General features: G+C 44.9%; 34 protein-coding genes, 9 long non-coding RNA genes and 4 pseudogenes across 96 annotated transcripts; 9 read left to right on the plus strand and 38 right to left on the minus strand.

The window, feature by feature from the left end:
* Nucleotides 1-2683: 2683 nt before the first annotated feature.
* Nucleotides 2684-20190, minus strand: MNT (MAX network transcriptional repressor). 3 transcript variants are annotated; one of them, XR_014821580.1, is made up of 7 exons: nt 19749-20190; nt 13480-14059; nt 12836-12877; nt 12579-12690; nt 6393-6585; nt 4480-6254; nt 2684-3811 (listed from the first exon to the last, which is right to left on the minus strand). XR_014821580.1 is itself a non-coding variant. In XM_021067616.2 (6 exons), the coding sequence occupies exons 1-6, from the start codon at nt 19819-19821 to the stop codon at nt 5497-5499; spliced, it is 1758 nt and encodes a 585-aa protein (XP_020923275.1). In that variant the 5' UTR covers nt 19822-20190; the 3' UTR covers nt 2684-5496. The 3 variants fall into 3 exon arrangements, 2 of the variants coding, with proteins under 2 accessions (XP_020923275.1, XP_084841667.1); XM_021067616.2 differs by having other exon boundaries at nt 2684-6254; XM_084985541.1 differs by lacking the exons at nt 12579-12690; nt 12836-12877; nt 13480-14059; nt 19749-20190 and adding an exon at nt 11143-11286 and having other exon boundaries at nt 2684-6254.
* A 7122-nt stretch (nt 20191-27312) lies between these two features.
* LOC146398316 (uncharacterized) lies at nt 27313-36371 on the plus strand. The gene is made up of 2 exons (XR_014821658.1): nt 27313-32386; nt 32673-36371. It is a non-coding gene; the product is annotated as an uncharacterized LOC146398316 (long non-coding RNA).
* Nucleotides 27761-100705, minus strand: METTL16 (methyltransferase 16, RNA N6-adenosine). Of its 13 annotated transcripts, none has more exons than XR_014821578.1 (13): nt 100567-100705; nt 94672-94799; nt 76900-77099; nt 73033-73173; nt 70442-70557; nt 65896-66038; nt 49448-49517; nt 47819-47908; nt 37186-37359; nt 36553-37065; nt 35364-35605; nt 33866-35276; nt 32687-33265 (listed from the first exon to the last, which is right to left on the minus strand). XR_014821578.1 is itself a non-coding variant. In XM_084985538.1 (11 exons), the coding sequence occupies exons 2-11, from the start codon at nt 94797-94799 to the stop codon at nt 28861-28863; spliced, it is 1827 nt and encodes a 608-aa protein (XP_084841664.1). In that variant the 5' UTR covers nt 100567-100705; the 3' UTR covers nt 27761-28860. The 13 variants fall into 13 exon arrangements, 5 of the variants coding, with proteins under 5 accessions (XP_084841664.1, XP_020923281.1, XP_084841666.1 ...); XR_014821573.1 differs by adding an exon at nt 35727-36081 and having other exon boundaries at nt 33866-35605; XR_014821576.1 differs by having other exon boundaries at nt 33866-35605.
* Nucleotides 100706-100790: 85 nt separating this feature from the next.
* On the plus strand, nt 100791-269297 carry PAFAH1B1 (platelet activating factor acetylhydrolase 1b regulatory subunit 1). 9 transcript variants are annotated; one of them, XM_005657017.3, is made up of 14 exons: nt 100791-100835; nt 109804-109860; nt 148261-148359; nt 162276-162344; nt 220662-220881; nt 244208-244292; nt 244810-244884; nt 245791-245997; nt 254691-254859; nt 257996-258098; nt 258814-259042; nt 261574-261675; nt 264324-264480; nt 265380-269297. In XM_005657017.3, the coding sequence occupies exons 5-14, from the start codon at nt 220850-220852 to the stop codon at nt 265451-265453; spliced, it is 1233 nt and encodes a 410-aa protein (XP_005657074.1). In that variant the 5' UTR covers nt 100791-100835; nt 109804-109860; nt 148261-148359; nt 162276-162344; nt 220662-220849; the 3' UTR covers nt 265454-269297.
* A 4280-nt stretch (nt 269298-273577) lies between these two features.
* On the minus strand, nt 273578-296807 carry CLUH (clustered mitochondria homolog). 6 transcript variants are annotated; one of them, XM_021067626.2, is made up of 26 exons: nt 296605-296807; nt 288611-288813; nt 286963-287134; nt 285700-285843; nt 285375-285499; nt 285121-285275; nt 284916-285041; nt 284504-284651; nt 284254-284346; nt 282168-282862; nt 280796-281019; nt 280584-280685; nt 280401-280501; nt 279455-279607; nt 279303-279365; nt 278976-279220; nt 278697-278781; nt 278427-278580; nt 278205-278344; nt 276973-277053; nt 276766-276891; nt 276562-276683; nt 276203-276296; nt 275957-276091; nt 275790-275863; nt 273578-275083 (listed from the first exon to the last, which is right to left on the minus strand). In XM_021067626.2, the coding sequence occupies exons 1-26, from the start codon at nt 296702-296704 to the stop codon at nt 274897-274899; spliced, it is 4047 nt and encodes a 1348-aa protein (XP_020923285.1). In that variant the 5' UTR covers nt 296705-296807; the 3' UTR covers nt 273578-274896. The 6 variants fall into 6 exon arrangements, with proteins under 6 accessions (XP_020923285.1, XP_020923284.1, XP_084841469.1 ...); XM_021067625.2 differs by having other exon boundaries at nt 280584-280688; XM_084985343.1 differs by lacking the exon at nt 296605-296807 and adding an exon at nt 295796-295856.
* A 2254-nt stretch (nt 296808-299061) lies between these two features.
* LOC100513176 (large ribosomal subunit protein eL21 pseudogene) lies at nt 299062-299791 on the minus strand (annotated as a pseudogene).
* Nucleotides 299792-307032: 7241 nt separating this feature from the next.
* On the minus strand, nt 307033-331950 carry CCDC92B (coiled-coil domain containing 92B). 2 transcript variants are annotated; one of them, XM_084985714.1, is made up of 5 exons: nt 331770-331950; nt 328243-328362; nt 320064-320216; nt 315736-315783; nt 307033-310189 (listed from the first exon to the last, which is right to left on the minus strand). In XM_084985714.1, the coding sequence occupies exons 3-5, from the start codon at nt 320191-320193 to the stop codon at nt 309597-309599; spliced, it is 771 nt and encodes a 256-aa protein (XP_084841840.1). In that variant the 5' UTR covers nt 320194-320216; nt 328243-328362; nt 331770-331950; the 3' UTR covers nt 307033-309596. The 2 variants fall into 2 exon arrangements, with proteins under 2 accessions (XP_084841840.1, XP_013845459.2); XM_013990005.3 differs by lacking the exon at nt 328243-328362.
* Nucleotides 331951-337449: 5499 nt separating this feature from the next.
* Nucleotides 337450-337909, plus strand: LOC106507972 (cytochrome c pseudogene; annotated as a pseudogene).
* A 2074-nt stretch (nt 337910-339983) lies between these two features.
* RAP1GAP2 (RAP1 GTPase activating protein 2) lies at nt 339984-552768 on the plus strand. Of its 20 annotated transcripts, none has more exons than XM_021067635.2 (26): nt 339984-340358; nt 350870-350986; nt 374765-374800; nt 451913-451997; nt 492554-492589; nt 497356-497400; nt 498142-498174; nt 498574-498786; nt 500243-500346; nt 506358-506436; nt 507211-507264; nt 510187-510270; nt 516898-516998; nt 519807-519936; nt 522114-522269; nt 527951-528022; nt 528777-528863; nt 530162-530296; nt 537691-537828; nt 540056-540174; nt 543006-543119; nt 543361-543478; nt 543957-544083; nt 547182-547258; nt 547633-547671; nt 548550-552768. In XM_021067635.2, exons 1-25 carry the CDS (start codon nt 340309-340311, stop codon nt 547639-547641), a joined length of 2319 nt encoding a protein of 772 aa, XP_020923294.1. In that variant the 5' UTR covers nt 339984-340308; the 3' UTR covers nt 547642-547671; nt 548550-552768. The 20 variants fall into 20 exon arrangements, 14 of the variants coding, with proteins under 14 accessions (XP_020923294.1, XP_084841610.1, XP_020923311.1 ...); XR_014821518.1 differs by having other exon boundaries at nt 340031-340358; nt 543962-544083; XM_084985484.1 differs by lacking the exon at nt 339984-340358 and adding an exon at nt 342887-343039.
* Nucleotides 353675-362823, minus strand: LOC146398317 (uncharacterized). The gene is made up of 3 exons (XR_014821673.1): nt 361370-362823; nt 357689-359735; nt 353675-357396 (listed from the first exon to the last, which is right to left on the minus strand). It is a non-coding gene; the product is annotated as an uncharacterized LOC146398317 (long non-coding RNA).
* A 5750-nt stretch (nt 552769-558518) lies between the features above and the next one.
* LOC110256085 (uncharacterized) lies at nt 558519-612344 on the plus strand. Its single transcript, XR_014821667.1, has 2 exons — nt 558519-558756; nt 609541-612344. It is a non-coding gene; the product is annotated as an uncharacterized LOC110256085 (long non-coding RNA).
* Nucleotides 571565-579312, minus strand: LOC100624795 (olfactory receptor 1D2). Of its 2 annotated transcripts, XM_084985681.1 has the most exons (3): nt 574549-579312; nt 574097-574497; nt 572553-573864 (listed from the first exon to the last, which is right to left on the minus strand). In XM_084985681.1, exon 1 carries the CDS (start codon nt 575777-575779, stop codon nt 574838-574840), a length of 942 nt encoding a protein of 313 aa, XP_084841807.1. In that variant the 5' UTR covers nt 575780-579312; the 3' UTR covers nt 572553-573864; nt 574097-574497; nt 574549-574837. The 2 variants fall into 2 exon arrangements, with proteins under 2 accessions (XP_084841806.1, XP_084841807.1); XM_084985680.1 differs by having other exon boundaries at nt 571565-574497.
* LOC146398318 (olfactory receptor 1D5-like) lies at nt 587498-595754 on the minus strand. Its single transcript, XM_084983023.1, has one exon. It carries the CDS (start codon nt 593241-593243, stop codon nt 592272-592274), a length of 972 nt encoding a protein of 323 aa, XP_084839149.1. The 5' UTR covers nt 593244-595754; the 3' UTR covers nt 587498-592271.
* Nucleotides 601782-602830, minus strand: LOC110256079 (olfactory receptor 1G1-like). Its single transcript, XM_084983024.1, is given in 2 exon segments — nt 601782-602032; nt 602035-602830. Coding segments are annotated over 2 exon segments (939 nt in total). The 5' UTR covers nt 602723-602830.
* Nucleotides 612345-616931: 4587 nt separating the features above from the next.
* On the minus strand, nt 616932-620784 carry LOC110256082 (olfactory receptor 1A1). The gene has a single exon (XM_084985692.1). The coding sequence runs from the start codon at nt 618929-618931 to the stop codon at nt 617996-617998; it is 936 nt and encodes a 311-aa protein (XP_084841818.1). The 5' UTR covers nt 618932-620784; the 3' UTR covers nt 616932-617995.
* A 4063-nt stretch (nt 620785-624847) lies between these two features.
* On the minus strand, nt 624848-670932 carry LOC100516694 (olfactory receptor 1A1-like). Its single transcript, XM_084985682.1, has 5 exons — nt 670682-670932; nt 664434-665048; nt 662966-663253; nt 627648-627813; nt 624848-626255 (listed from the first exon to the last, which is right to left on the minus strand). Exon 5 carries the CDS (start codon nt 626248-626250, stop codon nt 625312-625314), a length of 939 nt encoding a protein of 312 aa, XP_084841808.1. The 5' UTR covers nt 626251-626255; nt 627648-627813; nt 662966-663253; nt 664434-665048; nt 670682-670932; the 3' UTR covers nt 624848-625311.
* On the minus strand, nt 637246-640528 carry LOC146398319 (olfactory receptor 1A1-like). Its single transcript, XM_084985699.1, has one exon. It carries the CDS (start codon nt 639604-639606, stop codon nt 638641-638643), a length of 966 nt encoding a protein of 321 aa, XP_084841825.1. The 5' UTR covers nt 639607-640528; the 3' UTR covers nt 637246-638640.
* LOC146398320 (olfactory receptor 1A1-like) lies at nt 655295-659789 on the minus strand. Its single transcript, XM_084985700.1, has one exon. It carries the CDS (start codon nt 657352-657354, stop codon nt 656287-656289), a length of 1068 nt encoding a protein of 355 aa, XP_084841826.1. The 5' UTR covers nt 657355-659789; the 3' UTR covers nt 655295-656286.
* On the plus strand, nt 662174-667577 carry LOC146398321 (uncharacterized). Its single transcript, XR_014821690.1, has 2 exons — nt 662174-665355; nt 665645-667577. It is a non-coding gene; the product is annotated as an uncharacterized LOC146398321 (long non-coding RNA).
* A 9340-nt stretch (nt 670933-680272) lies between the features above and the next one.
* LOC146398322 (olfactory receptor 1A1-like) lies at nt 680273-682747 on the minus strand. The gene has a single exon (XM_084985686.1). It carries the CDS (start codon nt 682227-682229, stop codon nt 681291-681293), a length of 939 nt encoding a protein of 312 aa, XP_084841812.1. The 5' UTR covers nt 682230-682747; the 3' UTR covers nt 680273-681290.
* Nucleotides 682748-691809: 9062 nt separating this feature from the next.
* Nucleotides 691810-698941, minus strand: LOC100737988 (olfactory receptor 1A1-like). Of its 2 annotated transcripts, none has more exons than XM_084985695.1 (2): nt 696666-696767; nt 691810-696516 (listed from the first exon to the last, which is right to left on the minus strand). In XM_084985695.1, exon 2 carries the CDS (start codon nt 695590-695592, stop codon nt 694627-694629), a length of 966 nt encoding a protein of 321 aa, XP_084841821.1. In that variant the 5' UTR covers nt 695593-696516; nt 696666-696767; the 3' UTR covers nt 691810-694626. The 2 variants fall into 2 exon arrangements, with proteins under 2 accessions (XP_084841821.1, XP_084841822.1); XM_084985696.1 differs by having other exon boundaries at nt 693463-695878; nt 696654-698941.
* A 13298-nt stretch (nt 698942-712239) lies between these two features.
* On the minus strand, nt 712240-713164 carry LOC146398323 (olfactory receptor 1A1-like; annotated as a pseudogene).
* Nucleotides 713165-734392: 21228 nt separating this feature from the next.
* LOC146398324 (olfactory receptor 1A1-like) lies at nt 734393-740026 on the minus strand. Its single transcript, XM_084983138.1, has one exon. The coding sequence runs from the start codon at nt 736966-736968 to the stop codon at nt 736030-736032; it is 939 nt and encodes a 312-aa protein (XP_084839264.1). The 5' UTR covers nt 736969-740026; the 3' UTR covers nt 734393-736029.
* Nucleotides 740027-752499: 12473 nt separating this feature from the next.
* Nucleotides 752500-797766, plus strand: LOC146398325 (uncharacterized). Of its 3 annotated transcripts, none has more exons than XR_014821680.1 (3): nt 752500-752610; nt 785567-785699; nt 796371-797766. It is a non-coding gene; the product is annotated as an uncharacterized LOC146398325 (long non-coding RNA). The 3 variants fall into 3 exon arrangements; XR_014821681.1 differs by lacking the exon at nt 752500-752610 and adding an exon at nt 774646-774973; XR_014821682.1 differs by lacking the exon at nt 785567-785699.
* On the minus strand, nt 752655-762539 carry LOC146398326 (olfactory receptor 1D2-like; annotated as a pseudogene).
* On the minus strand, nt 778067-782284 carry LOC146398327 (olfactory receptor 1D2-like). The gene has a single exon (XM_084983025.1). It carries the CDS (start codon nt 780063-780065, stop codon nt 779094-779096), a length of 972 nt encoding a protein of 323 aa, XP_084839151.1. The 5' UTR covers nt 780066-782284; the 3' UTR covers nt 778067-779093.
* Nucleotides 787705-791506, minus strand: LOC100516336 (olfactory receptor 1G1-like). The gene has a single exon (XM_021067655.2). The coding sequence runs from the start codon at nt 789534-789536 to the stop codon at nt 788595-788597; it is 942 nt and encodes a 313-aa protein (XP_020923314.2). The 5' UTR covers nt 789537-791506; the 3' UTR covers nt 787705-788594.
* Nucleotides 797767-801871: 4105 nt separating the features above from the next.
* On the minus strand, nt 801872-808845 carry LOC100516511 (olfactory receptor 1A1). The gene is made up of 2 exons (XM_084985691.1): nt 803160-808845; nt 801872-802582 (listed from the first exon to the last, which is right to left on the minus strand). Exon 1 carries the CDS (start codon nt 805424-805426, stop codon nt 804491-804493), a length of 936 nt encoding a protein of 311 aa, XP_084841817.1. The 5' UTR covers nt 805427-808845; the 3' UTR covers nt 801872-802582; nt 803160-804490.
* Nucleotides 808846-810140: 1295 nt separating this feature from the next.
* LOC110256081 (olfactory receptor 1A1-like) lies at nt 810141-817589 on the minus strand. 2 transcript variants are annotated; one of them, XR_014821599.1, is made up of 2 exons: nt 815335-817589; nt 810141-810582 (listed from the first exon to the last, which is right to left on the minus strand). XR_014821599.1 is itself a non-coding variant. In XM_084985684.1 (2 exons), the coding sequence occupies exon 2, from the start codon at nt 812799-812801 to the stop codon at nt 811863-811865; it is 939 nt and encodes a 312-aa protein (XP_084841810.1). In that variant the 5' UTR covers nt 812802-814150; nt 815335-816310; the 3' UTR covers nt 810798-811862. The 2 variants fall into 2 exon arrangements, 1 of the variants encoding a protein (XP_084841810.1); XM_084985684.1 differs by lacking the exon at nt 810141-810582 and adding an exon at nt 810798-814150 and having other exon boundaries at nt 815335-816310.
* Nucleotides 817590-822310: 4721 nt separating this feature from the next.
* LOC146398328 (olfactory receptor 1A1-like) lies at nt 822311-827701 on the minus strand. Its single transcript, XM_084985630.1, has 2 exons — nt 827612-827701; nt 822311-826757 (listed from the first exon to the last, which is right to left on the minus strand). The coding sequence occupies exon 2, from the start codon at nt 825840-825842 to the stop codon at nt 824592-824594; it is 1251 nt and encodes a 416-aa protein (XP_084841756.1). The 5' UTR covers nt 825843-826757; nt 827612-827701; the 3' UTR covers nt 822311-824591.
* LOC146398329 (uncharacterized) lies at nt 824996-827701 on the plus strand. Its single transcript, XR_014821702.1, has 2 exons — nt 824996-826944; nt 827277-827701. It is a non-coding gene; the product is annotated as an uncharacterized LOC146398329 (long non-coding RNA).
* Nucleotides 827702-837231: 9530 nt separating this feature from the next.
* Nucleotides 837232-841495, minus strand: LOC146398330 (olfactory receptor 1A1-like). Its single transcript, XM_084985653.1, has one exon. It carries the CDS (start codon nt 841493-841495, stop codon nt 840359-840361), a length of 1137 nt encoding a protein of 378 aa, XP_084841779.1. The 3' UTR covers nt 837232-840358.
* Nucleotides 841496-861076: 19581 nt separating this feature from the next.
* Nucleotides 861077-866903, minus strand: LOC100627793 (olfactory receptor 1A1-like). The gene has a single exon (XM_084985687.1). It carries the CDS (start codon nt 863858-863860, stop codon nt 862922-862924), a length of 939 nt encoding a protein of 312 aa, XP_084841813.1. The 5' UTR covers nt 863861-866903; the 3' UTR covers nt 861077-862921.
* A 1896-nt stretch (nt 866904-868799) lies between these two features.
* LOC146398331 (uncharacterized) lies at nt 868800-873789 on the plus strand. Its single transcript, XR_014821703.1, has 2 exons — nt 868800-869204; nt 871092-873789. It is a non-coding gene; the product is annotated as an uncharacterized LOC146398331 (long non-coding RNA).
* Nucleotides 873790-875019: 1230 nt separating this feature from the next.
* Nucleotides 875020-878061, minus strand: LOC100513947 (olfactory receptor 1A1-like). The gene has a single exon (XM_084985701.1). It carries the CDS (start codon nt 877267-877269, stop codon nt 876304-876306), a length of 966 nt encoding a protein of 321 aa, XP_084841827.1. The 5' UTR covers nt 877270-878061; the 3' UTR covers nt 875020-876303.
* Nucleotides 878062-891021: 12960 nt separating this feature from the next.
* Nucleotides 891022-896881, minus strand: LOC146398332 (olfactory receptor 1A1-like). Its single transcript, XM_084983139.1, has one exon. It carries the CDS (start codon nt 894857-894859, stop codon nt 893930-893932), a length of 930 nt encoding a protein of 309 aa, XP_084839265.1. The 5' UTR covers nt 894860-896881; the 3' UTR covers nt 891022-893929.
* Nucleotides 896882-915596: 18715 nt separating this feature from the next.
* On the minus strand, nt 915597-916535 carry LOC100738057 (olfactory receptor 1A1-like). Its single transcript, XM_084983140.1, has one exon. The coding sequence runs from the start codon at nt 916533-916535 to the stop codon at nt 915597-915599; it is 939 nt and encodes a 312-aa protein (XP_084839266.1).
* A 9674-nt stretch (nt 916536-926209) lies between these two features.
* Nucleotides 926210-930765, minus strand: LOC146398333 (olfactory receptor 1A1-like). The gene has a single exon (XM_084983141.1). It carries the CDS (start codon nt 929971-929973, stop codon nt 929008-929010), a length of 966 nt encoding a protein of 321 aa, XP_084839267.1. The 5' UTR covers nt 929974-930765; the 3' UTR covers nt 926210-929007.
* A 12333-nt stretch (nt 930766-943098) lies between these two features.
* Nucleotides 943099-950503, minus strand: LOC146398334 (olfactory receptor 1A1-like). The gene has a single exon (XM_084985694.1). The coding sequence runs from the start codon at nt 947566-947568 to the stop codon at nt 946639-946641; it is 930 nt and encodes a 309-aa protein (XP_084841820.1). The 5' UTR covers nt 947569-950503; the 3' UTR covers nt 943099-946638.
* Nucleotides 950504-950784: 281 nt separating this feature from the next.
* Nucleotides 950785-957996, minus strand: LOC110256087 (uncharacterized). The gene is made up of 2 exons (XR_014821685.1): nt 957757-957996; nt 950785-954209 (listed from the first exon to the last, which is right to left on the minus strand). It is a non-coding gene; the product is annotated as an uncharacterized LOC110256087 (long non-coding RNA).
* An 8376-nt stretch (nt 957997-966372) lies between these two features.
* LOC146398335 (olfactory receptor 1A1-like) lies at nt 966373-973552 on the minus strand. The gene has a single exon (XM_084985690.1). It carries the CDS (start codon nt 969249-969251, stop codon nt 968313-968315), a length of 939 nt encoding a protein of 312 aa, XP_084841816.1. The 5' UTR covers nt 969252-973552; the 3' UTR covers nt 966373-968312.
* Nucleotides 973553-979833: 6281 nt separating this feature from the next.
* LOC146398336 (olfactory receptor 1A1-like) lies at nt 979834-985420 on the minus strand. The gene is made up of 2 exons (XM_084985697.1): nt 985199-985420; nt 979834-984639 (listed from the first exon to the last, which is right to left on the minus strand). Exon 2 carries the CDS (start codon nt 982201-982203, stop codon nt 981238-981240), a length of 966 nt encoding a protein of 321 aa, XP_084841823.1. The 5' UTR covers nt 982204-984639; nt 985199-985420; the 3' UTR covers nt 979834-981237.
* Nucleotides 985421-998662: 13242 nt separating this feature from the next.
* LOC146398337 (olfactory receptor 1A1-like) lies at nt 998663-999592 on the minus strand. Its single transcript, XM_084983026.1, has one exon. It carries the CDS (start codon nt 999590-999592, stop codon nt 998663-998665), a length of 930 nt encoding a protein of 309 aa, XP_084839152.1.
* Nucleotides 999593-1004249: 4657 nt separating this feature from the next.
* Nucleotides 1004250-1011435, minus strand: LOC110256083 (uncharacterized). Its single transcript, XR_014820364.1, has 3 exons — nt 1011196-1011435; nt 1008412-1008554; nt 1004250-1007652 (listed from the first exon to the last, which is right to left on the minus strand). It is a non-coding gene; the product is annotated as an uncharacterized LOC110256083 (long non-coding RNA).
* Nucleotides 1011436-1019372: 7937 nt separating this feature from the next.
* On the minus strand, nt 1019373-1026170 carry LOC146398338 (olfactory receptor 1A1-like). Of its 2 annotated transcripts, none has more exons than XR_014821598.1 (2): nt 1020354-1025291; nt 1019373-1019517 (listed from the first exon to the last, which is right to left on the minus strand). XR_014821598.1 is itself a non-coding variant. In XM_084985683.1 (2 exons), exon 2 carries the CDS (start codon nt 1022730-1022732, stop codon nt 1021794-1021796), a length of 939 nt encoding a protein of 312 aa, XP_084841809.1. In that variant the 5' UTR covers nt 1022733-1024506; nt 1025565-1026170; the 3' UTR covers nt 1019552-1021793. The 2 variants fall into 2 exon arrangements, 1 of the variants encoding a protein (XP_084841809.1); XM_084985683.1 differs by lacking the exon at nt 1019373-1019517 and adding an exon at nt 1025565-1026170 and having other exon boundaries at nt 1019552-1024506.
* A 7420-nt stretch (nt 1026171-1033590) lies between these two features.
* On the minus strand, nt 1033591-1038710 carry LOC146398339 (olfactory receptor 1A1-like). The gene has a single exon (XM_084983027.1). The coding sequence runs from the start codon at nt 1035682-1035684 to the stop codon at nt 1034719-1034721; it is 966 nt and encodes a 321-aa protein (XP_084839153.1). The 5' UTR covers nt 1035685-1038710; the 3' UTR covers nt 1033591-1034718.
* Nucleotides 1038711-1052693: 13983 nt separating this feature from the next.
* Nucleotides 1052694-1053623, minus strand: LOC146398340 (olfactory receptor 1A1-like). The gene has a single exon (XM_084983028.1). The coding sequence runs from the start codon at nt 1053621-1053623 to the stop codon at nt 1052694-1052696; it is 930 nt and encodes a 309-aa protein (XP_084839154.1).
* Nucleotides 1053624-1067196: the final 13573 nt, after the last annotated feature.

Raw genomic sequence — 1067196 nt, forward strand, 5'->3', positions numbered from 1 at the left:
AAAAGACAAACCCCAAAACAATATAGAGTTTCAGTCTCCTTTAAAAAAAACAAAAAATTAAAAACTGAGTTGCCATATTACCCAGCACTCCCACTCCTGGGCTTTTTTTTTTTTTTTGTCTTTTTCTAAGGCCGCACCTGCAGCCTATGGAGGTTCCCAGGCTAGGGGTCTAATCAGAGCTGTAGCTGCTGGCCGATGCCAGAGCCACAGCAATGAGGGATCCAAGCCACATCTGTGACCCATACCACAGCTCATGGCAACACCAGATCCTTAACCCACTGAGAGAGGCCAGGGGTTGAACCCACAACCTCATGGTTCCTAGCTGGATTCATTAACCACTGAACCACGACAGGAACTCCCCACTCCTGGGCTCTTATTCAAAAAGCTACATGCACCCCAATGTTCCTAGCAATTCATAGCACTATTTACAATAGCTAAGACATGGAAACAAACTAAATGACAGATGAATGAAGAAGACATGGTACACATATACAATGGAATACTGTGCAGTTATAAACATATTTACAAAACAGAAACAGATTCACAGACACAGAAAACAAACTCATGGCTACCAATGGGGAAGAGTGAGGGAGGGATAAATTAGATAAATCCTGTATCTGGGATTAGCAGATACAAACTTCTATATATAAAATAGATAAACAATAAGGTCTTACTGTATAGCATAGAGAACTTACATTCAATATCCTGTAACCATAATGGAAAATAATATGAGAAAGTATATATATCTGAATCACCTGCCGTACATCAGAAAATAACACATTGTAAATAAACTCTACTTAAGCTTTTAAAAAAGGGAGTTCCCATCGTGGCGCAGCAGAAACAAATCCGACTAGGAACCATGAGATTGTGGGTTTGATCCCTGGCCTCGATCAGTGGGTTAAGGATCCGGAGTTGCTGTGAGCTGTGGTGTAGGTCACAGACGCAACTCGGATCTGGCATTGCTGTGGCTGTGGTGTAGGCCGGCAGCTGCAGCTCCGATTTGACCCCTAGCCTGGGAACCTCCATATGCTACGGGTGCAGCCCTAAAAAGACAAATAAATAAAGAAAAAATTAATAAAAAAAAATTCTCTCTGCTGTGACTCTTCCTGAAAGTTCACCAAAGGCCCCTGGTTAAACTAGCCTGGAAGTGGCTGGTTGTGCACACGTTCCCACCCCTTCTCTGCTCCACCCAGAAGTGCTGGCACTTCCAGGACCTTGGCTGGGCTTCTAGGGCCAAAAGGAATCCCACAGCCAAAATGCTGGGTCTGCCAAGGGCTGTATGTGGATGGTAGCAGGAAGAACCAGTAGGATGCTATAAGCACCATCTCAGGGAACCCCCCAACCCACGAAGTAAACCTTCCTCTTTTAAAAAAAGAGCAGGAATATTCCTCAGGTGTTTTGTTTTCTATGACCCAGACCACAGGCCCCTCTTGCAGGTTCTAGCGGAGTCAGGGGTAGGACTATCTTTTGCGTGCAGGGAGGGGAGTTTCTGTCCACCCTTAAGATGTGGTGGTAGCCCTTAGGCAATACCAAGTCACCACTGCCAGGGGCGTTCTTCCTCTGAATCCAGGACTGCACACACTGAGGCAATGTTAACCCTAACCGCCTTCTCCAAATTGGAAGGAAACGCTTGCTTCCTGGAGCCACCAGCAGAGGGAGCCAGAAGCTCACAGATGAAAGGAGCTGGCACCACTGCGGGTCCTGGGGAGGAGCACTGAGCAAGGTCTTCCGAGGAACCTGGAGGCATTGAAGGCCAAGACTCCCTTCTCTGGGGATGACAAACCCCACCCCACCCCCAGGAAGAGAAGCGGAGTCAGTTTCCCTGGCTACAGCTGGGAGTGGGGCTGGTGTCTGGGAGTTAGAGAAGCATCCAGGCTGGTCTAGAGCTCAGCCCAGCTAACTGCCAGACCTCACTCCCTCACCTCCCCACCTATCCGCCTGCTAAGTGGCTGGTTTCCCCTAAACTGGGGAGAAAAGAGGTCACTATAGGGACAAAGGCCTTCCAGGCCCAGTTTACTAGACCAGAGTTCTTTGACCCCTGACCCCTAACTTCTTCCTCTTCTTGTTCCTTCCCCCGAAAGGACAGCCTTATGGACTCCTCAGACAACCTAACTACAACCCCAGAAAGGTCTCCCCTCTCAGGGAACTCCTGGCCCTTCTGTACACAGATCTTGCAGCTTTCCCACTGGAACTTTCTGGAGTTCAGGATGCTCAACTCCAGGGCAAGGTGGCATGTGCCTGGGGACAGCTCTGCACCAGCTGAGATGGGACGGCAGCTCCACAGGGTCCCAGGCTGGCCCTGTGACCTTAACAAGTCACTCACCCACCTTGAACCTGTTTTCTTATCTGCTAGGTCTTGGTCTATTTACTTCACCAAGCTGTTAAAAGACGAAACAAGATAGCGTTTATAAAAATCGTTTGAGGAAGTATAAAGTATTGCGTAAGTGTGAGGAAACCCAGAACCGCAGTTCTCAGAGCTCAGAGGGCTGAGCCTTGGGATCAGAATGGGAAGATCCCTCCTCTTTTCTCTAAAAGCAGCCATCCTGAAAGCTGCCTGAAGACCGTGCCCCCAACTCCCCAACAGGGAGAGGATACCGCTGCTTCTTGCTGGAGGGTCTTTCCCTAAAAGTCTCTCCTCCTCTTGCAACAAAATGACCCAGATGCTGCAGATGGCAGCTCCATCTCGGGTTTCAGTGCAGGTTTATTTCAATTTTATATTTTATTCCAGGCAAGTGCTTATTACATGGAGAGTATTCATGTCTCAATACCTAAAGTCTTGGAGCATGAACAGCCACTAGAATACAGTTCAATAGTAAAAATACAATATGTACAAAATTAGGGTTTTTGTAGTTTTGTTTTTTTTTTTTCCCACACAGCAGATGTATCCAAACACATAAAAATCTCTACAGTCTGGGGTCACTACGATTTATATTTCAGGAAACGGAGACACAGTGACCGAGTCCTCACTGTAAACAAGGGCCACCTCTTTGGGGGAGCGGGGGTGGGACCCTGGGATGGGGGGAGAAGCAGCTGTTCCTGGAGAGAGCAGGGGGTATGGTGACCCCCTAATTCCCCTTCAGGAATCCCCTGCCCTTCTTTGGCCCCCCAAGGAACCAACCTCCCCCTCTCCCCGAGGTAAAGACTCCCAGCCAGTGAGCCACTCTGAACATCCAAAAGTAAAACACGCATGAGAGGTAAGATGTGTGTGTGTGTGTGTGTCTGTGTGTGCGCACACGCACGTCCCCCAGGCTGGAAGGGCTAGGGAGGGGAGGGGCAGGCGGTCCCACAGGGCGAGGACAGATGTGGTCCTGACAGCTCTCAGAGGGGAGATGCCCAAGGAAGGGCTGGGCGGGCTGCCCTCTCGGGCACACAGCATCACAGCGTTCACAAATGACAACAAAAACAACAGCAACAACACCCTTTGTCACCAATCTGGACATAGTCATTCGGCACTAGATTCTGAGGTCCCCACTGCTGCAGTGGGGGCGGGGAGGGGCAGGGGCAGCGGGCGGATGAGGTATCTGTGCAGGCCCGAGGGGTGACTGGCTAACAGGACAGTTTCAACTCTGGAACGGACTCAGGTCGCAAGGTGAGCAGAGCCGAGAGGAGGGTGGGCTTGCCAGTGCTTCTTTGTTCCGGGGGCCAAGCCTGCCCTGTCTCCCTCTGCTCTTTCCAACATAACATAACCACACTGGCAAGAGGGAAACCAGCCTGCCCCACGACGGGGCGGTAGTGGCGGTGGCTGCAGCGCAGGAAGGTGGCAAGCTTGTGAGGTGAGAACTGCACCGCGGGGGGCGTACAGGACCCCCTCCTAGAAACCATGAAGGTGTCCATTGGCCTTCCCTTTCCCCACATGGGGAAACAAGAGAACAGTCCCCAGGACCAAGCAGGAACTGAAAGGGAGTTCGTAGGCGGCTCCTCTATTCAAGACCTTCGCCAGCTGCCTCCGTGTCCCACAGGACCCCTCCCGCCCCCAGCCCCCAGCCAGTCCATGCAAACTTCACAGGTAGGAACACTGGCCTCCCTCTCCACACACACTCTGAAAGGCTGTCGGTGAGTGTGTGCCCAGGTGGGGAGCCGAGTGTGCACGTGTGTGATTGAGTCTGACTGACACAAGGCCACTTGTAATAAATACCCACATAAAAAGAGAAGCCAAAGCCGTGTGCCGAGGCAGAAGCAGGAAAAGCAGCATCCCCTACACACAGGGCCCCTCGCTCCTCCCCACTCCAAGCTCAGCCCTGCCCCGGGCCCAGCTAAGGACCTTCTTCACAGGAAGGCGGTGGCACGGAGCAGCCTCCACCAGGGAGAGCACACTCAGCACAGCACAGTCCACTGGACAAAGGAGGGAGGGTGTTTGGGGAAAAGGTGCTGGAGTCGGACAAGCCGGGGCAGAAGCAGCAGTTCCTCCAGGTCTGGCCCTGCTCCCTCCCCACAGGCCCCCAGGGCCAAGCCCCCCACTGATTTTACCATCCTGATTACCTCAACAGGGGGGGGCTTCAGGTTCCTGGAACCCAGACCAGACGCGGGTCGCCTCCCAGCAGCAGGAGGCATCCAGGTGTACTCAGCCCTCCAGGGAGCGCACAGCACTGAGCAGAGGCCAGGCCTCCTCTCTACCTTCTGGAAGCCAAGAAGCAAGTCCAGGGATGGGGACAGGGTCCGGAGCACCCTCCTCTCAGTCCAGACTCCCCCGCTGGAGGTCGTGGGGGGTGGGGGGGCACGGGGAGACAGCCAGGCCCCTCCTCCTTCCCCACCCCGCCCTCCTGAAATCAGGAGCCCAGCAGCAAGGGCGGGCTGGGGGGAACAGGAAGCTTGGCAAGGGCTTACTGTTGACACAGAATCCTCTTAACTAGTTTGTCGTAATGAGTCACGGTGACGGCACCTAGGATGGAGAACCCCAGGCTGGGGCACCCACACAAGCCATATCCTAGGATTTGTCACCTGTTCTCAGAGCAGGGGCCCTCTTAGTCCCTGGCTTTCCAGCCAAGTTGCTTCAGTTCTGCTTCCCCCCATTTCCCTCCAGAAGCCTGGGAAAAGAAGGCTGAGGCTCGGGAGGGGAGGGCCCAGGCCCTCAGCCACCTCACCAGACAGAGCAATAGCAGCAGCAGCAGCACAGGAAGGCGGCAAGGCAGGGGAAGCGGGAGAACACGACGTCCACATCGCACCGGGTTCAGGGGACGGGTGGGAGGCAGGAACGCACTGGAGCTGGCACCAGGCCAGACAGGCGGCACGTTCACCAGAGCGGCTCTCATCACTCTGTCAAGTCCTAGTGCAGCGGGGTCACCCCTGCCCTGTGCCCAGCTCCCCCCCGCCCCGGGTGGGGGGGGCCCTCCCTCCCTTGGCTCAGAGTCTCTGCACCCCCTTCCCCTAGGAGGCCTGGGGGTGGCTATGGGTGGGGCGGGCCTGGGCCTGGCTGGAATGTGTGGAGCTGGTGGGTGGGAGAGTGGGGAGCTGGTCTCCCTCCCTGCCCCCACTGGGGGCCTCTAAGTGGCCTCATCCTCAAGCCAGCTTGAGCGTGCTGACCGGGAAGGAGGGCATGGTGACCATGGTCACAGGGTTGAGCACGGTCTGTCCCACCAGCTGGGGGTGGTGCACCACCTGAGCCCCCACGGCTGGCTTAGCCATGACAGTGGCCGGGGGCCCCAGCCCGGCCGTGCCATTCACTTGCTGGTGTGAGAGGGTGTGGGCGATGTGGCTCACCGCCACAGGCTGGCTCACCGCCACGGGCTGCGGGTACAAGGGGAGCTGGGAGCCAAGGTGGGCCACGTGGTTCAGGGTGGCAGGGTGCACGGTGATGTGGCCAATGGGGGGTGTGGCGGGTGCCAGCTGCACAGCGGGGCTGGGGGCCGAGGGGGCAATGTGGGCGATGTGCTTGCCACCCGGCCCCTGCAGAACATGGTTCACAGTCTGGATGACTGAGGCGTGGGTGGTGGCGGTATGGGCGATGACCGTGGAGCCTCCCCCAGCCGCGGCCACCAGATGGGCTGGAGCGGGCACCAGCGTCTGGGCTGGGGCAGCTGGTGGGGGAGGAGGGGCCGGCAGAGGTGTCTTCTGCTGTGGCGGCGGCTGCTGCCCAGGGAGGTGGGCAGGAGACAGGGCCACAGGCTGGGAGTGGGGGTGTGAGTGGGAAGGCAGAGGCGTGGGGGCCGTGCTGGGCGGTGGCTTCGGCAGCTCCGGGTGGGGGCGATGGCTCAGCTTAGGCGGGCCCAGGCCGGCCTGGTCCTCCTCCATATCCTCGTCTATGTTGTCCTCACCCTCTGTGGGGGGACAGGGCAACAGGGACAGGTCAGAAAGGCTCGGGAGCGGGACCCTGGAGAAGCAGAGGCCCCGAGGGGTCTGGGACTACTACAGGGCTGGACGAGGGCAACGTGGAGCGGGGGGCGGGCAGGGCTCACCGGAAGCGGTGGAGGTGGAGGCCTGGTCGTCCTCGGGCTGGCCCGTCTGCCGGAGCACGCGGTCGATCTCCAGCACGTCCATCCACTGGCTCAGCTCATGCTTGAGCTCCGCCAGCCGCTGCTGCATGGCTATCTTCTCCCGGGCCAGCCGCTCCATCTCATGCTCGTATTCCTTCTCCTTCCTCTTCAGGGACTGGAGAACAGGGCAAGGAACAGCAAGACACCCTGAGCAGCTGGGACCCCCAAGATCTCCCTCAGCCACCCTCACCTCCAGATCACTGGCCCCCAGGGGCGCGTAGGCAACGAGGAAGGGCCCAGGAGGACAGGGGCTGTTGGAGACCACACCCGCCTCCCAGTCCACGGCTCTGCCCTGGGAAGCCCAGCATCCGAGGGCTGCAGACGCCCAGGCGGGTGCAGATCCAGGTCAGTCCCCACCCCCACCCCTGCTTCAACTCTGTCCTGAGGGGCTTCGCTGCCTCTTGCTGCCCCCACCCCTCCTTCCTGGCCGCATCTCTCTCCCTTCTGCAGAGAAGGGCAGAAAGGGTAACAGACGTCTCAAGTGGTGCTTGAGCCTCCACCACCACTGACACCATCCTGTCACTCACTGATGCCACAGCCACACACCTTGAAACCCAGTCCCCAAAGATTCCCAAATAAACCTGCCTTCCTCTCCCCATCATCATTCGCGAGAGTCAACTTCGGTGCCCTTGGAGGATGCCCGCGACCCCCATCTCATCTCCTCGACCTTCTCCGGAACAGCTGCGGGCTGTGCGCCTCATCGCGACCGCCTCGGCGCCTCCCCACACGGCTGTTCCCCGCTGCCCTCCCGACTCCCCAGGCTGCCGAGCTCCCCGCAGCCCTAGGACAGGCCCCTCCTTCCACACCTGGACCCGAGCTGCCCCTGCCAATGAGAAACAGCTCTTTGGGGAGACAGCATCACTGCCTCGGCCTGAGCACCCTTGGAGAGGCCCCAGCCTTTACCACAGGTTCCAGGTGGCTCCTCGTCCATGATGCTGAGGCCGCCCACTGCACGAAGAATGCCAGGGGGAGCTCCCCCGTCCACGGTGCCATCCCCCCTCCATTCCTCCAGGGTCACAGGCAACCTGGTGCCTCTCGGGTTGACCCTCCCACAGGTGCTGGATGCCCTGCTGCTCAGACTGTGGCAACACTCCTGTCAGAAGGGTCTTCAGTTTCCCTTCACACAATGCTTACAGGCAACTCTGAAGGATCAGCCCTTGTCCTGCTTCTCAGCTCCATTCCTCTCTCCGTCCTCTGTGACTCCCTGGCACTTTATTACCAACTCATCTCAAACCTCACAGGCTTCCCTGTTGCCGGCTTCTCCTTGGCCTGGGCATGTCATGACCTCTGGTTCCACCAGACAACATGGACCATCCTGCTCGCTGCCCCCTGAGTCTTGTTATCTGACCTGCTCGGGAGCGTCTAGCTCCCCAGGCTTGCCCGCTGGCTCAGAGTCACATCGTCCCTGCCTCCACCGTCTCCCCGGTCCAGCGCCATCCCACGGCCTCCCAGGACGTCCTCCAGCCCTTCCTGGCACCGGCACCACACCCCTGAGTATTTAATGAGACTTGTCAGGTAGTACTTCATCAGAAACTAGTTCATATGAGCCCTCAATTATTTCATGTTTTGTTTTGTTCTCCTTCCTTCCTTTGGCTTTCCTTCCCTCCATCCCTCTGTCTTTTTGGGGACACACCCGTGGCATATGGAAGTTCCCAGGCTAGGGGTTGAATCAAAGCTGCCGCTGCCGGCCTTCACCACAGCCACAGCCACGTGGGATCCAACCCAAGTCTGCAACCAACGCCATTAGCGCACAGCAACACCGAATCCTTAACCCACTGAGTGAGGCCAGGGAATCAAACCCAAATCCTCATGGATTCTACTGGGGTTTGTTACCACTGAGCCACAGTGGGAACTCCTCATGTTTTATTTTCCCATCTCAACACATCCTGTTCCTGTCCCAACCTCTGAGTGACGGCAAGGGCTGTTCAATGGTTAGCTTACGTCCCTCAATCCCACGTGCGACATCTTAGCCCCAGTGGAAGGGTCTGTGAGGAGCTGAGGGTGTTAGTTCCCCCCCCACCCTGTCTGTCCCCTTCGTCGCAGGAGAATCACAGTCACTCATTAGACTTGAGTTTTCCCTGATTCCATTTCCTTCAGGAAGTTTTACGACAGTTTTTCCTGGCTGTTCACCTGCCCTCCTGGGCACAGCAGTGTCTTCAACTCCACACACCAACTAGGCCCAACGTCCCCATGCTCCCTCCTGCGGCCCCAAACTCCATGCATTCCTGACCTCACCAGTCAGAGATGCCTCAAACCATGAAAGCCTGTGGCATGTAACCCAGACATAGCCATGGTCTATACCGACTTGAAACTCAATAGCTTTGTCCCCCTCCCCCTTTTTCTGTCTTCTTAGGGCTGAATCTACAGCATATGGAGGTTCCCAGGCTAGGGGTCAAACCCGAGCTGTAGCTACTGACCTATACCACAGCCACAGCAATGCCAGATCTTTAACCCTCTGAGCGAGTCCAAGGATCGAACCCACGTCCTCGTGGATACTAGTCAGGTTCGTTAACCGCTGAGCCACGATGGGAACTCCAGCTTTACCCTTTTCACACTTGTTGCTAGCCCCAGGCCACACACAGCCCCCTCTAACATCATGGCTTTGCCATTAACCTGCCTCTCCCCGTATTTCTGCCAGAAAGATCCCCATTTGCAAGGGCACGCATACAGCCTCATGCACGTGCACACACGCACACACGCACACACACACATCTAGTTTCTCACTTGGCTCTAGCTTAAAAGGCCAGTGCTAGACATGCCATCAGATGGGGACCCATCAATGATGGGGCCTGGGGAGTTGCCGTTGCGGCTCACTGGTAACAAACCTGGTATCCATGAGGATGCCGGTTCAATCTTTGGCCTTGGATCTCAGGTTGCCATGAGCTGTGGTGTAGCTGGCAGCTGCAGCTCCAATTACAATTAGACCCCTAGCCCGGGAACTTCCATATGCTGCAGGTGTGGCCCTAAAAAGCATTTAAAAAAAAAAAAAAAAAAAAAGACAGGGCCTGGGGTGAGTTAGCCCTCACTCAAACTTGGATGCTGGGGGCTGGAAGCACCTGTCCTAAACTCTACCTGCTAACAGAGAGGGTAAGACTTCTCGCTCAGGGAGAGAGAGTGTCAGGGGACCAAACCCCCACTTCTGATCTAGCCCAGTTCTCGGCAGCCCTAGAACCCCCTGGAAAGTTTTTCCAGGATCTAACTTTTGTCCTCATTGCTTCAATTGAAACCTATTTCCTTTCTAAGACTACCTGGATGCATGGTTTGGTATGTGCCTACTCTTCTTCCTGTTTCTGTCCATTTCACTGAGCCTTTCTTCAAATCCTTTACCAGCTCCAAGCCACTCTGGGTCTGGCTGCAGGCTACAGCCTTCCCACAGCTTCCCACTTCAACACACAACCAAAGCCCTCAGTCTCCAAACCCTACATAGAGGCCTCGCCAATATTCCCTTCCAATTCCCACCTAGTGCCTGCTGCCCCCATCCCTGCACAGCAGCCATCCTGACCATCTTTAACCTCAAAAAGTGCATCCTGGTTCTTCTCTTGTGGTGCAGCAGGTTAAGGAGCCAGAGTTGTCACTGTAATGGGTTGAGGTGCTGCTAGGATGTGGGTTTGATCCCTGGCCCAGGAACCTCCACATGCTCAAAAAAAGCATCCCAGAGTTCCCATTGTGGCTAAGCAGGTTAAGGACCAAACGTTGTTCTGTGAGGATGTGGGTTTGATCCCTGGCCACGTTCAGTGGGTTAAGGATCCCACATTGCTACAAGCTGTGGTGGAGGCTCAGATCCGGTGTTGCCATGGCTACGGCATAGGCCACAGCTGCAGCAATTTTACCCCTGGCTCAGGAACTTCTATATGCTACAGGTGTGGCTGTAAAAAGAAAAAACGGGGGAGGGGGAAAAAAAAAAGCATCCTGCTCCCTTCTCCTGGAGAAATTCTGGCCTGTGCTGGGTTCTCTGCCCCCCCACCCCCACCCCGCACTTGTCTCAGTCACCCTGGCCTTCAGGTCCCAGCTCAAATGCCCCTTCCTCAGCAGCAACTTCCCTAACTCCCCAGAACCCTCTTACCCCTGTTCCTATCACATCTTTATGGCAGAGTCCTGTTTGTTTTACAATCTGTTGTAAGACCAAACCTAAAGACAGAAATCTATACTTTTTCCTTTGCTCCCTGCTTCATCCTCCCAACCAACTGTCCAAATGTATCTGAATGAATAAGTAAATGAGTGAGACTGAGGATTTATAGCAAGCCATAAGTTTCCCAGCATTTCTGCTTCCACTGCCAGCCCCAGAATCTCTCATGGACATTCTGGGTCCACCTCGTTTCCCACTTGGCCCAGGCCTATATCCCGAGTGCGCTGTTTCTGAATCTCTATTTCTGATTCACTTTCAAATCCACACATCTGGCAAGCAATGCTTCCTGCCTTAGGTATAGGAAGAACTGCGCCACTCCATCCTTCCTACTTCTCAATAGTGCCTATTAAGTTGATATTTAGAGAACCAATCCTCCTCAAATCCTCATGACGAAGATACTATTACTTTTTCCCACTTAGCATCACCGTAGTACCTTTGAAGAACCTAATATATTCCTCTGATATTCACAGAAAATGTCACAGCATTTAGACAAGGATTTGCTTCGAGGCCACATGACTTCTTATGACTGAAGAACCAGCAACTTACTTCTTATGACTGAAGAACCAGCAACTTACACCCAAGCCTAACTTCTGCAAAAACATACCAGAAAAAAGCCTCCCAAGACCCTCTGAAACCGTAGACCAAGCCCTTCTCTCGGGCGCCAGCGAAGCCCCGCCCCCCACGGAGCACGCGCGCACCCACGCGGACCCGGCTTTGCTGCGTCACTCCCTGCCGGCCGCACCCGCTTTCCGCGCGCGGAGTCCCGCCCCCTGCCCCGCTCCGCCAATCTGCACCGCTCAGCCCCGCCCCTCCCGTGCCGGGAAGCGGCCAGGAGGCGCGCCAGCCCCGCCCCATCGTCCGGAGGGCGGGCGGAAGGGCGCGTGTTCGCGGGAGGCGGAGAGGGAGCCGCTGGCGGGGAGCCGTCGCGAGACAGCGCCTCTGCGCGCCCACACGTCAGGCTCTGGTTACCTCAGGGCTCTGACCCCGCAGTCGAGGCCGGGGGAGGGGTAGCCCATCCGGCCGGTGACGCCGCCCAACCCCCAGGCTTCTCAAGACAGCGCCATCTCTAACACCCGGAGTGCGCCCCCGCCCCGCGCAGCCCCAAGTCCCGCCCACTACCCAACGGCTCCGATGCAGCTCGGTCTCCGCGGCAGCCGAGCGTGGCTGCTCGCCCCACCCCCACAGTCTCCTTCCCGGCACGCGGAACCCTCAGTCGGTTTCCAGGGAAACCAGAACTCGGGCCGTCATAGCAACGGTCTTATCTGGCGGGCGCTCCCCCCGCCCCATACTGCAGAGAGGAGCCAGTGCCCAAAGGCAGGGTACACACGGCTAGGAGGACCCCTTGAAAAGGGGAGGAAAACGTAATTTTGTAGGTTCGGTGACCCCAGGATCGCTGAGGTCCAGGTTTAGCCTGAGGCCCAGGTTTAGCCCCCCAAATCAGGTGGTGGCGCCTTCGTGCGCTCCCTGGAAGGATCCTGATCCTTCTGGGCTAAGTTGGGGGGGGCGGGGTCCAGGGCGCCGCCGGGTGGAAGCAGCCACGCCCAGCCCCCCTCCCCCCACTCCCCCGAGTGACAGACTCTCAGGCCGAATTCAGTTCCTGCCCAGGCGCTGCGGGCGGGGTGGAGGCGCCAGCCGCCCCACGCCCTTCCCACCCGCGCCGGCACTAATGTGCGGCAGGCGGTTAGGCGGGGCCGGGGACTCGGCTGACACTGAGCCGCGGGGGCTGTGCTGATGGCGGGGCTCCGCGGGGCCGCCCGGCGCGGGAGGGGAGCCGAGCGCAGCCACCGCGCTCCCCCGCCCCTCCCGGGCGGGGAGCCCCGCTGACGTCAGCCGGGCCATGTGCTCGGCGCCCGCGTGGAGGCGGGCGGGGGAGCCAGCGAGGGAGCGAGGGCGGGGCCGCGGCGCAGCGGGCGGGGCGGGGAGGAAGCCGGCGCGGCGGCGGGCGCCCGCCCTGCTCTGGCCCTTGCTTCCCTCCCCCATACCTGGATGTACCGCAGGGCAGTCCGCAAAACGCTCAGATTCGACGTCTTCTTGTCGTCCACGTTGGGGATGTTGCGTTTCAGGGTCTCAAAGCATTCTTTCAGATGGGCCCTCCTGGGGAGAGGGAGTAGCGCAGGTCAGCCAGCGCCAGGGGGCCCGGGGCAGGAGGGAAGGCCCAAGGAGAGCTTGGGAACCAAGGATGGAACTGTCCCGGTAACTGGCGGGACGGGCCCAGAGTCACAAGTGCAGGCACACACACCTGTTCTTCTCCAATTTGTTGTGGACTTCTCTGGTTCCGATCCTGAAACCCAGACAGACAGAAGGCTCAGGGAGGAGGGTCCAGTTAGGTGGCCTTCCCTCCCGCTACTCCTCACCCCCCAAATGCCACATTTTTTGTTCCCAACAGTCTCTAGAAAAGCAGAAATGGGAGTTTTTCCACCCCGTGTCCTGATGTGCACTCCTCCTCTTCGAGGGCATCTGTAGGCTCATAATTAACAAACCCTTTACCTCTTCCCTCTATCCCACCCATCCACCGGGAATTTGGAGAAATAGCCAGTGGACCCCAGCCCTCACCCAAGAGGCCCATAATCCAATACCCAATCCAAGGGCCTGGAAATGCCATTAGCTCCACCCCTGCAGGAGTGGGGGCAGTGGTGGTCAAAGAACACAGAAGCCTGAGAACACAGGGCCATGGGCGTTCCTCACTCCCCAAGGTGGATTGCAGCCACAGCACAGTGAGAACACATCCAGGTATAGGAGGGCGCTTCTGGGCTTCTGGGTTGAGGAGGTAGGGCATGCGTGGCTTTCACAGGCTAGCTCCAGTGGGTATTTTCTCATGTACACACAGCCCAGGGGGTGAGCAGTTCTGTCCCACCATCCCCCACTCTGCCACACCTCACTCACCCCCCAGGCCTCTTCTTCTGTTCGCTGGATTTGACTTCTTCAGCTGGTGCCAGCTTCAGGGTCCCCAGAGTGGGTTGGGGTGGCTGCTGGGGGGCCAGCTGCGGCTGGACTCCGGGGTGTGGTGCTATGGTCAGGATGGGTGTGGGGAGGGGCTGCAAAGGCTTGGGGCTGCCAGTGGGCGGAACGGTGGTCTTGGAGTCCTGCAGTAGGGGAGCAGGAGTGGGCACCTGTGGCCTGGTGGGAAGGGGGGCAGACTCCTTAATGCTGAGTCCGGGGTTGCTAACCAGGGCTGGCTGGCGAGGCGCCAAAGGCAGAGGCTGGGCTGTGGGGGGGAGTGGTGGGGGTGGGGGCAGAGGCTGAGGGGAGTTGGTCACTACTGGAATAGGAATGACAGTCAGTGGGGTGGGAGTGGCCAGTGGTGGTGGAGGTGCTGGAGGGGGTGCTGGGGGCGACAGAGGCAGGGGTGGTGCCTCGATGCGGGTTTCCTCCACAGGCAGGGCATGAGCCAGCCTAGCCAGGCTGCTGGCCTTCTTCTGCTCCTGCTCCAGCTCCCGCTCCAAGCGAAGCCGCTCCTGTTCCTCTACGCAGAGAAAACAAGGGGTGTCTCAGCAGGGGCCCAGCCTCACCTATCCTCCAATTGTAACCCATCCTCTGACCCTGTCCCAGGTAGCGCCCAGTGACACCGCAAATACACATCCACACCCAGCCAGGCACTGGGCTGAGCACTGGGGACACAGCAGTGCTCAAATAAAACAGTCTCTTGGTCCTCACTGCTGGGAGCTCACAGCCTGGGCGGGGTGGGTGGGGGGTAATAAATAACAAGGGATGACACTCGAGGCTCGGGAGGAGAGGGGCTGTGGAAAGCAGAGCCGAAGCTGTCAGCGAGGGTGCTGGAGACGGGGTGGCCTGCAGGTTGAAGGGTTAAGCAGGTGATGCGCAGCAAGGCCGAGGGGAGGGAGTGATGGATGAAGCAGGTAGAGGTCAGTCCACAAATGACCTCAGAGGCTACCACGGGAGTATAAAAGGGACGAACAAACCCTAGTTTCTGGGGAAGTACCTTCTGGAAGGGAGGCAGTATCTTCATCTCACAGATGAGATAAATTAGCTCAAAGAGGCAAAATGATTGCTGGGGAGGGGGTCACACTGCGAGTCACAGTCAGGTCTCCTGATACCTGGTGGATGCCCTGTACCTGCTGTGCCAGTACGAGCTCACTGGGTGTCTATATTCATGTACACACATCCCCCACACACCCTTGGATCTTACAAGAGCCCCATGTCGCAGGCGGGGCAGGGACATCTTCAGCTCACACATGAGCAAGCTAGGCCCAGGACGTGGGACTCCCAGGCTAGGTCCCAAGCCTGTCTCCTCAGGGTCCATACCCAAAACGCACCTGGTCCTTCTCTGCTATTTATTGTGTAGAATTCATTCCCCACCACCACCAGCAGCAGCAAAAAATAGAAAGGTAAGAGGCAGGCGGAAAGGAAAGCCAGGATTTTTAACGGGGTTTGAACAGGGCACCAAGCTCCGGCAACCTTGTGTGGCTCCGTTCAGCATCTCTGCTCAAAGCTCCACCAGAAGATGAGGGCTGCTCAGCGGTGAGCTGAGAACAGGGCAAGGGGAGAGGCCGCTCCAGATGGATCCAGAGGCCCCTCTCATCCCCACCCTGCCCGTCTTCTCCCAGGCCCCACCATTCTGGTTCCCTGGCTACAGGCCAGGCCGGGGTCCTGGGGAGCGGCTGCAGCCCCCAAGCCAGGGAGCAGGCTGGTCAACCAGCCCTCCTTCCTGCCAGGGATCCACCACACAGCTGACTGACAGAGCTGACAGCACGGGGCTGACACGCCCCACATGCACGACCCTCAAGGGGTGAGCCTGGGGGGCAAGGCTGGCTAAGGGCCCCCTAGGGAGGAGGGCACCAACTTTCCAAGGGTCTTTGGGCTCAGGGGCCCCCAACACCTTGAGGCCTTGGGGCCCTTTGGCCAATCAACAACTTCAGTGTGAGCCAGGCCTGCTCAGAGGCCCTCCCTCCCGCAGAGAGGAGGCAAAGGAGGAAGCGGGCGGGCGGGGGGTGCGTTCCGAGAGGGGAAGCACTCAGTGGTTTCCCAGCAGCCAGCCTTCGTTCAGAGGCTGGAGTCAGCACGGCCTCCTCCGTGTCTCCCCTGGCCCTTGGGAAGGGAAGCTGCCAGGCCGGTGCAGGCCTGCTTCTATGAGCTGGCGGCAGCCCTGGCTTACGTTCCAGTTCCAGAGAAAACCAGCTCTCCAAGCTCCTGCTTCTCACAGACCACAGTGGGAAAGAAGCCTGCTGCGTGCCAGTCAAGGAGCCCTCTCAGGCCCAGCCTGGGCCACTCTGCTCCCCAACCCCATCCCCAAGACAAGGTCCTGGAGCTCAGGGCCCAACACAGCACCGCTTCCATTCCTTTGAGCCACCTGAACTTTCATGAGTCTTGGGGCAAGTGTGCCATTCTACCGTAAGCAGGGGGACAGACAGGGCCCCAAGTCCCAAGGCCAGGTGCCCTGGGCCAGAAGGAAGCCAAACCTCATTGAAAGGCAACTCCACGCTCACCCAGGAGATGGCAACCTTCTTCCCACCTACCCTCTCTCTTCCAGAACCAGGCAGGTGTGCCTCACTGGTGCCAGGAAGGACCCAGGTGAATGGCCGAGCTAGGTCACACCTGGATCAGCATGAAAACGCTTAACTGGTTGTAAAGAGTAGAAGGCGCCGCAGGCCAGATCCAGCCCACCAGAGCCTCCCGCCTCCTCGTGACCTGCTCTGACTCATTCTCCACCCAGCACTGGCCCTTTCCCTGTACACTGACAGGGGAGAGGGACACAGGGCGGAAGGAGCAAACTGGTTTTCAGCAACATGGGTTTAGGCTCTTTATTTATTAATTTTTGTCTTTTTAAGACCGGCAGCAACATGGGTTTAGACTCTTTATTTTTGTATTTGTAGGGCTGCACTGGCGGCATAGGAGGTTCCCAGGCTAGGGGTTACATCGGAGCTGTAGCTGCGGGCCTACACCACTCTATAGCCACAGCAACACAGAACCTGAGCCACATCTTGGACCTACACCACAGCTCACAGAAACACCAGATCCTTAACCCACTGAGCAAAGCCTGGGATCGAATCCGCGTCCTCATGGATACTAGTCAGGTTCCTTACCCCTGAGCCACAATGGGAACCCCCAGACTCTTTAAAATAATGCTCTGCTGCACCTTTCCACCACCTTCCATGGGCTCTGTCCGGAGTGTGCCCCCAGTTAATTCAGCAGACCCTTCTGGGTGATCCAGGGGCCAAGACTCCATCCCACAATGGAGAGTATGGACACTGAGCTTCCCCCCAAGCCACTGTGGCCCAGGGGCTCAGCAGGCACAGAGCTGGGGTCAGAGGAGTCTATACCAGGTGGCTCCCAACGTTCAGGAGAGTTCTCCCCTTCTACATGCTAACAGGGATCTTGGTGCACGAGGCAGACCCAAGGTGTGATTAGCTCAGGTAGAAGGGGGTCACATTCGAGCCACCTCCGTGCCTGCTAGAGGTGACCAGGCCCTCCCGCTGGCCACCAGGATGGCCTTGCCCTTTCCTCTCCCCTCTTGCACATACAGCGCACATGCACACACATCCACGGGCTCATCATGTGAGCACCTGGCTGGTCTAGGTCAGGAAACTGTTGCTTGAGGCTTGAGGACGGGAGGATCCCTGTTCAGGGCTGTGCATGGGGTACACACTCCCAGAAAGCAGTGCTGGTCCACAGGCTCACCAGCACCCCTTTCTCTCCCATTCTTCCCACCCAAGTTATAGGACAGAACCTCAAGGAGGAGAAAAAAAATGAATTCCGGAGATTAAGCTGCTGCAGCCAGGTCTACTATCTGTAGCATGACTTTCTGGAAAAAATCTGGCTTTCCAGCATCCATCCATCCATCCCCTCAGACCTCCTGCCCCACCACCAAGAAGCCTCAACTTAGGGAATTCCCTTGTGGCACATTAAGTATCAAGCAGCACTGTCACTCAGATCAGCTCCCTGCCCTCTGTTCTCAACACAGGGATGAGGGGGGAGCAGGGCTCTAACCCGTCTTGGGAGAGAGCCATTCTCAGGTTCAAGTGTTGCACACGTCATCCCTGGGGTTCCTACTGTCAGTCTGGACAGACTTATCCGGGAAAGGGTGGTAGACTTGACAGTGAGGGCCGCCTTCCCTCCCCTCGCAGGGCCAACTAGCCTGAGGCTAAAGTGAAGGTGAAAGTGAGTTTCCCTTGGGGCAACAGTAGGCTCAGTACTGCTGCCTCTAGCACAGGGGGCAGTTCCCAGTGGGGACACAATAGGCACTTCTGAATTGCATTGTGTTGATGGTGGCAGCAGATGACTCAGTCTCTCCAAATCTGTGCAGGCTCCTCCCCGTGCCACTGCTCCTGCAAGCAGAATGTTCTCACCACCTGCACTGTCCACCAACTGACCCTGCTCTGGACCCCAAAGACAAGGGGGAAGGAGGGGCGCATGAGCTGATGCCCCGGCCCATCAGTTCGAAAACCTAAGCATTCTCGCTCTCACGTATCTCGAGTGACTCCTGACCTTGAAAGGCTGGTCTACCCGACCAGGCCCTCAGACCCGTCCCTCCCCCGCCCCTGGTTCGCGGCCACTCCCCCGCCCGCCGCGACGGCGGTACACACTGCAGGCGCGCGCCTGCGCGCACACAACACACACTACTACCTCCTGCATGACTCATCATTGAAGCAACAATAGGCAGAGAGAAAGGAAAGGAGGGCGACGCACTCTCTCCACCACAACCAACCCGGCCGAAGGGCGGGGGTAAGGGTTGGAGGAAACAACAGCCCCCGGATACTGCACACACACCCGGATCCAGGGTTGCGGCCCTCGCAGCAGTCCGGAAAACCGAGGTCTTTCCTCAGTCCCTACTTCTGTAGCACCTGGGGACCACCAACAGAGCGCGTGGGGAGAGGGGGCATCTGAAATCTCCAGCTCGGCCCTGTCGAGAGAGCGCCAAAGTTTGCCGGTTCTCAGCCTGGCTTATTCCACACTGGTCAGCGGTGCTGACCGGGTCCTGATAAGAATGTCTGGAGGGGTCAGTGGGAGTATGTAAGCTCTATATATCCCAACGCTTGGCTATTCTGAGGATTTCCCTCGCCCCAGGACCAAAAATTGGAGGTTGGGGTGAGAACCTACAGGTGAGCTCAGCTCCTCCCTCGTAGGGCAGACTCTCCCGGGGAGATGCCCGGGGGCCAGAGCCCGGGCCCAACCCGGCGGAAGGCCCCTAGCCAGCCCCGCCCAGGCTCCGCCCCCGGCCGAGCGCGAGGCAGCAGGGAGGGGCAGGGCCGCGCAGTCCCCAGCGGGAGTGTCCCCGGTGCACGTGGTCGGGGGCGGGCCCTGTCCACGTCACCACCCGGTGTAACCAACGGGCTTAGAACGCAGGCACACGCAACATTCCAGCCGAGAGCGGGTTTAGAAGGCGCAGACACGCCACATTCCACACCGGCTAAAGTGGGGCGCAGCAAGGGGGGCCCCGGGTCTGCCCCCGGCGACCTTCGGGCCGTTTCACCGATGCACTAATCAGCCCGGCTCTCACCCAAACCCCTGACGCGCGACCCAGCCCAGTTGTGGGAGGCGGGGTCAGGCGGGGCTGGCCAGGATCATAAGACACGCGATGTCATTTTCATTCTGCAAAGGCCGCCTCCGCCCCAAGCGGCGAGTAAGATCTGCCAGGAGCGCCCCCCGCACCCACCCCACAAGACTAGGGAAGCCGGGGAGCTGCTTCGCGTAGAGTAATTCCACCCCCCACTCCGTTACACACACGCCCACTCGTGTGCACTAGACACTCACCCGTGTAAACGTCCGTTCATCCGCTCTCATCGAGGCTCGCATCACACATCCCCTGTGCACACACGCACACGCCCGCGGGTCTGCCACCCCCACGCAACACCATTCTTCACCCCACCCCCCGGCTCGCACATCCTCAGCCCTACCGAGGGCGCTGCTGGCCCACGCGAAAGGAGCCCCTCACGAAAGGTGCACAAGTGGTGGTAGGCAGCTGGGGTGGCGCCCACAGGAGCCGGGTCCCCCGCTGCATGTTAACGAATTCATTAATTAATTTCACTGCCCACAACACTCTTCCTCCGGTGCCGGTTCTTCCGCGGAGCCTTGCAATGCCCGGCTTCGCGAGCCGCCTGGGAGAGGGTTCCGCCCGCGGTTTCGGGTGGGCTCGGGTACCAGGGTCGCTCGCCTCCCCTTCCCCGCTGCCCTAGGGGCCCAGCCCGGCCGCTCACCACGTGCTCTCTGTTGTTGCTGCGCTTGCCATTCCAGGAAGCGGGCCGCCTCCAGTAGCGTCTCTATGCTCATCGCGCCGAGAGCTGCCGGGGGCGCGCCGGGGCCGAGACTGCGGCCCGCGAGTCGAGCACAGGTCAGGCTGGCGGGCAGGCAGGAGGGAGGGATCACCTCCGGGGGGCGACAGGGCTGGGCGGCGCAGCGCACTCCGCAGGGAAGAACGGGGAAGCACAGGGAGAAAAACCAATGTCTCCCCAAATATTTGCAAAATGTAATTTGCAAATTTAAATATATTGATGCAAAAAAAATAAGGCGGCACTGCCTCACTCCTTCCCCTCCCACTCTTCCTCCCTTCCAATGCCTCCCGCCCCGCGGCCCCCAGGAGTCCCGCCGACAAGAAAAGGCTTTGCAACAAGATGGCGAGGAGGCACCGACACACACAACAAGGGAAGGAGCCGCGCTGCCCCCGGCCGCCGCCCCCGCTACTACACCGGGGCCGCAGCCAAAGCCCGGACCGGAGCCCCCGCCCGCAGGGCCGCGGCTTCTCACGAAGGGAGGGGCGTGGTCCCGGGCAGGCTGGCCCCGCCCACTCAAGACGGCGAGCGCACACGTGGCCTGGGTGGGGTGGGAGAAGCTCCAGCCGGGTTCGCGCCCTGCATTTCCGCTTTCCCGCCTCCCCCCGCCCCGATTGCAAGCCACAAGTTTAGCAAGGGCTGCATGTTTGTGTCATTCACAACTAAAATTATCCTGCTGGAGGGAAGGAAGGGTGGAAAACTCAAGACTCGAGTTAGTTCAAATAAGGATATTCCAGGTCAAGGAAACCTTAGGCTGGTAGAGACTGGCCCGAACCCTGGGTCCACACGTGACCTAATTCCCGCAACCACCAGGCTGTCGCAATTCCCCCGGGATCCGCCCCTGGGCGGAGCTGACGGCAGGAGGCTGCCAGAGAACTGGCAGAGGGAGCGGAGTGGCGATCCTGTTCCGCGTTTTGTCTCCGTTCCTCCCCCCGCAGTGCGTTCGCATCCTATTAGGCGACGTCACCGGGCCGCGGGCCAATGGGCGGGCAGGACAACACGGCATGGAGCAGCTCCACATGGACACCCCGCGCCGCCAGCCTTCTGTTTAAAGGGCCAGTGTCTAGCAGGGTCACATTCGCGGGTGCGGATGGGGACGCTGTGTGAAGGGTGGGACTCCGAAAGGGAAATTGTGCAGTTGTGACCTGATCTACTCTTTACTTTTCACTATCCTCCCTCCAAAACAAAGTGTCTCCCTTTCCTTCCTATAAACTCTTGCCTTTGTCCACGCGCCTCTGAGGCGGGCGGAAACTCCAAATGTGCCACCCCAGAAGTCGCCCTTTGCTCTGGGGCCGGACCGAGGGCAAATTAGGCTAGGTGTCCAAAGCCCAGACCGAGGGGGCGTGGCGCAAATCGGGAACAACAACGTGGAGGGCGGAAGCTCGGCCCTCCCAGTGGCTGGGCAACCAAGGCGGGAGCGGGGGCGGGGCCACCCGCCCGGCCACTATCGCTCTCGCGGGCGGGGTAAGACCCCTGGCCTGGCGCTTCCTCTGGCGGCTTCTTGCGGTAGAGTTTGGAGGCGTTTGGGGTACAAACAGAATTTGGTCCGTTTACCCAAATTCTTAAACTTTGCAGATAAGGAAACTGAAGACCAGAAAGGATTTTTCTGCGGTCACTCAATATTCCAGTTGCTCCTTTCCCCATTGGAGCATTTATACCTGACCCCATGGATGATGACTCTTTTGAAGGCAGTTCTGGGGCAAGGCCCACAACTAGAAAAAAAAGTCATGGAGGAGTATCAAACTGCTCACACGGAAAGGGGGGGATCTGACCACTTAACGTATTGTGATGGCGGGGGCACCAAAAATCTTCACCTGAAACCCTGCCGCGCTGTTTCTTTGGTGGAGGCAACACAAACCCCATTGGTACAGTTGGCAGTGACAGGCACAGGCTGAAGGCATAGTTGGAGCACCTTGGAGCAGGTCCAGCTCTGCTGTCCCAATGCCCACAGGCCTCAGGCACCTGGGTCTTGGCCCCCAGATTCCTTTCTTTGCTAATCAGTTCTAATAAAGTAGGACAGTGGCAGTTGGGCTCAGGATCTTGTGGCCTAGATGTTACAATCATATGAAGCCAGAAAGCAAACCTTTGTGAGGTTGGCTGAGTGGCAGATCATCCTGTCAATCCATCCCATGCCATCCCCACTGTGCCCTTAGAGGCTTACTTTCCTTTTGAGGCGGACTAGCTAGAGGAGAGCTAGACACATGGAAAGCTGATGTAAATGATGCTTGCTGGCTTTGTGCCTTTCCTTAGAGGGCATAATGCATCCCAGGGAAAGAAAATCTGCAGATTCTGGAAATCAAGAACCAAGTGAATGGGAGGAAGAGGGTTGTTTGCCAGTACCAGGCTACAGAGGGCTCTTATCTTTGCACACTTAATGCCCCAACATCTGCAGTAGAACACGGAGAGGCCATTACCCACAAATGACTGGGTGACATAGGCTTTGTTTATGATGAAGCTGGAAAGCAACAGGGGACCAGAGCATAAGAGCGAAGTTTTTCTCTTTTCTGCAGGATGAATGCTCTTTTCCTCAGATGGCTAAATCTGTTGCTGGTCCTGCCACTGCTTCCTTTAAGGTGTCTGCCACCTGTTACCAGTGTGGTTAGGCCTGGCCCACTACATAACCAAAGAAAATGGAAAGTTAAAAGGCACCTTAAAAAATATATATGTATTTATGGGGTTCCCGTCGTGGAGCAGTGGAAACGAATCCGCCTAGAAACCATGAGGTTGAGGGTTTAATCCGTGGCCTTGCTCAGTGGGTTAAGGATCTGGCATCGCCATGAGCTGTGGTGTAGGTCGAAGATGCAGCTCGGATCCTGCATTGCTGTGGCTGTGGCGTAGGCCGGCAGCTATAGCTCTGATTAGACTCCTAGCCTGGGAACCTCCATATGCTGGAGGTGCAGCCCTAAAAAGCAAAAATTTTTTTGTTTTAAAAATATTTTTTAAATATATGGCAATAAACAGTCTAATACATATATAACAGTAACATCAAATAATGTTGTTGATCAAGTTCTTTTTTTCTTTTTGTCTTTTCTAGGGCCGCTCCTGCGGCACATGGAGATTCCCAGGCTAGGGGTCAAATCGGGGCTGCAGCTGCTGGCCTATGCCAGACCCACAGCAACGCGGAATCCGAGCCGCGTCTGTCACCTACACCACAGCTCACGGCAACGCCGGATCCTTAACCCACTGAGCAAGGACAGGGATCGAACCCGCAACCTCATGGTTCCTAGTCGGATTCGTTAACCACTGCGCCATGACAGGAACTCCCAAGTTCTAATTTAATTAGGGGTCAGCCCTCTACGAGTCTGTCCATTGGCCCAGGATGCTCAGAGGGAGCTACCTCCAGCCATATCCTTCTGCATTCCTAAAGTGGTCATGGCACTTATATAGCCCTCAAGTCTCTTCTAGAGGGTGAAGTCCAAGTTTTCTGATTTGTCTGGGACCAGCTCTGTCGCACCACAGAGGCACCCCTCTGAAAAGTAGTGTTCTGAAGACAGCTTTTCCGTAAGGGTGGGGAAGCAGGAGATAAAAGTGGGGTGAACACAGACTCCACATGCCAATCTCTCCCTTGTCCCCAATAGCCCATCTGCTCCAGAGCTTAGTGGAGATGCTCGCTATTTAAAACAAACTGCCTTCCTGGCTTCACATGATCATCTGTTTATTTGGGTCATGTGGGGACAGCAGCCAGGGGATGTTAGGCAAAAGCAACGGTTTGAAAGGAGGCTTTTCCTGTAGGCTGTTGTTGCCTACAGGAGCCTGAAAGTGGCCAAAGAGCTCCTCATCAATCAAGGTTACTCCTGTTGGGGAATGGACAGTGGGGGCGGGAGAAACCTGTAAGGTGGCAAGGGGGGAGGATAAAGGAGAGGAACGAGTAGGAGGGCTGTTTCACAATGTAGCTAGCTTACTGTTCTAAAGTGGTGGGACTCAGGCAGAACCTGCAGTTGTTGTATTCATTCAAGGAGTCTTTTTTTTTTTTTTTTTGTCTTTTTGCTATTTCTTTGGGCCGCTCCCTCGGCATATGGAGGTTCCCAGGCTAGGGGTCGAATCGGAGCTGTAGCCACTGGCCTACGCCAGAGCCACAGCAACGCGGGATCCGAGCCATGTCTGCAACCTATACCACAGCTCACGGCAACGCCGGATCCTTAACCCACTGAGCAAGGGCAGGGACCGAACCCGCAAACTCATGGTTCCTAGTCGGATTTGTTAACCACTGCGCCACGACGGGAACTCCCAGGGAGTCTTTTTGATGTTTCAGCCTAAAGTCAGCATGTTTGAGGAAGAGTCCAAAGCCCAGCCATTTCCAAACAGTTATTCCTGATGTTTCTTTATGGCTTCTAGTGACTAGTACCTCTGGGGTAGGAAGAAAACTGGCCCATCTGTCAGTGTGTGTGTAATTCTCATGAGAGGATTTCTATTTCCATTCTCCCTCTTCAACTCTCTAGCACCCCAGTGTCCAGTTCAACCCCCTCAATTTTTTAATAGGCTGAGCTCGTAGCATTCCCTAATGAGACTCTTTCCCAGTCACTTCACCAAAGCTCTACATATTATACACAACTCTAAGAGCTATATGAGGATCAATTCCCTGATCCCACAAAGCAGAAGTGGGGTGTGAAAGGGGTGTGAAGCCAAAGTACAGGTATACTAGATCCCAGATGCCCTAACCCTTTAGGCCTGACTTCTCAAGTTTTTCAAGTAGTTGTAAGGAGCTTTTCACCTATTCTAGCCAAAACGAGACCAAAGGGAGAAAGTCAGCTGTGAGATGAAAAGACAAGCACATTCAGGGACACACTATACAACATTCATTTCACAAATATTTATTGTGTCCTAACCTGTGCCAGGCACTGGGCTAGCTAGCCTTGCAGCCAAAGCCAGGGGGCTTGTGGTAAGCCAGCGTGAGGTAAAAGGTCACAGAACTGAACTCAGCTCCACAGCACCATCTGGAAAAGGCTAAGCGTCGCGCTCTCCCCCTACGCAGGAGGAAGCATAACATTGCAGGACCACACGAAGGCCCATAAGGGAACTCACTTTAGAAAGTCAGGGTCCCAGATAATTGTATTTTTCTCATAAGGGAATTAAATGGATTTCAGGCTGGGTTAGCAAACTGAACCTAATTCCTGACAAGCCCGTGTGAATGATGAGCAGGACTCCGAATTACATTGCTAGAGGCGTACAGGGCATGCCTTCAATCATCAGTAAAGGGGGGTTCCTGGAGCCAGAAGTTTTCACTGAAGTCTTTACCCACCTTCCTCTACTCCTGGTGAGCTGTCAAAGGGCCTCTCCAGAACCTAAGAAACAGATACAGTTGAGTTCAGCCTTCCATTCACCTCCTTTTTCCTCCTCATTGCCTGATACAATGTCACAGCTGGAAGAGTTACAATCACCTGGACCAGTCTCCCAAGAGGCATTTTATCCAACATCATAAAGCTGGGAGACAGGCTTCTCCTTTGTGTGGGATAGTCCAGACTGGAGAAGAGGGCCCAGAGTCCTTGAAAACCTCATAGAAATGGCTGATGATGAGGAACTGGCTGAAGACAGAAATAATCATTAACTTTGCTTAGTGGTGCCCAATAAACAAGCTCAGTAGACGAGTGAGAAGGCAAGGGAACAAGAATCAAACTTAGGATCCAGGGACTCAGATGACCTCAGAGGACACTGTACTGCCTCAGGCCACTCTAAGGAATGAACAGCTTCTAACTGGGCCTGGGTAGACGGCCATTCCTCACTGGCACTCATGTCTGGCCTGAAAAGGTGACTGGGGGAAAGGGGGCAGATTTTTATCCAGGCAACCGCCCTGGGTGTGGACACTGAGTAATAAGGAAAGAAATGCAGTTCAGAAGCAAAAAGGGAGGAGCCACACACTCTGAGCTTTTCTGAGAAACCAAAGCGGCTAGCAAACTATGCAGCTAAAAAGATGACTGGGGAAGGAGAAAGCTGATCAAAGTGGAAGCTCAAGGAAAAGGATGAGGACTTCGGGTTACGCCTTTGAAGGAAAAAAAGAGGCGGCTTTATGAGAGTAAGTTAATTCAGGTCATGGGAGTGAGACTGAGCAAAGTTATTAGTACAGAGAGGTGGAGCCTAACAATGTGAGTCAAAAGCCAGCTGGATAGGTGGGGGTGGGGGAAGTCCATGACAGGGTAGGCCCCTCCCACGGCAGAGGGGCTGGACCAAGGTCTAGAGTCACAGCCAATTCCAGTTCACACCTAAAAGCAAGACTGCAGATCACATCTTTAAAACCCAAGAGATCAGCTACCTGTGTCAGTCAATGATGCCTTCTCAGAAGAGTAGGTGAGGCCCAGAGCAACGGCCTCTTACTGGCTGTACTGCCTCGATCCGGGGCTCAGCTCCATGCTTGCAACCAGATTTCACACCAAGGGACTGGGGCCTGGCAGGAGAATCTATACTGGGCAGTGCTGGGGACCCTCTTAGGACTCTCCAGGAGCCACATTCCAGCCAGTGCCTCTTCTCCCACTTCTAGGCTGGGGGCTGCGATAGTACGCACCCCTGTCCCCCAGCCCCCAGCTCGCCTGATGCTCTATTGCTGTCACAGACACTGCAGATGGCACTGCTAGGGCTCACCAGTCCTCTCTCTAGAGTTACTCCATGATAACTCCGAAACATTCACTAAACACAGTTAGGCCCTTAAGACTTACACTATACACCAACATAAATTCAAGTGTTAAATGTAAAAATGAATGCCAAAAACAGCCAAACATTCTTCTGCTCCAAGGGTGGTGAAAGAGTTTCCACACATAAAGGCAAACAAAGAAAACATATAGGAACAGTTTGACAGACTTGATTACATAAACCCTCTAAAAGCTCCTTGACTGTAAAAACAAAACAAAATCACCATAAACAAAAGGAAAAAGTAAATAACAAAATGGAGGGAAATATTGGCAAGATGTGCCCTTGTGATTTCAATAGCAAAAACAACACTTGGAGAGAAAAATGAACATTGACTGAATTTAATTTAAAATTCATAAAATATATGAATATTTATAACATAAACATATGTATGAAAATGACTGACCTCGCCAGTTTTGTAATAAAATCAAAAGAATGAAAATATTCCTGCTGCTCAGTCAGTAAGGATTTTTAAAACTACCCTTCCAGTGCTATCGAGGGTGTGGTAAAAACAGGCACTTGTGGGAATGTAAAGCAGCACAACTTTTTCACAAGCAAATTGGCCAATATATACAAAAAAGCCTTTAAAAGAGTTACTATCTTGGAGTTCCCGTTGTGGCTCAGTGGGTTAAGAATCTGAGTAGTGTCCATGAGGATGTGGTTCGATCCCTGGACTTGATCAGGTTAAGGATCTGGTGTTGCCGTGGCTGTGACGAAGACCCAAGGCTGCAGCTCTGATTCAACCTTTAGCCTGGGAACCTCCATATGCCACAGGTGAGGCCCGAAAAAGGAAAAAAAAAAAAAAGTCATTATCTCTTCTGCTTCAGTTATATATATACACATGTATATATGTATATATTTTTTTATATATATATTTTTTTTATTTTTATTTTTTCCCCTGTTTTGGCTATCTCACGGCATATGTTTTGGCTGGCCCATGGCATAGCCTTCCTGGGCCAAGGATCAGATCCTAGCCACAGTTGTAACCTATGCTGCAGCTGTGGCAACGCTGGATCCTTATCTACTGTGCCAGGCCGGGGACTGAACTTGTGTTCCTGCGCTCCAGAGATGCTGCTGATCCCGTTGCACCACAGTGGGAACTCCTGCTTCAGTAAATCTTATACAAATTTTTACCCTAAAGCAGTAAGAACACACATAAAGATGTCTGTACGAAGATATTGCTAAAGCATTATTTACAAAAGGAAAAATCAGAAAACCTACATTTCCAACGAGGAACAATCGTTTTTGTGAAATGATACTCACCATGCAGCATGTGAAAAAGAAAGGGCTGTTAATAAACCAAAATACTGACAGTGGTTGTCTTTGGGCAGTGTAATTACTGGTAATTTTTATTTTCACAAGCTTTCTGACACACAGATTAATTTTATAGCCAGAAAAAGGTTATCACAACATATTGCTAAATGAAAATGATTATCAAACAGAAACACAGAACACGATCCCGCATTTGTTGTTTAAAAATATACGTGCATATAAAAATACTAAGATATATAACAAAATATAAAATAACTCCATTTGAGTAGTGGAATTGTAAAGTTTTATTCATTATTTTCTAAATTCATTATAATAAAAACATCACTTTTGTAAAATAAAATTATGTTAAGGGGGGGAAAGTGCTGTGCTTTGTTAGGCAGGGCCGCCTATCTCCTGACGGCAACTAACGTGACCTGTTACTGTAGGTCTACTTCTCATCCTAGTCTTTCTTCCTGTTTCTTCACCTCTTGCTCCCAAACCCATCTAAATCTGCACTTTCTGCTGCTTAGCTCTGAACTGCCCCAGAAACGGTTCAGGCCACCGTCATGGTCCAGGTGAGAGACATGGAATGGCACAAGGCGGCGGTACTACAGATGGAGAGGCTGGGCCGGACTGGGGGGATCTTTCTAAGATGGAAGACTTTAGAACCTGGTGGTGAAGGAGAGGGAGAAGCAGAGATTTCTCATCTCAAGAGCTGGGTGGGTGGTGGCCAAGACTATAGGAGAGAAGCAAGTACAGACAAGTTGAGTGTGACACAGCTGCAGTCCTGGGGGGCGGCGGGGGGGGGGTGTCCGATGGGTGGTTAGGTACATGGATTTTGAAAGTTCAGGGAAGGTCTAGATTGGGGCATGCTGAGTGTAGGAGTGAGCAGTACGGAAGTCCCGGAGTGGAGCAGGGCAGCCGTGAGTGGGAGAAAAGGGCAAACAAGGTCTGTGGATAGAATCTTTGGGATTCGCCCTTTAAGAAGTGAGGGGGCCTCTTAAAAAAGAAGGGTAGGCAGCAACCAGGCTTCAGTAGCTGAAATAAACAAGTTAGGAAAGTGGAGACAGCAAATATTTAGACAGTTCTAACACTTGGTGGTAGAAGAGGTCACAAACTGATGGTCTACCAGGTTTCTATAAAATACTGAATTCCTTGTCAGGATTTACAATTAAATAAATTTCTCAAGGTTCCCATTGTGGTGCAGTGGAAACGAATCCAACCAGCATCCATGAGCTGTGGTGTAGGTCACAGATGCGGCTTGGATCCCACGTTGATGTGGTTGTGGAATAGCCGGCAGCCATAGCTCCGATTTGATCCCTAGCCTGGGAACTTCCACATGCTATGGGTGCAGGCCTAGAAAGCAAACAACAACAAAAAACCCCAAAAAACTCATACATCTGGATTTCTGGCTTCCCTCAAAAAATCAGAAGACTCAGGGAGTTCCCTGGTGGTCCAGTGGTTAGGATTTGGCCCCTTTACCACTAAGGCCTGGGTTTAATCCCTGGTCTGGGAACTGAAATCCCACAACGAGTGGCTGCATGCTGAGGCCAAAAAAACCCCCAGAAGACCTATCAACACTGGGCAGCTATTTCTCCATGGCAATAACAAGCAGGAATTGAATAAAAAGCTGCCTCCTTTTAGTTGGAGCATGAGTTCTAGCCCTTCTTGCTCTCGGTGTAGAAGATGAGGAAATATTTCCCTTTGTGAATGAAAACCCTCCTTAGTGCTCATCTATTGTTCACTGAGATACAGGCCAGAGTTTGGTCCATAAGCCCCCATATTTGGACCTGAAGGCAGGAATCCTGGGACAAACATATCTGAATTAGGGATCCTGACAGGACTGGGAATCCTCTTATCCAGGAAGAGATGTCAAGCTTCTAGAATTACAAATTGACGGGAGCAGGCCCTGCCTCACCCACTGTCCCAGGCTCAAGAGTACACTCTGGGCAGCCTTCTCTTTTAGAGCAGCAGCAGCAAAAGTGTTCCCTGAGAGTGGGCTGGCCACTGGACCCAGTCAAGCCTCCCCAGCTGGGAATTTCCTGGTTCTAGCTCTTAGACCCTGGGCCACACGCCCTGAATGGGTCCACCAGATGGCAGGCAGCCTTTCCTTTCCTACAGATGTACCCAGTCCATTCCCCAACCTGAGGAAAATGATTTGCTATTCTTCTGACTCTTGTTACCTTATCCAGCAAGCTCAGAAAGTACATCAGTTTCACATTCTCTAAGTGAAATATCTGGTGCTGCTTATTAAAAAAAAAAAAAAAAAAAAAAAAAAACGAAAAAAAACACCCGTCTTCCATTATTATACAATTATGTATCATCAGAGGTATTATCTAATTATGTTATTTTACATTGATTCTGATCCAACACGTGCTTGCACTAGACATTTTATTTTGTGGTTTCACTATCTACTTAATTATCTGTATGACTGCCAAATACAAAATTCTATAAAGATTTGGTAGCATAAGTTGAGAACTAATTATAAGCAATTTCACTTATTAAATCTTGTTCATTGATCATAGGCTAGAAAATAGTATTACCTTCAAGTGCTCAACTGTGAAGTTGGGTAGAAGGTACTTTTTCTCTCTTCCCTGTGTCATATAATTGAAAGCTCCTTCCCTAGAGAGGGGTCAAATGAGCCCAGGAGTGCATTTCTACTCTAAGGAGCACTTGTTATAAATCTTGAGATCTGGTATGAGATCCCAATTCTGATCTGAGTTCAATTCTCCCCTCTGAGACTTAGCTCTGTGAACAACCTTAGGGAAAGTCACTTAAGCTCTCTGAGCTTCCGCTTCTTCAAGCAACCACACAGGGACCCCACCCCTCTCTGCAGGATTACTAAGTGAGACAGTTTATGAAGAGGACAGCCAAGCAATATTGGTGTCCCTCCAGTATATGGCAGCTTGGATCTTGCCCTTGGTCAGAGAGCGGCAGTCTACATCTGCAGCTACGCACTTGAAATCTTGGCCTTTTCACTTGAGTTGCTTGGTAGACTTTCGGACCAAAAATTGAAAACTCTAGGGAAACTAAGAGGAGATGAGCAAGTTGAAAAGCCTACTCTTTATTGACGGACTTTTCGAGGTGCTTTAGTGTTTCTCTCACTTAACTGCTGTGACCATGCTGGGAAGCAAGAATTCTTCATCTTTTGTAATGAGAAAGCCAAGTCTTAATGAGACTGACTTACCCTGGAAGTGGAAGTGGAATGTAGACCCAGGCCTGATGGACTGTCAAGTCTGTGCTCGTCTGTGTTTGCCATTCGCGTAGGGTGACTGGAAAAGCATCTGGGAGTTATACATCCCCTGTCCTCTTGTGAGCATCACATACAAGCCAATTCTGCCAAGTGCACCTGCACTCTCTGGGCCGCTCCTCCTAATCTCGGTTCTCTGGCTCATAATAAGCACCATGGAGTTCCCATCGTGGCTCATCAGTTAACAAACCTGACTAGTATCCGAGAGGATGTGGGTTCGATCCCTGGCCTCACTCATTGCGTTAAAGATCCACCGTTGCTGTGAGCTGTGGTGTAGGTCGCAGACATGACTTGGATCCTGTGTTGCTGTGGCTGTGGTGTAGGCTGCAAGTTACAGCTCTGATTGGACCCCTAGCCTGGGAACCTCCATATGCCTCGAGTGCGACCCTAAAAAGACAGAAAGACAGGAAGAGAAAGAAAGAAAGAAAGACAGAAAGAAAAACAGAAAGACAAAAAGACGACAGAAAGAAAGACAGACAGAAAGACAGAAAGAAAGAAAGAAAGAAAGAAAGAAAGAAAGAAAGAAAGAAAGAAAGAAAAAGAAAAAAAAGCCCCGTGATCCTCCACTTCCCTGAAGAGAGCCTGGAGTCCCTGGCGTTTCTGCTTTTGGGCTGAGAGAGCCAGAGAGGCTACACCTCAAAGGGCATTCGGAGGTGCAAGGCCTTTACTCAGTCACAACAGAGTCCCCTGGAGTAAAAGCAAAGCCTCCAAAAGGCAGTATTAGCTGTTCCAAAAGGGAGCATTAGCTGTTCCAACCAGCAATTAAAAAAAATAAACCGCTGTTTTAGTCATTTGGGTGAGTCACAGCAGAGGATCTGAGTGTCTTTACAGAGCAGAGCAGGAACTCTCTGGTCTGGTGTGTGAGGCCCTCCACGCATGGGGTGAACCCCGTGCAGAGCTTTCTAATACTGTGCTGGCAGGAGCAACAAGAGCCTGGTACTTGAGAGCTTTAGAAGGTTCAGGACCATCAGCGCCCTGCTCCAGGAGGCGGAGGCCAATTCATTCTCACTAGCAAGCCTCTTCTGGGTTTTACTGGGGTTAGTGCCCATTCAGCAAACTGATTCTCCAGAGCGGCAACTTCTCCAAAAAAGATCTGGTCACATTCCTTTCCTAGGGGCTCCTTCTGCTGGGCGTTGAGATCATCCTTCTCCCAGAGGGCGCCTTAATTTTCCTTCTTTTTCCTAATGTTCAGATCTGTTAGATGGCTATCTAGAACATCCGATCCTGAGCCACAAAAGTAAGGGCAGGTGCAGCTTCTCCTTGAGACGCCAGGGTTAGTGACAGACATGTTCCACAGAGAAAACCCCTTGTGCGAAGGAGACCCAGCCAACTTACATAAAATACCCCACACAGAACCAACTCTGCCAACCTTTTATGTAAACAACACATCACCTGCATGCTGCTCAGCTGGCTAGATACAAAACAAGAATTAAAAGACAAAAGAGGAGTTCCCGTCGTGGCGCAGTGGTTAATGAATCCGACTAGGAACCATGAGGTTGCGGGTTCGGTCCCTGCCCTTGCTCAGTGGGTTAACGATCCGGCGTTGCCGTGAGCTGTGGTGTAGGTTGCAGACTCGGCTCGGATCTCGCGTTGCTGTGGCTCTGGCGTAGGCCGGTGGCTACAGCTCTGATTGGACCCCTAGCCTGGGAACCTCCATATGCCGCGGGAGCGGCCCAAAGAAATAGCAACAACAACAACAAAAAAAAAAAGACAAAAAAAAAAAAAGACAAAAGAACACTGAAAGCAGTTTCTTTCTTAGGATTTTCTATATTACTCTTCCAGCAGCATAAGGTTTCTGAAAAGTTACTATTTAAAAATCACAAAACATACACCTCCAGCACCCTCATTAACTGGAGACCCATAAAAAGTTGATCCGAAGGGCTGACCCAACCTGGATATAATTCTGACGTGGTAGGACAGATAGAAAGAAAAGAAAAAGCATTATTTGGGATCATAAAGAAACATAAAAAGGTTGAAAAACTGCCCAGACGACAGTGTGGTGGGATTTTCCTTCTTTCTTTTATCTTTCAGTTTTTTACATGGAAATGGACTTGCTTACATAAAAATATTTATCTGAGTAGCAACTGGGTTTTTGAAGAAAATACCAAGGATGAAATTTTATCCATGCCCATAGAGAAGAGAAAGGACCAAAGACGCCCCCGTGTGGCTAAAGAGGAAAATATCTCTGTTTAAGTAAAAATGAGGGGCTACTCCGATAATATGAGGCCTCTAATTTTCCACGGGGCTTTGCATCTTTTTCCACATCATGCTGTTATTACTTGTCAGAGCTCAGAAGCTGGTGTGCTCACATGGTAAGCTTTGACATCTATCAAGAGAAGAGAGATTTCATGTTTTTAAACATATATACTAAAGCTTTAAGTAATCCACATGCACCCTTAAGATTAGCTGAAACTCCACCAAGCCCTGCTAGGGCAAGCAGCCACACTCTGGTGTGTGAATAGCTGGGCAAAGACGTGGGGTGAAGGTACCAAACTGCTGGAAGCAAAGCAGGTTCCCAAGAACAAAAGCAGCTTTAGTCCCCTTTTTAGAAAACAAGTTCAGCTTCTGTTCCCACTTTATAATCTTCTGATTATCAAGAAACCAGAAGCCAATGCCAGGGACCAGAACAGAAGTTAAGGTATTATCACAAAGACTGGATTCCATTCCAATCCATCAACATCAACTTGACCTCCAGACACTTAAGGCAGGTGTCACTCAACATTATGATACATGGGTCAATAACCTAGTTCTTTTCTTTAAAAAATTATTTCCCCCCATATCAGAGGTGTAGACCACCACATATCACACGATCATAAAGTATATGCATAACCGAAAGAACTTTTAGATGTCTTTTGAAAATGTTTCAATGTTCTCTCATTAGACAGAAATAAAGGGAAATGACAACAAATGCAAAAAAGGCACTCACAGCTCTAGCAGCAGAAGCTTCTGTTGTCACACACTTCTTCAATTCTAAGAGCATTAACTTATTAACACCTATAAAACGTCCTCCACGACACCAAGACTTTAACCTGGGGCAGTGAACACATGTAGACACAAGACGCATCTTTAGTGCCTCCAGGTCCACAGAGGATTCTCTGGGAATAAGTGCTAGACTTACACAAGGCTAATACTGTGCCTGAAACACCTTTTGAACAGTCAAGGAGTGTAAACACATACCCCTGTAACAACAAGACATCAAATGAGAAAAAGCACAATGTAAAAATGAATACACAGAGCATGAAAATAATCAAAGCTGAACCCATACACTCACACACCCCATCTATATAGAGATTAAAGACTAGAAGGAAACACTGAAATACCAATAGAGGTTATGCTTCAGAAGGCTGAGATTGGGGGTGATGTTGAAGCTGTTCTTTCATCTTTCTAAATCTTTAACGAGCATGCACTATCCTCTTATAATTAAACAAATGAGCAAACAATAAATACTTAGTGACCACTTATTGAGTAAACAGTTGTCACCTAACGCAATTATCCTGGGTCCAGCATCTAATTTCAATGTCAGGAGGGCTAAGTGGAGCAGGAGAGTGCGGGTGGCACAGGAGATGACGGGGCCACAGGAATCCAAGGCCTTGCACTGAATCTGAGCTCTGTGGGATCCTGGGTGTTGGTTTCCTTATTCTATCAAAGGAAGAGGATGGACTAGCACAGTGGTTCCTAATCTTCAGTGGGCAACTAACCCTTCTCTCTCAGCTGGGGACCCTTCTCTCCAGAAAACAAACAAACAAACAAACATGTCCGCAGAGCTTTTGGAAATAATCCAGGAGGCTATGGATTCTCCGGGGCCCATGGACCATGTTAAGAACACTGATTGACCAATATGGTCCCTTCTGCAGCTCTGTCTCTGCAGCTCTGCCTCTGCTGCCACAGGAAAGTGTAATATCGTTCTATTTTCATTTCATGTATCTTTGCTGAGGGACTGGTCTAGCTGCTGCCGAAGTATGCCGAGGTCATCAGTTTTCTGCCCCGACCAACAGCCACCTTTCAAAAGCGTGGCTGAACTACTGGGCACAGTCTTCTTTTGAAGATAGCAAAAAGCTCTGGCACGTTACTCAAAAATTCCAGGCTAACTAGAACCGTAGACTGCTGGTATAAAATCAAACCATGCAAGTCAAGCACAGCAGAAGGTAACTGGGACACCAAGAGAATGGAAAAAGATTCCTTTTCCAGAAGCCTTCCTCGATCAGCCCTGACACTGCAATTAGAAACATGTTTTATGAACACAGTTACCTCGGCCTCAGAATTCTCCAATGGTAATAGGTAAACACAGAGGGGATTAGGCAGAACCCCAAAACTGCCTTTGATCAGCCACACCTTACCTGCCAACAGACAAGACTTTCTTAAGTAACTTACAGCATAGACCTATCACACTCCATTTCTACTTGTGTCTATCATCAATCACTCACCTATTCAAAGCCAAGAAAATACCTTCTTCCCCCAGCCCCAGGTTTCAAACAGGACTGACAGTTTTCAAATTGGAATGCTCTTACGTTAGTTCCACTTCAAATGATGAAACAAATTAAGAAAAATCACACGCCAGTGAAACTGCCACAAAACAGTACTTTAAACAGGTTGGAGGTAGGGGGTATGGCTTCATTCTGCTGTATCTCAGTCACATCTGGCAGTTCCGCCAACCTAATTATGTTTTCTGAAATAAGCAACAGCAAAAGACAGGAGTCAGGAATGTGCCGATATTTTAGGCACTACCCTGACGGGCCCTTCTTCCTGGCATTACTGAGCTTTCTCTCCCTCACTCTCCTACCACCTACCATTAGGCCAGTTCCTTTCTCAGGACTGACACAGGGGTCATCAAAGTCTTCTGTCTTGAAGGTGACTTTAGAAGAGGTTGCAGGGCTATCTGCCCAGGACCGTCTCCATCAGGGGATGGCTGAGAAAGCCACCCCTCCTCAAGAAGCAACCATGGTGACAGAGAGGGCGCAATGGTCTACACAGCTGACTTGGCTCAGACTTCAAAAATAATCCTGTTGGCCTCAGAAAACCAGTCTAAAGCTAAGGTGATCAGCTTTAGTCAAGTTTAAATCTCTTATGAGTTTACTGATGGCTTTCTGTTGATGCTGGAAGCCACAATTCTTCCTTAGAACACCATATTAAAATGCCCTGTAACTTAAAACAAACAAACAAAAAAGCAGGGGATGTTTAAATATGGATTAATTTGTTTCTTTGTTTTTAATTATTATTATTGGGGGGAGGGCAGTGCCCAAGGCATATGGAAGTTCCCAGGCCAGGGATCAAACCCACACCACAGAAGCAACTCAAGCTGCTGCAGTGACAACGCCGGATCCTTAACGCACTGCACCACAAGAAAATTCTAATTTGTTCCTGTTTTTAAAGATAATTCCACATAACACTTCCAGTGGGCCAATGGTGGAATTCCTCTTGTCCCTCCCCCCCCCCCCACCCAAGGCCACACTCCAAAGCAAGCAGCTTTTATAGAACTTTCCAAACTGTTTAAGAAGTTTAGAGTTAACTACCAACTAGCCTGAAAATTTGGTTACGTATATAGGTACAAAGCTGGTTCATCAAATCCCTGTTCTGGCCCTCAACCCAATGCATTTCAACTAAGGCATCATCTACCTCTTTCTTAATGTTTATCAAACACTTGAACAGGTAACGTCCAGCCACTCCTTGGAGATGGTTCCCTTTTTCAGACACCGGGTTGCTGAACTGCTCAGAAGCCTCTTGGTCCGGGGCTCCATTGCTGGAGACTTTACAACTCTCCAAAACCTCCACTTCTCCCTTTTCCTCACTCCTTTCGTCCTCCACGGGTTCTGGGTTTTCCTCCTGGGAAAGCAAGTCCTGGTTTGGGCCATGGCCCTCCACAGTGGGAGACTCGCCTTCCTGCAGAGCAGGCTCACACAGGGCACTCTCCTGGGGGCCCTGGACCAAATCTTGGTCACTGCCGGGCTCTTTAGGGGGGGACTTTTTCTCTTCCAAGGCTTGGATGACGTTCTTGGGAGCTCGGGGAACTTCTCTCAACTGTCTTATTCGGTCTCTTTTCTTCCTCCTTAAATGAATCCAGGAGTTTTCTATGGCTGTCAGGAAAAGGCTAACTTCCTCCTTTCCACAGGGAACTCGTTTATGCTGGACCTATTTGAAGGAAAAACAGAATTTTATAGGAAATCACCTTTCTCCACTGAAAACTCCTTTAAGAAAAGAAAAAAAGAGATTATCATAAGCACTCCTTCAGTGTGCTTTTTAATCAGGTACCTTCAGATCGGTGAGAATTTTTTCAATCCATGTTGTCACAACTACTATGCCTTCTGTTGTCTCCGAGCCCAGAGATGATGCTTTGAGGGATAATTCTTTCATCACAGACTCTAATACTACAAATGTAATGGGCTTCCTTGGCTTCTCCAATTTTCTGCGTTTACTTGGTGGTGACTGAAAGAAAAAAAAAGGCATGGGAGAAGAGGGGAAGGTTATACAAATAATTAAATCTCATGTATTATAACGAATTCAGCCAGGGAAATTTCCATGACCTCTGCTACCAATCGCAGAGCACTAAAAACACAAAGGACTTTGCACGTTTATTTTTAATACTTAAAAACAACCCTGCAAAATGGGTTTATCATCTCATCTTACAGAAGGGAAAACGAAGATACAGAGAGGCAATTTAGCCAAGGTCACACAGGAGTATGTGCCAAGTCAGGATTGAATCCAAAACCCAGGTTCCTTCTGCCCCACCAGGCTGCCTGTGTTCTGGATATCAGTACGTAACTTCCCCAGTTACTAAATGTCCTTAATCCCTATTGAGCTCCAAACAGGCCTGTGCAATTATTTCTCTCATGGCAACTCAAGGACCCAAAGGGCACTGTGTTTTTTTCTATAAAGAACTGCATGGCTTAAAATTACCAACTTGTAGCCTGAGTTTATACTTGCCAAGACTTGAAAGAAAGCAGCCAGTGAGCCATAGCTTGTGAGGTCACATGCTGGGAATGACCAGAACCATCAGGATTGCACAGAAGGAAGAAGACTGCTGAATCCTAGCCAGCATTAGGGCCAAGCCAGTCTCTAGTCAAGTACTGCCTCTCAGTGGGGAGAGTGGACACCAGTACCAATGAGAACAGTGGATTTAAAGCTGGTTCCGTAACTCAAGATTGTCTTTCAATTTCAAGCTTGGAAGGTAAGTTACACTCTACCCACTAGAGGGACTCAAGTTCCATTTTAAAAACTAAATGACACTCATCTAGAGTTTATTTCTTTAAAGTAAAAACTTGCTAATTTTTTATGACTCTTAGCTAAGACCAAATATACCACAGACACTTTAAGAGACAGACTTGTAGACAAATTTTATCAAAAGTTAAAAAAAAAAAAAGTTAAGGTCAGAGTCAAAAATTAAGGTCTAATTCTAAGGTCAGAGTAAAAATGAACAGGATTATAAGGAGAAATGTTCAAAAAGAGAAAACATCCAGTCAGCTTTGATGATCTCTTCCTGAAAAAGACATCTCAGAGCTCCCACTCTGGCACAATGGATTGGCAGCATCTCTGGAGTGCTGGGATGCAGGTTCAATCCCCAGCCCAGCACAGTGGGTTAAGGATCCAGTGTTGCCATAGCTACAGGGTAGGTTGTAACTGCAGTTTGGATCTCATCCCCGGCCCAGGAACTTCATACTCCATGGGGCGGCCAAAAAAGAAAGGAAAAAAAAAACCTCTGAGGAGTTCCCGTCATGGCTCAGCGGTTAACAAACCCAACCAGTATCTATGAGGACTGGGGTTCTATCTCTGGCCTCGCTCAGTGGGTTTAGGATCCAGTGTTGCCGTGAGCTGTGGTGTAGGTCGCTGACGTGGCTTGGATCTGGCGAGGCTGTGGCTGTGGTGTAGGCCAGCAGCTATAGCTCTGATTCGACCTCTAGCCTGGGAGCCTCCATATGCCGCGAGTGTGGCCTTAAAAAAAAAAAAAAAAAAAAAAAAAAAAGTTTGATAATTGTGCTGCTGCAACTCTAATACTACCTGGAAACAGTGACAGAGAACATGCAGAAAACACACAGAAAGGTCCAATTACTGGGTGAGGCTTTATAGGAACTAACTGGGAACCCCCTACCCCAACACATACATAGCAAAATAGCCAGTTAATTCTATGCTAGAAAACTTTTAGGGAGTTCCCATCATGGCTCAGTGGAAACAAATCTGACTAGTATCCATGAGTATGCAGGTTTGATCCCTGGCCTCGCTCAGTGGGTTAAGGATCTGGCATTGCCGTGAGCTGTGGTGTAGGTCACAGATGAAGCTCGGATCTGGCATTGCCGTGGCTGTGGTGCAGGCTGGCAGCTACAGCTTAGATTTGACCCTTAGCCTGGGAACTTCCATATGTCGCAGGTGCAGCCCTAAAAAGACAAAAAGACAAAAAGGGAAACTTTTAGATGGTATTTCTTAGAAACAATTTATATTTTCTCTTTATACCAGATATTAACTAATTAAAAATGGAAATTAAAGAAGAGAAAACAGGAGTTCCCATCATGGTACAGTGGTTAACGAATCCGATCAGGAACCATGAGGTTGCGGGTTCGATCCCTGGCCTTGCTCAGTGGGTTAAGGATCTGGCGTTGCCGTGAGCCTCGGTGTAGGTTGCAGACGCGGCTCGGTGGCTACAGCTCTGATCAGACCCCTAGCTGGGAATCTCCATATGCCACAGGAGTGGCCCTAGAAAAGGCAAAAAGACAAAAAAAAAAAAAAAAAAAAAGAATAGAAAACAAGCTTAGAAGAAAAGGACTGAAAACAAAGGGTGTGTATCTGAGTAAGAAACCTACTCCCAAGAAATGGATAGTGGACGCTAAGCCTGAGTCTGAAAACCTGTTCAATTAATGTTTCAGACAAGATGAGACAAAATTACATTGACATTAAGACAGCAGTATAGTTATTAATCACCCAGCATAAGAGACACGATTTCTTCCGTTACTGAGAGCCTAACACTTTGCACTAAGAAGCTTAAGATATGATTATTAAGTTGGGGCCGGGTTGAGGGGAGATGGTGGTGTGTGGGAGGATGGGGGACAAGAATCAGACTCCCCTTTCCACTGCTGACATTCAAGGCTGTTACCATGGAAAGGTCAGCATCACTGGGCCATTCCTGACAGCACCCCAAAAGTCATCTAAAATAAGGCTAAAAGCATAGAGCCTCATCTCTCTTCTGACAGAGGTGGTCATCACTTGTGCTCACAAATTCCAATCAGCAAAGTGAATACATTGCTGTGTTTCTCATTTCTTGCAATATTCTTCTCTATCCCTGAAAAAGCTTAGAACTGGATTTCCCTTGTGGTGCAGCAGGTGAAGGGTCTGGCGTTGTTACTCAGTGTCTCAGGACACTACTATGGTGTGGGTTCATCTCTGGCCCACTTGCCATGGGTGTAGCCAAAAAACAGAACAAAAAAACCACCCAAAAAACCACAGAAACCATTAAAGAAAGAAAGAAAGAAACAGAGAGAGAAAGAAAGAAAGAAAGAAAGAAAGAAAGAAAGAAAGAGCGAGCCTAGAATCAATGACCAACCCAATACTCACATAAATACCTCTAAATACTATTTCCCACTAAAATAAACCAGAGGTCCTTGGAAAAATAGCTGAGAAATACTGAAAGTGTAAACCCATGAGTTGATAATACTCTAAAAACAAAACTTAAACCACTGTCTTTGGTCACTTGTAGGAGATGTTCATTTTTTTTTTTTTTTAATGGCTGCATCCATGGCATATGGAAGTTCCCGCGCCAGGGACTGAATCTGAGCTGCAGCTGCAAGCTACACTGGATCTTTAACCCACTGTGCCAGATGGGGGATCAAATCTGCGCCTCTGCAACAACTGAGCCACTGCAGTCAGGTTGTTAACCCACTGTGCCACAGCGGGAACTCCACTCGTTATTCTTAAAAATGAAAAGTAAAGCAAAATAACCAAGCATCTTTCTACATTTACCCCACGTACTGTACCTCAACATGACCAAATAATTGATAAGGGGTAGTTTCTCTTATAGGTACCTCAGCTATAAATGAAGAAGGAAGAACAGAATTAGAATGTCAATATTCTGCAGCTGGAAATGAATTAATGGATCCAGACAATGCTCATCAGTGACTGCTCACACTGCAAGAAGACAACAGCAAACGTGTGCCTCCTGATGGAAATCCCAAGCGTACCAACACCACTCAGAAAGTAGCCTTGTCCCACCACCCCCGAATCAAGCTGATTACGCCTCTAGCGCTAAGTGCCAGCTTACAAGAAAGACAGGGTCCAAGGAACATGTTAATACCACGGAGATGCACTCAGACAAATCCAGATGTTAAAAACTCTGATAAACATCCCAGTTTCTTCAACAAATAAATTGTGAGGGAGGGTGTGAGCGAAGGGGGATAAAGGGGCGGTGGGGCCATCAGAGTAAAAGCAATTTAAAGGACATAACAATCAACCGCACTGCAGAAAACTTAGTAAGAGTCTATTCCGACAAACTTTAAAATATTTGAGACAGTAGGAGAAATTTGGTCAACGACCCAGCCAACATGAAGGAATTATTAATTACTGTGGTCATGTTTTCTTTTTCAAAAAAGAATCCGCACCTTTTACAGACTGATATGAACATGGTTATGGATGAAATAACGCACTGTCTGAGATCTGCTTCAGAATCATGCAGCGGGAGAGAGAATGTGGAGTAAAGATGAAACAAGAATGGGCACGAGATGTCAACAGCTGGAGTGGGTGACGGATAGGTAAATAGTAGGTATCTTCTTAGCTGTCAATTGACTCAATACTAAAATTATTTAACTTCGAAAGATAAAAACAAACATATATGTTATGGAATAGAACACAAAATTCAAGTGGATTAAAAAAAAAAAAAAAAAGAGGAAGATTTCACAGGTACAGGTGCTTCCTGGAAACTTCTTTATTGTCACCTTAATGACCAGGGATTTCTCAGAAAATGTTCCCTGTTTCCACAGCTTGCAGAAGTGGAAAAGTCTGAGAATCACTGTTCCACATTATTTATTCCTTCATTTTTATTTAGTTAATACTTATTATTTGAGTACAGACATTATACTAGGTTGATGCCCAATGAAAGATACAAGAACGGGAGTGAAAACACAGTAACACAGCAGCAGGAGCCTAATATCAACTTAGGAAGAGTGAGGGCAAGCTTCACAGGCGGCAACATCCGGACTGTGCCCGACAGAAGAGGAGTCTGATGGTCAGAGAGGAATCTTCTGGAGAGGGATCAGAGAGCAGTAACTCAACATTACAGGGGCATCAAATACAGGGGTGTGTGAAAAGAAATTTTGGGAAATGATAATATAATAAATAGATTTTACTGAGCACTTACTACACACCAAGCACTATGTTAAGTACACTTAATCCTCAAACCGTATGTGGCAGGTGCTATTCTATTATTACCTCCGTTGTTTTTTCTTTTTCTTTTTTTTGCTCTTTATGGCTACACATGCAGCATATGGAAGTTTCCAGACTAGGGGTCAAATCCGAGCTGCACCTACAGGCCTACACCACAGCCACAGCAACACAGGATCTGAGCCGTGTCTGGGACCTACATCACAGTTCAGGGCAGTGCCAGATCCTTTAACCCCTTGAGCGGGGCCAGGGATTGAACCTGCATCCTCATGGATACTAGTCAGGTTCATTACCACTGAGCTACAACGAGAACCCCACCCCCATTTTTATTTTAAAAAATTCTTTTATTTAATAAAAAAATTTTTTGGCCACGCCCACATCTCACAAAGTTCCCAGGCCAAGGACTGAATCTGAGCCACAGCAGTGACAATGCTGAACCCCTAACTGCTAGGCCACCAGGGACCTCCTCCCCCAATTTAGACATAAGGAAACTGAAGCTTAGAGAAGTTAAGTAACATGCTCAACATAAAGCTAGACAGGGCCGGCTCACAATAGGTGTATTCTATATATCATCCAACAGTTTTGGTGAGATTCACCATGCTACAGTTAAGCAAAATACCAGTATTAGCTATGTCACAAGGAAGTTCATGCACAATAGCTCCGGTTGGACCCCTAGCCTGGGAACATCCATGTGCCACGGGTGTGGTCCTAAAAAACAAACAAACACTGGGCACCAACTCTGAATCAGACACGGACCATTACTCCTCCATGAAGGCCTCTCAGACTAATCCATCCTTAATCATTTCCTTTTCTTTCCTTTTTTTTAACTTTATGGCTGAACCCGCAGCATATGGAAGTTCCTGGGCCAGGGACTGAATCTGAGCCATAGCTGCGACTGCACTGCATCTGCAACAACTCTGGATCCTTAACTCACTGCAATGGGCTGGGGATTGAACCTGAGCCTCCGCAGGAACCCAAGCCACTGGAGTTAGATACTTAACCCACTGTGCCAAGGTGGAAACTCCAACTATTTCCTTTTCTGAATTTCCTAACCCCCCACCATCTGGTCCCTTTCAGTACTTACTCATATAAAATTTTGTATTAATACCTCACATGTTTCTCTCTCTCATAAAATTAATCATCATAAATGAAAGAAAATGGTAACTTATTTATTTATTTCTTTTTTGGGTCACACCTATGGCATATAGAAGTTCCCAGGCCAGGGACTGAATCCAAGCTGCAGCTGTGACCTATGACACAGTTGTGGCAATGCTGGAACCTTAACCCATGTACTGCAGTGGGAACTCCCAATATCTTATTTCTTTGGTATCACTACAATGAACATCACACTTAATAAGAAGAGTAACTATGAGTGAATTGACTGACAAGCAATTAATTTCCAAAATTTACAAATAACTTCTGCAGCTCCATACCGAAAAAACAAAACAACCCCAACAAAAAATGGGCAGAAGACCTAAACAGACAGTTCTCCAAAGAAGACATACAGATGGCCAAAAAACACATGAAAAGATGTTCATCACTCATTATTAGAGAAATGCAAATCAAAACCACTCTGAGGTACCACCTTACACCAGCCAGAATAGCCATCATCCAAAAGTCTACAAACAATAGGTGCTGGAGAGGGTGTGGAGAAAAAGGAACACTAGTACACTGTTGGTGGGATTGTAGATTGGTGCAACCACTGTGGAAAACAGTATGGAGATTCCTCAGAAAACTAAACATAGAACTACCATTTGATCCAGCAATCCCACTCCTGGGCACCTACCCAGAGAAAACCATGACTCGCAGACACAGGTACTCCGATGTTCAGTGCAGCACTATTTACAATAGCAAGACATGGAAACAACCTAAATGTCCATGACAGAGGAGTGGATCAAGAAGATGTGGTAATATATACACAATGGAATATTACTCAGCCATTAAAAAGAATGAAATACCAGCATTCTTAGCAACATGGATGGACCTAGAAACTATTATGCTAAGTGAAGTCAGCCATACAATGAGACACCAACATCAAATGCTTTCACTGACATGTGGAATCTGAAAAAAGGACAGACTGAACTTCTTTGCAGAACAGATGCTGACTCATAGACACTGAAAAACTTATGGTCTCTGGAGGAGACAGTTTGGGGGGTGGGGGGGATATGCTTGGGCTGTGGGATGGAAATCCTGTGAAATCAGATTGTTATGATCATTATACAACTGCAGATGTGATAAATTCATTTGAGTAATAATAATAATAATAATAATAAAAGAGTTAACTATGAGTAGGGTTCTTCATTAGTTTTGCCCAACAGTTCAGCTTCCTAATCATCACATCTTTTTTAGAGTATAATATATAATCTAGTATGGAATTGGTTTTCTTTCTTTCTTTTTTTTCCCCTGTTTTTTAGGGCCTAACCTGCAGCTTATGGAAGTTCCCAGGCTAGGGGTTGAATCGGATCTACAGCTGCCACAGCCACAGCAACACAGGATCCAAGCCTTGCCTGTGACTCCACCACAGCTCATGGCAATGCCAGATCCCTGACCCACTGAGCAAGGCCAGGGATTGAATCTGCATCCTCATGGATACTAGTCGGATTTGTTTCCACTAAACCACAACCAGAACTCCATTACTGGTTTTCTAACCATGTCTTAACAGTAGAATCCTTTCAACAAATAAAACCAATATATAATGTTGATAAAAGTAGATCAGCTCTGGTTAAAATTAGAGCAAGCCCTGAAGTAGCAGCCTGACACCTGCCCCCAACTGTCATCCCCTGCGCACCTACATGGAACCCCTCTTCCATCTAGAACTACTTTGAGAACCTGTGGAACAGTAAGTAGCAAACTGTCAGAAGACCCCCCCTCCCACCTCTGACACTAACAAGGCTACCTTATTAAACTGAACCCTTCCCTCCATCTGTTCTCCAAAACACCATCTGGTTATTAGTTCCTAGACAGGAAAGACCCAGGCTTAAAGGAAATGTCTTAAAACACAGGGGGGTCATTTTTAAAAATCAGAGTTCCTAGGCAATGCTCAGACCAAGAGTGTACAATTTACTAGAGCCACATTATTTTCCCTTTTTCTTTTAACAAGTGTCACACTTCTGAAAAGCGAAGCTAAAATAATGCCTCAAGCAATTAGAGGAGAAGCTGGGACAAAGAGGTATTCTAAGTGGCTTGTTAAAATTCTGTAAAGACCATTCCTTACAATATGCTTCCTTATATTTGTCATCAGTCAGAAATGACGGCACAAAATTCTATCAACACAAGACTCGCCTTTTTGTTGTTAAAACAAATCCAGACAAGAGCAATGGGCTTAGTGTGGGCACTTGAATCAGCAGTGAATTAGAATTTTTCAGCCTTCAGCACCAAAAGAAACAAGTCAGTAGGCCTGAGATAAGTGAAAACAGAAGTTGCCATAGTAACGTGCACATTTACCCTAAAAAGGTGGGGGTGAGGGTGGGGGGTGGGGTGGGGAAGTAGGTCAATATTTCTGCTTAACTAGCTCTAGTCCTTGGCTTCCTCTCCTCCTCTAAAGTGGCAACCTCCTCCCTCTCCACTGAGGAGGAAAATGAGGTGACCATTTCATAAGGCACGGAGTGGAGAGAGGTCCAGGGAGAGGGAAGGAGAACCAAGAGGACACCCACTGAAAACCTCCCAAGTGCCCTGGGACTACCTACCCTGGGGAAAGCAGTTGCTGATCTAGGGCACCAGTGCTAAGAAACTATTGCTGGGTTACCACAAATCAGGAACTGCCATTTTCCCTGTGCAGTTTAAGAGCACCTAATGGGACACTTGGGAATGCATTATTAACAGCTCTGGGTTGGGGGCAGTGGTGGGGAAGGATGAGTACTCTGGCGTGGGAGAAACCCAAGGCCCCTAGCAAGAGACATTCTTTGACGGCTGAAACTGTCAACAGGGGGCTCGAGGATGGCCTCAAAGACAGGAAGGGAGGAAGGAAGGCTTAGAAGATCCCTTTCAAAGCAAGCTGATTTTGCCACCACAAAAACATAGTGCTCTTTGATGCTCTGGTGCGAAACAGCTACTGATCCAAGAGGGTAAGGGCGACGCCGGTCCCTGAGATGGCCTGCAGAGTGCCGGAGCTCCTCATCGGCTCTTCCACCTGAGGCCCGACAAGTGGGGGAAGCAGGTTAAAGGGAAAGCACTTGAAAACAGGTGCAGTTCCAACTTCCCGCAGCTGTGTGTCTGCACAGGAAGAAGCGAGGGCATTAGTAGCAATTTTAACCATTTGCTGGGAAAGCCCTGGTATTCTGGAAGATGACAGGATAATCCCTAAGGGAGGTCAAAAAGGCAGAACCATCTTTCCAACCAGTGAATATTTCCAACACTAGCCTCTACACATCCTACTGCATGGCACAGAGGGGAGACTAGGCATCCATCAGACAGGCCAAAATTGACTGGGAAACTTTTTCGATCCAGTTGTAGAGGACAAGAAGGAAAGGCTCAGTTTCAAATTTGAACTCATGTACTCAGAAACATCTGCAAACCGCCACCTTGTTCTTCTGCACACGTCTCTAGTACTCTGCCCTGTGACTGAAGGGCAAGGGGCTCAGAGACACGGCACCATTTAAGAGAGAGTCTTGAGACCAAGAGTGGCCAAGACCTTGGAAGAGGAGAACAAGCCTATGGCATGGACACAGAATCAGAGATGGCAAGGACCAGTTACTAGGCCTCCGTGAACACAGTGAGCAACATGTGTATAAATGTAAGGTGGACAGCTCCAGGCAACACTAACTCAATCATTCTTCCAAGGGAAATGTGAAAACAGACATGCTATTCTATTACCGCCTCTTAACACAGTCCAGGAAAACTATTCAGTCTAACCAGTTCAGAAACATTTTTCCTTTGAAGCACGGAGGACAAAGATAAATTTATGGAACAAATCATTTTGTAAACTGTTCTATCACAGAGGAATGTTCAAGCTTGAGCATATGCGAAGTAGACAAAATAGAATAACAAACTATTACCCAACTTCAAAACTGATCAATATTCCAGCACTAATCTTAAAGCCAAGATAGAACCCTTCACTGGAATGATTCCTAAGTTTTACACATCAAAAGCCCGCAACCCCCAATGGCAATTTCTTGATCCACCAGGAAACGCAGGAGACAGCTTCTACTCTAGGAAAACAGCAGTGATAAAAGAGAATAAACAGACTTCAATTCCTGAGGAATGCCCAACAGAATGATCACATTCACAGTGATTCTACAGGTTTATACAGTACCTGAATTTTTAATTCCTAAAAGACGCATGTCCAATTCATTTCTTCTGCTGAGTAAGAGTCACTGAGGTGCACAAACCCACAGAGAAAGAAAGCCTCTGTGGTCATCACAGTCCGCCTTCCAGGACTGTGTCTTGTTTATAACCACTTTCCATTCTGACATAAGCATTTGGGGCAAACTTCAGGGAAGCAGAACAGCACAGATTCAGTTCACTTATGACCGACTAAAACCCACCATATGCTCGAATTCAGAGAAGCAGAAGGAAGGTCTCTACTTACTGGTACTGTTACATCATCATAAAAACTCCAAGCCAAAGCCCACCTCATTGTCCGACCTTGACAGAATTCAGTGTAGGTAACTTTAGGAACCTGAAACCAACAAACACAGCATCTCATCATTCTATTAATTCTACTAATACGGTTCTGGCTGCTACCTCACGTTAAATGATATGTTGGTTATTTTCTTTATCAGTTAACAAACACTACCATCCAAAAATAGTTATGCACAGCTGCCTAATCATCAATGAATAAATTACTTCTCAACAAAGTTGTGGTTTTTTTTTCCTTCCAGAAAACAGAATTTATCACTCTGGCTTGAGAATCCAATATATTAAAGACCCAAAACACAACCTTTCAGAGAACCACTGGTAAAATGATTCAAATGCTCTTTTGTTTTCTTTTTTTTAGGAAAGAGAGTCTCCAAAGCCTGACTAGACTCAGCTATGTAGTCTCCCCTCTGCCTACCAGATTTTAGGAAATAGAATTGCTTTGTAGTTGTTACCATTTTTTTTTTTTTTTGGTTACAACCCTGGCATGTGGAAGTTCCTGGGCCAAGGATGGAACCTGTGCCACAGCTGCAGCAACCCTGGATCCTTAACATGCTGCACCAATGGGAACTTCCTAGAGCTGTTACAATTTTTATTATTATTTTTGTCTTTTGTCCTTTTAGGGCCATACCCGCACCATACGGAGGTTCCCAAGCTAGGGGTTGAATTGGAGCTGTAGCTGCTGGCCTACACCACAGCCATAGCAACACTGGATCCTTAACCCACTGAGCAAGGCCAGGGATCGAACCCGTGTCCTCATGGATACTAGTCAGGTTCATTAACCACTGAGCCATTATGGGAACTCCTAGCTGTTATAATTAACAAAGAAAAGGTATTGTGAGAAAAACAGGACGAATAGAATGTCAGAGAGAAACCCAAAGTCAGAAACTTAGGTCCACCACTGATCCACCTGACCCCTTTCTCTGAAAAGTCATGCTGTTCCTGCTTACTGGTGCCAAAATACCATGAACTGGGAGGGGTGTCAGGTAAATACATATTTGTCACCTGCTTTTCAAAACAAAAGCAAGGGGCTGAACTTACAGGGACTGTACCGTACTGGGAAGCACACTGGACTGAGGGTTATTCTGGTTCCAGCTGTTCTTTGACTACGAGACATGCAACCTGGAACAAGCTCCTAACTCCAGTTTCAGCAGTTATAATGGAATCAGATGTGGAGGCAGGGGTAGGTGGACCCCAGGTTTTATTTCTGGTTTCTCTCTGACATTGTATTTATCCTGTTTTCCCTATCTTTTCTTTCTTTCTTTTTTTTTTTTCTTGGCTTTGCCTGTGGCATGCAGAAGTTCTCAGGCCAGGGACTGAACCCATGCTACAGCAGTGACAAGGCCAAATCCTTCATGAGGCCACCAGGGAACTCCCACCATCTTCTCTAAATTGGTCAAAGAAGGCCTTTTAAAATAATTTATAAAAAGTCTCCCTTTAGTTCTCAAATTACAAAATTTAAAAAATAAACAAGCCAAAATAAAACAAACAGAAATTTAGTGTTTCTAGATATAAAGAAAAAGTCTATACTCCAAGTACCATCGAAAGTGAATACATCGAAGTAGTAACGGCAAAGCATTACCCCTTGTATGCGAAGTTCTTCCTTCAGAGGAGCCAAGCTGCATTTCTTTCCCAGCATACAGCTATACCATCTAGGAGGGAAAAAACAGACAAGTCAAAATGGTTACATTTTAAAACTGAGCATTACTCAAATGAACAAGATGAGCAGAATAGCAAACAAATATTGAGTTAAGTTACAATAACAAGAATTGTACATGATGCATTGAGACAAAGAACAAATCTAGAAAAGGAAAACAAGCCCCAAAGCTAAAACTTAACAAAAAACCACTTGGTCTCTCCAATGATTTTATGACTCTATGTATGTGGAAAGAGAAAGAGAGAGAGGTCTCACTGTGACGCTCTGGGACAGAAATTAGTTAAAAAATAACAATAAAAACATGCGTGTATTCCCCCTACACCATATAAGAGAAACTGTAAAATCTAGCAGGGACCTCTATTTTGAAGATGCCCTCACCTGCAAAAATTTAAGAATATATACTGCATTAAAGTTTCAACAAAACATGAAGTCAATTTCCTCCAGTGCAAATACAAATCCAGAAGCGGAACTGTGAAGACGGAGTGAAATGGTTAAAAGGTAAAAGGATAGAATTTACTTCTGATTATTCTAAAAAGTTTGTAAAGTATAAACTTCTAATTTGTACAGGACTTCTGCTTCAGCTTATGAAGGATTAAAGAGTATGGGAACTGCTCTTCTACCACAAACCACCAGAAAACTGGACACAATATAAAGAACAATTTTTCAGATACTGGACAGCTGCAATGAAGATCTATGATTTGAGAGAGAAAAACAAGGTGAGCTCTACAACTGCCAGAAGGAAATTTCCAAGCTGCAATCCAGGGAAAGGAACTCAAACAGAGCTCCCAAACCTTGCTGAACAGCTGAGACAGAGACTGGAGTTCAGACAAGCTGAGGCAGTAAGGATTTGAAGGGCAAAATACAAGAGAGGAAGAAGCTGCATAGGGAAAGAATTCTGGGCATCTGTAGAGGAATTCCTTGGAATATATTTCAGACAATGATCTGCATGTGTGGGGTGGAACACTGTGAGAGTAGGGAAAGAACTCTCAGAAAGCAGTAAGTAAGCTTAACAATTCCTGGATTCCAGACAGCCGGGGTGAGTTTGTGGCTCTACTAGCGAAAGCAGAAAGCCTTTGTAAATAAAAGGAGCATCCAACAGAGCCTTGGAAAGACACTGCTTTGTAAATGTGGCTGGAGGCTGTCTTACATCTACCCTAATAAAAGCTTAAAAGACATGAAAGGATCAAACTGATCACAAGTAATTTAAATAAGCATCAAAACAAAGTCCAACACTCTTTAAAGGAATACATTGAAATACAGCACCCACAAACATAAGACATGCAAATGTCCAGCATCCAGCCAAAAATTATTAGACATTAAAAATGACTTACAACTAGGATAAAAATTTAATCATTAGAAATAGACCAAGAGGAGTTCCCGTCGTGGCTCAGTGGTAAAGAATCTGCCTACTATCCATGAGGACACAGGTTCGATCCCTGGCCTTGCTCAGTGGGTTAAGGATCCAGCATTGCAGTGAGCTGTGGGTCACTCTGTAGGTCACAGAGAGGCTCGGATCCCTCATTGCTATTGCTGTGGTGTAGGCCAGTAGCTACAGCTCCGAGGAGATCGTAGCCTGGGAACTTCCACATGCTGTGGGTGTGGCCCTTAAAAAAAATAAATAGGAGTTCCTGTCGTGGCGCAGTGGTTAACGAATCCGACTAGGAACCATGAGGTTGCGGGTTCGGTCCCTGCCCTTGCTCAGTGGGTTAACGATCCGGCGTTGCCGTGAGCTGTGGTGTAGGTTGCAGACGCGGCTCGGATCCCGCATTGCTGTGGCTCTGGCGTAGGCCGGTGGCTACAGCTCCGATTCAACCCCTAGCCTGGGAACCTCCATATGCCACGGGAGCAGCCCAAGAAATAGCAACAACAACAACAAAAAGACAAAAGACAAAAAAAAATAAATAAATAAATAAACAAGTTAATAAAGAAACAGACCAAGAAATGAGAGAGATGATGGAATTAGCAGATGAGGACAATATGCTCCATAAGAAAACATGAACATAATGAGGAGCAAGAGGGAAGACATAAAAACTAACCAAATGGAACTTCTAGACATGAAAATTACAGTATCTAAAGTTAAAAAATTCACTGGATGGGATTAACAGCAATTAGATTCTGCAAAAGAAAAAATGTGTGAACTTGGGAGTTCTCATCATGGCTCAGCAGAAAGGTATCTAATTAGTATCCACGAGGACACAGGTTCGATCCCTGGCCTCACTCAGTGGGTTAAGATCTGGCATTGCCATTGCTGTGGCTATGGTGTAGGCTAGCAGCTGCAGCTTCAATTCGACCCCTAGTATGGGAACCTCCATATGCCGCACAAGACAAAAAAAAAAAGAAAAAAGAAAAAAGAAAAAAATGTGTGAACTTGAAGACACAGCCAAAGAAACTATCTGAAAGACAGCACACAGGGGAAAAGAAAAAGACCAGAAAACAAAACAAAAAATCCACAGCACCGGTGACCCATAGGACAGTATCAAGCAGTGCACACAACTGGAGTTTCAGAAAAGGGGCAAAAGGGGGACAAAAAAAATACTTGGAAAAAGAGGTTAAGAAAAAAAAGTTCAAAACTGATAAAAACTATAAACAGGAAGTTCAATGAATTCCACAAAGAAGAAACATAAAGAAAACCATGAAGTTCCTGCTGTGGTACACTGGGTCATGAATCCGATGATGGCAGCAGCTCAGGTCACTGCAGAGGAAGAATGTGATCCCAAGCCCAGTGCAGTGAGTTAAAACTTCTGGAGTTGTTGCACCTGCAGCTGTGGCTTGGGCTCAATCCTTGGCCCAGGAGTTTCCATATGCTGCGGATGCGGCCATTAAAAAAAAAAAGATAAAGTAACTTTCAAATAAATAAAAACTAAAACGTATCAGCACCAGTACTACAAGGAATGCTAAAGAAAGTTCAGGCAGAACTCCAGCCAAAAAACAGCAGAAAAAAAAAAATCCTCAAAGAGGTCAGAAAAAGATATACATTACCTATAAATAAGAATTACATCCAACTTGTCTTAGGAAACTATGCAAGCAAGAAGAGAGTGGAGTGAAATATTTATTTCAGACAGAGCTGACTTCAGACCAAGGAACGTGATCAGGAGTAAAGAGGGCGTTACACAATGTTTAAAGGGGACAGTCCTCCCAGGATACATACTAATCCTTAATGTGTTTGTACCTAACGAGAGAACATCAAACTACACGAGGCAAAAACTGATAGAGCTGCAAGGAAAAATGAATGGATCCTCTATTAGGGTTGGAAACTTCAACAACTCTCTATTAGAATGGACAGACCCAGCCAGCAGAAAATCAGTAAAGACATAGCTGAACTCATTAACACCATCAATCAACTAGATATAATTGACATCTATAAACTATTCATCAAACAAGAGCAGAATACACATTCCTCTTAAGCTCACAAGGAATATTCATGAAGACAGACCATATTCTGGGCCATAAAACATAGCTTAACAAATTTTAAGGAATAAAAATCATATAATATCTGCTCTTGGACGAATTAAACTTAAAATCAATAACAAAGATTTTTGGAAAATCCTCAAATATTTCAAAATTAAACAATACATTTCTCTTTCTCTCTGTCTGTCTTTTTTTAGGGCCACACCCTCAGCATATGGAAGCCAACCCCAAAGGCAGGATCCATGAAAGAATTGCTAATCTGGACTTCATTAAGCTCTGTGAAAGATATGGTCACAGAATGAAATGATAAATCATAGACTGGGCGAAAATATAGCACATATATCTGACAAAGGATTATTACCTGAAATATTCAAAGAACTCTTATAACTCAACAATATGAAACCAGACAACTTCTTTTTTTTTTTTTTTTTTTTTTTTTTTTGGTCTTTTTGTCTTCTCTAGGGCTGCTCCTGTGGCAAATGGAGTTCCCAGGCTAGGGGTTCAGTCAGAGCTGTAGTCACCGGCCTACGCCAGAGCTACAGCAACGCGGGATCCGAGCCGCATCTGTGACCTACACCACCTACACCACAGCTCACAGCAACTCCAGATCGTTGACCCACTGAGCAACGCCAGGGATCGAACCCGCAACCTCAAGGTTCCTAGTCGGATTCGTTAACCACTGCACCAAGACAGGAACTCCTGACAACTTCTTGATTTAAAAATGCACTAAAGATCTTTAATAAGATATCCACAAATAAGACATAAAGATGGCAAACAGGCATGTGAAAAGATGCTCCAAATTTTATGTAGTCAAGGAAATGCAAATTAAAATGAGATACCATTACACACTTCTCAGAATAGCAAAGTCCAGAACACTCACAATACCAAATGTTGGTGAGGATGTTGAGTAATAGAAACTTAAAAACAGTCTAGCCGCTTTGGAAGAATCTGGCAGTTTTCCAAACACAACCATCCCATATGATCCAGCAATTGTGCTCCTTAGTATCTACCTAAAGGAGCTGAAAACTTTATGTCACACAAAAATATTCACTCATGTCTACAGCAGCTTTATTCATAACTGCCAAAACGTGGAACCAACCAAATGCCCTTCAGGAGGTGAATGGATAGATACACTGGTACATTCGGACAAGGTAATATTACTCAGCACTAAAAAGAAATGAGCTGTTAGACCATGAAAAGACATGGAGGAAACTTTAAATATATATTACTAAATGAAAGAAGCCAATCCGAAAATGCTACATGGCGTATGTTTCCAACTATATAGCATTCTGGAAAAGACAAAACTATAGAGATGGCAAAAAGACCAGTGATTGGTGGGGAAGGGGTGGACAGGTAGAACACAGAGGATGTTTAAAGGAATGGAAATATTACAAATGGTATTACAATGGTGGATACATGTAAATATACATGTATCCAAAGTCACAGAAAATACATTAGGATGAATTCCAATGTAGATGATGGACTCTGGGTGATAATGAAATTTTTGTTTGTTTGTGCTTTTAAAATTACTACTATTGAAGGTGATTTACAATGTTCTGTCAATGTACAGCAAGTTGACCCAGTTATACTATATACATACACATTCATTTTCTCACATTATCTTCCATCATGTTCCATCACAAGTGACTAGTTTCCTGTGCTATACAGCAGAACGATAATGAAGTGCTGATGTAGGCTCATCTTTTTTTCACTTTTGATGGCCCCACCCGTGGCATATGGAAGTTCCCTGGTTAAGGGTCAAATTGGAGCTGTAGCCGTCGGCCTACACCACAGCCGCAGCAATGCCATATCTAAGCTACACCTGCAACCTACACCACAGCTCATGGCAATGCAGTGAGGCACTGAGCAAGGTTAGGGATCAAACCTGAATTCTCATGGATACTAGTCAGCTTCCTTACTGCTGAGCCGCAAAGGGAACTCCTGGGCTCATTGATTTTAACAAATGTCCCACTACAGTGAGGAGTAATGATAACAGGGGAGGTTACACTTGTGTATGTGGGAAATCTCTGTAACTTCCCTTCAAATTTTGCTGTGAATCTTAAACTACTCTAAGAAATAAAGTCTATCACGAGAGAGAGAGATACAGGAATGACCAACAAGCATATGCAAAGATGCTCCACATCACTGGTCATCAGGGAAATGTGACTTAAAACCAGAACGAGGGGTTCCCTCAAGGCTCAGTGGTTAAGGATCTAGCGGTGTCTCTGCAAAATTTCGCATGAGATTTATCACTACATAACCATTAGCATTCATGGCATAGAATGGATAATTTTTAAAGGAATGACACTGGCATCAGCTGGAACTCTCACACATTGTGGTAAGAATGCAGTATAGTTCAGCCACTTGAAAACAGCCTGGCAACTTGACTCAGGAATCCTACTCTCAGGTATTTACTCAAGATAGAGGAAAACCAAGGAGTTCCTGTTGTGGCTCAGTGGAAATAAATCTGACTAGGATCCATGAAGACGTGAGTTCAATCCCTGGCCTCGCTCAGTGGGTTAGGGATCTGGTGTTGCCGTGAGCTGTGGTACAGACTGTAAATGCGGCTCGGATTTGGCGTTGCTGTGGTGTAGGCCAGTGGCTACAGCTCCGATTTGATCCCTAGCCTGGGAGCCTCCATGTGCCACGGGTGCAGCCTTAAAACGACAAAAAAAAAAAAAAAAAAAAAAAAAAGAGGAAAACTGGAATCCAAACAAATGTATGCAAAGGTTCATAGAGTGCTACCCATACTAGTCGAAGCCTGGAAATGATCCAGATCTGCATGAATGAGTGAATGGATTAATAAATTGTGCTGTATTCACATAATGGCATACTACTTAGTAATAAAAAGGGAGAGGCCGCTGATATAATGCATGGATAAGCTATATAAAAGAAGCCTGTTTTGAGTGGAAGTCAGGGCCTTTAGTGGGGTTTCCTCAGGGCAGGCAAGGCAGGGCTGGGGAGCAGTTTGGGATCTGCTACTGTGTGAATAGCCTCAGTGGGCTATGGGCTGTGGGTTATGGAGTGGTCTCCAGTTGCCGGGCATCCAGCCCTGGGATGCTTGAGGGAGAGGAAGATGGCCTCCTGGGCTGAAAGGGCAAACAGAGGGGGAAGGATTCTGGGCTGGTGAGTCTGCATAGCCAAGGCTGCTGGAGCCGGGTCCTTTGCCATCTCTAAGAATCAGGGAGCCCAGGGAAGGGCAGGCTTCCTCCCAGCCAGAGAGGATTTCTTAACTGTCAAAACATCGTAATATACAGAAAACTAAATATATTTACAATACAAAGAAAAACTACATTCTGTGTGATTCCATTTATTTGAAAATCTAGACAGGCAAAACTATTGCTATAGAAAAAATGAGTGGTCACTAAAGGCTGGGATATGAACAGACTGCAAAGGGCCACTAGGGATCCTTTTATCATGACGAAAATGTTTTAAATCCTGAGTTCTAGGAGTTCCTGTCATGGAGCAGCGGAAATGAATCCGACTAGGAACCATGAAGTTTCGGGTTCAATCCTTGGCCTTGCTCAGTGGGTTAAGGATCTGGCATTGCCGTGAGCTGTGGTGTAGGTCACAGACGCAGCTTGGATCCTGTGTTGCTGTGGCTGTGGTGTAGGCCGGCGGCGACAGCTCCGATTAGAGCCCTAACCTGGAAACCTCCATTTGCCACAGGTGTGGCCCTAAAAAGACAAAAAGATGAGAAAAAATTCTTGGAGTTCCTACTGTGGCACAGTGGGTTAATAATCTTGCCACAGGGGATTAAGTCACTGCAGAGGTGCAGGTCTGATCTCTGGCCCAGAGCAGAGGGTTACAAAGGATCTGGTGTTGCTGCAACTGTGGCTAAGATCCAATCTGGGAACTTCCATATGCCACGGGTGCAGGCATTAAAAAAAATTCTCTATCTTGATTGTGGTAGTGGTGGTAACATACAAATTTGTCAAAGCACATCACATTGTACACTTAAATTGGAGAATGTACTATATGCAAGTTATACCTCAATAAAACTGATTTAAATATACAAATTTCTAAATACGTTGTATCTCAATCTTCAAATATATATAAAGAATAGTTCACAATAATGTTTTTTGCATATTTCATAGCTTAATTACACTAGCAATACATATTCTGTGTCTTTTTTTAAACCAAGTATCAAAATTACTCATATGTCATTTGAAATTCATCTAACTGCACATTATCTTTAAAGAGAATTTTCAGATTAGGGGTATATGCATTCAACATTTGTTTATATGCAAAACATTTACTACGTCTTTTTTTTTTTTTTTGTCTTTTTTAGGGCCGCAGACACAGCATATGGAGGGTCCCAGGCTAGGGGTCTAACCGGAGCTAGAGACGCCGGCCTACGCCACAGCCACTGCAACACCAGATCCAAGTCACATTTTCGACCTACACCACAGCTCACGGCAATATCGGATCTTTAACCCACGGAGCAAGGCCAGGGATTGAACCTGCGACTTCATGGCTCCTAGTCGGATTTGCTTCCGCTGCGCCACGACGGGAACTCTGCAAAATATTTATTATGAAGGTGAATTTTATTTTATTTTTATTTTAAATGATATTTATTTATTTATTTTGGCTACATCCAGGGCATGTGGAAATTCCTGGGCCAGGGATTGAGCCCATGCTAGAGCAGCAACCCAAGCCGCTGCATTGACAACACCAGATCCTTGATTCACTGTGCCGTAAAAGAACTCCTGAATGTGAGTTTTATTTTTTATTTTTTGAAAGAGGATAATAGGAGTTCCTGTTGTGGCTCAGCGGTAACGAACAACTAGCGTCCATGAGGAGGTGGGTTCGATCCCTGGCCTTGCTCAGTGGGTTAAGAATCCGTCATTACTGTGGCTGTCTGTAGTGTAGGCCAACAGCTGCAGCGCTGGTTTGACTCCTGGCCTGGGAACTTCTATGTGCCTCAGGTGAGGCCCTAAAAAAGACCAAAAAAAAAAAAAGAAAGAGGATAATAATTTTTTATGGTCTAAGAAGGTAGTTGATGTGATAGAGAATGCATTCTTCTCTTTTTTTTTCTTTTTGATTTTTTCATTATTCAAAAAAAGGCTTCATTTAAAAAAATACTTATAGATGAAATAAATTCACTTGAGTAATAAAAAAATACTTAAAGTTGTGTTAATTTCAGGTGTATATCTGAAGGTGAACTTTAAAGTGACTAAAACTAAGTGACTCTAAGACGCTCTGAAATCACACACTAAGTTAAATCTGTAAAAAAACTGCCATTTTTATAAGCTGGAAACTATTGAAGACCACCAATTTCATACGGTTCAACCTAGTATTAACATTAATATTAAATGGAAATCCCATTAATTGTAAATGCATGACAAATACTATTACACTGCTTTAGAAGTAGTGTGCATTAATCAGTATTTTCTTTGTTTTTAATGTTTTGGGGTTCAATAACAGGCGACAATCTCTATTTTTGTTTATCAATACTTTTTCCACTTTAAAAACACAAATAATTGTTCTACCCAAACATTTTACTTTAAACAAAGCTGGGTAAATTTACTTAGAGCAAAATCTATTTCATTTGGTAGCCTTACAAAGTTTGGAAGAAAAATAATAAGCTCCCTTTAAGAAGGCAGTGTGTAAATGGAGAAGTCATTAAAAGCCTTTGGTATGTTAGGAAGAAGATGAAGGAAGAAAAGAAATTAAGAGCAATTAGGGCTCACACAGTAACAGCATAAAATAGGTTAATTAACATCTTTCCTTTAAAATTAGCATTCCTGAACAGATTAGATTAGAGTCACCAGAAGCCAAGAAAAGATCCAGAACAGAGACAAAAGAATGATGCTATAAATTTCCTCAGGAGATGAAGGGAAGTAAATATTTAGAAAACCAAGGCTTGTAACAATTACATATGTCATTGGTACTTAAAATAGCCACAGCAGAGTTCATATTTCTTTTAACCTTTACTGTAAGTTGAATACTGTATCATGAATCTTTTAAAAATTTAATCTTATCAATACACCTACTATTTTCTGCAAGTTACATTTCTTAGCGAAAAAACAGAAGTAATTGGGTGTATTAAAAATTCTGTTTGTTTCACTTAAAAAAAAAAAAAAAATGCCTACCCATTAGATCCTGGCTACTCTCCACAGACATCTTGTGACAACTAATCAAAATGCAAGTAGGAAAAAAAAAAATGAAAAGGAAGATCTAGTTACCCAAGAGACTTTGAGCCCATTATACTATTTTAATGATGAAAGTAGCACTCCACTCATTACAGCACTTAGTAGTAATTCCTTAGAGACAGCAGGTTTCAAGAAAAATTATTTTTAAATTATTTCAAATGCACAGGAATTGCGAGATTAGTACAAACGATTCCAGTGTACTCTTCAACCAGAGGCACTGCACTTCCCCCATCTGCTTGCTCTGTGTGTGTTTTTTTCCTACATCATCTGAGAGTTAGCTACAGACATCATCATGCCCCTTTACCCTTAAATATTGTGGCATGTACATTTTAAAAACAAGGACATTCTCTTATAAATGAGGACATTCTCAATGATCAAGCTGAGAAAATTTAGCACTCATACCACACTGTTATCTGGGATACAGTCCATACTCAAATTCCACCAATTATCCCAATAATGTCCTTCACGTCAATTTTCTCCCCTGGTGCAAGATCCAATCTAGGATCATGTATCTCATTTACGTGTCAAGTCTCTTTAGTCTCTTTCAATCTGGAACAGTTTTATGGTCTTTTTTTACTTTCATGACCTTAATATTTCTGAAGAACCGTCTTAACAAAATCCCTCAAGTTACGCTGAAATTTCCTCACAAATTCAGGTTAAACATTTGGGGCATGAAGAGCACGCAAGTGCTATCTGTCCTTCTCGGTGACTCACATCAGGAGAGGATTACCTGGTCAAGGTGGTATCCTCCAGTCTCTCCACTATAAAGTTACCAAAGTTCTCTTTGTAATTGGGAACATATTTTGAAACTATGAAAATATTCTGTTCCTCTTCAAAATTTCCATTGCTGATTCCTCCATCAATCATTACTATAACAACTGCAAAATGGTGATATTTCTAAATTTATTATTCTTTCTACATGTATTAGTTGGCATTCTAGTTTAACAAATGGCTTTTCCTCTATCCCTCTTATATATTTCATTCGCTTATTTTATCCAATGGGTTATAATCCATTACTGTCATTATTCATTCTAAACTTATATTGTTCTATATTTGGCTTGGGCTGGCTCCTATGTTCTTTTAACATTTAATACCATAAAAGGTATTATCTCAATCTTACAGACAAGGAAAACGAAGAGGCTTACGCTTTTATAAAGGCAAGTCAAAATTTGTAGTAGAACTGGACAATTTTTTAGCTGGAGAATTAACTAAAAGCTCAGTTATGAAACTTACAGTTGTTGCTTGCAACTAGCACTTACAGCAGCCCATAACTATGTCACCATCTAAGCTTAAAAAAAAAAACCAAATAGCAGAGTTCCCATTGTGGCTCAACTGGTAATGAACCCAACTAGAATCCACGATGAGGCAGATTCAATCTCTGGCCTTGATCAGTGGTTAAGGATCTGGCGTTGCTGTGGGCTGTGGTGTAGGCAGCAGCTGCAGCTCTGATTCAACCCCTCACCTGGGAACTTCCACATGACGTAGGTGTGGCCATAAAAAAGAAAAAAAAAAAAAAAAAAAATTATAAAAAGGCCCAGACTGTCAAAATTTATCACCCATCACCAGATATGTGGGTTTTACCCAGACCCAAGAATTTTCCAAGATCTAGCAGGGGGTATTGAATGGAAAGAAAAAGCAAAAAGGGGAGTTCCCGTCGTGGCGCAGTGGTTAACAAATCCAACTAGGAACCATGAGGTTGCGGGTTTGATCCCTGCCCTTGCTCAGTGGGTTAACAATCTGGCGTTGCCGTGAGCTATGGTGTAGGTTGCAGATGCAGCTCGGATCCCGAGTTGCTGTGGCTCTAGAGTAGGCCTGCGGCTACAGCTCCGATTAGACCCCTAGCCTGGGAACCTCCACATGCCGAGGGAACAGCCCCAGAAATGGCAAAAAAAAAAAAAAAAAAAAAAAAAAGGCAAAAAGAAGGAGTGAAACCAGTATTCAATTGGAACTTTGTAACTCTGGTTCCCGGAAAAATCATAAAATCATTGCCATAAAGAGCATCAGCTGTAGACCTAATAACGAATGACAAGAGTAGAATCCAGACCATGAGGAGTTTTATAAAGTCTGCTAATTTATTTAGAAGGTTAGATGAGTGAGTCTCTAAAAGAGAAAATGCTATTAAATAATAAGCTCAAACCTGACCCCCTTGCTGTACAGTGGGGAAAAATAAATAAATAAATAAATAAATAAATAAATAATAAGCTCAAGTCACAGGCTCAAAAAGTAAAAGGTAAAGATGACAAGCACTTGCAAATCTTCACCAACGACAGAAAGTCTAATAATATCATATGTCGATTAATCTTCAACAATAAAGAAAAGAAAAGGCTGTGAACTTAGAAGTCGAACTGCAGGCTGGGCTACAGAGGCTGCATGGGATGGTGGAAAGCGCGTAAGACCAGAATTAGGAGATCCGGGTCCCAAATTTCTAACCTGTACAACTACGAGGTTGGATAACTTTCTCTCCCAAGGGCCTTCTGGCTGCAAAATTCCTTCAGATACAAAACCACAGTTGCTGCTGAGTGTGACTTAGGCGAGGCACGAATCATAAGGAGGTGAGGCATCTAGAGTGCCATCACTGAGGTCAGGCCAACGACTTTAACTTATTTCACTCCATAATGTTACAAATTTGACTTCATTTCTGCACTTCAGGAACAAGAAGAGGGATAAGGAGCAGGTAAGTAGGGTTTAAATACTTATTTTTAATCCCTTATTTTCCAGAGCTCCAAAATGCGCCATTTCCATAGTATCCTAAAATTTGAGAGTGACATAGTGGGGTAAACATTATGCAACTATAAAAATATGCAGGAGGACATGAACTGTTAATATATACAAATGAAAGTTACCTGAGTACGAGGTAAAACTGTAAACAGTATTTGCGTGCAATACTCTCTCAAAAAACACTGCTCTATTTGCTTTTCAGTGAGAATCGCTTCATTCTTCCTCTCTTCCTTGTATCTTCCCTCGCAACCTGCCTGAGTTCTAACAGAGCAGACAAGACGGCTGAACTCTTTCCTTAAATGAACTGTACAGGGCAACTTTTCCCATATGTGACGCCAACATCGAAATGGCTGACTCACCAGAGACAGGATGGGCTCCAGCAACTGACCCTTCCTGGCAAACATTCACCTCTTACTCAATTTGAGGGCTGCCACGGAGCCAGGTACAGGGGACCTGGAACATCCTGACCAATTTCTCTCTCTTAGAAGAGTATTCCTTTAAAGTATAGCTCAAATGGAACTTTGGAAATAACAGAAATTGACTGATTAAAAGCCTCCTAAAAAACAACCTTCCCCATTTTCCTGGATGATTCCAGTTCCTTCAAAAGCTGACCAATAATGAAATGGCCACATGGCCTTGGTTACCTCTTGCATGAGTTTCAGTGCTCTGTTACTTTCAGTTTATTTTACTTACTGAGACTCTTCTCAATGCTCAGTATAACTTAAGTCTCTTTTTTTCTTTATACTCTAATGTATCTTTGAAGAAATCAATTTAAGGTAAGAATTTATTAACATTTGGCTTAAATATTATGTAAATTTTGAGGAGTGGACGATCCAATAATCTAGCTGCTTTCCATAAATATTTAAATAAACTAACATTGAACAAATTAGGATATTTGATTTTAGAATTGGCCTTTTAATTCTTTTTTTGCTTTTTATCTTTTTAAGGCTGTACCCACGGCATATGGAGGTTCCGGGGCTAGGGGTCGAATCAGAGCTGTAGCCGCTGGCCTACCCCACAGCCACAGCAACGCCAGATCCAAGTCGCATCTGTGACCTACACCACAGCTCACGGCAACGTTGGATCCTTAACCCACTGAGCAAGACCAGGGATCAAACCGGCAACCTCAGGGCTCCTAGTGGGATTCGTTTCCACTGCACTATAATGGGAACTTGGGCCTTTTAATAAAATAAGTAACTTTAAACTCCTATAAATTCAAGATAAAATTTTCCCTACTTAGCAACTCTAGTTCTGGGTATTCATCCAAAAGAATGGAAAGAAGTGTCTTTAGAAATATTTGTACATCCCTCAGAGTTCCTGTCATGGCACCGTGGAAACAAATCCGACTAGTAACCATGAGGTTGGGGGTCTGATCCCTGGCCTCATGCAGTGGGTTAAGGATCTGGCATTGCTGTGGTGTAGGCCAGTAGCCGTAGCTCCAATTAGACCTCTAGCCTAGGAACCTCCATATACCGTGGGTACGGCCCTAAAAAGCAAAAAAAAAAAAAAAAAAAAAAGAAAAAGAAGAAGTATTTGTGCATCCTGTTCATAGCAACATCAACCATGACTGCCAAAAGGTGGAAGTAACCCAGTGTCCATCAGCAGAAGAATGGATAAATACAACATACTATATAAATACAACAGAATGTTAATATTATTCAGCCCTAAAAAGAAAGAAAACCCTAAAACATGCAATAATATGAATGAATATTGAGGACATGATGTTAAGTGAACAAGTCAGTCACAAAGGACAAATACGATTCTGTTTGTGTAAGGTAATTAGAACAGTAAATTCGGAGACAGAAAGTAGAATGGTGGTTGCTGGGGTTATGGGAAGAGAGGGAGTTCGGAGTGGTTGTTTAACGGGAATATAGTTTTAGTTTTACAGGAAGAAAGAGTTCTGGAGATCAGCTGCACAACAACATGAATGTACTTATTAATACTAATGAATTGCACACTTTTTCAATTTGTTTTGGCTGTGCCCACAGCATGCAGAAGTTTCTGGGCCTGGGATAGAACCCGCACCACAGCAGTGACAACACCAAATCCTTAACTGCTAGGCCACCAAGGAATTCTGAACCATCCACTTTATTTTATTTTATTTTATTTTTTTTTGTCTTTTTGCCATTTCTTGGGCTGCTCCAGCGACATATGGAGGTTCCCAGGCTACGGGTTGAATTGGAGCTGTAGCCACTGGCCTACACCAGAGCCACAGCAACGCGGGATCCAAGCCGAGTCTGCGACCTACACCACAGCTCACGGCAATGCCAGATCGTTAACCCACTGAGCAAGGGCAGGGATTGAACCCGCAACCTCATGGTTCCTAGTCGGATTCATTAACCACTGCGCCACGACGGGAACTCCTGAACCATACACTTTAAATTAAGATGGGGAATTCCCAGGTGGCTCAGCAGGTTAAGGATCCAGAGCTGTCACTGCTATGGTGAGGGTTCGATCCCAGGCCCGGGAACTTCCACATGCATGGGCACCATACCAACCCCGACAAATGGTTAAGACAGTAAATTTTATGTTACGTGTATTTTACCACAATTTTTAAAAAATCCTCTCTATGCTACAAACCTAACTCCTAGGTTGAAAGCCCTTTTAGTTTTGAACTCACAGTATCCATCATTTCTACATCACTTGGGAGGGTGAGAAGTCAAATGAGACAAATAGCTCTGAGTACTCGTGCTGCTTAATGAAAGGTGTGTTGTCTGAAATAATTAGCCTTTAAAAAGGAATAGCCTTAACTCTCCTCTGGAATTGGTCAGTGATCTCAGTTTCCCTTAATTAAGTTCTTGACAGCTCAGCGTCCTCACATCTGTCATTGTTTGGGAGACTGACTCCAAGAACATAAATTGCTTCAAGGACTAGGCAGCAAATTTATTCTGGTTCATGGGACAGATCTGAACCCATCTGTTTCCTAATCAAAAGCCATATTTGAATAGTTTTGTTCCATCATATTACCACACAAATGGGAGCAATACAATCATATGGTATTTTCCTCCTTTCTATCCATGTAGCACAGATGATTACAGGAAACACAAATCAATTAAAGGGATGAGACCTGAATAGACATGTTTCCAAGGAAGATATACAGATGGCCAACAAGCAGATGAAAAAATGCTCAACACCACTGATTATTAGAGAAATGCAAATCAAAACTACCACAAGATACCACATCACACCAGGCAGAATGGCCATCATTAAGAAGTCCACAAATAACAAATGCTGGAGGGGGTGTGGAGAAAAGGGAACCCTCCTGCACTGTTGGTGGGAATGTAAGCTGCCACAGCCACTATGGAGAACAGTATGGAGGTACCTTAGAAGTCTATACATAGAACTGCCATATGACCCAGCAATCCCACTCTTGGGCAGATATCCGGACAAAACTCTACTTAAAAGAGACACGTGCACCCGCATGTTCATTGCAGCTCTATTCACAATAGCCAAGACATGGAAACAACCCAAATGTCCATCGACAGATGATTGGAAGATGTGATATATATACACAATGGAATACCACTCAGCCATAAAAAAGAACAAAATAATGCCATTTGCAGCAACATGGATGGAATTAGAGACTCATACTAAATGAAGTAAGTCAGAAAGAGAAAGACAAATTCCATATGATACCACTTATATCTGGAATCTAATATACAGCACAAAGGACCCTTTCCACAGAAAAGAAAATCATGGACTTGGAGAATAGATTTGCGGTTGCCAAGGGGGAGGGAGAGGGTGTGGGGTGGATTGGGAGCTTGGGGTTAATGGATGCAAACTACTGCCTTTGGAATGGACTGGCAATGAGATCCTGCTGTGTAGCACTGGGAACTATGTCTAGTCACTTATGATGGAGCATGATAAATGTATTGGGGAAATAACAATTAAAAAATAATAATAAATGAATAAAAAATTAAAGGCATGAGAGCATCCTCATAAACAGGGTCTTTGCAGACTGTAGGATCTACGACATTTTTGGTTTTTATCTCTTTATTCTTCAGACCACTGTGATTTCATTTTCTGTAAGTGACATGCTTTCTTTCTGAATTACAGGGGGAAAATACTCTCATGTTGTAATAACCAACTTACCTTAATCTTTTTTTAAGTTGTAAACTGTCGTGGATGATCCTTTTAACAAACTCCAATTCACCTCCTTCTGCCATGATCTCGGTGATACCTCCTGTATTTACAGAACTAGGTGGGGGTCGTCGCGGATTTCGAGAGTTTACTCCCTGAACAACAACAACAAAAAACCCTGGTGAAAAATCTTTACACCTTATGACCAGGTTTTTCACTGTAATCTAGCTCTAAGTAAAAACGCTTAGACCTAATTTCAGTTCCCAAGTATTAGGCTAGGTTTAGGATTTAAAAATCATAGAACCACTGCATTTGAAACAATTTTATTCATGCAAATATTCCTTCCCTGAGTCTTTACCTTCCATCATTGTGATTAAACATTAATATTTTACTTTTTTATGTAGCTAATTCTGTCGCTTCTTGTTTTTCAAAATGGCTGTACTTATGGCATATGGAAGTTCTTGGGCCCGGGACTGAATCTGAGCCACAGCTGTGACCTACACCACAGCTGCGACAGTATGAGATCCTTTAACTCACTACACCAGGCTGGGCTCAAACCTTCACCTCTGCAGCAATCCAAGCCGCTATAGCCAGATTTTTAACCCAATACGCCACGACAGGAACTCCTGTCACTTCTTTATGTTTTGTCTTGATAGCACACACAGTAAATATTCCACAGAAAGATTAGATAAATATTTACTATCTTTTCTTCTAGTACTTCATGGTTTCACTTTTATTTATTTATTTTTGGGCCACACTTGCAGCATGCAGAAGTTCTTAGGCAAGGGACTGAACCATGCCACAGCAGTGACCCAAGCTGCTGCAGTGACGGACGGCGTAGCTGGATCCTTAACCTGCTGATCCACAAGAGAACTCCTATGGTTTCACTTTTAAAATTTAAGTATTTAATCCACTCTTATCTCACACTATAGTTTAAAAAAAAAGAAAAACTTAAATAGATCAAATATTTAAATACAAAAAGTTGAGAGTTCCTGTTGTGGCTCAGTGGTTAACGAACCCAACTAATATCCATGAGGATGTGGGTTTGATCCCTGGCATCACTCAGTGGGTTAAGGATCTGGCATTGCCGTGAGCTGTGATGCTGGTCACAGATGAGGCTCAGATCCTGCGTTGCTGTGGCTGTGGTGTAGGCTGGCAGCTGCAGCTCTGATTCAAGCCCTAGCCTGGGAACCTCCATATGCCATGGGTGCGGCCCTAAAAAAAGACAAAAGACAAAATAAATAAATAAATAAATAAAACAAGCTAGGGAGTTGGTGATGTGGCTCAATGGGTTAAGGACCCAACACTGTCTCTGTGAGGATGCAGGTTCGATCCCTGGCCTTGCTCAGCGGGTTAAGGATCCCACTTGCATTGCTGAAACTGTGGCATAGGTCAAAAATGTGGCTCGGATTCAGTGTTGCCATGGCTGTGGCTTAGGACTCACCTGTGGCTCTGATTCGAACCCTAGCCTGGGAACTTCCGTATGCTGCAGGTATAGTCATAAAAGAAAAAAAACTATGTATGTGTGTGTGGGTGTATGTATATATATGAAGCTGAAACTAAAACTCTTAGAAGAAAACATAGGAATAAGTCTTCATTACCTTGCATTAGGCAATGGCTTCTTAGATATGACACCAAAAGTATAAGCAACAAAATAAAAAACATTCTGGCAGTTCCTTAACAATTAAACAGAGAGTTACCATATGACCCAGTAATTCCACTCCTAGGTATATACCTAAGAGAAATGAAAACACTTCCACACAAACATAATGCTCACAGCAGCATTGTTCATAATAACCAAAGAGTGAATAAAACCCAAATGTCCATCAACTAATGAAGGGATCAGTAAAATGTGGTATTTCCATAGAATGGAATATTATTTGTCAATGAAATGAAATGAAGTACTGGGAGTTCCTGATGTGGCTCAGTTGGTAACAAACCTGGTATACATGAGGATGTGGGTTCAATCCCTGCCCTCACTCAGTGGGTTAAGGATCAGGCATCCGTGAGCTACCGCATAGGTCACAGACGCGGCTTGGATCTGGCGTTGCCGTGGCTGTGGTGTAGGCTGGCAGCTATAGCTCCGATTAGATCCCTAGCCCAGGAACTTCCATTATGCTGCAGGTGCAGCCCTAAAAACCAAAAAACAAATAAGCAAACAAACAAAAAACAAAAAAAGCACTGTACATGCTACAATATGGATGAAGCATGAAAACATATCATGCTCAGTGAAAGAAGTCAGCTGCAAAAGACCAGATACTATATGACTCCATTTTCATGAAATGTCCAAAACAGGCAAATCCACAGAAACAGAAAGTAGACTCACTGTTGCCTAACACTTAGGGGGCTGTAGGGAAACCAAGAGTAACTGCTAAGCCATGTGGGGTTTTTTTTGGGGGGGGGAGTGGGTGATGAATATGCTCTAAAATTGATTGTGGTGATGGCTGCACAACTCTGTGACCATACTAAAACTGATTAGATTCTACCCATTAGGTGGGTGAATTAATATGTAAATTGTATCTCAATAAAGCTTCTATAAAAAGATAGTTAGGGGCGGGATAAATTAGGAGGTTGGAATTAACATATATGACACTACTACATATAAAATAGATAAGTAACAAGGACCTACTGTATAGCACAGGGAAATACACTCAACATTCTGTAATAACCTTTATGGGAAAAGAATCTGAAAAAGAATGGGTATATGTATAACTGATTCACTTTACTGTACACCTGAGACTAACACATTTTAAGTCAACTATCCTCCAATAAAGTTTTTTAAAAAAGATATTTAGTTCTGGGGTTAGCTATAGTCTTATTTCTTCATCTGGATGCTGGTTCTATGGGAACATTCACTTTGGAAAATCCAGTTTACATTCATGGCATATGTACTTCTAATGTATCTTTCTCTCTCTCAACATATACATATATATGTTGTATCTCAATATTGTTTTAAAAAATATACTATAGGAAGTGGCTATTCTAGTTCTTATACTTTATCTGCATCAGAGACTAAAATTTAGATTTCTTAAATCCTGCTTCACTTCATATTCCAATCTAGAAAGGTTTAGTATTGCTAACAAATTTCCGTCCACTTTCCACCTACCAAAAATTTAATCTACCTGGAAATTTTTTTTTGAGTGGGTACACCCTCGGCACATGGAAGTTACTGGGTCAGGGAATGGAACCCGTGCCACAGGTTGCAACCTGTGCCACAGCTATGACAAAGCCAGCTCCTTGACCTGCTGCACTACATGGGAACTTTTTGTAATATATTTTGTTTTTAAGTATGTAAATAAATAGTACTTTAGGGTGTCTGAGTGATACTAAAAACACCTTAATCTCTCAAAGTTTAAAATATACACAATTCATTTCCTTCTGATTAATATTACTCACTTTCTATTAATTTTTCTCTGGATAAAGAAAAACTTAGGTTTAAATCAATAATTTTGTTTTGTCTTTTAGGGCCGCACCCGTGGCATATGGAGGTTGCAGGCTAGGCGTCCTATTGGAGCTGTGGCCGCTGGCCTACACCCGAGGCACAGCAATGTGGAATCTCAGCCGTGTCTGCGTCCTACACCACAGCTCACGGCAACGCCAGATCCTTAACCCACTGAGAGAGGCCAGGGAATGAACCTGCATCCTCATGGATGCTAGTTGGGTTCGTTAACCACTAAGCCTCGACAGGAACCCCTTTTAAAAAAATTATTATTGTTATTTTGATTTTTAATAGCTTAGTTGTTTTTAGCCAATATATCTTTTTCCATGAGTAAATATATTTTTCATTTTAAGTTAGAAAGACAAAACCAGACATCTTTTTCCTATCAAATGATAGGTGGCAATAAAAGCAGTGACCTCCTCCTTAAGCCCAGAAGCCCAATGCAACTGTAACCTAAGTTGGTAGACTCAGAAGAAATTCAAATGTTCAATGGTTTGGGGAACTCTCTCCTTACCCTGCCCCTCTGCCACAAGTAAACCAGCCTGAGAACAAAAACAACCCAGGACCAAATCAGAGCCAAAGGGAACCTGAAAAACAGAGCCTCGGCCTTAATGTTATGATGAACTCCTTGGTCAAACTGTTCCTGAAGTCCATGCTATTGCTAGATTCCTCAGATACATAAACCAATAAAATTTCTTTGTTGTTACGTCAATCTGAATTGGGTTTTCAGGTGTTTGATACCAGAAGCATCCTAACTGATTGAGCTTCCAAAATAAAAGTTGTTCTTGGGAGTTCCCGTAGTGGCGCAGAGGAAACAAATCTGACTAGGAATCATGAGGTTGCGGGTTCAATCCCTGGCCTCGATCAGTGGGTTGAGGATCCGGCCTTGCCATGAGCTGTGGTGTAGGTCGCAGATGCGGCTCAGATCTGGCATTGCTGTGGCTGTGGTGTAGGCCAGCAGCTGTAGCTCCGGTTCGACCCCTAGCCTGGGAACTTCCATATGCCGTGGGTGCGGCCCTAAAAAGACAAAAGACAAAAAAAAAAAAAGTTGTTCTTATCCTTGCAAACAAAGGAAACTTAGATAAACATTCAACTACTTTAAAGCAGAAGATACTTTACCTTGGCTTCCAACTGATTGGCAAAAAAGGGAGGGTTGCACATGCAGAAGTCATAGATTATCTCAGATTCTTCTTTAAGTGCATCCATCAGGAGTGTCTTCTGTGGTACCTTTACCACTAGGAGAAAAGAAGTAGAGACTGTTAACTACTGTTAATACTGAAGTAGTTTTCAAATGTGTTCACAAATTCTTTGACACTAGTCCCTTTAAGAGGTGAAGTTTGGGAGTTCCCTATGGCTCAGTGGTTAACAAACCCTACTAGTATCCATGAGGACTCGGGTTTGATCCCTGGCCTCGATCCGTGGGTTAAGGATGTGGCTTTGCCATGAGGTAGTGTAGATCACAGACATGGCTTGGATCCCGAGTTGCTATGGCTGTGGCATAGGCCGATGGCTGCAGCTCCAACTCAACACCTAGCCTAGGAAACTCCATGTGCTGTGGGTGTCGCCCTAAAGAGCCACAAAAAAAGAGGTGAAGTTTGATTTTCCTATCCTTGAATAAGGCTTCACTCAGTGACTCGCTTTTATTAAAGAGAATATGATGGAAGTGACATAATATCACTCCTGAGGTGAGGTCATAAAAAAGCAACATGGCATTCTCCTTGCCCCGTCTCTTGAATTATGTGTTCTGGGAGAAGCCAGGTGATATGCTCTAAGAACGCCCAAGAAGCCCTGAGGAGAGGTCCACAGGGGAATGAACTAAAGCTTCCTGCCAGTAGCCATGGTAAGTGAGCCATCTTGGAAGCAAATCTCTATCCCCAATCTTTCAGACTGCAACCTCATGAAAGACTCTGGACCAAAACCACCCAGCTAGGCCATGGCATATTTTAACCCACAGGAACTACGAGATAATAAATGTTTATTGTTTAAAGCTCAGAGTTCCCGTTGTGGCTCAGTGGTTAACGAATCTGACTAGGAACATGACGTCACACGTTCGATCCCTGGCCTCGCTCAGTGGGTTAAGGATCCGGTGTTGCCGTGAGCTGTGGTGTAGGTAGCAGACGTGGCTCAGATCAAGCATTGCTGTGGTTCTGGTGTAGGCTGGCGGCTACAGCTCTGATTAGACCCCTAGCCTGGGAACCTTCGTATGCCAAGGGTGCAGCCCTAGAAAAGACAAAAAGACCAAACAAAACAAAACAAAACAAAACAAAACAAAAAAAACACCTGCCCGATTTTGGAGTAATTTGTAATACGGGAATGGATAACTAAAAAACCCTTTAATAATGAATTAGTACCTCCCCTTACAATGATATGTTTAACTTAGTAAGAAAAGGCTAAGGTCTCTTTAACGTCAAAAAAGCCCTTTATATATACAATAAGCACAAAAATAAAAAGTAACTAAGCACTAAGGAGATTTGACTATTTGTAGCACAGTTCCATATAGCACTGAAATAAAAGATAATATACTTTAGTCAGTAGCAGGATTTCCTTCTTTTTAAAATCTTGGTGACTAGGTTACTTTACGTCCAGTTGGTTCTCATTATTAGTGGTAGTTGTGTTCTATAAAGTCACCACCACAATGAATTAGTGACTACTGAACCACTGGCTAACAGAAATACAGGGTTAGGTTAACTTTGAGCCTCTGGTCACATTTTCAGCAACTGAGCAATATATATCCTTATGTTACATATTTCTTTTTAAAGAACCTTATCTAATATACATCACTGATGCATCAACATTGAACTCATGGCCAAAAGTATTACAATGTGTCTGAATGGAACTTACCTGACACATTATTTTCTCTGTAAGGCACATTACAGCCTTCCAGTACTTAGGAACACTCAAAAGCACTCAAGCACTATGGTTAGGGCCATTGTAAACAGCAAAATTACCAAGAAAAAGTAAGAAACTTTAAAGAAAAAAAAAAGTGGTACTAAATAGACTAGGAAAAGGACACATGTTTACAGCATGAGAGCTGAAACAAGAGAGCAGGACATTGCTTGTTCACTTTCAGCCAGAAACACGCATGCTGGGTGACTCAAATTTTTTGCCACTTTGTACATGTCTGTGAATGACAACGAAAGTACCACCAGTATAGATTTGGGGGCTAAAAATAGCCCCAAGTAGGCAAACTTTATCAAGTAGGTAAATCCATAAACACAGAATCCACAAATTATAAGGAGTGACTGTGTCTACTGCTGTTTTTTTTTTTTTTTTTTTTTTTTTTTAGTTAATTCTGATAACAAAGCCGCAACCCAATTACAATGTACCAGATTTTTAAAAATTATCAAAGTGTGTATGTTAAAGCAAAAGATAATGAGATGTGTTAAAATAGAAACACGGTGAGTTCTTGTGTGGTGCAGCAGAAACGAATCTGACTAGGAACCATGGGGTTTCGGGTTTGATCCCTGGCCTTGCTCAGTGGGTTAAGGATCTGGCATTGCTATGAGCTGTGGTGTAGGTCGCAGATGCGGTTCGGATCACGCGTTGCTGTGGCTCTGGGATAGGCCAGCAGCTGTAGCTCTGATTAGACCCCTAGCCTGGGAATCCCCATATGTCGCATGTACGGCCCTAAAAAGCAAACAAACAAATAAGAAAAGATACACAGGTTAATAAACAAAGCTTGAAAGAGATATTTATTCTGCAGAGCTAACCTTTTATAAGATCAGATAAGTTATTCTGTTCCACATTCTTCTTTGCATAGTTGAAGCACATGTCATCTACTTCTGTTGCAAGGAAATACCAGCCGTTTAAGGTTGTTCCGAGTAAAGGATAGATGCAGGATGCCCCAGTACCTAGTAAAATAAGAATTCAAAACATACTGCACACACTTGAGGGTGAGGTGAGAACAATAAGCAAAACCACCATTCCTCTCTTCTTAGAATTCTTACGGCCTTAACAGCTTAAATTGTAAGCTGGTACTGATCATACACAGAATGTGGCTACCAGCTTCCATAGTCATTTCATGCATCTTAGTCTTACTTCATAATTAGATTCGAATTTCCTAGAATAGAAACTTTGCTGTCCTCTTTGTATGCTGTATGTAAAAGTATGCATAACTGGCTAGCGATTAAGGAATACGTGACTAACTGAAAATTATCAAAGCAATTTAATTTACTTTACAAAAAGTCTTCATTTTATATCTCACAAAATTTGATTTTCTTGAAAGATATCAGTGTCATCTGTTAAAACAGCACAGTAATATCTTAAAATAGATCAATGTATAGATCTCATCCTACAAAGGCAGAAAAAAATACATACAGTATAAAATTGTTATGCTTTTAAGCCACTCAATTCCCCACATATTTATCTGCTGTTACTTGAAGGAAACAAGAAGTAAAAACAAAAAAACAAAACAAGACAAAAAAACAAAAAATAAAACCTCCTAAAAAACTAAAGAAAGAGTTTATTTTTTAGATGTGGATACATCTGATCCAGATTCAAAACATCAATTACTGGCTTGCCCTACCAGTTTCAAGGCAGATATTCAGAGGCAGATCCTCCAGGCAAAAATCTACGGCAATTAGGGTTTGGTCCTAAACTTCCATAGAGAAGCTCTAACCACAGACTGGACTATATGCTACCCACAGACAGAACTGCATTTACAACCACTGGCTGATCTTCACCAGCATGATCCTAAAGAGCATATGTGAAGAACAGCCAGTGTTTTTCTCCGAGGCCCCAAAGGAGTCAGCCCATTCCAGCCATTCCAGGCCTGCTTTCCACTGACCACATTTTGCTGCCAGTCTAGCCCGCTAAGGATTTGGCAGGAAGAGCTAGAGGCCAGTGACACTCCCAACCCAGAAGAAAGCCAGGCTCATCTCCCTGTTTCCTCATTAAGCATTCTGAACAGGCAAGTAAAAGACATGACAACAACTGACGGCCAGAACATTTAAGCTCTTTGACAGTCACAGTGATTGTGACACTTCCTATCATGTTTACCTAATAGCATCCTGGCCCTGACAGTCCTGGGCATCATCGCCTTGGGGATGTGGGAGGTGGAGAGGGAATTATTTAGGCCCTGCTGGCCATTCTGGCAAGCCAGTCATTCAGAATAAACAAATTAAGGACATTTAAGCAGCACCTTCAGTTCTGTAGGGGAAAAAAATATATACCAGATCCCAGGCCCTCGATTCTCACACAACTGTCTCTCTCTTCTTCATACCTCAATTTCATTTAAAAAAGAAAAAAAAAAAAAAAAAAAGAATACTTTCCTTCAGCTGTCTGAAGATCAGGTGCCACCAGGGTAACACACACAGGTAAAAGACTTGTCCTCCACCAAAAATCAAGTTTCTCAATTCTTAAGATCAAAAGACCTGCATTCTAACATTCGAATCCCCTCAGAAAGCTGAGTGACATTTTTAAGTGGGTAATAATCCTTATAATGATAAATAAAAATGGAAAGTGTATAATCATAGAATTAGAGCAAACTGATGGTGTCTGGGGGAAGAATTTATATAAAACCCTAATTAGAGTGAATTGTGATTTTAGCAACATTGCCCCTTGTGAAGAGCTAAAATCCATTAACCTCCTATATCCCCAAGCGCTATTTTAGAAGGTTTGGGGCATAATTAAAATAAATTAGTACCAAATAGGTTCTTTTATTTTTTTTGGTCTTTTTGCCATTTTCTTGGGCAGATCCCAAGACATATGGAGGTTCCCAGGCTAGGGGTCGAATCAGAGCTGTAGCCATCAGCCTACACCAGAGCCACAGCAATGCAGGATCCAAGTCACGTCTGCAACCTACACCACAGCTCATGGCAACGCTGGATCCTTAACCCACTGAGCAAGGCCAGGGATCGAACCCAAAACCTCCTGGTTCCTACTCGGATTTGTTAACCAATGAGCCATGACGGGAACTACCCAAATAGGTTCTTAAGCTTTTTTATAACCCATCGGCCAATCTGCTATCAACATAAAAGAAGAGAAACTTGTATTAAACTCCATCATTACATAGTGCTTAGTTCACACAGGGTGCCAGAATTTTGAATGTTGAAAGACTGATGATTCCATCCATCAACAAGAATGACGATTCTTCCATCAACCTTCAACAAATTGGAGTTCTTGCTGTGGTGCAGCAGAAATGAATCCAACTAGTAACCATGAGGTTGCAGGTTCGATCCCTGGCCTTGCTGTGAGCTGTGGTGTAGCGTCTGCGGCTCAGATCTCGAGTTGCTGTGGCTGTGGTGTAGGCCGGCAGCTGTAGCTCCAATTAGACCCCCAGCCTGGAAACCTCCATATGCCATGGGTGCGGCCCTAAAAAGCAAAAAATATAAAAATAAATAAATAAAAAGGTTAAAGACTGAGCTTTAGGGATTCTTAATATTTAATGGCCAGATGCAGGAAAGTAAGCCTCAAAAGGAGAGAAGAATCACTAGAAACGAAAAAAGAAAAGCAGAAGAGTTTGGTGTCAGGGAAGCCAATGGAGGAGAGTGCATAAAGGAGAAAGGAGAGGTCAGTAGAGGCTGCTGAGGTCAGGTAGGATGAGGATTGAAAATGCAAAATGTCAAAGTTGAACATCTACTACTTAGAAACTGGGCTTCTTATTAACTATGCTATATTTAGAAATAGAGTCCATAGAGTTGTTAATTCAATTCTTCATTCTTTCTATAAAGGACTAAAATTAAAATATTTTAAACCCTATCAAATGAAAACACTGGCTATAAAAAAACATACAATGTGTTTACAATTGCAAAACATTCGCTGGTGTCATTTGCTTCTATTTATCTACCTCTCTCCCAAATGAACCAAACTGGACAGTTTTCTCCACCGTAAAAGTTTACACTGAAGACATCTTTAACTTGGAGTTCCCGTCGTGGCTCAGTGGTTAGCGAATCCGACTAGGAACCATGAGGTTGCAGGTTCGACCCCTGGCCTCGCTCAGTGGGTTAAGGATCTGGCGTTGCTGTGCGCCGTGGTGTAGGTCGCAGACGTGACTCGGATCTGGTGTTGCTGCGGCTCTGGCATAGGACGGTAGCCACAGATCCAATTGGACCTCTAGCCTGGGAACCTCCATATGCCTCGGGTACGGCTCTAGAAAAGACAAAATAAGACGTCTTTAACTCGAGGCCTTTTTTCTTTCCTTTAATTTTGCATTAAATACTCTCTATGAATAATCGTCTAAGAGATTCCTAAAAATACTCAGGCCCACATGATCTTTTATTAAATGGCCATCACCACAAAATCTCAATAAGGAGACTACTATACTAACATTAAATAATTCAGAGCAAAAATAATGCCCAAGAGACACATACGTCAACATGGTAATCTGGAAAGCTAAGAAAAGAAGAGCCTCACTTTCCTTCTGGACTTTTTTCCCCCCTTGCCCCCTATTTGGTGCTGATGATCCCTTCTCAAGAGAAACGGATAACAGAAAAAGCCCAGGTATACCAAATGACAATAATATCTGTAGCCAGCTTCGTTCGTAAAACAAATACCCAGAAGTTTTCAAAGACTATGCAAAGACCTTGCAAAATTTATGAAACTTATGTTTAGCCAAAAAAGAACTTAAAACCACATACCTATGTCAATTCCTCTTCGGAGAGTACTTTTGTCAGAGTCGTGATGACCAATCAGATCTTCTACCCAATGAATATAGTTGAGTCTCAAGGGAACTGTGGGAATTAGTCTCTCCAATGGAATATCAATGGAAAGTCCAAAATCTTCCCTTAGGAGAGTACAAGTCAGAGCTCTGACTGCTTCAGGGTCTTTAAAATTCAGACTGAGAAGTGGAGAAAAAGAGGTAAAACTGATTAGTAAGAACAGCTATGCTGTACAAGTTCTATAGCAGCCATGTAGCACCAAAATCCATCTGAATTTCCTAGGAGAGCACATATAAACAGTTATGTAGAGCATTCAGCACTGTGGCACATACACACGGTTTTAACAGTCACAGTGTATCACAGGCAGTAAAAATTTCCAACCTAAAATATTACATTTTCATACATGGAGCACAGAGGACAAAAGAGCTCCATTCCAATTCCTGCCTCATTGTCTCCTTAGTCAGGTGATTTTAGACAAGTTATTTAGCCTCTATGACAGACACTGTTTCCTCAGCTGTAAAATGGGGCTAATAATACCTATGTATAAAGCTGCTGTGACATAAAGTGTGAAAAGTGATAGCATAATTCCTACTACATATTAACTTGTACAACTGCTGGTTATTTTTACTGTTATCAATTAACATGATTTGACGGCAGCACTCTTTGAAAATCATACTTAGAGTGAAAAGAAAGCAGTTATAAATGTTTAATAATGAAAACAGGGTAAGAGGCTTAAATGTAACAAATATCAGATATGAAATTGTAAATGTGACTATTTTTAGCAGGTTTCCGAAGTAATAATTTATATACTATAAATTCACCTCTAAGTACATGATCCAGTGGTTTTTGGTATATTCACAGAGTTGTGCAATCACCACTATAATCTGATTGCAGAATACTTCCATTACCCCAAAAGAGAAGCCCCATGTCCATCTGTAAGACATTCCTCATTCCCACCCTCAGCTCTAGGCAACCACCGATGTATTTCTGTCTCTACAGATTTGCCTTTTATGAACATTTCATACATATGAATCATATTATATGTGGTCTTTGTGTCTGCATTCTTTTTTTTTTTTTTTTTGTCTTTTTAGGGCCGCACGTGCCACATATGGAGGTTCCCAGGCTAGGGGTCAAATAGGAACTATAGCCAGCAGCCACAGCCACAACCTACACCATCACTCACAGCAATGCTGGATCCTTTAACCCACTGAGGAAGGCCAGGGATTGAACCCACATCCTCATGGATACTAGCTGGGTTCATTACTGCTGAGCCACAATGGGAACTCCTGTGTCTGGATTCTTTCACTTAGCACAATGTTTGTGAGGTCCATCCCTGGTATAACACGCATCAGTACTTCACGCTTTTTTATGGCCAAATTATACACCACTGTAATGATAGCCACACTGTGGTTTATTTACTGCATGAATAACCACATTTGTGGTTTGTTTACCCCTTTACCACTTGATGGACATTTGGACTGTTTCTACTTTTGTCTACTGTGAACAATTCCGCTATAAATATTCACATACCAGTCTTCACATGCAATGTGTTTTCATTTCTCTTGAGTAAATAATGTAGGAATGTATGAAATATTTATGTTTAACTTTTAAGGAACTTGTGTCAATATAACTATTTTGATGTTAAAATGCTGCTAAACTGAATATCTTAAAAAGAAAATTAACAGACCTTATATTTTATAAATGGGGCAACAACAAGGGAGAGCAAAATGCCAACCACATGAGACTAAACTACAAAAGGTAAGAAGAGCTTGAAACTGTCTGCTCAGAATTCTGCCCTAAAGTTATCTGTTGAGAGCTGACTCTCCTAAAGCAACTTCTGATCTGACCTATCTTCCTCTCTGTTCCCTTCTTGGTCAACAAATGACCAATCATTTTGAAAAATTCAATGCCCAGATGCCCCAGTACCAAGATGGAAGAGCATGCTATTCGTTTCATTACCAAGGAAACTTCAGGGAGGTACCATGGACCTAAGCTCGTCCATTACCCGTAGCAAAAATGTTCTAGTACGGGAGTTCAGACCTGGACTATCTAATCTTGGCTCTGCAAGCAACTAGCCATGGACTTACAAGTCACTTTCTTTTTATTTTTTCATTTACTTTTGGGAGGTAAAGGGGAAAAAGATAGCTTTACTGCTTTGCCAGGCAAAGAGGACCACAGCAGGCTAATGCCTTAAAGACTGTCCCCCCAAAGTCACGTTAATTCTTAGGTCTCAGTTTCTTCATCTGTAAAATCAAGGGATTAGATACAATAATTTAAGGGTCCTTCCAGGTCAACTTTCACAGCTCTAAGAATACTAAGAACTGGTAAAATGGCAGACACTTAACTATTGGTAGAGCAAATAACAGAGACACGGGGAGTTCCCGTCATGGCACAGCAGAAACGAATCTGACTAGGAACCATGAGGTTGCGGGTTTGATCCCTGGCCTGACTCAGTGGGTTAGTGATCCCGCATTGCAGTGAGCTGTGGTATAGGTCAAAGAAGTGGCTTGGATCTAGCGTTGCTGTGGCTGTGGCGTAGGCTGGCGGCTCCAGCTCCAATTAGACCCATAGCCTGGGAACCTCCATATGTTGCGGGTGTGGCCCTAAAAAGCAAAAAAAAAAAAAAACAAAAACAAAAAACAACAACTAGAGACATGGAACAATCCATGGAAACAGTTAATGAAGGCAGAAAGAATAACCAGGAGTTCCCGTCGTGGCGCAGTGGTTAACGAATCCGACTAGGAACCATGAGGTTGCGGGTTCGGTCCCTGTCCTTGCTCAGTGGGTTAACGATCTGGCGTTGCCGTGAGCTGTGGTGTAGGTTGCAGACGTGGCTCGGATCCCGCGTTGCTGTGGCTCTGGTGTAGGCCAGCGACTACAGCTCCGATTCAACCCCTAGCCTGGGAACCTCCATATGCCGCGGGAGCGGCCCAAGAAATAACAACAACAACAACAAAAAAGACAAAAAAAAAAAAAAAAAAAAAAAAAAGAAAGAATAACCAAATAGTAAACATTTTCATTATCTTCCAGTCTGATCCCATAACAAATTCTTATTCTTCTGCTACCTGATATCGACCATACTTATATAAATTTTGAACACTATAAAATATTGAACACATATTAAGGAATACATAATTGATGGTTGTTAGATGATATGACCCACTTAAAAAAAAACTGCTTAGAAAATACAACATTAATAGTAAAAAAAATTGTGAAAAGAGTGATGATGGGTGGGATTAGATTTCAGGAATATAGATTTGGTTTTTGTCCATTCAAAAATTGCACTCTATACTTGAATACAACTTTTTCTCGGGACTTCTGAGAATGCCTCCAGGCACTAATTTATAGGGAAAAAAATGGAAGAGATTAAGAATGAAACTTTGATATAATCTACAGCAAACAGGACATCTATAGTGGAATCTCAAAAGATACAATAAAAGCCTGGAAGCAATGACTCCACTGTAATGAGCATACTCAGATCTTGGTTTCCAAATGCCACTCTTCACCAAAAAGGAATTGGAGTTTCTTGGATATATGACTGTTCCAGGTCTAGAGTAGGAAAAGTACAAGATGAGCCTGGAACTTTCTGTTGTGTCAGAAAATATAACAACCTCCAAGAAATGTAAGAAAAAGTCAAAAGGATACTGACCACCTTGAACAGGCTTCCACTGGCCAAATCTGGGACAATCTGAATGAAAAATGCTAGCAAAGGATCACAGTCTAAGGAATAAAAGATGACATGAGTCTATACTTACATAAATGGATAAATAAATGAGATGGAAAGAACAGCTCTTACAGAACAACAATTAACAAATGCAGAAGTGGAGTTCCTGTTGCGGCTCAGTGGTTAACAAACCAGGTAATATCCATGAGGATGCAGATTTGATCCCTGGCCTTGCTCAGTGGGTTAAGGATCTGATGTTGCTGTGAGCTGTGGTTTAGTTCAAAGAATTGGCTCAGATCCCAAGTTGCTGTGGTTCTGGCGTAGGCCAGCAGCTACAGCTCAGACTGGACCCCTAGCCTAGGAACCTCCATATGCCACGGGTTCAGACCTAGAAAAGGCAAAAAGACAAAAAAAAAAAAAATGTGGCTAGAATCCTTGGCCTTGCTCAGTAGGTTAAGGACCTGCCATTGCACCGAGCTGTGGTGTAGGCTGCAGATGTGGCTCGGATCTGGCATTGCTGAGGCTGTGGCACAGGCTGGTGGCTGAGGCTCTGATTTGACCCCTAGACTGGGAACTTCCATATGCTGTGAGTGCAGTCCTAAAAAGAAAAATAAATAAATAAAGAGTGAAGTTTACAGTATGTGAACTGTATCTCAATAAACAAATAAAATGAAAATGAATAAGATGTTAAAAAAAGATGAAACATTTTTGTTCCTGAATAAAAGAACCAAAGGAGTAGAACAGAGAAATATTTAAAGACAAGATTCAAGATAATTTTCCAAAATCAAAAGACTCACTGTGTCCCTAGAAAAGCCAATATAGAATTAGCGATACCAATACATAGCCTAGAAAAGTTATTAGACTTCAAAGATTAAAAGAAAAAAATCCAGAGTTCCCATCGTGGCGCAGTGGTTTACGAATCTGACTAGAAACCATGAGGTTGCAGGTTCGATCCCTGCCCTTGCTCAGTGGGTTAAGGATCTGGCGTTGCTGTGAGCTGTGGTGTAGGTGGCAGACGCGGCTTGGATCCTGCATTGCTGTGGCTCTAGGACAGGCTGGCAGCTACAGCTCCGATTCGACCCCTAGCCTGGAAACCTCCATATGCCGCAGAAGCAGCCCAAAGAAATGGCAAAAAGACAAAAAAAAAAAAAGAAAGAAAGAAAAAAATCCTTTAGACAGCTAGGTAAAAAAATTAAATCACGTGTTGGGGGGAGGTAAGGCAGCAGACTTCCACACGGCACTATTTAATAGCAGAAGATAAAAGAACACTCACTATAAGGCCCTTAGGGGAAAAAAGTGTTACTTAACCATTTTACACTGAGCCAAATTATACTTCCAGTATAATGACAATAGTTTTGTTTTGTTTTGTTTTGGCCGCACTTGCAGCATGTAGAAGTTCTGGGGCCAGGGACCAAACCCACGCTACAGCAGCTACTTGAGCTACAGCAGTGACAACGCCAGGGACCAAACCCACACTACAGCAGCTACTTGAGCTACAGCAGTGACAACGCTAGAGCCTTAACACACTGAGCCACCAGGAAACTCCTAGGTAACCATTTTGAGCATACAAGAATTCAAGGAACACAACTCCTATGATTCCTTATGAAAAAATTCCTGAGAAAAAATTCAACCAATCAACAGATAAATGAAGAAACTGGCAAAAGGACTAGCATGAGCACTGAAGCTATTTTTAACCAGAGAACAAAATTAAAACACCTGTGTATTGTGGCTATATAATACAACGTAAGTTTGTAAACCATGACAATGTAGACATAACTAAAATTAAGGAGGGAAAACAGGAAAGGAAGAGGTACTTAAGTATATAATTTCCACAGCTTTTATACATGGAATCAAAAGATTTCATCTAAAGCTGACACAAATATACATTTAGGAAGGTATACACTAGAAAAAGTAAGAGAAATAATCAAATAAAAATCAAGTGGTAAAGGAAAGGGAAGTGAAAACCAGATCGCACAGTGTAAAGAAAAAAAAGAATCAAAACAAAGTACAACGTAAAGTTTCTGTTGTGGTGCAGTGGAAATGAATCTGACTAGTATCCATGAGGATGCAGGTTCGATCCGTGGCCTCGATCAGCGGGTTAAGGGATCCAGTGTGGCTATGGCACAGGCCAGCAGCTGGAGCTCCAATTTGACTCCTAGCCTGGGAACCTCCATATGCCATGGTGTGGCCCAAAAAGACCAAAAAAAAATTTCTGAGAAGCAGGAAAAGCATTAAATGAAATGAAGAAGCTAATGCACTGCAACAGTCAAAAACACAAAATGCTAGAACAAAGTCAAGAGGACAGAACTTCAAAAGTGACTGATTTTACTTTGAGGTAGGGATGTGTGATCTTTTAAAGACAAGTTTCTATAAAACAGTGAAAGAGGAAGTTTATTACATAAATATATGCTGGCAACAAAAGTCTCATTAAAATACATTAAGCCTATTTAAAGGGATAGTAAATCTATTCCTAGACTTCGGAGGTAGATATATATGTTAATTATCATTTGTGGGGGCTGATAAAGGAGAGTTAATAAATAGTCAAGCAACCATGAACACAGTGCTGCTTCACTAAATAGCATAGCAATTGCCTCAATCGATTTTCACATTTTAAAAAAAAAGGCTAGCACTGTCTTTGTACTTCTTCCTCAATTAAACGCAGTACAAACTCAGTTTCAACAAGATAAACAATACAGCAATAAAAAGGCATTAAAAATATAAAAACTTTATTTTTAATTCTAACAAGAATACTGTACTCCTCTGAAATCAGTCAAGGGTTTGAAAAAGATGGGCCAACTCCACCTCCTTCAATGACAGCAATGACAGTCAATTTTTACACATGGAAAGGAGTTCACATCTGAGTACCACACTAAAGCATTCAAATAAGTTCACATTCTTTATTCCATAATGGTAGCCCAATCTATTACTAAGCTTCCCTGCTAGACACTCAAAACAAATATAACCCACTCTGACACTTATGTTCAAAGCCCTAACCTGAAATGTAAAATATCAAAGGAACTTACTAATAACCTAGATACCTTATAAAATAAACAACGAACAGTACTACCTAAGAGCAGTATCTACTGACAGAACTGTTAGCCAAACATTTCTGAATGTTATTTTGCAGACATTTTGAATAAAATTGTGAACATTAGGAACTGCATACTCAAATATTTACAAGGTGCTACTCAAAATGCCAGTCCCTGACAAGATATGGTGCCAGAATGTACATCAAGGAGTTCCCGTCGTGGCTTAGTGGTTAACGAATCCAACTAGGAACCATGAGGCTGTGGGTTCAATCCCTGGCCTCACTCAGTGGGTTAAGGATCCGGCATTGCCATGAGCTGTGGTGTAGGTTGCAGACTCAGCTCAGATCCTGCAGTGCTGTGGCTGTGGTGTTAGCTCTGATTTGACCCCTAGCCTGGGAACCTCCATATGCCAAGGGTGCGGCCCTAAAAAAAAAAAAAAAAAGTGTTTCACCCTTAAGAGTGCCCTTGTGGCGTAGCAGGTTAACAATTTGTCGTTGTCACTGCAGCAGCTTGGGTCAATGCTATTAGAGTGAGGTTTCAGTCTCTGGTCTGGGAACTTCCACATGCTGCAGGCAGGGCAAAAAAAAAAAAAAAAAGCTTGACTCTCTTTGAGCACTACTTTGCTCAAGTGAGTTATATAGACTAGGTTAGAATTTTTAAGAGGTGATTGTTGGCATTCATTCCTTTATTCAATCAACAGATTTAACATGTCAGCTATGTACCAGGCATTGTGCAAAATGCTAGAGATATTGCAGTAGGCAAATACGGACATAATCTCTCCCTTCATGAAGCTGATAGTCTGGTAGAAGGTAAGTGTTCATTCAAGAATCATTCAAACACATGTAAAATTTTCACTGTGATGAATGCTATAAAAGACAGGTACAAGGTGCTAGGAAACTTATACAATAAGTGGAACTGCCTCAGGCAGGTCACAGAAGGATTCCCTGAGGACTGAAAGAAGAATAAAAGTTAACTAAGGAAAGAACTGAGTGAAGGGAAATACGGCATTCTAGGGTCCTAGATAAAGAGAAGAGCTAGTACAGAGACCCTGACACTGGAGAGAACTTACTGGGCATTCCAGGTAATGAGACAGCCACTGTTTCCAAAATGCAGAAGGCAAGGTAAGCATGCACTGTTTAAAATGAGGCTGGAGGGGAGTTCCCGTCGTGGCTCAGTGGTTAAGGAATCCAACTAGGAACCATGAGGTTGCGGGTTCAATCCCTGGCCTTGCTCAGTGGGTTAAGGATTGCGGTAAACTGTGGTGTAGGTCACAGACGTGGCTTGGATCCCGTGTGGCTGTGGCTGTGGTGTAGGCTGGCAGCTGCAGCTTCATTTCAACCCCTAGCCTGGGAACTTCCATATGCCACAGGTGTGGCCCTAAACAAAAAGGAAAAAAAAAAGCAAAAAAAAGCAGCAGCAGCAGCTAGTTGACAGATTAAATATTTAAGGAAAAGAATACTGAACCGTGTATGGTTCTTGAGATGGGGGAGGTATGGGATCCAAAGTACAGATAGTGTATTTAATCGCACGAGAATATAACAACAACGACAATAATAGGTTGTCAGACAGAACCAAAAGCCGAATCTATGGTATTTTGTTGTATTTTCCACCAACTCATGCCTACCCACGACTGAGTTTAAGACTTTTTTTTTTTAACTTTAACACCCCCATGGTCAAATAAGCCATGAGATACTAATATCATATAAAAATAAAGATCCTGTAACAGTTTTAAATGAGCATTACTATTAACCCTTTATTAGCCAAAGAACCCAAAATCTTACTGGCAAAGTAAGAAACTACCTTCATCAATCAAGTTGATCTCTTAATTGCAAACTCCTATGCTGGCTAAAGAGCAAAGGACAAAGAACAAAAATTTAGTCATCTAAACATTTCTTTAAGTATTCCAATTTTTCTAGCAAAGCCCAGTAACGTACCTTAAATTTGGTGAAACTTACAAAAAACAACCCACAAATATGAGTAAAAGTATATACGTACATTATAATCACATTCTTATAAAAGTAAAACAAAAACAATTTTTCTTATACACGAACATGCATAAAAATCAATCTGGAAGGGTCAGAACCACCTCTGGATGTGGAAATGGGTGGGTGGATGAGTAGAGGGTGGAGACTTTCCTTCTCATATTTTTGTATTATCTGAATACATTTTACATATCACTTTCCTAACACAAGTAAGTATTTTGTAACTACGTGAAAAATGCCATGTGTCAAGTAGGAGCAAAAAAAAGTCCTTGGTACCCGTATCGAAACTACACCCACAAATATTACTATATATGGATAAGGACAGGGCTTAGAAAGGAACACAAAGTAATGTGATCTCTGGGGTGGAAGAACGGTGACCTTTTTTCTTTTATGTATGCAACATTACTACTGTAAATGTAGGTAAGAAGGATATATTTCTATAATTTTCCCATTAAGGCCTCTATAAACATAACAAAAAAATTCCTCTCTCAAGGAAAACAGAGCTCTGGTTCCAGATTACTTGTTTTCCATGAAAAGGGGCCAATTCTTTTGGAGACCAAACCAGGATTATTTCCCACGGTGACGGCAATCACCGAAAGATACTACTGTATCTTGAGCATTAATTACATAGCTTCATGAACAGTCAAGAGAATCAGCATTATAATTAATGTTTTCTTAGTGCCTTCAAATGGAGTTGCAGTTTATGTAAATAATTCTCATTACTTAAAAAAAATTTTAAGTGTATTTACTTTGATGGAACAGAGCATACAATTTATTAATAAGGAACTATATCCTAATCACCCAAAATCATAAGACATCAAGCAGAAGCTAGTCTAATTGAAGAAAATAAACTGAAAAAAATCAATGAAGACTTGATTCTTAAGACTTTGTTAGCAAAACAAGTGTTTATTTTCTTCTAAGAAAATACAGACACTAATCTGAGGGTTGGAAACCTTTTTGTAGGACAAGAGTGAAGTCATCCGACTTCACTAGTTAAATATCTAGGTCACTTTAGTATCTTGGGACATTCAAAATTCCTGAACACAGGCAAGATCTTTCTTCATTCCCATTTCTGAGAGCACAGGGAGGCTCAGGGACTAAAATTAGCTCTCACATGGAAATGAGCAATTTATTCCATCAGTCTTTGTTGTTTGTTTAACACATCCAGCTTGATAAAACAGAATAGTCTATTGTCCACAGGCTCATGTCTGGTTTCCCCTGGATGACTCTTGCTCTGCTACTGATGAATACAGTATTACCATGATAGATGGTGTTTGGAAAGATACATTCCAAAATAAAGTAACAATCATTCTAACACTGTAGAAGCTGAACCTTATGTAACAAAGGCTGAAGCCTTCCAACTTACTCCAAAATTGGTTTCTATTTATCAGAGCTTTACTGAGGTGCTAAAAATGGTAGAGTCATAAACTATGAAACAGACCTTCAACTCTGGGTCCTGGTTTAAAAACAAATCAGCTAGGTGTCATCCTCTATTCAAACTCAACCGACAGGCTCAAGTAAATTGCAGGATGTTCCTAGGGGGCTTGTTACTGTGAAAAGGCACAACTAAAATCTAATTGAAATGGTCAGATATAATTAGAATAAAGCAGTGATGCATATAGGGAAGAAAAAAAGATACCACACTAGCAATCCTTGGCATCTTACCAAGTATACCAGTCTTAATAACAAGAATACCTACTCTTTACTAAGTGTCTACAACATGTCAGTCACTTTGCATGCATTATTCCTAACCTTTACGACGATCATCCAAAGTGTGTCCTTCTTAAAATTTTTTATTTTATTAGAGTACAGTTAATTTACAGTGCTGTGTCAACTTCCGCAGCACAGCAATGACCCAGTCATGTATACATACATATATTCTTTTTCTCATACTATCTTCCATCATGTTCTATCTCAAGAGATTGGGTATAGTTCCCTGTGCTGTACAGTAGGACCTCACTGCTTACCCATTCTAAATGTAATAGTTTGCAACCACCAACCCCAAACTCCCTGTCCATCCCACTTCCTCCCCTCCCCCCACCTTTGCAACCACAGGACTGTTCTCTAAGTCTGTGAGTCTGCTTCTGTTTTGTAGCTAGCATGTTCTTTTATCCCTCCTTTTTAGACAGGGAAATTCAGTCTCAATGAAGCTAAAAAAGGAATTCTCTTGTAGTGCAGCAAGTTAAGGATCTGACATCACTGCAGCAGCTTGGGTCACTGCAGTGTCACTGGTTTGATCCCTGGTCCAGGAGACTTTCCTTTGCCTCGGACAAAAAATAAAAACAGAAATAAAATAGAAAGCCACTATAAAGTATGTTCTATTGATGAATACAATCATCAACAACTCTCATCTAAGTAAGCAAGAAGGGGAATAATGTGTAGGAGCAGGCAGGTCTTTTTCACTTAAAAAAAAGTATATTTCTTCTCTTCTACCTCTATCATGGATCCCTTCTAACACAGTGTATCACCAATTATGGATAGCTTATATTTCTCCCATCTTTAAAGAAATAAGATGATTCTCCTCAAGCTTCCCTCACCTTTCCATTCCTTCACAAATTTTTTCTTTGCAAAAAATTTTAAAATTACCTTGCCTGTCACAAAACAACCACTATGAACAACTAGTTCATAACTTTCATCCTTTTTCTTTTCTTTTTATGGCCACACCTGTGGCATATGGAAGTTCCCAGGCTAGGGGTCAAATCAGAGCTGTGACAGATCTGAGCAACATCGGTGACCTATGCCACAGCTTGTGGCAATGCCAGATTCTTAACCCACTGAGTGAGGCCAGGGATTGAACCCACATCCTCATGGAGACTATAATGGGTCCTTAACCCAATGAGTCACAATGAAAATTCCAGTCCTTTTCTAAGCACAGCATATCAGCACAGATATTTTGGTTTCAGTTTAAACCAAAATGATCATGTTACATCTGCAACATCCATTCTATAGGCAAGGTGGTATTGCACAGCATGGAACTAAACTTCAAGAACCTACATTTTGGAAGTTCTTGCTGTGGCATAGGAGGTTAAGAATCTGGCATTACTCTGTGGTGGCACAGGTTCAATCTCCAGCCAGGCAGAGTGGGTTAAGGATCAGGTGTTGCCACATTTGTGGTGTAGGTCCCAGCTGTGGCTCAAATTCAATCCCTTGTCTGGGAATTTCCATATGCTATGGGTGTGGCTGAAAAAGAAAAAAGAAAAAAAGAACTTACACTTTGGACATTTAAATTACTTTCAATTTTCCTTATTAAAAATAGCCTTGGGGAGTTCCCGTCGTGGCGCAGTGGTTAATGAATCCGACTAGGAACCATGAGGTTGCGGGTTCGGTCCCTGCCCCTGCTAACGATGGGGTGGGCTAACGATCCGGTGTTGCCGTGAGCTGTGGTGTAGGTTGCAGACGCGGCTCGGATCCCGCGTTGCTGTGGCTCTGGCGTAGGCCGGTGGCTACAGCTCCGATTCAACCCCTAGCCTAGGAATCTCCATATGCCGCGGGAGCGGCCCAAGAAATAACAACAACAACAACAATAACAACAACAACAAAAGACAAAAAAAAAAAAAAAAAAAAAGCCTTGGGATAAACATCCTCAAACACACATTAAGTACGCTTTTTAGCACATTCAAAGCTATAATTCTACCAGTATTTTATCACTATGCCCACTTGACTACGTTTGTGCCATTGATGATTATTGTATGTTTTACATTTGCTCATTTGGTCCATTTATCTGTCTTTTGTAAATTGCCTGTTTTTATCCTTAACCTTACCTATTGAGGTATTTTTCCTTTCTCTTATTGTCTTCTAAAGAGTTCTTTATATTAGGGGAGATAATTCTTTGCTATATGCTGTAAATATATTTGCTGTGTTGTGATTTTTCACTTTTACTATTTCCTGATATGTAAAAGTTTTACTTTCTTATGTAGTTGGATCCATCCATCTTTTTTTTTTTTTTTTTTATGAATTCTACCCTTGGAGTATACCTAGAAAGACCATTTCTACACCCAAAGTTACAGAGTTCAACTATACTTTTCTCTATTACTTAAAATATATATATATATTGAAATCATTAAAAATCACCAGGAATTTATTTTGCATAACATATAGGAAAGGGAATGAAATGCACCTTCCCCACAGCTGTTCAAATTGCATTTATTAAAAATCACTATTGAACAACAACAAAAAAACCACTACTGTTTGCTTCCCCCCTTAACCTGAAATGCCTTTATTTCTACATGACAGTCTTTACATGGTAGGGTGGTATTTTACTTAGGAGTCAGCTTCCCAGGTAAGCATATAAAGTGATAATACAGTATTGTCAAAATAATACGGCACAATCTCTTTGATCATGCATAACCCTGTGAGAATCACATTATGAGAAACACAGGAGACAAGACTAATTAAGAAAGGAACAGTCACTCTGCCCACTCTATACTCCCTCTGGGTAGAATGCAGGCTGGAATCACCCTATTCAACTTGCACATACTGTTTAGACTTGAATGCCACTTTGCCAGACAACTAATGGCCCATTCTTGTGGCAATACTACATCAATTTTTAAAAATTATTTTATTTTATTTTATTTGCTTTTTAGGGCCGCACTAGCGACCTACGGAGGTTCCCAGGCTAAGGGTTGAATTGGAGCTGTAACTGCTGGCCTACAACACAGCCACAGCAACGTGAGATCCAAGCTGCATCTTCAACCTACACCACAGCTCACCGAAATGCCAGATTCTTTTTTTTTTTTTTGTCTTTTTGCTATTTCTTGGGCCGCTCCCTCGGCATATGGAGGTTCCCAGGCTAGGGGTCCAATCGAAGCTATAGCCACCGGCCTACGCCAGAGCCAAGCAACGCAGGATCCGAGCCGCGTCTGCAACCTACACCACAGCTCACGGCAATGCCGGATCGTTAACCCACTGAGCAAGGGCAGGGACCGAACCCGCAACCTCATGGTTCCTAGTCGGATTCGTTAACCACTGCGCCATGACGGGAACTCCCGAAACGCCAGATTCTTAACCCACTGAGCAAGGCCAGGGATCGAACCCGCAACCTCATGGCTCCTAGTCAGAGTCATTAACCACTGCACCATGAAGGGAACTCCAACGAAGAGCATTTTTATGTAATTGTATTCCAAGCATTCATGGATCCTCTGAAGTCCCTAAGGCCATTGTTCTGTTTATTTCTGTCTACTTGGTTGGAAACAAAGAACAATGTCCCTGAATTATAGCAAACACTTTTTAAAAGATATTTCTTAAGTTTTTCAAAATTCTGTCTTTTTAAAAAATCTTCATTGAAACATTTATCAATATAAACTAGTCTTTTTCTAACTTGAGGCGCTTTTTTTGCCTTCTATTTTACTTTTTTTTTTTGTCTTTTTGTATTTTTAGGGCTGCACCCACGGCATATGGAGGTTCCCAGGCCAGAGGTCTAATCGGAGCTGTAGCTACCGATCTACATCACAGCCACAGCAACGCCAGATCTGAGCCACGTCTGTGACCTACACCAGAGCTCACGGCAACGGTGGATCTTTAACCCGCTGAGAGAGGCCAGGAATTAAACCCGCAACCTCATGGTTTCCACTGGGCCACAATGGGAACTCCTATTTTTCTTCTTTTTAATTAGAGGGAACTGTTATTTGTCTAGTATATTTTTGCCCATCCTTTTCTCTCTCTCTTTTTTTTTTTTTGATCATTTTTGGCACCCTGCGGCATATGGAGCTTCTGGGCCAGGGATCAGATGGGAGCCACGGTCGAGACCTAAGCCACAGCTTAAGCAACGCCAGATCCCTAACCCACTGTGCCAGGCCAGGGATCAAACCTGTGCTCCCAAAGCTCCCAAGATACCGCTGGTCCCACTGTGCCACTGCGGGAGCTCTCCTTTATTTTTGTATTTATCTGCAGTTTTGTTTTAGGATGCCATCTATAAATGGCATTAGTTAGATTTTATAGAAGAATTATTGTCATGCAGTCAACAAATACTTATTGAATGTCTACTTCTTGTCAGATACCCTTAAGCCATTAAGGTATGTTGTGATAATGGATTTCTTTGGTCTACTATGAGTGATTTTTTTAAAAATATAAATCTTAAGCCATCTTAAAAATCCTAACCGTCTTAAAAATCTTCCTCTGGTTCCTCAAAGTCTGGACAATCAAGTCCATCCTAATTTGCATGCTATGAAAGGCTCTTTGTGACCTGTTCTTTGATTTCCTTTTAGTCTCATCTCCTAGTATTCCCTAAACTGTTATCCTAGATCCATTTCAGCCCCATCTACATGCAGATCTGCAGACTCACCAGGCCTTTCACAAAGTTCTGTTCTCTATACTTGGAACTCCTTCCCCCCCCTTTTATTCGTCATTCAGTATTCAGTTCAAAGACCCAAGGCCCTCACCTAACACTGCCTCCAAATCACCACTGTGTCCTTCTTTCCAGACTTCCTTTTTTATTTTTTCTGGGGGGGGGGGCGGGGTTGGGAGTACACCTGCAACATGCATATGTTCCTGGGCCAGAGATCAAACCTATGCCACAGCACTGACAACACTGGATCCTCAATCCACTGAGCCACCAGGGAACTCCTGAGACTTCCAATATTACCTCCCCAAAACCAGCTCATTCCTCCTTATTCCTTACTTCAGTAAATGGCAGCAACACCTACTCTCTGGCTAAGTTATTATTCCAAGTATCACTATGTGACTCATACTTCACTTCTACCATGTCCTGCAAATTCATCCAGGGATCACTACCCCTCCTGCCTCTATCTAGTCCGGCCACCAATATGCCTAATCTGGATTAGTCAAACCATTTCCTACTTACTCATCTATATTTCCAGCCTTAATTCCTCCTGCAATTCATCTTCTACAATGCTCCTAGAATCCGTCTAAACACTACTCTGTATTTGTTACTCCTCTGCTTTAAAATTTCTGGGGACAAGAATGGGTAACTCTGCAGACACGAGAACTCTCCAAACACGTCCTTAAGATAGATTCCAAACTCCTTTCAGGGCCTTACAAAGTACTGCAAGCATCATCCTCCCCAGCCTCATCTCCTGTCACCTGTCCACCATATCCCAGGCACGCTCAACTTCTCCAGTTGGGCTCTTTGCACACACTACTCCCTCTGTCAGTAACACTCTTCTTTTTACTTGGTTGACTCAGACTTACTCTTCAGAACACAATTAAGACATGATTTCTGCTTCAAATCATTCTCTAAATCCCAAAGGTGGGGTCAGGGCTCCCTCCTGTGTGATTCTACTGTATACTCCACAGGTTCTACCACACTGAAAGACCACCTGCTCGTTCAGTTGTCCACTTGTGGGGACCAGTGTGTTAACTCTGAATATGGCAATGACTAAGTCTTTCTTGTTTATTATGGCGTTCCTAGAACTTAGCACAAAATGGTTAGTCAACATATATTTGTTAAGTAATTAAGTCCAAAAATAAATATAAAGAGGAAACAATAGTCAAACAGTACTTGCTCTAAAGCTACCAGGATAAATAAGCATCCACATACATAAGTATGAAATAAAGATTTAAGAACAATGGTAGGGATGATCTAAACAAAGAGAAATACCAATTCAGTATCTCTGGGGTCATCGCCAAAGTAAGGTGACAAAGATGAATCTTTAGAGTATGCAAAGAAAATCAGAACTCTTACTTAAATATGTGTGTGTGTGTGTGTGTGTGTGTGTGTGTGTGTGTGTGTGTGTGTGTGTGTGTATAGAGAGAGAGAGAGAGAAGGAGGGAGAGAGAAAGACACAGAGTTCTCTTGAGGCTTCGTGGGTTAAGGATCGGTGTTGTCACTGCAGTGGCTCAGGTCTCTGCTGTGGCACAGGTTTGATCCCTGGTGGTCACGGAATGCAAAAGTGCCCACACCAGGGATCGAACCCGTGCCACAGCAGTGACATGTGTCAGATCCTTAACCTGCTGAGCAGCAGGGAACTCCTAAATATCCTTTTAATTTCTAGTTTGAAGTATGTTTTCTAATGTGCTTAATATAATAACATGGTAATACAAGCATTTATATGTGGAGCTGTGCTCAACTTTTTACTGAGTGGAATAAACAATAAAGCTTGGAAATCACACTTCTAGGGCATTTGATCTCTTTGGGAATCTGGTGAAAACCAAGGATTATCTTTCAGAGGAAAAAAAAAAAAGATTGTAAATAAATAAACAAATCTTAAGTTTTATATGATTTCTAAAGGTCTCTTGGCCCCCAGGTTAAGCCCCTAGGGCCTCCATTTCTACAAGAAGTCTGCAGGAAGAAGGATAAGGTCAGCAAAATGCCTCAATCCTATGGCCCTATTATTACTGATCTTTCCACTTCTCCGCAAATCCTGTTCTCTCCTCCCCACAGGTGACTCACCACATTTTCTCCAGGCTTAAAACTTATAATTCCCCCTGGAACTTGCACAGAGTTTAGGAATGCAGTCAAAGATTTCCTTCTCAAGGGTAAAACACAAATATCAGTTATTCTCATACCATTATCATAATCTTTGCCACTACCTGAAGCACTCAAACTATTTCATACCATTCTTTTCTTTTCTCATGGGGGGTCGGAGGGCACACCCATGGCATGTGGAAGTTTCCAGGCCAGGGATCAAATGGGAGCTGGAGCTGTGACCTACGCCACAGCTGCAGCAACACCAGATCCTTAACCCACTGCTCTGGGCTGGGGATCAAACCTGCACCTCTACAGAGACAAGGTGGATCATTAACCCACTGAGCCACAGCACTAACTCCTAAAATAAAGACTTTAGACTCCCACTAGTCACCAAGTTTTAGAGCACAATCCTAAGGTTTCTGCAGTTACTCTGAGATCTCTATTGGGTAAGCAATAATTTGGACATTAAGAGGGTCTTTCTTTCTTTCACTCAGAAGGAAACAAAAGCATTTGGTCCAATCTCATTCTATAGATTAAAAAGCCAAAACCCAGGGAGATTTAAGTTATTTACCCAAGGTCAGATGAGAAGTTTAAGGAAATGTCTAGAATTAGTATTAAGGTCTATATCAATCCAGGACAACTCTAACTACACTGTGTCCATTCAGATTACACTAGAACAATACTGTATCAACAACTTCATCTGTTACCTACCTCACTCTTCCATTCAGATTTATCTGAACATGCTGCTTAAAATCTGGATATTTGGATGCCAGATATGCAAAGTCAGGAGGTTTGTCCTTGTATCTATTTCTTGCATGCATTGATTTACTCAGAGCCATCTTTAAAAAGAAAAAAAAGGGGGGGGGGACATTGGCATATTTAGTTAAAAAAAAAATCAACAGTTAAAACTATGGTTGCCAAAACAAGTTATAGCCAATACATTTTTGCCAACCAAGTGATAAAGAAGTTATATTTTTTAAGTGTACAAAACAAATAAGCACATGAAAAGATGCTCAAAATCATTAGTCATTAGGAAAACGCAAATCAAACGCACAATATCACTTCACTTCGTACCTATTAGACTACTATTAAAAAAGAAAAAGAAAAAAGAAAATAGCAAGTGTTGGTGAGGATGTGAAGAAACTGGAGTGCTCAGGCATTGCACGTAGGAATGAAGATGGTATAACTGCTGTGGAAAAGTTTAGTGGTTCTTTAAAAAGTTAAACATTACCATGTAATCCTGCAATTCCACTCCTAGGTACGGATTCAAAAGAACTGAAAGCAGAGATTCAAACAGATACTTGCAATGTTCACAGCAGCATTACTCAACATCAAAAGGCAGAGCAAACCTAAGTGTCCATAAGCAGATAAATAAACAAAATGTGGGATAAACATACAACGGATTATTATTCAGTCCTAAAAAGGAATGAAATTCTGACACATGCTACAACACGTATGAACCTTAAAAACATTTTGCTAAGAGAAATAAGCCACACACAAAAGGAAAAATACTTTATTATTCCAATTATATGAGGTGCCAACAATAGGCAAATTCATACAGAGAGTAAAACAGAGGTTATCAGGGTTTGAGAGAAGGGTGGAATGATGAACTATTATTTTTTTTTTATTTAATTTTTATTTTTAGGGCTGCACCTGTGGCATATGTAAGTTCCCAGGCTAGGGGTCAAACTGGAGCTGCAGCTGCAACTACCCACAGCCACAACAACGCAGGATCTGAACTTCATCTGAGACCTACACTGCAGCTGGCGGCAATACCGAATCCTTAAGGTATTGAGCAATCCCTGAGCAAGGCCAGGGATCAAACTCACATCCTCATGGATACTAATTCATTTTTAACCAGCTGAGCCACAACAGGAACTCCCGTAATGAACTATTTCTAATTACATGTTTTCTGTTTAGGATGATGAAAAACTTCTAGAAATGGACGGGAGTGATGACTACACAACACTGTGAATATTCTGAAAGCCACTGAATGGTACACTTGAAAGTGGTTAAAATGGTAAATTTTATGTCACGTGTATTTTAACAGAACTTTTTACTTATTTTTACTTTTTAAAAAGTGTGTATTTGATTTAAAATGTCATATTAGCTTTAGGTTTACAGCAAAATGAATCAGTATATATATGTGCATCTATTCTTTTTTTCCCATATAGACTATTACAGAACACTGAGTAGACCTGCCTGTGCTATGCAGTAGATCCCTGTTAGTTACCTTTCTTTTATATAGAAGTGTGCATCTGGCAACCCCACCCTCCCATTTTAACTCTCCCTGCCTCAATTTCCCCTTTGGCAACCCTAAATTTGACCTCAAAATGTTTGAGTCTATTTCTGTCCTACAAACAAGTTCTTTTGTATCATTTTTTAATTAGATTCCACATGTAAGTGATATCATATGATATTTGTCTTTCTCTGCCTGTCTTACTATTAAATAATTCCTAGGTCCATCCATGTTGGTGCAAATGGCACTATTTCCTTCTTTTTGTGGCTGAATAATATTCCATTCTATATATGCACCACATCCCTTTTATCCAATCCTCTGTTGATGGACATTTTAGTTGTTTCCATGGCTTGGCTATTGTAAATAGTACTGCAATGAACACAGGGGTATGTGCATATTTTCAAGTTATGCTTTTCTCTGGATATATGCCCAGAGTGGGATTGCTGGGCCAATTGGTAGTTCTACATTTAGTTTTCTGAGGAACCTCCATACTGTTCTCCGTAGTGGTTATACCAATTTACATTCCCACCAACAGTGGGAATTGTGTAGAAAGGCACAATTCTTTAATATGTATACAACATATGATGAATCTTTTTTTTAAAACCAAGGAAGAATTGGAAATTATTCCTTTAAAGGCATCAAAGTGGCAGAAGGCAGTATAATCTACAGCCCAGAATATTACAGTCAGAGGTTAGTTTTTACAGTGGTTTTGCATGGATTAACTACTTGCTAGTGTACCATAAAGTCACTCAAGTTTCAAAATACCATCTTTTACTTCAACTTCTTTTATAAATTTCAGCCTTATCATTTCTAGGCAGCTAAAACCAAATGAAAAGAAACACAGTAATTGTTTTCTTCAAGCATACACAGAAGAGGAGTTCCCGTCGTGGCGCAGTGGTTAACGAATCTGACTAGGAACCATGAGGTTGCGGGTTCGGTCCCTGGCCTTGCTTGGTGGGTTAAGGATCCGGCGTTGCCATGAGCTGTGGTGTAGGTCGTAGACACAGCTTGGATCTGGCATTGCTGTGGCTCTGGCGTAGGCCAGTGGCTACAGCTCCGATTAGACCCCTAGCCTGGGAACCTCCATATGCCGTGGGAACGGCCCAAAGAAATAGCAAAAAGACAAAAAAAAAAAAAAAAAAAAAAAAACCACAGAAGAAAAAAGTTAAAGCATTTACAGCAAAAATAAAAACCAGAAGAAAAGCCACTGCAGGGGATGAATAAATCTCTAAGCAGCTGGTAATTAAAAAAATACCTTAGTGTTATCTCTGGGATGGCAGGTAATTTTTCTTTTCTTCTTTATATCATTCTGCATTTTCCACTTTTTTCATAATGCACATTCATCTAAATGGTACCATGTAAGTCAAAATCCTAAGAGTCACCTGATAGTTCTCTATCTCGCTTATATTCCAAGAAATCAATAGCCATGCAGATTTTATTTGCTAGACACCTCTCAAATCCATCTATTTTTCCCTATGTCCACCAAGAGCAGCCCAGTACAAGTTGCCCAAGACTGCTACAACAGTCTCTTAATTGGTCTCCCTGAATCCACAGGTATTCTCTCCATTCCTTTTTCCAACTTGCTGAGGTCATTTCTTTTCTTCTTTCTTTCTTTCTCTCCATCCTTCCTTCTCTCTCTTTTTCTTTCTTTGCTTTTTAGGGCCACATTCTGGGTATATGGAAGTTCAAATCAGAGCTGCAGCTGCCAACCTAAACCACAGCCACAGTAACACCAGATCCAAGCCATGTCTGTGACCTACACCACAGCTCACGGCAATGACAGGTCGTTAACCCACTAAGCAGGGCCAGGGATTGAACCCTCATCCTCATGGATAACAGTCAGGTTCATTACCACTGAGCCACAAAGGGAACTCCTCAGGGGTCATTTCTAAACACAGAACTGTGTCCTCCTCCCATGCTCACTTGCTCAAAACTTTACTCATAAGAGAGGAAAAATATATATATATATATTTCTTCAGCATACATTTAAGACTCAGCCTGGTGTGGCCTTACCTGTTTAAGTCACACCCCTTGCCTTCTTTCCCCTCCTCTCTGGCAATAGGGTCTGTACACAGGAAAGGTCTTTATTCCTTTTGCCTATATTGTTCTTTCCTCCCCCTCTTCACTTGATGCAATTTCTACTCATCTTTACTACTTCACTTCAAGCATCTCTTCAGGAAGGTCTTTCCTTCCCTTATCTCTCCACTTCAGCCATATCCTCTATTATCAAGTCTCTAAGCGGTAAGCATCTTTCCTTTGCAGGCCTTGTTAGAGATGTTACTTTACATAGTAATAGATCTGCTAACACTCTATTTCAGTTCTATTTCATTCTGTTTCAGAAGGTTTTTGACAGTGTTCTACAGTGGAAATTTAACAATCATTTTCAAAAAAGAAATGTCTTCATTGTCATCATCCCAGATGTTCCAAAGCATGCCCACATGTCCAAAATTAAATAATTTCTACCCACCCCAAACTTGTCCTCTTCTAATCCTTATTTTGCTGAATGACATCACTATCTTCCTAGTGACACACAAGCATTTACAGCAAAAATAAAAACCATTCCAAACACACCATGTCCTGAATATTCTCTACCTTCCAACTACCTACCTCCCCATTCCAAACACACCATGTCCTGAATATTCTCAACCTTCCAACTATTTCTTGACCCTATTCATTTGTCACCCTTCACAACTCCATGTCTCTAGACCAGGGATAATCATCATCTTTTTCTTGGATGACTATAAGTGCCTCTAACTGATGTCTCTGTAACCATTCTTGCCCCAGTAATTCACTTCATCTAGGCAACAACCCCCGCCCCCCCAACCCCAATCCAATGCAAATCTGAACATCCCTTGGTAAATCCCTTCAGGCTGATAAATTCCAAAATAATTAACAAGGCACAGAGAATCTATTCCTCCGACCTCATTCATTGCCACTTTCTCCTCTCTGTTCACTGTCCCACATACATACACTCTGAACACGTGGCCAAATTACAGTTAGGAGAGATTCATTTCCTTTATTACTCAACCCTTCTGGTCAGAAGAGAAACAGAATAAGTCAATAAAGTTACTTCTTTGCTAACTAGCTCCCAATACAGGCAATGGGTTTTAGCTAAATCTATCCCATTCCTCAGAGTTTAGGTGAGTGTCGGCTCTTACCTGGCATCAGCACGGTCATTCCCCACTTCTAACTTAATCTACTCTTCCTGGTTCATTCTGCTGTAGCCACAGTGGCCTCCTTGTTTCTCTATCAAGTCTGGCACACTCCCACCTCAGGGCTTTTGCATTTGCTGTTTGGTCTGCATGGACTGCTTTCTCCAGAAATACAATCATACAAGGTACCCTCACTTTGTCTTTGATCAAATGTCACCTTTTCACTGACACCTTTCCTGAGTACCTCCATTTAAATGAGCAACAAGTGAACTCATTCTTTGTCTCAGTAGCTTCAGTCTTCTATATACAGAACTTACCCATTTGACATTCCTTACGTTTTACTTATTTTATCTGCCCTGCCAGTAAACTTCATGAGGGAAAATATTTTGTTTATCTTATTCACTGCAATGTCCCTAAAGTAGGGCCTGGAGAGCAGGCACACAATAAGTGCTGACTGGAAGCACGAAGAACTCTTTACACCGTTCAGGTCACTGAAACCACTGAAACAGCACTCTCATTTTTGATAAGCAGTCCCCATCTTGAGTTTCCAAAAGACTCAGCCCTAGGGCTGAGCTTTTTCTTTTGGGTTACCCGTGTCAGTCCGGAAAGTCAAACTTAGTAGAACTTCATTGAAGCTAGCGCTTCGACTTTCTTTCATCTTTCCCATCTCCAAAGTTGTTTCCTTGGTTTCTCCTAACCCTTAACAATCCTCTTCAACTACCACTTGTTTTACTACATAACCCTGTAAAAGAATCTAAATTCCGCTTTCAAAACTTGGAAGACCTTATGCAAAGATCCCTACCACATGAATCCTAATCTCCTTTTTCTCTCGTCTCCTTTCCCTCATAAATCCGACTTTTCCCATTAGTTCCGCCCCTGTCAGTTCTCCAACTCTTCCACTCCTTCCACGCCTTCATTTTACCCAGACTGCCTTCCCGCCTCAGTTTCGAATCTCTCTAAACCTCCTCAGACGAAGGGGGTCTTTTCTACTTGAAAGCTAGTCGCCATTCTATTTGCCAACTCCTCCCATCCACCCCACCACACACCTACCCCACCACACACACCCACGTGTGCACGCACACACACAAACCATCCCGTCTCTCCCTGGACCCCCGAAACAGGACCTCATAGGCCCAGAATCCGAGAATGAGAAACGTGGGTGATCCACAGGCTAAATGAATTCGCAACCCGCGCGAGGCACATTAAGTCACTCACCTCTGATGTCAAAGCTCCTGCCAGACGACTAGTTTGGTGTGGGCCTCTACAAACCCAGACTCTTAAGCCACGCGCAGCACGAAGATCCTAGAAACGCAGATGTTACGCTCCCAGCGCGCCGCCATCTTGGGCCTCCATCCAGCTTCATGATTGGATGAGCCATTCTCGCGCGACCTGTAGCAGATGCTGAAGAAAGAAGAAACTGTCGCGAGAGTTGGTGGCTCAGTATATCAGAAGAAGGGGGCGTGGCATCGAGCGGAGTCCTTCGGGTAAGGACACCTGAGCTTAAATATCTAGGGACCTTGTTTTCTAAAAAAGATTTAAAAAATATATGAGCCTTCTAGGCCCCACGCCAGACTTACTAAATCACTTCTCTGGGGTTGGGCAGGGAATGTAAGGATGGCTGCGCGGGGGTGAGAGGGTGCTTTTGGTCTAGACGGGGGCAATTACCGTTTGTTCTGCAACAGGTCTCTCTCCTTGGGCGATGTCTTGTTCAATCATCACAGATAAACCTGTGAGATAGGATAATCTTATTTACAGAGGAAGAACCGGGGAGCAGAAAAATGAAGTTATTTGTTCAAGATCCTATATTCAGATGACATCAAATCCACGATCTTTGTATTCCTCGCCTACCTCTTGAGCTGGAAGCTCTGTTAAATGCTTTTGTTTTTCTTTTCAACGCGTTTATACTAGTTTTTACGTTCTGCTAAGTAGAGTGAGCATTACCTCCCCAATTTACAATTGAGATAAAAAGGTAAATGACTTTCACAAGGCATACAGCTAGTAACAAAACAAGGGCTAAAGTCTGAATCTCTGAACCCCTACCTACTACTTCTTTCCAATAAAAAGCTTGCCTAGATCCTAGTAATTAATGTGAAAGCATCAGGCAAACATTGCCATACAATTGAGAGGTTAGGGCTAGAAAATTCAGCTTTAGGAAGAACTGAGTGTGCCCATTGTCACCCGAAGAGAAGTGAGGAAGGGTTTTAATTGTCTGTTCTGTAGCAACCTCCCCCCCACTCCCAAATGTGTAGGTTAAAACAACCACCATATTATTTGCTCACTGTGAAGTCTGGGCTGTAATTAGCTTGGCCATTTTTCTTCTGGCCTTGCCGTAGGTGGTAGCATCAGAGATGGGCTGGTTTGGTGGGAATGAATGGGCCTCTCTTCCTGTAGTCTCAAATTCTCTCTTTCCATGTGACCTTTCTACATAATCTCTCCAGCAGAGTAACCAGATTTCTTACATGTTGGCTCAGGACTCCCCAAAAGGCAAACTTGGAAGCTGCTAGAACTTCTTCTTTTTTTTTTTTTTTTTTGTCTTTTTGCCATTTCTTGGGCCGCTCCCACGGCAGATGGAGGTTCCCAGGCTAGGGGTCGAATCGGAGCTGTAGCTGCCAGCCTACACCACAGCCACAACAACTCGGGATCTGAGCCGCGTCTGCGACCTACTCCACAGCTCACGGCAACACCGGATCGTTAACCCACTGAGCAAGGTCAGGGATTGAACCTGCAACCTCATGGTTCCTAGTCGGATTCGTTAACCACTGCGCCACGACGGGAACTCCTTTTTTTTTTTTTTTGCTAGAACTTCTTAAGGCTTTGCCTCAGGGCTGTTGCTTTCATCCTATTCTGTTAGTTAAAGCAAGTCAAAGGGCCAGCCTAGATTCATGAGTAAGGAACTATGCCAGGGTACCTTCCAGAAAGCATGGTTCACTAGAGCAGCAATGTAACAGATGTTAGAGAAAGTTTTATGTTGTATTTTATTTTTGCTTTTTAGGACCATACTCATAGCATATGGAGGTTCCCAGGGTCCAATCCGAGCTACAGCTGCCAGCCTACGCCAACACCACAGCAACTTGGGATCCGAGCCACATCTGCGACCTATACCACAGCTCGTGGCTGGATCCTTAACCCTCTGAGTGAGGCCAAGGATTGAACCCGCAACCTCATGGTTCATAGTTGGATTCGTTTCTGCTGCACCACGATGGGAACTCCAGAGTTTTATGCTTTAATTAGTAATGACTTTTTATAGTATTTAGGGCTTCCTTCTGGAGAGATGAAAAAGACCAAACGGGCTTGGAGTTATGGCTAGTAGGGTTGAAAGTGGATTGTATGTAAGTTGCTCGTAAATTTCTCTATTAGGTCAAAACTGAGCTCCCAACTCCTCTGGGTCAAACAGAAAGACTGTAGTTCTGTAGCCAGGGAATTTAGGCTTTAATCCTGCTGCTACTACTTACTAACCCTTTGATTATGGGCAGTTTACTTAAACTATTCAAGCCTTGGTTTGCTCAATATTGCAAAATAGGATAGAAATCTCATAGAATTGTTGTGAGAAGTAAATTGCATAATGGATATAAAACACTTGGCATAGTTGCTGGCACATAGCAAGTTATTATTATTATTATTATTCCTCATGACTTCTCTGGTCAGTTTCCATTTTTAGAAAATTATTTCAAAAAATAAAATTACTGCATTATAGAAAATTTGTAAGAAATTGAAATAATATAAGAAAGTATGAAAAAAAAAGCAAAAATTATCTAAACTCTCACCCCTGGGAGTTCCCGTCGTGGCGCAGTGGTTAACGAATCCGACTAGGAACCATGAGGTTGCGGGTTCGGTCCCTGCCCTTGCTCAGTGGGTTAACGATCCGGCGTTGCCGTGAGCTGTGGTGTAGGTTGCAGACGCGGCTCGGATCCCGCGTTGCTGTGGCTCTGGCGTAGGCCAGTGGCTACAGCTCCGATTCGACCCCTAGCCTGGGAACCTCCATATGCTGCGGGAGCGGCCCAAAGAAATACCAAAAAAAAAAAGACAAAAAAAAAAAAAAAAAAACTCTCACCCCTCTAGAGTCAATCATCATCAAGTTTTGGTAACCTTATTTCTAGACATCTATATATTCATGAGGATATATAACTAAATAATTTTTATAGTAATCGTATTTTATATACTATATTATATATAGATATATGATATATAATCTTGGAGGTTCTCCTACTTCAGTTAATATAGTTGTGTACTATCCTTTGTAATGAGTGCATAGTATTCCATTGCATAGATGTGCCACAAATTTTTAAAACTAATTTCTCCCTGCATGGACATATGTTGGCCTCCTCCTAAAACTGTGGTATAATGATAAATACATTGGCTTAAAAATTTTTTTTAGGTAAAATGAAAATTGTCTAGAGACTTTACAAACTAGACTATTAACAAGTTCCCATTGTGGTTCAGCAGTAACAAACCCTACTAGTATCCATGAGAATTCGGGTTTGATCCCTGGCCTTGCTCAGTTGGTTAAGGATCCAGTGTCGCCATGAGCTGTGATGTAGGTTGCAGACACAGCTCAGATCTCACGTTGCTGTGGCTGTGGCGTAGGCTGGCAGCTGCAGCTCCAATTCAACCCCTAACCTGGGAACTTCCATGTACCACAAGTGCAGCCCCAAAAAGCAAAAATGAAAAAAACAAACAAACAAACAAACTAGAGTATTACGGTATTCAATATCTTCCTCTTAGGACTTTTCTCTCTGATGTACCATCAGATCCTCAAGGGTTCAATCTGGTAGGAAAAGTCTGTCCAGCTTCCACACTCAGCAGGGACAGTATAGGTGTCCAGTTATTCAGTTACAACCTTTGTTTCTTGCTGCTTCTTTGTAAATGAAAATCAATACTGCACATTCAGCAGGTAATGCTAATTCTGAAATGTTGCGTAGCTAGTACCAGAGCTGCTTTCAGCATCAGTCACCTATTGTGTTGATTTCAACTCTTAAGGGCTTGGACTCCCACTTTACTAAAGTTAATTATTTCAAAGACCATGTTGCTCTTCCCTGCCCCGCCAGCCAGTCAACATCCACAGGCCTCTCTAACTTCATGTCTCAGGAATTGCATATCAGTTCCTTCTAGTCCAGAAGATCCTGGCCTCTTTATGTAAATTTATCCGGCTCCTGCTTAAGGACCAATATATCAGAGATCTAATGGGTACCTCAATTAAGTCACAGAAGCTACACTCTAATTGTAGCATGATGACTGTTTCTCCGCCTACATTTATATACCTGAGAGCTACCAGTGATGTTTACACGTCAGACACCATATTTTTCATTATTATAAATAATGCTGAATTCTTTCATGAACGCGAAGAGTAAATTTCAAAATTTAAAAGCTGATGGAAGAACTGGATCTGAACGTACATCTGATTACTTTTCCTCCTGTTCCAAGACCCGCAAAACAGAAGACATTAATTTAAAAAATAAAAAAATAGGAGTTCCCACTGTGTCACGGGAGTTTACAGTCTAGCTTGTCTGTGTGGCAGTGTGGGTTTGATTCCCAGCCTGGTGCAGTGGGTTAAGGATGTGGTGTTGCCGCAGCTGTTGCATAGGTTGCAAAAGCAGCTCAGCTTCAAGCCCTGGCCCAGGAACTTCCATGTGCCACAGATGTGTCTGACAAAGCAATATAAATAAATAAATAAAAATAAATTTTTAAAAAATTCCAAATAGGACAGAAAACCCAGAAATAGTGCCATTGACAGTCTAGAAAAGTTGAATATATTCTGAAAAAATAGAAAATAAATAGGAATAACAACTAAAATGCCAAAAGGTTTTCACATGGAAATGCAGATGATTTTGAAATTTCTCTGAAACACAAAATGTGCAAGAATAGCTAGTAATAATGTTTTCTCCTTGGAAGAAAGTTAAAATACACTATATGTAAAATAAATCCATTTCAAATGATATAATAATTATTAAAAACGTAAAATCAGCTATAGAACGGTTAGAAGAATACAGGAGAATGCTTTTGTAAGCTTAGGGACGGCCTTAGAAAGACAAAACTCAAAACCGTAAGGGAAATGATTGCTAAATTTGATTGTAAAAATTTTAAAACTTCAATATAATAAAAGATGCTAGCAGTTCTCGCTGTGGCGCAACGGGATTGGCAGTGTCTTGCACTGCGTTGCAGTTTCTATCTCTGACCCGGAACAATGGGTTAAGGATCCGGTGTTGCTTTAGCTGCAGCTTAGGTCGTGACTGCGGCTCAGATCTGATCCCTGCCCTGGGAACTCCATATGCCAGGGAGTGGCCAAAAAAAAAAAAAAAAGAAAGAAAGGTTCAATAATACACAACAAACAGGGAGAAACTATTTGCAATGAATATAGGAAAGTATTAAAATCCAGGGTATATTCTCAAACAGTGACAAATCATTAAGAAAGTAATCCATTGTTAAAATGAGCAATGGAGGAGTTCCCCAGTGGCTCAGTGGGTTCAGGATCCAGCATTAGGTACTGCTGTAGCTCTGGTTACTGCTAAGACATGGGTTCTGTCCATGGCCTGAGAACTCCTGCATGCCACGGCATAGTAAAAAAAAAAAAAAAAAAAAAAAAGCAGTAAATATGAAGGAAATTCATGCATGAACATATAATGATCAATGAACATATATGAAAAAATGCTCAAATGCATTCAAAAACACCCAAAGGTACAGTAAAATAATATATCATTTTAATACATCAGATTAATAAAAATATTAATAATATCCAATAATGGCAAAGGTTAGTGTGTTGGTTAGCTTTTGCTGTACAGCAAACCACCCCTAAAACTTAGTGGTTTTAAACAACAGGCATTAATTATTACAGTTCTATGCATCAGCTGGACAGTTATTCTGGTCTGGACTGGTTGAGCTGATGTCTGCAGTTTGCTGGAGGTTATGCTGAGACCTGGATGGTCTAGCATGACCTGACTCATGCGCCTGGCAGTTGGCAGACTGGTTGTTTTTGGGTAAGGGTCAACAAAGAACTGCAGGTGGGTCAAATCTGGTCCCACCTACTTATTTATATATTGTTTTTTGGCTGCTTTAGAAATACAACAGCAGGAGTTCCCGTCGTGGCGCAGTGGTTAACGAATCCGACTAGGAACCATGAGGTTGAGGGTTCGGTCCCTGCCCTTGCTCAGTGGGTTAACGATCCGGCGTTGCCGTGAGCTGTGGTGTAGGTTGCAGACACGGCTCGGATCCTGCGTTGCTGTGGCTCTGGCGTAGGCCGGTGGCTACAGCTCCGATTGGACCCCTAGCCTGGGAACCTCCATATGCCGTGGGAGCGGCCCAAGAAATAGCAAAAAGACAAAAAAACAAAACAAAAAAAAAAAAACAACAGCAGCGTTGATTATCTGCAAGAGAGACCACAAATCTGAAAATGCATACTAGGAGTTCTCTGGTGGCTCAGCAAGTTAAGGCTCTGGTGTTGTCACTGCTTTGGCTCTGCTTACTGCTCTGGCCATGTGTTCCATCCATAACCTAGGGACTTGCAGCCAATAATAATAATATATGGACCTTTACAGAGAAAGTTTGCCAACCCTGGATCTAGGGAACCTAATTTGGAGTATTTATCTCTACTTCACATTGTTTTTCACCCTCCAGTAGGATAGACTGGGTTTATTCACATGGCAGCAACATTAAAAGAGTCTGAAAAAGTAAGCTACAATAGCTCTTAAGGCCTAGGGCAAATGCGAGGAGTGGGGAAATAGACTTCACCTCTGGGTGAGAGGAACAGCAAAACAAATTGCCTTTTTGCAAGGTTGTTTGGCAGTGTATATTAAAATCCCAAATGTACAATCTTAGAATATTTGTGAGGAGTTCCCTTGTGGCTCAGTGAGTTAAGGATCTGGCATTGTCACTGCCGAAGCTCAAATCACTGCTGTGTCCCTGATCCAGGAACTTCCACATGCCACACATGCAGCCAACAACAAACAACAAAACAGAAGAAGAAAGAGAGAAAGGAGGGAAGGGCGGAAAGAAGGAAGGGACAAAGGAAGGAAGGAAGGAAAAGAATGTGAAAGGAAGACGCTGATAATAGTGATTGCTTCTGGAGTGAAGAACTGATGCTTGGGAAATAGGAGTAGGAAGGAGGCTTGTTTTCAATATGATTGATTTTGTAACTTTTGAATCTTGTACCAAGGGTATATTGAAATATAAATAAATGTGTACATATGCTTCTAACCAGCAATTCCATTTTTAAGTTATGTTCCAGAGAAATACATATTTACAGTGAGGTCGAGAGCTGTATAAAGATGTTCATTGTTACATTGTTTATAAAATAGAAAAAAATTGGGAGTTCCCATCGTGGCGCAGTGGTTAACGAATCCGACTAGGAACCATGAGGTTGCGAGTTCGATCCCTGCCCTTGCTCAGTGGGTTAACAATCCAGCGTTGCCGTGAGCTGTGGTGTAGGTTGCAGACGTGGCTCGGATCCCACGTTGCTGTGACTCTGGCATAGGCTGGTGGCTACAGCTCTGATTCGGCCCCTAGCCTGGGAACCTCCATATGCCGCAGGAGCGGCCCAAGAAATGGCAAAAAGACAAAAAAAAAAGAAAAAGAAAAAAATTGGAACAATGTAAATGCCACTCAGTAGACAAATGAATAGTTTTATGGTACAAGTGAATTAAGAAATGCTATGTAGCTGTTAAAAATAAATAAATCTCAGAGGTCCCGCCATGGCACTGTGGGCTAAGAACCTGACTGCAGCAGCTCAGGTTGCTGCAGAGGTGTGGGTTCAATCGCCAGCCTGAGAACTTCCAAATGCTGTGGGTGTGGACATTAAATAAAAAATCTACTGACATGGAAAATATCCAAGATACAGAATAAGGTAAAAGGAAGTTGAGAAGAAGTAGTTTTGGTTTGAATCCCTATGTAAAGTAAAAATAAAACACATATTTCAATATATAAACATATAAATGGAACCATAGGAAGAGATCTGAAGGGAAAACCCTAAACTGATAATAGTGCTTTCCCTGGGGAAACTGAATTGGAATATTAGAGGTGGGGCATGAGTTTTTAATTTTTTTTGCATTAAGTGTTTTACAATGATAATGAATTTGTACATATTTGTATAATTTTAAAACAGATTTTAATAAAGATAAAATGGGGAGTTCCTTTTGTGGCTAGCTGTAACAAACCCAACTAGTATCCATGAGTATGCGGGTTCGATCCCTGGCCTTGCTCAGTGGGTTAAGGATCCGGCATTGCCGTAAGCTGTAGTGTAGTTCACAGACACAGCTCAGATCCTATGTTGCTGTGGCTGTGGTGTAGGCTGGAAGCTGCAGCTCCAATTCAACCCGTAGCCTAGGAACTTGCATATGCCGTAAGCGCAGCCCTAAAAAAAATAAAATGGAAAGAAGACAAAGTCACGTTTGTCGAAAAATCACCTTCTGAAAACTCATGCAAGAAAAGACAGTTTGGAGGAGAAGTAAAGTTGGTTAATATGATATAAAAGAGATTTAGAAGTTATATCTGGAAGCTCCACCTCTGTTTAGCAGGTGTTCCAGAAGGTAAGAACAGAAAAAATAAAAGAGTAATAGAAGAAAATGTCTTAAAGCTGAGAAAAATACAAGCCTTCAAATTGAAAGAGTTTACTGTGTACCCAAATGAATGAATTTTAAAAGGTCACACCACAGAGTTCCTGCTGTGGCACAGTAGGTTAAGAATCCAACTGCAGCAGCTCCAGCTGCAAATATAGCTTCTTTGATTATGTTTAAGCATAAGTATTTTATTTTGATGCTATTGTAAATGGAGTTGTTTTCTAAATTTCTTTTTTTGGATTATTCATTGGTTTTGTTTGTTTGTTTTAAGGATTGTTCATTGTTAGTAAGCTTTGTTGTTTTTCTTTTTAGGGCCACACCCACGGCATATGGAGGTTCCCAAGTTAGGGATGGAATCGGAGCTGTAGATGCCAGCCTACACTAGAGCCACAGCAATGCCGGATCTGAACCGCATCTTCAACCTACACCACAGCTCACAGCAACGCCAGATCCTTAACCCACTGAGTGAGGTCAGGGATTGAACCAGTGTCCTCATGGATGCTAGTTAGATTCGTTTCCACTGAGCCGTGATGCGAACTCCATTAGTGTGTATTTTTGCAACTGATTTTTGGAATTCCCATTGTGGCTCCCATTATGGTTCAATCCCTGGCCTCGTTCAGAGGGTTAAGGATCCATTATTGCTGCAAGCTCCGGCAAGGTCGAAGATGCGGCTCAGATCCTGTGTTGCTGTGGCTGTGGTGTAGGCCGGTAGCTGCAGCTCTGATTGGACCCCTACCTTGAGAACTTCCATAAGCCGCAGGTGTGCCCCTAAAAAAAGAAATACAACTGATTTTTAAAATTTAATTATTTTTATATTGGAGTATAGTTGATTTACAATGTTGTGTTAGTTTCAGGTGTACAGCAAAGTAAACCCATTATACATATGCATATATCCATTGTTTTTCAGATTCTTTTCCCATATGGGTTATTACAGAATATTGAGGACAGTTCCCTGTTCTATACAGTAAGTCCTTGTTGATTATCTATTTTATATAGAGTAGTGTGTATATGTTAATCCCCAGCTCCTAATTTATCCCCCCCCAACACATTTCCCATTTTGGTAACCATAAGTTTGTTTTCAAAGTCTGTGAGTCTGTTTATGTTTTGTAAATAAGTTCACTTGTATCTTTTTTTTTTAGATTCCACATATAAGTAATATCATATGGTATTTGTCTTCCTCTAACTCACTTCACTCAGTATTATAATCTCTGTAATCTCATTTGTTGCTGCAAATGGCATTATTTCGTTATTTTTTATGGCTAAGTAGTATTCCATTGTATATATGCACCATATCTTCTTTATCCATTCCTCTGTTGATGGACATTTAGATTGCTTCCATGTCTTGACTATTGTAAACTGTGCTGCAATGAAAAATGCAACTGATTTTTGTGGGATAATTTTGAACTCTGTAACTTTGCTAAATTTTTTAGTTCTAACAGTTTTTTAGTTTTCATTTTTATATTTGGCTGCACCCAAGGCATGAGGAAGTTCCTAGGCCAGGAATCAAATCTATGCCACAGCAGTGACCCTAGCCATGGCAGTCACAACACTAGATCCTTAACCCAATGAACCCCACAGGAACTCCAGTTTTTCTTGCCTAATTATTCTGGCCAGGACTTCCAGTACTAAGAAGTGGCAAAAGCAGAGTTCCCGTCGTGGCTCAGTGGTTAACGAACCACCATTTAGGAACCATGACGTTGCGGGTTCGATCCCTGGCTTTGCTCAGTGGGTCGGGAATCCGCGTTGCTGTGAGCTGTGGTGTAGGTTGCAGACGCAGCTAGGATCCCCAGTTGCTGTGGCTCTGGTGTAGGCTGGTGGCTACAGCTCTGTTTAGACCCCTAGCCTGGGAACCTCCATATGCCACAGGAGTGGCCCTAGAAAAGGCAAAAAGACAAACAAAAAAAAAAAAAAAAAGGAAAGTAAAAAGAAAAAGAAGTGGCAAAAGCAAGGATCTTTGTCTTGTTACTAATCTTAAAGGAAAAGCTTTTGGTCTTTTACTATTGAAGATGATATTAGCTATGGGTTTTTCATGCATAGCCTTTATTATGTTGAGGTATTTGCTTCTATTCCTAGAATGTTGAGTGTTTTTATCCATAAAATGTGCTATGTCTTGTCAAATACTTTTTCTGTATCAATTGAAATGATCGTGTGTTTTTTTCCCTTCATTCTGTTAATGTGAAGTATTGATCGATTTTTGTATGTTAAATCATCTGTGCACCCAAGAGTGGATCCACTTGGTCATGGTGTATAATCCTTTCAATATGCTGCTGACGGGGTTCCCGTCGTGGCGCAGTGGTTAACGAATCTGACTAGGAACCATGAGGTTGTGGGTTCGGTCCCTGCCCTTGCTCAGTGGGTTAACGATCCGGCGTTGCCGTGAGCTGTGGTGCAGGTCACAGACGCGGCTCAGATCCCGAGTTGCTGTGGCTCTGGCGTAGGCTGGCGGCTACAGCTCCAATTCGACCCCTAGCCTGGGAACCTCCACATGCCTTGGGAGCGGCCCAAAGAAATAGCAAAAAGACAAAAAAAAAAAAAAGCTGCTGAATTTAGTTTGTTAGGTTTTTTTTTTTTTTTTTTTTTTTTTGGTCATGCCTGTGGAAGTTCCCAGGCCAGGGACTGAACCTCAGCCACAGCTGGAACCAGAGCCACAGCAGTGACAATGCTGGATCCTTAACCAGGAGCCACCAGGGAACTCCATTTTGCTAGTATTTTGTTGGAGAATTTTAAATCAATGTTCATAAGAGAGCTATAATTTCTTTTACTGTAATGTCTTTGGTTTTGGTATTAGGGTAATACTGACCTCATAGAATGAATTTGAAAATAGTCCCTCCCTATTTGGAAGAGTTTGAAATTATAATGTATTTTTTTTTTGGCGGCACACACAGCATGTGGAAGTTCCCAGGCCAGGAACTGAACCTGCACCACAGCAGGAACCCAAGTCGCTGTAGGGACAACCCTGGATCATTAACCCGCTGCATCACAAGGGAACTCCCAGTTTTTTGGAAGAGTTTGAAGAGGATTGGTATTAATTCTTCTTTAGATATTCATGATTGCTATTATTATTAATCTATCTGGAATCTAGTGCGGTATGGATCTTTTGCAAATGGCTAGCTGGATGTTTGAATACCATAAAAAATTTTGTGTGTGGTTAAAAACATTTAGCATAAAATTTACCATCTTAACGATTTTAAGTGTGCAGCTGAGTAACGTTAACATTGAGTATTGTTGTGAAACAGACCTCTGTAACTTTTCTTTTTTTTTTTTTTTGTCTTTTTAGCTATTTCTTGGGCCGCTCCCACGGCATATGGAGGTTCCCAGGCTAGGGGTCAAATCGGAGCTGCAGCCACCGGCCCACGACAGAGCCACAGCAACTCGGGATCCGAGCCGTGTCTGCAACCTACACCACAGCTCACGGCAACACCGGATCGTTAACCCACTGAGCAAGGGCAGGGATCGAACCTGCAACCTCATGGTTCCTAGTCAGATTCGTTAACCACTGCGCCACGACAGGAACTCCAACTTTTCAACCTGTAAAACAAAAACCCTATATCCGTTAAGCAACAATTCTCCTTTTCCCCTCCTCTAGGCTGGTAACCACCCATCTACTTTTTGTTTCTATGAATTTGACTATTTAAAATAGCTTATGTAGGAGTTCCCTCTGTGGTACAGTGGGTTAAGGATCTGGTTTTGCCACAGCTATGGCTTAGGACATAGCTGCTACTCATATTTAATCCTTGGCCTAGGAGAAAATAGCTTTTATAATTGGAGTCATACCCCATATCTTTTTGTGACTCAAATTCATTTACAATATGTCATTTGAATACAGTTTTGTTACTTTATTATTATTATTATTATTATTTGGCCATACCCACAGCATGTGGAAATTCCTGGGCCGGGATTGAACCCACACTGTGGTTCAGGTCACAACTGCACTTTCAACCTGCACCACAGCTGCAGCAACACCAGATCCTTAACCTGCTGCACCTCAAGGGAACTTCGCATTTGATATACAGTTTTTAACTCATTGATTTTAATTGTCCTCTTGGACAATTTGTAGTTCCCACATATGTTTGGGCTAATTTCTAGACTTGTCTCATTGATCTGTCTGCCTATTTCTACGCATGTACACATTTGTCTTCATTATTGTAGCTTTCTGTTGCCTGCTGTTCTCACATGTTTATGCTTCCAAATAAACTCCAGAAGTATTTTATTAAGTGTTCTACAAAAATCCTTTTGGGATTTTTTTTATTGTTACTGCATTAAATAAATAGATCAATTTTGAGAGGATTGGCATCACTACAAGATTGACTCTTCCGTTTACATTTAATAAGACTTCACTCTAGCACACAAGAAATTCACAAGAGTCCCGCTTTTCTTTTCCTCCCATCTTTACCCACCCTCCCACTGAACGGACTAGGACCCGGTCCCTGAACACACTATACATTCTTCTGTCCCTCTTCTTTGCTCAGGCTGGTGTTTCTTCCTGAAATGTCCTTCTCTCCTTCCCACAATTTCTGCTGGTCCATATCCTACATGTATTTTATATCCCATCGCAAAATGCCTCTTTACCCTGATTCCTCCAGCCAGATGTGACTTCTCCCTCCTTTTAAACTCCATAGCACTTGGTTTGCCACTTTATTAAGTACTTGCCTCAATTTGTCCGGTTATAGCTCTTTCTGTGCTTTTCTTATTGGTCCATAATTAACAATTTTGTGTTAGAGCCACAGGTCTCAACTAGGAGTGCACATCAGAATCCAGGGAAAGTTTTTTTTTTTTTTTTTTGCTTTTTAGTGCTGCACTCACATATGGAAGTTCCTAGGCTAGGGGTTGAATCAGAGCAAGGGCTGCTGCCCTATACCACAACCACAGTAACACAGGATCTGAGCTGTGTCTTCGACCTACACCACAGCTCACGGCAACGCCAGATCCTTAACCCACTGAGCCAGGCCAGGGATTGAATCCGCATCCTCATGGATACTAGTTGGATTCATTTCCGCTGTGCCACAATGGGAAATCCCAGGGAAAGCTTTTTTTTAAATCCACATGTTTTGGTCTCACTCTAGGAAATTCTGACCTCAGGTAGGACTCTGACATGGGTATATTGCATGCGTATTCTTTTTTTTTTTTTCTTTTGCCATACCCACAGTATGGGGATGTTCCCTGTGCCAGTGACAATGCTGGATCCTTAACCCACTGTACCATAAGGGAACTTCCTTACATAGGTATTCCTAAAAATCTCCACAGGTATCCTGTGAGCCTATGGTTGAGAATCACTGTTTTCAGGTAAACCTCATAAACTCCTAAATATCTTATATGTATGTATATACTGCCAATGTCTTGAGTGTGGGCTTCCTGAGTAGAAAACCTATCTATGTCTCGGGAGTTCCTGTCATGGCGCAGTGGTTAACGAATCCGACTAGGAACCATGAGGTTGTGGTTTCAATCCCTGGCCTTGCTCAGTGGGTTAACGATCTGGCGTTCCCCTGAGCTATGGTGTAGGTTGCCGATGCGGCTGGGATCCCACATTGCTCTATGGCTCTGGCGTAGGCCGGTGGCTACAGCTCCGATTCAACCCCTAGCCTGGGAACCTCCATATGCCACAGGAGCGGCCCTAGAAAAGGCAAAAAGACAAAAAGACAAAAAAAAAAAAAAAAAAAAAAAGAAAAAGAAAACCTATGTCTCATTCATTGGCCTGCTCTTTTCTCCAAGTACACCTGCATTGAATCAAACTTGGACTAGTATCAAATGACAACATTGCTTTCCATATTTCAATACCTTTACCAACACTCTACCTGCTAATGACCATAATCATCAGCCCAGGACCCTCGCTTTGCACCCTACAGCCCTGAATACTGCAGTGGGCAAAAGGAAAAGCAGGAGAAATGCCTCTGTAGCTACAAGCCTAGTGCAGGAGCTGCAGGAAGGCTGGCCTCAGAAAGCAGGCGTGCCTGGGCTCTACATAACATCCAGCTGGGTTACTCCTCTGAACCTCAGTTTCCTCACCTGTAAAATGAGAACAAGAGCATTAGCCGCATCTCCTTCCCAAGGACAGGGTGAGGCTGGGAAGAGGGAAGAGCAATGAGTGTCCTCTGACATTGTGCACCCAGACGCATGTGTAAGGGACTGTGATGGCTGACTGTTAGTACTTCCGAGTCAGGGCTGCCCCACAGCATCCCACCTCTGCTTCTAGAATCCCAGGGGTGCGCTCTGGGTCCCAAGAAAGGCAGTTCAATCATACAATCATTCATTGTGTATTCAGCCACCATCCACTGAGAGGCTACCATGTGCCAGGCACTGGAACTATGGAGATAAAAACCCAGCCCTACTCTCAGGACCAGAGGTCTCTGCTGGAGCCCAGGGGTGGGACCCAGTTGGGATCCTGTGTCCACTGTTTAAGACGAAATAAAAGCAGCTTTGAAAACAATCTCAGACTAGTGGAGGAGATAAGTGAGTAACCCGAGCCCTGTGAACAGGGAGGGTTAGCGTGGAGCCCAGAGTATGGGCTATAAAGGAAGGGGGCACAGCACTGTCAAGGGCGATTTCTTGAGAGGCGGGTGGGAGGCCAGGCGGATTCCGACGGCCCTTGGGTTCGCGAGACCCCCTATCCCACTTCCGCGTTCCTTCAGGTCCCCGCTTCCTCTGACCCCCCAGATTCCGGCACATTTCGCTCGCGCCCCCCACCCCCACTCCGTGCCCTCACATCTCCCGATTCTCGGCTCCTGGTCCTTTCGGTCCCCGCGTCCCCAGGGCCCTTCAGCACGGGCCTTCCCCGCTAGTTCTCCCGGGCCTCCGCCCGCCCCCGCCGCAGGGCGGGTGCCAAGGCGGCTGAGGCCGCAGGAGCAGGCAGAGCGGTCGGCGCGGTCCTCGGACCGCTGCCCCCGCGTCTCCGCCCCGCGCCTGCCTCCTCCCTGCGGCTGGGGGGAGGGGCGGCCTGCCACCCGAGTTCCCAGGATCTGCAGGGCATCGGCGCAGGGAGGTGTAGGCTGGATGGGAAGGGTTACCAGCTCACACGCGCAAGGGTTTTAGAACCTGCCACCGAGTGGGCGTTCCGTAAAGATGAGCTAATATTGCTTTTCCCTGAAATCCTCTTCTGCCTTCTCAGCTTCGTTAGGTTAATTCATCCCCTCACTCGGGGAGCTGGAGGGGCATTCCCAAACGTCCTGGTTCAGGGGGTTGTCCAATATTAATATTAAACAGCTGATCTAAGTTTTATTATGGGCCAGGTCCTGTCCCTGGCGCTTCAGAGACGTTCTCTCTCTTCTAATCTTCACCACCGCCAGGTAAGATAGGGACTGTTATTGCCCCCATCAGTGATGAGGAAACAAAGATTAAGAATTCTGCGGAAGGTCTTGCACACCTATGTCCTGCTGGGCCTGCCCTCACAAGTGTCCTGGATTGATCTCCAGTTTCTAGAATCTGTGGCTTCCGCTTTTTTTTTTTTTTTTTAAATTAAAGTGTAGTTGATTTACCATATTGGCTTAGTTTCAGGTGTATAGCAAAGTGATTTGATTTCATTTTATTCAGATTATTTTCCATTATAGGTTATTACAAGATAGTGAATATAGTTCCCTGTGTTATACAATACATCCTTGTTACTAATCTGTTTTTATATAGTGTGTATCTGTTAATCTCATTGTGCTAATTTATCCCTAATTTATCCTTCCTTCCTCCCTTTCCTCTTTGGTAACCACCAGTTTGCTTTCAAAGTCTGTGAGTCTGTTTCTGTTTTGAAAAGAGATTCATTTATCTAAAAAGATTCATACTTTTTAGATTCCACATGTAATATTTGTCTTTCTCCGTCTGACTTAATTCACTTAGTGTGATATTCTCTAGGTCCATCCATGATGCTGCAAATGGCAGTTTTCGTGGCTGAGTCATATTTCACATCTTCTTTATCCATTCATTTATTGATGGACATCTAGGTTGCTTCTGGGTCTTGGTTACTGAAAGTAGTGCTGCTGTGAATATTGGGGTACATGCTTCTCTTCAAATTAGCGTTTTTTTACAAAGAGGCCGACAACTTTATTTTTTATATTTATTTACTTATTTATTTTTTGTCTTTTTGTCTTTATAGGGCCGCACCTGCGGCTTATGGAGGTTCCCAGGCTAGGAGTCTAATCGGCGCTGTTGGTGCCGGCCTACACCACAGCCACAGCAACATCAGATCCGAGCCGCATCTGTGACCTACACCACAGCTCACGGCAATGCTGGATCCTTAACCCAGTGAGCAAGGCCAGGGATTGAACCCGCAACCTCATGGTTCCCAGTTGGATTCATTTCCGCTACGCCACAAAGGGAAATTCTCAAATTAGCGTTTTTATCTTTTCCGGATATTTGCATGGCTTCCTCTTTAATGTTGCACATCCTCAATTTGCTAAAATACATCCTTCAGGAGTATTCAAAGATTGAGTGTGCATAGGAAATTAAATAATGGAGCGCTTGTGTGGAGTTCATCTCCGTTGTACCATCACACATGCTAGGCTGTTTAGGACAGATATACAGATCATTTTTCCTTATTATTTTACAAGCAAAATTTCATGGTCTCTAATATCCAGTACCTCTGGTAGGAGCCCAAATGTCACTCTGTTTCTTGATGCTTTATCTTTGACTTGTTTTTTCCTTTTATCTTTTACTTTTCTTTCTTTCTTTTTTTTTTTTCTTTTTTTTGTCTTTTGTCCTTTTAATGCCACACCAGTGGCATATGGAGGTTATATGGAGGTTCCCAGGCTAGGTGTCGAATCCGAGCTGTAGTTGCCGGCCTACGCCACAGCCACAGCAACGCCAGATCCTTAACCCACTGAGCAAGGCCAAGAATCAAATCCACAACCTCATGGTTCCTAGTTGGATTTGTTTTCTGTGTGCCATGATGGGAACTCCTTTGCCGTTTATGTCTTTTGAAGTTCTTAGGATTATCTCTTTGTTCTTGGTGTTCTGAATTATGGTGCCAAATATCTTCATCATTGCTTTTGTTTGTCGTGCTAGCCCTTTGGTGATCTCTTTCAATCTGGAAGACTTAAGGCCCTTCAGATCTGGGAAAATTTTCCTGCGGTATTTCCTTCGATAATTTTTTTTTTTTTTTTTGGTCTTTTTGCTATTTCTTTGGGCCGCTTCCGTGGCATATGGAGGTTCCCAGGCTAGGGGTCTAATCGGAGCTGTAGCCGCTGGCCTACGCCACAGCCATAGCTACAGCCACACGAGAACCGAGCCGCGTCTGCAACCTACACCACAGCTCACAGGCAACGCCGGATCGTTAACCCACTGAACCCACTGAACAAGGGCAGGGACCGAACCTGCAACCTCATGGTTCCTAGTCGGATTCGTTAACCACTGCGCCACGACGGGAACTCCCCTTCGATAATTTAAAGACATTTTGTAATCAAGGCTGGTAGAATAATCTAAACCAGCTCCTTTATAAGTATTCAGCAAACACTTCCGGCTGTTTCTGTGTTTTGTGTTTTATTGCTTTTTCTGATCCTAAAGATAATGCTCACTTATATGGAAAGTAAAACTGGACACTGTATTTAACACACTTTTTAAAGATTCCCTGAAAGTGTGGGAGTTCCTTCATGGCTCAGTGGTAACAAACCCAACTAGTATCCATAAGAACACAGGTCTGATCCCTGGCCTCACTCAGTAGGTTAAGGATCTGGTGTTGCTGTGAGCTGAGCTGTGGTGTAGGTCACAGATGTGGCCTGGATCTGGCATTGATGTGGCTGTGGCGTAGGCTGGGGGCTGCAGCTCGGATTCAATTTCTAGCCTGGGAGCTTCCATGTGCTGCAGGTGCAGCCCTGAAAAGAACAACAACAACAACAAAAAATCCATGAAAGTAGAGATGCAACAGTGAAGACATAAATTCACTTTTAATGGTTGTATATCATTCCATTGGAAAGATACACCATAATGGATTTGACCAGGCCTCTACCAGCAGGCGGCCATTTTTAGTTTCTCTTTATGATAAACGATGGTGGGGTGTACATCTGGTACACACAGATGCTGCAAGTTAAGTGGTCTTATCCCTTCTACTGTTACAGTGGAAGTAGGGATTCATCTCATTCTTTCTGGAGGAGCTGTTGGCAGAGTGTCTTGCCTGGAGATGACCTTGGCTTGACCTCCCTGATGGCAGTGCTTAGAGCAGCAGCTCTCAAACTTCAAGGTGCATGTGGATCACCTGGGGAACTTGTTAAACAACAGGTTCCTGAGCTGCACACCAGAGAGTCTGGTTCCCTATGAGGATGCATCTGAGAATCTGCATCTTTAACAAGCGCCTCAGCTGATTTTGTTGTAAAGAGCTGTTGGACCACACTTAGAGAAATGCTGACTTAGAGAGTGGAGGAGGAAGTGGAGGGAAGTAAATAGTGCTTACCTGAGAAACAGGAGAGGTTGTGAGGGACAGATAGGGAAGGAAGTTAATTAGGCATCTTCAGTCACTGCAGGGGACCAAGCTATAGTGTACTTTGGGTTAGGACAGAACTAACAAATCTACTTGCTAGCCTTCATTTTCCAAAAAGATCCAATGATTCTGATGGTCACATACACAGACCTCAAGACCCTTAGTCTGGAGTTCCCATCGTGGCGCAGCAGAAACGAATCCAACTAGGAACCATGAGGTTGTGGGTTCGATCCCTGGCCTCGTTCAGTGGGTTAAGGATCTGGCATTGCCGTGAGCTGTGGTGTAGATCACAGATGTGGCTCGAATTCTGTATTGCTGTGGCTCTGGCATAGGCCGGTGGCTACGGCTCCGATTATACCCCTAGCCTGGGAGTCACCATATGCCGAGGGAGCGGCCCTAGAAAAGGCAAAACAACAATAACAAAAAGACCCTTAGTCTATCCCTAAACTGGAATTTCCTCCCTTGTGCTCAATGTTATTCAGTTAGGGATACAGGGATACGCAGAAACATCTTAGCACATTCAACGGGGCATTAAAAAGACCGGAGGCCTGGGCTGGAAAATGTAGGAACTTCTCCTGGGTCACCAGCAGAGATAACTGAGATTAGGGATGCTATTGGAAAGTGAGAGAACACCCACAAGTCTTGATGAGGATGTAGCACAGCAAGAGCTCTAATGAGTAGAATGTAAATTGGTCCAACCACTTGGAAAAACAATTTGACCCAATAATTCCACTCCAGGGTATATACTCCAGAGAAAGTCATATACTGGGGCTCTAGGAAACATCCAAGATGTTCTTAGCAGCATTTTCAAAACAAAAAAACTGGAAAGAATCCAAATACTCTTGGATTAAAAAAATGGATAAATTAATTGTGGTATATTCACCCAATGGAACACCATGCATACTACAAATGAATGAACTGTGCACACATCAGCATGAGTGAATCTTAGAAACATAGTGAAAAAAGTAATCATAGAAAAAAATACGTTTGTTTTTTTTTTGTTTTTTTTTTTTCATTTTGCCTTTTCTAGGGCCGCTCCTGCGGCATATGGAGGTTCCCAGGCTAGGGGTCCAATCGGAGCTGTAGCTGCTGGCCTACGCCAGAGCTGCAGCAACACGGATCCGAGCTGTGTCTTCGACCTACACCACAGCTCACGGCAACGCCAGATCCTTAACCCACTGAGCAAGGCCAGGGATCGAACCCGCAACCCCATGGTTCCAAGTTGGATTTGTTAACCACTGCACCACTATGGGAACTCCTTGAAATTCTTTTAAATTGAAAAACAAGCAAAACTAAACAGTTCATTTTTGGGGGATTTATGTGTGGGAAAATATAAAGAAAAGCAAAAGATTGTGGGACAAATTCAGAATAGTGTTCACCTCTGGGTAAGGTGGAAAACACATTGGTAGCATTTGAGTGGTTTTTTTTTTTTTTTTTGGTCTTTTTAGGGCCACACCCACAGCATATGGAGGTTCCCAGGCTAGGGGTCAAATCAGAGCTGTAGCCCTTGGCCTACACCACAACCACAGCAATGCAGGATCTGAGCTGCATCTGCAGCCTATACCACAGCTCAAAGCAACTCAGGATCCTTAACCCACTGAGCAAGGCCAGGGATCTAACGTGTGTCCTCATGGATGCTGGTCAGATTCGTTTCCGATGAGCCAGGAAGGAACTCAGGTAGTATTCAAGTTCTTAAATTAGGTGGTGAGTTCACAGATATTTGTCTTATTATTATGCACATGACTACATTTACATATTCTTTGGGCTCTATCAAATATTTCAAAATTTAAAAAATTAAGAGAAAAGAAAGATGAAATCCCCTAGCCACTCCTGGGTTGTCTCGAGGCTATTTAATCCTGGATACCCCATCTTTCCTCTAGCAGGTACTGTAGACCAGGAAGTAAGATGTCAGGCCTGGAGTTCCCGTTGTGCCGCAGTGGTTAACGAATCTGACTAGGAACCATGAGGTTGCGGGTTCGGTCCCTGCCCTTGCTCAGTGGGTTAATGAGCCGTGAGCTGTGGTGTAGGTTGCAGACGCGGCTCGGATCCCGCGTTGCTGTGGCTCTGGTGTAGGCCGGTGGCTACAGCTCCGATTCGACCCCTAGCCTGGGAACCTCCATATGCCGCGGGAGTGGCCCAAGAAATAGCAAAAAGACCAAAAAAAAAAAAAAAAAAAAAGTCAGGCCTAAAAGACCAAGGGAAGCTTGTAAAAATCTACCTCCATCTCACCATTCAGAGATTGGGGCAAGCCCCTGTTCTGCCCCTTCCCCGTTTGTTTCTCATAGCCTGTACCTGTCATTAAGTAATGGCTTCTTTTAACCCAGCCAAACTGATCACATATTTAACTAATGGCATTTTCCTCTGCTGACAGCAGGACGACATGTGGGACATTGCTTTCTGAATAAGCAAACCATCCTAGCACCTACTTTTTTTTTTTTTGTTAATCCTAATGCATCCCTAGCACCCACTCTATTCTGTCTGCCAGGGTCTCCAGGGTTCCTTTCACCAGCTTGGTGAGGAGCTTCTTATGCTCCCTTCCTCATGCTCTGTGAGCTCAGCAGCAGGCCTGGAGCTCTCCTGAGCCTTCACTATCCACCATATTTCCTAATTCAAAGACCACCCGACCTTTGGAAGAGAGCAGAGCTCCTGAGGTGAGCTTTTGCATTGACCGATGCAGTTGAATGGGTTAGGATTCAAAATAGGTGAGTTTCTCCTACCTGACTGTATAGCTTAGGGTAGGCCCCTTGTCTTCACTGATCCTATTGGCCTGCCTGTGATACAAAGTATTTCTTTTGGGATGTTGATAATGTGTAAGGACCATTAAAAGATGGAAAGGTTGTTAAAGTTCATCTAGTTTCACTCACACGTCTTTTTTTTTTTGTCTTTTGTCCTTTTAGGGCCGCACCCACGGCATATGGTGGTTCCCAGACTAGGGGTCCAATCCGAGCTACAGCTGCCGGCCTGCACCACAGCCACAGCCATGCCGGGTCTGAGCCTCAGCTGTGACTTACACCACAGCTCAGGGCAATGCCGGATCCTTAACCCACTGAGTGAGGCCAGAGATCGAACCCTCAACCTCATGGTTCCTAGTCAGATTCATTTCCTCTGCGCCATGATGGGAACTCCTCACTTGTCTTAAAGATAGAAAAACTAAGGTAAGGATAGCAGGGGATCAAGGGGGAAAGAGACTTGGATGGACCAAATATTGAGCAGATAGGGGGCTGGAACCCAGTCCCCTGTCTCTCTACCACCTTGTGTCCCTGATGTTTGCTGAGGCACAGGGATGTGGGAGGAGGAACCTTCAGCCACTCAGCCCTGCCCTAGCTCCTTCCAAGGCCAAGAGAGTCAACCTTAAAAGTTGTGGCTTTTCAAACTGCTGACACTATCTGGGAGTGGGAAGAGCCTGCCTCACCTGTCAGCTGGTCCATTGCACAATCTGGCAAGCTGGGGCCTGAGACTCTTCTTCCCACACTAGGCTCAGCTGTAGAAAGGAAGGTCAGGATGGAGGGAATAATAAAGATGTTGGATACTACCCCCACCTTGCCTACATCCTGTGCTTTGGGTGCACTGGAGGTAGGAGAGGCCCAAGGAGAGGAGACAGGGACGGGAAAGCAAGATTCCACAGCAGCTAAAGGGGGCAGGGCTAGTCCTCCTCCTCACCCCTAAAGGGAGCTTCTATTCTGGCGGAGGGAACTTGTGGACAAGGTAGAAAGGAAGAGGAACAAGCTCCCTTTTATTATTTTATTTGATTTTATTTTATTATTTTTTTTTCCTGCTGCACCCTCAGCACATGGAAGGGATGGAATCTGAGCCGTAGCTGTGACCTAGACCACAGCTGTGGCAACACCAGATCTTTTAACCCACTGTACTGGGCCCAGGATCAAACCCGTGCCACCACAGAGACAACACTGGATCTGTCTCACCTCCTCCCCTTTTTCCTTTCCAAGGGAAAATTCTCAACGTATGCACCACAGTTTTTGGTTTGGTCTTGCTTTCGGTGCATAAGTTGAGAATTTTCCCTTGAAATGGAAAAAGGGGAGGAGGTGAGACAGAGAGCAGGGTTAGTCTGAGGCTGCCAGGGTAGACTCTAATAGGGGCAGCGGAGACTGGACGCAGTGCGAAGATGTCTGGGGTCCCAGTTCAGTCCCCTGACCTGTGAGGCAGCAAATAGAGAGACCAGGACATGCACAGGCTCTCCCAGCTCTGGCACCGTGCAGGCTGCCGTACTTCAGCCCCTGTCTGAATCATAACCACTCTTCAGGGATTACATCAGAGACCCCTGAGCAATCCAATTAGAGGTGGTTCTTTCTTTCTTTTAAAAATTATTCGGAGTTCCCAGCGTGGTGTAGTGGTTAATGAGCCTGATTAGGAACCATGAGGTTGCAGGTTCGATCCCTGGCCTTGCTCAGTGGGTTAAGGATCTGGCGTTGCCATGAGCTATGGTGTGGGTTGCAGACGCAACTCAGATCCCACGTTGCTGTGGCTGTGGTGTAGGCCGGTGGCTACAGCTTCAGTTGGAGGTTCTCTAGCCTGGAAACCTCCATATGCTGCGGGAACGGCCCTAGTAAAAGCAAAAAGACCAAAAAATAAATAAATAAATAATAAAAATTATTCAACTGTTACATATGAGACCACATGACTATAACTCTAAGGGGAGTTCTTTATTCTTTTAACGTTACAATATACACAGCAAGTACAGGCCAGATCTTACAATCTGAACATAAGTATTTAACCTTTTCCATGCCATTTGTGTTTACAATGCTCAGAAGTCATGTAATTGAAGCCATGCCTTATCAGTCACTAGCAAAATCCTTTATAGCTGCCACAAGCTTCAACTCCCAAACTCAGTTGTACAAGAAATAGATCTTGGTTTTTTTTGCAGGGGGCGGGGTAGGGGCTCCCATTCCCTTGGGTTATGTTTGGGGAAGGCTTTTGCTGGGGGTCCCATTAGGCCTTCTGGCATGGGTCCCCACAGGTCAGAGTGGCTCTGTCAACTGTTTCCATTCCAACCTCACCGCATGGGACTCTACCCCTGGATGCAGTAAGCAGCCGTGCCCTCCCTGAGGATCCAGCCCTTGTGCTCTCAGTCTTACACCCCTCCCTGCTCTTTCCTTCTTTCCTTCCACCAGCCTGAGGGAATACTGATGAATGATTATTAAAAATATTTTTAAAACAGTCTTATGATAGAGCAATGTATTTTTTAAAGCATATTAAATACTAAAATCTAGTGATGGATTTAATAACTTCATACTTTTGAGGTAGTGATATATGTAAACAATATTTCAATGTATAGTAGTAGTCATAATAGGATACAAAAATAGTCAATTTCTGCTCATGATAAAGGCACAGGTACTGTTGGTTTGTTTTTTTGTTTTGGGTTTTTTTTTTTTTTGGCTTTTTAAGGCCACACTTGTGGCATATAGAGGTTCCCAGGCTAGGTGTCTAATTGGAGCTACAGCTGCCGGCCTAGCGACAGCCACAGCCCTGCCAGTGTCTGTGAACTATACCACAGCTCACGGCAATACCAGATCCTTAACCCACTGAGCAAGGCCAGGGATCGAACCTGCAACCTCCTGGTTCCTACTTGGATTGGTTTCTGCTGCGCCACAACAGGAACTCCAGCACAGGTACTGTTAATACAACAGCAGTTCATTGCCTACACTCAAAATTGAAGGAAATGCTATTTTTCAGATACAAGTTAGTAAAAATAAAAACTTTTTTTTTTTTTTTCGCATCCAAGCTCAAGGATCCCAGGTAATAAGAAACCCTGATCAGAAGAAATTCGTCTCTTCTCAAAGCTTATTTCTTCAGTAGGAGCCACAAGCTCTCCCTGAGACTGGTAGCCCAAGGTCTGTTATCTGCTTGAGTAAAGGGGGAGAGAGTCCATGCACAGGTTAATATCTCAATAAAAATTTTTCTGTCTTACTTTCTTTGGGGTTTATTCACTCCTGGTTTACACTCAGTCCTAACATGCCTGATAGTCTCTTTTCTTAACTCACAGAAAAATAGAAGGAGCACGTTTGAAAAAGGGAAATGCAGCTGCTAAGAGAACACATTTTATAATAACTGAGGTGACTGCAAACAGCCTGAAATGTAGGGAGATTTTTTTCTTTTGTCTTTTTAGGGCTGCACCCAAGGCATATGGAGGTTCCCAGGGTAAGGGTCAAACCGGAGCTTTAGCTGCCAGCTTACACCACAGCCACAGCAATGGGAGATCTGAGCCGAGTCTGCGACCTACACCATAGCTCAAGGCAATGTCAGATCCTTAGCCCATTGAGTGAGGCCAGGGATCGAACCTGCATCCTCATGGAGGCTAGTCAGATTCGTTTCTGCTGAGCCACGATGGGAACTTAAACATTTTTTCCTTTTTTTAAAGGCAGGCAAGGAGTTCCTGTCGTGGCGCAGTGGGAATGAATCTGACTGGGAACCATGAGATTGTTGGTTCCATCCCTGGCCTTGCTCAGTGGGTTAAAGGATCCGGTGTTGCCATGAGCTGTGGTGTAAGTTGCAGATGCGGCTCGGATCTGGCGTTGCTGTGGTTCTGGCATAGGTTGGCAGCTGTAGCTTCGACTAGACTCCTAGCATGGGAACCTGCATATGCCGCAGGTGCGGCCCTAAAAAGAAAAAAAAAGAAGGCAAGCAAGGAGTTCCCACTGTGGCTCAGCAGGTTAGCAATCCAGTGTAGTCTCCTTGGAATGTTGGTTTAATCCCTGGCCTTGCTCAGTGGTTAAGGATCCAGCAGTTGCCCATAAACTGCTGCATAGGCCAACCACTGCAGCTCCGATTTGACCTCTAGCCCTGGAACTTACATGTGCCACAGAAGCAGCCATAAAAAGAAACAAAAGGTGAATGAGAATTCAAAAATCACAGCTTAGAAAGATTTAATTGGAAAAAAAAGATTTAGTTGGTATAGAAGCAAATAACTATATGGATTTTAATTTCCTTGATTGCTTCTCTGAGGTTACATATCTCCTATTCATCACTATGAATTTAATTCTTACATAGGTTTTTTTTTTTTTTCCTCTCAGATGCACTTGAGGCATATGAAAGTTCCTGGGCTACAATTTGAATCAGAGCTGCAGCTGCAGGTCTACACCATAACCATAGCAAAGGCCAGATCTAAGCCACATCTGCAACCTACACTGCAGTTGGCAAGGCCAGATCCTTAACCCACTGAGCAAGGCCAGGGATAGAACCTGCATCTTCACAGATACTAGTTGGATTCTTTTTTTTTTTTTTTTGTCTTTTGACTTTTTAGGGCCACATCCAAGGCACATGGAGGTTCCCAGGCTAGGGGTGGAATCAGAGGTGTAGCTGCTGGCCACAGCCACAGCCACAGCAATGCAGGATCCAAGCCACATTTGCGACCTGCACCACAGCTCACAGCAATGCCAGATCTTTAACCCACTGAGCGAGGTCAGGGATTAAACCTGTGTCCTCATGGATGCTAGTCGGGTTCGTTAACCACGAAGCCACGACAGGAACTCCCCTAGTTGGATTCTTAACTCACTGAGCCACAATGGGAACTCCTATACTTATCTTAATTTCTTCTTTCATTGTCTTTGGGTTTAATGTGTCTCTTTGACCTATAAATTATACAGAAATATATCAAAAATATTCCAAGTATACAGAGATTTTCTAGTTAACCTTTCTGTTGTTCATTTTTAGTTTAATTGCATGGTGGTAGGTGAAAATACTCTGTGATTTAAATACTTTAAAATTTGTTAAGACTCACAAATATTGTCACTATACTCAATTTTGGTAAATGTTGTTTCTGCTTAATATATGCTAACGTGTATTTGGCAATTGTTGAATGTTCTATGTATGTTAAGTTAATCAAGTTTATTGGTTGTTGAAATCTTTTATATATTTACTACTTTGGTTTGCTCGTTCTTTGTTTGATTTTGCTTTTTTAGGGCCGCACCCTGCGGCATATGGAGGTTCCCAGGCTAGGGGTCTAATCTGAGCTGCAGCTGCCGGCCTACACCACAGCCACAGCAACTCTCGGGATTCAAGCGGCATCTGTGACCTACACCACAGCCCACGGCAATGCCAGATCCTTAACCCACTGAGCGAGGCCAGGGATCGAACCCACAGCCTCATGGCTCCTAGTTGGATTCATTTCCTCTGTGCCACCACGGAACTCCAGTTTGCTTGTTCTTTAGTTACTAAGAGAGAGGTATTAAGACCTTCTGTTATGAATGTCAATTTGGCTACTTTCAATTTTATTATTATTTGCTTGCTCAATTTTGAGACTGTGTTACTGAAAACAGAGAAATTTAGAATTGTTACTTTATCCAGATTGTTGAATATTTTATTATTATAAAATGTCCTTATTTATCTCTAGTGATACTTTTTGTTTTAAAGTCTACTTTGTATGATATTAAGATAGCTACACCAGGTTTTTTGTTGTCATTGTTAGCATATGCGTGGTGAAGCCCTCTTCCTTTTTATAGGAAAATCAGTGCATCCTCACTAAAACTTTTCTGGTTTTGGTTTGATTATTGTTTATTGTTTTATTTCATTCTAATGAAAGTGAGATCCTATATCCTTGAGGATTTTTTTTTTCTTTTCTTTCTTTTTTTTGGGGGGTGGGGGAGCCATGCCTGCAGCATGCATAAGTTCCATGGCCAGGGACTGAATCCATGACACAGCAGTGACTTGAACCACTGGAGTGGCAACACAGGATCCTTAACCGGCTGAGCCACCTGGGAATTCCTCTCCTTGTGGTTTTGATTTTCATTTCTCTAATGATTATGATGTTGAGCATATTTTCATGAGCTTGTTAGTCGTTTGTGTACTTTATTTGGAAAGAGGTCTATTCGAATCCTTTGCCCATTTTTTAAACTGGATTGTGTGGGGTTCTTTTTTTTAAATTTATTTTTTCTTCAAATGGTTTTAATTTTTTCCATTACAGTTGGTTCACAGTGTTCTGTCAGTTTTCTACTGTACTTGTGTGGGGTTCTTTTTGTTGTTGAGCGCAAGGTGTATCTTTTTGGATTACTTTACATCCATCCTCTCTGCATCCTTAAGGTGTGCCTAGTTTAAGAAGCATGTGCTTTCTTTTTTTTAATTATTATTTTATTTGATTTCTTTTTGGCTTTTTTTTTTTTTAGGGTAGCATCCACGGCACATGGAGGTTCCCAGGCTAGGGGTCAAATCAGAGCTACAGCTGCTGGCCTGCGCCACAGCCACAGCAACATAGGATCCGAGCCGCATCTGTGACCTACACCACAGTTTACTGCAACTGCAACGAGGGATTCTTAATCCGCTGAGCGAGGCCGGGGATCAAACCCGAAACCTCACGGTTCCTAGTCAGATTGTTTCAGCTGTACCACAACGAGAACTCCCGCATATGCTTTCTTTTTAATCCAGTTTGAAAATCTTTTTCTTTTAATTGAAGTATTTAGTCTAATTGTAATTACTGATTGTTATCTATTGCTTCACAGCAAATTAACGCAACACTTAACAGCTTCAAGAACAATAAACACTCATTGTCTCACACAGTTTCTATAGGTCAGAAATGTGAGAGGAGCTGAGCTGGATGGTCCTGTTAAAAGGAGGTCTCAGGGGTATTTCATGACATTGAAAGTTCAAAGAATATAATGCGAGAAGCTGATCCGAACTTAGAAAGGGGTGTCGCAATTGGCCAAGTCATAGAAAAAGTGCTTGTTCTATATCATAAAATATGTGGGAAGGCAAGCACTGATAACTCTTAGGAGGAAATAAAACATTTTACTTTTCAATGTTTCTAATGTTTTAAATAAATGAATGTTAGACTTTTCTTTTTCACTTTCCTAAACACTTGTAAGGGACAGAAGAGAGTTTTTAATGTTTTGACCAAACTATTTAAAGGTCACAGAACAATCATCCTTTTTCTCATTGATTTTTCTTTTCCCTCACTGATCGTTAAGATTGCTATGCGTGGTTTCAGCTTGCACAGTCATTTTTATGGTCCTGCATTACCATGCAAAGCAAAGACTGCCTGTATTTATTTATTGTAGGGATTTGGCCTTACATAATCGTGGGAGCTGGTTAAGCAGTTTCTGGAAGGCTTTTGTCTTCATGTCTGATGCTGGAGCTTGAAGTCCACAGGGCAGGCAGTGGGGAAGGGAAAATGGCTCTCAAGTGGAGGAGGGCAGGAATAAGGAACCTGCAAACACGAGCTGATGCCCACAAGGACCACTGAAGCCCACGTTGGCTCTTGTTGCCACAAATGTTGATGGCGTGGGCGTTCTGCAGAAGCCAGGGCTCTCTGTACAGACCTCAACAGCCACACCTGCCTTAGGAGTTAGAGAGGCTGAAGGAAGATTCAGGGGAAGGTGAAGCAGATACGTGCATGGCTGCTGCCTCATGCCAGTGCGGTGAGGCAGCAGGTAACCTGCAACATGGCTAACCTCAAGTGGCCGCTGCTCCACCTGCGCCCTCCAAACCTCCCACAAGAGTCTCCTTGTGGCCCATGCTGACTGCAAACTATGTAAGGGGAATTCTGAGACATGTAATTCAGTCCAGCCAAGCTGATCAATCAAGATACAGCACATTAACTCTAGACCTTAATGGTTATGGACACAGGCCTGAAAATTAGACTTTCCAGATTGGAATCACAGCTCCTTTCTTTCAAGCTGTATGTCCAAGAGTTAAGTTACTTAGTCTTTCTATGCCTAGTTTCCTTGTCGATAAAATGAAGATACAGGAATTCGCTTGAGGTGCAGTGGGTTAGGTATCTGGCATTGTCTCTGTAGCAGCTTGGGTTGCTGCTAAGGCGTGGGTTCAATCCCTGGCCCGGGAATTTCCACATGCAGCGGGTGTGACAAAAAAAGTAAATAAAATAAAATAAAACAAAGATATAGTAGTAACGCTTAAAAACTTTGCGTGAGTAGTTCCCATTGTGGATCAGTGTTAATGACCAGAGTAGTATCCATGAGGACTCAAGTTCGATCCCTGGCCTCGATCAGTGGGTTAAGGATCCAGTGTTACTGTGAGCTGTGGTGTAGGTTGAAGAGGTGGCTTGGATCCCACGTTGCTGTGGCTGTGGCTGGCAGCAGCTCCGATTCGACAACCCCTAGCCTGGGAACTCCCATATGTGGGAACAGACCTAAAAGACAAAAAAATAAAAATAAAAAAAAAATAATAAAAATTGTGTGAGGTTTAAATGAGATAATATAGAGAAGCTCTTGTTTTTTTCTTTTTTCTTTTTTCTTTTTTTGTCTTTTTGTCCTTTTTAGGGCCACACCGCGGCATTTGGAGGTTCCCAGGCTAGGGGTCGAATCGGAGCTGTAGCCGCCGGCCTACACCAGAGCCACAGCAACGCCAGATCCAAGCCAAGTCTGCAACCTACGCCACAGCTCACAGCAGCACTGGATCCTTAACCCACTGAGTGAGGCCAGGGATGGAACCCGAAACCTCATAGTTCCTAGTCGGATTCATTTCCTCTGCGCCACAATGGAACTCCTAAATATTATTGATTAGATTTGTCCTACTGGAAATAGCAGTTATTACTTGGTGTGTGATCTTGGGCAAATCATTTCATTTTTTGGATGTTCAGGTTTTTTTTTTTTTTTTTCATTAGTAAAGTGGGGATAACTTCCTTGGCCTCTTTTAGAGGCTTCTATTGACGATCAAATGAAATAACCCATCTTAAGGTCTTACTCAAATGTGGACAGGGAGTTCCCATCATGGCTCAGTGGTTAGCGAGCCTGACTAGTATCCATGAGAATGCAGGTTCGATCCCTGGCCTCTCTCATTGGGTTAAGGATCTGGTGTTGCCATGAGCTGTGGTGTGAGTTGCAGACACAGCTCAGATCCGGCATTGCTGTGGCTGTGGTGTAGGCCAGCACCTGCAGCTCCAATTTGACTCCTAGTCTGGGAACCTCCATATGCTGTGAGTGCAGCCCTAAAAAAGACCAAAAAAAAAAGTAAAACTTTAAAGAAGAAAATGGTTGTCAAACTTTAGCAGGCATCAGAATCCCCTGGAGGGCTTGTTTGCATATACCTTCCTGGGCCCCACTCCCAGAAATGTGATTCAGTAGGTCTGGAGTAGGGCCAGAGAAGTTGCATTTCTAATAATCAGTGCTGAGACTGTTGATCTGAGGATCGCAATTTGAGAACCACTGACATAAAATTTAAACTATACGAGTTTCCCTGTATTTCTCATGAACACAGACTCCCATTCATCATGACCCGTCATTTCTTGGCTCCTTCTGGCCATGACATCACCCAGCATTTACTTCCCAGGCAAGAAGGAGACGACGCATGACCAACTCAGTCACTCAGTAGAACAGTTAAACAGGGCCTGAAAAATCCTTTTTATCTTCCTCCTCCTTTTCCCTCTTTAAAGCTCTAGCCCACGGAGCAAGCCAGGCTTAAGATAATACACACACATATGTATTTAAATATATGAATTTTATTATAAAGAAAAAGGGGCTGGAGTTTGTGTTGTGGCTCAGCGGGTGAAAAACCCGACATGGTGTCCATACTCAGTGGGTTAAGGACTGAGCATTGCTGCAAGCTGCAGTGTAGGTTGCAGATGTGGCTTGGATCTGGGTGTTGCTGTAGCTGCTGTGGTATGGGCTGGCAGCTGCAGCTCCTCTTGGACCCCTATATGCCAGGGAACTTCCATATGCCACAGGTGAGGACTTAAAAAGAAAAAAGACAAAAAGAAAGGGGTTGAGGGAGGAGAATTAAGAAAAAGTAGAAAGAAGAAAAAAATGACCCACAGCTTTCCAATCCAAAGACCACTGCTTAATGTTTTATGTATGTGCCTTTACTTCTCAAATTTGATTTCAACTCTGTGATGAGGTTTCTCTTTCAAACAACTGTTTTAATCAAAAGGGACATACATTTTTCTATGTCCTGCTTTTTCCCTTAATATTATATCATAAACATTTTTACATTATTGCATGGTATTTGTCAACATTAAATATGCTTGCATAACACTGCAACTCTTCCCCTTTTCCTGGATACTCCATGTTTTGCAGCTTTTCACTCTTGTAAAAGAAGCTTCAACTCTCCTCGTCGCATGACCTCAAATGCAGAAAAATATGACTTCTCTTATTTCCTGTAACTGAATTAAATTTCTTTCTTAAACCCTTGTCTCTAGAGCAAAAAACCATACCCAATAATCATAATCACTTCTAGGTGAACTCAGTCACAATCAGAATCTTTCTACTCTTTCTAGCTCTTCATCTCTCTGTTGCTGCGGGAGTGATGCAAATGTCACCAAGTAGCAAATGGAGAAACGACAACCTCTCTTCTCCTTTTTTTTTTTTCTTTTGATATGGCTGCATTTTCACCACATGGACGTTCCCGGTCCAGGGACTGAATCTGAGCCACAGTTGTGACCTATGTCACCACTGCAGCAATGCCAGATCCTTAACCCACTGCCCGGGGTTGGGGACTGAACCCACACTGCCTCAGAGACAATGCTGATCATTGTCCTACTGTGCCAGGGACTCCCAAGACAACCTCTTCTTGATCTTCATCGGCTTTGTTCCATGGTGGCCTCCTATTCCAGTATAGCAGGTGAGCCTTCCCTGCCTGGCTCACAGAAAGGGAGCAGTGGTGATGGCGTGTCAGTGGGAGTTGGGACAGCCCCCCCACATCCTGACAATCTGCTGCTGTGTAGCCACATCATGTCTTTCCGTGTGGCTCCTCCTAACCCAGCCAGGAGCACCCCCCTCCCTCCTCACCCGCACCCCCGCCGCCCCATCTCTCATCAGGAGTAGGGTGTAGGAGCTGGGAGAATCTATTCTGGTCTCAAGCCTGGACATGCAAAGCTGTCATTTCTACTCCTTAGTATCTGCACCATAGTGGTGGGAGATTTGCCTATAAGGCTTGTTTGTTGCCTGCCTCGGCCTTGCCTAGGAATCAATAAATGGGGTTGAACTTTAGGTGGGGCCAGGAGCACAGTTCTGCTGTTTTGTTTCTTTTTCAAACTCTCCACCTATCTTCTCTGTCTAATAAAGTTAAATTTTCTCTGGTGTGGAGGTGGGGAAGGTTGTTTTTGACTATAGTTTTGACATGTCTCTTCCTACATCTTTCAGTCTTACATTTAAGTTAAAAAGCTGACATTTTGTTGACTCACTCTTTCTTTCTTTTTCTTTCTTTCTTTTCTTTTCTTTCTTTCCTTCTTTCTCTCCCTCTCTCTTTCTTTGTCTTTTTAGGGCTGCACCAGCAACCTATGGAGATTCCCAGGCTAGGGGTCGAATCAGAGCTGTAGCCACTGGCCTATGCCACAGCCACAGCAATGCCAGATCTGAGCGATGTCTGTGACCTACACCACAGCTCACACCAATGCCAGATCCTTAACCCACTGAGCAAGGGATTGAACCTGCATCCTCATGGACACTAGTCAGATTCATTTCCTCTGAGCCACAACAGGAACTCCCTGACTCTTCTTTCCATGTGGCCTCAAGTCTTACAACTCCAGAGGGATGGTGGTCTTGGCCTAAAAGGGATTTCGAGAAAGGGAAAGAACACACCAGTTATCATCTCAAATTATCTTGCCTCATTGTAATGCTGCAAAAATACTTGGGCACATGTCACTGGGGACCTTTGGCGGACAGGGTGGGGCAGGTGTGTATGAGCCAAGGCCTGATGTCATCAAGGAAGACGAGAGGAGGTTTTGGGGCTGAGGGTAGAGTGGTATAAACAGGTGGAACAATGGTGGCACCGTCCAAGCCACAGGAGTAATGGTCTGCCCTTCCTCCCTCAGTGAGCAAAGATGGGAGGCATTCCCATTGTGGCTCCGCAGGTTAAGAACCCGACATTGTCTCTATAAGTATTTGGGTCTGATCCCTGGCTTCGCTCAGTGGGTTAAGAATCCATTGTTGCGGAGTTCCTGTCGTGGCTCAGAGGTTAACAAATCTGACTAGGAACCATGAGGTTGCGGGTTCGATCCCTGGTCTTGCTCGGTGGGTTAAGGATCCGGCGTTGCTGTGAGCTGTGGTGTAGGTCGAAGACTCAGCTCGGATCCTGTGTTGCTGTGGCTGTGGTGTAGGCCGGTGGCTACAGCTCCTATTGGACCCCTAGCCTGGGAACCTCCATATGCTGCGGGAGCGGCCCAAGAAATGGCAAAAAGACAAAACAAAACAAAACAAAAATCCATTGTTGCCACAAGCTGTGGAATTTGGTTGCACATGTGGCTTAGATCCTGCATTGTTGTGGCTGTGGCGTGAGCCAGCAGCTGCAGCTCCAATTTGACCCCTAGCCTTCCATATGCCCAGGGGTCAGCCATAAAAAGAAAAAAAAGAAAAAAAAAATGGGGAAAAGTCTTTAACATATTTAATTTTACCCTTTCCAGTCCACAGGGACAGGGACGATGCTCCAAAGCGACTGGTTTACTCAGACGGTCCCTGCTCCTACCCGGATCTGTCATTCACATATCTATCTATCTACCTAAACCCTTTACGTGTATGTGATTTAGATCTTTTCTTTTACTGCAGATGGAGGTTCCCAGGTTAGGGCTCGAATCAAAGTTACAGCTGCCAGGCTACCCCACAGCAACACCAGATCTGCACCACGTCTGCCGCCTACACCACAGCTCCTGGCAACGCCAGATCCCTAACCCACTGAGCGAGGCCAGGGATCGAACCTGAAACCTCATGGTTCCTAGTGGGATTTGTTTCTGCTGCGCCACAACAGGAACTCCTAGATATTTTCTCTAAACATTTTTCCCAGAAGTGGAATTACTGGGTCAAAGGATAAAACTTGTGTAATTCTGATGTTAAAGTAGCCATGGTCTTAATACGATAAAGTGCCAACGCTGTTAACTCAAAGGTGATCAAGTATCAGGACCCTGGGGGTAGAGAATAAATTGGCATGCTCTTTCGCAGGGGAATTTGACAACATGTCAATACGTACAGCACACGTCGACCTAGCGCCTCCACTTTGGGGCATTTATCTGAAGGAAATAATTGGACAGATATGCAAGGATGTATGTGCCAGGAGGTTCAGAGAAGCATGTGTTTAATAGTCGAAAAGAGACATGATTTAAATATCTAATGATAAAAGGTTGTTAAAAAATAGCACATCTGTATGATCAAACATCATGTAGTCATTAAAAATGATGACAAGAATCAGTATTGACTGAGAAGAAAAAATATGCATGATACAGTGCTTAGTGAAAAAATTCAGATGAGAAAAAAGCTTATACATAGTATTGGCCCTTAAAAAATTTTTTCTTTTTTTGGTCTTTTTGTCTTTTGAGGGCCGCACCTGCAGATTATGGAGGTTCCTGGGCTAGGGGTCTAGTTGGAGTTGTAGCCGCCAGCCTACACCACAACAGGACACTCCAGCCCTTTAAAAATTATACTGTGGGAGTTCCTGTTGTGACTCAGTGGTTAATGAATCCGACTACGAACCATGAGGTTGTGGGTTCCATCCCTGGCCTCGCTCAGTGGGTTAAGGATCCGGCGTTGCCATGAGCTGTGGTGTAGGTAGCAGATGCGGCTCGGATCTGATGTGGTTGTGGCTGTGGTGTAGGCCAGCAGCTACAGCTCCAATTAGACCCCTAGCTTGGGAACCTCCGTATGCCATGCTGGCACGGCCCTAAAAAGGACAAAAAGACAAAAAAAAAAAAAAATTACATTGTGTACATACATGTAAAATAAAAGACCAAAAGGAAATACACCAGCATATTAGTAGTGGTAATCACTAGGTGGTAGAATCATCCTCTTTTTCGGGTTATTTGGTTATTCTTTTCCATATTTTTTACTTTAAATTTCATTGCTTTTAAAATTAAGAGAGGAAGTTCCCTAATGGTCGGGACTCGGTATTTTTACTGCTGTGGCCCAGGTTCTGTCCCTAGTCTGAGAACTGAGATTCCGCATGGAGCTGCATGCCAAGGCTAAATAAATCAATCAATAAATGAATGAATAAATAAAAGAACCCTGGGGAAACAAACAATGGTAGGTAGCATATGTAATGAGGCTTCTTGAAATGTTATTTTATACATTTTAATCTGTTATTTACATAAAGATCTACCTGCACTGTAATAGACCTCTTGCACTTCATATTTCTTTTCACTTCACTCAGCTCAAACCCTGCTCTTCCTCTGCAGCTAAGTCCAGAATTCCCCACCCTTGTTCTTTCTCCCTCATTGCCTCTCCTTCCTCCCACAAGCGCCCATTCTCTTCTCACCAGGCTTCCTTCCTCCATGTTTTTTGTTCTGCGATTCCTTGCTCAGGTGGCTCAGCTTGGAAAATCACCAAGGACAGTTGCCCTTTACTGACCTTCACTGCAGCCAGCCTCAGAGGTCACAAGTCCCCTCTGGTGTGGGGCCTGACATAGACGAGGGTGCCAGCCAAAGTGGCACTTCTGGGACACCTAATGGATCAACCAAAGTTCACTGCCAAGTAGTCATGTGGGCTGGGCCATTAATGGGCCCTGATAAGCGGCTGGGGAAGTCTAGTCTTCAACCCTTGGACTCTAGCCATGGGAGGACTCAGCAGAACTCAAGGTCCTGCTCGTTTAGCTGGCTTTGGAACTCAGATGTGCCTGATCTGATCTTAAATCTGGACATTAGAAGTCCAGGCAGGGACAAACCACAGGGAAGACTCCCTTGAATGCAGGAGGCCATCAAACCTCTCAGGTGCAGCCCCTTCCCTCGCTGAGAGATTCACTCTCCCTTCTGATTTATTCCCAGTGAAACATTAGGGATAAATGCTGATTGATACCTTCTTGGTGACTTTGGATGGTGGTCTCATATAGGACCTCAGAACTGGAAAGGCCATTAGAAATCATTTGCTCCAAGCCTCTCCCTCTATAGAACAGAGAAGCTCAGTGACTTGCCAAGTGATAGCAATTTTATGATGCAGCAAATAGAAAAGTCCAGGTCTCCTGACTCCTAACTCAGAGCTCTTGCTTTACTGTATTACTGTTTGTCATCTTCACAAATGGGGTATTTCCAAAGCAAACTTTCATGCCTTTTGTTACCTTACACTCAAATCGACACTGACTCAATATGTGACTATAAGCCATCAAAACTAGAAAAATAAATGGGAATTCCCATCGTGGCTCAGTGGAAAATGAATCTGACTAGCATCCACGAGGACGCAGGTTCAATCCCTGGTCTCACTCAGTGGGTTAAGGATCTGGCGTTGCCAGGAGTTGTGGTGTGGGTCCCAGACTCAGCTTGAATCTGGTGTTGCTGTGGCTGTGGCGTAGGTCGATAGCTGAAGCTCTGATTCAACCCCTAGCCTGGGAACCTCCATATGCCGAGGTTGCTCCCTAAAAAGACAAAACGAACAAACAAAAAACTAGAAAATAAATGAATCCAACCTGTTCATTTAAAAATGAGAATCAGAGGCCCAAAGAGATGACCTAGGGTCCCTTAAGTGTGCAGGTTTGCAGCCAGTCCTTCATTCACAGCTGTTTCCATGTTACACTGCCTAGGCTCTCAGGCAGACATGGAAAGCAGGTTTGAATTCCTAGGTACCGTAGTCACCAGAACTTCTTAAACAGATAACTCTCCTCTCCCTCTTTCCTCCTTCTTTTAGTTTTGTGTTCTTGTGTTTAATTCCTGGAATTAATCCTCTTAATTTGTTGGTAGATATTGGTGCTGAAGAATGCAGATCCCAACTCAGGAAGAATGAAGTAAGAGGAAGTAAGGGAGTTCTCTTTGTGGCCCAGTGTTTTAGGAACCCGACTAGTAACCATGAGGATGCAGGTTCGATCCATGGCCTAGCTCGGTGGGTTAAGGATCCAGCATTGCTCCAAGCTGCAGTGTGGGTTACAGATGCAGCTCTGATCTATGTTGCCGTGGCTGTGGTATAGGCTGGCACCTGCAGCTCTGATTCGACCCCTAGCCCAGAAACTTCCATATGCTGCAGGTTTGGCCCTTAAAAGAAAAAAGAAAGAAAAGAAAAGAAAGGGGGGGGGGAGTGAGAGGTAGAGCTAGAGTGTGTGTGTGTGTGTGTGTGTGTGTGTGTGTGTTGGGGGAAGGTTGGGCTGAGTCTAAAGGTATTATGTGGATAACATTTTCCAAATATTATTGAGATTGTGATCTAATGCTTTATTTAACTAAAGGGCAGAATATTTGCAATCAGGCTAGTCTTCCTTGTAGATACTTTGAAATTCTGAAAGATACCTGGGAATGATTTGCTCATTGATGTCACTCAGGCCAGACAATGGCTAAATTGTAGAGCAGAAAGTGACAATGAGTCCGTATTCTGCCCCCAGCTGCTAGGCTATTTAATATCTCAACAGTACAAGATAAATCGCTGTTCTTTCTCTTTCCGAAGTCTCCAGGGATATGATATCACATCCCTTTACATATTTTCTGAGGGATTACTTGCTGAGCAAGAGCTGAAGGACACTAGTCCCCCAGGGCTAGTCATGCAATCAGCCTCACCCAACCACATGGATTGCAAGTGGGAGAGGTGGTTCTCCAAAGGAAAATCGGGGACTATTATTAGAAGGGGTGGTGGGGGAGCTCCCTGGGGGTCTAGTGGTTAGGATTCATGTTTTTGGTCGCTTATCTGGGAACTGAGATCCCACATCAAGCTGGTGCACCCTGTGGCAAGAAAGAAAAAAAGAAGGGGACATGGTAGCAGGGAGGGCAAAAATAGGTAGCTCTGTTTATAGCAGAGACGACAATGATTTCCTAGAGGTGGCTTACTAGAATCTCTGTGCTGGATGCAGTTAATGGGCCCTCCGCATTTACTCCAGTGGTCCTTCCTCTACTGCAGAGGCTGAAAAGATAAAGCTATACTTACCTTTTAGGTTGCACCCAACTAGGATTCTGGGTACACAGTAGGTCCTGTCACTTACATGCATTTCTGTAAGATTTGAAAAATGGAACTGGGAGTTGCCACAAGCTGCGGTGTAGGTTGCAGATGCAGCTTGGATCCTGCATTGCTGTGTCTTTGGCATAGGCCAGTGGCTGCAGCTTTGATTCGACCCCTAGCCCGGGAACTTCCATATGCCTCGAGTGTGGCCCTAAAAAGGAAAAAAAAATAGAAGAAGAAAAAGAAAATGGAAGTGAGGTGTAGGTCATGCCATATTCTTATTGCTTTGGGCTGTTTGCTTCTGGCAAACAAAGCCATGAGATACCAAGGTCCAATCTTTAGGTTCAAGGATGTTGAGAGGAAATTGTGGAGGCAACAATGGCAAAATCCCACATTCCAGTGTCCAGGTGGCAACAGCCTGGTGATCCCAGCTTTCTGGTACCTGGATTGTAGCTGGAGAAGTACGTCCTAGAATTGACCCTTCTTGAGGGTGACAGGGGAATGGCTTCCCTTGAGCCTGCTCCTTCCACCCATCCAGATATTTGGTTATCGCTAATTTTTGTACTGAATCCACTCTGATTTAAACACTGTAAGTGATTGTGTTTCCTCACCTGATCTCTGATAGACCTGTGTGGCTTGAAGAATCACCTGTATTATTTGATTCTGATAATGACCTCTTCCCCTCTTGAGAATTACCGATGTAAAAGAATACTGACGTGGAGTTCCCACTGTGGCTTAGCAGAAACGAATATGCTAGTATCCACGAGGACACAGGTTCGATCCCTGGCCTTGCTCAGTGGGTTAAGAATCTGGCATTGCCATGAGGTTGCAGACTCGGTGCGGATCTGGCATGACTGTAGCATAGGGCAGTGGCTAGCTGCGATTTAAAGCCTAACCTGGGAACCTTCATATGCCACAGGTATGGCCCTTAAAAGACAAAAAAAAAAAAAAAAAAAAAGAATAATGACATGGTTCATGATACAGTAAGAGATAAAAGGAAACTGCAGAGTTGTCATACTGTAGTCTGAGTCTGTGCTCTCTCTCTCTCTCTTTCATGTGCCTGAGTCTATAATCCAGATGTCTGCCTTGAGAGATTGCCACTACTTCCAGCCTTAGAGAGTCATGCATTCCCCATTATTCAAATACAATGACTCTAGCCTCTATACCCTCTCTATGCCACCATCCTCTGGTGACCACCCTCAAAAAAGCTCCTAGGATTTTTCAAGGGGCTCATCATTCTTCTGGGCACTTGCAAAATTCTGTCTTCATTCTGTTTTCTCTACCATCTGTATTCCTGGCCAGATCATCTCATTCCTTCATTTTACCAAAAATACTGTGTCACTGTCCTCAAACTCTGTATGCAGCAGATTTTTACCGAAGATGTGAGGCTCAGAATCACCACACTCTGCATTCTGGGCTACAGTTCCAAATCGAACATTACATATCAGTGTCCCAGATAGCGCCTTGCATTCTCCCTCCTTAAGACATTTCTTGATGCCCATGCATTTGCCACCTCCTCCAGGACCGCTCACTAGCCTACCCTGTGTCTTTATAAGAGGAGGATGCCTGCTCTGAGTGGGGCTGATGCAAAACATGCCCCCAAAGCACACGTGAGCACTAGAGATTTACGCTCCATCCTAACTGGGCAACTGCTACTCCATTCCAGCCATTTGTAGCATTGCAGGAATTCAAGCCAGGGTTGCCAGGCATTCAAAAAAAAAAAAAAAAAAAAAAAAAAAGGCCAAAACCCTAGATTTTTACTTAGAAATCCTCAACTTCATTTGTTAGTAACTAACAAGCAAATCGAAGTATTTATTAGGTATTTACTGCATGTCAGGTACTTTCCTAAGTACCTTACTGGTATTAATTATTTGGTCTTTATAACAACTGCTTGGGTACTTACTATTATTATCTTCACTTTACAGAGGAGGAAACTGAAGCACAGCCATTAAGTTGTCCAAAGTCATACAGATAATAGGTGGCAGAGCAGGATTTGAACTCAAGCATCTGGCTCTAGACTACCCTCTTAATCATCACATATGCCAGGAACATGTATTACAAGTTTTTGATCTTTGTTAGAAACTGGTGCAATCCAGCAGTTTTCTGTGATGATGGAAATGTACTATTCTGTGCTGTCCAATAGGGTAGCCACTAGCCATATGTGTCTGCTGAGTACTTGAAATGTGGCCAGTGCAAATGAGGCATTGAATTTTTAATTTTATTAAATTTAAACAGCCTTGGGTGACTAGGGCCTACCGTATTGGACGATGTGGCTCTAAATTCTTTTCCTCTCTCAGATTGTCAGTTTTTTCAATGCCTTAATTATTTTTTTTCTTTCCAGCCGCACCCACAGCAAGTGGAAGTTCCCTGGGCCAGGGATTAAACCTGTGCAACATCAGCGACCCAAGCTGCTGAAGTGGCAATGCTGGATCCTTAACCCACTGTGCCACAAGAGAACTCCTCAGTGACTCAATTTTTTAAGTGTTAATTTTTCGACCTCTTAATCCCTACCACTTCCTCCTGGCAGAGCATTAAGTTGCTCTCTTTATTTTTTTTTTTTAAAACAGTTTCTCCCTTTCTTTTTTTTAACCATGCTCTGGTAGGGCCAGGAAAAGTGGCATGTTTGATATTCATAGATTCATGGGGTCTAACAAGCTGTTTTCCTCCGTGGAAGAATTATCACTCAGATGAGAATCATGCTACTCTCCCAGGGGTAGAAATGCAACAGTTGTGGGTTTTGTTTTTTTAGATAACACTTTCCCCTCCTTGATGTATATTGATAAATATAAAAAAGATTGGAAACATATATACCAAGATGTTAATGGTTATGGCTGGGTAGAAGAAGAATGTATTGTCATTTTCTTTCTTGTGCATTTAAAAAATGTTACTACGGCATTTTCTTTGTGGCGTAGCAGGTTAAGAACTCAATGAGTATCCATGAAGATGCAGGTTCGATCCCTGGCCTCCTTGCTCAGTGGGTGAAGGTTCTGGCATTGCTGCAAGCTTCGGCGTAGGCTGCAGCTCTAATTTGACCCCTAGCTTGGGAACTTCCATGTGCTGCAGGTGAGGCCCTAAAAAGAAACAGAAAAAGTTTCTACAATGAACAAGTAGGCCTTTTGAAGTCATTTAAAAATAGTTATAAAACTATTCTCTTTGGAATTCCCAGGAGATCAGCAAAGGAAAGCTTCAGGAAGGGAGCCTCAGAGAGGCTCAGAGAGCAACCAGTCTAGGTGGGAAGAGGGGCTGCAAGAAGTGGGAGGTCGGGGAGTGAAATTTAAAGTAATAATGATCAAGACATGAGGTACAGCTTTAACCAAGATTGGGTCTTTATTTTATTTTTTATTTTTTTATTTTTCGGCTGTGCCCACAGCATGCAAAATTCCAGGGCCGTAACAGTGACAATGACAGGTCCTTAACCCACTGAGCCACCGGGGAACTCCCCAAGACTGGGTTAAAAGACATTGAGAAGGGCATGGGAAAGGTGAAGTGAGAATTAAATCCTCCACATCCATAATAGGAAGCCCATGGGTGATAATCAGCAAATGAAATTTCCAGAAATACCGGTACAAACTTGTTATTAGATATAGGGGGGTAAATACTAGAAGAAACAGCTTAAAATTAGTTAAAAGTTGTTGAATCTGAGGAGCTATGAGTGTGGGAGTGGAGAGCTGCTGTTTTTCCATTAGGCCTTTTTCTTCTCTTTGACTTTTTGGATTTTTAGCTCTGTACCTATATGATTTTATCCAAGACAAAAATGTTAATGGCATTAAAAAAAATTCCCTTCAATGCCCAGAAAGCAGGTGTGACACTCCCTTGGCTTTCTCTCCTCCCAGTGATGTCAAGTGGATCCCTTTTCCTGCTCTCATCCTGGTTGGGCCACATTTTTGTCAGGCATGGTGACCAGGATGGGACACCTCGCCCATGCGGGCCGAATGACTAAGAGGGCGGGGAGGGCTCCCCCTCCGCCCCCATCCCTGCAGCTCTTCCTCGTCTTCATCTTGCCTCATCTTCCTCAGGCAGCCCCATGGCAAAGGCATTTTCCACAAAAAATAGAATGACCGAGGCAGCAGCGGGGCAGTCACCCTCAGGAGGAGCCCTAAGGCCAGAGGACAGCGCCAGGAGAGTAGGGAGGGAAAGAGCCCAGGGTGTGTTTCAGTCAATTAATTGCTTTGACCCTGCCTGTCCCACTGGGGCCCAGTGGTGAGCCAGCTGCAGCCGGAGGTAGAAGAGCTTCAGGAAGACAGACAGGACCTCGTGTTCCCTCCAGCTGTCTGCCGAAGAACCCAGGAACCAGGACCTGGCTCTTCTCCCCACCCCACTGGATGCAGACCATCTAAGGAAGACAGGACCGGCTGCCTGGGCAAAGTTATCCTCCCCTTCTTACTTCTCTACTTTCTTGCCTCTAGAAGCCCAGCAGCTCAGGAGTTCTCCTGGGAAACATTGCTGTGTGTGTGTGTGTGACAGAGAGAGAGACAGGGAGAGGGAGAGGGAGAGAATATTCATAACATAAAGTTTACCATTTTAATGTTTTTTTTTTTCTTTTTTATAGCCACGCTTGCAGCATATGGAAGTTCCCAGGCTAGGGATCAAATCGGAGCTGCAGCTGTTGGCTTACGGCACAGCCACGGCAACTTGGGATCATCCGAGCTGCATCTGTGACCTATGCTGCACCTTGCAGTAATGCTGGGTCCTTAACACACTGAGCAAGGCCAGGGATTGAACCTGCTTCCTCATGGATACTAGTCTGGTTCTTAACCTGCTATGCCACAACGGGAGCTCCCATTTTAATCATTTTTAAGTGTGCAGTTCCATGGCATAAAGTACATCCATAGCTTCGTGCCACTCTCATCACTGTCCAGCTTCAGAACTTCTTCATCTTCCCCAATTGAAACTGTCCCCATTAAGCATGAACTCCCTTCTCTACTCCCCCTGCCCCTGGCAACCATCATTCTACTTTCTGACTCTATGACTATGACTATTCTAGGAAGCTTATATTAGTGGAATCATACAATATTTGTCCTTTTATGACTGGCTTCTTTCATTTAGCATAATGTCCTCGATGTTTATCCATTTTGTAGCATATTACAGAATTTCCTTCCTTTTTAAGGTTGAATAATATTCCAATGTGCATATATACCACATTCAGTTTATCTGTCAACAAACCTTTGTGTTGCTTCTACCTTTTGGCTGTTGTGAATAGTGCTGCTATGAACACAGGTGTACAAATTTCTCTTCCAGTTCCACTTTCACTTTTTTTGAGCATATATCCAGGAGTGGAATTGCTGGATCATATGGTAATTCCATGTTTAATTTCTTGAGGAATTGCCATACCATTTTCCATAGCAGGTACCTCATGTTACACTCCTACCAGTGATAACTCAAGGGTCCAAATTTTTCCTCACCCATCCAACATGTGTTATTTCTGATTTTCTTTCTTTTGTTTATGAATAGCCATCCAGTGGATGGGAACTCTGATTTTTTGCCCCCTCTCCGCTCCTAGTCTTTCTCCATATGGCAGTGGTTTAGTTATAATGAAAGACTGTGTTGAATGAGGCTGAACTAGCCAGAGATGCTGAGGCTGCACTGGGGGATGCTGAGCTAGCCTGCAACCGGTAGGAAGGACGAGGGGAGATGGGATTTACTACTTGCAGCTTAGTCCTGAAACAGTCTTAAGGGGTAGTTAATGGCACTGACATCAGATCCAGAGCCTCGTTCAAGTCGTCCCTCTGCTTCTTCCCAGCCGTGTGACCTTGAGCAAACCATTAGCCTCTCTAAGTCACAGCTTCCCCCTCTAAACAAACAGAATTAACACAGAAACCTCCCTTCCAGGACAATTTTGAGGATTAGGTGACAATGTCCAGTATACACTCAATAAATGTTATCTATATTTTTATTATCTCTTGCCAAGAAGTATAATAGCTTTTAAGTCCATCCAGATGGCACCAAGGTCCCTGCTATGATCCGAAGGTTTGTGTCCCTTCAAAGTTCATATGTTAAATTCTAACCCCCAATGTGATGGTATTAGGAGTGGGGCCTTTGGGACATGACTGGGTCATGAGGGTGAATCTCTCATGAATGAAACTAGTGCTCTGATAAGAATACACTCCAGAGGTAGAGTTCCCTGGCGGCTCAGTGGGTTGGGGATCTGGCATTGTCACTGTTATGGCTCTAGTTACTGCTGCGGCATGGGTTTGACCCCTAGCCCAAGAACAGGTGCAGCCAAAACCAAACAAACAAAAAGACTCCAGAGAGATACCTCACCCCTTCCCACCATGTGAGGTATTTGGTGGCATGGGGGAGGGAGTCTGCTTCTTTTTTTTGGTCAAGGGCTTACCTTTTTCCCCTTTCCTCCTTTCCACTTGAGGGAATGTGGACGAAATGGCTGGAGCCCCAGCTACTGTTTTGGGCTATGAGATAACCTTGAGAATGAAAGCCACATGTAGTGGAACAACAAAATAAAAGAAGCCTGTGTCTTAGGCACCATAGAGCCCAGAATGTCAGAACATAAGAGAGAAATAAGCTTTGATTTTAAGTCACTGTTATTTGGAGATTTTCTGTGATTTACAGCTATAACAGGAAGATATATAGTTCCATAAGCATATGTAACATAGAATCTGACCCATACTGGGGACCTTCTTTGAGAAAGAGATGCTTGGACTGAATCAGCCAGGAAGAAAGTAGAATGGGAAATGTTTTCAAGCAGAGGGAAAAATCTCATGCAAAGGGTCCTGAAGTGGAGAGGAACTTGATACATTGAAAGAAAGAGAAGGGAGGTCAGGGTGGCTGGGATAGAAAAAGCAAGGAGGGAAGTGGCACAAATTGAGATCAGAAAGATGACCACATAGAACCTCATAAAGCCTATTAAGGCTTTTGGTCTTTATCCCCAGATTAATAGGGAGCCATTGAAGGGGTTTCAGTGAGGGGTTATAGGATTAAATTTGCTCTCCCATGGCTGGTATTTCATCTGCCTGGAACATAGTTTCCACCCCCCAACCCCAGAATATCCTTGAGGCTGGGACCAAACTTGTGGATAGATTTTGTTGTTGTTGCTGTTTTTACTATTTTATTCTTGTGGATAAATTTTGGTGCTTTTTCTTTTTCTTTTCTTTTTTTAAAACTATTTTACTGTTGTGGTAAAATGTATAACATAAAGTTGACCATTTTAGGAGTTCCTGTCATGGCTCAGTGGAAACGAATCTGACTAGCATCCATGAGGACTCAGATTCTATCCCTGGCCTTGCTCAGTGGGTTAAGCATCTGGGGTTGCTGTGAGCTGCAGTGTAGGTCACAGACAAGGCTCAGATCAGATCTGACCTTGCTGTGGCTGTGGTGTAGGCTGGCAGCTACAGCTCAGATTCTGCCCCTAGCCTGGGAACCTTCATATGCCACAGGTGTGGCCATCCCCCCCAAAAAAAAACAGCCATTTTAACTATTTTTAAGTGTATAATTTGGTAGCTTTAACTACTTTCAGAATGTTTTGCAACAATTACCAGTATGTAATTCCTTTTTTTTTTTTTTTTTTTTTTTGTGGATGAACTTTTGCTCTTAGTAATCATTTAACAACCAAGTGTTGGATTGCACTGCATCATTGCAGCCGTCATTGTGTGTAAATTCCTAGAAAGTGAGCTGTGTGTTGTGAGGAGGAGTTGACCATATCTGAGACAGCTGGGGGCCAGCTTGAGGAATGTCACACCCGGGCCAGCAGGTCCACCAGTCTGTCAGCTGTCACCAGACAGGCCCATAGAAGAAGAATTTATCCCCTGAACTGGGTAGAGACCAGAGTTAACTGATGTTTGATCTCTCCCAGGATCTTAGGAAAACATTCTGCCTTAGTTGATCTCCAGAGAGTGTCAGAAACACAGAGAACCAATTGTGACTGTGTTTATCAACCTGGAGCAAACAGTTCTCTCTCTATAAACAGTAGTGTGTCCAGGACACATGAAGCCCCAGGACAAACAAATGACATGTTCCTGGAGCATTTACCTGACTTATGAGAAATAATTTGCATGCTTTTATTTTACTTTTTTTCCCCTTTCTTTCTTTCTTGCCACATCTATGGCATATGGCTAGGGGTTGAATCAGAGCTGCAGCTTCTGGCCTGTGCCAACAGTCATAGCAACACAGGATCCAAGCTTCATCTGTGGCCTACGCACACAGCTTGTGGCAACGCTGGATCCTTAACCCACTGAGCGAGGCCAGGGATCGAACCCTCATCCTCGTGGATACTAGTCAGGTTCTTAACTCCCTGAGCGACAACGGGAACTCCATGCTTTTATTTTTAGACAAATGTTCATGTATCATGAGACAGAAAATAACTTATAATGAAGTTTAAGGATAAAATGGGAAGCTTTGAAGAAATCATACTTGCTGCTTTGGGCCTTACTCTCCAGCTTCAGATAATATTTGTCCCTTTCCCCTGCTGACAGTTGTATTTTGTATAGCACAGTGTTTATGAACAGACTCTCAAGCCGAACAGCCCAGAGTCAGACTCTCCTCTGACACTCGTTTAGCTCTGCATCTTGGGAAAAGTATATAACCTGGCTGAGTCTCTGTTTCCTCATCTATAAAACAGGAAGAATGATTGTACCTAACTCACAGTTATTTATATGTTTAATACTCATGCAATGGTTATACATAATGAGGATTCACTTTGAGTGTTATTGTTGCTATTAGTAGTAGTATCACTTGGAAATGATTCAGACCTTCGGCTTTTTGCAAGCTTTTAAACTGAGAGTGCAGTACTCTCTGCTGATTGTAAAATATTCAAACATTATAGAAGCAAATATAGGAAATCACGAAATACCCTGTTCCCCCTAAATTCCAGTGACTAGACCAGACGTAAACACAGATAACTATTAGACATATATTCCTCCTTCTGAGCATTTTAAAAAAATTCAACAATTATTTATTTATTTATTTGTCTTTTTGCCTTTTCTAGGGCCGCACCCACTGCATATGGAGGTTCCCAGGCTAGGGGTCGAATCAGAGCTATAGCTACCGGCCTAGGCCAGAGCCACCGCAACGCAGGATCTGAGCCACATCTGCGACCTACACCACAGCTCATGGCAACGCTGGATCCTTAACCCACTGAGCAAGGCCAGGGATCGAACCCACAACCTCATGGTTCCTAGGTGGATTCGTTAGCCACTGCGCCACGATGGGAACTCCAACAATCTTTTATTAAGCACCAAACATGTACTTTATACCATTGTTACCTTTTCAACCCCATTCTTCTTTTGTGCTTTAGGGCATCATGGCTGTGATGCTGATCGTGCCTTTGTCCAGGAACATGGGACAGGTGGAATCGCTGAGAATGAAAGGCAAAGACTGTTCCAGACCCAAAGCTGTAAGTAGCAGGTACCCTGCCCATAACCTTGGTCTAGGAAAGTCATCCCAACAAAGAATCTTTTATAGAGCATGTAGTCCGATGAGACTATAAGAGATGGGGGAGCCCCAAGAGCAATGGCCTTAGCGTGTTTCTTTGGTTCTGCCTGACTTCAGGCTTCCATCTTGATTTCATCATTGCATTTTCATGTGTGAAAGGAAGATGGTTGAAGGTTGATTGAAGCTACTAGTTCTTTAACTTCATTCCCCTCTTTCATCCCCTCCTCCTCCACTCATTGAGAAGGCAAAGTAGAGACGGTCTCAAGACTCTTCTCACCAGTCACTTCCTCCCAGCAGCCTTCCTATGTCTTTCACCCGGTGGGAATCATGGGGCCTCCCACGTACCTGCATAGTATCCTCTAAACTTTGTTGGGACTCCAACTGCACTGGATTGTGATGTCGATTTAATTGTCTACGTGCTTCACTATGTCATTCTTCCGAGGACAGAAGACAGTCCTATTTTCTCTTTATACATAGGTCCCAGCACAGAGCACATGATATTGACTAAATTAAAACACTGAATACCAGAAACAAACGACCAACCAAAACCCCATATCGAATAAGTGACAGGAGTGATCATATGTTTACAAAGATGGCTGTGATAATTTTTCCCACATTTATAACTGTGTCCCTTTGCAAAGTGATTTTGTAGCTCCCATCAAGGAGTGGGAGTTATTCCTTCACTCCTTGAATCTGGTCTTCGTCGATGAGACATTAGCAAATATGACGCAAGCAGAGACTTGAAAAGTGCTTGTGCGAAAGGGCTTACCCACTTTTGGCTGTGGTTGTCACCCTGAGACCAAGATTTGAACAAGCCTGAGCTAGCTGAATGAAGAGGCCATATGCAAGAGAGCTGAGGATGCCCACCAGCAGCCTGCCTCTGTCCTATTGGCCAAGTGCCAGATATGTGAGTGAGTCCATCAGAGACCTTTCAGTCCTAGTAAGACCTCAGTTGACTACAGATAGATGATTGACTCCAGGCAAGGCCAACCAAAGAACCATCCAGATGACACAATCCCAAGTTCCTGACCCACAGAATTATGAACAAACCAGTAAGTTTAGGAGTTCCCGTTATGGCTCAGTGGTTAATGAATCCAACCAAGATCTATGAGGATGTGGGTTCGATCCCTGTCCTCGCTCAGTGGGTTAAGGATCTGATGTTGCCACGAGCGCCATGTAGGTTGCAGAGGTGGCTCGGATCCCTTGTTGCTGTGGCTGTGGTGTAGGCCAGCAGTTACAGCTCCAGTTTGACCCCTAGCCTGGGGGGTTCCATATGCCTCAGGTGCGGACCTAAAAAGCAAAAAACAAAAAACAAAAAAAAAAAGCCAGTGAGTTTAGAGGTGGTTAATACTGCAGCCAGAGATGTTTGACATAGAAGCTACTTTATGAGTGACAGTCTCTTCATGCAATTTGTCTTCCTACTTAACTTTTAGCAACTATCTCTTGTTTTTGCCTGTCCAGACTGTATTCGCTTTCTTCTTATAGCAGTAATTAGATATTTTCAGTAGGAACAATTCTTAGAAATGAAAGTGCAGAGTTCCCATCATGGCTCAGCAGAAACCAACCTGACTAGTATCCATGAGGACACATGTTCCATCCCTGGCCTTGCTCAGTGGGTTAACGATCTGGTGTTGCCGTGAGCTGCAACATAGGTCGAAGACGAGGCTTGGATCTGGCATTGCTGTGTCTATGGCACAGCCAGTGGCTGCTGCTCCAATTTGACCCTTCGCCTGGGAACCTCCATATGCCGCGAGTACGGCCCTAAAAAGACAAAAACAAAACAAAACAAAAAAAGAAACGAAAATGCTGTATCAAAGAGCAGTCTACAGTATGATTTTCTTTCCAGCTAACATTCTTCCCTCTCCTGGGTCAATCATATAGTTTGAATTGGCTTTAACTTTATATATTAACTTTTACATAATATCTAAACAGAAAATATTGCAAAGTAAGGCTAAATGAATTTCCTAAAATGGAGAGAGAGCGCGGGAGGGGGAGAGGGCAGAGGAAAGAGAAAAAAATTGCTTGTTTAGAGAGTCCAACAACTAAATAATAGGAATTTCAGGAAATAAGAGAAGAGAGAAAAATAATTGAGAGGAAAGTATTAAAGCATTAGATAAGTTCCCAGAACTAAAAGATGAGTTTTCAGAGTTTTCTGGTGGCTCAGTAGGTTAAGGATCTAGCATTGTCACTGCTGTGGTGCAGGTTCGTCCCCTGACCTGGGAAATCATGTATGCCATAGGCACGGCCAAAAAATTAAATTAAGTTAAAAATAAATAGATAAAATGTGAGACAATTTTTTTTTAATTAAAATAAGTAAAGGTTGAGTTTTCAAATGGTAAGGACCTACCAATTGCCTGGTACTATTACTGGGGACAAACCCACACCCAAGCTAATCTTTATTAAATTTTAGAATGCTGAGGACAATGGAAATCTTAAAAGAAATAAAACAGGTAACACAAAAAAAGTCGATAATCAGAATGACCCTGAATTTATCACCATAAATATTGGCAGCTAGATGACAATAGATAAATGCCTTCAAAATTCTGAGGAAAAATTGATTTCTGGGAGTTCCATTGTGGCACAGTGGAAACGAATCTGACTAGGAACCATGAGGTTGTGGGTTCAATCCCTGGCCTCGCTCAGTGGGTTAAGGATCTGGCGTTGCTGTGCGCTGTGGTGTAGTTTGCAGATGCGGCTCTGATCTGGCGATGCTGTGGCTGTGGCGTATGCTGGCGGCTACAGCTCCTATTAGACCTCTAGCCTGGGAACCTCCATATGCCACGGGTGCAGCCCTGAAAATACAAAAAGGCAAAAAAAAAAATTGATTTCCAACCTAAATGTCTAGTCAAATCATAATTCAGATGTAAAAGGATAATAAATACATATTTGGATATGCATGTTTTCCAAAAATGTATCTCCCATGCAAGTCAATTTCTCAGCAAGCTCCAGGAAGATCGTCTGGACCACAGCAAGGATACCGTGGGCCATGTAACAGGGGCTCCAGCATGAAGTAGAGATCAAGGGTGACAAGTGAGGAAGGCCAGTTTTTCAGTGGATCTTAGGAGTGACTAATCTATTTTGGAGCAGGAGGATGGAAAGCTTCAGAGGCAACATCACCAAGACAGCTGTGTTTGACTCTGCTGAGAAGCAGTTTTAGAGTTATGCTGCAGATTCTGAGCATGTGATAGGTACATAGAAAACCAGCCAAGAGGACAAAGCAAGGTTGTTTTAATGTCAGGGAAAACAGAATTGTTAAACATTTAAACATGACATATTCCCGTATGACTCAGCTGTGAATGATATTACGTGGTTATAACAAATTAAGCACTGAGTATCAATTTTTAAAAATTGTAATGAAACTATATTGGGAGGGTGAGGAAAGATGTGTTTATAAGTCTACATCTGCTGTAACATAGAACAAAATCCTATTTCTATAGTAAGAAGTCAACTGATAATATCTAAAATAGGAACATTTTATTTTATTTTTATTATTTATTTATTTATTTATTTATTTTCTAGGGCCGAGCCTACAGCATATGGAGGTTCCCAGGCTAGGGGTCAAATCGGAGCTGTAGCTGCCAGCCTACACCAGAGCCACAGCAATGCAGGATCCGAGCCGTGTCTGTGAACCACACCACAGCTCACGGCAACATCGAATCCTTAACCCACTGAGCAAGGGCAGGGATCGAACCCACAACCTCATGGTTCCTAGTCGGCTTCATTAACCACTGCACCTCGACAGGAACTCCCCAAAATAGGAACATTTTAAAACGACAGAGTGAATATCCTGTTTAAAGATATGGAGAGAAATACCAGAAGGGAAGGAGTTCCCTGGTGGTTCAGAGAGTTAAGGATCTGGTGTCACTGCTGTGGCTCAGGTCACTGCTGTGGTGTGGGTTCAGTCCTCGGCCTGGGAGCTTCCACATGCTGGAGGGTGGGGCCAAAAAAATGCCAGAAGAAAAGAGCTAAAAAGATGCAAGTGATGGCTTATGGGGAGTGGGGTGTGGGTTCAGTCCCTGTGGCCCAGAAACTTCCACATGCCACTTGCAGGGCCAAAATACACTTTATGCACTTATATTTACTTTGAAAAGCCAAATCTCGGCGTTCCCTTTGTGGCTCAGTGGTTAATGAACCCGACTAGGATCCATGAGGATGTGGGTGCAGTCCCTGGCCTTGCTCAGTGGGTGGGTGATTCAGTGATTCAGTGTTTCCGTGAGCTGTGGTGTAGGTTGTAGACACGGCTTGGATCCCATGTGTTTCTGTGGCTGTGGCATAGGCCAGTGGCTGTAGCTCCGATTTGACCCCTAGCCTCGGAATTTCCATATGCTGCTGGTTTGGCCTGAAAAAGCAAAAAAAAAAAAAAAAGCCAACTTTCCCCAAATCTATAAGTTAAATGTAATTCTAGCCGAAATAACATCAGAATTTGGGGGGAAGAAATCGGACAAACTTACTGTCTTTGGAATAACTGAATTTATTTTGGAAACAGATCAACAAGAGGGGATTAGCTCAATCAGATTTTATGCTATAACATAATGCCATAGTCACAAAACCAGAATGGTGATGCTGTGGGAATAGATATATAAACCAGAGGAACAGAATAGACTTCAGAAATAGACTCATACTGGGAGTTCCCATTATGGCTCAGTAGTAATGAACCCGACTAGTATTCACAAGGATGTGAGTTTGATCCCTGGCCTCGCTCAAGGGGTTAAGGATTTGGCGTTGCTGCAAGCTGCAGTGTAGGTCTCAGACATGGCTCAGATCTGACGTTGCTGGGCTGTGGCATAGGCCAACAGCTTGCAGCTTCAATTCGAACTCTAGCCTGAGAACGTCCGTATGCCATGGGTACAGCCCTTAAAAAAAAAAAAGAAAGAAGTAGACTCATACAGAAAGAGTGTATAGATATATATCTGGGTCATTTTGCTGTACAGCAGAAATTGACAGAACGGTGTAAATCAACCATAATAAAAAATTCTTTTAATAATTTCTTTTAATAAATGGTGCACTAATAAGTTAAAAAAATACATCTTTGGGAATTTGCTATAAGATGAAGATGACACCACAAGTCAACATGGAAAGAACAAATTATTCAGGAGATGATGTCAGGGAAATAGTCTCATTTTTTGGAGAAAAAGTATGATTCCTATCACCTACTATACACTAATCTGCACTGTAGGGGGATTAAATACTTATACTTGAAAGAAGAAAGACCATGGGTGAAAAAATTAGGAAATAAACTAGAAAAATGGCAAAGGTCGTCAACAGGTAATTCACAGAAGGGAAAGTGCAAATGACTCACAAGCATAAGAAGAGATGTTCAAACTCACCGGTAGTCAATGAAATGCAAATTGAAGCAATGAGATATCATTTTCTACCTATCAGAGGGACAAAATGCAAGTTAGAAAACAGCAAGTGATTATGAGAATCAGAGAAATGATGATCCTTTTGTCATTATGGGAATGCAAACCGGTTGTTCTGAAAACAACAAGAACATCTGCAAACTGTTCCGGAAAGTAATCTGGCAGGACTGAGGACATCAAGGATGCAAAGACTGAACAACCAGCAATCCCCACCTGAGTACTCCTGAGCATTTTCCAGCCTGTAAGGATCCACGTCCAAGGATGTTCTCTGCAGCTCCATTGTGAAATGAGGCGTTGGGGACATCCGTGGTGCCATCACTTGTGGAATATTTGGGTGCATCCTTGTGTAATGCTTCTCAGAAGAAGGACCCATGAGCTCAATGTACATGCAGTAGCATGTGCTGGGTACAGAAACAAAAGAAACAGAAGAAGATCCTTACACCAGTACAATTACATAAATTTAAGATCTAGGCACAAGAGCAGCAGCATGTACTTTGTAAGAACACATACCTATCCAAGGGCATATTTCAAACATAACAGGGGGTGTTTCTGTGGGAGGGGAGGGACAATGTGTACAAAGGATAAGGGAGGGGTTAAAATAAGCAAAGGGCTCGACAGGGACCATATTCGATCTAAACTGAGGAGTTTGGAGTTCCCGTTGTGGCTCAGTGGGTTCAGAACATGACTGTTTTCCATGATGATACAGCGTCAATCCCTGGTCTCACTCAGTGGGTTATGGATCTGGCATTGCCACAAGCTGTGGCATAGTTTGCAGATACAGCCTGGATCCGGCATTGCTATGGCTGTGGCATAGGCTGGCAGCTGCAGTCCCTAGCCCAGGAACTTCCGTAAGCTACAGAAGTGCCCCCCTCCCCCCCCCAAAAAAAAAGAAAGAAAGAAAAAATAAATAAACTGAGGAATCTGATGAACTCAACTCAGCACGCAAGGTATCCCCAGCCCCCAACATTTTCAGCAAAAATCTCAGTGGAAAGTCTTGGGGACTTTACAACATAATTCTGAAGTTTTTCTTGGAGAATAAATACATAAGAAAAGATAAGAAAACTTTGAAAAAGAAGAGCATCTAGGGATGACTTGGCCTCCCAGGTAATAGAATGTATAAATAATGCAGCAGTCATTAGAACAGTATGTAACTGGCATAGGAATAGACGGAAGAATCAATAGAACAGAAAAGAATGGGGAGTTCCTGTCGTGGCGCAGTGGTTAATGAAGCCGACTAGGAACCATGAGGTTGTGGGTTCGATCCCTGCCCTTGCTCAGTGGGTTAACGATCCGGCGTTGCCATGAGCTGTGGTGTAGGTTGCAGACGCGGCTGGGATCCCACGTTGCTGTTGCTCTGGCGTAGGCAGGTGGCTACAGCTCCGATTCGACCCCTAGCCTGGGAACCTCCATATGCCGCAGGAGCGGCCCAAGAAATAGCATAAAGACAAATAAATAAATAAATAAATAAATAAATAAATAAATGAAAAGAATGGGCAAAAGAGACCCAGGAACTTAGCAAACACTACTAGATGGTAAGAGTGGCATTTCAATCAGTGAGAGAAATGCTGGATTTTACAAATGACTAATGATTTTTGGAGGAAGTGAGATAATATACACAGCAACAATTAAGACCTCTGAAAGTAGATACACAGGGTTTGAATGCCAGTTTTGCCACTGATGAGCTGTGTAATTGCAGGCAAGATACTCAACCTCCCTAAGCCTCATTTCTCCTGTATTTAAAAATAAGGTAATAAAAGTGACTACCTCATATGACTATGAGGATTAAAAGAGATAATGGGTGCTAAAAAATAAAAACATGGTGCCTATCACACAAAACGTGCCTCATAAATGCTAGCTACTATTATTTCTACCCTATACCACACACCAAGTAATGCACAAACTGAAACCATAAACATTCCAGGAAGAAAATAAATGAACATTATTATAATCTTGGGGAGCCAAAGGACTTTCTAAATATGACCGTAAGGGTGGAACGCTTGAAGGAAAGGATAACAATTCTGACTACAAAACAAAACAAACAAACAGAAAAACTTCTTCCTGCCAAATCCCACCACAAAGTTAAAATACAAATGGCAAACTGGGGGAAACAGTTGCAAGCTATGTTAATAGACAAGTGGTTAATAGTCTTACTAACCAGCAAGGGAAAGATGGGTACTGCAATAGAAAAACACACTAAGAACATTAAAAATAAACAAGCAAAGAGAGATTACCAACACATAAATAGAAATGTTCGGTCTTCCTAATAAAAATGCAGATTAAAGTAGAATCTTGTTTGTCACATATCAAATTAGCATGATAAATTCTTATGATAATACTTACTTTTACTAACCAGGAAATATGAGGGACCAAAGCTGATTGGTCAAGGGGTGGACATTTTATCTCAAGGGAGCCAATCCACCAAGAGGGCAGCTATTTGTAGTTTATGCGGCCCAGTTGAAAAAGATGAGCTTGACCTAACACAGTCCTCTCCAAGGAAATAAACAAACAGAAGGAAGTTGTTAATCTCAGGGAGCCAATTGAATGGAAATGCCACGGAGCATCGAGAAGAAGGCAGCATGTCTGGGTGTGTGCAAGCCAGATGCGGGAAGAAATAAGACTGGGAGAAAGACATTTCTGAGGGAGCTGGAAGCTGAGCAGATGTGTCTCTAGCAGTAGATAAACCATCAGAGAAGGGTCACTGGTACCAAAATGATTGGCTCTTGCCCTTCCTTGAAGCTCCTGGCTCGTTTTTGCTTTTCTCCAATCTATTTTTATACTAAACTTTCACTTCTCTCCAGCGATTTCTTTTTCTTACAACCAAAGCAGCTCTGACTGGAACACAACACCAGTGAGACAGAGGCAAGATGGTTGCTTTCATACAAGTGGAGGCCAATGCAGACATCTTAAAGAGCAGAGCCAGTAAATCCATGTGTTGCTCTTGATCCTCAGGATAAAAATCACAGAAGTGGATGGACAATAACGTTTTTTAAATTAAGATGTAATTGAGGAGTTCCCGTCGTGGCGCAGTGGTTAACGAATCCGACTAGGAACCATGAGGTTGCGGGTTCGGTCCCTGCCCTTGCTCAGTGGGTTAACGATCCGGCGTTGCCATGAGCTGTGGTGTAGGTTGCAGACGCGGCTCAGATCCTGCGTTGCTGTGGCTCTGGCGTAGGCTGGTGGCTACAGCTCCGATTCAACCCCTAGCCTGGGAACCTCCATATGCCTCGGGAGTGGCCCAAGAAATAGCAACAACAACAACAGCAACAACAAAAAGACAAAAAAAAAAAAAAAAAGATATAATTGACACATGAGATTGTGTAAATTTAGGAAGTACAGTGTATTGATCGCATACATTTATTCTGCAATACGATTGCCATTGTTAGCTAACACCTCTATTGCATCACATAAGTATCGTTTCTTCTAGTGAGAGGAATAAAGATCTAGTCGCTCAGCAAGTTGAATGTCTATTTTTATTTATTTATTTATTCTTTTTTTTTTGCTTTTTAGGGCTGCACTCGAGGTATATGGAGGTTCCCAGGCTAGGGGTCGAATCGGAGCTACAGCTTCCAGCTTACACCACAGCCACAGCAAGGTGGGATCCAAGCCGAGTGTCTGTGACCTACACCACAGCTCACAGCAACACTAGATCTTTAACCCACTGAGCGAGGCCAGGGATTGAACCTGAAACCTCATGGTTCCCAGCTGGATTTGTTAACCACTGCGCCACTACAGGAACTCTGTAATTCCATTTTATATATATTTAAATCTTGGTTATTGTGAATAATGCTGCAGTAAACATGAGAGTCTATATATCTCTTCAATAACCTGTTTTCCTTTCCTTTGGATGTAAAGTACTAGTTTTAATTTTTTGAAACATAACACCTTATTGAGTTTTCACTCTGAGCACTAAATGCTTTGCTTCTATCATTTTATCCCTACAACAACCTGAGTAAAGCACCTGTTCAAATTTTTTTTACCATTTAAAAATTGGGTTGTTTTCATGCTATTGAGTGTGAGAGTTCTCTCTCTCTCTCTCTCTCTCTTTTTTTAAGCCATGCCCATGGCATGAAGAAGTTCCCAGGACAGGAATCAAACCAGCACCACAGCAGTGGCAATGCCAGATCCTTTAACCTGCTAGGCCACCATGGAACTCCAAGTGTGTGAGTTCTTTATATATTCTGGATACAAATCTTTTATCAGATGATTTGCAAATCTTTTCTTCCGGTTTGTGTCTTATCATTTCATTTTCTTAATAGTGTCTTGGAGTTCCCTTCATGGCTCAGTGGTTAATGAATCTGACTGGGAACCATGAGGTTGAGGGTTCGATCTCTGGCCTCCCTCAGTGGGTTAAGGATCTGGCGTTGCCATGAGCCGTGGTGTAGGTGGCAGACGCAGCTTGGATCTGGGGTTGCTGTGGCCCTGGTGTAGGCCGGCAGCAACAGCTCTGATTAGATCCCTAGCCTGGGAACCTCCATATGCCGTGGGTGTGGCCCTAAAAAGGACAAAAAGACCAAAAAAAGACAAAAACAAAACAAAACAGTGTCTCTTTAAGAGCAGAAGTTTTCCTTTTGATGAGTCTACTTTTTCAATTTTTTTCTTTCATGGTTCATGCTTTTTGTATTTATATCTATGAAGTTTTTACCTAATCTTAAATCACAAATATTTTCTCCTCCATTTTATCCCAGAAGGTTAGTAGTTTTAGGTTTACATTTGGATCTGTAATTCAAGTCCGTTTTTATATATAGTTCAAGCTACAGATCAAGGTTCTTTTTTTTGCATATTGATGTCCAGTTTTTCTTGCACCATTTGTTGAAACCACCTTGTTTTTAACTGCCATATTATGTTGTATATAATGGCTCTTTTCCTCATTTGTACCAAAGTCTGGTGAGGCCTGGGGTTACACATGACGCTATTATACTACTATTTTTTATAGTTAAAAGTTCATGTAACTCACTTGACCCACAATTGACCCCAAGAGGTAGGAATAAAAATCTTACTACTCCTATTTTACCGATGAAGAGATCCAGGGAAGCTAAGCATTTGGCCAAGATGACAAAGCTTTCCATGCTATTTTCAATACTTTATTGACCTTCAGTAAACACTAGCTGCCTTTTCCAAGATCCGAGTTATTCCCATAAATCTTTCCAGTACTTGGGAGCACTGGAAGCAAACGTCAATATTCACTGCTTAATTTTTAGTTTACTGGTCCTTGAAAACTAGAAAGGCTAAGAGATTTGGTACAACTGGGATCCAAGAGGATAGTCATTTGATCATGCAAACTTCACTGTATAAAAATGTAATTAGAAATATTTTTTAACTTTTTTTTTTTGTCTGTCTTCATGGCATGCAGAAGGTCCTGGGCCAGGGATCAAACCTGAGCCACAACAGTGACAACTGCTCAGTGTTAAGGCTGAATCCTTAACTAGGCCACCAGGGAACTCTAGAAATATTTTAAAAGGAATATTCTTGAGCTTCAACAAGAAAAGAAAAAAGAAAAAAACCCGTTCCTAAATAATTCAATATCACATAAATAAACGGATTTGGTTTATGTTTTCAGTCATTTCTCCAGCCCACTAGTTATTCACTTTTTCCTGGAAGCATACCCACGGCACCACGTCATGGGAGTGGGCCCTTAGGAGCCACTTGCTACCATGTGACTCTGCCTCCCTGGCCGTGGCTGTCTGCACCAGAGGGGGACAAGCCACCCTTATTGATGGTTAGATTATTTCTTTGGGAAATTTAGGATTGAACTGAAACATTCTGCAGTTGGCTGGAATTTTAACCTGTGAACTGGGAGCTATCTGGCAGCTATATTCTGCATGTCAAGTGGATCAGAGGAGAAAGAAAAGCAGATATACAGAGAGGAAAGGAATGAAGAAGGGAGGGAGAGGTGGGGGCTCAAGACTGCTTTATTCTTCCTGATTCTAGACCCTTTCAGTGGCCTCACTGCCTACCCGTCCTTTGGTGCTGTGAAAGTACCTCTATCATAAAAATTGCCCCTTTTTTCTTAAGCTAGCTCAAATACAACCAAAGAATCCTAAGTAGTACACTAGAGGTAAGCTGAGTTATCACCGAGTAGAAAGACATGACCTTGAATTGGTTTCTGGGGATTTAAAGAGAGTTGTTTGGGGAGTTCTCATCGTGGTGCAGCGGAAACAAATCCGACTAGGAACTATGAGGTTGAGGGTTTGATCCCTGGCCTCCCTCAGTGGGTTAAGGATCTGGCGTTGCCGTGAGCTGTGGTGTAGGTCACAGACTGGGCTTGGATCTGGCATTGCTGTGGCTGTGGCTGTGGCCGGCAGCAACAGCTCCAGTTGACCCCCTAACCTGGGAATCTCCATATGCCGTGGGCATGGCCCTAAGACAAAAGACAAAAAAGACCAAAAAAAAAAAAAAAAAAAAGAGTTGTTTGGGCAATGGGTGCTATGACCTAAAGACAAAAATTTTCTCCCTTTAATCCTTTTTTTTTTTTGTCTTTTTGCCATTTCTTGGGCCGCTCCTGCGGCACATGGCGGTTCACAGGCTAGGGGTTGAATCCGGGCTGTAGCCGCCGGCCTGTGCCAGAGCCACAGCAACTTGGGATCTGAGCCGGTCTGCGACCTACACCACAGCTCACGGCAACACCAGATCATTAACCCACTGAGCGAGGCCAGGGATCAAACCTGCACCCTCATGGTTCCTAGTCAGATTCGTTAACCTCTGCGCCACGACGGGAACTCCTCCCTTTTATTCTTTATAAAATAAATTGCATGCAAAGGATTAGGCCAGCTGAGCGAACAATCAGCTTGCACAAGAGGAGAGTATTAGCTAGGCTAAACTAGTATTACCTAGATTAAACTAGATTACCTAGATTAAACTATCATTTCTTTCTAGCTGGGAAGGAACAGGGAGGAAGAGCGAGGAAAGGAACTGGGGTAGAAGGGAAGGCAGTGGAGGAAGGAAAGAAAAGTCTGACGTGGTGTGGTGCCCAGAGCATTTTTGTACATTCACATTTGGAAACACCTCCACCTCTGGATGAAAAAAATGCCAGTTAACTGCCAAGTATTATTGTGTAAATTAGACACTCTCCTTGAAATTAGCCTTTTGATACATTTCCAGCCATTTCTCTGAAGCAGCCCCTGTGAAATTCTGACCCTTTACAAGCAGAATTAAATACTGGGGCCTGGAATTCTCTTTGCCCAGAGTCTCACTTTCTTTGCCATGTTCCTGCTTTTGCCATTAGCTGTGATGTACAGAATGAATGATGCACAGAGGCAGGTGAGACAATGGGGCTGATTCATGGTCTGGGAAAACAGGGAATTGTCACAGAGCAAACACTGGTCCTCCTTTTTACTGGGGACATTGCAGTGTTGAGCTGAAAGCAACTTGTTTGGATTCTTTCAACCACTGGATAAGCTTCTAAATGACAGGAGCCATGTGGGGTCCTCAGGGTCCCAAGGGGTGCTTAAAACAACGCTGAGACATGCTGGCAGAGCTTGTGTTCTTTGTAAACAAAAAGAGGTTATTCAAACAGCTGGTAATTTCATTAAGAAGCCTCATTTTCAGGTCCCAGAACAGGCATTTCTTTTTATGTCAGGATTATCTCTGAGCTTTATATTTGCATCCACTCCTCGTAGCTTAGCTGGGATCTCAGGTGCTAAGCTTACATTTGGATGGGTATTTTGGCTTGGGTTTCAAAGCAAATTTACCTTTACAGCAGATCAAATTTGACCAAGATCAATGTGATGAATAATACAGAACTATATATGCCTATATATATATATATATATATATACACATACACACATTTTTATTTGTATCATATTGTATATGTTTTGTCATCTTTTTCATTGAGCACTAAAACTTGAAATATTGTCAATACATTTTAATCTACAATATCACTTCTTCTTCTTTTTTTTTTTTTTTGTGTGTGTGTGTGTTTTTTTTAGGGTGCACCTTTGGCCTATGAAAGTTCCCAGGATAGGGATCAAATCAGAGCTGCAGCTGCTGGCCTATTCCACAGCCACAGCAATATCATATCGAAGCTGCGTTTGGACCTACACTACAGCTCTTGGCAACACTAGATCCTTAACCCACTGAGCAGGGCCAGATCGAACCTGAGTCCTCATGGATACTAGTCAGGTTCGTTAGCCCTGAGCCGCGATGGGAACTCCCTACAACATCGCTTCTAATGGATGTGTTGTGTGTGATTGTATGAATGAGTGATCCTCTGTTTGACTTCTCCCTTGTTGTTGGACATTTAGATTGTTTTCAGTTTTTCATAGCTATAAACCATGCATCAGTAAAAAATATTGTAGCTAAATCTTTGTACATTTCTTCACTTCCCTAGGGAAAGAAATCCCAGATTTTGATTGCTGCGTCAGAAGAGATGCGTATTTTTTATATTTTTTACTCATGCTGAGAAATTACCCTCCGGAGTACAATTTATACTTCCTCCAAGGCTGAAGTGCTTTCCTTCAGACACAACCAGCTCTCTAGGCTAAACTTTATTTAGTTAATTTTCTTGTTTTTTTCCCAGGTATGTGATCATATAATCTACAAATAATGACTTTTGGAGGGGATCTCATTTACCAGATGGGCGAACGTGGTAAGAATTATAATTATTTCCTTGTTTGTGAGAATACGAATAAATGGATGTTCTCTAACTCTCTGACTATAAATTATTTTAAAGGATAATTTGAGAGTATCTGTGAAAAAGTTTAAACTGTATATTCTTTGACCCAGCAATTTCAATTCTAAAAGACGATCCTTCACAAGTGAAGAAATATTTATGCATAGAGCTCTTCATTAAAGCATTTTTAATAGCAAAAAAGGTTAAAACAACTTAAAATTCCTCAGTAGGGAACAGTTAAATAAATTATTGTACATTTACATTCTGAAATACTGTGAAGCCATTAAAGAGAAGGTAAATCTGTAGCACCAAGCTAGAAATTGGTCCATGCTATTTTGTTGAGTTTAAAAAATATTTAGCTAATATATTATATATATGTGCTCGTATATTATGATCTCAGTTTTATTTTTCAAAATCCAACTGTGTACCTCAGATACGAAGAAAAGAGTCTATTGAAGGTGATTACCTCTGAGTAAGGGAATTGATAGAACAGTGAGAAATGTTTACTTTTTACCTTATATGTTGTTTCAATATTTTAATGAGCATTTATTCTTCTAAAAAAGAGGAAAAAATTTTTTTTGTCTTTTTAGGGCTATACCGATGGCACATGGAGGTTCCCAGGCTAGGGGTCTAATAGGAGCCATAGCAATGTCAGATCCCAGCCGCGTCTGTGACCTACACCACAGCTCACAGCAACGCCGGATCGTTAACCCACTGAGCAAGGGCAGGGACCGAACCCGCAACCTCATGGTTCCTAGTCAGATTCGTCAACCACTGTGCCACGACGGGAACTCCCTCGATTTTTATTAAAGGCTTTTTTTGTCATTCACTAGGATGATCATATAGTTTTTTTCCTTAGTTCAATTGCTGTGATAAATTATATTAATACATTTTCAAATGTCAAACAACCCTAACATCCCTAGAATAAATCATTCCTGGTCATGGTGTTATTATTTTAATACCCCTTTTAGATTTATAGATATATGATAATATTTTTATTGTGGTAAAAACATATAACAAAATTTGGGGGTGAACCATTTTTAAGTGTATAGTTCATAAGCGTTAAGCATATTCACATTGTTGTGAATGGATCTCCAGTTGACAGTGGCACAGCAGCAACCTGAGCCACTGCAGTGACATCACTGGGTACTTAATCCGTGGCCACAAGGGAACTCCTCAGTGCTATTTTTTACAAACTTACTTGCTACGGTGGTTATACAAACATCATTGATGGCTTTCCTTACTCTCACTTGCAGTTCTTTCAATTGCAGCTCGAATGAAAACGAATTTAAGGAAAAGTGGGTGGGGGTAAGGATTTAGTGGCTCACACTTCTAAACCTTAAAAAGGGAAAAGGTGGAGGTGGCCTCGGCATGACTGGACCCAGGGCGTAGGGCTCATCAAGTTCTTCCTTCTTCTCATTTCTTGTCTCCACCATTTTTCCTGTGTGAGTCTCGTTTTCTAATATTGGCGTTTGTCATGGACTGGAGCCACAGGCAGCTCTGGCCTCAGCAAAGAGAGCACAAGAATACCTTCTCCTTATAGCAAAATTCAGATAACGTAGATGCTCAAAAGTTAATAGTGTAAATGTCCTTTCCACAGCAGCTCAATTGCACAAATCCAGGGGGTACCATTTCACCATTGTATGGAAAAGACTATGCACTCCCCCGAGAAAACGTGTGTATTTGTATACCAAAGAGACCATTTTTGTCTGCACAAATAGTCCTCCAATTTTACCATCCTTATCAGATATGGTCTCCAGGGTTGTCGACCAAAGAATGACCATGTGTGTGACCTCAAGCGAGGCCAGTCAAAATCTTTCTCCCTGCAATTTGGATATTGGTTTGGAAAATGAAAACACCTCTTGGAGTGTGTTCATTCTAAGAGCAGTAATGTGAGGAGCCTACCGTTGGTTGATTCTCAACAGCTCCCTAGGGCTGCGTGATTTCTCTTCTTTCTGAGACCTGATTCTTCACATTTTCCTTAAGTCTCGGGGTGGGGGGGGTGGATCCCTAATTACTCAATAAACTCTTGCTGTTGTTTTCTTAAATTAGCCAATTCGTTTGCATTGCTTGCCAGCAAAGAACATTGACACACAAAACTATATGTATATATACAATATATTTTTTGGTTTTGTTTTGCCATAAACGGGATTATGCTATATGTATTGTTCTTCAACTTTATTTTTTTTTTCACTTAATTGAATGTCTTGGAGGTTTCTTCATGTCAAAATGTTTATTTATTTATTTATTTTTTGTTTTTTAGGGCCGCGTCCTCGGCTTATGGAGGTTCCCAGGCTAGGGGTCCAATCGGAGTTATAGCTGCCGGCCTACACCACAGCCACAACAACGCCAGATCCAAGCCTCATCTGCAACCTACACCACAGCTCACACCAGTGCCGGATCCTTAACCCACTCAACAAGGCCAGGGATCGAACCCACAACTTCATGGTTCCTAGTCAGATTCATTTCCACTATACCACCTGCGGAACTCCCTCAAAATATTTATTGATCTACCTCATTATTCTAGATCTTTTTCTTGGGGGGGGGTGTAAACTGGAGTCACTCTACACATATGGTTTTTACCTGCATTTTATTTATTTATTTATTTATCTTTTTGTCTATTAGGGCTGTACCCACGCATATGGAGGTTTCCAGGCTAGGGGTCCAATCAGAACTGTAGCCACTGGACTATGCCACAGCCACAGCCACAGCAACCTGGGATCCAAGCAGTGTCTTCGACCTCCACCCACAGCTTACAGCCATGCCGGATCCTTATCCCACTGAGCAAGGCCAGGGATGGAACCTGCGTCTTCATGGATGCTAGTCAGGCTTGCAAACTGCTGAGCAACAATGGGAACTCCCTGTTACCTGTGTTTTAAGTTTGAAAAACTATCTAAATCTTATTTCTATGCCCATATATGGACATATATTATGAGTTTTAATGGCTGACTACTATTCTATTGGCTGAATATAAATTAATCTATTTACCACTTCCTTAATGGTAGCTATTTGGGTTGTTTATAGTTTTTTTTTGATATTATATATTAAAAAAAGCAGAGTTCCTGTTGTGGTGCAGGGGAAATGAACCCGACTAGGAATCATGAGGTTTTGGGTTCGATCCCTGGCCTCACTCAGTGGGTTAAGGATCCAGCGTTGCCGTGAGCTGTGGTGTGGGTTGCAGATGCGGCTCAGATCTGGCGTTGCTGTGGCTCTGGCCCAGGCTGGCAGCTGCAGCTCCAATTAGACCCCTAGCCTGGGAACCTCCGCATGCACGGGTGTGGCCCTAAAAAGACGAAAAAAGACACACACAAAAAAGCGACAACAAACATCCATGAACACATTTGTCCTATTTTTCTGTAGGGTAAATGTTCAGAAATAGCCCTGCTCATTTACGTTTGTATACATTAAAATTTTAAGTGATTAATTTTTAATAAGTATATATGGCAAAAAGTTCAAACAAAAAAAATTTAGAATACCAAGAAGTTTATACTAGGAATGCAGCATTGGTTTAACATTAAAAAACAAATCAATGCAATTCACCTCACTAACAAAATAAGGGAGAAAATGTAGGCTTATCTAAATAGATGTTTTAAAAATCATTGATAGCATTTAAAACTATGTATTTATGATTTTGAAAAATCTCAGCAAATCAGAAATGGAAGGGAACTTTTCCAATCTGCTACAGAGCAGCTAAAACAAACCTCAGCTGACATTGTACTTAATGGTGAACCATTTTCCTCTAATAGTGGAAACAAGGCATAATGATTAGATAGAAGTAAAACTGTTATTATTTGCAGATGACATAATTGTGCATGTAGAAAACACTATGGAATCTACCCAAAGAAGCTCTATTAGAACTAATAAATGAATTAGCGAGAACAAAAAATGCAAGGTCATTATACACAAATCCATTGCATTTCTGTATACTTGCATTAAGCAATTGCAAAACAAAAATAGTATTTATAATAGCATCAAAACACATCATATGGAGGAAGAAATCTAATGAAATATGTAATTTCTTCTAACGGAAAACTACTGAGAGAAGTTAAAGAAGATGTACATAAATAGATATACACCATTTTTTATAGATTAGAAGCTAAAATTAAGATGTCAGTTCTTCTGGGGTTCCTGTCATGGCTCAGTGGTTAACGAATCCGACTAGGAACAATGAGGTTTTGAGTTCGATCCCTGGCCTTGCTCAGTGGGTTAACGATCCAGCGTTGCCGTGAGTTGTGGTATAGGTTGCAGACGTGGCTCGGATCCCACGTTGCTGTGGCTCTGGCATAGGCCAGTGGCTACAGCTCTGATTCAACCCCTAGCCTGGGAACCTCCATATGCTGCAGGAGTGGCCCAAGAAATTAAAAAAAAAAAAAAAAAAAAAGCACAAAAAACAAAAAACAAAACAAAACAAAAAGATGTCAGTTCTTCTAAGTTTTATGTATACATTTAATGCACTCCTAATCAAAATCCCAGCTAAGATTTATTTATTTATTTTGCTTTTTAGGGCTGCACCCATGGCATGTGGAATTTCCCAAGCTGCGGGCAGAATCGCAGCTACAGCTGCTGGCCTATGCCACAGCAACAGTAACAAGGGATACGAGCCCCATCTGTCACCTACACTATAGCTCACAGCAACACCAGATCCCCTACCCACTGAGCGAGGCCAGGGCTCAAACCTGCATCCTCATGGATACTAGTCAGATTTGTTTCTGTTGTACAACAATAGGAACTCCCAAGCTTTATTTATTTATTTATTTATTTATTTTTATTTATTTATTTTTTTTTTGTCTTTTCTAGGGCCGCTCCTGCAGCATATGGAGATTCCCAGGCTAGGGGTCTAATCGGAGTTGTAGCCACTGGCCTATACCACAGTCACAACAAAGAGGGATCCAAGCCGTGTCTGCAACCTACACCACAGCTCACAGCAATGCCAGATCCTTAACCCACTGAGCGAGGCTAGGGATCGAACCTGAAACCTCATGGTTCCTAATCGGATTCGTTAACCACTGCACCATAACAGGAACTCCCGAAAATCTTGATGAAGAAGAAAAGAAGTATTATTTGCAAAGAAAAAAAAATGACTCAATGAAAAGATAAAAACCTAAAACACTGGAGTTCCCATCATGGCTCAGCAGAAATGATCTGACTAGCATCCATGAGGACACAGGTTCTATTCGTGGCCTTGCTCAGTAGGTTAAGGATCCTGCATTGGTGTGAGTTGTGGTGTGAATCACAAACACAGCTTGGATCTTGTGTTGCTGTGGTTGTGACATAGGCTGGCAGCTCCAATTCAACTCCTAGCCAAGGAACCTCCATATGCCACGGGTATGGCCCTAAAAAGACCAAATAAAGAAAAGAAACCCTAAAACAACAATGATCACACAAGAAACTGAGATCCTTGTCAAAGAGCTACTCAGAAGAGTACTATGTACATGTGGCTTCCTGAAAAAAAAGTCTTTGTTTTTTTTGGCCATGCTTGTGGCATGTGGAACTTCCTAGGCCAGGGATTAAGCCCACATCAGAGCAGTGACCCAAGCCACTGCGGTGACAATGCTAGATCCTTAATCCAATGTGCCACGAAAGAACTCCAAAAAATTTTCTCTAACCTTTAAGGAATTGTTCATTCCTGTGCTACATTTAAAATTTTTCGGGAGTTTCAACTCTGGCTGCAGGTAGTTAAGAATCTGACTGCAGTAGCTCAGGTCACTGTGGGAGTGCAGGTTCAATCCCCAACCCAGTGCAATGGGTTAAGGATCCAGCATTGCTGCAGCTGTGGCTCTGATTCAGTCCCTGGCCCAGGAACTTCCGTGGGCTGTGGATGTGGCCATAAAAAAATAATAATAATAATAAAATTTCCAAAATAAGTGTTTCAAGTATAAATATGTATTAATTGGGTTGTCTATTGTTGGTTTGTAGAATTTATTAATATATATATGGATATTCATATATTAAAGTACAACCATATAACAGTTGTACTTTAAATGAACAGACCTTTTTTTATCTGTAGTGGTTGTGAGCTTAGGCACTATGGTTTGCCATTTCTCCAAATGTTTAGAAGAAGGCAATCTGAGAGAATGCACTGGACACACAGAAAGAGGCACTGACAAGAAGCTGAAGAGTGAATTCTGGAAAAATAAATTCACATTTATGGTTCTAGTGCTTCACTCCTACCTTTTCTGTCGTTGGTTGTGCGAGCCAATACGTTCCTTTTTTTCTCTTAGCTATTTTGTTTTTTGTTTTTGTCCTTTCTAGGGCCAAACCTGTGGCATATGGAAGTTCCCAGGCTAGGGGTCTAATCAGAGCTGTAGCTGTCAGCCTACACCACAGCTCACGGCAGCGCCAGATCCCCAACCCACTGAGTGAGGCCAGGGATCAAACCCGAAACCTCATGGTTCCTAGTCAGATTCGTTTCTACTGCACCACAGTGGGAATTCCTGCCTTAGCTATTTTGATTTGTATTTGTCTGCAACCAGAAGAGTTCTAATACAACAGTTATTTAAAATGATGCTACCTGGCCCCAGCTAACTCTTGACTACAGCCTTCAAGAGACCCCAAGCCAGAAATGCCCATCAACTTGCTTTTAAATTCCTGATTCTCAGAAACTATGAGAAAACAAGGTGGTTTTTTTTGTTTGTTTGTTTGTTTTTGTTTTTTTAAAATAACGTTGAGTCCTCCTGTGGCACAGAGATTTGGCATTGTCCTACTGTGGCTCAGGTTGCTGCTTTGGCAAGGGTTCAATCCCCGGCCCCGGGAACTTCTGCATGCTGCAACTGTAACTAAAAAAGTACAATAAAAGGTGTACAGGAAAATAGATACCAAGACAGAAAAAGTAGTTGCCTCTGTATGGGAGGATGTATTTTCATGTTGCTTATTCTTTTTTGTTGTTGTTAGTTTACTTGTTTGTTTCCTGATTATTTTGTAGTGAATGAAAGAGGATCTTTTTAAAGAAAAGAATGGTAATACTCAGTGTTTTAAAGGGGAGTGAAACCACTGACATTGCCTTTCTAAAAAGTGACTTACATGTGCATTAAGAGCCTTAATGAAATACATATCCTTTGACCTAGTAATCCTAATCTTCAGATTAGAATAAGATATTTCCTGTTTTAAGGAAGTAATTAGTCCAAGGCAACACATGTTTATATTCAAGATTTTTCATCATTCTATATTTTAATGAAATATTAGAAATATCCTTGGTGTTCCCATCGTGGCTAAAGAATCTGGTTAAAGAATCTGACTAGGAACCATGAGGTTGCAGGTTTGATCCCTGGCCTCGCTCAGTGGGTTAAGGATCCGGCATTGCTGTGAGCTGTGGTGTAGGTCGCAGACGAGGCTCGGATCCTGTGTTGCTGTGGCTCTGGTGTAAGCCAGTGGCTACAGCTCCGATTCGATCCCTAGCCTGGGAACTTCATATGCCGCAGGAGCGGCCCTAGAAAAGACAAAGACAAAAAAAAAAAAAGAAATAGCCTTAATGAATAATAAAGGAATAACTATAATTCCAATTCAGAGCGTTTGGGACTACAGTGACTTTGGAGTACTGCTGGCATTAGTGCCCAGGGACCAGGGTTGTAACACATCCTTCATAAAAAAAGGATATGTCCCAACTTCCATTTCTGGAAAAATGGAGTTTATGTACTTTTTCCTATCTTTCCTCCTAAGTGCAACAAAAAATCCTGAACATTGTGGGAGTTTCCATTGTGACTCAGCAGTAATGAACCTGACTAGTATCTATATGGTCACGAGTTCAATCCCTGGCCCTGCTCAGTCGATCGGGCATTGCAGTGAGCTTTGGTGTAGGTTGCAGATGAGTCTCGGATCTGGAACTGCTGTGGCTGTGGTGTAGGCTGGCAGCTGCAGCTCCAATTCGGCCCCTAGCCTGGAAACTTCCATATGCCATGGGTATGGCCCCCCATCCAAAAAAAAAAAAAAAAAAAAATCAGTTGCATTCTATTTACTAAGAAAATAACAATCAAAAATGGAAATTAAGAAAACAATTCCATTTACAATAGCATCAAAAAGAATAAAATACTTAGGAATAAAGAAGTTAAACAAGACTTAACTAACTGAATGGAGAGATAGCCACTGTTTATGGATTGGAAGATTTAACATTGTCAAGATGACAGGAGTTCCCATCGTGGCGCAGTGGTTAACGAATCCGACTAGGAACCATGAGGTTGTGGGTTCGGTCCCTGCCCTTGCTCAGTGGGTTAAGGGTCCGGCATTGCCATGAGCTGTGGTGTAGGTTGCAGACGAGGCTCAGATCTGGTGTTGCTGTGGCTGTGGTATAGGCCAGCAGCTGTAGCTCTGATTAGACCCCCTAGCCTACGTACCTCCATATGTTGTGGGTATGGCCCTAAAAACCAAAAAATTAAAAAAAATTTTTTTGAATTACAGTGCATATATAATCACTCAAAGAAACAAACAAACAAAAACTCCATGAAATACTTAGATGTAAATCTAACAAAATATATACAGAACATAGGTACTGAAACTACAAACATCTTATGCAAAAAAGACTTAAAGAGGAGAGTCATAATGGTGTTCATGAACTAGAAGATTCAATTTAGTAATGCTGTCTCTTCTTTTCAACTGATTAATGCAATTACTATTAAATCCCACCAAGTTTTCTGTAGGTATACATAAAAGTTTCCTACAATTTATATGGAAAGGCAGAGGAACTAAAAGAGCTAAAACAATTTTGAGAAAGTAGAATAAAATAGGGGCAGTCATTCTTTTCAATGCTATGGGTTTTATTTCAAGGCTGTGGTCACAGATGTGGCTTGGTGTTGCTGTGGCTGTGGCATAGGTCTACAGCTGCAGCTCTGATTTGACCCCTAGCCTGGGAACTTCCATATGCTGCAGGTGCAGCTGCAAAAGAAAAAAAAAAAAAGGATTGGACTGTATACTATTTGATTCCATTTATATAACCTTCTTAAATTGAAAATTAAGGAAAGTAGCTGCTGCTAAAAAAGGCAACATGGAGGATCCTCCTGTTGATGAAAATGTTTTGTGTCTTGATTGTATCAATGTCAATTTCCTAGCTGTGATATTGTACTACAGTTTTGCAAGATGTTATCCAATGGGGTAGGGGTTAGTGGTGTGCGGGGATCTCTCTATTATTTCTCTTAACCATATGTTGATCTACAATTATCTCAAAATAAAAAGTTTAATTAAAAGTTAAAAATAATAAGGGATTGTTTGGTCCAAAATGCCTTTGAGAAACACTAAAATAATGGGTTACTTAGCAACTATTACAAGATTGTGCTTTCGAAGACTATTTAATGACATGGGAAAATGTTGATTTTTAACCTCCAGTTAAAAACTATTAAGATTTAGGAGCTCTCAGAGTTCCCGTTGTGGCTCAGTGGAAAGGAACGTGACTAGTATCCATGAGGATGCAGGTTCAATCCCTGGGCTTGCTCAGTGAGTCAAGAATCCAGCGTTACTGTGAACTGTGGTGTAGGTTGCTGACATATCTTGGATTCTGTGTGGCTGTGGCTGTGGCTGTGGCTGTGACTGCGACTGTGGTGTAGGCCAGCGTCTATAGCTCTGATTTGACCCCTAGCCTGGGGACTTACACATGCAACAGGTGTGCCACCCCCAAAAAAGAGAGAAGAGAGAAAAAACTGTTAAGGTTCAGAACTGCATGTAAACTAAGATCCTGATTTTGTGAAAAATATTGACTTGTATATCTACAAACAAAAATTGAAGGGTACATATGATTTTTTTCATTGGGTTTATATCTGAATTATAGGGTTACTTGTGCTTTTTCATTTTCATGTTTTCTGAAATTTCCAAAATTTTTGCTGTGGCATAAGTCATAAGTAAATGAAATCTTGAAATAAAGGAAATAAACATGTACCTAGTGAGACAGAAAAGGCAGTCTCACAAATAAACGGGGGGGGGGTGGTGATGGTTTGGGAAGCAGCCTTTTGTCCTATACTATGTCCTGTCAGAGTATTTCCACTAACCTGTTTGCATTCCTAGAAGATGCATAAGTGCTTAAAACAAACCCAATTTTACAAAGAAAAAGTTTTGGAACAAAATTTTTTTTTTTTTTTTTGTCTTTTGTTGTTGTTGTTGTTGTTGTTGCTATTTCTTGGGCCGCTCCCGCGGCATACGGAGGTTCCCAGGCTAGGGGTTGAATCGGAGCTGTAGCCACCGGCCTACACCAGAGCCACAGCAACGCGGGATCAGAGCCGCGTCTGCAACCTACACCACAGCTCACGGCAACGCCGGATCGTTAACCCACTGAGCAAGGGCAGGGACCGAACCCGCAACCTCATGGTTCCTAGTCGGATTCGTTAACCACTGCGCCACGACGGGAACTCCTGGAACAAAATTTTACATACTTTCGTTTATTTATTTGGCTACACCAGGTGGCATGCAGAAGTTCCCGGGGCCAGAGATAGAACCTATGCCACAGCAGCAACTGGAGCAATAGCAGCAATAATGTCAGATCCTTAACCCACCAGGAAATTCCTACACACCTTTAAATAATACATGTATCAAAAGTGATTATAAGGAAAAGAATATTATTTCGTTTACCTAAGTACTGTACATTGTAGCCCAGGAGAGAATAGAAAATGCTTCCTACACAGCCATAATCTACTCACCCTTAAAAAGGATAGAGTTAGTAATCTAAATTTTTTTTAAATGAAGAAACTGATCTGGTGTGAGTCCCGAATGCTGTCAAAGATGCACAGTGAGATGACAGACATTTCCTGCTGTTGATGTGGAATGGCAGAGGGGGTGTAAGTTTGTGCCTGAAAACTCCCATTTCAAACAGGGAAGTTCTGTTTTTGCTTGTTGCTTTGTTTATATGCATATGGGCATTCTGTACAATATTTTGCTTGGAAAAATATGCTTTGGAGAAAAAGAAAGTATAAAAACCATGATTTAGGGTATGTCTTGACATAACTTAGCATTAGTGGTTTTTTCTGGACCATCATTTGGAGACCTGGAATCCAGTCCTTTCTCTGCACAGTCAATAGGGGAAGAAGGGACAGTAAAAATAGCAACTGAGAGGGGAAAAGAGGACACTATTGACCAGAGTTCTCTTTGAAAGATGAAGGTTAGTATGAGCAGCCCCATAGCAAACAGGATGGACCAACAATCAAGATGTTCAAAACTAGGAGTTCCCATCATGGCTCAGTGGTAATGAACCCGACTAGTATCCACGAGGCCTCACTCAGTGGGTTAAGGATCCAGCGTTGCTGTGGCTGTGTTGTAGGTGCACAGCTACAACTTCTGATTAAACCCCTATCCTGGGAACTTCCGTGTGCCCCCAGTGCAGCGCTAAAAAGACAAAAAAAAAAAAAAAAAAGGACCTTCAAAACCAGAGTTCTCTTGTGGTATAGTTGTTATGGATCCGATGTTGTCACTTCAGCAGCTTTACTGCCATGGCACTGGTTCCATCCCTGAACTTGGGAACTTCCACGTGCCACAGGCACTGCTTAAAAAAAATCCAAAACCTTCTGGTCCAGTTGATCTTTCTAGTCTTACAGCCTGCACATTTCCCCCTCTTCCTTCTCCAATCCTTCACCTATCTACCTCCTATCCCTCTCGCACATAAACATATACTCCTTTTCAGCTACACTGGAATCACTTCTTGTTTCCAGAACTTGCCTTCCACATTTGTAACTCCATTCCTTTGCTTAAACCACTCTTTCCACTTGGATCACCTTTCCTCCAGACCTCTACTGTCCAGTGTGATAGCCACCAGCTACATGGGCTACTAAGCACTCGAAATGTGATTAGTGTGGATTAAGATATGTGATAAGTGTAAAATACACACTGGATTTCAAAGAGTGTAAAGAAAAGGTAAAAATTAATTTCACCACTTTTAACTCTAAAATGTGGCTATCACGAAATTAAAAAAAATATATATGTAGGACATGTTACCTCAGCTTTTGTGAATCTTAGTATTTTAGTCAGAATTATACCAACTTCAGTAAATTTTTAGGACAAATGTGTTTATTAGAACAAACTCTTATTTAGTCAAATTAATTATTTGATCAGTTCTCTATTTTGCAAGATTAAAGCACTTCCAATTTTTCTATTCTCATTTTTGTATTAATGAAATTATTTTCATGGGGGAAAAGTTCTTTCCTCTAGTAATTTTACAAAGGACATTTGATTTACTTATCAGCATTTTCCTTTTAGTCTCTTTTTTGTTTCTACTGTGAGCATCCTTTTGTGGCCCCAGTTCTCACCACATGCAACTTTCCTAGTTGGAATTCGCAGGTAAAAATTTTACTCTGTGAAGTTCTAGCCATTGCTACTTAAATGCTATGCAAATCATTTCTACTAGTAATATTCATTTTAATTGGATAAATGACCAATTGTTTAAATTTTAAAATTTATCCAAGAGAAAATTGTGGGGCAATCACACATAATTCAGTATAGTTCTTTTGTCTAAGATTGCTTAACTTAAGATTGGTTGTCTGATTTCTCCATAACTTCTGATCACTCCATGTCTTTGGTGAGGCAAAAATCAATGGGTAGGGTCAAAATATCCTAAGGAATTATTGATATTCTTTTAGACATAGTAATGCTATTGTGATTATATTTTCAAAAATAGGTTTTTTTTTCTTTTAGAGACATATATTAAACTACTAGTGAGTAAAATAATGTGATATTTCGAATGAATGTGCTTCAATATATGAAGGGGCAAATGAGTGAGCGTATAAATGAAACAAGATAAGGGAGTTTCCATCGTGGTTCAGCAGAAACTAATCTGACTAGTATCCATGAGGATGCAGGTTTGATCCCTGGCCTCACTCAGTGGGTTAAGGATCTGGCTTTGCTGAGAGCTATGATATAGGTCGAAGACGTGACTTGGATCTGGTGTTGCTGTGGCTGTGGTGTAGGCTGGTAGCTGTAGCTCTGATTCAACCCCTAGCCTGGGAACCTCCATATGCTGTGGGTGCACCCCAGACAAAAGACCAAAAGGCAGCCTCAAAATGTGCTTTTTTTGGTTCTTACCTTTATTGACAGCTACTAAAATGAAGTCCAAACTCCCCACTATGTTCTCAAGGCCCTGCACTCTGATTCCTTACTGTCTCTCTGATTGTCTCTCCTGCTACTTTCCTCTCTGGGCTATTCAGGGAATAAAGTGTGAATGGTGTTCCCTGGACCAGTGCAGTTTTCAAGAAGCCCCCTTCCTAACCATCATTTCGTTCTCATTTGACTGGACTTTCTTTAGTTTCCTGGGACACAGCCATCATTTTCCTGATGCAGGGCCTTTGCACTTGTTCTTTACTCTAGAGTCCTTTGGCTACTCAAGTCTCAGCTCAAAAATCATTCATTCCTCAGTATGTCTTACCACCCTCACTCATGTGGTCCTACCTATTTTTCACCATTTCAATACTGCCTATTGCCTTTATGGCCTTGTCACCTTTTTTCTGTGTCTTTTACTGGAACATAAACTCTATGACCTCAAGGATTCTTTTTGTTTTGTTCATTGTGTAATGTTCAACACCCAGTACAGGGTCTGGTACATGGAAGGTACTCAGATATTTGTTGAACGAGTGAATGAATGAAAATTCTAGCCATTTTTAAAAGACTGATTTAAATCACTTCCTTCACAAAACCTTGACTCCTCTAGGTAAGAATTAATCTTTTACTCTACTAGGTGTACACACAGCCATAAAGAGGGTTGTTTTACTTTTTGCCTGGTCTATTGCAGTGACATCTAGAATGAATTTGATGGATTTTTTTTGGTATTGTTATTTATGTCAGCACTTTAAAGTTTTCAGATGACAAATGCTGCTTCTAAATATTTCTTCTTTCCAGGCTGAGAGTTTCACCTCCATTAAAAGTTTTTCATTTGTTTTTATGGCCTCCCTATGTTCATGACACATGAGGGTGTCATGATGCTGAGATGAAGAATGACTGGTTTAGTTGACCTTATCCTCACTGATAGGTCCATGTTTTGGGGAAATTCAGGTACACAAATTATTTAGCTAAAATCTCCTAGAGTGAGTCTTTTGTCACTTAGGTCATGGTTTTCTTTCAAAAGGGACATTGGTACACATAACCTATGCCTAAAAGCTAACTCCTCACCATTTCCTAACTGTTTTATATCAAGTATGCACCTACAGCAATGTATGTTTGCCTATAAATAGAGGACAGTTTCATTCTCAAAATATTTGTGTTCATTATAAACAGATTTTTGCTCTGGAGCTATTTTTAGAAGACATTTTGTCCTCTCCCCAATAGTAATATTTGCAGTGTTTCTTCTAGTCAGCTTATTTGCAGAATTGTTTAAACTAACACTAATTTTACTGCAGCAACTAAAACAAATGCTTCCATTTTTAAAATGTTCGCTGAAAAAATGAAGGTTTGCAATTCAAACGAATGAGGAGATTGTTAGATTGCAGTAAGTAAAATAGAAGTTTATACTTAATTTTTTTTATAAATATCATCCAAAATATTCATTATCGAATGTTTCCTGGATGGACATAGTCAGTTTTGTATAAGTCCTTATGAATTATGATTGATAGTACAGATGTCCCACTTCTCCATTCTCAAAGAGACAAGACTTTATGAAGACAGATATATCATTTTAGCAACTGAAAAGAAAGTGCACAGAACCAGAACACATGGCCCCATATCAAGGCACATAACACAACTCCCTGGATTATAACTTTTAAAAGACTTCAAACTTTTAAAGAAAAGTTATAATCCAGGGAGAAAATTTTTACACATTCTTCCCAAGGGAGTCTATTGTTTTTTGAAGGACTCTTATTGAGATACAGCCTGATCTCAAATTTAATTTATAATTAAATAATACAGATTTTAAAGTATTCTGAACACCTGCATGTATGAGCTCAAGGTTTATGCAGGTTAGAGTTACCTATTTGTATTAAATTGGTGTTTATCAATATGATTCTGATTTCTGGACAACTTTGTAGACTTTTAGAACATTCATTTAAGAAATAAAGAACTAGAGTTCCCATTGTGGCACAGCGGAAATGAATCCAAGAACCATGAGGTTGCAAGTTCGATCCCTGGCCTCCCTCAGTGGATTAAGGATCCTGTGTTGCCGTGAGCTGTGGTGGATGTCGCAGACGTGGCTCAGATCCCACATTGCTGTGGCCATGGTGTAAGCTGGCAGGTATAGCTCTGATTAGACCCCTAGCCTGGGGACCTCCATATGCCGTTAGTGGGACCCTAAAAAAAAAAAAAAGCAGAAAGACAAAAAAAAATGAAGAAATAAAGAACTGATATACTCAGATGATTAAATGTTAATAGTACGATGTGAGGCAATAATACTTTCACAGATAAAAACAAACCAAAAGTGGATTCTTAGAACAAGGGATATTAATTTATTTCCAAGTTTATTGACTGTTACTGGACATGGCACAGACCAAACTTCAGTGCATTTTTTGGTCCTTATCCAGCCAGAGAATCCCCAAACTGTAAACCTGCAAAAGACATTCCAGAGATCATTTGATTTACTTTCCTGCTTTCAAGAAGGCGAGAACCCAAACCCTCCAGGCAGTTCATTCATATTCTTCTTGAACAACTCCAGGATTAGAGACTTAACAACCTTTCTTGATAAAAGAAAACTTGTTTTAGCATCAAGCAACAGTAGTGGTTAAATGAATTGGGTGACTCTCCACTAAGGACATATATTGTACACACGCAGCATAGCCTCGCTAATTCTCACAAAAACCTTACAAGTTATTTATTAGGTCTATTTTATAGAGAAACTGAGGCCAGAAAGAGGCATTTAGCCAAGGTCACATTTCCTCTAAGAGGCTGATTCGGGATACACATACCCAAGTTATCTCTCTCATTAACCAAGTTCATCTCAAATGCAGTGTATGCGTTTACCTACATAAAGGAAAGCAATAAAATCAATAAACACAAGCCTAAACCTGTGTTTCAGGTAAGTTTCCTTGGACAGCACAGATTAATGACAAGATAATCACACTAGATAACTCTTAACTGAAAGAATATTCCATATTGAATGATTCAGAACCTCAAATCTGCTTCTTTTAAACGGAATGTCTCTATATGGAATACACTGACTATAAATCCCCAAGACTTGTCATCAGTATTTCAACCCGTAAATTAGCAAACACACACACACACACACACACGCCTTGTAGGAATAAAGTTCCAGGTCTTTCTTTGGGCATCAGTTTTGAGACTTCCAGAGTCGCAGAACTGTGTGCCTGCGTATGTGACTCAGGAAAACAATAGCTGAATCACATCTAAAAGCGAATCTTCCCAATTAAAAATCTATAATAAAAATGAAGGCAACAAGGCATTCCATCAGCCTTTTAACCTCAACAGCTCTTCTCCCCAAGCCAACTCAACCTACTCTCCTCTGCTTCCCGGCCCCCACGGAAGACCGGAGGTAGAAGGGGCGACAGCCTGGCCGGGGCTTCGCTTTCTGAAGCCTATCCGGGCCCGGAATCCAAGGGCGCCAGCTGGTCTCTGCTGTTGGCCGGGGGAAGTGGGGAGAGCGCAGTTCGCGGGCAGGAGCAGGGCGGGGAGGTGAAGAGAGCCGGAGTTCGTGAGGGGCCAGAACAGTCAAACAACGGTCTAGGAAAAGGGGACCGAGAACCTTTTCCCTGGTTAAAGAGGCGTGTGCAGCGCGAGAAGAAGCACCTAGTGCGCAAACTCTTCCGCCGATCCCCTCGGTACTTCCAAGCCACACCGGCAGCCCTCCCGCTAAGCGGAAGGCAGCGAGGCTCAGGGCCCGGCCCAGACTGGCGCATGCGCCGCAGCCCCTCCTCCGCTCCCGGCCCCCTCCCCTCCCTCTTCCCCGCGGGTCTGGGGCGGCGGCGGCGGCGGCAGCGGCAGCGGCGGCGCGGTGACGTCAGGGCGTTGGGGCAGCTCCTGTGACAGACGGAGCTGGAGCGGCGGGGCGGCGGCGGAGTCCGGCGGCAGAGATAGCGAGTGAGCGAGCGAACGAGCAGCGACTCCGGGGTCTAGGGAGCGAGAAGGAGAAGGAGGGGAGCGCTCGGGCGCGAGCGAGAGAAACCGCGAGCGCCGGGCTTGGGCTCGAGCCCCGGAACGGCTGAGGAGCCCGCCCGCTCCCCTCCCCTCCCCCTCCCCGGGACCGGGCCCAGCGCGCCATCCTCCCCCTCCCTCCTTCCCTCCCTCCCTCCTTCCTCCCTTCCCTCTCCCTCTCCCCCTCCCCCGCCGGTGGATGGGAGTGAAGGACGGAAGAGGCCCTGCGGAGGCGGCGGTGCAGCGCTCCGGTAAGGCAGCGAGAGTCTGCGCCCTTCCCTCTGTTTTTCCCACCGCGCTCGGGCAGCTGCGGGCCGAGCCCGGCGGCCTGACGATGTGGCTGCGCCGGTCCCCTCCCTCCCATTCTCCCCTCCCCCTGCCGCCGCCTCCTCCTTCTTCTTCTCTCCTCGCTCTCAAAATGGCGGCCGCGACGGCCGTTGAGTGAGAGACTCGGGAGGAGGGGGGACAGGCCCGGGAGGGCGCTGCCCTCGCTCCCCTCCTCCCTGGCCCGGGTTCCGGGGGTGCCAGGGCCTCCGCGGCTCCACCCGTGGCCCTCCGGGAAAGGGATCGCCCTCCTCCCTCGGTGACTTAGCAAGAAAAGTATTCTTGGGTAGAAAGGGCGTGGAGAGCAGGTCGCTCTATGATCTTGGGGAAAGGATTCGGCCCTTCTCTCCACCGGCGCGGAAGGCGAGCTCCGCAGTCCCCACCCCACCCGCGGTTGGCGCTAAGGAACCGGGCTCCGCTCGGAGCCGCCTCGGCACCCACAGGCCTTGAGGCGTTCTGTCCCCCACCTGTCCTTAGGATGGGGTTGACCCGAGAATGATGGCCCAGCCCATCCCTGGCCCCCCTGTGCGGTGGTCGAGCCTCCGCACCCATTAAGGAGGAGCGGCCCGACCCACCGAACCATCTGCAGCATCCACCCACCAAATCCGGCAGGATTTTCTGTTCTGCCACCGGCTCCTTAAACGGGAGTTGCCTTTTGACGTTGTAACCCTGAGCTTCGAGGCCCTCAGCCATTCTCCTTCATCTAATCTAATCTCTCCACTCATATAGGAAGCGCAGTGCCTTCCTTAGCCTCGCAGGTGAGAATATGCCTTTGAGGAGGTACCAGGGCAAATTTTAACTCTACCACTCTAAACAGAAGAGTGGAGAGGAAGAGGAGGTTTTTCAGTATCTGAGATAAGGGAGAGCAAGGTGCCTTGGTTTTATGTTATTCTGCTTTTCTTTGGTGACTTAGCAAGAAACTCCTTGGGAGGAGAGCAGGAGATTTTTCTTTTGGGCTTGAGGTTTGGGTCCAATTTATATCAATCCTTTGGTTACAAAATTGTGCTTTGGAAGCGAAGAACCAGATTTGTGATTCTCAATGGGCGATGTCATGCCAAGGTTTTCCCCCACCCCCCCACTTTGCTAAAGAGGCAATCGGAAGAGAATAAAGATATTACTGTTATTCTGACCTCTACTTTAACACACAATCTTTGAGGTTCGTAACGTTTTAAAGGCTAAACAAAAAAAATTGTGCTATTTTTGGTAATTCTATTTTTGTTGGGAGGTGGGTTGTTTTGTGTGAATTTCATTTTGAGGCTAGGGCGGAGGAGACAGTGCTTGGGCCTTCCATACCGGTAATGTCATCCCTCCGCTTCAGCCACAGTAGTATTTGCTTGAAAAATTTTTTTTCTCTCTTCTTTTTTGCTGCAGCAGGGCTTGATTGCTGCAGCTCCAGTCTTTTAATCAGGAAAATTTCCTGGTTGGGTATGTCGGTAGTGATATAATATTGGATATATTAAAAGCTTTTACTTAAAATTTTTTGATTGGGTTTAAGGCATTAGCTAGCTTAATCTCTCATGGGTATCTTTCAGGACACAGTTTTGCAAAATAATTGGCAGTTGCAAATTGCAGTTTTTATTAAAGCAGAAGAGTAATCTGTATTTAGGGTGATTTTTTTCTTTCATGTTCTATTATAAATGATCATTGTTTGGATTGTTCACAAGAAGAGGATCTCCTAAACAAATTTGTAGCTGTTGTTTTTATAAATCAGAAACTGGAACCCAGTTTTTCACAAATTATTTCTGTGTATATTGATTTTGATGGAACTAGCCCAATTTCAGTGCCTCTCCCCCACCTCCTTTTTTTTTTAAAATGGGCTAATATTTGTAGATGCTGTGAACAGCCATTGAGCCAGGGAGACTGGGTGGAGTAAGAGAGCTGAAGCTGTGAAATGCTAGATTGCCCTTTGATAGCATTTTTCTCTTGCTTATGTTTTGTAAGGTTATTTGATGCTAATTGGTGCTACAACAAAGGCATTTCTCTGTGGTAAATCTTAGAAATGTCATGTTTTTAGTTTCCACCTTTTTTGCAAGGTGGGTATTGAAAGATTGGGGTAAAAAGCAAATGTCCCTGCTCTGAAGCAGATACTTATTGTCTTTATATAGAGATGTATATATACATACACACCCTTCTTAATATTTTTTATTGTTTTAGTCAAATAATTGTAAATTAATGAATGCCAGAAATATTTGGCAAGAAACAGGAGTAGAAATATTCCAGAAACCTGATAATATTACGGATGTTTTCTTTTAATGTTAGTTTGCATTAAAACATTAAATTTGTGATTTTTAAATAATGAACATCAAAATGAGCAAGAAAGGATAAAATAATTTGTGTTAAATGCTCTTTATATAGACCCGTTCTCTTGTGTTGTCCCTTGGAAGAGACCTTTTACTAAGATACTACCATAAGAGAGAGTAGATCATTTTAAGCTCTTGTATCAGGCATTCTCAGGAGAATGTCAGATTCATGTAGTAAATATGATTTTGATGAGCCTTATAACTTTGTCAGAGTATGATATATTTTTAATTTTTTGTTATTTTTAATATGATTAGAAAGTAGAAGAGTTCATAAGGTGAGGAATGAGGTTAGTATGATAATTCACTGTCATGTGTCTGACATATCCCCATCCCATATAGTATTTGTAGCTATAAAAATTCACTAAGGGCTGTGATTTTTCAGTAATAATTAGTTGATTAGGAGTTTAAAAATAATTTGACTGAAGAGAGCTTTTAGTTCCAGTGTTTATCTGTGTGTGTTTCTGATATTTGCAGCAGAATCTTTTGCTTAATTTGGAGATTGATTTTTAAAATTCTTCATAATCCTATACTTAGGAAACTTAATGAGATTGAGGTAGATTAATTTTTTTTTAGTAGAATTACTTGGTGTCTTTTTTCCAGGTACGTTATTGCTCATATTTCAGTGTCCAAGAAAATAAGAGGACCTTAGTTTTTGTTTACCTCTGATACATATTATTCACAATTTTTGTCATCTTAATAGGTAAGCCGTAGAAACTATGGCAGTTGTCAGCATTGGCATGGAGATACCTTTAAAAAAACAAACCCAAAGCAAAATCTTAGGGCAATCAGTTAATTTTCCAATTCTTCCCATTGAGTTCTAAAACAGTGAGTCATTCACTCTTTTGCCAAAAGGACTTGAGGCTCAGTTGATTTTAAACCATGCCTGTCAAGTATGCTGTGGTCCTAAAAAAGAGTTTTTACTTGCCTATAAGTTTCTGTTGTGAAAATATTTCATTGGCAGGTTATATGTTTCCATGCACTTTGGAAAGGGAGAAGTAGTTAAGTTTAAATTCTTTGCCACTTTACAATACAACTTTGTTTTTTGTTTGTTTTACTTAAAAAGTTGCTCTATTTAAAATAATGGTGGAGTTCCCGTTGTGGCGCAGCAGAAACAAATCTGACTAGGAACCATAGGGTTGTGGGTTAGATCCCTGGCCTCGCTCAGTGGATTAAGGATCAGGCGTTGCTGTGAGCTGTGGTGTAGGTCGAAGACGTGGCTCGGATCTGGGGTTGCTGTGACTCTGGCATAGGCCGGTGGCAACAGCTCCGATTTGACCCCTAGTCTGGGAACCTCCATGTGCCGAGGGTGTGGCCCTATAGACAAAAGACAAAAAAAAATAATAATAAAATAAAACAAAACTAATGGTATATGACTTCTGAAAAGAAAAAGCAAATCTCTTTTAAAGCTTTAGATTTATCTAATTGCTGAAGGCCAAATGTTCCAGAAATCTGTATCTCAAGGTAAGATACAGAGAAATCTGTGTTTTGTGAAGAAAGATGTTGTATTATGTCTAATAGTAAGTAGCAGTGAAGCCTTTTTGAATTGTTTTAGCTTTGTTGCTGGTTTGATAGGATGTTTTGCCTAGTCATTTAAGTAGAACTTTATACCTTGCCATGGCAAATTATAAATGTTAATTGATATTTGTGAAATGCTTTATAGTCGTTGGATGTAGGTGTCATAAAGGCTTATAATTTTGATATATTCTTTAAAAGTTGGTGGCTTTTAGTTGAAACTTACCTAGTTGGGATTGATCTGTGCATTTGTCAAGGACACTTCTGGAAAAGTATCCTCTGAAGTTATTGTCATTTAACATTGTTGTAAATATCCCCTAGAACTTTGTAAAAATATAGAATGTGTATTTCATTTGTTTTGCCAAGCTTTTTTATATAGAATGGTATTTTTATGGATGAGAGAAATAAAATTCAGAGAATTTCTTTTTCCAAGGTCACATGTTAGATTAGTAGCTAGAATGAGGTAAATGTTGTAGTCACTGAACCACTTGGTTATTACCTTGCATGATGGAGTAAACATTCCATTTTCTTTGGACAAAATGGACTCTTTTTCATAAGTATTCTTACGTTAATTTCTTTTCTAAGGTGGTGAAAACTGGTGGCATTTATTGCCTGCATCATTTATTTATTAACATGTGCTGTTAACTATTTTGCTTGCGTAAGTCGTTTGAGTAGGGACTTCCAGAAAATGTCTAATACTGCTTTATAGTGGTATTAATAAGTAAATAAGTACCTGCTGCATGTATACAAGTAGTATTAATAAGTAAATATTAGTGTTTAACATTTAAATAAGTACAGAAAAGAAGTATTAATTAGTAAATACATACTTGCATTTGATGGGATTATGTGAAAAGAAATATTCTATTTTATGGTTCTTTGTAATGGCTATGGTTCTTTGTAATGACTGCTTGGGAATTAAGGTGAAGGAGAGAAAAATGTTCTTACTTTACAAGAAATTTTATGTTCTGGAATAGGATCACACTTCTAACATAGTTGTATCAGGGCCACAAAACTCTATAATCTATAAGTGAAATGCATTTGCATTTTGATTATCTGCTCCTTGAGCTCTTATGTGATGACAGGAATTATTGACAGTTAACTGAGGCTGTTAAGAAACTTTCCGAGAGACTGTCAGTGAAATTAAGAATTTGAGGAGTTCCCGTCGTGGCGCAGTGGTTAATGAATCTGACTGGGAACCATCAGGTTGCAGGTTCGATCCCTGGCCTCGCTCAGTGGATTAAGGATCCGGCGTTGCCGTGAGCTGTGGTGTAGGTCCAAGACGTGGCTTGGATCTGGGGTTGCTGTGGCTCTGGCATAGGCCGGTGGCAACAGCTCCGATTCGACCCCTAGCCTGGGAACCTCCATATGCCACGGGAGCAGCCCTAGAAAAGACACACACACACACACACACACACACACAAAAATCTGGGACATTTTTAGGGAGTTTAATTTTTGAAAGTTTATGTTATTAAGGATTTGCACATTGCTGAGCCACTTTTAATCTATGGCAGAGATAAAAGGGTATGTTTTATGATAATATTTTGTATGCATAAGGCATATATTTTATCTGTGTTTATCTTTTGTTCCATATATTTTTTTCCACACCTATGGCATGTGGAAGTTCTCTGGCCAGGGATTGAACCTGCACCACACAGTAACCTGAGCTACTGCAGTGACAACACTGGATACCTAACCTGCTGCGCTAGAAGGGAACGCCCATGTTTGTTTATATTTTATCAAAAATATGCTGACTGCAAAAGAAGGGAAGGTGAGGGTAGAGTTATTATTATTTTTTCTTTTTCCATTTTGGCCACCCTGAGGCATATGGAGTTTCTGGGCCAGGGATCAGATCCAGTCTGTAGTTGTGACCTAAGCTGCTGCAAAGCCGGGTCCTTAACACACTGTGCTGTGCTGGGATTGAACCTGCATCCCAGCACTCCCAGAATGCTGCTGATCCTGTTGCCTGGGAACTCCAATTGTATGGATTATTTGAGGGTTTTGTTAACATATTTCTTGTTCTTTCTTTCTTTCTTTTTTTGCTTTTTAGGGCCATACCCACGGCATATGGAAGTTCACAGGCTAGGGGTCAAATCAGAGCTACAGCTGCCAGTCTGCACCACAGCCACAGCAACATGGAATCTAAGCCACGTCTGCGATTTATACCACAGCTCACAGCAATGCTGGATCCTTAACCCACTGAGCAAGGCCAGGGATCGAACCCATGTCCTCATAATACTAGTTGGGTTTGTTATCACTGAGTCACAATGGGAACGCCTGATTAACTTATTTTTTAAGGATGAGGAAAAAGTGTATACATTTACCATAATCAGAGAGGATTCAATGAAGCTGTTGACTAAAACCAAAAATGAATAATTCAGATTCTAATCCTAACTCCACAATTTATCAACTGTGAGCCTCGAGCAGTAGCTTTGGTTTCTGTATCTATGGATAGATAATATTGACAGTATCTAACTTACAGGGTGGTTGCTATTATTGAGTATGATTGAATGATGAAAGGTCTGTAAACCCTTCAGTAGGTGTTTTTTTATTATTAGACATTTTTAAAGGAAGAATTAACAGGATTTAATCATACAAATAAGCAATTAATATATTAATATAGCTCTTCTAGTTTTAAGTGTATTTCTTAAGAATTAGTATTGGGGAGTCTTTCCTCTTTGATATCCATTAAATGTATCTGAACCTAGTGATGTCTTCAAAGTCTTCTGGTAGGCAAGAAGTGCTATGTAAATCAATGCCGAATGGAAAATTTTAGCTTTTCAATATAAAATTATATTACTAATAAGCACTTTATTTAAGCTGCAAAGCACATTTATTTTTCGTTTTTTGGCCACCCCAAGGCATATGGAGTTCCTAGGTCAGGGATCAGATCCGAGCTGCAGTTGTGACCTACGCCACAGCTGTGGCAACGCCATATCCTTTAACCCACTTTGCCGGGGATCATGGCTCACAATGGAACCTGCGTCCTGGTGCTGCAGAGAACCAGCAGTGCCACAGTAGGAAAATCTTTATTTTAACAAACAGAAAGGTTTTGTTTGTATTTTTCAATATTAATTTAAATGACCCCACATTTTGCTGCTTTTCCTTTTAAATTTTTTATTTTGGACTAATTTTAGATTTGTAGGTGAGTTGGAAAGATTGTGCAGAGAATTCTTGTATATCTACACCCTGCACCCATTTCCCCCTATTGTTAACGTCTTACGTTTCCTTAGTACATTTGTCAGTCTTGGTATTTACTATTAGCTAAATTCCAGGCTTTTTTTTGGATTTCACTGGTTTTCCCATTAATGGCCTCTTTCTGTTCCAGATTTAATCCCGGGTGCCACATCGTATTTGGTTGTCATGTCTCCCCAGTCTCCTCTGGTCTGTGATAGTTTCTCCGTCTTTCCTCATTATTCATAACCTTGACTGTCTTGAGTTCTGGTTATGTATCCTATAAAGTGTCCCCCAAAATGGGTTTGTCTGATTTTTTTTCATGATTATAGATGGATTATCAGTTTTTAGAAAAAATACCACAGAGATGAAATGCATTTCTCATCACATCATAGAATGTTGGAGGCAACATAATACCCACAAAACATCGTTGGTGATGCTAACCTTCTTCACTTGGTTGCTGTAGTGTTTGCCTTGTATTGAGTCAAGTTCCCATGTCCTGGGATGAGGAGGTGTCTGTTTATGTATGTTATCTGCAATTCTATAAGGCAGATTAGCCTCCTTTCTCTTATTTATTAAAATAGTTTACCTATTATTAATTTTAATAACCCCCGTTTTCCCCTACTTTTAAAAAAATAAGATATTTTAAGAATAATATGGACAATAAATATCAGAGAAAGCCTTTGAAGAAGATACATTTAAGTGAATTATATGTCTCTCCAGAAGTACTCTGAAGTTCAGTGTTGGGATTTTAGGAAAGAGCACCATGTTTTGGATCTTCTGGTCTGAGAAACGAAGCAAATAGGAAATCTTATTCATTGGTGCTGTGTTCTTATTTGAATCCTCCTTGTTCTTCCCGTTCCCTCAAAAAAACTTGTAAACACTGCAGCAGAAAACAAAATGTTTTTGACCGATTGGGACTCTTAATTTAAAAAGAGAACGGGTAAGGGAGTTCCTGTTGTGGCTCAGTGGGTTAGGGACCTGGTGTTGTCTCTGTAAGGAAGCACGTTCAGTTCCTGGTCTTGCTCAGTGGGTTAAGGATCTGGCATTGTTTCAAGCTGCAGCGTAGGTTGCAGATGAAGCTTGGATAGCTTGGATGCGGTGAGGCTGTGGCTGTGGCATAGGCCTCAGCTGCAGCTCCAGTTAAATCGGTTCTGAGAACTTTAGTATGGCTGTATAAACCAATCAATCAATTTAAAAAAAAGAAAAACCAACTTGTAGATCAGTGTCCTAAAAGATATTTATTTATTTATTTATTTATTTTTGTCTTTTTTGCTATTTCTTTGGGCCGCTCCCGCGGCATATGGAGGTTCCCCGGCTAGGGGTTGAATCGGAGCTGTAGCCACCGGCCTATGCCAGAGCCAGAGCCACAGCAACGCGGGATCCGAGCCACGTCTGCAACCTACACCATAGCTCACAGCAACGCCAGATCGTTAACCCACTGAGCAAGGGCAGGGACCGAACCCACAACCTCATGGTTCCTAGTCGGATTCGTTAACCACTGCGCCACGACAGGAACTCCAAAGATATTTATTTAATTAAGAAGAATTTATAATTTGAGAGCAAGATAATTCTTGAATTTCAGTTATTACATTCTTGGAGTTTTTATATCTTGCCCTTCCGTTTTATCCCTTGTGCAGAGAATCTCGTTGAGGGGGGGGGGCCTCTTACTTTTTTTTTTTTTTTTTTTTTTGCTATTTCTTGGGCCGCTCCCGCGGCATATGGAGGTTCCCAGGCTAGGGGTCAAATCGGAGCTGTAGCCACTGGCCTACGCCAGAGCCACAGCAACACGGGATCCGAGCCGTGTCTGCAACCTACACCACAGCTCACGGCAACGCCGGATCGTTAACCCACTGAGCAAGGGCAGGGACCGAACCTGCAACCTCATGGTTCCTAGTCGGATTCCTTAACCACTGCGCCACGACGGGAACTCCCTTTTTTTTGTTTTTTTAATGGCCATACCTGCAGAGTATGAAATTCTCTGGCCAGGGATTGAATCCAAGTTGCCAGATCCTTTAACTTACTATAACAGGCCTGGGATCAAATCCATACCTCTGCAGCAACCCAAGCAGTTGCAGGCTACAGTCTCCAGTTGGATTCTTAATCCACTGAGACATAGTGGGAACTCGTGGATTTCTACTTTTTAAAAAAAATTATTCAACATCATTACATAATTTTGTTTCTCTTTTAAAGTCTCATCAATTTTTCTGTCCAGCAAACATGTAGTTATAGTCCAAGCACTGAGGATACAAATATGATTGTCAGCCCTTGCCAAAGGGCTGACTTTTAAAGTTTATAAACACATATTTAACATGCAAAGGTAGCATAACAGTGCTGTAATCAGAATATGTACTTGGTGAGATGAGGGCCCAAAGTTTTCAAGGAGGTTTTCACAAAGATGTTATTAAACATTTTTGAAGAAATCCTGTCACATTGTTTGGGGAGTAATTTGTACCTAGTCTTATAAATACCTTGGATGGTGAGAGGAGTTCCATGTAGTTCAGTTTGGCTGGAGTGGTAGGCGAGTACAAAGGAGCAAGTATATTACCCTGATCTGCACCTGCTGTAAAGGAGGTGGCACATGGACCATCTTCATTTCCAGGCTCCATGTTAGAATTATGTCATTAAAAACTCCATGGTGCGGAGCACCCGGCGTATCTATATTTTTCCTTTATTCTCCCCTCCTTCCTCCCTCCCTCCCTCCTTCCCTCCCTTCCTTCCGCTTAAAGCTTACTTACTGAATTTTCAATGAAATATTTATAAATGGACAAATATTCTAATTAACCAAGAGTCATTTTACAAAGGGAAAATAATAACAAAACTTCTAACCCACACTTTTCTCTGTTCAGTGCTTAAAAAGGAAATCACATAGGAGTTCCTGTTGTAGCTCAGTGGTAACAAACCTGACTATAGTATCCATGAGGATGCGGGTTCGATCCCTGGCCTTGCTTAGTGGGTTAGGTCCTGGCGTTGCTGTGAGCTGTGGTGTAGGTTGCAGATGCAGCTCAGATCCCACATTGCTGTGGCTGTGGCATAGGCTGGCGGATGGAGCTCCGATTCAGCCCCTAGCCTTGGAACTTGCATATGTCACAGTGCAGCCCTAAAAAGAAAAAAAGAAGAAAAAAAAAATACAGAGCCCATTTTTATTTGGGGGGAAATAGAATAGATTTGCAGTTATAACTGATTTAATCTAATGACAGAGTGAGCCGTGGCTTTTTTCTTTAATCAAAATATTATTATTGTTTGGGGCTTACTGGTAGGTACCACATTCAAAAGTACTTAGTTTCTGTCTTTAAGACATGCTGTGTCAGGAACCAGAGGGTTTTAGAGATAGAAATTAAATTGGGAAAAGATTTTATAGCATTTCACCATAATATCCTTGGTTACCTATGATCAGTTCACATTCAACAAAATATACCCCATGTAATTACAGTGCGTAATAATGTGGAATGAACTAGACTATAGAGAAAAAAATATTAACTATGGGGGAAAAGTTCTGTTTTGCTTCGTTTTGATCCCAGTAAAAGTTGCCCTCACATTAGAAAAGCTCTGAGCACACTGTAAATAAAAGTAGAAGAGAGAAAATATTGCAGCTCTCTCAATTGGAAAGACTGCATCTCTTTTCCTGGCATGACCTCTACAGGCACTAGGTAATTGGGGCATTTCTGGTTTTTTGGCTCCTAAGGTCTCAGCACTGCTGCCTGCATTTTCGGTAAGCTTCCTTGTGGATTGTTTTTGAGAACTACTGTTGTTGCCCTTGAGGTGCCAGGGGATGATTTTAAGTTATTAGATTTCCCTTTTGAAAAGGTAACTGCCAGGGGCAGGTAGGAGGGATGAACTAGGAGTTTGGGGTTAGTAGATGCAGACTATTAGGTACGGAAGGGATGAACAACAAGGTCGTACTGTATAGTACCGAGAACTATATATGTTCAGTATCCTGAGATAAGCCATAATGGAAAAGAATATTAAGAAAAGAATGTACCTGAGTTCCTGTTGTGGCTCAATGAGTTAAGAACCCGACACATATCTGAGGATTTGGATTTGATCCCCGGCCTTGCTCAGTGGGTTAAGGATCTGGCCATGAGCTGTGGTGTAGGTCGAAGATGCGGCTCAGATGTGGTGTTGCTGAGGTGTAGGCTGGCAGCTGCAGCTCGGATTTGACCCTTAACCTGGGAACTTCCATATTCCAGCAGGTGCTGCCCTAAAAAGAAATAAATTTTTTAAAAGAATGTATCAATTTTTTTAAAATACAGAGAGTTTAAAGAGAAAAAAAGGCAACTGTTTGCATTGTGGAAGATGTAACTGTTGAGTGGATGGAAGCAGACCTGTAGAGACTATTTAAAGTGGCTGTGCAGGGTGAAGGAATTGATTTTAGAGAGATTGAGTATGTGTAATTAGTAACCAATTTGATAAGTGAGAGAAACAAGCAATGTGGAAAGTGAGGAATTGAGGTGTTTTTTGTTTTTGTTTTAGTTTGGCTAGCTAATGTTGGGTGTGGGGGTTAGGAAGAAACAAGAAAGAGTTGAGCCAGAACCAAGGTTGGGGAAAGCTTTTTTGGTTATTGTTGTCTGTGTATATTTTAACAGGATAAAATTTAGGTGTGTCAGAGACTTGAGTTCTAAAATTTTGGGTGTTTTCATGTTTTCTATGTCTACCAGTATAATTAATAATAGAAAATTTTGTTTATTATTGCTTACTCACTTTATGTGGCATTAAAAATTCATTCTTTCATCAGAATGTATTCAGTGCATTCTGGTTATAAGAATTGTGCTGAGGTAGTAGAAAGTACTCCAGACAGGAAACAGTAGTAATACAATCATAAAGGTCACATAGTGGGGAGAGGAAAGGCATGCATTACAAGGTGCTCAGTGTTACTGAGTTTGAGCAAAGTGGGGCTTGATTAGAAATACGACTTGAAATTAGTCAAAGACCTTATAAACTGTGTTAAAGCATATGAACTTTAGGAAACAGGGAGGTAGCATAGTGTAGTGATTAAGGGCCTTGTTTGGAGCCCAGTTGCCCGTTTTCAATTCTGTCTTTTTCTTTTTTCTTTTTGTCTTTTAGGGCCAAACCTGTAGCATATGGAGGTTCCCAGCCTAGGGGTCTAATTGGAGCTGTAGCTGCTGGCCTACACCAGAGCCACCGCAACACGGGATCCGAGCCGTGTCTGTTACCTACACCACAGCTCACTGCAATGCCGGATCCTTAACCCACTGAGCGAGGCCAGGGATTGAATCTGCACCCTCATGGTTCCTTGTCGGATTCGTTAACCACTGAGCCACAATGGAACTCCCATTTGTATCCTTTTTTTAAAAAATTCACATGTAGATGATATATGACGTTTGTCTTTCACTGTCTAACTTGACTTAGTATGATAGTTCCTAGGTCCATCCATGTTGCTGCAAATGGCATTATTTCATTCTTTTTTATGGCTGAGTAATATTCATACTCTTTATCCATTACTTTGTTGTTGGATGTTTTGGTTGCTTCCATGTCTTGGCTTTTGTAAGCATTGCTTCAGTGAACATTTGAGTGGATGTATCTTTTTGAATTATGGTTTTTTCTGGGTAGATGCCCAGGAGTGGGATTGCTGGATTGTATGGTAGTTCTGTTTTCAGCTTTGGTTTGTTTGCTTGCTTGCTTTTTAGGACCATACCTGTGGCATATGGAGGTTTCCAGGCTAAGGGTTGAATCAGCTGCCAGCCTGTGCCACAGCTCACTGCAGTGCCAGATCCTTACTACTGAGCAAGGCTAGGTATCGAACCCACATCCTCATGGGTACTATTTGGGTTTATTACCACTGGGCGACAATGGGAACTCCCTATTTTAAGATTTTTGAGGAACCTTGATACTGTTTTCCATAGTGCTTGCACCAATGTACATTCCCACCAATGGTGTAAGAAGGTTCCACACCCTTTCCAGCATTTATTATTTGTAGACTAACTTTTTGATAATGGCCGTTCTGGCTAGTGTGAGGTGGTATCTCATTGTAGTTTTGATTTGCATTTCTCTAATAATTAGTGATGCTGAGTATCTTTGTATGTGTCTTTTGGCACATACAAAGTACACACACAGTATGTCTTCTTTGGAGAAATGTCTGTTTAGATCTAGTGCCCATTTTTTGATTGGGTTTTTTGTTTTTTGGTTTTGAGCTGCAGGAGGTGTTTGAATATTTTGGAGATTAATCCCTTGTCAGTTGCTTCATTTGCAAATATTTTCTCCCATTCTGTGGTCTTTTTTTGTTTATGGTTTCCTTTGCTATGTAAAAACTTTTAATTAGACCCCACTTGTTTATTTTTTGCTTTTATTGTCTTTAGGAGGTGGATCTGAGAAGATAGTACTGTGGTTTATGTGAGAGTGTTCAGCTTATATTTTCATCTAAGAGTTTTAAAACTATTCAGTCTGACATTTAGGCCTTTAATCCATTTTGAGTTTACTTTTGTTTATGGTGTTAGAGAATGTTCTAATTTCATTACTTTGCATATAGCAGTCCAGTTTTCCCAGCAACAGTTATTGAAGAGATTGTCTTTTCTCCATTGTATATTCTTGCCTCCTTTGTCATAATTGACCATGAATGCTTGGGTTTATTTCTGGGCTTTCTATTCTGTTCCATTGATCAGATTGTATTTTAAATATATAATTCTGGGGCTGAGTAGAAGACACATGTTAACTGGCCAAGATTAGATTTAGGAAGACCTGCTGAAATTAGTCCAGATGAGAGATGGTGGTGTGAACTGTAATGGCAGTGTTAAGGGTAGACAGAATAATTCAACAAATACAGAGGCCGTAAACGTGGCAGAGATCCAGGTAATCAATTGAATATAGAGGAAGAAAGAGGAGTTCTCTGGTGACATAGTGGTTAAAGAGCCAGCACTGGGAGTTCCTGTCGTGGCTCAGTGGTTAAGGAACCTGACTGGCATCCATGGGGACACACGTTTGAGGATCCGGCATTGCTCTAAGCTGTGGTGTGGGTTGCAGGCATGGCTCAGATCCTGTGTTGCCCTGGCTCTGGTGTAGGCCAGTGGCTATAGCCTCCATTGGACTCCTAGCCTGAGAACCTCCACATGCCATGGGTACGGCCCTAGAAAGACAAAAAGACAAAAAAAAAAACAGCCAGCATTGTCACTGCTGTGGCTCGAGTTTGATCCTTGATCCTAAAACTTCGGCAAGACATGGGCATGGCCAAAAAAAGAGTCAAGGTTGACTCCCATGTAAGATTATTTCGGTTTTTTTTTTTTTTTTTTTTTTTTTTTTTTTCTGCACTTCTGGCATATGGTATGGAAGTTCCTGGGCCAGGGATCAAATCCACGCTGCACTGCGATGACTATGGCAATGCTGGATCCTTAACCCACTGTGCCAGGGTGAGGATCAAACCTATGCTGCCACAGAGATGACACCATATCCATAACCCATGGCGCCACAGCAGGAACTCTTATTTCTAACATTTTAGAAGCAATACTCTATTTTAAAAAGTACTTTGGACCTTAAATACCCTCTATGGTAGTGATATGTGAGGCTTTGTGGGTATATTATGTTGCTTCCATAAAAATGAGAATAAATGGCCTGAGGTAGTTTTTAATTTCTTTAAATTTATAGGCCTTTGCTGTTTTTCTCAGTAGATAGAAGTTTCTCTTTAAGATAACAAAATTATGTGAAAACTCTTAATTTAGCCCAAGTCCAAAGAGCCAGAAGGTTAAATAATGATTTTATTATGTTGTTTTTATTTATAACTTCGTTAAGATTTGCAGTTATGGAGTTCCCGTCGTGGCGCAGTGGTTAACGAATCCGACTAGGAACCATGAGGTTGCGGGTTCGATCCCTGCCCTTGCTCAGTGGGTTAACGATCTGGCATTGCCGTGAGCTGTGGTGTAGGTTGCAGACGCGGCTCGGATCCCAAGTTGTTGTGGCTCTGGTGTAGGCCGGTGGCTACAGCTCCGATTCAACCCCTAGCCTGGGAACCTCCATATGCCTCGGGAGCGGCCCAAGAAATAGCAACAATAACAACAACAACAAAAAAGACAAAAAAAAAAAAAAAAAAAAGATTTGCAGTTATAAAACTGTTAGCACTATAGAAATGCTGTAAAAATTTGAAGTGACTGCTGAATCATTAAAGAGGTGAAAATTTGTTAATTTGTTATTTCTATTATATCTAATTTTTTCATTGTTTATTCACATATGATAAAATTTGATGGTAGCAGAACACTTCATCACTTATTCATTCCTTGGATAATCTTAGCTCCCTTCTGTATTTCTATTATTTTTTAATTTTTATTTTTTGGCTGCATCTGTGGCATGTGGGCATTCTGGGGCCAGGGATTGAACCCACTCCACAGCAGTGACCCCAGCCACAGCAGTGACAACACCAGATTCTTAATAACCTGCTGAGCCAGAAGGAACTACAAATCTTTGTTGTTCGTGGACAGTTTGGAAGATACAGTTTCATGAGCATCATGATCAGATGTGTATTTAGATAGTTTTATGTTGGCAGTGAGGAATATGGATTGGAGTTTGAAAGTCACTTAGTAGGGTTTTTCAGGAAAGAATGACTAGTGCTTGAAGTAAGACAGCAGCAGTGAAGGTTGTTGACACGAGAGAGGTTTAGGATTGTGAATGAGTAGTGTATGATGAGGAAAGGGGTGCATTAGAAGACTTCTCAGATTTGTGGTTTGGGCGCTGGGTAGGATTGATAAAGTGATGTCATTAGCCGTCAACAGTAGAGAATAAGAGAAGGAATTATGTAGGATATTACATAAAGTGCCAGATTAATTTTCCTGAACCACAATTCTCAAGTCACTTTCATGCCAAAAACCCATTGCAGCTTTTTACCATATTTAGTCATCTTTGTATGTGAAAATGCAAAGGGCACATTGTCGGGAACGTGGTATTGAATAGATGTTAGTTTAATCCTAAATGGGCACTTAAAGACTTTTCTTTTGTGTCCTGGCTTACCTTTTTATTCTTTTCCTTATTGCCTGCCATGCATCCATTGATTCAGCCTTTCTGTTCCTTATAGTATTTTTACTCTTTACCACTCCCTCCCTTCTCTTCTCTTGTATCCTCTGACCTATATATACTTCAAATCTGCATTCAAGGTTCTCCTTTTCCAGGCAGCCTTCCTTAATTTTTTTTACCTGAAAGAAATTTTCTTTTTCTCCGAATTCATGATTTTACAATAGATACTTTTTCTCTTGTTAGTGTTTATATACAGTTTTATCTGATGTATCAAATGAGTTAATGTATTTATCAGTTCCCTGCACATAGTAAATATGCAGTAAATGTTGGTGGTTGTTAGTATGGTGATGTGAAGATGATGAAGATGAGTTGATATAATAGTAATAGGGCAGTCTGCCTCTATGTTCTGCCTTCTTGTGATGGCAAAACTGATTTGTTCTGTCTTGGACATTAAGAAAGCTGTGTCTCTTTTACATTGCTAATGTATGTAAAAGTGCAAAATCGTCATCCTCAAAGTGAAATTCTCTTGTACATCTTCATTCTAGAACTCGTTTTTTTTTGTCTTTTGTTTGTTTGTTTGTTTTTTGATTTTTAGAGCCATACCTGTGGCATATGGAAGTTCCAGGCCAGGGGTCTAATGGGAGCTGCAGCTGCCGGCCTACGCCACAGCCATAGCAACACCAGATCCAAGCCGTGTCTGCAACATACACCACAGCTCACGGTGATGCCAGATCCTTAACCCACAGAGTGAGGCCAGGATTGAACTCTCATCCTCATGGATACTAGCTCCTTATCCACTGAGCCACACAGAAACTCCCTAGAACTCTATTGAGGGAAGTAAAATGGTAGACAAACCCTTAACCAATTATCTCATTAAGCTTCACCATGGTTGTTTGAGGTAGGTGATAGTACGGGCTCCATTTATACATGGGCAGATAGTTTTAATGGGTTTGAAAATTTGCCCAGAGTTTCTTAGTTTGTAGGAGGGAGGCTAAGTTACTAGTTGAACCTCCACTATTTGACTTCAAAATTATTCACAGTAGGGCCTCAAAAATGTAAGATTTATTCCTTCAGTGCTTTCATTTGCATAGTCACCTTGCTCTATCAGAAGGCCTTATCAAAAAACCTATACTCAGAAGAGTGCTTTTTGTTTTTTCTTTTAAATTTTATTTTATATATTTACAAACTCTTTTACGTAGTTTATTTACTTTTATTATGGAATTTGTCAAACATGCAGGAGAAGTACCTGCAATAGTATAAAATGTCCACATAGCTACTACCTTAACTGACAGATACCATTTTTTCATATTTGCTCTAGAGTTTCATTTTTAAGAAATAAAGCATTTGATATCCTTTTTCCAATCCTATACCCTCTTCCCAGTGGTAAATTTCCTACTAAAGTTTGTATATATTTTTTTGTTATGTTTTTATACTTTTCGTATCTGTATCTGTGTCCATAAAAATGTTAGAGTTCTCTAATGGCCTAGCAGTTAAGGATCTGGCTTTGTTTTTGCTATGGTTTGGTTTGCTGCTGTGCTGCAGGTTTGATACCTGGCCTGGGAACTTCTGCATACCATGGCTGCAGCAAAAAAGCCCCACAAAACAACAAAATGTATTATAAATAATGCTTAGAATTTACATTAATATTATACTATATGCTACCCTACAACTTGCTTTTTTTCACCTAAGGAAATGTTTTCTAGATGTACTGATACATGTAGATCTAGTTTATTATGTTATATAATTTCTTATGTATGATTATACTATAATTTCTTCATACCTGCACTATAGAAATAGGGCTTTAGATTGCTTCCAGATTTTCGCTATTACAGAAAATACTGCAGTGAACAAGAGGAAGGGATCACAAATATTCTTTAGTAATTTTTATGCTTTGAATTGAATAAGTAGAATGAATAATATTGTTGACATTGATTTTAGACCATAAATTACTAAATTTTGTTCCTAATTTTGTTCCCCTTTCCTCAGTCTACTCAGCTGTTCAAAAACCTGTGTTTGGAGTTCTCGTCGTGGCTCAGTGGTTAATGAATCCGACTAGGAACCAGGAGGTTGCGGGTTCGGTCCCTGCCCTTGCTCAGTGGGTTAACGATCCGGCGTTGCCATGAGCTGTGGTGTAGGTTGCACACGTGGCTTGAATCCCACATTGCTGTGGCTCTGGCATAGGCCGGGTGGCTACAGCTCTGATTCAACCCCTAGCCTGGGAACCTCCATATGCCCTGGGAGCAGCCCTAGAAAAGGCAAAAAGACAGGGAAAAAAAAAACAAACCAAACCTGTGTTTAATTGTATTGAGTTTGTATTGTATTGGGTTGCACACTTGGTGGTCTGTATGACAAAGTAAGTGTAAATGTGTTTCTCTTGGCCTTGTATAGTTAAGAAAATTTTTTTAGTATTTTAAAATGAAGTATTTTTCATAAAGTCTCTATTTTTGAATTATCCTGAAAAATTAGATGCTCTGGCAACAATGGGGCCCACATTTTCCCATGGCAACAGTTGGCCCAAGCTGAGTCACAGCTGCCCTCCTTTAGATGGCCATCAGCTCTCCAGTGAAACAAGTTCCTACCCCTCAGTTACTGTTTATTATTGCTTTGCACTGTTTATAGTGGAAAAATATTTTCTATTGATGTTTCTATAAGAAATGGGAAATTATAGCTAGACAAGTGCAATATTCAAGAAAAGTAGAACAGCATATTTCTCTGGAAATGAAGAATAGTATAATATTAATATGCAAACAAAGTGAGTCTTAGATGAAAAGCTCACAATTTTGCCTACTTCGTTCACTTGTATTACATGCATTCTCTGTAGACACGAGTTTGTGATCTCTACCTTTTGTGCAAATAGCTGTGAGGGCTGCTGCATGGTACAGTTAGTTGAAGATCAAAAAGATATGAAGGTGGCTTGTAAATTAATGAAGTTCTGTGCTAATGCAAGATATTTACCTGTTCTTTTAGTTGTTAAATACATCCTTGTTCCAGAAAGGTTTTAAGCAGAGGGTTGAAAAACTGGTTTAATCTTTACAACTCTCCTACTTTTCAGCACTATATGTATTAACTACCTTGTTCAGAGGCTACAAATGCATGGTCTGGGATTTGGATCAAAAAATGTGTTTTGTCTGCTCAATATTTTTTTTAATTGGACTTATTTAAAAGAAGAAACAAAAAACAACAGTTCTACCACTGTTACCTTATTTCTAGTTGATTCTCATTTTTACCTGCCTAGTCTCTGTAAGTTTTCAATGTATAACATATTTAAGACAATTCATATAGATGCATATGCTACAAAATAACCACAGACTAAAAGCAAAGAGAAAGAAGGAACAAAAACAAAGGTTAAGGATAAAACAGAATCAGAATCTAGGCCAAAAAAGGTCTATCACAGTGGTCTTGCTGAAGGCAGAGAGAACAAATTTGACTCTGAGCTTTCTATGAGGTGACAGCTTATTTTCACCATAAACTTAAGATAAAATAAACCAGTTCAGAAAGGTAACTAACTCTTGGCACTATCAGACTGTAATTTCTCATAGGGGTCCTCATAAAGAGGGTTATGTGTAATTATCATTTTTCTCATCAACTCTAAGGTAGATGGATGTCTAGTATTTAACAACACTCAATGTGGGTGTTCCATACGTCAGATATAGACCGTTTATATGTAGGATTTAAGTATTTTTGTCAAAACCTAGTTTTATCCAAATAAAATTTGTGGGAGTGCTTATAGGTTAAGATTCTTCTTGGAAAACAATTTTGAATCTGCTACATTCCTGTCGTCTTGTTGGAAGGTTGACAGAGCAGTATTCTTCCAGAGTATCCAAAACTGGTTAAGTTACTAAGAAATAGATATAAAGAAAAAGGGGGCCAGTACACTATCCTGTTTTATGCTGCTGGAAATTAATTGCTTCAGCAGACCAGTCCCATGAAAATGGACTCTTGGTGGTTTTCAGCATAGATTAAATATAAGGAGGTATTGTTTTTATTTATGTCTGTAGTAGGTATGGTCTCTCCCCTTAAGAAACATACTAAAATGGCTCTGCCTGTTCTGTCTTTTCACAAGTGCTCAACTCCCCCAGCAAGACTTTTTTTTCTTCAGCCGTACTAGAACTATATACAGTTTTTTATCTTGTACCTTCACTGCTGTACCTGTTGTATTCAGAGTTGAAACCACTATTTTCTTACTGATGACTGCCCTTTATATTTCTCAGTTTGCCATGTGTAGCCTCAGCTTTTCAACAATACTGTATTTTCCAACTTTTAAAAAGTAATTTTTCATTTGGATATGTTGTTGCCATGTTATAGTCAGCAAATTATTTTCCCCTCCTCTAAAACCTGCCTCAAAAAACACCGGTCATTTCCATCTTTAGTCTTTCAGTTTATAAAGCTGACTCGGCCAGTCCTAACCTCATGTCATATATTTTATCACCTCCTTTTGTGTCCCCACCCTCCTACCTTGTTCTAACTGGACTGTGCATTCTCTTAGGGGTGGATTCCATTTTATTCACCTTTTTTTATCATAAAACCTCATATCAGAGAGTCTAGCAGAATAGTCAGTGAATGGATAAAAAGATTTGTATTTATAGCTCACATCTTCAACTATATTTTAAGTTTTTATTGGGACTATGTCAATATTGTTTTTACTTCACATGTAGCTTTCCATAGATGAGACATATAATTTATATGAACCACAGATAATGTGTTGTTTGGTTTGAATACTGGGTACCTGATAGAATAAATAAATTAGGAGTTCCTGTTGTGGCTTAGCAGGTTAAGGACCTGAGGTTGCCTCTGTGAGGATGCAGGTTCAGTCCTTGGCCTCGCTCAGTGGTTAAGGATCCAGGATTGCAGCAAGCTGCAGCATAGGTTGCAGGTGCTGCTTGGGATGTGTTGTTACTGCAGCTGTGGCATTAGGCCTGCAGCTGCAGCTCTGATTTGACCCCTGGCCCAGGAACTTACGTATGTTGCATGTATGGCTGTAAGAAGAAAATAAATAAACAGAATAATTGACACTGAGAATATAGTTATTTCTCAGTTATTTCCTTCAGTGGAGATAGACACTGGTGCAAATAGTAGTAAACTAGAAGTCAGTTCAGTTGAGAGACAGAGACAAAGCAGGTTTTCCAATTTGTTTGTCACAACATCTGCACAGTTGTTCTTGATTGCAAACAGGGCATCTACCTTTAGGACCAAGATCATATCCTTGAGAAAGCCATCTTTAAGACAAGAGCAAATAGTAGATGGGGTAAAATAACAAGAGTGATAATAATAATACACTTTTGCATAATTGCAGTTTGACTCTCACTGCTTCCATTCTAGTCTAGGCTTCTGTTATCTTTTACTTCTAGCCTTCTCTTGCTCTAATATCTCCCATAGTTTATCTCCAGGACAATTACCACGAAACACCAATTACAGAACATTACTCCCTTGCTTAAAAATTCCAGTGATTTCTAAATTGTCATCATTCCTTTGGGCTATCTGCATTAGTATTCACCATACCTTGTACTTAAAAAAAAACAAAAAGCAAAAAACAAACCACACGCACACAAAGAATAGTATGTCTTCTATTACTGTTTTAGGCTTGGAAGTATTAGTAAACTTTTTTATTCTGATTTTTAAGGCAGTGGATATGTTTTGACTTAGTTTTGATTTTTAAAAAAACAGAGGTTGTAGGTTCGATCTCTGGCCTTGCTCAGTGGGTTAAGGATCTGGTGTTGCCAGGAGCTGTGGTATAGGTCGAAGATGCGGCTTGGATCCTGCGTTGCTGTGGCTCTGGCATAGGCCAGCAGCTACAGCTCCGATTAGACCCCTAGCCTGGGGATCTCTATGTACTGCGGGTGCAGCCCTAGAAAAGACAACAGACAAAATAAAAAAACAGATATACAAGCTGTTGTATCTATATTTGTGAGGTTGTCGCTTGAAAATGTAGCTTTTGTAAGCAGAAACTAGAAGGCTGATAAGCATGTTAAAAGATCTTTAATTTTTAAAGTTATAATAAGAGTTGAGTCAGCCAGTTGATTTTCTATAGGATTTTTAAATTGATATACTTTCTCTGATGTATATTAATTAGTGTTAAATCTTTTTTAAAAATTACATCGAAACCAGCTCCAAACACCTGGCCTTTGAATGTATTTTATTGCCCATATTTCAAGAATTTGATTTTTTAGAATTGAAAAAAAAGGATGAAGGAGTTCCCATTGTGGTGTAGTGGAAATGAATCTGACTAGTATCCCTGGGATGCAGGTTCGATCCCTGGCCTTGCTCAGTGGGTCGGGGATCTGGTGTTGCTGTGAGCTGTGATATAGGTTGCAGATGAGGCTCGGATTCCATGTTGCTGTGGCTGTGGCATAGGCCACCAGCTGTAGCTCTGATCCGACCCCTAGCCTGGAAACTTCCATATGCCGTGGACGCAGCCCTAAAAAGCAAAAGAGGATGAAAATAAAGATTGGTATAGTATGAAGGACACGGTAAATTTTTATCTCAGTTTTTTTGTTTGTTTGTTTTTGGCTATGGCCATGGTATGTGAAAGTTCCCAGGACAGGGGTTGAACCCATGCCACAGCTGTAACCAGAGCCACAGCAGTGAAAATACTGGATCCTTAACCTGCTGAGCCACGAGGGAACTCCTCTCAATTTTACTGATTCCTATAGCAATCATTTAGAAATGCTCAATTTCTACTGTGTTAATTACCATGATATTTGGCAGAGATCTAACAGATATGTCAAGGTTGCAGCTTTGGAGGAGTGTTGTTGAGACAGCATCAAGGCAGGTAATTATGATGTAGGGTGAGAAGTATTAAATATATATGTACAAAGAACTCTGAAATCACAGAGAGGAGGGAGTTACTCTGCTTAAAAACTGTAAATAAGGAGTTCCCGTCGTGGCGCAGTGGTTAACGAATCCGACTAGGAACCATGAGGTTGTGGGTTCGGTCCCTGCCCTTGCTCAGTGGGTTAACGATCCGGCGTTGCTGTGAGCTGTGGTGTAGGTTGCAGACGCGGCTCGGATCCCGCGTTGCTGTGGCTCTGGTGTAGGCCGGTGGCTACAGCTCCGATTGGACCCCTAGCCTGGGAACCTCCATATGCCGCAGGAGCGGCCCAAGAAATAGCAAAAAGACAAAAAAAAAAAAAAAACTGTAAATAAATCCCTCAAGTTCTACTATTTATGTTAGCTGCTGAGAGCTTTGCCAGTGGTGTCTAAATACCATTGATAAGCATTAGGTCGAACCTGTGTAATTGCCATTATTGGCAGTTTTATATGGTTTAACCCTAATAGTCTTTTTTTTTTTTTTGTCTTTTTGCTATTTCCTGAGCCGCTCCCTCGGCTTTTGGAGGTTCCCAGGCTAGGGGTTGAATCAGAGCTGCAGCCACCGGCCTACGCCAGAGCCACAGCAACACTGGATCTGAGCTGTGTCTGCAGCCTACACCACAGCTCACGGCAACGCCGGATCCTTAACCCACTGAACAAGGGTAGGGACCGAGCCCGCAACCTCATGGTTCCTAGTCGGATTTGTTAACCACTGCACCACGACAGGAATTCCAACCCTAATAGTCTTTTAGTATGGCAAGTTAAACAAGGAAATAAAACATGGTTAATATCTTTCGCCAATACTGTTTGACAGTTATTAGATAATTCATATTTTATTAAAATAAAGCCCTGAGGGAGTTCCCTGGCGGCTCAGTGGGTTAAGGATCAGTGTGGTCACTACTGTGGCAAGGGTTTGATCTCTGGCCCTCAAACTTCCACATGCCCAGGATGTGACCCAAAAATTAAAAATAAAAAAAATAAAGCTTTGAATATTGAAGAAATGTGTCATTTTTGGAAAACATTTTTAAAAGCTCACTTGGTTTTTCTTTTTAAAAAGATAATACATGGAGTTCCTCCTGTGGAGCAATGGAATTGGAAGAGTCTCGGGAGCCCTGGGACTCCTGCAGGTTTGATCTGCAGCCTGGCACAGTGGGTTAAGGATCCATCATTGCTGCAGCTGTGGCTTGGGTTACAACTAAGGCTCAGATCTGATCCCTGGCCTAGAATGTCCATATGCCACAAGGCAGCCAAAAAAGAAAAAAGAAAAGATATTATGTGTGCGGTCATAAGTTATTTTATAATTGCTTATAATCAGGGAAATATAGGGTTGCCGAGGGGGAGGAAATGGGATGGACTGGGAATCTGGGGTTATTAGATGCAAACTATTGCTTTTGGAATGGATAAGCAATGAGATCCTGCTGTATAGCACTGGGAACTATATCTAGTCATGATGGAGGATAATGTGAGAAAAAAAATGTGTTATGTATGTGTGACTGGGTCACTGCTGCACAGTAGAAAATTGACATAACAGTGTAAACCAAATCCAATGAAAAAAATAAAAATCATTTTAAAAATTCAAGGAAATACAGTTTTGCTTCTTTCAAAGCTTGATTCCATACACATTTGTTGGGTGCCACATACTATGCCTGGCACTAGAGAGGCGAAGAAATTCAGTTCAGTGTTTGCCCCAAGGAGGTCAGTCTGGTGCTAGAGACAGCATGTATGTAGTTACAAAGAATATGGGAGGCAGCATAGGGGTAGAATCAGTGATTGTTCAAATTTATCTTAGGAGTTCCCGTCATGGCGCTGTAGAGATGAACCTGAGTAGGAACCATGAGGTTGCAGGTTCTATCCCTGGCCTCACTCAGTGGGATGAGGATCTGGCGTTGTTGTGAGCTGTGGTGTAGGTCACAGACATGGTTCAGATACCCCGTTCCTGTGGCTGTGGCATAGGCCAGCAACTGTAACTCCAATTCGACCTCTAGCCTGGGAACCTCCATATGCTTCAGGTGTGGCCCTAAAAAGCAAAAAAAAAAAAAAAAAAAAAAAAAAAAAAATTAACAGTGGAAACTTCACTAAAAAACTTTTACAGAAACCCAATATATACACAGATTTAAAAAAAGAGAATCCTGTCTACTTGGCTTCCTCTCTGTCCTCATTACTGTTGTTTGAAACCATTGGTTTGAAAGTCAGAGACAAATCTGGTTTGACTCCTGGCCCTGCCACTGTCTAGCTGTTTGACCTTGAATACATGTCACTAATGTTTTGGGGGTTTTTTGGCCTTGCCTGTGGCATGTGGAAGTTCCCAGGCCAGGGATCGAACCCACCACAGCAGCGACCCAAGCTGCTGCTGTGACACCATCAGATCCTTAACCCATTGCACCACGAGAGAACTCCCGTGCACTAATCTTAACGAATGTTTCCTCATCTGTTAAATAAGTATATTCATTTTTTAGCTGAGTGTTTGAGAAGTAAGCATTACAGGAAAAGAGCCTAGCATATAAAGTCATTCAGGAATATATGTATATGACACAGTGAGATTAAAGAAGAATGTACCTACCAACTGCCAGTGAGAATAGGCTAGCCAGAGGTGATGATGGGCTGCCTTCAGGCTGGATCTTGAAGGGGAGTGGAAAATTGTGAGGCATGGTGAGGGGCATGTACCCAGAATAAATACCTTTCTGCCTTATTACAACTCACTTGAGTTTTGTATAGCTTTTCCCTTATTCTTTGACTCACACTTTAGTGTTAGGCTGAGCTAATAAGCCATGGTGAGAGTCACTGACTTTCCTTGGCTAATTAAATTGACTGTGTAACTAAAGGAAAAAGTCCTCTAAACCTGGACTTGGAAGCTTTGTCTTGGTTATAATGTAATGATGCATTTATAGACAGGTCTTTCCTAACTGCAGTTGCATTAGTGTATTGAAGGTTAGGATCTCATGTCCTCCTCTGAAGTCTTAGTAGATCTTTGTAAATATTTAATTCAGTAGGCAGGTAAGGGTTTTGGGTTTTTTTGTTTTTGGCCTGAGATTCGGGTTAATGGGACTACTGCTGTGGATAAATTGCAGGTGGATATATTTACTTTGGATTTCTGAGAACGAGAACTAGAGAATTAGTTGTGAGAAAAGCTGATGAAACATAATTGGATACTTTTCCTACCTCAACACTGAATGATTTTTTCCTTTTTATAACAGATTTTAGGTAAAATATTTCAGTGTGGTAGGCTAACAAATGAAGGGGTGTTAAACAAAATAGAAGAGATGTAGAAATATCTTAGTTTCTTTCTATATCTCCTCCTGTGTGTCTCTGGGTGCATGTGTGTGTGTGTAAAATCAAATAGCACATAACTGTGTACCAGGCACTGTTCTAAGTACTTCACATGTATCAACTCATTTAATCTGCCTGACAACACTGTGGAAGAGATAATACTGTTATTAAAAGTAGCTGGGAGTTCCCTGGTGATCTAGGGGATTAAGGATCCAGCATTATCAGTACTGTGTTTCAGGTCACTGCTGTAGCATGGGTTTCATTCCTGGCCCAGGAATTTAAGCTTGCCGCATAAGTTAAGTAGCCTGTATCATCAGATAACTTCGTTTGTCTAGATGAGTGTGCTTGCAAACTATGGCTAACAAGTCAAGTCCTGCTTCATACTTGTTTTTGTGTAGCCTTTGAGCTAAGAATGATTTTTACAGGTGTTATTGGTTGGAAAGAAGCAAAATAACATTTTGTAAAAATTTTTATCCAATTTATTTTGTAAAATTTCTAAATTTAATTTTATAAATTAATAATTTATTTTAAAATTACATGAAATGCAAATCCCAGTTTCCATAAAGTTTTATTGGAATAGAGACGTATCTATTCCACACGTAATGTTTATTGTTGCTTTCTTGCTTCAGAAACCATAAGGTCAGCAAAACTTAAAATATTTACTGTCTGCCCCTTTATAAAAGTTTGCTGACCCCTGTTCTAGATACAAAGAAGAGGAGATATAATCAAGACAAAAAGCAACAAAGTAATATAGTTACAAAAGAATGTGTCTATTAGAACATACCAGGAAGAGTAGGACTAGATAGATGCATAATGAACAAGCCAGTGGTGTTTTCTTCTTGAAATATTTTTTAAAAATCTTCACTAACAGCTTAACTACAATGCATAGTGCTTAATTATTTCAGAATATTGGGTTTACCTCTTTTTCCTGTTGGTTTAAAATATCTCTTCAAGATATATCTGAAGGTCTTTATAAATATAGTATTCCTTTGAATTTGGTGACATTCGTTGCAGTTACCATTAAAAATCTGAGTACCTTGGCTTCCAGATTTGCTTTTTTTACCCTTGAAACCCAGATGACATTTTCTGACACTGATGATTTCTCAATTTCCGTTTGTAATTTTGCATTTGGTCCTTTGAACTAGATGTGGTTTGTAGTGTTGAGGGAATGGTTCTCTACTAAGTATGTGAATCAAAATCATCTGGGGAAATTTTTAAAATTTCAATGCCTCAGAATTTCTGAGATAAGGCCTAGCTATATATATATATATATATATATATATACATATGTATATGTGTATATATACATATATATATATACATATGTATATGTGTATATATACATATATATATATATATTTTTTTTTCTTTTTGGTCTTTTGCCACTTCTAGGGCTGCTCCTGCAGCATATGGAGGTTCCCAGGCTAGGGGTCGAATTGGAGCTGTAGCTGCCAGCCTACGCCAGAGCCACAGCAACTCGGGATCCGAGCCGTGTCTGCAACCTACACCACAGCTCACAGCAACGCCGGATCCTTAACCCACTGAGCAAGGCCAGGGATCGAACCCTCAACCTCATGGTTCCTAGTCGAATTCGTTAACCACTGAGCCACGACGAGAACTCCATGGCCTAGCTATATTTTTAGGAAGTTCCTCAGGTAGTTCTAATGTACACACCTAGTTAAAATCCATAGTTACTTTTTTCAACTATTTTGGTAAATCCAATTTGAAAAATATGCATATGTGGCATTTATTGTTTTGTGTCCCAGAGGTGTTTTTTCCACCCTAAAGAATCATTGTCAAACTTTATGTAAACACAGAAGTTATCAGCATCAGTTTGGTGAATTTTTCTATTTTTTTCTTTTTTGGCCGCCCTGCAGCATATGGAGTTCCTAGGCCAGGGATCAGATCTAGCCACAGTTGTGACCTATGCCACAGCCGTGGCAACACCAGATCCTTAACCCACTGTGCCAGGCCAGTGATGGAACTTGCACCCCAGTGCTCCAAAGACAGTGTTGATCCCATTGCACTACAGCAGGAACTCCTCATTTTTTCTCTTGATGTCGCTCACATCTAATCAAGTTGAAATTTACACTAGGGAACAAGTAGTATAATTTGGTATTCTTCATTTTAATGAGATAATTATTTGCCATCATAGAATCCCAGTGAATCTGGAAATAATAAATTTAATAACGTAGAACACAGTTCATAGGTAACTCAATATTTTTAGGAGGAATAGCTTACATTCCAGAATCATTTTGTTTTGTCATTGTCTCTGTCAGGTTGTTTTAGAGACATACCAATAAATGGTAGATCTTTTCCTTTTGTTTTCATTTAAGTATATTTTGACACCAGAGTGAATTTAAGAGAAAAAAGTGACCTGCAAACCAGCATGTTTCTTTTTTCACATTCTACTTCACCATTCATAGGCATACACAGTTGTATCACACAGAAAATGGGTTTGAGGTAATAAGCAGGAGAAAGTGATACACAATAAAATCCAAGCAAGTCAGAATTCAGTTTCTTTGGAACCGTCAGGAATTCAGAATGGCCTCATGCCTTAAGTCAAGGAAGAGAAGGATTTTAATCAACAAAGAAGCAATCTTTGCACACCCGTCAACAGGTGAATACTGCTGGGATGAAGTTATATATAGCGTGTGTTTGATGGATGTGCTGTGAAAATGAGGCATCCTGATTAATGCCCATGAAGGGAAAGCCAAGAAGCTTTGAGGAAGACAGGCCAAGAAAAAAGAAACAAGGAAAGGAAAAAGAACAGCTGCAAGATCAGCAGTAATGAGATGGTGCTTGTAAGTTGCAATTGCAGTGAATATCAAAAACTTTTTTTTTAACTCTTTAGTAATGAGAGTGATGCAGAAACAGAAGCTAGGAGAGTTCTCAGTTATCTGTTTTGCACCTCAGTAGCCCTATTTCATGACATCTGTCTGAATTGTTTTAAGTGGGACCCAGTTTTTCACATTTGATAACCCTTGAAGGCATTGACTTGTCTGGAGGGTATCCAGGGAGTTAAAGTGGTATGAAGGATGAATAGTACTCATTTCCACTAAGAGTTTAGCAACAGGATAAGACTATAATAATAAAAGTGTTTATATTATTATAACAGAACCTGAGACTTGGGGGCATATTTAAAAGAAAAAAGTGACCCATAAATCAATCAGTTTCTGGAGGAAGGGGGAGAGGAAGAGAAAGGAGCATGAGAAAATTTAAGGAATTGGCTCATGTGATTTTTGAAGGTTGACAAGTCCAACATTCACAGGATAGGCTGGCTGGCTGGTGACCCAGGGAAGGGTTGATGTTGCAGCTCCAAGTCCAGAGGCAGTCTGCTGGCCTTAGACATCTCAGGAGGAGGTGTAAGTCCTTTCTCTTAAGGCCTTCAACAGATTGGATGAGGTCCACCCACATTATGGAGGGAAATCTGATTTTCTTAAATGTTAATCTCATCCCCAGAATACTATTTCTGCTTTCTTCACATTCATAATCTAAAGCTATAGAGCATCTATTTACAATACTTGCCTTTAATATTAAAAAGTTATGAGGAGTTCCCGTCGTGGTGCAGTGGTTAACGAATCCGACTAGGAACCATGAGGTTGCGGGTTCGATCCCTGCCCTTGCTCAGTGGGTTAACGATCCAGCGTTGCCGTGAGCTGTGGTGTAGGTTGCAGACGCGGCTCGGATCCCGTGTTGCTGTGGCTCTGGCGTAGGCTGGTGGCTACAGTTCCGATTCAACCCCTGGCGTGGGAATCTCCATATGCCGCGGGAGCGGCCCAAGAAATAGCAACAACAACAAACAACAACAAAAAAAAACGACAAAAGACAAAAAAAAAAAAAAAAGTTATGAGACTTAAGATTGGTAGGAGTAATTCCCAGTGGGAAAGTTGGTATCTTAATCATCAGCCCAAGGTTAATTGAAAAATGCAAAATATTAATGTAAATTTTGGATGAGTGACTTAAATCTTGCAAAATGAGTTATGGTAGTTAGCTATAACTAATAGAGTGAGGAAATGGTGTAGCTGTTGGAAGAATTTTACTATTTTAAAAATGGACTTTGCTTGAGCTTAGTCCATCCCTCAGTGATGAACCAACCTGGTTTTTTTTGCTCTTGTTTTTGTTATTGCTTGCCAGCAGCAGGTCCCAGTGAATCATGGGCCTCCAAGCTGAAGCAGAATAAAAGCCAGTAGAGTGAAGCCTAGGTATTTGATTAAAAAAGTTTTAGTGATCTAGCATTTTCAGATTGGGGGCAGGGTGGGAAAAATCCAACTTTTTCATATTAATTTTCACACAGAACTCAAGATACTGCAAGAACAATTCCTGTTTTAGTTAGTTTATTTTTACTCAGAAAAGAATCTCAGAACTCTGGAAGCTCAACTCTGTAGGTGTGCAAGTGAGGAAATCACAAAGATTGGTTTAAGGAAATGAAGTTACTCTTGGGGAGCACTTTGTTGTCCTGTGTAATCTTATAGAATTAAACTATAAATTAAAAATTTTTAATTTGGGTTTTTTTTTCCAAAATATTCAGTGCATTGATTTTATAGGTAAGTGTACCCTTTTTTTTTCCCCCTCATTATTGGACTTCATTGTGGTATAGCACTAATGGTATAGTTTTTTTTAAAATTATTTTTTTTATTACTCAAATGAATTTATCACATCTGCAGTTGTATAATGATCATAAGAATCCAATTTCATAGGCTTTCCATCCCATAACCCAAGCACATTCCCCCCACCCCCCCAAATTGTCTCCTCTGGAGACCATAAGTTTTTCAATGTCTGTGAGTCAGCATCTGTTCTACCAAGAAGTTCATTGTGTCCTTTTTTCAGATTCCACATGTCAGTGAAAGCATTTGATGTTGGTGTCTCATTGTATGGCTGACTTCACTTAGCGTGATAGTTTCTAGGTCCATCCATGTTGCTAAAAATGCTGGTATTTCGTTCTTTTTAATGGCTGAGTAATATTCCATTGTGTACATGTACCACATCTTCTTGATCCACTCCTCTGTCATGGACATTTAGGTTGTTTCCATGTCTTGGCTATTGCAAATAGTGCTGCACTGAACATTGGAGTACCTGTGTCTGCGAGTCGTGGTTTTCTCTGGGTACATGCCCATGAGTGGGATTGCTGGATCAAATGGTAGTTCTATGTTTAGTTTTCTGAGGAATCTCCATACTGTTTTCCATAGTGGTTGCACCAATCTACAATCCCACCAACAGTGTACTAGTGTTACTTTTTCTCCACACCCTCTCCAGCACTTACTGTTTGTAGACTTTGATGATGGCCATTCTGGCTGGTGTAAGGTGGTACCTCAGAGTGGTTTTGATTTGCATTTCTCTAATAATGAGTGATGAACATCTTTTCATGTGTTTTTTGGCCATCTGTATGTCTTCTTTGGAGAACTGTTTAGATCTTCTGCCCATTTTTTGTTGGGGTTGTTTTGGTTTTTTTTGGTATGGAGCTGCAGAAGTTATTTATAAATTTTGGAGATTAATCCCTTGTCGATGCATTTGCAAAGATTTTCTCCCATTCTGTGTGTTGTCTTTTCGTTTTGTTTAGGGTTTCTTTTGCTGTGCAGAAACTTTTAAGTTTGATTAGGTCCCATTTGTTTATTTTTGTTTTTATTGTCAATACTCTTAAGAGGTGGATCTGAGAAGATGTTGCTGTCGTTTATGTCAGAGAGTGTTTGGCCTATGTTTTCCTCTAAGAGTTTTATAGTATCTGGTCTTATATCTAGGTCTTTAATCCATTTGGAGTTTATTTCTGTGTATGGTGTTAGGGAATGTTCTAATTTATAGTTTTAAACATTGTTTTTACCTAGAATAGTAATCAGAGTTAAATGTTGAGAACTTAGAGAAACCTCTAACTTCATGTCTGATGCCATGATAAGGAGCATCACATCTGAGGAAATTGATGGAGAATTTGCAGGGACACCCAAAAAAATACCACTGTTTAAATGGATGAGAGATGGTCCTCCTTTTTATTAATTCTATACAGTGAGGACTGTGCAAGTCAAAACACATGTGTGTGTTCTTTTGGGATAGTTATACAGAAATCAGAATGATTTGGATGGTGCAATTAGGGATGGTGAGGGAAAGAGAAGACAGCACAAGTGAAAAACATTTCTTATCCAGCAGGCGGGACCATGTTTGGGGAGTTGACTACTTTAGTTTTTATTTCTCAAGAAGCACATAGTTTATTGGGAAACAAAAGATTTTATTTAACTCTTGAAAAACTTGTCTGAAAAGATCTGTTTGCCAGTAGCTTCTGCCTTGCCTCATTACTATATCTGGAAAATATTTGGATTATGGTTATGAGCTATATAATATGTGCTATTCAAAGAAGGTAGATAACCTGCTGAACTTCTTTAAATAAAGCATCATTGGAGTTCCCACTGTGGCACAGCAGGTTAAAGGTCTGGCTTTGTCTCTGCAGCAGCTCAGGTCACTTGTGAGGTGAGGGTTCAAACCCTGGCCCAGGAACTTCCTTTCTTAAACTTTTACTTCTACATCTAAAAATTGATAAATGATGATTTCCACTTTTTCTTTGGCTTTTTAGGGCCGCACCCTTGGCATATGGGGGTTCCCAGGCTAGGGGTTGAATTGGAGCTGTAGCTGCAGGCCTATGCCACAGCCACAGAAATATGGGATCCAAGCCGTGTCTATGACCTACACCACAGCTCACGGCAACACTGGATCCTTAACCCACTGAGTGAGGCCAGAGATTGAACCCGAAACCTAATGTTCCTAGTCAGATTCATTTCCATTGCACCACAAAAGGAACTCTCGATTTCCACTTTTTTATCAGTACACTCCTCTACTGTTGCCATAATTGGTTGTTTATGTTTTCCTTCACACATACCCTTTATTTCCTGTATTGTTTTCCCCTATTTCATAAACTCCGGTTAGCAAGGAACAGCGTACAAAATAGATTATTTAATGAAATAAAATTTTATAAAGGTTATTTTGGTAAGTGAAACCTATGTTAACACATTGACACTTAAAATGAGAGGAACTTAAATTGATAATTCATTGACCATTCTGACTTATAAGATTATTTTTTTAATGCTCTCTTAATTCCTTTCTGCTTTCTTTTTTACTTTTCACCTTTTTCTGTGGTGAGGTAAACATTGTTATCTAGGAGGGCTGCATTGGTGGAGCAGATGAGTGAATATAATATTAGAATATGGGAGTTCCCATCGTGGCTTAGTGCTTAACAAATCCAATTAGGAACCATGAGGTTTCGGGTTCGATCCCTGGCCTCACTCAGTGGGTTAAGGATCCAGCTTTGCCGTGAGCTGTGGTGTATGTAAGTCGCAGAGGTGGCTCGGATCCCACGTTGCTGTGGCTCTAGCATAGGCCGGCAGCTACAGCTCCAATTAGACCCCTAGCCTGGGAACCTCCATATGCCGTGGGTGTGGTCATAGGAAAAAAAAAAATTAGAATATGGAGGAGTTCCTGTCATGGCTCAGTGGTTAACGAACCCAACTAGTTTCCATGAGGATGTGGGTCTGATCTCTGACCTCGCTCAATGGGTTAAGGATCTGGCGTTGCTGTGAGTTGAGGTGTAGGTCATAGATGCGGCTGGGATCTGGTGCTGCTGTGGCGTAGGCCAACCGCTACAGCTCCAATTTGATCCCTAGCCGGGAAACCTCCATATGCCTCAGTGCGGCCCTAAAAAGATACACACACACACACACACAGTAGAATATGGAATCCCTAAGAATTGTGCATTTCAAAAAGCATACTGAAGAAGCCTCTTTCTAGTGCTTAGGCGAACCAGACCTGATCTCTAAGAACGTCTGGATATTAACATACAAATGAATAAACCACACTCCTTTTTTAAATTTGTTTGTATTACATACGTATAGCTTAGATTATTGAAGTACTGCCAAAATACATTTCAAAAATAAGTCTTTTCATTTATTATGTTGACTTTGGAAGGATTTGGGAACCCCCTTAACATATATATATAATATTTTGTTTATCTTCATAAAAGATGGGGAGAGATCTTGGCTTTCATCACATTCTCAAAGGAATCCAATGACCCCTCACCAGAAGATATAGAATTCTTCCACCAGGTGATATGAAAATATTGCCTGGTTTATTCGTACTGTTTATTATAAATATAGACTGCTTTTTGCTAAATAGCTCTAGGCTCTTTCTTTTGCTCCATTTGAGAAACGTTTATTTTTGTTATCAGATATTTTGCAACTACATGTTAAAATGTTAAGCTAAAAGGTAACTAGAAAGGTAAATCTGAGAAATACTTTGTATCATCTGTGTGTGTGTGTGTGTGTGTGTGTGTGTGTGTGTGTGTGTGTGTGTGTGTGTAGTAGGAAAGTTTAAGGGTAGGAAGTTAATAGAGGATGAAATAATCTGGGTTACAGGGGAACCTTAGATATTTTCTTCACAGAAAAGCTGCATGAATTACTCAGGCTTATAGAGTTGACAGGTTTGAACCACATCTTTCTTAACGCACATCTAGGGCTCATCACACCTGTTGTTTCTTTCTACTATTTCTCATCAGTATTTAGCGGTTGTAATAAAAAACATTATTAACCTATGGCAGTAAATAATAATAATAGTTACAAATTGAGAAGTCTTAAAATTAATCATCCCACTCTATGACTACAACTTTTTGAATGTTCTCCCAGGAGAAAGACCTGCTCTTTTGATCCCTCTATTTGCCTTTCCTGTGTTCACTTTTGACATAGTGTAATTTAGGCTCTTTTAGCCATTGTTTCAACTCTCATTATGTATTCATCACACATACCCTGAAAACCTCAACCCAACCTAGATCTCTAAATGTGTGACTTTTCTGTGTCTGCAGCCAGACCATATATACTTGCTAAAGAAAAACTTATCTTTTTTGATTGCTATGACCAAAAATTCATGGTCTCCACTCTTAAAAATGTCCTTCCTATACATCCTGTTCTGTTTCTTTGTCTTTGTTCTTCATAGCAGCTATTTCAAACCTCTTAATGCCTTCTTCCTTACTACCCCCACCCAGCAAATGACCTCACTTCCTATTTTCTTGAAATATAAAAAGTATTTGCGGGAGTTCCCTTCGTAGCTCAGTGGAAATGAATCCAACTAGGAACCATGAGGTTGCAGGTTCAATCCCTGGTCTCACTCAGTGGGTTAAGGATCCAGCATTGCCCTGAGCTGTGGTGTAGGTCACAGACAAGGCTCAGATCTGGCATTGCTGTGGCTCTGGTATGGGCTGGCAGCTGTACCTCTGATTAGACCACTAGCCTGGGAACCTCCGTATGCTGTGGGTGCGACCCTAAAAAGACCAAAAAAAATTTTTTTTGCATCTTTTTCTCCTTTCTTATATCTGGATCTCTCATTCCTTTTTTGTCCTCCTTCTATTCAGTATTGCCCTATTCTGATTTTTAAAAAGGACATTTTATTATGGAAAATATCAGGCTTATAAACAAAAGTAGAGACTAGTACCCATTCATATACCCATTATCCAGCTTCAACATTTTTCAACTCAGAGCTAATATTGTTTCACATATCTCACTCCATGCAGTTTACATATTTTTTGAAGCAAATCCCAGACATACTATTCCACTGATAAATTTTTCATTGTATATTTTAAAAAAGACTTTAAAAAAATAGCCACAGTACTGTATTACCCCTTGAAAATATTAATATCATCAGATATTAAATGTTCATATTTCCTTAAAAGTTGATTAGTTTGTTTTACAAATCATTGTTTATTTTTACAATTTAAGAAAATTTAGATCTGGAGTTTCCGCTGTGACCCAGTGGGTTAAGAATCCCACTGCAGCAGTTTGGTGCAGGTTTGATCCCTAGTCTGGCACAATGGGTCAAAGGAGCTGGCGTTATTGAAGCTGTAACTTTGATTCAAGCCCTGACCCAGGAGCTTTCATATGCAACAAGTGCAGCCCCCCCCCCCTCCAAAAGAAAGCAAAATTAGATCTAAGTAAGGTCAATAAATTCCAGTTGGTTCTTATTATCACTTATCTCTTTTAAGCTTTAGATTTCCCTTTCCAGCTCTTTTTATTTTCTTGGAATTTATTTGAAGAAACTGGGTCATTTATTTAATTTGGTTTTTCTTTCTCTTTTTAGGACCATACCACTGCATGTGGACCTTCCCAGGCTGGTGGTCAAATCAGAGCTTCAGTGGGCAGCCTGTGCCACAGCCACAGCAACTTGGGATCCTAGCTGCATCTGTGAGCTACACCACAGCTCATGGCAACACAGGATCCTTAAGCCACTGAGTGGGGCCAGGGATCGAACCTGCATCTTCATGGGCACTATGGAGTTTGTTACTGCTGAGCCGCAATGGAAATTCCAGGGTCATTTATTTTATAGAGCTTTTCACAGTCTGGATTTTGCTGATTATATCCCTTTGGTGTCTTTAACATACTCTTCTGTGCTCTATACTTTTTGCAAATTGATGATCAGAGCAAGATACTTGATCAGATTCAGATTTGATTTTGTGGCAAGAATACTTTATGGGTGGTGTGGTGTTTTTCTGTCAAGAAATAGATGAGTCTGGTTTTTTTCTTTGTTTGCCTTTGGTTAATTAAGGGGCAAAAATGGTGATGTTAAAATTCTTCATTCCTTTCTTCATTTCTCTTGTGTCTTTTTTTCCCCTCCCCCATTAGCATTTAACCATCTTAGTTGAGAAAAACAACAACCCAGAAAAATTGCTTTACAACTTTTCCACCTATTTCTTCCTCCTGTCCTTCTTTCCTTCCTTCCTCCCTTCCTCTTATCCCCACCCCCCTTGCAGCATATGGAGGTTCCCAGGCTACGGGTCAAATCAGAGCTGCAGCTGCTGGCCTGCACCGTGGCCACGACAATGCCAGATCCTTAACCCACTGAGAGAGGCCAGGGATCGAACGTGCATCCTCATGGATACTAGGCTAGTTCTTAACCCACTGAGCCACAATGGGAACTCCATATTTCAAAGATATTTATTTATGGTACCATCTTTACTTCATCTTTTTTTTTTTTTTTAAATACACTCACACAATGCAGTATTAGCCAAAAAGAATGAAATAATGCCATTTGCAGCAACATGGATGGATCTGGGGGATTGTTAGACTAAGTGAAGTAAGAGAGAAAGACAAATACTATATGATATCACTGTATATGGAATTTAAAATAGAGACCAGGCGTTCCCTTGTGGTGCATCAGGTTAAGGATCTAGTGTTATCACTGTAGCAGCTCGAGTTGCTGCTGTGGTGCACGTTCAGTCCCTGGCCCAGGTACTCCCTCATGGCATGTGGCCTAAATAAATAAATAAATAAATAAAATGCAACACAAATCTACATATCTACAAAACAAAAACAGACTCACAGATATAGGAACAGACTTGTTGCTATGGGGAGGGAATGATTGGGAGCAGAGGCAAACTGTTATGTATAGGATGAATAAACAAGATCCTACTGTATAGCATAGGGAACTGTATTCAATATCCTGTGATAAACCATAATGGAAAAGAATATGGGAGTTTCCATGTGGCTTAGTGGGTTAAGAACCTAACAGTGTCTCTGAGGATGCAGGTTTGATCCCTAGCCTTACCCAGTGGGTTAATGATCTGGCATTGCTGCAAGCTATGGCTCGGATCCTAAGTTGGTGTGTCATAGGCCAGTTTAACCCCTAGCCCTGGAAACTTCCATATGCCACGCATTTGCCACAGGTGCGGCCCTAAAAAGAAAAGGGAAAAAAAGGAATATGTATGTATAACTGAGTTGCTTTATTATACAGCAGAAATTAATACAACATCGTAAATCAACTATGCTTCAATAAAGATTTTTTGAAAATTAATATATCTCTGGCTGTATTTACTAGCATTGCTCAATGGAGATGGCTCTCCATTGAAACCAGCAGCTGCCATTGGGAACATGTGACTGCCCACCTTTTGACTTAGGGCTCATATTTTTATTTTAATTATTATTTTTTTTTGTCTTTCTACTTTTCTAGGGCCGCATCCGTGGCATGTGGAGGTTCCCAGGTCAGGGATCTAAATCAGAGCTGTTGCCACTGGCCTATGCCAGAACCACAGCAACGTCAGATCCTTAACCCACTGAGAGAGGCCAGGGATTGAACCCACAACCTCATGGTTCCTAGTCGGATTTGCTAACCACTGAGCCACGACGGGAACTCCTAGGGCTCATACTTAAAACTAGTGTTTGCCCTCTTATTTTTCTTTCTTGATTAGCTTTTTCACTCTGTCCCCATGCCAGGCACTATTCCAGGCATGGCATGAAGAGGGTACTGGAAATGGTCTTTGACAGAGTAGTGGTTGCTGGAGGGGAAGGAGTAGGGTAGCAAAATGGGTAAAGGGGATTGACTATATGGTGATGGATGGAACCTAAACTTTTGGTGGTGAGCCCACTGTAGGGTAAACAGAAGTAGTAATACACATGAAACTGAAATAATGTTATAAACCAGTGTTACCTCAATAAAATAAGTCTAAAGTTTGAAAAAAGGGTACAAACTTGCAGTGATTAATTAAGAAGTCCTAGAAATCTAAGGCACAGTATAGTGAATATAGATAACAGTATTGTGTTATAATCACCAAGCTTGCTAAACAAAAGATTAGAAGTTAATTGTTCCACTTTTTAAAAAATTGTGTGACCTGATAGCTGTCACTACAAAGGCAATCAATCATAATATATAAATGTATCAAATATAATCAATCATAATATATAAATGTATCAAATATACCTTAAATTTATACAATGTTATATGTCAGATAAATTTCAATTTTAAAGGCTGATGCCTCATCCATTAGGCCACCAGGACTAATGATTATATTCCAGTTTAAAAGAAAAAGAAAGGGTCTTTGTTTGCTCTGTCCGTGATCTCTCTCTTGATAGGCGGTCCTACCTGCCCTTCATTAGAAGTTAATTTCATTCGGGGAGTTCCCATTGCTGTTCAATGGGTTACGAACCCAACTAGTATGTGGATTCTATACCTGGCCTTGCTCAGTGGATTAAGGATCCAGCTTTGCTGTGCGCTGTGATGTAGGTTGCAGACACAGCTTGGATCCCACGTTGCTGTCGCTGTGGTATAGGCCAGCACTTGAAGCTCTCAATTTGACCCCTAGCCTGGGAACTTCCATATGCTTCAGGTGCAGCCCTAAAAAGACAAAAAAATAAATAAAATTTAATTTCATTTGGAAGATGATTTTCAATTTCTTTGAAGGATCCTTTTCTTTTTTGCTTTTTTGCTTTTTAGGGACGCACCTGTGGCATATGGAGGTTACCAGGCCAGGGGTCGAATTGGAGCTGTAGCTGCTGGCCTACATCACAACTACAGCTCATAGCAACGCCAGATCCTTAACCCACTAAGCAAGGCTAGTGGATCCAACCTGCATCCTCATGGATGCTAGTCAGATTTGTTTGTTAACTGCTGAGCCATGGCGGGAACTCTGAAGGATCCTCGTCAGTTGAATTTTGTATACACAAATAATTTTGTATTTCAGTATTTTGCATTTTAAGGAAGACATCTCAGATACACAGTTGACCAGAACAGTGCTGGGCTAAGGGGCATCAAACATCTGCCTAAAATTTTACAGTTGGCTGGATTCTTGATATTCACAATTTCACGTTGTATAGTCCCATATTGACTGAAAGAAATTCGCACAAAAATGGACCGATGCAGTTCAAACTCATTTTGTTCAAGGACAAACGGTATTCCCAATTATGGTGGAAATTCTTTCTAGCTGTTTCTGTGCAATGTGATGAGACAAAATATACTTAAACTTCAGTAAAATAGGAGATTTGAAGAATAATTCTTTAAGAAACGGTTCTTGATTTTTCTTACTCTTATCTACATTTCCTCTCGTGAGTTGATCACAGTACTTTTTAGATATTGTATAGAAACTGGTTTTATAGTGTTACAGATATAAAGAAAGAGCTCTAAAATATTAAGTAATATTGTCCAAAAATCTAGGTTAGAGGATTGAATTACTGTGAGCACAGAAAGTATGTACTCCATTCAGTTTTTAATTTTTTTAAAACACATCCTTCTTAAGGACACAAAATAAATTGAACCAATGCTAAATTATTTATTGATTAAATATATTGGTTAAAGGGGCATGGGATTGCTAAATAGTTTGTTGACATAAATAATGTCAGCTATTTTAAGATTTACTGGTGACTGATAACTCAGTCTTAAAGGTTACTTTGGTTATGGTTGGAACCTTTGGCTGGTGGGCAATTTTGGGAAATACCTATTTTTTCAGATAATACTTCTTTTTGTAAATTAGAATATTTGGTATTTCATCAAGGGAAAATTCTCCAGAACCTATGTGGTAATATTTGAAATTTAAAATTGAGGGAGTTCTCATTGTGGCCCAGTGGGTACATACCTCACTAGTATCCATGAAGATGTGGGTTCGATCCCTGGCCTCGCTCAGTGGTTTAAGGATCCTGCATTGCTGTGAGCTGTGGTGTAGGTCACAGAAGTGGCTCAGATCCTCTGTGGCTGTGGCGTAAACCTGCAGCTGCAGCTCCAATTTGACCCCTACCCTCGGAACTTCCATATGCTGCAGGGATGGCCCTAAAAAGCAAAAAAAAAAAGTCAACAACAAAATTTTAAATTGATAAAAGTAGATATAGCAGGTGACATGGTTTTGAGTGGGTAAATTTTTAAGTAGTACTATCTTGGCTCAGTAAACTATTAAAGATAATTTAAGACACAAAAATGACTATATTTTGACATCAGTTTTTCACAGTATGTTAAAATATCTGATATTCATATTGGCATCACAATAAACCTCATCTCTTTTTTTTTTTTTTCGTCCACACCTGCAGCATGCAGAAGTTCAAAGGGCTAAGTATCAAACCTGTGCCACAACAGTGACAATGCTGGATTTCCAACCTGCTGAGCCACCAGGGAACTCCTAAACCTCATCTTTGAAAGTATATACTGCATATAATAATTTAGAAATAACTTAAATTCTGAGTGAAAAATAACCTTTCTCTCTCTTTCTCCTTAGGTGGAATGAACCTTACTTGTTGAATATCTCCTGGTTACTAGTTGGATTCACTTGTGAAAGAATCATTTTCCCCTGCGTTGAAGCCACTTAGTGGCATATTTAAGTATAAGTCCAGGCATCGCAAAGATTTTGATTTCCCAAAGGAGGGACATACCACTATATCGAATAAGCTTGACGTTACAGCCAAAATGGTGCTGTCCCAGAGACAACGAGATGAACTGTAAGTTTCTCTGTTTTTATGTTTTTTTTTTTTTTTTTTTTTTGTAAATCCTCTTATAAAAGGACCAAGTAGTAAATAAAAATATGGCTTTGGGAGATGTATTATTGTCATTATTATTATCTTTATTTTTGCTTTTAAGGGCCACACTTGTGGCATATGGAAGTTCCTAGTCTAGGAGTTGAATTGGAGCTGCAGCTTCAGGCTTATGCCACAGCTACAGCAATGCAGGATCTGAGCCACATCTGTGAGCTACACCACAGCTCACAGCAATACCAGATCCTTAATCTACTAAGCAGGGCCGGGAATCGAACCCTTGTCCTCTGGGATACTAGTTGGATTCCTAACTGCTGAACCGTAATGGGAACTCTGAGAGATGTATTCTAAATTAAAATTATTGCTATGAAAATTTAGATACTGGTTTGAGCTGTTTGGTCTGATTTTAAAACTGTCTTATTTTGACATAGTATTATTTGTCCTTGTTAATGTTATCGTGTATATGTTTAAAGCAGAACAAACAAGTCAGTTGAGGTAATTTTTTTTCCAGACCATCTGAGAATGAGTTGCATGCATGAAGGGTCTTTTCTCAAAGATAACTTCATTGTCCAGTTCCTAAGAATAACTGTGTTCTTACAGTTAGCAGTTTCAGTAAAATTTAACATTGTCACAATGCTTTTATTTAATCTACTTCAGTTTTGTTAATCAGCCCAATATTGTCCTTTATAGCATTTTTTTCTCTCTCTGATATACCATCCAGTCTGAGATCAGATACTATATTTAGTTGTCATGTCTCTTTAGTCTCACTTAACCTGAAACATTCCTCAACCTTTCTTTGTCTTTTATGATTCTGTTTTTGAATAGTCTTTAAAAAAATTGGGGGGTGGGGAGAGTTCCCACTGTGGCACAATGGGTTAAGAATCTGATTGGAGTGGTTCAGATGGCTGCAGAGGTAAGGGTTTGATCCCTGGCCTAGAGCAGTGGGTTAAAGGATACAGTGTTGCCACAACCGAGGCTCAGATTCAGTCCCTGGCCCAGGAACTTTCATGTGTTGCAGGTGGGCACGGCCATAAAAATTTTTTAATTATTTTTTAATTTTTTGGCTGTACTCATGGCATGTGGAAGGTTAAAAATGCACTACAGCAGCAACCTGAGCCATACCAGTGACAGTGTGGGGTCCTTAACCTGCTGAGCCACCAGGGAACTCAAAATTTTTTTAATTGAATGAAAGATTCTTTAAATTCTGTGGCTCTTTACAGTTTTCAAAACTTTCACACACATGATATCATATAATTCCATAATAACCCCTTTTCCCCCTCTACCCAAATGTTGACTCTCTTTACTGGTAACCAGCTGCTAGTTTGTTTTCTGTATCTGTGAGTGTGCTTTTTTTGTTTTATCTAATAGTTTGTTTTATTTCTTAGATTCCACATATAGGTGATATCAGACAGTATTGGTCTTTTCTATGTCTGACTTATTTCACTTAGCATAATGCCCTCTAAGTCCATCCATGTTCACATGCCAAATTTTCAGGTTTTTTTTTTTTTTTTTTTTAATTAATGGCTGAGTAGTATTAATTAGTATTTTGTTTCTTTTGGATATATATCCAGGAGTGGAATTGCTGGGTCATATGGTAACTTTGTTTTTAGTTTTTTTTGAGAAACTCCATACCGTTTTCCATTGTGACTCACCAGTTTACATTCCCACCAACCAGTGTAGGAGGGTTCCCTTTTCTCCACATCCTCAACAACATTTGTTACATGAGTCTTTTTTTTTTTTTGGTCGTGTCTTTTTAGGGCCACACCCTTGGCATATGGAAGTTCCCAGGCTATGGGTCAAATTGGAGCTGTAGCTGCCAGCCTACATCACATCCACAGTAATGGTGGGTCCAAGCCATGTCTGTGACCTACACTGTAGCTCAACACTGCATCCCCAACCCACTGAATGAAGCTAGGGATCACACCTGCATCCTCATGGATACCAGTAGGGTTCATTATTGCTGAGCCACAACAGGAACTCCTTTTTTTTTTTTTTTTTTTTGAAATATGAATGTTTCTCATTTTGTGTTTGTTTCCTCATGTTTATATCCAGTTTACGCATTCTTGGCCAGAATACTACATAAATCATTTTCTAGTCTTTTCAGGGGATATCATATCTAGAGACACATACTGTCCATCTGCCCCTCAATGATGATAGTTTTGATCCCTCAAGTTAAATGCCTCATGTCTCCACTATATAGTTACTGTTATTTCCTTTTCAACAAGTAAGTGATGAGGCACCTTAAGATCATTCCAACATTCTTCTTTCCCATCAGTATTTCTCCCCTACATTTTATTCCATTGATGGTTCTTGCCTAAAGAATTTTTTTTTTTTTTTTTTTAATCTTTCCTAGGGCTGCTTTCGCGGCATATGGAGGTTCCCAGGTGAGGGGTTGAAATGGAGCTATAGCCCCCAGCCTACACCAGAGCCACAGCAACTCGGGATCCGAGCAGCGTCTGCAACCTACACCACAGCTCATGGCAACACCGGATCCTTAACCCACTGAGCAAGGCCAGGGATCGAACCCACAACCTCATGGTTCCTAGTCGGATTTGTTAACCACTGAGCCATGATGGGAACTCCCGCCTAAAGAATTCTTTACTACAGTGGTTGCAAAGTGATGATTTTCTAACACCACTAGTCATTCTGTATTTATTAGTCAGCACTTAGCATTTTGCTGTAATCAGTAGACCTTTTTCTCCTTTATACATACTTGTCTTTTTATTTTGATACGAATTCACAGGTTCTTATATTTTCAGTCGTTTATCATTCATTACTTTTCTTACTGTTTTGGTATTTGAATCATCCCAGGTTGTTCCATAGGAGCCTCTTCAGTTGGCTCTTATATATACCCTTATTCTCTAGGATAACAAAATAGCCCATGCTTATTGTTTACCTATCCTGCTTTAATCCTAGAATCAGCTGTTGCACCAAAGCCATTGTTCCGCTAGTATATTCATTGCTACTGAGATGTCTTTGATTCTTGGCCCTTTAAGTAAACAGAACTAGGAAGTACATGTGTGTATAAACACATGCACAGACACCTGGCTCACATACTAAGTTTTCTCAATCTTGGCATAATTGTCATTTGGGGCCAAATAATTCTTTGCTATGGGGGCTGTCCTGTACACTCTTGATTGTTTAGCAACATCCCTAGTTTCTACCTACTTGATGCCACATCCAAAAATGTCTCCAGACTCTCCTCTGTGGGGGCTGTGATACTTCCAAAGTAGTTTCAGAGTTATTATGCTCATACCACTGGTTCAGAATTTGTAAGCAGTTCTCCCCCCATCTACCCTGTCTATCTACTACTGGAGACTGGGAGTATATCATCAAATACTGTGTTTGTAAATTATATGGATTTGTTTTGTTTTTTTCTCTCCCTCTTCATGTAGTCATATCATTCATTTGAAATACAGTTGGGTTCATCTCCTAGTTTTTAGGGTTTCTGTGTTTTGCATTCCACCCTCTTACCATCTTTCTGATTTTATTTAATATTTTAACTATGTAGAACATCATCTATACAAAAATACATACTCTTAAGTGTTATCTTCCTCTGAATCCTTTCTACTCAGTTACCCCTCCTTAACCCTCTACATAAGAACCAACCTCGAGTTCCCAGTGTGTGTTCGATCCCTGGCCTCGCTCAGTGGGTTAAGGATCCTGTGTTGCCATGAGCTGTGGTGTAGGTTGCAGACACGGCTTGGATCCTGAGTTGCTGTGGCTCTGGTGTAGGCTGGCGGCTACAGCTCCAGTTAGACCCCTAGCCTGGGAACCTCCATATGCCGCAGGTACGGCCGTAGGAAAGACAAAAACAAAAAGATGGGATATATATATGTGTGTGTATGTTTCCTTGTTTCTCCTTTCTTAGATAAAAGGTAGTATGTTGCGTGATTGTTATGTTTTGCACTTTGCTTTTTTTCACTTAATAGCATCTCCTGGGATTTCCCTTGTGGCTCAAGGGGTTAAGGATCTGGCATTTTCATTCAAGTGGCCTGGGTCACTCTGTGGCATGGGTTCAGTCCCTGACCTGGGAACTTCCACATGCTTCAAGTGTAGCCCGAAACAAACCAGTATCTCCTGAAACTCACTCCATGTCCATTCATAGAGATGCTCTTTTTTTTTTTTTTTTTTTTAATAACAGCTGAGTATATTCCACTGTGTATACACCATAGTTTAGTCAATAACACCCCTATTTGAATATCTAAGTAGTTTTCACTGTTTTGTAATTACAGATAATGTTGTGATGAGTAACTCTGCATATCTACTTTTATGTTATTGAAGGCATATCTGACTTAAGTCATTCTTCTTTCTAAGTCACTTCAGATCCTTTTCTTCTGGATGCCTTGTGTGAGGTGACTGCAAATCATGCTTATTACCTTCATAATCAGGATAAATATTTAAACATAATGGCTAAGAATAGAGCTTATAATAATAAAGCTGGAGTTCCCATCGTGGCGCAGTGGTTAACGAATCCGACTAGGAACCATGAGGTTGCGGGTTCGGTCCCTGCCCTTGCTCAGTGGGTTAACGATCCGGCATTGCCGTGAGCTGTGGTGTAGGTTGCAGACGCGGCTCGGATCCCGCGTTGCTGTGGCTCTGGCGTAGGCCGGTGGCTACAGCTCCGATTCGACCCCTAGCCTGGGAACCTCCATATGCCGCGGGAGCGGCCCAAGAAATAGCAAAAAAAGACAAAAAAAAAAAAAAAAAAAAAAAGCAAAAAGACAAAAATAATAATAATAAAGCTTTTTTGGGGGGGTAAAAATCAACTGAAGAGCGGAGAACCTAATTTCAGGTAGCTAAGTTTTTATGGAAGTTGAGATAAGAATTGACTTAAAGTGCTCATCATCAAGCAAAGAAAATATAAATATAAATTTGGGAGATGGATTTAGTTTTTAGTAAGGAAATAAAATGAAAGGTTTTCCTTTTTCTCCTGTTTTTGAAAATATGAACATATATTTACTGTGATATAAAATCACAAATGTTTATGTACCTTTTACAAGTAAGATAAATTTGGGTACCTCAATTCGCCTTTGTAGCATTTTGGCATTTCTAAAGGTTGGATAACAATTAGCCAGTAAAATTCTTTAAGATATTTTTGGAATAGAAATGAAATGAATTTTGACAAACTTGAAAATGATAATTTGTGGTTAAACTCACTGAATGTGTATTGCCTACCTTCTGTGGTCTTACTGTTTTTAATATTTTTTGTCACCTGTTCTGTGAATTTAGAAATAGTATCTGTTTTTAGTTCATTTAATACTACTTATACCTCTATTTCTTTATCAAATTTTATGCATTGATTTCTCCCCATGAAAGATAAAGGAAGGGAATTTCATTGTGGCTCAGTGGTTACAAACCTGATTAGTATTCATGAGGATGCAGGTTCAACCCCTGGCCTTGCTCAGTGAGTTAAGGATCTCACGTTGCCGTGAGCTATGATGTAGGTCATGGACATGGCTCAGATCTTGAATTTCTCTGGCTGTGGTGTAGGCTGGAAGCTGTAGCTCTGATTCAGCCCCTAGCCTGGAAACTTCCATATGCCACAGGTGTAGTCCTAAAAACAAAAAAACAAAAATAAAAGATGAAGTCTGTATTTTTAGGTTGTCCTGTATACATACTGTATTTGATTTGATGTTCACCCCTAATTCTTTTGTGCCACAACTTTCCCATTCTTGTATTTTTTAAACAGCTTTATTATTATTATTATTATTATTATTATCATTTGCTTTTTAGGGCTGCACCTGCCGCATATGAAAGTTCCCAAGCTAGGGGTTGAATTGAAGCTGAAACTGCCAGCGTATGCCACAGCCACAGCAACGCGGGATCCTTAAGCCACTGAGCGGGGCCAGGAATCAAACCTACATCCTCATGGATACTGGTTGGGTTCGTTACTGCTAAGCCACAGTGGTAACTCCTAAACAGCTTTATTGAAGTATGGTTGATAAACAAATAACTGTAGATATTTAATGTGTACAATTTGATGAGTTTGGGCCATTCTTATATTCTTGTTTTGATAAGAATAGTTTATCTTATCTACTCTCTGGGTAGATTTTGTCAATCTTGTACTTTTTTCAAAATGGGCTCATATATGGACCTCTGTGAGTTTTTGCATGCTAGAGAATAATTTTTTCTTGCTCCCAAAATGAATGAGAAGTAAAAGGTGAACAATTTTTAGATTATGCCTTTTCCCCCCTCAGTTATAAATATTAAGGAAAAATATTGCCATGTTTTAGACTGAAAAGAAAATTTCAAATTCCAAAAATGCAGAAATCACATAAACCTCATTAGCTGACAATAATGCAATAAATGTACAAATTAATTGCAAAAGGAGAGAAAAGAGAAATCTATCCATATGAACATTTAAAAGTATACTTCAAAGTAACTGGAATAAAGAGCTGAATGAAATTTAGGAAGTAAAGAAATTATTACTAGTGAGAGTACTCACAACAAAAACCTGGGATGTAGCCTACTACATAATGGCATATAAAAAATCAGATAGTCTTTAATGAATCTTTTTTTTTTTTTTTTTAAGGGCTGCACCCGTGGCATACAGAGGTTCCTAGACTAGGGGTCCAGTTAGAGCTACAGCTTCTGGCCTATGCCACAGCAACGTAGGATCTGAGCTGCATCTGCAACCTACACCACAGCCACAGCAACACAGGATCCTTAACCCACTGAGTGAGGCCAAGGATCGAACCCACAACCTCATGGTTCCTAGTCGGGTTCGTTTCCATTGCATCACAACAGGAACTCCCTAATGAATCTTTTTTAAAAAATAAAGACTAGAAATGAACATTCAAGAAAAAGAATAACAAATAAGCCTAAAGAAAGCAGAAGGAAGGAATTAATAATAAATAAAAACAGAAATTAATGAAATAGAAAATATAACCTGGTAACCTGTTTGGTAAAATTAAAAACTTGCTTTAAAAATAGACAAAACTGGGAGTTCCTGCTCTGGCACAATGGGATCTGTGGCATCTCTGTAGCCCCAGGATAGGGTTCAATCCCTGCCCTAGTACAGTGGGTTAAAGTTGCCATGTAGATTGCAACTGTAGCTAGGATCTGATCCCTGGCCTAGGAAAGTGCATGTGCCATGGGGTAGCCAATGGTGGGGGGGTAGACAAAACTAAAAGAGAAAAGATACAGATGAACAATATAGTAATGAAATAGGCAACATAAAATGAAGATTTTCAAAATTATGAGTGTTCTGTCCTATTAAATTTGAAAATCTGAATCAGCTGAGTGATTTTCTAGATGAATACATGTATGATAAAATTTGTTCAAAAGAAGTAGAAAATTTGAATTGATCATAAACTGTAGAGAAAATGGTAAATGGAGTTCAAGTGCAGATGATTTTATCTATCTATCTATCTATCTATCTATCTATCTATCTATCTCCTTTTTAGGGCCACATTCACAGCATATGGATGTTCCCAGTCTAGGGGTCCAGCCGGAGCTACAGCTGCCAGCCTACGCCAAAGCCACAGCAACGCAGGATCCAAGCCACATCTGAGCTATACACCACAGCTCACAGCAGTGCCAGATCCTTAACCCACCGAGCAATACCAGGGATAGAACCCGCAACCTCGTGGTTCCTAGTCAGATTTGTTTCCGCTGCACCACAGTGGCAACTCCTCTCTCTCTCTCTCTTTTTTTTTTTTTTTTAATTAAAACGAATTTTATTAGAGTATGGTTGATTTATAGTGTTGTGCCAATTTCTGCTGTAACGCAAAGTGATTCAGTCACACACATATGTACATTTCTTTTTTTAAAAATATTATCTTCCATAATGGTCTATCCCAAGCGACTAGATATAGTTCCTTGTACTATACAGTAGGACCTCATTGCTTATCGATTCTAAATGTAATAGTTTGTATCTACTAACCACAAACTCCCAGTCCAGTCCAGTCCCTCCCTTCTCTCCAAGTTCAGGTGATTTTCAAGCCTAGATTTTTTTATCAAGTTTTTGAGGACCAGTAACTTCCCAGATTATGTTGTTGCTTCCAGAACATAGAAAAAGGTGGAAAACTTAGGAGCTTATTTTTTTATTTAAAAATTTTTTTTGGCCACTCCCGTGGCATGCAGGAGTTCTCAGGCCAGGGATCAATTCCATGCCACAGCAGCAACCCAAGCCACCACAGTGATGCCAGATCCTTAACCCACTGCACCACAGGAGAACTCCCAGGAGCTCGTTTTATGAGGATAGAATAACCCTGATAGCAACACTAGGCAGAAGGAAAATAATGAAGAAAGAAATTCATTACACACTAATTTTTATATGAACTCAGACATAAAACACTAAATAATACAATAACCGAACCTTGTAGCATATGAAAGAAGTTAATCATGGGCAAGTATCCCAAGAACACAAAAGTTTTTCCAACATTTAGAAACCTGGGAGTTCCCGTCATGGCGCAGTGGTTAATGAATCCGACTAGGAACCATGAGGTTGCGGGTTCGGTCCCTGCCCTTGCTCAGTGGGTTAGCGATCCGGCATTGCCGTGAGCTGTGGTGTAGGTTGCAGACGTGGCTCGGATCCCGAGTTGCTGTGGCTCTGGCGTAGACCGGTGGCTGCAGCTCCGATTCGACCCCTAGCCTGGGAACCTCCATATGCTGCGGGAGCGGCCCAAAGAAATAGCAAAAAAAGACAAAAAAAAAAAAAAAAGAAAAGAAAAGAAACCTATTAGGGAGTTCCCGTCATGGCTCAGTGGTAACGAACCTGTGTAGTATCCATGAGGACGAGGGTTCAATACCTGGCCTTGCTCAGTGGGTCGGAGATCTGGTGTTGCTGTGAGCTGTGGTGTAGGTTGCAGATACAGCTTGGATCTGGCGATTCTATGGCTGTGGTGTAGGCCTAGCCTGGGAACGTCCATATGCTGTGGCTGTGGCCCTTAAAATCCAAAAAAAAAAAAAAAAAAGAAAGAAAGAAACCTGTTAATGTAATGATTATATTAATAAATAGAAAAAAAAATCATCAATTCAGAAAACACAGGAATAGTACTTTTTTTTAGCTGCACCTGTGTGGCATGTGGAATTTCCTTGAGCCAGGGATCAAACCTGCGCTTCTGCAGTGACAGTGCCAGATCCTTAGCCCACTGTGTCACAAGGGAACTCCCAGAAATAGTATTTTTAATGTTTCTTCCTGATTGTTAAAAATTTCTTAAGTTCCAGTTGTGGCACAGTGGTTAACGAATCCAACTAGGAACCATGAGGTTGCGGGTTCGATCCCTGGCCTTCCTCAGTGGGTTAAGGATCCGGTGTTGCCGTGAGCTGTGGTGTGGGTCGTAGACACAGCTTGGATCTCACGTTGCCATGGCTCTGGTGTAGGCCGGCAGCTACAGCTCCAATTCGACCCCTAACCTCCACATGCTGCAGAGTGGCCCCAGAAAAGGCAAAAAAAAAAAAAAAAAAAAAAAAAAAAAAGACCAAAAAAAAATTTCTTAGAAAATAAGGTATAGGGTATTTTCTAAATCTGATTAAGGCTCTTTGCCAGAAATTTATGGCAAACATTAGAAAGATCAAATGCAGTTCTGTTAAAGTCTAGAACAATTCTGAGTTTTAGAAAGTTCCTGTCTTCCTGCTACTATTTAAACTTGGATTTGCGATTCTAATGAACGTAATAGGACAACAAAAAGAATTAGATATAACTATTGGAAAGGAAGAGACCAAATGTATTTGTAGTGATAGCATCTAAACAGTAAACCCAACAGAATTAACAGTAGATTGATTGGGTTTAATGTGGTAGCCAGAAACAAGATGGCCTTCAAAAAAATTTGTTTTTGCTGTTGGGTAATGTAAAAAAGATTGCTTTGCACTATTTCTAGTGAAAAAAATGTGAATAATGGGAAGGTGTCAGAACTTCCAAATTATTAATGAAATTAAATAGAATCCCAATAAAAATCCGAACAATTTTTCATGACCGGCTGGTTCTCAAATTCATCTGGAAGAGGAAAGTGGTTAAGAAAAAATTGTAAAGGATTAGTGAGAAAGTGACTAATTGTATCAAATATTCAAATGTTACTATAAAGGTAGTAAGTAAAATATTTGTGGATTGGGAAGTAAGTTAGGGGGACAGAGTTTAGAGACAGGCCCATTTGTCAATGGAAATTCAGCATATGATAAAGATGGCATTTCAGGGAGTTCCCGTCGTGGCGCAGTGGTTAAGGAATCCGACTAGGAACCATGAGGTTTCGGGTTCGGTCCCTGGCCTTGCTCAGTGGGTTAAGGATCCGGCGTTGCTGTGAGCTGTGGTGTAGGTTGCAGACGCGGCTCGGATCCCGAGTTGCTGTGGCTCTGGCGTAGGCTGGCGGCTACAGCTCCGATTCGACCCCTAGCCTGGGAACCTCCATATGCCGCGGGAGCGGCCCAAGAAATAGCAAAAAGCCAAAAAATAAAAATAAAAAATAAATAAATAAAAGAAAAAGATGGCATTTCACATCAGTAGAGAAAAGATGTACTGTTCAGCAAATAGTGTTTGTGCAGCAGATTGTACTAAATAAGATAACCTTGAATCCAGAAGGAGTAAAAGCCCAAAAGTTAATAAATACAAAATTACGGTGTACAAATGGTAGGAGAAAACATAGCCTTTTGGTAGGAAATGACTTCCTAAAGATACCAAATGTAGAAAACAAAAGAAAAAGTGGAAAATTTGACTATCAAATTATAAAGTTTTTCTAAGAAGGACCTAAAATAAAAGTTAAAATACTTGCTGGGGAAAATATTTGCAACACATGTAACAGAGGAATGACATCTAGAATATAGAAAGAAATCCTAAAAATTAATAAAAATGGTTACAGCTAGTAGGAAAATGAGAAAAAGACAATACTGAGGCCATTCACAAAAAAAAAATTTTAATTGGCCAGTAAACTTAGTATCCATAAACAAAACAGAATACAGCGTGGAGTTCCCGTCGTGGCCCAGTGGTTAACGACTCCGACTAGGAACCATGAGGTTGTGGGTTCAGTCCCTGCCCTTGCTCAGTGGGTTAACTATCCGGCGTTGCCATGAGCTGTGGTGTAGGTTGCAGGCGCGGCTCAGATCCCGCGTTGCTGTGGCTCTGGAGTAGGCTGGCGGCTACAGCTCCGATTAGACCCCTAGCCTGGGAACCTCCATATGCTGAGGGAGTGGCCCAAAGAAACAGCAAAAAGACAAAAAAAAAAAAAATACAGTGTTTTCTTTAAAACTGTTGTCCAAAATGAAAATAATGACAGCCTTGACTCTCAAGGGTGTATGGAAATGGGTTCTTTCAGACACCTGTGACAGGCATATACATTGTTATCATTTCTTTAAAGGTCAGTTTGACAGTGTCTTTCAAAATATGTGTGTTCTTTGATATGACAGTTTTCTTTATAAAGAGTCCCCCCCCCCTTTTTTTAGCACATGTGCAAGTATTTCTGTAGGAATAGCTATGTAAAATTATGAATGTTTTGCCTTGTTTTTAGTGGTAAGAAGCTGATAATCTAAAATTAACCATCATTAGGAATATGTTAACTGCGTTATATCTATTCTATGGGGTGCTGTATAGCATTTTAAAAATGTGGTATATTTCTGTGTATCAATAGGTAAAGAACTCTCAGATGCATTGTTAAGTCAAATAGTCTGGTAGCTAAATAAGATGGTATGATACATTTATGTTAAACACCCACACACAGCTATGCATTTTGTTCATGCCTATATCTGTAAAGGCCTGAAAGGATATACACTATGCTGTTAACAGTGGTTGCCTCTGAAGAGAATGAAATTGGATAAAGAAGATTTGTGACAGGATTGTTTCAGTATTTTATAAGGCACATAGGTATTTTTGTCTGTGTAGTCAAAGTAAAATATTAATGGATTTTCTTTTGAACTGAGAAACTTTAGTTCCCTGGTGACCTAGTGGTTGAGAACTCAGCATTGTCATTGCTGTGGCTTGGGTTCAGTTCCTGGCTTGGGAACTTCATACACTGTAGGCACGGCCAAAAAGAAAGAAAGAATATTAATATTCTCTGGTATTATAGTTGCAGTGGAGCCTATTTCTCCTTGCTTTTCTGCCTAGGTAACCATAGTATTTTGTTCACTTGTCTTCCTATTCACCAAGCTAGATTTTGTTTGCTTTTTTTGGGGGGGTTTTGTTTTGTTTTGTTTTGTTTTTGGCTGCCCCCTTGGCATGTGGAAATTCCCAGGCCAGGGATGGAGCACCCTCAGCAGTTTCAACCTGCACCACAGTTGCAGCAACACTAAATCCTTAATCTGCTGCGCCACAAGGGAACTTCCTAGATATTCTTTATTTTAAGGATATTTTCTCTTATTATATTTGGTTATATTCTATTATGTCTTTTTGGATTCTTTTAATTTTGGTCTATTTTTAGTTTTATATTACCTTGGATATTTTTGAAGATAGCATTCATCTATAATTTTCTGTTGCTTCTAGGAGTTATTCTTCCTCTGTAAAGCATGCTTTCCTCTATTACTTGCTTTGCTACTTTTCCTTTTCTTTTAAGATAGCATTCATCTATAATTTTCTGTTGCTTCTAGGAGTTATTCTTCCTCTGTAAAGCATGCTTTCCTCTATTACTTGCTTTGCTACTTTTCCTTTTCTTTTAAAAAATTTGCATGGGTCCTATGTGGCATTTTACCTTCTTTCTTTGAGGACAGTTTTGTTTGTAGGGAAGAGTGATTGGGCTAGAATAGCTTGAAATGGAGTGTGCTGTCATCGAACACCTTTCTACCATATTATTACAGTCCTTTACCCTTGGGGCATATTTTACCTCTTAGCTTCTCAGGTCCTCCTCAGATGAGCTAACCTTCTTCAAATTATCTCAGTCCTTTTTTGGATAATTTCTTGTTTGTCTGTTAGCTAATTCTGGCTGGCACATGTAAAACTAATTCTCTTCACCCTTCTCCTAAATCCTGCTTTGCCTGTAGACAGCTTTACTGCCCTAAAAATCCCCTGTGCTTCACCTTTTGCCCATCCCTCCCTCTTTCCAAATCCCTGGTAACCACTGATCTTTTTGCACCCTGTACTTTTGCCATTTTCAGAAAGTTGTAATCACGTGGTATGTAGCCTCTTCAGAATAATTTCTTTCACTTAACAGCAAGCATTTAAGGTTCCTTCTTTCTTTTCACTTCCATAATATATTTTTAAGTTGTATTTTGCTTTAAAAAAAACTAATCTCTTTACTTTGAGGTGTTCAGGTTTCTCATGTACATGTATTTGAACATTGTATATATTTAGTATCCATTAGAAAGTGGTTCTCTCCTGATTTTTTTTTTTTTAAGTACAGATCTGTACTTCCCTGCACACTTGAAATTATACATGGAAATACACTATAGCTATGGCAGCATATATTCATAGAGTGGCATTAGATGCCATATAAGGCTCTGGCACATATACACATGTCATGGAGTGAACAATTGTAAAGACAGGTGTGAGCACAGTACCTTGCATCTTGGCAATATGCTGTTACAAATAGTTCTGTAGCTTAGTTTTGGGCACTTGAGGATCATTTAGAATCTATGTTAAGGAATGAGAGCAGTGTTTAGATTTTGTTAGTAATTCAGCTTTCAAACAGGTATTTCCCACTCTGTTTTAAATCCTCTGGCTCAGTTTAATTGAAGAATATTCTGAGATTGTAGCTTGAGCTGTTGAAATTCAGTTACTATTTGCATTACTTGACTGACCAGGGCTTAATTTCCAAAATATACAAACAGCTCATACAGCTCAACAGCAAAAACCCGAACAACCCAATTGAAAATTGGGCAGAAGACCTAATAGTTCTCCAGAGAAGAAATACAAATGGCCAGTAAGCACAGAAAAAAAGTATTCAGTATTCAGAGAAAAAGTCTTCAAGTAAGTACAACATTGTAAGTCAGTTATACTTTATATAAAAAAAAAAAAGTACAAATAACAAATGCTGGAGAAAAGGGAACTGTCCTACACTGTTGGGACTGTAAATTGGGTCAGCTACTGTGAAAAACAATATGAGAGTTTCTGTCATGGCTCAGCGCTAATGAACCTGACTAGTATCCATGAGGCTGTGGGTTTGATCCCTGGCCTCGCTCAGTGAGTTAAGGATCCAGTGTTGCCGCAAGCTGTGGTGTAGGTTGCAGACATAGCTTAGATCCCACATTGCTGTGGTATAGGCCAGCACCTATAGGTCTGATTCGACCCCTAGCCTGGGAACCTCCATATGCTGTGGGTGTGCCCCCCCCAAAATAAACAATCTGTAGGTTCGTCAGAAAACTAAGGATAGAGTTACCAGTGTGATCCAGCAATCCCACTCCTGGGTATATATCCAAACAAAACTATAATTCAAAAATATACATGTATCCCTGTGTTCATAGCAGCACTATTCACAGTAGCCAAGACATGGAAACAGCCTATCCATCAAAAGATGAATGAATGAAGAGGATGTACGTATATGCAATGGACTACTATTCAGCCATGAATTTAAAAAGTGAAATATGGTGTTCCCTTTATGGCACAGCGCAAATGAATTCGACTAGGAACCGTGAGGTTGCAGTTCCATCTCTGGTCTCACTCAGTGAGTTAAGGATCTGGAGTTGCCATGACCTGTGGTGTAGGTTGCAGGCGTGGTTCAGATCCTGTGTTGCTGTTGCTGTGGTGTAGGCCAGCAGCTGCAGCTCCAATTGGACCCCTAGCCTGGGAACCTCCATATGCCAAGGGGGTGGCCTTTAAAGGCAATAAAGGAAGGAAGAATACCATTTGCAGCGACATGGATGGAACTAGAAATTACCATACTAGGTGAAGTAAGTCAGAAAGAGAAAGACAAATACCATGTGGTGTCACTTATGTGTGGAATCTAAAATATGACACAAATGAACCTGTCTGCAAAACAGAAACAGACTTGTAGACTAGGAGAGCAGACTTGTGGCTGCCACGGGGGAAGGGCTTGGGAGAAGGATGGAGTGGGAGGTTGGGGTTAGCAGGTGTAAGCTAGTATACATGGAGGGGATAAATAACAAGGTCCTACTGTAGAGCACAGAGAACTGTATTCAGGGTCCTATGGTAAATCATAAGGAAAAGAGTATTTTTAAATGTATATGTTTCTGTATAATAAATCACTTTGCTATACAGCAGAAATTAACACAGTATCAACTATTCTTCAGTAAAATTTGGAAACAAAATACATGAATTGGATGTTGGAACCGAAATGAGGCCATAATTCTCTTTCAAATTTTTATTTTAAAAGGCTATATATTTTCATTGACTAGGGAAGTAAGTATATATTTAAACATAAATTTCTTTCCTTTTTTTTTTTTTTGTCTTTTGAGGGCCACACCCGCAGCATATGGAGGTTCCCAGGCTAGGGGTCTAATCGGAGCTGTAGCTATCGGTCTACACCACAGCCACAGCAATGTGGGATCCGAGCCACGTCTTCGACCTACACCAGAGCTCATGGCAATGGCAGATCCTTAACCCACTGAGCAAGGCCAGGGATCGAACCCTCAACCTCATGGTTCCTAGTCGGATTTATTAACCACTGCACCACGACAGGAACTCCAAGAGTTCTTCATTTTTATTCTTTAGAGCTTGGCTTACTATATGATACTCTTCCTTTATTTAGTTGTTATCCCATCTAATTTTCCTATATGCTTCTGATATATAAATTTTTTTTAAATTTCACTTACAGGAGTTCTGCTGTGGAGCAGTGGGTTAATGATCTAGTTTGTCTCTCTGGAGGCACAGTGGGATCTGGCAGCTGTGGCATAGGTCACAGATGCGGCTCAGATTCGATCCCTGGCCCAGGAACTTCCATGTGCTGCAGGGATGGCTGAAAAAGAAAAGAAAAAAAGTCACTTAGATTAAATTGCTTTTTCTGCCTTGCATGTTTTTCATAATCTGTTTCTGTCCTGTCTTTCAGCTATCTCTCATATCTTAATCTCATTTCCAATATTTATATCTGTTATTTAGATGGATCACTTTTGGAGCAATTTTATTTTATTTTATTTTTTTGTTTTTTTGGGGTTTTTTTGTTTTTTGTTTTTTGTTTTGAGATTTTTGTTGTTGTTGTTGTTGTTGTTGTTGCTATTTCTTGGGCTGCTCCCGCGGCATATGGAGGTTCCCAGGCTAGGGGTCGAATCGCAGCTGTAGCCACCGGCCTACGCCAGAGCCACAGCAACTCGGGATCCGAGCCGCGTCTGCAACCTACACCACAGCTCACGGCAACGCCGGATCGTTAACCCACTGAGCAAGGGCAGGGACCGAACCCGCAACCTCATGGTTCCTAGTCGGATTCGTTAACCACTGCGCCACGATGGGAACTACTTTTGGAGCAATTTTAAATAGTGATTATAAGGTTCCTTGTCCTTGACTTTAATGCATGTATTTCTAGTGTTTTACCATTAACTATAATATTTATTGATTGAAGGTTTGAAGTGCTTTTTTTTTTAAGTTAATGAAGACCTATCCATTGTTAAGGAGTGTTTTAAAGTCAAGAATGTTGAAGGATTTGATTGGGTATCCATTGAGATCTTCATCAAGTATCATTCTCATCCCCTTTCTCTCCCTCATTCCCCTGCCTATAATTTTCTTTTTCCTTTAATCCCTAGAACATCTTCATAAAAAAGATTCTTCCATTCAATCTCATTTCTCTTTTTTGAATTAGTTTTTACACCCTTTGGTAACTGGTTTTGCTACTCATCCCTTCCCCCATTCCTCTTCTTTTCTTTCCTCCCTTGTTTTATAGTGAAAATTCGCTTTACCTTTAGAAATGTAAATGTTTCAAACTTTTCAAGACATAGTAGTTATATTGGCTATCCTCTTTTTGTTCAGCCTGACTTTTCTGTATGGGTCTAAGTATGCAAAGTAATTTTTTACAGGAATATATTCTAAAGGGGTCTCACAGTTAAGTAAATACCTACAATTGCTATAGACATATTAAAGTTGGAGGAGAATGTAGAAAATGGGATTTTTTTTTACACTTTTAAAAAGTGTAATTGGGAGTTCCCGTCGTGGCGCAGTGGTTAACAAATCTGACTAGGAACCATGAGGTTGCGGGTTCGATCTCTGGCCTTGCTCAGTGGGTTAAGGATCCGGCATTGCCATGAGCTATGGTGTAGGTCGCAGATGTGGCTTGGATCCTGCTTTGTTGTGGCTGTGGCGTAGGCCGGTGGCTACAGCTCCGATTCCACCCTAAGCCTGGGAACCTCCATATGCTGTGGGTGCGGCCCTAGAAAAGTCAAAAAGACCAAAAAAAAAAAAGTATAATTGATGTACAATGGTGTGCTGTTTTCTGCTCTTCATAGAAAATGTTTTTATTTGTTAATTTTTATTCTTTTTTTTTTTTTTTTTTTTTTTTTTTTTTGCATCCATGGCAGAAGAGTGTGAGGGGTGTGTTTGGGTTGATAGTGTTGGGGTATTATGTATGACTGATACAGCTACAAAAATTATCCTGGAGTATATAAGAACAATGAAGAGAGTGTAGGAAGTCAACTAAAATACTTAAAATATAATCTTTGCATTTTAATAAACTTGGTATAGTTTAGAGAAACAAACAACCTCATTTACCTTACAGTTTTTCTTTTTGGCTAAGCCTGCAGCATGGGTATCAGGGTCAGGGATCAAACCTATGCCACAGCAGTGGCAATGTGGGGATCCTTAACTTGCTCTTCCACCAGGAAATTCCTCAGTTTGTTCTTTTGATTTTAACCATTTTCTGATTCTGCATGGGGTTACTGGTTTTGGCGTTACTGTTACACTTCTGTGTGTGAATGTATGAATTTTTCTTTTTTAATCTCCTAAAGTTTAGTAGATTTAACTTATATGTATGAAGTTTCTTTGAGAGATTATTATAAACTTTGCTTTGATGTCCACTTGTTTCTAACAAGATAAGTCTTCCATCCTTAGTAAAACTGATGAAATCAACTCTAGGTCAAGAATTGAAATTATTAGCAAACTCTAAATGCACCCTTTAGACTGTTAGAACTACAAGATTCTTCAGTCTGTTTACTCTTACTTTAAGCAATGGTGGTACATCTTTCCTGAGTTTGGTTCCACATTCGCTGGATCATATAGTTGACTTAGCTATTGAGTGGTGAGGGTAACGGGTGGTGGTACCAAAATTGTCTGGCCATGGGGACCTGGCTTATGTTTCTTGACTCTGTCAACACCACTGACCTGACATTGTGGTTAGATGTGTGACTAAGAAATCTAACTGGGAGTTCCCATCATGGCGCAGTGGTTAGCGAATCTGACTAGGAACAATGAGGTCTCAGTTTGATCCCTGGCCTCGATCAGTGGGTTAAGGATCCGGCGTTGCTGTGAGCTGTGGTGTAGGTCGCAGACTCGGCTTGGATCCTGCATTGCTGTGGCTGTGGCGTAGGCTGGCGGCTACAGCTCCGATTCGACCCTTAGCCTGGGAACCTCCATATGCCTCGAGTGCAGCCCTAAAAGGACAAAAAGGCAAAAAAAAAAAAAATATACACACACACGACTAAATTGTATCTGGTTGACTAGACTCTTCTGGGACTGGGTTGTGGACTTTGTACATTATCAGTGTAATGTACTATCCCTGATGGTCTCAAGACTCATTTACTTAAACTTCAGTTTTAATGTATTTGCTATATTTTTGTATGTCTGTTTTTTAAACTCATATGGAATACTGTTTATGGTGCTCATTTGAAGCCTTACTATGGAGTGGAATACTGAAGCTATTTTAAGTTCCAGAACTGCACTTGCTAAAGTCAGCAGTGACCTCTTAGTAGCCACATTGCTTGGACACTTTTTAGACTTACTCTACTTGACCTCTCAACTCCCTTCTCCACTGGCTTGGTGACATCTCTCTGAAATCTCTTAGTAGGCTCCTTCACTACATAATGACTGCTGGGTTTTTGTTTTGTTTTTGTTGTTGTTGTTTTGTTTTTTTGTCTGTAATGGCTTCTTAAACACTGATATTTGTCAAGGTTCCATTATTTACATTCTAAGTGTCCTTTTTCCTTCCCATTATATACCATCTTGCAGAGCATCTTTCACCACTTAACAGATTGCTACTACCTGTTTATGAATTTTCCCAAATCTTTCCTTACATCAGATCTGTCTCTTGAGCTTCTGGTTATATTCAGTTACCTCCTAATATATCATATATCTTTACTCAAATACCTTAAGCTCCTTCAAGTCAAAAGGTTTAAGACTGAACTAATTATATTCCTACCCCTTTTTTTCTTCCTCCTCTTCTCCTGTTTTCTTTCCTAAGTAAATGTTACTGTCATCTACTAGAAACTTGTGAATCAAATATTTTCTCCCATCTCCCACATCAAGTCAGTTACTAAAACAAAAGCCTAGTGATTAAAAGTGTGAGTCATTCTTGGTGTTTAGAATTTGTGTAGGGCTTCTTTTTAAAGCAGTATAAATCCACTTTTTAAACATTTATGAAGAAATACAATATATGGAAATACATGAAAATGTAACAACTCTAGTTGAAGGGAGGTGTAGCCTTCCATTTATTTAGCCAGTTTCTTCCCCACCTACTCAGTAAATGTTGATTGGAATCATTATCCTAAATTATTTCACTAGTTTTGTGACCTTGGATAAATCAGTCTGTCATTATATAATAATAATAATAAGAGGTAATATACTTTCTACCTTATTTATTCATTCATTTATTTATTTTTATGCACCCTTGGAATATGGAAGTTCCTGGGTCAGAGATTCACTGTGAGCCACAACTGCAACCTGCACTGCAGTTGCAGCAATGCCAGATCCTTTAATCCACTGCCTTGGGCCGGGGATCAGACTTGAGCCTCTACAGGGATATAAGCTGCTGCAGTTGGAGTCTTAACCCACTGTGGCACAGCAGGAACTCCTCTACCTAGTTTAACAGAATGGTTTTAGGATCAAAAAACAACACTGAATGTTGTTTTTTAAATTGGATTTAACAATTTGTAAAAAGTATAAATATAATATGCAACTATGCTTTTTATGTACAGGTGGAATTACCTGTATTTAATTAATTGGCTTTGCCACACAGCCTCTTTTTAAAATACAAATGTTGGGTTAAGCCACACAGAATTTGGAAATCTGGCAGAAGTTTTAAAAAATTAACATCTAGGAGTTCCTGTCGTGGCTCAGCGGTTAACGAATCCGACTAAGAACCATGAGGTTGCGGGTTAGATCCCTGGCCTTGCTCAGTGGGTTAAGGATCTGGTGTTGCTGTGAGCTGTGGTATAGATTGCACATGCGGCTCAGATCCCGAGTTGCTGTTGCTGTGGCTGTGGTATAGGCCGGCGGCTACAGCTCTGATTAGACCCCTAGCCTGGGAACTTCCATATGCTGCGGGAGCAGCCCAAGAAATCGCAAAAAGCCAAAAAAAAAAAAAAAAAAAAAAAAAAAGTTAACATCTAGTACACTTTCATAAAAGCTATATAAGCAAAATCAAAGAGCATCTACTGTTTAAGTCAGTTGTTTGAAAAGAAAACGTGGTAAAGGGATAGGAGTTCCCGTCGTGGTGCAGTGGTTAACGAATCCGACTAGGAACCATGAGGTTGCGGGTTCGGTCCCTGCCCTTGCTCAGTGGGTTAACGATCCGGCGTTGCCGTGAGCTGTGGTGTAGGTTGCAGACGCGGCTCGGATCTTGCGTTGCTGTGGCTCTGGCGTAGGCCGGTGGCTACAGCTCCGATTCGACCCCTAGCCTGGGAACCTCCATATGCCGCGGGAGCGGCCCAAGAAATAGCAACAACAACAAAAAAAGACAAAAGACCAAAAAAAAAAAAAAAAAACGTGGTAAAGGGATAGTATTCAGAACTAATGGTAGGAGTATAAGTTGTTTACAACTCCGGGGAGTAGTTTGACAGTAGCTATCAAAATGTGCTAGAAAAAAAATTTTTTTTTCTCGTCTTAGTCTGTTCTTAGACTGCCAAAACAAAATCCCTAAACTGGGTGGCTTATAAACAACAAAGATTTATGTCTCACAGTTTTAGAGGCTAGGAAATCTAAGATTGAGGCACTGGCAGATCAGTGTCTGGTTGGGGTTTGCTTCTTGGTTCATAGTCTTTTTTTATAAGGGCATTAACCCTTTTTGTGATCTCCTCCCAGACTTCACTTCTAAATACCATCACTATAGGGATTAGGTTTCAACATAAGAATTTGGAGGGGATACAAACATTAAAGTCTATAGCACCTTTTGACTTAAAATGTGAAGATATTTGAAAAGCTTTATGACTATTTATTTGCAAAATTATTTTAAATAGTGAAAAATCAGAAACTGTAAGTCTACCAATGGATGAATGCTTAAATAAAATTTGGTACATTGATATAATGGAATACTGTTTGAATATTAACAACTGTGATGTCATAAATGAATATTTATCGACAAGGAAAGATTTTTGCAGTGATTAGATGAAATAAGCAGATTGTTGCTTGATTAAAAGCATACATGGTGATGTGAATATATGGGCAGAGAACATGGTATGAGTAGACATAGTTTAGGCATTAGGGCTTGACCCTGGGGTAGGATTAGGGCTATGTAGGGACATGAAATATTTACAAATACTATATATGATTTTTTACCATTGACATTTTTCCTTTTATTTGCTTGAAGGAAATAAAGCTAAGATAAATAGATGCCTTTTAGTATCTTTGTTTCCCTTACTACTTGAGGTATCCTAACCAAAGGGTTATTTATTTTTGTTGAAGGTTTGTAATACAGGCTTTGGCAAAATAGTATTTGACGGAATATTTTGAGACAGCCATTGCCTTTGTATTTTGTATTATTTCAGAAGACCCAAGTAGAAGTACTTTGGAAATTAAAAAGATCTCAGAAAAGGACAGAAAGTATAGGCAGCACACAGACACAGACTCAAAATAATAGTAAGAATTTACCTTTCCTCAGTCCCTATGTTCTCAACTGTCATGTACGGACCTTGTCTTCCACTGGTTATTGTACTTTAATCTTCGATATGCTAATAATTGCCTAAAACATAAAATGTTTGGTCTCATTTTCTTTTGCCATTGTTTGTTTTGTTTTGTTTTGATTTTTGGCCATGCCTGCAGCATGCGTAAGTTCCCAGGCCAGGACGTGAGCCCATACCATAGCTGCAACCAGAGCCACAGCAGCGACAATGCCCGATCCTTAACCCACTGAGCCAAAAGGGAACTCCAGCTTGTTTTGTTTTCAAATGCCATTGAATTAAAACTTAATCCCACCCTCCAACACTGCATTAGGTAGGCAGTAGCAAGACATTTATACAAGGATAGTCATAATGTTGTAATAGTAATTGTAAAAGCATGTGTCTCTAATGGAATACATTTTTTTAAATGAAGCAGATTTCTATACATCTGATAAAGAATGCTTGCTAAGATTAAGTGAATTTATGCGATGTATATAAAATATTGTATGTAGTCTGTTATAAAAAAGTATTGATTATCTCTGGAAGATTATGCAGGGATATATACTCTTAGGTAGATTATCTCTGAAAGAATATACAAAACATTGGTAAAGTGGTTTCCTCAGATGAAATATTGGGGATCAGTGGTAGAAACCCCACTTTATTGTGTGCTTATATTTTTTTTAAGTCTGTGTATATGTTAACTTTGAAATTATTTAATTTAAAATGTTTTGAAAGCAATACTAAGAAAACAACTATTTCTATCACAGTGGAACTTAAGGCTTAAAAAAATTGAGAGACATTAGAATAGGTTGCCTTAGGATACAGGTAGCTGATATTCTCTTTGGAAGATTATAAAGAGAGCATGAATTTCATCTACTAATTTAGCTTCTCTAACCTTTGAGTTCTTATTTTAAATGAATGTCTCATTTTTGATAGTATACTAGGTTTAAAGCTTATGTCACTCTTTTTTTTCATCCACTCTCCTGGATTAAGTTGTCTCTAATATTAAAATATTTATTAATTACAATTTTATTTGAACAATTCTCCCTGCAAAACTAAATTTCCTTTGCTAGTCTTTTAGTGTCTGTTAGAATAAAAGTAGTAAGGGAAGGCTAAATATAAACTATAAACATGAACAAAATTCATCATTACTGTCACAGAGTGATAACTAATTAATAAGCCATATCTATAGAGTACCCACAGTTTGTAAAGTAAGGAACACATTAGAACCATAACTAAAAGCTCAAGAGTAATGTTATAATTTTGTGGATATACTATGACAGGGCTGAATGTTTTAGAGGCTGGGGGGGCATTGGTTCCTTTTCTTGTGAAATACTTGTATGATTTGGAAGGTAATAATTCTTAAAAGAATGTCTTAACATTTATGAGATTTAAAATAAAATATTTTCTGTTCAAAATAGAAATGAGAGTTTATTAAGAGTCATTTGAATTTGTTTTCTTCCAGAAATCGAGCTATAGCAGATTATCTTCGTTCAAATGGCTATGAAGAAGCATATTCAGTTTTTAAAAAGGAAGCTGAATTAGATATGGTATGTTTAAATTTTTTTTTTTGTCTTTTGTCTTTTTAGGGCCGTGCCCATGGCATATGGAGGTTTACAGGCTAGGGGTTGAATCGGAGCTACAGTTGCCAACCTGTACCACAGCCACAGCAATGCCAGATCTGAGCCGAGTCTGTGACCTATACCACATCTCATGGCAAGGCCGGATCCTTAACCCACTGAGCAAGGCCAGGGATCGAACCCACATTCTCATTGATACTAGTCAGGTTTATTAACCACTGAGTCCGACGGGAACTCCATTGTTTAACTTTTTAATAATTATTTCATGGTGTACTTAATAAGTGTATTTTACTCAATTATCAGTAGTTAATAGTCACCTCAGTTACTCAAAAATCTTGTCATTTGTAACTGTGGTTTATTTGGCACTAAACTCGGTATACAGTCAGATATTTTTAGTAATGTTTGGGCTTGTAGATGAATGGTCAGTATGGCTTGAACTGTTGTACTTGAACCATGTTTTTTTAAAGGTTCTCATTTTTTTCTCTAGAATGAAGAATTAGATAAGAAATATGCTGGTCTTTTGGAAAAAAAATGGACATCTGTTATTAGATTACAAAAGAAGGTAACTAAGTCTTTTTTCTTTTAAGTTAGTTGTATTCAGAGTATTATACAAACTTTGAAAGTATCAATAGAACATATTATTATTCTGTATTAATTAATATATTTAACCTTGAAAAGGCAAATAAAAATACATTTCTCTACATTAAAAAAATTTTTTTTTTTGATCTATTCAGATCATTGTTGATATATGCAAACTAACTTATGCATCCCAGGCTGGGTTGAACCTAACACAACCTCGACTTTAAGGATTTGATACTTAAGAGCCCATTTATACAGTTAAATTGGAAGAACATATGGAGTTGATATGATCCTGGGAAAAGAGCACTAAAATGTGCACTTAGATAAGACATTTTCATCTCTGAGCTTTTGTTTTTATTTATAAAGTGAAGGCAATAAGTAGTATTCTGGTCCTAAAATGTATACTTTGGGTAGGCAGAGTTAGAATAAATGACATTATACTGGGAGTTAATCTATTAAAAGCTCTCAGAAAAGTACCTAACATAGATGCTTATTAATATTAGCTTTTTTATTGTGAACATTGTGATTAGTATGTATAATGTAAACTGCGGTTTGGAAAGAATTTATTGAGAGTGGCAGACTTAGATGGAATCAAGATAGGTTCCCTACTTGTCCTTAATTCATATCCTGGTACCTTCCAAGTTTTTCTTTTGAGTTAAGTGGTCAAAACTCAATTCTATTAAGGCTTTCTCAGTTTTTAGTTTTGTCACACTACTAAAATTTTGGTGATATATAATACAGATCTCTTTCAATTAAATCTGACAAATGTTTTTTAAATTACTAAAATTTTATTCTGCATATATGGATGCAAAATAAAGGCAGTTTTTAAAACACCGAATATGCTATTTTTCAGAATCTATCTGTACGTAACTATGTGTTCTTTCTCAAGGTTATGGAATTAGAATCAAAACTAAATGAAGCGAAAGAAGAATTTACGTCGGGTGGACCTCTTGGTCAAAAACGAGACCCAAAAGAATGGATTCCCCGTCCACCAGAAAAATATGCATTGAGTGGTCATAGGAGTCCAGTTACTCGAGTCATTTTCCATCCTGTGTTCAGTGTTATGGTCTCTGCTTCAGAGGATGCTACAATTAAGGTAGTTTTTTTTTTAAAAAAAATTGGAAGACATACAATAGGATGATTGTTAGAAGCAAATTTAATGTTAATTGAGTGAAAGAAATCAAAAGATCCTGAAATGAGGACCTAAGCAGAGGGACAGGAGGGCCTTTTTGAAACTGTGATTGGTTCTTAACCTTAAAAGACAGAATTAGAATAAAATTTCATTGTAGCTCCTTAGAGACAAACTGCCAAACTAATTTACTGATGAATTTGAGAACAGTGAGTATCACTAATTAAGCATTGGACAATAAACAATAGGTCACCTAGTGCTTGAGTAATTTTTGTTCTTGGAGAATAAAAATATAAGTGTGTGTCTTACTTATAAGCAGAGATGTTAGATGAAAATACAGGATTATAAAACTAGTAATTCAAGGGATGAATATAATTCTGCAAAAGAATTCAATAGAGAAATTTAAATTGTACTTTCCAAACTTAAGTAGTTCTCCTCAGGGGTGTGGGAATGTAGAAGCTTTTCACTTTATAAGCTATGTATTTCTCTGATTTTTATATTTTTCACGATAAGCATATACATGTTTTTTTCTTTTTACAGCTGCACCTGTGGCATATGGAAGTTCCTGAGCCAGGGGTTGAATTGGAGCTGCATCTGGGGCTTACGTCACAGCTTAACGGCAATGCAGGATCCTTAACCCACTGAGCAAGGCCAGGGATCAAACCCATGTCCTCACAGAGACAACGTCCTTCATCCACTGAGCCACAATGGGAACTCCCATTTTAATATTTTTTAATCATAAAAAAGTTGTTTTTGTAATTCCCTTTGGTCCAGACATAATACATTGACAGTTGTATAAACCACCTACAGAAAGGTAAGTAAAATACAGTTTTAAAAATTTAGGTTTCTCTATTCTGAAGCTTATTTCAGATTAATTTCTAGATTTTAAGTTTTCATTTGTAGAGGTATAACTAAGAAAATGTTTGTGGGAATTCCCATTGTGGCTCAGCAGTTTAAGAATTCAGCTAGTATCCATGAGGATGCAGGTTAGATCCCTGGCCTCACTCAGTGGGTTAAGGATCTAGCATTGCCTCAAGCTACAGCATAGGTGGCAGATGGGGCTCGGGTCTAGCCTGGCTAGCTCCATTTCAACCCCTAGGCTGGGAACTTCCATATGCCACAAGTGCAGCCCTAAAAAGCAATAAAAAAAGAAAAGGAAAAAGAATTACAAATGAAAGTTTTAAAAGTTTTATCTATAATCATACAGCATATCTCAACAACTACTGAAAGTTCTCCCTTCCATTTAGTCTTTATGTAACGTTCACATATGGTTGTTTCATTAATGAAAACATTTCTATTTAGTTTTGTTTCCCTTTTTGATTAAACTTATTTTAGAAATATCTTTATTTCTAATGAATCACCATTATGTATGGAGACTTTATAGAGCACAAACTGTGTATCCAAGTTCTGACCCTACCACTTAATGATTTGATAATGAACAAATTAACTTTTTGTGCTTCTCTTTCTTCATCTGTAAAATAAAGATAATTAATATTTTGTCACAGGGCTTTAGGGAGGATTTAAATGAATTAATACATGAAAAGTGCTTTAAAGGGTGCTGGCCAAATACTGTAGGAGTACTCAGTATCAGCAGTGTCTCACCACCATTAACAAATCTTCCTTTGGATTTTTATTTCCAGTCATCTACTATCATAATTAGTGTTATTCTGTTCATTTGTGGGTTTTTTTGTTTGGTTCTTTTTTGTCTTTTTTTTTTAGGGCTGCACCCACGCATATATGGAGGTTTCCAAGCTAGGGGTCCAATCAGAGCTACGCCAGAGCCACAGCAACACAGGACCTGACTCACATCTGTGACCTACACCACAGCTCACAGCAACACTGGATCCTTAACCCGCTGAGCAAGGTTCCTAGTCAGATTCGTTAACCACTTAGCCGCGACAGGAACTCCATTCTGTTCATTTTGTATACAAGTCTTTTTCTTTCTTACTCTGTGGGATAAAAAGAAACCTGTTTCCATTCCAATTATTTCCTTTTTTTTTTTTTTTTTTTTTGCCTTTTCTAGGGCTGCTTCCTGCGGCATATGGAGGTTCCCAGGCTAGGGGTCTAATCAGAGCTGTAGCCGCGGGCCTAACGCCACAGCCACAGCAATGTGGGATCCAAGCCACCTCTGCAACCTACACTACTATGCTCATGGCAACGCCGGATCCTTAACCCACTGAGCAAGGCCAGGGATCGAACCTGCAACCTCATGGTTCCTAGTCAGATTCGTTAACCACTGTGCCACGACGGGAACTCCCATTCCAATTATTTTCTTTCTTTAATTGTGGTAAAGCTGGGTGATTTCTAAATGGTGATTGTGATAGAACTATTTTCCAAAAATTTCAGAGGAGCACACAAAGACAGAGTCTTTTGTAGTTTTGTGACTATCTTGGGTACTTGATGTGTTTAGGGTTCAAATTTCGCATTTGTTGGAAGGGGCATTAAAAATATCTATGTCAGGAGTTCCCGTCACGGCACATTAGTTAACGAATCCGACTAGGAACCATGAGATTGAGGGTTCGGTCCCTGCCCTTGCTCAGTGAGTTAACGATCGGGCGTTGCCATGAGCTGTGGTGTAGGTTGCAGACTAGACTCGGCTTGGATCTCGCGTTGCTCTGGCTCTGGCGTAGGCCAGTGGCTACATCTCCGATTCGACCCCTAGCCTGGGAACCTCCATATGTGGCGGCAGCGGCCCAAAAAAATAGCAAAAAAAGACAAAAAAAAAAATCTATGTCAGATTATTTTGCTTAAAACAAAGTAATATATACATAATGTATATAAGAATACAGTGTTTGGTGGATAGATGGAAAGGCCTCAAGCTAGCTAATGTTACAGTTATTGATTACAAAATTAAAATTTTATTATATTGAATAATTTATCTTGTGCATCTCAAATATAATGGGTTCCTTTTAGAGCCATTCATTTATATCATGAATATTTGAACTATAATTTAGGAAAAATGATAAAGGATGGATATTTGAAATAGTTCATGAGAGTATTTTTTTTTTCCTTTTCTCTTTTTGGCCACCCCACAGCATATACAGTTCCCAGGCCAGGAATCAGATCCTAGCTGCAGCTGCCACAACACCAGATCCTTTAACCCACTGTGCCAGGCTGGGGATTGAACGTGCGTCCTGGCACTGCAGAGACATTCCTGATCCCATTGCGCCATGATTACAATGATGTGTCATTTAAAATTTAAAAACAGGAGTTCCCGTCAGGGCTCAGCACAAATGAATCTGACTAATATCCATGAGGACACAGGTTTGATCCCTGGCCTTTCTCAGTGGGTTAAGGATCTGGCATTGCCATGAGCTGTGGTGTAGGTTGCAGACATGGCTTGGATCTGGCGTTGCTGTGGCTGTGGCCAGCAGCTACGGCTCTGATTCGACCCCTAGTCTGAGAACCTCCATATGCTGTGGGTGTGGCCCTAAAAAGACAAAATAAAATAAAATTTAAAAACATGATTTCTGATTGTCATTTATAACTAGTTCTTAAATGTTAAGAAAAATGAATAGCAAACAAAACTGAAAAATACATTCAACTGATAAAGCAGATGAAGGATTGCCAACTTAAATATAAAGAGTTCAAACAAATATGGAAAACAGTAACATCTTAATAGAAAAATGGACTCTATGACATGAACAGACAATTCATATAAGAAGAAAAACTGGCTAAGCAACAATAGCAGAGCTTTGGCCTCACTAATAATAAAAGAAATGCAAATTAAAATCACAATGTATGTCAGATACGCCAAGATATTTTACTTTTTAAATGAGAATTCTCAGTGGTGATAAGAATTTGAAGAAGTAGAGGAGTTCCCGTTGTGGCGCAGTGGTTAACGAATCCGACTAGGAACCATGAGGTTGCGGGTTGGGTCCCTGCCCTTGCTCAGTGGGTTAGCGATCCGGCGTTGCCGTGAGCTGTGGTGTAGGTTGCAGACGCGGCTCGGATCCCGTGTTGCTGTGGCTCTGGCGTAGGCCAGTGGCTACAGCTCCGATTGGACCCCTAGCCTGGGAACCTCCATATGCCGCGGGAGCGGCCCAAGAGATAGCAACAACAACAACAACAACAATAACAACAACAACAAAAAAAGACAAAAAAAAAAAGAATTTGATGAAGTAGGTGTTTTCATTACATTTGATATAATCTTAGGGGAGAACAGTTTAGCAGAATACATGAAGGGCTAAAAAAGTTTATATATTTTTTACTCTAAATGCTTTTTCACTGTTACTGTCTGACCTAAGTGTTGCAAAATGAAGACATATTTTTCAGTATTCAAAGGTTTTCACCATAATGTTTTCTATAATAAAAAATTTTTCCTGTTGTTAGAAAACAATAGAAATTCCTTTAAAAAGAATGTTTGCTAGGAGTTCCCGTCATGGCTTAGCAGAAGTGAATTTGACTAGCATTTATGAGGATGCAGGTTTGATCCCTAGCCTTGCTCAGTGGATTAAGGATCTGGCATTTCCGTGAGCTGTGGTGTAGATCGCAGATGCAGTTCGGATCTGGCATCGCTGTGGCTGTGGTGTAGGCCAGCGGCTACAGCTCTGATTCGACCGCTAGCCTGGGAATCTCCATATGCTGAGGGTGCGGCCCTAGAAAACAAAAAAAAGAATGTTTGCTAATAAGTTTTTAGTGGCATGGAAAAATCCTTATGCTAAGCAGAGGAACTGGGATAATGAAGTATACACAGTCATTACACTTTCACGGCACAGTCAGTTTATGATCTGGCTCATCTCTGGCGTTGTCGATTCAATTCGTGGCCCTGTGCAGTGGGTTCAGGATCTGGCGTGTTCACAGCTGTGAGGTAGGTCACAGATGTGGCCTGGACTCAATCCCTGGCCCAGGAACCTACATTGCTTTGGGTGCAGCTGAAAAAGGGAAAAAAATAATAAAAAATTTTAAAGGAGTGTGCAAAATGGAAAAACCATGTCATTGGTTAAGACAATGGATATTTTTCTTGCCTTTAAGTATGTTATAGAGTTTTTATCATGAGCACTTAACTGCTCTTATAGTCATACAAAACATAAATGTCAAGTAAAAAAAATTCTTGACATGCTCTGCTTACCATCTATGAAGAGACAGTTCATATTCTGGGTATATTTATTTTAGAGAAAATGCTTTAGTGTTATTTAATGAATGCATGGAAAGAAAGTTAACTGAAATGGAAGTGAATGTCAGGACCATATCATTTATTTTCAGTATATAAAGTATCTGAACTCCTGGTGTCAAAATTAAGCAATTAGATGTCAAAATGATATTACAAAAAAAAGAAAACTATAGACCAGTACCATACCATTCATGAATGCAAATGCAAAAAACTCTGAACAGGCTAGGAAGGGAGCTTCCTTAACCTGATAAAAGGTAAAGGTATCTGGAAAACCTGCAGTGGACATAATACTTAATGGTGGAAAATTATGCTTCCTCCCGAGATAAGGCACCAGAGTCAGGGTAACCAGTCTCAACCACTTAAATTCACTTTTGTACTACCGTGCCTAGCCAGTACAGTAAAGAAGAAATAAAAGGCATTCAGATTGGAAAGGAAGAAATGGAACTGTCTTATTTACAGACAACATGATCTTCTGTGTAGAAAATGCCAGATCTATTTTATTTATTTTTTATTACTCAAGAATTCATTACATTTATAGTTGTACAATGATCATCACAATCCAGCTTTATAATATTTTCATCCCACACCCCAGTGTATCCACCCCACCTCCCACCAAATCTATTTTTAAAAAGGTGCTAGAACCATGACTGAATTTAAGTCATAGGATACAAGGCCAATATATAAAAAATTGTTGGAGTTCCTGTGGTGGCTCAGGGGAAAAGAATCTTACTAGCATCCATGAGGACACAGGTTTGATTCCTGGCCTTGCTCAGTGGGTTAAGGATCTGGCATTGCCAGGGGCCTGTACTGTAGGTCACAGACGTGGCTTGGATCCCTCATTGCTCTTGCTGTGGTGTAGACCAGCAGCTACAGCTCCGATTCAGCCCCTAGCCTGGGAACCTCCATATGCCTCAGGTGAGGCCCTTAAAAAAACAAAAACAAAACAAAAAGGACAGAGGAAAAGAACTTGAAACATCAGAGGTCTATGAAAGAAGAAACCCATACCTAACAATTAGAGTGGCAACAAGAGAAGACACAACATTAACACTCAAAAATCAGTTATTTCTATACATTAGTAAAAAACAATCTGGAATTCCCGTCGTGGCGCAGCAGAAACAATCTGACTAGGAACCATGGGGTTGTGGGTTCAATCCCTGGCCTTGCTTAGTGGGTTAAGGATCCAGTTTTGCCGTGAGCTGTAACGTAGGTTGTAGATGTGGCTTGGATTCCGAGTTGCTGTGGCTGTGGTGTAACCGGCAACTGTAACACTGTTTCAACTTTTTTCAACCCACAGCACATGGAGATTCCTAGCCTGGGAATCTCCATGTGCTGTGAGTGTGGTCCTAAAAAAAAAAAAGGACAAAAAAAAAGAACAACATGAAAAAAAAATCGGGAAAATAATTCCATTCCTAATAGCATCAAAAAGAATAACAGGAGTTCCCGTCGTGGCACAGTGGTTAACAAATCCGACTAGGAACCATGAGGTTGCGGGTTCGGTCCCTGCCCTTGCTCAGTGGGTTAAGGATCCGGTGTTGCCGTGAGCTGTGGTGTAGGTTGCAGACGCGGCTCGGATCCAGCGTTGCTATGGCTCTGGCGTAGGCTGGCGGCTACAGCTCCAATTAGACCCCTAGCCTGGGAACCTCCATATGCCGAGGGAGTGGCCCAAAGAAATAGTAAAAAGCCAAAAAAAAAAAAAAAAAAAGAATAACACAACTGGAGTTCCAGTTGTGGCTCAGCAGAAATGAATCCAACTACTATCCAAACCTTGTCTGCAACCTGTGCCACAGCTCATAGCAATGTGGAATCCTTAAGCCACTGAGCAAGGCCAGGGATCGAACCCGTGTCCTCATGGATACTAGTCAAGTTTGTTACCATTGAGCCACAATAGGAACTCCCCAGTTTGTTTTCCTTATGTGTTTTATGTAGTTGTAATCATATGTAATGTTCTTTCATATGTAATGTTACTGTATATGTGCTGTAAATTCTTTATAAAGCCATTTCCCTATTTGTAAGTTTTCAAAAAGCATCTTCCAGATTTCTATAAATTGGTTGAAATACAACCAGCACAGGTATATTTGAACTATGGGAAGAATGGAATGAGTCATTTGATTTTAGAGCATGTAGTTATTGTTAAAGATATAATTTCAGAAGTTCCTGCTGTGGTGTAGTGGGTTTAGGATCTGGTGTTGCCACAGCTGTTGCATAGGTTGAGAATACAGCTATAAATTAAAAAAAAAAAATTCAGACTAGCATTTGGCCTTCAGAATGGAAGTTTAGTATCTTGTTGAGATCTGCTTCTAAAAATACTTTTTTTGGTCTTTTTTAGGGCCACACTCAGGGCACATGGAAGTTCCTAGGCTCTGGATCGAACCCGACCTGAGCAGCAGCTGCTGGCCTTCACCACAGCCACAGCAATGCAGGATCCGAGCTGCGTCTGTGACATATACCACAACTCATGGCAATGCCAGATCCTAAACCCACTGAGTGAGGCCAGGGATCAAACCCACATCCTCATGGATGCTAGTCAGATTTGTTTCCGCTGCATCACAATGGGAACTTCTAATAATACTTATTTTTGATAGCTCATTATTTTTATTTTCTTAGAAAAATTATCTTTTAAAAATGCGACTGGGAGGTCCCTGGTGACCTAATGGTTAAGGATCCAGCATTGTCACTGCTGTGGCTCAGGTCACTGCCATGACACAAGTTCAGTCCCTGGCCTGGGAACTCTTCTGCATGTTGTGGGCAAAAAATAAAAAATGTGACTGTGGCTTAGTGTTTTTCATCAAAATGATAATATGTTTTTGGAATTCCTGCCGTGGCTCAGTGGTTAATGAATCCGACTAAGAACCATGAGGTTGCAGGTTCGATCCCTGGCCTGCTCAGTGGGTTAAGGATCCAGCGTTGCCTTGAGCTGTGGTGTAGGTCACAGACATGCTTCGGATCCCTAGTTGCTGTGGCTCTGGCGTAGGCTGGCAGCTACAGCTCTGATTAGTTCCCTAGCCTGGGAACCGCCATATGCCGCAGGAATGGCCCTAGAAAAGGCAAAAAGACTAAAAATAATAATAATTTTTTTGTTAATCTGCTATTTATGGATAGTTAAATCTTGTGAAGTCTTTCTTATCCTCTTAGATGTTTGAGCTCTGAGTGTCAGTAGAATTGAGTACTCCTTTATCATTCCCCTAATATCCTACATACAAATTTCTCTCATAGGCCCCTGACATTTTTTTTTTTTGTACTTATACTTTCTTTTTAACATGTATGTTGCCTGCTGTTAGACTGGGACAGAACTCTGTTTTGAGATGTTACATATCTTATTACTAGTGTGATTATATACATGGTAGATGCCTAATAAATGTGGTATTAGAGATCTATTTAATAATTGATTTCTTCTATAGGGAAAAGACCAATTTATACTTGAAGATGCTGTTTCTAAGACAGCCTTTGTTACTTGCTCAGCTAATTAGTAAAGTGCCAGACTGGCCTGCTGAGTGTAAATGTTAACCTAGAAAGGAATTTTCTAACCAGTTTTCTGTTCATTTGACAGGTGTGGGATTATGAGACTGGAGATTTTGAAAGAACTCTTAAGGGGCATACAGACTCTGTACAGGATATATCATTTGACCACAGTGGCAAGCTTCTGGCTTCATGTTCTGCAGATATGACCATTAAACTATGGGATTTTCAGGGCTTTGAATGCATCAGAACCATGCATGGTAAGGGTTTGACTTTAGTTCTAACATGGTATTCCAGAGAGAAGGGTAATGTTTTCTAACAGTATGTAAGTTCCCTACATTCTTTTTTTTTTTTTTAAGGGCTGCACCTGCAACCCAAACTAGGGGTCGAATTGGAGCTGTAATTGCCAGCCTACGCCACAGCCACAGCAGTGCCAGATCTGAGCCATGTCTACACCTTATACCACAACTCATGGCAATGCTGTATCCTTTTTTGAGTGTTTTTAGAGCTGCACCCACGGCATACAGAGGTTCCCGGGCTAGGGGTCTAATTGGCGCTGTAGCCACTGGCCTACACCAGAGCCACAGCAACACCAGATCTGATCCACATCTACGACCTCCACCACAGTTCATGGCAACGCCAGATCATTAAGCAAGGCCAGGGATCGAACTTGTGTCCTCATGATGTTAGTCAGATTCGTTTCCACTGGGTCATGACAGGAACTCAATTTTAATTGTCTATATCAGTGGAGGAGCATATGATATGGATAGTCCATGGATAATCCTGATAATTGGGAGTTGTTTCTGTTGTAAAGTTTTAAGCATCTCTTAATGGTTATGAAATATGTTTTCACAAATATTTTTGGGTGAGAAAAAAACTGCTAGGGCACCTCTCTGTCCTTAAGAGAAGATGAAATTATGGGGGGGTGGGCTGTTTGGGGGTTTTTTTTTTTGGCCGCTGTTGCTATTTTTCATTTTCCTCAGGAAACTGAAATTAGAGAATAGATATAATAAAAGCTGGAACCCGGATTCCCTTGCTCACATATACTAGTCTCATTGTTAAGTTGTTTTTCCAGGCCTTGTTATAGAGATTATTTTCTTTCTTTCTTTTTTTTTTTTTTTTTTTTTTTATATTTTCCCACTGTACAGCAAGGGGATCAAGTTATCCTTACATGTATACATTTTTTCCCCACCCCTTGTTTTGTTGCAACATGAGTATCTAGACATAGTTCCCAATTTTTCTTTTCTTTTCTTTTTTTTTTCTTTTTCTTTTTTTTTTTTTTTGGAGACTATTTTCTGAAGCAGTTTGACTTTGTGGAAAAAGCACAGGGGGAGTTCCCGTTGTGGCTCAGAGGTTACACAACCCGACTAGTATCCATGAATTTGCAAGTTCCATCCCTGGCCTTGCTCACTGGGTTAAGGATCTTGAGCTGTGGTGTAGGTTGCAGACATGGCCCAGCTCTTGTGTGGCTGTGGCGTAGGCCAGCAGGTACAGCTCCGATTTGACCCCTAGCCTAGGAACCTCCATATGCTGAGGGTGTGGCCCTAAAAAGACAAAAAAAAAAAAGGAAGGGCTGGGGCTTTGGAAATAACATAACTGGGTACAGATTCCTACTTATGGGATTAGGAAATTTTAACCTCTTTAATCTGGAAGATGAATAATTTAAGTATTGAATTAAGAATTGAAATCAGGGGAGTTCCCTTTGTGGCGCAGCGGAAGTGAGTCTCACTTAGGAACCATGAGGTTTTGGGTTTTATCCTTGGCCTTGCTCAGTGGGTTGGAGATCTGGGGATCTGGTGTTGCCATGAGCTGTGGTGTCACAGACTCGGCTCGGATCTGGTGTTGCTGTGGTTCCGTCATGTGCTGGCAGCTACAGCTCGGATTCGATCCCTAGCCTGGGAACCTCCATGTGCTGCAGGTACGGCCCTGACAAGACAAAAGAAAAAGAAAGAATTGAAATCATAAGGTTGTTGTGAGGATAAAATGAGATCATATACTCCTGCCATCTGGTTTAGTACCTGGTACATAGAAGGTGCTCACTAAATAAGAATTTTTGTTGTTTCTTTAAAAACATGATGAAATAATGAATGTTTGGATTTTATATAAGGAACACATACTGTGTTAGAAATAAAAAAAATTTTTTTATTTTCCCACTGTAAAGCAAAGGGATCAAGTTATCCTTACGTTTATACATTTTTTTCCCCACCCTTTGTTCTGTTGCAACATGAGTATCTAGACATAGTAGAAATAAAAATTTTTAATAGATTATCCAGTAATGTTAGAATAAGCTATGTGATTACATAGAGGGTATAATTTGAAAGGCATGTTCCTCCACCCCCAATTAAATACATTAGGGAAGCTAACCAATTAAAGGAGTTTTATTGAATCCTTTTGTAAAATCTATTTGTTTCTTTAAGTAGCCTGTATCTTACTGTTCTAACTTAGAAAAGCTCTTTCCAACCATTGTGTAGTCTTTAAAATAATGTGATATTAATGAGGGTTCGCTGGGACTTTTTTTTTTTTTTTTTTTTGCAAAGGAATAGCTATTTAGCATTGTGAATAAAGCAGTTTTTTTACCCCTGTGAACATCAACAACAAAGTACTTTTCAACCACTATTTTATTTCATATATATATATCCCAGTATATGGAGTTCCAGGTCCAGGGATCATATCCCAGCTGCACTTGCAACCTGTGCCACAGCTGCAGCAGTGCTAGATCCTTAACCCACTGTGCTGGGCCAGGGATTGAACCTGCATCCTCAGCACTCCAAAGACACTGCTGATCCTGTTGCACTATAGCAGAAACTCCTTTTTTCTTTTTTTTTCCCTGTCTTTTCTAGGGCCGCACCCGCAGCATATGGAGGTTCCCAGGCTAGGGGTCTAATCAAAGCTGTAGCTGCCGGCCTATACAAGAGCCATAGCAACACCAGATCTGAGCCATGTCCACAACCTACACCACAGCTCACGGCAATGCCAGATCCTTGACCCACTGAGCAAGGACAGGGATCAAACCTTCAACTTCACAGTTCCTAGTTGAATTCGTTAACCATTGCACCACGACGGGAACTCCCCTTATTTTTTTTTAATCACTATTTTAAATGTAATGTGAAATTCTCATTTTTCTTACCCATTCTGTTTACCTTTGTAAACCTTATTTCTTATACCTTAGAATACTAACCATGGAAAATTTTGTGGTTTTCTAATCTTAAAAATATTCAGCATATTAATACATTCAAATGCTGGTTATTTTATTAAGTTACTAATTCCTTAAACTTTTTCTTATATAAAATCCATTGTACTTGAAGTTGCTGTGTTATTGAAATCCCATGGTACATTGGAGTTTTAATTGCTCTTGATGATACATTACTTAATATGTTACTGTGTTTTGTGTTTTAGGCCATGACCACAATGTTTCTTCAGTAGCCATCATGCCCAATGGAGATCATATAGTGTCTGCCTCAAGGGATAAAACTATAAAAATGTGGGAAGTGCAAACTGGGTAAGTAGATTTGCTTTAACAGGTATCAGCTTGAAGAGATAATATTAAACAACTCCTCCCAAATTATGTTCTTATTGTTCCCATAAATTTGTCTGTAACCCAGGATGATCACCATGATTGTTTCATATTTTAAAACTAAGTTTTGATTTCTAAATGTCTACCCAAAAGGAACAGAGAAATTATGAAAGAAACTCATGTCCTTGAGAGCCATTTTTTATGTAATGGCTTATTTTCTCTGTGGTCTTCTTTTAGGTGATCTCTCTGTGGGTTGAATTAAAATATAAATAACATTTGTGCAGGTATGCCCCTATTAGGCTTAATTTGGTTGTGCTTAGAATTACATGATTGTTATAATAAAACCTTATTTAACCTGCTGGTTTTGTCCAGATTAGTAAGAGCATGCCTTTTTCCCAACATGGCTAGAAATATTTTTGTTAGGTGTATTGTGTGTGCTTAAGTCAAGAGATTTTCTCTTTTTTTCCTTCTAGATTTTGATTTGGTTAGCTCCTTAATGATACTTCTGTCAGCTTATTTTAACTGATGTTTGACTTTCCAGCCTGTCCCCATCTTTTATTAACCGGGAATGTACCTGTATTCTGTTGACTTGCACATGATGGCATTCTTTCCATTCCGGTGCATATCTAGTTTTGTGTCGCTTCTGGGAAGGCTCCCAATGATTGCCATTTATGATGTAAATTATTACTTATTTTGACAGCTACTGTGTGAAGACATTCACAGGACACAGAGAGTGGGTACGTATGGTGCGGCCAAATCAGGATGGCACGCTGATAGCCAGCTGTTCCAATGACCAGACTGTGCGCGTATGGGTCGTAGCAACAAAGGAATGCAAGGCTGAGCTTCGAGAACATGAGCATGTGGTAGAATGCATTTCCTGGGCTCCAGAAAGCTCATATTCTTCCATCTCTGAAGCAACAGGATCTGAGGTACCATGTGATTTATATGTCATGATTTTGTTAGTGTTATCTCAGAATCTTAAATAATTTTCCTGATTCTCATTTTCATGCCATTAATATTTAAAAATCTCCAACCCAGAATTCTGAATCTTGAAACCCTTTATTCTTTCCATCTTGCAGATGTGTAAATATGTGTGTGTATATAGTCTCTTCAAGGCCACACCCACAGCATATGAAATTCCCAGGCTAGGGTTGAATGGAGCTACAGCTGCCGGCCTACACCACAGCCACAGAAATGTCAGATCTGAGCCGCGTCTTCGGCCTGCCCTGTAGTTCTCAGCATTGATGAATCCTTAACCCACTGAGCGAGGCCAGGGATCAAATCCATGTCCTCATGATACTAGTCAGGTTCGTTATTACTGAGCCATAGTGGGAACTCCAGAAATGTGTTTTTATGTGTGTGTGTATATATATAGATAGATAGATAGATATAGATATCTATATCTATCTATATATATGTAATTTTTTTTTTTTTTTTTTTTTTTTTTGGTCTTTTGTCCTTTTAGGGCCGAACCCACAGCATATGGAGGTTCCCAGGTTAGGGGTCTAATCAGAGCTGTAGTTGCTGGCCTATGCCACAGCCACAGTCACGCCAGATCTGAGCCGCATCTGCGACCTACACCGCAGCTCATGGCAATGGCAGATCCTTAACCCACTGAGCAAGGCCAGGGATCGAACCCACAACCTCATGGTTCCTAGTCAGATTCGTTTCTGCTGCACCACAACAGGACCTCCTGTTTTATATTTTTAAATCAGTGATTATTATTGCTGTCAGCTCATTCTTGATCCATGCTGGAATGGGGGTTCTCCTGAAGAGTAAAAGTGGTTTTGTAAATTTATCAGAAATGCCATTGTTGGAGCTCCAATCGTGGCTCAGCTGGAAATGAATCTGAACTAGCATCCATGAGGACGCAGGTTTGATCCCTGGCCTCGCTCAGTGCATTAAAGATCTGGCGTTACCGTGAGCTGTGATGTAGGTTACAGACATGGCTCTGATGTGGCATTGCTGTGGCTGTGGCGTTAGGCCAGTGGCTGTAGCTCCAGTTGGACCCCTGGCCTGGGAACCTCCATGGGCCGCGTGGGTGCAGCCCTAGAAACGACGGAGAAAAAAAAGAAATGCCACTGTTGTAAGAGTATGCCAATGCAAAATAAAACTTACGGGAGGTTAAAGTTATCTTTTAGAAAAATAGCTTTCCTTACTTTATAAATTTATGGTGAAATGCAATTCAGTATTTAAATACTGGTTTTAAATGAAGAAACCATTTTGGTGGCCTAGTGGTTAAGAATCCATTGTTGTCATTGCTGTGAAGTAGGCATGGCCCCAAAAAGAAAAGAAAGAATATTTCATATGGAGGCTTTTTTTTTTTTTTTTTTTTTTTTTTTTGCTATTATCAGATTAACTTTTGGGTTTTAAATCATTTTGTCGTAGTCCTTTACCACAAGCTTCTGATACACTTTAATACATCATGACATTTTAATAAATTAAGGAAAAACTCCACCCATTCTCACCCACACCCTATCCAGTTATATCTTGAAATGAAGCTTCTGGCTGGTTACATTTTCAGATTCTTTTTACTGCCACCTGGTGGTGGTTATTTACCTATGTTGTAAATTTCATTCTGGCTGGAAAGGCTAAATTAAAATTTTTTTAATTTTTTTCTTTTTAAGCCCCTACCTGCAGCATATGGAAGTTCCCAGGCCACGAGTCAAATTGGAGCTGCAGCACCAGGCCCGTGCCACAGCAACACCAGATCCAAGCTGCATCTGCAACTTACACTGGATACTGGATCCACTGAGGCCAGGGATCAAACCTGCATCCTCATGGATACTAGTCCAGTTCTTAACCCGCTGAGCCACAATGAGAACTCCAGTTTTTATTTTTTAAATAGCTTTAGAATTCTTGATTATAGAAGTCTTGAGCAGTAAACTTATTATCCATTGGTATGGTAGAAACCACTAGAAACCAAATTTTTTTTCTTATTCCTTTTCCGGCCACACTCACAGCATATGAAAGTTCCTCAGGCCTGGGGTCAAATCCAAGCTGCAGCTCTGACCTACGCCACAGCTGCAGCAACACTGGATCCTTAATCCACTGCACCAGGCTAGGGTTTGAGCCTCTTCTACCGCAGAGACAACACCAGATCCTTAACCTGTTGTGCCACAGCAGAAACTCCTGCAGAAACTGAATCCTAAGTGGAAGTTTTCTCTCTTTATATTATCTGGGTCCTTCCTGTGTAAATTATGTCAAAAAGATTTCTGTATTTCAATACTAGAGAAAAGTCCTGGATATCTAATGTATAACGTGATGTCTATAGGTAACAATACTGTATCACATAATTGAAATTTGCTTAGGGGGTAGATCTTTAGTCTTCTTATCACACACACAAGATATTATGTGAGGTGATTCTTATGTTAATTAGCTTGATTGTAGTAATCATTTTCCTGTGTATTTCAAAACATCAAGTTGTCTACCTTAATACATAAAATTTTGTTTTCTATAGACTAAAAAAAGCGGCAAGCCTGGGCCATTCTTACTGTCTGGATCCAGAGATAAGACTATTAAGATGTGGGACGTCAGTACTGGCATGTGCCTTATGACCCTTGTAAGTTTGCATTTTTACTGTGTTCATATCTTTTGGGGTCAGATGCCTTTTGATATCTTATTAAATAGTTTGAACTACTTCAGGTTTTAAAACAACTTTTTGTTTTGTTTTTTTGTCTTTTGTCCTTTTAGGGCCCGCACCCTTGGCATATGGAGGTTCCCAGGCTAGGGATCGATTCGGAGCTATAGCTGCCGGCCTGCACCACAGCCACAGCAGTGCCAGATCCGAGCCACGTCTGTGACCTACACCACAGCTCACAGCAAGGCCAGATCCTTAATCCACTGAGTGAGGCCAGGGATCAAACCCGAAACCTCATGGTTCCTCGTCAGATTCATTTCCGCTGCACCATGATGGGAACTCCAGGTTTTAAAATAATTTCTTTATAGCTTTTTGTGTTGCTTCCATTGTTACAGTGATGTGGAAGTCGTTGTTGTAGAATACTTACACAAAGGATCTACAAAGCAGTCAGTGCTAAGGGGGGGGTGGAATCCTAGCTGCTGCATCTCTAAAAATTATATATGTACTGTGGAGGGAAAATAGTATTATTACAGACTAATTCATTTCTTGAGGCTGTTTGCTTCTCTTTTTCATTATATCTAATCTTAATATGAATCCTTTTTATCTAGTACCTATTAATTCACGTTCTAGTTATTTGCTTTATTTTACCATTCTGAAATTAAAGGTGTTAGCTTTGTGTCTTGCAAATGTTTATTTCGTTTAGGAGCCTATTTCATCTAGATTTTGATATGAAGACATATAAATGATTCTAAAGGGTTGTAGACATTCTTGTTCTAAGGGAATCTGTTGCCATTAATCCAATAAGCAACTTTTTATAATTTAGTGTTAATGGTTTAGAGATCCTTTAGCTGTTCACTCTACCTTGAAGTGACTCTGTAGAATATGAGAGACACGTGGAATTATCTGCAAACTCTCCTCTTAGTGGCATTTTGAGCTCAGTTCACATACACTGTGTTGCTGTTAGAAAGCATGTGCTGGAGTTCCCGTCGTGACTCTGGTTAACGAATCCGACTAAGAACCATGCGGTTGCAGGTTCGATCCCTGCCCTTGCTCAGTGGGTTAACAATCCAGCGTTGCTGTGAGCTGTGGTGTAGGTCGTAGACGCGGCTCGGATCCTGCGTTGCTGTGGCTCTGGTGCAGGCTGGTGGCTACAGCTCCGATTTGACCCCTAGCCTGGGAACCTCCATATGCCATGGGAGCGGCCCAAGAAATGGCAAAAAGACAAAAAAAAAAAAAAAAAAAGAAAGAAAGAAAGAAAGCAAGCAAGCATGTGCTGCTCTCTTCTGTAACAATGTATGTTGCCATTAATTTTTTCTGGCTCCTGTTTTTCAACTGAAGGAGGCTTCTTTTTTTTGCAAGGGCAAAGGCAAAAGTATAAACCAAGGTAAAAGATGTATCACCTTGACTGTCTCTTTTTTTAAAACTATTAGCTCTAATGTAGGGGGTTCGTTTACAAAAGCTATAGTTATTTACATTGTAGAAAATTTGAGAAATAAAAACTTAAAAGAAGTAAAACTCACCCTCAAGTCACTTTACCATACCTAATAATACCTACAAAATATATTTTCACTGACTAGAGGTGTCCAGTAGAATTTACTGTGAGGTATTCTGTGTCTGCACTGTCTAGCATGGTATAGCCATAGGCAGCTATTGAGCTCTTGAAATGTAACTAGTGAGACTGAAGGACTCAATTTTTTATTGTATCGAAATAGCCACAAATGGAGTTCCTGCCTTGGCACACTGGATTAAGGATCTGGTGCTGTCTCTGTGTTGGCGCGAGTGAAGCCATAAAAGAAAAAATATGAATAGCCACACGTGACTAATGGCTATCCTGTTGGACTGTGCAGTTCTAAGCCTTTTTCTTAAATTACTAGATAGATGAATATGGTGGTGGTTTTTGTAATATATAAAACAGTATATTGTACATACTGCTTTGCAGCAGACTTTTAATTTATAGTAACACTTGCTCATGTCATTTGATAAACTGATTACATACGGTGCTTTGATGAACATCTTTTAAGTCATCTGGACAGTCTTAATTATTTCTTTGGATAAACTGTAAGAAGTAGAACTGCTGGGCAGGGGATAGAGCTAGATAAATGGAAGAATAACGATATGCAATAAATACACACATATCCTTCACCTAGAGTATTCTGTTGTTAACGTTTTCTTTAAGTTTCTAATCTATTTGTAGATTTTGCTGAACAATTTAGAAGTTGACCTGTAGACATCATGACATTTGACCCCACGTATTTTAACATATGTCTCCTAAAAACAAGGGTATTCTATGTAACCGTAATAAAACTGTCACACTAAAGAAACTTAACATTACCACACTACATATTCACATTTTCTCCACTTACCCCACAGTATCCTTTATAACTTCATTTTAGCCTCTGTCCAGGAGCCAGTCAAATATCGTATGTTGCATTTACTGGTCATGTCTTGTTACTTTTCTGTTTGCCTTAATCTAGAAGAATCCCCTAGACTTTCCTACCTTTGTCTTTTTTGGCATTGGCGTTTTCATTGCATGCAGTTTCAGTCCACTTTGAGTAGTGACTTACTATTTTGGTAAGTGCTATTTAAACTGTTTATCCCTTTATTAAGTTAAATACCTTTTTGTTTTTAAGGTGGGTCATGATAACTGGGTACGTGGAGTTCTGTTCCATTCTGGGGGGAAGTTTATTTTGAGTTGCGCTGATGACAAGACCCTGCGTGTGTGGGATTACAAGAACAAGCGATGCATGAAGACCCTCAATGCGCATGAACACTTTGTTACCTCCTTGGGTATGTACAAGTTACAAGGTTTCTGAGCAATTAGGTTTTGGAGGGCCAGAGCTCAGTTTTATGTAACATGTGGGCCTTTCCAGGTAAGAAATGAACGTGTACTTTCAGGGCAGAATAGAGAAGACAGGTTAAAAATTTTATGGCTTCCTACCTTTTCCTTAACTCTCTCTCTCCATCATCAGCCTTATAATAAAAAAAATTACTTTCTCCATTGCACAACATTGGTTTTTGGGAACTGGAGTTATGAAGAGTATGCTTACTGACCACTCTGATGGGTAATTTTTCTCCCCTACTAGTTTCTAAGTTTCTCAAGGGAAATCTTACTCAACTTTTTTCCTCTGGCAAGTATAAACTATCATGGATTGGAAACCCAGAGAATTGTATTTACATTTAGTGAACATCTTGAGTATCATCTAGACCTGTTCTAGAGTTTAAGATAGTGAATACAGTAAAATGTACCACACTAGAGTGTGATGAATCTAACGATGAACGTAAAGCCGCAGTAAAATAGGGCAGTGCTTAACCCTACAGGATCATCAGAAGGATTACACATGAATATAATGCTTTAAAACTAAGCCTGGAACACAGTAAGTGTTCAATAAATGGATACATTGAGGCTGTCCTTGTTAGAATTCAGTGTTTAATCAGCCTTCGCTGAGGTGAGGATAGTGGGAGAGGTTGTTTTTTTTTTTCCTTTAGGGTATTAATATAGGGTTTAATCATTAAGTGTCAGCTTCCCTGACCAAGTTGGTACGCTTGATCTACCTGCTAGATGTGTGGCTATATAGAGGGGAAAAATGGGTCTTTCTGGCGCTTGGACTTGCTTATTTTGTGGCTTATTAAAAATTGTGTCTGGGCTCAGTCTGATTTTTAAAATAAGCCTTTTCTTTTTCTTTCAGATTTCCATAAGACGGCACCATATGTGGTTACTGGCAGTGTAGATCAAACAGTAAAGGTGTGGGAGTGCCGTTGATTGAGTCTCATTTGGCCCCTCCTCCCTTTTTTCCTCTGGATGCACTCTGATGATACCATGGTTACCCCATTGAGCTCTGTTTAAATAAATATTGTCCTTTCATGTAAATTATTCTGGATGTAGATTGAGCTTATTAAATGTTACACACAAAGTATTCATGCATGGTGAATCCAAATTGTATACTGTAAATTTACATACGTTGTCTAGAAGTACCTTAGGGTTTAAAAACCTGGGCTGGCATTGGTCACACCAGGCCTAAGAAGGCAGAAGTTGAAATAAATTGAAATAGGGCACTAAACTGAATAGTTGACAGTGTCATTTTATGTTGGATTATTAATTCCTGTTTTCTTTCTGCTATCTGTTGGTGCCTGACTTGATGGCCTCATTTGGGGGAAAGTGGTGGTTATTAGGGCTTTTTCTGAAATGTGTATCTATGTAACATCACTTAAGTGTGCTTAATAAATCTTCTTTAAGGATGTTAGATAATAAGACTACAATTCAAAATCTTCTGAACCATCTATGTAATTAATGGGGATTACACATTGGAATTTTTGTCATGACACATTTGCCAAATCAATAGGATACATTTGTTTTGGCAGCCTATCAAGCAAAGGCTAGTGGTATATTTATGTAAGAAAATGACTGTAAATCTGAAATAAGAAAAATCTCAGCAGCTAATAGCAAATCATTTAGTTCATTTGGGTCTTAATGCTTTGTAAACAGGTTTTAAAAACACTGTAATACTCTAAGCTTCTATTTTCCACACTAGACACACTTCTAGTTGTATTCTCCATACTATTAGACTGTATAGTGATGTGACTTCCAAGTAGAGTTTAATCTTCCCATCGAGTGTGTCATGGTACAAATCACTATTGTTTTTGATGTTTTTTAGGGATGTGCAATGTGCATAACATAATGACAAAGAAATATTGAAAAGGTTATGTTTGCCCATTTTAAGGGAGTGGGAGAAATACAGCGGTTTGTTTTTCAACATGAATCTGATATCGATTTAAACTGTGTTTAACTTACAGGTTTATAAAAAGACAGGGTTTAATGGAGCGTGCATAAAAATGTACTGTGTTTTCACCTTTTGTTTATATATAAATGTTTATGAGTATATGGGCCTATCTAGAAGTGGATAAGTCTGTATATGTATATCACACACATACAACCTCCATGTCCTTGGGTCCTGGGTTTTTGAAGAAGTGCTAAAACATATAAATAGAATAAATCTTGCTGTGGAATACCATGCTTTAGAACAAATCCTTTTTGATCCTGACGCTTCTGAAAACTAGGTCTGACTCTGTGGGAATTTTTCCCAGCTAAAGAAAAATCACTTCCGTTATCCTCCATCTGCACCCCCAGTTTGGCTGTTGAGCATTTCACACATCCCTGATATCCTGTACATTGTGATCCAAAGTTACTACAAGTAGGTTTAAGAGAATTTTTATCTATGACTTTGGAAACAATATTCCATTGCAGATTATTAATAAATAATTTCATTGCTTAGCTAACCAACCTTTTTTTTTTAAGGAAGACATTTGAAAAGTTAACAGAACAATGAAATAACAAAGATAGTTTAACAGAGAAACTTATTCTGGATTGCATTTGTTCATTTGTGTAATATGTGAATTTTTTTTAATGTCCCTTTTAGTATTCAATGGAGATTTGGATCCTGAAAAAGACAAAGGGTTAGAGTTAATGTCCTGTAGATAACACACACAGAGACAGGCCATATATTTACTAGAAGCAGCTTTATGTCTAGTTTGTGTCTTTCGTTTTAATAATTCCTGAGAGATGTCTCTGGAAGGAAAAGTGTTTTGAAAACTAATGGCTATTTTTAAGGACAAAAATTACAACGTAAGCTAATTTCTTAAATACAGTAGAATAACTTTCAGGACAATGTTGCCTCACAACCCTGCTCACATCGAGAAGTCTTTTTGTTTCCCCTTAGCTGTTCTGACTGGATTTTTCTACAAAAGCTATGGAAGATATCTTTGTTCTTGTTTGCTGCTATTTCCTGTCCTATTTTAAAAAATATAAATACATAGAAATGGTGCATCTTAACATTTGTTTGTACATGTATAAATGTCTTGTATTTTAATTCATTTTTAGCATGTAGCAACACGAATTGTTTAAGGGTAAGCCACAACATCTAGAAATCACTCCCAGATACGAACAATAAAGGAAAAAATGGTACCGATGTAGGAGGAAACAAAGCCTCTGTCCACTGGGTTTTCCCTGCAGCCTACAGTGACTTTCACTGACAAACAAGGAGAAACTATCACTATAAACAAAGTCATCCTTGTTGGGAGATTGCCACAGCCTGCTGCTTAGTCGAGTTACCAGACATCCTCCATTTGCGAAGCAGCGAACGTTGAATCTCAGGGATGGTCCTCAACTGGATCCAAGTGTAACGAGCCCTGTTTGAATAATGAAGGGGGTGGGGAGAGCGATCCATCCACAATCCGGAAGCAGATTTGCAGAGGTTTCCTGCACTGTTGTTTTGACACTGCCCTGTTGATGCCCTTTCTTCCTGTTTCCTCGGTTTTCTCTGTCTGCTGTCTAACCCTGTGCCTTGCCTGGGATAAGTACAATGTTGAGGTAACTGGTTTGGATTGTAAGTAGAGGAATTTATTAATTGGTTTAGAGGTTCACTGCTGCTTTGTCACTTTCTCAATCAAACTGGCCACTTATTTAAGAAATAAAAAGCTGGTAGAATTGCATCCTCAGATGATGATTGACCTTCTGTGTGTGTGAAAACAGACATTCCAGTGCCACCCTGATACAACGTGCCCAAGAAGTCCTAGCTGCACTCTTGAAAGTGCGAGCCATGGAAACCGGCTTAGACATGGCTTGGAGAATAGTTGCTTTTTGACATGGCATCTTGCACTTTAGGAGACTGAGACCGTCCTGTTTTGTCCATGTGTGGTGTGACCAATGGTGTGCCCAGAGCACTGCTCTCAAACTCACTAGTGTTAGCACGTCGTCCGGGCTGTGGGCGCTCGCTGTAGTCTTCGGAAAGCTTTGGCTCTAGATCACCAAGCCCAGTCTCCTTAATGTCAGTGCCCTGCTCTCCTGTTTGCCTCTTTCTGTTTCTATGTGAACTTCCAGGTAATATCACTCATTTTAAATAGTTTTTTTTTTTTAATTTATTTAAAGAAAAACTATTTAGAAGTAAAGGACGTTTTATTTTGTTGACAGTGGTGGCTTGATAATCCTTAAGCAACTGAAGCTAAAATTGTTAAATTGAAGGAAAAGGCCCTTAAAATGGTTATTCTCTGTCCAGCTGTATATAAGTCCGATGTGTTACTAATCTAGATGATGCAAAGAAGAATCTCCTGGTAGAGACTCGACATGTACAAAATTGGTGGAAAAGGTTTTGGTTTTTTTCAGAGGGGCGGGGGGAGGGCAAGCTGGATTTACAAGTCACGACTGGACCGAACTGGCCTTTTTATCTTTCCACTGTATCATGTAAGTAGCTGCTTTCTTGTCCTGCCTACCCTTCAGGCATCCCTCAAGCTCACTCTGAAGATGGTAGAAACAAACATAATCTTCGAGTTCGAAGTTGATCCTGACACTGACATGAAGGCGAGCGTTGATTTCATAATGAACGTCACAGAGGTGGTGATTGGAGAAAACAGTTCCCCAGATTGTAAGAGTTAACTGAAGATATTGACACAATTTTAAAAAATCAGTAAAGGAATGTATATAATATTGCTCTTGTGTTTTACAGTAAGATTTGTTGCTCTCAGACTGTGTAAAACAAGATTTATTCATGTTTTCTGCATATTAAAAAATCTTATTGTACCAATTGGTAAACTATTAAATGCCTATAAAACTAGATGTGATTTTTTTTTTTTGGTCTTTTTATGCAAGATTTTAAATCTTTTCAATTGAGTTGCTAGGAAGCAAAGTTGTATTCAGCACCAGTCAGAGGGAGAGTTAAGATGCAAAGTGCTGGCAGGGCAGCAGGGGCTGGATGGAAAGCCTTTGTCTAGGGCAGAGCCAGCACTGCTTTCTGCTGCTTTCACCCTATTTGCACAGGGAGCCCACAGTGTGGCTACAGGGTCTCTTGCTCTACCTACTGGGTCAGGCAGTGCCAGACTGTTTGTTATGGCCCCCCACCTTCCTCTCCAGCAGCCCTTTTTGGCAGTGACTACAGCTGAGGTCAGGAATGACCTGTTCATGTCCCCCTTTCAAAGGTTTGGCCCTCATGTGGTGGTCAGGGCCCCAGGGAGACAGGACCCTGCCTCCTTTGTTCTCTTGATGAATGAGCCTTTTGATCTGCCTAGTGGTCTTGGATTCTTCAAGATTCTTAGTACTGTTTTAAAGTTGGATTGAAATGTACCAAGGAATCTGCACCCTTGCTCCAGAGGCCTCTTGGCTTTCTTTGAACTTTACCCATGGTGGCGATGTCCTGCCTTTGATCCCTCGACTGCTGTCCAGCTAGCATCCGTAGTGTCTTTAGGGCACCAATGAAGTCTCCAGCATTTTTCACATATAAAGGACAAGAATGATGTGGCTTTTACAACCCAGTTGTCATCCTGCCTCTTAGGAGAGGAGCTTCTCCACCCTGCCCCCAAATGGGAAGCTGAGCCAAGAGCACCCCAGTAAGGAGCTTGAAGTTTCCTGTATGTTGCAGCTTTTCCATTTCCTTACAAGACTTTTTTTTCCCCACTTTCCTCAAAGTGCAGGCAGCTGTTCAAAACCTGAGTAACTCACTCACTACTACATCACAGACATCAAGCTTCCTTCCAAAACACGGCTGCCTCTGTCCCTGGTGTATATAGTATGAGGCAGGACAGGAGTGTGGAAGACTTGGTGGAGAAATGGTGCTGGATCCTGAGTGTCCTGTTAGTAGTCTTTGCTGAAACTTGTCTTGCGTGTAGACTGATGATTCTCCACTGCTGACACACAAGAACCCTGACATGTGAATGCCTGTCAGCTGCCAACACTTCCCTTTATTCTCAACACATCTTCACCTCACAATATACTCCCTGCTGGTTGATATTAGCACAGTTTAACCTACCTTTAGTTTTGCAGGAAAAGACCTCATCCCATCGCTGAGCCCCTCACCGAGTTACACTGCACTGCCAACTCTACTGTGGCGTGGCCATTGGAAATGGGATAGAGGCTAGGAAAGGGTAAGAATTACATTGCCCACATTTGCAACTTAGGAAGGCTCCACAATCATTTGCTATGAAATGACTATTCTTCAGTATAATTGTGTCCTGAGTGGTCTGTATCTTTAGTGTCTGAGGGTTTTTTTTTTTTTTAATCAATAGATTTGCCTCTTTAATGGGGTTGTTTGCATTTGAAAAGGGCCACCTGTCCTTTGTAAGGTATCCTGACAATGCATGCCCTGTTTGATTGCTAGTGTAGTCAGGACAAAGAAATAAGTGGGCCCATCAGAATACCTTATTCTCAACTTCAAGATATACAGGAATTCCTCAATGAAGTCGTAACAGTTCTCTCAATATTCATATTTAACAATGTAAATGATGTGACCAACAAGGACTTAACTTCCAAAATACACAAACAGCTCATAATAACAAAATAAAGAACCCAATAAAAAAATGGGCAGGAAAACTACATAGACATTTATCCAACGAGAAAATGAAAAGATGCTCAACAAATGCAAGTTAAAACTACAATGAGGTAACACCTCACACCAATCAGGATGGCCATCATTAAAAAGTCTACAAATAATCAGTTCTGGAGAAAGTGTAGATAGAGAAAAGGGAACCTTCCCAACGCTGTTGATGGGAATGTAAATTGGTATAGCCACTATGGAAAATGTATTGCGGTTCCTTAAAAACTAAAAATAGAGTAGCCATAAAATCTAGCAATCCCACTCCTGGGCATATATTCAGAGAAAGCCATAGTTCAAAGATACACACACCCCAATGTTTCAATATTCATAGCAGCACCGTTTGTAACAGCCACGACATGGAAACAACCGAAATGTCCACCGACAGATGAATGGATAAAGACTGGATAAAGATGTAGAAAATACATACGAGGTACTACTAGCCATCAAAAGAATGAGTAACACTGTTTGCAGCAACATGGGTTGACCTAGAGATTATCATACGAAACCAAAGACTGATATCATATGTGGAATCTAAAACATGATACAAATGAACTTATTTTACAAAACAAAAACCAACTCACAGACAGGAGACAAATTTATGGTTACCAAAGGGGAAAGGGGGTGGGGAAGGGATAAACTGGGAGTTTGGGATTAGCAGATACAAACTACTAAATCTAAAAGAGATAAACAACAAGGTATGTAGCAGAGGGAACTATATACCCTGTAATAAACCATAATGGAAAACATGAAAAATTACATACACACACATACATACTAACTGAATCACTTTGCTGTCCACCTGAAATTAATACAACGCTAAATCAACTATACCTCAAAGATTTTTTTAAATTAAAAAAAGGGACAATGCCAGTTTGGAGAGGAGACAGATGATACAACCTGAAAGCTGGCAATAACAGTTCTTTTACACACACACACATATATATATATTTTTTTTTTTTGTCTTTTTTTGCTATTTCTTGGGCCGATCCCGGGGCATATGGAGGTTCCCAGGCTAGGGGTCGAATCGGAGTTGTAGCCGCCGGCCTACGCCAGAGCCACAGCAACGCGGGATCCGAGGCGCATCTGCAACCTACACCACAGCTCACGGCAACGCCAGATCCTTAACCCACTGAGCAAGGGCAGGGACCGAACCTGCAACCTCACGGTTCCTAGTCGGATTCATTAACCACCGGGCCACGACGGGAACTCCCACACATATTTTTTAAGTTGTAAAAGTAATATGCATGTTGAAAGAAATGCAAACATGGGAGAACAGTAGTTAGAGAGGAACATGAAAGACCAGGGTTGGAGGCTTGAAGAGACAGAGGGGAGTGTGGCTCACACAATCTTTTCACAGCTGCCCATCCACACAGACCATGGCCTAACACATGCTGGTCCTCATCTCACCCTTCCTGGATACCACTGTTCACTTCCTTTAAACAAATGAAATCTGTCAACTAAGAGGAGAAAGGGTGGATTTCACACCTGTGTCCTTTATAAGACAACTGTCCCTTGTCATCTGGGTTGTCAAAAGACATCTGACAGCACTAATACGCTTAAGGGATCAACCATGAAAAATGGGCCTCTCAGGTAACTGGTCGGTACAATCAATGGTAATTACCTTGATCCCTTCTCAGCTTTAAAAGATGAGGTCCCCATTTCTAGAAGTTCCATGAAACACGTGACCGGCACTCATGGGGATAAAGGCTACAGGAAGTCACGCCTGTTCAGGACACAACCGAGAGACTGTACGGATGAGGGCTGGGTGGGAGGGAGCACCCAATCGAGGCACAGGTGGAGATCTCTAGGTATCACTTAGAACCTTTAGGTCAGGGACCGTCTTTTTTTCCAGTTCGCTCAAGAAAACTAGCAAGTATTAGGGTTGGAATTTTTTTTTCTCTTCATGTCAGACACAAAAAAACTAAGTATTCAAAAAGGCATAAGACTGAGCAGCAGCTGCCAGCTGTATACACTAAGGGACAGGCCTCCTCCCCACAACCCTCCCACCTCACAGGCCCTGCCCCTCAAGCTCATCAGATCTCTGCACGGGCCTCCTGAGCTCTAAGACTACCCTGGGATGGCACCCGTCAGACACCCTCCATCCTAGCACTTCAAGTCTTCAGAGTGTGCAGAGCAATGGGCCACGGGCAGGTAGCCAGAGTTAGGTATTCAAGAGCCTATTAGGGCCAACATTGGCCCAGGGCCTGGGCCTTCACCTTGCAGCACCCCTCACTGCAGCCGGCACCACACAAAGCTCCGTATTATCTCAGCTTTTTTCTCTGTGACCAGCAACAGGTGACAATCATTTGTGTGCCAGTCCCACGGGTCTAGTGACTGGCCGACCGGTAAATCCTAGCCGGCTACCTGTGACTCCACCTGCTTTCCTCCCACTTACATGACAGTTATAAGGGTAACCTTGTATTTGACCTAATTTCACACTTTGCGCTTTAAACTTTTTTACTAGTACCATTGCTGGCACTTCTAGCACCCTCACAAGACTGGTATACAACACACAGGAGACTGGGGCAGCAGGTTTCAAAAACTCTCTTTATTCCAATGTGAAATGAAGACGTGATGGTTTAAAAACAAGAAAAAGTTCTTGATCAGCTGTGGGGATGCCTCGCTTGCTAGCTCACACCCACTCCCTTTGAAACACGGTGTTTGGACAGACCATACCCATAAGCAGCTCCCCGCAAAGCCACCAGGCAGATGCCCCAGCCCGGGGACAGCTCCCTCCAGCTCCCAAGGGTGGCCATCTCCCCCCACCCATCAGGGCTCAACAATAGGCACAGAGAAGCGGCACAGGCAGGCGGCGGAGGGGCAGCCGGGGCCCGTGGGGGCCACCCCCTTCTGCAGCACCCCCTCTGCCACCCTCAGAGCTCCTCTCTGTAGAAGGTGCTTGGAGACAAGGACCAGGTAGGGAGCTGGGTTCCACAAGTTAAGTGACAGTCACTCCTGTGGATCTGTAACTTCTCCCCCAGGACCCATGACTCAGCCCTGGTTCCCCTAGACGCCCCCACCCCCACTGTGCGTCAGGCAGCTGAGGTTCAATGGGGAGGATACATTCAGACTATACCCCTCCCCCAGGTTATCCCCAGCTGGGGTGCAGTAAGTTAGGGAGGCAGCACCTCCTGCTGGGGCCCAAGGGCAGAGAGGCTGGGGCTGGGCGCAGGGGAGTCCACCCCTTTCCCCACCCCAAGCACAGCCAGGCCAGGCCCAACCACAGTTAGTAATAAAGCCACTGAGGCTCTCACCCCCCACAAACTAAAGTGCACCTCAACCCTCCAGCCCTGCCACAGAGCTCTGGCTCCCTCTCCCAGGACACAGGAAAGCTCCCCTCTTTTTTGGCTTCAAACCTGGACTTTCAGCCAGGTCAGGCCCAGGGGCAGTGGCAGCAAAAGCAGCAGCCATAATGTCAAACATACAAATGACCTGAGAAATCTCATCTGCGCATCACCCACTCAGAACCGGCTCGGGGCTATGTACAGTTGGGAAGGACGGATCAGGACACTCGCGGCATGGACACACTCACACACACCTGCTTGAGGATGGGGGGCTCCAGGGGGCACCTGCCCCCCAGCTGGGAACTGATGCCCATACACTCCATTCACATGTCTTTGATTAGGCCTCTGCATCGTATATTCACTGAACCAGTGCAAGAACATCTTTCGGGGGGTCAGGCACACCAGGCCAGGGTCCCAGGAGGATGCTGAGGGTGGGGTTGGGGTTGGAAACGTGGAGGAAGAGGGACTTGCTTCCTCTCCCGATGTGCAGGGCGTGCTCCCTTCTCCTGGAGTCTGCATCACTGGGTAACGGGGCAGCTGACTGTCCGTCTGTCTCTCCCTTTCTACTCCTGCAAGCTCGGGGAAGAAGGGTCCTTGGCAGCCGGAGGCTGGGAAGCCGCATCCTCTGAGGCCCCCGCTGGCTCTGGCTCAGTGGCCATGGGCTCCTCAGCCTTATCCCTGTTCTTGATGGCCTCCTGGAGCTGGTGCCGCCGTGCCACCTCAGCTTTCAGATTCTCCAAGTCTTTTTGGCTGAGCAGAAGGATGGGGGCGAAGGGTGGCTATCAGAGTGGCCCTGGGCCCTCCGTCACCCTACTGGCTTTGCTTAAACTTAGGACAAGATCAGGCTCTGCGCTTGCTTCCTTCCCCAAAGCAGAGAGTGCTGAAAAACAACTCCACGCACTTGACAGCCTCCAGTTAAGGCCTGGCTCTCACTCAGCCTTCACGCCCAGTTCAAACCCGCCGCACTCTGGCCGCTCCTACAGCCAATTACACCCAGGAAACAGGTGCGGGTGCAACACAGTAGGTACACTGTGAAAGCGCTCGTGCTGAGCTGACCGAAGCCAAGCCCCACACAGGAGGACAGGAGTTGGGACTGAGGACCCCCTGAAGGCAGCACTGCTTCTGAGAGTCGCCCAGGGCCGCTCAGGGCCCGGCATGAAGGCACATCTCCACAGACACAGCAGGGGCCAGAGAAAGCACGGAGGCCCTGTTTACCTACCGACGCCAAACAATCCGAAATACCTACGTGCGTGGTTCGCTACAATCTCGCGCCCAAGGAAAAAAAAGGGGAAGCAAAGATTACAGATCTATGTCTGCCCAATTATGCACAAAGAATTCACAAAGACATCCTCAGCCCTCGGCCGAACTTCTCCGTTCTGAGCCATGTCAGTGCAGGATGTGTTTAAAAAACCCAGGAAACTAAAGGCCAGCTTTCAGGGGGGGCGGGATGCCTCACCTGAGAGGAATGAAGAGGATGCCGTTGATGACGTTCAGCTGTTCCAAGACGCTGGCCATGCTGGGGGCTGTGAACTGAGGGGAGCAGGAAGGGTGAGCCACCACGGGCAGAAGAAGGCTGGGCTGGGGCGCAGCCGGCCCGGCCGGGGTTGGGGGTGGGGGGCCTACCTTGAGGGGCGGGATGTTGGCGCTGGAGCCGTTGCGGTAGATTTCGTTCATGGTGCGCTGCAGGGCTACGGCCTGCTGGGTCAGGCACTTGAGGTACTCGGAGCTCTCCTTGGTCTTCTCGTGGTCCTCGCCCAGCTGCACGGGCGGGAGAGGTTAAAGAACCCCAGCGCCGTAGCCCCGCCCGCCGCCGCCGTAGCCCCGCCCGCCGCCGCCGTAGCCCCGCCCGCCGCCGCCGCCGCTGCCCACCTGCGTCTTGTAGATGGTGTAGCCTTCCTTCTCATGCTGCAGCGCTGAACGGAACTCGGCTTTGCTCTCATAGACCCGGGCGACGAGGTGGTGGCTGTAGGGAGGCACGGCGCGGGGGCGAGGGAGGGACGTGAGTGGGGAGCTGATGGGGGGCGGTGCGGACTACTCTAGACCCCACTCTGGAATCTCTCCGAGGGGAAGAAGGCGCAAGTCGCAGAGAAGAGATGCAAGTTGAGAGAAAGTTCCTCAGGAGTCAGGTGGAGAACAGAGCGCTGGATCCCATGCCCGCCCTCAATGCAAGTACTTCCTGGGACCCTGTGGCCCGGGGCCTCCCTGCCCCCAACCCAGCACAGCCTCACCTGAGGGCCACCTTGAGGGACTTGGGCCCGTGGTACTTGGTGCTGACGGCCAGCGCATTCTCCAGGAAGCGCAGCGATAGGTCATACTCCATCACTCCGTGCAGCACCAGCCCGATGTTGTTCTGGGGGCAGTCGGGAGGGCCCTGGTCAGCTCCCACTCCCCTGGGATGGAGCCTAGTCCCGCTGCCCCTCCCCAGCACTCACGTCCAGCAGCGCCATCTCAGGATGGTCCTCCCCGAACACGAGCAGTGTGAGGTAGCGGGCGCGGTACAGCAGGCTCAGGGCGGTGGACAGCTGGCTGCTGGCGAAGCAGTACAGGGCCAGGTGCATCTGCGGGGCGCAGACGCGTCAGGCCCCGCGGCCCCCAGGCCCCACCCACCTGGGCAGGCCCTACCCCCGGCGGTTACTCACGTATTCCTGGATGGTGCTGGGATGCTCGATGCCCAGCACCCGCTCACTCATCAGCACAGCCTTCTGTTGGTTACTGAGGGCCTGGGGGAGTTGGGGGCTGTCATTCCCGGTGGTAGTGCCCCTCCCTGAGTCTGCCTGCCCCATAAGCACTGGTCACAGCCCGGGGCATGTTAGCTCCTGGGCCAGGGATTGAACCTGAGCCACAGCTGTGACCTATGCCACAGCTGCCCCAACAGCAGATCCTTAACCCATTCCGCTGGGCTGAGGATTGAACCCATGCCGCAAAGGAGACAATGGCCAGAACTCCTCCGGCAGCAATTTTTTTTCTAGGGCCTCACCTGCAGCATATGGAAGTTCCCAGGCTAGGGGTTGAATGGGAACTACAGCTGCCGGCTACACCCATAGCAACGCGGGATCCAGGTCATGTTGGCAACCTACACCACAGCTCATGGCAACTTCAGACCCTTAACCCACTGAGCAATGCCAGGGATCAAACCCACATCCTCATGGATACTAGTCAGGTTCATTACCGCTGAGCCACAGCGGGAACTCCTTTAACTGCAATTTCTAGTTTTACTCTGTGCAAAGGCAGCGGGTAGTGGTCAAGTTCAGCTGCTGTGACCATGGAAGTCTATACCCCACGAAGACTGCTTCATGTTTTAAAGTACACATTATACACATACACACATACATAACAAATCTAAAATCATGCTAAAATTAAAAGCATTCATAATAAGAAAAGGCACACGCAGACAAAAGAAAACAAGAGACCTATGGCTGGAGGGGGCATTGGGCACATACAGTGCACCTGGCTCAGGAAACAGCCCCTTGAAGCCCCAGGGCCAACTACCAGGCCTCAGGATGGCTACTGGCAACAGCACGGACTCCCAGGAGCTTTGCACAGCACTTGCAAGGCACTGGGTATTCTAGTCAGAACTCAGGGAGGCCCTGCTATCACTCCCACTCTGTCCTTGGGTACGGCAGCTCTCCCCAGAACACAGCTCTCCAGTGGTGCGGACAGGCACGGGCACTGCCCCAAGTCTCCACCTGCTCCTCCGGAGGTTGGCAGCAGACCAGGCCTCTGGGATAACAGGGGCTCCGGTTTCGAGGCCTGGACTCCTACTTCCTGCTGCCCAGGAGGTGAAAACACACAGGCTCCTTCCCTCACCACCCCCCGTGCCAGGTCCAAGCGCCAGGTTCTGCTGGCAGCCCAGAGGGTGCACAAGGCCCACCTCGGCGTAGTCACCCATGATGTAGTGGAGGCGGGCGAGGAGGCGCAGGCAGGCGCAGATCTCCACGTGCATGGCTCCGTACACGTTGTTAAACAGGTTCAGCGCCTCGTTAATGAGCTCACAGCCCTCCTTCAGGAAGCCTGCAGGGCACCCGAGGGTGGAAGGTCAGGGCCAGCCCCAGGGGGGACCCTTCCCCTCCCCCTGGCAGCACCTGCCACGCACCCTGCTGCACTTTGGCCTGCCCGCTCTGGAAGAAGTGGAAGGCATCCGAGGCCTTCGGGTTGACGTGTTTGACCACAGGGAAGATGTTGAGCACGTCCTCCTCCGTGAACGCGGGTTTGTGACGGCTGTCGAAGCTGTACTCCTTCAGCAGGATCTGGGGACGCAGCCCAACACCCACAGGCATCCTCAGCCCAGGCACAAATGGCCAGACCACCCCCCACATGTCCCCCCCGGCCCTGGGGACCCTGCGGGACCCTGCATCGGGCCCACCTGGATTCCGGTTTTCAGGGAGATCTCCCGCAGCAGCGTGATCTTCTGCAGCCCGTAGATCTCCACGGCCTGGTCCACGGTCTCACTGGGGAGGAGGGGCAGGTGGGCCCAAGCAGCTCGGTGCCCGTCCACCCCTTCTCCACAGGCTCTCCACCCACACGAAGAGCCCCCTCCCAGTTCCCCTGCCCACTCCCCAAACAAGTGGTCCTCCACAGCTCACCCCTTCCCCCTCACCCCGTTCCCCTGCTGGACCAAACACCCCAGCACCCGCTCACGCACCACTCGAGGCTGAAGTCAAAGTAGTTCTTGGCCTCCTGGCAGATGTTCTTCCAAAGCTCCTGGGGGGTCATGACCGCCCAGGCTGTGTTATCCGCTGCCCCTGGGGGCCGGTTTCTCCTCCGCCTGTTCCTCTTCTTGGAGACCAGCTCGTCGGCAGGCAGGTGAGCCACAGGGTTGGGGTAGGAGCTCAGGAAGCAGTTTAGGAAGTGGCTGATGGCGGCCGAGAGCCCCGAGAGCTCGACCCCCTGTGAGGGAGGTTGGATCAATGTCACCCCCTGGGCTCCCCCGACATCCCCATGACCCGGGCTAGGGCAGGAGCAGCAGTACCTGTAAGTACGTCTTGAAGATGTGCTTGGCAGAGCGGGTGATGAGCTCCCCGATGCCAATTTTCTGCAAGGGTTCAGGGAGGGGAATCTGAGTCAGACCCCAGGCCTCCAGCCCAGCCCCACCAGCTCAGAGCCGCCCTGGGCACCACTCACATAGATGTGATCCAGCTGCTCCCGGGCTGGGCTCCGGAGCACCAGGTCCAGCACCTTGCCCAGGTAGCGCATGTTGATGCCACGCTGGCGCATCACCTCGGCCAGCGTGGCCCCATCCATGGGCAGCACCGCGTGGTCTGCACAGTCCTTCACCTGCGGGCCGCAGCAGGTCAGGCCCCCAGCCCCGGCCCTCTGCTTCCTCCCACCCTGGCCCTCTGCTTCCTCCCACCCCAGCTCTTCCTCAGGGAGCTCACGCGGCCCTGAGGCCCTGAGGGAAGAAGGGGCCTAAGACCCCAGCTCCCAGACAGGAAGAGGGAAGGAGAGAAAGCAGCAAGGACTCGAGACCTTGCCCCCGGTCTTCTGCAGAGGCCTCGTCAGCCCTGTACTGCTGGGCCTGCCCGGCGGGGAAGCGGGGCTGAGGAAGCTGCACAGGTGAGAGCCCAGTGCAGCAGCAGCACGGGCTCCCCTGGGAGCAATCGCAAAGGAACAAGTACCACTGCTTCACCTGGCGGCCGTGCCAAGCCTTGCAGGGGTCTGGGGCAGTTGGCACTGTGGGCTTGGCTCAAAGATCAGGGGACAAGCATGGCACCTGAGCTCAGGGCTGCCTCAGTAAGGAGCGAGCACCCGGTCATCCACAGGGCCTAGGTATAAAGCTGGTGGGGAGGGAAGATGACCCCACCCCTGTGTCAGCCACCCCATCACATAGGGACTTTTAGGACCAGACCCCAGCTGCCAGCCCACGAGGCAGGGAACGGAGCAGAACCCATTGCCTCCCTCGGCCCCTCTGTGCCAGCTGCCTCCTTCTGGGGATGAGAACTCCACCCTGCCTGCCCCGGGGGGGTCAACAGGCCTAAGTCACTCCTGCGAAGGATCCTTATCCTTCAGAGAGGCCCCAGCACCCATAACAGCACCCCTGAGCAGCCTCCCACCCTGCCCCTGCCCTCACCAAGCCGGGGATCTGGCAGGAGAGCAGAAAGGCAGCGGCATCTTTCAGCAGCTGCTTCTGGTCCCGAACTTCCTCCTGGCAGGACTCGGGGAAGCGAACCCCTGTGGGGGGGGGGGCAGAGGCATGAGCCAGGCAGGTGGGCAGACAGGCCAACCAACACTGGAGCCCTAGAGGTCCACTCACCTGGCGAGAAGATGTCAGGGTTGAAGCGGACGTCGAAGGCCGTGCTGCTGATGGAGCCCACTGCCTTGCACGCATTGCGGATCACCTCTCGGCTCCGAGGGTCTGCTGTGGAGACACAGCCCGCTGGGAGGCAGCCCCACTCTCCCACTGCTGGGGCAGTGGCCCGAGCCTCCCCTGGCCTGGGGCTCCCCCTACAGCCGCAGCAGCCCCACCTGTCCCATCATCCGAAGCGATGGTCTCCGCCAGCTCCTTCACCTTAGCCAGGCCACTGGCACTGCTGCCCTCTTCCTTGCTTCCCGCCTCGGGTGCTGGAGGGTCTTCAGGCTTGGACTCTGAGGAGGGGGGACTGCCGTTCTCCAGGGATGTGGGGTTCTCCGTCTTGCTGGCCTTCTGCTGCATCAGCTGCAGGGCCGCCAGCTTCATGAAGAGGAGGTACCTAGAGCACAGTGGATGGGGCAGAGCGGGGATGGGAGAGGAGGCTATCAAGCAGCTCTGCCAGCCAGCAGATCCCTGCTGGCTGTGGAGACCACAGCCAGGCCTCAGCTCCTGTCCCGCCGGGGTTAAGGGATGTTGGGCAGGGCACCCTGCTGGCCTGGGGCCCCGTCCTGCCCAGTGTGCAAGTGTCAGTGCATGTGTGCATCTGCCATCCCAGCAATTCTAGCAGAGGGCAGCAGGTCACAGCAAAAACAGAGATCTTCCCAGACAGCAAGAGCACAGCTAGGTGTTGGGGAGAGTGGCTCACCACAGAGCCCAGGGCTCCAAGACTGCCAGGAACCCCACTGGCACTTTGAAAGAAAGCTTTTCTTGTGGCAGTAGAAAGTTGATGGGTTGACTCCTGAGCACTAAACGACAGTGGCAGGGACACCCCCTGCCCTTCCTCCAGGCCCCTGGCATGAGGAGATTCAAAAATACCCCAGCTGATTGCCATGTGCTCCTTAAGGGAACAGCACTACTCTAGTTGAAAGGTAATGGTCTGACCATTTGCTAGGTTTTTTTTTGTTTGTTTTTTGTCTTTTTGCCATTTCTTGAGCCGCTCCTGCGGCATATGGAGGTTCCCAGGCAAAGGGTTGAATCGGAGCTGTAGCCACCAGCCTACGCCAGAGCCACAGCAATGAGGGATCCGAGCCGCGTCTGTGACCCACACCATAGCTCACAGCAACACCAGATCCTTAACCCACTGGGCGGGGCCAGGGATCGAACCCACAACCTCATGGTTCCTAGTCGGATTCGTTAACCACTGTACCACGATGGGAACTCCCATTTGCTAGTTTTTGATTCCTACAAAGCTCCTGGTTGTCTGTATGGAGGAGCCAGAAGTCACAGCGGGTGGCGCTGGGACCGAGAAGAGCGTGGCCACAGCTAGCTCCTCCTCACTTTTTTTTCCCCACCACACTTAAAGCGTAAGTAAGTTCCCAGGCCAGGGATGGAACCTAAGTCCCAGCAGTGACCCAAGCCACAGCAGTGACAACCCGGAGTCCTTAACCACCGGGGAACGCCACGCTCTTCACTTTTCAAAGCCTCTCCCGTCAAGGCTCAGCCCCTGGGCCACCGGGAAGGATGCAGCCACCCGCCCGCACTCCCCACCTGTGCTCCACGAAGGCGTCCACCAGCTCCTGGCGCAGGCAGCAGAGCTTGTGGCGGTGGGCGCGGGGGAAGCCGGCGCGGGTGCACTCCTCAGGCAACACCTCGCCGGGCACGGGCAGGAAGTTGAGGTCGGGGGGGAAGGTGCGCAGCAGGTCGAGGATGTAGTGGCGCCCGTCGTTGCCGATGATGCCCTTGCACTCCACGGAGGAGCAGAGCTCCACCTCCTCGTCCCGGTCGTTGAGCACCCGGTGCCTCAGGATCTTGAGGGGCCGGCTCGTGCGTTCCAAGAGCTCCAGGTACCTCGGGTGAGACACCACCGTCTTGCCAAAGTCAATGGAGCCGTAGATGACGCTCTGCTCCTGATCGCGCTCCAGGATGCCGGGGATGATGGACTGGGCCGTGACGCGGTAGCCGCGGTAATCCACCACCACCGTGCCCAGCGTGTACAGCCCCTCCACATCCACGGCGTTGTACGTGCGCACGCCGTTCAGGTCATTGGTGGGCGCCACGTAGGCCGCCACGTCCCCGCCGAAGTCCTTGTAGTGGTCGCGGACGTCGAAGCCCAGGCTGAAGAAGATGTTGTTCCAGATGAACATCTGCATCTTGGTCTCCTCGCTGGGGTTGATGGCCATCACGTTGCCGTCGATGACCGCCATGGCGCCCCGCGTGGCTGCCGCTGTGAAGTCGCTGTGCACCTGGGGGTCCGAGGGCGGGAGAGTGAGCGAGCCTCAGGGTTCATTCCCCCTGGCCAAGCTCACCCAGGGCTGCTGGGGCGAAGCAGGAGGCAGTTTCCTCACATTCGAAAAGCGAGAAACCCGCTTGGACACGTATAAGGTGTCGAAAGAGAGCAGAGGGTGGTGATTAACAGGGAGCATGAGGCCTGGGGTGCGGGGCGGGGGGGGTGTCTAGGATCCATCATCATAAAACAGTGACACGGAAGGAGCCAAATTATCTGTTATGCTTTGTTAAATATTCCCAATGTGCATAATTAATCAGGGTGCATTTTAAGTTCTAACTTTATTGTACAGTGCATTATTGAAAATACCAAGGAAATATGCTTTTGTTTTTAACAACATGTGAGTGGAAGTCACGCTAGTTGGCAATACTTGATTGTAAAAATCAGTAAAATAATTGTATTATGCGCACACACACACACACATAAAACAGTGACACAAAAGTATGGCATCCAGAAGATTACAAGAGGTAATACCCGCACGACACCTGGCCACCTCTAGCAAAATGAGCACCCGGGCCATTTAGATCTTATTTTCACCATTATCATCTCTAGGCAATAAAATTATGGAAGATTTTAAACTTTTTTTTTTTTTTTTTTTGGTCTTTTTGCCATTTCTTGGGCCGCTCCTGCGGCATATGGAGGTTCCCAGGCTAGGGGTGTAATTGGAGCTATAGCCGCTGGCCTACACCATGGCCACAGCAACACAGGATCCGAGCCGCATTCTGCGACCTACACCACAGCTCACGACAACGCCGGATCGTTAACCCGCTGAGTAAGGCCAGGGATCGAACCCACAACCTCATGGTTCCTATTCGGATTTGTTAACCACTGCGCCACAACGGGAACTCCCTAAACTTTTTTTTTTTTTTTTTGCTTTCACAGGGTGGCACCTGCAGCATAGGGAGGTTCCCGGGCTGGGGGTTGGATCGGGGCTATAGCTGCCAGCCTAGGCCACAGGCACAGCAACGCCGGATCCTTAACCCACTAAGCGATGCCAGGGATCAAACCCTCAACCTCATGATTCCTAGTCGGATTCGTTTCCGCTAGGCCACGACAGAACTCCTAAACTTAACTTTTTTTGAAAGCACTACATTTCCCTCATCTCTCTGTCTCAGGAAAAGCACTGACCTCACAGGAGTGCAGCGTGCCCAGGTGAGGGCCCCACGTGGGTGTGCTGGGAGGGAAGCTGGCAGGGGCCTTTGTTACTCAGCCCACCCTGGAGGAGAGTCCCCTGGTCCCCTGTTCAGCCCACGGACTCAGGCCAGCCAAAGGAGCTGCCAGGGGAGAGAAGGCTAGCAGAACGCCCTGCAGGGTTCCCTGATGGCCCATCCCTGCCTTCCGAGCAAGCACCTTGAATATGGCTCTTTCTCGCAGCAGCCGCTCCGGCAGGTTTTTCCGGGGCAGCTCCCGAGTCGTCTGCAGCTCCTCATTCCAGTCCCGGGTCTGCAGAGGGACGGGGAGGGAGACGCTGGCTCAGCCGGAGCCCCATAACCTGCTCAGAGCAGACCCTTCTCCTGCCTCCCCACAGCCAGGCCCACAGGCGCCCAGACCCAGCCCGGCCCCCACCAGGGGAGGGAAGGCAGAAACCCAGGGCAGGCACCTGTCCGGGAATGTGCTCCTCGTAGCCCAGCCGGGAGGTGTAGGCGTCCTCTGCTCGCACGCAATCCATGGCATGCTCCGCCTGGGGTGCCGTCCAGCTGTACACCTGGAACGGGGTGGCAATCCTCTCGAACGGGTGGCGCTGGACCCTGCGGCAGGTGGAGGGGAGATGGGGCAGCTGGGCCTCTCTCCAAGACCCCACTGGCTCTGGCATCTCCCCACCAAGGCCCTGTCCCCAGGGAGTCCAGGAGAAGCAAACGGGAGTCTGTCCCAGACGTGCTGTCCTGGGCAGGCTGACAGTTACCTAAAGGGAGGCTCTAGGGTGCTGGGGGCGCAACTTCTTAATGCAAAATTGCTGGTTCGTCCACCCCCTGCAGGATGTAAGACGAGGGACAGACAGGCCAAAGCCCTACCTTTTCTTCTGCAGGGCAGCAAAGTTTTTTTTGAAGGTCGGGCTGATCTGGTTGAGCAGCTCTACCAGGGAATGGCTGAGGAAGCGGGGGCTGGCAGGCTTGGGGTTGAAGTGGTATGCTGTGGACCTGAGGGGAGAGGGTGGTCACGGCACAGGGCGCCCCGAGCAGCTGCCCAGACCCGGAACGGGCTTGCACAGGCACTCACTGGTTCAGGTAAAAGCCCCGAGTGGACGCTGTGATGCTGACTTGCCGGTCCTCTGCCGTGATCACAAACAGGTACATGAGGTCCCCGTGCATCTTGCGGTTCCCCGGGGGTGGATTCCAACCGCTCATGGTGAGCACTTTGAGGCACTGCAGGGGCTGCAGGAATGGCCAAGCGTCAGCGGGCCAGGCCTCCTGGGGTGGCGATTCTCTGCCCCACCAGAGACCTGCTCCCTAGCTCTGCTCCGTGAGTCCCACCTTCCAATCACGGTTCTGGGGCTGCAGGGGACACAACGGCCGCTCCCGGCTCCCTGGAAGGATGTACTCAGGTGGCGTACAGTCGATGGGGTCCATCTCCAAGCCCTTCTTCCGCTTCCCGCTGTCTGAGGGACCCAAGGCTGGTCAGCACAGGGCCACCCATGGGCCAACCACCTCCCTGGCGAAAGCGGCCCTAATCTGGGCGCCTGCAGCTCTGCTTTCCTCCAGGTGGGAAGGCCTGCCCGGCCCTCTTCCCCCGCCCCAGCCCCGGGCCAACATGCTCCCGGCCCCTCTGCCCAGACTCCGGCCCCAACGCCTTGGGCACCTCCCAGGTCGCCATCGGTAAAGACGCTCAGGAAGGACAGGGAGTTGCAGTCAACCCCGTTGAAGGCATCGGACGGATCCAGGCTCTTGAGCAGGTCTCGAACGTGGCGCACGTGGATTCGGGCCTCTCGCACCGTGTATGGCTCTGACGGGAGAGGGAGGGACAGGGCGTTACCGGGGCACCAACCAAAGAGAAGTCAGCCACGGCCCTCCCTGAGGTGGTCTTCATTTTCACTTTTCAGGCTTTCAGCTACAAATGCCGCAATGAACCCTAAGCTGGAGTTCAGCTTTCAACACACATCTGCCTGGCGTTAGGCAGGGATCCTTGTTTGCCAAAAACCTTCTGCCAAAGAGCAAATGTCCCTCCCTGGAAGTGCACGCACAAGCCTCAGGGAGCCCAGAGAAGCCCCCTACTCTCTGTCTGAGTGTCATGGGTGGGCAGGCCAGTGGAGCTTCGGGGTCCCCGTGGACTCAGTCCTGTTCCTCACCCAGGGCAGCCCTCAGACTTACAGGACCCCAAACTATAACGCTGCTCCCCACCATGTGTTTTGTGCCATTTTTTTTTTTAATGGCTGCACCCGTGGCACATGGAAGTTCCCGGGCCAGGGACTGAATCTGACCCACAGCTGCGACCTATGCCACAGCTGCAGCAATGCCGGATCCTTTAACCCACGGTGCAGGGCCTGTTCTGTGAGTTGTAATGAGGGTGCTTCTGGGGAAGAGGGAGGTTCTTGTGATCAGGCAAGTCTGGGCACAGCTGAGTTACACTTTTCCCACATTTGCTCTTTGGCTGACACGCTTGGAACCGCTGAGCTACCTCCCGGCAGGTGACCCAAGTTCACAGGACCTTTTGTTTCACAAACAAATCAGCCTCACCAACACCAGCGGATGGCTCCACGCCGGCCTAACTTCCCTTTTGGAGAGGTGTGAAACCTGAGTTTCCTTAACAGATTGAACTTTTATCTCTATAAAATTTGAACAGGCTAATCTCAAGTGCTTGGTACTGGTTTTTTGTGTTTGTTTTGTTTTGTTTTAAATCACGACTCTGATATTTAACCCATGAAGCTGGAGGATGCACTTGTGACAGCTGAGATGCAGACCTGTGTCCAGTGCCACCTCAAGTTCGATATGCCCTGAGCCACCATATGCTCCTCTGTGACACAGATACCAAGACACCAGGGGGAGGGGGTGCGGGGAGTGCTGCCCGGCCCCGGCTCCTGGTGTGCCACCCCTCACCTTCAGGCCACCTGACTTCTAGACAAACCTTCCACCACGCGTAGCACCGAGCCCTCCTGCAGCCCCTCCACACTGCGCAGCTCTGAGAAGTGGTCCAGCATGTTGCCGTCCAGGTGCAAGGAGAAGCAGGTGCGGTGACATGTGTCTTCACGGTCCATGAGCACCTGGTGGATCTCCTGCACCATTTCCTGGGGGGACACCTGCCAGGGAGAAGACCCTGGTGAAAACATACTGTTTTTCCCCAGTACCTGGATCCCTGAAATCAATGCCGCAAATACTGTTTCCCCATCTTTCGCTTTTCTTTTATCTTATTTTACTTTTTGGACATGCCCGTGGTATGTGGAAGTTCCCAGGCCAGGGATCAAAACCCTCGCCACAGCAGTGACAATGCCAGATCCTTAACCTCTAGTCCACCAGGGAACTCCTTGGCTTTTATTTATTTTTTGCTCTTTAGGGCCATACCTGAGGTGCACGTAAATTCCCAGGGTCAAAATGGAGCTACAGTTGCTGGCCTACGCCACAGCCACAGCAACGCTGGATTCAAGCTGCATCTGTGACCTACACCACAGTTCACAGCAACACCAGATCCTTAACCGACTGAGTGGGGCCAGGGATCAAACCCACATCCTCATGGATACTAGTCGGGTTCATTACTACTGAGCCACAATGGAAACTCCCTCCTTGGCTTTTATTTATTTATTTTTTGTCTTTTTAGGGCTGTACTTGGGGCATATGGAGGTTCCCAGGAGAGGGGTCAAATGGGAGCTGTAGCTGCCTGCCTATGCCACAGCCACAGCCACGTCAGATATGAGCTTCGTCTGCAACCTACACCACAGCTCACGGCAATGCATGACTGATAAAATCACAACGGATCCTTAACCTCACTGAGCAAGGCCAGGGATCAAACCTGTGTCTTCATGGATGCTAGTCAGGTTTGTTTCTGCTGAGCCACGGTGGGAACTTCAGCTTTTATTTTAAATTCTAGGTCCTGCCCATATAAACCATGCCCACCTGCAGCTGTGTGTGGGCTAGAAAGCAGGCACAGGGAATATACACAGGTGCAGGCCTAGACTATTCTTGCAGACCAAGAGCAAGCCCTGAACAGAGCAGCAGGAGGGATAAGAATAAGGGAAAGAAAATAGCAACCCTGCCTCCTCCCTTGCCCAGCGCCAAGGTCCCCAGGATAAATGCCTTCCTCCTTTCAGAAGGTGTGCTCTAAGGCTCAAACCTGTGGGTCCAGAAGACAAAAGGGGTCTCGCCTCCCCAGGCAGTTACTATTTTGCAAGACCTCTGGGTTGGCTCTGCTCTTGAAGACTGCCCTATAACCCTCTCCTCTAAGGCAGAGGGCAAAACCACAGCCAGTGAGGCAACTTACCCAAGGGCACAGAACAGAAGGCTGGGGAGCCCTGGGATCCCAACTACACCCAGTCCCTACCTAGAGCTCCCCAAACAGGGCTGGCAGTCCCAGCTGGGATCCACCGCCAGCCATGGGACAATGGCCTGGACCTGGACTCCCACATCCGCCAAGCCAGCTGAGTGACCTTGGAAGGCATAGGACCCTCCATTTCCTGCCTGCAACACAGGGAAGGCCAGACAGAGCAAGGACAAAGCGTGGCTTTCCAGCCTCGTCCTGACAGGCTAAGGCCCTGATCCACGGAACCCCTCCACCATCTCACCTGGAGGGAGAAGGGCTCAATCCCAGGAGCCAGGATCTTCACAGAAAAGCCTGTGTCCTGAATGACAATGACTTCTTGTCCAGTGGTCTCCTCTCCTGGCTCAGCCTCGTCCAATCCATTTTCCCGGGGTGGTTCGGGGGCCCCCGCTTCCTTCTTCAGGCCCTCAGGGCAGTCCCCGTTCAATAGCATGACTGATGGCAGCTCTGGGGGAACAAGAAGAGCTGAGTCAGGCCAGCCTCGTTGATGAGGTGGGCCTGCCTCCCATCCCTGTGTCCTCCAGAGATGCAGCCCTGCCCCAGACTCTGGTCCCACTGCACCCTGGGCACACAACTTCCCCTTGCTGGCCACTGCCTACTCCCCTCTACACCCAGCTCTCACTTCCCATTTGCTTCTCAGCCCACCAATCTGGCATTCATCTGGGCACACCACCCAGACCACTCTCCTGAGTCACCAAACACTACCCTGAGAGCCAAGGGTCTGCTTTGGCTTCTTGGTAGCAACATGCCCCCCCCCAAAACCCTGCTCACTTCCTCCTCTTCCCTGATGGAGACTGATACTCTTTTTTTCTTGGGGGGCGGCGGGGGCGGGGAATCGCACCTGCATCATGCAGAAGTTCCCAGGCTAAGGGAATTCCCATTGAACTAGCATCCATGAGGACACAGGTTCAATCCCTGGCCTTGCTCAGTGGGTTAAGGATCCGGTGTTGCCATGAGCTATGGTGTAGGTCGAAGACAAGGCTCAGATCTGGCGTTGCTGTGGCTGTGCTGCAGGCTGGCAGCTGTAGCTCCGATTTGATCCCTTGCCTGGGAACTTCCATATGCCTCAGGTGCGGCCCTAAAAGGGCCAAACAAAAAGTTCCCAGGCCAGGAACGAAGCCCCTGCCACAGCAGCAACCCGAGCTGTAGCCATAAGGGAACTCCTGGATGTCAATACTCATGTTCCTCCCTCTCCAGCTACACCTTCTCCCAGGAGGCCAACTGTGGGTGTCCCTGGGCCCCAGTCTCTCATCATTTTCATCTCACCCTCGCCCATGGCTTCAAATGACCACCCACCTCCCAGCACACGGGACCCATCCAGGCCTCACCAGCTTTTCAACATGCAGCCATCCCTTAGGCCTCACCAAAGCCTCATCCTTTCAGCATGGAATTTCTCTTCCTCCACAAAGGGGCCCCTGCTATGTGAGTGCCCCCCCCAACCCTATCTGCTCTCCCAACCTAATCTCAAAACTGGTCACGGGACCAGCCTCTGCAGCCACAGCCCTGCTGCAGGCCATTTCCCCTATTTCAAGATCACCACTTGCTGTACACCTGAAACTGACACAACACTGTAAATCAACTGCGCTTCAATTAAAAAAAAAAAAAATCAGAATATGCACTAAAGTCCTAACTGTTTATGTACATTTCTATCTATACCCATAGAAAGACTAAAAGACGCAAAAGATTTCACTAGCTGTCCTTGAATGATTATGTGTGATATAATTTTCTCCTTATTAAGTCTATACTTTTTAGGTATTTAAAATAAGCCTGTATTTTATGACACAACTGTAGAACTAGTGTTTATCAGAGTACGATTTAGAAAAAAAGTATCAGGAGCTTTTTGAGAAAAAAATAGCACTGAAACTGTAGGGAACAAATACTTAGAGCAACTTCATCAATTGCTCGTGTTTTATATTCACAGTCTGTAAGTAATTTTCATGGTATGACTATTTCCTTAAATGAGTAGCTAAAGGTGATCTAAAGACAACGGTTGTGCTTCTACAAACGAAACTCTGGTACCTAGAGATAACTTGTTTCCTAAATAAAGTGCTTTTCAAGTTGTTACTGTGACCATAGTACAAAGACAAAATGTTTCAATGAATCGTAACTCTGCAAAATTAATGGTTAGTATGATTAAATGAAAATCCATAGAATCAAATAAATATTAAAAAAAAAAAAAGTTCTCTTATGGCGCAGCGGGTTAAGGATCCAGTGTTGTCCTTGCTGCAGCTGGGGTCGCTGCTGTGGCTTGGCTTAATCTCTGATCTGGAAACTTCCACGTGCCGAGGGTGTGGTCCAAAAAAAAAAAAAAGAGTCTTACTCAGAAGCATCTAATACTCCCCACGGCTCACAAGATCTGAACGTCTTAGGTCAACACTCTCAGGCACCAGCCTGAAGTCCATCTCAGCTCCTGCCAGTCCTCCCCATCAAGGCGCAGCCACACCAAATTACTCAGAGCCTGAAAACAGGGCACACACCTTCCCTTCTGCCTGCGCTTTTGTTTATGCTGCCCACAGATACCATTCCATCAGGCAGACTCCTACTCATCCGTCATGGCCTCAGTGAAGTAAGTCTTCTACTTGGAAGCTTGACCAATGACCCTAAGAGCAGAATCACCACCTCCCCACGGTCCCCAGAGCATGTGTTCTGCTGCCCTCGGGGTGGCTGCTCACACCAGCAGCTCCCATCTCTCTCCTCCGGTCTTCTCCGCACTCAATAGAAAGGCACTGAATTAATGAGTTAGTTACTGTAAAAGCCCTGTGAACAGCACCTGACTCACATGCTGTGGGGAGAGAGAATGAGCAGGTGTCAAAACCTTCCATTTCTCCCCAGGCACGAAGGGAAACAAAGGAGCTCCTGGCCCTGGGGAGCAGAGGATATCCCCACCAGCAAAACACAGGCCTGCTTAGATGCCTACTTAGCCCACGAGGCCTTTCCAGCCAGGATCCACCTGGCAGCGAAACTAGCCTCATGCTTATCTGGGAGCTCCCGACAGGTCAGCTCACCCAGCTCTGGTCGGAATCCCAGCCCAGCCCCTCCAGACCCCACCTCCTCTTCCCTATCCAGCTGCAAGGAGTGGGGATGGGGCGCATCTCCCCAGAGGTGTGTGGGCTCTACCCAGATCCACCAGAAACACAGAGCAGGGGCCTCAGGAAAGGGGATAAGTCCAGATAAGCCTGGCACAGAAGTGCATGCCACAAGGGTGGGGAGAAGCCACTCTCTCTTCCCCGTGTCCCCTCAACTTAGTGATAAATAGAACTGCCGGGAGCTCAGATATAGTCCCCTCCTCCTTCCCCCACATAAGGACATCTGAGGCCCAAAGAAGTTTAGAGCCTTGCCCAAGGTCAAGAGTCATAATTTCCGATGGGAGAGCCCCCTACCTAGAGGATGCGCTGCCCTCACTCCTGCCAGCTGTGGACCTACAATGACGATCGTCACCCTACCCCCCAGAACTTCTCCAAACCTGAAGTTAAACCTCCAAGAACACACAAGGACCTTTCCTTCCAGTGAGCCCACAGGCCAGGCTGGGCAACCACAAGCCCCTGGGAAATGAGCGGCTGGCCCCAAAGGGAGAAGTTGGGCAATTATATGACGAAGCAGACAAGGACAGGAGCGGGGGAGTAGGGTGGTGGATGGTGAGCTTTCAATATGCACCCAAGGGAGTGGCAGACAATGAGGCGGTCTCCCCTCAGCTGCGTCCCTGAGTCCCTGAACAAGGCTTTGCCAACTGGGGACCCCTGTGGAGGTGTGGAGACCCAGCAGCAGGGGGCCTCCACCCAATATGGAATAGCAGCTTTCAGGTATGAGAGGCCACAAGTGGGAAGTCAGAGACCTGGACCCGGACAGGTGCCCTGGCCTCCCTGAGTCTGGGCAGGGACAGAGAGGAGGGGACCAGTGGCGCAAGCTCCCCCTCCCCCCGTCCCTAGCCCAGAAAGCCTGCCCAGAAGGCACCTCGGCACCAGATTCCTGCCCCAGGGTACCCAATCCTCTATCAGATTTCGAAGGAATATAGGGGGCTGCCACTCCCCTAGGACAGCCCGCTCTGCCCCTCCTCTCTCCTCCAAAGGACTGTGAAGGTCCCCCCTCAAGAGGCCAGCCACCTGGCTCACTCCCCCAACAGCCCACCTGGTGTGGTCGGTGGCTGCCCTCTCCTGGGTTCTGAAGTCATGGGACCTCCATGGCAGCGAAGCGGCCAGGTCTCCGGCTCAGGCCCAGCACTGCCTGTGCCCCTCGTTCCAGCCTCTGTCTCTACCCTTGCCCCCATGCAGCTGGTCGGCCCAGAGCTGGAGATCCAGCTGGCTTCGGGTTTCAGTGGGGCCAGGCCTGCTGGGGCGGCCCTGGGAAGGGCACACTCCCCCTGCCTTGCATCCTGCTCAAGGTCGGCCAGAAGGACGGTCGCCGGCCAGGAAGCTTCGGTGGCTCCAGGACCCCAGGTGGAAGTGCCACCAGTGCTCAGGCCCACCTTCCTGCATGCCTCCAAAAGGGGGTCACTGCTGGTGAAGCTGCTAGGGGGGCAGGAGGACTCAGCGTTTGGGGTACCTGGGCCCCTCAGGATTGAGGGGACAGGTCCCAGCAAGGGGGTCCTTTCCTCAGCCCCAACCCCACTAGGGGTGGGCAGGACCACTTCAGCCAGCTGCCGGCAACAGCTGGCGCAGACCCAGGCCCAGGCCATGAAGTGGCTACCCCCGGTCCACCAGCTGCACCGAGCACCCCGCCCGCCTACTGGGTCCAGTGGCTGGCCGGGGGCCTCTGGCTCGTGCTGCCCCCTGCAGGTGACCTGGCAGCCCTTCCCTTCCTGAGAGGCACTAGTTCTGGTGGGAGGGGGGATGGGTCCCCTGACTCCCAGAGGACAACTGCACCCGTGCCTCAGGCCTCCTGCTCCACCAAGAAGCTGGCAGGCTCTGGCTCCCCTTCCCAGCAGCCCCCGCGCTGCCAAGAGAAAACCAAGTCTCTCCCCTGGGGAAACAGAGCTGGCAGCAAGAGGCCAAAGGCCGTGCGTGCGGCTGTGGAGAAGAAACATGCCCAGCCTCGCCAGGGCGCCTTCCCAGGGCCTCTGACTTGTTGCCAGGGCCCAGGCAGAACTGCTCCGGCATCCATACTAACCAGGGCGGGGGCGGGGAGCCAGGCTTCCTCTAGGCAGCCCCACCTCCTGTCCAGCCCCGTCCCAGCAGCCCTGAAGGGCTGGCACCCAGCAGGCTCTCAACCCCCTGCAGCCCCCAAGCACAGGTTCTAGCCTGCGCACACTCAGCAGTGGTACCAAGGCCCAGAGCCCCTCTTCTCCCACTGGGCTCCCCAAACACACTCCCACCCTCTGGAGGCGAGGGTGGGGCAGATTTGCCTGGCAGTGGGGCAGATCTGCCTGGCAATGACCCCGGAGTAGCTGCTATAACCACGGGCATCCTGGTTACCACAAAGCCAACGTTCATCTAGGCCGAGCCCACAGCAGACCCCTCCGTCGGCTTGAAGAGACCCTCTCACTTGAGGAAACTGAGGCTCCAGAAAGTTAGTAAGCAAGCTGCCCAAGGTCACAGAGGCAAAAGGCAACCAAGCCAGGTCAAGAAAAAAACACATTCATCAGTTGCCCAAGCGCAGGGCTCTGAGTGCCACTCCCCAGGCTGAAGCACCCACCAGGTAAACAGCCCCCCCTTCCTCTACACCCCCAAGCCTCTACACCCCTGGGATGGCACCCCTTCTCTTACCCCAGGGGGCATCTCTGAGGAGCTGGGCTTCAGGGAGAGGGAAAGGAGAACCTCCACAGAACAAGGAAGGGGTCACCCCAACAGCATGGCATATGCCCCACCTCCCAGTCTTCACTGGATGAAGAGCCCTGCCTCATCCTGGGAGCAAAGGGACCCCACAGGCAGCAGAAAGGAGTCAGAGAGGAAACACAGGCAGCCCAGGTGCCTTGCACGTTCCCCAGCCTGGCATGCCTCACTCAGTAGACTGTGCCAGGGCCAGGCCCCGCCCCTACAAAACCTCAGCAGGTGAGGCTCCAGCAGGAAGTAAAGCCTCAGAAGGCATATCACCCCAGCTCAGAAACCTGGGGCTTCAAGGGAAAAGGGGGCAGAGGGGAGGAGGCATCCTAAAGAAGACCCCCAGAATGCAGCTGTCTGCCTCCTTCCCATCCCCACCAGGGGCCAGAAGCAGGTCTGCAGGGTTTGGGGAGGGTCCAGTGTTCCCTGAGCTGCTCTGCTCAGACCTTCCCAGGAGAGCTATGAGGGCTCTGTCCAGGAGCTCCCCGAAGCACGCAAGCTCCCCTCCAGTCTGCCGGCCCTCTCCCCCGCTGCTCTGGGCCTCAACTCCAAGGAGCCTGACCCTAGGCAGAAGGAACTCAACATACCACCATGAACTTGAAAAACCTGCCCGTTCTCTTAACCCCTAAATGCAGCTTTATCCCCAAAAAAGTAACTGATCCTATGTCTCCCCCGCCAAAAGCCTTGATCACCTCCTCCGAGGGACTAGAGATCGTCCGGAGCTAGGTTCTGAGGTCAAGAAGCCGGGCTGAGGGCCTCTGGGGATCTCCATTAAGTCCCCTCCTCCTTTTAACATGGTCTGTCGGCTCTGATGCAAGTCCTACCTCTGTACTAGGTTCCCAGAGACTTAGGGAGCCAATGCTCCACCTGCTAGTTAGTATGCTGCCAGTTTCCCCAAAATGAACAGCTGTATCCCCTCCTAACCCACACTGCCCCAGACAGAGCCCCTCAGAGAAATCCTCCAACACCCTCTGCCCCCTTCTTTAGCCGTTATGTTCTCGGTATATGATCCCAGCCAACATGCCTCGCCCAGCTCCGGGTGAGACAGGCCGGGGCAGCCTTGGCAGTCTGGCTGTGAGCTAGAAATCCAAATGCTAAATTGCTGTGTGACCTTGGGCAAGTCGCTTCATCTCTTCCAGTCTCTTTGCTAGAGGGGAAATCATCCTCTTATCTAGCCTGCACCACTGATTCAGAGTCTCATCTGGGTGAAGCCTGGCAGGCTGGAGTCATCCACATTTGTCATTCTGCCCAAAACCTTGGCCTTCTCTAGGCAATCAGCAAAACTGCCACAGGACCTATCCCCCACCACCAGTAACCCGGCTGTGATCAGCTAGAGGGTCTTAGAGCCCCCCTAACACTGTCCTGACTCACCCAAGCTGGGAAGGGACATGAAGACGACAAGCCCCTTTTGAGGAGAGATACAGGGAGTCGGAGGCAGGGGTATTTCTGCACTCCCACACTGTCACCCAGGGCAGAGAGGGACACAACCCAGCCCTGGGGCTCTGAGGAGGATTTGGAGATGACAACCCAGGGGCTGGGAAGGGGCTTCCAGTCTCAAGGCTGGAACCAGAGATGTGATGGAAGGAATAGAGAGAAGAGAGGAGCCTCAGGAGAAACGAAGAGGCAGGCCCCACCCGAGAAAAGCTGCAGCCACTCCCAAAGCCAATGCCACATACCCCCCATGGTGGAAAGCAGGGAGCTCAACTCCACGCTGCTGACCTTTGCCTTAAAAACAGCAACTCTGGGCTGACCCACTTTTCGCAATAAGGTGAGTTAATGATCAAGTTCTGGCACAAACACCACCTCCTGCCAAGGAGTTTGGCTTTGCCCCCACACACAGGCAGAACCCCCGCCCCCCGCGCCCCGGCCCCCGTCTTCCTACTAGGCAGACTCCTAACAGGACCGCGATCAGATCCTGCAGATCTGGGCTTAACGCCTTGTTTCGTCTGACAACGAATCACAGAAGCTCCCTTACTAAACACACACCCCAACTCCCGCTCTTCCCAAAGACCAAGCCTGAGAAGTCCCAAGCTGACTCTAACTGGCAAAGCTGCAGTCTTGTGCCCAGGGAATGTTTGCGATCCTGACGCGAAGTGGGTGCCTGACGGAGCAAGTTGTCAAGTGACCCCAGCGGGAAGAGTTCCCCATGCCCAGGCGCGGAGGGGGTGGGGCCGCCGAGTTGGTCCGCCTGCCTCGGCGGCGCACCCCGAAACCGCGTGTGCGCGCACGTGTCCCCGCGGTGAGTCGCGCGTATGCTCGCCGCCGCTGTTCTCCCCGGGACCCCACGTGCGAAGCCCGGGCCGCAGCCGGGGGCGACAGTGAAGGTGACCTTCAGGGCAGGGGCACCCGGTGCAGGGCCCGGCGAGATGCAACCCGGCCAGGCGCGGAAGGAAGGCGGCGGTCCCCGCGCAACGCCGGACCCACCCGCCAGCTCGGCCCAGTCCAGCCTCCCGCCCAGCTGCCCCCTGGCCCCAGCCCTGCTCACCAGCCGCGCCTGGCCGCCCCTTGCCACCGGCCTGCGAGCTGGGCTCCCGGGCGCTGTCGGCCGGGGCGGCCGCCGGTAACTCGTCCGTTTTGATGACCATGGCGGCGGGAGCGGGCGTCCGGCTTGGCTGTCCGCGCCGCCCGCCGCGCCACTAACCCAAGTGCCCTGCGCGCCGCTGCCGCTGCGGGAAGGACGGAGTCACCGGCCCACGTGGTGCGCGTGTGGCCTTTGACCCCACCGCCGCGCCTCTGTCCCGCCTTCGCGCCCGGCCCGGCCCACGGAGGCCGGCGAGGGCCGAAATACACCGCGCCTTGTTCGCCGTCTACCAACGCGGCGCCTTTCCCGAACGTCTTAAAGGGAACGTACCGTGGCCCGGGCAAGAGAGAGGCTTCGCTCCCCCTCGAGGGGCGGAGCTACAGAGAGACGTCCTTGCGGGTTGCCACCCGTCGGGCGGGCGCTTTGACCTTGGGTGGGGACTGCTTTAGGACTGTTCCTGCTTACCGACCCCTCCCCCAAGGGCTTCCTATTGCAAAGCTGCCAAATGACCACGCGGTCCCTAATCTGTGGTGTTCACGTTACCCTCAGCGCCCTTCTCTACAAGCTTGCCATTTCCCCCCAAAGGGGTGGGGCTAGGGTGCGTCTAGCTTCTTGAAGAGGGGGTGGAGGGTAGCCTAGTTTCTGGTCACTAGAGGCAGGGGTGGCAGGTGGTTAATAGGGATGGAGTGTCCGAGATGGACGAACAAACTTTGTCCTGAGCCACCACGGCCTCCTTTCTGCCAGCGGCCTCTACACCCCGCTCCAGACGAGTCCTCACTTCTTTCAGGCCGGTGCATTATCCCCACTTTAGAGTGGAGGCAGGGAAGACCAAGGTCACACAGAGAGCGAGGATTTAGCTGGGCCGGGCTAAGTCTACAGACTGGACACTGTACAGTAGTTCATGTTTTCACATGATTGTGGCCTGGTAGAGACTGAGAAGTGAAGTCAGCATGCTGACCAGGTGACATTTTACCAGGTTTTTTTTTTTTTTTGTCTTTTTCTAGTGTCGCACCCACAGCATATGGAGGTTCCCAGGCTAGGGCTCTAATTGGAGCTGTAGCCTCTGGCCTATGCCACAGCCACGCCAGATCCGAGCTGCATCTGTGACCTACACCACAGCTTACGGCAATGCCGGATCCTTAACCCGCTGAGCAAGGGCAGGGATTGAACCCACAACCTCATGGTTCCTAGTTGGATTCGTTAACCACTGCGCCATGATGGGAACTCCTTACCGGGTCTTGCCAGGGAGCTGAAGTTCTCTATGCTAAGGGAATAGGAGGGTCTTCCTTGCGCAGGCCCAGGAAGCCATGGGGAAGCATTTAAGGCATATTCCAGGAACTAGTAAGAATCGAGAAGCTGAAGCTGCAGAGGTGGCCTGAGGTAGGCTTAGGTTCTCATAAAAACTGCAAAAGAGGAATGCCCACCATGGCACAGAATCTCACCGCAGTGGCTCTGGCTGCTGTGGAGGCTTGGGCACCAATCCCTCTCGCTCAGCCCAGTGGGTTAAAGGATCTGGAGTTTCTGCAGCTGTGGTGTAGGGTGCAGCTGTAGCTCAGATTCAATCCCTGGTCTGGGGAACGTCCATATGCCCCAGGTGCAGCCGTTAAAACAAAAAAATTGCACAGGAAAGTGGACTTTGCCCTGGAGTACAGGTGATGGGACAGGGAGCCAGTGAAAAGCTTTAAGCATCTAAGCAGGAAGAAGAGAGGTGAGAAATGTTCTGGCAGGGACAGAGCTAAACCAGGGCTCGATGAGTTTGGACTATTGCACAAGAAGGCTAGAAATAAAAGCAAGACCTGACTACCCACCACATGGAGGGCGAGCAGTTAGGTGGTGCATGAACCTAACACAGCTGGACTGGAAATCTGCATTCTGCAACCTCCACTTTGTTTCTTTTTTGTAACCTTGAGCAAGTCACTTGACTTTCACGCCTCTGAATCTCAGGAGCTTTCTCTGTCAAATAAAAACACCCATCTGTCTAGCCTCTCACCTAGCGGTGGGGTGCAGATAGTAGTCATCAAAGCAGTGTAGATAGTGTAAAACACTGGGTGATTCACTCTTTCAAGGGAAGCTTGCAGGAACTTAGTGCTGCAGGAAGATCAGAGATGAAACACTTAGTCCCTGCCAGGAGAAGTTTCAATCTGGTGGATGAAGAGAGATACGCCCTGCCATCACATGTCTCAGGCTGCAGAATAAAAGCCTTTAAAGAAGGCAGCTCCGACTGAGCAGGGGAGGCAGTCAGGGAGGGCTTCTCAGAAGAGACTGCTCTGAAGCTTTGAAGGGTCAGAAGGATTTTAATGTACAAGTCAGAAGAATCATGGGGGAAAACACAGAATGAGAGACCCCGGGAATTTATTCACTCATTTATTTATTGGTACAGTCCAGGTCTTTTATTTTCTTTACATCTATCGTGCCATGAATTCATAGGGAATGGGTTCCAGCAGCTCAGGCTTCTTTCCATTGGTTCTCAGTGTATTTCTCTGGGTGGAGCAAGCGAGTGCTTTGGTTGAATCCAACTACCTTTCTTTTTGGCTTCCTTCTCTTCCTGATCATTTTCCTTCACATGTTTCAGGAAGCTATCTTAGAGTGCTTAATATGCTCAATATACACACTAAGTCTCTTTCCAAAAAACCTTGCTCTTAACTTGTTTGTTTACAGCAATGCCACAGTATGCTAGGGAACACTGTAGACTCTTCCGGTTTTGCCATGGCTAACATTTGTGGGGCCTTACTTTTTGAACAGTGCCTATTCCCATGATGTCTAAGATATCACCTTTCTTGGCATTTCCCGTCATGGCGAATCCAACCAGGCACCATGAGGTTTCGGGTTCGATCCCCAACCTCACTCAGTGGGTTAAGGATCCGACGTTGCCGTGAGCTGTGGTGTAGGTCACAGATGTGGCTCGGATCCTGCGTTGCTGTGGCTGTGGCGTCGGCCGGTGGCTATAGCTCCATTCGACCCCTAGCCTGGGAACCTCCATATGCCGAGGGAAGCAGCCCTAGAAAAGGCAAAAAGACAAAATAAATAAAATAAAACATCACCTTTCTTGTAGATTTCACATGTATGTTTCCATAGGAAAAATTCCCTGTGTTCTAAAAGGTCTAGAGAACATATAGCAGGTGCCACTCCTCTTTCCCTTTGTGTACATCATTTTGGTGAGTTACTAGATGATGGCCATTCTGGCCAAAAAGCCACTCAATTATTTTCTCATAAAACCCTTTTTTTTTTTTTTTTTTCCTTTTATCTTTTCAGGGCCACACCCGAGGCATATGGAGGTTCCCAGGCTATGGGTCTAATCGGAGCTACAGCTGCTGGCCTACACCACAGCCACAACAACACCAGATCGAGTCTCATCCAAGGCCTACACCACAGCTCACGGCAACCCCAGATCCTTAACCCACCAAGCGAGGCCAGGAATCGAACCTGCGTCCTCGTGGATACTAGTCAGATTCGTTTCCCCTGAACCACGAAGGCAACTCCCAATATAGCTCAGTTTTAACACTGTAAGCAGCAAGCCTGGGGAAGGGAAGACAGATCCACACAAAAAGCATCACCCTCTGACCACTTTCTCTATTGTCGGGTGGTCCAATCACATATTAAGCAGACTATTTCTGGCTTTCAAGCTGTCCACCAATGTCTTTTCACCATTATCTTCACAACAACCGCTCCCATCACTTCCCCCAACTCTCTCCACTTATACATTGTTCTGTGGTTGAGGTGACCATAAGATTTATCATGCAAATCCGGACAATTTGAGAATGAAAGTCGGCCCTATTTTTTTCTAAAGTGGACGCTATTAATAATGACATTAGGACAATAGGCATAAACTGAGACTGTTTTGGCCAAACTGGGATGTCTGGTTCTCAGATGAGGAGTCCAGCTGCTAGATCAGGGGACTTCTCGAAGGTAAAGATCATATCCTACTTATCCGGGTATCCCCAGCATCTCCCCAGAGCCTGATGCGTACTAAGTGCTTAATGCACATTAACTGGTTGAATAAAGGCCCCAGGTGTTGGCAAGCCAAGCAGTCGCTGTCCTTCTCAGGCCCCCATGTGATTTCACCTTTTTTTTTTTTTTTTTTTTTTTTTGCTTTTTAGGGCTGAATATGCAGCATATGAAGGTTCCCAGGCTAGGGGTCGAATCAGAGCTGGAGCTGCCGGTCTACACCATAGCCACAGCAACACAGGATCCGAGCTGCGTCTGCAACCTATACCACAGCTCAGGACAACGCCAGATCCTTAACCCCCTGAGTGAGGCTAGGGATTGAACACACATCCTCATGGATCCTAGTCGGGTTCATTACCACTGAGCCACAAGGGGAACTCCTGATTAGTAAGGACACCGTTGACTGGTTTGTCCAGGGGCCCAGTGACTCAGCAGTTCCAGCGGCCGTAGAACCTGCTGTTTGGCTCCTGTGGATTCCTTCCCATTTCCTTAGCAGGCTCCTGTTACATAGTCCTCATCCTCAGGGCTGCCTGGGTGGCACTCCCCATCTTTATGGCCCGTAGGTAAAGAAGCTAAGTAAACACCAAGGGAGGTTTACAGAGGGGGGACCCAGCCTACATAATTAGCCTACTTAAAGCCTCCCACCTCCCTAATTATTGTTATGATGGATGCACCCACTGAGCTGGGCATTCCTATTTCCTTCCTCATTTTCAGAGTTCCCAAGGGGTTGGAGAGGCGAGTGAGCAGGAACACAGCTCCCCTGGATTGTAGGAAGGAGTTCCCTACCTCAGTGGCCTGACTCTAGGAACGCAAACCTGTGTGGGCAGAACTGCCAAGAGGGAAGGGGTAACAGCATGTAAGACTCCCTAGGACTTAGTATCTCTCTCTCTTTTTTCTTTTTTTTTTTTTGTATTTTCTAGGGCCGCACCCGCAGCACATGGAGTTTCCCAGGCTAAGGGTCGAATCAGAGCTGTGGCTGCCAAGCCTATGCCACAGCCACAGCAACGAGGGATCTGAGCTGCGTCTGCAACCTACACCACAGCTCATGGCAATGCCGGATCCTTAACCCACTGAGCAAGGCCAGGGATCGAACCCGCAACCTCATGGTTCTTAGTCAGATTTGTTAACCGCTGAGCCACGACGGGAACTCCAGGACTTAGTCTCTTGATCTGTAAAGTGAAGGGGTTGCAAAAATGATCTCAGAGTTATCTGGTGCTGACCTTGCACACCTCTGCTCCGCCCTGTGACTCTGGGCGGGGCTCAGCCAAGCACCCCTAGGGATCTCTGGGAGGACCCCAAAGCCAACCCCTCTCTCCCTTCCCTTCTCTCCTGTTACTGGAATTGAACATGGGACCCCAGAGTCCTGGGTAGATGTTTATCCAGGGCTGGGCCTTCCCTTCCCTAGCTGCCTGGGGAGATAAAAGGCCAGAGACAAGCAGACATCTGGACCTGGGCCTGTTACAAGTCTAGTCCCAGCTCATCGTGGGCCCAAGCCTGACTTCCAGAGACTGGGGCAAAGAACAGAGATCCGGGAGCCAGGGCCAGCCTATCTCCTCCATCTGGACACACTGGCTAGGAGTCAGTATGCAGGTTGGCCCTCCATATCTGTGAGTTCTTCATCTGCAGATTCAACCAACTACAGGAAAAAAAAAAAAAAAAAAATTCCAGAAATTCCCACTGTAATGCAGTGGGTTAATGATCTGGCTTGTCTCTGTGGAGGCGCCGGTTTGATCCACATTGCATTAAGTACAGAGGATCCAGTGTTGTTGCAGCTGTGGTGTAGGTCAATGTTTGGCTTGGCTTGGATCCCTGACCCAGAAATTTCGAGGCCTGGCACCTGGAAGTGGTCACTCCCTCCCTAGAGCTCTGCAAATATTTTATTCAAGGTACTTAGTTTTGGTTCACTTGTTGCTCCCCCATTGATTATTTGGTCTTGGACATCCTCAGGACCTGGGGTGTTAGCAAGGCACTAAAACCCAACTCCAAATGGCTTCTCAAAGTGTGTCACAGGAGGTTCCTAGTGGCTCACTGGGTTAAGGATCTGGCATTATCACTGCTGTGGCTTGGGTTACTGCTGTGGCTCGGGTTTGATCCCTGGCCCAGGAACTTCTGCATGCTGTGGGCACAGCCAAAAAATAAAAAATAAAATATGTCTGGACCTCTGAGATCCAACGTCCTAAAATTAAAAATAAATAAATAAATAGATAATACAATAAAAGTGCATCACGGATTGGAGGAGACTAAGGAAAAATACCCAAAGGTAGTGGGACCCTGGATAGGATCCTGGACAGGAAAAAAAACTCTAGTGGAAAACCTGCTGAAATTCAAATAAGGCCTGTGGTGTAGTTAATAGCCATGTACTAATTTTTTTTTGTTGGGGGGAGGTTGTCTTTTTAGGGCTTCACGTGCAGCATATGGAAGCTCCCAGCCTAGGGGTTGAATCGGAGCTGTAGCTGCTGACCTACACCACAGACACAGCAAGGCCAGATCTGAGCCACATCTTCGACCTACAGCAAGGTCATGGCAATGATGGATCCTTAACCCACTGAGCAAGGCTAGGGATCGAACCTTCGTCCTCATGGATGCTAGTCAGATTCATTTCCACTGAGCCATGACGGGAACTCCGCCATGTATTAAAGTTAATTTCTTTCTTTCTTTCTCCCTTTCTTCCTTCCTTCCTTCTTTCTTTCCTTTCTTTGTTTCTTTTTGCTTTTTAGGGCTGAACTTGTGGCCAATGGAAGTTCCCAGGCTGGGGGTCAATTCAGAGCTGCAGCTGCCTGCCTATGCCACAGCCACAACAACACAAGATCCAAGCCACATCTGTGACCTACACCACAGCTCATGGCAATGCCCTATCTTTAACCCACTGAACGGGGTCAGGAATCAAACCTGAATCCACCTGGATACTAGTCAGGTTACTTACCACTGAGTCACAACAGGAACACCCCTAATGTTAATTTCTTGGTTAGAATAATTGTACTATGATAAAGTAAAATGTTAACATTAGGAGAAGCTGAGTAAGAGACATACAGGAACTCTGTATTATTTCAACTTTTCTCCATGTCTAAATTTATTTTATTTTATTTTTCTCTTTTTTGTCTTTTTAGGGCTGCACCTGCAGCATATGGAAGTTCCTAGGCTAGGGGTCAAATTGGAGCTGTAGCTGTGGGCCTTCGCCACAGCCACAGCAACTCAGGATCTGAGCTGGGTCTGCGACCTACACCACAGCTCACGGCAACACCAGATCCTTAACCCACTGAGCAAAGCCAGGGATTGAACCTGCATCCTCATGTATACTTGTCAGGTTCGTTAACCACTGAGCCATGAGAGGAACTCCTCCAAGTATAAATTTAGTTTAAAATAAAAAGTACAGAGTTTCCTGGGGGCTCATCATGGCAATGATGGATCCTTAATCCACTGAGCAAGGCTAGAGATCAAACCTGCGTCCTCATGGATGCTAGTCAGATTCGTTTCCGCTGAGCCATGACGGGAACTGTTGTAGCTTTAGGTGCTGCTGTGGCATTGGTTTGATCCCCGGCCCCAGAATTTCCATATGTTGTGTGCATGGCAAAAAAAAAAAAAAAAAAAAAAGGATAAAAAGTAGGAAAAAAAACCCACACAAATTAATGATAATCATTTTAAAACACAAGTGGAGTAGGGGCTTATTGGTCTATATAACTGAAAAGGGCAAGGTTATATGGGTCGCAGGCATAGCTGGATCCAGACAGCTTAATTATCAGGAATTATCTCCGTCCTTTCTTGGGTTTGCTTCTTGTGCAGAGCTTCATACTCAGGTAGCTCTATTCCTCGTGGTGGCAAATGGCTTGCCAGATTTCCAGGCTGGTCTTCTGCCATTTTAGCCACCCAAGGATTTGTCCTTCCACAGTCCTTTTTGGTTCCCAGCTGTATCTCTAGCACCCAACATGGTGTGTTAAAGGAACGGTTCCAGTAAAAGTTCTGAGATGGATTCTCTTACGTTGGCGTTGCCTTGGTGTGGTCAGCCCCGCTCCCCCAACACTTGGACTGAGATGGGAGAAGGCTGTTGTCCCAAAGGAAGTGATGGGTCCTGCCGTCAGAAGAAAGGTTGCAGGTAAAACCTCTAGGTCCCCTGCACCCTTAGAACACAGAGCTGCTCCTTTTTCTCCTAGAGTTTAGGAATAAAAGCATAGACTCACACTAAAAATGTATAGACTTTTTTTTTTAATTTTGTTTTTTTGCAGCCACACCCGTGACATATGGAGGTTCCCAGGCTAGGCGTCCAATCAGAACTGTAGCCGCCAGCCTACACTAGAGCCACAGCGACACAGGATCCAAGCTGTGTCTTCGACTACACCACAGCTCACGGCAACTCGGGATCCTTAGCCCACTGAGCGAGGCCGGGGATCGAACCTGCAACCTCATGGTTCCTAGTCGGATTCATTTCTGCTGTGCCATCATGGAAACTCCCTAAAAATGTATAGGCTTGAAGGTATTGGGTGTGCAGAGCTCTCAAGCTACAGTCTTAGGTTTGCCCTCATTAGTGGAGAATGATAAGGGATTTTTTTCTGGGATGCTGGCTTCTTGCAGCTTCTTACAGCATCTCCAGGATGCTGGGCTTCTTGCAGCTGGATCAGACAGAAGTGGGTGTCAGGGAAGAAGAACCAGCATGGCCAGAGGTGCCCAGAACTTCTGGGCCAGAACAATGGGCAATTCCAATCTACCCCTGCCAACCCTAGCCAGGAGCCTCTGATTTAAGGTCTTGTTTGTTCACCTGAGTAGGGGTGGCGAGGAGAGGGACAGGGCTAGCCTGAGCATCAGGACATCTCAGATGACTGCCTCATGCCTTCTGTGGGGAATAGCTACTGGCAGTCCAGGGTCTCAGCTCCCACTCTCACCCAGCCCACTGGCTAACTCCCAAACCCTTCTCTCTCTCCTCTACTTCCTTTCCACAGACCTGTGGGAATGGAGCGGGGAGGGGAGGGAAGAGGAAGGGGTGGAGTGCCCACAGAGAAGAAGTCTGACTTGTGCGTTTTTCAGATATTTTATTAAGAATAAGGCATATGACAGTCACCCCTAAAGCACAGGGCTCTATTTCTGTGGGTGAGTGGATACACTCTGAAAAGCATTGGATTAAAAAGCGCAGCCAACAGAGAACTTGGAGCAGGATCCCTCTGCCGTGTCCATGGGGGTCCTGCCAGGGGGTTCTGAAGCCGTGCACGTCCCCACTCCAGGTTGGCACCTCAGGGAGACGGTGCTTCGAGATCCCGGCTCTCCACGACGAGGAGATGCTGCTCCATGCCCTCTGGGCCCCCCTCCTCTTCACAGGGGAGGCCTCTCGTCTGCTGCTTGTTTGGGGAAGGGCTACCCCATCTCAGCCCTGGACTGGTTCCCCAAACTGCAGGCCACTGTGGGTGCGATATGGGGGGCAGGGGTACAAAGCCTCATGCTGCATTGCCCACAGGTCCCTGGCTGGCTTCCAGAACAGGGAAGGGGCCCCCATCTGCAGCTCCTGGCTCCAGGTAGGGCCCCTGAGTGTCCATGTCAACAGGCCCCTCTCCCAATGGGGATTTGTGCCCTGGAGAAGAGGGGCACGATGAGAGGCAAGGGGAGGGAAGGAAACAATCCTTTCCCTTCTAGTTACCCAAACATTTCAGGGGCTCAAGGGAGGGGGTCTTTCCTTTGGCAGCGTGGGTCCCCCAGCATAGGAGAGGGGGAGAGCCAGACTGAGAAGTTTTTGGATCACTGAGGCCAAGGGCAGGTCACTGACTCCCAGTCCTATTCTGCTGTCTCAAGGGTTCTGTTCCAAACCCAGGGGCAGGGCGAGGAGGGAAGCCTCTTGTCCACTGTGTCCAGGACAGGGACGGGGAAGGGGGATTTGTTATCATTGGAACCCTGTATTTTCCTTGGCCCCGTCCCCAGCTTGCTGAGTGGAGGGGGGAAGGGTTGGTTGCTTTCTTTCCTTTCCCAGGCACCCTGACACCTCAGCTGAGAGTCAGCGAGTCAGCCGCCCCAGCACTCAGGGCCTTTCATCTGGGGCATCTCCAAGGCACCCCGCAAACAATTCAGCGCCATTATCTCTGATGGCTGGGAGAGGGACAGGAGGTGGGAGGTGTCGATGGGGTCAGATGGGGAGAGGCAGGCAGGCCACCGGAGGATCTGTGGGGTAGGGTGTGGGTGGAGGCCCCCCGCCAGACACCTTGGGTACCCAGGAGGGGAGGAGGAAGAGGGCTATTGCTATAGCACTGGGGGGAGGCCAGACGGGTGTAGCTATGGCTTTTACCGGGTGAGTGGGTGGGTAAAGGACTTCACCATCTCTGTAGAAGAACGGATGCAACAAAGTCACCCTGTTCACCCCAAAAGTATGGTTGTGGAAGATGAGAGTTTGGATGGGCGCCTCCAGAAAGACCCCCTTTCCCTCCTTCCAGTCCTCTGGGCCCCTTCAAGTGAGTGCAGCCAAGAGCAGAGAGAGGCCTCCTCACTCAGACACATTCTGAAAAGGGGAGCAACAGGTGGAGGGGTACAGTGGGGAGTCAGAGGGCAGAGGCACATCCACAGAGACTGGGGGTGTGCGTGTAAGAGGTGGGAGCAGGCAGAGCAAGGACCCTAGGCCATTGCTGGGGCCCAAGTTAGACCGGCAGCACTGTCTGTCCCTGGGGTGCCCCAGGAGTTCCCGTTGTGGCTCAGCGGGTTAAAAACCCTACGAGTATCCATGAGGATGTGGGTTCAATCCCTGGCCTCACTCAGTGGATTGGGAATCTGGTGTTACCACAGGCTGTAGCATAGGTCTTGGAGGCAGCTCAGATCTGCTGTTGCGGCTGTGGTGTACGCTGGCAGCTGCAGCTCCAATTCAACCCCTAGCCTGGGAACTTCCATATGTCACTGGCCCAGGCCTAAAAAGACAGGGGGAGGAGTTCCCGTCGTGGCTCAGGGCTTAATGAATCCGACTACGAACCATAAGGTTGCGGGTTCGATCCCTGGCCTTGCTTAGTGGGTTAAGGATCCGGCGTTGCCGTGAACTGTGGTGTAGGTTGCAGACGCGGCTCGGATCCTGCGTTGCTGTGGCTCTGGTGTAGGCCAGAGGCTACAGCTCCGATTCGACCCTTAGCCTGGGAACCTCCATATGCTGTGAAGCGGCCCTAGAAATGGCAAAAAGACCAAAAAAAAAAAAAGACAGGGAAAAAAAAAAAAAAAAGAACAAAACCAAAGGTGCCCCAGTGGCGGACACCTAAACCAGGCCTGGTATTTCTCCGAGATCTCAGCAGTCCTGAGCTGGGAGGGACCCCGCATGTTTTTGTTTGTTTGTTTTCGGCCACACCCACAACCTGTGGAAGTTCCCCCCGCCAGGAATTCAACCGGAGGGCGGGGGGGCTGCAGTGCCAGTGCTGGATCCTTCACCTGCTGCACTACAAGGGAACTCCCAGGCCTGCATGTCTGTTGGGGGTGGGAGTAGGCTCACTGGTTTCCTGCTCCAATATATACAGTGAAAGAGGGTATAACTGGGGACCTTTCCCCGCCACTTCTTCATGGAGCCACGATGGGGAAAGGGTTTATTACCCCTAGAAACCTCCCGGATTCCTGGGTGACAAACTGAAGGCTTGGCCCCAGCCAGGTCAGGACCTGCCAGGACGGGATGCTTGGGAGTGAGGCAAAGGCCTCTCCCTGCCCCATGTCCTCCCTCAGCAGCCCCTGGAAGACCTCACAGGCACTTAGGACTTGATGCAAGACCAACAGAGGAGGATGGCATGAGAGGACAGGGTCCCAGGGGTTTGTCTTTCTAGGCTGGACTAGGGTGGGAGCAATGAGCCAGACTGGAGCTGCACTTCCTGCTTTTAGTTGGGGGCGGGGGGTGAGGGGGAAACACATTAGGCGGTGGGGCAGTATTTCCAGTTTGTCACTCCCCAACCTAAACAGAGGGTACTGAGTACCCCATCACTGTCGGGTCTGATAGGATTGGGGGCATTCCTGGAAAAGGCCAGGCTGGAGCCTCACCTGTGTTTCCACCGTGTGGTGCCTCACAACTAATCTCTAGCAAACTCTAGCCTCTGTCAATTGCTGCCGCTTCCAAGAAGCTGGGCCCTTCTTCCTGCCTCTGGGTGCAGCCAGCTCATTAGGAAGCTGGGCAAAAATAGCACCAATAAACAGGACTAGGAAAACCCCCAGGACAGCTTTCAGGTTCCCAGCTCCCTCCTGAAGGCAGTTTCTAACACCTCCATAAGCCTAACCAGGCAGCTCATCTCTGGCTGCACCTGGAGTCTAAACACCTAGGTCAGCGTTCTAGGGTAGAACTGAGCTGGAGACAGCCCTCGACCAGCATCTGCCATCAAACCCCTCCTGTAATCCTCTCTAAGGGACTAGGGGTGCTAACCTCGGGAAGTTCAAACTTTCATCTGTCCACTTTCCCCACCAGAGGCTCTGGAGGAGGCGTCTTCTAAAGTGTTTCGTGCTCACCTGTAAGGACCTGTCAGCAGGGTAGGGGAGAAGCGGCTTCCAAGGAAAAGGTCCAGCCTCTAGCCCCTAGCTCGAGCCTCGGAGGAGGCTCGGCGGGAAGGGTAGCCGTGCGGGGCTGGGGGAGGCCGCAGCGGGCAGCTGAAAGGCCTAAGGATGCTAAGGGTCAGGTCACTCTGCTTCCTTTCCGTATGCCAGCCAGGCCTTCCCCCTCCCGCCAAACGACAAACGATTGTCAGCTTTCCAGGGGCAGGGCGTGACCCCCGCGCCTTCCCCTCCCAGTGGCAGGGTGGGGACCAGATAAGGATCGGTACTATGAGACCTCTCCAGGAAAAAAAGGTGCATTCGTTGGGCCCTGCGGAGGACCTCCCTGGTGGAGGGGAAAGCTCGAAGCTTCGGCGACGTAAGGGGATACAAAAGGCGGGGGCGGCTGGAAGGGGCTGGGGAGCAGGGGCCGTCTTTGTCCGCTCCCTGGGGGTAGGGACCGGCTCCCTCGGCCCTAGGGACCCGCCTGTATGGCCCGAACTGCGTCCCTAGCCCGGGGCCGGGACCGCCTTCCCCCGGTTCCCGCTTCACCGGCCCCACGCCTACTCCGGGTCCGCGGGCGCCCTGGGCAGGCTAGGCGCGGCCAGCGGGCCAGCTTGGTCCGGGGGCTCCTGGGGAGGCGGCTGGCGCGGGCTGCGGCCGCTGGGCCGCGGGGGTCTCCGGGCGTAGAGGAAGAGCGCGGGGTCTGGCATGGCGTCGATGTCGTCCAGGGCGCCGGCCGCACGCTCCCAGGAGGCCCAGTCCCGGCCCGGGCCCTTGGCAGCGGCCTCGGTGGCAGGCGGGCGTCGGGCTCGCTGTGCGCGCCGGCGGACCCGGGGTTCCGCGGCGGCGGCAGCGCCGGGGCCCGGGCGCGGAGTCTGCAGTTTCTGGCGCGCCGCGTGCAGCTGGCAGGAGAGGTAGGCGGCCGCCTCGGTGTGCTTCTGCAGCTCGGTGCCCAGCACGGTGGCGCGGTGACTGCGGCGACGCAGCTCCTCCAGGAAGCGGCGCTCCTCGGCGCGCAGGCTGCAGCGCAACGCGGACACCAGCGCCTCGCGCTGCGCCACCTCGCGCCGCAGTTCCGCGTTGGCTGCCGCCCGCGCCGCCAGCTGCGACTCCAGGGCACGACACTTGCTCTCCAGCTCCTGGGATGCCAACTCTGGGAAGGCAAGAGGGATCGGAGAGTGAGGGTCCCTGCCTGACCGTTCCTGAACGGCTCACTGGCCCTCCAACGAAGCCTCCCACTTCCTCGACTACAAGTTCTGCCAAGCTTGCCCTCACTCCCCATGTGCCCGCTTCGCTGGCCCATTTGGGGCCCTTGTCCCCACCCTACCTTCTGCTTGGTCACTCCTCTAATTCTTCCGTGCACATCCTCCCGGACCATTTATTCACTCCACAGCTATTTGTTGAGTCGGGACCCGGGGTTGTGTTAGGCATTGCGGATATGGTGGATAATAAAGCATTCCTCAGGAAGCTCACAGCAAGCATAGAAGGTTGGTATGTGAACTAAAGTGCTGCCTGCCTGCCATATCAGTAAAGAAAGGATGTAGCATCACATTATGGCCTCCCCAAGGGTGAGCCTTGAGGGAACTCAGGATGCAAACAGAAAACCTGCTATCTGAACATCAGACTGAGGCCTCCCCACCCCAACCAAAGGCCCAGAGGCGCACCCTGAGGAAACTCAGGATGAGAAAACACAGGATACTGGCTCCAAATAGCTGAGATGCCTATCAGAATAATAATTTCAATAAGCCTAGACTTTGCATCTTCCCATACAAAGCGCTAAATTCATTAACTTGAGATGTCTGGCTTTATTTTTAATCTGCTGATGTTCCAACTACTTGGTCTTTCGTTGCAAAAAAGTCTTTTTTTTTTTTTTTTTTTTTGTCTTTTTAGGGCCGCACCAGTGGCATATGGAGGTTCACAGGCTAGGGGTCAAATCAGAGCTGTAGCTGCTGGATGTTAGTCGGGTTCGCTTCCGCTGAGCCTCGAGGGCAACTCCCTCATTTCAAAAATGTCTATATATCCTGGTTTCCCCCTCTGCCTCTTTGGGACAGTTTCTCAGATGCAGTGTCCCAAGCTTGAAGTCCTCACAATGTCCATGGAATAAAACATAACTCTCAACTTTTAGGTTATTTTTTTTCAGTCAACAGGTAAATAATCACAAAAGAATTTGAGGTTAGGAGTTCCTGTTGTGGCTCAGCGGGTTAAGAATCCAACTAGTATCCATGAGGATGTGGGTTCAATCACTGGCTTTGCTCAGTAGGTTAAGGATCCGGTGTTGCCACAAGCTGTGGTATAGGCTGCAGCTGCAGCTCAGATCCAGTGTTGCTGTGGCTGTGTTGTAGGCCAGCAGCTGCAGCTCAGATTCCACCCCTAGCCTGGGAAGTTACATGTGCCACAGGTGCAGCCCTAAAAAAAAAAAGGAATGTGAGGTTGCACTTGGGATGCTTGCTAATACTTGACCTAATCAGGGAAGGCTTCTCAGCAGAAGAGTGACTCGGGCTAGGATCCGACTGATGAATAGGAGTTGAGTGGTGAACAGAGAAGGAAGGGTGCTTTGGACAGAGGGTAGGACTTGTGCAAAAGCCCTGTGTCAGGAGAGACTTACAAGAACAGGGAACTGAAAAGGGAGTTCCTGTCGTGGCTCAGTGGTTAACGGACCCGACTAGTATCCATGAGGACACAGGTTTGATCCCTGGCCTCACTCAGTGGGTTAAGGATCTGGCAGCGTTGCCATGAGCTCTGGTGTAGGCTGCAGATATGGCTCAGATCTGGTGTGGCTGTGGCTGTGGCGTAGGCTGCAGCTATAGCTCCAATTTGATCCCTAGCCTGGGAACCTCCATATGCTGTGGGTGCAGCTCTAAAAAGACAAAAAGACAAACAACAACAACCACAAATAACAGGGAATTGAAAGAATGAAAGAACTGGCAGTACGGGCAGGAAAGGGGAGTCAGTGTGCCGCAAAATTTACCTTCTTCATAAAGGGAGCACTTACTATATTGTGCAATTTGTTTGGCCTTTCTGGAGGCATGTGAAACTTTCTGGGCCAGGGACTGAACCCGTACCACAGCCGTGAACATGCCAGATCCTTAACCAGTAGGTCACCAGGGATCTCCTGCATTTTTTTAAACTTTTTTTTTTTTTTTAGCTTTTATTTATTTTTGCTTTTTAGGGTTGCATCTGTAGCACATGGATGGTCCCCGACCCACCAAGGCCGGGGATTGAACCACATCCTCATGGACACTAGTTGGATTTGTTTCTGCTGCAGCACAATGAGAACACCTTTACCTGTTTTTTTTTTGTTTGTTTGTTTTTGCTTTTTAGGGCCACACACACAGCATATGGAAGTTCCCAGGCTTGGGGTTGAATTGGAGCTGCAGATGCCAGCCTACACCATACCACAGCCACAGCAAGGCCAGATCAGAGCCACGTCTGTGACCTACACCACAGCTCACGGCTACACCAGATCCTTAACCCACTGAGAGAGGCAGGGATCAAACCTGCATCCTCATGGCTAATACTTGGATTCATTTCCACTGAGCCAGGACGAGAACTCCCCCTTTTCCCTGTTTATTGTTTGCCTTGGCCCACTGCCTTGGGTTTTTTTTTGTTTTTGTTTTGTTTTGTCTTTTTAGGGCCGCACCCACGGCATATGGAGGTTCCCAAGCTAGGGGTCCAGTCGGAGCTGTAGCTGCCAGCCTACACTACAGCCACAGCAACGCTGGATCGTTAACCCACTGAGCGAGGCCAGGGATCAAACCCGCAACCTCATGTTTACTAGTCGGATTCGTTTCCGCTGCGCCACGACAGGAATGCCTGCCTTGGGTTTTAATCTTACATGCACATTGAAACCATGGAAGAGAGCTTTAAAATAGAGTTTCCTGGGCTACCAAAGACCAAGGGAATGAGACTGTCTGGGATGGGACCTGGGAATTGGTGCTTCTCAAATCTTCCCTGGTGATTCTAATGTACCCCCAGAGTTGGGGACCCCTATCTCCTGGATCCATGTCAGCAGGGACCGTATCCCAGGACTGGCACATATGAATGGGTGTGGGGACATGCTACCAGGTGACAAAGGGTAGATAAAAGGTGACACTGCAGGAAAAATGAAAATCAGGGGTTTTCATAGAAAAAAGATGACAAAGAAAGAGAGCTCTTAAGTCCACTGAGAGAGAGGATAAAAACAAGGACACTGAGGGAGTTCCCGTTGTTGCTCTATGGTAATGAACCTGACTAGTATCCATGAGGACATGGGTTCAATCCCTGACCTTGCTCAGTGGGTTAAGGATCTGGCCTTGTTGTGGCTGTGGTGTAGGCTGGCAGCTGCAGCTTTGATTTGACCCCTAGCCTGGGAACTTCTGTATGCCTCTGGTGTGGCCCTAAAAAAAAAGAAGACCAAAAAAAAAAAAGGGGTTGGGGGGGCACTAGGGCAGTGCCTTGAGCCCAGATGACCCCAAAAGGCCTTTCAGAGGAAGGACAGTAGTGGCCTAAAAGCTGCTATTGTCACAGAACTGTTTGCCAAGGCACGCAGCAAGCTTGATGTGGGATCTCAGATCTCAGACCAGGGACTGAACCCAGGCCGCAGCAGTGAAAGCACCAAGTCCTCGCTACTAGACCACCAGGGAACTCCCAGAACTGTTCTTGTCTGGTGTCTAAGATGCGTGCAACCTCTTCCTCCAAGCACCGAGGCACCAAGACGTTGCCCATGACTGCCACTTAAAGTGGACAAAATTAGTTTAGGCCCATTAAGATTTAGATCTTTATATGTGAATATGCAAAGCAATTTGTAGGGCTCCTAACATTTTACCTTAACCTTAAACTTCCAGCCTTCCCTGTGCCTAACTTTTGGTCAGGTAGCTGTTGATTTCTAAGCAGCATATTAATATGGCAGGGAGACCATTCTTTTTTTCATTTTGGTTTGGTTGTGTCTGTAGCATGTGGAAATTCTCAGGCCAGGAATCGAACCCACACCATAGTAGCTGCAACTTGTGCCACAGCTGCAGCAATGCTGATCCTTAACCCGCTGCTCCACAAGGGAACTTTCTGTTTTTTCTCTTAATGTCTTTTAGGACCACACCCATGGCATATGGAGGTTCCCAGGCTAGGGGTCGAATTGGAGCTGTAGGTGTTGGCCTACACCACAGCCACAGCACGCAGGATCCAGCTGCATCTTTGACCTACATCATAGCTCATGGCAACGCCAGATCCTAAACCCACTGAGTGAGGCCAGATGTCGAACCTGCATCCTCATGGACACTAGTCAGATTCATTTCCACTGAGCCATGATGCGAACTCCAGGAACTTTCATTTTAAATCAAGCATTTACCTAGTCCCCTCTCCCTGGCAGGTAATGTGTCTTGCACTGGGAGACAATGGGTAACACCCAGTCCTAGTTCTTTCTTTAGGGACATATGGTATATGGGCATATGGTATGGAAGCTCCCAGGCTAAGAGCGGAATCGGAGCTGCAGCTGCCAGCCTTTGCCACAGCTACAACTGCAACACTAGATCCAAGCTGCATTGACAACCTACACCACAGTCTGTGGCAAAGTGTATCGTTAACCCACTGAGATGGGCCAGGGATTGAACCCCCATCCTCATTGATACTAGTTGGGTTCTTAACCCGCTGAGCCACAATGGGAACTCCCCCAGTCCTAGTTCTCAAAGATCATATAATCTGGAGATTAAGATCTCAACAATGCAACCCACCCATTTAAAAAATATTAATTCAGGAGTTCCCATCGTGGTGCAGTGGTTAATGAATCCGACTAGGAGCCATGAAGTTGCGGGTTCGATCCCTGACCTTGCTCAGTGGGTTAACGATCCGGCGTTGCCGTGAGCTGTGGTGTAGGTTGCAGACGTGGCTTGGATCCCACATTGCTGTGGCTGTGGCGTGGGCTGGCAGCTACAGCTCCGATTAGACCTCTAGCCTGGGAATCTCCATATGCTGCGGGAGCGGCCCTAGAAAAGGCAAAAAGACATAAAAAAAAAAATTAATTCGGGCAAAGAACACCCAAATAACCAAATTTACTATCTCACCTATTTTTGAGTATACAGTAATGTCAACATACACACATTGTTGTGCAACAGATCTCTAGAACTTTTTCATCTTGCAAAACTGAAACCCTATACCCAATGAAATCCACCTCCCAACCCCATTCCCCATTTAATGAGGGAAGTAATAATCCATAAGAAATACTTTAATGGAATTGCTACAATGGCAAGAAATCATGCCTGTAGAATGATGAATTTGCTGATGTGCATGTGCCTCTTTTCTCTTCCTCTAGACTAAGTTCCTTGAAATCAAAGACCCTATATTGTCATTGCGTTGCATCTTGACACTCAGAGGGTGTGGACACTGACCGTGAGAATCACTTGTGCAAGGATGGGAAGGACTGGGGAGTGGGTCACAGAAAGGAATGAGGTCAGCCACCTGGACTTCCTGGACACCATCTCCTTCCTGCTTTCATTTTCCCATGTTGGACCAAGACAGGGATACAGGGTACTATGTATGGTGGTGCAGGTTGTTCACTGCACAAGATCACCCTGCTGAGTGGGAAAGTGGGGCTGACATCCTGCATTTGCTCAACAAGCTGAGGAGTGGCTGTCCCCAAGTCTAGAATGGGGATGGAGAAGGCTGGGTCCTATTAAACGGTGGGGAAAGGTGATCTGTTGGGCACTTCCCCCCCAAATGTCCTCTTACCTTGCTGGTGAGATTGGGCCTCTCTTATCTCCAGGTCATGGGTCAGTTCTGGGGGAGAGATAAGAAAAGGCAGTTGTGTGTATGTTAAAGAGAGAGGGAGGAAGAGAGAATTGTATGAAACCAGGGAATCTTAGCCTGGTAAATGTAGCAACAAGGATCCTTGGAAACCACCTAAAGCACCCCCCCGCCCCCCATATCAATTTTACTGCAGCCCAGAGAGGGAGAGAGACAAGAGAGGTGTCAGAGACACAGCCTGAGCCTCACCTGCCTGATTCTAAGCCCAAAGATCTTCCCAGTGTAAGGTCTGTGATCTGGATTTTGGGGGTTAGTTTAATCCTTGTGGGACTGAGAAGCCTGGCTCGCTTTGCAGAGGTGATATACAAATATTTAACATGCCAACCAATCAGAGCCCGTCTGGAGGACCTCTGCCACCCAGGGTGCAGACCATTTGGTATTTAGGTGGTGGGTCTGGGAAGGACGGAGTGTCTTGTGCTGCTTGGGAGCACCAAAGGGGGATTCAGGGCAGTGGCTATTTATCCACAGGATGCTTGCATTTCATGTTTTCACAGCCAGTGCTGCTGTGCCTGTGCTCTTTTCCAGACATTAGCCCTGCCCTATCTAAGACCTGGTTGGGCCACATTCCACCGGCAGGGAGAGGGGCTTCAAGGAGGACAGCGCCACCTGGTGAAGCAAAGCCTGCATGGCTCTTGGCTTGGTGCTGAGCCGGTCGGGTGGGGCAGCCAAGGCCCACCAAGCACCCTTGCACAGGAACAGTTTCTCCTCTGTCTTCTGGATCCCCTACCTTAGAGCCCAGAAAGCCCCACCCCTCAGCCTGCTGGGTTAGATCAGTTTTCTACCCCAGTCCCCAAATTCCCTCCGGGGTGGGGAGAGGGTCAGGAGGGAGCCCAGGAGCCACAGCTGCCCATGACGGAGGGCACCTGCTCAGGAGCACCTGTTTGTACCTGCAGTTTGGTGTCCAAAGGGAGAAGGTGTGAACCTGGGAGTAGGTCCACTGATCTCTGGGTTCATTGCTCAGCAGGACCAACTTTGTGGGCCCTCTGCCTGCCCCTTCCAGGCTCTCCTGGAGTCGAGGGGCTTTGCTGGAGGTGCCTTCCCTGGAGAGGCCAACTGTTGCCAAGAGACAGAATCTGGAGCGCCTGGGCCTTTTGCTGTGACCGGAGCCTGAACCCCCTCCCTGGGGCCTCTGATGCCTCTACTCCCCAGGGCTTCCTGGGCCAACTTGGCCTCTCCTCCAAGGCCCTGCTATGCATCCCAATGGGCCCTGGGCTAGGTTGGGGGACGTAGCCCAAGGGACTTTGGCTCTGTCACTACCGCCTGTGGGTTTGTTTCTCCTCAGCCCTTAACCACAGGAATTGGTGGAGGAGGGGGGACAGAATCCCAGCTGGGCTCTCCCCCCCATCCATCAAATCCTCCTGCCCCTCTTCCAGCCAGAGTGCCCACAGTTTAGAGGACTACGCTGTGAGGTCAGATTTACTATGTGACCTCGAGCCAATGATGACACCTCTCAGAGCCTCAGTCTTCTCACCTCCAAAATGGGAACAAACTTGCACCTGCCTCACAAAGGGCTGTTGCTAAGATTAAATGAGAGAGAGAAATAAAGGGCTCAGTCTAGAGCTGAGTCAGCTTGTTTTTTTAGGGCCTCGCCAGCAGCACACTAAGTTCCCAGGCTAGGGGTTGAATCGGGGCTGCAGATGCCGACCTACACCACAGCCACAGCAACACGGGATTCAAGCCGTGTCTGCGACCTACACCACAGCTCACAGCAAGACAGGATCCTAACCCACTGAGCGAGGTCAGGGATCGAACCCGAGTCCTCATGGATGCTAGTTGGGTTCATTACCACTGAGCCACGACGGGAACTCCCGGGCTGAGTCGGCTTGTGTTACCATCCAAGCTACCTCCCCAGCCAGAACATACTCACCCACCTCTCAAGCCTCTTCTTTTTGAGTTGTCACCCCTTTTTTGGCAGGTTCTCCCCAAAGCCCTGCTCTTTGGTTCCTACACTTGCCTTCCCCCTCTCTTATCCCCTCCCCAGCCTCTGGATCCTTCCTTAATCTCTCTCTCTCTCTTTTTTTTTTTTTGGTGGCCATTTCTGAGGCATGTGATGTTCTGAGGCCAGGGATCAAACCCACACAGCAGTGACAATGCCAGATCCTTAATCTTCTAGGCCACCAGGAAACTCCCTTAATCTTTTTTTCTTTAAATTTTCTTTGTCCTGCTGCTTTTTCTCCTCACTTCCCTCACCCCTTGGAGGGAGGGCCTTATTCAGACATTTCAGCCCCAAATGTAGCTGCTCCAGGCCAGCCCAGAGTTATTTTTAATCTCCTTAATCAATAACCAAGAGGCTGACAGTCCACACCTGTCTGAGAAGGGGGCTGGGGCTGAGGGCCCTCTGTCACTGCCTGTCACACTTTCTTGGGCTCCTGGCCTGAGTCCTGAGTGGAAGAGGCCAGGTTTGCAGAGTGAGGGCAAAGCAAAAAGACGTTAGAGGAAGAGCTATGGGATCTTAGAGTTCATTCTTAATTCCCCTTTAATGTTAGAGCAATGACAAAGTGGCATCAGGCAGAGGTGAGTTGGTGGGGGCCATCCCTGACCCCTGGGCGGACCTCTGCTGCCAGCCAGGCATTGAGAGAGATGGAAGGGAGCCTGGCCTTGGAGGGTGGCAGCTGAACCTGTGTGCGGAGCTGGAGGCAGTTATGGGGCTGTGAGCCAAGACTGCTAGCTTCTCGTGACACAGCGTGAGAAGCCATGGCGGTCAATACAAACCCTCTGGGCCTTGGCTTCCCTCTGGGTAATGGGAGCCTTCCAGGAGCAGGGGGTGGAAATCTGAGCCTGCTGAGGAGCGAACGGGCAGCTCAAGTAGGAGTGTGGAGCGCTGGGTTCCAATCCCGGTGCTGACGAGAACGCTGTGACTCTCCCTCTCTGAGCCTCAGTTTACCTACTTGTACAAAGAAGAAGTGGGACTGTTCCGGTTGAGACACTGAGTGAATCCCCGGCTCTGAAGCCGGCACTTGGAGCCTTGGACTGGGTCAGCTGAGGCCTGAGGTCTGAGTGAAGGTCACCACATCCCTGGTGCCTCCCTCTGTCCTGCTTACAAACTCGGTTGGTTGCCAGGCCCCTTCCTTCAATCTGCCTCCCACTGGTCCTCCCCTTTCCGCCCCGCTGCATCTCTTTCTTGGACCTGTCACTGGTCTCCCTGCCTCCATCTCCCACCAATCCATCTGCCATACAATTACTGGATTGAGTTTCTTTTTTTTTTCATTTCTTTTTTTTTGGTCTTTTTAGGGCCGTACCCAGGGCAAATAGAAGTTCCCAGGCTAGGGGTCAAATCTGAGCTGCAACCGCCAGACGACACCAGAGCCACAGCAATGCAGGATCCAAGCCAAATCTGTGGCCTACACCACAGCTCACGGCAACACTGGATCCTTAACCCACTGAGCAAGGCCAGGGATCAAACCTGTGTGCTCATGGATCCTAGTCAGATTCGTTTCTACTGAGCCACAACGGGAACGCCTGGTTCAAGTTTCTTAATGTGGCACAATGCTGCTCAAAAACCTTCGGTGGCTCCCTACTACCCAGGAGGACAAACCAAACTTCTTAGCTGTCCTGATACTGGTCAAAGTCTTCCACAATCTGATTCCAACCATATTTCCCACTAGTTTTAAGCACAGTGTTATCCAGTCAAAGAGAACTTGTCATGAGCTTCTGGTTCCCTCCCTCGTCTGGGGAGAATGAAATGCCTGGTCTTCTCCATCAGCCAAGCTTCTGGGTCATGATCCTGCCCATGAACTCCTGTTGGTCCTCTTTATTTTTTGTGTATCTTTTTTTTTTTTTTTTTTTTTTGGCTTTTAAGGGCTGCACCTGCAACATATGGAAGTTCCCAGGCTAGGGGTTGAATTGGAGCCACAGCTGCCTACGCCATAGTTTACAGCAGTGTGGGACTCTGAGCACTGAGCAAGGCCAGGGATGGAACCCGCATCCTCATGGATGCTAATCAGATTCGTTTCCACTGAGACACAATGGGACCTCCTTTTCTGTGTATCTTTAAAATCACCTGTTGGCATGTGTGTGTCTCCCCAGCTAGACGGAGGGCTTCTGAGGGCTTCTAAGGGCTGGATGGTGCTTGGTGAACATTTTGTATCTTACTTCCCCAAGACTCAGTTTCCTCACCAAGAAAAAGGGGTGACAAACACCTGCTTGGCAGGATTGGTGGTGGCTTAGAGAGTTCACACTGGATCCCCCATCAGGGACAGCGCTTATGATGATGACAGCTGCCCCTTCCCTCCCATCTTCCCTCTGGGCCTCACCTGAACAGCGTTTCTGCAGCCTCAGGATTTCCAGGTGCAGGTCTCGCAGCAGGGCCATCTGCTCTTTTTTCAGGAAGCTGATGTGGCGTTGCACGCTCTGGATCTGATGCTCCAGGGACACAGTATCCATGGCAACCCCGGCCTGGGCCCAACCTGGGGAGGATGACAAGGTGAACCCACATCTCAGGTCCCTTCAGTGGTCTCCTTCAATCTGGGGTCCAGTTTGTTGAACCAGGTAGACAATACTGCCACGGCAGTCACTTCCCCATATTTACGCACCACAGCTTCCTGAACAAGACGGTGTGCTGGCAGGAAACATAATCATTTCCATTTAATAGATGAAGAACCTGAGGCCTACAGGGAAATAGCTTCATGCCCTTGCCCCCATGTAAGTTTAGCCTCTTCTATTTCTCAGAGAGGAAAACAAAGGGAGCAACAAAGTCAGTGAAGAGAGACAGGGGAGTTCCCTTGTGGCTCAGTGCATTAAGGACCTGGCATTGTCTTGGCTGCAGCCCAGGTTGTTGCTGTGGTTCAGTCTCTGACCCAGGAATTCCTACATGCCATGGGTGTGGTAAAGAAAACAAAACAAAAACAAAACCTTAAGAGAAACAGAGATGTGGGTTCTAGCTTGCTGCTTAACCAGCTGTGTGACTTTGGGCAAGCCCTCTCCCTCTCTGAGTGCTTGGTTTGCTGCTCAGTAAAATGAGGGAGCTGTGGAAAGGCTGAATGCTGAGGTCTCTCCTGCGCAAGGGTGACCATCAAGTGGGAAGGCAGCATGAGGGTTAGAGAACAACCCTCCCCCAATTCAACTTCATGTCTCAGACTTAACCTCAGCCCAGGGTTATGGGCGATTTCAGGTCAGGGAGGAGGAAGATTTGATGAAAGTTTTGCAAATACTGACTCTGTAAGCTGAAGGCAGGTGGTGGAGACCCCTTTTCCAAGAGGAACAGGGGAGGGTGATATGGAGACCCAAGCAGTGGCTCCACGGCAGAAGCTTATGACACGGATGGGAGGGAGAGGCTTGCATCCCTGAATCCTAAGGATGCCCTGGCTTTTTTCAGTGCTCTCTCCTCTGATCCTACCCACTTCCCACCGAGTCTCTTCTGTGATGATCGACATCTTGGAAGAACACAGGCAAAAGGCAAACACAGAGAGTTCCCGTCGTGGCTCAGTGGTTAACGAATCCGACTAGGAACCATGAGGTTGCAGGTTCGATCCCTGCCTTTGCTCAGTGGGTTAGTGATCCGGCGTTGCCATGAGCTGTGGTGTAGGTTGCAGACGCGGCTCGGATCCCGCGTTGCTGTGGCTCTGGCGTAGGCTGGCGGCTACAGCTCTGATTCGACCCCTAGCCTGGGAACCGCCATATGCTGCAGGAGCAGCCTAAGAAAATGGCAAAAAGACAAAAAAAAAAAAAAAAGGCAAACACAGGAGGAGGGCAGTGGAGGCCAAGACCTCTGGAGTCTAGGACTCAAGAGCTCACGCCTTCTCTGCCAGGGACTTCCAAAGCTCGTGAAGAGCTTCCTCCACCTGCCCTAGGAACTCCCTGGCCAGTGGAGCGGGAAGCCAGCAAACAAACTGGTCTGTTCAGCAATGGTCCCCTTCCGAGGGGCTTTCAGGTAAGACTGTGCAAATCCAGATTTTCATTAGTAGGGTCATATTCAGCAGGTGCACCTAAGAACCTCACATTCATAGGTTCCTCTCTCAGGGCCCCCATTCCCTTGTACTTCCATGGCTTCCCAAGTCCAACCGAATGGGCTTGCCTTTCAGCAGGGGGTGGCCCTTTGGCCTGTGGGAATCACTGGGTACATTTGTACTGACCATCTGCTATGTTTAGGGAACTCTATGTACATTATCTTACTTTTGTCAACCACTCTTCAGTAGGTATTACCACCTCCATTGCACAAAGAAACAGACTCAGAGCCAAAGTGACTTGTGACAGTTCCCACGGTAAGTGGCAGCAGATCCAATTTTCCAACCAAGTCTTTTGAATCCAATGAAGTTTCCCAGTATTTACACTGAAAACAGTCCTGTTTTTTGTTTTTGTATTTTGGGGGTTTTTTGGGCTGTGCCCATGGCACGTGGAAGTTCCCAAGCCAGGGATGGAACCCACATCACAGTACTGACCTGAGGTGCTGCAGTGACAATCATGACAATCCTGGATCTCTAACCTGCTATGCCACAGGGGAAGTCAAAACGCTCCTAGGTTTGAATCCTAGGTCTTTCGGTTTCTTGCTGTGTGACTTTTTTTTTTTTTTTTTTTTTTTTTTTTTTTTTTTGCTTTTTAGGGGCGCACCCGCAGCATATGGAGGTTCCCAGGCTAGAGGTCTAATCAGAGTTAGAGCTGCCAGCCTATACCACAGCCACAGCAACATGGGATCTGAGCCACGTCTTTGACCTGCACCACAGCTCATGGCAACGCCAGATCCTTAACCACTGAGTGAGGCCGGGGATCAAACTCACATCCTCATGGACACTAGTTGGGTTCATTGACCGCAGAGCCACAAAGGGAACTCCCCTCCTGCTGTGTGACTTTGGGCAAGAACGTTAACCTCCGTGAACCTTGCTTCCCTCTGTAAAGCGAGGCTACTAATAGGAATAGTCCTAGGAGAGCTGTGAGGATTAAATGAGATCAGAAATTGTAGAGCATTTAGCACAGGACCTGGTTCAGTCAATGCTTCATTTCTTCCCCTCTTTGTTTAATGTGTGACTAGATGAATCCCTGCCCTGATTTGCTCATTTGCTCACCATTCATTCAATGATCTATTATTACCAACCACTGTACTCGGTACAGGGACACAGTGATGAGCAAAACAACATTCCCGCTCTCCGCTCCCGTGGAGCTCATGGGGGAGAGGAGAGAACCAAACAAAGACACTGATGCATCAATCAAACAAATAACACAAGTAAGTTTACAATGACGACCGGTAAGTGCCATGAAAGAAAACTGCAGGGTGATGTGAAAGAATAGAAGGTGGGGCTTGGGGTTCCCATGGTGGCACAGCAGCAGCAAATCCAACTAGGAACCATGAGGTTGTGGGTTCGATCCCTGGCCTCGCTCAGTGGGTTAATGATCTGGCATTGGCGTGAGTGGTGGTGTAGGCAGGCAGCTGTAGCTCCGATTAGACCCCTAGCCTGGGAACATCCATATGCCGCTAGTGAGGCTCTAAAAAGAAAAAAAAAAAGAACATGGGACTTATTTCAGACTTGGGGTCAGGGAAGGTCTCCTTGTGGAAATGAGTTTAGGCTGAGACCTTGGAGCGGACAAAATTCCAAGATGATCCCCCAGATTCCCAGCCCCTGATCTACACACTCTCCTATCTTATCTCCTCCCCTTGGGTGTGGGTGGGACTGGGACTGGGATAGATTCCACTCTTGTGATTAGGTTATATGACAAAGGTGAAGGATTTTACAGATGTAATTAAGATCTCTAATCAGCTGACTTTGAGTTCATCAAAAGGGCGATTATGCTGGGTAGGCCTGTCCAAAGGGCCCTTGCTGTAGAAAGAGATCTGAAGCCTGAGAGAAACTTGGCTGCTGGCCTAGAAGGGGTAAACTGCCATGCTGCGAGGGGAAGCCACAGGCAAGCCCCTAACAGAGACCTCTCATAGGGGAGCACGGTCCCTGATTGACAGCCAGCAAGGAAATGAGGAGTCCAGTCCTACAACGGCAAGGAAGCACATCCTCCCAACACCCTAAGGGATCTTGGAAGTGGATCTTTCCCTCATTGAGCCTTCAAGGGAGGATGCAGCCCTGCCATGACTTTATCCCGTGAGGCCCTGACTGGAGGATGCAAGTAAAATGGGCCAGACTTCTGATACTTGAAAACTATGAGATGATAACTTTATGCAGCCATGGAAAACTAATACAGGAGTTCCCGTCGTGGCGCAGTGGTTAACGAATCCGACTAGGAACCATGAGGTTGTGGGTTCGGTCCCTGACCTTGCTCAGTGGATTGATGATCCGGCGTTGCTGTGAGCTGTGGTGTAGGTTGCAGACGCGGCTCGGATCCCGCGTTGCTGTGGCTCTGGCATAGGCCGGTGGCTACAGCTCCGATTCGACCCCTAGCCTGGGAACCTCCATATGCCGTGGGAGCGGCCCAAGAAATAGCAAAAAGACAAAAAAAAAAAAAAAAAAAGAACTAATACAGTCTTGAAGGAGGGGCAGGAGTTAGTGAGAAAAATAAAGGGAAGAGCATCCCAAATAGGGGATAGCATCTAAGAAGGCCCAGAGGTAGAATAATCATGATAGCTTACATTTACTGAGTGCCTACGATGTGCCAAGCTTTATGCGAAGTCTTTTACGTGGACTGTTTGAGGAATGGAGACATGGCCATGGTTGATGAAGGCTGAGGTGAAAGGTACTGGGGGAGAGTTGTAGGAAGTTAGGTTAGCAAGTGAAAGACGTGTAAACTACATTCAGAATTTTGGATTCATACTAAATGAATCAGGAAGTTTTTAAAGGATTTTAAGCAGAAGATGGACATGATATGATTTGCATTTTTTTTTTTTTTTTTTTTTTGTCTCTTTAGGGCTGCACCCAAGACATATGGAGTTTCCTAGGCTAGGGGTCAAATCAGAGCTACGACACAGCCACAGCCACAGCCATGTCAGATCCAAGTCGTCTGCGACCTATGCCGCAGCTCATGGCAACACTGGATCCTTAACCCACTGATCGAGGCCAGAGATCGAACCTGCGTCCTCATGGATGCTAGTCAGATTTGTTTTTGCTGAGCCACGATGGGAACTCCATGATCTGCATTTTCAAAATATCACTGGCCGTTGTAGGGAAAGCAGATGAGAGGGGTCAGAGTGGATGTCAGCTGGGAAAATGTAGCAGGTGAGGGATGCCAGAGCCTGGACTAGATGATGGAGGTGGAGATGGAGACAAGTTCCAGGTGTATTTTGGGGGTAGAACTGGCGGGATGAGCTCATTTTGGGGAAAGGGAAGGCTTCCCAGTTTTCCACCTTGGGAAACTCAAGTATACAAGCACATTTGCTGGCTCTTTCCCCAAGGTTCCATCTTTCACATGCTTCTATAATCACTCCCTGCATGGTCTCATCCAGTCCCACTGCTGTAGCTGCTGTGTATAGGCGGACCCCCTAAACCAATTCTAACACCTCCATGTGGATGTCTGCTAGGCCCCTCAAACTTACAAGTCTCCATACTGAACTCTTACAATCCCCCCTACAAAGCTGATCTTGCCCAGTGTCTGCCATCTTGATAAAGGGCACTCAGCTGCTCAGGCCAAAAACTTAGTCACCATGTTTCCTTTCTTCATGCTCCATAGCCAACCTGTCTGCAAATCCTACTGTTTCTACCTTCAAAACAATCCTAGAGTACCCATCGGTGGTAATGAACCTGACTAGTATCCATGAGAACTTGGTTTTGATCCCTGGCCTTGCTCAGTGGGTTAAGGATCCAGCGTTGCCATGAGCTGTGGTGTAGGTGGCAGATTGGCTTGGGGCTTGGATCCAGCGTGGCTGTGGCTGTGGCATAGGCCCGCAGCTATAGCTCCAATTCAACCCCTAGCCTGGGACCTTCCATGTGTCATGGGCACCAACCTAAAAAAAGACAAAAAATTACCCCCCCAAACCTAAATCCAGTCAGTTCTATCTCCCTTGCTGTCACCTTAGTCTCAGCCACTGTCATTCCTCTCCTGTACCCCTAAAGTGCCTTTTCTTTAGCTGCTCACTTCCATGCTTTGTTTTGTGTTTTGTCCAGGACCAGGGATTGAACCTGAGCCACAAAAGTGACAATGCTGGATCCTTAACCCAGTGTACTACCTGGGAACTCCCTCACTTCCACTCCTGCCCCTCACTTTTCACGCAGCCCCAGAGTTCCTTTAGGGACTCTGATCACATCTCCCCACGCCCCATTCAAAACCTTCTCATCACACTTAAAACTAAATCCAAGGTTCTTACCAGACCCTACCCGATCAACCCTGCTGCCTAACCTCATCTCCCACTGTTGTGTTGCTGGCTCCACCCCAGCCCCTCCGGCCTCCTTGCTTTCTCTCTTTTTTTTTTTGGCGCCGCATCCACAGCACATGATCAAACCCGCGTCCTCATGGATACTAGTTGGGTTCGTTAACTGCTGAGCCACAAGGGGAACTTCCTCCTTGCTTTTTCTTGAACTTGCCAAGCACACTCCAGCCTCTGGGACTTCGTTGTGCTGTTCCCAGGCCAGGAATGTCCTTCTCCAGGATACCCTGAGGGCCCATCCCCTCCCCGTATTCGGGACTCTAGTCCAGGGCCCTTGTCTGATTACCTGATTTAAAACAGAACCCTTTGGGAGTTCCTATCATGGTTCAGTGTGTCAAGAACCTGACTAGTATCTATGAGGATGTGACGTGGGTTTGAGCCCTGGCTCCTCTCAGTGGTGAGCTGTGGTGTAGGTCGCAGACTTGGCTCCAATCCCATGCTGCTGTGGCTGTAGCCTGAAGCTGCAGCTCTGGTTCGACCCTTAGCGTGGGAACTTTCATACACTGTGGGTGCAGCCCTAAAAAAAAAAAAAAAAAAATAGAACCCCCTGTCACTCTCTACTCTCTGAATCTGAATTTTTTCTTCCCATGAACTTACTACCACAAGAATATATTACATCTTTGTTAGCTATTTCCCCTGCCAGAATGTGGGCAATACAAGATGATGGACTCTGTTTTGTTTCCTCCTGCTCCTCAGTACCTAGCACAGAATCTGGCAAATAGGAGCTACTTAGTAAACAGGTGTAGAAGGCAGGAGTGTGTGAATTTGCAGAGCTGGAGCAGACTGATGGAGAAGCAGATTTACAGAGAAGTTCCAGCCTGAGACATGTTAGATTTGACATGCTCAGGAGACCTCAAACAAGGAGAAAGAGGCGTTGCCCTCGTGGCACAGCAGAAATGAATCTGACCAGTATCCACGAGGATGTGGGGACGATCCCTGGCCTCGCTCAGCGGGTTGGGGAATCCATCGTTGCCATGAGCTGTGGTGTGGATCACAGACATGGCTCAGATCCCGTGCTGCTATTGCTGTGGCTGTGGTGTAGGCTGGCAGCTATAGCTCCAATTTGACCTCTAGCCTGGGAGCTTCCATAGGCTGCAGGTACAAAAAAACCAAAAACCAAAAACCAAACCCAAAACAAATGAAAACAAAAACAAAAACAACAAGGAGACAGAGATGTCAAGCAAGCAATCAGTACGCTGGTGCTGGTGCCTAACTTAGCAGAAACAGGTGAGCTCTTCTGTGCTACTGTATACCTGTGTTGGTATGTGGGTGCCTATGCATCTGTCCATATATCTGAGAATGTGTGCATGCCTCAAGGAGTGCACCTATGTGTGCATGTGTGTCTGTGGTGGGAGGAGGGGTGTTTCTTGCTTCTATACATCTGCTGTGCAGGCACCTGGAGGATGAAGGCATATGGGCCTATGCTAAGGATAAAGAGAGAAAAAGGTCTGTGCCCATCTGCTAAAATGCAAACGTTGGAGTTCCCGTTGTGGCTCAGCGGTTAACAAATCTGACTAGGAACCATGAGGTTGTGGGTTCGACCCCTGGCGTTGCTGTGAGCTGTGGTGTAGGTGGCAGACGCAGCTCGGATCCCGCGTTGCTGTGGCTCTGGCGTGGGCTGGCAGCTACAGCTCCGATTCGACCCCTAGCCTGGGAACCTCCATATGCCGCAGAAGCGGCCCAAGAAATGGCAAAAAAATAGAAAATAAAAAAATAAATAAAATGCAAACGTTTCTGAAGAGTAAAGGTCCCTTCCACATAGCCCTGCAGAACGGACCTTGGCCACAGTGAGAGGCTGAACCACCCAGCTGCTTCTGTGCTTTCCCAGAAGGACCTGAATACTTCCTTTCCACTAGGCAGGCTGTTCTTCTCAGGGCAGAAATTTGGGTCACAAACGATCTTGGCAAATATTCTTTCTTAGACGTTATTGTTTAGTTTGTTTGGGGGGGGGATGGAGTGAAGAAGGGGGAACCAGAGACCGCACAGATCTCTCTGTGTGGCTGGGGAATCATAGGCACTTCAGAAGGCCCAAGCCAGAAAAATGTCAGGATTTTGCAGAGCAATGCAGTGCTGGAAGCTCCAGGCTTCTGAAGATGCTCAGGCCTGAGGACCTGGTCCGGGCCAATGGCAGCCGATGAAGGGTTAGAGTTCTCAGCATGATCTTCTCCCCACACCCAGCCTGAGATGCCCAAACTCACGGATTAAAGTGCTTGGTGAGAAGGGTCCCTCACTTCTGTCCACTGTCCTGACCACCTCAGGGCCTGCATTGTTTCTGCTGCATACCTTCTCTTGGTGCTCCTAGTTCTTCTTTGAATTTTCTAGCTTGATTAAAAAAACAAACAAACAAAAAAAAAAAAACAGTTCATTGTAGGGAGTTCCCTGTGGTGTAGTGGGTTAAGGATCTGGTGCTGTCACTGCTGGGGCTTGGGTCCTGCTATGGCATGGGTTTGATCCCTGCCCGGGAACTTCCACATGCCACGGGAGTGGCCAAAAAGAAAAAAAAAAAAAAAAATCAAGGGAGTTTCCGTTGTGACTCAGTGGTAACAAACCCAACCAATATCTATGAAGATGTGCGTTCCATCGCTGGCCTTGCTCAGTGGGTTAAGGATCTAGTGTTGCCCTGAGCTGTGGTGTAGGTCGCAGATATGACTTAGATATGGCATTGCTGTGGCTGTGGTGTAGGCTGGCAGCTCCAGCTCCAATTCAACCCCTAGCCTGGGAACCTCCATATGCCACACATGCAGCCCTAAAAAGAAAAACAAAAATCAAGAATAAAAAAAGAAGTGATAATACAGGCTTTGCAATCTATAGACTTAATTCAAAGTACTCCTGACATGTTTCTCATTTGAAAATTACCAATATTTTTCCTTCTTGGGGAAGTTATTGGGAGAAACCCTCTGTGCTCAGGTCCCCAACCACTGACAAAGTGTCAGGGCCAGGAACCATCTGACCCTGGCATAATTCTTTTTTTTTTTTTTTTTAGGTCACACCCACAGCCGATGGAGGTTCCCAGGCTAGGGGTCGAATCGGAGCTACAGCTGCTGGCCTACGCCAGAGCCACAGCAACATCAGATCAGAGCAGTGTCTATGACCTACACACCAGCTCACGGCAACACCAGATCCTTAACCCACTGAGTGAGGCCAGGGATTGAACCCGAGTTCTCCTGGATACTAGTCAGGTTCGTTACCGCTGAGCTACAGAGGGAGCTCCTCCTCACCTGTTCTTAGAGCTTGTTGGGCTGAAAGAACCACAGAAAATACAAACTTAGAGCATTCAGGGCTCAGAAGGGCCTTCAGAATCATCTCAATCAATGTTTTTCAAACTTTGCTTCATAAAGCCCCAGAGTCCTGCAGAGGAGTTTTAGATGTTTCTAAAAGAGTCGAGGGCAAGAGACAGGACTGGAAACTTTGCTGTGTTTATTCCTCTTTCATATGATGGCCTTATACATGCAGAGGCATTGGAGAAAGGACTTCACTAACCTCAAGTTTGAAAACCACGTATACAGTCCAATCTTTCCTTGGGTGGCTAACCCTCCCCTCCCCCTTTAAGTCTGCTCAATGGCCCTTGGTCTCTGCTTCCCCATCTTTCCCTCAGGCAGACACTGGGGCTGGGAGATGAACCAGAACTGAAGCCCCTGGCTTTCTGCTTACATGGAGTTTGCATTGCCTGCCACCCCCCAGCCCCTGACTGCTTCTCTTGTTCCAGTTTCTATTTCATTCTTGGTGCTTCTTTTCTTTTGAGGACTGAAAATATTTATTGAGTTAACAAATACCCTTGCACTGTTCTCAACACTCAAATACCCACAGCTCATTAAATTCTTTAAGTATGCCTTCTTATTTCAAGGATAACATTAAACTTCTGTTCACCATTCTTGTAGCCAGGGCAGGTATATTAGATAGGAGAGGCATGGTAACGAATGCATAAATAAATGAATTAGTATGTTCTTTATTTTCCCTGGTCATTATTCCTCTTCATTACCTGACTCTGGGGTAGGAGGGAGAGCAGGAACTCAAGAAGTCTCTCTCAGATATAGATGCACAGGTAATAATATTTATAATAACCATCAGTGCCCAGGTAATAATACTTATGGCTGGCACTATTTTTTTTTTCTTCTTTTTTGGCTTTTTAGGACCACACTCGCAGCATATGGTGATTCCCAGGCTAGGGGTCGAATTGGAGCTACAGCCATGGCAATGCGGGATCTGAGCCACGTCTGCAACCTACACCATAGCTCATGGCAATGCTGGATCCTTAATCCACTGATCGAGGCCAGGCACCGAACCCACAACCTCATGATTCCTATTCGGATTGTTTCTGCTACACCAGGACGGGAACTCCTGGCTGGCACTATTCTTAGCATTTTATTTATATTAACTCATTTATCTTTACAACAACTTGACACTGAAGGTTCTGTTAGTATATCTGCTCCATAAATAAGGAAGCTGAGGCTCAGAGAGGTTAAGTAGAATATATACAACTACAGTGGCTGGCAACTAGGAGCACCCCACTAGATGCTCACTCTGGCATTTTTTTTTTTTTTCCTGCACCTACGACATGTGGAAGTTCCCAGGCTAGGGATCGAACCTGTGCCACAGCAGAGACTGGAGCTGCTGCAGTGACAACACCAGATCCTTAATCTGCTGTGCCACAAGGGAACTCCTCTCTCTGGCATTTAAAGTCCTTCACAATCTAAAGACAGCCCACATTTGTAATCTGAACTTCTCTTTCAGAATCTACCTCTTGCTGCAAGCCATGGAATCTCCTTACTACCCCCACCCTCTCTCTGCTTCCCGAAACCTTCAAGGCCCTGCTCAAAGGCTACCTTTCCCATGTAGCCTTCCTTGGCCCACCACCCTGGGATGACTCCTGCCTTGGTGTTCCCTGGGCATTCTGCCTTATATCACACTTTGGGGTCTCTGTGTGTGTGTGTGTACACTGTGCATGCGAACCTGGCTTCTACTCTAAGCCATAAGCTTCCTGCGGGCAGGGCCTCACCAGGCCAAGTCAGGGCACATATTAAAAAATAATTACCCCCCCCCCCCACTTCTCCAAGTCCTTGGCTCTCCTGGGACTTGCACTGGGAACAAAAAGTCAGCCCTTGATAAATGTCTGTGACTCTCTGCGAAGTGGGGTCACTTGGTCAGCTGTGGAGCCACAGTACTCTTGGGGTTTTGTGGTCCCCTCCACTCTAGGGCTCTTCCGCCCCCGATATCTCTAGACTATGGCTCCCCTCTCTCTCCTGAAGATCCCAGGAGCGCCAGCCTCAGCAGAGCTGAGGATGCAGGGACACGAGGAGTGGGATGTACCGGGGAAACTGGAGCCCCCCCCACCCCCTCTTCAGTCTGAACGTTCTGCCCTGATTATGCCTCGAATATGACTCCCAGAGAAGGCAGGGGGGGATGTGGAGACTAAGGAGGACGTGGAAGAGAGGTACCAGGGAGGACAGGGAAAGGCAATCAGAAAGAAAGCTGTGTGGTGGGAGGTGGCAGGAGGTGGTGGTGGCTCCATCTCGGGTCGCTCTGGACTCTTCGCCAGTACCAGGAAGGGCCCGAGTCTGGGCAGCGGAGGACAACTTCTGCCAGCAGCCCGCGGGTCCTGTCCGCCTCCCGCGCTGCGGTGCGCAGCCCCGCACCAGTCCTCCCGGGGGAGCTGGAGCCGGGGTCGCGCGGTTCCCCACCCGGGGCCACCCGGGTGCCCACCCCCCGCGCCCACCGGCCTCCTCACCTTCGGGACCTGAGGGGGCGACTGGCGAACGGGGCCCTGGGGCCGGGCCGGGCCGGGCAGCGGGAGGCTCTCTTCTTCCCCGCGCTAGCTGCGACCGGGGTTCCGCAGCGCCCGCCCAGGCTGTGGCGCCATCAGCTACTGCGAGGCTGCGGGGCGTCGGGCCGGGGCTCCGGGGGGCTCCCGGGCGCCGAGGGGGGGGGTCCGGGGCGGGCTCCAGGCGTAAACACCCAGCAACGTGACCGGAACTGGCGAACGAGCCGTAGGGGGGAGGGGGTGCGGGAGCGATAAGGGGGGAGGGGAGGGCCCTGGGACTGGCGGGGAGGGGCCGTAGGCGGGGCGGGGGGGAGGGGAGGTTGGCTGCGCGCAGCCGGGGGAGGGGGAATCCCGGGAGCCCCGGGAACCCCGAGAGCCAGGCCTAAGGACCCCGGCAGGCTGCCGAGCTCATGGAGCGGGCTTTGGCTGAAAGCTGGAAGGAGAACCCGCGGGCCAGTTTGCGAGCAAGGGCGCGGCGGGCGGATCAGCACCGCGGACAGCGCCCAGGCCGGCAGGCCGCGATCCGCTCCGCCCCTCTGCCCACCCTCTGGCGCAGAAACCAGAGACAGTGCCCCCCACTGGTCCAGGGAAGGGTTGGGGTTGGAGGGCGAGCTGACTAGGGGTCAGAAAATCCACCCCAAGCTGCCTCAGATCTCTCACTAGCTGTGTGACCTTGGGTGAGTCACATCACCTCTCTGGGTGGTGGTCCCAAGAGCCGAGAGAGATCCTTTCTAAAACCTAAAATCCAGAACATTGGGGTTGATCTGCTTTCACTACATATGGACGGCTTCTGGAGTCAGGCTTCTTGGCTTCTAATTCTGGGTGTGCCAGTACCTTCCTCCTCCCCAGGCCGGTCTCTTCATCTGTACAATGGGATGATGATGGCATAAGCAGTTCATAAGACTTTCGGGCTGTGAGGATTAAATGAATTAACACACGTAAAGTGCTTAAAAGGATGCTGAGTGATCATTAGCATTTGTGCTCCTGAGGGCAAGGGTCTGAGGCAGAAGGTAGATGGGCCCCTGGGCTGAGAACAGCTGGGACTTGTTAGGCCAGGTAAACTGGGCCTTGTTTCACTTCAAGGAAAAAGTTAATTGCAGGAGCTTGAGCTCTGCCGGAGTAGAAGGAGACGATGACCACTTGAGTCACTCCTGGGGTCAAGGAGACCTTCCCAATTACACATGCGCAGTAAGACTCCTAGGGGTCAGAAAGGGAGGGGGCGCCAGGCCATAAAAAGCCCTGATACTGTCCTGGCACCCTTTGCTCTGGAATCCATCTTTGCCAAAAGATGCTCATGCATATGGGGGGGGGGGTCCTGTGTCCAGTCAGGTGTGATTAAAACAAGATAATTGGCCAAAGGTAAACAAAGTCCCCAAGTCCCTGTCCTATGTAATCGATTTAAATCACCTCTCTGGAGTGCTCCTCCCTCAGGGGGACACGGGCATCTGCACTCCTCTTTAGGGTGTTATTACTTCTTTGCTTCTGACTTAAATTACTTCTCTGTGTGCTCTCCCACGTGTTGTACTGAGACTCTAACAATAAACTGTATACCTGTTTTCACCGTCTTTGCCTCCTCGACACATTCTTGCTTTCCACAGGGGGCAAGAATCAGGGCTCCTAGCCTCTAGTTGTTCTAGTGGCAGGATTCCTGGTTTTCAACTAGGCTGCCCAGGTTCAACTCCTGAGCAGAAAATGAAGGTCTCGCTCCATGCTATCACTCACTGCTGTCTAAAATCAGGTACAGGTGGCATTAAGTGAGTGCAGGTGGTTCAGAGCGATGGAAACCTCTGGGTAAGTGGTTTCCATTGCTGCTTTCAGAGACTGGAGGAAGGGTCTGAGTGGCTTGAGACTAAAGGGCTGGTCTGGCTTTTTCTGCACTGTTGCCAACCAAACACTCCCTTCCCTACACTCCTGGGCCAAATATCCAGAGAAATCTACCTTCGTCTCCAGAACTGGGAGACCTTTGCATGAGGGCCTCGGAGAAGGTTTCAACGACTCATTGGCTTAAAGCTCACCCTGCCTTTTCCCTATGGATTCCTTTGCTCTCCATCCTTCCCAGTCAACTTTTAAGCCTTAACTGGACTTGGGTGTCAGTGGATAAAAGCTTTAGCTGCTCTTGGCAGATTCTCAAAAATTTGAAGAAATGAGTCTTTCAAGTGGCTTTGAAGCTGATAGCGCTAATGGCCTGAACCTAGCCAGAACACAGATTGGGACTTAAACCCACATGCTGGGACTCGAACCCAGCCAAAAGCCAGATTAGGGCTTAAACCCACAGTTTTAAATTCGAGTTGCTCACCTTATGTCTGGACTCACAAAGGTTCAGGTTCTTTAAGCCTCCGTGCAGAAGGAATTCATTGAGAGACAAAATGATGGGCAAGAGACAGACTTATTAGGATAGGACTCTTGTAAGAGATGCAAGTGGGTAAGGAAGGAAGCTCCGCCCCGAGGATCCAATGGGCCAGTTTTCTCATCCAAGGGGCGTGGGGGTTGGAAAGGCCTGCCTCTTCCTTTCTAGGAGTTGTAGCTCCTCCTTAGTATCTGGTAAGGTGTGTATTCAAATCAGCTGAAGGGCGGTCTTCAAACACTTGCACTGGGTCTGAATCTGAATGCAGACCTCGTCCCATCCCCCACCCAATGACCTGAGGCAATTCTCAAACCTCCACTAGTTAAGCAAGCCTGCCATGATCTTCTGTAGGCTTTCTGGAACTTAGAGTGGTCCCCCAGCATCCCCCAGGTTTCCCTCTTTATCTGGGATTCCCCTATTGGGACTTCTACAACCACCTGTGCCTACCCTATCCCTATCCGTTCCACTCTGTGCTTGAAAATTTTTCCTTTTCAGACCACTTTCCATGATTTTGGGCAACTAGCTCCCCAATTATTTGATGATTTGGTGTAACTGGGGACCCCTTTTCCTTTATTTTTCCTTAACTTTGTTTTAGATTTGTCACCTGTAATGCTTTACATTTTGCCATCAATTACCACTTCCTTCAGCCAGTTCTTTCAAATATTGTGTTTTATTACAGAAGCCCTGGGATTACACATCAGGAAAGTTGGGAAATGCAGTACCAAAAATCTACCTATAATTCTGGGAGTTCTCGTTGTGGCAGAATGGAAACAAATCTGACTAGGAATCAAGAGGTTGTGGGTTCGATCCCTGGCCTCGCTCAGTGAGTTAAGGATCCAGCATTGCCGTGAGCTGTGGTGTAGGTCACAGATGGGGCTCGGCTCTGGCGTAGCTATGGCTGTGGTGTAGGCCGACAGCTGTAGCTTCGATTAGATCCCTAGCCTGGGATATGCTGCGAGTGCGGCCCTAAAAACAACAACAACAAACTACCTATAATTCTACTGCCCTGGTGTAACTATTATTTTTGTGAATTATCTTCTAGTATGTTCGTACTGATGATGGTTTACAAGGTCATCTTCATGGCACATCTGATTTTTTTCGACCACGTTATTTCATAGCTTTTTAAAAAAAAATTGGTTATATTTAAAGTTGTACAACCATCACCACAACCTAATTATCACAGCTTCCCCCCACCCCCCAACCCTGATGTTCCTGTGTAGTCTTTCTAGTGCTTACAGCCTCTTGAAGAGAATTGGGTTTTCTGGCTGGATGCTGTCTTTTATTCATTTTGTTTTGTTTTGTTTTGTTTTAGCTGTTTTAGGGCCACACTTGAAGCATATGGATGTTCCCAGGCTAGGGGTCAAATTGGAGCGACGGCTGCTGACCTACGCCACAGCAATGCAGGATCCAAGCTGTGTCTGCAACCCATACCATAGTTCATGGCAACACTGGATCCTTAACTCACGGAGTGAGGCCAGGGGTCAAACCTGTGTCCTCCTGAATACTAGCCAGATTTGTTACTGCTGAGCCATGATGGAAACTCTATTAAAGCCTTTTCTTTTTTTTTGTTTTTGTTTTTGCTTTTTTGCTTTTTAGGGCCATACCCACGGCATATGGAGGTTCCCAGGCTAGGGGTCTAATCAGAGCTACAGCTGCCGGCCTACACCACAGCCACAGCAACTCAGGATCCAAGCCAAGTCTGCAACCTACACCACAGCTCACGGCAACACTGGATCCTTAACCCACTGAGCAAGGCCAGGGATCGAACCTACAACCTCATGGTTCCTAGTCGGATTCGTTAACCACTGAGCCATGGTGGGAACTCCAAAGCCTTTTCTTGATAGCTGTATAATATCTCATCCAATGGACATGCTTCTTAACTACTCTGTTGGACACTTGTGTTGTCTTCAGTTTTATTTTATTGCAAACAGTGTTGCAATGGATGTTCTTCTACAAAGACTTCTTTTCACATTCTAATTATCTTTGTAGGATGGATTCCAAAAAGAGGAATCCCTTAGCCAAGAGACATGCACATTTGATGGCTTTGGCTCCTGTTGTCAAATTGCCAGGCACAAGAGTTGGACCCGCTCGTACTCCGACCTCAGTGATGACTGGGAGAGCTCACTTCCCTCCTCTGTACAAACTCTGCCTGAGATAACGAACAACGACGACCACAGCAAACTGCTCCAAGTTTGACAAGTAGAAAAATGCTATCATATTTAAATGTTTAAGTACTTAGTTTCCAATAATATTTGAGTTTTAATTTTAAATTTTTTTTTTTTGTCTTTTTGCCTTTTGAGGGGCCGCTCCTGCAGCATATGGAGGTTCCCAGGCTAGGGGTTAATCGGAGTTGTAGCCACAGGTCTACACCACAGCTCACGGCAACGCTGGATCCTTAACCCACTGAGCGAGGCCAGGGATTGAACTCGAAACCTCGTGGTTCCTAGTCGGATTCGTTAATCACTGAGCCACGATGGGAACTCAATTTTTAATTTTTATTTATTTATTTATTTTGTCTTTTTTAGAGCTGCACCTGAGGCATATGGAGGTTCCCAGGCTAGGGGTCTAATTGGAGCTATAGCTGCTGGCCTCCACCACAGCCACAGAAACACTGGATCTGAGCCGTGTCTGCGACCTCCACCACAGCTCACGGCAATGCTGGATCCCTAACCCACTGAGCAAGGCCAGGGGTCAAACCTGCGTCCTCATGGATCCTAGTCAGGTTTGTTAACCGCTGAGCCATGATGGGAACTGCAACATTTGAATTATTAAAATGTGTCTATTATCTATTTATATTTCTTTTGTGAATTGTTTGTTCATATTCACCTATTTCTCTATTAGAGTGTTTATCACTTATTCCTTTATAATAACAATAACAGCTTTTGACATTTAAAATTTGTACTGTAGTAAAATACACATAACATAGAGTTTGCTATCTTAACTTTTTGGTGGGGCCTTGCTGGTGGTATTCAGAAGTTCACAGGCCAGAAAGTGGGACGTCTGGCCTGTGAGTGGCTACTTGTCTGTTGAGCTCGGGGTGATGTTTGGAGCTCCTGTTGTGGTGCAGTGGAAACGAATCCGACTAGGAACCATGAGGTTGCAGGTTTGATCCCTGGCCTTGCTCAGTGGGTTAAGGATCCAGCGTTGCCGTGAGCTGTGGTTTAGGTCACAGACACGGCTCAGATCTGCCATGGCTATGGCTGTGGTGTAGGCTGGCGGCTACAGCTCCGATTAGACACCTAGCCTGGGAACCTCCATATGCTGTGCGTGTGGCTCTAGAAAAGACAAATAAAATAAAATAAAATGGGTGACCTTGAGAAGGGCAAGAAGGTCTTTGTTCAGAAGGGTGCCCAGTGCCACACTGTAGAAAAGGGAGGCAAGCACATGACGGGGCCAAACCTCCATGGTCTGTTTGGGCAGAAGACAGGTCAGGCTCCTGGATTCACTTACACAGATGCCAACAAGCACAAAGGCATCCCCTGGGGAGAGGAGACACTGCTGGAACACTTGGAGAATCCCAAGAAGTACATCTCTGAAACAAAAATGGTCCTCGCTGGCATTAAGACGGAGGGAGAAAGAGACGACTTGGTAGCTTGTCTCAAAAAAGCTACTCCTGAGTAAAAGTTGGCCACCGCCCTGTTCATTACAAGACCGACATGTGTCATGACTTTTATGTGTGTACCATATTTAAACTGATCTCATACACTGGACTTCAGAATTCGGAATGTTTCTGTTGGATGGTCCTGATTTAAATACGGTTGGTTGGTGGCTAAATGAATGCGGTCAGCTTTTTGAATTTTAGTAGTAATTCCAGCTGCACGAGTACTAGCGCTGCCTTCCTCTCCTACAGAGATGGTTAAACGTGAGTGCGGAGTGTTAAACTTTTCAGGAAAATGGTGCCTACCTTCTCAGAACCTATAGGAGACTGGTTTCACATTTAGATTTCTATAACTGGTTATATGATTATATTTAAATACTGAGATGATCCCTTTGCTATCTCATAGAACAGAGCAAGATTCACCTGTGTTTCAAGTTGTGTTCAACTAGCCTGGTAAGGCACGAGCTGAAGAGAAACTGACAGTGTCCCCTTTAGCTTTTTGATCTTAACTATGCCAATCTCATTAAAATGATCTGTATCTAAAAAAAAAAAAAAAAAAAAAAAAGCCGTTCCTAGGCCAGGGATCGAACACATGCCACAGCAGGGACCTGAGTCACAGCAGTGACAATATCGGATCATTAACGCACTGTGCCACCAGGGAACTCCTTAACTATTTTTAAGTGTACAATTCAATAGCATTCAGTACATTCATATTGTTGTGCTGCCATCAGCACTATCTATTTCTAGAATTCTTTTCATCTTTTAAAGCTGAAACACTGTGTCCAGTAAACACTCACTTCCCAGTCTTTTCTCCCCACCCCTAGACCTTGGCAACCCCATTCTAATGTGTGTCTCTAGGTACTGCATAGAAATGGAATTATACAGTATTGTTCTTTTGTGACATGCTCTTCACTTAGCATAATATCTTCAAGGTTCATCCATGTTGTAGCCCATGTCAGAATTCCCTTCCTTTTTAAGGCTGCATGATATTCCATATATCACATTTTACTTATCCATTAATCCATTCATGACTATTTGGGTTGCTTTCACTCCTTTGCTCTTGTGAATAATGCTATGAATAAAGATATACAAATACAGCCATATATGTATTTTTTTTCTTTTTTTTCTTTTTGAGGGCTGCACCCAATGCATATGGAGGTTCCCAGGCCAGGGGTCAAATCGGAGCTGCAGCTGCTGGCCTCTGTGGAATCCAAACCACATCTGTGACCTATACCACAGCTCATGGCAAAGCTGGATCTTGAACCCACTGATCGAGGTCAGGGATCAAACCCGCACACTCTTGGATGCTCCTTGGGTTTGTAACCACTGAGCCACAACAGGAACTCCTGATATATATATATATTTTTAAACCAATTTGGAATTTGCCTTATTTGGGGCGGGGGGGGGGGGCTGCAGCACTTGCAGCATATGGAAGTTCCCAGGCTAGGGGTAACCCACGACATATGGAGGTTCCCAGGCTAGGGGTCTAATCGAAGCTACAGCTGCTGGCCTACACCACAGCCACAGCAACTTCAGATTAGAGCCAAATCTGCGAACTATACTACAGCTCACAGCAACACCAGATCCTTAACCCAATGAGCAAGGTCAGGGATGGAACCTGCAACCTCGTTGCTCCTAGTTGGATTCGTTTCCACCGCACCACATCGAGAACTCCTGACATTTGCCTTTTAATTTTGCTTATTGTGCTTTTGTGATGAACTAAGTTTAAATATTCCTATTTTAGTCAAATCCATTAATCTCTTCCTATATGGGCTCTGCTATTGATGCCTAGCTTAAAAAATCCATCGCCATTTTATTTATTTATTTATTTATTTATGTCTTTTTAGGGCTGCACCCCACTGCATACGGAGGTTCCCAGGCTAGGGGTCCAATCAGAGATGTAGCCACTGGCCTTTGTCAAAGCCACAGCAACGCTGGATCCAAGCAGCATCTGTGACCTACACCACAGCTCACAGCAACGCCGGATCCTTAACCCACTGGGTGAGGCCAGGGATTGAACCAGCCTCCTCATGGATACTAGTCAGGTTCGTTAACGGCTGAGCCACTACGGGAACTCCCGTATCAGGTTTTATTTAAGGCATTTAGCATGGTTTAATTACTTTTATGCATAACTTTTTGGCTAGGTAGAACAGGTGTCACAAGGGAGTAAGGCACAGAGGGATTAAGTGAATCCCCTCAAATCACTCAGCAAGTCAGGTTTCCATCACGACAGAATTCTGACTCCTCGCCCAGTGCTCCCAAAGGAAGCCGGTTATGCTGTGCCCCTGGGCAGGGAGTGCTGGGCGAAGGCAGTGAGGGGACAGGCTGCGGTCTAGCTGCAGCGGCAAGGGGCACGGTGACCCAGCCCCGGCCGGTTCTAGGGGCGGGGCCGACGGCCGGCCTTGAGGGGATGCGCGCGCCGGCCACACCGCCTGGGCTCCGGCCGAGTAGCCTCGCGCCCGCGCCGCGCCCCGCGTCGCCGAGCGCGCCCTCGGTACTGGCCTGCGGCAGCGGGAGCCACCTCCACCGTGCGACCCGCGGCGGGTAGAGAGCGGGAGGAAGGCATGGCGGGCCGCCGGGCACCGGGGGAGAAGCGCTGGCAGCTGGTGCGCTGGTGAGTGGGCACCGGGGGTGCGGGGCCTGGTGAGGGCGCGAACTCGCGCGCCCCGTGCGCCAAGGCCGGGCCGGGCGCGCCAAGGAGAGAGGGCGCTGGCTCTAAGTTTCTTCTAGAGCGGAGGCGGCGGGGCAGGGTTTAAGTAGCGGCTTGGGGCTACCTGGCCATCCCCATCGCGCGTCCCCAAGCCTGGTCTTCGCGGCTCTCCAGAGACATCAACCCTGGGACCTGGGACCCTGGACCCTGTCGCTAATGTCAGGCTTTGGAGGGACCCCCGGTCCTCCTTACAGACTCGTCGCAGGGTGTCCACACTTCCCTTACCCCTCACCCTAGATTTCTTTGTGCCGTGCGGCTCCCCTGCCTACATACTCCCATTTCTTTTGCTCCAGACTTGGCCTGGAGAGGGCACGACCTACAATTATCAACTCTCCTGTTCAAGGAGATGCCTCAGTCCGCCTACACTTGGACCTGCGGGGGTGGGCACTTTGGGGATGGGGGCTTTGAGGAGGGGGCCTAGTAGGTGAGGGAAGAGGTCCCCGTGTAGGTGCGCGGTTGCCTCTACTCCTACTGCAGTCCTCCGGAGGCTGGGAAATCAGAGCCTGCCAGTGTCAGGTTGCAAGACTGCAGGCTGAGAGGGTTTCAGACGCATCGCAGAGGAGTCATCTGGGTTGGGCCCACGTCCCCGGTGTCCGATTGTTCAGGGCTGCTTCATCCAGGGGCCTGACCTCTGCCTGCGGGACTTAGATTGCAGGGCAGCCTGCTCAGCCCTCCCCTGCCCTGGAAGGACTCTTAAGAAACAAAGTGGAATGTCTGGCTGGGACCCCTCCTCATCTCAAATCATCCCACCCACACCAGGGCCAGTGGCATCTCTGAAGTAGCATTCTGGGACACTTCTCACCAGGTACATTCTCTAGCCTGAATACGAATGACAGTAATATCACCAACAATAGTAACCCGGCTTCCAGAGCACTTCCTACTGGCCCCACCATAGACAGGCATTGATTCAGGTATTCTTTACAGTGATATTCAGAGGAAAGTGTTAGTATCCACTCATACAGATGAGGAAACTAAGGCTCAGAGAATGAAAGTAGTTAATTAAGGTCACCCAGCAAACAAATGACAGAGTCAGGGTTTGAACTCAGGACTTCCCCAGGGGCTTAATTCTTCCTCCATTCTGCTTCTTGTTTCCAGAACACAGGGCCTGGCTGCACACCCAAGCTCACATTGTCAAAAAGTCTTTGCTGAGTACCTGTCATGGCACAGTGGAAATGAATCTGACACAGGTTCGATCCCTGGCCTCGTTCAGTGGGTTAAGGATCCATCGTTGCTGTGAACTGTGGTGTAGGTCGCAGATGGGGGTCAAATCCTGTGTTGCTGTGGCTGTGGTGCAGCTACAGCTCCGATTCAACCCCTAGCCTGGGAACCTCCATATGCTGCTAGTGCGTCCCTAAAAAGACAGGAAAAAAAAAAAAGTCTCTGCAGGTCAGAGCAGGAGGGGGGGTTGATGAGTTTTCACCTGCTCAGCCCACCCCGCCCTTTGAGGACTCCGAGAATCAAAGTCCAAGCAATCAAAATTATTATTAAGTAGTGGAGTCACTCTTCAGATGAGACGCCAATACATAAATCAGGTAAAAGTAAAGTTAATCTGTTTGAAGAGCTGGTGGGGAGTGGGCAGTTATTTAGTGCCCTCTCCCCAGAAGGGAGAAATCACCACAGACCTCTCAGCTCAGGTTGCTCAGTTTGATTCCTTCCTTCACTTCATGGAGGAGGAAATAGAAAGATTTTTAAAGGAGCAGACTTGGATTCTTGCTCTGACTCTCTGCTCTAATACTGCCAGGCTAGGTTGGATCTTGGGTTAGACCTGACGATGCATGAATCATTGTTAGTACCTTAATTAGGTTCGGGGGTCACCTTTCACTCCTGGGTAAAAACGCATTGCTCTGAAAGGGTCCTGAAGATGTGACTTGAGTGGTCAGGCAGCTAGCTTGGCAGGGAGCACTCTTTTTTGTGTGTCTTTTTTTAGGACCCCACCCATGGCATATGGAGGTTCCCAGGCTAGGGGTCACATCAGAGCTGTAGCCTCTGGCCTACACCACAGCCATAGCAACACAGCATCCAAGCCGCATCTGCGACCTACACCACAGCTCACAAGGCAATGCGGGATCCTTAACCCACTGAGCAAGGCCAGGGATTGAACCTGTGTCCTCATGGATGCTATTCAGATTCATTTGCACTGAGCTACGATGGGAACGCCTGTCGTACTCTTTTTGTCCCTTTGCTTTCTTTCCTCTTTTCTGTTTTTATTCCCATATGGATGCAAGGTGGCTCCCAGCAGCTGCAGGCACCACTTTAGAGGGGCAACCCTCCTGGAAAGAAAGATTCTTTTTCTCAGTGGTTGCAGGCAAAGTTTCAGAATGTCATCTCATTGGCCTGTTTTGGATCACAAAGCCGTCCCTCAGCCAGTCACTATGGCCAGGGGGATGGACTACTCTGATTGGCCGGCCTGGGTCATGTGCCCACTCTGGGAGCTGGGGCGGGGTTAGCTCCACCCTGAACCACAAAATTTTGAGCCTGGGAGAGGGTGGTGAATATTCATTGTGCAGCGAAGACACCTTAGGTCTACTTACTCTTTTGGAACAGCTCTCCGGCTTTGGAGGCTCCTCCTCCAAATGCTCCATAAGGTACCAAAGAGTAAATTAGAATTTGGTTGGGTTCATCAGCTCAAGTTATGACATATGTGGTTTTTCAGCCTTCCTATTATGTCTGAGGGCCTGTGCTTGGCCTTACCCAGTGTCTGATGGTGGGGCCTCAGATCCGGGAGAAGGAACTGACAGAGGCTAGAGGCTAAGGCTGTGTGAGTACTTCAAGAGCAGTGCAGACGGCTCTGGCAACAATTTTTTTTTTTTTTTTTTTTTTTTTTTTTTTTTTTTTTACTGACTGTAAGTTATTCCTTTATTTGGACCATAATTTCTTTGGCTAGCTTCTATTGATGACCTTGTAGTGAATTTTGACTATTTTGATCTCACAAGCATCGCTGCAGTGAACCAATACTCATGCAAACATGGGCAAAGATAATGGTTGGATGTATTCTCCAAAGTGACATTGCAGAGTAAATGCATGTGCACATTGTGAAAGATACTGCCAACTTGATCCCCAAAGAAATTAAACTGTTTTATAGTAACTCCAATGATGTGTGAGTTGCCACATTCCCCACAATTTTGCTCACACTGGGAATTAACAAACATTTATTTATTTATTTATGTCTTTTTAGGGCCATACCCGCAGCATATGGAGGTTCCCAGGCTAGGGGTCGAATTGGAGCTGCAGCTGCTAGCCTACACCACAGCCACAGCAATGCGGGATCTAAGCTGTGTCTGCCACCCATACCACAGCTCATGGCGACGCTGGATTCTTAACTCACTGAGCAAGGCCGGGAATTGAACCTTTGTCCTCATGGAAGCTAGTCAGATTTGTTTCCGCTGAGGCACGATGAGAACTCCCCTGGAATTAACAAACTTTTAAATCTTAGCCATGTCACTGGTAAAAAATGGTTCCTCGTTTTTTTAAAAACTTTTCAAAAATTGAAGGATAGTTGATTTACAATGTTGTGCCAATTTCTACTGTGCTGCAAAGGGACTCAGTCAGACATATATATACATTCTCTTTTAATATTCTTTTCCATCCTGGTCTGTCCTAGGAGATTGGACATAGTTCCCTGTGCTATATAGTAGGACCTTGTTATTTATGCACCTCGTTGTTTTAATTTTCATCTTATAAGAGAAGTTGATTTTTTTATGTTTATTGGCCATTTAGGGCCACACCCAGGGCATATGGAAGTTCCCAGGCTAGGGGTCAAATTGCAGCTACCGCCGCCGGACTACACTATAGCCACAGCAATGCGGGATCTGAGCCATGTCTGTGATCTATACCACAGCTCATGGCAATGCCGGATCCTCAACCCAGTGAGCGAGGCCAGGGATCGAACCCGTAACCTCATGGTCCCTAGTCGGATTTGTTTCCCCTGAGCCACGAGGGGAACTCCTTCATTTGTCCTTTTTTTCTCATTGCTTTGCTCATTATATATTGATCTGTAAACACTCTTTATTGTGGGAATTCGTCTTTTTAAATTTTTCACTAAATTTTATATTGTAGAACAGTTTCAGATTTACAGAAAAATTAATTAAGACGATAGGACAGAGAGTTCCCATAACCACCCCCCGACCCAGTTTCCCCTGTTATTACCATCTTACCTCAATACGGTTCATTTGCTACACTAAGGAACCAATATTGATATATTATTGTGTTATTATTGACTAAGGTCCATAGGTTATTTAGATTTTTTTTTTGGCCGCACCAGCAGCATGCGGAAGTGCCCAGTGTGGAGACCTGAGCCGCCACAGTTGGAGATTTTTTTTTTTCCTCCGAGGTATATGGAGCATGTGGGTCAGGGATCAGATCCTAGCCATAGTTTCGACCTACACCCCAGCTGCAGCAATGCCAGACCCTTAACCTGCTGTGCTGGGCTAGGGATCGAACCTGTGTCTCAGTGCTGCAGTGATGCTGCCAATTCTATTGTGTCACAGTGGGAACTCCTGCAGTTGGCTTCTTAACCCACTGCACCACAGCAGGAACTCCTCCTCTCAGCCTTAAGCAACCATGAATCTACTTTCTCTCTTTATGGATTTGCCTATTCTGGACATCATTTCGTACAAATGGAATCATATAATATGAGGTCCTTTGTGACTGGCTTCTTTCACTTAGCAAAATATTTTCAAGATTCAAGTTCAAATAGCTGCCTCACCTATCCTAGTGTTCAACTGAAAAAAACCTGTATAGTCCCCGACCCTTCTCTCTTTTGGTGATGGGTTGCATCCTCCTGGACGTGTCACCCACCCCTATAACTGGGGACCTCTTTCCAAGAGCAGCTCCTATCCTTCATTCCCTCTTCTCTCTCCTTTCAAAATGTCCCTGATTATGCCCAGGTCTTGATTCCTACTTTCCCAGGGATAAACTGAGAAGCTGGTTCTTGCTAGAATTTTAATGGCTGATTGTGCTCTATAAGATTGACCCTCTGGGAGTTCCCGTCATGGCTCAGCAGTTAATGAACCCGACTAGCATCCATGAGGATGCGGGTTAGATCTCTGGCCTCGCTCAGTGGGCTAAGGATCTGGCATTACTGTGAGCTGTGGTATAGGTCACAGACGCAGTTCAAATCCCATGTTCCTGTGGCTCTGGTGTAGGCCGGCAGTTACAGCTCCGATTCGACCCCTAGCCTTGGAACCTCCATATGCTGTGGGTGCAGCCCTAAAAAGACCAAAAAAAAAAAAAAAAAAAAAAAAAGATTGGCCCTCTGCAGTATTGAATCTCCTTGGGTGTGTACTGTTTAATAGAATTTCAGGTATAAAGCAGGTTAATAGGGAACATATGTGGGGATAAGTGCCTCTGTTTTTCCTTATAGTCGAGGAAGTCCAATGCAGCAAATATACTCAACTGAGTTAATAAATTGGAGCAATAATAACGAATGGGGATCATCTGAGTGAGAGCGTTCAATGGAAGAAACTTCCTAGGAACCTAGGGAGCTGATCACCGTGGCTGCTGTGACTTTTACAGCGAATGGGCCCAGTCGACTGGGGGCTGCGTAAGGGTGTTGCTGGGGTTTCAGAGCCGATCAGACACCATCTTTGCACTCTAGCCGGGAGACAGACAGGCACATAAATAACTCAGGTACAGGCGCGCAGAGAGCAATATTGTGATCGAGGTTAAGCAAAACGTCCCTGGAACCTTGGAGCCACTTTGGAGGCTGGCGGGGGGGTGGGGGAGGTTGGGGACAGATGCTGTGGTTTGAGCAGGTGGGGCCAGGAGGGGCAGGACGCAGACGGAGGGAGGGCAGTGAGAGCAGCCGACAGGCTGAGCAAAGGCTCCGAGGTAAGAAACTAAGAAACGGCTGGGAATCTTTGGAGAAGGACAAACAGATTGGCAATGCAGGGGGTGTGTTTTGTGTGCATATGGGTGGGGGGTGGCGGAGTGGCATGAAAAATGGTGGGAAAGGCTGGAGGGAAGCAAAGTGGGGAAGAACTGGGCCTTTCAGGTGAGCGGTTTGGAGGATATTGGATATGTGGGAAGTCCCTGGCCTTTTCTGCGCAGGGGAGGAGCGGGCAAGATCTGTGCTGGAAAGCGGGGGCTGGTGCAGAGGAGGGAGAGGATGTGTGTGTGTGAGCAGAGGGGCCTGGATGCCAGGGGCTGAAGGTGCACGGAAGGGCTGCCTCTGTTGCTTCCTGTGTGTGTCGATGGGACAGGTTCACTTCTGGCCCCTAAGCCTCTTCTTCCTCATCTCTAAGATGGGATCAGCCAGTCCTAAGGGGTTTGAGGTGCAGCTTGGAGGAGAGAGTGCACAGAGTGGACTCTTCTGTCATTGGTGAAGCCGGTGAAGCCCGTGACTGGTGAGAACGGATGAGGACAGTGGGGAGGGAAGGCTGTAATGATGAGCAGGTGGCCAGAGCTTCACCCGAATTCTCATTTAAGCCTCTCAACAACCCTTCAGAGTGGGTGATCTTATGACTCCCATTTTACAGATGAGGCCTCCAGGACTCACAGTAGAAAATCACGCATCTGCAGCTGGGAAGTGGCATCCAGGTCAGGGTGCCTGCGAAGCAGGGAGGACTGTCCCTTCCACTTGCCTGGGGCGGGGGGATGGGAGCAGGGGAGGGGAGCGGGGGCTGGAGCAAGGAGAGGGAAGTGGTGCTTGTGGTTGAGGCTGTTTGCATTCTGCACAGTGGCAGGGGTGGGTGGTGGGTGAGAAGAGGATTTGGGTGGGGGTGGCTCCTGACTGAGCCTACTCCTCCCTCAGCCTGGGGGTCTGTGTGTGTCCTGGTGGGGTCAAAAACAACGCTATTTGCCATCTCTCAGCCTGGGAGTGAGGAGGCATAACTCTCAGGGTGTGGCTCTGCCAGGATCTTTGGGCGAGTCCTCTGCCTCCTCTGGGCCTCGTCCTCATGTGTAAAATGAAGCTGTTGGGCCAGATGAGTGGCTTCTTGGGGGTTTTCCTGGTTCTTATGACCTAAGGCTTCATGATCAGCAAAGTTCTCAAATGAAAAAAAAAATTTTTTTAAAAACATAGTATATATGTATTTTAAAACATAGTATATTCATGTGGTCCAAATTCCGGAAGCACTAAAGCAGTTAGTGCCCCCCAGCCGCTCAGTTCTCTTTGGAGGCAACTGGTGTTACCCGTTCCACCCTCAGAGATGGCAAGACCGTATCATTCACCACTGAGTCCCGAGGAGCCCAGGGATGGAGAAAGGCATAGAAACTCATCCTTAGGAGTTCCCGTCGTGGTGCAGTGGTTAACGAATCCAACTAGGAACCATGAAGTTGCGGGTTTGATCCCTGGCCTTGCTCAGTGGCTGAAGGATCCGGCGTTGCTGTGAGCTGTGGTATAGGTCGAAGGCTCAGCTCGGATCCTAAGTTGCTGTGGCTCTGGCGTAGGCCAGCAGCTCCAGCTCCGATTGGACCCCTAGCCCGGGAACCTCCATATGCTGTGGGAGCGGCCCAAGAAATGGCAGAAAAAAGAAAGAAACTCATTTTTAGAATAGGATGGGATTAATCAGGGTAGGCTTCCTGGAGGAGCCAAGTTTTTAGCCAGGCTTTATAGGACAGGAGTCATCCTGGGGCAGGAAGCAGATCAGAGAGAAAGGTCATGATGTCACAATTTTCCCTCCCAAACGTGTCCTTGTCCAGCGTAAATGGCTCTGCAGCCAGATGCCTGCACGAACCAGGAACTCAGGAACCACTTTGCTGCCTGTCTTCTAGGCACTCATGTCCGGTCCATCCCCAGGCCCAGCTGACACTACTTCCTTAGCTCACTGGAGTCCACCCATTTCTCTCCGTCTCCACCACTATCCGCAGTACCAACCGACACTGTCCCACCTGGATCCCTGCAAGAACATCTAACCTGGCTGCCCACCCTTTTCCACCAGAACAATCTTCCTGAAATCCTCATCAGATCATATCAAAGAGAGTGAAGGGGGTGGAGCTCCTGTTGTGGCTCAGTGGTTAACGAATCCGACTAGGAACCATGAGGTTGCAGGTTTGATCCCTGGTCTTGCTCAGTGGGTTAAGGATCCAGTGTTGCCGTGAGCTGTGGGTTAGTTCACAGATGCGGCTCGGATCTGATGTTGCTGTGTTTGTGGTATAGGCTGACAGTGGTAGCGCTGATTAGACTTCTAGCCTGGGAACCACCATATGCTGCGAGTGTGGCTCTAAAAAGCAAAAAAAAAAAAAAAAAAAAGAATCAGCATGTGGCATAGGCCACAACTGCAGTGCAGTTTTGATCCCTGGCTTGGAACTTCCATGTGTGGTGGTTGTGGCCAAAAAAAAAAAAAAAAAAAAAAGGCACGTTGTTAAAGAGTCACACCCCTATCTCCCCCCTCCCCCAACCCAGGGAACTATTTTATTAGCTTTTGTGTCTCTAGAATGTCTACATGTACAGATAGGCAGTTAGGAATTCCTACTTTATTCTCTCTCTCTCTCTCTGCATTTTTTTTTTATTTATTTTCCCACTGTACAGCAAGGGGGTCAGGTTATCCTTACATGTATACATTACAATTACAGTTTTTCCCCCACCCTTTCTTCTGTTGCAACATGAGTATCTATTTTTTTTTCTTTTTTCTTTTTTTGGCTGTACCCATGGCATGTGGAAGTTCCCTGGGCAGGGATTGAACCTGTGCCACAGCAGTGACAACACCATATCCTTAACCTGCTGTGCTGCAAGGGAACGCCTCTCTCCCTCTTTTTATCTTTTTTGTTTTGTTTTGTTTTTTAGGGCCACACCCGCGGCATATGGAGCTTCCCAGGCTAGGGGTCGAATCAGAGCTGTAGCCATCAGCCTATGCCACAGCCACAGCAATTCCAGATTGAGCTGTGTCTGTGACCTACACCATAGCTCACAGCGACGCCTGATCCTTAACCCACTGGGCAAGGTCAGGGATCAAACCTGCATCCTCATGGATGCTAGTCAGATTCGTTTCTGCCGAGCCATGATGGGAACTCCTTCTCCCTCTTTTTAAATATAAAGTACACATACTGCTATTTTTACACTTGATTTTGTTTCCCTCTTAACAATATATCCTGGAGATCTTTGAACAATAGAACACAGAGGATGCCCTCAATTAAAACATTTTTTATGGCTACACACTGTTTTATTCTGTAGATGCATCATAATTTATTTAACCAGCCCTCTACTGGGCTGCTTGGGCCATTCCTTGTTTTTGGCCATTATAAATAGTGCCACAGACAACCTTGTCCCACATGCTAGAATCTGTAGAAAAATTCTCTGAATGGGGATCGCTGGGTTACAGGGGAATTGTTTGTATAATTCAGACAGGTGTTGTCAGGCTGTTCAGCAGACGGCTTGTACCAACTGACAAATCCCCTGGCAATGTATGAGAGAGTCTATTTATAAATATATGTGTGCATGTGTGTGTGTGTGTGTATACATATATATATATATACATATCTACATACATATGCATATATTTATATGTTTTTTAGGGCCACACCCATGGCATATGGAAGTTCCTGAAGCCAGGGGTCCAGCTGGAGCTGCAGTTGCTGGCCTATGCCACAGCCAAAGCAACACCAGATGCGAGCTGCATCTACCACCTACACCACAGCCTGTGGTAACATGGGATCCCCAACCCATTAAGCGAGGCCAGGGATTGAACCTGCATCCTCATGCGGTTCTTAACCTGCTGAGCTACAGTGGGAACTCCTATAATGATATACTTGTTTATGTGATTATTTGATGGCTTTTCTCCCCACAAAGCTTTAAACTCCAGGAGAGCAGGGATTGTCTCTTTTGCTTATTGTTGTCAGCACTCAGTAAATACTGAATTAATGAACAGATTTATGATTTTACCAGGAGTAGGTGGCCTGAATGGGTGAGATACTTTTGTTTCCCTTGCCCAGTCCAGCCTCCCAGATCCTTTCTCTGGGATGATTGTCCATCCGGAGGGTGGCTGGGACCATGTGAATGACCCTTGAGGTTCTGAAAGATCTAATCCTGACGTCTGACTCATGACCCCTGCCCCTGACTCCAGAGCAGCCTTTCTCCTGCTATGAACTCAACAAGTTCAATGTCTCAGTCCTTTAAGGGACTTGGAGAATAGAACCATGTCTGATGCTTGGATCCCCTGCCCAGCCTCTGCTTACATACCTCTGGTGACAGGGAACTCACTCCTTCCAAGTGGCTCCTTTCAACTTCAGACAACTAACTTTTTGAAAGTTTTCCCATCCATTGAGTTGAAACCTGCCCCTTGTAGCTGTTTCTTCATCAGGGAATTTTAATTGTGGCTCTCTGAAAACAGGGCTTTCCAGCAGAATGGGGCGGGGGGGGATATTTGGGGACTGGTACCTCTCATCTGTCATCTTCTATCACGGAGGGCCAACTCCCCAAAGGAGCCATGCAGAGCCCTGCCTGCGCACTTCCTCACTCCCTCCCATCTTACCCTCAGGTACGTGCAGGAAGGGCGGTTCCGAATTGAGGAGAGGACGCTGACAGCATTCCAGTGGCTCTACAGCCCGCAGCAGCACCGCATCCTCAGCCGCGCTGACCTTGAGTCTCCCTCCAGGTAAGGGGACCCCCTGCCCTTACTCTCCTTCTTCGGCTGGGCTCCAGGCCTCTCCAGATGGTGCTTACGCAGCCAGCCCCACTAAGGTCCATAAACTCGCAGTGGGGAACCACTGCACTCAGGGGTGGAGAGGCCTTCTAGGGTCCTTGAAGAGTTTGTCAGCCTGGGTGCTTGTCAAGCAGAGAAGACACTGTAGGAGCTCAGGGCAGAGTCTAGAGCTGGAGAGGGAAGGTCCTGCTATTTTTTTTTTTTTTTTTTTTTGCTTTTAGGGCCTTCACCCTTGGCATATGGAAGTTCCTAGGCTAGGGGTTGAATTGGAGCTACAGCTGCTGGGCTACACCGCAGGCTACAGCAATGTGGGATCCGAGCCGTTTCTGTGACGTACACCACAGCTCATGGCAACTCAGATCCTTAACCCACTGAGTGAGGCCAGGGATTGAACCTGAAACCTCATAGTTCCTAATCAGATTCGTTTTTGCTGTGTCATGATGGGAAATCCAGGTCCTGCTATTTTGAGTCTCAGACTAAGAAGACTGAGAAATGAGGAAATGCATCATTTCCTCATTTATTTTGTGGACAGAGATTAAGCATGTTCTTTTGCTAACATTGTGCCAGATGTTACCCTTGAACGGCTGAGCAGGTTGCATTTTGGGGTGATAGGCCAGGCTGCTGAAGGGACTCAGAGGGTGGGCTGGCCACCCATTTTCCTTTTGCCTTGTTCCAGGTCAGGCCCTGGCATTACAGTGTCTTGTCTTAAGGAAGACAAGGGTCCTGCCTCCATGGCACACATTCTAGTGGGAGAGACAGACTATAGACATATAGATAAGAGAATTTCCAGAGATGATCAGAGTGCTGAATACACTAAAACAGGACATCAGAGAAAGAGTGAGCATTGAGAGTTCCCATTGTGGTGCAGCGGAAACAAATCCGACTAGGAACCATGAGGTCGTGGGTTTGATCCCTGGCCTCGCTCAGTGGGTTCAGGATCCGGCATTGTTGTGAGCTGTGGTGTAGCTTGCAGATGTAGATCCAATGCGGGGCTTGGATCCCGCATTGCTGTGGCTGTGGTGTAGGCTGGTAGCTACAGCTCTGATTTGACCCCTAGCCCGGGAACCTCCATATGCCGCAATTGCCGTGGTGTATATATTAAAAAAAAAAAAAAAAAAAGAGTGACCAGTGGGTGTGTGGGAACTTTGGAAGAAGTGGACGGGCCTCTCTGGGAAGGTGACTGTTTTTTGTTTTTGTTTTGCTTTTCAGGGCTGCACCTGTGGCATATGGAGGTTCCCAGGGTAGTAATCTGAGCTACAGCTGCCGGCCTATGCCACAGCCGCAGCAGCACAGAATCTGAGCCTTGTCTGCAACCTACACCACAGCTCACGGCCACGCAGGGTCCTGAACCCACTGAGCGAGGCCAGGTATCGAACCCGCAACCTCATGGTTCCTAGTCAGATTTGTTTCTGCTGCGCCACGATGGGAACTTTGGGAAGGTGACATTTGTTTGAACTGGGTCTTGAAGGACACAAGGGGGCAGGCATATGGAGAAGCTGCTGGCGAGGGGTGCTGAATAAGTGCTGGGGAGGAGGCACAGGAGATGGGAAGGCGAACAGCAGTTACAAGGCCCTACCTATGTTCTAGAAGCAGAAAGCCATTGTGGCCAGAGCAGAATGAGGCCATGGCTAACAGCTGGGAGCGGTACAGATTTCCATGCAAGTAAAGGAAGGACTTTCTAGCATATAGAGTTGCTTGAGTACAGGGTGGGCTGCCCCCTGAGGGAGTGAGCTTCCCATTACTGAGGTGTGCAAGCTATGTTCGGAGGCCACCCTCTGTGGAGGTTATAGAGAAAGAGACTCAAGCTTCCTAGGGTACCTTTCCAGCCTTCAGCCCCTTTACGTTCAGGCACATCCTTGGTTTGGCCAAAGCTGGGAGCATGTCTGTTCAGTGAATGAATGAAAACTTGAGAGTGCCAGTTCCAAGGCTGGGCAGTTTCCTGGGCCCTGGCAGTCCTTGAGACCTCCCACTTCTAAGTTCACATAGTGCCGTACCTCGTCCCCTATCCCACCACAATCCCACCCAATCCCTATCCGAAAACCTACCCAACCCACTGGCGAGAGCTCCAGTGTCTTCCTGAATACACCAGGAACCCGTGGACCTCTCCCCACCTCCATTCCTCATTGGCCCCATCTTCCAGAAACTTCTGTGGGCAGGCGGGCTGTCCCTTCCTCTGCTCCCCTGGGTCCCTTGGGCGCGCCTGCCCCGCCCCGCGCCTTTGTTCCCGAGGAGCCGCCTCGGGCAGTCCCCTGACAGCGGCAACACGAGCATCCCGCGGGCGCCCGCACGGGGACTCACGGTCCCGGCTCCTTCTCCTGCCCCGGGTACCCGCCCCTCCATCTCCCCTCGCTCTCTGGCGGCGGCACAGGGTGAGCCGGGTGGGCACCGCCAGGACCAGGGCACGGGCCAGGCGGCGTAGGCGTTGCGGGGGTGCATCAACAGGGTCGGGCCTTAGCCCGGGATTGCCTTTCTGACGGCAAGTGAGAGGTGTCGGTGGCCGTGGGGAGCCCGCCAGGTGCGCCGGCGGCGGCGGCGGCGAGCGAGCTGCGGGAGAGGGGCGCCGCTTTGTGCGGGGCGAGTGGCTGCCGGGGTGCGCGCGTGCGCGCCGCAGTGACGGTGCGCGCGGCGGGGCGGGCGGCCAGGGCGGCCCGCGGCGGCGGCGGCGGCGGCGGCGGAGGAGGAGGGGGCTCGCGGCCGGATGGAGACTGGGGACGCCGCTGCTGCTGGCGCACCGGCCCGGAGAGCGGCCGCGGCTGACGGTTGCCACTGCGTCCACAGTGAGGAGTGAGCCCCAGGCGCCGGTGTCACAGAAGGTCAGCAGGATGGGGCTGGGGGTAATCCCGTAGTCAGCCTGGTATCAGGACGTGAGTCCTGGGTGGGACTGAATGTGGGATTGGGGGGTACGTTGTGAGTGCAAATGCATGTGGTTGCAACGAGCCCATGTGGACCTGTGTGAGCCTGGTGCCTCGACTCCATGGAGCGATTCAGCGTAATGGGCTGTGTTCCGGAGGTGGGGTGATTGTCCTCAGAAATTCACGCGGGTGGGGCATGGCGCACACACATCATGTCTGGGGTGGGTGTGTGTGCGTGAGTGAGATGTTGCTTAGACCGCGTCAGAGTCTCTGGCTAGAGAAGCTGACTGAGATGGAGGTGAGGTGGGGTGTTTACAGGTGGCGGTGAAAGGAAAAAGCCAGGACCCGCAGGAGAACCCGGTAGCTAGGCTGGGTCGGATGGTTTTTTTTTTTTTCCCCAAAGGGCAGAAACCCCACCCCATCCTCACTCCAACCTATGCCTGCTGCCGGGAGGGAAGCTAGGATTGTGGGGTGCTGTCTGAGAGTCCTTTTTTGGACCTTTGGGGCAGGGCCAGCCTTCAGCCTGATGCTCATTTCTGGAGGCCCTTCGTGGACGAGTGTGGGGGTGCCTGTACTGGGTGGAGGTCCAGGGTATGCTGGGTTCTGGACCTGGGAGCTGGTTGAGGGGGACATCCTTCTTTCTCCTCTTCTGTTTTCTATAGCTCCTCTACACCCTTCTTAACAAACCAAAGGGCATTTATATGCAAGTGGGGTTTGGGCTCTGAATGCCAGGATCTGCCTCTGTTGAGTGGTCCCCATCAGAGCAGACTGCCTGGGGAATAATAGGGTTGTCCCGGGCTGGGTGCCAGGGCTCTCTGGTTCTTTTCAGGCTTTGTGACCCTGTGACCGTCCCCTTAGTCCTTTAAGCCCTACGGGCCTCAGTTTCCCATGGAGAGGGGAGAAGGCACCCCCCTTCTTCCTGCTGCAGGGTGAGGATTAAGCGGAGGGCTCCAACGGCTGCCTGAGGCTGGGAGGCTGGGAGTGACTCAGGGCGTGTGAGGTCCCCAGCAGTAATTTTCCCCAGGAAAAGTCCCAGCACATCTCTGAGACTTGGGCAGGAGTTTGGGAAAGCTCTCCTCTCACCTCCAAGCAGGTGTGTTGGATTTTATGAGTCCAGGAGTGGGGCAGGTTGGGTGTTTGCTAGATCCGGCTGCTCAGGCTTCCAGAAGCGACTTCAGGTCCCCTGTCCTTTCTAAGATGTTGAAGAGTGGGGGTTGGGCAGGCTGTGGGGGGATTGGATAGGATGTGGGATGTGGAGTCACCCCATTTCTGGGCAGAGGCAGATGCTACAGTTGGGGAGGGCCAGGGCTAGGACTTCCACTTGGCCTGTTCAAGTCAATTTGACCCTCCTGCTGTGGTTCCCACCCCCTCTTCTCCCTCTTTCCCGTGACTCTGTCTGGGTCACGTGTGGCTGAGCCCCTGTGGTTCATAATGACTTGAACCAACCTTGAGGGAAGGGGACCTTGGCATGGATGGTGGTGGCAGCAGCAGAGTGCAGTGGTCAAGCACGAAGGCTCTGTGGTCCCACAGACCTGGGTTAAATCCCAGCTCTACCACTTAATCGCCTTGTCTCCACCTGTGTTCTCCCAAAGCAGAACCCCAGAGGTTTCCTTGGGACGTGGCCTCTGGGAACAAGGGTGGGGGCAGGGGGTATCAAGGAGAGAAAAAAATTGTCGCAAGGAGGCATTCTTGGTAATGCTCCCACTGCTCTGTCCTGGGAGGTCCCCCAAGGAGCCTTGCAGTATGTGTTTCAGAATGGCCCTGTTGGGGAGAGAAACGGGCAAATGTTCTATTCTGTCCGTGGACGTTAACTCCCACGTGCTTCCAGGCATGGGTGTCCCACGCTGCAGCTTCAAAGAAGGTCCCACTGGGTCCTCCGTGAAGCATGGCCCCGTGGCACCATAAACCTGTTGCTCGAAGCCTGCAGGGAACCAGTTGTTGTAGAAGTGGCTGGAGGAAGAAGTGGGGTCAGGAGAGTTGGAAATACACACTGATGTGTCTGACACCGCATGACCTTGGGCAAATTGCCTGTTCTCTCTGCGCCTCAGTTTCCTTATCTGGGGGTTGTGGAAATTAAATAAGGTATTTACTAGATTTTTGAACGTGTCGATGGGTCCAGAGCGGGGGCCCCATGAATGGGGTGTTTCAGTGTATTTGGGAGGCCAACACATTCATTTACTTAAGTGGAGGAGGAGACTGGATTAGGTGACCTCGAAGGATCTCCTTCTTGGTCAGAGAATTTGGGGCTCAGGGGCCAGACACCTGACCTGGTCAGTTCCTCCTGGAGTTGTGGCCATATTTCCAGACTCTCTGAATGGTTCTGCTTCACAGTCTATGAAGTGGAGGCAACAGTGCCCTGCCCCTGAGCTGGCTGCTCAAATGTGCCTTTCCCTGGGTTCTGTCCCTTGGAGGACATGGGAGCCCGGTGGATGGGCAGAGGTGGGGAGGGGAGCAAGCAGCCAAGAAGCAGGTGCTTGAAGGAGGAGTCATGGGAGGGTGAATGCTGGCGTTTGGAGCTGGCAGATGGTCGTGGGCACTGGTCTGGGCCACAGTCAGTGGGGAGGACAGGGCAGGGGGTGTGGAGGAGGAGGGCGAGAGAAAACAGAGAACAGGAAGGGAGGGGAGAGCGGGTTTGCAGTGTGGACCAGAATGAAGGAGGACCCAGGGCTTGGGGCGAGTTGGGCAGCCTTGGTGCCCAGGGAGTGGGTGTATCTGGAGTGGCAGGGAGAGGCTGCGCCTGTGGGAGAGTGATGGGCTGGTGTGAGGGAAGGGACGGCACTGGTGGAGGATTAGTTGGGGATCCTTGGGCATAAACCAGGGCAGGCATCAGATCAGAGGACAGCACCTATAAGCCTCCTCCTTTTCCTTTTTCCCAGTGCATCTACCTGCCCCTCCTGGGCCACCACCCACTCTGGCAGGTGAGGTGCTGTCTGCAAACACTTGGGTCCCATCCAGTGTCACGACTGCAGAAGGCAAGGATGTGCCTCTGCCAAGACCTGTTGCCATGGTGACCCTTGTCTTCCCATCCTCTCCCACCTCTGAGCAACGTGCCCTCCCTGCGGGGAAGGTGTATAGTGGGGAAGATGTCTAGTTGCCTCTTGCTTGGGCAGGGGCAGCTCGGGCTGGCAACACGAAGGTCAGGGTGTCCATCCCTCTGCCTTCAGGCAAAGTCACACCCAGCCTAGGCTGGGCAAGTACAGCAGCTACTACCTTCACTGACAGTCATTTAAAGACTCCTCTGACCTCTGCAATTTGTAATGCCAGCCTGTCTATCTCCTTCTCCCCCTTTTTTTCCCTTTTTCAGCCGCACCGTGGCATATGGAAGTTCCTGGGCCAGGGATCGAATCCTAGCCACATCTATGACCTATGCTACAGCAACCCCAGATCATTAACCCACTGCACCCCAGTGGGAACTCCCAGCTCCTCCCCCCCTTTTTTCCCACTTCCGTATATTTTATTTTTTTAATTTCATGATTTAAATTTTTTCCATTATAGTTGGTTTGCCGTGTTCTGTCCTCCCCCCCCCCCTTTTTTTTTGTTGTTGTTGTTGTTGCTGTTATTGTTGCTATTTCTTGGGCCGCTCCTGCGGCATATGGAGGTTCCCAGGCTAGGGGTTGAATCGGAGCTGCAGCCACCGGCCTACGCCAGAGCCACAGCAACGCGGGATCCGAGCCGGGTCTGCAACCTACACCACAGCTCACGGCAACGCCGGATCATTAACCCACTGAGCAAGGGCAGGGACCGAACCCGCAACCTCATGGTTCCTAGTCGGATTCGTTAACCACTGCGCCACGACGGGAACTCCCTGTCCTCCCCCTTTAAAGAGCCAGATGACCACTCTCTTCTTGCTCACACTTCTTCCAATGGTTCAGTGCTTCTCTAGTGGGAAGTTCTACATCATGTCTGATCTCAGTCTGCCATGCTGCACTTTTTTTTTTTTTAAACTCTCTTTGCCACAACCTTTCACAGACTTCCAGATAAGTTATAAGGAGATTCTGCTTTACCTGCTCAAGATGCAAAGTGGCTTTTGGGGCTCCCAAGGCAGGTGGGACACCAAGGCAAGGATTGTGCTCTCAGGAACCTGGCCTGAGACTTGGCTTGGGTTCTGGACTTGTAGCTTGCTCTCAGGGCCAGCTGGTATCCCACCCGCTTCCCTAGTTCAGATCCAGGGCTGTCAGCCTCCTTCCTGGATCATGCTGGGTGTGCTGGCTGGGCCCTGCCAGGTCTGGGTTAGCAGATGGCCTCAAGCATGGGCACCTGGGGGACCCTGCCAGTAAGATGAATGGTAGTGAGCAAGAGCTGGATGGGCACAGAGAGGTACACCTGTTTGTGTATGCACATGTGTTCGTGGAGGGCGTATTGCTGGATCCATGTGTCTGCGCATTTCTGTGTGGTTACCTGTGGTCCTTTGATGTCTCTGTGGGCTTTCGTGTGTGCTCTGGCTTATCTGTGTTCTTTTCTCTGGGTATGTGTGTTGGCCACCCACCGAGCCCTCTTCAGGGTCCTTGAGGGTGTGCCGGTCTGATGGCAGGTGGTATTTTATCCAGCAGGATTTCCTGGCCCCCTGAGGTGCCTGGGTCTTCTGCCCTGCCCAGCTCTGCCCTCTCTCAGGATTCCTCCCTCTGCCTTAAGAACGTTGCTTCTCCTCCCCTGGCAGTGTGGGTGCCTGTGCTGTTTGGGTGGGGCCTGGGGAGCGACAACCAGTTCAATCTCCTGCCCCATCCTTCGAGCTCTGAGCCGAGGGTGACGGGTGGGTGAGCCCTGGGTGGAGGAGATGAGTCAGGATGGCTGCAGCGCGTGGGCGGAAGCCAGACTGTGTGTCAACATCTCCAGGGAGGTGCGTTCCCCCATCGTCCGTGACTTGGGCACCGGTGCAGCAGTGGGAGGGCTCCTTAACCCCCCCATATCCATAGTCTCTTCCCTCATAGCCATGCCTGGCCCAGTTTCTGATGGGAGAGCAGCATGCTGTCTGGAGCTCCAGGCATCCCACTGGCAGCCTTGGCCTCAGCATAATCATTTAAAGTTATGGAAAAAAAAAATTATGGCGCTCTTCCTGTGCCAGACCCTGGACTCACACGATACATGTATTAGCTCACTGGATCCTCAGAATAATCCTACGAGGTGGATTCTGAAAGCATCTCCGACTTGTGAGGAAGTAGAGGCTCAGAGAGGCTGGCTCACTTCCACAAGGTCATCCAGCTAAAAATTAGTGGAGCCCGGAGTCCTGTTTGCTCTTGACACTTGCTGCTGCTCCCTCCACTCTTCACAAAGTTGGATCCATCTCATCTTTACAGTTCCCCCTTCAGAGAGGCCGACTCGGATGATCTTGTCTAAATAGGGCTCCCCACCCCCTCAGTCTCCCCTTCCTATCACTCTATTGTAAATACTTGTGCAGCGTGGATTATCCCTCTCTCCTCCTCCACCTCCCCATTCCCTAGTTCCCCCAGCAGGGATTTGTCTGTCTTGGTCACTGAACTATCCTCAGCACTAGCAGAGCGCCTGACACACCGTAGGGATGTAACCGGCACGTGATGGATGGATGAAGGTAGGTCTGCCTGCAGACCCAAGCCCCCTACCCCTCCTCTACACCATCTCTCATGGCAGGGGCTGCCGCAGGGTGGCCAGGAGCACAGCTCTGGAGGCAGCTCGCTTGGTTCACTGTTCTGGTTATCTGATGCTGCACAATAAACCACCCAGCTTATGGCCTGAAACAGTGATGTTTATTTTGCTCAGGAATCTGCAGTTTGGGCGGGGCTTGTGGGGATTCTTGGATCTGCTCTGCCATTGTCTCCTGGGGTGGCTCAAAGTCTAGACGATGGAATTACCTGAAGATTCAATCGGTCATAGGTCTGGCGGCTCAAGAAAAGGCAAAAAGACAAAAAAAAAAAAAAAAAGGATCCACATGGATCCAAGAGGAGGGAACATATGCTCCGCTGCTTGAATGGAGGGATGTTAGTGTCACGTGGTGAGAAGCGCATGTGGGATGGGGGGTATATTGTGGGGTGGTGGGGCTTTGGAAAGTATAGTCTACCACAGACACTTTTTTTTTTTCCCGGCCACACCCACAGCATGCAGAAATTCCCAGGCCAGAGCCTGAACCTGCATCACAGCAGTGACAAGGCCGGATCCTTAACCATTAGGCCCCCAGGGAAGTCCAGCTGTTATTCTTTATTTTTTTATTTTTTATTTTTTGTCTTTTTGCCATTTTCTTGGGCCACTCCTGCGGCATATGGAGGTTCCCAGGCTAGGGGTCGAATCGGAGCTGTCGCCACCAGCCTACGCCAGAGCCACAGCAACGCAGGATCCGAGCCGCGTCTGCGACCTACACCACAGCCCACGGCAACGCCGGATCCTTAACCCACTGAGCAAGGGCAGGGATCGAACCCGTAACCTCATGGTTCCTAGTCGGATTCGTTAACCACTTCGCCCCGACGGGAACTCCCAGCCGTTATTCTTTATAGATGAACAAAGTAAGGTGGAGGGAGTTTACGAGATTTCCGCACAGGTACATTTAACTTCAGAATAAGGGCTGGAACGCATGTATTCTGACAGCGGGTGGTTGTTGCTCATCTCCTGCCATGCGGAGAATTCCTCCAGCCCTCAATCGCTTTTGTCAGGGAGCAATATGGCTGCCATCCTAGAAACGCAAGCAAGGAGATGCCCCCTTTCCCTCCTTGCACTACTCAAACTAGCCCATAGAGGGCGCTGATGCCCGCCTTCTTGTCGGTCTGGCGCAGGAAGCTTCGGGTGAGGCTCTGCAGAGGTCCTGGGAGGGTTGGGCGTGACCAGCTGAATGGCGAAGAGTAAGAGCTGGCTTCGTGATCTCCTTTAGTGAGAATCGTCCTCAGAAAGGTCCCAGTGCCCAAGCTTTCCACACAGATAACTCCAGGGCCACCAAAGATAGTGGGAGTAGTGTAGTGGATTTCATTCCAATGTTTCTCACTGGCTTAGACTCATCTGGGGAGTTTGTTAAAGATACAGATTCCGGAGTTCCCGTTGTGGCTCAGTGGTTAACGAATCCGACTCGGAACCATGAGGTTGCGGGTTCGATCCCTGGCCTTGCTCAGTGGGTTAAGGATCCAGTGTTGCCGTGAGCTGTGGTGGAGGTTGCAGATGCGGCTTAGATCCCGTGCTGCTGTGGCTCTGGTGTAGGCTGGTGGCTACAGCTCCAATTAGACCCCTGGCCTGGGAATCTCCATATGCCGCGGGAGCGGCCCTAGAAAAGGCAAAAAGACAAAAGACAAAAAAGATGCAGATTCCTTGGCCCCACCCCAGAACAATGGGATCCAAATTTTAGCAGTCCCATTGCCCAACTGGTCTGTAGGTCTGTGCCAGGGATCACTCTGAAAGCTTAACACACATATATTAACTCATTTACCCCTTCCAATAGCACTGTGAGGCAGTTACTATTAGCATCCCCGTTTTATTTTATTAAAAATTATTTTTTATTTTTTACTTTTAATCTTTTAAGGGCCACACCCACGGCATATGGAGTTTCCCAGGCTAGGGGTCAAGTCGGAGCTACAGCTGCCGGCCTACACCGCAGCCACAGCAACGTGGGATCTGAGCCGCATCTGGGATCTACAGCACAGCTCACGGCAACGCCAGATCCTTAACCCACTGAGGAAGGCTGGGGATCGAACCTGCGTCCTCATGATTACTAGTCGGGTTCCTTGGATACTACTTGGGTTCTTTGGATACTAGTCGGGTTTCAGTGAACAAGACAGAGCCATGATGGGAACTCCTGCAGTCAGATTCTTAACCCACTGCACTATGGCGTGAATTCCTAAAATGTCATTCTTTTTTATGGCTAAGTAGTATTCCATTGTGTGTGTGTGTGTGTGTGTGTGTGTGTGTGTGTGTGTGTGTACTACATCTTTATTCATCTGTTGATGGACACAGGCATTCCAATACTTAATTTTTTTATTTTTATTTTTTTATGAGAGGAGGAGCCAATGTAATGGCTAGTCTTTATTGGAAAGAAGAAACTTTACAGCGCCCCTTGAGTGAGTGAGTGCAGGGGCTCGGTGGGCCAGCTGGGGCAACAGCTTGTAATGGGCTCCACAGCTAGGACATCGCTGAGTCTCACCTTGGTGTACCCAGAACCAGATGACGGCCCTGTTGTCGTCTTCACAGATGCAGCCCACTATCTGCTTGTTGGGGATGGAGGGAGACTAAATGAGGGTCTTCCTTGGTACGTGAGGCTGCCTTTGGGGCAAGCATATTGTATGGGTCCCGTCCCTTGCGGGCGGCCGTCCTGACATCCCTCTCCAGCCCGTGTCAGTAGGAACGCCGCCTCCAAATGCCACAGAGCGCTCCACGGCGGCCAGTCCTCCAGCTCTGTGGAGTAGCCTTGAAGCCCTCATGCTCACTACAGATCAGGTCTTCCAATACTTTAAATCATCTCTGGATTGCATATAATACCTAATGCAGTGTAAATGGTATGTAAAGAGTTACCGGTCTGGCAAATTCAAGTTTTGGAATTTTCTGCAAAATTTTTTCCTGAATTTTTTCCATCTGGGGGTTGAACCTACAGATGTGGAACCCCTGGATACGATGGGCCCCCTGCATTTCTGCACCCTCTTTGTATTGGCTGAGACAAACTGTGCTGTTGAGAGATGTCTTTCTCTAGCCTAGGTCTTCTGGTGGTAATTTATGTCCTTCCTGGTGTTTTCTAGTTATGACAGCAATGAGCTGGAGACCCTCAAAAGTACAACTTGGCACCTATCTCTGATTTTTTTCCCCTTGGGATTTCTAGGTCATGCATATTTAGAAAACCCTTTTTGGAGTTCTTTTGTGGTGCAGTGGGTTAAGGATCCAGTGTTGTCACTGTAGCGGCCTGGGTCACTGCTGTGGCTTGGGTTTGATCCCTGGCCCCAGAACCTCCATGTGCTGCAGGCGCCTTCCCCCCCCACCACCAGTAAAGAAATTAAAAAATTAAAACCCCTTTTTGGGGAGTTCCTGTTACAGTGCAGTGGAAATTAACCTGACTAGTATCCATGAGGATGCAGGTTTGCTCCCTGGCCTCGCTCAGTGGGTCTGGGATCTGGCATTGCCGTGAGCTGTGGTGTAGGTTGCAGATGAAGCTTGGATCTGGGATGGCTGTGGTTGTGGCATGGGCCAGCAGCTGTAGCTCCAATTTAACCTCTGGCCTGGGAACTTCCATATGGTTTTTGGTGTGGCCCCAAAAAGCAAGCAAGCAAACAAACAAAAAAACTTTTTTTTTTTTTTTTTGTCTTTTTGCTATTTCTTGGGCCGCTCCCGCGGCATATGGAGGTTCCCAGGCTAGGGGTCTAATCGGAGCTGTAGTCACCTGCCTACGCCAGAGCCACAGCAACGCAGGATCCGAGCCGCGTCTGCGACCTACACCACAGCTCACGGCAACGCCGGATCCTTAACCCACTGAGCAAGGGCAGGGACCGAACCCGCAACCTCATGGTTCCTAGTCGGATTTGTTAACCACTGCGCCACGACGGGAACTCCAAAAAACCTTTTTATTGAAGCATAATAATAATACATAGCTGCGCACAGGTTTTAAGTGTGCAGGTTGATGTATTTCCACAAACTCGACATTCCCGTGTGAAACCAACACCCAGATCCCCATAGCGGCTGTGATCTGCACTGTAGAAGTCCCTTGGCATGTGTGTAAGGATTCTGATGTGTACTGTCAGATTTCCTCCAGCAAAGTGGTATATTGATCTCCTTGGAGTTTTCTTTTCTTTTTTTTTCTTTTTTTTGGCTGCACTTGTGGCATGCGGAAGTTCCCTGGCCAGGGATCGAACCCACACTGAAGCAGTGATAACACCGAGTATTTAACTGTTAGGCCACCAGGGAACTCCATCCTTGGAGTTTTCTTACTTAAGATTGAAAGGTAAACTCTTTGCTTAAAAGCAGGGTGGATGGAAGACCCATGTGGAGTCAGACACTGAAAGAGAGAGACCTGGGTTCTCCCTTTTTAGGGCAAAACACACCTTCAGGGTAGAAGAGGTGATCTCAGGCCTGGGATCAGCAGCTAGTTCCAGCTCTAAATAGTTTAAGAAGGTTTTAAAGAAATGAGCTTTCGGGGAGTTCTCGTTGTGGCTCAGTGGTTAACAAATCTGACTAGGAACCATGAGGTTGCAGGTTCGATCCCTGGCCTTGCTCAGGGGCTTAACGATCCGGCGTTGCCGTGAGCTGTGGTGTAGGTGGCAGATGTGGCTCGGATCTGGTGTTGCTGTGGCTGTGGTGTAGGCCGGTGGCTACAGCTCCGATTAGACCCCTAGCCTGGGAACCTCCATATGCCGTGGGAGCGGCCCTAGAAAAGGCAAAAAGACAAAAAAAGAAATGAGCTTTTGTAGCTTCCTTCTTTCTGCTCTTCTTTTCTTTCTTTTTTCTTTTTTCTTTTTAGGGCCATGCTGTCAGTGTATGGAGGTTCCCAGGCTAGGGGTCCAATCGGAGCTACAGCTGCCAGCCTATACCACAGCCACAGCACTCAGCATCTGAGCTGCATCTGGGACCTACACCACAGCTCACGGCCACTCCAGATCCTTAACCCACTGAGTGAGGCCAGGGATTGAACCCGCAACCTCATGGTTCCTAATTGGATTCCTTTCCCCTACGCCACGATGGGAACTCCTTCCTGCTCTTCTTTATCTTCTTTCTTCTTCTTCACAACCCATCTTTTTTTTTTTTTAACACCTTTTCTTTAAATTATACCATGTTCTCAGTTAAAAAAAAAAAAAATCAAGCGGCACAGGAGGACATAAAGTGGAAAGTTTCTTCCCCTCAGATTTGCAGTTCCAAGCCCATTCTTCAGAGGTTACCAGTCTTGGACAATTGCTTCTGTTTTCTTCCAGAAACTCTCTAGGCATATATAAGAATTTACATATTTATTTAAACTAATAGGATCCTGTTATATGAGCTGTTCAGGGTGTCTTTTTTCTTTTTTTTTTTATGGCCGAACCTGTGACACACAGAGGTTCCCAGGCCAGGGGTCAAATCAGAGCCACAGCTGCCAGCCTACACCCCAGCCACCTCAATGTGGAATCCGAGCCATGTCTGCGACCTACACCCCAGCTCACAGCAACGCCAGATCCTTAACCCACTGAGTGAGGCCAGGGATCGAACCCGCAACCTCATGGATACTAGTTGGGTTCGTAACCTGCTGAGTGCCAGTGGGAACTCTCTGTGCACTTAAAATTTTGATTAATGTTGCCAAATATTTGTGCACTAATGGTGGGCTGCCTGTCTCCTTACATTCTCACATCATTATCAAGTTTTGTTTTTTTTTTTTTGTCTTTTTGCTATTTCTTTGGGCCGCTTCCTGTGGCATATGGAGGTTCCCAGGCTAGGGGTCTAATCGGAGCTGTTGCCACCAGCCTAGGCCAGAGCCACAGCAATGTGGGATCCGAGCCGCATCTGCAACCTACACCACAGCTCACGGCAACGCCGGATCGTTAACCCACTGAGCAAGGGCAGGGACCGAACCTGCAACCTCATGGTTCCTAGTCAGATTCGTTAACCACTGAGCCACGACGGGAACTCCAAGTTTTTTTTTTTTTTTTTTTTTAACTCTTCCTATTTGGTGGGTAAAAATTATACCTTATTATTAGTTAAAAATAATTTAAAATCATGGTACATGATGTCGCTTCTTTGGCCCACAACCGTGAATTGCCAGGAGGTCTCTTGGTAGACTGGCGTTGCTGAACAAATCAGAGTAAATTGTGCAATCATTGCATGTTGGGGTCCTGCTCTTGGAACCGTTTTCATAAGCACTTCTCTTGCAATTTTTTGGGTCATCGTCTTGCTTTTCAGCACTTGTGCAATGGGAAATTCAGTCTGGCCCTTGAGACAGTGTGAGGGGGAAGTGATGAGGACTCTGTAAATCAAGATGCGGATGTTAGATGTCATTTTAGCTCCATCCCAAGGTGTGGGTTCCCAACTGAGGTGGGTCCGCTGGTTGTGAATGCCACGGCGCCCTGTTTTCCCGGAGATCCTAGTGTCCTTCTCTGCCCCTGTGCTTTGTCCTCCACGGGTCATAAAGGAAGCAGAGGCCAATCTAGCCTCCCCATTGAGGCAAGGTCAATGGAAGCCTCCAAAGACAGGTGACCCACTCCAGGTGATCCAGTGGTGGAACTGGGAGGAGAGCTGAACCCTATGGGGTGGGTACTGATGCCAGTTCACGCAGTCTGGACTGGGGGAGGACCTAGGCTGAATGATCTAGCGCCCGAGTCTCTCAGCATCTGTTTCCTGAGTTTCCTGTAACTGCCTCCTCCCCACGCCTGGGGAAGGAGCTTGTCTTGTCTTTCAGCTCCCATTGGCGGCTATGAGGACAGAGCTGCCCAAGTTGAGGAAACCACACTGACTGTTCCCTCCCTGCTACCCCCAAGGGTCTGCAGACACGATGGAGGGGTGCTGGCAGGGGCCTGGGCTGCCTCTCCTCCCCTGATCCCAAGCAGCTTTCTCGGCTCCACGTTCCTCTAGAGCCCAAAGAACTGATTGGGTTCCCTGGAGCGCTCTGTCCCAGGTTGGGGCTCTGGCTGGGTCTTACCCCCTCAGCTGGGCCAGAAACACCCACAGGCCTCCACCAGGGAAGTCAGGGCCTTGTGACGGGGTGACCCAAAGTGGGCCCTTCCTCTGTGGAAGGGCGAGGAGCAACCTCAGGAGAGAAGGAGCCCATCTGGCCACGTGTTGGGAGGACTTGGGCAGCTGCTCTTTCCTGCTTTGTCATTGCTCTTTCCTGGCTGCTGAGCTGGGCTTTGCTTTCAGGGCCTTAGTTTCCCTATCTGTAAAATGTGCCTTGAATCAGCTTAGCATTTCGGTAGGTTCCAGAGTCCTGGGGGCAGGTTTGATCTGATGCTACAGATCATTGTGCAGCACGACGACTGGGAACTTGGGCTCCGGAGGTAGAGCGAGCTCTGCCACCATCAGGCTGGATAAATTTCGTCATGTTCCTTAACCTCTCTGTGCCCCCCATGACCCCATCTGTAAAATGGGCCTAACGTTGTGCCGTCTCAGGGGCGGCTGTGAGATGGAAAGGTCAGCGCTGGCCCGTAGTCAGCTCCCAGATCCAGGTCCCCCTGTCCCTGTAATTTGTCCTCATTTCCACCCTGAGTGCCAGCGAGCTGAGTCAGCCCACGTCTGGGAGGAAGCCGGGCTGCTCTTGTTGGGGCAGGGGGCTGGGCCTGGCACACAGAATGCTTCTCTTTTTTTCTCTTGACTCACAGTCCTTCCCAGAGCGCCATGGGCCCTTTGCTGCCCACCACCACCCAGAAGAAGAACCGAGGGGTCAGAGCAAGGGTGACGGGAGGCTGAGCAGGACGGAGGGAGGGGGCGGAATCATTCTAGGTAACAACTACAACAGCTCCAGTAACGATGTGGAGGCCCTGTGCTGTTTTACATTCATCGATAATCTTGCAAAGTTGGTGGCGGCCCCCTCCTATTACGGAGGAGGAAACTGAAGCCTGGAGAGGTTAGGTGAGTTGCTGGAGGTCACACAGCTCTAAAGCTTGGAGCCTGAGCCCTGAGGATAGGAGAGTGGATGTGGCTCTGGAATGGCTCTTACCTCCCTCCAGAGCTTACGGGGTAAAATGAAAAGCCATCTGGGAACTTCCCTTCTTCCTCTCCTGGCCCCTCACTCTGGGGGGCAAGGAGGGCATGGATCTTTCCCCAAGTTCAAGGAAGTCCCAGGATACTGTGAGTTCTGTGCCCCTCCCTGGTGATGCCGCCAGGCCATTGCTGCTCTTTGGCCCGGTGTTTGAATCCCAGGACCCTGTGTCTTTTGTGGCTGCTGTGGAAGTGGCCAGAACCCCAGGTGGGAGAATCCAGCCTGGTCTTGACATGCTCCTCCCTGCCTGGTCCTTGGGCCACCCGTCTGACCTTCAGATGCTGGGGCCTGGGCCTGCGAACCCTTGGCCCAGGGGGCCTCCTACCTAGATGTTTACCTGGGCGTCTCTGCAGACTGTGAGGGCCTGCGTGAGAGCACCTCCCAGCTGTGTCTCCCTAGAATACGCCGAGGATGACTCACGCACACACGGTCCCCGTGTGTACAGATGAGAGCAGAGAAGATGGGAGGTCAGAAGCGCCCAAGCTGGCTGTGACCGAAACCCCCTCTCCTTCCCCACACAGAAGCAGGTCGGAGGTTAGGCTCCAACTATGGGCTTCCGGGGAACTCCCTCTAACTGATACAAAAGTAAGTGCTTTGCAAAAGGAATTTTGTTATTAGGAACCCACGTGATGGCCCGGCCAAGGCCATGAGCTGCGTCTGGCTTACCCTGGCGCTTTCTGCCCCTGAGAAGGTGTCACTTCTGCGAGGGAGCAGGCCCAGTGGTCGAGGGCTGTTTTCACCTTTCCTCTTTCACTCATCAAGCTCTTTATCTTTTTATCTTTTTATTTTTTTTAAGTTTTGTGGCCATGCCTGTGGCGTGTGGAAGTTTCTGGACCAGGGATTGAACCCACACCAAGCAGTGACCCAAGCTGCTGCAGTGCAATGCTGGATCCTTAACCACTAGACCAACAGGGAACTCCCAAGCTCTTTGTCTTAATTGGGACCTTCTCAGTGGAGAGTGAGAGAAATCCAACTTCTGTTGGCTTTAGGAATAAAGGGATTTTTTTTTTTTTTTTGTCTTCTTAGGGCTGCACCCACAGCATATGGAAGTTCCTAGGCTAGAGGTGAATCGGAGCTGTAGCTGCTGGCCTACACCACTGCCTCAGCGACACAGGATCTGAGCCATGTATACGACCTACACCACAGCTCACAGCAACACTGGATCCTTAACCCACTGAGTGAAGCCAGGGATTGAACCTGCATCCTCATGTGCCCTAGTCGGGTTCGTTACTGCTGAGCCACGATGGGAACTCCAGGAATAAGGGATCTCTTACCGGCTCTTACGTACCTAGAGGTTGATCTGGCTCCGATGATGTTGCAGGGAACCTGATCTTTCTCATGTTCCCCGTCTCTGTCATTTCTCTCTCCTGCTTCCCTCTGCTCTCTGCAGCCCCAGGCTTCCATCCTGTGGTTCAGCAACCCCAGGGGTGGGGGAAGCATTCTGGGAATGAGTCCTGTTGGTGCACGTGGGTCTCCTGCTCACTCCTGCACCAGCCACTGCAGCCAGCGGGGGAAGCCCCGCTTGGTCAGGCCTGGCCAGGTGCCCCCCTCGCCCCCAGGAACAGATGGAGCACAGAGCTGGTTTGCTCGGAGGGAGGCCAAAAGGATGCAGGGTAGGCAGGCCCCAAGGTATCCACAGTACCTGTTGAGCATCTCCTGGCTGTGGGGTGGGCGCAGCGGGAGTGAGAGGTCTGAGTGTGGAGGGGATGTCGGGTGGGAAGCCAGTGGTCTATGCAACCCTAGAGGGTGAACCACACGGGCCTTCCTTTCCTGGTGAAGGTGGGCCTGAACCAGGGACTACCAGGCTCCTGCTGAGTGGCCAGTTGCCGTGGAGCAAAGACCCCACACCCGCCACACCCAGCCCTGAACTAGGCCAGGACCCTGTGCCACTCCCCTAGGGCGTGAGGCTGCTAAGGAAACAAAATAAAAGTGCCTGTGCCTTTTGTCCACGATCTGGGGATCTGACTCCCAGCTCCGGGGAAGGTGGGCCAGTGCGAAAGGCCAATGGTGGCCGCTTCTCCACTGTCTGCTGGGACTGGGGGCCTGGCACCCCATCTGTGACCCCTACCCTAGGTTGTGTAGTGTATGTGCCACACCTTTGTATGGGGCCTCTTTAGTGAGTGCCTCTTGTGTACCGGGCATGGTCAGCCCTCGTGCAGACAGAGGTCGGGACCAGCCTGTGGTTCTCGTGGGAAAGAGACGCACACACAGCTCAGCAGGAGCAAGACACATCTGTTTAGACGCTCAAGGGGTCTGAGCAGCACAGAGCTGGGCCTGGGTCTGTGCCTGTGTCTGCGAGGGCACTTTGTAAGCATGTGTGTGATTTGAGCGTGAGCTTAGATGTGTGCACGTGTATGTTGATGTGTGCATGTTTGTACAGGGAATTGTATGTGTATGAGGTATACACGCGGGTGTGTGTTAACATCTGCGTGAACCTGTGTGTGTGTGCACTGCCCCTGCACGTGTGTGCTCATGTGTACCTGTAGGTCCTGTACATACATATGTGCACGTGTGCGTGTGCCCCTGTGCCCACATGGGTGCATGTAGAGTTTTGTTCTCATGCACATGAGTTGGGGGGGGTGCTGGTTTATCTCGCACAAGATGAGCCATGATGGGGTGGGAAGGCCAAGGTCCCACCTCTGGCAGCCCCGGGGAGTTGCGTGGAGGCACCAGTCTGCGGGGCTCCGTGAGCCTTCCAGCCAGATCTCCCCCCCCACCCCCTCCCCAGCCCCCAGGCACAATCGTGGGAATCCTCCGGCCTCCTTGAGTTCCGGAAAGCCCAGGCTGTGTGGGGCAGAGGTGCCACCTTGGGCTGTGGTGCAATCTGCTGGCCGAGCCCCTTCCGGAGCTGTGGGTTCCTCTGGGTGTGGGGAAGCTGCCCTCTGCGACCGCCCCTGCCTGTCTTGGTGCGTCCTGAGGGACAGGACACACCTCCCACCCCGCAGCCTCACCCACAGGAAGCCCGGTTGGGGGGCAGGCAAAGGGGGAGGTGCCATGCTAGGCGCCCCGCCCTACGCCTGTGGCCATCAACCCCGCTCCACCAAGGCTGCAGCCGTCGTGCCAACAGCCCCGGGGGAAATCTCTAGACGCGGGTCCTGAGGCCACAACCATGTTTGGCAGGAAGCGCAGCGTCTCCTTTGGGGGCTTCGGATGGTGGGTGACAGATGGGAGCCGGTGCAGGGGTGGGAGCGAGCCTGGCTGTGAAGCCTGGCGGAGCCTGTGGCCGCCGGTGCAGGGGGCTCGGAGGTTGTGCCTGAGACCTGGTTAGGGGCCGGGAGGGACCTTTCAGACGCCTGAGCGGGATGGAGGTGGGGGATCCTGAGGGGCATCCGACACCAAGCTTTCCTCACTGTCCCCTGGGTACAGTCTTCTAGGGAACCCAGAGGTCAGAGCCGGAGCCAGTATGAGTGCGACTTGCGCGTCCTGTGTTGCTGTGTATGTGTATGTGCATCTGGGATGATTGTGAACGTGTGGGTGTCTGAGGCTGTCTGTGTAGGCGTGCACGTCTGTGCAACCAGGTGTGAGTTGTGTGCCTGGCTGGGTGGGTATGCCTATGTGGGTGACCACGTTTGTGCCCTGCGTTTCTGAGCAGGTGCTGGTCTGCCCCTCGGGGCTTCGGTACCTGTGTGTGCTCTTGTTGGCGCGTGTGAGTTTTGCTCCTCTCACGTCGTGGCAGGGAGAGTCTGGGGCCTGCTGGGCCTTTGAATGGCCCCTTCTCCGCAGGCGTGAGCTGTGAGAGGAGGGGACAGACCAGTCTCCATCGGTTCCTCCCCGCCTCCCTCTACGGCCAATCCCGGCTCTTCCGGAGCCTGCGCTGCTGGGTCTGTGCTCCAGCTTCTTGTCTGACCTTCCGGGCCACTTTTTGCCACTACGCTCCTGTCTGGGGCAAGGAGGGGCCCTTGACTCCTCGTGGGGCCTGGGATGGGGGGGGGGAACTGAGGTCAAAGGCTTGTCTTTGGTGACCAGCTGCTTGCAGCTCCTCCTCAGCTGGGGAGCGGGATCTAGTGGTTTTCATTATCGGTTTCCTTTCAGCCTCTGGGCCTGGGGCCATGGTCAAAGGAGAGGTTCCTATGGCTGGGGGGAGGGTGGCCTGGGCCGACCTGGTGTGGAAGCTGGGAGGCCAGCGAGGGGGTATAAGAGGTGAGGGAAATAGGGAGGGAGCACAGGGGCTGCAAGACAAGTGCTCGGGCCTCTGGCGTGTGACCTGCTCCCACGCGTGCGCAGATTTTTGATCTCTTTCCCCTTCTTTGAAAGCACTTTGCCAACCTTCCTTGGGCAGGAAGGGGTTATGGGTGCTCCATGTCTGGCAGATGGAGCAAGTGAAGATGAGATGATGCCAGCCCAGTGCCTGCTCGGGGGCCCTCCCCAATGCCCCGGTCAAGGGGCCGCTGTCCTGAGGGTGGGGTCCAGCCTTCTTCCAGGTCAGGGATGGGCATGTGAGACTGGCCTGGGCTTCTTGCAGGGCAGCCTTCAGGCGGTGAGTTGCTGTCCTCCGAGGTGCAGCTTTCTCTGGAAGGCATAGAGCAGGCAGAGGGCTTGTGCTTGGCTCCTTGTGTGTGTTCAGTAGATGCCTGTGGAATGATGAAGTGAGGTGTTTTCCCCATGACAGGCCTTTGGTTGGGGGCACATTGAGTGGAAGGCCTGGCAGGGCTTCCTGATGGGTGCTGGAGGGTTGAGGTGGGTATCACGTGGGTTTGGCTGTCAGCCAGGAGGGGATATTGCAGTTGATTGAAGGCTAAATTACAGGTTCCTGGAGCCTGGTCCACTCCAGACAGTGAAAAGAATCTTGGAGGTGGTATTTTCTTTCTTTTTTTTTTTTTAAGGGCCACACCTGCGGCATCCGGAGGTTCCCAGGCTAGGGATCGAACAGAGTTGTAGCCACAGGCCTACACCATAGCCACAGCAATGTCAGATCCGAGCCGCGTCTGCGACCTACGCCACAGCTCACAGCAACGCCAGATCCATAACCCACTGAGCGAGGCCAGGGATCCATAACCCACTGAGCGAGGCCAGGGATCGAACCCACTCACGGTTCCTAGTCGGATTCGTTTCCACTGCGCCACGAGGGGAACTCCAGGGGTGATATTTTCAAAGCTCCACTGGGTGCCAGGGTGGATGTCCACTAGCCTCAGGGTGGACAAGGTATGCGGGTGAATGGGGTGGAGTGGGGGCGGGACGAGAGAGAAGCTGGCAGGGAGAGCCTGGGGACCCTGGTTTCCTGAAAGGGAAAAAGCCCAATGTCACAGCGCTGCCCTATCTCCTCCATCTCAGCCCTGCCAGGCTGTACACCCCGCCCTTGGGGGCCACACCCCAGCGTGGGAACCCTGTTGACTGAATAGGTGTGGATGTGGGTGCCGGGACTGGGGCTGCCGTGACCCAGAGTATGACCCAGAGTGTCGGCAGTGGTGTGGTGGTCAGGGGAGCGGGTGCTGCGCCGTGAACCTGGGTTAAGGTGCTGCTACACCTCTGCTCTTTGAGCAACCTGGACAGGACACTTCCTCAGTTTCCCTGTGTGTGGGAATTTCTGCCTTAACCACAACATAGGAATGTGGTAAGAATTAAAAAAAAAAAAAAAAAAAAAGAAAAAAAAAAAAGGAGTTCCTTTCATGGTGCAGTGGTTAACATATCCGACAAGGAACCATGAGGTTGCAGGTTCAATCCCTGGCCTCGCTCAGTGGGTTAAGGATCCGGTGTTGCTGTGAGCTGTGGTGTAGGTCACAGACGTGGCTCGGATCCCGTGTTGCTGTGGCTCTGGTGTAGGCCGGTGGCTACAGCTCTGATTAAACCCCTAGCCTGGGAACCTCCACATGCCATGTGAGCGGCCCTAGAAAAGGCAAAAAGACAAAAGAAAAAAAAAAAAAGATTACCTGAGAAAATAGAAAATGTAAGGGCTTATGGTTAGGGGTTCCAGTTGGGGTGCTCCGGGATACAGGTGTCACAGCAGAATGCAGGGGCCTGCCTTGGGGGTCCACCTTCCTCCCATATGGTGGGTTGAATGGGGAAGGAGAAGGGTTTGCATTCCAGAGAGGGTTTGGAGCCATTGAGACCCCCAGGGAACTCATGGAAACCCCAAGGAAGGGCCCCCCCCATTCCCTGGGAGGCACGGTTGGGGAACGGGGGGGGACGAAGCTGGGAGGAGGGACCTGGACCAGGAGCCTCGGGTGTGGCTTGTTTTGTTATTGGGAACTGAGATCAGAGGATGCTGGGAGTTCACTCAGAGTGAAAAGATCCCACTGGCCCCCAGCTCAAGGGCTTGGTGCTAACTTGTGATTGTTGGGAGAGCTTCACATCCTCGTCGTCGTGTGACCCTAACACTGCTCCCCTCCCCTCGCTGGCCCTGGTAGTCGAGTGTGCGGGGAGCTTGTGGCAGGGCTGAGCTGCTGGACAGAGGTGGCTCTAAGAGCTTTGCAGGATTTCAGACATGCTGGAAGTGGTGGTGATTTTGGCAACATTGATGGTGATGGTGACACTGGTGTTTGTGACCCCTAAACAAGAGGAGACACAGACGGTGGGACTCTCGCCTACCTTTCTGTCTCTGGGGAGAGCAAGGGGCCTGTTTTATGAGCCATAAGGGCTGGCATATGCCGAGGGTAAAAATAGAAGCCGAGCGGCACTGCCTTGTCTTGCAGCGAGGGTGGGTGCAGGCTGGGGTGGAGGAGCTGGCTGCCAGGATGGTCTGCTGCAAACGTGATCTTGCCTGCTCTGAGCTCCTGTGCCTGATAGAGCCTACCTCCCGTGCACCCTGGAGCCTGCTGTTAGCTTCTGTCCCAGGAGTGGCTTCTTCCTCCTTGGAGGGACCGGCAGCTCCCAGAGCAGAAAGGTCCCTGGTGCTGGAGGGGGTGGCATCTTTCTAAAGCAGAAGCCCAGGACGTATCCATGCATTGGCTGTCCAGCTGCCAGTGGCCCGTGAGGCTGCATTGCAGGGTCCTCTTGTGGAGTGTGGGTAATAGAGGGAAAGAAATACAAAGTTCTTAAGATCCCTGGGTCTGGAGTCAGATATCAGGATCCAGACTGGGCCAGTGATTTTCTTCTCCTGAGCCTGTGTCCGAATCTCCAAAGAGGGAGAATACCAGGACCTGTCTCATGGGGTTCTGAGTGGCTCCAGCCCTCCCAGAGCGCCCAGTCCTCCCTTCGTGGGCTGAAGGAGAACTTCCTCCTGAAAAAGTGTCGCCCCCCGGCAGGACCCTGTGGGGCTGGTGGTCTGGGCTGGCTTCGGGACCTGTCCCCAGCAGGGGCTAGGTGGGAGCCTTCAGCCCCCCGCACTGATGGAAGCCCTTGCTTTTCTCTCGGCAGGATCGACAAGACCATGCTGGCGAGCCTGAAGGTCAAGTAAGTAGCCACTTCCTGTTGTGTAAAGGTCACAGGTAACAGCTGACGGAGCTCTGCTGGGGGAGCTCCGGGTTGTGGGCTGTTGCATTTGCTAGGTACCCAGTTCAGGGGCTTCAAGGTTGAAGGAGGCTGGACTCGGCTCTTGATTTCTGAAGTGTGCGGGGAGCGGCAGATGTGGGGAAGGAAGCAGCAGGCACCAGCATGACGTGTGTATAGCGGTGCGACTTTCAGGTCCCAGCTCAGGGGTGTAAGAAAGATAGTTGTATTTCCCATCATTTTAAGTTTTATATGGCGCCTCGGTCCCATCAGGCTGTCTTTCTAAGATTCCTATCTACCTGGAAAATTGTGCCCCACAGTTCTAGGAGCTGACAAAGCACCTGTGTGTGTGTGTGTGTGGTCAGTTGGCCACTGAGTCATCTGTTACCAGACACCTGTCATCCTGATCAGCCTGGCCCTGGGGCTCTCTGAGAATTTTGGCACCAGATTCAGGGTCTGAGCATTGCCTGCCTCGGTTTACCATGTGTCTGCTCATCGGTCTGGGGAGCCTTGAGCAGGTGCCCTTCTGTCCTAGAACCTCCGATGGCTCTTCTCTCACCACCTCCATTCCTTTTCCCTTCCTGTTTCTGGTTAAACTATTTCATCTGCATCGGGATCCTCTTTCCCCCTTGAGACTTAACGAATGTCAGCTCGCATCTGCATCCCGCCCTTGGGCAGTGGGCGCTGACCAACAACCTTCTCCAACTGAGGGACTTGGAAAGGAGGGGCAGTTCTAGGAGGGAAACGCAGCATTGGTCTCTAGCTCAAAATATTATCCTGCCTTATGGGAATTAGCTTGTGCGTGAAAAATTCCTCTACTGAGTGTCCCCCTTCAGAGGCAGCCCTTCCTGCTTGTTGCTCCTGCCTCTCAGCTGAAAGGTTTTCCAGGATGGCCTCCCTCTATCGTGCCATTTAGTTGTCAGCACTGACCAGGCATCTTCTGGGTACAGGTCCCTGGACCGAGCACAGCCATGCTTGAGAGTTGGCACAGAAGGGGGTCAAAACAAGAAAGCTTCCCACTCTGGTTTGTTTTGCTAAGAAGGGTGAGGATGGGCAGTGACGGACAGCAAACTGTCCCTGCCTCCTTAGAACTTTTAGTCTCTCTGTGGAGTTGATGCCAGGGATGCAGTGGGAGCAGTCTTGGAAGACTTCCAGTAGGAGGTGGCTTCTAAAGCAGCTCTTAAAGATGGGGTGGGACAATGGGTGCACCCGTGGCTGTGCTGGTTGGCATGGGGTGTGCTTCAGCGCAGCCTGGCATTTAGGGCAAGACACTTTTGGGCAAGACACTTCACTTCTCTGGACTTCAGTTTCTGTATCCTTTGTCCAGTGGACACAACAACGTCTGGCCTTCCTAGAGCTTCCTGTCTGCATGTTGAATGAGATGCTAGACATGAAGCTGAGTTGCTAATGGGTGTAGAGTGGTAGGAGTTGGGGTTTTTGGTGCTATTTTGGATATCTAGTTCAATTGCACAAGGGTTTATTGAAGGCCTCTTTGCTTTAACAATAAAGATGATACCTGTCACCCAGAAGGAAATTAGTTATAAGGTGGAGTGAAGCATTGGGGGCATAGGCCAGTGTTGAGATTAGGACCCCAGTGGGGTCTCTGGGCCCCCAGGGGACCGTCTGAGGGCTCAGGCCTTGGGGAGGTAGTGTTAAGAGGGTTGTTTGGGATGGCTCGTAGGGCCATGTTCTTGCTTGTACTTGGTTAAAAGTCTTTGGATTGTAAGAAACAGAAGATGAAATTTATGTTAAAAATCCCGGGGGATATCAGGGAACCCGAGGGGAGGAGGTGAAGCATGAGCTCAGGAGGGTCGAACAGGAGTTGGAAACCCATCCCCATCAAAATCCCAGCAGGCTTCGTTGCCAAAATTGATAAATTGATCTTAAAATTCTCATGGAAATTCAAAGGATAATCTTGAAGAATAAAGTTGGAGGACTATACTTCTTGATTTAAAATTTGCTATCAAGGGAGGGTTATCAGGAGAGCTTGGTACTAGCATAGGACTGACTTATAAATCAATAGAATAGGAGTTCCCAGCGTGGCACAGCGGAAACGAATCTGATTAGGAACCATGAGGTTACAGGTTCCATCCCTGGCCTCACTCAGTGGGTTAAGGATCCAGCATTGCCGTGAGCTGTGGTGTAGGTTGCAGATGCAGCTCGGATCCCGCGTTGCTGTGGCTCTGGCTAGGCCGGCAGCTGTAGCTCCTATTGGACCCCTAGCCTGGGAACCTCCATGTGCTACGGGTGTGGCCCTAAAAAAAAAGACACAAGACAAAAAATAAATAAATACAATAAATAGATAAATAAATAATAAATAAATAAATGGAATAGAATTCGGAGTCTAGAAATAAACCCTGTCGTTTGTGGTCAATTGATTTTCAATGAGTGTCATGATGAGTCAATGGAGAAAAATAGAGTTTTAGCAAATGGTGCTGAACAATTGATTTCCACATGCAAGAGAATGAAATTGAATCCCTTTCTCACATATATACAAAAATTAACTCAAAGTGCACTCAAAGACCTAAATGCAAGAGCCAAAAATTATAAAACTCCTAGAAGAAAACAGAGATGAAAATCTTTGTGATCTCAAATAAGGCAGGGGTTTCTTCGATATGACATTGACAGGATAAGCAAGAACAACAAATTGATAACCTAAACTTTATCAAAATTAAAAACTGCTAGAATTCCTTGGTGGCCCAGCAGTTAAGAATTTAGCATTGTTGGTGCTGTAATGCAGGTTTGATCCCTGGCCTGGGAACTTCCACATGCCTTGGGTGTGGCCAAAAATAAAAATTTTAAAGCCCTTATGTTACAAAGGACATCAGAAAGAAAGTAAAAAGGAAACCCACAGAAGAGGAGAAAGTATTCTCAAATCACATATCTGACGAGGGACACATATCTAAAATATGTAAAGAATGCTATCAGGAGTTCCTGTCGTGGCGCAGTGGTTAACGAATCCGACTAGGAACCATGAGGTTGCGGGTTCAGTCCCTGCCCTTGCTCAGTGGGTTAACGATCCGGCATTGCCGTGAGCTGTGGTGTAGGCTGCAGACGCGGCTCGGATCCCGCGTTGCTGTGGCTCTGGCGTAGGCCGGTGGCTACAGCTCCGATTTGACCCCTAGCCTGGGAACCTCCATATGCCGCGGGAGCAGCCCAAGAAATAGCAACAACAACAACAACAACAACAACAAAAAAAAAAAAAAAAAAAAAGAATGCTATCAATTCACTAATATGAAGACAAAAACACGATTTTTTTTTTTTCCCACTGTACAGCAAGGGGGTCAGGTTATCCTTACATGTATACATTACAATTACATTTTTTCCCCCACCCTTTCTTCTGTTGCAACATGAGTATCTAGACAAAGTTCTCAATGCTATTCAGCAGGATCTCCTTGTAAATCTATTCTAAGTTGTGTCTGATAAGCCCAAGCTCCCCATCCCTCCCACTCCCCCCCCCTCCCATCAGGCAGCCACAAATCTCTTCTCCAAGTCCATGATTTTCTTTTCTGAGGAGATGTTCATTTGTGCTGGATATTAGATTCCAGTTATAAGTGATATCATATGGTATTTGCCTTTGTCTTTCTGGCTCATTTCACTCAGGATGAGAATCTCTAGTTCCATCCATGTTGCTGCAAATGGCATTATGTCATCCTTTTTTATGGCTGAGTAGTATTCCATTGTGTATATATACCACATCTTCTGAATCCAATCATCTGTCGATGGACATTTGGGTTGTTTCCATGTCCTGGCTATTGTGAATAGTGCTGCAATGAACATGCGGGTGCATGTGTCTCTCTTAAGTAGAGTTTTGTCCGGATAGATGCCCAAGAGTGGGATTGCGGGGTCATATGGAAGTTCTATGTATAGATTTCTAAGGTATCTCCAAACTGTTGTCCATAGTGGCTGTACCAGTTTACATTCCCACCAGCAGTGCAGGAGGGTTCTCTTTTCTCCACAGCCCCTCCAGCACTTGTTATTTGTGGATTTATTAATGATGGCCATTCTGACTGGTGTGAGGTGGTATCTCATGGTAGTTTTGATTCGCATTTCTCTTATAATCAGCGATGTTGAGCATTTTTTCATGTGTTTGTTGGCCATCTGTATATCTTCTTTGGAGAAATGTCTATTCAGGTCTTTTGCCCATTTTTCCATTGATTGATTGGTTTTTTTTGCTGTTGAGTTGTATAAGTTGCTTATATATTCTAGAGATTAAGCCCTTGTCAGTTGCATCATTTGAAACTCTTTTCTCCCATTCTGTAAGTTGTCTTTTTGTTTTCTTTTTGGTTTCCTTTGCTGTGCAAAAGCTTTTCAGTTTGATGAGGTCCCATGGGTTTATTTTTGCTCTAATTTCTATTGCTTTGGGAGACTGACCTGAGAAAATATTCATAATGTTGATGTCAGAGAGTGAAAAACACGATTTAAAAAATGAGCAGAGGGGAGTTCCTGTTGTGGCTCTGTGGGTTAAGATCCCGACATGCGGAGTTCCCGTCGTGGCGCAGTGGTTAACGAATCCGACTAGGAACCATGAGGTTGCGGGTTCGGTCCCTGCCCTTGCTCAGTGGGTTAATGATCTGGCGTTGCCGTGAGCTGTGGTGTAGGTTGCAGACGCGGCTCGGATCCCGCGTTGCTGTGGCTCTGGCGTAGGCCGGTGGCTACAGCTCAGATTGGACCCCTAGCCTGGGAACCTCCACATGCCGCGGGAGCGGCCCAAGAAATAGCAACAACAACAACAACAACAACAACAAGACAAAAAAAAAAAAAAAAAAGATCCCGACATGGTGTCCATGAGGATGTGCGTTTGATCCCTGGCCTCTCTCAGTGGGTTAAGGATCTGGGATTGCTGTAAGCAGTGGTGTAGGTCATAGATGTGTCTTGGATCCCACATTGCTGTGGCCGGTGTGTAGGCTTGCAGCTGCAGCTCCGATTCGAGCTCTAGCCCCAGGAACTTCCATATGCCACAGGTGTGGCCATAAAAAGAAAAAAAAATGAGTAAAGGATCTGAATAGACATTTTTTCCAAAGAAGATATATAAATGGCCAATAAGGGAGTTCCCGTTGAGGCACAGCAGAAACAAGTCTGAATAGGAACCATGAGGTTGTGGCTTCAATCCCTGGCTATGCTCAGTGGGTTAAGGATCCGGCGTTGCTGTGAGCTGTGGTGTAGGTCGGCAGCTGTCGCTCTGATTCGACCCCTAGCCTGGGAACTTCCATATGCTGCAAGGGCGGCTCTAAAAAGCAAAGCAAAACAAAACAAAGCAAAAAACAGATAATCACAAGTGGTGATGAGGATGTAGTGAAATTGGAAGCCTTACACACTGCTGGTGCGAATGTAATATGGTGCAGCTGCTTTGGAAAACAATTTGACAGTTTCTTCAGCATGTGGAGGTTCCCAGGCTAGGGGGCCAACTGGAGCTGTAGCCGCCGGCCTACGCCAGAGCCGTAGCAACACGGGATCCGAGCCGAGTCTGCGACCTACACCACAGCTCACAGCAATGCTGGATCCCTAACCCACTGAGCGAGGCCAGGGATCGAACCTGCAACCTCATGGTTCTTAGTCGGATTCGTTTCCACTGAGCCACAATGGGAACTCCCAATTTGGCAGTTTCTTAAAAGGCTAAACATAGAGTTACCATATGACCAGTAATTCCAATCATAATAAGTATATATTCAAGAGAAGTGTAAGCATGTGTCCATACAGAAACTGGCATGCGAATGTTCATAGTACATTATTAATAATAGCCCCAAATGGAAATAATGCGAATGTCCATCAACAGATGAATGGATAAATCAATGCAGCAAACCATACAATGGAATATTATTTACACCTAAAAAAGGGATGAAGTCCTGATTCATGCTACAGTACAGATGAACCTTGAAAACATTATAAGTGAAAGTCAGACACGGAAAACCACATATTGTATGATTCCATTTATCTGAAACATCTAGAATAAGCAGATCAATAGAACCAGAAAATAGATGACTGGTTTCCGAGCACTGGAGAGGTTATTGGGAGAATAAAGGAGTGAATGCAGGAGTTCCCATCGTGGCGCAGCAGAAACGAATCCGACTAGGAACCATGAGGTTTCAGGTTTTTTTTTTTTTTTTTTTTTTGTCTTTTGTCTTTGTTGTTGTTGTTGTTGTTGTTGTTGTTGTTGCTATTTCTTGGGCCGCTCCCGCGGCATGTGGAGGTTCCCAGGCTAGGGGTTGAATCGGAGCTGTAGCCACCGGCCTACGCCAGAGCCACAGCAACGCGGGATCCGAGCCGCGTCTGCAACCTACACCACAGCTCACGGCAACGCCAGATCATTAACCCACTGAGCAAGGGCAGGGACCGAACCCGCAACCTCATGGTTCCTAGTCGGATTCGTTAACCACTGCGCCACGACGGGAACTCCAGGTTTCAGGTTTGATCCCTGGCCTCGCTCAGTGGGTTACAGATCTGGCGTTGCCCTGAGCTGTGGTGTAGGTCGCAGACATGGCTCGGATCCTTTTTCTTTTTTTTTGGTCTCGCTTGTGGCATGCAGAAATTCCCGGGGCAGAGATTGAACCTGGGCCATGGTAGCGCCCTGAGCCACAGCAGCGACCACGCTGGATCCTTAACCTGAGGCACCACCAGGGAACGTCCTGTGCTCAGTTGTCATCACACACTTACTCTGAGATTTCACAACTATCTCGAGAAGCAGCTACCACCCTTCTCAGCATTTTACAGAAGAGAGGGATGCTCGGGAAGGGCGTTTTGTCAAGGTCGTCAGTGAGGAGGCCATCCAGGTGGGATGTGAATCCTGATGCAAATGGAGAGTCTGGTGCTTTGGCCCCAGAATGCTCCTCTGCCTCCATAACCCTGGGGGAGGCCCAGGTTGAGAGAGGTCTGTGAAGGATGACCCTGAGAGGCAAGGGATGCAGGGGGCCTGAAGCCACACAGGAACACCAGAGAGGGGTGGCGGTGGCAGCACATGCAGGAGAAAGTGTTGGGAGGTGCAGGTTATAGTCCCACACTAACCAATGGGCAAATCGTTAACCTCTCCGAGCCTGTTTCCCTATCCTTAAATGGGAGGGTTGGGCTGGTGTCCAGCCTGTTTTCTTCCAGCTTTGATGTTCTGGGAGTTTGCCCTTGTGCATTTTGTCTTTTCCTGTGTCTCTCAGGACCTTGATCATCATAGGTGCTTGCTGTTGAATAAGCGAATGCATGAATGAATGAATGAATGTGGGATAAGGTCTGTGTCTGCAGTAGTTGAACCGTAGTCAGCTGGACGCCTGCAGAGGCGACGCCAGGTTGGCAGGGCCAGGTGTTTGCTCATGCAGGTCCTTGAAGCAGCATCCAGAGGGGAGGACCTGCGTTGGGAACCTCAGATCCTTTCCTCCGCTCTTTTTTTGGCGGCCCCTTGCCCTCCCTCTCAGAGACCCCTGCTTCTCTGCTAAAGAAAGAGGAGTGTGTGTATGTGTCTGCTGCACGGGCTGGTGAGCCATGCTCCAACCGTCTGAGATGACTGCTGTGCACAGACACACACCTGGGGTGGTTTGGTGCAGCCTGTCTCCACTGCTGGGGCCACAGCATCATGTACAGTCCTGATGACCGGGTGAGTCTAGAACCCACTACCCTGTAGGGAAAAGAATCCATCCTTTTATTTACTTATTTGTATTATGCATTTATATATTTATATGTATTATGTATTTATTTATTTATTTTGGTTTTTAGGGCTGCACCTGCAGCATATGGAGGTTCCTAGGCTAGGGAGTCAAATCAGAGCTGTAGCCGCCGGCCTAAGACACAGGCACAGCAACTCGGGATCTGAGCCACTTCTGTGACCTACCCCACAGCTCACAGCAATGTCAGATCCTTAACCCACTGAGCGAGGCCAGGGATTGAACCCACGTCTTCATGGATATGAGTCGGGTTCGTTACTGCTGAGCTATGATGGGAACCCTGTAATAGCTTTTTTTAACACATCAGTTGGCGGCCACTGATGAATTATCAGTTCATTTCCCCATCTTTGACCACTGGGTCTTTGTTTACTGTGTGTTACAGGAATCCTTGGGGCACCACAAAGATTTGCTAGAACCATCTGGGGCTGCCACAACTCAGTCAGCTTTTTTCCCCGCACACCTAAGGCATCTGAGTTGGCTGAGGTTGATAAGGACAGGGGGAGCTTGCTGTTTTGGTGGGTGAGAAGGTTGTATGCATTCAGCTCCCATTTACTGGGCATCCATATTCCAAGTCCAGTGCTAGGCCCTGGGTTGGTGGGAAAGCAAAGATGAAAAAGACACAATCTTGGCGTTCCCGTTGTGGCTCAGTGGTTAACGAATCCGACTGGGAACCATGAGGTTGTGGCTTCTATCCCTGGCCTTGCTGAGTGGGTCGGGGATCTGGCGTTGCCATGAGCTGTGGTTTAGGTCACAGACACGGCTCGGATCCTGCATTGCTGTGGCTCTGATGTAGGCCGGTGGCTACAGCTCCGATTCGACCCCTAGCCTGGGAACCTCCATATGCCGTGGGAGCGGCCCTAGAAAATGGCAAAGACAAAAAAAAAAAAAAAAAAAAAAAAAAAAAAAAAGACACAATCTCTGCTCATGAAAGTGTGCAGTCCCGTAGGGAGATGGGCAGATGTTCCAGTTGCAGTGGACTATGACAAGTGCTAACAGAGGTGTCCTCAGAGGGGATGGAGGAAGGCTTTCTGGAGACGTGGTGGTGCCTCGGCCATCTCCAAGGGGGGGCGAGGTCCGCCTGGATTGCAGGCAGCAGTGGCGCACAGGCAGCGAGGTGTGGATGGAGTGGGCTGGGGGGACCTGGGTGTGGTTATTACAGAAGCCAGATCACCAGGTGGGAATGTGGGGTCTGGCTGGGCCACGTCCAGGAGTGTGGGAGGGCTGTGTGGAGGGCTGGGCTTCCCTCTCTGGGTGACAGGGAGCCACGGAAAGGCTCTAAGGCAGGGGAGTAGTGTGGCCAGATTTGAGTCTGCAGGTCCCTCCGGCTGCTATCTGCTGACTCATTGGAGCTGTTGGAGGCCCGAGCAGTGGGGCTGGGGAGCATAGACGGATTGGAGAGCTCTCCAGGAGGTGGATTCCCTAGCTTGGAGCTGGTATGATGTGGCAGGTGAAGGCCAGGGAGGGGTCAAGGTGAAGACTCAAGTTTCTGGGTGAGCCCTTGAGTGGATATTGGTCCTGTGTCCAGAGATAGGGGGTTTGGGCAGCACAGGCTAGAGAGAGAGAGAGTAAGGCTCTGACTTCTGCTCCCTCTTCCTCTCCCCTCTCCCATATGGCCGGCTTGGGCCTCAGCTTTTATACCTACCCTGTCCCCCTAGAAGGGCACAGAGGAGAGAAGCAGCATCTTGAGGGGTCCTGGAGCTGGTCTGCAGCCGGGGAAGCAGGCTGGGCAGCTCCCTCTCCCTGGCCTTGCATGCAGAGTGGGTGGTGGTCCTGTACTCTGGCCCCTTCCCCCAGCTCCAGGTGTGTGGCAGGTGAGTGCCAGGTGAGCACAAGCTGTTGCTGCTGCTCTTGTAACCGGCAGCTGGCCATACCTGGTGTTCAGGGAACCCACTTCCAGACACGTTCCCGATGGAGCCAAGGGCAACGTCCCTCTTTCTGTCCCACGTATCAGCCCTGGTTCATTGACTTCTTTAGGCTGGTCCCCAAGCCTGAGAACAGTGCTGGCGTGTGTAGGTGTGTGTGGGTGTGTGTGCATGCTTGCCCGTGCAGGTGGACATGAGCTTTGAGGGCCCATGTGGGTGATTGTGTGGTGCCTTTTTTGGCTTTAGCGAGTTCCTATGGTAACCACGAACATGTCTGTTTTGGGATCCGGAGTCGTGGGGTGTGAGTGGCTACAGGGAGAAGCAAGGCGGGCGGGTGCTTTGCTGGTATTTGGGCTGTGGCCTGATTTCATTGCCAGGCACTGGGGAAGCACCTGGAGGTGCCATTTGCCAGGCAGCAAGGTCTGCACACCCCAGGGACTCCTTGCTCCTGACCTTCCACCTGGCCGGTCCTCACCATGCCCAGGAAGCCCTGGTGAGTTCCTGTTCTCATTTCCTGATGGACACGCAGCTCCCTGGGTCTCAAGCAGGTCTGGTGTATCTGGGGATGGGCAGCAGGAAGCTGGCTGGCAGCTCTGGCCAGTAGGTACTGGGCCTTGGGGCTCTTCTGACATGGGCGCGGGATGGTGGGCAGGAGAGGCTCTGCTTGTTCCTGGGGTCCATCGGGGTGTTTTCCATGTGTCTAGTGAGATGAATGGTGCTGGTTGAGCCTGTAGGACAGGCTTCCCTGTGGGGAGCAAGGGCAGGGATACAGGGGAGCAAAATCCAGGTGGGGCAGCCTGTGGCCTGCCAGCCCAGGTCCAACTCTCCCTGGGGGGGCCTCCTTGCCCCATTCAGCTCCCTGAAAGTTCTTGTGGCTCCCTGGGGCCCTGGTCATGCCCTTGAGCTGCTTCAGAGGCCTGCTGACCTGGTCTGGATGCGGAGACCAGGGTTCCACGGGGAGGAGGCCAGAGGGCTCTGCTTGGCTCATGGGAGCTGGATTTGGCCAAGCTCCCATGGGCTTTGGGGAGAGGCTCTGACTCCCCAGGCTGTGCATCCTTTGTGCTCCTGTCCACACACTGTGGACCTTTGGGTGTGTTAGGACCCCTGCATCCCCTTGGAGAAGCTGATGGACAGGTTCCCAGGAAGGACTCAGGGGGTGTCTGGAGTTGGGGGCTGCTTGCTCCTTATTGCCTTTCTCCTGCTGGTTCCTCTGGGGCTGGGAGCTGGGAGTGGGGACAGGGGTGTCAGAAGGAGATGTCACTGGCCCCCTGGTTTGCGCTGGGAGGAACCAGCTGCTCCCCCCCTTAGGGGGTCCTGGGTGAGGCTATGTTGGGATACGGGCTGGGTGGCAGGTATTGCTGGGTCTGGCTGGGGACTGAGGTCCTGGTGATGGGAAAGGAGAGAAAGGAAGTGGACGTTCTATGCTTTTTCCAGACCCTCTTGGCCTTCGCTCTCTGGAAGGCTGAGTCCAGAGCTTAATCCTCAGCACCTTTTCTTGGAAGCATTGGAAAAGGGAGAGAGAAGCCTTCAGGAAAGACCCCCTGATCTCTGGAGTCTTTGAATCTTAGGGCTTGAAATAAAAAAGTTAAATTAGCCCCTCTGTGAATCCTTTGGGCCCCTAAGACTAGTCTCCTGGCCTGAGCTTGGTTACCTCCAATGACAGGGAGCTCATTACCTTGTAAAAGATGCTTATTCTACTGCAATACAGCTCTGGTTGTTTAAAGCTATTATTTTCATCTGGAATCTCTGTAACTGCCACTGTTTGGTCCCTCATCTCCTAAACAAGGCTAATGTTTCTGCTTTCTCCGAGAGCCCCCTCAGACTTTGGAAGGCGGCTCCTTTTCCCTGCGCCTTCTCTTCCTCTGGTGGGTCATCCCTGGCCTCTTTGGCTGTGTTTGGGATTTCTCACCGCTTGGGCTGATCTTTGTTGGAAGTGTTCAGATTTTGTAGGCTTCATTCAAATCCTGGCCAGACTGGCCTGGGTAGCCTGGCATGTCCTGAAGGACGTGACGATGGACAGTGAGAGGTCATGGGCTTCAGCATCCTTATTTGCACATCAGTACACTGAGACCCCAAGTGGGGGTGCGCTGAACTTGAGATGGCTCAGCTCGAAGGTGGTGGGTGCAGGACCAGGACGTGAGAGCTTGGCTCTTGGCCTCTCTGCAGAGCCTATCTCCCTTTCTGCTTCCTGATCCACTGTTCCACCTTCTCCACTTTCTGATTTAGGATCTCGTCTCTTCTTTCTGAAGACAGACTGGGTGCCTGCAGGGCCAAATACAGGCATCGGGGGAAGAGGCGGGGGGGGTCTGGGGGCACCGGTGAGCACACAGCTCTGCCCTTCAGGAAGGCTGCCTGTCTCCTCAGATCTCCCACGTTACAGGAGAAGCTGGAAATCTGGAGTTTTAGGCAAAATCTTGACAACTCGCTCAAGAATTAAAAAAACAAAGCCATCTGTGACCCATCCTGCAGGCCAGATTTACCCCCACCTGTGCGCTTCTTCTGTTCCAGGTGTGTCGGCTTTCCAGGTCCGAGTTCCCCTCTCCCTGTGGCTGACTCCGGGGTCCCTTCTCCCCACGCCACCCCTTCCCCGGTGCTCTCGGCTGCCTTCAGCTGCTGACTGGTCATTTCCTGCTCTGGCCCCAGACCAGACTCATTCTTAATTAACCTCTTCTCTCTTTCAAATCCTGTTCTTTGTCACTGGGTCGTGCAGCCCCTGAGTCAAGGGGGTTGGTCCTCTCCCGCCCTCCTCCTGGTCAGGCCTGGTATCTCCTGCCCAGACGGAGACAAAGGCTGTCTAATTAACCTCCTCCTCGGGGCTCTGCCAGCTCTGACTAATTCATCATCCCCACGGCCATCTCTAACTGCGCCATGGAGGCCCGGAGCCGTGGCACCAATGATTGACCTTGTTCATGCTTGTCCCTGGGACCCTGGTAGGGGCTGGGCAGTCCTGGGTTGCATTTCCTTTCCCGTGACTTCTCTTCCTGGCATTAGCACCCCTAAACGTCCTTGGTCCACAGCAGATAGTCGGAGCCTTCCGTGCCCCCAACCAAAGCACTGGTTCCCAAGCTTTTCTGCACTTTGGTGTCACCTGGAAGGCTTAAAAAATATCCTCGGATTTCCCGTCGTGGCGCAGCTGAAATGCATCTGACTAGGAACCATGAGGTTGTGGGTTTGATCCCTGGCTTCACCCAGTGGGTGAAGGATCCAGCGTTGCCATGAGCTGTAGTGTAGGTTGCAGACGCGGCTCGGATCTGGCATTGCTGTGGCTGTGGTGTAGGCCGGCAGCTGTAGCTCCGATTAAACCCCTTAACCCTCCGTATGCCACAGGTGCAGCCCTAAAAAGAAAAAAAAAGAGAAAAAGAAAAAAATATATTCTCATGCCCAGGTTGCACAATTCCAGACTTGGAAATCAGTGTCTGGGGTGGGATCCAGCACCAGGACTTTCTGAAGATCCCCGGGTGGTTTCAATGTGCAGCAAAATTTGCCTCCCCCTGCCCCGCATCCCAAGGAGCAAGTGAGTGTGATAATACTCAGTGGTTCAGGTGGGGCTGGGTGTGAAGGTGGGTTGCAGGTGGGTGAGTCTCTCTAGGCCAGGGTTTTTGCTCAGCATTTGTGGCTGAAAAACACTGTTGTGGGGGCCTCTCTGGTGCCCTGAAGGATGCTGAGCTGCATCTTTCACCTCTGGGTGTGAGATGCTAGCACCCTACCCCCTAGTAGTGACAATCCACAATGCCTCCAGGCATCACTGAGTTTCTGGGGCAGGGGTCTCAGTGCTCCTCCCCAACCCCACTGAGAAACGGCTCCCAGCCCAGCCAGGTCCACCTGTACAGCATTCTAAAAAGGAGCAGAGGAGAACGCTACCAGCCAGCGAATCCCATCTGAGTGGTTCATTCGTGGGCTTTGGAGTCAGGCAGCTTATGACTCCATTTCGATTCCACCCAGTGGGTGACCTTGGGCAAATTATTTAACTTCTCTGTGCCTCGGTACATTTCTAGGTTTTGTTTTTGTTTTTTCCCCCTCACCGCTGTCCCTCCTCCTGACCTTTAGATACAGCCAGATGCTGTGCCTTGCTGTTCTCTGTTGCTGTTCAGCCTTGACGTGTGATTCTGCTGTGTGCTGCCCCTCCCATCCCCCTCCCCCGGGCGTGAAAGGCCTTTACTTCCTCCCCCTGCATCAGCACCATCCCCCAGCCTCCCAGGACCCGCTTAGATGCTGCTTCCTCCATGCACACTGCTTTCCCTTTGAGAACAAAATGCTCCCTTCCTTGTGCTCCTGGAGCAGCTGGAACCTCAAGGGTCACCTTTAGCTCCCTCTGCCCCACGGTGGTCCTGTGGTTTCTGACTGTGCCCCTCTCCCCTGGAGGGCTGAGGCTGTAGGAGCCCCTCGGGTGCCCCGCCCGGCTCTGTCGATGTTTGTTGTCCAGGTGAGGCGGCCGACCCCTCCCTGCCTCGGGCTGAGCTGTGAACCGGGCACGTTACCGCATTGTCATCCTCCACCCTGGCCCCCGGCTCATTCTGAGAGGGTGGAGTGGGCGGAAATCCGTGCCTGGCAAGCCACAAAGCCACATAACTGAATTTTGGAGCCCTGCCCTGGGGTGTGTGTGACACCAGCCATTACCTCTTTTCTTGGTTGCCATGTCCCTGGCAGATGCCATCTGGAATTGAGGAGCTTTAAACCCCAGACTTTCCCAGGCCCCTTTCTGGGCCAAGGAGCAGCCCCTTCCCCACCCTGCCATACCCTATCCCACCCTGTCCCCCACTTCAATCTAGTGGACCCGTGGTTGTCAGTGGGCAGTGCAGACCCACCGTGGGGACTCTGCTTCCTCAGGCCTGGGTGGGGCTCAGAGAACCTGTTGTCAGCACCAGAGGTGGTGCTGCTGGTGCAGCTGGGTTTGCAGCTGTTTGGGAACTAGTGACATTTAAAGCTTGTTCCCCACAGTAAGAGTCAGTGGTTAGGTTCCTGTGCTCTGGGTGACCTTGGCTAAGTTACCCAACCTCTGCATGCCTCACTTTCTTCATCTGGGGCTAATAATAGTACTTCTGTGTAGGTCGTAACTGTGCTGAGGTTTAAAGGAGATAATTCAGGTGAAGCATGGGGCACAGTGCCTGCCACATGGTCAGCGCCTGGTAAATGCTATCTGCCTCAATATTTCTGATATCAGTAATAACAGTCCTGGGCTGTGTGGATACATGTAACCACGTGACACGCCCGCACGCATGCAGACATACCCCCGTGGGCAAACCCGAGCCCTGTGCCCCCAGACCCAAGCCTGCTGCTGAGGACAGACACGTGCAGGTGCAGTCACTGCAGACTCCGGCGTGGACACACCGTCCCTCGATAAGCATATCAGGAGGGCAGACGAGTGGGGACCCGAGCCCCAGATGATCGGGGCTTTGATTTCATTCACACTCTGACCGTATTCCTGGAGTTAGCAGCACCGGGGCTGAGCTCCGGGTGCTGAAGGGGCCCCTTGTTTCCGTAGCAACCATGATGCAGTGAAAGGAGGAGGAGGAGGCAAGAGATGGGAGAGGCCTGATCCAGCTGCCAGGGGCGTCCTACCTGCTATGGGCTCCACAGCCTCAGCCAAGCTGAGCCTCCCGTTTGGTTAGTCTTTTAGAACAACGACCCGGCAAACTGCGAAGGGCTCATGACCCGGAATTGACAGTTAATCTTTGGTTGCGTTTTCACAAAACCTCTTTTAAAAAATTGTGGTAAAGTATCTACAGAGGCATTAAGTACATTTATGTTGCACGACTCTCACCACTCTCCATTTCTAGAACTTTGTCATGGTCTCAAATGGAAACCGTGGGAGTTCCCGTCATGGCGCAATGGTTAACAAATCTGACTAGGAACCAGGAGGCCGTGGGTTCGGTCCCTGCCCTTGCTCAGTGGGTTAACAATCCGGCATCGCCGTGAGCTGTGGTGTAGGTTGCAGACGTGGCTCGGATCCCGCGTTGCTTGGCTCTGGCGTAGACTGGTGGCTACAGCTCCGATTCAACCCCTAGCCTGGGAACCTCCATATGCCATGGCAAGTGACCCTAGAAAAGGTGAAAAGACTAAATAAATAAATAAATAAAATTGAAACTCTGGCTCCACCAAACACTAACTCCTCATTCCCCACCTCTCTCCAGCCCCTCACAACCACCATGCTGCTTTCTGTCTATGAATTTGACTGCACCCAGAGACCTCATACAAGTGAAATCATGCAGTCTTTGCCCTTATGTGACTGGCTATTTTACTTAGTATAATGTCCTCAGGGCTCCTCCGTGTCACAGCAAGTGTCAGAATTCCCTTCCTTTTGAAGGTCGCCTATTAGGCCTTTGTATATAAATGCCACATTTTGTTCATTCAGTCATTTGTAGGTAAATCCCTGGGTTGCTTCCACCTTTTGGCTGTTGTGAATAATGCAGCTATGGGCAGGGGTGTGCAAATATCCGAGTTCCTGCTTTCAGTTCTTTTGGGTTATACCCAGAAGTGAAATTGCTGGATCATGTGGTAACTCTATATTTAACTTTTGGAGCTTTTTTTTGTTTTAAAGAAAGAAATAAAATGTAAACCATCATAAAGTTAAGTTCCTTGGAAGCTCCCGTCGTGGCACAGTGGAAAATGAACCCCACTAATATTCATGAGGACATGGGTTCGATCCCTGGACTCGCTCAGCAGGTTAAGGATCCGGCATTGCAGATGCAGCTCGGATCCTGTGTTGCTGTGGCTGTGGTGTAGACTGGCAGCTATAGCTGTGATTCGACCCCTAGCTGGGAACTACCACATGCCACAGGTGCGGTCCTAAAAGACAAACAAAAAAAGACAAACATCATAAAGTTAAGTTCCTGGGAGTTCCCTTCATGGCTCAGTGGTAAACGAACCCAACTAGGATCCATGGGGTTGCGAGTTCGAACCCTGGCCTCACTCAGTGGATTAAGGATCCAGCGTTGCTGTGAGCTGTGGTATGGGTCTCAGATGAAGCTTGGATCTGGCGTTGCTGTGGCTGTGGTTAGGCTGGCAGTTGTAGCTCCGATTCAGCCCCTAGCCTGGAAACTTCCATATGCCACGGGTACAGCCCTAAAAAAAAAAAGAAAAAAAAGAAAATGTGAATTCTTGGAATCACTCCTTCTCAGCCCCATCACCTTGTTTCCTCCGTTTGTAGAGGTGGGCACTGTCAGGAGTTTGGTGTGTTTTTCTCAGTCAAGTTTTTTTTAATACTTTCAGATCCATAGGATAGATATCTAGAAGCACAATATCATTTTTTGCGTGTATTAAAAATTCACATGCATGATGTCCTTTTGAAGTTCTGTGTCACGAGGGTGTTCTGGCTTCAGACTGCTGGGGTTCAGGTCTTGGCTCTGCCACTTAACTGCTGCGAGTCCTCTGGCAGGTTACTTAATTTCTTGGTGTCTCAGGGTAGTCCCCTGTAAAATGGGAATAATGGTAAACCTTCTTGTAGGGTTCTTTTGGGGGTTATGTAAGCTGACATATGTCAAGTGCTTAGAACAGAGTGGGGACACAAGAGTCCCACTCAGTGTGTTAGTTGTCACCATTCTAACTTTGCCTTTGTGTCCTGCTGCCTGGATTTTGGAATCCATCCACGGGGCTAGAGAGAGGTCTAGCTCCTTCTTTTGAAGGCCAGGCAGTAGTAGTTTGCACAAACATCACATGTTTTGTTTCCTCCGCTGTTTCTCTCCTGTTGTTTCCATTGTCTGATACTATAAACAATGCCGCAGTGACTGTCCCCTCCCCTGACCTTCTGTGCATTCGTGTGGGAGGTCACACGGGGAGGGACCTGGAGGTGGGGCTGCTGGGTTGCAGCTCTACCACATGTCGCCTCAAGAGAGCTTTTACCATCAACGCTTCTAGCCAGGGTGTGTGAGAATTCTAAGGTCTTCCTCCTCCTGTCCTCACTGATGTTTAATTTCGCGTTGACTTGATGGACCACAGCAAGTTCTGTTTTGGTCTTTATTGTACAAACATTACTGTCACTCTGAATAAGTGAATGAAAGCTTTCATGAATGACCTCCCTGAGTCTCCCCCGTCAGGCCTGGACGGATGTGCTTCTGCCCACATTTTTTTCTCTGTTGCATCCAAGAATTTTCCCATATTGGGAGAGTCTTCTTTTCCCCCCTTTAAAAATAACTTTTTTCCTGATTGTAAAAATAGTATGTGCTCACTGCAGATTTAGAAAATACATGCAGGAATTCCCGTCATGGCTCGGTGGTTAACGAATCCGACTAGTATCCATGAGGATGCAGGTTTGATCCCTGACCTTGCTCAGTGGGTTAAGGATCCAGTATTGCCGTGAGCTGTGGTGTAGGTTGCAGATGTGGCTCAGGTCCTGCGGTGCTGTTGGCTGTGGTGTAGGCCAGTGGCTGCAGCTCCGATTCAACCGCTAGCCTGGGAACCTTCATATGCTGCAGGTGTGGTCTTGAGAAAGCAAAAAAAAAAAAAAAAAAAAAAAAAAAGGAAAGAAAAAAGGAAAATACATACAAATATTAAGATGAAAAAAAAAAAAATCCATGATCCACTGCCTAAAATGTTCTTTTTGATGTGTTTCTTCACAGTCTTTTTGTGCTTGTTAGCTTCTTTTTAAAACTTATCATATAATGACATTTTCAGCACCTTTAAATATTCTTTAAAAACATAATTAAAAATATTGCATACCAGGAGTTCCTTGGTGGCCTAGTGGGTTAAGGATCTAGTGTTGTCACTGCTATGGCTTGGGTTTGGTCCCTGGCCTGGGAATTTTTGCATGCTGTGGGCGGAGCCAAAAAAAAAATACTGCATGCTCTACTAGCATTTTGATGTTTTGTAGTTTATCTAACCACTGTTTTTAGATATTAAGATTCTTTTTAATTTTTAGCTATTAAATTTTTATTATTAAGTAATGTTGCAAAAACATCCTTGAATATAGATCTTCATGTGTATCTTTGATTATTTCCTTTGCCTGTCAATAAAGGTAAAATGTTTTCACATTTTCATTTTTAAATTTATTTGAGAAAATGTTTCTTAGTGACTCTTGCCTGTTTGTCTGTTGGGATGTTCATATTTTTCATGTTGATTCGTTAGTGCTTTCTTTAAAGTTGTTAATTCTGGGAGTTCCTGTTGTAGTTCAGTGGTAATGAACCTGACCAGTATCTGTGAAGACGAAGGTTTGATCCCTGGCCTCCCTCAGTGGGTTGAGGATCTGGCATGGCTGTGGCTGTGGTGTAGGCCAGCCATTGTAGCTCCCATTTGACCCCTAGCCTGGGAACGTCAATATCCCACATTTGCAGTCCTAAAAAGCAAAAAAAAAAAAAAAAAAAAAAGCAAAAAAAAAAAAGCTGTTAATTCTTTATCATTCATATTTTTATTTCCAAATAATCTTTCCCAGTTTGTCCTTTCTCCATAAATTTGACTCTGTTATTTCAAGAATTAGTTAGTGCAAAAGTTTTTAATTTTAAGATGGTAAAATCTGGAGTTCCCATCGTGGCTTAGGGGTTAAGAACCCGACTAGTATCCGTGAGGATGCGGGTTCGATTCCTTGCCTTGCTCAGTGGGTTAAGGATCTGCCATTGCCTCAAGTTGCGGCGTAGGTTGCAAATGCAGTTTGGATGTGGCATTGCTGTGGCAGTGGGGTAGGCTGGCAACTGCAGCTCTGATTTGACCCCTAACCTGGGAGCTTCCATATGCTGCAGGTACAACCATAAAAAGAAAGAAAAAAAAAAGATAGTAAAGTCTGTCAGTCTTTTCATTTGTGACTTTTTATTACTTTTATGCCTAGAAAAGTCCTTCTCCATCCAGAAAGTTGGTGGTTGCCTATGTGTTCTTTTCTTTTTTTAAATCAGTTTTATTTCCTTTTTACATTTGATTCTTTAATTCATTTGAAATTGAGTTTGGAGTAAGATGAGAGATGAGCTTACAGTTTCATTTTCTGCAAATAATCAGTCAAGTGTTCCAGCACTAGACTTTAGTTTTCCAGGTGCACCACTACAATCTAACATATCCAAAGTTATCTTTCTGGGTTTCTGTTTCATTCCGTAGACCTGTCTGTTGAATTCTGTGCAGGCTCAGAGATGAAAAAGAGCAAGGTTTGCTCAGGTAATTGGTGAGGCTGGGTGCTCAGAGGAGTGAGGGTTCAGGTTGAAAGGTAGGGGGCCTACTTGTGCTGGTGGGACTTGAAGGTCAGATTGTGTTTAGTTTATTGCACTATGCGGAGATGGTTGGAGGTTTTGAGTAGGGTTCTGGAGCGGGGGGTCACTGTGGCTGCTGGGGTAGACCCAGTGGGACCTGGTTGGATGTGACATGGACATGGACCAGCAACGGGTCAAGAGAGAGAAGCAGGTGGGTTCAGGTGTGACATGGAAGCAATATATGCTTATAGGATGCTCCAAGGTAGAATCTGAAAAAGGTAGATTGCCTGGAGTTGGCTTGGGCAGAAATGGGGGAGCCAAGGACTCTACCTTGGTATGGCATCCGAATGACCCAGATAATTGTTCTATTCATCAAGTATTTTCCAGGTTGTAAAAACTTAGATAGTGATGGTTTGATATAACGGTATGGAGGACTGATAATAATTTTTAGCAAACGTTGAGTGCTTGTTCTGTGCATCTGCCCTGTGTGAGATGTTCTTATGTGCATATCTTGACCCTCCCCCCATCCCTATGAGACATGTGCCCTGATTTCTATTGCACAGATGAGAAAAATTAGCCTTAAGGAGGTTGTCGCTTGCTTCAGGTCACACAACTGGCAATCTGGGAACTGAACCACGTTTATCGTGCGTCTGCAGTGAAAAGGCACGGAAGGCTCTGGGTAGCTCTCTGTGCACATGGGATCCAAGCTCTTCCAGAGTTGGGCTGCACAGCGTCCTGGACACATGGAGCCCTACCTGGGACCCACTTGCCGCTCCAGGGCCCTCTTGTCTTTGAGTGGCAGGCCTTCCCTGAGTGTGCTTTCTATTCATAGGCCCTAGAAGATGATCCTTCGGGGTAAGTTGGTTTTCTTCGGATTGGTCAGGACTCTTGGTGGAAATGGCCAGAACCCAGGTCTCACCAGACTACCTGAAGAGAGTGTTTTGGTTTTCAGAACTGGGAGGTCCAGAGAGTCAGTCTATCTGGCCTGAGGCATAGCTGGATTCTAGGGTTCAAAGAATCTTCCAGGCCAGTGCTGTCCAGCACGGTCATGTGTGGCAATTTAAATTTAAATTAATTAAAATGAAGTACAATTAAAAAGTCAGTTCCCTAGTTGCTCTAGCCACATTGCCAGTGGTCAGTAGTCACATGCGACTGGTGCTTTCTCTACTGGACAGCAGATACAGAACATCTCCAGCACAGAAAGTTCTGTTGGACAGCACTGGACAGACTCCCCTGGACAAACCCAGAGCTTCTACCTAGACTGTGACAGGTCACACGCTGCACAGAGATGTTCCCAGACCTGCAGGCCAGAAGGTGTCTGAGCTGCATAAACCCAGTGCCACTAGGTGGCGCCAAGAAGGCAGCCGTAAGCAGGCTCTTTGGCAGCTGGGAGCTCACACCTGGCTCCTGTCTCTTTGGGTCTGAGAACAGGTGAACTGGCTGACACTCAGTTCAGATGTAATAAGTTGTGGGCCCTGGCTCCTCCTGCATTCACACTCAGACCCCTTCCGCACATGAGTGCATGCATTCAGACCCAACCACACACACATCTGTCACTCAGGGTCACACTCTGAGAAACACAGCCCCCAAAAGGCATGAGTGTGATCAATGCCACATCTTGTTGTAACAGCAACAAAAATAGCACCTTCTCTGTTCTCTCATTCCTCTCCCCTGAAGTGGCTCCGGCTGTTCTCCCCATGTTATTTTTATTTTTAATTTTTTTGGCTGCATCCACAGCTTGAGGAAGTTCTGGGGGCCAGGGATCGAACCTGCACCACAGCTGTAACCAGAGCCAGCAGTGCAAAGCCGGATTCTTAATCCACTGAGCCATGAGGGAACTCCTGTTCTTCCCATTTTACTTTATTTTTTTAATTACTCAATGAATTTTATTACATTTATAGTTGTACAGTGATCATCACAACCCAATTTTATAGCATTTTCATCCCAAACCCCCAGCCCATCCCTCACCTCCCAGCCTGTCTCATTTGGAAACCATAGGTTTTTCAAAGTCTTTGAGTCAGTATCTGTTCTGCAAAGAAGTTTTTCATGTCCTTTTTTAGATTCCACATGTAAGAGATAGTGTATGATGTTGGTGTCTCACTGTCTAACTTCACTTATCATCATAGTTTCTAGGTCCATCCATGTTGCTGCAAATGCTGTTCTTACTTTCCTTTTAAAGGCTGAGTAATATTCCACTGTGTATATGTACCACATCTTCTTGATCCACTCCTCTGTTGATGGACATTTAGATTGTTCCCATGTCTTGGCTATTGTATAGAGTGCTGCGGTGAACATTGGGGTACATGTATCTTTTCAAGTCATGGTTTTCTCTGGATAGATGTCCAGGAGTGGGATTGCTGGATCAAATGGTAATTCTATTTTTAGTTTTCTAAGAAATCTCCATACTGTTTTCCACAGTGGTTGGACCAATTTACATCCCCACCAACAATGTAACAGGGTTCCCTTTTCTCCACACCCTCTCCAGCATTTATTGTTTGTAGACATTTTGACGATGGCCATTCTGGCTGGTGTAAGGTGGTACCTCAGAGTGTTGTTCTTCCCATTTTAAATAGAAGAGGAGGAGTTCCCGTTGTGGCTCAGTGGAAACGAACCCAGCTAGCATCCATGAGGACTCGGGTTCAGTCACTGGCCCTGCTCAGTGGGTTAAGGCTGTGGTGTAGGCCACAGATGCGGCTTGGATCCTGCATTGCTGTGGCTGTGGTGTAGACCGCAGCTGTAGCTCTGATTTGACCCCTATCCTGGGAACTTCCATATGCTGCAAATGAGTCCCTAAAGAACAAAAAAAAGAAAAAGAAAGAGGTTCATTGCAGCAGCGCTATTCACAATAGCTAAGACATGGAAACAACCTAAATGTCCATTGACAGATGAATGGATTAAAAAGATGTGGTACATATACACAATGGAATACTACTCAGCCATAAAAAGGAAAACATAATGCCATTTGCCACAACATGGATGGAACTAGAGACTCTTATACTAAGTGAAGTTAGTCAGAAAGAGAAAGACAAATACCATATGATACCACTTTTATCTGGAATCTAATATACAGCACAAATGAACCTTTGTAAAGAAAAGAAACTCATGGACTTGGAGAACAGACTTGTGGTTGCCAAGGGGGAGGGGGAGGGAATGGACTGGACTGGAAGTGTGGCGTGAATAGATAGAAACTATTGCCTTTGGAGTGGATAAGCAATGAGATCCTGCTGTATAGCACAGGGAACTATATATCTAGTCACTTGTGATGGAACATGATGGAAGATAATGTGATGAAAGGAATATATATTCATATGAGTGACTGGGTCACTTTGCTGTACAGTACAAGTTGACAACACTATAAATCAACTATAATGGAAAAAATGAAAATCATAAAAAACAAAACAAAAAAACAATTTAAGCAAGACGGATTTAGATAAAAACAAAATAGAAACAAATACTGTTATATTCTCACTGGAAATAAAATTAAATAGCATAGCCACTGAATATATTGATAGCTTACTTTTCAGCAGCAAAAGTAAGTGGACCAGCTAGGATATTTATTTCTAAAGAATTTACAGTGTTTTATAAGAAAAATTTAAAGAATGGCAGTATCATTAAATCAAAAAATATTTTTGAAGTCAGATTTATACCTACCAAGAAGGTTTCTATGATTGAAACTATAAATTACCAGTATGTTGACCTGACATATAATGGTATAGTTCAGTCGAAAATTATCCTCATCCTAAGTGTAATATATTTCAGTCTTCATAAAATAATGTAAGATTAAACATGCATTGGGGAGTTCCCATCGTGGCACAGTGGTTAATGAATCCGACTAGGAACCATGAGGTTGGGGTTCGATCCCTGGCCTTGCTCAGTGGTTTAAGGATGAGCTGTGGTGTAGGTTGCAGATGCAGCTTGGATCCCGCGTTGCTGTGGCTCTGGCGTAGGCTGGCGCCTGCAGCTCCCCTTTGACCCCTAGCCTGGGAACCTCCATATGCCCCGGGAGCGGCCCAAGAAATGGCAAAAGATAAAAAAACCCAAACCCAAAACAAAACAAAAAACATGCATTGGACGGCAACTATAGTTTTTAGAGCTTTCTGCCAATGTGAGAATAATATCATATTTTGGAAAAAAATAAGAAGAGGAATTCCCATTTTGGCTCAGTGGATTAAGAACCCGACATAGGGTCCATGAGGATGCAGGTTCAATCCCTGGCCTCGCTCAATGGGTTATGGATCTGGCATTGCTGTACGCTGAGGTATAGGCCGGCAGCTGCAGTTCTGACTTGACCTCTAGCCTGGGAACTTCCATATGCTGCAGGTGGAGCCATTAAAAAAAAAAAAAAAGGAAAAAACCAAGGCTGGGGGAGGTTAAGCATTTGCCTGGTCATGTGGCTGGTACGAGACGCAGTGAGTTCTGATTGGGGTTGTCTGACGCCAAAGGCTCTGTCATTCTCTTCTCTCGATCGTACTTAATTTTGAGCATAGGCACAAAGGCAAACTCAGTGATCCCGCTCAGGCAGATTCAGGCGTGAAAGGGTAGAACTGGGTTCTGTGCTCACCCAGACACCCATCAGTGCTGCTGGTCCCCCGAGGCCCGAGAGGCTCACGGAGTGATGGGGGGAGTAAAGTGGGAGGGACGGCTGCTGCTTCCCAGCGTGCGAGGCACGGTGCATGGAAAGTCTCTTGGTGACATGTCAAGTGCTGTCAACGGGGGCGGTTGTACCTGGGTCCGGGGTATTTTGAGTGGTATGAGGCTGGAGGATGAAGGTGGGGCTGGCTTCCTAATACCTGACCTCTGCTACTTCCTCTGTTTACACTTGAGCCTAGGACCTCGGGGTGCACCTGGGGAAGCCCTATCAGCAGGGAGCTGGAGGCCCCCCCCCTTTTCCTTGGGACCCTGTTAGTTTCTGGTCACGTGGGCCTGGGCGAGCTGTGTTAGAGAAGACACATAAGACAGCTCTGTTTTGCATGGCTTGGTCTCCCCCGCTGGGGCCCTCGTTCCTCGGAGTGAGCTGGGACCCAGACTTTGTCAGGGGAGCCCCCGCAACATCTGCACGCCTGCCCCTCACATGGGGTAGGCTCGGGAATTTAAGTGTCTGAGACAGGAAGACCATGTGGATTCTAAGTTTAAAAAAACCATGTTTTGCCTGTATTTTTATCGGGTCTCCCACTCCCACGCGTAATGAACAGCACGTATGGAGCAGGTACGATCGTGTCTGCGTGGCGGGGGCTGAGCATCCAGAATGAGGTGGATGACTGCAGCTTTTCAACCAGCTGCACCCCACCTGCTCCCCTCCAGGTCAGCCATTCGGAGCTCTCAGCCCACACATGCCCTGAGCCAAGGCCCGAGGGGGCAGCCATCTCCCTGAATGGCTGTGTAATACATAAGGTAGCTGGAAAGAGTGCAAAACAGCAGAATGGAGAAGCAACGAAACTGAAGAGGAAGTAGTGTTTTGGCTAAAGAGTCTCTTGCCTGAGCAGAAGTAAGGAGGTTTGGCTACAGAAGAGAAAGAAGGGGTAGGTAGAGATGATTGTGGCTATTCTGAAAGGGACATCTGGAATTTTCTGTACAGCATCCAGGTTCACCTGGAAACATCATGCACCTCCTCTCCTCCCATTTTTATTTATTTTTTCTCTCCCTCTTTTTTTTTCTTTTTCTTTTTCTTTTTAGGGCCACACCCGAGGCATATGGAGGTTCCCAGGCTAAGGGTCGAGTTGGAGCTGGAGCTGCCGGTCTACGCCACAGCCACAGGCACAGGATCCAAGCTGCGTCTGTGACCTACACCACAGCTCACGGCAACACTAGATCTTTAACCCACTGAGCGAGGCCAGGGATGGAACCTGCAACCTCATGGTTCCTAGTCGGATTTGTTTCCGATGCGCCATGACGGGAACTCCAATTTGATGATTTTTATTTTTTCCATTAGAGTTGATTTACAGTGTTCTGTCAATTTCTCCTATACAGTAAAGTGACCCAGTCATACATATTCATGGTACTTTCTTTTTTTTTTTTTTTACTTTATAAGTTCTTTTATTATTTTATTTTTATTTATTTATTTTTTTTTACTCATTACATTATGCTATATCTTGACATTATGACACACAAAAGAATTCCAGGTCTTAAGAATATGAGGCAATGCACTGTTCTGTCTGGTGCACAGATTATCAAGTTGGATGAAAATACTTCATGGTACTTTCTAATGAGCGAGACAGACAGGAACAGAATAAAGGATCCAGGTGGTTTCTGACAATGCCCAGACTTGTGAAGGCAACAGGGAGGGGTGCAGGGGGCTCCTTTAGGTGGGTGGTCAGGGGCAGCCTCTCCGTAGAAGTGACATGTGATTGGAGACCTGAGGAAAGAGAAGGAACCAGCCGTGAGGATATCTGGGGGAAGAGCATTCCAGGCGATGGGAGCAGCATGTACAAAGATCTTGAGGCTTGAAATGAGAAAGCAGGAGGGGCAGGGGGTTGGATGGAAAGCCGGCATCTCCAGGGGGTGTGCAAGGTGGGAACACAGACAGTTCTACCAGACACCAGCAGGTGGCGCTGCTTGCGGGGGACTGCTAACTCTTTGGCGGCCAGCAGAGTGGGCGGGTGAGCAGGTGCTTTGACTTCAGGTTTGTAAGTTGAAACATGGGGAGACTGACCAGGGCCAGCAGAGCAGGTGGTGATTTCCTGACTGTTCCGATCCCTCAGATGTGTGGTTTGCAGGGTTTCTTCGCTCATCTCTTTGGTGGCTGCTGGGTATCCGCGTCTTGCCCCTCTCCCTTCGCTTCTCGCTCTTGCTCTCTCATTCTCTGCTTCTCCTCTTTCTTTCGCTGAGCCCTGGTGCAACTGGTTCCTAGCTCAGAGATTATTCACTTGCTTTCCTGATTGGTAGCTCCGGTGGAAGGTGTGTGAGTTGGAAGAGACTGTTCATCACTTGTGTGCTGCCCCTCCTTCCTGGGGCTCCAGTTCTCCAGGGAAGGTCAGGGCTCGGGCACTGACCCCCATCAGAAGAGAATGTTGCTGGGGACCCCTCACTCCAGGACCCCTGGGGCCCGTCTCCCAGTGCTGGCCCTGCTCACCCCTGGCACCTCTGGCAAGCAGCCGCAGCCGTAGCCTCTTATCATCCCTGACAGTGGGAACCAGGGCTTGAGCCGAGACGGGAGATCTGGACAGCAAAATAGATGGCACAGGACAGCAGAGGATCGGTCACCGTAGGGACTGTTATAATGGGTCATTTCAGTTGGCCAAGATAAAGTGTCTCCTTTGCCCCCATTAGGACATGCTCTTTGAGTTATTTCTCGGCAGAGAACGAACTGGCTCCAAGCTGGAGTTGACCTCCTGGCTCCGCTCAGGGCTAAGGGTGTGGGGTGAGCGTAGTGGTTAAGAGCTTAGTGTTTTAACGTCTCCTGCTGGGTGGGAAGTCCAGCTCTGCATCTTACCGTGGGACCCCAGGTCAAATGCTTAACCTTTCTGTCTTTTGGCTGCTTCATCTGTAAAATGGGAGCACCAGGAGTAGCACCATATAGGTTGTCCTGAGGTCTGAGTCAACATGTGTGAAGTGCTTCCCACGGCACACGTGGGGAATGCAGTGAAATTGCTTGCTCGCCTAACTCTATCTTATTTACTAATAATTAAGGCTGTATTATTACTTACCCCGTGTTGTTAATTTATTGATGTTAATAAAATAACAGCAATGGAGTGGTGACATTATTAGTAAATATATAGAGCTTTCGGGTCGACCTAGAAAATAGGACCGAGACATTTGCTTCAAGCTCACCTCCCCATGCTCACCTTGGTACTTAACACACAAAAATCAAAAATCATTATCCATGTATGCAGGTCTGTGTATGCAGGTCTGTGTCTTTACTGGGAAGGTGATATCACCCACTGCTAAAGAAAACGTGAGGAGTTCCCGTCGTGGCGCAGTGGTTAACGAATCCAACTAGGAACCATGAGGTTGCGGGTTCGGTCCCTGCCCTTGCTCAGTGGGTTAAGGATCTGGCGTTGCTGTGAGCTGTGGTGTAGGTTGCAGACGCGGCTCGGATCCCGCGTTGCTGTGGCTCTGGCGTAGGCTGGCGGCTACAGCTCCGATTGGACCCCTAGCCTGGGAACCTCCATATGCTGCGAGTGCGGCCCAAGAAATGGCAAAAAGACAAAAAAGAAAAAGAAAAAAGAAAATATTTTCATAGGATAGGCATAGGATAGTAGTTTTCAAAGTGACGAGTTCCTGTTGTGGCTTAGTGGGTTAAGAACCCAACACAGACTCTGCCTTGAGGGTCCCTTGGGCCTAGTTTGGAGCACAAATGCATTTCCTTTGCTGATTAACTGAGAGGCCAGTTCTCACTGGTCTGGTCTGGGGAGTTGCCTGCCAATCTCAAACCCAAGATCAAATTCTCAGGTTCCCTGAAAGGCCAAGAACTGGGCAATTGGGTGGGAAGGGGGTGACCTTGGCGACAGTTTCTGTCACCTATACCCACATCCTTAGAAAGGAACCTCACAGGAGTTCCTGTCATGGCTCAGCAGTAATGAACCCAAATAGTATCCATGAAGGTGTGGGTTTGACCCCGGATCTCCCTCAGTGGCTTAAGGATCCGGTGTCGCCGTGAGCTGTGGTGTAGGTTGCAGATGAGGCTTGGATCCCGAATTACTGTGGCTGTGGTGAGGGCCAGCAGCTGCAGCTCTGGTTTGACCACTAGCCTGGGAACTTTCATGTGGTGCGGCCCTAAAAAGCAAAACAAACAAACAAACAAACAAAAAAAACAAAAAAAAAAAGAAAGGAGGAGCCTTAAGATAGTAAAGACCACCTCATCTAGGCCTCCGCCTTTAGTTCTTAACCATTTGTCTTCACTGTCCTGCCCCATCCACCTCAAACCTCATTCTGCATCTCATGGGTGTGCATAGAACTTGCAGCCCTCATTTTACAGCTGAGAAAACACTGCGGTTGTAAGAAGAAAGGGCGTATGGATACTGAGAGGACAGATCCGCTGCAGATTCTGCACTGGTTCTCCTGACCCTGGCCCAGTGCTCTTTGCACATGCATCTGCTGGGTCACGGTATGCACGCATGTGAATACATGTGCCTTCCCCACACATGTGCACATGTGTGTACATTTGAGGATGGGTATTGGCAAGGGTGTGGGGTTTTTTTTTCTTCACCTTTTTGTTTTGACGATGACCAACCTATGCAAAAATGAGAATAGCCCGATGAGAGTCTATATTCACCTAGATTCATCACTTATTAACATTGGCACAGGGAGTTCCCATTGGGGCTCAGCGGCTTAGGAACATGACTAGTATCCATGAGGATGTGGATTTGACCCCTGGCCTTGCTCAGTGGGTTAAGGATCTGGTGTTGCTGCAAGCCACAGTGCAGGTTTCAGATGTGGCTTGGATCCCATGTTCCTGTGGCTGTGGCACCTGCAGCTCTGATTCTGCCCCTAGCCTGGGAACTTCCATATGTCGCAGGTGCAGCTCTAAAAAGAAAAATTTGGAGCTCCTGTTGTTGCACAGCGGAAACCAATCCAACTAGTATCCATGAGGATGCGTGTTCAATCCTTGGTCTTTCTCAGTGGGTGGGGGATTCCGTGTTGCCGTGAGCTGTGGTATAGGTGGCAGATGCAGCTTGGATCCTGCGTGGCTGTGGCTGTGGCGTAGGCCAGTAGCTGTAGCTCCGATGAGACCCCTAGCCTGGGAACCTCCATATGCCTTGGGTGTGGCCCTAAAAAAATTGCGCAGTTATTCTCATTCTTTTTCTATATAATGAGAGTAAAATAGAAAGAGTTAAGTTGCAGACATCATGATACTTTGTATGCCAATATTTCAGCAGATGTCTTTCCCAAATAACATCATTTTCTGACATAACTACAATATTATTATCACATGTAAGAAAATGAATATTAATTTAGCAGTGTAACAATATGTTGTCCATATCCAAATATTTCCCAAGTTTAAATATGGATTGTATATTAAATTACATTATTGCCTTATTATTAATGGTCTCTCTTTGCACTTGGTTATCACATCTCTTTAATCCCTTTAAATGTGGCTTGCAAAGTTGTTTTGTGCAATGTCCCACATTTTTGGATTTGTCTGAATGTTCCTTTTTTTCTGATGTTTCCCTTGAATAGGCTTGATTTTACTGAAGGAAAATAAAATGAGTGACCCATATGCTGGCAGTGAGGAGGAAAGGAGAAATTCCAGTTTTATCTTCAGGGGCAGATTTAGGCCATCCTACCTTCTGCTTGAGTAGGGTCCAGAGGATTGTCCCAAAGCCTGTCACTCATGGGCTGGGTTGTACATCTGGGTCTGTTTGGTGTTTCCAGGGCCTCTTCCTGGAAAGTTCTCCCTTTGACTCACTTTGGGGGATGCTCCCCTTGGGTGAAGGAGTGATGTGGTTTTCTTACTTGTCTGAAGCTATTATTTTGCTCCTTCATGTGTTTCTTTGTCCATTGGATGGAGATCTCATATGTTAATCTGCTAGCTTACTAGTGACAGACATCTAACTCAAACTAGTTTAAGAAAAAAAAAAAAAATCTGTTTCCCAAAGGGATAACAGCTTCAGGAATGACTGGATCCAGGTGAGTCAGAAAATATCATTAATCTGCTTGTCCCTATCTCTTGGCTCTGCCTTCACTTCACTTATAGGCAACTCTCCTCTCATAAGATAGCTGCTGACTTTGGAAACCCCAGGGGTAGTAAGAAAAAATTAAGGTTTTCACTTGTTTGGACCTACTTGGTTTATATGTCCATCTCCAAAGTAGTCACTGTGGCTTGATGAGTAGAATACATGAATTGGCCAGGCCTTGACCAAGTACCTACCCACCCTGAGCTCCAGGGTGGGTAGGTTGAGAAAGGGGCAGCCCCATCTGAACCACAAAAACCAACAGTGGTGTCAGGGTACTCCCCAAGGGAAAATCAGGGCCTGGCAACCAGAAGAACAGCCCTGGTGTCTAAGCTGGCAGAAAAACCAACGCCACTGCACGGGTGACAGGCATGGTGAGCCTCTGATTGGTTGAGTTCCCTCCTAAGCCCCTGGGCTTGCCATCCTCTCCATTTTGTGGGAGTCAGCGACTGTAGAAGTCACTTGTGTCTGGGTCCCAGCTCTGCTTCTTTGGAGCTGTGTGATCCTGGTCAGAAGAGGTTACCTCTCTGGATCTCAGTTTACGCATCTAGCAAACAGGGATGATATTAATATTCCTTCCTTACAGAGCTGCGAGTATCCAGTGGAATAATAGGTGTGAACGTGCGTGCAACTGTAAAATGCTGCAGCAAGAGGGTGGTGTTTGTTAGCCCCCAAGGTGTTTCTCCTGCTTCAGGGTGAGCAGAGCCTGCCCTTGAAGATGCTCCCGGGACTGTTGGGATGGTGCCTACATCAGGCTGTGGACCCTCGCGATGGGTGGGGTGATTCCTCCACAGGTGACCATAGAATGGGGCGCAGCACTGTCCTGCAAGGGGACCATCTGAGCCCTTGTCGTTCTTTGAGCCCCAGATGAAGAAGGGATGATGGTGGAAGTAAATGGGCTGGAGGAGAAGGCTCCCCAAAATACTTTTCCTCCAACCCTGGAAGAATCAGAGCCGTGTCTGCGACCTACACCGCAATGCCGCATCCTGAACCCACTAAACGAGGGCAGAGATGGAACATGCAACCTCATGGTTACGAGTTGGATTCGTTTCTGCTGCGCCACAACAAGAACTCCAAGAATTTTTAACTTGTTTGCACCCCCTCCCTGTCACCCAGGTGTAGACCCTTAAGTCAGACTCAGCTTGTCCAGTGTTGGTCCTAGAGAGGTCCCCCCTCATTTAGAAACAGGAGACAGATACTAGTATCTTCCTCCATAGACTCGTCTAACAGCTGGGGGAGGGCAGGGACTTTCGGGTGCCCTGAAAGGGACTTTGGAGTTGGATCCACTGCTTTGAGGTCTCTCCTTGCCAGACTCACATGGCTGTGCCAACCTGGAGGGGGGCTTCCAACGTGGACCTCCTCTCAGTCACCCTGTCTGAGTGTTCGCCCCCGTGAGAGGGTGGAGGGTGGGTCTCCAAGCCTGGATCAGCGATGCGCTGCCCTCCCCTCCAGCCAATCTGGTTCCATGTCGCCAAAAACAAAACAAAACAAACCAAACACACACAAAAACCTGGGAGAGATTTTTCAGGGGCCAAGGAAGCTCCAACTCCAGGGCACATGCTGCCCCCGGTGGGACTTCCCTCCCTCCCTTCCTTTCTCTTGCTCCTCTCCATCCTCACTCCCAACAAGATTAATTGTGAGCGAGCGTGCCTTGGCTGTCATCTTGGCGGTGGAGGTGACAGTGACCTCTAAGACCTCTGCCCTCCCGGGGTGTACGGTGTACTGTAACAGACAGACCGAAACACGCAGCAAACAGACAAATGGATAAAAACCCCTCAAATCCCCTCCCGAAGCTAGAATACATTGTCACAGAGGAAACAAACCCGGGGCCAGATGCAGAGAAAACCAAAGGATGTGGTCTAGGTGAGGGGTCACGAAGGCCTGTTTGGGGAGAGGACCTTTGGGACAGGTCAACAGCGGACAAGGGTCATTTCCCCATTGGATCTTCGGGGGTTAGCCTGCTGGATGCCCCTTCTACACTCATTCCCACACATCCCACTGCCTCGCCAGCCCGATGGGTTGAGACTGTTTTACTCCAGGGTCTCTAAGAAGGGACCCCTGGGAGTTCCCGTGGTGGCACAGTGGTTAGCAAATCTGACTAGGAACCATGAGGTTTCCGGTTCGATCCCTGGCCTTGCTCCGTGGGTTAAGGATCCGGCATTGCCTTGAGCTGTGGTGTAGTTTGCAGACACGGCTCAGATCCCGCGTTGCTGTGGCTGCGGTGTAGGCTGATAGCTACAGCTCCGATTTGACCCCTAGCCTGGGAACCTCCATATGCCGCGGGTGCGGCCCTAGAAAAGGCAAAAAGACAAAAAAAAAAAAAAAAAAAGACCCTCACGAAGGTCACTGCTGGCCTTGGCTGGAGACAGTCGTATGGCAAGTCTCACGTGTCCTCTGCGTGACAGGTTTGATGGATGGTGTTCACACACAGCTGGCTGCTGAGCCCAGCTGCCCATAACCTTGAAACTGCTCTAATGCATTCAGAAGAAGGAAATAATTGGGAACTTGGGTCCTTTCGTTATTAGCTATGACCCCAGCAGCCTTATGACTGTGAGTGAGGAGGGGGTGAGGCAGTAGAGAAAACTGATGGGAGCAAAGAGTTAGGAGCCTTGGGGTGAAAGGGAAACAGCTGGTGCAGTTTCTGAAGCTGCTTTGGGACTTGGAAGAGGAGCAGGATAGCAGGAACTAAATGGGGTTTTCTTAAGGATGGAGGGAGTTGCTCCTCAAAAGGGCTTAGAGTGCAACAGGGGTGATATAGGCTAGACAGCTGGGAGAACTTTCCTGGTGGGAAGGGCAGAAAGGCCCCAGAAAGGAATCCTGGTGAAAAGCTTGCAAATTGCAGACTCTGAACTGCTCAACCAGAGGCCTCAAGCTCCTGGCTGGGCAAAGCTCGGGGAATCTGTGTCTACAAGGAAGATAAACTTTGTGTTTGTCTTAAGGCTAAAACGACTTAAAGTCAGGGTGGGAAAGAGCAATTAACACATCAATGAGTTAGAGTCCAGAGTCCATTGTGGAGCAAAACTCCAATTCTGTTTAGATAAAAAGGCTTTGATTATTCCCGCCTGTAGGGGCAACTCCCCGTAGTCTCCGAGCCAGGGTTCTTCCGGGACCCAGAGAAGCAGGAGATTAATTTAGATAACAGGAAAAAAAAATAATTAGGATTTACTGGGAATCAGGTCAGTGGGGCTACAACCTATGACTTTTCTCCTTGACCTGGCTTGTGAATGATCTGCGGTCCACACAATGTGATATTTATGTTCTGCTTTCACACACACACACACACACACACACACACACACACACACACCCTACATTACTGTTGGGCTTCACCCCACAGGCCTGCAAGCCCTGTATTTGCCCAGCCTCGAGCGGGAAGAAAGAGCCCTGAGTCAGCGCCAGAGACATCCGTCGATGGTTGAATGGATGGGGGATCTTAATGTCTGAAACAAGGTCCTGGGGTGACACCCACTGTGTGAGGCAGATGGAGGGCAGGACACGGCAGCAGTCTTTGCTCCCGGAGAGGACAGGGAGGTTACCAGTTATAGGGGGAACTGTCATCAGGTTGGCTCATCGGTTACCAGGGAAACCCGCAGAGAGGGGCACCCCTCCACCCTTTGGTAGGCAAGTAGAGATGCTCTGATCGAAAGGTTAGAACGACCACTCGCTGGGGCCGAGGTCCTGTATGTAGGCTTACTGATCAGGAAGGTCAGTCCTATGAATAGGATGTAGGTGAGGCAGGTGCTGTCCAGTAGAGGATGTACAGAGAGCAAGAGAACGGTCATCTTGGGAGGCCTGACCATACACGCTTCGGGACGGGTAAGATCCCCATCCATGCAAACTACTGCCTTTGGAACGGCTGAGCAATGAGATCCCGCTGGGTCGCACTGGGAACTCTGTCTAGTCACTTAGGATGGAGCATGATAATGCGAGAAAAAAGAACGTGTCCATGTATGTGTAACTGGGTCCCCATGTTGTACAGGAGAAAAAAAAATTGTATGGGGGAAATAACAGTTAAAAAAAAAAGATCCCTATCCATTAGACCATCGATGTCTCTGATGTTGACTCGACTCTGGTCTCCCGGCTGGACAAGAACAGGGCTGGCAGGTCTGAGGGGTACAGCCCATCACACACACACCCCCATGGAGTGTGTCGGGAATGCACACGCATTGCACAGGCCATCTAAATCCTTGATCAGCTGCGGTGTCTGTGTGTCCCTGTGCAGTAAACACCCCCTCTCCGGCCGGTAAACAGGAGCACCCCGGTCTCTCCCAGGCAGGGCCTGTGCATACAGTAAGCATATACAAGTCAAAAGGGAAAAAGGAGAGCCAAATCGAGCCTCTAAAGTTAGAATCAGAAACCCCCTCAGGTGCTTGTCCTCAGGTGCATATGGAAGTTCCCAGGCTAGGGGTCCAATTGGAGCTGCAGCTGCCGGCCTACACCACAGCCACAGAAATATGACACACTGAGCTGTGTCGGTGACCTACACCGCAGCTCACGGCAACACTGGATCCTTAACCCACTGTGCGAGGCCAGGGATAGAACCCATATCCTCATGGGTACTAGTTGGCTTCTTAACCTGCTGAGCCACAATGAGAACTCCAGCTTGCCTTAATTTTTGTCAAACTGGGTTACAGGCATACTCATTTCATTGCACCTCACTTTCTTGCATTTCGCAGATATTGCATTTTGTTTTGTTTGGTGTTTACAAATTGAAGGTTTGTGGCAACCCTGTGTTGTCAGATGATGGTTAACGTTTTTTAGTAGTATTTTAATTTTTATTTATTTGTTTATTTTTATTATTATTATTTTTGTCTTTTTGTCTTTTCTAGGGCTGCTTCTGCAGCATATGGAGGTTCTCAGGCCAGGGGTCGAATCGGAGCTGTAGCCACCAGCCTATGCCAGAGCCACAGCAACGCGGGATCCGAGCCACGTCTGCAACCTACACCACAGCTCACGGGAACGCTGGATCTTTAACCCACTGAGCAAGGCCAGGGATCAAACCCACAACCTCATGGTTCCTAGTCGGATTCATTAACCACTGCGCCACGACAGGAACTCCTAGTGGTATTTTTAAATTAAAGCATGTGCATTCTTTTTTTAGACAGAGCGCTATTTCACACTTAATACACAGTCTAGTGTACATGTACCTGTTCTGGAAAACCAAAAATTTTATGTGACTTGCTTTCTGGCGGTAGTTGCTTTTTTGCAGTGGCCCGGAACCAGACCTACAATATCACCCAGGTATGCCTATGTTTGGTTTCCCAGGGCACAGTCCCTGTGAGCAAAGACTCAAAACAGCCCACTGAGAACGGCCACTTAAAGAGGTGCTTTTGCAGGCATGCTCATTTAATTAATGATAACATCCGTCGTTTTAACTTATTTATAAAACTAACATGTGGTCCTTATAAATTTATAAGTAGAAGTGAAATACCAAGACAACAATAAAAGTCATCATAATTCCAGAAATAAACACCATTAATGTTTTTTTCCTCACTGTGGACATTTTATCTATATTTTTTATTGTGGAAAATATGAAGCATACACCAAGTCAGAGGAACAGCGTAATGAAGGTCCCCCCCCCCAATTATCCACATTCTGCCCTTTTTGTCTCATCTATACCTCTACACACGCCACACGCCCACTCTAATATTATTACTCGTATTATTAATTTCTTCTTTGAGGTAAGATTTATATATGTTGAAATGCACAAATCTTAATTATACATTTTGGACACATGGATCCCGCCATCCCATCCTGATAGAGAACCTTTCTATCTCTCCAGAAAATCCCCCACCCTCCGAGGCAATGACTGTTCTAATTTTTTTGCACCTCAGAGTGTCTAACTTTGTATAGATGGAATCATACAGTAAGCAGTTTTTGTATCTGGCTTTTTTTTTCCCCACTCTGTAACGTTTTGGAAATTCAGCCATGTTGTCGCATGCGTCAGGATTTTGTTCCTTTTTATTGCAGAGTGGTCTTCCACGGTGTGGCCAGATCACAGTTTGTTGATGGACTGTCTATTTTGAACAAAGCCACTTTGAACCTTTTCGTACATGTCTTGGTGTGTGGACCATGCATGTTCATTGCATCCTTGCAAGAACCCTAGCGGGATGGCACTGTTGTTACCCAGCGTTGTTTTACAGATGAAAAAACAGGCTCAGAGAGGTTAAATTTCTAGCCCAAGGCCACACAGGTAGTAAAAGATGAAAATAGGGTTCTAGCTCAGGTTTATCTGATGGCGAGAGCTTTTAGGTTTTTTTTTTTCCCCCTTATTGCAGTATCTTTGCATCACAGCTGACTGAGGTCAGGAAGTATAGGCACAAATGGGTCCTCCCCTCAGTGGCCTGTCGTTCATAACTGAGTTTCAGCTCAAGGACAGCAGGTGGTCTTGATGATAATGACTCTGAGTCACCAAGAAAAGATTCCATTAAACCTATATTTGAAGAGGACAAAAATACAGAAGACATTTTAGAGATAGTCGGAGCCAAGGTCCTTACAATAAAAGCAAGCAAGCAACAAAGGAAAGTTGTGCTACTCAAAGCTCTGTTGTCTAGAAATCTCTCTTAGGTGTAGTATGTCTTCTCCTGAGGAAAAAGACAGTGTTCCTGGGTATGCAGAAAAGGATATAAATAATGCATGTATAAGAAACCACTCTGGTCTTTGTAGAGACAAACAGAATAGGTTTTTGGAGAGTCTGCTGGTTCCTGCTTTGCAAGATGTTGCTAAGCAATGCTGCTAACATTATGGAAAGACAGCTTTCCTCCCCACTTTTCCACTCACCCCAGACAGCCTAGAGTTGAAAGTGTCCTCAGTGCCGGTGTGGGTTTGCGAACCAGTGAGGTGGGGACAGAACAGGGACGCTGGATGTGAGGGGACTGTGCTGCAGGCCACCCGCCTGCGGCCTCGTCTGCTCCCTCTTCTTTGGAGTGACCCCTGGGCAGCCTCCATGCAAAATCTACTTCTTCATGTTCGTCAGAGCTTCCACACATGGAGGAGTTCCCGTTGTGGCGCAGCAGAACCGAATCCGACTAGTATCCAGTAGGATGTGGGTTCGATCCCTGGCCTTGATCAGTGGATCGGGGATCTGGCGTTGCCGTGAGTTGTGGTGTAGGTTGAGGATGAGGCTCGGATCCCCGTTGTTGTGGCTGTGGTGGAGGCGGATGGCTACAGCTCCTGTTGGACCCCTAGCCTGGGAACCTCCATATGCCATGGGTGCGGCCCTAAAAAGCAAAAAAAAAAAAAAAAAAAAAAAAAAAAGGTGAAATTTCACACATGGAAGAATCCTTTTGAATGTTTCTACTGTGGGAAATTATAGCCGTGCTGCTTAGAGTCGTGGATCCAAAATTCCGTAACTAAACCAAAAAGAAATATTTAAAATAACTTCAGTAACCCAAGAAATAGATGAAGAACTCCTTTCTTCTTTCTCTTACCCCCTTTTTGTAACTCCTGAACAGGAAGTCAGCAAATTCTGATTGACATCATGCGTCGCAGGCTCTGGGTACCAAATGATGTGCAGCGCAAGGACTGGATGCCTGCCACTGAGTGGGATCTGCGGGTTTCCTCGGGCATGGTTTCCTTTCCCTGGAGCTCGGAAATGCCATACAAGTCACCAGGATCTGTTTCCAAAATCGGAGCCAATTTCTTCGCAGATCCTCTGTGCCACATGATATGCGTGGCTCAGGGAGGTAGGCTGAGCTGTGTTCCTCAGTCTTGGCTCCCATGCCTGGGCTGGGCCTGGCCTGTTCTTGTCACTGAAGAACCCTGTTGTGGTGGGATGGACCCCTTTGGGGGCTGGCGGTGGCCTCTGGGAGGGGAGATTAGGAGCTGGGAGGAGAGTCAATAGGTTGGCAACGATCTCTCTTGCGCCTCGCTCTCTTTTCAAAATAGAAACGGCTTCCCTACCTCAGATGACCTTCCCAATCTTTCCCTCCCCTCCCCCCTGCCCTTCCCCCTCCTCTCCGCCTTCCTCCGCCGTCCCCCTTCCTCTTGCTCCTTTTAAGGTGCTTCCTCTTAAGGTGGTATCCTAGCGATGCAACTGTAACGTGGCCCGGCAGGGGGCGCTAACGTACGCGCCAAGGATGAATGTCAGTCGCCTCCCTACCAGCACAGGTGTGAGTGCAGAAGTAAAACATGAAGGGCATGCTTCTGAGGGATTTCTCCGAGCTGGTGTGTGAATGAGTGTGCCCCAAAAGGCATGATAGAGTGAGGTGCCGGCCTGTCCTTTGCAGGTCTGAAGTCGTATATGTATAACTCTTGCATTGCTCTGACGTTTGTGTGGTCCAGGAGGGTCGCTGGGGACACTGTCTCCTGCAGAAGGGGCGGAGCAAGACATCTGAAAGTAGCTAGTTTGGGTAAAAGGCCCCACCCCATGGCTCCCCAGCCCCTCTGGCCCCACACCTGCCCCAGCCTAGAAGAGGTGCATTCCTTTTGGAGAGTAGTGGAGGCGCTGGGAGTTGGAGGTGGGGTGGAACCGGGAGAGAGCGCTCGCTCTGGGCTCGCTCTCAGACCTGGGCGCTGGCAGCAGGGCTGAGTCCCGGTTTCACACGGATGTGTCTCCTGGAGTGGCTTCCCCGGGCACAGAAGGCCCTTTTCTTCACGATCAAGCATGCGTGTCTGTCTGCCTCACCCCCACTGGCCCATTAGGAAGGGGCTGTGCAGCTGTCTGCCCTGTGTTCATGATTAACTGCCTGCCCGCTCCTCACCCCCAGCTCCCACCCAGGCCCCCTCGGCCCCGGACTGGGGTAGAGACCCAGGCTGGCAGCTGCCTGGCACTTTGTTCTCAGGGACTGTGGGCTGGAAAAGGGGGAGAGCTGGAAGTGTCCAGCCTTCTTAATACACCTCCGAGCGCCCCATGGATGTGACCCTTGAAGACTTCTAAGTCACTTATTTGAAAACGTGTTCTCTTCCAAATGTTGTGATTTCTTCAAAGACGGTGTCTTCTTCTGGTGCAAGTGTACAGGTGTTAACCCAACACTTGTGTATTTTTCTCTTGTAACAGAAGTGCTTCAGGTGCTGAGCCTTTGCCAGGCAACCGTATTTGGTTAGAATTTCATAAATTTGTTTTTATGGGATGAATGACAGGTGACAATAGATTTTCATTTGGGGTGGTAATAATGTTTTTCTTTTGAAATTAATTAAGGAAAGAAGTGAGTGGATTTAATTAAAGCAAAATAATAAGTAAATAACCAAGTAGTATGGTGTAAGACACGAAAATTGTGAAGGTGGTACGTGGATGGCCTAATGTGGGGGAACAGTGGCTGGGTCACTCGCCCGTCACGGGATGGTTTTACGGTGTCATGTGTTTTAGCCCTGTTTGTTCTGAGCAAGGATGGTCTTACATTTCCGTAGCAGTTCTCGCACAAAGCTGGATGCATCCTAATTTTTTCACAAATATTGGTTCAATGGGCACGTCCAGCATAGATAGACGTGCATTCTCCCCCATGGATGGGTTTCCTTATGCGTTGGTGTTACCTGTGCGGGTGTAGGCAGAAGGAAGGACTCCCCCAGCCCCAGGAAACTTCTCTCTCTTAGGGCCCTAGGAATCAGAAACCAGGTTATGATCTCTTGGGGACAACCTTGTATTTCAGTCCCACTGGTGCTGGAAACATTGGGGTTTTAGAGGAGCTGAGAGGGCCTGGAACCCCAGAACAGCAAAGAATAACCTTACCTGCTAGGTGGAAAGAGTTTCCACTTTCTTCCCAATGCCCTGTTGCCCACAGATGCACTTGAGCTAAAATACCTCCCAGGCAGTGGGGCATGGGTGGAAGGCATCCCTCCCTCCCTGGGAGGGACTCAGGCCTTGTACTGAGATGTGCCCTGCCCCTGTGTTTGGATAAAATATACCCTATGCTGGCCTAGACCTACAGTCAGTGCCCCCAGCACCCTACCCACCTTGGAGAGGTTCTGTGTATGACAAAGGCGGGAGAAGCCCTGGGCTATGTGTGCTTGGGCTCTGCCCTCTTCCCCACTGAGGACACACTCGTTTCCCCAGTCTTTTTCCAGACTGATTCTCAGGTCACTTACTGGTGTGGTGTAGTGTATTCCTTGCTGCCAGCCTAGCTGCAATCCCAGGGGTGGGGCCTGGGGCACTCACTCTCTGGCTATAAATAGATGTCCATGGCTATATCTGTGATACCCCACCACCCAGGCAGACTCGGGGGGGCCAAGGCTCTTGCTAATGGATGCTTCATAAATAAACCAGGCACGTTTTGGCACCACCCTGGTGCTCCCTGCCCTCCTTCCAGTCCCATTGCCAGCCAAGAGCTGTGCCCATTGGAGAGGTGGGGTTAAGGCCTCAGGCCCTTGAATTCATTCGCAGCCCCTTCCTCTCTCCAGCCAGGTCCCTTTTCCTGGCTGGCTTTTCTGTGCTTTCTTGAACACCAGACAGTAGAAAAAACAAGGCAAATTGCCTCAGGGACCTCTTTGGCCCCAACAGGGCTGTTTCCAAAGATGGACTAATTGGCTTGTTTTAATTCCCTCCAGCCCTCTGCCCGATTACCTTCCCTAGGGGGCTGGAGGGAGAAGCAAAGCCAGTAGTTAAGGACGGGGGCAGGGGGAGGTGGGGGTGGTGAGAGGGGCTAGGCTTCCTGGCAGCAGATGTAAGTCAATGAGTGGGGTTTAGGAGCACCCCGCGCCCTCCAGCCTGTAGTAGGAACCAGGCTAGGGCCCTTTTCCCACAGGCTGGCATGACCTTCCCTCTTTGAGTTCTGAACCGAGGAGGAAGCGTGCAAGCGGTGTGCAGGAGGAGGGGAAGAATGCACGTGGGGTGTGTGCGGCAGCCCGCGCTGGGGCCCCGGCTGCTGGTAGAGTAGGGTCTCCACCCGCCTCCGCCCTCCCCCCCCACCGCCCCCCGACACCGCGCCTCACGTCTCCCTGGCAACCTGGGACTCAGAAGTGCAGTGCAGGTGTCGCCGCCGGGAAATCGATCAGGGACCCTAGGTTGTGTCAAACTCCCAGGTCCGGGAAAACCATTGTTAGCGGAGGGGGCTGAAGCCAGCCTCTGTAGGCGCGGACTCTGTAGTGAATCCTTCCTCCACCCTCGCCCCACAATCCTTTCCCGAATTTGGGAAGAGGTGAGATGTAGCATCCGGTCGAGTCAAAACGTCAGGGAGCCCCGGCCGGGGAGGGCGGGCGCTGCGCACTTGGCGCGGGATGTCCTTCTAACCGCCCGGCAGCCTGGCCTCGGGCAGCGGAGGCCGCGGCGGTGCCCGCGCGCGGGGGCAGTTTCGCTTGGACTGAAGAAGCGCATTTCCTCTCGGTGCATGTTTTTCCTCCCTGTTTTAAAGACAGTGACAGCATCGGAGAAGTATCCCGGCGGGCCGGGCTGGGAAAGCGCGTCAGCCGCCTTTGCCCAGGGAGAGAGCCCGGGGCCCGGCCGGCGGGGGCGGGGGACAGGGAGCGCGGAGGAGGGGACCGAGGGGGAGAGGCGAGGGAGCGCTAGGGGCCTGGCCGCCCAGCGGGATGGGAAGGAGCCCGGGCGAGGGGTGGTGGGCGAACGCGGGCGCGTAGCCCCGAGAGCGCTAAACACTAGCGGTCCTCCTCCCTCCGCTGGCGGCTCGGCAGCCTGAACCGCCAGCAGCCGGGGCGCCCCGGGCCGGGGCCCGGGAGGCGGGGCTGGGGCGGGGTCCAGGGCGCGGGCGGTGCATTGGAGCCGGAGCCCCGGAGCCGCCCGTCCGCGCCGCGCCCGGAGCGAGCCTTGGAAATGCCCGCGCTGGGCAAGCGGCCGCCAGCCGCCCGGTGGGCCCCTAGGAGACGCTGAAGGTCGCAGGGAAGTGAGCGCCCAGTCACCTGACCCCCGGGGCGCACCTAGGCGGGGCGGGGCCCATGCGAGCCGAGCGGACGGGGGCCCGGGCGCCGGCGCAGGGGCCGGGAGCAGGCGGCGCAGAGCCGGACCGGCGGGGGCGCGCGGCGGGCGGGCGAGGGCGCGGCCGGGCACCGCCGGCAGCCTCGCCATGTCCCAGCCCGCGGGGAGGATGCATTGCCGAAAGGCGGGGATTCGCGCCGCCGTGGTGCTCATCGGACTCCTGCACAAATCTCGAAAACAGAGTAAAGAGAAAAGGTAAAGCGTGGCAGCGCCACCTCCCCCTTCTCACCGTTCTCGGGCTAAATTCTGTTTTCTTTAGGGTGGACTTTCCCACGAGGGCGTTTGGCTCAGAGCTGAATAGGAAAAAAGCCTCCACTCCGGGGGCCGTCCGGGGAGCGAGTTTGGAGCTTCGTCCGAGACACTAGCTGTTGTGAGAGAGCCCAGGCAGGGCATTGGTTGGGTCCGAGAGCGACTGGGAGGACCCTTCAGACTTCCTTCCCAACAGAGGGGCACCAAGTCCTTCACCCCCACTCCCGGCTTTTGCCTATCGCGGCGCCCTTCCCGGAGCCTGCAGCGTGGGTAGCATTGATCCGACCTGGGCGATAGTCCCTGGCGCAGGCCCAGGTGGCCCAGTGCGCCGGGGATGCCATTTGCTTCTCTGCAACTTGGCTGAGCCCTCGAGTGCCGGCCAGACCAGGGATCTGCTAGCTTTTGCGCACGGTGCCGGCAGGCAAGGAGCAAGTTTGGAGGGTGCCTACCATCCCTGCCCCTGCCTCCGTGCCTCTCTGTCTTTGGGTTTTTCTGTGTCAGGCTCTTCATCTTTTTAAGGTTTGCTCCTGGGGTGTTGAAAATCGTCCTCTCAGGTTATTTCAGACCTCACCTTTGGGGTGAGAGATGTAGGGTTTGGGGTGGGCAAAGGAGCTTTGGGGCCCGCTTCCTGGGCTCCAGCCCCTAGCTGCAGGCTTGATGTCCACAAGTCCCCAGGGAGCTGCCCACACAGGCTGGCACAGCCTCCTTCCTCTGCTAGGGTTCATGAACCTAAAGCTTCCCAGCAACTGGGAGTCATTAGAGTTGCCTGTCCACAGAGATGTTGTGGGAATTTGGGGCAGCCTCTCTTTGCCCTGCTGGGTCCTAATTCCCAGAGGGGTTCAGAGTGGTGAGTGCTGCATTCTGCATAACAAGGGCTCAAGTAAGGGTAGTGGAACCAGAGATGCCTGGGTGGTGACTGGTGGCCCCTGGCTTGCCCAGAAGCTGGGTGTGCCTGGGGGAAGTGGCAGGCAATGAACTGGCTGGCGTTAGTTGCACTTGTGCTGTGGTTGTCTCCCATCCCGTCTGTCCCCTTTCGTTAAGATAGTCTGATTTGATGTTTCCCATCGTGGAGGATGCTCCACCGGTGAAGTAACTGAAGGTGGTTAAGCATGAAATAACATTGAGTCACTTAGTGAGAAAGTCCTTCCCTTTTCAGTTCTCTGCTGATCCTTGTGATTTCTTTAGGGGGAAAGTTTCAGGTTGGTGCTAGTCTGGCTTTAACACCTTTTTAACACTTGCTAGTCTCCCTTTTATAACAAGGAGAACAGACCTTTGGCTCAGGGCCTTTAAATGGGAATGATGCCTGTCTATAATTTAGTTTACTTTTGTACTATTTAATTTTAGGATCCTATCCTAGTTATGGCCAGTGGGATTGATGTCCCCCCTTGCAGTGATGCTATAAAGCATCATTTTATTTTATTTTTTTATTTTTTTGTCTTTTTGCTATTTCTTTGGGCCACTCCCGCGGCATATGGAGGTTCCCAGGCTAGGGGTCAAATCGGAACTGTAGCCACTGGCCTATGCCAGGGCCACAGCATCTCGGGATCCGAGTCGCGTCTGCAACCTACACCACAGGTCACGGCCACGCCGGATCATTAACCCACTGAGCAAGGGCAGGGACCGAACCCGCAACCTCATGGTTCCTAGTCGGATTCGTTACCCACTGCGCCACGAGAGGAACTCTTATAAAGCATCATTTTAAATGAAATGTATTGGAGTTCCCGTCGTGGCGCAGTGGGTAATGAATCCGACTAGGAACCATGAGGTTGCAGGTTCGATCCCTGGCCTCGCTCAGTGGGTCAAGGATCTGGCGTGGCCGTGAGCTGTGGTGTAGGTCACAGACACGGCTCGGGATCCAGCATTGCTGTGGCTCTGGTGTAGGCCGGCAGCTGTAGCTCCCATTAGACCCCTAGCCGGGAAACCTCCATATGCCGAGGGAGCGGCCCAAGAAATAGCAAAAAGACAAAAAAATAAGTAAATTCATTAAATGTATTAAGTTGCAAGACCTAGTCTATTTAGTAGGAATAGTAGTAATAATACCAATGGTATAGAAAATGGCAGAAATCCTGGAGGTGATCTAGGAATGGCTGATGCTGGGCACACATTTGTCTAGCAGAAAAAGCTGCTAGCAGGACTCCAGAGCTCAAGACTCTAGGTCTGGGCCCCATTCTCCCCTGGACTTTGGTTTTCATCCATTCTCTGCCAGTGTTTTAGCTGGGCAGGGGGGATGAGCACGCCAACCCCCTAAAGTCAGAAGGATATGGGTGGGCTGTTCTGAGACAACCTGGACCTGTTTTGAGGGATGAGTAGTGAGATGTGCTCCATAGAAAGGCAGATGTATCAGACCTGCTCCTTTCTCTGAGTACAGAATGTGGAAGCATGGAAAAGGCCCTGCACAGGGGGCTAGAAGTTCTAGTCCTGGCTCCTCTGTTGACTGTGATATGATAGAGTCTGGATTTCATCTCTCTGATCCTTAGTTCCTGCATCCACACAAAGGATGCGTGTGGCTCAAGGGAGGTCATGTGGGTGAAGATGCATCTGAAAGTTAGGAAGGGCTTCATGGGGTTGGAGGGGTTTGATTAGAACTTCTCCCATTCTCCTCTCTCTGGACATGTGTCCTGAAAACCAAGGTAAGATGTCTGGTGGTAACAGCCCCACCGGTAGTCCAGACAAGCCATGTGTGGGCCAAGGAAGGCACCCATTGCAGGCACGGACCTGGGCAGAGATGGTCTGGGGATGGGAGGCTGCAGTGAGGCATAGGGGAGGACCTGCACAGGGGACAGGAAGGAATTGGCTGGGATGAGGATGCCCCAGGCTCCTGGTACTTGTCTTTCCTCCTGGATGCACTATGCTCTTTCCCTGCAATGCAGGCAAACAGTGATGACCCTCTCAGCCTCTGCCTTCGTCCCATTCTGCTGTTGCTCCTGCCATCCTCATGGCTTTGGCCATGGACTTAACCAACCAAGGAGAGACCGAGCTTGCTTTCATGTTGGTGCTAAATGACCTTCACTCCCCTTGCTGTTATCTGGAGTTTCTTTGTCTTTAAGCATCTGAAATCAGTGCTGTGCACATGACTGACCCTTGCTCAGCAGGCTGTGGCCGTAGGGGAGCCTGGAGCAGGCGGCAGCTGCCAGCCTCTCTTAAATACTTCCTGAACCCCATGCTGGGTGTTAAATTTGCTGAGTTCCTCCTCCCCACCCCCCTTCACAGGGTCATATCAGACTCAGGTCCCTTCCTCATCCTTCCCAGAAGGCTGGATTCACCCATCGATCTTGCCAGCACCTCTAATTGACAGGCTTGTGCAGATACCACTCCTGGCTCTTGGCCGTAAGGGATATAAGGTCCTGTGTGGCTTGCAGTAATAGCCCAGTGGTCCTTGTCATCCTCTTGCCCTCCTCAGGCCACTTGGGAATGCTGTATGTGGGGTGCAGGTAGGGGTGCCCGGGAGAATGACAGTGACACAGGTAACCCATATGGGCCCAGAAGCAGGAGACTTCCAGGCACTCTTGGTGGGTCCCGAGAATTGTACTCTAAGCTCCAGGCTCAGTCTGTCTCCGAGAAATGGGAGCGGGGCTCCTCACTCTTGCCTTGACAGCTCTGTGGGGATTGTGGGACAACCTGGAGCTTCCTCTTTCTCATGATCTTCCAGGAATTTCATCACCTGCGATCCTACAGAAGCAGTGTTGTGTTTGAGAAGGGATTGAATGTGAGCAGGGTTCCAAGGAGGCACCAGAATGAAGCCATCCTTGGAGATGGCAGTTTTATTTTATTTATTTATTCTTTTTGTCTTTTTTTTGCCATTTCTTGGGCCGCTCCTGTGGCATATGGAGTTTCCCAGGCTAGGGGTCTAATCGGAGCTGTAGCCACCGGCCTACGCCAGAGCCACAGCAATGCTGGATCCCGAGCCGCGTCTGTGACCTACACCACAGCTCACGGCCACGCCGGATCCTTAACCCACTGAGCAAGGGCAGGGACCGAACCCGCAACCTCATGGTTCCTAGTCGGATGCGTTAACCACTGCGCCACGACGGGAACTCCAAGGAGATGGCAGTTTTGAAAACTCCAGTAATGCAGGGCTCTTTTAAACACTCTGATTTTCTGAACATACAGGTGTGGCAGCTCAGGGTCAGATTCAGAGCGCCCCTTCAATAGTAAAAGTGGGCGCTGAGCGGAGCGGTGCCCTCTGGGGGAAATAGGCACTTTTGATGGGAAGGACCGAGGCAGAGTTACCCAGTCAAACTATGTACCTCTGAAACGTGGATAAAGTCAGTAAGGCTTTGGGTGTGATGTTCGGAACTGGAGAGAGGTCAGTTAGCATAAATGAAAGAGAAATCCACATCTTCCAGGGGGTAGTTATTTTGGGACATAGTCCACTCTTGGGTTTATGACGAGGAAAATAAAAATGCACTCATCATTCAGCAAATTGTTAATGGTAGACTCTGGGGGCGGAATAATGAATCTGATCCTTCTCTTGTGGGGTATAATGTCTAGTGGGGTACTTCTGGATAGGTTATTAGGAAAAGCTCACCCCTAGTTGCTCCCCCCCACCCCACCCCCCGCCCCCACAGCATGGGGAAATTTCCTGGGCCAGAAATTGAACACGCGCCGCAGTTGCAACCTGCACCACAGGTGTGGCAACGCTGGATCCTTAACCTGCTGTGCTACATGGGAACTTCCATCCCCTGGCTTAAAAACAAAACAAAACACAACACATCTTTTTATTGCAGAAATTTTCTAGTGTACACAAAAGTGGAGAGAATAGTATAATACCGTTTTAGCCATTGTCAATTCATGGCCAATCTTGTTTCATTTATTTTTCAATCCACTCCCCCACAAGATTATTTTGAAGTAAATCCCAGACATTATATCATTTCATTCTTACATATTTCAATATGCATCTTTAAAATTAAAAAAAATTTATTAAAGTATAGTTGATTTACAGTGTTGTGCCAGTTTTCAATATGCACCTTAAAGAATTCTTGGAGTTCCCATTGTGGCACAGTGGAAACGTATCTGCCTAGGAACCAAGAGGTTGCGGGTTCGATCCCTGGCCTTGCTAAGTGGATTATGGATCTGGCGTTGCTGTGAGATGTGGTGCAGGTGGAAGACGTGGCTTGGATTCTGAGTTGCTGTGACTGTGGTGTAGGCTGACGGCTACAGCTCCGATTTGACCCCTAGCCTGGGAACCTCCATGTGCCTCGGGTGCAGCCCTAAAAAGCAAAAAAAAAAAAAAAAAAAAAAAAAAGAATTCTTCTCAAAAACTACCAATTGTCATACCTCCTAAGTAAACAATAATTTCTTCATATTGTATTCAGTGTTCAGATTTTTGTAATTGTCTCATAAAAATTTTTCAAAAGTTTTTTGAGTCAGGGTTAAAAAAAATCCAATGTGATTGGTGTTTATAAGTTTTCTCCTCCAACTTTTTCCCCCCTTACAATTTCTTTCTTTCTTTCTTTTTTTTTTTGCTACCCTGTGGCATATGGCGTTCCCAGGCCAGGGATCAGCTCCGAGCCTCAGTTGTGACCTCTGCTGCAGCTTTGGCAATGCCAGAGCCTTTAACCCACTGTGCTGGGCTGGGGATCGAACCTGCATCCTGGTGCTGCAGAGATGCCACATATCCTGTTGCATCACAGTGGAAATTCCTACAATTTCTTTATTAAAGAAACTGAGTTACTTGTCTTAGGGAATTTGCTACAGTTAGGATTTTGTGGATGGTGTCTCCTGGTGTCATTTGACGTGTTCTGCTGTCCCCTATGTTACTGTAAGTTAGTATTTAATTTTAGAGGCTCTGTCAATTTTTTTTTTTTTTTTTTTTTGGCAAGACTATGCCAGTGGAGGTTGTCCGGTTGTCTGCTTTTGTGATGTTAGCAGCCGCTGACTGATGTGGCTTTGAAGGCTGGTGTCATGGAGGATACTTGGGTTCTCACCTGGGAGAGCCGGTGACAGCCCTGCGAGCTGGCTGGATGAGGGGGTCTGAGCCTGAGGAGTGTCCGTGAGTCCTGACCTTAGAGTCTCAGAGACCCAGGGCTGGAAGGGGACACAAGGCAGGCGCTGATCTGCTCCCAGGCCTAGAACAGATGGCTGCTTGTTCTCTTCCTAGGAGGTGGCTGGGTTCTGCCCTCTGTGGAAAGGCCTGTTACTCGCCCTTTCTTGTCTCATGTTTGACCTGGTTGGCTGTCCTCGCTTTAAAGAACAAATATCTCCCTTTACCCAGCTTCTCATTTGAACCTCACTGTGAGTCTGAGGAGCTCATGGACAGAATTTGAGGCATCAGTGAGTTTATTAGATTTCTTTTGAGCCACTCTTTCAATCTCCTCTTTGATCTCCTCGCTTCTTATCCCCCTTACTCATTCTGATGGTGGCCACAGTGGAGTCTTAAAAATTCAAGTAATATCAAGTCTGTCTACTGCAGAAAACTCTCCATAGGATTTCTTTTTCCTTTTTGGCCACAGAGTGCAGCAGCTTGATGTGGGGTCTCAGTTCTCAGACCAGGGATTGAACCTGGACTGCAGTAGTGAAAGTGCCAAATCCTAACCACCAGACCACCAGGGAACTCCCAGCCATAGGCTTTCCATTATACCTTAAATGAAATCTAAACTTGGAAGGTGGGCTGCCTGGTTTTATGAACTTAGCACTCTCTCCCTACTGCATGCAGAGGTTCCTGGCAGGGATCGAACCCATGCCACAGCAGCTACCTGAGTCACAGCAATAACAGTGCTGGACCTTAACACACTGAGCCACCAGGGAACTCCTGAACTTAACTGTCATCATGTTCTCCCACACCCACTGTGTCACTGTACTTTTGTTGCAGAGGCCTTCTTTCCATTTCTAGAACATGCCAGGCCCTTTACACATGCTTTTTATGGTGATTTCGTTGACTGTGGTTCCTCATTATAGGGCTCTCAACTCAAATATCATCTCCTCTGAAAGGACTCCAATGACGGCTACATCTAAGCAACTCACTGCAGTCATTATTACTCTACCCTGATTTATTTCCTTCCTGGCACTTACCATCAACTGACATCACCTAGTGTAGGTAATAAACAATTTATTTGCCATTCCCTCCCTTAGAAGGTGAACTGCCTGAGAGCAGGGACTTTGCCTTTTTCACATCTGGGTCCTCATTCCCTGGAATCAGAGCACTCAGTAAATATTTGCTGAATGAACAGATAGCTGCTCTGAGACTCACTGACTCCCCATTGCCTCTTTTTTTTTTTTTTTTTTTTTTTTTTTTGTCTTTTTGCCTTTTTCTTGAGCCGCTCCCTTGGCACATGGAGGTTCCCAGGCTAGGGGTCCAATCAGAGCTGTAGCTGCCAAGCCTACGCCACAGCCACAGCAACGCTGGATCTGAGCTGCGTCTTTGACCCACACCGCAGCTCATGGCAACGCTGGATCCTTAACCCACTGAGCAAGGCCAGGGATCGAACCCGCAACCTCATGGTTCCTAGTCAGATTCATTAACCACTGCGCCATGATGGGAATGCCTCCCCATTGCCTCTTACCTGAGGTTCTCTTAATACTGCAGTGTCCTCTGACGCAGGCTTCAAGGTGCCCTTTTCTTGTCAGAGATTTTCTCCCCCCCTTTCTTCCCTTTCCTTCCTTCCTTCCTTTCCAGGAAGAGATTTTGGAGAGAAATGCACCCGATCACTTGCACACATGTACTTCCACTGTTATTCCTCTCCTTCCTGCCTGTGCGTGGTTTGGGGACCCATAGATGTGAGGGTCCGGGCTGAGTTCAGCCCATCCTGAAGCGGAGGCTGGGCGCCAGGGCTGTCCTGACTCCGGGTTCCTAGATTTCGGGTCCTGGGGATGCTGTCTGATAGGCAGAGGCGGGCTCCCTTCATTCATGCCAAAGAGGGGCCAGTGGGCGTCTGAATTAGTGAACAGTCGCCATTAGCGAATATGTATTTTTTTTTCCTAAATGCAGCTTTATCTCTTGGGAGCCCGCGTAGTGCACAGATGGCTGGTTACCAGGATGTTGCCAAATAGAGGGCTTGCCAGGCCTGCTTGGTGAAACCAGCGAAAATCACTTCTTTGCAAATGGGGGCTGCTGAAGGGCTCAGGAAGTTTCTCAGTCATTTTAAGCAGTCGAGGCCCTCCCTCGCCCCACACCTGCTCCACACACCGAGTTTATTTGCCTCCCGAGTCCATAAAAAGTAAAGGAGGTAGGCAAGACGATTTCAGGTGGACAAGTGCTTGTTCTTCTACTAGCTCTTTAAAAAAATGAATTCTGGCAAGTGATGCTGGTTTTCCATGGACAACAGTTACATAACATTTTTAAAAAGTAGATTTGTTTAAAGTAAAAAATTGCAAGTCAATTTAAAGAACGCGTTAAGAAAAGTAATAGGTGGTATGTGGATTTGGGAAAAATTGGGACGATGACGTGGAAATGCCTGTGGTTTAAGGAGCGCCGTTGGCAGGAAGGGGGCACATTTCTCCTGTGTTAGAGTGGACCCTTTGGCCCCAGGGTTTCTGGTTGTCGCTGACTGAATGATTGTAGCAAGCCTGCAACTTTTGAAGTTTACCGTCTGCAAGGCCCTGTGCTGAGGACTCACGTGCACGTTATCATCTTTGTTTTCCTGCGGAGGGACAGAGGCTCAGAGGTCGAGGAGCATGATAGGGGCCGCATCGGAAGTGGAGGAACAGAGATTTTTAACCTGTTTCTCTTGAGGTCCAGAGGCTGTGCTCTTAGATGCTATATTTTTCCGAACCTGGGATAAGCACTTACGAGGGGCCTGGCTTCTGAGAAGTGCGTACTCCATGCGGCTGCTGTTATTGCAAAAGTACTGAGTGGAACCTCCGCAGAGGAAATGCACAGCTCTTAAAGGTGCAGCTCAGTGAATTGCCGTGTATCCACCAGTGTAGACACTACCCACTTTCCAGCACCCAGCAGCCCCCCTCATCCACAGTCCAGTTAGAATTACTGTGGAGTCGGGTCTATTGCCTTGCAACTGGGTGGCGTGTGGGGTAGTTTTGACACCCTTGAAAAAGGGAATGCATGTCCTGCATTGGGATTTCTGAGTGGGGCGTCCCCGGTCAACCCTGGAGAGGGTGGTGTCAGACTCCACACTGGTTTCTGGGGGTGAGTGAGCCTGCTGTCAACCTTCCTGTCTCCTTCCAGACACACTCAGTGGGGACCCGGAGCCAACGCTGTGTTTATTCGCTGCCCTTGGAGCGAGGCTGGGTTGAAAAATTGTCACTCGCTTTTAAGCTTATCAGTTATGAACACGCTGTTTCATGAAGACTGAAGCTCCAGCCAAGTCCTTCCCGCAGCCCTGGTGGTGGGGGGGTGCTGACCCTGCGGGGCTATTTCTCCAAAGGCCGGAGGGAGCCAGCTGGTGGTTAGAGCCTCGCCCTCCCCTGGCCTTCCCCCGCCGCCCACGTTTCTGTTTCTTTGATGTAAAGCTCTTTTCCAACCCCACGTGAATGACCGTGGTAGAATCAGGGCGCTGTGCTGATACCTGTTGTCACATGCGCTTATTCTCAGGGCTGAAGCCACGCGTACCAGACCCCGGGCAAGGGGCAGCTCTTCCTTGATTTCAGGACAGACTCTTGCAAGGGTGCAGGCCGGACCCCTCTCGTTTTTCACTGTCATGTGCTATAATACCACGCTGTCCTGTCTGCAGAGAGCCGGGACAGCAGGACCGCTGGCCCCCGGGGGTTTGTAGTCTGAGGCAGAGGTTGGAAACTGGCCCTTGCAGACTCCTCAGATCTTCCCGAAGCTTCCCCTCCGTGCCAGACCCTGTTGCAGGCGCTGGGGAGGCAGCAGGGAACAGCAAGGAACCAAGCCCTGCCCATTTTCCAGGGGCTTGTTAGGCCCACATATGTTTTTTCCCTTTTAAGCTGATATTTTTAAATTGGAAGGTTCCATGTTACAAATGTGTATTTCAGCCTGCTCTTGAGAAATCAGAAGCTCTGGCAGCACTGGCTGGGCCTGCCTTCCCACATCGCATCCCTGCTGCCAGCTGCTGGCTCCAGGCAGGGCTGGTGTCCTCCTGCTCACCCCAGCGCCCACACCTGGCTGCACTTGTGTGGGAAGCAGGGGGCTCAGGGTTGGGGAGCTCTACGTGTACTTAACGGAATGTGGAGGCTGGGGGTCAGGTCCTAGCTCTGCATGCCTGTTGGGGCTGCTTGGTTTGGGGCAGGTGCATTGTGTTTGGAAGTGAGGGGTCCTGGCAGCCTGGCTGGGCTCCCTGCCGGAGCTGGGCTGCAGAGGGGCCACCATTAATTTGCTTGTAGATGTTCCTTCTCCCCAGTCCTTCCTAATTATCCTCCAATAAAATAACAGAAATTATGGGAGGTTGGGTTTTATGGAACAAAAACTCAGGAATCCCAGGAGAAGGGACAAGGATGGGGACTGGAATCGAGCTTCAGTCCGGGCATGGCACTGGGCTGGCACTTAAAACCTCACTAATTTCACTCTCTGCATAACCAGTCCTTGTCCTCTCCATTTTTGCATAGAGGAGAAAATGGAGATTCAAAAGGAGTGGCACATCCAGTGCCACTCAGCTTGTCCAGTGGAGCTGAGATTCAAACCCAGGTCTGTCTGATGCCAAGTGCCTTTCTCTCATTGCCTATTCCGTGGTGACCCTGGCTGAATTACTTGACCTTTCTGTCCTTGACTTTCCGTGTCTAGGAAGTAGACTGTGAGGCATACCAGGTGTATGCAAAGGCTTCAGATTATATAGAACCACGACGCCTCAGCACATTCTCGTTACTGTGTGTGGAAGGGACTAGATAGGTCTCTCGGGCAGCTGGGCTTCTTTTGAACACCAGCCCTTAGCTGAGGGGGAGGGGGCGATGGAGCCTTGGGTGGGGGAAGGGTCTGTCCTGTCAGGCTTCAGATAAGCTGAAAGGTTTCTTGGCTGCTGTCCTCACTAATTAGAACAGAAATTCCCATTCCTATGTGAGAACGGGAGGGTCTGGGCTGGAGCCCGGGTTACCTGTGCCATCTGTATTTTAATAGAACATGTATTTTAATAAGATATTTAATCCGAGATGCAAAGGCAGACACAGTGCATAAAGCAAGAGGTAACTGAAACAGGCTGTCTGAAAACTCTGTCTGCAAAGGTGCCAGAGAGGGCTTTTGAGTGTGTCACCAACAAAGGCCAGTTACTGATAGCCGAGACAGTCCCCCAAGGGCACAGGGACACGGAGCAGGACACAGGCTGTGCTGTAAGCGGTGGGAACAAGGCCACCTGGCTTCCACGTCTCAGGTCTTCTGACCTCTCCTTGCTTCTGGAAGGTGCTGCCACCCGCCTCTGCAGCATTTGCCCTTTCTTTCTCCTCCATAAATGCAAATGCAGGTGACAGTCCTGCTTCTGAGTGGGTTGGGTTCCAAACCTTCACTCGGGCTGTTCCAGTTCACTTCCATCGGTACACGTGGAGCCCCAGATGTGTACCAGGCCCTGGACGACAGGGTCTAGGAGCAGAATGAGACGCTCTTCTTGCCTCAGGCAGTCTGTACTCCAGAAGGAGAGACCGGGCATGCAGGGTGAACCCAAGACTGGAGATGCTGGGTGCTGGGGAAGATTCGGGGCCTGGCATCCTGGAGGCCACCTGAGGAAGGTTTCATGGAGGTGGGCCACGGAGGTGGGCTACGGAGCCTGGACAAGTCTTCTTCTTCTTCTTTTTTTTTTGGTTTTTTTAGGGCTGCACCTGCAGCATATGGAGGTTCCCAGGCTAGGGGTCCAGTCGGAGCTGTAGCCACCAGTCTATACCAGAGCCACAGCAACGCAGGATCCAAGCTGCGTCTGTGACCTACACCACAGCTCATGGCAACGCCGGATCCTTAACCCACGGAGCGAGGCCAGGGATCGAACCCGCAACCTCATGGTTCCTAGTCAGATTTGTTAACCACTGCGCCACGATGAGAACTCCTAGGCAATGCTTCTGAAGGGAGAGATGGAATGGGGAGGCACATTCAAGTTCGGTGGGATGTGTAAGTGGAGGAGTGGAAGTCAGCATGCAGTTGGATGGTGGTGTGGCTTTCACGTTGGGGAAGAGCAGGACATGAGGCTGTCCAGGTCACCTGAGACCGCTTTGTTTTGGGTGCTGAATGTCAGGGAGAGAAGGGCAGCTTAGGCAATGGGAAGCTTCTCTGCTCTAGGCCTCCCCCCACACCCCTGTGGCAGTTTGGTACCCCAGGTAGCATAGAAAAGCAGAATCAGTCCATGTCACAGTTCCTGAAGGAATCTTTTGGTTGCAAATGACAGACCCCCATTCAAAATAAAAAAAAAAATATTGGTTTAGGTCACTGAAAGTTCAAGGGGGTACAGGTTCAGGAATGGCTGGATCCAGGGCTCCAGTGATGTCCTTGGACGCCAGTTTTCTTTCTCTTTCTCCAGGGTGTGTTTTCCTTTGAGTTGGCTTCATCCTCAGATAGGTTATCCACTAAGTTGGATGATGGCTGCTTTAGGCTTACATTCTGCCAGTTTAGCCACACCAATGGAAGAACACATCTATTTTCCAGTAATTTCAGCTGGAGTCCCAAGGATGACTCACACTGCATACAGTGGGCCATGTGCCCATCCTTAAACTTTGGCCAGAGGGATAGAATACATTGATTAGCCAAGCCTGGGTCTTGTGCCCACTCTTGGTTCCAGAGATGGAGTCGCTTAGGCTAAGACAATAGGAAGGGTGGGTCACTTAAGGAAATTTGGTGTGTTGCAATCAGAAGATCAGGGAATGGAAGCAGGCAGGAACAAAACCAATAGCTGTCCCTTCTCTTGGCACCAGTGTCTAGCTGATTTTGGTCTCGGTTCGGTCTTTGCTGGGGGCCGCAGCTGCTGGTCCTCTCTTAATGCAAGATGCCTCCTTCCACCTCTGCCGGGTAAGATGTTCACGCTTCTTCCCTGATGCAGCGTGGTGAATGCAGCCTTAGTAACCATGCTCCCTGGGCCACCTTTTGCCTGTGTTCATCCTGAACTTTGAGGCAGGGAGACGTGTGACTGCCCTAGACCTTGTCCTAGAGGACAGCCTGGCCTCCCTCAGGAGCAGCCTCAGCACTGGGGGTGGATTCTACTCTCAGTCTCCTTTTGCTGATGCATAGTGAGGCCCCGTTGCTCTTCAGCCCTGAAAGTCTGGATTCCTTGCATACAGATTGCCACGCCCTCCAGCCATGTAGCCGATAGGTGCCCTTGGTCTTGGCCAAGAGTGATCCAGCCCCCTGTTAGAGGCCCAGGTCCAACAGGTCTCAGGGGTATGAGACTTAGGGGCCCCTCGATAGCAAGGACGTGACTATAGAAGGGCAGAGGGGGTCGCTTGAAGCCTCATGGAAAAACCGAGGGAAGCAAGAGCATATGTGATCTTCAATGCATAGGATGTTCAAACTGGGGCCCTCAGTTTCCCTGTCTGTGAAATGGGACTAGGACTAATGAATGATCGTCACTTGTTCTTTAGTGGAATTATTCATGCAGACAAAAATCTTATTTGGCAATTCCATTCCTAGGCATATACCCAAAAGAATTGAAAGCAGGGACCTGAACAGTTATTTGCACACCTATGTTTATAGCAGCATTAGTCACAATAGCCAAAAGTGGAAGCAGCCTGTGTCCTTTAGCTGATGAATCTATAAACAAAATGTGATATATCTCTATCTCTACCTCTATCTATCGATCTATCGATCTATCCATCCATCCACCCATCCATGTATTCAGTCATGAAATAGAATGGGATTCTGATACAACATGGATGAGCCTTGAAAACATTATGCTAAGTGAGCTAAGCCAGACACAGAAGGACAGAAATTGTATCATTCCACTTATTTGAGGTACCTGGAATAGGTAAATTCACAGAGACAGAAAGTAGAATAGAGGTTACCAGGAGCGAGGCGGGTGGGGGGGGAGCATTTTTGTCTCTTGGATACAGAGCTTCTGTGAAGAATTCTGGAAATAGTTCTGGAAACGGATAGCGGTGATGACTGTGCGTACTGCATGATGCACTTAAAAATGGCTAAAGTGGAAAGAGAAAAAAAGTCTCATTCAGGACCCTAAAATATAAAAGCAGATAAAAGAGAGTGTTTCCCTGGGTAGAGACGGGGTGGGCGGGTAGGGGGTGGCTCTAGTCCCATCTCTGTGAAAACTGAGATAGCTAGGAGCCAGAGTGCCTTGGGGACTCCAGGGAAGCGACAGCCCTTCCTTCCCTAATCCTCCGTTCTGAAGTTGGAGGTCCCCAAGGCCTTTGTCCTGCCCAAGCTTCACGCCCTACTGCTGGTCATGTGTTGCTGGGCAGGTCAGCCCAGGGGGCAGGCACTGGAGGGACTGGGCCACCCCGTGTAAGCTCACCTTGTAGCCCCAGTTTCCTTTTCCTGCACTCAACAACAGCTCGTGCATGGGCGTTTGCCAGGGCGTTAGGGGCACCCCCACCTCCACCCCCAGGCTGAGGGGACTGCCCATGGGAGGGGGTGACGGGGGCTCAGCATGGGCTCTAGGAGGAGCATGAAGCCTGGGCTCTGTGCTGATCTTGGGGCACAGACCAGAGCCGGTGGCCACATGATGTGGGCCTGGGGTTTGTGCCCATAACGTGACCACCTTTAGTGACCTGCCAGCTAGCCCGAAGCCGGGCATCAGCCACCCCAGGGTGCACTGACCATGCAGAGCCGTCATCTCTGTGGTCTCTGACCACTGCACATGCTCCGAACCTTCCTCTGAACACTCACTGGGCTGCTTCTTGCTGATCTGATTTTTTTAAAGAAATGTTTATTATATTTTTAAAATCCGTGTTCCTTGCAGAAAATTTGGAAAACACAGAAAAGTACAAAGACTAAAATAAAAATCATCTGTACTCCCAGATGGGAGATTTGCAGAGATAACCACTGTTAACATTGAATATATTTTCTCTGGTCTTTTTTCCTATCCAAACACACAGCCTCCCACACAGTATATTTACATCTGCATCTACATCTGTTTCTCTGTATGATAACACAATTGGGATTATACTTTATACACACTGTATTAATTAGGACTCTTGAGGGCAAGTGACAGGTTGAATTAGCCAAACAAGATTGGGGGGATTTATTGGCTGGCATAACCCATCTGCAGAAATAGTCCAGCCTCAGGAACAGCTGGATCCAGGACTACGAGCCGTCTCTCTTCTTCCCTGTCTCTTGTGTCTCTGTCTCTCTTTGTGTTGGCTTTATTCTTTTAGGCCATCTCTCCCCATGATGTTGGAAGCACTGTTTCAGATCACCGTGAGTTTATATTTTAACCCCTTTTCCTTCAGAGAGGGAGAAATTGTTCCTTTGCACCAGCTCTGGTTAGACAAATCCCGAGGAGGAGTTCTGATTGGCCTGGATCATGTGCCCGTCTCTGCATCAGTCCCTGTGTGGTAGTGGTGGGTGGGGAACTGTGATGGCCCAGCCTGAGTCAGGGGCTCATTCCTGTGGCCCATGTGGGTAATGCGACTATGCGTCCTTTCCAGTGGGAGAGGACCAGACCCCTGAGGTAGGGGTGGGGAGTTTTATTACCAGAGGAAGGGATAAGAGTGAATTGGACAGGTAAAGCCCCAGGCAAAAGTGGCTTTGGCATTGGTTCTAGACATAAGGTCTAGCACAGTGTGTTGGGCGAGCATGTGGGCCCTATTCTTGTACCCATTTAATGGGAGATCAGGTGGTACCATCTCATGAGCAGCACAATTTGACAGCCCTTATTATTATGCATGCAGATCCCTTTGACCCGGGGGAACCACTTTTGGGGATTTATCCAGAATGTTTATTTCCATACATGTGGAAGGATGGAATATAGGATTGGTGCAATGCACTGTAATTTGAAATAGCAAAACATTGGAAAACAACCAAATGCCCATCAAAAGAGAACGGGTTACCTCAGTTATTTTGCATTCATGCCATGGGCTACTCTGTTCCTTAAAAAAGAATGGTGACACTTTTTATGTAAAGATAGAAAGTTCTCCCAAGATATTCCGAGTAAAGCAAGCAAGGTGCAAAATGGAATATACAATATATTACCTTTTGTGTAAAAACGGGAAATATAGGACCCCATCTTTGTGTTGTTTTGTATTTGCATAAAGATACTGCAGAAGGATGTGTAGAAACCATATCTTGGGCCACATGGGAACTAGGCAGATTGGGACAAAAATTAGAGGAGGCCTTTCACTGTATGCTTTCTAATAATTGTTGGCTTTTGAACTACACAGATGAATTACTCATTCAGAAATCAACAAGTCAGTGTCCTTTGGGGCTGATGAAAAAGTTCAGGAACTAGAACTTATGTGGTGCTGATGGTTAGAAAACATTGTGAATATACTTAAAGCCGCTAAATTGTATACTTTAAAACGGTCAGAATAGCAAAATTTTTTTTTTTTCTTGTTTTTGTAGGACAATGGAGGTTCCCAGGCTAGGGGTCTAATTGGAGTTGTAGCCACCAGCCTACACCACAGCCACAGCAATGTGGGATCCGAGCCGCATCTGCGACCTACACCGCAGCTCATGGCAACGCCGGATCCTTAACCCACTGAGCAAGGCCAGGGGTCAAACCTGCATCCTTATGGATGCTAGTCAGATTTGTTTCCGCTGAGCCACGAGGGAACTCCCAGAATAGTAAATTTTATGTATGTTTTACCACAACTTAAAAAAAAAAAAAAAGTGGAATAAATAGAAAAAGCATGGCATGATGGTCCTGGAGTTAGACTGCCTGGGTTCAAATCCTGGCTTGGCCACTTCCTAGTTTTATGATTGGATAGATAAACTACTTAATTTCTTGGAGAATCAGTTGAGTCATTTGTAAAGGGCGGGTAATAAAAGACTGTAATCTGAGAATTGGATGAGCGGTAAAGGGTTTAGCTGGGGAACTGTAGGCTTCCCTGTGGGTCGGCTCTCCAGAAAGATGAGGATTTTAAGTCAGGCTTCCTCCTAGCCTGGACATTTGCATTTTAATGGAAACTCTTGAGGACTAAAAACCTTTGCGGCTCAAAGGGAGGAATGGTCGGAATTTCAGAAAAATTTATAGCTCCCTCCTGGGGAAAATGAGGTCTGGTCTTTTCCCGGGCAGAGTTAAACTTTTACCGTGTCCTTACCTGTGGCCCCAGGTGTTTGAGTTGGAAGCACAATGAATGGCTGGCGAATGGAAAGGGAAGGCGATGGGCAAGGAGAAGGGAGGAGTTCCTGTCGTGGCGCAGGGGTTCACGAACCCCACTTGCATCCCTGAGGATGTGGGTTTGACCCATGGCCTTGCTCAGTGGGTTAAAGATCTGGTGTTGCCGCGAGCTGTGGTCTAGGTCGCAGATGCGGCTCGGAACCCGAGTTGCTGTGGCTGTGGCGAAGGCCATTGGCTACAGCTGCAGTTTGACTCCTAGCCTGGGAACCTCCATAGGCCGTGGGTGTGGCCCTAAAAAAATAAAATAAAATGAGCTTCCAGGTGCTGCCCCGCTACAGACCCATGGATTCATCTTGGGATTGGCTGTCAGGTGTGCTTGGGCCTTTGAGAGACAGAACCTGGTGGGAATAATACGTTGGGGGGAATGATGAGGTCACTTTTGGACATGCAGAGTTTGAGGGGCTCTGAGATCCCAGAGGAGGTGTGCAGTTGGCCGTGGGGTCTGAGGCTTAGAGGCCTGAGCTGGTGGCAGAAATTGGAGGGTCATCACAGGACCGGCAAACCCAGCCCCTTATGGGTGAGCTGAGTGGGGACAGGAAGGGCAGGGCTGTGGGGAGCCCTCTTCTCTCTGGAAGACTCATTGCCAAGGGAAGGGCTTTGGTTAAGACACCCGACCTTGCTGGTTCAGTAGGCCCACGAAGAAAACAGCAGGAGCCTTTTCCCTGAAGGGGGCATCCAGCCTGAGGGCACAGGAGGGAAGCCAGACAACCCTGGTTCCCCAGGAGGTGGTGGGACATGCTCCAGTTTTGGTGCAGTGTCTCAGGAGGCCTGTCCTGGAGCATCTGGGTGAACCTGCTGCCTGGGGGTCCCATTAGGACTCAGGCGAACCTGGGTGCAGATCCCACCTTCCCCCTGGGTGGCTGGGAAACCCTGGGCAAGGCACATCCCCTCTGTGGGCTTTGGTTTTCTCATCTGTGGGACTGGGGTAGTTACAGTAGTAGCGGGGTAGTTACAGGGAGGTGGTGTGTATGGTACCATCTGAACCCAGAGACTGGTGCCGGCCAGAGCTCAGAAAGGTTATAATCATCTCCGGGGGTGGCGGCACAGTCAGGACGGAGGGACACCGGCCTTGCCTCCTCCCTCCCTGTCTGCTCCCTTGCGTGCTCTTGGCTTGGCTCCCCCTCCAAGCACTTCTCACGTTGAAAGGCCCTGTGTCCTCCTCAGTCCCTCCTCTGGGCTTGAACCTATTGTGGAGCTCATAGTCCAGCGGGAGAAGCTGGAGAGAATGGCCTTTGGGTGAGGGTCTGACTTGCTGGGCCCGTCAAGGGCCGAGGACTCTTCTGAAGCCCCCGGGCTTGGGGGAAAGCACTTCCTGTCTTTGGGTCACTGGGATGTCAGGTCGCTGCTGTTCCTTGATGGGTCACGCAGGGTTCTCAGAGCTTTCCTCCATTCTCGCCGCTTCTGTCTGGGTTCTGGGAGGACCTGGAAGGACCTGGCCCAGCCCTTTGTGTGGTCGCATTGATGGTCCTGCCACAGGCCCTGCTTTGGGTGCCGCGCACTTGCTGGGGCTTCTCCAGCTCTGTGGTCTTTGCGCTGATGAATCTCGGCAGTGATGGGGAAGGAAGTCTTCCATCTAAAAGCTTCCAGAAGCTTCCATTTTCTTTCTTCCCCCCTCTCCATGTTCTGCCATTCCTTCCTTTTCTCCCTCTTTTTTCTTCCTCTGCTCTGCTGCCCCTGTCCCCCTCCCCCAATCCCTGTTGTGTGCATTTGTTAAACATATTAAAAAAACCAACAACCCCTCCTTTGCGTATTCCATCTGCAGCTCAGAGCAGGATAAAGCTACGGCCTCCCTTGGGAGTTGGCTTTTGAGCTTCGGGCCTTAGTCAGCTCTGTTCCTGGGGCGATCGCTGACAGAGAGTCCCAGGTCCCTGCCATGTGGCCTGGGGCCTCATCAGCCAGGCCTCAGAGGCTCTGACCCAGATAGGCCCTTTCTCTCTACTGCGTGCTTTACCTTCTGGTCTGGAGAGGGACTCCGAAAGAACAGGCAGGGGACCGGGAGGCTTCAGGCAGCCTTTGAGTAACAGCAAAGCTGGGACAGGCTGCGGCAGGCACTCCTGGTCTTTGGGGACTGTGGGCTCCTTGGCAGACTTGACCTCTGCCCGCTGTCCTCTCCCACGGGAGAGCTGGGGCCACAGGGATGATCTGCAGGGGGTGAGGGGGGCACCTCCACCTGACGGATGCCTTGTGTTCCTGGTCTAAGTGGACACAGGCGAACCGTGCAATAGCAAAGGTGCTGCCCCAACTAGGACACCGTCGAGTCCTTTGCTCAGCCAGACGGGAATTTATCGTTCAGCACTGCTGACATGCAGGGTGCGAGGCCGGCTGTAAGGAGCTCAGGGTGTGGTCCCTGGAAGCCTGCCTGGAGTTTGCCCTGCGAGTGAGAACCATCCTTGCTCGGTGGGACCCTGATGGAGTAGGGAGAATAGGCAGTGATTTCTGTGCTTTGCTGTGGGAAGGCCCAGGTGGGAGAGCTCAGGGGGGGATGCAGCCACCCTTTTCTTCATTCTTTCTGTGGTTCGTTGACGCCACACACACACACACACACACACCCACACACACACACACCAGAACCCTCGGCCCACAGACCTTGAGTCATTCTTGAGTTTGAGTTCCAGTCTCTCCACCAACTCGCTTTAGCAAATCATTCAGGCTTCCCCAGGCCTCAGCTGACTCATCTGTATATAAGATGAAAACATCCCTCCTTGTCCGGATCATCTTCACCAAACTGTGCCTGGCAGAGAAGGCGATTGATAAACACCAACCGTGCAAATTGTTATCGGAAGGTAAGGTTTTAGTATTGACAGTTTTGAGGGCCCGCAATGTCCCAATACTGCTCTGGGCCCAGTGGCCAAGACTATCCCTGTCCTTCGAGCGCTCACAGCCTGGTCTGCAAGTAGACTCATTTCTTGGAAGATCTCCCTGGAAGGTTCTCATCATGCCTCCCTCATGGGGCACTGACCCGTCCTAGCCCTTAAGCTCTTCAGTTCATGTAACAGGTAGTTACCAAGGGCCCAGAGGAGCTGGGCCATGTGCAAGGAGCTGGTTGGAGGCCGGCAAAGGGCCTCTGGGTCCCCGCTGGGTCTTGGAGCTGTGCCCGGCTCCTCTGGCAGAAAGTGCTGCATCCTCTCCCCTTGCTTGCTCTTCCCGTCCCGTCACACACACTCAGTTTCAGCAGTGCCTTTTTATCAGATGATTTTCTGGCTGGCTCAGGAGTGGCCTCTTCTTTTCACTCTTTGGTCCGGCCACCTGGGTCAGGGAGTAGATCTGGGAAGGGCCAACAGGGATCCTGGGCTGGGAACCTTCCTTCTCAGTGGCCCCAGCTGCCTATCAAGGCTGACTTCATGCCTCCTGGGGAGAACAATGCCGTGTCCGTGGACAGACCCTTCCAGCATTATTGACGTTGATGCATCATCTTGTCACTTAAGTGACCAGGGCAGCTGGAAATGATTCAGCAGGAAGGCTGAAACAGCAGCCTTTTCTCAGCCCTGATTCCCTGTGGCAGGTGCTGGGTCTGCTCCCTGGGGCCTCGTGTGCTCTGGTTTTTGATGGGTCGCATCAGAAGAGCAGAAAGCAGATGTGGCAGGGCCCCTCCTTGCCTCCACCCCACTTCGTGCAATGCCTCTGGGTCCTCTGAATTTGTTCCCAATGAGTATCTATTAATATTTACACTGAAAATGTGAAAATCAGAAATAGAAGGATAGTTTCTCACTAGTGGTGTCCTTCGAAACAATCCAGAATAGATTGTATTGTTTTAAGGGATATTTTTGTAGCCATTTAAAAATGAAAAGTAACTTTCTCTTAAAAAATACTCATCCCAGGAGTTCCTGCTGTGGCCCAACGGGCTCGGCAGCATCTTGGGAGCAATGGGACGCAGCCTGGCACAAAGGATCTGGTGTTGCTGGAGCTGCACCTCGGATCTGATCCCTGGCCTAGGACCTCTATATGCTGCGGGGTGGCCAAAAAAGAAAAGAAAAGAAAAGAAAACAAAACAAAATTCATCCCAGGCCCCTTTCCCAAGCAGCATTGCTTTTGCGCCCAGGTTGGTGTAGGAGGGAGCCTCAGGGCACTTGAACTACCCTTTTCCCAGCAGAGGATTTAAGTAATGATTCCGGTGCCCTAGGTGCCAGCTTTCAGAGACCAGGGCTGCAGGGCTGCAGGGGTGAGGAGTAGGATCGATGCTGGGGCCTCCAAAGTAGGTGTGCAAAGAGGGGAGCCATCCATAACTTGCCATGCAGGGTCCATTAGAATCCCAGCTTTGGTACTTAGTTGCTGTGAGACCTTCCATGAGTCACTTAACCTAAGTCTCAGTTTCTTCATCTGTAAAATGACAGAATACTTCTCCATCCACCCCCATAGGGTTGTTGATGAAATGAAACAGTGCACGTAAAGAGTTTTGCGTAATATTGAATGCATCTCAGCTGGGATTATGATGGGGATGAGGATGAAAGATGCTTCTGGGTCCATGTCCAGAGGAGCAATCCAAGGGCAGAAGCAGAATCCACTTCCCGGGGTGGAAATGCTGTAAAATTGGGTTGTGATGATCATCGTCAAACTATAAATGTAATACAATTCACTGAGTAATTAAAAAAAAAGAGAGAGAAAAAAAAAAGAATCCACTTCCAGGGAATGACGTGAGCTTAGTAGCAGATCACACTGGGAGAGAATGGGTTAACTGCGCCTCAGACTCTTGAGCAGGGCATTGAGGTCAGTCAAAGCCACAACAGTGAACAGACCAGATTGTAGTGGAGACAGCAGCCTCATGCTGCTCCAGCTCAGCCCTCTAGCTCTGAAGGTCTGGGAGTGCCTCGTTACCTTATTCAGTTCTTGATTCATTCAACGCCAGCCATTATACTGGAGATGGGCATATGCCAGAGACAGTGAAGGGACCAGACAGGGGTAGCTCATCAGGCGTTCTGTTCTCACTGATTCAGGAGGTGGGCCTGACCTGGGAAGTAGGTCTCTGTTCATCACGTAGGCATCTTGGTTGTCCAGGAGGGCTCCAGGCTGCCAAACTCTTTTGCTGAATCTTCTGGTCTTAGAATACTCTAAGGAGCACATCAAGATTCCGGGATACCCCAGGAGGTTCTCGCAATGATCCTTCCTGTCCTAATGTCCATGAGAAAGAAGCCAATGCTGGGAGGAGGCAAGAGGTTGGATATTGCTAGGTTTGGTTTACCTCCTTGGGTTCTGTAGGCTGGTTTAGAGCATGTTGGGAAGATGAGATGTGGGCTGAGTCAGCTCTGTTTGGCTGCTTAGCCCCAGGCGGATCCCCCTTGCCCTGAACATTCATATCCCAGTGATGCAAGAATGAGGGTGGGTCATGTGCTGGTATTGGAAGACAGCTCCAAGCATTTGTCTCTCTAACGAGGCAAACTTTCAGATCTGGCATGGCATTATTACTTGAAAAGATCAGACACTCTTACCCTGAAATGCTATGTATGATCTGTCCCCAATGGGACTATCATTTAGTTTGAACTAATCATGAAAATCCTCAAGCTGGTGTCACCAAGTAACAACTTACTCAGAAGAGTCAAGAATTAAGAGGCTGATGCTTAGAGGGATGTCTTAGCTGGGAGGTTGGTCTGCTCTGTGATAGGGTGACTCTTAGTGCCAACAGACCCTTGTGGTGGTTTCTTAGCATGGATGGTTTAACACACCCCTGTGCTAGGCACCATGGAGGTAGAGTGGGGAGGAGGTTCTTCTTTGCTCGGTCTTACCAAGAATTCAGCCAAGATCTGGGGCTACTTAGTAAGAATGTATCCTTCCACCAGCACCATTTTTTGGGTTCAGTTCAATTGTCAGTGTTTACTTATTGTGACTGTGTAAATGTTATTTATTGCAGAGCCAAGCAGGGTGCTATGTTTCCCTTCTTGTGTAACTCTTTATTTTTCCTCGAGTTAGTGATCACCTTGTTTCTCCCATGAGTGTAGTTTTCTATGTCCCTATCTTAATTTTTCTATTTTACTATTTTTATTTATTCTACCATAAGTCCTTTACTTATTTATTCATTGGCCACACCCATGGCATGCAGAAATTCCCAGGCCAGGGATTGAACTCCAGCTACAGCAGTAATCTGAGTCACAGCAGTGACAATGCTGAATCTATAACTGCTAGGCCACCAGGGAACTCCCGTGGACTTTTCTTTCTTTTTTGTTTTGGTCTTCAGGGCTGCACCTGCAGCATATGGAGGTTCCCAGGCTAGGGGTTGAGTCAGAACTACAGCTGCTGGCCTACGCCACAGCCACAGCAACACCAGATCTGAACCATGTCTGCAACCTACACCACAGCTCACGGCAACACTGGATCCTTAACCCACTGACCGAGGCCAGGGATCAAACATGTGTCCTCATGGATACTAGTTGGGTTTTTTAACTGCTAAGCCATGATGGGAACTCCGACTTTTCCTTTTTAATAGTACCCTTGTGAGAAAGGGAGCAAGGTGATAAGTTTTGGGGGGCTCTTACATATTTCAGAATATCTTTATTCTCCTCTCACACTTGGTTGATAGTTTGCCTGGGTATAAAATATTAGGTTGAAAATAATTTTCCTTCAGAATTTTGAAGGTATTACATCATTGTTGATACTAGATTCTATAATTGCTATTGAAACGTCTGATGACATGCTGATTTACATTCCTTTGTATGTGGCGTGTGTATTTATATTTTCTTTCTGGAGTAGTTGAGGATTTTTCATTTACCCAGGCATCCTAAAATTTCCTGACAATATTTGAGGTGGATCCTTTGTCATTCACTGTGCTGGGTACTTGGTGGACCCAGAGACTCAGGCTTTTTTCCTTCTGTTCTGAGAACTGTCCTTGTATTGATTCTCTGATACTTCTCCGGCTAAGATGAAACAACCACCCTTTTATTATGCTCAAATGCTGTGGGTTAGGATTTCAGGAAAGGCACGTGGATGGTGGATGGCTTATCTCTGCTTTATGATACTTGAGACCTCGTCTTGCGAGGCTCAGATGGCTGGAGATGGTTGGGATGCTCAGCTGTGGCCATGTGTCCAGGGCCTTGGCTCTGGCTTGGTTCCTCGATTCTTCTTGTGGCATCTGCTGGGGCTGAAATGTCCAAGATGGTTTCTTCACTCGCATGGCCTGCCGTGTCTAGAACATCTGGGAACTGTCTGGGTGACTATCAATCTCTCCACGTGGCAGCCACAGCACAGCAATCTCGGGATAGCCAGACTTCTCGCATGCTGGCTAGCATTCCCTAGAGCAAATGTTCCTAGAGATGGAGGTGGAAACTTCAAGGTTCCTATGACTCAGCCTTGGAAGTTAAGGAATGTTACTTCTTTCCCATTCTGTCAGTCAGAACTGAGTCATGGGGCCAGACTGAAGGTGGCAGGAGGAGGGAGCAAGTGCATCCGTACCAAGAGGGATCCTCATCTGGAGGTCACCTTGGGAGATGAGCTGCCACAACTCCCCTCTCTCCTCTATTACCTCTTTCTGGAAATTTTATTGGTCAGATACTGAATCTTCTGATGTTTTTACCTTTTCTCTTTCATTTTCCATGTTTTCGTCTTTTTGTCCTACTTTTGGGGAGAATTCCTCAACTTCTTTATATCATATTTCTTGCAATCATATTTCTGTTTTCTAAGATCGCTTTCTTTCCTGATCATTCCATTTTTATAGCATTTTCTCCTTTTGTCATACATACAAAATCTTGTCTTATATCTGAGGCTATTCCTTTATAGTACACACACACACACACACACACACACACACACACACACACACACACACACACACATTTTTGGCTGTGCCCGTGGCATGTGGAAGTTTTCGGGCCAGGGATCAAGCCTGCATCACAGTGACAATGCCAAATTCTCAACCTGCTGAACCACTAGGGAACTCGTAGAGTATATTTTGAAATTTCCATTGATTCCTTGCATTGTCTGTTTCAGGTTCCTTTTGTTGATCTTGATGTTTCTCATTTATGTTAGAGGCTTTCCTCAAATGTCTGGCCATCCTTAGCTGTCTCTCTGTACCCAAGAGTGAGGCACTGGAAGGGGGTTGGGACCCCTCTGTGCTTGGGCTGGCATTTCACTTGGGGGCTTCCAGGCAGGGTTTGGGTAGCAAGCTGCCCTTTGCATTGGAGGAAGCTGGATGTTGTCATTTCTCAGGCATGGTTTCATTTCTCAAGTGATAGTGGTTGGTGAGGTCATGTGGCGGGTGAGGAAGTGAAAGGTTGGGCCAGGCAGGGGTCTAAAGGATGAGTGTCTCAAGTATCAAACACTCTCCCAGGTCATCCATCCTTGGTCTTTCTTCCAGGCACCTGTAATCTCTTATAGGCTGAATTTTCCTCTTCCATTGCATTTGCTCTCATTAGTTTACAATTTTTTTCCTTTAAATTTTTTGTATTTTTAAGGGGCTTCAGAAGCAGCAGCATAAATGCACGTGATCAGTCTGATATGTTCATCATAAAATCTCAGCAGGCTTAAGACTCCATCTCTATCTCTACCTCCGTATCCATATTTGTGTCCATCTCGCCTAAGGAAAGTGAGAGAGAACTACTTACAAATTATGTTTTACTGTGAGACACATCCTCCATCCAAACCGAATCATGAACTAAGCACCTAAGTCCTTGCCATCCAGGTCCAGAAATACTCACAGGCTGGGAAAATGCTGATCTTCGGTGCCTTTGTGACGCCATGGCTTTACGATTTTGATTCGGAAGCTGTCTGGGGCCGTGACCTTGTAAGCTGGCCGCCTTTGCTTTGACCATGATTGAGCTCCCTCCGTTGAGGCCAGGCAGTGCCAAGCAGACGGCCGACCACGTGAGGGAAGCCGCTCACTCAGCAGTTTTCAAGTGATGCAGTGCGTTCGGGGCTGGATGACATACACACCTAAGTTACTGCCTCAGTGTTCCGGGAGTGGAGCCTCTCGGACGATGGGGTGACTTCCCCGCCATCGCCCCCTTGGCATTTACTGTTTCCTCGGCTTCCACACTGCACCTCATCGGGGCATGGTCCTCTCGCACAGCTTTCCTTCTCTGCCCTGCTGAGGGCTCCTGTTCCTTTTTGCCTCTTCAGCCCTACCTGTTCTCCCTGGGGGCCTCCTCTCTGCCCACGGCCTCAGCCTCCACCTCTGTTCTCCTTACATTTGTTTCTCCGGTCAGGCTGTGGTTCTTTTCTGCTCCTGCCTGGGAATCCCAGGGGCTCCTGAGTGGCAGCACGTCCAGAATGAATGCTTTATCATCTGCCTCTGCAAACGCCTCCTGTGTCTGTGTCATGATCGAAGCATCACTCATTCAGTTTTCTGAAACCCAAGTCTTTCCACACTTTTGCCCCCGCCCCCAACTCTCTCCTTTTCCTTCCATCGCCGAATGCTGTTAATGTTGCCTCTGAAATGCCTGAGAGAGCTGACACTTCCGTTTCATTTTTGTGGCCATAAGCAGAGCGGAGCCCCTCCCATGCCCTTCCTTCCTGTGCCCCTCCCCTTCCAGGCACTGGGTTCTCCTCTCTGCTGCCTGGAGACCCCCAGCAAAGCCCCGGAGGTCAGCCACCTGCCTTCCACAGCTGTGCTCCCCTTTGCCCACGAGACAGAGTTCAGATGGTTCAGTCTCTGTTTCCCAAACCACCTTCACGGCTTCTGTCATGTCTGTGTGACACCTCTATCCATTACTTCATAGTTTCCTTTAACTGGCTCCGTTTTCAAAACTTGAATGAATTCGTTTATGTCACTACCATGAAAGGAACGTCAGGCTGGCCTGCCACAAATAGAAGGTCGCTGTGAAAGATCAGTAACTGACTGTTGCAAAATAGAGCACCCCAGGTCTCAGGTGCTAGTAGGAGAGCAGGCCCCCCACTCTGGGAAAGTGTGATGGGGCTGCCCTTCCCGAGTGGGCCCCGGCTCTTCCCCCACATCTTCCAGGATGGCACAGTGGTCAGCATCATGGACTATGCAGCCGGACTGCCCGGGTCCAAACTCTGCTCAGCTACGTTCCTGCTGTGGGAACTTGGGCGAGAAACTTAAACTTTCTGAGTCTCAGTTTCCCCATCTGTAAAGTGGGCTTATTGATATTTGCTGCAAAGGACTGTTGTGAGTATGAAATGAGATAGGATATGCAGATCACTTCCAACAGTACCAAGTGCATCATAAGCCCCAAAGACTGATTGCTAGTTTTCTTTTCCTTTTGGAGGGCCTACTAAGTGCCAAGCATGTGTTTTCCTCTCTGGCCCCATAGTGCTCCTTGCTTTCACGCCTCTGTGCCTCTGTTCTGTGCCTTTCCCCTTCTTCTTTCTCTACCAGGCAGATGCTGAACTTTCCCTCCAGGTCTGAGGCTCAGCTCTCACCGCCTCGGTTACTCATCTCCCAAGGAGACCTGGCCCCCTTTGCCCTGTGTCCCCACGGCCCTTTATCCTGTATCTGTTCTAAGCCATAACCCACAGCGAACATTTGGCAAATGGGTCTTTCACATGTGCACGCTGTGCCTTCAGGATGATCGTTGCATTTGCACTCTCCCACCCGGATTGTCTTCTCAGAAGTAAATAATCCAGAGCACGCACCCGAAGACACGCAGCCCACCCTTGGTCCCCAAGAGTTCAAGCTCAAAGGACCCGGGAAGGTGCTGGCCAGTGTCCTCCCTTCAGATCCTGCCGTGCCGCTCCGGCCAGGCAGGGCTGGCTTTCTCATCGTGATGGAAAAGAGCCACAGGATTGGAGTCTTGGCAATCTGGGGGTTGAGGCCCAGCTCTCTGGTTTTTTGACTGTGGCCTTCAGGCCCACATGGAAGCCCTCCGAGTCTCCGCTTAGTCATGTGTGAACCCTTCGGCATCAGTCAGTTGTAAAGCTTGTCTGTTCTGTAAGGGCTTATTTTTCCAGGAGTGTGGAGGTTTGCCCGTGTGGGCGGGCTGGTCCGTCAACCTCGAGACGTAACGCAGGGGGGGCCTCTGTCAACCCCGGCCAGGGGCCACGCTGGCTCTCATGGCTGGTGTGCCCAGCTCCGTCCGGCTCCTCTTGGCACCTTCCCTTTCTCCTACCCCTGGCCCAGTGCAGGGATTCAGGGTCCTCAGGGAAGTGCAGGGCCATCTTCTCCCAAAACACCCAGAGAGAAGCCAGCATGTTCTTTGCAGCTGCAGGCACGGAGCATCACCCAGGCCTCCCCTCGGTCCCCTGCACAGGCCTCTGGCTGAGTCCCGGCTCATACAGCTCCTGTGTAGCCCTGGCCCCTGCTGTCAGCCCACCACTTATGGGGGACCTGTAGACCCCGGGATCCCCGCCCCTCCTCTCCCCTCACGTAGACCCTGGCCTTCATGCTCTCTAAACCTTTGTCCATAAACCAGCTGTGCTTCCTCAGGTTCTTTCACGCCCAGCGCTCATGCTGGGGTGACTGGGGAGCTGTGCCTTTTCTCAGGAGAAGGGGACAGAGGCTCTTGGTGGCATTTGGGCATCTCCCTCTGCCTCTCTAGGCCCCTGTGTCCTTGTCACTGTGACTAGGCTGTCAAGTGGCTTCTCTTGGTGTCTACCTTTGTGTCCATGAAATTAGGTGGGCCTGGTGGGGTGGGGGCTGCATTCCCTGGGGAATTTTGCATCTTCAGTGGTCCAGAATTGTGCTCTGAGTCTCCTGGGTCCTATTAGCGTGTACACAGGATGGATGTGTCACCAAAGTCAGCCCTGCCAGGTGCTGACAGGTGAGTAACACCTGCTCCTTCCCAAGGGGCCCTCCAAGGGGGGGATCAGAACGCAAGCTTTCTACCTTTTGGAGTCTCTCCTTCCTGAACCTGTGCCGCCTTCTCTCCCTCCACTCCCCGAACGCTCTGCTGCTGGGCTGGCGTCCTTCTCCCCTTCCACATGGGCCCTAGCACAGCACGGACCGTGACAGCCTCACCTCTGTGTCTGTGTCCTTGGGGCTTGGAATCAAGCCATGCGCACAAGCTCAGGACCTGGTGGCTCACACACAGCCACTGGACTCTCCTGTCTGAAGCATATGGGCATCCGGGTTCTCTGAGTTGAAGCTGTCCCTGCCTCCTCTCCGCCCTCTGGCTTTCTGCCTTGATGCCCCCTCTACCACGCCCACCCCCTCCAGCTCATCTGATGGCAGCCTTGGCAACCACAGTGATGGCCAGGCATTAGGGTTTTGCCCTGTACCACGCACTGTGCTAAATGCTTTATGGGTCTCATTCAGACCACCCAGTGAGGTGAGTATTATGATACCATTGTACAGATGAGGAAGTTGAGGTGCAGAGAGGTGAAATAACCAGACCAAGGTCACACAGCTCATCAGGGATTGTTCTGGAATTCAGTTCTAGGCCTGGGGAGTTCCCGTTGTGGCGCAGCAGAAACGAATCTGACTAGTATCTATGAGGATGCAGGTTTGATCCCTGGCCTCACTCAGCAGGTCGGGGATCTGACGTTGCGGTGAGCTGTGGTGTAGGTCGCAGATGCGGCTCAGATCCTGCATCACTGCTGCTGTGGTGTAGGCTGGCAGCTGTAGCTCCGATGCGACCCCTGGTCTGGCAACTGTGGGTGCAGCCCTAAAAAAAAAAGCAAAAAGAAAAAAAAATGGAATCATAGCATATGTGACCTTTTGTTTCTGGCTTCTGTCACTTAGCCTGTTTCTGAGGTTCATCCATGTTGTAGCTTGTGTCAGTACTTCACTCCTTTTTATGGCCAAATAATATTCCACTGTGTGGAAGGACCACGTTTCGATCATCCATCCATTGGTCAATGGACACTTGGGTTATTTCCACTTCTCATCTGTTGTGATGATGCGTCTCGTTCCTTTTGGTTTGGTTTTCCTGGGGAGCTCTTTGTAGCGGCCGGCTGTCTGCATTTGTCTAGCTTGGCTGCTTGGAACGCAAGCGAAAACAGGGCCGAGCATGGCAGGGTGGCAGGGGAGCTGGTGTTGTGGGAGATGCAGAGCAGGGGGCTGTGGAGGTCTGGGAGAAACTCTGTGCCAGAGGGAGGGCTTTAACCTGGCCCCAGAGCCACCCCCTAACACGGGGGATTTTGCCTGTTGTTCATTATTAACCGGTGGTTACGATCCTGACAATAGATCCCTGGGGCTAGAACAGGTGCTTATTCGAGATGCCAGAAATGTTTTCGAAGACATGTAAACAGCCCCGGACTCTTGCTTCTCTCTTTTCACTTGGAAGCCTGATCACCATTTTCTGAGTTATAAAAAGTTATCCATTTGTCTAGGACTGTGGGTCGCCTTGTGGGTTTGGGACCCCCATGCCCTCAGCGCTGCCTGTGAGCTGGCTTGATTGGAGAGGCAGCTTTCAACCTCTGTGCTGTGACACGTGTCAAGATCACTAGGGCTTATGGGAAAGTCATTACAAACACTAGTGAGGATACCGCTTCTGCTAATAACTTACCTCTTGCTAATAATTAGTTAGAGCAGATTCAAGGTTATCTCTTGATATGATCATGTTACTTTCACTGCTTGGTATATGGTATATGTGCTATGTTTACCTGAGAAAGGCCTGGAATTGCATGGAGCACCGTGTTCTCACTCTGTCTTATCTCCGCACCAGCTGGTGGCTATGCTGGGCCTGGCTGTCCTTGGGAGGGTGGCTCGCACGCAAATGTCATTGGTTGCGAAGGCTGGGGCAGGACGAGGTCGAGCCCCGCTGACCACAGCAGGGGTCGTGAGGCTGAAGCAGGGATTTCATCCGTTTTGGTTTGGGTCCTCCAGTTACAAAACCAAGGCTAGAATGTGGGACTCGGGCGGTGTGTTTGTTTCCTAGGGCTGCTCTCACCATGTATCATAAACCAGGGAGCTTGAACAACAGGCACTTACCGTCTCGGTTCTGAGGGTTAAAAGTCCAAAATCAAGGTGTTAGGTGCTCCTTCTGAAGGATTCGGGCCAGAAGAATCCTTCTTTGCCTCCTGTAGCTTCTGGTGGTGGCCCGCAGTCCTTGGTGTTTCTTGGCATTCCAGCGGCATCACTCCAACCTCTGCCCTCGTTGTCCCGTGGCATTCTCCTTGTGTGTCTGTGTCTCCACGCAGCCCCCTTCTCCTGTTATAAGGACGTGTTGAATTAAGGGGTCACCCTAGTGACCTTGTCTTGACTTCAAAGACTCTTACTTCCCAACAAGGTCACAAGTAACAGAGGTTAGGACTTCAAAATATCTTTAAGGAGGTTCACAATTCAACCCATAACAGGCAGTTAGTTCTTAAATGGCTCCCAGGAGGAGGGAAGTCAAGAGCAGGATGGGTGCAGGAGTTCCTGTTGTGGCTTAGGGGGTTATGAACCTTACTAGTATCCTTGAGGATGCGGGTTCAATCCCTGGCCTCGCTCAGTGGGTTAAGGATCTGGCATTGCTGTGAGCTGTGGCTGTGGCCAGCAGCTGCATCTCCGATTCAACCCTTAGCCTCAGAACTTCCATATGCCGCAGGTGTGGCCCTAAAAACAAAAACAAAAACAAAAACAAAAAAGAGTAGGGTTGGTGCAGTGTGGCCCATCCCCTCCCATAAGAGCCACTCCAAGCCATCCGGCTGCCAAGGCAGGGTTGATTCTAAATCTGTAGCCAAGGGCCCGAGTGTGGGTTCTGATCTTTTTGAGGGCAGTGGTCATGGCTTCTGCACAGCTTGGTGTCCCCTCTGGAGTCTTGGACAGAGCCCTGGAGCCGGCAGGAGGCCGATGGTCACTGGTGCTCCTTCCTGTTCCAGCACCTTCCAGGCTTCAAGCATCATTTGGGAAATCCTTCTGGCAGAAAATACATCATGCTCCCACTTGATAGTCCTCACCACTCCCTGGAGACTGATCCAGAGAGAACAGGTTGGCACAGGAGAGAGGGGCTCAGCCACAGAGAGTTGGGTATGGAGGCCCTTTGCCCGAGACTCAGGACCTCGATAATATCTCGTCTGCCTCTGGTTCCCTGGAAGGGGACATCTTGCACCTTATGGAGAGAACTGGACAGTGTGATTATGTATGTGAGGCTTGTCTGACCTCTGATGGTAAAAGCCTGCTGGCATTGCCCTCTTCTAGGCTTTGTGTTCTTGGAGAGCCAGGGCAGCTAGGGGTCAAGTGTGCCCAGAAACCATCTCAGGGGAGTAAGCCAGAGGTCCTCCGCTAACCCCACAGCAGTGCTGCGGATTCTAGGTGGGGCTTGTCTCCCCTCTCCTCCCCACAGGGTTTTCCCTTCCAGGCTTCCAGCCCCCTCCCCCGGGGGAGCTGCCTTCCTGTCTGTTCTCACCTCAGGGGCCCCTTCCTCCTTCACTTTCCCCCATGATGGCTCTTGGCACAGGTCCATTGAAGAGGAGCAGTGGCTGCTTGGAAAGGATTGAATGGTGGCTGGAGGGGGTGAGCTTGTCCCAGACCCAGCTCTGTTGAGTTCACAGCTGGGCTGGACCCCACATGGTGACGTCCAGCAGAAGGGGAGGCTGATGGCTCTGGCTGAGAGGTAGAGGAGCTGCATCCGTTCTTTTGTGTGTGAGCATGTGTGTGTGTGTGTGTGTGTGTGTGTGTGTGTGTGTGTGTGTGCCCAACAGTCACACGTGTTGAGTCCTGGCCCTTTGGTTCTTGTAGTTACAGTCTGGATCAGGTGTGAGGGGAACGCTGCTCTCCAGTCGTCAAGTGAGCCCGAGGTCCAGGAGGAAAGGAGGAGAGAGGCAGATGGGGGACTGGCATGACTGAGGTTAAGGGGTCACATAGACCCTCTGCTAAGTGCGGTGTTCACGCAGCCTCCTTACCTGGCTTCCTGGAGGGCAGGCTGCAGGGGCAGGCAGGGCTTGTGCCAGGGTAGATGGAGCCTGCCTGGGCTGAGGGGAACCAGGCTGGGGTGGTGTCTGGGCCCCAGGGCCAGGGTTTCCTCTGGAAAGATGGGGGGTTGGGCTCTGTAGGGAGTGTGGCTTCTCTCACGGAGGGGACTTGGGGTTGGAGCTGTCATCACTGTTGGCAGGATGGAGCCGGGACAAAGTATGGAAGCATTCTCTCCAGGTGGCAGTGGTGGTCCTTTGGTCATTTAAGTGGGAGCAGGTGGGGGCCTGACTCTCTGGGCTGCTTCGAGGTGGGGCTCTGGAGGAGGAAACAGTTCCAAAATTGGGGCCTTTGTGGCTCAGCCCAGTCTTCTTAGTCTCTTAATGCTGTTATGCTTGCCTCTCCCTCCTGTCCTACGATATAGCCGGGGCTCATCCAGGACAGCAGAGTCCCTTGTCCCGGGACTCCCCCAGGTTCTGCCCAGCTGGCCCTGTTGCATAACCACCACTCCGAAGGCTTATCCACTGCAAACATTCTGCCCAGTGATCGCGCTGTAAACCAGCACTCCATGGTCACCAACAAGAGCCAGATGGAAAGTGGGGAGTGTGTGGACTTGTTGCAATCGTGTTGTCATGGTGACACAACTCCGTTTAGCTGCCTCTCCACAGTCCTAGCCCACATGGACTAAAATAAGTTTTACCTGCAGCTTGCACAGCAGGCAGCCCTGTCCTTCTAAAGTCAGCTGTCTGGCCAGGGCATGTTTGTGTGTGTGTGTGTGTGTGTGTGTGTGTGTGTGTGTGTGTGTGTGTGTTTAAGGACAGAGGGGCCCCCCGGGAGGATGAACTGAAAACATTTACCCCGCTCCCCTTCTCCCACCTGGTCCTGTATCTCTCTCTCTTTTGTGTGTCTTTTTATGGCCGCACCTGTGGCATATGGAAGTTCCTAGGCTGGGGGTTGAATCAGAGCTGTAGCTGCCAGCCTACACCACAGCCACAGCCATGCAGGGTTGGAGCTTCGACCTACACCACAGCTCATGGCAATGCTGGATCCTTAACCCACTGAGCGAGGCCAGGGATCGAACTGTGTCTTCATGGATGCTAGTCAGATACGTTTCCGCTGCGCCACGACGGGAACTCCCCTGTATCTCTTTAGATCCATGGTTCTCAGCCCTCAGCATGCATCACATTCACCTGGAGAGTTTTGTTTTTTTCTTTTTTGGCTGCCCTATGGCATAGGGAGTTGGAATTAGATCTGAGCCACATTCACCACCTAGGCTGCAGCTGCAGCAATGCTGGATCCTTAACCCACTGTGCTGGGCTGGGGATTGAACCCAAGTCCCAGCTCTTCCAAGACACAGCTGATCCTGTTGTGCCACAGCAGGAAATCCATAGATTGTTAAAATACAGATCCCTGGGAGTTCCTGTTGTGGCTCAGCAGGTTACGAACCCGAGTAGTATCCATGAGGATGCGGGTTCGATACTGGCCCTGCTCAGTGGATTAAGGATCCAGTGTTGCCGTGAGCTGTGGTGTAGGTCACAGATACAGCTTGGATCTAGCGTTGCTCTGGCTGTGGTGTAGGCCAGCAGCTGTGGCTCCAATTGGACCCCTAGCCTGGCAACTTCCATATGCTGCAAGTGGGGCCCAAAAAGCAAAAAAAAAAAAAAAAAAAAAAAAAAAAAAGAAAAGAAAAAAGGACAACCTCCCCTCCCACCACGGATTCCTGGGCCCCATCCCTGGAGAGTCTGGTGTGCCCCTGAGAACATGCATTTCTAACAAATGTCCAGGTGATGCTGCTGGTGCAGAGACCATACTGGGGGTAGCCCTGCCTTAGATTTTAGTGCATCCCAGTAAAGAAATGCACTGGCTCTACTTTCTGCAGTGTGTGTGAGACTGTCCTTAGGCTTAGCTGCTGTTGGAGGAGAGGGAAGGGCACGGGGAGGTCCCCACTCACCTCTTCTGTGTTCTGTGGCCTCTTCACAGGAAGCAGGAGCTGGCCAACAGCTCGGACGTGACCCTTCCGGACCGGCCGCTATCCCCTCCTCTCACTGCGCCGCCCACCATGAAGGTAAGAGACCTGGGGTCGGTAAGAGGGGAGGAGGAGTGGGCGGGGAAAGTGCTGCTGCTTTGGCCACAGGCCCAGCTGCTTCTGTCCTCTGGGTCCGTGTCATGTCCCCACACCTCTGGAGGCAGCGTCCACTTGAGATTACCAGTGTGGGAAGACAGTGTGACTGTGAGATTCAGGGGTGTCAAGCGGCTGTGAGGAAATAGACTGCGGTCGAATGGGGGTGGGCAGGGTGCTTGGTGATTGGCGAGAGGTCTTGTGGAGCTGTAGGTTCTGGAACGAGGGGCCCAGGCGGGAGTAGGTGGGGACACTTAGAATGCAACTGGGTGCCTTAAGGGGCCACTGTCCAGAAGGGCTGCCTGGGGCTGGGGGTGGGGAAGGAGGGGTCCTGTGAGCTTGGAGCCTCCTGGAACTTGAATGGCACTTATATGCTGGTCTCCCTGCCTCTGACTGGCCCTCCTGTCACCCCAATCCCTGAGGGCGAGTTGCCTTGGCGGTTCTGGGGAGCCAGTCATTCTTTACCTGTTAGCACTTCATTCACAAGCCTCTTTCCTGGGCGACTACATCCCAGGACCCTAAGGGGCCAGCATCTTCCCCTAAGGGCCCCTGAGCTCTCCCCCTTTACCTATCGGTCCTTCTGCAGGGTGGCCGTATGCACCTGAACTGGCCTTCCGGGAGGAGTTAGGCGCAGTCAGTATTCTTGCCTAGGCAGCAATGCACCTCCCTCCCTCACACTTTGCCAGGTGAGGACTAGCTCTGAAGAAGTCACCTGCCTCCTGAGTCATCGGAGGGGACAGCAAGGCCAGCCCCTATCTTTGTCTTGGGGCTCTGCTATGAGGTGCCTCAGGGAAATAATTAGGTGTCTCTTTCTTGCTGGCCCATGTTGCACCCCATCTACCCTGACCTAATCTCTTGCAAACGGATGCCTTCAAAGGATGCAGATAAAAGGCATCTTCCCATTATTATCCCATATTGAATACCCACCATGCACAGAGCTGTGTGGTTTGCAATGAGGGGGAATACATGGAATGGCAGCCAGAGCCTGTCCTGGTTGGATTAGGAATTCAGGAGTGGGTGGGGTGCAGGGCTGAGCTAAGACAGCTATCCCGGTTGGGTATCCAGGGGCATTGAAAGCCAGACCACCGTCATCAGCCTAGTCACGGTGCTGGCATCTGAGCCAGGGGCTGGGGTGGCTTGCTTGCACAGGGTAATGCTGAGGCATATGGCCATTCTGGGTTTCAGCCCCTTGGTCTGCAGGGTTGGGTATGGAGCCTTGTCTCTGCTCATGGATGGCGGGAGTTTGCAGGGAGGACTCTGAAAGTCTCCCGGGAGGAGTCACTGAGTTCTCTTGGCAGGGTTTACTTATGTACTCAATTTATTCAACACACAGTATTTATTTGAATGTTGTATTAGTCAAGACTCTTGGTGGCAAGGGACTGAAATATAACTTATTTTGGTTTAGGCATAAAAGGAAATTTATTGCCTTCGTAATGGCAAGTGTAGACTCCAGGCATGGCTGCATCCATGAAATCTGTCTCTTGCCATTTCTTTTCCGTGTTTCATTCTTTGTCAAGCTCTAGCTTTGTGTCAGCAGATGGTAACAACAGCTTCTACTTGTTAAGGACCTCCAGTGGAAAGAAGAATATCTTTTTTCCCCCAGTAATTCTAATGCAAGTCCCAGGGAAGAAGCTCATTGGCCTGGTTTAGGTCACATGTCTATCTCTGAACCAATCATTGCAACCAAAGAGATGGAAGGCTCTGATTGGCCAGACCTGGATCACCACCTAGATGGTAAGGATGGAGGCAGGGGTAGCTCCTTAAGGCAAAATTGAAGGTTGTTGCAATGAGAGGAGGAGGAAATGGATCCAGGGCAGGCGAGGCCAGTAGTTTTCTACTGCAAGGGCTGACCATGTGCCAGGCCCTGTGCTGAGCACTGGGGACCTAGTAGTAACAGGGCAATATGATCCCTGTTCTCCTGGAGTTTTGTCATCTAGCGAGGGAGACAAAAATTGAAAAAACAATTGCAAGAATGGGGGATTGGGCATTTGCATCGTGGCTCAGGGGAAATGAATCTGACTAGTATCCGTGAGGACGCGGGTTTGATCCCTGGCCTTGCCCAGTGGGTTAAGGATCCGGCGTTGTTGTGAGCTGTGGTGTAGGTCGCAGACATGGCTTAGATCCTGTGTTGCTGTGGCTGTGGTGTCAGTCGGCAGCTACAGCTCCAATTGGACCCCTAGCCTGGGAACCTCCATATGCTATGAGTGTGGCCCTAAAAAGAGAAAAGGCCAAAAACAAAACAAACAAACAAACAAACTAAAAAGCACAGAGTAGCTCAGGGACAATGTAAGGTCTGGACTGGGGAATCTAACCTGATCTTGGAGAGAGAGGGTCAGGGAGGGTTTTGAGGAAGTGATACTTAGGTTAAACCCTGAGCATGGAGGAGGACTTCGTGAAGCAGAGGCGCAGTCAGGGAGGAGAGGGTTTTAGATGCTTGCTACTCCAAGCGAGGCCCAGAGACCAGCTGCACCTGCCTCATTTGGGAATTCCTTCGAGATGGAGACTCTCAGGCCTCCCTCCAGACCACTGAACGGAATCTGCATTTTACCAGCATTCCCTAGTGGTTCCCATGCATGTTATAGCTCAAGAAGCTCTGTAGGCGCTGTCCTCCATGAGGCAGGAGAGAGAAGGTTGCTCTGGAGGAACCAGGATCGCTGGAGCACCCACAGTTAGGGACAAAGAGGCAGATCTTCGGAAATTTTGCTCAGGATTTTGCACTTGGTCCTAACTAAGGGCATTAACGTCATTGAAGGTTTTAGTCAGAAGTGTAAGAGGATGGGACTTTTGAAAAGTCACCTTGGGGAGTTCCCGTTGTGGCTCAGTGGTAATGAACCCAACTAGCATCCTTGAGGATGTCAGTTCGATCCCTGGCCTCGCTCAGTGGGTCGGGGAGCCATTGTTGCCGTGAGCTGTGGTGTAGGTCGCAGACGCAGCTTGGATCCAGCGTGGCTGTGGCTGTGGTGCAGGCTGGCAGCTACCGCTCTGATTTGCCCCCTAGCCTGGGAACTTCCATATCCTGTGAATGTGGCCCTAAAAATACAGGGGAAAAAAAAAAAAAAAGGCCCCCTGGCCTGTGGGGAGGATGTGTGGGAGGGAGGGGCGTGGGAATGGGGTGGGGTGGGGGCCGCTGCAGGAGTCCAGAGGGGAGAGGCTGGTGGCCTGACTCTGAGGGGCTTGTTAGGGTATTTGGAAGTGGTGAGATTTCCTAGGAGGTGGGTTGGTGAGATATGAGGATTTGGGGAGAGGTAGGAGGCAGGAATGGCCCCAGGATTGGAACAACTGGATAAATGTCACATTCTCTGGGAGGGAGTGGCCTGGGAGAGAGGCCGAGGGCTGAGGTTCTAAGTGCTGAGTTGGACGTGCTTGAGGCCCAGTGTCGGTGAGTAGCTGGGTGTTCGGGGGGCCAGGCCTAGAAGGTTGGACTAGAGATAAAAATCTGGAGTCGGAATTCCCGTTGTGGCTCAGCGGTAATGAACCTGACTAGTATCCATGAGGATGAGGGTTCAATCCCTGGCCTCACTCAGTGGGTTAAGGATCCGGTGCTGCTGTGGCTGTCGTATAGGCCGGCAGCTGTAGCTCCAGTTTGACTCCTAATATGCTGTGGGTGCGGCCTAAAAAGACAGAAAAAAAAAAAAAAAATCTGGACTCATTTTTGTAGCGACAGGAATTGAAGCTTGGGGTGGAGGGGTGGGTGGGGGTGGTGAACTCTCCAGGAAGAGGATGGAGTGAGAAGATGAGATGCCTCGAGTGGACTCCCCAGGTAAAGGCAGGTGTGGAGGAGGCAGGGGATGTGGTGAGAGGGATGGGCAGCAGCGTCAGCCACTCTGAAGAGGCCAAATACCATTCGGAGCTCACAGTGGCCTCTGGGTTTAGTGGCCTGCTGGCTACTTAAAACCGCAATGCTCAGGAGTTCCCTTGTGGTGTAGAAGGCTAAGGGTCTTTCATGGCTCAGGTTGCTGCTGTGGCACATGTTTGAATCCCTGGTCTGGGAACTTCCACATGCCATGGGTGTGGCCAAAAAAACCCCCAGACCAAAAAACCCCTCAATGCTCATTATTTCCCGCAGCCTGCTCAGCACAGAGGGAGGAGCTGCTTTGCAGCTATACTTATAGAATCAAATGCCTGTCATCCAGTGTGTCCCTACACTGAATTTCCTGAGAACCGGGACCCCTTCCTGTTCTGTGCGTCCCCCGTCTCGGTAGATGTTTATGGTGCGTCGACTATTCTGGAATCCAGGCTGGAGGAGTAGGCGCTTATCTTCCACTCCTCTGGTTGTGCTCGAATCTTCCATCCCAGCAGCCCCTCTTTCTCCAGGTGATACGTTTCTAAATTAAGCCTGAACACATGGATCCTTTAAGATGTGGACTGAAGCCCTCTCCCTCCTCATCCGTCACCCGTGGAGTCACCCGTGTAAGACCTGGGCTCCCACTGGCAGTGTGCTCTCCAGGGTGGGGTTAAGCCTCTGTTCGCTGTCCTTTCCAGACCTCCTCAGGTTATACTGCACACCGAAGTCTGAGACGTCTGAGACGCCAAGCGTGGAGGGAGGGAGCTCTCTCCAGGGTCAGTGGCCCGGGAGTGGCACCCGGCCCCCACCCTCCCGGCATCTGCGCAGTGCAAGAGGATCTCGCTCAGCTCCCTTCGCAGCGAAGGCTCGGGGTGGTGGGAGCAGGGAAACCCCTTTGGTATTGATGAGCTTGGGAGTCGCAAAATGTCAGGGGTGGGGGATCATGAAGCTGGAGACCAGGGGGTGGGACATGTCTAGCCCCAGGTCCCCTCAAACTTAGCTCTGTTTCTCCTACAGTCAGAGAATAATTTCAGTTCTAAGTCCCAAACAATTTTTGATAAGATGCTCTCATTCTGGAATTCCCATTGTGGCGCAGTGGTTAACGAATCCGACCAGGAACCATGAGGTTGCGGGTTCCATCCCTGGTCTCGCTCTGTGGGTTAAGAATCCAACGTTGCCGTGAGCTGCGGTGTAGGTCGCAGACATGGCTCAGATCCCGCGTGGCTGTGGCTGTGGTGTAGGCCGGTGGATACAGTTCCGATTCAACCCCTAGCCTGGGAACCTCCATATGCCGCGGGAGCGGCCCTAGAAAAGGCAAAAAGACAAAAAAAGAAAAAAAAAAAAAAGATGCTCTCATTCCATCCCCCACACCAGGGACAAGCAACTTCCTCTAGCTGCTTCTCTGGAAGGGACTGCCGGAGCAGAAGCTGGCCTCCAGCCTGAGAAGTGTCCCCCAGGCCCCTTCCGCCCCCTCCCACCAGCACGCCTGTTGCAATTTGTCCTTTACACCCCCTCCCCCAGCTCTGTGTGTCTGTGGTTTTCGAGGGGATTTTTTCCTTGCTAATATGAAACTGAGAAAAAGCCACCAAAGAGAGGCTGAGCAGATGGGCAGGACGAGAGCCCGGTTCCCAGCCAGAATTCAAACTGTGGATGGCGCAGGGTGGGCTGGGAGAAAGATTTGGGGCTGTCTCCCTGGGAAGGCGGTGGATGGCTTCCAGGCCCACATTTTTGATGATCTGGTTTTCATACCCAAATGGATCACACACACCAGGGAGGGCGGGTGTGTGTGCCCAGCCGTGCCCCAGGCCCCGCAGGGTCAAACGAAGGCTGCAGTCCTCGTCCCTCAAAGAACCTGCTGTCTTCAGGGGGCCTCAACTGAGCAGAAGAAACCATATGGCTCAGCATGTGACCGGCTCAGTGTGTCATGTGGCTTCTCTGTGGGGGGAGAGGAGTGAGGATGGCTTCTTGGGGAGGCGGGTGCCAAGCCTGGGGGTTGGGGGACCCCCGGAACGAACATACAAACAACCTTTTGGGCTCGAAGGGGTTAGGTTTGACCCTCCTGAATCTTTCCCAGTGCACGGTTAAGTGCACGGGGCGTTCTGTTGAAGGTGATGATGCCAGGACGTGATGTGACCTGGATCTGAATTGTCACTCTTATCTCTGGAGCCCCACCAGGCCTGAACTGGCCTGGTCAGCTGGGAGGTGACCCTTGCTCGACTTCTCCATCCCTCTTTGTGCAAATCAGAGGGCACCTCCCTGGAGACCTTCTTTCCCAAAGAGAACAAGGAGGCCTGGCGTGCCTGCTGTGGGGGGAGCAGGAAATCTTATTCCTGCTCCCCCCCCCCCGCCCCCCTGGTACTTGGCTCTCCATCACTCACTAATGCCCCCGCAGCCCTCAAGGTTATGCAGGTATGAAACCCCCAGATGCTGGGGAAGAAAGTGGCCCCAGAGGAGCCTTCTCTGTACCCCTTCATTGTCTTTGGGCAAAGCCATGCCAGGTTTCCACCTCCTGCCCTCCCAGGGCTACTGACTGCCCACCAGCTGCTCTTTCTCCTGGGGAGTGGGGAGTGGGGGCTGGGGGCTGGGGTTTCCTTCCCAGCTTGTGGCACGGCTGGGGCACGATGCCATCTCTTACTGTGCCCTGGTTCCTGTCCTCTGTCTTCTGAACCCACTGGGGAGAGAGACCACCCCTCCTCTGTCAGGGTTGAGGGAGGGGGTTTCAGCCCCCGTCGGATGTACGAAGTTTGTATGGATGAGGCGAGCAGGTGTTTGTGGGAAGGTTGTTGGGACCCCTTTTGGGTGGGGGTGGGAAGGGCCCAAAGACGCCCACAAGGAGCTTTGGTTTCCCCTCTTCAAGAAAGTCTGGGGAGGGGGATGCCTGAGAGTTAGGACAAATATTCATTCCCCGCATGACCCCCGCTGCAGCAGGTACAGCTGGCTTTCCTGTTGGTGCTCCTGGCAAAGCTGCCTCTGGTCTCCACACAGACCCTCTTTATGTCACTGGTCCAGATGCCATCTCCTCAGGAACCACTTCCCAGGAGCCCTCTGATTTCGCACATGCCGACAGACAGGGGAGCCCAAGGCAGCGCGGCACAAGGGGGGCTTACCTGGGTCCGCATCTGTAGGGGGTGCCTTGGAGGCTCAGAGACGTGGAGAGGTCTGCGTGTGCACCACCTGTACGAACCCACCCCTCATGTGTGCGCATGTGTACATTGGCCTTGATTTTGTTCATTGTCTTAAGGCCAACTAGTCTACACTTCTTGCAAATCACTTAAAAATTTTTTTTTTCTTTGTAGGGCTGCACCTGCAGCATATGAATATTCCCAGGCTAGGGGTCGAATCGGAGCTCCAGTTGCCAGCCTATACCACAGCCGCAGCCATGCCAGATCCAAGCCGCACCTGTGACCTATACCGAAACTCACGGCCATGCCAGATCCTTAACCCACTGAGCAAGGCCAGGGATCGAACCCACATCCTCATGGATGCTAGCCAGGTTCATTACCACTGAGCCACGACAGGAACTCCCTTGCAAATCACTGTAGGTGGACCTGCATTAAAAAAAAAAACAGGAGTTCCCGTCGTGGCGCAGTGGTTAACGAATCCGACTAGGAACCATGAGGTTTCGGGTTCGGTCCCTGCCCTTGCTCAGTGGGTTAACGATCCGGCGTTGCCGTGAGCTGTGGTGTAGGTTGCAGACACGGCTCGGATCCCGCGTTGCTGTGGCTCTGGCGTAGGCCGGCGGCTACAGCTCCGATTAGACCCCTAGCCTGGGAATCTCCATATGCCGTGCGAGCGGCCCAAGAAATAGCAACAACAACAACAACAACAAAAAGACAAAAAAAAAAAAGACAAAAAAAACCCAAAAAACAAAAAAACTTTGCTTACTTTGGAATGCATAAATCTTAACTGTATCGTTTTATTAATGGATACACCCTTGGGGCCCATGCTCTGATTCAGATATAGGACCTTTCTGTCTCCTCAGAATGTTCCACGGTACCCCTTCCTATCACCCTCTCTGGAAGCAACCAGTGTTCTGATTGTTTTTTCACTGTAAATTAGTTTTCCCTGTTCTAGAACTTAATTTAGAAGGAATCGCATTGTATGTATTTGTCTGCGTCCAGGGCAGCATAACTGTGAGCTGCTTCTGTGCTGTAGGGCATATCAGTAGTCTGTTCCTTTTTATCCCTATTGTACGAATCCAGAACAATTTGTTTTTCTCCGGTTGGGGGACATTTGGGGTGTTTCCCCGTTGGGGCTCTAATGAATAGCCAGAGGCTCTGAATCTTCTGATGTAAGTTTTGTTCTGGATACTTGTTTTCATGTCTCTTAGGTAAATGTCTAGAGGAAAACGGCTGGGTCAAAGGGAGGGGAATGTTTACCTTTATATGAAACCGCCAAACTTTGGCCAGATGGCTGTACCATTATCCGTCCCTGTTGGCAATATTATGAGAGCTCTGACTGCTTCGCATCCTTGTCAACATTTGCCATTGTCAGTCCATTTAATTTTAGCCCCTTGCGTGGGCCTGTAGGGAGGGGTATTTCATTGTGGTTTTAATTTGCGCTTGTCGGATGACTAATGACCTGGAGCATTTTCTCTCCTGCTTGTGGACCATCCTGGCAGGTCCTTTGCGCCCTCCTCCCTTTGTCTTTCTGTGGGCCTTCTGTCTCGTTCTTTGTCTTAACAGGGCCCTTGATGAACAGAAGTTTTAATTTTGATGATGTCCAATTTCTGGATTTTTTTTCATTTTGTGTCTATAGCTTTCTGTATCCTACGCATTATTTGCTGACTCCACATCACAAAGATTTTCTGTCCTGGTTTCTTCTAGAAGCTTTCCAGTTTGAGCGTAGTTCTAAGATCCATCTCAAGGTCATTTAATTGTGGAGTGATAGAGGCATTGTTGGGCTGAACCCCACAGGCTGGCCAGCTCTGTCCTTGCTCAGCCTTAAGACGGAAGAAAGAGCCTAGAGGCAGTTACAGAGACCTCAAGGGTTTAATGGACAGGGGGCTCTTACAGGTCTGAAGCAAGGACCTGGAGTGCCATGCTGCTGTGTGCTGCAGACACGGCAGCAGACTTTGCTCCTGAAGGGGACAGGGAGGTGACCAGTTATGGGGGAATGGACTTGACATCAGATGGGCTCGCTGGTTACCAGGGAAACCAGCAGAGGAGCGTATCCCTCACTGCACCTTTGCCCCTTTAATAAGCTGGCGTGGTGGAGAGGTTCTGATCTAACGATTAGAACAGTCTCTAGCTGGTCGGGGGGCAAGTATGTAGACATTTACTGATTAGGCTCTGTGATTAAGAGCGAAAGCCTGTAAGGTGAGTAGGATGTAGGTGAGGCAGGACTGGTTGAGCAGGGAGATGTTCAGAGAGCCAGGGAACAGCCGTCTTTTTGCCTTTTTTTTTTTTTTTTTTTTTGTCTTTTTGCGATTTCTTGGGCCGCTCCCTCGGCATATGGAGGTTCCCAGGCTAGGGGTCTAATCGGAGCTGTAAGCTGCCAGCCTACGCCAGAGCCACAGCAATGTGGGATCCGAGCCGTGTCTGTGACCTACACCACAGCTCACGGCAATGCCGGATCGTTAACCCACTGAGCAAGGGCAGGGATCGAACCTGCAACCTCCCTAGTTGGATTCGTTAACCACTGCGCCACAATGGGAACTCGGAGAACAGCTGTCTTGAGTGGCCTGATCATATAGGTGTCTCGGCCCATTTATTCCCATGTGGATATCCTGTCACTGAAAAGACTTTGAGTTGCTTTGGTATCTTAGTCAAAAGTCCCCCGGCCGTATCCGTGCACCTATGCACGTGCACGGGTGTCTCTATAAGCCATGGTGTTTCTCTAGCTCAGGGATGGCAGATATGTGACATTTGGGCCATCACCCCAGCCTTCTGCCCCTACGGCAGATGTTAGCAATCCATCACGGCACTCTTGCCCATGAGTTGAGATGTGGTCTCAGAATCCTCTCCAACAAAGCCCTGCAGGCAGCTGCTGCCCGTCATTTGGAGCTGCCATGTGAGATGAATTGCCTCTGGCATCTCTGATCGAGGTTGGCGGACGAGGTTAAGGTCTTTGCTCAAGGTCTCACAGCTGCTGAGAGCGGAGCCAGGATTTGGACTCAGGTCCGTCTGTGTGGTTCCAAAGCCTGTGCTGTCCTGAGCATAGTCCCGACTGCTTTGCTTGAATCGCGTGCAGATGTTACTTCATCTCCCTGACCTCCAGTTTCTTCCTGTGTAGAATGGGGACAGTGGCCACCTGGAGGAGCAGGTGTGAGCAGTGATGAGGTTAAACCACCAGGCGGCTCGTGGGCTTCCTAACACATGGTAGGGGTTCGGCAAGGGGTTGTAAAAATAATGATGATATGATGGTGGTGGTGATGGTGACAGTGACAATGACAACGGCCACGACGATGATGATAACGACGTTGCTCTTGCCCTTGAGAAACGTACAGAGCGCTTCTCCCTGGGGAACTGGGAACCACGAGCCCGGGAGAGTCCCCTGCTGCTCCTGTGGAGCCTTCTGAGCTGGAGGCCCCCAGAGGGGAGTCCTAACGGCTCATTCCTAGAAATTGCTAATGGAGCCCAAGCTGCAGGCCTCGGCCTAGGCATCTGGGCCATGCGGGCCTTATTCCTTCTCTCTGTCTGGGGGGAATAGGCTAACTGGGCTTCCAGAATGGTCTTTCTGGGAACCCTCTTCCCCCTCCTGTGATTCTCCAGCCCCTCTCCCTCTCCTTCCAGTAGGTGTGTGATCGCCCCCACTAGGCCGGTGAGTCCATTTCCTTTGTCCGGGACTTAGATCCCTTCGAGGTTCTTTCTCAAAAAGGTGAGGCAGTGTGGAGCAGTAGTTACGAGCAGTTTCTGGATCCAGCCTGCTTGGCTTCAGGCTTTGCAGCTTCCCAGCTGTGTAACGTCTCGGAGCCTCAGTTCCCTCATGCGTAGGAATCTGAGAGATGCTGCCGCAGGTGGATGCGACGGGGATGAATTGAGATGATGGACGCTTAGCATTTAGCACAGAAGCGCGTGGTGTGGGCTGCAGACGTGTTGGTCACTATTATTCCTCCAGAGAAGAGCAATGCTCAGAGGGAAGGTCGGGAAGGAAGTACACCGATTTTTCTATTGTTGGTATAGAGTTTTCAGGACTCCTTGATTTCCAGCCCTGCCTGGTACCATGGCTGAGGTGCTTATCCATGTCCAATGAATAAAAATTGAAATCGCATTTTGTGTGACTGACCCCACCTGAGCCCTGTGTATTTTTTTTTTTTTTTTTTTTTTTTTTTTTTGTCTTTTTGTCTTTACTAGGGCTGTTCCCGCGGCATATGGAGTTTCCCAGGCTAGGGGTCGAATCGGAGCTGTAGCCACCGGCCTACACCAGGGCCACAGCAACATGGGATCCGAGTCTCGTCTGTGACCTACACCACAGCTCATGCCAGATCCTTAACCCACTGAGCAAGGCCAAGGATTGAACCTGCAACCTCATGGTTGCTAGTCGGATTCGTTAACTACTGTGCCACGACGGGAACTCCTATTTAGTTGATTTGTAAGTCAGTCCTATGCTAGTACCAAACTCTCCTGAGCCCTGGGTATTAAACTGAAAGCCTGCCTGATAAATGTGGATGGCAGGGTATTGGAAGAAAGGCCAAAACCACAGTTTCTGCCCAACAAACTCAGACAGACCTGGGGAAGGGGTCTTTCGGAGGGAGCATTCCTTTGGATCATGCTCCCAGCACTTGAAGTCAGGCTACCCTGAGTCAGTCGGGGTTCCATGGGGACAGGGAGAGAACCTGCAAGGCCAGTGTCCTCATGGAGGATTTGGGGATTGGACTGAACGGAGACTTGGAGAATTCAAGGCCGTGGAGAGTCCCAGGGTTGGCCTTGGAATGCATTTCATGATCTGTTTGTCCCCATCAGAAGGTTCCTTCCTTATTCTCTTTGCTTGCAGCTAATATTAAATGAGTCCATATTTCTAGGCGGATGCTGACCTCGTGCCCTGACAGAGTTCTTGGTGTCAGGGCCTCTCCTTGATAATGTGGCATTGAACAAAAAAGCCCAGGATTGGAGAATTTTTATAAGACTTTTTTTGCCAGTACAGCAATAAACTCCCCAAATTCACAACCTATTTTAAATAAAATGATATATGCTCTTATGAAAAATGTAAGCAATGGTAAAGTGTAAAGAAAATAAAACAAAACAGAACCTTGATCAAGAAGGCTACCATCCAGACACACCCATCCTTACTGTTTTCTAAGTGTCCAGACATCTTGGCATCATGCACACAGACAGAAGCATAAATAAATGGGATCGCACTGTTTCTGCTCACTTGTAATAAAAAGAGTTAAATTCAATTTCTTTGCATTTAACCAGCGAAGAAAAAAACAGGTGGCTCAGAAGTTACTGGAGTTTAGATACATGTTTCTATAAGAGATAGTAACTCCTGTTAAGAGTCCTCTAAAAGTGAGGAAAAAAATTAAAAAAAAAAAAAAAGAAAAACCCCGCAAACCTTTGAGAGTGGAGACATTAATTTTTTAAAAAGCTAAATTATTTCAGCTTTGGAATTCTCTGGTGGCCTAGCAGGGTAAGGATCTAGCATTGTCACTGCAGTGGCTGGGGATTCGTTCCTTAGGCTGGGAACTTATGTATGCTGCAGGTGCAGCCAAAAATTTATTTCACGGAGTTTCCGTTGTGGCTCAGTGGGTTATGAACCCAACTAGTATCCATGAGGATGCAGGTTCAATCCCTGGCCCTGATCAATGGGTTAAGGACCCCATGTTGCCCTGAGCTGTGGTGTAGGTTGCAGACACGGTTTGGATCCTGCGTGGCTGTGGCTGTGGTGTAGGCCAGCAGTTGCAGCTCTGATTCGACCCCTAGCCTGGGAACTTCCATATGGCACAGGTGCAGCCTTAAAAAGCCAAATAAATAAACAAATACATTTATTTCAGCTTTGTATGTAGTGTTTGGCTCTCTGCTTTGAAGTATGAGCACCAGGGGATTTTGGAGGCGAGGTGCTGTGGTCTGTGAACTTGGCCCTTGGACGGCGGGGGCATACTCCTTTCGAGGGGAACAGATACACCCTCAATAGCAGCCTGGGCCAACAGGGTCGTCGTCTCCAGGTACATGGAGAGATGGAAGAAACCTTCCAAGAGCCCCGGCTCAGCTCCACGTGGAAATCAAGCAGAGCCCCGTTGCGGGAGTGAATTGGATTTGCTGGCAAATGAAACGGCTGAGCTGATTTGATTTGGCAGCAGGACTGAGACGTTTCTGAAATGTCAGATGTTAATATGATGGCTGGTTGGCTCTAAATGGGAAGCCAGAAACGAGGGGTGGGTGGCTGGGTGGTGTCATCTGCTCTAGAAAGGGAAAAGAGGAGGGCCTGGGGACAGAGCACAGAGGAGGTGGGGTGGGCCTGGGAGAGGAGAGGGAAGGAAGAGAAGACGGTGGGAAAAGGCAGGAAGAGGGTGAGGGAGCCGAGGTGAATGGCTTGGGTTTCAGTTCACTGAGGATCACTAGCTGGGAGGCCTGGAACCAGGCGGCCTTCAGATATGGTTTGTTTGGAGTTCTCGTTGCGGCTCAGCGGAAACGATTCTGCCTAGCATCCGTGAGGACCCAGGTTCGATCCATGAACTTGCCCAGTGGGTTAAGGATCAGGCGTTGCTGTGAGCTGTGGGTTAGGTCAGTGGCTACAGCTCCAATTTGACCCCTAGCCTGGGAACCTCTGTGTGTGGCACTAAACAGACTGAAAAAAAAGAAAATCGAAAAAGTGGTGCAGATATGCTTTGTTTGACCAACATGGATTTCAGTGCCCTTGGGAAGGATGTGCTTTCTCCTATTTTGCCTCATCCTCCCTGGCTCATAAAGACATCAGGTTTGGGACTTTTGCCAGATGCAAAGGAAGTCAGAAATCGGAAATGGGTCTTCCTGGGCTAAAATCAAGGTGTCCACAGGGCTGCATTCCTACCGGAGGCTCTGGGAGAGAATTTACTTCGTTGCCTTTTCCAAGTTCTAGAAGGCTACCTGCCTTCCTTGGCTCCTGACCCCATTGCTCTGTCTTCAGAGGCAGCAACATTGATTGGGCCAGGTGCTTCCCACACTGCCGTCTCTCTGATTCTCTCTCTTCTGCTTCCTTCTATTATAAGGACTCTTTTGATTATACTGAGCCCTGTGGGATAATCCAAGATCCTCCTCTTACCTCAGGGTCAGCTGATGAGCAACCTTAATTCCATCTGCACCTTAATTCCCCTTGTCTCCGTTAACCTCACAGGATTCTCAGGTTCTGAGGATTAAGGACAAAAGCATCTTTGAGAGGTGGGTAATATTCAGCTTATGATGAGCTCAGGCTACCTGCAAGGTTCTGTAGGAGAGACCACGTTATTAGACTCATCTTTAAAACGTGGGAGCTTCTCCCCCGCCACTGCCTGGCGAAAAGCCTAAAGGCCAATCATACGGTAGATCTTCCTTCTGTGGGATTCCACGATTCTTTGACTGATCCTTCGCCTGCCTGGTTTCATTGCTTTGTGAGCCCATGACTGGTTATGATGGCACATGTCCTCCCAGACCATGGGATTTGAAGGGCAGGCATGTCACGTGTCCCTAAGCTTTTCCACAGAAAAAGGAAGAACACAACACTCAGGTCCACAGTCTAGAGCTGAGATGTGACCTTGATTTTGTTACCTTCAGTCAGCAATTTCTTGATTCCCCATCCAGGTGGAAAGATAACCCCTCACGGAGGGAAAAAAAAAAAGGCACATGCTAGCTTCCAGCCCTGATTTAGTACTGTCCACTCTTTCCTTCTAAAGTGGTGCCATTCCAAAAAGCACATAAGATGCTCAACATCCCTAATTATGAAAGAAATGCAAATCAAAACTACAGTGAGGTATCACTCCATTGGTCAGAATGGCCATTATCAAAAAGCCTATAAGGAGTTCCCGTCGTGGCGCAGTGGTTAACGAATCCGACTAGGAACCCTGAGGTTGCGGGTTCGGTCCCTGCCCTTGCTCAGTGGGTTAACGATCTGGCGTTGCCGTGAGCTGTGGTGTAGGTTGCAGACGCGGCTCGGATCCCACGTTGCTGTGGCTCTGGCGTAGGCCGGAGGCTACAGCTCCGATTCAACCCCTAGCCTGGGAACCTCCATATGCTGCGGGAGCGGCCCAAGATATAGCAGCAACAACAACAACAACAAAAAAGACAAAAAGACAAAAAAAAAAAAAAAGTCTATAAACAGGAAATGCTGGAGAGGGTGTGGAGTAAAAGGAACCTTCTGACACTGTTGGTGGGAACGTAAATTGGTACAACCACTATGGGAAACCGTATGGAGGTTCCTCAAAAAATTAAAACTAGCACTACCATGTGATTCAGCAATTCCGCTCTTGGGCAAGTATCTGGAGAAAACCATAATTTGAAAAGATACATGTACCTCAATGTTGCAGCACTGTTTGCAATAACCAAGACATGGAAACAACCTAAAAGTCCATCGGCAGGAATGGACAAAGAAGATGCGGTACATATACACAATGGAGTACTACTCAGCCATTAAAAAGAACAAAATCATGCCATTTGCAGCAACATGGATGGACCTAGGGATTATCACACTAAATGAAGTCAAGGAGTTCTCTGGGGGTCCAGTAGTTAAGGATACAGTGTTGTCACTGCCATGGCTTGGGTCCTTGCTGTGGCATGGGTTTGATTCCTGGTCAGGGAACTTCTACATGTTGTGGGTAGGGCCAAAAAGGAAAAAAAGACTTGCCAATACTAAGTGCAGTGAGTTAGACAGAGAAATACAAATATATTGTATCACTTATACGCGGAATCTTAAAAAATGATACAAATGAACTTCTTTACAAAACAGAAACACACTCATAGGCAGAGGAAACAAAGGTATGGTTACCACAGGGGGAAGGTGGTGGGGGGATGGATTGGGAGCTTGGGATCGGCATATACACACTGTTGCATACGGAATGGGTGGTCCACGGGGACCTGCTGTATACACAGGGAAATCTCCTCAATATCCTGTGACAACCTATATGGGAATGCATATGTGCATGTGTGGCTGAGTCACTTTGCTGTACAGCAGAAATTAACACAATGTTGCAAATCAACTATACACCAATAAAATTAAAGAAAAAAGAGAGATACCATTGCCTGCCTCCAATCACACAGGGTCCTCTTCCTCTCATCTGGGAAGATTCCTCTGAATCTCTCCTGCTGCAGTTTCAGCCTGGCTCTCAGTTTGGCTGGCAGGGAAACAGCACAGCTGGCTGCCAGGTCGATAATGACACGAGACCCTGGTGATCGGCTTCTAACAGATCCCTTTCTTACAGTGTTACTAGTTCTGTCCCAGGACCACCCTTCTTGCTGTCGGAGTGGACCATTTGTCATGGGTGTGGGGTCACCTGGGGGTGAGGGTGGGAAGGGGCGGGAGGCACTTCATTGTGCTGAGACGGGCTGTGCTTGGATAACCTTCCCCAGGTGACCTGCCTGGCATGGCAAGTCCCCCTCCTGGTCCCCCAGGTCAGATAGTGTTGCCTGGCTACCGTGTAGCCAGCGAGGCTCTGGCAGGGAGAGTAAACAGGCACACATGTTTAAAATTCAGTATCCCTGGGAGGGTAAACACCCAGACAGGGCCTTCCAGTCCACTGATAATCTCTGATTCTCCTTGCTCCATGAGTCTGTGTGTGTGTTTGGGCGGGGGGCGGATTGCTGCACCAAGACCCAGATGGCCTCTTCCGGGAACTGGCCATCAGCTGTTGTGAGGGGTAGGGAGGGGATGGGTGAGTTATAGCCTTGCCCCATGAGGACAGTCAGCCTGGTCACCTGGACAAGATTCCTGGGAGACCCTGGGGTGTCCTTAACTCCTCATCTGGACGGAGTGTTGTAGGCACAGGCCCTTGGGGATGGCTGCTCGGGATTCTGCCTGGGACTGCAGAGAGCGGGCTGTGGTGGCGCAGGCCCCTGCAGAAGGCGTGAACCACCCGGGGCATCCAGCACAGGAGATGAGTGGGGACCGAAACGGACCCTCTGCTGGCCAACGGGATATCCTCGGAGGGGCTGTCTTTTCCTAATTGGCCCAGAGGGGTACCCTTGTTCTCATTCACACTGAGGGACTTCGTAGGTGAGCCTTGGTCATGCTAAAGGGGACCTCATTGTGCTGGTTGAGTCCCAACCTGCAGGATGCTGCGCATCGTGCGGCTTGTTCCCAGGCAGCCCCCTTGCCTTCCGAGGGAGAGCAGGGGTCCCAGAAGCTGTGAGACCTGGGGAGGGTAGGCCGGCATCCTCTTAGCTGGAGGTTCCCAAGTGGCTGCTTGGGGCGTCTCCCAGCACCTAGCTGGGGAGACCCCGGGGTGGTGTCCTAGTGGGGTCATTCCTGGCAGGGATCACTTCACAGGAAGGGGTGGTCTACAGACAGGGTGCTTATTCTCCCTGAGTGTGGTTTGTACTTGTTCCTCTTCTGTTGCTTGGGCTTCTTACCCCCCACCCGCTATCCTGCAGCCTCCTTGCTTCTTTCTAAACCTTCTCACCCAAAGGCACAGCTTGGATGCCACCTCCTCCATGAAGCCTTCCCTGACTCCTCTAGCAGGAATTTGTATTGCTTTTGCTCTTTTGCCCAAGAACACTTTACACATGGAAGTACTAGTGAAATCCTTTCATCCACTTGGCAAGTATTTATTGATCACCTGCCAGGGATTAGGGACGGCTTCAGGGCCTGAGGATGCAGCAGTGAATGTGGCAGACACGACTCCTGCCTCCATGGGGCTCACTCTCCAGTGAGGGAGGTGGATGGTAGGTAAGAAAGTCATCAGACAGCAGCACCTTCTGCTCAGGGTCCTGAAGAGAGAAATAAACGTGGTGTCTGTGGTGTTTGGGGGGGGGGCATCATTTCAAGGTGCTGTTTGAAAATATCGTGTCTGTGGGTCTGTGGGAGGAAGAAACGGCTTTGCCCAGGGGCTTAAGGAAGGCCTGGAGGGTGGTACCCACCTTCCGAGCCAGGCACCGGCACTGCTTCCCACTCGTCCACTGGATGCATGGATCCCTTTTAGTGGAAAAGGAATTGGCTCGCGGGAAACTGCAGCCTCTGACTTGGTCCTCCTTCACCTTATCTGCCTTCTTAGTTGTGTGTCTGCTTTTGAGGAGGGGACCACTGGGCAGGCATCCTGCAAACAGCAACAGACGATAACGGTTTATAGCAGGCGGGTGTGTCCAGCTGGCTAATGGTCTTCGGCTTGGGGACCCATAAACCTCTCAAGGACTAGGTGTGTGTGTGTGTGTGTGTGTGTGTTTGCATGAGTGAGTGGTTTTGTGTGTGTGTGTGTGGGTGAATGTGAATGTCTGGGTAACTTGTTGTACCATTGTGTGTTTGGGGGAGTCCGTTTGGGGGTGGGTGCTGCGGGACTCTGCTTTGGTGGGAACATCTTTGCCACCGAATGCCTCCCCAACCAGGGCAGCTGGGCCTGGGATGGGCAGCCCAATGGCCCTACCCCAAACCTCGGGAGGGCCTGCATTTGCCCTAGCACCCCATTCATCAGCCCCAGCTGGCAAAAGGGGAGGGGCAATCGTGTTATCCGACATATGGTTTATGGAGAAGAGGGCCGTTCGGTGTCACAGTCCCCCGAGTTGTGTATGTGTAATTAGGCTGTTGGAGCTGGGGACTGATGGCTAGAAGCACTCGGGACCAAAGCATTTATTTAGGTAATCATTAACTAGATGATGGGAAGGGAAAAGAACCTGCAATTTGCTAACCTCCCCTTCTTGCAGGTTAGTCTGAAACGAAACTCCCAGCAACCTTCCTTCATTGTCCTCTGGGGAGGGGCAGGCTGGGACCTTTTAGGGTCCCACTAGGGTTGACAGGGGGATGACTTGGGTGGTTTCTTTCAGGCATGTCCGGGAGCACAAGCCCCCAAAGTTGCCAGTTTCCCAAGGCTTCTTTTCTGATATTGCCTTTTGCTCAGCTAAGCACAAAACATGTATCGATTTATTCAGTTCTCAGCCTGGTGCGTCTGATGAGAATCACCTATGTGTTCGGCAAATGACTGGCTCCAGTGAGATCCCAGTAGCCTGTTGTCCTGGGTGCAGGCTGGTGTTAATAGGAAGAGCCTAGGCAATTGAGATTCTGGCTCAGATAATCTCTAAACCTTTTTTTTTTTTTTTTTTTTTTTTTTTTTGGGTCACTTACTAACAGTGCAGATGTGTGCTTGGGGGGCGGAGAGCTTTGTTTTTCTTCATCTTACAGTAGAAGTTGTGCAGCTGGAAACATCTCATAGGCAAGAGGGTGCTGGGAGCCGCAAACAGCTTGCTGCTAGGGAGAGGGCACACACTGGTCCCTCTGGGGTGACAGCTCAGCCTCAATGGAGGGAAAGGAAGAGCAGCCACCTGCACATCCCATAATGAGTGTGGAAACTGAGGCACAGAGGATGGGGGAGGCTCGTGGAGAAGGTGTGTTGGTATATGGTATATGTCTTGGTATATGGCGCTTCCTACTTAGGTAGAAATGTGTGCGGTTGCATCCTTGCCCTCACTCAGTCTTGCCTGAACCGCCGTAGGGGTGAGTTGGGTAGTGAGAATAAGATGAATCTTTATTTTGGAGATGGGTGAACTGAGCTCCTGTTGCAGCCACGTGACTGGCAGCCCAAGGCCACCTCCTGTGGTAGCTGGGTACATTCATGGGTCCTTGACATGATGCTAGACTTTGCCAGGAGGCAGGGACACTCCTGTGGGGTGGCGGGGATCTGGAGGGGGAGCCTTGGGCAGGAGACAGCTTCTGGGATCAGGGAAGGGGAGCAGGGTCTGCTGGTGGGTCCCCAGGTTCCACAATGACTCAGTGATGGGTTCCCTGTGAATGGGAAACCCAGGAGCCTCTGTTGCTTCTTTTCTCTCCCAGGCATATGTCAGGGCTGGAACTGGGGTGGGGAGGCTACTTGGTCCCAGGTCTTTAGTGTTTGATTCTTTTTTTTTTAGGGCTGCATGTGTGGCATGTGGAAGTTCCCAGACTAGGGGTTGAATCGGAGCTACAGCTGCTGGCCTATGCCACAGCTAGGCCAGATCTAAGCTGCATCTGTGACCTACACTGCAGCTTGCTGCAATACTAGATCCTTAGTCTATTGCGCAAAGCCAGGGATTGAACCTGCATCCTCGTGGATGCTAGTCGGATTCTTAACCCACTAAGCCACAATGTGAACCCTCCCCCCCTTTTAAAATTAAAGTATGCTTAATTTACAATATTGTGTTATTTTCAAGTGTACAGCGAAGTGATTTAATTATATCGTATATGTATATGTATTTATATTCATATTCTTTGGTTCTGAAAACTTACGTGGTGGAGGGAGAGGTGGCGACGTGGTGGCAGGGCTTCTGCTGCTCTTACTATAAACCCAGTGTCCAGATATGCTGGGCAGTGTCTACCCTCAAAGAGCCAGAGGGAAAGTGGGCAGGACTGGGAGGACCAGGGAGAAAGAGAGGGGAAGGACGGGTAGTAATATGAGGGGTGGGTATGTTGGAGGGACACTGGCTATGTGGGGACCTTGCCTGGGGAACAGGGGCCACCAAGGAGTGATGGAGAGAGGGACCCATGCTTCTGACCCCGGCCAGACAGACAGCCACCAGTGCCAGTTAGGAGAGACACAGCTGTGGAGCCCAGCCACTGCCTTTCGGGGGAATCGGGGCTGGGGGGGAAGCAGATGGTTTTCTGGGAGGCCAGCACTGCCTTTGGCCCCACCTTCTCCCCCTCAGCATTGCTTTATTTCCTATTCCTCAGGGCAGACACGAGCTGGGGAATCTGGGCCTCTTGCTTGGGCTGCAAGAATGGCCACCAGTGAGACCGAAGCCACACGAAACCTCTCATTTTCCTGCCGCCAAGCGTTTGTTGAGGCCATTGCCTCTCGCAGGGTGCCCAGCAAGCCTTCCTTCAAAAACCCAATGAGGTTCACAGGCTGTTTTTCCGGTCCCCCCGTGGGGAGGCTCAGACCTGAAGCTGAGCCCACCTCTGTGGGGGAAGACTACTGGACATTTCAGGCCGTAGACTGCATCAGAACCAGAAGCTCTGCCGACTGGCCCCCCAAAGCCTGGCTTGGAGGGTCTCCATGGTGTGGAGGCGGTGATTCCGTGACCAGCGCTGGGCTGGGATCTAGTGGTTCCAGGATAGGGACAACTTCGAAGGAGTAGTGCTGGTTATTTCCTAGAAGACAAGGCTGGATCGCTCCAAGGCAGCCACAGTCTTCCAGCGCCCCCCGGACACCCCTGGGGGTCTGCTGGCATTGCTCGTTCCTGCCAGTGGTGGCCATGGGCTCCTCTTCATCCTGTTGGCACTGTAGGTTGGTACAGTGTTGTGCAGCTTATAAAGGCTTTCCTTGTACTCTTCTGGTTCTTAGCAGCCACCCGAGAGAGAACTGTTTTGCCCACATCATGGCTGAGAAGCTGGGGTCTTAGAGAAAGGCAGCCAGCTGGTAAGACACCAGCTTGAGGCTTGGGATTTCAAGTTAGCATTCTTTCTGCTACCCCGAGAAATAATTACCGAGTACAAATAATTACTGAGTATCTCCTACTGTATTTCACCATTTCGAAGACACCCTCCTCCGCCCCCCTCCCCATTTAAATCTCCAAAATCAGGCTGCATGTCACTAGCAGTTGTACCATAGTTTGTAACCGGTGGTGTCTTTGTTTTGTTGGTGGCACATAAAATAATGTATAGCTTACAATGGATGTTACTTGAGATTTGATGAAATGGGGCGTGTGTATAGCTCTGGTGTATGTAGATGTGGCTTCTGCCTGCCAGGAGTTTTCAGTGTAGAGGCAAGATTAGACCATCCTAGCCATTCAGAGAAACAGAATATGTGTGCACCCAAGTCGAGGCATGTGCTCTGGGGATTCTGGCTGAGGGGTTTCAGAAAGACTTGGGGGGATGATGGGTGGGGATTTGAGCATCCTGGTTCTTGTGGACCAACCGGCTCGTCTGAACCATGTACCCAAGCCCTGGTAGCATGGTGGTTCAAAGCTTGGGTGCTGCGGGCTGACTGGGCTGCACATGACGTCAGCCTGTTGACCGAGTTATTTAACCCTCAGCCTCAGTGTCCACACCCGAGGCTGGGGATGCTAAGAGTGCCTGCCTTGCGGGGGGTTTGGGGGCGCGATAAAAAGATGCACATAATGTACTTAGTCAAGGGCCTGGCGCCTTTAGTGAGGGTTCAATTAACTGAACCTGTCACAAAATGAAGCCTATAAATTGGACAGATTTCGAGCTGTCCGGCTGACCAACATTTGTTGATCAACTGCTGTCCCTGTTAGGTGCCGGCACATTTGTCATCTCATTTCCTTGTCACCAGGAAGGTGGGGAGCATTATTCCAATTTTACAAATGAAGAGAATGGGGCCGAGGTCACAGCTGGCCAGAGGCCGGGCTGGGATCTGCATGCTGGTCTGTCTGAGTCCCAGTCCGGTGCTCTTTTCACTGAACCACAGCTGCTGGAGAAGAATTACAGGCAGGAAAGGAAACCCTGCCAATCCCAGGGGCCTTGCTGCAGGCAGGGTATCTTATAATCTCATTACTGCTACTGTTGGGCATTCTTCATAGTGGGTTTTCTGGTGTTTTAAGGAAGAGAGGCCTCATTCAGAGGCGTGGTGGCTAATGTGACAGAGGGGGACTTTGCCCAGACCTTAATCTCCCCTTCCCATCTCCCATGCCCCACCAGAATGGCTGTTGGTCTCTCTGGCCCCGGTTCCTTCTTTTGGGCTTGCCTGACCTCAGGGCTCACCCTCCTGGCCTGTGGGCTGCCCCCCCGCCCACCATGGAGAGACCGCCAGTATGTGGTCATGCCAACACCGTAGCTTGGGACCCTGCCAGGGGCTGTGGGCCTCCTCGCCTGGAGTCTCCTCCCTGCCCTGTGAGGTTAACACAAACACATTTATCTTCTCTCCCTTCCTCTCTCTTCTCTCCATTGTATCCCCTCTTTCACCTGGAACACATAGGCTGTGTGACCTTAAGCAGATCAATTGACATCTCTGAGCTGCATTTCCCACCTCCTCTCCAACTGGATCATCTTAAGGATCAAATGGGAGGTAGTAGGAATGAATCCTGAGTCTGGATCTTGACTCCTGCGCTACCACTGTGGGTCCTGGGATGTTGAACCTGATATTCTTGTACCTCTGTGGCCTTATCTGCAAAATGGGAATAGTAGCCTCTCTGCGAAGGTCCCTTCGTTACAGCATAGCCAGCGTCCACTCCTCTGTGCATCCATGCAGGCGTTGGCTCAGCCCCATGGCTGCTCCTCTTTTATTGGGTTCTAATTATTTATTTCTGTGATTGTCTTGGTCGCTAGATGGAAATCCGTTCCTTTATTCAGTCTTTCATTCAGCAAGTAATTATTGCGCACCTATATGCCAGGTGCTGAGCTTAATGGATGAAGTGGAGGAAACAGACAATTAAATGAGACATTACAATGCAGAGACATCAGTGATTCGAGAGGGCATGTGCAGGGTGCTATGGGAATACCACCTGGGGGAGGCAGGAAGGCTTCCTGGAGGAGGTGATCTCCAAGCGAAGACCTAAAGGACAAGCAGACATCAACCAAGTAACGGGGAGTGGGTAGGAGGAGAAGGACTGAGGGTGATTTTCCCAGGGTCCCCAGCCCTGAGCCAGTGCCTGGCCCAGAGCAGATCAGTAAGTTCGTTGCCTATCTCGTTCCTTCCTCGCCTCCTCTGAATGTGTTCCTGTGCAGCATCAGGGGGCTTGGACCACAACGCTTCCTGGGCCCTGGGGTGCTGTGGCCAAGGGGGTTGCCCAAGTAGCCTGGATGTGGCATGTCTTAGGGAGGCTGGCTGTAGGGTGGGGGCGGGGCGGGATCCGCTATTGACCCATTGGCCTTGAGCAGAAATGCAGATGAGCCAGAAGCAGGTGTGGGAGGGAGCAGGGTGGATGTTGAGGATGCAGGAGCCTTCCTGAAGTTTCCTTTCTCCAGGGGAAGGAGAGAAGGGCCCATGAGGGACAGCCTGCTCTGGTCCCTTTAGGGGCAGGGAAGCTGGCGAGCTTGACCACATCCCTTCTCCTGACATGGTTTTTTCTAGCAGAACTGTTTAAGAGCTGGAAGGGACATTGCCAGCCTTCTCTGCAGCCAGGGTTCCCTCTAGCACGTGATTCCTCCACATGTGTGAGATGGCCCAGTTCACATCCTAGGACTCTGCCCTCTTCCCCGACCTTCACTGTCACTTGAAGCCCCCAGGGATGGACCCATGCCAAGACCTTCTCTGACCTCAATTGAGCTGTGCCCTCCCCCAGTCCCTGGGGACACTGCCTGGCCTCTCGGATCTCCCATGGTTGCGGCTGGGGTTTCTGGAGCCGGAGCAAGCGCAGGATGGGGCTGGGCTGTGTGTCTGGCGGCAGGCTGGGCTGGAGGAGGGAGAGCAAAGATAAGATTGGCGTCCTGGGTGAGGCTGGGCAGGTGGTGGGGTAATTTTCACGCTGTGTTGGGGACCAGGGCATGAAGAGGACAGAGCTAGTGCTGGGAGAAAGGAATGAGGGCTTGTCGTGGTTGCCATTTTCTGAGGGTAATTGTGCCTTGCCCTCCCTGGACAGAATATGTATACACCACAGCTTATTCTACAACCACTGTGCAAAGTGGGTCAGATTTCTCCATTTTACAGATTTGAAAACTAAGGCCCAGAGGCTGAGTAACCAGCCCGCAGGGCTCAAAAGTAGCAAAGCCACGGGTTCAAATCTTGTCTGCTCTACCGTAATTTTTCCACAGCAGGCTGCCCTTTATTTTATTTTATTTTATTTTTTTAAGGGATTTAAAAATTCATTCCTTTGCTTTTGAGCCAGGACACTGCTTTTCTCCCAAAGCTGGAAAAGGACTGAGAGCTGTGGGTGGACATTGAGTGTGATGTGTTCATTAGTGTTAGAAGAGGCTCTGAGACCCAGGGGAGCCCTGGGCTGAGCTCCGGGGCCGGGGTTTCTCACTCTTGTTAATAGCACAGTGCTTGGCACCTCTGAGCCCTCGGCCTGTAGATACAGTACAGGTCTTCCCAAGCCATTTATTTTATTTATTTCTTATTTTTCTTAGGGGATAGCCACAGGATATGAGGCCTGCTCTCTCTTTTAAGGCACATTAAAAAAATGTTTTTAGGAGTTCCTGTTGTGGCTCAGCAGGTGAAGAACCTGACATAGTCTCCAGGAGGCTGCGGGTTTGATTCCTGGCCTCGCTCAATGGGCTAAGAATCCGGCGTTGCCGTGAGCTGTGGTATAGGTCACAGATGCGGCACAGATCTGGTGTTGCCCTGGCTGTGGCATAGGCCGGTAGCTGCAGCTCCCATTCGACTTCTGCCCCAGGAACCTCCACATGCTGTGAGTGTGGCCATAAGAAGAAAAAAGAAAAACTAAAAAAAAATTTTTTTTAAAACCACAGTAATACATGCAATGATTGAAAAATAAAACGGAGGCTGTTTTGTGAAAGAAAGCAGTTCACCAAGCCTCTGCCCCCTCCTACAAGCCACACCTGCAGAGGAACCACGTCTTACTCTTTAGGTGTTTTTTTAAACCTTTGAGTAGGAGGTTTGGGCTCTGTGATGGCCTCGCGGATGCCCTTAAAGATGCAGGCACCTGGAGTTCCCGTCATGGCTCAGTGGTTAACGATTCCGACTAGGAACCATGAGGTTGTGGGTTCTATCCCTGGCCTTGCTCAGTGGGTGAAGGATCCGGCGTTGCCGTGAGCTGTGGTGTAGGTCACAGGCATGGCTCGGATCTCGCGTTGCTGTGGCTCTGGCATAGGCCTGTGGCTACTGCTCTGATGGTACCCCTAGCCTGGGAACCTCCATATGCCACGGGAGTGGCTCAAGAAATGGCAAAAAAAGACCAAAAAAAAAAAAAAAAAAAAGATGCAGGCGTCTGCTTGCTTTCTTTTACTTCATTTTAATTTTCCTTACCCGGAGAGCTGCTTACTTCGCAAATGGGAAAATTGAGGCCCCCCCCCAGCCATTTGGGCCCATCCTGAGTCCCACACCATCCTGTGGCCCCGTCTGCCTCCCATCACCCATAACAGGGCAGCAGCATTGAACACTCACCCAAGATAAGGATGGAAGGACAGGGGTGCTTGCTGGACCCTCACTTTCACATACCCCCACATGAGTCTCCTCTTACACATGCTGACATGGTGTGTCTCTCCTGGGAGGGACCCCTTGCCCTTACTGCATATGATGTGTGGTGGCGCCACCAGCCCTGGGTTCCCCAGAAAAACAGCACGGGCGAAGGAGAGGTCAAAGGGCAGGGTAAGTCAATGTGGAGTAACAGCTCCGGGCGGACACCCAAATCCTGCAGTTCCTTGTTTGATCTTCAGGAAGTTGTCCAACGTCAGCAGCAGCAGCAGCAGCAGCAGCTGGGGTGGTTGCAGCAGCTGGGGTGGTTGCAGCCCCAGCTACGGTGTTGCTCAGGCAGACACACAGAGCCCCCCGACGCGCAGGGGAAGGTGCTGGTGGAAGATGATGGATTTCTTAAAGACCCTTTTGGTAAGTGTACAAGGCTACCTGGAAATAAATGCCTTTCTACACAAGCTGCCCCAGGTGGCGGATCAGGGAGGAAGGAGCCAGAACCCCTCCTGCTGTCACCTGGCAGGGAGCCCCTGGTGGCTGCTGGCCTATGTGGGGTATGGAAGCCACCTGTCACTCAGGGGAAGGAGGAGTCAAGATCAAGGACAGAGGGGACTGTGTGTGCCGAGGGGGATGTGTGAGGGGGCGGACAGAGTCGGTGACCAAGACCCTTCCTCCTTGGCCTGGAGATCTGAAGTGGCGGTCCTGGTATGGGACTGGGCAGCGCTCACCTCTGTGCTCTTCTGCCAAGGCTTCCTGATGCTGGGTGAGGGCCTGAGGGGACCCTGAGCTGACTGTGGGCTGTGCCAGTTGGGACGCCAGGGCGGGAGAGGGAGGGACTCTGTAGCTGGGCTTCCGCCTGGCCCCGGACACTTGGAACGGGCAGGCCAGCCCTGTGGGTCCAGCCCTCTCCCCTTTGTGCTGTGTGCCAGGATGGCCCTGGCAAGGGACTCTGTCCTGTCACAGAGCCTTGGAGCTGTGCAGTTAGTGTGACACCTGGGGTGGCATGTGCGACATTCCGGCTGGTCTGGGAGTCAAAGTCTTTTCCTGCCAAGTCAGACGGTCCCTAGAGGCTCTGTGGGCCCCTCTGTTTCAGCTCTGCCAGGCCCTTGTGCCCAGACTGGTGAACATGGGTTGTGACTGCTGGCCTTTTCTCATTCACGACCTGCCTGCTGCAGGCAGGGGGTGGGCTGTGTTCTTCCCTTCGCTTCCCTTCCTGGGCTCTAATTATCTTCCTTTCTCTAGGGTGGCTGAAGGTGACAGTTTAGGAATGAGCACGGGGCGGGGGGGTAACAGGACACTTGTTTAGGGTTTGGGCCAAGGAGTCCCCCCATCTTAGGCTGCGCCAGGGGTGGGGTGTGAGCCTGGCGACCCTCTTGCAAACAGAAATGGCCTGACCTCCCCCGACCCCGGACCTTGGCAGGGTGTGGAGTGGTACATTGGAGGGTTTAAGCCGGCGATGTCATCTGAATGGATTTTCAGGAGGACCGTGTGGCCGTTGTCCGGGGAGCTGCAGCACTGGTGTGGAGGCCCGGAGGCTGGGGAGGAGGCTGCATGGTCCTGGTGAAGGGCAGTGAGAGATGGCGGAGGTCAGGAGCTGCTGAGAAGTGCTGAGGCTTGGGATATGGATATGGATATTTTTAGACAGGGGGCTTACAGGTTGACAGCGAGTAGAGAATCAGGAAGAAATCAGTGATGACCCTGGGCGTTTTGTCCTGAGTGTCAGGCTGGGTGGGCAATGGGCAGACTGGCTAGGGTGGAGGCAAGTCTTCGAGGGAAAGAGTTAATGAGTGTGCTCTGGCCCCCGGTTAAGTCTGAGATGCTTATCAGACACACACGCGAGACACACACACTGAGTTGGCAAACCCAGATAGATCTGGACTTGAATCTGGCGAAGGGGGTTCACTTTGGGTAAGTGGCTCAATCCTTCAATCTCTCCTAGCCCTCTATCCCTCCCTCCCTGGGTACTTGTGGGACTTAACGGGTGGCATTTGGAATGTGCCTGATTCAGTAACCCCATGCCTGGCACGTCACTGTGGCCAGCAGAGTATACTTGGGACACTCCAAACTGCTCATATCTTCTCATTTTTCCACTCAGGACCATGCAACGGCTCCCTATGGTACGGAGCAGAGCTTGGAGGTTGGGTCTGGTGGACCGACTTAGCTCATAGATGAATTTTGTTTGGCCCACACGGAGACTTAAAAAAATTTGAATTGTTTATCAGTGTATAAAAATTGGGAGAGGTCATACACACATTTGGATTTCTGGCTTATCTGGGTAAGTTGAAAACTCTGATAACACTGAGCCTGCATCTCTGCTTTCAGCCTGGCAGAGATGGGCAGCAGCTGCCCCTTTTCAACAGAGCGAGCACTCTTCAGTTCACCGTTGTTTCACTCTCCAGCTCTTGTTGTTGTTGAGGGGAAATGTATATATCATACAATTAATCATTTAAGGTGACAGCCCAGTGGCGTTTCGTACATTCACAATGTTGTGCAACCGTTGCCTCTGTCTAGTTTTCCTGTTTCCATCACTCTCGGATAAAATCCCGTTAAGCTATTGCTCTCCATTCTCTCCCAACTCCAGTCCCTAGCAACCATTCATCTGCTTTCAGTCTCTGTGGATTGATTTCCCTATTCTGGATATTTCATAGAAATGCAATCTTATAACATGTGGCCTTTTGTATCTGGCATCTTCCACTTGTTTTTTTTGTTTGTTTTTGCTTTTTAGGGCTGCACCTGCAGCATATGGACGTCCCCAGGCTAAGGGTCGAATCGGAGCTGCAGCCGCTGGTCTACTAGGCCACAGCCACAGCAGTGCAGGATCTGAGCCACGTCTGCAACCTACATCACAACTCACAGAAACGCCAGATCCTTAATCTACTGAGCAAGGCCAGGGATTGAACCTGCGTCCTTATGGATACTAGTCGGGTTCGCCACCGCTGAGCCCCTTAGGAACTCTCCACATGGTATGTTTTGGAGGTTCATTCACATTGTAGCATGTGTCAGCACTTTTTTTTTTTTTTGGCTGAGTGATATTCCATTGCATGGATATACAATTTGTTTATCCCTCCCTCCCTCCCTCCATCCATATGCTGATGGACATTCTGGTTATTTCTACCTTTTGGAAAGCGTGAACAGTGATGCTCCTTCGTGTACAAGTGAATGACATTCGTGTTTGAGTACCCGTTTTCAGTTCTTTGGGCATCCTCCTAGGAGCGGAATTGCCGGGTCCTGTGGCACCTCTGGGTGTAACTTACTGAGGAGCTGCCAAATTGTTTCCCACAGCAGCTGCACCATTTTACAGTCCCACCAGCAACGTGTGAATGTTCTAATTTTTCAACATGCTTGCCCACACCTGCTATTTTCTATGTTTTGATTGTAGCCATCCTAGTGGGTGTGAAAGTGGTATCTCATTGTGGTTTTGATTTGCATTTCCCTGCAGCTAATGATGTGGAGCATCTTTTCATGTGCCTGCTGTTCATTTGCATATCTTCTTTGGAGAAACATCTATTCAAGTCCTTGGCCCAGATTTATTTTATTTTTTTAAAAATTTTATGGCTGCACCTGAGGCACATGGAAATTCCCAGGCCAGGGATTGAATCCAGGCCACAGCTGTGATCTATTCTGGGTCCTTTAACTCACTGTGCTGGGCTGGGGATCAAACCTGCACCTCCGAAGTGACCTGAACGGCTGCAGTTGAGTTCTTAACCCACTGTGCTGCGGCAGGAGCTCCTGCCCACTTCTTTTCCCATTGATTGGTCTTGGCATCCTTGTCAAACTTTAGCTGGCCGTAAATGCATGGATTTACCTCTGGACTCTAAAGTTTGTTCCATTGGTCTGTACGTATGTCCTGAAGCCAGTATCACACTGTTTTTTTTTTGTTTTTGTTTTTTATTTTTTTTTATTTTCCCACTGTACAGCAAGGGGTCAGGTCATCCTTAGATGTATACATTGCAGTTACAGTTTTTTCCCCCACCCTTTCTTCTGTTGCGACATGAGTATCTAGACATAGTTCTCAATGCTATTCAGCAGGATCTGCTTGTATATCTATTCTAGGTTGTGTCTGATAAGCCCAAGCTCCCGATCCCTCCCACTCCCTCCCCCTCCCATCAGGCAACCACAAGTCTCTTCTCCAAGTCCATGATTTTCTTTTCTGAGGAGATGTTCCTTTGTGCTGGATATTAGATTCCAGTTATAAGTGATATCATATGGTATTTGTCTTTGTCTTTCTGGCTCATTTCACTGTTTTGATCACAGCTTTGTAGTAGTTTGAAATTGGGAATTGTGAGTTCTTATCCAAGAATATTTTGGATATTCTGAGTTCCTTGAGTTTGTATGTCCACTTTAGGATCAGCTTTTCAATTCCTACAAAGAAATCCAGCTGGGATTTTGACGGGAATTGGATTGAATCTGTAGACCACTTTGGGTGGTCATTGCCATCTTAATACTAAATCTTTCAAGGTATAAACAGGGATGTCATACCATTTATTTAGGTCTTTAATTTCTTTCATCAGTGTTTTTTAGTTCTTTTTTTTTTTTTTTTTTTTTGGCTGTACCCGTGGCCTGTGGACGTTCCTAGTCCAGGGATTGAACACTCGAGCCACAGCAGGGATCAGAGCCACTCCAGCGACAAAGCTGGATCCCTAACCCACTGTGCCACAAGAGAACACCAGTGTATTTTAGTTTTCAGTGTACACATCTTTTACCTGCTTTGTGGAATCGTTGTAGATATTTTATTCTTTTTGGTGTTCTTGCAAATGGAATTGTTTTCTTAATTTTCATTTCAGATGGTTCATTGCCGGTGTATAGAAATACAAATGACTTGTGGGTGTTGATCTCATACTCTGCAATTCTCCTGACTACCTTTATTAGCCCTAGTAGTGTTTTTGTGGATTCTTTGGATTTTTGATATTGAATCATGTCATCTGCAAATAGAGGTAGTTTTATTTCTTCCCTTTCAATTTGGGTACCTTTCTTTCTCTTGCCTAATTGCTCTGGCTACAACTTTCAGTACACTGAATAGTAGTAGTGAAAGGGGACATCCTTGATTGCTTTTCTCTTCATTCTTTTGTGTTACGTGCCTGGTACTTGTAGTCATTTGCATTTTCAAATCCTCTCCTACAGATTTGAATATAAATCTGCCTAATTTTAAAGATGTCCTAGGAGTTCCCGTAGTGCGTGGCTCAGTGGTTAACGAATCCGACTAGGAACCATGAGGTTGCAGGTTCGATCCCTGGCTCAGTGGGTTAAGGATCCGGTGTTGCCGTGAGCTGTGGTGTAGGTTGCAGACGCGGCTCGGATCCCGCGTTGCTGTGGCTCTGGCATAGGCCGGTGGCTGCAGCTCCGATTGGACCCCTAGCCTGGGAACCTCCACGTGCCAAGGAAGTGGCCCAAGAAATGGCAAAAAGACAAAAAACAAAACAAAACAAAAAAACGAAGTCTGTCCTATAAAAACCCAGCTATCCTCCCACCCTTCCTCCCTGCCCCATCTCGGCTCTGGCCAGGTTGGTCCCTTTCACCCCATATTTGATGGTGATGAGGTGTTGACGATGAGGTGTTTGATGATACACCCCGCGTCAAACACGATTAATTCCAAAGGTCAGTAGTTCTCACAATGTGGTCCCTGGATCAGGAGTGGCAGTATCACCTGGGAACTTGTTAGAAATGTAGCTTCTCTCCGGGTGGGGCCGGGAACCTGTGTTTTAACAAGCCCTCCAGATGACTCCATTGCAGCACCATTGCCCTAGGTAACAGAGAACCTAGCAGCCTCCTGGCCCAGGTTGACATGGCTGCAGTCCCTCTGCAGGACTCCAGCAGCTGAGGAGCTGTCTTGAGTGTGAGCTGGTGGGAAAGGAGACCAGAGAAGGGGAGAAGTGGGGGCGGCTTGGTTGGAAAAGGGCCTGTGTCTGGATGCACCTTATTGGAGGCACCTGTTGACTGTCTAGGGCGAGGGGCACAGTCTGTGGCCAGAGAACAGACGGCACTCACTAGGGCATAAGTCACTCTATTTGGCCCTGACTGTAACTGCCTCAACGAGCCAGCCCTGGCCACTCCCAGGCCTAGGACTCAGTCTCCTTTGCCTACTTCATTCTCACTCTTACTGGGCATGGTATTCAGTCACTCATTTCAGCAAATGTCTCTTGAGCACCTACTCTGTGTCAGGCAGCTGTAAGTCCAGGGATACGGCAGTGAACAAAATAATCAGAGCCCTGGGGTTGAGGACCTTCTGCTCTAGTGAACCACCCTTTGCTCCAGCATTTTCTGCAGTTTTGGCAGCGAATTGTCCCTCAGCCTGCCATCCTGTGGAGGGGGGGCCTCTGAGCCAGCAGCAGAGCCAGGGTGGTGAAGCACGTGCTAAGTGCCGTGATTGGGCAGCCGTGGGACACATTGATCTGGCGTCCACTGGGGTATGTTCTCTGGGTTCCCAGCTCCCCGACCTTTCCAAAAACCTGTCTACAAAACTCTCCAGAAATATGATTCTTTTGTGGTGTCTTCTCCATGGAATGAGAAACTTGCTCAGACCCCTGCTTTCTTCCTCCCCCTGTGTGGTCCAGCCCACAGCTCCATCCCCTTTTCCCGGGACCCCTGTGGGGTGGAAAACATCCTATCCTCCATCCTTGTTTTGTTTTAACGTTTCTGGCTGCTGTTGACCTGCCTTTGGCTCCTCGTCCGCGTCCTGGGTGCAGGTGGGATGAGGAGACAGTTGCCGCTGTGCACGCAGTGAGGTCTGTGTTGGGTGCTGTGCCGGCTCTGCAGACAGGCTCACGTTGTCCCTCCACAGCCCAGAGCGTTTGGCACTGTATGAGCCCCCGTTCTAAGGGGCAGGTGCTCAGACAGTGTCGTCCTGTGTGTGAGCAGTGGGTGTGTAGAACCTCCTGGGCAGGGGGATAGGGAACCACCCAAACACTGCTTGCCTGCAGGAGGGAAGCAGAGGAGCCCAGAGCTAGGGCAGGACCCCCAGCAGGGATCCGGTGGGCAGCAGGTGGGTAGCAGTGGGTGTTTCTTTTCCAACGAGGGTCAGTGAGGAGGAGGAGGAGGAGAAGGGAGAGGGGCATGTGCTGGAACTCCAGGAACTCCAGACAGCACTGTAGCACGAGGACAGGTGGTGCCCGTCTACAGGGAAAGGCCATGCCCACAGGTAGAGCTGTGGTGGACCAGAGGGAGGCAGGCCAGGCTGCTTCTGCTCGCAGGAAGGGCGCAGGGTGCTGCGATGGGGCAGTGGCCCTCCTGTACTCGCCCGTGATGTATTCCTTCCATTGCTTCTGCTCCTTCTGCCTTGGAGCCTTCCCCCACAAGGCCTCGCTTTGTCCTTCTGAAGGAAGACCGGGTGGGTTTTATACTGGGAGGTGGGAGGAAGGGCTTGAACTGGAACCAAACCTTGGGGCCCAGCCTGTGGTTTCCTCGGCTGGGCGCTGGCCCTCCGTGATTATTTCATGGCCTACGTGATGGGCTGTTAAAGCAGAGCCCAGGGGGAAACGCTGGCCATGGCTCTGATTTGGGGGGGCCGTGGCTGTTGCTGATAATAAGTTAGACAGCTGGGCCGCTGCTATTGATGAGGAGGCCAAATGACATTTCTCGGTGAAAATCCAGCGCCCTGCTTCCCGACGGAGGGGGATCCCCTCCCAAAGGATGCCCTGGACAGGACTTTGTTGTGTCCGAAAGGACCCATGGGGCACTGCCAGTGAGTCAGTGAGCATTTATTGAGTGCCTGTTGTGTGCGTGAAGCAATCTCAGCGGGTGTGGACGAGGGTGGGACTGAATGGCTGGAGCTACTGTTCTAGGCTGGCCTGAGTCACTCTGCTTCTGGGTGGAAAAAAGACTTACTCTTTGCCAAGGCTGGAACTGTCCCATTGGAAAGTTCAACAAGTCACCATGAAGTGGGCCCAGGCCAGCTGAGGCCAAGTTGCCACTGGCCGCTTTCTGCTCCTGGATGCTGTCTACACAGCAGTTGTCCACCTAGTGGGTTACTCAGTGCTGAGGCTGAATCACAGCCCTTTCACCTCACCACCTGCATCAGCCCCAAGGCCGTGGAGCATCTTCATTCGGGAAATAGACCCGTTTTTTGTTTTCTTATTAGGGCTGCACCTGCAGCATATGGAAGTTCCCAGGCTAGGGGTCAAATTGGAGCCACAGCCACAGCAATGCCAGAACCTTAACCCACTGAGTGAGGCCAGGGGTAGAACCCAAATCCTCATGGATACTAAGTCAGGTTAGTTACCACTGAGCCAAAAAGGGAACTCCAGAAATAGACTCATTTTTAACAGTAATTGTCTCTGGAAAGACCAATGAAGTCAAGAAAAGCTAATTATCCTGAAAGTACTAGACCATCTCCCAGCAGGACAAAGCTTGTTTCCAAAGCGAGCTTTTCAATAGTGTAGGAATTTTTTTTTTTTTTTTGATTAAGGTATGGTTGATTTGCAATGTTGTTAGTTTGGGTGTGCCACAAAATGATTCAGTTATATATAGATACATACCTATTCTTTTTCAGATTCTTTTCCATGATAGTTTATTACAAGATATTGAATATTGGAGTTCCTGTTGTAGCTCAGAGGTTAACGAAACTGACTAGCGTCCATGAGGACGCAGGTTTGATCCCTGGCCTTCCTCAGTGGATTAAGGATCTGGTATTGCCATGAGCTGTGGTATAGGTTGAAGACGTGGCTTGGATCCTGCGTTGCTATGGCTGTGGCATAGGCCGGTGGCTGCAGCTCCAATTCGACCCCTAGCCTGGGAACCTCCATATGCTGTGAATGCAGTGCTAAAAAGCAAAAAAAAAAAAAAAAAAAAAAAAAAAAAAAAGAAGATATTGAATATAGTTCCCTGTGCTGTGCAGTAGGTCCTTGTTGTTTATTTTATGTATCGTAGTATATCAGCTAATCATAATTTATCATGTATCCCTTCCCCTACTTTTCCCCTTGGTAACCATAAGTTTGTTTTCTATGTCTGTGAGTCTGTTTCTGTTTTGTAAGGAAGTTCAATTGTGTCATTTTTTCAGATTCCACATATAAATGATGTCATGATATTTGTCTGAGTAGTTTTTTAAAAACAGCTTTATTGAGGTGTAATTCACCTACCATAAAGCCACCCAACGGAAGTGTGCAGTTTAATGGTTTTTAGTATATTTATAGACTCGTGGAACCATCACCACAGTCAATTTTAGAACGTTTTCATCACCTCACAAAGAAACCTTATATCCTTTAGCTTATCATCCTGCAAATCTCCCATTTCTCTCAGCCCTAAGCAACCACAAATCTGCTTTCTGTCTCTACAGCTTTGCCTATTCTGGGCATTTTATATTAATGGGGTCATACACGTGTGGCCTTTGGTGCCTGGCTTCTTTCATGGAGCATAATATTTTTAAGGTTTATCCATGTTGTAGCTTGTGTCAGTACATCATTCTTTTTTTTTTTGTGGCTGCACCAGTGGTACGTGGACGTTTTCAGGCCAGGGATTGAACCCATGCCACAGCAAGTGACCCAAGCCCCTGCAGTGACAATGTCACATCCTTAACCTGCTGAGCCACCTGGGAACTCCCTCTTCTTTTTATTTTTATTTTTGTTATGAATGGCTGAATCCCATTCCATCGTATGGGTGTGCTCTAATTTGTTCATTCAAAAGTTGATGGACGGGGAGTTCCCATCATGGCTCAGTGGTTAACGAATCCAACTAGGAACCATGAGGTTGCGGGTTCGATCCCTGGCCTTGCTCAGTGGGTTAAGGATCTGGCGTTGCTGTGAGCTGTGGTGTAGGTTGCAGATGCGGCTCAGATTCCGCGTTGCTGTGGCTGTAGTGTAGGCCGGCAGCTGCAGCTCCATTTCGACCCCTAGCCTGGGAACCTCCATATGCCGTGGGAGCGGCCCTAGAAAAGGCAAAAAAAAAAAAAAAAAAAAAAAAAAAGACAAAAAAAAAGTTGATGGACATTTGGGTTGTTTCTACTTTTGGGGTATTATGAATATTGCTGCTGTGAACATGGGTGTACAGGTTTTTGAGTGGATATATGTTTTCATCTCTCTTGGGGGTGTGTAGCTAGCCATGGAGTTGCTGGGTCAGGTGCTAATTCTGTGTTTAACTGTTTGAGAAACCGCCAAACTCTTTTCTGCAGTGGCTGCAGCATTTTACTTTTCCATTGGCAACATATGACAGTTCCAACTTCTCCACATTCTTGCCAACATTTATGATTTTTCTCTTAGGTTATAGCCATTCTAGTGGGTGTGCAGTGATCTCTCATTGTGGTTTTGATTTACATTTCCCAGTAATGACTAATGATGTGGAACAATTTTGCATGTGTTTATTGTTCGTTTGTGTATCTTCTGTGGAGAAATGTCTTAACTCAAATTCTTTGCTCATTTTAAAATTGAATTATTGGAGTTCCTGTCGTGGCTCAGCAGAAATGAAATCTGACTAGCACCCATGAGGATGCAGGTTCAATCCCTGGCCTTGCTCAGGGGGTTAAGGATCCAGTGTTGCCATGAGCTGTGGTGTAGGTCACAGATGAGGCTTGGATCCAGCGTTGCTGTGGCTGTAGTGTAGGCCGGCAGCTCCAGTTTGATCCCTAGCCTGGGAACCTCCATATGCCACGGGTGCGGCCCTAAAAAGACAAAAAAAATTTAAAAAAGGGAATTATTTATCTTTTTATTATTGAGTTTGAAAAATTCTTTGTATTTTGTAGATATGAGTCTTTTATCAGATATATGATTTGGAAATATTTCCTCCTGTTCTATGGTTTGTCTTTTCATGTTCTTGGTGTATCCATTGAAGCAGGAAAGTTTTAAATTTTGGTGAAGTCTTATTTATTGATTTTGTTTTTGTTTTTGTTGCTTATGATTTGAGTGTCATACCTAAGAATCCATTGCCAAATCCAAGAAACATTTACTTCTGTGTTTTTCTTCTAAGAGTTTTGGAGTTTTAGCTTTTACATTTAGGTAGTTGATCCATTTTCAGTTAATTTTTGTGTATTGTATGAGATTAAGGGTCCAGCCTCATTCTTTGCACGTGGCTATTTAGTTTTCGCAGCACATTTTGGCAAAGAGACCTTATTGAAGAGTCTTGGCAGTCTTTGTTAAAAATCAATTGCCATAAATAATATGGATTTATCTCTGAACTCTAAACTCTATTCCATGGATATATATCTACTTTTGTGTCATTACCACACTATCTTCATTACTTTTGCTTTGTCGTAAGTTTTGAAATTGGGAAGTGTGAGTCCTTTAACTTTGTTCTTTTTCAAGAATATTTTGGCTAAATTATTTGTTGATTGTATATAGAAATATAATTGATTTTTGTATATTGCTCTTGTATCTTGCAACCTTGCTTATTAACTCATTTATTAGTTCTAACAGTTTTTCTGTGACTTCCTAAGGATTTGCTATATACAAGATCATGTCATCTATAAATAGAAATAGCTTCACTTCCTCCTTTCCAATTTAGATGCCTTTTATATAGTTATTTTTGCCTAGTTGCTCTGGCTACAACATCCAGTACAATGTTAAATAGAAATGTTGAGAATGAATATCCTTGTCTTTTTCCTTATCCTGTTGGCACAGTGTCCAGTCTTTGATTATTAAGTGTGATATTAGCTGCGGGTTTCTTGTAGATGCCCTTTTCATGTTGAGGAACTTCCCTCCTATTCCTAGTTTGTTGAGACCTTTTTTTTTTTTTTTAAAAAGCTTTATTCATTTGGTTGGTTGTTTATTTATGGCTGTGTCTGCAGCATGTGGAAGTTCCTGGGCCAGGAATCAAACCCACGCCATAGCAGCTGCACAAGCCACTGCAGTAACAATGCTGGATCCTTAACCTGCTGCACCACAAGGGAACTTAGATTTTTTTTTTTTTTAATCAAGAAAGAGTTTTGGGTTTTTGTCAAATGCTTTCTTCATATCTATTGAGATGATAATTTTAAAAAATTCTAGTAAAAAAAAAAAAAGGAGTTCCCGTTGTGGCGCGGTGGTTAACGAATCCGACTAGGAACCATGAGGTTGCGGGTTCGGTCCCTGCCCTTGCTCAGTGGGTTAACGATCCGGCGTTGCCGTGAGCTGTGGTGTAGGTTGCAGACGCGGCTCGGATCCCGCATTGCTGTGGCTCTGGCGTAGGCCGGTGGCTATAGCTCCGATTGGACCCCTAGCCTGGGAACCTCCATATGCCGCGGGAGCGGCCCAAGAAATAGCAACAACAACAACAACAACAACAACAAAAGACAAAAAAAAAAAAAAAAAAAAAAAAAAATTCTAGTCATGTGGTATATGACATTAATTGATTTTTGGATGTAAAACCAACCTTGCATTCTTGGGATCAACTCTATCCAGTCATGTTGTGTAGTTCTTTTTATGTTGCTGGAATTAGTTTGCTGCCATTTTTTTTTTGAATTTTTGCATCCATTTTCATAAGCTATGTTGGTCTGCAATTTTCTCTTCTTGTGATGTTGTTGATTTTAGTGTCAGTGTAGTACTAGCCTCTTGGAATAAGTTGGGAAGCGTTCCTTCTTTTACTTTTGGATGAGTTTGCGAGGAATTAATAATACTTCTTCGGGGGGTAGAATGTACAGCTGAAGCCATCTGGACCTGGGCTTTTCTTTGTGGGTAGTTTTTTGACTACTAATTCAGTCTCTTTATTTATTATTATAGGTCTTTTTAGGTTTTCTGCTTCTTTCCAAGTCAGTACTGATAGTTTGTATATGGCTAGGCATTATCAATTTAAAGTTATCTAATGTATTGACACTCAGTTGTTCATGGTATTTGTATTTTATTCTACGTAGTTTTTCCTAACCACTTTCCTATAGATTGGCATTTAAGGTGTTTCCATTTTTTGCTTTTACAAACAATGCTGCAATGACGTTTTCTTGTATCCACCACTGTATTCATGTGTTAAGTGTGTTTCCAGTATCCCTTCTTAGAAGAGGAATTGTTGGGTCAGAGGACTGTGTATTAAAACGTTGATTGGGAGTTCCCGTCGTGGCGCAGTGGTTAACGAATCCGACTAGGAACCATGAGGTTGTGGGTTCGGTCCCTGCCCTTGCTCAGTGGGTTGACAATCTGGCGTTGCTGTGAGCTGTGGTGTAGGTTGCAGATGCGGCTCGGATCCCGCGTTGCTGTGGCTCTGGTGTAGGCCGGTGGCTACAGCTCCGATTGGACCCCTAGCCTGGGAACCTCCATATGCCGCGGGAGCGGCCCAAGAAATAGCAACAACAACAACAACAACAAGACAAAAGACAAAAAAAAAAAAAAAAAAAAGTTGATTGTTTTACCCCCTTGTCTTCTTTCTGCTCTCATCTTTCTAGCCTCCCTGATACATGTGAGTTCTTTATATCTACTGTTTTTGGTGTCCTGGAGATTGGAGTTGGTACGAATACATAGAGCAAATGGAAAGGATAGGTTTGAGAGCTGGGTGTGTGGTGGCTACTTCTGGTCAAGGGTGCTTGCTGTGGGTGCCCCAAGCTAGTCCTCAACCCTGTACATTCACACATGGAGTTTCCAGACCCTGGAACCTGAACCACTAGGGGATTAGAGCCTTTGCCTCTGATGGGCCAGCTTTAACTTGGAAGAGGTCACATGGGGCAGGTTTCTGCAGGTGACTCCACAAGGTGACTCCTTTCCAGATGATTCTCTTCTGAGAATTCTGAGGGTGGCAGGAGCTGCAGGCAGTTCTGGCCCATTGATGCCTGCGGGGGTGGGGTGGGGGGTTGAATGTCCTCCCTCTGTACGAAGATGCAGCAGGGACATGCTCGGTCCTCCTTGTCACTGCTTGCTTTTGTCTCCCGTTCATCTGGGGGCTGTCTGTTATGGGTGCTCATTTACTCAGGGCTTGCCAGTGCCCAGACGTGGGCACTGATGTTACAACAAGAAAGTGTAGCTGTTTTCACCGAATAGGAAGTAGGGACACTTCTGGGGGAAATTCTGCATATGTTTTGTTAGGGTAGAGCTTGCAGCCCTTTCCATCCTGCTTCCTTTTTCTCCTTTTGGTGTTGGAGTTTACAAAGGTGGCATCAAAGTCGGTTAAAAGTTTGGACTTATGTAGTTTATGATTTTAAAAATAGCCTATCCAGGCCACTGGAGGCTGTAGTTCAATGGTTTTTAGGCTTTGCTCACAACTTCTCAGGTCCCCAAAGGTGCCTTGGGGACAGGGGTCAGGGACAGGCTGAGGTGGCACATTAGGGGCTCAAGCCCCCACGGTTGCCTTGGCCAGAGCAGCTCTGCTTTTCCTGGATTTGTGTACTTGAGTTCTAAGTGAGACTTTTGTGAGGAGACAGAAGGGTTATGTGTTGCCACAAAAGTTGGAAAACTATGAGTGTGGGACATCTTGGCCCCACTGCTGGGTTGGAAACATTCCAAACGTGAATCCCGCTGGGGGCTGAATCTCAGGGCCGGCCATCGCTTTGGAGACCTGGGCTTTTCCCAGGGGCCCTTCAGGCCCCTCCCTCTCGACAGAGACTGGGTAACTGTTCTCCCAGGGCCATGTGCCAGCCTGGGCATACTTTTTCCCTCTCCTGTTGTGTGGGGTGTTCTGGCTCTCCAGCCCTGCAAAAGCAAAATCAAATTATCTTCTCTCTTGATCCAAATGAATTTTGTCCCTGGGGAAGCCCTGGGCTGAGCTTTCAGACAGTGGTGGGAGGCTTTCTCAGCAGACCTCCTGGCTGACACCCCATCTTTCTCTCCCCGCCCTCTTTATGTCTTTCAGTCTGCAGAGTTCTTTGAGATGCTGGAGAAAATGCAGGTGAGCCTCCCCAGAGTCAAGGAGCCGAGCCCCGGGGAGGGGTGCGGCAGTGACCTCGAGGGACGCCCCACCGGGCAGAACGCCTGGGCAAAGTTTGGGGGCCTTGGAGAGAGGGCAAAGAAGAGACAACTCACAGTCCTCATGGCCTGGACCACCTGAGGCCATTTCCATGTTGGACAGCGCAGAGGAATCTGGGATGGCTCCTGCCTGAAGGATGGAGAGAAGAGAAATAGAACCTGGCAGCAGGGGTGTGGGTGGAGGGGTAGTTGGAGAGGGTCTGTTGTTCCTGGAATGGGTGGGAAAGAAAGCCCTTTCTTAGCAGAGTCATCTCAAGTCTGGAAGGCAGAGCAGTGGTGCGGGAGACAGACCTGAGTTCAAATCCTGCCTCTAACACTTGCTAGCACTAATTCCTTCCCTTTTCTAAGCCTCTTGCTCCTGTTATCTGTCTACTCACAGTACTCTTCTCACTCACACTGACACCAGACATGTGGCCGTCTTCCCACGCCAAAGAATTCTGCGACACCAGCCGAGGGCCCTACAATTTCACCCAGTTCTCACACTGTCTACCTGGAGATAGAGTCAGATACCGCAGTGGAGGGGCTCAGCCCCCCAAGACCTCCCTTCTCCCCTGACTTAGACATCAATGTCACGTCCAGTTGTCTCTATGCTTCTGACTCACCAGCTTTCAACTGGAGGTTCCCACGACCCCCTCCTCCGATTTGATTAATGTGCTATAGTGGCTTACAGAACTCAGGAACAGTTTGCTTACTAGATGATCAGTTTATTATAACGAAGCTATAACTCAGGAGCAGCCAGATGGAAGAGCGGCTGAGGGCAAGGTATGTGGGAAGGGGGGGTGTCAGCTTCCATACCTTCTCTGGACACAGCATGTGTTCACCAGACCCTATTCTTTCGGTTTTCTGTGGAGGCTTCTGTACATAGGCACGATCGATTCAATCCCTAGCCATTGGTGATTGATTGACCTTCCAGTGGAGGTTGGGGTAGGGCTGAAAGTTCCAACCCTCTAGTCAGGGTTGGTTACCCTGGCAGCAAGCCCCCATCCTTAGGGGCTGTCCAAAAGCACCTCCTTAACATAAACTTACAAGTAACAAGACATTCCTCTCACCTTTATGGCTCTGGAGCGGTTTCAGGAACCAAGGACAAAAGGCCAAACGCTATAGAATAAAAGATGTTCCCATTGCTCTTATCTCCTAGGAAATTCCAAGGGTTTTAGAGCTCTGCCTCCAATTGCATGAAGACCAAACACATATTATAAATCACATTATCACAGCTTCTATAAATAAGAATGCAAATACCCACTCACCTAGTTGTTGGGATGAAATGAGAACTATGTAAATACTCGGTAGGCACTGCGCAAAAATGTGTTCAGTGTGGACTTGGGGATCGTTTATAATCACCTCTCACCCAAGCGGGCAGGGCTCCCCGGTAAGAACCGCTGCCCCAGGGAATATGGGGAGAGTTCCAGAAGGCCTAAAAGATACACGTGGAAAGAGTAGGAAGAAGATGCTGATAAGAGCCCACATGTTTCAAGCACTTCTCGGCTTAGAGGTTGACAGGTGTTATTTCTTCCCGACAAAGCCCACAGGAGGTCGTGATAGCGTTATTATCATCATCCCCACTTCACAGGCGAGAAAACTGAGGCGCAGAGCTGTTAAAGCACTCAAGAGATGTGGGCTCGTCAGCAGTTTCAGAGCCAGAAGGCTTAGCCGTTACATGACGGTGCTCTTTAAGCAGATGCCACAGGCTCCCGGAAGACTGACTCTGCAGTGCTGGTCTGGAGGCTGTAGGAGGAGAGGCAAATAGAGTGCTCACAGCTGTCCTGAGATGCAGCTGGAGCGGCTGCGAGGGCCGCTGCCATCAGCAAGCGAGCAAGTGTGGTCCTCACTGGAAGGCCAAGCCTTCCTAAGGGGCGGGGGAGGGACCGTTTGAGGGAAAAATATTATTAGTGGTTGCGTCATTATCATGAGCAAGTTATTAAAGCCCCCCTCTGGGCCCAGCAGTGTGTGGACTACAAACTAATTTACATGCATTTAAGGAACTTCCAATCAAGTTGTGGCAATAGGGAGGGCGTGGCCTTGGCAGCGAGCCGTGGGGGGGGCAGTGTATACAGACGTACTGAGTTGATCAGAGGAAAGCTGGGATTTTCAACTCCAGCCGTGGAATCCGTGCACTCTGGCCAGCTCGACGTCTTTCTGGTTATTCCCACAACCTACGAGCCCCTCACCCCTAGCCAGTGCCCCTGGTCTCCTCAACAAAAGGCTTCTCTATGTGAGCACAGAATTCAGCCCCGCTTCATTGGACTCATCCTTCCTTTGTTTCGAGGCTGCTGGGCTGTCGTCCCAAGGCTGCTAGATTGGGAGCCTGTCAAGGGCAGGGGGCTGGTTTTTATGCTGCCTCTGGGTCTCCATGGCAGCAGATGACACCTGTGCATGGTGGGGCAGTTCCATCTCAGTCGAGACTGCTGGAGGCTGCAACCAGGCGTAGGCCTCTACCTTGCGCCAGTGGACCCCAGCCTTTGAGTGGCCACAGTTTCCAACTCCTCTGTGTGTATGGGACTCACGTGGAGGAGTGGCTGGTGTGAAGCAGGCTGCACCGCGTGGCTAGGCTCTCCCTGAGTGTGGGCGCTCTCTCTCAGGCTGTGGCGTGGAGACGGAGCCCCTCAACAGTGAAGGGTCCAGGGCGCTCTGAGAGTTGCGAAGATCTGAAACTAAGATCCAGGTCCAGACCTCCTGGACCCAGAGTCTAGGTATTTGAGAAAGGGTGCAATCCCATGAAGGAACGGGGGGCCAAGTGCACAAGCTTTGGATCCCTTTGGTCCTGGGTTCAAGTTCTAACCCTGACACTCTCCTGCTGAGTATCCTTGGTCAAGGCACTCTACCTCTCTGAGTCTCAATGTTTTCACAGCTGGGAGATGGGGGAGGAGGGCATAAGCATAAGACCTATTGCAAAGGATGACACACAGAGAGGCCCTGGTGCCAGGCGGTGGCTCTCTCATGGGGGAGGGCCTGGGAGGAGGTTTGCTCTCCTGCCCCGGGGCTATTCCCAGGTAGGGATGACTAATGCAGGGCAAATAAAACAAACTGACATCACCTTGCTCCCCATCCGCCCAGTTTACCTCCCTGGACAGGGTCTGCTGGCCACTCGGGCGGTTTTCTCCCTGCGTGGGGAAAGGAGCACCTGTCCAGCGGGAGGGGCCCTTCCCGGGAGGGACCCTCCCACATCCTCTTGAACAAGGCTGCAGGTGACTCAGCCCAGCCAAGTCTGGAGAAGCCCAAGTCTTAATCCACCAGTGGGCAGCAGTCCTGGGCTCCAGGGGCTGCAGGATAGGACCACACACTTGGAGACAGACTGACAATGTGCTGTCAATTAGGCCAGCGGCCTCCTGCCTGGGCCTTGGTTTCCCCGTTGGTAAGAAGATGCTGAGGGCTTCAAAGGAGACAACAGAGGGAGCGCTGTGGAAGGTCGAGACCCTGATGCGTATTCTTATGGTCAGGCGACGGCTGTTTCTGGACACTCTTCTCTCTAGAGGAGATCTGTTTTTCCCAGCGTGTCCCAGCATCTCACACCCTCGCTGGATTTATTCAGACAATCTTGGGAACACTGTGTCCCTCCGACCCCCTCAAAACCCAGTTAAGGAGTTCCCGTCGTGGTGCAGTGGTTAATGAATCCGACTAAGAACCATGAGGTTGTAGGTTCGATCCCTGGCCTTGCTCAGTGGGTTAAGGATCTGCCGTTGCTGGGAGCTGTGGTGTAGGTCGCAGACGTGGCTTGGATCCCACGTGGCTGTGGCTGTGGTGTAGGCCGGTGGCTACTGCTCTGATTCGACCCCTAGCCTGGGAACCTCCATATGCCGTGGGAGCGGCTCAAGAAATGGCAAAAAAAAGACAAAAAATCAAAAAACAAAACCCAGTTAGGTCAGGACGTGACTACGGACCCTCTGGACTAGGCTCGGTGCCCCAGAAGAAAGAGCATTTTGCAGCTACCTGCAGATGATCCCCTTTGATCCAGGCCCAGTCATGGTGCCTGACCCTTGCAGTGACACATCTGTGAGGTGGGAGGGGTGTTAGAATCCTCATTTTGCAGATGCAGCATTGGAGGCTGCAAGAGGCTCAACTTTCTTAAGGGTCACCAATAGTAAGACAGCAGCAGCATGAGGACCAGGCTGCCTGCCTGTCACCCGTGGGCCCTCCCACCAGGAAGGGATGGAGCTGGTGTGGTGGGAGGGCCAGCATGCTGGCACCGACACCCCTAGACATGGGTTCCCATCCTCGCCACTCACCTCCTGCCTCTGAGAGAGAGCGCCTGGGGAGATATTTAAGCCCCAGGATGAAAATGCTGCCTACCCATAGCTTTTACTGTATACCAACCACTCTTCCGAGGGCTTAACACATTCTCAACATTTAGCCTTCACAACCGTAGTAGGTACCGTTTTCATTCCCATTTTACAGATGGGACCACTGAGCTACAGAGAGGTTTTGTGACTTGCCCAAGGTCATCGGGCTGTAAGTGGCAGTGTTGGGATTTGAACCCTGGTGATTCGGCTTGAGTCTGTGCTCTTAACCCTGTAGCCTGCTGCCCTGCCTGAGGCTGCTGTGAAGACTGAGTGGGTAAGGGCCCCGCGCACGCCAGCTATTGCTGTTATTGTTACTAACCCTCGGCTAAGGCAGCTGCTCCTGAGAGACGCCTCTGGCCCGTCTTCTGTCACCTTTGCTTGTCCATGGATCCTCTTTTCCTTGTTTCTGCAGGGGATCAAGCTTGAAGAGCAGAAGCCGGGACCCCAGAAGAACAAGGTGGGCTGGGCGGGCAAGGTGGCAGCCAGGTGGTCCCGGCAGTCGGGGGCGGGTGAGAGAGGCAGGGGTTGCAGCCGGCATGCTGGGTCTGCTAGTGTATACTGTCTAACTCTGATCTTCACCACGAGCCACCGCACTGTGTTGATTGGCATACAGTGGGCAACAAGGGGAGCCCTAGCTTGACGCCTTTAGGGCAACTTCATGGGGGGCTAGGGTGGAGGCTCTCAGCTCAGCCTGGCTTCTCCGCACCTGCTTCTGCAAATGAACCATACTAAGCACGTAGGGATGTCAGGCTCTGTGCTCCAGGCTCCTGACCCATCAGCTCTCAGCTTCAGCTTCCGTTGCTGAGGCCCAGAGGTGCAGCTCATCCCTTGGAGGTCGGCCCCCTTGCCTGGAGGGGGCTGGGTGGGACCAGAGGTTATTCTCCCTTTACAGCATCCTAGGGTGAGAAGCTGGGTCACCAGGGGTGTGGAACTCAGCGCTGCGTGTGCTGCATCTTCAGCGGGCAGGGCTTGTACTCAGGTTTGGTCCGTTTGGGGAAGAACTCAAGCCAGATCTCAGAGCTGCCGCTAGGCTATTTTTCTGTCTGGTGTTCTTCCCGCCGATGCGTCCCGAGCCCTGGTGCCGCCTGCCAGGCCCCTTCGCCTACCTCTCCCCCATCTGGGAGAGGGGAATGGAAACAGATCAAACTTTGTGGGCGTTGCTGGGACTAATGGTGACACCGTCTGGTTTGTCTTGCAGGATGACTACATTCCATACCCCAGCATTGATGAGGTAGGAGCCCCCTGGCCGCACTGCAGCTCTGGGTCCTGTCTCTGGGGTGGGCTCCGGGGAGCTGTTGGTGATGCCGTTCAAGGTCCCCGCCCTGCCCCACGTGGGAGGGAACCCTGGGCTGGGACTTGAGGGCCTGAGGCCTCTTCCCTTCTTTCCCTTCGTGACCTCAGCCTTTCCATGTTTACATGCGGGGCACCCACCCAAGCTTTGCACCTCTGACGCCACAAGGTCGGTGAAGCTGGAGCTGTGGCAGGGCTTAGAGGAGGGGGCCGTGCTACTGCTTTCGGCCTCCCCTCCTTGGAGCCGTTCGGAGGTTGAGGGCCCCCACCCCTGGCACCCGTCCCCTCCTCCTGCAGAGCCAGGGCAGGCCGCAGTGCAAGACCCTCCCTCTGCCTCCAGGTTGTGGAGAAGGGAGGCCCGTACCCCCTGATCGTCCTGCCCCAGTTTGGGGGCTATTGGATTGAGGACCCCGAGAACGTGAGCACACCGACCTCACTGGGCAGCAGCATCTGCGAGGAGGAGGAAGAGGACAGTCTCAGCCCCAGCACGTTTGGCTACAAGCTCGAGTGCAAGGGTGAAGCCAGGGCCTACCGCAGGCACTTCCTGGGGAAGGTGAGGCCCACCGGAGGAGGGGGTGCCCCTGGGACCCCAGCGGTCCCCTCCAGTGCCCCCTTCTCTCTGTCTCTCCTCTTGCAAGTCCTGCCCCCTGTCCGTGCGGCCCGGCTCTGTCCTCGTCGGAGGGGTCTGGCTGGCTCTGCTCCTGGGCGGGGGGACAGAGGGTGTGCAGGAGTCAGGAAGGCTCTGGGTGTGAGGGGTCCTGGTGGGGATCACCTCCAGAATATATTCTGGGAGGTGATGGAATGGGTAGTGTTTGGGGGGCGGAGGAGGGTGGAAGGAAATATATGTTCTCACACCTTGGAAGTCTGTCAAAAGTGTGCAAATCTCTTGTGTCCTAATTCAAGCAAGTCCCCCCAGGAACTTGTACTGGATGATGTGCTGTGAGCCTCTGATGGCTTAAAAGTGACAAAGCCACATGTCTTTAAATACATTCTGCCCATCAGATGTGCCAGATTCTGGAAGTCCCGAGGGCAGATCCTGGGACTTTCCAGCCTAAGGCAGATTTTCAGTCTCAGGAACTACCTGATTAGAACCCTCCTGGGGAACGTGTTGCAATGCAGATTCCAGGGCCCCAGCCTGATACAGCAGGTCTGGGGTGGGCTCCCTGTGTCAGAGAGGGACCCGCTCTCCAAAGGACCTCCAGGCTCCCCTGGGGTGGAGGTGCCAGGGTGCTTCCTCGCTTCATTTCCACAAATGGTCTGAATTGGCCAGGGTTGCCCCTGGGAGCAAGGAAGTGGACTCAGTATCTTGTGGTGAAGCACTTGCACTTTGGTCAAGACAGATGTAGGTTGGAACCCTGGCTTTTTCACTTACTGGTTGTGTGACTCTGGACACAGTTTACCCATCTGTGAAAGGGGGCTGAGGATGTTTTCTCCTGCATACAGTTCTAGTTGGGATTAAAGGAGATAAGGGAGGAGTTCTCATCGTGGCGCAGTGGTTAACGAATCCGACTAGGAACCATGAGGTTGCGGGTTTGATCCCTGGCCTTGCTCAGTGGGTTGAGGATCCGGCATTGCCGTGAGCTGTGGTGTAGGTTGCAGACGCAACTCGGATCTGGCGTTGCTGTGGCTGTGGTGTAGGCTGGTGGCCACAGCTCTGATTAGACCCCTAGCCTGGGAACCTCCATGTGCCGTGAGAGCGGCCCTAGAAAAGGCAAAAAGATAAAAAACAAAAATAAAAACAAAAAACCCCAAAAAAGGAGATAAGGGCTGCCAGGCCCTTACCCCAGTGCCTGGCACATCCTTGGACGTGGCCGTTGGAATCGCTATGTGACCCTTCTCCTCCTTCCCCTCTGCCACCCCCTCCCCATCATCATCAGTAGCAGCCACAGCAGAGCATCCTTCTCTTCCTCAGGGATGGGGGGCTTCTCGCTCCTGGGGCAGGAGGTGATGTGAGGGGCCGTGTCCGGAGGGTCCCCTCCTCCCCGCTAACACCTGATTTCTGTTTCTAGGATCATCTAAACTTCTACTGCACCGGCAGCAGTCTGGGGAACTTGCTGCTGTCCATCAAGTGCGAGGAGGCCGAGGGCATTGAGTACCTTCGGATCATTCTCAGGTGGGGCCTCTGCTCTGTTGGAGGCCACGCCTCCAGTGGTGGCGGCCGGGACCCAGAAATACCAGTCTGACCAGTCTGGTCTGGGTGTACTGGGGAAAACCAGCCAGCTCCAATCTTGGGGCTGTGTCAAGTTGCCAGGCAGGGAGACCAGGTGTTTCTGCCAGCTGGCTGAGTGCAGGAGTCAGAGTGGTCTCTGGTCTCAAGGTCACCTAGACCATACGCCCCACCTGCCTCTCTTGGGGGGACTGTGACTCTGAGGAAGGGGGCTCATCCTCCAAACTGTCCTGGGAGAGAGGTTGCCAGAACCCAATCTACAGTGTGCATCCAGCCAGGGAAAATAGATCCCCAAGCATCTGTGTGTTTCCTGGGTTCCCTGAGATGGAATCATGGCCACAGCAGGAGCTCCGATGCACAGCTAAGCTGGGGCCTGCTCTCTGGATTTTGACCTCCTCAAGGACAGGGACTGTTACCGGTTTCTGTTTGCTTTGAATCACGTGTTTTGGAGAACCTGCTTTGTACCGGGAACTGTGAAGGGTACTGGGGGTGCCGTAATGAGAGCAACACAGAGGATTTTAATATGTAGCACAGGTATTATTTTACTGATATGCACTGGACGCTGTGGGAGCACAGAGTCTGCTTTATTCGTCTCTGTCCCTGGTGGGTCGATAAGCCAGGAAGACTAGTGCTGGTTCTTAGCTGTGTGCCGTGAACCTGTCAAGCACCCAGTCCATATTTGTGAATCTGATTGGAAGTCCTTGAAGATATTTGGAAGAGAGCAATAACTTTTTTTTTTTTTAATGCCCAAATTTTGAGATAAATATAGGAGGGAACAGGGACACACAGCCCTGCTATGGGAAAGATAGGAGGGGAGCTGGTACGAGGAAATTGTCAGCACCCATCCAATTTTGATTCACTTTGTATTAAGAAAGGAAGCGGTTTTCTTTCCTGAGGCTCCCCTGGCTAGAAATGATGTTTACAAGGCAAAGAAGAGTCCATTAAATCGCTAGACCCAATTTTCTGAGAGAGTAGTATCTGGATCCCCATCTCCTAATAGGATTTTGAGCTGGGTGAACCTTTGTAAAGAAAATTTCTTCCTTTCTTAATAAAAATCAGGTCCAGATGGGGTAGGATTCCTGAGTAAGATGACAATTGAACACAAGGATCTAACCCTCTTTTTCTAATCCTATATCCTGTCTGAAATGCTGCATCTGGACTGAAAATTAGAGAAGGATGCCGGGCACACAACACACTTTGATGATTTCAAAATAAAATCTGGAGTTCCTGTCGTGGCTTGGTGGTTAACAAATCCGACTAGGAACCATGAGGTTGCGGGTTCGCTCCCTCGCCTCGCTCAGTGGGTTGAGGATCTGGCGTTGCTGTGAGCTGTGGTGTAGGTTGCAGACTCGGCTTGGATCTGGTGTTGCTGTGGCTCTGGCGTGGGCTGGCGGCTACAGCTCCGATTAGACCCCTAGCCTGGGATCCTCCATATGCCGCGGGTGCAACCCTAGAAAAGACTAACTAACTAACTAACTAAATAAAATAAAAATAAAATCTATGGGGTTGTTAGGATTGTAATGTAGGTGATATTGAAACTTGAATCCCCAGGCCTCTTCCTTAGAAAGCACCATACCATGGAAGTAAATGAAATTAGACATTTGGGGAGAATTCTGTACACAACTCTGGGGGAGCCCTGGAAGAGGCAGGGGTCCTTCCACTTGGAACCACTTTTGTTGTATTGGGTCAGAGCATTTGCAGTCAGTGCCCTGGGGAGCCCAGGGTAGGCTCAAATGTGGCTCTCCCAAATAGAAGTTCAGTGAGTAGTGTGACAGAGAAAGGCTAGGAAGTTGGATCATTGCATGGTGTACTCGGAGTGATGGTCAAATTGAAAGCCAGACGTAAAAAAGTTGGCCCCATGGCCTAGAAACTTTACCAGGCGGAAAGAAGAAATTAGGCAGAGGTGAAATTCCTCTGCGGGCAGGCACTCCTGTCCCAGCTTCTTACACATTCCCCATAGGCTTCTGGATTATTTAATTAGTGTCTTATAACGACCAGCTCTCCAACCTAAAATCCATGGAGAGTATTCTAATGGCCTTTGTGTGTGCCATGAGAGTAGCCAAGAAGAATCTATCCACAATCTGGAGATAAACAACAAGCCTGAGTAGATTTCTCCTTCTTCGGGTTTGGATATAAAAAAAACAAGGAGAAGGAGAACAAAACCATGGACAGTTGGGAGAAAGAAAAGATTTTCATCTAAAAAATCAGAGCCTAGCTTATAAAAGGTAGAGAAATAATTGCGCTTTGAAAAGGATTTATTACAGAAAGCCAAGGAACATTTAGACATCTCTTAACTTTGTCCTTTCAACAAAGTTCTAGAAAAAGGAAACTGAAAAGGAAAAAGATAAAATAAGGCCACAAAATTATATGAAAAATGTACTGTTGACGTTAAGAAAACGATAAATGACCAAGAGGAATTTTAAATGATATTAGGAACAGTAAAGAGTGGAATTTACATTGCAGAAAACCCGGTTAGTAATTTTGAGAAAAAGATTAAGACGCTCTCACATAATTCAAAGGAAAAGCCAACTCTAAAACAATAAACTAAATTATAGTGAATGTGGAGGATAGTGAGCAGGAATTGAACGTGGATAATAGATGTTCTTCAGTTGATTGAAGACTTAAATCTGCAGATCAAAATGACTCACCAAGTTTCAGACAACATCAATGAAAGAAAACTAGTAGCTGGACATATTTTGATGAAAACTGAATATTCCGTGGCTATGAAATCACTGGTAGAATGAAAGGACAACAAAGAAAACATGTATATGTAGAAAAAAATGGAAACAAAAGGAATTATCAGGAAATAAAAATGATATTGGAAGTAAGTCTGAGTACATAGATGACATATAATAAATATAAATGAGTTAAATACCAAAGAGTTTCAGTTTGAGTCATCCCTCCAAAGGAAAACAATCCTATAATAAAGAATAATGTAAAAGACTCGGAGTTCCCATCGTGGTGCAGTGGTTAATGAATCCGACTAGGAACCATGAGGTTGCGGGTTCGATCCCTGGCCTTGCTCAGTGGGTTAAGGATATGTCATGGCCATGAGCTGTGGTGTAGGTTGCAGACATGGCTCAGATCCTGCATTGCTGTGGCTCTGGCGAAGGCCGACAGCTACAGCTCCAATTGGACCCTAGCCTGGGAACCTCCATATGTGGAGGGTGCGGCCCTGGAAAAGGCAAAAAGACCAAAAAAAAAAAAAAAAAAAGCTAGGAAAAATAATATGAGTATATATGTATAACTGAATCATTTTGCTGTATACCTGAAATGAACATTACCATAAATCCACTATTCTTCAGTTAAAAAAAAGAAGACAAAAATGGCAACAATGAGAGATGGGGAGTTCCCATAATGGCGCAGCAGAAACAAATCCGACTAGGAACCATGAGGTTGCGGGTTCGCTCCCTGGCTTCACTCAGTGGATTGAGAATCTGGCATTGCCGTGAGCTGTGGTGTAGGTTGCAGAAGTGGCTCGGATCCCGCGTGGCTGTGGCTCTGGCGTAGGCCAGTGGCTACAGCTCTGATTCGACCCCTAAACCTGGGAACCTCCATATGCCGCGGGTGTGGCCTTAAAAAAGACAAAAAAAACCCAAAAAACTAAAAACTAAAAAAAACCAAATGAAAGATGAATTTACTGCTGATGAAAGGTGCATAATGGTAAACTTTCAAAATGACTTAAAAGACATATCTTTAAGACCCTAAAAAGATAAAGAATGAGTAGTATCTATAAAAGGGATAATAAATTATGATACAATGAATAAATAGAAATGAATCAAGGATGGATGCACATGGGTATACGAAGAAAAATATTGGAATAATTGGAAGTAAATAGTCGTTGAAATTTAAAAAAAATCAATACATGAGATAAAATCTAGTCTTATATATTCAGGGTCAAAGAGTGAATCTGTGAATTGGAAGATGGTCTCGAGGAATTTATCCAGGACACAGTGAGATATAGTGATTAAGTACGTGTAAATGAAGATGAGATACTGTCTTTTACATTATTCTTTATTATAGGATTGTTTTCCTTTGTAAATGAAGATGAGATTTATCCATAATGGACTGAGAGGCCACAGGTGTGGCCTTAAAAAAAAAAAAAAAAAAAAGGCTTGGTGATGGTTGTACAACTGTAAATGTAATGAAATTCACTGAGTAATAAATAAATAAAGCTGATAGGAATATAAGAAGTAGACAAATTCTCAGTTATAGTGGGAGATTTCAGTAACATCTCTCAGGTACTGATGGACCAAGCAGGCAAAAAGTTTGAGGATATAGAAGATTTGAACCACACAGTTTACAAATTTGATCTTGTAACATACATTCCTGAACTCAACAACAACAAAAAATACATTCTTTTCGAACTCACATGGAACGTGAAAAAAAAAAAGTCCATGCAAATTTCAAATAATATCATATGGATTACGTCCCCTGAATATACAGAAATTAGATTAGCAATCAACAGTTAACATACTGAGGAATAAAACGCATATATTTGGAAAGCTGAAAAAAAAAGTAAGGAAGACTCTTTTAAATAACTCATGGGCTAAAGGGGAAATCACAAAAGAACCATCAAAATATTTAGGGCTAAATGACAATGTAAATACCACCTATCAATGTGTGCGATGTAGTTAAAGTGGGTACTTAGGGAGAGATGGACAGTTTTAAATGCATTTGTAAAAAAAGAAGAAATATTCAGTGTGTAGGCATGCAGGTCAGGAAGTTAGAAAAAGAATAATAGGAAAAAACGCAAAGAAAATGGAAGGAAAGAAAAAAGGCAATAACCCAGTGAGGGCGAAAGTAAAAATGAAAAGGAATAGAGGTAATAAAACCAAAAGCTATCTATTTGAAAAGATTAATGGACTAAACCCCCAGCAAGGCCTGATTACGGAAAACAGAGAAAAGATTCACACGGGTAATATTTTGGCCATGAAGGAGGGGACACAACTACAAATAAAGTCAAATCAACTTTATATCAAAGCATTTGGTGTATAATTTCATGGAAAAAACATAAATGAACAAGATTGGCTCAGTAAGTAGAAAACCTACATGTTCACCATTAAAGAACTGAACTGGTAGCCAAAGGTATCCTCCCCCCCCAAAACCAGCAGGCCCAGAGATTTCACAGATGAGTTTTAGCAACCCTTTAAGGAACAGAAAATCCCTGTGGTATACAGACCATTTCAAAGGATGAGAAGTTCCTCGGCAGTTTCATGAGGCTGGAATAACACCTCGATATCCCAAGCTGACAAGGGAAGTACAGGAAAACCAAATAGGCAAGTGTGGCTCTGTGAGCATAGATGTGAAACTCAAAATATCAACACATTAAATTCAGCAGGATGTGAGAAAAAGAAGCGATCATAAACAAGTGGGGGTTTACCCATGGAATGAAAAGATGGCTCCGCAGAAATGTAATCCACCAGGTTAACAGAATAAAAACGGTATGATTCTCTCAGCAGATGCAGGGAAGCATTCGGTCGAATTCAACACTTTCATAATGTGCTGAATGAATCAGGGGAACAGGCTAAATTTAGAGACCTATGGTGAATCCCTTTAGAAAGCAACTTTTCTCGCATTTGTATTTTGAGTAAGTCCAGATTGTCGAATATCAGTTTTTCTTTTCATGTGAGTTTAATTGCACATCAGACCCAAATATATTGCGAAACGGTGCCCTGTTCTTCGGAAGAACACAAAAAGCCCCCAGTAAACCAGAAAATAACGGGGAACTTGAAGGTGGCTGTTTGCATTTCCTGTATTTCAGTTGCAGTTAGCTGTACCATTTCTTGTGGGTTTCCCGAGGTAGGATTCCATTTTCTTATTTGCATGAGGTGCCCAATAGCTGGGTTGGGGGGACTGAGGCAGGGTCTGACCCAGGGGTGATATGACCTCAGCCACCTGCCTCCTTGACTTCATTTTTGTGGATGCCTGTTTCTCCTTCTCATCCGCTTGTGCAGGTCCAAAGTGAAGACTGTGCATGAGCGGATCCCCTTGGCTGGACTGAGCAAGTTGCCCAGTGTCCCTCAGATCGCAAAGGTAAAAGCTGACCCTGAGAGGAGGTGGTTTCTCTTTTAGGCCAGGCCTGGCCTCTGGGGTGGGCGGGGGGTGCAGGCCTGTCTTGGGTGAATGCTGCCCTTGGGGAGGGGACGGGCACTGTCCTCTTGGGCCCTTGCCTACATGGCTGGAGTGGAGGGGGCAGCTGTTGGAAAATGCCCCAATTCCCCTCCACCTTCCCCAACTCATCCTTGCTGCTGAGGCTGCTCAGGGAGCAGGATAATCCCTGGTCTCTGCCCCACGCTAGGCCAGGAGACAGGGGAAAGGGGAAGATGAGCCTGGATGTGGAGAGTGATACAGGACCTCAGAGGAGGAAGGAGGGGAGGGGGCTGGGGGGAGTTGGGTAGAGGGTTGGCAAGGCTTTTGATCCAGACGGAGGGCTCCCTCAGGTAAGGAGCCATCAGCTGGCGGAGGGGCCCACGTTCCTGCTCTGCGATCCCGGGAACTTGGGAACTGAGTCCGCAAAGTGGGGCTGGGAAGGATGGTCAGCCGGGTTGGGTCAGACCCACAACCTGGGAGCAGGAATGCCAGGCAGAACTGTGGCACCTACCTCCTGTGGCCTGACTTAGCAGGAAACCCCGGGAAGGTCCCTTGACTTTCCTGACCACACGTGAGTGAGCAGCAGAGCCAGGATGGACCCTAGGACCCCGACCCCACAAGCCTTGGGCTCCACGCTCTTTCTCTGGGTGGGCAGAGGAGCCCCAGTGTTCCCCACGGACGCGGCCCTGACCCGTGTGTTTCTTTCTCTCTGCTTAGGCGTTCTGTGATGATGCAGTAGGGCTGAAATTCAACCCTGTCCTGTACCCCAAGGTGAGCACCGCCTTTCCCGGCACCCCTGCCCTTACTCAGGGCTCCGCAACTTGGCATGGATTTGCGTGCCCATGGCTCTGGGGGCTGTGCTCTGCATCTTGGTGGGGTTTTGTGGGGTCTCTGTGATAAACCTCCATGTCCTCCCCCCCTTACCCACCCCTGTGTAAACTGGTTCGCTGCTGAAAACCCATCTTCAGTCATGCCTGGATCTCTGGCCCACTCGAATCAGTCCCCAGCTGTATGGCAGTGGCAGAGGGGTGGCAATTCTGCAGCTTCTCCATCTCACTCTGGTTGCGCCTCCCTGTGGCCAGTGCTGGGCTGGGGAGTGGTTCTACCTCTAGCTGAGAGGCTGTTGCAGATCCAACCCCTAGCCTGGGAACTTCCATATGCCATGGGTGTGGCCCTAGGGGAAAAAAAAAGAAAGAAAAAGAAAGAAAAGGCCAGACCTTGGCTCCCCGTTGCCAACATTACTGTAGGGCTGAGGCTTTACAAGCCCAGCTGGACCCTAGTTAATAAACTTGGCTGGCTCTCTATTAACACCTCCCTTAGGATTGGCCTGATCTTGACCTTGGTTCTGATGTGGGGGTGTGGGTGGGGAGAGAAGCAGTAATAACAGAATAAACTCACAAACCCACTCAAGAACAGTTACAATGCAAGAGGACTGAAATCAGCCACGGACGGACAGCGAATTGCTTTAAATTGGCCGCAGGCAGAGACCCAGGACACTGGCTGTACCAGCTGCTGCTTCGTGAGCCTGCAGGGTCTGGGGAGAGGCCGTGGGAGCCGGGCAGTGCTTCTGAGCGTCCACTGGGGGCCAGGCCGGGGCTGGCTGGGGCTGGTTCCGTTCATTCCCTGGGTGGCAGTTCTGACAGCCAGGCCCTGGGAGCTGAACTGTGTGGTGAAGAGAGGCCCCGTCCGGGCTGGGACACCAGAACTTCCTGGAATAAACACCTCAATCTCCTTTCTTTCTTTCTTTCTTTTTTTTTAATTACTCAAATGAATTGATCACATCTGTAGTTGTATAATGATCATAACAATCCAATTTCACAGGATTTCCATCCCATAACCCAATCAATCTTCGTGATTGGTCTTGACACATAGTTTCTCCCCATGTGGTGGCTGAGCGGATGGCAGGGTCTTCTCCTGCATGGAGAATGTTCCAGAGCCCGTCTCTTCTTAGACACCCTGCCCCCCCCCACCCCCGAGCACCTCCCAGTAATATGCTTCATGCAGTCCAACATTTTCTGTCCGAAAGCCCTCCCCTTTATAGTGAAAGCTGAACTAGTGAGGCTTAAACCAAACATCAAAACCCCGTCATAGAGGCTTAACTTAACTACATGTTTGGCAACTGGTGTTGTCAAGCCAGAGCCACTGAGAGGACCCAGGACTCTCATGTTTGCGTCATTCTCTCTATAGCTTGGAAAGCCTCAGGCTCTGGTCATCGTGGAAGAGCAGCTGTATTTTCACTTTTTCTAGATTGGGAGGACTGCTTCATCCGGCTGGGATAGTCATCTGGCTGAGATGTGTGTGTGTGTTTTCATAATTCACGGCATTTAGAACGTTCCTTGGAAGGTGACCAGGGCTCGGTGCCTCTTCCCTGGTAGAGCAGCTACTCTTGAGCCTTTGACTCATGCCAGGCGGGAGTGAGGGGGTCCCTTTGGGGTCACGCAGCGATGTTCTTCTGGGGGAGCTGAGAGCCGCACAGAGATGTGTCAGGGACAATCTGACATGGGCCACGTACTTGGGCCAACAAGTTGTGCCTGGTTTGTTCTTCCTGAAGCCTCACAGGTGGTCAGATCCCTCCTTTTGGTTGAAGAGACTATCCCAAAGCCCTGGAATTTTCTCTTTCCCAGCAAGCTGGTCCAGCTCTGATCTTTCTGGAGGGTCTGTGTAAACGATGGTGATAATAGCTGCTGTGTGCTCAGCACTTCACGCGCCTGATCTCCCTGAATCTTCAGAGCCACCCATCTGCATTTAACAGATGAGGAAACTGAGGCCCAGGGAAGCTAAGTGGCTCCCTCAAAGCCTCACAGGTAAAAGCAGTGGATTCAAAGTTAGACTTTAATGTTTCTGAGCAACTCGTTGACGCACAATAGAAAATCAGATAGAACCAGTGGTCAGCGTTTTTGGTTTGTTTTTTGTGTGTTGAATCAGGACAGGTTCCTCCTTAGAGACCACCTCTTATTTTAGGGAGAAGGGAGACTGAAGTCTGGGCAGGAGCGGTGCCCTGCTCAAAATCACCCTGCTGATTAGAGGTAGGATTGGAGCTAGCATCGTCCTCATGGACTGGTTTTGGTCCTGGCTTCACTTTTTACTCCCCAGATTAAACACAGCGGTAAAGTCAGTTCCCCCAGTCATGCTGGACCCCCTGGGTGCCCAGGCCTGGGCTGGCATATCTGGGTGCACATGGAACGGGTGATCCAGAGGCTTGGCTCCCAGTGAGGGGGAAGCCTGTGGGCTGGGAACTAGCTGAGACCTTTGGAGTTGGATCCTGACCAGGTACTTTTTTTTTTTAGGGCTGCCCTCCCGCCCCCCGTGGCATATGGAAGTTCCCAGCTAGGGATCAGTCAGAGCTACAGTTGCCAGCCTACACCACAGCCACAGCAACGCAGGGTCCGAGCCGTGTCTGTGACCTACACTACAGCTCATGGCAACGCTGGATCCTTAACCCACTGAGCAGGGCCAGGGATCGAACTGGCAGCCTCATGGTTACTAGTCAGATTCGTTTCCGCTGTGCCACAACGGGAACTCCTGACCAGGTACTTTTGACGTCACCCTTTCTCTCCCTCCACGGGTGAGGTCTCCTCTTGGGGGGCGGGGGCACCGTTTCTGATGAAACGGACGCTTCCCCTTCTATCTGCCTCCTCCCTTGGCCTCCAGGTTAACAATCTGATTTTTTTGTTTTCTCCCCACATTTTCCAGGCCTCCCAAATGATTGTATCCTATGATGAGCATGACGTCAACAACACATTCAAGTTTGGGGTTATTTATCAAAAAGCCAGGCAGGTAAGCATCATGAATCCATACTGGTCACTGTATCCTGTGGTTTCTTGCTGGAAACTCTAGTTTTTCTTGTCCCTCAAGCACGGAAGCCTTGCATGGGCTTCTTCTTTTTTTTTTTTTTTTTTTTTTTTTTGTCTTTTTACTATTTCTTTGGGTTGCTCCCATGGCATATGGAGGTTCCCAGGCTAGGGGTCGAATCGGAGCTGTAGCTGCCAAGCCTACGCTAGGGCCACAGCAACGCAGGGTCTGAGCCGTGTCTGTGACCTACACCACAGCTCACGGCAACGCCGGATCCTTAACCCACTGAACAAGGGCAGGGACCGAACCCGCAACCTCATGGTTCCTAGTCAGATTCGTTAACCACTGCGCCACGACGGGAACTCCCCGCATGGGCTTCTTAAACCCTCTGCCTACAGTGATCACATTGACATGTGTGTTAGGCCGGTGGTGGCAGGATCTTCAAGGGGGGCTGCTCCTCGCAAGAAGGCCTGCACACCCTTCTGTTTACACCAGGGAAATGGGCAGACACGAGGACGGCTGTGTGCGTGTTTTTTTTTCTTCGAAGAGCCGGTTGTTAAAAATTTTATCAGCATGCACTTCTCACCTTCCTCTGTCTCTTGCAGCGCTTATGTGCTGCTTGGGAGTTAGTTGACCAGAATAGTGCTTCTCAAAATGTGTTTTTCGTGAGACACTAGCCTGGTGAGGTCCCCTGTGAACAAATAAGTTTCAGGGGGAAGTGGTCAATTGTGGGGGAATATTTTCAAGGTTCCAAGAGCCCCGAAGGTAGAGAACGCCTGATAACTTCAATGAACTTGGTGTTTCGCATACCTCTGTGACCACAAACTTCCCATCTTTCTTCCCATCAACATTTATTCACACCCTGAGGAACAGTCTGCTGAGCATACTGATATTTCCTTACCTGGGTTGTGTGAAAGGAGGTTCCCTACCCATTTCCTCTTGGTATCATCCAAGAGATGACTTTCTATAATTTTTTGGTTATGTGAATTAAGGAATGAATAAGAGTGTTGGCCCTGCTAATGGTAGGTCGATAGTATCTTTCAATATTATCTGTCATTCATCTTTTGTGTGTGTGTGTGTGTGTGTGTGTGTGTGTGTGTGTGTGAGATGGTGTCTTTCTTGGCTGGATGATAGCTGATTTGCTTGTCTAAAGATATTAGACCGCAAGAGGCACGTGTTCACTTAAAAGCACTCTAATTAATGAAGGCTTGAGGAGCTGAAAGAGCAACACAGATGCATCTTATAATTTAAGGGGATTATTCAGGTAACCGCTCCAATTATTTTCATATATTGCATTTTTATGTTGTATGGCTGTGATCACTTATTAAAATTCTTTGCTTGTGAAATTTGCCAAAGCAGATCTCATAAGGTGATTACATGCCAATGTTCCAGCAAAGTTATAATCACTGAACATTAACCAGCCACCTCTGAGAAGGAGTCCGTGTGTTGTTTAGGTACCTGACACTGCCAAGGCAAGGTGGGGGCGCAGATAAAAGTCTTTAAAAGAAAAACAACAACAACAAAACCCTCAAGATTGTTGTTTTGCAAACCTGCTTTAGAGGAAATTAATATGAACATTTGTTGCATGAAAGCCCTGTGCCCATCTTAGGATATAAATAAGCCCCATCTAACTCTATTTGTCGGGCACTCTGCTAAGTACTGTGGGGGATACAGTGATGACTAAGAACCCCTCCCTGAGTGCATGGTCAAGCTCAAGGCCAGTATAAAAATAAAGACAATGCTAATACCAGGCTGGGTGTAAATCCTGGAGAGAAGTGCACAACCCAGAGCCTGAGCTGGATTGTTTTCCCCGTAGGAGATGTAGGTTGCCTGCAAGCAGCTGTTCTTCCAAACTCTGGCTTCACAACCTGGGGCAAACAGCCTGCTAGGCTAGAACTGTGATGCTCTCATAGCATATGACAGATCAGGGATTGGGAAATCTTTTCTGTAAAGGGCCAGAGAGTACATATTTTAGGCTTCGCAGGCCGCATGGTTTGTGTTGCCCCTGTTCAACCCTGACTTTGTAGTGAAAAAGCAGCTGTAGATAATACTGAATGAATTGGCCTGTGTTCCAATAAAACTTTATTTATAAAAACAGGCTACGGGCCAGGCTTGGTCCCCACCCCCACCACGGCCATGGTTTGCTGACCCTGCTAGAGACGAGTGCCTCCAAACTTCAGACATTCACAAACCACATCGAAGGTCATATCATTCTACCCTTTCATGTTTTTATTGCACGAGTACCATTAACTACTTCACATTTGCTTTTAAAAGTTTTCTTTTAAAAAAAGAAAAACACGAGTTCTCTGGAGGCTCAGGGGGTTAAGGATCAGGCATTGCCCCTGCTGTGACTTGGATTGCTGCTGTGGCATGGGTTCGGTCCCTAGCCCAGGAACTTCTGCATGCCATAGCCATGGCCAAAAAAATAAAAAAAAAAAAAAAAAAAAAAAGAAAAGAAAGAAATATTAAAAGTTGAACTAAAAAAGTTTTATTTCGATAAAATAATGCCCTTTGTAGCAACATGGATGGACCTAGAGATGATCATTCTAAGTAAGTTGGAAAGAGAAAGACAAATACCATACGATGTCATATGTGGAATCTAAAATATGACACAGATGAACTTATCTATGAAACAGAAACAGATTCACACATAGAGAACAGACTCGTGGTTGCCAGGGACGGATTAGGAATTGGGATTAGCAGAGGCGAACTGTTATATATAGAACAGATAAACAACAAAGTCCTACTGTACACGACGTTGTAAACCAACTGCACTTGAATAAAAAAATTCAACTAAAACAAGCAAGGAAAAGTTAGCCAGATGTCGGAAAAAAATCCCGAACCTGGAGTCCTACTGTACAGCTCAGGGAACAATATTCAACATCCTGTGATAAACCGTAATGGAAAAGAAGATGAAAAAGAACGTATATTAGTATGTGTAACTGAGTCACTTTGCTGTATGGCAGAAATTAACATTGTAAATCAACATACTTAAATAAAATTAAAAAATGTTTTCTTTCATCCTAAACTCACTTTTTAGAAGACATTTTGTATCACTACTCTAATTGGAAAATCAGTATCACAGGTAATTCTAAAAAAAAATACTGGATGGAGTTCCTGTTGTGCCACAGTGGAAATGAATCCGACTAGGAACCATGAGGTTGTGGGTTCGATCCCTGGCCATGCTCAGTGGGTTAAGGATCTGGTGTTACCATGAGCTGTGGTGTAGGTCGCAGATGCGGCTCAGATCTGGCATTGCTATGGCTGTGGTGTAGGTCACAGATGAAGCTCAGATCCTGCGTTGCTGTGGCATAGGCCAGCGGCTACAGCTCCAATTGGAGCCCTAGCTGTGGGTGCGGCCATAGAAGAGATAAAATAAACAAACAAATAAATAAATAAATAAATAAATAAATAAAAAAAATAAAATAAAAAATAAATAAAATAAAAAGAAATACTGGAGTTCCTGTCGTGGCTCAGTGGAAACAAATCTGACTAGTATCCATGAGGGTGATGGTTCGATCCCTGGCCTCTCTCAGTGGGTTAAAGATCTGGCATTGCCGTGAGCTGTGGTGTAGGTCACAGATGCTGCTCAGATCCTGTGTTGCTGTGGCTGTGGTGTAGGCCGGCAGCTACAGCTCTGATTCTAGAACCCCTAGCCTGGGAACCTTCATATGCTGTGGGTGTGGCCCTAAAAGGACGTAATAATAATGATAAATGAAGAAAATAGTATAAAAAAGCAAAATAAAATTATTGAAACCTAGCTAGATTCTGTTGCCTAGTGAAGGCTTAGAACCTGCAGTCTCTTCTTTTTTCATATGAAGCAGGCATTAAGGAGATGTTAAAGAATCTCCTATTGGAAACTTTCTCCTTAAAGTGAATGCACAGACTGGGGCATCGTTGTGTCCTCTGCAGCTGTTCATTGCCATCTTTGGTTGTTTGCAGAACCTTCAGTTGTTTGCAGAGCCTACCACTGTGGGCAGACCTGTTGATTAGGTAGGGCCACTCCGTGTTTTAAGCCTGTTGTGATTGTAGAGCTTGCTGCTGTTTTCAGCTTTGCTTTCTATTTTTTAAAAAAAAAAATGATTAAACTTTAAATTTTTAGATATTTCTGGATCTACATGCAGTTGTAAGAAATAATACAGAGAGATATTGCGTACCCTTTCTTTACCTGGTTTCCCCCAAAGGTAATGTCTAATAAAATGATAGCCAGGGTGCTAATGGTGAAACAATCCACAAATCTTATTCAGATTTCCCCAATTTTACTCATACTCATTTGTGGTGTGTCTGTGTGTGTGCATTTCATTGTATATAATTTTATCACGTGTGTAGATTCTAGAGTCAAGATACAGAAGAATTCCACCACCAGGAGAATCCCGGTGTTTCCCATGGTTTTATAACCATGTTAATGTCCCTCCTGCCTTTATGCTCCCTTACCCACTTCCATCCCTAACCCCTGGCAACTGCTAATCTGTTCTCTAGTTTCTACAACTTTGTCATTTCAAAAACGTTATATAAAAGGAATCCTACAATATGTAACTTTTGGGTACTGGCTTTTTTCTACTGAGCAAGATTCTGGAGTGTATCAATGCTTCATTCCTTTTCATGGCTGAGTAGTGTTCCATGGTGTACATAGATGTACCACAGTCTGTTTAACCATTCACCCACTGACCATCAAACATCTAGGTTGTTTCCATTTTTTAGCTATTATAAATAAGGCTACTGTGAACATTGGCGTACAGGTTTTCGTTTGAGCAGAAGTTTTTGAATGCTTAGGAGTACGGTTGCCTGGTTGTGTGATGATTATATGTTTAGTTTTGTAAGAAGCTGCCAAGCAGTTTTCTAGCATGGTTGTTCCATTTTACGTTCCTGCCAGCAGTGTGTGAATGATCTGTTCTCTCAACATCCTTGCCAGCATTTGGTGCTGTTACTATTTTTCATTTTAGCTATTCTGATAGATGGATAGTGAGATCGCATTATGGTTTTAATTTGCAGTGTTCTAATGGCTAATGGTATTAAACATCTTTTCTTATTTGAACATCTTAATTACCATCTATATATCCTCTTTTTTTTTTTTCCTTTGGCCACTCCCATGGCATGCATAAATTCCCAGGCCAGGGATTAAATCCATGCCATAGCTGTGAATCAAGCCACAGCAGTGACAATGCTGGATCCTTAACCTGCTAGACCACCAGGGAACTCCCTGTGTATCCTCTTGAATGAAATGACTGTTCATGACTTTTTACCATTTTCTTTTTCTTTGCTTTTTCTTTTCTTTTTGGCTGCCCTGTGGCATATGGAGTTCTCAGGCCAGGGATCAGATCCAAGCTGCAGTTGTGACCTGTGCCTCAGCAGGGGCAATGCCAGATCCTTTAACCCACCTGCATGCTGATACTGCAGAGACACTGCTGATCCCATTGCACCACAGTGGGGACTCCTGACCATTTTCTAATTGGATTTTTTTCTTCACTGTTGAGTTTAAAATTTTTAAATAACAGCTTTATTGACATGCAATTCATATACCATACAATTCACAATGGTATGTTACCTATGTCTCAATAAAGTGTAAAATTCAGTGGTTTGTAATACATTCAGAGTTGTGCAACTATCACCATTATCTAACTCTAGAAATTTTTCATCACCCTCAAAAGAAACTCCATTCCCATTAGCAGTCAGACACTCCTCATCATCACCATATTCTGTTGTTCCTGTCAACCACAAATCTATTTCTTTCTCTATGGATTTTCCTGTTCTGGACATTTCATACAAAGGGATCATAATATGTGGCCTTTGATGTCTAGTGCTTTTACTTAGCATAATGTTTTCAAGGTTCATTCATGTCGTGGAATGAATCAGTACTTTATTCTTTTTAATGGCTGAATTATATTCCCTTGAATGGATATACCACATTTGTTTATCCATTTGATGGACATTTTGGTTGTTTCTACTCTGAGACTCTTGTGAATAATGCTGTTACTAATATTTGTGTAGAAGTTTTTTTTTTTTTGTATGAACTGTTGTTTTCATTTCTTTTGGGTATATTCTTAGGAGTGGAATTGCTGGGTTACATGGTAACTCTGTACTGAGGCTTTGGAGGAACTGCCAGACTATTTTCCAAAAGGATAGCACCATTTTACATTCCCACCAGCAACATATGAGGGTTTTGATTTTTTCACATCCTCATCAATACTTGTTGTTTCTTTTTGATTATTGTGTGAAGTGGTATCTCACTGTGGTTTTGATTACTATTGAATTTTGAGAGTTCGTTATATATTCCAGATACTAGTCCTTTTTCAGAAGTCCAGCAATTAATTATTCATTTTACACTTGGGTTTTGGTGTAAGTCTAAGCACTCTTTGCTTCAGCTTTTTTTTTTTTTTTTACTTGAGCAGCAGCTTCTGTTCAAATAGATAGTGCTCATTGACTGGCACCCCCAAATCCAACTCTGTTGAATGAGCCTTATTAGTCCTTGCTCCAGTGGAAGACAGAGCCACTGGATGGTGAATGTGATGGGGGATGGGAAGGGAGGAAGGGAACCAGGTATCTGGACAACCACATACCTTCCCTTGGCACCAAGAAGGTGCACTCCAGCCCCTGATCCTGTTTCTCTTTCAGACTCTAGAGGAGGAGCTCTTCGGGAACAATGAGGAGAGCCCAGCTTTCAAGGAGTTCTTGGATCTGCTGGGGGACACCATCACGCTTCAGGACTTTAAAGGGTGGGTTTTGGCCATTTGATAGCTCTAGCCCCATTGATGAAGCCTAGAGGGTGAGGGGCAACAGCTGAGTTTGGAGAGGGTGCACGTGGGAGTTAAACACACACACACACACAAGGAACATGAGATTACTTTTAAACAAATGATTGGTATCCATGGATTGCCTGCCTAAGGAATCATTGGTACAGGGGATAATCTGGAAAGGCAGCTGATCTGAAATGCATTGACTTTTGCCTTTAGGAAGCATGATGAAAATAGCTCCACCTCAGATTTGCCTTCCTAATTACAGGGGGCTCAGATCAAGAGTGAAATAAATCCGCTTTCCCTATCACTCACCTGAGAGGCATTCTGGAAAGAGGGTCCTGTGTCATTTTGGGAGAAATGACCCATTTTAGATAAAACGCAAAAAGAGTGGATAATTAAGAGTTGAGGCAAATACCGTAATCCCTGTGTCAGGAATCTATGCAATAGTCTCTGGTTCCCTAAGTGAAAGAATATCAGGGCTCTTGCTTGGAAAGCTCTGGCCCTTGATTCTCCTTGACAAAGGTGACACTTGGGGAGGGGCTTTGGACCTGGCCAACCTGTTCTCTGTTTTGTGCTGGGCACATGGCTGGGCCCTCAGAATCCCTACACGTGTGAGTGCACCTCGATCCCTGCCTGGCACGGAGTAGGCGTTCAATAATCACTTCCTCTGCTCCCTTCTCTCCTCCTCTTCCTTCTCCTTTTAATCTCCCCCTCTCCCTCCCCCTTCAAGGTCATTGCTACTATCTGGAGTCAGTCGCACATGGGTCAAAACCTCATCTCCACCATTTATTAGCTCGATGACTTTGAACAAGTGACTTCATCTCTGCAAGCCTCAGTTTCCTTGTCTGTAGAAAAGACGATAAAGATAGTACTAAGCCCACAAGCTTGTTGGAGAACTAAAATAGATAATGCACACGAAGCCCTGAAGCCAGTGCCATGCACAGAGGAAGCACTGGTTGTCGTCGTTATTATTCTTATTATATCACCTTCCGTTGGCTCTGAGATGCAGTCTTTATGAGATGTATCCTGATTTCAGAGATATTAAGTTGTGAAAAAATGTTACATCTTGCAATTGATGAAATAAAGTGTATTCAAGCCAGGGTGGACCCCAGAGATCAAGTGATCCTATCCCTTCATTTTCTAGAGAAAGGAAACTGAGCCTGGAGAGATTAAGTGATATGCCCAAGGTCACGTGCTGACTTGGTGGTGGAAGCTGGTCTAGAACCTGGTGCATCTGACTCCTGGCCTCATGTGCTTTCTGCCCTGTGGGGCTAAACACAGTTTCTGTATTTCTTGTACTATAGTGCTTGGACTTAGGGGAGGGACTGATGTCCAGGGTCTATTTTATTTGTTTTCTTTCTTTTCTTTTTTCTTTCTTTTTTTTTTTTTTTTTTTTTTTTTGTCTTTTTGTCTTTTTAGGGCCACACCCATGGCATATGGAGGTTCCCAGGTCAGGCCAGGGTCGAATCAGAGCTGCAGCTGCCGGCCTACGCCAGAGCCACAGCAACGCCAGATCTGAGCTGCATCTGCAACCTACTCCAGAGCTCACAGGAACGTCGGATCCTTAACCCACTGAGTGAGGCCAGGGATTGAACCTGCAACCTCATCAGATTCCCTAGTCAGATTCATTTCCACTGTGCCATGATGGGAACTCCCTATTTTATTTAATTTTCTTTTTTTTTAATCATTTATTTGTTTATATATTTTTTCACTGTACAGCCTTGTGACCCAGTTACACATACACTTATTCGTTCTTTTTCCTCACGTTCCGTGTCCCATCATAAGTGACCAGACAGAGTTCCCCGTGCTACACAGCAGGATTTCCTTTTCTTAAAGGGACTTGCATCCTCCTCCCCTTACTAAAGAACGGGATCCACGTGTTAGCATCCCGGAAGCCCGCCCCGTCCCTTAGTATCTTCCTGCCTGTGAGGAGGTAACCTGAGAAGGGCCTTCCTTGGGCACCCCCACCCCCCAATCTGGGTGCTACCCCCAGTCCTCCCACATCAGGGACTGGCTGGGCAGGAGTCAAACATCTGTCCCCTCTTCTGGCTGACTCTGGATCCTCCCGTGGGGCTCGCCACCATCCAACAGGAGGGCCAGCTGCCCTGGCTCCAGGCTGAGGACGTGGACACAGCTTTGCAGAGAGCAAAGGCTTATGCCCAGCCTTGAGGGCCACTGGCATCTGGGACAGCATTTGTCTGGGATTGTGGACGGATGCCCTCTCTTCTCATGTGTGGAGGAGGGGCCACAGCCACAGCTGGGAATGGAGGGTCTGCCTTTGTCTTTTTTTTTTTTTTTTTTTTCTTTTTTTGTCTTTTTTGTTGTTGTTGCTATTTCTTGGGCCGCTCCCGCGGCATATGGAGGTTCCCAGGCTAGGGGTCGAATCGGAGCTGTAGCCACCGGCCTACGCCAGAACCACAGCAACGCGGGATCCAAGCCGCGTCTGCAACCTACACCACAGCTCACGGCAATGCCGGATCGTTAACCCACGGAGCAAGGGCAGGGACCGAACCCGCAACCTCATGGTTCCTAGTCGGATTCGTTAACCACTGCGCCACGACGGGAACTCCTGCCTTTGTCTTTTAAATAACTTATGCTTAGGACACCAAGGCTCATCTGCTCCGAAGGGCAGACCTACCTGTTTCGCTGCCTCAGAATCGCTCCGCTTTTAACTTTTCCATAACTTCTCATTCATTCTCCTGCCCCCGTGTCCTTAGGGAAGGTCGTACCAAATTGACTCCCTCCCCTTCTCTTTCTCCCCTTGGCACCTGCCTGTTTCCCTGACAGTTTCCGAGGCGGCCTGGACGTGACCCACGGACAGACGGGGGTGGAATCCGTGTACACGGTGTTTCGGGACAGGGAGATCATGTTTCACGTCTCCACAAAGCTGCCCTTCACCGAGGGAGATGCCCAGCAGGTAACAGGGTTCAGGATGGCGTTGGCTCCCCAGGGCGTGCCAGGCGAAAGCCTGCGTCTGGTCTGGTCTCCCTGAGCGACGGAGGCCCCTTTCCCCATTTTCGTCATCAAGAGGCCTGTCTGTTCATTGGCATTCCTCTTATCAAAACCCATCCTGTTGCATTATCTCACCAAGGCCGCAGGTCAGCAGCCTGTGCAGGAGCTGGGACGGGCTCCTGGTTATCCTACTGGGACCAGTGGGGAAGCTGCAGCTCCACGCCATTAAAAGACTGTTTCCCAGGTGATCAGAGCAGAGCCGGGAGCAAAGCCTGATCACATAGGGTGGTGGCAAAGAGTACATGATGGCGTCTGCAGATGGCAGCTTGATGCCAGTGTGGCCACGCAGGGGACCGAGATGCTGGGCAAGCCGGTTAACCTCGTGGCCTCATTTGCCTCCTCTGTAGAAGGGGGGATAACACCATGTAAGTCAGAGGGTTGTGGTGGGGCTCGTGTAACGTTCTGCATACAGGGCTTAGTATAATGCCTGGCCGGCAGCAGGCTTCCTACCTAATGGCTGTTCACTGTCCAGGCCATTCTTCCCAGCCTGGAGACCATAAAGCAGGTTATTGCATGAAACACTCCCTGCTCCTGCCCCTCATCCAGCTTTTCTGGTCATACAGCCTCACCTCTCCCCACATCTGCCCTGGGCAGGAATCCAGCCCTTTCCTTGACTGCAGAGCCCTGGATGAGACCTCTGCTCCCAGTGTATCCCTCTCCTTTGCTGCTTCCGACAGTCACATGTCCCCAGGGAGGATCTGGCTTTTTTTTTCCTCACTGAGCCCCGACACCAGCATCTGGTCTCTTGCTGCGGCCCCACCTGCCCCGTCCCATTCCTTGTACCTTTTCAGTCTCCAGGGAGGTAAGAAAGGCAGTTCAGTCTCCCCGCAAGCTCGGACCCGTTTGGGTCTGAGCAGGAAACCTGGGAGGGAGCACAGATGTAATATCGTAAACATAGCGCCTGGCGTCTTAGGAAAAAAGGAAATTGGCAAAGAAGACAGTGCTTTGGCTCAGAAATAACTACTGAATGTCCCAGAAACAAATAGCCGGATTCCTTGTGTAGCCAAAGTAGGTTTTCTCTTGGTGTTTTTTCCTCAAGTCTCTGCTCCCTCACGGCCCCTGAACCCCTTGCCGCAGCCTGAGGCTGAGGGCTGTGCTCTGCCTGGCTTGCTCTTAGCGTCACCTCTGTTAAGTGGGACATGCACAGAGCTTGGCTCTCAGCAACGGCTGAATACATAGTGATTTTCTCTCCCTAAGAAATGGATGATGTATGAGGAATAAGTGAGACAATTTGTAGAAGTGCCCAGCATGGGGCTTATTATACAGCAGGTGCTGAGTACGGAGAGGCTCAATGGGACACATAGAGCTTGCATGCCGTAGGTACTTAATAAAGGAACAACGTGTGGGTAAGCCCTTAGCCAGGACTTAGTGTATAGGAGGCTCTTGATATGTGTGAACAGTCCAGCATGGTTCCTGGCACACAGTAGGTGCTTTGTGTTGGAGATCATCTGTGACAGCACCTGGCAGAGCATGGGGTGCTGGATCGGGCTTGGATTTCTCTCTCCCCCGTGACCTCCGCCGAGCCAGGTTGCCCGTATTTCCTAAGCGTGGGTCTTCTCCCTTCTGGAATAGGATGATTTGCCCCCGTCCCAATGCGCATCCACACTTCCTCCCCTCCTGCCCCATCTCCTCTTCCAGGAAGCCCTCTCAGATTACCACTAGGCCTCTAATTTTTGCCCTCTTCTCTGTCCCTATAGCATCAGGCCCTTCGAGGGCAGTGGGATTTGCTGGCCGCTGCCTTAGGGTTAGTGTTCTCAGGTGGCTCCACCTGTGTCAATCCATCACCGGCTCTCCCAGGGCAAAAGTCAGCCCCCCCTTTTAACTCTTCTCCCCGAGTCCTGAGTCAGGGCTACCTCTGCAGGCCAGCCTCTTCCTGACAATTAGGCATCTTCCTCATTTTTTTCCTTTTTCGTGGCTTCTAAAGAGGGAAAGAAGAGGCTTCCCTGAGAGAGAGGTCTCAGGGTTCCAGGGTTTATGTGTAAAGATAGAATAATGAGGCATTTCCTGTATGGACCACTCTCTTTTCAGGATGTTCCTAACTGGCGTGTGACCGTGGAACCTTTTGTTTGTTTGTTTGTTTAGCTCCAGAGAAAGAGACACATTGGGAATGACATTGTGGCCGTCATCTTCCAAGAAGAAAACACGCCGTTTGTCCCAGACATGATTGCCTCCAACTTTTTACATGCCTACATCGTCGTGCAAGCTGAGAACGCGGGCACAGAGACCCCATCCTACAAGGTAGGAGGATGTGATGGGCCGGGCACGTCACCCCGCTTTATAGAATCCGCGATACCGAGGAACAGCAGGGCTCCGTGGCTCCTAGGCCATTCTCCAGAGTATGCTGGATGCGCCGTGACTTCTTGGGCTTTTGGGATTGAGGAGCTAGACTCTTGGAGAGCCACTTCTGAGGTCACCTCAACCGTCTCGTGGCCTCCAGGCTCCACCGCCTCTACGTCAGGGGTTGAGCAGCTGCTTGTGTTCCTGGTTGAAGTCGGGTAGCGCCGTCTGATAGAGGGAGGCAGAGGCAGGGGAGAGGAGAGGAGAGAAAGCAGACAGGGTTGTCAGCAAGGAGGGCGTAACAAAGGGAAGGAAGAAAAAGGAGAAACGTTCCTGGTAAGATGGCTGGAGAGCCTGGAGCCTGGGAGACCCCGGCCCCTGGGCGGGCCCCCCTGGGTTGGCCATGCTGGGTAAATGATCCGTCTTCATCGGGAGGCTCCCGGGGGGGTAGGGTTGTGAGCATCAGGGTCTAAGCCTCTTGATTCGCTAGTGGAGTTTCACCTTGACTCAGGACCCCCGGGCCCCGATGTAGACGAACCTCTCTGCCCTCACCCTGCCTCCTCCTGATGGCCGTGTCGTCACCCCTCGCCTTTGCTTCTCCAGGAGAAATAATCTCAGCCTCTCGGGCAGCAGTTTTTCTATTTCTCAGTGGCGTTGGGCGGGCATGGGACTCAAGCGAGAGGATAGACTGAGGAAAGGGTTTTAAGGTGGATGTTAAGTCTTTGAGCTCCTTTTCGATAAAGTGCAAAATGTGGAGTTTAAGTGCTTCTTTGTGTATCCTGGGGAGAGAGGCCGTCGCTCAGATGCTCAGATCCCTGCTCCCTGCTCCCCATGATATTAGGAACCCCTGTTGGAAGGGAGAGGGAAAAACAGCCTGGGAGAGGGAAACCATGAGGCCTGAAATAGTTTCTACATGATAGCTTAGGCCAGAGCTGCTTTCCTGGGTTCATGAGGCCATAGCCCTTCATGGCCATCTTTATAAAATATCCATTTAGCTTGAATTACTCTGGGAAAGAAAAATGCTGTTATATAATTCTTATATAATTATATAACAATTATATCTACACAATGACGTAGAATTGTTATATTGTACAATTGTTATATCAGTACAAACCCAAGTATATTAAGTACAAATATTTGCATTGGCTTTAGGAGTTCCCTGACGGCTTAGTGGTTAAGGATTTGGCATTGTCACTGCTGTGGCTCAGGATCGATCCCTGGCCCAGAAACTTTTGCATGCTGTGGGCACAGCCAAAAAAACACATTACATTGAACACTTTACTATGTGTCATTTGTTAAAAAACATTTTATATCAGCTTTAAAGCCAAATAGGAGGCCTCTAAAAACAAAAGGAGCCCACACTCTCTCCTGTTGAGCAGAACCAACTCCTTCATGTGCTCATGTTCACGCTTCTCTGTCATTAAGTTGAAGACGTCTTTTTTTTTTGTCTTTTTGCCATTTCTTGGGCCGCTCCCGCGGCATATGGAGGTTCCCAGGCTAGGGGTCGAATTGGAGCTGTAGCCACTGGCCTATGCCAGAGCCACAGCAATGCAGGATCTGAGCCACATCTGTGAGCTACACCACAGCTCACGGCAACGCCGGATCGTTAACCCACTGAGCAAGGGCAGGGACCGAACCCGCAACCTCATGGTTCCTAGTCAGGTTCGTTAACCACTGCACCACGACGGGAACTCCTGAAGACATCTTGATTTGGATATTTCCTTGAAGGCTTTGGCCGACATGGGCATTCACGTCAAACAGCTGCTTGATTCATTTGTTGGTGGCAGCAGGTGTACTCATTCAGTGCCTGCTGTGTGGGCAGGGGGAAGGGACATAGAAGCAGCTTCAGGGAAGGGACAGGAGAGGCTGTGAGTACAGGTCAGCCCCTCCACCAACTCTTTTCACAGCCGGTGGAGGCAGAAGGTTGTGGAGAAGGATCTGCAGAGTAAAGCTGTGTGATACGAGGGCTGCCAGGCCCTGCCAGGCAGTCATGTACGGCTGTGTGGCTTGTCTGCTGGGCCTCTGCTGGCAGGAGGAGGCCTCTTGTGGCCATTTAGTGTTGCTTTTGGTTTCCTCGTAGAAAATGGAGTTCTGCTAACCGGCTCTCCACTTTCCTAGGGCTTTAGCAGAGGAGGAAAATAGGAAAGAGGAAAATTAAGGATCCCCCAAAGCCCCATCCCACCTCCGGTGCTGAGGCTGGAAGTCTTTACTGAGTCTCCCCAGCCGGAGTCTCTGGTCCAGGGAAAGGCACTGTCCTCAGAGAGGTGGTGAGAAGCACAGCTCCCAGGGAGGAGAGTGGGGCTGTGCCTGGATGTGGGGCCTTGGGCTCCACCTGCCAGGCAAAACCTTGAAGCTGGAAGGTGAGACCTGGGAGTGGGGGCCAGGTGGGGGCACAGAGGGCAGGGAGGGAGATCAGCCTTCAGAGGCTCTGTCAATGCATGCCCTCTACAGCACCCCAGTGATGGGACCTGGTTAGATCCCCCAGGGAGTCCTGGCGACGTGAGACCTTAGCTGACCCCTGCAGGCTTAGCGGCTAAGGCAAAGGAGGGTGAGGTTTCCCTCGGGGCTGAGCAATGACCCAGGAGGCCCCCACTGGGAAGAGTGAACAACAGGAAAGAAGAGGAAGTCGGGGGCCGGGAGGCCCGGGGCGGGGATGTGCAGAAAGGAGCCAACTGAGAAGCTCTAGAATCCTGGCTCTGCCTCTGACTGCTGTGTGACCTCGGGCCAGTTCCTTCCCTCTCTGGGCCTCTGTTTCCATCTGTGTGAAATGAGGAAGTTGGAGCAGGCAGCCTCTGAGCTTCCTCTAGCCCTGACACGTGTGGAGGGGAAGGAAGGGGAGTTGAGAAAGAGGGGTGTGTGTGTGGTGGATTAGGAAGTGGTTTGGGGAGCTCTGTAGTATTTCAGGCGTCTTTATTAGGTGCAAGTCAATAGGGAAAGTGAAAGGGCACCGAGGGACCACGGTTACCCCTCACCGGGTACTTGCTCTGTGCTGTGCACCTTGCCAGGCCCTTAAAAGCAGCCTTCTCGAATTCTCACAAGCCTCCGGCCAGGCAGGCCTCCTGTGGGCCCTTTTTATGGGGGAGCAAACTGAGACTGACAGCTTATGCTTCTTAAGGCCCAAGGCCACAGTCTGGAAACAGTGGTGCCAGAGTTCCGTCCAGGTCTAGCTGTGGTCTCATCACCCAGCCGTCGGAGCTGGTAGGAACATGGACCCACAAGCTTGGGTGTGCACGAACCAGCACCCTGGATGAGTGTGCAGACGGGAATTTCGTCCCCGTCCTGCTAGCCTTGAAGGAAATTCCAGCTGAGTCCCCGCAACCCTGTCTGAGCTTACATTGCCCCAGTGCCTTAAGCCCTCCAAGGACGTCGGGGATCTTGCTTGAAGCTGCCCAGGGGCCGGGCTACCCTCTGTGGAGCCACTTTCCCCACAGCTGCTCTGTCGTGTGAGCAATCGAGGGGTCCTCTAAGGCTTCCAGGCGAGGCTTGGACAGACCTGGGGATCTTATCACATCTGGAGTCGTCGGAGGCTTCCCGCATCCCGGGCGCATCCTTATTACTCACACACCCACGCCTCCTTCTGCTTTCCAGTCTCCAAGAGTCTCTTCCCCAGAGTCACCTGCAGTCTCTCTCCTTCTGAGCCCTGCCCCAGCCGCTTCTGGGAGGCCCTGGCTGGATTTAGAAAAGAGGAAGGTGGGGTTGTGTTCAGGCAGCTTCTGCTTTCAGCCCAGCACCCCAGTTCTCCCCAAGAGGAGGAAACCACAAAAGCCGGGGTATTTTTTTCAGAAGCGGTCAGGAGCAGGAGCACATGGGGATAGAGAATGGCCATCAGACGAAGGATACTGTCCCCTGCCTTTCTGAATTGGCTGCTTCAGGGGGCTCATGGGGCCTGTCTGCTGGGAGATTTGGGTGCATTTAAGAGCCTATCTGGGAGTTCCCGTCCTGGCTCAGAAACAGATCTGACTAGCATCCATGAGGATGAAAGCTCGATCCCTGGCCTCACTCAGTGGGTTAAGGATCTGGTGTTGCCATGAGCTTTGGTGTAGGTCACAGACGCAATTCAGATCTGGCGTGGCTGTGGCTGTGGTGTAGGCCGGCGGCTATAGCTCCAATTCAACCCCTAGCCTGGGAACCTCCATATGCCATGCGTGCAGTCCTAAAAAGCCAAAAAAAAAAAAAAAAAAAAAAAAAAAAAAAGAGCATATCTGGAGCTACTTACCCAGTCAGCACAGACCACTCTAATGCAAGCCTGAGAAGGAGGGGGCGTCAGGTGGGAAGAGGGCAGAGCCAGGCCTGGCCTCTGGCCTTGTCCCCATCAGCAGCCTCTCAGCAGCCTTCCCCCTTCCACTACCCTGGCCCCAATTTTGGCTCTTTGGGTGGAATTCTTGACGTGTGCCATGGGTGCACAGTGGGTGGCCGAGGGGAACTATTTGGCAGCTGGAATCAGCCAAACACACATCCTTTCCTGACTCTGGGCACTGCAGTGTGGGCCATGCAGACAGCCTTGTGCTTGGGGAGAGAAAGTCATATTGACCAGCCCCCCTCCCGCTCTCCTCCCCTCCAGACCCTGGCAGGGCCTTTCCTTGGCCCCGCTCCAGCTCTGAGCTGCCTGTTCACCCCGTCTGGCAGACTTTCTGCGTCTGCCCTACTTCACAGGCCTGGGAGGCTGGCGGTGCTCCAGGGCTGGGCTCACGTCAGCAGCCACCCAGGGAAGGGTGAGAGCAGACTCTCCAGAGAGGCCTGCAGTCTCGTGGGCTGAGAGCAGGTGAAACCAGGACACCATGCAGAGAGGGGGGATGGAGGGACAGCGCCTGTCCTGAGCCTGGGAGACCCCCCCACAGAGCACCTTGGTGTCCCCCCAGCTCCCAATTCCCAGCCTGGGCCCTGGTGCTCTGTTAGTTCAAGCCTCACCCAGACTGACCAACCCTTTGTGTCTGAGACCAGGGCCCCCAAATACCACACAGACGCTCCTAGGAGTGTTTAACAGTTGCAGATTCTTGGCTCCACCCCAGAGCTGCTGATTCAGTAGGTTTGGGGTGGAGCCCATGCAATTGGTATTTATTTTTAAACCCTCGAAGTTATTCTGACGCGTGGCTGGGTCTGAGAGTCAGTACTGTGGGAAAGAATCCCAGAGAAGGGGCAGGTAGCCCTGGATTCTCTGTTCTCCTCTGGGGCTAACGTCCTGCGTGCCTTTGGGGTGATGACTCCATGGCTCTCAGCATCTGCCTTGGCACCAGGAATACAGGACTGATAATTCTCCCTGTGCCTTCTCGGTAGGATTAGCATCCCGGTGGAATGAGGTAATGACATAGCATCTCCTGGGCTCTTGCACTGCTTTGAAAGTAGGGTTCCAGGCTGCTCCTCAGCCCTGTCCAGTCATCTTGCCAAACTTGCTTCCGGCCTCCAGGAATGCAGATGAGGGCAGTGGATGGCCCCACGCTATCCAGCCCCACTTCTAGGAACAGGGCCTCAAGTGTGTGGGCTGTGGCTCAGGAGGCATTGCCTTTGAATTCTTGGACGGGGAGGAGAGAGAAGGGGAGTAGACCTGCATGGGAAGGGGGCTCCCCCAGAACCCGGGCTTGGGATGCTTGTCATCCTCAGCCTGGATCTGCTCCCTCCTGGCCCACACCAAGCCTCTGTTTTAGGTCGCTGTCACTGCACGGGAAGATGTGCCTGCCTTTGGCCCACCTCTGCCCAGCCCCCCTGTTTTCCAAAAGGTAAGAACCTCTCCTTTCTGCCTCTCTCATGTCTGAGACGGACTCTCGGTTTCTACAGCCCTGGGGCCGTGGTTGGAGGGGGACTGAATTGGGCTGGGAACTTCAGGAGAACCTTCTTCCCTTGGGGTGTTTCCCCCCGTCTCCTCGTGCTGCCAGCCTGGCCCAGCACAGGGCCTCTTGCCAGGGTGTTTGATACTGGGGTTGTCTTTCTGCTAAAGAAGGGTGTTTGGAGTGTCTGTTGCGCCTCAGTGGGTGATGATCTAAACTAGTATCCCTGAGGATGCGGGTTTGATCCCTGGCCTCACTCAGTGGGTTATGGATCCAGCATTGCTGTGAGCTATGGTGTAGGTTGCAGATGCAGCTCAGAGCCCGTGTAGCTGTTGCTGTGGCTGACAGCTGCAGCTCTAATTCAACATCTAACCTGGGAACTTGCATAGGTTGCAAGTGGGGCCCTAAAATGCAAATAAATAAATAAATCAAAAAAGATTTTTATGCCATATTCCAGACCCAGGGCACAAACGGCCTCCAAGTCATGGAACTGCCACCCCGAGTGTGGAGGGGTTTATTTTCCAGCACCAGGGAAGCTGGTTTCCATGTTGGCACCTGAGCAGATAGGCTTGGGCTGGGCTAGAAAGGATGAAATGTCAGAAGGGGCCCTTTCAGGGGCTCTCCCCGGGTCCCCTGTTCTGCCTACCTCTTATCGTGGCTGAAGGCCTTTAGGCGACAGCTGAGAGCGGGGTCTGTTCTGTTCCAGGGCCCGGAGTTCAGGGAGTTTCTGCTCACCAAGCTCACCAACGCAGAGAACGCTTGCTGCAAGTCAGACAAGTTTGCCAAGCTGGAGGTGAGAGCACGGTTTCTGGTCTTGCTCTTGCCCTCCCCGCCAGCCTTTCTCGGGGGGCTGTTCTCGGGGGCTGTGTAAAGTGGGAAAGCACCATCTTTGCGCCTCGAAGCCTTTCTTCCTGTGGGAACGTCATCCAAACTTTAGGTCCCTTCAACCATTCGCTCATCATTTATTGAGCACCTACACTGTGCTGGGCTCTGTGCTGTTCCCTGGGCGAATGGGAAAAGTGAGACATGATTTCTGCCCTGGTAGGGCTCATAGGCTGATGGGAGACAGGTATGATGTAGTGCCCTGGACTCGGGTGGAAGCCAGCACAGAGGCTGCTTCTGTCTATGGGGAATGGAGGGTATGTTCGGGGAAGACGTCCTGGAAGAAGTGGCCCTTGAGCTGCTGAATCTGAATAGCTAAGGAATTTTCTTTTCCTGGGACGAGAGAGTGGGGAGGGTTATGCCAGGCCTGGGGAACAGCAAAGCGAAGGCCAGGCAGATTCAGAGCTTGATGTTGTGAGGGAGCTCCAGAGGGCTGGATGATTCCAAAGGATTGGATGAATCTTGCCTGAGAAGATTCACGGTGGGGATGGAATGGTGGGAGGCCCAGATGGAAACGCTAGGCGAGGGAGGTAGATCCAGAAAGGCTTTGAGCTAGAAGTGCTGAGGCCCTAATAAGGTGTAGGGGGAGGTGGGAGTGGGGCAGGTTGAAGGGGAAGAGGGCAGGAAGGGCGGCCAGTCAGAAGCTATTCCAGGAGCCTGGGAGAGACAATGACAGCTTGCTTATCCCGGGCACAGGACATGGTCGGAGTCCGGAAGACTTGGACTCCTGTGGATGGGACTGTGGGGTGGCTCTTGGGCCTTTGGCTTGGGCTCTTCGCTGACTTGGGAAAGTCTGGAGATGAGTTCAGTTTGGACTTGAGGTTTGGAGGTGCTGGTCCTGGTCTGCGTGAATGGCGCCCCCTGGAGGTTGTGTACAGCCTTGGACGCACCTCTGGATGGAGAGGAGCTGTGGGCTGTTGGGTACCTGGAGGTGGCGCTTGGGCAGATCTGGGATGGGAGTTATCAGGGCAGAGCCCTAGGAGGGTGTGGGTGCCTAGGAAGGGGGCAGAGGGAAGAGGGCAAAGGGCTGGGCACAGAGCTGCAGCATTTGGGAGTGTAGAGCCCAGCCTGGATGTGGCTCATTCCTGTCACCTGGGTGCGGTGTGCCAGAATAACAGCCCTTGGGCCATGCGTCTGCAGCCGCCCAGGGAGAGGGCATGCCTCTGCCGTGAGTGCCCGCTTCACAGCCCTCACCCTTTTCCCTTTCAGGACCGGACGAGGGCTGCCCTCCTGGACAACCTTCACGATGAACTCCATGCCCACACACAGGCCATGCTGGGACTGGGCCCCGAAGAGGACAAGTTTGAGAATGGGGGCCACGGGGGATTCCTGGAGTCTTTTAAGGTACAGGCACAAGAGTGGCTGGGGATTGCTAGGGTGGGGAGGGGGCGGGGTGGGGGGCATAAGAGAAGACAACAGGGCCAAGTCCACGTGATCCTGACTCCAGAGCCCAAGCGTCAGCCAGAGGTGGCAGGACCAGCAGGGACATTGCAGGTGGTTGCAGAGGGCAGGGGCGTCGGCAAGTGTGAGTGGTCAGAGCAGGCAACAGTGTTTTCCTTGTCTGAGCTGGATCATCTCCCGGCTCAGGAGTCTGCTAAGCAGGGGTAGGGGAAGCGTTAGCAGCAGGAGAGGGGCCCAGGCAAAGCAAGAACATTACTGCTTCTATCTGCTTCTTTCTGTGGTTGGGGAGCCGAGGGTGGGATGGCAGGAGCGAGGACACGAGCCTTAGGGGTCTTCAGCAGCCAGAGGGGGGACTGCAAGGATTGTTCCCCTCTGGCAGGGCTCTGGAGGATCTGGGCAGGGCTGGTGGATGGAGTTACAGGCACATCCTTGTGGACTTTGCAAAGGAAGGACTTTCTAACCAGAATGAGCTACTAAAATAAGTGGTGAGCTTCCTGTCCCTGGAAGTATTCAAAGGAGGCTCGAACAGACAGCTGGCATGGGATAAAGCTGTGCTGGCCCAGTGCTTGTTGGTTCACACAGCACATACATCTAGCCTCTGATTTGAGCCTGGCTGCAATCCTGTGCAGTTGGCAGAACTTGTGTCTTGTTATTTTGGCTCACACAGGAGGGGATGCGCTGAGAAAGGGCAAAGGGCTGCTCAAAACCTCATACCTGCAGTAGAGGTAGGGCCTTGTTTCCAACCCAGGTTTTTTGGGTTTTAGATCCGAGTTCTACTGGATTTCCCATTGCAGAAAGAGCTGTAAAGCTACCATTTTGGTGGCAGTGTGTGTGGGGTTAGGGTTAGACGCGGCTGTCTTAGAATCCCAGCTCTGCGTGATCCTGGGTATGGTCTTTCCAGCCTCTGAGCTACAGTTTTCTTATCAACAACCCAGGGATGATGAGTAGAACCTCGGCCGTGGCGTCAATGGGAGAACTCATTGAAATAACGCCCGGAAAATACACACAGCCTGGAATACAAGAAATGCTCAGCGGAAGTGTGAGCGGTTATAATTGTTTCATGGAAAAGGAAAGTTTAACACACATTATCCCATCGAAAGCCTCACGACTGCCCTCTGTGCCCTGTGAGGAAGGCTGTTATTATGGGCATAAGAATCTTGGTCTGATAATTCAGACTCAATTTTAATAATGATGGGTGTGATTTTACATGTGCGGAAACTAAGACTCCAAGAGACAAAGCAATTTGTCCCAAGTCAGCCAGCAGCAGCCATGAGAGTTGAATCCAGGTCTGCTGGATTCCAAAGCCCCTGTTCTTTTTTTTTTTTTTTTTTTTTAAATTTTTAAGTTATAGTTGATATACATTGTTCTGTCAATTTTTGCTGTACTGCGAAGTGACCCAGTCTTATGTATATAGACACACCTTCTCCTTCTCATATTATGTTTCATCATTTTCTATCACAAGTGATTCCAAAGCCCCTGCTCTTTACAGCTCTGTGACGCTGCCTCCTGGTTCCCGACTCGATTTCAACTCACCGTGCTAGCCCAGCCTGGGCAAGCCTGGGGTTAATCTCTCGCTGCCAGGCTGGACCGCAAGAGCAGGGCAGGGCTCTGCTGGCCCTGATCGGGGCCAGCTGCTGAGATTCCTCACAGGGGTGGGGGTAGTGGGCCAAGCACTTGCCTAGGCGGGTGGGAGATTCCTGGGGCTTCTGTTTTAGTCCTGATGGACAGTGGAGCCAGGATGAAATAGAAATGGGGAGATAGGAAGAAAGGGGAGCAAGGGAGAAGAGGTAAGAAGAGAGGGGAGGAAAGAGGGAACCAGGCCAGCTGGCCCAGCCATGCGAGGGGTGACTGTGAGACCCTGTAATTAGGAAAAACCTCTGTAGCGCCCCCCCCCCCCCCCCAGTAAGCCTCGCACACGGCTCCTGCATCGTACAGTCAATATAATTTATGTCAGACTTGAGCTGCTGTTGACAAGCTAACTAATGTTGTATTTTACAGACATGTAATGAAGCATGTGTTGCTTTCAGTGTTGCAGCTTTCTTTCTGTATTTGGGAATTATTAATGATTATTATATATATTATGCTATTTTTTTTTTCAGGTTTCAAATATTTTTATGACCTGGAAAAGCTTGTAGGCTGTGTCCACGGTGCCCAGTGGACAAAAGGGCCTAGCAGCTATAGACAGGTTGCGGGTTTAGGGGAGAGTGGCCTGAGGCCCTTTGTCCAGGCCCCTCCCTTCAGCAGGACAATTGGTTGATTTGTCTTTGATTCCAAGGGGCCTGCCTGAAGGGCTTTCTGAGAGAGATGCGTCAGGACTTCATCCCTGCTTGTCTTTGATCCCATAATCCAGGGAATTCATCTTTTCAACCCTAAATCCTTCCAGCTGTAGGCTGAGATAGACCAGCTTCTGTGTTCTTGTTTCCCTGTGTGTCTCCGAGGCAGCACTGCAGGGCGAGGGAGGGGACGGTCACAGTTGGTCACACAGAGTAAGCCTTCAGAGCTCTGCCAGTTATGATCAGTTTTTGTGCAGCCCCCTGCTGGGAACCCAGGCTCTTTCGCCCTGTCCTTTTCGTCGCTGCCCTCACGTCTCCCAAGCAGGGTGTAGACCAAGCACGGTAGCCTGGAGCCCAGCCACTGGGTGTTCTGATGTTTGGGCTGTGCCTATGGCCAGGCCTGTGGTCTGATGCAGCTCAGGAACTCATCTCTAGCTTTGATATTTCTTCTTGGGGTCCCTGGGGTGGAGCTGTGTGTCACTGGCAGTCCCCTGGAGTTCCTCAGACCCCCATGGAAACCCTCTTGAAGGGAGTGGTATATGAAACGACTGCAGGACGAGAAGCTGAAAAATACTGATCTCTAGACTATTGTTCTCAAATGCCCTTCTCAGCCACCGCCAACTGTTGATGAAGTTTTTATTGGTCCATGATGAAATGGAAGAGTGATGCTATGTGATGTATCCACTTGCTATGTACCTAAAACATGTGTGAGCCACGTTTTAAGAAGCCCGGAGCTAGCCCTGACCTCTGCTGACCTCATCATGCAAAAGGGAGACGGAGGACCAGGGAGGAGAAGGCACAGTGGGCAGCAGGGAGTTGTCAAATGACTTTGTTCCAGCCTCCGAGGGACTGGGATAGTTGATGCCTTGGTCTGATCTGACCCCTAGTGGCAGGAGAGGAGCACCAGGCTGCAGAAATCTCCTCCCAAGCCCTGTCGCTTGTGGCTTGGAGCTCTGGTCTGTCTGCGTGGAGATATGGAGGGATATTTCCTGTCCCACCAGGTTGCTGGAGGAAAGAAGACCCCATTCTGAACCTTAGGACTTTCCGACTTGGAGCCATCTCAGCCGACCTTCAGTTAGCATCTTCCTCTCCAAGGGCTCCTGCCTCTGTTGCGTGCCTGGTGCCCACAGGCACATCCCCCTTAGTGCTCTTCCTTGTGCACTGTGTCCCTTAAGGCGAGTTTGTTAAATTGCAACACTTGCAAAACCCATTTGTAAGCACAAGAGGTTTGTTGGTGACCTGGAGGAGATGTGCTCCCTCCGTGACACTAGCTGGTGTGTCGAACCCCGGGCTGACATGAAACGACACAAGTGGGCCCCGAGAGAGGGCTGCTTTCTCCCCACAGGAGAACCCGTTTGAAGGTAAGCCTTGAGGTGACCTGAGGGCTGGGAAGCCCCGGTGACTGAGCACAGTGATGCCATCAGAGGTGACTGGCTAGGAAGAAGCAGGTTGTGAGGAAAGGTAGGGACCTGTGGAACAGTCAGGTTCCAAGACTCCAAGGCGTAGAAATGGTAAGATTTCAGGTCGGTGCCTAGAATTCTTTTCCAGAGGTTAGGCTGTCCACAGCTGGATCTTGGAAGCAGTGAGCAGCCCGTCCCTGGGAAAATGCAGGCAGAGGGGTGATGCACGGTGGCCCAGATATGTAGGGGCTGAGTGGGAGCAGGTCCAGCTGGTCCCTGCAGAGCCGATGTCCACGCAGAGGCTTCACTTGCCTGTTCCCTCCTGCCTCTCTTTTCCCTTAGCCCTGGGCTCCGTTCTTGTCTTCGCCCTTGATCAGGTCTTCTGCTCGGCTTGAGAAGGTGGTGCGTCCAGCTCTGCGTTAGGTTGAAATCTGGAAGACTTGAGTCCATGTCACTGGATGATTTTGTCCAAATCAAGCATCATTATTTATTTATTTTTAGGCCACACCTGTGGCACATGGGCGTTTCCAGACTAGGAGTCGAATTGGACCCGAAGCTGCTGGACACGGCCACGGCCACGGCCACGCTGGATCTAAGCTGTGTCTCTGACCTCCTCTGTGGCTTGAGGCAACATTGGGTCCTTAACCTACTGAGCGAGGCCAGGGATCGAACCCGTGTCCTCAGGGATGCTAGTTGGTTTCGCTAACCGCTGAGCCATGATGGGAACTCCCAGGGACCTTTTCTATCAGTGCCATCCTCTCTGCATTTCTGAGGGGCGGGATTGAGTAAGTCCATGTCTATGGAACTCCGTAGACCAGATAGCATCTCACAGGGCTTATTACCCATTTCCAGCCCTTTCTGCAAAGAGACAGCAAGGAATACATCAGGACATACATGATAAATTGACATGTCACTATTGGTGATGATAGTGGTGGTGGACATGAAATGATGCTGAGATTCCAGGAGCACTTGACTCATTTAAGAAACCTTGATGCTTATCCAGGGACCTTTCCGAATCATGCCCCCAGCCTTTCTGCCCTCCGTTCTTTAAAGGGTCCATGACTTAATGATCTTTGCGTGATGAAATGAATAGAATGTGCTGGGTGTTTTAAATGTTGCAGAAAACTGTTGCTAGGCGACTCTGTGGTATAGTCGAGAAAGGGAGAGGCAGAGAGAGATGACGTTCCCTTTTGGGGTGTCTTTGGCTCAGACGAGCGAGGCTAGGCGGCACCCAGAATATGAGGCTGGTAGGCTCTGTGTCTCATTCCAGGGTAATTTGTTTCTAGGGCAGTCATATTTACAAACAGTCCTCCTTCCTGAATCAGCTTCCCTTGTCGGGAGAGAAAGGCAGGCAGAATGCAGTCCTTGGTGGGTCCTGAGCTTGCAGAATGCCTGACCTCAGGGAACGATCCAGGAGGAACCTGCTATTTGGGTTGGAGCAATATTTATGCTCTTTTCTTGGGACCACCATGCCACAGACCAGGCTCTTCCCTTGATGCTTCAAGAGAGGAAAGGAGATTAGTTCTTCCATATGAGAGCATCTGGAGGCTGGCACGTGGAGTGTGGACGCCGACACGTGTGTGTGCGAGTGTGGGAGTGAACCCAGTGAGGACGGAGCTGTGTCCACATGTTCGTCCTTCTGTGTCAGTTTTCCGACACACAGTAAGGAAAATCCATCAGCTCGCCTAAAACAGGGCCCGAGGTGACTCGTGGTCATCCAGTTTCCTTCTCTCCCCTCTGCCTCTCCTGCTTGTCAGCTTTGTCCCTCAGGCTGACCCCTCACGCCTCCAAGGTGGTGGCTGTGGTTTCAGGGGCAGACAAGTCACATCTCTTTGGGGACCATTGAGGAAACCTCACTCCAAAGCCAGCAGATGTCCTCTCATGTTCCCTTGGCCGGGGGGTGGGTGACTGACCACCTTAGATGGATCACGAGACTCTTTTCTCATGGGGGGAGAGGGGACGTTGGAGCAACCGCTGCTCTGCCAGCAAGGGACATGGGCGGGGAGTGGCACCTGTATGTGAGTAACTGATAATGCTGTCATTTGTGTGGCTTTGCATGTGTGTCCGAGGCCCCAGGGGACAGCTAATGAAAGCAGAGGGCACACCCCTGAGGCCCTGGGGCCTTAGCATCGCTCTGCTTTTAGGAATGCGTCTTGTGCCCCCAGCTGACTTGTATGCCCCTTGGAGGTCAGGCCGTGTCTTTCACTTCTTTAATTCCCTTCCTATAATTCTCCCTGTTTCTGGCCCAGTGCTGGGCACACGGGAAGCACACAGTAAATGCCTATGACTAATGATGAGAGGAGCCACGTGTATGGGGTACTTCCGGTGCGCAGGGGCCTTTATATGTATTCTCACCACAGCCCCGCAGCGTAGGTCTCCTCCATCCCAGCTCACAGGTAAGTCTCAGAAAAGCCGAGGACCCTCCCAGGGGCACCAGCTCATGGCTGGTGGAGCAAGAGAGCCCAGATATAAATCCTGGCAGTTGGACCCTGGCACCCCAGGCCTGTGCCTGCTAAGCCGCATTACCACCTGACCGTGTTATTGAGTGACTGACTGATTAATGGGAAGTGATGGGAGGGTTTGGGGGTCCCTGGAGCAGAACTTCCCTTCCTAGATGCTCAGGTCATCTTTGAAGGCCTCCGGAGCCAGGGAGCATCATCCATGTGGTGGGCGGGATCCCCGGGGACCTCCCTCGTCAGGAAGCCCTCCCTCAGGTTGAGGTGAGAGCTGCCTCACTGGGACGGCTGCCCTTGGGTCCAGTTCCAGAGCACCAGAGGCCTGCGGGTCCGTCCCTGCCGAGGGCTCAGTGATCTTGCCTTTAGCTGTGCTTCTTGTCCCCGCATGCACTGTGACAAGCCCCCGATGGTCCTGGTTGTCCCCTCCTGCACACTTCTCTGTTTGCCCATGCGCCCTTTGCTCCTTGGCAGTGTGTGCCCCCGAGACCCTGGGCCTCTGTCCAGTCTGAGCAGACATCTTCTCCTCCAGCAGCGGTGCTGGGCTGAGGGCTTGTCTTCACGGCCTCTTCAGCCCCTGCAAGCACGAGGGAAGGCTCAGCGCGCGGATTAGTAAGAGCTCCTGATGGTTCAGCAAGGAGAACATATTCCAGGTTGCACAGCGTGCACTTTGGGATGACGGTGCAGGGATAGCCAGTGTGTGGATAGAGAAGCACACTTAGCTTTCTGCAAAAAAAGAGTCCCGTTGGGGTTGGGCACATGGCTGTCTTCAGTACCCACGTGATCCTGTGCGGAACACGTCACTCCGGTTTAACTGACGAGAAAGCTGTAGCTTAGCGAGGTGATGACTAGACCAGGGTCACCTAAGTTTGGTGAGCCGTCCAAGGCTCACTTTCCTCACCTGTAAAATGGGGATACTAGCCTTTGTCGCCCTTGCAGGGAGCTGGGACACTGACCCCTCAGACTCCGCCGGCTGGTGTCCTCTCTCGCCTCTGCCTGCAAAGAGCCACCACACCTAGAGCGTGGGATGGAATATATGACAGTTCTCTGCAAACTGCTGTGATTGTAGCGGGGGCCACTGAGGGTGTGGGTGTGCGTGACACTGCGTCCACGTGCCGAGGGCTGCGTCTGCAGACCACGTCAAGCAGGCAGGGTCGTCAGGAGGGACCAGACTCCACCGCTGAGGCTCCTGTTGCCTGCTCTCCCCACAGAGGGCCATCCGCGTGCGCAGCCACTCCATGGAGACCATGGTGAGCAGCCAGAAGAAGCAGCACAGCGGGGGCATTCCCGGCAGCCTCAGCGGGGGCATCTCCCACAACAGCATGGAGGTCACCAAGACTACCTTCTCGGTGAGAGCCCAGGGCCCTGGGGCAGCATGGGGGCCCCGGGGAGGGTCCTTGGGGCCCCTCGGGCAAGTAGAGCAGGATGACAGAGGGAAACAGACTGTTTGGGGGGCGGGGGGCAGGCCCTGCCCTGTGAAATGCAGCCTCCATCCCAGGCAGAACCTGGGGTTGGCCCAGACCCCGGGCCCTCCCTTTGCCATCCTGTTCTCTGAGTTTCCTTGATCACTGGGCCGCCTCAGGGCCAAGCCTGCAAAATGGCCTGGAGGTGAGTTTCGTGGCCCAGGGGCTGTGCGAGGAGCGTCCTTGCTTGGTTATCAACAATAACAGGAGTTCCTGTCCTGGCGCAGTGGTTAATGAATCTGACTAGAAGCCACGAGGTTGCAGGTTCAATCCCTGGCCTTGCTCAATGGGTTAAGGATCCGGCGTTGCCGTGAGCTATGGTGTAGGTTGCAGACACGGCTTGGATCCTGCATTGCTGTGGCTGTGGCATAGGCCGGCGGCTACAGCTCTGATTAGACCTCTAGCCTGGGAACCTCCGTATGCCATGGGAGCAGCCCCAGAAAAGGCAAAAAGACAAACAAACAAACAAACAAACAAATAAACCCAATAATAGTAGCTGTCTTCCCGCCCCGCCCCCACTTGCTGTGGGCCAGGCTCTGAGCTAAGTCATTCTTGAACCTTGTCTGTCCCATGACAGGTGTCTAAACGTGGGTACGAATGTGTTAGTTCTCTGCCTCACATTTGAGGAAAAGGAGGCCCAGAGGGGTTAAGTAACTTACCACAGGTCACCCAGCTAAGCGGAAGAGCTGGGATTCGACTGCAGGTCTCTGATCCAGAATCTAAGCTCTCAGTCACTGTGTAGATGGTTCTCAGGGAAGGAGCCTGGCAGGTCTGTGGGTTTGGGTCTGTTCTGCTCACCCCAGGGGTTGGCCAGGGAGGGAACCAGTCAGTCCTCTTAAAAAGCATGTGACTCTGGAGTTCCCTTCATGGCTCAGTGGTTAACGAATCCGACTAGGAACCATGAGGTTGTGGGTTCAATCCCTGCCCTTGCTCAGTGGGTTAAGGATCCGGTGTTGCCGTGAGCAGTGGTGTAGGTCGCAGACGCGGCTTGGATCCTGTGTTGCTGTGGCTGTGGTGTAGGCCAGCGGCTACAGCTCTGATTCAACCCCTAGCCTGCAACCCTCCATATGCCGTGGGAGCGGCCCAAGAAATGGCAAAAAGACAAAAAACAAATAAAAAAAGCAAAGTGACTCTGGATTTCTATTAGGCTTTTCTTTTCTTTTTTCTTTTCGTCATAGACCGTATCCAGCATGATACTAATGATCAGTATTATAAATGCTCATGCATAATTCATTGAATGTACTGAATATTTTCATAGCTCTTATCTAGTTCCTCCCGGAAGGTCTGTGAAGTGAACAGGGCAGGGCTCCATTCTGCAGATGGGGAGACTGAGGCCCAGAGAGTTTTGCCACCCACCCGAGGTTGCACAGCACGTGGATGGCAGAAACTGGGGCCTGGGTTAGAGGGCTGGTTGGCTCTGAAGATTGGCCATAGGCTCCCCTCTCCCCCTCTCAGTCTCCAACCTCTTCATGGTCGCCCCGGCATGTGGGGGAAGCAGAGGCACATTCTTGGGGGGCTCCCCCTGCCTGGGGCTGTGGGTGAACCTGCCTCTGCTGCTCTCAGTCTGTCTTATTTTTGAGATGCCAGCTTGGACCCATTTCTTTACGAGCAGTAGATGCAGAGGCGGGAGCCCTGGGCCCTTGTGCTCGTCTGCTGGTAATTTGCTCTCTGACCTTGACCGAATCTTCCCATTCCTCTGCTCCTCAGATTCCTCACTGGTAAAGCTGGAGGCTGGACCAGAGGCTCTCCCAGGGCTCTCAGCTTTGTATTTGTCTATCTGTGACCCCTTGAATCATCCTGTCCTTCTAAATATGCAGGGCTCTCCTTATGGTGGCCTTGACCCTGTGTTCCTCCAGGCATTCTGGTCCTTGGTAGATTATTTCCCGGGGCCACAAGGTTCGGGTTAAGAACACAGGAAAACAGGCTGCAGGTGGCATGAGTCTCAGGGTCCCAGCTTCTGTTGCTGGACCCCCCACCTTCCTGGCTTGCTTGCTGTCTTCTGGGATCTCCTCCAGACCAGCTGCGGGGTTGCAGGACCTCGTTGTAAATTGGAAAGCCGGGGAGAAGACGGGGTCTGGGAGGTCAGCACTCACTCTGGCACTTTTATCCGCAGCCTCCAGTGGCGGTGGCCACGGCGAAGAACCAGTCTCGGAGCCCCATCAAGCGGAGGTCGGGGCTCTTCCCTCGTCTGCACATGGGCTCTGAAGGCCAAGGGGACAGCAGGACACGATGGTAACGCTCCATGTGGGGTTTGCAGCTCTTGCCACTGCTGCAGCCGTCAGATGCCCACCTTGGGGAGGGCTCTGTGTAGATTCAGGAGATGGGTTCCTTCCGACCCTCGTCCCCACTCCTGGCACCTGCACGTCTCCTGTCACTCACTCAGCTCTTTATCCACTGAGGCAGATTTAACTTAGTCTCAGCACGGGACTCTCCAAAGTTAGCCTTGTCTCATTTGACCCAAACTAGAAACATCGCTTGGATTCTTTGCTTTCTTTGCCTCTTTTTTTTTTCCCCCAGTACTTAAGCAAATGTCCATGCTTATGGAAACCTTCCCTGATTCTGCCAGGCAGAGTTCATCGAACCATCCTCTAGGCTTCTGGAATGTTCTTTCTTTTCTTTTAAAAAGCAGCTCTCATATTGCATTATACTTAACCTGTCCCTGCCAGTGATCGTTCCGACCCTTTCATTGCTGAGCCCGCTTGTCCTTTAGTTCTGCGAGCAGCATCTCCTGATGGCTGCCACCTGTTGGGCTCCGTGCTCCGACAAGAGCTACAGAAGATGCAACCCTGCCTTCCAGAAGCTTACAGTCTTGTGAGGGAAAGGGGGGCACTTTGGTTTTGACGTCCGGGTCTCTACGTTGTCTGTCAGCAGCCCCGAATGGTGGCACCGTCCCCTGAGCTTGGGCATGCAGGACCAGGGTCGGTTTATGGAGGGGCTGGAAAGCTCTGTTTGGAACCTACACATGTAGGTGGGTCCTTGTGGGGCCCCCAGGAGAGAAGGACAGAGCTGAGAGTGGTCAGAACTGCAGGTATTGAGCTTGGGAGAGAGGCCTTGACCGGAGGAGATGAGATGGGCATCTCTGGGGGTGGAGGTGGCGTTTCAAGAGGTGTTTAGGATGCCTGGGGAGGAGTTCCCGTCATGGCACAGTGGTTAACGAATCCGACTAGGAACCATGAGGTTGCGGGTTCGGTCCCTGCGCTTGCTCAGTGGGTTAACGATCCGGCGTTGATGTGAGCTGTGGTGTAGGTCGCAGACACGGCTCGGATCCTGCATTGCTGTGGCTCTGGTGTAGGCTGGCAGCTGTAGCTCCCATTTGACCCCTAGCCTGGGAACCTCCATATGCCTTGGGAGCAGCCCAAGAAATGGCAAAAAAGACAAAAAAAAAAAAAAAAAAAAAAAAGAATGCCTGGGGAAGACCTGCATTTAAGGGCAAGTGGAGAGAGGAGAGCTGGTGAATAAGATTGGGAAGAAGATGAGAGAGGAAAGAGCCTGGCAGTGTGGGCTGGGGCGTAGATCTCAGACGCCAGGAGAGGGGACAGTCCAGGAGGGAGGGTCAGCTGTGGCAGGTGTGCAGGGACGTCTAGCTTCATGATCCAGACTCCTGCTTGGGCAGATCATTAGGAAGTCATTAGCAACCTCATTAAACGTGCATTGAAACACCTCTTGCCTCTGGGATGCTAGAATTAAAAAAAAAAAGACAGATAATAGCACTGTGTTGACAGGGATATGGAGAGTGTGCAGCTGATGGCAAAGTCAAATGATGCAGCTGCTTGGGAAAACAGTCTAGCAGTTCCCCAGAGGGTGCAACAGAGAATTATCAAAGGACCCAGCCATTCCCCTCCTAGATATGTGCTTAAGAGAAAGGACACATATGTCTACCTAAAAACTAGCACGTAGGTGGTCTTGGTGGTATGATTCATAACAGCCCCAGGTGGAGGCGGTCCAAACGTCCGTCACTCGATGACTGGACAAATACAATGTGGTATATCCAGAAAATGGAATCTTATTTTGCAAGAAAAAGGAGCGACGTACTGATACCTTTTAGAAACATATGAGCCTCAAAAACGCTATGCTGAGTAAAAGGAGCCATTCGCAAAAAGACCACACTGTACTGGGTGATTCCACTGCTGCGAAATGTCCCACCCAGGCAAACCCAGAGGGGCAGAAAGTAGACCAGTGGCCCAGGCGGGGGTGAAGGTGGGGGGTAGAATGGGCAGTGATTGTGAGGAGGTCCTAGAGTGTTTTTAGGGGGGAGGACTGAAATATTTTAACTTCACATTTTGGTGATGATTGCACAACCCTGTGAATATAGTAAAAACCGTTGAATCGCACACCTTAAAAATGGGTGAACTGCATGTGGATTTCAGCACAGCTGTTATAAAAATAGAAGTGCACCGCGGATGGGGCCATCATGCCCCCAGTAGCGGGCACAGGGCAAACAATGGGCATCAGTGGGTTTTGTTAAACTAGAGGAGGAAGAAACCCTGGAGCCCCAGGCTGTGAGTGGCCCCCTTATCCAGATGCCCCCTCCCAGCACCAGGGCCACTTCCACACCCGGATCCAGGGAGCCCATTTTACAGTCTTTGTGAAGTGGGTTCCCTGAGTTAGGCAGCAGGTGGCCCTGCCGGCACCCCGAGGACCCCACGTGCATTGGTTTTTTTCCCTGTCGAGTGGTGGATGTCCCAGGCCCCCTCCGTTCCCTCTGGGGCCTGTTGTGGACCTGGAGCTCTGCCAGGTGGGATGACCAGCTTGGGTGGGGGGTGGACTTGGGCTCGGGGGCATCAAGCCAGCACTCTTACATGGAAGCTCTTGACTCTCACCAGGAGCCTAGAGCAGCCCCTGATGGAGCAGAGCCTTCTGTTGTCTGCTGCAGTGTCTGGGGGCAGGGGCGGGCTCCAGTGGCAACGGAGGTCCTGGTGGCCGTGCTCTGGTAGGGGGGGCTCTGACCCCACCGGCGCCCATGGTGCTGAGAGCTGGTCAGGGCTCTTTCTCTGGCCTGCGGGTGGGGTGGGGATTGGGGTCTGGCCCCATGGCCTCACTCCTCTTCATCCTCATTTCCTCAGTGACAGTGCATCCAGCAACCCCAAGACCCCAGAGGGTGGACACTCTTCTCAAGAGATAAAATCTGAGACCTCATCTAACCCCAGCTCTCCGGAAATCTGCCCCAACAAGGAGAAGTAAGAGAGTGGGGGTGGGAGAGGGGCTGGCTTTAGCCACCTGCTGTATATGCACTCTGCTCCAGGCAAGCTGAGAGCCAGCAACTCTTGCCTTGGAACTCTCTGGAACAGAAAAGCCCACGGGCAAGGGCATGGGGTGGGGGGTGGGTCTGCTAGGCCTGACCTGCCCTCAGTCCCAGGGAGAGCCTGGGGAGGTGTCTCCATGTGTGACCAGGGCCTGCCTGACTTCCTGTTCTTACAGGCCCTTCATCAAGTTGAAAGAGAACGGCCGAGCCAACATCTCCCGCTCCTCCTCCAGCACCAGCAGCTTTAGCAGCACGGCGGGGGAGGGGGAGGCCATAGAGGAGTGTGACAGTGGGGTAGGTGTGGCCCTGTCTGACCCTGGGGAGCAGGGAGGGGCGCCCTGGGCCCAGCCAGATACCGCTCGCTCTTAAAATAGCTACTGTGGGCAGAGCCTGGTCTGCGGATAGAAGGGGAAGTGTGGCAGCAAGAGGGGGTCCAGTCAGCCGTCTCCACCCTCTGGGAGCAGTGGTGACCTAGGAGCTGCAGCAGGGGTCAGAGACCAGACTGAATGGTGTCCCTGCCATGGGGTCTCCAGCTGGAGGAGAGAGCCATCAGCCCTCCCTATGGGGCTGGGTGAGGGTTACTTGTGGGGGTGTAGGGCAGGAGGTTGGAGTCGGGTTGGAGGCAGCAGAGGCAAAGAGCAGGTGTTAAGTGGGGAGTGGGAGTCGGCGGCTGCCTTGGACCTGCCTGGGGGGGAGGGGAGGGGAGAGGAGGGGCCTGTGTCAGGCCTGCCGAGGTTGGGGCTGGCCTTGTTCACCCCGTCTCTCTCCCCAGAGCAGCCAGCCATCCACAACCTCACCCTTCAAGCAGGAGGTGTTTGTCTACAGCCCGTCCCCGAGCAGCGAGAGCCCCAGCCTGGGGGCATCCGCCACCCCCGTCATCATGAGCCGGAGTCCCACAGGTCAGTGGCGTCCTGTGGGTGGTATGCACAGGGTGGGCGACAGGGGGCAGGCTGTGGCTTGGCATGTGTCCCAGGTGTACTGGCCTGTTTCCATTCCAGTCCCGCAGAGGTAGGGCATCTGTTTATCCCTCGTCAGAGGCCTGTGTTCTCATCCTCTCCTTATTCATGTGGCTGCTGAGGCTCAGAGAGTTCAGGGATGGGGTTGTGTGATTCCAAAGCTGAAGCTCTTTGCTCTGACATCTCACCCCTCCCTGTCACCAACCCAGAGCCCCTTTGTCACAACGACCACCCTGCAGTGTAAGGGGTGGGAAGAGTGTTACAGGTGGATGGAACAGCAGTGGCGCCTCCTGGGGGAATCCGGAGGCCACGTTCTGATTCAGTGCAGCTGGAGGGTGGGGAGGGGCTATGTGGAGGGGCTATGTGAAGGAGGAGACAGTGGTTAGAGCAACCGACTGGGGCCACCGCAGGACTCTGGTGAGGATTTTGCATTATCCTGCCAGCAGTGGAAGCCATTGGAGGGTCTTAAGTCTTGAGAGTTCTTAAGAAGAGAAGCGCCATCTAGAGGAGAGAGATGGCGGCTACAGCTGGCTGAGCAGAAAGGATTGATGGGGAGTCAGCGCAGGAGGGAGATCAGAGAGGGGTCACGGTGGGCAGTGAGGGGTGATGGAGCCATAGATCTGGGGGGTGTCTGGGGCGATGGGACAAGGACGTGGATTCAAGGATTGTCCGGGCCCAGTAGTGGGGCCTCAGGGAAGGCAAGGAGTCTGGCTTTTCAGGGTTCTGTGATCCCTAAAGTCGGGCAGAGAAGCGGGAAGGGTTGGAGCCTGAGGGGCATCCAAGCGGAGGTGTGTAGGCACCGCTGGGCCCTGGGGGTGCCTGGAAATCAGAGCTTTGGGCTCCCCTGCAAGGAGCACAGCTGAGTGTGTGCCAGGACTCTGGAGTCTGGGTCCAAACCCTGGATTTCCCCCTTACCAGGGATGTGCCATTGGGCAAGTTACTGAGTCTTTCTGTGCTTCCGTTTCCCCCAGTGAAAGAGGGTGGGAGCAGAATAGTTTCTTTTCTTTTTTTTTATCATTTATTTACATATATATTTTTTTTCTACTGCACAGCATGGGGACCCAGTTACACTTACATGTATACATTCTTTTTTCTCACATTACATGTTCCGATATAAGTGACTAGACAGAGTTCCCAGGGCGACACAGCAAGGATCCCATTGCTAATCCATCCCGAAGGCAACATTATGCATCTGTTTACCCCAAGCTCCCAGTCCACCCCACTGCCTCCCCTTCCCCCTTGGCAACCACACGTCTGTTCTCCAAGTCCATGGTTTTCTTTTCTGTGAAAAGGTTCCTTTGTGCCGTATATGAGATTCCAGATATAAGTGATATCGTATGGTATTTGTCTTTCTCTTTCTGACTGACTTTACTCGGGAGGAGAGTCTCTAGTTCTATTCATGTTGCTGCAAATGGCATGATTTTGTTCCTACCAGATATGGTTGGTTGTGTGAAGAGTAAATGAACTTACGGTTAGAAGAGAGTTGGAGCTGTTAACCGAAGTATTTGTTAAATAACAGGAATAGGACAGTAGTGTAGTCACTGGGTCTCACCTGGGGGCGATGTTGCCCCCCAGGGCACATTTGCCAGGTCCAAGAATTTTTTTTTTTTTTTTTTTTGTCTTTTTGCCTATTCTAGGGCCACTTCCGTGGCATATGGAGGGTCCCAGGCTAGGGGTCTAATGGGAGCTGTAGCCGCCGGCCTACACCAGAGCCACAGCAACGCGGGATCTACAACCAACACCACAGCTCACAGCAATGCCGGATCCTTAACCCACTGAGCAAGGCCAGCGATCGAACCCGCAACCTCATGGTTCCTAGTCGGATTCGTTAACCCCTGCACCATGACAGGAACTCCAGGTCCAAGAATTTTTGATTTTGCTTGTGGAAGGGACGTGTGCTGCCGGCATCTAGCGGGCAGAGGTCAGGGAAGCTGCTAACCATTCCTACAGCGGACAGGGCAGCCCCTCCCACAAAGAGTTATCTGGCTTAAAATGTCAGCTGTGTTGAAGAACTCTATAAATCCCACAGAGCCAATTGATTCTCACAAAATGCTTCTATTGATATTTTCCCACCCTCTTTGTATCTGTAGAAAATGGAAGGTTTCAACTGGTGAACAAATGTAGTTCTGACATGAATGAGGATTGATAATATTTTGTCAGTGCTGGGAGCACCTGCTTTGTGGAATCAGATACTGGAAGAGGATTCTTTTACTTTTTGGGCTATTCGTGATGTAATGGCTATAGACAAACACATTTTCAAGTTTAATCTTATATTAATATTTTCCCCACTGATTTCTTTCTTTCTTTTTTTTTTTTTTTGTATTTTTGGCATTTCTAGGGCCGCTTCTGCAGCATATGGAGGTTCCCAGGTTAGGGGTCTAATCGAAGCTGTAGTTGCCAGCCTACGCCAGAGCCACAGCAATGCAGGATCCGAGCCGCGTCTGCAACCTACACCACAGCTCACGGCAACGCCAGATCCTTAACCCACTAAGCAAGGCCAGGGATCGAACCCGCAACCTCATGGTTCCTAGTCGGATTCGTTAACCGCTGAGCCAGCACGGGAAGTCCTCCCCACTGATTTCTTAAGTATAGACAAGAAGACAGTAAATTAAGCTCTGACTCATAGCATTTGCTGATTTCTGTGATGCGAGTATTCCTGCCGTGGCCAATCTCAAGCATCTAGTGTGATGTGGAGTTGAGAACAAACTACCAGACAGATATAATAGATGTAAATAACCCGAGGAGAATAGATAATAGTAAAATGTAGGGAAATAACTAGGAAGTGATGCGTTCTGAATATTTATTACCTTTGATGAAAATAATTTATTGAACTGTAAGCTTAAATAATTGGGGAAAAAAAACAAAACCTGTTTAACAACCAGATTACATTTCTAAAAATTTAAGAGCTGGCGCTCATGAACAAGTCAGCTAGAGTGCCTAGTGGAGAGGAGGCCCCCCCTTCTCCTGGCCTCCCTATCCAGCCCCCCAGCCCAACCTCTGTATCTCCACCTTTCTCTCAAGGGCATTCTTCTTTTTCCTAGAAGTCAAAAGCAGAAACTCCCCGAGGTCAAACCTGAAATTCCGCTTTGATAAGCTCACCCACGCCAGCTCCAGTGCGGTAAGGGTATAGGGGCTTGGGGGTAGCAGGGGGAGCTCCCCCCCCCCCACATTCCATCCTCCTCCAGAAGCCGGCTCTCCTTCCTGGGGGGAGAGGAAGAGGGCCCCTCACACTTCACATCTGGGGAACGCAAGTGCTGATCGGATCTGGGGGTGATGCTGCTCCCCACATGGTGCAGGCATCAGCCCGGGGGTCACCAGCCACCTTTGCAACACTTCCTGTGTTGGAACCACACCCATAGCGGGCTGGGAACTGTTGGCTTCTGGGGCCTCATGCCCCTTCCTGGGCTCCCTGGAGTGTTGAGCGCTGAACGTACAGAAGCTGCGATTACGTCTAGTTACTGAAAACTCTTGTATGGATTTTTCTTGAAACAGGGTCACTAATGGGAAAGAGGAGTCCTTCGCTTGTCAAAGGTGGGTCAAGGGTTGGTCCTGCTGCGGCCACGAGGGAAGGCGTGTCACTAAGGTCTGGGTACTGGTGGCCTGATAACCTGAAAGTGGCCTGAGAGGTGCTGATCTCTGGGGAGGGCCTGTCACCTCTTCCGCAGAGCCTCTGTGAAGGGGTCCAGGTCTGGGTGGGCAAGAGGGCAGACGGCCTTGGGTGCTGATGGGAAGGGTTGCTTGTTAGGACGGGGCCAGATTTGCTGAGTGGGTCTCCCTTCCCCCGAAGGAGCTCATTCCAGCAGGTGGAGGGCAGCAGCCCAGAGCCTTCCTTCCTCAGTTGGCCTCCTGGCCTCCGCATTTTGGCAGCCTCTCCTTCTGTGTGTCTTTAGACACGTCCTCCCTGTGCATGCAGAGATGCCCTGATTCCCTAAATGATGTGCGAGACGAGTCCAAGGGGGACCCTGCGCCCAGCCTCGGCTGGGGGCGGGGGCGAGGTTTTCAGCAGAGCAGGCCATGGGTCCCGCTCTCCATCGCCAAGGCCGGGCCTCCTGCTGAGGAAGTTGCTAGAGACCCATCTGACCTCCCAGCCTCCCTGCCTTGGGGCTCCCAGGGGTATGAGTCACATGTGGAACCAAGGGGAGGGTCACAGCTGAGCCCCCATCATGTGACTCTCATGTATGAAAACGGGAATGTTGACACCCACTCCAACTCCCGTCATGTGCTCAAGGTGCCTTGTTCACCAAAGTAACGTTTAGGCCCAACTTCTCAGGCCGTAGAAGGTCTGAACCCTTGTATCTGGCAGCCTCCGGTCCCAAACGTGTTCAGTGTGCGATGGCTACGGGCGCGCCGTCTCCTCCCTGCATTACCTACTGACTGCTCATCCTCTCCACTCTCCTTGTCTTTTCCAGGGAAGCCCCGATTCTGTCTCGGAGAAGGCTCCTATTCCAGCAGTTTGGGGGTGCCGTCCACTACTCTGTCACAGGCCTGCTTCTCCACTGGCCACCTGCCCACCAGACCAGTGGTCTATCCCAGGGTCCCAGGCTGGCCACAGCCCATCCCCGCCAGCACTTCCCCATCTCCGGACCAGGCCTCATGCCTCCGGGCTCCCCCTGCTCCTGACCACCCGATGTGCTGTGTGTCTGGGTCACTTGTCATCATGTTTTGTCTGCAAGGGGATGAGTTGGGCAAGGGGGTACCTGGGGCCCCGTCAGAGACCAGAGAGGCAGAGAGAATGGTGAGGCGGGCAGCAGAGGCCGACAGCAGGCACTGCGCCCTGGGGAGAGGCGACACCGTGTCCTGGACGTGGTAGGCAGGAGGCTGTGGCCACAGCGCAGGCATTTAGTGGTGGTAGAAGGAGCGCCTTTCTAGGAGCCCCAGTTGGTTGCTGTTCTGGAAGGCGTCCTGATAAAAATTGGTCCTGCTGCTCCCACGTGTCCGGAGCTCCCAAATGTCTGTTTGCGTCTGTGCTGGGAGCTTCTTACCCATCTGCCGACCTCAGGCCCAGGCTGCCTCCATCCCTGTTGCCCGTGTGTCTCGAGCTGCGTGGCCAGTTGAAGCTGAGACCCAGCTGGGCATTAGGCTCTTCCTGGATGGCCTCATTTCCTGCAGGCCTATGTGGTGGCTCTGGGAGGCGCCACTGGTCTCTACCCTGTGAGCAGACACTTTTGCCGTGAAGAGGTGGGCACAGGAGTGGGAAGGAATTCAGGGAAAGGCAGCAGCTGGGACCAAGGGAAACCTCAGGGCTGAGGGCTGGGCTGGGATTCAGGTCTCTGCCGGTCGTGGAGGTTCTTGGGAGGCACAAAGAGTTACTTCGGCCTCTGACTTAGGTGAGGGCCCTAGAGCTGAGGTGGGGCATGACTGGTCAGGTTGGTCAAGCTACGTGTGGGGAAGGAGCAGTTTCGATGCCTGGCCTCTGTAGGGGGCCCAGTGCTGCCTTGTGGGGCGGGGGGCTCTTTCTAGCTACCAAGCCCTTTGGGCCCTACCAGGGCTTGCTCCTCAGCCCCCACCTCCAAATCTTCGTGTTCCCCTCTCCAGCCACAGGTCTGTAGACAGCTGTCACGTTGGTGGGATTCCTGCACCCTGGGCCCTAGCTGGGTGCCGTTCAGACACCACTTGTTGCCTATACCCTTAGCCAGAGCCACCTTGGCGGGGCTGAGCCAGCTCACACTCTGGGAAGCGGCCCCATCCTTCCTTCTCCCCCGTCTGAGTCTGCGGTGTGATAGGTCATTTCCGCTGCCTGGCAGTGGTGGGGTGTCAGGCAAGGCATCTTCCAAGGTAAACAAAGTCTGAAGAGCAGACCCTTGAGGTGCTACAGCTCCAAGTACATACGGGGCCTCAGTGACATGGGGCTGCCAGGCTGACACAGGCCGGGCTCCTGCTTTAATGAGCATGCGATAAAAATTTCCAACCAAATGCTTTATTCGCCTTGGGATCTGGGCCTATTCCCAAGGCAGGACATGTAAATGTTACTCTCGATTTTGACGGATGTGGCAGTTGCCCCATTGCTTTTACTGTTAGAGCAAAAACCTTGATCCTGCATCCCCAACGCACGTGGACTTTGTGGGACCCAGTTTGCAGCCTTGGGTGGACCTCTCCCCTCATACTTTCTGGAAAATATGGTTCCTTCAAGTACTAGCCTGGTAAGATTGATTCTAGTTAGCAGGTCAACCAATGTCTGTTTAGCTTTTATTAAAAATCCCTGTAGCAGCACCCGCTGCTGGAATGAGGCCCGCGGATTCTGGCAGCGTTCTGTTGGCTGGGTTTCTGAAGGAACTTGAAAGGTCAAAATGCATTTCTTTAAAAACTGTTCCAGGTTCTGGCTCGCGTCTCTGGGTAGCTGGTATTTACAGCTGCCTGGTGGTTGTGCTGTGCTGTGTTTGTCGTGGTTTAGGGGTCGTCTGGGGTTTTCAGGTTGTCCCCGTTCTGTGCTACTTGGGAACCTTCTATCTACCTTCCCCAATGCTCTGGCTGCTTGCCCTGCAACCCCCACACCCAGCGGCCAGGATGGCGAGGTGTGTGAGAGGCATAGGTGGCCCCCCCCAGAAACTGACCTTAGGAGTGGCCTCTACCCTCTGTTTGCTAATGGCGTGCTCCTGGCAGGATCTGAAATGTCTCTCCCTTGGGTTCTGCCTCATCACACCTAGAAAGTTCATCCTGTGGCTTCCAGAGTGTCCAGGACCAGCCCCCACCTCAGGTCCCAGGGCTAAAGGGGAGGCGGAGGACAGGGACAGGCCAGTTTCCCCTCATCCCTCTGGACCACAAAACAGGCAGCCTGGGTCCAGGAGGCTGCTTCCTTCGCACCCCTTGTGCATCTGCTTTCCTCTAAAATGTCTTTCCTTTTATTGCCCCAGCTGGTCTTGGGGCTCAGCGGTTGCTCCAGCCTCACTGGTCCTTGCGACTAGGCTCATCCTGCGGTGCTCTTACTGGTTTTTGAGGCGTCCCCCAGGAGAAGTGTCTCTGGCTCTGGGACCTGCGTGACTCACAGAAGAAGCTCTACTTTTCAGGCTCTGTAGGGCACCCACATACCTCTGGTGACTTGATGCTTAAAAACAGATACAAAAAGAGCTCAAGAGAGCTCTTTTTAAGAGAGAAGGTCTTAGCCAGCGTTTCTGTCTATGCTCATGAATGGAAATGGTGTTTCTGGAAAACTAGTCTATGGTTCAGCCTTGTCAGCTTCATCTCCACGTCCAAGCCTTCTGGGCCCCTTTTAGCATCGCATCCAACCGTTTCATCTTCCAGATGAGAAACTTCAGCTCCAGCAAAGGGAGAACAGCTTGCTCGAGGTTCCGTAGTCAGCTAGTGGCAGAGCTGGGATGAGAACTCACGATCCAGAGGTCTGTTTTTGTCACCACCTGTGGGGGTGCTGCATTTCCTGGGGCCTTGAGTTTGGGAAGAGGCCAGGTAACTGGTGCCTTGACACTGGCTGGGAGGTGTCAGCCGCCTAGGGTGCTGGTGGGCCTCTGTCTTGCTTCTTTTATCAGGAAAGATGCTCTCTGAGATGTTGTCCATGAGAGCCCTGGGGTCTGGGATGTAGCTGGGGGCAAAAAAAAGAGGGAAGGAACGAGCTTCCAGGAGACTGTTCCAGTGACATCCATTCTTCAGCCTTTGTCTGTAATGGGGGTGGAGGTCAGGCCAAAGAGGCAGTGAACCCGACCTCACTTTCCTTTATTTTTGCATTAAGAGGAAAAGCGATACAAGAAAGCTCTTTGTCCCTCACCCTTAAACAAAGGTGAAAACCTAGGCCTGATTGTTTAAGGTGCCAATCCAAACACTACCTTCATTCAATTCTCAGTCAACAGAGACAGGTCTGTTGTCGTGGGAGACTGGCCAGAGTTCAAGTAGATCTTATGGCTCTTGGTGGCCTGCAGGGACCCCCATGGCTCCTGCCCCCTCCCCCCTGGCCTCTAGGGACCCCTTTCTCAGAGGCAGGGTGAATCAGCAGTTTGCCAGGGCTGTCCCTGCAACCTTGGGGCCCGGCTGGGCATTCTGCTAGGCTCTGCTAGCTATTTTCCCACCAGCGCCTTGCCCGCCCCAATCCCACATCTCCCTCCTTTCAGCTGGGCCATGAGCCCCTTTGGGAGGAAGGAGGCAAGTCCCACGAAGGCTGAGGACAGTGAAGTCCTGCCTAGTGAGAGGCCGTGGGGGCAGCGGCCCCGTCCTATACATTGTCAGCCCCGGGGAGAGGATGTTTGGCTGGAAGGACTGGAATGTAGATGCCATCATTTCTGATTTTGTGACATTTCCGCTTGGAAGGGTCCCATCCCCCCTTCCCACTCCTCAGCATGTGTGCCAGCTCTCCCCTGTCTCGGGCGTGGTCCTTCCGCACTGCAGCCCGGAGTGCTGCCGTTTAATTGTGACGAGATGCCTCTGTGTGCTAGAACCCCAGAAGTGTAGCTTGGAAACGATGACCTGTGTAATGATGACTTTTCTGTTTTTCCTCTTGGTGAGGAGGTGATTTGTAGACCCCTGACTGCCTAGGTCATGTAAATAGTGTACATTTAATTTATTGCTAGGGTAGCATATTGTATTTGTTAATGTATAAAACAAATTCTAAAGGTCGACAAATGTATATTTTGTTGCTTACATGTGTCTTTGCAGAAATTGACAATAAATAAGATATTTTGTGTCCGTCAGTGTTCAGTCGTCTTTGCTTCCTGCGCCCTAGACCTGAGCATTGCCTTGCAGGTCACAAGAGGTTGAATACTGGCCGCCCATGGACTGTATCTGGCCTGTGGATGTGTTATCTTGACCTGAGAAGTGTTTTGTGTTTTTTAATTAGTGGCTGATGTTTAGAAACTTGACAGCAATTAAACTTTTTTTTTTTTTTTAAACCTAGGAATTTCCCATGGAATCTGAAATTTCTGCTTCTCTTAAAAATCAGATGCGGGGGAGTTCCCGTCATGGCGCAGTGGTTAACAAATCCGACTAGAAACCATGAGGTTGTGGGTTCAGGTCCCTGGCCTTGCTCAGTGGGTTAACGATCCGGCGTTGCCGTAAGCTGTGATGTAGGTCACAGACACGGCTCGGATCCCGCGTTGCTGTGGCTGTGGCATAGGCCGGTGGCTGCAGCTCCAATTAGACCTGTAGCCTGGGAACCTCCATATGCCTCGGGAGCAGCCCAAGAAATGGCAAAAAGACCAAAAAAAAAAAAAAAAAAAAAAAAATCAGATGCTGGATCACTCCTTAGGCGTGGCTCTTTTGGTTAGAGCTCCCTAGAGGCCACCCCTTTGGTGGGACCTGAGTGTACCGTGGGCCCTACCTTCCTAAGTGTTTACACCTGGAGCATTTCACTCCTTTCTGTTATTTGCTTGGCCCTTGTAGACATGTGAGTTTGAGATCCGCTGCTATTCACTGAATCGTCCCTATCCTGCAATTTTTTCCTCTCTGCCCACTTTCTTTCCACATTCCCATTCACCTCTTCAAGGATTCTTTCATGATGGAATGCTCGCTCTCCTATCCCTCTGTGACTCCCAAACGCCCACACTCTTATGCACATTTTGCTTTACAAAGTTTGGATGTAGATTTAGAAGTCATCTGTATTTCTCTTAAGAAATTTGAAAGCCAGGCACAGCCCTTACTTTCTAAGTCTTGGTTATGTGATCTTGGGCAAATGGCTTACCTGGATTTGGATTTTCTTTTAGGTAATAATAGGAAAAGTAATCCACATGCAAAGCATGAGGATAAAAGTGAATTCATAATTGGGAAAGAGCTTTGGGAAAAAAGGCCAAGTGTTATTCAAGCCCCCGAGTTTCAATAATTGTTATCGCCATAATAATAACCACTGGCATTTATTAAAGACTACCATGAGCAGTCTACATACAGTCCGTTCTTCTACAGCATGACATACTAATTTCTAAAAAAATCACCACTCTGCAAAATTGTGCAACCACAGGGCTTATGGGACAAAATAAGGCTGGGCACACAACCCTTAAGAACTTAGTGGCAAACAGAAATAAATGGAGAGGAACTCGGTGAACATTGTAGCATGGTTTTATATGCATTACGTGGTTAAGACATCTGTAAACACTACAATAAACGCAGTATTTTACTTTGAAACAGACTTGGAGTTTGATTGTGGAAGTGGGTGTTGGAAGGTTGTGGGTTATTGTGAAAAAGGAGAACGAGAGATTTTCTGAAATTGGATAGACAGTCCTACCAAGACGGTTGGGTGTGGCTCATAATACACATGGGGCACCGAGGCAGCTGGCAGATGTTTGAGGTATGTGCATGTGTGTTTTGTGTGTTCCTTTGCAGCTTGATTCATCTGGGTGTGGTTTTTTGTGTGCACCTAGTACTCCTCATGCAAGAGTTGCATAATCAAATGTGCAATTTGCATGATGCTCAAAATTTCCCCTCACAAGCCGATTTGCATTGGACCAAATTCCTACTTTCAAAGTAAGTATTACAACAGAACTGACTGTATTATCTCATTTATTCAATCAAACAACCCATTAAAGTGTGTTCTTATTTTTCCCATTTCATTGAAAGGATCCATCAAACTTCAACTTGAGGAGTACCCATCGTGGCTCAGTGGTTAACGAATCTGACAAGTATCCCTGAGGACGCAGGTTCAATCCCCGGCCTTGCTCAGTGGGTTAAGGATCCAACCTTGCTGTGAACTGTGGTATAGGTTGCAGATGGGACTTGGATCCTGCATTGCTGTGGCTGTGGTGTAGGCCACCAGCTACAGCTACGATTCGGCCCCTAGCCTGGGAACCTCCATATGCTGCGAATGTGGCCCTAAAAAGACAAAGTAAGAAAGAAAGAAAGAAAGAAAGGAAGAAAGAAAGAAATTCAACTTGAAAAAAATATAGATGCAGATTTACATGGATGTGCTGATCTCAATATAAAGTTTCAGACTGTGGAGTTCTAGATGCATGGGGATATACCTGATAAAGTGCATTCAGCCCTCTGGTTTCTCTGCCCAGCTTGAAGCCTCTGTCCTGGCACTGTCTGCAGCATCTGCGGCCGCTGTCATCATACCCACACTATGTGATGCCTCCTCAGAGCCCATGGCGTCAGGCTTCCTATTTCTCAGAGATTTACAGTCCACCTGTGGAGCCCGCCTGGCTGTAAGCAAAGTATTCTTTCATACGGGCACTCCATGCTTGTCTGCACCTCATGGTTTGGCTCCTTGCTGGGCTAAAGCTGGGAGATCGCTGATTCCAAGGGCCTTTGTGGCAGCAGACCGTTTCCTGTCTGCGTGGGAAGTGTTGTAGGAGGTATGGACGACATTTAGCTGGGCTGGTTACCGTCCCTCCAGACCTTCCTTCGGCCTGTCTGTCCCAGGGCACTGCACGCTTACCTTTCATCCTGTGTTGAGGTGTTTCCGCCACTAGATGGGGCACTCCTCCAGGTTAGAGACTCATGGTTCTGGAACCCTAGTTGTCCACCGCAGCATCCAGCAGCTGGCAGCAATCCCTGGACATCTCAGGAGATTTTATCCCGCCTGCCACGTGGGGAAGGGCTTTCCTGAGAATCCTGCTCAGGTCATGCTCAGATTTTCCTTCAATCTCATTCTTCGAGGACCTGCTCTGTCTAGCGATGCTACCAGCAGTTCTTGGACCCACCCTTCTGTGCTCTCTGGGTAGCTGGCTCCAGTAATGATATTGCAGTTCAATTCCTGAACTTTGTTTTAATAACTGACAGTTACCGAAATCTCAGTTCAGTTCAGAATCAGTCCTGTTTGTTTCAAACTTCAATTCACATTCAATCCAGAGCCTTCCTACCATCCCTCTGGGTCAGGCTTGCCAAGTGGGTCCAGTGTCTTTGCTTGGGGTGTGGCAAGAACTCTCAAACTTGACCAAACTTTAGTCAGGCTCCTCTGAGCCCTCTTCAACTAGGAATCATTCTTGGCTTGTTTTGGCCAGCCCATCCTAGTTTTTTTTTTTAATTTAATTTTATTTTTATTAGAGTGTAGTTGATTTACAGTGTTGTGTCAATTTCTGCTCTATGGCGTAGTGACCCAGTTATTGATACACACACACACACACATACACACACATTCTTTCTCTCATGCTATCTTCTGTCACGCTCTGTCCAAGAGATTGGATATAGTTCCCTGTGCTGTACAGCAGGACTTCATTGCTTATCCATTCTAAATGGAATACTCTGCATCTCCCAACCGCAAACTCCTCATCCATCCCATTCCCTCCCTCCCCTCCCTTGGCAACCACAAGTCTGTTCTCTATGTCTGTGAGTCTGTTTCTGTTTTGTAGATAGGTTCATTTGTGCCATATTTGAGATTGCCCAGACGAGTTTTAGCGAACTGGCTATCAAGAATCTTCCCCACTCCAAACCCCCCCACCCCAGCTTCATCCTTGATTGCCAGTCAAATGGCTCTTCCCTCACCCTGGATACCTAACCAAGGTCCCAACACTCTTTCTCCTCTTCATCTACCTTCTCCTTTTCCAGATCCTAGCAGTGACAGGTGGCCTTGGCGAGCAATGTTAAGGCAATCACCACATCTTGGGTCATTGGTGGATGTGTTTGGAGGACCCCCAGTCTTATAGGAATAGAGAAGGACAAGCCAAATGCTCTTTCTCTTTCTTGGAGCTAATCCCCCTCTTACACTGCCTGGGGAATGAGTGAGGCATTGGTTTTATTGCTGGTTCTAATGAAACGGTGCCTCTCCGCAAGCCTGAGGTGGCTCCGTGGCTGGCTCCAATGACTCCAAGAGTTCTCAATTTGAAATGTGGATTCAGTGGGTCACTGCTATGGCTCATGCAAACATCATTATGGATGCATTAATGATCAGGGCATTCTATAATAAGAAGCACTAAGAAATAAGATGAAGTCACACATGAAGCAGAGAGAAAGAATTTGGTGAAAAGAAGAAAAAATCGGATCCTGAGAATTGAAAATTAAATTAAAATGAAAATACAACTAGGGCTTCTTTCTTCAAACCCAAACAAATTATCAGATGAGAGATGTGCCATGAGATTTTGAAACCCACTGGCAACCTTGTAACAAAACAGCTGCTGGAAAGGGCGGAAGATGGCATCCCTGGGTGACATGTTCCCTGTCACTCACGATGTTAGAGGCAAAGTAATCTCGTAACTACAGTAGGTAAACAAAAGGACGGGTTGATGAATTGACTTCTCCGAGGGGAATAATAACACGAAACAGTCCATATAAAAGAACTAGCAGAAATGAGTTGCCGCATAAATCACTCCACATGAAAGCATAGAAGTGAATGACTAGACAGACATAAGTGAGACTGTGTTATGGAAAAATGCAGACACTTTATGAGAAAGATCATAGAAAACATGCTCAAATGATTGGCTTGGATGGATTGTACTAATCACGTTTAAGACATTATATTAAAATATTTTTTTAAAAAAAGATAAGACTAATGAGGAAGTCTTTACAACCTTGCTCTAACATTTCAATTGGTAGGTTTTTTCCCAAGAACTTATCACGAATAAGGAATCTGAGGAAAAGTCCAGGTAAAATGGACAACAAAGCCCAGATGAAATCCAGCTATGCCACTTTGCGTAATAGCGGATGTAATGGAAAGAATTTTAACTTTTTTAATTACAGAAGTTTCTACTAAGGAAGAGCGTTTCCAAAAACTAGAAAGGATAAAGTTCCAGCAGACACAGACTACTGTAATCTATTATAAGGACTCAGCAATGATAAAATTATGATCTAAGATTTTAATTCACTGACTACTGCATGCTAGCCCATGTTGATTAGGATGTCTTTTGTTGCAGACCTTGAAGCCGGCACAAACTAGTTTAAACTGACAAAAAAGGAAGCATTTGTTAAAAAGAGCAAAAATCTATACAAAAAATTGATAAGCAACAGAATTCACTGTATAGAACAGTGACCTATATTCAATATCTAATGGAAAATAATCTGAAAAGATAACTGAGTCACTTTGCTGTATAGCTGAAACTAACAAAGTGTTATAAGTCAGCTACACTTCAATTAAAAAAATAAAATAAAATGAGAAAAAAAAGACAACAACCAAAGGACAGGGATACAGCGGGGCCACCAGAAGGACAGCAAACGTCATCAGGCCCCTTGACTATTTCTCACCTCCACTTTCCGCTTTCTGTTTCTCTGTGCTTCTCTGTATCTGTGTCTTTCTATTGGGTTGTCAGTCTCCATATGGATATGTGATGGATTTTTGTTTAGCTTTATGCTCTCCCTGAAGACCAGCTGGACTCATCTCAGCACCGTTTTCCCTTCAATGCTTAGACCAAGAAATGGATCTGGGTCCTTGAAATTTTTTCCAGCTGGTGCGATGTTCAGTTTTGTCAGTAGAGGGTGCAAGAGAGGCATTGCAGGAGGAAAGGAGTTTTTCTGGTTCTCAAGCGCAGACTCGACAGCGCCAAGCAAACACTTGGAGCACAGGCGCATGCGTCGGCTCCAAGTCTGGCTCCCGGCTTTGCTGGCAGCAATCCTGGCACCGGATGGCTGCGGGACACACAGCTTTTCTAGTGCCTGGAGCCTGTTGTGCTTGACGGCGTGCAGCGGCCAGCGGCCGCTGTCCCAGCAACCTCTTCTTGCACCTGCTGGTTCCTCCCTCAGGAGTTTCCCGTGAAACTGGCCCCCTTGTACATGGAGAGGAAGGAGATATGGAAGAAAGAGGCAAACCACTCCAGACTGGTAGGTGCAGGTTTAATAAGCAAGGGAACTTAGGAGGTTTATCTTGGGCTGCCGAGGGGCCAAGTAGATCTCCACCGCCGCCTGCCAGAATCTTAAAACCATATATAGAGGTTTAAAGTGGAGTCAGACGTGTATGTCCAGACGGCCTCCGCTACACGTTACTCTCCCAAAGCTGTGGACTTGAGGCAGCTTACAGCGCGGGAAAGGCAGGCGGGGTGCATGTTCCAAAGACAGGAGGGTGAGAAGCCTCTGATTTGCCAGGTTCAGCTCTCCGGTCAGCCGGTGGTCCTGTCTCCTCCTTGGCCTCCTCTAAAACCCTGCTGCCCCCAGTGCCTGGTGGTTTCTAGCATTGAAACAGTTGCCTGAAAATAAGAGGGTGGGTTTCCCGCAAGTTCCGCTGCTATGGAACCATGGCGTTTCCTTTGCTTTTTCCTTGGAGTGACTCAAGGCCAATAGCATCTAGGTCTAGTCCTGAGGGGAGCCTTTTCTTCAGGCACCAGATTTCAGCCCCAGGGGTAGTGACTGCTCCTTACTTCTGCTCTTCCTCTGTTCTTCTGTGATTCTTCATACCCAGCAGCCAATTTCTCATTACTCCAGCCCCGTGTTATGGTTAATAATTCTTTTTATTCAGGCCACTCTGTGGTCTCTCTCCACACCACTATGGGGTGTCTCTTGTTATCAGACCCAGTCCGATGACCAGCTTTCTCATTTTCTCCGGTAAAAACCTTTTCATAGCACACAGGTCCCCATCATTCTCATTAAAGAGTCAGCCCCAGGCCAGAATTTAGTTCTCTGCAGCGTCCCATGAGGGAGAAATAGATTGACCTCAGAAGGTCAGGTGATAACCTCCTAGTCCAATCACCTACATCCAGGGGATTGGGGCCTGTGGCTGCCACAAATAAAAAGCAATTAAAGAATCATTGGGAACTGCACAGCTTCCAGCAGGTAGCAACTGCAGAACCCTGTTTATTAAAGACAAATGAGGAGTTCCTGTCGTGGCTCTACTGGTTAACGCCGACTAGGAAACATGAGGTTGTGGGTTCAATCCCTGACCTCACTCAGTGGGTTAAGGATCCGGCGTTGCCGTGAGCTGTGGTGTAGGTCGCAGACGGGGCTCGGATCCCATGTTGCTGTGGCTCTGGCGTAGGCCTGTGGCTGCAGCTCCGATTTGGCCCCTAGCCTGGGAACCTCCATATGCCGTGCATGCGGCCCTGGAAAAGACCAAAAATAAATAAATAAATAAAATTGTATATATTTAAGGTATACAACTTGATGTTTTAATATATGTATATATTGTGAAATGATCACCTCGATCAAGCTAATTAACGTATTTGTGACCCCACACAGGAACCATTTCCTCCTCCTTCCCTTTTTCCCTTTTTTCTTCCTCCTCTCACTGCTCTTCCACCTCTTCCTTCTTCTTTCTCTCCTTCTCCTTCTTGGTGATAATACCGAAGAGCCACTCTTAGCAAATTTCAAATATGCAATACAGGAGAGATTCCATCGTGGCTCAGTGGTTAATGAATCCAACTAGGAAGCATGAGGTTGTGGCTTCGATCCCTGGCCACACTCAGTGGGTTAAGGATCCAGCGTTGCCATGAGCTGTGGTGTAGGTTGCAGATGCAGCTCAGATCCCGCGTTGCTGTGGCTCTGGCGTAGGCTGGCGGCTACAGCTCTGATTCGACCCCTAGCCTGGGAACCTCCATATGCTGCAGGAGCGGCCCAAGAAAATGGCAAAAAGACCAAAAAACCCCCAAAAAACCCCCAAAAAACAATACAGCAGTGTTAACAGTATTCCTGTACTGTACGCTAGGCCTCTGGGAGTTATTCTTTCTGAGTTACTGAAACTTTGTACCTTTTGACAAATAGCACCTCATTCACCAGCCCTCTTCCCACCCTCCGGCAACCACCATTCTCTCTCTGCTTCTATGAGTTTGACTATTTTATTTTATTGAAATGTAATTGATTTACAATATTTTATTAGTTTTAGGTGTACAATATAGTGATTCGATATTTTTGTAGATTATATTCCATATAAAGTTATTATAAAATATTGGCTATATTCCTTGTGCTGTGCAATATATCCTTGTAGCTTATTTTATAGATAGTAGTTTACACCTCTTAAACCCCTACTTCATTTTTTTTTTCTTTTTTTGTCTTTTTAGAGCTGTGCCCACAGCATATGGGGGTTCCCAGGCCAGGAGTTGAATTGGAGCTGTAGTTGCCAGCCTACACCACTGCCATAGCAATGCCAGATCCCAGCCACATCTGAGAACTACACACAGCTCATGGCGATGCTGGATCCTTAACCCACTGAGCGAGGCCAGGGATCGAACCTGCGTCCTAATGGATGCTAGTTAGATTCGTTCACTGCTCCTTAATCCTCTACTTCTATTTTGTTCCTCCCCCTTGCCTCTTCCCATTGATAACCACTAGTTTGTTCTCTGTATCTATAAGTTGTCTTCTTTTTGTTTTGTTCATTCATTTGCTTTATTTTTTAGATTCCACATGTAAGTGAAAATATACAATATTTGTTTTTCTCTGACTTATTTCACTCAGCATTAATACCCTGCAGGTCCAGCTATGTTGTTGAAAACGGCAAAATTTCATTCTTATGATGGCCAAGTAATAATTCCTTTGTATATATACTACTTTGTAAAGATTACAGTTGATTTACAATGTGCCAATTTCTGTTGTACAACAAAGTGACCCAGTCATACATATGTATGTATTCCCTTTCTTATATTATCTTCCATCATGGTCTATCCCAAGAGACTGGACACAGTTCCCTGTGCTCTACAGAAGGACCTCATTGCCTATGCAATATAAATGTAATAGTTTGCATCTATTAACCCCAAATTCCCAGTCATCCCACCACCTACCCACCCCTGCCCCACCATGGAGACAAGTCTGTTCTCCATGTTTGTGAGTCTGTTTCAGTGCTGTAGATAGGTTCATTTGTGCCATGTTTTAGATTCCACATATAAGTGATTTCATTTGGTATTTGTCTTTCCCTTTGTGACTGACTTCACTTAGTATGAGAATCTCTAGTTGCATACATGTGGCTGCAAATGGCATTATGTCATTCTTTTTTATGGCTGAGTAGTATTCCATTGTACATATGGACCACCTCTTCTTAATCCATTCATCTGTCAATAGACATTTAGGTTGTTTCCATGTCTTGGCTATTGTGAATAGTGCTGTAGTGAACATAAGGGTGCATGTATCTTTTTGAATGAAAGTTTTGTCTGGATATGTGCCCTAGTAGGATTGCTGGATGATATGGTAGTTCTATATTTAGTTTTCTGAGGAACTTCCATACTATTTTCCATGGTGGTTGTGCTAGTTCACATTCCCACCAACAGTGAAGGAGGACTAGCTTTTCTCCACACCTCCACCAGCATTTGCTATTTGTAGACTTGTTAACGATGGCCATTCTGACTGGCGTGAGGTGGTACCTCATTGTATTTTTGATTTGCTTTTCTCTAATAATTAGTGATGTTGAGTTTTTTGTTTTTGTTTTTGTTTTGTTTTGTTTTTTTTTTTTTTGTCTTTTTGCCATTTCTTGGGCCGCTCCTGCAGCATATGGAGGTTCCCAAGCTAGGGGTCGAATCGGAGCTGTAGCTGCCAGCCTACGCCAGAGCCACAACAATGCAGGTTCCGAGCCACGTCTGCAACCTACACCACAGCTCACGGCAACACCGGATCCTTAACCCACTGAGCATGGCCAGGGATCGAAGCCGCAACCTCATGGTTCCTAGTCGGATTCATTAACCACTGCACCACGATGGGAACTCCTGTTGAGCGTTTTTTTTTGTGTGCCTACTGGCCATCTGCATGTCTTCTTTGTAGAAATGTCTGTTTGGTCTTTTGCTCATTTTTTGATTTGTTGTTGTTGTTGTTGTTGAGTTATATGAGGTGTTTGTATATTTTGGAGATTAAGCCTTTGTCAGTTACATCATATACAACTATTTTATCCTATTCCATAGTTGTCTTTTCATCTTTTTATGGTTTTCTTTGCTGTGCAAAGCTTGTAAGTTTGACTAGGTCTCATTTATTTTCGTTTTTATTTCTCTTGTCTTGGGAGACTGGTCTAAGAAAATATTTGTATGATTTATGTCAGAGAATGGTTTGCCCATGTTCTCTTCTAGGAGTTTTATGGTGTCATGTCTTATGTTTAAGTCATTAGGCCATTTTGAGTTTATTTTTGTGCATGATGTGAGGGTGTGTTCTAGTTTCATTGACTTACATGCAGCTGTCCAGTTTTCCCAGCACCACTTGCTGAAAAGACTGCTTTTTTCCCATTTCCCCATGCTACTTCTTTATCCATTTATCTGTTGATGGACACTTAGGTGAACATATGGAAGTTGTGTCCATATCTTGGCTATTGTAGATAATGCTGCTATGATCATTGAGGTACATATATCTTTTTGGATTAGTATTTTTGTTTTCCTTGGGTATATATCCAGGGTTGAAATTGCTGGATCATATGTTAGTTCTATTTTTAGTTTTCAAGGAACATCCATACGCTCTTCATAGTGGCTTCATCAGTTTACATACCCATCAACAGTGCAGCAGGATTCCCTTTTCTCCACATCCTCACCAACATTTTTTTTTTTTTTGGTCTTTTTAAGGCCGTACCTGTAGCACATGGAAGTTCCCAGGGGTCAAATTGGAGCTGTAGCTGCTGGCCTCCACCACAGCCACAGCAACACCAGATCTGAGCTGCATCTGTGACCTACACCATAGCTCATGGTGATGCCGGATCCTTAACCCACTGAGCAAGGCCAGGGATCGAACCCGAGTCCTCATGGATCCTAGTTGGGTTCATTACTACTGAGTCACAATGGGAACTGCTCACCAACATTTGCTATTTGTCATCTTTTTGATAATAGCCATTCTGAGCGATGTGAGGTAATGTATCAGTGTAGTTTTGATTTGCCTTTCTCTGCAAATTAGTGATGTTGAATGTCTTTTCTTTCTTTTTTTTTTTTTTGTCTTTTGTCTTTTCGTTGTTGTTGTTGTTGCTATTTCTTGGGCCGCGCCCACGGCATATGGAGGTTCCCAGGCTAGGGGTTGAATCGGAGCTGTAGCCACCGGCCTACGCCAGAGCCACAGCAACATGGGATCTGAGCCGCGTCTGCAACCTACACCACAGCTCACGGCAACGCCGGATCGTTAACCCACTGAGCAAGGGCAGGGACCGAACCCGCGACCTCATGGTTCCTAGTCGGATTCGTTAACCACTGCGCCACGACGGGAACTCCTGAATGTCTTTTCATGTGTCTCTATGTCCCTTTGGGAAAATATCTATTCAGATCTTCTGAGCATTTTAAAATCAGACAGCTGACATTCCCTTCCATACAGTGCTGTCTCTCTGTCTAAGAAGGAGGGCTGGCTACACAGCTTCTTTCCTCATAGAACTTTGTATCTCAGTCAAAAAAGGAGGCCCAACTTTCCACCTTTTTTTTTTTTTTTTTTTTTTTTGGCAACGCTCGCAGCATGCGAAAATTCCCGGGGATCAAGCTTGTGCCACAGCAGTGACAGTGCTGAATACTTAACCTACTGAGCTTCCAGGGAACTCCTGCTATTTCTTATAGAGCCCTGTCACTGAGTTGGAGGAGGAGGGCTAACCCTCCAGCGTTTTCCTTCCTAGCCAGCTGTCTCTCTCTCTCTCTCTCTGAAAAAGAGTGCATGCTGGCTATCCAGCATTTCTCCTCATAGAGTCCTGTCACTGTGTAGGCCAAGAAGGCCTGGGTGTTCAGCACAATCTGTTCAGGAAGAATTCTCTCTCTCTTTCTTATTCTTGGAGTGTTGGCCACCTGACATTTCTCCTCAGAGCGCCCTGTCATACTTTCTGAGGTGGAACCTGATCACCCAAAGTTTCTCCTCAGAGAGCAGTCTCTCTCTCCGAGGTGGAGGGCCAGTGAACAGATATTTCCCCTCAAAGAATGCTGACTCTCTGTATGAAGTAAAAAACTGGCTATGAGGTATGATTCCCTGTGGAGAACTCTCTACCTATAAGGTTAAAACCACCCATTTGGCATTTCTCCTCAGAGGGTGCTGTCTTTTCATCCTAAAATGAGGGCTGTGTGAATAAATGCAGCATTTATTCACACAGTGGACTATGTTTCTGTGATGGAAAGAACACCGGCTTCTTGCATTTCTCCTAATAGACCTCTGTTTCTCTGTATGAGCTGGAGGAATGGCCATTTGGACATTTCTCCTCATGGAGGGCTGCCTTTCTGTTTGATAAGGCATACTGACCAACAAACAATTGTGGTCTGTCAGATCTGTCTATGTTTTGAAGTAGGAGGGAGAGCTGCCAACATAGAGAGCTGCTCCCTATATGAAAAATAGAGCTGGGCATCTGCATTTTTTTCTCACAGCACTTTGCCTCTGTCTGGAGAAGAAGATGGGCCATTGGATTTCTCCTCATAAAGCAACATTTGACTTTCTGAGGTAGAGGGCTGGTAATCTGGCATTTTGCCTGAGAGGGTGGTCTCTCTGTATGAGGTACTGAAACAGCTCCTGTTTATTTCTCGGCCCAGAGCTGTGTCTCTCTGACTGAAAAATTAAGCTGACCATACAGAATTTTAACTCAGAGAACTCTCTCTGTCTGAAGAAGAGGGCTTGTTGTGGAGTCTGTCTTCTCCTAGAGTGCAGTCTTTGACCGAGGGGAGGTCTGCCCTCCTACTTTTTTCTCAGAAAGCTCTGTTTCTCTGGATGAGCCAGAATGCTGGTTGCTGGGCATTTCTCCTCATAGAAGGCAGTCTTTCAACTTGATGAAACCAACAGACCATCATGAATTGATTTCTGTCAGCCTAAGCTATCGTTGAAGGAGGTGGGCTGAGACTCAGGCATTTCACCTCATCGGCAGCTATCTCCTTGTGTGAAAAAGAGAGCTTGGCATCATGTTTATTTTCTCGGAGAGCTTATTCTCACTCCAGGGAAGAAGACAGGCGATGTGGCATTTCTCCTCATAAAGCCCTGGCTCCCTTTCTGAGAGAGAGGATTGCCCACCTGGTGTTCCTCCTCAGAGTGCATTCTTTCTGTCTGAGGTAAGGAAATGGCCATCGTTTACCTCTCTTCATAGAGCTTCGTGTCAGTACCAGAAAGGTAAGTTGTCCATCTCGAATTTCTCTTCATAGAGTTCTGTCACTTTATGAGAGAGCGGGCTGGCTGCATAGTCTGTTCCCTCCTGGAGAGCTCTCTTTGACTGAGGGGAGGTTCCTGCCTTTCTCCCCAGAAACCTCTGTGAGCAAGAGGGCTGGTCATTGGCTATTTGTCATCATAGAGCGCTGCCTCTGTTTACCAAAGCATTCTGACAAACAAGGATTTGTGCTCTATCAGTGCTGCCTTTGAGCTGAAAAAGGAAGTTTGAAAGGAGTTCCCACTGTGGCACAGTGGGTTATGATCTGGCTTGTCTCTGGTTCAGTCTGTAGCCCAGCACAGTGGGCTAAGGATCCAGCATTGCTGCAGCTGTGACATAGCTCCAGTTTGGATTCAATCCCTGGCCTGGAAGCGTCCATGTAACTTGTGTGCAGCTGATAAAGGAAAAAAAAAAAAAAAAAAAAAAAAAAAAAAGAAAAAGAGGTTTGAGCCTCTGACATTTCGACTTATAGGGAGCTGTCTAACACTAAAAAAAAAAGTACCAGGCATCTTTTACACCTTGCACAACACTTTATATGAAGAAGAAAGTTGGCCACTGGATTTCTCCTCCTAAAGCACTGAATGCCTTTCTAAGGTAGAGTATTGGCAGTATGGCGTTTATCCTCAGAGCGCATTTTTACTGTCCGAAGTGAAGAACTGGCTGTCAGGCACTTACAGCACAAAGCTGTGTGTCTTTGACTGAAAAATGAAAAATGGATGGAATGTCCATACCGTCCTTTCTGCTCCGAGAGCACTGTCTCTATCTGAAAAAGAAGGGAGGCTTGTGGAACATGTATTCTCCTAGAAAGCTACCTTTGATGAAAGGGGAAATAGCTCCTCCTCCCTTCACCTCAGAGATCTCAGATACTCTGGATGACCCAGGGGGGTGTCCACTTGGCATTTTTCCTCATGAAATAGGGTCTTGTTCATTGAAAAAACATACCTAGAGAGTTCCCATCGTAGTGCAGTGGTTAACGAATCTGACTAGGAACCATGAGGTTGCGGGTTCGATCCCTGGCCTCGCTCAATGGGTTAAAGATCGGGCATTGCCATGAGCTGTGGTGTAGGTTGCAGACGCGGCTTGGATCCCACATTGCCGTGGGCTGTGGTATAGGCCGGTGGCTGCAGCTCCGATTGGGACCCCTAGCCTGGGAACCGCCATATGCCACGGGAAGTGGCCCTAGAAAAGACAACAAACAAACAAACAAACAAACAAACAAAAAGACATAGACATCATGATTTTGTTTTCTGTCTGCACCCTTTATCTGTGGAAGGAGGCCTGCTGAGCCTCTGGTGTATGACCTTAGAGAGAGCTGTCTCCCGGTGAGAAAAAGAGAGCTGGGCATCACATTATTCTGTCAGACAGTTTGTTCTTGGTCTGAGGAAGTAGAGAGGCAAGTCAATGTTTCTCCTCAGAAAGTGCTGGTTCCCTTTCTGAGGTAGAGTACTGGCAACATGGCATTTCTCCTGAGAGTACATTTTCCTTATCTAAGGTGAAGAATGGGCTATCTGGCACTTCTAGGAACAGAGCTGTGTGTCTCTGATTGCAAACTGAGCTGGGCATCCTGAATTATACCTCCATGTGCACTGTCTCTCAGAAGAACAGGGTTGGCTGTGGCATCTGTCTTCTCCTAGGGAGTTACCTTTAATGGAGGGGAAGGTCAGCCACGCTTGTCTTTCTACTAGAAGAGCCTAGTTTCTCTGGAAGACCAAGAAGACTGTCCATAGGGCATTTTTTTAACTTATGGAAGGTAATCTTCCTCTTTGAGAAGACGTATCTACCATCAAGAATTTTTGTTTTGTCAGCACTGTCTGCATGTTGAAGAAGGTGAGCTGCGCCTCCGACAGTTTCACCTTGCATACAGTGGTCTTTCTGTGTGCAAAAGGGGGTTGGACATCAAGTTTTTCACCTCAGACAGCTTGTTCTCAGTTTGAAGAAGAAGACCGGCCATTTGGGTTTTCTCCTCTTAAATCGCCGTGTCCCTTTCTGAGGAAGATGGTTCCCAACTGGTCATTTCTTCTCAGAGTGTGTTTTCTCTATCTGAGGTAAGGTAGCAGCCGTAGTGCATGTTTCATAGAGCTCTTTGTGGGTATCTGAAAAATGAGCTGTTGGTACCAACTTTCTCCTCAGAGGGCTCCCTCTGTCTGAAGAAGAGGGATCCTGCCAGTGTGTCTCCTCCTAGAAGCAGTCTTTGACAGAGAGGAGGTCTGCCCTCCTGTCTTTTTTCCTCAGGAAGCTCTGTTTCTCTGGATGAGCCAGAGGACTTGTCATTTGTTTTCTTGGAGGTCCTCCTTTTTCCTTGCTAAAGCATTCCGACCAACAAAACTTTGTGCTCTCTCAGCGCTGTCTTTGTATGGATGAAGTTGGAGCCAGGAGCAGTTTACCTGGTGGTGAGCTGTCTCCTTCTCTGAGAAAAAGAGCTGTACATGTGTCTTCACGTCTCAGAACACTTTGTCCTTGTCTATAAAGACTGTTGGACACTGGGTTTCTCCTCATGGAGTGCTGACTCCCTTTGGAGGGAAAGGGCTGGCACTCTGTCATTTCTCCTTAGAGTGCACTCTTTCCATCTGAGGTAAAGAAATGGCCATCAGGCACAAGTTGGCATAGAGCTGTGTGTCTCTGACTGAAAAATGAGCTATCCATGCTGAATTTTTCCTCAGACAGCCCTGTCTCTCTGTGAAGAAGAGGGCTGGCTGTGGAGCCTGTCTCTTCCCGGAGAGCTGCTTTAGATGTTCGAGGGAGATCCACCCCTCCTGCCTTTCCTCTCAGAGGCTCTGTTTCTCTGGATGACCAGGAAGGTATCCATAGGGCACTTTTCCTCATGGAAGGTATTCTTTCTCCCCGAGAAGAACTATCTACTTCAAGAATTTGTTTTTTTTGTTAGCATGGTCCACATGTGGCAGGAGGTGAGCTGCTCCTCTGGCAGTTCACCTTATACAAAGCTGTCTCTTTGTGTGCCAAAGAGAGTTGGACATCGCATTTTTTTTTTTTATGTCAGAGTTTGTTCTCAGTCAGAAGAAGAATAGGACAGGCGACTCAGGGCTTCTTCTCATAAAGGGCTGTCTCCCTTTCTGAGGGAGACGATTTCCTAATCAGTTATTTCTCCTCAGAGTGTGTTTTCTCTATCTGAGGTAAGACAGAAGCCATTGTACACATATTATAGAGCTGTTTGTGTGTTTCTCAAAAATGAGCTGTTGATTCCAACTTTCTTCTCAGAGATGGCTCCCTCTGTCTGAAGGTGAGGGCTGCCTAGGGCTGCCTGTGAGTCTGTCTCCTATTAGCTAACACTCCTTGACAGAGGAAAAGTGTGCCCTCTAGTCTTCTTTATTCAGAAAACTGTGTATCCCTGGGTAAGCCAGAGGGCTAGGCATTGGCCATTTGTTTTCTCGGAGGGCCTCTTTTTCTTTGCTAAAGCTGACAAACAATACTTTGTGTTCTCTCAATACTGTCTTTGTGTGGAAAGGCTAGGATGGAACCAGGAGCAGTTCACCTGATGGAGGGCTGTGTATCTGACAATGAGAGCTGTACATGTATCTTTAAATCTCAGAGCATGAGTCTTTGTCGATAAGACCATTGGGAACTGGGCCTCTCCTCATAAGGAGATGATGTTTCTTCTGAGGTAAAGAAATAGCACTCTGGGATTAATCCTCAGAAGGCATTATCTCTAGCTGAGGTGCAGAAAATGTCCTCATTGTGCTGTTTGTCCTGACTGAAAAGTGAGCTGTTCATGCTGCAATTGTTGCAAGAGAGTCCTGTCTCTCTGTGAAGAAGCAGTCTGTCTGAAGAAGAATCGGGCACTTGGGGTTTTCACCTCATAGGTGGTGATTGGCTTTCTCAGGGAGTGTGCCAGCAATCTGGCTTTCCTGGTCAGAATGCATTCAGTCTGGCTGAGGTGCAAAAATCGTGATCAAGCACTTGTTCTCTCAGAGAAATTTGTCTCTGACTGAAAAATGAGCCATCCAGGAAGAATTCTGGTCAGAGAGTCCTGTCTCTCTGTGAAAAAGAGGGCTGTCTGAAAAAGATTCAGGCCTGTGAGGATTTCTGCTCACAGGTGCTGACTGGCATTCTGAGGGAGCATACCCGCAATCTGGTTTTCTTGCTCAGAGTGCGTTCTATCTGTCGGAGGTGAAGAAACGGCCATCTGGCCTTTGTTGGCAGGCAGCTGTGTGTCTCTTAGTGAAAAACGAGCTGTCCACCCTGAATTTCTCCTCAGAGAGGTCTGTCTCTCTGTGAAAAAGAAGGCTGTTTGAAAGAGATACAGGCCCTTGAGGATTTCTCCTCATAGGCACTTACCAGCATTTTTAGGGAGCCTGCTGGCAAGCTGGGTTTCCTGCTCCGAGTGCTTTCTCCCTGTCCGAAGCCAAGGACTGGCCATCCAGCAGTTCTCAGAAGGCAGTTGAGTGTCTCTGAGTGAGAAGCGGACTGTCCACCCTGAATTTCTCCTCAGCAAGGTGTGTCTCTCTGTGAAAAACAGGGCTGTCTGAAGAAGGAGGCAGGCCCTCAGGGGCTTCTCCTCAGTGGTGCTGACTAGCTTTCTGAGGCAGCATGCCGGCAATCTGAGATTCCTGCATTGCGTGTCCTTCTCCGGATCACGTAAAGAAATCTGTACCAGACATTGTCCACAGAGTGCTGTTTGTCTTTGATTGAATAGAGAGCTGTCCACACTGAATTTCTCCTCTGAGAGTTCTGCCTCTCTGTCAAAAAGAGGGCTGTCTGAATATGATTCAGGCCCTTGAGGATTTCTCCTCATGGGTGCTGACTGGCATTCTGAGGGAGCATACTAGCAATATGATTTCCCTGCTCAGAGTGCCCTCGATCTATTGGAGGTGTAGAACTGGCCCTTCGGCAGTGGTTGCCAGGCAGTTGTGTGTCTCTGAGTGAGAAGCAAGCTGTCCACCCTGAACTTCTCCCCAGAGAGGTCCATCTCTGTGAAAAATCGAGCGTCTGAAGTAGAAGTCAGGCCCTTGGGGATTTCTCCTCAAAAGTGCTGACTGGCATTCTAAGGGAGCCTGCGGGCAATCTGGGTTTCCTGCTCAGTGTGCGTTCCCTGTGTCTGAGGCAAAGAACTGGCCATGTAGCTGGTGTTGGCATTGAGTTGTGTGCCTTTTAGTGAGAGCTGAGCTGTACATACTGAATTTCTCCTCCGAGAGCCATGTCTGTCTCTGAAAGAGTGCTGTCTGAAAAAGAAGGCATACCCAAGAGGATTTCTCCCCAGAGGTGCTGACTGGCATTCTGAGGGAGCCTGCCGGCAGTCAGGGTTTCCTGCTCAGATTGCATTCCTTGGGCCAGAGGCAATGAACCTGCCATGAGGCAGGTGTTGGCATCGAGTTGTGTGTCTCTTAGTGAGACTCGAGCTGTCCACACTGAATTTCTCCTCGGAGAGCTGTGTCTCTCTGTGTGAAAGAGAACTCTCTGAAAAAGGATTCAGGCCCATGAGGATTTCTTCTCCTAAGTCTGACTGGCATTCTTGGGGAGCCTGTGTGCAATCTGGGCTTCCTGCTCAGATGGCTTTCTTTCTATCCGAGGTGAAGGAGCGGACACCTGGCTGTTGTCGAGGTAGTAGGGTGTTTCTGAGTGAAAAGCGAGCTGTCCACTCTGATATTCTCCTCAGAGAGGTGTGTCTGTCTGTGAAAAAGAGCGCTGTCTGAAGAAGGAGGGAGGCCCTCTGTGGATTCTCCACCTTGGTGCTGACTGGCTTTCTGAGGCAGCGTGCTGGCAATCTGAGGTGTCTTCTCAGCGTGCACTGTCTGTCTGCGGCTGACGTGAAGATCTCTGCAGGAGGCATTGTCCAGAGAGTGCTGTTTCTCTCTGATTGAAAGATGAGCTGTCCATCCTGAACTTCTCCACAGAGAGCCCTGTCTCTGTGCGAAAAAGAGAGTTGTCTGAAGAAGAAGTCAAGCCCTTGGGGATTTCTCCTCAAAGGTGCTGACTGGCATTCTGAGGGAGTCTGCCGGCAATCTGGGTATCTTGCTCAGAGGACATTCCCTGTGTCCAAGGCAAAGACCTGGCCTTGAGGCGGTTGTTGGCCTCAAGTTGTGTGTCTCTTCGTGAGACCTGAGCTGTCCACACTGAGTTTCTCCTCAGAGAGCCGTGTCTCTCTGTGAGAGAGAGAGGTCTCTGAAAAAGCAATCAGGACCACGAGGATTTCTCCTCAGAAGTGCTGACCATTATTCTCAGGGTGCCTGCCAGCAATCTGGGTTTCTTGCTCAGAGGGCTTTCTCTCTATCCGAGGTGAAGGATCTGATACATGGCAGTTGTCAGGAGGCAGGTGTGTGTCTCTGAGTGAAAGGCAAGCTGTGCACCCTGAATTTCTCCCCAGAGAGGTCTGTTTCTCTGTGCAAAAGCTAGATGTCTGAAGAAGAAGTCAGCGCTTATGGATTTCTCCTCATAGGTGGTGACTGGCATTCTGAGGGAGTCTGCTGCTAATCTGAGTTTCCTGCTCAGATTGCATTCCGTGTGTCTTTGGCAAGGAACCTGCCATGTGGCAGGTGTTGGCACTGAGTTGTGTGTCTCTTACTGAGACTCGAGTTGCCCACATTGAATTTCTCCTCAGAGAGCCGTGTCTCTCTGTGAGAGAGAGAGCTCTCTGAAAAAGCAATCAGGACCACGAGGATTTCTCCTTAGAAGTGGTGACCATCATTCTCAGGGTGCCTGCCAGCAATCTGGGTTTCCAGCTCAGAGTGCATTCCTTGTGTCAGAGGCAACGAACTGGCCGTGAGTTTTTGGCTGAGTAATATTCTATTGTGTACCACATCTTATCCATTCATCTGTTGTTGGCAACTTAGGTTATTCTCTATTCTTGAGTATTATAAGTAATGCTGCTATTAATGTTGGGCCCATGTATCTTTTAGAATCAGCCTTTTCATTTTTTTTTGAGTAAATACCCAGGAGTGGATTTGCTGGATCATATGGTAGTTCTATTTTTAATTTTTTGAGGAATCTCATATTGTCTTCCATAGTGGCTGTACCAATTTACAGCCGTGCCCGAGGGCTCCCTCCTCATTACATCCCTGCCAATACTTGTTACTTGCTGTCTTTCGGGCACTAGCCATCCATTCTGACAGATGAGAGGTGATATCTCATTGAGATTTTGGTTTGCATTTCCCTGATGATTCGTGATGCTGCTCATCTTCTCCTGTGCTGTTTGCCATCTAGATGCCTTCTTTTGAAAAACGCCTCCTCAAGTTCTTTTCCTATTTTTTAATCCTTAAATAAATATTGAGTTGTATGAGTTCTCTATATATTTTGGATACTAACTCCTTATCAGACATACCATATAAATGTCTTCTTCCATTCAGCAGGCTATCTTTTCATTTTGTCGATAGTTTCCTTTATTGTGTGAAAACATTTAAGGTTGATGAAATACCAGTTGTTTCTTTTTGCTTTTGTTTCCTTGCTTGAGGAAACATAAGATATTGTTCAGACCCATGTCAAAGAGTGTACTACCTCTTCTTTCTTCTGGGAAGTTTATAGTTCAGGTCTTACATCAGGGTCTTTAATCCCTTTTAGTGTGTTTTTGTGTATGGTATGAGGAAATGTACGAGTTTCATTCTCTTACATGTAACTGTCTGGTTTTCCGAGCACCCCTGACTGAAGAGACCATCTTATCCCCGTTGTATATTGTTGCCTCCTTTGTTAATACGACCATGACCATATGGTCACACAACTTCTGGGTGGGTGACCTGTGGAGATTCAGGTAGAGTGGTATCCCCAGAGAGGGCATGGAAGTTCCATGTCTCTTCCCACGTACCTTTCCCGGTGGGTCTCTTCCATCTGACTGTTCCCGAGCGTGTCTGTTTAGAATAAGCTTGTAAATGCGCAAGTAAAATGTTTTCCCTGAGTTTTCTGAGCTGCTGTGGCAAATTGATTGAACTCAAAGAATGGGTTGTGGGAATCTCCTGTATACACCTGGTCAGTCAAAAGTGCAAATGAGAACTTGGACTTGTGATTGGCACCTGAAGTGGTGGGGGTGGAGGTGGGAGTGCTGAGCTGTTATCCAGTGGGATCTGACACCATCTCCAGGTAGATAGTGTCAGAATTGAGTTGAAGTGCAGGGTACCCCGACAGCATAAGAGAATGGCTTAGTGTTGTAGAAAAACACGCACGTATCAGAGTTGGTGTCGGAATTATAGAACCTAAATAGAGATTGAGTCTCCCAATGACCTCCTCCCCGTGTGCTGCCTCCACCCTCACATCTCGTTGTGAGCATGTGTTGATAAGCTTGAGAGTTTTGTTTTGAGGGAATGAGGAAGAGGTGGGAGGGGAGGAGCCCCAGAAAGAAGGGGCAGGAAGGACTTCCCAAGGACAAAGTCTGCCTTCTCTCAGAGAAGAAGAAGGCAGGAAAAAGGCAAGAGAGGCAGTATTACTTTGGAGCCCAAGGAATGAAAATCATCCCAGAGCAAAAGAGAGGAATATCTTGCAGTTCTTGCCTGAAGGCCAGGGGCTGTGTGTAGAGGGACTGTGGGTCAGAACTGAAGCATGGGAGTGGGGCCTGGCAGAGTATCAGGAAAGGCATGGCCTCACCCAGGGTACCTTCAGGAGATGTAGTGCCAGGTTTAGTCTATGAATGGCCTGCAGGCAGCAGGCTCCTTCAAGAAGAAATACGAGTGATTGCGTGTAGGAGAACACGAGAGACCCACTAAGCCATACGTGGGTCTCTCTGAATAAGGCTGGGACTGTGGTCTTGTGTCAGGCGAAGCTGAAGGAGGTTTCCTACAAACTCTCCTATTAGTGTTAGAGAGACCTGACTTATTGCCAAGGCTGGTGAGATTAGGTGGAACTTGGGTTACACGTTCATGTCTTTATTTCATCACAGACATACGAGCTCATTGTGAGCTGGATCTATGCTGTATCCCACATGGGATAATGCCTTGCACATGGTGAAGGGAATCCCCAATCTCTACCTTAATGCACTTTCCAAAATTATCCTCATGCCAACCTCGGGAAGACTTTCCCTAAGAGGAGTCTTCCCAGAGCCCCATGCATGTCCTTGTTCCTCAGGCTGTAGATGAAAGGGTTCATCATGGGGGTCACCACCGCATACATCACTGTGGCCACTGAGTCCTTCATGGAGTAGGTGTGGAGGGGCTGCAGATAGACCATGCAGAGCGTCCCGTAGAAGAGGGAGACCACAGCCAGATGGGAGGCACAGGTGGAGAAGGCTTTGTATTTGCTTGAGGCTGAGGGTAATCGGAGGATGGCTCTGACAATCTGGACATAGGACGTGATCATGAACCCAAAGGGGGTGAGGAAGATGAAGGCTCCTGTGGCAATCAGCACTGTGTGATTGACTTGGGTGTTGGAACAGGCCAGCCTCAGCAGGACATACATCTCACAGAAGATGTAGTGGATCTTCCGGGACCCACAGAAGGTCACCCTGGTCATGAGGAGGGTGTGGATGAGGCCGTAGAGGACAGAGAGTGCCCAACACAAGGCGAGGAGTGAAACACAGAGCCCAGGGCTCATGACGGTGACATAGTGGAGGGGTTGGCAGATGGCCACATAGCGGTCATATGCCATTGTGGCCAGGATGAGGTTGTCCAGGGCCACCAAGGAAACCAGGAAGTAGAGCTGTGTCAGACACCCTGCATATGAGATAGCTTTGTTCTGGGACTGAAGGTTCACCAGCATCTTGGGGATGGTGTTGGTGACGAAGAAGAGGTCAGTGGAGGAGAGGTTGGCCAGGAAGAAGTACATGGGGGTGTGCAGACGGGAGTCAGAGCCGATGGCCAGGATGATGAGCATATTTCCCACCACCGTGACCAGGTACATGGACAGGAACACCCAAAACAGGACCCTCTGCTGCTCAGGACTCTCAGAGATCCCCAGGAGTAGGAACTCGGAGACCCTGCTGTGATTGCTTCCATCCATTTTTCCAACTTTCCGCAACACCACCAACCGGTGTTTACCTGTGTGCCCTTAAGTGAATAGAGCATTCAAATAAGCATTTCAGCTGTTTCTTATCATTAACAATATCCTAGGCTACATTTTGTACTATTTTTAGTATGAGTTAATGTAGTAATAGACACCAAAACAGAACATGGAAATCTTCATGCACTTTAGTCATTCCAGAAAGTTCTAATCTAGCATACTCAATATTATCGGAATTGCACTTATGTTTTATTTTAAATCACACCCTATTACAACTTACCTAAGGACTTACAGATTAGTGTGTTATGATATCATATAGGTTTCAATGATATTTAAAATAGATGTCTGCACTGTGAGAAGCTGATGTTATACAATGGACGAGGGGAAAAGTGAACATATTGGAACAGAAATGGAAAAACTCTCCTGATTTGCTGATAGGATTATCCATGTGGGAACCTGAAAACAAGCAACTGCAATGCTCCTAGAGATAAAAAGGGGATTTCAAAAAACTCGAAATAAAGTCTGGGCTCTCTGACACATTCTAGCTGAGAAGCCTCTGGTAAGTTACCTTGCTCTTTATGACTCCATTACTTCGTGTGAACCATAGGCTGTTGTATTTAAAGAATTAAATATGGGTCAGTGTGGTTGGGGTGAAGAGGAGAGTGGTGAGATATGGGCTTGTCGTGTAAGCAGGGTTCAGGTCCTTCAGAGCCTTGTTAAGATGGAAAAAGTTTCCTCAAGTGCAGTAAAGAGCCTTGAAAGGTTTAAGCACAAGAGGGTGTCTCTATGCAGCAACTATCCTTCTGTTTGTACTTTGCTCATGATATTTTAATAATTAGGTGTGTCTTTTCACTTTTAATCCAATGACTTTTCAGTGCCTGCTGCGTGAACAGCTCTGGTAATGTTGAAATGCATTTCCACTCCCAGCATAAAATACTGAAATCGATTTGCAGTTGTTGCATTTAGCCTTTTGTAGTCATAGTTACAAATGAGGTTTATCTGTAGTTTCCTTTCTTATGTGCCATCTTTATCACCTTTTTGATATGATGTGTTTGCATTATCTTCCATCTTAAACTTAGATTCACTTATTGTCGATTTCTGCCATTTGGAATTTGTTGAAACTTCTTCAACAGTTTAAGATGCACCTTTTAAAAAAAGTCGCATGGGTAGCCCTTAATACGTTGCTATCTGTTGATTCTAAGCAATACATTCCAGTGTAACTAATTCCAGCGATAAAGAACAATTTTAATTGAAAAAAGTGAATGTCCACATATCAGTGATATCATGTGGTATTTGTCTTTCTCTTTGTGACTCACTTCACTTAGTGTGAGAGAACAGACCTGTGTTTGCCGGGGGCAGGGGAGATAGATGGGAATGGACAGGGTGTTTGGGGTTGGTAGATGAAAACTATTACATTTAGAACGGATAAGTAATGGGGTCCTCTTGTACAGCCTAGGGAACTGTGTCCAGTCTCTTGGGTTAGAACATGATGGAAGGTAGTATAAAAGACAGGATGTGTGTATATGTATGTATATGTGGCTGGGTTACTTTGGTGTACAGTGGAAGTTGAGAGACCACTGGAAATCTAATATACTTTAATGAAATTTTTAAAAAAGTAAATGTCACCCTAAATTCTGCCATGTAACCACTATTAACATTTTGGTGAGCATACGTTCTTTTCTTTGTCGTCTTTATTCACTCAACAGTGTGATAGAGAACTCTCTAAATGTCAGCATTGTAATTTATTACCTGCTTTTTTCCTCCTTGAATAACATCTTTCTACCTGCGTAATATTTTCTTTAATCTTCAAGAACTTTTATCTGGTTCTGTTTGGGAATTACATTGAATTCCACTACACGGAAATAGATAAAAGCTCTTCACATTTCGATGTTTGTATTATTTGATATCTGAAGGATGTTTCTCCTTTATTAATTTCTCTGACTTAGAATGTCTTTTCCAATCTAAAATCTATGTCTTCCCTCATTTCATAAGAATCTTCATTTTTTTCTTTATTTTTCCTGCACTATTTCTTGGGATTTATAGTATATTTTGAAGAATAATTAGCATTTCCTACCCGTGAACCCATAGTAAACCCCAAGCTGCCTCTTTGCAAATGACGCAACAGTTTTAACTAGTGTTTTGAGCAGACTAGATAGACTAAAATGGGTACTGTTGCAAGTATTCAAGTGAATAATCCTTTCATGCACAAGATGTTTGTTATCAAAGACAAAACCTACAATAAATTTCTTCACGGTATTAATGGGAGGAGGACGTTGCACCTTTCAAAAGCGTGTGCTCCTCTGTCATGAAGTTTTGCTTTTGAGTGCAAAATAAGATTATGAATTTTAAAAATGTAATGGATTTGGTGTTTGACTTTTGTCATGACAGTATGAGGAGCTCACTAACCCATTCCCTAGTGGCACTTTGGTGGAAGGACTTGAAGGCTGTGGAAGTGGTCCTGAGGGTAAAGATGAAGTGCAAAACATCTACTGAAGAACATCTTTGAAGATTTCGTAGGAAATGTTGAACGTGAGAGGATGGGAAAACATATAACCCTAACCCTAACCCTAACCCTAACCCTAACCCTAACCCTAACAGCAGCCATTGAAACCCTAGGCTGTCTGTACATTAGTCTTTAAATATCAAAGTAGATTTAGGGATGAAAAATAGGCTTCAATTAGAAATGTTACTAGAGATAAGGGGGGCATTTTATCATGAGAAAAGGGTAGATTGATCAGCAAAGTATAAGAATTAGAGACACATATGCACCAAAATAGACAAGGCAAAAAAGGAGAAATATATAATTGAAAGCAAGTAGGTGGAGAATTCAACATCACACTTTCCATAGTGGATAGAACAACTAGGCAGAAGATCAGCAAGGCAACAGACGACTTGAACAACACCATGAATCAACCGTATCTAATCAACACTCTGGCCAACAACAAGAGAACAAGATTTTTTTCCAAGTGCCATTGAAAGCTTTTCCAGGATAGATCTCCAGAGTGGCCAAAACAACCTTGGAAAAAAAACAATCTAACTGGGGAACTCCCATGTCCCAAGTTTAGGACTTACTACCAAGCAACAGAAATGAAGACAATGTGGTACCAGCACAAAGATAAACCTGTAGATTGATGGAGCAGAATGAGAGTCTGTAAACAAATGCCTGTGTCTGTGGTTGGCTGATTTTCAACAAGTATGCCAAGATCACTTGCGGGAAAGATTCACCCAGTAGTGTTGGGACCCCAGGATAGCCACCTACCAAAGGCAGACCCTTAACTCACACAATACACAAAAATGAATATGAAATGGATCAAAGATTTAAATGTGAGAGCCAAAAGTATAAAACTCATAGAGGAAAACATAGGACAGCCTTCATGATGTTGAATTTGGTGAAGGAATCTCAGCTCTGGCACCATAAGCATAAGCAACAAAAGAAAAAAAATTCATTCATAGAAAACACAATGAAAAATTATGTTCCCCTGTTGAAACATCATAAATGAAATAACTAAACACAACAAAAAAGTGACAAAAGAGAAAAATACTTGCCAGGTGTGTGGTAGACAAAGGCTTAGTAGTCCCAATAAAGACCTCGTATAAACTGATAATGAAATTATCACCACCCCCCACTGTGGGAAAATAGCAGCGGACACAAACATGCAATTCATAAAAGAAGAAAGTCCAGGGCAACAAAAACATGCACCAACATATAGCTTCACTACTGATAAAAAGGTGGGGGGAACAGGCAGTTTTATATCTGATGAAAGGAGCTAACTGGGTACAAGAGGGAAACTTGACATTCCATGTTATAAGCTCTTAAAAAGGATGTCACTCTGAGCATTCCCAGTTTTAAGGATTTATCTTAAAGTATAATCAGACAGAAGCATACATATGTGTGTTTATCTCTGATAGTACGTACGTGAAGCTTCGCGTTGAAGAGGCTGCTTGTCTGTTGGAAACGCAAGGAGTTTCAGTGACAGGAGGGACCTGATGGGCTCGTCCCAAGATCCCCAAACTGACCTGAGAATGAAAAAGTGCATCATGGTGACAGACTTAGTGACCCCGACCGTGAACACACCTGGCCACCCCTGTTCCTGCGATGGAGTCAAAGGTCTTTCCCTTCCTCAGACCTTATCAGAAATGACCTCTTTTCACAGTCCGTTGCCCAGATTCAGGAGCCTCTGGGGCATCTGCCTGATGGGAGGGAGGCAGGCATGAGGGCTGGGAAAAGTCAGAGGAACCCCGAGGAGTCTCTACCCCTGCCCTAGCCCTCAAGACAGTAGTTTCCCACACTTGAATGTGCATTGGCAGTCACCTGTGCTGCTTGAAAACGAAAAGTCTGTTTTCTGACCCCTTTCCTTGAAATACTGGCTCTGTTTTGGGAACAAAGCCCTTTTTGAAAGCACTTGGTAGTTCTGATTATACACTTTGGGAAATGCTGTTTTTTGTTTGTAAGAGAGAGTGGGTTCTGAAAATGTATGTGGTCCGCTGGTTTTAGAGACACAAACCCCTCCGCAGTGTGGCTGGGTGGAGAGGGGAGATGGTGTGGAGGCAGCATGGAAAAAAGGGGTCCAAAGTCAGCATTAGAAAACTGTCCTTTTGCACCTGCTGTGCTGCCATCTAGCTGAAGGGCCCTGAGGAGGGCATGCAACCTCCTTGAGCTCTTCATTTCACCTGAAAAGGCTTTCTTACCTTTTTGAGAATCATGTGCAGCAGGGCTTGTGACAGCCCTTTGGAAAGTATAGAGTGCTAACAAGATTGGAGGGATTGCTAATTACCTGTAAGTACTAAGGAGTTGGATTATATGCAGTTTATCAGTGAGTATGGTTTTGAGAGAGGGTGAGAGAGAGTAAATGGAGAGAAGATAAGAAAGGGGACAGAGAGAGAAAGAGAGGGAGGGAGAGAGAGAGAGAGGGAAAATATGAGTATTTCTGAAATGTGCAGACCCTACCCACTGTTCCGTGGTGGTCTCTGGGTTGCCTGTTTCTGTTGCTTCTACTTTCCTTCTACACAGGATGAAAATTCCGTCAAGACCTATAGGGCCCTAAGGCATTGTTTCCGCATGGACCTTGGTGATTCATCCCAGCTTCTGAAATTGGGAAGGAGGGAACTGGTGCCTGGATTTTCTGTGCCTACATAGAAGAACGTAGGTCTGTGGATGTTCTGATGAGCTTGAGGAAGCTGCAAACTGACCCCTGGATACCAGGCTCCTGAAGAAGGGAGCTGAACTGGAGCCACATCAGGCCTATTTGTCAGTTTTGGAGAGGCCTTAGGGATGCAGTCCCCAGACAGCTTGTTGAGATGAACCTGGATAATTGCTCCAAAGTTAATATCTCTAAGCCAGGGTCTTGGGAAATGGCCTTATCTACAAGGAATAAACCAACTCCACGTTGGGCATCAATCCTAAGGGTGCCCTAGGTGTAAGGGTAAACCATAATCGAAGAAAACATCACACATGCGTCGTCGCCTGGCTTTGAGGCATCAGGAGTCCTGAGCAATCTCAAGAAGTGACCTTGAATTTCAATGATTCCAGATTGCTGGCGACTCCAAGTACTAAGCAAAACCAAGTGAAAAAAATCCCACTTGGAGGACAATAATGCCGTCTTAGACCTCAAATGATTTCTCTTAAAAAAACATTTTTTTTTTTAAATACTCAGTATCTGGCACATACCCAATGACAAGCAGGCACACAAGGGGATAAGATTCCTAAAGCAAGAACCAACAGCTGAAAACATACAGGGACTGCAGATAGTATAAGAATCAGACACAGACTGAAAAACAATGATACTTAGAACGTTTTTGGATCTAGAGCCAAGGATGAGAAATTTGGCAGGATTTTTTACAAAACACATCACTAGCCCTGCAGAAATCCTGTTATGCTTTCTTCTAGTCACGGTTCCTGCAGGGCAGTCACTCCGTGGACTCCTAATAGAAGAAATTGGTTTTACCCGTTTTTGCACTTACTTAAATGGAAGTGTCCCCTTTGTACTCTTTCTCGTCGGCCTCTTTCACTCCACGTTATGTATGTGAGATTCATGCACACCGTTGGATGTGGCTGCAGATCGTCCATTTTCATTGCTCTGTGGAGTTCCTTCTTGTGTGAATATGCCATTAAAAACTCCTTTCTACCATGGACGGGCTTTTATCGTTTCTAATTTTGGCTGTCAGGAATAGTGAAGCTACATGTTCCTCTTGGGTGTCTATGCAGAAGAGTGGAAATTGTGGATAATAGAGCAGGTGTTTGGTTTTGTAATTATCATCTTCCTTGTGGCAATGTTTTCGTCTTGTTCCACATTCTTCACGTGATTTGGTATTTCCCATCCTTTTAATGTGAACTTTTTAGTTGGTATGTAGCAGCATCTCATTGTGGTTTTAATTTGTATTTCTCATGACTGATGAAGTTAAGCCCTTTCATATAATTATTGTGTATAGCTTTATCACCTTAGTACATTACCTGGTCAAGGCTTGTGCCCATTTTTCTATTGTGTGCCTATCTCTTTCCTGTTGATTTGCAGGAGTTCTTTATGCATTCCAGTTGTGAGTTCTTGGTCAGATGTATGTGGTAATAACCTCTTCAACTTTATGGTTGACTTTTATTCACTTAATGGTGAGTATTTAAAAACAGAAGATTTTAATTTTAAAATGATCCACCTTGGGGTTCCCATATGGCTCATTTGGTTAAGGATCCAGTATTGCCATTGCAGTTTTGATTTGCATTTCTCTAATAATCAGGGATGTTGAGCATGTTTTCATGTGCTTGTTGGCCATCTGTATGTCTTCCTTGGAGAAATGTCTATTCAGGTCTTTTGCCCATTTTTCCATTGGGTTGTTGGCTTTTTTGCTGTTGAGTTGTATAAGGTGTTTGTATTATTGAGAGATTAAGCCCTTGTCAGTTGCATCATTTGACACGATTTTCTCCCATCCTGTAAGTTGTCTCTTTGTGTTCTTTTTGGTTTCCTTTGCTGTGTAAAAGCTTGTCTGTTTGATTAGGTCCCATTGGTTTATTTTTGTTTTTATTTCTGTTGCTTTGGGAGACCTGAGAAATGTTTTGCGTATGTTCTCTTCCAGGAGTTTGATGGTGTCTTGTCTTAAATTTAGGACTTTCAGCCATTTCGAGTTTATTTTTGTGCATGGTGTGAGGGTGTGTTCTAGTTTCATTGATTTGCATGCAGCTGTCCAGGTTTCTCAGCAATTCTTGCTGAAAAGACTGTCATTTTCCCCATTTTATGTTCTTGCCTCCTTTGTCAAAGATTAGTTGACCATAGGTGTCTGGGTTTATTTCTGGGTTCTCTATTCTGTTCCATTGTTCTGTATGTCTGTCTTGGTACCAGTACCACACTGTCTTGATAACTGTGGCTTTGTAATATTGCCTGAAGTCTGGGAGAGTTATGCCTCCTGCTTGGTTTTTGTTCTTCAGAATTGCTTTGACAATTATGGTTCTTTTGTGGTTCCATATAAATTTTGGATTGTTTGTTCTAGCTCTGTGAGAAATATCATGGGTAACTTGATAGGGATTGCATTGAGTCTGTAGATTGTAACATGGCCATTTTCAAAATATGAATTTTTCCAACCCAGACTCATGGAATAGCTTTCCATTTCTTTACATCTTCTTTCATTTCCTTGATTAATGTTTTATAGTTCTCAGCATGTAAGTCTTTCATCTCCTTGGTCCGGTGTATTCCCAGGTATTTGATTTTTTTGAGGTGCCATTTTAAAAGGTATTGTAGATTTGTATTCCTTTTCTAATATTTCATTGTTCTTTTCCAGAAATGTGACCTATTTCTGAATGTTACTCTTATATCCTGCTACTTTGCTGAATTTGTTGATCAGTTCAAGTTGTTTTTTGGTTGAGTCCTTAGGGTTTTCTATATATAGTATCATGTCATCTTCATAAAGCAACAGTTTTACCTCTTCTCTTCCTGTTTGGATGCCTTTTATTTCTTTTGTTTGTCTGATTGCTGTGGCCAGGACTGCCAGTAATATGTTGAATAAGAGTGGTGAGAGTGGGCATCCTTTTCTTGTTCCAGATTTTAGTGGGAAGGCTTTCAGCTTTTCTCCATTGAGTATTATATTTAGTGTGGGTTTGTCATAAATAGCTTTGATTAGGGCAAGGTATGTTCCCTCCATACCCACCTTGGTAAGAGTTTTGATCATGAATGGATGCGGACTTTGTCAAATGCTTTTTCTGCATCTATTGAGATGATCGTGTGGTTTTTGACTTTTCTTTTGTTAATGTGGTGTATGATGTTGATTGATTTGTGTATGTTGAACCATCCTTGTGCACCTGGGATGAATCCCACCTGGTCGCATATAAATTTTAAGTAGGCTTGTCAGTTTCCTTGAAAAGATCTACTGGGATTTTGGTTTGTACTGTATTAAACTAGATTAATTTGGGGGAGAATGGATATTTTTAACAATATTGCATCTTATAAACCATGAATGTGGTGTATTTCTTCACTTTTTGGTTTAAAAAATTTATCTCAATAACATTGCATGGTTTTCAGTAGAGTTCTTCCTCATCTTTTGTTAGCTTGGATATATATATGTATATATGTATGTATGTTATTTGATGCTTTTAAAATGCTGTGGCAGATGATAACATTGTGAAGATTTAGTTTCTAGTTGCTGCTCAAATGTAGCAATACAATTGATTTTTGCATATTGATCTTGTATCTGGTGATCTTGCTGGAGACACCTATTAATTCTATTGGTTTGACTGTAGATTATATTGCATTTTTATGTTTACGCTTAGGTTTCTGAAAAATGACATTGTTTCTTGCTTTTCAGTCCCTGCATCTTCTAGTTCTCTTTCTTTCTTTCTTTTTTTCTTTTCCTTTTTCTTTTTTTTTTTTTTTGTCTTTTTGCCATTTCTTGGGCTGATCCCGTGCCATATGGGAGGTTCCCAGGCTAGGGGTGTAATCGGAGCTGTAGCCTCCAGCCTACGCCAGAGCCACAGCAACAAGGGATCTGAGCTGCGTCTGCGACCTACACCACAGCTCATGGCAATGCTGGATCCTTAACCCACTGAGCAAGGGCAGGGATTGAACCCGCAACCTCATGGTTCCTAGTTGGATTGTTAACCACTGCAGCACGACGGGAACGCCCTAGTTCTCTTTCTTGACTTTTGTACTAACTAGACGTTCCAATACAATGTTGAATAAATGATGTAATAAATAAACCTTGTTTTATCGCTGATATTTCAAGAAAGCTTTAAATATTTTACTATTGTATATGTTTGTTCTGAATGAGGAGTAAGAGATTATAGCTTGTGAGTGAAACATAGTTGCCACTTGTTTTTTATAGTAAATATTATTGGAACACAGCCAGGCCCATTTTTTACATATAGTTTATGATTACTTTCATGCTAGAATGGTAGGATTGTGTATTTGTTTATTTGAAGTTTTTACTTAATCTTTGTTGATTTTACTTTTATTCTCCTTTTTTTTTTTGCTTTTTATACTCTGAAACTATCTTTTCAGGCAGATATGGATTTAGAATAGTGATATTATCCTGCTAGATTAACGTCTTTTAATGCTAAAATATCCCTCTTTATCTCTACTAATACGTCTTGCCTTGAAAACATCTCCATTGAATATATTTTATTTTGATTATTATGTAGAGGGTGTAATTTATCCCACCCTCTAAACTTTCTGAGTCTTTGTGTTTGTTAAGTGTCTTTTGTTAGCAGCATATAGCTGGGTTTGGATTGCTCATAAAGACCTGAATAGACTGTTTTCCAAGGAAGATACACAGATGGCCAGGAAACACATGAAAAAATGCTCAACATCGTTGATTATAAGAGAAATGCAAATCAAAACTACCATGAGATACCACCTCACACCAGTCAGAATGGCCATCATTAATAAATCCACAAATAGCAAGTGCTGGAGGGGCTGTGGAGAAAAGGGAACCCTCCTGCACTGCTGGTGGGAATGTAAACTGGTACAGCCACTATGGAGAACAGTTTGGAGATACCTTAGAAATCTATACATAGAACTTCCATATGACCCCACAATCCCACTCTTGGGCATCTATCCAGACAAAACTCTATTTAAAAGAGACACATGCACCTGCATGTTCATTGCAGCACTATTCACAATAGCCAGGACATGGAAACAACCCAAATGTCCATTGACAGATGATTGGATTCGGAAGAGGTGGTATATATACACAATGGAATACTACTCAGCCATAAAAAAGAATGACATAATGCCATTTGCAGCAACATGGATGGAACTAGAGAATCTCATCCTGAGTGAAATGAGCCAGAAAGACAAAGACAAATACCATATGATATCACTTATAACTGGAATCTAATATCCAGCACAAAGGAACATCTCCTCAGAAAAGAAAATCATGGACTTGGAGAAGAGACTTGTGGCTGCCTGATGGGAGGGGGAGGGAGTGGGAGGGATCGGGAGCTTGGGCTTATCAGACACTACTTAGAATAGATTTACAAGGAGATCCTGCTGAGTAGCATTGAGAACTTTGTCTAGATATTCATGTTGCAACAGAACAAAGGGAGGGGAAAAAATGTAATTGTAATGTATACATGTAAGGATAACTAGATCCCCTTGCTGTACAGTGGGAAAATAAAAAAATAAATAAATAAAAATAAAAAGTTAAAAAAAGAGAAAATTTTAATCTTAATTTGGAGTACTTAACCTTTTGGGTTTTATTTAATTACTGATATATTTGGATTATATCTACCATATAATTAAAAAATTTGCCCATCTGTTTTACATTCTTTTTTCCCTGTCTTTTCTTTTGAATTACTCTAATATTTGTATTATTTATCATTATATAAAGTTATTATATACGGTTTTTTTCTTGACTTCTTGCAATTCAATACAAGTAATTTTTTTTTTTAATTTTCCCACTGTACAGCAAGGGGGTCAGGTTATCCTTACATGTATACATTACAATTACATTTTCCCCCCAGCCTTTCTTCTGTTGCAACATGAGTATCTAGACAAAGTTCTCAATGCTACTCAGCAGGATCTCCTTGTAAATCTATTCTAAGTAGCGTCTGATAAACCCAAGCTCCTGATCCCTCCCACTCCCTCCCCCTCCCATCAGGCAGCAAGTAATTTTTAAAACTGTTTTCATGATTTTACTAGAATCTTGCCATATTTAGTAACCGTCCTTTCACCTTCACTTTATGATTGTCCAAAAATTCCATTCATTTTTGGAGAATACTTTCGCCATATATATAAGATGGTATTGCATTGTCTTTTGGTTTCCATCATTTCTGATGTGGAGTTAGCTACTGTTTTAATTGTTTTTTTTCTGTTCCACATCCATGATTCCCACCCATCTGTCCTCCACCTCGCATATTTGTTCTTCTGCCTCCTGTATTCTGTTGTTGACTGCTTCTAATGAATTTTTTAATTTCAATTATTGTATTTTGCATCTCTTCTTAAGTTTTATATCTTATATTTCTTTGCTCAATGTTTCCTGTACATTATCCGTCTTAGCCTCCAGTTTATTTCCAATGTCTTGCATCATCTTCAGCATCAAAGGTCTAGTCTTTTTCCTGGAGGCTGGAATCTCCTGATCACTTAGCTGTTTTTCTGGGGTTTTTCCTTTCTCCCTCATCTGAGTTATAGTTCTCTGTCTTTTCATTTTTATAGGTTTTTGGTATTTTTTACAGATAATAGAGTTGTAGCTTCTCTTGCTTCTGGTGTCTGCCCCCCTTGTGGCTCAAGTTGGTAAGGGGGCTTGCTGTAGGCTTCCTGATGGGAGGGACTGATGCCTGCCCTCTGGTAGGTGGAGATGATTCCTATCCCTCTGGTGGGTGGGGCTTTGTTTCTGGGTGAGATTAGAGGTGGCTGTGTGCCTGGGGGGTCTTTAGGCAGCCTGTTTACTGAGGAGTGGGGCTGTGATCCCGCCTGGATTGTTGTTTGCCCTGGGGCTTCTCAGTGCTGATGGATGGGGCCAGATTTTCCCCAAATGGCCACCTCCAGAGAAAGGCATGCTGACGAATATTCCCAAGAGCTTTGCTTCCAGTGCCCTTCCCACACAACAAGCCACATTCACCCCCTCTTTTCTCAGGAGATCTTCCAAGAACTGCCATCAGGTCCGACCCAGATTCCTGTGGAGATGCTGCTTTGCCCTGGGCCCCAGTGCATGTGAAAGTCTGTCTGCACCTTTTAAGAATGGGGTCTCCGTTTCCGCCAGTCTCGTGGAGCTCCTGAGCACAAGCCCCACTGGCCTTCAATGTCAGATGCTCTGGGAGCTCTTTCTCCCAGTGCCAGATCCCCACATGTGGTAGTTTGATGTGGCTTTGATGTGGGGCTCAGAACTCTCACTCCTGTAGGTGAGTCTCTGTGAAACAGTTACTTTCCAGTGTGTGGGGCTCGTATGGGGTTGCTTATATGGGGTAATCGCCCCTCCTACCTTTCGATGTGGCCTCCTCTTTGTCTTTTGGAGTAGGACAGCTTTTTGAAAGTTTCTGGTCCATTTGGTTGAAGATTGCTCAGCATTTGGTTGTAAACTTTGTTGTTTTCAGGCGAGAAGTTGAGCTCCAGTCCTTCTGTTCCACCATCTTCTTAATTGTTATTCCCATGAAGATAAATATCCCCACTGTCACCTCCAGCTGCCTTTAAGATTTTTCTTTGTATTTGTGTTTTGAGAAGTTTACTCTTGTATGCATAGATTTTGTTTTGTTTTGCGTTGTTTGCATTTATACAGCAGAGTTTGCTAAGCAACTAAATCAGTGGTGTATACCTTTTATTGTTTTGAAAAATATTTGGTCATTATCTTCTCAAATACTTCATATCTTTTTCCATTTTCTATCTCCTGGTCTTTCTGGATTCCAAGGATACGTACACTAGACCCTCAGTGCATGTCCCATGTATCTCTTAAGATCTCCTCTGTTTTTTTTTTTTCTTTAATTTTTGGATTCAGTTAGGGTATTTTGAATTGACATATCTTCTAGTTTATTAATCCTGTATCCTGCTACTTCCAGTCTATTGTCAAACTCATCTAATGAGTTTTTAGTTCTACATGCTCTATTTTTCACTTCTGGAATGTCTATTTTTTTTTCTTAGTCATTGCGTCATTTTCTGGTGAAAACTATACATCACTTTTTCACTTTCAGCTGTCAATTATTGTATTTTCCTCATCTGCCACCTCTAACTTCAGGCTCATCTTTGCTTCTTCTTCCCCCCCTTCTTCTCCTCCTTCACTGTTTTTTGGTTTTTCTCTTCTTTATTGGGAATTAATTTTGGTTCAGGGTCAGGTTTCAGTCTTAGGAAGACTATGTTTACTGCTTCCTATGGTGTGTTCTTCCCGGGGTTTAGATTGAAAATCTGATGAGTTCCTCAGCGCTAAAAGAGAATATGGGACTCTTTTTAGAGTTTTTTGGTTTTTTTCTTCTTCTTCATCTCTTTACCCTCTTGCTCCAAGAAGCTTCAAAATTTGTCAGATAATCTTTATGGAAATGTCAGACATGTTTGAAGAAGGTCTCCTCCATTGATGAGTTCTTGATTCTCAGTCCTGAAAGAGTGCAGGCCATTTTTGCTTTGCCTTTAAGAAGACTTAGCCTAGCTCTCTAGGATTCTACAAGATTCAGAAATGGCCCATGAGAAAAAAAAATCCATGTGTTTGTGTCTCCTCAAGTTTCCCGTTGGTTATTCCATTACTGTATGCCTGCTACAGGCTTTGATGCTTTCTCTTTCCCCAGAGGAGATCTTTTGCCACAGTCTGTGCCTAGATTCAGCAAATAGTTAGTCTCCTATTTAAAATTAGCCCGTTGACCTCACTTCAAATCAGAAGAGTCTTTCTCTCTCTGGAGCTTTAATTTATGCAGGTTTTGTTGCTTCTGAAACTCCCGGATGCTTTTCAAATCTGATTTTAAAGGTTATCTGTTTTAAAAATTGTTGCAGCAGGAACGCTGCTTGCTGTAAGCCTTCTTCTCTGGTTTTGAGGTGATGTTCCCAAAGCAATAACTGGACTGGATGGAACAGTAGGTTATCAGTCTTATGCACCTCAGACAGCAAATACTTCAGAAGTGAAAATAACAAAGAAGCCAGAGAAGGAAGAGGTCTTCTGGGCTGTGGTGGCCAGGGCAGCCTTCCTATGGGATTAAGGCATGAGTTTTCATCCTCTGCTACCTGTAAATAGGGCTAGTAATTAAGAAATACCTTCCCTAGATCTCCTTGGGGATTTGTCCCAGAGAAGCAATGAAATTTACTTTGTTATTAATGATTTTTTCATGTCCTAGGTTACGCTGGGAACTAATGTCCCTCAGGCTCAGGGGGATAGATTGAGAGAAGTCGTAAGGGAAGTTGCAGAATCAGGTGATGACTACAGAGTCTATTCCCACATGCCTATAATGAAGGAAAGAGTGAATGATCCTTGGCCAAAGCCTTGAAGTCACCTGCAGACATATTTCGTAAGTTAGGCTGGAGAGTGCATGCCGTAGGGATCTTGCAACCTTAGCATCCGGACTCCTGAGGTTCTATGACTGGACTCTATGGACTTTTTCTTCAGACCGACTAAAAAGAAAGCACCTGCTAAGTATTCTAGAAATACTATGTTGATTAGTGTCTACCAGCACCAGACCCAGTCTCTCTATCTGTATAATATTAACAAGTATTTCATAAGAGAGTCCTCTATATATTTTATAAGGGATGCTCAAAAGAGATGTCAATTACTTAATCATTAAATACATTATCATATTGTATTTCCTTTGATTTGGAAGCAAAAACTTGGCATTTTTTTTCTTTTTTTTCTGACCGAGCTGTTAATGTGAAGCCCTTTGTTTTTCTCTTGAATTTTTTTCTTTTTCAGTCATGCCGTATGGAAGTTCTTGGGCCAGGGGTTGAATCTGAGCCTGAGCCGTGACCTACGCCACAGCTATGGCAATGCAGGATCCCTAACCCACTGTGCCACAGTAGGAATTCCCTCTTGAATTTTTAACAGAAATTCAGGCTCAAGTCCAATAACTGGTAGTGATATTTATATTTTTTTCTGTTTAATAATAGACAAGAGATGTTCACAAATGCATGCACTTGGAATATGGATCAAATCTTTGCATGAATATTTTTGTATTTCAGGTCATTTTTCTTTTTTTTTTCTTTTTTTAAGGCCACACCTGATGCATCTGGAAGTTCCCAGGCTAGGAGTCTAATTAGAGCTTCAGCTGCTGGTCTACACCATAGCCACAGCAATGCCAGATCTGAGCTGCAGCAACCTATCCCAGTTTGCAGCAATGCCAGATCCTTAACACACTGAGTGGGGCCAGGGATCAAACCTGCATCCTCGTAGATACTAGTCAGGTTTGTTACCACTGAGCGACAATGGGAGTTCCTCAGGTCATTTTTCTAACGATGAAAATAGATTTCTGATATCCTAATGTTGTTGGAATGTTTTTTCAGTCTTAAATCGCACTGTTTCATTAACTTTATTTTTTTACTCTTTATTGACAGCATCATATTAATTAAGAAAGGTGAACAAAAATGTTCACGTAATACACAATATTACTTTATTGTCATATAATTGAAAATAAATGCACCTTTTGAAAAAATTCATCCTTTAACTATAATTTTAGATAATTTTATAGAGGTTATTACTATCATTTCTGTAACTACGTTTTAGCTGTTCTGAGCAGTTTGCATTATTCTTTGGCAAATTAAGTTTGCAAGGGCATAGTTTTTTTTTTTTTAGAGGAGTCAATTGAGTAATATATTTGTAGTTATTTGTGAGTGCTTTTACAGAAAACTGTTCAGACTAGTTACTTATTTTCAGTGTCAAACAAAGGCCATGTATTTAATCAGGTCTTAACAAGTTATATGAAAGTTAAAAAGAATTTTTTTGCCTGTGTATTTTCTGCTTTTGGATGGAATGTTCTCTATGCGTCTGTTTAGCCATTTAGTCTGTGGTGTTTTTCAAGTCTACTGTTTCTTTATTAACTTTCTGTCTGGATGATCGATCTATCCATTATTGAAAGTGGGATATTGAAGTTTTCTACAATTATTGTATTGCCGGCTCCTTTCCCATTCGGGTCTGTCAATACTGTTTTGTGTTCTCAGGTGCACAGAGATTTATGTTTTTATTTTCCTGTTAAATTGACTCTTTTACTATTACGCAGTATCTCTTTGACTCTTGTGACAGTTTTGACTTAAAGTCTTCTTTGTTTGATAGAAGCGTTATACATATGAATATGTCATGCAGACATTGCCTATCTTTTAGCTAGTGAGTTTATTCCATTTACATAGATTTCAGCGAGCTGGATGGGATTGTGGTACTGTGGTCGGATAAGTTGAAGGATCTGGTCTTACGAAATCAGTATTAGTGTTAGTGCGACCTATCTATTTCCAAGAATTTTGTGGTTAGGGACTTTGGTTTACATGTACATCTTTCCTTCCCAGATGTATAAACTCATTCTGCGTTAAAGCTATGTCCTAGTCATGCTGTGTCTCACAAGCTGCCTCGAACATGGAGGAGGAAATTCTCAGATCTACTCAAAGCCCCTTTTATACTATTGCCCTCATGTCCACAGATGAAAGCCCTTCTCTGGAAGGAGTCTTCCCAGAGCCCCATGCATGTCCTTGTTCCTCAGGCTGTAGATGAAAGGGTTCATCATGGGGGTCACTACCGCGTACATGACTGTGGCCACTGAGTCCTTCATGGAGTAGGTGTGGAGGGGCTGCAGATAGACCATGCAGAGCGTCCCGTAGAAGAGGGAGACCACAGCCAGATGGGAGGCACAGGTGGAGAAGGCTTTGTACTTCCCAGAGGCTGAGGGTATTCGGAGGATGGCTCTGACAATCCGGACATAGGACGTGATCATGAACCCGCAGGGGGTGAGGAAGATGAAGATGCCGGTGGTAATCAGTGATGTGTGAATGATCTCGGTGTTGGAACAGGCCAGCCTCAGCAGGACATACATCTCACAGAAGATGTAGTGGATCTTCCGGGACCCACAGAAGGTCACTCTGGTCATGAGGAGGGTGAGGGTGAGTCCGTAGAGGGCAGAGAGTGCCCAACACAAGGCGAGGAGTGAAGCACAGAGCCCAGGGCTCATGACGGTGACATAGTGGAGGGGTTGGCAGATGGCCACATAGCGGTCATATGCCATTGTGGCCAGGATGAGGTTGTCCAGGGTCACCAAGGAGACCAGGAAGTAGAGCTGTGTCAGACACCCTGCATATGAGATAGCTTTGTTCTGGGACTGAAGGTTCACCAGCATCTTGGGGATGGTGTTGGTGACGAAGAAGAGGTCAGTGGAGGAGAGGTTGGCCAGGAAGAAGTACATGGGGGTGTGCAGACGGGAGTCAGAGCCGATGGCCAGGATGATGAGCATATTTCCCACCACCGTGACCAGGTACATGGACAGGAACATCCAAAACAGGACCCGCTGCTGCCCAGGACTCTCTGAGATCCCCAGGAGTAGGAAGTCAGACGCCCTAGTCTGGTTGCCTCCATCCATTTCATCCATTTCCCCAAGAGTCTGCAACATCAGCACCAACAAATGTCTACTAAGTGCCCTCAATGGAATAGAGACTTTCAGACAACAAGATCCTCAGTTTTCTTAGCCTTAAAATGTCTTAGATTTAGTTTTAGAATTTCTTTGTGCATGAGAACTAAGGTAATAATAGACACGGGAACAGAACATGGACAATCTGTGTGCACTTTAATCATTCCAGCAGCTTCTGATTTGGCCTACTCAATACACAGGCATCATGTCTATGTCATATTTGGAATCCTCTTATCATGAATACTCTTGAAGTGCTTAAATATTAGTATGTTGTTCTATGATACTATGGAAGTGTTTCAGTAGAGTTTAAAATGGGTGTATACGTTAGGAAAAGTACTGCACAAGTGGACACTGAAAGGGTAAGTAGAACTATTGAAAGGGAAAAGGAAAACATTATCAGGATTTGCTGATAGAATAATCTCTCTGGGAAATCTAAGATAATCAATTGAAATGCCATTAGAAATAAAAAGGGTTCACATTAAACTGGATGGGTTCACACAGTACATAGACCTGAAACTAATACTGTTCCCACAGTCGTTTTATGCAGTTATTAAGACTATATTGTCGGAACACCCACTATCAGAAAATTGTTATTATATACTGAAAGTAATCGATAATGATTGAAATGTAAAGTGAAACAGTCCCACCACACTTCAGCAAGGTGCTCGGCTTCCAGGGGTTGCAGGGTCACTCAGAGAGGAGATTGCTAATCTCCTCACCCGCCAGCTCCAGAGCCATGGCTTAGAGATTTTGCCTGGATGAAGAAGGGGCCCTACAAAATAGTCCTTAATCTCTCCCATCAGGAACCAACTTTATTTGCAACAGTGCATGGAAGTTCAAGCCAAAAGATGCTCTCAAGAGCAGCTGAGATGTGGCAAAAGGCAATTGGGAGGCAATTCATGGACTTAAGAGTGATACAGCCAGCTAATGTGCAAGGGAAAAACGAGGAAGAAGACAGCTGGGAGGAACCCTCTTGTGGAAGAACAGATATTTCACGTTGACCTAAAATAATGTTTCTTCGAAGCGGTCATAACCTGATTGGATTCATTGGTAGAGCAATTTATGCCCTAGAGAACTGTTGAAAATAACAGAGCATCCAGCTGCCAATAAGCAGCATTTAAAAGCTGAGAATTTTTCAGGAAAGCAAAGAAGAGTTTTCTACATTACTTTCAGTTCACAGTGACCCAAGGTGGTGCTGCCCTGGGGGCTTACCACTGTGGAGGTAAAAGTGACTATCATAAAATAATCCAGCCAGCACTAAACAAATAAATGTGTGCATAACAGTTACAAGATCCAGAAGGGAAGCCCAATGCCCAGAGGTGACACAATGTATTATCTAAAACGCCATTTCTAACAGTTTTTTTTTTATTAAAAATAAACAGGAAGGTATGACCTATACAGCAGGATAAAAAGTAGGCAAGAGAAACTGCCTGTGAGAATGACCAGGTGACAGGCTTTACTGAAAAAGGCTTCAAAGGAGCCATTGAAATATGTTGATAGAACTGAAGGAGAACGTGATTAAAGAAGTAAAAGGAGGTATAATGACAATTCCATGTCAAGTCCAGATTTTCAATAGGAGGAAGGGAATTTTAAAATATAATCTCATGGAAATTATGGAGGGCATGGGACAGCACTTTGAAACCTGTAGAGTGCTGTAAGAATCGGATGGATTTTTCTCTTGTCTTCAAAAGCTAGGGAATTAGATGGTGTGAACACTCTTTGGAAGTTTGTGAGCATCTTTCTGAGAAAGAGAAAATGGAGAAGAGGGAAGATCAGAAAGGGAGAAGGGAGAGAGAACATGAGCCTTTGACCCCTGACCTTACTCACTGTTCTGCGCTGCTCTCAGGAGCTGCCTGGTTCTGCTGCCTTTAGCTTCCTCCTGTTTAGAATAAAAATTCAATCAGGACATAGAGGACCCTACGACACGGACTGATTCCTGAATGGGACTTAGAGATTTGTCCCGTTGGCTGAAGATGAGAAGGTATTGGTGTCTGGATCTTCAGTCCCTGTGAAAGAGGGGACAGAATGAAAGGCTGTAACTGCCCCGATGAGGTTGGGGAATTAGAGAACTGACGCTTGGATCTCAGGTTCATGAAGAAAAAGGGGGTGAACTAGGAGCACATCATGCCTGTTTACCAGTTTTGATGAGGCCTTGGGGAAGCAATCCCATGGCAGCTTGTTGAGATGAACCTGGATAATTGCTCCAACATTAATATCTCTAAGAAATAGTCTTGGGAAATGAGTCTTATTTATACGGAATAAAATAACTCCATAGTCAAAAGCCTTCTTAAAAGGGTCGTAGGAGTAAGAGTATACCATAATTAAGGAAGACATCACACACACACACACACACACACACACACACACACACACACACACACACACACATACACACATGCTCTTGCCTGGCTTTGAGTCAGCAAAGCCTGGAAAATCTTGAGCCCTAAATTTGGATTAGGATGAGCCCATGTTGGTAGTGACTCCAAATACTAAGTAAAACCGAAAGAAAGAAACCCTTATGTTTAGAGGACACTAATGTCACCCTGGTCTTCAAATTATTTCTCTCAGTAATTTTTTTCAATCAGACTCGCAAGCACAAGACCAAAGAGAAGCAGATACACAGGAAATAAGATACCAAAAGCAAGAAACAGGAGATGAAAGACATATAGGGACTCTAGGTAATAAAATAATCGGACACAGAATGAAACACAGTGATGTCTAAAATGTTTATGAAATAAAATCAAGTCTGAACATTTCGGTGGAAATGTTTACAAACGAGAAAAATGTGAGTAACCAATCTTCAAATAACAAACACATTTTCAGCACACCACAACTCTCCTCATGTTCTCTTGCAGTCGTTGTTCCTGTGACAGCACGTACTCCTAATAGTGTAATTTAGTTTTACACACTTGGTACTTTTCATCAATGAATACGGGTAGTTTATACTCTTTTGTGTCAACTTCTTTCACTCAGCATTGTATATCTGAGGTTGTATATCTGCATATTGTTGTATGCAGTTGTAGATTGTTCATTGTTATATAATGTTTTCTTGTGTCAGTATGTCATTAAACATCCATTCATTCATTCTCCATTGATGGGCACTAGTAGTTTCCTGGTTTTTGTTTGTTTGTTTGTTATTAGTAGGGCAGCTACAGATTTCTCTCGGGCGTATAACCTATGAGGTCAGTTTCTGGATCACTGGTCTGTCCAGTGTCTAGTTTGAATAGAAAGCTCTGGACAATTTCTCCAAGTACTTGTGCCAGTTTTTTTTTTCCCTTTATCAGTATGAGAGTTCTTAACAACATGCTTTCGTATTTTTCCGTTCTTTTCATTTCAGCTGTTTTGGTGTGTGCATAGTGCTATCTCATTATATTTTATTTTATTTTATTCTATTCTATTTTATTTTATTTTATTTTGTCTTTTTGCTATTTCTTTGGGCTGCTCCCACGGCATATGGAGGTTCCCAGGTGAGGGGTCGAATCGGAGCTGTAGCCCCTGGCCGACGCCAGAGCCACAGCAACGCGGGATCCGTGCCGAGTCTGCAACCTACACCACAGCTCACAGCAACGCCGGATCGTTAACCCACTGAGCAAGGGCAGGGACCGAACCCGCAACCTCACGGTTCCTAGTCGGATTCGTTAACCACTGTGCCACGACAGGAACTCCCCTCATTATATTTTAAATGTGCATTTTCTTGATGACTAGTGAAGTCAAGTATCTTTCTATATGGGTACTAGCAATAGGTATATCTGCTTGTGTAAATCGTCTATTCAAGTCTTTAGCTCATTTTTCCATTAGGTTATCTGTCTTTTTCAAGTTAGTTTGTCATTATTTCTATCTTGCAACTATGAGTCCTTTGTCAGATGTTGCAGTAAGAATATCTTCTCCAAGCTTGTGATTTGGGTTTTCCTCAATTCATGATTGAGAAACGGTCTTTTAATTTTAAAAATCTTCAATTGTAGTTCAAGTTATCAGTTTTCTATTTATTTATTTGTTTATTTATTTATTTTGGTCTTTTTGTCTTTTTAGAGCTGCACCCGTGGCAAATGGAGGTTCCCAGGCTAGGGGTCTAATCGGAGCTATTGCTACTGGCCTACACCAGAGCCATAGCAATGCCAGATCCGAGCCCGCATCTGCGACCTACCCCACAGCTCATGGCAACGCCAGATCCTTAACGCACTGAGTGAGGCCCGGGACTGAACCTGCAACCTCATGCTTTCTAGTCATATTCGTTTCCGCTGTGCCAAGACAGGAACTCCTCGGTTTTTTTCTTGGTTATTGCCTTTTGTATCTCGTCTAAGAAAGCGCTGCTAAATCTTTCACAGTGGTCTCCTATACTTTACTCTTAAATGATTTATTGTTTTACTTTTAACATTTAAATCTCTTATTAATCTAGAGTAGATTATGGTATTAGGTGAGGTAGAGGTTGAGATACATTCCTCCCTCCACAAATGTTGATACCCACCTGGTCAGTCCCATTTATTGAAAAGACCATCCTTTCCCTGATGTATTTATCATTAGCCAGATGAAGGTACCTATATGAATCTGTTGCTGGATTCTATCCGATTCTCTTTGTCAGCTGCTCATGCTTGCATCAATACTCTGCTCTTTAATTACTGTATCTTTTAAGAGCATTGTAATATGGTTTAAATTCTTTATTCTTCTTTAGTACTTCTTTGGCTCTTTTGGGTTCTCCCCTTCCATTTTGGCTTGTCAGTTTTCCCAACAAGACCTCCTAGCATTTTGATTTTTATTGCACTGAAACGAGATTAACTTGGAGGAGAAAGGGTATCTTTGCAATACCGAGTCCCCTAAATCTTAAACATGGTATTGTTCTCTATCTTTGGTTTGCTTTACCTCAGTAACATTTTGTTATCTTCAGAGTAAGCACATTCCATATCTTTTGCTAGATAAACTTTTACAAATTTGTTGCCTTTTATTAAATTAAAATAATATATACTCAAAGGTTATAACAATGTTTTGATATACATTTACATACTGAAATGATTACTACAGTCAAGCTAACGTATCCATTTCCTCGTTTAATTAGCATGTTCTTTCCTGTTGAGAAAACTTGAGGTCTACTCTCTGAGCAAATTTCCAGTACCTAATGCAGTATTATTAACATAGGTACCGCCATGTGGTACTTTAGATCTCTTGAACTCATTAATCCTATGTAGCTGCAACTTTGTACCCTTTGAAAACATCACCCCTTACCCCTACTTCCCCACCCCCGGTAACTACTGTTCTACTTTGAGCTTCTACACATTTAATTTTTTAAAGAGTCCCCCTATAAGGGAAATCATGCAGCATTTTTTCTTTCTGTATCTGGCTTATCTCACTTAGCATAATATCCTTCGGGTTGATCTAGGTTGTCACAAATGGGAGGATCTCCTTTTTTTAAAGCCAAGTAATATTTCATTGTATGTATATACCATAATATCTTTGTCCATTCATGCCTCGACAAACACTTAGGCTGTTTCTCTATGTCACCAGGTTCTTTTGCCTGATGTGCAGCAAGCCAAATGCTGAGACACTGAGGTTTGCAGCAGGGAAGGGTTTATTGATGAGACAGCCAAGTGAGGAGAACAAATCTCAAATCCACATCCTCCAAGGATAGAGGCACAAGGTATTAATGTAATAAAGTTGAGTTGCAGGGAGCATGGAGGTCATTGGAAGTAAGGAAAAAGCAAGGTAATCATTGTTCTTTGCTGAAGCAGCTAAGCTACATGCTTCTCCATGGGACACATGTTCAGAAAATGGCCCTCTGATGTCAGAGGGAACCATATACTTCACTTGCAAATGTCTCTATTAAATGCTGTAGTGGGTCAGTGGGTTAAGAACCTGACAGGGTGTCTGTGAGGATGTGGGTTCAATCCCTGCCTCCCTCAGTGGGTTAAGGATCTGACATTGCTGCATGCTGCAGCGTAGCTAGCAGATGTGGCTCAAATGTAGTGTGGCTGTGGCTGTGACTGTGGTGTAGGTCAGCAGGTGCAGCTCTGATTTGACCCCTAAACTGGGAACTTCCATATGCCGCTGGTGCAGCCATAAAAAAAAAATGCTCTAGTGGGTAAGAAGTAACAATATAGCAACTTTGCTGTAATCCTAGATGATAGGAATAATTTTCCATTTTCAATACTTATGGAAAAATTGTCATCTTTACCAATTATTTTATTATTTTATGTATTTGTTAAGCTAGTAAAAGAAATAACAACAGTGATGGTATGTTGATGAGACCTTGGGGAAGCAGTTTTATTTCATAGCAATTTGGCAGTATAGAATATGAGCTTTAAAACTATTCATAAGTATAGGTGGATGAATTTATTTTTAAGAATATAGTCTAGGAGAGTAAATCACACAGTAAAGCAATGCCTGTGGAAGTGATTTTTTTCATATTTTAAAGACGTCAATTAATCTCCAAACAGTACAGTGAAACAAACTGACAGAACTTGGTGTAAGGGTGTCTTGGCACACCTCAGAATGTATAACTGTGGCAAACATGAAAACTGTGTTGATATATGGAAATTCATATACAAAAGATAAATGTGAAAGAGTAACACTTAATTTTAATTTAAAAAGTAGAACTCAAGTATTGATGAATATTAATTTAAACAGTGAAAGATGCATGTCTGTCAATAAATTAGGAGGGAATATGGGACGGTACAAACCTGTGTATTTAAGTAGGTAAATTTTCACTTTAAGTTGAAGTGCCTAGTAAGCTTGATTTCAAAGGTAGACTGAACTCTTCCCTGCACATAAATCCCATAAGAAAGCAATCCTACTTTAAGATCCCATCATGTTCTCCAAAAGAATGATTTCAGCACAGAATGCCTTCTAATTTCACAGGGCAGACTGATGAGGTGATTCCTTATCAGCAGAGCTTGAGAGTGAATTCACATTATCTGCTGCTTACTGACCTTTAATTTTAATGAGAACTACCGCAATAGCTAACATTTGTTGAAAATATACTATAGTCCAAGAATTATCCCTTTCCATGCTTACATGCATATCTAAGTTATCACGAACAATGCTTTCCATATATTATCACATTCAAACTTCCTGACAACTCAGTGAGGTAGGTTATACTTGCTTTGAAAGGTTAAGGAACTTCTTAGGGTCACACAGCTTAAAAGTGGCAAAGCCAAGATTTGGACTTGCTTGTCTAACTCTAGAGCCAATGCTCTCTACCGCTTTGCTGTACTATTTTTATTGACAGAAGATGGTGTGTGAGCTTACTGTAAGATGAAGAGGGAGCAGGTGAGCTATCAACAATTTATTTCCACAGGAGAAGGTATTATTTATAGTAATCACAATCTGTATTCTCAAAGTTTGCAACCCAGATGCCTTAAGGGAAGCAGACAAGAATGAAAGAATATCACCCTGTAGTAGTCTTTATGTTCTTCCAGAATCTAATTGGTTTTGATGTACCCTATTGTACATATATTTGTCTCAGCTTTTACTGACGTAGCTTTTTGGTAACCATCAATAATAATCAATGTATTGGCCTGAATTGATCTTGGGAGAAATCTAGAACTGTGTGGGCTAACTGTGGCTGTATTGTTTTGCACTGGTATTGGTGGATCTAAATGCTAGAGTAAATAGTAGGAACTTTATTCTGCAGGCAGTATAAAAACTACTTGAGATTTCTAATAGGGTTGAGGTCCTGGTGATATAATTATATTCTGTGAAGATTCATCTGATAGTGGTGTGCAGAGTGGATGGAATGGGGAGAAACTGGGGACTAGGGAATGTCCAGGAGGGATTTCAATCATTCAGGCAAGAGATGCGAAGTGTTTATAAAATCATTCTTTTCCTGATCCCTAACTTTACGACTGCAGCTGTGCCAGTGGGATTTCACACATGTTAGTGGTGCCAGGCATTACACCAAGTGGTGCGATGAAACTGACTTGGAACAAATTTCCCCAAAGATAAAAGTAAAGTTTTCAAATGAAATTTAAGGTGTTATGAGGAACAGAGGTTTCGGATGCTGGATAAAAATATTGCAGTAGGTCTGTCTAAAGAATCCACCCCCATCAAACCCTTCCCAGTCCCAGTGCCTCGTCTTTCAGCCCGGGGGTTTCACAGACCTGTGGAGGTCCAGTGTTAAAACACTATTGATAGGGAGCCAAGTCACCAAGGTCCTCGTGATGGTGGGGGAAAGTCCTGCTTCCCTCGAGTTTATTCTTGGCCAAATGCAATAGCACAATCCGCTCTTCCCTTATTCTGGTTGTGTGCTGTCCCCTGTTGTTATGAAAGATTCAGGCACATCTTTATTATACTCTACAACTGGATGGCTATAATTTTAGAACATTATGATTATATGAACTTAAGCTAATGATATTGACCTGATGATGGGTTTGTCCTGATGCCATCCTGTAGCTTAGGCATGAACATTTCAAGTTCCGATCACGAGTCCTGGAAAGAAGGTCTCTACTTTTCTCCCTCTCTCATTCTTCACTGCTTGACTGTGGTGAATGTAGTTGGGTGGGGACCCACAGAGTGGATGTGAGGTCACTACCACTAAGGGGAATGCATTTTCCTAGCCCTCATTAGCTTTCTCAGGGAAGACTTGATATCTTTGTTCCTTAAACTATAGATAAAGGGATTCAGCATTGGGGTTACCACTGTGTACATCACTGATGCCACTGTGCCCTTCTGTGCTGAGCGGACTGAGGGGGGACTGAAATAAACACAAAAGGAACTCCCAAAGAATAGAGAGACCACAGAGAGGTGGGAGCTGCAGGTGGAAAAGGCTTTCCGCTTCCCCTGAGTGAGGGCATCTTCAGGATTGTGGAGAAGATGTATGCGTAAGAGATAACCAGGCAGAGCACACAAACCAAGCCTGCAAGACCCCCTACAGTGAAAATCACCAGCTCATTGATGAAGGGGTCTGTGCAGGACAGACTCAGAAGAGGGTTGATGTCACAGAAGAAGTGTGGGATCTCGTGGGCTGCACAGAAGGACAGGTTGTTCATCAAGAGTGTGTGTAGGAGGGAGTGGAGGGCATTCACGATCCAGGATGCAGACACTAGGAGGATACAGAGACCAGGGCTCATGACCATGAGGTAATGGAGTGGGTAGCATATAGCCACATAGTGGTCATAGGCCATGACGGCCAAGATGAATGCTTCCAGCATCACAAACAGCCTGAAAAAATAGAGTTGTGATAGACATCCCACATATGAGATGACCTGGTTCTGGAACCATATGTTTGCCAGCATCTTGGGGACCGTGGTAGACACAAAGCAGGTATCAGCGAGGGAAAGGTTGGCCAGGAAGAAGTACATGGGAGTGTGGAGCTGAGCATCAGTGAAGATGGCCAGAATGATGAGAAGGTTGCCTGCCACTGTGACCAGGTACATGGGCAGGAACAACCCGAAGAGGACTCCCTGCTGCTCTGGCTGCTGGGAGAGCCCCAGAAGGAAAAAATCTGAGACACTGGTCAGGTTTTCCCATTCCATTTGTCTGTAAGCAGAAAGTTGGATTAATCGAATGGAACTGGTAAGCCCTGCATTGTGAACTCTGAAAATTATGCAATATGCCAATGTTGATCTTCTAGTGTGGGGTTGAATTATATAAAATCTCTGATATTTAATAGCTTGGGTCCTACAAAAATGGCAGTTTCATATAGTTCAACTGAATACTTTCAAGTGCCTGTGCTTGGTGCCATGGGAAAGAGAAGGTTTGTAGTGGGAGAAGAAATTTTTTAAACTTTATAAGTGTTACTCCAGTACATTTACTTTTGCAGCTAGGCTGGAGGTAATTATTGGCATAATTCTTGTGGTATTTGAGTGGACAGTATGACATTAATCCATCTGGAGATTTCACGAGTCAAAAAAATCTTCAACATATTTTCCCAATACTTCAAAAAGCACAGCTACAGGAGAAGGAGTTTGGAATTGGTTAAAGGCGTATCTAATGCTGAAATCATTATCACTGCTATCTACACAGCTCATCTGGCCAGAAACCTGGATATCATTATTGAATCATTTTTCCTTCCACCCTGTCTGCATGCAAATACCACCAAATTATGACAATTTTACTGTCTCAATATAGCTAAAATGACCCGTTTCTCTTATTTACCCATTTCCTCAGTGCCAGCTACCACTGCTGTCATTTAGGACAATATTATTTGTTTCATATATTAGGGCAACGGTTCCCCTTGCCTCCAGGCATACCCACCTATCATCTGGTCTCCTCACCACAGAAAGAGTGAGCTTTCTATAAATCATATCTGATTTTATTGCCTCAACTGAAAATCCTTCAGTGTCTCCTCATTATTCTCAGGATAAACTAAATTTCTTAACATGGCCTGAAGACCCTTGATCATACTGGCATTTATTATAGATGTTTTCAGTTCCTCATGGACCACCCTCCCACCCCCTCACACCTTATGCACCAATTATACAATTATTTAAAAGATCTAGATGCAGTCTCACCATTGGACTTTTGCCCATCTTATTTTCTTGGACTGGAATGGTCTTCCCTCTCTCATTCATCAGACTAGCCAAGCTTCAGATCTTAGCTTAAATGTCCCTTCTTCTAGGAAGCCTTCTCTACTTACCCTCTCACAAAAAAATTCAGGCTCATGCCCTCCCTGCCCCTGTGCCTCACCCATCACAATAGGTGTCACTCTGGATTGTGACCATCTATTTATTTACGTCCTCCAATATACTGTGAGCACCATTCAGAGCAGGCAGAGAAGATGCCTATCTTGTTCATCTTGGGAATCTAGCAATAGCCCCAAGCGTGGTACAACGTAGGTGATCAGTAAGAATCCATCGTGTGAATAAACAAACCTCAAAGAACAGAAGGAATGGACAGGGAGATTGTATAGTGGTAACATCAGTCATAGGGAACAGCCTGAACCTTTTTTGTCAGTGGTTTCATCCTTAGCTTTGAGTAAAGTCCTGGCCATAGGAAGACACAGGAAACATTATGATTCCAGAGACAAAAGATGTCAAAGAAAGAAAATGTACTTTTGGTGGACTTCACTTGCATGTCCTCTGGATTCAAGTTCAAGTTTGAGAATGAAAATGAAATGTAGAGAACCCATGTTCCCTCACTGATGAGGAAAAAAAAAACATCCAGGGAGAAAAGGAGTAAAACCTTATAAGGTTAAAAACAGAGAGAAGTGGGTGGTGGTGGGAGACGGGAGTGATCAGGACATATCTCAACTCATATCCTCATAGTGGTCTCAAGTATAAACATTTTAATCCCAGCTCTGAAAGCAAACAAACAGTTGGCCAGTATGTCTGGTAAAAGTCTCTAGGAGAATGAATAGGAGACCAATAACAGTAGCTGTTTGTTGGAGGTATGGAAATTGAGTGAATGAGACACAAGAGAAGAGGGATTTTCCATGTGTGCATTTTAGCAGATTTTGAGGTTTGAGCCACATGAATGTCCTACTTATTAAAAAGTAAATAAATGAATTAAGGAAGCCTTTCCCTAAAATGAAACCATGGGCTCATGAAATCTATGAAAGTAAGACAATGCAGTATAATGCAGCCACTCTTTGATGGATTCCATGAATAGCAGAAAAACCTGTTTGGTTGAAGCCATGATGCCTTAATGCAGTGTGTGAGCATGAGTGTTTAAGTTTGTACATGTGTATGGGTGAGTGTCTGTGTGTTTCCTGCAGAAGCTGGAGGGTGAGTAAAAAGGATCATCACAGAATTATTTGGAGAGAAGTCACCATTGATTCCTGTGCTCTGTTCTTACAGCACGATGAATCTTAGGGTCCGTAAGATTGAGCACCCAGGTCTCTGCCCATTTTGGCTGCTAAAGCAGCCGAGTCTAATCATTGCTGTTTCAGGACTGTTTGTGAGAGATAAGCTCCTAGCTGACCATAGGATGGGATAGGCAGAGGAGAAAGAGGAGAAAAAACGAAGCAATATGGAGTTGTGTATTTTCCTTTCCTAGTCCTTACCTGGCTGTTCTCACCAATTACTGAGGGTATTACTGGCAGGCTCCTTTCTGCTTCATGTACATCTCTCTCACTGTGGACGGTCAGAAGAAGATGATAGGATGTCTTTCTAAAGGCACCAAGAGGAAATTTGCATTATGCTCTAGGTGTGTTGAATAATGATTCTTGCCATTGCTGTATCTGCTCAAATTTCTCCTTTTGTCTCACAGTGTTAGAGAACTTCTTATTTTTGTCCATTCTGAGAAAAATGGACAATAGCTCCAGGCCAAGATTATAATCATGCCAGCATATGTCATCCCAGGAAGCTGTGTTCACAGTACACCACATAGAGCTTAATAACAAGCTTAGCATCCCTTTTCTACTTAGTTCAGAATTTTCTGCTAATGTTTGCCCTTTTATTTATTCATAAAACTCATGAGAAATGTATTCTTGCTATTTCATCCTCAGCCCTGGAATTAAGGTCCTGCTATTCTTAGCTGTAGGTTGGACCGATCTCAAGATCTGTTAAACTAAGGATAATTAATTCTATGAGGTCCTCAGAACCCAAGAGAATTGAAAATCCACTGCTGTGTCCCCGCTGTGAGCTGGTTCAAGAGAGGCTAAGGCACTGGGGACTTGTTAATGACATCTCTCTGATCCCAACAGGATCCTAGCATTCCATTCATCAGCAAAGAAACTAAGTAAGCTTTGGTTGCTTCGTTTAGCCTTGTGATTGTTTTCTGGGACTTTTCTGGGAGATGCAGACAGAGGCTTTTATACCGTGAAAAAGACCAGATGAGTTGAACCACTGTTGACTCAGAGAGTACCTTACCATCTCATCTTCTTCTAGACTTGATAATCCTAGTCCAGATTGAGGCTGTGTTAGAGCAGCCCCACTTGTACTGTTTATACCTCCTTTGGGCTAAACAGACCAGGGGTAAGAAGCTAGACATTCCTTATCATGGCAGGTGCCAACAGCTTGGATCCTATCTTTGTTGAAGTTTCACAAACAGATCTATGGGGCAGGTGGAAGCTGAAATGACACCTAGCAAATAGCATCTCTTCTTTTTTCTTTAGAAATGGTCACATAATAGTCCCTCTTCTCCAGGTTCATCTAATTAAGGACACAAAGGATAAAGCAGCACAGAATATGGATGACCTGGGAATATACGTTATTCTTGGAGTCTCTTTGGAACGGTGAACAAGTTCATGTGTGTGCTAGAAGTGCTGGCATGATATACCCTTCCATCAATATTTGAATGGTTTCAGTACATTATTCCATTTTATGGAATAAAATAACCACATAATTCCAGACTTAAAAAAATATAGTTTAATTTTTTTTCCTACCACGGGCAAAAGCAAAATAGTGAACTAGTCCTTTAAGAAGGAATGTAATGCAGTTTGGAACGTGTGTTATTTGATGTTCAGAATCCATTGACCAGGATGGAATGGCAGCTAGCACAGCTGAATGGGCAGAAATTGGAAAGAAAGCAATGCATATGTTGAGCTAGAAATATTATCTGTTCTGAGTCCTTTCTCCTATACCACTTCCTCTTAGAATCTGGAGAGGCAGAATATAGAGAGACCAAATCCAAGACATGTTTTCTCAGTTTGGGTAGATTAACATCTCCAAAGTCTTGCTTTGTCTTTCTTTCTCAGTCCTATATCTAGAGAGGCAAAGCATGGTCACAAAAGATTGAATGTTCTGGAGTCAGATAGCCTGGGACTGAATTCTAGCTGTGTGGACCTGGGCAAGTTTATCAAGTTCTCTAGGCTTCAGTTTTCTCATCTTAATAACCTCTGAGTCACTCATGAATGGGACAGTTTCTAGCTAAGGATGAAAGAATTGAACTGATATTTGAGTTGCTACCCAAGAGAAAGAGGTTCTAGTTTGATTACAGCCAAGTTATGTGCTGTATTCAACAAGAACATAACATAACAAACAAGTAAACAAATAAACCCCAATAATTTTGGAGGTACAAAACATAATCCAAAACCTCCATGATACAGTGTTCACAAAGTCCAGGAATCAAGCACAATTACTAGACATATGAAGAAACTGGAAAATCCTCAGAAGAAAAGACATTCAATGGAGACTAACCATGGGATGACGTAGTTGTTAGAATTACCAGATAAGGATTTTATTTTATTCATTTATATTTATTTATTTTATTTTATAATTTTTTTATTTTCCCACTGTACAGCAAGGGGGTCAGGTTATCCTTACATGTATACATTACAATTACATTTTTTCCCCCACCCTTTCTTCTGTTGCAACATGAGTATCTAGACAAAGTTCTCAATGCTATTCAGCAGGACCTCCTTGTAAATCTATTCTAAGTTGTGTCTAATAAGCCCAAGCTCCCAATCATTTGTATTTATATTTGCTTCTTTTTTATTGATGCATAGTTGACTTATTATATTAGTTTCAGGTGTACAACATAGTGATTCAGTATTTTTTATAAATTATACTCCATATAAAGTCGTTATAACATATTGGCTATATTCCCTGTGCTATACATTGCATCTTTGTATCTTATTTATTTTATACCTAGTAATTTGTACCTCTTAATCCACTTCCCCTATTTTACCCCTCCCTGCACCTCTCTTCCCACTGGTAAACCACTAGTTTGTTCTCTGTATTTGGGAGTCTCTTATATTTGTTCTATTCTGTTATATTCATTTTTTTTTAATATTCTACATGTAAGTGAAGACATAAAGTATTTGTATTTCTCTGACTTATTTCACTAAGCATAATATTCTCCAGGTCCATACATATTGTTGCAAATGGCAAAATTTCATTCATTTTTATGGGTAATATTCCATTATGTATATATGATAAGCCTTTCACCAGGCTCATTAAGAAAAAAGAGAGAGGACTCAAATAGACCTTTTACCACTGATATAACATAAATACAAATGATCATAAGATAATGCTGTGAACAGTTATTCACCAATGTATTAGCCTAGAAGAACTGAATAAATTCTTAGAAAGAAAAATCTTCTTCTTTGGATAAATGTATATGTAGGTCTTCTGTCCATTTTTCAAGTGGGTTATTGTTTTTCTGTTATCGAGTTGCATGAGTTTTTTGTAAAATTTGAAGATTAGGCCCTTGTCTGTTGCATCGTTGGCGAAGATTTTCTCCCATTCTGTGAGTTGTCTTTTCATTTTTTTAATGGTTCCCTTTGCTGTGCAAAAGCTTTTGTGTTTTATTAGGTTCCATGGGTTTATTTGTGTCTTTATTATCATTATTCTAGGAGGTGGATCAAACAAAATGTTGCTGTGCTTTATGTCAAAGAGGGTTCTGCCTATGTTTTCCTCTAGGAGTTTTATAGTGTCTGGCCTTATATTTAGGTCTTTAACCCATTTGGGGTTTATTTTTATGTATGGTGTTAGAAGTGTTTTACTTTCGTTCTTTTACATGTAGGTTTCCAGTTTTCCCAGAACCATTTATTGAGAGGCTATCTTTCTTCCACTGTATGTACTGCCCTCCTTTGTCATGATTAGTTGCCCATGGTGTTACTTGTGTTTATATCTGGGCTTTCTGTCCTGTTCCATTGGTCTATATTTCTGTTTTTGTGCCAGTACCATATTGTTTTGATGACTATGGGTTTGTAGTATTGTCTAAAGTCAGGAAGTTTGATTCCTTCATTTTCATTTTTCTTTTTCAATATTGCTTTGGCTACTCAGGGTCTCTTGTGTTTCCATACACATTTTAAAATATTTTGTTCTAGTTCCATGAAGAATGTCTTTGGTAATTTGATAGGGATTGCTTTGAATCTGTAGATTGCCTTGGGTAGTATAGTCATTTTGACAATATTGATTTTTCCCATCCAAGAGCATGGTATAGCTTCACATATGTTTGTGTGGTCTTTGATTTCTTTCCTCAGCATTTTATAGTTTTCAGAGTATAGGTCTTTTGTCTCTTTAGGTATGTTTATTCCTAGGTGTTTTGTTCGTTTGGATGCAATTTGGCAAAGTTGCAGGCTACGAAATTAATACACAGAAATCAATTGCATTCCTTTATACTAATAATGAAAGATCAGAAAGAGAAATCAGAGAAACCATCTCATTTACAGTTGTATCACCAAATCTGCTGTTAGTCCTTTTAGTGTATTTTTCATTTCACTTACTGTATTCTTCTGCTGTATTTGGTTCTTTTTATAGTTTCTAGTTCTTTGTTGAATTCTCACTGTGTTTTCCCAGTTTCAGTTAGCATTTTTATTAATATTGCTTTGGACCCTTTATCAGGTAAATAATTTATTTGTTTCATTAGCATTTTTCCAGGGTTTTATCTTGTTCTTTCATTTGAGACATATTCTTGTGTTTTCTAATTTTGTTTAAATTTCTCTGTTTTGTCTCTATGAAATTAGGTGAAATAGTTACCTAATCTGGTCTTGAAGATGTGTCCCTGTGTTAGAGCATCCATCTGCAGCCTGCATGTGCCCAGCGGGTTTGGTGTGAGAGCTGGATCTGAAGTAAGCAGGGGTCATGTCTTCTTTTGGGGTGTGCTGGCAGCTGCTGCCTTGGTGGGAGGTAGGCTGGAGTCTGAAGAGCTAGAGCCGAAGCTAAGTGTGAGCTTTGGCTTCTCTTAGCCTCAATAGTGGTCACAGCCCTATCACGTGTGACTCTGGGGCCCAAGGGTCTGGAGCAGGAGCCTTGATGGAGTTGAGCTTCCCAGTGTGATGGCAGTCTCTGCCTTGGTTGGGGGCATGGCTGGGGCCAGAGGGCTTGGGGCTACACTTCTGTGCCAGTTCTTTTTCCCCTGGTGCGGATGCCTTGGATGTAGTAGGGTGGGGTGGAAAGGTTGGAGCTGCACTGCTGAGCTGTCTCTGCTCCTTCTCTGTTGCATGCATGCATACGTGTAATGGCAGCAATGGCAGTTTCTACCCTGGCTAGAGGCAGGGCCTGGGCTGGCTCTGCTTCTCCCTCCATGTGCACACACATGTCCATACTGGTAGTGCTGAGCTCCACTCTGGCTTGTGGCGGGGCCTGGCTGAACCAGCTCTGCTCCTTCTGGGGTGCACATGTGTACCAGCAATTGTGGTCTCTGCTCTGGCTAGAGGCAAAGCTTGGGGCCTGACCTGGCTCTGCTCTTTGGTAAATGTGTGTACATTGGTCATGGTGGCTTCCTCCTTAGTGGGGACTGCTAGAGCAGGAGCCTGGTGTGGGCCGATGGATGTGCTGGAGGTTATCCTGGTAGGTTGTCCAGAGCACCAAGCAATTTTCTATCTGCTACCTCTATGCTAGAACCAGGAGCAAGCAAGCCTGTGCACAAACTCTTCAAGAGCAGAACCTTAAGTTTCTGATAGCCTTCTAGTAAGCCCCTCCTGGTTTTAAAACCAGATATGGGGGTTCATCTTCCTGGTGTTGGACTCTAAGGCTGGGTTGCCTAATACGTAGCTCAAACCCCTTAACCCCCAGCGAGGAAACCGGGCTATCACCATCCTCTCTGGGTGCGGGTCCTTACTAGATTGCTTCTCCTCTGCTGTCATACTCCATGTGGTTCTTTCTTTACAGCCTTGATTGTGGAAGAGTCATTCTTCTAGTCTTCAAGTCATTATCAGTGAGAGTCGTTCTATATGTATTTGTAGTTCTGATGTGTTTGTTGGGGGAGGTGAGCTCCAGGTCTTCCTACTCTGCCATATTGATTCTGGCTCACCAAATAAAGAGTTAAACTAGATATTATAAGTATTTTCTATGAAGTAAAGGAAAATATGCAGCAGTGAATAAAGTTGTAGAAAACCTCAGCAGAAAATTAAAAAAAAGGAATTATAGAACTTAAAATTACAATTGTTTGAAATAAAAATACTGTGATCTATGCTGTTTAATTGCCATTGCTTGGTGGCATCCTGGATGAAAACCCCATGGCATAGCATAGAACCTAATAGACTGAGAAAAAAATTAGTTGATATGGAATTAGTCATAAACCTGCCTCCTGGAGCTACCCAGGATAAATATCATCCCTTTGATATTGGAAAGATTCTAAATATTAAAAAATCATGACCCTCAAATATTTCAGTGATTGCTGCTTTTAAACAATAATGACTGGAGGAGAGATGGATATGTATGTCTCAAAGAACCTTTTACCCTTCCTATCACCCAGATCTTACTTGTTGTTTGTGTCTATTTAAGAGGCTGAGCACAAAGATCTGGCTCTAAGACCTCTGTTTGTACCTGCAGATGATGGAAAATGAACATCCAGAAACTGATAAAGAATCCTTTCAGTCTTAGCTAAGTAGGAGGCAAATGATAGTGATTGAGAGCGTAGATTTTGGAACCAGACCACTTGGGTTTGAATCATAGCATTGCTACTTACTAACTGTGTATGCTTGGGCAGGCTAATTAACTTTTCTAGGTGCGAAGTTTCTCATGTGCAAAATTGGCATGTGCACACTGTGGTATATGGAGTGATTGGCCAGTGCGGAGCTGCTAAACATGATTGGCATGTTTAGCACAGGGAATTTACCCAACATTCTATGATAATCTACATGGGAAAAATTTTGAGAAAGAATGGATGTGTGTAACAGTATAACTGAGTCACTTCGTTGTACAGCAGAAGTTATCACAACATTGTATGTCAACTATACTTCAATGAAACTTTAAAAAAAGAAACACCTTCCCAAATACATAATAACATATAATAGAAGGTATATTTCCAACAGCAAAATGTTGGGAACAACCTAAATCAACATATGGAGGAAATTGGTTGACCAAACAATGGTACATTTATGCAATAGTACCACGTAGCCACTAAGAAAAAGAAAAGAATAAAAATTTCTATGAATGCTATGGAATAATTTTCAGGCTTTATTAAGTGAAAAAAAATCAAAGAGCAAAGCAGTAGATATACTTTGCTGCAGTTTGTGTAAGAGAGAGAAATACGTATACTTTTATATGTTCATATGCTTAATATGCTTATTTTTACAAAAAGATATAAAGGGCCAATAAACCATAAATTAAGGAAAATAATATTACCTTTACAGTGAAAATAGGGTGAAAGTGTAGGAAAAGGGTTGATTTCTCAGAGTATACTTTTTTAAATGAAATGTTTGACTTTTGAATCATGCACATGTTTTACATAAATATGTAAGCATGCTATACTATACTTTAAAACAAAACTAAATAAAAACACATTGTGAGAAACAATATCTCATTACTGCAAAACAAACAAAAAGTTGGGATAGCAATAATATCTAACTCATAAGGGAAGCTAATATAGGCAGTGTGTAAACAAATTAAGGGAGTTCCCATTGTGGCTCAGCAGGAACGAATCCAACTAGGATCCATGAGGATGTGGGTTCAATCCCTGGCCTCGCTCAGTGGGTCAGGGATCCAGCATTGCAGTGAGCTATGGTGTAGGTCACAGATGCAGCTTGGATCCTGCATTGCTCTGGCTGTGATTGTGGCGGGCAGCTGTAGCTCTGATTCAACCCTGAGCCTGGGAAGTTCCATATGCCGCGGGTGCAGCCCTGAAAAGCAAAATGAGATGAAATGAAATAAAATAGAAACCTCAGTTAAATAGAGCTGAGAGACCTGAAGGGGGAGCTCTCATGCCCTGCCATGATAGAAAGCCCAACAGGAAGAAAGATTTCCTCTCCTCTCCTGGCAAGAGCTTAGCCGATGAAAAGCATGGACTCTTTGTTTACTATGACTCTCCCAGCTTCCTTTTCCCCCATAAAAGTGTTCTGCACTTGCCATGTGGGGACGTTCACATACCTCACTATGGTTCCTAACGCCAAATTGCAATTCTCTGCTGATCCTAAATATACCCATCTTTGTTGGAGAAACACCAGGCAGTCTGTTTGTTTCAGGTCAACCGCACAATGCCACAGCATTTAAAAGGTTCCTTGACTTCCTGGAAAGGCAGAAGCATGCATGGCGTATCACAGCTGTAGTTTAAGTGGCTATCACATGTTACTTGTGGAATTCTTTGGTATCTCCTTTGGTCTGCAATGGATAAATTTGGATTGGCTCATTGAAGGGGGTGAGGATGGAAACAGTGCAGGATCATTTCTCTCTCCTGTTTCAAAGTGTGATAACTTCTGTATGAGCCCGTGTTTCCCTTCCCTGCCTACAGCTTGTGCTCTATTGAGGATGGATTTGTTCTCTCTGCTTCTCTAAGTTCTGGCCTTGTCTCCTACAGGTGTGCACATCCTGACATATTTAGATGCCCTCGAAGAGGAGTATTTTATATCTCCTCTCTGGGTCAAGAGAAGAGCATTAGGCACGAAGAAACTTGAGTCAAATCCTAGACCAGTATCTTACTAAGTAAAAGACTTAAAAAGACATTTAATAAGTTACTTCATCTTTCAGAGATATGGCTTTTCTATCTGTAAAGGAGGGCTATTTCCATGTATGTCACAGGGCTATTTTGAAAATTAAGAGACAATACTATATGTAATACAGTAAATAAACAAAAGTATATTCAATATTTAATGAAACATCTGTTTCCTCTAATCCTACATGGCACATTTTGAATCTCCTTTGTGGAACTTACCAATTTCTTCCTCGTGTTAGCTGTTATTTCACTTTTTTCCCCTCAAGATGTCCCACAGGAACCTTGAAAACACACTCCAAATGGAACTTATTTTTCTTGAATTACTCCATTGTTAATTATTTTCATTAAAGGCATCATTTTCCTTTTAGTGACTCAATCCCACAACACTGAAGATGTCTCCTTACTACTTTCATAAAAATTACCACATTCTTTTGTTTTTATTTCCACATTACCTTACCTCTTAAAGCTATAGATCCTTTGTGTATAACTGTACTGTCTCTCCTCTGGTTTGTTCTAGGAGTTGCCTAATTAAACTTTTGGTCTCACCACTCTGCCCTGCTCTCTTACTTCTCCTATGTGATCTTAATTTAAGACAAATGCTCATCATTGCTTCATGCAGAGCTTTTAGTATCCATCTATCTAGTATTATAAATAGTCTTAGGACCACCTGGCAACCTGAGAGTTAGACTTTAGTAATAACTTCTATCTAACTACATGGTACCCCCAGTTGCATTCTCCTGACTCTGCCCTCTTGAATTTCCTCCCTTCTTGAATGCTATGCTCATCCTTGCCTTGCTTTTGTTTTTAATACATTTTAGTTGCATATATATCTATTCCAGAAAGTTTATTTTTTGATTAATTTAACTATTTATAACCTTAAAAAAGAGTATCAATAATCATCTTTAGGGATTTACACTTTTTAATATTACTACTATGTGGCTAAGCTTTGGCCAAATTATAGCATGTCTCTAGGCCATTCAGGAAGAAAAGGGATTTCTCTACTGGGTGGAGTACCTAACCCAAATACCAAGGACATTGTGTTGCTGCTGCTAAATGGGTGGCAAGGAGGAACATGTCTGTAACCTTTTCTAAGGTTCTTTCTCAGATGCCTTTTCTAATTATATGCCCAATAGCAGAGACTACCAGCAACTACAGCCACCAAAAGCAAAAGGAAGTACTGTTGAGGACTCAGAACCCTCAGGAATGAAAGTTTGGGTCATCTTATCAGCTGAGGACCAAGTGACAGCTGCTCAGAAGCTCCCCTCAGAGATCTGAGCATCAGACATGCGGTCATTGCATCTTCTGAGCTCCTAGGTTCTGGTAAAACTTCCTTTTCTTTCTATTTCCCTAGTCCTATAGGAAGCAGCTTCTTCCTGCAGTTATAATCTCTGAGTTACCTTGGCATCCATCTCTTTCCCCTTTAGTGTCTTTCAGGATATACCTGTGTATCTACTTCCCTGTTTTAGATCTTCTTAGTTCAAAAATACCAGATGTGATTTCTATTTCCTGCATTGACCCTAGCTGTCCGGAATTGACATACCAGTTATATAAGTCTTTTCCAGACAGTCAATCTCAGGACACTGATGATGAAATAATTTTAATTATAATGTTAAAATGACTCCAAGACAGCATGTTTGACTGAATCAAAGGGAGATGGGTGAGACAATGAATGACATGTAAGTGCAATAATTTTTATTTGCATTTAAAGTTATAAACATACATGTAGATTCTTATGATTGTTGCAGGGAATTTAGGAGGAGAGGTCAACTTTCCTTGTCTAAATTCAAACAGAAGAATAATGTGAGATGGATAGAGCAGTTAAGGCATATGGAGTTCTTCCAAGAGTCTACATCCTTAGCTTTTTTTTTTTATACTGTTCTCTTTGGCACTTAATATTTAATTATGGAAAATATTTGAAATATTGCGTACTAGTTGGCCTTCTTGAGTTTACCTATAACATCAAAATTATGCAGTCATCAAAGCTGTTGCATTCATTAGTTAAACACAATATTTCAGGATTCATTGACTCATTTAATACAGATTTATTAAGTAGTTACTATATGTCAGTCCTGTCTAAGGGCTGAAGATGCAGCATTGAACAAAACAGATCTCAGATCTTCATAGTGTTGTAAGGAAAGGCAGAAAATAAGTTTATGCTTTTTTTTTTTTTTTTAACTGGCTAACCTTCAGAATTCTCCACATGAAATACTTTCATTCCCTTCATGTTTTGGTCATTCATTTACAGAGATTCATACATATTTGTAATCACATCCTTCATGGTTAAAAAGAAAATAATTGGGTATTTCTTATACTTGGTGTTTTATTTGTTTTATTTTATTTTTGTCTTTTTTTGCTATTTCTTGGGCCGCTTCCACGGCATATGGAGGTTCCCAGGCTAGGGGTTGAATCGGAGCTGCAGCCACCGGCCTACGCCAGAGCCACAGCAACGCGGGATCCGAGCCACATCTGCAACCTACACCACAGCTCATGGCAACGCCAGATCGTTAACCCACTGAGCAAGGGCAGAGACCGAACCCACAACCTCATGGTTCCTAGTCGGATTCGTTAACCACTGCGCCATGATGGGAACTCCATATACTTGGTGTTTTAGAGACCCAGAAATATTTTTTTTTTTTTTTTGTCTTTTTGCCATTTCTTGGGCTGCTCCCGCGGCATATGGAGGTTCCCAGGCTAGGGGTTGAATTGGAGCTGCAGCCACCGGCCTACGCCAGAGCCACAGCAACACTGGATCCGAGCCGCATCTGCAACCTACACCACAGCTCATGGCAACGCCAGATCGTTAACCCACTGAGCAAGGGCAGAGACCGAACCCACAACCTCATGGTTCCTAGTCGGATTCGTTAACCACTGCGCCATGATGGGAACTCCAGACCCAGAAATCTTTAAAAGGTGAATTATGTCATTTTCCAACAGCTTGGGTCAAATTCTTGACAATCTGAATCATCTATAGAAGATAATAATTTCATATTTTCACAGACAGTTAAAAATAGTAGATAGGAGTTCCCTTTGTGGCTCAGTGGTTAGCGAATCCAACTAGGAACCGTGAGGTTGCAGGTTCGATCCCTGCCCTTGCTCAGTGGGTTAAGGATCTGGCATTGCTGTGAGCTGTGGTGTAGGTTGCAGACTCGGCTGGTATCCCACGTTGCATGGCTCTGGTGTAGGCTGGCGGCTACAGTTCCAATTGGACCCCTAGCCTGGGAACCTCCATATGCCATGGGAGTGGCTCAAGAAAAGGCAAAAAGACAAAAAAAAAATAGTAGATAATAAAACTTGCAAGCTCTTCCAAGATATACTCAATCTATTTCTTCAATATGTTACCCTATTTGGAATTATGATATTTTAGGACAATCACTTATATGTTATTAATATTTTCTAAAATTTTTAATAATTTTTGAGTTCCCACTGTGGCACAGTAGGTTAAGGATCTGGCATTGCCACAGTTTGTAATTGTGGCTCGGATTCAATCCCTGCCCGGCAACTTCCATGTGCCACAGGTGTGGCCATAAAAATGTTTCATAATTTTACCATGAATAGAATCAAATCACAGGTAATAGAGTTCCTTAGTAGATGCTTTAAAAACTGCCAGATTAACTACTTCTTTTGGGGGAATATCACCTATGTAATCAGGGCTGGACATACAAAATCAAAGTCTCATCTTTCCTGAGCCATGCTGAAAAAACACGGTCAGATCATTTTCAATACTGCTCTTTTTTCTTCATTTATTATCTGGCACCCATTTTTTGGTTACTATAACTTTATTTCATGCTACAATTAATTAAATAAGCACTTTATCATATTAATTAAGTCAGAAATTTAAAATGCAGTAACTGTTGATGAGTGTCATTTTAGTAAGACTTTAGGGAGAATCTTTTACTCCTTAGGAGCAGTCTACTTTAATTAATAATACAGAAAGAACAGAAATATCTACTCAAGTAATTTCCTTTAAAGGTTTTAAAGGATCAGGACATAATGTCTAATCTGATTTTGTCTATGATTATCGGATTACAATCCAGAGACATATTTTATTATAGGATACACTTTATATGACCAAGGTTGTGAAAAGTACATGATGTGTTAAGACAGCTCCTGCCTTCAGAGGTTTGCAGGCATAGTAGGGGTGATTAGCACAATGGTCCACATAAAAACTGACATTTGAATAGTGATTTATATCCTTCAAATCAGGAACTACTGTGATTCTCACATCCTGTGGCTGTAGAAGGGCAGATGTTATTATTATGACTAATACGTAGAAGTAGAAGCCTTAGACCTTCTCAAGTTTACTCTGATAGTCATTGACTTAGGGGAAATAAGAATCCAATATTCCTGTGCTGCTACTCTGCCAAATGGACAGTAGTGTGTACAAAGTGATCATTTCAGTAAGACGTATCATATATTGCTACAAGATTCATGAGAAAAGTGATTTCTAGCTGGAAAGATCAAAGGCACCTTCTTGGAGGAGAATGACATTGGAGATGGATTTCCAAGTACATCCTAATGGTAACCTCAGTCTCCAGTGTATGATGACCTCACACTGGTTGTGAGGTGCTCTTGCTGAAGAGTTTCCCCAGGGCAGCCTTCATGTCTCTATTCCTCAGACTGTAGATGAAAGGATTTAACATCGGGGTCACGGCCATGTACATCACAGTTATCACTGCATCCTTGAGGCTGTAACTCGTCAGAGGGCGGAAGTACATGCCCATGACTGTCCCATAATACAGAGAAACAACTGTGAGGTGGGACCCACAGGTGGAGAAGGCTTTGCGCACACCCTTGGTGGATGGAACTCGTAGGACCGTGGAAAAGACCTGAACATAGGAGATGATGATACATAGTAATGGCACGGAGAAAACACCAACCCCCACGTACATCATCTTCACATTGAAGTGGATGTCGGAACAGGACAGCTTGAGCAAAGGGGCAATGTCACAGTAGAAGTTGGCCACTTCCTTGTTTGCACAAAAGGACAGACGAGCCGTGAGCAGGGTGTGGGGGACAGCATTGGCATTTCCAACCACCCACGACCCAACAACTAAGAGGACACAAGCCCGTGGGCTCATGATTGTTGTGTAATGAAGTGGGCGGGTGATGGCCATGGCACGATCATATGCCATAGCAGCCAGGATGTAGCTATCCGTGTTACCTAAGGCAATCATGAAATACATCTGTGTTAGGCATCCTCCAAAGGAAATGGCTTTGGTGCCCAAGAGATGGTTGGCCAGCATCTTAGGGATGGTTACAGAGGAAAAGAAGATGTCAACAAAAGAGAGGTTGGCAAGGAGAAAATACATGGGGTTGTGAAGGCGAACGTCACAGTGAATGGCCAAGATGATGAGCAGGTTTCCAATCAGTGTGATGGGGTAGATGAATAGGAAAAGGAAGAAGAAGAAGTCTTCCTGTTTCTGCTGACCACTGATTCCCAGGAGGATGAAATCCAGGGCAGAGGACTGATTTTCTTCCCTCATAGCTCTTTTGTAAGAAAAGGGGGGAGGAATCAGGACTCATAGTGAAGTCACCATGTGCAAGGATCTTTCTTATCCACGATTTTGAACTCACATGTCCAGCCATCTCTACAACTGAGTTTACTGAATATGGAGATAGCTGACCTTTTGGGGAAACATCCTTGTTGATCAGTGAAACTAGTTGTCAGTTAACCCAGAACACTCAGGTCTAAGAAGTGTGCAACCTGTGACTCAAAGTTGCCCATCCATCCCCAATCTCAGAATTACTACCCAAACATGTAGGATTTAATCAATTAACAAGGACTTGATTTTCACATTGCATGTGCTAAACGCTCTGTTAGGCTTATGGAAAAATCACAAGTTTTGGAAAATACGATTTTTAATGCATTTAGTCAACATGTAAGACATAGTCTCTGCTCTCAGGGACCTTGCAACTTAATGAAGAAGCCAGAATTACACACTAATTTTATTACACATGATAAGCAAAGGACAACATTTTGGAGTCTTTGACAAGATGCTTGGGTGCAAAGGGCATGGTAGTACAAGGACTATGTAGGAAATGAGGAATTGTTCCAATGACCAAACTCATAATGATCACAGAGCCCAGGCCAGGCAGTAAGAGGTGTCTGCACCGACACTGGAAGATGGTACGTCCCAAGGATCACTGGTTTTAGGTCCTAGCAAAAACAAGCCTGGCGAATTTCCTCTCCAAGTGTTCCATTTTCAAAGAAGACTTTCACCACTTCCTTTGGTAGGCTTTATCTTTTTGGAAAACGCTAATGTAGTAATATAACATAGATAATTGGAAAGCTTTTGTCTTTGGTTGTCTCTTCCCTTTATTATTTCTTTTGGCGGTTTGTTCAACTCCATAGTCACTTTAACTACATCTTAGTAAACTCTCATGTCTGAGTCTGTAGGCTTGATCTCTCTTTCTCATATTTCTATGTTCCGCCATCCTGCCAACGTGTCTGTCCGAGCCCCATGCGCTACACATCCAACCTAAGTGGTTTACTAGCTTATTTGAGGTGGAAAAGAATCAATATTTTAGGAAAACAATATATATATTTTTTGTCTTTTTGCCATTTCTTGGGCCGCGCCGGCGGCATATGAAGGTTCCCAGGCTAGGGGTCCAATCGGAGCTGTAGCCACTGGCCTACACCAGTGCCACAGCAACACGGGATCCGAGCCGCGTCTGTGACCTACACCACAGCTCACGGCAACGCTGGATCGTTAACCCACTGAGCAAGGGCAGGGATCGAATCCACAACCTCATGGTTCCTAGTCGGAGTCGTTAACCACTGCCCCACGACGGGAACTCCGGAAAACGATATTTTAATCACCCCCAGAGAGATCATTATGGAATAGTGTTTATTTATGAACCAGTAAATGTGTACTAATATCTTTTGAGTTAAATCAGGGTTTATTTCTTGGGGTCCCCCCATGTGGGATGCTTCCAGGCACACTCACCCAGTTTATCCATTACTTCTACATCTGATCCGGTTGATTCTTCATTTAAAATAATTTATACATGGAGTTCCTTTGTGGCGCAGCAGTAACCCACCCGACTAGTATCCATGAGGATGCGGGTTCTGTCCCTGGCCTTGCTCGGTGGGTTAAGGATCCAACTGTGAGCTGTGGTGGAGGTCACAGATGTAGCTCCGATCTGGCATTGCTGTGGCTGTGGAATAGGTTGGCAGCTGCAGCTCCAATTCCACCCCCTAGCCTGGGAACTTCCATATTCCGCAGGTGTGGCCATGAAAGGCAAGAAAAAAAATTCTGAAGAAAAAAATGACCAAAGGTTCCATTCGTTAAATTCAATAGTGGGTTTTTGTTGTTCTCTTTGTCATTCTGATATTTTAATCAAAACAAATAAATATACTTTAAAATAAAGATTTCAAAGATTTGTGTAGCTGTGGCCATGGAGCAAGGTGGCCGAAGTCCATCTCACTGAAGATAAGAGGTAGAGTGTTGCCTGGGAATAGGCTGAGAATTTACACTGGAGAGAGGAGTTTACACTGGGAGATGCTTAAGAATGAAGGCTACACTGGAAAAATGCTTCACGTTAGAGGAAGCAAAGCAGTTAGTAGATGCAAGTAGGGATGGATTTTAACCCTGTTTTGCTAATGTTATTTAATTGTTCGGTGCTGCCCACCCCCACCCCCGCTAATTCATTTTATGTATACCTGCTCTTTGACCCAAAGGTGATCTCCAGCCTCTTAACCGCTCTATTGCCTTTCAGGTGGAAAGCCCAGCAGTTCTGGCACTTCTGTCTCTCACCAGCATGCATCCCATGGCCATACACCCTTCCAGAAAACTTCTACTCTCAGATAGTATGTCTATACTTGTACGTCCCTCATGCTACATAGTCAAGGAATAGTGGAGAAATCACACAAATGTGGCAGATCAGCCCAGAAAAGAAATCTGGGGTTATATTTTGGAGAACTTTGAACATACATAAGGCCTTTGTGCTTCATTCACTGCATACTCAAAATTAGTATGGTGGGTGTGGACTGCACTACCCATTCTGATAATAGAGATAGGCAATTGTTTGTTCAAGATGAGTATGGGTATTTGGGCATATAAAATGACTGATGATGAAAACAACATTTAAAATGATGATTTGATGTGAGGACAACAACAAGCTGGTTGAAAAAAAGTTAAAGATTTTAAGAAAAAGCTGCACAAGAAAGGGGTATGTGTTCGGTATACTCAGCGTGAAACCTGAAGACACAGGGAACTAGAAGAGAGATGCTTCTGAGCACTGGGACTTCAGCATCTGCAGTATTAGGTGTTAATGCAGCGTCACAGGAAGAGATGATTTCTGCTGAAACCTGGAGGGGGAATTACAAGAACCATAGGCCCCCAGAGAGAGGAGCCGGGAGGTGTATCAGCATGAATGCTACAGGTGGAGGGAGAGCCTTGAATCACTATTAAACCAGAGTTCCAGGTAAAGCTGGGCTGCTAAAATCCATATTCCCGGAAAGTGTTTATATTCTGAGGTACTGGTCTTATGAGTATGATGGTACTGAGTACAGTTTTGCAGAAGAGGCCAAATGCTTCCCTTTGGCATCAGGGGTGGCTGTCAAGGCCAAAGAAATGTCCTCTAAGTGCCTTGACCCATGGGCTCTTTGACAATGACATAATTTTCTGAAGGGGTCTGTTTGCAAGGTGGATTTGTAGCTCCTCTCTATGAAAACGGGTTTGGAGTTCCCATTGTGGCGCAGTGGTTAACGAATCTGACTAGGAACGATGAGGTTTCGGGTTTGATCCCTGGCCTTGCTCAGTGGGTCAAGGATCCTGCATTGCTGTGGCTCTGGTGTAGGCTGGTGGCAACAGCTCCGATTAGACCCCTTGCCTGGGAACCTCCATATGCCATAGGAGTGGCCCTAGAAAAGGCAAAAAGACAGAAAAAGAAACTAAAAAAAGACAGCAGGCTTATGTGAGCACATGTGCTATGCGTGCATGCACACACACACACACCCCATATTATTTCAGGAAGTAGGGAGCTGAGGACTCTTATTACTAAATCAATACTACCCCTTCTTCATCCTATTTTCATGGATAAGGGCCCAAGAATAAGAATAACCACTGTCCCCTCGTCAGATGGAGAGTCTCTCTGTCTCCCCCCACCCCCATTCTGTTTTGTCCATCATCCAATCTTGAGATCTTGCGTTCTGGATTCAGGCCGAGGTTTGAGTCCTTGTTTTGCCACCTCTCTGTGTGACTGTAGGCCGTTCAATCCACCGTTATTTTTAGTCTCACAAAATAACTTACCTCTTGGGTGTTGTGAGGGTCAAAGAAGGTGATGCCTGTAGGATCGTTACTGGCTGTCTGCCCCTTGATGTCGCTGTCATAAGCGTCTCTTCTCCAGCATCCACAGCTCCTACCTGGGGAGTCAGCTCAGATGCTGCCACCAGCAGGTCTAGCACCTGTTAGCATTCTTTTGGGGGGGGCAGGCATGCTGGAGAAGGTGCCAGTAGTAGTCCCGGAGCGTGGGTCTCCGGTCCTGTATTCCTGCGGCAGAAGAGACAGGACAGGGATGGTTTGGTAAGAGGAGCTCCGAATTTTCCAGTCGTGGAGCAGAAGGGGCAGAAGGAGCTGAGCTGGATGGGGCCTGAAGACGAGGACTCCAGCGTTCTTCTCAAGGAAGCAGAATGGGTCACAGGATAGAGGAAACGGTGGCTTAGTCACCAGGTTATAAAGTCTCTTGAAACATGTGCTTGCTGAGACTCATTAGAGACTCCGATGCTGTGCCCTGAGGGGATAGAGATTTTCTCAAGAGAAATTGTCCTCAGAGATCTTTTCTAGAAGGAAGAATGGTCCACAGCATTTCCCAGAGAAGGTGTGTCCAGGGTCCAAGCCCTAGGCTGACTATTCTGGCCTCTTTGCTGGAATGTGGGCCCCTGTCCTTTGCTTCAGCAGCAACTGAAGCCAACCCTTGGGCTATAAGAACTGTGGTAAAATTGAGCTCCTGGTCTTTATTCTAGGCTATGATGAAGCCTGTGTAGTGTTCAGTGTCGAAAGAAGAAGACAAATTCTATTTTATCTTTGGTCTGTGATTTGTCTTGGGGAAAGTTTTGGTGGAAGTTACACTTTATTTTTTCTAGTCTTTTGATTGTAAGTCTCTGAATGTGTTAGATTCCTAGAGAAGAAAAGGACCTTGATCTAGTCCACCTCATGTATGTGCACCTTCAAAACAGCCCAGATTAATGGTCATTATGCTAGGACTTAGCCCCTGCTCTAGTGGAGGTTCCTGTGTTTCTATAGAGAACCATGGTGAAGACTGAAAGCTCTGGTTGGGTTTCATCCCAGACTCTGCCTCTTACTGGCTATAGTTAGTAGTGTGTGTGTGTGTGTGTGTGTGTGTTTATTAAAGTATAGTTGATTTACAATACTATGCCAATTTCTTCTGTACAGCATAGTTACCTGGTCATACATACATATATACATTCTTCTTCTTGTACTATTTTCTGTCATATTCTATCCCAAGAACTTGGATAGAGTTCCTTGCACTGTAGTGTAGGACCTCATTGCTTATCCATCCTAAATGTAAAAATTTGCATCTTCCAACCCCAAGCTCCCCATCCATCGCACTCCCTCCCCCTTCCCCCTGGGCAACCACAAGTCTGTTCTCCATGTCTGTGAGTCTGTTTCTGTTTTGTAAGCAGGCTCATTTGTGCCCTATTGTAGACTCCACATGTAAATGGTATCACATGGTGTTCGTAGTTAATATTATGTTGGTAATGGTCAGCCACATTGTAGCACGTCTCTGTGGCCCTCTCAGAAAAAGGGAATTCTTTCCCAGCTGGAGTGAGAGATTTTAATTAGCAAGGACATTGTGTTTCAGCTACACCATGAGGGCAAGGAAGACTATGTCTGACTATGTCTGGGGTGAACTTAGTATTTCCCTGCCCGTACCAGAGATGAGTAGAGAGCACAGCAATTTTTTAAAAAGGCAACACTAGTGAGACTCCTCAGGAATGAGAATGTGGGTAGTCTTACTAGGTGAAGACCAGAGCCAGTGATCTGACAGCTCTCCCAGAGATCTAAGCATCAAATATGTGGTCATCCCTCCTCTGAGCTCCAGTGTTCAGGTAACACCTCCTTTTGCCTTTTGTCCCCCTAGTTGAGAGAGGATGTAACTTCTTTCTGAAGTCTTTAGTCTCTGGGTTATCTCAGAATCTTTTTTCACCTTTTATTTCCCCCTTTTCTCTTGGGGGATATACCTATATCTCTAATTCCCTATGTTAAATCTTCTTGATTTCAGCATACCTGTTGTACTGTCTGTTTCTGGAGTAGGTCCTTATTGACATTCCAGGTATATAATAGTTGTCATATCCAGTGTGATTATGCATAGTCATGATCTATTACAGTTTAGAGACTAATATTTTCCTATCTTCATTTTGCTTTCCACCAGTATTCATTGGGTGCACTTTATTTGACCACGACTGTGAAAGGTACGGTAACATGTTAGGACAGCTCCTGACTTAAGAGGCATGCCATTTTAAACATAGGCGTCAAGTAAAAATGACATTTGAGTAGTGATTTCTAGCTTTAATAGCCTGAACCATTGTGATCCTTATGACACTAGCAGAGCAGGTATTATCTTTACTATGTGGGTGTAGAAGCTGAGCTTCAGTCTTTCCCAGCTTTCTTGTAACAGTCACTTGCTTAGCTGGGCGGTGAACCCCATATTCCTGCCAAAACAAAACAATGTGTGCAAAGTGGTAATTTCACTAACATGACTCATAGTTGCTATAAGATTTCTGAGAAGAGGAATTTCTCGCTGGAAATTGCGAAGGCAGCTTATTGGAGGGAGATGACATTGGGGGTGCATTTCCAAGCGCGTCCTAATTGGGGACTGTAGCCTCCAATGGATGACTTCACGTTGGTTTTAAGGAGATTCTCTTGCTGCAGAGTTTCCCCAGAGCAGCCTTCATGTCCCCATTTCTCAGAGTGTAGATAAAGGGATTTAACATCGGGGTCACGGCCATGTACATCACAGTTATCACTGCATCCTTGAGGCTGTAACTCGTCAGGGGGCGGAGGTACATGCCCATGACTGTCCCATAATACAGGGAAACAACTGTGAGGTGGGACCCACAGGTGGAGAAGGCTTTGCGCACACCCTTGGTGGATGGAACTCGTAAGACCGTGGAAAACACCCGAACATAGGAGATGATGATACATAGTAATGGCACGGAGAAAACACCAACCCCCACGTACATCATCTTCACGTTGAAGTGGGTGTCAGAACAGGACAGCTTGACCAAAGGGACAGCATCGCAGTAGAAGTTGGCCACTTCCTTGTTTGCACAAAAGGACAGACGAGCCGTGAGCAGAGTGTGGGGGACAGCATTGGCATTTCCAACCACCCACGACCCAACAACTAAGAGGACACAAGCCCGTGGGCTCATGATTGTTGTGTAATGAAGTGGGCGGGTGATGGCCATGGCACGATCATATGCCATAGCAGCCAGGATGTAGCTATCCGTGTTAGCCAAGGCAATCATGAAATACATCTGTGTTAGGCATCCCCCAAAGGAGATGGCCTTGCTGTGCAAGAGATAATTAACCAGTGTCTTAGGGATGGTTACAGAGGATAAGAAGATGTCGACAAAGGAGAGGTTGGCCAGGAGAAGATACATGGGGTTGTGAAGGCGACTGTTGCAGCAGATGGCCAGGATGATGAGCAGGTTTCCAGTCACTGTGATGGGGTACATGAACAGGAAGAGGATGAGGAAGAGGGTTTCCTGTTCCTGATGACCACTGACTCCCAGCAGGATGAAATCCAGGGCAGAGGATTGATTTTCTTCCGTCATCGCTCCTTTGTGAAGAAGGGAGGAGAAGAATCCAGAATTATTAGGGACGCTCTGTGTCTAACACCTTCTGTATTCACCACATTAGGTCATCTGTGTTTATACTTGGACATGCTGCATCCAAAGACAGCTAATACTGGTGGAAAAGCATCTCTGTTCACCAGTTGGACTCACTGTCAGAAAGCCATTTACCCATGTCTACGACGTGGTCATTGTGAATCAGAAGTGCCCATCCTCCAGAGGCCAGACACCTTGGATTTAAGTATTTAACAGATAATTAAACTTAAATTTGCAAGTGTTAGATACGTTGTTAGGCCTCATGCCAAAACCACAAACATGTCAAAAATACAGTTTGTGTATTCATTTATTCAATATCTATGACATAGTCTCTGCTATGAAGAAACCAGGTTCTCACACTAATTTTTTTTATGCATCATGGGGAAAAGACAGCATTTTGGAGTATTTGAGGAAGGCATTTCATTACAAAGAATGTGTTATGCATGGAGCATCCTGGAGAATTCGGTTGTTCTACTGACTGATCCCAGAAGTATTAGGTGTCTACACTGGTGTTATATGATTGTTAATCCGAGAGAAAACTGGGAATGGATTGTAGCAAAGCAAGCCTAGTCACATTCCTCCCCAAGTCTCCTGTTTTCAAAGTGTATTTTTACTATGTGTCTTTTCTAAACCCTTAGGTGTATGTAAGTAGAATGCTTTTCTCTTTGGTTTTTCCCTTCCTTGGCTTCATTATTTCCTCGAAGGAGTCATTCGGTTCTATAACATCTTCAGCTACTGCTTAGTCAGGTCTATATCTGTCGATGTAACCTCTCATTCCTCTGATTCCACATTTTTCACACTCTAACATGCCCAGCCGAACCCCATCCACTGCACACCCAACCTAAATAGTTGGCAGGTTTTTTGAAGAGGAAAGCTATTCCTTGTTTATTTTCATCTCCTGCAGAGAGGCTCTTGTGAAGTACTGTTCATTTTGTGTACCAATCAGCTTGCACTCAGTATTTCTTGAATTATATCCAGGTTTACCATATGGGCTTCCCACATGTGGGGTGCTCTCAGGCACTCTCATCCTTCACTTCTCCATCCTGTCTTCTTGATTTCTTCATTTAAAATAATTTGTATCTATCTCAGCTTTTCCACTTTCTGTCTCAGTGCTGTAGTTTTGACCACCATCATTTTCTCTCTGAAATATTGAAATGCTGCCTTACCGGCTAGACTCCTGGTTCCCTCCTCTTTGGTATCTTGCACTTCATGGCCTTGCTAAGTGTTGGAGAGACTGCTAGCTGCTCACCCGAGTCTACTGGGTTTGCTTGTTGGGCACTCAGCTAGACTCTATTTCCCGGCCTCTATGTTGTGGACATGTAATTGAGTTCTAGCCAGTTTACCTGTGTGTTCCAGTTCTGGGCATCCTCCATACTCTCGTTGCCCTTGTGTCAGTTGAATTAAAATGGCCAGGAGGCTGAATGAATGGTGGGGGTCACAGGGTGGTATGAGCCTGTGTCTTTAGTTCTCTACATCCAGGAGAGCCACGACTCACCAAGAAGACACCTACTGGAATTGCCACATAGGAGAGAAATAAGCTTTTATTCTTTTAAACCATGACATATTATTTGTTGTTATTGTCTTTTTAGGGCTACAGCTGTGGCATATGGAGGTGCCCAGGCTAGGGGTTGGATTGGAGCTACAGCTGCCAGCCTATTGCACAGCAGCACAGGATCAGAGCCACGTCTGCTACCTACACCACAGCTCACAGCAAATCTGGATCCTTAACCCTCTGAGCAAGGCCAGGGATCGAACCTGCGTCCTCATGGATGCCGGTCAGATCCATTTCTGCTGAGCCATGATGGGAAATCCCCTTACACATTTTTTTATCCATTTGTTATTGTAGTCCATTAGGTCCAAGTAATTCACATTTTTCTAAAGAACCTCTACTCAGCAATGAATTCAATCTCTAATTCATTCCATCATCAATTCTCATTGTCTCCCATTGTATATATGAATGATATGGGAGGACTTGGGATGCAGATCAAACTAACTTTTCCCTAAGTGTGATGTGCTTTTTCACCTTTGCACCCAAAGGAATTTATTTTCTCACTTCCTTGAAATGCCCTTAACTTAAGCCCGCTGCATAAAACACTTGAAGGGTTTCCCTGTTCGTCAACAGAGCAGTATAAACATTTTTTTTTTTTGGTCATGTAAGAAGTAGAAAGCAAAGAGCAAAATGGAGCAAATGCACAGAAATTATGGTTGTCTGCAATGAAAATGTAAGGGAATACATGGATAAACTAATTCTTTTCAGGAAGTTAGCTATATATAAATCAATATTAAAAATAATCAGTCCTGGAGTGCAGTGCAGTGCAGTGGTTGACGAATCTGACTGGGAACCATGAGGTTGCAGGTTCGATCCCTGCCCTTGCTCAGTGGGTTGATAATCTGGCATTGCCGTGAGCTGTGGTGTAGGTCACAGACGCGGCTCGGATCCTGTGCTGCTGTGGCTCTGGCATAGGCCAGCGGCTATAGCTGCGATTCGACCCCTAGCCTGGGAACCTCCATATGCTGCAGGAGCAGCCCAAGAAATGGCAAAAAGACAAATCATCATCATCATCATCAATCCTGTTCCAGTACTTCAGTAACAATGAATTACAAATTATAATTTCAGAAAACCCCTATCCACAGTAGCAAGAGAAATTTTAGATTCTAGAATAACTCTAACAAAAGAGCTTCAAGAGTGGTGTCAAATAGGAGTTGCCGTCACGGCTCAGTGGTTAACGAATCCAACTAGGAACCATTGAGGTTTTGGGTTCAATCCCTGGCCTTGCTCAGTGGGTTAAGGATCCAGCATTGCCACGGGCTCTGGTGTAGGTGGCAGATGTGGCTCCAATCCCCCGTTGCTGTGGCTCTGGCAAAGGCTTGGCAGCTACTGCTTTGATTCGACCCCTAGCCTGGGAACCTCCATATGCCACGGGAGCGGCCCTAGAAAAGGCAAAAAGACCAAAAAATAAAAAATAAAAAAATAAAGTGTTGTCAAATATTACAAAACTTTATTTAATGAAAGAAAAATGACCTAAAGTAATGTGGAGATAAGCACTGTTAATAGGAAAACTCAGTTCTCCAGTTAATCTGTGGATTTGGTGCAATCCAATCCTTTACACATAGGATATAGCAAACTTATCCTAAAATTTGTGTAGAGGAATGAGGATCCAACAAGAGCTAAATTAATTTCAGACAAGAAGGAATAAGAAGAATGGAACTACCTTATCAGGTATAAAAATGACTTACTCTGATAATACAAACAGTACAGTTATACTGTTAGAAGGACTGAAAAATAAACTATGTAACAGACTAGGGAGCTCAGCACAGACCCAGCATTTATGAGAAACTGCTCTATGACACAGGGTGGTATAGATTGAGCAGGAAAAGGATGGACTGTGTATTTAGCAGAGAGTTGTGGGATAACTGGATACCCATTTATAAAAATAATACTGAAAAATAGTATCTAGAGAATTCATTGAAGGAACAAAACTTCAAAATTGTAGAAGAAAAAAGAGAACATGTGTTTATAATATGTAGGTAGGACTTGATTTCTTAAACTGAACACAAAACATGAGACAATACTGTAAAATTTAATTACCTTCAAACCAAAGCATTTGTATGAAAACACAACCCAAAAGAGGGGGCAAGACAGATCATGGATTGAACAAGTTATTTGCTCCACATATATCAGTAAAGGATTAGTATTTGGAATATGCATGAGTCCTATAATCTAGGAAGAAAGGAACCAAAAATATAGTAGGAAATCACAGGCAAAGATGAGAACAGGCAAGTCATAGAAGGGGAAGCTGATGTGGTCAATAAGCAAACGAACAAAAAAGACATTCAACTAAATTAAAAATCAATTTAAATTGTTCATTCAGAGGGTATACAAGTATAAGAGTCTGATAATTTTAAGTGTTGGGAAGAAATGGAAGAATTAGTATTGCCATTTCAGGAAAAATTAGCCCATCTCTGGAAGAGTTGGACTTCGTACACCCGTGATCCAGCAATTCCACGTCTAGATGAGACCCTAGAGAAACTCCGACATATGTGTTCAAGGAGAAAAGGATGAGTGTTGTCATATAGGAATCTTAGATGTGGCCTCCGTACAGAGAAATGGTTAAGTAAATTGTGCCCATTTCCTGTTAATGAATTCTGTACAGCAGTAAAGACTAACTGAATTCATATAGTGAAAGCGAGCGAATTCATATAGTGTAAGCGAGCGAATTCAAATAGACAAATTTTTAAAAATAGGATGGAACAAAGCAAGTTACTGGAAGATATAGTCCACATCATACAATATATACACACTTTAATACATAAAAATACAACACACGCATATGTAGTAAAAATATAAATCCTAAATGGGAATATACTGTCCACCCAAGAGATTGCAGTTTTCTCTGGAATGTGAGGGAGAAAAATGTAATTTTGGATGGAAAAAAAAAGTATTTTCGAATGCATCTGTAATATTGATTTCTTTTTAAAAAAATGTGAAGCTAATTCGACCAAATCTTATATTTTAAAAATCTAGATGATGAGTTTTGGTTATGTTTCTTTCTCTGTCATTCTGATGTTTTAGTACTATCATCAGCAAATTTAATTTAAAATTAATATTTCACATGTGGAGTGATATTTGGTCTAGAGAGTGGCCATGGAGTTGGATTACGCAGGTACATTTTTCACTGAATGCAGGAGATAAAGAGAGTGTTCCTTGTGAAGAGGTTAAAAAAAAAAAAAGGAAGCTATTTACACCGGGAAGGGGGATCCAGAGGCCAAATACAATGCTCATCTAGACTTATTTATAGAGACGTCTGCTTACTGGACCCCAAACTGTATTTATAAAATGCAAATGTGATTGTGTCTGTCTCTCTAAATTTACTCCTTGTCTAGGCATCACCTAAAAGATGAAGTGCAAGTTCCTTATCACGGAGGGAAAACTCAAGGACAAATTGTTCAGAAAATGGAGGGTAACTCCAGGCAGAAATGTGTCATTTACCTTTATCAGAAGCTGAGGATACTGGCAGGGGAATAGGAGGAATTCACTCAGGAAAGGAGGTTGTGGGTTATTTGGTGGTGGGTTTTGACCAACAGTAATTTGTCCTTCCTTTGGTACGAAGGTGGTAGAGTGGATCTGAGCAGAACTAACCTTTGCTGATAATGCAGACATGGAACCTTTCGTTTAATATAAGCATAGATATCTGAGCATGTATATTAAATGGCTGATCCATAAGGCAACGTTCTGAATGCTAATCTGGTGCGAGAACAACCACAAGGAAAGAAAAAGATAAGTAATTAGTGTAAGAATAACACTAGGAAAGAAGTGGTAGGTATAATCAATGCAGGAACCAAAGAAACAGGAGACAAGAGAAGAGAGGTTTCTGAGCATAGGGGCTGAGGTTGGAGACCCTCAGTGCTGGATGTCAAGTGTCATCATGGGAAGAAGTGATTTCTGCAAAAACCCTGAGAAAGAGCTGAAGAACCATGTGCCCCCAAGGAGAGGAGCCAGGAGGGGCGTCAGCATGAATGCTGGGGGCAGAGTAAGAGTCTTGAGTTTGCTGAGTTAAACCAGAGTCCTAGGAAATGCTGGCCACTAAAACCCACTTTCGTGGGACGTGGCAGTGCTCTGAGACAGCCGTCACCTGAGTGTGATGTAGCTGAAGACAAGGGAGGCCACATGTCTCCCCTTGTCATCTGAGTCAGCAAACATACCAAAAAGACATCCTCTGAGTGCTTTGAGACCCTCCCACAGGTCAGCTCATCAGTGCCTTGCCAATGAAAGAGCATAATTTCCTGAAGGAGCCTCTTAGCTTGCACCATTGACTGTGGAAGTGGAGGGAGGAATGTCCTTAGCTCCTTTCTTAAATAATGCACTTGTGTGACTGCTAATGTGCCCAGTCAAACAATATGTCTTTTTCTCTTTTTTCTTTTCTTTTCTTTTCTTTTTTTTTTATGTCTTTTTTGGGTCTGCGGCCATGGCATATGGAGGATCCCAGGCTAGGGGTCGAATCAGAGCTACAGCTGCCAGCCTACACCACAGCCACAGCAACTTGGGTGCCCAGCCTCATCTGCAACCTACTCCACAGCTCACGGCAACACCAGATCCTTAACCCACTGAGTAAAGCCAGGGATCAAACCCGCATCCTCATGGATATTAGTTGGGTTTGTTAACCACTGAGCCACAACGGGAACTCCCAACCAATATTTCTTTGGAAGGTGGAGAACTCAGGATTGAGAAAACCAAATGAAAATTATCCCTTCCTCATCCTGCTTTGTTTTTTTTTTTTTCAGACAAAGCCCAAGGAGAACAATTATCAGAAGGGAAGAGTCTCTCTCTCTCTTTCTCTGTTTGTGTGTGTGTGAAGGAGAGAGACTGTCACCCATTAGATCTTGAGAACTTGGATTCTGAAGCCAAGGTTTTGAGTCCTAGTTTTGCCACCCTCTCTCTTTGACTTTCAGCAAGTCAGTTAATTATTGTTTTCCATCTGATAAAAGCATGTAGTAATTCTGCTTACCTCTTGAGGTCTTCTGGCGGTTAAAGGGGGTAATGTGTGCAGTGCAGTTGCTGGTTATTTATCTCCTGATGTCGCTGTCACACTCTCTTCTCCGGTATCCAAAGCCCCTACCTGGGAATGTGGCTCAGATGCTATCAAAAAGGAACTTGGTCCTGTGACTTTCTGGCCTCTTCCACAAGGGGACGTTTACAGTCAGCTGGTCTAGCGCATGTTAAAATGCCTCTTGGGAAGTAGGTGTGCTGGAGAAAGTGCCAGCAGTAGTTTGGGAGAGCGGATTCTCTGTTCCTGCATGAAAGATGATAGGCTTGGGATGGTTTGGAAAGAAAAGCCCAAAGTTTCCCAACTGTGGAGCAGAAGGGGTGGAAAGAGCTGCCTGGATGGGGCCTGAAGATGAGGATTCTAGTTCCCTCTTTAAGGAAGCGAGGTGGTCATGGCAAAGCGAACATTTGGAATTATTCCCCAAGGTATGACGTCTCTTGAAACATGACTCCCCCAGGACTTCATTCAGAGCATAGTCAGAGTAATTGTTGACACTCAGTACATGCTGCTCCAGCTATGCCCTGTGGAAACACGATGGTTCTCAAGAGTAATTATTCTCAGAATTCTTCTCTAGAAGGAAAGGGGGATGAAAGCTTCCCAGAGTACATCTCCAGGGTCCAAGGTCTGGGCTGACCTATTCTGGCCTCTTTGTTGGAATGTGGGCCCCTATCTGATTCCACACAAGGTGGGCCCACCCCTCGGGAGCTTCAAAGCCTGGGGTACAGTCAAGTGCCTCATCTTGATTACAGCCTGCAGGGAAGTCTTTCTGGTGTTAACTGCGGAAAGTAAAAATAATTCTATTTCCTCTTTCTCTAGAATTCTACCTAGGAAGGTGTAGAAATTAATACATAAAACCCTCAATTAAGACAGCATCAAGAGGCCAGAAGGGGTATCCCTGTCACCCCATTGCAATAGCAGGGCCCACCAAGCAGACTTTCTCTTGGTACCTGGCAAAGGCTCAGCCAATGAGAGATAGTCACAGCTCAGCCAATGAGACGCCACCACTGAAATCTCACTTCCTCCAAAGGACTGTTTGTTTCCTATAGCCCTCTTGGCTTTTTTCCCCTCTTCTTTAAAATCGTTCTCCTCTTCCTGCTGCCTGGGGCATCTGCACTGTGGCTTAACGAGTTTGCAGACTCAGAATCATAATTCGTTGTTGATCCTGAATAGCCTGCTTCCCTTTTATTTCCTGGAGAAATAACTGGGGGTCTATTTGTTTTATGTCAACAAAGGTTAGAGTGAAAGTTAGACTTTCCTTTTCTAGCACGTTAATGCTAAGTCTCAATTTTCAGAGCTGGAAGAATCTTCCTCTGCTGCCCCCTTGGACCACGTCCTCCTGGGAGAGCACCATTTTAGAGAAGAAATACTCTCTCTGCTCCTATTTTCCCCAAACCTGTGGCCCAATGCCACATCACTGAACAATTTTCATGACTTCCTGGGAAACCAGAGGCATAAACGGAGCAAGAGAGCTGTGATTTGTTACTATCATTTTTTCCTTTTGGAATTGGAATTCTCTTCAGTGACACTTGGATCTTGGACTGAATGATAGTGATGAGATTGGGCAATGAAAGGAAAGATCACGTCTCCTTCCTCCTTCAAAGTTCAATAACGTCTATGTGAGCCCATGTTTCCCACCTCTGTCCCATAGCTCACCTATTACCATTACCAGTACTAGCCATGTCTTCTGCTAGTTCACAATTCCAGTTTACCTAGCTGTCTGTCTGTTATTTTATATCTCCTGTGTGCTGATATCTCCTGTCAGGTGAGGGGAACGCGTTGGGCATGAAGAGAACTGAGCTCAAATCCTCACGTGCCTCTTTCTGATTGAAGCACGTGAAATATGTGACTTCACATTTTGGAGAGTTTATTTTCTCGTCTGGAAAAGAGGGTTACTATTGTCTGTTCTGCAGGGCTCTTTTGAACATTAAAAGCGATCGTAATGAATGTGATGCAGTAAAAGCACGTGAAGTACACACATGCGTATTTGATATGTAATGAAATACCGACTTTCTCTGAAACTGTGTGGCACATTTGGAACCTCCTTTCTAGTGCTCAGGACTTTCTTCCTTGTGTGGGCCATCGTTCCATTTTTTTCCGAAACAAGTGTTTGCCTGCCCACTCCACAGTGTTATGAGAGTACAGTAAAAACACACTGTGCTGTGTGCTTTGGTGGATAGAGAACCGAGAGAGACACATAGCTTAACTCACAGGGACGTCAAGTCAGTATTGCCAGGTTCCTCCCATCCCTTACCAGAATCCTCATTCTCCACTCTGGCCCCCTTTCCCGAAATTTAGTCATTCGACAGACGTTCTTGGATGATTTCATGTTCTCCAAACTTTACTTATCACCTCCACTCTGATTCATGCTCTGTTAATTTTGCTGCCAAGTTTCATATCCTTATGGTTAAATACTCTCTTCCATGAGAATGTGCCACGGGAACTTTTAAAATCTGCCCAAGATGGAACTGCTCTTCGTAAATTACTCTCTTCTCCGTTATCATCAATAAAGGTGTCATTTATTATCATAAAAATTACTACATTCTATTGTTTGTACGTCCACATTCTTTTACACCGAATCTCTTTGTCTATATTTTCACTCACTCCCTCGCTAGATTTTTCTGATGTACCTAATTAAACTCCTGGTCTCACCAATCCCCTCTGTCTCTTACTGGTCTCTCTGTCCAATCCTTCATTAAAGAAAAACACGTGTTGTTGCTTCATAAAGAGCTCCTTATTTTTACCTATAGATATCTACCTGTGTGCCAACCTGTCATCACTATTTATCTATTCATAAGGGAAAATGTTGTAGGTTCCCATTGATCTACCACCCAACCTGAAAATTAGGACTTTGGGGATAATCCATATCAAATACATGGTACCCCATTTCCATCCCCTTGAGTCTTTCTTCTTCAATATCCTCTCGTCCTGAATCCTATGTTCATCTTTCTCTTGCTTTTTTTTTTTGTCGTGCTTTTTTTTTATCATACTTTTGTTGCATCTACTTCTGTTCCCCGACGTGTATTTTGTGGTTGTTTGTGGTTTTTTATAATCTTATGAAAAAGTTATCAATAATAATCTTTGAGAATTTACACATTTTCAGCTAATATTATTATGATAAGATCAACCAAATTGTAGCATAACTCTCTGGGACATTCAGGAAAATTAGCAAAAAAAAAAAAAAAAAAAAAAAAAGAAGGATTTCTTTCCTGGGTGAAGTGACTGAACTCAATTAGGACATTCTACTGATAATACAAAAAGGGCTTCCAGGAGGACCCATGCCTACAACTACATCTGGGATACATTTGTGTTTCCATGTCCAATAGGAAAGATTCCTAAAAATAACATCAACCAAAAAAAAAAAAAATAGGCAGAATTGTTGAGCATCCAAAGCCCCTGAGGAATGACTGTTTGCATCATTTAGGTATGTGGGGACCAAGTAGAAGCATCTTGGCAGCTCCTCTCAGCTCCTCTGAGCTTCAGATGTGTGGTCATCCCTCTTCTGAATTCCTAGGTTCTGGTAACACCACGTTTCCCTTTCGTTCCTCCAGTCCTAGTGAAAGTAACTTCTTTTTGCAGTTAAAAACGGTTCAGTTACAGCAGCATTCATCTTTTTTTTTTTTTTTGGTCTTATTAGGGCTGAACTCATGGCATATGGAAGTTCCCAGGCTAGGGGTTCAACCTGGAGCTGGAGCTGCTGGCTTACACCACAGGGGTTGAACCTGTGTCCTCATGGATACTAGTCAAGTGTTACCACTGAGCCACAACAGGAACTCCATCGTTTATCTTTTATCTTCTAAGCCACTTTCAGTGTACACCTATGTATCTGTGTATCTTCGCTAAAATTTCTGTTTCCTGAATGGTTCCAAAATGACTTGTAACATACCGGGTGTGGGATGGGTGGGAAATGAAATCAAGTCTGTTCACGTCTCATCATTATCAGATCACACTTATTCTCTTACATTCACTCCTTCTCCCTTCACCAATACTTATTGATTGCACCTCAATGACCAGCATTGGTAGAAGTCGAGTGAAGCATTAGGACAACTCTTGCCCTCAAGGTTTGCAAGCAAAGTAGGGGCGATATAAAAATCCCCCAAGTTGACATTCAGGTAGTGATTTATAGACTTCAAAGTATGAAGTACGATGATCCTCACCCTCTCTGACAGCAACAAGGCAGACAGTTTTCTTTCCATTATGTAAATGTAAAATCCATGGCTCAGACATTCTCAGCTTGACTCTGCCCGTCAGCAGCGTAGTGGGGACAGGAACCCAACAACTTTGCTGCCACTTTGCCAAAGGGAGAAGTGATGTGTATGAATTGATAATAGAATGTCTTCTAACTCATAAGGTTTATTTTTCGTGATTTATCTATTTTTTATTTTTTTGTCTGTTTTTTTTTTTTTTTTTTTTTTTTTTTAGGTCCGCACACCCGCAGCATTTGGAGGTTCCCAGGCTAGGTGTCCAATCAGAGCTGTAGCTGCTGCCTACACCACAGTCCTAGACCCAACCTGCCTCTGCGACCTACACCACAGCTCATGGACGTGCAGGATCCTTAACCCACTGAGCGAGGCCAGGGATAGAACCTGCAACCTCATCATTCCTAGTCATATTTGTTTCCGCTGCACCATGATGGGAACTCCCTATTTTTCATGTTTTCAAGTTGTCTTGATGTAGAGTTGATTTACCACATTGCGATAATTTCTGCTGTACAACAAAGTGATCCACTTATACATATACCCACATCCATTCCTTTTCAGGTTCGTTCCCCATATGGATTGTCCCAGAATATTGGGCAGAGTTCCCTGTGCTATGTAGCAGGTCCCTGTTGGCCAGTCATTCCATACACCACAGTGTGCATATGCCAATCCCAAACCCCCAGTCCACCCGCCGCCCCCACCCCACCTGTCCCCTTTGGTAACAGTAAATTTGTCTTTAAAATCTGTGAGTCTGTTTCTGGTCTACAACTAAGTTCATTTATATCCTTTTTAAGAGTCCACCTCTAAGTGATTTCCTGTGATGTTTCTCTTTCACTGACTAACTTCACTTAGTATGATAAGCTCTAGGTCCATCCATCTTGTTGCCAATGGCATGGTTCCACTGTTTAATGGCTAAGTAATATTCCATTACATGCGGGTACCACATCTCTATCCATTCCTCTCGTCAATGACTATTTGGGTTGCTTCCATGCCCCAACTCTTGTAAATAGTGCTGCAGTGAACATAGGAGTGGATATGTCTTTTCCAATTATGGTTTTCTCTGGATAGATGCTAAGGAGTGGGATTGCTGGATCACATGCTAGTTCTATTTTCAGGTTTTGAGAAACTTTCCCAGTGTTTTTAACTAGTGGTTGTACCAATTTACATTGCTGCAAATAGTGAAGGAGGGTTCCCTTTTCTCCACACTCTCTCCAGCATGTATTGTTTGTAGAATTTTTGAAGATGACCATTCTGGTGGTATAAGGTAGTACCTTATAGTAGTTTTGATTTGCATTTCTCTAACAATTAGTGATGCTGAATATCTTTTCATGTGTTTGTTTGTTTGTTTGTTTTTTTGCCATCCATATGAGTTCTTTAGAGAAATGTCTATTTAGGTCTTCTGCCTATTTAAAAAAAAATTTTTTTTTGTATATTGTGCTGCATGAGTTGTTTGCATCCAATTCACAAGATTTCTGAGAAGGGGAATTTCATGGCTATAAATAATAAGGTGGCTTCTTGGAGGGGGAGGACATTAGGGCTCGATATTGATGGTATCCTAATTGGAACCTGCAGTCTCTAATATGACCTCACATTGGTCATGAGGAGATTCTCTTGCTGAAGAGTTTCCCCAGGGCAGCCTTCATGTCTTGGTTCCTCAGACTGTAGATGAAAGGATTTACCATCGGGGTCACGGCAGTGTACATCACAGTTATCATTGCATCCTTTAGGCTGTGACTCGTCAGAGGGCGGTAGTACATGCCCATGACTGTCCCGTAATACAGAGAAACAACTGTGAGGTGGGACCCACAGGTGGAGAAGGCTTTGCGCACACCCTTGGTGGAAGGAACACGTAAGACCGTGGAAAAGACCTGAACATAGGAGATGACGATGCATAGTAATGGCACGGAGAAAACACTAGCCCCTAGGTACATCATCTTCACATTGAAGTGGATGTCAGAACAGGACAGCTTGAGCAAAGAGGCAAGGTCACAGTAGAAGTTGGCCACTTCCTTGTTTGCACAGAAGGACAGACGAGCCGTGAGCAGAGTGTGGGGGACAGCATTGGCATTTCCCATCACCCAAGACCCAACAACTAAGAGGACACAAACCCGTTGTCTCATGACTGTTGTGTAATGAAGTGGGCGGGTGATGGCCACGGCACGATCATATGCCATAGCAGCCAGGATGTAGCTATCTGTGTTCACCAAGGCCAGCATGAAACACATCTGTGTTAGGCATCCCCCAAAGGAGATGGCTTTGGTACCTAAGAGATGGTTGGCGAGAGCCTTTGGGATGGTTACAGAGGAGAAGAAGATGTCGACAAAGGAGAGGCTGACCAGGAGAAAATACATGGGGTTGTGAAGGCGAACGTCACAGTGAATGGCCAGGATGATGAGCAGGTTTCCCATCAGTGTGATGGGGTAAATGAATAGGAGGAGGGTGAAGAAGAGGTTTTCCTGTTCCTTCTGACCACTAACTCCCAGGAGGATGAAATCCAGGTTGGAGGACTGGTTGCCTTCTCCCATGGATCTTTGAGCAGGAAGGGGAGAGGAATCCAGCATGAGTAGTGCAGTACTGTGTAGAATGATCTTCTTCAGCCACCATTTTTCATTCCTGTCGTTGCTGTGTCAATCCGGGGTTTACTAAATCCTGAGGTAGGCAATACATTTGGGCTAAAAAAAAATCCCTATAGGTCATGGGGAATAATCAACAGTTAGCTCTAGACACTCTTTCTAAGAAGTGAACAATCTTGAATCGTAGGTGCCCATCCTACCCAACCCTAGCACCATCCCCCAAACACCTAGGGTATAATTATTTTACAAATAGTTAAAGTCTATATTTGACACACTAGAAGCTTTGTTAGACCTTGACACAAAGTCATAAGTATGGGAAAGTACAATGTATTCATTCATTTATTGAAATACGGCAACGTCTACTCTCAAGGACCTTACAACTTCACAGAGAAGCTTGAATCACATGCTAATCTTATTAAATATGAAAAGGAAAGGACAGTAGTTTGGAGTCTTTGAGAAAAACTCCAGTGCAAGGGATAGTTAGCACAAGGAACACCCTGGACAATTAGAATTGTTCCACGGACAAAACTCAGAATGAACCCAGAGTCCAGAATGTTAACAGTTGTCCAGCCTGGTGTCAGAAGATTGCCAGTTATAGAGACCACTGAGGTTGGGTTATAGCAAAATGATAACAGTGAGTTTACTTGCTGGGTATCTCATTTTTTAGGTAAACAGTCACATTTGATAGGTTTCATCCACATTCCCAACTCTGAAATATATATAATCATGATATTTTTCTCTTTGATCTCACCTTATATTAGAAACAATATCTCCTACAGTTTCTCACCCAATTTCACTGTGGCTTCACTTACTGCCTAGTAGAATCTAAGGTCTATGTCTGTTGACTTGATCTCTTTTTCCTACATTTCCTCATTCGTCATCATGCAAACATATCTGACCAAACCTCACACCCTGCACATCCAATCTAAGTAGATGACACCCTTTTGTGAGGAGGAGAACGATATCGTGTTTATTTATTATCTCTTCGAGAGGGATTATTTTGGAATATTATTCCTTATATGTATATGTGGGTATACACACACACACACACACACACACACACGCACACACACACACACAGAGTCAATTGTTCCTGATTTTTTTTTGGGGGGGGGAGCTGCACCTGTGGCATATGGAGGCTCCCAGGCTAGGGGTTGAATCGGAGCTACAGCTGCTGGCCTATACCACAGCCACAGCAACGAAGGTTCTGAGCCACGTCTGTGAATTACACCACAGCTCATAGCAATGCCATATCCTTAACCCACTGAGCAAGGCAACGGATCAAACCTGCCACCTCATGGTTACTAGTTAGATTCATTTGTGCTGCGAATGGGAACTCCCAGTTCTTGAATTATATTCAGGTTTATTTTATGGGTTTCCCACATGTAGGATACTCATAGGCACACTCAGTTTATTCTCACCTCTATATCTGACCTTATTGACTCAGTTTCAAGTAATTTGTATATAAATGACCTATTTATTGTTTCAGTGCTTTAATTTTGACTGCTGTTACTTTCTTTTTGTCTTTTTGCTATTTCTTTGGGCCGCTCCCGCGGCATATGGAGGTTCCCAGGCTAGGGGTCCAATCGGAGCTGTAGCCACCGGCCTACGCCAGAGCCACAGCAACGCGGGATCCGAGCCGCGTCTGCAACCTACACCACAGCTCAGGGCAACGCCGGATCGTCAACCCACAGAGCAAGCGCAGGGACCGAACCCGCAACCTCATGGTTCCTAGTCGGATTCGTTAACCACTGCGCCACGACGGGAACTCCCCTGCTGTTACTTTCTACATGAAATATTGTGATGCTTCCTTCACAATAATGGTTCCTACTCTTTGATCTATCTTGACTCATATTATTTGTGGCAGAGACTACTAGCTGCTCATGCAAATCCATATTGTTCTTTTCCTGTGCACTCATCTAGACTCCATTTGCCAACGTTCCATGCCCTGAGATGTTGTCATGTGACTGAATTCAGCCAATCCATCCTTGTGTTCTGGGCTTCCTCGGCCCTCTTTTCCAGGTCTTGTCAGCTGGAAGCAAAAGGCTTGGAAGCTAAATGGAATGGTGGGGTCACGTGGTGGAATGAGCCTGTGTCCCATGTTTTCCACATCCAGGACAGCCACCACACACTACGAAGACACACTGGGACTGTTACACACGGGAGAAATAAACTTTTATTCTTTTTCAGGCATTATATATTTTGTCCTCTATATTACCGTAGTCCAGGATTTTCTAAGGAATTCACTAATTCTTGAGTAGAATTGACTCAAAATGTAATTCATTCCACCACCAATGTCTCCTGTAGTTTCTTAGGAATTATATCCAAGGCATAGGAAATGCAGGTAAAATTATTTTCCTTCAAAATATAATTTAGTTTTTCATCTCTACACCTAAATAAATTTGGTTTTCTCTCTTGACATGCCTTTCCCTATATTGCCACAGAATCATAATATGGCAGAAGTGAGATTGTTCCATAAACCTGGAGGGCTTAGAGACTCTGGTTAGCTCATCTGGTAAGGCAGTGAAAATTAAGAGGAGTGCTCTTGGGAACATGGTCAACTAAGCTGACAAAGACGGGCCACATTATGGCTAAAATACATAAACATTCTGAAGTTTGGCATTCCTGCTGTGGTACAGTGGGTTAGAATCTCATTGCAGCGGCTTGGGTTACTGTGGAGGTGTGGGTTCGCTCCCTGGCCTGGGAACTTCCATATGCCATGGGTATGGCCATTAAAAATTTTTTTCTAAGTTTATAAAGGCAAAATAAAAAAATGCACGTGCCCAAACATCAAAGAAAGAAATGGGAATACCTCAATATGAGAAATTTTTAACAAGCTGAAAGAAATTGTTGTCAAGCAAAGCTGATGCTCTGGTGGCCCCTTGATGTTCACAACCAAGAATAAGGTCCTAATGGATGGAGTCTGGGGTGATAATGGCCCTTTGTTCCTGAGATGTGGACACAGATCTGCATCAAGTAGGGAGCTCGTCCTGAGTCCTCTGCCTAAAACACTCGAAGTGTTGCTTTATTTGTTAAAAGAACACTAGAAAATATTTTACCATAGAAGAAATGGATAGGAGTTCCCGTCGTGGCTCGGTGAAAACAAATCTGGCCATAATCCATGAGGATGCAGGTTCGATCTCTGACCTCTCTCAGTGGGTTGAGGGTCTGGCATTGCCGTGAGCTATGGTGTAGTTCACAGAGGTGGCTTGGATCTGGCGTGGCTGTGGCTATGGCTGTGGCCAGCAGCTGTAGGTCTGATTTGACTCCTAGCCTGGGAACCTCCATATGCCACAAGTGCAGCCCTAAAAAGACAAAAAAAAAAAAAAAAAAAAAAAAAAAGAATAGAAAGAACAAAGTGGATAGAATTCACAGAGTTGTTTTCAAAGAAATTTCAAGAGACCCTCTAGATAAACTAAAAGATTTAGGCCAGTTAGTTGAATAGGAGTCAGTATTTAAATATCAATACTGTCTAATACTTAAGCAACAATAAATTAGAAATTATAATTTAAAAAAAGGATCCCTGGGAGTTCCGGTCATCGTGCAGTGGTTATCGAATCCGACTAGGAACCGTGGGTTGCTTGCGGGTTTGATCCCTGGCCTTGCTCAGTAGGTTAAGGATCCGGCATTACCGTGAGCTGTGGTGTAGGTCACAGATGCAGCTCTGATCCTGTGTTGCTGTGCTGTGGTGCAGGCCGGCAGCAGCAGCTCAGATTAGACCCCTAGCCTGGGAACCTCCACGAGCCACAGGCGCGGCTCTAGAAAAGACCAAAAGAGAAATAAATAAAGAATCCCCATTCGCAAGAGCAAGATAAATTTTAAGAAATATGGAAATAATTCTTTTAAAAAAAATCCAGGAGTTCCCGTCGTGGCGCAGTGGTTAACGTTCCAACTAGGAACCATGAGGTTGCGGGTTCAGTCGCTGCCCTTGCTCAGTGGGTTAATGATCCGGTGTTGCCGTGAGCTGTGGTGTAGGTTGCAGACGCGGCTTGGAACCTGTGTTGCTCTGGCTCTGGTGTAGGCTGGTGGCTACAGCTCTGATTCGACCCCTAGCCTGGGAACCACCATATGCCGTGGGAGCAGCCCAAGAAATGGCAAAAAGACAAAAAAAAAAAAAAAAAATTAAAAAAAAGTCCAGTCTGGTTGCAAAAATGACAAAATTTTACTGAACAAAAAATAAATACCTAAAACCAGGGAGATAATATTATAGAAACATCAATTCACCTACAATTATTTTATGAATTCAATGCAATGCTAGTCAAAATACCACATATTTCTTTAAAAGATGATACTCAGTACACTGATCCAAAACTTCATGTAGGAGAATAAAGAACCAAGAAGATAGTGTTAGGAATGAGAATAAGGAGGAGAGTGGAGTGGTCCTGGCATGGGGGCAAGCAAGTAGGTCTGTATAGCAGATTAGAGCGCTTAGAAACAGATCAAAGATTTATTAGAAATTCGTATACGACATGGATGGTTTAGTACTAGGCAGGAAAAGGATAGACTGTACGTTTGGTACAGAGTGCTAAGTCAGCTGGATTCCTCTATGTGAAAATACAGGAAAATAATTTTAAAGGATGAATTGTGAAGACTAAAGTTCAGAAAACTTAGATGGAGATTATGTTTATGGTACCAGGCTTCCTCCACACTCTTTATTGTCATGCAAACTGAATGAAATGTCCAGGAGACTTTGAATGGGATGGTGGAGTTACCCATTCAAAGTCTCATGGTGGAATGAGCTTGTGTCCTCAGGAGAACCATCATCCACCAAGGATACCTGCTGTTACAGAAGAAAGAAACAAAATTTACCCTATTTAACCCCTTCTGCACTTATTTTTTCTTTTTTGTCTTTAAGGGCTGCACCCATGACACATGGAGGTTCCCAGGCTAAGGGTCGACTCCAAGCTGTAGCTGCTGGCCTATGCCATAGCCATAGCCACAGCCACGTCAGATCCAAGCCACATCTGCGTCCTACACCATAGCTCATGGCAGCTTTGGATCCGTAACCCACTGAGCAAGGCCAGGGACCGAACCTGCAACCTCATGGCTCCTAGTCGGATTTGTTTCTGCTGAGCGACGACGGGACCTCCTAAACCCTTGTGCACTTTGTCATTATTTGTTACTGTAGTCTGGACTATCCCAAGCAATTCACTAATTTTTCTAAAAAGACCTCTACTCGATAATTGATTCAGTGTGTAATATTCACTCACCAACTCTGAGTGTCTTTTATAGTACACATGGGAATTGTATGCTAGGCTCAGGGCAAGCAGATAAAATTATATTTCCCTCAAATATGATACACTTTTTCATCTCTGCACTTAGATGAGTTTGATTTTCTCTCTTGAATGACTTTCCCTATGTCCACGTGAAATCATAATCTCTCAGAGTTGAGAGGGTTCAGTAAAACCAGAGGGTTCAGAGACTATGGTTGGCTCATATGGTAATGAAATATTTTAGAGGAGGGGCTTCTGGCAACACGGCAGCCTTAGCTAATGCCACCAGGTCCCATTCCAATTAAAACACATAGAAATTACAAATAAATGTGATAAGTAATTAAAAATGCATACCTAAACCTTAAAGAAAGAAATGGGACTATGCAGGTATGAAAAACAAAAAGCACACTCAGAACAAGAGCTGTAAACCAGTGCTGATGCTGCGACGGACCCTTGGGGTTTCAAGTAGGAATTAGGTCCAAAGGCTGGGATCTGGGGTGTTAATGACCCATGGATAAAATGTGGCCACAAATCTGCATGAAGCAGGAAATTTGATTTGAATCCCACTGTAAAACAGTTAAAGCATGATCCTATTTATGAAAATAGCACCAAAAAATGGCCATGTAAGATTTGGAAAGGAAAGAACAAAATGGATAGAATTCATTGAAAATGAGATTGCTTTCAAAGAAAATCAAAGAGACTTTCTAGATAATTCAGAAGTTTGAGCATATACATGTGATATAAATTGATATTTAAAAAATCCATAATGTTCCTATATCAAGCAAAAATAAGTTGCTTTTTAAAAAAGACTCTCTATTCCCAGTGCCAGCAGACATTTAGAAATCTAGAAGTACCCTAACAAACGAGGTCCAAGACTGACTTTAAATATTGTAAAATCATCATTTCACAATACATGTAACTCAAATCGTTATGCCGTATAGCTTAAACTTATGCAGTGCTGTAGGTCAACTGATATCAATAAAACTAGAAAAAATGACTAAATGTTACTGAGTGGCAGAAAGAATACCTAGAAAATGTGGAGAACTCACTATTACAAAAATGTCAATTCTCCACCAGTCTATTAATCTATGAAATCATTGTGATCCTAAATAAGACACCAGAAGTTTTTCCCAAGCATGGAACCTAGTAAGCTTCGTAAAATTCGTATGGGAGCATAAAGAGACAAGAAGAGCTAAGACAATTTGAGGAAAAAGAAACATTGGAAAAAGAATCCAAGGTAGGAAGGGCCAGAGGAAGTCATTTGTATACTTAATAGTGCTGTTAAGGGGGAATGACTTCCTCTGGCCCTTCCTACCTTGGATTAGTACTGACACAGGAACTGACAAATACATCTATGTAACATTCTGGAGAGCCTACAAACAAAATTCTATTACAAACAGAAATTTGAAATATCAATATAAATGCATTTCTATTTGTTAGAAATTGGTACATGACGTGGGTAGGCTTCGAAATAGCTAGGGCACGGTTGGACTGGCTGTTTGGGACTCTTAGACACCAAAACATAAGAATAATACAGAAACATTTCTAATAAATGTAAAAAGCAAAACTTCAGAAGCTTTAGAAGAAAAGTGTTTATCGTATCAGGATAGAATATGATTTTTTTAACCAGGCACAAAATGTACAACACAGAAGCAAAAATGTAAAATTTGACAACTTGAAAGCATTTGTGTGAAACAGAGGGTAAAGAAAGGGGAGAGACAAATCGTGGATTGGAAGAAGTATGTGCTGCTCACATAATCACATAACAAAGGCTTAGTATTCAGAGTACAGAAGATTCCTACACACTAATAAGGAAAGACGAAAAATCCAGGAGGAAATAATAGGAAGCAGGCTTGAATAGCCAAGTCACAGAAGAAGGAACCGGTATGAACAGTAACCAACAGAAGAGATGTTCAACCAAATTAAAACAAAATTCAGTTAAAAATCCTGTATACATATATGTGTAACTGGGTCACCATGCTGTACAGTAGGGAAAAAATAATGTATTGGGGAAATAAAAAAACCCTTTACCTCTGGAGCAGATATAAAGTCAGACAGTTGCAAATGTTAGGGAAGAAATGGAAATTTTTCTGTTACCATTAGGAGAACAGTTATCCCACATCTAGGTAAGCTGACAGTTCTTACATTCTACTTTGTGTTTGGCCCTAGAGGACTCCAACACATGCATTCCAGAAGGATATATATTGTCATACAGAAAGCTTAGAAACGAATATCACTGTGAAGTTGTCTTACGAATGAATTCTGTACAATGATTAATATGATTGTGAACATGGAATAATTTTTAAAAATCACAATGTGATGGGAAAGTAGTTGCTATAAAACGTAAGGTGCATCACACAGTACAAGCACATTTCAGCATATAAAATAATGCATGTCTATGTGGTAAAAGTTTACATCCCGAATGGGAGTATATTATGCATTCAGGCATGGCTGTTGTCTCTGGGAGGATAGTGGGAAAAAGAAGATTTTGGATAGGCACCAGAAGAGTTTCAAGTGTATTATTTCTTAAGAAATGTGGAGCATATATTATCCTGTTAAATCTAGAGGAAGACTTCTTGGTACATTATTTTCTTTGTCTCTCTGACTTTTAACAACGTTAAAATAAAGAATTAAATTTAACATAAAGATTTCAAGGTCTGGAGATAACTGTCTACAGAATGTGGCAATGGGCCTGGGTGGGTCAAGTCCATTGTCACTAAAGGGAGGAGATAGAGTCTTGTGTGTAAATGGGTTGAGGAAAGAAACCGGCATTTACACTAGGAAGAGTGGTCCTTGGGCAATATATGATGCTGGGAGAGAAGAAAAATGCAATGGAGAAGAGATTCAGGCTAGAGGAAGAAAAACTTAGTGGATGCAAATAGGCTTTGTTTAAGCTACTTTAATTCACACTGTTTTTGCTCATATTATTTAAGTGTCCATGCCCCTCCCAGCTTACTCATTTTGTGTATAACTGCTCTTTGATCCAAGGGTCATCTCCAGCCTCTAAGCTCTGTCTTGCATTTCACGTTGTCAGCCCAGTTTGGGTACTCTCCTCTCGCACCAGCAGGCATCCAAGGCATTGCAGGCTTCCAGCAAAACCTCAACCCTGAGAAAATCCGTCCATGTTTTAATTTCCCTCTTCCTGCACAGCCAGGGCATGGTGGAGGAATCATACAAATGTAGGCTAGAAGTTATGATGATCAATTCCTTTTGGTTCCTCAACACATTTTGACAAGCCTCACTCTCCCCCTTATCCATGGCAGTTCATCAAAATCTTTGCCATTCCCCTCAAATCCACCGTACCTCCCACACCAATACTCTCCGAGAAACCTAGGCGTCACGTCCCTGTTCACTGAGAAACAAACCCACGAGAGAGAGAATCCTCCCTCAACATCTGCCCCAGGGCATCCCTTCAATACACCTACTTCCATCCTGTTCTTTTCCTCCAAAACCTGAGAAGAGCAGTGTAGATGCGTCCGTATATTCACACCCTTATTTTCTTCCATTTCCTCTGCGATAAAACTCCACCCCTCCTTCAGCTGTGGTATTTTCTGTCCCCACTTTCTACCTCAGCACCAGCGTTTCCATCATTAGCTAGTAAATATCGTAGATCTTTTGGTCATTCAATGAATGTTCCCCAACCTTTCAGCTCCTTCTGGTAATCACCACCTGTTAAATCTTATGAAATGATAAGAGAAGAATGCAAAAACATGTAGCACCAGAAAATGATATGAGGTTGGTGTAATACTTGCAGAAGTGAAGAAAGAGAACCAGAGAGGAGAGGTTTCTGAGCAGAGGGCCTCAAGGATAGGAAGTGTGAGATATAGGGCGTCATGATGAGGAGAGATGATTTCTCTAGAAACCCCGAAGAGAGAGGTGGGGAAAACTTATCCTTCTGAGAAGAGGAGCAGGAGGTGCATCAACGTACATGCTAGAGACAGGATGGGAGCCTCGCGTTTGCGGGAGAGAAGCCAGGGGTCCCAGGCTGTGCTGGCCACTAACACAGCCTTCCTGGGAAGTGCTGGTGCTCTGCGATATCCGTTGCAGGAGGTGAGGCAGTTTTTCAGGGACACAAGTACAGAAAGCCACCCTATGGCATGAAGGGAGCAGACAAGGCCACAAAATGTCCTCTGAGTGTTTCCAGATTCCCTCCCTGATAGTTGAAGCCATCCGTGCTTAGACAATAAAATAACATCATTTTGTACAGGGGTCTGTTAGCATGCACCACTGACTGGAAGTGTAAGTTGGTTTGGTAGCTCCTCTCTAAGACAGTAGATTTATGTAAGCTTGTGTACACAGAGACACACACACAGACACACACACACACAGAGTTCAGGAATTAGAAAGAGCTCAGACCTGAGAAGACCAAGTCAGATGTACCCCTTTCTGATCCTATTTTCACGGACAAGAACCCGGATAACAACGTATCAGAAAAGAAGGGATTTTTTCTGTCTCTCTCTCGTCTCTTCCTTGACTTTTGACTTTCTGATCTTAGAACCTTGCTTTCTGGATTCAGTCCAAGCTGGAGTCCTAGTTTTGCCAGTCTCTGTGTGCAATCTCGGGCAATTCAGTTCACCATTTTCCAGGTGATACCATGAGAATAATTCTACTTACCTCTTGGAAATTTTGTGAGGGTCAGAAAAGAGGATGCCTGTTGTGTTTGTTGCTGGCTATCTGTCTCTTGATGTGTCTGACATAGAGTCTGTTCCCCAACACATACTGCTCCTACTGGGGCGTCCGCTCAGATGCTATCCAAAAGAGTCCTGGTTCTGTGGCCTTCATGCCTCTTCCATGAATGGGAAACTAAACAGCTTCTGATGTAGCATTTGTGAGCATGCCTTTTGGAGGGCAGGCGTGCTGGGAAAAGTGCTAGTCAACGGCCTAGAGAGCAAGTCTTTGGCTCTCTGTCCCTGAGGCAGGGGAGCCAGGACTGGGATGGTTTGCAAAGAAGAGTCCAAGTTTTCCCAGCGGTAGAGCAGAAAAGGCAAAAGAGTCTGTCCCAAACGGGGCTTCAAGTTGAGGACTCTAGCTTCCTGGAAGTAGAGTGTGTTTTAGCAGAGAAAACGAGGTGACTATTTCCCAGGTTATAAAGTCCTGAGACATGACTCCTGCAGGTCCTTATATTCAGGCCAAAGTCAGAAAACTGGTGAGAGCTATAGCTGTGCCTGAGGGGACAGAGTGGCTCTCAAGAGTGATTGTGCCTAGAGTTCTCCTTGAAGGAAAGCTGGGCGAGATGGTTTCCCAGAGACTAGGCCTCCAGGGTCCATGTGCTGGGCGGAGCTATTCTATCTCATTTGTTAGAATGTGGGCCCTTCTCTGCTTCAGCACAAACTTGGAACCACCCCTTGGGAAGTCTTTCTGGTTTTAAGTGTGGCCAAGAATAATACTTGTGTTTTATCATCGTTCCTCTACCATTTGATAGAGGGGCGTCATGCTGGTCATTATATTTTACCTAGCATGCGGATGGTGGCTCTGCTACATTTTCAGATTCTTAGAGCTAGAAAACACCTAAATGTTATCTAGTCGGCTTCATGTACCTGTCACCTTTATACGAACCCTGATTGATGGTTGTATGCTCTGCCTTAGCCCCTCTTGTGGCAGAGCGGTCACTAAGTTTCTGCAGAGGGCCATGGTGAGGCCTGTGGTTTCTGGCTGCGTACCCGTTCTGGCTCTGCCTCTTGTTGGTTGCAACTGACTTTGGATCGTTATTAAATGTACGTTGTATAACGAGAGTAACAATGTGGCAACAAGAACATCCTCATGAGGTTGTTATGAGGATCAAACGCACGAAAACCTGAAAAGTCTTTAAAATGAAGCCCAGCACATAGGTAGCAGTTAGTGAATGTCAACTGCTATTTTACTAATTCTGGCTTTATTCATCTAATTGTACAACTCTCCCAAATCCTTCATCCGAGGCTGCCCATTGTAGATGTTGAAAGGAGCTTTGTTTAATTACATTTCCTTTTAGACAAGTTGCAGGTTATACATCCTGGGTGCTCTGCTGTTCCTCGCCCCGTGTTTAGATCGTGTTTCAAAGTCCAGATCATGGGCTCTTGTGTATGGATAAAATGACTTCCCATGGTGTACTTTCTTCTTAGTAACCACATTTTTCTCGTGATGTCATTCTTGGAATTTATTGTTATTCCAAATTTTATGTACTGGTACCATTGGGGTCAAGGAATTGTGGAGTAATGTATGAGAAGTAGGAAGATAGTATTTTAACCTCAAATGTTTGCAACTCTTATCTAAGGCCAGTGATTACAGCTTCTTTAGCTTATGGAGGGATATATGACTATTCCTTTCCTCCCAAAAAGAAAAAAAAATGTCTGAATGGAAAAAGAGGTTAAATTGAACTGCCTACTGGAAAATTCTAATCACAGCTAAATCCCTTCTCATTTAAAGACATTTCATTTTATTTTATTTTTTAAATTCTTTTTTTTGAAGTGTAGTTGACACAGTGTTATTTTCTGCTGTATAATAGCACAGTGGTTCAGTTATACATACATACATAAATACACACATATAAATCTAAGAATATTACATGTATACATATTTTTTCCTCCCATTGTTGTGTTGCAATGTATGTATCTAGACGTAGTTCTCAATCTCATAGCTGCACAGCCAGATCTCACTGTAAATCCACTCCAAGAGCAATACTTTGCATCCATTAACTCCAAGCTCCTGATCCCTCTCACTCCCTCCCTCTCCCCCCGGGCAGCCACACGTCCATTCTCCAAGTCTATGATTTTCTTTTCTGTGGAACTGTTCATTTGTGCTGTGTATTAGATTCCAATTATAAGTGATAGCATCTGGTATTTGTCTTTCTCTTTCTAACTGTTTTCACTCAGTATGAGAGTCTCTAGTTCCATCCATGCTTCTGCCAATGGCATTATTTTGTTCTTTTTATGGCTGAGTGGTATTCCATTGTGTATATATACACCACATCTTCCTAATCCAATCGTCTGTCGATGGACATTTGGTTGTTTCCATGTCTTGGCTATTGTGAATAGTGCTGCAATGAGCATGCGGGTATATGCGTCTTTTTGAAGGAGAGTTTTGTCTGGATATATGCTCAAGAGTGGGATTGCTGGGTCATAGGGTAGTTCTATGAATAGATTTCTAAGGTACCGCCATAGCGTTCTCCATTAAAGACATTTTTAAAAGAAGAAATGATAGGTACAATATATTTTCAGAGTAAGAAAAAGAAAGCAACACCTCAAGTGTTTGGCAGAAAAATGTGTTTGTGCAAATGACCTAAGAAAGTGAACAGCATTTCTTTTTGGTCTTTTTCGGGCTGCCCCCTCAGCACATGGAAGTTTTCAGGCGAGGGGTTGAATCAGAGCTTCAGCTGCTGGCCTCCACCACAGCCAGAGCAATGCCAGATCCAAGCTGCATCTGTGACCTACACTGGAGCTCCCAGCAACGCCAGATCCTTAACCCACCGAGAGGGGCCCAGGATCGAACCCATGTCCTCATGGATACTAGTCGGGTTTGTTACTCCTGAGCCACAATGGGAACTCCCCCAATTTTTTTTAATAAATTATCTTTCACATTCTTAAGATACTACAAAAAATACAGTGAGTCAGACAAAAATTTAGATGAAAATGAAACTGCCCTGGACACAGAGACATAAATGAATAAAGACACCCCCCCACACACAAAATAAAGAGATTTTAATTGACATTTTTTTAGACAGTTAACATCAGAAAAATATATTTGTAGGAAAAGTAAAAGGATAAGCATTTCTCATAAACGAGAACTCCTATAAGACTATCAGCAGATTGATCAGCAGAGACCTTGCAGGCTAGGAGAGAGGGGAATGACACATTCAAAGCCTGAATGTAAAAAACCTGCCAACCAAAAATAATTTACTCAGCAAAGTTGTTCTTCAGAAGTGAATGTGAGATAAAGACTTTCCCTAACAAACATTGAGTTGAGAGATTCTATCACCACTAACCTGCTTTCCAAGAAATGCTGAAAGGAATTCTTCCAGCAGAAATGAACAGTCACTAAGTAGCAACATGAAAATATATAACACACTGGAAAGCATAGAGTCAGATTCAGAAACTTCTAATTCTGTAATGTAGTGGTGTGGTAACCACTTAATGCTAGTTAAAGGACAGAGGTATTGAACATAGGAGTTGCCAGGAGTTCCCATCGTGGCACAGTGGTTAACGAATCCTACTAGGAACATGAGGTTGAGGGTTCAGTCCCTGGCCTTGCTCAGTGGGTTAAGGATCTGGCGTTGCAGTGAGCTGTGGTGTAGGTGGCAGACGCGGCTTGGATCCCGTGTTGCTGTGGCTCTGGCGTAGGCCAGCAGCTACAGCTCTGATTAGACCCCTAGCCTGGGAACCTCCATATGTCATGGGAGTGGCCCTAGAGAAGGAAAATAGACAAAAATAAAAATAATAATAATAATAAATAAAAATAAAGCAGGAGTTCCCGTCATGGGTCAGTGGAAACAAATCTGGCTAGTATCCATGAGGACACCAGTCTGATCCTTGGCCTTGCTCAGTGGGTTAAGGATCTGGTATTGCCATGAGCTATGATGTAGGCCAGTGGCTACAGCTCAGACTCATCCCTACTCTGGGAACCTCCATATACTGTGGGTCATGTGGCCCTAAAAAGACAAAAACAAACCCAAAAAACAAAAGAAGTATTAAAAATAGCTATAGGCAAAATAATTTGTTAATAGGTACACAATTTAAAAAGAGAGAAATTCTGACATTAAATACATAAAGGGACGGAGTAAAAGAACAAGGTTTTTGTATGTGGTTTAAGTTACATGGTTATCAGTGTAAAATAGACATTTATATATATTTTATATCTGTATGATGTTTTAGCTAGGCCTTGATAACCACATGGTAATAATCTATAGTTAATTCACAAAATATAAAGAGGAGGGGATAACAGTATACCACTATGGAAAATCATTAATGGAGAAAGGAAGGAAGCAAGAGCGGAAGAAAGGAACAAGGGGACTACAAAATAGCCAGAAAGCAATCCATGATAAATCTTTACCTGTCAAAATTGCTCTAAATATAAATGGATTGCATTCTCCAGTCAAAAAGCCTAGAGATGCTGAGTGGATAAAAACACCTGATTCAACTGTATGCTGAGACCCACTTCAACTTTCAGAGTACACATAGGTTCCACATGAAGGGATGCCCAAGCTCTTCCTTGCAAATGGAAACCAAAAGAGAACAGAGATAGCTACATTTATACTGAAAAATAGACTTTAAGACAAAAATGGTAACAGGAGGAGAAAGGTCATTGCATGCTGCTGAGGAAGTCAGTCATCCAGAAGACACAGCAATCATAAATATACATGCACCCAACACTGGAGCTTCTAAATATATTAAGCAAATACTAAGAGGTCTGAAGAGCAAAATAGACCACACTTGACGTGGCCATCTGGGTCCGTGAAATGAGTGGACATGGGATACTACGGCAATGCAGAAATGAGTTGACTCTCGACATATTCCTCTTGCCCCCACCCACCCCTGAAGCACAAAATGTGAAGAAGATCTGTTCTGTCTGCCAGCAAAAGAGACAGAGACGGCAGATGGCTATGTGGTAGAGTCCCTGAAGGGAAGGTCCTGATCTTAGCTGGCAAGTGAGCCTGATGCCGGTAGCTGAGAGGGGCTACCACTGAGTCTTGACAGGAATGGACACCGACTCTGTCTGGTCTGGGATTTGCTTTCCTAGTTATCGAGGCAAATACTCATCGTGTCATAAAAGGACTGGTCCAGAGCTGTAGTACCACGTTGGACAGCCAGCTGTTACTTCCTCATACGGATGAACACATTTCCCAGCCCATGCTGCTCAGCAATGGGCAGAGGGGTGTCCTTCTCAGAGTGCTGTGTTCATGGAGAATTGGAATGGGCCGTTGAAGCAATGGTTGTCCAAAATGAGGGGAGATAAAGGGATGAAGGGCTGGCTTATACACCCTCATGAGTGTGTGTTTGCCTTCAGTGTGAAAATGAATGGGGCTAGAGGAGTGTGGGTACTGGATAGGTTTCTGTTTTCCTGGTGGATCTGGGGAACAGGAGGTGAGCTAGTATGCCTAGGCAAAGGGAGGTGTACTCTGGTACAATGATGATGCTTTTTGCTCTCTTTCCCACCTTATCTTGATTCCCCACTCCCCCCACCCCAACGTGATAAGTGGTCCGAGGACCACTTGGCTGCAAGTGCCAGGCCCCGAGGCAGGGATAATTCCGGTGCAAGACTACATGCTAAAATCTGAATTTAGGATTCCTAAGAGTCTGATAGAGTGGATTGTACTGTGATCTGGCAACACGGATTGTCTAAGTGATCAGACTAGCTCACTCGTTCTATACCTATGTAACCTTACCCTGTCTGAATAGAAGTGGATTGAGGGGGAGGGACTTGCTAGACTAATATTGCTATCTACAACCTGACCCAACACAGTGGCGTAACCTAATGTCCCTTTCAAAGGTGGATACGTTAGGGTATAATAGGGAGAAGGTGAAATATTAGCAGATAAGAAGGCATGAACACATTGATTATGTAGTGAGGGAATCCAACATGACATAAATACTTGGAAAGAGGAGTAACCCAGTCCAAGGTCATACTACTTGCCGCACAATGGTCAACCATAAGTTGCGAGACAAGATGTTGTAGAAAGGACAATCAACTTTATTCAGGACAGCAGTGAACGGAGAAGACGGAGGGCCAAAGTCCCGAAGAACCATTTCAATTTGGGGTAGAGTTCAAGCTTCTTCTATGCTAGGGGAGGGGGACCCTCAAAGGGGTTAAGGTCAGAAGATGACTGACAACCACAGACACCTGGGCACCACCAAGTGTCTGAGGAGGGTTGTGGAACCTCTTTGTTCTTGGTCAGTTGACATAAGTCTGGTCACGATGTTCCTATAAATCTTGACAGTTGCTATTTTTGTTGCTACCTCCTATCTCCCTGTGGGAGACAGGTTTTGGATAAGGGGCTATTTGTACAAAGTTAAGCAGTAATCAGAATTCTTTTGGTGGTTACCATGTCTGTGTGCATGGCTCAGCAGAAGCATGTGACTCAGAGCTGAAAGGAGCAGAAGAGATAGATACTGAAAGGAGCAGAAGAGATAGAACAGATAGATAGATAGAAAAGGGAGTCAGAGGAGCCAAGCTTCTTCTACACACAAGAGGCACTTGGGGGACCTGCGGGGTCTGTCTTTGGGAGGACCCCATAGGGTCCTGATTGGTTACAGAGGTACAGAGCAAAAGATGATGTTGCCTCGTAGCACCATCGTACCAGATGCTTGAAAGGGCGAAGCCACGTGTTGCTGATACCATGGCTGCTTTTGGACATGCCAAGAGCTAGTGGAAGCCAGCAGACCTGAGTGGGCATGCCCTAAGAGATGAAAGGGGGCTTCTGATAAGGGGGAGGACATTGGGGATGGACTTCCAAGTGACTGCAATCTCTAATATGGCCTCACATTGTTTACGAGGAGATTCTCTTGCTGAAGAGTTTCCCCAGGGCAGCCTTCATGTCACGGTTTCTCAGACTATAGATGAAAGGATTTAACATTGGAGTCATGGCAATGTACATCACAGTTATCACTGCATCCTTGAGGCTGTAACTCGTCAGAGGACGGAAGTACATGCCCATGACTGTCCCATAATACAGAGAAACAACTGTGAGGTGGGACCCACAGGTGGAGAAGGCTTTGCGCACACCCTTGGTGGATGGAACTCGTAGGACCGTGGAAAACACCAGAACATAGGAGATGATGATACATAGTAATGGCACGGAGAAAACACCAACCCCCACGTACATCATCTTCACATTGAAGTGGATGTCAGAACAGGACAGCTTGAGCAAAGAGGCAATGTCACAGTAGAAGTTGGCCACTTCCTTGTTTGCACAGAAGGACAGATGAGCCGTCAGCAGAGTGTGGGGGACAGCATTGGCATTTCCCATCACCCAAGACCCAACAACTAAGAGGACACAAGCCCGTGGGCTCATGATTGTTGTGTAATGAAGTGGGCGGGTGATGGCCACGGCACGATCATATGCCATAGCAGCCAGGATGTAGCTATCTGTGTTAGCCAAGGCTATCATGAAACACATTTGTGCCATGCATCCCCCAAAGGAGATGGCTTTGCTGCCTACAAGATGATTGGCCAGTGCCTTAGGGATGGTTACAGAGCAGAAAAAGATGTCAACAAACGAGAGATTGGCGAGGAGGAAATACATGGGGTTGTGAAGGCGAATCTCAGAGCAGATGGCCAAGATGATGAGCAGGTTTCCAATTAATGTGATGGGGTAGATGACTAGGAAAAGGAAGAAGAAGAAGTCTTCCTGTTCCTTCTGACCGCTAGCTCCCAGAAGGATGAAGTCTAGGTTGGAGGACTGGTTGTCTTCTCTCATGGATCCTTTAGTAGAAAAGGGAGAGGAATCCAGAAGTAGTTGTGAATTGCTGTGTGTAATGAGCTTCTTAAGCCACCACCTTGGACTCCTGTGGTTGCTGTGTCTATACCTGGGCTTCCTAAAGCCAAAGATAGGCATAACATTGGGGGGAGAATATCCCTGTTGGTCAGTGGAACAAATTGACAATTAGCGCTAGACACCCACGTGTAAAACGTGAGTAATGGGTGTATCAGAAATGCCCATCCCCTCCAAACCCAGCCCCATCACACAAACACCTAGGGATCAATCATTTCACAATTATGTTCAATTGGATGTGCTAGAAACTTTGTTAGACTTTGAGGCAAAATCATAAATTGGGGAAAATACAGTTTGTTCATCCATTTGTTCCTCCATGGCATAGTCTTTGTTCTCAAAGACCTTACAACTTCATGGAGAAGCCATAGTCACATGCTAATCTTATTGCCTGTGAAAAGGAAAGGATAGCATTTTGAAGTCTTTAAGAAAACACTCTAGTGCAAAGGATGGCTCGTACCAGGAGCCCCCTGGACAGTAGAAATTGTTCCACTGACCAAACTCATAATGAGCCCGGAGCCCAGTAGGTAACAAGTGTGTAGACTGGCCTCAGAAGATTGTAAGTCACAAAGACAATTGGGATTAGGCTGTAGCCAAACAAGATCAGTGTTTACTTTAGGTGTCCCCTTTTAAAAGAAGATATCACCACCTCTTTGGATAGATTTCACCTCTATTTCAAACACACACATGTGTGTGAGTGTGTGTGTGTGTGTGTTTATAAAATCATAATGGTCACATATAGAGTATAATGTGTGTGCATATATATATATATAAAATCATAATATTTTTTTGCTTTGACCTTACCTTACCTTCTTTTATTAGTTCCTTAGAGGACTTGTCCAGTTCCATCATGGTTTCAATCGCTGTTTAGTAGGCTCTCAGGTCCATCTCTGTAGATTTGATCTCCCCTCCCCATATTTCCTCATTCAGTCATCCTGCCAACATGTCTGACCAAACCCCATACTTGAACAGTCAACTTAAGCAGACTGCAAGCTTTTTTCAAGAGAAGCATATCTTCTGTATTTATTATATATATCTATATCTAATAATTTTAATTTTTCTAAATTATAGCTGGTTTACAGTGTTCTGTCAAATTTCTACTGTACAGCAGGGTGACCCAGTTACACATACATGTATACATTCTTTTTTTGTCCCCTTAACATGCTCCATCATGAGTGACTGGATATAGTTCCTATTGCTGCACAGATGGAACTAGAGACTCTCATACTAAGTGAAGTCAGTCAGAAAGAGAAAGACAAATACCATATGGTATCACCTATATCTGGAATCTATGGCACAAAGGAACCTTTCCACAGAAAAGAATATCTTGTTTATTTATATCTCCTGTGCAGAGATTGGAGTAGTTTTCATTTTATGGACCCATGTATTACACTCAGTAGTTTGAATATATCCATGTTTACTTCATCTCCCCCCACATGTCAGGGGTTATCAGGCACTGTCACACAGGCTGTCCCTCACCTCTAGATCTGATCTTGTTGATTCCTCATTTGGAATAATTCGAACGTAGACTTCCTACTTAATGTCTCTGGGCTTTAGCTTTGACCACCATCATTTTCCACCTGACTATTGTAATGCTCTCTTAACTACATTACTTCTGGAGCCCTCCTTTTTCCACCTTGAATCTGAAGTGTACTAATTGTAGCTGAGACTCCTAGCATCTCACCCAAATACACTCTGTTCTCTTCTTCCTGGATCCTCAGCTTGACTACATTTCCCAGCCTCCCTTGTGCTGAGGTGTGGGCACGTGACTGAAGCCTAGCCAATCCATTCACATGTTCCAGTTCTGGACTTCCTCTAAATTCCCTTTCCCCTTGCACCAGCTGGATGCAGGTGGCCAGTAGGCTGAATAGGAAGGTGGAGTCGCAGGGTAGAAGGAGCCTGTGTCCCTAGCTCTCTGCATCCAGGAAGGCCACCCACCAACAAGGACACCCACTAGGACTGTTACATAAGAGAGAAATATACTTTATTCTGTTTTAACCATTAGATACTGTGCACATACTTGTTACTATAGTCCAAGACATCCTAAATAATTCACTGTTTTTTCTAGAGAGACCTCTACTCAACAATTACTTCTATTTATAATTAAGTTAACTATGAATTCTCAGGGTCTCCAGTAGTACACATTGGAATTATGTGCTGGGCACAGAGGAAGCAGGTAAGAATACCGTTCCCCTAAATATGATGTATTCTCTTCCATCTCTGCACCTAAATGGATTAATTTTTCTCTCTTAAAATTCCTTTTTAATTTATACACAGAATCATACTATCTCAGAGTTGAGAAGGTTCAGTAAACAGAAGGGCTTAGAAATTGTGGTTGGCTGACAGAGTAGAGAGTACTATAGAGACCGAGGTTTAGCCACATGGTGGACTTAGCTGATATTGACATGTCCCATTCCTATTAAAACACACAGAAATACTACAAAAATTATTCAAGAAAAGGCACATAGCCAACCTAAAGGAAAGAAATGGAATCACGTACACTTGAGAAAGAAAGAAAGGAAAAACCCCCTCAGAGCCAGAGTTGTAAGCCAGAGGTGATGCTGTGGTGGACCCTGGGAGATGTGGTTACATAGTCAAAGGAAGCAGAGAATTTGTTTTGAGCCTTCTGCGTAGCACCTGAGCACTGGAAGCAATCTTTGCCATATAAGAATTGGAAATGAAAGAACAAAATGGATAGAATTCACAGAAAATACATTTGTCTATAAAAGAAATCCAGGAGGCTCTTGAGATGAACTAAGAGGGTTCAGCAAGTTTGTTTGGTATAAATCAATAGTACAACAATAATGTGGGAGTTCCCTTCATGGCTGAGGGGTTAAGGAACCCGACCAGGATCCATGAGGATGCGGGTCTGATCCCTGGCTTTGCTCGGTGGGTCAAGGATCCGGAGTTGCCGTGAGCTGTGGTGTATGTCGCAGACACAGCTCAGATCGTGCGTGGCTGTGGCTGTGGCACAGGCTGGCAGCTGCAGCTCCCACTTGACTTCCAGCCTGGGAACTTCCATATGCCATGGGTGTGGTCCTAGAAAGCACAAGACAACAACAAACCCAACAACAACAACAACAAAACACCTCAGTAATATTGGTACACTAAATTGCACACTATCATTTTAAAAGACTTCTTGTTCTTGATAAGAACAGGAATTTAAGGAATCTAGAAACAATTCTAATAACCAGGGCCCAAGACTTTAAAAATTGCAAAACTGAATGATAAAAAAGAAAGGCTAAGCAATGTGGAGACGATATCATGAAAAGGTGAATTCTCCTCCAGGTAAGGTATGAACTCACCACAAGCCCAGTCAAAATACCACAGTTTTCTTTTAAGCATGGAATGTAGTCAACTGAGTCAACAACTCATGTGGAAGCACCAAGAGCCAAGGAGATGTAAGACAATTTTTAGGAAAGTAAAGAGGGAAGAAGAGCACTATCAAGTATGAAAGGGGTTTCTTCAGGTACTTAATGTGGCAGATCAGTACTGACATAGTGACGGACAAATACAGCTATGTGACCCTCCAGAGAGCTTACAAACACATGAATTTATTTATTAGCAATTGCTGCCTGACACTGGTTGGTGTAGAAATAAGCTGGGTACAGTTGGACTGACTGTTTAGTAAGGAGTACTAGGATAATTGGATATGTTTAAAAATATGAAAAACAATTCTTAATGGATTAATTGTGGAAATCAAAATGTCAACAACTTGAGAAGGAAATACATTTATGATAGGTGCGAATTTATTCATTTAGTGGTTTTGTTTTTTGTTTTTTGTTTTTTCCAGGCTGCACCTGTGGCATATGGAGGTTCCCAGGCTAGGGGTCTAATCAGAGCTACAGCTGCCAGCCTACACCACAGCCACAGCAACGTGGGATCCAAGCCACATCTGTGATCTACACCACCGTTGATGTCAACGCCAGATCCTTAACCCACTGAGCAAGGCCAGGGATCAAACCTCCATCCTCAAGGAGACAATGTTGGGTCTTTAACCAGCTGAGCCATGACAAGAACTCCAGGAAGTTATTTCTTTACCCAGGCACAAAATACACAATACCACAGAAACTATTGCAAATTTTGATTCTTTGGAATTTAAAACGTTTGTGCTAAATAGACAATGTAAAGGAAGGAGGAAAACACATCATAGACTTAAAGAAGTATGTGCTATGCACATGGTAGTAGGGGATTGGTATTCGGAAAGCAGAAGATTACTGCCCACTGAAAGGAAAACCAATACCCATGGGAAATAATTGACAACAGACTTAAAACAGGCAAGTCATAGAAAACACTGGTATGAGTGAATAAGCCAAAGAGGAGATATTCAACCAGATCAAAACAAAATTTAATGTAACATGCTTTGTCTTGGAGTGAGTGTAAAGTCTGACAATGTTAAGTAGTCCGGAAGAAATGGAAAAATTAGTAAGATCATTTGGAGACCAATTATCCCATATCTGGGAAAGTGCAAAACTCTCACAGCTTTAACTATATCAGCAATACCGCATCTTGCTTGGACCTAAGAGAATCTCTAACACATGTGTTGCAGAAAACATTTAAAGCATGTACACTTCACACAGAAAGCTTAGAAATGGACAAGCTCTTTGTGACTTTTTCATTGATGAGTTCTATATGACAGCTAAAAAGCATGCGTTGACATTAAATAATCTTTAAAACTCATAATGTGATGGAAAAAACCAATTGGTTTTCATCATAAGGCATATCACACAGTGTATGTACAATTTAACATGTAAAATAATACATGCACATGTAGGAGACATATGCGTCCCGAATGGGAGTATGTTACTCATTCTAGAATAGCCATCACCTCTGAGATGAGAGGGGTAGCATTTCCTGAAGAGTCTCCTCTGGATATCCTGCCATACACTTACTTCCAGTCTGTTCCCCAAGACTCAGAAGAAGCGTGTCCATACATCCAATATTCTCTTATCCTGTTATTTTGGTTTTCAGTCATATTGCTCCACTGTTCTCTCAGCTGCAAAATGCTCTCTATCGCAACATCACCTCTTTCCCATTAGCTGGTACACATGGCCATTTTAGTCATTCAGTGAATGCTCCTCAATCTTGTAACTCTTTCTAGCTGCCAGCCCAGTGCTTATCTATTCTTCCTTTTAACAAACTTTGTAGAAACATCTGCTTACCGGATCCCAACGTAAAAGTACCATATTGATTGTGTGCCCTCTTTACAGTAACCAACTGCCTACCCCTCACGTAATAGATGAATTCCAAGTTCTTTATCATGGAGAGAATCTCAGAGCATTCATTCATGAGAGGACTACTTCCGGCAAAATTTAGTTTCTATCTTTACTAAGCGTGCAGGATAAAAGCAGGAATAAATCAGTCTGGAAAGACAAGTTTGGTTAATAGTGTGGCAAATGGAGGCTTTTGAACCAAAACAAGAATTTTGGTTTTTTTTCATTAGGAACTAAGAATCACCATCCCTGCTCGCTAAGAAAGTGGGCTTGTGCAAGTACACGTGGGCGTAGACACACACACACACACGTGTGTGCACACACACATGCATCTCTCTCTCCCCACCTTGTAGCCATCATATCTTGGTAACTTGGGTCCTAGGTTTGCCAACCTCTCTGTGTGATTGTAGGCAACTCAGTCACCTTTTTTTCATTTGGTAAAAAGACCAAAGAATCCTACCTACCTCTTGAGGATGTGGTGGGGTTAAGGGAGGTGATGTATGTGTGCCAGTTGCCAGCCCTTCATCCCTTGATGTTGGTGAAGAGTTTCTGCTCTAACATTCACATCATCTACCTAGAGAGCAGCTCAGATGCTGCACCCCAAATGGTCTTGATCCTATTCCCTTCACTCTTCTTCCATGAAGAGGGAGTTTACAGGCAGCTGGTCCAGCATCCGCTGGCATCCATTTTTGGAGGCAAGCAGAGAATGTGCCAGGGGTAGTCCTGGAGAGCGAGTCTCTGGTCCTGTGTTTCTGAAGCAGAAGAGACAGGACTGGAATAGCTTAGGAAGAAGAACCCTGAGACTCCCAACCGCAGAACAGAAGGGGCAGAAGGAGCTGTCCTGGTTAGGACCTGAAGATCAGGACTCTAGCTTTCCCCTCAAGGAAGCAAGTTGGGTCGTAAGAGAGATCTAATCATGATGTGTTCACCAGATTATAAGGTCCTGAAAAGTGACTCTCCCACATCTTCATTCAGGCCAGAATCCACCTAATTGTTGAGCTGTTAACACCCTTGTATAACTATGCCCTGAGGGAGGCAGTGGCTCTCAAGAATAATATTTCCCAGAGTTCTCTTCCAGGAGGAAGGATAGGCAGGATGGTTGTAGGGAGAGTATGTCTCTAGGGTCCAAGCCCTGGGCCGGCCTATTGTAAATGCTTTGTTGGCATATGGACCCTTCTCCTCTGCTGTTTTAGCACCAACTTAGAATCTCCCCTGGGGATCCAAGGATTGTGGTACCAGTAAGTTATTGGTCATTGTATCAGGCTACTCAGAAGCTTTTCTGATGTGAAATGTGCAAAGCAAAGGAACTGTAGTTCATCTTTCCTCTAGGATTTGACTTGAGTCGGGTTTGGGTGGTAGTTAGGCCTTCTTTGTCTACCATGCTGACGGGAGGTCTCACCTGTTTTTAGATTCATAGGGATGGCATGGGCCTAGAGGTTATCCAGTCCATTTCATGTGTGTACCACCTTTATACCTGCCCTGATGAATGGTCATTATCCTATGGCTTAGCACCTCCTGTGGCAGAGAGGTCACTCTGACTCTGTAGTGGGCCATGGTGAGGACTCTGAGTTCTGGCTGGATTTCACTCCAGGCTCCTCCACTCACTGCCTATAACTGACCTGGGACAGTTCTGGGACATAATTCCTCGTCTTTCAAATGGGAGTAATACTAATACCCTCATAAAGTTGTTGTGCGGATCAAATGCTTTAATATCTGGCAAATCCTTATAGCAGAGCCTAGCACATAGTTAGCACTAAAAGTCAATGCCAGCTGTAACTGTTATCTCATTAACTCCTATTCCACTCATGTATTTGTTAGAACCACTCCAAAATCTATCAGACTATGTGCACATGGGAAATGTTAAAACAACATTTAATTACTTTTTCCTCTACCCAAGTTTCAAGTCACACCATTCGTTTGCTCTATTGTTACCTGCCCTGTGTTCAGATCCACAACACATATTTTAGTCCCTGCTGCGTCCAGCCGTGCAGGGAGAGCGTGATACAACAAAGCACATAGGACTCCTTTGCATCTAGAAAGTGGGGGACCAGGAGGCACTCTGTTCTGCAGAACAACGTCCCTAGGCTTTAGTCCACATGGCCTGTATTAGGGAAGGTGACACAGGTTAATGAGCAAAATCAGGTGCAGGTCATGATAAAGCTATCTCTTAGTGGTTGTGCTATCTATTGCACGTGTGCCAAAATTGTTGACTGCATCACTCCGTAGTTTCAGTGGTCTCCATCATCTCCCGTGTTTGTATGTATTTGTTGCATAAGAACTGTCTCAGTAAATTTTGATTGCAGAGCATTCATCTGGTGTCTGTGGATCAATCCAGTTCTGCAGACCATGTCCGCAGCAGGTCTCCAAGTTGAACAGTCACATTCAGGGGATTGTGGGGGGGGGGTCTGTCTCCGTCTTCCTGGGAACCTATTATTCCAGCCTTTGGTTATAGGGATGGGGCAACGGTCCTCTCTTCTGTAGCTACTTCCTGCGGGCTGGGGTGACGAGTACTGGGTGGCTGGACATGGTAGGTTCCTACTGTAGAGACTGGGAAAAAAAGAAAAATAAGGTTAAACAGAGGTTTGGAATGTAGGTTGGTACTGGTACTGTTGAAGGAGGAGTGTCGTTTTATCCAAGTAGGTCTTAATGTTTGATGTGCTATTAAGACACAACAGGAGTTGGATATGGTATTAAGACATAGCTATCGGTCCGTATACATGTTGTCTCCTTTCTGTTGTTATAAGAGGGGCGCTTGAAAATGTAAGTTTGCAGCTGCCAGCTGATGCTGATACTACTTTGAGAACAGCTGGTGGCATCAAGTCTGACAGGGTACATAAAGCTTAAAGTTCTTTGAGTTCCCATCGTGGCTCAGTGGTTAACAAATCTGACTAGGAACCATGAGGTTGGGGGTTTGATCCCTGGCCTCGCCCAGTGGGTTAAGGATCCGGCATTGCCGTGAGCTGTGATGTACGTCAGAGTTGCGGCTTGGATCCCCTTTTGCTGTGGCTGTGGCACAGGATGGTGGCTACAGCTCTGATTCGACCCCTAGCCTGGGAACCTCTATATGCCACGGGAGCAGCTCTAGAAATGGCAAAAAGACAAAAAAAAAAAAAAAAAAAAAAAAAAAAGCTTAAAGTTCTTAGCACTACAAAGACTTGTGTAAAATTACTCCCATACTATTTTCTCATATGACCTTGGATGTCTGACCCACAGCTACTCTATTCTGCCTTTTTCCTCTGCTAGCCAATGCAGATGCCACTGCAAATGATTTCGGTTTTTCTGGATATGAAAAGATATACGAATTTGGGTCCAGAAAAATCCTTACCTGAAATCTAACTCTCTGGAGGCCTGTCCTGTTGGTTTTCCCAGAGCACCGAGTGCCTCCCTCCTGATTGCCACGCTGGGCCCTGTTCAGGGGGTGCTGCGGGGCGGCAGCTGCAGTGGCTCACGTTTTCCTCCATGCAGAGGCTGATGGTAAGAGCCAAACTTCAGTTCACAGTGTTTCCTCATGGTCACAAGCTCAACCAAAGTTTTGAGAGGCATTTCGTGACCATTTCGTCCCACGGAGCTAGGAATGAACATTCCTAGATCTGGCAAAGATTTTGCTGACAGGCAACTCAACATGCCGTGACTGGACGAGGCCTTAGTAACAGTTGCCAAAAAGTCTCTGGACCACCTACCTTCCTAGTCTGTTATGGTCCAGGAAAATATCCCCCCTTGTTGCATTTTCCCGTATCTAGAAATCCCTGATGTCATAGGGAACTGTATACCATTTTATCAGAGATTTCAGTTTACAGATTTGGAAATGCAAGAAATAGCAGTTTTGTGAAAACAGTTAATACAAATATACATAGCAGTATTAGTAAAGTCATAAACGAAAATGTAAGTTAAGAGCTTTCACCCTGTTCAGCTGGCTTCGTTGTTTCTTATCTTTAAAGGAAATTATATACTGGCTTTGTCCATTCAGCCTAATTTCCTAGTGTTACTAGGCTGGTTTTTCCTAAATGGCTTAATTGTTCCCAACATCAAGGAGGCTTTAGAGTCAAATTAATAGAGCCTGGCATCCCCTGGCTGAAGTCTCACTTGTTGCTAATTGACCTTGAGTAACATTAAAAGAAAACATATTTATGGAGTTCCCGTCGTGGCTCAGTGGTTAACGAATCCGCCTAGGAACCATGAGGTTGCGGGTTCAATCCCTGGCCTTGCCCAGTGGGTTAGAGATCAGGCATTTCCGTGAGCTGTGGTGTAGGTTGTAGACGTGTCTCCGATCCCGCATTGCTGTGGCTGTGGCGTAGGCTGGTGGCTACAGCTCTGATTAGACCCGTAGGCTGGGAACCTCCATATGCCTCAGAAAGCGGCCCTAGAAATGGCAAAAAAAAACCAAAAAAACCATATTGATGGCCTGGGTCAGAGGAGGTTATTAACTGGCCAGGTGAGGGGATCTCACCTAATACCATCAATAAGAGCTTTGGAAGGGAGAAACCCATCAGGGTAAATCAGACGTAAAACAACCATATGAGGCAGGTGTGGCGATCTTGGGACAGTGATCTACTTCTGATGTTGCCTTCTTTTGGTCCATGCGTTGGGGTTTTTCTCATTAGAGCCTTGTTTTAGGGTGAGTTTGAGGACAGTCATTCTGTCTATACCCCAGTCCAATGTAGAGGCCCTTCTCAAGTGAGACATATAAATTTAAGAGGTAATTTTCTTCACTTTCCTTGTGCATGTGGCACTTAGAATTCCTGATAAGAAACCTTTTATGAGGCATCCATATAGGAAGAGAAGAGATCAAACTGCCACTGTATGCAGATGACATGATACTATACATAGAAAACCCTAAGGACTCAATCCAAAAGCTACTTGAACTGATTAATAAATTTGGCAAAGTAGCAGGCCATAAGATTAACATTCAGAAGTCAGTTGCATTTCTGTATACCAGCAATGAAACATTAGAAAAGGAATACAAAAATACGATACCTTTTAAAATTGCACCTCACAAAATCAAATACCTCGGAATACACCTGACCAAAGAGGTAAAGGACCTATATGCCAAGAACTATAAAACCTTAATCAAAGAAATCAAAGAAGATGTAAAGAAATGGATAGATATTCCATGTTCCTGGATTGGAAAAATCAATATTGTGAAAATGGCCATACTACCCAAAGCAATCTACAGATTCAATGCAATCCCTATCAAATTACCCATGACATTGTTCATAGAACTAGAACAAACAATCCAAACATTTATATGGAACCACAAAAGACCCAGAATCGCCAAAGCAATCCTGAGAAACAAAAACCAAGCAGGAGGCATAACTCTCCCAGACTTCAAGAAATACTACAAAGCCACAGTCATCAAAACAGTGTAGTACTGGTATCACAACAGACAGACAGACCAATGGAACAGAATAGAGAATCCAGAAACAAACCCTGACACCTATCGTCAATTAATCTTTGACAAGGGAGGCAAGAACATCAAATGGAAAAAAGAAAGTCTATTCAGCAAGCATTGCTGGGAAACCTGGACAGCTGCATGCAAAGCAATGAAACTAGAACACACCCTCACACCATGCACAAAAATAAACTCCAAATGGCTGAAAGACTTAAATATACGACAGGACACCATCAAACTCCTAGAAGAAAACATAGGCAAAACACTCTCTGACATCAACCTCATGAATATTTTCTCAGGTCAGTCTCCCAAAGCACTAGAAACTAGAGCAAAAATAAACCCATGGGACCTCATCAAACTGAAAAGCTTTTGCACAGCAAAGGAAACCCAAAAGAAAACAAAAAGACAACTTACAGAATGGGAGAAAATAGTTTCAAATGATGCAACCGACAAGGGCTTAATCTCTAGAATATACAAGCAACTTATACAACTCAACAGCAAAAAAACCAATCAATCAATGGAAAAATGGGCAAAAGACCTGAATAGACATTACTCCAAAGAAGATATACAGATGGCCAACAAACACATGAAAAAATGCTCAACATCGCTGACTATAAGAGAAATGCAAATCAAACTACCATGAGATACCACCTCACACCAGTCAGAATGGCCATCATTAATAAATCCACAAATAACAAGTGCTGGAGGGGCTGTGGAGAAAAGGGAACCCTCCTGCACTGCTGGTGGGAATGTAAACTGGTACAGCCACTATGGAGAACAGTTTGGAGATACCTTAGAAATCTATACATAGAACTTCCATATGACCCCGCAATCCCACTCTTGGGCATCTATCTGGACAAAGCTCTACTTAAAAGAGACACATGCACCCGCATGTTCATTGCAGCACTATTCACAATAGCCAGGACATGGAAACAACCCAAATGTCCATCGACAGATGATTGGATTCGGAAGAAGTGGTATATATACACAATGGAATACTACTCAGCCATAAAAAAGGATGACATCATGCCATTTGCAGCAACATGGATGGAACTAGAGAATCTCATCCTGAGTGAAATGAGCCAGAAAGACAAAGACAAATACCATATGATATCACTTATAACTGGAATCTAATATCCAGCACAAAGGAACATCTCCTCAGAAAAGAAAATCATGGACTTGGAGAAGAGACTTGTGGTTGCCTGATGGGAGGGGGAGGGAGTGGGGGGGATCGGGAGCTTGGGCTTATCAGACACAACCTAGAATAGATTTACAAGGAGATCCTGCTGAATAGCATTGAGAACTATGTCTAGATACTCATGTCGCAACAGAAGAAAGGGTGGGGGAAAAAACTGTAACTGCAATGTATACATCTAAGGATAACCTGACCCCCTTGCTGTACAGTGGGAAAATAAAATAAATAAAAATAAAAAAAAAAAGAAACCTTTTATGCTGGAGACAACCCCTTAAATGATGCTTTTCCAGACTGTGTATATAGTCCCCTGGTTATCCTGGGACATCTGATATTTGCCCAGAGACAGATTACAGCAATCAGCTTCAGAAAAAGCTTCGATTATTGTTCTTAATACCTCAAAGGTTATAATGAGGTAACAGTGGCAAAGAACTATTTGGGAGGTGAGTTTTAGACAGTCATCTCAATACACAAACCTAGAATATGAGTCAAAACAGTCTTTTTCTTTAAAACTACCCTCATTTTCACCAAACATAGCCAAAATAGGACTGTAGAAAGTCTCCCCCAAATGGAAAACACACTACTTCTTTTTCATTATTGGGATTTCCAGGGAGCCGGGAGGAGCCAAGCAGCTGTCTTAGATTTCCCACAGCCCTGACTTCAGAAAACCTTGTAACAGAGACCGAATCCAAATTCAAGTTTTGCACGACCTTACTTTTAAAACTAGTTTACTGAAATTTTAACCTTAGTCCTGACCATGCCCCAAATTCTTCTCATTGTCCACGTCCCACAAACCTTCCATCACTTCTTGTATCCATATTATTCTGCCCCCATCTTTCCCTTCAAAATAACAAGCTATAAGACAGACGGACTTTCTTTTCTCTTAATAAAATGCCATTACCTTCCTCCATTCAACCTAGGTACAATAAGGTATTATACGTAATGTTGGTAACGCTGAAGACATGTCTATATTAGATCAACACACTTCATCTTAAGGTCTCACAACGAATATCGAATTTTTCCCCAGCTCACGTGAACCAAAAATTAATTGACTTTAGGTATTTTGAGAAGTTATGTAAGCACTTAATTTCCTTCAAGCCAACTAAGTAGAGGTCTTTTATGAATTCATTTTGGCAATGCCATACATGCACGATACACCCAAAGACGCATACAAACAAGCAAAACAGAGACATCCTATTTCCCATTTCAGAGTTTTAGCCACAAATAAGGTACAACTGTGTAAAACTGTCAGTTCCAGGAGATGCTGGATTCATATTTATGCTCCTGCAAGGGTTCCAAAATGTGCCTTTCTACACCCGACGTGGATTAAACAGAAACGGAAAGAGAGGCCCTAGACTGATGGGCGCACTTTAAATTTGCTCTGACATGATGCCAACATTCTGGGCGCACAGTACCTTCACCTGGAAACCAAGGATCATACTGAACCATGGCTTCTAACCACTCCTCTATCTTAGACTCTGTTCCCCAGGCCCCTGACAGTTTTGTCCTACATTTAAGTAACTGAGTATAATGTTGACTTTCTTGTGATGGATTCTTCTTCATTCTTATCCTGGTTTAAAGTTTCTACTTGCCGCTCACGGTCATGACTCCGTGGAGTGCAAGGCTACCGTTTCCACCGTCTGTAGTTTCACCTCTTCCTGCTCATGGCGACCTTCTCTTCCAGCCCCACGTTGAGCGCCACTCTGCTGCGTCCAGCGCTGCAGGGCAGTGGGGAATCCTGGAAGAGGGAGGGCGAAGTATAGCAAAGCACACAAGACTCTTTTACATGTAGAAAGTGGGGGGCCAGAAGGCACTCTTTTCTGCAGAACAAAGGCCCTTGGCTTTAGCCCACATGACTTTAATTAGGGAAGGTGATGTAGGTTAATGAGCAAAATCAGGTGCAGGTCATGCTAAAGCTCTCTCTTCGTGGTTGTGCTTTTGCCCATGCGCCAAATGTGTTTACTGCATTGTTCAGCAGCTTCAATGGTCTCCAGCAAGGGTCCAGGACCTGGGCTCCCCAGACAAAGGTAAGGTGACATCTTACTTCTGATTTTATTTACCTGAGGCCTCTCTCTTTTTTCTTGATGAGTCCGGCTAAATGTTTATCAGTTTTGTTGAGCTTTTCAAAGAATCGTGTTAGTTTCCTTGACCTTTCATATTGTTTTTAAAGTCTCTGTTTATTTCGGTCCTGATCTTTATGATTTTCATTTTCACACGAACTTTTGGATTGTTTCTTCTTCTTTATCTAGTTGCTTTAGTTGGAAGATTCGTTTATTTGAAATGTTTAAATGTGTGTCCTGAGGTAGGCCTGTATCATTATAAGCTTCCCTCTTAGAATGCTTTTGCTGCCTGCCGTAGATGTTGGCATGTTGTATCCATTTTCATTGGTCTCAAGGTATTTGTTGATTTTCTCTTTGAGTTCTCTGTTGACCCATTGCTTGTTTAATAGTATGTGTTTAGTATTTGTGGGGTTTTTTTCAGCTTCATTCTTATAGTTGATTTCTGGGTTCATCATGTTGTGATCAGAAGTGATGCTTGAGATGCTTCCAGTATTGTTAAAGGTATTGAGACTTGCATTGTGGCCTAACATGGGATCCATCCTGGAGACTATTGCATGTGCGCTTGAGAAGAATGCATATTCTGATGCTTTTGGAAAGTAGATATGCTCTGCTGCTTTTGGATGGAATCTTTTGTATATATCTATTAAATCTGTCTGCTCTCTGAGTTCCCATTGTGGCACAGCCGAAATGAATCCGACTGGGAAGCATGAGGTTGCAGGTTTGATCCCTGGCCTTGCTCAGTGGGTTAATGATCTGGCATTGCCATGAGCTGTGGTATAGGTTGAAGATGTTGCTTGGATCTGGCATTGCTGTAGCTGTGGTGTAGGCTGGCAGCTCCAGCTCCAATTTGACCCCTAGCCTGGGAACCTCCATATGCTGTGGGTGCAGCCCTAAACAACATAATAAATAAAATAAAATAAAAAGGGATAGTTTGGGGGGTTGTGATTAGCATATGCACACTGTGGTATATGGAATGACTGGCCAACAGGGACCTGCTGTATAGCACAAGGAACCCTGCCCAATATTCTGTGACAATTTGTGTGGGAAAAGAATCTGAAAAAGAATGGATGCATGTACATGTCAAATTGAAGCACTTTGTTGTGCAGCAGAAATTATCACAACATTGTAAATCAACTATAAAAACTTTTAAAAATGCAAAAAAGGGGCACAGTTCTGGAGTTGCCACTGTGGCACAGCATGTTAAGGATCTGGCGTTATCACAGCTGTGGCATAGGTTGCAACTGTGGGAACGATTTGATCCCCGGCCTGGGATGTGGTCCGGGTTGGCCATTTTAAGACAACTTCATGTATATTCTAAGACGGAGCTTTTCCTTTCTAGCTTTTCTTTTCTTTTTCTTTTCTGAAAGAAGAGCAAGGCAAGCACTGTCCACAGAGATGGTGGGGTGGGCCTATGATGGGTCTCCACTCTGATGACACGTGTAGCAGCTGCACTTAGAGGAACAAGTGCAGAGTCAGAGACCCACTCTGGGAAGGGAAACCACTGGTGACCCAGGAGATGACTTTCATCAGGCATCTGCAGTAGAGCCACAAGCGTGTTCAGAGTGTGGAGTTTTCTAGCACCCACTGCCCCCAGTGCCCCTCAGTCCTCAACGTCTTCCCACTGAAAGCTCACAGACCATTGTGTCCCAGTAGTTATCCCTCTCTCCATCCCTCCACCAAGCTTATAGTGACCTTGTCTTAAAAGTTCTGAGAAAAAAATCTACCCAAGTGAGACTGTCCATGACTTCATACATTTTCTACTGGCTCAAGAGGTGATTTCCTTCACACAAACTATCCTAATTTTAGCAGAGGTGTTTTGTGGCTTCAATAAAGTGCCATTTCAGACATCGTTGACCAAAGGACATCATTTTGGACAGACGGGGTAGCTCTCTAGATCAGCCCAAGAGCCAGGCAGATAATAACATTTCTGAAAGGAAATCCTAGAGCTACGAGACCACTTCCTTCCCCTTTCTCAGCAGCTGCTCCTGAGGGGACGTAAAGGGCATGGAATAATTACTAAGCTCCAAGCTCCCACAGAGGGCTCATTTGGAGGCTACCTGGGAAATAGAGAAATAGCACAAGTTCCCTTACAGCCCAGGGCTGAGATCCCTAAGGTTATGCCAGAGGTCCTGGTGTTGTTGAACAGAAACATCCCCATCAACAACCCAGGAGCAGAGGCAGGCATCCTGGACATGAGCCTGTTAGTATGTTCATTGTTGCACATAGGAATAGCCTTTGAGCGCTTGAGAAGGGTTTTTATTTTAATTTCCAGTATTGTAGCACATTGAGGAAGGGGCAATAGGTCATCAGGGTAGATCTCGGGCAGGAAGGTAAGCTCCGCAGCTGGGGTAGAACACAAGTACCAACACAGCCCGGTGTGTATTTGTACAATAGCTAGCACAGACCAGGCTATCCTAGTGCAGTGAGGGTTATGAAGATAAATAAGGCATACTCTCCATCTGTGAAATGTCAAAGTCAAGTAGGAAGGAAAAGCCCTAGAACTGGTTAAGAAAAGTATAATGAAATCTTGACCTTGTACTGTTTGGGAGGAAGGACGATGTAAACCCAAAGTGTTTTTGACCAGAAGGCAAGAGGTCCCCTAGGAAGTTTATGGGAGCCACCAAATTGAGGGGGGCGTGCACAGAAAATAGGTGGTGGGGGAGAGCAGGTAAGAGAGGGTCTCTTCAGGCTTGATGAGTCCAGAACGGCTCTACAAACAAGGACAGCAGGGGTATTTAGAGCCAGCCTCTCTGGACAGGGCGAATGGACTGGTGAGAGAAGTTTCTTTGACACACTGAAAATCCCAGAGCGAATCCTTTAGGATGACTACGGATTTAATATTCTAGCCCCCACAGGGAGACTCAGAAATTCAGGCACTCTAAAAAAAAAGGGGGGGGGGGAGTCTGTTTTACAGCCAGTACAAGGTTCTGGACCTCTTGAATATAGTGTCAGTGGATAGCACCCCTCCTTCCATCCACCCATGAATTCAGGAGAGCTATGTTTTTGCTTCCCTCATGTTTATGGAACTCAGTTTTCTAAAGGTAAAATGGAGTTGAATTATGCATCTTCCTGTGTTCACACCTTCATGCACTGGTATCTATTTCTTAGACATCTCTTTGGAGCCAGGCATTATCTTAGGCACTGGGGAATCACATGATGAGCAGAACACACAAGGACCCTGACTTCTTGCGGGTTTCTTTCTGGTGCTGAAGCTGGACTTAATGAAGTAGGTATAATCAGTTATAGCGGTATTGAAAGAAGGGCAGTGAAGGTTGATACTGGAACCCCCAGCAGGCTGCAGAAAGCTTGAGAAGTTCTGTTAGGACATTTGTGCTGGAACCTCAGGGAGGAGCAGGACTTGATGCAGGGACAGGGGCTGTTGGGAAGTAGTGCTAGAGAGAATGTTCCAGGCAGAAGGAAGAATAGCTGAGAATAACCAGAGATGAGGACTAGGGAGTGGAGTTGAGGGGAACCTGTGTGTTCAGGAAGCTGATGAATATCATAGTTGATGCTAGCAAAGCAGGCAGTGTTGGATTGATGGGCGTGTTGAATGGACAGGTCCCAGAGAGACAGTCAAGGTCAGGCAGGCACTGATGGAGGAACTCAGAGCACCCAGGATGGCATCTGCTGGCCATCAGAGGGAGAGCCCTGGGTCCGAATGGACTGCTAGTTGGCCAGTCGGAAGCTATGTAAGCCCAAATGTCAGCTCTGCCTCCCTTGCTCCCTTCTAAAGCACAGGCTACAGTGCCTGGCAGTAAGAGTCACAAGAGAAAAGAGCAGATGCAGATTCTGCTATTTATCTATGTGAGACTTTGGGGGCACCTCATTCTTTGAGCCACAGTCTCTGCATAAGCACAGGATAACAGCAGCATCTGCTTCCAGTGGCTCTGGAGGGCATTTAGGGTGTTCCCGAGTTGGGGCTGCTGGTCAGACCCCCTAGATGCAAGTTCCCTTCCTTTCACACTGTCTCCCCACCAACCTCCTCCCCCTTCTCCTCCACAGGGAGGCTCTGGCAGGAACCTCCTCTGCTGTTTGACTTTGTAGGAGATGCTCTTTATTGGGGGAATATCTTGCTTTGAGCCTGTCCTCGGGTCCAGCAGAGCCAGGCCTGCAGCCCAGTGTCCAAGTCCTGTCCTGTCCAGGTGAAGGGGCACACCCTCAGAGGTCCCTGCATCCTGCTGTGTGTCAGGCCCTCCTCTTGCTGGCCACTCAAGGCATTGCTCACCCCTCTCCCCTTCTCTGCTCCTGTGTGTTGCTGTGGGGACATATTGCTGACAGATCTGTACTTTTGATAGCAGGTTTTGTCTCCCTTTCCTAAAGGAGGATTATTCACTGTCATTCTTCGCTCCCATGTCACTTGCCCTGCCTCCCCATGGTAGGTTATAGTTCTGCATCCCTCTGCTGTCTGGTTGGCCATGAAGTTGAGTGGATATGATGTGTGCCAGTTGCACGCAAAAGCTTTACGAACCATTGTGCATTTCCATAAGCTCTCTTGCTCTTTTCTTTTTCCCTTAAGTGTCCCAAATGTGGGCTGCTTCTTCAGCCTGGGTCCCAGAATGAAGAAGAAGCATGAAGCAGTCCTAATCAGAGCCACATAAAACTTTGAGTTGCCATGCAACGTAAGCGAGGAAATAAATCTTTGTTTTTGTGCGCCAGTGAGATTTCCGGGTAGTTCCACCATGGTATGACCAAAAAGAATGATTACCACATTTTCTTTCTGAGTCTTTTTGAAAATTATTTTTATTTTTTTGTCATAGCTGGTTTACAGTGTTCTGTCAGTTCTGTCTGGACAGCATGGTGACCCAGTCACACATACATGTATACATTCTATTGTCTCACATTATCATGCTCCATCATGAGTGACTAGATATAGTTCCCAGTGCTCTACAGCGGGATCTCATGGCTTATCCACTCCCAAGGCAATAGTTTGCATCTATTAACCCCAGATTCCCGGTCCATCCCACTCCCTCCCCATCCCCCTTGGCAACCACAGGTCTGCTCTCCAAGTTTGTGATTTTCTTTTCTGTGGAAAAGAAAAGCTTTTGATTCTTATGTTAGCAATATGCCATAGTTCCTGACATGTAGCATTATTATTATTATTTTCGAAGCATTCCGAAATTTGGGTTTTTAGTTCTTCTTTGGACCCTAGAGTTATTTGGTAGAGATATTTCAGCTATTTCCCGGTTGAAAGGCCATTTTTTCCCTGAGATTGTTCTGCTTTTATTGTCTCTTTTTCAGAGGTCATTAGTTGAATTATGGCTGCTTTTTGTCATTTATTGAAATTTTCTTTGTGGCTTCATATGGTGTCTTTTCTTCCCTAATGTTCTATAAGAGCTTGGAAGGAAAGTGTGTTTATTACTACTATTGGAACACGGTGATGTGTGTGTGTGTGTGTATACACATACATATATTCACATGTCTTACTATTTTGTTTGGAAGTATCTATCCTTATTTACTTTTTCCTGTTTTTCATTTTTTAAAAGTTTTATTGAAGTGTAGTTGATGTACACTGTTGTGATAATTTCTGCTGTACTTACTTACTTTTTAACCACTTGCTCTGCCTTAGACTTTCAAGAAGGTTTTTGTCTCTTTTTATTAAAGAGTTTGTATTTCTTGTATCTTCTATAGTTTCCACTTCAAGAAAATATCTGCTGTTGTATTTAGTGCTTAGATACTATACTTTTAATGATTTCATTGTGAATGTAGGCTTTATTATTCTAAAGTAATCTGGATACAGTTTAATGGTTTTGGTCCTGATTTCTGCCTTGTTTGAGTACAAGATCACATTCTTTTTTTACATTAGCCCTCAGCTTTTGCCCACCACTTTCATTTTGTCTGAATTGCTTTACTTTAGCTGTTTCTCCTATATACAGAGTAGAATTGGGTTTTGCTTGGTGAGTCAAGTTAGAGGTTTTCTTTTAAAAGGTGCATTGAGCTCTTTTATTCAAGTAGGTCTGCCGTATGATTTTACCTGTCATATTATTTTATGTCCTTTAGCATGTAGTCTGTTTCCTGTCTTTCCCTCTCACCGTGGAATGTGTTTCATTATGCTACTACCCGAATATAACATATCCCCTGTGTTTCCTCCCTTTAGACCATATCTTTGCCCCTTAGTGTAAACAACAGTAACGTTACCTTGTCACATTTATTCTCGTTTTCCACCATCCAATACTGTTTTATTAATAGTATTATCTTTTAGTTTTTCTTTATTCTCTTGAATAAACTTAAACTTCTACTTGATAGATCTGCTTATATTATATTTATTTTCTCGGAACAGTTCCTCAAAGAAAATCGGAAACTTATTATACTTTCTATTTTTTTCCTTCTTCCATTTCTTGGTGAGTTATTTCCATGTTATTAGAGATATTAATTTATGTAATATTTTGTCACCTTTAGCCCCATATTCTGGTATATGTGTATATATGTGTGTGTGTGTGTATTTTTTTTTCTAGTCTTTTTGTTGATGTTACTTCAACCCTTTCTTGATTATCCCAAACTCATATTGTCATAGTTTCCACAGAAGGGCTGATGAGAACAACATTCTGGAGTTTCCTTACGTTTTAAACTCTGCTCATAGCCCTTATATCCAAAGTACAGATTGGCTGGCATAAAATCCTTGAAGTCCCTATATATCTTTGAGTTTCTTGGGATGCTCTTTTATTCCCTTATGGCATTAAATGTTGCTGTCCTATTGATGCCAACTGATTTTTTTCCGCTTATCAGTTCCTTGACTTTTTGGATAGGGGAGGAGCAGCTGGTTGCCAGAGGATTTTTTTTTTTATTTGAAATGTCTAATAATTTTACTAAAGCATAGAGTCAGAGTCAGAGTACTCTAATTCTGTAATGTAGTGGTGTGGTAACCACTTAATGCTAGTTAAAGGACAGAAGTATTAAAAATAGGAGTTCCCAGGAATTCCCGTCCTGGTGCAGTGGGTAACAAATCTGACTAGGAAGCATGAGGTTGTGGGTTCGGTCCCTGGCCTTGCTCAGTGGGTTAAGGATCTGGCGCTGCCGTGAGCTGTGGTGTAGGTGGCAGACACGGCTTGGATCCCGCGTTGCTGTGGCTCTGGCATAGGCCAGCGGCTATAGCTCTGCTTAGACCCCTAGCCTGGGAACTTCCATATGCTGCAGGTGCGGCCCTAGAAAAGGCAAAAAGACAGGAAAAAAAAAAAGACAACAAGCTTATGTGAGCACATGTGCCACGCACACACACATACACACACACAATATTATTTCAGGAAGTATGGAGCTGAGAACTCTTAACACTAAATCAAAACTACCCCTTCTTCATCCTATTTTCATGGATAAGGGCCCAAGAATAAGAATAACCACTGTCCCCTCGTCAGATGGAGAGTCTCTCTCTCTCTCCCCCCACCCCCATTCTGTTTTGTCCATCATCCATTCTTGAGATCCTGGGTTCTGGATTCAGGCCAAGGTTTCAGTCCTTGTTTTGCCACCTCTCTGTGTGACTGTAGGCCGTTCAATCCACCATTATTTTTAATCTCACAAAATAACTTACCTCTTGGGTGTTGTGAGGGTCAAGGAAGGTAATGCCTGTAGGGTCGTTACTGGCTGTCTGTCCCTTGATGTCGCTGTCATAAGAGTCTCTTCTCCAGCATCCAAGCTCCTACCTGGGGAGTCAGCTCAGATGCTGCCACCAGCAGGTCTAGCACCTGTTAGCATTCTTTTGGGGGGGGCAGGCATGCTGGAGAAGGTGCCAGTAGTAGTTCCGGAGCGTGGGTCTCCGGTCCTGTATTCCTGCGGCAGAAGAGACAGGACAGGGATGGTTTGGTAAGAGGAGCTCCGAATTTTCCAGTCATGGAGCAGAAGGGGCAGAAGGAGCTGAGCTGGATGGGGCCTGAAGACGAGGACTCCAGCGTTCTTCTCAAGGAAGCAGAATGGGTCACAGGATGGAGGAAACGGTGGCTTATTCACCAGGTTATACAGTCTCTTGAAACATGTGCTTGCCGAGACTCACTAGAGACTCCGATGCTGTGCCCTGAGGGGATAGAGATTTTCTCAAGAGAAACTGTCCTCAGAGATCTTTTCTAGAAGGAAGAATGGTCCACAGCATTTCCCAGAGAGGGTGTGTCCAGGGTCCAAGCCCTAGGCTGACTATTCTGGCCTCTTTGCTGGAATGTGGGCCCCTGTCCTTTGCGTCAGCAGCAACTGAAGCCAACCCTTGGGCTATAAGAACTGTGGTAAAATTGAGCTCCTGGTCTTTATTCTAGGCTATGATGAAGCCTGTATAGTGTTCAGTGTCGAAAGAAGAAGAAGAATTCTGTTTTATCTTTGGTCTGTGATTTGTCTTGGGGAAAGTTATGGTGGAAGTTACACTTTATTTTTTCTAGTGTTTTGATCGTAAGTCTCTGAATGTGTTAGATTCCTAGAGAAGAAAAGGACCTTGATCTAGTCCACCTCATGTATGTGCACCTTCAAAACAGCCCGGATTAATGGTCATTATGCTAGGACTTAGCCCCTGCTCTAGTGGAGGTTCCTGTATTTCTATAGAGAACCATGGTGAAGACTGAAAGCTCTGGTTGGGTTTCATCCCAGACTCTGCCTCTTACTGGCTATAGTTAGTAATGTGTGTGTGTGTGTGTGTGTGTGTGTGTGTGTGTGTGTTTATTAAAGTATAGTTGATTTACAATGTTATGCCAATTTCTTCTGTACAGCATAGTGACCTAGTCATACATACATATATACATTCTTCTTCTTGTACTATTTTCCATCATATTCTATCCCAGGAACTTGGATAGAGTTCCTTGCACTGTAGTGTAGGACCTCATTGCTTATCCATCCTAAATGTAATAATTTGCATCTACCAACCCCAAGCTCCCCATCCATCGCACTCCCTCCCCCTTCCCCCTGGGCAACCACAAGTCTGTTCTCCATGTCTGTGAGTCTGTTTCTGTTTTGTAAGCAGGCTCATTTGTGCCCTATTGTAGACTCCACATGTAAATGGTATCACATGGTGTTTGTAGTTAATATTATGTTGCTAATGGTCAGCCACATTGTAGCACGTCTCTGTGGCCCTCTCAGAAAAAGGGAATTCTTTCCCAGCTGGAGTGAGAGATTTTAATTAGGAAGGACATTGTGTTTCAGCTACACCATGAGGGCAAGGAAGACTATGTCTGACTATGTCTGGGGTGAACTTAGTATTTCCCTGCCCGTACCAGAGATGAGTAGAGAGCACAGCAATTTTTTAAAAAGTCAACACTAGTGAGACTCCTCAGGAATGAGAATGTGGGTAGTCTTACTAGGTGAAGACCAATGCCAGTGATCTGACAGCTCTCCCAGAGATCTAAGCATCAAATATGTGGTCATCCCTCCTCTGAGCTCCAGTGTTCAGGTAACACCTCCTTTTGCCTTTTGTCCCCCTAGCTGAGAGAGGATATAACTTCTTTCTGAAGTCTTTAGTTTCTGGGTTATCTCAGAATCTTTTTTCACCTTTTATTTCCCCCTTTTCTCTTGGGGGATATACCTATATCTCTAATTCCCTATGTTAAATCTTCTTGATTTCAGCATACCTGTTGTACTGTCTGTTTCTGGAGTAGGTCCTTACTGACATTCCAGTTATATAATAGTTGTCATATCCAGTATGACTATGCATAGTCATGATCTATTACAGTTTAGAGACTAATATTTTCCTATCTTCATTTTGCTTTCCACCAGTATTCATTGGGTGCACTTTATTTGACCACGACTGCGAAAGGTACGGTAACATGTTAAGACAGCTCCTGACTTAACAGGCATGCCATTTTAAACATAGGCGTCAAGTAAAAATGACATTTGTGTAGTGATTTCTAGCTTTCATATGCTGAACCATTGTGTTCCTTATACCTTATGACACTAGCAGAGCAGGTATTATCTTTACTATGTGGGTGTAGAAGCTGAGCTTCAGTCTTTCTCAGCTTTCTTGTAACAGTCACTTGCTTAGCTGGGCGATGAACCCCATATTCCTGCCAAAACAAAACAATGTGCGCAAAGTGGTAATTTCACTAACATGACTCATAGTTGCTATAAGATTTCTGAGAAGAGGAATTTCTCGCTGGAAAGTGCGAGGGCAGCTTATTGGAGGGAGATGACATTGGGTGTGCATTTCCAAGCGCATCCTAATTGGGGACTGTAGCCTCCAATGGATGACTTCACGTTGGTTTTAAGGAGATTCTCTTGCTGCAGAGTTTCCCCAGAGCAGCCTTCATGTCCCCATTTCTCAGAGTGTAGATAAAGGGATTTAACATCGGGGTCACGGCCATGTACATCACAGTCATCACTGCATCCTTGAGGCTGTAACTCGTCAGAGGGCGGAAGTACATGCCCATGACTGTCCCATAATACAGGGAAACAACTGTGAGGTGGGACCCACAGGTGGAGAAGGCTTTGCGCACACCCTTGGTGGATGGAACTCGTAGGACCGTGGAAAACACCAGAACATAGGAGATGATGATACATAGTAATGGCACGGAGAAAACACCAACCCCCACGTACATCATCTTCACGTTGAAGTGGGTGTCAGAGCAGGACAGCTTGAGAAAAGGGGCAGCATCACAGTAGAAGTTGGCCACTTCCTTGTTTGCACAAAAGGACAGACGAGCCGTGAGCAGAGTGTGGGGGACAGCATTGGCATTTCCAACCACCCACGACCCAACAACTAAGAGGACACAAGCCCGTGGGCTCATGATTGTTGTGTAATGAAGTGGGCGGGTGATGGCCATGGCACGATCATATGCCATAGCAGCCAGGATGTAGCTATCCGTGTTAGCCAAGGCAATCATGAAATACATCTGTGTTAGGCATTCCCCAAAGGAGATGGCCTTGCTGTGCAAGAGATAATTAACCAGTGTCTTAGGGATGGTTACAGAGGATAAGAAGATGTCGACAAAGGAGAGGTTGGCCAGGAGAAGATACATGGGGTTGTGAAGGCGACTGTTGCAGCAGATGGCCAGGATGATGAGCAGGTTTCCAGTCACTGTGATGGGGTACATGAACAGGAAGAGGATGAGGAAGAGGGTTTCCTGTTCCTGATGACCACTGACTCCCAGCAGGATGAAATCCAGGGCAGAGGATTGATTTTCTTCCGTCATCGCTCCTTTGTGAAGAAGGGAGGAGAAGAATCCAGAATTATTAAGGACGCTCTGTGTCTAACACCTTCTGTATTCACCACATTAGGTCATCTGTGTTTATACTTGGACATGCTGCATCCAAAGACAGCTAATACTGGTGGAAAAGCATCTCTGTTCATCAGTTGGACTCACTGTCAGAAAGCCATTTACCCATGTCTACGACGTGGTCATTGTGAATCAGAAGTGCCCATCCTCCAGAGGTCAGACACCTTGGATTTAAGTATTTAACAGATAATTAAATTTAAATTTGCAAGTGTTAGATATGTTGTTAGGCCCCATGCCAAAACCACGAACATGTCAAAAATACAGTTTGTGTATTCATTTATTCAATATCTATGACATAGTCTCTGCTATGAAGAAACCGGGTTCTCACACTAATTTTTTTTTATGCATTATAGGGAAAAGACAGCATTTTGGAGTATTTGAGGAAGGCATTTCATTACAAAGAATGTGTTATACATGGAGCATCCTGGAGAATTCGGTTGTTCTACTGACTGATCCCAGAAGTATTAGGTGTCTACACTGGTGTTATATGATTGTTAATCCGAGAGAAAACTGGGAATGGATTCTAGCAAAGCAAGCCTAGTCACATTCCTCCCCAAGTATCCTGTTTTCAAAGTGTATTTTTACTATGTGTCTTTTCTAAACCCTTAGGTGTATGTAAGTAGAATGCTTTTCTCTTTGGTTTTTCTCTTCCTTGGCTTCATTATTTCCTCGAAGGAGTCATTTGGTTCTATAATGTCTTCAGCTACTGCTTAGTCAGGTCGACATCTGTCGATGTAACCTCTCGTTCCTCTCATTGCACATGTGTCACACTCTAACATGCCCAACCGAACCCCATCCACTGCACACCCAACCTAAATAGTTGGCAGGTTTTTTGAAGAGGAAAGCTATACCTTGTTGATTTTCATCTCCTGCAGAGAGGCTCTTGTGAAGTACTGTTCATTTTGTGTACCAATCAGCTTGCACTCAGTATTTCTTGAATTATATCCAGGTTTACCATATGGGCTTCCCACATGTGGGGTGCTCTCAGGCACTCTCATCCTTCACTTCTCCATCCTGTCTTCTTGATTTCTTCATTTAAAATAATTTGTATGTATCTCAGCTTTTCCACTTTCTGTCTCAGTGCTGTAGTTTTGACCACCATCATTTTCTCTCTGAAATATTGAAATGCTGCCTTACCGGCTAGACTCCTGGTTCCTTCCTCTTTGGTATCTTGCACTTCATGGCCTTGCTAAGTGTTGGAGAGACTGCTAGCTGCTCACCCGAGTCTACTGGGTTTGCTTGTTGGGCACTCAGCTAGACTCTATTTCCTGGCCTCTATGTTGTGGACATGTAATTGAGTTCTAGCCAGTTTACCTGTGTGTTCGGTTCTGGGCTTGCTCCATACTCTCGTTGCCCTCGTGTCAGTTGAATTAAAATGGCCAGGAGGCTGAATGAATGGTGGGGGTCACAGGGTGGAATGAGCCTGTGTCTTTAGTTCTCTACATCCAGGAGAGCCACGACTCACCAAGAAGACACCTACTGGAATTGCCACATAGGAGAGAAATAAGCTTTTATTCTTTTAAACCATGACACATTTTTTTTGATGTTGTTGCCTTTTTAGGGCTACACCTGTGGCATATGGAGGTGCCCAGGCTAGGGGTTGGATTGGAGCTACAGCTGCCAGCCTATGCCACAGCAGCACAGGATCAGAGCCACGTCTGCTACCTACACCACAGCTCACAGTAAAGCTGGATCCTTAACCCACTGAGCAAGGCCAGGGATCGAACCTGCATCCTCATGGATGCCGGTCAGATCCATTTCTGCTGAGCCATGATGGGAATTCCCCTTACACATTTTTTTATCCATTTGTTATTGTAGTCCATTAGGTCCAAGTAATTCACATTTTTCTAAAGAACTGCTACTCAGCAATGAATTCAACCTCTAACTAACTTGATCACCAATTCTCATTGTCTCCCATTGTATATATGAATGATATGGGAGGACTTGGGATGCAGATCGAACTAACTTTCCCCCAAGTGTAATGTGCTTTTTCACCTTTGCACCCAAAGGAATTTAATTTTCTCACTTCCTTGAAATGCCCTTAAGCCCCCTGCACAAAACACTTGAAGGGTTGCCCGGTTCAACTGAGCACTATAAACATTTTTTCTTTGTAATGTAAGAAGTAGAAAGCAAAGAGCAAAATGGAGCAAATGCACAGAAATTATGGTTGTCTACAATGAAAATGTAAGGGAATACATGGATAAACTAATTCATTTCAGGAAGTTAGCTATATATAAATCAATATTAAAAATAGTCAATCCTGGAGTGCAGTGCAGTGCAGTGGTTGACGAATCTGACTGGGAACCATGAGGTTGCAGGTTCAATCCCTGCCCTTGCTCAGTGGGTTGATAATCTGGCATTGCCGTGAGTGTAGGTCACAGACGCGGCTCGGATCCTGTGCTGCTGTGGCTCTGGCATAGGCCAGTGGCTATAGCTGCAATTCGACCCCTAGCCTGGGAACCTCCATATGCTGCAGGAGCGGCCCAAGAAATGGCGAAAAGTCAAAAATAATAATAATAATAATCAATCCTGTTCCAATACTTCGGTAACAATGAATTAGAAATTATAGTTTCAGAAAATCCCTATCCACAGTAGCAAGAGAATTTTTAGATCCTCAGAATAATTCTAAGAAAAGCGCTTCAGGAGTGGTGTCAAATAGGAGTTCCAGTCATGGCTCAGTGGTTAACGAATCCAACTAAGAACCATGATGTTGTGGGTTCAATCCCTGGCCTTGCACAGTGGGTTAAGGATCCGGCGTTGCCATGAGCTGTGGTGTGGGTTGCAGACGTGGCTCGGATCCTGTGTTGCTGTGGCTCTGGCATAGGCTTGGCAGGTACAGCTCTGATTCGACCCCTTGCCTGGGAACCTCCATATGCTGCGGGAGTGGCCCTAGAAAAGGCAAAAAGACAAAAAAAAAAAAAAGTGGTGTCAAATATTACAACATTTTATTTAATGAAAGAAAAAAATACCTAAAGTAATGTGGAGATAAGCACTGTTAACAGGAAAACTTGATGTGGTAAAAATGTCAGTTCTCCAGTTAATCTGTGGATTTGGTGCAATCCAATGAAAATACCACAGTTTTCCTTTCCACATAGGATATACCAAACCTATCCTAAAATTTGTGTAGAGGAATGAGGATCCAAGAATTGCTAAATCAATTTCAGACAAGAAGGAATAAGAATGGAATTACCTCATCAGGTATAAACATGATTTACTCTGATAATACAAACAGTACAGTTATACAGTTAGAAGGACTAAAAAATAGACTATGTAACAGACTAGGGAGCTCAGCACAGACCCAGCATTTATGAGAAACTGCTGTATGACACAGGGTGGTTTAGATATGAGCAGGAAAAGGATGGACTGTTTATTTAGTAGAGAGTTGTGGGATAACTGGATACCCATTTATAAAAATAATACTGAAAAATAGTATCTAGAGAATTCACTGAAGGAACAAAACTTCAAAATTGTAGAAGAAAAAAGAGAAAACGTGTTTATAATATGTAGGTAGGACTTGATTTCTTAAACTGAACACAAAACATGAGACAATACTGTAAAATTTAATTACCTTCAAACCAAAGCATTTGTATGAAAACACAACCCAAAAGAGGGGGCAAGACAGATCATGGATTGAACAAGTTATTTGCTCCACATATATCAGTAAAGGATTAGTATTTGGAATATGCACGAGTCCTATAATCTAGGAAGAAAGGAACCAAAAATATAGTAGGAAATCACGGGCAAAGATGAGAACAGGCAAGTCACAGAAGGGGAAGGTGATGTGGTCAATAAACAAACAAACAAAAAAGATAATTTGACTAAATTAAAAATCAATTTAAATTGTTCATTCAGAGGGTATACAAGTATAAGAGTCTGATAATTTTAAGAGTTGGGAAGAAATGAAAGAATTAGTATTGCCATTTCAGGAAAAATTAGCCCATCTCTGGAAGAGTTGGACTTCATACACCCGTGATCCAGCAATTCCACCTCTAGATGAGACCCTAGAGAAACTCTGACATATGTGTTCAAGGATGAGTGTTATCATATAGGAAACTTAGAAATGGCCTCCGTACAGAGAAATGGTTAAGTAAATTGTGCCCATTTCTTGTTAATGAATTCTGTACAGCAGTAAAGACTAACTGAATTCATATAGTGAAAGCGAGCGAATTCATATAGACACATTTTTAAAAATAGAATGGAACAAAGCAAGTTACTGGAAGATATAGTCCACATCACACAATATATACACACTTTAACACATAAAAATACAACACACGCATATGTAGTGAAAATATATATCCTAAATGGGAATATACTGTCCACCCAAGAGATTGCAGTTATCTCTGGAATGTGAGGGAGAAAAATGTAATTTTGGATGGAAAAAAAATGTATTTTCGAATGCATCTGTAATATTTATTTCTTTTAAAAATGTGTGGAGCTAATTTGACCAAATCTTATATTTTTAAAATCTAGATGATGAGTTTTGTTATGTTACGCTCTTTGTCATTCTGATGTTTTAGTACTATCATCAGCAAATTTAGTTTAAAATTAATATTTCACATGTGGAGTGATATTTGGTCTAGAGAGTGGCCATGGAGTTGGATGACGCAGGTACATTTTTCACTGAATGCAGGAGATAAAGAGAGTGTTCCTTGTGAAGAGGTTAAAAAAAAAAAAAGGAAGCTATTTACACCAGGAAGGGGGATCCAGAGGCCAAATACAATGCTCATCTAGACTTACTTGTAGAGATGTCTGCTTACTGGACCCCAAACTGTATTTATAAAATGCAAATGTGATTGTGTCTGTCTCTCTAAATTTACTCCTTGTCTAGCCATCACCTAAAAGATGAAGTGCAAGTTCCTTATCACGGAGGGAAAACTCAAGGACAGATTGTTGAGAAAATGGAGGGTAACTCCAGGCAGAAATGTGTCATTTACCTTTATCAGAAGCTGAGGATACAGGCAGGGGAATAGGAGGAATTCACTCAGGAAAGGAGGTTGTGGGTTATTTGGTGGTGGGTTTTGACCAACAGTAATTTGTCCTTCCTTTGGTACGAAGGTGGTAGAGTGGATCTGAGCAGAACTAACCTTTGCTGATAATGCAGACATGGAACCTTTCGTTTAATATAAGCATAGCTATCTGAGCATGTATATTAAATGGCTGATCCATAAGGCAACGTTCTGAATGCTAATCTGGTGCGAGAACAACCACAAGGAAAGAAAAAGATAAGTAATTAGTGTAAGAATAACACCAGGAAAGAAGTGGTAGGTATAATCAATGCAGGAACCAAAGAAACAGGAGATGAGAGAAGAGAGGTTTCTGAGCATAGGGGCTGAGGTTGGAGACCCTCAGTGCTGGATGTCAAGTGTCATCATGGGAAGAAGTGATTTCTGCAAAAACCCTGAGAAAGAGCTGAAGAACCATGTGCCCCCAAGGAGAGGAGCCGGGAGGGGCGTCAGCATGAATGCTGGGGGCAGAGTAAGAGTCTTGAGTTTGCTGAGTTAAACCAGAGTCCTAGGAAATGCTGGCCACTAAAACCCACTTTCGTGGGACGTGGCAGTGCTCTGAGACAGCCATCACCTGAGTGTGATGTAGCTGAAGACAAGGGAGGCCACATGTCTCCCCTTGTCATCTGAGTCAGCAAACATACCAAAAAGACATCCTCTGAGTGCTTTGAGACCCTCCCACAGGTCAGCTCATCAGTGCCTTGCCAATGAAAGAGCATAATTTCCTGAAGGAGCCTCTTAGCTTGCACCATTGACTGTGGAGGTGAGGGAGGATTGTCCTTAGCTCCTTTCTTAAATAATGCACTTGTGTGGCTGCTAATGTGCCCAGTCAAACAATATGTCTTTTTTTCTTTCTTCTTCTTCTTTTTTTTTTCTCCTTTTTGAGCTGTACCCATTGCATATGGAGGATCCCAGGCTAGGGGTCGAATCAGAGATACAGCTGCCAGCCTACTCCACAGTCACAGCAACGCAGGAGCCCAGCCACATCTGCAACCTACTCCACAGCTCACGGCAACACCAGATCCTTAACCCACTGAGTAAAGCCAGGGATCGAACCCGCATCCTCATGGATATTGGTCGGGTTTGTTAACCACTGAGCCACAATGGGAACTCCCAACCAATATTTCTTTGGAAGGTGGACAGCTCAGGATTGAGAAAACCAAATCAGAATTATCCCTTCGTCATCCTCTTGTTTTTCAGACAAAGCCCAAGGAGAACAATTATCAGAAGGGAAGGATCTCTCTCTCTCTCCCTCTATCTGTTTGTGTGTGTGTGTGTGTGTGTGTGTGTGTGTGTGTGTGTGTGTGTGTGTGTGAGAGAGAGAGAGAGAGAGAGAGAGAAGAGAGAAGAGAGAGAGAGAGACTGTAATCCATCAGATCTTGAGAACTTGGGTTCTGAAGCCAAGGTTTTGAGTCCTAGTTTTGCCACTCCTTCTGACTTTAAGCAATTCAGTTAATTATTGTTTTCCATCTGATAAAAGCATGTAGTAATTCTGCTTACCTCTTGCGGTCTTGTGGCGGTTAAAGGGGGTAATGTGTGCAGTGCAGTTGCTGGTTATTTATCTCTTGATGTCACTGTCTCAGTCTCTTCTCCAGTACCCAAAGCCCCTACCTGGGGAGGTGGCTCAGATGCTATCAAAAAGGAACTTGGTCCTGTGACTTTCTAGCCTCTTCCACAAGGGGACATTTATAATCAACTGGTCTAGTGCATGTTAAAATGCCTCTTGGGAAGTAGGTGTGCTGGAGAAAGTGCCAGCAGTAGTTTGGGAGAGCGGATTCTCCGTTCCTGCTGAAAGGTGGTAGGCTTGGGATAGTTTGGAAAGAAAAGCCCAAAGTTTCCCAACTGTGGAGCAGAAGGGGTGGAAAGAGCTGCCTGGATGGGGCCTGAAGATGAGGATTCTACTTCCCTCTTTAGGGAAGCGAGGTGGTCATGGCAAAGCGAACATTTGGAATTATTCCCCAAGTAATGACATCTCTTGAAACATGACTCCCCCAGGACTTCATTCAGAGCATAGTCAGAGTAATTGTTGACACTCAGTACATGCTGCTCCAGCTATGCCCTGTGGAAACACGATGGTTCTCAAGAGTAATTATTCTCAGAATTCTTCTCTAGAAGGAAAGGGGGATGAAAGCTTCCCAGAGTACATCTCCAGGGTCCAAGGTCTGGGCTGACCTATTCTGGCCTCTTTGTTGGAATGTGGGCCCCTATCTGATTCCACACAAGGTGGGCCCACCCCTCGGGAGCTTCAAAGCCTGGGGTACAGTCAAGTGCCTCATCTTGATTACAGCCTGCAGGGAAGTCTTTCTGGTGTTAACTGCGGAAAGTAAAAATAATTCTATTTCCTCTTTCCCTAGAATTCTACCTAGGAAGGTGTAGAAATTAATACACAAAACCCTCAATTAAGACAGCATCAAGAGGCCAGAAGGGGTATCCCTGTCACCCCATTGCAATAGCAGAGCCCAGCAAGCAGACTTTCTCCTGGTACCTAGCAAAGGCTCAGCCAATGAGAGATAGTCACAGCTCAGCCAATGAGACGCCACCACTGAAATCTCACTTCCTCCAAAGGACTGTTTGTTTCCTATAGCCCTCTTAACTCCCCTCGCCCCTTCTTTAAAATCGTTCTCCTCTTCTTGCTGCCTGGGGCATCTGCACTGTGGCTTAACGAGTTTGCAGACTCAGAATCATAATTCGTTGTTGATCCTGAATAGCCTGCTTCCCTTTTATTTCCTGGAGAAATAACTGGGGGTCTATTTGTTTTATGTCCACAAAGGTTAGAGTGAAAGTTAGACTTTCCTTTTCTAGCACGTTAATGCTAAGTCTCAATTTTCAGAGCTGGAAGAATCTTCCTCTGCTGCCCCCTTGGACCACATCCTCCTGGGAGAGCACCATTTTAGAGAAGAAATACTCTCTCTGCTCCTATTTTCCCCAAACCTGTGGCCCAATGCCACATCACTGAACAATTTTCATGACTTCCTGGGAAACCAGAGGCATAAACGGAGCAAGAGAGCTGTGATTTGTTACTATCATTTTTTCCTTTTGGAATTGGAATTCTCTTCAGTGACACTTGGATCTTGGACTGAATGATAGTGATGAGATTGGGCAATGAAAGGAAAGATCACGTCTCCTTCCTCCTTCAAAGTTCAATAACGTCTATGTGAGCCCATGTTTCCCACCTCTGTCCCATAGCTCACCTATTACCATTACCAGTACTAGCCATGTCTTCTGCTAGTTCACAATTCCAGTTTACCTAGCTGTCTGTCTGTTATTTTATATCTCCCGTGTGCTGATATCTCCTGTCAGGTGAGGGGAATGCATTGGGCATGAAGAGAACTGAGCTCAAATCCTCACGTGCCTCTTTCTGATTGAAGCATGTGAAATATGTGACTTCACATTTTGGAGAGTTTATTTTCTCGTCTGGAAAAGAGGATTACTATTGTCTGTTCTGCAGGGCTCTTTTGAACATTAAAAGCGATCGTAATGAATGTGATGCAGTAAAAGCACGTGAAGTACACACATACATATTTGATATGTAATGAAATACCAACTTTCTCTGAAACTGTGTGGCACATTTGGAACTTCCTTTCTAGTGCTCAGGACTTTCTTCCTTGTGTGGGCCATCATTCCATTTTTTTCCAAAACAAGTGTTTGCATGCCCACTCCACAGTGTTATGAGAGTACAGTAAAAACACACTGTGCTGTGTGCTTTGGTGGATAGAGAACTGAGAGAGACACATAGCTTAACTCACAGGGACGTCAAGTCAGTATTGCCAGGTTCCTCCCATCCCTTACCAGAATCCTCATTCTCCACTCTGGCCCCCTTTCCCAAAATTTAGTCATTCGACAGACGTTCTTGGATGATTTCATCTTCTCCAAACTTTACTTATCACCTCCACTCTGATTGATGCTCTGTTAATTTTGCTGCCAAGTTTCATATCCTTATGGTTAAATACTCTCTTCCATGAGAGTGTACCACGGGAACTTTTAAAATCTGCCCAAGATGGAACTGCTCTTCGTAAATTACTCTCTTCTCCGTTATCATCAATAAAGGTGTCATTTATTATCATAAAAATTACTACATTCTATTGTTTGTACGTCCACATTCTTTTACACCAAATCTCTTTGTCTATATTTTCACTCACTCCCTCGCTAGATTTTTCTGATGTACCTAATTAAACTCCTGGTCTCACCAATCCCCTCTGTCTCTTACTGGTCTCTCTGTCCAATCCTTCATTAAAGAAAAACACGTGTTGTTGCTTCATAAAGAGCTCCTTATTTTTACCTATAGATATCTACCTGTGTGCCAACCTGTCATCACTATTTATCTATTCATAAGGGAAAATGTTGTAGGTTCCCATTGATCCACCACCCAACCTGAAAATTAGGACTTTGGGCATAATCCATATCAAATACATGCTACCCCATTTCCATCCCCTTGAGTCTTTCTTCTTCAATATCCTCTCGTCCTGAATCCTATGTTCATCTTTCTCTTGCTTTTTTTTTTTGTCTTGCTTTTTTTTTTTATTGTACTTTTGTTGCATCTACTTCTGTTCCCCGACGTGTATTTTGTGGTTGTTTGTGGTTGTTTATAATCTTATGAAAAAGTTATCAATAATAATCTTTGAGAATTTACACATTTTCAGCTAATATTATTATGATAAGATCAACCAAATTGTAGCATAACTCTCTGGGACATTCAGGGAAATTAGCGAAAAAAAAAAAAAAAAGAAGGATTTCTTTCCTGGGTGAAGTGACTGAACTCAATTAGGACATTCTACTGATAATACAAAAAGGGCTTCCAGGAGGACCCATGCCTACAACTACATCTGGGATACATTTGTGTTTCCATGTCCAATTGGAAAGATTCCTAAAAATAACATCAACCAAAAAAAAATAGGCAGAATTGTTGAGCATCCAAAGCCCCCGAGGAATGACTGTTTGCATCATTTAAGTATGTGGGGACCAAGTAGAAGCATCTTGGCAGCTCCTCTCAGACATCTGAGCTTCAGATGTGTGGTCATCCCTCTTCTGAATTCCTAGGTTCTGGTAACACCACGTTTCCCTTTCGTTCCTCCAGTCCTAGTGAAAGTAACTTCTTTTTGCAGTTAAAAACGGTTCAGTTACAGCAGCATTCATCTTTTTTTTTTTTTTTTGGTCTTATTAGGGCTGAACTCATGGCATATGGAAGTTCCCAGGCTAGGGGTCCAAATTGGAGCTGGAGCTGCTGGCTTACACCACAGGGGTTGAACCTGTGTCCTCATGGATACTAGTCAAGTGTTACCACTGAGCCATGACAGGAACTCCATCGTTTATCTTTTATCTTCTAAGCCACTTTCAGTGTACACCTATGTATCTGTGTATCTTCATTAAAATTTCTGTTTCCTGAATGGTTCCAAAATGACTTGTAACATACCGGGTGTGGGATGGGTGGGAAATGAAATCAAGTCTGTTCACGTCTCATCATTATCAGATCACATTTATTCACTTACATTCACTCCTTCTCCCTTCACCAATACTTATTGATTGCACCTCAATGACCAGCATTGGTAGAAGTTGAGTGAAGCATTAGGACAACTCTTGCCCTCAAGGTTTGCAAGCAAAGTAGGGGCGATATAAAAATCCCCCAAGTTGACATTCAGGTAGTGATTTATAGACTTCAAAGTATGAAGTACGATGATCCTCACCCTCTCTGACAGCAACAAGGCAGACAGTTTTCTTTCCATGATGTAAATGTAAAATCCATGGCTCAGACATTCTCAGCTTGACTCTGCCCGTCAGCAGTGTAGTTGGGACAGGAACCCAACAACTTTGCTGCCACTTTGCCAGAGGGAGAGTGTTGTGTATGAATTGATAATAGAATGTCTTCTAACTCATAAGGTTTATTTTTCGTGATTTATCTATTTTTTATTTTTTTGTCTGTTTTTTTTTTTTTTAGGTCCGCACACCCGCAGCATTTGGAGGTTCCCAGGCTAGGTGTCCAATCAGAGCTGTAGCTGCTGGCCTACACCACAGTCCTAGACCCAACCTGCCTCTGCGACCTACACCACAGCTCATGGACGTGCAGGATCCTTAACGCACTGAGCGAGGCCAGGGATAGAACCTGCAACCTCATCATTCCTAGTCATATTTGTTTCCGCTGCACCATGATGGGAACTCCCTATTTTTCATGTTTTCAAGTTGTCTTGATGTAGAATTGATTTACCACATTGCGATAATTTCTGCTGTACAACAAAGTGATCCACTTATACATATACCCACATCCATTCCTTTTCAGGTTCGTTCCCCATATAGATTGTCCCAGAATATTGGGCAGAGTTCCCTGTGCTATGTAGCAGGTCCCTGTTGGCCAGTCATTCCATACACCACAGTGTGCATATGCCAATCCCAAACCCCCAGTCCACCCGCCGCCCCCACCCCACCTGTCCCCTTTGGTAACAGTAAATTTGTCTTTAAAATCTGTGAGTCTGTTTCTGGTCTACAAGTAAGTTCATTTGTATCCTTTTTAAGAGTCCACCTCTAAGTGATTTCCTGTGATGTTTCTCTTTCACTGACTAACTTCACTTAGTATGATAAGCTCTAGGTCCATCCATCTTGTTGCCAATGGCATGGTTCCACTCTGTTTAATGGCTAAGTAATATTCCATTACATGCGGGTACCACATCTCTATCCATTCCTCTCGTCAATGACTATTTGGGTTGCTTCCATGCCCCAACTCTTGTAAATAGTGCTGCAATGAACATAGGAGTGGATATGTCTTTTCCAATTATGGTTTTCTCTGGATAGATGCTAAGGAGTGGGATTGCTGGATCACATGCTAGTTCTATTTTCAGGTTTTGAGAAACTTTCCCAGTGTTTTTAACTAGTGGTTGTACCAATTTACATTGCTGCAAATAGTGAAGGAGGGTTCCCTTTTCTCCACACTCTCTCCAGCATGTATTGTTTGTAGAATTTTTGAAGATGACCATTCTGGTGGTATAAGGTAGTACCTTATAGTAGTTTTGATTTGCATTTCTCTAACAATTAGTGATGCTGAATATCTTTTCATGTGTTTGTTTGTTTGTTTGTTTTTTTGCCATCCATATGAGTTCTTTAGAGAAATGTCTATTTAGGTCTTCTGCCTATTTAAAAAAAAATTTTTTTTTGTATATTGTGCTGCATGAGTTGTTTGCATCCAATTCACAAGATTTCTGAGAAGGGGAATTTCATGGCTGTAAATAATAAGGTGGCTTCTTGGAGGGGGAGGACATTAGGGCTCGATATTGATGGTATCCTAATTGGAACCTGCAGTCTCTAATATGACCTCACATTGGTCATGAGGAGATTCTCTTGCTGAAGAGTTTCCCCAGGGCAGCCTTCATGTCTTGGTTCCTCAGACTGTAGATGAAAGGATTTACCATCGGGGTCACGGCAGTGTACATCACAGTTATCATTGCATCCTTTAGGCTGTGACTCGTCAGAGGGCGGTAGTACATGCCCATGACTGTCCCGTAATACAGAGAAACAACTGTGAGGTGGGACCCACAGGTGGAGAAGGCTTTGCGCACACCCTTGGTGGAAGGAACACGTAAGACCGTGGAAAAGACCTGAACATAGGAGATGACGATGCATAGTAATGGCACGGAGAAAACACTAGCCCCCACGTACATAATCTTCACGTTGAAGTGGATGTCAGAACAGGACAGCTTGAGCAAAGAGGCAAGGTCACAGTAGAAGTTGGCCACTTCCTTGTTTGCACAGAAGGACAGACGAGCCGTGAGCAGAGTGTGGGGGACAGCATTGGCATTTCCCATCACCCAAGACCCAACAACTAAGAGGACACAAACCCGTTGTCTCATGACTGTTGTGTAATGAAGTGGGCGGGTGATGGCCACGGCACGATCATATGCCATAGCAGCCAGGATGTAGCTATCTGTGTTCACCAAGGCCAGCATGAAATACATCTGTGTTAGGCATCCCCCAAAGGAGATGGCTTTGGTACCTAAGAGATGGTTGGCGAGAGCCTTTGGGATGGTTACAGAGGAGAAGAAGATGTCGACAAAGGAGAGGCTGACCAGGAGAAAATACATGGGGTTGTGAAGGCGAACGTCACAGTGAATGGCCAGGATGATGAGCAGGTTTCCCATCAGTGTGATGGGGTAAATGAATAGGAGGAGGGTGAAGAAGAGGTTTTCCTGTTCCTTCTGACCACTAACTCCCAGGAGGATGAAATCCAGGTTGGAGGACTGGTTGCCTTCTCCCATGGATCTTTGAGCAGGAAGGGGAGAGGAATCCAGCATGAGTAGTGCAGTACTGTGTAGAATGATCTTCTTCAGCCACCATTTTTCATTCCTGTCGTTGCTGTGTCAATCCGGGGTTTACTAAATCCTGAGGTAGGCAATACATTTGGGCTAAAAAAAAATCCCTATAGGTCATGGGGAATAATCAACAGTTAGCTCTAGACACTCTTTCTAAGAAGTGAACAATCTTGAATCGTAGGTGCCCATCCTACCCAACCCTAGCACCATCCCCCAAACACCTAGGGTATAATTATTTTACAAATAGTTAAAGTCTATATTTGACACACTAGAAGCTTTGTTAGACCTTGACACAAAGTCATAAGTATGGGAAAGTACAATGTATTCATTCATTTATTGAAATACGGCAACGTCTACTCTCAAGGACCTTACAACTTCACAGAGAAGCTTGAATCACATGCTAATCTTATTAAATATGAAAAGGAAAGGACAGTAGTTTGGAGTCTTTGAGAAAAACTCCAGTGCAAGGGATAGTTAGCACAAGGAACACCCTGGACAATTAGAATTGTTCCACGGACAAAACTCAGAATGAACCCAGAGTCCAGAATGTTAACAGTTGTCCAGCCTGGTGTCAGAAGATTGCCAGTTATAGAGACCACTGAGGTTGGGTTATAGCAAAATGATAACAGTGAGTTTACTTGCTGGGTATCTCATTTTTTAGGTAAACAGTCACATTTGATAGGTTTCATCCACATTCCCAACTCTGAAATATATATAATCATGATATTTTTCTCTTTGATCTCACCTTATATTAGAAACAATATCTCCTACAGTTTCTCACCCAATTTCACTGTGGCTTCACTTACTGCCTAGTAGAATCTAAGGTCTATGTCTGTTGACTTGATCTCTTTTTCCTACATTTCCTCATTCGTCATCATGCAAACATATCTGACCAAACCTCACACCCTGCACATCCAATCTAAGTAGATTACAACCTTTTGTGAGGAGGAGAACGATATCGTGTTTATTTATTATCTCTTTGAGAGGGATTATTTTGGAATATTATTCCTTATATGTATATGTGGGTATACACACACACACACACACACACACACGCACACACACACACACAGAGTCAATTGTTCCTGATTTTTTTTTGGGGGGGGGAGCTGCACCTGTGGCATATGGAGGCTCCCAGGCTAGGGGTTGAATCGGAGCTACAGCTGCTGGCCTATACCACAGCCACAGCAACGAAGGTTCTGAGCCACGTCTGTGAATTACACCAAGCTCATAGCAATGCCATATCCTTAACCCACTGAGCAAGGCAACGGATCAAACCTGCCACCTCATGGTTACTAGTTAGATTCATTTGTGCTGCGAATGGGAACTCCCAGTTCTTGAATTATATTCAGGTTTATTTTATGGGTTTCCCACATGTAGGATACTCATAGGCACACTCAGTTTATTCTCACCTCTATATCTGACCTTATTGACTCAGTTTCAAGTAATTTGTATATAAATGACCTATTTATTGTTTCAGTGCTTTAATTTTGACTGCTGTTACTTTCTTTTTGTCTTTTTGCTATTTCTTTGGGCCGCTCCCGCGGCATATGGAGGTTCCCAGGCTAGGGGTCCAATCGGAGCTGTAGCCACCGGCCTACGCCAGAGCCACAGCAACGCGGGATCCGAGCCGCGTCTGCAACCTACACCACAGCTCAGGGCAACGCCGGATCGTCAACCCACAGAGCAAGCGCAGGGACCGAACCCGCAACCTCATGGTTCCTAGTCGGATTCGTTAACCACTGCGCCACGACGGGAACTCCCCTGCTGTTACTTTCTACATGAAATATTGTGATGCTTCCTTCACAATAATGGTTCCTACTCTTTGATCTATCTTGACTCATATTATTTGTGGCAGAGACTACTAGCTGCTCATGCAAATCCATATTGTTCTTTTCCTGTGCACTCATCTAGACTCCATTTGCCAACGTTCCATGCCCTGAGATGTTGTCATGTGACTGAATTCAGCCAATCCATCCTTGTGTTCTGGGCTTCCTCGGCCCTCTTTTCCAGGTCTTGTCAGCTGGAAGCAAAAGGCTTGGAAGCTAAATGGAATGGTGGGGTCACGTGGTGGAATGAGCCTGTGTCCCATGTTTTCCACATCCAGGACAGCCACCACACACTACGAAGACACACTGGGACTGTTACACACGGGAGAAATAAACTTTTATTCTTTTTCAGGCATTATATATTTTGTCCTCTATATTACCGTAGTCCAGGATTTTCTAAGGAATTCACTAATTCTTGAGTAGAATTGACTCAAAATGTAATTCATTCCACCACCAATGTCTCCTGTAGTTTCTTAGGAATTATATCCAAGGCATAGGAAATGCAGGTAAAATTATTTTCCTTCAAAATATAATTTAGTTTTTCATCTCTACACCTAAATAAATTTGGTTTTCTCTCTTGACATGCCTTTCCCTATATTGCCACAGAGTCATAATATGGCAGAATTGAGATTGTTCCATAAACCTGGAGGGCTTAGAGACTCTGGTTAGCTCATCTGGTAAGGCAGTGAAAATTAAGAGGAGTGCTCTTGGGAACATGGTCAACTAAGCTGACAAAGACGGGCCACATTATGGCTAAAATACATAAACATTCTGAAGTTTGGCATTCCTGCTGTGGTACAGTGGGTTAGAATCTCATTGCAGCGGCTTGGGTTACTGTGGAGGTGTGGGTTCGCTCCCTGGCCTGGGAACTTCCATATGCCATGGGTATGGCCATTAAAAATTTTTTTCTAAGTTTATAAAGGCAAAATAAAAAAATGCACGTGCCCAAACATCAAAGAAAGAAATGGGAATACCTCAATATGAGAAATTTTTAACAAGCTGAAAGAAATTGTTGTCAAGCAAAGCTGATGCTCTGGTGGCCCCTTGATGTTCACAACCAAGAATAAGGTCCTAATGGATGGAGTCTGGGGTGATAATGGCCCTTTGTTCCTGAGATGTGGACACAGATCTGCATCAAGTAGGGAGCTCGTCCTGAGTCCTCTGCCTAAAACACTCGAAGTGTTGCTTTATTTGTTAAAAGAACACTAGAAAATATTTTACCATAGAAGAAATGGATAGGAGTTCCCGTCGTGGCTCGGTGAAAACAAATCTGGCCATAATCCATGAGGATGCAGGTTCGATCTCTGACCTCTCTCAGTGGGTTGAGGGTCCGGCATTGCCGTGAGCTATGGTGTAGGTCACAGACGTGGCTTGGATCTGGCGTGGCTGTGGCTATGGCTGTGGCCAGCAGCTGTAGGTCTGATTTGACTCCTAGCCTGGGAACCTCCATATGCCACAAGTGCAGCCCTAAAAAGACAAAAAAAAAAAAAAAAAAAAAAAAAGAATAGAAAGAACAAAGTGGATAGAATTCACAGAGTTGTTTTCAAAGAAATTTCAAGAGACCCTCTAGATAAACTAAAAGATTTAGGCCAGTTAGTTGAATAGGAGTCAGTATTTAAATATCAATACTGTCTAATACTTAAGCAACAATAAATTAGAAATTATAATTTAAAAAAAGGATCCCTGGGAGTTCCGGTCATCGTGCAGTGGTTATCGAATCCGACTAGGAACCGTGGGTTGCTTGCGGGTTTGATCCCTGGCCTTGCTCAGTAGGTTAAGGATCCGGCATTACCGTGAGCTGTGGTGTAGGTCACAGATGCAGCTCTGATCCTGTGTTGCTGTGCTGTGGTGCAGGCCGGCAGCAGCAGCTCAGATTAGACCCCTAGCCTGGGAACCTCCACGAGCCACAGGCGCGGCTCTAGAAAAGACCAAAAGAGAAATAAATAAAGAATCCCCATTCGCAAGAGCAAGATAAATTTTAAGAAATATGGAAATAATTCTTTTAAAAAAAATCCAGGAGTTCCCGTCGTGGCGCAGTGGTTAACGTTCCAACTAGGAACCATGAGGTTGCGGGTTCAGTCCCTGCCCTTGCTCAGTGGGTTAATGATCCGGTGTTGCCGTGAGCTGTGGTGTAGGTTGCAGACGCGGCTTGGAACCTGTGTTGCTCTGGCTCTGGTGTAGGCTGGTGGCTACAGCTCTGATTCGACCCCTAGCCTGGGAACCACCATATGCCGTGGGAGCAGCCCAAGAAATGGCAAAAAGACAAAAAAAAAAAAATAAAAAAATAAAAAAAAAGTCCAGTCTGGTTGCAAAAATGACAAAATTTTACTGAACAAAAAATAAATACCTAAAACCAGGGAGATAATATTATAGAAACATCAATTCACCTACAATTATTTTATGAATTCAATGCAATGCTAGTCAAAATACCACATATTTCTTTAAAAGATGATACTCAGTACACTGATCCAAAACTTCATGTAGGAGAATAAAGAACCAAGAAGATAGTGTTAGGAATGAGAATAAGGAGGAGAGTGGAGTGGTCCTGGCATGGGGGCAAGCAAGTAGGTCTGTATAGCAGATTAGAGCGCTTAGAAACAGATCAAAGATTTATTAGAAATTCGTATACGACATGGATGGTTTAGTACTAGGCAGGAAAAGGATAGACTGTACGTTTGGTACAGAGTGCTAAGTCAGCTGGATTCCTCTATGTGAAAATACGGGAAAATAATTTTAAAGGATGAATTGTGAAGACCAAAGTTTAGAAAACTTAGATGGAGATTATGTTTATGGTACCAGGCTTCCTCCACACTCTTTATTGTCATACAAACTGAATGAAATGTCCAGGAGACTTTGAATGGGATGGTGGAGTTACCCATTCAAAGTCTCATGGTGGAATGAGCTTGTGTCCTCAGGAGAACCATCATCCACCAAGGATACCTGCTGTTACAGAAGAAAGAAACAAAATTTACCCTATTTAACCCCTTCTGCACTTATTTTTTCTTTTTTGTCTTTAAGGGCTGCACCCATGACACATGGAGGTTCCCAGGCTAAGGGACGACTCCAAGCTGTAGCTGCTGGCCTATGCCATAGCCATAGCCACAGTCACGTCAGATCCAAACCACATCTGCGTCCTACACCATAGCTCATGGCAGCTTTGGATCCGTAACCCACTGAGCAAGGCCAGGGACCGAACCTGCAACCTCATGGCTCCTAGTCGGATTTGTTTCTGCTGAGCGACGACGGGACCTCCTAAACCCTTGTGCACTTTGTCATTATTTGTTACTGTAGTCTGGACTATCCCAAGCAATTCACTAATTTTTCTAAAAAGACCTCTACTCGATAATTGATTCAGTGTGTAATATTCACTCACCAACTCTGAGTGTCTTTTATAGTACACATGGGAATTGTATGCTAGGCTCAGGGCAAGCAGATAAAATTATATTTCCCTCAAATATGATACACTTTTTCATCTCTGCACTTAGATGAGTTTGATTTTCTCTCTTGAATGACTTTCCCTATGTCCACGTGAAATCATAATCTCTCAGAGTTGAGAGGGTTCAGTAAAACCAGAGGGTTCAGAGACTATGGTTAGCTCATATGGTAATGAAATATTTTAGAGGAGGGGCTTCTGGCAACACGGCAGCCTTAGCTAATGCCACCAGGTCCCATTCCAATTAAAACACATAGAAATTACAAATAAATGTGATAAGTAATTAAAAATGCATACCTAAACCTTAAAGAAAGAAATGGGACTATGCAGGTATGAAAAACAAAAAGCACACTCAGAACAAGAGCTGTAAACCAGTGCTGATGCTGCGACGGACCCTTGGGGTTTCAAGTAGGAATTAGGTCCAAAGGCTGGAATCTGGGGTGTTAATGACCCATGGATAAAATGTGGCCACAAATCTGCATGAAGCAGGAAATTTGATTTGAATCCCACTGTAAAACAGTTAAAGCATGATCCTATTTATGAAAATAGCACCAAAAAATGGCCATGTAAGATTTGGAAAGGAAAGAACAAAATGGATAGAATTCATTGAAAATGAGATTGCTTTCAAAGAAAATCAAAGAGACTTTCTAGATAATTCAGAAGTTTGAGCATATACGTGTGATATAAATTGATATTTTAAAAATCCATAATGTTCCTATATCAAGCAAAAATAAATTGCTTTTTAAAAAAGACTCTCTATTCCCAGTGCCAGCAGACATTTAGAAATCTAGAAGTACCCCTAACAAACGAGGTCCAAGACTGACTTTAAATATTGTAAAATCATCATTTCACAATACATGTAACTCAAATCGTTATGCTGTATAGCTTAAACTTATGCAGTGCTGTAGGTCAACTGATATCAATAAAACTAGAAAAAATGACTAAATGTTACTGAATGGCAGAAAGAATACCTAGAAAATGTGGAGAACTCACTATTACAAAAATGTCAATTCTCCACCAGTCTATTAATCTATGAAATCATTGTGATCCTAAATAAAACACCAGAAGTTTTTCCCAAGCATGGAACCTAGTAAGCTTCGTAAAATTCGTATGGGAGCATAAAGAGACAAGAAGAGCTAAGACAATTTGAGGAAAAAGAAACATTGGAAAAAGAATCCAAGGTAGGAAGGGCCAGAGGAAGTCATTTGTATACTTAATAGTGCTGTTAAGGGGGAATGACTTCCTCTGGCCCTTCCTACCTTGGATTAGTACTGACACAGGAACTGACAAATACATCTATGTAACATTCTGGAGAGCCTACAAACAAAATTCTATTACAAACAGAAATTTGAAATATCAATGTAAATGCATTTCTATTTGTTAGAAATTGGTACATGACGTGGGTAGGCTTCGAAATAGCTAGGGCACGGTTGGACTGGCTGTTTGGGACTCTTAGACACCAAAACATAAGAATAATACAGAAACATTTCTAATAAATGTAAAAAGCAAAACTTCAGAAGCTTTAGAAGAAAAGTGTTTATAGTATCAGGATAGAATATGATTTTTTTAACCAGGCACAAAATTTACAACACAGAAGCAAAAATGTAAAATTTGGCAACTTGAAAGCATGTGTGTGAAACAGAGGGTAAAGAAAGGGGAGAGACAAATCGTGGATTGGAAGAAGTATGTGCTGCTCACATAATCACATAACAAAGGCTTAGTATTCAGAGTACAGAAGCTTCCTACACACTAATAAGGAAAGACGAAAAATCCAGGAGGAAATAATAGGAAGCAGGCTTGAATAGCCAAGTCACAGAAGAAGGAACCGGTATGAACAGTAACCAACAGAAGAGATGTTCAACCAAATTAAAACAAAATTCAGTTAAAAATCCTGTATACATGTATGTGTAACTGGGTCACCATGCTGTACAGTAGGAAAAAAATAATGTATTGGGGAAATAAAAAAACCCTTTACCTCTGGAGCAGATATAAAGTCGGACAGTTGCAAATGTTAGGGAAGAAATGGAAATTTTTCTGTTACCATTAGGAGAACAGTTATCCCACATCTGGGTAAGCTGACAGTTCTTACATTCTACTTCGTGTTTGGCCCTAGAGGCCTCTAACACATGCATTCCAGAAGGATATATATTGTCATACAGAAAACTTAGAAACGAATAATCACTGTGGAGTTGTCTTACGATTGAATTCTGTACAACGATTAAAATGATTGTGAACATGGAATAATTTTTAAAAATCACAATGCGATGGAAAAATAGTTGCTATAAAACGTAAGGTGCATCACACAGTACAAGCACATTTTAGCATATAAAATAATGCATGTCTATGCGGTAAAAGTTTACATCCCGAATGGGAGTATATTACGCATTCTAGCATGGCTGTTGCCTCTGGGAGGATAGTGGGAAAAAGAAGATTTTGGATAGGCACCAGAAGAGTTTCAAGTGTATTATTTCTTAAGAAATGTGGAGCATATATTATCCTGTTAAATCTAGAGGAAGACTTCTTGGTACATTATTTTCTTTGTCTCTCTGACTTTTAACAACGTTAAAATAAAGAATTAAATTTAACATAAAGATTTCAAGGTCTGGAGATAACTGTGTACAGAACGTGGCAATGGGCCTGGGTGGGTCAAGTCCATTGTCACTAAAGGGAGGAGATAGAGTCTTGTGTGTAAATGGGTTGAGGAAAGAAACCGGCATTTACACTAGGAAGAGTGGTCCTTGGGCAATATATGATGCTGGGAGAGAAGAAAAATGCAATGGAGAAGAGATTCAGGCTAGAGGAAGAAAAACTTAGTGGATGCAAATAGGCTTTGTTTAAGCTACTTTAATTCACACTGTTTTTGCTCATATTATTTAAGTGTCCATGCCCCTCCCAGCTCACTCATTTTGTGTATAACTGCTCTTTGATCCAAGGGTCATCTCCAGCCTCTAAGCTCTGTCTTGCATTTCACGTTGTCAGCCCAGTTTGGGTTCTCTCCTCTCGCACCCGCAGGCATCCAAGGCATTGCAGGCTTCCAGCAAAACCTCAACCCTGAGAAAATCCGTCCATGTTTTAATTTCCCTCTTCCTGCACAGCCAGGGCACGGTGGAGGAATCATACAAATGTAGGCTAGAAGTTATGATGATCAATTCCTTTTGGTTCCTCAACACATTTTGACAAGCCTCACTCTCCCCCTTATCCATGGCAGTTCATCAAAATCTTTGCCATTCCCCTCAAATCCACCGTACCTCCCACACCAATACTCTCCGAGAAACCTAGGCGTCACATCCCTGTTCACTGAGAAACAAACCCACGAGAGAGAGAGAGAGAATCCTCCCTCAACATCTGCCCCAGGACATCGTTTCAATACACCTACTTCCATCCTGTTCTTTTCCTCCAAAACCTGAGAAGAGCAGTGTAGATGCATCTGTATATTCACGCCCTTATTTTCTTCCGTTTCCTCTGCGATAAAACTCCACCCCTCTTTCAGCTGTGGTATTTTCTGTCCCCACTTTCTACCTCAGCACCAGCGTTTCCATCATTAGCTAGTAAATATCGTAGATCTTTTGGTCATTCAATGAATGTTCCCCAATCTTTCAGCTCCTTCTGGTAATCGACACCTGTTAAATCTTATGAAATGATAAGAGAAGAATGCAAAAACATGTAGCACCAGAAAATGATATGAGGTTGGTGTAATACTTGCAGAAGTGAAGAAAGAGAACCAGAGAGGAGAGGTTTCTGAGCAGAGGGCCTCGAGGATAGGAAGTGTGAGGTATAGGGCGTCATGATGAGGAGAGATGATTTCTCTAGAAACCCCGAAGAGAGAGGTGGGAAAAACCTATCCTTCCGAGAAGCGGAGCAGGAGGTGCATCAACGTACATGCTAGAGACAGGATGAGAGCCTCGCGTTTACGGGAGAGAAGCCAGGGGTCCCAGGCTGTGCCGGCCACTAACACAGCCTTCCTGGGAAGTGCTGGTGCTCTGCAATATCCGTTGCAGGAGTTGAGACAGTTTTTCAGGGACACAAGTACAGAAAGCCACCCTATGGCATGAAGGGAGCAGACAAGGCCACAAAATGTCCTCTGAGTGTTTCCAGATTCCCTCCCTGATAGTTGAAGCCATCCGTGCTTAGACAATAAAATAACATCATTTTGTACAGGGGCCTGTTAGCATGCACCACTGACTGTGGAAGTGTAAGTTGGTTTGGTAGCTCCTCTCTAAGACAGTAGATTTGTGTAAACTTGTGTACACACTGAGACACACACAGACACACACACAGAGTTCAGGAATTAGGAAGAGCTCAGACCTGAGAAAGCCAAATCAGAAGTACCCCTTTCTGCTCCTATTTTCACGGACAAGAACCCGGATAACAACGTATCAGAAAAGAAGGGATTTTTTCTGTCTCTCTCTCATCTCTTCCCTGCCTTTTGACTTTCTGATCTTAGAACCTTGCTTTCTGGATTCAGGCCAAGCTGGAGTCCTAGTTTTGCCAGTCTCTGTGTGTGCTCTCGGGCGATTCAGTTCACCATTTTCCAGGTGATACCATGAGAATAATTCTACTTACCTCTTGGAAATTTTGTGAGGGTCAGAAAAGAGGATGCCTGTTGTGTTTGTTGCTGGCTATCTGTCTCTTGATGTGTCTGACATAGAGTCTGTTCCCCAACACATGCAGCTCCTACTGGGGAGTCCACGCAGATGCAGTCCAAAAGAGTCCTGGTTCTGTGGCCTTCATGCCTCTTCCATGAATGGGAAACTTAACAGCGTCTGATGTAGCATTTGTGAGCATGCCTTTTGGAGGGCAGGCGTGCTGGGAAAAGTGCTAGTCAACGGCCTAGAGAGCAAGTCTTTGGCTCTCTGTCCCTGAGGCAGGGGAGCCAGGACTGGGATGGTTTGCAAAGAAGAGTCCAAGTTTTCCCAGCGGTAGAGCAGAAAAGGCAAAAGAGTCTGTCCCAAACGGGGCTTCAAGTTGAGGACTCTAGCTTCCTGGAAGTAGAGTGTGTTTTAGCAGAGAAAAAAATGTGACTATTTCCCAGGTTATAAAGTCCTGAGACATGACTCCTGCAGGTCCTTATATTCAGGCCAAAGTCAGAAAACTGGTGAGAGCCATAGCTGTGCCTGAGGGGACAGAGTAGCTCTCAAGAGTGATTGTGCCTAGAGTTCTCCTTGAAGGAAAGCTGGGCGAGATGGTTTCCCAGAGACTAGGCCTCCAGGGTCCATGTGCTGGGCGGAGCTATTCTATCTCATTTGTTAGAATGTGGGCCCTTCTCTGCTTCAGCACAAACTTGGAACCACCCCTTGGCAAGTCTTTCTGGTTTTAAGTGTGGCCAAGAATAATACTTGTGTTTTATCATCGTTCCTCTACCATTTGATAGAGGGGCGTCATGCTGGTCATTATATTTTACCTAGCATGCGGATGGTGGCTCTGCTACATTTTCAGATTCTTAGAGCTAGAAAACACCTAAATGTTATCTAGTCGGCTTCATGTACCTGTCACCTTTATACGAACCCTGATTGATGGTCGTAGGCTCTGCCTTAGCCCCTCTTGTGGCAGAGCGGTCACTAAGTTTCTGCAGAGGGCCATGGTGAGGCCTGTGGTTTCTGGCTGCGTACCCGTTCTGGCTCTGCCTCTTGTTGGTTGCAACTGACTTTGGATCGTTATTAAATGTACGTTGTATAACGAGAGTAACAATGTGGCAACAAGAGCATCCTCATGAGGTTGTTATGAGGATCAAACGCACGAAAACCTGAAAAGTCTTTAAAATGAAGCCCAGCACATAGGTAGCAGTTAGTGAATGTCAACTGCTATTTTACTAATTCTGGCTTTATTCATCTAATTGTACATCTCTCCAAAATCCCTCATCCGAGGCTGCCCATTGTAGATGTTGAAAGGAGCTTTGTTTAATTACATTTCCTTTTAGACAAGTTTCAGGTTATACATCCTGGGTGCTCTGTTGTTCCTCGCCCCGTGTTTAGATCGTGTTTCAAAGTCCAGATCATGGGCTCTTGTGTATGGATAAAATGACTTCCCATGGTGTACTTTCTTCTTAGTAACCACATTTTGCTCTTGATGCCTTTCTTGGAATTTACTGTTATTCCAAATTTTATGTACTGGTACCATTGGGGTCAAGGAATTGTGGAGTAATGTATGAGAAATAGGAAGAGAATATTTTAACCCTCAAATGTTTGCAACTCTTATCCAAGGCCAGTGATTACAGCTTCTTTAGCTTATCAAGGGATATATGACCATTCCTTTCCTCCCAAAAAGAAAAAAAAATGTCTGAATGGAAAGAGAGGTTAAATTGAACTGCCTACTGGAAAATTCTAATCATGGCTAAATCCCTTCTCATTTAAAGACATTTCATTTTATTTTATTTTTTAAATACAGTTTTTTGAAGTGTAGTTGACACAGTGTTAATTTCTGCTGTATAGCACAGTGGTTCAGTTATACATACATACATATAAATCTATCTAAGAATATTACATGTATCCATATTTTTTCCTCCCATTGTTGTGTTGCGATGTATGTATCTAGACGTAGTTCTCAATCTCATAGCTGCACAGCCAGATCTCACTGTAAATCCACTCCAAGAGCAATACTTTGCATCCATTAACCCCAAGCTCCCGATCCCTCTCACTCCCTCCCTCTCCCCCCGGGCAGCCACATGTCCATTCTCCAAGTCTATGATTTTCTTTTCTGTGGAAATGTTCATTTGTGCTGTGTATTAGATTCCAATTATAAGTGATAGCATCTTGTATTTGTCTTTCTCTTTCTGAGTGTTTTCACTCAGTATGAGAGTCTCTAGTTCCATCCATGTTGCTGCCAATGGCATTATTTTGTTCTTTTTATGGCTGAGTGGTATTCTATTGTGTATATACACACCACATCTTCCTAATCCAATCGTCTGTCGATGGACATTTGGTTGTTTCCATGTCTTGGCTATTGTGAATAGTGCTGCAATGAGCATGCGGGTATATGCGTCTTTTTGAAGGAGAGTTTTGTCCGGATATATGCTCAAGAGTGGGATTGCTGGGTCATAGGGTAGTTCTATGAATAGATTTCTAAGGTACCGCCATAGTGTTCTCCATTAAAGACATTTTAAAAAGAAGAAATGATAGGTACAATATATTTTCAGAGTAAGAAAAAGAAAGCAACACCTCAAGTGTTTGGAAGAACAATGTGTTTGTGCAAATAACCTAAGAAAGTGAACAGCATTTCTTTTTGGTCTTTTTCAGGCTGCCCCCTCAGCACATGGAAGTTTGCAGGCGAGGGGTTGAATCAGAGCTTCAGCTGCTGGCCTCCACCACAGCCAGAGCAATGCCAGATCCAAGCTGCATCTGTGACCTACACTGGAGCTCCCAGCAATGCCAGATCCTTAACCCACCGAGAGGGGCCCAGGATCGAACCCATGTCCTCATGGATACTAGTCGGGTTTGTTACTCCTGAGCCACAATGGGAACTCCCCCAATTTTTTTTTAATAAATTATCTTTCACATTCTTAAGATACTACAAAAAATACAGTGAGTCAGACAAAAATTTAGATGAAAATGAAACTGCCCTGGACACAGAGACATAAATGAATAAAGACACCCCCCACACACAAAATAAAGAGATTTTAATTGACATTTTTTTAGACAGTTAACATCAGAAAAATATATTTGTAGGAAAAGTAAAAGGATAAGCATTTCTCATAAACGAGAACTCCTATAAGACTATCAGCAGATTGATCAGCAGAGACCTTGCAGGCTAGGAGAGAGGGGAATGACATATTCAAAGCCTGAATGAAAAAAACCTGCCAACCAAAAATAATTTACTCAGCAAATTTGTTCTTCAGAAGTGAATGTGAGATAAAGACTTTCCCTAACAAACATTGAGTTGAGAGATTCTATCACCACTAACCTGCTTTCCAAGAAATGCTGAAAGGAATTCTTCCAGCAGAAATGAACGGTCACTAAGTAGCCACATGAAAATATATAACACACTGGTAAGCATAGAGTCAGATTCAGAAACTTCTAATTCTGTAATGTAGTGGTGTGGTAACCACTTAATGCTAGTTAAAGGACAGAGGTATTGAACATAGGAGTTGCCGGGAGTTCCCATTGTGGTGCAGTGGTTAACGAATCCTACTAGGAAGCATGAGGCTGAGGGTTCGATCCCTGGCCTTGCTCAGTGGGTTAAGGATCTGGCATTGCAGTGAGCTGTGGTGTAGGTGGCAGATGCTGCTCAGATCCCGTGTTGCTGTGGCTCTGGCATAGGCCAGCAGCTACAGCTCTGATTAGACCCCTAGCCTGGGAACCTCCATATGTCGTGGGAGTGGCCCTAGAGAAGGAAAATAGACAAAAATAAAAAATAATAATAATAAATAAAAATAAAGCAGGAGTTCCCGTCATGGGTCAGTGGAAACAAATCTGGCTAGTATCCATGAGGACACCAGTCTGATCCTTGGCCTTGCTCAGTGGGTTAAGGATCTGGTATTGCCATGAGCTATGATGTAGGCCAGTGGCTACAGCTCAGATTCATCCCTACCCTGGGAACCTCCATATACTGTGGGTCATGTGGTCCTAAAAAGACAAAAAAAAAAAAAAAACCCAAAAAACAAAAGAAGTATTAAAAATAGCTATAGGCAAAATAATTTGTTAATAGGTACACAATTTAAAAAGAGAGAAATTCTGACATTAAATACATAAAGGGACGGAGTAAAAGAACAAGGTTTTTGTATGTGATTTAAGTTACATGGTTATCAGTGTAAAATAGACATTCATATATATTTTATATCTGTATGATGTTTTAGGTAGGCCTTGATAACCACATGGTAAAAATCTATAGTTAATTCACAAAATATAAAGAGGAGGGGATAACAGTGTACCACTATGGAAAATCATTAATGGAGAAAGGAAGGAAGCAAGAGTGGAAGAAAGGAACAAGGGGACTACAAAATAGCCAGAAAACAACCCATGATAAATCTTTACCTGTCAAAATTGCTCTAAATATAAATGGATTGCACTCTCCAGTCAAAAAGCCTAGAGACGCTGAGTGGATAAAAACACCTGATTCAACTGTATGCTGAGACCCACTTCAACTTTCAGAGTACACATAGGTTCCACATGAAGGGATGCCTAAGCTCTTCCTTGCAAATGGAAACCAAAAGAGAACAGAGATAGCTACATTTATACTGAAAAATAGACTTTAAGACAAAAATGGTAACAGGAGGAGAAAGGTCATTGCATGCTGCTGAGGAAGTCAGTCATCCAGAAGATACAGCAGTCATAAATATACATGCACCCAACACTGGAGCTTCTAAATATATTAAGCAAATACTAAGAGGTCTGAAGAGAAAACCAGACCACACTTGACGTGGCCATCTGGGTCCGTGAAATGAGTGGACATGGGATACTGCGGCAATGCAGAAATGAGTTGACTCTCGACATATTCCGCTTGCCCCCACCCACCCCTGAAGCACAAAATGTGAAGATCTGTTCTGTCTGCCAGCAAAAGAGACAGAGATGGCAGATGGCTATGTGGTAGAGTTCCTGAAGGGAAGGTCCTGATCTTAGCTGGCAAGTGAGCCTGATGCCATTAGCTGAGAGGGGCTACCATTGAGTCTTGACAGGAATGGACACCGACTCTGTCTGGTCTGGGATTTGCTTTCCCAGTTATCGAGGCAAATACTCATCGTGTCATAAAAGGACTGGTCCAGAGCTGTAGTACCACGTTGGACAGCCAGCTGTTACTTCCTCATACGGATGAACACATTTCCCAGCCCATGCTGCTCAGCAATGGGCAGAGGGGTGTCCTTCTTGGAGTGCTGTGTTCATGGAGAATTGGAATGGGCCGTTGAAGCAATGGTTGTCCAAAATGAGGGGAGATAAAGGGATGAAGGGCTGGCTTATACACCCTCATGAGTGTGTGTTTGCCTTCAGTGTGAAAATGAATGGGGCTAGAGGAGTGTGGGTACTGGATAGGTTTCTGTTTTCCTGGTGGATCTGGGGAACAGGAGGTGAGCTAGTATGCCTAGGCAGCTTTTGACAAAGGAGGTGTACTCTGGTACAATGATGATGCTTTTTTCTCCCTTTCCCACCTTACCTTGATTCCCCACTCCCCCCACCCCAACGTGATAAGTGGTCCCAGGACCAGGGCTGCAAGTACCAGGCCCCGAGGCAGGGATAATTCCTGTGCCAGCAGCTACATTCTAAAATCTGAATTTAGGATTCCTAAGAGTCTGATAGAGTGGATTGTACTGTGATCTGGCAACACGGATTGTCTAAGAGATCAGACTAGCTCACTGTTCTATACCTATGTAACCTTACCCTGTCTGAATAGAAGTGGACTGAGGGGGATGGACTTGCTAGACTAATATTGCTTTCTACAACCTGACCCAACACAGTGGCGTAACCTAATGTCCCTTTCAAAGGTGGATACGTTAGGGTATAATAGGGAGAAGGTGAAATATTAGCAGATAAGAAGGCATGAACACATTGATTATGTAGTGAGGGAATCCAACATGACATTAACACCCGGAAAGAGGTGTAACCCCGTCCAAGGTCACACTCCTTGCCGCACAATGGTCAACCGTAAGTTGCGAGACAAGATGTTGTAGAAAGGAGAATCAACTTTATTCAGGAAGGCAGTGAAAGGAGAAGAGGGAGGACCAATGTCCCGAAGAACCATTTCAATTTGGGGTAGAGTTCAAGCTTCTTCTATGCTAGGGGAGGGGGACCCTCAAAGGGGTTAAGGTCAGAAGATGACTGACAACCACAGACACCTGGGCACCACCAAGTGTCTGAGGAGGGTTGTGGAACCTCTTTGTTCTTGGTCAGTTGACATAAGTCTGGTCACGATGTTCCTATAAATCTTGACAGTTGCTATTTTTGTTGCTACCTCCTATCTCCCTGTGGTAGACAGGTTTTGGATAAGGGGCTGTTTGTATAAAGTTAAGCAGTAATCATAATTATTTTCGTGGTTAACATGTCTGTGTGCATGGCTCAGCAGAAGCATGTGACTCAGAGCTGAAAGGAGCAGAAGAGGTAGATACAAAAGGGAGTCAGAGGAGCCAAGCTTCTTCTACACACAAGAGGCACTTGGGGGACCTGTGGGGTCTGTCTTTGGGATGACCCCATGGGGTCCTGATTGGTTACAGAGGTACAGAGCAAAAGATGATGTTGCCTCATAGCACCATCGTACCAGATGCTTGAAAGGGCGAAGCCACGTGTTGCTGATACCATGGCTGCTTTTGGACATGCCACGATCTAGTGGAAGCCAGCAGACCTGAGTGGCCATGCCCTGAGAGATGAAAGGGGGCTTCTGGTAAGGGGGAGGACATTGGGGATGGACTTCCAAGTGACTGCAATCTCCAATGTGGCCTCACATTGCTCACGAGGAGATTCGCTTGCTGAAGAGTTTCCCCAGGGCAGCCTTCATGTCCTGGTTTCTCAGACTGTAGATGAAAGGATTTACCATCGGGGTCACGGCAGTGTACATCACAGTCAAAACTGCATCCTTGAGGCTGTGACTAGTCATAGGGCGGAAGTACATGCCCATGACTGTCCCATAATACACAGAAACAACTGTGAGGTGGGACCCACAGGTGGAGAAGGCTTTGCGCACACCCTTGGTGGAAGGAACACGTAGGACCGTGGAAAAAGACCTGAACATAGGAGATGACAATGCATAGTAATGGCAAGGAGAAAACACTAGCCCCTAGGTACATCATCTTCACGTTGAAGTGGATGTCAGAACAGGACAGCTTGAGCAAAGAGGCAAGGTCACAGTAGAAGTTGGCCACTTCCTTGTTTGCACAGAAGGACAGACGAGCCGTGAGCAGAGTGTGGGGGACAGCATTGGCATTTCCCATCACCCAAGACCCAACAACTAAGAGGACACAAGCCCGTGGGCTCATGATTGTTGTGTAATGAAGTGGGCGGGTGATGGCCACGGCACGATCATATGCCATAGCAGCCAGGATGTAGCTATCTGTGTTACCTAAGGCTAACATGAAACACATTTGTGCTATGCATCCTCCAAAGGAGATGGCTTTGCTGCCAGCAAGATGATTGGCCAGTGCCTTAGGGATGGTTACAGAGCAGAAAAAGATGTCAACAAGCGAGAGATTGGCGAGAAGAAAATACATGGGGTTGTGAAGGCGAATCTCAGAGCAGATGGCCAAGATGATGAGCAGGTTTCCAATTAATGTGATGTGGTAGATGAATAGGAAAAGGAAGAAGTTTTCCTGTTCCTTCTGACTGCTAGCTCCCAGAAGGATGAAATCCAGGTTGGAGGACTGGTTGTCTTCTCTCATGGGTCCTTTAGTGTAAAAGGGAGAGGAATCCAGAAGTGTTGTGAATTGCTGTGTGTAATGAGCTTCTTAAGCCACCACCTTGGACTCCTGTGGTTGCTGTGTCTATACCTGGGCTTCCTAAAGCCAAAGATAGGCAGAACACTGTGGGGAGAATATCCCTGTTGGTCAGTGGAACAAATTGACAATTATCGCTAGACACCCACGTCTAAAACGTGAGTAATGGGTGTATCAGAAATGCCCATCCCCTCCAAACCCAGCCCCATCACACAAACACCTAGGGATCAATCATCTAACAATTATGTTCAATTGGATGTGCTAGAAACTTTGTTAGACTTTGAGGCAAAATCATAAATTGGGGAAAATACAGTTTGTTCATCCATTTGTTCCTCCATGGCGTAGTCTTTGTTCTCAAAGACCTTACAACTTCATGGAGAAGCCATAGTCACATGCTAATCTTACTGCCCGTGAAAAGGAAAGGATAGCGTTTTGAAGTCTTTAAGAAAACACTCTAGTGCAAAGGATGGCTTGTACCAGGAGCCCCCTGGACAGTAGAAATTGTTCCACTGACCAAACTCATAATGAGCCCGGAGCCCAGTAGGTAACAAGTGTCTAGACTGGCCTCAGAAGATTGTAAGTCACAAAGACAATTGGGATTAGGTTGTAACAAAACAAGATAAGTGTTTACTTTAGGTGTTCCTTTTTAAAAGAAGATATCACCATCTCTTTGGATAGACTTCATCTCTATTTCAAACACTTAAATATATATATATTTTGTGTAATAATGTTTAATATAAATATATATATATATAAAATCATAATATTTTTTGCTTTGACCTTACCTTACCTTCTTTAATTACTTCCTTTGAGGACTCCTCCAGTTCCATCGTGGTTTCAATTGCTGCTTAGTAGACGTTCTGGCCCGTATCTGTAGATTTGATCTCCCCTCCCCATATTTCCTCATTCAGTCATCCTGCCAACATGTCTGACCAAGCGCCATACTTTGAACATTCAACCTAAGCAGACTGCAAGCTTTTTTCAAGAGAAGCATATCTTGTGTATTTATTTTATATAAATATCTAATAATTTTAATTTTTTAAAATTATAGCTGGTTTACAGTGTTCTGTCAAATTTCTACTGTACAGCAGGGTGACCCAGTTACACATACATGTATACATTCTTTTTTTGTCCCCTTATCATGCTCCATCATGAGTGTCTAGATATAGTTCCTATTGCTGCACAGATGGAACTAGAGACTCTCATACTAAGTGAAGTCAGTCAGAAAGAGAAAGACAAATACCATATGATATCACTTATATCTGGAATCTAATTTATGGCACAAAGGAACCTTTCCACAGAAAAGAATATCTTGTTTATTTATATCTCCTGTGCAGAGATTGGAGTAGTTTTCATTTTATGGACCCATGTATTTACACTCAGTAGTTTGAATATATCCATGCTTACTTCATCTCCCCCCACATGTCAGGGGTTATCAGGCACTGTCACACAGGCTGTCCCTCGCCTCTAGATCTGATCTTGTTGATTCCTCATTTTGAGTAATTCGAACATAGACTTCCTACTTAATGTCTCTGGGCTTTAGCTTTGACCACCATCATTTTCTACCTAACTATTGTAATGCTCTCTTAACTACGATACTTCTGGAGCCCTCCTTTTTCCACCTTGAATCTGAAGTGTACTAATTGTAGCTGAGACTCCTAGCATCTCACCCAAATACACTCTGTTCTCTTCTTCCTGGATCCTCAGCTTGACTACATTTCCCAGCCTCCCTTGTGCTGAGGTGTGGGCACGTGACTGAAGCCTAGCCAATCCAGTCATGTGTTCCAGTTTGGACTTCCTCTAAATTCCCTTTCCCCTTGCACCAGCTGGATGCAAGTGGCCAGTAGGCTGAATAGGAAGGTGGAGTCGCAGGGTGGAATGAGCCTGTGTCCCTAGCTCTCTACATCCAGGAAGGCCACCCACCACCAAGGACACCCACTAGGACTGTTACATAAGGGAGAAATACACTTTATTCTGTTTTAACCATTAGATACTGTGCACATACTTGTTACTATAGTCCAGGACATCCTAAATAATTCACTGTTTTTTCTAGAGAGACCTCTACTCAATAATTACTTCTATTTGTAATTAATTTAACTATCAATTCTCAGGGTCTCCAGTAGTACACATTGGAATTATGTGCTGGGCACAGACGAAGCAGGTAAGAATACCGTTCCCCTAAATATTATGTATTCTCTTCCATCTCTGCACCTAAATGAATGAATTTTTCTCTCTTGAAATTCCCTTTTTCATTTATACACAGAATCATACTATCTCAGAGTTGAGAAGGTTCAGTAAACAGAAGGGCTTAGAAATTGTGGTTCGCTGACAGAGTAGAGAGTACAATAGAGACCGAGGCTTAGCCACATGGCGGACTTAGCTGATATTGACATGTCCCATTCCTATTAAAACACACAGAAATACTACAAAAATTATTAAAGAAAAGGCACATAGCCAACCTAAAGGAAAGAAATGGAATCACGTACACTTGAGAAAGAAAGAAAGGAAAAAACCCTCAGAGCCAGAGTTGTAAGCCAGAGGTGATGCTGTGGTGGACCCTGGGAGATGTGGCTACATAGTCAAAGGAAGCAGAGAATTTGTTTTGAGCCTTCTGCATAGCACCTGAGCACTGGAAGCAATCTTTGCCATATAAGAATTGGAAATGAAAGAACAAAATGGATAGAATTCACAGAAAACACGTTTGTCTATAAAGGAAATCCAGGAGGCTCTTGAGATGAACTAAGAGGGTTCAGCAAGTTTGTTTGGTATAAACCAATATTAAAACAAAAATGTGGGAGTTCCCTTCATGGCTGAGCGTTACACCAACCCGACCAGGATCCATGAGGATGCGGGTCTGATCCCTGGCTTTGCTCGGTGGGTCAAGGATCCGGTGTTGTCCTGAGCTGTGGTGTAGGTCGCAGACAGAGCTCAGATCCTGCATGGCTGTGGCTGTGGCACAGGCTGGCAGCTGCAGCTCCCACTTGACTTCTAGCCTGGGAACTTCCATATGCCGTGGGTGTGGTCCTAGAAAGCACAAGACAACAACAAACCCAACAACAACAACAAAACACCTCAATAATATTGGTACACTAAATTGCACACTATCATTTTAAAAGACTTCCTATTCTTGATAAGAACAGGAATTTAAGGACTCTAGAAAAAATTCTAATAACCAGAGTCCAAGACATTAAAAATTGTAAAACTGAATGACAATAAGAATAGCTAAGCAATGTGGAGACGCTATTGTGAAAAGGTGAATTCTCCTCCAGGTAAGGTATGAACTCATCACAAGCCCAGTCAAAATACCACAGGTTTCTTTTAAGCATGGAATGTAGTCAACTGAGTCAACAACTCATGTGGAAGCACCAAGAGCCAAGGAGACGTAAGACAATTTTTAGGAAAGTAAAGAGGGAAGAAGAGCACTATCAAGTATGAAAGTGATTTCTTCAGGTACTTAATGTGGCAGATCAGTACTGACATAGTGATGGACAAATACAGCTATGTGACCCTCCAGAGAGCCTACAAACACATGAATTTATTTGTTAGAAATTGTTGCCTGACACTGGTTGGTGTAGAAGTAAGCTGGGTACAGTTGGACTGACTGTTTAGTAAGGAGTACTAGGATAATTGGATATGTTTAAAAATATGAAAAACAATTCTTAATGGATTAATTGTGGAAAACAAAATGTCAACAACTTGAGAAGGAAATACATTTATGATAGGTGCGAATTTATTCATTTAGTGGTTTTGTTTTTTGTTTTTTGTTTTTTCCAGGCTGCACCTGTGGCATATGGAGGTTCCCAGGCTAGGGGTCTAATCAGAGCTACAGCTGCCAGCCTACACCACAGCCACAGCAACGTGGGATCCAAGCCACATCTGTGATCTACACCACCGTTGATGTCAACGCCAGATCCTTAACCCACTGAGCAAGGCCAGGGATCAAACCTCCATCCTCAAGGAGACAATGTTGGGTCTTTAACCAGCTGAGCCATGACAAGAACTCCAGGAAGTTATTTCTTTACCCAGGCACAAAATACACAAAACCGGAGTTCCCATCGTGGCACAGTGGTTAACGAATCCGACTGGGAACCATGAGGTTGTGGGTTCGGTCCCTGCCCTTGCTCAGTGGGTTAACGATCCGGCGTTGCCCTGAGCTGTGGTGTAGGGTGCAGACGCGGCTCGGATCCCGCATTGCTGTGGCTCTGGCGTATGCCGGCGGCTACAGCTCTGATTAGACCCCTAGCCTGGGAACCTCCATATGCCGTGGGAGCGGCCCAAGAAATAGACAAAAAAAAAAAAAATACATAACACCACAGAAACTATTGTAAATTTTGATTCTTTGGAATTTAAAACGTTTGTGCTAAATAGACAATGTAAAGGAAGGAGGAAGACACATCACAGACTTAAAGAAGTATGTGCCATGCACACGGTAGAGGGGATTGGTATTCCGAAAACAGAAGATTACTGCCGACTGAAAGGAAGACCAATACCCATGGGAAATAATTGACAACAGACTTAAACAGGCAAGTCATAGAAAACACTGGTATGAATGAATAAGCCAAAGAGGAGATATTCAACCAGATCAAAACAAAATTTAATGTAACATGCTTTGTCTTGGAGTGAGTGTAAAGTCTGACAATGTTAAGTAGTCGGGAAGAAATGGAAAAATTAATAAGATCACTTGGAGACCAATTATCCCATATCTGGGAAAGTGCAAAACTCTCACAGCTTTAACTAAATCAGCAATACCGCGTCTTGCTTGGACCTAAGAGAATCTCTAACACATGTGTTGCAGAAAACATTTAAAGCATGTACACTTCACACAGAAAGCTTAGAAATGGACAAGCTCTTTGTGACTTTTTCATTGATGAGTTCTATATGACAGCTAAAAAGCATGCGTTGACATTAAATAATCTTTAAAACTCATAATGTGATGGAAAAAACCAATTGGTTTTCATCATAAGGCATATCACACAGTATATGTACAATTTAACATGTAAAATAATACATGCACATGTAGGAAACATATGCATCCCGAATGGGAGTATGTTACTCATTCTAGAATAGCCATCGCCTCTGAGATGAGAGGGGTAGCATTTCCTGAAGCGTCTCCTCTGGATATCCTGCCATACACTTACTTCCAGTCTGTTCCCCAAGACTCAGAAGAAGCGTGTCCATACATCCAATATTCTCTTATCCTGTTATTTTGGTTTTTCAGTCATATTGCTCCACTGTTCTCTCAGCTGCAAAATGCTCTCTATCTCAACATCACCTCTTTCCCATTAGCTGGTACACATGGCCATTTTAGTCATTCAGTGAATGCTCCTCAATCTTGTAACTCTTTCTAGCTGCCAGCCCAGTGCTTATCTATTCTTCCTTTTAACAAACTTTGTAGAAACATCTGCTTACCGGATCCCAACGTAAAAGTATCATATTGATTGTGTGCCCTCTTTACAGTAACCAACTGCCTACCCCTCACGTAATAGATGAATTCCGAGTTCTTTATCATGGAGAGAATATCAGAGCATTCATTCATGAGAGGACTACTTCCGGCAAAATTTAGTTTCTATCTTTACTAAGCGCGCAGGATAAAAGCAGGAATAAATCAGTCTGGAAAGACAAGTTTGGTTAATAGTGTGGCAAATGGAGGCTTTTGAAGCAAAACAAGAATTTTGTTTCTTGTTCATTAGGAACTAAGAATCACCATCCCTGCTCGCTAAGAAAGTGGGCTTGTGCAAGTGCACACGCACACACACACACACACACACACACACACACGTGTGTGCACACACACATGCATCTCTCTCTCCCCACCTTGTAGCCATCATATCTTGGTAACTTGGGTCTGCAGCCAAGATTTGAGTCCTAGGTTTGCCAACCTCTCTGTGTGATTGTAGGCAACTCAATCACTTTTTTTTTCATTTGGTAAAAAGACCAAAGAATCCTACCTACCTCTTGAGGATGTGGTGGGGTTAAGGGAGGTGATGTGTGTGTGCCAGTTGCCAGCCCTTCATCCCTTGATGTTGGTGAAGAGTTTCTGCGCTAACATTCACAGCATCTACCTGGAGAGCAGCTCAGATGCTGCCCCCCAAATGGTCTTGATCCTATTCCCTTCACTCTTCTTCCATGAAGAGGGAGTTTACAGGCAGCTGGTCCAGCATCCGCTGGCATCCATTTTTGGAGGCAAGCAGAGAATGTGCCAGGGGTAGTCCTGGAGAGCGAGTCTCTGGTCCTGTGTTTCTGAAGCAGAAGAGACAGGACTGGAATAGCTTAGGAAGAAGAACCCTGAGACTCCCAACCACAGAACAGAAGGGGCAGAAGGAGCTGTCCTGGTTAGGACCTGAAGATCAGGACTCTAGCTTTCCCCTCAAGGAAGCAAGATGGGTCGTAAGAGAGATCTAATCATGATGTGTTCACCAGATTATAAGGTCCTGAAAAGTGACTCTCCCACATCTTCATTCAGGCCAGAATCCACCTAATTGTTGAGCTGTTAACACCCTTGTATAACTATGCCCTGAGGGAGGCAGTGGCTCTCAAGAATGATATTTCCCAGAGTTCTCTTCCAGGAGGAAGGATAGGCAGGATGGTTGTAGGGAGAGTATGTCTCTAGGGTCCAAGCCCTGGGCCGGCCTATTGTAAATGCTTTGTTGGCATATGGACCCTTCTCCTCTGCTGTTTTAGCACCAACTTAGAACCTCCCCTGGGGATCCAAGATTGTGGTACCAGTAAGCTATTGGTCATTCTATCAGGCTACGCAGAAGCTTTTCTGATGTGAAATGTGCAAAGCAAAGGAACTGTAGTTCATCGTTCCTCTAGGATTTGACTTGAGTCGGGTTTGGGTGGTAGTTAGGCCTTCTTTGTCTACCATGCTGACGGGAGGTCTCACCTGTTTTTAGATTCATAGGGATGGCATGGGCCTAGAGGTTATCCAGTCCATTTCATGTGTGTACCACCTTTATACCTGCCCTGGTGAATGGTCATCATCCTATGGCTTAGCACCTCCTGTGGCAGAGAGGTCACTCTGACTCTGTAGTGGGCCATGGTGAGGACTCTGAGTTCTGGCTGGATTTCACTCCAGGCTCCTCCACTCACTGCCTATAACTGACCTGGGACAGTTCTGGGACATAATTCCTCGTCTTTCAAATGGGAGTAATACTAATACCCTCATAAAGTTGTTGTGCGGATCAAATGCTTTAATATCTGGCAAATCCTTATAGCAGAGCCTAGCACATAGTTAGCATTAAAAGTCAATGCCAACTGTAACTGGTATCTCATTAACTCCTATTCCACTCATGTATTTGTTAGAACCGCTCCAAAATCTATCAGACTATGTGCACATGGGAAATGTTAAAACAACATTTAATTACTTTTTCCTCTACCCAAGTTTCAGGTCACACCATTCATTTGCTCTATTGTTACCTGCCCTGTGTTGAGATCCACAACACATATGTTAGTCCCTGCTGTGTCCAGCCGTGCAGGGAGAGCGTGATACAACAAAGCACATAGGACTCCTTTGCATCTAGAAAGTGGGGGACCAGGAGGCACTCTGTTCTGCAGAACAAAGTCCCCAGGCTTTAGTCCACATGGCCTGTATTAGGGAAGGTGACACAGGTTAATGAGCAAAATCAGGTGCAGGCAATGATAAAGCTATCTCTTAGTGGTTGTGCTATCTATTGCACGTGTGCCAAATTTGTTGACTGCATCACTCAGCAGTTTCAGTGGTCTCCAACATCTCCCGTGTTTGTATATATTTGTTGCATAAGAACTGTCTCAGTAAATTTTGATTGCAGAGCATTCATCTGGTGTCTGTGGATCAATCCAGTTCTGCAGACCATGTCCGCAGCAGGTCTCCAAGTTTAACAGTCACACTCAGGGGATGGAGTGGGTCTGTCTCCATCTTCCTGGGAACCTATCATTCCAGCCTTTGGTTATAGGGATGGGGCAATGGTGCTCTCTTCTGTAGCTACTCCTGCGGGCTGGGGTGACGAGTACTGGGTGGCTGGACATGGTAGGTTCCTACTATAGAGACTGGGAAAAAAAGAAAAATAAGGTTAAACAGAGGTTTGGAATGTAGGTTGGTACTGGTACTGTTGAAGGAGGAGTGTTGTTTTATCTAAGTAGGTCTTAATGTTTGATGTGCTATTAAGACACAACAGGAGTTGGATATGGTATTAAGACATAGCTATCGGTCCGTATACATGTTGTCTCCTTTCTGCTGTTATAAGAGGGGCGCTTGAAAATGTAAGTTTGCAGCTGCCAGCTGATGCTACTTTGAGAACAGCTGGTGGCATCAAGTCTGACAGGGGACATAAAGCTTAAAGTTCTTTGAGTTCCCATCGTGGCTCAGTGGTTAACAAATCCGACTAGGAACCATGAGGTTGGGGGTTTGATCCCTGGCCTTGCTCAGTGGGTTAAGGATCCGGCATTGCCGTGAGCTGTGATGTACGTCAGAGTTGCGGCATGGATCCCCTGCTGCTGTGGCTGTGGCGTAGGATGGTGGCTACAGCTCTGATTCGACCCCTAGCCTGGGAACCTCTATATGCCACGGGAGCAGCTCTAGAAATGGCAAAAAGACAAAAAAAAAAAAAAAAAAAAGAAAAAGCTTAAAGTTCTTAGCACTACAAAGACTTGTCTAAAATTACTCCCATACTATTTTCTCATATGACTTTGGATGTCTGACCCACAGCTACTCTATTCTGCCTTTTTCCTCTGCTAGCCAATGCAGATGCCAGTGTAAATGATTTCAGTTTTTTCTGGATATGAGAAGCTATAAGAATTTGGGTCCGTAGAAATCCTTACCTGAAATCTAACTCTCTGGAGGCCTGTCCTGTCGGTTTTCCCAGTGCACCGAGTGCCTTCCTCCTGATTGCCACACTGGGCCCTGTTCAGGGGGTGCTGCAGGGCGGCAGCTGCAGTGGCTCACGTTTTCCTCCATGCAGAGGCTGATGGTAAGAGCCAAACTTCAGTTAACAGTGTTTCCTCATGGTCATAAGCTCAACCATAGTTTTGAGAGGCATTTCGTGACCATTTCATCCCACGGAGCTAGGAATGAACATTCCTAGATCTGGCAAAGATTTTGCTGATGGGCCACTCAACATGCCGTGACTGGACAAGGCCTTAGTAACAGTTGCCAAAAAGTCTCTGGACCACCTATCTTCCTAGTCTGTTATGGTCCAGGAAAATATCCCCCCTTGTTGCATTTTCCCGTATCTAGAAATCCCTGATGTCATAGGGAACTGTATACCATTTTATCAGAGATTTCAGTTACAGATTTGGCAATGCAAGAAATAGCAGTTTTGTGAAAACAGTTAATACAAATATAAATAGCAGTATTAGTAAAGTCATAAATGAAAATGTAAGTTAAGAGCTTTCACCCTGTTCAGCTGGCTTCGTTGTTTCTTATCTTTAAAGGAAATGATATACTGGCTTTGTCCATTCAGCCTAATTTCCTAGTGTTACTAGGCTGGTTTTTCCTAAATGGCTTAATTGTTCCCAACATCAAGGAGGCTTTAGAGTCAAATTAATAGAGCCTGGCATCCCCTGGCTGAAGTCTCACCTGTTGCTAATTGACCTTGAGTAACATTAAAAGAAAACATATTTATGGAGTTCCCGTCGTGGCTCAGTGGTTAACGAATCCGCCAGGGAACCATGAGGTTGCGGGTTCAATCCCTGGCCTTGCCCAGTGGTTTAGGGATCAGGCATTTCCGTGAGCTGTGGTGTACGTTGTAGACGCGGCTCTGATCCCGCATTGCTGTGGCTGTGGCGTAGGCTGGTGGCTACAGCTCTGATTAGACCCCTAGGCTGGGAACCTCCATATGCCTCAGAAAGCAGCCCTAGAAATGGCAAAAAAAAACAAAAAAAGAAACAAAAAAACCATATTGATGGCCTGGGTCAGAGGAGGTTATTAACTGGCCAGGTGAGGGGATCTCACCTAATACCATCAATAAGAGCTTTGGAAGGGAGAAACCCATCAGGGTAAATCAGACGTAAAACAACCATATGAGGCAGGTGTGGCGATCTTGGGACAGTGATATACTTCTGATGTTGGCTTCTTTTGGTCCATGCATTGGGGTTTTTCTCATTAGAGCCTTGTTTTAGGGTGAGTTTGAAGTCAGTCATTCTGTCTATACCCCAGTCCAATGTAGAGGCCCTTCTCAAGTGAGACATATAAATTTAAGAGGTAATTTTCTTCACGTTCCTTGTGCATGTGGCACTTAGAATTCCTGATAAGAAATCTTTTAGGCTGGAGACAACCCCTTAAATGATGCTTTTCCAGACTGTGTATATAGTCCCCTGGTTATCCTGGGACATCTGATATTTGCCCAGAGACAGATTACAGCAATCAGCTTCAGAAAAAGCTTCGATTATTGTTCTTAATACCTCAAAGGTTATAATGAGGTAACAGAGGCAAAGAACTATTTGGGAGGTGAGTTTTAGACAGTCATCTCAATACACAAACCTAGAATATGAGTCAAAACAGTCTTTTTCTTTAAAACTACCCTCATTTTCACCAAATGTAGCCAAATTAGGACTGTAGAAAGTCTCCCCCAAATGGAAAACACACTATTTCTTTTTCATTATTGGGATTTCCAGGGAGCCGGGAGGAGCCAAGGAGCTGTCTTAGATTTCCCACAGCCCTGACTTCAGAAAACCTTGTAACAGAGACCGAATCCAAATTCAAGTTTTGCACGAGCTTACTTTTAAAACTAGTTTACTGAAATTTTAACCTTAGTCCTGACCATGCCCCAAATTCTTCTCATTGTCCACGTCCCACAAACCTTCCATCACTTCTTGTATCCATATTATTCTGCCCCCTATCTTTCCCTTCAAAATAACAAGATATGAGACAGATGGATTTTCTTTTCTCTTAATAAAATGCCATTACCTTCCTCCATTCAACCTAGGTACAATAAGGTATTATACGTAATGTTGGTAATGCTGAAGACATGTCTATATTAGATCAACACACTTCATCTTAAGGTCTCACAACGAATATCGAATTTTTCCCCAGCTCACGTGAACCAAAAATTAATTGACTTTAGGTATTTTGAGAAGTTATGTAAGCACTTAATTTCCTTCAAGCCAACTAAGTAGAGGTCTTTTATGAATTCATTTTGGCAATGCCATACATGCACGATACACCCAAAGACGCATACAAACAAGCAAAACAGAGACCTCCTATTTCCCATTTCAGAGTTTTAGCCACAAATAAGGTACAACTGTGTAAAACTGTCAGTTGCAGGAGACGCTGGATTCAAATTTATGCTCCTGCAAGGGTTCCAAAATGTGCCTTTCTACACCCCATGTGGATTAAACAGAAACGGAAAGAGAGGCCCTAGACTGATAGGTGCACTTTAAATTTGCTCCGACATGATGCCAACATTCTGGGCGCACAGTACCTTCACCTGGAAACCAAGGATCATACTGAACCATGGCTTAAACAACTCCTCTATCTTAGACTCTGTTCCCCAGGCCCCTGACGGTTTTGTCCTACATTTAAGTAACTGAATATAATGTTGACTTTCTTGTGATGGATTCTTCCCCATTGTTATCCTGGTTTAAAGTTTCTACTTGCCACTCACGGTCTTGACTCCGTCGAGTGCAAGGCTACCGTTTCCACCGTCTGTAGTTTCACCTCTTCCTGCTCATGGCGACCTTCTCTTCCAGCCCCACGTTGAGCGCCACTCTGCTGCGTCCAGCGCTGCAGGGCAGTGGGGAATCCTGGAAGAGGGAGGGCGAAGTATAGCAAAGCACACAAGACTCTTTTGCATCTAGAAAGTGGGGGGCCAGAAGGCACTCTGTTCTGCAGAACAAAGGCCCTAGGTTTTAGCCCACATGACTTTAATTAGGGAAGGTGATGTAGGTTAATGAGCAAAATCAGGTGCAGGTCATGCTAAAGCTCTCTCTTCGTGGTTGTGCTTTTGCCCATGCGCCAAATGTGTTTACTGCATCGTTCAGCAGCTTCAATGGTCTCCAGCAAGGGTCCAGGACCTGGGCTCCCCAGACAAAGGTAAGGTGACATCTTACTTCTGATTTTATTTACCTGAGGCCTCTCTCTTTTTTCTTGATGAGTCCGGCTAAATGTTTATCAGTTTTGTTGAGCTTTTCAAAGAATCGGGTTAGTTTCCTTGACCTTTCATATTGTTGTTAAAGTCTCTGTTTATTTCGGTCCTGATCTTTATGATTTTCATTTATACACGAACTTTTGGATTGTTTCTTCTTCTTTATCTAGTTGCTTTAGTTGGAAGATTTGATTGTTTATTTGAAATGTTTAAATGTGTGTCCTGAGGTAGGCCTGTATCATTATAAGCTTCCCTCTTAGAATGCTTTTGCTGCCTGCCGTAGATGTTGGCATGTTGTATCCATTTCATTGGTCTCAAGGTATTTTTTGATTTTCTCTTTGAGTTCTCTGTTGACCCATTGCTTGTTTAATAGTATGTGTTTAGTATTTGTGAGGTTTTTTTCAGCTTCATTCTTATAGTCAATTTCTGGCTTCATCATGTTGTGATCAGAGTGATGCTTGAGATGCTTCCAGTATTGTTAAAGTTATTGAGACTTGCATTGTGGTCTAATATGGGATCCATCCTGGAGACTATTGCATGTGCGCTTGAGAAGAATGCATATTCTGATGCTTTTGGAAAGTAGATATTCTCTGCTGCTTTTGGATGGAATCTTTTGTATATATCTATTAAGTCTGTCTGCTCTCTGAGTTCCCATTGTGGCACAGCCGAAATGAATCCGACTGGGAAGCATGAGGTTGCAGGTTTGATCCCTGGCCTTGCTCAGTGGGTTAATGATCTGGCATTGCCATGAGCTGTGGTATAGGTTGCAGATGTTGCTTGGGTCTGGCATTGCTATAGCTGTGGTGTAGGATGGCATCTCCAGCTCCAATTTGACCCCTAGCCTGGGAACCTCCATATGCTGTGGGTGCAGCCCTATAAAGCACAATACAAATAAATAAAATAAAATAAAAAGGGATAGTTTGGGGGGTTGTGATTAGCATATGCACACTGTGGTATATGGAATGACTGGCCAACAGGGACCTGCTGTATAGCACAGGGAACCCTGCCCAATATTCTGTGACAATCTGTGTGGGAAAAGAATCTGAAAAAGCATGGATGCATGTACATGTCAAAATGAATCACTTTGCTTTACAGCAGAAATTTTCACAACAGTGTAAATCAACTATAGGTATGTCGATACAACTTTTAAAAATGCAAAAAAGGGGCACAGTTCTGGAGTTGCCACTGTGGCACAGCACGTTAAGGATCTGGCATTATCACAGCTGTGGCATAGGTTGCAACTGTGGGAAAGATTTGATCCCCGGCCTGGGATGTGGTCCGGGTTAGCCATTTTAAGACAACTTCATGTATATTCTAAGACGGAGCTTTTCCTTTCTAGCTTTTCTTTTCTTTTTCTTTTCTGAAAGAAGAGCAAGGCAAGCACTGTCCACAGAGATGGTGGGGTGGGGCTATGATGGGTCTCAACTCTGATGACACGTGTAGCAGCTGCACTTAGAGGAACAAGTGCAGAGACAGAGACCCACTCTGGGAAGGGAAACCACTGGTGACCCAGGAGCTGACTTTCATCAGGCATCTGCAGTAGAGCCACAAGCGTGTTCAGAGTGTGGAGTTTTCTAGCACCCACTGCCCCCAGTGCCCCTCAGTCCTCAATGTCTTCTCACTGAAAGCTCACAGACCATCGTGTCCCAGTAGTTATCCCTCTCTCCATCCCTCCACCAAGCTTATAGTGACCTTGTCTTAAAAGTTCTGAGAAAAAAATCTACCCAAGTGAGAATGCCCATGACTTCATACATTTTCTACTGGCTCAAGAGGTGATTTCCTTCACACAAACTATCCTAATTTTAGCAGAGGTGTTTTGTGGCTTCAGTAAAGTGCCATTTCAGACATCGTTGACCAAAGGAGATCATTTTGGACAGACGGGGTAGCTCTCTAGATCAGCCCAAGAGCCAGGCAGATAATAACATTTCTGAAAGGAAATCCCAGAGCTACGAGACCACTTCCTTCCCCTTTCTCAGCAGCTGCTCCTGAGGGGACGTAAAGGGCATGGAATAATTTCTAAGCTCCAAGCTCCCACAGAGGGCTCATTTGGAGGCTACCTGGGAAATAGAGAAATAGCACAAGTTCCCTTACAGCCCAGGGCTGAGAACCCTAAGGTTATGCCAGAGGTCCTGGTGTTGATGAACAGAAACATCCCCATCACCAACCCGGCAGCAGAGGCCGGCATCCTGGACCTGAGCCTGTTAGTGTGTTCGTTGTTGCACATAGGAATAGCCTTTGAGTGCTTGAGAAGGGTTTTATTTTAATTTCCAGTGTTGTAGCACATTGAGGAAGGGGCAGTAGGTCATCAGTGAAGATCTCGGGCAGGAAGGTAAGCTTCATAGCTGCGGTGGAACACAAGCAGCAACACAGCCTGGTGTGTGTTTGTACAACAGCTAGCACAGACCAGGCTATCCTAGTGCAGTGAGGGTTATGAAGATAAATAAGGCATACTCTCCATCTGTGAAATGTCAAAGTCAAGTAGGAAGGAAAAGCCCTAGAAGTGGTTAAGAAAAGTATAATGAAATCTTGACCTTGTACTGTTTGGGAGGAAGGACGATGTAAACCCAAAGTGTTTTTGACCAGAAGGCAAGAGGTCCCCTAGGAAGTTTATGGGAGCCACCAAATTGGGGGGGGCACACAGAAAATAGGTGGTGGGGGAGAGCAGGTAAGAGAGGGTCTCTGCAGACTTGATGAGTCCAGAACGGCTCTACAAACAAGGACAGCAGGGGTATTTAGAGCCAGCCTCTCTGGACAGGGCGAATGGACTGGTGAGAGAAGTTTCTTTGACACACTGAAAATCCCAGGGTGAATCCTTTAGGATGACTATGGATTTAATATTCTAGCCCTCACAGGGAGAGTCAGAAAGTTAGGCACTCTAAAAAAAAAAGGCGAGTCTGTTTTACAGCCAGTACAAGGTTCTGGACCTCTTGAATATTTTGTGTGAGTGGACAGCACCCCTCCTTCCATCCACCCATGAATTCAGGGGAGCTATGTTTTTGCTTGCCTCATGTTTATGGAACTCAGTTTTCTTTTTTTTTTTTAATTTTATTTTCCCACTGTACAGCAAGGGGGTCAGGTTATCCTTACATGTATACATTACAATTACAGTTTTTCCCCCGACCATTTCTTCTGTTGCAACATGAGTATCTAGACATAGTTCTCAATGCTATTCAGCAGGATCTCCTTGTAAATCTATTCTAGGTTGTGTCTGATAAGCCCAAGCTCCCGATCCCTCCCACTCCCTCCCCCTCCCATCAGGCAACCACAAGTCTCTTCTCCAAGTCCATGATTTTCTTTTCTGAGGAGATGTTCATTTGTGCTGGATATTAGATTCCAGTTATAAGTGATATCATATGGTATTTGTCTTTGTCTTTCTGGCTCATTTCACTCAGGATGAGATTCTCTAGTTCCATCCATGTTGCTGCAAATGGCATGATGTCATCCTTTTTTATGGCTGAGTAGTATTCCATTGTGTATATATACCACCTCTTCCGAATCCAATCATCTGTCGATGGACATTTGGATTGTTTCCATGTCCTGGCTATTGTGAATAGTGCTGCAATGAACATGCGGGTGCATGTGTCTCTTTTAAGTAGAGCTTTGGAACTCAGTTTTCTAAAGGTACAACGGAGTTGAATTATGCATCTTCCTGTGTTCACACCTTCATGCACTGGTATCTATTTCTTGGACATCTCTTTGGGGCCAGGCATTATCTTACGCACTGGGGAATCACATGATGAGCAGAACACACAAGGACCCTGACTTCCTGCGGGTTTCATTCTGGTGCTGAAGCTGGACTTAATGAAGTAGGTATAATCAGTTATAGTGGTATTGGAAGAAGGGCAGTGAAGGTTGATACTGGAACCCCCAGCAGGCTGCAGAAAGCTTGAGAAGTTCTGTTAGGGACATTTGTGCTGGAACCTCAGGGAGGAGCAGGACTTGTTGGGAAGTAGTGCTAGAGAGAATGTTCCAGGCAGAAGGAAGAATAGCTGAGAACAACCAGAGATGAGGACTAGGGAGTGGAGTTGAGGGGAACCTGTGTATTCAGGAAGCTGATGAATATCATAGTTGATGCTAGCAAAGCAGGCAGTGTCGGATTGATGGGCGTGTTGAATGGACAGGTCCCAGAGAGACAGTCAAGGTCAGGCAGGCACTGATGGAGGAACTCAGAGCACCCAGGATGGCATCTGCTGGCCATCAGAGGGAGAGCCCTGGGTCCAAATGGACTGCTAGTTGGCCAGTTGGAAGCTATGTAAGCCCAAATGTCAGCTCTGCCTCCCTTGCTCCCATCTAAAGCACAGGCCACAGTGCCTGGCAGTAAGAGGCACAAGAGAAAAGAGCAGATGCAGATTCTGCTCTTTATCCGTGTGAGACTTTGGGGGCACCTCATTCTTTGAGTCACAGCTTCTGCATGAGCACAGGATGACAGCAGCGTCTGCTTCCAGTGGCTCTGGAGGGCATTTAGGGTGTTCCCGAGTTGGGGCTGCTGGTCAGACCCCCTGGATGCAAGTTCCCTTCCTTTCACACTGTCTCCCCACCAACCTCCTCCCCCTTCTCCTCCACAGGGAGGCGCTGGCAGGAACCTCCTCTGCTGTTTGACTTTGTAGGAGATGCTCTTTATTGGGGGAATATCTTGCTTTGAGCCTGTCCTCGGGTCCAGCAGAGCCAGGCCTGCAGCCCAGTGTCCAAGTCCTGTCCTGTCCAGGTGAAGGGGCACACCCTCAGAGGTCCCTGCATCCTGCTGTGTGTCAGGCCCTCCTCTTGCTGGCCACTCAAGGCATTGCTCAACCCTCTCCCCTTTTCTGCTCCTGTGTGTTGCTGTGGGGACATATTGCTGACAGATCTGCTAGGTTGTACTTTTGATAGCAGGTTTTGTCTCCCTTTCCTAAAGGAGGATTATTCACTGTCATTCTTTGCTCCCATGTCATTTGCACTGCCTCCCCGTGGTAGGTTATAGCTCTGCATCCCTCTGCTGTCTGGTTGGTCATGAAGTTGGGTGGATATGATGTGTGCCAGTTGCACGCAAAAGCTTTACGAACCATTGTGCATTTCCATAAGCTCTCTTGCTCTTTTCTTTTTCCCTTAAGTGTCCCAAATGTGGGCTGCTTCTTCAGCCTGGGTCTCAGAATGAAGAGGATGCATGAAGCAGTCCTAATCAGAGCCACATAAAACTTTGAGTTGCCATGCAACATAAGCGAGGAAATAAATCTTTGTTTTTGTGAGCCACTGAGATTTGCGGGTAGTTCCACCATGGTATGACCAAGAAAAGAATGATTACCACATTTTCTTTCTGAGTCTTTTTGAAAATGATTTTTAATTTTTTTTTCATCATAGCTGGTTTACCGTGTTCTGTCAGTTTTGTACTGGACAGCATGGTGACCCAGTCACACATACATGTATACATTCTATTGTCTCACATTATCATGCTCCATCATGAGTGACTAGATATGGTTCCCAGTGCTCTACAGCGGGATCTCATGGCTTATCCACTCCCAAGGCAATAGTTTGCATCTATTAACCCCAGATTTCTGGTCCATCCCACTCCCTGCCCCTCTCCCTTGGCAACCACAAGCCTGTTCTCCAAGTTCATGATTTTCTTTTCTGTGGAAAAGAAAAGCTTTTGATTCTTATGTTAGCAATATGCCATAGTTCCTGGCATGTAGCATTATTATTATTATTTTCAAAGCATTCCGAAATTTGGGTTTTTAGTTCTTCTTTGGACCCTAGAGTTATTTGATAGAGATATTTCAGCTATTTCCCGGTTGAAAGGCCATTTTTTTCCTGAGATTGTTCTGCTTTTATTGCCTCTTTTTCAGAGGTCATTAGTTGAATTATGGCTGCTTTTTGTCATTTATTGAAATTTTCTTTGTGGCTTCATATGGTCTTTTCTTCCCTATATGTTCTATAGGCGCTTGAAAGGAAAGTGTGTTTATTACTACTATTGGAACACGGTGATGTGTGTGTGTGTGTATACACATACACATATTCACATGTCTTACTATTTTGTTTGGAAGTATCTATCCTTATTTACTTTTTTCTGTTTTTCATTTTTTAAAAGTCTTATTGAGGTGTAGTTGATGTACACTGTTGTGATAATTTCTGCTGTACTTACTTACTTTTTAACCACTTGCTCTGCCTTAGACTTTAGAGAAGGTTTTTGTCTCTTTTTATTAAAGAGTTTGTATTTCTTGTATCTTCTATAGTTTCCACTTCAAGAAAATATCTGCTGTTGTATTTAGTGCTTAGATACTATACTTTTAATGATTTCATTGTGAATGTAGGCTTTATTATTCTAAAGTAATCTGGATACAGTTTAATGGTTTTGGTCCTGATTTCTGCCTTGTTTGAGAACAAGATCACATTCTTTTCTTACATTAGCCCCCAGCTTTTGCCCACCATTTTCATTTTGTCTGAATGGCTTTACTTTAGCTGTTTCTCCTATATACAGAGTAGAATTGGGTTTTGCTTGGTGAGTCAAGTTAGAGGTTTTCTTTTAAAAGGTGCATTGAGCTCTTTTATTCAAGTAGGTCTGCCATATGATTTTACCTGTCATATTATTTTATGTCCTTTAGCATGTAGTCTGTTTCCTGTCTTTCCCTCTCACCGTGGAATGTTTTTCATTATGCTACTACCCGAATATAACATATCCCCCGTGTTTCCTCCCTTTAGACCATATCTTTGCCCCTTACTGTAAACAACAGTAACGTTACCTTGTCACATTTATTCTCCTTTTCCACCATCCAATACTGTTTTATTAATAGTATTATCTTTTAGTTTTTCTTTATTCTCTTGAATAAACTTAAATGTCTACTTGATAGATCTGCTTATATTATATTTATTTTCTCAGAACAGTTCCTCAAAGAAAATCGGAAACTTATTATACTTTCTATTTTTTTCCTTCTTCCATTTCTTGGTGAGTTATTTCCATGTTATTAGAGATATTAATTTATGTAATATTTTGTCACCTTTAGCCACATATTCTGGTATATGTGTATATATGTGTGTGTGTGTGTATATTTTTTATCTAGTCTTTTTGTTGATGTTACTTCAACCCTTTCTTGATTATCCCAAACTCATATTGTCGTAGTGTCCACAGGAAGGGCTGATGGGAACAACATTCCTGGAGTTTCCTTACGTTTTAAACTCTGCTCATAACCCTTATATCCAAAGTACAGATTGGCTGGCATAAAATCCTTGAAGTCCCTATATATCTTTGAGTTTCGTGGGATGCTCTTTTATTCCCTTATGGCATTAAATGTTGCTGTCCTATTGATGCCAACTGATTTTTTTCCGCTTATCAGTTCCTTGACTTTTTGGATAGGGGAGGAGCAGGTGGTTGCCAGAAGCTTCTTTTTTTATTTGAAATGTCTAATAATTTTACTAAAGCATAGAGTCAGATTCAGAGTACTCTAATTCTGTAATGTAGTGGTGTGGTAACCACTTAATGCTAGTTAAAGCACAGAAGTATTAAAAATAGGAGTTCCCAGGAGTTCCCGTCATGGCGCAGTGGTTAACAAATCTGACTAGGAAGCATGAGGTTGTGGGTTCGGTCCCTGGCCTTACTCAGTGGGTTAAGGACCTGGCGCTGCCGTGAGCTGTGGTGTAGGTGGCAGAAGCGGCTTGGATCCCGCATTGCTGTGGCTCTGGCATAGGCCAGCAGCTATAGCTCTGCTTAGACCCCTAGCCTGGGAAATTCCATATGCTGTAGGTGGGGCCCTAGAAAAGGCAAAAAGACAGGGAAAAAAAAACACAACAAGCTTATGTGAGCACATGTGCCACGCACACACACATACACACACACAATATTATTTCAGGAAGTATGGAGCTGAGGACTCTTAATAATAAATCAATACTACCCCTTCTTCATCCTATTTTCATGGATAAGGGCCCAAGAATAAGAATAACCACTGTCCACTCATCAGATGGAGTCTCTCTCTCTCTCCCCCCACCCCCATTCTGTTTTGTCCATCATCCAATCTTGAGATCTTGGGTTCTGGATTCAGGCCAAGGTTTCAGTCCTTGTTTTGCCACCTCTCTGTGTGACTGTAGGCCGTTCAATCCACCATTATTTTTAATCTCACAAAATAACTTACCTCTTGGGTGTTGTGAGGGTCAGGGAAGGTAATGCCTGTAGGATCGTTACTGGCTGTCTGCCCCTTGATATCGCTGTCATAAGCGTCTCTTCTCCAGCATCCAAGCTCCTACCTGGGGAGTCAGCTCAGATGCTGCCCCAAGGGTCCTGGTCCTGTGGCCTTTACTCGTCTTCCATGAATGAGGGCTTTGCCACCCGCAGGTGTAGATCCTGTTAGCATTCTTTTGGGGGGCAGGCATGCTGGAGAAGGTGCCAGTAGTAGCCCCGGAGCGTGGGTCTCCGGTCCTGTGTTCCTGCGGCAGAAGAGACAGGACAGGGATGGTTTGGTAAGAGGAGCTCCGAATTTTCCAATCGTGGAGCAGAAGGGGCAGAAGGAGCTGAGCTGGATGGGGCCTGAAGACGAGGACTCCCGCGTTCTTCTCAAGGAAGCAGAATGGGTCACAGGATAGAGGAAACGGTGGTTTATTCACCAGGTTATAAAGTCTCTTGAAACATGTGCTTGCTGAGACTCATTAGAGACTCTGATGCTGTGCCCTGAGGGGATAGAGATTTTCTCAAGAGAAACTGTCCTCAGAGATCTTTTCTAGAAGGAAGAATGGTCCACAGCATTTCCCAGAGAAGGTGTGTCCAGGGTCCAAGCCCTAGGCTGACTATTCTGGCCTCTTTGCTGGAATGTGGGCCCCTGTCCTTTGCTTCAGCAGCAACTGAAGCCAACCCTTGGGCTATAAGAACTGTGGTAAAATTGAGCTCCTGGTCTTTATTCTAGGCTATGATGAAGCCTGTATAGTGTTCAGTGTCGAAAGAAGAATTCTATTTTATCTTTGGTCTGTGATTTGTCTTGGGGAAAGTTTTGGTGGAAGTTACACTTTATTTTTTCTAGTCTTTTGATCGTAAGTCTCTGAATGTGTTAGATTCCTAGAGAAGAAAAGGACCTTGCTCTAGTCCACCTCATGTATGTGCACCTTCAAAACAGCCCGGATTAATGGTCATTATGCTAGGACTTAGCCCCTGCTCTAGTGGAGGTTCCTGTGTTTCTATAGAGAACCATGGTGAAGACTGAAAGCTCTGGTTGGGCTTCATCCCAGACTCTGCCTCTTACTGGCTATAGTTAGTAGTGTGTGTGTGTGTGTGTGTTTATTAAAGTATAGTTGATTTACAATACTATGCCAATTTCTTCTGTACAGCATAGTTACCTGGTCATACATACATATATACATTCTTCTTCTTGTACTATTTTCTGTCATATTCTATCCCAAGAACTTGGATAGAGTTCCTTGCACTGTAGTGTAGGACCTCATTGCTTATCCATCCTAAATGTAAAAATTTGCATCTTCCAACCCCAAGCTCCCCATCCATCGCACTCCCTCCCCCTTCCCCCTGGGCAACCACAAGTCTGTTCTCCATGTCTGTGAGTCTGTTTCTGTTTTGTAAGCAGGCTCATTTGTGCCCTATTGTAGACTCCACATGTAAATGGTATCACATGGTGTTCGTAGTTAATATTATGTTGGTAATGGTCAGCCACATTGTAGCACGTCTCTGTGGCCCTCTCAGAAAAAGGGAATTCTTTCCCAGCTGGAGTGAGAGATTTTAATTAGCAAGGACATTGTGTTTCAGCTACACCATGAGGGCAAGGAAGACTATGTCTGACTATGTCTGGGGTGAACTTAGTATTTCCCTGCCCGTACCAGAGATGAGTAGAGAGCACAGCAATTTTTTAAAAAGGCAACACTAGTGAGACTCCTCAGGAATGAGAATGTGGGTAGTCTTACTAGGTGAAGACCAGAGCCAGTGATCTGACAGCTCTCCCAGAGATCTAAGCATCAAATATGTGGTCATCCCTCCTCTGAGCTCCAGTGTTCAGGTAACACCTCCTTTTGCCTTTTGTCCCCCTAGTTGAGAGAGGATGTAACTTCTTTCTGAAGTCTTTAGTCTCTGGGTTATCTCAGAATCTTTTTTCACCTTTTATTTCCCCCTTTTCTCTTGGGGGATATACCTAAATCTCTAATTCCCTATGTTAAATCTTCTTGATTTCAGCATACCTGTTGTACTGTCTGTTTCTGGAGTAGGTCCTTACTGACATTCCAGTTATATAATAGTTGTCATATCCAGTATGATTATGCATAGTCATGATCTATTACAGTTTAGAGACTAATATTTTCCTATCTTCATTTTGCTTTCCACCAGTATTCATTGGGTGCACTTTATTTGACCACGACTGTGAAAGGTATGGTAACATGTTAAGACAGCTCCTGACTTAAGAGGCATGCAACTTTAAACATAGGCGTCAAGTAAAAATGACATTTGAGTAGTGATTTCTAGCCTTAATATGCTGAACCATTGTGATCCTTATACCTTATGACACTAGCAGAGCAGGTATTATCTTTACTATGTGGGTGTAGAAGCTGAGCTTCAGTCTTTCTCAGCTTTCCTGTAACAGTCACTTGCTTAGCTGGGCGATGAACCCCATATTCCTGCCAAAACAAAACAATGTGTGCAAAGTGGTAATTTCACTAACATGACTCATAGTTGCTATAAGATTTCTGAGAAGAGGAATTTCTCGCTGGAAATTGCGAAGGCAGCTTTTTGGAGGGGGATGACATTGGGGGTGCATTTCCAAGCGCATCCTAATTGGGGACTGTAGCCTCCAATGGATGACTTCACGTTGGTTTTAAGGAGATTCTCTTGCTGAAGAGTTTCCCCAGAGCAGCCTTCATGTCCCCATTTCTCAGTGTGTAGATAAAGGGATTTAACATCGGGGTCACGGCCATGTACATCACAGTCATCACTGCATCCTTGAGGCTGTAACTCGTCAGAGGGCGGAAGTACATGCCCATGACTGTCCCATAATACAGAGAAACAACTGTGAGGTGGGACCCACAGGTGGAGAAGGCTTTGCGCACACCCTTGGTGGATGGAACTCGTAGGACCGTGGAAAACACCAGAACATAGGAGATGATGATACATAGTAATGGCACGGAGAAAACACCAACCCCCACGTACATAATCTTCACGTTGAAGTGGATGTCGGAACAGGACAGCTTGAGCAAAGGAGCAATGTCACAGTAGAAGTTGGCCACTTCCTTGTTTGCACAAAAGGAGAGACGAGCCGTGAGCAGAGTGTGGAGGAGAGCATTGGCATTTCCAACCACCCAAGATCCAGCAACTAACAGGACACAAGCCCGTGGGCTCATGATTGTTGTGTAATGAAGTGGGCGGGTGATGGCCATGGCACGATCATATGCCATAGCAGCCAGGATGTAGCTATCCGTGTTAGCCAAGGCAATCATGAAATACATCTGTGTTAGGCATCCCCCAAAGGAGATGGCCTTGCTGTGCAAGAGATAATTAACCAGTGTCTTAGGGATGGTTACAGAGGATAAGAAGATGTCGACAAAGGAGAGGTTGGCCAGGAGAAGATACATGGGGTTGTGAAGGCGACTGTTGCAGCAGATGGCCAGGATGATGAGCAGGTTTCCAGTCACTGTGATGGGGTACATGAACAGGAAGAGGATGAGGAAGAGGGTTTCCTGTTCCTGATGACCACTGACTCCCAGCAGGATGAAATCCAGGGCAGAGGATTGATTTTCTTCCGTCATCGCTCCTTTGTGAAGAAGGGAGGAGAAGAATCCAGAATTATTAGGGACGCACTGTGTCTAACACCTTCTGTATTCACCACATTAGGTCATCTGTGTTTATACTTGGACATGCTGCATCCAAAGACAGCTAATACTGGTGGAAAAGCATCTCTGTTCATCAGTTGGACTCACTGTCAGAAAGCCATTTACCCATGTCTACGACGTGGTCATTGTGAATCAGAAGTGCCCATCCTCCAGAGGCCAGACACCTTGGATTTTAGTATTTAACAGATAATTAAACTTAAATTTGCAAGTGTTAGATACGTTGTTAGGCCTCATGCCAAAACCACGAACATGTCAAAAATACAGTTTGTGTATTCATTTATTCAATATCTATGACATAGTCTCTGCTATGAAGAAACCAGGTTCTCACACTAATTTTTTTTATGCATTATAGGGAAAAGACAGCATTTTGGAGTATTTGAGGAAGGCATTTCATTACAAAGAATGTGTTATACATGGAGCATCCTGGAGAATTCGGTTGTTCTACTGACTGATCCCAGAAGTATTAGGTGTCTACACTGGTGTTATATGATTGTTAATCCGAGAGAAAACTGGGAATGGATTCTAGCAAAGCAAGCCTAGTCACATTCCTCCCCAAGTATCCTGTTTTCAAAGTGTATTTTTACTATGTGTCTTTTCTAAACCCTTAGGTGTATGTAAGTAGAATGCTTTTCTCTTTGGTTTTTCCCTTCCTTGGCTTCATTATTTCCTCGAAGGAGTCATTCGGTTCTATAATGTCTTCAGCTGCTGCTTAGTCAGGTCTATATCTGTCGATGTAACCTCTCATTCCTCTGATTCCACATTTTTCACACTCTAACATGCCCAGCCGAACCCCATCCACTGCACACCCAACCTAAATAGTTGGCAAGGTTTTTTGAAGAGGAAAGCTATTCCTTGTTTATTTTCATCTCCTGCAGAGAGGCTCTTGTGAAGTACTGTTCATTTTGTGTACCAATCAGCTTGCACTCAGTATTTCTTGAATTATATCCAGGTTTACCATATGGGCTTCCCACATGTGGGGTGCTCTCAGGCACTCTCATCCTTCACTTCTCCATCCTGTCTTCTTGATTTCTTCATTTAAAATAATTTGTATCTATCTCAGCTTTTCCACTTTCTGTCTCAGTGCTGTAGTTTTGACCACCATCATTTTCTCTCTGAAATATTGAAATGCTGCCTTACCGGCTAGACTCCTGGTTCCCTCCTCTTTGGTATCTTGCACTTCATGGCCTTGCTAAGTGTTGGAGAGACTGCTAGCTGCTCACCCGAGTCTACTGGGTTTGCTTGTTGGGCACTCAGCTAGACTCTATTTCCTGGCCTCTATGTTGTGGACATGTAATTGAGTTCTAGCCAGTTTACCTGTGTGTTCCGGTTCTGGGCTTGCTCCTTTGCCCTTGTGTCAGTTGAATTAAAATGGCCAGGAGGCTGAATGGATGGTGGGGGTCACAGGGTGGAATGAGCCTGTGTCTTTAGTTCTCTACATCCAGGAGAGCTACGACTCACCAAGAAGACACCTACTGGAATTGTCACATAGGAGAGAAATAAACTTTTATTCTTTTAAACCATGACATATTATTTGTTGTTATTGTCTTTTTAGGGCTACAGCTGTGGCATATGGAGGTGCCCAGGCTAGGGGTTGGATTGGAGCTACAGCTGCCAGCCTATGCCACAGCAGCACAGGATCAGAGCCACGTCTGCTACCTACACCACAGCTCACAGCAAATCTGGATCCTTAACCCTCTGAGCAAGGCCAGCGATCGAACCTGCGTCCTCATGGATGCCGGTCAGATCCATTTCTGCTGAGCCATGATGGGAAATCCCCTTACACATTTTTTTATCCATTTGTTATTGTAGTCCATTAGGTCCAAGTAATTCACATTTTTCTAAAGAACCTCTACTCAGCAATGAATTCAACCTCTAACTAATTCGATCACCAATTCTCATTGTCTCCCATTGTATATATGAATGATATGGGAGGACTTGGGATGCAGATCGAACTAACTTTTCCCTAAGTGTGATGTGCTTTTTCACCTTTGCACCCAAAGGAATTTATTTTCACACTTCCTTGAAATGCCCTTAACTTAAGCCCGCTGCATAAAACACTTGAAGGGTTTCCCTGTTCGTCAACAGAGCAGTATAAACATTTTTTTTTTTTGGTCATGTAAGAAGTAGAAAGCAAAGAGCAAAATGGAGCAAATGCACAGAAATTATGGTTGTCTACAATGAAAATGTAAGGGAATACATGGATAAACTAATTCTTTTCAGGAAGTTAGCTATATATAAATCAATATTAAAAATAATCAGTCCTGGAGTGCAGTGCAGTGCAGTGGTTGACGAATCTGACTGGGAACCATGAGGTTGCAGGTTCGATCCCTGCCCTTGCTCAGTGGGTTGATAATCTGGCATTGCCGTGAGCTGTGGTGTAGGTCACAGACGCAGCTCGGATCCTGTGTTGCTGTGGCTCTGGCATAGGCCAGCGGCTATAGCTGCGATTCGACCCCTAGCCTGGGAACCTCCATATGCTGCAGGAGCAGCCCAAGAAATGGCAAAAAGACAAATCATCATCATCATCATCAATCCTGTTCCAGTACTTCAGTAACAATGAATTACAAATTATAATTTCAGAAAACCCCTATCCACAGTAGCAAGAGAAATTTTAGATTCTAGAATAACTCTAACAAAAGAGCTTCAAGAGTGGTGTCAAATAGGAGTTGCCGTCACGGCTCAGTGGTTAACGAATCCAACTAGGAACCATGAGGTTTTGGGTTCAATCCCTGGCCTTGCTCAGTGGGTTAAGGATCCAGCATTGCCACGGGCTCTGGTGTAGGTGGCAGATGTGGCTCCAATCCCCCGTTGCTGTGGCTCTGGCAAAGGCTTGGCAGCTACTGCTTTGATTCGACCCCTAGCCTGGGAACTTCCATATGCCACGGGAGCGGCCCTAGAAAAGGCAAAAAGACCAAAAAATAAAAAATAAAAAAATAAAGTGTTGTCAAATATTACAAAACTTTATTTAATGAAAGAAAAATGACCTAAAGTAATGTGGAGATAAGCACTGTTAATAGGAAAACTCAGTTCTCCAGTTAATCTGTGGATTTGGTGCAATCCAATCCTTTACACATAGGATATAGCAAACTTATCCTAAAATTTGTGTAGAGGAATGAGGATCCAACAAGAGCTAAATTAATTTCAGACAAGAAGGAATAAGAAGAATGGAACTACCTTATCAGGTATAAACATGACTTACTCTGATAATACAAACAGTACAGTTATACTGTTAGAAGGACTGAAAAATAAACTATGTAACAGACTAGGGAGCTCAGCACAGACCCAGCATTTATGAGAAACTGCTCTATGACACAGGGTGGTATAGATTGAGCAGGAAAAGGATGGACTGTGTATTTAGCAGAGAGTTGTGGGATAACTGGATACCCATTTATAAAAATAATACTGAAAAATAGTATCTAGAGAATTCATTGAAGGAACAAAACTTCAAAATTGTAGAAGAAAAAAGAGAACATGTGTTTATAATATGTAGGTAGGACTTGATTTCTTAAACTGAACACAAAACATGAGACAATACTGTAAAATTTAATTACCTTCAAACCAAAGCATTTGTATGAAAACACAACCCAAAAGAGGGGGCAAGACAGATCATGGATTGAACAAGTTATTTGCTCCACATATATCAGTAAAGGATTAGTATTTGGAATATGCATGAGTCCTATAATCTAGGAAGAAAGGAACCAAAAATATAGTAGGAAATCACAGGCAAAGATGAGAACAGGCAAGTCATAGAAGGGGAAGCTGATGTGGTCAATAAGCAAACGAACAAAAAAGACATTCAACTAAATTAAAAATCAATTTAAATTGTTCATTCAGAGGGTATACAAGTATAAGAGTCTGATAATTTTAAGTGTTGGGAAGAAATGGAAGAATTAGTATTGCCATTTCAGGAAAAATTAGCCCATCTCTGGAAGAGTTGGACTTCGTACACCCGTGATCCAGCAATTCCACGTCTAGATGAGACCCTAGAGAAACTCCGACATATGTGTTCAAGGAGAAAAGGATGAGTGTTGTCATATAGGAATCTTAGATGTGGCCTCCATACAGAGAAATGGTTAAGTAAATTGTGCCCATTTCCTGTTAATGAATCCTGTACAGCAGTAAAGACTAACTGAATTCATATAGTGAAAGCGAGCGAATTCATATAGTGTAAGCGAGCGAATTCAAATAGACAAATTTTTAAAAATAGGATGGAACAAAGCAAGTTACTGGAAGATATAGTCCACATCATACAATATATACACACTTTAATACATAAAAATACAACACACGCATATGTAGTAAAAATATAAATCCTAAATGGGAATATACTGTCCACCCAAGAGATTGCAGTTATCTCTGGAATGTGAGGGAGAAAAATGTAATTTTGGATGGAAAAAAAAAGTATTTTCGAATGCATCTGTAATATTGATTTCTTTTTAAAAAAATGTGAAGCTAATTCGACCAAATCTTATATTTTTAAAATCTAGATGATGAGTTTTGGTTATGTTTCTTTCTCTGTCATTCTGATGTTTTAGTACTATCATCAGCAAATTTAATTTAAAATTAATATTTCACATGTGGAGTGATATTTGGTCTAGAGAGTGGCCATGGAGTTGGATTACGCAGGTACATTTTTCACTGAATGCAGGAGATAAAGAGAGTGTTCCTTGTGAAGAGGCTAAAAAAAAAAAAGGAAGCTATTTACACCGGGAAGGGGGATCCAGAGGCCAAATACAATGCTCATCTAGACTTATTTATAGAGACGTCTGCTTACTGGACCCCAAACTGTATTTATAAAATGCAAATGTGATTGTGTCTGTCTCTCTAAATTTACTCCTTGTCTAGGCATCACCTAAAAGATGAAGTGCAAGTTCCTTATCACGGAGGGAAAACTCAAGGACAAATTGTTCAGAAAATGGAGGGTAACTCCAGGCAGAAATGTGTCATTTACCTTTATCAGAAGCTGAGGATACAGGCAGGGGAATAGGAGGAATTCACTCAGGAAAGGAGGTTGTGGGTTATTTGGTGGTGGGTTTTGACCAACAGTAATTTGTCCTTCCTTTGGTACGAAGGTGGTAGAGTGGATCTGAGCAGAACTAACCTTTGCTGATAATGCAGACATGGAACCTTTCATTTAATATAAGCATAGATATCTGAGCATGTATATTAAATGGCTGATCCATAAGGCAACGTTCTGAATGCTAATCTGGTGCGAGAACAACCACAAGGAAAGAAAAAGATAAGTAATTAGTGTAAGAATAACACTAGGAAAGAAGTGGTAGGTATAATCAATGCAGGAACCAAAGAAACAGGAGACAAGAGAAGAGAGGTTTCTGAGCATAGGGGCTGAGGTTGGAGACCCTCAGTGCTGGATGTCAAGTGTCATCATGGGAAGAAGTGATTTCTGCAAAAACCCTGAGAAAGAGCTGAAGAACCCTGTGCCCCCAAGGAGAGGAGCCAGGAGGGGCGTCAGCATGAATGCTGGGGGCAGAGTAAGAGTCTTGAGTTTGCTGAGTTAAACCAGAGTCCTAGGAAATGCTGGCCACTAAAACCCACTTTCGTGGGACGTGGCAGTGCTCTGAGACAGCCGTCACCTGAGTGTGATGTAGCTGAAGACAAGGGAGGCCACATGTCTCCCCTTGTCATCTGAGTCAGCAAACATACCAAAAAGACATCCTCTGAGTGCTTTGAGACCCTCCCACAGGTCAGCTCATCAGTGCCTTGCCAATGAAAGAGCATAATTTCCTGAAGGAGCCTCTTAGCTTGCACCATTGACTGTGGAGGTGGAGGGAGGAATGTCCTTAGCTCCTTTCTTAAATAATGCACTTGTGTGACTGCTAATGTGCCCAGTCAAACAATATGTCTTTTTCTCTTTTTTCTTTTCTTTTCTTTTCTTTTTTTTTTTATGTCTTTTTTGGGTCTGCGGCCATGGCATATGGAGGATCCCAGGCTAGGGGTCGAATCAGAGCTACAGCTGCCAGCCTACACCACAGCCACAGCAACTTGGGTGCCCAGCCTCATCTGCAACCTACTCCACAGCTCACGGCAACACCAGATCCTTAACCCACTGAGTAAAGCCAGGGATCAAACCCGCATCCTCATGGATATTAGTTGGGTTTGTTAACCACTGAGCCACAACGGGAACTCCCAACCAATATTTCTTTGGAAGGTGGAGAACTCAGGATTGAGAAAACCAAATGAAAATTATCCCTTCCTCATCCTGCTTTGTTTTTTTTTTTTTCAGACAAAGCCCAAGGAGAACAATTATCAGAAGGGAAGAGTCTCTCTCTCTCTTTCTCTGTTTGTGTGTGTGTGAAGGAGAGAGACTGTCACCCATTAGATCTTGAGAACTTGGATTCTGAAGCCAAGGTTTTGAGTCCTAGTTTTGCCACCCTCTCTCTTTGACTTTCAGCAAGTCAGTTAATTATTGTTTTCCATCTGATAAAAGCATGTAGTAATTCTGCTTACCTCTTGAGGTCTTCTGGCGGTTAAAGGGGGTAATGTGTGCAGTGCAGTTGCTGGTTATTTATCTCCTGATGTCGCTGTCACACTCTCTTCTCCGGTATCCAAAGCCCCTACCTGGGAATGTGGCTCAGATGCTATCAAAAAGGAACTTGGTCCTGTGACTTTCTGGCCTCTTCCACAAGGGGACGTTTACAGTCAGCTGGTCTAGCGCATGTTAAAATGCCTCTTGGGAAGTAGGTGTGCTGGAGAAAGTGCCAGCAGTAGTTTGGGAGAGCGGATTCTCTGTTCCTGCATGAAAGATGATAGGCTTGGGATGGTTTGGAAAGAAAAGCCCAAAGTTTCCCAACTGTGGAGCAGAAGGGGTGGAAAGAGCTGCCTGGATGGGGCCTGAAGATGAGGATTCTAGTTCCCTCTTTAAGGAAGCGAGGTGGTCATGGCAAAGCGAACATTTGGAATTATTCCCCAAGGTATGACGTCTCTTGAAACATGACTCCCCCAGGACTTCATTCAGAGCATAGTCAGAGTAATTGTTGACACTCAGTACATGCTGCTCCAGCTATGCCCTGTGGAAACACGATGGTTCTCAAGAGTAATTATTCTCAGAATTCTTCTCTAGAAGGAAAGGGGGATGAAAGCTTCCCAGAGTACATCTCCAGGGTCCAAGGTCTGGGCTGACCTATTCTGGCCTCTTTGTTGGAATGTGGGCCCCTATCTGATTCCACACAAGGTGGGCCCACCCCTCGGGAGCTTCAAAGCCTGGGGTACAGTCAAGTGCCTCATCTTGATTACAGCCTGCAGGGAAGTCTTTCTGGTGTTAACTGCGGAAAGTAAAAATAATTCTATTTCCTCTTTCCCTAGAATTCTACCTAGGAAGGTGTAGAAATTAATACATAAAACCCTCAATTAAGACAGCATCAAGAGGCCAGAAGGGGTATCCCTGTCACCCCATTGCAATAGCAGAGCCCACCAAGCAGACTTTCTCTTGGTACCTGGCAAAGGCTCAGCCAATGAGAGATAGTCACAGCTCAGCCAATGAGACGCCACCACTGAAATCTCACTTCCTCCAAAGGACTGTTTGTTTCCTATAGCCCTCTTGGCTTTTTTCCCCTCTTCTTTAAAATCGTTCTCCTCTTCCTGCTGCCTGGGGCATCTGCACTGTGGCTTAACGAGTTTGCAGACTCAGAATCATAATTCGTTGTTGATCCTGAATAGCCTGCTTCCCTTTTATTTCCTGGAGAAATAAATGGTGGTCTATTTGTTTTATGTCAACAAAGGTTAGAGTGAAAGTTAGACTTTCCTTTTCTAGCACGTTAATGGTAAGTCTCAATTTTCAGAGCTGGAAGACTCTTCCTCTGCTGCCCCCTTGGACCACGTCCTCCTGGGAGAGCACCATTTTAGAGAAGAAATACTCTCTCTGCTCCTCTTTTCCCCAAACCTGTGGCCCAATACCACACCACTGAACAATTTTCATGACTTCCTGGGAAACCAGAGGCATAAATGGAGCAAGAGAGCTGTGATTTGTTACTATCATTTTTTTCCTTTTGGAATTGGAATTCTCTTCAGTGACACTTGGATCTTGGACTGAATGATAGTGATGAGATTGGGCAATGAAAGGAAAGATCACGTCTCCTTCCTCCTTCAAAGTTCAATAACGTCTATGTGAGCCCATGTTTCCCACCTCTGTCCCATAGCTCACCTATTACCAGCACCGGAGGGCCCTCACTGTTTGTAAAAAGTCTAGCCATGTCTTCTGCTAGTTCACAATTCCAGTTTACCTAGCTGTCTGTCTGTTATTTTATATCTCCTGTGTGCTGATATCTCCTGTCAGGTGAGGGGAATGTGTTGGGCATGAAGAGAACTGAGCTCAAATCCTCACGTGCCTCTTTCTGATTGAAGCACGTGAAATATGTGACTTCACATTTTGGAGAGTTTATTTTCTCGTCTGGAAAAGAGGGTTACTATTGTCTGTTCTTCAGGGCTCTTTTGAACATTGAAAGCGATCGTAATGAATGTGATGCAGTAAAAGCACGTGAAGTACACACATGCATATTTGATATGTAATGAAATACCGACTTTCTCCGAAACTGTGTGGCACATTTGGAACCTCCTTTCTAGTGCTCAGGACTTTCTTCCTTGTGTGGGCCATCATTCCATTTTTTTCCGAAACAAGTGTTTGCCTGCCCACTCCACAGTGTTATGAGAGTACAGTAAAAACACACTGTGCTGTGTGCTTTGGTGGATAGAGAACCGAGAGAGACACATAGCTTGACTCACAGAGACGTCAAGTCAGTATTGCCAGGTTCCTCCCATCCCTTACCAGAATCTTCATTCTCCACTCTGGCCCCCTTTCCCGAAATTTAGTCATTCGACAGACGTTCTTGGATGATTTCATCTTCTCCAAACTTTACTTATCACCTCCACTCTGATTCATGCTCTGTTAATTTTGCTGCCAAGTTTCATATCCTTATGGTTAAATACTCTCTTCCATGAGAGTGTGCCACGGGAACTTTTAAAATTTGCCCAAGATGGAACTGCTCTTCGTAAATTACTCTCTTCTCCGTTATCATCAATAAAGGTGTCATTTATTATCATAAAAATTACTACATTCTATTGTTTGTACGTCCACATTCTTTTACACCGAATCTCTTTGTCTATATTTTCACTCACTCCCTCGCTAGATTTTTCTGGTGTACCTGGTCTCACCAATCCCCTCTGTCTCTTACTGGTGTCTCTGTCCAATCCTTCATTAAAGAAAAACACGGGAGTTCCCGTCGTGGCGCAGTGGTTAACGAATCTGACTAGGAACCATGAGGTTGCAGGTTCGGTCCCTGCCCTTGCTCAGTCGGTTAACGATCTGGCGTTGCCGTGAGCTGTGGTGTAGGTTGCAGATGTGACTCAGATCCTGCATTGCTGTGGTTCTGGCATAGGCTGGTGGCTATGGCTCCGATTAGACCCTTAGCCAGGGAACCTCCATATGCCATGGGAGCGGCCCAAGAAATAGGAAAAAAAAAAGACAAAAAAAAGTTAAAAAAAAAGAAAAACACGTATTGCTGCTTCATAAAGAGCTCCTTATTATTACCTATGGATCTCTACCTGTCTGTCAACCTGTCATCACTATTTATCTATTCATAAGGGAAAATGTAGGTTCCCATTGATCTACCACCCAACCTGAAAATTAGGACTTTGGGGATAATCCATATCAAATACATGCTACCCCATTTCCATCCCCTTGAGTCTTTCTTCTTCAATATCCTCTCGTCCTGAATCATATGTTCATCTTTCTCTTGCTTTTATTTTTTTGTGGAGCTTTATTTTTATTGTACTTTTGTTGCATCTATTTCTGTTCCCTGATGTTTATTTAGTGGTTGTTTGTGGTTGTTTATAATCTTATGAAAAATTTGTCAATGACCCCACACAGGAACCATTTCCTCTTCCTTCCCCTTTTCCCTTTCCTCTTCCTCCTTCTCTCACTGCTCTTCCACCTCTTCCTTCTTCTTTCTCTCCTTCTCCTTCTTGGTGATAATACCAAAGAGCCACTCTTAGCAAATTTCAAATATGCAATACAGGGGAGATTCCATCGTGGCTCAGTGGTTAATGAATCCGACTAGGAAGCATGAGGTTGTGGCTTCGATCCCTGGCCACACTCAGTGGGTTAAGGATCCAGTGTTGCCATGAGCTGTGGTGTAGGTCACAGATGGGACTCGGATCTGGTGTTGCTGTGGCTGTGGTATAGGCTGGCGGCTACAGCTCCTATTCGACCCCTAGCTTGGGAACTCCATATGCTGCAGGAGCAGCCCAAGAAAATGGCAAAAAGACAAAAAAAATAAATAAAAATACAATACAGCAGTGTGAACGGTATTCCTGTACTGTACACTAGGCCTCCAGGAGTTATTCTTTCTGAGTAACTGAAACTTTGTACCTTTTGACAAATAGCACCTCATTCACCAGCCCTCTTCCCACCCTCCGGCAACCACCATTCTCTCTCTGCTTCTATGAGTTTGACTATTTTATTTTATTGAAATGTAATTGATTTACAATATTTTATTAGTTTTAGGTGTACGATATAGTGATTCGATATTTTTGTAGGTTATATTCCATATAAAGTTCTTATAAAATATTGGCTATATTTTTTGTGCTGTGCAATATATCCTTGTAGCTTATTTTATAGATAGTAGTTTACACCTCTTAAACCCCTACTTCGTTTTTTTTTCTTTTTTGTCTTTTTAGAGCTGTGCCCACAGCATATGGGGGTTCCCAGGCCAGGAGTTGAATCGGAGCTGTAGCTGCCAGCCTATACCACTGCCATAGCAATGCCAGATCCCAGCCACATCTGAGAACTACACACAGCTCATGGCGATGCTGGATCCTTAACCCACTGAGCGAGGCCAGGGATCGAACCTGCATCCTCATGGATGCTAGTTAGATTTGTTCACTGCTCCTTAATCCTCTACTTCTATTTTGTTCCTCCCCCTTGCCTCTTCCCATTGATAACCACTAGTTTGTTCTCTGTATCTATAAGTTGTCTTCTTTTTATTTTGTTCATTCATTTGCTTTGTTTTTTAGATTCCACATGTAAGTGAAAATATACAATATTTGTTTTTCTCTGACTTATTTCACTCAGCATTAATACCCTGCAGGTCCAGCTATGTTGTTGAAAACGGCAAAATTTCATTCTTACTATGGCCAAGTAATAATTCCTTTGTATATATACTACTTTGTAAAGATTACAGTTGATTTACAATGTGCCAATTTCTGTTGTACAACAAAGTGACCCAGTCATACATATGTATGTATTCCCTTTCTTATATTATCTTCCATCATGGTCTATCCCAAGAGACTGGACACAGTTCCCTGTGCTCTACAGAAGGACCTCATTGCCTATGCAATATAAATGTAATAGTTTGCATCTATTAACCCCAAATTCCCAGTCATCCCACCACCTACCCACCCCTGCCCCACCATGGAGACAAGTCTGTTCTCCATGTTTGTGAGTCTGTTTCAGTGCTGTAGATAGGTTCATTTGTGCCATGTTTTAGATTCCACATATAAGTGATTTCATTTGGTATTTGTCTTTCCCTTTGTGACTGACTTCACTTAGTATGAGAATCTCTAGTTGCATACATGTGGCTGCAAATGGCATTATGTCATTCTTTTTTATGGCTGAGTAGTATTCCATTGTACATATGGACTACCTCTTCTTAATCCATTCATCTGTCAATGGACATTTAGGTTGTTTCCATGTCTTGGCTATTGTGAATAGTGCTGTAGTGAACATAAGGGTGCATGTATCTTTTTGAATGAAAATTTTGTCTGGATATGTGCCCTAGTAGGATTGCTGGATGATATGGTAGTTCTATATTTAGTTTTCTGAGGAACTTCCATACTATTTTCCATGGTGGTTGTGCTAGTTCACATTCCCACCAACAGTGAAGGAGGACTAGCTTTTCTCCACACCTCCTCCAGCATTTGCTATTTGTAGACTTGTTAACAATGGCCATTCTGACTGGCGTGAGGTGGTACCTCATTGTATTTTTGATTTGCTTTTCTCTAATAATTAGTGATGTTGAGTTTTTTTTTTTTTTTTTTTGTCTTTTTGCCATTTCTTGGGCCGCTCCTGCAGCATATGGAGGTTCCCAAGCTAGGGGTCGAATCGGAGCTGTAGCTGCCAGCCTACGCCAGAGCCACAGCAATGCAGGTTCCGAGCCGCGTCTGCAACCTACACCACAGCTCACGGCAACACCGGATCCTTAACCCACTGAGCGTGGCCAGGGATCGAAGCCGCAACCTCATGGTTCCTAGATGTATTCGTTATCCACTGTGCCACGATGGGAACTCCTGTTGAGTGTTTTTTTTTGTGTGCCTACTGGCCATCTGTATGTCTTCTTTGTAGAAATGTCTGTTTGGTCTTTAGCTCATTTTTTGATTTGTTGTTGTTGTTGTTGTTGAGTTATATGAGGTGTTTGTATATTTTGGAGATTAAGCCTTTGTCAGTTACGTCATATACAACTATTTTATCCCATTCCATAGTTGTCTTTTCATCTTTTTATGGTTTTCTTTGCTGTGCAAAGCTTGTAAGTTTGATTAGGTCTCATTTATTTTCGTTTTTATTTCTCTTGTCTTGGGAGACTGGTCTAAGAAAATATTTGTATGATTTATGTCAGAGAATGGTTTGCCCATGTTCTCTTCTAGGAGTTTTATGGTGTCATGTCTTATGTTTAAGTCATTAGGCCATTTTGAGTTTATTTTTGTGCATGATGTGAGGGTGTGTTCTAGTTTCATTGACTTACATGCAGCTGTCCAGTTTTCCCAGCACCACTTGCTGAAAAGACTGCTTTTTTCCCATTTCCCCATGCTACTTCTTTATCCATTTATCTGTTGATGGACACTTAGGTGAACATATGGAAGTTGTGTCCATATCTTGGCTATTGTAGATAATGCTGCTATGATCATTGAGGTACATATATCTTTTTGGATTAGTATTTTTGTTTTCCTTGGGTATATATCCAGGGTTGAAATTGCTGGATCATATGTTAGTTCTATTTTTAGTTTTCAAGGAACATCCATACGCTCTTCATAGTGGCTTCATCAGTTTACATACCCATCAACAGTGCAGCAGGATTCCCTTTTCTCCACATCCTCACCAACATTTTTTTTTTTTTTGGTCTTTTTAAGGCCGTACCTGTAGCACATGGAAGTTCCCAGGGGTCAAATTGGAGCTGTAGCTGCTGGCCTCCACCACAGCCACAGCAACACCAGATCTGAGCTGCATCTGTGACCTACACCATAGCTCATGGCGATGCCGGATCCTTAACCCACTGAGCAAGGCCAGGGATCGAACCCGAGTCCTCATGGATCCTAGTTGGGTTCATTACTACTGAGCCACAATGGGAACTGCTCACCAACATTTGCTATTTGTCATCTTTTTGATAATAGCCATTCTGAGCGATGTGAGGTAATGTATCAGTGTAGTTTTGATTTGCCTTTCTCGGCAAATTAGTGATGTTGAATGTCTTTTCTTTCTTTTTTTTTTTTTGTCTTTTGTCTTTTCGTTGTTGTTGTTGTTGCTATTTCTTGGGCCGCGCCCGCGGCATATGGAGGTTCCCAGGCTAGGGGTTGAATCGGAGCTGTAGCCACCGGCCTACGCCAGAGCCACAGCAACGCGGGATCTGAGTGGCATCTGCAACCTACACCACAGCTCACGGCAACACCGGATCGTTAACCCACTGAGCAAGGGCAGGGACCGAACCCGCAACCTCATGGTTCCTAGTCGGATTCGTTAACCACTGCGCCACGACGGGAACTCCTGAATGTCTTTTCATGTGTCTCTATGTCCCTTTGGGAAAATATCTATTCAGATCTTCTGAGCATTTCAAAATCAGACAGCTGACATTCCCTTGCATACAGTGCTGTCTCTCTGTCTAAGAAGGAGGGCTGGCTACACAGCTTCTTTCCTCATAGAACTTTGTATCTCAGTCAAAAAAGGAGGCCCAACTTTCCACTTTTTTTTTTTTTTTTTTTTTTTGGCAACGCTCGCAGCATGCGAAAATTCCCGGGGATCAAGCTTGCGCCACAGCAGTGACAGTGCTGAATACTTAACCTACTGAGCTTCCAGGGAACTCCTGCTATTTCTTATAGAGCCCTGTCACTGAGTTGGAGGAGGAGGGCTAACCCTCCAGCGTTTTCCTTCCTAGCCAGCTGTCTCTCTCTCTCGCTCTCTCTCTGAAAAAGAGTGCATGCTGGCTATCCAGCATTTCTCCTCATAGAGTCCTGTCACTGTGTAGGCCAAGAAGGCCTGGGTGTTCAGCACAATCTGTTCAGGAAGAATTCTCTCTCTCTTTCTTATTCTTGGAGTGTTGGCCACCTGACATTTCTCCTCAGAGCGCCCTGTCATACTTTCTGAGGTGGAACCTGATCACCCAAAGTTTCTCCTCAGAGAGCAGTCTCTCTCTCCGAGGTGGAGGGCCAGTGAACAGATATTTCCCCTCAAAGAATGCTGACTCTCTGTATGAAGTAAAAAACTGGCTATAAGGTATGATTCCCTGTGGAGAACTCTCTACCTATAAGGTTAAAACCACCCATTTGGCATTTCTCCTCAGAGGGTGCTGTCTTTTCATCCTAAAATGAGGGCTGGCCATGCAGCATTTATTCACACAGTGGACATGTTTCTGTGATGGAAAGGACACTGGCTTCTTGCATTTCTCCTAATAGACCTCTGTTTCTCAGTATGAGCTGGAGGAATGGCCATTTGGACATGTCTCCTCATGGAAGGCTGCTTTTCTGTTTGATAAGGCATACTGACCAACAAACAATTGTGGTCTGTCAGACCTGTCTATGTTTTGAAGTAGGAGGGAGAGCTGCCAACATAGAGAGCTGCTCCCTATATGAAAAATGGAGCTGGGCATCTGCATTTTTTTCTCACAGCACTTTGCCTCTGTCTGGAGAAGAAGATGGGCCATTGGATTTCTCCTCATAAAGCAACATTTGACTTTCTGAGGTAGAGGGCTGGTAATCTGGCATTTTGCCTGAGAGGGTGGTCTCTCTGTATGAGGTACTGAAATAGCCCCTGTGTATTTCTCGGCACAGAGCTGTGTCTCTCTGACTGAAAAATTAAGCTGACCATACAGAATTTTAACTCAGAGAACTCTCTCTGCCTGAAGAAGAGGGCTTGTTGTGGAGTCTGTCTTCTCCTAGAGTGCAGTCTTTGACCGAGGGGAGGTCTGCCCTCCTACTTTTTTCTCAGAAAGCTCTGTTTCTCTGGATGAGCCAGAATGCTGGTCGCTGGGCATTTCTCCTCATAGAAGGCAGTCTTTCAACTTGATGAAACCAACAGACCATCATGCATTGATTTCTGTCAGCCTAAGCTATCGTTGAAGGAGGTGGGCTGAGACTCAGGCATTTTACCTCATCGGCAGCTATCTCCTTGTGTGAAAAAGAGAGCTTGGCATCATGTTTATTTTCTCAGAGAGCTTATTCTCACTCCAGGGAAGAAGACAGGCGATGTGGCATTTCTCCTCATAAAGCCCTGGCTCCCTTTCTGAGAGAGAGGATTGCCCACCTGGTGTTCCTCCTCAGAGTGCATTCTTTCTGTCTGAGGTAAGGAAATGGCCATCGTTTACCTCTCTTCATAGAGCTTCGTGTCAGTACCAGAAAGGTAAGCTGTCCATCTCGAATTTCTCTTCATAGAGTTCTGTCACTTTATGAGAGAGAGGGCTGGCTGCATAGTCTGTTCCCTCCTGGAGAGCTCTCTTTGACTGAGGGGAGGTTCCTGCCTTTCTCCCCAGAAACCTCTGTGAGCAAGAGGGCTGGTCATTGGCTATTTGTCATCATAGAGCGCTGCCTCTGTTTGCTAAAGCATCCCGACAGACAAGGATTTGTGCTCTATCAGTGCTGCCTTTGAGCTGAAAAAGGAAGTTTGAAAGGAGTTCCCACTGTGGCACAGTGGGTTATGATCTGGCTTGTCTCTGGTTCAGTCTGTAGCCCAGCACAGTGGGCTAAGGATCCAGCATTGCTGCAGCTGTGACATAGCTCCAGTTTGGATTCAATCCCTGGCCTGGAAGCGTCCATGTAACTTGTGTGCAGCTGATAAAGGAAAAAAAAAAAGAAAAAGAGGTTTGAGCCTCTGACATTTCGACTTATAGGGAGCTGTCTAACACTAAAAAAAAAGTACCAGGCATCTTTTATACCTTGCACAACACTTTATATGAAGAAGAAAGTTGGCCACTGGATTTCTCCTCCTAAAGCACTGAATGCCTTTCTAAGATAGAGTATTGGCAGTATGGCGTTTATCCTCAGAGCGCATTTTTACTGTCCGAAGTGAAGAACTGGCTGTCAGGCACTTACAGCACAAAGCTGTGTGTCTTTGACTGAAAAATGAAAAATGGATGGAATGTCCATACCGTCCTTTCTGCTCCGAGAGCACTGTCTCTATCTGAAAAAGAAGGGAGGCTTGTGGAACATGTATTCTCCTAGAAAGCTACCTTTGATGAAAGGGGAAATAGCTCCTCCTTCCTTCTCCTCAGAGATCTCAGATACTCTGGATGACCCAGAGGGGTGTCCACTGGGCATTTTTCCTCATGAAATAGGGTCTTGTTCATTGAAAAAACATACCTAGAGAGTTCCCGTCGTAGTGCAGTGGTTAACGAATCCAACTAGGAACCATGAGGTTGCGGGTTCGATCCCTGGCCTCGCTCAATGGGTTAAAGATCGGGCATTGCCATGAGCTGTGGTGTAGGTTGCAGACGCGGCTTGGATCCCACGTTGCCGTGGGCTGTGGTATAGGCCGGTGGCTGCAGCTCCGATTGGGACCCCTAGCCTGGGAACCTCCATATGCCACGGGAAGTGGCCCTAGAAAAGACAACAAACAAACAAACAAACAAACAAACAAAAAGACATAGACATCATGATTTTGTTTTCTGTCTGCACCCTTTATCTGTGGAAGGAGGCCTGCTGAGCCTCTGGTGTATGACCTTAGAGAGAGCTGTCTCCCGGTGAGAAAAAGAAAGCTGGGCATCACATTATTCTGTCAGACAGTTTGTTCTTGGTCTGAGGAAGTAGAGAGGCAAGTCAATGTTTCTCCGCAGAAAGTGCTGGCTCCCTTTCTGAGGTAGAGTACTGGCAACGTGGCATTTCTCCTGAGAGTACATTTTCCTTATCTAAGGTGAAGAATGGGCTATCTGGCACTTCTAGGAACAGAGCTGTGTGTCTCTGATTGCAAACTGAGCTGGGCATCCTGAATTATACCTCCATGCGCACTGTCTCTCAGAAGAACAGGGTTGGCTGTGGCATCTGTCTTCTCCTAGGGAGTTACCTTTAATGGAGGGGAAGGTCAGCCACGCTTGTCTTTCTGCTAGAAGAGCCTAGTTTCTCTGGAAGACCAAGAAGGCTGTCCATAGGGCATTTTTTTAACTTATGGAAGGTAATCTTCCTCTTTGAGAAGACTTATCTACCATCAAGAATTTTTGTTTTGTCAGCACTGTCTGCATGTTGAAGAAGGTGAGCTGCGCCTCCGACAGTTTCACCTTGTATACAGTGGTCTCTCTGTGTGCAAAAGGGGGTTGGACATCAAGTTTTTCACCTCAGACAGCTTGTTCTCAGTTTGAAGAAGAAGACCGGCCATTTGGGTTTTCTCCTCTTAAATCGCCGTGTCCCTTTCTGAGGAAGATGGTTCCCAACTGGTCATTTCTTCTCAGAGTGTGTTTTCTCTGTCTGAGGTAAGGTAGCAGCCGTAGTGCATGTTTCATAGAGCTCTTTGTGGGTATCTGAAAAATGAGCTGTTGGTACCAACTTTCTCCTCAGAGGGCTCCCTCTGTCTGAAGAAGAGGGATCCTGCCAGTGTGTCTCCTCCTAGAAGCAGTCTTTGACAGAGAGGAGGTCTGCCCTCCTGTCTTTTTTCCTCAGGAAGCTCTGTTTCTCTGGATGAGCCAGAGGACTTGTCATTTGTTTTCTTGGAGGTCCTTCTTTTTCCTTGCTAAAGCATTCTGACCAATAAAACTTTGTGCTCTCTCAGCGCTGTCTTTGTATGGATGAAGTTGGAGCCAGGAGCAGTTTACCTGGTGGTGAGCTGTCTCCTTCTCTGAGAAAAAGAGTGTACATGTGTCTTCACTTCTCAGAACCCTTTGTCCTTGTCTATAAAGACTGTTGGACACTGGGTTTCTCCTCATGGAGTGCTGACTCCCTTTGGAGGGAAAGGGCTGGCACTCTGTCATTTCTCTTCAGAGTGCACTCTTTCCATCTGAGGTAAAGAACTGGCCATCAGGCACAAGTTGGCATAGAGCTGTGTGTCTCTGACTGAAAAATGAGCTATCCATGCTGAATTTTTCCTCAGACAGCCCTGTCTCTCTGTGAAGAAGAGGGCTGGCTGTGGAGCCTGTCTCTTCCTGGAGAGCTGCTTTAGATGTTCGAGGGAGATCCACCCCTCCTGCCTTTCCTCTCAGAGAGCTCTGTTTCTCTGGATGACCAGGAAGGTATCCATAGGGCACTTTTCCTCATGGAAGGTATTCTTTCTCCTCGAGAAGAACTATCTACTTCAAGAATTTTGTTTTTTTGTTAGCATGGTCTACATGTGGCAGGAGGTGAGCTGCTCCTCTGGCAGTTCACCTTATACAAAGCTGTCTCTTTGTGTGCCAAAGAGAGTTGGGCATCGCATTTTTTTTTTATGTCAGAGTTTGTTCTCAGTCAGAAGAAGAATAGGACAGGCGACTCAGGGCTTCTTCTCATAAAGGGCTGTCTCCCTTTCTGAGGGAGACGATTCCTAATCAGTTATTTCTCCTCAGAGTGTGTTTTCTCTATCTGAGGTAAGACAGCAGCCATTGTACACATATTATAGAGCTGTTTGTGTGTTTCTCAAAAATGAGCTGTTGATTCCAACTTTCTTCTCAGAGATGGCTCCCTCTGTCTGAAGGTGAGGGCTGCCTAGGGCTGCCTGTGAGTCTGTCTCCTATTAGCTAATACTCTTTGACAGAGGAAAAGTGTGCCCTCTAGTCTTCTTTATTCAGAAAACTGTGTATCCCTGGGTAAGCCAGAGGGCTAGGCATTGGCCATTTGTTTTCTCGGAGGACCTCTTTTTCTTTGCTAAAGCTGACAAACAATACTTTGTGTTCTCTTAGCACTGTCTTTGTGTGGAAAGGCTAGGATGGAACCAGGAGCAGTTCACCTGATGGAGGGCTGTGTATCTGACAATGAGAGCTGTACATGTATCTTTAAATCTCAGAGCATGAGTCTTTGTCGATAAGACCATTGGGAACTGGGCCTCTCCTCATAAGGAGATGATGTTTCTTCTGAGGTAAAGAAATAGCACTCTGGGATTAATCCTCAGAAGGCATTATCTCTAGCTGAGGTGCAGAAAATGTCCTCATTGTGCTGTTTGTCCTGACTGAAAAGTGAGCTGTTCATGCTGCAATTGTTGCAAGAGAGTCCTGTCTCTCTGTGAAGAAGCAGTCTGTCTGAAGAAGAATCGGGCACTTGGGGTTTTCACCTCATAGGTGGTGATTGGCTTTCTCAGGGAGTGTGCCAGCAATCTGGCTTTCCTGGTCAGAATGCATTCAGTCTGGCTGAGGTGCAAAAATCGTGATCAAGCACTTGTTCTCTCAGAGAAATTTGTCTCTGACTGAAAAATGAGCCATCCAGGAAGAATTCTGGTCAGAGAGTCCTGTCTCTCTGTGAAAAAGAGGGCTGTCTGAAAAAGATTCAGGCCTGTGAGGATTTCTGCTCACAGGTGCTGACTGGCATTCTGAGGGAGCATACCCGCAATCTGGTTTTCTTGCTCAGAGTGCGTTCTATCTGTCGGAGGTGAAGAAACGGCCATCTGGCCTTTGTTGGCAGGCAGCTGTGTGTCTCTTAGTGAAAAGTGAGCTGTCCACCCTGAATTTCTCCTCAGAGAGGTCTGTCTCTCTGTGAAAAAGAAGGCTGTTTGAAAGAGATACAGGCCCTTGAGGATTTCTCCTCATAGGCACTTACCAGCATTTTTAGGGAGCCTGCTGGCAAGCTGGGTTTCCTGCTCCGAGTGCTTTCTCCCTGTCCGAAGCCAAAGACTGGCCATCCGGCAGTTCTCAGAAGGCAGTTGAGTGTCTCTGAGTGAGAAGCGGACTGTCCACCCTGAATTTCTCCTCAGCAAGGTGTGTCTCTCTGTGAAAAACAGGGCTGTCTGAAGAAGGAGGCAGGCCCTCAGGGGCTTCTCCTCAGTGGTGCTGACTAGCTTTCTGAGGCAGCATGCCGGCAATCTGAGATTCCTGCATAGCGTGTCCTTCTCCGGGTCACGTAAAGAAATCTGTATCAGACATTGTCCACAGAGTGCTGTTTGTCTTTGATTGAATAGAGAGCTGTCCACACTGAATTTCTCCTCTGAGAGTTCTGCCTCTCTGTCAAAAAGAGGGCTGTCTGAATATGATTCAGGCCCTTGAGGATTTCTCCTCATGGGTGCTGACTGGCATTCTGAGGGAGCATACTAGCAATATGATTTCCCTGCTCAGAGTGCCCTCTATCTATTGGAGGTGTAGAACTGGCCCTTCGGCAGTGGTTGCCAGGCAGTTGTGTGTCTCTGAGTGAGAAGCAAGCTGTCCACCCTGAACTTCTCCCCAGAGAGGTCCATCTCTGTGAAAAATCGAGTGTCTGAAGTAGAAGTCAGGCCCTTGGGGATTTCTCCTCAAAAGTGCTGACTGGCATTCTAAGGGAGCCTGCGGGCAATCTGGGTTTCCTGCTCAGTGTGCGTTCCCTGTGTCTGAGGCAAAGAACTGGCCATGTAGCTGGTGTTGGCATTGAGTTGTGTGCCTTTTAGTGAGAGCTGAGCTGTACATACTGAATTTCTCCTCTGAGAGCCATGTCTGTCTCTGAAAGAGTGCTGTCTGAAAAAGAAGGCATACCCAAGAGGATTTCTCCCCAGAGGTGCTGACTGGCATTCTGAGGGAGCCTGCCGGCAATCAGGGTTTCCTGCTCAGATTGCATTCCCTGGGCCAGAGGCAATGAACCTGCCATGAGGCAGGTGTTGGCATCGAGTTGTGTGTCTCTTAGTGAGACTCAAGCTGTCCACACTGAATTTCTCCTCAGAGAGCTGTGTCTCTCTGTGTGAAAGAGAACTCTCTGAAAAAGGATTCAGGCCCATGAGGATTTCTTCTCCTAAGTCTGACTGGCATTCTTGGGGAGCCTGTGTGCAATCTGGGCTTCCTGCTCAGATGGCTTTCTTTCTATCCGAGGTGAAGGAGCGGACACCTGGCTGTTGTCGAGGTAGTAGTGTGTTTCTGAGTGAAAAGCGAGCTGTCCACTCTGATATTCTCCTCAGAGAGGTGTGTCTGTCTGTGAAAAAGAGCGCTGTCTGAAGAAGGAGGGAGGCCCTCTGTGGATTCTCCACCTTGGTGCTGACTGGCTTTCTGAGGCAGCGTGCTGGCAATCTGAGGTGTCTTCACAGCGTGCACTGTCTGTCTGCGACTGACGTGAAGATCTCTGCAGGAGGCATTGTTCAGAGAGTGCTGTTTCTCTCTGATTGAAAGATGAGCTGTCCATCCTGAACTTCTCTACAGAGAGCCCTGTCTCTGTGCGAAAAAGAGAGTTGTCTGAAGAAGAAGTCAAGCCCTTGGGGATTTCTCCTCAAAGGTGCTGACTGGCATTCTGAGGGAGTCTGCCGGCAATCTGGGTATCTTGCTCAGAGGACATTCCCTGTGTCCAAGGCAAAGACCTGGCCTTGAGGCGGTTGTTGGCCTCAAGTTGTGTGTCTCTTCGTGAGACCTGAGCTGTCCACACTGAGTTTCTCCTCAGAGAGCCATGTCCCTCTGTGAGAGAGAGAGAGGTCTCTGAAAAAGCAATCAGGACCACGAGGATTTCTCCTCAGAAGTGCTGACCATTATTCTCAGGGTGCCTGCCAGCAATCTGGGTTTCTTGCTCAGAGGGCTTTCTCTCTATCCGAGGTGAAGGATCTGACACATGGCAGTTGTCGGGAGGCAGGTGTGTGTCTCTGAGTGAAAAGCGAGCTGTGCACCCTGAATTTCTCCCCAGAGAGGTCTGTTTCTCTGTGCAAAAGCTAGATGTCTGAAGAAGAAGTCAGCGCTTATGGATTTCTCCTCATAGGTGGTGACTGGCATTCTGAGGGAGGCTGCTAATCTGAGTTTCCTGCTCAGATTGCATTCCGTGTGTCTTTGGCAAGGAACCTGCCATGTGGCAGGTGTTGGCACTGAGTTGTGAGACTCGAGCTGCCCACACTGAATTTCTCCTCAGAGAGCCATGTCTCTCTGTGTGAGAGAAAGCTCTCTGAAAAAGCAATCAGGACCACGAGGATTTCTCCTCAGAAGTGGTGGCCATCTTTCTCACGGTGCCTGCCATCAATCTGGGTTTCCAGCTCAGAGTGCATTCCGTGTGTCAGAGGCAACGAACTGGCCATGAGTTTTTGGCTGAGTAATATTCTATTGTGTACCACATCTTATCCATTCATCTGTTGTTGGCAACTTAGGTTATTCTCTATTCTTGAGTATTGTAAACAATGCTGCTATTAATGTTGGGCCCATGTATCTTTTAGAATCAGCCTTTTCATTTTTTTTTTTTTGAGGAAATACCCAGGAGTGGATTTGCTGGATCATATGGTAGTTCTATTTTTAATTTTTTGAGGAATCTCGTATTGTCTTCCATAGTGGCTGTACCAATTTACAGCCGTGCCCAAGGGCTCCCTCCTCATTCCATCTCTGCCAATACTTGTTACTTGCTGTCTTTCGGGCACTAGCCATCCATTCTGACAGATGAGAGGTGATATCTCATTGAGATTTTGGTTTGCATTTCCCTGATGATTCGTGATGCTGCTCATCTTCTCCTGTGCTGTTTGCCATCTAGATGCCTTCTTTTGAAAAACGCCTCCTCAAGTTCTTTTCCTCTTTTTTAATCCTTAAATAAATATTGAGTTGTATGAGTTCTCTATATATTTTGGATACTAACTCCTTATCAGACATATCATACAAATGTCTTCTTCCATTCAGCAGGCTATCTTTTCATTTTGTCGATAGTTTCCTTTATTGTGTGAAAACATTTAAGGTTGATGAAATACCAGTTGTTTCTTTTTGCTTTTGTTTCCTTGCTTGAGGAAACATAAGATATTGTTCAGACCCATGTCAAAGAGTGTACTACCTCTTCTTTCTTCTGGGAAGTTTATAGTTCAGGTCTTACATCAGGGTCTTTAATCCCTTTTAATTGTGTTTTTGTGTATGGTATGAGGAAATGTACGAGTTTCATTCACTTACATGTAACTGTCTGGTTTTCCGAGCACCCCTTACTGAAGAGACCATCTTATCCCCGTTGTATATTGTTGCCTCCTTTGTTAATACGACCATGACCATATGGTCACACAACTTCTGGGTGGGTGACCTGTGGAGATTCAGGTAGAGTGGTATCCCCAGAGAGGGCATGGAAGTTCCATGTCTCTTCCCACGTACCTTGCCTGGTGGGTCTCTTCCATCTGACTGTTCCCGAGTGTGTCTGTTTAGAATAAGCTTGTAAATGTGCAAGTAAAATGTTTTCCCGAAGTTTTCTGAGCTGCTGTGGCAAATTGATTGAACTCAAAGAATGGGTTGTGGGAATCTCCTGTATACACCTGGTCAGTCAAAAGTGCAAATGAGAACTTGGACTTGTGATTGGCACCTGAAGTGGTGGGGGTGGAGATGGGAGTGCTGAGCTGTTATCCAGTGGGATCTGACACCATCTCCAGGTAGATAGTGTCAGAATTGAGTTGAAGTGCAGGGTACCCCGACAGCATAAGAGAATGGCTTAGTGTTGTAGAAAAACACGCACGTATCAGAGTTGGTGTCGGAATTATAGAACCTAAATAGAGATTGAGTCTCCCAATGACCTCCTCCCCGTGTGCTGCCTCCACCCTCACATCTCGTTGTGAGCATGTGTTGATAAGCTTGAGAGTTTTGTTTTGAGGGAATGAGGAAGAGGTGGGAGGGGAGGAGCCCCAGAAAGAAGGGGCAGGAAGGACTTCCCAAGGACAAAGTCTGCCTTCTCTCAGAGAAGAAGAAGGCAGGAAAAAGGCAAGAGAGGCAGTATTACTTTGGAGCCCAAGGAATGAAAATCACCCCAGAGCAAAAGAGAGGAATATCTTGCAGTTCTTGCCTGAAGGCCAGGGGCTGTGTGAGAGGGACTGTGGGTCAGAACTGAAGCATGGGAGTGGGGCCTGGCAGAGTATCAGGAAAGGCATGGCCTCACCCAGGGTACCTGCAGTAGATGTAGTGCCAGGTTTAGTCTATGAATGGCCTGCAGGCAGCAGGCTCCTTCAAGAAGAAATATGAGTGATTGTGTGTAGGAGAACACGAGAGACCCACTAAACCATACGTGGGTCTCTCTGAATAAGGCTGGGACTGTGGTCTTGTGTCAGGCGAAGCTGAAGGAGGTTTCCTACAAACTCTCCTATTAGTGTTAGAGAGACCTGACTTATTGCCAAGGCTGGTGAGCTTAGGTGGACCTTGGGTTACATGTTCATGTCTTTATTTCATCACAGACACACGAGCTCATTGTGAGCTGGATCTATGCTGTATCCCACATGGGATAATGCCTTGCACATGGTGAAGGGAATCCCCAATCTCTACCTTAATGCACTTTCCAAAATTATCCTCATGCCAACCTCGGGAAGACTTTCCCTAAGAGGAGTCTTCCCAGAGCCCCATGCATGTCCTTGTTCCTCAGGCTGTAGATGAAAGGGTTCATCATGGGGGTCACCACCGCATACATGACTGTGGCCACTGAGTCCTTCATGGAGTAGGTGTGGAGGGGCTGCAGATAGACCATGCAGAGTGTCCCATAGAAGAGGGAGACCACAGCCAGATGGGAGGCACAGGTGGAGAAGGCTTTGTATTTGCTCGAGGCTGAGGGTATTTGGAGGATGGCTCTGACAATCCGGACGTAGGACGTGATCATGAACCCGAAGGGGGTGAGGAAGATGAAGGCTCCTGTGGCAATCAGCACTGTGTGATTGACTTGGGTGTTGGAACAGGCCAGCCTCAGCAGGACATACATCTCACAGAAGATGTAGTGGATCTTCTGGGACCCACAGAAGGTCACCCTGGTCATGAGGAGGGTGTGGCTGAGGCCGTAGAGGACAGAGAGTGCCCAACACAAGGCGAGGAGTGAAACACAGAGCCCAGGGCTCATGACGGTGACATAGTGGAGGGGTTGGCAGATGGCCACATAGCGGTCAAATGCCATTGTGGCCAGGATGAGGTTGTCCAGGGTCACCAAGGAGACCAGGAAGTAGAGCTGTGTCAGACACCCTGCATATGAGATAGCTTTGTTCTGGGACTGAAGGTTCACCAGCATCTTGGGGATGGTGTTGGTGACGAAGAAGAGGTCAGTGGAGGAGAGGTTGGCCAGGAAGAAGTACATGGGGGTGTGCAGACGGGAGTCAGAGCCGATGGCCAGGATGATGAGCATATTTCCCACCACCGTGACCAGTACATGGACAGGAACATCCAAAACAGGACCCGCTGCTGCCCAGGACTCTCTGAGATCCCCAGGAGTAGGAACTCGGAGACCCTGCTGTGATTGCTTCCATCCATTTTTCCAACTTACCGCCAACACCACCAACCGGTGTTTACCTGTGTGCCCTTAAGTGAATAAGAGCATTCAAATAAGCCTTTCAACTGTTTCTTATCATTAACAATATCCTAGGCTACATTTTGTACTATTTTTAGTATGAGTTAATGTAGTAATAGACACCAAAACAGAACATGGAAATCTTCATGCACTTTAGTCATTCCAGAAAGCTCTAATCTAGCATACTCAGTATTATCGGAATTGCACTTATGTTTTATTTTAAATCACACCCTATTACAACTTACCTAAGGGCTTACAGATTAGTGTGTTATGATATCATATAGGTTTCAATGATATTTAAAATAGATGTCGGCACTGTGAGAAGCTGATGTTATACAATGGACGAGGGGAAAAGTGAACGTATTGGAACGGAAATGGAAAAACTCTCCTGATTTGCTGATAGGATTATCCATGTGGGAACCTGAAAACAATCAACTGCAATGCTCCTAGAGATAAACAGGGGATTTCAAAAAACTCGAAATAAAGTCTGGGCTCTCTGACACATTCTAGCTGAGAAGCCTCTGGTAAGTTACCTTGCTCTTTATGACTCCATTACTTCGTGTGAACCATAGGCTGTTGTATTTAAAGAATTAAATATGGGTCAGTGTGGTTGGGGTGAAGAGGAGAGTGGTGAGATATGGGCTTGTCGTGTAAGCAGGGTTCAGGTCCTTCAGAGCCTTGTTAAGATGGAAAAAGTTTCCTCAAGTGCAGTAAAGAGCCTTGAAAGGTTTAAGCACAAGAGGGTGTCTCTATGCAGCAACTATCCTTCTGTTTGTACTTTGCTCATGATATTTTAATAATTAGGTGTGTCTTTTCACTTTTAATCCAATGACTTTTCAGTGCCTGCTGCGTGAACAGCTCTGGTAATGTTGAAATGCATTTCCACTCCCAGCATAAAATACTGAAATCGATTTGCAGTTGTTGCATTTAGCCTTTTGTAGTCATAGTTACAAATGAGGTTTATCTGTAGTTTCCTTTCTTATGTGCCATCTTTATCACCTTTTTGATATGATGTGTTTGCATTATCTTCCATCTTAAACTTAGATTCACTTATTGTCGATTTCTGCCATTTGGAATTTGTTGAAAGTTCTTCAACAGTTTAAGATGCACTTTTTAAAAAAACTCGCATGGGTAGCCTTTAATGCATTGCTCCTCTATTGATTCTAAACAGTACATTCCAGTGTAACTAATTCCAGTGATAAAGAACAATTTTAATTGAAAAAAGTGAATGTCCACATATCAGTGATATCATATGGTATTTGTCTTTCTCTTTGTGACTCACTTCACTTAGTGTGAGAGAACAGACCTGTGTTTGCCGGGGGGAGGGGAGATAGAAGGGAATGGACAGGGTGTTTAGGGTTGGTAGATGAAAACTATTACATGTAAAACGGAGAAGTAATGGGGTCCTCTTGTACAGCCTAGGGAACTGTGTCCAGTCTCTTGGGTTAGAACATGATGGAAGGTAGTATAAAAGACAGGATGTGTGTATATGTATGTATATGTGGCTGGGTCACTTTGGTGTACAGTGGAAGTTGAGAGACCAGTGGAAATCTAATATACTTTAATGAAATTTTTTAAAAAGTAAATGCCACCCTAAATTCTGCCATGTAACCGCTATTAACATTTTGGTGAGCATACGTTCTTTTCTTTCAGTCGTCTTTATTCACTCAACAGTGTGATAGAGAACTCTCTAAATGTCAGCATTGTAATTTATTACCTGCTTTTTTCCTCCTTGAATAACATCTTTCTACCTGCGTAATATTTTCTTTAATCTTCAAGGATGTTTATCCGGTTCTATTTGGGAATTACATTGAATTCCACTACACGGAAATAGATAAAAGCTCTTCACATTTCGATGTTTGTATTATTTGATATCTGAAGGATGTTTCTCCTTTATTAATTTCTCTGACTTAGACTGTCTTTTCCAATCTAAAATCTATGTCTGCCCTCATTTCATAAGAATCTTCATTTTTTTCTTTATTTTTCCTGCACTACTTCTTGGGATTTATAGTAGATTTTGAAGAATAATTAGCATTTCCTACCCGTGAGCCCATAGTAAACCCCAAGCTGCCTCTTTGCAAATGACGCAACAGTTTTAACTAGTGTTTTGAGCAGACTAGATAGACTAAAAGGGGTACTGTTGCAAGTATTCAAGTGAATAATCCTTTCATGCACAAGACGTTTGTTATCGAAGACAAAACCTACAATAAATTTCTTCATGGTATTAATGGGAGGAGGACGTTGCCCCTTTCAAAAGAGCATGCTCCTCTGTCATGAAGTTTTGCTTTTGAGTGCAAAATAAGAGTATGAATTTCAAAAATGTAATGGATTTGGTGTTTGACTTTTGTCATGACAGTATGAGGAGCTCACTGACCCATTCCCCAGTGGCACTTTGGTGGAAGGACTTGAAGGCTGTGGAAGTGGTCCTGAGGGTAAAGATGTGCAAAACATCTACTGAAGAACATCTTTGAAGATTTTGCAGGAAATGTTGAACGTGAGAGGATGGGAAAACATATAACCCTAACCCTAACCCTAACCCTAACCCTAACAGCAGCCATTGAAACCCTAGGCTGTCTGTACATTAGTCTTTAAATATCAAAGTAGATTTAGGGATGAAAAATAGGCTTCAATTAGAAATGTTACTAGAGATAAGGGGGGCATTTTATCATGAGAAAAGGGTAGATTGATCAGCAAAGTATAAGAATTAGAGACACATATGCACCACAATAGACAAGGCAAAAAAGGAGAAATATATAATTGAAAGCGAATAGGTGGAGAATTCAACATCACACTTTCCATAGTGGATAGAACAACTAGGCAGAAGATCAACAAGGCAACAGAAGACTTGAACAACACCATGAATCAACCGTATCTAATCAACACTCTGGCCAACAACAAGAGAAAAAGATTTTTTCCAAGTGCCATTGAAAGCTTTTCCAGGATAGATCTCCAGAGTGGCCAAAACAACCTTGGAAAAAAAACAATCTAACTGGGGAACTCCCATGTCCCAAGTTTAGGACTTACTACCAAGCAACAGAAATGAAGACAATATGGTACCAGCACAAAGATAAACCTGTAGATCGATGGAGTAGAATGAGAGTCTGTAAACAAATGCCTGTGTCTGTGGTTGGCTGATTTTCAACAAGTATGCCAAAATCACTTGCGGGAAAGATTCACCCAATAGTGTTGGGACCCCAGGATAGCCACCTACCAAAGGCAGACCCTTAACTCACAGAATACGCAAAAATGAATATGAAATGGATCAAAGATTTCAATGGGAGAGCCAAAAGTATAAAACTCATAGAAGAAAACATAGGACAGCCTTCATGATGTTGAATTTGGTGAAGGAATCTCAGCTCTGGCACCATAAGCATAAGCAACAAAAGAAAAGAAATTCATTCATAGAAAACACAATGAAAAATTATGTTCCCCTGTTGAAACATCATAAATAAAATAACTAAACACAACAAAAAAGTGACAAAAGAGAAAAATACTTGCCATATGTGTGGTAGACAAAGGCTTAGTAGTCCCAATAAAGACCTCGTATAAACTGATAGTGAAATTATCACCACCCCCCACTGTGGGAAAATAGCAGCGGACACAAACATGCAATTCATAAAAGAAGAAAGTCCAGGTCAACAAAAACATGCACCAACATATAGCTTCACTACTGATAAAAAGGTGGGGGGAACAGGCAGTTTTATATCTGATGCAAGGAAATAACTGGGTACAAGAGGGAAACTTGACATTCCATGTTATAAGCTCTTAAAAAGGATGTCACTCTGAGCATTCCCAGTTTTAAGGATTTATCTTAAAGTATAATCAGACAGAAGCATACATATGTGTGTTTATCTCTGATAGTACGTACGTGAAGCTTCGCGTTGAAGAGGCTGCTTGTCTGTTGGAAAAGCAAGGAGTTTCAGTGACAGGAGGGACCTGATGGGCTCGTCCCAAGATCCCCAAACTGACCTGAGAATGAAAAAGTGCATCATGGTGACAGACTTAGTGACCCCGACCGTGAACACACCTGGCCACCCCTGTTCCTGCGATGGAGTCAAAGGTCTTTCCCTTCCTCAGACCTTATCAGAAATGACCTCTTTTCACAGTCCGTTGCCCGGATTCAGGAGCCTCTGGGGCATCTGCCTGACGGGAGGGAGGCAGGCATGAGGGCTGGGAAAAGTCAGAGGAACCCCGAGGAGTCTCTACCCCTGCCCTAGCCCTCAAGACAGTAGTTTCCCACACTTTAATGTGCATTGGCAATCACCTGTGCTGCTTGAAAACGAAAAGTCTGTTTTCTGACCCCTTTCCTTGAAATACTGGCTCTGTTTTGGGAACAAAGCCCTTTTTGAAAGCACTTGGTAGTTCTGATTATACACTTTGGGAAATGCTGTTTTTTGTTTGTAAGAGTGAGTGGGTTCTGAAAATGTATGTGGTCCGCTGGTTTTAGAGACACAAACCCCTCCGCAGTGTGGCTGGGTGGAGAGGGGAGATGGTGTGGAGGCAGCATGGAAAAAAGGGGTCCAAAGTCAGCATTAGAAAACTGTCCTTTTGCACCTGCTGTGCTGCCATCTAGCTGAAGGGCCCTGAGGAGGGCATGCAACCTCCTTGAGCTCTTCATTTCACCTGAAAAGGCTTTCTTACCTTTTTGAGAATCATGTGCAGCAGGGCTTGTGACAGCCCTTTGGAAAGTATAGAGTGCTAACAAGATTGGAGGGATTGCTAATTACCTGTAAGTACTAAGGAGTTGGATTATATGCAGTTTATCAGTGAGTATGGTTTTGAGAGAGGGCGCGAGAGAGTAAATGGAGAGAAGATAAGAAAGGGGACACACACACACAGAGAGAGGGAGGGAGAGAGAGAGAGGGAAAATATGAGTATTTCTGAAATGTGCAGACCCTACCCACTGTTCCATGGTGGTCTCTGGGTTGCCTGTTTCTGTTGCTTCTACTTTCCTTCTACACAGGATGAAAATTCCGTCAAGACATATAGGGCCGTAAGGCATTGTTTCTGCATGGACCTTGGTGATTCATCCCAGCTTCTGAAATTGGGAAGGAGGGAACTGGTGCCTGGATTTTCTGTGCCTACATAGAAGAACGTAGGTCTGTGGATGTTCTGATGAGCTTGAGGAAGCTGCAAACTGACCCCTGGATACCAGGCTCCTGAAGAAGGGAGCTGAACTGGAGCCACATCAGGCCTATTTGTCAGTTTTGGAGAGGCCTTAGAGATGCAGTCCCCAGACAGCTTGTTGAGATGAACCTGGATAATTGCTCCAAAGTTAATATCTCTAAGCCAGGGTCTTGGGAAATGGCCTTATCTACAAGGAGTAAACCAACTCCACGTTGGGCATCAATCCTAAGGGTGCCCTAGGTGTAAGGGTAAACCATAATCGAAGAAAACATCACACATGCGTCGTCGCCTGGCTTTGAGGCATCAGGAGTCCTGAGCAATCTCAAGAAGTGACCTTGAATTTCAATGATTCCAGATTGCTGGCGACTCCAAGTACTAAGCAAAACCAAGTGAAAAAAATCCCACTTGGTGGACGATAATGCCGTCTTAGACCTCAAATGATTTCTCTTAAAAATTTTTTTTTTTTAATACTCAGTATCTGGCACATACCCAATGACAAGCAGGCACACAAGGGGATAAGATTCCTAAAGCAAGAACCAACAGCTGAAAACATACGGGGACTACAGATAGTATAAGAATCAGACACAGACTGAAAAACAATGATACTTAGAACGTTTTTGGATCTAGAACCAAGGATGAGAAATTTGGCAGGATTTTTTACAAACGGAGCAGATGTTGAGGAGCCAGCAGTCCCTTAAAAAACACATCACTAGCCCTGCAGAAATCCTGTCATGGTTTCTTCTAGTCACGGTTCCTGCAGGGCAGTCACTCCGTGGAGTCCTAATAGGAGAAATTGGTTTTGCCCGTTTTTGCACTTACTTAAATGGAAGTGTCCCCTTTGTACTCTTTCTCGTCGGCCTCTTTCACTCCACGTTATGTATGTGAGATTCATGCACACCGTTGGATGTGGCTGCAGATCATCCATTTTCATTGCTCTGTGGAGTTCCTTCTTGTGTGAATATGCCATTAAAAACTCCTTTCTACCATGGACGGGCTTTTATCGTTTCTAATTTTGGCTGTCAGGAATAGTGAAGCTACATGTTCCTCTTGGGTGTCTATGCAGAAGAGTGGAAATTGTGGATAATAGAGCAGGTGTTTGTTTGGTTTTGTAATTATCATCTTCCTTGTGGCAATGTTTTCGTCTTGTTCCACATTCTTCACATGATTTGGTATTTCGCATCCTTTTAATGTGAACTTTTTAGTTGGTATGTAGCGGCATCTCATTGTGGTTTTAATTTGTATTTCTCATGACTGATGAAGTTAAGCCCTTTCATATAATTATTGTGTATGGCTTTATCATCTTTGTACATTACCTGGTCAAGGCTTGTGCCCATTTTCCTATTGTGTGCCTATCTCTTTCCTGTTGATTTGCAGGAGTTCTTTATGCATTCCAGTTATGAGTTCTTGGTCAGATGTATGTGGTAATAACCTCTTCAACTTTATGGTTGACTTTTCTTCAATTAATGGTGAGTATTTAAAAATAGAAGATTTTAATTTTAAAATGATCCACCTTGGAGTTCCCATATGGCTCATTTGGTTAAGGATCCAGTGTTGCCATTGCAGTTTTGATTTGCATTTCTCTAATAATCAGGGATGTTGAGCATGTTTTGATGTGCTTGTTGGCCATCTGTATGTCTTCCTTGGAGAAATGTCTATTCAGGTCTTTTGCCCATTTTTCCATTGGCTTTTTTGCTGTTGAGTTGTATAAGGTGTTTGTATTATTTAGCGATTAAGCCCTTGTCAGTTGCATCATTTGACACGATTTTCTCCCATCCTGTAAGTTGTCTCTTTGTGTTCTTTTTGGTTTCCTTTACTGTGTAAAAGCTTGTCCGTTTGATTAGGTCCCATTGGTTTATTTTTGTTTTTATTTCTGTTGCTTTGGGAGACCTGAGAAAACGTTTGTAAGGTTGATGTCAGGGAATGTTTTGCGTATGTTCTCTTCCAGGAGTTTGATGGTGTCTTGTCTTAAATTTAGGACTTTCAGCCATTTTGAATTTATTTTTGTGCATGGTGTGAGGGTGTGTTCTAGTTTCATTGATTTGCATGCAGCTGTCCGGGTTTTTCAGCAATTCTTGCTGAAAAGACTGTCATTTTTCCCATTTTATGTTCTTGCCTCCTTTGTCAAAGATTAGTTGACCATAGGTGTCTGGGTTTCTTTCTGGGTTCTCTATTCTGTTCCATTGTTCTGTATGTCTGTCTTGGTACCAGTACCACACTGTCTTGATAACTGTGGCTTTGTAATATTGTCTGAAGTCTGGGAGAGTTATGCCTCCTGCTTGGTTTTTGTTCTTCAGAATTGCTTTGACAATTATGGTTCTTTTGTGGTTCCATATAAATTTTGGATTGTTTGTTCTAGCTCTGTGAGAAATATCATGGGTAACTTGATAGGGATTGCATTGAGTCTGTAGATTGTAGCATGGCCATTTTCAAAATATGAATTTTTCCAACCCAGACTCATGGAATAGCTTTCCATTTCTTTACATCTTCTTTCATTTCCTTGATTAATGTTTTATAGTTCTCAGCATGTAAGTCTTTCATCTCCTTGGTCCAGTGTATTCCCAGGATTTCGATTTTTTTTGAGGTGCCATTTTAAAAGGTATTGTAGATTTGTATTCCTTTTCTAATATTTCATTGTTCTTTTCCAGAAATGTGACCGATTTCTGAATGTTACTCTTATATCCTGCTACTTTGCTGAATTTGTTGATCAGTTCAAGTAGTTTTTGGGTTGAGTCCTTAGGGTTTTCTATATATAGTATCATGTCGTCTGCATAAAGCAACAGTTTTACCTCTTCTCTTCCTGTTTGGATGCCTTTTATTTCTTTTGTTTGTCTGATTGCTGTGGCCAGGACTGCCAGTAATATGTTGAATAAGAGTGGTGAGAGTGGGCATCCTTTTCTTGTTCCAGATTTTAGTGGGAGGGCTTTCAGCTTTTCTCCATTGCGTATTATATTTAGTGTGGGTTTGTCATAAATGGCTTTGATTAGGGCAAGGTATGTTCCCTCCATACCCACCTTGGTAAGAGTTTTGATCATGAATGGATGTGGACTTTGTCAAATGCTTTTTCTGCATCTATTGAGATGATCGTGTGGTTTTTGACTTTTCTTTTGTTAATGTGGTGTATGATGTTGATTGATTTGCATATGTTGAACCAACCTTGTGAACCTGGGATGAATCCCACCTGGTTGCATATAAATTTTAAGTAGGCTTGTCAGTTTCCTTGAAAAGATCTACTGGGATTTTGGTTTGTACTGTATTAAACTAGATTAATTTGGGGGAGAATGGATATTTTTAACAATATTGCATCTTATAAACCATGAATGTGGTGTATTTCTTCACTTTTTGGTTTAAAAAATTTATCTCAATAACATTGCATAGTTTTCAGTAGAGTTCTTCCTCATCTTTTGTTAGCTTGTATATATATATATATGTATATATGTATGTATGTTATTTGATGCTTTTAAAATGCTGTGGCAGATGATAACATTGTGAAGATTTAGTTTCTACTTGCTGCTCAAATGTAGCAATACAATTGATTTTTGCATATTGATCTTGTATCTGGTGATCTTGCTGGAGACACCTATTAATTCTATTAGTTGACTGTAGATTATATTGCATTTTTATGTTTACGCTTAGGTTTCTGAAAAATGACGTTTTTCTTGCTTTTCAGTCCCTGCATCTTCTAGTTCTCTTTCTTTCTTTCTTTTTTTTCTTTTTCTTTTTCTTTTTCTTTTTCTTTTTCTTTTTTTTTTGTCTTTTTGCCATTTCTTGGGCTGATCTCGTGGCATATGGGAGGTTCCCAGGCTAGGGGTGTAATCGGAGCTGTAGCCTCCAGCCTACGCCAGAGCCATAGCAGCAAGGGATCTGAGCTGCGTCTGCGACCTACACCACAGCTCATGGCAATGCTGGATCCTTAACCCACTGAGCAAGGGCAGGGATTGAACCCGCAACCTCATGGTTCCTAGTTGGATTGTTAACCACTGCAGCACGATGGGAACACCCTAGTTCTCTTTCTTGACTTTTGTACTAACTAGACGTTCCAATACAATGTTGAATAAATGATGTAATAAATGACCCTTGTTTTATCGCTGGTATTTCAAGAAAGCTTTAAATATTTTACTATTGTATATGTTTGTTCTGAATGAGGAGTAAGAGATTATAGCTTGTGAGTGAAACATAGTTGCCACTTGTTTTTTATAGTAAATATTATTGGAACACAGCCAGGCCCATTTTTTACATATGGTTTATGATTACTTTCATGCTAGAATGGTAGGATTGTGTATTTGTTTATTTGAAGTTTTTACTTAATCTTTGTTGATTTTACTTTTATTCTCCTTTTTCTTTTGCTTTTTGTACTCTGAAACTATCTTTTCAGGCAGATATGGATTTAGAATAGTGATATTATCCTGCTAGATTAACCTCTTTTAATGCTAAAATATCCCTCTTTATCTCTACTAATACGTCTTGCCTTGAAAACATCTCCATTGAATATATTTTATTTTGATTATTGTGTAGAGGGTGTAATTTATCCCATCCTCTAAACTTTCTGAGTCTTTGTGTTTGTTAAGTGTCTTTTGTTAGCAGCATATAGCTGGGTTTGGTTTGCTCATAAAGACCTGAATAGACTGTTCTCCAAGGAAGATACACAGATGGCCAGCAAACACATGAAAAAATGCTCAACATCGTTGATTATAAGAGAAATGCAAATCAAAACTACCATGAGATACCACCTCACACCAGTCAGAATGGCCATCATTAATAAATCCACAAATAACAAGTGCTGGAGGGGCTGTGGAGAAAAGGGAACCCTCCTGCACTGCTGGTGGGAATGTAAATTGGTACAGCCACTATGGAGAACAGTTTGGAGATACCTTAGAAATCTATACATAGAACTTCCATATGACCCCACAATCCCACTCTTGGGCATCTATCCGGACAAAGCTCTACTTAAAAGAGACACATGCACCCGCATGTTCATTGCAGCACTATTCACAATAGCTAGGACATGGAAACAACCCAAATGTCCATCGACAGATGATTGGATTCGGAAGAGGTGGTATATATACACAATGGAATACTACTCAGCCATCAAAAAGGATGACATCATGCCATTTGCAGCAACATGGATGGAACTAGAGAATCTCATCCTGAGTGAAATGAGCCAGAAAGACAAAGACAAATACCATATGATATCACTTATAACTGGAATCTAATATCCAGCACAAAGGAACATCTCCTCAGAAAAGAAAATCATGGACTTGGAGAAGAGACTTGTGGCTGCCTGATGGGAGGGGGAGGGAGTGGGAGGGATCGGGAGCTTGGGCTTATCAGACACTACTTAGAATAGATTTACAAGGAGATCCTGCTGAGTAGCATTGAGAACTTTGTCTAGATATTCATGTTGCAACAGAACAAAGGGAGGGGAAAAAATGTAATTGTAATGTATACATGTAAGGATAACTAGATCCCCTTGCTGTACAGTGGGAAAATAAAAAAATAAATAAATAAAAATAAAAAGTTAAAAAAAGAGAAAATTTTAATCTTAATTTGGAGTACTTAACCTTTTGGGTTTTATTTAATTACTGATATATTTGGATTATATCTACCATATAATTAAAAATTTTGCCCATCTGTTTTACATTCTTTTTTCCCTGTCTTTTCTTTTGAATTACTCTAATATTTTTATTATTTATCATTGTATAAAGTTATTATATATGGTTTTTTTCTTGACTTCTTGCAATTCAATACAAGTAATTTTTTTTTTAATTTTCCCACTGTACAGCAAGGGGGTCAGGTTATCCTTACATGTATACATTACAATTACAGTTTAGATACATAGTCTAGATACATATGTCTAGATACATAGTTCTCAATGCTATTCAGCAGGATCTCCTTGTAAATCTATTCTAAGTTGTGTCTGATAAGCCCAAGCTCCTGATCCCTCCCACTCCCTCCCCCTCCCATCAGGCAGCAAGTAATTTTTAAAACTGTTTTCATGATTTTACTAGAATCTTGCCATATTTAGTAACCATCCTTTCGCCTTCACTTTATGATTGTCCAAAAATTCCATTCATTTTTGGAGAATACTTTCGCCATATATATAAGATGGTATTGCATTGTCTTTTGGTTTCCATCATTTCTGATGTGGAGTTAGCTACTGTTTTAATTGTTTTTTTTCTGTTCCACATCCATGATTCCCACCCATCTGTCCTCCACCTCGCATATTCGTTCTTCTGCCTCCTGTATTCTGTTGTTGACTGCTTCTAATGAATTTTTTAATTTCAATTATTGTATTTTGCATCTCTTCTTGCTTAAGTTTTATATCTTATATTTCTTTGCTCAATGTTTCCTGTACATTATCCGTCTTAGCCTCCAGTTTATTTCCAATGTCTTGCATCATCTTCAGCATCAGAGGTCTAGTCTTTTTCCTGGAGGCTGGAATCTCCTGATCACTTAGCTGTTTTTCTGGGGTTTTTCCTTTCTCCCTCATCTGAGTTATAGTTCTCTGTCTTTTCATTTTTATAGGTTTTTGATATTTTTACAGATAATAGATTTGTAGCTTCTCTTGCTTCTGGTGTCTGCCCCCCTTGTGGCTCAAGTTGGTAAGGGGGCTTGCTGTAGGCTTCCTGATGGGAGGGACTGATGCCTGCCCTCTGGTAGGTGGAGATGATTCCTATCCCTCTGGTGGGTGGGGCTTTGTTTCTGGGTGAGATTAGAGGTGGCTGTGTGCCTGGGGGGTCTTTAGGCAGCCTGTTTACTGAGGAGTGGGGCTGTGATCCCGCCTGGATTGTTGTTTGCCCTGGGGCTTCTCGGTGCTGATGGATGGGGCCAGATTTTCCCCAAATGGCCACCTCCAGAGAAAGGCATGCTGACGAATATTCCCAAGAGCTTTGCTTCCAGTGCCTTTCCCACACAACAAGCCACATTCACCCCCTGTTTTCTCAGGAGATCTTCCAAGAACTGCCATCAGGTCCAACCCAGATTCCTGTGGAGATGCTGCTTTGCCCTGGGCCCCAGTGCATGTGAAAGTCTGTCTGCACCTTTTAAGAATGGGGTCTCCGTTTCCCCCAGTCTCGTGGAGCTCCTGAGCACAAGCCCCACTGGCCTTCAATGCCAGATGCTCTGGGAGCTCTTTCTCCCAGTGCCAGATCCCCACATGTGGTAGTTTGATGTGGCTTTGATGTGGGGCTCAGAACTCTCACTCCTGTAGGTGAGTCTCTGTGAAACAGTTACTTTCCAGTGTGTGGGGCTCGTATGGGGTTGCTTATATGGGGTAATTGCCCCTCCTACCTTTCGATGTGGCCTCCTCTTTGTCTTTTGGAGTAGGACAGCTTTTTGAAAGTTTCTGGTCCATTTGGTTGAAGATTGCTCAGCATTTGGTTGTAAACTTTGTTGTTTTCAGGCGAGAAGTTGAGCTCCAGTCCTTCTGTTCCACCATCTTCTTAATTGTTATTCCCATGAAGATAAATATCCCCACTGTCACCTCCAGCTGCCTTTAAGATTTTTCTTTGTATTTGTGTTTTGAGAAGTTTACTCTTGTATGCCTAGATTTTGTTTTGTTTTGCGTTGTTTGCATTTATACAGCAGAGTTTGCTAAGCAACTAAATCAGTGGTGTATCCCTTTTATTGTTTTGAAAAATATTTGGTCATTATCTTCTCAAATACTTCATATCTTTTTCCATTTTCTATCTCCTGGTCTTTCTGGATTCCAAGGATACGTACACTAGACCCTCAGTGCATGTCCCATGTATCTCTTAAGATCTCCTCTGTTTTTTTTTTTTTCTTTAATTTTTGGATTCAGTTAGGGTATTTTGAATTGACATATCTTCTAGTTTATTAATCCTGTATCCTGCTACTTCCAGTCTATTGTCAAACTCATCTAATGAGTTTTTAGTTCTACATGCTCTATTTTTCACTTCTGGAATGTCTATTTTTTTTTCTTAGTCATTGTGTCATTTTCTGGTGAAAACTATACATCACTTTTTCACTTTCAGCTGTCAATTATTGTATTTTCCTCATCTGCCACCTCTAACTTCAGGCTCATCTTTGCTTCTTCTTCTCCCCCTTCTTCTCCTCCTTCACTGTTTTTGGTTTTTCTCTTCATTATTGGGAATTAATTTTGGTTCAGGGTCAGGTTTCAGTCTTAGGAAGACTGTGTTTACTGCTTCCTATGGTGTGTTCTTCCCAGAGTTTAGATTGAAAATCTGATGAGTTCCTCAGCGCTAAAAGAGAATGTGGGACTCTTTTTAGAGTTTTTTGGTTTTTTTCTTCTTCTTCATCTCTTTACCCTCTTGGTCCAAGAAGCTTCAAAATTTGTCAGATAATCTTTATGGAAATGTCAGACATGTTTGAAGAAGGTCTCATGCATTGATGAGTTCTTGATTCTCAGGCCTGAAAGAGTGCAGGCCATTTTTGCTTTGCCTTTAAGAAGACTTAGCCTAGCTCTCTAGGATTCTACAAGATTCAGAAATGGCCCATGAGAAAAAAAATCCATGTGTTTGTGTCTCCTCCAGTTTCCCGTTGGTTATTCCATTACTGTATCCCTGCTACAGGCTTTGATGCTTTCTCTTTCCCCAGAGGAGATCTTTTGCCTCAGTCTGTGCCTAGATTCAGCAAATAGTTAGTCTCCTATTTAAAATTAGCCCGTTGACCTCACTTCAAATCAGAAGAGTCTTTCTCTCTCTGGAGCTTTAATTTATGCAGGTTTTGTTGCTTCTGAAACTCCCGGATGCTTTTCAAATCTGATTTTAAAGGTTATCTGTTTTAAAAATTGTTGCAGCAGGAACGCTGCTTGCTGTAAGCCTTCTTCTCTGGTTTTGAGGTGATGTTCCCAAAGCAGTAACTGGACTGGATGGAACAGTAGGTTATCAGTCTTATGCACCTCAGACAGCAAATACTTCAGAAGTGAAAATAACAAAGAAGCCAGAGAAGGAAGAGGTCTTCTGGGCTGTGGTGGCCAGGGCAGCCTTCCTATGGGATTAAGGCATGAGTTTTCATCCTCTGCTACCTGTAAATAGGGCTAGTAATTAAGAAATACCTTCCCTAGATCTCCTTGGGGATTTGTTCCAGAGAAGCAATGAAATTTACTTTGTTATTAATGATTTTTTCATGTCCTAGGTTACACTGGGAACTAATGTCCCTCAGGCTCAGGGGGATAGATTGAGAGAAGTCGTAAGGGAAGTTGCAGAATCAGGTGATGACTACAGAGTCTATTCCCACATGCCTATAATGAAGGAAAGAGTGAATGATCCTTGGCCAAAGCCTTGAAGTCACCTGCAGACATATTTCGTAAGTTAGGCTGGAGAGTGCATGCCATAGGGATCTTGCAACCTTAGCATCCGGACTCCTGAGGTTCTATGACTGGACTCTATGGACTTTTTCTTCAGACCGACTAAAAAGAAAGCACCTGCTAAGTATTCTAGAAATACTATGTTGATTAGTGTCTACCAGCACCAGACCCAGTCTCTCTATCTGTATAATATTAACAAGTATTTCATAAGAGAGTCCTCTATATATTTTATAAGGGATGCTCAAAAGAGATGTCAATTACTTAATCATTAAATACATTATCATATTGTATTTCCTTTGATTTGGAAGCAAAAACTTGGCATTTTTTTTCTTTTTTTTCTGACCAAGCTGTTAATGTGAAGCCCTTTGTTTTTCTCTTGAATTTTTTTCTTTTTCAGTCATGCCGTATGGAAGTTCTTGGGCCAGGGGTTGAATCTGAGCCTGAGCCGTGACCTACGCCACAGCTATGGCAATGCAGGATCCCTAACCCACTGTGCCACAGTAGGAATTCCCTCTTGAATTTTTAACAGAAATTCAGGCTCAAGTCCAATAACTGGTAGTGATATTTATATTTTTTTCTGTTTAATAATAGACAAGAGATGTTCACAAATGCATGCACTTGGAATATGGATCAAATCTTTGCATGAATATTTTTGTATTTCAGGTCATTTTTCTTTTTTTTTTTCTTTTTTTAAGGCCACACCTGATGCATCTGGAAGTTCCCAGGCTAGGAGTCTAATTAGAGCTTCAGCTGCTGGTCTACACCATAGCCACAGCAATGCCAGATCTGAGCTGCAGCAACCTATCCCAGTTTGCAGCAATGCCAGACCCTTAACACACTGAGTGGGGCCAGGGATCAAACCTGCATCCTCGTAGATACTAGTCAGGTTTGTTACCACTGAGCGACAATGGGAGTTCCTCAGGTCATTTTTCTAACGATGAAAATAGATTTCTGATATCCTAATGTTGTTGGAATGTTTTTTCAGTCTTAAATCGCACTGTTTCATTAACTTTATTTTTTTACTCTTTATTGACAGCATCATATTAATTAAGAAAGGTGAACAAAAATGTTCACGTAATACACAATATTACTTTATTGTCATATAATTGAAAATAAATGCACCTTTTGAAAAAATTCATCCTTTAACTATAATTTTAGATAATTTTAAAGAGGTTGTTATTATCATTTCTATAACTACGTTTTAGCTGTTCTGAGCAGTTTGCATTATTCTTTGGCAAATTAAGTTTGCAAGAGCATAGTTTTTTTTTTTTTTTAAGAGGAGTCAATTGAGTAATATATTTGTAGTTATTTGTGAGTGCTTTTACAGAAAACTGTTCAGACTAGTTACTTATTTTCAGTGTCAAACAAAGGCCATGTATTTAATCAGGTCTTAACAAGTTATATGAAAGTTAAAAAGAATTTTTTTGCCTGTGTATTTTCTGCTTTCGGATGGAATGTTCTCTATGCGTCTGTTTAGCCATTTAGTCTGTGGTGTTTTTCAAGTCTACTGTTTCTTTATTAACTTTCTGTCTGGATGATCGATCTATCCATTATTGAAAGTGGGATATTGCAGTTTTCTACAATTATTGTATTGCCGGCTCCTTTCCCATTCAGGTCTGTCGATACTGTTTTGTGTACTCAGGTGCACAGAGATTTATGTTTTTATTTTCCTGTTAAATTGACTCTTTTACTATTACGCAGTATCTCTCTTTGACTCTTGTGACAGTTTTGACTTAAAGTCTTCTTTGTTTGATAGAAGCGTTATACATATGAATATATCATGCAGACATTGCCTATCTTTTAGCTAGTGAGTTTATTCCATTTGCATAGATTTCAGCGAGCTGGATGGGATTGTGGTACTGTGGTTGGATAAGTTGAAGGATCCGGTCTTACGAAATCAGTATTAGTGTTAGTGCGACCTATCTATTTCCAAGAATTTTGTGGTTAGGGACTTTGGTTTACATGTACATCTTTCCTTCCCAGATGTATAAACTCATTCTGCGTTAAAGCTATGTCCTAGTCATGCTGTGTATCTCACAAGCTGCCTCGAACATGGAGGAGGAAATTCTCAGACCTACTCAAAGCCCCTTTTATACTATTGCCCTCATGTCCACCGATGAAAGCCCTTCTCTGGAAGGAGTCTTCCCAGAGCCCCATGCATGTCCTTGTTTCTCAGGCTGTAGATGAAAGGGTTCATCATGGGGGTCACTACCGCGTACATGACTGTGGCCACTGAGTCCTTCATGGAGTAGGTGTGGAGGGGCTGCAGATAGACCATGCAGAGCGTCCCGTAGAAGAGGGAGACCACAGCCAGATTGGAGGCACAGGTGGAGAAGGCTTTGTACTTCCCAGAGGCTGAGGGTATTCGGAGGATGGCTCTGACAATCCGGACGTAGGACGTGATCATGAACCCGCAGGGGGTGAGGAAGATGAAGATGCCGGTGGTAATCAGTGCTGTGTGAATGATCTCGGTGTTGGAACAGGCCAGCCTCAGCAGGACATACATCTCACAGAAGATGTAGTGGATCTTCCGGGACCCACAGAAGGTCACTCTGGTCATGAGGAGGGTGAGGGTGAGTCCGTAGAGGGCAGAGAGTGCCCAACACAAGGCGAGGAGTGAAGCACAGAGCCCAGGGCTCATGACGGTGACATAGTGGAGGGGTTGGCAGATGGCCACATAGCGGTCATATGCCATTGTGGCCAGGATGAGGTTGTCCAGGGTCACCAAGGAAACCAGGAAGTAGAGCTGTGTCAGACACCCTGCATATGAGATAGCTTTGTTCTGGGACTGAAGGTTCACCAGCATCTTGGGGATGGTGTTGGTGATGAAGAAGAGGTCAGTGGAGGAGAGGTTGGCCAGGAAGAAGTACATGGGGGTGTGCAGACGGGAGTCAGAGCCGATGGCCAGGATGATGAGCATATTTCCCACCACCGTGACCAGGTACATGGACAGGAACATCCAAAACAGGACCCGCTGCTGCCCAGGACTCTCTGAGATCCCCAGGAGTAGGAAGTCAGACGCCCTAGTCTGGTTGCCTCCATCCATTTCATCCATTTCCCCAAGAGTCTGCAACATCAGCACCAACAAATGTCTACTAAGTGCCCTCAATGGAATAGAGACTTTCAGACAACAAGATCCTCAGTTTTCTTAGCCTTAAAATGTCTTAGATTTAGTTTTAGAATTTCTTTGTGCATGAGAACTAAGGTAATAATAGACACGGGAACAGAACATGGACAATCTGTGTGCACTTTAATCATTCCAGCAGCTTCTGATTTGGCCTACTCAATACACAGGCATCATGTCTATGTCATATTTGGAATCCTCTTATCATGAATACTCTTGAAGTGCTTAAATATTGGTATGTTGTTCTATGATACTACGGAAGTGTTTCAGTAGAGTTTAAAATGGGTGTATACATTAGGAAAAGTACTGCGCAAGTGGACACTGAAAGGGTAAGTAGAACTATTGAAAGGGAAAAGGAAAACATTATCAGGATTTGCTGATAGAATAATCTCTCTGGGAAATCTAAGATAATCAATTGAAATGCCATTAGAAATAAAAAGGGTTCACATTAAACTGGATGGGTTCACACAGTACATGGACCTGAAACTAATACTGTTCCCACAGTCGTTTTATGCAGTTATTAAGACTATATTGTCGGAACACCCACTATCAGAAAATTGTTATTATATACTGAAAGTAATCGATAATGATTGCAATGTAAAGTGAAACAGTCCCACCACACTTCAGCAAGGTGCTCGGCTTCCAGGGGTTGCAGGGTCACTCAGAGAGGAGATTGCTAATCTCCTCACCTGCCAGCTCCAGAGCCATGGCTTAGAGATTTTGCCTGGATGAAGAAGGGGCCCTACAAAATAGTCCTTAATCTCTCCCATCAGGAACCAACTTTATTTGCAACAGTGCATGGAAGTTCAAGCCAAAAGATGCTCTCAAGAGCAGCTGAGATGTGGCAAAAGGCAATTGGGAGGCAATTCATGGACTTAAGAGTGATACAGCCAGCTAATGTGCAAGAGAAAAACGAGGAAGAAGACAGCTGGGAGGAACCCTCTTGTGGAAGAACAGATATTTCACGTTGACCTAAAATAATGTTTCTTCGAAGCGGTCATAACCTGATTGGATTCATTGGTAGAGCAATTTATGCCCTAGAGAACTGTTGAAAATAACAGAGCATCCAGCTGCCAATAAGCAGCATTTAAAAGCTGAGAATTTTTCAGGAAAGCAAAGAAGAGTTTTCTACATTACTTTCAGTTCACAGTGACCCAAGGTGGTGCTGCCCTGGGGGCTTACCACTGTGGAGGTAAAAGTGACTATCATAAAATAATCCAGCCAGCACTAAACAAATAAATGTGTGCATAACAGTTACAAGATCCAGAAGGGAAGCCCAATGCCCAGAGGTGACACAATGTATTATCTAAAACGCCATTTCTAACAGTTTTTTTTTATTAAAAATAAACAGGAAGGTATGACCTATACAGCAGGATAAAAAGTAGGCAAGAGAAACTGCCTGTGAGAATGACCAGGTGACAGGCTTTACTGAAAAAGGCTTCAAAGGAGCCATTGAAATATGTTGATAGAACTGAAGGAGAACGTGATTAAAGAAGTAAAAGGAGGTATAATGACAATTCCATGTCAAGTCCAGATTTTCAATAGGAGGAAGGGAATTTTAAAATATAATCTCATGGAAATTATGGAGGGCATGGGACAGCACTTTGAAACCTGTAGAGTGCTGTAAGAATCGGATGGATTTTTCTCTTGTCTTCAAAAGCTAGGGAATTAGATGGTGTGAACACTCTTTGGAAGTTTGTGAGCATCTTTCTGAGAAAGAGAAAATGGAGAAGAGGGAAGATCAGAAAGGGAGAAGGGAGAGAGAACATGAGCCTTTGACCCCTGACCTTACTCACTGTTCTGCGCTGCTCTCAGGAGCTGCCTGGTTCTGCTGCCTTTAGCTTCCTCCTGTTTAGAATAAAAATTCAATCAGGACATAGAGGACCCTACGACATGGACTGATTCCTGAATGGGACTTAGAGATTTGTCCCGTTGGCTGAAGATGAGAAGGTATTGGTGTCTGGATCTTCAGTCCCTGTGAAAGAGGGGACAGAATGAAAGGCTGTAACTGCCCCGATGAGGTTGGGGAATTAGAGAACTGAGGCTTGCATCTCAGGTTCATGAAGAAAAAGGGGGTGAACTAGGAGCACATCATGCCTGTTTACCAGTTTTGATGAGGCCTTGGGGAAGCAATCCCATGGCAGCTTGTTGAGATGAACCTGGATAATTGCTCCAACATTAATATCTCTAAGAAATAGTCTTGGGAAATGAGTCTTATTTATACGGAATAAAATAACTCCATAGTCAAAAGCCTTCTTAAAAGGGTCGTAGGAGTAAGAGTATACCATAATTAAGGAAGACATCACACACACACACCCACACCCACACCCACCCACAGACACACACACATGCTCTTGCCTGGCTTTGAGTCAGCAAAGCCTGGAAAATCTTGAGCCCTAAATTTGGATTAGGATGAGCCCATGTTGGTAGTGACTCCAAATACTAAGTAAAACCGATAGAAAGAAACCCTTATGTTTAGAGGACACTAATGTCACCCTGGTCTTCAAATTATTTCTCTCAGTAATTTTTTTCAATCAGACTCGCAAGCACAAGACCAAAGAGAAGCAGATACACAGGAAATAAGATACCAAAAGCAAGAAACAGGAGATGAAAGACATATAGGGACTCTAGGTAATAAAATAATCGGACACAGAATGAAACACAGTGATGTCTAAAATGTTTATGAAATAAAATCAAGTCTGAACATTTCGGTGGAAATGTTTACAAACGAGAAAAATGTGAGTAACCAATCTTCAAATAACAAACACATTTTCAGCACACCACAACTCTCCTCATGTTCTCTTGCAGTCGTTGTTCCTGTGACAGCACGTACTCCTAATAGTGTAATTTAGTTTTACACACTTGGTACTTTTCATCAATGAATACGGGTAGTTTATACTCTTTTGTGTTAACTTCTTTCACTCAGCATTGTATATCTGAGGTTGTATATCTGCATATTGTTGTATGCAGTTGTAGATTGTTCATTGTTATATAATGTTTTCTTGTGTCAGTATGTCATTAAACATCCATTCATTCATTCTCCATTGATGGGCACTAGTAGTTTCCTGGTTTTTGTTTGTTTGTTTGTTATTAGTAGGGCAGCTACAGATTTCTCTCGGGCGTATAACCTATGAGGTCAGTTTCTGGATCACTGGTCTGTCCAGTGTCTAGTTTGAATAGAAAGCTCTGGACAATTTCTCCAAGTACTTGTGCCAGTTTTTTTTTTTCCCTTTATCAGTATGAGAGTTCTTAACAATATGCTTTCGTATTTTTCCGTTCTTTTCATTTCAGCTGTTTTGGTGTGTGCATAGTGCTATCTCATTATATTTTATTTTATTTTATTTTATTATTTTATTTTATTTTATTTTATTTTGTCTTTTTGCTATTTCTTTGGGCCGCTCCCACGGCATATGGAGGTTCCCAGGCGAGGGGTCGAATCGGAGCTATAGCCCCTGGCCGACGCCAGAGCCACAGCAACGCGGGATCCGTGCCGAGTCTGCAACCTACACCACAGCTCACAGCAACGCCGGATCGTTAACCCACTGAGCAAGAGCAGGGACCGAACCCGCAACCTCACGGCTCCTAGTCAGATTCGTTAACCACTGCGCCACGACGGGAACTCCCTTCATTATATTTTAAATGTGCATTTTCTTGATGACTAGTGAAGCCAAGTATCTTTCTATATGGGTACTAGCAATAGGTATATCTGCTTGTGTAAATCGTCTATTCAAGTCTTTAGCTCATTTTTCCATTAGGTTATCTGTCTTTTTCAAGTTAGTTTGTCATTATTTCTATCTTGCAACTATGAGTCCTTTGTCAGATGTTGCAGTAAGAATATCTTCTCCAAGCTTGTGATTTGGGTTTTCCTCAATTCATGATTGAGAAACGGTCTTTTAATTTTAAAAATCTTCAATTGTAGTTCAAGATATCAGTTTTCTATTTATTTATTTGTTTATTTATTTATTTTGGTCTTTTTGTCTTTTTAGAGCTGCACCCGTGGCAAATGGAGGTTCCCAGGCTAGGGGTCTAATCGGAGCTATTGGTACTGGCCTACACCAGAGCCATAGCAACGCCAGATCCAAGCCCGCATCTGCGACCTACCCCACAGCTCATGGCAACGCCAGATCCTTAACCCACTGAGTGAGGCCCAGGACTGAACCTGCAACCTCATGCTTTCTAGTCATATTCGTTTCTGCTGTGCCAAGACAGGAACTCCTCGGTTTTTTTCTTGGTTATTGTCTTTTGTATCTCGTCTAAGAAAGCGCTGCTAAATCTTTCACAGTGGTCTCCTATACTTTACTCTTAAATGATTTATTGTTTTACTTTTAACATTTAAATCTCTTATTAATCTAGAGTAGATTATGGTATTAGGTGAGGTAGAGGTTGAGATACATTCCTCCCTCCACAAATGTTGATACCCACCTGGTCAGTCCCATTTATTGAAAAGACCATCCTTTCCCTGATGTATTTATCATTAGCCAGATGAAGGTACCTATATGAATCTGTTGCTGGATTCTATCCGATTCTCTTTGTCAGCTGCTCATGCTTGCATCAATACTCTGCTCTTTAATTACTGTATCTTTTAAGAGCATTGTAATATGGTTTAAATTCTTTATTCTTCTTTAGTACTTCTTTGGCTCTTTTGGGTTCTCCCCTTCCATTTTGGCTTGTCAGTTTTCCCAACAAGACCTCCTAGCATTTTGATTTTTATTGCACTGAAACGAGATTAACTTGGAGGAGAAAGGGTATCTTTGCAATACCGAGTCCCCTAAATCTTAAACATGGTATTGTTCTCTATCTTTGGTTTGCTTTACCTCAGTAACATTTTGTTATCTTCAGAGTAAGCACATTCCATATCTTTTGCTAGATAAACTTTTACAAATTTGTTGCCTTTTATTAAATTAAAATAATATATACTCAAAGGTTATAACAATGTTTTGATATACATTTACATACTGAAATGATTACTACAGTCAAGCTAATGTATCCATTTCCTCGTTTAATTAGCATGTTCTTTCCTGTTGAGAAAACTTGAGGTCTACTCTCTGAGCAAATTTCCAGTACCTAATGCAGTATTATTAACATAGGTACCGCCATGTGGTACTTTAGATCTCTTGAACTCATTAATCCTATGTAGCTGCAACTTTGTACCCTTTGAAAACATCACCCCTTACCCCTACTTCCCCACCCCCGGTAACTACCGTTCTACTTTGTGCTTCTACACATTTAATTTTTTAAAGAGTCCCCCTATAAGGGAAATCATGCAGCATTTTTTCTTTCTGTATCTGGCTTATCTCACTTAGCATAATATCCTTTGGGTTGATCTAGGTTGTCACAAATGGGAGGATCTCCTTTTTTTAAAGCCAAGTAATATTTCATTGTATGTATATACCATAATATCTTTGTCCATTCATGCCTCGACAAACACTTAGGTTGTTTCTCTATGTCACCAGGTTCTTTTGCCTGATGTGCAGCAAGCCAAATGCTGAGACGCTGAGGTTTTCAGCAGAGAAGGGTTTATTGATGAGACAGCCAAGTGAGGAGAACAAATCTCAAATCCACATCCTCCAAGGATAGAGGCACAAGGTATTAATGTAATAAAGTTGAGTTGCAGGGAGCATGGAGGTCATTGGAAGTAAGAAAAAAGCAGGGTAATCATTGTTCTTTGCTGATGCAGCTAAGCTACATGCTTCTCCATGGGACACATGTTCAGAAAATGGCCCTCTGATGTCAGAGGGAACCATATACTTCACTTGCAAATGTCTCTATTAAATGCTGTAGTGGGTCAGTGGGTTAAGAACCTGACAGGGTGTCTGTGAGGATGTGGGTTCAATCCCTGCCTCCCTCAGTGGGTTAAGGATCTGACATTGCTGCATGCTGCAGCGTAGCTAGCAGATGTGGCTCAAATGTAGTGTGGCTGTGGCTGTGACTGTGGTGTAGATCAGCAGGTGCAGCTCTGATTTGACCCCTAAACTGGGAACTTCCATATGCCGCTGGCGCAGCCATAAAAAAAAAAAAAAATGCTCTAGTGGGTAAGAAGTAACAATATAGAAAATTTGCTGTAATCCTAGATGATAGGAATAATTTTCCATTTTCAATACTTATGGAAAAATTGTCATCTTTACCAATTATTTTATTATTTTATGTATTTGTTAAGCTAGTAAAAGAAATAACAACAGTGATGGTATGTCGATGAGACCTTGGGGAAGCAGTTTTATTTCATAGCAATTTGGCAGTATAGAATATGAGCTTTAAAACTATTCATAAGTATAGGTGGATGAATTTATTTTTAAGAATATAGTCTAGGAGAATAAATCACACAGTAAAGCAATGCCTGTGGAAGTGATTTTTTTCATATTTTAAAGATGTCAATTAATCTCCAAACAGTACAGTGAAACAAACTGACAGAACTTGGTGTAAGGGTGTCTTGGCACACCTCAGAATGTATAACTGTGGCAAACATGAAAACTGTGTTGATATATGGAAATTCATATACAAAAGATAAATGTGAAAGAGTAACACTTAATTTTAATTTAAAAAGTAGAACTCAAGTATTGATGAATATTAATTTAAACAGTGAAAGATGCATGTCTGTCAATAAATTAGGAGGGAATATGGGACGGTACAAACCTGTGTATTTAAGTAGGTAAATTTTCACTTTAAGTTGAAGTGCCCAGTAAGCTTGATTTCAAAGGTAGACTGAACTCTTCCCTGCACATAAATCCCATAAGAAAGCAATCCTACTTTAAGATCCCATCATGTTCTCCAAAAGAATGATTTCAGCACAGAATGCCTTCTAATTTCACAGGGCAGACTGATGAGGTGATTCCTTATCAGCAGAGCTTGAGAGTGAATTCACATTATCTGCTGCTTACTGACCTTTAATTTTAATGAGAACTACCGCAATAGCTAACATTTGTTGAAAATATACTATAGTCTAAGAATTATCCCTTTCCATGCTTACATGCATATCTAAGTTATCACGAACAATGCTTTCCATATATTATCACATTCAAACTTCCTGACAACTCAGTGAGGTAGGTTATACTTGCTTTGAAAGGTTAAGGAACTTCTTAGGGTCACACAGCTTAAAAGTGGCAAAGCCAAGATTTGGACTTGCTTGTCTAACTCTAGAGCCAATGCTCTCTACCGCTTTGCTATACTATTTTTATTGACAGAAGATGGTGTGTGAGCTTACTGTAAGATGAAGAGGGAGCAGGTGAGCTATCAACAATTTATTTCCACAGGAGAAGGTATTATTTATAGTAATCACAATCTGTATTCTCAAAGTTTGCAACCCAGATGCCTTAAGGGAAGCAGACAAGAATGAAAGAATATCACCCTGTAGTAGTCTTTATGTTCTTCCAGAATCTAGTTGGTTTTGATGTACCCTATTGTACATATATTTGTCTCAGCTTTTACTGACGTAGCTTTTTGGTAACCATCAATAATAATCAATGTATTGGCCTGAATTGATCTTGGGAGAAATCTAGAACTGTGTGGGCTAACTGTGGCCGTATTGTTTTGCACTGGTATTAGTGGATCTAAATGCTAGAGTAAATAGTAGGAACTTTATTCTGCAGGCAGTATAAAAACTACTTGAGATTTCTAATAGGGTTGAGGTCCTGGTGATATAATTATATTCTGTGAAGATTCATCTGATAGTGGTGTGCAGAGTGGATGGAATGGGGAGAAACTGGGGACTAGGGAATGTCTAGGAGGGATTTCAATCATTCAGGCAAGAGATGCGAAGTGTTTATAAAATCATTCTTTCCTGATCCCTAACTTTACGACTGCAGCTATGCCAGTGGGATTTCACACATGTTAGTGGTGCCAGGCATTACACCAAGTGGTGCGATGAAACTGACTTGGAACAAATTTCCCCAAAGATAAAAGTAAAGTTTTCAAATGAAATTTAAGGTGTTATGAGGAACAGAGGTTTCGGATGCTGGATAAAAATATTGCAGTAGGTCTATCTAAAGAATCCACCCCCATCAAACCCTTCCCAGTCCCAGTGCCTCGTCTTTCAGCCCAGGGGTTTCACAGACCTGGGGAGTTCCAGTGTTAAAACACTATTGATAGGGAGCCAAGTCACCAAGGTCCTCGTGATGGTGGGGGAAAGTCCTGCTTCCCTCGAGTTTATTCTTGGCCAAATGCAATAGCACAATCCGCTCCTCCCTTATTCTGGTTGTGTGCTGTCCCCTGTTGTTATGAAAGATTCAGGCACATCTTTATTATACTCTACAACTGGATGGCTATAATTTTAGAACATTATGATTATATGAACTTAAGCTAATGATATTGACCTGATGATGGGTTTGTCCTGATGCCATCCTGTAGCTTAGGCATGAACATTTCAAGTTCCGATCACGAGTCCTGGAAAGAAGGTCTCTACTTTTCTCCCTCTCTCATTCTTCACTGCTTGACTGTGGTGAATGTAGTTGGGTGGGGACCCACAGAGTGGATGTGAGGTCACTACCACTAAGGGGAATGCATTTTCCTAGCCCTCATTAGCTTTCTCAGGGAAGACTTGATATCTTTGTTCCTTAAACTATAGATAAAGGGATTCAGCATTGGGGTTACCACTGTGTACATCACTGATGCCACTGTGCCCTTCTGTGCTGAGCGGACTGAGGGGGGACTGAAATAAACACAAAAGGAACTCCCAAAGAATAGAGAGACCACAGAGAGGTGGGAGCTGCAGGTGGAAAAGGCTTTCCGCTTCCCCTGAGCTGAGGGCATCTTCAGGATTGTGGAGAAGATGTATGCGTAAGAGATAACCAGGCAGAGCACACAAACCAAGCCTGCAAGACCCCCTACAGTGAAAATCACCAGCTCATTGACGAAGGGGTCTGTGCAGGACAGACTCAGAAGAGGGTTGATGTCACAGAAGAAGTGTGGGATCTCGTGGGCTGCACAGAAGGACAGGCTGTTCATCAAGAGTGTGTGTAGGAGGGAGTGGAGGGCATTCACGATCCAGGATGCAGACACTAGGAGGATACAGAGACCAGGGCTCATGACCATGAGGTAATGGAGTGGGTAGCATATAGCCACATAGTGGTCATAGGCCATGACGGCCAAGATGAATGCTTCCAGCATCACAAACAGCCTGAAAAAATAGAGTTGTGATAGACATCCCACATATGAGATGACCTGGTTCTGGAACCATATGTTTGCCAGCATCTTGGGGACCGTGGTAGACACAAAGCAGGTATCAGCGAGGGAAAGGTTGGCCAGGAAGAAGTACATGGGAGTGTGGAGCTGAGCATCAGTGAAGATGGCCAGAATGATGAGAAGGTTGCCTGCCACTGTGACCAGGTACATGGGCAGGAACAACCCGAAGAGGACTCCCTGCTGCTCTGGCTGCTGGGAGAGCCCCAGAAGGAAAAAATCTGAGACACTGGTCAGGTTTTCCCATTCCATTTGTCTGTAAGCAGAAAGTTGGATTAATCGAATGGAACTGGTAAGCCCTGCATTGTGAACTCTGAAAATTATGCAATATGCCAATGTTGATCTTCTAGTGTGGGGTTGAATTATATAAAATCTCTGATATTTAATAGCTTGGGTCCTACAAAAATGGCAGTTTCATATAGTTCAACTGAATACTTTCAAGTGCCTGTGCTTGGTGCCATGGGAAAGAGAAGGTTTGTAGTGGGAGAAGAAATTTTTTAAACTTTATAAGTGTTACTCCAGTACATTTACTTTTGCAGCTAGGCTGGAGGTAATTATTGGCATAATTCTTGTGGTATTTGAGTGGACAGTATGACATTAATCCATCTGGAGATTTCACGAGTCAAAAAAATCTTCAACATATTTTCCCAATACTTCAAAAAGCACAGCTACAGGAGAAGGAGTTTGGAATTGGTTAAAGGCGTATCTAATGCTGAAATCATTATCACTGCTATCTACACAGCTCATCTGGCCAGAAACCTGGATATCATTATTGAATCATTTTTCCTTCCACCCTGTCTGCATGCAAATACCACCAAATTATGACAATTTTACTGTCTCAATATAGCTAAAATGACCCGTTTCTCTTATTTACCCATTTCCTCAGTGCCAGCTACCACTGCTGTCATTTAGGACAATATTATTTGTTTCATATATTAGGGCAACGGTTCCCCTTGCCTCCAGGCATACCCACCTATCATCTGGTCTCCTCACCACAGAAAGAGTGAGCTTTCTATAAATCATATCTGATTTTATTGCCTCAACTGAAAATCCTTCAGTGTCTCCTCATTATTCTCAGGATAAACTAAATTTCTTAACATGGCCTGAAGACCCTTGATCATACTGGCATTTATTATAGATGTTTTCAGTTCCTCATGGACCACCCTCCCACCCCCTCACACCTTATGCACCAATTATACAATTATTTAAAAGATCTAGATGCAGTCTCACCATTGGACTTTTGCCCATCTTATTTTCTTGGACTGGAATGGTCTTCCCTCTCTCATTCATCAGACTAGCCAAGCTTCAGATCTTAGCTTAAATGTCCCTTCTTCTAGGAAGCCTTCTCTACTTACCCTCTCACAAAAAAATTCAGGCTCATGCCCTCCCTGCCCCTGTGCCTCACCCATCACAATAGGTGTCACTCTGGATTGTGACCATCTATTTATTTACGTCCTCCAATATACTGTGAGCACCATTCAGAGCAGGCAGAGAAGATGCCTATCTTGTTCATCTTGGGAATCTAGCAATAGCCCCAAGCGTGGTACAACGTAGGTGATCAGTAAGAATCCATCGTGTGAATAAACAAACCTCAAAGAACAGAAGGAATGGAGAGGGAGATTGTACAGCGGTAACATCAGTCATAGGGAACAGCCTGAACCTTTTTTGTTAGTGGTTTCATCCTTAGCTTTGAGTAAAGTCCTGGCCGTAGGAAGACACAGGAAACATTATGATTCCAGAGACAAAAGATGTCAAAGAAAGAAAATGTACTTTTGGTGGACTTCACTTGCATGTCCTCTGGATTCAAGTTCAAGTTTGAGAATGAAAATGAAATGTAGAGAACCCATGTTCCCTCACTGATGAGGAAAAAAAAAAACATCCAGGGAGAAAAGGAGTAAAAGGAGTAAAACCTTATAAGGTTAAAAACAGAGAGAAGTGGGTGGTGGTGGGAGACGGGAGTGATCAGGACATATCTCAACTCATATCCTCATAGTGGTGTCAAATATAAACATTTTAATCCCAGCTCTGAAAGCAAACAAACAAACAAACAGTTGGCCAGTATGTCTGGTAAAAGTCTCTAGAAGAATGAATAGGAGACCAATAACAGTAGCTGTTTGTTGGAGGTATGGAAATTGAGTGAATGAGACACAAGAGAAGAGGGATTTTCCATGTGTGCATTTTAGCAGATTTTGAGGTTTGAGCCACATGAATGTCCTACTTATTAAAAAGTAAATAAATGAATTAAGGAAGCCTTTCCCTAAAATGAAACCATGGGCTCATGAAATCTATGAAAGTAAGACAATGCAGTATAATGCAGCCACTCTTTGATGGATTCCATGAACAGCAGAAAAACCTGTTTGGTTGAAGCCATGATGCCTTAATGCAGTGTGTGAGCATGAGTGTTTAAGTTTGTACATATGTATGGGTGAGTGTCTGTGTGTTTCCTGCAGAAGCTGGAGGGTCAGTAAAAAGGATCATCACAGAATTATTTGGAGAGAAGTCACCATTGATTCCTGTGCTCTGGTCTTACAGCACAGCACGATGACTCTTAGGGTCCGTAAGATTGAGCACCCAGGTCTCTGCCCATTTTGGCTGCTAAAGCAGCCCAGTCTAATCATTGCTGTTTCAGGACTGTTTGTGAGAGATAGGCTCCTAGCTGACCATAGGATGGGATAGGCAGAGGAGAAAGAGGAGAAAAAACGAAGCAATATGGACTTGTGTATTTTCCTTTCCTAGTCCTTACCTGGCTGTTCTCACCAATTACTGAGGGTATTACTGGCAGGCTCCTGTCTGCTTCATGTACATCTCTCTCACTGTGGACGGTCAGAAGAAGATGATAGGATGTCTTTCTAAAGGCACCAAGAGGAAATTTGCATTATGCTCTAGGTGTGTTGAATAATGATTCTTGCCATTGCTGTATCTGCTCAAATTTCTCCTTTTGTCTCACAGTGTTAGAGAACTTCTTATTTTTGTCCATTCTGAGAAAAATGGACAATAGCTCCAGGCCAAGATTATAATCATGCCAGCATATGTCATCCCAGGAAGCTGTGTTCACAGTACACCACATAGAGCTTAATAACAACATTAGCATCCCTTTTCTACTTAGTTCAGAATTTTCTGCTAATGTTTGCCCTTTTATTTATTCATAGAACTCATGAGAAATGTATTCTTGCTATTTCATCCTCAGCCCTGGAATTAAGGTCCTGCTATTCTTAGCTGTAGGTTGGACCGATCTCAAGATCTGTTAAACTAAAGATAATTAATTCTATGAGGTCCTCAGAACCCAAGAGAATTGAAAATCCACTGCTGTGTCCCCGCTGTGAGCTGGTTCAAGAGAGGCTAAGGCACTGGGGACTTGTTAATGACATCTCTCTGATCCCAACAGGATCCTAGCATTCCATTCATCAGCAAAGAAACTAAGTAAGCTTTGGTTGCTTCGTTTAGCCTTGTGATTTTTTTCTGGGACTTTTCTGGGAGATGCAGACAGAGGCTTTTATATCGTGAAAAAGACCAGATGAGTTGAACCACTGTTGACTCAGAGAGTACCTTACCATCTCATCTTCTTCTAGACTTGATAATCCTAGTCCAGATTGAGGCTGTGTTAGAGCAGCCCCACTTGTACTGTTTATACCTCCTTTGGGCTAAACAGACCAGGGGTAAGAAGCTAGACATTCCTTATCATGGCAGGTGCCAACAGCTTGGATCCTATCTTTGTTGAAGTTTCACAAACAGATCTATGGGGCAGGTGGTAGCTGAAATGACACCTAGCAAATAGCATCTCTTCTTTTTTCTTTAGAAATGGTCACATAATAGTCCCTCTTCTCCAGGTTCATCTAATTAAGGACACAAAGGATAAAGCAGCACAGAATATGGATGACCTGGGAATATACGTTATTCTTGGAACGGTGAACAAGTTCATGTGTGTGCTAGAAGTGCTGGCATGATATACCCTTCCATCAATATTTGAATGGTTTCAGTACATTATTCCATTTTATGGAATAAAATAACCACATAATTCCAGGCTTAAAAAAATATAGTTTAATTTTTTTTCCTACCACGGGCAAAAGCAAAATAGTGAACTAGTCCTTTAAGAAGGAATGTAATGCAGTTTGGAACATGTGTTATTTGATGTTCAGAATCCATTGACCAGGATGGAATGGCAGCTAGCACAGCTGAATGGGCAGAAATTGGAAAGAAAGCAATGCATATGTTGAGCTAGAAATATTATCTGTTCTGAGTCCTTTCTCCTATACCACTTCCTCTTAGAATCTGGAGAGGCAGAATATAGAGAGAGACCAAATCCAAGACATGTTTTCTCAGTTTGGGTAGATTAACATCTCCAAAGTCTTGCTTTGTCTTTCTTTCTCAGTCCTATATCTAGAGAGGCAAAGCACGGTCACAAAAGATTGAACGTTCTGGAGTCAGATAGCCTGGGACTGAATTCTAGCTGTGTGGACCTGGGCAAGTTTATCAAGTTCTCTAGGCTCCAGTTTTCTCATCTTAATAACCTCTGAGTCACTCGTGAATGGGACAGTTTCCAGCTAAGGATGAAAGAATTGAACTGAGATTTGAGTTGCTACCCAAGAGAAAGAGGTTCTAGTTTGATTACAGCCAAGTTATGTGCTGTATTCAACAAGAACATAACATAACAAACAAGTAAACAAATAAACCCCAATAATTTTGGAGGTACAAAACATAATCCAAAACCTCCATGATACAGTGTTCACAAAGTCCAGGAATCAAGCACAATTACTAGACATATGAAGAAACTGGAAAATCCTCAGAAGAAAAGACATTCAATGGAGACTAATCATGGGATGATGTAGTTGTTAGAATTACCAGATAAGGATTTTATTTTATTCATTTATATTTATTTATTTTATTTTATTATTTTTTTAATTTTCCCACTGTACAGCAAGGGGGTCAGGTTATCCTTACATGTATACATTACAATTACATTTTTTCCCCCACCCTTTCTTCTGTTGCAACATGAGTATCTAGACAAAGTTCTCAATGCTATTCAGCAGGACCTCCTTGTAAATCTATTCTAAGTTGTGTCTGATAAGCCCAAGCTCCCAATCATTTATATTTATATTTGCTTCTTTTTTATTGATGCATAGTTGACTTATTATATTAGTTTCAGGTGTACAACATAGTGATTCAGTATTTTTTATAAATTATACTCCATATAAAGTCATTACAACATATTGGCTATATTCCCAGTGCTGTACATAGCATTTTTGTATCTTATTTATTTTATACCTAGTAATTTGTACCTCTTAATCCACTTCCCCTATTTTACCCCTCCCTGCACCTCTCTTCCCACTGGTAAACCACTAGTTTGTCCTCTGTATTTGGGAGTCTGTTATATTTGTTCTATTCTGTTATATTCATTTTTTTTAATATTCTACATGTAAGTGAAGACATAAAGTATTTGTATTTCTCTGACTTATTTCACTAAGCATAATATTCTCCAGGTCCATACATATTGTTGCAAATGGCAAAATTTCATTCATTTTTATGGGTAATATTCCATTATGTATATATGATAAGCCTTTCACCAGGCTCATTAAGAAAAAAGAGAGAGGACTCAAATAGACCTTTTACCACTGATATAACATAAATACAAATGATCATAAGATAATGCTGTGAACAGTTATTCACCAATGTATTAGACAGCCTAGAAGAACTGAATAAATTCTTAGAAAGAAAAATCTTCTTCTTTGGATAAATGTATATTTAGGTCTTCTGTCCATTTTTCAAGTGGGTTATTGTTTTTCTGTTATCGAGTTGCATGAGTTTTTTGTAAAATTTGAAGATTAGGCCCTTGTCTGTTGCATCGTTGGCAAAGATTTTCTCCCATTCTGTGGGTTGTCTTTTCATTTTTTTAATGGTTCCCTTTGCTGTGCAAAAGCTTTTGTGTTTTATTAGGTTCCATGGGTTTATTTGTGTCTTTATTGTCATTATTCTAGGAGGTGGATCAAACAAAATGTTGCTGTGCTTTATGTCAAAGAGGGTTCTGCCTATGTTTTCCTCTAGGAGTTTTATAGTATCTGGCCTTATATTTAGGTCTTTAATCCATTTGGGGTTTATTTTTATATGTGGTGTTAGAAGTGTTCTACTTTCGTTCTTTCACATGTAGATTTCCAGTTTTCCCAGAACCTATTATTGGGAGGCTTTCTTCCACTGTATGTACTGCCCTCCTTTGTCATGATTAGTTGCCCATGGTGTTACTTGTGTTTATATCTGGGCTTTCTGTCCTGTTCCATTGGTCTATATTTCTGTTTTTGTGCCAGTACCATATTGTTTTGACGACTATGGGTTTGTAGTATTGTCTAAAGTCAGGAAGCTTTATTCCTTCATTTTCATTTTTCTTTTTCAATATTGCTTTGGCTATTCAGGGTCTCTTGTGTTTCCATACAAATTTTAAAATATTTTGTTCTAGTTCCATGAAGAATGTCTTTGGTAATTTGATAGGGATTGCTTTGAATCTGTAGATTGCCTTGGGTAGTATAGTCATTTTGACAATATTGATTCTTCCCGTCCAAGAGCATGGTATAACTTCACATATGTTTGTGTGGTCTTTGATTTCTTTCCTCAGCATTTTATAGTTTTCAGAGTATAGGTCTTTTGTCTCTTTAGGTATGTTTATTCCTAGGTGTTTTGTTTGTTTTGATGCAATTTGGCAAAGTTGCAGGCTACGAAATTAATACACAGAAATCAATTGCATTCCTTTATACTAATTATGAAAGATCAGAAAGAGAAATCAGAGAAACTATCCCATTTACAACTGTATCACCAAATCTGCTGTTAGTCCTTTTAGTGTATTTTTCATTTCACTTACTGTATTCTTCTGCTCTATCTGGTTCTTTTTATAGTTTCTAGTTCTTTGTTGATATTCTCACTGTGTTTTCCCAATTTCAGTTAGCATTTTTATTAATATTGCTTTGAACCCTTTATCAGGTAAATAATTTATTTCTGTTTCATTAGCATTTTCCAGGGTTTTATCTTGTTCTTTCATTTGAGACATATTCTTGTGTTTTCTAATTTTGTTTAAATTTCTCTGTTTTGTCTCTATGAAATTAGGTGAAATAGTTACCTAGTCTGGTCTTGAAGATGTGTCCCTGTGTTAGAGCATCCATCTGCAGCCTGCATATGCCCAGCGGGTTTGGTGTGAGAGCTGGATCTGAAGTAAGCAGGGGTCATGTCTTCTTTTGGGGTGTGCTGGCAGCTGCTGCCTTGGTGGGAGGTAGGCTGGAGTTTGAAGAGCTAGAGCCGAAGCTAAGTGTGAGCTTTGGCTTCTCTTAGCCTCAATAGTGGTCACAGCCCTATCAGGTGTGACTCTGGGGCCCAAGGGTCTGGAGCAGGAGCCTTGATGGAGTTGAGCTTCCCAGTGTGATGGCAGTCTCTGCCTTGGTTGAGGGCATGGCTGGGGCCAGAGGGCTTGGGGCTAAACTTCTGTGTAGATGCCTTGGATATAGTAGGGTGGGGTGGAAAGGTTGGAGCTGCACTGCTGAGCTGTCTCTGCTCCTTCTCTGTTGCATGCATGCATACGTGTAATGGCAGCAATGGCGGTTTCTACCCTGGCTAGAGGCAGGGCCTGGGCTGGCTCTGCTTCTTCCTCCATGTGCACACACATGTCCATGCTGGTAGTGCTGAGCTCCACTCTGGCTTGTGGTGGGGCCTGGCTGAACCAGCTCTGCTCCTTCCGGGGTGCACATGTGTACCAGCAATTGTGGTCTCTGCTCTGGCTAGAGGAAAAGCTGGGGCCTGACCTGGCTCTGCTCTATGGTAAATGTGTGTACATTGGCCATGGTGGCTTCCTCCTTAGTGGGGACTGCTAGAGCAGGAGCCTGATGTGGGCCGATGGATGTGCTGGAGGTTATCCTGGTAGGTTGTCCAGAGCACCAAGCAGTTTTCTATCTGCTACCTCTATGCTAGAACCAGGAGCAAGCAAGCCTGTGCACAAGCTCTTCAAGAGCAGAACCTTAAGTTTCTGATAGCCCTCTAGTAAGCCCCTCCTGGTTTTAAAACCAGATATGGGGGTTCATCTTCCTGGTGTTGGACTCTAAGGCTGGGTTGCCTAATACGTAGCTCAAACCCCTTAACCCCCAGCGAGGAAACCGGGCTATCACCATCCTCTCTGGGTGTGGGTCCTTACTAGATTGCTTCTCTTCTGCTGTCATACTCCATGTGGTTCTTTCTTTACAGCCTTGATTGTGGAAGAGTCATTCTTCTAGTCTTCAAGTCATTATCAGTGAGAGTCGTTCTATATGTATTTGTAGTTCTGATGTGTTTGTTGGGGGAGGTGAGCTCCAGGTCTTCCTACTCTGCCATATTGATTCTGGCTCACCAAATAAAGAGTTTAAACTAGCTATTGTATTTTCTATGAAGTAAAGGAAAATATGCAGCAGTGAATAAAGTTGTAGAAAACCTCAGCAGAAAATTTAAAAAAAAGGAATTATAGAACTTAAAATTACAATTGTTTGAAATAAAAATACTGTGATCTATGCTGTTTAATTGCCATTGCTTGGTGGCATCCTGGATGAAAACCCCATAGCATAGCATAGAACCTAATAGACTGAGAAAAAATTAGTTGATATGGAATTAGTCATAAACCTGCCTCCTGGAGCTACCCAGGATAAATATCATCCCTTTGATATTGGAAAGATTCTAAATATTCAAAAATCATGACCCTCAAATATTTCAGTGATTACTGCTTTTAAACAATAATGACTGGAGGAGAGATGGATATGTATGTCTCAAAGAACCTTTTACCCTTCCTATCACCCAGATCTTACTTGTTGTTTGTGTCTATTTAAGAGGCTGAGCACAAAGATCTGGCTCTAAGACCTCTGTTTGTACCTGCAGATGATGGAAAATGAACATCCAGAAACTGATAAAGAATCCTTTCAGTCTTAGCTAAGTAGGAGGCAAATGATTGTGATTGAGAGCGTAGATTTTGGAACCAGACCACTTGGGTTTGAATCATAGCATTGCTACTTACTAACTGTGTATGCTTGGGCAGGCTAATTAACTTTTCTAGGTGCGAAGTTTCTCATGTGCAAAATTGGCATGTGCACACTGTGGTATATGGAGTGATTGGCCAGTGGGGAGCTGCTGTTTAGCACAGGGAATTTACCCAATATTCTATGATAATCTACATGGGAAAAATTTTGAGAAAGAATGGATGTGTGTAACAGTATAACTGAGTCACTTCGTTGTACAGCAGAAGTTATCACAACATTGTATGTCAGCTATACTTCAATGAAACTTTAAAAAAAGAAACACCTTCCCAAATACATAATAACATATAATAGAAGGTATATTTCCAACAGCAAAATGTTGGGAACAACCTAAATCAACATATGGAGGAAATTGGTTGACCAAACAATGGTACATTTATGCAATAGTACCACGTAGCCACTAAGAAAAAGAAAAGAATAAAAATTTCTATGAATGATATGGAATAATTTTCAGGCTTTATTAAGTGAAAAAAAATCAAAGAGCAAAGCAGTAGATATACTTTGCTGCAGTTTGTGTAAGAGAGAGAAATACGTATACTTTTATATGTTCATATGCTTAATATGCTTATTTTTACAAAAAGATATAAAGGGCCAATAAACCATAAATTAAGGAAAATAATATTACCTTTACAGTGAAAATAGGGTGAAAGAGTAGGAAAAGGGTTGATTTCTCAGAGTATGCTTTTTTAAATAAAATGTTTGACTTTTGAATCATGCACATGTTTTACATATATATGTAAGCATGCTATACTATACTTTAAAACAAAACTAAATAAAAACACATTGTGAGAAACAATATCTCATGACTGCAAAACAAACAAAAAATTGGGATAGCAATAATATCTAACTCATAAGGGAAGCTAATATAAGCAGTGTGTAAACAAATTAAGGGAGTTCCCATTGTGGCTCAGCAGGAACGAATCCAACTAGGATCCATGAGGATGTGGGTTCAATCCCTGGCCTCGCTCAGTGGGTCAGGGATCCAGCATTGCAGTGAGCTATGGTGTAGGTCACAGATGCAGCTTGGATCCTGCATTGCTCTGGCTGTGATTGTGGCGGGCAGCTGTAGCTCTGATTCAACCCTGAGCCTGGGAAGTTCCACATGCCGCGGGTGCAGCCCTGAAAAGCAAAATGAGATGAAATGAAATAAAATAGAAACCTCAGTTAAATAGAGCTGAGAGACCTGAAGGGGGAGCTCTCATGCCCTGCCATGATAGAAAGCCCAACAGGAAGAAAGATTTCCTCTCCTCTCCTGGCAAGAGCTTAGCCGATGAAAAGCATGGACTCTTTGTTTACTATGACTCTCCCAGCTTCCTTTTCCCCCATAAAAGTGTTCTGCACTTGCCATGTGGGGACGTTCACATACCTCACTATGGTTCCTAATGCCAAATTGCAATTCTCTGCTGATCCTAAATATACCCATCTTTGTTGGAGAAACACCAGGCAGTCTGTTTGTTTCAGGTCAACCGCACAATGCCACACCATTTAAAAGGTTCCTTGACTTCCTGGAAAGGCAGAAGCATGCATGGCGTATCACAGCTGTAGTTTAAGTGGCTATCACATGCTACTTGTGGAATTCTTTGGTATCTCCTTTGGTCTGCAATGGATAAATTTGGATTGGCTCATTGAAGGGGGTGAGGATAGAAACAGTGCAGGATCATTTCTCTCTCCTGTTTCAAAGTGTGATAACTTCTGTATGAGCCCGTGTTTCCCTTCCCTGCCTACAGCTTGTGCTCTCTTGAGGATGGATTTGTTCTCTCTGCTTCTCTAAGTTCTGGCCTTGTCTCCTACAGGTGTGCACATCCTGACATATTTAGATGCCCTCGAAGAGGAGTATTTTATATCTCCTCTGTGGGTCAAGAGAAGAGCATTAGGCATGAAGAAACTTGAGGCAAATCCTAGACCAGTATCTTACTAAGTAAAAGACTTAAAAAGACATTTAATAAGTTACTTCATCTTTCAGAGATATGGCTTTTCTATCTGTAAAGGAGGGCTATTTCCATGTATGTCACAGGGCTATTTTGAAAATTAAGAGACAATACTATATGTAATACAGTAATTAAACAAAAGTATATTCAATATTTAATGAAACATCTGTTTCCTCTAATCCTACATGGCACATTTTGAATCTCCTTTGTGGAACTTACCAATTTCTTCCTCGTGTTAGCTGTTATTTCACTTTTTTCCCCTCAAGATGTCCCACAGGAACCTTGAAAACACACTCCAAATGGAACTTATTTTTCTTGAATTACTCCATTGTTAATTATTTTCATTACAGGACTCAATCCCACAACACTGAAGATGTCTCCTTACTACTTTCATAAAAATTACCACATTCTTTTGTTTTTATTTCCACATTACCTTACATCTTAAAGCTATAGATCCTTTGTGTATAACTGTACTGTCTCTCCTCTGGTTTGCTCTAGGAGTTGCCTAATTAAACTTTTGATCTCACCACTCTGCCCTGCTCTCTTACTTCTCCTATGTGATCTTAATTTAAGACAAATGCTCATCATTGCTTCATGCAGAGCTTTTAGTATCCATCTATCTAGTATTATAAATAGTCTTAGGACCACCTGGCAACCTGAGAGTTAGACTTTAGTAATAACTTCTATCTAACTACATGGTACCCCCAGTTGCATTCTCCTGACTCTGCCCTCTTGAATTTCCTCCCTTCTTGAATGCTATGCTCATCTTTGCCTTGCTTTTGTTTTTAATACATTTTAGTTGCATATATATCTATTCCAGAAAGTTTATTTTTTGATTAATTTAACTATTTATAACCTTAAAAAAGAGTATCAATAATCATCTTTAGGGATTTACACTTTTTAATATTACTACTATGTGGCTAAGCTTTGGCCAAATTGTAGCATGTCTCTAGGCCATTCTGGAAGAAAAGGGATTTCTCTACTGGGTGGAGTACCTAACCCAAATACCAAGGACATTGTGTTGCTGCTGCTAAATGGGTGGCAAGGAGGAACATGTCTGTAACCTTTTCCAAGGTTCTTTCTCAGATGCCTTTTCTAATTATATGCCCAATAGCAGAGATTACCAGCAACTACAGCCACCAAAAGCAAAAGGAAGTACTGTTGAGGACTCAGAACCCTCAGGAATGAAAGTTTGGGTCATCTTATCAGCTGAGGACCAAGTGACAGCTGCTCGGAAGCTCCCCTCAGAGATCTGAGCATCAGATATGTGGTCATTGCATCTTCTGAGCTCCTAGGTTCTGGTAAAACTTCCTTTTCTTTCTATTTCCCTAGTCCTACAGGAAGCAGCTTCTTCCTGCAGTTATAATCTCTGAGTTACCTTGGCATCCATCTCTTTCCCCTTTAGTGTCTTTCAGGATATACCTGTGTATCTACTTCCCTGTTTTAGATCTTCTTAGTTCAAAAATACCAGATGTGATTTCTATTTCCTGCATTGACCCTAGCTGTCCGGAATTGACATACCAGTTATATGTCTTTTCCAGACAGTCAATCTCAGGACACTGATGATGAAATAATTTTAATTATAATGTTAAAATGACTCCAAGACAGCATGTTTGACTGAATCAAAGGGAGATGGGTGAGACAATGAATGACATGTAAGTGCAATAATTTTTATTTGCATTTAAAGTTATAAACATACATGTAGATTCTTATGATTGTTGCAGGGAATTTAGGAGGAGAGGTCAACTTTCCTTGTCTAAATTCAAACAGAAGAATAATGTGAGATGGATAGAGCAGTTAAGGCATATGGAGTTCTTCCAAGAGTCTACATCCTTAGCTTTTTTTTTTATACTGTTCTCTTTGGCACTTAATATTTAATTATGGAAAATATTTGAAATATTGCGTACTAGTTGGCCTTCTTGAGTTTACCTATAACATCAAAATTATGCAGTCATCAAAGCTGTTGCATTCATTAGTTAAACACAATATTTCAGGATTCATTAACTCATTTAATACAGATTTATTAAGTAGTTACTATATGTCAGTCCTGTCTAAGGGCTGAAGATGCAGCATTGAACAAAACAGATCTCAGATCTTCATAGTGTTGTAAGGAAAGGCAGAAAATAAGTTTATGCTTTTTTTTTTTTTTAACTGGCTAACCTTCAGCATTCTCCACATGAAATACTTTCATTCCCTTCATGTTTTGGTCATTCATTTACAGAGATTCATACATATTTGTAATCACATCCTTCATGGTTAAAAAGAAAATAATTGGGTATTTCTTATACTTGGTGTTTTATTTATTTTATTTTATTTTTGTCTTTTTTTGCTATTTCTTGGGCCGCTTCCACGGCATATGGAGGTTCCCAGGCTAGGGGATGAATTGGAGCTGCAGCCACCGGCCTACGCCAGAGCCACAGCAACGCTGGATCCGAGCCGCATCTGCAATCTACACCACAGCTCACGGCAACGCCAGATCGTTAACCCACTGAGCAAGGGCAGAGACCGAACCCACAACCTCATGGATCCTAGTCGGATTTGTTAACCACTGCGCCATGATGGGAACTCCATATACTTGGTGTTTTAGAGACCCAGAAATCTTTAAAAGGTGAATTATGTCATTTTCCAACAGCTTGGGTCAAATTCTTGGCAATCTGAATCATCTATAGAAGATAATAATTTCATATTTTCACAGACAGTTAAAAATAGTAGATAGGAGTTCCCTTTGTGGCTCAGTGGTTAGCGAATCCAACTAGGAACCGTGAGGTTGCAGGTTCGATCCCTGCCCTTGCTCAGTGGGTTAAGGATCCGGCGTTGCTGTGAGCTGTGGTGTAGGTCGCAGACTCGGCTGGTATCCCACGTTGCATGGCTCTGGTGTAGGCTGGCGGCTACAGTTCCAATTGGACCCCTAGCCTGGGAACCTCCATATGCCATGGGAGTGGCTCAAGAAAAGGCAAAAAGACAAAAAAAGAAAATAGTAGATAATAAAACTTGCAAGCTCTTCCAAGATATACTCAATCTATTTCTTCAATATGTTACCCTATTTGGAATTATGATATTTTAGGACAATCACTTATGTGTTATTAATATTTTCTAAAAATTTTTATAATTTTTGAGTTCCCACTGTGGCACAGTAGGTTAAGGATCTGGCATTGCCACAGTTTGTAATTGTGGCTCGGATTCAATCCCTGCCCGGCAACTTCCATGTGCCAGAGGTGTGGCCATAAAAATGTTTCATAATTTTACCATGAATAGAATCAAATCACAGGTAATAGAGTTCCTTAGTAGATGCTTTAAATACTGCCGGATTAACTACTTCTTTTGGGGGAATATCACCTATGTAATTAGGGCTGGACATACAAAATCAAAGTCTCATCTTTCCTGAGCCATGCTGAAAAAACACGGTCAGATCATTTTCAATACTGCTCTTTTTTCTTCATTTATTATCTGGCACCCATTTTTTGGTTACTATAACTTTATTTCATGCTACAATTAATTAAATAAGCACTTTATCATATTAATTAAGTCAGAAATTTAAAATGCAGTAACTGTTGATGAGTGTCATTTTAGTAAGACTTTAGGGAGAATCTTTTACTCCTTAGGAGCAGTCTACTTTAATTAATAATACAGAAAGAACAGAAATATCTACTCAAGTAATTTCCTTTAAAGCTTTTAAAGGATCAGGACATAATGTCTAATCTGATTTTGTCTATGATTATCAGATTACAATCCAGAGACATATTTGATTATAGGATACACTTTATATGACCAAGGTTGTGAAAAGTACATGATGCGTTAAGACAGCTCCTGCCTTCAGAGGTTTGCAGGCATAGTAGGGGTGATTAGCACAATGGTCCACATAAAAACTGACATTTGAATAGTAATTTATATCCTTCAAATCAGGAACTATTGTGATTCTCACATCCTGTGGCTGTAGAAGGGCAGATGTTATTATTATGACTAATACGTAGAAGTAGAAGCTGAGCCTTAGACCTTCTCAACTTTACTCTGATAGTCATTGACTTAGGGGAAATAAGAACCCAATATTCCTGTGCTGCTACTCTGCCAAATGGACAGTAGTGTGTACAAAGTGATCATTTCAGTAAGACGTATCATATATTGCTACAAGATTCATGAGAAAAGTGATTTCTAGCTGGAAAGATCAAAGGCACCTTCTTGGAGGAGAATGACATTGGAGATGGATTTCCAAGTACATCCTAATGGTAACCTCAGTCTCCAGTGTATGATGACCTCACACTGGTTGTGAGGTGCTCTTGCTGAAGAGTTTCCCCAGGGCAGCCTTCATGTCTCTATTCCTCAGACTGTAGATGAAAGGATTTACCATCGGAGTCACGGCCATGTACATCACAGTTATCATTGCATCCTTGAGGCTGTAACTCGTCAGAGGGCGGAAGTACATGCCCATGACTGTCCCATAATACAGGGAAACAACTGTGAGGTGGGACCCACAGGTGGAGAAGGCTTTGCGCACACCCTTGGTGGATGGAACTCGTAGGACCGTGGAAAAGACCTGAACATAGGAGAGGATGATACATAGTAATGGCACGGAGAAAACACCAACCCCCACGTACATCATCTTCACATTGAAGTGGATGTCGGAACAGGACAGCTTGAGCAAAGGGACAGCATCGCAGTAGAAGTTGGCCACTTCCTTGTTTGCACAAAAGGACAGACGAGCCGTGAGCAGGGTGTGGGGGACAGCATTGGCATTTCCAACCACCCAAGATCCAGCAACTAACAGGACACAAGCCCGTGGGCTCATGATTGTTGTGTAATGAAGTGGGCGGGTGATGGCCATGGCACGATCATATGCCATAGCAGCCAGGATGTAGCTATCCGTGTTACCTAAGGCAATCATGAAATACATCTGTGTTAGGCATCCCCCAAAGGAGATGGCTTTGGTGCCCAAGAGATGGTTGGCCAGCATCTTAGGGATGGTTACAGAGGAAAAGAAGATGTCAACAAAAGAGAGGTTGGCAAGGAGAAAATACATGGGGTTGTGAAGGCGAACGTCACAGTGAATGGCCAAGATGATGAGCAGGTTTCCAATCAGTGTGATGGGGTAGATGAATAGGAAAAGGAAGAAGAAGAAGTCTTCCTGTTTCTGCTGACCACTGATTCCCAGGAGGATGAAATCCAGGGCAGAGGACTGATTTTCTTCCCTCATAACTCCTTTGTTAAGAAAAGGGGGGAGGAATCAGGACTCATAGTGAAGTCACCATGTGCAAGGATCGTTCTTATCCACGATTTTGAACTCACATGTCCAGCCATCTCTAACTGAGTTTACTGAATATGGAGATAGCTGACCTTTTGGGGAAACATCCTTGTTGATCAGTGAAACTAGTTGTCAGTTAACCCAGAACACTCAGGTCTAAGAAGTGTGCAACCTGTGACTCAAAGTTGCCCATCCATCCCCAATCTCAGAATTACTACCCAAACATGTAGGATTTAATCAATTAACAAGTGCTTGATTTTCACATTGCATGTGCTAAACGCTCTGTTAGGCTTATGGAAAAATCACAAGTTTTGGAAAATACAATTTTTAATGCATTTAGTCAACATGTAAGACATAGTCTCTGCTCTCAGGGACCTTGCAACTTAATGAAGAAGCCAGAATTACACACTAATTTTATTACACATGATAAGCAAAGGACAACATTTTGGAGTCTTTGACAAGATGCTTGGGTGCAAAGGGCATGGTAGTGCAAGGACTATGTAGGAAATGAGGAATTGTTCCAGTGACCAAACTCATAATGATCACAGAGCCCAGGCCAGGCAGTAAGAGGTGTCTACACCGACACTGGAAGATGGTACGTCCCAAGGACCACTGGTTTTAGGTCCTAGCAAAAACAAGCCTGGCGAATTTCCTCCCCAAGTGTTCCATTTTCAAAGAAGACTTTCACCACTTCCTTTGGTAGGCTTTATCTTTTTGGAAAACGCTAATGTAGTAATATAACATAGATAATTGGAAAGCTTTTGTCTTTGGTTGTCTCTTCCCTTTATTATTTCTTTTGGCGGTTCGTTCAACTCCATAGTCACTTTAACTACATCTTAGTAAACTCTCATGTCTGAGTCTGTAGGCTTCATCTCTCTTTCTCATATTTCTATGTTCCGCCATCCTGCCAACGTGTCTGTCCGAGCCCCATGCACTACACATCCAACCTAAGTGGTTTACTAGCTTATTTGAGGTGGAAAAGAATCAATGTTTTAGGAAAACAATATATATATTTTTGTCTTTTTGCCATTTCTTGGGCCACTCCGGCGGCATATGAAGGTTCCCAGGCTAGGGGTCCAATCGGAGCTGTAGCCACTGGCCTACACCAGTGCCACAGCAACACGGGATCCGAGCCGCGTCTGTGACCTACACCACAGCTCACGGCAACGCTGGATCGTTAACCCACTGAGCAAGGGCAGGGATCGAATCCACAACCTCATGGTTCCTAGTCGGATTCGTTAACCACTGCCCCACGACGGGAACTCCGGAAAACGATATTTTAATCACCCCCAGAGAGATCATTATGGAATAGTGTTTATTTATGAACCAGTAAATGTGTACTAATATCTTTTGAGTTAAATCAGGGTTTATTTCTTGGGGTCCCCCCATGTGGGATGCTTCCAGGCACACTCACCCAGTTTATCCATTACTTCTACATCTGATCCGGTTGATTCTTCATTTAAAATAATTTATACATGGAGTTCCTTTGTGGCACAGCAGTAACCCACCCGACTAGTATCCATGAGGATGTGGGTTCTGTCCCTGGCCTTGCTCGGTGGGTTAAGGATCCAACTGTGAGCTGTGGTGGAGGTCACAGATGTAGCTCCGATCTGGCATTGCTGTGGCTGTGGAATAGGTTGGCAGCTGCAGCTCCAATTCCACCCCCTAGCCTGGGAACTTCCATATTCCGCAGGTGTGGCCATGAAAGGCAAGAAAAAAAATTTTGAAGAAAAAAATGACCAAAGGCTCCATTCGTCAAATTCAATAGTGGGTTTTTGTTGTTCTCTTTGTCATTCTGATATTTTAATCAAAACAAATAAATATACTTTAAAATAAAGATTTCAAAGATTTGTGTAGCTGTGGCCATGGAGCAAGGTGGCCGAAGTCCATCTCACTGAAGATAAGAGGTAGAGTGTTGCCTGGGAATAGGCTGAGAATTTACACTGGAGAGAGGAGTTTACACTGGGAGATGCTTAAGAATGAAGGCTACACTGGAAAAATGCTTCACGTTAGAGGAAGCAAAGCAGTTAGTAGATGCAAGTAGGGATGGATTTTAACCCTGTTTTGCTAATGTTATTTAATTGTTCGGTGCTGCCCACCCCCACCCCCGCTAATTCATTTTATGTATACCTGCTCTTTGACCCAAAGGTGATCTCCAGCCTCTTAACCGCTCTATTGCCTTTCAGGTGGAAAGCCCAGCAGTTCTGGCACTTCTGTCTCTCACCAGCATGCATCCCATGGCCATACACCCTTCCAGAAAACTTCTACTCTCAGATAGTATGTCTATACTTGTACGTCCCTCATGCTACATAGTCAAGGAATAGTGGAGAAATCACACAAATGTGGCAGATCAGCCCAGAAAAGAAATCTGGGGTTATATTTTGGAGAACTTTGAACATACATAAGGCCTTTGTGCTTCATTCACTGCATACTCAAAATTAGTATGGTGGGTGTGGACTGCACTACCCATTCTGATAATAGAGATAGGCAATTGTTTGTTCAAGATGAGTATGGGTATTTGGGCATATAAAATGACTGATGATGAAAACAACATTTAAAATGATGATTTGATGTGAGGACAACAACAAGCTGGTTGAAAAAAAGTTAAAGATTTTAAGAAAAAGCTGCACAAGAAAGGGGTATGTGTTCGGTATACTCAGCGTGAAACCTGAAGACACAGGGAACTAGAAGAGAGATGCTTCTGAGCACTGGGACTTCAGCATCTGCAGTATTAGGTGTTAATGCAGCGTCACAGGAAGAGATGATTTCTGCTGAAACCTGGAGGGGGAATTACAAGAACCATAGGCCCCCAGAGAGAGGAGCCGGGAGGTGTATCAGCATGAATGCTACAGGTGGAGGGAGAGCCTTGAATCACTATTAAACCAGAGTTCCAGGTAAAGCTGGGCTGCTAAAATCCATATTCCCGGAAAGTGTTTATATTCTGAGGTACTGGTCTTATGAGTATGATGGTACTGAGTACAGTTTTGCAGAAGAGGCCAAATGCTTCCCTTTGGCATCAGGGGTGGCTGTCAAGGCCAAAGAAATGTCCTCTAAGTGCCTTGACCCATGGGCTCTTTGACAATGACATAATTTTCTGAAGGGGTCTGTTTGCAAGGTGGATTTGTAGCTCCTCTCTATGAAAACGGGTTTGGAGTTCCCATTGTGGCGCAGTGGTTAACGAATCTGACTAGGAACGACGAGGTTTCGGGTTTGATCCCTGGCCTTGCTCAGTGGGTTAAGGATCCTGCGTTGCTGTGGCTCTGGTGTAGGCTGGTGGCAACAGCTCCGATTAGACCCCTTGCCTGGGAACCTCCATATGCCATAGGAGCGGCCCTAGAAAAGGCAAAAAGACAGAAAAAGAAAAAAAAAAAGACAGCAGGCTTATGTGAGCACATGTGCTGTGCGCGCATGCGTGCACACACACACACACACACACACACACACACACACAAACACACACACACCCCATATTATTTCAGGAAGTAGGGAGCTGAGGACTCTTATTACTAAATCAATACTACCCCTTCTTCATCCTATTTTCATGGATAAGGGCCCAAGAATAAGAATAACCACTGTCCCCTCATCAGATGGAGAGTCTCTCTGTCTCCCCCCACCCCCATTCTGTTTTGTCCATCATCCAATCTTGAGATCTTGCATTCTGGATTCAGGCCGAGGTTTGAGTCCTTGTTTTGCCACCTCTCTGTGTGACTGTAGGCCGTTCAATCCACCATTATTTTTAATCTCACAAAATAACTTACCTCTTGGGTGTTGTGAGGGTCAAAGAAGGTGATGCCTGTAGGATCGTTACTGGCTGTCTGCCCCTTGATGTCGCTGTCATAAGCGTCTCTTCTCCAGCATCCACAGCTCCTACCTGGGGAGTCAGCTCAGATGCTACCACCAGCAGGTCTAGCACATGTTAGCATTCTTTTGGGGGGGGGCAGGCATGCTGGAGAAAGTGCCAGTAGTAGTCCCGGAGCGTGGGTCTCCGGTCCTGTGTTCCTGCGGCAGAAGAGACAGGACAGGGATGGTTTGGTAAGAGGAGCTCCGAATTTTCCAATCGTGGAGCAGAAGGGGCAGAAGGAGCTGAGCTGGATGGGGCCTGAAGACAAGGACTCCTGCGTTCTTCTCAAGGAAGCAGAATGGGTCACAGGATAGAGGAAACGGTGGCTTATTCACCAGGTTATAAAGTCTCTTGAAACATGTGCTTGCTGAGACTCATTAGAGACTCCGATGCTGTGCCCTGAGGGGATAGAGATTTTCTCAAGAGAAATTGTCCTCAGAGATCTTTTCTAGAAGGAAGAATGGTCCACAGCATTTCCCAGAGAGGGTGTGTCCAGGGTCCAAGCCCTAGGCTGACTATTCTGGCCTCTTTGCTGGAATGTGGGCCCCTGTCCTTTGCGTCAGCAGCAACTGAAGCCAACCCTTGGGCTATAAGAACTGTGGTAAAATTGAGCTCCTGGTCTTTATTCTAGGCTATGATGAAGCCTGTATAGTGTTCAGTGTCGAAAGAAGGAGACGAATTCTATTTTATCTTTGGTCTGTGATTTGTCTTGGGGAAAGTTTTGGTGGAAGTTACACTTTATTTTTTCTAGTGTTTTGATCGTAAGTCTCTGAATGTGTTAGATTCCTAGAGAAGAAAAGGACCTTGATCTAGTCCACCTCATGTATGTGCACCTTCAAAACAGCCCGGATTAATGGTCATTATGCTAGGACTTAGCCCCTGCTCTAGTGGAGGTTCCTGTGTTTCTATAGAGAAACATGGTGAAGACTGAAAGCTCTGGTTGGGCTTCATCCCAGACTCTGCCTCTTACTGGCTATAGTTAGTAATGTGTGTGTGTGTGTGTGTGTGTGTGTGTGTGTGTGTGTGTGTGTTTATTAAAGTATAGTTGATTTACAATGTTATGCCAATTTCTTCTGTACAGCATAGTTACCTGGTCATACATACATATATACATTCTTCTTCTTGTACTATTTTCTGTCATATTCTATCCCAAGAACTTGGATAGAGTTCCTTGCACTGTAGTGTAGGACCTCATTGCTTATCCATCCTAAATGTAAAAATTTGCATCTACCAACCCCAAGCTCCCCATCCATCGCACTCCCTCCCCCTTCCCCCTGGGCAACCACAAGTCTGTTCTCCATGTCTGTGAGTCTGTTTCTGTTTTGTAAACAGGCTCATTTGTGCCCTATTGTAGACTCCACATGTAAATGGTATCACATGGTGTTTGTAGTTAATATTATGTTGCTAATGGTCAGCCACATTGTAGCACGTCTCTGTGGCCCTCTCAGAAAAAGGGAATTCTTTCCCAGCTGGAGTGAGAGATTTTAATTAGCAAGGACATTGTGTTTCAGCTACACCATGAGGGCAAGGAAGACTATGTCTGACTATGTCTGGGGTGAACTTAGTATTTCCCTGCCCGTACCAGAGATGAGTAGAGAGCACAGCAATTTTTTAAAAAGGCAACACTAGTGAGACTCCTCAGGAATGAGAATGTGGGTAGTCTTACTAGGTGAAGACCAATGCCAGTGATCTGACAGCTCTCCCAGAGATCTAAGCATCAAATATGTGGTCATCCCTCCTCTGAGCTCCAGTGTTCAGGTAACACCTCCTTTTGCCTTTTGTCCCCCTAGTTGAGAGAGGATGTAACTTCTTTCTGAAGTCTTTAGTCTCTGGGTTATCTCAGAATCTTTTTTCACCTTTTATTTCCCCCTTTTCTCTTGGGGGATATACCTATATCTCTAATTCCCTATGTTAAATCTTCTTGATTTCAGCATACCTGTTGTACTGTCTGTTTCTGGAGTAGGTCCTTATTGACATTCCAGGTATATAATAGTTGTCATATCCAGTATGATTATGCATAGTCATGATCTATTACAGTTTAGAGACTAATATTTTCCTATCTTCATTTTGCTTTCCACCAGTATTCATTGGGTGCACTTTATTTGACCATGACTGTGAAAGGTACGGTAACATGTTAGGACAGCTCCTGACTTAAGAGGCATGCCATTTTAAACATAGGCGTCAAGTAAAAATGACATTTGAGTAGTGATTTCTAGCTTTAATAGCCTGAACCATTGTGATCCTTATGACACTAGCAGAGCAGGTATTATCTTTACTATGTGTGTGTAGAAGCTGAGCTTCAGTCTTTCTCAGCTTTCTTGTAACAGTCACTTGCTTAGCTGGGCGATGAACCCCATATTCCTGCCAAAACAAAACAATGTGTGCAAAGTGGTAATTTCACTAACATGACTCATAGTTGTTATAAGATTTCTGAGAAGAGGAATTTCTCGCTGGAAATTGCGAAGGCAGCTTTTTGGAGGGAGATGACATTGGGGGTGCATTTCCAAGTGCATCCTAATTGGGGACTGTAGCCTCCAATGGATGACTTCACGTTGGTTTTAAGGAGATTCTCTTGCTGCAGAGTTTCCCCAGAGCAGCCTTCATGTCCCCATTTCTCAGAGTGTAGATAAAGGGATTTAACATCGGGGTCACGGCCGTGTACATCACAGTTATCACTGCATCTTTGAGGCTGTAACTCGTCAGGGGGCGGAGGTACATGCCCATGACTGTCCCATAATACAGAGAAACAACTGTGAGGTGGGACCCACAGGTGGAGAAGGCTTTGCGCACACCCTTGGTGGATGGAACTCGTAGGACCGTGGAAAACACCCGAACATAGGAGATGATGATACATAGTAATGGCACGGAGAAAACACCAACCCCCACGTACATCATCTTCACGTTGAAGTGGGTGTCGGAACAGGACAGCTTGACCAAAGGGACAGCATCGCAGTAGAAGTTGGCCACTTCCTTGTTTGCACAAAAGGACAGACGAGCCGTGAGCAGAGTGTGGGGGACAGCATTGGCATTTCCAACCACCCACGACCCAACAACTAAGAGGACACAAGCCCGTGGGCTCATGATTGTTGTGTAATGAAGTGGGCGGGTGATGGCCATGGCACGATCATATGCCATAGCAGCCAGGATGTAGCTATCCGTGTTAGCCAAGGCAATCATGAAATACATCTGTGTTAGGCATCCCCCAAAGGAGATGGCCTTGCTGTGCAAGAGATAATTAACCAGTGTCTTAGGGATGGTTACAGAGGATAAGAAGATATCGACAAAGGAGAGGTTGGCCAGGAGAAGATACATGGGGTTGTGAAGGCGACTGTTGCAGCAGATGGCCAGGATGATGAGCAGGTTTCCAGTCACTGTGATGGGGTACATGAACAGGAAGAGGATGAGGAAGAGGGTTTCCTGTTCCTGATGACCACTGACTCCCAGCAGGATGAAATCCAGGGCAGAGGATTGATTTTCTTCCGTCATCGCTCCTTTGTGAAGAAGGGAGGAGAAGAATCCAGAATTATTAGGGACGCACTGTGTCTAACACCTTCTGTATTCACCACATTAGGTCATCTGTGTTTATACTTGGACATGCTGCATCCAAAGACAGTTAATAATGGTGGAAAAACATCTCTGTTCACCAGTTGGACTCACTGTCAGAAAGCCATTTACCCATGTCTACGACGTGGTCATTGTGAATCAGAAGTGCCCATCCTCCAGAGGCCAGACACCTTGGATTTAAGTATTTAACAGATAATTAAACTTAAATTTGCAAGTGTTAGATACGTTGTTAGGCCTCATGCCAAAACCACGAACATGTCAAAAATACAGTTTGTGTATTCATTTATTCAATATCTATGACATAGTCTCTGCTATGAAGAAACCAGGTTCTCACACTAATTTTTTTTTATGCATTATAGGGAAAAGACAGCATTTTGGAGTATTTGAGGAAGGCATTTCATTACAAAGAATGTGTTATACATGGAGCATCCTGGAGAATTCGGTTCTACTGACTGATCCCAGAAGTATTAGGTGTCTACACTGGTGTTATATGATTATAAATCCGAGAGAAAACTGGGAATGGATTGTAGCAAAGCAAGCCTAGTCACATTCCTCCCCAAGTATCCTGTTTTCAAAGTGTATTTTTACTATGTGTCTTTTCTAAACCCTTAGGTGTATGTAAGTAGAATGCTTTTCTCTTTGGTTTTTCCCTTCCTTGGCCTCATTATTTCCTCGAAGGAGTCATTCGGTTCTATAATGTCTTCAGCTACTGCTTAGTCAGGTCGACATCTGTCGATGTAACCTCTCGTTCCTCTCATTGCACATTTGTCACACCCTAACATGCCCAACCGAACCCCATCCACTGCACACCCAACCTAAATAGTTGGCAGGTTTTTTGAAGAGGAAAGCTGTACCTTGTATATTTTCATCTCCTGCAGCGAGGCTCTTGTGAAGTATTGTTCATTTTGTGTACCAATCAGCTTGCACTCAGTATTTCTTGAATTATATCCAGGTTTACCATATGGGCTTCCCACATGCGGGGTGCTCTTAGGCACTCTCATCCTTCACTTCTCCATCCTGTCTTCTTGATTTCTTCATTTAAAATAATTTGTATCTATCTCAGCTTTTCCACTTTCTGTCTCAGTGCTGTAGTTTTGACCACCATCATTTTCTCTCTGAAATATTGAAATGCTGCCTTACCGGCTAGACTCCTGGTTCCCTCCTCTTTGGTATCTTGCACTTCATGGCCTTGCTAAGTGTTGGAGAGACTGCTAGCTGCTCACCCGAGTCTACTGGGTTTGCTTGTTGGGCACTCAGCTAGACTCTATTTCCTGGCCTCTATGTTGTGGACATGTAATTGAGTTCTAGCCAGTTTACCTGTGTGTTCCAGTTCTGGGCATCCTCCATACTCTCTTTGCCCTTGTGTCAGTTGAATTAAAATGGCCAGGAGGCTGAATGAATGGTGGGGGTCACAGGGTGGTATGAGCCTGTGTCTTTAGTTCTCTACATCCAGGAGAGCCACGACTCACCAAGAAGACACCTACTGGAATTGCCACATAGGAGAGAAATAAGCTTTTATTCTTTTAAACCATGACACATTTTTTTGATGTTGTTGCCTTTTTAGGGCTACAGCTGTGGCATATGGAGGTGCCCAGGCTAGGGGTTGGATTGGAGCTACAGCTGCCAGCCTATGCCACAGCAGCATAGGATCAGAGCCACGTCTGCTACCTACACCACAGCTCACAGTAAAGCTGGATCCTTAACCCACTGAGCAAGGCCAGGGATCGAACCTGCATCCTCATGGATGCCGGTGAGATCCATTTCTGCTGAGCCATGATGGGAATTCCCCTTACACATTTTTTTATCCATTTGTTATTGTAGTCCATTAGGTCCAAGTAATTCACATTTTTCTAAAGAACTGCTACTCAGCAATGAATTCAACGTCTAACTAACTCGATCACCAGTTCTCATTGTCTACCATTGTATATATGAATGATATGGGAGGACTTGGGATGCAGACCAAACTAATTTTCCCCCAAGTGTGATGTGCTTTTTCACCTTTGCACCCAAAGGAATTTAATTTTCTCACTTCCTTGAAATGCCCTTAAGCCCCCTGCAAAAATCACTTGAAGGGTTGCCCTGTTCAACAGAGCACTATAAACATTTTTTCTTTGTCATGTAAGAAGTAGAAAGCAAAGAGCAAAATGGAGCAAATGCACAGAAATTATGGTTGTCTACAATGAAAATGTAAGGGAATACATGGATAAACTAATTCATTTCAGGAAGTTAGCTATATATAAATCAATATTAAAAATAATCAATCCTGGAGTGCAGTGCAGTGCAGTGGTTGACGAATCTGACTGGGAACCATGAGGTTGCAGGTTCAATCCCTGCCCTTGCTCAGTGGGTTGATAATCTGGCATTGCCGTGAGCTGTGGTGTAGGTCACAGACGTGGCTCAGATCCTGTGCTGCTGTGGCTCTGGCGAAGGCCAGCGGCTATAGCTGCAATTCGACCCCTAGCCTGGGAACCTCCATATGCTGCAGGAGCGGCCCAAGAAATGGCGAAAAGTCAAAAATAATAATAATAATAATCAATCCTGTTCCAGTACTTCAGTAACAATGAATTAGAAATTATAATTTCAAAAAATCCCTATCCATAGTAGGAAGAGAAATTTTAGATTCTCAGAATAATTCTAAGAAAAGCACTTCAGGAGTGGTGTCAAATAGGAGTTCCAGTCATGGCTCAGTGGTTAACGAATCCGACTAAGAACCATGAGGTTGTGGGTTCAATCCCTGGCCTTGCTCAGTGGGTTAAGGATCCGGCGTTGCCATGATCTGTGGTGTGGGTTGCAGACGTGGCTCGGATCCTGTGTTGCTGTGGCTCTGGCATAGGCTTGGCAGCTACAGCTCTGATTCGACCCCTTGCCTGGGAACCTCCATATGCTGTGGGAGTGGCCCTAGAAAAGACAAAAAGACAAAAAAAAATAATAAAAAAAAGGTGGTGTCAAATATTACAACATTTTATTTAATGAAAGAAAAAAATACCTAAAGTAATGTGGAGATAAGCACTGTTAACAGGAAAACCTGATGTGGTAAAAATGTCAGTTCTCCAGTTAATCTGTGGATTTGGTGCAATCCAATGAAAACACCACAGTTTTCCTTTACACATAGGATATACCAAACCTATCCTAAAATTTGTGTAGAGGAATGAGGATCCAAGAAGAGCTAAATCAATTTCAGACAAGAAGGAATGAGAATGGAATTACCTCATCAGATATAAACATGATTTACTCTGATAATACAAACAGTACAGTTATACTGTTAGAAGGACTGAAAAATAGACTATGTAACAGACTAGGGAGCTCAGCACAGACCCAGCATTTATGAGAAACTGCTGTATGACACAGGGTGGTTTAGATATGAGCAGGAAAAGGATGGACTGTGTATTTAGCAGAGAGTTGTGGGATAACCGGATACCCATTTATAAAAATAATACTGAAAAATAGTATCTAGAGAATTCACTGAAGGAACAAAACTTCAAAATTGTAGAAGAAAAAAGAGAAAATGTGTTTATAATATGTAGGTAGGACTTGATTTCTTAAACTGAACACAAAACATGAGACAATACTGTAAAATTTAATTACCTTCAAACCAAAGCATTTGTATGAAAACACAACCCAAAAGAGGGGGCAAGACAGATCATGGATTGAACAAGTTATTTGCTCCACATATATCAGTAAAGGATTAGTATTTGGAATATGCACGAGTCCTATAATCTAGGAAGAAAGGAACCAAAAATATAATAGGAAATCATGGACAAAGATGAGAACAGGCAAGTCATAGAAGGGGAAGCTGATGTGGTCAATAAACAAACAGACAAAAAAGATATTCGACTAAATTAAAAATCAATTTAAATTGTTCATTCAGAGGGTATACAAGTATAAGAGTCTGATAATTTTAAGTGTTGGGAAGAAATGGAAGAATTAGTATTGCCATTTCAGGAAAAATTAGCCCATCTCTGGAAGAGTTGGACTTCGTACACCCATGATGCAGCAATTCCACGTCTAGATGAGACCCTAGAGAAACTCTGACATATGTGTTCAAGGAGAAAAGGATGAGTGTTATCATATAGGAAACTTAGAAATGGCCTCCGTACAGAGAAATGGTTAAGTAAATTGTGCCCATTTCTTGTTAATGAATTCTGTACAGCAGTAAAGACTAACTGAATTCATATAGTGAAAGCGAGCGAATTCATATAGACACATTTTTAAAAATAGAATGGAACAAAGCAAGTTACTGGAAGATATAGTCCACATCACACAATATATACACACTTTAACACATAAAAATACAACACACGCATATGTAGTAAAAATATATATCCTAAATGGGAATATACTGTCCACCCAAGAGATTGCAGTTTTCTCTGGAATGTGAGGGAGAAAAATGTAACTTTGGATGGAAAAAGAAAGTATTTTCGAATGCATCTGTAATATTTATTTCTTTAAAAAAATGTGGAGCTAATTTGGCCAAATCTTATATTTTAAAAATCTAGATGATGAGTTTTGTTATGTTACGCTCTTTGTCATTCTGATGTTTTAGTACTATCATCAGCAAATTTAATTTAAAATTAATATTTCACATGTGGAGTGATATTTGGTCTAGAGAGTGGCCATGGAGTTGGATGACACAGGTACATTTTTCACTGAATGCAGGAGATAAAGAGAGTGTTCCTTGTGAAGAGGTTAAAAAAAAAAAAAAAAAAAAAAGGAAGCTATTTACACCGGGAAGGGGGATCCAGAGGCCAAATACAATGTTCATCTAGACTTATTTATAGAGATGTCTGCTTACTGGACCCCAAACTGTATTTATAAAATGCAAATGTGATTGTGTCTGTCTCTCTAAATTTACTCCTTGTCTAGCCATCACCTAAAAGATGAAGTGCAAGTTCCTTATCATGGAGGGAATACTCAAGGACAAATTGTTAAGAAAATGGAGGGTAACTCCAGGCAGAAATGTGTCATTTACCTTTATCAGAAGCTGAGGATACAGGCAGGGGAATAGGAGGAATTCACTCAGGAAAGGAGGTTGTGGGTTATTTGGTGGTGGGTTTTGACCAACAGTAATTTGTCCTTCCTTTGGTACGAAGGTGGTAGAGTGGATCTGAGCAGAACTAACCTTTGCTGATAATGCAGACATGGCACCTTTCGTTTAATATAAGCATAGCTATCTGAGCATGTATATTAAATGGCTGATCCATAAGGCAACGTTCTGAATGCTAATCTGGTGCGAGAACAACCACAAGGAAAGAAAAAGATAAGTAATTAGTGTAAGAATAACACCAGGAAAGAAGTGGTAGGTATAATCAATGCAGGAACCAAAGAAACAGGAGACGAGAGAAGAGAGGTTTCTGAGCATAGGGGCTGAGGTTGGAGACCCTCAGTGCTGGATGTCAAGTGTCATCATGGGAAGAAGTGATTTCTGCAAAAACCCTGAGAAAGAGCTGAAGAACCCTGTGCCCCCAAGGAGAGGAGCCAGGAGGGGCGTCAGCATGAATGCTGGGGGCAGAGTAAGAGTCTTGAGTTTTGCTGAGTTAAACCAGAGTCCTAGGAAATGCTGGCCACTAAAACCCACTTTCGTGGGACGTGGCAGTGCTCTGAGACAGCCGTCACCTGAGTGTGATGTTGCTGAAGACAAGGGAAGCCACATGTCTCCCCTTGTCATCTGAGTCAGCAAACATACTAAAAAGACATCCTCTGAGTGCTTTGAGGCCCTCCCACAGGTCAGCTCATCAGTGCCTTGCCAATGAAAGAGCATAATTTCCTGAAGGAGCCTCTTAGCTTGCACCATTGACTGTGGAGGTGGAGGGAGGATTGTCCTTAGCTCCTTTCTTAAATAATGCACTTGTGTGGCTGCTAATGTGCCCCGTCAAACAATATGTCTTTTTCTCTTTCTTCTTCTTCTTTTTTTTTTCTCCTTTTTGAGCTGTACCCATGGCATATGGAGGATCCCAGGCTAGGGGTCAAATCAGAGCTACAGCTGCCAGCCTACTCCACAGTCACAGCAACGCAGGAGCCCAGCCACATCTGCAACCTACTCCACAGCTCACGGCAACACCAGATCCTTAACCCACTGAGGAAAGCCAGGGATCGAACCTGCATCCTCATGGATATTGGTCGGGTTTGTTAACCACTGAGCCACAACGGGAACTCCCAACCAATATTTCTTTGGAAGGTGGACAGCTCAGGATTGAGAAAACCAAATGAGAATTATCCCTTCGTCATCCTCTTGTTTTTCAGACAAAGCCCAAGGAGAACAACTATCAGAAGGGAAGGATCTCTCTCTCTCTCCCTCTATCTGTGTGTGTGTGTGTGTGTGTGTGTGTGTGTGTGTGTGTGTGTGTGTGAGAGAGAGAGAGAGAGAGAGAGAGAGAGAGAGAGAGGGGAGAGAGAAGAGAGAGAGACTGCAATCCATCAGATCTTGAGAACTTGGGTTCTGAAGCCAAGGTTTTGAGTCCAGTTTTGCCACTCCTTCTGACTTTAAGCAATTCAGTTAATTATTGTTTTCCATCTGATAAAAGCATGTAGTGATTCTGCTTACCTCTTGAGATCTTGTGGCGCTTGAAGGGGGTAATGTGTGCAGTGCAGTTGCTGGTTATTTCTCTCTTGATGTCACTGTCACACTCTCTTCTCCGGTATCCAAAGCCCCTACCTGGGGAGGTGGCTCAGATGCTATCAAAAAGGAACATGGTCCTGTGACCTTCTGGCCTCTTCCACAAGGGGACGTTTATAATCAACTGGTCTAGTGCATGTTAAAATGCCTCTTGGGAAGTAGGTGTGCTGGAGAAAGTGCCAGCAGTAGTTTGGGAGAGCAGATCCTCCGTTCCTGCATGAAAGGTGGTAGGCTTGGGATGGTTTGGAAAGAAAAGCCCAAAGTTTCCCAACTGTGGAGCAGAAGGGGTGGAAAGAGCTGCCTGGATGGGGCCTGAAGATGAGGATTCTAGTTTCCTCTTTAAGGAAGCGAGGTGGTCATGGCAAAGCGAACATTTGGAATTATTCCCCAAAGTATGCAGTCTCTTGAAACATGACTCCCCCAGGACTTCATTCAGAGCATAGTCAGAGTAATTGTTGACACTCAGTACATGCTGCTCCAGCTATGCCCTTTGGAAACACGATGGTTCTCAAGAGTAATTATTCTCAGAATTCTTCTCTAGAAGGAAAGGGGGACGAAAGCTTCCCAGAGTACATCTCCAGGGTCCAAGGTCTGGGCTGACCTATTCTAGCCTCTTTGTTGGAATGTGGGCCCCTATCTGATTCTGCACAAAGTGGGCCCAGCCCTCGGGAGCTTCAAAGCCTGGGGTACACTCAAGCGCTTCATCTCGATTGCAGCCTGCAGGGAAGTCTTTCTGGTGTTAACTGCGGAAAGTAAAAATAATTCTATTTCCTCTTTCCCTAGAATTCTACCTAGGAAGGTGTAGAAATTAATACACAAAACCCTCAATTAAGACAGCATCAAGAGGCCAGAAGGGGTATCCCTGTCACTCCACTGCAATAGCAGAGCCCAGCAAGCAGACTTTCTCCTGGTACCTGGCAAAGGCTCAGCCAATGAGAGATAGTCACAGCTCAGCCAATGAGACGCCACCACTGAAATCTCACTTCCTCCAAAGGACTGTTTGTTTCCTATAGCCCTCTTAACTCCCCTCACCCCTTCTTTAAAATCGTTCTCCTCTTCCTGCTGCCTGGGGCATCTGCACTGTGGCTTAACGAGTTTGCAGACTCAGAATCATAATTCGTTGTTGATCCTGAATAGCCTGCTTCCCTTTTATTTCCTGGAGAAATAACTGGGGGTCTATTTGTTTTATGTCAACAAAGGTTAGAGTGAAAGTTAGACTTTCCTTTTCTAGCACGTTAATGCTAAGTCTCAATTTTCAGAGCTGGAAGAATCTTCCTCTGCTGCCCCCTTGGACCACGTCCTCCTGGGAGAGCACCATTTTAGAGAAGAAATACTCTCTCTGCTCCTATTTTCCCCAAACCTGTGGCCCAATACCACACCACTGAACAATTTTCATGACTTCCTGGGAAACCAGAGGCATAAATGGAGCAAGAGAGCTGTGATTTGTTACTATCATTTTTTTCCTTTTGGAATTGGAATTCTCTTCAGTGACACTTGGATCTTGGACTGAATGATAATGATGAGATTGGGCAACGAAAGGAAAGATCACGTCTCGTTCCTCCTTCAAAGTTCAATAACGTCTATGTGAGCCCATGTTTCCCACCTCTGTCCCATAGCTCACCTATTACCATTACCAGTACTAGCCATGTCTTCTGCTAGTTCACAATTCCAGTTTACCTAGCTGTCTGTCTGTTATTTTATATCTCCTGTGTGCTGATATCTCCTGTCAGGTGAGGGGAATGCGTTGGGCATGAAGAGAACTGAGCTCAAATCCTCACGTGCCTCTTTCTGATTGAAGCACGTGAAATATGTGACTTCACATTTTGGAGAGTTTATTTTCTCGTCTGGAAAAGAGGGTTACTATTGTCTGTTCTTCAGGGCTCTTTTGAACATTGAAAGCGATCGTAATGAATGTGATGCAGTAAAAGCACGTGAAGTACACACATGCATATTTGATATGTAATGAAATACCGACTTTCTCTGAAACTGTGTGGCACATTTGGAACTTCCTTTCTAGTGCTCAGGACTTTCTTCCTTGTGTGGGCCATCGTTCCATTTTTTTTGGAAACAAGTGTTTGCCTGCCCACTCCACAGTGTTATGAGAGTACAGTAAAAACACACTGTGCTGTGTGCTTTGGTGGATAGAGTACTGAGAGAGACGCATAGCTTAACTCACAGGGACGTCAAGTCAGTATTGCCAGGTTCCTCCCATCCCTTACCAGAATCCTCATTCTCCACTCTGGCCCCCTTTCCCGAAATTTAGTCATTCGACAGACGTTCTGAGGTGATTTCATCTTCTCCAAACTTTACTTATCACCTCCACTCTGATTCATGCTCTGTTAATTTTGCTGCCAAGTTTCATATCCTTATGGTTAAATACTCTCTTCCATGAGAATGTGCCACGGGAACTTTTAAAATCTGCCCAAGATGGAACTGCTCTTCGTTAATTACTCTCTTCTCCATTATCATCAATAAAGTTGTCATTTATTATCATAAAAATTACTACATTCTATTGTTTGTACGTCCACATTCTTTTACACCGAATCTCTTTGTCTATATTTTCACTCACTCCCTCGCTAGATTTTTCTGATGTACCTAATTAAACTCCTGGTCTCACCAATCCCCTCTGTCTCTTACTGGTGTCTCCGTCCAATCCTTCATTAAAGAAAAACACGTATTGCTGCATCATAATGAGCTCCTTATTTTTACCTATTGATCTCTACCTGTGTGCCAACCTGTCATCACTATTTATCTATTCATAAGGGAAAATGTTGTAGGTTCCCATTGATCTACCACCCAACCTGAAAATTAGGACTTTGGGGATAATCCATATCAAATACATGGTACATCCCCTTGAGTCTTTCTTCTTCAATATCCTCTCAGCCTGAATCCTATGTTCATCTTTCTCTTCCTTTTTTTTTTTTGTCGTGCTTTATTTTTAATGTACTTTTGTTCCATCTATTTCTGCTCCCCGATGTGTATTTTGTGGTTGTTTATAATCTGATGAAAAAGTTGTCAATAATAATCTTTGGGAATTTACAGATTTTCAGCTAATATTATTATGATAAGATCAACAAAATTGTAGCATAACTCTCTGGGCCATTCAGGGAAATCAAAAAAAAAAAAAAAAAAGGATTTCTTTCCTGGGTGGAGTGACTGAGCTCAATTAGGACATTCTACTGATAATACAAAAAGGGCTTCCAGGAGGACCCATGCCTACAACTACATCTGGGATATGTTTGTGTTTCCACGTCCAATAGGAAAGATTCCTAAAAATAACATCAACCAAAAAAAAAAAAAAAATAGGCAGAATTGTTGAGCATCCCAAGCCCCCCATGAATGACTGTTTGCATCATTTAAGTATGTGGGGACCAAGTAGAAGCATCTTGGCAGCTCCTCTCAGACATCTAAGCTTCAGATGTGTGGTCATCCCTCTTCTGAATTCCTAGATTCTGGTAACACCACGTTTCCCTTTTGTTCCTCCAGCCCTAGTGAAAATAACTTCTTTTTGCAGTTAAAAACTTTTGAGTTACAGCAGCATTCATCTTTTTTTTTTTTTTTGGTCTTATTAGGGCTGAACTCATGGCATATGGAAGTTCCCAGGCTAGGGGTCCAAATTGGAGCTGGAGCTGTTGGCTTACACCACAGGGGTTGAACCCGCATCCTCATGGATACTAGTCAAGTGTTACCACTGAGCCATGACAGGAACTCCGGCATTTATCTTTTATCCTCTAAGCCACTTTCAGTGTACACCTTTGTGTCTGTGTATCTTCATTAAAATTTCTGTTTTCTGAATGGTTCCAAAATGACTTGTAACATACCGGGTGTGGGATGGGTGGGAAATGAAATCAAGTCTGTTCCTGTCTCATCATTATCAGATCACACTTATTCACTTACATTCATTCCTTCTCCCTTCACCAATACTTATTGATTGCACCTCAATGACCAGCATTGGTAGAAGTCGAGTGAAGCGTTAGGACAACTCTTGCCCTCAAGGTTTGCAAGCAAAGTAGGGGCGATATAATAATCCCCCAAGTTGACATTCAGGTAGTGATTTATAGACTTCAAAGTATGAAGTACGATGATCCTCACCCTCTCTGACAGCAACAAGGCAGACAGTTTTTTCTTTCCATTATGTAAATAAAAACCATGGCTCAGACATTCTCAGCTTGACTCTGCCCGTCAGCAGCGTAGTGGGGACAGGAACCCAAGAACTTTGCTGCCACTTTGCCAAAGGGAGAAGTGATGTGTATGAATTGATAATAGAATGTCTTCTAACTCATAAGGTTTATTTTTCATGATTTATGTCTTTTTTATTTTTTTGACTTTTTTATTTAACCTCCGCACACCCGCAGCATTTGGAGGTTCCCAGGCTAGGTGTCCAATCAGAGCTGTAGCTGCTGTCCTACACCACAGCCACAGCAACACTAGACCCAACCTGCCTCTGCGACCTACACCACAGCTCATGGACATGCGGGATCCTTAACCCACTGAGCGAGGCCAGGGATAGAACCTGCAACCTCATCATTCCTAGTCATATTTGTTTCCACTGCACCATGATGGGAACTCCCTATTTTTCATGTTTTCAACTTGTCTTGATGTAGAGTTGATTTACCACATTGCGATAATTTCTGCTGTACAACAAAGTGATCCACTTATACATATACCCACATCCATTCCTTTTCAGGTTCGTTCCCCATATGGATTGTCCCAGAATATTGGGCAGAGTTCCCTGTGCTATGTAGCAGGTCCCTGTTGGCCAGTCATTCCATACACCACAGTGTGCATATGCCAATCCCAAACCCCCAGTCCACCCGCCGCCCCCACCCCACCTGTCCCCTTTGGTAACAGTAAATTTGTCTTTAAAATCTGTAAGTCTGTTTCTGGTCTACAAGTAAGTTCATTTATATCTTTTTTAAGAGTCCACCTCTAAGTGATTTCCTGTGATGATTCTCTTTCACTGACTAACTTCACTTAGTATGATAAGCTCTAGGTCCATCCATCTTGTTGCCAATGGCATGGTTCCACTCTGTTTAATGGCTAAGTAATATTCCATTACATGCGGGTACCACATCTCTATCCATTCCTCTCGTCAATGACTATTTGGGTTGCTTCCATGCCTTGACTATTGTAAATAGTGCTGCAGTGAACATAGGAGTGGATATGTCTTTTCCAATTATGGTTTTCTCTGGATAGATGCTAAGGAGTAGGATTGCTGGATCACATGCTAGTTCTATTTTCAGGTTTTGAGAAACTTTCCCAGTGTTTTTAACTAGTGGTTGTACCAATTTACATTGCCGCAAATAGTGTAGGAGGGTTCCCTTTTCTCCACACGCTCCCTCTCCAGCATGTATTGTTTGTAGAATTTTTGAAGATGACCATTCTGGTGATGTAAGGTGGTACCTTATAGTAGTTTTGATTTGCATTTCTCTAACAATTAGTGATGCTGAATATCTTTTCATGTGTGTTTTTTTTTTTTTTGCCATCCATATGTGTTCTTTAGAGAAATGTCTATTTAGGTACTTCGTCAGAGGACGGAAGTACATGCCCATGACTGTCCCATAATACAGAGAAACAACTGTGAGGTGGGACCCACAGGTGGAGAAGGCTTTGCGCACACCCTTGGTGGATGGAACTCGTAAGACCATGGAAAAGACCCGAACATAGGAGATGACGATGCATAGTAATGGCACGGAGAAAACACTAGCCCCTAGGTACATCATCTTCACATTGAAGTGGATGTCGGAACAGGACAGCTTGAGCAAAGAGGCAATGTCGCAGTAGAAGTTGGCCACTTCCTTGTTTGCACAGAAGGACAGACGAGCCGTGAGCAGAGTGTGGGGGACAGCATTGACATTTCCCATCACCCAAGACCCAACAACTAAGAGGACACAAGCCCGTGGGCTCATGATTGTTGTGTAATGAAGTGGGCGGGTGATGGCCACGGCACGATCATATGCCATAGCAGCCAGGATGTAGCTATCTGTGTTTGCCAACGCCAGCATGAAACACATCTGTGTTAGGCATCCCCCAAAGGAGATGGCTTTGGTACCTAAGAGATGGTTGGCGAGAGCCTTTGGGATGGTTACAGAGGAGAAGAAGATGTCGACAAAGGAGAGGCTGACCAGGAGAAAATACATGGGGTTGTGAAGGCGAACGTCACAGTGAATGGCCAGGATGATGAGCAGGTTTCCGATCAGTGTGATGGGGTAAATGAATAGGAGGAGGGTGAAGAAGAGGTTTTCCTGTTCCTTCTGACCACTAACTCCCAGGAGGATGAAATCCAGGTTGGAGGACTGGTTGCCTTCTCCCATGGATCTTTGAGCAGGAAGGGGAGAGGAATCCAGCATGAGTAGTGCAGTACTGTGTAGAATGATCTTCTTCAGCCACCATTTTTCATTCCTGTCGTTGCTGTGTCAATCCGGGGTTTACTAAATCCTGAGGTAGGCAATACATTTGGGCTAAAAAAAATCCCTATAGGTCATGGGGAATAATCAACAGTTAGCTCTAGACACTCTTTCTAAGAAGTGAACAATCTTGAATCATAGGTGCCCATCCTACCCAACCCTAGCACCATCCCCCAAACACCTAGGGTAGAATTATTTTACAAATAGTTAAAGTCTATATTTGACACACTAGAAGCTTTGTTAGACCTTGACACAAAGTCATAAGTATGGGAAAATACAATGTATTCATTCATTTATTCAAATACGGCAACGTCTACTCTCAAGGACCTTAGAACTTCACAGAGAAGCTCGAATCACATGCTAATCTTAATAAATATGAAAAGGAAAGGACAGTAGTTTGGAGTCTTTGAGAAAAACTCCAGTGCAAGGGATAGTTAGCACAAGGAACACCCTGGACAATTAGAATTGTTCCACGGACAAAACTCAGAATGAACCCAGAGTCCAGAATGTTAATAGTTGTCCAGCCTGGTGTCAGAAGATTGCCAGTTATGAAGACCACTGAGGTTGGGTTATAGCAAAAGGATAACAGTGAGTTTACTTGCTGGGTATCTCATTTTTTAGGTAAACAGTCACATTTGATAGGCTTCATCTACATTCCCAACTCTGAAATATGTATAATCATGATGTTTTTCTCTTTGATCTCATCTCATATTAGAAACAATATCTCCTACAGTGACTCACCCAACTTCACTGTGGCGTCAGTTACTGCCTAGTAGAATCTAACTTCTATATCTGTTGGTTTGATCTCTTTTTCCTACATTTCCTCATTCGTCATCATGCAAACATATCTGACCAAACCTCACACCCTGCACATCCAATCTAAGTAGATGACACCCTTTTGTGAGGAGGAGAACGATATCGTGTTTATTTATTATCTCTTAGAGAGGGATTATTTTGAAATATTGTTCATTATATGTATATGTGGGTATACACACACACAGTCAATTGTTCTTGATTTTTTTTTTTGGGGGGGGGAGCTGTACCTGTGGCATATGGAGGCTCCCAGGCTAGGGGTTGAGTTGGGCTACAGCTGCTGGCTTACACCACAGCCACAGCAACGAAGGTTCTGAACCATGTCTGTGAACTACACCATAGCTCACGGCAATGCCAGATCCTTAACCCACTGAGCGAGGCCAGGGATCAATCCTGCCACCTCATGGTTACTAGTTGGATTCATTTGTGCTGCGAAAGGGAACTCCCAGTTCTTGAATTATATCCAGGTTTATTTTATGTGGTGTAGGTCACAGATGCAGCTCTGATCCTGTGTTGCTGTGCTGTGGTGCAGGCCAGCAGCAGCAGCTCAGATTAGACCCCTAGCCTGGGAACCTCCACAAGCCACAGGTGCGGCCCTAGAAAAGACCAAAAGTAAATAAATAAAGAATCCCCATTCACAAGAGCAAGATAAATTTTAAGAAATATGGAAATAATTCTTTTTTAAAAAATCCAGATTTCCCGTCATGGCATAGTGGTTAATGAATCCGACTAGGAACCATGAGGTTGCGGGTTCGGTCCCTGCCCTTGCTCAGTGCGTTAATGATCCGGTGTTGCCATGAGCTGTCGTGCAGGTTGCATACACGGCTCGGATCGCGTGTTGCTGTGGCTCTGGTGTAGGCTGGTGGCTATAGCTCCAATTTGACCCCTAGCCTGGGAACCTCCATATGCCACGGGAGCGGCCCAAGAAATGGCAAAAAGACAAAAAAAAAATTAAAAAAAAGTCCAGTCTGGTTGCAAAAATAACAAAATTTTACTGAACAAAAAATAAATACCTAAAACCAGGGAGATAATATTATAGAAACATCAATTCACCTACAATTATTTTATGAATTCAATGCAATGCTAGTCAAAATACCACATATTTCTTTAAAAGATGATACTTAGTAAACTGATCCAAAACTTCATGTAGGAGAATAAAGAACCAAGAATATAGTGTTAGGATGAGAATAAGGAGGAAGGACCTGACTTGTCAGTTGTCATAATGATTCAAAGAGTGAAGTGGTCCTGGCATGGGGGCAAGCAAATAGGTCTGTATAGCAGTCTAGAGTGCTTAGAAACAGATCAAATATTTATCAGAAATTCGTATATGACATGGATGGTTTAGTACTAGGCAGGAAAAGGATAGACTGTACGTTTGGTACAGAGTGCTAAGTCAGCTGGATTCCTCTCTGTGAAAATAGAGGAAAATAATTTTAAAGGATGAATTGTGAAGACCAAAGTTCAGAAAACTTAGATGGAGATTATGTTTATGGTACCAGGCTTCCTCCACACTATTTATTGTCGTGCAAACTAAATGAAATATCCAGGAGACTTTGAATGGGATGTTGGAGTTACCCATCCAAAGTCTCATGGAGGAATGAGCTTATGTCCTCAGGAAAACTATCATCCACCAAGGATACCTGCTGTTACAGAAGAAAGAAACAAAATTTACCCTATTTAACCCCTTGTGCACTTTTTCTTTCTTTCTTTCTTTCTTTCTTTCTTTCTTTCTTTCTGTCTGTCTGTCTGTCTGTCTGTCTGTCTTTCTTTCTTTCTTTCTTTCTTTCTTTCTTTGTTTCTTTCTAAGGGCTGCACCCATGACACGTGGAGGTTCCCAGGCTAAGGGTCGATTCCAAGCTGTAGCTGCTGGCCTATGCCATAGCCATAGCCACAGCCACAGCCACGTCAGATCCAAGCCACATCTGCAACCTACACCATAGCTCATGGCAGCATTGGATCCGTAACCCACTGAGCAAGGCCAGGGACCGAACCTGCAACCTCATGGTTCCTATTCGGATTTGTTTCTGCTGAGCGACGATGGGACCTCCTAAACCCTTGTGCACTTTGTCATTATTTGTTACTGTAGTCTGGACTATCCCAAGCAATTCACTAATTTTTCTAAAAAGACCTCTACTCAATAATTGATTCAGTGTGTGATAGTCACTCACCAACTCTGAGTGTTTTTTATAGTACACATGGGAATTGCTAGGCACAGGGAAAGCAGATAAAATTATATTTCCCTCAAGTATGACACACTTTTTCATCTCTACACCTAGATGAGTTCGATTTTCTCTCTTGAATGACTTTCCCTATGTCCACGTGAAATCATAATCTCTCAGAGTTGAGAGGGTTCAGTAAAACCAGAGGGTTCAGAGACTATGGTTAGCTTATACGGTAATGAAATATTTTAGAGGAGGGGCTTCTGGCAACACGGCAGCCTTAGCTAATGCCACCAGGTCCCATTCCAATTAAAACACATAGAAATTATGAATAAATGTGATAAGTGATTAAAAATGCATACCTAAACCTAAAAGAAAGAAATGGGACTATGCAGGTATGAGAAACAAAAAGCACACTCAGAACAAGAGCTGTAAACCAGAGCTGATGCTGCGACGGACCCTTGGGGTTTCAAGTAGGAATTAGGTCCAAAGGCTGGGATCTGGGGTGTTAATGACCCCTGGATAAAATGTGGCCACAAATCTGCATGAAGCAGGAAATTTGATTTGAATCCCACTGTAAAACAGTTAAAGCGTGATCCTATTTATGAAAATAGCACCAAAAACTGGCCATATAAGATTTGGAAAGAACAAAATGGATAGAATTCATTGAAAATGTGATTGCTTTCAAAGAAAATCAAAGAGGCTTTCTAGATAATTCAGACGTTTGAGCATATACGTGTGGTATAAATTGATATTTAAAAAATCCATAATGTTCCTATATCAAGCAAAAATAAATTGCTTTTTAAAAAAGACTCTCTAGGCATTCCCATTGTGGCGCAGTGCTTAACGAATCCAACTAGGAACCATGAGGTTGCGGGTTCCATCCCTGGCCTTGCTCAGTGGTTTAGGGATCCGGCGTTGCCGTGAACTGTGGTGTAGGTTGCAGACGTGGCTCGATCCTGTATTGCTGTGGCTCTGGCATAGGCTGGCAGGTACAGCTCCGATTAGACCCCTAGCCTGGGAACCTCCATGTGCCTCGGGAGTGGCCCAAGAAATGGCAAAAAGAAAAGAAAAAAAAAAAAAGACTCTCTATCCCCAGTGCCAGCAGACATTAGAAATCTAGAAGTACCCCTAACAAACGAGGTCCAAGACTGACTTTAAATATTGTAAAATCATCATTTCACAATACATGTAACTCAAATCGTTATGCCGTATACCTTAAACTTATGCAGTGCTGTAGGTCAACTCTATATCAATAAAACTAGAAAAAATGACTAAATTTTACTGAGTGGCAGAAAGAATACCTAGAAAATGTGGAGGTGAGCAATATTAATGGAGAACTCACTATTATAAAAATGTCAACTCTCCACCAGTCTATTAATCTAGGAAATCATTGTGATCCTAAATAAAACACCAGAAGTTTTTCCCAAGCATGGAACTTAGTAAGCTTAGTTAAATTCGTATGGGAGCATAAAGAGACAAGAAGAGCCAAGACAATTTGAGGAAAAAGAATACATTGGGAAAAGAATCCAAGGTAGGAAGGGCCAGAGGAATTCATTTGTATACTTAATAGTGCTGTTAAGGGGGAATGACTTCCTCTGGCCCTTCCTACCTTGGATTAGTACTGACACAGGAACTGACAAATACATCTATGTAACATTCTGGAGAGCCTACAAACAAAATTCTATTACAAACAGAAATTTGAAATATCCATGTAAATGCATTTCTATTTGTTAGAAATTGGTACATGACGTGGGTAGGCTTCGAAATAGCTAGGGCACGGTTGGACTGGCTGTTTGGGACTCTTAGACACCAAAACATAAGAATAATACAGAAACATTTCTAATAAATGTAAAAAGCAAAACTTCAGAAGCTTTAGAAGAAAAGTGTTTATAGTATCAGGATAGAATATGATTTTTTTAACCAGGCACAAAATTTACAACACAGAAGCAAAAATGTAAAATTTGGCAACTTGAAAGCATGTGTGTGAAACAGAGGGTAAAGAAAGGGGAGAGACAAATCGTGGATTGGAAGAAGTATGTGCTGCTCACATAATCACATAACAAAGGCTTAGTATTCAGAGTACAGAAGATTCCTACACACTAATAAGGAAAGACGAAAAATCCAGGAGGAAATAATAGGAAGCAGGCTTGAATAGCCAAGTCACAGAAGAAGGAACCGGTATGAACAGTAACCAACAGAAGAGATGTTCAACCAAATTAAAACAAAATTCAGTTAAAAATCCTGTATACATATATGTGTAACTGGGTCACCATGCTGTACAGTAGGGAAAAAATAATGTATTGGGGAAATAAAAAAACCCTTTACCTCTGGAGCAGATATAAAGTCAGACAGTTGCAAATGTTAGGGAAGAAATGGAAATTTTTCTGTTACCATTAGGAGAACAGTTATCCCACATCTAGGTAAGCTGACAGTTCTTACATTCTACTTCGTGTTTGGCCCTAGAGGCCTCTAACACATGCATTCCAGAAGGATATATATTGTCATACAGAAAACTTAGAAACGAATAATCACTGTGGAGTTGTCTTACGATTGAATTCTGTACAACGATTAAAATGATTGTGAACATGGAATAATTTTTAAAAATCACAATGCGATGGAAAAATAGTTGCTATAAAACGTAAGGTGCATCACACAGTACAAGCACATTTTAGCATATAAAATAATGCATGTCTATGCGGTAAAAGTTTACATCCCGAATGGGAGTATATTACGCATTCTAGCATGGCTGTTGCCTCTGGGAGGATAGTGGGAAAAAGAAGATTTTGGATAGGCACCAGAAGAGTTTCAAGTGTATTATTTCTTAAGAAATGTGGAGCATATATTATCCTGTTAAATCTAGAGGAAGACTTCTTGGTACATTATTTTCTTTGTCTCTCTGACTTTTAACAACGTTAAAATAAAGAATTAAATTTAACATAAAGATTTCAAGGTCTGGAGATAACTGTGTACAGAATGTGGCAATGGGCCTGGGTGGGTCACGTCCATTGTCACTAAAGGGAGGAGATAGAGTCTTGTGTGTAAATGGGTTGAGGAAAGAAACCGGCATTTACACTAGGAAGAGTGGTCCTTGGGCAATATATGATGCTGGGAGAGAAGAAAAATGCAATGGAGAAGAGATTCAGGCTAGAGGAAGAAAAACTTAGTGGATGCAAATAGGCTTTGTTTAAGCTACTTTACTTCACACTGTTTTGGCTCACATTATTTAAGTGTCCATGCCCCTCCCAGCTCACTCATTTTGTGTATAACTGCTCTTTGATCCAAGGGTCATCTCCAGCCTCTAAGCTCTGTCTTGCATTTCACGTTGTCAGCCCAGTTTGGGTTCTCTCCTCTCGCACCCGCAGGCATCCAAGGCATTGCAGGCTTCCAGCAAAACCTCAAGCCTGAGAAAATCTGTCCATGTTTTAATTTCTCTCTTCCTGCACAGCCAGGGCACGGTGGAGGAATCATACAAATGTAGGCTAGAAGTTATGATGATCAATTCCTTTTGGATCCTCAACACATTTTGACAAGCCTCACTCTCCCCCTTATCCATGGCAGTTCATCAAAATCTTTGCCATTCCCCTCAAATCCACCGTACCTCCCACACCAATACTCTCTGAGAAACCTAGGCGTCATGTCCCTGTTCACTGAGAAACAAACCCACGAGAGAGAGAGAGAATCCTCCCTCAACATCTGCCCCAGGGCATCACTTCAATACACCTACTTCCATCCTGTTCTTTTCCTCCAAAACCTGAGAAGAGCAGTGTAGATGCATCTGTATATTCACGCCCTTATTTTCTTCCGTTTCCTCTGCGATAAAACTCCACCCCTCTTTCAGCTGTGGTATTTTCTGTCCCCACTTTCTACCTCAGCACCAGCGTTTCCATCATTAGCTAGTAAATATCGTAGATCTTTTGGTCATTCAATGAATGTTCCCCAATCTTTCAGCTCCTTCTGGTAATCGCCACCTGTTAAATCTTATGAAATGATAAGAGAAGAATGCAAAAACATGTAGCACCAGAAAATGATGTGAGGTTGGTGTAATACTTGCAGAAGTGAAGAAAGAGAACCAGAGAGGAGAGGTTTCTGAGCAGAGGGCCTCGAGGATAGGAAGTGTGAGGTATAGGGCGTCATGATGAGGAGAGATGATTTCTCTAGAAACCCCGAAGAAAGAGGTGGGGAAAACTTATCCTTCCGAGAAGAGGAGCAGGAGGTGCATCAACGTACATGCTAGAGACAGAATGGGAGCCTCGCATTTACTGGAGAGAAGCCAGGGGTCCCAGGCTGTGCCGGCCACTAACACAGCCTTCCTGGGAAGTGCTGGTGCTCTGCGATATCCGTTGCAGGAGTTGAGACAGTTTTTCAGGGACACAAGTACAGAAAGCCACCCTATGGCATGAAGGGAGCAGACAAGGCCACAAAATGTCCTCTGAGTGTTTCCAGATTCCCTCCCTAATAGTTGAAGCCATCCGTGCTTAGACAATAAAATAACATCATTTTGTACAGGGGCCTGTTAGCATGCACCACTGACTGTGGACGTGTAAGTTGGTTTGGTAGCTCCGCTCTAAGACAGTAGATTTGTGTAAGCTTGTGTACACACAGACACACACACAGACACACACACACACAGAGTTCAGGAATTAGAAAGAGCTCAGACCTGAGAAGACCAAATCAGAAGCACCCCTTTCTGATCCTATTTTCACGGACAAGAACCCGGATAACAACGTATCAGAAAAGAAGGGATTTTTTCTGTCTCTCTCTCGTCTCTTCCTTGCCTTTTGACTTTCTGATCTTAGAACCTTGCTTTCTGAATTCAGGCCAAGCTGGAGTCCTAGTTTTGCCAATCTCTGTGTGCGATCTTGGGTGATTCAGTTCACTATATTCCAGGTGATACCATGAGAATAATTCTACTTACCTCTTGGAAATTTTGTGAGGGTCAGAAAAGAGGATGCCTGTTGTGTTTGTTGCTGGCTATCTGTCTCTTGATGTGTCTGACATAGAGTCTGTTCCCCAACACATGCAGCTCCTACTGGGGAGTCCACGCAGATGCAGTCCAAAAGAGTCCTGGTTCTGTGGCCTTCATGCCTCTTCCATGAATGGGAAACTAAACAGCGTCTGATGTAGCATTTGTGAGCATGCCTTTTGGAGGGCAGGCATGCTGGGAAAAGTGCTAGTCAACGGCCTAGAGAGCAAGTCTTTGGCTCTGTGTCCCTGAGGCAGGGGAGCCAGGACTGGGATGGTTTGCAAAGAAGAGTCCAAGTTTTCCCAGCGGTAGAGCAGAAAAGGCAAAAGAGTCTGTCCCAAACGGGGCTTCAAGTTGAGGACTCTAGCTTCCTGGAAGTAGAGTGTGTTTTAGCAGAGAAAACGAGGTGACTATTTACCAGGTTATAAAGTCCTGAGGCATGACTCCTGCAGGTCCTTATATTCAGGCCAAAGTCAGAAAACTGGTGAGAGCTATAGCTGTGCCTGAGGGGACAGAGTGGCTCTCAAGAGTGATTGTGCCTAGAGTTCTCCTTGAAGGAAAGCTGGGCGAGATGGTTTCCCAGAGACTAGGCCTCCAGGGTCCATGTGCTGGGCGGAGCTATTCTATCTCATTTGTTAGAATGTGGGCCCTATTCTGCTTCAGCACAAACTTGGAACCACCCCTTGGGAAGTCTTTCTGGTTTTAAGTGTGGCCGAGAATAATACTTGTGTTTTATCATCGTTCCTCTACCATTTGATAGAGGGGCGTCATGCTGGTCATTATATTTTACCTAGCATGCGGATGGTGGCTCTGCTACATTTTCAGATTCTTAGAGCTAGAAAATACCTAAATGTTATCTAGTCGGCTTCATGTACCTGTCACCTTTATACGAACCCTGATTGATGGTTGTATGCTCTGCCTTAGCCCCTCTTGTGGCAGAGCGGTCACTAAGTTTCTGCAGAGGGCCATGGTGAGGCCTGTGGTTTCTGGCTGCGTACCTGTTCTGGCTCTGCCTCTTGTTGGTTGCAACTGACTTTGGATCGTTATTAAATGTACATTGTATAACGAGAGTAACAATGTGGCAACAAGAGCATCCTCATGAGGTTGTTATGAGGATCAAACGAACGAAAACCTGAAAAGTCTTTAAAATGAAGCCCAGCACATAGGTAGCTGTTAGAAAATGTCAACTGCTATTTTACTAATTCTGGCTTTATTCATCTAATTGTACAACTCTCCCAAATCCCTCATCCGAGGCTGCCCATTGTAGATGTTGAAAGGAGCTTTGTTTAATTACATTTCCTTTTAGACAAGTTTCAGGTTATACATCCTGGGTGCTCTGTTGTTCCTCGCCCCGTGTTTAGATCGTGTTTCAAAGTCCAGATCATGGGTTCTTGTGTATGGATAAAATGACTTCCCATGGTGTACTTTCTTCTTAGTAACCACATTTTGCTCTTGATGTCATTCTTGGAATTTATTGTTATTCCAAATTTTATTTACTGGTACCATTGGGGTCAAGGAATTGTGGAGTAATATATGAGAAATGGGAAGAGAATATTTTAACCTCAAATGTTTGCAACTCTTATCTAAGGCCAGTGATTACAGCTTCTTTAGCTTATCGAGGGATATATGACCATTCCTTTCCTCCCAAAAAGAAAAAAAAATCTCTGAATGGAAAGAGAGGTTAAATTGAACTGCCTACTGGAATATTCCAATCATGGCTAAATCCCTTCTCCTTTAAAGACATTTCATTTTATTTTATTTTTTAAATTCATTTTTTTTGAAGTGTAGTTGACACAGTGTTATTTTCTGCTGTATAGCACAGTGGTTCAGTTATAGATACATACATACATATAAATCTATCTAAGAATATTACATGTATCCATATTTTTTCCTCCCATTGTTGTGTTACGATGTATGTATCTAGACATAGTTCTCAATCTCATAGCTGCACAGCCGGATCTCACTGTAAATCCACTCCAAGAGCAATACTTTGCATCCATTAACCCCAAGCTCCCGAACCCTCTCACTCCCTCCCTCTCCCCCTGGGCAGCCACATGTCCATTCTCCAAGTCTATGATTTTCTTTTCTGTGGAAATGTTCATTTGTGCTGTGTATTAGATGCCAATTATAAGTGATAGCATCTGGTATTTGTCTTTCTCTTTCTGACTGTTTTCACTCAGTATGAGAGTCTCTAGTTCCATCCATGTTTCTGCCAATGGCATTATTTTGTTCTTTTTATGGCTGAGTGGTATTCCATTGTGTATATATACACCACATCTTCCTAATCCAATTGTCTGTCGATGGACATTTGGTTGTTTCCATGTCTTGGCTATTGTGAATAGTGCTGCAATGAGCATGCAGGTATATGCGTCTTTTTGAAGGAGAGTTTTGTCCGGATATATGCTCAAGAGTGGGATTGCTGGGTCATAGGGTAGTTCTATGAATAGATTTCTAAGGTACCGTCATAGTGTTCTCCATTAAAGACATTTCAAAAAGAAGAAATGATAGGTACAATATATTTTCAGAGTAAGAAAAAGAAAGCAACACCTGAAGTGTTTGGAAGAACAATGTGTTTGTGCAAATAACCTAAGAAAGTGAACAGCATTTCTTTTTGGTCTTTTTCGGGCTGCCCCCTCAGCACATGGAAGTTTGCAGGCGAGGGGTTGAATCAGAGCTTCAGCTGCTGGCCTCCACCACAGCCAGAGCAATGCCAGATGCAAGCTGCATCTGTGACCTACACTGGAGCTCCCAGCAACGCCAGATCCTTAACCCACCGAGAGGGGCCCAGGATCGAACCCATGTCCTCATGGATACTAGTCGGGTTTGTTACTCCTGAGCCACAATGGGAACTCCCCCAATTTTTTTTAATAAATTATCTTTCACATTCTTAAGATACTACAAAAAATACAGTGAGTCAGACAAAAATTTAGATGAAAATGAAACTGCCCTGGACACAGAGACATAAATGAATAAAGACACCCCCCCACACACAAAATAAAGAGATTTTAATTGACATTTTTTTAGACAGTTAACATCAGAAAAATATATTTGTAGGAAAAGTAAAAGGATAAGCATTTCTCATAAACGAGAACTCCTATAAGACTATCAGCAGATTGATCAGCAGAGACCTTGCAGGCTAGGAGAGAGGGGAATGACATACTCAAAGCCTAAATGAAAAAAACCTGCCAACCAAAAATAATTTACTCAGCAAATTTGTTCTTCAGAAGTGAATGTGAGATAAAGACTTTCCCTAACAAACATTGAGTTGAGAGATTCTATCACCACTAACCTGCTTTCCAAGAAATGCTGAAAGGAATTCTTCCAGCAGAAATGAACAGTCACTAAGTAGCAACATGAAAATATATGACACACTGGAGAGCATAGAGTCAGATTCAGAAACTTCTATTTCTGTAATGTAGTGGTGTGGTAACCACTTAATGCTAGTTAAAGGACAGAGGTATTGAACATAGGAGTTGCCAGGAGTTCCCATCGTGGCACAGTGGTTAACGAATCCTACTAGGAAGCATGAGGTTGAGGGTTCGGTCCCTGGCCTTGCTCAATGGGTTAAGGATCTGGCGTTGCAGTGAGCTGTGGTGTAGGTGGCAGACGCGGCTCGGATCCCATGTTGCTGTGGCTCTGGCGAGCCCTAGCCTGGGAACCTCCATATGTCATAGGAGTGGCCCTAGAGAAGGAAAATATACAAAAATAAAAATAATAAAAATAATAAATAAAAATAAAGCAGGAGTTCCCGTCATGGGTCAGTGGAAACAAATCTGTCTAGTATCCATGAGGACACCAGTCTGATCCTTGGCCTTGCTCAGTGGGTTTAGGATCTGGTATTGCCATGAGCTGTGATGTAGGCCAGTGGCTACAGCTCAGATTCATCCCTACCCTGGAAACCTCCATATGCTGTGGGACACGTGGCCCTAAAAAGACAAAAAAAAAAAAAATACAAAAGAAGTATTAAAAATAGCTATAGGCAAAATAATTTGTTAATAGGTACACAATTTAAAAAGAGAGAAATTATGACATTAAATACATAAAGGGACGGAGTAAAAGAACAAGGTTTTTGTATGTGATTTAAGTTACATGGTTATCAGTGTAAAATAGACATTCATATACATTTTATATCTGTATGATGTTTTAGGTAGGCCTTGATAACCACATGGTAAAAATCTATAGTTAATTCACAAAATATAAAGAGGAGGGGATAACAGTGTACCACTATGGAAAATCATTAATGGAGAAAGGAAGGAAGCAAGAGCGGAAGAAAGGAACAAGGGGACTACAAAATAGCCAGAAAGCAACCCATGATAAATCTTTACCTGTCAAAATTGCTCTAAATATAAATGGATTGCATTCTCCAGTCCAAAAGCCTAGAGACGCTGAGTGGATAAAAACACCTGATTCAACTGTATGCTGAGACCCACTTCAACTTTCAGAGTACACATAGGTTCCACATGAAGGGATGCCCAAGCTCTTCCTTGCAAATGGAATCCAAAAGAGAACAGAGATAGATACATTTATACTGTAAATAGACTTTAAGACAAAAATGGTATAAGGAGGAGAAAGGTCATTGCATACTGCTGAGGAAGTCAATCATCCAGAAGATACAGCAATCATAAATACACATGCACCCAACGTTGGAGCATCTAAATATATTAAGCAAATACTAAGAGGTCTGAAGAGAAAACCAGACCACACTTGATGTTGCCATCTGGGTCCGTGAAATGAGTGGACACAGGATACTGCAGCAATGCAGAAATGAGTTGACTCTTGACATATTCCTCTTGCCCCCACCCACCCCTGAAGCACAAAATGTGAAGAAGATCTGTTCTGTCTGCCAGCAAAAGAGACAGAGATGGCAGATGGCTATGTGGTAGAGTTCCTGAAGGGAAGGTCCTGATCTTAGCTGGCAAGTGAGCCTGATGCCGGTAGCTGAGAGGGGCTACCATTGAGTCTTGACAGGAATGGACACCGACTCTGTCTGGTCTGGGATTTGCTTTCCCAGTTATCGAGGCAAATATCCATCGTGTCATAAAAGGACTGGTCCAGAAGCTGTAGCACCACGTTGGACAGCCAGCTGTTATTTCCTCAGACGGGTGAACACATTTCACAGCCCATGCTGCTCAGCAATGGGCAGAGGGGTGTCCTTCTCGGAGTGCTGTGTTCATGGAGAATTGGAATGGGCCGTTGAAGCAATGGTTGTCCAAAATGAGGGGAGATAAAGGGATGAAGGGCTGGCTTATACACCCTCATGAGTGTGTGTTTGCCTTCAGTGTGAAAATGAATGGGGCTAGAGGAGTGTGGGTACTGGACAGGTTTCTGTTTTCCTGGTGGATCTGGGGAACAGGAGGTGAGCTAGTATGCCTAGGCAGCTTTTGACAAAGGAGGTGTACTCTGGTACAATGATGATGCTCTTTTCTCTCTTTCCCACCTTACCTTGATTCCCCACTCCCCCCACCCCAACGTGATAAGTGGTCCCAGGACCAGGGCTGCAAGTACCCGGCCCCGAGGCAGGGATAATTCCTGTGCCAGCAACTACATGCTAAAATCTGAATTTAGGATTTCTAAGAGTCTGATAGAGTGGATTGTACTGTGATCTGGCAACACGGATTGTCTAAGTGATCAGACTAGCTCACTCATTCTATACCTATGTAACCTTACCCTGTCTGAATAGAAGTGGATTGAGGGGGAGGTACTTGCTAGACTAATATTGCTTTCTACCACCTGACCCAACACAGTGGCGTAACCTAATGTCCCTTTCAAAGGTGGATACGTTAGGGTATAATAGGGAGAAGGTGAAATATTAGCAGATAAGAAGGCATGAACACATTGATTGTGTAGTGAGGGAATCCAACATGACATTAACACCTGGAAAGAGGTGTAACCCCGTCCAAGGTCACACTCCTTGCCGCACAATGGTCAACCGTAAGTTGCGAGACAAGATGTTGTAGAAAGGAGAATCAATTTTATTCAGGAAGGCAGTGAAAGGAGAAGAGGGAGGACCAGTGTCCCGGAGGACCAATGTCCCGAAGAACCATTTCAATTTAGGGTAGAGTTCAAGCTTCTTCTATGCTAGGGAAGGGGGATCCTCAAAGGGGTTAAAGTCAGAAGGTGACTGACAACCACAGACACCTGGGCACCACCAAGTGTCTGAGGAGGGTTGTGGAACCTCTTTGTTCTTGGTCAGTTGACATAAGTCTGGTCACGATGTTCCTATAAATCTTGACAGTTGCTATTTTTGTTGCTACCTCCTATCTCCCTGTGGGAGACAGGTTTTGGATAAGGGGCTGTTTGTATAAAGTTAAGCAGTAATCAGAATTCTTTTCGTGGTTACCATGTCTGTGTGCATGGCTCAGCAGAAGCATGTGACTCAGAGCTGAAAGGAGCAGAAGAGATAGATAAAAAAGGGAGTCAGAGGAGCCAAGCTTCTTCTACACACAAGAGGCACTTGGGGGACCTGCGGGGTCTAGGGTCCTGATTGGTTACAGAGGTACAGAGTAAAAGATGATGTTGCCTCATAGCACCATCGTACCAGATGCTTGAAAGGGCGAAGCCACGTGTTGCTGATACCATGGCTGCTTTTGGACATGCCAAGAGCTAGTGGAAGCCAGCAGACCTAGGTGGGCATGCCCTGAGAGATGAAAGGGGGCTTCTGGTAAGGGGGAGGACATTGGGGATGGACTTCCAAGTGACTGCAGTCTCCAATGTGGCCTCACATTGCTCACGAGGAGATTTCTCTGGCTGAAGAGTTTCCCCAGGGCAGCCTTCATGTCCTGGTTTCTCAGACTGTAGATGAAAGGATTTAACATCGGCGTCACGGCAGTGTACATCACAGTCAAAACTGCATCCTTGAGGCTGTGACTCGTCAGAGGGCGGAAGTACATGCCCATGACTGTCCCATAATACAGAGAAACAACTGTGAGGTGGGACCCACAGGTGGAGAAGGCTTTGCGCACACCCTTCGTGGATGGAACTCGTAAGACCATGGAAAAGACCCGAACGTAAGAGATGATGATGCATAGTAATGGCAAGGAGAAAACACTAGCCCCTAGGTACATCATCTTCACATTGAAGTGGATGTCAGAACAGGACAGCTTGAGCAAAGAGGCAAGGTCACAGTAGAAGTTGGCCACTTCCATGTTTGCACAGAAGGACAGACGAGCCGTGAGCAGGGTGTGGGGGACAGCATTGGCATTTCCCATCACCCAAGACCCAACAACTAAGAGGACACAAGCCCGTGGGCTCATGACTGTTGTGTAATGAAGTGGGGGGGTGATGGCCACGGCACGATCATATGCCATAGCAGCCAGGATGTAGCTATCTGTGTTACCTAAGGCTAACATGAAACACATTTGTGCCATGCATCCTCCAAAGGAGATGGCTTTGCTGCCTACAAAATGATTGGCCAGTGCCTTAGGGATGGTTACAGAGCAGAAAAAGATGTCAACAAGTGAGAGATTGGCGAGAAGAAAATACATGGGGTTGTGAAGGCGAATCTCAGAGCAGATGGCCAAGATGATGAGCAGGTTTCCAATTAATGTGATGGGGTAAATGAATAGGAAAAGGAAGAAGAAGAAGTCTTCCTGTTCCTTCTGACCGCTAGCTCCCAGAAGGATGAAGTCCAGGTTGGAGGACTGGTTGTCTTCTCTCATGGATCCTTTAGTAGAAAAGGGAGAGGAATCCAGAAGTAGTTGTGAACTGCTGTGTGTAATGAGCTTCTTAAGCCACCACCTTGGACTCCTGTGGTTGCTGTGTCTATACCTGGGCTTCCTAAAGCCAAAGATAGGCAGAACATTGGGGGGGAGAATATCCCTGTTGGTCAGTGGAACACATTGACAATTAGCGCTAGACACCCACGTCGAAAAAGTGAGTAATGGGTGTATCAGAAATGCCCATCCTCTCCAAACCCAGCCCCATCACCCAAACACCTATGGATCAATCATTTAACAATTATGTTCAATTGGATGTGCTAGAAACTTTGTTAGACTTTGAGGCAAAATCATAAATTGGGGAAAATACAGTTTGTTCATCCATTTGTTCCTCCATGGCGTAGTCTTTGTTCTCAAAGACCTTACAACTTCATGGAGAAGCCATAGTCACATGCTAATCTTACTGCCCGTGAAAAGGAAAGGATAGCTTTTTGGAGTCTTTAAGAAAACACTCTAGTGCAAAGGATGGCTCGTACCAGGAGCCCCCTGGACAGTAGAAATTGTTCCACTGGCCAAACTCATAATGAGCCCGGAGCCCAATAGGTAACAAGTGTCTAGACTGGCCTCAAAGATTGTAAGTCACAAAGACAATTGGGATTAGGTTGTAACAAAACAAGATCAGTGTTTACTTTAGGTGTCCCTTTTTAAAAGAAGATATCACCACCTCTTTGGATAGATTTCATCTCTATTTCAAACACTTAAATATATATATATTTTGTGTAATAATGTTTAATATAAATATATATATATAAAATCATAATATTTTTTTGCTTTGACCTTACCTTACCTTCTTTCATTATTTCCTTTGAGGACTCATCCAGTTCCATCGTGGTTTCAATTGCTGCTTAGTAGACGTTCTGGCCCGTATCTGTAGATTTGATCTCCCCTCCCCATATTTCCTCATTCAGTCATCCTGCCAACATGTCTGACCAAGCGCCATACTTTGAACATTCAACCTAAGCAGACTGCAAGCTTTTTTCAAGAGAAGCATATCTTGTGTATTTACTTTATATATATATCTAATAATTTTAATTTTTTAAAATTATAGCTGGTTTACAGTGTTCTGTCAAATTTCTACTGTACAGCAGGGTGACCCAGTTACACATACATGTATACATTCTTTTTTGTCCCCTTATCATGCTCCATCATGAGTGACTGGATATAGTTCCTATTGCTGCACAGATGGAGCTAGAGACTCTCATACTAAGTGAAGTCAGTCAGAAAGAGAAAGACAAATACCATATGATATCACTTATATCTGGAATCTAATTTATGGCACAAAGGAACTTTTCCACAGAAAAGAATATCTTGTTTATTTATATCTCCTGTGCAGAGATTGGAGTAGTTTTCATTTTATGGACCCATGTATTTACACTCAGTAGTTTGAATATATCCATGCTTACTTCATCTCCCCCCACATGTCAGGGGTTATCAGGCACTGTCACACAGGCTGTCCCTCACCTCTAGATCTGATCTTGTTGATTCCTCATTTGGAATAATTCGAACATAGGCTTCCTACTTAATGTCTCTGTGCTTTAGCTTTGACCACCATCATTTTCTACCTAACTATTGTAATGCTCTCTTAACTACGATACTTCTGGAGCCCTCCTGTTTCCTCCTTGAATCTAAGTGTACTAATTGTAGCTGAGACTCCTAGCATCTCATCCAAATACACTCTGTTCTCTTCTTCCTGGATCCTCAGCTTGACTACATTTCCCAGCCTCCCTTGTGCTGAGGTGTGGGCACGTGACTGAAGCCTAGCCAATCCATTCACATGTTCCAGTTCTGGACTTCCTCTAAATTCCCTTTCCCCTTGCACCAGCTGGATGCAGGTGGCCAGTAGGCTGAATAGGAAGGTGGAGTCGCAGGGTGGAATGAGCCTGTGTCCCTAGCTCTCTGCATCCAGGAAGGCCACCCACCACCAAGGACACCCACTAGGACTGTTACATAAGGGAGAAATACACTTTATTCTGTTTTAACCATTAGATGCTGTGCACATACTTGTTAATATAGTCCAGGACATCCTAAATAATTCACTGTTTTTTCTAGAGAGACCTCTACTCAGTAATTACTTCTATTTGTAATTAATTTAACTACCAATTCTCAGGGTCTCCAGTAGTACACATTGGAATTATGTGCTGGGCACAGACGAAGCAGGTAAGAATACCGTTCCCCTAAATATGATGTATTCCTTTCCATCTCTGCACCTAAATGAATGAATTTTTCTCTCTTGAAATTCCCTTTTTCATTTATACACAGAATCATACTATCTCAGAGTTGAGAAGGTTCAGTAAACAGAAGGGCTTAGAAATTGTGGTTCGCTGACAGAGTAGAGAGTACAATAGAGACCGAGGCTTAGCCACATGGCAGACTTATCTGATATTGACATGTCCCATTCCTATTAAAACACACAGAAATACTACAAAAATTATTCAAGAAAAGGCACATAGCCAACCTAAAGGAAAGAAATGGAATCACGTACAATTGAGAAAGAAAGAAAGGAGAAACCCCCTCAGAGCCAGAGTTGTAAGCCAGAGGTGATGCTGTGGTGGACCCTGGGAGATGTGGCTACATAGTCAAAGGAAGCAGAGAATTTGTTTTGAGCCTTCTGCATAGCACCTGAGCACTGGAAGCAATCTTTGCCATATAAGAATTGGAAATGAAAGAACAAAATGGATAGAATTCACAGAAAACACGTTTGTCTATAAAGGAAATCCAGGAGGCTCTTGAGATGAACTAAGAGGGTTCAGCAAGTTTGTCTGGTATAAATCAATATTAAAACAATAATGTGGGAGTTCCCTTCATGGCTGAGCGTTACACCAACCCGACCAGGATCCATGAGGATGCGGGTCTGATCCCTGGCTTTGCTCGGTGGGTCAAGGATCCGGTGTTGCCATGAGCTGTGGTGTAGGCCGCAGACACAGCTCAGATCCTGCGTGGCTGTGGCTGTGGCACAGGCTGGCAGCTGCAGCTCCCACTTGACTTCTAGCCTGGGAACTTCCATATGCCGTGGGTGTGGTCCTAGAAAGCACAAGACAACAACAAACCCAACAACAACAACAAAACACCTCAATAATATTGGTACACTAAATTGCACACTATCATTTTAAAAGACTTCCTATTCTTGATAAGAACAGGAATTTAAGGACTCTAGAAAAAAATTCTAATAACCAGAGTCCAAGACATTAAAAATTGTAAAACTGAATGACAATAAGAATAGCTAAGCAATGTGGAGACGTTATTGTGGAAAGGTGAATTCTCCTCCAGGTAAGGTATGAACTCATCACAAGCCCAGTCAAAATACCACAGGTTTCTTTTAAGCATGGAATGTAGTCAACTGAGTCAACAACTCATGTGGAAGCACCAAGAGCCAAGGAGACGTAAGACAATTTTTAGGAAAGTAAAGAGGGAAGAAGAGCACTATCAAGTATGAAAGTGATTTCTTCAGGTACTTAATGTGGCAGATCAGTACTGACATAGTGATGGACAAATACAGCTATGTGACCCTCCAGAGAGCCTACAAACACATGAATTTATTTGTTAGAAATTGTTGCCTGACACTGGTTGGTGTAGAAGTAAGCTGGGCACAGTTGGACTGACTGTTTAGTAAGGAGTACTAGGATAATTGGATATGTTTAAAAATATGAAAAACAATTCTTAATGGATTAATTGTGGAAATCAAAATGTCAACAACTTGAGAAGGAAATACATTTATGATAGGTGCGAATTTATTTATTTAGTGGTGTTTTTGTTTTTGTTTATGTTTTTTTTTTTGTTTTTTCCAGGCTGCATCTGTGGCATATGGAGGTTCCCAGGCTAGGGGTCTAATCAGAGCTACAGCTGCCAGCCTACACCACAGCCACAGCAATGTGGGATCCGAGCCGCATCTGTGATCTACACCACCATTCATGGCAATGCCAGATCCTTAACCCACTGAGCAAGGCCAGGGATCAAACCTGCATCCTCAAGGAGACAATGTTGGGTCTTTAACCAGCTGAGCCATGACAAGAACTCCAGGAAGTTATTTCTTTACCCAGGCACAAAATACACAAAACCGGAGTTCCCGTCGTGGCACAGTGGTTAACGAAACTGACTGGGAACCATGAGGTTGTGGGTTCGGTCCCTGCCCTTGCTCAGTGGGTTAACGATCCGGCATTGCCCTGAGCTGTGGTGTAGGTTGCAGACGTGGCTCGGATCCCGCATTGCTGTGGCTCTGGCATATGCCGGCGGCTACAGCTCTGATTCGACCCCTAGCCTGGGAACCTCCATATGCCGTGGGAGCGGCCCATGAAATAGCCAAAAAAAAAAAAAAAAAAAAAAATACATAACACCACAGAAACTATTGTAAATTTTGATTCTTTGGAATTTAAAATGTTTGTGCTAAATAGACCATGTAAAGGAAGGAGGAAGACACATCACAGACTTAAAGAAGTATGTGCCATGCAGATGGTAGTAGGGGATTGGTATTCGGAAAACAGAAGATTACTGCCGACTGAAAGGAAGACCAATACCCATGGGAAATAATTGACAACAGACTTAAACAGGCAAGTCATAGAAAACACTGGTATGAATGAATAAGCCAAAGAGGAGATATTCAACCAGATCAAAACCAAATTTAATGTAACATGCTTTGTCTTAGAGCGAGTGTAAAGTCTGACAATGCTAAGTAGTCCGGAAGAAATGGAAAAATTAGTAAGATCATTTGGAGACCAATTATCCCATATCTAGGAAAGTGCAGAACTCTCACAGCTTTAACTAAATCAGCAATACCGCATCTTGCTTGGACCTAAGAGAATCTCTAACACATGTATTGCAGAAAACATTTAAAGCATGTACACTTCACACAGAAAGCTTAGAAATGGACGAGCTCTTTGTGACTTTTTCATTGATGAATTCTATATGACAGCTAAAAAGCATGCGTTGACATTAAATAATCTTTAAAACTCATAATGTGATGGAAAAAACCAATTGGTTTTCATCATAAGGCATATCACACAGTGTATGTACAATTTAACATGTAAAATAATACATGCACATGTAGGAGACATATGCGTCCCGAATGGGAGTATGTTACTCATTCTAGAATAGCCATCGCCTCTGAGATGAGAGGGGTAGCATTTCCTGAAGAGTCTCCTCTGGATATCCTGCCATACACTTACTTCCAGTCTGTTCCCCAAGACTCAGAAGAAGCGTGTCCATACATCCAATATTCTCTTATCCTGTTATTTTGGTTTTTCAGTCACATTGCTCCACTCTTCTCTCAGCTGCAAAATGCTCTCTATCTCAACATCACCTCTTTCCCATTAGCTGGTACACATGGCCATTTTAGTCATTCAGTGAATGCTCCTCAATCTTGTAACTCTTTCTAGCTGCCACCCCAGTGCTTATCTATTCTTTCTTTTAACAAACTTTGTAGAAACATCTGCTTACTGGATCCCAACGTAAAAGTATCATATTGATTGTGTGCCCTCTTTACAGTAACCAACTGCCTACCCCTCACATAATAGATGAATTCCAAGTTCTTTATCATGGAGAAAATCTCAGAGCATTCATTCATGAGAGGACTACTTCCGGCAAAATTTAGTTTCTATCTTTACTAAGCACGCAGGATAAAAGCAGGAATAAATCAGTCTGGAAAGACAAGTTTGGTTAATAGTGTGGCAAATGGAGGCTTTTGAACCAAAACAAGAATTTTGTTTCTTGTTCATTAGGAACTAAGAATCACCATTCCTACTCGCTAAGAAAGTGGGCTTGTGCAAGTGCACGTGGGCGTACACACACACACACACACACACACATGTGTGTGCACACACACATACATCTCTCTCTCCCCACCTTGTAGCCATCATGTCTTGGTAACTTGGGTCTGCAGCCAAGAATTGAGTCCTAGGTTTGCCAACCTCTCTGTGTGATTGTAGGTAATTCAGTCACCGTTTTTTCATTTGGTAAAAAGACCACAGAATCCTACCTACCTCTTGAGGATGTGGTGGGGTTAAGGGAGGTGATGTATGTGTGCCAGTTGCCAGCCCTTCATCCCTTGATGTTGGTGAAGAGATTCTGCTCTAACATTCACAGCATCTACCTGGAGAGCAGCTCAGATGCTGCCCCCCAAATGGTCTTGATCCTATTCCCTTCACTCTTCTTCCATGAAGAGGGAGTTTACAGGCAGCTGGTCCAGCATCCGCTGGCATCCATTTTTGGAGGCAAGCAGAGAATGTGCCAGGGGTAGTCCTGGAGAGCGAGTCTCTGGTCCTGTGTTTCTGAAGCAGAAGAGACAGGACTGGAATAGCTTAGGAAGAAGAACCCTGAGACTCCCAACCGCAGAACAGAAGGGGCAGAAGGAGCTGTCCTGGTTAGGACCTGAAGATCAGGACTCTAGCTTTCCCCTCAAGGAAGCAAGATGGGTCGTAAGAGAGATCTAATCATGATGTGTTCACCAGATTATAAGGTCCTGAAAAGTGACTCTCCCACATCTTCATTCAGGCCAGAATCCACCTAATTGTTGAGCTGTGAACACCCTTGTATAACTATGCCCTGAGGGAGGCAGTGGCTCTCAAGAATGATATTTCCCAGAGTTCTCTTCCAGAAGGAAGGATAGGCAGGATGGTTGTAGGGAGAGTATGTCTCTAGGGTCCAAGCCCTGGGCCGGCCTATTGTAAATGCTTTGTTGGCATATGGACCCTTCTCCTCTGCTGTTTTAGCACCAACTTAGAACCTCCCCTGGGGATCCAAGGATTGGTCATTCTATCAGGCTACGCAGAAGCTTTTCTGATGTGAAATGTGCAAAGCAAAGGAACTGTAGTTCATCTTTCCTCTAGGATTTGACTTGAGTCGGGTTTGGGTGGTAGTTAGGCCTTCTTTGTCTACCATGCTGACGGGAGGTCTCACTTGGGCCTAGAGGTTATCCAGTCCATTTCATGTGTGTACCACCTTTATACCTGCCCTGATGAATGGTCATTATCCTATGGCTTAGCACCTCCTGTGGCAGAGAGGTCACTCTGACTCTGTAGTGGGCCATGGTGAGGACTCTGAGTTCTGGCTGGATTTCACTCCAGGCTCCTCCACTCACTGCCTATAACTGACCTGGGACAGTTCTGGGACATAATTCCTCGTCTTTCAAATGGGAGTAATACTAATACCCTCATAAAGTTGTTGTGCGGATCAAATGCTTTAATATCTGGCAAATCCTTATAGCAGAGCCTAGCACATAGTTAGCACTAAAAGTCAATGCCAACTGTAACTGGTATCTCATTAACTCCTATTCCACTCATGTATTTGTTAGAACCGCTCCAAAATCTATCAGACTATGTGCACATGGGAAATGTTAAAACAACATTTAATTACTTTTTCCTCTACCCAAGTTTCAAGTCACACCATTTGTTTGCTCTATTTTTACCTGCCCTGTGTTCAGATCCACAACACATATGTTAGTCCCTGCTGTGTCCAGCCGTGCAGGGAGAGCGTGATACAACAAAGCACATGACTCCTTTGCATCTAGAAAGTGGGGGACCAGGAGGCACTCTGTTCTGCAGAACAACGTCCCTAGGCTTTAGTCCACATGGCCTGTATTAGGGAAGGTGACACAGGTTAATGAGCAAAATCAGGTGCAGGTCATGATAAAGCGGTATCTTCATGGTTGTGCTTTTGCACGTGTGCCAAATTTGTTGACTGCATCGTTCAGCAGTTTCAGTGGTCTCCATCATCTCCCGTGTTTGTATGTATTTGTTGCATAAGAACTGTCTTAGTAAATTTTGATTGCAGAGCATTCATCTGGTGTCTGTGGATCAATCCAGTTCTGCAGACCATGTCCGCAGCAGGTCTCTAAGTTGAACAGTCACACTCAGGGGATGGGGTGGCAGGGTCTGTCTCCATCTTCCTGGGAACCTATTATTCCAGCCTTTGGTTATAGGGATGGGGCAACGGTGCTCTCTTCTGTAGCTACTTCCTGCGGGCTGGGGTGATGAGTACTGGGTGGCTGGACATGGTAGATTCCTACTACAGAAACTGGGAAAAAAAGAAAAATAAGGTTAAACAGAGGTGTGGAATGTAGGATGGTACTGGTACTGTTGAAGGAGGAGTGTCGTTTTATCTAAGTAGGTCTTAATGTTTGATGTGCTATTAAGACACAACAGGAGTTGGATATGGTATTAAGACATAGCTATCGGTCCGTATACATGTTGTCTCCTTTCTGCTGTTATAAGAGGGGCGCTTGAAAATGTAAGGTTCCAGCTGCCAGCTGATGCTGATTCTTACTTTGAGAACAGCTGGTGGCATCAAGTCTGACAGGGGACATAAAGCTTAAAGCTCTTAGCACTACAAAGACTTGTCTAAAATTACTCCCATACTATTTTCTCATATGACCTTGGATGTCTGACCCACAGCTACTCTATTCTGCCTTTTTCCTCTGCTAGCCAATGCAGATGCCACTGCAAATGATTTCGGTTTTTCTGGATATGAAAAGATATATGAATTTGGGTCCAGAAAAATCCTTACCTGAAATCTAACTCTCTGGAGGCCTGTCCTGTTGGTTTTCCCAGAGCACCGAGTGCCTCCCTCCTGATCGCCACGCTGGGCCCTGTTCAGGGGGTGCTGCGGGGCGGCAGCTGCAGTGGCTCAGGTTTTCCTCCATGCAGAGGCTGATGGTAAGAGCCAAACTTCAGTTCACAGTGTTTCCTCATGGTTATAAGCTCAACCATAGTTTTGAGAGGCATTTCGTGACCATTTCGTCCCACGGAGCTAGGAATGAACATTCCTAGATCTGGCAAAGATTTTGCTGACGGGCAACTCCATATGCCATGACTGGACGAGGCCTTAGTAACAGTTGCCAAAAAGTCTCTGGACCACCTACCTTCCTAGTCTGTTATGGTCCAGGAAAATATCCCCCCCTTGTTGCATTTTCCCGTATCTAGAAATCCCTGATGTCATAGGGAACTGTATGCCATTTTATCAGAGATTCAGTTACAGATTTGGCAATGCAAGAAATAGCAGTTTTGTGAAAACAGTTAATACAAATATAGATAGCAGTATTAGTAAAGTCATAAACGAAAATGTAAGTTAACAGCTTTCACCCTATTCAGCTGGCTTAGTCGTTTCTTATCTTTAAAGGAAATTATATACTGGCTTTGTCCATTCAGCCTAATTTCCTAGTGTTACTAGGCTGGTTTTTCCTAAATGGCTTAATTGTTCCGAACATAAAGCACAGTGATCTACCTCTGATGTTGGCTTCTTTTGGTCCATGCATTGGGGTTTTTCTCATTAGAGCCTTGTTTTAGGGTGAGTTTGAAGTCAGTCATTCTGTCTATACCCCAGTCCAATGTAGAGGCCCTTCTCAAGTGAGACATATAAATTTAAGGGTTAATTTTCTTCACTTTCCTTGTGCATGTGGCACTGAAAAATTCCTGATAAGAAACCTTTTAGGCTGGAGACAACCCAATAAATGATACTTTTCCAGACTGTGTATATAGTCCCCTGGTTATCCTGGGACATCTGATATTTGCCCAGAGACAGATTACAGCAATCAGCTTCAGAAAAAGCTTCGATTATTGTTCTTAATACCTCAAAGGTTATAATGAGGTAACAGTGGCAAAGAATTATTTGGGAGGTGAGTTTTAGACAGTCATCTCAATACACAAACCTAGAATATGAGTCAAAACAGTCTTTTTCTTTAAAACTACCCTCATTTTCACCAAACGTAGCCAAAATAGGACTGTATAAAGTCTCCCCCAAATGGAAAACACACTATTTCTTTTTCATTATTGGGATTTCCAGGGAGCCGGGAGGAGCCAAGCAGCTGTCTTAGATTTCCCACAGCCCTGACTTCAGAAAACCTTGTAACAGAGACCGAATCCAAATTCAAGTTTTGCACGAGCTTACTTTTAAAACTAGTTTACTGAAATTTTAACCTTAGTCCTGACCATGCCCCAAATTCTTCTCATTGTCCACGTCCCACAAACCTTCCATCACTTCTTGTATCCATATTATTCTGCCCCCATCTTTCCCTTCAAAATAACAAGCTATAAGACAGACGGACTTTCTTTTCTCTTAATAAAATGCCATTACCTTCCTCCATTCAACCTAGGTACAATAAGGTATTATACGTAATGTTGGTAATGCTGAAGACATGTCTATATTAGATCAACACACTTTCATCTTAAGGTCTCACAATGAATATCGAATTTTTCCCCAGCTCACGTGAACCAAAAATTAATTGACTTTAGATATTTTGAGAAGTTATGTAAGCACTTAATTTCCTTCAAGCCAACTAAGTAGAGGTCTTTTATGAATTCATTTTGGCAATGCCATACATGCACGATACACCCAAAGACGCACACAAACAAGCAAAACAGAGACCTCCTATTTCCCATTTCAGAGTTTTAGCCACAAATAAGGTACAACTGTGTCAAATTGTCAGTTCCAGGAGACGCTGGATTCATATTTATGCTCCTGCAAGGGTTCCAAAATGTGCCTTTCTACACCCCACGTGGATTAAACAGAAACGGAAAGAGAGGCCCTAGACTGATGGGTGCACTTTAAATTTGCTCCGACATGATGCCAACATTCTGGGCGCACAGTACCTTCACCTGGAAACCAAGGATCATACTGAACCATGGCTTAAAAAACTCCTCTATCTTAGACTCTGTTCCCCAGGCCCCTGACGGTTTTGTCCTACATTTAAGTAACTGAGTATAATGTTGCTTTCTTGTGATGGATTCTTCCCCATTGTTATCCTGGTTTAAAGTTTCTACTTGCCACTCACGGTCATGACTCCGTCGAGTGCAAGGCTACCATTTCCACCGTCTGTAGTTTCACCTCTTCCTGCTCATGGCGACCTTCCCTTCCAGCCCCACGTTGAGCGCCACTCTGCTGCGTCCAGCACTGCAGGGCAATGGGGAATCCTGGAAGAGGGAGGGCGAAGTATAGCAAAGCACACAAGACTCTTTTGCATGTAGAAAGTGGGGGGCCAGAAGGCACTCTGTTCTGCAGAACAAAGACCCTAGGCTTTAGCCCACATGACTTTAATTAGGGAAGGTGATGTAGGTTAATGAGCAAAATCAGGTGCAGGTCATGCTAAAGCTCTCTCTTCGTGGTTGTGCTTTTGCACATGCGCCCAATGTGTTTACTGCATCGTTCAGCAGCTTCAATGGTCTCCAGCAAGGGTCCAGGACCTGGGCTCCCCAGACAAAGGTAAGGTGACATCTTACTTCTGATTTTATTTAATTGAGGCCTCTCTCTTTTTTCTTGATGAGTCCGGCTAAATGTTTATCAGTTTTGTTGAGCTTTTCAAAGAATCGGGTTAGTTTCCTTGACCTTTCATATTGTTTTTAAAGTCTCTGTTTATTTCGGTCCTGATGTTTATGATTTTCATTTATACACGAACTTTTGGATTGTTTCTTCTTCTTTATCTAGTTCCTTTAGTTGGAAGAGTCAATTGTTTATTTGAAATGTTTAAATGTGTGTCCTGAGGTAGGCCTGTATCATTATAAGCTTCCCTCCTAGAATGCTTTGCTGCCTGCCATAGATGTTGGCATGTTGTATCCATTTTCCTTGGTCTCAAGGTATTTTTTGATTTTCTCTTTGAGTTCTCTGTTGACCCATTGCTTGTTTAATAGTATGTGTTTAGTATTTGTGGGTTTTTTTTCAGCTTCATTCTTATAGTCGATTTCTGGCTTCATCATGTTGTGATCAGAAGTGATGCTTGACATGCTTCCAGTATTGTTAAAGTTATTGAGACTTGCATTGTGGCCTAACATGGGATCCATCCTGGAGACTATTGCATGTGCACTTGAGAAGAATGTATATTCTGATGCTTTTGGAAAGTAGATATGCTGTGCTGCTTTTGGATGGAATCTTTTGTATATACCTATTAAATCTGTCTGCTCTCTGAGTTCCCATTGTGGCACAGCCGAAATGAATCCGACTGGGAAGCATGAGGTTGAGGGTTCGATCCCTGGCCTTGCTCAGTGGGTTAATGATCCGGCATTGCCATGAGCTGTGGTATAGGTTGCAGATGTTGCTTGGATTTGGCATTTCTGTAGCTGTGGTGTAGGCTGGCAGCTCCAGCTCCAATTTGACCCCTAGCCTGGGAACCTCCATATGCTGTGGGTGCAGCCCTTAACAAAATAATAAATGAAATTAAATAAAAAGGGATAGTTTGGGGAGTTGTGATTAGCATATGCACACTGTGGTATATAGAATGACTGGCCAACAGGGACCTGCTATATAGCACAAGGAACCCTGCCCAATATTTGGTGACAATCTGTGTGGGAAAAGAATCTGAAAAAGAATGGATGTGTGTATATGTCAAATTGAATCATTTTGCTTTACAGCACAGATTTTCACAAGAGTGTAAATCAACTATACGTATGTCGATACAACTTTTAAAAATGCCAAAAAGGGGCACAGTTCTGGAGTTCCCATGTGGCAAAGCACGTTAAGGATCTGGCGTTATCACAGCTGTGGCATAGGTTGCAACTGTGGGAAAGATTTGATCCCCGGCCTGGGATGTGGTCCGGGTTAGCCATTTTAAGACAACGTCATGTATATTCTAAGACGGAGCTTTTCCTTTCTAGCTTTTCTTTTCTGAAAGAAGAGCAAGGCAAGCACTGTCCACAGAGATGGTGGGGTGGGGCTATGATGGTCTCAACTCTGATGACACGTGTAGCAGCTGCACTTAGAGGAACAAGTGCAGAGACAGAGACCCACTCTGGGAAGGGAAACCACTGGTGACCCAGGAGATGACTTTCATCAGGCATCTGCAGTAGAGCCACAAGCGTGTTCAGAGTGTGGAGTTTTCTAGCACCCACTGCCCCCAGTGCCCCTCAGTCCTCAATGTCTTCCCACTGAAAGCTCACAGACCATTGTGTCCCAATAGTTATCCCTCTCTCCATTCCTCCACCAAGCTTATAGTGACCTTCTCATAAAAGTTCTGAGAAAAAAAATCTACTCAAGTGAGAATGCCCATGACTTCATACATTTTCTACTGGCTCAAGAGGTGATTTCCTTCACACAAACTATCCTAATTGAGCAGAGGCTTTTTGTGGCTTCAGTAAAGTGCCATTTCAGAGATCGTTGACCAAAGGAGATCATTTTGGACGGATGGGGTAGCTCTCTAGATCAGCCCAAGAGCCAGGCAGATAATAACATTTCTGAAAGCAAATCCCAGAGCTACGAGACCACTTCCTTCCCCTTTCTCAGCAGCTGTTCCTGAGGGGACGTAAAGGGCATGGAATAATTTCTAAGCTCCAAACTCCCACAGAGGGCTCATTTGGAGGCTACCTGGGAAATAGAGAAATAGCACAAGTTCCCTTACAGCCCAGGGCTGAGAACCCTAAGGTTATGCCAGAGGTCCTGGTGTTGATGAACAGAAACATCCCCATCACCAACCCGGGAGCAGAGGCAGGCAACCTGGACATGAGCCTCTTAGTATGTTCATTGTTGCACATAGGAATAGCCTTTGAGCACTTGAGAAGGGTCTTATTTTAATTTCCAGTGTTGTAGCACATTGAGGAAGGGGCAGTAGGTCATCAGTGAAGATCTCAGGCAGGAAGGTAAGCTTCATAGCTGGGGTGGAACACAAGCAGCAACACAGCCCGGTGTGTGTTTGTACAATAGCTAGCACAGAACAGGCTATCCTAGTGCAGTGAGGGTTATGAAGATAAATAAGGCATACTCTCCATCTGTGAAATGTCAAAGTCAAGTACGAAAGAAAAGCCCTAGAAGTGGTTAAGAAAAGTATAATGAAATCTTGACCTTGTACTGTTTGGGAGGAAGGACGATGTAAACCCAAAGTGTTTTTGACCAGAAGACAAGAGGTCCCCTAGGAAGTTTATGGAAGCCACCAAATTGGGGGGGGCACACAGAAAATAGGTGGTGGGGGAAAGCAGGCAAGAGAGGGTCTCTGCAGACTTGATGAGTCCAGAACGGCTCTACAAACAAGGACAGCAGGGGTATTTAGAGCCAGCCTCTCTGGACAGGGCGAATGGACTGGTGAGAGAAGTTTCTTTGACACACTGAAAATCCCAGGGTGAATCCTTTAGGATGACTATGGATTTAATATTCTACCCCCACAGGGAGACTCAGAAATTCAGGCACTCTAAAAAAAGGAAGTCTGTTTTACAGCCAGTTCAAGGTTCTGGACCTCTTGAATATAGTGTCAGTGGATAGCACCCCTCCTTCCATCCACCCATGAATTCAGGGGAGCTATGTTTTTGCTTCCCTCATGTTTATGGAACTCAGTTTTCTAAAGGTAAAATGGAGTTGAATTATGCATCTTCCTGTGTTCACACCTTCATGCACTGGTATCTATTTCTTAGACATCTCTTTGGAGCCAGGCATTATCTTAGGCACTGGGGAATCACATGATGAGCAGAACACACAAGGACCCTGACTTCCTGTGGGTTTCATTCTGGTGCTGAAGCTGGACTTAATGAAGTAGGTATAATCAGTTATAGCGGTATTGAAAGAAGGGCAGTGAAGGTTGATACTGGAACCCCCAGCAGGCTGCAGAAAGCTTGAGAAGTTCTGTTAGGGACATTTGTGCTGGAACCTCAGGGAGGAGCAGGACTTGTTGGGGAGTAGTGCTAGAGAGAATGTTCCAGGCAGAAGGAAGAATAGCTGAGAATAACCAGAGATGAGGACTAGGGAGTGGAGTTGAGGGGAACCTGTGTGTTCAGGAAGCTGATGAATATCATAGTTGATGCTAGCAAAGCAGGCAGTGTTGGATTGATGGGCGTGTTGAATGGACAGGTCCCAGAGAGACAGTCAAGGTCAGGCAGGCACTGATGGAGGAACTCAGAGCACCCAGGATGGCATCTGCTGGCCATCAGAGGGAGAGCCCTGGGTCCGAATGGACTGCTAGTTGGCCAGTCGGAAGCTATGTAAGCCCAAATGTCAGCTCTGCCTCCCTTGCTCCCTTCTATGCACAGGCTACAGTGCCTGGCAGTAAGAGTCACAAGAGAAAAGAGCAGATGCAGATTCTGCTATTTATCCATGTGAGACTTTGGGGGCACCTCATTCTTTGAGCCACAGCTTCTGCATGAGCACAGGATGACAGCAGCGCCTGCTTCCAGTGGCTCTGGAGGGCATTTAGGGTATTCCCGAGTTAGGGCTTCTGGTAGGACCCCCTGGATGCAAGTTCCCTTCCTTTCACACTGTCTCCCCACCAACCTCCTCCCCCTTCTCCTCCACAGGGAGGCTCTGGCAGGAACCTCCTCTGCTGTTTGACTTTGTAGGAGATGCTCTTTATTGGGGGAATATCTTGCTTTGAGCCTGTCCTCAGGTCCAGCAGAGCCAGGCCTGCAGCCCAGTGTCCAAGTCCTGTCCTGTCCAGATGAAGGGGCACACCCTCAGAGGTCCCTGCATCCTGCTGTGTGTCAGGCCCTCCTCTTGCTGGCCACTCAAGGCATTGCTCACCCCTCTCCCCTTCTCTGCTCCTGTGTGTTGCTGTGGGGACATATTGCTGACAGATCTGTACTTTTGATAGCAGGTTTTGTCTCCCTTTCCTAAAGGAGGATTATTCACTGTCATTCTTCGCTCCCATGTCATTTGCCCTGCCTCCCCGTGGTAGGTTATAGCTCTGCATCCCTCTGCTGTCTGGTTGGCCATGAAGTTGGGTGGATATGATGTGTGCCAGTTCCACGCAAAAGCTTTACGAACCATTGTGCATTTCCATAAGCTCTTGCTCTTTTCTTTTTCCTTAAGTGTCCCAAATGTGGGCTGCTTCTTCAGCCTGGGTCCCAGAATGAAGAAGATGCATGAAGCAGTCCTAATCAGAGCCACATAAAACTTTGAGTTGCCATGCCACGTAAGCAACGAAATAAATCTTTGTTTTTGTGTGCCACTGAGATTTGCGGGTAGTTCCACCATGGTATGACCAAGAAAAGAATGATTACCACATTTTCTTTCTGAGTCTTTTTGAAAATGATTTTTAATTTTTTTTCGTCATAGCTGGTTTACAGTGTTCTGTCAGTTTTGTACTGGACAGCATGGTGACCCAGTCACACATACATGTATACATTCTATTGTCTCACATTATCATGCTCCATCATGAGTGACTAGATATGGTTCCCAGTGCTCTACAGCGGGATCTCATGGCTTATCCACTCCCAAGGCAATAGTTTGCATCTATTAACCCCAGATTTCCGGTCCATCCCACTCCCTGCCCCTCTCCCTTGGCAACCACAAGCCTGTTCTCCAAGTTCATGATTTTCTTTTCTGTGGAAAAGAAAAGCTTTTGATTCTTATGTTAGCAATATGCCATAGTGTCTGACATGTAGCATTATTATTATTATTTTCGATGCATTCCGAAATTTGGGTTTTTAGTTCTTCTTTGGACCCTAGAGTTATTTGGTAGAGATATTTCAGCTATTTCCCGGTTGAAAGGCCATTTTTTCCCTGAGATTGTTCTGCTTTTATTGCCTCCTTTTCAGAGGTCATTAGTTGAATTATGGCTGCTTTTTGTCATTTATTGAAATTTTCTTTGTGATTTTATATGGTGTCTTTTCTTCCCTATATGTTCTATAGGAGCTTGAAAGTGACGTGTGTTTATTACAATTATTGGAACACGGTGATGTGTGTGTGTGTGTGTATACACATACACATATTCACATGTCTTACTATTTTGTTTGGAAGTATCTATCCTTATTTACTTTTTTCTGTTTTTCATTTTTTAAAAGTCTTATTGAGGTGTAGTTGATGTACACTGTTGTGATAATTTCTGCTGCACTTATTTACTTTTTAACCACTTGCTCTGCCTTAGACTTTAGAGAAGGTTTTTGTCTCTTTTTATTAAAGAGTTTGTATTTCTTGTATCTTCTATAGTTTCCACTTCAAGAAAATATCTGCTGTTGTATTTAGTGCTTAGATACTATACTTTTAATGATTTCATTGTGAATGTAGGCTTTATTATTCTAAAGTAATCTGCATACAGTTTAATGGTTTTGGTCCTGATTTCTGCCTTGTTTGAGAACAAGATCACATTCTTTTCTTACATTAGCCCCCAGCTTTTGCCCACCATTTTCATTTTGTCTGAATGGCTTTACTTTAGCTGTTTCTCCTATATACAGAGTAGAATTGGGTTTTGCTTGGTGAGTCAAGTTAGAGGTTTTCTTTTAAAAGGTGCATTGAGCTCTTTTATTCAAGTAGGTCTGCCATATGATTTTACCTGTCATATTATTTTATGTCCTTTAGCATGTAGTCTGTTTCCTGTCTTTCCCTCTCACCGTGGAATGTTTTTCATTATGCTACTACCCAAATATAACATATCCCCCGTGTTTCCTCCCTTTAGACCATATCTTTGCCCCTTAGTGTAAACAACAGTAACGTTACCTTGTCACATTTATTCTCCTTTTCCACCATCCAATACTGTTTTACTAATAGTATTATCTTTTAGTTTTTCTTTATTCTCTTGAATAAACTTAAACGTCTACTTGATAGATCTGCTTATATTATATTTATTTTCTCGAAACAGTTCCTCAAAGAAAATCGGAAACTTATTATACTTTCTATTTTTTTCCTTCTTCCATTTCTTGGTGAGTTATTTCCATGTTATTAGAGATATTAATTTATGTAATATTTTGTCACCTTTAGCCACATATTCTGGTATATGTGTATATATGTGTGTGTGTGTGTGTGTGTGTATATTTTTTTTCTAGTCTTTTTGTTGATGTTACTTCAACCCTTTCTTGATTATCCCAAACTCATATTGTCGTAGTGTCCACAGGAAGGGCTGATGGGAACAACATTCCTGGAGTTTCCTTACGTTTTAAACTCTGCTCATAACCCTTATATCCAAAGTACAGATTGGCTGGCATAAAATCCTTGAAGTCCCTATATATCTTTGAGTTTCTTGGGATGCTCTTTTATTCCCTTATGGCATTAAATGTTGCTGTCCTATTGATGCCAACTGATTTTTTTCCGCTTATCAGTTCCTTGACTTTTTGGATAGGGGAGGAGCAGCTGGTTGCCAGAAGCTTCTTTTTTTATTTGAAATGTCTAATAATTTTACTAAAGCATAGAGTCAGATTCAGAGTACTCTAATTCTGTAATGTAGTGGTGTGGTAACCACTTAATGCTAGTTAAAGGACAGAAGTATTAAAAATAGGAGTTCCCAGGAGTTCCCGTCATGGCGCAGTGGTTAACAAATCTGACTAGGAAGCATGAGGTTGTGGGTTCAGTCCCTGGCCTTACTCAGTGGGTTAAGGACCTGGCGCTGCCGTGAGCTGTGGTGTAGGTGGCAGACGCGGCTTGGATCCCGCATTGCTGTGGCTCTGGCATAGGCCAGCAGCTATAGCTCTGCTTAGACCCCTAGCCTGGGAACTTCCATATGCTGCAGGTGGGGCCCTAGAAAAGGCAAAAAGACAGGAAAAAAAAAAGACAACAAGCTTATGTGAGCACATGTGCCACGCACACACACATACACACACACAATATTATTTCAGGAAGTATGGAGCTGAGGACTCTTAATAATAAATCAATGCTACCCCTTCTTCATCCTATTTTCATGGATAAGGGCCCAAGAATAAGAATAACCACTGTCCACTCATCAGATGGAGTCTCTCTCTCTCCCCCCACCCCCATTCTGATTTGTCCAACATCCAATCTTGAGATCCTGGGTTCTGGATTCAGGCCAAGGTTTGAGTCCTTGTTTTGCCACCTCTCTGTGTGACTGTAGGCCGTTCAATCCACCATTATTTTTAATCTCACAAAATAACTTACCTCTTGGGTGTTGTGAGGGTCAGGGAAGGTAATGCCTGTAGGATCGTTACTGGCTGTCTGCCCCTTGATATCGCTGTCATAAGCGTCTCTTCTCCAGCATCCAAGCTCCTACCTGGGGAGTAGGCTCAGATGCTGCCCCAAGGGTCCTGGTCCTGTGGCCTTTACTCGTCTTCCATGAATGAGGGCTTTGCCACCCGCAGGTGTAGATCCTGTTAGCATTCTTTTGGGGGGCAGGCATGCTGGAGAAGGTGCCAGTAGTAGTCCCGGAGCGTGGGTCTCCGGTCCTGTGTTCCTGCGGCAGAAGAGACAGGACAGGGATGGTTTGGTAAGAGGAGCTCCGAATTTTCCAATCGTGGAGCAGAAGGGGCAGAAGGAGCTGAGCTGGATGGGGCCTGAAGACAAGGACTCCTGCGTTCTTCTCAAGGAAGCAGAATGGGTCACAGGATAGAGGAAACGGTGGCTTATTCACCAGGTTATAAAGTCTCTTGAAACATGTGCTTGCTGAGACTCATTAGAGACTCCGATGCTGTGCCCTGAGGGGATAGAGATTTTCTCAAGAGAAATTGTCCTCAGAGATCTTTTCTAGAAGGAAGAATGGTCCACAGCATTTCCCAGAGAGGGTGTGTCCAGGGTCCAAGCCCTAGGCTGACTATTCTGGCCTCTTTGCTGGAATGTGGGCCCCTGTCCTTTGCGTCAGCAGCAACTGAAGCCAACCCTTGGGCTATAAGAACTGTGGTAAAATTGAGCTCCTGGTCTTTATTCTAGGCTATGATGAAGCCTGTATAGTGTTCAGTGTCGAAAGAAGGAGACGAATTCTATTTTATCTTTGGTCTGTGATTTGTCTTGGGGAAAGTTTTGGTGGAAGTTACACTTTATTTTTTCTAGTGTTTTGATCGTAAGTCTCTGAATGTGTTAGATTCCTAGAGAAGAAAAGGACCTTGATCTAGTCCACCTCATGTATGTGCACCTTCAAAACAGCCCGGATTAATGGTCATTATGCTAGGACTTAGCCCCTGCTCTAGTGGAGGTTCTTCATGGTGAAGACTGAAAGCTCTGGTTGGGCTTCATCCCAGACTCTGCCTCTTACTGGCTATAGTTAGTAGTGTGTGTGTGTGTGTGTGTGTGTGTGTGTGTGTGTGTTTAGTAAAGTATAGTTGATTTACAGTGTTATGCCAATTTCTTCTGTACAGCATAGTTACCTGGTCATACATACATATATACATTCTTCTTCTGTACTATTTTCCATCATATTCTATCCCAGGAACTTGGATAGAGTTCCTTGCACTGTAGTGTAGGATCTCGTTGATTATCCATCCTAAATGTAAAAATTTGCATCTACCTACCCCAAGCTCCCCATCCATCGCACTCCCTCCCCCTTCCCCCTGGGCAACCACAAGTCTGTTCTCCATGTCTGTGAGTCTGTTTCTGTTTTGTAAACAGGCTCATTTGTGCCCTATTGTAGATTCCACGTGTAAATGGTATCACATGGTGTTCATAGTTAATGTTATGTTGCTAATGGTCAGCCACATTGTAGCACGTCTCTGTGGCCCTCTCAGAAAAAGGGAATTCTTTCCCAGCTGGAGTGAGAGATTTTAATTAGCAAGGACATTGTGTTTCAGCTACACCATGAGGGCAAGGAAGACTATGTCTGACTATGTCTGGGGTGAACTTAGTATTTCCCTGCCCGTACCAGAGATGAGTAGAGAGCACAGCAATTTTTTAAAAAGGCAACACTAGTGAGACTCCTCAGGAATGAGAATGTGGGTAGTCTTACTAGGTGAAGACCAATGCCAGTGATCTGACAGCTCTCCCAGAGATCTAAGCATCAAATATGTGGTCATCCCTCCTCTGAGCTCCAGTGTTCAGGTAACACCTCCTTTTGCCTTTTGTTCCCCTAGTTGAGAGAGGATGTAACTTCTTTCTGAAGTCTTTAGTCTCTGGGTTATCTCAGAATCTTTTTTCACCTTTTATTTCCCCCTTTTCTCTTGGGGGATATACCTATATCTCTAATTCCCTATGTTAAATCTTCTTGATTTCAGCATACCTGTTGTACTGTCTGTTTCTGGAGTAGGTCCTTATTGACATTCCAGGTATATAATAGTTGTCATATCCAGTATGACTATGCATAGTCATGATCTATTACAGTTTAGAGACTAATATTTTCCTATCTTCATTTTGCTTTCCACCAGTATTCATTGGGTGCACTTTATTTGACCACGACTGTGAAAGGTACGGTAACATGTTAGGACAGCTCCTGACTTAAGAGGCATGCCATTTTAAACATAGGCGTCAAGTAAAAATGACATTTGAGTAGTGATTTCTAGCTTTAATAGCCTGAACCACTGTGATCCTTATGACACTAGCAGAGCAGGTATTATCTTTACTATGTGGGTGTAGAAGCTGAGCTTCAGTCTTTCTCAGCTTTCTTGTAACAGTCACTTGCTTAGCTGGGCGATGAACCCCATATTCCTGCCAAAACAAAACAATGTGTGCAAAGTGGTAATTTCACTAACATGACTCATAGTTGTTATAAGATTTCTGAGAAGAGGAATTTCTCTCTGGAAATTGCGAAGGCAGCTTTTTGGAGGGAGATGACATTGGGGGTGCATTTCCAAGCGCATCCTAATTGGGGACTGTAGCCTCCAATGGATGACTTCACATTGGTTTTAAGGAGATTCTCTTGCTGCAGAGTTTCCCCAGAGCAGCCTTCATGTCCCCATTTCTCAGAGTGTAGATAAAGGGATTTAACATCGGGGTCACGGCCGTGTACATCACAGTCATCACTGCATCCTTGAGGCTGTAACTCGTCAGGGGGCGGAAGTACATGCCCATGACCGTCCCATAATACAGGGAAACAACTGTGAGGTGGGACCCACAGGTGGAGAAGGCTTTGCGCACACCCTTGGTGGATGGAACTCGTAAGACTGCGGAAAAGACCCGAACATAGGAGATGATGATACATAGTAATGGCACGGAGAAAACACCAACCCCCACGTACATCATCTTCACGTTGAAGTGGATGTCAGAACAGGACAGCTTGAGCAAAGGGACAATGTCACAATAGAAGTTGGCTATTTTCTGGTTTCTGCAGAAGGACAGACGAGCCGTGAGCAGAGTGTGGAGGAGAGCACTGGCATTTCCAACCACCCAAGACCCAACAACTAACAGGACACAAGCCCGTGGGCTCATGATTGTTGTGTAATGAAGTGGGCGGGTGATGGCCATGGCACGATCATATGCCATAGCAGCCAGGATGTAGCTATCCGTGTTAGCCAAGGCAATCATGAAATACATCTGTGTTAGGCATCCCCCAAAGGAGATGGCCTTGCTGTGCAAGAGATAATTAACCAGTGTCTTAGGGATGGTTACAGAGGATAAGAAGATGTCGACAAAGGAGAGGTTGGCCAGGAGAAGATACATGGGGTTGTGAAGGCGACTGTTGCAGCAGATGGCCAGGATGATGAGCAGGTTTCCAGTCACTGTGATGGGGTACATGAACAGGAAGAGGATGAGGAAGAGGGTTTCCTGTTCCTGATGACCACTGACTCCCAGCAGGATGAAATCCAGGGCAGAGGATTGATTTTCTTCCATCATCGCTCCTTTGTGAAGAAGGGAGGAGAAGAATCCAGAATTATTAGGGACGCACTGTGTCTAACACCTTCTGTATTCACCACATTAGGTCATCTGTGTTTATACTTGGACATGCTGCATCCAAAGACAGCTAATACTGGTGGAAAAGCATCTCTGTTCATCAGTTGGACTCACTGTCAGAAAGCCATTTACCCATGTCTACGACGTGGTCATTGTGAATCAGAAGTGCCCATCCTCCAGAGGCCAGACACCTTGGATTTTAGTATTTAACAGATAATTAAATTTAAATTTGCAAGTGTTAGATACGTTGTTAGGCCTCATGCCAAAACCACGAACATGTCAAAAATACAGTTTGTGTATTCATTTATTTAACATCTATGACATAGTCTCTGCTATGAAGAAACCAGGTTCTCGCACTAATTTTTTTTATGCATTATAGGGAAAAAGCAGCATTTTGGAGTATTTGAGGAAGGCATTTCATTACAAAAATGTGTTATACATGGAGCATCCTGGAGAATTCGGTTGTTCTACTGACTGATCCCAGAAGTATTAGGTGTCTACACTGGTGTTATACGATTATAAATCCGAGAGAAAACTGGGAATGGATTGTAGCAAAGCAAGCCTAGTCACATTCCTCCCCAAGTCTCCTGTTTTCAAAGTGTATTTTTACTATGTGTCTTTTCTAAACCCTTAGGTGTATGTAAGTAGAATGCTTTTCTCTTTGGTTTTTCCCTTCCTTGGCCTCATTATTTCCTCGAAGGAGTCATTCGGTTCTATAATGTCTTCAGCTGCTGCTTAGTCAGGTCGACATCTGTCGATGTAACCTCTCGTTCCTCTCATTGCACATTTGTCACACTCTTACATGCCCAACCGAACCCCATCCACTGCACACCCAACCTAAATAGTTGGCAGGTTTTTTCAAGAGGAAACTATACCTTGTTGATTTTCATCTCCTGCAGAGAGGCTCTTGTGAAGTACTGTTCATTTTGTGTACCAATCAGCTTGCACTCAGTATTTCTTGAATTATATCCAGGTTTACCATGTGGGCTTCCCACATGTGGGGTGCTCTCAGGCACTCTCATCCTTCCCTTCTCCATCATGTCTTCTTGATTTCTTCATTTAAAATAATTTGTATCTATCTCAGCTTTTCCACTTTCTGTCTCAGTGCTGTAGTTTTGACCACCATCATTTTCTCTCTGAAATATTGAAATGCTGCCTTACCGGCTAGACTCCTGGTTCCCTCCTCTTTGGTATCTTGCACTTCATGGCCTTGCTAAGTGTTGGAGAGACTGCTAGCTGCTCACCCGAGTCTACTGGGTTTGCTTGTTGGGCACTCAGCTAGACTCTATTTCCTGGCCTCTACGTTGTGGACATGTAATTGAGTTCTAGCCAGTTTACCTGTGTGTTCCGGTTCTGGGCTTGCTCCATACTCTCTTTGCCCTCGTGTCAGCTGAATTAAAATGGCCAGGAGGCTGAATGGATGGTGGGGGTCACAGGGTGGAATGAGCCTGTGTCTTTAGTTCTCTACATCCAGGAGAGCCACGACTCACCAAGAAGACACCTACTGGAATTGCCACATAGGAGAGAAATAAGCTTTTATTCTTTTAAACCATGACACATTATTTGTTGTTATTGTCTTTTTAGGGCTACACCTGTGGCATATGGAGGTGCCCAGGCTAGGGGTTGGATTGGAGCTACAGCTGCCAGCCTATGCCGCAGCAGCATAGGATCAGAGCCATGTCTGCTACCTACACCACAGCTCACAGCAAATCTGGATCCTTAACCCAATAGGCAAGGCCAGGGATCGAACCTGCATCCTCATGGATGCCGGTCAGATCCATTTCTGCTGAGCCATGATGGGAATTCCCCTTACACATTTTTTTATCCATTTGTTATTGTAGTCCATTAGGTCCAAGTAATTCACATTTTTCTAAAGAACTGCTACTCAGCAATGAATTCAATCTCTAATTCATTCCATCATCAATTCTCATTGTCTCTCATTGTATATATGAATGATATGGGAGGACTTGGGATGCAGATCGAACTAACTTTCCCCCAAGTGTAATGTGCTTTTGCACCTTTGCACCCAAAGGAATTTAATTGTCTCACTTCCTTGAAATGCCCTTAAGCCCCCTGCAAAAATCACTTGAAGGGTTGCCCTGTTCAACAGAGCACTATAAACATTTTTTCTTTGTCATGTAAGAAGTAGAAAGCAAAGAGCAAAATGGAGCAAATGCACAGAAATTATGGTTGTCTACAATGAAAATGTAAGGGAATACATGGATAAACTAATTCATTTCAGGAAGTTAGCTATATATACATCAATATTAAAAATAGTCAATCCTGGAGTGCAGTGCAGTGCAGTGGTTGACGAATCTGACTGGGAACCATGAGGTTGCAGGTTCAATCCCTGCCCTTGCTCAGTGGGTTGATAATCTGGCATTGCCGTGAGCTGTGGTGTAGGTCACAGACGTGGCTCAGATCCTGTGCTGCTGTGGCTCTGGCGAAGGCCAGCGGCTATAGCTGCAATTCGACCCCTAGCCTGGGAACCTCCATATGCTGCAGGAGCGGCCCAAGAAATGGCGAAAAGTCAAAAATAATAATAATAATAATCAATCCTGTTCCAGTACTTCAGTAAGACTGAATTAGAAATTATAATTTCAAAAAATCCCTATCCATAGTAGGAAGAGAAATTTTAGATTCTCAGAATAATTCTAAGAAAAGCACTTCAGGAGTGGTGTCAAATAGGAGTTCCAGTCATGGCTCAGTGGTTAACGAATCCGACTAAGAACCATGAGGTTGTGGGTTCAATCCCTGGCCTTGCTCAGTGGGTTAAGGATCCGGCGTTGCCATGAGCTGTGGTGTGGGTTGCAGACGTGGCTCGGATCCTGTGTTGCTGTGGCTCTGGCATAGGCTTGGCAGCTACAGCTCTGATTCGACCCCTTGCCTGGGAACCTCCATATGCTGCGGGAGTGGCCCTAGAAAAGGCAAAAAGACAAAAAAAAAAGGTGGTGTCAAATATTACAAAATTTTATTTAATGAAAGAAGAAAATACCTAAAGTAATGTGGAGATAAGCACTGTTAATAGGAAAACTTGATGTGGTAAAAATGTCAGTTCTCCAGTTAATCTGTGGATTTGGTGCAATCCAATGAAAACACCACAGTTTTCCTTTCCACATAGGATATACCAAACCTATCCTAAAATTTGTGTAGAGGAATGAGGATCCAAGAATTGCTAAATCAATTTCAGACAAGAAGGAATGAGAATGGAATTACCTCATCAGATATAAACATGATTTACTCTGATAATACAAACAGTACAGTTATACTGTTAGAAGGACTGAAAAATAGACTATGTAACAGACTAGGGAGCTCAGCACAGACCCAGCATTTATGAGAAACTGCTGTATGACACAGGGTGGTTTAGATATGAGCAGGAAAAGGATGGACTGTATATTTAGCAGAGAGTTGTGGGATAACCGGATACCCATTTATAAAAATAATACTGAAAAATAGTATCTAGAGAATTCACTGAAGGAACAAAACTTCAAAATTGTAGAAGAAAAAAGAGAAAACGTGTTTATAATATGTAGGTAGGACTTGATTTCTTAAACTGAACACAAAACATGAGACAATACTGTAAAATTTAATTACCTTCAAACCAAAGCATTTGTATGAAAACACAACCCAAAAGAGGGGGCAAGACAGATCATGGATTGAACAAGTTATTTGCTCCACATATATCAGTAAAGGATTAGTATTTGGAATATGCACGAGTCCTATAATCTAGGAAGAAAGGAACCAAAAATATAGTAGGAAATCACGGGCAAAGATGAGAACAGGCAAGTCACAGAAGGGGAAGGTGATGTGGTCAATAAACAAACAAACAAAAAAGATAATTTGACTAAATTAAAAATCAATTTAAATTGTTCATTCAGAGTGTATACAAGTATAAGAGTCTGATAATTTTAAGAGTTGGGAAGAAATGAAAGAATTAGTATTGCCATTTCAGGAAAAATTAGCCCATCTCTGGAAGAGTTGGACTTCATACACCCGTGATCCAGCAATTCCACCTCTAGATGAGACCCTAGAGAAACTCCGACATATGTGTTCAAGGATGAGTGTTATCATATAGGAAACTTAGAAATGGCCTCCGTACAGAGAAATGGTTAAGTAAATTGTGCCCATTTCTTGTTAATGAATTCTGTACAGCAGTAAAGACTAACTGAATTCATATAGTGAAAGCGAGCGAATTCATATAGACACATTTTTAAAAATAGAATGGAACAAAGCAAGTTACTGGAAGATATAGTCCACATCACACAATATATACACACTTTAACACATAAAAATACAACACACGCATATGTAGTGAAAATATATATCCTAAATGGGAATATACTGTCCACCCAAGAGATTGCAGTTATCTCTGGAATGTGAGGGAGAAAAATGTAATTTTGGATGGAAAAAAAATGTATTTTCGAATGCATCTGTAATATTTATTTCTTTTAAAAATGTGTGGAGCTAATTTGACCAAATCTTATATTTTTAAAATCTAGATGATGAGTTTTGTTATGTTACGCTCTTTGTCATTCTGATGTTTTAGTACTATCATAAGCAAATTTACTTTAAAATTAATATTTCACATGTGGAGTGATATTTGGTCTAGAGAGTGGCCATGGAGTTGGATGACGCAGGTACATTTTTCACTGAATGCAGGAGATAAAGAGAGTGTTCCTTGTGAAGAGGTTAAAAAAAAAAAAAGGAAGCTATTTACACCAGGAAGGGGGATCCAGAGGCCAAATACAATGCTCATCTAGACTTACTTGTAGAGATGTCTGCTTACTGGACCCCAAACTGTATTTATAAAATGCAAATGTGATTGTGTCTGTCTCTCTAAATTTACTCCTTGTCTAGCCATCACCTAAAAGATGAAGTGCAAGTTCCTTATCACGGAGGGAAAACTCAAGGACAGATTGTTGAGAAAATGGAGGGTAACTCCAGGCAGAAATGTGTCATTTACCTTTATCAGAAGCTGAGGATACAGGCAGGGGAATAGGAGGAATTCACTCAGGAAAGGAGGTTGTGGGTTATTTGGTGGTGGGTTTTGACCAACAGTAATTTGTCCTTCCTTTGGTACGAAGGTGGTAGAGTGGATCTGAGCAGAACTAACCTTTGCTGATAATGCAGACATGGAACCTTTCGTTTAATATAAGCATAGCTATCTGAGCATGTATATTAAATGGCTGATCCATAAGGCAACGTTCTGAATGCTAATCTGGTGCGAGAACAACCACAAGGAAAGAAAAAGATAAGTAATTAGTGTAAGAATAACACCAGGAAAGAAGTGGTAGGTATAATCAATGCAGGAACCAAAGAAACAGGAGATGAGAGAAGAGAGGTTTCTGAGCATAGGGGCTGAGGTTGGAGACCCTCAGTGCTGGATGTCAAGTGTCATCATGGGAAGAAGTGATTTCTGCAAAAACCCTGAGAAAGAGCTGAAGAACCATGTGCCCCCAAGGAGAGGAGCCGGGAGGGGCGTCAGCATGAATGCTGGGGGCAGAGTAAGAGTCTTGAGTTTGCTGAGTTAAACCAGAGTCCTAGGAAATGCTGGCCACTAAAACCCACTTTCGTGGGACGTGGCAGTGCTCTGAGACAGCCGTCACCTGAGTGTGATGTTGCTGAAGACAAGGGAGGCCACATGTCTCCCCTTGTCATCTGAGTCAGCAAACATACCAAAAAGATATCCTCTGAGTGCTTTGAGATCCTCCCACAGGTCAGCTCATCAGTGCCTTGCCAATGAAAGAGCATAATTTCCTGAAGGAGCCTCTTAGCTTGCACCATTGACTGTGGAGGTGAGGGAGGATTGTCCTTAGCCCCTTTCTTAAATAATGCACTTGTGTGACTGCTAATGTGCCCAGTCAAACAATATGTCTTTTTTTCTTTCTTCTTCTTCTTTTTTTTTTCTCCTTTTTGAGCTGTACCCATTGCATATGGAGGATCCCAGGCTAGGGGTCGAATCAGAGATACAGCTGCCAGCCTACTCCACAGTCACAGCAACGCAGGAGCCCAGCCACATCTGCAACCTACTCCACAGCTCACGGCAACACCAGATCCTTAACCCACTGAGTAAAGCCAGGGATCGAACCCGCATCCTCATGGATATTGGTCGGGTTTGTTAACCACTGAGCCACAATGGGAACTCCCAACCAATATTTCTTTTGAAGGTGGACAGCTCAGGATTGAGAAAACCAAATGAGAATTATCCCTTCCTCATCCTCTTGTTTTTCAGACAAAGCCCAAGGAGAACAATTATCAGAAGGGAAGGATCTCTCTCTCTCTCCCTCTATCTGTGTGTGTGTGTGTGTGTGTGTGTGTGTGTGTGTGTGTGTGTGTGAGAGAGAGAGAGAGAGAGAGAGAGAGAGAGGGGAGAGAGAGAGAGAGAGAGAGAGAGGGAGAGAGAGAGAGGGAGAGAGACTGTATTCCATCAGATCTTGAGAACTTGGGTTCTGAAGCCAAGGTTTTGAGTCCAGTTTTGCCACTCCTTCTGACTTTAAGCAATTCAGTTAATTATTGTTTTCCATCTGATAAAAGCATGTAGTGATTCTGCTTACCTCTTGAGGTCTTGTGGCGGTTAAAGGGGGTAATGTGTGCAGTGCAGTTGCTGGTTATTTCTCTCTTGATGTCACTGTCACAGTCTCTTCTCCGGTACCCAAAGCCCCTACCTGGGGAGGTGGCTCAGATGCTATCAAAAAGGAACTTGGTCCTGTGACCTTCTGGCCTCTTCCACAAGGGGACGTTTATAATCAGCTGGTCTAGTGCATGTTAAAATGCCTCTTGGGAAGTAGGTGTGCTGGAGAAAATGCCAGCAGTAGTTTGGGAGAACGGATTCTCCGTTCCTGCTGAAAGGTCGTAGGCTTGGGATAGTTTGGAAAGAAAAGCCCAAAGTTTCCCAACTGTGGAGCAGAAGGGGTGGAAAGAGCTGCCTGGATGGGGCCTGAAGATGAGGATTCTAGTTCCCTCTTTAAGGAAGCGAGGTGGTCATGGCAAAGCGAACATTTGGAATTATTCCCCAAGGTATGCAGTCTCTTGAAACATGACTCCCCCAGGACTTCATTCAGAGCATAGTCAGAGTAATTGTTGACACTCAGTACATGCTGCTCCAGCTATGCCCTGTGGAAACACGATGGTTCTCAAGAGTAATTATTCTCAGAATTCTTCTCTAGAAGGAAAGGGGGATGAAAGCTTCCCAGAGTACATCTCCAGGGTCCAAGGTCTGGGCTGACCCATAATTGCCTCTTTGTTGGAATGTGGGCCCCTATCTGATTCCGCACAAAGTGGGCCCAGCCCTCGGGAGCTTCAAAGCCTGGGGTACACTCAAGCGCTTCATCTCGATTACAGCATGCAGGGAAGTCTTTCTGGTGTTAACTGCGGAAAGTAAAAATAATTCTATTTCCTCTTTCCCTAGAATTCTACCTAGGAAGGTGTAGAAATTAATACACAAAACCCTCAATTAAGACAGCATCAAGAGGCCAGAAGGGGTATCCCTGTCACCCCACTGCAATAGCAGAGCCCAGCAAGCAGACTTTCTCCTGGTACCTGGCAAAGGCTCAGCCAATGAGAGATAGTCACAGCTCAGCCAATGAGATGCCACCACTGAAATCTTACTTCCTCCAAAGGACTGTTTGTTTCCTATAGCTCTCTTAACTCCCCTCGCCCATTCTTTAAAATTGTTCTCCTCTTTCTGCTGCCTGGGGCATCTGCACTGTGGCTTAACGAGTTTGCAGACTCAGAATCATAATTCGTTGTTGATCCTGAATAGCCTGCTTCCCTTTTATTTCCTGGAGAAATAACTGGGGGTCTATTTGTTTTATGTCAACAAAGGTTAGAGTGAAAGTTAGACTTTCCTTTTCTAGCACGTTAATGCTAAGTCTCAATTTTCAGAGCTGGAAGAATCTTCCTCTGCTGCCCCCTTGGACCACGTCCTCCTGGGAGAGCACCATTTTAGAGAAGAAATACTCTCTCTGCTCCTATTTTCCCCAAACCTGTGGCCCAATGCCACATCACTGAACAATTTTCATGACTTCCTGGGAAACCAGAGGCATAAATGGAGCAAGAGAGCTGTGATTTGTTACTATCATTTTTTTCCTTTTGGAATTGGAATTCTCTTCAGTGACCAGGGCTTCTTGGATCTTGGACTGAATGATAGTGATGAGACTGGGCAATGAAAGGAAAGATCACGTCTCCTTCCTCCTTCAAAGTTCAATATCGTCTATGTGAGCCCATGTTTCCCACCTCTGTCCCATAGCTCACCTATTACCAGCAGTGGAGTGCCCTCACTGTTTGTAAAAAGTCTAGCCATGTCTTCTGCTAGTTCACAATTCCAGTTTACCTAGCTGTCTGTCTGTTATTTTATATCTCCTGTGTGCTGATATCTCCTGTCAGGTGAGGGGAATGCGTTGGGCATGAAGAGAACTGAGCTCAAATCCTCACGTGCCTCTTTCGATTGAAGCATGTGAAATATGTGACTTCACATTTTGGAGAGTTTATTTTCTCGTCTGGAAAAGAGGGTTACTATTGTCTGTTCTTCAGGGCTCTTTTGAACATTAAAAGCGATCGTAATGAATGTGATGCAGTAAAAGCACGTGAAGTACACACATGCGTATTTGATATGTAATGAAATACCGACTTTCTCTGAAACTGTGTGGCACATTTGGAACCTCCTTTCTAGTGCTCAGGACTTTCTTCCTTGTGTGGGCCATCGTTCCATTTTTTTCCGAAACAAGTGTTTGCCTGCCCACTCCATAGTGTTATGAGAGTACAGTAAAAACACACTGTGCTGTGTGCTTTGGTGGATAGAACACCGAGAGAGACACATAGCTTGACTCACAGGGACGTCAAGTCAGTATTGCCAGGTTCCTCCCATCCCTTACCAGAATCCTCATTCTCCACTCTGGCCCCCTTTCCCGAAATTTAGTCATTCGACAGACGTTCTGAGGTGATTTCATCTTCTCCAAACTTTACTTATCACCTCCACTCTGATTCATGCTCTGTTAATTTTGCTGCCAAGTTTCATATCCTTATGGTTAAATACTCTCTTCCATGAGAATGTGCCATGGGAACTTTTAAAATCTGCCCAAGATGGAACTACTCTTCGTAAATTACTCTCTTCTCCGTTATCATCAATAAAGGTGTCATTTATTATCATAAAAATTACTACATTCTATTGTTTGTACGTCCACATTCCTTTACACCGAATCTCTTTGTCTTTATTTTCACTCACTCCCTTGCTATATTTTTCTGATGTACCTAATTAAACTCCTGGTCTCACCAATCCCCTCTGTCTCTTACTGGTGTCTCTGTCCAATCCTTCATTAAAGCAAAACACGTGTTGCTGCTTCATAAAGAGCTCCTTATTTTTACCGATAGATATCTACCTGTGTGCCAACCTGTCATCACTATTTATCTATTCATAAGGGAAAATGTTGTAGGTTCCCATTGATCCACCACCCAACCTGAAAATTAGGACTTTGGGGATAATCCATATCAAATACATGGTACCCCATTTCCATCCCCTTGAGTCTTTCTTCTTCAATATCCTCTTGTCCTGAATCCTATGTTCACCTTTCTCTTGCTTTTTTTTTGTCGTGCTTTTTTTTTTTTAATTGTACTTTTGTCGCATCTATTTCTGTTCCTCAACAAGTATTTTGTGGTTGTTTGTGGTTGTTTATAATCTTATGAAAAAGTTATCAATAATAATCTTTGAGAATTTACACATTTTCAGCTAATATTATTATGATAAGATCAACCAAATTGTAGCATAACTCTCTAGGACATTCAGGAAAATTAGCCAAAAAAAAAAAAAAAGAAGGATTTCTTTCCTGGGTGAAGTGACTGAACTCAATTAGGACATTCTACTGATAATACAAAAAGGGCTTCCAGGAGGACCCATGCCTACAACTACATCTGGGATACATTTGTGTTTCCATGTCCAATAGGAAAGATTCCTAAAAATAACATCAACCAAAAAAAAAAAAAAAATAGGCAGAATTGTTGAGCATCCAAAGCCCCCGAAGAATGACTGTTTGCATCATTTAAGTATGTGGGGACCAAGTAGAAGCATCTTGGCAGCTCCTCTCAGACATCTGAGCTTCAGATGTGTGGTCATCCCTCTTCTGAATTCCTAGGTTCTGGTAACACCACGTTTCCCTTTCGTTCCTCCAGTCCTAGTGAAAGTAACTTCTTTTTGCAGTTAAAAATGGTTCAGTTACAGCAGCATTCATCTTTTTTTTTTTTTTTTGGTCTTATTAGGGCTGAACTCATGGCATATGGAAGTTCCCGGGCTAGGGGTTCAACCTGGAGCTGGAGCTGCTGGCTTACACCACAGGGGTTGAACCTGTGTCCTCATGGATACTAGTCAAGTGTTACCACTGAGCCACAACAGGAACTCCATCGTTTATCTTTTATCTTCTAAGCCACTTTCAGTGTACACCTATGTATCTGTGTATCTTCGTTAAAATTTCTGTTTCCTGAATGGTTCCAAAATGACTTGTAACATACCGGGTGTGGGATGGGTGGGAAATGAAATCAAGTCTGTTCACGTCTCATCATTATCAGATCACATTTATTCACTTACATTCACTCCTTCTCCCTTCACCAATACTTATTGATTGCACCTCAATGACCAGCATTGGTAGAAGTCGAGTGGAGCGTTAGGACAACTCTTGCCCTCAAGGTTTGCAAGCAAAGTAGGGGCGATATAATAATCCCCCAAGTTGACATTCAGGTAGTGATTTATAGACTTCAAAGTACGAAGTACGATGATCCTCACCCTTTCTGACAGCAACAAAGCAGACAGTTTTCTTTCCATTATGTAAATGTAAAATCCATGGCTCAGACATTCTCAGCTTGACTCTGCCCGTCAGCAGTGTAGTTGGGACAGGAACCCAACAACTTTGCTGCCACTTTGCCAGAGGAAGAGTGTTGTGTATGAATTGATAATAGAATGTCTTCTAACTCATAAGGTTTATTTTTCGTGATTTATCTATTTTTTATTTTTTTGTCTGTTTCTTTTCTTTTTTTTTTTTTTTTAGGTCCGCACACCTGCAGCATTTGGCGGTTCCCAGGCTAGGTGTCCAATCAGAGCTGTAGCTGCTGGCCTACACCACAGTCCTAGACCCAACCTGCCTCTGCGACCTACACCACAGCTCATGGACGTGCAGGATCCTTAACCCACTGAGCGAGGCCAGGGATAGAACCTGCAACCTCATCATTCCTAGTCATATTTGTTTCCGCTGCACCATGTTTTCAAGTTGTCTTGATGTATAGTTGATTTACCACATTGCGATAATTTCTGCTGTACAACAAAGTGATCCACTTATACATATACCCACATCCATTCCTTTTCAGGTTCGTTCCCCATATAGATTGTCCCAGAATATTGGGCAGAGTTCCCTGTGCTATGTAGCAGGTCCCTGTTGGCCAGTCATTCCATATACCACAGTGTGCACATGCCAATCCCAAACCCCCAGTCCACCCGCCGCCCCCACCCCACCTGTCCCCTTTGGTAACAGTAAATTTGTCTTTAAAATCTGTGAGTCTGTTTCTGGTCTACAAGTAAGTTCATTTGCATCCTTTTTAAGAGTCCACCTCTAAGTGATTTCCTGTGATGTTTCTCTTTCACTGACTAACTTCACTTAGTATGATAAGCTCTAGGTCCATCCATCTTGTTGCCAATGGCATGGTTCCACCCTGTTTAATGGCTAAGAAATATTCCATTACATGCGGGTACCACATCTCTATCCATTCCTCTCGTCAATGACTATTTGGGTTGCTTCCATGCCCCAACTCTTGTAAATAGTGCTGCAATGAACATAGGAGTGGATATGTCTTTTCCAATTATGGTTTTCTCTGGATAGATGCTAAGGAGTGGGATTGCTGGATCACATGCTAGTTCTATTTTCAGGTTTTGAGAAACTTTCCCAGTGTTTTTAACTAGTGGTTGTACCAATTTACATTGCTGCAAATAGTGAAGGAGGGTTCCCTTTTCTCCACACTCTCTCCAGCATGTATTGTTTGTAGAATTTTTGAAGATGACCATTCTGGTGATGTAAGGTGGTACCTTATAGTAGTTTTGATTTGCATTTCTCTAACAATTAGTGATGTTGAATATCTTTTCATGTGTTTGTTTGTTTGTTTGTTTGTTTTTGCCATCCATATGAGTTCTTTAGAGAAATGTCTCTTTAGGTCTTCTGCCTATTAAAAAAAAATTTTTTTTTGTATATTGTGCCGCATGAGTTGTTTGCATCCAATTCACAAGATTTCTGAGAAGGGGAATTTAATGGCTGTAAATAATAAGGTGGCTTCTTGGAGGGGGAGGACATTAGGGCTCGATATTGATGGTATCCTAATTGGAACCTGCAGTCTCTAATATGACCTCACATTGGTCATGAGGAGATTCTCTTGCTAAAGAGTTTCCCCAGAGCAGCCTTCATGTCTCTATTCCTCAGACTGTAGATGAAAGGATTTACCATCGGGGTCACGGCAGTGTACATCACAGTTATCATTGCATCCTTTGGGCTGTGACTCGTCAGAGGACGGAAGTACATGCCCATGACTGTCCCATAATACAGAGAAACAACTGTGAGGTGGGACCCACAGGTGGAGAAGGCTTTGAGCACACCCTTGGTGGAAGGAACACGTAAGACCGTGGAAAAGACCTGAACATAGGAGATGACGATGCATAGTAATGGCACGGAGAAAACACTAGCCCCTAGGTACATCATCTTCACATTGAAGTGGATGTCGGAACAGGACAGCTTGAGCAAAGAGGCAATGTCACAGTAGAAGTTGGCCACTTCCTTGTTTGCACAGAAGGACAGACGAGCCGTGAGCAGAGTGTGGGGGACAGCATTGGCATTTCCCATCACCCAAGACCCAACAACTAAGAGGACACAAGCCCGTGGGCTCATGACTGTTGTGTAATGAAGTGGGCGGGTGATGGCCACGGCACGATCATATGCCATAGCAGCCAGGATGTAGCTATCTGTGTTCACCAAGGCCAGCATGAAATACATCTGTGTTAGGCATTCCCCAAAGGAGATGGCTTTGGTACCTAAGAGATGGTTGGCGAGAGCCTTTGGGATGGTTACAGAGGAGAAGAAGATGTCGACAAAGGAGAGGCTGACCAGGAGAAAATACATGGGGTTGTGAAGGCGAACGTCACAGTGAATGGCCAGGATGATGAGCAGGTTTCCCATCAGTGTGATGGGGTAAATGAATAGGAGGAGGGTGAAGAAGAGGTTTTCCTGTTCCTTCTGACCACTAACTCCCAGGAGGATGAAATCCAGGTTGGAGGACTGGTTGCCTTCTCCCATGGATCTTTGAGCAGGAAGGGGAGAGGAATCCAGCATGAGTAGTGCAGTACTGTGTAGAATGATCTTCTTAAGCCACCATTTTTCATTCCTGTCGTTGCTATGTCAATCCGGGGTTTACTAAATCCTGAGGTAGGCAATACATTTGGGCTCAAAGCTCCTATAGGTCATGGGGAATAATCAACAGTTAGCTCTAGACACTCTTTCTAAGAAGTGAACAATCTTGAATCATAGGTGCCCATCCTACCCAACCCTAGCACCATCCCCCAGACACCTAGGGTATAATTATTTTACAAATAGTTAAAGTCTATATTTGACACACTAGAAGCTTTGTTAGACCTTGACACAAAGTCATAAGTATGGGAAAGTACAATGTATTCATTCATTTATTCAAATATGGCAACGTCTACTCTCAAGGACCTTAGAACTTCACAGAGAAGCTCGAATCACATGCTAATCTTATTAAATATGAAAAGGAAAGGACAGTAGTTTGGAGTCTTTGAGAAAAACTCCAGTGCAAGGATAGTTAGTAAGAGGAACACCCTGGATAATTAGAATTGTTCCACGGACAAAACTCAGAATGAACCCAGAGTCCAGAATGTTAACAGTTGTCCAGCCTGGTGTCAGAAGATTGCCAGTTATAGAGACCACTGAGGTTGGGTTATAGCAAAATGATAACAGTGAGTTTACTTGCTGGGTATCTCATTTTTTAGGTAAACAGTCACTTTTGATAGGTTTCATCCACATTCCCAACTCTGAAATATGTATAATCATGATATTTTTCTCTTTGATCTCACCTTATATTAGAAACAATATCTCCTACAGTTTCTCACCCAATTTCACTGTTGCTTCACTTACTGCCTAGTAGAATCTAAGGTCTATGTCTGTTGACTTGATCTCTTTTTCCTACATTTCCTCATTCGTCATCATGCAAACATATCTGACCAAACCTCACACCCTGCACATCCAATCTAAGTAGATTACAACCTTTTGTGAGGAGGAGAACGATATCGTGTTTATTTATTATCTCTTTGAGAGGGATTATTTTGAAATATTATTCCTTATATGTATATGTGGGTATACACACACACACACACACACACACACACACGCACACACACACACACAGAGTCAATTGTTCCTGATTTTTTTTTTGGGGGGGGGAGCTGCACCTGTGGCATATGGAGGCTCCCAGGCTAGGGGTTGAATCGGAGCTACAGCTGCTGGCCTATACCACAGCCACAGCAACGAAGGTTCTGAGCCACGTCTGTGAATTACACCACAGCTCATAGCAATGCCAGATCCTTAACCCACTGAGCAAGGCAACGGATCAAACCTGCCACCTCATGGTTACCTGTTAGATTCATTTGTGCTGCGAATGGGAACTCCCAGTTCTTGAATTATATTCAGGTTTATTTTATGGGTTTCCCACATGTAGGATACTCATAGGCACACTCAGTTTATTCTCACCTCTATATCTGACCTTATTGACTCAGTTTCAAGTAATTTGTATATAAATGACCTATTTATTGGTTCAGTGCTTTAGTTTTGACTGCTGTTACTTTCTTTTTGTCTTTTTGCTATTTCTTTGGGCCGCTCCCGCGGCATATGGAGGTTCCCAGGCTAGGGGTCCAATCGGAGCTGTAGCCACCAGCCTACGCCAGAGCCACAGCAACGCAGGATCCGAGCCGCGTCTGCAACCTACACCACAGCTCACGGCAACGCCGGATAGTCAACCCACAGAGCAAGCGCAGGGACCGAACCCGCAACCTCATGGTTCCTAGTCGGATTCGTTAACCACTGCGCCACGACGGGAACTCCCCTGCTGTTACTTTCTACATGAAATATTGTGATGCTTCCTTCACAATAATGGTTCCTACTCTTTGATCTATCTTGACGCATATTATTTGTGGCAGAGACTACTAGCTGCTCATGCAAATCCATATTGTTCTTTTCCTGTGCACTCATCTAGACTCCATTTGCCAACGTTCCATGCCCTGAGATGTTGTCATGTGACTGAATTCAGCCAATCCATCCTTGTGTTCTGGGCTTCCTCGGCCCTCTTTTCCAGGTCTTGTCAGCTGGAAGCAAAAGGCTTGGAAGCTAAATGGAATGGTGGGGTCACGTGGTGGAATGAGCCTGTGTCCCATGTTTTCCACATCCAGGACAGCCACCACACACTACGAAGACACACTGGGACTGTTACACACGGGAGAAATAAACTTTTATTCTTTTTCAGGCATTATATATTTTGTCCTCTATATTACCGTAGTCCAGGATTTTCTAAGGAATTCACTAATTCTTGAGTAGAATTGACTCAAAATATAATTCATTCCACCACCAATGTCTCCTGTAGTTTCTTAGGAATTATACCCAAGGCATAGGAAATGCAGGTAAAATTATTTTCCTTCAAAATATAATTTGCTTTTTCATCTCTACACCTAAATAAATTTGGTTTTCTCTCTTGACATGCCTTTCCCTATATTGCCACAGAGTCATAATATGGCAGAAGTGAGATTGTTCCATAAACCTGGAGGGCTTAGAGACTCTGGTTAGCTCATCTGGTAAGGCAGTGAAAATTAAAAGGAGTGCTCTTGGGAACATGGTCAACTAAGCTGACAAAGACGGGCCACATTACGGCTAAAATACATAAACATTCTGAAGTTTGGCATTCCTGCTGTGGTACAGTGGGTTAGAATCTCATTGCAGCGGCTTGGGTTACTGTGGAGGTGTGGGTTCGCTCCCTGGCCTGGGAACTTCCATATGCCATGGGTATGGCCATTAAAAATTTTTTTCTAAGTTTATAAAGGCAAAATAAAAAAATGCACGTGCCCAAACATCAAAGAAAGAAATGGGAATACCTCGATATGAGAAATTTTTAAAAAGCTGAAAGAAATTGTTGTCAAGCAAAGCTGATGCTCTGGTGGCCCCTTGATGTTCACAACCAAGAATAAGGTCCTAATGGATGGAGTCTGGGGTGATAATGGCCCTTTGTTCCTGAGATGTGGACACAGATCTGCATCAAGTAGGGAGCTCGTCCTGAGTCCTCTGCCTAAAACACTCGAAGTGTTGCTTTATTTGTTAAAAGAACACTAGAAAATATTTTACCATAGAAGAAATGGATAGGAGTTCCCGTCGTGGCTCGGTGAAAACAAATCTGGCCATAATCCATGAGGATGCAGGTTCGATCTCTGACCTCTCTCAGTGGGTTGAGGGTCTGGCATTGCCGTGAGCTATGGTGTAGTTCACAGAGGTGGCTTGGATCTGGCGTGGCTGTGGCTATGGCTGTGGCCAGCAGCTGTAGGTCTGATTTGACTCCTAGCCTGGGAACCTCCATATGCCACAAGTGCAGCCCTAAAAAGACAAAAAAAAAAAAAAAAAAAAAAAAAGAATAGAAAGAGCAAAGTGGATAGAATTCACAGAGTTGTTTTCAAAGAAATTTCAAGAGACCCTCTAGATAAACTAAAAGATTTAGGCCAGTTAGTTGAATAGGAGTCAGTAGTTAAATATCAATACTGTCTAATACTTAAGCAACAATAAATTAGAAATTATAATTTAAAAAAAGGATCCCTGGGAGTTCCGGTCGTCGTGCAGTGGTTATCGAATCTGACTAGGAACCGTGGGTTGCTTGTGGGTTTGATCCCTGGCCTTGCTCAGTAGGTTAAGGATCTGGCATTACCGTGAGCTGTGGTGTAGGTCACAGATGCAGCTCTGATCCTGTGTTGCTGTGCTGTGGTGCAGGCCGGCAGCAGCAGCTCAGATTAGACCCCTAGCCTGGGAACCTCCATGAGCCACAGGCGCGGCTCTACAAAAGACCGAAAGACAAATAAATAAAGAATCCCCATTCACAAGAGCAAGATAAATTTTAAGAAATATGGAAATAATTCTTTTAAAAAAATCCAGGAGTTCCCGTCGTGGCGCAGTGGTTAACGTTCCAACTAGGAACCATGAGGTTGCGGGTTCAGTCCCTGCCCTTGCTCAGTGGGTTAATGATCCGGTGTTGCCGTGAGCTGTGGTGTAGGTTGCAGACGCGGCTTGGAACCTGTGTTGCTCTGGCTCTGGTGTAGGCTGGTGGCTACAGCTCTGATTCGACCCCTAGCCTGGGAACCTCCATATGCCGTGGGAGCAGCCCAAGAAATGGCAAAAAGACAAAAAAAAAAAAAAAATTTAAAAAAAGTCAGTCTGGTTGCAAAAATAACAAAATTTTACTGAACAAAAAATAAATACCTAAAACCAGGGAGATAATATTATAGAAACATCAATTCACCTACAATTATTTTATGAATTCAATGCAATGCTATTCAAAATACCACATATTTCTTTAAAAGATGATACTCAGTAAACTGATCCAAAACTTCATGTAGGAGAATAAAGAACCAAGAAGATAGTGTTAGGATGAGAATAAGGAGGAAGGACCTGACTTGTCAGTTGTCATAATGATTCAAACAGTGGAGTGGTCCTGGCATGGGGGCAAGCAAGTAGGTCTGTATAGCAGATTAGAGCGCTTAGAAACAGATCAAAGATTTATTAGAAATTCGTATACGACATGGATGGTTTAGTACTAGGCAGGAAAAGGATAGACTGTACGTTTGGTACAGAGTGCTAAGTCAGCTGGATTCCTCTATGTGAAAATACAGGAAAATAATTTTAAAGGATGAATTGTGAAGACCAAAGTTCAGAAAACTTAGATGGAGATTATGTTTATGGTACCAGGCTTCCTCCACACTCTTTATTGTCATGCAAACTGAATGAAATGTCCAGGAGACTTTGAATGGGATGGTGGAGTTACCCATTCAAAGTCTAATGGTGGAATGAGCTTGTGTCCTCAGGAGAACCATCATCCACCAAGGATACCTGCTGTTACAGAAGAAAGAAACAAAATTTACCCTATTTAACCCCTTGTGCACTTATTTTTTCTTTTTTGTCTTTAAGGGCTGCACCCATGACACATGGAGGTTCCCAGGCTAAGGGTCGACTCCAAGCTGTAGCTGCTGGCCTATGCCATAGCCATAGCCACAGCCACGTCAGATCCAAGCTACATCTGCAACCTACACCATAGCTCATGGCAGCATTGGATCCGTAACCCACTGAGCAAGGCCAGGGACCGAACCTGCAACCTCATGGCTCCTAGTCGGATTTGTTTCTGCTGAGCGACGACGGGACCTCCTAAACCCTTGTGCACTTTGTCATTATTTGTTACTGTAGTCTGGGCTATCCCAAGCAATTCACTAATTTTTCTAAAAAGACCTCTACTCGATAATTGATTCAGTGTGTAATATTCACTCACCAACTCTGAGTGTCTTTTATAGTACACATGGGAATTGTATGCTAGGCACAGGGAAAGCAGATAAAATTATATTTCCCTCAAATATGATACACTTTTTCATCTCTGCACTTAGATGAGTTTGATTTTCTCTCTTGAATGACTTTCCCTATGTCCACGTGAAATCATAATCTCTCAGAGTTGAGAGGGTTCAGTAAAACCAGAGGGTTCAGAGACTATGGTTAGCTCATATGGTAATGAAATATTTTAGAGGAGGGGCTTCTGGCAACACGGCAGCCTTAGCTAATGCCACCAGGTCCCATTCCAATTAAAACACATAGAAATTATGAATAAATGTGATAAGTGATTAAATATGCATACCTAAACCTAAAAGAAAGAAATGGGACTATGCAGGTATGAAAAACAAAAAGCACACTCAGAACAAGAGCTGTAAACCAGTGCTGATGCTGCGACGGACCTTTGGGGTTTCAAGTAGGAATTAGGTCCAAAGGCTGGGATCTGGGGTGTTAATGACCCCTGGATAAAATGTGGGCACAAATCTGCATGAAGCAGGAAATTTGATTTGAATCCCACTGTAAAACAGTTAAAGCATGATCCTATTTATGAAAATAGCACCAAAAAATGGCCATGTAAGATTTGGAAAGGAAAGAACAAAATGGATAGAATTCATTGAAAATGAGATTGCTTTCAAAGAAAATCAAAGAGACTTTCTAGATAATTCAGAAGTTTGAGCATATACATGTGATATAAATTGATATTTAAAAAATCCATAATGTTCTTATATCAAACAAAAATAAATTGCTTTTTAAAAAAGACTCTCTATTCCCAGTGCCAGCAGACATTAGAAATCTAGAAGTACCCTAACAAACGAGGTCCAAGACTGACTTTAAATATTGTAAAATCATCATTTCACAATACATGTAACTCAAATCGTTATGCCGTATAGCTTAAACTTATGCAGTGCTGTAGGTCAACTGATATCAATAAAACTAGAAAAAATGACTAAATGTTACTGAGTGGCAGAAAGAATACCTAGAAAATGTGGAGAACTCACTATTACAAAAATGTCAATTCTCCACCAGTCTATTAATCTATGAAATCATTGTGATCCTAAATAAGACACCAGAAGTTTTTCCCAAGCATGGAACCTAGTAAGCTTCGTAAAATTCGTATGGGAGCATAAAGAGACAAGAAGAGCTAAGACAATTTGAGGAAAAAGAAACATTGGAAAAAGAATCCAAGGTAGGAAGGGCCAGAGGAGGTCATTTGTATACTTAATAGTGCTGTTAAGGGGGAATGACTTCCTCTGGCCCTTCCTACCTTGGATTAGTACTGACACAGGAACTGACAAATACATCTATGTAACATTCTGGAGAGCCTACAAACAAAATTCTATTACAAACAGAAATTTGAAATATCAATATAAATGCGTTTCTATTTGTTAGAAATTGGTACATGACGTGGGTAGGCTTCGAAATAGCTAGGGCACGGTTGGACTGGCTGTTTGGGACTCTTAGACACCAAAACATAAGAATAATACAGAAACATTTCTAATAAATGTAAAAAGCAAAACTTCAGAAGCTTTAGAAGAAAAGTGTTTATAGTATCAGGATAGAATATGATTTTTTTAACCAGGCACAAAATTTACAACACAGAAGCAAAAATGTAAAATTTGGCAACTTGAAAGCATGTGTGTGAAACAGAGGGTAAAGAAAGGGGAGAGGCAAATCGTGGATTGGAAGAAGTATGTGCTGCTCACATAATCACATAACAAAGGCTTAGTATTCAGAGTACAGAAGCTTCCTACACACTAATAAGGAAAGACGAAAAATCCAGGAGGAAATAATAGGAAGCAGGCTTGAATAGCCAAGTCACAGAAGAAGGAACCAGTATGAACAGTAACCAACAGAAGAGATGTTCAACCAAATTAAAACAAAATTCAGTTAAAAATCCTGTATACATGTATGTGTAACTGGGTCACCATGCTGTACAGTAGGAAAAAATAATGTATTGGGGAAATAAAAAAACCCTTTACCTCTGGAGCAGATATAAAGTCAGACAGTTGCAAATGTTAGGGAAGAAATGGAAATTTTTCTGTTACCATTAGGAGAACAGTTATCCCACATCTGGGTAAGCTGACAGTTCTTACATTCTACTTCGTGTTTGGCCCTAGAGGACTCTAACACATGCATTCCAGAAGGATATATATTGTCATACAGAAAACTTAGAAACGAATAATCACTGTGGAGTTGTCTTACGATTGAATTCTGTACAACGATTAAAATGATTGTGAACATGGAATAATTTTTAAAAATCACAATGCGATGGAAAAATAGTTGCTATAAAACGTAAGGTGCATCACACAGTACATTTTTGCGTATAAAATAATGCATGTCTATGTGGTAAAAGTTTACATCCCGAATGCGAGTATATTACGCATTCTAGCATGGCTGTTGCCTCTGGGAGGATAGTGGGAAAAAGAAGATTTTGGATAGGCACCAGAAGAGTTTCAAGTGTATTATTTCTTAAGAAATGTGGAGCATATATTATCCTGTTAAATCTAGAGGAAGACTTCTTGGTACATTATTTTCTTTGTCTCTCTGACTTTTAACAACGTTAAAATAAAGAATTAAATTTAACATAAAGATTTCAAGGTCTGGAGATAACTGTGTACAGAATGTGGCAATGGGCCTGGGTGGGTCACGTCCATTGTCACTAAAGGGAGGAGATAGAGTCTTGTGTGTAAATGGGTTGAGGAAAGAAACCGGCATTTACACTAGGAAGAGTGGTCCTTGGGCAATATATGATGCTGGGAGAGAAGAAAAATGCAATGGAGAAGAGATTCAGGCTAGAGGAAGAAAAACTTAGTGGATGCAAATAGGCTTTGTTTAAGCTACTTTAATTCACACTGTTTTTGCTCATATTATTTAAGTGTCCATGCCCCTCCCAGCTCACTCATTTTGTGTATAACTGCTCTTTGATCCAAGGGTCATCTCCAGCCTCTAAGCTCTGTCTTGCATTTCACGTTGTCAGCCCAGTTTGGGTTCTCTCCTCTCGCACCCACAGGCATCCAAGGCATTGCAGGCTTCCAGCAAAACCTCAACCCTGAGAAAATCTGTCCATGTTTTAATTTCCCTCTTCCTGCACAGCCAGGGCACAGTGGAGGAATCATACAAATGTAGGCTACAAGTTATGATGATCAATTCCTTTTGGATCCTCAACACATTTTGACAAGCCTCACTCTCCCCCTTATCCATGGCAGTTCATCAAAATCTTTGCCATTCCCCTCAAATCCACCATACCTCCCACACCAATACTCTCCGAGAAACCTAGGCATCACGTCCCTGTTCACTGAGAAACAAACCCGCGCGAGAGAGAATCCTCCCTCAACATCTGCCCCAGGGCATCCCTTCAATACACCTACTTCCATCCTGTTCTTTTCCTCCAAAACCTGAGAAGAGCAGTGCAGATGCGTCCGTATATTCACACCCTATTTTCTTCCATTTCCTCTGCGATAAAACTCCACCCCTCTTTCAGCTGTGGTATTTTCTGTCCCCACTTTCTACCTCAGCACCAGCGTTTCCATCATTAGCTAGTAAATATCGTAGATCTTTTGGTCATTCAATGAATGTTCCCCAATCTTTCAGCTCCTTCTGGTAATCGACACCTGTTAAATCTTATGAAATGATAAGAGAAGAATGCAAAAACATGTAGCACCAGAAAATGATGTGAGGTTGGTGTAATACTTGCAGAAGTGAAGAAAGAGAACCAGAGAGGAGAGGTTTCTGAGCAGAGGGCCTCGAGGATAGGAAGTGTGAGATGTAGGGCGTCATGATGAGGAGAGATGATTTCTCTAGAAACCCTGAAGAGAGAGGTGGGGAAAACCTATCCTTCTGAGAAGCGGAGCAGGAGGTGCATCAACGTACATGCTAGAGACAGGATGGGAGCCTCGCATTTACTGGAGAGAAGCCAGGGGTCCCAGGCTGTGCCGGCCACTAACACAGCCTTCCTGGGAGGTGCTGGTGCTCTTTGATATCCGTTGCAGGAGTTGAGACAGTTTTTCAGGGACACAAGTACAGAAAGCCACCCTATGGCATGAAGGGAGCAGACAAGGCCACAAAATGTCCTCTGAGTGTTTCCAGATTCCCTCCCTGATAGTTGAAGCCATCCGTGCTTAGACAATAAAATAACATCATTTTGTACAGGGGCCTGTTAGCATGCACCACTGACTGTGGAAGTGTAAGTTGGTTTGGTAGCTCCGCTCTAAGACAGTAGATTTGTGTAAACTTGTGTACACACTGAGACACACACAGACACACACACAGAGTTCAGGAATTAGGAAGAGCTCAGACCTGAGAAAGTCAAATCAGAAGTACCCCTTTCTGATCCTATTTTCACGGACAAGAACCCGGATAACAACGTATCAGAAAAGAAGGGATTTTTTCTGTCTCTCTCTCGTCTCTTCCCTGCCTTTTGACTTTCTGATCTTAGAACCTTGCTTTCTGGATTCAGGCCAAGCTGGAGTCCTAGTTTTGCCAGTCTCTGTGTGTGCTCTCGGGCGATTCAGTTCACCATTTTCCAGGTGATACCATGAGAATAATTCTACTTACCTCTTGGAAATTTTGTGAGGGTCAGAAAAGAGGATGCCTGTTGTGTTTGTTGCTGGCTATCTGTCTCTTGATGTGTCTGACATAGAGTCTGTTCCCCAACACATGCAGCTCCTACTGGGGCGTCCACGCAGATGCAGTCCAAAAGAGTCCTGGTTCTGTGGCCTTCATGCCTCTTCCATGAATGGGAAACTAAACAGCGTCTGATGTAGCATTTGTGAGCATGCCTTTTGGAGGGCAGGCGTGCTGGGAAAAGTGCTAGTCAACGGCCTAGAGAGCAAGTCTTTGGCTCTCTGTCCCTGAGGCAGGGGAGCCAGGACTGGGATGGTTTGCAAAGAAGAGTCCAAGTTTTCCCAGTGGTAGAGCAGAAAAGGCCGAAGGGTCTGTTCCAGATGGGGCTTCAAGTTGAGGACTCTAGCTTCCTGGAAGTAGAGTGTGTTTTAGCAGAGAAAACGATGTGATTATTTCCCAGGTTATAAAGTCCTGAGACATGACTCCTGCAGGTCCTTATATTCAGGCCAAAGTCAGAAAACTGGTGAGAGCTATAGCTGTGCCTGAGGGGACAGAGTGGCTCTCAAGAGTGATTGTGCCTAGAGTTCTCCTTGAAGGAAAGCTGGGCGAGATGGTTTCCCAGAGACTAGGCCTCCAGGGTCCATGTGCTGGGCGGAGCTATTCTATCTCATTTGTTAGAATGTGGGCCCTTCTCTGCTTCAGCACAAACTTGGAACCACCGCTTGGGAAGTCTTTCTGGTTTTAAGTGTGGCCGAGAATAATACTCGTGTTTTATCATCGTTCCTCTACCATTTGATAGAGGGGCGTCATGCTGGTCATTATATTTTACCTAGCATGCGGATGGTGGCTCTGCTACATTTTCAGATTCTTAGAGCTAGAAAATACCTAAATGTTATCTAGTCGGCTTCATGTACCTGTCACCTTTATACGAACCCTGATTGATGGTCGTATGCTCTGCCTTAGCCCCTCTTGTGGCAGAGCGGTCACTAAGTTTCTGCAGAGGGCCATGGTGAGGCCTGTGGTTTCTGGCTGCGTACCCGTTCTGGCTCTGCCTCTTGTTGGTTGCAACTGACTTTGGATCGTTATTAAATGTACGTTGTATAACGAGAGTAACAATGTGGCAACAAGAGCATCCTCATGAGGTTGTTATGAGGATCAAACGCACGAAAACCTGAAAAGTTTTTAAAATGAAGCCCAGCACATAGGTAGCAGTTAGTGAATGTCAACTGCTATTTTACTAATTCTGGCTTTATTCATCTAATTGTACAACTCTCCCAAATCCCTCATCCGAGGCTGCCCATTGTAGATGTTGAAAGGAGCTTTGTTTAATTACATTTCCTTTTAGACAAGTTTCAGGTTATACATCCTGGGTGCTCTGTTGTTCCTCGCCCCGTGTTTAGATCGTGTTTCAAAGTCCAGATCATGGGCTCTTGTGTATGGATAAAATGACTTCCCATGGTGTACTTTCTTCTTAGTAACCACATTTTGCTCTTGATGCCTTTCTTGGAATTTACTGTTATTCCAAATTTTATGTACTGGTACCATTGGGGTCAAGGAATTGTGGAGTAATGTATGAGAAATAGGAAGAGAATATTTTAACCCTCAAATGTTTGCAACTCTTATCCAAGGCCAGTGATTACAGCTTCTTTAGCTTATCAAGGGATATATGACCATTCCTTTCCTCCCAAAAAGAAAAAAAAATGTCTGAATGGAAAGAGAGGTTAAATTGAACTGCCTACTGGAAAATTCTAATCATGGCTAAATCCCTTCTCATTTAAAGACATTTCATTTTATTTTATTTTTTAAATACAGTTTTTTGAAGTGTAGTTGACACAGTGTTAATTTCTGCTGTATAGCACAGTGGTTCAGTTATACATACATACATATAAATCTATCTAAGAATATTACATGTATCCATATTTTTTCATCCCATTGTTGTGTTGCAATGTATGTATCTAGACGTAGTTCTCAATCTCATAGCTGCACAGCCAGATCTCACTGTAAATCCACTCCAAGAGCAATACTTTGCATCCATTAACCCCAAGCTCCCGATCCCTCTCACTCCCTCCCTCTCCCCCCGGGCAGCCACATGTCCATTCTCCAAGTCTATGATTTTCTTTTCTGTGGAAATGTTCATTTGTGCTGTGTATTAGATTCCAATTATAAGTGATAGCATCTTGTATTTGTCTTTCTCTTTCTGAGTGTTTTCACTCAGTATGAGAGTCTCTAGTTCCATCCATGTTGCTGCCAATGGCATTATTTTGTTCTTTTTAAGGCTGAGTGGTATTCTATTGTGTATATACACACCACATCTTCCTAATCCAATCGTCTGTCGATGGACATTTGGTTGTTTCCATGTCTTGGCTATTGTGAATAGTGCTGCAATGAGCATGCGGGTATATGCGTCTTTTTGAAGGAGAGTTTTGTCCGGATATATGCTCAAGAGTGGGATTGCTGGGTCATAGGGTAGTTCTATGAATAGATTTCTAAGGTACCGCCATAGTGTTCTCCATTAAAGACATTTTAAAAAGAAGAAATGATAGGTACAATATATTTTCAGAGTAAGAAAAAGAAAGCAACACCTGAAGTGTTTCGAAGAACAATGTGTTTGTGCAAATAACCTAAGAAAGTGAACAGCATTTCTTTTTGGTCTTTTTCAGGCTGCCCCCTCAGCACATGGAAGTTTGCAGGCGAGGGGTTGAATCAGAGCTTCAGCTGCTGGCCTCCACCACAGCCAGAGCAATGCCAGATCCAAGCTGCATCTGTGACCTACACTGGAGCTCCCAGCAATGCCAGATCCTTAACCCACCGAGAGGGGCCCAGGATCGAACCCATGTCCTCATGGATACTAGTCGGGTTTGTTACTCCTGAGCCACAATGGGAACTCCCCCAATTTTTTTTTAATAAATTATCTTTCACATTCTTAAGATACTACAAAAAATACAGTGAGTCAGACAAAAATTTAGATGAAAATGAAACTGCCCTGGACACAGAGACATAAATGAATAAAGACACCCCCCACACACAGAATAAAGAGATTTTAATTGACATTTTTTTAGACAGTTAACATCAGAAAAATATATTTGTAGGAAAAGTAAAAGGATAAGCATTTCTCATAAACGAGAACTCCTATAAGACTATCAGCAGATTGATCAGCAGAGACCTTGCAGGCTAGGAGAGAGGGGAATGACATATTCAAAGCCTGAATGAAAAAAACCTGCCAACCAAAAATAATTTACTCAGCAAATTTGTTCTTCAGAAGTGAATGTGAGATAAAGACTTTCCCTAACAAACATTGAGTTGAGAGATTCTATCACCACTAACCTGCTTTCCAAGAAATGCTGAAAGGAATTCTTCCAGCAGAAATGAACGGTCACTAAGTAGCCACATGAAAATATATAACACACTGGAAAGCATAGAGTCAGATTCAGAAACTTCTAATTCTGTAATGTAGTGGTGTGGTAACCACTTAATGCTAGTTAAAGGACAGAGGTATTGAACATAGGAGTTGCCGGGAGTTCCCATTGTGGTGCAGTGGTTAACGAATCCTACTAGGAAGCATGAGGCTGAGGGTTCGATCCCTGGCCTTGCTCAGTGGGTTAAGGATCTGGCATTGCAGTGAGCTGTGGTGTAGGTGGCAGATGCTGCTCAGACCCCGTGTTGCTGTGGCTCTGGCATAGGCCAGCAGCTACAGCTCTGATTAGACCCCTAGCCTGGGAACCTCCATATGTCGTGGGAGTGGCCCTAGAGAAGGAAAATAGACAAAAATAAAAAATAATAATAATAAATAAAAATAAAGCAGGAGTTCCCGTCATGGGTCAGTGGAAACAAATCTGGCTAGTATCCATGAGGACACCAGTCTGATCCTTGGCCTTGCTCAGTGGGTTAAGGATCTGGTATTGCCATGAGCTATGATGTAGGCCAGTGGCTACAGCTCAGATTCATCCCTACCCTGGGAACCTCCATATACTGTGGGTCATGTGGTCCTAAAAAGACAAAAAAAAAAAAAAAACCCAAAAAACAAAAGAAGTATTAAAAATAGCTATAGGCAAAATAATTTGTTAATAGGTACACAATTTAAAAAGAGAGAAATTCTGACATTAAATACATAAAGGGACGGAGTAAAAGAACAAGGTTTTTGTATGTGATTTAAGTTACATGGTTATCAGTGTAAAATAGACATTCATATACATTTTATATCTGTATGATGTTTTAGGTAGGCCTTGATAACCACATGGTAAAAATCTATAGTTAATTCACAAAATATAAAGAGGAGGGGATAACAGTGTACCACTATGGAAAATCATTAATGGAGAAAGGAAGGAAGCAAGAGCGGAAGAAAGGAACAAGGGGACTACAAAATAGCCAGAAAACAACCCATGATAAATCTTTACCTGTCAAAATTGCTCTAAATATAAATGGATTGCATTCTCCAGTCAAAAAGCCTAGAGACGCTGAGTGGATAAAAACACCTGATTCAACTGTATGCTGAGACCCACTTCAACTTTCAGAGTACACATAGGTTCCACATGAAGGGATGCCTAAGCTCTTCCTTGCAAATGGAAACCAAAAGAGAACAGAGATAGCTACATTTATACTGAAAAATAGACTTTAAGACAAAAATGGTAACAGGAGGAGAAAGGTCATTGCATGCTGCTGAGGAAGTCAGTCATCCAGAAGATACAGCAGTCATAAATATACATGCACCCAACGCTGGAGCTTCTAAATATATTAAGCAAATACTAAGAGGTCTGAAGAGAAAACCAGACCACACTTGACGTGGCCATCTGGGTCCGTGAAATGAGTGGACATGGGATACTGCGGCAATGCAGAAATGAGTTGGCTCTCGACATATTCCTCTTGCCCCCACCCACCCCTGAAGCACAAAATGTGAAGAAGATCTGTTCTGTCTGCCAGCAAAAGAGACAGAGATGGCAGATGGCTATGTGGTAGAGTCCCTGAAGGGAAGGTCCTGATCTTAGCTGGCAAGTGAGCCTGATGCCAGTAGCTGAGAGGGGCTACCATTGAGTCTTGACAGGAATGGACACCGACTCTGTCTGGTCTGGGATTTGCTTTCCCACTTATCGAGGCAAATATTCATCGTGTCATAAAAGGACTGGTCCAGAGCTGTAGTACCACGTTGGACAGCCAGCTGTTACTTCCTCATACGGATGAACACATTTCCCAGCCCATGCTGCTCAGCAATGGGCAGAGGGGTGTCCTTCTCGGAGTGCTGTGTTCATGGAGAATTGGAATGAGCCGCTGAAAGAATGGTTGTCCAAAATGAGGGGAGATAAAGGGATGAAGGGCTGGCTTATACACCCTCATGAGTGTGTGTTCGCCTTCGGTGTGAAAATGAATGGGGCTAGAGGAGTGTGGGTACTGGATAGGTTTCTGTTTTCCTGGTGGATCTGGGGAACAGGAGGTGAGCTAGTATGCCTAGGCAGCTTTTGACAAAGGAGGTGTACTCTGGTACAATGATGAAGCTTTTTTCTCCCTTTCCCACCTTACCTTGATTCCCCACTCCCCCCAACCCAACGTGATAAGTGGTCCCAGGACCAGGGCTGCAAGTACCCGGCCCCGAGGCAGGGATAATTCCTGTGCCAGCAACTACATGCTAAAATCTGAATTTAGGATTCCTAAGAGTCTGATAGAGTGGATTGTACTGTGATCTGGCAACACGGATTGTCTAAGAGATCAGACTAGCTCACTCATTCTATACCTATGTAACCTTACCCTGTCTGAATAGAAGTGGACTGAGGGGGAGGGACTTGCTAGACTAGTATTGCTTTCTACAACCTGACCCAACACAGTGGCGTAACCTAATGTCTCTTTCAAAGGTGGATACGTTAGGGTATAATAGGGAGAAGGTGAAATATTAGCAGATAAGAAGGCATGAACACATTGATTGTGTAGTGAGGGAATCCAACATGACATTAACACCTGGAAAGAGGTGTAACCCCGTCCAAGGTCACACTCCTTGCCGCACAATGGTCAACCATAAGTTGCGAGACAGGATGTTGGGGGAAGGAGAATCAACTTTATTCAGGAAGGCAGTGAAAGGAGAAGAGGGAGGACCAATGTCCTCAAGAACCATTTCAATTTGGGGTAGAGTTCAAGCTTCTTCTATGCTAGGGGAGGGGGACCCTCAAAGGGGTTAAGGTCAGAAGATGACTGACAACAACAGACACCTGGGCACCACCAAGTGTCTGAGGAGGGTTGTGGAACCTCTTTGTTCTTGGTCAGTTGACATAAGTCTGGTCACGATGTTCCTATAAATCTTGACAGTTGCTATTTTTGTTGCTACCTTCTATCTCCCTGTAGGAGACAGGTTTTGGATAAGGGGCTGTTTGTATAAAGTTAAGCAGTAATCAGAATTCTTCTCGTGGTTAACATGTCTGTGCATGGCTCAGCAGAAGCATGTGACTCAGAGCTGAAAGGAGCAGAAGAGGTAGATACAAAAGGGAGTCAGAGGAGCCAAGCTTCTTCTACACACAAGAGGCACTTGGGGGACCTGCGGGGTCTGTCTTTGGGAGGACCCCATAGGGTCCTGATTGGTCACAAGGTACAGAGCAAAAGATGATGTTGCCTCATAGCACCATCGTACCAGATGCTTGAAAGGGTGAAGCCACGTGTTGCTGATACCATGGCTGCTTTTGGACATGCCAAGAGCTAGTGGAAGCCAGCAGACCTGAGTGGGCATGTCCTGAGAGATGAAAGGGGGCTTCTGGTAAGGGGGAGGACATTGGGGATGGACTTCTAAGTGACTGCAGTCTCCAATGTTGCCTCACATTGCTCACGAGGAGATTCTCTGGCTGAAGAGTTTCCCCAGGGCAGCCTTCATGTCCTGGTTTCTCAGACTGTAGATGAAAGGATTTAACATCGGGGTCACGGCAGTGTACATCACATTCAAAACTGCATCCTTGAGGCTGTGACTAGTCAGAGGGCGGAAGTACATGCCCATGACTGTCCCATAATACAGAGAAACAACTGTGAGGTGGGACCCACAGGTGGAGAAGGCTTTGCGCACACCCTTGGTGGATGGAACTCGTAGGACCGTGGAAAAGACCTGAACATAGGAGATGACGATGCATAGTAATGGCAAGGAGAAAACACTAGCCCCTAGGTACATCATCTTCACATTGAAGTGGATGTCAGAACAGGACAGCTTGAGCAAAGAGGCAATGTCACAGTAGAAGTTGGCCACTTCCTTGTTTGCACAGAAGGACAGACGAGCCATGAGCAGAGTGTGGGGGACAGCATTGGCATTTCCCATCACCCAAGACCCAACAAGTAGGAGGACACAAGCCCGTGGGCTCATGACTGTTGTGTAATGAAGTGGGCGGGTGATGGCCACAGCACGATCATATGCCATAGCAGCCAGGATGTAGCTATCTGTGTTAGCCAAGGCTATCATGAAACACATTTGTGCCATGCATCCTCCAAAGGAGATGCCTTTGCTGCCTACAAGATGATTGGCCAGTGCCTTAGGGATGGTTACAGAGCAGAAAAAGATGTCAACAAACGAGAGATTGGCGAGAAGAAAATACATGGGGTTGTGAAGGCGAATCTCAGAGCAGATGGCCAAGATGATGAGCAGGTTTCCAATTAATGTGATGGGGTAAATGAACAGGAAAAGGAAGAAGAAGAAGTTTTCCTGTTCCTTCTGACTGCTAGCTCCCAGAAGGATGAAGTCCAGGTTGGAGGACTGGTTGTCTTCTCTCATGGATCCTTTAGTAGAAAAGGGAGAGGAATCCAGAAGTAGTTGTGAACTGCTGTGTGTAATGAGCTTCTTAAGCCACCACCTTGGACTCGTGTGGTTGCTATGTCTATACCTGGGCTTCCTAAAGCCAAAGATAGGCAGAACACTGGGGGAAGAACATCCCTGTTGGTCAGTGGAACAAATTGACAATTAGTGCTGGACACCCACGTGTAAAACGTGAGTAATGGGTGTATCAGAAATGCCCATCCCCTCCAAACCCAGCCCCATCACCCAAACACCTAGGGATCAATCATCTAACAATTATGTTCAATTGGATGTGCTAGAAACTTTGTTAGACTTTGAGGCAAAATCATAAATTGGGGAAAATACAGTTTGTTCATCCATTTGTTCCTCCATGGCATAGTCTTTGTTCTCAAAGACCTTACAACTTCATGGAGAAGCCATAGTCACATGCTAATCTTACTGTCTGTGAAAAGGAAAGGATAGCTGAATAGGAAGGTGGAGTCGCAGGGTAGAATGAGCCTGTGTCCCTAGCTCTCTGCATCCAGGAAGGCCACCCACCAACAAGGACACCCACTAGGACTGTTACATAAGAGAGAAATATACTTTATTCTGTTTTAACCATTAGATACTGTGCACATACTTGATAGTATAGTCCAAGACATCCTAAATAATTCACTGTTTTTTCTAGAGAGACCTCTACTCAGTAATTACTTCTATTTGTAATTAAGTTAACTATGAATTCTCAGGGTCTCCAGTAGTACACATTGGAATTATGTGCTGGGCACAGAGGAAGCAGGTAAGAATACCGTTCCCCTAAATATGATGTATTCCTTTCCATCTCTGCTCCTAAATGAATGAATTTTTCTCTCTTGAAATTCCCTTTTTCATTTATACACAGAATCATACTATCTCAGAGTTGAGAAGGTTCAGTAAACAGAAGGGCTTAGAAATTGTGGTTGGCTGACAGAGTAGAGAGTGCAATAGTGACCGAGGCTTAGCCACATGGCAGACTTAGCTGATATTGACATGTCCCATTGCTATTAAGACCACAGAATTTCTACAAAAATTATTCAAGAAAATGCACATAGCCAACCTAAAGGAAAGAAATGGAATCACGTACACTTGAGAAAGAAAGAAAGGAAAAACCCCCTCAGAGCCAGAGTTGTAAGCCAGAGGTGATGCTGTGGTGGACCCTGGGAGATGTGGCTACATAGTCAAAGGAAGCAGAGAATTTGTTTTGAGCCTTCTGCGTAGCACCTGAGCACTGGAAGCAATCTTTGCCATATAAGAATTGGAAATGAAAGAACAAAATGGATAGAATTCACGTTTGTCTATAAAGGAAATCCAGGAGGCTCTTGAGATGAACTAAGAGGGTTCAGCAAGTTTGTCTGGTATAAATCAATATTAAAACAATAATGTGGGAGTTCCCTTCATGGCTGAGGGGTTAAGGAACCCGACCAGGATCCATGAGGATGCGGGTCTGATCCCTGGCTTTGCTCGGTGGGTCAAGGATCCGGTGTTGCCGTGAGCTGTGGTGTAGGTCGCAGACACAGCTCAGATCCTGCATGGCTGTGGCTGTGGCACAGGCTGGTAGCTGCAGCTGCCACTTGGCTTCTAGCCAGGGAACTTCCATATGCCGTAGGTGTGGTCCTAGAAAGCACAAGACAACAACACACCCAACAACAACAACAAAACACCTCAGTAATATTGGTACACTAAATTGCACACTATCATTTTAAAAGACTTCCTATTCTCGATAAGAACAGGAATTTAAGGACTCTAGAAACAATTCTAATAACCAGGGTCCAAGACATTAAAAATTGCAAAACTGAATGACAATAAGAATAGCTAAGCAATGTGGAGACAAGGTCGTGAAAAGGTGAATTCTCCTCCAGGTAAGGTATGAACTCACCACAAGCCCAGTCAAAATACCACAGGTTTCTTTTAAGCATGGAATGTAGTCAACTGAGTCAACAACTCATGTGGAAGCACCAAGAGCCAAGGAGATGTAAGACAATTTTTAGGAAAGTAAAGAGGGAAGAAGAGCACTATCAAGTATGAAAGGGGTTTCTTCAGGTACTTAATGTGGCAGATCAGTACTGACATAGTGATGGACAAATACAGCTATGTGACCCTCCAGAGAGCCTACAAACACATGAATTTATTTGTTAGAAATTGTTGCCTGACACTGGTTGGTGTAGAAGTAAGCTGGGCACAGTTGGACTGACTGTTTAGTAAGGAGTACTAGGATAATTGGATATGTTTAAAAATATGAAAAACAATTCTTAATGGATTAATTGTGGAAATCAAAATGTCAACAACTTGAGAAGGAAATACATTTATGATAGGTGCGAATTTATTCATTTAGCGGTTTTGTTTTTTGTTTTGTTTTTTTTGTTTTGCTTTTTCCAGGCTGAACCTGTGGCATATGGAGGTTCCCAGGCTAGGGGTCTAATCAGAGCTACAGCTGCCAGCCTTCACCACAGCCACAGCAATGTGGGATCCGAGCTGCATCTGTGATCTACACCACCGTTCATGGCAATGCCAGATCCTTAACCCACTGAGCAAGGCCAGGGATCAAACCTGCATCCTCAAGGAGACAATGTTGGGTCTTTAACCAGCCGAGCCATGACAAGAACTCCAGGAAGTTATTTCCTTACCCAGGCACAAAATACACAAAACTGGAGTTCCCGTCATGGCACAGTGGTTAACGAAACTGACTGGGAACCATGAGGTTGTGGGTTCGGTCCCTGCCCTTGCTCAGTGGGTTAATGATCCGGCATTGCCCTCAGCTGTGGTGTAGGTTGCAGACGCGCTCGGATCCCGCATTGCTGTGGCTCTGGCGTATGCCGGCGGCTACAGCTCTGATTCGACCCCTAGCCTGGGAACCTCCATATGCCGTGGGAGGGGCCCAAGAAATAGCAAAAAAAAAAAAAAAACAATAGATAACACCACAGAAACTATTGTAAATTTTGATTCTTTGGAATTTAAAATGTTTGTGCTAAATAGACAATGTAAAGGAAGGAGGAAGACACATCACAGACTTAAAGAAGTATGTGCTATGCACATGGTAGTAGGGGATTGGTATTCGGAAAACAGAAGATTACTGCCGACTGAAAGGAAGACCAATACCCATGGGAAATAATTGACAACAGACTTAAATGGGCAAGTCATAGAAAACACTGGTATGAATGAATAAGCCAAAGAGGAGATATTCAACCAGATCAAAACAAAATTTAATGTAACATGCTTTGTCTTGGAGTGAGTGTAAAGTCTGACAATGTTAAGTAGTCGGGAAGAAATGGAAAAATTAATAAGATCACTTGGAGACCAATTATCCCATATCTGGGAAAGTGCAAAACTCTCACAGCTTTAACTAAATCAGCAATACCGCGTCTTGCTTGGACCTAAGAGAATCTCTAACACATGTGTTGCAGAAAACATTTAAAGCATGTACACTTCACACAGAAAGCTTAGAAATGGACAAGCTCTTTGTGACTTTTTCATTGATGAGTTCTATATGACAGCTAAAAAGCATGCGTTGACATTAAATAATCTTTAAAACTCATAATGTGATGGAAAAAACCAATTGGTTTTCATCATAAGGCATATCACACAGTATATGTACAATTTAACATGTAAAATAATACATGCACATGTAGGAAACATATGCATCCCGAATGGGAGTATGTTACTCATTCTAGAATAGCCATCGCCTCTGAGATGAGAGGGGTAGCATTTCCTGAAGCGTCTCCTCTGGATATCCTGCCATACACTTACTTCCAGTCTGTTCCCCAAGACTCAGAAGAAGCGTGTCCATACATCCAATATTCTCTTATCCTGTTATTTTGGTTTTTCAGTCATATTGCTCCACTGTTCTCTCAGCTGCAAAATGCTCTCTATCTCAACATCACCTCTTTCCCATTAGCTGGTACACATGGCCATTTTAGTCATTCAGTGAATGCTCCTCAATCTTGTAACTCTTTCTAGCTGCCACCCCAGTGCTTATCTAGTCTTCCTTTTAACAAACTTTGTAGAAACATCTGCTTTCTGGATCCCAACGTAAAAGTATCATATTGATTGTGTGCCCTCTTTACAGTAACCAACTGCCTACCCCTCACGTAATAGATGAATTCCAAGTTCTTTATCATGGAGAGAATCTCAGAGCATTCATTCATGAGAGGACTACTTCCAGCAAAATTTAGTTTCTATCTTTACTAAGCGCGCAGGATAAAAGCAGGAATAAATCAGTCTGGAAAGACAAGTTTGGTTAATAGTGTGGCAAATGGAGGCTTTTGAACCAAAACAAGAATTTTGTTTTTTTTTTTCATTAGGAACTAAGAATCACCATCCCTGCTCGCTGAGAAAGTGGGCTTGTGCAAGTACACGTGGGCAAACACACACACACACACACATACACACACTTGTGTGCACACACACATGCATCTCTCTCTCCCCACCTTGTAGCCATCATGTCTTGGTAACTTGGGTCTGCAGCCAAGATTTGAGTCCTAGGTTTGCCAACCTCTCTGTGTGATTGTAGGCAACTCAATCACCTTTTTTTTCATTTGGTAAAAAGACCAAAGAATCCTACCTACCTCTTGAGGATGTGGTGGGGTTAAGGGAGGTGATGTATGTGTGCCAGTTGCCAGCCCTTCATCCCTTGATGTTGCTAAAGAGTTTCTGCTCTAACATTCACAGCATCTACCTGGAGAGCAGCTCAGATGCTGCCCCCCAAATGGTCTTGATCCTATTCCCTTCACTCTTCTTCCATGAAGAGGGAGTTTACAGGCAGCTGGTCCAGCATCCGCTGGCATCCATTTTTGGAGGCAAGCAGAGAATGTGCCAGGGGTAGTCCTGGAGAGCGAGTCTCTGGTCCTGTGTTTCTGAAGCAGAAGAGAGACAGGACTGGAATAGCTTAGGAAGAAGAACCCTGAGACTCCCAACCGCAGAACAGAAGGGGCAGAAGGAGCTGTCCTGGTTAGGACCTGAAGATCAGGACTCTAGCTTTCCCCTCAAGGAAGCAAGATGGGTCGTAAGAGAGATCTAATCATGATGTGTTCACCAGATTATAAGGTCCTGAAAAGTGACTCTCCCACATCTTCATTCAGGCCAGAATCCACCTAATTGTTGAGCTGTGAACATCCTTGTATAACTATACCCTGAGGGAGGCAGTGGCTCTCAAGAATGATATTTCCCAGAGTTCTCTTCCAGGAGAAAGGATAGGCAGGATGGTTGTAGGGAGAGTATGTCTCTAGGGTCCAAGCCCTGGGCCGGCCTATTGTAAATGCTTTGTTGGCATATGGACCCTTCTCCTCTGCTGTTTTAGCACCAACTTAGAACCTCCCCTGGGGATCCAAGATTGTGGTACCAGTAAGCTATTGGTCATTGTATCAGGCTACACAGAAGCTTTTCTGATGTGAAATGTGCAAAGCAAAGGAACTGTAGTTCATCATTCCTCTAGGATTTGACTTGAGTCGGGTTTGGGTGGTAGTTAGGCCTTCTTTGTCTACCATGCTGACGGGAGGTCTCACCTGTTTTTAGATTCATAGGGATGGCATGGGCCTAGAGGTTATCCAGTCCATTTCATGTGTGTACCACCTTTATACCTGCCCTGGTGAATGGTCATTATCCTATGGCTTAGCACCTCCTGTGGCAGAGAGGTCACTCTGACTCTGTAGTGGGCCATGGTGAGGACTCTGAGTTCTGGCTGGATTTCACTCCAGGCTCCTCCACTCACTGCCTATAACTGACCTGGGACAGTTCTGGGACATAATTCCTCGTCTTTCAAATGGGAGTAATACTAATACCCTCATAAAGTTGTTGTGCGGATCAAATGCATTAATATCTGGCAAATCCTTATAGCAGAGCCTAGCACATAGTTAGCACTAAAAGTCAATGCCAACTGTAACTGGTATTTCATTAACTCCTATTCCACTCATGTATTTGTTAGAACCTCTCCAAAACCTATCAGACTATGTGCACATGGGAAATGATAAAACAGCATTTAATTACTTTTTCCTCTACCCAAGTTTCAAGTCACACCATTCGTTTGCTCTATTGTTACCTGCCCTGTGTTCAGATCCACAACACATATGTTAGTCCCTGCTGCATCCAGCCCTGCAGGGAGAGCGTGATACAACAAAGCACATAGGACTCCTGTGCATCTAGAAAGTCCCCAGGCTTTAGTCCACATGGCCTGTATTAGGGAAGGTGACACAGGGTAATGAGCAAAATCAGGTGCAGGTCATAATAAAGCTCTCTCTTTGTGGTTGTGCTTTTGCACATGTGCCAAATTTGTTGACTGCATCATTCAGCAGTTTCAGTGGTGTCCAACATCTCCCGTGTTTGTATGTATTTGTTGCGTAAGAACTGTCTTAGTAAATTTTGATTGCAGAGCATTCATCTGGTGTCTGTGGATCAATCCAGTTCTGCAGACCATGTCCGCAGCAGGTCTCCAAGTTGAACAGTCACACTCAGGGGATTGTGGGGGGGGGGTCTGTCTCCATCTTCCTGGGAACCTATTATTCCAGCCTTTGGTTATAGGGATGGGGCAACGGTGCTCTCTTCTGTAGCTACTTCCTGCTGGCTGGGGTGACGAGTACTGTGTGGCTGGACATGGTAGGTTCCTACTGTAGAGACTGGGAAAAAAAGAAAAATAAGGTTAAACAGAGGTTTGGAATGTAGGTTGGTAACTGGTACTGTTGAAGGAGGAGTGTTGTTTTATCCAAGTAGGTCTTAATGATTGATGTGCTATTAAGACATAACAGGAGTTGGATATGGCATTAAGACATAGCTATCGGTCCGTATACATGTTGTCTCCTTTCTGTTGTTATAAGAGGGGCGCTTGAAAATGTAAGGTTGCAGCTGCCAGCTGATGCTGATTCTTACTTTGAGAACAGCTGGTGGCATCAAATCTGACAGGGTACATAAAGCTTAAAGTTCTTGGCGTTCCCATCATGGCTCAGTGGTTAACAAATCCGACTAGGAACCATGAGTTTGGGGGTTTGATCCCTGGCCTTGCCCAGTGGGTTAAGGATCCGACATTGCCATGAGCTGTGATGTACGTCAGAGTTGCGGCTTGGATCCCCTGTTGCTGTGGCTGTGGCATAGGATGGTGGCTACAGCTCCGATTCGACCCCCCATATGCCGCAGGAGCAGCTCTAGAAATCGCAAAAAGCCAAAAAAAAAAAAAAAAAAAAAAAAGCTTAAAGTTCTTAGCACTACAAAGACTTGTCTAAAATTACTCCCATACTATTTTCTCATATGACCTTGGATGTCTGACCCACAGCTACTCTATTCTGCCTTTTTCCTCTGCTAGCCAATGCAGATGCCACTGCAAATGATTTCGGTTTTTCTGGATATGAAAAGATATACGAATTTGGGTCCAGAAAAATCCTTACCTGAAATCTAACTCTCTGGAGGCCTGTCCTGTTGGTTTTCCCAGAGCACCGAGTGCCTCCCTCCTGATCGCCACGCTGGGCCCTGTTCAGGGGGTGCTGCAGGGCGGCAGCTGCAGTGGCTCACGTTTTCCTCCATGCAGAGGCTGATGGTAAGAGCCAAACTTCAGTTCACAGTGTTTCCTCATGGTCACAAGCTCAACCATAGTTTTGAGAGGCATTTCGTGACCATTTCGTCCCACGGAGCTAGGAATGAACATTCCTAGATCTGGCAAAGATTTTGCTGACGGGCAACTCAACATGCCATGACTGGACGAGGCCTTAGTAACAGTTGCCAAAAAGTCTCTGGACCACCTATCTTCCTAGTCTGTTATGGTCCAGGAAAATATCCCCCCCTTGTTGCATTTTCCCATATTTAGAAATCCCTGATGTCATAGGGAACTGTATGCCATTTTATCAGAGATTTCAGTTACAGATTTGGAAATGCAAGAAATAGCAGTTTTGTGAAAACAGTTAATACAAATGTAGATAGCAGTATTAGTAAAGTCATAAAGGAAAATGTAAGTTAAGAGCTTTCACCCTGTTCAGCTGGCTTAGTCGTTTCTTATCTTTAAAGGAAATTATATACTGGCTTTGTCCATTCGGCCTAATTTCCTAGTGTTACTAGGCTGGTTTTTCCTAAATGGCTTAATTGTTCCCAACATCAAGGAGGCTTTAGAGTCAAATTAATAGAGCCTGGCATCCCCTGGCTGTAAGTCTCACTTGTTGCTAATTGACCTTGAGTAACATTAAAATAAAACATATTTATGGAGTTCCCGTCGTGGCTCAGTGGTTAACGAATCCGCCAGGGAACCATGAAGTTGCGGGTTCAATCCCTGTGCCATGCCCAGTGGTTTAGGGATCTGGCATTTCCGTGAGCTGTGGTGTAGGTTGTAGACGCAGCTCCGATCCTGCATTGCTGTGGCTCTGGCGTAGGCTGGTGGCTACAGCTCTGATTAGACCCGTAGGCTGGGAACCTCCATATGCCTCAGAAAGCGGCCCTAGAAATGGCAAAAAAAAAAAAAAAAAAAAAGAAACAAAAAACCATATTGACGGCCTGGGTTAGAGCAGGCTTTTAACTGGCTAGGTGAGGGGATCTCACCTAATACCATCAATAAGAGCTTTGGAAGGGAGAAACCCATCAGGGTAAATCAGACGTAAAACAACCATATGAGGCAGGTGTGGCGATCTGGGACAGTGATCTACTTCTGATGTTGGCTTCTTTTGGTCCATGCATTGGGGTTTTTCTCATTAGAGCCTTGTTTTAGGGTGAGTTTGAAGTCAGTCATTCTGTCTATACCCCAGTCCAATGTAGAGGCCCTTCTCAAGTGAGACATATAAATTTAAGAGGTAATTTTCTTCACTTTCCTTGTGCATGTGGCACTTAGAAATTCCTGATAAGAAACTTTTAGGCTGGAGACAACCCCTTAAATGATACTTTTCCAGACTGTGTATATAGTCCCCTGGTTATCCTGGGACATCTGATATTTGCCCAGAGACAGATTACAGCAATCAGCTTCAGAAAAAGCTTCGATTATTGTCCTTAATACCTCAAAGGTTATAATGAGGTAACAGAGGCAAAGAACTATTTGGGAGGTGAGTTTTAGACAGTCATCTCAATACACAAACCTAGAATATGAGTCAAAACAGTCTTTTTCTTTAAAACTACCCTCATTTTCACCAAACGTAGCCAAATTAGGACTGTAGAAAGTCTCCCCCAAATGGAAAACACACTATTTCTTTTTCATTATTGGGATTTCCAGGGAGCCGGGAGGAGCCAAGCAGCTGTCTTAGATTTCCCACAGCCCTGACTTCAGAAAACCTTGTAACAGAGACCGAATCCAAATTCAAGTTTTTCACGAGCTTACTTTTAAAACTAGTTTACTGAAATTTTAACCTTAGTCCTGACCATGCCCCAAATTCTTCTCATTGTCCACGTCCCACAAACCTTCCATCACTTCTTGTATCCATATTATTCTGCCCCCATCTTTCCCTTCAAAATAACAAGCTATAAGACAGACGGACTTTCTTTTCTCTTAATAAAATGCCATTACCTTCCTCCATTCAACCTAGGTACAATAAGGTATTATACGTAATGTTGGTAACGCTGAAGACATGTCTATATTAGATCAACACACTTTCATCTTAAGGTCTCACAATGAATATCGAATTTTTCCCCAGCTCACGTGAACCAAAAATTAATTGACTTTAGGTATTTTGAGAAGTTATGTAAGCACTTAATTTCCTTCAAGCCAACTAAGTAGAGGTCTTTTATGAATTCATTTTGGCAATGCCATACATGCACGATACACCCAAAGACCCATACAAACAAGCAAAACAGAGACCTCCTATTTCCCATTTCAAAGGTTTAGCCACAAATAAGGTACAACTGTGTAAAATTGTCAGTTCCAGGAGACGCTGGATTCAAATTTATGCTCCTGCAAGGGTTCCAAAATGTGCCTTTCTACACCCGACGTGGATTAAACAGAAACGGAAAGAGAGGCCCTAGACTGATGGGCGCACTTTAAATTTGCTCCGACATGATGCCAACATTCTGGGCGCACAGTACCTTCATCTGGAAACCAAGGATCATACTGAACCATGGCTTAAACAACTCCTCTATCTTAGACTCTGTTCCCCAGGCCCCTGACGGTTTTGTCCTACATTTAAGTAACTGAGTATAATGTTGACTTTCTTGTGATGGATTCTTCCCCATTGTTATCCTGGTTTAAAGTTTCTACTTGCCACTCACAGTCATGACTCCGTGGAGTGCAAGGCTACTGTTTCCACCGTCTGTAGTAGTTTCACCTCTTCCTGCTCATGGCGACCTTCTCTTCCAGCCCCACGTTGAGCACCACTCTGCTGTGTCCAGCGCTGCAGGGCAGTGGGGAATCCTGGAAGAGGGAGGGCGAAGTAGAACAAAGCACACAAGACTCTTTTGCATGTAGGAAGTGGGGGGCCAGAAGGCACTCTGTTCTGCAGAACAAAGGCCCTTGGCTTTAGCCCACATGACTTTAATTAGGGAAGGTGATGTAGGTTAATGAGCAAAATCAGGTGCAGGTCATGCTAAAGCTCTCTCTTCGTGGTTGTGCTTTTGCCCATGCGCCAAATGTGTTTACTGCATCGTTCAGCAGCTTCAATGGTCTCCAGCAAGGGTCCAGGACCTGGGCTCCCCAGACAAAGGTAAGGTGACATCTTACTTCTGATTTTATTTACCTGAGGCCTCTCTCTTTTTTCTTGATGAATCTGGCTAAATGTTTATCAGTTTTGTTGAGCTTTTCAAAGAATCGGGTTAGTTTCCTTGACCTTTCATATTGTTTTTAAAGTTTCTGTTTATTTTGGTCCTGATCTTTATGATTTTCAGTTTTACATGAACTTTTGGATTGTTTCTTCTTCTTTATCTAGTTGCTTTAGTTGGAAGATTTGATTGTTTATTTGAAATGTTTAAATGTGTGTCCTGAGGTAGGCCTGTATCATTATAAGCTTCCCTCTTAGAATGCTTTTGCTGCCTGCCGTAGATGTTGGCATGTTGTATCCATTTTCATTGGTCTCAAGGTATTTGTTGCTTTTCTCTTTGAGTTCTCTGTTGACCCATTGCTTGTTTAATAGTATGTGTTTAGTATTTGTGGGGTTTTTTTCAGCTTCATTCTTATAGTTGATTTCTGGCTTCATCATGTTGTGATCAGAAGTGATGCTTGACATGCTTCCAGTATTGTTAAAGTTATTGAGACTTGCAGTGGCCTAACATGGGATCCATCCTGGAGACTATTGCATGTGCGCTTGAGAAGAATGTATATTCTGATGCTTTTGGAAAGTAGATATGCTCTGCTACTTTTGGATGGAATCTATTGTATATATCTATTAAATCTGTCTGCTCTCTGAGTTCCCATTGTGGCACAGCCGAAATGAATCCGACTGGGAAGCATGAGTTTGCAGGTTCGATCCCTGGCCTTGCTCAGTGGGTTAATGATCTGGCATTGCCATGAGCTGTGGTATAGGTTGCAGATGTTGTTTGGATCTGGCATTGCTGTAGCTGTGGTGTAGGCTGACAGCTTCAGCTCCAATTTGACCCCTAGCCTGGGAACCTCCATATGCTGTGGGTGTAGCCCTAAACAACATAATAAATAAAATAAAATAAAAAGGGATAGCTTGAGGGGTTGTGATTAGCATATGCACACTGTGGTATATGGAATGACTGGCCAACAGGGACCTGCTGTATAGCACAGGGAACCCTGCCCAATATTCTGTGACAATTTGTGTGGGAAAAGAATCTGAAAAAGAATGGATGCGTGTACATGTCAAATTGAAGCACTTTGTTGTGCAGCAGAAATTATCACAACATTGTAAATCAACTATAAAAACTTTTAAAAATGCAAAAAAGGGGCACAGTTCTGGAGTTGCCACTGTGGCACAGCCCATTAAGGATCTGACGTTATCACAGCTGTGGCATAGGTTGCAAGTGTGGGAACGATTTGATCCCCGGCCTGGGATGTCGTCCAGGTTAGCCATTTTAAGACAACTTCATGTATATTCTAAGACGGAGCTTTTCCTTTCTAGCTTTTCTTTTCTTTTTCTTTTCTGAAAGAAGAGCAAGGCAAGCACTGGCCACAGAGATGGTGGGGTGGGGCTATGATGGGTCTCAACTCTGATGACACGTGTAGCAGCTGCACTTAGAGGAACAAGTGCAGAGACAGAGACCCACTCTGGGAAGGGAAACCACTGGTGACCCAGGAGATGACTTTCATCAGGCATCTGCAGTAGAGCCACAAGCGTGTTCAGAGTGTGGAGTTTTCTAGCACCCACTGCCCCCAGTGCCCCTCAGTCCTCAATGTCTTCCCACTGAAAGCTCACAGACCATCGTGTCCCAGTAGTCATCCCTCTCTCCATCCCTCCACCAAGCTTATAGTGACCTTCTCATAAAAGTTCTGAGAAAAAAATCTACCCAAGTGAGAATGTCCATGACTTCATACATTTTCTACTGGCTCAAGAGGTGATTTCCTTCACACAAAATATCCTAATTGAGCAGAGGCTTTTTGTGGCTTCAGTAAAGTGCCATTTCAGACATCGTTGACCAAAGGAGATCATTTTGATGGACGGGGTAGCTCTCTAGATCAGCCCAAGAGCCAGGCAGATAATAACATTTCTGAAAGGAAATCCCAGAGCTACGAGACCACTTCCTTCCCCCTTCTCAGCAGCTGCTCCTGAGGGGACGTAAAGGGCATGGAATAATTACTAAGCTCCAAGCTCCCACAGAGGGCTCATTTGGAGGCTATCTGCGAAGTAGTGAAATAGCACAGATTCCCTTATAGCCCAGGGCTGAGAACCCTAAGGTTATGCCAGAGGTCCTGGTGTTGATGAATGGAAACATCCCCATCAACAACCCGGGAGCAGAGGCAGGCATCCTGGACTGAGCCTGTTCGTATGTTCATTGTTGCACATAGGAATAGCCTTTGAGTGCTTGAGAAGGGTTTTATTTTAATTTCCAGTGTTGTAGCACATTGAGGAAGGGGCAGTAGGTCATCAGGGTAGATCTCGGGCAGGAAGGTAAGCTCCGCAGCTGGGGTAGAACACAAGCACCAACACAGCCCGGTGTGTGTTTGTACAACAGCTAGCACAGACCAGGCTATCCTAGTGCAGTGAGGGTTATGAAGATAAATAAGGCATACTCTCCATCTGTGAAATGTCAAAGTCAAGTACGAAAGAAAAGCCCTAGAACTGGTTAAGAAAAGTATAATGAAATCTTGACCTTGTACTGTTTGGGAGGAAGGATGATGTAAACCCAAAGTGTTTTTGACCAGAAGACAAGAGGTCCCCTAGGAAGTTTATGGGAGCCACCAAATTGGGGGGGGGGGCACACAGAAAATAGGTGGTGGGGGAGAGCAGGTAAGAGAGGGTCTCTGCAGGCTTGATGAGTCCAGAACGGCTCTACAAACAAGGACAGCAGGGGTATTTAGAACCACCCTCTCTGGACAGGGCGAATGGACTGGTGAGAGAAGTTTCTTTGACACACTGAAAATCCCAGGGTGAATCCTTTAGGATGACTACGGATTTAATATTCTAGCCCCCACAGGGAGACTCAGAAAGTCAGGCACTCTAAAAAAAGGGAGTCTGTTTTACAGCCAGTACAAGGTTCTGGACCTCTTGAATATAGTGTCAGTGGATAGCACCCCTCCTTCCATCCACCCATGAATTCAGGGGAGCTATGTTTTTGCTTCCCTCATGTTTATGGAACTCAGTTTTCTAAAGGTAAAATGGAGTTGAATTATGCATCTTCCTGTGTTCACACCTTCATGCACTGGTATCTATTTCTTGGACATCTCTTTGGAGCCAGGCATTATCTTAGGCACGGGGGAATCACATGATGAGCAGAACACACAAGGACCCTGACTTCTTGCGGGTTTCATTCTGGTGCTGAAGCTGGACTTAATGAAGTAGGTATAATCAGTTATAGCGGTATTGAAAGAAGGGCAGTGAAGGTTGATACTGGAACCCCCAGCAGGCTGCAGAAAGCTTGAGAAGTTCTGTTAGGGACATTTGTGCTGGAACCTCAGGGAGGAGCAGGACTTGTTGGGAGGTAGTGCTAGAGAGAATGTTCCAGGCAGAAGGAAGAATAGCTGAGAACAACCAGAGATGAGGACTAGGGAGTGGAGTTGAGGGGAACCTGTGTGTTCAGGAAGCTGATGAATATCATAGTTGATGCTAGCAAAGCAGGCAGTGTTGGATTGATGGGGGTGTTGAATGGGCAGGTCCCAGAGAGACAGTCAAGGTCAGGCAGGCACTGATGGAGGAACTCAGAGCACCCAGGATGGCATCTGCTGGCCATCAGAGGGAGAGCCCTGGGTCCGAATGGACTGCTAGTTGGCCAGTCGGAAGCTATGTAAGCCCAAATGTCAGCTCTGCCTCCCTTGCTCCCTTCTAAAGCACAGGCTACAGTGCCTGGCAGTAAGAGGCACAAGAGTAAAGAGCAGATGCAGATTCTGCTATTTATCCATGTGAGACTTTGGGGCACCTCATTCTTTGAGCCACAGCTTCTGCATGAGCACAGGATTACAGCAGCGTCTGCTTCCAGTGGCTCTGGAGGGCATTTAGGGTGTTCCCGAGTTAGGGCTTCTGGTCGGACCACCTGAATGCAAGTTCCCTTCCTTTCACACTGTCTCCCCACCAACCTCCTCCCCCTTCTCCTCCACAGGGAGGCTCTGGCAGGAACCTCCTTTGCTGTTTGACTTTGTAGGAGATGCTCTTTATTGGGGGAATATCTTGCTTTGAGCCTGTCCTCAGGTCCAGCAGAGCCAGACCTGCAGCCCAGTGTCCAAGTCCTGTCCTGTCCAGGTGAAGGGGCACACCCTCAGAGGTCCCTGCATCCTGCTGTGTGTCAGGCCCTCCTCTTGCTGGCCTCTCGAGGTGTTGCTCACGCCTCTCCCCTTTTCTGCTCCTGTGTGTTGCTGTGGGGACATATTGCTGACAGATCTGCTAGGTTGTACTTTTGATAGCAGGTTTTGTCTCCCTTTCCTAAAGGAGGATTATTCACTGTCATTCTTTGCCCCGTGTCACTTTGCCCTGCCTCCCTGCATCCCTCTGCTGTCTGGTTGGCCATGAAGCTGAGTGGATATGATGTGTGCCAGTTCCACGCAAAAGCTTTACGAACCATTGTGCATTTCCATAAGCTCTCTTGCTCTTTTCTTTTTCCTTAAGTGTCCCAAATGTGGGCTGCTTCTTCAGCCTGGGTCCCAGAATGAAGAAGATGCATGAAGCAGTCCTAATCAGAGCCACATAATACTTTGAGTTGCCATGCAATGTAAGCGAGGAAATAAATCTTTGTTTTTGTGAGTCACTGAGATTTGCGGGTAGTTCAACCATGGTATGACCAAGAAAAGAATGATTACCACATTTTCTTTCTGAGTCTTTTTGAAAATGATTTTTAATTTTTTTGTCATAGCCGGTTTACAGTGTTCTGTCAGTTTTCTACCGTACAGAAAGGTGACCTGGTCACACATACATGTGTACATTCTATTTTCTCACATTATCATGCTCCATCATGAGTGACTATAGTTCCCAGTGCTCTACAGCGGGATCTCATGGCTTATCCACTCCCAAGGCAATAGTTTGCATCTATTAACCCCAGATTCCCGGTCCATCCCACTCCCTCCCCGTCCCCCTTGGCAACCACAGGCCTGCTCTCCAAGTTCATGATTTTCTTTTCTGTGGAAAAGAAAAGCTTTTGATTCTTATTTAGCAATATGCTATAGTTCCTGACATGTAGCATTATTATTATTATTTTCGAAGCATTCCGAAATTTGGGTTTTTAGTTCTTCTTTGGACCCTAGAGTTATTTGGTAGAGATATTTCAGCTATTTCCCGGTTGAAAGGCCATTTTTTCCCTGAGATTGTTCTGCTTTTATTGCCTCCTTTTCAGAGGTCATTAGTTGAATTATGGCTGCTTTTTGTCATTTATTGAAATTTTCTTTGTGGCTTCATATGGTGTCTTTTCTTCCCTATATGTTCTATAGGAGCTTGAAAGTGACGTGTGTTTATTACTATTATTGGAACACGGTGATGTGTGTGTGTGTGTGTATACACATACATATATTCACATGTCTTATTATTTTGTTTGGAAGTATCTATCCTTATTTACTTTTTCCTGTTTTTCATTTTTTAAAAGTTTTATTGAAGTGTAGTTGATGTACACTGTTGTGATAATTTCTGCTGTACTTACTTACTTTTTAACCACTTGCTCTGCCTTAGACTTTAGAGAAGGTTTTTGTCTCTTTTTATTAAAGAGTTTGTATTTCTTGTATCTTCTATAGTTTCCACTTCAAGAAAATATCTGCTGTTGTATTTAGTGCTTAGATACTATACTTTTCATGATTTCATTGTGAATGTAGGCTTTATTATTCTAAAGTAATCTGGATACAGTTTAATGGTTTTGGTCCTGATTTCTGCCTTGTTTGAGAACAAGATCACATTCTTTTTTTACATTAGCCCCCAGCTTTTGCCCACCACTTTCATTTTGTCTGAATTGCTTTACTTTAGCTGTTTCTCCTATATACAGAGTAGAATTGGGTTTTGCTTGATGAGTCAAGTTAGAGGTTTTCTTTTAAAAGGTGCATTGAGCTCTTTTATTCAAGTAGGTCTGCCGTATGATTTTACCTGTCATATTATTTTATGTCCTTTAGCATGTAGTCTGTTTCCTGTCTTTCCCTCTCACCGTGGAATGTTTTTCATTATGCTACTACCCGAATATAACATATCCCCCGTGTTTCCTCCCTTTAGACCATATCTTTGCCCCTTAGTGTAAACAACAGTAACGTTACCTTGTCACATTTATTCTCGTTTTCCACCATCCAATACTGTTTTATTAATAGTATTATCTTTTAGTTTTTCTTTATTCTCTTGAATAAACTTAAACGTCTACTTGATAGATCTGCTTATATTATATTTATTTTCTCGGAACAGTTCCTCAAAGAAAATCGGAAACTTATTATACCTTCTATTTTTTTCCTTCTTCCATTTCTTGGTGAGTTATTTCCATGTTATTAGAGATATTAATTTATGTAATATTTTGTCACCTTTAGCCACATATTCTGGTATATGTGTATATATGTGTGTGTGTGTGTGTATTTTTTTTCTAGTCTTTTTGTTGATGTAACTTCAACCCTTTCTTGATTATCCCAAACTCATATTATCATAGTTTCCACAGAAGGGCTGATGGGAGCAACATTCTGGAGTTTCCTTATGTTTTAAACTCTGCTCATAGCCCTTATATCCAAAGTACAGATTGGCTGGCATAAAATCCTTGAAGTCCCTATATATCTTTGAGTTTCGTGGGATGCTCTTTTATTCCCTTATGGCATTAAATGTTGCTGTCCTATTGATGCCAACTGATTTTTTTCCGCTTATCAGTTCCTTGACTTTTTGGATAGGGGAGGAGCAGCTGGTTGCCAGAGGCTTCTTTTTTTATTTGAAATGTCTAATAATTTTACTAAAGCATAGAGTCAGATTCAGAGTACTCTAATTCTGTAATGTAGTGGTGTGGTAACCACTTAATGCTAGTTAAAGGACAGAAGTATTAAAAATAGGAGTTCCAAGGAGTTCCCGTCGTGGCGCAGTGGTTAACAAATCTGACTAGGAAGCATGAGGTTGTGGGTTCGGTCCCTGGCCTTACTCAGTGGGTTAAGGATCTGGCACTGCCGTGAGCGGTGGTGTAGGTGGCAGACGCGGCTTGGATCCCTCGTTGCTGTGGCTCTGGCATAGGCCAGCGGCTATAGCTCTGCTTAGACCCCTAGCCTGGGAACTTCCATATGCTGCAGGTGCGGCCCTAGAAAAGGCAAAAAGACAGGAAAAAAAAAAAAGACAACAAGCTTATGTGAGCACATGTGCCACGCACACACACATACACACACACAATATTATTTCAGGAAGTATGGAGCTGAGAACTCTTAACACTAAATCAAAACTACCCCTTCTTCATCCTATTTTCATGGATAAGGGCCCAAGAATAAGAATAACCACTGTCCCCTCGTCAGATGGAGAGTCTCTCTCTCTCTCCCCCCACCCCCATTCTGTTTTGTCCATCATCCAATCTTGAGATCCTGGGTTCTGGAGTCAGGCCAAGGTTTTAGTCCTTGTTTTACCACCTCTCTGTGTGACTGTAGGCCGTTCAATCCACCATTATTTTTAATCTCACAAAATAACTTACCTCTTGGGTGTTGTGAGGGTCAAGGAAGGTAATGCCTATAGGGTCGTTACTGGCTGTCTGCCCCTTGATGTCGCTGTCATAAGAGTCTCTTCTCCAGCATCCAAGCTCCTACCTGGGGAGTCAGCTCAGATGCTACCACCAGCAGGTCTAGCACCTGTTAGCATTCTTTTGGGGGGGGCAGGCATGCTGGAGAAGGTGCCAGTAGTAGTCCCGGAGCGTGGGTCTCCGGTCCTGTGTTCCTGCGGCAGAAGAGACAGGACAGGGATGGTTTGGTAAGAGGAGCTCCGAATTTTCCAATTGTGGAGCAGAAGGGGCAGAAGGAGCTGAGCTGGATGGGGCCTGAAGACGAGGACTCCTGCGTTCTTCTCAAGGAAGCAGAATGGGTCACAGGATAGAGGAAACGGTGGCTTATTCACCAGGTTATAAAGTCTCTTGAAACATGTGCTTGCTGAGACTCACTAGAGACTCCGATGCTGTGCCCTGAGGGGATAGAGATTTTCTCAAGAGAAACTGCCCTCAGAGATCTTTTCTAGAAGGAAGAATGGTCCACAGCATTTCCCAGAGAGGGTGTGTCCAGGGTCCAAGCCCTAGGCTGACTATTCTGGCCTCTTTGCTGGAATGTGGGCCCCTGTCCTTTGCTTCAGCAGCAACTGAAGCCAACCCTTGGGCTATAAGAACTGTGGTAAAATTGAGCTCCTGGTCTTTATTCTAGGCTATGATGAAGCCTGTATAGTGTTCAGTGTCGAAAGAAGGAGACGAATTCTATTTTATCTTTGGTCTGTGATTTGTCTTGGGGAAAGTTTTGGTGGAAGTTACACTTTATTTTTTCTAGTGTTTTGATCGTAAGTCTCTGAATGTGTTAGATTCCTAGAGAAGAAAAGGACCTTGATCTAGTCCACCTCATGTATGTGCACCTTCAAAACAGCCCGGATTAATGGTCATTATGCTAGGACTTAGCCCCTGCTCTAGTGGAGGTTCTTCATGGTGAAGACTGAAAGCTCTGGTTGGGCTTCATCCCAGACTCTGCCTCTTACTGGCTATAGTTAGTAGTGTGTGTTTGTGTGTGTGTGTGTGTGTGTGTGTGTGTGTTTAGTAAAGTATAGTTGATTTACAGTGTTATGCCAATTTCTTCTATACAGCATAGTTACCTGGTCATACATACATATATACATTCTTCTTCTGTACTATTTTCCATCATATTCTATCCCAGGAACTTGGATAGAGTTCCTTGCACTGTAGTGTAGGATCTCGTTGATTATCCATCCTAAATGTAAAAATTTGCATCTACCTACCCCAAGCTCCCCATCCATCGCACTCCCTCCCCCTTCCCCCTGGGCAACCACAAGTCTGTTCTCCATGTCTGTGAGTCTGTTTCTGTTTTGTAAACAGGCTCATTTGTGCCCTATTGTAGATTCCACGTGTAAATGGTATCACATGGTGTTCATAGTTAATGTTATGTTGCTAATGGTCAGCCACATTGTAGCACGTCTCTGTGGCCCTCTCAGAAAAAGGGAATTCTTTCCCAGCTGGAGTGAGAGATTTTAATTAGCAAGGACATTGTGTTTCAGCTACACCATGAGGGCAAGGAAGACTATGTCTGACTATGTCTGGGGTGAACTTAGTATTTCCCTGCCCGTACCAGAGATGAGTAGAGAGCACAGCAATTTTTTAAAAAGGCAACACTAGTGAGACTCCTCAGGAATGAGAATGTGGGTAGTCTTACTAGGTGAAGACCAATGCCAGTGATCTGACAGCTCTCCCAGAGATCTAAGCATCAAATATGTGGTCATCCCTCCTCTGAGCTCCAGTGTTCAGGTAACACCTCCTTTTGCCTTTTGTTCCCCTAGTTGAGAGGATGTAACTTCTTTCTGAAGTCTTTAGTCTCTGGGTTATCTCAGAATCTTTTTTCACCTTTTATTTCCCCCTTTTCTCTTGGGGGATATACCTATATCTCTAATTCCCTATGTTAAATCTTCTTGATTTCAGCATACCTGTTGTACTGTCTGTTTCTGGAGTAGGTCCTTATTGACATTCCAGGTATATAATAGTTGTCATATCCAGTATGATTATGCATAGTCATGATCTATTACAGTTTAGAGACTAATATTTTCCTATCTTCATTTTGCTTTCCACCAGTATTCATTGGGTGCACTTTATTTGACCACGACTGTGAAAGGTACGGTAACATGTTAGGACAGCTCCTGACTTAAGAGGCATGCCATTTTAAACATAGGCGTCAAGTAAAAATGACATTTGAGTAGTGATTTCTAGCTTTAATAGCCTGAACCACTGTGATCCTTATGACACTAGCAGAGCAGGTATTATCTTTACTATGTGGGTGTAGAAGCTGAGCTTCAGTCTTTCTCAGCTTTCTTGTAACAGTCACTTGCTTAGCTGGGCGATGAACCCCATATTCCTGCCAAAACAAAACAATGTGTGCAAAGTGGTAATTTCACTAACATGACTCATAGTTGTTATAAGATTTCTGAGAAGAGGAATTTCTCTCTGGAAATTGCGAAGGCAGCTTTTTGGAGGGAGATGACATTGGGGGTGCATTTCCAAGCGCATCCTAATTGGGGACTGTAGCCTCCAATGGATGACTTCACATTGGTTTTAAGGAGATTCTCTTGCTGCAGAGTTTCCCCAGAGCAGCCTTCATGTCCCCATTTCTCAGAGTGTAGATAAAGGGATTTAACATCGGGGTCACGGCCGTGTACATCACAGTCATCACTGCATCCTTGAGGCTGTAACTCGTCAGGGGGCGGAAGTACATGCCCATGACCGTCCCATAATACAGGGAAACAACTGTGAGGTGGGACCCACAGGTGGAGAAGGCTTTGCGCACACCCTTGGTGGATGGAACTCGTAAGACTGCGGAAAAGACCCGAACATAGGAGATGATGATACATAGTAATGGCACGGAGAAAACACCAACCCCCACGTACATCATCTTCACGTTGAAGTGGGTGTCAGAACAGGACAGCTTGACCAAAGGGACAGCATCGCAGTAGAAGTTGGCCACTTCCTTGTTTGCACAAAAGGACAGACGAGCCGTGAGCAGAGTGTGGGGGACAGCATTGGCATTTCCAACCACCCACGACCCAACAACTAACAGGACACAAGCCCGTGGGCTCATGATTGTTGTGTAATGAAGTGGGCGGGTGATGGCCATGGCACGATCATATGCCATAGCAGCCAGGATGTAGCTATCCGTGTTAGCCAAGGCAATCATGAAATACATCTGTGTTAGGCATCCCCCAAAGGAGATGGCCTTGCTGTGCAAGAGATAATTAACCAGTGTCTTAGGGATGGTTACAGAGGATAAGAAGATGTCGACAAAGGAGAGGTTGGCCAGGAGAAGATACATGGGGTTGTGAAGGCGACTGTTGCAGCAGATGGCCAGGATGATGAGCAGATTTCCAATCACTGTGATGGGGTACATGAACAGGAAGAGGATGAGGAAGAGGGTTTCCTGTTCCTGATGACCACTGACTCCCAGCAGGATGAAATCCAGGGCAGAGGATTGATTTTCTTCCATCATCGCTCCTTTGTGAAGAAGGGAGGAGAAGAATCCAGAATTATTAGGGACGCACTGTGTCTAACACCTTCTGTATTCACCACATTAGGTCATCTGTGTTTATACTTGGACATGCTGCATCCAAAGACAGCTAATACTGGTGGAAAAGCATCTCTGTTCATCAGTTGGACTCACTGTCAGAAAGCCATTTACCCATGTCTACGACGTGGTCATTGTGAATCAGAAGTGCCCATCCTCCAGAGGCCAGACACCTTGGATTTTAGTATTTAACAGATAATTAAATTTAAATTTGCAAGTGTTAGATACGTTGTTAGGCCTCATGCCAAAACCACGAACATGTCAAAAATACAGTTTGTGTATTCATTTATTTAACATCTATGACATAGTCTCTGCTATGAAGAAACCAGGTTCTCGCACTAATTTTTTTTATGCATTATAGGGAAAAAGCAGCATTTTGGAGTATTTGAGGAAGGCATTTCATTACAAAAATGTGTTATACATGGAGCATCCTGGAGAATTCGGTTGTTCTACTGACTGATCCCAGAAGTATTAGGTGTCTACACTGGTGTTATACGATTATAAATCCGAGAGAAAACTGGGAATGGATTGTAGCAAAGCAAGCCTAGTCACATTCCTCCCCAAGTCTCCTGTTTTCAAAGTGTATTTTTACTATGTGTCTTTTCTAAACCCTTTGGTGTATGTAAGTAGAATGCTTTTCTCTTTGGTTTTTCCCTTCCTTGGCCTCATTATTTCCTCGAAGGAGTCATTCGGTTCTATAATGTCTTCAGCTGCTGCTTAGTCAGGTCTACATCTGTCGATGTAACCTCTCGTTCCTCTCATTGCACATTTGTCACACTCTTACATGCCCAACCGAACCCCATCCACTGCACACCCAACCTAAATAGTTGGCAGGTTTTTTCAAGAGGAAACTATACCTTGTTGATTTTCATCTCCTGCAGAGAGGCTCTTGTGAAGTACTGTTCATTTTGTGTACCAATCAGCTTGCACTCAGTATTTCTTGAATTATATCCAGGTTTACCATGTGGGCTTCCCACATGTGGGGTGCTCTCAGGCACTCTCATCCTTCCCTTCTCCATCCTGTCTTCTTGATTTCTTCATTTAAAATAATTTGTATCTATCTCAGCTTTTCCACTTTCTGTCTCAGTGCTGTAGTTTTGACCACCATCATTTTCTCTCTGAAATATTGAAATGCTGCCTTACCGGCTAGACTCCTGGTTCCCTCCTCTTTGGTATCTTGCACTTCATGGCCTTGCTAAGTGTTGGAGAGACTGCTAGCTGCTCACCCGAGTCTACTGGGTTTGCTTGTTGGGCACTCAGCTAGACTCTATTTCCTGGCCTCTACGTTGTGGACATGTAATTGAGTTCTAGCCAGTTTACCTGTGTGTTCCGGTTCTGGGCTTGCTCCATACTCTCTTTGCCCTCGTGTCAGCTGAATTAAAATGGCCAGGAGGCTGAATGGATGGTGGGGGTCACAGGGTGGAATGAGCCTGTGTCTTTAGTTCTCTACATCCAGGAGAGCCACGGCTCACAAGAAGACACCTACTGGAATTGCCACATAGGAGAGAAATAAGCTTTTATTCTTTTAAACCATGACACATTATTTGTTGTTATTGTCTTTTTAGGGCTACACCTGTGGCATATGGAGGTGCCCAGGCTAGGGGTTGGATTGGAGCTACAGCTGCCAGCCTATGCCGCAGCAGCATAGGATCAGAGCCATGTCTGCTACCTACACCACAGCTCACAGCAAATCTGGATCCTTAACCCAATAGGCAAGGCCAGGGATCGAACCTGCATCCTCATGGATGCCGGTCAGATCCATTTCTGCTGAGCCATGATGGGAATTCCCCTTACACATTTTTTTATCCATTTGTTATTGTAGTCCATTAGGTCCAAGTAATTCACATTTTTCTAAAGAACTGCTACTCAGCAATGAATTCAATCTCTAATTCATTCCATCATCAATTCTCATTGTCTCTCATTGTATATATGAATGATATGGGAGGACTTGGGATGCAGATCGAACTAACTTTCCCCCAAGTGTAATGTGCTTTTGCACCTTTGCACCCAAAGGAATTTAATTGTCTCACTTCCTTGAAATGCCCTTAAGCCCCCTGCAAAAATCACTTGAAGGGTTGCCCTGTTCAACAGAGCACTATAAACATTTTTTCTTTGTCATGTAAGAAGTAGAAAGCAAAGAGCAAAATGGAGCAAATGCACAGAAATTATGGTTGTCTACAATGAAAATGTAAGGGAATACATGGATAAACTAATTCATTTCAGGAAGTTAGCTATATATAAATCAATATTAAAAATAATCAATCCTGGAGTTCCCGTGGTGGTGCAGTGGTTGACGAATCTGACTGGGAACCATGAGGTTGCAGGTTCAATCCCTGCCCTTGCTCAGTGGGTTGATAATCTGGCATTGCCGTGAGCTGTGGTGTAGGTCACAGACGTGGCTCAGATCCTGTGCTGCTGTGGCTCTGGCGAAGGCCAGCGGCTATAGCTGCAATTCGACCCCTAGCCTGGGAACCTCCATATGCTGCAGGAGCGGCCCAAGAAATGGCGAAAAGTCAAAAATAATAATAATAATAATCAATCCTGTTCCAGTACTTCAGTAAGACTGAATTAGAAATTATAATTTCAAAAAATCCCTATCCATAGTAGGAAGAGAAATTTTAGATTCTCAGAATAATTCTAAGAAAAGCACTTCAGGAGTGGTGTCAAATAGGAGTTCCAGTCATGGCTCAGTGGTTAACGAATCCGACTAAGAACCATGAGGTTGTGGGTTCAATCCCTGGCCTTGCTCAGTGGGTTAAGGATCCGGCGTTGCCATGAGCTGTGGTGTGGGTTGCAGACGTGGCTCGGATCCTGTGTTGCTGTGGCTCTGGCATAGGCTTGGCAGCTACAGCTCTGATTCGACCCCTTGCCTGGGAACCTCCATATGCTGCGGGAGTGGCCCTAGAAAAGACAAAAAGACAAAAAAAAATAATAAAAAAAAGGTGGTGTCAAATATTACAAAATTTTATTTAATGAAAGAAAAAAATACCTAAAGTAATGTGGAGATAAGCACTGTTAACAGGAAAACCTGATGTGGTAAAAATGTCAGTTCTCCAGTTAATCTGTGGATTTGGTGCAATCCAATGAAAACACCACAGTTTTCCTTTCCACATAGGATATACCAAACCTATCCTAAAATTTGTGTAGAGGAATGAGGATCCAAGAATTGCTAAATCAATTTCAGACAAGAAGGAATGAGAATGGAATTACCTCATCAGATATAAACATGATTTACTCTGATAATACAAACAGTACAGTTATACTGTTAGAAGGACTGAAAAATAGACTATGTAACAGACTAGGGAGCTCAGCACAGACCCAGCATTTATGAGAAACTGCTGTATGACACAGGGTGGTTTAGATATGAGCAGGAAAAGGATGGACTGTATATTTAGCAGAGAGTTGTGGGATAACCGGATACCCATTTATAAAAATAATACTGAAAAATAGTATCTAGAGAATTCACTGAAGGAACAAAACTTCAAAATTGTAGAAGAAAAAAGAGAAAACGTGTTTATAATATGTAGGTAGGACTTGATTTCTTAAACTGAACACAAAACATGAGACAATACTGTAAAATTTAATTACCTTCAAACCAAAGCATTTGTATGAAAACACAACCCAAAAGAGGGGGCAAGACAGATCATGGATTGAACAAGTTATTTGCTCCACATATATCAGTAAAGGATTAGTATTTGGAATATGCACGAGTCCTATAATCTAGGAAGAAAGGAACCAAAAATATAGTAGGAAATCACGGGCAAAGATGAGAACAGGCAAGTCACAGAAGGGGAAGGTGATGTGGTCAATAAACAAACAAACAAAAAAGATAATTTGACTAAATTAAAAATCAATTTAAATTGTTCATTCAGAGTGTATACAAGTATAAGAGTCTGATAATTTTAAGAGTTGGGAAGAAATGAAAGAATTAGTATTGCCATTTCAGGAAAAATTAGCCCATCTCTGGAAGAGTTGGACTTCATACACCCGTGATCCAGCAATTCCACCTCTAGATGAGACCCTAGAGAAACTCCGACATATGTGTTCAAGGATGAGTGTTATCATATAGGAAACTTAGAAATGGCCTCCGTACAGAGAAATGGTTAAGTAAATTGTGCCCATTTCTTGTTAATGAATTCTGTACAGCAGTAAAGACTAACTGAATTCATATAGTGAAAGCGAGCGAATTCATATAGACACATTTTTAAAAATAGAATGGAACAAAGCAAGTTACTGGAAGATATAGTCCACATCACACAATATATACACACTTTAACACATAAAAATACAACACACGCATATGTAGTGAAAATATATATCCTAAATGGGAATATACTGTCCACCCAAGAGATTGCAGTTATCTCTGGAATGTGAGGGAGAAAAATGTAATTTTGGATGGAAAAAAAATGTATTTTCGAATGCATCTGTAATATTTATTTCTTTTAAAAATGTGTGGAGCTAATTTGACCAAATCTTATATTTTTAAAATCTAGATGATGAGTTTTGTTATGTTACGCTCTTTGTCATTCTGATGTTTTAGTACTATCATAAGCAAATTTACTTTAAAATTAATATTTCACATGTGGAGTGATATTTGGTCTAGAGAGTGGCCATGGAGTTGGATGACGCAGGTACATTTTTCACTGAATGCAGGAGATAAAGAGAGTGTTCCTTGTGAAGAGGTTAAAAAAAAAAAAAGGAAGCTATTTACACCAGGAAGGGGGATCCAGAGGCCAAATACAATGCTCATCTAGACTTACTTGTAGAGATGTCTGCTTACTGGACCCCAAACTGTATTTATAAAATGCAAATGTGATTGTGTCTGTCTCTCTAAATTTACTCCTTGTCTAGCCATCACCTAAAAGATGAAGTGCAAGTTCCTTATCACGGAGGGAAAACTCAAGGACAGATTGTTGAGAAAATGGAGGGTAACTCCAGGCAGAAATGTGTCATTTACCTTTATCAGAAGCTGAGGATACAGGCAGGGGAATAGGAGGAATTCACTCAGGAAAGGAGGTTGTGGGTTATTTGGTGGTGGGTTTTGACCAACAGTAATTTGTCCTTCCTTTGGTACGAAGGTGGTAGAGTGGATCTGAGCAGAACTAACCTTTGCTGATAATGCAGACATGGAACCTTTCGTTTAATATAAGCATAGCTATCTGAGCATGTATATTAAATGGCTGATCCATAAGGCAACGTTCTGAATGCTAATCTGGTGCGAGAACAACCACAAGGAAAGAAAAAGATAAGTAATTAGTGTAAGAATAACACCAGGAAAGAAGTGGTAGGTATAATCAATGCAGGAACCAAAGAAACAGGAGACGAGAGAAGAGAGGTTTCTGAGCATAGGGGCTGAGGTTGGAGACCCTCAGTGCTGGATGTCAAGTGTCATCATGGGAAGAAGTGATTTCTGCAAAAACCCTGAGAAAGAGCTGAAGAACCATGTGCCCCCAAGGAGAGGAGCCGGGAGGGGCGTCAGCATGAATGCTGGGGGCAGAGTAAGAGTCTTGAGTTTGCTGAGTTAAACCAGAGTCCTAGGAAATGCTGGCCACTAAAACCCACTTTCGTGGGACGTGGCAGTGCTCTGAGACAGCCGTCACCTGAGTGTGATGTTGCTGAAGACAAGGGAGGCCACATGTCTCCCCTTGTCATCTGAGTCAGCAAACATACCAAAAAGATATCCTCTGAGTGCTTTGAGACCCTCCCACAGGTCAGCTCATCAGTGCCTTGCCAATGAAAGAGCATAATTTCCTGAAGGAGCCTCTTAGCTTGCACCATTGACTGTGGAGGTGAGGGAGGATTGTCCTTAGCCCCTTTCTTAAATAATGCACTTGTGTGACTGCTAATGTGCCCAGTCAAACAATATGTCTTTTTTTCTTTCTTCTTCTTCTTTCTTTTTCTCCTTTTTGAGCTGTACCCATTGCATATGGAGGATCCCAGGCTAGGGGTCGAATCAGAGATACAGCTGCCAGCCTACTCCACAGTCACAGCAACGCAGGAGCCCAGCCACATCTGCAACCTACTCCACAGCTCACGGCAACACCAGATCCTTAACCCACTGAGTAAAGCCAGGGATCGAACCCGCATCCTCATGGATATTGGTCGGGTTTGTTAACCACTGAGCCACAATGGGAACTCCCAACCAATATTTCTTTTGAAGGTGGACAGCTCAGGATTGAGAAAACCAAATGAGAATTATCCCTTCCTCATCCTCTTGTTTTTCAGACAAAGCCCAAGGAGAACAATTATCAGAAGGGAAGGATCTCTCTCTCTCTCCCTCTATCTGTGTGTGTGTGTGTGTGTGTGTGTGTGTGTGTGTGTGTGTGTGTGAGTGTGTGAGAGAGAGAGAGAGAGAGAGAGAGAGAGAGAGAGAGAGAGAGAGAGAGGGGAGAGAGAGAGAGAGAGAGAGAGAGGGAGAGAGAGAGAGGGAGAGAGACTGTATTCCATCAGATCTTGAGAACTTGGGTTCTGAAGCCAAGGTTTTGAGTCCAGTTTTGCCACTCCTTCTGACTTTAAGCAATTCAGTTAATTATTGTTTTCCATCTGATAAAAGCATGTAGTGATTCTGCTTACCTCTTGAGGTCTTGTGGCGGTTAAAGGGGGTAATGTGTGCAGTGCAGTTGCTGGTTATTTCTCTCTTGATGTCACTGTCACAGTCTCTTCTCCGGTACCCAAAGCCCCTACCTGGGGAGGTGGCTCAGATGCTATCAAAAAGGAACTTGGTCCTGTGACCTTCTGGCCTCTTCCACAAGGGGACGTTTATAATCAGCTGGTCTAGTGCATGTTAAAATGCCTCTTGGGAAGTAGGTGTGCTGGAGAAAATGCCAGCAGTAGTTTGGGAGAACGGATTCTCCGTTCCTGCTGAAAGGTCGTAGGCTTGGGATAGTTTGGAAAGAAAAGCCCAAAGTTTCCCAACTGTGGAGCAGAAGGGGTGGAAAGAGCTGCCTGGATGGGGCCTGAAGATGAGGATTCTAGTTCCCTCTTTAAGGAAGCGAGGTGGTCATGGCAAAGCGAACATTTGGAATTATTCCCCAAGGTATGCAGTCTCTTGAAACATGACTCCCCCAGGACTTCATTCAGAGCATAGTCAGAGTAATTGTTGACACTCAGTACATGCTGCTCCAGCTATGCCCTGTGGAAACACGATGGTTCTCAAGAGTAATTATTCTCAGAATTCTTCTCTAGAAGGAAAGGGGGATGAAAGCTTCCCAGAGTACATCTCCAGGGTCCAAGGTCTGGGCTGACCCATAATTGCCTCTTTGTTGGAATGTGGGCCCCTATCTGATTCCGCACAAAGTGGGCCCAGCCCTCGGGAGCTTCAAAGCCTGGGGTACACTCAAGCGCTTCATCTCGATTACAGCATGCAGGGAAGTCTTTCTGGTGTTAACTGCGGAAAGTAAAAATAATTCTATTTCCTCTTTCCCTAGAATTCTACCTAGGAAGGTGTAGAAATTAATACACAAAACCCTCAATTAAGACAGCATCAAGAGGCCAGAAGGGGTATCCCTGTCACCCCACTGCAATAGCAGAGCCCAGCAAGCAGACTTTCTCCTGGTACCTGGCAAAGGCTCAGCCAATGAGAGATAGTCACAGCTCAGCCAATGAGATGCCACCACTGAAATCTTACTTCCTCCAAAGGACTGTTTGTTTCCTATAGCTCTCTTAACTCCCCTCGCCCATTCTTTAAAATTGTTCTCCTCTTTCTGCTGCCTGGGGCATCTGCACTGTGGCTTAACGAGTTTGCAGACTCAGAATCATAATTCGTTGTTGATCCTGAATAGCCTGCTTCCCTTTTATTTCCTGGAGAAATAACTGGGGGTCTATTTGTTTTATGTCAACAAAGGTTAGAGTGAAAGTTAGACTTTCCTTTTCTAGCACGTTAATGCTAAGTCTCAATTTTCAGAGCTGGAAGAATCTTCCTCTGCTGCCCCCTTGGACCACGTCCTCCTGGGAGAGCACCATTTTAGAGAAGAAATACTCTCTCTGCTCCTATTTTCCCCAAACCTGTGGCCCAATGCCACATCACTGAACAATTTTCATGACTTCCTGGGAAACCAGAGGCATAAATGGAGCAAGAGAGCTGTGATTTGTTACTATCATTTTTTTCCTTTTGGAATTGGAATTCTCTTCAGTGACCAGGGCTTCTTGGATCTTGGACTGAATGATAGTGATGAGACTGGGCAATGAAAGGAAAGATCACGTCTCCTTCCTCCTTCAAAGTTCAATATCGTCTATGTGAGCCCATGTTTCCCACCTCTGTCCCATAGCTCACCTATTACCAGCAGTGGAGTGCCCTCACTGTTTGTAAAAAGTCTAGCCATGTCTTCTGCTAGTTCACAATTCCAGTTTACCTAGCTGTCTGTCTGTTATTTTATATCTCCTGTGTGCTGATATCTCCTGTCAGGTGAGGGGAATGCGTTGGGCATGAAGAGAACTGAGCTCAAATCCTCACGTGCCTCTTTCGATTGAAGCATGTGAAATATGTGACTTCACATTTTGGAGAGTTTATTTTCTCATCTGGAAAAGAGGGTTACTATTGTCTGTTCTTCAGGGCTCTTTTGAACATTAAAAGCGATCGTAATGAATGTGATGCAGTAAAAGCACGTGAAGTACACACATGCGTATTTGATATGTAATGAAATACCGACTTTCTCTGAAACTGTGTGGCACATTTGGAACCTCCTTTCTAGTGCTCAGGACTTTCTTCCTTGTGTGGGCCATCGTTCCATTTTTTTCCGAAACAAGTGTTTGCCTGCCCACTCCACAGTGTTATGAGAGTACAGTAAAAACACACTGTGCTGTGTGCTTTGGTGGATAGAACACCGAGAGAGACACATAGCTTGACTCACAGGGACGTCAAGTCAGTATTGCCAGGTTCCTCCCATCCCTTACCAGAATCCTCATTCTCCACTCTGGCCCCCTTTCCCAAAATTTAGTCATTCGACAGACGTTCTTGGATGATTTCATCTTCTCCAAACTTTACTTATCACCTCCACTCTGATTCATGCTCTGTTAATTTTGCTGCCAAGTTTCATATCCTTATGGTTAAATACTCTCTTCCATGAGAATGTGCCATGGGAACTTTTAAAATCTGCCCAAGATGGAACTACTCTTCGTAAATTACTCTCTTCTCCGTTATCATCAATAAAGGTGTCATTTATTATCATAAAAATTACTACATTCTATTGTTTGTACGTCCACATTCCTTTACACCGAATCTCTTTGTCTTTATTTTCACTCACTCCCTTGCTATATTTTTCTGATGTACCTAATTAAACTCCTGGTCTCACCAATCCCCTCTGTCTCTTACTGGTGTCTCTGTCCAATCCTTCATTAAAGCAAAACACGTGTTGCTGCTTCATAAAGAGCTCCTTATTTTTACCGATAGATATCTACCTGTGTGCCAACCTGTCATCACTATTTATCTATTCATAAGGGAAAATGTTGTAGGTTCCCATTGATCCACCACCCAACCTGAAAATTAGGACTTTGGGGATAATCCATATCAAATACATGGTACCCCATTTCCATCCCCTTGAGTCTTTCTTCTTCAATATCCTCTTGTCCTGAATCCTATGTTCACCTTTCTCTTGCTTTTTTTTTGTCGTGCTTTTTTTTTTTTAATTGTACTTTTGTCGCATCTATTTCTGTTCCTCAACAAGTATTTTGTGGTTGTTTGTGGTTGTTTATAATCTTATGAAAAAGTTATCAATAATAATCTTTGAGAATTTACACATTTTCAGCTAATATTATTATGATAAGATCAACCAAATTGTAGCATAACTCTCTAGGACATTCAGGAAAATTAGCCAAAAAAAAAAAAAAGAAGGATTTCTTTCCTGGGTGAAGTGACTGAACTCAATTAGGACATTCTACTGATAATACAAAAAGGGCTTCCAGGAGGACCCATGCCTACAACTACATCTGGGATACATTTGTGTTTCCATGTCCAATAGGAAAGATTCCTAAAAATAACATCAACCAAAAAAAAAAAAAAAATAGGCAGAATTGTTGAGCATCCAAAGCCCCCGAAGAATGACTGTTTGCATCATTTAAGTATGTGGGGACCAAGTAGAAGCATCTTGGCAGCTCCTCTCAGACATCTGAGCTTCAGATGTGTGGTCATCCCTCTTCTGAATTCCTAGGTTCTGGTAACACCACGTTTCCCTTTCGTTCCTCCAGTCCTAGTGAAAGTAACTTCTTTTTGCAGTTAAAAATGGTTCAGTTACAGCAGCATTCATCTTTTTTTTTTTTTTTGGTCTTATTAGGGCTGAACTCATGGCATATGGAAGTTCCCAGGCTAGGGGTTCAACCTGGAGCTGGAGCTGCTGGCTTACACCACAGGGGTTGAACCTGTGTCCTCATGGATACTAGTCAAGTGTTACCACTGAGCCACAACAGGAACTCCATCGTTTATCTTTTATCTTCTAAGCCACTTTCAGTGTACACCTATGTATCTGTGTATCTTCGTTAAAATTTCTGTTTCCTGAATGGTTCCAAAATGACTTGTAACATACCGGGTGTGGGATGGGTGGGAAATGAAATCAAGTCTGTTCACGTCTCATCATTATCAGATCACATTTATTCACTTACATTCACTCCTTCTCCCTTCACCAATACTTATTGATTGCACCTCAATGACCAGCATTGGTAGAAGTCGAGTGGAGCGTTAGGACAACTCTTGCCCTCAAGGTTTGCAAGCAAAGTAGGGGCGATATAATAATCCCCCAAGTTGACATTCAGGTAGTGATTTATAGACTTCAAAGTACGAAGTACGATGATCCTCACCCTTTCTGACAGCAACAAAGCAGACAGTTTTCTTTCCATTATGTAAATGTAAAATCCATGGCTCAGACATTCTCAGCTTGACTCTGCCCGTCAGCAGTGTAGTTGGGACAGGAACCCAACAACTTTGCTGCCACTTTGCCAGAGGGAGAGTGTTGTGTATGAATTGATAATAGAATGTCTTCTAACTCATAAGGTTTATTTTTCGTGATTTATCTATTTTTTATTTTTTTGTCTGTTTCTTTTTTTTTTTTTTTTAGGTCCGCACACCTGCAGCATTTGGAGGTTCCCAGGCTAGGTGTCCAATCAGAGCTGTAGCTGCTGGCCTACACCACAGTCCTAGACCCAACCTGCCTCTGCGACCTACACCACAGCTCATGGACGTGCAGGATCCTTAACCCACTGAGCGAGGCCAGGGATAGAACCTGCAACCTCATCATTCCTAGTCATATTTGTTTCCGCTGCACCATGTTTTCAAGTTGTCTTGATGTATAGTTGATTTACCACATTGCGATAATTTCTGCTGTACAACAAAGTGATCCAGTTATACATATACCCACATCCATTCCTTTTCAGGTTCGTTCCCCATATAGATTGTCCCAGAATATTGGGCAGAGTTCCCTGTGCTATGTAGCAGGTCCCTGTTGGCCAGTCATTCCATATACCACAGTGTGCACATGCCAATCCCAAACCCCCAGTCCACCCGCCGCCCCCACCCCACCTGTCCCCTTTGGTAACAGTAAATTTGTCTTTAAAATCTGTGAGTCTGTTTCTGGTCTACAAGTAAGTTCATTTGCATCCTTTTTAAGAGTCCACCTCTAAGTGATTTCCTGTGATGTTTCTCTTTCACTGACTAACTTCACTTAGTATGATAAGCTCTAGGTCCATCCATCTTGTTGCCAATGGCATGGTTCCACCCTGTTTAATGGCTAAGAAATATTCCATTACATGCGGGTACCACATCTCTATCCATTCCTCTCGTCAATGACTATTTGGGTTGCTTCCATGCCCCAACTCTTGTAAATAGTGCTGCAATGAACATAGGAGTGGATATGTCTTTTCCAATTATGGTTTTCTCTGGATAGATGCTAAGGAGTGGGATTGCTGGATCACATGCTAGTTCTATTTTCAGGTTTTGAGAAACTTTCCCAGTGTTTTTAACTAGTTGTTGTACCAATTTACATTGCTGCAAATAGTGAAGGAGGGTTCCCTTTTCTCCACACTCTCTCCAGCATGTATTGTTTGTAGAATTTTTGAAGATGACCATTCTGGTGATGTAAGGTGGTACCTTATAGTAGTTTTGATTTGCATTTCTCTAACAATTAGTGATGTTGAATATCTTTTCATGTGTTTGTTTGTTTGTTTGTTTGTTTTTGCCATCCATATGAGTTCTTTAGAGAAATGTCTCTTTAGGTCTTCTGCCTATTAAAAAAAATTTTTTTTTGTATATTGTGCTGCATGAGTTGTTTGCATCCAATTCACAAGATTTCTGAGAAGGGGAATTTCATGGCTGTAAATAATAAGGTGGCTTCTTGGAGGGGGAGGACATTAGGGCTCGATATTGATGGTATCCTAATTGGAACCTGCAGTCTCTAATATGACCTCACATTGGTCATGAGGAGATTCTCTTGCTAAAGAGTTTCCCCAGAGCAGCCTTCATGTCTCTATTCCTCAGACTGTAGATGAAAGGATTTACCATCGGGGTCACGGCAGTGTACATCACAGTTATCATTGCATCCTTTGGGCTGTGACTCGTCAGAGGGCGGAAGTACATGCCCATGACTGTCCCATAATACAGAGAAACAACTGTGAGGTGGGACCCACAGGTGGAGAAGGCTTTGCGCACACCCTTGGTGGAAGGAACACGTAAGACCGTGGAAAAGACCTGAACATAGGAGATGACGATGCATAGTAATGGCACGGAGAAAACACTAGCCCCTAGGTACATCATCTTCACATTGAAGTGGATGTCGGAACAGGACAGCTTGAGCAAAGAGGCGAGGTCACAGTAGAAGTTGGCCACTTCCTTGTTTGCACAGAAGGACAGACGAGCCGTGAGCAGAGTGTGGGGGACAGCATTGGCATTTCCCATCACCCAAGACCCAACAACTAAGAGGACACAAGCCCGTGGGCTCATGACTGTTGTGTAATGAAGTGGGTGGGTGATGGCCACGGCACGATCATATGCCATAGCAGCCAGGATGTAGCTATCTGTGTTCACCAAGGCCAGCATGAAATACATCTGTGTTAGGCATTCCCCAAAGGAGATGGCTTTGGTACCTAAGAGATGGTTGGCGAGAGCCTTTGGGATGGTTACAGAGGAGAAGAAGATGTCGACAAAGGAGAGGCTGACCAGGAGAAAATACATGGGGTTGTGAAGGCGAACGTCACAGTGAATGGCCAGGATGATGAGCAGGTTTCCCATCAGTGTGATGGGGTAAATGAATAGGAGGAGGGTGAAGAAGAGGTTTTCCTGTTCCTTCTGACCACTAACTCCCAGGAGGATGAAATCCAGGTTGGAGGACTGGTTGCCTTCTCCCATGGATCTTTGAGCAGGAAGGGGAGAGGAATCCAGCATGAGTAGTGCAGTACTGTGTAGAATGATCTTCTTAAGCCACCATTTTTCATTCCTGTCGTTGCTATGTCAATCCGGGGTTTACTAAATCCTGAGGTAGGCAATACATTTGGGCTCAAAGCTCCTATAGGTCATGGGGAATAATCAACAGTTAGCTCTAGACACTCTTTCTAAGAAGTGAACAATCTTGAATCATAGGTGCCCATCCTACCCAACCCTAGCACCATCCCCCAGACACCTAGGGTATAATTATTTTACAAATAGTTAAAGTCTATATTTGACACACTAGAAGCTTTGTTAGACCTTGACACAAAGTCATAAGTATGGGAAAGTACAATGTATTCATTCATTTATTCAAATATGGCAACGTCTACTCTCAAGGACCTTAGAACTTCACAGAGAAGCTCGAATCACATGCTAATCTTATTAAATATGAAAAGGAAAGGACAGTAGTTTGGAGTCTTTGAGAAAAACTCCAGTGCAAGGATAGTTAGTAAGAGGAACACCCTGGATAATTAGAATTGTTCCACGGACAAAACTCAGAATGAACCCAGAGTCCAGAATGTTAACAGTTGTCCAGCCTGGTGTCAGAAGATTGCCAGTTATAGAGACCACTGAGGTTGGGTTATAGCAAAATGATAACAGTGAGTTTACTTGCTGGGTATCTCATTTTTTAGGTAAACAGTCACTTTTGATAGGTTTCATCCACATTCCCAACTCTGAAATATGTATAATCATGATATTTTTCTCTTTGATCTCACCTTATATTAGAAACAATATCTCCTACAGTTTCTCACCCAATTTCACTGTGGCTTCACTTTCTGCCTAGTAGAATCTAAGGTCTATGTCTGTTGACTTGATCTCTTTTTCCTACATTTCCTCATTCGTCATCATGCAAACATATCTGACCAAACCTCACACCCTGCACATCCAATCTAAGTAGATTACAACCTTTTGTGAGGAGGAGAACGATATCGTGTTTATTTATTATCTCTTTGAGAGGGATTATTTTGAAATATTATTCCTTATATGTATATGTGGGTATACACACACACACACACACACACACACACACACACATGCACACACACACACAGAGTCAATTGTTCCTGATTTTTTTTTGGGGGGGGGGAGCTGCACCTGTGGCATATGGAGGCTCCCAGGCTAGGGGTTGAATCGGAGCTACAGCTGCTGGCCTGTACCACAGCCACAGCAACGAAGGTTCTGAGCCACGTCTGTGAATTACACCACAGCTCATAGCAATGCCAGATCCTTAACCCACTGAGCAAGGCAACGGATCAAACCTGCCACCTCATGGTTACCTGTTAGATTCATTTGTGCTGCGAATGGGAACTCCCAGTTCTTGAATTATATTCAGGTTTATTTTATGGGTTTCCCACATGTAGGATACTCATAGGCACACTCAGTTTATTCTCACCTCTATATCTGACCTTATTGACTCAGTTTCAAGTAATTTGTATATAAATGACCTATTTATTGGTTCAGTGCTTTAGTTTTGACTGCTGTTACTTTCTTTTTGTCTTTTTGCTATTTCTTTGGGCCGCTCCCGCGGCATATGGAGGTTCCCAGGCTAGGGGTCCAATCGGAGCTGTAGCCACCAGCCTACGCCAGAGCCACAGCAACGCAGGATCCGAGCCGCGTCTGCAACCTACACCACAGCTCACGGCAACGCCGGATAGTCAACCCACAGAGCAAGCGCAGGGACCGAACCCGCAACCTCATGGTTCCTAGTCGGATTCGTTAACCACTGCGCCACGACGGGAACTCCCCTGCTGTTACTTTCTACATGAAATATTGTGATGCTTCCTTCACAATAATGGTTCCTACTCTTTGATCTATCTTGACGCATATTATTTGTGGCAGAGACTACTAGCTGCTCATGCAAATCCATATTGTTCTTTTCCTGTGCACTCATCTAGACTCCATTTGCCAACGTTCCATGCCCTGAGATGTTGTCATGTGACTGAATTCAGCCAATCCATCCTTGTGTTCTGGGCTTCCTCGGCCCTCTTTTCCAGGTCTTGTCAGCTGGAAGCAAAAGGCTTGGAAGCTAAATGGAATGGTGGGGTCACGTGGTGGAATGAGCCTGTGTCCCATGTTTTCCACATCCAGGACAGCCACCACACACTACGAAGACACACTGGGACTGTTACACAGGGGAGAAATAAACTTTTATTCTTTTTCAGGCATTATATATTTTGTCCTCTATATTACCGTAGTCCAGGATTTTCTAAGGAATTCACTAATTCTTGAGTAGAATTGACTCAAAATATAATTCATTCCACCACCAATGTCTCCTGTAGTTTCTTAGGAATTATACCCAAGGCATAGGAAATGCAGGTAAAATTATTTTCCTTCAAAATATAATTTGCTTTTTCATCTCTACACCTAAATAAATTTGGTTTTCTCTCTTGACATGCCTTTCCCTATATTGCCACAGAGTCATAATATGGCAGAAGTGAGATTGTTCCATAAACCTGGAGGGCTTAGAGACTCTGGTTAGCTCATCTGGTAAGGCAGTGAAAATTAAGAGGAGTGCTCTTGGGAACATGGTCAACTAAGCTGACAAAGACGGGCCACATTACGGCTAAAATACATAAACATTCTGAAGTTTGGCATTCCTGCTGTGGTACAGTGGGTTAGAATCTCATTGCAGCGGCTTGGGTTACTGTGGAGGTGTGGGTTCGCTCCCTGGCCTGGGAACTTCCATATGCCATGGGTATGGCCATTAAAAATTTTTTTCTAAGTTTATAAAGGCAAAATAAAAAAATGCACGTGCCCAAACATCAAAGAAAGAAATGGGAATACCTCGATATGAGAAATTTTTAAAAAGCTGAAAGAAATTGTTGTCAAGCAAAGCTGATGCTCTGGTGGCCCCTTGATGTTCACAACCAAGAATAAGGTCCTAATGGATGGAGTCTGGGGTGATAATGGCCCTTTGTTCCTGAGATGTGGACACAGATCTGCATCAAGTAGGGAGCTCGTCCTGAGTCCTCTGCCTAAAACACTCGAAGTGTTGCTTTATTTGTTAAAAGAACACTAGAAAATATTTTACCATAGAAGAAATGGATAGGAGTTCCCGTCGTGGCTCGGTGAAAACAAATCTGGCCATAATCCATGAGGATGCAGGTTCGATCTCTGACCTCTCTCAGTGGGTTGAGGGTCTGGCATTGCCGTGAGCTATGGTGTAGTTCACAGAGGTGGCTTGGATCTGGCGTGGCTGTGGCTATGGCTGTGGCCAGCAGCTGTAGGTCTGATTTGACTCCTAGCCTGGGAACCTCCATATGCCACAAGTGCAGCCCTAAAAAGACAAAAAAAAAAAAAAAAAAAAAAAAAGAATAGAAAGAGCAAAGTGGATAGAATTCACAGAGTTGTTTTCAAAGAAATTTCAAGAGACCCTCTAGATAAACTAAAAGATTTAGGCCAGTTAGTTGAATAGGAGTCAGTAGTTAAATATCAATACTGTCTAATACTTAAGCAACAATAAATTAGAAATTATAATTTAAAAAAAGGATCCCTGGGAGTTCCGGTCGTCGTGCAGTGGTTATCGAATCTGACTAGGAACCGTGGGTTGCTTGTGGGTTTGATCCCTGGCCTTGCTCAGTAGGTTAAGGATCTGGCATTACCGTGAGCTGTGGTGTAGGTCACAGATGCAGCTCTGATCCTGTGTTGCTGTGCTGTGGTGCAGGCCGGCAGCAGCAGCTCAGATTAGACCCCTAGCCTGGGAACCTCCATGAGCCACAGGCGCGGCTCTACAAAAGACCGAAAGACAAATAAATAAAGAATCCCCATTCACAAGAGCAAGATAAATTTTAAGAAATATGGAAATAATTCTTTTAAAAAAATCCAGGAGTTCCCGTCGTGGCGCAGTGGTTAACGTTCCAACTAGGAACCATGAGGTTGCGGGTTCAGTCCCTGCCCTTGCTCAGTGGGTTAATGATCCGGTGTTGCCGTGAGCTGTGGTGTAGGTTGCAGACGCGGCTTGGAACCTGTGTTGCTCTGGCTCTGGTGTAGGCTGGTGGCTACAGCTCTGATTCGACCCCTAGCCTGGGAACCTCCATATGCCGTGGGAGCAGCCCAAGAAATGGCAAAAAGACAAAAAAAAAAAAAAAATTTAAAAAAAGTCAGTCTGGTTGCAAAAATAACAAAATTTTACTGAACAAAAAATAAATACCTAAAACCAGGGAGATAATATTATAGAAACATCAATTCACCTACAATTATTTTATGAATTCAATGCAATGCTATTCAAAATACCACATATTTCTTTAAAAGATGATACTCAGTAAACTGATCCAAAACTTCATGTAGGAGAATAAAGAACCAAGAAGATAGTGTTAGGATGAGAATAAGGAGGAAGGACCTGACTTGTCAGTTGTCATAATGATTCAAAGAGTGGAGTGGTCCTGGCATGGGGGCAAGCAAGTAGGTCTGTATAGCAGATTAGAGCGCTTAGAAACAGATCAAAGATTTATTAGAAATTCGTATACGACATGGATGGTTTAGTACTAGGCAGGAAAAGGATAGACTGTACGTTTGGTACAGAGTGCTAAGTCAGCTGGATTCCTCTATGTGAAAATACAGGAAAATAATTTTAAAGGATGAATTGTGAAGACCAAAGTTCAGAAAACTTAGATGGAGATTATGTTTATGGTACCAGGCTTCCTCCACACTCTTTATTGTCATGCAAACTGAATGAAATGTCCAGGAGACTTTGAATGGGATGGTGGAGTTACCCATTCAAAGTCTAATGGTGGAATGAGCTTGTGTCCTCAGGAGAACCATCATCCACCAAGGATACCTGCTGTTACAGAAGAAAGAAACAAAATTTACCCTATTTAACCCCTTGTGCACTTATTTTTTCTTTTTTGTCTTTAAGGGCTGCACCCATGACACATGGAGGTTCCCAGGCTAAGGGTCGACTCCAAGCTGTAGCTGCTGGCCTATGCCATAGCCATAGCCACAGCCACGTCAGATCCAAGCTACATCTGCAACCTACACCATAGCTCATGGCAGCATTGGATCCGTAACCCACTGAGCAAGGCCAGGGACCGAACCTGCAACCTCATGGCTCCTAGTCGGATTTGTTTCTGCTGAGCGACGACGGGACCTCCTAAACCCTTGTGCACTTTGTCATTATTTGTTACTGTAGTCTGGGCTATCCCAAGCAATTCACTAATTTTTCTAAAAAGACCTCTACTCGATAATTGATTCAGTGTGTAATATTCACTCACCAACTCTGAGTGTCTTTTATAGTACACATGGGAATTGTATGCTAGGCACAGGGAAAGCAGATAAAATTATATTTCCCTCAAATATGATACACTTTTTCATCTCTGCACTTAGATGAGTTTGATTTTCTCTCTTGAATGACTTTCCCTATGTCCACGTGAAATCATAATCTCTCAGAGTTGAGAGGGTTCAGTAAAACCAGAGGGTTCAGAGACTATGGTTAGCTCATATGGTAATGAAATATTTTAGAGGAGGGGCTTCTGGCAACACGGCAGCCTTAGCTAATGCCACCAGGTCCCATTCCAATTAAAACACATAGAAATTATGAATAAATGTGATAAGTGATTAAATATGCATACCTAAACCTAAAAGAAAGAAATGGGACTATGCAGGTATGAAAAACAAAAAGCACACTCAGAACAAGAGCTGTAAACCAGTGCTGATGCTGCGACGGACCTTTGGGGTTTCAAGTAGGAATTAGGTCCAAAGGCTGGGATCTGGGGTGTTAATGACCCCTGGATAAAATGTGGGCACAAATCTGCATGAAGCAGGAAATTTGATTTGAATCCCACTGTAAAACAGTTAAAGCATGATCCTATTTATGAAAATAGCACCAAAAAATGGCCATGTAAGATTTGGAAAGGAAAGAACAAAATGGATAGAATTCATTGAAAATGAGATTGCTTTCAAAGAAAATCAAAGAGACTTTCTAGATAATTCAGAAGTTTGAGCATATACATGTGATATAAATTGATATTTAAAAAATCCATAATGTTCTTATATCAAACAAAAATAAATTGCTTTTTAAAAAAGACTCTCTATTCCCAGTGCCAGCAGACATTAGAAATCTAGAAGTACCCTAACAAACGAGGTCCAAGACTGACTTTAAATATTGTAAAATCATCATTTCACAATACATGTAACTCAAATCGTTATGCCGTATAGCTTAAACTTATGCAGTGCTGTAGGTCAACTGATATCAATAAAACTAGAAAAAATGACTAAATGTTACTGAGTGGCAGAAAGAATACCTAGAAAATGTGGAGAACTCACTATTACAAAAATGTCAATTCTCCACCAGTCTATTAATCTATGAAATCATTGTGATCCTAAATAAGACACCAGAAGTTTTTCCCAAGCATGGAACCTAGTAAGCTTCGTAAAATTCGTATGGGAGCATAAAGAGACAAGAAGAGCTAAGACAATTTGAGGAAAAAGAAACATTGGAAAAAGAATCCAAGGTAGGAAGGGCCAGAGGAGGTCATTTGTATACTTAATAGTGCTGTTAAGGGGGAATGACTTCCTCTGGCCCTTCCTACCTTGGATTAGTACTGACACAGGAACTGACAAATACATCTATGTAACATTCTGGAGAGCCTACAAACAAAATTCTATTACAAACAGAAATTTGAAATATCAATATAAATGCGTTTCTATTTGTTAGAAATTGGTACATGACGTGGGTAGGCTTCGAAATAGCTAGGGCACGGTTGGACTGGCTGTTTGGGACTCTTAGACACCAAAACATAAGAATAATACAGAAACATTTCTAATAAATGTAAAAAGCAAAACTTCAGAAGCTTTAGAAGAAAAGTGTTTATAGTATCAGGATAGAATATGATTTTTTTAACCAGGCACAAAATTTACAACACAGAAGCAAAAATGTAAAATTTGGCAACTTGAAAGCATGTGTGTGAAACAGAGGGTAAAGAAAGGGGAGAGGCAAATCGTGGATTGGAAGAAGTATGTGCTGCTCACATAATCACATAACAAAGGCTTAGTATTCAGAGTACAGAAGCTTCCTACACACTAATAAGGAAAGACGAAAAATCCAGGAGGAAATAATAGGAAGCAGGCTTGAATAGCCAAGTCACAGAAGAAGGAACCGGTATGAACAGTAACCAACAGAAGAGATGTTCAACCAAATTAAAACAAAATTCAGTTAAAAATCCTGTATACATGTATGTGTAACTGGGTCACCATGCTGTACAGTAGGAAAAAATAATGTATTGGGGAAATAAAAAAACCCTTTACCTCTGGAGCAGATATAAAGTCGGACAGTTGCAAATGTTAGGGAAGAAATGGAAATTTTTCTGTTACCATTAGGAGAACAGTTATCCCACATCTGGGTAAGCTGACAGTTCTTACATTCTACTTCGTGTTTGGCCCTAGAGGCCTCTAACACATGCATTCCAGAAGGATATATATTGTCATACAGAAAACTTAGAAACGAATAATCACTGTGGAGTTGTCTTACGATTGAATTCTGTACAACGATTAAAATGATTGTGAACATGGAATAATTTTTAAAAATCACAATGCGATGGAAAAATAGTTGCTATAAAACGTAAGGTGCATCACACAGTACATTTTTGCGTATAAAATAATGCATGTCTATGTGGTAAAAGTTTACATCCCGAATGCAAGTATATTACGCATTCTAGCATGGCTGTTGCCTCTGGGAGGATAGTGGGAAAAAGAAGATTTTGGATAGGCACCAGAAGAGTTTCAAGTGTATTATTTCTTAAGAAATGTGGAGCATATATTATCCTGTTAAATCTAGAGGAAGACTTCTTGGTACATTATTTTCTTTGTCTCTCTGACTTTTAACAACGTTAAAATAAAGAATTAAATTTAACATAAAGATTTCAAGGTCTGGAGATAACTGTGTACAGAATGTGGCAATGGGCCTGGGTGGGTCACGTCCATTGTCACTAAAGGGAGGAGATAGAGTCTTGTGTGTAAATGGGTTGAGGAAAGAAACCGGCATTTACACTAGGAAGAGTGGTCCTTGGGCAATATATGATGCTGGGGGAGAAGAAAAATGCAATGGAGAAGAGATTCAGGCTAGAGGAAGAAAAACTTAGTGGATGCAAATAGGCTTTGTTTAAGCTACTTTAATTCACACTGTTTTTGCTCATATTATTTAAGTGTCCATGCCCCTCCCAGCTCACTCATTTTGTGTATAACTGCTCTTTGATCCAAGGGTCATCTCCAGCCTCTAAGCTCTGTCTTGCATTTCACGTTGTCAGCCCAGTTTGGGTTCTCTCCTCTCGCACCCACAGGCATCCAAGGCATTGCAGGCTTCCAGCAAAACCTCAACCCTGAGAAAATCTGTCCATGTTTTAATTTCCCTCTTCCTGCACAGCCAGGGCACAGTGGAGGAATCATACAAATGTAGGCTACAAGTTATGATGATCAATTCCTTTTGGTTCCTCAACACATTTTGACAAGCCTCACTCTCCCCCTTATCCATGGCAGTTCATCAAAATCTTTGCCATTCCCCTCAAATCCACCATACCTCCCACACCAATACTCTCCGAGAAACCTAGGCATCACGTCCCTGTTCACTGAGAAACAAACCCGCGCGAGAGAGAATCCTCCCTCAACATCTGCCCCAGGGCATCACTTCAATACACCTACTTCCATCCTGTTCTTTTCCTCCAAAACCTGAGAAGAGCAGTGCAGATGCGTCCGTATATTCACACCCTTATTTTCTTCCATTTCCTCTGCGATAAAACTCCACCCCTCCTTCAGCTGTGGTATTTTCTGTCCCCACTTTCTACCTCAGCACCAGCGTTTCCATCATTAGCTAGTAAATATCGTAGATCTTTTGGTCATTCAATGAATGTTCCCCAACCTTTCAGCTCCTTCTGGTAATCGACACCTGTTAAATCTTATGAAATGATAAGAGAAGAATGCAAAAACATGTAGCACCAGAAAATGATGTGAGGTTGGTGTAATACTTGCAGAAGTGAAGAAAGAGAACCAGAGAGGAGAGGTTTCTGAGCAGAGGGCCTCGAGGATAGGAAGTGTGAGATGTAGGGCGTCATGATGAGGAGAGATGATTTCTCTAGAAACCCTGAAGAGAGAGGTGGGGAAAACCTATCCTTCTGAGAAGCGGAGCAGGAGGTGCATCAACGTACATGCTAGAGACAGGATGGGAGCCTCGCATTTACTGGAGAGAAGCCAGGGGTCCCAGGCTGTGCCGGCCACTAACACAGCTTTCCTGGGAAGTGCTGGTGCTCTTTGATATCCGTTGCAGGAGTTGAGACAGTTTTTCAGGGACACAAGTACAGAAAGCCACCCTATGGCATGAAGGGAGCAGACAAGGCCACAAAATGTCCTCTGAGTGTTTCCAGATTCCCTCCCTGATAGTTGAAGCCATCCGTGCTTAGACAATAAAATAACATCATTTTGTACAGGGGCCTGTTAGCATGCACCACTGACTGTGGAAGTGTAAGTTGGTTTGGTAGCTCCGCTCTAAGACAGTAGATTTGTGTAAACTTGTGTACACACTGAGACACACACAGACACACACACAGAGTTCAGGAATTAGGAAGAGCTCAGACCTGAGAAAGTCAAATCAGAAGTACCCCTTTCTGATCCTATTTTCACGGACAAGAACCCAGATAACAACGTATCAGAAAAGAAGGGATTTTTTCTGTCTCTCTCTCGTCTCTTCCCTGCCTTTTGACTTTCTGATCTTAGAACCTTGCTTTCTGGATTCAGGCCAAGCTGGAGTCCTAGTTTTGCCAGTCTCTGTGTGTGCTCTCGGGCGATTCAGTTCACCATTTTCCAGGTGATACCATGAGAATAATTCTACTTACCTCTTGGAAATTTTGTGAGGGTCAGAAAAGAGGATGCCTGTTGTGTTTGTTGCTGGCTATCTGTCTCTTGATGTGTCTGACATAGAGTCTGTTCCCCAACACATGCAGCTCCTACTGGGGCGTCCACGCAGATGCAGTCCAAAAGAGTCCTGGTTCTGTGGCCTTCATGCCTCTTCCATGAATGGGAAACTAAACAGCGTCTGATGTAGCATTTGTGAGCATGCCTTTTGGAGGGCAGGCGTGCTGGGAAAAGTGCTAGTCAACGGCCTAGAGAGCAAGTCTTTGGCTCTCTGTCCCTGAGGCAGGGGAGCCAGGACTGGGATGGTTTGCAAAGAAGAGTCCAAGTTTTCCCAGTGGTAGAGCAGAAAAGGCCGAAGGGTCTGTTCCAGATGGGGCTTCAAGTTGAGGACTCTAGCTTCCTGGAAGTAGAGTGTGTTTTAGCAGAGAAAACGATGTGATTATTTCCCAGGTTATAAAGTCCTGAGACATGACTCCTGCAGGTCCTTATATTCAGGCCAAAGTCAGAAAACTGGTGAGAGCTATAGCTGTGCCTGAGGGGACAGAGTGGCTCTCAAGAGTGATTGTGCCTAGAGTTCTCCTTGAAGGAAAGCTGGGCGAGATGGTTTCCCAGAGACTAGGCCTCCAGGGTCCATGTGCTGGGCGGAGCTATTCTATCTCATTTGTTAGAATGTGGGCCCTTCTCTGCTTCAGCACAAACTTGGAACCACCGCTTGGGAAGTCTTTCTGGTTTTAAGTGTGGCCGAGAATAATACTCGTGTTTTATCATCGTTCCTCTACCATTTGATAGAGGGGCGTCATGCTGGTCATTATATTTTACCTAGCATGCGGATGGTGGCTCTGCTACATTTTCAGATTCTTAGAGCTAGAAAATACCTAAATGTTATCTAGTCGGCTTCATGTACCTGTCACCTTTATACGAACCCTGATTGATGGTCGTATGCTCTGCCTTAGCCCCTCTTGTGGCAGAGCGGTCACTAAGTTTCTGCAGAGGGCCATGGTGAGGCCTGTGGTTTCTGGCTGCGTACCCGTTCTGGCTCTGCCTCTTGTTGGTTGCAACTGACTTTGGATCGTTATTAAATGTACGTTGTATAACGAGAGTAACAATGTGGCAACAAGAGCATCCTCATGAGGTTGTTATGAGGATCAAACGAACGAAAACCTGAAAAGTTTTTAAAATGAAGCCCAGCACATAGGTAGCAGTTAGTGAATGTCAACTGCTATTTTACTAATTCTGGCTTTATTCATCTAATTGTACAACTCTCCCAAATCCCTCATCCGAGGCTGCCCATTGTAGATGTTGAAAGGAGCTTTGTTTAATTACATTTCCTTTTAGACAAGTTGCAGGTTATACATCCTGGGTGCTCTGTTGTTCCTCGCCCCGTGTTTAGATCGTGTTTCAAAGTCCAGATCATGGGCTCTTGTGTATGGATAAAATGACTTCCCATGGTGTACTTTCTTCTTAGTAACCACATTTTGCTCTTGATGCCTTTCTTGGAATTTACTGTTATTCCAAATTTTATGTACTGGTACCATTGGGGTCAAGGAATTGTGGAGTAATGTATGAGAAATAGGAAGAGAATATTTTAACCCTCAAATGTTTGCAACTCTTATCCAAGGCCAGTGATTACAGCTTCTTTAGCTTATCAAGGAATATATGACCATTCCTTTCCTCCCAAAAAGAAAAAAAAATCTCTGAATGGAAAGAGAGGTTAAATTGAACTGCCTACTGGAAAATTCTAATCATGGCTAAATCCCTTCTCATTTAAAGACATTTCATTTTATTTTATTTTTTAAATACAGTTTTTTGAAGTGTAGTTGACACAGTGTTAATTTCTGCTGTATAGCACAGTGGTTCAGTTATACATACATACATATAAATCTATCTAAGAATATTACATGTATCCATATTTTTTCATCCCATTGTTGTGTTGCGATGTATGTATCTAGATGTAGTTCTCAATCTCATAGCTGCACAGCCAGATCTCACTGTAAATCCACTCCAAGAGCAATACTTTGCATCCATTAACCCCAAGCTCCCGATCTCTCTCACTCCCTCCCTCTCCCCCCGGGCAGCCACATGTCCATTCTCCAAGTCTATGATTTTCTTTTCTGTGGAAATGTTCATTTGTGCTGTGTATTAGATTCCAATTATAAGTGATAGCATCTTGTATTTGTCTTTCTCTTTCTGAGTGTTTTCACTCAGTATGAGAGTCTCTAGTTCCATCCATGTTGCTGCCAATGGCATTATTTTGTTCTTTTTATGGCTGAGTGGTATTCTATTGTGTATATACACACCACATCTTCCTAATCCAATCGTCTGTCGATGGACATTTGGTTGTTTCCATGTCTTGGCTATTGTGAATAGTGCTGCAATGAGCATGCGGGTATATGCGTCTTTTTGAAGGAGAGTTTTGTCCGGATATATGCTCAAGAGTGGGATTGCTGGGTCATAGGGTAGTTCTATGAATAGATTTCTAAGGTACCGCCATAGTGTTCTCCATTAAAGACATTTTAAAAAGAAGAAATGATAGGTACAATATATTTTCAGAGTAAGAAAAAGAAAGCAACACCTGAAGTGTTTCGAAGAACAATGTGTTTGTGCAAATAACCTAAGAAAGTGAACAGCATTTCTTTTTGGTCTTTTTCGGGCTGCCCCCTCAGCACATGGAAGTTTTCAGGCGAGGGGTTGAATCAGAGCTTCAGCTGCTGGCCTCTACCACAGCCAGAGCAATGCCAGATCCAAGCTGCATCTGTGACCTACACTGGAGCTCCCAGCAATGCCAGATCCTTAACCCACCGAGAGGGGCCCAGGATCGAACCCATGTCCTCATGGATACTAGTCGGGTTTGTTACTCCTGAGCCACAATGGGAACTCCCCCAATTTTTTTTTAATAAATTATCTTTCACATTCTTAAGATACTACAAAAAATACAGTGAGTCAGACAAAAATTTAGATGAAAATGAAACTGCCCTGGACACAGAGACATAAATGAATAAAGACACCCCCCACACACAGAATAAAGAGATTTTAATTGACATTTTTTTAGACAGTTAACATCAGAAAAATATATTTGTAGGAAAAGTAAAAGGATAAGCATTTCTCATAAACGAGAACTCCTATAAGACTATCAGCAGATTGATCAGCAGAGACCTTGCAGGCTAGGAGAGAGGGGAATGACATATTCAAAGCCTGAATGAAAAAAACCTGCCAACCAAAAATAATTTACTCAGCAAATTTGTTCTTCAGAAGTGAATGTGAGATAAAGACTTTCCCTAACAAACATTGAGTTGAGAGATTCTATCACCACTAACCTGCTTTCCAAGAAATGCTGAAAGGAATTCTTCCAGCAGAAATGAACGGTCACTAAGTAGCCACATGAAAATATATAACACACTGGAAAGCATAGAGTCAGATTCAGAAACTTCTAATTCTGTAATGTAGTGGTGTGGTAACCACTTAATGCTAGTTAAAGGACAGAGGTATTGAACATAGGAGTTGCCGGGAGTTCCCATTGTGGTGCAGTGGTTAACGAATCCTACTAGGAAGCATGAGGCTGAGGGTTCGATCCCTGGCCTTGCTCAGTGGGTTAAGGATCTGGCATTGCAGTGAGCTGTGGTGTAGGTGGCAGATGCTGCTCAGACCCCGTGTTGCTGTGGCTCTGGCATAGGCCAGCAGCTACAGCTCTGATTAGACCCCTAGCCTGGGAACCTCCATATGTCGTGGGAGTGGCCCTAGAGAAGGAAAATAGACAAAAATAAAAAATAATAATAATAAATAAAAATAAAGCAGGAGTTCCCGTCATGGGTCAGTGGAAACAAATCTGGCTAGTATCCATGAGGACACCAGTCTGATCCTTGGCCTTGCTCAGTGGGTTAAGGATCTGGTATTGCCATGAGCTATGATGTAGGCCAGTGGCTACAGCTCAGATTCATCCCTACCCTGGGAACCTCCATATACTGTGGGTCATGTGGTCCTAAAAAGACAAAAAAAAAAAAAAAACCCAAAAAACAAAAGAAGTATTAAAAATAGCTATAGGCAAAATAATTTGTTAATAGGTACACAATTTAAAAAGAGAGAAATTCTGACATTAAATACATAAAGGGACGGAGTAAAAGAACAAGGTTTTTGTATGTGATTTAAGTTACATGGTTATCAGTGTAAAATAGACATTCATATACATTTTATATCTGTATGATGTTTTAGGTAGGCCTTGATAACCACATGGTAAAAATCTATAGTTAATTCACAAAATATAAAGAGGAGGGGATAACAGTGTACCACTATGGAAAATCATTAATGGAGAAAGGAAGGAAGCAAGAGCGGAAGAAAGGAACAAGGGGACTACAAAATAGCCAGAAAACAACCCATGATAAATCTTTACCTGTCAAAATTGCTCTAAATATAAATGGATTGCATTCTCCAGTCAAAAAGCCTAGAGACGCTGAGTGGATAAAAACACCTGATTCAACTGTATGCTGAGACCCACTTCAACTTTCAGAGTACACATAGGTTCCACATGAAGGGATGCCTAAGCTCTTCCTTGCAAATGGAAACCAAAAGAGAACAGAGATAGCTACATTTATACTGAAAAATAGACTTTAAGACAAAAATGGTAACAGGAGGAGAAAGGTCATTGCATGCTGCTGAGGAAGTCAGTCATCCAGAAGATACAGCAGTCATAAATATACATGCACCCAACGCTGGAGCTTCTAAATATATTAAGCAAATACTAAGAGGTCTGAAGAGAAAACCAGACCACACTTGACGTGGCCATCTGGGTCCGTGAAATGAGTGGACATGGGATACTGCGGCAATGCAGAAATGAGTTGGCTCTCGACATATTCCTCTTGCCCCCACCCACCCCTGAAGCACAAAATGTGAAGAAGATCTGTTCTGTCTGCCAGCAAAAGAGACAGAGATGGCAGATGGCTATGTGGTAGAGTCCCTGAAGGGAAGGTCCTGATCTTAGCTGGCAAGTGAGCCTGATGCCAGTAGCTGAGAGGGGCTACCATTGAGTCTTGACAGGAATGGACACCGACTCTGTCTGGTCTGGGATTTGCTTTCCCAGTTATCGAGGCAAATATTCATCGTGTCATAAAAGGACTGGTCCAGAGCTGTAGTACCACGTTGGACAGCCAGCTGTTACTTCCTCATACGGATGAACACATTTCCCAGCCCATGCTGCTCAGCAATGGGCAGAGGGGTGTCCTTCTCGGAGTGCTGTGTTCATGGAGAATTGGAATGAGCCGCTGAAAGAATGGTTGTCCAAAATGAGGGGAGATAAAGGGATGAAGGGCTGGCTTATACACCCTCATGAGTGTGTGTTCGCCTTCGGTGTGAAAATGAATGGGGCTAGAGGAGTGTGGGTACTGGATAGGTTTCTGTTTTCCTGGTGGATCTGGGGAACAGGAGGTGAGCTAGTATGCCTAGGCAGCTTTTGACAAAGGAGGTGTACTCTGGTACAATGATGAAGCTTTTTTCTCCCTTTCCCACCTTACCTTGATTCCCCACTCCCCCCAACCCAACGTGATAAGTGGTCCCAGGACCAGGGCTGCAAGTACCCGGCCCCGAGGCAGGGATAATTCCTGTGCCAGCAACTACATGCTAAAATCTGAATTTAGGATTCCTAAGAGTCTGATAGAGTGGATTGTACTGTGATCTGGCAACACGGATTGTCTAAGAGATCAGACTAGCTCACTCATTCTATACCTATGTAACCTTACCCTGTCTGAATAGAAGTGGACTGAGGGGGAGGGACTTGCTAGACTAGTATTGCTTTCTACAACCTGACCCAACACAGTGGCGTAACCTAATGTCTCTTTCAAAGGTGGATACGTTAGGGTATAATAGGGAGAAGGTGAAATATTAGCAGATAAGAAGGCATGAACACATTGATTGTGTAGTGAGGGAATCCAACATGACATTAACACCTGGAAAGAGGTGTAACCCCGTCCAAGGTCACACTCCTTGCCGCACAATGGTCAACCATAAGTTGCGAGACAGGATGTTGGGGGAAGGAGAATCAACTTTATTCAGGAAGGCAGTGAAAGGAGAAGAGGGAGGACCAATGTCCTCAAGAACCATTTCAATTTGGGGTAGAGTTCAAGCTTCTTCTATGCTAGGGGAGGGGGACCCTCAAAGGGGTTAAGGTCAGAAGATGACTGACAACAACAGACACCTGGGCACCACCAAGTGTCTGAGGAGGGTTGTGGAACCTCTTTGTTCTTGGTCAGTTGACATAAGTCTGGTCACGATGTTCCTATAAATCTTGACAGTTGCTATTTTTGTTGCTACCTTCTATCTCCCTGTAGGAGACAGGTTTTGGATAAGGGGCTGTTTGTATAAAGTTAAGCAGTAATCAGAATTCTTCTCGTGGTTAACATGTCTGTGCATGGCTCAGCAGAAGCATGTGACTCAGAGCTGAAAGGAGCAGAAGAGGTAGATACAAAAGGGAGTCAGAGGAGCCAAGCTTCTTCTACACACAAGAGGCACTTGGGGGACCTGCGGGGTCTGTCTTTGGGAGGACCCCATAGGGTCCTGATTGGTCACAAGGTACAGAGCAAAAGATGATGTTGCCTCATAGCACCATCGTACCAGATGCTTGAAAGGGTGAAGCCACGTGTTGCTGATACCATGGCTGCTTTTGGACATGCCAAGAGCTAGTGGAAGCCAGCAGACCTGAGTGGGCATGTCCTGAGAGATGAAAGGGGGCTTCTGGTAAGGGGGAGGACATTGGGGATGGACTTCTAAGTGACTGCAGTCTCCAATGTTGCCTCACATTGCTCACGAGGAGATTCTCTGGCTGAAGAGTTTCCCCAGGGCAGCCTTCATGTCCTGGTTTCTCAGACTGTAGATGAAAGGATTTAACATCGGGGTCACGGCAGTGTACATCACATTCAAAACTGCATCCTTGAGGCTGTGACTAGTCAGAGGGCGGAAGTACATGCCCATGACTGTCCCATAATACAGAGAAACAACTGTGAGGTGGGACCCACAGGTGGAGAAGGCTTTGCGCACACCCTTGGTGGATGGAACTCGTAGGACCGTGGAAAAGACCTGAACATAGGAGATGACGATGCATAGTAATGGCAAGGAGAAAACACTAGCCCCTAGGTACATCATCTTCACATTGAAGTGGATGTCAGAACAGGACAGCTTGAGCAAAGAGGCAATGTCACAGTAGAAGTTGGCCACTTCCTTGTTTGCACAGAAGGACAGACGAGCCATGAGCAGAGTGTGGGGGACAGCATTGGCATTTCCCATCACCCAAGACCCAACAAGTAGGAGGACACAAGCCCGTGGGCTCATGACTGTTGTGTAATGAAGTGGGCGGGTGATGGCCACAGCACGATCATATGCCATAGCAGCCAGGATGTAGCTATCTGTGTTAGCCAAGGCTATCATGAAACACATTTGTGCCATGCATCCTCCAAAGGAGATGGCTTTGCTGCCAGCAAGATGATTGGCCAGTGCCTTAGGGATGGTTACAGAGCAGAAAAAGATGTCAACAAACGAGAGATTGGCGAGAAGAAAATACATGGGGTTGTGAAGGCGAATCTCAGAGCAGATGGCCAAGATGATGAGCAGGTTTCCAATTAATGTGATGGGGTAAATGAACAGGAAAAGGAAGAAGAAGAAGTTTTCCTGTTCCTTCTGACCGCTAGCTCCCAGAAGGATGAAGTCCAGGTTGGAGGACTGGTTGTCTTCTCTCATGGATCCTTTAGTAGAAAAGGGAGAGGAATCCAGAAGTAGTTGTGAACTGCTGTGTGTAATGAGCTTCTTAAGCCACCACCTTGGACTCGTGTGGTTGCTATGTCTATACCTGGGCTTCCTAAAGCCAAAGATAGGCAGAACACTGGGGGAAGAACATCCCTGTTGGTCAGTGGAACAAATTGACAATTAGTGCTGGACACCCACGTGTAAAACGTGAGTAATGGGTGTATCAGAAATGCCCATCCCCTCCAAACCCAGCCCCATCACCCAAACACCTAGGGATCAATCATCTAACAATTATGTTCAATTGGATGTGCTAGAAACTTTGTTAGACTTTGAGGCAAAATCATAAATTGGGGAAAATACAGTTTGTTCATCCATTTGTTCCTCCATGGCATAGTCTTTGTTCTCAAAGACCTTACAACTTCATGGAGAAGCCATAGTCACATGCTAATCTTACTGTCTGTGAAAAGGAAAGGATAGCTGAATAGGAAGGTGGAGTCGCAGGGTAGAATGAGCCTGTGTCCCTAGCTCTCTGCATCCAGGAAGGCCACCCACCAACAAGGACACCCACTAGGACTGTTACATAAGAGAGAAATATACTTTATTCTGTTTTAACCATTAGATACTGTGCACATACTTGATAGTATAGTCCAAGACATCCTAAATAATTCACTGTTTTTTCTAGAGAGACCTCTACTCAGTAATTACTTCTATTTGTAATTAAGTTAACTATGAATTCTCAGGGTCTCCAGTAGTACACATTGGAATTATGTGCTGGGCACAGAGGAAGCAGGTAAGAATACCGTTCCCCTAAATATGATGTATTCCTTTCCATCTCTGCTCCTAAATGAATGAATTTTTCTCTCTTGAAATTCCCTTTTTCATTTATACACAGAATCATACTATCTCAGAGTTGAGAAGGTTCAGTAAACAGAAGGGCTTAGAAATTGTGGTTGGCTGACAGAGTAGAGAGTGCAATAGTGACCGAGGCTTAGCCACATGGCAGACTTAGCTGATATTGACATGTCCCATTGCTATTAAGACCACAGAATTTCTACAAAAATTATTCAAGAAAAGGCACATAGCCAACCTAAAGGAAAGAAATGGAATCACGTACACTTGAGAAAGAAAGAAAGGAAAAACCCCCTCAGAGCCAGAGTTGTAAGCCAGAGGTGATGCTGTGGTGGACCCTGGGAGATGTGGCTACATAGTCAAAGGAAGCAGAGAATTTGTTTTGAGCCTTCTGCGTAGCACCTGAGCACTGGAAGCAATCTTTGCCATATAAGAATTGGAAATGAAAGAACAAAATGGATAGAATTCACGTTTGTCTATAAAGGAAATCCAGGAGGCTCTTGAGATGAACTAAGAGGGTTCAGCAAGTTTGTCTGGTATAAATCAATATTAAAACAATAATGTGGGAGTTCCCTTCATGGCTGAGGGGTTAAGGAACCCGACCAGGATCCATGAGGATGCGGGTCTGATCCCTGGCTTTGCTCGGTGGGTCAAGGATCCGGTGTTGCCGTGAGCTGTGGTGTAGGTCGCAGACACAGCTCAGATCCTGCATGGCTGTGGCTGTGGCACAGGCTGGTAGCTGCAGCTGCCACTTGACTTCTAGCCAGGGAACTTCCATATGCCGTAGGTGTGGTCCTAGAAAGCACAAGACAACAACACACCCAACAACAACAACAAAACACCTCAGTAATATTGGTACACTAAATTGCACACTATCATTTTAAAAGACTTCCTATTCTCGATAAGAACAGGAATTTAAGGACTCTAGAAACAATTCTAATAACCAGGGTCCAAGACATTAAAAATTGCAAAACTGAATGACAATAAGAATAGCTAAGCAATGTGGAGACAAGGTCGTGAAAAGGTGAATTCTCCTCCAGGTAAGGTATGAACTCACCACAAGCCCAGTCAAAATACCACAGGTTTCTTTTAAGCATGGAATGTAGTCAACTGAGTCAACAACTCATGTGGAAGCACCAAGAGCCAAGGAGATGTAAGACAATTTTTAGGAAAGTAAAGAGGGAAGAAGAGCACTATCAAGTATGAAAGGGGTTTCTTCAGGTACTTAATGTGGCAGATCAGTACTGACATAGTGATGGACAAATACAGCTATGTGACCCTCCAGAGAGCCTACAAACACATGAATTTATTTGTTAGAAATTGTTGCCTGACACTGGTTGGTGTAGAAGTAAGCTGGGCACAGTTGGACTGACTGTTTAGTAAGGAGTACTAGGATAATTGGATATGTTTAAAAATATGAAAAACAATTCTTAATGGATTAATTGTGGAAATCAAAATGTCAACAACTTGAGAAGGAAATACATTTATGATAGGTGCGAATTTATTCATTTAGCGGTTTTGTTTTTTGTTTTGTTTTTTTTGTTTTGCTTTTTCCAGGCTGAACCTGTGGCATATGGAGGTTCCCAGGCTAGGGGTCTAATCAGAGCTACAGCTGCCAGCCTTCACCACAGCCACAGCAATGTGGGATCCGAGCTGCATCTGTGATCTACACCACCGTTCATGGCAATGCCAGATCCTTAACCCACTGAGCAAGGCCAGGGATCAAACCTGCATCCTCAAGGAGACAATGTTGGGTCTTTAACCAGCTGAGCCATGACAAGAACTCCAGGAAGTTATTTCCTTACCCAGGCACAAAATACACAAAACTGGAGTTCCCGTCATGGCACAGTGGTTAACGAAACTGACTGGGAACCATGAGGTTGTGGGTTCGGTCCCTGCCCTTGCTCAGTGGGTTAATGATCCGGCATTGCCCTCAGCTGTGGTGTAGGTTGCAGACGCGCTCGGATCCCGCATTGCTGTGGCTCTGGCGTATGCCGGCGGCTACAGCTCTGATTCGACCCCTAGCCTGGGAACCTCCATATGCCGTGGGAGGGGCCCAAGAAATAGCAAAAAAAAAAAAAAAAAACAATAGATAACACCACAGAAACTATTGTAAATTTTGATTCTTTGGAATTTAAAATGTTTGTGCTAAATAGACAATGTAAAGGAAGGAGGAAGACACATCACAGACTTAAAGAAGTATGTGCTATGCACATGGTAGTAGGGGATTGGTATTCGGAAAACAGAAGATTACTGCCGACTGAAAGGAAGACCAAAACCCATGGGAAATAATTGACAACAGACTTAAATGGGCAAGTCATAGAAAACACTGGTATGAATGAATAAGCCAAAGAGGAGATATTCAACCAGATCAAAACAAAATTTAATGTAACATGCTTTGTCTTGGAGTGAGTGTAAAGTCTGACAATGTTAAGTAGTCGGGAAGAAATGGAAAAATTAATAAGATCACTTGGAGACCAATTATCCCATATCTGGGAAAGTGCAAAACTCTCACAGCTTTAACTAAATCAGCAATACCGCGTCTTGCTTGGACCTAAGAGAATCTCTAACACATGTGTTGCAGAAAACATTTAAAGCATGTACACTTCACACAGAAAGCTTAGAAATGGACAAGCTCTTTGTGACTTTTTCATTGATGAGTTCTATATGACAGCTAAAAAGCATGCGTTGACATTAAATAATCTTTAAAACTCATAATGTGATGGAAAAAACCAATTGGTTTTCATCATAAGGCATATCACACAGTATATGTACAATTTAACATGTAAAATAATACATGCACATGTAGGAAACATATGCATCCCGAATGGGAGTATGTTACTCATTCTAGAATAGCCATCGCCTCTGAGATGAGAGGGGTAGCATTTCCTGAAGCGTCTCCTCTGGATATCCTGCCATACACTTACTTCCAGTCTGTTCCCCAAGACTCAGAAGAAGCGTGTCCATACATCCAATATTCTCTTATCCTGTTATTTTGGTTTTTCAGTCATATTGCTCCACTGTTCTCTCAGCTGCAAAATGCTCTCTATCTCAACATCACCTCTTTCCCATTAGCTGGTACACATGGCCATTTTAGTCATTCAGTGAATGCTCCTCAATCTTGTAACTCTTTCTAGCTGCCACCCCAGTGCTTATCTAGTCTTCCTTTTAACAAACTTTGTAGAAACATCTGCTTTCTGGATCCCAACGTAAAAGTATCATATTGATTGTGTGCCCTCTTTACAGTAACCAACTGCCTACCCCTCACGTAATAGATGAATTCCAAGTTCTTTATCATGGAGAGAATCTCAGAGCATTCATTCATGAGAGGACTACTTCCAGCAAAATTTAGTTTCTATCTTTACTAAGCGCGCAGGATAAAAGCAGGAATAAATCAGTCTGGAAAGACAAGTTTGGTTAATAGTGTGGCAAATGGAGGCTTTTGAACCAAAACAAGAATTTTGTTTTTTTTTTTCATTAGGAACTAAGAATCACCATCCCTGCTCGCTGAGAAAGTGGGCTTGTGCAAGTACACGTGGGCAAACACACACACACACACACATACACACACTTGTGTGCACACACACATGCATCTCTCTCTCCCCACCTTGTAGCCATCATGTCTTGGTAACTTGGGTCTGCAGCCAAGATTTGAGTCCTAGGTTTGCCAACCTCTCTGTGTGATTGTAGGCAACTCAATCACCTTTTTTTTCATTTGGTAAAAAGACCAAAGAATCCTACCTACCTCTTGAGGATGTGGTGGGGTTAAGGGAGGTGATGTATGTGTGCCAGTTGCCAGCCCTTCATCCCTTGATGTTGCTAAAGAGTTTCTGCTCTAACATTCACAGCATCTACCTGGAGAGCAGCTCAGACTCTGCCCCCCAAGTGGTCTTGATCCTATTCCCTTCACTCTTCTTCCATGAAGAGGGAGTTTACAGGCAGCTGGTCCAGCATCTGCTGGCATCCATTTTTGGAGGCAAGCAGAGAATGTGCCAGGGGTAGTCCTGGAGAGCGAGTCTCTGGTCCTGTGTTTCTGAAGCAGAAGAGACAGGACTGGAATAGCTTAGGAAGAAGAACCCTGAGACTCCCAACCGCAGAACAGAAGGGGCAGAAGGAGCTGTCCTGGTTAGGACCTGAAGATCAGGACTCTAGCTTTCCCCTCAAGGAAGCAAGATGGGTCGTAAGAGAGATCTAATCATGATGTGTTCACCAGATTATAAGGTCCTGAAAAGTGACTCTCCCACATCTTCATTCAGGCCAGAATCCACCTAATTGTTGAGCTGTGAACATCCTTGTATAACTATACCCTGAGGGAGGCAGTGGCTCTCAAGAATGATATTTCCCAGAGTTCTCTTCCAGGAGAAAGGATAGGCAGGATGGTTGTAGGGAGAGTATGTCTCTAGGGTCCAAGCCCTGGGCCGGCCTATTGTAAATGCTTTGTTGGCATATGGACCCTTCTCCTCTGCTGTTTTAGCACCAACTTAGAACCTCCCCTGGGGATCCAAGATTGTGGTACCAGTAAGCTATTGGTCATTGTATCAGGCTACACAGAAGCTTTTCTGATGTGAAATGTGCAAAGCAAAGGAACTGTAGTTCATCATTCCTCTAGGATTTGACTTGAGTCGGGTTTGGGTGGTAGTTAGGCCTTCTTTGTCTACCATGCTGACGGGAGGTCTCACCTGTTTTTAGATTCATAGGGATGGCATGGGCCTAGAGGTTATCCAGTCCATTTCATGTGTGTACCACCTTTATACCTGCCCTGGTGAATGGTCATTATCCTATGGCTTAGCACCTCCTGTGGCAGAGAGGTCACTCTGACTCTGTAGTGGGCCATGGTGAGGACTCTGAGTTCTGGCTGGATTTCACTCCAGGCTCCTCCACTCACTGCCTATAACTGACCTGGGACAGTTCTGGGACATAATTCCTCGTCTTTCAAATGGGAGTAATACTAATACCCTCATAAAGTTGTTGTGCGGATCAAATGCATTAATATCTGGCAAATCCTTATAGCAGAGCCTAGCACATAGTTAGCACTAAAAGTCAATGCCAACTGTAACTGGTATTTCATTAACTCCTATTCCACTCATGTATTTGTTAGAACCTCTCCAAAACCTATCAGACTATGTGCACATGGGAAATGATAAAACAGCATTTAATTACTTTTTCCTCTACCCAAGTTTCAAGTCACACCATTCGTTTGCTCTATTGTTACCTGCCCTGTGTTCAGATCCACAACACATATGTTAGTCCCTGCTGCATCCAGCCCTGCAGGGAGAGCGTGATACAACAAAGCACATAGGACTCCTGTGCATCTAGAAAGTCCCCAGGCTTTAGTCCACATGGCCTGTATTAGGGAAGGTGACACAGGGTAATGAGCAAAATCAGGTGCAGGTCATAATAAAGCTCTCTCTTTGTGGTTGTGCTTTTGCACATGTGCCAAATTTGTTGACTGCATCATTCAGCAGTTTCAGTGGTGTCCAACATCTCCCGTGTTTGTATGTATTTGTTGCGTAAGAACTGTCTTAGTAAATTTTGATTGCAGAGCATTCATCTGGTGTCTGTGGATCAATCCAGTTCTGCAGACCATGTCCGCAGCAGGTCTCCAAGTTGAACAGTCACACTCAGGGGATTGTGGGGGGGGGGTCTGTCTCCATCTTCCTGGGAACCTATTATTCCAGCCTTTGGTTATAGGGATGGGGCAACGGTGCTCTCTTCTGTAGCTACTTCCTGCTGGCTGGGGTGACGAGTACTGTGTGGCTGGACATGGTAGGTTCCTACTGTAGAGACTGGGAAAAAAAGAAAAATAAGGTTAAACAGAGGTTTGGAATGTAGGTTGGTAACTGGTACTGTTGAAGGAGGAGTGTCGTTTTATCCAAGTAGGTCTTAATGATTGATGTGCTATTAAGACATAACAGGAGTTGGATATGGCATTAAGACATAGCTATCGGTCCGTATACATGTTGTCTCCTTTCTGTTGTTATAAGAGGGGCGCTTGAAAATGTAAGGTTGCAGCTGCCAGCTGATGCTGATTCTTACTTTGAGAACAGCTGGTGGCATCAAATCTGACAGGGTACATAAAGCTTAAAGTTCTTGGCGTTCCCATCATGGCTCAGTGGTTAACAAATCCGACTAGGAACCATGAGTTTGGGGGTTTGATCCCTGGCCTTGCCCAGTGGGTTAAGGATCCGACATTGCCATGAGCTGTGATGTACGTCAGAGTTGCGGCTTGGATCCCCTGTTGCTGTGGCTGTGGCATAGGATGGTGGCTACAGCTCCGATTCGACCCCCCATATGCTGCAGGAGCAGCTCTAGAAATGGCAAAAAGCCAAAAAAAAAAAAAAAAAAAGCTTAAAGTTCTTAGCACTACAAAGACTTGTCTAAAATTACTCCCATACTATTTTCTCATATGACCTTGGATGTCTGACCCACAGCTACTCTATTCTGCCTTTTTCCTCTGCTAGCCAATGCAGATGCCACTGCAAATGATTTCGGTTTTTCTGGATATGAAAAGATATACGAATTTGGGTCCAAAAAATCCTTACCTGAAATCTAACTCTCTGGAGGCCTGTCCTGTTGGTTTTCCCAGAGCACCGAGTGCCTCCCTCCTGATCGCCACGCTGGGCCCTGTTCAGGGGGTGCTGCAGGGCGGCAGCTGCAGTGGCTCACGTTTTCCTCCATGCAGAGGCTGATGGTAAGAGCCAAACTTCAGTTCACAGTGTTTCCTCATGGTCACAAGCTCAACCATAGTTTTGAGAGGCATTTCGTGACCATTTCGTCCCACGGAGCTAGGAATGAACATTCCTAGATCTGGCAAAGATTTTGCTGACGGGCAACTCAACATGCCATGACTGGACGAGGCCTTAGTAACAGTTGCCAAAAAGTCTCTGGACCACCTATCTTCCTAGTCTGTTATGGTCCAGGAAAATATCCCCCCTTGTTGCATTTTCCCATATTTAGAAATCCCTGATGTCATAGGGAACTGTATGCCATTTTATCAGAGATTTCAGTTACAGATTTGGAAATGCAAGAAATAGCAGTTTTGTGAAAACAGTTAATACAAATGTAGATAGCAGTATTAGTAAAGTCATAAAGGAAAATGTAAGTTAAGAGCTTTCACCCTGTTCAGCTGGCTTAGTCGTTTCTTATCTTTAAAGGAAATTATATACTGGCTTTGTCCATTCGGCCTAATTTCCTAGTGTTACTAGGCTGGTTTTTCCTAAATGGCTTAATTGTTCCCAACATCAAGGAGGCTTTAGAGTCAAATTAATAGAGCCTGGCATCCCCTGGCTGTAAGTCTCACTTGTTGCTAATTGACCTTGAGTAACATTAAAATAAAACATATTTATGGAGTTCCCGTCGTGGCTCAGTGGTTAACGAATCCGCCAGGGAACCATGAAGTTGCGGGTTCAATCCCTGTGCCATGCCCAGTGGTTTAGGGATCTGGCATTTCCGTGAGCTGTGGTGTAGGTTGTAGACGCAGCTCCGATCCTGCATTGCTGTGGCTCTGGCGTAGGCTGGTGGCTACAGCTCTGATTAGACCCGTAGGCTGGGAACCTCCATATGCCTCAGAAAGCGGCCCTAGAAATGGCAAAAAAAAAAAAAAAAAAAAAAAAGAAACAAAAAACCATATTGACGGCCTGGGTTAGAGCAGGCTTTTAACTGGCTAGGTGAGGGGATCTCACCTAATACCATCAATAAGAGCTTTGGAAGGGAGAAACCCATCAGGGTAAATCAGACGTAAAACAACCATATGAGGCAGGTGTGGCGATCTGGGACAGTGATCTACTTCTGATGTTGGCTTCTTTTGGTCCATGCATTGGGGTTTTTCTCATTAGAGCCTTGTTTTAGGGTGAGTTTGAAGTCAGTCATTCTGTCTATACCCCAGTCCAATGTAGAGGCCCTTCTCAAGTGAGACATATAAATTTAAGAGGTAATTTTCTTCACTTTCCTTGTGCATGTGGCACTTAGAAATTCCTGATAAGAAACCTTTTAGGCTGGAGACAACCCCTTAAATGATACTTTTCCAGACTGTGTATATAGTCCCCTGGTTATCCTGGGACATCTGATATTTGCCCAGAGACAGATTACAGCAATCAGCTTCAGAAAAAGCTTCGATTATTGTCCTTAATACCTCAAAGGTTATAATGAGGTAACAGAGGCAAAGAACTATTTGGGAGGTGAGTTTTAGACAGTCATCTCAATACACAAACCTAGAATATGAGTCAAAACAGTCTTTTTCTTTAAAACTACCCTCATTTTCACCAAACGTAGCCAAATTAGGACTGTAGAAAGTCTCCCCCAAATGGAAAACACACTATTTCTTTTTCATTATTGGGATTTCCAGGGAGCCGGGAGGAGCCAAGCAGCTGTCTTAGATTTCCCACAGCCCTGACTTCAGAAAACCTTGTAACAGAGACCGAATCCAAATTCAAGTTTTGCACGAGCTTACTTTTAAAACTAGTTTACTGAAATTTTAACCTTAGTCCTGACCATGCCCCAAATTCTTCTCATTGTCCACTTCCCACAAACATTCCATCACTTCTTGTATCCATATTATTCTGCCCCCATCTTTCCCTTCAAAATAACAAGCTATAAGACAGACGGACTTTCTTTTCTCTTAATAAAATGCCATTACCTTCCTCCATTCAACCTAGGTACAATAAGGTATTATACGTAATGTTGGTAACGCTGAAGACATGTCTATATTAGATCAACACACTTTCATCTTAAGGTCTCACAATGAATATCGAATTTTTCCCCAGCTCACGTGAACCAAAAATTAATTGACTTTAGGTATTTTGAGAAGTTATGTAAGCACTTAATTTCCTTCAAGCCAACTAAGTAGAGGTCTTTTATGAATTCATTTTGGCAATGCCATACATGCACGATACACCCAAAGACGCATACAAACAAGCAAAACAGAGACCTCCTATTTCCCATTTCAAAGGTTTAGCCACAAATAAGGTACAACTGTGTAAAATTGTCAGTTCCAGGAGACGCTGGATTCAAATTTATGCTCCTGCAAGGGTTCCAAAATGTGCCTTTCTACACCCGACGTGGATTAAACAGAAACGGAAAGAGAGGCCCTAGACTGATGGGCGCACTTTAAATTTGCTCCGACATGATGCCAACATTCTGGGCGCACAGTACCTTCATCTGGAAACCAAGGATCATACTGAACCATGGCTTAAACAACTCCTCTATCTTAGACTCTGTTCCCCAGGCCCCTGACGGTTTTGTCCTACATTTAAGTAACTGAGTATAATGTTGACTTTCTTGTGATGGATTCTTCCCCATTGTTATCCTGGTTTAAAGTTTCTACTTGCCACTCACAGTCATGACTCCGTGGAGTGCAAGGCTACTGTTTCCACCGTCTGTAGTAGTTTCACCTCTTCCTGCTCATGGCGACCTTCTCTTCCAGCCCCACGTTGAGCACCACTCTGCTGTGTCCAGCGCTGCAGGGCAGTGGGGAATCCTGGAAGAGGGAGGGCGAAGTAGAACAAAGCACACAAGACTCTTTTGCATGTAGGAAGTGGGGGGCCAGAAGGCACTCTGTTCTGCAGAACAAAGGCCCTTGGCTTTAGCCCACATGACTTTAATTAGGGAAGGTGATGTAGGTTAATGAGCAAAATCAGGTGCAGGTCATGCTAAAGCTCTCTCTTCGTGGTTGTGCTTTTGCCCATGCGCCAAATGTGTTTACTGCATCGTTCAGCAGCTTCAATGGTCTCCAGCAAGGGTCCAGGACCTGGGCTCCCCAGACAAAGGTAAGGTGACATCTTACTTCTGATTTTATTTACCTGAGGCCTCTCTCTTTTTTCTTGATGAATCTGGCTAAATGTTTATCAGTTTTGTTGAGCTTTTCAAAGAATCGGGTTAGTTTCCTTGACCTTTCATATTGTTTTTAAAGTTTCTGTTTATTTTGGTCCTGATCTTTATGATTTTCAGTTTTACATGAACTTTTGGATTGTTTCTTCTTCTTTATCTAGTTGCTTTAGTTGGAAGATTTGATTGTTTATTTGAAATGTTTAAATGTGTGTCCTGAGGTAGGCCTGTATCATTATAAGCTTCCCTCTTAGAATGCTTTTGCTGCCTGCCGTAGATGTTGGCATGTTGTATCCATTTTCATTGGTCTCAAGGTATTTGTTGCTTTTCTCTTTGAGTTCTCTGTTGACCCATTGCTTGTTTAATAGTATGTGTTTAGTATTTGTGGGGTTTTTTTCAGCTTCATTCTTATAGTTGATTTCTGGCTTCATCATGTTGTGATCAGAAGTGATGCTTGACATGCTTCCAGTATTGTTAAAGTTATTGAGACTTGCAGTGGCCTAACATGGGATCCATCCTGGAGACTATTGCATGTGCGCTTGAGAAGAATGTATATTCTGATGCTTTTGGAAAGTAGATATGCTCTGCTACTTTTGGATGGAATCTATTGTATATATCTATTAAATCTGTCTGCTCTCTGAGTTCCCATTGTGGCACAGCCGAAATGAATCCGACTGGGAAGCATGAGTTTGCAGGTTCGATCCCTGGCCTTGCTCAGTGGGTTAATGATCTGGCATTGCCATGAGCTGTGGTATAGGTTGCAGATGTTGTTTGGATCTGGCATTGCTGTAGCTGTGGTGTAGGCTGACAGCTTCAGCTCCAATTTGACCCCTAGCCTGGGAACCTCCATATGCTGTGGGTGCAGCCCTAAACAACATAATAAATAAAATAAAATAAAAAGGGATAGCTTGAGGGGTTGTGATTAGCATATGCACACTGTGGTATATGGAATGACTGGCCAACAGGGACCTGCTGTATAGCACAGGGAACCCTGCCCAATATTCTGTGACAATTTGTGTGGGAAAAGAATCTGAAAAAGAATGGATGCGTGTACATGTCAAATTGAAGCACTTTGTTGTGCAGCAGAAATTATCACAACATTGTAAATCAACTATAAAAACTTTTAAAAATGCAAAAAAGGGGCACAGTTCTGGAGTTGCCACTGTGGCACAGCCCATTAAGGATCTGACGTTATCACAGCTGTGGCATAGGTTGCAAGTGTGGGAACGATTTGATCCCCGGCCTGGGATGTCGTCCAGGTTAGCCATTTTAAGACAACTTCATGTATATTCTAAGACGGAGCTTTTCCTTTCTAGCTTTTCTTTTCTTTTTCTTTTCTGAAAGAAGAGCAAGGCAAGCACTGGCCACAGAGATGGTGGGGTGGGGCTATGATGGGTCTCAACTCTGATGACACGTGTAGCAGCTGCACTTAGAGGAACAAGTGCAGAGACAGAGACCCACTCTGGGAAGGGAAACCACTGGTGACCCAGGAGCTGACTTTCATCAGGCATCTGCAGTAGAGCCACAAGCGTGTTCAGAGTGTGGAGTTTTCTAGCACCCACTGCCCCCAGTGCCCCTCAGTCCTCAATGTCTTCCCACTGAAAGCTCACAGACCATCGTGTCCCAGTAGTCATCCCTCTCTCCATCCCTCCACCAAGCTTATAGTGACCTTCTCATAAAAGTTCTGAGAAAAAAATCTACCCAAGTGAGAATGTCCATGACTTCATACATTTTCTACTGGCTCAAGAGGTGATTTCCTTCACACAAAATATCCTAATTGAGCAGAGGCTTTTTGTGGCTTCAGTAAAGTGCCATTTCAGACATCGTTGACCAAAGGAGATCATTTTGATGGACGGGGTAGCTCTCTAGATCAGCCCAAGAGCCAGGCAGATAATAACATTTCTGAAAGGAAATCCCAGAGCTACGAGACCACTTCCTTCCCCCTTCTCAGCAGCTGCTCCTGAGGGGACGTAAAGGGCATGGAATAATTACTAAGCTCCAAGCTCCCACAGAGGGCTCATTTGGAGGCTATCTGCGAAGTAGTGAAATAGCACAGATTCCCTTATAGCCCAGGGCTGAGAACCCTAAGGTTATGCCAGAGGTCCTGGTGTTGATGAATGGAAACATCCCCATCAACAACCCGGGAGCAGAGGCAGGCATCCTGGACCTGAGCCTGTTCGTATGTTCATTGTTGCACATAGGAATAGCCTTTGAGTGCTTGAGAAGGGTTTTATTTTAATTTCCAGTGTTGTAGCACATTGAGGAAGGGGCAGTAGGTCATCAGGGTAGATCTCGGGCAGGAAGGTAAGCTCCGCAGCTGGGGTAGAACACAAGCACCAACACAGCCCAGTGTGTGTTTGTACAACAGCTAGCACAGACCAGGCTATCCTAGTGCAGTGAGGGTTATGAAGATAAATAAGGCATACTCTCCATCTGTGAAATGTCAAAGTCAAGTACGAAAGAAAAGCCCTAGAACTGGTTAAGAAAAGTATAATGAAATCTTGACCTTGTACTGTTTGGGAGGAAGGATGATGTAAACCCAAAGTGTTTTTGACCAGAAGACAAGAGGTCCCCTAGGAAGTTTATGGGAGCCACCAAATTGGGGGGGGGGCACACAGAAAATAGGTGGTGGGGGAGAGCAGGTAAGAGAGGGTCTCTGCAGGCTTGATGAGTCCAGAACGGCTCTACAAACAAGGACAGCAGGGGTATTTAGAACCACCCTCTCTGGACAGGGCGAATGGACTGGTGAGAGAAGTTTCTTTGACACACTGAAAATCCCAGGGTGAATCCTTTAGGATGACTACGGATTTAATATTCTAGCCCCCACAGGGAGACTCAGAAAGTCAGGCACTCTAAAAAAAGGGAGTCTGTTTTACAGCCAGTACAAGGTTCTGGACCTCTTGAATATAGTGTCAGTGGATAGCACCCCTCCTTCCATCCACCCATGAATTCAGGGGAGCTATGTTTTTGCTTCCCTCATGTTTATGGAACTCAGTTTTCTAAAGGTAAAATGGAGTTGAATTATGCATCTTCCTGTGTTCACACCTTCATGCACTGGTATCTATTTCTTGGACATCTCTTTGGAGCCAGGCATTATCTTAGGCACGGGGGAATCACATGATGAGCAGAACACACAAGGACCCTGACTTCTTGCGGGTTTCATTCTGGTGCTGAAGCTGGACTTAATGAAGTAGGTATAATCAGTTATAGCGGTATTGAAAGAAGGGCAGTGAAGGTTGATACTGGAACCCCCAGCAGGATGCAGAAAGCTTGAGAAGTTCTGTTAGGGACATTTGTGCTGGAACCTCAGGGAGGAGCAGGACTTGTTGGGAGGTAGTGCTAGAGAGAATGTTCCAGGCAGAAGGAAGAATAGCTGAGAACAACCAGAGATGAGGACTAGGGAGTGGAGTTGAGGGGAACCTGTGTGTTCAGGAAGCTGATGAATATCATAGTTGATGCTAGCAAAGCAGGCAGTGTTGGATTGATGGGGGTGTTGAATGGGCAGGTCCCAGAGAGACAGTCAAGGTCAGGCAGGCACTGATGGAGGAACTCAGAGCACCCAGGATGGCATCTGCTGGCCATCAGAGGGAGAGCCCTGGGTCCGAATGGACTGCTAGTTGGCCAGTCGGAAGCTATGTAAGCCCAAATGTCAGCTCTGCCTCCCTTGCTCCCTTCTAAAGCACAGGCTACAGTGCCTGGCAGTAAGAGGCACAAGAGTAAAGAGCAGATGCAGATTCTGCTATTTATCCATGTGAGACTTTGGGGCACCTCATTCTTTGAGCCACAGCTTCTGCATGAGCACAGGATTACAGCAGCGTCTGCTTCCAGTGGCTCTGGAGGGCATTTAGGGTGTTCCCGAGTTAGGGCTTCTGGTCGGACCACCTGAATGCAAGTTCCCTTCCTTTCACACTGTCTCCCCACCAACCTCCTCCCCCTTCTCCTCCACAGGGAGGCTCTGGCAGGAACCTCCTTTGCTGTTTGACTTTGTAGGAGATGCTCTTTATTGGGGGAATATCTTGCTTTGAGCCTGTCCTCAGGTCCAGCAGAGCCAGACCTGCAGCCCAGTGTCCAAGTCCTGTCCTGTCCAGGTGAAGGGGCACACCCTCAGAGGTCCCTGCATCCTGCTGTGTGTCAGGCCCTCCTCTTGCTGGCCTCTCGAGGTGTTGCTCACGCCTCTCCCCTTTTCTGCTCCTGTGTGTTGCTGTGGGGACATATTGCTGACAGATCTGCTAGGTTGTACTTTTGATAGCAGGTTTTGTCTCCCTTTCCTAAAGGAGGATTATTCACTGTCATTCTTTGCCCCGTGTCACTTTGCCCTGCCTCCCTGCATCCCTCTGCTGTCTGGTTGGCCATGAAGCTGAGTGGATATGATGTGTGCCAGTTCCACGCAAAAGCTTTACGAACCATTGTGCATTTCCATAAGCTCTCTTGCTCTTTTCTTTTTCCTTAAGTGTCCCAAATGTGGGCTGCTTCTTCAGCCTGGGTCCCAGAATGAAGAAGATGCATGAAGCAGTCCTAATCAGAGCCACATAATACTTTGAGTTGCCATGCAATGTAAGCGAGGAAATAAATCTTTGTTTTTGTGAGTCACTGAGATTTGCGGGTAGTTCAACCATGGTATGACCAAGAAAAGAATGATTACCACATTTTCTTTCTGAGTCTTTTTGAAAATGATTTTTAATTTTTTTGTCATAGCCGGTTTACAGTGTTCTGTCAGTTTTCTACCGTACAGAAAGGTGACCTGGTCACACATACATGTGTACATTCTATTTTCTCACATTATCATGCTCCATCATGAGTGACTATAGTTCCCAGTGCTCTACAGCGGGATCTCATGGCTTATCCACTCCCAAGGCAATAGTTTGCATCTATTAACCCCAGATTCCCGGTCCATCCCACTCCCTCCCCGTCCCCCTTGGCAACCACAGGCCTGCTCTCCAAGTTCATGATTTTCTTTTCTGTGGAAAAGAAAAGCTTTTGATTCTTATTTAGCAATATGCTATAGTTCCTGACATGTAGCATTATTATTATTATTTTCGAAGCATTCCGAAATTTGGGTTTTTAGTTCTTCTTTGGACCCTAGAGTTATTTGGTAGAGATATTTCAGCTATTTCCCGGTTGAAAGGCCATTTTTTCCCTGAGATTGTTCTGCTTTTATTGCCTCCTTTTCAGAGGTCATTAGTTGAATTATGGCTGCTTTTTGTCATTTATTGAAATTTTCTTTGTGGCTTCATATGGTGTCTTTTCTTCCCTATATGTTCTATAGGAGCTTGAAAGTGACGTGTGTTTATTACTATTATTGGAACACGGTGATGTGTGTGTGTGTGTGTATACACATACATATATTCACATGTCTTATTATTTTGTTTGGAAGTATCTATCCTTATTTACTTTTTCCTGTTTTTCATTTTTTAAAAGTTTTATTGAAGTGTAGTTGATGTACACTGTTGTGATAATTTCTGCTGTACTTACTTACTTTTTAACCACTTGCTCTGCCTTAGACTTTAGAGAAGGTTTTTGTCTCTTTTTATTAAAGAGTTTGTATTTCTTGTATCTTCTATAGTTTCCACTTCAAGAAAATATCTGCTGTTGTATTTAGTGCTTAGATACTATACTTTTCATGATTTCATTGTGAATGTAGGCTTTATTATTCTAAAGTAATCTGGATACAGTTTAATGGTTTTGGTCCTGATTTCTGCCTTGTTTGAGTACAAGATCACATTCTTTTTTTACATTAGCCCCCAGCTTTTGCCCACCACTTTCATTTTGTCTGAATTGCTTTACTTTAGCTGTTTCTCCTATATACAGAGTAGAATTGGGTTTTGCTTGATGAGTCAAGTTAGAGGTTTTCTTTTAAAAGGTGCATTGAGCTCTTTTATTCAAGTAGGTCTGCCGTATGATTTTACCTGTCATATTATTTTATGTCCTTTAGCATGTAGTCTGTTTCCTGTCTTTCCCTCTCACCGTGGAATGTTTTTCATTATGCTACTACCCGAATATAACATATCCCCCGTGTTTCCTCCCTTTAGACCATATCTTTGCCCCTTAGTGTAAACAACAGTAACGTTACCTTGTCACATTTATTCTCGTTTTCCACCATCCAATACTGTTTTATTAATAGTATTATCTTTTAGTTTTTCTTTATTCTCTTGAATAAACTTAAACGTCTACTTGATAGATCTGCTTATATTATATTTATTTTCTCGGAACAGTTCCTCAAAGAAAATCGGAAACTTATTATACCTTCTATTTTTTTCCTTCTTCCATTTCTTGGTGAGTTATTTCCATGTTATTAGAGATATTAATTTATGTAATATTTTGTCACCTTTAGCCACATATTCTGGTATATGTGTATATATGTGTGTGTGTGTGTGTATTTTTTTTCTAGTCTTTTTGTTGATGTAACTTCAACCCTTTCTTGATTATCCCAAACTCATATTATCATAGTTTCCACAGAAGGGCTGATGGGAGCAACATTCTGGAGTTTCCTTATGTTTTAAACTCTGCTCATAGCCCTTATATCCAAAGTACAGATTGGCTGGCATAAAATCCTTGAAGTCCCTATATATCTTTGAGTTTCGTGGGATGCTCTTTTATTCCCTTATGGCATTAAATGTTGCTGTCCTATTGATGCCAACTGATTTTTTTCCGCTTATCAGTTCCTTGACTTTTTGGATAGGGGAGGAGCAGCTGGTTGCCAGAGGCTTCTTTTTTTATTTGAAATGTCTAATAATTTTACTAAAGCATAGAGTCAGATTCAGAGTACTCTAATTCTGTAATGTAGTGGTGTGGTAACCACTTAATGCTAGTTAAAGGACAGAAGTATTAAAAATAGGAGTTCCAAGGAGTTCCCGTCGTGGCGCAGTGGTTAACAAATCTGACTAGGAAGCATGAGGTTGTGGGTTCGGTCCCTGGCCTTACTCAGTGGGTTAAGGATCTGGCACTGCCGTGAGCTGTGGTGTAGGTGGCAGACGCGGCTTGGATCCCTCGTTGCTGTGGCTCTGGCATAGGCCAGCGGCTATAGCTCTGCTTAGACCCCTAGCCTGGGAACTTCCATATGCTGCAGGTGCGGCCCTAGAAAAGGCAAAAAGACAGGAAAAAAAAAAAAAGACAACAAGCTTATGTGAGCACATGTGCCACGCACACACACATACACACACACAATATTATTTCAGGAAGTATGGAGCTGAGAACTCTTAACACTAAATCAAAACTACCCCTTCTTCATCCTATTTTCATGGATAAGGGCCCAAGAATAAGAATAACCACTGTCCCCTCGTCAGATGGAGAGTCTCTCTCTCTCTCCCCCCACCCCCATTCTGTTTTGTCCATCATCCAATCTTGAGATCCTGGGTTCTGGAGTCAGGCCAAGGTTTTAGTCCTTGTTTTACCACCTCTCTGTGTGACTGTAGGCCGTTCAATCCACCATTATTTTTAATCTCACAAAATAACTTACCTCTTGGGTGTTGTGAGGGTCAAGGAAGGTAATGCCTATAGGGTCGTTACTGGCTGTCTGCCCCTTGATGTCGCTGTCATAAGAGTCTCTTCTCCAGCATCCAAGCTCCTACCTGGGGAGTCAGCTCAGATGCTACCACCAGCAGGTCTAGCACCTGTTAGCATTCTTTTGGGGGGGGCAGGCATGCTGGAGAAGGTGCCAGTAGTAGTCCCGGAGCGTGGGTCTCCGGTCCTGTGTTCCTGCGGCAGAAGAGACAGGACAGGGATGGTTTGGTAAGAGGAGCTCCGAATTTTCCAATTGTGGAGCAGAAGGGGCAGAAGGAGCTGAGCTGGATGGGGCCTGAAGACGAGGACTCCTGCGTTCTTCTCAAGGAAGCAGAATGGGTCACAGGATAGAGGAAACGGTGGCTTATTCACCAGGTTATAAAGTCTCTTGAAACATGTGCTTGCTGAGACTCACTAGAGACTCCGATGCTGTGCCCTGAGGGGATAGAGATTTTCTCAAGAGAAACTGCCCTCAGAGATCTTTTCTAGAAGGAAGAATGGTCCACAGCATTTCCCAGAGAGGGTGTGTCCAGGGTCCAAGCCCTAGGCTGACTATTCTGGCCTCTTTGCTGGAATGTGGGCCCCTGTCCTTTGCTTCAGCAGCAACTGAAGCCAACCCTTGGGCTATAAGAACTGTGGTAAAATTGAGCTCCTGGTCTTTATTCTAGGCTATGATGAAGCCTGTATAGTGTTCAGTGTCGAAAGAAGAATTCTATTTTATCTTTGGTCTGTGATTTGTCTTGGGGAAAGTTTTGGTGGAAGTTACACTTTATTTTTTCTAGTCTTTTGATCGTAAGTCTCTGAATGTGTTAGATTCCTAGAGAAGAAAAGGACCTTGCTCTAGTCCACCTCATGTATGTGCACCTTCAAAACAGCCCGGATTAATGGTCATTATGCTAGGACTTAGCCCCTGCTCTAGTGGAGGTTCCTGTGTTTCTATAGAGAACCATGGTGAAGACTGAAAGCTCTGGTTGGTTTTCAGTCCAGACTCTGCCTCTTACTGGCTATAGTTAGTAGTGTGTGTGTGTGTGTGTGTGTGTGTGTTTATTAAAGTATAGTTGATTTACAATGTTATGCCAATTTCTTCTGTACAGCATAGTGACCTAGCCACACATACATATATACATTATTCTTCTTGTACTATTTTCCATCATATTCTATCTCAGGAACTTGGGTAGAGTTCCTTGCACTGTAGCGTATAACCTCATTGCTTATCCATCCTAAATGTAAAAATTTGCATCTTCCAACCCCAAGCTCCCCATCCATCGCACTCCCTCCCCCTTCCCCCTGGGCAACCACAAGTCTGTTCTCCATGTCTGTGAGTCTGTTTCTGTTTTGTAAACAGGCTCATTTGTGCCCTATTGTAGACTCCACATGTAAATGGTATCACATGGTGTTTGTAGTTAATATTATGTTGCTAATGGTCAGCCACATTGTAGCACGTCTCTGTGGTCCTCTCAGAAAAAGGGAATTCTTTCCCAGCTGGAGTGAGAGATTTTAATTAGCAAGGACATTGTGTTTCAGCTACACCATGAGGGCAAGGAAGACTATGTCTGACTATGTCTGGGGTGAACTTAGTATTTCCCTGACCATACCAGAGATGAGTAGAGAGCACAGCAATTTTTTAAAAAGGCAACACTAGTGAGACTCCTCAGGAATGAGAATGTGGGTAGTCTTACTAGGTGAAGACCAATGCCAGTGATCTGACAGCTCTCCCAGAGATCTAAGCATCAAATATGTGGTCATCCCTCCTCTGAGCTCCAGTGTTCAGGTAACACCTCCTTTTGCCTTTTGTTCCCCTAGTTGAGAGAGGATGTAACTTCTTTCTGAAGTCTTTAGTCTCTGGGTTATCTCAGAATCTTTTTTCACCTTTTATTTCCCCCTTTTCTCTTGGGGGATATACCTAAATCTCTAATTCCCTATGTTAAATCTTCTTGATTTCAGCATACCTGTTGTACTGTCTGTTTCTGGAGTAGGTCCTTATTGACATTCCAGGTATATAATAGTTGTCATATCCAGTATGATTATGCATAGTCATGATCTATTACAGTTTAGAGACTAATATTTTCCTATCTTCATTTTGCTTTCCACCAGTATTCATTGGGTGCACTTTATTTGACCACGACTGTGAAAGGTACGGTAACATGTTAAGACAGCTCCTGACTTAAGAGGCATGCCATTTTAAACATAGGCGTCAAGTAAAAATGACATTTGAGTAGTGATTTCTAGCTTTAATAGCCTGAACCATTGTGTTCCTTATACCTTATGACACTAGCAGAGCAGGTATTATCTTTACTATGTGGGTGTAGAAGCTGAGCTTCAGTCTTTCTCAGCTTTCTTGTAACAGTCACTTGCTTAGCTGGGAGATGAACCCCATATTCCTGCCAAAACAAAACAATGTGTGCAAAGTGGTAATTTCACTAACATGACTCATAGTTGTTATAAGATTTCTGAGAAGAGGAATTTCTCTCTGGAAAGTGCGAAGGCAGCTTTTTGGAGGGAGATGACATTGGGGGTGCATTTCCAAGCGCATCCTAATTGGGGACTGTAGCCTCCAATGGATGACTTCACGTTGGTTTTAAGGAGATTCTCTTGCTGCAGAGTTTCCCCAGAGCAGCCTTCATGTCCCCATTTCTCAGAGTGTAGATAAAGGGATTTAACATCGGGGTCACGGCCATGTACATCACAGTCATCACTGCATCCTTGAGGCTGTAACTCGTCAGGGGGCGGAAGTACATGCCCATGACTGTCCCATAATACAGGGAAACAACTGTGAGGTGGGACCCACAGGTGGAGAAGGCTTTGCGCACACCCTTGGTGGATGGAACTCGTAGGACCGTGGAAAAGACCCGAACATAGGAGATGATGATACATAGTAATGGCACAGAGAAAACACCAACCCCCACATACATCATCTTCACGTTGAAGTGGGTGTCAGAACAGGACAGCTTGACCAAAGGGACAGCATCGCAGTAGAAGTTGGCTATTTTCTCGTTTCTGCAGAAGGACAGACGAGCCGTGAGCAGAGTGTGGAGGAGAGCATTGGCATTTCCAACCACCCAAGATCCAGCAACTAACAGGACACAAGCCCGTGGGCTCATGATTGTTGTGTAATGAAGTGGGCGGGTGATGGCCATGGCACGATCATATGCCATAGCAGCCAGGATGTAGCTATCCGTGTTAGCCAAGGCAATCATGAAATACATCTGTGTTAGGCATCCCCCAAAGGAGATGGCCTTGCTGTGCAAGAGATAATTAACCAGTGTCTTAGGGATGGTTACAGAGGATAAGAAGATGTCGACAAAGGAGAGGTTGGCCAGGAGAAGATACATGGGGTTGTGAAGGCGACTGTTGCAGCAGATGGCCAGGATGATGAGCAGGTTTCCAGTCACTGTGATGGGGTACATGAACAGGAAGAGGATGAGGAAGAGGGTTTCCTGTTCCTGATGACCACTGACTCCCAGCAGGATGAAATCCAGGGCAGAGGATTGATTTTCTTCCGTCATCGCTCCTTTGTGAAGAAGGGAGGAGAAGAATCCAGAATTATTAGGGACGCACTGTGTCTAACACCTTCTGTTTTCACCACATTAGGTCATCTGTGTTTATACTTGGACATGCTGTATCCAAAGACAGCTAATACTGGTGGAAAAGCATCTCTGTTCACCAGTTGGACTCACTGTCAGAAAGCCATTTACCCATGTCTACGACGTGGTCATTGTGAATCAGAAGTGCCCATCCTCCAGAGGCCAGACACCTTGGATTTAAGTATTTAACAGATAATTAAATTTAAATTTGCAAGTGTTAGATACGTTGTTAGGCCTCATGCCAAAACCACGAACATGTCAAAAATACAGTTTGTGTATTCATTTATTCAATATCTATGACATAGTCTCTGCTATGAAGAAACCGGTTCTCACACTAATGTTTTTATGCATTATAGGGAAAAGACAGCATTTTGGAGTATTTGAGGAAGGCACTTCATTACAGAGAATGTGTTATACATGGAGCACCCTGGAGAATTCGGTTGTTCTACTGACTGATCCCAGAAGTATTAGGTGTCTACACTGGTGTTATATGATTATAAATCCGAGAGAAAACTGGGAATGGATTCTAGCAAAGCAAGCCTAGTCACATTCCCCCCCAAGTATCCTGTTTTCAAAGTGTATTTTTACTATGTGTCTTTTCTAAACCCTTAGGTGTGTGTAAGTAGAATGCTTTTCTCTTTGGTTTTTCCCTTCCTTGGCTTCATTATTTCCTCGAAGGAGTCATTTGGTTCTATAATGTCTTCAGCTGCTGCTTAGTCAGGTCTACGTCTGTAGATGTACCCTCTCATTCATCTCATTCCACATTTGTCACACTCTAACATGCCCAGCCGAACCCCATCCACTGCACACCCAACCTAAATAGTTGGCAAGGTTTTTTGAAGAGGAAAGCTATACCATGTTGATTTTCATCTCCTGCAGTTAGGCTCTTGTGAAGTACTGTTCATTTTGTGTACCTATCAGCTTGCACTCAGTATTTCTTGAATTATATCCAGGTTTACCATATGGGCTTCCCACATGTGGGTTGCTCTCAGGCACTCTCATCCTTCACTTCTCCATCCTGTCTTCTTGATTTCTTCATTTAAAATAATTTGTATGTATCTCAGCTTTTCCACTTTCTGTCTCAGTGCTGTAGTTTTGACCACCATCATTTTCTCTCTGAAATATTGAAATGCTGCCTTACCGGCTAGACTCCTGGTTCCCTCCTCTTTGGTATCTTGCACTTCATGGCCTTGCTAAGTGTTGGAGAGACTGCTAGCTGCTCACCCGAGTCTACTGGGTTTGCTTGTTGGGCACTCAGCTAGACTCTATTTCCCGGCCTCTACGTTGTGGACATGTAATTGAGTTCTAGCCAGTTTACCTGTGTGTTCCGGTTCTGGGCTTGCTCCATACTCTCTTTGCCCTCGTGTCAGCTGAATTAAAATGGCCAGGAGGCTGAATGAATGGTGGGGGTCACAGGGTGGAATGAGCCTGTGTCTTTAGTTCTCTACATCCAGGAGAGCCACGGCTCACAAGAAGACACCTACTGGAATTGCCACATAGGAGAGAAATAAGCTTTTATTCTCTTAAACCATGACACATTTTTTTGTTGTTGTTGTCTTTTTAGGGCTACACCTGTAGCATATGGAGGTGCCCAGGCTAGGGGTTGGATTGGAACTACAGCTGCCAGCCTATGCCGCAGCAGCATAGGATCAGAGCCATGTCTGCTACCTACACCACAGCTCACAGTAAAGCTGGATCCTTAACCCACTGAGCAAGGCCAGGCATCGAACCTGCATCCTCATAGATGCCGGTCAGATCCATTTCTGCTGAGCCATGATGGGAATTCCCCTTACACATTTTTTCATCCATTTGTTATTGTAGTCCATTAGGTCCAAGTAATTCACATTTTTCTAAAGAACTGCTTCTCAGCAATGAATTCAACCTCTAACTAATTCGATCACCAATTCTCATTGTCTCCCATTGTATATATGAATGATATGGGAGGACTTGGGATGCATATCGAACTAACTTTCCCCCAAGTGTGATGTGCTTTTTCACCTTTGCACCCAAAGGAATTTAATTTTCTCACTTCCTTGAAATGCCCTTAAGCCCCCTGCACAAAACACTTGAAGGGTTGCCCTGTTCAACAGAGCACTATAAACATTTTTTCTTTGTCATGTAAGAAGTAGAAAGCAAAGAGCAAAATGGAGCAAATGCACAGAAATTATGGTTGTCTACAATGAAAATATAAGGGAATACATGGGTAAACTAATTCATTTCAGGAAGTTAGCTATATATAAATCAATATTAAAAATAGTCAATCTTGGAGTTCCCATGGTGGTGCAGTGGTTGACGAATCTGACTGGGAACCATGAGGTTGCAGGTTCGATCCCTGCCCTTGCTAAGTGGGTTGACAATCCGGCATTGCCATGAGCTGTGGTGTAGGTCACAGACGTGGCTCAAATCCTGCGATGTTGTGGCTCTGGCGAAGGCCAGCGGCTATAGCTGCGATTCGACCCCTAGCCTGGGAACCTAGGGGTCGACCCCTAGCCTGGGAACCTGCTGCAGGAGCGGCCCAAGAAATGGCAAAAATACAAATAATCATCATTGTCATCATCATCATCATCATCAATCCTGTTCCAATACTTCGGTAACAATTTATTAGAAATTATAGTTTCAGAAAACCCATATCAACAGTAGTAAGAGAAATTTTAGATTCTTAGAATAATTCTAACAAAAGCGCTTCAAGAGTTGTGTCAAATAGGAGTTCCTGTCGTGACTCAGTGGTTAACGAATCCAACTAAGAACCATGAGGTTGTGGGTTCAATCCCTGGCCTTGCTCATTGGGTTGAGGATCTGGCATTGCATTTAGCTGTGGTGTAGGTGGTAGGACATGGCTCGGATCCCATGTTGCTATGGCTCTGGCATAGGCTTGGCAGCTACAGCTCTGATTTGACCCCTTGCCTGGGAACCTACATATGCCATGGGAGCAGCCCTAGAAAAGGCAAAAACACACACACACAAAAAAAAGGTGGTGTCAAATATTACAACATTTTATTTAATGAAAGAAAAAAATACCTAAAGCATTTATCTAAATAATATGTATTAATAAGTTTTTATCTAAATAATATGTAGATAGGACTTGATTTCTTAAACTGAACACAAAACATGAGACAATACTGTAAAATTTAATTACCTTCAAACCAAAGCATTTGTATGAAAATACAACCCAAAAGAGGGGGAAAGACAGATCATGGATTGAACAAGTTATTTGCTCCGCATATATCAGTAAAGGATTAGTATTTGGAATATGCATGAGTCCTATAATCTAGGAAGAAAGGAACTAAAAATATAGTAGGAAATCATGGGCAAAGATGAGAACAGGCAAGTCATAGAAGGGGAAGCTGATGTGGTCAATAAGCAAACGAACAAAAAAGACATTCAACTAAATTAAAAATCAATTTAAATTGTTCATTCAGAGTGTATACAAGTATAATTTTAAGTGTTGGGAAGAAATGGAAGAATTAGTATTGGCATTTCAGGAAAAATTAGCCCATCTCTGGAAGAGCTGGACTTCATACACCCGTGATCCAGCAATTCCACATCTAGATGAGACCCTAGAGAAACTCTGACATATGTGTTCAAGGAGAAAAGGATGAGTGTTATCATATAGGAAACTTAGAAATGGCCTCCGTACAGAGAAATGGTTAAGTAAATTGTGCCCATTTCTTGTTAATGAATTCTGTACAGCAGTAAAGACTAACTGAATTCATATAGTGAAAGCGAGCGAATTCATATAGACACATTTTTAAAAATAGGATGGAACAAAGCAAGTTACTGGAAGATATAGTCCACATCACACAATATATACACACTTTAACACATAAAAATACAACACACGCATATGTAGTAAAAATATAAATCCTAAATGGGAATATACTGTCCATCCAAGAGATTGCAGTTATCTCTGGAATGTGAGGGAGAAAAATATAAGTTTGGATGGAAACAAAAGTAGTTTTGAATGCATCTGTAATATTGATTTCTTTAAAAAAAATGTGGAGCTAATTCGACCAAATCTTATATTTTTAAAATCTAGATGATGAGTTTTGGTTATGTTTCTTTCTCTGTCATTCTGATGTTTTAGTACTATCATCAGCAAATTTAATTTAAAATTAATATTTCACATGTGGAGTGATATTTGGTCTAGAGAGTGGCCATGGAGTTGGATGATGCAGGTACATTTTTCACTGAATGCCGGAGATAAAGAGAGTGTTCCTTGTGAAGAGGTTAAAAAAAAAAGGAAGCTATTTACACTGGGAAGGGGGATCCAGAGGCCAAATACAATGCTCATCTAGACTTATTTATAGAGATGTCTGCTTACTGGACCCCAAACTGTATTTATAAAATGCAAATGTGATTGTGTCTGTCTCTCTAAATTTACTCCTTGTCTACCCATCCCCTAAAAGATGAAGTCCAAGTTCCTTATTACGGAGGGAAAACTCAAGGACAGATTGTTGAGAAAATAGGGGGTAACTCCAGGCAGAAATGTGTCATTTACCTTTATCAGAAGCTGAGGATACAGGCAGGGGAATAGGAGGAATTCACTCAGGAAAGGAGGTTGTGGGTTATTTGGTGGTGGGTTTTGACCAACAGTAATTTGTCCTTCCTTTGGTACGAAGGTGGTAGAGTGGATCTGAGCAGAACTAACCTTTGCTGATAATGCAGACATGGAACCTTTCGTTTAATATAAGCATAGCTATCTGAGCATGTATATTAAATGGCTGATCCATAAGGCAACGTTCTGAATGCTAATCTGGTGCGAGAACAACCACAAGGAAAGAAAAAGATAAGTAATTAGTGTAAGAATAACACCAGGAAAGAAGTGGTAGGTATAATCAATGCAGGAACCAAAGAAACAGGAGATGAGAGAAGAGAGGTTTCTGAGCATAGGGGCTGAGGTTGGAGACCCTCAGTGCTGGATGTCAAGTGTCATCATGGGAAGAAGTGATTTCTGCAAAAACCCTGAGAAAGAGCTGAAGAACCCTGTGCCCCCAAGGAGAGGAGCCAGGAGGGGCGTCAGCATGAATGCTGGGGGCAGAGTAAGAGTCTTGAGTTTGCTGAGTTAAACCAGAGTCCTAGGAAATGCTGGCCACTAAAACCCACTTTCGTGGGACGTGGCAGTGCTCTGAGACAGCCGTCACCTGAGTGTGATGTTGCTGAAGACAAGGGAGGCCACATGTCTCCCCTTGTCATCTGAGTCAGCAAACATACCAAAAAGACATCCTCTGAGTGCTTTGAGACCCTCCCACAGGTCAGCTCATCAGTGCCTTGCCAATGAAAGAGCATAATTTCCTGAAGGAGCCTCTTAGCTTGCACCATTGACTGTGGAAGTGGAGGGAGGAATGTCCTTAGCTCCTTTCTTAAATAATGCACTTGTGTGACTGCTAATGTGCCCAGTCAAACAATATGTCTTTTTCTCTTTTTTCTTCTTCTTTTTTTTTTCTCCTTTTTGAGCTGTATCCATTGCATATGGAGGATCCCAGGCTAGGGGTCGAATCAGAGCTACAGCTGCCAGCCTACTCCACAGTCACAGCAACGCAGGAGCCCAGCCACATCTGCAACCTACTCCACAGCTCACGGCAACACCAGATCCTTAACCCACTGAGTAAAGCCAGGGATCGAACCCGCATCCTCATGGATATTGGTCGGGTTTGTTAACCACTGAGCCACAACAGGAATTCCCAAACAATAGTTCTTTTGAAGGTGGAGAACTCAGGATTGAGAAAACCAAATCAGAATTATCCCTTCCTCATCCTGTTTTTTTGTTTGTTTGTTTGTTTGTTTTCAGACAAAGCCCAAGGAGAACAATTATCAGAAGGGAAGAGTCTCTCTCTCTCTGTCTCTGTTTGTGTGTGTGTGAAGGAGAGAGACTGTCACCCATTAGATCTTGAGAACTTGGGTTCTGAAGCCAAAGTTTTGAGTCCTAGTTTTGCCACCCTCTCTCTTTGACTTTCAGCAAGTCAGTTAATTATTGTTTTCCATCTGATAAAAGCATGTAGTAATTCTGCTTACCTCTTGAGGTCTTCTGGCGGTTAAAGGGGGTAATGTGTGCAGTGCAGTTGCTGGTTATTTATCTCCTGATGTCGCTGTCACACTCTCTTCTCCGGTATCCAAAGCCCCTACCTGGGGAGGTGGCTCAGATGCTATCAAAAAGGAACTTGGTCCTGTGACCTTCTGGCCTCTTCCACAAAGGGACATTTACAGTCAGCTGGTCTAGCGCATGTTAAAATGCCTCTTGGGTGTACTCTTGGGTGTGCTGGAGAAAGTGCCAGCAGTAGTTTGGGAGAGCGGATTCTCTGTTCCTGCATGAAAGATGATAGGCTTGGGATGGTTTGGAAAGAAAAGCCCAAAGTTTCCCAACTGTGGAGCAGAAGGGGTGGAAAGAGCTGCCTGGATGGGGCCTGAAGATGAGGATTCTAGTTCCCTCTTTAAGGAAGCGAGGTGGTCATGGCAAAGCGAACATTTGGAATTATTCCCCAAGGTATGACGTCTCTTGAAACATGACTCCCCCAGGACTTCATTCAGAGCATAGTCAGAGTAATTGTTGACACTCAGTACATGCTGCTCCAGCTATGCCCTGTGGAAACACGATGGTTCTCAAGAGTAATTATTCTCAGAATTCTTCTCTAGAAGGAAAGGGGGATGAAAGCTTCCCAGAGTACATCTCCAGGGTCCAAGGTCTGGGCTGACCTATTCTGGCCTCTTTGTTGGAATGTGGGCCCCTATCGGATTCCACACAAAGTGGGCCCACCCCTCGGAGCTTCAAAGCCTGGGGTACAGTCAAGTGCCTCATCTTGATTACAGCCTGCAGGGAAGTCTTTCTGGTCTTAACTGCAGAAAGTAAAAATAATTCTATTTCCTCTTTCCCTAGAATTCTACCTAGGAAGGTGTAGAAATTAATACACAAAACCCTCAATTAAGACAGCATCAAGAGGCCAGAAGGGGTATCCCTGTCACCCCATTGCAATAGCAGAGCCCACCAAGCAGACTTTCTCTTGGTACCTGGCAAAGGCTCAGCCAATGAGAGATAGTCACAGCTCAGCCAATGAGACGCCACCACTGAAATCTCACTTCCTCCAAAGGACTGTTTGTTTCCTATAGCCCTCTTAACTCCCCTCGCCCCTTCTTTAAAATCGTTCTCCTCTTCTTGCTGCCTGGGGCATCTGCACTGTGGCTTAACGAGTTTGCAGACTCAGAATCATAATTCGTTGTTGATCCTGAATAGCCTGCTTCCCTTTTATTTCCTGGAGAAATAACTGGGGGTCTATTTGTTTTATGTCAACAAAGGTTAGAGTGAAAGTTAGACTTTCCTTTTCTAGCACGTTAATGGTAAGTCTCAATTTTCAGAGCTGGAAGAATCTTCCTCTGCTGCCCCCTTGGACCACGTCCTCCTGGGAGAGCACCATTTTAGAGAAGAAATACTCTCTCTGCTCCTCTTTTCCCCAAACCTGTGGCCCAATGCCACATCACTGAACAATTTTCATGACTTCCTGGGAAACCAGAGGCATAAATGGAGCAAGAGAGCTGTGATTTGTTACTATCATTTTTTCCTTTTGGAATTGGAATTCTCTTCAGTGACACTTGGATCTTGGACTGAATGATAGTGAAGAGATTGGGCAACGAAAGGAAAGATCATGTCTCCTTCCTCCTTCAAAGTTCAATAACGTCTATGTGAGCCCATGTTTCCCACCTCTGTCCCATAGCTCACCTATTACCATTACCAGTACTAGCCATGTCTTCTGCTAGTTCACAATTCCAGTTTACCTAGCTGTCTGTCTGTTATTTTATATCTCCTGTGTGCTGATATCTCCTGTCAGGTGAGGGGAATGCGTTGGGCATGAAGAGAACTGAGCTCAAATCCTCACGTGCCTCTTTCGATTGAAGCATGTGAAATATGTGACTTCACATTTTGGAGAGTTTATTTTCTCGTCTGGAAAAGAGGGTTACTATTGTCTGTTCTTCAGGGCTCTTTTGAACATTAAAAGCGATCGTAATGAATGTGATGCAGTAAAAGCACGTGAAGTACACACATGCGTATTTGATATGTAATGAAATACCGACTTTCTCTGAAACTGTGTGGCACATTTGGAACCTCCTTTCTAGTGCTCAGGACTTTCTTCCTTGTGTGGGCCATCGTTCCATTTTTATCCCGAAAGAAGTGTTTGCCTGCCCACTCCACAGTGTTATGAGAGTACAGTAAAAACACACTGTGCTGTGTGCTTTGGTGGATAGAACACCGAGAGAGACACATAGCTTAACTCACAGGGACGTCAAGTCAGTATTGCCAGGTTCCTCCCATCCCTTACCAGAATCCTCATTCTCCACTCTGGCCCCCTTTCCCGAAATTTAGTCATTCGACAGACGTTCTTGGATGATTTCATGTTCTCCAAACTTTACTTATCACCTCCACTCTGATTCATGCTCTGTTAATTTTGCTGCCAAGTTTCATATCCTTATGGTTAAATACTCTCTTCCATGAGAGTGTACCACGGGAAATTTTAAAATCTGCCCAAGATGGAACTACTCTTTGTAAATTACTCTCTTCTCCGTTATCACTAATAAAGGTGTCATTTATTATCATAAAAATTACTACATTCTATTGTTTGTACGTCCACATTCTTTTACACTGAATCTCTTTGTCTATATTTTCACTCGCTAGATTTTTCTGATGTACCTAATTAAACTCCTGGTCTCACCAATCCCCTCTGTCTCTTACTGGTCTCTCTGTCCAATCCTTCATTAAAGAAAAACACGTGTTGTTGCTTCATAAAGAGCTCCTTATTTTTACCTATAGATATCTACCTGTGTGCCAACCTGTCATCACTATTTATCTATTCATAAGGGAAAATGTTGTAGGTTCCCATTGATCCACCACCCAACCTGAAAATCAGGACTTTGGGGATAATCCATATCAAATACATGCTACCCCATTTCCATCCCCCTGAGTCTTTCTTCTTCAATATCCTCTTGTCCTGAATCCTATGTTCATCTTTCTCTTGCTTTTTTTTTTGTCGTGCTTTATTTTTAATGTACTTTGGTCTCATCTATTTCTCTTCCCCAACATGTATTTTGTGGTTGTTTGTGGTTTATAATCTTATGAAAAAGTTGTCAATAATAATCTTTGGGAATTTACACATTTTCAGCTAATATTATTATGATAAGATCAACCAAATTGTAGCATAACTCTCTGGGACATTCAGGGAAATTAAAAAAAAAAAAGGATTTCTTTCCTGGGTGGAGTGACTGAGCTCAATTAGAAGGACATTCTACTGATAATACAAAAAGGGCTTCCAGGAGGACCCATGCCTACAACTACATCTGGGATACATTTGTGTTTCCATGTCCAATAGGAAAGATTCCTAAAAATAACATCAACCCCCAAAAAATAGGCAGAATTGTTGAGCATCCAAAGCCCCCTAGGAATGAATGTTTGCATCACTTCAGTGTGTGGGAACCAAGTAGAAGCGTCTTGGCAGCTCCTCTCAGACATCTGAGCTTCAGATGTGTGGTCATCCCTCTTCTGAATTCCTAGGTTCTGGTAACACCACCTTTACCCTTTTGTTCCTCCAGCCCTAGTGAAAGTAACTTCTTTTTGCAGTTAAAAACTTTTGGGTTACAGCAGCATTCATCTTTTTCTTGTTGTTGTTCTTTTTAGGGCCAAACTCATGTCATATGGAAGTTCCCAGGCTAGGGGTCCAACCTGGAGCTGGAGCTGCTGGCTTACACCACAGCTATAGCAACAAGGGATATGAGCTGCATTTGCGACTCATACCACAGCTCACGGCAACACTGAATCCTTAACTCTCTGTGCAAAGCCAGGGGTTGAACCCGCGTCCTCATGGATACTCGTCCAGTGTTACAACTGAGCCAACACAGGAACTCCAGCATTTATCTTTTAGCTTCTAAGCCACTTTCAGTGTACACCTATGTATCTGTGTATCTTCGTTAAAATTTCTGTTTCCTGAATGGTTCCAAAATGACTTGTAACATACTGGGGTGTGTGATGGGTGAGAAATAAAATCAAGTCTGTTCCTGTCTCATCATTATCAGATCACATTTATTCACTTACATTCACTCCTTCTCCCTTCACCAATACTTATTGATTGCACCTCAATGACCAGCATTGGTAGAAGTTGAGTGAAGCATTAGGACAACTCTTGCCCTCAAGGTTTGCAAGCAAAGTAGGGGCGATATAAAAATCCCCCAAGTTGACATTCAGGTAGTGATTTATAGACTTCAAAGTATGAAGTACGATGATCCTCACCCTCTCTGACAGCAACAAGGCAGACAGTTTTTTCTTTCCATTATGTAAATAAAAACCATGGCTCAGACATTCTCAGCTTGACTCTGCCCGTCAGCAGCGTAGTTGGGACAGGAACCCAACAACTTTGCTGCCACTTTGCCAAAGGGAGAAGTGATGTGTATGAATTGATAATAGCATGTCTTCTAACTCATAAGGTTTATTTTTCATGATTTATGTCTTTTTTATTTTTTTGTCTTTTTTTTTTTTTTTTTTTTAGGTCCGCACACCCACAGCATTTGGAGGTTCCCAGGCTAGGTGTCCAATCAGAGCTGTAGCTGCTGTCCTACACCACAGCCACAGCAACACTAGATCCAAGCCATGTCTGCGACGTACACCACAGCTCATGGACGTGCAGGATCCTTAACGCACTGAGCGAGGCCAGGGATAGAACCTGCAACCTCATCATTCCTAGTCATATTTGTTTCCACTGCACCATGATGGGAACTCCCTATTTTTCATGTTTTCAAGTTGTCTTGATGTAGAGTTGATTTACCACATTGCGACAATTTCTGCTGTACAACAAAGTGATCCACTTATACACATAGCCACATCCATTCCTTTTCAGGTTCGTTCCCCATATAGATTGTCCCAGAATATTGGGCAGAGTTCCCTGTGCTATGTAGCAGGTCCCTGTTGGCCAGTCATTCCATACACCACAGTGTGCACATGCCAATCCCAAACCCCCAGTCCACCCGCCGCCCCCACCCCACCTGTCCCCTTTGGTAACAGTAAATTTGTCTTTAAAATCTGTGAGTCTGTTTCTGGTCTACAACTAAGTTCATTTATATCCTTTTTAAGAGTCCACCTCTAAGTGATTTCCTGTGATGTTTCTCTTTCACTGACTAACTTCACTTAGTATGATAAGCTCTAGGTCCATCCATCTTGTTGCCAGTAGCATGGTTCCACTCTGTTTAATGGCTAAGAAATATTCCATTACATGTGGGTACCACATCTCTATCCATTCCTCTCATCAATGACTATTTGGGTTGCTTCCATGCCTTGACTATTGTAAATAGTGCTGCAGTGAACATAGGAGTGGATATGTCTTTTCCAATTATGGTTTTCTCTGGATAGATGCTAAGGAGTGGGATTGCTGGATCACATGCTAGTTCTATTTTCAGTTTTTTGAGAAACTTTCCCAGTGTTTTTAACTAGTTGTTGTACCAATTTACATTGCTGCAAATAGTGTAGGAGGGTTCCCTTTTCTCCACACGCTCCCTCTCCAGCATGTATTGTTTGTAGAAATTTTGAAGATGACCATTCTGGTGATGTAAGGTGGTACCTTATAGTAGTTTTAATTTGCATTTCTCTAACAATTAGTGGTGTTGAATATCTTTTCATGTGGGTTTTTTTTTTGTTTTGTTTTTGTTTTTGCCATTCATATGTCTTCGGTGAAATGTCTATTTAGGTCTTCTGCCTATTTAAAAAAATTTTTTTGTATATTGTGCTGCATGAGTTGTTTGCATCCAATTCACAAGATTTCTGAGAAGGTGAATTTAATGGCTGTAAATAATAAGGTGGCTTCTTGGAGGGGGAGGACATTAGGGCTCGATATTGATGGTACTCTAATTGGTACCTGCAATCTCTAATATGACCTCACATTGGTCATGAGGAGATTCTCTTGCTGAAGAGTTTCCCCAGAGCAGCCTTCATGTCTCTATTCCTCAGACTGTAGATGAAAGGATTTACCATCGGGGTCACGGCAGTGTACATCACAGTTATCATTGCATCCTTTGGGCTGTGACTCGTCAGAGGACGGAAGTACATGCCCATGACTGTCCCATAATACAGAGAAACAACTGTGAGGTGGGACCCACAGGTGGAGAAGGCTTTGCGCACACCCTTGGTGGAGGGAACTCGTAACACTGTGGAAAAGACCCGAACATAAGAGATGACGATGCATAATAATGGCAAGGAGAAAACACCAGCCCCTAGGTACATCATCTTCACATTGAAGTGGATGTCAGAACAGGACAGCTTGAGCAAAGAGGCGAGGTCACAGTAGAAGTTGGCCACTTCCTTGTTTGCACAGAAGGACAGACGAGCCGTGAGCAGGGTATGGGGGACAGCATTGGCATTTCCCATCACCCAAGACCCAACAAGTAGGAGGACACAAGCCCGTGGGCTCATGACTGTTGTGTAATGAAGTGGGCGGGTGATGGCCACGGCACGATCATATGCCCTAGCAGCCAGGATGTAGCTATCTGTGTTAGCCAAGGCCAGCATGAAATACATCTGTGTTAGGCATCCCCCAAAGGAGATGGCTTTGGTACCTAAGAGATGGTTGGCGAGAGCCTTTGGGATGGTTACAGAGGAGAAGAAGATGTCGACAAAGGAGAGGCTGACCAGGAGAAAATACATGGGGTTGTGAAGGCGAACGTCACAGTGAATGGCCAAGATGATGAGCAGGTTTCCCATCAGTGTGATGGGGTAAATGAATAGGAGGAGGGTGAAGAAGAGGTTTTCCTGTTCCTTCTGACCACTAACTCCCAGGAGGATGAAATCCAGGTTGGAGGACTGGTTGCCTTCCCCCATGGATCTTTGAGCAGGAAGGGGAGAGGAATCCAGCATGAGTAGTGCAGTACTGTGTAGTATGATCTTCTTCAGCCACCATTTTTCATTCCTGTCGTTGCTGTGTCAATCCGGGGTTTACTAAATCCTGAGGTAGGCAATACATTTGGGCTCAAAGCTCCTATAGGTCATGGGGAATAATCAACAGTTAGCTCTAGACACTCTTTCTAAGAAGTGAACAATCTTGAATCATAGGTGCCCATCCTACCCAACCCTAGCACCATCCCCCAGACACCTAGGGTATAATTATTTTACAAATAGTTAAAGTCTATATTTGACACACTAGAAGCTTTGTTAGACCTTGACACAAAGTCATATGTATGGGAAAGTACAATGTATTCATTCATTTATTCAAATATGGCAACGTCTACTCTCAAGGACCTTAGAACTTCACAGAGAAGCTCGAATCACATGCTAATCTTATTAAATATGAAAAGGAAAGGACAGTAGTTTGGAGTCTTTGAGAAAAACTCCAGTGCAAGGGATAGTTAGCACAAGGAACACCCTGGACAATTAGAATTGTTCCACGGACAAAACTCAGAATGAACCCAGAGTCCAGAATGTTAACAGTTGTCCAGCCTGGTGTCAGAAGATTGCCAGTTATAGAGACCACTGAGGTTGGGTTATAGCAAAATGATAACAGTGAGTTTACTTGCTGGGTATCTCATTTTTTAGGTAAACAGTCACATTTGATAGGTTTCATCCACATTCCCAACTCTGAAATATATATAATCATGATGTTTTTCTCTTTGATCTCACCTTATATTAGAAACAATATCTCCTACAGTTTCTCACCCAATTTCACTGTGGCTTCACTTACTGCCTAGTAGAATCTAAGGTCTATGTCTGTTGACTTGATCTCTTTTTCCTACATTTCCTCATTCGTCATCATGCAAACATATCTGACCAAGCCTCACACCCTGCACATCCAATCTAAGTAGATTACAACCTTTTGTGAGGAGGAGAACGATATCGTGTTTATTTATTATCTCTTCGAGAGGGATTATTTTGAAATATTATTCCTTATATGTATATGTGGGTATACACACACACACACACACACACACACACACACACACACACACAGAGTCAATTTTTCTTGATTTTTTCTTTGGGGGGGAGCTGCACCTGTGGCATATGGAGGCTCCCAGGCTAGGGGTTGAATCGGAGCTACAGCTGCTGGCCTGTACCACAGCCACAGCAACGAAGGTTCTGAGCCACGTCTGTGAATTACACCACAGCTCATAGCAATGCCAGATCCTTAACCCACTGAGCAAGGCAACGGATCAAACCTGCCACCTCATGGTTACCTGTTAGATTCATTTGTGCTGCGAATGGGAACTCCCAGTTCTTGAATTATATTCAGGTTTATTTTATGGGTTTCCCACATGTAGGATACTCATAGGCACACTCAGTTTATTCTCACCTCTATATCTGACCTTATTGACTCAGTTTCAAGTAATTTGTATATAAATGACCTATTTATTGTTTCAGTGCTTTAGTTTTGACTGCTGTTACTTTCTACATGAAATATTGTGATGCTTCCTTCACAATAATGGTTCCTACTCTTTGATCTATCTTGACGCATATTATTTGTGGCAGAGACTACTAGCTGCTCATGCAAATCCATATTGTTCTTTTCCTGTGCACTCATCTAGACTCCATTTGCCAACGTTCCATGCCCTGAGACGTTGTCATGTGACTGAATTCAGCCAATCCATCCTTGTGTTCCAGTTCTGGGCTTCCTCTGCCCTCTTTTCCAGGTCTTGTCAGCTGGATGCAAAAGGCTTGGAAGCTAAATGGAATGGTGGGGTCACGTGGTGGAATGAGCCTGTGTCCCATGTTTTCCACATCCAGGACAGCCACCACACACTACGAAGACACACTGGGACTGTTACACAGGGGAGAAATAAACTTTTATTCTTTTTCAGGCATTACATATTTTGTCCTCTATATTACCGTAGTCCAGGATTTTCTAAGGAATTCACTAATTCTTGAGTAGAATTGACTCAAAATATAATTCATTCCACCACCAATGTCTCCTGTAGTTTCTTAGGAATTATACCCAAGGCATAGGAAATGCAGGTAAAATTATTTTCCTTCAAAATATAATTTGCTTTTTCATCTCTACACCTAAATAAATTTGGTTTTCTCTCTTGACATGCCTTTCCCTATATTGCCACAGAGTCATAATATGGCAGAAGTGAGATTGTTCCATAAACCTGGAGGGCTTAGAGACTCTGGTTAGCTCATCTGGTAAGGCAGTGAAAATTAAGAGGAGTGCTCTTGGGAACATGGTCAACTAAGCTGACAAAGACGGGCCACATTACGGCTAAAATACATAAACATTCTGAAGTTTGGCATTCCTGCTGTGGTACAGTGGGTTAGAATCTCATTGCAGCGGCTTGGGTTACTGTGGAGGTGTGGGTTCGCTCCCTGGCCTGGGAACTTCCATATGCCATGGGTATGGCCATTAAAATTTTTTTCTAAGTTTATAAAGGCAAAATAAAAAAATGCACGTGCCCAAACATCAAAGAAAGAAGTGGGAATACCTCAATATGAGAAATTTTTAACAAGCTGAAAGAAATTGTTGTCAAGCAAAGCTGATGCTCTGGTGGCCCCTTGATGTTCACAACCAAGAATAAGGTCCTAATGGATGGAGTCTGGGGTGATAATGGCCCTTTGTTCCTGAGATGTGGACACAGATCTGCATCAAGTAGGGAGCTCATCCTGAGTCCTCTGCCTAAAACACTCGAAGTGTTGCTTTATTTGTTAAAAGAACACTAGAAAATATTTTACCATAAAAGAAATGGATAGGAGTTCCCATCGTGGCTCGGTGAAAACAAATCTGGCCAAAATCCATGAGGATGCAGGTTCGATCTCTGACCTCTCTCAGTGGGTTGAGGGTCCGGCATTGCCGTGAGCTATGGTGTAGTTCACAGATGTGGCTTGGATCTATCGTGGCTGTGGCCAGCAGCTGTAGGTCTGATTTGACTCCTAGCCTGGGAACCTCCATATGCCACAAGTGCAGCCCTAAAAAGACAAAAAAAAAAAAAAAAAAAAAAGAATAGAAAGAACAAAGTGGATAGAATTCACAGAGTTGTTTTCAAAGAAATTTCAAGAGACCCTCTAGATAAACTAAAAGATTTAGGCCAGTTAGTTGAATAGGAGTCAGTATTTAAATATCAATACTGTCTAATACTTAAGCAACAATAAATTAGAAATTATAATTTAAAAAAAGGATCCCTGGGAGTTCCGGTCGTCGTACAGTGGTTATCGAATCTGACTAGGAACCATGGGTTGCTTGCGAGTTTGATCCCTGGCCTTGCTCAGTAGGTTAAGGATCCGGCATTACCGTGAGCTGTGGTGTAGGTCACAGATGCAGCTCTGATCCTGTGTTGCTGTGCTGTGGTGCAAGCCGGCAGCAGCAGCTCAGATTAGACCCCTAGCCTGGGAACCTCCACGTGCCGTGGGCATGGCCCTAGAAAAGACCAAAAGACAAATAAATAAGAATCCCCATTCCCAAGAGCAAGATAAATTTTAAGAAATATGGAAATAATTCTTTTTTAAAAAGTCCAGTCTGGTTGCAAAAATAACAAAATTTTACTGAACAAAAAATAAATACCTAAAACCAGGGAGATAATATTATAGAAACATCAATTCACCTACAATTATTTTATGAATTCAATGCAATGCTAGTCAAAATACCACATATTTCTTTAAAAGATGATACTCAGTAAACTGATCCAAAATTTCATGTAGGAGAATAAAGAACCAAGAAGATAGTGTTAGGATGAGAATAAGGAGGAAGGACCTGACTTGTCAGTTGTCATAATGATTCAAAGAGTGAAGTGGTCCTGGCATGGGGGCAAGCAAATAGGTCTGTATAGCACACTAGAGTGCTTAGAAACAGATCAAAGATTTATCAGAAATTCGTATATGACATGGTTGGTTTAGTACTAGGCAGGAAAAGGATAGACTGTATATTTAGTACAGAGTGCTAAGTCAGCTGGATTCCTCTATGTGAAAATAGAGGAAAATAATTTTAAAGGATGAATTGTGAAGACCAAAGTTCAGAAAACTTAGATGGAGATTATGTTTATGGTACCAGGCTTCCTCCACACTCTTTATTGTCATGCAAACTAAATGAAATATCCAGGAGACTTTGAATGGGATGGTGGAGTTACCCATTCAAAGTCTAATGGTGGAATGAGCTTGTGTCCTCAGGAAAACTATCATCCACCAAGGATACCTGCTGTTACAGAAGAAAGAAACAAAATTTACCCTATTTAACCCCTTGTGCACTCTTTCTTTCTTTCTTTCTTTCTTTCTTTCTTTCTTTCTTTCTTTCTTTCTTTCTTTCTTTCTTTCTTTCTTTGTTTCTTTCTAAGGGCTGCACCCATGACACATGGAGGTTCCCAGGCTAAGGGTCGATTCCAAGCTGTAGCTGCTGGCCTATGCCATAGCCATAGCCACAGCCACGTCAGATCCAAGCCACATGCGACCTACACCATAGCTCATGGCAGCATTGGATCCTTAACCCACTGAGCAAGGCCAAGGACCGATCCTGCAACCTCATGGTTCCTATTCGGATTTGTTTCTGCTGAGCGATGGTGGGAACTCCTAAACCCTTGTGCACTTTGTCATTATTTGTTACTGTAGTCTGGACTATCCCAAGCAATTCACTAATTTTTCTAAAAAGACCTCTACTCAATAATTGATTCAGTGTGTGATAGTCACTCACCAACTCCGAGTGTTTTTTATAGTACACATGGGAATTGTATGCTAGGCACAGGGAAAGCAGATAAAATTATATTTCCCTCAAATATGACACACTTTTTCATCTCTGCACCTAGATGAGTTTGATTTTCTCTCTTGAATGACTTTCCCTATGTCCACGTGAAATCATAATCTCTCAGAGTTGAGAGGGTTCAGTAAAACCAGAGGGTTCAGAGACTATGGTTAGCTCATATGGTAATGAAATATTTTAGAGGAGGGGCTTCTGGCAACACGGCAGCCTTAGCTAATGCCACCAGGTCCCATTCCAATTAAAACACATAGAAATTATGAATAAATGTGATAAGTGATTAAAAATGCATACCTAAACCTAAAAGAAAGAAATGGGACTATGCAGGTATGAAAAACAAAAAGCACACTCAGAACAAGAGCTGTAAACCAGAGCTGGTGCTGCGACGGACCCTTGGGGTTTCAAGTAGGAATTAGGTCCAAAGGCTGGGATCTGGGGTGTTAATGACCCCTGGATAAAATGTGGGCACAAATCTGCATGAAGCAGGAAATTTGATTTGAATCCCACTGTAAAACAGTTAAAGCATGATCCTATTTATGAAAATAGCACCAAAAACTGGCCATGTAAGATTTGGAAAGAACAAAATGGATAGAATTCATTGAAAATGTGATTGCTTTCAAAGAAAATCAAAGAGACTTTCTAGATAATTCAGACGTTTGAGCATATACGTGTGGTATAAATTGATATTTAAAAAATCCATAATGTTCCTATATCAAGCAAAAATAAATTGCTTTTTAAAAAATACTCTCTAGGCATTCCCGTTGTGGCGCAGTGCTTAACGAATCCAACTAGGAACCATGAGGTTGCGGGTGCCATCCCTGGCATTGCTCAGTGGGTTAGGGATCCGGCGTTGCCGTGAGCTGTGGTGTAGGTTGCAGACATGGCTCGATCCTGCATTGCTGTGGCTCTGGCACAGGCTGGCAGCTACAGCTCCGATTAGACCCCTAGCCTGGGAACCTCCATGTGCCTCGGGAGTGGCCCAAGAAATGGCAAAAAGAAAAGAAAAAAAAATTACTCTCTATTCCCAGTGCCAGCAGACATTAGAAATCTAGAAGTACCCCTAACAAACCAGGTCCAAGACTGACTTTAAATATTGTAAAATCATCATTTCACAATACATGTAACTCAAATCGTTATGCTGTATACCTTAAACTTATGCAGTGCTGTAGGTCAACTCTATATCAATAAAACTAGAAAAAATGACTAAATTTTACTGAGTGGCAGAAAGAATACCTAGAAAATGTGGAGGTGAGCAATATTAATGGAGAACTCACTATTATAAAAATGTCAATTCTCCACCAGTCTATTAATCTAGGAAATCATTGTGATCCTAAATAAAACACCAGAAGTTTTTCCCAAGCATGGAACTTAGTAAGCTTAGTTAAATTCGTATGGGAGCATAAAGAGACAAGAAGAGCTAAGACAATTTGAGGAAATAGAAACATTGGAGAAAGAATCCAAGGTAGGAAGGGCCAGAGGAGGTCATTTGTATACTTAATAGTGCTGTTAAGGGGGAATGACTTCCTCTGGCCCTTCCTACCTTGGATTAGTACTGACACAGGAACTGACAAATACATCTATGTAACATTCTGGAGAGCCTATAAACAAAATTCTATTACAAACAGAAATTTGAAATATCAATGTAAATGCATTTCTATTTGTTAGAAATTGGTACATGACGTGGGTAGGCTTCGAAATAGCTAGGGCACGGTTGGACTGGCTGTTTGGGACTCTTAGACACCAAAACATAAGAATAATACAGAAACATTTCTAATAAATGTAAAAAGCAAAACTTCAGAAGCTTTAGAAGAAAAGTGTTTATAGTATCAGGATAGAATATGATTTTTTTAACCAGGCACAGAATTTACAACACAGAAGCAAAAATGTAAAATTTGGCAACTTGAAAGCATGTGTGTGAAACAGAGGGTAAAGAAAGGGGAGAGACAAATCATGGATTGGAAGAAGTATGTGCTGCTCACATAATCACATAACAAAGGCTTAGTATTCAGAGTACAGAAGCTTCCTACACACTAATAAGGAAAGACGAAAAATCCAGGAGGAAATAATAGGAAGCAGGCTTGAATAGCCAAGTCACAGAAGAAGGAACCAGTATGAACAGTAACCAACAGAAGAGATGTTCAACCAAATTAAAACAAAATTCAGTTAAAAATCCTGTATACATGTATGTGTAACTGGGTCACCATGCTGTACAGTAGGGAAAAATAATGTATTGGGGAAATAAAAAAACCCTTTACCTCTGGAGCAGATATAAAGTCGGACAGTTGCAAATGTTAGGGAAGAAATGGAAATTTTTCTGTTACCATTAGGAGAACAGTTATCCCACATCTGGGTAAGCTGACAGTTCTTACATTCTACTTCGTGTTTGGCCCTAGAGGCCTCTAACACATGCATTCCAGAAGGATATATATTGTCATACAGAAAACTTAGAAACGAATAATCACTGTGGAGTTGTCTTACGATTGAATTCTGTACAATGATTAAAATGATTGTGAACATGGAATAATTTTTAAAAATCACAATGCGATGGAAAAATAGTTGCTATAAAACGTAAGGTGCATCACACAGTACAAGCAAATTTTAGCATATAAAATAATGCATGTCTATGCGGTAAAAGTTTATGTCCCGAATGCAAGTATATTACGCATTCTAGCATGGCTGTTGTCTCTGGGAGGATAGTGGGAAAAAGAAGATTTTGGATAGGCACCAGAAGAGTTTCAAGTGTATTATTTCTTAAGAAATGTGGAGCATATATTATCCTGTTAAATCTAGAGGAAGACTTCTTGGTACATTATTTTCTTTGTCTCTCTGACTTTTAACAACGTTAAAATAAAGAATTAAATTTAACATAAAGATTTCAAGGTCTGGAGATAACTGTGTACAGAATGTGGCAATGGGCCTGGGTGGGTCACGTCCATTGTCACTAAAGGGAGGAGATAGAGTCTTGTGTGTAAATGGGTTGAGGAAAGAAACCGGCATTTACACTAGGAAGAGTGGTCCTTGGGCAATATATGATGCTGGGAGAGAAGAAAAATGCAATGGAGAAGAGATTCAGGCTAGAGGAAGAAAAACTTAGTGGATGTAAATAGGCTTTGTTTAAGCTACTTTAATTCACACTGTTTTTGCTCATATTATTTAAGTGTCCATGCCCCTCCCAGCTTACTCATTTTGTGTATAACTGCTCTTTGATCCAAGGGTCATCTCCAGCCTCTAAGCTCTGTCTTGCATTTCACGTTGTCAGCCCAGTTTGGGTACTCTCCTCTCGCACCTGCAGGCATCCAAGGCATTGCAGGCTTCCAGCAAAACCTCAACCCTGAGAAAATCCGTCCATGTTTTAATTTCCCTCTTCCTGCACAGCCAGGGCACAGTGGAGGAATCATACAAATGTAGGCTAGAAGTTATGATGATCAATTCCTTTTGGTTCCTCAACACATTTTGACAAGCCTCACTCTCCCCCTTATCCATGGCAGTTCATCAAAATCTTTGCCATTCCCCTCAAATCCACCGTACCTCCCACACCAATACTCTCTGAGAAACCTAGGCGTCACATCCCTGTTCACTGAGAAACAAACCCACGAGAGAGAGAGAGAGAATCCTCCCTCAACATCTGCCCCAGGACATCGTTTCAATACACCTACTTCCATCCTGTTCTTTTCCTCCAAAACCTGAGAAGAGCAGTGTAGATGCATCTGTATATTCACGCCCTTATTTTCTTCCGTTTCCTCTGCGATAAAACTCCACCCCTCTTTCAGCTGTGGTATTTTCTGTCCCCACTTTCTACCTCAGCACCAGCGTTTCCATCATTAGCTAGTAAATATCGTAGATCTTTTGGTCATTCAATGAATGTTCCCCAATCTTTCAGCTCCTTCTGGTAATCGACACCTGTTAAATCTTATGAAATGATAAGAGAAGAATGCAAAAACATGTAGCACCAGAAAATGATGTGAGGTTGGTGTAATACTTGCAGAAGTGAAGAAAGAGAACCAGAGAGGAGAGGTTTCTGAGCAGAGGGCCTCAAGGATAGGAAGTGTGAGATATAGGGCATCATGATGAGGAGAGATGATTTCTCTAGAAACCCCGAAGAGAGAGGTGGGAAAAACCTATCCTTCCGAGAAGCGGAGCAGGAGGTGCATCAACGTACATGCTAGAGACAGGATGAGAGCCTCGCGTTTACGGGAGAGAAGCCAGGGGTCCCAGGCTGTGCCGGCCACTAACACAGCCTTCCTGGGAAGTGCTGGTGCTCTTTGATATCCGTTGCAGGAGTTGAGACAGTTTTTCAGGGACACAAGTACAGAAAGCCACCCTATGGCATGAAGGGAGCAGACAAGGCCACAAAATGTCCTCTGAGTGTTTCCAGATTCCCTCCCTGATAGTTAAAGCCATCCGTGCTTAGACAATAAAATAACATCATTTTGTACAGGGGCCTGTTAGCATGCACCACTGACTGTGGACGTGTAAGTTGGTTTGGTAGCTCCGCTCTAAGACAGTAGATTTGTGTAAACTTGTGTACACACAGACACACACACAGATACACACAGACACAGAGTTCAGGAATTAGAAAGAGCTCAGACCTGAGAAGACCAAATCAGAAGTACCCCTTTCTGATCCTATTTTCACGGACAAGAACCCGGATAACAACGTATCAGAAAAGAAGGGATTTTTTCTGTCTCTCTCTCGTCTCTTCCCTGCCTTTTGACTTTCTGATCTTAGAACCTTGCTTTCTGGATTCAGGCCAAGCTGGAGTCCTAGTTTTGCCAATCTCTGTGTGCGATCTTGGGTGATTCAGTTCACTATATTCCAGGTGATAACATGAGAATAATTCTACTTACCTCTTGGAAATTTTGTGAGGGTCAGAAAAGAGGATGCCTGTTGTGTTTGTTGCTGGCTATCTGTCTCTTGATGTGTCTGACATAGAGTCTGTTCCCCAACACATGCAGCTCCTACTGGGGAGTCCACGCAGATGAAGTCCAAAAGAGTCCTGGTTCTGTGGCCTTCATGCCTCTTCCATGAATGGGAAACTAAACAGCGTCTGATGTAGCATTTGTGAGCATGCCTTTTGGAGGGCAGGCGTGCTGGGAAAAGTACTAGTCAACGGCCTAGAGAGCAAGTCTTTGGCTCTCTGTCCCTGAGGCAGGGGAGCCAGGACTGGGATGGTTTGCAAAGAAGAGTCCAAGTTTTCCCAGCGGTAGAGCAGAAAAGGCAAAAGAGTCTGTCCCAGACAGGGCTTCAAGTTGAGGACTCTAGCTTCCTGGAAGTAGAGTGTGTTTTAGCAGAGAAAATGAGGTGATTATTTCCCAGGTTATAAAGTCCTGAGGCATGACTCCTGCAGGTCCTTATATTCAGGCCAAAGTCAGAAAACTGGTGAGAGCTATAGCTGTGCCTGAGGGGACAGAGTAGCTCTCAAGAGTGATTGTGCCTAGAGTTCTCCTTGAAGGAAAGCTGGGCGAGATGGTTTCCCAGAGACTAGGCCTCCAGGGTCCATGTGCTGGGCGGAGCTATTCTATCTCATTTGTTAGAATGTGGGCCCTTCTCTGCTTCAGCACAAACTTGGAACCACCCCTTGGGAAGTCTTTCTGGTTTTAAGTGTGGCCAAGAATAATACTTGTGTTTTATCATCGTTCCTCTACCATTTGATAGAGGGGCGTCATGCTGGTCATTATATTTTACCTAGCATGCGGATGGTGGCTCTGCTACATTTTCAGATTCTTAGAGCTAGAAAACACCTAAATGTTATCTAGTCGGCTTCATGTACCTGTCACCTTTATACGAACCCTGATTGATGGTCGTAGGCTCTGCCTTAGCCCCTCTTGTGGCAGAGCGGTCACTAAGTTTCTGCAGAGGGCCATGGTGAGGCCTGTGGTTTCTGGCTGCGTACCCGTTCTGGCTCTGCCTCTTGTTGGTTGCAACTGACTTTGGATCGTTATTAAATGTACGTTGTATAACGAGAGTAACAATGTGGCAACAAGAGCATCCTCATGAGGTTGTTATGAGGATCAAACGCACGAAAACCTGAAAAGTCTTTAAAATGAAGCCCAGCACATAGGTAGCAGTTAGGAAATGTCAACTGCTATTTTACTAATTCTGGCTTTATTCATCTCATTGTACAACTCTCCCAAATCCTTCATCCGAGGCTGCCCATTGTAGATGTTGAAAGGAGCTTTGTTTAATTACATTTCCTTTTAGACAAGTTGCAGGTTATACATCCTGGGTGCTCTGTTGTTCCTCGCCCCGTGTTTAGATCGTGTTTCAAAGTCCAGATCATGGGTTCTTGTGTATGGATAAAATGACTTCCCATGGTGTACTTTCTTCTTAGTAACCACATTTTGCTCTTGATGTCATTCTTGGAATTTATTGTTATTCCAAATTTTATGTACTGGTACCATTGGGGTCAAGGAATTGTGGAGTAATGTATGAGAAATAGGAAGAGAATATTTTAACCCTCAAATGTTTGCAACTCTTATCTAAGGCCGGTGATTACAGCTTCTTTAGCTTATCAAGGGATATATGACCATTCCTTTCCTCCCAAAAAGAAAAAAGAATCTCTGAATGGAAAGAGAGGTTAAATTGAACTGCCTACTGGAAAATTCTAATCACGGCTAAATCCCTTCTCCTTTAAAGACATTTCATTTTATTTTATTTTTTAAATTCTTTTTTTTGAAGTGTAGTTGACACAGTGTTATTTTCTGCTGTATAGCACAGTGGTTCAGTTATACATACATACATAAATACATACATATAAATCTAAGAATATTACATGTATACATATTTTTTCCTCCCATTGTTGTGTTGCAATGTATGTATCTAGACGTAGTTCTCAATCTCATAGCTGCACAGCCAGATCTCACTGTAAATCCACTCCAAGAGCAATACTTTGCATCCATTAACTCCAAGCTCCTGATCCCTCTCACTCCCTCCCTCTCCCCCCGGGCAGCCACACGTCCATTCTCCAAGTCTATGATTTTCTTTTCTGTGGAACTGTTCATTTGTGCTGTGTATTAGATTCCAATTATAAGTGATAGCATCTGGTATTTGTCTTTCTCTTTCTGACTGTTTTCACTCAGTATGAGAGTCTCTAGTTCCATCCATGTTTCTGCAAATGGCATTATTTTGTTGTTTTTATGGCTGAGTGGTATTCCATTGTGTATATATACACCACATCTTCCTAATCCAATCGTCTGTCGATGGACATTTGGTTGTTTCCATGTCTTGGCTATTGTGAATAGTGCTGCAATGAGCATGCGGGTATATGCATCTTTTTGAAGGAGAGTTTTGTCCGGATATATGCTCAAGAGTGGGATTGCTGGGTCATAGGGTAGTTCTATGAATAGATTTCTAAGGTACCACCATAGCGTTCTCCATTAAAGACATTTTAAAAAGAAGAAATGATAGGTACAGTATATTTTCAGAGTAAGAAAAAGAAAGCAACACCTCAAGTGTTTGGCAGAAAAATGTGTTTGTGCAAATGACCTAAGAAAGTGAACAGCATTTCTTTTTGGTCTTTTTCGGGCTGCCCCCTCAGCACATGGAAGTTTTCAGGCGAGGGGTTGAATCAGAGCTTCAGCTGCTGGCCTCCACCACAGCCAGAGCAATGCCAGATCCAAGCTGCATCTGTGACCTACACTGGAGCTCCCAGCAACGCCAGATCCTTAACCCACCGAGAGGGGCCCAGGATCGAACCCATGTCCTCATGGATACTAGTCGGGTTTGTTACTCCTGAGCCACAATGGGAACTCCCCCAATTTTTTTTAATAAATTATCTTTCACATTCTTAAGATACTACAAAAAATACAGTGTGAGTCAGACAAAAATTTAGATGAAAATGAAACTGCCCTGGACACAGAGACATAAATGAATAAAGACACCCCCCACACACAAAATAAAGAGATTTTAATTGACATTTTTTTAGACAGTTAACATTAGAAAAATATATTTGTAGGAAAAGTAAAAGGATAAGCATTTCTCATAAACGAGAACTCCTATAAGACTATCAGCAGATTGATCAGCAGAGACCTTGCAGGCTAGGAGAGAGGGGAATGACACATTCAAAGCCTGAATGTAAAAAACCTGCCAACCAAAAATAATTTACTCAGCAAATTTGTTCTTCAGAAGTGAATGTGAGATAAAGACTTTCCCTAACAAACATTGAGTTGAGAGATTCTATCACCACTAACCTGCTTTCCAAGAAATGCTGAAAGGAATTCTTCCAGCAGAAATGAACAGTCACTAAGTAGCAACATGAAAATATATAACACACTGGAAAGCATAGAGTCAGATTCAGAAACTTCTAATTCTGTAATGTAGTGGTGTGGTAACCACTTAATGCTAGTTAAAGGACAGAGGTATTGAACATAGGAGTTGCCAGGAGTTCCCATCGTGGCACAGTGGTTAACGAATCCTACTAGGAACATGAGGTTGAGGGTTCAGTCCCTGGCCTTGCTCAGTGGGTTAAGGATCTGGCGTTGCAGTGAGCTGTGGTGTAGGTGGCAGACGCGGCTTGGATCCCGTGTTGCTGTGGCTCTGGCGTAGGCCGGCAGCTACAGCTCTGATTAGACCCCTAGCCTGGGAACCTCCATATGTCATGGGAGTGGCCCTAGAGAAGGAAAATAGACAACAATAAAAATAATAAAAATAATAAATAAAAATAAAGCAGGAGTTCCCGTCGTGGGTCAGTGGAAACAAATCTGGCTAGTATCCATGAGGACACCCGTCTGATCCTTGGCCTTGCTCAGTGGGTTAAGGATCTGGTATTGCCATGAGCTATGATGTAGGCCAGTGGCTACAGCTCAGACTCATCCCTACCCGGGAACCTCCATATACTGTGGGTCATGTGGCCCTAAAAAGACAAAAACAAACCCAAAAAACAAAAGAAGTATTAAAAATAGCTATAGGCAAAATAATTTGTTAATAGGTACACAATTTAAAAAGAGAGAAATTCTGACATTAAATACATAAAGGGACGGAGTAAAAGAACAAGGTTTTTGTATGTGGTTTAAGTTACATGGTTATCAGTGTAAAATAGACATTTATATATATTTTATATCTGTATGATGTTTTAGCTAGGCCTTGATAACCACATGGTAATAATCTATAGTTAATTCACAAAATATAAAGAGGAGGGGATAACAGTATACCACTATGGAAAATCATTAATGGAGAAAGGAAGGAAGCAAGAGCGGAAGAAAGGAGCAAGGGGACTACAAAATAGCCAGAAAGCAATCCATGATAAATCTTTACCTGTCAAAATTGCTCTAAATATAAATGGATTGCATTCTCCAGTCAAAAAGCCTAGAGATGCTGAGTGGATAAAAACACCTGATTCAACTGTATGCTGAGACCCACTTCAACTTTCAGAGTACACATAGGTTCCACATGAAGGGATGCCCAAGCTCTTCCTTGCAAATGGAAACCAAAAGAGAACAGAGATAGCTACATTTATACTGAAAAAATAGACTTTAAGACAAAAATGGTAACAGGAGGAGAAAGGTCATTGCATGCTGCTGAGGAAGTCAGTCATCCAGAAGATACAGCAGTCATAAATATACATGCACCCAACACTGGAGCTTCTAAATATATTAAGCAAATACTAAGAGGTCTGAAGAGAAAACCAGACCACACTTGACGTGGCCATCTGGGTCCGTGAAATGAGTGGACATGGGATACTGCGGCAATGCAGAAATGAGTTGACTCTCGACATATTCTTCTTGCCCCCACCCACCCCTGAAGCACAAAATGTGAAGAAGATCTGTTCTGTCTGCCAGCAAAAGAGACAGAGATGGCAGATGGCTATGTGGTAGAGTCCCTGAAGGGAAGGTCCTGATCTTAGCTGGCAAGTGAGCCTGATGCCATTAGCTGAGAGGGGGTACCATTGAGTCTTAACAGGAATGGACACCGACTCTGGTCTGGGACTTGCTTTCCCAGTTATCGAGGCAAATATTCATCGTGTCATAAAAGGACTGGTCCAGAGCTGTAGTACCACGTTGGACAGCCAGCTGTTACTTCCTCATACGGATGAACACATTTCCCAGCCCATGCTGCTCAGCAATGGGCAGAGGGGTGTCCTTCTTGGAGTGCTGTGTTCATGGAGAATTGGAATGAGCCGTTGAAGCAATGGTTGTCCAAAATGAGGGGAGATAAAGGGATGAAGGGCTGGCTTATACACCCTCATGAGTGTGTGTTTGCCTTCAGTGTGAAAAGGAATGGGGCTAGAGGAGTGTGGGTACTGGATAGGTTTCTGTTTTCCTGGTGGATCTGGGGAACAGGAGGTGAGCTAGTATGCCTAGGCAGCTTTTGACAAAGGAGGTGTACTCTGGTACAATGATGATGCTCTTTTCTCTCTTTCCCACCTTACCTTGATTCCCCACTCCCCCCACCCCAACGTGATAAGTGGTCCCAGGACCAGGGCTGCAAGTACCAGGCCCCGAGGCAGGGATAATTCCTGTGCCAGCAACTACATGCTAAAATCTGAATTTAGGATTCCTAAGAGTCTGATAGAGTGGATTGTACTGTGATCTGGCAACACAGATTGTCTAAGAGATCAGACTAGCTCACTCCTTCTATACCTATGTAACCTTACCCTGTCTGAATAGAAGTGGACTGAGGGGGAGGGACTTGCTAGACTAATATTGCTTTCTACAACCTGACCCAACACAGTGGCGTAACCTAATGTCCCTTTCAAAGGTGGGTACGTTAGGGTATAATAGGGAGAAGGTGAAATATTAGCAGATAAGAAGGCATGAACACATTGATTATGTAGTGAGGGAATCCAACATGACATTAACACCTGGAAAGATGTGTAACCCCGTCCAAGGTCACACTCCTTGCCGCACAATGGTCAACTGTAAGTTGCGAGAAAAGATGTTGGGGGAAGGAGAATCAACTTTATTCAGGAAGGCAGTGAAAGGAGAAGAGGGAGGACCAATTCCCGAAGAACCATTTTAACTTGGGGTAGAGTTCAAGCTTCTTCTGTGCTAGGGGAGGGGGACCCTCAAAGGGGTTAAGGTCAGAAGATGACTGACAACCACAGACACCTGGGCACCACCAAGTGTCTGAGGAGGGTTGTGGAACCTCTTTGTTCTTGGTCAGTTGACATAAGTCTGGTCACGATGTTCCTATAAATCTTGACAGTTGCTATTTTTGTTGCTACCTTCTATCTCCCTGTAGGAGACAGGTTTTGGATAAGGGGCTGTTTGTATAAAGTTAAGCAGTAATCAGAATTCTTCTCGTGGTTAACATGTCTGTGTGCATGGCTCAGCAGAAGCATGTGACTCAGAGCTGAAAGGAGCAGAAGAGGTAGATACAAAAGCGAGTCAGAGGAGCCAAGCTTCTTCTACACACAAGAGGCACTTGGGGGACCTGTGGGGTCTGTCTTTGGGAGGACCCCATAGGGTCCTGATTGGTCACAAGGTACAGAGCAAAAGATGATGTTGCCTCATAGCACCATCGTACCAGATGCTTCAAAGGGCGAAGCCACGTGTTGCTGATACCATGGCTGCTTTTGGACATGCCAAGAGCTAGTGGAAGCCAGCAGACCTGAGTGGGCATGTCCTGAGAGATGAAAGGGGGCTTCTGGTAAGGGGGAGGACATTGGGGATGGACTTCTAAATGACTGCAGTCTCCAATGTGGCCTCACATTGCTCACGAGGAGATTCTCTGGCTGAAGAGTTTCCCCAGGGCAGCCTTCATGTCCTGGTTTCTCAGACTGTAGATGAAAGGATTTACCATCGGCGTCACGGCAGTGTACATCACAGTCAAAACTGCATCCTTGAGGCTGTGACTAGTCAGAGGGCGGAAGTACATGCCCATGACTGTCCCATAATACAGAGAAACAACTGTGAGGTGGGACCCACAGGTGGAGAAGGCTTTGCGCACACCCTTGGTGGATGGAACTCGTAGGACCGTGGAAAAGACCTGAACATAGGAGATGACGATGCATAGTAATGGCAAGGAGAAAACACCAGCCCCTAGGTACATCTTCTTCACGTTGAAGTGGATGTCAGAACAGGACAGCTTGAGCAAAGAGGCAATGTCACAGTAGAAGTTGGCCACTTCCTTGTTTGCACAGAAGGACAGACGAGCCATGAGCAGAGTGTGGGGGACAGCATTGGCATTTCCCATCACCCAAGACCCAACAACTAAGAGGACACAAGCCCGTGGGCTCATGACTGTTGTGTAATGAAGTGGGCGGGTGATGGCCACGGCACGATCATATGCCATAGCAGCCAGGATGTAGCTATCTGTGTTACCTAAGGCTATCATGAAACACATTTGTGCCATGCATCCTCCAAAGGAGATGCATTTGCTGCCTACAAGATGATTGGCCAGTGCCTTAGGGATGGTTACAGAGCAGAAAAAGATGTCAACAAACGAGAGATTGGCGAGAAGAAAATACATGGGGTTGTGAAGGCGAATCTCAGAGCAGATGGCCAAGATGATGAGCAGGTTTCCAATTAATGTGATGGGGTAAATGAATAGGAAAAGGAAGAAGAAGAAGTTTTCCTGTTCCTTCTGACTGCTAGCTCCCAGAAGGATGAAGTCCAGGTTGGAGGACTGGTTGTCTTCTCTCATGGATCCTTTAGTAGAAAAGGGAGAGGAATCCAGAAGTAGTTGTGAACTGCTGTGTGTAATGAGCTTCTTAAGCCACCACCTTGGACTCCTGTGGTTGCTATGTCTATACCTGGGCTTCCTAAAGCCAAAGATAGGCAGAACACTGGGGGGAGAACATCCCTGTTGGTCAGTGGAACAAATTGACAATTAGTGCTGGACACCCACGTCTAAAACGTGAGTAATGGGTGTATCAGAAATGCCCATCCCCTCCAAACCCAGCCCCATCACCCAAACACCTAGGGAGCAATCATCTAACAATTATGTTCAATTGGATGTGCTAGAAACTTTGTTAGACTTTGAGGCAAAATCATAAATTGGGGAAAATACAGTTTGTTCATCCATTTGTTCCTCCATGGCATAGTCTTTGTTCTCAAAGACCTTACAACTTCATGGAGAAGCCATAGTCACATGCTAATCTTACTGCCCGTGAAAAGGAAAGGATAGTGTTTTGGAGTCTTTAAGAAAACACTCTAGTGCAAAGGATGGCTAGTACCAGGAGCCCCCCGGACAGTAGAAATTGTTCCACTGGCCAAACTCAGAATGAGCCCAGAGCCCAGTAGGTAACAAGTGTCTAGACTGGCACCAGAAGATTGTAAGTCACAAAGACAATTGGGATTAGGTTGTAGCCAAACAAGATCAGTGTTTACTTTAGGTGTCCCTTTTTAAAAGAAGATATCACCACCTCTTTGGATAGATTTCATCTCTATTTCAAACACTTAAATATATATATATTTTGTGTAATAAATAATGTGTAATATAAATATATATATATATAAAATCATAATATTTTTTGCTTTGACCTTACCTTACCTTCTTTAATTAGTTCCTTTGAGGACTCCTCCAGTTCCATCGTGGTTTCAATTGCTGCTTAGTAGACGGTCTGGTCCGTATCTGTAGATTTGATCTCCCCTCCCCATATTTCCTCATTCAGTCATTCTGCCAACATGTCTGACCAAGCGCCATATTTTGAACATACAACCTAAGCAGACTGCAAGCTTTTTTGGAGAAGCATATCTTGTTTATATATATATATATATATATATATATATATATATAATTTAAATTTTTTTAAATTATAGCTGGTTTACAGTGTTCTGTCAAATTTCTACTGTACAGCAGGGTGACCCAGTTACACATACATGTATACATTCTTTTTTTCCCCTTATCATGCTCCATCATGAGTGACTAGATGTAGTTCCTATTGCTACACAGTTGGAACTAGAGACTCTCATACTTAGTGAAGTCAGTCAGAAAGAGAAAGACAAATACCATATGATATCACCTATATCTGGAATCTAATTTATGGCACAAAGGAACCTTTCCACAGAAAAGAATATCTTGTTTATTTATATCTCCTGTGCAGAGATTGGAGTAGTTTTCATTTTATGGACCCATGTATTTACACTCAGTAGTTTGAATATATCCATGTTTACTTCATTTCCCCCCACATGTCAGGGGTTATCAGGCACTGTCACACAGGCTGTCCCTCACCTCTAGATCTGATCTTGTTGATTCCTCATTTGGAATAATTCGAACATAGGCTTCCTACTTAATGTCTCTGGGCTTTAGCTTTGACCACCATCATTTTCTACCTAACTATTGTAATGCTGTCTTAACTACATTACTTATGGAGCCCTCCTGTTTCCTCCTTGAATCTGAAGTGTGCTAATTGTAGCTGAGACTCCTAGCATCTCACCCAAATACACTCTGTTCTCTTCTTCCTGGATCCTCAGCTTGACTACATTTCCCAGCCTCCCTTGTGCTGAGGTGTGGGCACGTGACTGAAGCCTAGCCAATCCAGTCATGTGTTCCAGTTCGGACTTCCTCTAAATTCCCTTTCCCCTTGCACCAGCTGGATGCAAGTGGCCAGTAGGCTGAATAGGAAGGTGGAGTCGCAGGGTGGAATGAGCCTGTGTCCCTAGCTCTCTACATCCAGGAAGGCCACCCACCACCAAAGATACCCACTAGGACGGTTACATAAGAGAGAAATACTATTTATTCTGTTTAAAGGATTAGATACTATGCACATACTTGTTACTATAGTCCAGGACATCCTAAATAATTCACTGTTTTTTCTAGAGAGACCTCTACTCAATAATTACTTCTATTTATAATTAATTTAACTACCAATTCTCAGGGTCTCCAGTAGTACACATTGGAATTATGTGCTGGGCACAGAGGAAGCAGGTAAGAATACTGTTCCCCTAAATATGATGTATTCCTTTCCATCTCTGCACCTAAATGAATGAATTTTTCTCTCTTGAAATTCCCTTTTTCATTTATACACAGAATCATAATATCTCAGAGTTGAGAAGGTTCAGTAAACAGAAGGGCTTAGAAATTGTGGTTGGCTGACAGAGTAGAGAGTACAATAGAGACCGAGGCTTAGCCACATGGCAGACTTAGCTGATATTGACATGTCCCATTGCTATTAAGACCACAGAATTTCTACAAAAATTATTAAAGAAAAGGCACATAGCCAACCTAAAGGAAAGAAATGGAATCACGTACACTTGAGAAAGAAAGAAAGGAAAAACCCCCTCAGAGCCAGAGTTGTAAGCCAGAGGTGATGCTGTGGTGGACCCTGGGAGATGTGGCTACATAGTCAAAGGAAGCAGAGAATTTGTTTTGAGCCTTCTGCATAGCACCTGAGCACTGGAAGCAATCTTTGCCATATAAGAATTGGAAATGAAAGAACAAAATGGATAGAATTCACGTTTGTCTATAAAGGAAATCCAGGAGGCTCTTGAGATGAACTAAGAGGGTTCAGCAAGTTTGTCTGGTATAAATCAATATTAAAACAATAATGTGGGAGTTCCCTTCATGGCTGAGGGGTTAAGGAACCCGACCAGGATCCATGAGGATGCGGGTCTGATCCCTGGCTTTGCTCGGTGGGTCAAGGATCCAGTGTTGCCGTGAGCTGTGGTGTAGGTCGCAGACACAGCTCAGATCCTGCATGGCTGTGGCTGTGGCACAGGCTGGTAGCTGCAGCTGCCACTTGACTTCTAGCCAGGGAACTTCCATATGCCGTGGGTGTGGTCCTAGAAAGCACAAGACAACAACACACCCAACAACAACAACAAAACACCTCAGTGATATTGGTACACTAAATTGCACACTATCACTTTAAAAGACTTCCTATTCTTGATAAGAACAGGAATTTAAGGACGCTAGAAACAATTCTAATAACCAGGGTCCAAGACATTAAAAATTGCAAAACTGAATGACAATAAGAATAGCTAAGCAATGTGGAGACAAGGTCGTGAAAAGGTGAATTCTCCTCCAGGTAAGGTATGAACTCACCACAAGCCCAGTCAAAATACCACAGGTTTCTTTTAAGCATGGAATGTAGTCAACTGAGTCAACAACTCATGTGGAAGCACCAAGAGCCAAGGAGACGTAAGACAATTTTTAGGAAAGTAAAGAGGGAAGAAGAGCACTATCAAGTATGAAAGTGGTTTCTTCAGGTACTTAATGTGGCAGATCAGTACTGACATAGTGATGGACAAATACAGCTATGTGACCCTCCAGAGAGCCTACAAACACATGAATTTATTTATTAGCAATTGTTGCCTGACACTGGTTGGTGTAGAAGTAAGCTGGGTACAGTTGGACTGACTGTTTAGTAAGGAGTACTAGGATAATTGGATATGTTTAAAAATATGAAAAACAATTCTTAATGGATTAATTGTGGAAATCAAACTGTCAACAACTTGAGAAGGAAATACATTTATGATAGGTGCGAATTTATTCATTTAGTGGTTTTGTTTTTTGTTTTGTTTTTTTGTTTTGCTTTTTCCAGGCTGAACCTGTGGCATATGGAGGTTCCCAGGCTAGGGGTCTAATCAGAGCTACAGCTGCCAGCCTACACCACAGCCACAGCAATGTGGGATCCGAGCTGCATCTGTGATCTACACCACAGTTCATGGCAATGCCAGATCCTTAACCCACTGAGCAAGGCCAGGGATCAAACCTGCATCCTCAAGGAGACAATGTTGGGTCTTTAACCAGCTGAGCCATGGCAAGAACTCCAGGAAGTTATTTCCTTACCCAGGCACAAAATACACAAAACCGGAGTTCCCGTCATGGCACAGTGGTTAGACGAATCTGACTGGGAACCATGAGGTTGTGGGTTCGGTCCCTGCCCTTGCTCAGTGGGTTAACGATCCGGCATTGCCCTGAGCTGTGGTGTAGGTTGCAGACGCGCTCGGATCCTGCATTGCTGTGGCTCTGGCGTATGCCGGCGGCTACAGCTCTGATTCGACCCCTAGCCTGGGAACCTCCATATGCCGCGGGAGCGGCCCAAGAAATAGCAAAAAAAAAAAAAAAAAAAAAAAAAAACAATAGATAACACCACAGAAACTACTGTAAATTTTGATTCTTTGGAATTTAAAACGTTTGTGCTAAATAGACAATGTAAAGGAAGGAGGAAGACAATCACAGACTTAAAGAAGTATGTGCTATGCACATGGTAGTAGGGGATTGGTATTCGGAAAACAGAAGATTACTGCCCACTGAAAGGAAGACCAAAACCCATGGGAAATAATTGACAACAGACTTAAACGGGCAAGTCATAGAAAACACTGGTATGAATGAATAAGCCAAAGAGGAGATATTCAACCAGATCAAAACAAAATTTAATGTAACATGCTTTGTCTTGGAGTGAGTGTAAAGTCTGACAATGTTAAGTAGTCCGGAAGAAATGGAAAAATTAATAAGACCACTTGGAGACCAATTATCCCATATCTAGGAAAGTGCAAAACTCTCACAGCTTTAACTAAATCAGCAATACCGCATCTTGCTTGGACCTAAGAGAATCTCTAACACGTGTTGCAGAAAACATTTAAAGCATGTACACTTCACACAGAAAGCTTAGAAGTGGACGAGCTATTTGTGACTTTTTCATTGATGAGTTCTATATGACAGCTAAAAAGCATGCATTGACATTAAATAATCTTTAAAACTCATAATGTGATGGAAAAAACCAATTGGTTTTCATCGTAAGCATATCACACAGTATATGTAAATTTTAACATGTAAAATAATACATGCACATGTAGGAAACATATGCATCCCAAATGGGAGTATGTTACTCATTCTAGAATAGCCATCACCTCTGAGATGAGAGGGGTAGCATTTCCTGAAGAGTCTCCTCTGGATATCCTGCCATACACTTACTTCCAGTCTGTTCCCCAAGACTCAGAAGAAGCGTGTCCATACATCCAATATTCTTTTATCCTGTTATTTTGGTTTTTCAGTCATATTGCTGCACTGTTCTCTCAGCTGCAAAATGCTCTCTATCTCAACATCACCTCTTTCCCATTAGCTGGTACACATGGCCATTTTAGTCATTCAGTGAATGCTCCTCAATCTTGTAACTCTTTCTAGCTGCCAGCCCAGTGCTTATCTATTCTTCCTTTTAACAAACTTTGTGGAAACATCTGCTTACCGGATCCCAACGTAAAAGTATCATATTGATTGTGTGCCCTCTTTACAGTAACCAACTGCCTACCCCTCACGTAATAGATGAATTCCAAGTTCTTTATCATGGAGAGAATCTCAGAGCATTCATTCATGAGAGGACTACTTCAGGCAAAATTTAGTTTCTATCTTTACTAAGCGCGCAGGATAAAAGCAGGAATAAATCAGTCTGGAAAGACAAGTTTGGTTAATAGTGTGGCAAATGGAGGCTTTTGAAGCAAAACAAGAATTTTGTTTCTTGTTCATTAGGAACTAAGAATCACCATCCCTGCTCGCTAAGAAAGTGGGCTTGTGCAAGTGCACACGCACACACACACACACACACGTGTGTGCACACACACATGCATCTCTCTCTCCCCACCTTGTAGCCATCATATCTTGGTAACTTGGGTCTGCAGCCAAGATTTGAGTCCTAGGTTTGCCAACCTCTCTGTGTGATTGCAGGTAATTCAGTCACCATTTTTTCATTTGGTGAAAAGACCAAAGAATCCTACCTACCTCTTGAGGATGTGGTGGGGTTAAGGGAGGTGATGTATGTGTGCCAGTTGCCAGCCCTTCATCCCTTGATGTTGCTAAAGAGTTTCTGCTCTAACATTCACAGCATCTACCTGGAGAGCAGCTCAGACGCTGCCCCCCAAGTGGTCTTGATCCTATTCCCTTCACTCTTCTTCCACGAAGAGGGAGTTTACAGGCAGCTGGTCCAGCATCCGCTGGCATCCATTTTTGGAGGCAAGCAGAGAATGTGCCAGGGGTAGTCCTGGAGAGCGAGTCTCTGGTCCTGTGTTTCTGAAGCAGAAGAGAGACAGGACTGGAATAGCTTAGGAAGAAGAACCCTGAGACTCCCAACCGCAGAACAGAAGGGGCAGAAGGAGCTGTCCTGGTTAGGACCTGAAGATCAGGACTCTAGCTTTCCCCTCAAGGAAGCAAGATGGGTCGTAAGAGAGATCTAATCATGATGTGTTCACCAGATTATAAGGTCCTGAAAAGTGACTCTCCCACATCTTCATTCAGGCCAGAATCCACCTAATTGTTGAGCTGTGAACACCCTTGTATAACTATGCCCTGAGGGAGGCAGTGGCTCTCAAGAATGATATTTCCCAGCGTTCTCTTCCAGGAGGAAGGATAGGCAGGATGGTTGTAGGGAGAGTATGTCTCTAGGGTCCAAGCCCTGGGCCGGCCTATTGTAAATGCTTTGTTGGCATATGGACCCTTCTCCTCTGCTGTTTTAGCACCAACTTAGAACCTCCCCTGGGGATCCAAGATTGTGGTACCAGTAAGCTATTGGTCATTGTATCAGGCTACAAAGAAGCTTTTCTGATGTGAAATGTGCAAAGCAAAGGAACTGTAGTTCATCGTTCCCCTAGGAGTTGACTTGAGTCGGGTTTGGGTGGTAGTTAGGCCTTCTTTGTCTACCATGCTGACGGGAGGTCTCACCTGTTTTTAGATTCATAAGGATGGCATGGGCCTAGAGGTTATCCAGTCCATTTCATGTGTGTACCACCTTTATACCTGCCCTGGTGAATGGTCATTATCCTATGGCTTAGCACCTCCTGTGGCAGAGAGGTCACTCTGACTCTGTAGTGGGCCATGGTGAGGACTCTGAGTTCTGGCTGGATTTCACTCCAGGCTCCTCCACCCACTGCCTATAACTGACCTGGGACAGTTCTGGGACATAATTCCTTGTCTTTCAAATGGGAGTAATACTAATACCCTCATAAAGTTGTTGTGCGGATCAAATGCATTAATATCTGGCAAATCCTTATAGCAGAGCCTAGCACATAGTTAGCACTAAAAGTCAATGCCAACTGTAACTGTTATCTCATTAACTCCTGTTCCACTCATGTATTTGTTAGAACCTCTCCAAAACCTATCAGACTATGTGCACATGGGAAATGTTAAAACAACATTTAATTACTTTTTCCTCTACCCAAGTTTCAAGTCACACCATTCATTTGCTCTATTGTTACCTGCCCTGTGTTCAGATCCACAACACATATGTTAGTCCCTGCTGCATCCAGCCCTGCAGGGAGAGCGTGATACAACAAAGCACATAGGACTCCTTTGCATCTAGAAAGTCCCCAGGCTTTAGTCCACATGGCCTGTATTAGGGAAGGTGACACAGGGTAATGAGCAAAATCAGGTGCAGGTCATAATAAAGCTCTCTCTTTGTGGTTGTGCTTTTGCACATGTGCCAAATTTGTTGACTGCATCATTCAGCAGTTTCAGTGGTGTCCAACATCTCCCGTGTTTGTATGTATTTGTTGCATAAGAACTGTCTTAGCAAATTTTGATTGCAGAGCATTCATCTGGTGTCTGTGGATCAATCCAGTTCTGCAGACCATGTCCGCAGCAGTTCTCCAAGTTGAACAGTCACATTCAGGGGATTGTGGGGGGGGGTCTGTCTCCATCTTCCTGGGAACCTATTATTCCAGCCTTTGGTTATAGGGATGGGGCAATGGTGCTCTCTTTTGTAGCTACTTCCTGCGGGCTGGGGTGACGAGTACTGGGTGGCTGGACATGGTAGGTTCCTACTGTAGAGACTGGGAAAAAAAAGAAAAATAAGGTTAAACAGAGGTTTGGAATGTAGGTTGGTACTGGTACTGTTGATGGAGGAGTGTCATTTTATCCAAGTAGGTCTTAATGATTGATGTGCTATTAAGACATAACAGGAGTTGGATATGGCATTAAGACATAGCTATCGGTCCGTATACATGTTGTCTCCTTTCTGTTGTTATAAGAGGGGCGCTTGAAAATGTAAGTTTGCAGCTGCCAGCTGATGCTGATTCTTACTTTGAGAACAGCTGGTGGCATCAAATCTGACAGGGTACATAAAGCTTAAAGTTCTTGGAGTTCCCATCGTGGCTCAGTGGTTAACAAATCCGACTAGGAACCATGAGGTTGGGGGTTTGATCCCTGGCCTTGCCCAGTGGGTTAAGGATCCGGCATTGCCATGAGCTGTGATGTACGTCAGAGTTGCGGCTTGGATCCCCTTTTGCTGTGGCTGTGGCGTAGGATGGTGGCTACAGCTCCGATTCGACCCCCCATATGCCGCAGGAGCAGCTCTAGAAATCGCAAAAAGCCAAAAAAAAAAAAAAAAAAAAAGCTTAAAGTTCTTAGCACTACAAAGACTTGTCTAAAATTACTCCCATACTATTTTCTCATATGACCTTGGATGTCTGACCCACAGCTACTCTATTCTGCCTTTTTCCTCTGCTAGCCAATGCAGATGCCACTGTAAATGATTTCAGTTTTTCTAGATATGAAAAGATATATGAATTTGGGTCCGTAGAAATCCTTACCTGAAATCTAACTCTCTGGAGGCCTGTCCTGTCGGTTTTCCCAGAGCGCCGAGTGCCTCCCTCCTGATCGCCACGCTGGGCCCTGTTCAGGGGGTGCTGTGGGGCGGCAGCTGCAGTGGCTCACGTTTTCCTCCATGCAGAGGCTGATGGTAAGAGCCAAACTTCAGTTCACAGTGTTTCCTCATGGTCATAAGCTCAACCATAGTTTTGAGAGGCATTTCGTGACCATTTCGTCCCACAGAGCTAGGAATGAACATTCCTAGATCTGGCAAAGGTTTTGCTGACCGGCAACTCAACATGCCATGACTGGACGAGGCCTTAGTAACAGTTGCCAAAAAGTCTCTGGACCACCTACCTTCCTAGTCTGTTATGGTCCAGGAAAATATCCCCCCTTGTTGCATTTTCCCATATCTAGAAATCCCTGATGTCATAGGGAACTGTATGCCATTTTATCAGAGATTTCAGTTACAGATTTGGAAATGCAAGAAATAGCAGTTTTGTGAAAACAGTTAATACAAATGTAGATAGCAGTATTAGTAAAGTCATAAAGGAAAATGTAAGTTAAGAGCTTTCACCCTGTTCAGCTGGCTTAGTCGTTTCTTATCTTTAAAGGAAATTATATACTGGCTTTGTCCATTCAGCCTAATTTCCTAGTGTTACTAGGCTGGTTTTTCCTAAATGGCTTAATTGTTCCCAACATCAAGGAGGCTTTAGAGTCAAATTAATAGAGCCTGGCATCCCCTGGCTGTAAGTCTCACTTGTTGCTAATTGACCTTGAGTAACATTAAAAGAAAATATATTTATGGAGTTCCCGTCGTGGCTCAGTGGTTAACGAATCCGCCAGGGAACCATGAGGTTGCGGGTTCAATCCCTGTGCCATGCCCAGTGGGTTAGGGATCTGGCATTTCCGTGAGCTGTGGTGTAGGTTGTAGATGCGGCTCCGATCCTGCATTGCTGTGGCTGTGGCGTAGGCTGGTGGCTACAGCTCTGATTAGACCCGTAGGCTGGGAACCTCCATATGCCTCAGAAAGCGGCCCTAGAAATGGCAAAAAAACAAAAAAAGAAACAAAAAAACCATATTGACGGCCTGGGTTAGAGCAGGATTTTAACTGGCCAGGTGAGGGGATCTCACCTAATACCATCAATAAGAGCTTTGGAAGGGAGAAACCCATCAGGGTAAATCAGACGTAAAACAACCATATGAGGCAGGTGTGGCGATCTTGGGACAGTGATCTACTTCTGATGTTGGCTTCTTTTGGTCCATGCATTGGGGTTTTTCTCATTAGAGCCTTGTTTTAGGGTGAGTTTGAAGTCAGTCATTCTGTCTATACCCCAGTCCAATGTAGAGGCCCTTCTCAAGTGAGACATATAAATTTAAGGGTTAATTTTCTTCACTTTCCTTGTGCATGTGGCACTTAGAAATTCCTGATAAGAAACCTTTTAGGCTGGAGACAACCCCTTAAATGATACTTTTCCAGACTGTGTATATAGTCCCCTGGTTATCCTGGGACATCTGATATTTGCCCAGAGACAGATTACAGCAATCAGCTTCAGAAAAAGCTTCGATTATTGTTCTTAATACCTCAAAGGTTATAATGAGGTAACAGTGGCAAAGAACTATTTGGGAGGTGAGTTTTAGACAGTCATCTCAATACACAAACCTAGAATATGAGTCAAAACAGTCTTTTTCTTTAAAACTACCCTCATTTTCACCAAACGTAGCCAAATTAGGACTGTAGAAAGTCTCCCCCAAATGGAAAACACACTATTTCTTTTTCATTATTGGGATTTCCAGGGAGCCGGGAGGAGCCAAGCAGCTGTCTTAGATTTCCCACAGCCCTGACTTCAGAAAACCTTGTAACAGAGACCGAATCCAAATTCAAGTTTTGCACGAGCTTACTTTTAAAACTAGTTTACTGAAATTTTAACCTTAGTCCTGACTATGCCCCAAATTCTTCTCATTGTCCACGTCCCACAAACCTTCCATCACTTCTTGTATCCATATTATTCTGCCCCCATCTTTCCCTTCAAAATAACAAGCTATAAGACAGACGGACTTTCTTTTCTCTTAATAAAATGCCATTACCTTCCTCCATTCAACCTAGGTACAATAAGGTATTATACGTAATGTTGGTAACGCTGAAGACATGTCTATATTAGATCAACACACTTTCATCTTAAGGTCTCACAATGAATATCGAATTTTTCCCCAGCTCACGTGAACCAAAAATTAATTGACTTTAGGTATTTTGAGAAGTTATGTAAGCACTTAATTTCCTTCAAGCCAACTAAGTAGAGGTCTTTTATGAATTCATTTTGGCAATGCCATACATGCACGATACACCCAAAGACCCATACAAACAAGCAAAACAGAGACCTCCTATTTCCCATTTCAGAGTTTTAGCCACAAATAAGGTACAACTGTGTAAAATTGTCAGTTGCAGGAGACGCTGGATTCAAATTTATGCTCCTGCAAGGGTTCCAAAATGTGCCTTTCTACACCCGACGTGGATTAAACAGAAACGGAAAGAGAGGCCCTAGACTGATGGGCGCACTTTAAATTTGCTCCGACATGATGCCAACATTCTGGGTGCACAGTACCTTCATCTGGAAACCAAGGATCATACTGAACCATGGCTTAAACAACTCCTCTATCTTAGGTTCTGTTCCCCAGGCCCCTGACGGTTTTGTCCTACATTTAAGTAACTGAGTATAATGTTGACTTTCTTGTGATGGATTCTTCCCCATTGTTATCCTGGTTTAAAGTTTCTACTTGCCACTCACAGTCATGACTCCGTCGAGTGCAAGGCTACTGTTTCCACCGTCTGTAGTAGTTTCACCTCTTCCTGTTCATGGCGACCTTCTCTTCCAGCCCCACGTTGAGCGCCACTCTGCTGTGTCCAGCGCTGCAGGGCAGTGGGGAATCCTGGAAGAGGGAGGGCGAAGTAGAACAAAGCACACAAGACTCTTTTGCATGTAGGAAGTGGGGGGCCAGAAGGCACTCTGTTCTGCAGAACAAAGGCCCTTGGCTTTAGCCCACATGACTTTAATTAGGGAAGGTGATGTAGGTTAATGAGCAAAATCAGGTGCAGGTCATGCTAAAGCTCTCTCTTCGTGGTTGTGCTTTTGCCCATGCGCCAAATGTGTTTACTGCATTGTTCAGCAGCGTCAATAGTCTCCAGCAAGGGTCCAGGACCTGGGCTCCCCAGACAAAGGTAAGGTGACATCTTACTTCTGATTTTATTTACCTGAGGCCTCTCGCTTTTTTCTTGATGAATCTGGCTAAATGTTTATCAGTTTTGTTGAGCTTTTCAAAGAATTGGGTTAGTTTCCTTGACCTTTCATATTGTTTTTAAAGTCTCTGTTTATTTCGGTCCTGATCTTTATGATTTTCAGTTTTACATGAACTTTTGGATTGTTTCTTCTTCTTTATCTAGTTGCTTTAGTTGGAAGATTTGATTGTTTATTTGAAATGTTTAAATGTGTGTCCTGAGGTAGGCCTGTATCATTATAAGCTTCTCTCTTAGAATGCTTTTGCTGCCTGCCGTAGATGTTGGCATGTGTATCCATTTTCATTGGTCTCAAGGTATTTTTTGATTTTCTCTTTGAGTTCTCTGTTGACCCATTGCTTGTTTAATAGTATGTGTTTAGTATTTGTGGGGTTTTTTTCAGCTTCATTCTTATAGTTGATTTCTGGCTTCATCATGTTGTGATCAGAAGCGATGCTTGACATGCTTCCAGTATTGTTAAAGTTATTGAGACTTGCATTGTGGCCTAACATGGGATCCATCCTGGAGACTATTGCATGTGCACTTGAGAAGAATGTATATTCTGATGCTTTTGGAAAGTAGATATGCTCTGCTACTTTTGGATTGAATCTATTGTATATATTAAATCTGTCTGCTCTCTGAGTTCCCATTGTGGCACAGCCGAAATGAATCCGACTGGGAAGCATGAGTTTGCAGGTTCGATCCCTGGCCTTGCTCAGTGGGTTAATGATCCGGCATTGCCATGAGCTGTGGTATAGTTTGCAGATGTTGTTTGGGTCTGGCATTGCTGTAGCTGTGGTGTAGGATGGCATCTCCAGCTCCAATTTTACCCCTAGCCTGGGAAGCTCCATATGCTGTGGGTGCAGCCCTAAACAACATAATAAATAAAATAAAATAAAAAGGGATAGCTTGGGGGGTTGTGATTAGCATATGCACACTGTGGTATATGGAATGACTGGCCAACAGGGACCTGCTATATAGCACAAGGAACCCTGCCCAATATTGGGTGACAATTTGTGTGGGAAAAGAATCTGAAAAAGAATGGATGCATGTACATGTCAAATTGAAGCACTTTGTTGTGCAGCAGAAAATATCACAACATTGTAAATCAACTATAAAAACTTTTAAAAATGCAAAAAAGGGGCACAGTTCTGGAGTTGCCACTGTGGCACAGCCCGTTAAGGATCTGACGTTATCACAGCTGTGGCATAGGTTGCAACTGTGGGAAAGATTTGATCCCCGGCCTGGGATGTGGTCCGGGTTAGCCATTTTAAGACAACTTCATGTATATTCTAAGACAGAGCTTTTCCTTTCTAGCTTTTCTTTTCTTTTTCTTTTCTGAAAGAAGAGCAAGGCAAGCACTGTCCACAGAGATGGTGGGGTGGGGCTATGATGGGTCTCAACTCTGATGACACGTGTAGCAGCTGCACTTAGAGGAACAAGTGCAGAGACAGAGACCCACTCTGGGAAGGGAAACCACTGGTGACCCAGGAGCTGACTTTCATCAGGCATCTGCAGTAGAGCCACAAGCGTGTTCAGAGTGTGGAGTTTTCTAGCACCCACTGCCCCCGGTGCCCCTCAGTCCGCAATGTCTTCCCACTGAAAGCTCACAGACCATTGTGACCCAGTAGTTATCCCTCTCTCCATCCCTCCACCAAGCTTATAGTGACCTTCTCATAAAAGTTCTGAGAAAAAAATCTACCCAAGTGAGAATGTCCATGACTTCATACATTTTCTACTGGCTCAAGAGGTGATTTCCTTCACACAAACTATCCTAATTTAGCAGAGGCTTTTTCTGGCTTCAGTAAAGTGCCATTTCAGACATCGTTGACCAAAGGAGATCATTTTGATGGACGGGGTAGCTCTCTAGATCAGCCCAAGAGCCAGGCAGATAATAACATTTCTGAAAGGAAATCCCAGAGCTACGAGACCACTTCCTTCCCCCTTCTCAGCAGCTGCTCCTGAGGGGACGTAAAGGGCATGGAATAATTACTAAGCTCCAAGCTCCCACAGAGGGCTCATTTGGAGGCTATCTGCGAAATAGTGAAATAGCACAAGTTCCCTTATAGCCCAGGGCTGAGAACCCTAAGGTTATGCCAGAGGTCCTGGTGTTGATGAACAGAAACATCCCCATCACCAACCCGGGAGCAGAGGCAGGCATCCTGGACATGAGCCTGTTAGTATGTTCATTGTTGCACATAGGAATAGCCTTTGAGTGCTTGAGAAGGGTTTTTATTTTAATTTCCAGTGTTGTAGCACATTGAGGAAGGGGCAATAGGTCATCAGGGTAGATCTCGGGCAGGAAGGTAAGCTCCACAGCTGGGGTAGAACACAAGCACCAACACAGCCCGGTGAGTGTTTGTACAACAGCTAGCACAGACCAGGCTATCCTAGTGCAGTGAGGGTTATGAAGATAAATAAGGCATACTCTCCATCTGTGAAATGTCAAAGTCAAGTATGAAAGAAAAGCCCTAGAACTGGTTAAGAAAAGTATAATGAAATCTTGACCTTGTACTGTTTGGGAGGAAGGATGATGTAAACCCAAAGTGTTTTTGACCAGAAGACAAGAGGTCCCCTAGGAAGTTTATGGGAGCCACCAAATTGGGGGGGGGCACACAGAAAATAGGTGGTGGGGGAGAGCAGGTAAGAGAGGGTCTCTGCAGACTTGATGAGTCCAGAACGGCTCTACAAACAAGGACAGCAGGGGTATTTAGAGCCAGCCTCTCTGGACAGGGCGAATGGACTGGTGAGAGAAGTTTCTTTGACACACTGAAAATCCCAGGGTGAATCCTTTAGGATGACTATGGATTTAATATTCTAGCCCCCACAGGGAGACTCAGAAATTCAGGCACTCTAAAAAAACGGAGTCTGTTTTACAGCCAGTACAAGGTTCTGGACCTCTTGAATATAGTGTCAGTGGATAGCACCCCTCCTTCCATCCACCCATGAATTCAGGGGAGCTACATTTCTGCTTCCCTCATGTTTATGGAACTCAGTTTTCTAAAGGTAAAATGGAGTTGAATTATGCATCTTCCTGTGTTCACACCTTCATGCACTGGTATCTATTTCTTAGACATCTCTTTGGAGCCAGGCATTATCTTAGGCACTGGGGAATCACATGATGAGCAGAACACACAAGGACCCTGACTTCTTGCGGGTTTTATTCTGGTGCTGAAGCTGGACTTAATGAAGTAGGTATAATCAGTTCTAGCGGTATTGAAAGAAGGGCAGTGAAGGTTGATACTGGAACCCCCAGCAGGCTGCAGAAAGCTTGAGAAGTTCTGTTAGGGACATTTGTGCTGGAACCTCAGGGAGGAGCAGGACTTGTTGGGGAGTAGTGCTAGAGAGAATGTTCCAGGCAGAAGGAAGAATAGCTGAGAACAACCAGAGATGAGGACTAGGGAGTGGAGTTGAGGGGAACCTGTGTGTTCAGGAAGCTGATGAATATCATAGTTGATGCTAGCAAAGCAGGCAGTGTTGGATTGATGGGGGTGTTGAATGGACAGGTCCCAGAGAGACAGTCAAGGTCAGGCAGGCACTGATGGAGGAACTCAGAGCACCCAGGATGGCATCTGCTGGCCATCAGAGGGAGAGCCCTGGGTCCGAATGGACTGCTAGTTGGCCAGTCGGAAGCTATGTAAGCCCAAATGTCAGCTCTGCCTCCCTTGCTCCCTTCTAAAGCACAGGCCACAGTGCCTGGCAGTAAGAGTCACAAGAGAAAAGAGCAGATGCAGATTCTGCTATTTATCCATGTGAGACTTTGGGGGCACCTCATTCTTTGAGCCACAGCTTCTGCATGAGCACAGGATGACAGCAGCGTCTGCTTCCAGTGGCTCTGGAGGGCATTTAAGGTGTTCCCGAGTTACGGCTTCTGGTCGGACCACCTGAATGCAAGTTCCCTTCCTTTCACACTGTCTCCCCACCAACCTCCTTCCCCTTCTCCTCCACAGGGAGGCGCTGGCAGGAACCTCCTCTGCTGTTTGACTTTGTAGGAGATGCTCTTTATTGGGGGAATATCTTGCTTTGAGCCTGTCCTCGGGTCCAGCAGAGCCAGGCCTGCAGCCCAGTGTCCAAGTCCTGTCCTGTCCAGGTGAAGGGGCACACCCTCAGAGGTCCCTGCATCCTGCTGTGTGTCAGGCCCTCCTCTTGCTGGCCACTCAAGGCATTGCTCACCCCTCTCCCCTTCTCTGCTCCTGTGTGTTGCTGTGGGGACATATTGCTGACAGATCTGCTAGGTTGTACTTTTGATAGCAAGTTTTGTCTCCCTTTCCTAAAGGAGGATTATTCACTGTCATTCTTCGCTCCCATGTCACTTGCCCTGCCTCCCCGTGGTAGGTTATAGTTCTGCATCCCTCTGCTGTCTGGTTGGCCATGAAGCTGAGTGGATATGATGTGTGCCAGTTGCACGCAAAAGCTTTACGAACCATTGTGCATTTCCATAAGCTCTCTTGCTCTTTTCTTTTTCCTTTAAGTGTCCCAAATGTGGGCTGCTTCTTCAGCCTGGGTCCCAGAATGAAGAAGATGCATGAAGCAGTCCTAATCAGAGCCACATAAAACTTTGAGTTGCCATGCAACGTAAGCGAGGAAATAAATCTTTGTTTTTGTGAGTCACTGAGATTTGCAGGTAGTTCAACCATGGTATGACCAAGAAAAGAATGATTACCACATTTTCTTTCTGAGTCTTTTTGAAAATGATTTTTATTTTTTTTTGTCATAGCCGGTTTACAGTGTTCTGTCAGTTTTCTACCGTACAGCAAGGTGACCTGGTCACACATACATGTGTACATTCTATTTTTTCACATTATCATGCTCCATCATGAGTGACTATAGTTCCCAGTGCTCTACAGTGGGATCTCATGGCTTATCCACTCCCAAGGCAATAGTTTGCATCTATTAACCCCAGATTCCCGGTCCATCCCACTCCCTCCCCGTCCCCCTTGGCAACCACAGGCCTGCTCTCCAAGTTCATGATTTTCTTTTCTGTGGAAAAGAAAAGCTTTTGATTCTTATGTTAGCAATATGCCATAGTTCCTGACATGTAGCATTATTATTATTATTTTCGAAGCATTCCGAAATTTGGGTTTTTAGTTCTTCTTTGGACCCTAGAGTTATTTGGTAGAGATATTTCAGCTATTTCCCGGTTGAAAGGCCATTTTTTCCCTGAGATTGTTCTGCTTTTATTGCCTCTTTTTCAGAGGTCATTTGTTGAATTATGGCTGCTTTTTGTCATTTATTGAAATTTTCTTTGTGGCTTCATATGGTGTCTTTTCTTCCCTATATGTTCTATAGGAGCTTGAAAGGAATGTGTGTTTATTACTACTATTGGAACACGGTGATGTGTGTGTGTGTGTGTGTGTGTACACATACATATATTCACATGTCTTACTATTTTGTTTGGAAGTATCTATCCTTATTTACTTTTTTCTGTTTTTCATTTTTTAAAAGTTTTATTGAAGTGTAGTTGATGTACACTGTTGTGATAATTTCTGCTGTACTTACTTACTTTTTAACCACTTGCTCTGCTTTAGACTTTAGAGAAGGTTTTTGTCTCTTTTTATTAAAGAGTTTGTATTTCTTGTATCTTCTATAGTTTCCACTTCAAGAAAATATCTGCTGTGTATTTAGTGCTTAGATACTATACTTTTAATGATTTCATTGTGAATGTAGGCTTTATTATTCTAAAGTAATCTGCATACAGTTTAATGGTTTTGGTCCTGATTTCTGCCTTGTTTGAGAACAAGATCACATTCTTTTTTTACATTAGCCCCCAGCTTTTGCCCACCATTTTCATTTTGTCTGAATTGCTTTACTTTAGCTGTTTCTCCTATATACAGAGTAGAATTGGGTTTTGCTTGGTGAGTCAAGTTAGAGGTTTTCTTTTAAAAGGTGCATTGAGCTCTTTTATTCAAGTAGGTCTGCCGTATGATTTTACCTGTCATATTATTTTATGTCCTTTAGCATGTAGTCTGTTTCCTGTCTTTCCCTCTCACCGTGGAATGTGTTTCATTATGCTACTACCCGAATATAACATATCCCCTGTGTTTCCTCCCTTTAGACCATATCTTTGCCCCTTAGTGTAAACAACAGTAACGTTACCTTGTCACATTTATTCTCGTTTTCCACCATCCAATACTGTTTTATTAATAGTATTATCTTTTAGTTTTTCTTTATTCTCCTGAATAAACTTAAACGTCTACTTGATAGATCTGCTTATATTATATTTATTTTCTCGGAACAGTTCCTCAAAGAAAATTGGAAACTTATTATACCTTCTATTTTTTTCCTTCTTCCATTTCTTGGTGAGTTATTTCCATGTTATTAGAGATATTAATTTATGTAATATTTTGTCACCTTTAGCCACATATTCTGGTATATGTGTATATATGTGTGTGTGTGTGTATTTTTTTTTCTAGTCTTTTTGTTGATGTTACTTCAACCCTTTCTTGATTATCCCAAACTCATATTGTCATAGTTTCCACAGAAGGGCTGATGGGAACAACATTCTGGAGTTTCCTTACGTTTTAAACTCTGCTCATAGCCCTTATATTCAAAGTACAGATTGGCTGGCATAAAATCCTTGAAGTCCCTATATATCTTTGAGTTTCTTGGGATGCTCTTTTATTCCCTTATGGCATTAAATGTTGCTGTCCTATTGATGCCAACTGATTTTTTTCCGCTTATCAGTTCCTTGACTTTTTGGATAGGGGAGGAACAGCTGGTTACCAGAGGCTTCTTTTTTTATTTGAAATGTCTAATAATTTTACTAAAGCATAGAGTCAGATTCAGAGTACTCTAATTCTGTAATGTAGTGGTGTGGTAACCACTTAATGCTAGTTAAAGGACAGAAGTATTAAAAATAGGAGTTCCAAGGAGTTCCCGTCGTGGCGCAGTGGTTAACAAATCTGACTAGGAAGCATGAGGTTGTGGGTTCGGTCCCTGGCCTTACTCAGTGGGTTAAGGATCTGGCACTGCCGTGAGCTGTGGTGTAGGTGGCAGACGCGACTTGGATCCCGCGTTGCTGTGGCTCTGGCATAGGCCAGCGGCTATAGCTCTGCTTAGACCCCTAGCCTGGGAACTTCCATATGCTGCAGGTGGGGCCCTAGAAAAGGCAAAAAGACAGGAAAAAAAAAAAAGACAACAAGCTTATGTGAGCACATGTGCCACGCACACACACATACACACACACAATATTATTTCAGGAAGTATGGAGCTGAGGACTCTTAATAATAAATCATTACTACCCCTTCTTCATCCTATTTTCATGGATAAGGGCCCAAGAATAAGAATAACCACTGTCCCCTCGTCAGATGGAGAGTCTCTCTCTCTCTCCTCCCACCCCCATTCTGTTTTGTCCATCATCCAATCTTGAGATCTTGCGTTCTGGAGTCAGGCCAAGGTTTTAGTCCTTGTTTTACCACCTCTCTGTGTGACTGTAGGCCGTTCAATCCACCATTATTTTTAATCTCACAAAATAACTTACCTCTTGGGTGTTGTGAGGGTCAAGGAAGGTAATGCCTATAGGGTCGTTACTGGCTGTCTGCCCCTTGATGTCGCTGTCATAAGAGTCTCTTCTCCAGCATCCAAGCTCCTACCTGGGGAGTCAGCTCAGATGCTACCACCAGCAGGTCTAGCACCTGTTAGCATTCTTTTGGGGGGGCGGCAGGCATACTGGAGAAGGTGCCAGTAGTAGCCCCGGAGCGTGGGTCTCCGGTCCTGTGTTCCTGCGGCAGAAGAGACAGGACAGGGATGGTTTGGTAAGAGGAGCTCCGAATTTTCCAATCGTGGAGCAGAAGGGGCAGAAGGAGCTGTGCTGGATGGGGACTGAAGACGAGGACTCCTGCGTTCTTCTCAAGGAAGCAGAATGGGTCACAGGATGGAGGAAACAGTGGCTTATTCACCAGGTTATAAAGTCTCTTGAAACATGTGCTTGCTGAGACTCATTAGAGACTCCGATGCTGTGCCCTGAGGGGATAGAGATTTTCTCAAGAGAAACTGTCCTCAGAGATCTTTTCTAGAAGGAAGAATGGTCCACAGCATTTCCCAGAGAGGGTGTGTCCAGGGTCCAAGCCCTAGGCTGACTATTCTGGCCTCTTTGCTGGAATGTGGGCCCCTGTCCTTTGCTTCAGCACCAACTGAAGCCAACCCTTGGGCTATAAGAACTGTGGTAAAATTGAGCTCCTGGTCTTCATTTTAGGCTATGATGAAGCCTGTGCAGTGTTCAGTGTCGAAAGAAGAATTCTATTTTATCTTTGGTCTGTGATTTGTCTTGGGGAAAGTCATGGTGGAAGTTACACTTTATTTTTTCTAGTCTTTTGATCGTAAGTCTCTGAATGTGTTAGATTCCTAGAGAAGAAAAGGACCTTGATCTAGTCCACTTCATGTATGTGCACCTTCAAAACAGCCCGGATTAATGGTCATTATGCTAGGACTTAGCCCCTGCTCTAGTGGAGGTTCCTGTGTTTCTATAGAGAACCATGGTGAAGACTGAAAGCTCTGGTTGGTTTTCAGTCCACACTCTGCCTCTTACTGGCTATAGTTAGTAGTGTGTGTGTGTGTGTGTGTGTGTGTGTGTGTGTGTGTGTGTGTGTGTGTTTATTAAAGTATAGTTGATTTACAGTGTTATGCCAATTTCTTCTGTACAGCATAGTGACCTAGTCACACATACATATATACATTCTTCTTCTTGTACTATTTTCCATCATATTCTATCTCAGGAACTTGGATAGAGTTCCTTGCACTGTAGTGTAGGACCTCATTGCTTCTCCATCCTAAATGTAAAAATTTGCATCTACCAACCCCAAGCTCCCCATCCATCGCACTCCCTCCCCCTTCCCCCTGGGCAACCACAAGTCTGTTCTCCATGTCTGTGAGTCTGTTTCTGTTTTGTAAACAGGCTCATTTGTGCCCTATTGTAGACTCCACATGTAAATGGTATCACATGGTGTTTGTAGTTAATATTATGTTGCTAATGGTCAGCCACATTGTAGCACGTCTCTGTGGCCCTCTCAGAAAAAGGGAATTCTTTACCAGCTGGAGTGAGAGATTTTAATTAGCAAGGACATTGTGTTTCAGCTACACCATGAGGGCAAGGAAGACTATGTCTGACTATGTCTGGGGTGAACTTAGTATTTCCCTGCCCGTACCAGAGATGAGTAGAGAGCACAGCAATTTTTAAAAAAGGCAACACTAGTGAGACTCCTCAGGAATGAGAATGTGGGTAGTCTTACTAGGTGAAGACCAGTGCCAGTGATCTGACAGCTCTCCCAGAGATCTAAGCATCAAATATGTGGTCATCCCTCCTCTGAGCTCCAGTGTTCAGATAACACTTCCTTTTGCCTTTTGTTCCCCTACTTGAGAGGATGTAACTTCTTTCTGAAGTCTTTAGTCTCTGGGTTATCTCAGAATCTTTTTTCACCTTTTATTTCCCCCTTTTCTCTTGGGGGATATACCTATATCTCTAATTCCCTAGGTTAAATCTTCTTGATTTCAGCATACCTGTTGTACTGTCTGTTTCTGGAGTAGGTCCTTATTGACATTCCAGGTATATAATAGTTGTCATATCCAGTATGATTATGCATAGTCATGATCTATTACAGTTTAGAGACTAATATTTTCCTATCTTCATTTTGCTTTCCACCAGTATTCATTGGGTGCACTTTATTTGACCACGACTGTGAAAGGTACGGTAACATGTTAAGACAGCTCCTGACTTAAGAGGCATGCCATTTTAAACATAGGCGTCAAGTAAAAATGACATTTGTGTAGTGATTTCTAGGTTTAATAGCCTGAACCATTGTGATCCTTATACCTTATGACACTAGCAGAGCAGGTATTATCTTTACTATGTGGGTGTAGAAGCTGAGCTTCAGTCTTTCTCAGCTTTCTTGTAACAGTCACTTGCTTAGCTGGGCGATGAACCCCATATTCCTGCCAAAACAAAACAATGTGTGCAAAGTGGTAGTTTCACTAACATGACTCATAGTTGTTATAAGATTTCTGAGAAGAGGAATTTCTCTCTGGAAAGTGCGAAGGCAGCTTTTTGGATGGAGATGACATTGGGGGTGCATTTCCAAGCGCATCCTAATTGGGGACTGTAGCCTCCAATGGATGACTTCACGTTGGTTTTAAGGAGATTCTCTTGCTGCAGAGTTTCCCCAGAGCAGCCTTCATGTCCCCATTTCTCAGAGTGTAGATAAAGGGATTTAACATCGGGGTCACGGCCATGTACATCACAGTCATCACTGCATCCTTGAGGCTGTAACTCGTCAGAGGGCGGAAGTACATGCCCATGACTGTCCCATAATACAGGGAAACAACTGTGAGGTGGGACCCACAGGTGGAGAAGGCTTTGCGCACACCCTTGGTGGATGGAACTCGTAAGACCGCGGAAAAGACCCGAACATAGGAGATGATGATACATAGTAATGGCACGGAGAAAACACCAACCCCCACGTACATAATCTTCACGTTGAAGTGGATGTCAGAACAGGACAGCTTGACCAAAGGGACAGCATCGCAGTAGAAGTTGGCTATTTTCTCGTTTCTGCAGAAGGACAGACGAGCCGTGAGCAGAGTGTGGAGGAGAGCATTGGCATTTCCAACCACCCAAGATCCAGCAACTAACAGGACACAAGCCCGTGGGCTCATGATTGTTGTGTAATGAAGTGGGCGGGTGACGGCCATGGCACGATCATATGCCATAGCAGCCAGGATGTAGCTATCCGTGTTAGCCAAGGCAATCATGAAATACATCTGTGTTCGGCATCCCCCAAAGGAGATGGCCTTGCTGTGCAAGAGATAATTAACCAGTGTCTTAGGGATGGTTACAGAGGATAAGAAGATGTCGACAAAGGAGAGGTTGGCCAGGAGAAGATACATGGGGTTGTGAAGGCGACTGTTGCAGCAGATGGCCAGGATGATGAGCAGGTTTCCAGTCACTGTGATGGGGTACATGAACAGGAAGAGGATGAGGAAGAGGGTTTCCTGTTCCTGATGACCACTGACTCCCAGCAGGATGAAATCCAGGGCAGAGGATTGATTTTCTTCCGTCATCGCTCCTTTGTGAAGAAGGGAGGAGAAGAATCCAGAATTATTAGGGACGCACTGTGTCTAACACCTTCTGTTTTCACCACATTAGGTCATCTGTGTTTATACTTGGACATGCTGCATCCAAAGACAGCTAATACTGGTGGAAAAGCATCTCTGTTCACCAGTTGGACTCACTGTCAGAAAGCCATTTACCCATGTCTACAACGTGGTCATTGTGAATCAGAAGTGCCCATCCTCCAGAGGCCAGACACCTTGGATTTAAGTATTTAACAGATAATTAAATTTAAATTTGCAAGTGTTAGATACGTTGTTAGGCCTCATGCCAAAACCACGAACATGTCAAAAATACAGTTTGTGTATTCATTTATTCAATATCTATGACAGTCTCTGCTATGAAGAAACCGGTTCTCACACTAATGTTTTAATGCATCATGGGGAAAAGACAGCATTTTGGAGTATTTGAGGAAGGCACTTCATTACAGAGAATGTGTTATACATGGAGCACCCTGGAGAATTCGGTTGTTCTACTGACTGATCCCAGAAGTATTAGGTGTCTACACTGGTGTTATATGATTATAAATCCGAGAGAAAACTGGGAATGGATTCTAGCAAAGCAAGCCTAGTCACATTCCCCCCCAAGTATCCTGTTTTCAAAGTGTATTTTTACTATGTGTCTTTTCTAAACCCTTAGGTGTATGTAAGTAGAATGCTTTTCTCTTTGGTTTTTCCCTTCCTTGGCTTCATTATTTCCTCGAAGGAGTCATTTGGTTCTATAATGTCTTCAGCTGCTGCTTAGTCAGGTCTACGTCTGTAGATGTACCCTCTCGTTCCTCTCATTCCACATTTGTCACACTCTAACATGCCCAACCGAACCCCATCCACTGCACACCCAACCTAAATAGTTGGCAAGGTTTATTGAAGAGGAAAGCTATACCTTGTTTATTTTCATCTCCTGCAGAGAGGCTCTTGTGAAGTACTGTTCATTTTGTGTACCAATCAGCTTGCACTCAGTATTTCTTGAATTATATCCAGTTTACCATATGCGCTTTCCACATGTGGGGTGCTCTTAGGCACTCGCAATCCTTCACTTCTCCATCCTGTCTTCTTGATTTCTTCATTTAAAATAATTTGTATCTATCTCAGCTTTTCCACTTTCTGTCTCAGTGCTGTAGTTTTGACCACCATCATTTTCTCTCTCAAATATTGAAATGCTGCCTTACCGGCTAGACTCCTGTTTCCCTCCTCTTTGGTATCTTGTACTTTGTGGCCTTGCTAAGTGTTGGAGAGACTGCTAGCTGCTCACCCGAGTCTACTGGGTTTGCTTGTTGGGCACTCAGCTAGACTCTATTTCCTGGCCTCTACGTTGTGGACATGTAATTGAGTTCTAGCCAGTTTACCTGTGTGTTCTGGTTCTGGGCTTGCTCCATACTCTCTTTGCCCTCGTGTCAGTTGAATTAAAATGGCCAGGAGGCTGAATGAATGGTGGGGGTCACAGGGTGGAATGAGCCTGTGTCTTTAGTTCTCTACATCCAGGAGAGCCACGGCTCACAAGAAGACACCTACTGGAATTGCCACATAGGAGAGAAATAAGCTTTTATTCTTTTAAACCATGACACATTTTTTTGTTGTTGTTGTCTTTTTAGGGCTACACCTGTAGCATATGGAGGTGCCCAGGCTAGGGGTTGGATTGGAACTACAGCTGCCAGCCTATGCCGCAGCAGCATAGGATCAGAGCCATGTCTGCTACCTACACCACAGCTCACAGTAAAGCTGGATCCTTAACCCACTGAGCAAGGCCAGGGATCGAACCTGCATCCTCATGGATGCCGGTCAGATCCATTTCTGCTGAGCCATGATGGGAATTCCCCTTACACATTTTTTTTCATCCATTTGTTATTGTAGTCCATTAGGTCCAAGTAATTCACATTTTTCTAAAGAACTGCTTCTCAGCAATGAATTCAACCTCTAACTAATTCGATCACCAATTCTCATTGTCTCCCATTGTATATATGAATGATATGGGAGGACTTGGGATGCAGATCGAACTAACTTTCCCCCAAGTGTGATGTGCTTTTTCACCTTTGCACCCAAAGGAATTTAATTTTCTCACTTCCTTGAAATGCCCTTAAGCCCCCTGCATAAAACACTTGAAGGGTTGCCCTGTTCAACAGAGCACTATAAACATTTTTTCTTTGTCATGTAAGAAGTAGAAAGCAAAGAGCAAAATGGAGCAAATGCACAGAAATTATGGTTGTCTACAATGAAAATATAAGGGAATACATGGATAAACTAATTCATTTCAGGAAGTTAGCTATATATAAATCAATATTAAAAATAATCAATCCTGGAGTTCCCGTGGTGGTGCAGTGGTTGACGAATCTGACTGGGAACCATGAGGTTGCAGGTTCGATCCCTGCCCTTGCTCTGTGGGTTGACGATCTGGCGTTGCCGTGAGCTGTGGTGTAGGTTGCAGATGCGGCTCAAATCCTGCACTGTTGTGGCTCTGGCAAAGGCCAGCGGCTATAGCTGCAATTCGACCCCTAGCCTGGGAACCTCCATATGCTGCAGGAGCGGCCCAAGAAATGGCAAAAATACAAATAATCATCATCGTCATCATCATCATCATCATCAATCCTGTTCCAATACTTCGGTAACAATTTATTAGAAATTATAGCTTCAGAAAACCCATATCAACAGTAGAAAGAGAAATTTTAGATTCTTAGAATAATTCTAACAAAAGCGCTTCAAGAGTTGTGTCAAATAGGAGTTCCTGTCGTGACTCAGTGGTTAACGAATCCAACTAAGAACCATGAGGTTGTGGGTTCAATCCCTGGCCTTGCTCATTGGGTTGAGGATCTGGCATTGCGTTTAGCTGTGGTGTAGGTGGTAGGACATGGCTCGGATCCCATGTTGCTATGGCTCTGGCATAGGCTTGGCAGCTACAGCTCTGATTTGACCCCTTGCCTGGGAACCTCCATATGCCATGGGAGCAGCCCTAGAAAAGGCAAAAAGACAAAAAAAAAAAAAAAAAAAAAGGTGGTGTCAAATATTACAACATTTTATTTAATGAAAGAAAAAAATACCTAAAGCATTTATCTAAATAATATGTATTAATAAGTTTTTATCTAAATAATATGTAGATAGGACTTGATTTCTTAAACTGAACACGAAACATGAGACAATACTGTAAAATTTAATTACCTTCAAACCAAAGCATTTGTATGAAAATACAACCCAAAAGAGGGGGAAAGACAGATCATGGATTGAACAAGTTATTTGCTCCGCATATATCAGTAAAGGATTAGTATTTGGAATATGCATGAGTCCTATAATCTAGGAAGAAAGGAACTAAAAATATAGTAGGATATCATGGGCAAAGATGAGAACAGGCAAGTCATAGAAGGGGAAGCTGATGTGGTCAATAAGCAAACAAACAAAAAAGATATTCGACTAAATTAAAAATCAATTTAAATTGTTCATTCAGAGTGTATACAAGTATAATTTTAAGTGTTGGGAAGAAATGGAAGAATTAGTATTGCCATTTCAGGAAAAATTAGCCCATCTCTGGAAGAGCTGGACTTCATACACCCGTGATCCAGCAATTCCACGTCTAGATGAGACCCTAGAGAAACTCTGACATATGTGTTCAAGGAGAAAAGGATGAGTGTTATCATATAGGAAACTTAGAAATGGCCTCCGTACAGAGAAATGGTTAAGTAAATTGTGCCCATTTCTTGTTAATGAATTCTGTACAGCAGTAAAGACTAACTGAATTCATATAGTGAAAGCGAGCGAATTCATATAGACACATTTTTAAAAATAGGGTGGAAGAAAGCAAGTTACTGGAAGATATAGTCCACATCACACAATATATACACACTTTAACACATAAAAATACAACACACGCATATGTAGTAAAAATATAAATCCTAAATGGGAATATACTGTCCATCCAAGAGATTGCAGTTATCTCTGGAATGTGAGGGAGAAAAATATAAGTTTGGATGGAAACAAAAGTAGTTTTGAATGCATCTGTAATATTGATTTCTTTTAAAAAATGTGGAGCTAATTCGACCTAATCTTATATTTTTAAAATCTAGATGATGAGTTTTGGTTATGTTTCTTTCTCTGTCATTCTGATGTTTTAGTACTATCATCAGCAAATTTAATTTAAAATTAATATTTCACATGTGGAGTGATATTTGGTCTAGAGAGTGGCCATGGTGTTGGATGACGCAGGTACATTTTTCACTGAATGCAGGAGATAAAGAGAGTGTTCCTTGTGAAGAGGTTAAAAAAAAAAGGAAGCTATTTACACTGGGAAGGGGGATCCAGAGGCCAAATACAATGCTCATCTAGACTTATTTATAGAGATGTCTGCTTACTGGACCCCAAACTGTATTTATAAAATGCAAATGTGATTGTGTCTGTCTCTCTAAATTTACTCCTTGTCTAGCCATCACCTAAAAGATGAAGTGCAAGTTCCTTATCACGGAGGGAAAACTCAAGGACAGATTGTTGAGAAAATGGAGGGTAACTCCAGGCAGAAATGTGTCATTTACCTTTATCAGAAGCTGAGGATACAGGCAGGGGAATAGGAGGAATTCACTCAGGAAAGGAGGTTGTGGGTTATTTGGTGGTGGGTTTTGACCAACAGTAATTTGTCCTTCCTTTGGTACGAAGGTGGTAGAGTGGATCTGAGCAGAACTAACCTTTGCTGATAATGCAGACATGGAACCTTTCGTTTAATATAAGCATAGCTATCTGAGCATGTATATTAAATGGCTGATCCATAAGGCAACGTTCTGAATGCTAATCTGGTGCGAGAACAACCACAAGGAAAGAAAAAGATAAGTAATTAGTGTAAGAATAACACCAGGAAAGAAGTGGTAGGTATAATCAATGCGGGAACCAAAGAAACAGGAGACGAGAGAAGAGAGGTTTCTGAGCATAGGGGCTGAGGTTGGAGACCCTCAGTGCTGGATGTCAAGTGTCATCATGGGAAGAAGTGATTTCTGCAAAAACCCTGAGAAAGAGCTGAAGAACCCTGTGCCCCCAAGGAGAGGAGCCGGGAGGGGCGTCAGCATGAATGCTGGGGGCAGAGTAAGAGTCTTGAGTTTGCTGAGCTAAACCAGAGTCCTAGGAAATGCTGGCCACTAAAACCCACTTTCGTGGGACGTGGCAGTGCTCTGAGACAGCCATCACCTGAGTGTGATGTAGCTGAAGACAAGGGAGGCCACATGTCTCCCCTTGTCATCTGAGTCAGCAAACATACTAAAAAGACATCCTCTGAGTGCTTTGAGGCCCTCCCACAGGTCAGCTCATCAGTGCCTTGCCAATGAAAGAGCATAATTTCCTGAAGGAGCCTCTTAGCTTGCACCATTGACTGTGGAAGTGGAGGGAGGAATGTCCTTAGCTCCTTTCTTAAATAATGCACTTGTGTGACTGCTAATGTGCCCAGTCAAACAATATGTCTTTTTCTCTTTTTTCTTCTTCTTTTTTTTTTTCTCCTTTTTGAGCTGTACCCATTGCATATGGAGGATCCCAGGCTAGGGGTCGAATCAGAGCTACAGCTGCCAGCCTACTCCACAGTCACAGCAACGCAGGAGCCCAGCCACATCTGCAACCTACTCCACAGCTCACGGCAACACCAGATCCTTAACCCACTGAGTAAAGCCAGGGATCGAACCCGCATCCTCATGGATATTGGTCGGGTTTGTTAACCACTGAGCCACAACAGGAATTCCCAAACAATAGTTCTTTTGAAGGTGGAGAACTCAGGATTGAGAAAACCAAATCGGAATTATCCCTTCCTCATCCTGTTTTTGTTTGTTTGTTTGTTTTTCAGACAAAGCCCAAGGAGAACAATTATCAGAAGGGAAGAGTCTCTCTCTCTCTCTTTCTCTGTTTGTGTGTGTGTGAAGGAGAGAGACTGTCACCCATTAGATCTTGAGAACTTGGGTTCTGAAGCCAAAGTTTTGAGTCCTAGTTTTGCCACCCTCTCTCTTTGACTTTCAGCAAGTCAGTTAATTATTGTTTTCCATCTGATAAAAGCATGTAGTAATTCTGCTTACCTCTTGAGGTCTTGTGGCGGTTAAAGGGGGTAATGTGTGCAGTGCAGTTGCTGGTTATTTATCTCCTGATGTCGCTGTCACACTCTCTTCTCCGGTATCCAAAGCCCCTACCTGGGGAGGTGGCTCAGATGCTATCAAAAAGGAACTTGGTCCTGTGACCTTCTGGCCTCTTCCACAAGGGGACGTTTACAATCAGCTGGTCTAGTGCATGTTAAAATGCCTCTTGGGAAGTAGGTGTGCTGGAGAAAGTGCCAGCAGTAGTTTGGGAGAGCGGATTCTCTGTTCCTGCATGAAAGATGATAGGCTTGGGATGGTTTGGAAAGAAAAGCCCAAAGTTTCCCAACTGTGGAGCAGAAGGGCTGGAAAAAGCTGCCTGGATGGGGCCTGAAGATGAGGATTCTAGTTCCCTCTTTAAGGAAGCGAGGTGGTCATGGCAAAGCAAACATTTGGAATTATTCCCCAAGGTATGACGTCTCTTGAAACATGACTCCCCCAGGACTTCATTCAGAGCATAGTCAGAGTAATTGTTGACACTCAGTACATGCTGCTCCAGCTATGCCCTGTGGAAACACGATGGTTCTCAAGAGTAATTATTCTCAGAATTCTTCTCTAGAAGGAAAGGGGGATGAAAGCTTCCCAGAGAACATCTCCAGGGTCCAAGGTCTGGGCTGACCTATTCTGGCCTCTTTGTTGGAATGTGGGCCCCTATCTGATTCCGCACAAAGTGGGCCCAGCCCTCGGGAGCTTCAAAGCCTGGGGTACACTCAAGCGCTTCATCTTGATTACAGCCTGCAGGGAAGTCTTTCTGGTGTTAACTGCGGAAAGTAAAAATAATTCTATTTCCTCTTTCCCTAGAATTCTACCTAGGAAGGTGTAGAAATTAATACATAAAACCCTCAATTAAGACAGCATCAAGAGGCCAGAAGGGGTATCCCTGTCACCCCATTGCAATAGCAGAGCCCACCAAGCAGACTTTCTCTTGGTACCTGGCAAAGGCTCAGTCAATGAGAGATAGTCACAGCTCAGCCAATGAGACGCCACCACTGAAATCTCACTTCCTCCAAAGGACTGTTTGTTTCCTATAGCCCTCTTAACTCCCCTCGCCCCTTCTTTAAAATCGTTCTCCTCTTCCTGCTGCCTGGGGCATCTGCACTGTGGCTTAACGAGTTTGCAGACTCAGAATCATAATTCATTGTTGATCCTGAATAGCCTGCTTCCCTTTTATTTCCTGGAGAAATAACTGGGGGTCTATTTGTTTTATGTCAACAAAGGTTAGAGTGAAAGTTAGACTTTCCTTTTCTAGCACGTTAATGGTAAGTCTCAATTTTCAGAGCTGGAAGAATCTTCCTCTGCTGCCCCCTTGGACCACGTCCTCCTGGGAGAGCACCATTTTAGAGAAGAAATACTCTCTCTGCTCCTCTTTTCCCCAAACCTGTGGCCCAATGCCACATCACTGAACAATTTTCATGACTTCCTGGGAAACCAGAGGCATAAATGGAGCAAGAGAGCTGTGATTTGTTACTATCATTTTTTTCCTTTTGGAATTGGAATTCTCTTCAGTGACACTTGGATCTTGGACTGAATGATAGTGATGAGATTGGGCAATGAAAGGAAAGATCACGTCTCCTTCCTCCTTCAAAGTTCAATAACGTCTATGTGAGCCCATGTTTCCCACCTCTGTCCCATAGCTCACCTATTACCAGCAGTGGAGTGCCCTCACTGTTTGTAAAAAGTCTAGCCATGTCTTCTGCTAGTTCACAATTCCAGTTTACCTAGCTGTCTGTCTGTTATTTTATATCTCCTGTGTGCTGATATCTCCTGTCAGGTGAGGGGAATGCGTTGGGCATGAAGAGAACTGAGCTCAAATCCTCACGTGCCTCTTTCGATTGAAGCATGTGAAATATGTGACTTCACATTTTGGAGAGTTTATTTTCTCGTCTGGAAAAGAGGGTTACTATTGTCTGTTCTTCAGGGCTCTTTTGAACATTAAAAGCGATCGTAATGAATGTGATGCAGTAAAAGCACGTGAAGTACACACATGCGTATTTGATATGTAATGAAATACCGACTTTCTCTGAAACTGTGTGGCACATTTGGAACCTCCTTTCTAGTGCTCAGGACTTTCTTCCTTGTGTGGGCCATCGTTCCATTTTTTTCCGAAACAAGTGTTTGCCTGCCCACTCCATAGTGTTATGAGAGTACAGTAAAAACACACTGTGCTGTGTGCTTTGGTGGATAGAACACCGAGAGAGACACATAGCTTGACTCACAGGGACGTCAAGTCAGTATTGCCAGGTTCCTCCCATCCCTTACCAGAATCCTCATTCTCCACTCTGGCCCCCTTTCCCGAAATTTAGTCATTCGACAGACGTTCTTGAATGATTTCATGTTCTCCAAACTTTACTTATCACCTCCACTCTGATTCATGCTCTGTTAATTTTGCTGCCAAGTTTCATATCCTTATGGTTAAATACTCTCTTCCATGAGAGTGTACCACGGGAACTTTTAAAATCTGCCCATGATGGAACTACTCTTCGTAAATTACTCTCTTCTCCGTTATCACTAATAAAGGTGTCATTTATTATCATAAAAATTACTACATTCTATTGTTTGTACGTCCACATTCTTTTACACTGAATCTCTTTGTCTATATTTTCACTCACTCCCTCGCTAGATTTTTCTGATGTACCTAATTAAACTCCTGGTCTCACCAATCCCCTCTGTCTCTTACTGGTGTCTCCGTCCAATCCTTCATTAAAGAAAAACACGTATTGCTGCTTCATAAAGAGCTCCTGATTTTTACCTATGGATCTCTACCTGTGTGCCAACCTGTCATCACTATTTATCTATTCATAAGGGAAAATGTTGTAGGTTCCCATTGATCCACCACCCAACCTGAAAATCAGGACTTTGGGGATAATCCATATCAAATACATGCTACCCCATTTCCATCCCCCTGAGTCTTTCTTCTTCAATATCCTCTCAGCCTGAATCCTATGTTCATCTTTCTCTTGCTTTTATTTTTTTGTCGTGCTTTATTTTTAATGTACTTTTGTCTCATCTATTTCTGTTCCCCAACAAGTATTTTGTGGTTGTTTGTGGTTTATAATCTTATGAAAAAGTTATCAATAATAATCTTTGGGAATTTACACATTTTTAGCTAATATTATTATGATAAGATCAACCAAATTGTAGCATAACTCTCTGGGCCATTCAGGGAAATTTAAAAAAAAAAGGATTTCTTTCCTGGGTGGAGTGACTGAGCTCAATTAGAAGGACATTCTACTGATAATACAAAAAGGGCTTCCAGGAGGACCCATGCCTACAACTACATCTGGGATACATTTGTGTTTCCATGTCCAATAGGAAAGATTCCTAAAAATAACATCAACCCCCAAAAAATAGGCAGAATTGTTGAGCATCCAAAGCCCCCTAGGAATGAATGTTTGCATCACTTCAGTGTGTGGGAACCAAGTAGAAGCGTCTTGGCAGCTCCTCTCAGACATCTGAGCTTCAGATGTGTGGTCATCCCTCTTCTGAATTCCTAGGTTCTGGTAACACCACCTTTACCCTTTTGTTCCTCCAGCCCTAGTGAAAGTAACTTCTTTTTGCAGTTAAAAACTTTTGGGTTACAGCAGCATTCATCTTTTTCTTGTTGTTGTTCTTTTTAGGGCCAAACTCATGTCATATGGAAGTTCCCAGGCTAGGGGTCCAACCTGGAGCTGGAGCTGCTGGCTTACACCACAGCTATAGCAACAAGGGATATGAGCTGCATTTGCGACTCATACCACAGCTCACGGCAACACTGAATCCTTAACTCTCTGTGCAAAGCCAGGGGTTGAACCCGCGTCCTCATGGATACTCGTCCAGTGTTACAACTGAGCCAACACAGGAACTCCAGCATTTATCTTTTAGCTTCTAAGCCACTTTCAGTGTACACCTATGTATCTGTGTATCTTCGTTAAAATTTCTGTTTCCTGAATGGTTCCAAAATGACTTGTAACATACTGGGGTGTGTGATGGGTGAGAAATAAAATCAAGTCTGTTCCTGTCTCATCATTATCAGATCACATTTATTCACTTACATTCACTCCTTCTCCCTTCACCAATACTTATTGATTGCACCTCAATGACCAGCATTGGTAGAAGTTGAGTGAAGCATTAGGACAACTCTTGCCCTCAAGGTTTGCAAGCAAAGTAGGGGCGATATAAAAAATCCCCCAAGTTGACATTCAGGTAGTGATTTATAGACTTCAAAGTATGAAGTACGATGATCCTCACCCTCTCTGACAGCAACAAGGCAGACAGTTTTTTCTTTCCATTATGTAAATAAAAACCATGGCTCAGACATTCTCAGCTTGACTCTGCCCGTCAGCAGCGTAGTTGGGACAGGAACCCAACAACTTTGCTGCCACTTTGCCAAAGGGAGAAGTGATGTGTATGAATTGATAATAGAATGTCTTCTAACTCATAAGGTTTTTTTTCGTGATTTATCTATTTTTTATTTTTTTGTCTGTTTTTTTTTTTTAGGTCTGCACACCCGCAGCATTTGGAGGTTCCCAGGCTAGGTGTCCAATCAGAGCTGTAGCTGCTGGCCTACACCACAGCCACAGCAACACTAGATCCAAGCCATGTCTGTGACGTACACCAGAGCTCATGGGCATGCAGGATCCTTAACGCACTGAGCGAGGCCAGGGATAGAACCTGCAACCTCATCATTCCTAGTCATATTTGTTTCCGCTGCACCATGATGGGAACTCCCTATTTTTCATGTTTTCAAGTTGTCTTGATGTAGAATTGATTTACCACATTGCGACAATTTCTGCTGTACAACAAAGTGATCCACTTATACATATACCCACATCCATTCCTTTTCAGGTTCGTTCCCCATATAGATTGTCACAGAATATTGGGCAGAGTTCCCTGTGCTATGTAGCAGGTCCCTGTTGGCCAGTCATTCCATACACCACAGTGTGCACATGCCAATCCCAAACCCCCAGTCCACCCGCCGCCCCCACCCCACCTGTCCCCTTTGGTAACAGTAAATTTGTCTTTAAAATCTGTGAGTTTGTTTCTGGTCTACAAGTAAGTTCATTTGCATCCTTTTTAAGAGTCCACCTCTAAGTGATTTCCTGTGATGTTTCTCTTTCACTGACTAACTTCACTTAGTATGATAAGCTCTAGGTCCATCCATCTTGTTGCCAGTAGCATGGTTCCACTCTGTTTAATGGCTAAGAAATATTCCATTACATGCGGGTACCACATGTCTATCCATTCCTCTCATCAATGACTATTTGGGTTGCTTCCATGCCTTGACTATTGTAAATAGTGCTGCAGTGAACATAGGAGTGGATATGTCTTTTCCAATTATGGTTTTCTCTGGATAGATGCTAAGGAGTGGGATTGCTGGATCACATGCTAGTTCTATTTTCAGTTTTTTGAGAAACTTTCCCAGTGTTTTTAACTAGTTGTTGTACCAATTTACATTGCTGCAAATAGTGTAGGAGGGTTCCCTTTTCTCCACACGCTCCGTCTCCAGCATATATTGTTTGTAGAATTTTTGAAGATGACCATTCTGGTGATGTAAGGTGGTACCTTATAGTAGTTTTGATTTGCATTTCTCTAACAATTAGTGATGTTGAATATCTTTTCATGTGGTTTTTTGTTTTTGTTTTTGTTTTTGCCATTCATATGTCTTCGGTGAAATGTCTATTTAGGTCTTCTGCCTATTTAAAAAAATTTTTTTTGTATATTGTGCTGCATGAGTTGTTTGCATCCAATTCACAAGATTTCTGAGAAGGGGAATTTAATGGCTGTAAATAATAAGGTGGCTTCTTGGAGGGGGAGGACATTAGGGCTCGATATTGATGGTACCCTAATTGGTACCTGCAATCTCTAATATGACCTCACATTGGTCATGAGGAGATTCTCTTGCTAAAGAGTTTCCCCAGAGCAGCCTTCATGTCTCTATTCCTCAGACTGTAGATGAAAGGATTTACCATCGGGGTTACGGCCGTGTACATCACAGTTATCATTGCATCCTTTGGGCTGTGACTCATCAGAGGGCGGAAGTACATGCCCATGACTGTCCCATAATACAGAGAAACAACTGTGAGGTGGGACCCACAGGTGGAGAAGGCTTTGCGCACACCCTTGGTGGATGGAACTCGTAACACCGTGGAAAAGACCTGAACATAGGAGATGATGATGCATAGTAATGGCAAGGAGAAAACACTAGCCCCTAGGTACATGATCTTCACGTTGAAGTGGATGTCGGAACAGGACAGCTTGAGCAAAGAGGCGAGGTCACAGTAGAAGTTGGCCACTTCCTTGTTTGCACAGAAGGACAGACGAACCGTGAGCAGGGTGTGGGGGACAGCATTGGCATTTCCCATCACCCAAGACCCAACAACTAAGAGGACACAAGCCCATGGGCTCATGATTGTTGTGTAATGAAGTGGGCGGGTGATGGCCACGGCACGATCATATGCCATAGCAGCCAGGATGTAGCTATCTGTGTTCACCAAAGCCAGCATGAAATACATCTGTGTTAGGCATCCCCCAAAGGAGATGGCTTTGGTACCTAAGAAATGGTTGGCGAGAGCCTTTGGGATGGTTACAGAGGAGAAGAAGATGTCGACAAAGGAGAGGCTGACCAGGAGAAAATACATGGGGTTGTGAAGGCGAAAGTCCCAGTGAATGGCCAGGATGATGAGCAGGTTTCCGATCAGTGTGATGGGGTAGATGAATAGGAGGAGGGTGAAGAAGAGGTTTTCCTGTTCCTTCTGACCACTAACTCCCAGGAGGATGAAATCCAGGTTGGAGGACTGGTTGCCTTCTCCCATGGATCTTTGAGCAGGAAGGGGAGAGGAATCCAGCATGAGTAGTGCAGTACTGTGTAGAATGATCTTCTTCAGCCACCATTTTTCATTCCTGTCATTGCTGTGTCAATCCGGGGTTTACTAAATCCTGAGGTAGGCAATCATTTGGGCTAAAAAAAGTCCCTATAGGTCATGGGGAATAATCGGCAGTTAGCTCTAGACACTCTTTTTAGAGGTGAAGAATCTTGAATCGTAGGTGCCCATCCTACCCAACCCTAGCACCATCCCCCAAACACCTAGGGTATAATTATTTTACAAATAGTTAAGTCTATATTTGACACACTAGAAGCTTTGTTAGACCTTGACACAAAGTCATAAGTATGGGAAAATACAATGTATTCATTCATTTATTCAAATACGGCGTCTACTCTCAAGGACCTTAGAACTTCACAGAGAAGCTCGAATCACATGCTAATCTTATTAAATATCAAAAGGAAAGGATAGTAGTTTGGAGTCTTTGAGAAAAACTCCAGTGCAAGGATAGTTAGTAAGAGGAACACCGTGGACAATTAGAATTGTTCCACGGACAAAACTCAGAATGAACCAGAGTCTAGAATGTTAATAGTTGTCTAGACTGGTGTCAGAAGATTGCCAGTTATAAAGACCACTGAGGTTGGGTTATAGCAAAATGATAACAGTGAGTTTACTTGCTGGGTATCTCATTTTTTAGGTAAACAGTCACATTTGATAGGTTTCATCCACATTCCCAACTCTGAAATATATATAATCATGATACTTTTCTCTTTGATCTCACCTTATATTAGAAACAATATCTCCTACAGTGACTCACCCAATTTCACTGTGGCTTCAGTTACTGAAGCCTAGTAGAATCTAAGGTCTATGTCTGTTGACTTGATCTCTTTTTCCTCAATTTCCTCATTAGTCATCATGCAAACATATCTAACCAAACCTCACACCCTGCACATCCAATCTAAGTAGATTACAACCTTTTGTGAGGAGGAGAACGATACCGTGTTTATTTATTATCTCTTCGAGAGGGATTATTTTGGAATATTATTCCTTATATATATATGTGGGTATACACACACACACACACACACACACAGAGTCAATTGTTCTTGATTTATTTTTTGGGGGTTGGGAGCTGCACCTGTGGCATATGGAGGCTCCCAGGCTAGGGGTTGAATCGGAGCTACAGCTGCTGGCCTATACCACAGCCACAGCAACGAAGGTTCTGAGCCATGTCTGTGAATTACACCACAGCTCATAGCAATGCCAGATCCTTAACCCACTGAGCAAGGCAACGGATCAAACCTGCCACCTCATGGTTACTAGTTAGATTCATTTGTGCTGCGAATGGGAACTCCCAGTTCTTGAATTATATTCAGGTTTATTTTATGGGTTTCCCACATGTAGGATACTCATAGGCACACTCAGTTTATTCTCACCTCTATACCTGTCCTTATTGACTCAGTTTCAAGTAATTTGTATATAAATGACCTATTTATTGTTTCAGTGCTTTAGTTTTGACTGCTGTTACTTTCTACACGAAATATTGTGGTGCTTCCTTCACAATAATGGTTCCTACTCTTTGATCTATCTTGACGCATATTATTTGTGGCAGAGACTACTAGCTGCTCATGCAAATCCATATTGTTCTTTTCCTGTGCACTCATCTAGACTCCATTTGCCAACGTTCCATGCCCTGAGATGTTGTCATGTGACTGAATTCAGCCAATCCATCCTTGTGTTCCAGTTCTGGGCTTCCTCTGCCCTCTTTTCCAGGTCTTGTCAGCTGGATGCAAAAGGCTTGGAAGCTAAATGGAATGGTGGGGTCACGTGGTGGAATGAGCCTGTGTCCCATGTTTTCCACATCCAGGACAGCCACCACACACTACGAAGACACACTGGGACTGTTACACAGGGGAGAAATAAACTTTTATTCTTTTTCAGGCAGTACATATTTTGTCCTCTATATTACCATAGTCCAGGATTTTCTAAGGAATTCACTAATTCTTGAGTAGAATTGACTCAAAATGTAATTCATTCCACCACCAATGTCTCCTGTAGTTTCTTAGGAATTATATCCAAGGCATAGGAAATGCAGGTAAAATTATTTTCCTTCAAAATATAATTTGCTTTTCCATCTCTACACCTAAATAAATTTGGTTTTCTCTCTTGACATGCCTTTCCCTATATTGCCACAGAGTCATAATATGGCAGAAGTGAGATTGTTCCATAAACCTGGAGGGCTTAGAGACTCTGGTTAGCTCATCTGGTAAGGCAGTAAAAATTAAGAGGAGTGCTCTTGGGAACATGGTCAACTAAGCTGACAAAGACGGGCCACATTATTGTTAAAATACATAAACATTCTGAAGTTTGGCATTCCTGCTGTGGTACAGTGGGTTAAGAATCTCATTGCAGCGGCTTGGGTTACTGTGGAGGTGTGGGTTCGCTCCCTGGCCTGGGAACTTCCATATGCCATGGGTATGGCCATTAAAAATTTTTTTCTAAGTTTATAAAGGCAAAATAAAAAAATGCATATGCCCAAACATCAAAGAAAGAAATGGGAATACCTCGATATGAGAAATTTTAAAAAAGCTGAAAGAAATTGTTGTCAAGCAAAGCTGATGCTCTGGTGGCCCCTTGATGTTCACAACCAAGAATAAGGTCCTAATGGATGGAGTCTGGGGTGATAATGGCCCTTTGTTCCTGAGATGTGGACACAGATCTGCATCAAGTAGGGAGCTCGTCCTGAGTCCTCTGCCTAAAACACTCGAAGTGTTGCTTTATTTGTTAAAAGAACACTAGAAAATATTTTACCATAAAAGAAATGGATAGGAGTTCCCATCGTGGCTCGGTGAAAACAAATCTGGCCAGAATCCATGAGGATGCAGGTTCGATCTCTGACCTCTCTCAGTGGGTTGAGGGTCTGGCATTGCCGTGAGCTATGGTGTAGGTCACAGAGGTGGCTTGGATCTGGCGTGGCTGTGGCTATGGCTGTGGCCAGCAGCTGTAGGTCTGATTTGACTCCTAGCCTGGGAACCTCCATATGCCACAAGTGCAGCCCTAAAAAGACAAAAAAAAAAAAAAAAATAGAATAGAAAGAACAAAGTGGATAGAATTCACAGAGTTGTTTTCAAAGAAATTTCAAGAGACCCTCTAGATAAACTAAAAGATTTAGGCCAGTTAGTTGAATAGGAGTCAGTATTAAAATATCAATACTGTCTAATACTTAAGCAACAATAAATTAGCAATTATAATTTAAAAAAAGGATCCCTGGGAGTTCCAGTCGTCGTGCAGTGGTTATCGAATCCGACTAGGAATCGTGGGTTGCTTGTGGGTTTGATCCCTGGCCTTGCTCAGTGGGTTAAGGATCCAGCATTACCGTGAGCTGTGGTGTAGGTCACAGATGCAGCTCTGATCCTGTGTTGCTGTGCTGTGGTGCAGGCCGGCAGCAGCAGCTCAGATTAGACCCCTAGCCTGGGAACCTCCACGAGCCACAGGCACGGCTCTAGAAAAGACCAAAAGACAAATAAATAAAGAATCCCCATTCACAAGAGCAAGATAAATTTTAAGAAATATGGAAATAATTCTTTTAAAAAAAATCCAGGAGTTCCCGTCCTGGCGCAGTGGTTAACGAATCCAACTAGGAACCATGAGGTTGCGGGTTCGGTCCCTGCCCTTGCTCAATGGGTTAATGATCCGGTGTTGCCGTGAGCTGTGGTGTAGGTTGCAGACGCGGCTTGGAACCTGTGTTGCTCTGGCTCTGGTGTAGGCTGGTGGCTACAGCTCCGATTCGACCCCTAGCCTGGGAATCTCCATATGCCGCGGGAGCAGCCCAAGAATTGGCAAAAAGACAAAAAAAAAAAAAAATTAAAAAAAAGTCCAGTCTGGTTGCAAAAATAACAAAATTTTACTGAACAAAAAATAAATACCTAAAACCAGGGAGATAATATTATAGCAACATCAATTCACCTACAATTATTTTATGAATTCAATGCAATGCTATTCAAAATACCACATATTTCTTTAAAAGATGATACTTAGTAAACTGATCCAAAACTTCATGTAGGAGAATAAAGAACCAAGAAGATAGTGTTAGGAATGAGAATAAGGAGGAAGGACCTGACTTGTCAGTTGTCATAATGATTCAAACAGTGGAGTGGTCCTGGCATGGGGGCAAGCAAGTAGGTCTGTATAGCAGTCTAGAGTGCTTAGAAACAGATCAAAGATTTATCAGAAATTCGTATATGACAGGGATGGTTTAGTACAAGGCAGGAAAAGGATAGACTGTATATTTAGTATAGAGTGCTAAGACAGCTGGATTCCTCTCTGTGAAAATAGAGGAAAATAATTTTAAAGGATGAATTGTGAAGACCAAAGTTCAGAAAACTTAGATGGAGATTATGTTTATGGTACCAGGCTTCCTCCACACTATTTCTCGTCATGCAAACTGAATGAAATGTCCATGAGACTTTGAATGGGATGGTGGAGTTACCCATTCAAAGTCTCATAGTGGGGAGTTCCCGTCGTGGTGCAGTGGTTAACAAATCCGACTAGGAACCATGAGGTTGCGGGTTCGGTCCCTGCCCTTGCTGAGTGGGTTAACAATCCGGCGTTGCTGTGAGCTGTGGGGTAGGTTACAGACGCGGCTCGGATCCTGTGTTGCTGTGGCTGTGGCGTAGGCCAGTGGCTACAGCTCCGATTCAACCCCTAGCCTGGGAACCTCCATATGCCGCAGGAGCGGCCCAAGAAATAGCAAGAAGACAAAAACAAAAAAAACAAAGTCTCATGGTGGAATGAGCTTGTGTCCTTAGGAAAACTATCATCCACCAAGGATACCTGCTGTTACATAAGAAAGAAACAAAATTTACCCTATTTTACCCCTTACGCACTTATTTTTTCTTCTTTCTTTTTTTTTATTTTTTATTTTTTAAAGTGCTGCACCTGTGACATATGCAGGTTCCCAGGCTAGGGGTCAAATCCAAGTTGTAGCTGCTGGCCTATGCCATAGCCATAGCCACAGCCACATCAGATCCAAGCCACATCTGCGACCTACACCATAGCTCATGGCAGCATTGGATCCTTAACCCACTGAGCGAGGCCAGGGACCGATCCTGCAACCTCATTGTTATTAGTTGGATTCGTTTCTGCTGAGAAACGGTGGGAACTCCTAAACCCTTGTGCACTTTGTCATTATTTGTTACTGTAGTCTGGACTATCCCAAGCAATTCACTAATTTTTCTAAAAAGACCTCTACTCGATAATTGATTCAGTGTGTAATATTCACTCACCAACTCTGAGTGTCTTTTATAGTACACATGGGAATTATACGCTAGGCTCAGGGCAAGCAGATAAAATTATATTTCCCTCAAATATGATACACTTTTTCATCTCTGCACTTAGATGAGTTTGATCTTCTCTCTTGAATGACTTTCCCTGTGTCCACGTGAAATCATAATCTCTCAGAGTTGAGAGGGTTCAGTAAAACCAGAGGGTTCAGAGACTATGGTTAGCTCATATGGTAATGAAATATTTTAGAGGAGGGGCTTCTGGCAACACGGCAGCCTTAGCTAATGCCACCAGGTCCCATTCCAATTAAAACACATAGAAATTATGAATAAATGTGATAAGTGATTAAAAATGCATACCTAAACCTTAAAGAAATGGGACTATGCAGGTATGAAAAACAAAAAGCACACTCAGAACAAGAGCTGTAAACCAGAGCTGATGCTGCGATGGACCCTTGGGGTTTCAAGTAGGAATTAGGTCCAAAGGCTGGGATCTGGGGTGTTAATGACCCCTGGATAAAATGTGGGCACAAATCTGCATGAAGCAGGACATTTGATTTGAATCCCCATGTAAAACAGTTAAAGCATGATCCTATTTATGAAAATAGCACCAAAAAATGGCCATGTAAGATTTGGAAAGAACAAAATGGATAGAATTCATTGAAAATGAGATTGCTTTCAAAGAAAATCAAAGAGGCTTTCTAGATAATTCACAAGTTTCAGCATATACATGAGATATAAATTGATATTAAAAACATCCATAATGTTCCTATATCAAGCAAAAATAAATTGCTTTTTAAAAAAGACTCTCTAGGCGTTCCCGTCGTGGCGCAGTGGTTAATGAATCCGACTAGGAACCATGAGGTTGCGGGTTCCATCCCTGGCCTTGCTCAGTGGGTTAAGGATCCAGCGTTGCCGTGAGCTGTGGTGTAGGTTGCAGACGTGGCTTGATCCTGCGTTGCTGTGGCTGTGGCATAGGCTGGCAGCTACAGCTCCAATTAGACCCCTAGCCTGGGAACCTCCATGTGCCTCGGGAGTGGCCCAAGAAATGGCAAAAAGAAAAGAAAAAAAAAAAAAGACTCTCTATTCCCAGTGCCAGCAGACATTTAGAAATCTAGAAGTACCCCTAACAAACGAGGTCCAAGACTGACTTTAAATATTGTAAAATCATCATTTCACAATACATGTAACTCAAATCGTTATGCCGTATAGCTTAAACTTATGCACTGCTGTAAGTCAACTATATATCAATAAAACTAGAAAAAATGACTAAATTTTACCGAGTGGCAGAAAGAATACCTAGAAAATGTGGAGGTGAGCAATATTAATGGAGAACTCACTATTATAAAAATGTCAATTCTCCACCAGTCTATTAATCTAGGAAATCATTGTGATCCTAAATAAAACACCAGAAGTTTTTCCCAAGCATGGAACTTAGTAAGCATAGTAAAATTCATTTAGGAGCATAAAGAGACAAGAAGAGCTAAGACAATTTGAGGAAAAAGAATACATTGGGAAAAGAATCCAAGGTAGGAAGGGCCAGAGGAATTCATTTGTATACTTAATAGTGCTGTTAAGGGGGAATGACTTCCTCTGGCCCTTCCTACATTGGATTAGTACTGACACAGGAACTGACAAATACATCTATGTAACATTCTGGAGAGCCTACAAACAAAATTCTATTACAAACAGAAATTTGAAATATCCATGTAAATGCATTTCTATTTGTTAGAAATTGGTACATGACGTGGGTAGGCTTCGAAATAGCTAGGGCACGGTTGGACTGGCTGTTTGGTAAAGAGAATTGGGACTCTTAGACACCAAAACATAAGAATAATACAGAAACATTTCTAATAAATGTAAAAAGCAAAACTTCAGAAGCTTTAGAAGAAAAGTGTTTATCGTATCAGGATAGAATATGATTTTTTTAACCAGGCACAAAATTTACAACACAGAAGCAAAAATGTAAAATTTGACAACTTGAAAGCATGTGTGTGAAACAGAGGGTAAAGAAAGGGGAGAGACAAATCGTGGATTGGAAGAAGTATGTGCTGCTCACATAATCACATAACAAAGGCTTAGTATTCAGAGTACAGAAGATTCCTACACACTAATAAGGAAAGACGAAAAATCCAGGAGGAATGATAGGAAGCAGGCTTGAATAGCCAAGTCACAGAAGAAGGAACCAGTATGAACAGTAACCAACAGAAGAGATGTTCAACCAAATTAAAACAAAATTCAGTTAAAAATCCTGTATACATGTATGTGTAACTGGGTCACCATGCTGTACAGTAGGGAAAAAATAATGTATTGGGGAAATAAAAAACCCTTTACCTCTGGAGCAGATATAAAGTCGGACAGTTGCAAATGTTAGGGAAGAAATGGAAATTTTTCTCCTATCATTAGGAGAACAGTTATCCCACATCTGGGTAAGCTGACAGTTCTTACATTCTACTTCGTGTTTGGCCCTAGAGGCCTCTAACACATGCATTCCAGAAGGATATATATTGTCATACAGAAAACTTAGAAACGAATATCACTGTGGAGTTGTCTTACGAACGAATTCTGTACAACGATTAAAATGATTGTGAACATGGAATAATTTTAAAAATCACAATGTGATGGAAAAAATGTTGCTATAAAACGTAAGGTGCATCACACAGTACATGTACATTTTAGCATATAAAATAATGAATGTCTATGTGGTAAAAGTTTATGTCCCAAATGGGAGTATATTACGCATTCTAGCATGGCTGTTGTCTCCGGGATGATAGTGGGAAAAAGAAGATTTTGGATAGGCACCAGAAGAGTTTCAAGTGTATTATTTCTTAAGAAATGTGGAGCATATATTATCCTGTTAAATCTAGAGGAAGACTTCTTGGTACATTATTTTCTTTGTCTCTCTGACTTTTAACAACGTTAAAATAAAGAATTAAATTTAACATAAAGATTTCAAGGTCTGGAGATAACTGTGTACAGAATGTGGCAATGGGCCTGGGTGGGTCACGTCCATTGTCACTAAAGGGAGGAGATAGAGTCTTGTGTGTAAATGGGTTGAGGAAAGAAACCGGCATTTACACTAGGAAGAGTGGTCCTTGGGCAATATATGATGCTGGGAGAGAAGAAAAATGCAATGGAGAAGAGATTCAGGCTAGAGGAAGAAAAACTTAGTGGATGCAAATAGGCTTTGTTTAAGCTACTTTAATTCACACTGTTTTTGCTCATATTATTTAAGTGTCCATGCCCCTCCCAGCTCACTCATTTTGTGTATAACTGCTCTTTGATCCAAGGGTCATCTCCAGCCTCTAAGCTCTGTCTTGCATTTCACGTTGTCAGCCCAGTTTGGGTACTCTCCTCTCGCACCCACAGGCATCCAAGGCATTGCAGCCTTCCAGCAAAACCTCAAGCCTTAGAAAATCTGTCCATGTTTTAATTTCCCTCTTCCTGCACAGCCAGGGCATGGTGGAGGAATCATACAAATGTAGGCTAGAAGTTATGATGATCAATTCCTTTTGGTTCCTCAACACATTTTGACAAGCCTCACTCTCCCCCTTATCCATGGCAGTTCATCAAAATCTTTGCCATTCCCCTCAAATCCACCGTACCTCCTACACCAATACTCTCCGAGAAACCTAGGCGTCACGTCCCTGTTCACTGAGAAACAAACCCACGAGAGAGAGAGAGAGAATCCTCCCTCAACATCTGCCCCAGGGCATCACTTCAATACACCTACTTCCTTCCTGTTCTTTTCCTCCAAAACCTGAGAAGAGCAGTGTAGAGGCATCCGTATATTCACACCCTTACTTGCTTCCATTTCCTCTGCGATAAAACTCCACCCCTCTTTCAGCTGTGGTATTTTCTGTCCCCACTTTCTACCTCAGCACCAGCGTTTCCATCATTAGCTAGTAAATATCGTAGATCTTTTGGTCATTCAATGAATGTTCCCCAATCTTTCAGCTCCTTCTGGTAATCGACACCTGTTAAATCTTATGAAATGATAAGAGAAGAATGCAAAAACATGTAGCACCAGAAAATGATGTGAGGTTGGTGTAATACTTGCAGAAGTGAAGAAAGAGAACCAGAGAGGAGAGGTTTCTGAGCAGAGGGCCTCGAGGATAGGAAGTGTGAGATGTAGGGCGTCATGATGAGGAGAGATGATTTCTCTAGAAACCCTGAAGAGAGAGGTGGGAAAAACCTATCCTTCCGAGAAGCGGAGCAGGAGGTGCATCAACATACATGCTAGAGACAGGATGAGAGCCTCGCGTTTACGGGAGAGAAGCCAGGGGTCCCAGGCTGTGCTGGCCACTAACACAGCCTTCCTGGGAGGTGCTGGTGCTCTGCGATATCCGTTGCAGGAGTTGAGACAGTTTTTCAGGGACACAAGTACAGAAAGCCACCCTATGGCATGAAGGGAGCAGACAAGGCCACAAAATGTCCTCTGAGTGTTTCCAGATTCCCTCCCTGATAGTTGAAGCCATCCGTGCTTAGACAATAAAATAACATCATTTTGTACAGGGGCCTGTTAGCATGCACCACTGACTGTGGAAGTGTAAGTTGGTTTGGTAGCTCCGCTCTAAGACAGTAGATTTGTGTAAACTTGTGTACACACTGAGACACACACAGACACACACAGAGTTCAGGAATTAGGAAGAGCTCAGACCTGAGAAAGCCAAATCAGAAGTACCCCTTTCTGCTCCTATTTTCACGGACAAGAACCCGGATAACAACGTATCAGAAAAGAAGGGATTTTTTCTGTCTCTCTCTCGTCTCTTCCCTGCCTTTTGACTTTCTGATCTTAGAACCTTGCTTTCTGGATTCAGGCCAAGCTGGAGTCCTAGTTTTGCCAGTCTCTGTGTGTGCTCTCGGGTGATTCAGTTCACCATTTTCCAGGTGATACCATGAGAATAATTCTACTTACCTCTTGGAAATTTTGTGAGGGTCAGAAAAGAGGATGCCTGTTGTGTTTGTTGCTGGCTATCTGTCTCTTGATGTGTCTGACATAGAGTCTGTTCCCCAACACATGCAGCTCCTACTGGGGAGTCCACGCAGATGCAGTCCAAAAGAGCCCTGGTTCTGTGGCCTTCATGCCTCTTCCATGAATCGGAAACTAAACAGCGTCTGAAGTAGCATTTGTGAGCATGCCTTTTGGAGGGCAGGCGTGCTGGGAAAAGTGCTAGTCAACGGCCTAGAGAGCAAGTCTTTGGCTCTGTGTCCCTGAGGCAGGGGAGCCAGGACTGGGATGGTTTGCAAAGAAGAGTCCAAGTTTTCCCAGCGGTAGAGCAGAAAAGGCAAAAGAGTCTGTCCCAAACGGGGCTTCAAGTTGAGGACTCTAGCTTCCTGGAAGTAGAGTGTGTTTTAGCAGAGAAAAAAATGTGACTATTTCCCAGGTTATAAAGTCCTGAGACATGACTCCTGCAGGTCCTTATATTCAGGCCAAAGTCAGAAAACTGGTGAGAGCCATAGCTGTGCCTGAGGGGACAGAGTAGCTCTCAAGAGTGATTGTGCCTGGAGTTCTCCTTGAAGGAAAGCTGGGCGAGATGGTTTCCCAGAGACTAGGCCTCCAGGGTCCATGTGCTGGGCGGAGCTATTCTATCTCATTTGTTAGAATGTGGGCCCTTCTCTGCTTCAGCACAAACTTGGAACCACCCCTTGGGAAGCCTTTCTGGTATTAAGTGTGGCCAAGAATAATACTTGTGTTTTATCATCGTTCCTCTACCATTTGATAGAGGGGCGTCATGCTGGTCATTATATTTTACCTAGCATGCGGATGGTGGCTCTGCTACATTTTCAGATTCTTAGAGCTAGAAAATACCTAAATGTTATCTAGTCGGCTTCATGTACCTGTCACCTTTATACGAACCCTGATTGATGGTCGTAGGCTCTGCCTTAGCCCCTCTTGTGGCAGAGCGGTCACTAAGTTTCTGCAGAGGGCCATGGTGAGGCCTGTGGTTTCTGGCTGCGTACCCGTTCTGGCTCTGCCTCTTGTTGGTTGCAACTGACTTTGGATCGTTATTAAATGTACGTTGTATAACGAGAGTAACAATGTGGCAACAAGAACATCCTCATGAGGTTGTTATGAGGATCAAACGAACGAAAACCTGAAAAGTCTTTAAAATGAAGCCCAGCACATAGGTAGCAGTTAGTGAATGTCAACTACTATTTTACTAATTCTGGCTTTATTCATCTAATTGTACAACTCTCCCAAATCCTTCATCCGAGGCTGCCCATTGTAGATGTTGAAAGGAGCTTTGTTTAATTACATTTCCTTTTAGACAAGTTGCAGGTCATACATCCTGGGTGCTCTGCTGTTCCTCGCCCCGTGTTTAGATCGTGTTTCAAAGTCCAGATCATGGGCTCTTGTGTATGGATAAAATGACTTCCCATGGTGTACTTTCTTCTTAGTAACCACATTTTTCTCGTGATGTCATTCTTGGAATTTATTGTTATTCCAAATTTTATGTACTGGTACCATTGGGGTCAAGGAATTGTGGAGTAATGTATGAGAAGTAGGAAGATAGTATTTTAACCTCAAATGTTTGCAACTCTTATCTAAGGCCAGTGATTACAGCTTCTTTAGCTTATCGAGGGATATATGACCATTCCTTTCCTCCCAAAAAGAAAAAAAAATGTCTGAATGGAAAGAGAGGTTAAATTGAACTGCCTACTGGAAAATTCTAATCACGGCTAAATCCCTTCTCCTTTAAAGACATTTCATTTTATTTTATTTTTTAAATTCATTTTTTTGAAGTGTAGTTGACACAGTGTTATTTTCTGCTGTATAATAGCACAGTGGTTCAGTTATACATACATACATAAATACATACATATAAATCTAAGAATATTTTTTCCTCCCATTGTTGTGTTGCAATGTATGTATCTAGACGTAGTTCTCAATCTCATAGCTGCACAGCCAGATCTCACTGTAAATCCACTCCAAGAGCAATACTTTGCATCCATTAACTCCAAGCTCCTGATCCCTCTCACTCCCTCCCTCTCCCCCCGGGCAGCCACACGTCCATTCTCCAAGTCTATGATTTTCTTTTCTGTGGAACTGTTCATTTGTGCTGTGTATTAGATTCCAATTATAAGTGATAGCATCTGGTATTTGTCTTTCTCTTTCTAACTGTTTTCACTCAGTATGAGAGTCTCTAGTTCCATCCATGCTTCTGCCAATGGCATTATTTTGTTCTTTTTATGGCTGAGTGGTATTCCATTGTGTATATATACACCACATCTTCCTAATCCAATCGTCTGTCGATGGACATTTGGTTGTTTCCATGTCTTGGCTATTGTGAATAGTGCTGCAATGAGCATGCGGGTATATGCGTCTTTTTGAAGGAGAGTTTTGTCCGGATATATGCTCAAGAGTGGGATTGCTGGGTCATAGGGTAGTTCTATGAATAGATTTCTAAGGTACCACCATAGCGTTCTCCATTAAAGACATTTTAAAAAGAAGAAATGATAGGTACAGTATATTTTCAGAGTAAGAAAAAGAAAGCAACACCTCAAGTGTTTGGCAGAAAAATGTGTTTGTGCAAATGACCTAAGAAAGTGAACAGCATTTCTTTTTGGTCTTTTTCGGGCTGCCCCCTCAGCACATGGAAGTTTTCAGGCGAGGGGTTGAATCAGAGCTTCAGCTGCTGGCCTCCACCACAGCCAGAGCAATGCCAGATCCAAGCTGCATCTGTGACCTACACTGGAGCTCCCAGCAACGCCAGATCCTTAACCCACCGAGAGGGGCCCAGGATCGAACCCATGTCCTCATGGATACTAGTCGGGTTTGTTACTCCTGAGCCACAATGGGAACTCCCCCAATTTTTTTTAATAAATTATCTTTCACATTCTTAAGATACTACAAAAAATACAGTGTGAGTCAGACAAAAATTTAGATGAAAATGAAACTGCCCTGGACACAGAGACATAAATGAATAAAGACACCCCCCACACACAAAATAAAGAGATTTTAATTGACATTTTTTTAGACAGTTAACATTAGAAAAATATATTTGTAGGAAAAGTAAAAGGATAAGCATTTCTCATAAACGAGAACTCCTATAAGACTATCAGCAGATTGATCAGCAGAGACCTTGCAGGCTAGGAGAGAGGGGAATGACACATTCAAAGCCTGAATGTAAAAAACCTGCCAACCAAAAATAATTTACTCAGCAAATTTGTTCTTCAGAAGTGAATGTGAGATAAAGACTTTCCCTAACAAACATTGAGTTGAGAGATTCTATCACCACTAACCTGCTTTCCAAGAAATGCTGAAAGGAATTCTTCCAGCAGAAATGAACAGTCACTAAGTAGCAACATGAAAATATATAACACACTGGAAAGCATAGAGTCAGATTCAGAAACTTCTAATTCTGTAATGTAGTGGTGTGGTAACCACTTAATGCTAGTTAAAGGACAGAGGTATTGAACATAGGAGTTGCCAGGAGTTCCCATCGTGGCACAGTGGTTAACGAATCCTACTAGGAACATGAGGTTGAGGGTTCAGTCCCTGGCCTTGCTCAGTGGGTTAAGGATCTGGCGTTGCAGTGAGCTGTGGTGTAGGTGGCAGACGCGGCTTGGATCCCGTGTTGCTGTGGCTCTGGCGTAGGCCGGCAGCTACAGCTCTGATTAGACCCCTAGCCTGGGAACCTCCATATGTCATGGGAGTGGCCCTAGAGAAGGAAAATAGACAACAATAAAAATAATAATAATAATAAATAAAAATAAAGCAGGAGTTCCCGTCGTGGGTCAGTGGAAACAAATCTGGCTAGTATCCATGAGGACACCCGTCTGATCCTTGGCCTTGCTCAGTGGGTTAAGGATCTGGTATTGCCATGAGCTATGATGTAGGCCAGTGGCTACAGCTCAGACTCATCCCTACCCGGGAACCTCCATATACTGTGGGTCATGTGGCCCTAAAAAGACAAAAACAAACCCAAAAAACAAAAGAAGTATTAAAAATAGCTATAGGCAAAATAATTTGTTAATAGGTACACAATTTAAAAAGAGAGAAATTCTGACATTAAATACATAAAGGGACGGAGTAAAAGAACAAGGTTTTTGTATGTGGTTTAAGTTACATGGTTATCAGTGTAAAATAGACATTTATATATATTTTATATCTGTATGATGTTTTAGCTAGGCCTTGATAACCACATGGTAATAATCTATAGTTAATTCACAAAATATAAAGAGGAGGGGATAACAGTATACCACTATGGAAAATCATTAATGGAGAAAGGAAGGAAGCAAGAGCGGAAGAAAGGAACAAGGGGACTACAAAATAGCCAGAAAGCAATCCATGATAAATCTTTACCTGTCAAAATTGCTCTAAATATAAATGGATTGCATTCTCCAGTCAAAAAGCCTAGAGATGCTGAGTGGATAAAAACACCTGATTCAACTGTATGCTGAGACCCACTTCAACTTTCAGAGTACACATAGGTTCCACATGAAGGGATGCCCAAGCTCTTCCTTGCAAATGGAAACCAAAAGAGAACAGAGATAGCTACATTTATACTGAAAAAATAGACTTTAAGACAAAAATGGTAACAGGAGGAGAAAGGTCATTGCATGCTGCTGAGGAAGTCAGTCATCCAGAAGACACAGCAATCATAAATATACATGCACCCAACACTGGAGCTTCTAAATATATTAAGCAAATACTAAGAGGTCTGAAGAGCAAAATAGACCACACTTGACGTGGCCATCTGGGTCCGTGAAATGAGTGGACATGGGATACTACGGCAATGCAGAAATGAGTTGACTCTCGACATATTCCTCTTGCCCCCACCCACCCCTGAAGCACAAAATGTGAAGAAGCTCTGTTCTGTCTGCCAGCAAAAGAGACAGAGACGGCAGATGGCTATGTGGTAGAGTCCCTGAAGGGAAGGGCCTGATCTTAGCTGGCAAGTGAGCCTGATGCCGGTAGCTGAGAGGGGCTACCATTGAGTCTTGACAGGAATGGACACCGACTCTGTCTGGTCTGGGATTTGCTTTCCCAGTTATCGAGGCAAATACTCATCGTGTCATAAAAGGACTGGTCCAGAGCTGTAGTACCACGTTGGACAGCCAGCTGTTACTTCCTCATACGGATGAACACATTTCCCAGCCCATGCTGCTCAGCAATGGGCAGAGGGGTGTCCTTCTCGGAGTGCTGTGTTCATGGAGAATTGGAATGGGCTGCTGAAAGAATGGTTGTCCAAAATGAGGGGAGATAAAGGGATGAAGGGCTGGCTTATACACCCTCATGAGTGTGTGTTCGCCTTCAGTGTGAAAATGAATGGGGCTAGAGGAGTGTGGGTACTGGATAGGTTTCTGTTTTCCTGGTGGATCTGGGGAACAGGAGGTGAGCTAGTATGCCTAGGCAGCTTTTGACAAAGGAGGTGTACTCTGGTACAATGATGATGCTTTTTGCTCTCTTTCCCACCTTATCTTGATTCCCCACTCCCCCCACCCCAACGTGATAAGTGGTCCGAGGACCACTTGGCTGCAAGTGCCAGGCCCCGAGGCAGGGATAATTCCGGTGCAAGACTACATTCTAAAATCTGAATTTAGGATTCCTAAGAGTCTGATAGAGTGGATTGTACTGTGATCTGGCAACACGGATTGTCTAAGTGATCAGACTAGCTCACTCGTTCTATACCTATGTAACCTTACCCTGTCTGAATAGAAGTGGATTGAGGGGGAGGGACTTGCTAGACTAATATTGCTATCTACAACCTGACCCAACACAGTGGCGTAACCTAATGTCCCTTTCAAAGGTGGGTACGTTAGGGTATAATAGGGAGAAGGTGAAATATTAGCAGATAAGAAGGCATGAACGCATTGATTATGTAGTGAGGGAATCCAACATGACATTAATACTTGGAAAGAGGAGTAACCCAGTCCAAGGTCATACTACTTGCCGCACAATGGTCAACCATAAGTTGCGAGACAAGATGTTGTAGAAAGGAGAATCAACTTTATTCAGGACAGCAGTGAACGGAGAAGACGGAGGGCCAAAGTCCCGAAGAACCATTTCAATTTGGGGTAGAGTTCAAGCTTCTTCTATGCTAGGGGAGGGGGACCCTCAAAGGGGTTAAGGTCAGAAGATGACTGACAACCACAGACACCTGGGCACCACCAAGTGTCTGAGGAGGGTTGTGGAACCTCTTTGTTCTTGGTCAGTTGACATAAGTCTGGTCACGATGTTCCTATAAATCTTGACAGTTGCTATTTTTGTTGCTACCTCCTATCTCCCTGTGGGAGACAGGTTTTGGATAAGGGGCTGTTTGTATAAAGTTAAGCAGTAATCAGAATTCTTTTGGTGGTTACCATGTCTGTGTGCATGGCTCAGCAGAAGCATGTGACTCAGAGCTGAAAGGAGCAGAAGAGATAGATACTGAAAGGAGCAGAAGAGATAGAACAGATAGATAGATAGAAAAGGGAGTCAGAGGAGCCAAGCTTCTTCTACACACAAGAGGCACTTGGGGGACCTGTGGGGTCTGTCTTTGGGAGGACCCCATAGGGTCCTGATTGGTTACAGAGGTACAGAGCAAAAGATGATGTTGCCTCGTGGCACCATCGTACCAGATGCTTGAAAGGGCGAAGCCACGTGTTGCTGATACCATGGCTGCTTTTGGACATGCCAAGAGCTAGTGGAAGCCAGCAGACCTGAGTGGGCATGCCCTGAGAGATGAAAGGGGGCTTCTGATAAGGGGGAGGACATTGGGGATGGACTTCCAAGTGACTGCAATCTCTAATATGGCCTCACATTGTTTACGAGGAGATTCTCTTGCTGAAGAGTTTCCCCAGGGCAGCCTTCATGTCACGGTTTCTCAGACTATAGATGAAAGGATTTAACATTGGAGTCATGGCAATGTACATCACAGTTATCACTGCATCCTTGAGGCTGTAACTCGTCAGAGGACGGAAGTACATGCCCATGACTGTCCCATAATACAGAGAAACAACTGTGAGGTGGGACCCACAGGTGGAGAAGGCTTTGCGCACACCCTTGGTGGATGGAACTCGTAGGACCGTGGAAAACACCCGAACATAGGAGATGATGATACATAGTAATGGCACGGAGAAAACACCAACCCCCACGTACATCATCTTCACATTGAAGTGGATGTCAGAACAGGACAGCTTGAGCAAAGAGGCAATGTCACAGTAGAAGTTGGCCACTTCCTTGTTTGCACAGAAGGACAGACGAGCCGTGAGCAGGGTGTGGGGGACAGCATTGGCATTTCCCATCACCCAAGACCCAACAACTAAGAGGACACAAGCCCGTGGGCTCATGATTGTTGTGTAATGAAGTGGGCGGGTGATGGCCACGGCACGATCATATGCCATAGCAGCCAGGATGTAGCTATCTGTGTTAGCCAAGGCTATCATGAAACACATTTGTGCCATGCATCCCCCAAAGGAGATGGCTTTGCTGCCTACAAGATGATTGGCCAGTGCCTTAGGGATGGTTACAGAGCAGAAAAAGATGTCAACAAACGAGAGATTGGCGAGGAGGAAATACATGGGGTTGTGAAGGCGAATCTCAGAGCAGATGGCCAAGATGATGAGCAGGTTTCCAATTAATGTGATGGGGTAGATGACTAGGAAAAGGAAGAAGAAGAAGTCTTCCTGTTCCTTCTGACCGCTAGCTCCCAGAAGGATGAAGTCTAGGTTGGAGGACTGGTTGTCTTCTCTCATGGATCCTTTAGTAGAAAAGGGAGAGGAATCCAGAAGTAGTTGTGAATTGCTGTGTGTAATGAGCTTCTTAAGCCACGACCTTGGACTCCTGTGGTTGCTGTGTCTATACCTGGGCTTCCTAAAGCCAAAGATAGGCAGAACATTGGGGGGAGAACATCCCTGTTGGTCAGTGGAACAAATTGACAATTAGCGCTAGACACCCACGTGTAAAACGTGAGTAATGGGTGTATCAGAAATGCCCATCCCCTCCAAACCCAGCCCCATCACCCAAACACCTAGGGATCAATCATTTCACAATTATGTTCAATTGGATGTGCTAGAAACTTTGTTAGACTTTGAGGCAAAATCATAAATTGGGGAAAATACAGTTTGTTCATCCATTTGTTCCTCCATGGCATAGTCTTTGTTCTCAAAGACCTTACAAATTCATGGAGAAGCCATAGTCACATGCTAATCTTATTGCCTGTGAAAAGGAAAGGATAGCATTTTGAAGTCTTTAAGAAAACACTCTAGTGCAAAGGATGGCTAGTACCAGGAGCCCCCTGGACAGTAGAAATTGTTCTGCTGACCAAACTCATAATGAGCCCAGAGCCCAGCAGGTAACAAGTGTGTAGACTGGCCTCAGAAGATTGTAAGTCACAAAGACAATTGGGATTAGGCTGTAGCCAAACAAGATCAGTGTTTACTTTAGGTCTCCCTTTTTAAAAGAAGATATCACCACCTCTTTGGATAGATTTCACCTCTATTTCAAACACACACATGTGTGTGAGTGTGTGTGTGTGTGTGTTTATAAAATCATAATGGTCACATATAGAGTATAATGTGTGTGCATATATATATATATATAAAATCATAATATTTTTTTGCTTTGACCTTACCTTACCTTCTTTTATTAGTTCCTTAGAGGACTTGTCCAGTTCCATCATGGTTTCAATTGCTGTTTAGTAGGCTCTCAGGTCCATCTCTGTAGATTTGATCTCCCCTCCCCATATTTCCTCATTCAGTCATCCTGCCAACATGTCTGACCAAACCCCATACTTGAACAGTCAACTTAAGCAGACTGCAAGCTTTTTTCAAGAGAAGCATATCTTCTGTATTTATTATATATATCTATATCTAATAATTTTAATTTTTCTAAATTATAGCTGGTTTACAGTGTTCTGTCAAATTTCTACTGTACAGCAGGGTGACCCAGTTACACATACATGTATACATTCTTTTTTTGTCCCCTTAACATGCTCCATCATGAGTGACTGGATATAGTTCCTATTGCTGCACAGATGGAACTAGAGACTCTCATACTAAGTGAAGTCAGTCAGAAAGAGAAAGACAAATACCATATGGTATCACTTATATCTGGAATCTATGGCACAAAGGAACCTTTCCACAGAAAAGAATATCTTGTTTATTTATATCTCCTGTGCAGAGATTGGAGTAGTTTTCATTTTATGGACCCATGTATTACACTCAGTAGTTTGAATATATCCATGTTTACTTCATCTCCCCCCACATGTCAGGGGTTATCAGGCACTGTCACACAGGCTGTCCCTCACCTCTAGATCTGATCTTGTTGATTCCTCATTTGGAATAATTCGAACGTAGACTTCCTACTTAATGTCTCTGGGCTTTAGCTTTGACCACCATCATTTTCCACCTGACTATTGTAATGCTCTCTTAACTACATTACTTATGGAGCCCTCCTTTTTCCACCTTGAATCTGAAGTGTACTAATTGTAGCTGAGACTCCTAGCATCTCACCCAAATACACTCTGTTCTCTTCTTCCTGGATCCTCAGCTTGACTACATTTCCCAGCCTCCCTTGTGCTGAGGTGTGGGCACGTGACTGAAGCCTAGCCAATCCATTCACATGTTCCAGTTCTGGACTTCCTCTAAATTCCCTTTCCCCTTGCACCAGCTGGATGCAGGTGGCCAGTAGGCTGAATAGGAAGGTGGAGTCGCAGGGTAGAAGGAGCCTGTGTCCCTAGCTCTCTGCATCCAGGAAGGCCACCCACCAACAAGGACACCCACTAGGACTGTTACATAAGAGAGAAATATACTTTATTCTGTTTTAACCATTAGATACTGTGCACATACTTGTTACTATAGTCCAAGACATCCTAAATAATTCACTGTTTTTTCTAGAGAGACCTCTACTCAACAATTACTTCTATTTATAATTAAGTTAACTATGAATTCTCAGGGTCTCCAGTAGTACACATTGGAATTATGTGCTGGGCACAGAGGAAGCAGGTAAGAATACCGTTCCCCTAAATATGATGTATTCTCTTCCATCTCTGCACCTAAATGGATTAATTTTTCTCTCTTAAAATTCCTTTTTAATTTATACACAGAATCATACTATCTCAGAGTTGAGAAGGTTCAGTAAACAGAAGGGCTTAGAAATTGTGGTTGGCTGACAGAGTAGAGAGTACTATAGAGACCGAGGTTTAGCCACATGGTGGACTTAGCTGATATTGACATGTCCCATTCCTATTAAAACACACAGAAATACTACAAAAATTATTCAAGAAAAGGCACATAGCCAACCTAAAGGAAAGAAATGGAATCACGTACACTTGAGAAAGAAAGAAAGGAAAAACCCCCTCAGAGCCAGAGTTGTAAGCCAGAGGTGATGCTGTGGTGGACCCTGGGAGATGTGGTTACATAGTCAAAGGAAGCAGAGAATTTGTTTTGAGCCTTCTGCGTAGCACCTGAGCACTGGAAGCAATCTTTGCCATATAAGAATTGGAAGTGAAAGAACAAAATGGATAGAATTCACAGAAAATACATTTGTCTATAAAAGAAATCCAGGAGGCTCTTGAGATGAACTAAGAGGGTTCAGCAAGTTTGTTTGGTATAAATCAATAGTACAACAATAATGTGCGAGTTCCCTTCATGGCTGAGGGGTTAAGGAACCCGACCAGGATCCATGAGGATGCGGGTCTGATCCCTGGCTTTGCTCGGTGGGTCAAGGATCCGGTGTTGCCGTGAGCTGTGGTGTATGTCGCAGACACAGCTCAGATCGTGCGTGGCTGTGGCTGTGGCACAGGCTGGCAGCTGCAGCTCCCACTTGACTTCCAGCCTGGGAACTTCCATATGCCATGGGTGTGGTCCTAGAAAGCACAAGACAACAACAAACCCAACAACAACAACAACAAAACACCTCAGTAATATTGGTACACTAAATTGCACACTATCATTTTAAAAGACTTCTTGTTCTTGATAAGAACAGGAATTTAAGGAATCTAGAAACAATTCTAATAACCAGGGTCCAAGACTTTAAAAATTGCAAAACTGAATGACAATAAGAATAGCTAAGCAATGTGGAGACAAGGTCGTGAAAAGGTGAATTCTCCTCCAGGTAAGGTATGAACTCACCACAAGCCCAGTCAAAATACCACAGGTTTCTTTTAAGCATGGAATGTAGTCAACTGAGTCAACAACTCATGTGGAAGCACCAAGAGCCAAGGAGATGTAAGACAATTTTTAGGAAAGTAAAGAGGGAAGAAGAGCACTATCAAGTATGAAAGGGGTTTCTTCAGGTACTTAATGTGGCAGATCAGTACTGACATAGTGACGGACAAATACAGCTATGTGACCCTCCAGAGAGCTTACAAACACATGAATTTATTTATTAGCAATTGTTGCCTGACACTGGTTGGTGCAGAAATAAGCTGGGTACAGTTGGACTGACTGTTTAGTAAGGAGTACTAGGATAATTGGATATGTTTAAAAATATGAAAAACAATTCTTAATGGATTAATTGTGGAAATCAAACTGTCAACAACTTGAGAAGGAAATACATTTATGATAGGTGCGAATTTATTCATTTAGTGGTTTTGTTTTTTGTTTTTTGTTTTTGTTTTTTCCAGGCTGCACCTGTGGCATATGGAGGTTCCCAGGCTAGGGGTCTAATCAGAGCTACAGCTGCCAGCCTACACCACAGCCACAGCAAGGTGGGATCCAAGCCACATCTGTGATCTACACCACAGTTCATGGCAATGCCAGATCCTAAACCCACTGATCAAGGCCAGGGATCAAACCTCCATCCTCAAGGAGACAATGTTGGGTCTTTAACCAGCTGAGCCATGACAAGAACTCCAGGAAGTTATTTCTTTACCCAGGCACAAAATACACAATACCACAGAAACTATTGCAAATTTTGATTCTTTGGAATTTAAAACGTTTGTGCTAAATAGACAATGTAAAGGAAGGAGGAAAACACATCATAGACTTAAAGAAGTATGTGCTATGCACATTGTAGTAGGGGATTGGTATTCGGAAAGCAGAAGATTACTGCCGACTGAAAGGAAAACCAATACCCATGGGAAATAATTGACAACAGACTTAAAACAGGCAAGTCATAGAAAACACTGGTATGAGTGAATAAGCCAAAGAGGAGATATTCAACCAGATCAAAACAAAATTTAATGTAACATGCTTTGTCTTGGAGTGAGTGTAAAGTCTGACAATGTTAAGTAGTCCGGAAGAAATGGAAAAATTAGTAAGATCATTTGGAGACCAATTATCCCATATCTGGGAAAGTGCAAAACTCTCACAGCTTTAACTAAATCAGCAATACCGCATCTTGCTTGGACCTAAGAGAATCTCTAACACATGTGTTGCAGAAAACATTTAAAGCATGTACACTTCACACAGAAAGCTTAGAAATGGACAAGCTCTTTGTGACTTTTTCATTGATGAGTTCTATATGACAGCTAAAAAGCATGTGTTGACATTAAATAATCTTTAAAACTCATAATGTGATGGAAAAAACCAATTGGTTTTCATCATAAGGCATATCACACAGTGTATGTACAATTTAACATGTAAAATAATACATGCACATGTAGGAGACATATGCGTCCCGAATGGGAGTATGTTACTCATTCTAGAATAGCCATCGCCTCTGAGATGAGAGGGGTAGCATTTCCTGAAGAGTCTCCTCTGGATATCCTGCCATACACTTACTTCCAGTCTGTTCCCCAAGACTCAGAAGAAGCGTGTCCATACATCCAATATTCTCTTATCCTGTTATTTTGGTTTTCAGTCATATTGCTCCACTGTTCTCTCAGCTGCAAAATGCTCTCTATAGCAACATCACCTCTTTCCCATTACACATGGCCATTTTAGTCATTCAGTGAATGCTCCTCAATCTTGTAACTCTTTCTAGCTGCCACCCCAGTGCTTATCTATTCTTCCTTTTAACAAACTTTGTAGAAACATCTGCTTACCGGATCCCAACGTAAAAGTATCATATTGATTGTGTGCCCTCTTTACATTAACCAACTGCCTACCCCTCACGTAATAGATGAATTCCAAGTTCTTTATCATGGAGAGAATCTCAGAGCATTCATTCATGAGAGGACTACTTCCGGCAAAATTTAGTTTCTATCTTTACTAAGTGTGCAGGATAAAAGCAGGAATAAATCAGTCTGGAAAGACAAGTTTGGTTAATAGTGTGGCAAATGGAGGCTTTTGAACCAAAACAAGAATTTTGGTTTTTTTTCATTAGGAACTAAGAATCACCATCCCTGCTCGCTAAGAAAGTGGGCTTGTGCAAGTACACGTGGGCGTACACACACACACACACACGTGTGTGCACACACACATGCATCTCTCTCTCCCCACCTTGTAGCCATCATATCTTGGTAACTTGGGTCCTAGGTTTGCCAACCTCTCTGTGTGATTGTAGGCAACTCAATCACTTTTTTTTTCATTTGGTAAAAAGACCAAAGAATCCTACCTACCTCTTGAGGATGTGGTGGGGTTAAGGGAGGTGATGTGTGTGTGCCAGTTGCCAGCCCTTCATCCCTTGATGTTGGTGAAGAGTTTCTGCTCTAACATTCACATCATCTACCTAGAGAGCAGCTCAGATGCTGCCCCCCAAATGGTCTTGATCCTATTCCCTTCACTCTTCTTCCATGAAGAGGGAGTTTACAGGCAGCTGGTCCAGCATCCGCTGGCATCCATTTTTGGAGGCAAGCAGAGAATGTGCCAGGGGTAGTCCTGGAGAGCGAGTCTCTGGTCCTGTGTTTCTGAAGCAGAAGAGACAGGACTGGAATAGCTTAGGAAGAAGAACCCTGAGACTCCCAACTGCAGAACAGAAGGGGCAGAAGGAGCTGTCCTGGTTAGGACCTGAAGATCAGGACTCTAGCTTTCCCCTCAAGGAAGCAAGTTGGGTCGTAAGAGAGATCTAATCATGATGTGTTCACCAGATTATAAGGTCCTGAAAAGTGACTCTCCCACATCTTCATTCAGGCCAGAATCCACCTAATTGTTGAGCTGTTAACACCCTTGTATAACTATGCCCTGAGGGAGGCAGTGGCTCTCAAGAATAATATTTCCCAGAGTTCTCTTCCAGGAGGAAGGATAGGCAGGATGGTTGTAGGGAGAGTATGTCTCTAGGGTCCAAGCCCTGGGCCGGCCTATTGTAAATGCTTTGTTGGCATATGGACCCTTCTCCTCTGCTGTTTTAGCACCAACTTAGAACCTCCCCTGGGGATCCAAGGATTGTGGTACCAGTAAGTTATTGGTCATTGTATCAGGCTACTCAGAAGCTTTTCTGATGTGAAATGTGCAAAGCAAAGGAACTGTAGTTCATCTTTCCTCTAGGATTTGACTTGAGTCGGGTTTGGGTGGTAGTTAGGCCTTCTTTGTCTACCATGCTGACGGGAGGTCTCACCTGTTTTTAGATTCATAGGGATGGCATGGGCCTAGAGGTTATCCAGTCCATTTCATGTGTGTCCCACCTTTATACCTGCCCTGGTGAATGGTCATTATCCTATGGCTTAGCACCTCCTGTGGCAGAGAGGTCACTCTGACTCTGTAGTGGGCCATGGTGAGGACTCTGAGTTCTGGCTGGATTTCACTCCAGGCTCCTCCACTCACTGCCTATAACTGACCTGGGACAGTTCTGGGACATAATTCCTCGTCTTTCAAATGGGAGTAATACTAATATCCTCATAAAGTTGTTGTGCGGATCAAATGCTTTAATATCTGGCAAATCCTTATAGCAGAGCCTAGCACATAGTTAGCACTAAAAGTCAATGCCAACTGTAACTGGTATCTCATTAACTCCTATTCCACTCATGTATTTGTTAGAACCGCTCCAAAATCTATCAGACTATGTGCACATGGGAAATGTTAAAACAACATTTAATTACTTTTTCCTCTACCCAAGTTTCAAGTCACACCATTCGTTTGCTCTATTGTTACCTGCCCTGTGTTCAGATCCACAACACATATGTTAGTCCCTGCTGCGTCCAGCCCTGCAGGGAGAGCGTGATACAACAAAGCACATAGGACTCCTTTGCATCTAGAAAGTGGGGGACCAGGAGGCACTCTGTTCTGCAGAACAACGTCCCTAGGCTTTAGTCCACATGGCCTGTATTAGGGAAGGTGACACAGGTTAATGAGCAAAATCAGGTTCAGGCAATGATAAAGCTATCTCTTAGTGGTTGTGCTATCTATTGCACGTGTGCCAAAATTGTTGACTGCATCACTCCGTAGTTTCAGTGGTCTCCATCATCTCCCGTGTTTGTATGTATTTGTTGCATAAGAACTGTCTCAGTAAATTTTGATTGCAGAGCATTCATCTGGTGTCTGTGGATCAATCCAGTTCTGCAGACCATGTCCGCAGCAGTTCTCCAAGTTGAACAGTCACATTCAGGGGATTGTGGGGGGGGGGGGTCTGTCTCCGTCTTCCTGGGAACCTATTATTCCAGCCTTTGGTTATAGGGATGGGGCAACGGTCCTCTCTTCTGTAGCTACTTCCTGCGGGCTGGGGTGACGAGTACTGGGTGGCTGGACATGGTAGGTTCCTACTGTAGAGACTGGGAAAAAAAGAAAAATAAGGTTAAACAGAGGTTTGGAATGTAGGTTGGTACTGGTACTGTTGAAGGAGGAGTGTCGTTTTATCCAAGTAGGTCTTAATGTTTGATGTGCTATTAAGACACAACAGGAGTTGGATATGGTATTAAGACATAGCTATCGGTCCATATACATGTTGTCTCCTTTCTGTTGTTATAAGAGGGGCGCTTGAAAATGTAAGTTTGCAGCTGCCAGCTGATGCTGATACTACTTTGAGAACAGCTGGTGGCATCAAGTCTGACAGGGTACATAAAGCTTAAAGTTCTTTGAGTTCCCATCGTGGCTCAGTGGTTAACAAATCTGACTAGGAACCATGAGGTTGGGGGTTTGATCCCTGGCCTCGCCCAGTGGGTTAAGGATCCGGCATTGCCGTGAGCTGTGATGTACGTCAGAGTTGCGGCTTGGATCCCCTTTTGCTGTGGCTGTGGCACAGGATGGTGGCTACAGCTCTGATTCGACCCCTAGCCTGGAAACCTCTATATGCCATGGGAGCAGCTCTAGAAATGGCAAAAAGACAAAAAAAAAAAAAAAAAAAAAAAAAAAAGCTTAAAGTTCTTAGCACTACAAAGACTTGTCTAAAATTACTCCCATACTATTTTCTCATATGACCTTGGATGTCTGACCCACAGCTACTCTATTCTGCCTTTTTCCTGTGCTAGCCAATGCAGATGCCACTGCAAATGATTTCGGTTTTTCTGGATATGAAAAGATATACGAATTTGGGTCCAGAAAAATCCTTACCTGAAATCTAACTCTCTGGAGGCCTGTCCTGTTGGTTTTCCCAGAGCACCGAGTGCCTCCCTCCTGATTGCCACGCTGGGCCCTGTTCAGGGGGTGCTGCGGGGCGGCAGCTGCAGTGGCTCACGTTTTCCTCCATGCAGAGGCTGATGGTAAGAGCCAAACTTCAGTTCACAGTGTTTCCTCATGGTCACAAGCTCAACCATAGTTTTGAGAGGCATTTCGTGACCATTTTGTCCCACGGAGCTAGGAATGAACATTCCTAGATCTGGCAAAGATTTTGCTGACAGGCAACTCAACATGCCGTGACTGGACGAGGCCTTAGTAACAGTTGCCAAAAAGTCTCTGGACCACCTACCTTCCTAGTCTGTTATGGTCCAGGAAAATATCCCCCCTTGTTGCATTTTCCCGTATCTAGAAATCCCTGATGTCATAGGGAACTGTATACCATTTTATGAGATTTCAGTTTACAGATTTGGAAATGCAAGAAATAGCAGTTTTGTGAAAACAGTTAATAAAAATGTAGATAGCAGTATTAGTAAAGTCATAAACGAAAATGTAAGTTAAGAGCTTTCACCCTGTTCAGCTGGCTTCGTTGTTTCTTATCTTTAAAGGAAATGATATACTGGCTTTGTCCATTCAGCCTAATTTCCTAGTGTTACTAGGCTGGTTTTTCCTAAATGGCTTAATTGTTCCCAACATCAAGGAGGCTTTAGAGTCAAATTAAAAGAGCCTGGCATCCCCTGGCTGAAGTCTCACTTGTTGCTAATTGACCTTGAGTAACATTAAAAGAAAACATATTTATGGAGTTCCCATCGTGGCTCAGTGGTTAACGAATCCGCCAGGGAACCATGAGGCTGCGGGTTCAATCCCTGGCCTTGCCCAGTGGGTTAGAGATCAGGCATTTCCGTGAGCTGTGGTGTACGTTGTAGACGTGGCTCCGATCCCGCATTGCTGTGGCTGTGGCGTAGGCTGGTGGCTACAGCTCTGATTAGACCCGTAGGCTGGGAACCTCCATATGCCTCAGAAAGCGGCCCTAGAAATGGCAAAAAAAAAACCAAAAAAACCATATTGATGGCCTGGGTCAGAGGAGGTTATTAACTGGCCAGGTGAGGGGATCTCACCTAATACCATCAGTAAGAGCTTTGGAAGGGAGAAACCCATCAGGGTAAATCAGACGTAAAACAACCATATGAGGCAGGTGTGGCGATCTTGGGACAGTGATCTACTTCTGATGTTGCCTTCTTTTGGTCCATGCGTTGGGGTTTTTCTCATTAGAGCCTTGTTTTAGGGTGAGTTTGAGGACAGTCATTCTGTCTATACCCCAGTCCAATGTAGAGGCCCTTCTCAAGTGAGACATATAAATTTAAGAGGTAATTTTCTTCACTTTCCTTGTGCATGTGGCACTTAGAATTCCTGATAAGAAACCTTTTATGAGGCATCCATATAGGAAGAGAAGAGATCAAACTGCCACTGTATGCAGATGACATGATACTATACATAGAAAACCCTAAGGACTCAATCCAAAAGCTACTTGAACTGATTAATAAATTTGGCAAAGTAGCAGGCCATAAGATTAACATTCAGAAGTCAGTTGCATTTCTGTATACCAGCAATGAAACATTAGAAAAGGAATAAAAAAATACGATACCTTTTAAAATTGCACCTCACAAAATCAAATACCTCAGAATACACCTGACCAAAGAGGTAAAGGACCTATATGCCAAGAACTATAAAACCTTAATCAAAGAAATCAAAGAAGATGTAAAGAAATGGAAAGATATTCCATGTTCCTGGATTGGAAAAATCAATATTGTGAAAATGGCCATACTACCCAAAGCAATCTACAGATTCAATGCAATCCCTATCAAATTACCCATGACATTTCTCACAGAGCTAGAACAAACAATCCAAACATTTATATGGAACCTCAAAAGACCCAGAATCGCCAAAGCAATCCTGAGAAACAAAAACCAAGCAGGAGGCATAACTCTCCCAGACTTCAAGAAATACTACAAAGCCACAGTCATCAAAACAGTGTGGTACTGGTATCAAAACAGACAGACAGACCAATGGAACAGAATAGAGAATCCAGAAACAAACCCTGACACCTATCGTCAATTAATCTTTGACAAGGGAGGCAAGAACATCAAATGGAAAAAAGAAAGTCTATTCAGCAAGCATTGCTGGGAAACCTGGACAGCTGCATGCAAAGCAATGAAACTAGAACACACCCTCACACCATGCACAAAAATAAACTCCAAATGGCTGAAAGACTTAAATATACGACAGGACACCATCAAACTCCTAGAAGAAAACATAGGCAAAACACTCTCTGACATCAACCTCATGAATATTTTCTCAGGTCAGTCTCCCAAAGCACTAGAAACTAGAGCAAAAATAAACCCATGGGACCTCATCAAACTGAAAAGCTTTTGCACAGCAAAGGAAACCCAAAAGAAAACAAAAAGACAACTTACAGAATGGGAGAAAATAGTTTAAAATGATGCAACCGACAAGGGCTTAATCTCTAGAATATACAAGCAACTTATACAACTCAACAGCAAAAAAACCAATCAATCAATGGAAAAATGGGCAAAAGACCTGAATAGACATTACTCCAAAGAAGATATACAGATGGCCAACAAACACATGAAAAAATGCTCAACATCGCTGACTATAAGAGAAATGCAAATCAAACTACCATGAGATACCACCTCACACCAGTCAGAATGGCCATCATTAATAAATCCACAAATAACAAGTGCTGGAGGGGCTGTGGAGAAAAGGGAACCCTCCTGCACTGCTGGTGGGAATGTAAACTGGTACAGCCACTATGGAGAACAGTTTGGAGATACCTTAGAAATCTATACATAGAACTTCCATATGACCCCGCAATCCCACTCTTGGGCATCTATCTGGACAAAGCTCTACTTAAAAGAGACACATGCACCCGCATGTTCATTGCAGCACTATTCACAATAGCCAGGACATGGAAACAACCCAAATGTCCATCGACAGATGATTGGATTCGGAAGAAGTGGTATATATACACAATGGAATACTACTCAGCCATAAAAAAGGATGACATCATGCCATTTGCAGCAACATGGATGGAAGTAGAGAATCTCATCCTGAGTGAAATGAGCCAGAAAGACAAAGACAAATACCATATGATATCACTTATAACTGGAATCTAATATCCAGCACAAAGGAACATCTCCTCAGAAAAGAAAATCATGGACTTGGAGAAGAGACTTGTGGTTGCCTGATGGGAGGGGGAGGGAGTGGGGGGGATCGGGAGCTTGGGCTTAGCAGACACAACCTAGAATAGATTTACAAGGAGATCCTGCTGAATAGCATTGAGAACTATGTCTAGATACTCATGTCGCAACAGAAGAAAGGGTGGGGGAAAAAACTGTAACTGCAATGTATACATGTAAGGATAACCTGACCCCCTTGCTGTACAGTGGGAAAATAAAATAAAAAAAAAAAAAAAGAAACCTTTTATGCTGGAGACAACCCCTTAAATGATGCTTTTCCAGACTGTGTATATAGTCCCCTGGTTATCCTGGGATATCTGATATTTGCCCAGAGACAGATTACAGCAATCAGCTTCAGAAAAAGCTTCGATTATTGTTCTTAATACCTCAAAGGTTATAATGAGGTAACAGTGGCAAAGAACTATTTGGGAGGTGAGTTTTAGACAGTCATCTCAATACACAAACCTAGAATATGAGTCAAAACAGTCTTTTTCTTTAAAACTACCCTCATTTTCACCAAACATAGCCAAAATAGGGCTGTAGAAAGTCTCCCCCAAATGGAAAACACACTACTTCTTTTTCATTATTGGGATTTCCAGGGAGCCGGGAGGAGCCAAGCAGCTGTCTTAGATTTCCCACAGCCCTGACTTCAGAAAACCTTGTAACAGAGACCGAATCCAAATTCAAGTTTTGCACGAGCTTACTTTTAAAACTAGTTTACTGAAATTTTAACCTTAGTCCTGACCATGCCCCAAATTCTTCTCATTGTCCACGTCCCACAAACCTTCCATCACTTCTTGTATCCATATTATTCTGCCCCCATCTTTCCCTTCAAAATAACAAGCTATAAGACAGACGGACTTTCTTTTCTCTTAATAAAATGCCATTACCTTCCTCCATTCAACCTAGGTACAATAAGGTATTATACGTAATGTTGGTAACGCTGAAGACATGTCTATATTAGATCAACACACTTTCATCTTAAGGTCTCACAATGAATATCGAATTTTTCCCCAGCTCACGTGAACCAAAAATTAATTGACTTTAGGTATTTTGAGAAGTTATGTAAGCACTTAATTTCCTTCAAGCCAACTAAGTAGAGGTCTTTTATGAATTCATTTTGGCAATGCCATACATGCACGATACACCCAAAGACGCATACAAACAAGCAAAACAGAGACCTCCTATTTCCCATTTCAGAGTTTTAGCCACAAATAAGGTACAACTGTGTAAAACTGTCAGTTCCAGGAGATGCTGGATTCAAATTTATGCTCCTGCAAGGGTTCCAAAATGTGCCTTTCTACACCCGACGTGGATTAAACAGAAACGGAAAGAGAGGCCCTAGACTGATGGGCGCACTTTAAATTTGCTCTGACATGATGCCAACATTCTGGGCGCACAGTACCTTCATCTGGAAACCAAGGATCATACTGAACCATGGCTTCTAACCACTCCTCTATCTTAGACTCTGTTCCCCAGGCCCCTGACGGTTTTGTCCTACATTTAAGTAACTGAGTGTAATGTTGACTTTCTTGTGATGGATTCTTCTTCATTGTTATCCTGGTTTAAAGTTTCTACTTGCCACTCACGGTCATGACTCCGTGGAGTGCAAGGCTACCGTTTCCACCGTCTGTAGTTTCACCTCTTCCTGCTCATGGCGACCTTCACTTCCAGCCCCACGTTGAGCACCACTCTGCTGC

Source organism: Sus scrofa, chromosome 12 (assembly GCF_054392235.1).
Source record: "Sus scrofa isolate SSC_HxYL_T2T_F1_AM1 chromosome 12, Sscrofa_HxYL_maternal_Yorkshire_Landrace_v2.0, whole genome shotgun sequence".
NCBI classification, from domain to species: Eukaryota; Metazoa; Chordata; class Mammalia; order Artiodactyla; family Suidae; genus Sus; species Sus scrofa.

Coding starts and splice junctions, on each gene's coding strand:
- MNT (XM_021067616.2), bottom strand. CDS start 19,821: ATGAGCATAGAGACGCTACTGGAGGCGGCCCGCTTCCTGGAATGGCAA. Junction 12,691..12,835: donor AACAAATTGGAGAAGAACAG/GTGTGTGTGCCT, acceptor CCCTCTCCCCAG/GAGGGCCCATCTGAAAGAAT. Junction 6,255..6,392: donor CTCCACCTCCACCGCTTCCG/GTGAGCCCTGCC, acceptor GTCCCCCCACAG/AGGGTGAGGACAACATAGAC.
- METTL16 (XM_084985538.1), bottom strand. CDS start 94,799: ATGGCTCTGAGTAAATCAATGCATGCAAGAAATAGATACAAGGACAAA. Junction 47,909..49,447: donor AAGAACTTCGCATACAAGGG/GTAATGCTTTGC, acceptor TGTTGGTTTCAG/GTTCCTAAAGTTACCTACAC. Junction 37,066..37,185: donor AAATTCTCACCGATCTGAAG/GTACCTGATTAA, acceptor TCCTTCAAATAG/GTCCAGCATAAACGAGTTCC.
- PAFAH1B1 (XM_005657017.3), top strand. CDS start 220,850: ATGGTGCTGTCCCAGAGACAACGAGATGAACT. Junction 254,860..257,995: donor ATGCATCAGAACCATGCATG/GTAAGGGTTTGA, acceptor TTTGTGTTTTAG/GCCATGACCACAATGTTTCT. Junction 264,481..265,379: donor ACACTTTGTTACCTCCTTGG/GTATGTACAAGT, acceptor TTTTTCTTTCAG/ATTTCCATAAGACGGCACCA.
- CLUH (XM_021067624.2), bottom strand. CDS start 293,038: ATGGCCTGGGCCTGGGTCTGCGCCAGCTGTTGCCGGCAGCTGGCTGAA. Junction 280,502..280,583: donor CCCTGACATCTTCTCGCCAG/GTGAGTGGACCT, acceptor CCCCCCCCACAG/GGGTTCGCTTCCCCGAGTCC. Junction 279,608..280,400: donor CCTGCCAGATCCCCGGCTTG/GTGAGGGCAGGG, acceptor TGCGGCCCGCAG/GTGAAGGACTGTGCAGACCA.
- CCDC92B (XM_013990005.3), bottom strand. CDS start 320,193: ATGGATACTGTGTCCCTGGAGCATCAGATCCAGAGCGTGCAACGCCAC. Junction 315,784..320,063: donor GCTGCAGAAACGCTGTTCAG/GTGAGGCCCAGA, acceptor TCTCTCCCCCAG/AACTGACCCATGACCTGGAG. Junction 310,190..315,735: donor GGCCCAATCTCACCAGCAAG/GTAAGAGGACAT, acceptor TTGCCTTCCCAG/AGTTGGCATCCCAGGAGCTG.
- RAP1GAP2 (XM_021067635.2), top strand. CDS start 340,309: ATGGCGGGCCGCCGGGCACCGGGGGAGAAGCGCTGGCAGCTGGTGCGC. Junction 492,590..497,355: donor AGATGCTGGAGAAAATGCAG/GTGAGCCTCCCC, acceptor TTGTTTCTGCAG/GGGATCAAGCTTGAAGAGCA. Junction 510,271..516,897: donor TTTATCAAAAAGCCAGGCAG/GTAAGCATCATG, acceptor TTTCTCTTTCAG/ACTCTAGAGGAGGAGCTCTT.
- LOC100624795 (XM_084985680.1), bottom strand. CDS start 575,779: ATGGATGGAAGCAATCACAGCAGGGTCTCCGAGTTCCTACTCCTGGGG.
- LOC146398318 (XM_084983023.1), bottom strand. CDS start 593,243: ATGTTGCAGACTCTTGGGGAAATGGATGAAATGGATGGAGGCAACCAG.
- LOC110256082 (XM_084985692.1), bottom strand. CDS start 618,931: ATGAGGGAAGAAAATCAGTCCTCTGCCCTGGATTTCATCCTCCTGGGA.
- LOC100516694 (XM_084985682.1), bottom strand. CDS start 626,250: ATGACGGAAGAAAATCAATCCTCTGCCCTGGATTTCATCCTGCTGGGA.
- LOC146398319 (XM_084985699.1), bottom strand. CDS start 639,606: ATGCTGGATTCCTCTCCCCTTCCTGCTCAAAGATCCATGGGAGAAGGC.
- LOC146398320 (XM_084985700.1), bottom strand. CDS start 657,354: ATGCCTATCTTTGGCTTTAGGAAGCCCAGGTATAGACACAGCAACCAC.
- LOC146398322 (XM_084985686.1), bottom strand. CDS start 682,229: ATGACGGAAGAAAATCAATCCTCTGCCCTGGATTTCATCCTGCTGGGA.
- LOC100737988 (XM_084985695.1), bottom strand. CDS start 695,592: ATGCTGGATTCCTCTCCCCTTCCTGCTCAAAGATCCATGGGAGAAGGC.
- LOC146398324 (XM_084983138.1), bottom strand. CDS start 736,968: ATGACGGAAGAAAATCAATCCTCTGCCCTGGATTTCATCCTGCTGGGA.
- LOC146398327 (XM_084983025.1), bottom strand. CDS start 780,065: ATGTTGCAGACTCTTGGGGAAATGGATGAAATGGATGGAGGCAACCAG.
- LOC100516336 (XM_021067655.2), bottom strand. CDS start 789,536: ATGGAATGGGAAAACCTGACCAGTGTCTCAGATTTTTTCCTTCTGGGG.
- LOC100516511 (XM_084985691.1), bottom strand. CDS start 805,426: ATGAGGGAAGAAAATCAGTCCTCTGCCCTGGATTTCATCCTCCTGGGA.
- LOC110256081 (XM_084985684.1), bottom strand. CDS start 812,801: ATGACGGAAGAAAATCAATCCTCTGCCCTGGATTTCATCCTGCTGGGA.
- LOC146398328 (XM_084985630.1), bottom strand. CDS start 825,842: ATGCTGGATTCCTCTCCCCTTCCTGCTCAAAGATCCATGGGAGAAGGC.
- LOC146398330 (XM_084985653.1), bottom strand. CDS start 841,495: ATGAGAGAAGACAACCAGTCCTCCAACCTGGACTTCATCCTTCTGGGA.
- LOC100627793 (XM_084985687.1), bottom strand. CDS start 863,860: ATGATGGAAGAAAATCAATCCTCTGCCCTGGATTTCATCCTGCTGGGA.
- LOC100513947 (XM_084985701.1), bottom strand. CDS start 877,269: ATGCTGGATTCCTCTCCCCTTCCTGCTCAAAGATCCATGGGAGAAGGC.
- LOC146398332 (XM_084983139.1), bottom strand. CDS start 894,859: ATGAGAGAAGACAACCAGTCCTCCAACCTGGACTTCATCCTTCTGGGA.
- LOC100738057 (XM_084983140.1), bottom strand. CDS start 916,535: ATGATGGAAGAAAATCAATCCTCTGCCCTGGATTTCATCCTGCTGGGA.
- LOC146398333 (XM_084983141.1), bottom strand. CDS start 929,973: ATGCTGGATTCCTCTCCCCTTCCTGCTCAAAGATCCATGGGAGAAGGC.
- LOC146398334 (XM_084985694.1), bottom strand. CDS start 947,568: ATGAGAGAAGACAACCAGTCCTCCAACCTGGACTTCATCCTTCTGGGA.
- LOC146398335 (XM_084985690.1), bottom strand. CDS start 969,251: ATGACGGAAGAAAATCAATCCTCTGCCCTGGATTTCATCCTGCTGGGA.
- LOC146398336 (XM_084985697.1), bottom strand. CDS start 982,203: ATGCTGGATTCCTCTCCCCTTCCTGCTCAAAGATCCATGGGGGAAGGC.
- LOC146398337 (XM_084983026.1), bottom strand. CDS start 999,592: ATGAGAGAAGACAACCAGTCCTCCAACCTGGACTTCATCCTTCTGGGA.
- LOC146398338 (XM_084985683.1), bottom strand. CDS start 1,022,732: ATGACGGAAGAAAATCAATCCTCTGCCCTGGATTTCATCCTGCTGGGA.
- LOC146398339 (XM_084983027.1), bottom strand. CDS start 1,035,684: ATGCTGGATTCCTCTCCCCTTCCTGCTCAAAGATCCATGGGAGAAGGC.
- LOC146398340 (XM_084983028.1), bottom strand. CDS start 1,053,623: ATGAGAGAAGACAACCAGTCCTCCAACCTAGACTTCATCCTTCTGGGA.